Source organism: Jaculus jaculus, chromosome 14 (assembly GCF_020740685.1).
Source record: "Jaculus jaculus isolate mJacJac1 chromosome 14, mJacJac1.mat.Y.cur, whole genome shotgun sequence".
In the NCBI taxonomy this organism is placed as follows: Eukaryota; Metazoa; Chordata; class Mammalia; order Rodentia; family Dipodidae; genus Jaculus; species Jaculus jaculus.
The window spans coordinates 37,797,079-38,950,511 of record NC_059115.1 but is presented as its reverse complement, the minus strand read 5'-3'; the positions used below and the strand labels follow the sequence as shown (position 1 = coordinate 38,950,511).

At 42.1% G+C, this 1,153,433-nt stretch overlaps 7 protein-coding genes, 2 non-coding genes and 3 pseudogenes across 25 annotated transcripts; 8 read left to right on the top strand and 4 right to left on the bottom strand.

Moving 5' to 3' along the window:
- Positions 1 to 142,064: 142,064 nt before the first annotated feature.
- LOC123454656 lies at positions 142,065 to 142,715 on the top strand (annotated as a pseudogene).
- Positions 142,716 to 223,439: 80,724 nt separating this feature from the next.
- LOC101608070 (histone-lysine N-methyltransferase SETMAR) lies at positions 223,440 to 239,196 on the top strand. Its single transcript, XM_004651369.2, has 2 exons — positions 223,440 to 223,608; positions 237,947 to 239,196. The coding sequence occupies exons 1-2, from the start codon at positions 223,447 to 223,449 to the stop codon at positions 238,730 to 238,732; spliced, it is 948 nt and encodes a 315-aa protein (XP_004651426.2). The 5' UTR covers positions 223,440 to 223,446; the 3' UTR covers positions 238,733 to 239,196.
- Positions 239,197 to 282,884: 43,688 nt separating this feature from the next.
- Positions 282,885 to 386,881, bottom strand: Sumf1 (sulfatase modifying factor 1). Of its 2 annotated transcripts, XM_004651492.2 has the most exons (9): positions 386,600 to 386,881; positions 376,544 to 376,717; positions 371,311 to 371,385; positions 352,501 to 352,583; positions 350,146 to 350,268; positions 349,260 to 349,374; positions 339,885 to 339,998; positions 303,046 to 303,105; positions 282,885 to 283,947 (listed from the first exon to the last, which is right to left on the bottom strand). In XM_004651492.2, the coding sequence occupies exons 1-9, from the start codon at positions 386,864 to 386,866 to the stop codon at positions 283,837 to 283,839; spliced, it is 1,122 nt and encodes a 373-aa protein (XP_004651549.1). In that variant the 5' UTR covers positions 386,867 to 386,881; the 3' UTR covers positions 282,885 to 283,836. The 2 variants fall into 2 exon arrangements, with proteins under 2 accessions (XP_004651549.1, XP_004651550.1); XM_004651493.2 differs by lacking the exon at positions 303,046 to 303,105.
- Positions 358,910 to 359,016, top strand: LOC123454911. Its single transcript, XR_006633562.1, has one exon. It is a non-coding gene; the product is annotated as a U6 spliceosomal RNA (small nuclear RNA).
- Positions 386,882 to 412,647: 25,766 nt separating the features above from the next.
- Itpr1 (inositol 1,4,5-trisphosphate receptor type 1) lies at positions 412,648 to 793,167 on the top strand. 16 transcript variants are annotated; one of them, XM_045134265.1, is made up of 62 exons: positions 412,648 to 412,807; positions 413,571 to 413,645; positions 445,512 to 445,619; positions 450,800 to 450,870; positions 566,123 to 566,238; positions 578,708 to 578,794; positions 581,694 to 581,852; positions 583,617 to 583,715; positions 585,081 to 585,164; positions 585,912 to 586,058; positions 590,956 to 591,051; positions 592,493 to 592,537; positions 597,576 to 597,730; positions 602,730 to 602,829; positions 604,308 to 604,468; positions 604,796 to 604,937; positions 607,244 to 607,402; positions 610,608 to 610,780; positions 611,882 to 612,001; positions 613,762 to 613,956; positions 615,465 to 615,716; positions 616,425 to 616,566; positions 617,382 to 617,535; positions 619,061 to 619,248; positions 621,317 to 621,455; positions 622,023 to 622,077; positions 623,503 to 623,668; positions 623,767 to 623,937; positions 624,299 to 624,364; positions 624,843 to 624,980; positions 629,270 to 629,395; positions 631,392 to 631,592; positions 633,644 to 633,895; positions 637,465 to 637,590; positions 640,679 to 640,807; positions 647,579 to 647,699; positions 650,075 to 650,259; positions 653,920 to 654,068; positions 654,940 to 655,051; positions 660,274 to 660,306; positions 669,740 to 669,775; positions 670,913 to 670,960; positions 676,590 to 676,722; positions 679,522 to 679,712; positions 713,125 to 713,305; positions 715,045 to 715,298; positions 723,421 to 723,621; positions 725,511 to 725,621; positions 727,946 to 728,041; positions 731,232 to 731,354; positions 732,348 to 732,452; positions 736,012 to 736,204; positions 743,569 to 743,691; positions 750,649 to 750,824; positions 754,245 to 754,409; positions 760,029 to 760,224; positions 763,139 to 763,231; positions 765,000 to 765,139; positions 765,611 to 765,776; positions 769,102 to 769,262; positions 785,265 to 785,426; positions 791,846 to 793,167. In XM_045134265.1, exons 3-62 carry the CDS (start codon positions 445,528 to 445,530, stop codon positions 791,930 to 791,932), a joined length of 8,247 nt encoding a protein of 2,748 aa, XP_044990200.1. In that variant the 5' UTR covers positions 412,648 to 412,807; positions 413,571 to 413,645; positions 445,512 to 445,527; the 3' UTR covers positions 791,933 to 793,167. The 16 variants fall into 16 exon arrangements, with proteins under 16 accessions (XP_044990200.1, XP_044990199.1, XP_044990192.1 ...); XM_045134264.1 differs by having other exon boundaries at positions 670,910 to 670,960; XM_045134257.1 differs by having other exon boundaries at positions 670,910 to 670,960; positions 763,139 to 763,258.
- LOC105944966 (small ubiquitin-related modifier 1-like) lies at positions 471,642 to 474,432 on the top strand. The gene is made up of 2 exons (XM_045134160.1): positions 471,642 to 471,934; positions 474,336 to 474,432. Exons 1-2 carry the CDS (start codon positions 471,642 to 471,644, stop codon positions 474,430 to 474,432), a joined length of 390 nt encoding a protein of 129 aa, XP_044990095.1.
- Positions 793,168 to 801,186: 8,019 nt separating the features above from the next.
- On the bottom strand, positions 801,187 to 804,558 carry LOC101607779 (eukaryotic translation initiation factor 4E transporter). Its single transcript, XM_045134409.1, is given in 2 exon segments — positions 801,187 to 803,434; positions 803,436 to 804,558. Coding segments are annotated over 2 exon segments (2,973 nt in total). The 5' UTR covers positions 804,536 to 804,558; the 3' UTR covers positions 801,187 to 801,561.
- Positions 804,559 to 938,473: 133,915 nt separating this feature from the next.
- On the top strand, positions 938,474 to 944,924 carry Bhlhe40 (basic helix-loop-helix family member e40). Its single transcript, XM_004651488.2, has 5 exons — positions 938,474 to 938,861; positions 939,031 to 939,100; positions 939,363 to 939,470; positions 940,390 to 940,513; positions 942,700 to 944,924. Exons 1-5 carry the CDS (start codon positions 938,782 to 938,784, stop codon positions 943,548 to 943,550), a joined length of 1,233 nt encoding a protein of 410 aa, XP_004651545.1. The 5' UTR covers positions 938,474 to 938,781; the 3' UTR covers positions 943,551 to 944,924.
- A 90,992-nt stretch (positions 944,925 to 1,035,916) lies between these two features.
- On the top strand, positions 1,035,917 to 1,036,039 carry LOC123454968. Its single transcript, XR_006633607.1, has one exon. It is a non-coding gene; the product is annotated as a small nucleolar RNA SNORA40 (small nucleolar RNA).
- A 14,669-nt stretch (positions 1,036,040 to 1,050,708) lies between these two features.
- LOC123454827 lies at positions 1,050,709 to 1,051,102 on the bottom strand (annotated as a pseudogene).
- Positions 1,051,103 to 1,087,158: 36,056 nt separating this feature from the next.
- LOC123454753 lies at positions 1,087,159 to 1,088,951 on the bottom strand (annotated as a pseudogene).
- An 18,919-nt stretch (positions 1,088,952 to 1,107,870) lies between these two features.
- Arl8b (ADP ribosylation factor like GTPase 8B) lies at positions 1,107,871 to 1,151,681 on the top strand. The gene is made up of 7 exons (XM_045134369.1): positions 1,107,871 to 1,108,143; positions 1,136,643 to 1,136,723; positions 1,138,336 to 1,138,409; positions 1,138,788 to 1,138,881; positions 1,142,416 to 1,142,483; positions 1,143,024 to 1,143,094; positions 1,149,446 to 1,151,681. Exons 1-7 carry the CDS (start codon positions 1,108,021 to 1,108,023, stop codon positions 1,149,493 to 1,149,495), a joined length of 561 nt encoding a protein of 186 aa, XP_044990304.1. The 5' UTR covers positions 1,107,871 to 1,108,020; the 3' UTR covers positions 1,149,496 to 1,151,681.
- The last annotated feature ends 1,752 nt before the right edge of the window (positions 1,151,682 to 1,153,433 follow it).

The following is a 1,153,433-nucleotide window of genomic DNA, read 5'->3' as shown; positions in this document are numbered from 1 at the left end:
GGATACTATAAATGGTTTTAAAAGTAATTTAATGATCAGAAGATGTAACTAAAACTAGTGAAAGCCTCGTGCATATTCTCAGTGGTCCACTGACAAACTCAAGTGGAATCCATTTTAGGCAGCTAGACATAGATACATCAAAGTTCTTGGTTGTAAGCAAGACCACTGCTGTTCACTTAATCAAAAACAAAAGCATTAGAGGTAGAAAGTTACATGGGCCCAACAGTCACCTGGAAGAACAGGCTCTGCCTCATACAATAACAGCAAACCCAATAGATCAAGAAAAGAGGAACATGTCAAGAACATTGGTGCTAGGGCAGTCAGACCAAAATACCTCTGCAGCTTTTTCCTATGATAAAGAATAATCAATCAAATGTACACTGTGTTAAGTCACCACCTCAAGAGTCGAAGTCCTGAGCAAGAACGGACTGTCAGGATTGATCACATGTCAGCCTTCTGAGGCAGGAAAAATGTCTCCATGTTCTTCAAATTCCATGCAGGGAGACAGGAACCTGAAAACTTACACTTTACACAAAATAGTTGAGGGTGAGATCTCAGAGGAGGTCAGAGTCCTATTTACAAGGAAAACTGTACACTTGCTTGCAATCAAGAGGATTTTGTATGCATTTATTATTTAATAAGCCTGTGAAGGGCACATGATATCATAAAGAAGGCATCCCCAAGCCTGGACTTACAAGTCTCATCCTAAGGTCACTAGCACAAAGGGTGCTGGGCAGCAGCATAGCCTTTGTAGAAAAATGGGCAAAAACTACCCCTCCTAATGGAGCTTGATAGAATTTACCCTTAGCCCTGCAGATGGCATTGCGAAAGATGTCAGTAGGGCTCACCATATTGGCGTAAATTGATATGTATAAAAAACCATCTACTTCAAATGTTCCTATATCACTGAGCTGTAAGATGCAAGGTACAGTAATATAACTTCTTCTGGGCAATTTTACAATAGGCATTGTTCTTATTTTAATAAGCTACTTTCACTTCGAAAATAAAGTCCTCACAAATTCTTCTTTCATGAAAAAGAAACCAATCCAAATGTTGTCAGTGAACAATTGCTAAGCTATAAGAAAAACCACCAAGCTATTTTGGTATGTGTACATTGTTTAACATCAACTGAAATCTACCCTGCTCTACTGCCAAAAAGTACAACCAATTTGAAATGTTTAAAGTATTCAATTTAGCAAGACCTTAAAATACCACACAACAGTTTCAAAATGTTTGAGTCATGAACGATTGTTTAGACACAGAAGAGTAGGCATGAAATGCTGTTACAGAAGTTTCTCAGGGGAATCCCAGAACCTTGTGTGAGTTAAGTGAGGGCATGAATAAAATAAATACTAGACATGCCCCAGTGGTGGGGGGGGGGTGTATATAGTAAAAACAGGGTACAGCTCCCTTGCACAAAGTTAAAGCACCCATGTTTCCAAAAACAGCCATTAATGTTCAGTTCAGTGGGGCACCCACAAGTGCCTCAACTAATCTTAGAGTCTCCAAAGAGTAGGTCACTTCTGCCTAATCAGTAAAATTAACTCTTTGCTATGTGTTAGTGTCCCTTATGTACTAAAGTGATAATTTCTTGCCCTGAAAGAGCATGGCCATTTTTCTAATGGTTCCTAACTTGGATCTCTGGTGACCTTGCACATGAGCCACAATGCTAACCATTCTGTGGGTGTTTGATTCATACATAGTAACAGAGTCAAGAGAGCTGGGATCTGCTCCTGTTTTTAAAACAAACTGCTTGGACCTTATGTTCCTTTGTTCCTCCTTTTTAAAGTCAAAGTTTGAATTCATATATTATGTTTATCATAAATCTTTCCATTTTATAAGAGTGAATTAGCATTCAAGAAAAGGAACCTAGTTATCAGGGCAAAGAAGAGTAGAAATTATTACAAGTCTTTTCATATCTAAGTATAAGTAGCAACTGGAAACTTTATCTTCAAGTATTACACTTTCGTAATGCACCTACTTTTATTTTTCTTCCAGTGACAACACTTCCGGTAGTGAAGAAGGAAAGGAGAAAGCTAGCTTTTCTTAGGCAGTCTCGGTTAGGGACTGAGGCTCAAGGACAGCCAGGAAGTGCCATCTCAATCGCCCTGGTACAAGAAATTCTTGGCAAAAATATCTGATTGAGACTGATCCACAGAGGCCCCTGCTGCCCACAGTCTACTGCGCTACCAGGGTGGACTGATCCAACTGGGCTGATGTCAGTTCATTTACCAGCCAATCGGGTCTCCCCTTACATACCTGAACTTGAAGAAGGCTGTGGCTTTCCAGCCCCTCCCTCTCTTCCCTCTGGACAGACCTTCAGTGTGTATGTATGTGACTCACTTCCCTTCACTCTGGCCACAGGGACACACGTGAGTCTGGCTTCCCCCTCACCCAGGCTGGCTGGGGGCCTGGGGGAGAGCATAACACTTTCTTGGTTTGGATGGCTTTTCTGCTTGCCTCTGCTTTATAGTTTGGGATAACTTCTCACTTTAATTACATGCATGATTTTTCTCTGATCTCTGAATCTACCCTGGGGGCTCTCACAGGTTCTGGATTTGCTGCCTGTGTACGTGCTCTAAACTCGGGGTAACCATGAGTGTAACCCTCTTCTTCATTATTTCTCCTCTGAATTTCTCCTGTTTTGATATTTTCCCTCTTCAGGAAAGCATGGCAGATGCCATGTGTGATTTCTGACCCTTTCTACATATACATCTAAGTGCTGCTTTCCATGTTCTTATAACTGTGTTCCAGACCTTTTGTAAAGACCTCAATTTCTCTTTTTTGTTGTTGTTGTTGTTGTTCATTTTTTGTATTTATCTACTTGAGAGAGACAGACACAGAGAGAAAGGCAGAGAGAGAGAATGGGCGTGCCATGGCCTCCAGCCACTGCAAACGAACTCCAGATGTGTGTGCCCCTTGTGCATCTGGCTAACATGGGACCTGGGGAATCGAGCCTCGAACTGGGATCCTTAGGCTTCACAGGCAAGCACTTAACTGCTAAGCCATCTCCTCAGCCCCTCAATTTCTCTTAAATGAACTTTATAAACTATAGAGGTTTTCACATTAGAGCATATTTCCTAAACCCCAAAATTTGTGACTTCCCCCTAAATAAACTTACTAATTCATAATTTATCTTTCTTGGGTCCATCTTTATTAATTCTTTATGAAAATGTAAGATAGAACTCAAAACTTGACTTTCGTGAATTCTAGGGAACCCTCCTGAACCTCAAAATCTTGCATCAGTAGGTGATGGTTGGAGTCATAATATCTCAGGTGCATTCATGTATTCATCCAAGCAACATTCAAACATGCTTATGCATATTCACACACATATGATCCACAGCCTAGTGGGGTCAGGTGCAAAAACAAGGATTGCTATACAGAATGATATACTATTTAATGGAAGAAGTGAAAGGTTTCCTGGAAACATCTAGCAGTGCTACCTACAAAAACTATAGTAATCAAAGAAAACTAACTAATCCAAAGTGAGTTGCAAGAAATGAGACCAAATTATCTTTTTTTTTTTTTTTTTTTTTTTTTTTGGTTTTTTGAGGTAGAGTCTCACTCTAGCCCAGGCTGACCTGGAATTCACTATGGAGTCTCAGGGTGGCCTCGAACTCACGGCGATCCTCCTACCTCTGCCTCCCGAGTGCTGGGATTAAAGGCGTGCGCCACCATGCCCGGCTCAAATTATCGTTTAAGTAGGCACAAAGGGAATATTCTAGGCAAAAACACAATAGCCTATGTGACATTCCAGAAGCAAAAGACAGCATGGTGTAGTCAAGAACAAGAAATTCTTCCAACAAGAGGTAAGATAATGAAGCCAACAAACACAGCATCAAGGGTATTTGTATGTACCAATGTATATACCCATGTGTTTGTACTCACATATTCTTCTATAGATGAGATATAGTAGAGATTCAATCAATAGGGAGAATACCTCTAATAAGACTGGTACTTTATCTTAATTCAAAGATAAAAAATGAGATGTGAACCAGCCAGAAAGCAGCTGTAGGAATGCAGCTCAGAAATGACAAAGACCTCAGTAACGGTAACAGCACTAGAAACAGAGGAAAGTATATGGAACTGCTAAAACTGTATTGGGGACACTCAAATCCTGTCACAGTGCTGAGAATAAATGAATGATGAATGCTCAACCCTAAATGGGACATCTACCCCTCACACAAACAAGGCGAACATCATGAACAAAACCGTGGAAAGGAATATATGAGACAGGGGAAAGGGTCGAGTGTTCCAGTCATGACCTGGCCATTGCACTCAAGAACTCACAGCAACTCTGACTACCTGTATAAAATCTGCACCAGAAATTGGGCTTCTTAACATTTTATGAAGGCTGAAGGAGTGAGTCATAAGACTGTACCCCTCCCACAGGATCAATTGGCAATTAATTAGTGAAAGAGGGGAGACATCTCTTTCAGTAGTATAGCCAGTAACAAGTTGCCCCACCTCCTATAAATAATACCTCACCCATGATCCTGTAAGCAATCTGAATTGTTCTCATGACTGGCACTCTTAAAGAACCTCATATTCTCATGTTTCTCATGACAGTGGAAGGCTGGACAAGAATCCAGAAAGATTGTCTGCTGATGTCTTTTATGTCTATGCATCACAGTCCTTTTTGAATTGACATTATTTTCACATATGAGCCATCTACTCCCTTATTACTGCCTTGAATAACTGCAGTCCTCCCTGCCCATCATGTCCACCCTAAGGGGGTTTCTATGACAATGGTAAAGTGCTGAGGAGGAAGATAAACACAACACTATACAAAGGTATACAGTACACTTAAATTAAACTATAAAAAATAAACTTTAAAGCTATAAATGCAGCTAATAGAAAAAGTACGTATCTGGGGCAGGGGAGATGGTGCAGTGGTTAAAAGCATTTGCATGCAAAGCCTGGGTTCAATTCCCCAGCACTCACATAAAGTCACATAGAAAAAGTAATGCAAGTATCTAGCATTTGTTTATACTAGCAAGAAAGCCTGATGTGTGCACAGTTACATAAAAATTAAGAAGAAAAACCACATATCCTACAAAAAATGATGAGAAATAAAAATGAGCTAAATTCCTCAACTTTTTAGTCATGTATCAGTTTGTAGGAAATCAAGGAATAGATAAACACATTAAACTGGCAGAAGAGCTAAAAGAGAAATAAGAAATGGAAAATAGGTTTCTTTTTCTAGGAAGTAGTCCTGTGAGAAGGAGAAAAGGGCACATGGGGAGATGGCCCCAGCAGTTAAAGGTGCTTGCTCACAAACTCTGTCAGCCTGGATTCAACACCACAGCCACCCACATGAAAGCAGACAGGCCATGGATTGCAGCAGCAAAAGACCCTGGCACATGCATGTGTGCACACACACACAATTGCAAACAAATAAATAAAATGGATATTCTTTTAAAAGAAAGGGGAGAGAAGGCTCTTCTAGAGGAGTTTTCAGTTCACAGGAAGACAGAACTAAAGCAGAGCCACCAAATGCCCTCTTGTCCCCCTGCACACAAAGCCACCACCATCCACATCCTGCACCAAAGTGATACATCTGCAACAATGAACCAACATTGATGCATCATTGTCACCTAAAGTCCATCGTTCACATGAGGGCTCAACTCTTGGTTTTGACCGTTCCAGACTTCTGACATTTGAATAATGGCATGCATCTACCATTATGATAATATCATGCAGAATAGTTTGGCTGCTCTAAAAAAAATCCTCTGTGTTCTATTTAGTCCCATCACAACCCCTCCAACCCAGGGATGACAAATTATTTTCATTGTCTCCTATCCCCATAATAATGCCCTTGCCAAAAATGACATGCAGATGGAGTCAAACAGTATATAGCTTTTTCAGATTGGTGTCTTATGTCATCTTGGGCATTCAGAGATCATCCATGCATTTTCTCAGCATGGTAGCTCACTTCTTTACCTGGTAAAACAACACTTGATAATATGGACATATTACAGTTTATTCACTCACTAAAGAAAACTTGATTGCTTTCAAAAAATTAGTTTTTATTTATTTTTTTCCAATTTGACATTTTCAAACATGTAGTTTTTTTAAATTTAATTTTACTTATTTTTTCTCAATTTTTTAAACATTTTCCATGATTATAAAAAATATCCCATGGTAGTACCCTCCCTCCTCCCCCCCTTTTCCCCATTGAAATTCCATTCTCCATCACATCCCCTCCCCATCTCAATAAGTCTCTCCTCTATTCCGATGCCATGATCCTTCCCTCCTTATATGATGGTCTTGTGTAGGTAGTGTCAGGTACTGTGAGGTCATGGATATCGAGGCCATTTTGTGTCTGGAGGGAGCACATTGTAAGGAGTCCTACCCTTCCTTTGGCTCTTACATTCTTTCTGCCACCTCTTCTGCATTAGACCCTGAGCCTTGGAAGGTGTGATCGAGATGTTACTCGGTACTCTAGTCACTTCTTTCCAGCACCATGATACCTTCTGAGTCGTCCCAAGGTCACTGCCATCTGAATAGAGAAGATTCTCTACACAAAGTGAGCATAGCATTAATATAAGGGTATGAATATTGAGAGAAGTGCTTACTGGGCAGTTTGATAAGCATAGTATATACCCTTATCCAGACATCAGCCAATGTTACACCCCTAGGGCTCATGACAACCCATGTTTTAAGTTTTCAGTATCAGGGATGTATTCCCTCCTTTGGAGCGGGCATCCAGTCCAACTGGAGGGCAGTTGGTTCCACCATGACAGACGTGCCACTATTGCACCCGTTGGCTCATTTGGCCTAGCTGGCCAACTATAGGGCTTGCAGTGTCCACTGCTGACTATCTTCACTGGTGGTGTATCTTTCTCCCACTGAACTGTATGTAGAATGGCTTCTTCCAGCTTTCTGTCAGCTGGTCTACATGGAGGAGGTTATCAGCTCAGTTACATCAGGATTTCTCAGTGGCCTTGCAGCTCAAGTATGTGTAATCTTCAGCAATAGGGTCTTACCATTGATTCCTGGTGGGAAACCAAGGGCCTCTTCAATGGCAATGGGGGCATCAGGGCCCTACCGGGCAACAACTCACTGGAAAGTATTCCATCCCTGGTACTGAAAATTTTCTAGCAATGATCTGAAGCTCCTGAGTGTTCCATTGTCCAAAACTGAAGGATTACATTTGATTTATTTATATCCTCTCAGATTTTCATTAGCCCTCCCTCCACCTTTCCTTTACTCAATCTCCTCCCCTGACCTCACTTTGGGCCTTTTCACTCCTGTTAATCTATTCTTCTACTTACATATATATAATACCACCTATTAAGTACCCTACTCCCTTCCCTTCTCTTCCTTTTGTATCTCTTTTCTAGCTTACTGGCCTCTGCTACTGAGTTTTTTCCTTCTCACATAGAAGCCTAATAATCTGTAGCTAGGATCCACATATGAGAGAACATGCAGCGCTTGGCTTTCTGAGTCTGCGTTACTTCACTTAGTATAATCCTTTCCAGATGCATCCATTTTTCTGCAAATTTCATAACTTCATTTTTCTTTACTGCTGAGTAGAACTCCATTGTATAAATGTGCCACATCTTCATTATCCACTCATCAGTTGAGGGACATCTAGGCTGGTTCCATTTCCCAGCTATTATAAGTTGAGCACCAATAAACATGGTTGAGCACGTACTTCTAAGAAAATGAGATAAGTCCTTAGGATTTATGCCTAGGAGTGCTATAGCTGGGTCATATGGTAGATTGATCTTTAGCTGTTTTAGGAACCTCCACACTGATTTCCACATCACTGGACCAGATTGCATTCCCACCAACAGTGTAAAAGGGTTCCTCTTTTTCCATATCCCTGCCAACATTAATGATCATTTGTTTTCATGATGGTAGCCAATCTGACAGGAATGACATGTAGATATTTTGAGCTTATACCCTTCAATTATCTTCTCTTACCCCCTCCCTCTTCCCTTAGTGCCCTTTTTTCTCCCCATTAATCCTCATCGAACTTTTTTTTTTTTAATTTTTTTTAAATTTATTTATTTGAGAGCGACAGACACAGAGAGAAAGACAGATAGAGGGAGAGAGACAGAATGGGCGCGCCAGGGCTTCCAGCCTCTGCAAACGAACTCCAGACGCGTGCGCCCCCTTGTGCATCTGGCTAACGTGGGACCTGGGGAACCGAGCCTTGAACCGGGGTCCTTAGGCTTCACAGGCAAGCGCTCAACCGCTACGCCATCTCTCCAGCCCTCATCGTACTTTTATTATTATTATTAAGAACGTACTTTTGATAGTCAGTGTTGGTATGATCATTTCCCCCCTCCGTACCCCCACTCCACAGGGGGCCCTCCTCAGTGGGGTTTCTGGTATTCCCCACGGGGTTATAGATTATGCTTTGTAGTAGCAGCAGTCAGTTATTGGGGGAAGGCAATGCCTCTGGGCATGACATCCCCACCTGTGGCTTTTACAATCTTTCTGCCCTCCTCTTCAGCAAATTTCCCTGAGCCTTGGTGAGTGTGTTTTAAGTCTATTTTAGTGATGAGCTCTTGGGAGCCTGTGGATTTCTGCTTTGGTAGGTGTTGAGTATCCTCAGCATCTGTCTACTTTACTTGGGAACTGATTGTCAGGCTCACCATGGAAGCAGCACACTTGCTCATTGTCTCTTCATTTCTTCTGTGGCTTCACTTGGTCCTTGACTTAGATAGGAGGGGAAGTTTATCTCCTCAGGTCTTTCTACCTTCTGGAAAAAAAAAAAAAAAAAACAGATTCTCCACTGGAGAGTGAAGTCACCATAGGTTAAATTGGATAAGAATTATTCATTTAGGGAGAATTTGATGGATAGCCCCTCTTTTAGCCAAAGTCTAGTGGTAGCTTCACATCAGAGAGCTTAATCTTTGTCTCCATAGGATTCAGACCAGTTCCAGTTTCCAGTTCCAGATATGGGCTCCTTTCCACTGAGTGTATCTCTTAGCCAGTCAGAAAGCCATTGGTTACCACTGTACAGGTGTGTACTTCTTGTCAGGCTGGTTGTTTCTGAGTAGCTTAGACCCCTGCTTACTCACACCATTGTTGGCCACTTGCCCCAGTAGCTCATGCAGCCCTTTCCAGCACTAGATGGGCTAACTGTCTGAGGACTGGCTCTCTTCCAGATTCCAGCCAGATCTATCTGTATTCTGTGCCAGTAGCACCCCATCTTACTTTTATGCTTTTCTTTAAACTCATTAAGTTAAATTAGGGATGCTTGCATGATCATGGGTGGAAAGTTATTTACTGTATAATTGGCAACTTATCAGTAGCTACATTACAGATGAACCTGACACCCCTCTCCCAGTAACAATTACTTGCCATTAGTTACCCAGAAGTATGAAGTCTCCTGGACCCTTCCCCATCTATGGTGAAATATTGATAGGCTGAGCCTTGTGTAGGCCACCACAGATGCTGTGAATTCATGAGTGCAATAGCCATGCCATATTTAGAAGATAGCATTTCACAGCTTCCTCCCTGTCATCTTGCTCTTACATTCTTTCTGTCCCCACTTGCACAAGGTTTTCTGAACTTTGGATGGAATGGCTTAAGTGTCCTGTTTGAAGCTGAGCATCCAGTGGTAACTTATTCTCAGCAATTTTGCCAGCTATGCATCTCTGCATTAACCTGTGATTGAGGCTTCAAGCAGTACTAGTAGATGGGAACAAATGTAGATATTAAGGAGCCCATTTGACATGCTGTCTGTTTAGAATCACCACAGTAGTAGGTTCCTGAGCCCCTCCCTCATAGGGTTTTGGCCAGGTTTACAGAAACAGGTATGAATTCCCACCTGTGAAGCAGATTTCAAATCCATTCGGAAAGTGTTTGGTTTCTCCCATAACATTCATGCCACTACTACATATATATTGCCTGGTAAATCAGTTGTATAGCTGGCTAGGACACTGGATGGCTTTTCTGTCCCACCAGCTTGCATAGCAGCTTCTGTTACAGAATAAGCCAGATAATAAGGAGGAAGCTTCCAGCTCAGTTCCAGTTTAGTTTCTGTACATCCTGAAACCAAATCATAGTGTAGTCAACAATAAGGACTTCAGTTTTTAGTGGGCAACCAAGAGCAATGGCAATAGCTTATATTGTTTGAGGGGCCTCTGTAGAATCCCTAGCCAAAAATTCATTGAGAGGCATCTCATTCCTGACACTGGAATTGACAGTTAATAACCTATGGCTTATAGGAACTGCTTAACCACTCATGGAGAGGACTTTCTTTCACACACATTTTTAATTTCTATTTTAATTGCTTACCAAGTCATAGGTTTACATATGGCTTATTCTGTATCTTCAGTGGGGACTGAGTTTTCAACTTACCTGGGAAAATATCAAGGCGTAAAGTTATAGATTGTACAGTGAAAGTACACTTTATTTCATTTTAAAAAAAAACTGACAGTACCTCCACAAATTTTTTCCATCACTCTTTTGCATTTTCACTAACAAAAAAGAAAAATTCTCACTGCTCCATAGCTTCACTAGTATTTGATGTCACCAGCGTTTCAGACTTTTACCATCCCAACAGATGGGGTTTTAATTTGTAATTCCCTAACAATATGATGCTGAGAATCTTGCCATATTCTTGTTTGCCATCTGTAAATCTTCTTGAGCATTCTACTTAAAGCTTTCACCAAATTAAATTGGATTGTTTCTTTTCCTAAAGATTCCTTCTATATTCTAGGTAACAGTCCTTAAAATTGGATAGCTTTTGCAAATACTTCCAAAATACCATCATCTCATTTTCTTGACAGTGTGACTGGTAAAACTGAAGGTTAAGTTTTGAGGTACTATAAATTGTCAATTGCTTTCTTTCATAGACTATACCTTCTTGGATCTAGTAACTGTTCACTAAACTCAGGCAACCTAAACTTCTCTTGTCATTCTCTGGAACTTTCATAGCTTTACATTTTACACACAGTCTATGACCCATTTTAAATTAATTTCCTGAAAGTAAAAGCATATTTGTAATGCTTATTTTGAAAATTTGTTACTATGTTTGTCTTTAAGTCTGTTTTACATTTAGAAGTATGAAATTCTAAACATATACTTATGAGATTGATAATTCAACTTGTATGTAGTAATTATAGGAAAATAACCAGAGATTTGGACAAGCATGTGCATCCCACCCCATTTTGATATTAAGATTTTGCAAATAATCTAAATGTCAAAAATAGTTAAAATGGCTACAGTATATTATATCCCTATGGTAAAATGATATAAAACTAATTCAGGTAACATTTTAAATGACTTACTTTTCTTACTTTTACATTAATATCATAATTTGTATATGGAATAGAGGTTATTATAGTTTATCCCTTATACATTTCACATGATATGTGTGTTGTATCCAAAAAAGTATTTCAATATTTTTAAATTATTTATTTTATTTATTTGAGAGAAAGAAAGAATGAATGTACTAGGGCCTTTAGCCACTGCATATGAACTCCAGACACATGTGTAACCTGTGCATCTGGCTTATATGAGTCCTGGGGAATCTAACCTGGGTCCTTTGACTTTGCAGGCAAATGCCTTAACCACTAAGCCATCTCTCCAGCCCATATTTCAGTATTTTTTTCTGGGAATTGAATTGGCAGGTAATCCTTTATAAAGACCCGCAATTTAGAGCATTATTACATTTTTCAGGATCCTGGACCAAAACAATGATGTGCTGCCCTGACTGCTATCATAAAGCAGAGTCAAGCACCCACTGCACACATAGCAATCTACAGCTGAAATAAGTGGAAGGCAATTAGTTCATTAGAGGAAGAATTTATATAATAGCATAGAGATATAGGTCTGAGAAGTGTAATAGAGGATAAATGAGAGAATTATGCCCAGTAACCAGGAAAGGCTGTTCAATTAACTCTGCGTGATATAATCTCTCAACACAGAGCAAATAATCCTCAACGTCTGCAATTCCATGTTATAATCTATTATTGAATCCACTACATCCTGCTGTCTGTCATTTACTTCCATTGCACATACCTTGTTCCCAAATGGTATGTCCACATAGATAAGAAGCTTTGTAATGAGATGTTCTTGGATTAAAATTGGAGGGACCAAATTTAACTCCCAATTCAATTGCTTATTTAGGGTATGACTTAAGTCACATAGCCAATATGACAAAATTATCTCATTTGTTTATGGTACCAGCTATGACCACATCAGAATTAGCATGAGGACTTAACATGATCATATATATGGCAGCTCAATAGTGCTAAACAAAGTATATTTCATATATTTCATATTCATATATTCATTTCATAAAGTGATTATCATCCTATCAACAACTCATTGTTTGGCTTCTGATAATAACTGAAGAAGATCAAACCTTGAATCCTGGGTGATAGGGTCAACAATTGCTTCTTGAGTCTAGCAAAGTATTCCCTGACTACTTTGTGTGCGCTACTTCTGAATCTGGGTCCCAAAATGGCAGATGACTTTCCCAGGTAGATAAGGGTCATTCCTTTCTTTTTAAAAAAAAAAAAAAAAAAAGTCTTTTGTATTTATCTATGAGACAGAGAGAGAGAATATGGGTGCACCAGGGCCTCCTGGAACTACAAACAAACTCCATACTCATTCACCATTCTCTATGTGGGTCCTGGGGAATCAAACCCAGGCCATTATGCTTTGCAAGAAGGTACCTTTAATTGCTGAGCCATTTCTCCAGCCCAAAGGCAATTCTTTGCCTGAAGTTAATTAACATGTAGCTGTGCTTCTGATCTAAAACTACCCAACAAGTTCTCAGATGCACTTTCACCTATCACTTTTATGCTATTCACCAAGCACAGAAACAAACAATAGACAACAGAAATCAGACAAAGCCCTGCCCACGTAGACCCAACACAAAGAAGAGTGCTAATACATAAAATGAAAACTGTAGTGACAGTTAAGAGGTTTTGGGATGGTTATGATATTTAGTTGGAGGGGCTGATCTAGACTGAAGGATAGATGAAGCTATTTTAAAATTAGTTAATTACATGTTACCCATAGGTTTATATTTCTTCATTTCTCTTTTTGTGTGCAGACACACATATTTAGTAATAACAAAGAGTAAGCACAGATTAAGAAGTGTAAATGGTACACACACCTTCAGTCAGTACATAAGTGATGATGCTTAAAATATTTCTGCTAGTAACAGCATGAAAATGTTTTTTAAGATTTTTAATTTTTTTTGTTCATTTTTTATTTATTTATTTGAGAGCGACAGATACATAGAGAAAGACAGATAGAGGGAGAGAGAGAGAATAGCTGTGCCAGGGCTTCCAGCCTCTGCAAACGAACTCCAGACGCGTGCGCCCCCTTGTGCATCTGGCTAACGTGGGTCCTGGGAACCGAGCCTCGAACTGGGGTCCTTAGGCTTCACAGGCAAGCACTTAACCACTAAGCCATCTCTCCAGCCCAAGATTTTTAATTTTATTATATTTGTTTATATGAGAGACAGAGAGAATAGGATGAGCATATCAGGGCATCCAGCCACTACAAAGGGACTCCACATGCATGTGTTACCATGTGCATCTGGCTTATATCGGTACTGGGTCCTTAGACTTCTCAGCCAAGTGCCTTAACTACTAAAACATTTCTCAAGCCCTTATATTTTACTTTTAAAACATTTCAGGCCCAGGCATGGTGACACACGCCTTTAATCCCAGCACTTGGGAGGCAGAGGTAGAAGGACCACCGTAAGTTCAAGGCCACTCTGAGACTACATAGTGAATTCCAGGTCAGCCTGGGCTATATGAAATCCTATCTCAAAAAAAAAAAAAAAAGAAAAAAGATCCAAGCCAGGTGTGGTGGCACACGCCTTTAATCCCAGTACTCAGGAGGCAGTGGTAGGAGGATCTGTAAATTTGAAGGCACCCTGAGATTACATAGTGAATTCCAGGTCACCCTGGACTAGAGAAAGACCCCCCCAAAATTTCCAGGCCACACATGGTGGCCCATATCTTTAATTCCAGCACTACAGGTAGGAGGATCACAGTCAGTTCAAGGCCAGCCTAAGACTACATAGAAAATTCCAGGTCAGCCTCAGCTAGAGTGAGACCCTACCTCAAAAAAAAAAAAAAAATCAAAAAGTTAGGGGTGAGTTCTGGAGTTAAGGCACCTGCTGGCAAATCCAAAGGACCCAGGTTCAATTTCCCAGTATCCACATAAAGCCAGATGCACAAGATGACACATGCATCTGGAATTAGTTTGCAGTAGCTAGAGACCTGGTGTGACTATTCTCTCTCCCTCTCTCTCTCTCTCTCTCTCTCTCTCTCTCTCTCTCTTTCCCACCTCCTTTTTTCCTTTTTTTTTTTTAATTTATTTATTTGAGAGCGACAGACACAGAGAGAAAGACAGGTAGAGGGAGAGAGAGAGAATGGGCGCGCCAGGGCTTCCAGCCTCTGCAAACGAACTCCAGACGTGTGCGCCCCCTTGTGCATCTGGCTAACGTGGGACCTGGGGAACCGAGCCTCGAACCGGGGTCCTTAGGCTTCACAGGCAAGCGCTTAACCGCTAAGCCATCTCTCCAGCCCTCCTTTTTTCCTTTTTAAAGAATATTTTTATTATTTTTTATTGACAACTTCCATAATTGTAAACAATATCCCATGGTAATTCCCTCCCTCCACCCCACTTTCCCCTTTGAAACTCCACTCTCCATCATATCCCCTCCTCCTCTCAATCAGTCTGTCTCTTATTTTGATGTCATGATCTTTTCCTCCTATTATGATGGTCATGTGTAGGTAATGTCAGGCACTGTGAGCTCATGGATATTCAGGCCATTTTGTGTTTGGAGGAACATGTTGTAAAGAATCCTACCCTTCCTTTGGCTCTTACATTCTTTCTGCCACATCTTCTGCAATGGACACTGAGCCTTGGAAAGTGTAATAGAAATATTTTAGTGCTGAGCACTCCTCTGTTACTGCTTCTCAGCACCATGGTGCCTTTTGAGTCATCCCAAGGTCACTACCATCTGAAAAAAAGAAGCTTCTCTAATGAAAAGTGAGAGTATGAACATTAGGAGAAGTGCTTACTGGGCAGTTTGGTGAGCATAGTATATACATTTAGCCAGACACCAGCAGACATTAGACCCCTAGGACTCATGACTATTCCTGTTGTAGGTTTTCAGTATCAGGGATATATTCCCACTCATGGAGTGCATCTCCAGTCAAATTAGAGGGTGGTTGGTTTCCCCCATAACAGACATGCCACTATTGCACCAGTTGGCTCATTTGGCCTGGATGGCCAAATATAAGGCTTGCAGTATCCACTATGGAGTATCTTCACTGGTGACTTTTCTCTCTCTCCCATTGAATTGCATGCAGCATGGCTTTTTCTGGCTTTCTGTCAGCTGATATACATGGAGGAGGTTTTCAGCTCAGCTCCAGCAGGGTTTCTCAGTGACCTTACAGCCCAAGTACATGGAGTCTTCAGCAATAGGGTCTTACCACCTATTCCTAGTGGGAAACCAAGGGCCTCAGCAATGGTCTATAATGTTTTCAGGGCATGAGGGACCTCCCTGGCCAGCAATTCACTGGAAGGTATCCCATTCCTGGCACTGAAAATTTTCTAGTTACAATCTATGGCTCCTGAGTCTGAAAAAGTATGTTTCCATATGACTTATTTATATCCTCTTAGATTTCAACATGAAAATTTTAAGTGCTAGGTCAGAAACTATGTAATAGTAATGATACCATATTTAAAATAGTAGAACTGGAATTAGGGAGATGATACCCAGTGAGTAAAGTGCTGGCTCCGCAGGCATGTGAAGCTGATTTCAGATCCTAGTACCCACGTGAAATGTCAGGAATGAATGGTGGTGTTCACATATAATCTTGTGCTGGAGAGGTGGAGAGAATGAACCTGTGCTGCTCATGGTCTGGTAGAATTGGTGAGCTCTAGGTTCAATAAGAGACCCTTCCTCAAAGAATAAGGTAGAGAGCAATTAGGGAAATGTTGAAATCTGTATCAAATACATACATGTGAGTATATGCACTCTACACACATATACATAAGCAAAAACATCTCAGAATTTTAGTCATAGAAAAGCAATTTATGTTCATTCTTTGATGAAATGTACTGGCCTATTTCGTCATCTTGTAGAGAGCACAATTTTCCTGCAATAGAGAATCAGATAAGTCATGTAAATTGATTATAGTTTTGAGTTTACGAAACTGGCAAGCATATCACTGACATACCAACAAATTACCTGAATGGATTCCATGCCAAATGGAAAAAATGTGGTGGCACTACTTGCTTAATTATTTTGTATTTTATCTAAATCTGAATGCACTTGAGGAAGGGAATATACACAAGAGTAACATGTGTCAGAGCATCATGTCAGAAAGAGTCTGATGTTTCAGGACCTTGACTGGAAAAATGAAACAGGCAGCCCAAATTAGAACATGTGGAAGCTCAGCACAGGTAAGAAGGAATATGTGGGTAGCAAAAGTCAGGCAGGTCTGGAACTGAAGAAATGGCTCAGCAGTTAAGTTGCTTGCCTCCAAAGCCTAATGAACTGGGTTCAGTTCCCAGAACTCATGTAAGCCAGATGCACAAAGTGGCACATGCATCTAGAGTTCATTTGCAGTGGTGTGTGTGTGTGTGTGTGTGTGTGTGTGTGTGTGTGTGATAAATAAATAAATAAATATTTTTTTTTAAAAAAGGAGTTAGGCAGCTCTGGCTTTTAGCACAAATGTAGGGAGAATAACAAATAGTAAGAGGGTAAGGAATTAGGAGCAAGAATTTTACTTAAATCTAAGGACACACAGAAATAATGGTTCAGACAGTGAGAGTAACAAAAACAGCATCTGATCTCAAAGAAGTGCCAATAGATCCAGAGAACAAACCTTCAAATACAAAATAGAGAAAATGGGTGGCAATTAATCTGTCTAAGACCTCACTGTGGGCTCCTGGCTTAGCACAGGAGATAAAGATGTATTCTAATAGCCTCAAACATGCTTCACATAGCCATAAAGTTCAACCTCTGTGAACACAGACCCAGAGGTTTAGAAATGGCCAGAGGAACCTATAAGGAAGAGCACTGTAAGGTTCAGGAGTGACCAAGGACTATGGAGACCACTCTGAGGCAAAGATGGAAGTTTTTATTTGAGGAAAAACACAAGTTGTCAGAACTGACTCTCAAGAGCAGAGCAGTCAGCCTGGGGTTACAGATAGTGCACTCTATAGGCTTTTCAGTTGGGGGAAGGGGAGGAAGGAGAGGAATTTCTTTGTTGGGGCAGTAAATCTCTGTTCTTTACATTATCCATAGGGTGATACCAGAAGTGACCCAAAGGGGGCAGTAAATCTAGACCTGGAGCCTTGTTAGGCAGGGGAGGGATAATGGCTGGACAATTTCTTGAGGACTGTGGATGATTCACATCACCCACCTGCTGTCACTCCATTTTGTCCTAACCTAACTTTTGTTAATGATAAGAGATAAGGTTCATGCTGAGCATAAGGGTGATGAGTTGTTATGGGAGAAGCAGTTGATGGGTCTCTCTTCAGGGTAGATGATGAAGATGCCATAGCAGCTAGAGGTGGCAGAGTGGTGAGATCAACAGAGCCAGTGTATCATGTTGTTTATGACTTGGTCCTGAGTGAAGCAGAGACTTCTCTCATAATCAGGGCAGTCTCTGGCACATACCTGTTATAGAGAATGTGAGGGAGATGGGCTCTGAGCACTCCGTGAGAAGACAGAAGGGAAAATAAACTGCTCTGTAGGAGAGACTTTCAGGGACCTGTGAGGAGTTCTATGACTCTCAGCATTGTCATCTGCTAGGTTAAGTCACGGCTCTGCTGACCAAGTGGTCCTCCCTCTTTTGGGAAGCCTGTAGGACTGATTTTCCTCAAATGTGACTTCTTCTGTTGAAAATACAGTGACTTGGAACTCATTTCTTGGTCTCCACATCCCCTCCTATCAAGAAGATAGGTAACTTGCCAGAGGCTAGAAGTGCAGTGTCCCATCATCTGTGGCCTTTTGACCCAGGAACAGGAACCAAAATATTGGTTATCCATTTAACTCCAATGGTTCCAATTGATTTTGGCTTCTACATATGGTTATTACTCACTCAGAGAGACTATATGTATTTGATTAGCAAAACAGATTAGTTAAAAAGGGTGCAGAGCAGATCTGGTTAGAGAATGATGCAATAGTTTAAAATCATTCTGATTAATATTTAAGTCTAGTGTAACCTAAGTTACACTAAGTTAAGTCTAGTCTAGTCTAGGTGACAGTGTAACCTATATCTGGGACATAGAAAGCATAGACATTTTATCTTTTAGGTATCTGTCAGTTATAAGTATGGGCAGAACATTTATTAGTCCTGAAAACAATATTTTATCAATTATTTTATCAATAACTTTAAGGCAATTGATTTTATCTAGAAATTGTATGCCAGGAAGAAGACAAGACAGTATAAAAACTTAGCATCTGTGTTTGAAAACAACTTTGGTTAGTCTGTATACCAATGCAAGTACCAATTACCCTCCAAACTGGAAGTATAACAGCAATTTAAGATTATTTTTATAGAGCAGAAAACATGTATAAATATCTCTATAAGTAATGAACTTAAGATATCAGAAATGAGACAATTAAATGAAACTTTGGGACTGATTACATATAGCTCAAGAATAAAATAAAACTTGGTCATTTTTGAATTAAACAAGCCTGATTCCAACATGCATTAAAGACAATATGACAGACACAAAGCAATTTTTACCATCAAACAATTTTAAGGCTTAACTAAAGAAAGATTTATGACTGTTGCATGAAGCTTAGACAAACTATATTAACATTGTTTGTATACCATGGATTTTTATAAGACATGGGGAACTTTTTCAGTTTTTCTAAGAACAAAATCACAATAAGTTACTTTTTATAAGACTTAGATTATAACATCAGTGATAATCATCTAGCAAAATCAGCTTGAACCAGACAAGAACCATCTTAAAATTATAAAGATTTAGTGAGGCATGATGATGTATGCTTATTGATAGTTAAACACCATTCTGGACTTTGTATAAACCAAATTACAATATTCTGATATCTGGAAAAGTCTGATAGTAACAAAAAGTAGAGTTAACATATTTAAGGCACTCATAAACAAAAGATCTGCTGACAGAATTTAAAATAAACAAGAAATCTATATGATGTAACATTTGGGGCTTAAATATGAAGACATGAAAAATTAGATAATTTTTAAGCTTATCAGAATTGGGATATTTTTATATACATACATTTTCAAGAAGATTTAGCACTCTTAAAATCTTAGTTTTTTAAATTAATTTAGCTATATTTAATATACCCAAAGAGTAGAGGAAGTTGAGCCAGGCATGGTGGCGTACGCCTCTAATCCCAGCACTCAGGAGGCAGAGGTAGGAGGATCACCTGAGTTCGAGACCACCTGAGGCTACATAGTTAATTCCAGATCAGCCTGGGCCAGAGTGAGACCCTACCTCAAACAAAAAAAAAAAAAAAAACAGAGTAGAGGAACTGGACTAAACTGCCATGATCTAATAAAAAAAGGAGAAAGTCTCATGCAAAAGTGAAGGAATGGGCATGCCAGAGCCTCTTGCCACCACAAATGATTTTCAAAACAATTTTCAAATGTATATTCCACTATGTGTATCTGGCTTTGCAAATAAGCACTTTTAATTGTTGAGTAATCTCTTCAAAATCAATTTTATAGAACTGTATTAAATTCCAGACATACACAAAATTTTATGACACTTTCTATAGCTATTCAAACCTTAACCAACTTTATAATTCTTTCTGTGGTACTTTGGTAAACTTGTTCAGTAATGACATAAGTTACAGTTAAAGTATTAAGACTGTTGGAGAAATTGAGGAATTACATCTTAAATCACATGACTTTGCTTAGTTTTTTTGTTGTTGTTGTTTTCTTTACTATTCACCATGAGGTAAATAGTTTTCAAGTGTATGGCAGATAAATACTGTTTAATATTGTAAATGTGGTCTATTTACTGCAAAAAATAGGGAAAAAAAGAGTAAGTAGGTCCTCTGTGAGATTTTTTTGAATCAGAGTTTTAGATATAATAACTTTAGGAAAGAATTAGATATTAAGTCAATTTTAACCTTAAGATTTAGTTAAAAGGTTGACAAATAGAGGAACCTAGTTAACTTGGTTGGGTAGTCGAAATTCAATCTTTGATGACCATTATTATAACCAGATTAACATCAATGTGTTAAAGTTAACTTTACAACCTGAATACCATAGCATCCTACTACCAACCAGGGCCATACTTCGTTAGTCTGGTGTAAACCCTAGGCTATTATATCTCAAGAAGTCTGTAATCTGATTAAGTACTTTGTATTTAACCTGTTTAAGCTTACTCATATCTATGTATTTTACTCATACCTTCATCCACATACTTTTACCTTACAATCCATGTAACCACTCTGTGACAATCTTTTCACCAAACATTTAACATCCAACATATAAAGTTTTCTCTCCAGTTTATCTTTTTCAGTTATGTTCATCTCATAACTATACACAAAAATTTACTGTCCTTACCATAAGACTTTTTTTTTAATTCTTTTTTTTGTTGTTGTTATTTATTTGAGAGAGACAAAGAAGGACAGAAAGAGGGAGAGAGAATGGGCATGCCAGGGCCTCCAGCCACTGCAAACGAACTCCAGATGCATGTGCCCCCTTGTGCATCTGGCTAACGTGGGTCCTGGGGAGTCGAGCCTCGAACCGGGGCCTTAGACTTCACAGGCAAGCACTTAACCACTAAGCCATCTCTCCAGCCTCACCATAAGACTTTTAATATGACCATATTTTCCCTTTAAAGGGCCTTTTGAAATAACTTTTGTTAAAGAAAGATTTTTTCAAAGATCAGATTTGATTTATGTTATTTACCCAGAATAAACATAGATTTTGGAACTTTGTTTTTGATAACTGAAACACATTTTTTGACTATTCATATAAACAGATTTAATGTAACAAGGAATGCAAAAGATTAGAACCATTGATAAAGTATTAATTTTTCAACTTAAAAAAATCTTTAAAATAAATAAAATCAAAACAACAACAACCAGAATAATAGTACCATTACAATCCCATTAGATAGAAAAGTTTTTATCATCAGTTTAAGAATGTGACAAAGGCATTACTACACATTCTTAAGTTGTCCATTTAGTTCTGTATAGTTCACTCAGAAGAAAGGCTTTGAGTGCCCATAGTAAGAGCAAATGGGATGAAAGAACCTATGCTGAGAGCTGCTACGTCACTGTTTCAAAGTACCCCAGACTGCCCCACTCTATATGCTATTGGGTAATTTTAATAAATTCTTACATGTAACATGAGACAGGTGGTACATTGTCTACAGATAAATACCTTTTAGTAAAACATTTCAGTTGTGGACTTTGCACCCTTTCACACTTTATAAGTTGTTTCTTCTATTTAAAAAGCTACCCAGGTTGTTTGCAAGTAATAGGATCATCAGACATTAGATTCACAAATTCATAGACAATTTTTCCAATTTTGTGTAATACAGGAGAAATTACACTTAAATGTATGTAGATGTTAGAGAGAGTGTAAGGACCTGCCAGGGCCTCCAGCCACTGCAAATGAACTTCAGACACATGCACCACTATGTGCATCTGGCATACTTGGGTCCTGGGGAATTGAACCTGGGTCCTTGGGCTTTCAGGCAAGTGTCTTAACCACTAAGCTACCTCTCCAGCACTGAAACACATTTTTTTTAAAAAATATGAAAGCAGATTTAAATATTTTTAGAAATTTGCTTACAAATTTAGTATTGAGTACTTTTAAATTTAAACATAAATCTTGAGGCTATTGTCTGTTGGTAGTTCCATATAAGCATAGAAAGATAAAGTAAACAAAAACAGTTACAAATTTCTTATAAGTCCCCATAGCAACGTGGCATTCATTCATCATCATGCTGGGGCTAGGGTTCTGAGATTCCCTGTGCTTGCAGTTCCCTGGCTCTGCAAGGCAGGGAAGCTAAGAAAGAGCCATTTTTCTTAAATTCCAGGTAGAGTTTCCTCAGAGCTATAGGCTGCTTTTTGATCCTGCCATTTTACAACTCCTTAAGAGTAGGAAAATCTTGCATTTTTTTCTATGATCTTAATTATTTTTAGTGTTTCTTCTGGGGGACACTCAACAATAAAAATTGGCTATGCCATCTTGTACAGTGAGCTTGGTGGAAAACATCCCCACAGTGAAATAGCTCTGCTCAGAACAGAAATCATTCTGCTGCCTTAGGGCTGTGAGCCACATACACACACTCTCACATTCATTTCAAGTGTACTTTTCATATAGAATCTAGACAACACTTCATATATTCATTCACTCATTCATTTGTTCAGAAGTTATATATTCTGTTTTAAATTTCTATTCTATTTACAACTCTGGAGATTGAAATCAAACCTTGTTACCAGGCAGGGTGTCAGGAGAGGCTGAGGCAGCTGGAGAAGCCAGAGGAGGTGTTGGGGTGAGGTCCTTTATGGTGTCTGGGTCAAAAGCAGAGGGTGAAGATGGATATAGGGGAGGGGTTGAGTGAGAGCATATTCCTGAGACCTTGGCTAGAAGGGCCTCTTGAGAATGGCAGGTAGAGCAGGGAGAAGGCCTTGCATACAAAGTGCAAAATAGGGTATTTCAGACCATTTGCCTGTACATTGGCAGAACTTTTTAAATCAGTGAGATTTTGGAAATCAAAAGTGTCATTTTCAGGCCATTTGGACCCATTGTCCAGCTTATAGATGTAGCCAAGAAGAGTTGCAGAGAAAGATAAGATGTCATCCAAGAGTCATGGAGGCTTTAAGTTCTTAAGGATACAGGGAAACAGCAAAACAAGAGTGAGAGAAAAATAAATCAGAGCTTAAGCTGGGTTTACACAGAACACCAAAATTACCCCCTGGCCCATTAGGTTGAACAGAGCCTGCACGTCCCATGTGCACAGAGGCTGTACAGGTCACAACTGTCGGCTGTTAAGCCTGTTAGTGGGAAAGGAGGGTGATTGTGCTCCCAATGGCAAAAGCTACTGGCTATGGAAGACTAAAGCAGCTGGCAGTGAGAGATGAGAGCTCAGGAAGGAGAGGGAGAGGGAATGCCCCAAGATGGTGCAACCAAAAAAAAGGTGCCCTTAGAGTGCAGTAGACCAGAGAGAGAGAGACTCAAGGTGTCTAGAGTGCATCTTTCTGGAGACCTGGGGTTGGGGCCTAGTGACCAAGAGGTGCAGCCTGCTTCCATGAGGGGGGGTGAACCACGACAGCAGGCCAACCCGAGAGGGACACTTACCGAGAAGGGAGGAGACAAGGAAGGGAAGAACAGTGAGGCCGAATCGTAGTAGGTATGAGAGCCTGTATCAGACAGAGATGGTCCGAAGCCTTCAGAGGGTTGAAAGGCAGCTTGGTGGTCCAGTGAGAGAAAAAGGAGGTCTGGCCACCCAAGAGGGCAACTGGGAGCCTTATATGAGTTATGGCACCAGAAGTAAGGTTCAGGAGTGACCAAGGACCATGGGGACAACTCTGAGGCAAAGATGGAAGTTTTTATTTGGGGAGAACAACACAAGCTGCCAGGACTGACTCTCAAGAGCAGAGCAGTAATCTTGGGGTTACAGATAGTGGACTTTATAGGCTTTTCAGTTGGGGAAGGTGAGGAAGGGAAGGAATTTCTTTGTTGGGGCAGTAAATCTCTGTTCTTTATATTAGCTATAGGGTGAGACCAGAAGTGACCCAGTGAGAGATAGGGGGCAGTAAATCTAGACCCAGGGCCTTGTTAGGCAGGGGAGGGATAATGGCTGGACAATTTCTTAAGGAATGTTGATGATTCACTTCGCCCTCCTGCTATAACTCCATTTTGTCCTAAACTAACAAGCATTAAGCTGGAATACATCTGTTGTGTACACAGCATCAGACAGAAAAGTGAGAATCACTCCTGAGGATCAAATTCTGACTCTACTAACAATAGCTTGACTTTAGGTCAGTTTAACGCTGTGCACTTTTGTCTTCTTATAGATCCAAGATATAGAGACCACAAAATTCCCATTTCTCAAGGCCATTAAGGAGATTAAATAGGGGCTAGAGAGAGTGCTCAGTGGTTAGAGGTACTTGTTTGCAAAGCCTAACAGCCTGTGTTTGATTTCCCAATACTCACAAAAAGCCCCTTGGTACACCATTGTTCACAAAGTAGCATAAGCATCCAGAGTTTGTTTGCAGTGACAAGAGACCCAGGCATACCCATTCTCTCTATATATCTCTCTCTCTCTCACCTTACAAATAAATAAAATATTTTAAAAGAACAATTTGTGCTGGAGAGATGGTCCACTGGTTAAGGCACTTGCCTACAAAGCCTAAGGGCCCAGGAGCTATTCCTCAGTACCCATGTAAAGCCAGATGCACAAAGTGATGCATTCATCTGGAGTTCATTTGCAGTGGCTAAAGGCCCTGATAAATCCACATGCTCTCTGTATCTCTTCTCTCTGTCACTCTTTCTCTCCCCTAGGAAATAAATAAATAGAAATATATTTTTTAAAGATTAAGTATGAGACTATCTGTGAAAGAACATGGATCCTGACAAAATAAAGGTCCATTTCTGTACTTTTGCACCTCTAACCTTTCATCAGCAAGGTGACTCATCTGATTTCTCTTCCTCATACACAGTACAAAGCTATGGTGGCCTTTTCTTTTTTTCACTTAATTATTGAAAGTTTTCATACATGTATATAATGTACTTTTATCATATGCCTTCTATCACCTTCTTTTGTCCTCCATCTTCTTTTCACTGAACTCCTTATTTCCAACTAGTCCCTCTTCTATTTTGATGTCTGTTTTTATTGCCCTCCACCATCATCCATGATAAAATGCTGATGAGCTCAATACTGTGCAAGTCTTATGGTAACAACAGCCTCTGTGAGGTCATGAATGCAATGGCCACTTCATGTTTGGAAGACAGAATCCCAAGCACTTCTCCCCATCCTCTGGCTCTTAAATACCTTTTGCTTCCTCCCTCTCAGCATTCCCTATGCTTTGGAGGGTGTGCTAGAGATGTCTCATTTAGCATTGAGCACTCAACAGTCACTGATTTGCAGCACTAGTCTGGAGTCTTCACACTAGTTATCACTGTCTACAAAAGGAAGCTTCTCTGAACAAAGATGAGAGCAGCACTAATCTATGTGCATAACCATAAATATTTAGAGGACCATTAGATAGGCACAACATATCCCATTTAGCCAAACAACTGTAGTAACATCCCCACCCAGGACCTATGACCTTCCCAGCTACAGGCTTTTGATTAGGTTCTCTATAAAAGGCATGAGTTCCCTTCCATGGAGCAGGCCTCAAATCTAATCAAAGAGCAATTGGTTACCTCCATAATAGTAATGCTACTACTACACCACTGGGCATATCTTTCCTGGCTGCTCAGTTGTGTAGCTTGTAGGATTTGCTACTGGTTGAGCTTATAGATGACTTTTCTCCCCCATGGGCTACAGACCATTTTCCAGCGCTATGACAGCCAGCAAGGAAGAAACTTCCAGCTCAGTTTTAGCTTGATTTCTCACTGTCCAGCAATCAACGCATGTGGTACTTTCAGCAATAGGATCTTAATACATACGTCTGGTAAGCAACCAAAACATTGGCAATGGCCTGTATTATTTTGTGAACCTTACAGGCCTCCCTGACCAACAGCTCACTGAAAGTTATCACACACCAGGCACTGGGTATGGTGGCCTTAACTACATGCACCCATTAGTCTCTCCCTAGATTTTATGCAATGTGGCTTCCATTTCTACGTAGCTTTTACCCATGAATAATTTCTTAGTATTAAAAATTAGTGCCCATGATGGTTGGTCTTGGCTGTCAATGTGACTAGAAAGTGATCTAGTCTTGGTGAACACCTGTGTGTCTGTGGGGTCATTTCTAGGGAAGATTGACATGTGGGTAAGCGACTGAGAAACAAAGATCCACCCTCAATGTGTGCTGCCGGCTCCAGTGGGAGGCCAGGATAAGAAAAGAAGTCACAAGAAAAAGCAGCGAGTGGGCTGGAGAGATTGTTCAGTGGGTAAGGTATTTGTCTGCAAAGCCTAACAACTCATGATCAATTTCCCAGTACTTATGTAGCCAGATGTACAAAGTGGTACATGCATCTGGAATTCACTTGCAGTGGCTAGAGGCCCTGGCACACCTATTCTCTTTCTTCTCTCTCCCTCTCTTTCTCTCTCTCTCTCTCCTTACAAATAAATTAAATTTTTAATTTTTTAAAATAATACTCTTAAAGGAAAGCAGCTTATGCATTCCTTGCCTTCCTTTCTTTCTGAACACAAGGGAGTGCACCAACTACTGCTGCAGTAATCCTCCACTGACATCAAATTCCAGATTCTGTGACCTTCTGCTGTGAGCTCAATACTGATGACTCTCAAGGAAACTTTCAGATTTTCATCACCAGATTAGGACTACTGGGGCATTTACCTTCTTGGACTAGGCAGTTACCAGCTTCTCTGCCTCTCCATCATGAAGACAGCCCTTGTTGGACTACTCAGCCACTTTCATGTAAACTAATCTAATAAATTCCTTTTTATAATAGATATGTTACATATACATATATGTGTGTATTATATAATTTATTTGTACATTCCATCAATTGTGTTCCTCCAAAGAACCCTACATAATACATTACCTGTTGCCTAAAATAATCTGTTCACTATCACAATTGTGTGGTCATTTGAGAAATAACTGGAAGTATTAATTGACCCACAACTCTTCTCTTGGCCAAGGTAGTTTTAATGCTCAAGATAGCACTAGAAGCCTTATGTACCCAATGCATACTCCAACCAAATGACAGACAGAAGCAGCTGGATCACACCAACCCCCAATCTCTACCATTTCTTAAAAAGAAAAGAAAATTAAATTCTTCTCATTTTTGTATAAATGGCTTCAAATGTAGATAACCATAACTCCCTGAGAATACCAAGTGAATGGTGGCATTGGCTAAACTGGCCCACTTAGGACCAGCAGGTTTCAGAGACATTTGGGAAATGGAACATTAAAAGAAAAACAAAAAGGTTAATTGTAAAAGTGTTTAGGTGCGTACAACCTGTATTTTTAGTAGTAAACACATCCCTTTTCCACTCTGAAATCAATTTTGAAAGCTCCATCACCTCAATCAATTTTTGCCCCGAACCCGCCCATCAAGAAGCAATCAGCAAATGGAAAACTACAAGGCATTACAACACAATCCCTGTATTTTCACTGTAATTATCGAGAGATTCAGTCAGTCATTCAACTTTGCAAATAGTTATTGAATGTCTGCCACACATAGTATTATGGGATGTAATAAATAGTAATTTTGTCCCTCACATTAAAGATGAAACACAGGGCTGGGAAAATAGCTTGGTAGTTAAAGGCACTTACTTTCAAAGCCTGCCAGCCAGGGTTGAATTCATAAACCACCCACATAATCTGGATGAATAAGTGGCATGAGCATCTGGTGTTCATTTGCAGTGGTAAGAGGTCCTGGCATGCCCATACATAAACACACACAGATGCGCCAAGGAATATTTTTTTCTTCAAAAAGATTAAACATGGCAGCAAAGACCGATTAAGAGCCCCAGGGACAAAATGGAAAACACAGCATCCCAAAAGATCAAAATATTTTACATCATGTCAACTACCTCAAGTGGTAGTATGCATCTTTCTCATACGTAGTCTATTTCAAATCTGTCAACCATATAAGACTTAAATGATTATGCTAACTAAATTACTGAAATCTTGACCCTGTATTCTTTTGTATTTTGCTAAGGTCTACTTACATTTTGGGGTATAATCATCAGAGTCATATCTGTACCATTCTACTTAAATGGATGCCATTTCAATAATAAATGAATATGGCAACATCCGACAATGCAAGTCACATTTTACCCTGCTCCATTGTCCAGATGGTGAACCAGTCAGTGAGCACAAAAGTAGAACCAAGGCCAAATAATTACCATGCTATATAACTTCCAATGCATGAGACATAGTACTACCAAGTAGAACCTGAACCAAAGCAATTAATGCACTGTGTAACTACCAGTGCAGGAGGGATGATAGTACCAAGCCAAACCAGAACCAAGATCAAATAATTAATGAACAATATAACTTCCAATGCACGAGAGATGTTAGTACTTTGGCACATGTGGTATAATTTTCAAATCCATTCCCATCTACTCTGAGCTCTGTCTTTGATATTTATTTTTATTTAATTTATTTATTTAAGAAAGAGAAAGAGGCAGATAGAGAGAGAAACTGGGCACAGCAGGCCCTCCAGCCACTGCAAACAAACTCTAGGCACATGTGCCCCCTTGTGCATCTGGCTTACATGGGCATAAGGGAATCAAACCTGGGTCTTAAGGCTTTGCAAGCAAATACATTAACCCCTAAGCTATCTCTACAGCACTGTTCTTAATATTTGTAATAACAGCAAAATCTGTCCTTTGAAATCTTCAACTCCATGCTAAACTGAAATAAACAGGCCCCAAAATACAAATAATGGTTTCTATTATAAGGCTACTAAATTAAACATTAGGTTCTGAAGTCAGAATTAAGGATTTTGTATAGTGGCAATATTAACTGTCCATTAAATTAATCATTCAGTAACTTTGATTATTATGCACTAAAGAAGATTAGCACTACTCAGAAGGAGCAGAGGGTGTGAGAAGCCTGTCTGTAGATCTAGATTGCTCACTGGGGCAGGGAACTGGCTTAGATTTATTGGAGACTAAGAAAGGCATGAGTTGGCACAAGCAGTTAAAAGCCATGCTAAAATTAGAGAAGCAAACTTCAAGATAGCCAGAAAGAGACAAAAAAAAAAAAAAAAAAAAAGCAGTGGTCCAATGGCCATGAAGAGCATCAGCAGAAAATGTAATAACCCAGACATATGTGTGCAAGACCCTCAGCGCAGAAACTGAGCTTCTGAGGAAGTGTGGAGAATGTGAGTCACTCAGCTTGTGGTAGCCCTCCTGTCTAAGTCATAATCCTCTCATACAACATAAAAATTAACTTCCCTAAAGAGTTATGAGTTATTATTTCACCATAAAATGGATTGTGAAATGCAAATTGATACACAAATGTTACCCGTGATGTCATCCCAATGGCTTTTGATTGTGCTATTATGTTAACAGAACAAAATACCATTTTTAATGACTGATATTTTTCATCCTCAGTCAGACTTGTGTCCCTGAAATCTTTAGCCATTGAGGCCAAATCACTGGCTGCTAGACAGTGGACCTAACTTGCAAAGAAAGGAATGATGTTTCGACTCTGACAATATATTTTTGAGTAATAAAAAAGGGCTAGGAAAAGCTGGGCATGGTGGCACACACCTTTAATCCCAGCACTCGGTAGTCGGAGGTAGGAGGATTGCCATGAGTTTCAGGCCACCCTGAGACTCCATAGTGAATTCAAGATCAGCCTAGGCTAGAGTGAGACCGACCCTACCTCAAAAAAAACAAAAAAAGAGGGTGGCTAGGGAGATTGCTCAGTGGTTAAAGGCACTCGCTTGCAAAGCATATCAGCCCCAGTTCATTTCCCTAGGACCCACATAAAGCCAAATACACAAGGTGGCACAGACAGCATTGGTGTGGCAATATTCTCTCTGTCTCACTTCATAAATAAAAACATGTTAAATAATAAAAGGCATAAAAGTTATGAAGGTAGCATGTTTTAACTATTAGTATCATAAAAATTTAAAGGGGAGAGGGGAGTTTTCTGAATTCCAGAAGCTTCTACTTTATATTAAAAACCACAGACTAGTGTTGGAGAGATGGCTTAGTGGTCAAGGCACTTGCCTGTGAAGCCTAAGGACCCAAGTTTTATTCCCCAGTACCCATGTAAGCAAGATGCACTAGGTGGCACATGCATCTGGAGTTTGTTTGCAGTGACTAAAGGCCTTGGTATGCCCATTCTATCTGCCTCCTCCCCCAACTCCTCTTCTTTCAAATAAATAAAATACTTTTTGAAAACAGAGATTAATTCAAGACAGTGAATTTTCTTTTTTTTTTAAGCAGCAGAATAGGAAAGATGTAAGACAAAACCAATTTTCCACTAAAAATGAGGCCCTCAATGTATTCCTACAGTGAATTGAGGACCCACAAGGAAAGGAAGTGTTAGGTGTTAGGGCTGCTGCCACATCCTCACACATATCTTCACATACTGAGGTATCATTAACAGAATAGAAGAATGGGCACCAAAAATACTCCTCCCCTTTGCTCTGCTTTGAGGATCCAATAGGATGAATATTTTTTGTCATTTCTCTATAATACCAGGAGGATGCAGTCTTTCAGAGCACTCTCAACCAAACTGAGGTGGCTTAGGAAAGAGAAAAAGACATTTGGAGACCAAGGAAAGGAGATGTGGGCAGAGAAGGGAGCTAAGAGAGCAACAAAGTCCTAGAACCAACACATGGGTAAGAGGAAAAGCACACATCCTCAGCTCCACCCTAGAGCCTTCAGACTGGGTGGGAGCATCAGTGGATTCAAAGAGACCTGACGTAGAATCAAGAAGACACAGAAACCACAATGCATAAGCATAAGTTTTCATCTGTCTTTCTTTCCCTTCTCACTAAATGGTATTTGCTAATGTTCCTTGAGCCAATTAGCCAATGTGGCAGAGGCAGTATCCAGCCTCTGACTCAAACAATGTCATCCTTGTAGATTACTGTGGAGGAATAACAGGGAAAATAAATTCTGTGTTCTCCAACAGAGTAGTTGCTATTTTGTTTTTTTGGGGGGAAGGGTTGTCTTGTTTTTTGTTTGGGCATTTAGCAAACCCATTATCAAAGGAATCATGAACTATGCATTTTACTGAACTCCCAACCCAAACAGGATATGCATGTATGTATGTATGTATGTAGGTATACACAGTGGTAGTCTGTTTCTATTCCAGTGTCCCTTATTGTTGTCACCATAACCAAACTGCAATGGAGAAATTGGGGTTTTGGGGTGCCAGGCTCCCCCCGCAGGTAGTGCTGAGGAAGGGCCAGGCCCGCTGGTTCCGCCCAAGGGGTTGAGGAGGAGGAGGAGTTTCGACAGCCAGGAACACACCACAAAGCCGGGAGTCTTGTCGAAGCAGGAGCTCACTTTATTGTTACAGGCAGTTGCTATATAGTATTGAGAACAAGGGTGGGGATTCTAGGATGAGGGGAGAGGTAAGGGCCAATAGTATACTACGACTTTTGAAATGATTGGTTCTAAGCACGCGTGTGTGCGGGAATTCTAACTCCTAAGTGGAAGTAACAGTCCAGAGGCCATTAGGCATTTTGCTGAGTCATAGCTGGCCAGAGGCAGATCGCCAAACTTTAGCTAGGCTCAGGAACTTCCACTAGACCTCACATCTGGGACTTTCAAGGCCCAACATCTCCCCCTTTTGTTTTTGTAAGAGCATTAGTCACCATGGCCCCTGTTTTAGGTTGTCCCACTCTGGGGGTCTTACCTGTCACTAGGTACCAGGTGTTTAGCTCACTGAGAACCCACTCCATGGCCTGTCTTAGGTTGTCTCAGTCAGTCTGAGAGATCTTACCCATCATCAGTCACATAGAGGGCAGAGGAGGTGGCAGTGGGTCATCTGAGGAACTTAATTCCTGAGTTGCCAGCCTGTGATAATGTATCTCAACCTGATGGATTTTTATTGCCTCTAGCTGCTGGTGAATGAATTGTGTAATTTTCTTAATTACCCAAGGCCCGACAGTGAGGAGGAGAAGGAGAAGGAGAGGGAGAAGGAGGGGCCCAAGTAGAGGGAGGAGGTAAGAAGCCATGTAGGCCCATCCACAGTGGTAGTCTTGGAGGTCCTACCTTCTCTTTTCCAGGTTTTCTTGAAGTCTTTTGATTTTGTCTTGAATGATTCCTGATCTTTTGACAAATAAACAGCATCCGTTAAAAGGAAGTGTTTTATGTGTTCCTCCCCAACATTCACAAGGTTTTCCCATCTGTTTGACCAGGATAGCTCTGGCATCATGTGGGTTTCCAAACCCTTCATCACTGGGTGGAGTGAATGTTGCCAGCATCAGGAAGAGTGGTAGCATCCACATCTCCAGTCGTTTCTGGGGATAAAAAAGAAGAAAAGTCCTCAGGGGTGAAACACTCCCTGGAGGGGTGATTATCAGTGTCCCCTTGTTGGGGAAAATATTTTAGGTCCCTCCCTGGTATCCAAGTGGGTCTTTTTTCATTTTGAGGGAAGATGCATCCAAACCCTCTCCCTGCTGTGAGGAGTGGGTCTGGTCCTCTCCAGGCCCCAGTCAATGAGTCTCTCCATCTGACCTTAATCAAGCTGTATGTGACAGAGGATGACCAATGTTTTTGGAATGGAGACATTTTTTCATTTCTAGAAAAATTCAAAGTATTCAAGGTGAATAATGCTTTCTTTAGCTGATCATGGGAGGGTAGTGATTCCCCCTTTTGTTTTTGTAATTGTGATTTAAGTGTTTGGTTATATCTTTCCATGATGGCTTGGCCTCCAGGGTTATATGGTATGGCTGTGGCATGTGTAATTTGCCACATCTAGAAGAAACTTGTAAAGTTTTTACATACAAAGCAGGGGTAATTATCTGTATTTACTTGATCAGGTGGCCAAGATAGGCAAAACATTGAAGCATGTGACTAATGGCATGTTTAGATTTCTCCCAGCATGTGCATATGCCCAACAGGCACAGGAGAAAGTATCAACTGATAAGAAGATATATTTAAGTTTTCCAAAGGGGGAATAATGAGTAACATCTATTTGCCAAAGATGCTTGGGGCGAAGGCCCTGAGGGTTACTCCCAGAAGGTTGGAGAGGGGGAACCTGGAGGAAGGGTTGGCAAGACTTGCATGTTCTAATAATCATTTTAAGATTTTTATTTGGTATTTGGGGGAATCTTTGTTTAAGGCCTCTCCAGTTGCTGTGGGTGAGGGAATGAAATTGGATAGCCTCTGAGACAGTGTGACAGTGAGCTGCAGAGGCCAATTGATCAGGCAAGCTTTTTCCTTCAGAAAGGAAACCTGGTAAATTCTGATGGCCTCAAAGATCTTGTATGAAGATAGGGTGGACTCTTTGTTTGAGTAGGGTGTAAGCCTGGATCATTAAGGGGGATATAGGATTGGAATCAAGTCTAATGTGAGCTTCAATAAGATTGAGCAGTAGGTTTACCACATAGAGGTTGTCAGAAAATAAATCGAACAGCTCCTGAATAGTATGTAGAGCCAGAACAACTGCAAAAAGCTCTTTGTACTGTGCTGATCCCTCTATTTCCTGAGAGATAGACTTGATGGGTTCAGGTTTGACCCCCAATTTAAAAGGGGGATACACAACCAGGGAAGCCCCCAGGCATCCCCCATCTGTAAAGGCAATGAGGAAGTCAGGGTAGGGTTGAAGTAGGAAAAGCCTGGGGGGTCTCCACTCCAACCTGGAAAAAGAGGTCATCCACTTATGAGGGCCATAATGGCAGTGTATGGTACCCAGGAACCCTTCAAGTGCCATATCAACCCTTATATTATTTCCTTGGAGCTAAGTGAAACCAGTTATCTTATATGGAGTAATAATGGAGTGAGGCTCAATACCAAAGAGTCTAATGGCAGTTTCCCTTCCTTTAATGATGCAATCAGCTACTTGGTTACTTAAATAATAGACCCCAGGGGCCCCACCGATCGAGAGGTGAACCCACTGAATAGGCTTGCCCTTTTGAGACAACAGGGTGGTATTCAGGGTCTCTCCAGGGAAAAGGTAGAGGGAGATCAGGGTCAAATCATTTGAGATTAGAGTTATCTATGGCCTCCTGGACTCTATGGAGGACTTGTCTCTGCCCAGGTACTAGGATTTCTTGCTACGAAAGATCAGGCCCCTTAGTAGGTTGAACAAGGGGGATAATTCCTCAGTGGTTATAGGCATCCAAGGCCTCATCTTGGGATTTCTCCAAAGAGCTTCTGGAGTTATAGAATAAACTCTGGGGACCCCACCGATTGAGAGGTGGACCCATTGGATGGGCTCACCTTCCTGGGCCAACAGTGTGGTGCATAATGTTTCCCCAGAGAAAATGTAGAGGGATATGGGCAAATCAGGATTGAACCTCTTTAGGGTTGCAGCATTTGTAGTCTGCTGTACCTTATGAAAAATTTGATGATAACAAGGGAACAAAATTACCTGAGCGAAGAAGTTAAGATCCTTTAGGTGGTCAAACAAAGGGGACAGCTCTTCAGTAGTTATGGGTATCCAAGGCCTCATCCAATTAATTTCTCCCAAGAGCTTCTGAAATTGAGGCAAGGTGTAAAAATCCTGAATATAAAGTTGTGGTTTAATAGGTGAAACTGTATCTAGGGTAAGGATCAAGCCCAAGATCTTAAAGAGATGCACAGTTTGAACATTCTCAGGAGCTACTTTAAAGCTGTGAGTGTGAAGGATAGTGAGACATTGGTGGGTAAGGTCCTGGAGTGTGGTGGAATCTAGGCACCCAAGAATAATATGATCCATGTAAATCTAAAACAGGGTATTGGAGAGATTGATAAGAGAAGAGAAAATGGATGACATGTAATATTGACAAATCGGAGGGCTATTAGCCATGCCCTGAGGTAAGACAGTCCACTCAAATCTCCTATCTTGGCCACAAAACTTAACAGCGGATACAGAGAATGCAAATTTTTCCATGTCTCCTGGATGGAGAGGGTAGAGAAGAAGCAATCTTTAATGTCAATGATAGTAATATGGTATATATTGGGAATAGCTTGGATCCATGGGAGTCCCCTCTTGGGGGTTCTGAAGGGGATCATGTGTTCATTGATCTTCCTTAAATCATGTAAAATTATCCAGGACCCATTAGGCTTTTTTATGACAAAGACAGGAGAGTTCCAGGGACTAGTGGAGGGACGGATATGTCTGGCCTCCAACTGTTGGTAAATAAGTATGTGGATTTGGTGTAACTTAGAAGAAGGGACAGGCCACTGCTCAACCCATATAGAATCCCCCTGTCTCCACTGGATTTTAAACGGGGGTTGGGGGACTGGGCAGTGGCCCTTAGAATTGGGGGTGTTCATTAGAGTATTTTTGTCTGAGTTGCTCAAAGTAAGGGTCATCTCTATACTTGGGATAGAATTCCCTCCCTTCCTCAAACTGTTGTTGATATTCTTCTTCATCTAAAAAAATCATTAGAAAAGGCCTTAAGGTCAGTAGGGATGAAAGCCTCAACATTTCCAAGGATATCTTGCCCCAGTAAGTTAGCAGTGAATCCACTCACCACAAGACGGCAGGCTCCTCCCCTGCCCCCACCTGGGTCAGTCCAAGGGAGCCATGTGGCAGTCTCCCAGGAGGTGGACTGCCCACCAACTCCCAGTAGGAGAGGGCCAGGCACAAGCTGCCAGGAGGGGGGCACTTCCTCCTTTCTCAGGACCATTTGGTCCACTCCAGTGTCTATGAGAAGTTTGAATCTTTTATTGCCAATATTTAAAGTAATTTTGGGCCTAAGGCCAGGACCAGAGGGATGGTCCAATGGGGTTTGATGGTCTCTTTTCCTTATTTAACGGGGCTGGGGGGAGCCCTGGGAGGAGTTTAAAGGCTTTCCCTGTATGTCAAACTTGGACCAACACTCCCTAGCCCAATGAAACCCCTTCTTGCATTCAGGGCAGTGGGTGCGAGAGGCGTTGGTCATCCCCCCAGAGGGTGGGGGAGGCTTTATCTTGTTGGGACACTCCTTTTTAAAATGGCCCTCATCCCCGCACCCAAAACATGTTGATTTTTTTATAATTTAACTGTAATGTGCAGATCATAGTGGCCAAATCTCTGTTTATTTTCCTGAAGGGCAGCAGCCATGGCCCTAGCCTGATGGGAGATAGTGCAAACGTCCTTGGTGGCTACAACTTATCTACTCATGGAGTTGCCCCTGAGACCCACACAGGCAAGGCAGTGATTGGCCATCATCCCTTCCCAGACCAACATTTTAGTAAACTGATCCCGTAATGCCCCTGGGGGAAATTTTCTTTGGAGACTTTTTCCACATATTTATAAATGTAGCCAAGTCCTCAGATGGTTTTTGAGTAATACCCATAAGGGGAGGGGGATTCAGAGGTCCCTCATCAAGCTTTTTCCATGCCACCAAGCCCAGTGCCCTGACCTGGTCCCTATATGGGTCAGGTATAGCTGCCTGTTGAGTACCTGCAGCACATTGATCAGAGGTACCAGAGAGCACCCCAAAAGTTATCAGCACAGGGGGCTGTTGACTTTGGTTTTGCTCTGCCTGTGTATGGCACTCATCTTTTAAAAAGGCACACCACTTAATGTATATGGGACCCAACAAGACAGCCCTGACTAGATTTTTCCAATCTTGGGTTGTATAATGTTGATGGGCAAGTCCCTGTAACAGGGTCTCAGCCCAAGGAGAATTAGGTCAATTCTCCAAGACTGCTTTTTTAAGCTCCTTAAGGTGCTGAGCTTCCCATGGATACCAGGCAGCAGGGCAATTGCCCCCAGGATTTAGAATGATGGGAAATAAAAAAGTAGTTTTATTTTCTGGCAGCTTGGCAGCCAAATATGAAGGAGGATCTAAGGGGGTCCAGAAAGAATTAGTTGATGGAGGAGGTCCCCCAGAAGGCCAAGGAGCACTCCCAAAGGGCTCGAGTGAGGGGTATAAGGATCCACCCTGTTCTGGGGCTTTTAAAGCTGTATCTCCAGTAGGAGTAGCCAGATCAGGCTGTATTCTATTTTTTTTCTTTTCCTCTGTCTTTTGTTTTTGTTTGGTTGGCCTTGGAGGGAAGCAGCCCTTAAGGGCTGAGATCATAGGGAGGACCCCTAAGGGGGGTATCTGACCCTTCTCTACATGTTCCCAATGAACAGGGGCCTCTACCCTATCCCAAGTGTCCCAATCAAAGATATTTCCTTCCGGCAGCCATGGCACCAGCTTAAGAAGGCAATCCCAGGTCTGTCAACCCTGATTATCTGTCAAATCAAGCCCTCTACTCTTTAGGAGTGCCCTGAGAGATTCTAAGGCAGGATTGGATTTAGAGGTACACTGTACCATATTATAAAGTCGAGAGAGAAATGTCCATAAAATTAGGGCAACAGCAACCCACAGAAACATGAGTACAATACAAACACAAGGGCCCAAAAGATAGGTAAACATGCTTTAGAATTAAGTTCAGATTTAGATCCATGATGGCCAGATGAGTTTGTGTCCTTAGGGGATGGCTCGATAATACCAAACACAGTGCGGATGGGAGCAGTTCTCCCCAGCAGATTTGCTTCGTCTTCCGGGATGAAGCCCTCACTCAAATGAGGGGACAATATGCCTTGAGTCTTCTCCAGGTCTTCCCACATGGTGTGTCCACTAGGGACATATGACCCGTTCAAAAATATAAAAGCTGCAGATGCAGCTTGCCGGCGAACCAAAAGTGAAAGGAAAGAGAAAGGGAATGAAGAGATTTTGACGAGCAAGTACAGGTTATAGAAGCAAAGTTTAGCACATTAAATATGAAGACTGCCTTATAACTTATGAGGGTACATTCACCCACACATGTACACCGAATGACCTCCTCAACGAGAATGCCTCACATGGGGCACCAGTCTGCTGGGTTCCTGTAGCCCCATGTCGGGCACCAGACTATGCCCGGCAGGTAGTGCTGAGGAAGAACCAGGCCCTCTGGTTCCTCCCAAGGGGTTGAGAAGGAGGATGAGTATTGATGGCCAAGGACACACCACCAAGTGGGGAGTCTTGTCGAAGCAGGAACTCCCTTTATTATTACAGGGAGTTGCCTATATAGCATTGAGAATGAGGGTGGGGATTCTAGGATGGGGTGAAGAGGTAATGGCCAATACTATACCACAACTTTTGAAATGATTGGTTCTAAGCATGTGCAAAGGCAGGGATTCCAACTCCTATGCAGAAGTAACAGGCCAGAGGCAATTAGATGTCTTGCTGAGTCATAGCTGGCCAGAGGCAGATTGCCAAAATTTAGCTAGGCTCAGGAAGTTCCCCTAGGCCTCAAGTCTGGACCTTTCAAGGCCCAACACTGGGGTGCTTCCTGGAACCCTAAGCCCTGAGTTCATATCTTCAAACTAACCAAAGAATTGGAAATTCCAGACTCAAAAGGATGATTTTTAAAACATCACATTTTATTCAGATTTTACAAAGGAGTGGGGAAAAGGGAAGGCTGGGAGGTAAGGGCAGATAAAGTGGGAAGAAACGAAATACACCAGGTGGAACCCAAAAGCCCCTGTGGGTCACATGTAGCTCAGGAGTCCATGTGACCAGATACTGATCTGGGGAAGAAAGTGTGGAAAGAAAAGAGAAAAGAAAGTTCAAGGAGCTCCTGCCATGTGGGGAGCTGGAGGAGACAAAGAACCCATGTGGAGATTAAGGGCTAGGGGGCTCTCCCAGCTGGGCCTGGGCTAGGACCTAGGCAGAGCCCATCTGGGATGAGCCAAAACTGAGCCAACCCAGGCCCAGCCAAGGGGAAAACTCACTCACAGCTGGAAGTTCCCAAGTGATCAGAGAGTGAGTGAGCCTGCCCTCCCCTTGTAAAAATATTTATAACCTTAGGGTGCTGGGCTGTCTTTGGGTCCAGGTAAACAAGAGGGCCAGCAAGTTGGTTTGGACTAGAGGCTGTCTCAGTAAAAGATTGCTTAATTTGACCAACCACAATATTTAAATCCTATGAAAGACCCCTGCCCCCAGAAAAACTGGTCTCTAGGGAACTAGAGATAAGAAGTCAGATGATCTAGAATTTCTAGCAAGTGCAAACTTTCCTGCCCTTTTCACCTTCAGGGTCCAGTCACCTTAACTCTAACATCCCCACAAACTAATAAGGAAATACATAACACTGAGAAAAATATTAACAGCTTATGAGAATGATCTCAGTCCCCTACAAAATATATAGAATCTACAAAAGAATTAAATGTTTGACTTGTGTCCTTTTCAACTTTTTATGCTACACTGTGTTGGTTATGAAACAATCAAATCCTCTGGAAAAAAAATTAAGAAAGACATAAATAATAGTTCTGCATAAGGTTTTGGACTCCTCTTCAACTATACACACTCTCTCAGACACACATACACATAGCATACACAAACACACGTGCACACACGCATGCCTCAGAGTTTTAAAACATTTGTAACACCTGCCCACATTGTCTATTATCCCAAAATACAAAAATAAAATAATCTCTAAATAGACTAACCTTTTGAGACCTTTGAACTTTCAAATATTGAAAAATAAAACCCCAAGCAGCAGGAGTAGGAAATAAAGCAGCCAAGCTCATTGCCTGCCCTCCTTTCTGCCTTTTTTATAGGCACAATGAAACTTAAAGGTCTCAGGGATAGAATGAAAACTAGGAACATTGAAGGCTGCATCCTCAAGCAGTTTCCATCAAACCATTCTCTTCCCAATTTGCTATCTGCACTCAGCCAACCCCTCTAAAGAAGAAGGAAATTGATTCTTCACAAGGAACAGGGAAATGCTTATTTAACAAACAAATTTACCTCCAAAACTGGAAAAAGAAAGAAAGAAAACTGTCAAAACTGACTTGATGACCATGCAGGAGTAGTCAATAATCTAAAATTTCATCCACCCACCCCACCCCACACCCGTTTTTTAAAATTAGAATACCTTTTCTATTTTTTTTTTTCCTTTTATTTTTTTTTTTTTTCATGGTTTTTCCAAGGTAGGGTCTCACTGTAGCCCAGGCTGACCTGGAATTCACTATATAGTCTCAGAGTGGCCTGGAACTCACAGTGATCCTCCTACCTCTGCCTCCAGAGAGCTGGATTAAAGGCATGTGCCACCACACCTGGCTCCTTATGGCTTTTTTATTTTTTACTTTTATTGTTTGGTTTTTCAAGGTAGGGTCTCACTCTAGCTCAGGTTGACCTGGAATTCACTATGTAGTCTCAGGGTGGCCTTGAACTCATGGCAATCCTCCTACGTCTGCCTCCCAAGTGCTGGGATTAAAGGCATGCACCACCACGCCTGGCTTCCTTGTGGCATTTTTATACACACTTAATTTGGTTCTTCCCCTACCCCCATACTCACTCCTCTTCTCCATCTCCCTGTGTCCCTCCCTGCTGGTTCCCACACACTCCCAGTAGTGCCTTTTCCACTTTCAAATTACATATGCTCCATTACCTTTCTCACTCCCTTCCTTAAAGCCTTTATTCTCCCTCTCGTGTGCCCTTTCTCATTTCCTAAACTATATCCACACTTACTCTTACATATGATGCCCAGCTAGTGTAGTCAGTAAAGCATGAGATTCTTATTCTCACATAAATATCCATATGTGAAAATCAGAAGCTAGGATCTACATATGAGAGAGAACATTTGATATTTGTCTTTCTAAACCTAGTGGGAGCTCACACATATAATCCCAGAATTTGGGAAACTGAGATAGGAGGATTGTGGTGAGTTAAAAGTCAGCCTGAGCTATAGTAATCTCCAGGTCACCTGAAAAAAAAAAAAAAGTTGGTTTATGCTATTTAAGCTCTGAGTTTTAATGTATATCTTTGCCAATTTTTTTTTTTTTTTGGAAGACCTATGTAGATGTAAGATTAGGTACTGAAGTCTCTCACTATTATTGTGGCCTTTTATGCCTGCTGGCATTTAATTTTATGAAGTTGGGGGCCCCAAGATTTAGTGAATAGACATTTAAAATGATTATCACTTCTTGATAAATTTTTCTTTTCAACAGCATGTACTGGTTCTCTTTATCTCTCCTAACTAATTTTGGTTTGGAGTCTACTTTTGTCATATATAAGAATCACAGTGCTAGCGTGTTTATGGCTTTCATTTGTTTGGTAGGTTGATTTCAATCTTTGATTCTCCATTTTTAGATGTCTTGTCTAATTAATGTGAGTTTCTTGGAGACAACAGATAGTAGTAGCATCTTGCTTTATAATCCACTCGGTTCGTCTGAAATTTTTAAGTGGTGAGTCAAGGCTATTTGCATTTAAGATTGTTGGGAGGGAGACATTATTGCCATGATTGTGTTGCTTATTGCTCTGGGTGGTTGGTTGGTAGTCCCTTTCTTCTTCTCCAGCGGTATTGAATGTATGCTGGTTTGCTGCGTTGATATTATTGTTAACTTCTTGAATCTTTCCTGTTCATCTGTTCCTCTCATGAAATGTACTTTCCTATGTTTTCATAAATGAATAGCTTTAAAAATTTCTACAGTGTTGGCTTAGTTGTCATGAACTGCCTTAATGTGTGCTTGCCTGAAAATATCTTTCATTCACTTTGGCAACTTTCTTGTCTAGATCTTGAATTCATTTCAAAACTTTCTTGTCCTGAAATAAATTCTTTATTTTTTGAGCCCTCTATGTGGTCACTTATCCTCTTCAAAAATAGGACACTGAAATACTTCTCTAGCACTATAGATATCTCATTATCTTTGTCTTCTGGTACTGGGAAGCTATCACCTTGTAGAGTATCATAGTGGAATGCCAACTTCTAGTGGTGGCGTGTTTTGTACATTTGTTGAAGTGTGTGTCCTCAGGTTTATACTTCCTTTCCCCCCACTATGTTTATTTTATTTTATGTGAATCCTCCTGGTAGGTTGTTTTCACTTGGACTGAGCACCAGCATTCACCACTCTCTGCTTCTTCACTATGAACTGGATGTGACCAGCTCTGCTTCAGGCTCTGACCACCATGCTTTTCTGCCATGATAAACTATAACCTGAAACTGTAAGATGAAATAAATGCTTCCTCCCTTAAACTGATTTCTGTTGTGCATTTTCTCCCAGCAACGGTAACTAGTACAAAAGGCATTATGTTATCAGTCAATGCTTCTTCCTTGTTGGGAGAGGCAGGCTCCTTTTGTTTAGCTTAGCTCTGTCTGTCAGGATAGTGCACCAAGCTCTCTCCTGCAGAGCTCCTCTAGGTATGGCTAGGTTGTGGGTGTTGGGAATATCTCCACTTCAAAATCCCTTGCCACACACACTCCTGCTGTTATCTCCAGACTCCATGCTACTTGTTCCCATGCTACACTGCACTGCATATTCCGCTGTGATTTTCCCATCAATATCTTGCCCCTTGGGCCAGACAATAGCAGGATGTAGGGGGAATGGTGAGGGTTTCAGATTTCTCAGCTTTAGGGCCCCAAACATCTCCTCTTGCAGCCGTTTGCAGGTTTCCTGAATCTCTGTCCTCTGCCTCTGCCGAGTTCTTCTTAGGATTTGATTACTTTCTCCTCTGGGCCATGGCAGAGAAGAGAAATAGACATTGGAAATATCTTGATTCCAGAATCCCATGCCATTGTTTTCTAGGATATATCTGTGGTCAGCTGTGCTCCACTTTTCCCTCCTGTAGCTGAGTTCAGCCTCTGACATGAATTTTCAGTAGCATGCGCTGGGTCTCAACAAGGAGTCTCACTCAGTCCTTGAAGTCCTTTTCTTTTTGATATTTAGATACAAAAGCAAACTCTAAAACAAACATGCTCATGGTGTATGATCTAAAATGCAGTTATGTGCTGCTTTTTGGAAGCTAGCATTTGACTTGGATTATCTAATTTTGAAAGCGATTGTCACTAATTGGATCTTATTGTATGTTTCCATAAGGTTATTAGTTTTTTTTTAACTGAAGCTAAATTTTCTATACCAATAAGTTGTAATCTGTAAGTGTCAAGACATAAACTCAATTTGTATAACTAATTCTTGGTTCACTTTCCATTCCTTGTGTTCCCTTCAGAAAGGGATCATAATTTGAGAATGAGCCCTATTTACCTCTAGCAAAGTTCCTGTCTATAACTACTATAATTCTATGTGTGCTATGATTTTTATTTAAATTAATATCACTCTATTTTACCTGCATGTTATGTAAGGCAAAGTGATGGTTGAAGGAAATTTATAATTGTATAAGATGACACACCATGCACCACAGTATAGAATCTCAAATGTGAATTACATGTTTTGACCTTTTCAGTAAAGTAGTGTTTAAATTAGATACTGGCAATGTGGCTTTTTATTGCAGCTTAGTTTTTATTTTTATTTGTTTTTATTCTTGTCAATAAATTTTACACTTGTTCTTTATGAAACATGAACATGATAGACAAGGAACTGTGTGTATAGAAAACCTACATGATGCATAATTCTCTATTAACATTCTTTTTAGTAATCATAGCATAAAGCCTAATGGTAATTTTTTTGAAAATAAATAACTTCTATTAAATTTTCTCAAATCATAAAACCATTACTTGTATTTAATTTGAAATACATTTTTATATTATTTTTTTTGCAAGAGTAAGAGTATGGGCATGCTAGGGCCTCTTGCCACTATAAACCAAACTCCAGATTGCAACTTTGTAAATCCTTGTGCATTTGTACAGCTTCACATATTACTGGGGAACCAAACCCAGCAGGCTTTGTAAGTAAGTGCCTTTAACCACGGATCAATCAACCCAGAACCTGAAAATACATTTTTAAAAGGAAGGATATTATTCAGTACCTAGAAACCATTGCTACTCTTTGAATTTTTTTCATGATTATAGGCAATCCAATAATATTGAAATACTAAAATAACTGGAGTACTTGTGGGAAAAGATAAAACTGTGACTAGTGGGAAAGTTTTCTCAAATGTGTGTGCTGTTTTGAATTAAGAAAATAGACCAGAGAAGTCTATGTATCTAGAGAGCTCAGTGATTACTGAGTAAACCTAAATGATGAGTCAGAGACTTGGACTTATGCATCACCACAGTGAAAATCAATTTTACAGTTAGGATGAAATCAAAGAGAGCTAGAACAAGACTTGAGAATTCAATGTTTACACAGAGAACAAGCAGGTAATAGAAATAAATAAGACAAATATGCCAGTTACCACAGAGAGTTAATAGACAACACTAATTGCTGCTATGCAGAAACCAGCCCTGGTGTTCTCATATTCTTCTACTTTTTATATGTTTCTTTCAAGATAAACCAGAAATCTGTTTGTGAAGTATTTCAATTAAACAATGTTCAGTTATGGGTTGGGAAGATGGCTCACTGAATAGAATACTTGCCACTCAAACCAGAGTACCTGAGTTTGGTCCCAAAACTTCAAGTGCAAAGTTGGAAGCCTACGATAGGTGTTTATAATCCTGGTATTCTGACAGGAAGGTAGGAGTCAGGGGACAGGAGCATTTCCCAGAAGCTCATGGCAATCACAACAAAGAGAACAGCAGAGTGAGATTCCCGAGAGACAAACGCAACCTGAAATCAAGTGAACAGGACCCACATGAAAGTTGTCCTCTGACCGCCACACACGTGCCTGCCTTGCGAAGCACACTTGAAACCATGCACACAAACGAGCACACAAAATTTTTAAGTTAAATAAATTAAAATGTTCAATTGAACAGAAATGTTTAAGTTATTGAGCCAGTCTATATGATGTGTGAGCTTTATTTGGCCTATTGGTTACACATTTGCAATACTGATTATGACAGAATGTGATGAATCTGGGCTGGGTTTGCATCATGTTTTTGATTCATGAAACACTGCTAAAAGACAGAACGCTTCCACAAATGGAATTTAATATTGAAAGACACTTAGGAATTCGTTAATTCTTAGGCATATTAATGATACCCTGTACCTCCACAAAAATTTATGTGCCTAATTCTTGGAACTTATGTTACTATATTAGCATTCTAGTCATTGTAGCAGAATGCCTGACACAAACTACTTAAAAAGAAGAAAGATTTATTTTTCCAAAGATTTCAGAAGTTTCAGTACATCATGTGAGGGCCATGGGGGACGGGAGGGAACAAGGGGCACGGTGAAGCCGCCCACATCACGCAAGCTGGGATGGAGAGTACAGCACAGCCATTCTCTCTCTCTCTAGTTCTCACTCTCTCTCTCTCTCTCATTTTCAAATAAATACAAATAAAAAATATTTTTTTAAAAGCTGGAGAAAGCAAGGTAGATTCCTCTCTAGAGCTTCCAAAATAGAATACACCCTACTGATACCTTAATGCTAGTTCAAGGGGACTTATTAGACTTCTGCCTACAGAAATGTTACATAAAAACTCAATTTGCTTAAACTACTACATTAATGATCACTTACTATGGAATCAATAACAAAGTAATACACTGATGCCTGTTTAATGTTTTACAGATTGGGCAACTAAAGTCCACAGAGTTTGAAGACAAAATTCCCAGTCCTGTGACCCTCCCAGTGCACATCTTCCTTGACTGCTTTGGTTCTGGCATTTTTAAGTGAAAGGAAGGATATATATTCCACTTAAAAATGCAAAGCTTGGGGCCAGGCATGGCAGCTCATGCCTTTAATCCCAGCACTCAGGAGGCAGAGGTAGAGGATTGCTGTGAGTTCAAGGCCACCCTGAGAATACAGAGTGAATTCCAGGCCAGCCTGGGCTAGAGTGAGACCATACCTCGAAACAACAACAACAAAAAAGAAAACACATGCAGAGCTGGGGGCTGGAGGAATGGCTTAGCTGTGAAAGTGCTGCCTGCAAAGCCAAAGGACCCAGGTTCAATGTCCCAGGACCCATGTTAGACAGATGCAAAAGGGGGCACATGCATCTGGACTTCATTTGCAGTGGCTGGAGGCCCTGGCACACCCATTCTCTCACTCTCTCTCCCTCTTTCTCTGTCAAATATATAAGTAAATAAAAATAAAATATTTTTAAAATGCAAAGTTGGGCTGGAGAGATGGATTAGCAGTTAAGGCACTTGCCTACAAAGCCTAAGGACTGGGGTTTGATTTCCCAGGACCCATGTAAGCCAGATGCACAGGTTGGCACCTGAATCTGGAGTTTGTTTGCAGTGGCCAGAGGCCCTGGTGTACCTATTCTCTGTCTCGCCCTATTTGCATCTCTCTCGTGCGTGCTCTCAAATAAATGCATAAATAATTTTTTAAATGCAAAGCTGCCCCAATGTATAAAATCAGCTTCCTTTTTATTGTTACTTAAATGCTTATCTTTGATCCTTTACCATCTAACTAGTTTGGAATTTATAGAAATTAAGCTAGTTTAGGCATGCTGTCTCTGGAGCACTGGTAGGGACCTGCTATCCCGTGGATTATGTGCATTTTCTCTTGGCTTTGGTGTCAACCATCTGCAGAATAACTGCGGTCTGGGTATGCCTGCCGAGATCTCGGTTACAATCAGCTCCACAGCAACAGCAACACCAGAGTCAGCAGCATGAAGGACATCAGAGTTCAAGCTTGCCTGGAAAATCTGTCCACATCCACTTCTGCTCACCCTTCTGGTATATGGTAGAAGACCAGCACCGTGCCACACCACACTCCCAGAGTTCTCACACTAGTGCCTGTTCCTTGGCACCTGCGTGCTGACACAGAGACAGCTGGCAGGGATGGGAGATGGTCTGCTCTTCGGTCCTAAAAGTTCGTAAGTACCTTCACTCCAGCTGTTTTTTCCTTCCTTCCTCTGTGTGCCTCTCTCTCTCTCTTTGAGTGCACAAAATGACTGAGATATATATTCGAATTTATCACAAATTATGTATGAACAGACTGTATGGTTCCATTAGGCACTGTTAGTACCAACCTTGACAATGTAAATAATTAAATATTAATACAGTATATCATTATATCTTTCTGAGGTAGGAAGATTGCCAGTTAGAGGCATTTGGGCTAAAGAGTAAAACTGTCTCAAAAATCAAATAAATTCAGTCTTAGGGTGGAGAGATTGCTTAGCAGTTAAGGCACTTGCCTGAAAAGCCTAAGGTCCCAGGTTTAATTCCCCAGAACCCACACAAGCCAGATACACATGTTGGTGCATGCATCTGGAATTCATTTGCAGTGGCTGGGGGACCTGGCATGCCCATTCTCTGTGTTTGTGTGTTTCTCTCTCTCATAAATAAATAAATAAATAAATAGAAAATAGCTAAGTACCTTCTTTAAAAATAATGAACTCAGTCTTTGCTAACAAGGGTGAAACAAACATAAAACTTGATAACTATGTGTTACTTATCATGTTCCCTGTAAACATAAGTGAGGTTTCTCTGGCTCTTGGATGAAATATTTGGTACAGATTTATTAGATCTACTTGGTCCAAAATCTAGTTCAACTTCATTGTTTATAAACCACCTACAGGTTGTTCTTTCAGGCCAACCTTGATGTTCATGTTAGCTGGATTTCATTAAAAATATTCTAGGATGAGGAAAAAAAGGAGGAAAAGCAAACATTTAATGTGGCCTGCTCCTCCATTCTTCAAACTTTTCTGGGTACCAGAATTTCTATAAGAAAAAGCACTTCAGCATTCATGTCTCACACTGGTAAGACAGCTATAAGCTAGTATAGCCTCCCCTCAGTTCATGAAAGTGGACTTGGAGGATGCCTGGAAGTGCCCATTCCTTTGCCCATGTAAGGAAAAGTACATACATACCACATCCTTCAAGAAAGACAGAGAGATGAGCAAAACACATGAGAACTACTTCAGATGGAGCAGTCACTTTCTTGGCTGGGACAAAACACCCAGCCAGAAGCAGCTTATGGAAGGGAAGGGTGTGTTTAGGCTTGCAGGTTCAAGAGGAAGTTTCATTGTGGCAAGGAAAGCAGGGCACAAACAGACAGCTCAGTATCACACCTCCAGAGCAGCAGGAAGGAAGCAGTGACAGTACTCAGCTTGGACCTGGGCTCTATTACCCCAAAGCCTGCACCCAGAGACATGCCTTGCCTCCTGCAGCAAGGCTCCACCTCCCAAAGACTTCATAACTTTCCCAAATTACCATCATCAGGGAACCAAGTCTTCAAAATACACGAGTCTATCTTTTATATTCAAATCACCACAATAAACATTCTGCAAAGCTCATTATAAGTTCTGTCTCCAACATTTTGATTTACAGATCACTTTAGCAAATAGTGATTGTATCCTTACTCAGTCCAAGGCCTTAACACCTCAAGTTTTCTCCTGTGCATTTGTTAGTGCCAGGATCACAATGCAAAGTGTCCAATGTAAAACATATATAGATATATGGATCTGGATGGTAAAGACAGATATAGAGGGCTAGAGAGATGGCCTAGCAGTTAAGTGCTTGCCTGTGAAGCCTAAGGACCCCGATTCGAGGCTTGGTTCCCCAGGACCCATGTTAGCCAGATGCACAAGGGAGCACAAGCGTCTGAAGTTCATTTGCAATGGCTGGAAGCCCTGGCGCGCCCATTCTCTCTTTCTTCCTCTTTCTTTCTCTCTGTCATTCTCAAATAAATAAGAATGTACAAAAAAAATTTTAAAGGACAGATGTAGATATTAATATATTGACAGACAAAAGTAAAATATCATAACTAAGGCCAGCTTCAGGTATGGCTGGTGTATGAGCAAAAGCATCGCAAAGCTGTCTCTCTGGCCCCTGGTTCTGCTATCTCTCCAGATGCTCCATTCCTACCCAAGTGGGAGCATGCTGGCTACCAAAGCTTTAAGCTGCTGTTCAGTTTCCTCAGCAGCACCAGTACAAAACCATGACTTTTTTTCAAATGTTCCATTAAAAGTTACAGAATTGAGTCTTTGGCTCCAAAAGGCCTGGCTGAAACACACACAGATACACACACACACACACACACACACACCAACATCAATCACCACAGGCAGGGAAAATATCATTCATCAGGTCGTTTATCCAAGAAAACCAAAGAACTACTTAAAGGAAACATGACTGGGTACCAGCTAAAAGAAACAACTAAAGCTCAACTGTTCCCTAATTTAGAGTCATAATGATGGCAATAGCTCTATGAGAGGAGGGGGCACATGAATGTGTTTTCCTTTCTGTCTCCAAACTCTCTACAATGTTCTTATATTGTCCTATTTCTTTTCTTTTTTTTTTTTTTTGGCTTTTTATATTTTATTTATTTATTTATTTGAGACAGAGAAGGAAGCAGGAGCGCAAGAGAGAATTGGCACACCAGAGCCTTCAGCCACTGTAAATGAACTCCAGGTGCTTGTACCCCTTTATGCATCTGGCTTACATGGGTCCTAGAGAGTCGAACCAGGATCCTCTGGTTTTGTAGGCAAATACCTTATCCACAAAGCTATCTCTCCAACCTTAGTTTGAATTTTCTTGATGACTAAGAATGCTGAGCACTTTAAAAATATATTGCTTAAATATTTGGTTTTTTTCCTTTCAGAACTGTCAGTTATTAGCCAATCCATCCATTTATTTCTTTTTTTAAGCATTTTATTTTTATTTATTTGTTTATTTGACAGAGAAAGAGGGAGAGAGAGTGAGAGAGAGAATGAGCACACCAGGGCCTCCAGCCACTAAAAATGAACTCCAGAGGCATGTGCCCTCTAGTGCCTCTGGCTAACGTGGGTCCTGGGGAATCAAACCTGGGTCCTTTGGCTTTGCAGGCAAATGCCCTAACCACTAAGCAATCCCTCCAGCCCTGTTGTATTTATTTCTTAACTAGAGGTGAAGGGCAAGGAGTAAAGAAAAAAACAAAGTTAAGTTTGAAAGGAATGTAGATATGACTATGTAAAGGCCAAGAATTTCATTCTGATTATGATCAGCTCCCATTTGTAAAAGATTATATTATTTTTATTATCCCTACAGGTGTATAATTTCACTTGATCAGGTGTAAAGTTATCCTTCCAAAGATGACTAAGAATAAAAATGACATCATGAACCTCCTTTCCAAATGATTTCTGCTTTACTAAATGTACTTCTCTGAAACCAAGAACATAATTCCAAAATAAGTCAAGGTATAGCTGTGTAATGTTTTTTTTTTAATTTTCCTTTAAAAAATGCAAAGAAAATGTTGAAACTGGTTCTAAATGGTATGATAAGAGATCTAGCACTTTAAATTCCTTAGTGTACCAGATCAAGACCCTCCTTGATCTGGACCCATTCTTCTCTCTAACCTTTGCCCTAATAAACCCAGCCATGGATCCCCACTATTCAACACTAGCCCATTTCTATCAAGTAACCCCACTAGGCCTTTTAATGACTGCTGTCATCTTCTACCCTCTTCACTGACTGGGAAAGCACTCAGCTTTGCATGTAAAACCCTTGTCTTTAAAGGCTTAACTCTAATTTTACATTTTCTGGAAAGCATTCCCAGATCTCCTTATTAAATGCTTTGAGCACTCACAGCATATTATGAATACTCCTCTCTGTTCCTTATTTCATTCAGCCTTATATTATATTGAGTTATGTGCTCTAAGTGGACAAGGCTGTGTCATTTTCTACAAATTTATAAGCTCTTCAATAGCCTGCAGTTCACAATTGAATTGTTAATCTTTTTATCTCATTTTATTTATTGTTATCATCGAGTGAGAGAAGGTCCAAAAAAAAGATGAGTAAGTTATTTCTTTGAAAAGTATAAACAGGGATGGGGAGATGGCTCACTGGGTAACAGTGCTTGATATATAAACATGAGGGCCTGAGAAGGCCTGACACCCTGAATTGGATCCTCAGCACCCACAAAAACAGCTGGGCCTGTAACTCTAGTCCTGTGGAAGCAAAGAGCAGAGAATTGCTGGGGCTACTGGTCAACCAGTCTAATCTAAAAAGGCAGCTCTGAGTTCAGTGACAGACTTAGTCTCAAAGAAACACATGGATATGTGATAGAAGAAGACACCTAACATTCTTATCTGACCTCCATATGCATGTACTTTGGGCATGAGCATCTGCGCACACATACCAGACCACACATACACATGGCGTGTGCAATTATAGAGAACCAGGTGTGGTGGCACAAACCTCTTATCATAATCAGTTCAAGACCAGCCTGGGATACATAGCAAAACCATAGCAAAAAAAAAAAAGGGGGGGGGCTAATATTTGGTATTATGTATATAGCATTTTTCAGAATATCCTTATCATTTTATGTCCTTCCCCTACTGGCAAAAGACAGGAAGTAAATGGTTATGACCCATACTAAATAAAAAGGAAGGTCTAAGCATGAAACTGAGCTCTTCCCCCTATAATCTAACTTTGGCAATCATATGAAATAGGAAATTTAAAAATAAAGTTCTCACCCAAAGGCAGCCAAGATACCACCCAGTTGGGCTGAGCCAGCATCTTTCCAGAGACACTTCGTAGGCAGTTAAATACAGCTTGCAAGTCCTCAGGCCAAAGCCCGAAGCTAATTAGCTTGTCTGAATGAAGCTGGGAGCCTGAATAAAAGAGCTTCTTCAGAATGCCAGTTCCTTTCTCACCACCAAGCATCACCACCCTGACACAGAAAAGAGGTTTGGGGCAGTTGATTAAAATCCCATGATGCTCAGCACCAGAACATTTGGAGGAAAAAGAAAAAATAGCAAGTAAAGAAGGAAAGACTTATGGATTGGGGTGGGTTTATTCCCCATAGGTATGACATGGAAATGCCTGAACTTAGTTGCCTTTGCCTATTTTGAAAGTGCTTTTCTTCTGAGAGAAATGTCCTATTTTAGGCTTTCCAATGAGCTTGATTAATGGGATGTTCAAATGGATACTTTTACAGAGTACCTCATCGTAGAGCAGGCTCATTATAAATGGTGAGGCATGGCAAAGAGAGAGTTCAGACTCTGTCAGACTACAAAAGTAATGTTAAATTACTTAATATCACACATCATTGCAGCAACAATTTCTAGCAAGTTTGACCTCAACTCTCATTAGTTACTATATAGACATAAATGTGTTCTATGCATCTGTCAGTAGCAAGGAAAGCCATGGTTATGACAGTACTTTTTTCTACTGTGGAACTCCTGCTCCTGTTTTCACAGAATCTCAATGTTCTTAAAGATAATTTCACCAAATATTTTTTTATATCAGATATCATAACTTTGTGGGTACATAGTACTCTTCCTTTAAAATTCCTCTGGTTATTTACAAACAGTGACCTCAACTTTGGCTTGTCAACTTGTCTGGCACTCATAAACATTTGTATATACAAATAAAAATTTAGAGTTTAAAAGACACTTTCTCAAACATGATTTAAATTCTCACAGCATTTCTGTGTACAGTGCACTTTGTCCAAGCTTACCTAACTGCCCACCAAATTACAATATTTCACAAACACATTAAGTCTTTCAAAGTTATTATAATTAGTAAAATAAATATTTTTATGGGCTGGAAAGATGGCTTAGCAGTTAAGGGTCTTGCCTGTAAAGCCTAAGAACTCATGTTTGAATCTTCAGGTCCCATGTAAGCCAGAAACACAGTGACACAAGCATGTACATGCACACAAATTGGTGTATGCTTCCGGAGTTTGTTTGCAGCAACTAAAGACCCTGGCATGCCCATTCTCTCCCTCTCTCTCTCTCTCTCTCTCTCTCTCTCCCTCTTTCTCTGTTTCTCTCTCAAATAACTTTAATTTTTTTCTTTTGAAGAATAGAAGAATTATTGGCTCATATTTCAGAAATCTTAGTTCTTATTATTAGCCATGCATACTTAGAATGTATGTACACCTACAAAGTACTAAAACTATAGCACTACAAATTTCCCTGACTTAAATGAAGAAATATAATTAATCTAGATTTAGTCATGAATAATAATCAGTGTCTCATAGATGCATGTCTATCAAGAAATTTTAATGAAAGTGCCACATTTTGGTCACTTGGATATGCAGAAGTTGGAGCAACAATGCAACCATACAAAACAGGGCAGAAGAGATTCAGTGAAGGACAGAAGTAAAGAAAGAAAGATAGAAAAGGTCAAGTAGTTATTCTAATCATCAAGCATTCACATTTTCCTAAACCAAACTGTCACACCTGCAAACAAAACAGGCAAATTCCTTATGTTGAATCATCTTAAAAGCCATGAAGAGATTAACAAAGGTGCCCTATTGGATCTTGCCATTTAATTACCTATTACTTCAAATTCCACTGAAAATGCATCATCTCTGTTTAAGGATTGACTCAGTTGAATTCTTTTCCTTCTTGGGATGTACAGGGAAATTAGAATGTATATTCAGTTCCCAGCAGATCTTTGTTACCTATCTTCTGTGTAGCTAATCATCCAAGAGGAAAATTTTGAAGTGAGGAACTGATGTTGAAGCAAGGACTATATATCACGACTAGTCAGTGCTGAGCAGTTTGTACCTACCAACTCTTTAGGCACTCTCATCTTAGTTTGAGTATACTTAGCCACATGTAATACATAAGGAAGCCAACCCTCAAAAAAGTTAGATCGTTTACCTACCCATGGTTTAGAGGGAACAAATGAACAACCTGGGGTCAGAGCCAGACCTTCAGGAAGGATAAACTGATATCTCACTGATACTGAGGACAAGGCTTTGAGCTACTTACAAAGGCACCTTGTGGGGAAAGAATTAATTGCTGAAACATGACTGAGTGCTGACAAGTAAATGAACTCAGGTATGAATCAGAAAGAAAAAAAATAAAGTGAAACCAAGAAAAAATATTTCTCATTTCTGTTCTTCCCTCCTTACTTCCCTCCCTTCTTCTGTTCTCTCCCTGTCTCCACCTGTGTTTCTTTCTTATATACACATATCACTCAATTCACATAGAAGAACCAATAGAAAACTTAAAAACCACCAAATAAGTGAGGCATTTATAATGAATTATACCTTCTAATTCTATAGGATTCTGCCACAAAAGTCCTCACTTACAGAAACAAAAGAAATTTTAGTTATCAAGAGAAAGCAGTCAAACAAAAAATAAATGTACTGTTACTTTCTCTCAGTTTCAACAAAGAACATAAGGATGTGGGATGCTCTATAAAAATAACTGCTATCTAATGTTACTGAGGTTTAGAACTAGGATATTACCAGGTTTTGACAAGCAAAAATGTTTAGATGACTTAATATTGATATTCACAAATTTGAAAAGAGCAGATAATTGATTCTGACTTTGTTTAGAACTTCTCCACAGGATTTTATAACACTCAAGCAATAATGTTTTACCCAGGACAGTTTTAGAGACCACAAAGTGAATCCAAATCGCACAAAGTGAGCACTGGTTGGCTAGCTCTGGCCACACAATGCAAATTTTCATGGTGAAACTCTATTAACTCTGAATGCTTACATATATCAGAGACGTTGACAATGGTATCAGAGATAGCTTAAAATGCAGAGGAGTAACAAAGTCCTAGAGGCACCAAGCGCACACCCACTGGAAGCGCCATAGCCATCCTGGTTGGCAGTACTTAAGCCTGTCACGAGGCCCACACTATAAGGACATCAGCAGTGGTGTTTCTCTGCAGAGAAAAGTTTTTGTCTACCTGAAAAGCTAGGAATGGTTGGAGTCCTCAAATGGGAACAAAAAGAGCAGCATAAGTCAGAGGAAAAAAGAGTATAATTAAATTTTAGTCCTGGGACTGGGGAGATGACTCAACAGTTAAAGGTGCTTGCTTGAGAAACCTGCTGGCCCAGGTTCAATTCCCCAATGCCCCTTAAAGCCAGATGCACAATGTGGTGCATGAGTGGAGTTCAAGTACACTGGCAAGAAGTCCTGGTGTATCCATACTCTCTCTCTTTGTCTGCCTGTCTCTCTCTCCCCTTCCTCTTTATCTCCATTTATCTATCTATCTCTATCTCTCATAAATATATATTATATTTTTAAAAAATTTAGTCCTGGTTCAACTTGTTGCTCTTGGATCAACCACTACAAATTTAGGCATTATGTATTTCTGCACAAAAAATAAAGATGTTAAGCTTGATAAACTCACATTCTAACACTCTCTGCTTTGGGGTTTGTTTTATGTCTCACTCCGTAGCACTGCCCTTGAGGTCCCATTGATCCTCCTGCCTCAGCCTCCAAGTGCTGGGCATTTTTGAGGGCTTTTAAATTTTTATTTTATTTATATGAGAGAGAAAGGCAGAGAGAAAGGGGAGGGCATGCCAGGGCCTCTAGCCATTGCAAATGAACTCCAAACACATGTGCTACCATGTGCATCTTGATTACACGGGTTCTGGGGAATCAAAACTGGGTCCTTAGGTTTCACAGGCAAGTGTCTTAACTGCTAAGCCCCATTCTCCAGTTTCAAAAGACATATCTTGATGTTTTTTAATTCACTTGTGTTTAATTCCCAGCACAACAAACTTAAGAAAAAAAACTTAAAGCCGGGCGTGGTGGCGCATGCCTTTAATCCCAGCACTCGGGAGGTAGAGGTAGGAGGATCGCCATGAGTTCGAGGCCACCCTGAGACTACAGAGTTAATTCCAGGTCAGCCTGGACCAGAGTGAGACCCTACCTCACAAAACCAAAAAGAAAAAAGAAAAAAAACTTAAATTCACTTCATTAAAGTGTCTTCTTACATAAAATATCAAGTTAAACATTAATTAATTAGTAATTAATACTGAAGTTTGAAAGGTATGGAGATATCTCAGTGGTGGTATGCAAGCTGGAGACCTTAGTAAACCTAAGGTCCATCCAGCACCAGAAAAAAGAAAATGAAGCCTATTCAGAAGTGTACTTTTAAAATATTGTTTCAAAGTTCCATTTTTGACAGAATAGAATGACATTTATTACACAAATCCTACTCTGATTAATACAGGACAAGTCCACAAACAGCTACAGTAGCATTTCACTGCCCTCTCTTGGTAGATGCTGAGATAACAAAATCTACTTTCAGAGACTGGAACCTACCTTCAGATTTCAATAAAATACCGAGTCTTGCCAACAGGGGGTCTACATAACAAGGCAAGGGTAAGTGTAATCCTCAATTTAGGGGACAGCAGTCAATGGAGGTTAAGGTTAGCATCCTCAAACATAAAAAGAATACGCAAAAACCTTATTAGGAGAGACTCTGGAGATCAACTGTTCTTCAGGGAGAAGAGAGAAAAGAAGGCCACAACTGGGCTGCCATGCATGCAATCCTAGCAAAGGCCTCAGCCCATCCTCCCCCCTCCCCCGCCCGCCACACACACACACCCAGAGCTCTGAAGATGGCCTGTGTATAGGAAGGCTGTGTTTCAAAGAGTTCCTGTCAACCAGTCACTGGATATAGGATGCCTCAGGAGCAAGCCTGGGCCTTGAGCAAAGTGACTCTTCTTACAAGGGCAATAGAAAGTCCGCACAGGAACACTACAGTTTTCAGCACTCCCAGAGGTGGACCAATTGAGATATGGCATCATGGTGTGTGATACACAGTTACTCTAAATTACTAGTAACTGTCTCACTAAGCATCAGGCAAGCCACATGTAGCTGGTCTTATAATAAACAAGACTCACAGGTATTAAATACAGAAAATGGTGTCACCACTTTAGAAAGCTTTCAGCAGTTTCTTTAAAAATTAAAACTGGGACCAGGCATGGTGAAGCACACATTTAATCCCAGCACTCAGGGTGCAGAAGTTGGAGGATCACTGTGAATTTGAGGCTACCCTGAGAGTACACAGTGAATTCCGGGTCAGCCTGGGCTACAGCAAGACCCTATCTCAAAAAACCAAAAAGACAGCGGGCATGGTGGCATACGCCTTTAATCCCAGCACTCAGGAGGCGGAGGTAGGAGGATTACCATGAGTTCAAGGCCACTCTGAGACTACATAGTTAATTCCAGGTCAGCCTGGACCACAGTGAGAACCTACCTCAAAAATCCAAAACAAACAACAAAAACATTAAAACTGGTAGTGCTAGGGAAATAGCTCAGCAGTTAAAAGAAACTTGGTTACAAAACCTGCTGGCCTAGATTTGAAAATGACAAGAGGCTTTGGTAGCCCCCCACGCTTGCAAACAAATAAACTTTTTTTAACTTTTATTTATTTATCTGAGGGACAGAGAAAGAATCAGAGAGAAAGGCAGATAAAGAATGGGTGCACCAGGGCCTCCAGCCACTGCAAATGAACTCTTAGACACATGTGCTACCTTGTGCATCTGACTTACATGGATCCTGGGGAATCAAATGTAGGTCCTTTGGTTTTGCCATTAAGTGCCTTAACTGCTAAGCCATCTCTCCATCCCATTAAGAACATTTTTAAGAATGTTAAAACTTGGGCTGGAGAGATGGCTTAGCAGTTAAGGCACTTGCTTGCAAAGCCAAAGGACCCAGGTTCAATTCCCCAGGACCCACATAAGTCAGATGCACAAGGTAGTGCATGTGTGTGGAGTTTTGCAGCAGTTGGAGGCCCTAGCATGCTTGCTCGTGCTTGCTCTCTCTCTTTCTCTCTCTCTCTCCCTCCCTCTTTCAAATAAATAAATACAGTTTTGGAAAATAGAGAATGTTCAAACTTACTATATCATCCAGTAACACTCTTAGATGTAAGGACAAATGTATTCATAATTATACTGGAAGAAGGGGAAGGGAGGAAGGGACCTAAGAAAGGAAGGAGGAGAGAAATATTTTCATACTTCTGGGTTATTTGATCACTGGGATTTTTCCCATATCACAGACCATAGGGATAAGAGCCCAAATACGTCACACCAGCAGATACATGAATCTCAATATTAGCAACTATACTCATAATGTGACAGATACTACTCTGAATCATCTGGTTGAAGACTAATCTGTCAGACATACTAAAAACAAATAAGTAATCTACACTAAGGTGTGTGTATTAGAAGTGTCTCTAGAGGGCTGGAGAGATGGCTTAGTGGTTAAGCGCTTGCCTATGAAGCATAAGGACCCCGGTTCGAGGCTCGGTTCCCCAGGTCCCACGTTAGCCAGATGCACAAGGGGGCGCACGCGTCTGGAGTTCGTTTGCAGAGGCTGGAAGCCCTGGCGTTCCCATTCTCTCTCTCTCCCTCTATCTGTCTTTCTCTCTGTGTCTGTCGCTCTCAAATAAATAAATAAAAAAATGAACAAAAAAATATTTAAAAAAAAAAAAAGAAGTGTCTCTAGAAACTCTGACAAGCTGATAAATGGAACTACTCTTTTCACTTACACATATGTACACAGGTTTAATAATACTATGTCTGACTTACCTTTCATGGTTATCCCTGATGTTCCTTTCAAACTTATTTCACCAAGATACAAAACTTACAGGAAGCAATGGAAGAAGTAAAGATAAGGAGGGAGAATAAAGAGATAGCTAACTTTTCCTGAGAGTATACTCAGCACATCATTGTCCTAGGAATTCTTCATACATTACTATAAGGTTGAAGGGGATATCCTTAGTAAATGAGAACTTAGAGGATGAAGAAATTCCTCTTGCCAGGCGTGGTGGCGCATGCTTTTAATCCCAGCACTTGGGAGACAGAGGTAGGAGGATCGCCGAGAGTTCGAGGCCACCCTGAGACTACATAGTTAATTCCAGGTCAGCCTGGACCACAGTGAGACCCTACCTCAAAAAACAAAAAAAACAAAACAAAAAAAAATTTTAAAAAAGAAATTCATCTCAAATCATCCAACATGGTAATAAGGAGACCATGGATAAGACTATATAGGTCAGACAATACACAACTATTGGGCTTCCTCATGATTGTATTTATATAATTATACCAGACTCTACCCCTATGAATAAGTATGAGGTTTCCTCTTTAAAAAGTGAATCCCACTCTAAAATATCTTGCAACTGAAAATGAATCTCTGAAAATTAAAAACCTCTCAGGTTGCTTTGCCTAGGACATCAAAGTTCATCAAGGTCTAGAATCATGAAGAGACCAACCACCCCTAGCTACATAGAGGTAGGGCAAAAGGGGGAGAACAGGAGCTGGCCTGTAGTCACAGGATTCTCTAGAAGTGCATGCTGAGGTAGCATTTAGAATGTAAGGTGTTCATCAGGGAAAATACTAGTGGCAGAAAAGACAAGGAGACAGGATTAGTCAGAGAAAGAAGTGAAAAGGTAATGCAGGCCTCATAAAGTCCTGATCAAACTGGTGCAAATCTCTGTAGCAAATTCTACCCATCAAAGTGGTTCTATGCCACATCATTAGCTATCAAACCTAGGAAGAGACCCCAGGGCTGACCCAGGTTTATGGCTAGTTGAAAACTCTTTAGCAGTTTCTTTATAAATTAAAACTGCCATGGTGGCACATGCCTTTAATCCCAGCATTCTGGAGGCAGAGATAGGAGGATCACCATGAATTTGAGGCCACTTTGAGACTACATAGTGAATTCCAGGTTAGCCTGAGGTAGGGTGAGACCCTACCTTGAACCCCCCCCCAAAAAAAAAAAGAAAAAAGAAGGAAAGAAAGAAAAGTTGTTCTCCTTCCTGTATACAATTTGCAATAGTCTGGCCTCAGCTGTGTGTGAGAAATTAAGAATAAGAGGCTGTGGCCATGCTAGAGGAACAGACACAAATGCTGCAGCAGCCAGAAGACTCTAGGTGCAACTTGCTTCCATTTGCTGCAATAGCACATGTTGCCTCATGCACAGGCACATTCATAGGCAAAGCAAGTTCAGAGTTTGTGTGATCAGTGCTCCCCTTCCCTGTGAGGATTGGTGTTCTCTCCTAGAAGAAATATAGAAAACAGTTGCAGCTATATCATTCTAGTAAGACAATGTCAAGGGACAGAAGAGGAGATGGCTCTCCTTCTGTATCCATCTTAAAATACAAGAAAGCCTTTCCTGGAACACACAAATATACATACATTCACACACACAAATACATGCACCTACAAACATACAAACACACACTCACCTATACACACACACATATTCATACATGTACACATGCACACTTACATATCCAACATAACACACACACACACACACACACACACCAGCAGAATTTCCATTCTCCTTATTGGCCAAAATGAAGCAAAAGCAACTGGATAAATCAGTCACTGATATAACCACAACTGACTAGCTGTGTTACCCAATGTAACTGGGAGTGGGGCCAATTTTCCCTAAAGCTCTTTGAGGGAGAGGATTAGATATTTGGACAAAATCAGAATTCTTGCAGGAAAAAGAGAAGTACAAAAAGTTGGATGGGTGTTGTAACCAAAAGTGTTCCCGTATACAAGAGCTCAGTTGCTGGAATCAGCACATTTCATCTAAACAAGTGATTACGGCACGAGGGTTGAGGCTAGAAGGTGCAGCAACTTGGAGACAAAAATAGAAAAAGATCCTGTTGACTTGTTTCTGCTCATACCCTAGTGTCCTGAGAAAGCTATCTCCGAAACGTAGAAAAACCTTCCAGAAGGCTAGCTTCCCAAACAGCTTCACTTCACTACCACTCTCGTGTTCCTATACATGACAAATTAAATCTCTGCTCTGTCTGGCCCCCAAATTCATGGCTTTAAGTATGAGAAACTAATATTTCTCCAAGCTCTTAAATAACAGCATTTTAGAAACATATGGACCAAAAATCTACTCTCATAGCCCAGCTTCATTTTTCAACAAGCAATGTGGAAGGATAGTACACAGGAAACAAGGGACCTGGCTGCTAATAATAGGAAGACAACACTCCTCATGACATGTCCCCAGACTGAGGCAAAATGACAGCACATTATATGTCAGCCAGTGGGCTTCAATAAACAGCACGAAAAGAAATTATGATTCACCAAACATTTAAGTGATTCATGTAAATCAGATGAAAAATGCAACTGTCTTTTAAAATGACAAAAATGTCTTAATTTCATAATTAAAAATCAGTAAAATATCCATCAATACTTTGTTGTAAAAAGTGTTTTGTGCATCTGGCTTACATGAGACCTGGAGTCAAACATGGGTCCTTAGGCTTTGCAAAAAGGCCAGTCCACTGGGCTTTGGGCTTTCTTTAAAAAAAAAAAAAAAGTTTGTTTCCATTATAAGAAGTAAATAAAAGGAGAAACTCTATTTTGATGGAACCAGTAATTCCAGCTGGTGGTCATTATATAAAGTTCCTGAATGTCTTCATTTATAAAATCCAGATGATTTTTAGGTTCCTTCTGATCCTCATAATCTATGATCTCAAGATATAAATGATTCCAGATTCACTCAAATTATGTGATAACACAAGTGACATGTGGTTCTTGGAAGTGATAACCTTATTTCATTTTTTCCAAGTATTTTTATAAGCTTTATGTCTGCAATGTATGTCTTTTTGTTGACTTTACACTTTCTAGGCTAATTACAAAGCTGCATTTTATTAGTAGTCGTTGAGTTAAACTGAGTTGTTTTGTAAAACATCAGTGCATAGAAGCCATGACAAAGAAATTCTATGAATTTGGACACAACAATAATGCTCCACTTTCTTAAGTAAATTTACACCTCCAGTATTCAAGACCTTCTGATGGAAGGTAGAGATGGGAGAAGGTAAAGAAAGTTGAGGTAAATAGTGTGAATGAGCAGTGGATCCTGCAAGCTACAGAATCAACCAGTCAGACAAGATGTTCATACACACTGGTGCAATCGTGACACAGAAGTCATGAGGGCAATCAACTGCTCTCTGATTTGATATGAGGCTCGCTCAGTGGGAGGGAATCCAGGCCTGGTACTGACCAAGTCAGAAGCCTATGGCTTGGAAGGTCATAGACCCTGGAGGGAAGTTTCCATTGTTCTTTGGCTACATGGAGAGGTTATGCAGTAAAAGTTCTTCTAAATGTCTATGTTTATTCCCTTTGATATCATTCTTGGCTAGCGAATCTGCTTTTCACAGATGAAAGTGAATACCTGAGAGACCCATGACCTATCAGAATTAAGAGAAAAAAATTCACCTGATTAGCACCAGACAAGTCTTTATCAAACTAGCCAGGGCTCAGGGAGTACTACAGAGGAAGTAGCAGATTGCATATGAATGCTGTGCTCCAGCTAGCCTGAGAACTTCCTCCAGGGAGATGGTGGTAAATACTGGAGGAGATTAAAAACTCATCAAAGCAGAAAATTAGAGGTTGCTGAGAGCTCAACACTAAAGGACTTATGACATGCCCTCCAAAGTTCATTGAACATTGAGGAAGAGGGGGCAGAAAGAATGTACGAGCCAAAGGGCCAGAAGGTGTACTCTGATCTGTTGACCCTTCACAGGGACTGACTGGTATATTCATGACCCCACAGCAATTATGGAGAACCCCACTGAGGAGTTATTCCTTAGTGGAATGGAGGCAGAGGAGACCTTAAGGACATAAGAGTATAACAAAATGAGAATATGACCAATTTGCAATATGTTCATATATTAAAACTCTTAATTTAAAAAAAGTTGGATAGATGGCTTAGCAATTAAGGTAAAAATAAAGACATTAAGTATCAGACATTTGCCAGATGTGTTGGTACATGCCTATAATTCCAGCACTTGGGAAGGTGAGACACAAGGATCATAAGTTAAAAGTCAGCCAGAACCATACAACATGACCTGATCTAATGTGTGTGTGTGTGTGTGTGTGTGTCACCATGCACACACACATACAGATATGTATATAACAAGAACCTGTCTATATAAATCGCACATAATTTCAGAATTGAAGATATTTTGGAAGTAGCCAAATCATTACACATAATTATATATCATACATTATATACATGTAGAACTGACAAAATAAATCTTCTACCTCTCCTCACATCTATTCTTTTATAGCCAAAAGAAACTCTAATTTTAGAGTAGAGAGACAGCGACCATCAATATTTTGATCAAATTCCTTGGGTAATTCTGAAGCATAGGCAAGTTGAGGAATCACTGATGCATTCCAATTACATTATTTTATAAAATTCAAATAAAGAGGGCTGGAGAGATGGCTTAGCAGTTAAGGCACTTGCCAGGAAAACCAAAGTACACAAGTTTGATTCCCCAATACCCATGTAAAGCCAGATGCACAGGGAAGTACATGTATCTGGAGTTTGCTTGCAGTCGCTAGAGGCGCTGGCATGCCCATTCTTTCTCTCACTTTTTCTCTCACTATCTCTCTCTTTCTCACACACAAGTGACTTTCTTCATTTAAATTTTTTATTTATTTAATTTATTTAAATTTTTAAAAAATTCAAATAAAGAACAAAAGCAAAAGTACCCAAGCTCTGCCTTTATTGAAAGGCTCATGCTCTTTCCATTAGCTAAAGTGTCTGCATCACAGTCATATAAAAATATTATTAGACTGGAGGAATGGCTTAGCAGATATGGCACTCACCCCAAGTTTGATTCCCCAGGACCCACATAAACCAGATGCACAAGGTGGCACGTGCTTCTGGAGTTCATTTGCAGTGGCTGAATGTCCTGGCATGCCCTCTCTCTCTCCCTCTCTCTCTTCCTGCCTCTCTCTCTCTCTCTCTCTCTCTCTCTCTCTCTCTCTCTCTCTGTCTCTCTGTGTGTGTGTCTTTCTCTCCCTATCAAATAAATACAATAAAAATAAAATAAAATTTTTAAAAAGAGTAATTTAAAAAAATATGATGTTCGGACTTGAGAGATGGTTCAGCAGTTAAGGTACTTTCCTGCAAAGCCTAACAACCCAAGTTCAATTCTCCAGTAACCACATAAAGCCAGATACACAAAGTAGTACATGTATCTGGAGTTTGTTTGCAGTGGCTAGATGCACTGGTAAGCACATTTTCTCTGTGTGTCTGTCTTCTCTCTGTCTCTCTCTGATTGCAAAGAAATACATAAAATATTTTTTAAATATTATGTTTAACATTAAACTGAAATCCAATTATGGTTTTTTGATCGAAAAATAATGACCATCAAGAGACAGCAAGAATATGAAGGGGTATTGGAAGAAAACTGCATAGCATCTTAAGTACAAGCACTGACACTATGACCTAAGAAAGATAAGGGAAACCAGAGGGAAAGAAACAGAAATTAAAAAGGCAGGGACACTATCCAAGACAGTAGAGGATAGCAGACCCTTGAATTGAACTAGAAAATAAAATGAAAGGTTTAGACTCTTGTCATTCAACCCAACATGTCCCATTTAGCTATTGTCCTTTCTCAATTCAGCCTATTCTATGAGTATCAGATTGGAAGAACTGTAAGCATAATTAGAATTCCTCTAGCAAAATAAAAAGTAAGAACAAAAATAAAGTGGCAATCACCAGGTCACTGGGGCCTAGGATGAGCTCCTTCTGAAGATCTACCATTTTTGGTAAGTAACTTTAAGCAGGGCCTATCTGAAGTTTCAATGTCCTGATATGGCAATTAGATTATTACTATAACAGTATATTATCAATATCATCTTATGCAAGTCAAAGGTCAATAGTTATCAAAATGAAAGCTCTGGAAAGAATATGTGGGCTATAAAATTAATTTTGTCTTTTATTGTAATATAGTAAAGAAGTTTGCTCCCTGCTGTGGTTTGAATATAAAATGTCCTCCACAAAATCAAATGATTCAATACTTGGTCCTCAGCTAATGGTGCTGTTTGGAAAGGCTGTGGAACTGTTAGGAGGTAGACACTTGCAAGTAGCAGTGGTCACTGTAAGGAATGTTGCAGTTAGGTTTGCATTGCTGGCAGAAATCATCCAACCAAGAACAGCTTTTGGGAAAAGAGGTATATTTTGGCTGACAGACTTGAGGAGAAGCTCCATGATGGCAGGGAAAACTATGGCATGAGCAGAGGATGGACATCACCTCCTGGCTAACATCATGTGGACAACAGCAACTGGAGAGTGTGCCAAACACTGGCAAGGGGTAACTGGCTATAATACCCATAAGATCACCCCAAACAGTACACTGCCTCCAGGAGGCATTAATTCCCAAATCTCCATCAGCTGGGAACCTAGTATTCAGGACATCCAAGTTTATGGGGGACACTACTACTGCTTCTGCCTCTGGCCTCCATAAACTGATAACCATACATGATATAAAATATAGTGCATTCAGTCCAATGTTAAAAATCCCCATAGTTTTATCAATCCCAATGATATTCAAACATCCCCATAATCCAAGGTCTTTTAACTGAGCCATAACACCAAAAAAAAATCCATAATGGCACATAATTAGCATTCACACTGCAAAATATGGCACTGGGCATAGCAAAGAAATATTCAACCAAGGATAAACAAGATTGATAAACCCTTAGCAAATCTGACCAAAAGAAAGAGAGAAGAGACACAAATTAATAAAATCAGAGATGAACAAGGTAACATCACAACAGATTCCAGAGAAATTCAAAAAATTATAGGGACATACTATAAAAGCATATACTCCACAAAGTATGAAAATCTGAAAGAAATGGATGATTTCCTTGATCTATATGACCTACCTAAATTAAATCAAAATGAGATTAATCACTTAAATAGACCTATAACAAACATGGAGATCCGAGCAGTTATCAATAATCTCCCAACTAAAAAAAGCCCAGGCCCGGATGGATTCACTGCTGAATTTTACCAGACTTTTAAGGAAGAGCTAACACCATTGCTTCTTAAGCTTTTCCAGGAAATAGAAAAAGAAGGAATCCTACCAAACTCCTTCTATGAGGCCAGCATCACCCTGATACCAAAACCAGGCAAAGATAGAACAAAAAAAGAAAATTACAGACCAATCTCCCTCATGAACATAGATGCAAAAATTCTCAACAAAATATTGGCAAACAGAATACAAGAGTATATCAAAAAGATCATTCACCCTGACCAAGTAGGCTTTATCCCAGAGATGCAGGGATGGTTCAACATACGCAAATCTATAAATGTAATACATTACATAAATGGGTTGAAGGACAAAAATCACATGATCATCTCATTAGATGCAGAGAAAGCATTTGACAAAATCCAACATCCCTTCATGATAAAAGTCCTACAGAGACTGGGAATAGAAGGAACATATCTCAATATAATAAAGGCTATTTATGACAAGCCTACAGCCAACATATTACTAAATGGGGAAAAACTGGAAGCTTTTCCACTAAAATCAGGAACAAGACAAGGGTGTCCACTGTCTCCACTTCTATTTAATATAGTTTTGGAAGTCTTAGCCATAGCAATAAGGCAAGAGACACACATAAAAGGGATACAAATTGGAAAGGAAGAAATCAAGTTATCATTATTTGCAGATGACATGATTCTATACATAAAGGACCCTAAAGACTCTACTAGCAAGCTGTTAGAGCTGATCAAAACCTACAGCAATATAGCAGGATACAAAATAAATACACAGAAATCAGTAGCCTTCGTATATGCTAACAACAAACACACAGAGGATGAAATCAGAGAATCACTCCCATTCACAATTGCATCAAAAAAAATAAAATACCTTGGAATAAACCTAACTAAGGAAGTAAAGAATCTATACAATGAGAACTTTAAGACACTCAAGCGAGAAATTGCAGAAGACACTAGAAAGTGGAGAAACATCCCTTGTTCCTGGCTTGGAAGAATCAATATCGTGAAAATGGCAATCTTACCTAAAGCAATCTACACATTTAATGCAATCCCTATCAAAATTCCAAAGGCTTTCTTCATGGAAATAGAAAAAACAATCCAAAAATTCATTTGGAATCATAAAAAACCTCGAATATCTAAAATAATACTGAGCAACAAAAAAGAGGCTGGTGGTATCACCATACCTGATTTTAAACTATACTACAGAGCCATAGTAACAAAAACAGCATGGTACTGGCACAAAAACAGACATGTAGATCAGTGGAACAGAATAGAGGACCCAGATGTAAGCCCAAGTAGCTATAGCCACCTGATATTCGATAAAAATGCCAAAAATACTCATTGGAGAAGAGACAGCCTCTTCAGCAAATGGTGTTTTGAAAACTGGATAAATATCTGCAGAAGGATGAAAATAGATTCTTCTCTCTCGCCATGCACAAGAATTAAGTCCAAATGGATTAAAGACCTTAACATCAGACCGGAAACTTTGAAACTGCTAGAGGAAAATGTAGGGGAAACCCTTCAACATATTGGTCTTGGTAAAGACTTTCTGAATACAACACCAATTGCTCAGGCAATAAAACCACAGATTAACCACTGGGACCTAATGAAATTACAAAGATTTTGCACCGCAAAGGACACAGTGAATAAAGCAAAGAGGCAACCTACAGAATGGGAAAAAATCTTCGCCAGCTATATATCTGATAGAGGATTAATATCTAGGATATACAAAGAACTCAAAAAGTTAACTAATAAGGAATCAAACAGACCAATCAAAAAATGGGCTAAGGAGCTAAATAGAGAGTTCTCAAAGGAAGAAATACGAATGGCATATAAGCACCTAAAAAAATGTTCTACGTCACTAGTCATCAGGGAAATGCAGATTAAAACTACATTGAGATTCCATCTCACTCCTGTCAGATTGGCCACCATCATGAAAACAAATGATCATAAATGTTGGTGGGGATGTGGAAAAAAAGGAACCCTTCTGCACTGCTGGTGGGAATGCAATCTGGTCCAGCCATTGTGGAAAACAGTGTGGAGGTTCCTAAAGCAGCTAGAGATTGATCTACCATATGACCCAGCTATAGCACTCCTGGGCATATATCCTAAGGACTCATCTCATTTCCTTAGAAGTACATGCTCAACCATGTTTATTGCTGCTCAATTTATAATAGCTGGGAAATGGAACCAGCCTAGATGTCCCTCAACAGATGAGTGGATAATGAAGATGTGGTACATTTATACAATGGAGTTCTACTCAGCGGTAAAGAAAAATGAAGTTATGAAATTTGCAGAAAAATGGATGGACCTGGAAAGTATTATACTAAGTGAGGTAACCCAGGCCCAGAAAGCCAAGCGCCACATGTTCTCCCTCATATGGGGATCCTAGCTACAGATGACTGGGCTTCTGTGTGAGAATGAAAATACTTAGTAGCAGAGGCCAGTAAGTTGAAAAGGAGACATAAAGGGTAGAGAAAGGAAGGGAGGAAGATACTTAATAGGTTGATATTGTATATATGTAATTACAATGATTGTAATGGGGAGGTAATATGATTGAGAATGGAATTTCAAACGGGAAAGTGTGGGGGTGGGGAGGGAGGGAATTACCATGGGATATATTTTATAATCATGGAAAATGTTAATAAAAATTTAAAAAAAAAAATAAAAAAAAAAAAGAAATATTCAACCAATACAAAATTTAAACATGGCAAACATAAAACTCTGAAGGTTTAAGTACAATAACTCTAGCCAGTGACAAGTCTCCAAGTCCAATAATTCTACAATAATTCTAACCAGCAACAAGTCTCTAAAGTTCCAATTCTACCCCTCCAGCTAAGATACTCACAGTACTGGAAAACTTCATCCAGGTCGGCAGCTCTCCTTAGCAGCCACCTCATGGTCCCAGCACCTCCAATGGGTCTCCACTGCAATCCATGGTCCACCCTCATGGTTCCATTGGGTCTCCATTCAGGCATCCAGCAAACCTGTTTTACACTGCCCATGGTCATTCTAAAACACAAGAACAGGTTGTAAATTCAATGACCCCCCTCTTTTCTTGCTCCATAATGCCAGGTGGGGTGCAAATTTGTTAATCCAAAGGGGAAATAAAGCAGACTTGGAAGAACAGAACACTACTTCATTCAGGCCTCTTGAGAAGAGTCTACATTCTTCCTATTCCCCTAGTGCAGGTCAGCTGGCCCAATCTCAAAGGTTGTAACCTCTCAATTGCAGCTGAATGGGCAGAAGTTTCAAACCAAATATTTCATTTCTGTGCTATATCCCTGTGATTACACCAGTCCATTTCTACACAAAGCAACCCTGCACAGGTTCTCAGGACATAGGCATAACAGCAGGCCTCTCACACAATCGGCTTTTAGCCCAGTCCAGGCAAAACTTTTTCTCACCCTCATAAGCCAAACACATAGTCCTTAGTTCTTACTGTACTCAGGTCTTTCAACTCTATCTAAAATAGTCCATTAAGCTGTACTCAGATAACACTCCAAGGTGTCTCTTAGGCCAAGGTTTCAAATCCTTCCACATTCCTCTTGAAAATCAGCTCCAAAAGGCCAAAGCCATACAGTCATGAGTCTAGCAGTAATCCCACTCCTCCACTACCAATTGTACTGTTGTAGACAGGTTTGCACTGCTGGCAGAAATCACCCAACCAAGAGCAGCTTGTGGGGAAAAAGGGTTTTTTTGTTTTGTTTTGTTTTGTTTTGTTTTGTTTTGTTTTGTTTTGTTTTGTTTTGTTTTGGCCTACAGACTTGAGGGGAAGCTCCATGATGGCAGGGAAAAGAATGACATGAGCAGAGGGTAGGCATAACCTCCTGGCTATCATCAGATGGACAACAGCAATAGAAGACTGTATTAAACACTAGCATGGGGAAACTGGCTATAATATCCATAAGCCTGCCCTCAACAATACACTATCTCCAAGAGGCATTAATTCCCAAATCTCCATCAGCTGGGAACTTAGCATTCAGAACACCTAAGTTTATGGGTATACCTGAATCAAACCACCACAGGGAAAGTTAGAGGTTGAATAGCCTAGCCCCACTTCCTTTCCACTGTCTGCTTCCCAACTGCAATAGACACCGAGCCTGACATGCCTTCCACACCATGATGATATATCTCCTCATACTGAAAGCCAAAATACAGAAAAAAATTAAGAGCCAGGGGGTAGGGATAGATATGGAAAAAATATAGAGAGAGCTTGTAAAAAGCCTCTCTACAAACCCTAACAGAGTTAATCATGTTTAGGATAGAACCTCAGATCTGAAAGATAAGACAGAAGAAATGGTTCTGGAGTCCAAAAATATTGATAAGTACAAAATATCATGCAAACAGAACATGAAGGAATTGTGGGATACCCTAAAATGACCAAATATCAGATCATGGGTACACCAGAAAGGGAAACAATCCAGGACAATGGCATAGAGAATATATTCAACAGATTTATTGAAGAAAATTTTCCCATGCTCTCAAAAGACAGACCCATCCAGATACAAAAGGCTCACAGAACACCAAACAGACTGGACCAAAAAGGAAACTCTCCAAGGTACATCATAGGTAAAACTGAACAACAAAAACACAGAAAATTAAAGTAACATGACAGAAAGAGCTCATTACATAAAAAGGCAATCCCATTAGAATCACCTCAGAGATTTCAATGGAAACCATGAAAGCCAGATGGGCTTAGAATGAAGCACTTCAAAGAAAACAATGACTTCCAATCCAAACTTTGTACCTAGCAAAATTATACCTTATAATAGGTGATGAAAGAAAAACGTTGCAAGATAAAAGCCAGCTCTATGATTATATTAACACAAAGCCAAAACTACAGAGAATACTTCATGAAATACTCCACACAGAAAAGTCAAACAACCAACCTCAAGTGCCCACAAGAGAAAGAAGACAATCAACAAAACTAGAACATGCACAAAACCATACAAAGACCAAGAAAGCAGCAAGCCCCATAATGCCTCCAACATGGCAGAGATTAAATCAAACCTCACATTTATAACCCTAATATTAATGGTATTAACTCACCAATAAAAAACACACACATTAACAAGGTAGATCAGAAAATTGGATTCTTCTGTCTACTTCCTCCAAGAAACCCACCTCACCATTAAGGATAGATGCCTGCTCAGGGTGAAGGGATGAAAAACAACCTTCCAAGAAAATAGAAATAAGAAATAAGTGGGTGTTTTATGATAATATCTGAAAAAAATAGACTTAAAACCAAAAGTAATTAAAAAATGACAAAGAAGGCCACATTTTACTCATCAAGGGAATGATCCAATAAGAGGATATCATAATCATAAATCTATATGCACCAAACACAGGTGCACAATATTTTAAGAAACAAAACCTACTTAACAAACTCAAACCCCAATACCAATATAGTAGGTGTGGTAGTTTGATTCAGCTGTTTCCCATAAACTTGTGTGTTCTGAATGCTAGGTTCCCAGCTGATGGAGATTTGGGAATTAATGCCTCCTAGAGGCAGTGTATTGTTGGGGATGGGCTTATGTGTATTAGTGTCCCCTTGCCAGTGTTTGGCACACTCTCCTGTTCCTGTTGTCTACCTGATGTTGGCCAGAGGATGATGTCCACCCTCTGATCATGCCATCATTTTCCCCTGTCATCATGGAGCTTCCCCTCAAGTCTATAAGCCAAAATAAACCCTTTCTTTCCCAAAAGCTGACTTGGTCAGGTGATTTCTGCCAGCAATACAAACCTAACTGCAAGCAGGAACATTGTTGCCGAGGAGTGCTGTCATTTGCTGCTAGAAACCTGACTGTGTGGCTTTGGCCTTTTGGAGCTGATTTTCAAGAGGAACGTGGAAGGATTTGAAACCTCAGCCTAAGAGATACCTTGCAGTGCTTTCTAAGTACAGCTTGATGGACTATTCTGGTCAAAGCTGAAAAATCTGAATGCAGTAAGAACTGTTGACTGTAAGGTTTGGCTTATGAGAGTGAGAAAGAGCTTTGCCTGGACTGGGCTAGAAGCAGTTTGTGTGAGAGGCCAGCTGTTATGCCTGTGTCCTGAGAAGTTGTGCAGGGTTGCTTTGTGTAGAAATTGACTGGTGTGAGCAGGGCAATATGGCACATAAATGAAATCTTTGGGCTGAAACTTCTGCCTGCTCAGCTGCAATTTTATAAGAGATTACAACATTTGAGATTGGGCCAGCTGACCTGATTGGGACAACAGAAAAAATGCAGTCTTTTGAAGAAGCCTGAATGCTGAAGTAGTGTCCTGTTCTTCCAAGTCTGCTTTATTCCCCATGGAATAACAAATTGGCACCCTATCTGGTATTGTGGAGTATAAGAAATGCAGGAAAATAGAGGGTCATTGAGTTTGCAATGTGGTCTTGTGTTTTGGAAATGGCCATGGGCAGTGTGAAGCAGGTTTGCTGGGTGCCTGCATGGAGATCACATGGGGCTATGAGGAGGAACCATGGGTTGCAGTGAAGACCCAGTAGAGATGCTGGGACCATGAGAAGGCTGCTAAGGAGAACAGCCAGGCCTGATTAAGTTTTCCTGGACTGTGAGTAGCCTAGCTGTAGGGACTTGTCACTGACTAGAGTTGTTGGACTTATTGCTATGGAGTTTGATGTTTGCCCTGTTTAAATCTTGTATTGGTTGAATATTTCCTTGCTATGCCCAATGCCTTCTTTTAGAGTGTGAGTGTTTATTCTGTGCCATTATGGGTTTGTTGGGGAATTTTTTGGTCTGATGGCTCAGTTAACAGATCTCAGATTATGGGAATGTTTGAACATCATTAGGATTGATAAAAACTATTGGGACTTTTAAAGTTGGACTGAATGCATTGCATTTTACATCATGGATGGTTATCAGTTTAAGGGGGCCAGGGACAGAATGTGGTAGTTTGATTCAGATGCCTCTGCTGTGTTCCCAGCAGATGGAGATTTGGGAATTAATGCCTCCCAGAGGCAGTGTATTGTTGGGAGCAGGCTTATGAGTTTTATACTCATATGGAAGACCTGGAAAATAAGACAGAATAAACTGATCAGGATACCAAAAACTTTTCTAAGTTCAAAAAATCAAGTGAACAGAATACAAGGGAACTGTGGGACACCCTAAAATGACCAAACATCAGGATCATGGGTATACCAAAAGGAGAGGAAATCAAGTCCAGAGGCATAGAGAGCATACTCAACAAAATTATTGAAGAAAATTTTCTGAATCTTGCAAGAGAGGCCCATCCAGATAAAAGAAGCCCACAGAACACCAAACAGGCAGGCTCAAAGAAGAAACTCTCCAAGACACATCATAGGTAAAACTCTTAACAGTGAAAATAGTCAGTGTTAAAAGCAGCAAGAGAGAAACAATTCACAACATACAAAGGCAATTCCATTAGAATTACATCAAATTCCTCAATGGAAACCCTGAAAGGCAGAAGGGCCTGCAATGGAGCACTTCAAAGTCTGGAAAAATATGGCTTCCAACCCACGCTACTTTACCTAGCAAAAGTATCTCTCATAATAGATGGTGAAAGAAAAACTTTCCAGGAAAAAAGTCAAGTCTATGATTACATGAGCACAAAGCCAAACCCACAAAGAATACTTGAGGAGATACTCCACAATATAGGACTGGGAAAAGACTTCCTGAACAAAACCCCAGTAACCAAGGAAATTAAACAAGCACTCAGCCAATGGGATCTAATGAAGCTAAGAAGCTTTTGCTCAGACAAATATACCATAAGCAAGGCCAATAGATTACACACTGAATGGGAGGAAATCTTTGCCAACTATATCACTGACAGAAACCTAATAGCTAGAATCTACAAAGAACTTTAAAAAAAAAAACACTAAACAATTAAAAAAAAAAAACATTCCAAAAGTGGGGCAGAGAATTAAATAGGAAGCTCTTAGAGGTAAAATTCCAGATGGCTAACACACACTTAAGAAAATGTTCAATATCCCTAACTATTAGGGAAATGCAAATTAAAACAACTATGAGCTTCCACCTTACCCAAGTAAGGATAGCAAACATTAAAAAATCAAATGAATGCTAATATTGGCAAGGGTGGAGAAATAGGAACACTGATTCACTGTTAGTAGGAATGTAAACTAGTACAACACTGTGGATATCAATTTGGAGACTCCTGAAAAGGATGAATATAGAGTTACCAGCAGACACTGTTATTCTCTTACTGGGAATTTACCCTAAAAGCTCCACTTCTCAGTTCAGAGATATTTGCTCAACCATGTTTATAGCCGCTCAATTCATAATAGCTAAAACCTGGAATCAACCGAGGTCCCCATCATTGGATGAATGGATAAGCAAGATGTATATCTCCACAATGAAATTCTACTCAGCAATAAGAAAAAATGACACATTGAAATTGTAGAAACATTGTCAAAAATAGAACAGATCATTCTAAGTGAACTCACAAAACCAGGAAATCAACTATCACATGATCTCACTCATCTGACGTTCCTACATCTGAAGTTCCTAACCTGGATCAGCCCAAGTTGCTGATATAACAGAATAGTATATTGAGGCTTGGACAATAGGGAAGGTAGGGCTAGGGGGAAGGGAAATTTGGGTAGGTGTGGGGACACAAAACTAAATCCAAATTGAATTGGTACCATAGAATCCTATATCCTGGAAGTTGGACTAAAAGGTAGGATCCTCAAGAGAACCTTAAAGGGAGCACCTGAATCAAAGGACCCTAGAGAGAGACAAAAACCTAACCTCAAATTTTTCCTGTTTCTCTTTTTTCCCTGGCTTTTTCTTTTTTCTTCTCCCTTAGCACTGGCCTATAATTCCTTATACCAGAAGGTGGTCTACATCCACAATGAGCTATTGATCAGAAAGACCTACTAGATCCCCCAAAACAAACAAGACAGACTTCTGTCAGAGCACTTGATTACCCACCAGAGGTTAATAGTAAGACCCTACTGCTGAAGACACAAAACACTGTTGGCATGGACCATGGAGTGACCTGGTTGGAATCCGGAGGAGAGCCAGTCCCCAGACAATTAGCCCATCTAGTGCTGGAAGGTACTACATGAGCTACCAGGGGACAGTGGCAAATATCTGTCCAAGCAATTCAAAGTCTAAGTGACTCAGAAGCAAACAACCTGATAATATTCTCACACAAGTGCAATAGTGGCACAGAGCCATGGTGGGTAACCAACTGCCCTTGGATTGGCTAATAGATCCACACAGTGGAAACGAAACCATATCTGGAAGTGGGAAACAAGTCACAATCATATCTAGATAATTATTCTGCTTTCCATTTTCAAGCTCCCACTAACCTTAAACTATAAAAAGGTCTAAATCCTTTTAATTATCTCTAAATTAATAATGGCTATCCCATTTAACCAGAGCTGACTTCACTCTCTGTTGGAGAATCTACTTCTCTTTTTCAGATAGGAACTGGACCTGAGGAGATAAATGACCTAGTGCACTCCACCCTGGCCCCAGCTGTCACCACAGAGGAACTGGGGAAATGAGAAAGATGGCTGCTTTCTTAATTAGGCTGATATCAGCACAAGAGTGATGGAGAAAGACACTGAGGACACTCAACACCTACCAAACCAGAGATCCAGATGGGTTCCTAAGTGCCCATCACTGAAGTAGACTTAAAATTCTCCCAACATGGCTCAGGAAATTTTGCAGAAGAGTGGCCAGAAAGATTGTTCAAGCTACAAGTTGGGACATTTTGCACAGAGATATTGCCTCTCCCCCACAATAATGAATAATCCTCAATCCCCATGGGGTTGACCTGAATCCCCATTGAGGAAGGCCTCTTCAGAATAGGGGCAGAGATGAGGGAAAGGATAGGACCAACATATGATGTTTACATACAAAATATGCCCATATAGCAAAACAAGCAAGGGTACTGTTTTCTTGTTGAACCTGGAACCAGCACAAGGGTGAAGGAGATTGACACAGAGAACAATCAACTCCTACCAAATCAGATATCCAGAGATACAGAGGCTCCCAACACCTCATCACTGAAGCAGACCCAAAAAAAACCCAACATGGCTCAGGGAAATTTTGCAGAAAAGAGGGTGGAAAGAATGTCAGAGCCACACTTTGGGTCATGATATGCAAAATCATTTCCTCCTACCCATAACTGTGGGCTAACTCCACAATGCATGACCCATATACCTCAACAAGGAGGGGCCAGGGAGAGGGGGTAGGACATGGAGGAAGCTAACAATGGTACCAACTTGACTGTATTCACTGAGTAAAAAACTAATTAATTTTTTAAATGCCCATATCTAATAATAAATAAATAAACAAAAAACTCATAGGATACAATGAAGGCTGTCCTAAAGGGAAAATTTATATCACTAAATGCCTTCATAACAGACAGAGAGATCTCAAATTAATAACCTAACCATCTACCTAAAGGCATTGGAAAAACAAAAGCAATCCAACCTTAAGAGTTCCAGACAGAGAGAAATAATTAAGCTCAGAGCAGAAATTAATGAATTGGAAATGAAGAAAGCAATTAAGAAAATTGTCAAAATGAAGAGCTGGTTCTTGGAAAAAATAAACAAGTCTCAAGTTAACAAAATTAGAAATGAAAAGGGAGAGGTCATGACAGATATCAATAAAACTGGAAGAATCATCAGGACATATTTCCAAAACTCTACAAAATTTGATAAACTGGAAGAAATGGATGAATTTTTAGACACATACCACCAACCAAAACTAAATTCTGTGCAGGTAAGTCTCCAAATCAAACCTATTACATCCATAAAGATATAAAATGTAATCAAAAAGCTCCCCAAAAGAAAAAACCCAGGACCTGATGGATTCTCAACCTAATTCTACCTAAATCTGCATTGAAGAACTGAAACCACTTTTTCTCAAACTTTGCACATAATCAGGGAAGATGGACCTATCCCAAATTCCAACAACAAGAAAAACAAAAAATATATACCTATATCTCTGATGAACATAGATGCAAAATTCCTGAACAAAATCCTTGAAAACCAAATTCAACAAAATATTTAAAAAATTATCCAATTTGATCAAACATGCTACATCCCAGGGATGAAGGAAGGATTCAACATTGGTAGTTGATTCACATAATACACAGCATAAATAAAATTAAACATAAGAACCATAGGATCACTCCAATAGATGCAAATAAGGCCTTCAACAAAATACAACATCACTTCATGATCAAAATGCTGGAGAGAATAGGCATGGAGGGTTTATATTTCAACATAATAAAGGCTATATAAAAAGCACATAAAGCCCAAGTCACACTTAATGGGGAAAGAGTTGAGGAATTCCCATTAAGATTGGGAATAAGAGACGGGTGCCCACTCTTACCACTGCTCTTCAACATAGTACTAGAAGTCCTAGTCCAAGCAATAAGACAGGAGAAAAATATAAAAGGGATCCACGTTGGAAAAGAAATAGTCAAATTTGCCCTATTGCAAATGACATGATCCTGTACATAAGTGACCTCAAAGACTACCATAAAATTTCAAAGGTTATAAATTCCTTCAGCAAAGTGGCAGGATTCAAAATCAACACACAACAGCTCAGTAGCTTTCCTATATGCAAAGACAAATATACATGGAAAGAAATCAGCAAGGCTGTTCCATTTTCAATAGCCACAAAAAAAAAAAAATCAAATACCTTGGAATAATACTAACCATGGATGAGAAAGACCTATGTAATAAAAACATTAAAACACTCAAGAAAGAAACAGAGAAGGACATGAAAAGATGAAAAGGCATCCCATATTCCTGGAAAGGTAGAATTAACATTGTGAAAATAGCAGTTCTACAAAAAGCAATATACAGATTCAATGCAATACCAATAAAAATCTCAGCATCATTCTTCACAGAGATAGAAAATGAAATAATCTCAAAATTCATGTAGAATGGCTATCCAAAAATATCCTCAGCAAAAGAAACACTTCTGGAAATATCACCATACCTAATTTAAAGCTACAGTAACATAAACAGCATAGTAGTGGCATGAAAACAGACATACAGACCAATGGAACAGAACTGAAGACCTGGCCCTTCGTTCAAGGAACTACAGCTACTTGAGCTTTGACAAAGGAATGAACAATGTACACTGGAGAAAAGACAGCATCTTTAACAAATGGTGTGAACAATTTGGATAACCACATGTAGAATAATAAAACTAGACACACTCTTCTCACCATGTAGAAAAATCAACTCAAATGGATTAAAGTTCTCAATATAAGACCTGAAACTCATAAATGACTGAAAGAAAAATAGGGGGAATTCTCCACAATAGGGGAGTGAGGAAAGACTTCCTGAAGAATACCACAGGAGCCCAGAAAATTAAACAATCACTCAACCAGTAGGATCTCATGAAGCTAAAAAGCTTTTGTACAGACAAACATACCACAGCAGAGCCAACATGCTTTCTACAGAATGGGAGAAAATCTTTGCCAGCTACACCACTGACTGAGGCCTAATATCTAGACTCTTACAAGAAATCCAAAAAACTAGGGCTGGAGAGGTGGCTTAGTGGTTAAGCGCTTGCCTGTGAAGCCTAAGGACTCTGGCTCCAGACTCTATTCCCCAGGACCCACGTTATCCAGATGCACAAGGGGGTGCATGCATCTGGAGTTTGTTTGCAGTGGCTGATGGCCCTGGCATGCCCATTCTCTCTCTCTCTCTCTCTCTCTCTCTCTCTCTCTCTCTCTGCCTCTTTCTCTCTGTTGCTCTCAAAATAAATAAATAAAAATAAACAAAAACTATTTTTCAAAAGGAGGGGATACTTCCAGTTAAGATGGCGGCGTAGGTACCACGCCAAAGCAGCCTAGGGGGGAAAAAGACCAAAAAAACTCAGCAAAATACACGCTTTTACTAAAAAGTGAGGCGTATAGGAAATTGAGGCGGCAGCGGAGAAGTAGAAGAGTTGTAGAGCATCCAGAGCCCGCACAGGCGGGAAAGGCGGCTCCAGCAGCTCAGGCAGCTCGGCCAAACGCCGCAGCCGCAGCGCAGCAGAAAACCGCCAGACCAGCTTGAGCCGCAGGAAAAGCCAGGTGTGGGATTTTCCCCTCACACTGTGCTCTCCGCAACTCGGGAAACGTGAGGGGAGAGCGGCAGCGAGCAGCGGAGGAGAAGACCGCGAGGTAGAACACGTGGAGCAGCGAGACAACCAGAGCAGCCGGGGCTCCCTCCCCTCCCCCGCCCAGCTCCAGCGAACACAGCAGCGGCCCGGGACCGGGCCACGCCAACTTGGGCTGACAGCGGGACCCAAGCAGGAGCAGAGTTCGGCAGCAACTTCAGCGGCTCCAGCACCGGTACCAGCGGCCCCAGCAGCAGCGGACCCAGGAGCGGCAGCGGCGGCAGATCCCGCAGCAGCGGCTTCGGGGGAGCAGCAGCGGTGGTCACGGCAGCGGCAGCTTCAGCAGCGGTGGTGGCTCTGGTGGTGGCAGCTATGGGAGCAGCAGAGGCAGCAGCAGCGGCTCGGTTTGCCCCGTAGGAAAAGCAAGTGCCCAGCTCCAGAAATCAGAACAGCAGCCCTGACGACCCAGGCAGCAACTTGACTGAGACCAAAATCACCCAAGGTAACTGGGATTGCACCAAGGAAGAGTCTCACTTGGTCAAAAGCTGACTTGGATCCCTCAACAGACCAGAAATCTAAACCTCTTTGTTGATAGAGGATCTGGTCATTATAATAACTACTCTTGCATACATACTCGGGGCTGTTTTTGATTGAATGTGTACAGTGTTTAGTTAAATTTTAGAATCTACCTGTATTTTATTCCACTCAGCCTGCTTGAATACTCCTATAGCAGGGAATCCCAACCCCTAAGAACATCTTTGTAGATACTCTGAGAGTCTTAAGAGCCACACCTAATACCTGAAGGGTCCTACCCTGAAAATATATTACATCAAATCAATTGATACAGCTAAGAATACACAGCTAGCTAGAAAATCCAAGCATTAACTTAATCCAAGATGCAAAAATATATACATTATAACACAAGAAACACTAAAAAGCAAGATGATATAAATCCACCTAAAAGTATTAATGCATCAGAAATGTCCTCCACAGAGAAAGAGTTAGAGGAAATGCCTGAGAAAGAGTTCAAAAGAATAATTATAAATATGTTCAAAGAGGTCAAAGAACACATGAAAACAATCAAGGAAGAAATCAAAGAGGAAATCAAAGGAATCAAAGAAGAGGCAGGACACCAATTTAATGAAATAAAGAAGGCAATACAAGACATAAATAGGGAAATAGAAATAATAAAGAAAAACCAGTCAGAATTACTAGCAATGAAATACATATACAAATACAAATAATTACAGTTAATGAAATAAAAAACTCTGTAGAAAATCTCACCAGTAGGATGGATGAGGGAGAGGACAGAATATCTAAGCTAGAAGACCAGGTGGCAGACCTAATGCAGTCCAACAAAGAGAAAGACAAACTTATAGAAAAGTATGAGTGGGAATTTCAAAATATTCGGGACACTATGAAAAGATCCAATATAAGAATTCAGGGCATAGTAGAAGGAGAAGAACTCCACTCCAGAGGCATAGTAGGCATCTTCAACAAAATCATAGAGGAAAATTTCCCCCAAATTGGGAAAGAGGTGCCAATACAGATACAGGAAGCCTTTAGAACCCCAGCCAGACAAAACCCAGAAAGAACCTCCCCTCGCCATATTATAATCAAACTTCCAAACACACAAACCAAAGAAAAATTACTGAAAGCAGTTAGAGAGAAAAATCAAGTTACCAACAAAAGCAAGCCCATCAGGATTACAGCAGATTATTCAACACAAACTTTTAAAGCCAGAGGGGCTTGAAGTGATATATTCCAAGTTCTGAAAGATAACAACTGTCAACCAAGGTTACTTTATCCTGCAAAGTTATCCATTCAAATAGATGGAGAAATAAAGACATTCCATGACAAAAGCAGGTTAAAGGAGTATTTGAAGACAAAACCAGCTCTACAGAAAATACTTGATAGAATCCTCCATGATGAACAAAAGGAAAAGCACACATATAAGGAACCTAGAAAAAACAAGCTATACTCAAATACCAGTTAACAGAAGAGAGCACAGATAGAACCAGTAACACACACACACACACACACAAAAATGGCAAACATAAATACACACCTTTCAATAATATCTCTTAATATCAACGGTCTCAATGCCCCAACGAAAAGACATAGATTGGCAGACTGGGTTAAAAAGCAGGATCCTACAATTTGTTGTCTCCAAGAAACTCACCTTTCTACAAAGGATAGACATTCTCTTAGGGTGAAAGGTTGGAAGACGGTGTTTCAAGCAAATGGGCCTAGAAAACAAGCAGGGGTTGCTATCCTAATATCAGACAGGGTAGACTTTAGTCCGACATTAGTCAAGAAAGATAAGGAAGGTCACTTTATATTGATTAAGGGCACACTCCAACAGGAGGACATTACAATCCTAAACATATATGCACCTAACATGGGGGCTCCAAAATTCGTCAAACAAACACTATTAGAACTAAGGTCACAGATAACACCAAACACAGTGGTGGTGGGTGACTTTAACACCCCACTCTCATCAATTGACAGGGCATCCAGGGAAAGAATAAACAGAGAGGCATCTGGACTAAATGAGGTCATAGAAGGAATGGACCTAACAGATATATACCGGACATTTCATCCAAAGGCTGCAGAATATACATTCTTTTCAGCAGCACATGGAACATTCTCTAAAATAGACCATATATTAGGACATAAAGCAAATCTTAACAAATTCAGGAAAATTGAAATAATTCCTTGCATTCTATCTGACCACAATGGAATTAAACTACAAATCAGTAGCAAGAAAGGCTATATAGAGCATACACAAAATCATGGAAACTAAACAATACACTACTAAATGATGAGTGGGTCAATGAAGAAATCAAAAAGGAAATCAAAAAATTTATAGAGTCAAATGATAAAGAGAACACAACATACCAAAATCTCTGGGACACAATGAAGGCAGTTCTAAGAGGTAAATTTATAGCCTTAAGTGCCTATATTAAGAAATTAGAAAGGTCGCAAGTAAACGGCCTAATGCTTCGCCTTAAAGCCTTGGAAAAAGAAGAACAAGGCAAACCAAAAATTAGTAGACGGGAAGAAATAATAAAGATTAGGGCAGAAATTAATGAAATAGAAACAAAAAGAACAATCCAAAGAATTAATGAAACAAAGAGTTGGTTCTTTGAAAGATTGATAAACCCTTAGCAAATCTGACCAAAAGAAACAGAGAAGAGACACAAATTAATAAAATCAGAGATGAACAAGGCAACATCACAACAGATTCCAGAGAAATTCAAAAAATCATAGGGACATACTACAAAAGCATATACTCCACAAAGTATGAAAATCTGAAAGAAATGGATGATTTCCTTGATCTATATGACCTACCTAAATTAAATCAAAATGAGATTAATCACTTAAATAGACCTATAACAAACATGGAGATCCAAACAGTTATCAATAATCTCCCAACTAAAAAAAGCCCAGGCCCGGATGGATTCACTGCTGAATTTTGCCAGACTTTCAAGGAAGAGCTAACACCATTGCTTCTTAAGCTTTTCCAGGAAATAGAAAAAGAAGGAATTCTACCAAACTCCTTCTATGAGGCCAGCATCACCCTGATACCAAAACCAGGCAAAGATAGAACAAAAAAAGAAAATTACAGACCAATCTCCCTCATGAACATAGATGCAAAAATTCTCAACAAAAGATTGGCAAACAGAATACAAGAGTATATCAAAAAGATCATTCACCCTGACCAAGTAGGCTTTATCCCAGAGATGCAGGGATGGTTCAACATACGCAAATCTATAAATGTAATACATTACATAAACGGGTTGAAGGACAAAAATCACATGATCATCTCATTAGATGCAGAGAAAGCATTTGACAAAATCCAACATCCCTTCATGATAAAAGTCCTACAGAGACTGGGAATAGAAGGAACATATCTCAATATAATAAAGGCTATTTATGACAAGCCTACAGCCAACATATTACTAAATGGGGAAAAACTAGAAGCTTTTCCACTAAAATCAGGAACAAGACAAGGGTGTCCACTGTCTCCACTTTTATTTAATATAGTTTTGGAAGTCTTAGCTATAGCAATAAGGCAAGAGACACACATAAAAGGGATACAAATTGGAAAGGAAGAAATCAAGTTATCATTATTTGCAGATGACATGATTCTATACATAAAGGACCCTAGAGACTCTACTAGCAAGCTGTTAGAGCTGATCAAATCCTACAGCAATGTAGCAGGATACAAAATAAATACACAGAAATCAGTAGCCTTCATATATGCTAACAACAAACACACAGAGGATGAAATCAGAGAATCACTCCCATTCACAATTGCATCAAAAAAAAAAAATACCTTGGAATAAACCTAACCAAGGAAGTAAAGAATCTATACAATGAGAACTTTAAAACACTCAAGCGAGAAATTGCAGAAGGACACTAGAAAGTGGAGACACATCCCTTGTTCCAGGATTGGAAGAATCAATATCGTGAAAATGGCAATCTTACCTAAAGCAATCTACACATTTAATGCAATCCCTATCAAAATTCCAAAGGCTTTCTTCATAGAAATAGAAAAAACAATCCAAAAATTCATTTGGAATCACAAAAAACCTCGAATATCTAAAATAATACTGAGCAACAAAAAAGAGGCTGGTGGTATCACCATACCTGATTTTAACCTATACTACAGAGCCTTAGTAACAACAACAGCATGGTACTGGCACAAAAACAGACATGTAGATCAGTGGAACAGAATAGAGGACCCAGATGTAAGCCCAAGTAGCTATAGCCACCTGATATTCGATAAAAATGCCAAAAATACTCATTGGAGAAGAGACAGCCTCTTCAGCAAATGGTGTTGTGAAAACTGGATAAATATCTGCAGAAGGATGAAAATAGATTCTTCTCTCTCGCCATGCACAAGAATTAAGTCCAAATGGATTAAAGACCTTAACATCAGACCGGAAACTTTGAAACTGCTAGAGGAAAATGTAGGGGAAACCCTTCAACATATTGGTCTTGGCAAAGACTTTCTGAATACAACCCCAATTGCTCAGGCAATAAAACCACAGATTAACCACTGGGACCTAATGAAATTACAAAGATTTTGCACCGCAAAGGACACAGTGAAAAAAGCAAAGAGGCAATCTACAGAATGGGAAAAAATCTTCGCCAGCTATATATCTGATAGAGGATTAATATCTAGGATATACAAAGAACTCAAAAAGTTAAATAATAAGGAATCAAACAAGCCAATCAAAAAATGGGCTATGGAGCTAAATAGAGAGTTCTCAAAGGAAGAAATACGAATGGCATATAAGCATCTAAAAAAAATGTTCTACGTCACTAGTCATCAGGGAAATGCAGATTAAAACTACACTGAGATTCCATCTCACTCCTGTCAGATTGACCACCATCATGAAAACAAATGATCATAAATGTTGGCGGGGATGTGGAAAAAAAGGAACCCTTCTTCACTGCTGGTGGGAATGCAATCTGGTCCAGCCATTGTGGAAAACAGTGTGGAGCTTCCTAAAACAGCTAGAGATTGATTTACCATATGACCCAGCTATAGCGCTCCTAGGCATATATCCAAAGGACTCATCTCATTTCCTTAGAAGTACATGCTCAATCAAGTTTATTGCTGCTCAATTTATAATAGCTGGGAAATGGAACCAGCCTAGATGTCCCTCAACAGATGAGTGGATAATGAAGATGTGGTACATTTATACAATGGAGTTCTACTCAGCGGTAAAGAAAAATGAAGTTATGAAATTTGCAGAAAAATGGATGGACCTGGAAAGTATTATACTAAGTCAGGTAACCCAGGCCCAGAAAGCCAAGCGCCACATGTTCTCTCTCATATGTGGATCCTAGCTACAGATGACTGGGCTTCTGCGTGAGAATGAAAATACTTAGTAGCAGAGGCCAGTAAGTTGAAAAGGAGACATAAAGGGTGGAGAAAGGAAGGGAGGAGGATACTTAATAGGTTGATATTGTATATATGTAATTACAATGATTGTAATGGGGAGGTAATATGATGGAGAATGGAATTTCAAACGGGAAAGTGTGGGTGTGGGGAGGGAGGGAATTACCATGGGATATATTTTATAATCATGAAAAATGTTAATAAAAATTTAAAAAAAAAACTATTTTTCAAAAAACTAAGTCATAAAAAAAATCAAACAATCGCCTTAGAAATGGGGCAGAAAACTGAATAGGGAGTTCTCCAAGGAAGAAATACAAATGGCTAATACTCACTCAAGGAAACGTTCAACATCCTTAACCATCAAGGAAATGCAAATTAAAACAACTGTAAGATTCCACCTTATTCCAACCAGGATAACAATCATTTAAAAAAAAATGCAACAATAAGTTGGGCATGGTGGTTTATGCCTTTAATCCCAGCATTTGGGAAGCAGAGGTAGGAGGATCACTGAGAGTTCAAGTCCAGCCTGAGAAGACAGTAAATTCTAGGTCAGCCTGGGCTAAATTTAGACCCTATCTCAATATAAATAAATAGAATCATGCAACAATAAATGTTAGTGAGGATTTATTTATACAATGGAATTCAACTCAACAGTATGGAAAAATGATAGAATGAAATTTCTAGGAAATGGATAGACTTGAACCAGGTCATAGGAAGTGAACTCACAAAAGTCCAGAAAGACAATTGTCCCATGTTCTCTCCCTCATTTGGGGTTTCTAACCTGTAACAGCTTAAGTTGCAGGCATACCTGACAGTCAACTCAAGAGACAGATGACAGAGATGGAAGCATTTGGATTGAAGGGAAGAGGGGGATACACACAATACTAAATCCAATTAATTGATACCATAAAATCCTTCCTCCCAGATAGTAGACTAAAAGTTTTAACCCTCAGTAGCAGTACAGGGGGATTGTCTGGTATGAAGGTCCCTGGAGAGGGTGTGATGAAGCCTAACCCTAAAACATTTGACTCAAGCTAGTAACTCCCAGTAGCAGAAATCAGTTATAACCAACATTGAACTGTTGACCAAGAGACCTGCTAGGTCCCCAGAACATGACAGGGTTTTGTCAGCGCTGCTCTCAGTCAGCCCTGGTCAGAAAATCTTTTTTTTCTCTCACTTCCTTCCCTTCCTTCCTTCTTTCCTTCCTTCCTTCCTTCCTTCCTTCCTTCCTTCTTTTTTTTGACAGTAGGTGGCAGTGAATGAATCATAATTGGCCGAGTGCTGAAAAATAAGTGACTCATGAGTGCTTACCTCTAAACAAGGTCCATACATTACCTCCTCCAGGTCCTCAGGGAAGAAGGGACCGAAAGAGTAAAAGCCAGAGCACAAGGAGGAGTGCCGCAGAACATTGTTGCCCAGACAAGACAAGACTTGCCCATGACGCGGCCAGTCAACATTCTATTATAGACAGGGGAGGGGATTGAAAGGCTATTCCCTTTCCTGATGAAATAATGACAGTTAGTAGTAGCCAGGAGAGGGGAACTCATTGTCTTCCATGGCATAGCCTCTTATAAGAGATGAGACGACACAGTGGAAAAACAAAAAAGCTGGCCTAATGGTGCATGCCTTTAATCCTAGGACTCAGAAGGCAGGGGTAGGAAGAGTGCCATAAATTTATGACAACCCTGAGACTACATAGTAAATTCCAGGTCAGTCTGGGCTAGAGCAACACCCTACCTCAAAAAAAAAAAAAAAACAGAACACACAGTGGGACTGAGGGTGATATGGGAGGGTAATATGGGTTCCATATGATCAAAGCATAATATATATATAATCTAACATAATATATATGATATATATACTAAATTAATTTTTTATTTATTTTTATTTTTTATTTTTTTATATTTTATTTTTTTTAATTTTTTGTTTATTTTAATTTACTTATTTGGGAGTGACAGAGAGAGAGAGAAAGAGGCAGATAGAGAGTGAGAGAGAGAATGGGCGCGCCAAGGCCTCCAGCCACTGTGAACAAACTCCAGACATGTACGCCCTCTTGTGCATCTGGCTAACGTGGATCCTGGGGAATTGAGGCTCGAACCGGGGTCTTCAGGCTTCACAGGCAAGCGCTTAACCGCTAAGCCATCTCTCCAGCCCCTAAATTAATTTTTTTACGTTACAAACAAAAGTCTCTTTTTCAATTGCCATTAAATACTTTTATGATACTGGTTTGTCTGCTAGGACTCTTAATAGAACAGACTATCAAAAAAACAAAGGTTAGCTGTGCATTACATCCTAGTACTGCTAATGATCCAACTGAGATTACATACATTAACAAGCAAAAGGCCAATTGATTTGTTACACTGAAAATGTTAAAAATCTTAGCTCGATGTGATCTTGTATGTCTGTAGTCCCAGTGTATAAAAGCCTGAGGCAGGAGGATCCTCAAGATTTAGATTAGCCTAGAAAGAAAAGAAGAGGAGAGAGCCAGGAAGAAGAAAAGGAGGATGGAAGAATGATGGGAAGTAAGAAGAGAGAGGAAAGAAAGACAGAGGTGAAAGGAAGGGAAAAGAGGAGAGATGAAATGAAAAGAAGAAAAAAAAAAGACAAAGTTAATTGCTTGAGGATACCAAACCAAAGTTTAAGAATCTGCTCTATGCTAATCATCTTGGCTTTACATTTTATAAGCATCATTTTTGTTTGTCTGTCTGTTTTTTTGAGGTAAGATTTCACTCTAGCCCAGGCTGACCTGGAATTCACTATGTAGTCTCAGGGTGGCCTTGAACTCACAGCGATCCTCCTTCCTCTGCCTCCCAAATGCTAAGATTAAAGGTAAGCACCACCACACCGAGATTTATAAGCACTTTTTAAGTTAATTTTTGACCATTTGATTTTGATACATTTTACAAATGTATTGGTCTACAAAAGTATGGGAGAAATTTTTAAATAAAAGCCTAGCTCTTGCCACAGAGATGTTGAGAAAAATTACTCTAATTCAACTATGTATGACTAAGTTAGGGATTTCCATTTCAATACTGGTGAATCATCAGTCTTTCACTTGACAGATTAAGTTGATTAGCATTATACTGAAGTATTATGTGAAAGTCATGACCACCTAAAATAGCTCATTAAAAATCAGGTATGTGAAGAAAATTATCCAAATGCTCTTAACCTTTTAATTCTGTCAATTCAAAATTTCAATATGTAAAAAGAAAAAGGTCAAGGTACTTTAAGGTGTCAAATGTGATTTTTTTAAAGAAATCATTTTTTAAACTTTAAGCTTATATATTCTCAGTTATTTACTTAAAACAGAAGAGAAAGAAAGGGTATGGGTGTTCCCAGACCTCTTGCTGCCACAAAGGAAGTCCAGTCATGGCCCACTTTGTGCATCTGGCATTACATGAGTATTGGGAAATCAAACCAGGGCTAGAAGGCTTTACAAGCAACTACCTTTAACCACTGAGCCATCTCCTCTGCCTTAAATGTATTTATTTATTTATTTTAATTAATTTATTTATTTTTGGGTTTTTCGAGGTAGGGTCTCACTCTGATCCAGGCTGACCTGGAAGTAACTACGTAGTCTCAGGGTGGCCTCAAACTCTCAGCGACCATCCTACCTCTGCCTCCCAAGCGCTGGGATTAAAAGCATGCACCACCACACCTGGTTTATTGTATTTTATATAACAGGTTATACACTTTTATCCCCTTTCCCCTGCTCCTGTTCCCCTGGGGCCCTCCTCAGTGGAGTTATAATATTCACTGGGAGGTCATGAAGGCCTCAGTCAGTCCCTGTGGGTTAGCAGGGGGACCATGTCTCAGAGTATTCCTATCCACTATGCGGCTTTTATAATCCTTCCACCCTCCCTTCCACAATGTTCCTAAGTCACAGTAGGCCTGTTGGCAATCTGATTTAGCATTGAGTTCCCTATAACCTCTGGATTTCTGCTTTGATAGGTTTTGATTGAACACTGTGTCTGTCACCATCATCTTGGAACTGGCTTTCAGGGTAGCAGTAAGAACAATATTCATGTCATTGCTTCCTCTGAAATTTCTGCTGAGCCCCAGCAGATGTGGGATAGGTGGCACATCTCATGATGGGCAATCTGCTCTCTTCTTGTCTTATTGATGAACCTTGGTTCTCCTCAATTTTCTTTGTCATATGTAACATGAAACAGATTCTCCAACCAGGAGTGACACCAGGTTAGGTTAAAGGGAGTATGAAAAGTTATTTAAGAGATTTTTTTTAAATATGTTTTCCTTGACAATGAGTTGTCTTATTCATTTTTATTTATTTATTTGGGGGCAACAGAGAGAGAAAGTGGGCACACCAGGGCCTCCAGCCACTGAAAACAAACTCCAGACATGTACGCCCCCTTGTGCATCTGGCTAACGTGGGTCCTGGGGAACCAAGCCTGGAACCAGGGTACTTAGGCTTCACAGGCAAGCAGTTAACCACTAGGCCTCTCTCCAGCCATATTTGAGAGATTTTTTTGTTGTGCAAGCCTTGTCTCCTCCAGAGAGCAGTAGGGGCTTCTCTGTGAAGTCTGAATTTTCTGATTCTGGAATTCTGACTTTGTTTTCAGTACAATCTATGAGTTTTCTCCCACTGAGAGTGCCTCATGTTCAATCAGAGAACAGTTGGTTACCTGTGGAGGCTGTGCACCACTATTGCACAAGTGTATACTTTTTGTCCAGCTGGTTGATTTCATACACTGAAGGGTCCCTGCTTATTCAAGCAGCCAGTGACCATTATCCTCCAGCTCTAAGTGAGCTAGCCAGAAGGGAGCTAGTTTCCCTTTCAGTTCCAGAATAGTATTCCCATGTCCTGAATCCACAGCCTGTGGTGTCTTCAGCAATAGGGTCTTACCTTTTTGCTCTGGCAGCTAATCAAGTGTTTTGACAATGACCTACATATTTTTTTAAGATCGCATGGAACTCCCTGGCCAACAGCTCACTGGGACGGCGGGCGGGGGGGGGGGGGGGGGGGGGCTGGGACGCAGTTCTGGTCTTAGGAATTTACCTGCCAGAGTCCATGTTTTAAAGGTTAGGCCTTCTGTCTGCCTGCCTCCATACCTCCTTTCCTGGTGGTTATATTTTGCAGAATAGTAGCCAGAATGAGGGTTTGTATGATATTGATTCTTGTTGTCTTAACTTTTAACTTTTGTGTAATTACCTCTCCAGACTCCCTACCTCTTACCTCTTCAAGCCCCCACCAACATCCAATATTCTGTCCCTCCCCTAACCTTTCAAGTAGCTCCTCCTCTCCTCTATCCCTAGTTCTTCTCTCTCCTAGTTTCATTCTAGCATTTTGTTTGTTTGTTTTGTTTTGTTTTGTAGTTGTTGATTTTTTGAGCCAAGGCTCACCTGGAATTCACTATGTACTCTCAGACTTGTCTCAAACTGACAGCAGTCTGACAGCAGTCCTCCTACCTCGGCCTCCTGAGTGCTGGGATTAAAGGCATGCCACCAAGCCTGGTTCTCATTCTATTTTTTTTAATATATAATACTTTATTTTTATTTATTTGCAAGCAGAGAGAGAGAAATAGAGAGAAGTGAAACAGACAAAGTAGGCATTCCAGGACCTCGAGCCACTGCAAACAAACTCCAGATGCATGCGCTACCTTGTGCATCTGGTTTACATGGGTCTTGGGAAATCACACATTGGTCCTTTGGCTTTGCAGGCAAATCCCTTAACTGCTAAGCCATCCCTCCACCCCTCATTCTAGTTTTATGCACATATTTCTGGTGCTTACTATTGTTTTCACTCTTCTCCAGTTGATACTATTTAGGAACCACAGATGAGGTAGTACATTGCTATGCCTTCCTGGGTCTGTGTGACCTCAATTAGAATGATTTTTTCCAACTCCATCCATTTTCCTGCAAATTTAATTATTTCATTTTTCCTTACAACTGAGTAGAATTCCATTATGTATATGTACACATCTTCATTATCCTTTCATCAGTTGATAGGCATCTGGTCTGATTCCAGTTCCTAGCTATTGTGAAAGAGCAGCAACAAACAGTAAACAGTGGAGTGTTTAGGGTATATGCCCAGGAGTGATATGGCTGGACAAATGGTATATCTATTTTAATCTTCTTCAGGAGTCTCCATACAGATTTCCATAGTGGTTATGCAAGTTTTCACTCCCACCAGCAATGGATAAGGGTTCTCCTTTCCCCATAGCCATGACAGCATTTGTTATCATTCAACTTTTTGATGAATGTCACCTTGACTGGAGTGAGATGAAATCTCATAGTTGTTTTAATTTTCATTTCTCTTATGATGAAAGATGTTGAACATCTCTTTAAATGTGTATTGGACATTTGTATTTCTTCCTTTGAAAATTATCTGTTCAATTCCTTTGAGAATTCTGTGTTCAATTTTTTGATTGAGTTGTTTTATTGTTTAGTTTTTTGAATTTTTGGGAATTCTAGATATTAGACCTTTGTCAGAGTATAACTGGTGATTTTCTCCCATCCTGTGGGATGTCTATTGACTCTATTGATGGTTGGGTTGTCTGTACATTAGCTTTTTAGGTTCATGAAATTCCAGTGGCTGAGTGTTTCTCTAACTTCTTGTGCTACTGGGGTCTTATTCAGGAAGCCTTTCCTTATGTCTATATCATGGAGTGTTCTCCCTGCTGATATTCTATTCTATTCTATCCTATCCTATCCTATCCTATCCTATCCTATCCTATCCTATCCTATCCTATCCTATCCTATCCTACTCTACTCTACTCTATGCCATGCCATTCCATTCCATTCCATTGATCTATATGATAATTTTTGTGGAGTACCATGCTGTTTTAATTACTATGGTATTGTTGTTGTATATCTTGCTTTTTTTTTTTTTTTTTGGTTTTGGTTTTTGTTTTTCAAGGTAGGGTCTCACTCTAGCTCAAGCTGACCTGGAATTCACTATGTAGTCTCAGGTGGCCTCAAACCCATGGCAATCCTCCTACATCTGTCTCCCAAGTGCTGGGATTAAGGGCATGTGCCACCATGCCTGGCTTATATCTTGAAATCAGATATATCAGACATATTTCTTTTGTTTCCCATGTTGATGCTCATCAGAAGGTGACCTCATCAGATTATGATTTTAATAATCAAGTAGATAAGCTGATCCATTCTGTGGATAGTGGTCAACTTCTGTCCTTGGCCATCTCTATCATTGCCCAATGGGTCCATAAACAAAGTAGCCATAATGGCAGGGTTGCAGGTTATGCAGGGGTCCAACAACATGGACTTCCATTAACTATGGCTGAGCTGGCTATAGCTGCTGCTGAGTGCTGAATCTGCCAGCAGCAGAGGCCAACTCTGAACACCTAATATGGTAGCATTCCTCAGGGTGACCAGACAGAAACTTGGTGGCCAGTTGAGTACATTGGACCAGTTCCATCATGGAAAGGAAAGTGTTTTGTCCTTTCTGAAATAGACACTTTTTCTTGGTATGGATTTTGCTTTCCTACACACAGTGCTTCTGCCAAAACTACCATCCGTGAGCTTACAGAATGCCTTATACACCATCATGGTATTTCATACAGTATTGCTGCTGACCAAGGAGCTATCTTCATAGCCAACAAAGTGTAGCAGTGGGCTCATGATCATGGAATTCACTGATCTTACCATATGCCCCACCATGCTGAAGCAACTGCTTTGATATAACCATGGAAAAGCCTTATAAAGAAACATTTACAGTACCAGCTAGGGAGCAATAGCCTGGAAAGTTGGGGACATACCCTCCAGCAGGCAGTATATGCCCTGAATAAACATTCTATATATGATACTGTTTCTCCTAAAGCCTGGATTCATGGGTCCAGGAATCAAAGGGTGGAAATGGTACCACTTACCATCACCCCAAGTGACCCATTAGCCAAATATTTGCTTCCTGTTCCCCCAACCTTACATTCTGCTGGCCTACAGGTTTTGGTTCCAGAGGGATGAGTGCTTTTGCCAGGAGTCACAAAGAACATTCTATTGAACTGGAAGCTAAGACTTCCCCCTGGACACTTCACAATGGAGGTAAGGAAGGGTATGTCTGGAGTACACAAAGTCCTTTAGGGTGCCTCTTGGTGTTACCATGCCCTGTCAATGGACAACTGCAACAACCCAATCAAGGCAGTGTGATAAATGTCCCAGATCCTTCTGAAATGAAGGTATTGGTCACCCCTCCAGGTAAAGAATCAACACCTGCAGAGGTGCTTGCTGAAGGTGAGGAAATACAAATTGGGTAGTAGAAGAAGGTAGCTACAAATACCAGCTACGGCCATGTGACAAAAATGAGGACTGTAATTGCCATGTGTGTTTCTGTCCTACTTTGTTAAGAGTGTTTGTACATACATACACAACATTAAGATATCTTCGTTTTTTCTCTATCTATTATGTAATTAACATTGATAGAAATTATATCGAGTTAACTTGTTGAATTTCTAATTATTGTATTATAGTACAGACTAAGCAGTCCTCAAGGGACTTTGCTTTGTGTTGAGGGGAAGATTGTATATTTCCATTTATACATGGGATAGTTATATCATGTTAGGTGGCATTATGACCTTGTTACTATCTTCATTTTTAAATTAAGTATGATGTAAGGATATATGGCTTGGTGTCAAGTTGACAAGGGGCGGACTTGTGATAGTTAAGTTGTGTTGTCAACTTGATCTGTTTAGGTACCTAGACATTCCTCTTGGGTCGTTGTGGAGTCAGGTTTGCATTACTGGAAGAAAACACCTGACCAAGAGCAGCATTTGGGAGAAGTGTTCATTTTGGCTTACAGACTTGAGGGGAAGCTTCATGATGTCAGGGGAGAATGATGGCATGACCAGAGGGTGTACATCACCTCCTGGCCAACATCAGATGGAAAATAGTAACAGGAGAATGTGCCAAACACTGGCCAGAGAAAGTTATCTATACCACCCATAAGCCTGTCCCCCTAAAATACACTGCCTCCAGGAGGCTTTAATTCCCAAATTTCCATAAGCTGGGGACCTAACATTCAGAGAATCTAAGGTTATGGAGGACACCTGAATCAAACTACTGCAGGTGGGTCTTCTGAGGATTAACTGAAGGAGGAAGTCCTTCCCCCAGAGTGAGCCCTTCCCCCAGTATGAGCAGTCCCTTTATCAAGAAAAGCTCTGGGAGAGAAGAATCCCTTCCTCACACCTAGCTGCCAGTGCTATTTGCTGCCTTCCAGCATAGACTGAAGACTGGCATGGACTGAAGATCAACTGCTCTCCAGGAAGCCTTCAGTGCTAGATTAAAATGGCTGAGATATTCAGCCTCATGGAGCAGCCACCAGGTTCCTTGACTCTTGGGCCTGCAGACTGCTATTGTTGGACTGCCTTAAAATAATCCAATAAATCCCCCTTTTTAATACAAATCATTTTCTTAGTGCTGTTCCTCTAGAGAACCCTGACTAATACAGGCTCTGTCCTACCTTTAATAAAGAATAAATAGAGGGAGAAAGCCTACATGCTGAGAACAGGTAGCTTCCAGGGAAAGACTGCTTGCTAGGGGTAGGAAGACACAGGTGAACCCATTGCCTCAGCTGACTGGCATCAAGCCATGCCTTGGGCCACCTCCCCATTTCTATATTCCTGCCCTACTTACCTCTGCAGAACAACACCCCCATTCTAGCTACCATCAAAGACTTTCAGAAAGGCCTGATCTGTAGAGCCCAGCTCCATCATTCCCCTTCCCCCTGCTGTCCACATCCCCCAACAGGTGCCACCATGGCCTCCTTGGCATCTCACTCCTGCCCAGGATGGGTAGCACAGGAGTATCTGGCAAGCCCAGGGGGATATCAGTGCACCACCACAACCTGCTCAACTGGGGCACAATGGGAGAGTAGGAGCAAGTGCTACTCCCAGGCAAGGCACATCTGTCACTGTGGTTCGTAGAGATTATTGTCCTCCAAACCAGCTCTCATATCAGCAACCAGCCCAGAAATACTGGAGCATTTCCAATCTCCACAACTTGACCATCTGTGGTTATAACCTGATTCCACTTCAATCCAGTACAAGCCTTAAAAGGAACTCCCGGAAGACCCTACAAGGGCAAATACTTGCTTCTTCCTTAATAAAATAATACATTTACCCCAAGATGGGTAGACCCCAATACACACACACACACACACACTCACACTCACACTCACACCCATACACACACAAAAGACAAACTGAGAGTTCTTCACTAAGGATGCTTAGACCCACAATGGAAGCCTCTAATGAAAGCACAGAAGGGACAATAGAACTTGAATCCTAAAACAGAAGTACAATAAGTTTATTACATAAACTCAGTGAGACCCTGACCAAGAGAATGGCAAAACATGAAGCAAAAACCAACAATCAAATGCATATAGTATTCATCACTAGGCTTAACTTTATTGAGGAAGACCAGAGTGATCTCAAAAGAGACAACAATGAATTGAAGGTGAGTCAACAAATAAAGTACCTCAAAAACCAGCGAATTAAGCTTAAGAAAGACATGATCAAATGCAAGAGTAAATTTCAGTAAGCATCCAGAAAATAAATCCTTGACCTGAAATGGACCTCAAAGAGAGATAGACATGATATATAAAAATATATTGGAAAACAAAAACTCAAATAGAGCTTTTTAAAAGCCCCTCTAGAAGCCCTCACTAACACAGTTAATCAGGTGGAGGACAGAACCTCTGTTCTAAAAGACAAGACAGAAAGCAATTGATCAGGAATCCAAAAACATTGATAAATTCAAAAGATTATGTGAGGAGAATATGAGGAAATTGTGGGATACTCTAAAACAACCAAACATCCAGCTCATGGATATACCAGAGGGTGAAGATATACAGGCCAAAGTTATACAGAGCATAGTCAACAAAAATCATTAAAGAAAAATTTCCCAGTCTTGCAAAGCAGAGGCCTATCCAGAAAAAGACTCTCATAGAACACCAGACAGGACCAAAGAAGAAATTCACAAAGGCACATCATAGTTAAAACTCTAAACAATGCAAGCAAAGAGTGCTAAAAGCAGCAACAGAGAAACAACTCAATACATAAAAGGTAATCCCATCAGAGTTGCCTCGGACTATTCAATGGAAACGATGAAAGCCAGAAGGGCTTGCAATGGAGTACTTCAACGCCTAAAAAAACTATGGCTTCCAAACCAAACTACTGTGCCCAGTGAAAGTATCCATAATAATAGTGGAGGAAGAAAAGCTTTCCATGACCAAAGCCAGATCTATGATTATATGAACACAAAACTAAACCTACACAGAAAACTTCATGAAATATTCCACACAGAATAGTCAAACAACCAGTTGAACTCAAGAGCCTACAAGAGGATGAACACATTAAACAAACTAAAGCAAGCATAAAAACATATGAAGCACCAAACCCCATAAACCCTCCAGCATGGCACAGATTAAGTCAAACCTCACAGTTATAAAGTTAATATTAATGGACTTAATTCACTCATAAAAAGACAAAAGTGAACAGAGTAAATCAGAAAAAAAATGGACCCTTCTATCTTCTACCTTCAAGAAACCCACCTCACCACTAAGGATAGACAAGAATGGAAAATGATTTTCTAAGCAAATAGAAATGAGAAACAAGTGTGTGGCTATATTAATTAATATCTGACAAACAGACTTCAAACCAAAAGTAATGAAAAATGACAAAGAAGGCTACTTTTACTCAGCAAGGGAGTGATCCAACAAGACATCACACCATAAATCTACATGCACCAAACATACATGCACTACATTTTATGAAACAAAACCTATTTGACATCAAATTATATTAAAAAAAAAAACCCAATACCATCATTGTAGGGGACTTCAATACCCTGCTACCATCAAAATACTTATCATCCAAGCAGAAAATCAGCAGGTAAATAATAGAACTTAATAATACCATAGCTCAATTACACCTATCAGACATCTACAGAACATTCCACCCCAAATCTGCAGAATACACATTCTTCTCAGCAGCCCACAGAACCCTCTCCAAAGTAGATCCTATGTTAGGGCATAAAGTGTGCTTCCATAAATTCAGGATAATTGATATAACTTCCTACATGTTATCTGACCACAATGCATTAAAGATGGAAATTATCAACAAGACAAACAACAGAAATTATACCAGCTCCTAGAGACAGAACAACATGTTATTAAATATGAAAGGGTCATATAAGAAATCAAAAGGAATCTATAAAACTTCTAGAACTGTATAATAAAGAAAATACAACATATCAAAACTGATGGGACACAATGAAGGCAGTCCTAAGGGGAAAATTTATAGAACTAAATAACACACTAATAATACCACTAATGAAACAGACAAAGTGATCCCAAATTAATAACCTAACCAACCACCTGCAGGCATTGGAAAAACACAGACAATCCAACCCTGAGAGTTCAGAGAAAGAAATAATTAAGATCACAGCAGAAATTAATGAATCAGAAACTAAGAAAATTGGTGAAACAAAGAGCAGATTCTTTGCAAAAAAAATTTAAGAAGATTGATAAACCCCTGACCAATTTGAAACAATTTCAAACAAAAAGAAGTTAAGCCTCAATTTAACAAAATTAGAAATGAAAAAGGATGTCACAAAAGATATCAATAAAATTGGAAGAATCATAAGGACATATTTCCAAAACCTTGCCTCCTCAATACTGAATAACCTGGAGGAAATGAATGAACTCCTAGACACATACAACCTACAAAAACTAAGTCCAGAACAGATAAATCTTTAAAAAATTATTACATTCACTGAGATTGAAGATGTCACTAAAAACCTCCTCAAGCCAAGTGTGGTGGCATGACCCTTTAATCCCAACTCAGGAGGCAGAAGCAGGAAGAGCACCATGAGTTCAAGGCCACCCTAAGATTACATAGTGAATTCCAGGTCAACTTGAGCTAGAATGAGACCCTACCTCGGAAAAACAATAAGTAAATAAATAAAACTCCTCAAAAGAAAAAGTCTAGGACCTGATGGATTCTCAGCCAAATTCTACCAAACCCTCATTGAAAAACTGAAACCACCTTTTCTCAAGACTTTTCACAAAATTGGAGAATAGGGAAGGCTCCCCTACTCCTTCTATGAAGCTAGCATTATCACAATACCAAAACCACACAAAGAAACAAACAGTTTTAAAAAAAGGAAAGAAAACTATAGACCTATATTCCTGATGAACATAAATGCAAATATCCTGAACAAAATCCTTGCAAATTGAATTCAACAACACATCAAATGCATTATCCACTTCAATAAAGCAGGTTTCATCCCAAGGATGCAGGAATGGTTCAATGTCTGGAAATCAATTAATGTAATAAACCACAGAAATAAATTTAAAGACAAAAACCACATGATCATTTCAGTAAATGCAGAGAAGGCCTTCAACAAAATACATCACTTTATGATCAAAACACTAGAGATAATAGGCATGGAGAGATTAAATCTGAACACAATAAAGGCTAAAAGTAAAGCACCTAAGGCCCAAATCATACTTAATGAAGAATCAGTCAAGGAGGTCCCCTTAAGATTGGTAGTAAGGCAGTGGTGCCCACTCTTACCACTACTCTTCAACATTGTACTAAAAGTCTTAGCATAAGCAATAAGATAGAAGAAAGATATAAAATCCGTACAAATTAGAAAGGAAGAAGTCAAATTCACCCTATTTGCAGATGACATGATCCTACACATAAATGACCCAAAAGACTCTACCATAAAACTTCTAAGGGTTATAAATTTCTTCATAAAAGTGGCAGGATACAAAATCAACACTCAAAAATCAGTAGACATCCTACATGCAAATGATAAATATAAAAAGAAAGAAATAAGGAAGGTTTTCCCATTTTCAATACACACACACACACACACACACACACACACAAAATCAAATACCTTGGAATAACACTAACAAAAGATGACGTTAAAGGCTTATATATTAAAACATAAAAACACTCAAGAAAGAAAACAAGGAGGACATGAGAAGATGGAAACTCCCCCATGTTCCTGGATAGGTGGAATTAATATTGTAGAAATGGCAATCCTAGCAAAAGCAATATACTTTCAATGAAAGTATATTGAAAATGAAAACCCCAGTATTGTGTTTCTTAGAGATAGAAAAAGTAATCTCAAATTTTATATGGAATGGCAGCAGGCCTCAGACATCCCAAAATATCTTCAGCCAAAGAAACACCTCTGGAGGTATCACATACCTGATTTAAAATACTATGAAGCCATAATAACAAACACATCATGGCACTGGCATAAAAAAACAGACATATAGACCAGTGGAACAGAATTGAAGACCCAGCCCTTAGTTCAAATAATCACAGCTACTTGATCATTGACAACAAAACAATGCCCCCTGGAGGAAAGGCAGTATCTTCAACAAATGATGCTGGTTAAATTGGGTTACCCCAAGTAGAAAAAATGACACTAGACCCACTCCTCTCACCATGACCAAAAATCACTCCAAATGGATTAATGACTTCAACATGAGACCTGAAACTCTTAATTGCGTGAAAGAAAAAATAAGGGAAACTCTCCACAATAGAGGAGTGGGGAAAGATTTCCTGAAGAATACCCCAGTAGCCCATGAAATTAAACAATCACTCAACAAATGGGATATCATGAAGCTAAAAAGCTTTTGTACAGACAAACATACCATAAACACCACAGAATGGAAGAAAATCTTCACCAGGTATCTCCGTGACTGAGGCTAATGTTTAGAATCTACAAAAAACTCAAAACACTAAACAATAAAAAAATCAAGCAACTCACTCAAATAATGGGGCAGAGAACTGAATATGGAATTCTCAATGGAAGAAATATAAATGGCTTATACTCACTTAAGAAAATGTTCAACATAATTAACCATCAGGCAAATGCAAATTAAAACAATGAAGATGACAATCATTAAAAATAATCAGAGGACTTCCGGTTAAGATGGCGGCATAGGTACCACACCAAAGCAGCCTAGGGGGGAAAAAGACCAAAAAAACTCAGCAAAATACACACTTTTACTAAAAAGTGAGGTGTATAGGAAATTGAAGCGGCAGTGGAAAAGTAGAAGAGATCCACAGCATCCAGAGCCTGCACAGGCGGGAAAAGCGGCTCCGGCAGCTCGGCCAACCACCGCGGCCACGGCGCACCAGAAAGCCGCCAGACTCGGCTCGAGCCACAGGAAAAGCCAAGTGCAGGAGCTTTCCCTCACACCGGTGCTCTCTGCAACTCGGGAAACGTGAGGGGAGAGCGGCAGTGAGCAACGGAGGAGCAGACCACGAGGTAGAAGAACACTTGGAGCAGCGAGAGAACCAGAGCAGCTGCGGCTCCCTCCCCTCCCCCACCGCCTGAGCTCAGCTCCGGCGAACAGAGCAGCAGCCCAGAATCGGCCATGCCAACGTGGGCTGACAGCGGGACCCAAGCAGGAGCAGAGTTCGGCAGCAACATCAGCGGCTCCAGCACCGGTAACAGCGGCCCCAGCAGCAGCAGACCCAGGAGTGGCAGCAGAGGCAGACTCGGCAGCAGCAGCTTCAGGGGGAGCAGCGGCAGTGGACAGAGCAGCAGCAGCTTCAGCAGCAGTGGTGGCTCCAGCAGTGGCAGCTACAGCAGCAGCAGAGGCAGCAGCAGCAGCTGGGTTTGCCCCACAGGAAAAGCAAGTGCCCAGCTCCAGAAATCAGAACAGCAGCACGACAACCCAGGCAGCAACTTGACTGAGACCAAAATCATCCAAGGTAACTGATATTGCACCAGGGAAGAGTCTCACTTGGTCGCAAGCTGACTTGGATCCCTCAACAGACCAGAAATCTTAACCTCTTTGTTGATAGAGGATCTGGTCGTTATAATAACTACTCTTGCATACATACTCGGGGCTGTTTTTGATTGAATGTGTACAGTGTTTAGTTAAATTTTAGAATCTACCTGTATTTTATTCCACTCAGCCTGCTTGAATACTCCTATAGCAGAGAAACTCAACCCCTAAGAACATCTTTGTAGATACTCTGAGAGTCTTAAGGGCCACACCTACCACCTTAAGGTCCTACCCTGAAAATACATTACATCAAATCAATTGATACAGCTAAGAATACACAGCTAGCTAGAAAATCCAAGCATTAACTTAATCCAAGATGCAAAAATATATACATTATAACACAAGAAACAGTAAAAAGCAAGACGATATAAATCCACCTAAAAGTATTAATGCATCAGAAATGTCCTCCAGTGAGAAAGAGTTAGAGGAAATGCCTGAGAAAGAGTTCAAAAGAATGATTATAAATATGTTCAAAGAGGTCAAAAAACACATCAAAACAATCAAAGAAGAAATCAAAGAGGAAATCAAAGGAATCAAAGAAGATGCAGGACACCAATTTAATGAAATAAAGAAGGCAATACAAGACATAAACAAGGAAATAGAAATAATACAGAAAAACCAGTCAGAATTACAAGCAATGAAGAACACAGTTAATGAAATAAAAAACTCTGTAGAAAATCTCACCAGTAAGATGGATAAGGGAGAGAACAGAATATCTAAGCTAGAAGACCAGGTGGCAGACCTAATGCAGTCCAACAAAGAGAAAGACAGGGCTGGAGAGATGGCTTAGCAGTTAAGCGCTTGCTGTGAAGCCTAAGGACCCCGGTTCGAGGCTCGGTTCCCCAGGTCCCACGTTAGCCAGATGCACAAGGGGGAGCACGCGTCTGGAGTTCGTTTGCAGTGGCTGGAAGCCCTGGCGTGCCCATTCTCTCTCTCTCTCCCTCTCTCTGTCTTTCTCTCTGTGTCTGCCACTCTCAAATAAATAAAAAATGAACAAAAAATATTTAAAAAAAAAGAGAGAAAGACAAACTTATAGAAAAGCATGAGTGGGAATTTCAAGATATTCGGGACACTATGAAAAGATCCAATATAAGAATTAAGGGCATAGTAGAAGGAGAAGAACTCCACTCCAGAGGCATAGTAGGCATCTTCAACAAAATCATAGAAGAAAATTTCCCCCAAATTGGAAAAGAGGTGCCAATGCAGATACAGGGAGCCTTTAGAACCCCAGCCAGACAAAGCCCAGAAAGCACCTCTCCTCGCCATATTATAATCAAACTTCCAAACACACACACCAAAAAAAAAAATATTGAAAGCAGTTAGAGAGAAAAATCAAGTTACCTACAAATGCAAGCCCAACAGGATTACAGCAGATTATTCAACACAAACTTTTAAAGCCAGAAGGGCTTGGAGTGATATATTCCAAGTTCTGAAAGATAACAACTGTCAACCAAGGTTTCCTTATTCTGCAAAGTTATCCATTCAAATAGATGGAGAAATAAAGACATTCCATGACAAAAGCAGGTTAAAGGAGTATTTGAAGACAAAACCAGCTCTACAGAAAATACTTGATACAATCATCCATGCTGAAGAAAAGGAAAAGCACACATATAAGGCACCTAGAAAAAACAAGCAATACTCAAATACTAGTTAACATAAGAGAGCGCAGGTAGAACCAGAAACACACACACACACACACACACAAAAATGGCAAACACAAATACACACCTTTCAATAATATCTCTTAATATCAACGGCCTCAATGCCCCAACGAAAAGACATAGATTTGCAGACTGTATTAAAAAGCAGGATCCTACAATTTGTTGTCTACAAGAAACTCACCTTTCTACAAAGGATAGACATTATCTTAGGGTGAAAGGTTGGAAAAAGTTGTTTCAAGCAAATGGGCCTAGAAAACAAGCAGGGGTTGCTATCCTAATAGCTGACAAGGTAGACTTTAGTCTGACGTTAGTCGAGAAAGATAAGGAAGGTCACTTTATATTGATTAAGGGCACACTCCAACAGGAGGACATTACAAGCCTAAACATATATGCACCTAACATGGGGGCTCCCAAATTCGTCAAACAAACACTATTAGAACTAAGGTCACAGATAACACCAAACACAGTGGTGGTGGGTAACTTTAACACCCCACTCTCATCAATTGACAGGTCATCCCAGGAAAGAATAAACAGAGAGGCATCTGGACTAAATGAGGTCATAGAAGGAATGGACTTAACAGATATATACAGGACATTTAATCCAAAGGTTGCAGAATATACATTCTTTTCAGCAGCACATGGAACATTCTCTAAAATAGACCATATATTAGGACACAAAGCAAATCATAACAAATTCAGCAAAATTGAAATAATTCCTTACATTCTATCTGACCACAATGGAATTAAACTACAAATCAGTAGCAAGAAAGGCTATAGAGCATACACAAAATCATGGAAACTAAACAATACACTACTAAATGATGAATGGGTCAATGAAGAAATCAAAAAGGGAATCAAAAAATTTATGGAGTCAAATGATGAGAACACAACATACCAAAATCTCTGGGACACAATGAAGGCAGTTCTAACAGGTAAATTTATAGCCTTACGTGCCTATATTAAGAAATTGGAAAGGTCGCAAGTAAACGACCTAATGTTTCACCTTAAAGCCTTGGAAAAAGAAGAACAAGTAAAACCAAAAACCAGTAGACAGGAAGATATAATAAAGATTAGGGCAGAAATTAATGAAATAGAAACAAAAAGAACAATCCAAAGAATTAATGAAACAAAGAGTTGGTTCTTTGAAAGGATAACAAGATTGATAAACCCTTAGCAAATCTGACCAAAAGAAAGAGAGAAGAGATACAAATTAATAAAATCAGAGATGAACAAGGTAACATCACAACAGATTCCAGAGAAATTCAAAAAATCATAGGGACATACTATAAAACCATATACTCCACAAAGTATGAAAATCTGAAAGAAATGGATGATTTCCTTGATCTATATGACCTACCTAAATTAAATCAAAATGAGATTAATCACTTAAATAGACCTATAACACACATGGAGATCCGAACAGTTATCAATAATCTCCCAACTAAAAAAAGCCCAGGCCCGGATGGATTCACTGCTGAATTTTACCAGACTTTTAAGGAAGAGCTAACACCATTGCTTCTTAAGCTTTTCCAGGAAATAGAAAAAGAAGGAATTATACCAACCTCCTTCTATGATGCCAGCATCACCCTGATACCAAAACCAGGCAAAGATAGAACAAAAAAAGAAAATTACAGACCAATCTCCCTCATGAACATAGATGCAAAAATTCTCAACAAAATACTGGCAAACAGAATACAAGAGTATATCAAAAAGATCATTCACCCTGACCACGTAGGCTTTATTTCAGAGATGCAGGGATGGTTCAGCATACGCAAATCTATAAATGTAATACATTACATAAACGGGTTGAAGGACAAAAATCACATGATCATCTCATTAGACGCAGAGAAAGCATTTGACAAAATCCAACATCCCTTCATGATAAAAGTCCTACAGAGACTGGGAATAGAAGGAACATATCTCAATATAATAAAGGCTATTGATGACAAGCTTACAGCCAACATATTACTAAATGGGGAAAAAATGGAAGTTTTTCCACTAAAATCAGGAACAAGACAAGGTGTCCACTGTCCCCACTTTTTTTTTTTTTTTTTTTTTTTTTTTTGGTTTTTCGAGGTAGGGTCTCACTCTGGTCCAGGCTGACCTGGAATTAACTCTGTCATCTCAGGGTGGCCTTGAACTCATGGCAATCCTCCTACCTCTGCCTCCCGAGTGCTGGGATTAAAGGCGTGCGCCACCACGCCCGGCTTTGTCCCCACTTTTTTTTAATATAGTTTTGGAAGTCTTAGCCATAGCAATAAGGCAAGAGACACACATAAAAGGGATACAAATTGGAAAGGAAGAAATCAAGTTATCATTATTTGCAGATGACATGACTCTATACATAAAGGACCCTAAAGACTCTACCAGCAAACTGTTAGAGCAGATAAACACCTAGAGCCATGTAGCAGGATACAAAATAAACACACAGAAATCAGTAGCCTTCATATATACTAACAACAAACACACAGAGGATGAAATCAGAGAATCACTCCCGTTCACAATTGCATCAAAAAAAATAAAGTACCATGGAATAAACCTAACCAAGGAAGTAAAGAATCTATACAATGAGAACTTTAAAACGCTCAAGCAAGAAATTGCAGAAGACACTAGAAAGTGGAGAATCATCCCTTGTTCCTGGATTGGAAGAATCAATATTGTGAAAATGGCAATCTTACCTAAAGCAATATACACATTTAATACAATCCCTATCAAAATTCCAAAGGCTTTCTTCATGGAAATAGAAAAAATAATCCAAAAATTCATTTGTAATCACAAAAAACCTCAAATATCTAAAATAATACTGAGCAACAAAAAAGAGGCTGGTGGTATCACCATACCTGATTTTAACCTATACTACAGAGCCATAGTAACAAAAACAGCATGGTACTGGCACAAAAACAGACATGTAGATCAGTGGAACAGAATAGAGGACCCAGATGTAAGCCCAAGTAGCTATAGCCACCTGATATTCGATAAAATGCCAAAAATACTCATTGGAGAAGAGACAGCCTCTTCAGCAAATGGTGTTGTGAAAACCTGGATAAATATCTGCAGAAGGATGAAAATAGATTCTTCTCTCTCGCCATGCACAAGAATTAAGTCCAAATGGATTAAAGACCTTAACATCAGACCGGAAACTTTGAAACTGCTAGAGGAAAATGTAGGGGAAACCCTTCAACATATTGGTCTTGGCAAAGACTTTCTGAATACAACCCCAATTGCTCAGGCAATAAAACCACAGATTAACCACTGGGACCTAATGAAATTACAAAGATTTTGCACCGCAAAGGACACAGTGAAAAAAGCAAAGAGGCAATCTACAGAATGGGAAAAAATCTTCGCCAGCTATATATCTGATAGAGGATTAATATCTAGGATATACAAAGAACTCAAAAAGTTAAATAATAAGGAATCAAACAAGCCAATCAAAAAATGGGCTATGGAGCTAAATAGAGAGTTCTCAAAGGAAGAAATACGAATGGCATATAAGCATCTAAAAATATGTTCTACGTCACTAGTCATCAGGGAAATGCAGATTAAAACTACATTGAGATTCCATCTCACTCCTGTCAGATTGGCCACCATCATGAAAACAAATGATCATAAATGTTGGCGGGGATGTGGAAAAAAAGGAACCCTTCTTCACTGCTGGTGGGAATGCAATCTGGTCCAGCCATTGTGGAAAACAGTGTGGAGGTTCCTAAAACAGCTAAAGATTGATCTACCATATGACCCAGCTATAGCACTCCTAGGCATATATCCAAAGGACTCATCTCATTTCCTTAGAAGTACGTGCTCAACCATGTTTATTGCTGCTCAATTTATAATAGCTGGGAAATGTAACCAGCCTAGATGTCCCTCAACAGATGAGTGGATAATGAAGATGTGGCACATTTATACAATGGAGTTCTACTCAGCAGTAAAGAAAAATGAAGTTATGAAATTTGCAGAAAAATGGATGGACCTGGAAAGGATTATACTAAGTCAGGTAACCCAGGCCCAGAAAGCCAAGCGCCATATGTTCTCTTTCATATGTGGATCCTAGCTACAGATGACTGGGCTTCTGCGTGAGAATGAAAATACTTAGTAGCAGAGGCCAGTAAGTTAAAAAAGAGGCATAAAGGGTAGAGAAAGGAAGGGAGGAGGATACTTAATAGGTTGATCTTGTATATATGTAATTACAATGATTGTAATGGGGAGGTAATATGATGGAGAATGGAATTTCAAATGGGAAACTGTGGGGGTGGGGAGGGAGGGAATTACCATGGGATATATTTTATAATCATGGAAAATGTTAATAAAAATTAAAATAATAATAATAATAATCAGAGCCGGGCGTGGTGGCGCACGCCTTTAATCACAGCACTCAGGAGGCAGAGGTAGGAGGATTGCCATGAGTTCAAGGTCACCCTGAGATGACAGAGTTAATTCCAGGTCAGCCTGGACCAGAGTGAGACCCTACCTCGAAAAACCAAAAAAAAAAAATCAAACAATAATAAATGCTGACAAGGATGTTGGGAAAGAGGAACCTTCATTCACTGTAGGTAGGAGTGAAAACTTATACAACCACTATGAAAATCAATGTGGAGATGACTGTAAAAGATGAAAATAGAGCTACCACCTGACCCATTTATTCCTCTACTTGTCATTTACCCTAAAGGCTCCATGCTTCACTGCAGAGATATTTGTGCAACCATGTGTATAGCTACTCAATTAATAATAGCTAATAACTGGAATCAACCCAGATGCCCATTGTGTGATGATTGGATAATGAAGATGTGGTACATATACACAATGGAATTCTACTCAGCAGTAAGTAAAAATGATATAATGAGATTTGTAGAAAAATCACAGTAGCACAGAGAGACAATCACCACATGTTATTCCTTGTCTGTTGTTCCTATCCTGGAACAGGTTGAGTTGTAGGCATGCCTGATAGGCAACCCAGGTGACAGATAATAAGGATTGTAGTGTTTGGGGAGGGTGATGAGAGAGTGGGGGGAAAATAAACACAAAATTAAATCCGAAATGAATTGGTACCACAGAAAACTTACTCCTAGATAGCAGACCAGAGGATATAACCCTCAAAATTAGTATGCAGGGATTGTCTGGTAAGAAGAGCCCTGGATAGAGGGTGGGATGAAGCTTAACCCTAAAACATTTAGCTCTACCTGGTAGGTCTCAGTAATAGAAATTGGTAACAAACCAAACAGAGCTATTTGTCGGAGAGACCTATGAGATCCCCAAATCAAGACAGGCTTCTTTCAAAGTACTTGATTACCTGCCTGAAGTAAAAGGTAATATACTCTATTGCTAAAGACACCACATGCTGCCAACACAGATAACTAAGAGATCAGCTGGAATCTGAAAGGATGCCACTTCCCAGATGGTCTGCCCATATAGTGCTGGAAAGTGCTTCATACGCTATTGGGGGAAAATGGCCAATAACCTTGTGTGCTAGCAGGGGACACTATTACATGAAAGCACCCAGCCTGACAAGATGGACACACCTATGCAAAAGTACACCCAGCCTAGGTGGGTAACTAATAGCTTTCTGATTGGCTAAAAGATTTGCTCAGTGGAAAGGAACCCATCTCTAGAATTGGGAACTGAGTCAGAATCCTATGAAGACCAAGATCATGGACTCCAAATTGCAGCCCCCAATAGTTCTTTGGCCAAAAGAGAGGGTATACCCATTAAAATATTTGACCTATGCAGACTTCATTCTCCATTGGAGAATCTCTTTTTTCTTTTTCAGAGGGTAGCAAGAGCTGTGGTGATAAACTATCCCTCGCACATCAGCCAAGGCCTAGGTGAAAGCAAAGAGGAACTGGCTAGATGGGAAAGATTGCTGTTACAGTGGGGAACCTAACAACCAGCACCACAGAGATGGAGACAGATACTAGGAATATTCAAAACTAACAAAGCAGAAATCAAGAATCTGCTGAGAGGCATATGACACGAGGTCTTCCCATCAAGATGGCATTTGCCTAACTGCACCACACCTCCTGGGGAGAGTAAGGTAAGAAGTTAAGGGTTTATTGGATCTTCTAGGGGTGAGTAGATTCTAATAGACCTCCAGTGGGAGGACACAGAGGAGTTAAAAATGGAATCCACTGATCCCCACACTCTCAGGTAATCCACCATTCCCCAATCCCCTCAAGCAGCCACCCTAGCCTAGTCCCAGCAGCAGGTTCCTCCTGCACTAACTCAGGCAAGGGGACTCAGGGTAAGTGCCTCCACACTCACCAATGCCATCCCCCTCACCAATGCCCCCAACCCACATGCATGGACCCAGACCAGCAGGCTAGGATTTCCCCAGGCACCTCCAGGCGTGAACACTGTCCCACTCACTGCTGCCCACCACCCCTGTGGGTGGACCCATGCCAGCAGGCCAGCTTTCCCCCAGGGGACCTCCAGTGCAAATGTCTACCCACATGCTGCGGTCCTCCCCACCCCGCCCCATGTGCCTACCCAGGACAGCAGGCTAGCATTCCCCCAGGGGACCTCCAGGCATGAATACCATCCCACTGCCCCCACTCCCATGCGCAGACCCAAGCCTCCACACAGGAACACTGTCCCACTCACCACCACCACCCCCTACTCCAGTGTGCTGACCCAGGCCAGCAGGCTAGTGTTCCTCCAAGGGAATTCCATCCGTGAACACAGTCCCACTCACTGCCATCCCCCACCACCCTATGCAGACTCAGGTAGGCTGGCTAGCACTCCCCCAATCCTCCTGACAGGAGGGACCTCCTCATGCCACTGCCCCTCCATGAGCAGATCCAGGCCAGCAGGCTAGGGTTCCTCCCTCCTTAGGCACTCCCACCACAGGGGACCTCCATGCCCCCACCTTTGTGTCACCTGACCCTAGGGTAGATTACAGCTTCCTCCTAAATTAAATAAGACTCATAGACTGTGATGGGTAGACCAAAGTACAAAAGGAATAACATGAAAAATCAAATGCAAGTAAATCTAATAAAATCATCAAGTCCCATATTGGATGTCTCTAAAACATGGAAGAAATATTAGGGTCATAACCCCAACATAAAGATACAAACTATGCAATGCTGACCAAGCAAATAGCAGGACTTGCACAAAAACAACAAGGGGCTGATAATCATATGAATGCTGTACTTGCTAGATTAGACCTAATAGATAAGAATCAGGAAGGGACCCAAAGGCAGTTAAATGATCTGAAGGATAGGAAAAAGGAAAGGAGGACCTCAATAACCAGTTGGCTAAGCTCAATGAAGACAAAGAAATGCAAGAATGAAGTCCAAAAAGCATTTTAAAAAATCAGAAAATAACATGAAGATGGAACTCGACACAGGGATGGAAACTATACATCAAAAAGTAGTAGAAAATACAAACCAAACTGAACAAGCCCAAAACTCTATAGAAGCTCTCAAGAATAGAGTCAGCCATGTGGAGGATAGAAACTCAGAACTGGAAGAATAGAGTAGAAATAGTTCATGAGTCCAAAGGTTTCAATAAGTTCGAAAATTTCTGTGAGCTGGGCATGGTGGCGCACACCTTTAATCCCAGCACTTGAGAGGCACAGGTAGAAGGATTGCCATGAGTTCAAGGCCACCCTAAGACTACATAGTGAATGCTAGGTCAGCCTAGGCTAGAGTGAGTCACTTCCTTGAAAAAAAATTTTGTGAACAGAACATGAGGGAACTGTGGGATACTCCTAAATGATCCAACATTTGGATCATGGGAATAACAGAAGGGGAACCAATTCAGACCAAAAGCATAGAGAACTTATTTAACAAAATTATCAAAGAAAACTTTCCCACTTTCTCAAAAGAAAGTACCATCAAGATACAAGAAGCTAACAGAACTCTAAACAGACAAAGGAGAAATTCTCCAAGACATATTATTATTAAGAGTAACTATCAATACCAAAGAGAAAGTCCTAAAAGCAGGTAGGGAGAAACACCAAACCACATAAATGATCACGATATGGCAGGGATTAAATCAAACCTCTGTCTTTACCCTAAATACCAATGCCCTTAATTCACCCATCAAGAGACATAGGCTAACAGGGTGGGTCAGAAAATTAGACAGCTCAATCTGTTGTCCTTAAGAAACCCACATCACCATTAAATACAGACACCTCCTCAGAGTGAAAGGGTGAAAATGATATTCCAAGCAAATGGAAATAAGAGACAAGTAGGCGTAGCTATACTAACATCAGATACAATAAACTTCAAAGCAAAACTAATCAAAAAAGACAAAGAAGGCCACTTCCTACTTATCAAGGGAACAATCCAACAAAAGGATATCACAATCATCAATCTTTATGCACCAAACACAGGTACACCACAATTCATAAAACAAAGCTTCCTTGACAACAAAACAGAAATAACCACCAACACCATCATAGTTGGAGACTTCCATACTCCACTCTCAGCAATAATAGATCATCCAAACAGAAAATTAACAGGGAGGTGATAGGGCTAAACAAAACCATAGATCAATTAGATCTAACAGACATCTACAGAACTTCTACCCCAAATCCACAAACTACACATTCTTCTCAGCAGCCCATTGAACCTTCTCTAAAATAGATTGTATACTGAGTCATAAAGCCTACCTCCATATATTTAGGAAGATCAACATAATTTCCACGTGATATCAGATCACAAGGCTGTACTGTTAGAAATTAACAAAAGATGCACCAGGAACCCCATAAGCTCCTGGAAACTAAACACACTTCTAAGCAATAAATGGGTACTGGAGTAAAAATAAAATAAAATTGGGAAATTTCTATAAATGAATGACAATGAGAACGCATCATACCAAAACTTATGGGACACAATGAAGGCAGTCCTCAAAGGAAAAATTCATAGCACTAAATGCCTTCATAACAAGGTCAGAGAGATCCCAAATCAATAACTTAACCATCCACCTAAAAGCCCTGGAAATGCAAGAAGAATCCAACCCAAAAAAGCTCTAGATGGAAAAAAAATAATTAAGATCAGAACATAAAGTAATTAATTGGAAACTAAGAAAACAATTTTAAAAAATTGATGAAACAAAGACCCTGGTTCTTTGGAAAACTAAACAATATTGATAAACCCCTGGCTAATTTGATCAAGAAGAAAAAAGAGATGCTTCAAATTAATAAAATTTGAAATGAAAAAGGAGAGATCACAACAGCTTAAGTGAAATTGGGAAAATCATCAGGACTTATTTCAAAAACCTCTACTCCACAAAACTGGATAATATGGAGGAAGTGGATCAATTCTTGGACACATACCACCTACCAAAGCTAAACTCAGAGCAGATTAATCTACTAAATAATCCTTTCACACCCATCAAGATTGAAAAGGTTATCAAAAACCTCCCCAAAAATAAGAGTCCAGTACCAGCGGAATTCTATCAATCCTTCATGGAAGAACTGAAACCAATTTTTCTCAAACAGTACCACACAGTCAGGGAACAGGGAAAGATCTCCAACTCCTTCTATGAAACTACAAGTGCCCTAATAACAAAACCAGACAGAGATGCCACAAGAAAAGAAAATTAGAGGCCTACTTCCCTGATGAAGTTAGACGCAAAGATCCTAAACAAAATCTTCACAAACAGAATTCAAAATCACAACAAAAACATTATCCACCTTGATCAAGTAGGCTTCCTTCCAGGAATGCAAAGGTGGTTCAACATATAGGGATCTGTCAAAATAATGCACCACATAAAGAAGCTTAAACACAGAAACCACATGATCATTTCAATAGATGCAGAAAAGGCCTTTGACAAAATACACCACTTCCTGATCAAAACATTGGAGAGAATAGGTATGGGCAGTTTATATCTCAACATAATAAAGGCTATATATAAAGCTCCTAAAGCCCAGATAATACTTAATGTGGAGAGACTGAAAGAATTTCCATTAACATCAAGAACAACACACGGGTGTCCACTCTCATCTCTGCTCTTCAACATCATATTGGGAGCACTAGCTCAAGCAATAAGACAAGAGAAAGAAATAAAAGGGATACAAACTGGAAAGGAAGAGTTAAGTTATCCCTATTCACAAACAACATGACTCTATATAAAAGAGACCCAAGAACCTTCATCTCAAAATTCTTAAAGGTGATTAACTCCTTCAGTAAAGTACCAAGTTACAAAATCAATGCACAAAAATCAGTAGCCTTTCTGTATGCAAAATACTAAGATACAAAGAAAGAAATAAGTGACATTGTCCCATTTTAATAGCAAAAAGTAAATAAATAGATAAAATACATTGGAATAACACTAACCAAGGATTTAAAAGACCTATACAATGAAAACACAAGAATACTCAAGAAAGAAATTGAGGAAGACTTGAGAAAATGGAAAGACCTCCCATGCTACTGAATAGGCAGAATTAACCTTGTGAAAATGGAAATCTTACTGAAGGCATTATACAGATTTAATTCAATACCAATAAAAAATCCCAGTATTTTTCTTCACAGAAATAGAAAAAAATGTTCTCAAAATTCATATGGAATGGCAGAAGGCCTCAAATATCCAAGCAAATCCTCAGCAAAAGAAACACCTCTGGAGGCATCACTATACCTGATCTAAAGCTATATTACAAAGCCATAGTAATAAAAACAACATGGTATAGGCATAAAAACAGGATTATAGACCAATGGAACAGAATTGAGGACCTGGATTTTGGGTCAAATAACTACAGCTACTTGATATTTGACAAAGGCCCTAACAATGTAGGCTGGAAAAAAGACAGCATCTTCAAAAAATGGTACTAGACAAACTGGATAACCATATACAGGAAAATGAAACTCAATCCACACATTTTTCATGCACAAAAATGAAGTCCAAATGGATCAAAGACCTCAATATAAGAATGGAAACTCCGCTACCAATGGAAGAAAAAATAGGAGGAGCTTTCCATGATATAGGAATGGGGAAAGACTTCCAGAATAAAACCCTAGTATCTCAGGAATGTAAACAATCACTCAACCATTGAGCTCTCATGAAGCTGAAAAGTTATACAATAAGCAGAGCCAATAGATTACCCACAGAATGGAATAAAATTTTTGCTGGCTATACAACTGACAGAGGCCTAATTTCTAGAAATTACAAAGAACACAAAAACCTAAGCAATAAACCTCAAACAACTTACAAAATGGGACAAAGAACTAGACAGGGAATTCTCAGAGGAAAAACTAAAAATGACAAGCATACACCTAAGAAAATGTTCACATCCCTAATCATTAGGGAAATTCAAATTAAAAGAACTATAAGGTTCCACCTTACCCAGGAAAAGATAGCAAACATTAAAAGGTCAAATGAAAACAAATGCTGGAGAGGTTGTGAAGAAATAGGAATCCCCATTCACTGTTGGTAGGAATGTAAGATGGTTCAACTACTATGGAAAGCAATGTGGAGACTCCTACAAAGGTTTATTATAGAATTACCAACAGATACAGTTATTCCCTTACTGATATTTACCCTAAGAGCTCCATGCCTCACCTATTAAATTCTCTCTAAAATAATAATGGTTATCCCTTCTATCTGGTGCTGATTTCACTCCCTGTCAGAGAATTTGCTTCTCTTCTTCAGATGAACTCAGATCTTGATGAGAGAATCCACCCATTGCACCTCAACAGGGCCCCAGCTGAAACCAAGAGTAATTAGGGAAATGAGCAAGAGTGATGCTGTCCTGCTGAACCTGGTACCAATACAAGGGTGAAGGAAATTGACACAGAGAACACTCAACTTCTGCCAAACCAGATATCCAGAGACACAGAGGCTCCCAAGACCTCATCACTGAAGAAAACCTAAAATCAACACAACATGGCTCAGAGAAATTTACAGAAGAGGGGGACTGAAAGATTGTTAGAGCCACAAGTTGGGTCATTATGCACAGAGGCATTGCCTGTTACCCATAACTGATGGCTAACCCCACAATGTATGACCCATATTCACGTATGAGGAGTGTCCCTGGGCAGGGGGAGGACAGCAAGGAAGCTAGTGCTGGTACCAACATGACTGTATACACACTGTGTACATAACTAATAAAAAATTTAAAAAATCTACTGAGAGCACACTAAAGTAGACTTAAAACACATTCACCACAGCTCAGGGAATTTTGCAGATGAGGGGACAGAAAAATAGTAAGAGCCACAGACTGGAAGGGAATGACCAGACATATTGTCCAATCCCCTCCCCCCTCCAAACACATACACACAATGACTGACTTCTGCTGTCACATCTCATAACCCACAGCCCCTGGTGAACACAAGAAATCCCACTAAGTGGGGCCCTCAACAGAATGGGGGCATGGAGGAGTGAAATGATGGTGCTAGCATATGATGTGTTCATACAAAATTTCTGCTTAATAAAAAAAAATAAGACATGTGCATCAAAAGGTAAAGAAAAATTCCTAAAGAGATGAAGATGCTCATTACCCTTCTTCAATTTCTATGCCTCATTCTGGTTACTTATATACATGTGTGGGTTACATAATGCACTCCACGAAGATGTACTAATATCATTACTTTATAGCCAAAAGAATAAATAATTCTTACAACTCAAAAATAAAGAGAAAAGACAATCTTAAAAACAAGCCAAAAAAATAGATATAGGCGTTTCTTTAAAGAAATAAATGAAGATGGCTAGCATCATTAGTCACCATTAGAGAAATACAAGCCAAAGCCACAAGGAGGTACCAACTTACTCACTAGAACAGCTGTATTCAAAAAGACAAAAATAGCAAATGTTAACAAAGATATGGAAAAATAGAACACTTGTCTGTTGTTATCAGTAATGTAAAGTGGTGCCATAATTTTAGAAAACAGCTTGGCAGTTCCACAAAAAGTTAAATATAGTACTTCATATGACATAGCAATTCCTCTACTAAGTATATACCCAAAGAGAACTGAAGATATACAACTACATCACAAGTTAACACCGATGTCCACAGTCATGTAAACAAGACAATTGTTCAAAAGCTGATAAATAAATAAACAAAATATGGCATCCCCAGAACTGAGTTATTACTCCACTGGAAGTATGACATACTGACAACATACAACAGTTTGGATAAACCTTGAAAGTATTAAGCTAAGTGAAAGGAACTAGGCACAAAGCCCACAGAAGACTTCTATGAAATGTTCAGAATAGGAAAATCAGGGGTTCAGAAGATAAAGCCATGGAGATTGCCAGTAGATGATACAAGGTTTCTTTTGGGGGGAGTGATGAAAATTAAATACTAATAATATTTCTATAATCCAGAAAAGATACCAAAAGCCACTGGATTATACCCTTAAAGAAGATGAATATGGGATGTTGGGAAGATGGCTTAGCAGTTAAAGGCACTACCTTGCAAGCCTGCCAGCCCAAGTTCAATCTTTCCAGTCCTCATATAAAGCCAACACAAAGTGGTATGTGAGTCTGTGATCCCAATATGGCTATAGCCATGGAAGGTAGAGCCAGGATTATCAGGAAGCTCACAGGCCAGCTAGCCTGGAGTACACAGCTGCAAGACAACCAGCCACAAAATAAGAGATTCTGTCTCAAAAAAAAAATAAAAAGTTCAAACACCCTGTGATTGTTCTTTCACCTCCACATGCTTGCACACCCATACATACACAACATACACATTTATACATACACACACACAAATTTTAAAACAAAAGAAGATAAATTTTACACTGTGGTAAGTAAATGATTAACTAACTATAAGGTACAGGAGGAAGGCCATTGGCCAAGGCTAAAAAGAGAAACAATAAGAATTAATGGAAGTTAAACCCTTCTTACTCTTCAGTAAATATCAGACTAACAATGGATTTGCTGACTTACTACTATTGGTTTAGGATAAAAGAAAATTACACAGATATGATGTGACTATCAGTTGGAAAAGGGCCAATTATGCTTCCTAGCTAAAGTAACCACTTCCTAAAAAGCATGAAAAATGAATCCCATTCATGTCCAGAAGTCCAAGATGAAACAAAACTCTATTTTTTTTAAAGATTTTCACAGCATGGGGCAGAAAGAATGCGGTACAATGCAGCCAGAGAATGTGATCAGACCTAAAAGAGCCTTTCTTGTCTAGAGCTATCAGCTTTGAGAAATTTGTGAGTGAGTTACTTGTCAAAGCTACCATGCTTCCAATGGTGCTCAGTAATTAGACCTACTAAGGCCAAAACGCTGTAAATTAGAGATGGGATTAAAGCTTTTGAATAAAAAAGTCTAATCTAAAGAAATGAGTCTGAGGCCTGAGAAGTTATGCTATTGAGCTGTGACTGTGTTTTCTGTGAGAGGTGGAGGTTCATCCCAGCAGAGCTAGAAGCTATAAATGTGAAAAACAAAAAACCATTTTGTGTTCATACTCTTGAGAAGTGATGCATAATATGAGCCAAGTTACATATGCTACCTTCTCAAGCTGGAAAATAATTTTTAAAATGGAACCACCTTCTCTCAGCTCCTAGTTTTTTCTTGTTTTTTTAATATTTATTTATTTATTTATAAATAAATATATATATATATATATATATATTATTGACAACTTCTATACTTACAAACAAAAAACCATGGAAGTTTCCTCCCCTCCCCCACTTTCTCCTTCATAACTCCACTCTCTGTCATGTCCCCTCCCTCTCTCCATTAGTCTCTCTTTTAATTCGATGTCATCATCTTTTTCTCCTATTATGAGGGTCTTGTGTGGGTATTGCTAGGCACTGCAAGGTCTTGGATATCAAAGCCAAATTTTGTCCAGACAGTTGTATACAAGAGTGGTACCCTTCCTTTGGCTCTTCCACTCTTTCTTCCACCTCTTCCTCAATGGACCCTGAGCCTTGGTGGGTGTGAGATATTTCAGTGCTGGACACTCCTCTGTCCCTTCTTCTCAGCACTATGTTGCCTTTTGGGTCATCCCAATGGTCATTGCCATCTGGAAAGAGAAGCTTCTATAACCAGAAATGAGAGCAGCATTAATATGAGTATGAATATTAAGTGCACTGTTTTCAGGGCAATTTGGTGAGAGTAATATATGCATTTATCCAGACAAGAACAGGGTTTATTATCTTCCCTGCCATAGGCTTTTGATTAGGTTTTCAGTACCAGGCATGTATTCTCTCCCATAGAGTGGGCCTTCAGTCCAATTACAGAGCAGTTAGTTTCCCCCTGAGCAGACATGCCACTATTGGACTCATTCAGACATTTGGCCTGTCTGGCCAAACTTGAGGTTTCCAGTGTGCACTGTTTTCACCACTGATGACCTCTGTCTCCCATAAGACTGCATACAGCACAGCTTTTTACAGCATTCAGATGGCTGAGCTAGAGGGAGAAGATTTTCTGCTCAGCACCAATTTGATTTCTCAGTGACTTTGCCTCTCAGACATGTGAAATCTTCCGTAATAGGATCTTAACATCTCTTTCTTATTGGGAACCAAGGGCCTTGGCAACAGCCTGTAATGTTTTGGAGGAAACAGGAACCTCCTTGGCCAATGACTCACTGGAAGGTATCCCATCCCAGGCATGAAAATTTTCAAGTAATAATCTATGGCTTCTGGATGTGCCACTATTTAAGAAAGTAGATTTTCATATGTCTTATTCAGAATATCTTGAATTTTGATTGACCCTCCCCCACCCTTCCTTTATACAATCTCTTCCCCTGACTTCATCTAGGCCTTTCCCCTCCCTGTAATCTGTCCTTCTACTTACATATATACAATACCATTCTCTTAAGACCTTCCCTCTCTCCCAGCTTTATAGCCTTTCTCTAGCTTATGGGACTCTACTACTGATTTTTGGTTCCAGATCACACACAAGTCTATACATTTGTAGCTAGGATCCACATGTAACAGAGAACATGCAATGTTTGGCCCTGGGTTACCTCACTTATATGACCTACCTAAATTAAATCAAGATGAGCTTAACCACTTAAATAGACCTATAACAAGTATGGAGATTCAAGAAGCTATCAAAAATCTCTCAACTACAAAAAGCCCAGGCCCAGGTGGATTCACTGTCGAATTTTGCCAGAACTTCATGGAAGAACTAACACCAATGCTTCATAAACTTTACCATAAAGTAGAAAAAGAAGAAACCCTACCAAACACTTTCCATGAAGCCAGCATCACCCTGATACCAAAACCAGGCAAAGACAGAACAACAACAAAAAATTATGGACCAATCTCCCTCATGAACATAAGTGCAAAAATTGTCAACAAAATACTGGCAAACAGAATACAATAATATATCAGAAAGATCATTCACCCTGACCAAGTAGGTGCAGAGATGGTTCAACATATGCAAATCAATAAATGTAATACATTATATAAATGGACTGAAGGACAAAAATCATATGCTCATCTCACTATATGCAGAAAAAGCATTTGACAAAATCCAACATCCCTTCATGATAAAAGTCCTACAGAGACTGGGAATAGAAGGAACATATCTCAATATAATAAAAGCTATTTATGACAAGCCTACAGCCAAAATAATACTAAATGGAGAAAAACTTGAAGCTTTTCCACTAAAATCAGGAACAAGACAAGGGTGTCCACTGTCCCCACTTTTATTTACTATAATTTTGGAAGTCTTAGCCATAGCAATAAGGCAAGAGACACACATAAAGGGGATACAAATTGGAAAGGAAGAAATCAAGTTATCATTATTTGCAGAAGACATGATTCTATACATAAAGGACCCTAAAGATTCTACCAGCAAACTGTTAGAGCTGATAAACAACACTTATAGCTATGAGGCAGGGTACAAAATAAATACACAGAAATCTGTAGCCTTCCTATATGCTAACAACAAATACACAGAAGATGAAATCAGAGAATCACTACCATTCACAATTGCATTAAAAATAAACTACCTTGGAATAAACCTAACCAAAGAAGTGAAGGATATCTACAATGATAACTTTAAGAGTCAAGTGAGAAATTGCAGAAGACACTAGAAAATGAAAAAACATCTCTTGTTCTTGGATCAGAAGAAACAATATTGTGAAAATGGCAATCTTGCCAAAAACAATCTACACATTTAATGCAATCCCCACCAAAATTCCAAAGGCATTCTTCGTGGAAATAGAAAAACCAATCCAAAAATTCATTTGGAATCACCAAAAACCTCTAATATCTAAAATAATAATGAGCAACAAAAATAAGTCTGGTGGTATTACCATGCCTGATTTTAACCTATACTACAGAGCCATAGTTAAAAAAAAAAAAAAAAAAAAAAAAACCAGCGTGGTACTGGCACAAAAGCAGATATGTAGATCAATAGAACAGAACAGAGGACCCAGATGTAAGTCCAGGTAGCTATAGCCACCTGAGCTTTCAACAAAAATATTCATTAGAGAAAAGACAGCCTCTTCAGCACATGGTGCTGGGAAAACTGGATATGTATCTGCAGAAGGAAGAAAATAGATCCTTATCTCTCTCCATGCACAAGAATTAAGTCCAAATGGATCAAAGACCTTAATATCAGATCTGAAACTCTGAAACTGCTAGAGGAAAAAGTAGGAAAAACCCTTCAACATATTGGTCTTGGAAAGGATTTTCTGAATATAACCCCAATTGTTCAGGCAATAAAACCACAGATTAATTGCTAGAACCTCATGAAATTACAAGCATTTTGTAAGGCAAAGGACACTATGAATAGAACAAAGAGGCAACCTACATAATGGGAGAAAATCTTTGCCAGCTATATATCTGATAGAGGATTAATATCTAGGATATACAAAGAACTCAATAAATTAAATAATAAGAAATCAAATAAGGGCTGGAGAGATGGCTTAGCGGTTAAGCGCTTGCCTGTGAAGCCTAAGGACCCCAGTTCGAGGCTCGGTTCCCCAGGTCCCACGTTAGCCAGATGCACAAGGGGGCACACGTGTCTGGAGTTCGTTTGCAGAGGCTGGAAGCCCTGGCGCGCCCATTCTCTCTCTCCCTCTATCTGTCTTTCTCTCTGTGTCTGTCGCTCTCAATTAAATACATAAAAAATTAAAAAAAAAAAAGAAATCAAATAAGCCAATTAAAAATGGGCTATGGAACTAAATAGAGAGTTCTCAAAAGAAAAGAAAAAGATGGCTTATAAACATCTTTAAAAAAATGTTTGACATCCCTAGTCATCAAGTAAATGCAGATTAAAACTACATTGAGATTCCATCTCACTCCTGTCAGATTGGCCACCATCATGAAAACATATGAACATAACTGCTGGTAAAGATGCGGAAAAAGAGGAACCCTTGTACACTATTGATGGGAACACAACCTGGTCCAGCCATTAAGGAAATCACTGTGGAGGTTCCTGAAACATCTAAAAATAGATCTACCATATGACCCAGCTATACCACTCTTAGTCATACATCCTAATAACTCATCTCACTACGGAGATACTTGCTCAACCATCTTAATTTGCCACTCTATTCACAAAAGCTAGGAAATGGAACCAGTCTAGATGTCCCTCAACTGGTGAGCGGATAATGAAGATGTGGTACATTTATACAATGGAGTTCTACTCAGCAGTAAAGAAAAATGAAATTTGCAGGAAAATGGATGGATCTGCAAAGGATTATACTAAGTGAGGTAACCTAGGCCCAGAAAACCAAACATCGCATGTTCTCTCTCATATGTGGATCCTAGCTAACAGGACTTCTGTGTACGAAGGAAGAAAACTCAGTAGCATAAGCCAGTAAACTAGAAAGAAGATATAAAGAGAATAGAAAGGGAGGGAGTTGGGGACCTAATAGGATGATATTGCATATATGTAAATAGAAGAACAGATTAATGGGGCTGAAAAGGTCTAAGTGAGGTCAGGGGAAGAGATTAAGGAAAAGTAGAGGAAGGGCTAATCAAATCTAAGAAGATATAAATAAGTCATATGGAAACCTACCTTTTTTTAGACAATAGAACACACAGGAGCCATAAATTGTTACTAAAAAATTTTCAGTGCCAGGGATGGGATACTGTCCAGTGAGTTGTTGGCCAGGAAGGTCCCTGATGCCCCCCAAACATTACAGACCATAGCCAAGGCAGTTGGTTTCCCACCAGGAAGAGATGGTAAGACCCTGTTGCTGAAGACTTTGCATACTTGGGCTGCAAGGTCACTGAGAAACCCTGCTGGAGCTGAGCTGAAAACCTCTGTGTAGACCAGCTGACAAAAAGCTGGAAAAAGCCATGCTGTACACAGTTCAATGGGAGAGAGAGAAATCACCAGTGAAGATACCCAACAGTGGACACTGCAAGCCTTATATTTGGCCAGCCAGGCCAAATAAGCCAATGGATACAATAGTGGCACATCTGTTATGGGGGAAACCAACAGCCCTCTAATTTGACTGGAGGCCTGCTCCATGGGAGGGAATACATCCATGATACTGAAAACCTACCACAAGGGTAGTCATGAACCCTAAGTGTGTAATATCTGCTGCTGTCTGGCTAAAAGTATATACTATACTCACCATACTGCCCAGTAAGCACTTCTCTTAATATTCATACCCATATATTAATGCTACTCTCACTTTTGGCTAAAGAACTTCTCTTTTCAGATGGCAGTGACATTGGGATGACTCAGGAGGCACCATGGTACTGAGAAGAAGTGACAGAGGAGTGCTCAGCACATAACTATCTCAGTCACACCTTCCATGGTTCAGGGTCCATGGCGAAAGAGGTGGCGGAAAGACTGTAAGATCCAAAGGAAGGGTAGGACTTCTTACAACGTGCTCCTCCAGACATAAAATGGCCTAGATATCCATGACCTCACAGTGCCTGACACTACCTACACAAGGCCATCATAATAGGATGGAAAGATGAAGATGTCAAAATAAAAGAGAGACTGATTGAGAGGGCGAGGGGATATGATGGAGGGTAGAGTTTCAAAGGAGAAAGTGGGGGAGGGAGGGAATTACCATGGGATATTGTTTATAGTTATTGAAGTTGTCAATAAAAATTATTTTTAAAAGAATCATTAAAGCTACATTTCTTTAAAATTTTTGCTTTTTATTTATTTATTTGAGAGTGACAGAGAGAGAAAGAGGGAGAGTCAGAGAGAGAGAGAATGAGCATGCCAGGGCCTTCGGGCACTACAAATGAACTCCAGATGCCTGCGCCTCCTTGTTCATCTGGCTATGTGGGTCCTGGGGAATCAAGCCTTGAACTGGGGTCCTTAAGCTTCACAGGCAAGCACTTAACTACTAAGCCATCTCTCCAGCCCTAAAGCTGTATTTTTAACAGATGTGACTCAATTTTATAAAACAGATAATAGAGAACACAAGCCATCTGTGGAAAAGAACAACTTTGAAAATTACTGAGAGTAGTATTAAGTGATATCACTCCAAAAGATGAATATATGAGGTCACATGTCAATTTTCTTTATAGAAGCATCTCTGAATTCATGGTGTAAGGGTCAGCACTCTGGGTCCTTAGCTATCCTTCAGTGTGCACATATTTTTAAGATATTATTTATTTATTTATTTGACAGAGAATGAGGGAGAGTGAGAGAGAATGGGCATGCCAGGTCCTCCAGCTACTGCAAACAAACTCCAGATGCATGTTCTCCCTAGTGCATCTGGCTAACGTGGGTCCTGAGGAATTGAACCTGTGTCCTTTGGCTTTGCAGGCAAATACCTTAACCGCTTAGCCATCCCTCCAGCCCAGTGTGAACATATTTTAAAACATCTTATACATAATAAATACATGAAATGTTGACATATTTTTTCATCTTATTCTTTTAAAAAGGAACAATTCCAAGATTTATGTTTTAAATACACTGCTAAACCAGGCATGGTGGTGCATGCAATAATCCTAGCACTTTGGAAGTAAGAGAAAATAGGATCGGGAGTTCACAGTCATCATCTGCTATATAGCAAGTACAAGGCCAGTCTGGGATATATGAGACTCAGTCTAGATAATAAATGAGTGAATAAAGGTTCTGTTGATGAAATCAAGGCTCAAATCAAGGACAATTAGACCTAACTGAAGAATCCTTAAATTTGTCTTTTTTTATTTGATATTTTGCATGTGTATACATGCATGTATACATGTGTCTAAACTTCTTTTTGTATTTGTTCTTTATTTATTTATTTGAAAGAGAGGAAGTATGGGTGCTCCAGGGCCTTTGGTCACTGCAAAAGAGCTCCAGAGGCATGCACTACTTTGTGCATCTGGCTTTACGTGGATACTAGAGAATCAAAGCAGGCAGGTTAAGTGCCTTTAACCACTAAGCCGCTTCCCCAGCCCTAAATTTCCTTTTTTTGTTGTTTGTTTTTTTGTTTTTGTTTTTTTGAGGTAGGCTCGCACTCTAGCCCAGGCTGACCTGGAACTCACTATGTAGTCTCTGGGCAGCCTCGAACTCACAGTGATTCTCCTGCCTCTGCCTTCTGAGTGCTGGGATTAAAGGCGTGAGCCACCATACCCAGCTAAATTTCCTTTTTTATAAGGTCATAGCCATGATGGATTAAAGTGAATCCTAATAATTTCATCTTTATCACCTGAAAAGACTACATACAATCAAATCAGATTACATTCACAGGTATCAGGAGTGAGAACTTCAACACTTATAGGTAAGAGGATGAAGGATACAATTCAACCTGTAACAACAGCTCATCAAGTAGATAAGTAGAAAATAAGAACTGTGGGCTAGAAAAAATGTAGCAGGAAAGAGTTGCATAACATGATCCTGGGCAAATAGGAAGAACCTTAGTCATGAGTAATGCCACATGCCTTTAGTGTTATCTCCTCTATGTAGGTGACAAAGTCACAGAAAGACCACTATCCTTGCAGCATGAGGCATAGATGTGCAGGGGCACAACTATAGACAAGGAGACTGTGAGGTTACTTGGGTAAAAAGATGATGAAGGGCTGGAGAGATGGCTTAGAAGTTAAGGTGCTTGCCTGTAAAGCCTAAGGACCCAGGTTTGAATCCCCAGTAACTATGTAAGCCAGATGAATAAGGTAGCACATGCACCTAGAGTTCGTTTGCAGTGGCTGGAGGCCCTGGTACAACCATCTTCTCTCTCTCTCCTTCTCTCTCTCTCTCCCTCTCTCCAATAGAAAAAATGAATAATTTTTTTAAATTTTTTTAAAAAGATGATGAAAAGGGTTTAATTGACTTTACTATGGGAGAGAGAAAAGGCCAGAGGAATGGGCAATGAAATGACTCACTCTGGTTGCCTCTCATAGCCTCCCAGTTGTAAGTTACTCACTTAACCCTCATGGCACCCCATGCCATTGGCATTGATACTTCCACTTTTACAAGTAAAGTTAGCCAGATCTTTATATTTAACCGGTCACAACTCAAGAAGCATCTTGGACAAAACCACTGCCCTTAAAAAAATGCTTCTCAAACAGAAGAAAAAAGTCCTCAAAATGCTTACAGCTCAGGGTTATAGGACATAATTTTAAGAAATAAGAATGAGGAAGTGTATTAGTCAGGGTTGTCTAGAGGAACAAAACTCATAGAATAAATTGTATTATAAGGGGGATTTATTGGATTAGTTTATGGCAATCCACCAATAGCAGTCTGCAGGCCTGAGAGTTAAGGAACTTGATAGCTGTTCAGTCCATGTGGCTGGATGTCTCAGCAATCCCAATCCAGCACTGAAGGCCTGGAGACTTCCTGGAGAGCTGCTAGTCTTCAGTCCACACTGGAAGGCAGCAACCAGATGGGAGGAAGGGATTCTTTTCTCCCAGAGCTTCCTTATATAAAACCCCCATACAGAAAAACTGGAAGGATTTGCAAACAGCTAGTAAAAGCTATCACCTGAAAGCATAGGGAATAGAGAAGGAAAAACCAAAGAACAGGACCAGGAAACAAGATTCCCTCACACATGCTTCTTATGTTCTTTGGAAATTTTATGCATGTGAGCTTACCTCCTTTCCAAATAATAGCATGAAGCATTTTATTAAAAGAGAGAAAATTCAGTAAAATAGCAAAGACCAACCAGAATGCAAAAGATTATACTAAGTGCTTAGAAGCTGGCCACAATTTTTGGCAAAGAGCCATCATCTTAATTGTGTCTTCTTACCATGCCTGACTCATCATTATTATTACATGTTTTATATAACATCATTTAGAGCAAAGTGTAAACAATCTTTAGAGCCTCTGCATGTGTTAGAAAGGCAGCTAAGCTCAATAATAATGTATAAAAATTAGAATCAGTAATCCCTATTATCATTTTGTTAAACCACTTATCTCCATGAAACATAAAATCAATGTACTTATCCAGAGAGGGAATGCTTTATTGCAGTGTTACCAAAAAGACAGCCTGGCCACAAGATACGATGTCAAGAACTTAAAATTTTGTTGTTAAAATAAAGAGACTTTTGAAGGCATAGATGAACAGTTAGTACAAGGCCAAGGCTATACCTTTTTAATTTATATACTCATTAATTAGAACCAAAATAGATTCCCATAATTATTTTATACTTTTTCAACTCTCCAATTCCTGCTTTACCACAGCAAAGAAATAGAGCTACTTGGTACTGAGAGTCTCAGTAAAAATCCTTATGGCACTGTGAATAGCTCTTAGACCACAGTTATCACAATTTCAACTCTTTTATACTAAATGGTACTTTCAGTGAAAATAATGACACCCTTACAAGAATGGAAGGTGGGAGAACTGTCACTCAGTCAATTCTTATTTAGAAAAAAGATTTTAACAGAAAATCATATTTTGAAACCTAAAGGTCATAAAACACTTGTCTTAAAATAAGGTGTCTTCTGCTTGTCCTCAATCAGTCATATACTCCTTTCTTCCATGACTGCCTTTGGAGACTTAATATCCCCAAAAATACTTCCAGACAAGAACTCCTCATTGATTGGATGCTCTGCCCAGTGAAAACTTATTTCTTTATAGGAAATGGCTGTCAGAGCTATTTTTATTTCTCTCCTAAAGACTCAATCTGTAATCATGGACTACACTTCTTTGGTCTGGTCTGAGAACAAAATGGATTAGACGACTGCCTCTTTTTTCAGGTTGCATATTGAGCCATTTTAGGAGCACAGACTATGGGCCCAGAAAGGAATGAATGCTCTTCATTTGGTGCTATTCCTGGGATCTTTACAGAGAGAAATGCTATGGAGAGAAGGATTGCAACCCTGCCACAAGTTTGGCCTCTTAGTTTAAAGCTCTTCAGGAAAACTACCCTCACTCAACTTTAAAACACAACAACAAAGTGTATAAAACTACGGAAAAGAATTTTCCAGGTACCTAGATGCATATAAAGACACAAATAGGGGCTACAGAAATTGCTCAGTAGATAAGGTGCTTCCCTACAAAACCTAAAGATCCAGTTTTGATTCCCCAGCACCCACATAAAGCCAGATGCACAAAGTGGAGCATGCAACTGGAGTTCATTTGTAGCAGCTGGAAGCTCTGGAGAGCCCATTCTCTCTGTTTTTCTCTCTTCTCTTTCTCACTCTCTCTGTCTCTTTGCTTACAAATAAATAAATAAATAAAAATATTTTTTTAAAGACACAAATAGCCAGTCATGGTGATATACACTTATAAACCCAGAGTTTGGTAGTCTGAGGTAGGATGATTGCCACAAGTTTGAGGCCAACCTGAACTACATAGCTAGTTCAAGGCCAGTCTGGGCTACAGAAGGAGACACTGAGTCAAAAAAAAAAAAAAGAAAGAAAGAAAGAAAGGACATAAATATCATTTCCCTGCTTTTATTTTTGTGAGAAACAAAAGTATATGTTCAACAAACTGTTTGGCTACCTACAGGATATAAATGAAAAAAGCTTTCTTTAGTGTTGTTCCCATTTCCAACTCATCTGAAATTGTTTTCGTATGTATTTGTTCCTGCATTGTTAAATCTCTGCCTCAGTAGAAATCTACTGTTAAAATCTAAATAGGACTGAAATATTGACATAGGAAAATATCCTAAGTGATGTGTTTTTTTTTTATTCATTTATTTGAGAGCGACAGACACAGAGAGAAAGACAGATAGAGGGGGAGAGAGAGAATGGGCGCACCAGGGCTTCCAGCCTCTGCAAATGAACTCCAGACGCATGCGCCCCCTTGTGCATCTGGCTAACGTGGGACCAGGGGAACCGAGCCTTGAACCGGGATCCTTAGGCTTCACAGGCAAGCGCTTAACCGCTAAGCCATCTCTCCAGCCCCTAAGTGATGTTTTTATGGGATTCATTCATTGGTTTATTTGCCAATATGGCAGCAACAAAAATAGCCAATTATGTGCATGAAGTTTGATAAAAGGGTAAAATATTTTAGGTCCCATTTAAGAAGGTTATAGGTGGGTGAAATGTACTAAGCCAGAAGAGGACTGGCTTAGTACATTTAGGATACTACAACAGAACATCATAGACTGCATTCCTCATAAGTGACAAAGTCTTCCTTCTCACAACTGTGCAGGCTCAGCAGCCCAAGGTTGGGGTGCTGGCATATTCACTGTTTGAGGAGAGCCACATGCTGACCCACAGACTGCTGCTGCATGGTCACATGGGAGAAGGAGCAGGACCTCTCAAGAACGCTTTTATAAGGACACTGATTTTCTCAGGGTTCTGCCCTCATGATTTAATTGTCTTCCCAACAATGTATCACCTTGAGGATAAAACTTTCAACAGTAGTAGACTTCCGAATAAGATGGCGGCATAGGTACCATGCCAAAGCAGCCTAGGGGGGAAAAAGACCAAAAAAACTCAGCAAAATACACACTTTTACTAAAAAGTGAGGTGTATAGGAAATCGAAGCAGCAGCAGAGAAGCAGAAGAGATCCAGAGCACCCTGAGCCTGCACAGGCCAGCAAAAGTGGCCCCAGCAGCTCCACCAACCAAGGCAATTGTGGTACCACACCAGAAAGCTGCCAGGCTCAGCTTGAGCCACAAAAAACCAGGTGAGGGGAGCTTCCACTCACACCAAAGCTCTCCACAACTCAGGAAATGTGAAGGGAGAGTGGCAGTGAGCAATGGAGGACCAGACCATGAGGTAGAAGAACATGTGGAACAGCAAGAGAACTAGAGCAGCTGCGGCTCCCTCCCCTCCCTCACCACCTGCACCCAGTTCCAGCAAACAGAACAGCAGTCCCGGTACCCAGCCACGCCAACTTGAGCCAACAGCGGGACCCAAGCAGGAGTAGAGTACGGCAGCAACATCAGCGGCTCCAGCACCAGTAATAGAGGCCTGAGCAGCAGAACATCCAGTAGCGGCAGCAGCAGCAGACCAAGCAGCAGCAGCTTCAGAGGCAGCAGAGGTGGTGGCCCCAGCAGCAGCAGCTACAGCAGCAGCGGTGGCTCCAGCAGTGGCAGCTACAGCAGCAGCAGCAGAGGCAGCAGAGGTGGTGGACCCAGCAGCAGCAGCTACAGCAGCAGCAGCAGAGGCAGCAGCAGCAGTGGACCTAGCAGCAGCAGCTTCAGCAGCAGTGGCGAAAGACCCACCAGCGGCAGATTTAGCAGCAGCAGTTTGAGCAGTGGGGGAGCTGATCTGCTGGGCCACAGTTGACAGGCTTAGTTTCCCCCGCAGGAAAAGCCAGTGTCCAGCTCCAGAAATCAGAACAGCAGCCCAACAAACCAGGCAGCAACTTGACTGAGACCAAAATCATCCAAGGTAATTGGGATTGTACCAGGGAAGGGTCTCATTTGGTCACAATCTCACTTGGATCCCTCAACAGACCAGAAATCTTACCTCTTTGTTAATAGAGGATCTGTTTGTTATAAGTACTCTTGCATACATACTTGGAGCTGTTTTTGATTGAATATGAACAGTGTTTAGGTAAAATTTAGAATCTACCAGTATTTTATTCCACTCAGCCTACTTGAATACTCCCATAGCAGGGAAACTCAACCCCTAGGAGCACCTTTGTAGATACTGTGAGAGTCTTAAGAGCCACACCTAACACCTTAAGGTCCTACCCTGAAAATATATAACTTCAAATCAATTAATACAGCTAAGAATACCTAGCTAGCTAGAAAATCCAAGCATTAACTTAAGCCAAGATGCAAAAATATATACGTTATAAAACAAGAAACACTAAAAAGCAAGACGATATAAATCCACCTAAAAGTATTAATGCATCAGAAATGACCTCCAGTGAGAATGAGTTAGAGGAAATGCTTGAGAAAGATTTTAAAAGAATGATTGTAAATATGTTCAAAGACGTCAAAGAACAAATCAAAGGAATCAAAGAACAAATCAAAGAGGAAATCAAAGAAATCAAAGAGGAAATCAAAGAAGATGCAGGACACCAATTTAATGAAATAAAGAAGGCAATACAAGACATAAATAAGTAAATATAAATAATAAAGAAAAACCAGTCAGAATTGCTAGCAATGAAGAACACAGTTAATGAAATTAAAAAAAAAAAAAAAAACTGTAGAAAATCTCACCAGTAGAATGAATGGAGGACAGAATATCTAAGCTAGAAGACCAGGTGGCAGATCTAATACAGTCCAACAAAGAGAAAGACAAACTTATAGAAAAGTATGAGTGGGAATTTCAAGATATTCCGGACACTATGAAAAGATCAAATATAAGAATTTAGGGCATACTAGAAGGAGAAGAATTCCACTCCAAAGGCATAGTAGGCATCTTCAACAAAATCATACAAGAAAATTTTCCCCAAATGGGGAAAGAGGTGCCAATGCAGATACAGGAAGCCTTTAGAACACCAGCCAGACAAAATCTGGAAAGAATCAAACTCCCAAACACACAAACCAAAGAAAAAATATTGAAAGCAGTTAGAGAGAAAAATCAAGTTACCTACAAAGGCACGCCCATCAGGAGTACAATTGATTATTCAACACAAACTTTAAAAGCCGGAAGGGCTTGGAGTGCTATATTCCAAGTTCTGAAAGATAACAACTGTCAACCAAGGTTATTTTATCCTGCAAAGCTATCCATTCAAAAGGATGGAGAAATAAGGACATTCCATTACAAAAGCAGGTTAAAGGAGTATTTGAAGACAAAACCAGCTTTACAGAAAATATTTGATAGAATCCTCCATGCTGAAGAAAAGGAAAAGCACACATATAAGGAACCTGAAAAAAACAAGTAATACTCAACTACTAGTTAACACAAGAGAGCACAGGTAGAACTGGAACCACAAAAAAAAAAAATGGCAAACATAAATACACACCTTTCAATAATATCTCTTAATATCAATGGCCTCAATGCCCCAACCAAAGGACATAGGTTTGCAGACTGTATTAAAAAGCAGGATCCTACAATTTGTTGTCTACAAGAAACTCACCTTTCTACAAAGGATAGACATTATCTTAGGGTGAAAGGTTGAAAAATGGTGTTTCAAGCAAATGGGCCTAGAAAACAAGCAGGGGTTGCTATCCTAATAGCTGACAAGGTAGACTTTACTCCAACATTAGTCAAGAAAGATAAGGAAGGTCACTTTATATTGATTAAGGGCACACTCCAACAGGAGGACATTACAATCCTAAACATATATGCACCTAACATGGGGGCTCCCAAATTCATCAAACAAACACTATTAGAACTAAGGTCACAGATAACACCAAACACAGTGGTGGTGGGTAACTTTAACACCCCACTCTCATCAACTGACAGGTCATCCCAAGAAAAAATAAACAGAGAGGCATCTGGACTAAATGAGGTCATAGAAGGAATGGACCTAAAAGATATATATAGGACATTTCATCCAAAGGCTGCAGAATATATATTCTTTTCAGCAGCACATGGAACATTCTCTAAAATAAAACATATATTAGGACACAAAGAAAATCTTAACAAATTCAGTAAAATTGAAATAATTCCTTGCATTCTATCTGACCACAATGGAATTAAACTACAAATCAGTAGCAAGAAAGGCTATAGAGCATACACAAAACCATGGAAACTAAATACACTACTAAATGATGAATGGGTCAATGAAGAAATCAAGAAGGAAATCAAAAAATTTATAGAGACAAATGATAATGAGAACACAACATACCAAAATCTCTGGGACACAATGAAGGCAGTTCTAAAAGGTAAATTTATAGACTTAAGTGCCTATATTAAGAAATTAGAAAGGTCGCAAGTAAATGACCTAATGCTTCACCTTAAAGCCTTGGAAAAAGAAGAACAAGGCAAACCAAAAATCAGTAGACAGGAAGAAATAATAAAGATTAGGGCAGAAATTAATGAAATAGAAACAAAAAAAATCCAAAGAATTAATGAAACAAAGAGTTGGTTCTTTGAAAGGATAAACAAGATTGATAAACTCTTAGCAAATCTGACCAAAAGAAAGAGTGAAGAGACACAAATTAATAAAATCAGAGATGAACAAGGTAACATCACAACAGATTCCAGAGAAATTCAAAAGATCATAGGGACATACTATAAAAGCATATACTCCACAAAGTATGAAAATCTGAAAGAAATGGATGATTTCCTTGATTTATATAACTTACCTAAATTAAATCAAAACGAGATTAATCACTTAAATAGACCTCTAACAAACATGGAGATCCAAACAGTTATCAATAATCTCCCAACTAAAAAAGCCCAGGCCCAGATGGATTCACTGCGGAATATTATCAAACCTTCAAGGAAGAGCTAACACCATTGCTTCTTAAGTTTTTCCAGGAAATAGAAAAAGAAGGGATTCTACCAAACTCCTTCTATGAGGCCAGCATCACCCTGATACCAAAACCAGGCAAAGATAGAACAAAAAAAGAAAATTACAGACCAATCTCCCTCATGAACATAGATGCAAAAATTCTCAACAAAATATTGGCAAACAGAATACAAGAGTATATAAAAAAAATCATTCACCCTGACCAAGTAGGCTTTATCCCAGAGATGCAGGGATGGTTCAATATACACAAATCTATAAATGTAATACATTATATAAACGGGTTGAAGGACAAAAATCACATGATCATCTCATTGGATGCAGAGAAAGCATTTGACAAAATCCAAAATTCCTTCATGATAAAAGTCCTAAAGAGAATGGGAATAGAAGGAACATATCTCAATATAATAAAAGCTATTTATGACAAGCCTACAGCCAACATATTACTAAATGGGGAAAAACTAGAAGCTTTTCCACTAAAAGCAGGAACAAGACAAGGGTGTCCACTGTCCCCACTTTTATTTAATATAGTACTGGAAGTCTTAGCCATAGCAATAAAGCAAGAGACACACATAAAAGGGATACAAATTGTAAGGGAAGATATCAACTTATCGTTATTTGCAGATGACATGATTCTATACATAAAGGACCCTAAAGACTCTACTAGCAAACTGTTAGAGCTGATAAAAACCTACAGCTATGTAGCAGGATACAAAATAAATACTCAGAAATCAGTAGCCTTCATATATGCTAACAACAAACACACAGAGGATGAAATCAGAGAATCACTCCCATTCACGATTGCATCAAAAAAAAATAAATAAATAAAGTACCTTGGAATAAACCGAACCAAGGAAGTTAAGAATCTCTACAATGAGAACTTTAAAACACTCAAGCGAGAAATTGCAGAAGACACTAGAAAGTGGAGAAACATCCCTTGTTCCTGGATTGGAAGAATCAATATTGTGAAAATGGCAATATTACCAAAAGCAATCTACACGTTTAATGCAATCCCTATCAAAATTCCAAAAGCATTCTTCATGGAAATAGAAAAAACAATCCAAAAGTTCATTTGGAATCACAAAAAACCTAGAATATCTAAAATAATACTGAGCAACAAAAGAAAGGCTGGTGGTATCACCATACCTGATTTTAACCTGTACTACAGAGCCATAGTAACAAAAACAGCATGGAACTGGCACAAAAACAGACATGTAGATCAGTGGAACTGAATAGAGGACCCAGATGTAAGTCCAGGTAGCTATAGCCACCTGATATTCGATAAAAATGCCAAAAATACTCATTGGAGAAAAGACAGCCTCTTCAGCAAATGGTGTTGGGAAAACTGGATATGTTGCTGCAGAAGGATGAAAATAGATTCTTCTCTCTCGCCATGCACAAGAATTAAGTCCAAATGGATTAAAGACCTTAACATCAGACCTTAAACTCTGAAACTGCTAGAGGGAAAAGCAGGGGAAACCCTTCAACATATTGGTCTTGGCAAAGACTTTCTGAATACAAACCCAATTGCTCAGGAAATAAAACCACAGATTAATCACTGGGACCTCATGAAATTACAGAGATTTTGCACTGCAAAGGACACAGTGAAAAAAGCAAAGAGGCAACCTACAGAATGGGAAAAAAATCTTCGCCAGCTATATATCTGATAAAAGATTAATATATAGGATATACAAAGAACTCAAAAAGTTAAATAATAAGCATTCTCAAAGGAAGAAATACGAATGGCATATAAGCATCTAAAAAGATGTTCTATGTCACTAGTCATCAGGGAAATGCAGATTAAAACCACATTGAGATTCCATATCACTCCTCAGATTGGCAACCATCATGAAAACAAATAATCATAAATGCTGGTGGGGATGTGGAAAAAGAGGAACCCTTCTACACTGCTGGTGGGAATGCAATCTGGTCCATTGTGGAAATCAGTGTGGAGGTTCCTAAAACAGCTAAAGATTGATCTACCATATGACCCAGCTAGAGCACTCCTAGGCATATATCCTAAGGACTCATCTCATTTCCTTAGAAGTACATGCTCAACCATGTTTATTGATGCTCAATTTATAATAGCTGGGTAATGGAACCAGCCTAGATGTCCCTCAACTGATGAGTGGATAATGAAGATGTGGCACATTTATACAATGGAGTTCTACTCAGCGGTAAAGAAAAATGAAGTTATGAAATTTGCAGAAAAATGGATAGATCTGTAAAGGATTATACTAAGTGAGGTAACCCAGGCCCAGAAAGCCAAGTGCCACATGTTCTCTCTCATATGTGGATCCTAGCTACAGATGATTGGGCTTCTGCATGAGAAGGAAAATACTTAGTAGCAGAGGCTAGTAAGTTGAAAGGGACATATAAAGGGAAGCGAAAGGAAGGGAGGAGGGTACTTAATAGGTTGATATTGTATATATGTAAGTACAATGATTGAGATGGGGAGGTAATATAATGGAGAATGGAATTTCAAAGAGGAAAGTGTGGGGGGGGGGAATTACCATGGGATTTTTTTTATAATCAGGGAAAATGTTAACAAAAATTAAAAAGAAAAGATTTCAACAGTGAATATGGGGGTAAGAACATAAACATTCAGACATATTAGAGAACCTAAGAAAAATGCCAAAAGAAAGCTAAGACTTTGGGCTGCTGAACAGAAAATAGGAAAGAACAACAACAAAGAAAAGATGGGCTTGATCTGCTTTACTGTTTTCCATACAACTAGCCCTGCCAGCAACATCCATTCATACTTGTGAATGTTCCCCTCTGTGTACTGTCTCTGGTTATCTTTCACTACAGTATGAAATTCCTTGTCAGCAAAAATGTCTTTAAACCAGGCATCATGGCATGTATTTCTTTAATATCAACACTCATAAGGCTTAGGTAGGAGGATTGCCTATGAGTTCAAGGCCAGCCTGGGGCTACAGAGTGAATTCCAGATCAGCCTAGGCTAGAGTAAGACCCTACCTCAAAAAAAATTCTTTAAGCTAGCTCCTACAAGAAATTCACAGTACTATCAACAGTTATTTCACATGAAGATGAGTAAGGGCATACAAATCTACTGGGGGGTATAAAGGGTATCATCACGTTTTTATAAAAAACTAAAAATAGTCAGTCATGATGGCATACACCTTTAATCCCAGCACTCAAGAGGCAGAAGTAGGAGTATCTCTGTGAGTTTGAAGCCATTCTCTGATTACAGAGTGAGTTCAGGTCAGGCATAGTGGTGCACACCTTTAATCCCTGCACTCAAGAGGCAAAGGTAGGAGGATTGCTGTGAGTGAGGCCCTATCTTGAAAGCAACCCCCCAAAAAACTGAAAATAGTACTACCATATAGCACAAATATCGCACTCTGGGGAATACCCCAAAGTGTGTATACCACAAGAACACATGCACATACTGCTACAGTATTCTCAATACCTAGGGAGTGGAACCAGCCTAGATAATCAGCAACAGATGAATGGATTAAAAAAAAAAATGCTACATATACAGAATGGAATTTTAAAATATTTTTTAATATATTTTATTATTTTTATTTATTTATTTGAGAGCAACAGACAGAGAAAGAAAGAGGCAGATAGAGAAAGAGAATGGGTGTGCCAGGGCCTCCAGCCACTGCAAACAAACTCCAGACTCGTGCGCCTCCTTGTGCATCTGGCTAACGTGGGTCCTGGGGAATCAAGCCTCAAACTGGGGTCCTTAGGCTTCACAGGCAAGCACTTAACCGCTAAGCCATCTCTCCAGCCCCAGAATGGAATTTTATTCAGCCATAAAGAAGTATGAAATCATAACATTTGCAGGAACATAAATAGAATTAAAAATAATTAAGCGTAATATGCCAGACTCAGAAAGATATGCTCAGAAATGCAGACTGGGGAGATGGCTCAGTGGTTAAAAGTGCTTGCTTGAAAAACCTGAGCTCCAGGGTTCAATTCCCCAATACCCATGCAAAGACAGACACACAAAGTAGTGCATGCATCTGCAGTTCATTTGCAGTGGCAAGAGGGCTTGGCTCATTTTCTCTCTCTCTCTCTCTCTCTTCCCCTCCCCTTGCAAATATATTAACAAAAACAAAAAAATTTAAAGAAAGACAAATACTGCTTGTTCTCTCTCTCAGATGCAAACCCTAGATTTAAATCAATCTTTCTCTGCCTTTCCTCCATCCTTTTTTCTTTCCCTCTGTGTGTATAGGAAGTAGAAAGGAGTCCATGAGATGGGAGGAAGAGATGAAGAGATCTTAAAGAAGGGGGAATGGGAAAAATAAATGACAATGGGATATATGTTAAGGGGAGCAAGCAGACCAGCAAAAGGCTAAAGAAGCCAGTGGAGGAGTGAATTAAAATAAAATATAACAACATGTATTATGAAAATGTAATAAGAGAGCTTGCTGTGCTAGCATACCCATTTGGTTCTAGCACTAGGGAGGCTGAGGCAGGAAGATTGCCATGAGTTTGAGGCCAGTCTTGGATACAGAGTGAGTTCCAGGTCAGCCTGGCATAGAGTAAGATACTGTATCAAAAAACTGCTATAATGAAACCCTATTTTGAATACTACTTTCAAAAAATAAAAGTAAAAATCAAGCTGGAGAGATGGCTATGGGTAAAGTGTTTGTAACACAAGCATGGGGACCTAAGTTCAAATCCCCTACACCCATGTAAAAAAGCCAGACATGGTAGTGTGCACCTGTAATCACAACACTGCGGAGTCAGAGATAGAAGGATCCTCAGGCATTGCTGGCTACTTAGTCTAGCAAAACTAGTGGGCTCTGAGTTCAATTAGAGATCCTGTCTCAAAAAATAAAGTGAAGGCCAGGCATAGTGGTGCACACACCTTTAATCCCTGCACTCAGGAGGCAGAGGTAGGAGGATTGCTGTGAGTTCAAGGCCAGCCTGAGGCTACCTAGTGCATTCCAGGTCAGCCTGGGCTAGAGTGAGACCCTACCTCAAAAACTATAATAATACTCATAATAATAATAAGGTGGAGAGCTTGAGGCCAGCCTGAACTACAGAGTGAATTCCAGGTCAGCCAGGGCTACAGTGAGAGCCCACTTAAAGAAAAAAAAAAAAAACACATATGGACTTCTGATTAAGGTGACAGAAAAAGAGCCTCACCAAAGAAACCTGGGGACAGGGGAAGAGACAAGACAACAAAGAATACACTTCTCTACCAAAAAAGTGAAGGTGTGTAAGGAATTATTTCCCCAGGTACAACTCCTTCAGAGAATCAGCATGTAGCTAGGAGCTTACAGCAACCACACTATCAGCCAAGATTGGGCTGCAGCCAGTAGCCACTGGGAAGAGCTCTACTAGTCAAGCCCTATCTGAACCAACCAGAGCAAAACTATGTGGAAGAAGTTCTTCCATTCATATCAGCCTTGCAAAATAAAAATAAAAAAAAAACTGAAGAAGATAACAGGCCAGCTGGGAATACTCAGAACAACTTCAGAGAATTGTAAAAGCCAGAAGAGCTTAGAATGTTGTATTCCTAGTTCTGAAAGACAACAACTGACAAACAAAACTATATCTATCAACACTATCCATTACAATTTAAGGAGAAATAGAACTTTCAATGTTAAGAAAAGGCTAAGCTGGGCATGGTGGCACATGCCTTAATCCCAGCACTCGGGAGGTAGGAGGGTTGCCATGAGTTCAAGGCCATCCTGAGACTGTGGTCAGCCTGAGCTAGAGTGAGACCTTACCTCTAAAAAAAAAAAGAAAAGAAAAGAAAAAGAAAAAAAGGCTAAAGGAATACATGACCAAGAAACCAGGTCTACAGAAAGTGCTTGAAGGGATCCTTCAGACTGAGAAGAAGGAAAAGCAAATACATGAGAAAATAGTAAAGAATAAAATTTTCTCAAATAATAGTTACTGCAAGAGACTAACAAATCAAACAGCAAGCACTACAAAATCAAAAAGAATGGAAGGAACAAATATACATCTTTCAATTATAACTCTTAATACCAATGACCTCAGTGCCCCAACCATAACACGCAGACTTACAGACTGGTTCAAAAGGCAGGATCCATCTGTTTGTTGCCTCCAAAAAACTCATGTCTACATAAAAGACAGGCACTACCTTAGGGTAAACCAGTGGAAAATGGCATTTCAAGCTAACGGACCTAGGAAACAAGCAGGCGTTGCTGTTCTAATATCTGACAGAATAGACTTCAAGTCAACATTAGTTAGAGGAGTTAAAGCAGGTCACATTCTACTGATTAATGGAACTTATTAGTAAGATTACATTACAATTCTAAACATGTACCAAGCATAGGTACACCTAATTTCATCAAATATTACTGTGATGTAAAGATTCAGATAAACCCAAGTACAATTATAGTATAGTACAGACTGCAATAATTTGCTCTTATGAATTGACAGGTCATCCCAGCAAAAAACAGAGATTCATCTGAATTAAATAACATCATAGACCCAATGGACCTAACAGATATCTACAGAACATTCTATCCCAATGTTGCAGAATACACATTCTTTTCAGCAGCACATGGAACACTCTCTAATGTAGATCATTTATAATCAAATCTTAACAAATAGAGGAAAAGTGAAATAATCCCTTGCACTCTGTGTGACCACAATGGGATTAAGCTAAAAAAATAACAGGAAGAAAGATATAGAGACTGCTACCTAGGGCACTGAGTAGTGCTAGGTGTCCAGAACTCAGGTGAGCTTCCCCCCTCACCCATGCAAGTACCCAGCCCCCACTTTCCATGACTAAGATTCAGTGATAGTACATGCAATAACCCTTCCCCACAGCCTCCACCACCACCTATAGGGATTCTGGAGCTGATCTCACTTGGGCCTGGGACAGTGAATAACTAAGTGACCAGGGCCTTGGTGAGTTTCCCATCTCATGACACATGGGTACCTAAGCCCCACTGGCTAGGCCTAGGTATCAGCAAGACTATGTGTGATAGCATATAATGGATATGCTTCAAGCTTCCTCTGCTACCACCAGTAGGGACCCCAGAGTTGATCTCATTCCGAGAGCCCAGGAGAGATTTCCCCTACTACCCTGCATGTACAACCCCTCATTCCTTGGCCTGGGCTGTCTGCATCTCCCTGAGTAGAGTCATCCCAGCTGATCACACTATACAGCATGGACACTAAGTATACTGGCATCCCAGGATCTAGCCCAGAACAACTAGGAAGCTGTGCACAGAAGGAAGAGCCTATCCAGATTTAAGGGTACCTGGCCTAACCTTGTGGATAGTCTGACATTCCATATGTGGTGGTTTGATTCAGGTGTCCCCCATAAACTTAGGTGTTCTGAATGCTAGCTCCCAAGCTGATGGATATTTGGGAATTAATGCCTGCTGGAGGGAGTGTATTGTTGGGGGCAGGCTTATGGGCTTTATAGCCAGTTTCCCCATGCCAGTGTTTGGCACACCCTCCTGTTGCTGTAGTCCACCTTATGTTGGCCAGGGAGTGATGTCCACCCTCTGCTCATGCCATCGTTTTCCCCTGCCATCATGAAGCTTCCCCTCGAGCCTATAAGCCAAAATAAATCTCTTTTTCCCAGAAGCTGCTCTTGGTTGGGTGATTTCTAACAGCAATGCAAACCGGACTGCAACAGTAAAGTGGTACCGAGGAGTGGGATTGCTGCTAGACACCTGACTGTGTGGCTTCGGCCTTTTGGAGCTGATTTTCAAGAGGAAAGTGGAAGGAGTTGAAATTTTGGCCTAAGAGATGCCTTGCAGTGCTGTAACTACAGCTTGATGGACTGTTCTGGTCTGAGCTGCAAGACCCGAATGCAGTAAGAACTATGGACTGTGAGGTTTGGCTTATGATGGTGAGAAAGAGCTTTGCTTGGACTGGGCTAGCAGTTTGTGTGAGAAGCTTGCTCTTATGCCCATGTCTTGAGAAGTTGTGCAGGGTTGCTTTGCGTAGAAATGAACTGGTGTGTGCAGAGGGATATGGCACAGAAAGAAAAACCTTTGGGTGAACTGTTGCCTGTTCAGCTGCAACTGAGAGATTACAACCTTTGAGACTAGGCTAGCTGACCTGCACTGGGGCAACAAGAATGCAGACTCTTTTGAAAGGGCCTGAGTGCTCAAGGAGTGTCCTGTTCTTCAAAGTCTGCTTTATTCCCCCCTGGATGAACAAATTGGCACCCTAACTGGTATCGTGGAGTATAAGAAATGCTGGAAAGAGGGTCATTGAGTTTGCAACACGGTCTTGTGTTTTGGAAATGGCTATGGGCAGTGTGAAGCGGGCTTGCTGGTTGCCTGCATAGAGACCCCATGGGGCCATGTTGATGAACCGTGGCTTGCAGTGGAGACCCAGTGGAGATGCTGGGACCATGAGATGGCTGCCAAGGAGCTGCCGGCCCCGATGAAGTTTTCCAGGACTGTGAGTAGCCTAGCTGGAGGGGCGGAATTGGAATGCCAGAGACTTGTTGCTGGTTAGAATTATCGGACTTGAAGATTTGTCACTGGCTAGAGTTGCTGGACTTGAAGCTACAGAGTTTGATGTTTGCCCTGGTTGTTTTAAATCTTGTATTGGTTGAATGTTTGTTTGCTATGCCCAATGCCATCTTTTGCAGTGTGAATATTTATTCTGTGCCATTATGGCTTTTTTGAGGTTATATTTTGGTATTACAGCTCAGTTAAAAGATCTTGAACTATGGGGATGTATGAACATCATTGGGATTGGTAAAAAACTATGGAGACTTTTAAAGTTAGACTGAATGCATTGTATTTTACATCATGCACAGATATCAGTTTATGGGGGCCAGGGGCGGAATGTGGTGGTTTGATTCAGGTGTCCCCCATAAACTTAGGTGTTCTGAATGCTAGGTTCCCAGCTGATGGATATTTGGGAATTAATACCTCCTGGAGGGAGTGTATTGTTGGGGGCGGGCTTATGGGCTTTATAGCCAGTTTCCCCATGCCAGTGTTTGGCACACCCTTCTGTTGCTGTGGTCCATCTTATGTTTGCCAGGGGGTGATGTCCACCCTCTGCTCATGCCATCGTTTCCCCCTGCCATCATGGAGCTTCCCCTCGAGCCTGTGAGCCAAAATAAACCTCTTTTTCCCAGAAGCTACTCTTGGTTGGGTGATTTCTACCAGCAATGCGAACCAGACTGCAACACCATACCAACTTCAATCAAAAATTGACCATACCACTCAAACCAGGCTCCACAAGAACTGCTGTTGCTACATTCTTAGTAAGATAAGATGACTATCCTGAGATGGGCAAACCCAAATGCAGAATAACCCAAAATAGATCAAGAGACCACCACCAAGGATGTCCAATCTCATAGTGGAACCCTCCGATAAAAACTTAGAAAAAACTCCAGACTTAATTACAATTAAATTATGATAACCCTATTAAACAAATGTAAGGAGGCCATGAACAAACAACTAGACGAAATGGAAGAGAATAAATAAAAAGAAATCAAAAAATAACTCAGAGGATGGTTGACTGAAATGCAAGGAAATCAACAAAAAGAACTCAGTAGATGGCTGAATAAAATGGAAGATAATCAGAAGGAATCAAATAGATGGCTAAATGAAATGGATGAGAATCAACAGCTAAGATAATAATTCAATTGTCAGTGGAATAAACTCAATTAGGACATGATAAAATGCATGAAAGAATTCCAAGAGACAATAATAAAGTCAGACCAAGAAATGAAAATGGAATTCAATTAAGAGATGGAGATTCCAATGAAAATATAATTGAAAACAAAAAGTGAAATATCTCATTTAAATGACTCCCAGGAAAGCCTTACCAACAGAATAGATCATGTGGAGGACGTACAATCAAAACTCCAAGACAAGACAGAGGAAATAGACAGGGAGTCCAAAATCAATGACAAGGTCAAAGACAACATGCAAACATGAGGGAAATGTGGGACACCTTAAAAAGACCAGGCATACAGATAGTGGGCATATAATAAAGGTACAAAATGCAGGCCAAGAGCATAAAGAATATCTTCCCACCATACCTCAAAAGGGCCCCAGCTGAAACTAAGGAAAATTGGCAAAACAAGCAAGGGTGCTGTTTTCCTGATGAACCCAATACCAGCACAAGGGGGAAGGAGACCAACACAGAGAAAAATCAACTCCTACCAAATCAGAGAGCCAGAGCCCCAGAGGCCCTCAACACCTCATCACTGAAGCAGACCAAAAATGAGCCCAACATGGCTCAGGGAAATTTTGCGGAAGAGGGGGCAGAAAGAATGTCAGAGACACATGTTGGGTCATGACATACAGAGACATTTATCATACTAATAGCTGCGGGCTAACTCCACAATGCACAACCCATATACCCAACAAGGAGGAGCCAATGGGGAGGGGGTAGGTCACAGATGAGCCTAATAATGGTACCAAACTGCCTGCACTTGCAGAACAGAAAACTAATAAAAAAGAAGGAAAGAAAGAAAGACAGAAAGAAAGAAAGAAAGAAAGAAAGAAAGAAAGAAAGAAAGAAAGAAAGAAAGAAAGAAAGAGAGAGAGAAAGAAAGAAAGAAAGAAAGATAGATCGATCAACAAAATTAAAGAAGAAAAGTTTTCCTAATCTTACAAAACAGGAGGCACACAGAACACCAAATAGGACCAGAGAAGAAATTCCCCCATATCACATTATAGTCAATACACTAAACATACAAAACAAAATGAGGGTACTAAAAGCTGCAAGAGAAAGAGCTCATTACTTACATAGTCCTTCAAAATTACCTGATTTTTAAATGGAAACTCTAAAAGCCAGAGGGCTTGGAATGGAGTATTTCAAAATTTAAAAGACCATGGCTGCCAACCCAAACTACTATATCCAACAAAATTGACCGTCAAAATAAAAGATAAAAGAAAATTTTTCCATGATAAAACACAAATTTATAAATATACAAGCACAAAGCCAGCCCTACCAAGAATACAGTATTGAACATTCCACACTGAAGAGATAAACAAATATATGCAAGAGGCTACAGGACGGAAAAATAATAATCAAAACTAGGACAGACATGAAAGTATATGAAGATCAAAACAGCACCAAACTTCACAAAGTCTTCAATTTGACAGGGATTAACTCATACCACACCTCACAATTAAAACTCTGCACATCAATGGACTCAAATTCTCAATTAAAAAAAAAAAAGATTAGAATACTGAGGGGGGAAATGCTTTCACCCACACCATGGCTGATCTGATACAGAAGAAATTGTACAGAGAAGGGGAGAAATATCAACAGCTGCAGAAGGATCTGATTAAATCCATGTGAGGGAGGCAGAGACTTGAGGCACAACTGACAGAAAATAGTATCTACGGGCTGGAGAGATGGCTTAGCGATTAAGCACTTGCCTGTGAAGCCTAAGGACCCCGGTTCGAGGCTCGGTTCCCCAGGTCCCACGTTAGCCAGATGCACAAGGGGGCGCACGCGTCTGGAGTTCGTTTGCAGAGGCTGGAAGCCCTGGCGCGCCCATTCTCTCTCTCTCCCTCTATCTGTCTTTCTCTATGTGTCTGTCGCTCTCAAATAAATAAATAAAAATTTTTTAAAAAGAAAAGAAAAAGGAAACAGTATCGTCAAGGAGGAACCAGTCTTCCTGGATGGATCCAACCTAGTCTTTAAACTTTTCTGGGTCCCATGCTCATCAGACAGGAGCTGGGGAAACTTCAGGCCACAATGGGGAAAAGATGGGACTATATCACAGCTAAAATTAAGTGATATGAATCCCAGATTCAGGACTTTGAAAGGCAGTCAGAGCAACAGAGGGAGACACTTGCTCGACTGCAGAAGGAGTTCCAGCAGGCCCAAGTGGCAAAGGCAGGAGCTCCAGGAAAGGTCTGACCTCACTGTAGGGGGAGGAGAGGCAAGGCAAGGGATGAACTCTAGGTCCTATATATCAGTTAATAAAATGCAAATAAATAAATAAATAAAACCTGACTTCCAGTCAAGAGGGCATCTGCCTAACCAGGCAGCACCTCCATGGGAAGGAAAGGCAAGACATTTAGGATCCATTGGGTCTTCTAGGGGTGAGAAGACTCTAATAGATCTCCAGTGGGAGGGTACGGAGGAGCTAAGCAGGCAATCTGCTGATTCCCATGCTCTTGGGTAGTCCACTTATACCCCAACACCCTCAAGCAGTGCTCCTAGCCAGAGTCCCAGCTGCAGTTTCCTCCTACGCTAACCACAGGCAAGGGGACCCAGGCCAGCATAGCTCCATGGGCACCTCCACACTGGCCAATGCTGTCCGACTCACCGCTGCCCCACACCCCTGTGCCCTGACCCAGGCCAGCAGGCTAGCATTCTCCCAAAGGACCTCCACACAAGAATGCCTTCTCACTCACTACCACCCTATACCTCCTTACCCTGACTTAGGCCAGCAGGCAAGCATTCCCCCAGGGGACCTCCACAAAAGAATATCTTTGGCTTCCGGCCAAGATGGCAACTGCCTAGCTGCACTGCAAATACCAGGGAAAGAAAGGCAAGAAATTAAGGGTTACCAGGGTCTTCTTGCCAGTGGGAGGGTACAGAGTGGGGAAAAACAGGGAATTGCAGATCCCCTCTCGGGTGGGTAGTCTACCCCCCCCACACAGCCGCCGCTCCCCGGCCCCAAGTGGCTGTGCTCCAATCGCATGCCCACCAGCCTGCTGCACTGCACTCTGATCGCACACCCACAGGGACCACCGCCGCTATGCTCCAATCGGGCGGCCACCAGAACCACCATTGCTGTGCTTCAATTGCTTGCCCACCGGCCAGTCTCTGCTGTGCTCCGATCCCATGCCCACCGTAGCTGCCTCTGCACTACAATGGCATGTGCAGTGGGCCCAGTCCCAGAGCAAGGGGAACACAAGTACAGACTGAGTCACTAGCACCCTCTCAGGTGCCATCCCCTACCTGTGCATCGCCACACATACCCCACTCCCCTGTGGCAGGGGAGCGCAGACTGTTTGTAGGTCCCAGTGTTCCCAGCCAGAGTTTGGGCAGCTTCAGGGCTTGCTACCTCAGTCCCCCTCCAACCTAGAAGGCAAACAGCTTTGGTGCATTACTGGGTGAGGATTCAGGCAACTTTGGCGCCCCTATCAGGCAGTAGATAGGCGGCTTTGGCAAGAAAGAGCCAAAACCCAGGCTTCTTGGCAACTGTCCCAGGCTGCCTTGGATTCCCATTGAGCTAGAGCCCAAGCTGGTCCACCCACCTACCTGCCCATACACTGTCATGGGCAGACCACAGCACAAAAAAAGCAACATGAAAAATAAAATGCAAGAAAATCCAGATAGGTCACCCAGTCCAACAAGGATTACATACAACCAAAACATAGAAGAGTTTTTAGGGTCAGAACATCAAGTGGAAGCTATGAGCAATGCAACCCTGACCAACCTACTGCTAGAACTTGCAGGAAAGTAACAAAGCACTGATAATCGTGTGGATGCTGCCATCACTAAACTAGAACTAATAGATAAGAAATTGGAAGGAGTTCAAAGAGAGTTAAGAATTTGAGGGAGAGTGAAAAAAAAAAAGAGGACCTTAAAAATCAGCTGGCCACAATAAATGAAAACATAAAAAAATGCAAGGATGAATTCCAAGAATCATCAAGAAAATCAGAAAATGATGTGAAAAGGGAGCTTGACAGAGGGATGGAAATTATACATAGAAAAGTAGTAGAAAATGCAAACTTAATTGAACAAGTCCAAAACTCTCTAGAACCTCTCAAGAATAGTCAGCCAAGTGGGGGATAGAAACTCTGATCTGGAAGACAAGATGGAAGAAACAGTTCCAGAGTTCAAAATTTTCAGTAAGTTCAAAGGTTCTAGTGAAAAGAACATGAGTAAATTGTGGGATACACTTAAATGTCATAATATTGTGATCATTGGAATACCAGAAGAAGAAGAAATTCAGACCAAAGGCATGGAGAATTTATTTAACAAAATAATTGAAGAAAACTTCCCCAGTCTCTTAAAAGAAAGGTCTATCAAGATACAAGAATCTAACAGAACTCCAAACAGACTGGACCAAAGGAGAAACTCTCCAAGACATATTGTCATTAAGACTCTAAACATTGACAGCTAGGAAAAAACAGCACACCACTTTCAAAGGTAACCCCATCAGAATTACTTCAGACTTCTCAATGGAAACCCTGAAAGCTAGAAGGGCCTGGAATGAAACTCTCCAAACTCTAAGAAACTATGGCTTCCAACCCAAACTACTCTACCCAGCAAAAGTCTCCCTCATAATAGATGGTGAAAGAAAAACTTTCCATGACAAAACTCAGCTTTACAATTATATGAACACAAAACCAAACCTACAGAAAGTATTCCAGAAAATTCTCCACAGATAAGAAACAAATAACCAAACACAAATGCCTACAAGAAGCAGATCACAACAACCAAACCCAGAGTAAACACAAAGAATTTCAAATTCCATAAAAACACTAACACAACATGGCAGGGTACAAATCAAATCTCACAGTCATTACCCTAAATATTAATGGCCTTAATTCACCCATCAAGAGACACAAGCTAACAGGGTGGATCAAAAATTAGATCCCTCAATCTGCTGCCTTCCAGAAACCCACCTTACCACTAAAGACAGAAACCTCCTCAGGGTGAAAGGGTGGAAAACAATATTCCAAGCAAATGGGAATAAGAAACAAGCAGGTGTAGCTATATTAATATCAGATAAAATTGACTTCAAACCAAAAACAATCAAAAAAGACAAAGAAGGCTACTTCCTACATATCAAGGGAACAATCCATCAAGAGGATATTACAATAATAAATCTGTATGCACCAAACACAGGGGTACCACAGTTCATAAAACAAAACCTACTTGACAATAAAACAGAAATAACCACCAACACCATCATAGCTGGGGACTTCAACACACCATTATCAGTAATAGACAGATCATCCAAACAGAAACTCAACAGGGAAGTAAGAAAGCTCAACAAAACCAGAGAACACTTAGATCTAACGGACATCTACAGAACTTTCCATCCCAAATCCACAGACTACACATTCTTCTCAGCAGCCCATGGAACATTCTCTAAAATAGACCATATACTGGGTCACAAAGACTGCCTCCACATATTTAGGAAAATCTACATAATTCCCTGCATGATATGAGATCACAGTGCTATATTGCTAGAAATCAACAATGAAAGACCCACAAATAATCCCAACGGCACCTGGAAACTGAACAGCACACTCTTATACAATAAATGGATAGTGAATGAAATTACAAACTTCCTGGAATTGAATGACAATGAGAACACATCATACCAAAACTTATGGGACACAATGAAGGCAGTCCTCAGGGGAAAATTCATAGCCTTCAATGCCTTCATAAAAAAGACAGAGATACCAAATCAATAACCTAACCATCCACCTAAAGGCACTGGAAAAACAAGAAAAATCCAACCCAAAGAGCCCCAGAAGTTAAGAAATAATTAAAATCAGAGCAGAAATTAATGAATTGGAAACCAAGGAAACAATTAAGACAATTGACAAAACAAAGAGGTGGTTCTTTTAAAAAATAAACAAGATTGACAAATCTCTGGCCAATTTGATCAAACAAAAAAAGGAAAGGCTCCAAATTAACAAAATTCAAAATGAAAAAGGAGAGATCACAACAGACATAAGTGAAATTGGGAGAATCACCAGGGCTTATTTCAAGAACCTCTACTCCACAAAACTGGAAAATGTGGAGGAGATGGATAAATTCCTGGATTCATACCATCTACTAAAGCTAAACACAGAGCAGATTAATCACCTCAATGAACCCATCACACTCATGGAGATTGAAAAAGTAATAAAAAACCTCCCCAAAAGAAGCGTCCAGGACCAGATGGATTCTCAGCTGAATTTTATCACACCTTCATGGAAGAACTCAAACCAATCTTCCTAAAACTGTGCCACACAATTGAAGAACAGGGAAAACTACCTAACTCCTTCTATGAATCTAGTATCACCCTAATCCCAAAACCAGGCAGAGATGCCACAAGAAAAGAAAACTACCGGCCTATTTCCCTAATGAACATAGATGCAAAGATCCTGAACAAAATACTCGCAAGCCAAATACAACAACACATCAAAAGCATTATCCACCTTGAACAAGAGGGATTTATCCCAGGAACACAAGGGTGGTTCAACATACAAAAATCTGTCAATGTAATACACCACATAAACAAGCTTAAACATAAAAATCACATGATCATTTCGATAGATGCAGAAAAGGCCTTTGACAAGATACAACATCACTTCATGATCAAAACATTGGAGAGAATCGGCATGGCCGGTTCACATCTTAACATAATAAAGGCAATATACAAAGGTCCAAAGTCCCAGATAATACTTACTGGAGAGAGACTGGAGGAATTCCCATTGAAATCAGGAACAAGACAGGGATGTCCTCTCTCACCTCTGTTTTGTAATATAGTTCTGGAAGTCCTAGCTCAAGCAATAAGACAGGAGAAGGAAATAAATGGATACAATTTGGACAGGAAGAAGTTAGCTCTATTCACTGATGACATGATTGTATATATAAGAGACCTGAGAGACTCCATCCCAAAACTCCTGAAGGTAACTCCTATAGCAAAGTAGCTGGATACAAAATCGATGCACAAAAATAAGTAGCATTTCTGTATGCAAATGACAAAGATACAGAAAACGAAATTAGGGACACAGTCCCATTTTCAATAGCAAAAAAATAAAATAAAATACCTTGGAATAACGTTAACCAAGGAAGTAAAAGATCTATACAATGAAAATATAAAAACACTCAATAAAGAAATTGAGGAAGACTTGAGAAGATGGAAAGACCTCCCATGCTCCTGGATAGGCAGAATTAACATTGTGAAGATGACAATCCTACCAAAGGCAATATATAGATTTAACACAATTCCAATTAAAATCACTATAGTGTTATTCACAGAGATATATAAAATGATCTCAAATTTCATATGGAAAAACAGAAGGCCTTGCATATCCAAACATATCCTCAGCAAAAGAAATACCTCTGGTGGCATCACCATACCTGATGTAAAGCTATACTACAAAGCTGTAGTAATAAAAACAGCATGGTACTGGCATAAAATCAGGAGTATAGACCAATGGAATACACTTGAGGACCCAAATCTTGGATCAAACAACTATAGCTACTTGATATTGAACAAAGGCCTGAAAAATATAGGCTGGAAAAAAGACAGCATCTTCAACAAATGGTGCTGGACAAACTGGATAACCACATGCAGGAAACTGAAACTTGATCCACACATTTCACCATGCACTACACTCAAATCCAAATGGATCAAAGACCTCAACATAAGACCAGAAACTCGAGTACTACTGGAAGAAAATTTAGGAAGTACTTTTCATGATATAAGAATACAAAAAGACTTCCTGAACAAAACCCCGTGGCTCACAATCTTAAACATCATATGAAGCTGAAGAGTTTCTTTACAGACAAGCATATAATAAGCAAAGCCAATAGATTACCCACAGAATGGGAGAAAATATTTGTGGGTTATCCAACTGATAGAGGCCTAATCACTAGAATCTACAAAGAACTCAAAAATCTAAACAATAAGAAGACAAACACCCCACTCACAAAATGGGGCAAAGAGATGAACAGGCAGTTCACAGAGGAAGAAATACAAATGGCAAACACACACTTCAGAAAATGTTCATAATCCCTAATCATCAGAGAAATGCAAAGTAGAACAACTATGAGATTACACCTTACCCCAATAAGGATAGCAAACATCAAAATATCAAATGAAAATAAATGCTGGTGAGGATGTAGAGAAGCAGGAACACTCATTCACTGTTGGTGGGAATGTAGGATGGTACAACCACTTTGGAAAGCAATATGGAGACTCATGAAAAAGGTGACTATAGAGATACCAACAGACCCAGTTATACCCTTACTGGGCATCTACCCTAAAACCTTCAAACCACAGGCCAGAGAGATTTGCTCAACCATGGTTGTAGCTGCTCAATTCGTAATAGCTAAAAGCTGGAATCAACCCAGTTGTCCATCACTAGAGGAATGGATAACTAAGATGTGGTATATCTACACAATGGAATTCTATACAGCAGTAAGAAAAAATGACACAAAGAAATTTGTGGAAAAATGGTTGAACCTGGAACAGATCATTCACAGTGAACTTACCCAATCACAGAAAAAAAAATCAACACATAGTCTCACTCATCTACAACACCTAATCTGAATCTACCCAAGATACCTTACATACCCAGCAAGCATCTCATGGACTAGACACTATGATGGATGGGGAGGGAGGAGAGGGCATTGAAGGGGTGGGAAATGCTAATCTGGACCCAAACAGCAATGGTACCATAAAATTCTACTTCCTAAAAGGCAGACCAAATGGCTGAACCTTCACTAGACCCTTACAGGAAACACCTGAACCACAAGACACTGGAGAGGGTAGGATCAAGTCCAACCTAAATCTACTACATCTTCCCTCCCTCCCTCCTCCCCTCCCTCCTCTCTCTCTCCTCTCTAACTCTTGTATATTAGTTATTTTTTTCCTCATTTTCTTAGTGGACACTGACCTGTAACCCCCACTACCAGCCTGGGGCTATCATCCACAATGAGCTTTTCATCAGAAAAACCTACAAGGTTTCCTAAAAGAATGACGGACTTCTGTCAGAGTACTTGATGGCCCACCAAAGGTCAGTGGTAAGACCCTATTGCTGAAGACTCCATATGCAGATGACAGGTAAAATGGAACAGCATGGCTGGAAGCCAGGAAAGAGTCAGTCCCCAGACAGTCAGCATGTCTAGTGCCAGAAGGTGCTACATGGGCAACTGGCCATTACCAATATCTGACCAAGCAACTCATGGTCTAACCTACTTAGCAACAAATAACCTGGAGTGATGCCCACACAGGTGCAATAGTGGCACACAGCCATGGTGGGGAACTAACTGCTCTTGATTTGGCTAACTGATCCCCTCAATGGTACAGGACCCATAGCTGGAGCAGGGAAATAAGTCAGAACCATATCCAAACACAAGCCCACTCTACAATATCAAGCTACCATCAATCATGGGGTACAAGAGGGCCTACACCCATTAAACTCTCTATTAAAAAAGTAAGTGTTATCTCAATTTTCCGGGTGCTAACTTACTCTCCTTTGGAGAATCTGCTTCTCTTTTTCAGATAGATGCAGATCCTAAGGAGAGAGCTGCCCCATCATACCTCAAAAAGGGAAACTGAGGAAAATTGGCGAAACAAGCAAGGGTGCTGTTTTCCTGATGAACCCAATACCAGCACAAAGTTGAAGGAGAACAACACAGAGAAAAATCAACTCCTACCAAACCAGAGAGCCAGAGCCTCAGAGGCCCCCAACACCTCAGCACTGAAGCAGACCAAAAATGAACCCAACATGGCTCAGGGAAATTTTGCAGAAGAGTGGGCAGAAAGAATGTCAGAGTCACATGTTGTGTCATGATATGCAGAGACATTTATCATACCAATAACTGTGGGCTAACTCCACAATGCACAACCCAATTACATCAACAAGGAGAGGACATTGGAAGGGGGTAGGTCATGGATGAGCCTAAAGAATGGTACCAAACTGCCTGTATTTGCTGAAAAGAAAACTAATAAATTTAAAAAAAAAAAAAAAAAAGAATACCTTCTCACTTGCGACCACCACCCCACACCTCCCCAGATGGACCCATTTCAGCAGGCTAGTGCCTCCCTCACCCACTGCCACCAGGGACCTCCAATGTGACTGCCTCTTCATGTGTGGACCCAGGCCAGTAGGCTAGGTTTCCCCTCCCTAGGCACTCCCACCCTAGGGGACATCCACTCCCGCTGCTGCACATCACCTGACCTACAGCACTCCCATATCAACACCTTGCCCTGTCACAGGACCAGGCAGTCCCATCCACCCCCTGCAACAGGGTGCCAAGACAGGAGAAAGAAATAAAAGTTATATAAATTGGAAAGGAAGAAGTAAAGTTAGCCCTATTCACAGACAACATGATTCTATACATAAGAGACCCAAGAACCTCCATCTCAAAACTCTTAAAAGTGATAAACTCCTTCAACAAAGTAGCAGGATACAAAAATCAATGCACAAAAATCAGTAGCCTTTCTATATGGAAAAGGCAAAGACACAGAGAAAGAAATAAGAACATTGTCCTATTTTCAATAGCATCAAAAAATATATAAAATACGTTAGAATAAAATTAACCAAGGATGTGAAAAACCTATACAATGAAAACATAAAAACACTCAAGAAAAAAACTGAGTAGTACTCAAGAAAATGAAAAAAACCTCCCATGCTCCCAGATACGCAGAATTAACATTATGAAAATGAAATCTTACCAGAGGCAATATACAAATTTAATGCAATACCAATAAAAATCCCAACATAGTTCTTCACAGAGATAGAAAAAATGATTTCTAAATTCACATGGAATGTCAGAAAGCCTCAGATATCCACGAATATCCTCAGCAAAAGAAACACCTCTAGAGGCATCACCATATCTGATCTAAAGCTATACTACAAAGTCATAGTAATAAAAACAACATGGTACTGGCATTAAAACAAGAGTATAGACCAACGGAACAGAATTAAGGACCTGGACTTTGTGTCAAGTAACTACAGCTACTTGATATTTGACAAAGGCCCTAATAATATAGGCTGGAAAAAAGACAGCATCTTCAAAAAATGGTGCTGGAAAAACTGGACAACCATATGTAGGAAAATGAAACTTGATCCGCACACCTCACCATGCACAAAAATCAAATCCAAATGGATCAAAGACCTCAATATAAGACCAGAAACTCAGCCACTACTAGAAAAAAATAGGAGGAACTTTCCATGACATAGGAGTGGGAAAAGACTTCCTAATCAAAACCACAGTAGCTTAGGAAATTAAACAATCACTCAATCACTGGGATCTCAGGAAGCTGAAAAGCTTTTTCACAGACAAACATACAATAAGCAGAGCCAATAGATTACCCACAGAATGGGAGAAAATTTTTGCTAGATACACATTGGACAGAGGCCTAATTTCTAGAATCTACAAAGAACTCAAAAACCTAAACAATAAAAAGTCAAACAATGCTTCTGGTTAAGATGGCGGCATAGGAACCTGGCCAAAGCAGCCTAGGGGAGAAAAAGCCAAAAAAAAACCAGAAAAATACACACTTTTACTAAAAAGTGAGGTGTATAAGAAATTAAAATGGCAGCAGAGAAGTAGGAGAGACCCAGGGCATCCAAAGCCCACATACGCAGGCCAAAGCAGCTCTGGAAGCAGCAGCTCTGGCAGTGCCTGCTCCAACAGCAGCACCAGCGGCTCAGTTAGCAGCAGCAGGGGTTACAGCAGCAGCAGCTACAGCAGCAACAGATCCAGCAGCAACAGTTTCAGCAGTGGCGGTACCAGGTCTGTGGGGAAACAGCTGCCAGGCTTGGCTTGCCCCTCAGGAAAAGCCAGTGCCTAACTCCAGAAAACAAAACAGCGGTCCAGCAACCCAGCCAACCTACTTGAACCTACAGGGCACCAAAGAGGGAGGCAAGCAGAGTGCAGCATAACTGAGACAAAAATCATCCAAAAATGTACTGGGATTGTACCAAGAAAGGGTCTTACTTGGTCACAAGATGACTTGGAACCCTCACTTGACCAAAAATCTTAACCTCTTTGTTGATAGAAGATCTGGTTGTTATAATACCTACTCTTGCATAAACACTCAGTGCTGTTTTCATTGAATGTGTACAATGTTGTTAAATTTTAGAGTCTATCTATATTTTGTTCCACTCAGCCTACTTGAATACTCATAGCAGGCAAACCCAACCCCTAGGAACAGTATTATAGATACTCTGAGAGTCTTAAGACACTACTAAATGATGAATGGGTCAATGAAGAAATCAAGAAGGAAATCAAAAAACTCATGGAGGCACACAAAAATGAGAACACAGCACATCAAAATCTCTAGGACACAATGAAGGCAGTCCTAAGAGGTAAATTTATACCTTTAAGTGCCTATATTAAGAAATTAGAAAGGTCGCAAGTAAATGACCTAATGCTTCACCTTAAAGCCTTGGAAAAAGAAGAACAAGGCAAAAAAATCAGTAGACAGGAAGAAATAATAAAGATTAGGTCAGAAATTAATGAAACAGAATTTTTAAAAATCCAAAGAATCAATGAAACAAAGAGTTGGTTCTTTGAAAGGATAAACAAGATTGATAAACCATTAGCAAATCTGACCAAAAGAAAGAGAGAAGAGAAACAAATTAATAAAACTGGAGATGAAAAAGGCAACATCACAACAGATACCAGAGAAATTCAAAAAATCATAGGGATATACATATACTCCACTAAATATGAAAATCCAAAAGAAATGGATGATTTCCTTGATTTATTTGACCTACCTAAATTAAATCAAGTGAGATTAAACACTTAAATAGACCTATAACATATATGGAGATCCAAACAGTTATCAAAAATCTCCCAAATAAAAAAAGTACAGGCCCAAATGGATTCACTGCTGAATTTTAATGACCTTCAGGGAAGAACTAACGCCATTGTTTCTTAAACTTTTCCATAAAACAGAAAAAGAAGGAATCCTACCAAACTCCTTCTACTAAGCCAGCATCACCCTGATACAAAAACTGGGCAAAGACAGAACAAAAAAAGAAAATTACAGATCAATCTCCCTCATGAACATAGGTGCAAAAATTCTCAACAAAATATTGGCAAACAGAATACAATAATGTATCGGAAAGATCATTCACCCTGACCAAGTAGGCTTTATCCCAGAGATGCAGGGATGGTTCAACATACACAAATCAATAAATGTAATACATTAAATGAATGGGTTGATGGACAAAAATCATACAACCATCTCATTCAACACAGAAAAAGCATTTGGCAAAGTCCAACATCCCTTCATGATAAAAGTCCTACAGAGACTAGGAATAGAAGGAACATATCTCAATATAATAAAGCCTATTTATGACAAGCCTACGGCCAACATATTACTAAATGGGGAAAAACTGGAAGCTTTTCCACTAAAAGCAGGAACAAGACAAGGGTGTCCACTGTCCCCACTTTTATTTAATATAGTACTGGAAGTCTTAGCCATAGCAATAAAGCAAGAGACACACATAAAAGGGATACAAGTTGGAAAGGAAGAGATCAAGTTATCATTATTTGCAGATGACATGACTCTATACATAAAGGACCCTAAAGACTCTACCAGCAAACTGTTAGAGCAGATAAACACCTAGAGCCATGTAGCAGGATACAAAATAAATACACAGAAATCAGTAGCCTTCATATATACTAACAACAAACACACAGAGGATGAAATCAGAGAATCACTCCCATTCACAATTGCATCAAAGAAAATAAAGTATCTTGGATAAACCTAACCAAAGAAATAAAGGATCTCTACAATGAAAACTTTAAAATACTCAAGCAAGAAACTGCAGAAGACACTATGAAATGGAAAAACATCCCTTGTTCCTGGATTGGAAGAATCAAGAATCAATTGTGAAAATGGCAATCTTACCAAAAGCAATATACACCTTTAATGCAATCCCTATCAAAATTCCAAAGGCATTCTGCATGGAAATAGAAAAAACAATCCAAAAACTTATTTGGAATCACAAAAATACTTGATTATCTAAAATAATACTGAGTACCAAAAATAAGTCTGGTGGTATCACCATGCCTGATTCTAACCTATACTACAGAGCCATAGTAACAAAAACAGCATGGTACTGGCACAAAAGCAGACATGTAGATCAATGTAACAGAATAGAGCAACCAGATGCAAGTCCAAGTAGTTATAGCCACCTGATATCTGATAAAAATGCCAAAAATATTCACTGGAGAAAAGACAGCCTCTTCAGCAAATGGTGCTGGGAAAACTGCATATTCATCTGTAGAAAGATGAAAATAGATTCTTCTCTCTCTCCATACACAAGAAATAAGTCCAAATGGATTAAAGACCTTAACATCATATCTGAAACTCTTCAACTGATAGAGGAAAAAGCAGGGGAAACCCTTCAACACATTGGTCTTGGCAAAGACTTTCTGAATATAACCCCAATTGCTCAGGGAATAAAGCCAAAGATTAACTGCTGGGACCTCATGATATTACAAATATTTTGTACACAAAGGACACTGTGAATAAAGCAAAGAGGCAACCTACAGAATGGGGAAAAAATCTTTGCCAGCTACACATCTGATAGAGGATTAATGTCTAGGATATACAAAGAACTCAATAAATTAAATAATAAGAAATCAAACAAGCCAATTAAAAAATGGGCTATGGAGCTAAATCGAGAGTTCTCAAAGGAAGAAATATGAATGGCATATAAGCATCTAAAAAAATGTTCTACATCACTAGTCATCAGGGAAATGCAGATTAAAACAACATTGAGATTCCATCTCACTCCTGTCAGATTGGCCACCATCATGAAAACAAATGATCATAAATGTTGGCGGGGATGTGGAAAAAAAGGAACCCTTTTGCACTGCTGGTGGGAAAGCAATCTCGTCCAGCCATTGTGGGAAACAGTGTGGAGGTTCCTAAAACAGCTAAAGATTGATCTACCATATAACCAGCTAGAGCACTCCTAGGCATACATCCTAAGGATTCATCTCATTTCCTTAGAAGTACATGCTCTACCATGTTTATTGCTGCTCAATTTATAATAGCTGGGTAATGGAACCAGCCTAGATGTCCCTCAACTGATGAGTGGATAATGAAGATATGGCACATTTATACAATGGAGTTCTACTCAGTGGTAAAGAAAAATGAAGTTATGAAATTTGCAGGATGGATCTGGAAAGGATTATACTAAGTGAGGTAACCCAGGCCCAGAAAGCCAAGCATTGCATGTTCTCTCTCATATGTGGATCCTAGCTACAGATGACTGGGCTTTTGTGTGAGAAGGAAAAAACTCAGTGGCAGAGGCCAGTAAGCTAGAAAAGAGATATAAAGGGAAGAGAAAGGAAGGGAGGGGGTGCTTAATAGGATGGTATTATATATATGTAAGTAGAAGAATAGGTTAATGGGTGTGAAAAGGCCCAAAATGAGGTCTGGGGAAGAGATTGAGTAAAGCAAAGGTGGCGGGACAGCTAATCCAAATCTAAGAGGATATAAATAAATTATATGAAATGCTACTTTTTTGGACAATGGAACACTCAGGAGCCCTAGATTGTTGCTAGAAAATTTTCAGTACCAGGAATGGGATATCTTCCAGTGAGTTGTTGGCCAGGGAGGTCTCTGATGCCCTCAAAACATTATAGGCCATTGCTGAGGCTCTTGGTTTCCCAGCAGGAATAGATGGTAAGACTCTATTGCTGAAGATACCATATACTTGGGCTGCAAGGCCACTGAGAAATCCTGGTGGATATGAGCTGATAACCTCCATGTAGACCAGCTTTCAAAAAGCTGGAAAAAGCCATGCTGCACACAGTTCAATGGGAGAGAGAGAAATCACCAGTGAAGATACCCAACAGTGGACACTGCAGGCCTTATATTTTTCCAGCCAGGCCAAATAAGCCAATGGGTACAATAGTGGCACATCTGTTATGTGGGAAACCAACAGCCCTCTAATTTGACTGGAGGCCCACTCCATGGGAGGGAATACATCCCTGATATTGAAAACTTAAAACAGGGGTAGTCATGAACTCTATGGGTGTAACGTCTGCTGTTGTCTGGCTAAATGTATATACTATGCTTATCAAACTGCCCAGTAAGCACTTCTGTTAATGTTCACACGCTTATATTAATGCTACTCTCACTTTTGGTAGAGATTCTTCTCTTTTCAGATAGCAGTGACCTTGGGACGACTCAGAAGGTATCATGGTGATGGAAAGAAATGACCGCAGTGCTCAGTACTGAAATATCTCTATCACAACTTTCAAGGCTCAGGGTCTAATGAGGAAGAGGTGGCAGAAAGAATGTAAGAGCCAAAGGAAGGGCAGGACTCCATACAACATGCTCCCTCCAGACAGAAAATGGCCTGGATATCCATGGCCTCACCGTGCCTGACACTACCTGCATAAGACCATCATAAGAGGAGGGAAAGATCATGACATCAAAAGTAAAAGACAGGGCTGGAGAGATGGCTTAGCGGTTAAGCGCTTGCCTGTGAAGCCTAAGGACCCCGGTTCGAGGCTCGGTTCCCCAGGTCCCACGTTAGCCAGATGCACAAGGGGGCGCACGCGTCTGGAGTTCGTTTGCAGAGGCTGGAAGCCCTGGCGCGCCCATTCTCTCTCTCTCCCTCTATCTGTCTTTCTCCCTGTGTCTGTCGCTCTCAAATAAATAAATAAAAAATGAACAAAAAATATTTAAAAAAAAAAAAAAGTAAAAGACAGACTTATTGAGATGGGGAGGGGGTATGATGTAGAATGGAGTTTCAAAGGGGTAAGTGGGGGAAGGGAAGGGAAGGTATTACCATGGGCTATTTTTTATAATCATGGAAGTTTTTAATACAGGGGAAAAAAATGTTTAACAACCCACTCACAAAATGGTGCAAAGAACTGCACAGGGAGTTCTCAGAGGAAGAAATACAAATGTCAAATACACACTTAAGAAAATGTTCAACATTCCTCATTATCAGGGAAATGTAAATTAAAACAACCATGAGATTCCACCTTACCCCAGTAAGGATAGCAAACATTAAAAAAATCTAATGAAAACAAATGCTGGTGAGGTTGTGGAGAAACAGGAACCCTCATTCACTGTTGGTGAGAATGTAAGCTTGTACAACCACTATGGAAAGCAGTATGGAGACTCCTAAAAAGGATGAGTATAGAGGTACCAACAAACCCAGTTGCTCCCTTACTAGGCATTTACCCTAACAGCTCCAAACCTCAGCTCAGAGATATTTGCTCAAACCATGTTTATAGCTGCTCAATTCATAATAGCTAAGAACTGGAATTAACCCAGATGTCCATCACTAGACAAATGGATAACCAAGATGTGGTATATCTACACAATGGAATTCTACACAGTAGTAAGGAAAAACAACACCATTAAATTTGAAGAAAAATGGGCAAACTTGGAGCAGATCATTCTCAGCAAACTCACTCAATCACAGAAAGATAATTGTCACATGGTCTCATTCATCTGTGGCTCTTAACCTGAATCTGCCCAAGATGCTAACATACTTAATAAACATCTTGATGACTGGACAATGGGGATGGTGTGGTGGGAGGGGAAGGTAAGGGTGGAGGGGGGGACAAAAAAATGGGACCCAAATGGAAATTGTACCATAAAATCTTACATCCTGAAAGACATACTAAAAAGCCAAACCTTCATCAGGTGCTTGGAGATAACACCCAAATCACAGGGGCCTAGAGAGGGTATGATAAAGACTACCCTTGAGACTTCCAGTTAAGATGGCGGCGTAGGTACCATGTCAAAGCAGCCTGGGGTGGGGGGGGAAGACCAAAAAAACTCAGCTAAATACACACTTTCACTAAAAAGTGAGGTGTATAGGAAATTGAAGCAGCAGCAAAGAAGTAGGAGAGGTGCAGAGCATCCAGAGTCCGCACAGGCCAGTAAAAGTGGCTCCGGCAGCTCGGCCAACCGCGGAGGCGGCGCACTAGAAAGCCGCCAAGCTCAGCTCCAGCCACAAGAAAAGCCAGGTGCGGGAGCTTCCCCTCACACCGCGCTCTCCGCAACTCAGGAAACGTGAAGGGAGAGCGGCAGTGAGCATCGGAGGAGCAGACCGCGAGGTAGAAGAACACGTGGAGCAGCGAGAGAACCGGAGCAGCTGCGGCTCCCTCCCCTCCCTCACCACCTGAGCCCAGTTCCAGCGAACAAAGCAGCGGTCCCGGGACCCGGCCACGCCAACCTGAGCTGACAGCGGGACCCAAGCAGGAGCAGAGTTCGGCAGCAACATCAGTGGCTCTGGCACCGGTAACAGCTTCCCAAGCAGCAGCCCAGGAGCGGCAACAACAGCCGACCCAGCAGCAGAAGCGTCAGCTGCTGACAGACCCAGTGGGGGAGCTGATCTGCAGGGCCACAGTTGCCAGGCTTGGCTTGCCCCACAGGAAAAGCCAGTGCCCAGCTCCAGAAATCACAACAGCAGCCCGACGACCCAGGCAGCAACTTGACTGAGACCAAACTCATCCAAGGTAACTGGGTTTGCACCACGGAAGGATCTCACTTGGTCACAAGCTGACTTGGATCCCTCAACAGACCAGAAATTTTAACCTCTGTGTTGATAGAGGATCTGGTTGTTATAATAACTACTCTGGCATACATACTTGGGGCTGTTTTTGACTGAATGGGTACAGTATTTAGTTAACTTTTAGAATCTACCTGTACTTTATTCCACTCAGCCTACTTGAATACTCCCATATCAGGGAAACTCAACCCCTAGGAGCACCTTTGTAGATACTCTCAGAGTCTTAAGAGCCACATCTAACACCTCAAGCTCCTACCCTGAAAATATATAACATCAAACCAATTGATACAGCTAAGAATACCCAGCTAGCTAGAAAATCCAAGCATTAACTTAATCCAAGATGCAAAAATATATACATTATAACACAAGAAACACTAAAAAGCAAGACGATATAAATCCACCCAAAAGTATTAATGCATGAGAAATGACCTCCAGTGAGAACGAGTTAGAGGAAATGCCTGAGAAAGATTTTAAAAGAATGATTGTAAATATGTTCAAAGAAGTCAGAGAACAAATCAAAGGAGTCAAAGAGGAACTTAAAGAGGAAATCAAAGGAATAAAAGAAGATGTAGGACACCAATTTCATGAAATAAAGAAGGCAATACAATACATAAATAAGGAAATAGAAATAATAAGAAAAACCAGTCAGAATTACTAGCAATGAAGAAGGCAGTTAATGAAATAAAAAGGCTGTAGAAAATCTCACCAGTAGAATGGATGAAGGAGAGGACAGAATATCTAAGCTAGAAGACCAGGTGGCAGATCTAATACAGGCCAACAAAGAGAAAGACAAACTTATAGAAAAGTATGAGTGGGAATTTCAAGATATTCGGGACACTATGAAAAGATCAAATATTAGAATTCAGCGCATAGTAGAAGGAGAAGAATTCCACTCCAAAGGCATAGTAGGCATCTTCAACAAAATCATAGAAGAAAATTTCCCCCAAATTGGGAAAGAGGTGCCAATACAGATACAGGAAGCCTTTAGAACCCCAGCCAGACAAAACCCAGAAGAAACTCTCCTCGCCACATTATAATCAAACTTCCAAATACACACACCAAAGAAAAAATATTAAAAGCAGTTAGAGAGAAAAATCAAGTTACCTACAAAAGTAAGCCCATCAGGATTACAGCAGATTATTCAACACAAACTTTTAAAGCCAGAAGGGCTTGGAGTGATATATTCCAAGTTCTGAAAGATAACAACTGTCAACCAAGGTTACTTTATCCTGCAAAGTTATCCATTCAAATAGACGGAGAAATAAGGACATTCCATGACAAAAGCAGGTTAAAGGAGTATTTGAAGATAAAGACTACCCTCAATCTTCTCCTATTTCTCTCTCACACACAGCCCCTTCTTTCTCTTCTCTCTTGCTCTTTTATGTTACCTATATTTTTCTTCCTTCTTTTCCCTTGGCATTGACCTGTAACTCCCAGTACCAGCATGTGGGTAACATCCACAATGAACTGTTGATCAGAGAGATCTACAAGGTTTACCAAAAGAAGACAGAATTCTGTCAGAGTACTTGATGACCCACCAAAGGTTAATGGTAAGACTTACTGCCAAAGACACCATATGCTGTTGGGACAGAACATGGAGCAATCTGGCTGGAAACTGGAAGAGAGTCAATCCCCAGTTAGCTTGTCTAATGCCAGAAGGTGTTACATGAGCGACTGGGGAAAAATGACCAACATCTGTCTAAGCAAGCTGCAATCTAAGCTACTCAGCAGCAATCAACCTGACATGATGCTCATACAAGTGCAATAGTGGCACACAGTCATGGTGGGTTACCAACTGCTCTTGATTTGGCTAATGGATCCACTCAGTGGAACAAAACCCATAGCTAGGGCTGGGAAACAAATCAAAACGATATCCAAAAACATGAGTGCACTCTCCCTTATCAAGTTCCCACCCATTGTAGGCTACAAGAAGACCTATGCCTATTGAATTCTCTCTAAAATAATAATGGTTATTCCATTTATCTGGTACTGACATCACTCTCCATTGGATAATTTGCTTCCCTTTTTCAGATGGATGCAGATCCTGAGGAGAACATCATCCCAGAAGCACCCCAACAGGGCCCCAGCTGAAACCAAGAGTAATTGGGGAAATGAGAAAGAGTGCTGCTTTTTTAGTGAACCTGGTACCAGCACAAGGGTGAAGGCAATAGACACAGAGCACACTCAACTCCTACCAAACCAGATATCCAGAGACACAGAGGCTCCCAAGACCTCATCACTGAGGTAGATCTAAAACAAACCCAACCTGGCTCAGAGAAATTTGTGGAAGAGGGGGCAGAAAGATTGTTAGAGCCACATGTTGGGACATTATGCACAGGGACATTGCCTATTACCCATGACTGATGGCTAACCCCACAATGCACGACCCACATTCCACAATGAAGAGGATACCTGAAGACGGGGAAGGATAGGGAGGAGGCTAATAATGGTACCAAATGGTTGTGTACACAATATGTGCATAGCTAATAAAAAAAATAAATTTTAAAATAACTGAAGAAAAAGATTAACCAGTTGGATCAGAAAAAATAGACACATCCATTTTCTGTATGCAGAAAAACTCACCTTACCTTTAAAGATAGACACAACTTTAGGGTTAAATGATGGAAAAAGGTATTCAAGAAAATGGAAATAAGAAACAGCAGGTGTGACTATACTAATATCTGACAAAATATACTAAACCAAAAGTAATCAACAGAAATAAAGAAGGCCACTTTATACTCATTATGGGAACAGTTCAACAAGAGTATATTACAATCATGAATATATATGCACCAAACACAGGTGAACCAAATTTCATAAAGCAAACTCTACCAGGCATTAAATCAGAAATAAATCCCAATACAATAATAATAGGAGACATAAATATCTTACTATTATTAATAGGTCATATAAACAGAGAAATAATACAGCTAAACAAAACGATAAATCAAATGGACTTAACAAACATCTACAGAGTATTCCACCCTAACACTACATAATACACATTCTTCTCAGCAGCTCATGGAATCTTTTCTAAAAATAGATCCTATATTAGGACATAAGCCAGAATACTTATACCAAAAACAGACAACAATGCAAGAAGAAAAGAAAATTATTGACTAATGTCACTGAAAAACATAGACACAAAAATTCTTGATAAAATTCTTCCAAATCAAATCCAAGAACACATCAAAAGTATCATCCACCTTGATCAAGTAGGTTTCATCCCAGGGATACCAGAATGGTTTAACATATGGAAATCAATAAACATAATAGATCACATAACTAGAATTAAAGATATGATCATTTCAATAGTAGCAGAAAAACCCTTCAGCAAAATACAATATCCCTCATGCTTAAAATACTGGAGAGACAAGGGATGGGGGGATTATATCTCAATATAATAAGGGCTATATATAACAGGTCTAAGGCCCCCATATATAATGAATGGGGAAAACTTGAAGCATTCCCATTAATGTCTGGAACAAGATAGGGGTCCACAATCTCACCACTGCTTTTCACCATAGTACTTGAAGTCTTAGCTCAAGCAACAAAACAAGAGAGCAAAATAAAAGAGGTACAAATTGGAAAGGATGAAGTCAAATTAACCCTATTTGCAGATGATATGATTCTACACATAAGTGTTATGAAAGACTCCAACAACAACAACAACAACAAAAAACCTCCTAGAAATGATAAATTCTTTCAGCAAAGTGGCAGGATATGAAATCAATATACAAAAATCAGTAGCCTTCATATATACCAATGACAAATACATGCAGAAAGAAATCAAAGAGGAAGTCTCATTTACAATAGCCACCAAAAGTATAAACTTTGGAATATCCCTTAACTAAGAAAATGAAAGACCTATATACAATGAAAACATTAAAACACTGAAGGAAGAACTGGAGGAAGACAGGGGCATTTGGAAAGACCTCTCATGCTCATGGATCAAAACAATTAATATCATGAAAGTAGCCATCTTACCAAAAGCAGTATACAAATGCAATGAAATCCATTCAACCCTCCAGCAATATTCCTCATAGAATTAAATAATAATAATAATTTCAGCATTTGGATGGAGGACCAAAGGCCTCAGATAACCAAAAATATCCTCACCGAAAGGAACACTACTGGAGGATCATCATATCTGATTTGAAGGTATACTACAAAGGCACAGTAATAAAAACAGTATGTTACTGGCACAAAAACATACACATAGATCAATGGAATAGAATAGAAGATCGAGGTATAAGTTCTAGTAACTACAGCTGTCTGATCTTTGACAAAGAGACCAAGAAAAGATAGCATTTTAAACAAATGGTGTTAGAGAAATTACATAGCCAAATGTAAAATAATGAATTTAGACTTCTTTTTTAAAAATTTTTTGTTGTTTTATTTTTATGTATTTATTTGATAGCGACAGAGACAGAAAGAGGCAGATAGAGAGAGAGAGAGAATGGGCGCGCCAGGGCCTCCAGCCACTGGAAAACAACTCCAGACGCGTGCGCCCCATCTGGCTAATGGGGGTCCTGGGGAATCGAGCCTCAAACTGGGGTCCTTAGGCTTCACAGGCAAGTGCTTAACCGCTAAGCCATCTCTCCAGCCCAAGGTGTGTAATTCTTTTAGAGTTGATTTTTGTGCATTGTGAAAGAAGAAGTAAAGGGCCTCTTTCTCTCTCTGTCTGTTGCTATCAAATAAATAAATAAATAAATAATGAACAAAACAAAATTTAAATAAAAAAATTGCACACCTCAATATAACACGCATAACTAAAATAACTAGAAGAAAATGTTGGTAAAACATGCCAAGATATATGTGTAGTGGAAGACTTTCTGAATAAGACCACAATAGTCCAAGGAATTGGACACTCACACTTACCTATCTCTTGAAACTAAGAAGCTATTATACAGATAAGCAAACCATCAATAAAGTCAATATACAACCTACAAATGGGAGAAAATCTTTGCCAGCAAGGAACTCAAAAACCTAAGTAATAACAAAAATCCAACAACCCTCTCAAAAAATTGGTGCAATAGAAGTGAAGATCTCAAAGGAAGAAATACAAATGGCCAATAAACATCACTAAAAAGACATTCAACAGTTTTGGCCATTAGGGAAGTGCAAATTGAAATGACTAAGATTCCATTTCACTGTAGTCAGAATGGGTATCACCAAAACCTCAAATGATAGCAAATGCTGGCAAGAATGAGGGGAAAGACAAACCCTTGTCCACTATTGGTGGGAGTGCAAACTTGTACAGCCAGTCTGCATGAAGGCTCCTATGGTAGGGTTCTAGACTGAATAAAAAGGAGAGAGTGAGCTAAGCACCAGCATGCAACTCTCTCTGCTTGGTAACTTTGAGTTAAATGTGACCAGCTGCTTCATGGTCATGTCACTATGCTCTTACTCCCCCACCCAGTGATAGGTGATATTGCCTCAAACTGTAAGCTGAATAAAAACCTTTATTTTTTAAAATATATTTTATTTATTTATTTATTTGAGAGAGAATGGGCTGCCAAGGCCTTCAGCAACTGCAAACAAATTCCAGATGTATGTGCCCACTTGTGCATCTGGCTTATGTTGATACTGGGGAATAGAACCTGGGTCTTTAGGCTTCCCAGGCAAATACTTTAACTGCTAAGCCATCTCTACAGCCCCAAACCCTTCCTTTTTTTTTTTTTTTTTTTTTTTTTTTTGTAGTGTCTCACCCTAGCCCGGAGTCTCAGGGTGTCCTCAAACTCAACGGCGATCCTCCTATCTCTACCTCCTGAGTGCTAGGATTAAAGGTGTGCACCACCATGCCTGGCAAACCCTTCATTTTTTAAGTCACTTCTTAAAAGCATCTTTAAAAATATCTTTAAAAAATCTTTAAAAACATCTTTAAAATATCTCAACAGGCCTATGGCAATGAGAGACAGGAGAATCTGAGTGCTCACAAGCTGCAGCCTCAAAAGAATGTGTGTGTGAAAGGAGAGGAGAAACACCCCAAGGTAATTCTGTGAGCTCTACATGAACTCTGTGGCATGTGCGCACCCATAAACACTTGCATACATGCACACACAAATAATAGGAAAAAATAAAATATTACTAAATTTTTATAGATAGTATTATGCTAGGGAAAGTCTAGAACTCTAGAAAATTTTCAGGGAATGTCAAATTGATGCTATCAAATTATGCTCAATTATTTCTAGATGATTTAATGAAACCTACCTTAAAGTTCTCATTATAATTTATCTTATATATGTTATTTCCCTCTTATTTCCATATTTATTGCATATTATTGCCATATTGATGCATTCATCATATGTTAAACTGAATAATATAGTAGGTCAGAATTAAAGAATTATAAAAGAAAGAATATTGGTACTTTATAAACATGCAATAGGCCCAGAACTGGAAAAACAGCTTAAAATTTGCACCAAATTCTATATATTTACTTAATGGAAATTATGAAATGGGAAAAATTAAATAGGAAATAAGCCATACTTTGAAGACTTGGCTTCAAACAAATCACATTCTTACAGAACTCTGCTCCATTGAGCAATGTCTCCCATTACTATAATAAACATGTTGCTTTCATAACAATAAATAGCATTTATGGATTCAAAATGGGAAGCTACAAAGAAAATAAATACAGAATTTAAAATGTAACATTTCAAATAAGATATCGAGCTCAAGAGTAAAACCATTTGATGTTAAAATTATTTGTTCTGAACCACAAAAAGGCATAATGAACTTTTTAAAGCTTTCTCTAAATTTATTAAATCCTAAAACTTGGTCAAATGAAATTTGCAAAAATAAACATTACCACTAAATAAGATATTCTAACAAATGATTTTCATGATTTGAAATGAATATAAATGTTCCTAAACTTATGTTGAGGCTTTATAGAATAAAACCATGGAAGACTGAAAGTATCATATATAAGTTGAAAGATCACTTGACCTACCTAAGCCACTGAACAGCACAGCTTCCCAACACAGTGCACAGGACAATGTCTGTTGACCTTTGTGATCATGGGTTGCCTAAGAGCTGCACTGAGCTGCTGCTTGATGTCCTGAAAGAGGCCTGTACTGCATATGGCTAGATTAGGAAAAAGTCCAGATTCAAAATGTAATTGTTTCTACTGAATGTGTAGGCTTTTATGATAATGTTGCCTTCACAAATTGGGGGCCATTTATATAGAGAAATCTTAAATGATATCATAAGGGTCAGAAAAAATAAACGCAAACTTTTTTTAGCTTAGCCGAAGATGGTAAAAGAATTAGAAGCATGAACAAGAACATGAACACAAATTAGATTGCCAGCTTACAAGTGGCACAGCCCAACTACTCAGGATGCTGAGGCTGCAAGCTCAAGGACTGCCTGGACGACTATACATGGGTTAATGGTCAATCTAGACAATTTAGTGAGACCTTTCCCAAAACACAAAGGAAAAAGAGGGCTGGGAACCAGAGCGCAGGTGAAACCACAGAGGAACTGGTGATAGGAGCAAGATAAGAGCCTGATCACCTGGGCCAGGGTGATGCCAACAAACACTGAGGATGCCCAAAACGCTTCCAAGCAGAAACCCCAAACTCAAAAGTAAAGTATACTAAAAGCACACCCACCAAGGTGCAAGGAAGTTTGCAGAAGAAGGGGTAGAAAGAATGTAAGAGCCAATGGTCGGGAAGAAATATCCAGAAACAGAGCCCTCCCCACAATGACAGACTTCTTCTCTCACTACTAGTGCAGCAGGAAGGAGGGAAATGATGGCACCAACATATGATGTGTCCATACAAAGTTTCTACTTAACAAAAAAAAAAAAAAAAGAGGGCTGGGGATATAGTGTAGTAGAATTCTTGCCTAGCATGCACAAGGCCCTGTATTCCATACTCAATACTACAAAAAGAATAACTAAACAAATAACTTTTTTTAAATTATTTAGTAACTTAAATTCTATGATAGATCAACATTTTTGGAAAACAACCAAGCACAATCTACTAAAATGTTAACTATTTAATATCTTTTGGTCTAATACTATTGCCTCCAGGATTCTGACCAAATATCCTCATTTACACAGATAGTTCACAGTACATCATAAGGATATTCATTAAGACATTGTTTGTGCCAGACATAGTGGTTCATGTCTTTAATCCTAGCACTTGGGAGGATCAGGTAGGATTACTGTGAGTTCGAGGCCAGCCCGAGACTACATAGTTAATTCCAGGTCAGCCTGGGCTAGAGTTAGACCCTACCTCAAAAAGCCAAAAAACAAAAAGACATTACTTATAATCTGAAAAACTACAAACAGGGGTTGGAGAGATGGCTCAGGGGTTAAGGCGCTTGCCTACAACGCCTAAGGACCCGGGTTCAATTCCCCAATACCCATGTAAAGCCAGATGTACAAGGTAGGCATGCTACTGGACTCTGTTTGTACTGGCAAGAAGCCCTAGCATGCCAATTTTCTCTATATATCTGCCTCTCTATATATGTCTTCCTCTCTCTGAAATGACTAAAATACTTTTTAAAAGAAAAGCTATAAACAATCCAATTCTATCAACAGAGAAATAAGTGAATGCATTATAGTAACTGCTATTGCAATGGAATTCTATAAACCCATTAAAAAGAATGAGTTAGGAGCTGGAGAGATGGCTTAGTGGTTAAGTGCTTGCCTGTGAAGTCTACGGACCCCAGTTCAAGGCTCGGTTCCCCAGGTCCCACATTAGCCAGATGCACAAGGGGGCACACGCATCTGGAGTTTGTTTGCAGTAGCTGGAAGCCCTGGCATGTCCATTCTCTCTCTCTCTCTCTCTCTCTCTCTCTCTCCCACTATTTCTCTCTCTCTCCCCCTCTCTCTCTCTCTCTCTCTCTCTCTCTCCCCCCCCCCCGCCTCTTTCTCTCTCTGTCTGTTGCTCTCAAATAAATAAATAAAAATGAACAAAAAATATTTAAAAAAAAGAATGAGGTAGTTTATAGGTTGTATTGACATAAAATGATTCCATCTTGGAGGGAAAAATGTAAGGAGACAGATAAATATATGATAGATAGATTGATTGATAAGTAGGTAGATGACAGATAAATAGATAATGATGATGATGATAGATGATAGACAGATGATAGATAGATAGATAGATAGATAGATAGATAGATAGATAGATAGATAGATAGATAGATAATACATAGATGATAGATACATGATAGATAGATGATAGATAGATAGATAGATAGATAGATAGATAGATAGATAGATAGATAGATAGATAGATAGATAGATATAGATAGATAGATAGATGATAGATGTTAGATAGATAGGTAGGTAGGTAGATAGATAGATAGAAGATAGAAACAGGTAGATGATACACAAATAGATAGATGACAGAGGTGTAAAGAAAAGTCCTGGAAACTAACTTTGAGGCATTGGATGGAAGTGAAGGGAAGATTTTATATTCATCAAAATTTTAAGGTCTATATTAACTTCAGTTTCATTAAAAACACATGTATTAGTGTATTAGACACTAAGACATTTATATATGCTTAAAAAATAAATTTAGCAATTCTAATGGCACAACAGTAATAAGTAAGTTGGAGGAAGAAATAGAATTATGTGATTTTAACACTTTTTTCTTTACTAACCTTTCTTTCCACAATATGCAGAGTACATTTGTCAGAATTACTAAATAAAGTTTTCAAAGAAACAATTCAAGGTCTTCCACAAATGTAATCATATACTTTTTTTCTTTTCACTCTAGCTCAGGGTGTCCTTAAATTCACTATGTAGTCTCAGAGTGGCCTTGAACTCTTGGTGATCCTCCTACCTCTGCCTCCCAAGTGCTGGGATCAAAGGTGTGTGCCACCATGCCCAGCTTCATATACCTATTTTTAAGAGTCTCATGTTCTACTATCTGAGCTAGCTGGGTAGCTATATACCTATTTTTAAAAGTAACTTTTCAATTTTGTGTCACTCTCAGATACTTCCCACACTCCTGCCAGATGGTGTATTACCAACTAATATATATTCTTGTATATTTTTCAAGGATCTGCTTGTATAGAAACAAGCATATGTAGTAATATAGTCAATAACAACCTGAGAGTAGACACTGCTTTATGAAAATGAGATGCTATTGTTGCACTATAGTTTGCTCTTAAAAAGAAGATGGGCCAAGGAGATTGTTCAGTAGTTAAAGGTGCTTTGTTGTAAAGCCTACTAACCCAGGTTTGATTCCCCAATACCCACATAAAGCCAGATGTACAAAGTGGTACATGCATCTGGAGTTTGTTTACAGTGGCAAAAGGCCCTGGTACCTCCTTACTCTGTTTCTCTCTCCCTCCCCCCACCTCTCTCCCTCCCCGCTCTCTCTCTCCCTCCCTCCCTCCCTCCCTCCCTCCCTTTCTCCCTCCCTCTCCCTCTTCCTCTCCCTCTCCCTCTCCTTTTTTCTCTCTCTGTCTCTCCTTGAAAATACATATATGCATGCAGCATACAAACATACAGCAAAACCAATATTTTTAAATAATTTATACCATAGGTTGCCAAACTTTTTGGGTCTTCAGTGACCTTTAATTTCTGATAAATTTCCACATGAGGTCTCTAGGCCAAAAGAAATAACTAAAAGTGGTGTTAGGCACAAACAATTTAATAACCATCTATGTTGCAGCCAAAAATAACTATGGGGAAGGATAGTTCATATAAATCATTAAAATGTTACCTTATTGTAACTATGTTTACTCATTAGTGGTTGTGTGTGCTTATTGGCCAATGGTACAGTATCTCTTAACTTGGAATCAGACTGGATTTGGCCACACTCATTTCTGTGTCATGCTGACTTTTACTGGCACTTGGTTAATGTCACATCACTGAATCCCAGCTTCCCAAAGATGGAACTGCACTGAAAGAATCTTTGTTGAAACTGTGAACAACTTTCAGACATAATATGCACTGTTGAGTATCGTTGTGTTTCCCTTGAATATTTAAAACATCCCATAGGACCCTTCTGAGTTCCCTTCAGTGCCCAAAAGAGATGCAGTGCAATTTGGGAACAAGGCAGGGGAGGTCATGAGCCTCCTTTTGTCTAGCTAAATGCATATACTATGCTCACCAAACTGCCCTGTAAGCACCACACTTAATGTTAATATTCAGATATTAATGCTGCTCTCAGTTTGGGTTAGAGAAGCTTCTCTTTTCAGATGGCAGTGACCACTAGTATGATGCAAAAAGCAAGATAGATGTGACAGAAGAATGCTCAGCACTGAAACATCTCTATCACACCCTCTGTAGCAGACAGCTTCAGGTTCACTGAGATGAACTTTCAGACCAGGCATAGTTATGGAGGAAGGGATTTATTGAAGCTTACAGGGGTAGTTCCATAATGGCAGAAGAAGCTGGCCTGCCTTCACAGGCCCAAGCAGACAGAGAGAGAAGCACAAGCCTAAATGTCAAAGGCCACAGCACACTTCAGGAACTCCAGCTAGGCACACTTTGCTTATCTTTAGATTTCGGAAACCCACCACCACACCTTAAGATCACCCAGTGACATTGCCTCCAGCCAGGTAGCCAGTAGATGCAAACTACAATCAATAAAGAACTGAATATATTTGGGGCCATCTATTCTATTCAAACCACCATACCCTCCAAGGCTCAGGGTCCATTAGGGAAAAGTGGAGGAAAGAATGTAAGAGCCAAAGGAAGGGTATGACTCCTTACGATGCAACTGTCCAGACAAAAATTGGCCTTGATATCTATGAAATCACAGTGCCTAACAATACCTTCACAAGACCTTCATAATAGTGGAAAAGATGATGACATCAAAATAAAAGAGAGACTAGCAGAGTGAGGGAGGGGATATGATAGAGAGTGGAGTTGTGAAGGGGAAAGTGTGGGAGGGGAGGGAATTTCATGGTTTATTGTCTGTAAGTATAGAAGCTGTCAATAAAAAAATTATACACTAAAAAACATCAAAAAAAGACATTTCATTTTGTGCTTCTGCTAATCACCTTTCTAGTTCTTCATTGGCTGATGAACAGAGTAAATGGACAAATGTTCCAATATAGGGACATAGGATAGTTTCTTTAAGCCTCTCTGACAATTCATAGATTTAGATAATTCATGTTGCTCCTGGCATCCATATTTGTTTCCCCTCTGCTTCTTCAGCTACCATGTTCTAATTCTACAGTGACATGAGACATTTAAGACTGATTCCAAATAAAAAGAAAATAATGACCCCTGAGAGTTCAGACACCTGTTATCTTCAATTCTGATCTATGATCTAGATATGCTTCACATCTAGAACATTTCACTATCTAGAAATGTTTCACCAGAAAGCATCTAAGAAACAATAATATAAAAATGATAGTCAAAAATCTGAAGGAGAAACAGCAGGATCAGCTGAGCAGCTTGGGAACAACCCCAGGCACTCTCCACAGCCTCCTCTCCCCCAACCACCAGTACTGGGGAACAACTAGGGAACTCAATAATCCAAGGAATCCATCTCAGCCACCCCATAGTGACACAACATCCAGCACAGCCAATTAGAACAGCAGATCCACCATCCCACATCCCAACTAGCCTAGCCAAGCCCACAGTGCAACAGAGGGACCCAAGTGAGCACTCAGCATAGTGAGACTGGACACAATCCCCAAAAGTAACAGGGCCTACTTACATTGAGTCAATCAATATCTACGCCCAAATCCAGGTATATAAGCCTACACTGAAAGTGTAGTGTCAGGGCAGGGTACATGTTAGATTTAATTAATGTACTTATAGTCAGCTTTGCCATTTTTAAATAAGCTATACTGTGGGGTTGACTTTTGTTGCTTTTGGTGTTTCCTGATTTGTGCCTTTATCTTTTTCTTCTATCATTCTTAGTGTCAGGGTCTCACTCAACCCCATGCTGAACTGAGACCCATTTCAGACCAGAAATCTCAGCCTTCCAGGTGACAGGATTAAGGATGTGCTGCAACACACACCCTTAGAGCCTTGGACTTTGATAGATTATCTGTTTGTTTTAATCTCCACTCTTAAATAAATATGCTGTGCTGGTTTTGATTGAATGTGTATATTTCTCGGTTGAATTTTAGAATTTACCTGTATTTTATTCCACCCAACCTACTAGAAAACTTGCATAGCAGGAAAATTCAGGACCTAGGATCGCTTCTGCTGTTATTCTGGGAGTAATCTAAGAGATACCATAAGGCACATCTAAGAATACTTCAGATAATTAGAAAACCCAAACATCAAGTTAACTCAAGATGCAAAATCCCTATGTTATAATACAAGAAACGCAAAAAAACAAGACAATATAATTTCACCAAAAATTATAAATCCATCAGAAATGAGAACTGTCTGACAAAGCATTCAAAAAAGATCATATATTTGTTCAAAGAAATCAAACAAGAAAAACTCCTGAAGGAATCCCAAGAGAACATAGGAAACCAATTTAATGAAATAAAGAGGTCAATATAAGATATTGAGTAAGGAAACACAAATAATGAAAACATACCATTCAGAAATACTAGAAATGCAAAACACAACAAGTCAAATAGAAAACTCTGTAGAAAGCCTCAGCATAGAATGGATTAAGGAGAAGATAGTCTAAACTAGAAGACAAGGTGGCAGATCTAGTATAGTCCAACAAAGAGAAAGACAAATGAATAGGCATGATTGGGACTTTCAAGATATTCAAGACACTATGAAGTGAGCAAACACAGGAATTTAGAGTATATTAGAAGGGGAAGAATTCCACTCTAAAGATATAGTAGGTATTTTCAACAAAATCATACAAAAAATTTCATCCAAATATGGAAAGAGATGCCAGTACAAATATATGAAGCCTTTAGAACACCAAAGAGACAAAACAAGAAAAGAACCTCACCTTACCATATTATAATCAAACTACTAAAATTACAGACCAAAGAAAATATATTGAAAGCAGTTAGAGAAAAACAACAAGTCACAAATAGAGGCAAGCCCATCATGGTAATAGTAGATTACTCAACACAAATGCTAAAAACCAAAAGGACTTGGAATGATGCATTCCAATTTATGAAACATAGCAATTGTCAAGCAAGACTATTATACCCAACAAAACTATCCATAAAAATTGGTGGAGAAATAAGGATGTTCCACAACAAAAAGAGACTAACAAAATATAAACCAGCAATACAGAAAATACTAGATGGGATCCTTCATGCTAAAAGAAAAGCACACACATGGGGGAAATGGATAAAAATAAACCAAATTCAAATAATAGTTAATGTAAGAGAGTAAAGGAAAAACAAGAACTATAAAACAAAAAGAATGTCAATAATAAATGCATGCCTTTCAATAATAATTCTCTTTCTTTTTTTTTTTTTTTTGGTTTTTCGAGGTAGGGTCTCACTCTGGTCCAGGCTGACCTGGAATTAACTCTCATCTCAGGGTGACCTTGAACTCATGGCAATCCTCCTACCTCTGCCTCCCAAGTGCTGGGATTAAAGGCATGCGCCACCACGCCCGGCTCTCAATAATAATTCTCAATGGCCTCAATGCCACAACCAAAAGACATGGACTTGCAGACTGTGTTAAAAGAGAGGATCCTTCTGTTTGCTGCCTCCAAGAAACTAATTTTTCCCAAAAATGCAGACACTAATTTAGGGTGAAAGGATGGAAAAACAGTATTGTAAGCAAATAGACCTAGAGAACAATTAAGTGTTTTATTATAATATCTGACAGGATAGACTTCAAAACAATATTAGTTAGGAAAGATAAAAAAGGTCACTTTATATTGATTAAAGAAACAAGCAAACAGAAAGAAGTCACAATTCTAAACATATATGCACCTAACATTGAAGCTCCAAATTTCAAACACTATCACACTTAAATTCACAGATAACACAAAGCACAATTGTGGTGAATGACTTCAATATCTCACTCTCATCAATTGACAGGCCTTCCTGGCAATCAATCAATAAATAAATAAATAAAGAGAAGCATCTGGATTAAATGATGGGATAAAATAAATGTACCTAACAGACATCTATAGAACATTCTACAAAAACACTGCAGAATACACATTCTTGTCAGCAGCATATGGAACATTCTCTAAAATGAATGATGCATTAGGACACAAAGCAAAACTTAAGAAATATAGGAAAACTGAAATAATTCCTTGTACTCTATCTTATCACAATGGGAATAAATTACAAAATCAACAGCAAGAAAATCTATAAAGCATACACAAGATCATGTAAACTAAGCAGTACACTACTGAATGATGAATGGGTCATTTAAAAAATCAAGAATAATATAAAAATTCACAGAATCAAATGATAATGATAACACAACAAAACCTTGGGGACACAATGAAGGCAGTCCTAAGAGGAAAATTTATAGTTTTAAGTGCCTATATCAAGAAATTAGAAAGATTGCAAGTAAACAACTTCATACTTCACTTTAAGGTCTTGGAAAAAGGAAAACAAGGCAAAGTAAAAATCAGTAAGCAGGAATAAATAATAAATATTAAGGCAAAAATTAATGAAATTGAAATTTAAAAAAAAACAACACAAGGAAGAAATGAAACATAGAGGTGGTTCTACAGAAGGATAAACAAGATTGATATACCCTTAGTACATCTGACCAAAAGAAAGAGAAGAGACCAAATTACTGAAATTAGAGATGAAAAAGTAACCATTACAACAAATGCCAAAAAAATTCAGAAAATCACAAGGATATACTTTAAGAACATATATTCCACTAAGTTTGAAAATCTGAAAGAAGTGGATAATTTCCTTGATTTATATGATCTACCAAAATTAAATCAAGATGAGATACACCATTATAAACAGACCTATAACCAACACAAAAGATCAAAATAACTAAAAACAGTCCAGGTTCCAGATGGATTCACTCGTGAATTTTACTACACCTTCATAGAAGAACTAATACCAATGCTTCTCAAATTTTTCCATAAAATAGAAAAGTAAGGAATACTATCAAGCTCCTCTTAAAGCCAGCATTACCCTGATACAAAAACCAGACAAAGACAGAACCACAAAGAAAATTGCATGCCAATATCCCTCATGAACATAGATACAAAAATTCACAACAAAATACTACCAAACAGAATACAGTAAAATATCAAAAAGATTATTCACCATGGCCAAGTAGTCATCATCCCAGAGATGCAAGGATATTTGAACATATGCAAAACGATAAGTATAACATGCTATATAAATGGACTGAAGAACAAAAATCACATGATTGCCTCAATAGATGCAGAAAAGGTATTTGACAAAATCCAACATCACTTTATTTTAAAAGTTCTAAAGAAAGTGGGACTAGAAAGAACTTATCTCAACATAGTAAAGACTATTTAGCCAAAATACTAAATGAAGAAAAACTTGATACTTTTACACAAAAATCAGGTACAAGACAAGGGTGTCCACTGTCCCCACATTTATTAAATATAGTACTAGAAGTCTATAGAAATAAGGCAAGAGATACCATAAATGGGATACAATTAGAAAATAAGAGATCAAACAATCATTATTTGCAAATGATATCATTCTATACATAAAGGGCCCTAAAGACTCTGCCAGCAAACTGTTAGAGCTAATAAATACATTTAACAATGTAGCAGGATAAAAAATTAACACAGATATCAATAGCCTTCTTGTATAGTAACAACAAACATGCTGAAGATGAAACCAGGGAAACAGTTTGATTCAAATTTGCCTCAAAAACAATAAAGTACCATGGAATAAACATGACAAAGAAAGTTAAATATCTCTACAATGAAAACTTTAAAAACGCAATAGAAATTACTAAAGATACTAGGAAATGGAAACACATCCCAAGTTCTTGGATTGGGAGAATCAATATTGTGAAAATATCAATCTTCCCAAAAGCTATCTAAACATTTAATGCAATCCCCATAAAAATTCCCACAGCATTCTTCATGGAAATAGAAAAAAAAATAATCCTAAAATTTATCTGCAAGCACAAAAACATCTTGAATAGACAAAACAATTTTGAGCAACAAAAAAAAGTCTAGCGGTATCAACATACCTGATTTTAAGCAATATTACAGAAGCATAGAAACAAAAACAACATGGTACTAGCCCAAAAACAGACAGGTAGATCAACGGAACAGAATAGAGGACCCAGATATAAATCCAGGTAGCTACAGCCATCTGATTTTTGACCAAAAAAAAAGCCAAAAAATATTCATTGGAGAAAAGAAGCCTCTCTAACAAATGTTGCTGGGAAAGCTGAATACATGTATGTAGAAATATGAAAATAGATCCTTATCTCTCCCCTTGCACAAGGATCAAGGCGAAATGGATCAAAGACCTTAACATCAGACCTGAAAGTGTTAGAGGAAAAAGTGGGAGAAACACTTCAACATATTGGCATAGGCAATGGATATAACCCCAGTTGCTCAGGAAATAAAACTACTAATCAACCACTGGGACCTCATGAAATTTAAAAGCTTTTGTACAGCAAAGAACATTGTGAATAGAGCAGAGAGGCAACCTACAGAATGGGGGAAAACCTTTTTCAGCTATACATCTGACATAGGATTAATATCCAGGATATACAAAGAACTTTAAAAAATGAAATAAGAAATCACACAGCCCACTTAAAAATGGTCTATGGGGCTGTAGAAATGGCTTAGTGATTAAAGCACTTGACTGCAAAGCCAAAGGATCCAGGTTCAAGTCCCTAGTACCCACATAAGCCAGGTGCACAAGGTGGTGCATGCATCTAGAGTTCATTTGCAGTGCTTAGAGGCCCTGGTATGCCTATTTTCTTTCTTTATATCTTTCTTCCTTCCTTTCTTTATTTCTTTCTTCCTCTCTCTCTCACTCCCTCTCTCTCTCTCTCTCTATCTCTCTCTCTCTCTCTCTCTCTCTCTTCCTCTCAAATAAATAAATATTTTTTCAATGGTCTATGGAACTAGTGAGCTCTCTAAAGAGAAAACACAAATGGCCTATAAACATCTAAAAACATATTATACATCCTTAGCCATCATGAAAATACAAATTAAAACTACTTTGAGATTTCGAGATTCCATCTCACTCCTGTCAGAATGGCTATCATCAAGAAAACAAATAACAATAAATACTGGTGAAAAGAGGAATCCTTCTACTCTTTTGGTAGGAATGTAAACAGGTATAGCCATTATGGAAATCCATGTGGAGGTTTTTGAGACAGCTAAAAATAGATTTACCATATGACCCAGCCACACCACTCCTACGCATATATCCTAAGGTCTCTTCTCACTACCTTAGAGATACTTTTCATCCATGTTTATTGCCACACAATAAACATGGATTCACAATAGCTAGAAAATAGGACCAACCTAGATGTCCCTCAGTGGATCAATGGATAATGAAAATGTGGTACACTTATACAATGGAGTTCTATTCTGCAGTGAAGAAAAATAAAAATTACAGGGAAATGGATGGATCTGGAAAGTATTACACTAAGTGAACCAGTCCTTGGAATATGAACAACACATTCTCTCTCTCATATGTGGATCCTAGCTAAAAATGTTTACACTTGTATGTCAATTGGAGTAAAAAAAAATTTTTTAAAAAAGGTAGCTGAGGCCAGTGAGCTAGTAAGATGCTATAAAAGAGGGAGGAGAGGGAAGAACTTAAGGAGAGGGTATTGTAAATATGTAAGTAGATGAACAGATTACTGGGGGTGCAAAGGCCTAAGTGAGTTCAGGGAAGGGGATTGGGTAAAGGAATATTGAGAGGAGGATTAACCAAAATTTAAGATGTTATGAATAAGCCATATGGAAACCAGCTTTTTAAGATAATGGTGCACCCAGAAGCCATAGATTGTTACTAGAAAAATTTCACTACCAGGGATGGGATACCTTCTAGTGAGTTGCTGGACAAGGAAGTCTTTGATGCCCCAAAACATTACAGGCCATTGCCAAGGCTCTTGGTTTCCCACCAGAAATAGATGGTAAGACCTTACTGCTAAAGAATCCACATGCTTGTGTTGCAGGGTCACTCAGAAATCAAGCTGAAGCTGAGCTGAAAACCTCCCTGTGGACCATCTGACAGAGATCTGGGGAAAGCTATGCTGCATGCAGCCCTATGAAAGAGAGAAGTCATCAGTGGTAATAAGCAACAATGGACATTGCAAGCCTTAAGTTTGGTCAGCTAGGCGAAATGAACCAACAGGTGTAGTAGTGGAATGTCCGTTATGGGGAAAACCAACTACTCTCTAACTGAAGTGGAGGCCCAATCTACAGGAGGTAATATCCACCTGGGACTGAAAACCTACTCAAAATCATATGGCAGAGGAGGTCATGAGCCCAAGGAGAGTCTGGCTAAGTGTATATACTATGTTCACAAGCACCTTTTCTTTTCTTTTTTTTTTAATGTTTTATTTATTTATTTGAGAGTGACAGACACAGAGAGAAAGACAGAGGGAGAGAGAGAGAATGGGCGCACCAGGGCTTCCAGCCTCTGCAAACAAACTCCAGACGCATGCGCCCCCTTGTGCATCTGGCTAACGTGGGACCTGGGGAACCGAGCCTCAAACCGGGGTCCTTAGGCTTCACAGGCAAGCACTTAACAACTAAGCCATCTCTCCAGCCCCACAAGCACCTTTTCTAATGGTCATAGTCACATATTAATGCCACTCTCATTTTTTGGTTAGAGAAGCTTCTCTTTTCAGATGGCAGTTATCACTGAGATGACTCAAAAGTTACCATAGTGCTGAGAAGAAGTGACAGAGGAGTGTTCAGCACAGAGACATCTCTATCATACCTTCCAAGGCTCAGATTCCATTGTGGAAGAGGTGGCAGAAGAATGTAAGAGCCAAAGGAAAGGTAGGACTGTGTAAAATGTAATCTTCAAAATACAAAATGGTCTGTATATCTATGACCTCACAGTGCCTATGCAAATCCCCTTCATAATAGGATGAAAAGATGTTGACATCAAAATATGAAAGAGAGCTTCCAGTTCCTTCTCCATCTCCCAGTTTCCTGGCCCCAGTACTCCTGCAGCTGACTTTGAGATTCCTGGATTCTGCATGGGTGCTGCAGAAACAAACCCATTGCTCTGCCTTCCTGACTGAATGGCCCCTGGGTCCCCAACTCCTTCATACCCTTCTCTGGATGGCACACAAATATAATCACTAAAGATCTTCAAGGAAAAATATTTGCTTCCTTCTCAATAAAATAAGATTATACCTGAAATGGGTAGATCACAATGCAAAAAAAAAAAAAAAAAAAGGCAGGAAACAGTTCTCCACCAAGGATGCCTAGCCCCATAATGGAGACTCAAATGAAATCACAGACAAAACAACAGAAAATGAATCCCAAAAGGAAAACCTAACAAGCTATGTGACCCTGATCAAGAGAATTACTGAATTGGAAGCAAAGAATCAAAAAACCAGCAATCAGCCAGGCATGGTAGCACATGCCTTTAGTCCCAGAACTTGGGGGGCAGAGGTAGGTAGATCACTATGTTTGAGACCACCTGAGACTACATAGGGAATTCCAGGTCAGACAGTAGAGTGAGACTCTACCTTTAAAAAAAAATCTCATAAATGAGATCATAAATTAAACAACAGCATCTTGTAGAGTGCTCAGCTTTTGTCATTAGGCTTAACTTAATTGAAAAAACCCAGAGAATCTTTGAAAAATAGATGAATGTGAGACTTCCAGTTAAGATGGTGGCGTAGGTACAATGCCAAAGCAGCCTAGGGGGGGAAAAGACCAAAAAACCTCAGCAAAATACAAACTTTTACTAAAAAGTGAGGTGTACAGGAAATTGAAATGGCAGGGGAGAAGTAGAAGAGAACCAGAGCATCCAGAGCCCGCACAGGCCAGCAAAACCAGCCCCGGCAGGTCTGCCAACCACAGTGGTGCACCAGAAAGCCACCAGGCTCAGCTCAAGCCATAGGAAAAGCCAGGTAAGGGAAGCTTCCATTCACACCGGAGCTCTCTGCAACTCAAAAAACGTGAAGGGTGAATGGCAGTGAACAAAAGAGGAGCAGACCACGAGGTAGAAGAACACGTGGAACAGCAAGAGAACTAGAGCAGCAGCGGCTCCCTCCCCACTCCAACTGCCTGAGCACAGCTCCAGCGAACAGAGCAGCGGTCCAGGGAACCGGCCATGCCAACTTAAGCCGATAGCAGGACCCAAAGAGGAGCAGGGTCCAGCAACAACATCAGCAGCACTGGCACCAGCAATAGCGGCGCCAGCAGTGGCGGATCCTGTAGCAGCAGCTTCAGAGGTAGCAGCAGCAGATCCAGCAGCAGCAGCTTCAGCGGCAGCAGTGGCAGATCCAGCAGCAGCAACTTCAGAGGCAGCAGTGGCGGAACCAACAGTGGCAGTTACAGCAGCAGCAGCAGCTTCAGAAGCAGCAGTGACAGACCCAGCAGTGACAGCTTTAGAAGCAGCAGTGACAGATCCAGTAGGGGAAACTTCAGCAGCAGCAGTAGTAGTTCCGGCAGCAGCAGTGCCGATCTGCAGGGCCACAGTTGCCACCCTTGGTTTGCCCTGCAAGAAAAGCCAGTGCCCAGCTCCAGAAGTCAGGACAGCAGCCCAATGACCCAGCCAGCAACTTGACTGAGACCAAAATCATCCAAAAAGGTAACTGGGATTGATTGCACAAGGGAAGGGTCTCACTTGGTCACAAGCTGACTTAGAGACCTCAACAGGCCAGAAATCTAAACCTATTTATTGATAGAGGATCTGGTTGTTATAATAACTACTCTGGCATAAATATTCAGTGCTGATTTAGATTGAATGTGTACAATGTTTAGTTCAATTTTAGAATCTACCTGTATATTATTTCACTAAGCCTATTTAAATACTCCCATAGCAGGGAAACTCAACCCTTAGGAACACCTTTGTAGATACTCTGAGAGCCTTAACAGCCACACCTAACACCTTAACCTCCTATCCTGAAGATATATAACATTAAATCAATTCATACAGGTAAGAATACCTAGACAGCTAGAAAATCCAAGCATTAACTTAAGCCAAGATGCAAAAATATATACATTATAACACAAGAAACACTAAAAAGCAAGACGATATAAATCCACCTAACAGTGTTAATGCATCAGAAATGTCCTCCAGTGAGAAAGAGTTAGAGGAAATGCATGAGAAAGATTTCAAAAGAATGATTGTAAATATGTTCAAAGAAGTCAGAGAACAAATCAAAGGAGTCAAAGAAAAAATCAAAGGAATCAAAGAAGATGCAGGACACCAATTTCATGAAATAAAGAAGGCAATACAAGACATAAATAAGGAAATAGAAATAATAAAGAAAAACCAGTCAGAATTACTAGCAATGAATGAAGAAGGCAGTTAATGAAATAAAAAGGCTGTAGAAAATCTCACCAGTAGAATGGATGAAGGAGAGGACAGAATATCTAAGTTAGAAGACCAGGTGGCAGATCTAATACAGGCCAACAAAGAGAAAGACAAACTTATAGAAAAGTATGAGTGGGAATTTCAAGATATTCGGGAAACTATAAAAAGATCAAATATAAGAATTCAGGGCATAGTACAAGGAGAAGAATTCCACTACAAAGGCATAGTACGCATCTTCAACAAAATCATAGAAGAAAACTTCCCCCAAATTGGGAAAGAGGTGCCAATGCAGGTACAGGAAGCCTTTAGAACACCAGCCAGACAAAACCTAGAAAGAACCTCTCCTCACTATATTATAATCAAACTACCAACACACAAACCAAAGAAAAAATATTGAAAGCATTTAGAGAGAAAAATCAAGTTACCTACAAAGGCAAGCCCATCAGGAATGAAGCAGATTATTCAACACAAACTTTAAGAGCCAGAAGGGCTGGGAGAGCTATATTCCAAGTTCTGAAAGATAACAACTGTCAACCAAGGTTACTTTATACTGCAAAGCTATCCATTCAAAAAGACGGTGAAATAAGGACATTCCATGACAAAAGCAGATTAAAGGAGTATTTTAAATAAAACCAGATCTACAGAAAATACTTGAGAGAATCTTCCATGCTGAAGAAAAGGAAAAGCACACATATAAGGAACATGGAAAAAACAAGCAATACTCAAATACTAGTTAACACAAGAGAGCAAAGGTGGAACCAGAACCACCAAAAAAAAAAAAAAAAAAAGGCAAACATAAATACACACCTTTCAATAACATCTCTTAATATCAACGGTCTCATGCCCCAACCAAAAGAAATAGGTTTGCAGACTGGGTTAAAAACAGGATCCTACAATTTGTTGTCTCCAAGAAACTCACCTTTCTACAAAGGATAGACATTATCTTAGGGTGAAAGGTTGGGAAAAGGTGTTTCAAGCAAATGGGCCTAGAAAACAAGCAGGGGTTGCTATCCTAATATCTGACAAGGTAGACCTTACTCCAACATTAGTCAAAAAAGATAAGGAAGGTCACTTTATATTGATTAAGGGCACACTCCCACAGGAGGACATTACAATCCTAAACAAATATGCACCTAACATGGGGGCTCCCAAATTCATCAAACAAACACTTAGAACTAAGGTCACAGAAAACATCAAACACAGTGATAGTAGGTGACTTTAACACCCCACTCTCATCAATTGACAGGTCATCCCAAGAAAAAATAAACAGAGAAGCATCTGGACTAAATGAGGTCATAGAAGGAATGGACTTAACAGATATATACAGGACATTTCATCCAAAGGCTGCAGAATATACATTCTTTTCAGCAGCACATGGAACATTCTCTAAAATAGAACATATATTAGGACACAAAGCAAATCTTAACAAATTCAGGAAAATTGAAATAATTCCTTGCACTCTACCTGACCATAGTGGAATTAAACTACAAATCAGTAGCAAGAAAGGCTACAGAGCATACAAAAAATCATGAAAACTAGACAATATACTACTAAATGATGAATGGATCAATGAAGAAATCAAGAAGGAAATCAAAAAATTTATAGAGTCAAACGATAATGTGAACACAACATACCAAAATCTCTGGGACACAGTTCTAAGAGGTCAACTTATAGCCTTAAGGGCCTATATTAAGAAACTAGAAAGGTCACAAGTAAATGACCTAATGCTTCACCTTAAAGCCTTGGAAAAAGAAAAACAAGGCAAACCAAAAATCAGTAGACAGGAAGAAATAATAAAGATTAGGGCAGAAATTAATGAAATAGAAACAAAAAAAAAAAACAATACAAATAATTAATGAAACAAAGAGTTGGTTCTAAACAAGATTGATAAACCATTAGCAAATCTGACCAAAAGAAAGAGTGAAGAGACACAAATTAATAAAATCAGAGATGAACAAGGTAACATAACAACAGATTCTAGCGAAATTCAAAAAATCATAGGGACTTACTATAAAATTATATACTCTACAAAGTATGAAAATCTGAAAGAAATGGATGATTTCCTTGATTTATATGACCTACCTAAATTAAATCAAAATGAGATTAATCACTTAAATAGACCTATAACAAGCATGGAGATCCGAACAGTTATCAATGATCTCCCAACTAAAAAGAGCCCAGGCCCAGATGGATTCACTGCTGAATTTTACCAAACCTTCGAAGAAGAGCTAACACCATTGTTTCTTAAGCTTTTCCAGGAAACAGAAAAAGAATGAATTCTACCAAACTCCTTCTATGAAGCCAGCATCACCCTGATACCAAAACCAGACAAAGATAGGACAAAAAAGAAAATTACAGACCAATCTCCCTCATGAACATAGATGCAAAAATTCTCAACAAAATATTGGCAAACAGAATATAAGGAAGAGGGGCGGAAAGAATGTCAGAGTCACATGTTGGGTCATGATTTGCAGAGACATTTATCATACCAATAACTGGGGGCTAACTCCACAATGCACGACCCATTTTCATTAACAAGGAGGGTCTAATGGAAAGGGGTAGGTCACAGATGAGCCTAAGTAATGGTACCAAACTGCCTGTATTTACTGAAAAGAAAACTAATAAATTAAATTTAAAAAAAAAAGACAACAAAACAAAACTGTTCTAGTGACAACATGAATTACTTTTAAAGTTACAATTTAAAATCAAAATAATAATAAATGGAAATATAGCCACATTTTAAGTATCTGGTAGATCTGTTTATGAAGACCTGTAAAGTGATTTGTGATGTGCATTAAGTTTTGGTTTAATAAATGACTATGATTCACACCAAAAAAAAAAAAAGAATATATCAAAAAGATCATTCACCCTGACCAAGTAGGCTTTATCCCAGAGATGCAAGAATGGTTCAACATATGCAAATCAATAAATGTAATACATTATATAAATGGGTTGATGGACAAAAATCACATGATCATCTCATGAGACACAGAGAAAGAATTTGACAAAATCCAACATCCCTTTATGATAAAAGTCCAACAGAGACTTGGAATAGAAGGAACATATCTCAATATAATAAAAGCTACTTATGACAAGCCTACAGCCAACATATTACTAAATGGGGAAAAAATGGAAGCTTTTCCACTAAAATCAGGAACAAGATAAGGGTGTCCACTGTCCCCACTTTTATTTAATATAGTACTGGAAGTCTTAGCCATAGCAATAAGGCAAGAGAAGCACATAAAAGGGATACAAGTTGGAAAGGAAGAGATCAAGTTATCATTATTTGCAGATGACAAGATTCTATACATAAAGGACCCTAAAGACTCTACTAGCAAACTGTTAGAGCTGATAAAAACATACAGTCATGTATCAGGATACAAAATAAATACACAGAAATCAGTAGCCTTCATATATCCTAACAAAAAAACACACAGAGGATGAAGTCAGAGAATCACTCCCATTCACGATTGCATCAAAATAAATAAATAAATAAATAAAGTACTTTGGAATCAACCTAACCAAGGAAGTTAAGAATCTCTACAATGAGAACTTTAAAACACTCAAGTGAGAAATTGCAGAAGACACTAGAAAGTGGAGAAACATCCCTTGTTCCTGGATTGGAAGAATCAATATTGTGAAAATGGCAATATTACCAAAAGCAATCGACACATTTATTGCAATATCTATCAAAATTCCAAAGGCATTCTTCATGGAAATAGAAAAAACAATCCAAAAGTTCATTTGGAATCACAAAAAACCTAGAATATCTAAAATAATACTGAGCAACAAAAGAAAGGCTGTTGGTATCACCATACCTGATTTTAACCTGTACTACAGAGCCATAGTAACAAAAACAGCATGGTACTGGCACAAAACAGACATGTAGATCAGTGAAACAGAATAGAGGACCCAAATATAAGCCCAAGTAGCTATAGCCACCTGATATTCGATAAAAGTGCCAAAAATACTCATTGGAGAAAAGACAGCCTCTTCATCAAATGGTGTTGGGAAAACTGGTTATATATCTGTAGAAGGATGAAAATAGATTCTTCTGTCTCTCCCTGCAGAAGAATTAAATCCAAATGGATTAAAGACCTTAACATCAGACCGGAAACTCTGAAACTGCTAGAGGAAAAAGTAGGGGAAAACTCTTCAACATATTGGTCTTGGCAAAGACTTTCTGAATACAACCCTAATTGCTCAGGCAATAAAACCACAGATTAATCACTGGGACCTCATGAAATTACAAAGATCTTGCACTGCAAAGGACACAGTGAAAAAAGCAAAGAGGCAATCTACAGAATGGGAAAGAATCTTCGCCAGCTATATATCTGATAGAGGATTAATATATAGGATATACAAAGAACTCAAAAAGTTAAATAATAAGGAATCAAACAAGCCAATCAAAAAAATGGGCTATGGAGCTAAATAGAGCATTCTCAAAGGAAGAAATACAAGTGGCATATAAGCATCTAAAAAAATGTTCTACGTCACTAGTCATCAGGGAAATGCAGATTAAAACTACATTGAGATTCCATATCACTCCTCAGATTGGCAATCATGATGGAAACAAATGATCATAAATGTTGGCAGGGATGTGGAAAAAGAGGAACCCTTCTACACTGCTGGTGGGAATGCAATCTGGTCCAACTTATGGAAATCAATGTGGAGGTTCCTAAAACAGCTAAAGATTGATCTACCATATGACCCAGCTAGAGCACTCCTAGGCATATATCCAAAGGACTCATTTCATTTCCTTAGAAGTACATGCTCAACCATGTTTATTGCTGCTCAATTTATAATAGCTGGGTAATGGAACCAGCCTAGATGTCCCTCAACTGATGAGTGGATAATTAAGATGTGGCACATTTATACAATGGAGTTCTACTCACCGGTAAAGAAAAATGAAAGTTATGAAATTTTCAGAAAAATGGATGGATCTGTAAAGGATTATACTAACTGAGGTAACCCAGGCCCAGAAAGCCAAGCACCACATGTTCTGCTTCATATGTGGATCCTAGCTATAGATGATTGGGCTTCTGCGTGAGAAGGAAAATACTTAGTAGCAGAGTCCAGTAAGTTAAAAAGGAGATATAAGTGGAAGTTAAAGGAAGGGAGGAGGGTACTTAATAGGTTGGTATTGGTATTGTATATATGTAAGTAGAATGATTGAGATGGGGAGGTAAGATGATTAAGAATGGAATTTCAAAGGGTAAAGTGCTGCGGGAGGGGGGGATGGAGGTATTACCATGGGATATTTTTTATAATTATGGAAAATATTAATAAAAATTGTGAAAATAAAATATAAATAAATAAAGAAAAGAAAAATAGATAAATGTATTGAAAGTGAGGCAACAAGTTGAGTATCTCAATAACCAGCTAATTAAACTTAATGAAGACATGATCAAATGCAAGAGTGATTCCAGGAAGCAACAAGAAAATCAGACCTCAAACTGAAATTGTACCTCAAAAAGGAGATGGACATGATGTAAAAATTAAGAAAAAAAAAATGGAATCAAAAATCAAACTGAGATTCTAGAATCCTTCACTAAAAGAGTCACTCATGGACTTCCAGTCAAGATGGCGACCGCCTAGCTGCACTACAAACAACAAGGGGAAGAAAAGGTAAGTATTCAAGGGAAATTAGGAACTTTTTGAAGAGGGAGGGCCCAGATCGGGGTAAAAGAGGGAAGCACACACCCCCGCAACCCACGCCCCGCCACCCTGCCGGCCGCGAATCGCGGCATTGGGCGCGGCCCGGCGCCTCAGCCGCCTGGCGCCCCATGCGCACCAAGCCCCATGCGGCCCGGAGACCCGCGCGTGCCCCACAACCCCTGCGCCCCACACCCGCGCACACCCGCCACCCCCAAGCGCACCCCTCCCCCCAGCGCACCCCACGCTCCCTATCCACACGCAGAGGCGCAGCCGGAGTGAACCTAAGCTTCCTGCGCCCCGGGCGACCAGGCCTGCCCCGCGCCCCCATGCCCCCCCCACAAGCCCAAGACCCCCCGCGCCCCACCCCCGCGCGCCTCGAGACACCCCCCACCCCGCCACCCCAACCCCCGCGCACCCCACCCCCCGCGCGACCCACGCTCCCTATCCACTCAGCAGGCGCGCCCCAAGCGCCCCACGCCCTGGGCGCCCAGGTGTGCCCCGCACCCGTACGCCCCGAGACCCCCGCGCCCCACCCCCATGCGCCTCCAGCCCACCCCCCGCGCGCCCCGCCCCCGCCTCCCCCCACATGCCCAACGCTCCCTATCCACTCACGGCAGGCGCGCTCCAAGCGCCCCTGAGTGTCCCGTGCCCCGGGCGCCCAGGTGTGCCCCGCGTCCCCCACGTGCCCCGAGACCCCTGCGACCCACCCCTGCGCTCCTCGAGCCCCCTGCCCCCTGTGCGCCCCACCCCCGCCGCGCGTCCAGAGTGCCCCGCGGTGTCCTGCAGCGTCCCCCAGCGTCCCACGCTCCATCTTACCTCAGCATGCTCCACACCCCCTGCAAGACCCACGACCCCCTTGACCCCCTCCCACGCACGACCCGCCCCTCCCCCCCGAGTCCAGAGCACCCTGCGGCTCCACCCCCCCCCTGCTCCTAGCTGTCCACCCATCCCACGCGCTCTGTGCCCCCACCCCCACGTGCCCCGGAGCATCCGCGCCCTGAGCCCGGTGCGCCCTGAAGCGCTCCCTGCCCCCCCTGCGCCCCGCCCCAGGGCCTCACGCCCCCCACTCCACAGGCCCCTCGTCCCCCCGCAGCAGGCGGCCCGGTCGCCCCTGCATGCCCAGGCGTGCCCCGTGCCCCCTGTGCCCCACCCCCACGCGTCCTGTGCCCCAGAGTGCCTCTACCCCGCCCCCTCCACGTCCCGCGCCCCACGCACGACCCCCTCAACCCCCCCGCAAGCCCCGCCCCCCCTGCGCGTCCAGAGCACCCTGCGGTGTCCCTTGGCAACCCGCACCCCGGTGTGCCCCGCACCCCCTCCCCCCACGCGCACCCTGTGCACCCCCCACGTGCCCTGTGCCCCTAGCCCCCCGCACCTCCCGCAAGCTCCCCTGCGCCCCCCTGCGCACCCCATGACCCCCCGTGCACCCCGCGCTCCCCCTCGCGCCCCCCAGGTGCCCTGCACCCTGCCGCGCCCCGCACACCCCCCCTGCATGCACACCCCTCCCCGCACCAAACGCGCCTCTTGCCCCCTAACTGATCAGAGCGCCCCCCGCCCCCCGACCCTCCAGGGCACCCCACCCCACGCCCCCTGAGCCCTGCCACCTCCCGCACACCCCACCCTGATTGCCCGGTGCCCTGGCACACCCCGACCCCCTCCCCGCCGCATGCCCCACTCACTCCATACACACCATCGCACCCCGCGCCCCCTTCTGCCCACCCGCCCACACACCCTCTGCACATCCCGCGTGGCTGTGCTCTGATCAGACACCCACCAGTCACGCCTGCCACCCTGCTGCACTGAAGCTGAGACCTCCTACCTCGCCCTTGTTCTCTGATCCTGCGAGTAGACCAGCCACGTGGTGCTTGGTTCGCAGGCCTGTGGGGGCCACCCCTGCCGTGAATAGGTGGCTGCCAGATCCCCTGCTGTTGTGCTCACATCACTTGACGCCGATCAGCTTCTGCTGTGTCCTGATTACGTACCCACATCATCTGCCTCTGCACTACAATTGCACGTGCAGCAGGCCCACCCCACAGCAAGAGCCATATAAGTCCACATTGAGTCACTAGCGCCAGCGCAGCTGCCATCCCCTACCTGTACATCGTCACCCAGCCCCCACTCCCCTGAGGCGGAAGAGCACAGACTGTTTACAGACCCCAGTGTACCCAGCCAGAATCTAGGCACCTTCAGGCCTTGCTACCTCAGTCCCCTTTCAAGCTCAAAGGCAGGCAGCTTAGGTGCATTACTGGGTGAGAATTCAGGCAACTTTGGTGCCCCTGCCAGGCTATAGGTAGGCGGCTTTAGCAAGACTGAGCAAAAACCCAGGCTGCTTAAAACTGCCCCAGGCTGCCTTGGATTCGCATTAAGCTAGATCCCAGGCTGCTCCACCCACCTACCTGCCCATACACTGACATGGGTAGACCACAGCGCAAAAGAAATAACACAAAAATCAAAATGGAAGAAAATCCAGACAGATCACCCAGTCCAACAAGGATCACAACTAACCAAAACATAGAAGAGTGTTTAGGATCAGAACATCAAGTGGAAGCAATGAACAATGCAACCCTGACCAAACTACTGCTAGAACTGACAGGAAAGCTACAAAAGATAGATAATCGTATGGATGCTACCATCACTAAGCTAGAGCAATATGATAAGACACTGGAAGGAATTCAAAGAGAGCTAAGAGAGTTGAGGGAGAGAGAAAAAAAAGAGGACCTTAAAAATCAGCTGGCCACACTAAATGAAAACATAAAGAAATGCAAGGATGATTTCCAAGAATCAGCAAGAAAATCAGAAAATGAGACAAAAAGGGAGCTGGACAAAGCGATGGAAGTGATACATAGGAAAGTAGTAGAAAATGCAAACTTAATTGAACAAGTCCAAAACTCACTAGAGGCTCTCAAGAATAGAGTCAGCGAAGTGGAAGATAGAAATTCTGATCTGGAAGACAGGATGGAAGAAACAGTTCGAGAATCCAAAAATTTCAGTAAGTTCAAAAGTTCCTGTGAACAGAACATGAGAGAATTGTGGGATACACTTAAACGTCCTAATATCAGAATCATTGGAAAACCAGAAGGAGAAGAATTTCAGACCAAAGGCATGGAGAACTTATTTAACACAATAATTGAAGAAAACTTCCCCCGTCTCTTAAAAGAAAGGCCCATCAAGATTCAAGAAGCAAACAGAACTCCTAACCGACTAGACCAAAGGAGAAACTCCCCAAGGCATATTATCATTAAGACTCTAAACATTGACACCAAGGAAAAAGCAGCTAGGGAAAAACAGCACACCACTTTCAAAGGAAACCCCATCAGAATTACTTCAGACTTCTCAATGGAAACCCTGAAAGCTAGAAGGGCCTGGAATGAAACTCTCCAAACTCTAAGAAACTATGGCTTTCAACCCAAATTACTCTACCCGGCAAAAGTCTCCCTTATAATAGATGGTGAAAGGAAAACTTTCCATGACAAAACTCAGCTTTACAATTATATGAACACAAAACCAAACCTACAGAAAGTACTCCAGGAAATTCTCCACAGAGAAGAAACAAATAACCAAACACAAATGCCTACAAGAAGAAGATCACAGCAACCAAACCCAGAGTAGATAGAAAAAAAAAAAAAAATTAAATCCCATGAAAATGCCAACACACCTCTACCACCACAACATGACAGGGATCAAATTAAATCTCACAGTCATCACCCTAAACATTAATGGCCTTAATTCACCCATCAAGAGACACAGGCTAACAGGGTGGATCAAAAAATTAGACCCCTCAATCTGCTGCCTTCAAGAAACCCACCTTACCACTAAAGACAGAAACCTCCTCAGGGTGAAAGGGAAGAAAACAATATTCCAAGCCAATGGGAATAAGAAACAAGCAGGTGTAGCTATATTAATATCAGATAAAGTTGACTTCAAACCAAAAACAATCAAAAAAGACAAAGAAGGCTACTTCCTACTTGTAAAGGGAACAATCCATCAAGAGGATATTACAATCATAAATCTGTATGCACCAAACACAGGGGCACCGCAGTTCATAAAACAAAACCTACTTGACAATAAAACAGAAATAACCACCAACACCATCATAGCTGGGGACTTTAACACACCATTATCAGTAATAGACAGATCATCCAAACAGAAGCTCAACAGGGAAGTAAGAGAGCTCAACAAAACCATAGAGCACTTAGACCTAACAGACATCTACAGAACTTTCCATCCCAAATCTACAGACTACACATTCTTCTCAGCAGCCCATAGAACATTCTCTAAAATAGACCACATACTGAGTCACAAAGATAGCCTCCACATATTTAGGAAAATCGACATAATTCCCTGCATGATATCAGATCATAATGCTATAGTACTAGAAATCAACAACAAAAAAACCACAAGAGCCCCAACGGCAACTGGAAACTGAATAGCACACTCTTAAACAATAAATGGATAGTGGATGAAATAAAAAATGAAATTGCAAAATTCCTGGAATTGAATGACAATGAGAACACATCATACCAAAACTTGTGGGACACAATGAAGGCAGTCCTCAGGGGAAAATTCATAGCACTCAATACCTTCATTAAAAAGACAGAAAGATCCCAAATCAATAGCCTAACCATCCACCTAAAGGCATTGGAAAAACAAGAAAAATCCAACCTAAAGAGCTCCAGAAGGAAAGAAATAATTAAAATCAGAGCAGAAATTAATGAATTGGAAACCAAGGAAACAATTAAGGCAATTGACAAAACAAAGAGCTGGTTCTTTGAAAAAATAAACAAGATTGACAAACCTCTGGCCAATTTGATCAAGCAAAAAAAAGAAAGAATCCAAATTAACAAAATTCAAAATGAAAAAGGAGAGATCACAACAGACATCAGTGAAATCGGCAGAATCATCAGCACTTATTTCAAAAACCTCTACTCCACAAAACTGGAAAATGTGGAGGAGATGGATAAATTCCTGGATGCATATCATCTACCAAAGCTAAACTCAGAGCAGATCAATCACCTCAATGAACCATCACACTCATGGAGATTGAAAAAGTAATAAAAAACCTCCCAAAAAAGAAGAGTCCAGGACCAGATGGATTCCCAGCCGAATTTTATCAAACCTTCATGGAAGAATTCAAACCAATCTTCCTAAAACTGTGCCACACAATTGAAGAACAGGGAAAACTACCCAACTCTTTCTATGAAGCTAATATCACCCTAATACCAAAACCAGGCAGAGATGCCACAAGAAAAGAAAACTATCGGCCTATTTCCCTAATGAACATAGACGCAAAGATCCTCAACAAAATTCTCGCAAACCGAATCCAACAACACATCAAAAGCATTATCCACCTTGACCAAGTGGGATTTATCACAGGAACACAAGGGTGGTTCAACATACGAAAATCTGTCAATGTAATACACCACATAAACAAGCTTAAACATAAAAATCACATGATCATTTCGATAGATGCAGAAAAGGCCTTCGACAAGATACAACATCACTTCATGATCAAAACATGGGAGAGAATCGGCATGGCTGGTTCACATCTTAATATAATAAAGGCAATATACAAAGCTCCAAAGGCCCAAATAATACTTAATGGAGAGAGACTGGAGGAATTCCCATTGAGATCAGGAACAAGACAGGGATGTCCTCTCTCACCTCTGCTTTTCAATATAGTTCTGGAAGTCCTAGCCCAAGCAATAAGGCAGGAGAAGGAAATAAAAGGGATACAATTTGGAAAGGAAGAAGTTAAGTTAGCACTATTTGCCGATGACATGATTGTATATGTAAGAGACCCGAGAGACTCCATCCCAAAACTCCTGAAGGTGAGTAACTCCTTTAGCAAAGTAGCAGGATACAAAATCAATGCACAAAAATCGGAAGAATTTCTGTATGCAAATGACAAAGACACAGAAAAAGAAATAAAGGACATAGTCCCATTTTCAATAGCAACAAAAAAAATAAAATACCTTGGAATAACGTTAACCAAGGAAGTAAAAGATCTATACAACGAAAATATAAAAACTCTCAAAAAAGAAATTGAGGAGGACTTGAAACGATGGAAAGAGCTCCCATGCTCCTGGATAGGCAGAATTAACATTGTGAAGATGACAATCTTACCAAAGGCAATATATAGATTTAACGCAATTCCAATTAAAATCCCTACAGTGTTCTTCACAGACATAGAAAAAATGATCTCAAATTTCATATGGAAAGGCAGAAGGCCTCGCATATCCAAACATATCCTCAGCAAAAGAAATACCTCCGGTGGCAGCACCATACCCGATATAAAGTTATACTACAAAGCCATAGTAATAAAAACAGCATGGTACTGGCATAAAAACAGGAGTGTAGACCAATGGAATAGACTTGAGGACCCGGATTTTGGGCCAAGCAACTATAGCTACTTGATATTCGACAAAGGCCCAAACAATATAGACTGGAAAAAAGATAGCATCTTCAACAAATGGTGCTGGACAAACTGGATAACCACATGCAGGAAACTAAAACTTGATCCACACATTTCACCATGCACAACACTCAAATCCAAATGGATCAAAGACCTCAACATAAGGCCAGAAACTCGAAAACTACTGGAAGAAAATTTAGTAAGTACCTTCCATGATATAGGAATGGAAAAAGACTTCCTGAATAAAACCCCAGTGGCTCAAGTTCTTAAACAGTCACTCAATCATTGGGATCATATGAAGCTGAAGAGTTTCTTTACAGACAAGCATATAATAAGCAAAGCCAATAGAATACCCACAGAATGGGAGAAAATATTTGTAGGTTATCCAACTGATAGAGGCCTTATCTCTAGAATGTACAAAGAACTCAAAAGTCTAAACAATAAGAAGACAAATACCCCACTCACAAAATGGGGCACAGAGTTAAACAGGCAATTCACAGAGGAAGAAATACAAATGGCAAACACACACCTAGGAAATTTTCATCATCCCTAATCATCAGAGAAATGCAAATTAAAACAACGATGAGATTCTACCTTACCCCAATAAGGATGGCCAACATCAAAAGGTCAAATGAAAATAAATGCTGGCGAGGATGTGGAGAAGCAGGGACACTCATTCACTGTTGGTGGGAATGCAGGATGGTACAACCACTTTGGAAAGCAATATGGAGACTCCTGAAAAAGCTGACTATAGAAATACCAACAGACCCAGTTATACCATTACTGGGCATGTACCCTAAAACCTCAAACCAAAAGCCAGAGAGATTTGCTCAACCATGTTCGTAGCAGCTCAATTCGTAATAGCTAAAAGCTGGAATCAACCCAGATGTCCATCATTAGAAGAATGGATAACAAAGATGTGGTATATCTACACAATGGAATTCTATACAGCAGTAAGATAAAACAACATAAAGAAATTTGAGGAAAAATGGTTGAACCTGGAACAGATCATTCTCAGCGAACTTACCCAATCACAGAAAAAAAATCGACACATAGTCTCACTCATCTGCCACACCTAAACTGAATCTGCCCAAGATGCCTTACATACCCAGCAAGCACCTCATGGACTAGACAATAAGATGGATGGGAGGGCGGGGAGGGAATCAAAGAGTGGAAAACAGTAATCTGGACCCAAACGGCAATGGTACCATAAAATTCTACTTCCTAAAAGACAGACCAAATGGCTGAACCTTCACTAGACCCTTACAGGAAACACCTGAACCACAAGACACTGGAGAGGGTAGGATCAAGACTGACCTAAATCTCCTACATCTTCCCTCCCTCCCTCTCCCCCTCTCCCCTCTATCTCTCTCCTCTCTAACTCTTGTATATTAGTTATCTTTTTCCTCAATTTCTTAGTGGACACTGACCTGTAACCCCCACTTCCAGCTTGGGCCTACCATCCACAATGAGCTTTTGATCAGAGAAACCTACAAGGTTTCCCAAAACAATGACAGACTTCTGTCAGAGTACTTGATGACCCACCAAAGGCCAGTGATAAGACCCTATTGCTGAAGACTCCATACACAGCTGACACGTTAAATGGAATGACATGGCTGGAAGCCAGGAGAGAGTCAGTCCCCAGACAGTCAGCGTATCTAGTGCCAGAAGGCGCTACATAGGTGACTTGGGGAAATGACCAAGATCTGTCCAAGCAACACATTGTTTAACCTAATTAGCAACAGATAACCGGATGTGATGCCCACACAAGTGCAATAGTGGTACACAGCCATGGTGAGGAATCAATTGCTCTTGATTTGGCTAACTGATCCACTCAGTGGTACTAGACCCTTAGCTGGAGCTGGGAAACAAGTCAGAACCATACCCAAACACAAGCCCACTCTACAATATCAAGCTACCATCAATCACGGGGTATAAGAGGGCCTACACCTATCAAACTGTCTATCAAAAAAGTAAGTGTTATCTCAATTTTCCGGGTGCTAACTTACTCTCCGTTGGAGACTCTGCTTCTCTTTTCCAGATAGATGCAGATCCTAAGAAGAGAGCTGCCCCAACATACCTCAAAAGGGGCCCAACTGAAACTAAGGACAACTGGTGAAATAAGCAAGGGTGATGTTTTCCTGTGAACTGGATACCAGCACAAAGGGGAAGGAGATCAACGCAGAGAAAAATCAACTCTTACCAAATCAGAGAGCCAAAGCCTCAGAGGTCCCCAACACCTCAGCACTGAAGCAGACCAAAAATGAACCCAACATGGCTCAGGGAAATCTTGCGGAAGAGGGGGCGGAAAGAATGTCAGAGTTACATGTTGGGTCATGATTTGCAGAGACATTTATCATACTAATAACTGGGGGCTATCTCCACAATGCACGACCCATTTTCATTAACAAGGAGGGTCTAATGGGAGGGGGTAGATCACAGATGAGCCTCAATAATGGTACCAAACTGCCTGTATTCACTGAAATGAAAACTAATAAATTAAATTTAAAAAAAAAAAGAGTCACTCATGTGGAAGACAAGACAGGAGAAAGAGATCAGAAGTCTAAAAACCTTGCTAATTTCAAAGAATCATTTAAAAAAATATGAGAGAACTGTGGGATACTATGGGTCCCTGGATCTTCAGGGCCGTGGTTCCTGGAAGGCATCCAGGTAACCATGAAGAGCAGGTCTTGAGTGGATATATAGTTTTGACGTACCACATCCACGAGAGTTCAATTGTCTCTGGAGATATCCGAGACTGTTGGTCACTGGAGGCACCTAGAGATAGTGTCACACCAAGGCCCACCAACAGAGGGATGAAAATTTCTCTCAGTTGGTGCAGGTGGAGTTTGTAAGCCACTTCTTCTTTCTCATAGAGATACACCTGTGAAACAATCAAGACTGGGGAACAATAAATGGGGGAGGAAATATTTATGCATAAGGCGGTTACCCCTTTGCACCAAAGGACAGCAGGTGTCTTGACACAGAGGTCCTGGTTATGGAAATATTGAGCAAACATTCAGTTTTGGTCAGCTTGGAGCTGGACAGGCAGAGTCATATCTTTACAAGAATCAAAGAGGGTGAGGCCTGACCTTTGTAGAGCCAGGAACATGGCACACACATGGAAAAACAGTTCTTTGCAACTGAGCAAGAGATAAGAAAAACTTTCCTGCCCCTTTTACCTTCAGGGGTCCAGTCACCCTAACTCTACCCCCACCCATTTTTTTCTCCCTCTCATGAAAAGCCACTCTAACTGCTATTAGGTGACAAGGGAGGAAGATGTCACGTCTTTTACTACTTCCTGATGAATGGGGCACAAAGTTGTGGCAGTTAGAGAGTCTCTCCTAGAGAGGGGAACTATTCTAATGGAACCCAGAAGTGCAAAGTGCAGGAAGATAATCTTGGAAGAGAAGATTGGGGAGAAAGAATAAAAGTAAGGAGTTAATGAGAAGTGAGCACACAGCAAACTGGTCTTTCTTGTGGTCAAGGGAACCCAGGTAGACAGAGTTGGAGTGTCTCAGGACCATCTGAGAATGAGCTGGATAAGATTTTCTTTCAGAACTGTTCATCAAATGGCACAGTAGTGTTTGACATGGCCTGAATCTGTTTCCATATGGCTTATAAGACAGATGAGATATTAGTAGTTATCAGAAACATATACACAACATTTAACCTTGATAATAGAAAGCCATTGGGTGCCATTAAAGGCTGTACAAATATAGTTTTGGTCTCAGAACTTATATATTCTAGATTTGAAAATAACCCTTTGGACATCTACAGTTGCTCTTTATTATAGAATTAGAACTATTACAGATGGGGGAAAATGTCTTAAGGTCTTGTTTGTTTCCCCTCTTGGAAAGCTCTTGTATTACTTAATAGGCCATTCATACATTTAAGGTATTTTTTTTTAATCTTTGGTTACACATTTCTCTCTGAGTGTTTAAGACCAGGTAGATAGCCAAATTTTAATTAAGGATTGATTTTGGAGGTCACTAAATGGCTCTCCAAAGGAAACTGTAGGAGCCCAAGAGTAGCCCTATAGCTTACTGGTGTTTTCTCTGTTAGGATGAGTCAGAGTCATGCTGGCCAAGTAGTTTTCCCTTCTTTGGGAAGCCAGGAGGACTGATTGCTCCTCAATTGTGACTCCTGTTTCAGACTGTACACCAACTTTTGTTTGGGTCTCTATATCCTCACTGCTCAGGAAGACAGGGGACTTACCATTGGGCCAATGTAGAAGTGTCTCATCATCTCCAGTGGCCTCATGACCTAGGCACACAGGCCAAAATATTGATACTTTTTGCTCCAATGATTCCAACTGGCTTTGGCTTCTACATATGTGATTAACACACTTAGTAAGGAAGTTACACCAGCCTGGATGTATGTATATAGAGAGCACATTTGTTACTGAAATAGATTTAGTTAAAGAATGGCACAAGAGCTTCTTAAAATAATTTTGCCTAACCTTTAAAATTTTTGTTGTCCTGTGGCAATATAAGCCATATCTGAGGCGTAGCAAGTAGGCACATCTTATATTTTAAATATCTAACAGTTATAAATACAGGCAGAACCTATTATCAGTCTTGAAAACAATGCCAATTAATTTATAAACAAATAAACTAATCATTTTAACCTAGAAATTGTTATAAAAGGACAAGTAAGATAGTATAAAGTCTTATCATCTGTGTTTGAAAACATCTTTGATTGGTCCAGATGCATGTGTGGATACCAATTGCCAAGAGAGCACTGGAAACAGAACCATTGAGCTTTAAATTATTTTTCTCAGGTGAGGACCATTGTTTGAGCATAAGGCTGTACCCTAAAGTAGGGAATAGTTCTTAAGATTTAGTGTTGTCATAAGAACTGGACTTACTATTCCAGAAATGAGAAATGAGTTAACTTACATATAATAGAGCAACAATCTATTCTTAGTTGAGCCAAAAACAGCTAACTAAATTCTAAAACAAACTGTGAAAAATCTGTTTCAAAAGAACAAACACCACTTGGTAACCAATGATTTTAGTTTAATCTTGATAGCCATTGATTTTATGTACCATATAAATTTTTATTAACATAAAACAATTTTATGTTTTACCCATGACTTACATTTGGTAAAGCTTAAGCAAGTTATCCCAACATATTTAGCCTGAAAATTAGCTTTCTGTTTCTTAAAAGTTTGTAAACAGTTGAAAAATCTTTAACTTTAGGCATGGCGTTTAGGTTTAGCCTTAAAATTCTTTCCTACACATGCACATCTTTATCCACATACTTTAACATTCTGATCTAAGTACCACTCAAAAAGCATTTGTAATGAGAATTTTATGTCCAACATTGAAAAATCCCTTCCTAATTTCTCCAATCAACTTATCTCACCCCATAATTAACCATCTTTCTTATAAGACCATTAAGAGAAACTACACCAAATTGATTAATCCTATTACACACTGACAAGCAAGTAATTAATCTAGATTAAAGACAATTTTATGTCATTAATACCTCTAACACACTTGGAAATGATTTTATTATGAGTGACTAAGGCAAATTTTGTTTACATCTTGAGGCAGGCTGGCCTAAAATTCAGGACAGTTGCCACCTCCTTTTAAGTAACAGAACATTACAATCTTTGTAAAATACCTTGCAAATTATGAGTCACCACCTCAGAGAGAATTTTGTTGTTTTCAATAATCCTATATGTAAGCTGAAGTTGACCTAGAACATAAACTCAGTAATTATATTTATGATATCATGTAACAAAGTATGGCATTGTTTACATAAACCTTCAATTCACCATAGGCTTTAGCTAAACATAACCTTTTTTTGCCACTTCATGGTGCTGGAGCTGCAGGTGGCAGGTGAGTGGGGTAGGGCAGGGTGGGAGCTCACATGACTCACCCCCTTCAGATCAGCCCCACCCTAGCCAGTGTTGTGCTGGGTCTGCAAGACATGGAGGCAATGGCCGAGACACCTAGCTGCTTGCCAGCCCAGATGACACATGGTCTTCAGGAGTGGAAAGGGAGCCTCCTGAGTCCAGTTTCATGAAGGGGAAAGGAGGGAGGTGGGGTCCGCAGGACCACCAGGGGCTTCTGGGAAGGGAGGTGGAGTCATTGCACCTGCACAGGCTGAGGTGCCGTTGTCTGGGTGCACAAAATCTCACTGCTGGACCCAAGCCACTTTGGAGCGCTTGCACAGCCAGCTTGCAGTTTCGCTGCTGCCCTAGCACAGAAACGTGAAAGGAGATCATAGGCAGTGAGGGGAAATTTCCTTCCTGAACTCTTCATTTCCTAAACAGATAAGCTATGTAGGACTTCCTCCCAAAAGGAACTGGCCTCCCTCTGAGAGAGCTTAATTCCCCTAACTTTCAGGAGATCCCTTAAACTACAAATCTGTGATTCCTTTTGGTGGGAGACAATATTTCTCATGATAGAAAAAGAATGGAAATGCCAAGACCAGAGGGCAACATTCCCATGGGCTGAATACCACTGCGGGGGATTCCCCAATGGTCCAGACACAAGCCTGGCCACAAGTTTAAAAGGGCAGTAACCTGCCCTACAGGCCTTTAAGAGGTCAATGTGTTACCATCTCATTGTGTTGAAGAGGAATAGATAGAAATCTTTGCCAATGCCTGACAGGCTGTCAGGGTCCAGCAGAGGATGAGACTGGCTTTTAGTCAATGCCAATATGTAGCCTCAGCTAAGAGACATCAGTTGCCAGATTGTCATGTCCAGTCCCTCACAATGGTGCAAACTGAAAATAAAGGAGGAAAAAGAGAAACTCACAGCCCTCAAAAAAGCTAAAGGATCCCAGTTCAACTCTCCAGGACCTATGTGAGCCAGATGTACAAGGGAGCGCATGCATCTGGAGTTCATCTGCAGTGGCTGGAGGCCCTGGCATGCCCATTCTCTCCCTCTCTCTCTTTCTCTCTCTCTCTCAAATAAATAAATAAAATATATTTAAAAAAAAACAAACAGTCACTGAGGAGGACTTGAGCAGGTGGAAAGACCTCCCATGCTCCTGGATAGGGAGAATTAATATTGTAGAAACGACAATCCTACCAAAAGCAATACACAGATTTAATGCAATACTAATAGAAATTCCAGCATTATTCTTCACAGAGATAGAAAAAAATTATCTCAAAATCAGCCAGGCATGGTAGCACATGCCTTTAATCCCAGCACTCAGGACACAGAGGTTGGAGGATCGCTGAGAGTTCAAGGCCACCCTGAGACTACATAGTGAATTCCAGATCAACCTGGACCAGATTAAGACCCTACCTTAAAAAACCAAAACAAAAAAAAAATCATATAGAATGGCATTAGGCCTCAAATATCCAAATATATCCTCAGCAAAATAAATTCCCCTGGAGGTATCACCATACCTCAAAAAAAAAAAAAAAGTGGTGTATGCATCTGGATTTGTTTGCAGCAGCTAGAGGCCCATTCTCTCTGTCTCTTTCCTCCCTCTCTCTCTCTCTCTCTCCCTCTCTCCCTCTCTCCCTCTCTCTCTCTCTCTCTCTCTCTCTCTCTCTCTCTCTCTGCTTGCAAATAAAGAAATAATTTTTTAAGCTAAAAAGTATAAAACACCTCATTTTGAAATAAAATTTAATTGCCTCCCACCAAGGAAGGTGGTTTTGGAACTTTGCAAAGTTCCCTTGCTTTACTCTCTTATTTTCTATTCTCCAGTGGGAATCTAGGACCTGGGGCCCACTGACTACTATTGCTCTTTCTACCAACTGCATCTCATTATTCATTATTGTGCAGCTTCGTCTGCTCAGTACATAGCATAATATGATGCTGGGGGATGGGGAAAGTGGCACATTCACATTCCAAATGAAGCTATTTGGAACCATATCCTTGCCAAACAAAAACTGAGAACTAGATTAAAAACAACAACTTTGAGTTGGGGCTAGAGATGGAGAAGAATAGTTATAGAAACCAAGCTGTGAAGCCCAGCTGGGGTGAAAGGGCAGCTGAGAACAGGACAGCCTCACTTGGGGATGGGGCAGGAATCCAAATCTCCTCCTTTTCTTGGCTCTTTCACTGTGTGCAGTTTCCAAAACATACTATAGATTTTCTACCTAATGGAATCTTCAGGCCTATCCCATGCGGCTGTCATCATCTTATGGGTAAGGATGTGTAAGAGCAAGGACTACACTGTGCTGAAAAGTGGGCACCTGCAGTGTGCTGGGGTTGTTCTCATATCACTAGACCAACACTTAGTGACTTGAAATTAGACAGGAAGGCACAAGATCAGAGCTTTTTCTCTTGTCTTCAAGCAAGTATGTCTTTATTATTGTATCATATCTATTCTTGGTGATATACTGAGAACCACTCTTCCCACCATCCATTCCAGTCCTTCACCCATTATTCTTGACTGGACCTACTATCATTTTTAAAAATTTTATTTATTAGAGAGAGAGAGAGTCAGATAAAGACAGACAGAGAATGAACACACCAGAGCGTTTAGCAGCTGCAAACAAACTCCAGATGCATGCATCACCTTGTACATCCGGTTTATGTGGGTCCTAGGGAACTGAACCTGGGTCCTTTGGCTTTCCAAGAAAGTGCCCTAACCACTTAGCCATATCTCCAGCCCTGCTAGTTTTCTTATCTCAGGCCATTTTCTTGTTAGCAATACCAGAGAGAGTGAAGTGTATGAACCTAACTTTTGTAGAAGCACTTTTGGAACTAAATGGCCATTGAAAGTAGCACATAGCACAATGGTGAACACACAACAGATATTTAATGAAAATGTTTTAATAAAATGAACATGTGATTAAAAAGAAACCTTTCTGGGGCTGGAGGGATGGCTCAGTGTGTAAGACAGTACCCAATGTGCAAGCATAAGGACCTGAGTTCAACCCCCATCGCCCATATAAACCTCCAGGCATGGCCACACATGCCTGTAAGCCAGTCTTGTGAAAGGTAAAAATAGTAGAAGAATTTCTGGGGCCCACAATTAAGCCAATCTGACCATAAAACAGGAGGTCCGCGTTTAATTTGAGACTCCACTCAAGAACTAGACGGAAGAGTGGCATTGGAAGGCACCCAGTGTTCTTCTCTGGGCTGAGCACCTGTGTGCACAGGCCACATGCATCTACATACACACACATCAGAAACAAAAACCTTGAAAACTATGTGGCAAGCATCATATTAATTGTGTGATAAATAAAAATGAGCCATTGTATATCTTTTAACTGTTTAAACTTTATTTTTGTAACTATTGGCAGATCGAAATGTAACAACATCCACATAGAAGGCATACTCAGCAGATCACACAGGGCACAGGGCCAAGCACACTGTAGCCATTCAAATCTCAGGAATTAATTTAAATTATATCAGTTTGGGAGTTTATACCACAATTAAACTTAAAGATATACCTGACTCTTAGCTTTCATACAAATAAAACATTTTCCAAAGTTTAATATTTCTATCCAGATTTCCCAGTCATCTTAGACTTTTTTTTTTTTTTTTTTTGGATTTTTGCAGTAGGGTCTCACCCTAGCCCAAGCTGACCTCTAATTCACTATATAGTCTCAAGTTCACCTCAAAATGACAGTGATCCTCTTATCTCTGCCTCTCCAGTGCCGGGATTAAAGGTGAGCACCACCAACTTATGCTAAACGTCTAACTTAAATGTCTCAGATTCTGTAAATGTGGGTTGAAACATACAAAAGGGAATTATTTCTCTGACATTCATTATCACAATGCCTACACACATTTTTCTTTTATTATTATTATTAACAACATATTTTATATGGACACATCATGTGTTGATACCCTCTTTTCCCTCGTCCCTGTTCCCTTTCTGCTGAGCACCCTCCGCAGTGGGTTCCAGGTATTCCCTATGGGGTTTCTACAAACATTTCTTTATCTTCATTTTGAATAAGGAATAAAGCTCCTGTCCATTTCCCATAAAAATGGGTATCTTGTCATTTGTAGGAAAATAGAGAAAAGTATAGTTATTCCACCACCTTGTGGCCCACTAGAGTACTGCCACTTCAGAGCCAACAGAACACTTTAAAACTACGAGGATAAAAGCCCAGAAAGCCCTCGTTTTACTTGGTCCCTCCAGTCTGTCTGGCTATGATCCCATGTCTCCAAGTCTTACTACTCAAAGCACACTTTGAGTAGCCTGATAACACAATGTTCTCTAACTGCAAAACAAAATTGAAAACCCCAAAGTTAAATGAAACTGTTCTAAACATCCATGCCACCATGTTCAGTTCCTCTTATTTTCTACTTCGGATTATGAAGTTTTATCTTCTCCACTGTGCTAAAGACAACCCAGCAATATTTGCTATTACCAATAGTAAAATATTCAGAAAACTTGCGAGTCACTTATTATGCTGATAGTAACTTGAAATTACACATGGTTTACACAATGGAAATCAGAAAAGGTTGCAAAGAACCCTTGCAAATGTGTTTATCAACAGATCATGGTGGAACATGTCTGTAATCCCAGAATTTAGGAGGCTGAGGCAGGAGGATGGCAAGTTCCAGGCCAGCCTGGGCTACACAGCAAGACCCTGTCTCAAAAAAGCCGAAGCCGGGCATGGTGGTGCACGCCTTTAATCCCAGCACTCGGGAGGCAGAGGTAGGAGGATCGCCGTGAATTCAAGGCCACCCTGAGACTACAGAGTTAATTCCAGGTCAGCCTGGACCAGAGTGAGACCCTACCTCGAAAACCAAAAAAAAAAAAAAAAAAAAAAAAAAGCCGAAAACGTTTATCAATTTTAACTTTCCACATCTCATTTTCTTTAAAAGTAGCACATACTGGGGAGAAGAGGCAACAGCATGTACTCCACAGGACTGTCATCATGATTAAATAAAATAATCCAAATAAAGCTTTGTCTAGTGAGCTCAGTGAATGCTACAATATTATTCCCCATAATCCTATCATTGTGCCTTGCAAGCAGAACATAAATACTCATACTAAACTGTCAGATATAAATAAAATTAAAATTTCAATGGAAGATTTTAAGATATTCTAACAATGAGAGTAGTTACAATTACCAGTAGGCCAAACTAGAGAGGATGTACATGATCCAGAAATTCTCCTTCCATTTCCCTCCTCCTTATTCCTGCATGCTCCCTGATGCTCTCCCTCTCTCCTTCTCATCTCTTTCTCTAACTCCATCTTCCTTAATCTGTTTCCCAACATTTCCCACTTATTCTGATTCATCCTAAAATGTCTTCTTCCTTCCTTCTTTTTAAAAACGTTTTATGTATTTATTTATTCAAGAGAGAGGCAGATAGAGGAAAGAGAGAGAGAGATAGAATGGGTACACCAGGGTCTCCAGCCACTGCAAATAAGCTCCAGACGCATGCACCACCTTGTGTATTTGGCTTATGTGGGACATGGAGAATCGAACCTGGGTCCTTAGTCTTCATAGACAAGTGCCTTAATCTCTAAGCCATCTCTTCAGCTCATTTTTGTAATATCTTCCTTCTTTTTACCACTTTATTTCATGCAAAACAAATAATTTATGCCTCATTTTGTTCCATAGACGATTTGCAGTGAATAATAGATAAGATGGTTTCTTGCTTAGTGAATAAGCCTTTTATATTTCACTAAGAGAAGAAAATGAAGTAGCTCTTTACTACTGCTTTCATTGATCCCCTGCTCCTGAAGTAGCAGGCTCTTTATATTGACCTTTGGGAAAAGACAAAATTAAGTTTCCAAGCACAAAGTTGAAAACTAAATTGCCATGAATTCCACTTTTCAAAAGGGAAGGCAAGAAATGTTCTTGTTTTTAAAGGTTGTGGAGGCCACATGACCAGATGTGTGGTCCCCACATGCCTCTCTGACCTGCACAAGAATGATTTCTACCTTAGCCATCTACCAAAGGTTTGTGAACAGTCTCTCCTCCATGGGCTTCTCGCCCACTGTTGTTCTCACTTCCCTTTGCCCACGTGACCACAAAGTTCACATGGTGTTCCTGTAGATTCAAGGTCACATTCAACAGCCACTTGTATGCAAAGATGTCAGTAGCTTCCTGTATTAGCATAAAAACACAACTGAAAACTGAAACATCAGTTATAAAACATGCTTGGAACATGACTTATTCCAGATGGCTTAGAACAAAATTCCAATTGTTCATGTATGAACATATTCATCTAACATAAATTTTCCAGAGTCCTTTATTAAATAGCACAGTTGATTTAATACAGAAAAAATTATGCACTGGCTTTTCTCTAAGATGATCATTTGCTCCAGTATATACACATAATATCCACAATCATTTCGGGTTTCAAAATGTACAGATGGGTCTGGGGTTGTGGCTCAGTGGTAGAGCACTTGCATAACATGAACAAAGCTTTAGGTTCAATTTTCAGTGCTGCAAAAATAAGTATATATGAAATATACATACATTGAAACAAAAAGCCTGCCTTCAATACACAGGTCAAATGTGAGGCATTGTGTTTAATGGATACTACTTCAGTCTTGCCCAACAGAGTCCCATCAGGAGCCCATGAAAATGCAGTGCCTGACAGGAAAGGCCATCATCCAAGAAGTAGAAATAAAATGGGTGAGTCAGAAATTAAGATTTCAACAAACATATAGGCATCTATACTCTGTACAATGAAATACTATGTAGTCCTAGGCTATGCCAAAAAAACTGATGTCAAACATGATGAGTCTTTTCTCCACCAGCTGTCACCACCAACTTGGCTGTATGGTACACGTTCCTTTTTGGGCTTGAAAGCCAGAACAAGAGCAGATGGCAGGGCTAAATGCCAGAGCAATGGTAAAACTGGCTGTCTCACCTGAACAGGTACTGTCAGATTTCATGAAAACAAAAGGCAACAAGCACACACAGCAGCAGGGGGCTGGAAGCCACAGTATGAACATCTGTAATTTACTGACTGAAAACAAAAATCTTCTTTGGGGAAAAAAATTTCCCAAATTTTCTAAGAGGTAAAGTCTCACATATTTCAGTAAAGAGCTGTCTCCTGTGTGAACCCTGTAACTTTTAGATTGTTAAAAAAAAAAAAAAGGCAAATTATGGGGCTGGGATGTTTTATCAGTTATTAAAGGAGCTTACAAAGGCTGCCAACCTGGGGTTCAATTCCTCAGCCACCCACATAAAGCCAGATGGGCATTCATTCATTTGTAGGAGCAAGAAACTCTGACATACATACACACATAAACACAGACAGAGAGAGAGAGACAGAGAAAGAGAGAGAGAGAAGGAGGAGGAAGATACATACATACATATATATATATATATATATATATATATGTATGTATGTATGTATATATGTATTTATTTTTTTATTGGAGGCAGAGAGAGATAGCGAGTGTGAGAATGGCCACACCAGGGTCTCCAGCCACTGCAAGTGAACTCCAGACACATGCGCCACCATGTGCATCTGGCTTACATGGGACTGGGAGAATTGAACTGGGGTCCTTAGGCTTCACAGACATGCACTTATCCACTAAGCCATCTCTCCAGCCCAAATAATTTTTTTAAAAAGTAAATTTATAGTCAATGTTCTAAGCTGAGTTCATATACAAACTCCAGAACATGAAATGTAATCTTCCAGACCTGAAGCTTTACTAAAGAAAATATCCAACTAAAAATATACTGCAAGTTAAAATCTGCAGCTCAGTGAAATTTAAGACTTTCCAACTGAAGAAATTAAAGCTAGAATTAGAATTAGAGGAAGAAGGAATTCAGAACTACATGGTATGACCATCATTCATTGAACACAGGTGTAACTATAAAATACAGCTGAAAGTGGAAGTGTTAAGATTAGAATGACACTGAAAAACCTCTCCTACCATTGCAAAGAAAGTTCAGTTTTCCATAAGAATAACTTCCTCCCAGCCTTCTCTTCTGAAGCTGAAAGATTCTGGAGTTCAAAAGGCCACAACTTTTGGCTGAGTGACACCATCATAGAGAAGTGTGCTTCCTCCACTTACTTATTTTAAAAGGCAATGAACAGAGAGAACGAATAGAAGCACAAATCACTTCTATGGCCATTCATAAACTGGTGATTTCCTCGGCACTTTTAACACTACCAAGAGAGACATAATCATATATGCAAGACATCTATAATGTTCAGCAACCCCCCCCCTCAGGTAACTCACAATTAATTAAATTACAGTAATAACAGCTAAATGTCACAAGGCAAAAACCTTACTAGTTTAATGGACTATTCACTATAATCAGGCTCCAAGACCACAAGGTTGCCTTAGAAACAGACTAACCTGATTGTATTTTCAAAGCCCAAGGGCACAGCCCTTAGGAAAAATAGCTCTTTTTTTTTTTTTTTTTTATTTACTTATTTATTTCTTTGAGAGCGACAGACACAGAGAGAAAGACAGATAGAGGGAGAGAGAGAGAATGGGCGCGCCAGGGCTTCCAGCCTCTGCAAACGAACTCCAGACACGTGCACCCCCTTGTGCATCTGGCTAACGTGGGACCTGGGGAACCGAGCCTCGAACCGGGGTCCTTGGGCTTCACAGGCAAGCGCTTAACCGCTACGCCATCTCTCCAGCCCGGAAAAATAGCTCTTAAGCTACACAATACCCTTCATCATATAAATTACTATACTTTCAAAGGAGGTGAAAATTTGTGTATTTTTAAAATGTTTTGGTGTATGTGTGATGTGTGTGTATATATGTGCTTATTCATGTGTGTAGGCACATGCGTGCTACAGCACATGAGTGGAAGTCAAAGAATAACTTTGTAGATCCTTCCTTTCACCTTGTTTGAGGCAGGACCTCTTGTTACTCACCACTGTATTCACCAAGCTAGCTGGCCTGTAAACTTCTGAGTATTCTCCTGGCTTCACTTCCCATCCTGCCATAGACTTGCTGGGATCACAGGTGCTCAGGCTCTAGAATCCAGCTTTAAGTGGGTTCTGGGCATCCAAACTCAGGAAAGCACTTTATACATTGTGGTAGTTTCAATGTATGCCCCCCCACACACACAAGACTTGGTTGTTTTATTAAAGCTTATAATTTGAGTCTCTAGCCACCTGGCTAGAGGAAGTGTCACTGGGAAGAGATCCTAGAGTATAGGCCTAAGGTGTGATTGGGGCAGACCTGATTTTCTAGCCCAAAGATATATAGAGTAGTTGATCTCTGTGTTCCTGCAGGCTTTGTGCTTGTGGCTCTTGGAGTTTGCTGGCTTTTGATGGTTTCTCTCTGCATGGATGTGTGGAAGCAGTTTCTTCCACCACTGATGGAACTTCCCCCTGGATCTATAAGCTTGAAATAAACCTCTCCTCCTATAAACTGTCTGGTTTGGTTCATCTGAGCAACATGAAGCTAATTACAACATACACTGAATCTCATCTCCATATATTTTTCTTAATTTCATTTCATGATATCTATTCCATCCAGAAGAAAGACAATCTCAGAACATAGCTAAGGCTTAGTAACAGGAATAGTGAGCAACTTTACTGTTAGAAAAGTGGTCTCAGGGCTGGAGAGTTGACATAGCCACTAAGGCATTTGCCTGTAAAGCCAAAGGATCCCAGTTCAATTCTCCAGGACCCATGTGAGCCAGATGCACAAGGGGCACATGCATCTGGAATTCATTTGCAGTGGCTGGAGGCCCTGGCATGCTCTCTCTTTCTCTCTCAAATAAATAAATAAATAAAAAGAAAAGTGGTCCCAGATCTGGGCCCAAATGCCACCCTCCCTCTAAGACACATGCAAGATACATTTTTTAAATTATTTAATGTATGTGAATCTCAGTTGCCAGAATTTTGTCATGGGAAAACAAAATTGCCTAGTTCATGGAATTTTTGCAAAAGTGAAATCAAGAATATATGTAGTGGTGCATATCTAGGAGAGTGGAAAATGTGCAAAAAAAAAAAAAAAAGAATAGATGTAGTGGGGCTGAGGAGATGAGGACCTGAGTCATATCCTCAGCACCTACTTAAAAAAAAGTCAGGCAGGGTGGTACCCACCTGTAATCCCAGCAGAGAAGGCAGAGGCAGAAAGAGCCTTAGGCCTTATTGGCTAGCTAGTCTAGCAAAATCAATGAGTTCTAAGTTCCATACAAGACCCTGTCTCAATAAATACAGGGAAAAGAGACTCAAGAAGACACCCAAAATTAATCTCTGGACTACACATACACACACACACACACACACACACAAAACCACATACACATGAACACACACATATGACACACACACAAACACATGAACCCACACATATGACACACATACATGTGCAAAATGAATTTCTGTATTAATTTATATCATGCCCAGATATGAACCATCCAATATAGTAGACACTAGCTATATGTGAATATTTTAATCAAATTTAAATTAAATTTTTTTCTCAGTTATACTAGCCATATTTGAAAGACTCCATAGTCACATGTATCTGGTACCTGGGCACTCTATTAGACAGAGATATGAAGCAGTTCTATACTTAAGAGAAATTTCTGGATGGCACTAGAGAATGAAGTGCTTGATAAAAGTGAATGCAGTATGACGGGCATTCTTTTCTTCCTCCCCAACAATTACCCTAACCTCTTGGGTTGCCCAAGTTATCCCCTTGTCAGAAGTAAAGTAATATGGGCTGAAGAGATGGCTTATAGGTTAAGACACTTGTCTATGAAGCCTAAGGACCCAGGTTTTATTCTCCAGGTCCCACGTAAGCCAGACACACAAGGAGGTGCATGTGTCTGGAGTTTGTTTGCAGTGGCTGGAGGCCCTGGTGTGCCCATTCTCTCTCTCTCTCTCCCTCCCTCTCTCATAAATAAAAATAAATAAATAAAATCAGAAGTTAAGTGATATAATAAAATATAATTATGTTCATAATTATTTTTACTCCCCAGAATCTGGAATTCTAAAGGAATATGACAAACAACAATGATACAGAGGGCTGAGAATGTAGTTAACTTATGAGAGTGATTGTCTAGAATTCATGAAGCCCTGAGTTCAGACCCCAATACTGCATAAACCAGACATGGTGGGGAGTGGTCATAATCATAGCACTTGTGAGGTGGAGGCAGGAGGAGCAGAAGTTGAAGGTCATCCTTAGCTAGAGTGAATTTCAGACAAGCCTGAGATATGGGAGACTCTTCTACACATACACACACACACACACACACACACACACACACACACACACACACACTAAGCCAGGTTTTGTGGCACATACCTTAATCCAAACACTTGGGAGTAGGAAGATCACTAGAAGTATGGAGAATGAGGCCAGCCTGGGGCTACAAAGTGAGTTCCAGGTCAGCCTGTAAGAAGTAACAAGACCCTTCCTCAAAACAACAAAAAGTCCCCACCAAAGCAACATTCACTATGAATAGGAAAATTGTAAAGATGAAGTTTTTCAGGCACTAAAGGTCTTATGGGAATTGGGCGGGGAGGGGGGGCAGTCTACATAGTGCTCATCAGTTCATAACTAACGATCTACCTACTTAGAGAAGAGATTGAAGATGCCATTAAAATCAACAGATCTTTTTAGAAAAAAAAGTAAAGTTTTATTTATAAATTATAACTTTCAAGGTCATATGAAAAGTTTATTACCTAGAACATGATATGAAAAAGAAAGTAGATGAAGATAATACCAAGCAATGCTTTGCAAGGCCAAGCTGCACATTTGACAATATACTTGATTCCCAAGAGTAAAAGTAATACCTTGCTGATGACATTTAAGGCTAAATAAATACATAATTCCCTTCTTTCCCCTCTCTACCTGCTATCGAACAATATCTCTTTGATAGCATATCATTATGAGGTAGTCTACAACATTCCATCCTGTATATTATCACTACGATGCTTATACTAACTGTGATTTTTATCTTTTGATTGTCACATCAACAAGGGAAGTTAATGTATTTCATAAAACCATAATGCAATGATAAAAATGTAGGATAATATGTAAGAATGTTTTACTCTACTGAAAACTATTTATAGATTAACTATGGTATTTGAAAAGCATAAATAGTATCATAACTTCAATAGTTACAACTCTTGTTATTTTAATTCACGTGCTTTTTTTATTATAAAACAATTGACATGATGTACATATACTTCAACATAAAAGTTCAGCTGCTTGTTTATTTGTCTGATATCCTTCACTCTGCTATTTTTTATTTCCTTTTTTTGTTGGTGTTCTGAGATATTATAGTGTAGCCCAGGATGGCTTAAAATTATGGGACTCAAGCTAGCCTCAAACTCACTGTAATCCTGCCTCAGCCTCTCCCAAGTATAATCCACCATAACCAGCTTATTTTTCAACAATACCAGACAATTACATGTACCGTGATTATTAAATATTATTACTCATTTACATATTATTTGAGGGATACATTATTTAATGAAAACACACTAAGAAAGGCAAAAATGTTGCAAAAAACTCACAAATTATTATAATGAAAAATTCATAGACATCAACTAATTTCTTTTCAGAGCATAAAAGCTAATTATGCAGCTCATGGTCTATATTAAAAATGATAATGATGGGCTGGAGAGAGATGGCTTAGCGGTTAAGCGCTTGCCTGTGAAGCCTAAGGACACCTGTTCAAGGCTCGATTCCCCAGGACCCACATTAGCCAGATGCACAAGGGGGCGCATGCATCTGGAGTTCATTTGCAGTGGCTGGAAGCCCCGGTGCACCCATTCTCTCTCTTTCTCTCTCTGTCTGTTGCTCTCAAATAAATAAATAAAAATAAACAAAAAAAAATTTCTTGGAGTGGTGGCACATACTTTTAAAAAAATAAAATAAAATAAATAAATAAAAAATAAATAAAAATAAAAATGATAGTGGTAAAATGAAAGTAAATGGACACAACACCTTTAACTGGTCAAAATTCTTGGAGTAACCTAGCAGAAACTACTCTGGTTTAGGTTAAACCCAAAGAAAGAATTTGTTATGAGAATACAGGCATGTCATGTGAATCAATAAGAGGCTGGAACCAGAAATAGACAGCCATCGGGAACTTAAAAGTTCTCTCCTTCTTACTCATCTGCTTTATTTTTCTCCTGAAAAGGATTTTCTTCTACTTTTCCATCCATATATCAAATAAATAACATAGCTTGAAATTATGGTAAATATGCATCTTCCCTTGCCAATAAAAAAACAAAAGCATGAAGATAAAAATCACAGTTAGAATATCAATAGTCTAAGTATAGCAGCTGAATATACAGTATTGACAATTATGGAATAACTCATAATGGAAAATAGCTCCAAAATTACACTTTTGCCTATTATTTGGCCTTGTGCCCTTATCAAGAAAAATCCAGTTAGGGGTTGAGGAAGGCTCAGCAGTTAAAAGCACTTGCTTGAGCCGGGCGTGGTGGCGCATGCCTTTAATCCCAGCACTTGGGAGGCAGAGGTAGGAGGATCACCGTGAGTTCGAGGCCACCCTGAGACTACATAGTGAATTCCAGGTCAGCCTGGGCTAGAGTGAGACCCTACCTCAAAAAAACAAACCAAAAAAAAAAGCACTTGCTTGCAAAGCCTGATGGCCCCAGTTCCATTCCCCAGCACCCATGTAAAGTTGCATGCAAAGTGGCACATACATCTGTGATCCCAGTGTACCTAAGCCAATAGGAGGCAGAGCCAGGAAAAATCCAACATGGCCAGCTAGCCTGAAATGCATTTGCAGTCTGACAGTTTGTTCACAGCAGCAAAAGGCTGTGTCTCCAAGATGGAGCACAGACATCTCAGGGCTGTTCTCAGACCTCCACACTCACATCATGGCACATATACACATACAAAGAAACAAATAAATAAAATTGTATTTTTAAAAGAGAGAACCCAAAGCCAGGCGTGGTAGCACACACCTTTAATCCCAGCACTCAGGAGGCAGAGGAAGGAGGATTGCCATGAGTTCGAGGCCACCCTGAGACTCCATAGTGAACTTAGCCTGGGCTACAGTGAGACCCTACCTTGAAAAATAAAAGAGAGAGAGAGAGAGAAAGAGAGAATCCGGTTGGCCTATTTTAGATCAAGAATTCACCTAGAGGCTAAAAGCATATGCCAGGGCTTAGGAATTTACTGTGTATCATAAACATGACTGCCCATCCCCGTGAGTAGGTTTGGGTGAGGACTAGTAGGGTCTCACAGGAAAATGTTACCAAACTGGGCATGTTCCTTGAAGTATCAATTACTGGGCTTGTAAAATTTGTTACAAAAGAGAAAAAAGTGGGGTTCTGTGGAAGGGGGAAAAGGGAGTAGTAGGAGGGAATTGAGTGCATTTGTTAAATAAAGTTTTATTTTATAAAAAGACAGCCTGGCATGGTGGCACATGCCTTTAATGCCAGCCCTTGGAAAACTGAGGTAGGAAGAGCACTGTGAGTTCAAGGCCAGCCTGAGACTGACTAGTAAATTCCAGGTCACACTGGGCTAGAGCCAAACCCTACCTCAAAACATCAAAACAAACAACAAAAAAAAAAAAAAAAAAAAGCTTTTCTTTCTTGACTACTGTACTTTGTTTTCTAGAAAATACTTTTATCTACATAATCTTTATTTATCTGCAAGCAGAGAGAATGGGTATGCCAGGCTCTCTTAACACTGTAAACTAACTCTACATGCATGTATCATTTTGTGCATCTAGCTTTACATGAGTACTGGGGAATTGAACCTGGGCCATCAGGCTTTGTAAGCAATTTCCTTTAACCACTGAGCCATTTTTCTAGCCCTTATCTACCCAATCTTGTGTGTTAATAAGTTCTAGGTGCTAGGGTGATGGCTCAGTGATTAAATGTACATTCTTGCAAAGCCTGTTGGCCTGGGTTCAATTCCCAAACACCCACATAAAGCCAAATGCAAAAAGTGATGCAAGCAACTGGTATTCCTTTTTAGTGGCAAGAGACTATGGTGTGCCCATACACTCATGAAAATAAATAAAACTATTTTCATTAAAAAATAAAATAAATAATTTTTAGAGTTCTCTATGCTTATACTATCCCTTAGTATTTACTAGCAATATTTCCTATCAGGGTGACAAGCACTTTCAAATGGCACTACCCTTGCTGTCACTGACACTGACACATGTATAATTCAGCTGACTTTAGTCCCTTTATCTCTGGCTCTCAAGTAAATCCCAGAAGATTAAATTCAGATAATCTGGTGAAGCTATCATGAAAGGAATGGTTTTTGAATACAAAGCCATGTACTTTTTTTAAAAAGCTGGTCATGAAAAAAAGCCTGATTAAGACATCCCAATTAAAAACATTTGTTGACAGCTGGAGAGATGGCTTAGAGGTTAAGGCATTTTCCTGCTAAGCCTAAGGACCCAGGTTCAACTCCCTAGAACCCACATAAGCCAGATGCACAAGGTGGCACATGTGTCTGGGGTTCCTTTGCAGTGTTTGGAGGGAGTGCCCATTATCTCCCTCTCTCTCTCTCTCAAAAATAAATAAGCTAATTAATTAATAAAATTTTTTAAAATTGTTGAAAATAAAAGGACATTTAGTTATACCATGTAATTTGTTCAAAGATAATTGAACCTATAAAATGTTAGTTTGACTCTACTGTACTGTTTTTACTTAACTTTTTTTTATTGCTGACCGAATTGTTTCTCATCTATGAGAAAACAAAAGAAATGTGAATAATCAATGTAAAATTCAAGTCCAAGGCCTACCTTTAGCAGTCAGTTTGGGCAAATCATTAATGTGGAAAGATTCCTTCTGCCTAGCTATAATGGTTTTCACATAAATTCTAAAGATTAAGAATCCTGCTCAGTGAAGAACAAGTGTCGAGAGAAAATAACATAGGTTTATAGACCTAGAAAAGATGAAATACTGACTGCTTGCATTTTGAAGGTTGGTTATATCAGCCAGCAAACACCCTCTCATCATTTTAATCTCACCTGTGGTAAAATACTTTTGGACCCTTTGCTAGCAAGATGAAAGCAAATTAAACCAAAGGGCCAGCATGAATGAAATCTCTTGTTCTGAAAACACCAACAATGGCAGCTACAAATAAAAAAAAAAAATAAATCAGATCCCTCAAAACCTTGTTCCAAAGGGCAGAGTCAAAAATAAGAACAACACAACATTCTCCCAAGGCAGGAGTGTGGTCTTCCTATTACCTCCTGTAGTTCTGTCTTTATAACATTCTTGTAGTTCTTACTTTGTACATATATGTGGTAACAGCTGGCAATAATGCCAGCCCTCTTTGAGGCACCACAGCTTGGCATGTACATCCCCCAAACTGGCACATGAAGCTTGTACATACACTCCATACACACACATCTTTGAATAGCTGCAAATTCTCTTACTATTAATAATTCCTATGTTAACTGAGGCTTACCTTCCAGCCAGTGTGGATTATTCTCTCCTACATACTCTTTGCTCTTGCTTCTCTTTCTGCCTAGAATAGCCTTACCTAGCTGTTCCAAATCTATCAGTCATTCAAGATTCTACAGCAAATTGCATCTTTCATGTGACGTTTACCTGTATCTTCTCAGGTAGAAGACATCCTTCCTCCTTCTGAAGTTCCATAGCACTTTACCCAAACCTTTCTGCATCTGAATTGTACTGTAAGCAGGAAACCCGTTTATGTAAGTGACAATCGCCCTCAACTTATCTTTCTTTTTTTAATGTTTTTATTTTCTAGACAGGGTCTCATTAAATAGCTCAGTCTGGCCTTGAACTCATTATCTTCCTGCCATAGCATTCTCAGTGAGGTGCTTACAGACATGCATTACACATGACCACGTCCAGCTACTATCCCCCCTTTTTAAGGAAACGTAAGAATACAGAGACACTACATCTAGTAAACTATTTACTAGATTACCTTAAAACCTAAGCTCCTGTAGACTTCTAATTTAGCATGCTCTTACACTCAGATCCTTTTAGTAAACAAGGACTCACTCTGCATCTCAGCTAGCCTGGAACTCACGATGTAGTCCAGGCTAATGTCAAACTTAAAGCAATCCTGCTGCCTCAAAAGAAAGCCAGGTCCTACTAATGAAGATCTCTTTTCTTGTACTTGAGCTATCCTCTAAGAAGACAAAGCGAGAGCTGGACAGAGGGCTCAGCAGTTAAAGGTGCTTACTTACAAAGCCTGAAGGCCTGGGTTCAATTCCTCAAAACCTATGTAAAGCTAGATGCACAAAGTGCTGCATGCATCTAGAGTTCATTTTCAGTGGTAGAGCCCCTGACATAACCAACCCTCTCCTTCTCCCTCTCTGCTTGCAAATATATAAAACACACACACACACACACACACACACACGAGAAAAGAAGGCATCTCTGCTACCTTCTGAGTGGGTAGGTGCTCCCACATAAAAGGGACATCAGAGCCCTCTGCTGATAGGCTGTGGCTTCTAATCCATAACTTCTTAGTGAACCCAATGCCAAGTGTGGCCAGAGATGGTACTGTTGAGTCTAAACGCTTAGCTGACTTAAAAACAACCCCAGGACTGGTGTTCCAAGGATCTTATTATAACAATTAAATGTAAAAAAAAAAAAAAAATCTTTTGGGGAATTTTTTTTTAGTTTTTTGAGGCAGGGTCTCACCCTAGCTCAGGCAGATCTGGAACTCACTAGAGCCCAAGCTAGCCTCAAACTCATAGTGATACTCCTACCTCAGTTTCTGGAGTGCTGGGATTAAAAGTGTGAGCCACCACATCCAGCCAGAAAAATGCTTTACAATGTCTGTCACATAATAGCAATTTCATACATGTCAGCTATTTCTGCACATGGTCAGAAATTGACAAAGGAGAAATATGAAAGTAGGCATGTGCGAGTCTCGATCCTGTGACCCCCAAGCATTATATTCAGCTTCTTTTATATACAGAATCAATTTCCTATTTTCTCTTCCAAAGTTGCTCTCCAAAAAAGAGCTTTTATTCAGATATATATTTCAGTGCAAAACTTAAGAAAATATATTACCTCATCATGAATACCCACATTTATTTTTTCTGTAAATTTTACTTTTATCACTGAAGAAACAAAGCATAGCAGCAAGTCCTGTGTTGGCTTCAGTGAGACCAAAAGGCTCATCTTTATAGCCACTACACTCCACACTTGAAGGTAACACAGTCATTACCATTAGTTACTTGAAAGAATCTATCCTGAAGAGAAAGAAAATTACAAAACCACATGTTTATAAATATTGTCATTTAAAATTCTTGAAAAGTATGAATTCTCCATTAGTGGAAAAGCAGTTTGCTATTGGCAAAAGAAAAGAAAAGACAGGGCTGGAGAGATGGCTTAGTGGTTAAGCACTTGCCTGTGAAGCCTAAGGACCTTGGTTCAAGGCTCGATTCCCCAGGACCCATGTAAGCCAGATGCACAAGGTGGCACGTGCTTCTGGAGTTTGTTTGCACTAGCTGGAGGCCCTGGTATGCCCAATCTCTCTCTGTCTGCCTCTTTTTCTCTCTGACTGTTGCTCTCAAATAAATAATAAAATACAAAAACTCAGCTGTAGTTTAGCAAAGGCTTTATAATTTCAAAGTTGGACTCTTGGATCTATGCTCACACAGTCTTATAATGACTGCAAATTGCTTCATACCTTCTCTCAAGTAAAATCTACAGAAATCCTCACCGCATATCCATATTTGTAAGTCCATTAACAGCAAGCATAATTGTCATAATCATCTGAGAAAATGATGATGAACTAAGAGTTCAGAGTTGCTTTCTCTAGAGAAACTAATTGGAATATTCTGCAAAGACTTAAAAAAAATAAAAGAAAGTCACAAAAAAATGTTTTCCATTGACGTAGGTATGGCTCAGAAAAGAACAAAAGAGCGGGGCGTGGTGGCGCAAGCCTTTAATCACAGCACTTGGGAGGTAGAGGTATGAGGATTGCTGTGAGTTCGAGGCCACCCTGAGACTCCATAGTGAATTCCAGGTCAGCCTGGGCTAGAGTGAGACCCTACCTTGAAAAACCAAAAAAAAAAAAAAAGAAAGAAAGAAAGAAAGAAGAGGAGAGGAGAGGAGAGAGAGGAGAGGAGAGGAGAGGAGAGGAGAGGAGAGGAGAGGAGAGGAGAGGAGAGGAGAGGAGAGGAGAGGAGAGGAGAGGAGAGGAGAGGAGAGAAGAGAAAAGAAAAGAAAAGAAAAGAAAAGAAAAGAAAAGAAAAGAAAAGAAAAGAAAAGAAAAGAAAAGAAAAGAAGAGAAAAGAAGAGAAAAGAAAAGAAAAGACAAGACAAGACAAGACAAGACAAGACAAGAAAAGACAAGAAAAGACAAGAAAAGAAAAGAAAAGAAAAGAAAAGAAAAGAAAAGAAAAGAACAAAAGAATGGGGTGCCAATGGAATGGTAGGATATATACATTATGGTCTCAAATTGCTTCACTGTCATTTAGTCTTTGCCCCACTTTTTTTTTTCCCTTGACTCACTTTTAACCTTTTTTTTTCTTTTGTGCTACTGAAGATTAGACTTAGGGCCTCATACCTGATGGGCAAGTACTCTACCACTAGGTACATCCCTAATCCCTGTCCCATATAAATATATAAAAACTGGAACATTCAGTAAACATAACATGGTACTCCAATCAATCCACATATATACATACATATAGACAATTGACTCTACATCAAAAGACTAGTACAGGGCTGCAGAGATGGCTTAGCAGTTAAGTGCTTGCCTGTGAAGCCTGAGGACCCCAGTTCAAGGCTTGATTCTCCAGGACTCACATTAGCCAGATGCACAAGGGGGCGCACACATCTGGAGTTTGGTTTGCAGTGGCTGGAGGCCCTGGCGCGCCCATTCTCTCTTTATATCTGCCTCTTTCCCTCTCTCTCTCTCTCTCTCTCTCTCTCTCTCTCTCTCTGCCACTCTCAAATAAGTAAAAATAAACAAAAAAAAGTTTAAAAAAAAAGACTAGTACATATATGTACCAAAATCATTTAAATTTTTTAAAAAGCTTCTTTCTCCCTCTCCCACAAATACATTTATGTGTGTATTCAGTAAGATGGCTTTGCATTTGAGCATATTAAAAAATTTCAGGGACTTTTACATAAAGTGAAAGAATCAATTTAAAAAGATAACCAATGCTACAGGTAACAGGCTCAAAAAAAGATATAGGAGAGCTAGAGGGTTGGCTAACTGGTTAAGGAACTTGCCCAGAAAGCCTAACAACCTGAATTTACTTCCCCAGTACCCACATACAGCCAGATGCACAAACTGGCACATGCACCTGGAGTTCGTTTGCAGAAGCTGGGGTCCCCAGCATGCTCATTCTCTTCTATCTATCTGTGCCTACAAATAGAAAACAAAGTATTTTTTAAAGGTGAAGATAAATCACCAGGGACATGGTCCCTGCCATGCAGCAGTTGTTTAAAAAAAAGAGAGAGAGACAATAGCCAAGTGTGGTGGAACACACCTTTAATCCCAGCACTCAGGAGGCTGAGGTAGGAGGACTGCAGTGAGTTCGAGACCACCCTGAGAACTACATAGTGAATTCCAGGTCTGCCTGAGGTAGAGCAAGACACTACCTCAAAAAACATCAAAACAGCCAGGTGTGGTGGCGTATTATGGCACATAATTCAGGAGTTCATTTAATCCCAGCACTTGGGAGGCAGAGGTAGGAGGATCACCACGAGTTTGAGGCCACCTTGAGGCTACATAGTGAATTCCAGGTCAGCCTGAGCTAGAATGAGACCCTACCTCAAAAAAACAAACAAAAAAAAAAAATAATCAAACAAAAGATATTGAAGAGGAGACACTTATGCTGAGTAGAAAGTATGTAAGAAAATATGAGTAAGGGTACAAAGGCCCAAGTTGCATGGCTTGTGAAGAAAAAATGTCAGTAAATCTAGGGGCTTAGAATTGAGAACAGTAGCACCAGTGACTGACTGGGATGGTTGAAATTGATGGTCAACATGACTGGTTTTGGAATCACCTAGGAGACGTACCTGTCTATGTGGGTATTTCCACACTAGTTTATAGGAGGACAGAAGACTCATCCCAAATGTAGGTAGCATAATCTCATGGGCTACCATCTGGGAGTGAATGAAAAAGAGATAACATAAGCACATTTATATCCCTCTGCTTCCTACTGCAGATGCAATGTGGCCAGCCACCTCACACACCCACTGTCATGTTTTCCCTGTCATGAGATGGACTGTGTTCCCTCAAATTATAAGCTAAATATATGCTCTTTCTCCCTCATATTGCTTTTGTTAAGTATTGTTGTCACAACGATGACAAAAGAAATATAGCAACCAAAAAAATACATAGAAACTCAATCTTCAAGGGCCCTGGAAGCCAGAAAATATAAGGTATCTTCTGAAAGAAAAGATGGAGCAAACACAGAGTTTTAAGTGGCATAATAATATACATCTTTTAAATATCATTATAGCAGTAATGCTAAGGATCATTTGAGGTATCAACAGTGAGTGGTACAGTTGGGGGGAAAATGACTTCAAGGGGCCAAGCAAGAAATGAGAGCCTAGGACTACATAAGTGGGAATGCAACTAGAAAACAGGGCTGGAGAGATTGCTTAGTGGTCAAGGTACTTGCCTGCAAAGCCAAAGGACACACCTAAGCCAGATGCACAAGGTGGCACATAATTCTGGAGTTCATTTGCAGTCACTGGAAGCCCTGGCACATGCCCATTCTCCCCGCCCCCAGATAGATAGATAGATAGATAGATAGATAGATAGATATACATATAGATATAGATATAGATATAGATATAGATATAGGTATATCTATCTATCTTTCTCTCTATATATATGTATATTCTGCCTTTCTGTCATAAATAAAAAATATTTTTTTAAAAAGTGGAAAACATTGTGAAGGTAGAATAAACAAAATCTGGCCACTAAATCTTTAAGCTAAGCAGGTCTAAAAAGTGGAAGGAATGTAAGAAAATTCTTCAGTTTATTATTTGGTAACTCTATTTGACAACCAATAAACTATTCCTCCAGTTTATGTTAATGAAGGGAAAGCAAAGCTTACAGAAGAATAACTCTACAAAAGTATTTAGATTGAGGAGTCCATAGGACATAAAGCAGAAACATCTACTATGCATAAAAGGAGTTCAGCAGAAGTATCAAGCTGCAGACTCTTGCCTAAACTCCTTACATCTGAAACTACATGAATCAGGCTGATGGGCGGGGAGCATATGTCTGAGGTCCTAATTATTCTGAATGAGAAAGTAAAAGTATTATCAAGACCCTATCAAAAACAGAAAACTAGGGCTGGAGAGATAGCTTAACCATTAAGACACATGCCTGCAAAACCTAAGGACCCAAGTTTGATTCTCCAGGTCCCACATAAGCACATGGTGGCACATGCGTCTGGAGCTCATTTGCAGTAGCTAGAGGCCCTGGAGCACCCACTCTTTCTCCCTCTCTCTGTCTCTCTCTCCCCCTCTGTCTCAAATAAATAAATAAAAATAAATTATAAAAAACTAAAATCTCTGAAACTGTGTGAGTTATTACTGAGGAAGCCCAGGAAAAGTGAGAACAAAATGGCTAAACAATGAGTGACACCCAAATTTTTGAATATCTGGCAAGAGAATATCATCAACAAGAGTACACTGTTAAAAGTTTTTTTATTTTTATTTAATTTTTAGTACTTTAGAGTAAGCTTTTGCACTAGGAATACAAGAATCCAAACAAAAAAATATCAAGACAGAGTCACTAGTCACCAAGCTGAAACTAAGTTGTTGATCTGACCTTATGAAGAAATCATGAATCAGAAAGATAGCCAAATTTCCCATCATTATAATAAATTTCCTATGCCTATCACACAAGAACTACCCAGATACTAACTGATCAGTCGTTTTCCTATTGTTCTATAGTACTACTCCTGCATTACAAAGAGAGTGACTTTGAAATGACCAGTCTGCTTTTGTTAATTGTTTCTCTTTCCTTCTGTAAAACCAATTTTCTGGTCAGGCCATGAAATTGTTCATTCTACTTAATAGAATGAAGTAAGTCTGATTCTAGAATTGAAAATAAAACCAGTTAAGATCTTTAAACTTGTTGGCTCATGCCTGTACTTTGGCATTGGGGAGGATAAGGCAGAAGAATCCTAGCAAGTTCAATGCCACCCTGGGCTACATATTGAGACCCTATTACAAAAAGGAAACAAAGGAGAAAGAGGCAGGGAGAAAGTTTAGAAGGAAGTTAGGGAGGAAGAAGGAGAAAGGGGGGAAGGAAAGAAAAAGGAAAACATTTCTAAATATAAATCTTTTAAATATTTTTATTTATTTGTCTGAGAGAGAAAGAGGGGGAGAGAGAGAATGGGTGCGCCAGGGCCTCCAGTCGCTGCAAACGAACTCCAGATGCATGGGCCACCTTGTGCATCTGGCTTATGTGGATATGGGAGAATTCAGCCTCGAACCTGGGTCCTTAGGCTTCACAGGCAAGCGCCCAAGGGCCAAACCATCTCTCCAGCCCCTCTAAATATAAATCTTTAAACTAAAGTGTTCTAATTTTGTCAAGAATGAATCTCACTCGGGACAATGGTACCATCAAAAGATGGAAGGAAGTTTCAATAAGCAAAAGAAGAAAGCCAAGAGGGTTGGTCAGTTTGACATATTACATGGCAAACTTTCTAGAGCAGTGCGGAGAAAGGGAAGGCGAGCTTACAGGCAACACAAAGCTTCATCTAGGAGAGGTCTTACCCAAACGCAAACCCTCTGAGGTGTCTCAAAAGGCCTGCCACCTGCCACAGACCCAATCATGTGTCATCCAACTTGTCCACAAGTTCCAGATCTCTAGCAACTTTGGTGACAATTTTCCTCCTCAGTCTGAAAGGCTGTCCTCGCTCTACCCCAGCCAATGCCTGCTAAACTTACAACCTGCACAGAATGACCTCGCATCTGGAGCCCACCCGACACCAAGGCTTCCCGGGAAAAGTAAAACATCTCACGTCATGGTCCCAAAGTTTTGTTGTACCCTTCATGGTTTTGTAATTATCAGCTGCGCATCTGGCTCAAAACAGAACGAACCATACGTAAAATATTCCAAGAAACCTGTGGAGTCCCCTTCACCGGTCCTTTATGACCGAAAACTACAACTCCCATGAGGCGGTGGGGCCACAGGACTCGCAGAGACCAGCATCCTCCGCGAGGCCCCAGCACTACCAGGATAGGAGGAGGAGGGAGAACCGATGAAGTCCGCGGAAGCTGCGGAGGAGTCGCGGCCTTGGGGGATGGCAGAGTCTGGGAAGCGTGCAGACGCAGCAAAGCAGACGGACGTAGCACGCGGGATGGAGAACTTTCCTGTGAGCGTGTGGCTCCGGGAGGCGGGGCCCGGGCCGGCGCCCTTCCAGGTAGGGGCGGGTCTAAGACCACCGCGAGCCGGCCGAAGTCGAGGGGCGGGGCTACTCCTTCAGCGGGAGCAGGCCGCGGCCGGGGCGGAGTTAACGGCTGCGCCCCGCCCTCAGGCATGAAGGTTGAGAGGCAGCTCCCTCATGTGGTTGTGTGGGGTCTTTCTCTGTGAACTTGCAGTAAGACCTTATCAAGGATTTTACCCCACTGTATCCCTATAATGACAGCTCCTGTGAAAAACTGAAAAACAAGTCTTCATGATGACTCTTGGAAAGAACCCTGAGATCCTGGCTTTTTCTCCAGGTCTGCACTCAGGATCCTGTGCAAATCAGTTCCCTCTCTGGCTCAGGTGTCTCATATGAAAAATAAGGCCTGGCTAGGGGGTCTCAGCCTGGGGTAGTCAAAAACAGTCCCTAGAGGACCTCATGAGGCCCACCCCTCCCTGAGGAGCAACCGGGGGAAGGAGAGACATTTTCTTCAGTGAGTTGCCCATGCTTGTGGCTGCAACCATAAACTCATGGGTCACCAAAAGTAAAAGACATGAAAGTAGAAGAGGGTCTAGTTAGAAGAGGGTGGAGAACAAGGGAGGGTAATGGAGGGTGAATGTGATCAAAACACATTATATACATGTATGAAATTGTCAGGAAAAAGCCCCTATAGTCAGACTTTGCCAAAGTCTTCCTCAAGTAAGGTCTTAGGCAAATGTAACTTAGCTTCTGCAGTCTTAGAGCCCTCCAATATGCAGTGGAGATGATAGTACCACACTTCCCAACTGCTTTGAGAATTTCAAGTAAAATTCAACTCTGGTCTGTGTGAAAACTCAGTAAATGCTAACTGTTCTCACTATCTCAAAACACTTTGTCTTTTTTTTCCAGAAAACGTTTTTGTTTTTTTTTATTTGTTAATTTGCAAACAGAAAGAGAGAGGAGACAGAGAGAATGGGCACACCAAGGTCTCCAGCTCTTGCAAATAAGACTCCAGATGCATGTGCCACTTTGGGCATCTGGCTTTTTGTGGGTATTGGGGAATCAAACTCTGGTCATTAGGCTTTCCAGGCAAGCCCCTTAACTATTGAGCCATCTCTCCAGCCCCCATATTTTAAATTTTTAATCTTACATACAAACTTGAAGTGGAATCAGAATACCATACTACTTTTTTTAAAGACATGTGGGAATAAGATCAAATATTCCATTAGCCTGTAATTATTCGGAGACTTAGTTCCAGGGTACCCAAGCAATCTTCAGAATATATAATAATGCAGTGTGTGCTCCCAGACTCCTGGCATTAATTTTTCATTTTATTCCTTTCCTAGTCCTTCACCTACTGCCTTATAAGTAGAACTCATCTTTCAACAAAAGTACATGTTTGATTTTTTTAGTTTTAATTTTTATTAATTAGGAACTTTATTGTATGGACACATCATATGTTGTTCTCATTCTCCTCCTCCCTGTCCCCATTCCATTGAGTACCTCCTCAGTGGAGTCACTAGTATTCACCATGAGGTTATGGGTCATGAGTTATATAAGAGCAGTAGTCAGTCATTATAGGGTGGGCAATGCCTCTGAGTATTCCTTCCTGTGGCTCTTAGAATCTTTTCACTCTCCTTTTCTGCAGTGTTCCCTGAGCCTTGGCAGGTGTGTTACAAGTCTACTTTGTTATTAAGCTCTCAGCAAATTCTAGATTTGTGCTTTGATAGATTTTGAGTGTCCTCAGTGTCTATGGTACATGTTGTCAGGTCACTATAAGAGCAGCACTCATGCTTAACTCACCAGTTCCTCTGTGGTCTCACCTGGACTTGGGCTGATGTTCAAGAAGTGGCTCATCTCATGGTGGGAAGTCAGCTATCTTTTCTTGTCATGTTGATAGATTTTAATTCTCCATGGTTTTTGCTGCTGTCTGTAAAAGAAAAAATGTATTCTCCAGCGGAGAGTAAGATCAGCATGCGTTAAAGGGGATTAGTGTAATTAATTAATTAAGAGAGATTTTGATGGATGTGGCCACTCTTTTGCCAAATTCTACTGGGAGCTTCTCACTAGAGTCTATGACCTTCATCTCCATAGGACTCTGATTTGGTGCCCAGTACTACCTATGAGCCGGTCTCTTATCAAACCAGAGAGCCATTGATTACCCATACAGGCTGAGTGTCACTATTGCACAGGTGTGTAAATCTTGTCTGGCTGGTTGATTTCTTGCCTAGCAGGATCCCCTGCTGGTTCACAGTGTTGGTGGCCATTTTCCCCCAGCAGCTCATGTAGCACTTTCCAGCACTACTATGAGGGCTAGCCATTGGGGAGCTGGCTTCCTTCCAGATTCCAGAATGATCTTTCAATGTTCTGTGTTTACAGCTTGTGGTGTCTTCAGCAATAGTGTCTTACCTTTTAGCTCTAGCAAGTAATCAAGTGCTTTGACAAAAGCCTAAAAGTTTGGCTGGAGAGATGGCTTAACAGTTAAGGTGCTTGCATGCAAAGCCTAAGGACCCAAGTGGTACATGCGTCTAGAGTTCCTTTGCAGTGACTAGAGGCTCTGACATACCCAATTCCCCCTATCTCTCTCTCATTGATAAATAAAAACAAGGTATTTCTGAAAAAGCCTAAAGGTTATCCATGGAATTGGAATGACAAAACATATATAGCAAACCAAAGATGTTGAAGTGGAAAGAACATGGCAATTGAGGTGAGGAGAGCCAGGGCTTGAATATCATGCCTACTCTACAAAGCCTGGGTTTTGTTTTAAAAATGAAAAAATATTAAAATCTTATAACCTTTTCCCATCTGTAATCTATATTGTTGGTCTTGCCCTTTTTTCTTCATACTGTTTTTATGAGGATCAAATAAGCTAATGAATTCGCTAACAATTTGTGAAATGTAGAACAGGATTTTAATGTAAGAAATGGTTACTCTTTTCTCAAACTACAGCTTATGGCTAAGAATACAAGTTTGCATTTGTAATGGCAGCTTACTGGTAATAATACAAGTGATTAGCACTAGATTAAACACTGGTCCCTGAAGACTTATCAAGGATCAAACATTGCTGGTTATCTGCCCAAAAAGCATTTGTAAATGTCTCATTTAACAAATAGCTGAATAAATAGATTCACATACACACACACATGTAGAAAGAGAGAGAGCATTAAGGTAGTCCTAGAAGATAAAATGGTGAATCACACAGTTTCTGCCCTTACACTTATAAAAGAATACAGAAAGAAAGCACTTGGTTACTTTTTTTTCAACCTAGCATGTAGTATGACAACACATCACTATTCTAGTCCATTCTTTTATTTAAATTTTTTTATTTTTATTTATTTATTTATTTGAGAGAGAGGAAAAGAGACAGAGAAAGTATGGGCATGCCCAGGCCTGTCGTGGCAAAATAACTCCAGATGCATCTTTGTGCATCTGCTTTACATGGGTACTAGGAATTGAACCTGGACTGACAGGCTTTGTGAGCAAGGGCCTTTATCCACTGAGCTATCTCTCAAGCTTCCCCCCATCCTTAACTAAATTTGACCAACATTTATTAAGAACTAAATTTAAGCCAGGTGGTGAGTTGGGTTATGGGGATTGAATAAGCAGGAAACCATAGCCGTGCCCTCAAAACCTTAACAATAGACTGATCCTTATAAGCAGTTTGAACAAAATATCTGTAGTAGTGAGTGAAACTGTTATTTTGCGTGTGAATTCTGTAAATTTATTTCCATTCTTGAGTCATACTTTTCTTTTCCATCTCAAGAACTTATGCAAAATAACTGCACTGATGTGTTTCTTATATAACTTTACTTAAATTATGGAAATAAGTATAATTTATTAGTGTGATGATACTTCCCAATAATCTCAGAACTCTGGAAGTGGAGGCACAAGGATCATGAGTTTAAGGGCCAACCTGTGCTACATAGCAAGACTCTGTCTCCAAAAAGCAAGAGTGAGAGTATAGTTCAGTGGTGGGGTATTTTATGCTCAAGTCCTTTGGTTGAATCCTCAGCCTGCCAAACAATAAAAAGTTAATTTATATCAATATCTTTAGAATCATCACAGTCATTAATGTCGAGAAACCCAGGGGGCTTGATGTACTAAATATGGTTTTCAGATTAAAATTAGTTCTTGTCTATTTTAAAAAGAAGATAGAGCCTGATGTGATGGCACACGCCTTTAACCCCAGCACTCAGGAGTCAGAGGTAAGAGGATCGCCGAGAGTTCGAGGCCACTCTGAGACTACATAGTGAATTCCAGGTCAGCTTGAGCTAGAAGAGTGAGACCCTACCTCAAAAAACTAAACCAAAAAAACAAAAAAAACAGGTAGAGAAAAGAAAGCCTTGTGATTAGTCCTTAGAACTATAGTTGAGGACATAAATGAAAATCAAGAGAAGGAAATGCAGTCAGTCCCAAAGTATTTTAGTTACCTGTGTATCTGCTTAACTATGGATAGAGTTAGAATTGCAAAAGGATAGGATTACATATAAAATGGGGCTTTGGTGTTTAGGAAAAGCTTATGAACCCCACTTTTGGGCTCTTATCTACTTTTAGCAAAAAAAAAAAGTTGAAATAAACACTGAGAATGATGGGTTATAAATGTATAAATATAATATAAATATATTATAAATTTAGGGAGTTTGTGAATTAAGGGAGGGGATGGAACAGGGATATACACCCTCATGGAGATAGGACCTGAGAGCCCATGTGAGAAGCTAACCATGGGGATGGGGAGAAAATATGAAAGAGGGTTTCCAGAGAGATCAAAAGGGGCTAGGGCTTGAAAGGAAAGCTAAAAGATAATAAGAGAGTAACAAAATGAAAAATTAAAAAAAAAAAAACCTTCCCCTAAATGGCCCTTCTGATATCAGAAGATTCAGGTGAAGCAAAATAAATGCCAAGAAGAGGACCTTACCTACGTGGTAAGCCCCTGTTATAGCTTATTGGGGTACATCCTCAGGCTCAGGTGGGCCTGAGAGAGAACTGATTGGTTTGGACTTAGGGGTCTGGCCCCTAAAGAGGCCAGCATATTTGAGTAGAGGCTGTCACTGAGGGATGAAACTGGACTGGATCAGACATGGAATTTCTTTGGACCTTCCCGTACCTGGCTGGCTACCTAAGTATAAAACTACCTGGTTATTTTGCCTTCATTTTCTCAAGAGATAAAATATGCTTGATACATAAAAAGCATAAGATGCCTTCAGAGGGTGTGTGTGTGTGTGTGTGTGTGTGTGTGTGTGTGTATTGGATGCTAGTCTCCAATCCAAGACTTTACATCTGCTAGGCAAATGCTATATCATTGACTTCCCCCTACCATCACCTTCAATTAATTTTCCCCTACATATTCAAGAAGCACAAAGTCAGTCTTACCAAGAGTCAAAACAGCTTGTTTACTCCAAACCCTAGCTTCAAGGCATATGCCCACATGAAAATTAAGGCTTGACAAAGGACCCAGGTTCAATTCCCCAGATACACAAGGCAGCGCAAGCATCTGGAGTTCATTTGCAGAGGCTGAAGGCCCTGATGTGCCCATTCTCTCTCTCCCTCTGTTTCTTTCTGTCTCTCAAATAAATGAATAAAAATTTTAAAATATTTTTTTAAAAATAGGGCTGGAACCCTGAGACTCCATAGTGAATTCCAGGTCAGCCTGGGCTAGGGTGAGACCCTACCTTGAAAAAAAAATATATTACTAGCTAAGTGTTGTTGAATTTATATTAGACTTATTATATTAGAGACTAAGCTTTGTGTTGGGGGAAGATTTTGCAGTTCCGGTTGTATGTGGGATAGTTATACCATGTTAGATGGAATTATGAGCTTGTTACTGTTTTCATTTGGAAATTAAGTATGATGTAAGGAGATATGGTTTAGTGTAAGTTGACACGGGGTGGACTTGTGATGGTTAAGGTGATGTCAACTTGATCTGTTTAGTAATCCATAGGAATCCCTTTTGGGTGGGTCTCTGAGGTTGCTTCCAGGAAAGATTCACTGAAGGAGGAATCCTTCCCCCAGGGTGAGCCCTGCCCCAGAGCAGGTGGCCCTGCTCAGAGAGGACTTTATATAAGGAAGCTCTGGGTGAAAAGAGCCTTTCCTTCCTTCCTTCCTTCCTTCCTTCCTTCCTTCCTTCCTTCCTTCCTTCCTTCCTTCCTTCCTTCCTTCCTTCCTTCCTTCCTTCCTTCCACTTGGCTGCCAGAGCTGCTCGCTGCCTTCCAGCGTGGACTGAAGACCAATGCAACTGAAGACCCGCATGGACAGAAACCCAGCGGCTCCTCAGGAAGCCTCCAGGCCTTCATGCCAGATCGGGACTGCTGAGGCATCTGGCCATGGGACTGAGCAACTACTGGGTTCCTTGATTCTCAGGCCTGCAACTACTATTGGATTGCCTTAGGCTAACCCAATAAATTCCCTTTTTAATATAAAAAAAAATAGGGCTGGAGAGATGGCTTAGTGATTAAGGTGCCTACCTGTGAAGACTAAGAACTTATGTTTGAATCTCTAGGCCCCATGTAAGCCAGACACAAGCACGCAATGTCGCACATAAGCACAAGGGGACACATGCATCTGGAGTTCATTTGCAATGGCTGAAGGCCCTGGCACGCCCATTCTTTCCCACCCCCTTTCTCTCTTTCAAATAAAAAAAATTAAGGCTTGAAAAACTCAAGGTAAAAATAACTGTGTCTGATTTGCTTTTGGATACTGCATGAAAAAGCAAAGAGACTATGCAATGTTGAGACTGGAAACAATGATATAATGTCTTCAGGGTTAAGTGCCAACTGAAAATTAAGCTAAGTGATTTCCTTAAGCTAAGAATCAAGTCTAATCATCTGTCAGGTCTCTGAAACCAGCTTCAAACATATTTTTTAACATATTTCAATTGGGCCTTAACCAGAATTGTCTGGCCCACAGTCTTTTAATAACTGCTAGGAGAAAATACAAACTTGGGAGCCTAGAGGCCAAGTACACAGATTCTTGTAGCTGTGATTTCAACATAACCGAAAAAGGAAAGAAGATCTTCACAACACTTCACTAAGATTCTGATTTTCAGCCTCAAAGGCTACAGGCAGACTTCAGTTTCTAGGGCTTTTATGAAGAATGTTACTCAGAGGAGCCAAACTTTCTGTTAAAAGTTATCAAGAGCTGCAATCAAAAAATAAATAAATAAATAAAATTTGCTGTGTGGCTTGTAATGTAGATAAAGAACCACACTCCATGCCATATCCCAGCACTGGTGATCTTGCCTTTCCTTGAGACATACCAGTTTGAAAGGCAAGACCTACCCTACTGGTTGAAGACAATTTGAGAGCCCTGCGATATGTGACATTCAGTTCTCCAAGTTCTGCCGTTAACAATAAATGCTGGTCTAGTTCAGGGGAGGAGGAAATTGTTGTGAACAAGAGTATTTGCTCTGTAACATGCTTTCTCCTGCTCACATTTTGGCTTTTCAGTTTTACTTATCAACTTTTTTCTCTTCAGTTACATTTTTAAAAAAATGGTTTGAAGGTGTTTAATGCCAGGATATTTAACTACAGAACCTGTTTTCTTCCCTACGCACTCTACTGACTGCTTAGTTTTTGTTGAACACTTATGTGCCAACCATAAAAGTCAGCTTTTTATTTGGATTATCTCAATTTGTTCCTTTATAACAAGTAAAAAGATGATAGATAGATAGACAGATCATCAGCTATGGTGGATACATGGACAGATGAAAGAAATAATTAAAGGGAGTAATTTTCCAGAAATATAGAATGTTATATCTGAAAGTCTAGAAGACTTTAGATCTAGAAGAATGAAGGAAGGTAATTTTTTGAAAGTGTCAACCCTAGGTAGTATTACTTTACTTAAAGTTCATAATAATCACTATTAGTATGAGTATTATGCCTGTCTTGTAGTAGTTAACCCAAAGCTTAACAAGCCACATGCCATATCACAGCGCTAATGAGAGTTTGGTTCTAAGTGACCCCAGAACAATCCATGTCCTGTGCTAGGAAACCTCCATGGCTTGGTTAATGTTCCCAACCACAGTCAAGTCTTCTTTCTGGCCTCCTCATATAATACCAGTTTGAGTCCTCATTTCTCTTTGACCATTCATATATTTGCTAGCCATTTCCTATGTCATTCCTAGCTTTCACCCTCCTCTGCTAGTCAGGACTCATTTGTTTGCAAGGAGCATAAGCATAACACAAACTGGCTCATGCAAAGAGGAAAAGGATTATCTCACATAACACAAAGGTCCAAAAGTAGCTACTATAGGCATGTCTGGATCCAAGAACTCTATAGCATCAACAGATATTTCTTGCCACCACATTCTCTGCACATACCCCTACTTCCTTTACTGTGCTTGACTACTTGGAGGTCTTACCTGTGTGGTAAACTTGAGAATGAATTTCAAGTGAGTACTTTATGCCACCCATAAATCAAACTCTATTGAATACAGTGAGTGATGTTCTGTTGAACCAGGTCTACACTCTGCCTAACCAGAATTCTCATATACTCACTGGCACAGAAATGGATAGAGTTCTGTTGTAAAAGCCGAGGTACTGTTATCAAGGGAAATCAATGGATATTGGACACACAGGGGGAAAAAAAAACTGTCTGCTATGGACAAAGCTTTGATCAAAGCTTGGCTGACTAAAGCCAAGACAGCATTTGGGGTAACGTTTCTTGGATCTACTTGGTTCACATGTTTGTAGTAGAAAGCAGGGTGCAGACTATGAGGAGTATTACAGATTGGATGCATTTAGTTAAGATCAGATCAGCTGCTTCCCAACTTGTAATACACCTTCCATTGGCTTTCAAATACTCAAGATTTAACTGTTTGCTTTGCAGGGATATTTGAATAGAATGTCAGATCAGATTATTTCTGAAAAGAGTAAAAACTATTGATTTTCACTACATATTTAAATATCTGAAAAGATGGGCAATCACATCATCACAGATTAGACAAGCTTTTTAAAAGTTTTTTTAAAAAACTTTTTTTGGAGTGGGATATTTGGTGGTGGTACCAAGGATCCAACGTATGGTCTTGTAAATGTTAGGCAAAGCTCTCTACCATTTGTGCTATATTCCTAGCCCAAAAGATTGTTCTTGAGTGTGATCTTTTTTTGTTGTTTTGTTTTGTTTTTCAAGGTAGGGTCTCACTGTAGCCCAGGCTGACCTGGAATTCATTATATAGTCAGGGTGGCCTCGAACTCATAGTAATCTCTGCCTCTACCTCTGCCTCCTGAGAACTGGGACTAAAGGTATGCACCACCATGCCTGCCTACGTATGGTCATTTTAAAAATCAGATTAAATATTTTTTTCTTGCATAGTATTTTACTTAACTCTTAATGAAGAGATAAAAACATAATGTAATATAAATATATTTAAAATGATTTGTAATGATCACTGGTATCAGAATCAATGATTATATCCATAAATATTCATTCTTATTAAACTGGAAATGTAATGCCAGGCATGATGGCACATGCCTTTAATCACAGCACTTGGGAGGCAGAGGTAGGAGAATCGCCATAAATTCAAGGCTACCTTGAGACTACATAGTGAATTCCAGGTTAGCCTGAGCTAGAGTGAGACCCTACCTCCAAAAACCAAAACAATAAAAATAAACTGGAAATGTACCTAAAAGTCTATATTATTCTTTCAAATATATCTGAAATTCATTTGGAATTGCCTATTATTTAAAACCTAAGTATAGGGCTGGAGAGATGGCTTAGCGGTTAAGCGCTTGCCTGTGAAGCCTAAGGACCCCGGTTCGAGGCTCGGTTCCCCAGGTCCCACGTTAGCCAGATGCACAGGAGGCGCACACGTCTGGAGTTCGTTTGCAGTGGCTGGAGGCCCTGGCGCGCCCATTCTCTCTCTCTCCCTCTATCTGTCTTTCTCCCTGTGTCTGTCACTCTCAAATAAATAAATAAAAAATGAACAAAAAATATTAAAAAAAAAAAAAAACCTAAGTATAGAGCTGGAGAGATGGCTTAGCACTTAAGGTGCTGCACCTTCAAAGCCAAAGGGCCTGGGTTCAATTCCGCAAATAAGCCAGATGCACAGGGTCGCACATGCATGTGGAGTTCATTTGCAGCATCTGGAGGCCCTGGCATGCCCATTCTTTCTCTTTTATTTTAGAGAACATGAGAGAGAGACAGACAGACAGAGAAAGGGAGAGAATTGACATACCAGACCCTCAAGCCACTGCAATTGAACTCAAGATGCTTGTGCCACCTAGTAGGCATGGGCAACCTTGCACTTGCCTCACCTTTGCATCTGGCTTACATGGGATCCAGAGAGTTGAACATGGCTCCTTAGACTTTGCAGGCAAGTGCCTTAACTGCTAAGCCATCTCTCCAGCCTCCGTCCTCCCTCCCTCCCCCCCTTTACATACATACATATATATACACACATACATACATATATATTTATATGTGTGTGTGTTTGCCTTTCTCTCTCAAAAAACAAAAACTTCAGTATAAATGATCTCAGATTATGCCTCCATCTTAAACATAGAATATTTTAGAGGCTATCTTTTCATTATATTTTCTCCTTCCTTCCTTCATTTCTTTCTTTCTGTTTGTGTGATGGTAGGGATCAAACCCAGGGCCTTTCAAATGCTAGGAAAGTACCCTACAACTGAGCTGTAGCCCAGCCCTGAGAAAGATGTATGACTTTGGAATCTTTTAAAATAAGATAGGGCTGGGGCTATGGCTCAGTGGTAAAGTGCTTGCCTTGTATGAGACCATGATTTCAATACCTATTACAGCAAGTAAATAATAGACAAATAAATAAAATAAGATGGTCTTGAAAAATCATTTCAAAAATAATTGTAGATTTCCCCCAAATCTTTTTATTTTTCTTTTTGAGGCAAGCGCAACAGACTGGCCTGTATTTTTGTTTGTTTGTTTGTTTTTGGTTTGGGTGTTTTTTGTTTTTTTAATTCAAGAGAGCAAGATAGAGAGAGAGAATTGGCATGCTAGGGCCTCCAGCCACTGAAGTCGAACTCCAGACATGTGTGACACCTTGCATGCTTGCATCACCTTACACATCTGGCTTAAGTGAGACCTGGAGAGTCCAACATGGGTCCTTAGTATTCACAGACAAGCATCCTAACTGCTGAGCCATCTCCCCAGCCCTCCAAAATCTTTTTTGATTGATAAGTAAAGATAATCAAACAAAAGCATTTTTAGCAAGAATAATATGCTGCCTTAGAAAACTGCAGTAAGTCAGGCTTGATTTTAAAAGGTGTCATCTATGTTGAAAATCACTTTTAAGTTTAGTGATATATAGTGTAGATTTAAAATATGTATCCCTTGAAGAAAAAAATCAACTTAAACATACTCTTTATGAGAAGTTTCACAAGGTGGTAGTAAGATCTTTTACAAGTAGTAATTAAAATATCTGAGCTACCATTTATATTTCAGTGTTGAATCTTGAAAAAGCTGGCTATAGATTCTGTATAAAATGGCAGTCACTAAACTTGACAGAGGGTGTCTTTTACTGAACCTTCCTTTATCGCTGTAGGACATCCCTGCTAAGCTAAAGTGGTAAGGCACACACAAGCAGAAGCTCCTTAACTCTCCACCCCAAAATCACTTTCTGAGCAGAATGTCAGCCTGCCCCCCAGGTACTCCCACTCTTCACCCTCCTCATCTCTCAACAGAGATGCCAATCCTCCCCCAGCTCAGTGCTTTTTAAAGAACAGGATTCTGTACTTAATGGCACTGCTCCACCAAGGCTCCACAGGGAGTGTCATTCCATGCTGTTCAGTACCTGTCTAAAGCTGGGTCAGGAGGCACAGGATTAATGGAGGGTTGAAAGACATGCATTGGATCATCCCCCTAGATACTGTGAAATCTCTCCCTCAGTGAAAGGTCACACAGCTGATGCTGTCCCTTCAGAACTGCTTTACCTAGCTGTGCTGGGTGACTTACCAGGCATCTTTATTGAGGGTCAGAATAAGGAAGGTTCTGGAACTGCTTCCCGGTAAAGAATGGTTTAGAAGGACACTGGTGAAATTTCTTTCTCATCTCAGTACTAGAAAGTCAATGCTGCTTCTGGACAGATAGTATAAATTTTACCTATAATCTTGTACTCTTTCAAATGGCTCCTGCCAGATAGGGCTGAATGTCCACTCTATCTTGCATACTTTGTCTAAATTCAATAGACAATTTCCCTTATTTCCTCTTTCACCTTGGGTTACTCAGTTCTGTAACTGTAAAAAAAAAATCTGTGATAATCATAAAGAGAAAAGGAGCCAGGTATGGTAGCATGCACTGTTAAACCAGCACTCCAGAGGCAGAGATAGGAGGATCACTGTGAGTCCAAGGCCAGCCTGGATCTTCAGAGTAGACCCAGGTCAGTCTGGGCTAGCGTAAAACCCTGCCTCAAAAAGAAGCAGAGGGAGTGGGCTGAGAGGGTTGGCAGACTGGTGGCTACACTATAATCCTGCACTTGGAAGGCTGATGCAGAAGGATTACTGTGAGTTTTAGAGCAGCTTGGGCTACAGTATAAAACCCTGTTTCAGGAAAGAAAATAAAAGGGTTTATTTTTGCTCAGCATTTGCCAGCCCTCACTGCCTTGGTCCTGTGCTGAAGCAGAGCATGGTGGGGAGCATCTCTTCACCCCATGGCAACTAAAAGATTTGGGAAGGGCTGAGATCCCAGGATCCTCTTTGAGATCATGCCCCCAATAATCAAGTTCCCTCCCACCACGTAACCAGTCCATCATCTCACACAAGTACCATCCACTGGGAACAAGCCTTCAACACTTGGCTTTTGTAGGACATTCATCTGAACCACAGCATATCTCACCCTTACCTTTGCTTCATTTGCACCTCTTCCTTAATCTTATTGAGTTCTGTTTGTAAGAAAACAGGCATAAACAAATTAGGTTTCATGTTAGCAAGGATTATTCTGTATATAAATAAATGTGCTAGACTCCAAAGAGATATTTTTATCTTCAGGGTTTGAAGATATGCTTCATAATACCTATGAGGAAATAACCAGACATCAGATTGGTCAAAACTGGGGTTTCCTTCTTTTTCTATAATATTTTATAAATGAAATTTTGTGAAAATACAGATACATTCAAAAAAAGAAAACCAAGAGGGGCTGGAAAGATTGCTCAGTAGTTGAAGGCATTTACTTGTAAAGCCTGATGGGTTTGATTCCCCAGCGTATATAAAGTCATATGCTCAAAATGGAGTATGCATCTGAAGTTCATTGTATGATGTCCAGACGGCAGGAGGACCTGGTAGGCCATTCTCTCTTTCTCTCTTAAATAAATAAAAATATTTTTTAAAAATAAGAAATAATTTCAAATGATCCCTCTCTTATTTAATAGGAACAGTTTCTTTTTTTTATTTTGGTTTTTCAAGGTAGGATCTCGCTCTAGCCCAGGCTGACCTGGAAATTACTGTGTAGTTTCAGGGTGGCCTTGAACTCACGGCGATCCTCCTACCTCTGCCTCCCAAGTGCTGGGATTAAAGTTGTGTGCCGCCACGCCTGGCTATGGAACAGTTTCTTAATACATACATGATATACCTATAAGAAATTGTATTAACACCTATTTAATAAATGCCAGTTTGGGAATTATTTCTGCAGTTGACTTATTTATAATTATAGTTTTCTTATTCTCTGAAAAGACCTAAACAAACCTTTTTTTTTTTTCAGATGAAGGTGAAAGAAATTAAAAGATAAAGCTAAGACTAGAACATTGAACTGTGTGCAAAAAATTAACCTGGGCGTGGTGGCGCACGCCTTTAATCCCAGCACTCGGGAGGCAGAGGTAGGAGGATCACCGTGAGTTCAAGGCCACCCTGAGACTACAGAGTTAATTCCAGGTCAGCCTGGGCCAAAGTGAGACCCTACCTCGAAAAATCAAAATAAATAAATAAATAAATAAATAAATTCATCAATTCATCAGTTTTCCTTGACACTATGAAGGAAACAAAATAAGTTCAAATCTTTCAATTCCTGATAATGGGGAAAAAATACAATTTTTCTTTTGTTATCTTCCTATAGTAAAATAACAAAAATTTTAAATCTAAAAATTACTACCTTTGCTGGGCGTGGTGGCACATGCCTTTAATCCCAGCACTCGGGAGGCAGAAGTAGGAGAATCACCGTGAGTTCAGGGCCACCCTGAGACTACATAGTGAATTCCAAGTCAGCCTGGGCCAGAGTGAAAAAAAAATTACTACCTTTTTAAGTAATGAGAGCTCCTGTAGGTAATATTTTAGGGTATTGTGTTCTGACAATTCTTTTCCTGGCCTGTTTTTACATATGTTGAATAAGGAAATGTCCAAGCAAATATCTACATATATATTACATATCTGTATGTATGAAATACGTGACATGCTATACTAACAGTTACTTCTCATTTTTACAGTATACTCCTGAACATGTAGCTGGACCTGGAGCAGACATTGACCCCAGTCAGATAACTTTTCCTGGATGCATGTGTGTCAAAACTCCCTGTGTCTTGGGAACTTGCTCCTGCATCCACCACGAGGATAATTATGACAAGTTGTGTCTTAGAGACATAGGGCTGGAAACCAAGTACACTAGGCCTGTTTTTGAATGCAATGTCCTGTGTCAGTGCGGGGAGCACTGCACAAACAGGGTGGTCCAGAGAGGTCTGCAGTTCCACCTACAGGTGTTCCAGACAGATAAAAAAGGCTGGGGACTTCGGACTTTGCAACTTATACCCAAAGGAAGATTTGTCTGTGAATATGCTGGAGAGGTTTTAGGACTCTCTGAAGTACGGAGAAGAATTCACTTACAAACAGCATATGACTCAAATTACATTATAGCCATCAGGGAGCATGTTTACAATGGGCAAGTCATGGAAACATTTGTTGACCCTACCTATATAGGAAATATTGGAAGATTCCTCAATCATTCCTGTGAGCCAAATCTGTTGATGATTCCTGTCCGCATTGACTCAATGGTACCCAAGTTGGCACTTTTTGCAGCCAAAGACATTTTGCCAGGACAAGAGCTGTCTTATGACTACTCGGGAAGATTTCTCAATCACGTGGACAGTAAAGACAAAGAGAGGGTAGACCATAGGAAATTCAGAAAACCTTGTTACTGTGGTGCTAAATCATGTATGACTTTCCTGCCTTATGACAGCTCTCTGTACTGCTCCTTAGAAAAGCCAGACAGCAGTTAGGAAGGAAATTCCTACCCATTGGCCTCTCTGTGGAACAGAATCAGTGGGGTCCAAATATACACAGTTCATCTGCTTCCATGCTCCCCTCCTGAAAGCTGCTTTCCCTGGAGGTCAGTCTGCCTAGTTATCAACAGCTCACCCTGCCCTGCACAGGAGGCTGGTGGTTGTTCATCCTCTCCTCTGCCTAAAGTTGCCCAAATTCAACTCAGGAAGGTGGCACACACCCTAAGTGTCCACCAATATTCTTTCCCTTTCTTGTAGATAGAATTCTTTGCCTGGCTATCCGGAATACTCACTTTGCTAGTTAGAGAGGGGTATGTGACTATTCAAACTCACAGAATACAAGCAAAAAGGGTGTGCCCTCATCTGTCATGGTGGAAACCAACTGCCCTCCAATTGGACTGGAGGCCCGCTCCAAGGGAGGGAATACATCCTTGATACTGAAAACTTAAAACAGGGGTTGTCATGAGCCCTATGGGTGTAACATCTGCTGATGTCTAGATAAGTATATATACTATGCTTATCAAACTGCCCAGTAAGCATTTCTCTTAATATTCATACCCTTATATTAATGCTACGCTCACTTTGGGTGGAGAATCTTCTCTTTTCAGATGGCAGTGACCTTGTGAGGACTCAGAAGGTATCATGGTGCTGGAAAGAAGTGACTAGAGTACCGAGTAACATCTCTATCACACCTTCCAAGGTTCAGGGTCTAATGCAGAAGAGGTGGCAGAAAGAATGTAAGAGCCAAAGGAAGGGTAGGACTCCTTACAACGTGCTCCCTCCAGACACAAAATGGCCTCGATATCCATGACACTACCTACACAAGACCATCATAAGAGGAGGAAAAGCTCACAACATCAAAATAAAAGAGAGACTCATTGAGATGGGGAGAGGATATGATGGAGAATGGAATTTCAAAGGGGAAAAGGGGGGTGGGAGGGTATTACCATGAGATATTTTTTATAATCATGGAAAATGTTTTTAAAAAATTGAGAAAAATAAAATAAGATTAAAAAACAAAAGGTTGTGCCCTTAAGTAATACTCTTCTACCTGAAAACTGGAATGTGTATTGGGTGGCTGGACTTGGAGCAGCCTTCCTAAATGTTAAGATGACTCTGAGAAAGGGTCATGCATAGCAAACCAACAAGATGGGAGTATGGATGTCTAGAAAATGTGCTAGTCCTGACATGGAATTTTAGTAAGGCAGTCTCCCTTTGTTTGAGACACTTGCTTGTGTACTTGGCCAAACCTGTCTGTGATATAAGAAAATGCTCCAGCTGCACAGAGAAGCCTTGCTTTCTGACTAGTTCTGTGGATTCAAGACAGGCATGGTGGCTCATGCCTTTAATCCCAGCACTCAAGAGGCAAAGGATCACCATGATTTCAAGACCACTCAGACTACATAGTGATTACAAATTAATCTAGGCTAGAGTGAAGCCCTACCTTGAAAAACAAAAGGTATGGATTCATTTGTTGGTTTGCCTGACTCCTGCATTTTATTTCATGTTTGTTTCTAAACATGAATTAAGAGGAAAAAAATCACCACCTGCTAAAGCCCTAATAATCACTCCCAATAATGAAAAGTATAACCATGAGAAGGACTTTTATCTGTAACCAAAAGTCAGAGAAACAAACATATCAAATTTCACTACACACCTGACTGTACTCCACAGCTTATGCAGTTATACTTCAGAACTTCAAACGGCTTCACTTTTTCAGTTATTAATAACACAAAAATAAACCTGTCAAAACCACACAATATATGTTGATTTTATAATCACATTTAAACTGCTGGAGGAGCAAAGACCTCTGTCTTCCTTAAAGCAAGGCTGCTGTAAAAATATGGTTACTATGGCTTGGGGATGTAGCTCAATGGTAGAACACTCACCTGGCATGCATAGGCCCTGGGTCCCATCCTCAGCATCAAAAAAAAATTTTTGGCACATGTTTCTGTATAAGATGTGTGGTGTGTGTATTTATAATGTATGCATACATGTAAACAGACATACACACCTTGTTGTGCATGCATGTGGAGCCAGAGAAGAATGTTGAACATCCTCTAACATTCATCCATGTTGTTTCCTTGAAATGGAGCTCCTAAACTTGGAGCTGTCCTGTTTAATCATCTGACGAGTGAACCCTAGTGATTGTCTGGTTTCTGCTCCCCACAGGACCAAGGTTACAGCCATGTGTGGCCACATGCTGGGGAGTTAAACTTAGTGATCTTAAATGCTCAGACTTGAGCAGCAAGTACTCTTACCTCCTGAGCCATTTTCTTAGCGCAGAGGTTAGAGATTAAGTGAGAATTGTTTGATTCCCTATAGGACTACTTAATAGTTTCCTCTGAAGTCTATTTAAGCCCTAACTAAAAGGATTTGAATAGAAATGCACATTGTATATGGCTGGCACACATTAATGTATAATGTCATAAGTATGTTAGTTGCATACACATGTATATGAATTATATCTCAATAAAGATAAAAGTATGTTAAGGTTTCTATGCTCAAGAATGATTCCCTATGAACAAAAGATAGTTGATTATACCTAAAATGCCTCAATTTATAAGTATATAATATCAAGGTTTCCTCTAAATCATTTCTCACTGTCAACTTTTCTGTTCCTTTGTTTTCTCTGAAGCAGTTCTTTTTGTAAGTTGATTTGTACCCCTCACTCCAGAGTGGTCACAAATTCTATTAAGTAAAGTACATCAAAAGTAGTAAGGCAATGCTGAGAGTGAAAATGTTTGCTCACTCACACTCACTATTTGGTTCTGTAGATACTCTGCTTCCTTTCACTCTTTCTCTGACTAATGTCACTGTCTTGATTTAGAGACATTTACCTTCTTTATGGAGACAGAGACACAGCACCACTGACCTCTGCCTTGGCCAGAGAGAACTAAGCTGATACCTTTTGGATTTTCTGTCCTCCTTGTGTACTTATTTATTCTTCTTTTAAAATTTATTTGTTATTAAAAAAAATTTGTTATTCATTTGCAGCATGAGAGAGGAAAAGAGAATGGGTATACAGGGACCTCCTATAACCACAAATGAACTCCAGATGCATGCACCACTTTGTGTATCTGGCTTTACATGGGTATTTGGATTTGAATTTGGGCCATCAGGCTTTGCAAGCAAGTGCCTTAATCACTAAGCCATATCTCCAGCCCTTCTGTATTCTTAAATAGAATGAAGTCCTAGAAATCTGACTCTGAAGGTTAAAACTGGGAGGGTCTTTATTATTCAAGTCGTTGCTAAATACCAAGCTAATGGTATTTGTTTGACTGCCATAATCTTAGGAATGAATGCTGACACTTCCAACTCTCAGAGAAACCTTTAAAACTGTACTTGGGTTGACAATTATGTTTCTAATCTGTATGATATGATAAAGATGGCATCTTACTTCTGTGGCATTCCTCCCTAGTTCCCATAATGCCATTGTAACCTTCAGAAAAAATAAATTCAAGTAAACAGGCATCCTATAGACATTGTGACCAGCACTGCTCAAAATTGCCAATGTCATAACAAGGAATCTTCCAGAGAAAAAGGAGCCAAATAGGACTAACAACCAGGATGAACTTCCAAACCAGGTACAGTTTATAGGAGGAAGGGATTTATTGAAGCTTATAGATCTATGGGAAGTTCTAGAATGCTGGTACCTTTTCACAGATACATACAGAGAAATAACTACACCATCCCACCAAAAGTGGAAAATCCAGGCAGAGCTCAAATAATCTGCATACTTTAGGCTGAATTCCAGATCCCTCCCTAAACACACCTTAGGGCTGTACCATAGGATTTGCCCACAGTGACACCTCCCCCAGCCAAGTTACAAGCTTGAATAAAACTCCTGAATCTATTGGGGAACATCCATGCAAACTACCACAATTCACACTGGCCCCTCAATAGATTCATAACCATAACACATTGTTAAATTGTATTCAGTTCAACTTCAAAGGTCCCCATAGTCATTACCAACTTAATATAGTTCTAAAGCTTCAAGTCTCATCTGAGATTTATGATTGTCTCTTAGCTGTGAGTCCTATAAAATCAAAAAGTTATATACTTCCAACATATAATGGCACAGAGTAAACATTTCCATTGCTATAAGGCATAACAAGGAGAGACTAGATCAATGCAAAATTAATAACCATAAAGCAAGCATCAAACATCTATAGTTCAAGACTGATATAGCCAGTGACAAGTCTCTAGATTTTCCAATTCTGCCCCTCTATCTGGGTTGAGTATCCAGGGAAAACTTCCATTCTGAGCCAACAGCACTTCATTGTAGCCGATGTGTAGCACTGGTATATCCAAAACATCTTTGGATCTCCATACAAACCACAGTTCATCTGCCAGTGGCTTCACTGGCCTCTTTATAAGGGTCATCACACCCTGCCTCACTTCCTGCATCTCAGCAGTGGCTCTTAGAATCATGTGTACTTCATGACCCACTCCACACAATTTTCATTCTTCTGAAATCAATACCAGGTGTGCAGGACACAGCCATCCTGTTAATTCAAGGGTGAAATAAATCTTGACCTTGAAGAACAGGTTCCTTCCTTTCTAAAGAGTTTGTATTTCTACCATTCAGTGTTTCCTCAGGCATCCTTTCAATTGTTTCAGTGTAAAGTACTTAGGCCAAATGTTAGGTTATCCAAATGTTAATGGATTTGACAATAGCAGCTTCAGTAACCTAAAACTAGTCTTTTTACCTGTAAGTTTTAAACTTGTTTGAGTTTCTCCAATTTTAAATCTTATATCCCTCATTCTGTATCTTTTGTTTTATTTTGGTTTTGGTTTTGGTTATTCGAGATAGGGTCTCACCCTAGCTCAGGTTGACCTGGAATTTACTATGCAGTCTCAGGGTGGCCTTGAACTCAGGGCAATACTCCTACCTCTGCCTTCCCAATGCAGGGATTAAAGGCATGTGCCACCACACCCATCCCCTCAGTTCCATGCCTTTAACCAAGCACATCAGTCCATTACAAATTTAACCTTGATCAAACTCTCTGGGCATAGGCAGAAGAGTACAGCCAGTCCTTAGGCTAGTATCCCAGTTCCAACAAAGTTCTCTGTTGTCTTTCCTTCATCTTAGAAAATTAACAAGCAAAGCTTCCAAATACAATTCTCTCTGTGCTTAGCATTTTTAAATTCTCACCAGCATAGGCCATAAAACTTGGCTTACCACTCTGGAAGGCATCTTTAGTTGCAAAGACTAAATTCTATCCCATTCCCCAGAACAAAACTTCCAAAAGATCAAAATCCACATGGTCAGATTCATTGTGCAGCAACACCCCACTCCTGGTACCAATTCTGTTACAGTACGCTTCACGTTGCTGGGATAAACTTCCCAATGAGGCATAGATTATGGGAGGAAGGGATTTTTTTTTTTTTAATTACAGATCCAGGAGAATTTCCATAATTGTGGGAGAAGCTGGTCCCTTTCACAGTCCACAAAGAGAAATACCACCAGCAGCACCATAAGCAAGCACACCCCAGGAACATCAGGCAGAGCTTCAACTGCTCTGCATACTTTAGGCCAGACTTCAGATCCATCCCCAAACACACCTTAGGGCTCCCACAGTGACACCTCCTCCAGCCAAGTCACAAGTTTGAATGAAATACCTGAATCTACTAGAGGACATCCATTCAAACTCCCACAACTCAATGTAATATGGTGTCCTAGATGAGATTCAGGAGCAGAAAAAGAGAGGTAAAACTATGGACATTCCTTAATATGTGTCAGTATTAGTTTATTAGTTGTAACAAATGCACCATCCAGACATGAAATATAACATAAATGTGTCATGACTAATGATAATAGGAAAAATTGGGTCTGAGTATATGGGATTTCTATACTATTTTTTGTATCTATACTAAATTTATGTAAATCTAAAACTTCTTCATAAAAGTCTACTATAAAAATGCGTGAAAGATTTCAAGAACTACTTTTGCAGAGGTCTACAAAGAACCAGTAAGTCCATTAAAAAATACTTAATGTTATATTAGAGATAGATAGATGATAAATAGATAGATAGATAGATAATTGATAGATGATAGGTATATGTATATACAAATCCAAACCACTTCAGATACCACTTCACACTGTGATTGCTGTCATCAAGATTGCATTAGTTAGGTCCTGACAAGAATGCTGAGAAATTGGAACCATCAACTATCATTGATGGATAGCAAAATGTGTAACTAATTTGTAAAGCAGTTTAGTAATTTCTTAATGGCTAGTTACCACATGAAACTATGTGTAGACCCCCCCCAAAATTGAAACATGCACAAAAGAAATTTATATGTAATGCTCACAGAAGCATTTTCATAATAGCAAAAAAAGTGGACACATCCCAGATGACCAACAAAAGACAAATGAATGCACAAATGTAGTATCCATATAGGTGAATATTATTTGGCCACAAAATATGAAATATGTCATGGCATGAATGACCCTTGAAAACCAAGAGGTACCAAATAGAAGTAATCCATACAGCCTCACATGATGGCACACACCTTTAACCCCAGCACTCAGGATGCAGAGGTAGGAGGATCACTGTGAGTTGAAGGCCAGCCTGGAACTGTAGACTGTGTTCCACATCAGCCTGGATAGAGTGAGACTCTACCTAAAAAAAAAAAAAAAAAAGGAGGAGAAGAAGAAATGGGCCATACAGTGTGATTAAATGTATGTGAGCTACATAGAATAGGCAACTCCATCAAGCTATAATGTGGGTTAATGTGTGCTAAGGGCAGGGAATGGAAGTAATAGAGAAAATGACTGCTAGCTGCTAACAGGTTTGTGATGGTGTGGATGTAAAATATCCCCCCAAAGGATCAAGTTTTGAATACCAGGTCTCCAACAGATGGCAATTTGGGAAAGCTGTGGAACCTTTGGGAGGTGAACCCAGGCTGAAAGAGAGGTCTCTCTTGGGGGCAAGCTTTGGAGTAAGATAAACCAGCTCCAAGCCCAGTTAGACTACTTCCTTCCAATTGATGTGGAGATGGGACTCAGGCTTTCTGCTCAAGGCTGTTATGCTTCCCCCACCTTAAGAAACTTCCCCTTGAAACTAAGCTGAAATTAACCCTTTCCTCCATAAGCTGCTGCTTCTTAAGTATTGTTGGAATTACCATGTAGTTTCTGGGACAAACACCCAACCAGAAGCAGCTTATGGGAGGAAATGGTTTATTGTAGGCTTACACATTCCAGAGGAAGGTTCCTCGTGGCAGAAGTAGCTAGGTCACTTGATCTTAAATCCACAGAAGAGAGTGAAAAAGAATACAAAGTACCAGCAATCATGAGCTGATTCTGAACACACAAGCCTGAATTCTACCCCAAGTTTGACCCCTGGTGACACACTTCTTCCAGCAGAGCTCACCCATTAGATGGGGACTAAATAGGACACTTAATCACAATCACCTGAGTTTTTTTCTCCCAGCAATGAGAAGATAACTGCAACAAGGTCGATTGGCATCTAGAATTCTAGAATTAGTGCTCAGTTGCATAATTTTTGCTGTTATATAAAGTGATGAGTTTTATGTTATGTGAATTATGGTTCCAATAAGCTTCTGTAAGAGAGGAGGAAGAACAAGGAAGACACAATTTCCTTAGAAGCTGCTACCCTGTAACTCTGAACTTGCTTCAGAAATGCAGAACAATGCTTCTCTCTGTGCTAGTTGTCCACAAAACTCCACTGTGGCTAATGCTGTATGAGGTTTGTGCCTTGAGCCATTACCACCACCACAGATGGAAGCCTTTTTAGCACATGGGGGTGCTTTGACCAGCAGCAGTGCTGGTTTAATAAGAAAGACAAGTTTGTGGGGCTGGAGAGATTGCTTAGTGGTTACAGCACTTGCTTGTAAAGCCCCAGGTTTCATTCCTCAGAACCAACATAAACCAGATGCACGTGGTGATGCATGCATCTGGAGTTTGTTTGCAGTGGCTAGAGGCCCTGGCATGCCCATAATCTATCTATCTATCTATCTATCTATCTATCTATCTATCTATCTATCTATCTGATAAATGAATAAATATAAATATTTTTAAAAAGAAAGACAAGTTCATTAACTTGCCAGATCTATCCTGTCAGCATGAATGTAATCAATCTTTGCACAGTGTATTACTTTCTTATAGAGTATGGAGCCAATGTTCCTGTTTCTCTTATTGTCCTAGTTTATAGTTCCAGAGATATTCAAACTAGTACAGTACTCATAGAAATATTCCAGCAATATTATACAATTCATATTACTTTTACATTTGTCTATGCATTATACATGCATGTACTTCTTTATTGTGTAGATTTAAGAGATGGTGAAACTAACAAAGAGATAGTAGTTTGTGTGATTAAGATGTTTGTTTTTTGCAATGATGATAATTTCTCATATGTAATTCAATTACTGTTTGAGCATAATGTATAAATTTCCTGTTTTGTTTTCCACTCTGCCTCAGGAGAGGAAAGCTTTCACTTTAAAAGAAAAAAATCAGACTGGAGAGATGGCTTAGTAGTTAAAGTGCTTGCCTGTGAAGACTACAAACCCAGGTTCAACTCCCCAGTACCCACGTAAGGCAGATATATGAAGTGGTGCAGGCATCTGGAGTTCATTTACAGTGGCTGGAGGCCCTGGTGTACCAATTCTCTCTCTCTCCCTCCCTCTCTCAAATAAATACATTAAATATTTTTTTAAAGTCAAGGAGTTATAATAACTCAAAAAAGATTATCATTTGGAATCACTGTCAATGCAACAACTATGTGAAAATCTTATTTATAACAATACAATTTATTATTTTACTAAAAGATGAAAAAATTATGGAAACTACAGTATAATTTATGAATATAATAGGTCATTATTTATTACCCATCCAAATATCACCAGCTCAGTGAATGTCCAGGCATGATCAAGGATAGTTAAATTTAGACATAAGTTTTGCCAACTTTCAGTCACATAAAACCATGGTGTTTATGCTTATGGTTCAGAAGATGTTGTCACCAGAACAGGAGAATGAGCTGGTGTATAACTATTAAATGTTTCCATGTATTGCCTGTGGTTCTCCCACAGCTGTCCTTGCTCTGATGATTATAAAGGAGGGAAGGAATTCATGTTAGGGGACTCAAATAAAGTCATGGATAACAAATCGATTTCTAGAGGCAACTTTGCATTTTATTTACTGTGTTACTTCATGATTCCAACATTGGCTGCCTGTCTCAGCCTCTCATCTTTCAGCTTTGTCACCCTTCCACCCCTCCCCTGCAAGACTGTCTCTGCCCCATCACGCCTGTTTCTTGTTTTGGAGGTAGGGTCTCACTGTAGCCCAGGCTGACCTAGCACTCACTTTGTAATCCCAGGATGGCCTTGAACTCAGAGAGCCTCCTACCTCTGCCTCCTGAGTGCTGAGATTAAAGGTGTGTCCTGCTGTCTCCTTATCACTTTTGAAATGATGCCCAGACTTCTGAACTGACCAGAAGTTCCCTGCCTACCTCTGTAGTCATCTCCATGCTTCCTTTATTACTCTGAGAGCCACCTTCAACAGCTGACACACTTTCTCCACTGGCCTTCACAATAGTATTCTGCTTAAAGGAGCAGACTGCTTAACTTTGCCTTCAAAGGGTGTCACAGTGGGTGAGGATGTGTGCACATGTATATGTGGATTTTACTTTAAATTATACTTACACTTATCATTTTTGGCAGAATACTCAGCATTTTCTTCCTTTTATGGTTTTTTGGATATTGCTATAAGTTCTTATACTCTGTTTCTTGCACTTCTTTTTTATAGGCTAGTATGCAGCGAAAATATACTCTATTGTCCTATCTCCCTTCCTTTCCCCCTTCCCTTCTTCCCTCCACTTCCTTTACTATCCTCCCAGCCACACCACCATGGAAAATTCAAATCACCCAAGCTATCCTATTACCATTGTGGTAACATGATAGTCCTACAGTCCATGTATAATCAATATATACTAATTTACAAAATAAACAGTTATGAAGCATTGATATTACTCATTCTAACACCATGTCCCATGATTTCTGTGCACCTTGACATCTGTGGCACCCTACATCCAACCTCCCTCCATCATGTGACTGTTTTTACCCTCTTTGCCTAACCAGGCACTACCTCCAAGAATTTGTGCAGAGGATATGAACACAGAAAAGTGTCACATGATCCAAGCCTCTTTTTTTCTACATTTCAATGTGATTGAATCTCTTCAGTTTGGGTTTTTTGGGTTGTTTTAGAAGTGTTTCCCTTTCAATCTGTATCTCCTCTCCTCCCAACTCCTGCAAATAACCTAATATTCATTTCCTCTCTAGGTTGCCTCTCCATTCCCAATCACAGAGATCCTCAATTTTCTCAAGAGCAGAAAGCAAACACAGATTGTGAGGGCTGGAGGGATGGCTCAGCAGTTAAGGTGCCTGCCTGTAGAACCTAACGACCAGGATAAATTCTCAATACCCACATATAGCCAGATGCACACAGTGAAGTGTGCATCTGGAGTTCGTTGGCAGAGGCTAGAGGCTGTGGCATGCCCATTCTGTTTGTTTCCCTCTCTTCTGTCTCTGATTGCAAATAAAAAAATAATTGTTAATCTTCATCAGACACCAGACCTCTTTTCTATTCTAATTTGCTTTGCCAAAATTGTGCATAAAATTTCTGACTAGGGCTGAAGAGATGGCTTAGCCGTTAAAACCTAAGGACCCAGGTTCAATTCCCCAGTACCCATGTAAGCCACATGCACAAGATGACACATGTATCTGGAATTCATTTGCAGTAGCTAGAGGCCCTGGTGTGCATATTCTCTCTCTCTCTCTCTCTCTCTCTCTCTCTCTCTTTCTTTCTCTCTGTATCTTTCTTTCTCTTTATCAAATAAATATTTTTAAATAAAATAAAAAATTACTAGTTCAAAACAAATTAACATATTAGTGATTAGCAATTGCTAAATCATTAATAATTTATTGATCACTTGTATGATTTTTTGCTTAGTATGCATAATTTATTTTTATTTATTTTATTTTTTATTTAATTTAACTTATTTTTTATTGAATGTGTTAATGTTACAGAGTTTTTGCACACTAAACCATGCCTGAGAATCCACAGGAATAAGTAATACAATGGACAACCTCATCCACCCACTATACAGTATATAACACTTGGTTCATGTGCACTGATAATTTCATAGTCTTTTAATCAAAATTATAACAAGAGCTGGAACTCAAATCTGCTGCAGCCCTTCAGATTTCCAGTACAGTACTCCATTAAACAAACCTCATCACATTTGTCTCAGTTCAAATTTTGTGAGGGATGGGGGAATGCATACTTTTCAAGAGAATATGCATATTTTTAATGATATTTTTCTTTTAAAAATATTTTTATTGGGCTGGAGAGATGGCTTAGTGGTTAAACATTTGCCTGTGAAGCCTAAGGACTCTGGTTCGAGGCTTAATTCCCCAGGACCCACGTTAGCCAGATGCACAAGGGGGCACATGCATCTGGAGTTCGTTTGCAGTGGCTGGAGGCCCTGGTGTGCCCATTCACTCTCCCTCTCTCTCTCTCTCTCTCTTTCTCTCTCTCTCTCTCTCTCTTTCTCTCTGTCTGTCACTCTCAAATAAATAAGAATAAACAAAAAATTTTTAAATATTTTTCTTTCTTTATTTGCAAGCAAAGAGAGACAGAAGCAGTGGGGTGTGCCAGTGCCTCCTGCCACTGCAAATGAACTCCAGATACATGTGCCACACTATATCTTGTTTTACATGGGTACTGCGGAATCAAACCCCCAGCTGTCAGGTTTTGTAAGCATGCATCTAAACCACTGAACCTTGTTTCCAGCCCCTTGAATATGCATATTTTTGTGACTGAATTCAAATACAAATTTATTTACCAACCTCACAGGGTATATGCTGTTGAAAGGAAAACATGGATTGAAAGGAAATGGATTTTTGTACATAGTAAGTTCCAGGTCAGCCTGGGCTAGAGTGAGACCCTACCTCAAAAAGAAAAAAAAGAAAGAAAAGAAAAAGAAAGAAAGAAAAAAATGGATTTTGAACATGGAAAGCTGCTCATTTTGGAAGCTCCTGATAAGGATAAAGACATTATAATTCTCATCTTCTTTGGCAGAAAATATTTACTATTACAAAAGTGGGCCCATTCCAGATGGTATAGCTGTAAACTACTACTATCATCTTCCAAAAGAAAAGACATCTTGACACAGAGAAAGTAAACACACAATGTCATAAAATCTATAAGCAGTTGTTAGTCACTGTGGCTTCATGTCTTTATTTTCCTTTGCAAAATTTAGCACTTGGGAAGGCATTCTGGCTAAACTACCTTACCAACTAAAACCTTTATTATTCATTCGTTTTCTCGTGTTCACAAATCTTTATTAAGTATCTAGTGTGTGCAAGACAGTAAGAAGTTAAGCTCCTAAGCTCCTAAGTTATTCAGCAAATGTTCCTTTCTCTATTAGTCTTGCTCTGGAAAACCTACTTTGACACATTCTGGAAAAATCAAGACCAATAGAATTCTTTAGCCTTAAAGCACTTCATTTCTCATAAGAAGAAAACCGTACAAAATTTGAGTAGGGGGCTGGAGAGATGGCTTAGTGGTTAAGCGCTTGCCTGTGAAGCCTAAGGACCCCAGTTCGAAGCTCGATTCCCCAGGACCCATGTTAGCCAGATGCGCCAGGGGGCACATGCATCTGAAGTTTGTTTGCAGTAGCTGGAGGCCCTGGTGTGCTCTCTCTCTCTCTCTCTCTCTCTCTTTCTCTCTCTCTGTCGCTCTCAAATAAATAAATAAAAATAAAAAATTTTAATAAAAAAAATTTGAGTAGGAAAATTATATATGTATACTTCATCAAATCCTTGAACCCCTGATGCAGTGACTGCATGCAAATTTGGCATTTATATGAATGATTGTCATTTAGTTGCCCTATTAGACTGTAACCTCCTTGAGAATTGGGACCAGGTCTGATTTTTGTCAGGAGCGTCTCTTCAGCACTTACAGGATATTGTTGAATGAACAAAATATAAAGGTTAATGTGATAAGATTGTTATTATCTTTAGCATCAGGTTCAAGTTCTTTACCAAGACGGCTTAATGCCTTCCTCTGTCTATCAGTGCAACAACCCCTCTCTCCTCCCTATCATACTACACCCTAGCCCTCTGGGTAGTTCCCAGGTCCTAAATGGGCATCAAGGGAAGTTTTACACATGCTGCTTTCCTCCCTTGGGACATTCTGGCCCCAAATCTTTCCATATTTCACTTCACTGGTTATTGATTTCTTTTCCATCTCAACTCCAATCTCATTTCCACAGTGATAAGGTTTCCCAGGAATCAGACCGAAGACAAGACTGGAGTTCTAGAAAAAGATATGGAAGATGAGAACTGTAATTAGCACCTGTGGAATTAACAAAATGAAAATAATCAGCTAAGGTGAGGATGGGTTGCAATGATATCTGATCAAAGACCTTGACCGACCTTGACCAACTCATAAGGACCTCTGAAATCCAGGTGGCTCTTCAGGGTTGCTCCAAGTCGCATCCAGGTAGAGGCAAGGCCTTTGTAGTCCCACCTAAATGTTGGACAGGGCAGCACATGCCTGTAATCCCAGTGCTGGGGTGACAGAGACAGGAGAATCCTTGGGTCTTGCTGTCTATGTAGTCTAGCCAATTCAGTGAACTTTAGGTTCAGTGAGATACTCTGTCTCAATAATAATAATAATAATAATAATAATAATAATAGAGAGAATGAGGAAGACACACGACAAATGCAAACATATATGTATGCACATTACACACAAAAAAATCAATAATCATTTCATTTGTCTTCTTCCCACAAGCATTGACTTTCCACTACACAATATTCCTAGTATAAGATGTATGTAGCTTTCATCTGAGGGCAATGGCTTCTTTGAATATTTGACTGTCAAAAAGAGATTTAAAGTTTCATAAGAGAACATCTAGTTCTAAGCTGGCTGTACCCAAAAAAAGTGGCAAAGAACATCACACAGGCTGGCGTTGTTGCCAGAAAGTACATCTTGCCAAGTGTGTTCTCTCTCCCTCAGACACAAGCTCTGGCCATTATAACCACATAAAAAAAAAGAAGAAAATAGGAGGGTTGACATAAAGGACAGTGTGATCAAACTGGGATTTAATGCAAGCATCCATCCTAGTGGGAAATAGAGGTGTTTGGAATAATTCTACCCCAGGAGATAACAGAACTTCGATGTTTAAAAGGAAGTCAGAACCCAGAGCTTTATTTTATAAGGTTTAGGAGTCTTTCTCTAATTCTGCTATGAAAATAAGTACATATTGCTTTTATTTATTTTTTTAAATCAAATAGACAAGAAGTATTTTATTTTCACTGCAAAATATTACTATAGCAGATAAAAATAATGGCTCAGCAGTTAAGCCACTTGCCTGTAAAGCCTAAGGATAGGAATTCCATTCCCCAGTACTCACATAAAGCCTAATGCACAAAGTGGCACATGCAATTGGAATTGTTTGCAGTGGCTGGAGGCCCTGGCATGCCCATTCTCTGTGTATCTGACCCCCTCTCTCTAACAAATAAATAAATAAAAATATCCTCGAAAATCTTAGGAGATAAGCAAGGCAGATTTTTTGTCACCTGTCATTTGAAATTTCTTAAGATGAGCCAGGCATAGTAGTATATACCTGTAATCTCTTGTACTTGAGAAGCTGGGGTAAGATGTTCTAGAGTTCAAGGAATACTTGGGTTACACAACAAATTTGAGGCCAGCCTACACTATTTTGTGGACTCCTATAAAAACATTTTAAATGAGTGGGGTATGGTTCATACCTATAATCTCAGCACTAGAGAGTTTGAGGGAAGTGGAAGCAGGAGAACTAGGCCAGACTCAGCTACACAAGTTCATAACCAGCCTCAGCTACCTGAGACCCTATCTCAAAAATAAATAAGTAAATAGATAAGTAAATGGATTGTTATGATAAAAATATTCATTAGTTATTTGCTTATGGCCAAAGGTCAAATGAATTTGCTCCACATTTAATTTATTTTTACCCAGGCATGGAAGCACATACCTATAAAACCAGTATATATGATCTGAAGGCAGGAAATAATCATAAATTCAAGACTGGTTTGCCCTACATAGTGAGTACAATTTCAGCCTGGCTGACATAGCAAGACTGTCTCAAAAGAAAGTAAGAAAGAAAGAAAGAAAGAAAGAAAAAGAAAGAAAGTAAGAAAGAAAGAAAGAAAGAAAGAAAGAAAGAAAGAAAGAAAGAAAGAAAAGAAAGAAGGAAAGAAAGAACTCATTTGTCTCTTATCACAATGCCAACTTGATTAAGTCTTGCAAGATTTGTAATCCAAACAATCTACTTCATATTACAAAACCCACAATTTCCAACTAAAAAAGACAATGACAACAATAAAAACAACCACACATGGTAGCATATGCCTTTAATCCCAGCATTCAAGAGACTGAGATAGTATTGCCATGGGTTTGAGGCCAGACTGGGGCTACAGGGAGAGTTCCAAGTCTGCCTTATCTACAGTGAGACCAACCCTGCATCATAAAAATAAAATAACAATTAAAAATAAGTGCCAAGTATAACCTAGAAATCACATAGCATCTAGAAGTTGCTAGCAAGCCAGTTGTATGTCCTCAATCTCAACAGATTGTCAAAAGCTTGGGTCATTTAGCCAGCATTTATTAAATACCCACTAAATGCCAGACATGGGAGAGGTTGTTTAGTAAAGCTGAATGTGTTACTATGTAAAGGTACCATACACTTTAGTTTTGTATGGCTGGTTGCAACTTTGCATTTACTTCACCCTTGGACCCTATTCACAGAATTCTTTTAGAAATATGCCATGAAGTATTTGCAACAGTTCTATGCCAAGGGTGGTTGCCGGGCTCCTCCCCGGTGGGTAGGTAGTACTGAGGAGGGACCAAGCCTGCTGCTTCCTCCCAAGGGGTTGAGGAAGAAGGGATGAACATCAGACAACTCAGAACCTCTTCTAGTCACCAGAGAAAAACCACACTGAGTCAGGATTCTTGTCAAAGCAGGAACTTGCTTTATTGTTACAAGCAGTTGCCTATATAATGTTGAGAACAAAGGCAGGGATTTTAGGATTGGGGGTGGGGGAGAGGTAAGGGCCAATAGTAAACTGTGACCATTGAGATGATTGGTCCCAAGTGCGTGCAAGAATTCCAACTCCTACACAGAAGTAGCAGGCCAGAAGCCATTAGGCGTAGCTGGTGAGAGGCAGATCACCAAACTTTAGCTAGGCTCAGGAAGTTCCACTAGACCTCAGGCCTGGGCCTCTCAAGGCCCAACATCTCCCCCTTTTGTTTTTGTAAGAGCATTAGTCACCATGGCCCCTGTCTTACGTTGTCCCCCTCTGGGGATCTTACCCATCACTGGGTACCATGTGTTTAGCTCACTGAGAACCCACTCCATGGCCTGTCTTAGGTTATCTCAGTCAGTCTGAGATCTTACCTGTCATTGGTCACATGGAGGGGAGAGAAGGTGGCAGTGGGTCATCTGAGGAACTTAATTCCTGAGTTGCCAGCCTGTGGTAATGCATCTCAACCTGATGGAGTTTTATTGCCTCTAGCCATTGGTAAATGAATTGCATAATTTTGTTAATTACACAAGGCCCAACAGTAAAGATAAGGAGGAGGGGAGGGAGGGGCCTAAGTAGAGGGAGGAGGTAGGGTAAGAAGCCATGTAAGCCTGTCCACAGTGGGCTGTCCTGGAGGTCCCGCCACCTCTTCTCCAGGTCCTCCTGGAGCCTCTTAATCTTGTCCTGGATGATTCCCAATTTACTGGCATAAAAGCAGCATTTTTCCTGTAAAAACAAGCATATGCCTCCCTTTTCGGCCGTTAAGAGGTCTAGTCCCCTCCTGTTTTGTAGGACTACCTTAGCCAGGAAATCTAGCTGTTGTTGGAGATAGGTCTCCCTCTGATATAATCAAAAGAGGGCATAGGGAGGGCCTCATTTCCAGGAATGATATCTACATCTGGGATTAAGGTGGCTGGGGCAGAAAGGCCCATCCAATTGGTGGGCAGAAAGTCATAGGCCATCCCGCCTCTACAAACATAAACCATTCCAGAAGGTGGCAGCATTGAGCGCTGGGCTCAGTTGTGTTAAAAAAACATAAGGAAGGATGAATGTACCCCACATCTATACTGGAATTATTAGGGGAAGGTGGGGCAAGGTTGAGAACATTGGAAACATTGGGAAAAGCTGGACAGGGTTGGGGAAGGTGGCTGAGCAACTTTTTAAGGTCATATGGGCAACTGTACTGCAAGCAGCCAGAGAGGCCCAGATTGGAGGCCAAGCCAGCTCCAGGCCTCAGTCAATGGATCCCTCCATCTTACCCAGATAGAACTGTAGGTAATGGATGAGGACCAATGTTTTTGAAAAGGGGATAATTATTTATCTTCTCTAGAAAAATTTAAAATATTTAGGTTAAATAATGCCTTTTTTAGTTGGTTGTGTAGGGGTAAGGATTCCTTCCCCCTTTTGCTTTTGTAATTGAGACTTGAGAGTCTGATTATCCTATTTTTAAAATTTTAGTTGTACTATGGCAGTATAAGCCTTATATATGAGGTATAGAAAGTAGACATATCTCATATTTTAAATATCTAATATTTATAAATATCTCACATTTTAAATATTTAACATTTGTAAACACAGGCAGAAGGTGTCACCAGTCTTGAAAACAGTACCAACTGATTTATAGACTAACTCATTTAACCTAGAAATTTTTAGTACCTGTGTTTGAAAACATCTCTGATTAGTTTAGATATCTGTGTTGGTACAAATTACCCAGGGGACATTGGAAATAGAACCATAGAGTTTAATAACTTTTTTAATCAAAACAACTAGTTAAATTGTATTATAACCCTTGATAAATCTTTTTTGAAAAAAAACATTATTTGATAACCCATGATTTTGGCTTAAGCTTGATAGCTATTGATTTTATGTATCACAGAAACTTTTATTAACATAAAAAAATTTTATGTTTTACCCATGACTTAAATTTGATAAGCTGAAGCAAGCTATCCTAACACATCCCAGGAAGATGAAAGTTATCATTACTGAAATTAAATCACTTAAACCTAAGTGATTAAACCTAGTTATGACCATTCAATAGAATTAGCACAAATAAGACAGAAGCTATTTTTAAAGTTACAATGTCTTTAGGTATGAGTACTTCACCTTTGGAAAATAAACACTTCTATGTGAGCCTTTATCTAAGAATAGTTAAAACCTCGATGAAAAGAGAAACCTAATTTACTTTACTGAGAGAGTCTTAAAGCCAGTTTTATAACTCTTAAATCATAACAAATTAGCATCAGTGACCTGTTAATGAGAGAGGTCTTATCATAAGACTCAGTTTCTCCATTGAATTAAAACCTTGGCATCAGGTAAACATTAGATTTAATCCAATTCAATGTTTTAATGAAGGGGCCCTTCCCCTGATATACACATTAGGTAAGTCTGATGCTCATCTTATGTAAGGAGTTTGTAACCTGGTCAAATACCTTGACTCAGTTTACCTATTTAACATTTTGTCTAGTGAGAAACTTTATCTAACAGATGTGACTTTAGGTGTTCAAAAGAAGAACTAAAGAGAACCACAGTTATATGCCTTATTCCTTTTTTTTGTCAGAGACAATTGGCCATTTTGTCTCTAGTCAGAGTCTAGGGGACACGTGGCTTAAACTTGTATGGGGTCTGAGATAAAGGGGGTTTCATTTGGATTTTTTTTAGAGTCCAGCTTTCCATGAATTTAAGTAGCATATGTTGGAAATCAAGAGCAAAATGAAATTACAGAGCAGAGAGATAAGCATCTTGACATTTCTTATCCTATTCTGAAGTTGTTTGCTTTTACATAGCAAATTTATCCATTTGTAAAACACAAGGTGATAGACTCTTGTCTATGTTTAACTTGGTTAAACCTCCAATTACATCTGTACTTATGACTTTGTGACCCACCTAGCATAGGCATCACCTGTGTCTAATGTAAGATGAGTTTAGATTAAGACATTTCCCTATATAAAACTTCTAAAGCATCCTTAAGAGTCTGTAAACAGTTGAAAAATCTCTTAACTTTAGTCATGACGTTTAGGTTTAGCCTGAAAATTCTTTCCTACATACGCACATTAGTCCATTATAAATTTAACCTTGATTAAACTCTCTGGGCCTGGGCAGCAGGATGCAGCCAGCCCTTATGCCAGTAGCCCAGTTCCAACAAAGTCCTCTGCAGTCTTTCCTTTCCCTTAGAAAGCTCATAAGCCAAGCCTTGAAGTTCAATGCTGTCTGCACTTAGCATTCTCAGACTCTCATCAGAATAGTTCATAAAATTTGGCTTACCACTCCAGAAGACACCTTCATTTGTAAGCACCAAGTCCATGCCTATTCCTTTAAAACAAAGGTTCCAAAAGATCAACATCCACATGGTCAGGTTATCTCAGTCCACTTCTCAGTACCAAGTTCTGTATCAGACAGCTTCAGGTTTGCTGAAGTTCCAGACCAGGTACAGTTATGGAGGAAGCGATATTTATTGAAGCTTACAGGTCCAGGCGAAGTTCCATAATGGCAGAAAAAGCTGGCCTGCCTTCACAGGCCCAAGGAAAGAGAGAGAGAGAGAGAGAGAGAGAGAGAGAGAGAGAGAGAGAGAGAGAGATGCACAAACCTAAAGGTCAAAAGCCACACAATGTGTCCACTAGGGACATATGACCCATTCAGAAATACAAAAGCCACAGATGCAGCTTGCTGGAACCAAAAGTGAAAGGAAAGAGAAAGAGAATGAAGAGATGTTAACAAGCAAGTATAGGTTATAGAAGCAAAGTTTAGCACATTAAATATGAAGACTACCTCATAACTTATGAGGGTACACTCACCTGCACATGTACACCAGTTGACCTCCTCAACGAGAATGCCTCACATGGGGCACTAGTCTTCTGGATTCCCAGAGCCCCACATTAGGCACCAGATGCCAGGCTCCTCCCTGGTGGGTAGGTAGTGCTGAGGAGGGACCAAGCCTGCTGCTTCCTCCCAAGGGGTTGAGGAAGAAGGGGTGAATGTCGGACGACTCAGAACCTCTCCTAGTCACCGGAGAAAAGCCACACTGAGTCGGTAGTCTTGTTGAAGCAGGAACTTGCTTTATTGTTACAAGCAGTTGCCTATATAATGTTGAGAATGAAGGCGGGGATTTTAGGACAGGGGAGGAGGGGAGGTAAGGGTCAATAGTAAACCATGACCATTGAGATGATTGGTCCCAAGCACACGCAGGAATTCCAACTCCTACGCAGAAGTAGCAGGCCAGAAGCCATTAGGCGTAGCTGGCCAGAGGCAGATCACCAAACTTTAGCTAGGCTCAGGAAGTTCCACTAGACCTCAGGCCCAGGCCTCTCAAGGCCCAACAGGTGGTGATATGTCCTACATGTTTTTCTACTACTCAAAAGGGAGTCAAAAAAGAGATCCCAAGAAAGTACACAGTAAATTACACCAATATAGACACAACAGTGACTCCAGCATAGACTCACCTAATCTACCATTGCCAAGAACAACTTTCCTGATAGCATTCCTCTTATCCCCTACAGGAAAGCTTGCTATAATTCAAGTCACCTTATAGAAAATGCAACTAAAGGTCCTATGAGACAAGAGGCCCTGCAGCTCAGAAGGTAAGAATGAGAATGGGGACTTTAAAATTTATAATCCCAGACCTCAGTCTAGTCCAACAAAACTTGGTCTTCAACAGGAGGAGCTCAGGAAGATGCATTTTGAGCAGAATCCCTCCAACTACCTCTTGTGTGTGTGTGTACGTGTATTCAGGTGACATGGATGCCAGAGGTTGATGTCAATTGCCCCCCTCCCATGAATCTAGAGCTCACCTATTCAGCTAGACTAGCTAACTAGCAATTAAGTTCTAGGTATCTTCCTATCTCTACTTCCCCAGTGCCAGATTAGAGGCAGGCATCACCAGCCCCTGCTTTTACATGGGTGCTGGGACTCAAATCTAGGTTTTCCTGCTTGTCCAGAAAAGTACTTCTCCCCACTACCTGTCCAGGTACACAAGTTCTACAGTGCATGCGGGGATGTCAGAGGACAACTTCAGGTATTGGTCCTCACCTTCTACCTGGCTTAAGGCAGGATCTTTTTGGTTTTCCCCACTGCATTCACCAGGGTAGCTGGTCCCTAAGCTTTCTGGAAATTCTCCTGTCTCCACTTCCCATTTTGCTGAAAACACACTGAGATTACAGATGCTTGTACTACTGCATCAGGTTTTATGTGAGTTCTGGGGATCCAAAGTCAGGTACTCACATTTGCACAGCAAGCACTTTGTCCACTAGGCCATCTCCCCAGCCTCCTTTCCTAGCAATTTCTAACACAACAAGCCAGGCCTGGTCCACAGACCAGCTCTGAGGCCCATCAGATGGAGTTAGGAGATGAGGTAGGGGCATTATGAGACAAGATAACATGCCAACTCCCTGGCTTTCAAATTCCTTTTATTTCTCAGAGGTGTGTGAGGTGAGGGACATCCCCAGTAAGCTATATGTAGGAAAGGTCAGAATTATTAACTCAGCAAAGGGCTCCTGATCATCAAACTACAAGGAATGGAAAGGGCAGGCAGTTAGAAGATCTCTGCAGGTTGTGGGCAGAGGAGAGTGGAAATGGAAACAATTACTAACTTACTCCTGAAGACCGATTTGATTAACTGTGGACTTTTGCACAGTGGAGTAATTTAAAACCAAAAATTAGCAGAGTGCAAACTCTGGGGTTGTATTTAAGCCACAGACAGCACAGAATTTTGGGCCAGTTGAAGACCTTGGTTCAATTACATTCACCCTCATGACAACCACTCTTGAAGCTCATAGAACTTCCTCAATGCTGAACTCCTTCAGCTGTTCTCAGATTTGTAGGGTAAAGGAACTTTGAAATGCCACAGATTCCTGGTGTGGGGGTGTGTAAACTGGCACAGTTTTTAACTGTGGTATAAATTGCTTGCTGTAGAGGGCTCTCAATATCCATTACTATTTAAAATAACTTATTTTTAATACAGCATTTGGACTCCCAGGAATTTATCCTAAAGCAGTATGTTCAAAATTTTGAAAAGAAATAAGTGCAAATAGGCTTGCTAGAAACTGGAAATAACTCAAATACTCATCAGCAGGGGAATGCTTAATTGAACTCTTAAAATGAACTATACACATAGCAGCATATAGTACTTTCATGAGGTGTGCAAAAATACACTGTAGAATTATAGCATGCAAATGTGTATTTGCAAGTAGAGAGAGATACAGAGAAGCAGAAAGAATAAGTGTGCCAGGGCCTCCAGCAGCTGCAAATGAACTCCAGATGCAAGTGCCACCTTAAGCATCTGGCTCTATGTGGATACTGGGGAATCGAACCCAAGTCATTAGGCTTTGCCCCTTAACCACTGAGCCATCTCCCCAGACATGAATACCTTTTTTGTTGGTGATACTGGGGGTCAAACTTGGAGGGTGTTCTACTGAGCTACAACTCTCTACCTTGACTCAATCTTGTTTTAGAAAAAAATCACATATATGTTTTATATATTCTATAGGACTTCTATGTGTATAGCTATGTGTATGTTTGTAAACAAACTTTTACTATATATTAATACTCACATTAATGTTTATAAATGTATAGAAAAATTCTACATATTGATAGTTGTTACCAATATACTGACATGAGTTGGGGAGATCTTAACTCAAACAATGAGGACCTTCAAGTATATTTGTATTGAAACAGTCTTGCTATACAGCCCAGGCTATCCTTGAACCGCATCATGACAAGGCTGGCCTCCAACTTGCAATACTCTTATCTAGTACTTTACTTAGTTTCCTGAGTTTCTAGTTTTACACTTGATAACTAAAAAATAAAAAGGCAGATTTTTCTAAGGAAATTTGATGGACAGTTAGAAATAGGATAGTTATAATAAAAACAACAGAAGTACCCAAAACAGAGTGAAAAATGAAATAAAGAAATTTGATCGACAGTTATATATAGGATAATTACTAATAAAGGCAATAGAAATTCCCAAATCAGTCACAGTGAAAAAATGAGAAATCATTGCAAACCTCTCTTTCCCTCTGCCAGTCACATTCTTATTCTCATATTTATAAAAGTAGCATTTGGAACAAGGATGTTAGAACATTGTATGTCTGATAAATGGCAGAGACTTCCAGGTAAGATGGCAGCATAGGAGTCATGCCAAACCAGCCTAGGGAGGGATTTAAGCAAAACCACAGCAAAATACATTCTTCTTTTGAAAAGTAAAGGTGGATAGGTTATTGTCAATCACAGCCAAGAAGCAGGAGAGACCAAGATCTACCAGAAAGGGAAAAACTGGCCAGAATCCTGCTGAGACGCTTGTGGCCCCAATCCATGCTGATCTGTGCACACGCCCACCTGGCACTGAGCTGCTGGAGCAGAGACCAAACAAGGGGATTTTCCAACCATATCAGCATGCTTGCAAAGTCAAGAAACCTGAAGGGGAAACAGCAGAGACCACTTGAGGAGCTGCTAAAGGTGGGACCAGCTAAGCAGTTCCAGTACAACTCCAGGCTTCCTGCCCTCTCCCATCCCCCAACTGGCAGGACAGTGAACCTCCAGAGAACACATTCAGCCCCTGGCAGCAGGGTAAACAGCACAGCTGATCAGAACACCAGATCTACAGCACAACACGGAGGGATTGAGGTGGGCACTCAGCACTGGTGAGATTGGAAGCCACCCCAAAAGGTAATGAGTCTGACTGACAAAAAAAGGAGCTGCATAGGCCTGCACTGGAAGTGCTAATCTCTCTTTCCATGTCAGGGCAAGTCATGGGTTACATATTCTTGGTTGGCTTTACCATTCTCAATTAAGCTGTAATTAGAGGTTGATTATTCTTGCCTTTGCTGCTTTCAAATTTATAGGGCCTTTGTCTTTTTATTCTGTCATTATGGGGGGCAGGGTCTGATTCAGACCCAGGCTGACCTGGAACCCATTTCAGAGCAGAAATTTCAACTTCCCCCTGACAGGATAAAGGGTGTAGACCAACACAAACCCTTAGGGGTTTTGGCTTTATAAGGTTATCTCTTTATCTGATTTATTATTATTTTTTTGTTAGAGACAAAGAGAAAGTGAGTGAGAATGGTCACACCAGGGCCTCTAGCCATGGCACACAAACTCCAGATGCATGCACCACCATGTGCATCTGGCTTACATGGGACCTGGAGAATCAGGGTCTTTAGGCTTTGCAGTCAAACGCCTTAACTGCTAAGCCATCTCTCCAGTCCATTACCTGTTTGTTTTAATCCCCACACTTGCATACTCTGTATTGGTTTTTATTGAATATGTATATTTCTCTGTTAAAGTTTACAATGTGCCTGTAAATTGCTCCATCAGGCACACTAGAACACTTGAATACTGGGCAAACTCAACACCCAGCATTACTTCTGTGGTTGGATTGGAGTACAAGAGCTACACTTGGCACCTTAAATTCCTACCCTGGAAGTATGTAAACCTGGATTTCCATGTCTAAGAACACTGCAGATAATTAAAAAACCCAAGCATCAAATCAACTCAGGATGCAAAAATGCTATAGTATAAAACAAGAAACACAAACATTCAAGACAATATAATCCCACCAAAATTTATAAATCCATCAGAAATGACCCACACTGAAACTGTTTTAGATGAAAAGACTAATAAAGATTTCCAAAAAATTGGTTTTATCAATACTCAAATCAAAGAATAAATCAAAGGAATAAAATGAAAAACAAAAGAATTAAAGAAGAAAACAAACACCTGAAAAAGAACACAGGAAACCAGCTTAATGGAATAAGGAGGTCATTATAAGACATGAGTAAAGAAATAGAAATACTGAAGAAAAAATGGCATAAATACTATCACTGAAAAACATAGTAAGTCAAATAAAAAAAAAAAAAAAAACTCTGTGGAAAGTCTCACCAGTATAATGGATGAAGGAGAGAACAGAATATCTAAATTAGAAGACCAGGTGGTAGATCTAATACAGTCCAACAAAGAGAAAGACAAGCTAATAGGAAGGTGTGAATGGGAATTTCAAGATATTTGGGACACAGAAAAACATCAAACATTAAGAATTCAGGGTATAGTAGAAGAAGAATTTCACTACAAAAGCATAGTAGATGTTTTCAACAAAATCGTAGAAGAAAGTTATCCCCAAATTGGGAAAGCAATACCAATGCAGATACAGGAAGCTTTTAGAATACCAAACAGACAAAACCTTGAAAGAGCTACTCCTTGCCATGTTATAATTAAACTACTAAACATAAAAATCAAAGAAAAAGGGCTGGGGAGATGGCTTAGCAGTTAAGTGCTTGCCTGTGAAGCCTAAGGACCCCGGTTCAAGGCTCAATTCCCCAGGACCCACACAAGCCAGATGCACAAGGGGGCGCACACATCTGGAGTTTGTTTGCAGTGGCTGGAGGCCCTGGCATGCTCTCTCTCTCTCTCTCTCTCTCTCTCTCTCTCTCTCTCTCGCTCTCGCTCTCGCTCTCGCTCTCTCTCTCTGTGTTGCTCTCAAACAAACAAATAAAAAAATTAAAAAAAAAAATCAAAGAAAATATAATAAAAACAGAGAGAAAAGGCAAGTCACTTACAAAGGCAAGCCCATCAGGATAACAGAAACTTTAAAAACTTTAAAAGCCAGAAAGGCTTGGAATGATGTATTCCAAGTTCAGAAAGATAAAAACTATCAACCAAGATTACTTTATCTTGCAAAGCTATCTACCCAAACTGATGGAGAAATAAGGGCTTTTCACAACAAAAACAGGCTAAAGGAATTTATGACAACTAAACCAGCTATACAGAAAATACTTAAAGGAATCCTTCACTCTGAAGAGAAAGCAAAGCACACATGTGAGGAAACCATACCCAAATAACAGTTTAAAAAAATAAAGTAAAGGGAAAATAGGAATCACTACAAAACAAGAGTGGTGAGAATAAATATGTATCTGTTGCAGTCAGATTCACATTGCTGGTATAAATCACCCAACTAAGAGATGCTTGTGGGAAAAAGAGGTTTATTTTAGCTTAAAGGCTGGAGGGGAAGCTCCATGATGGCAGGAGAAAAAAATGGCATGAAGCAGAAGCTGGACATCACCCCTGACCCACATAAGGTGGACAAAAGGAACAGGAGAGTGTGCCAAACACTGGCATGGGGAAACTGGCTATAACACCTATAAGCCCGCCCCAACAATACACTGCCTCCAAGGGGCTTTAATTTCCAATGGCCATCAGCTAGGGAACCTAACATCCACAACATCGAAGTTTATGGGGGACACCTGAATCAAACCACCACAGTTCCTTTCAATAATAATTCTTAACATAAATGGCCTCAGTGCCCCAAACAAAATACACAAGTTTACAGACTAGATTGAAAGGTGAGATCCTGGAAACTCATCTCTCAATAAAAGATAGACACTGTCTTAGGGTGAAAGGATGGAAAACGATATTTCAAGCAAATGGGCCTAGAAAACAAGCAGGGGTCACTATCCTAATATCTGACAAGGTAGACTTCAGACCAACATTAATTAGGAAAGATAATGATGGTCACTTTATATTGATTAAAGGAGCACTCCAACAGGAGGACATTACAACCCTAAACATATATGCACCTAACATGGGGGCTCCCAACTTCATCAAACAAACACTATTAGAACTAAGATCACAGATAATACCAAACACAGTTATAGTGGGTGACTTCAACATCCCATTCTCATCAATTCACAGATCATCCCAGCACAAAATAAACAGAGATGCATATGGAGTAAATGAGGTCATAAAACACCAGCCTTATTTTATGTTTGTTGTTAGTATATAGAAAAGCTACTTATTTCTACATATTTGTTTTGTATTCTGCTACATTGCTAAAAGTGTTTATCAGCTCTAACATTTTGCTGGTAGAGTCTTTAGGGTTCTTTATGTATAGAATCATATCATCTGCAAATAATAATAATTTTGATCTCTTCCTTTCCAATTTGTATCACTTTTATAAGTGTCTCTTGTCTTATTGCTATAAGACAAGAGTTGCAGTACTATATTAGACTTGCAGTACTATATTAAATAAGAGTGGGGACAGTAGACACCTTGTCTTGTTCCTGATTTTCATGGAAAATGTTCAAGTTCTTCCCTATTTAGTATTATGCTGGTTGTAGGTTTGTCATGAGTATCCTTTATTATGTTGAGATATGTCCCTTCTATGTCCAGTTTTTGTAGGACTTTTACAATGAAGGGATGTTGGATTTTGTGAAATGAAATGCTTTTCCTGCACCCATTGAGATGATCATGTGATTTTTTTGTTCTTCAGCCGACTTATGTAGTGTATTACATTTATTGATTTGTATATGTTGAACCATCCCTGCATCTCTGGGATAAAGCCTATGTGGTCAGAGTGAATGATCTTTTTGATATATTCTTGTGTTCTGTTTGCCCATGTCTTGTTGAGAATTTTTGCATTTATATTGGTGGGAATGCAAACTGGTCCAGTCATTGGGGACATCAGTGTGGAGGTTCCTGAGACAGCTAAAAAATAGATCTACCATATGACCCACTTACAGTGCTCCTTGGCATATAGCCTAAGGACTTTTCTCACTACCTTAGAGATACTTGCTCAACTGTGTTTATTACCACTCTATTCACAAGAGCTAGGAAATAGGACCAGCCTAGCTGTCCCTCAACTGCTGAAAGTAGAATGAAGATGTGGCACATTTACACAATGAAGTTCTTCTCAGGGGTAAAGAAAAATGAAGTTGTGAAATTTGCAGGAAAATGGATGGATCTGGAAAGGATTATACTAAGTGAGGTAACCCAGGCCCAGAAAGCCAAATGTCACATATTCTCTCTCATATGTGGATCCTAGTTACAAATGATTAGACTTCTATGTGAGTAGGAATAAGTCTCAGTAGCAGAGGCCAGTAAGCTAGAAAGTAGATATAAAGGGAATAGAAAGGGGGAAAGGGGGAACTTAATAGGATTATATTGTATATGTGAAAGTAGAAGAACAGATTAATGGGGGTGAAAAGGCCTAAGTGAGGTCAGGGGAAGATATTGAGTAAAGGAAAGGTGGAGGGAAGGCTAATCAAAATCTAACAGGATATAAATAAGTCATATGGAAACCTTTTTTGGACAATGGGACGCTCAGAAGCTATAGATTGTTACTAGACAATTCTCAGTGCCAAGGATGGGATACCTTCCAGCGAGTTGTTGGCCAGGGAGGTCTCTGATACCCTCTATGGCAGTTTGATTCAGGCGTCCCCCAGAAATTTAGGTGTTTTGAAAATGCTAAGTTCCCAGCTGATGGAGATTTGGGAATTCACATCTGCAGGAGGTAGTTTATTGTTGGTGGTAGGCTTATGGGTGTTATACCCAGTTTTCCTATGTCAGTGTTTGACATACTCTCCTGTTCCTGTTGTTCACATTATGGGGCTCAGAAAGTGATGTCCACCCTCTATTCATGTCGACATTTCTTCCTGCCATCGTGGAGCTTCCCCTCAAGCCTGTGAGCGAAAATAAACCTCCTCTTCCCACAAGCTGCTCTTGGTTGAGTGATTTCTAACAGCAATGTGAACCTGACTGTAATAGTAAAGTGGTACCGAGGAGTGGGATTGCTGCTAGACACCTGACAGTGTGGCTTTGGACTTTTGGGGCTGGTTTTCAAAAGGAATGTGGAAGGATTTGAAATCTTGGCCTAAGAGATGCCTTGCAGTGCTTTAAGTACAGCTTGATGGACTATTCTGGTCATAGTTGAAAGACCTGAATGCAGTAAGAAATACGGATTGTGAGGTTTGGCTTATGAGGGTGAGAAAGAGCATTGCTTGGACTGGGCTACCAGTTTGTGTGAGAAGCTTGCTCTCATGCCTGTGTCCTGAGAAGTTGTACAGGGTTGCTTTGAATGGACATGAACTGGTATATGGCACAGAGAGAAAAATCTTTGGGTGAACTGCTGCCCATTCAGCTATAATTGAGAACAAACTTTGAGACTGGGCTAGCTCAAGGAGTGTCCTATTCTTTAAAGTCTGCTTTATCCCCTCTGGATTAACAAATTGGCACCCTACCTGGTATTGTGGAGTATAAGAAATGCAAGAAAGAGGGTCATTTAGTTTGCAACATGGTCTTGTGTTTTGGAAACGACCATGGGCAATGTGAAGCAGGTTTGCTAGTTGCCTGCATGGAGACCCCATGAAATTATGAGAATGAACTGTGGATTGCAGTGGAGATCCAGTTACGAGATAGCTGCTAAGGAAAGCTTCCAGACCTGATGAAGTTTTCCAGGACTGTGAGCAGCCTAGCTGGAGGGGTGGAATTGGAATGCCAGACACTTGTTGCTGGTTAGAATTATCAGACTTGGAGATTTGTCACAGGCTAGAGTTGTTGGACTTGAAGCTACAGAGTTTGATGTTTGCCCTGGTTGTTTTAAATCTTGTATTGGTTGAATATTTCTTTGCTATGCCCAATGGCATCTTTTGCAGTGTGAATGTTTATTCTGTGCCATTATGGGGTTTTTGAGGTTATTTTTTGGTATTATGATTCAGTTAAAAGACTTTGGATTATGGGGATGTATGAACATCATTGGAATTGGTAAAAACTATGAGGACTTTTAAAATTGGATGAATGCATTGCATTTTACATCATGTATGATTATCAGTTTATGGGGCCCAGGGGTGGAATGTAGTTGGTTCAGGTGTCCCTCATAAACGTAGTTGTTCTGAATGCTAGGTCCAGCTGATGGAGATTTGGGAATTAACAACTCCAGGAGGCATTGTGTTGTTGGGGGTGGGCTTATGGGTATTATAGCCAGTTTCCCCATGCCAGTGTTTAACATAGTCTCCCAAATAACTCTTAACTCTCTCTCCCTAGCCCTTCCAAATCCACAGTACCCCTAAATAAACCATTCTCAAGCTTTATAGCTCCCTTAAACAAACAAACAAACAAAAAAAAAACCTCAGTAACATAATAAATAACAACAAAGAAATCTGGCCACTAGAGGGGGAACATGATACATAAAACCCCTTTAAATTGCCAGTTTACTGAAAAACATTCTCACAGATGAAGGTACCAGTCAGTGTTGGCTCCCAAAGAAATTGTTCATGGCCCACAAGCAGTAATCACTATGATTCAGCCTTTTGCTGACCTAATATATTCTGGAGCAAAGGGTTTCACTTATTCATAAAATTACAAATGTGAGTGTGGTTGCTGTACTGGTGCAGTCTCTCCCACCCCCACCACACTGAGTGTTTATAAATGTTCCAGAGCAGAAACTGGAAGCTGCCACAAAACTGTCCTAAGAAACCATGGCCCATATTGAGGCCAGCAGCACAGTTAGGAGAAGAAATGTCAGCCTTGTTTTAAGAAGACCAGAAGTTTAATCTTATCAAGGATGTCCTCCTCCAGTATACTTTTTCAGACTATTGAATGAGCACAATTCAGCACTTCCTCTTTATTCTTCACACCCTGATCTCAGCCCCTTTATCAGCTGCTGTGTTTTTCTTTCTTTCTTTCATGGTTGCCAGCCTTGCACAAATGAGCCGATAATGCACCTTTTGATCTGCATTATTTCTGGCAGGGCGAATGTATCCCACGGATGCAGCCTTCTTCAACTCTACCCCTAAAACAAAGCTGAGTCTTCAGAGTTACCTATTCATTTTGTAAAAATAAGTGGTAAATTGAGGGGAGAGGGAGAAAGACGTGATGAAAATGTATCTTTTGAAAATGTCACAATCTTAACCTTGGATATCTCATTAACAGATTGAAAATACTTAGATGTGACTATGCATGGATAGTCTGCATTTAGAATAGATTTAGGGCAAGTCAAAGAAACCTAGATTGCCCATGCTATTTTTTTTTAATACTCCTGCCTTTATTCTGTTTTCTAGATGTTCTTCCAATTAATTTTCAAAATCTGAAGAACAAATAGGTTGAGTAACTTGCCCAAAGTCACAAGCCTTGTAAGTGGTAGGATCAGAATTTAAACCTAGACAGTCTGGCTCCAGAGCCTATGTTCTTAACCACTAATCCATTCCACCTCCTAATAATTTGCCTTTCTTTTCCTTGAGGCTACTGCATGCTCCAGAAATCTCCCCTATTTCTTCTGCCTTTCCTGACACCAAACTCACAATAAAACTACAGGTTCACTAATAGTCATAAAAATGGCGAAAAGGCTTAGAGGTTAAGGCATTTTCCTGCAAAGCCTAAGGACCCCATGACCCACGTAAGCCAGATGCACAAGGGGATGTATGCGTCTGGAGTTCATTTGCAGTGTCCAGAGACCCTGGCATGCCCATTCTCCCTGTCTCTCTATCTGTCTCTTTTTCTCTCTCCCTCTCTCTCAAATAAATAAATTAATTAAATATTTTTTTTTAATGGTGAGAGTCCTGGTTCTACTTCAGTTCAGCTGTGTTACCCAGGGTGCCTTGCAAGTACTCTGAGTCCTAGTTTCCTACATGCTCAGTGAGAACACTGACCCATACCATACTGCAGATTAAATTAGATCTTGGACATAAGGCATCTTGCACAGTGTGGGGCACCTAGGAAGTGCTGAACATTGTTGGCTGAAAAGCAAACAAGATGAGGGGAGCCATCACATTTCATAGAACACTGAAGTCCAAGTCCACCCGGGTGAGTGAGGTAGGTGCTTCAGGAAGCCATACTTTGAATATGAGGAGATAGCTCATTGGCTAAAGTACTTGCCTCACAAGCATGAGGATGTGAGTTTGAATCCCCTGTGACCACTAAAAAGTCCAGTGTGGCAGCCTGCACTTGTAATCCCAGGGCTGGGGATGCATAGACAGGAGGATCCCTGGGGCTTACTGGCCAGTCTGGCCTAATTGGTGAGCTCCAGGGCAATGGGAGATGCTGTCTCAAAAGAGGTTGATGGTGTTCTTCAGGATAATACCCGAGAGGTTGTCTGTAGCCTCCACACACATATGCGCACACATACATCCATATAGACACATATACAAACCACATACATAGTTTTAAGTACCATTTTGGCCCTTATTGGGTTAGAATGAGATACAATCTGAAGGGAAGACATTAATGACACATAGAGCCCTAGACCATGTTACCTTAAGGGGAGGCTGCTATACTGAGAAATCTTGCATTGCATATACCTAACACTTTTGAGGAGCTCCTTTTGGGAGTCCTTCTATACCAGAATGATTCCAACTACAGAGCCAATTAGCACAGACCACACACAGAATTGTTTCAGGGGACCTCGGTCCATTATCAGAACCTGTGCAGAAAATATGATAGCGCAAGGCAGCTTCTTGGTAGGTCATTCATGTTGCTCTTGTGGCAATGTCAGTCCAATTCTCCCTGGTTGTCCTCAGAAGTGCTGGAGAAAGACTTGTCTTGTTCTCCAGAGACACAGTTAGTTACTTCCACACCTTGGTTTTCTTAGATTAGCAGCTCTCAAAGTTTTACACTCCTATAATTCATGGAGGATCCCAAAGAGCTTTTGTGATGTAGGTAATATTTGGAAACATACAACATGTTAAGACTGAGAAGTTTCTAAAACAAAAAATACATGAGCTTATAATCCATGAAATTTCCAGAAAAATCTACAGTACATTCAGGAGACAATAGGATCAGAAAATAAAAAGTAATATTTTGACATTATTATAAAAATAATTTTTACTCATAGATGCCTTGATGGTGCTGGAGATCCCCAGAGCACCCAAATCCCACTGTGAAATCTGTTGATCTAAAAAACTATACCTACTAAACCAGTCCCTGTGAGTTCTTTCTGCCAAACCCTAGATGATTCCTCTGGACCTCATCTTAATTTTGAAATATGGTAATTTATGAAGTTAGAATCTAGTCCTGGACCAACAACCCACAGAGAGGAGGAAGAATTCACATGCAGAGCAGAATCCCTGAACAACTGTTCCCATAAACCAGAAATGCAATTCCGCTGTGAAAACACCAAGAGAACATTGCACAGGGAGATAATCCCCTCAGGAGCCAACAGACCACCCTTCCTTTTCTGTTTTCCCTCCTCTTTCATTATTATGTGCATGAAGGACTACATTTTTCACTGAGGTGCTGGGGCTCAAACCCAGAGCTTTGGACATGCCAGGAAAGCACTTTACCACTGAGCTAAAAAAATCCAGCCCCCACAGGTGATATTTTCACTGGTTGTGGAGTCAAGAAGACAAGCTTCAGAACTGCACCGAACAGCAGTGACCACATCCATTTTCCCCTCCTATATCAACTTGTGAGACAGATGGACTTGTAGTATACCAGTTTGCAAATTCAGAGGTCTGGAAGGCAAGCTTAGTTTACTCACATTTTCACATACAGTCTATGTTCTTTCTTAGTCTATTTTGCACTCTCTGTCCAGCTGTATCTGTAGCTGACCATCTCATCTGAAAAACCTTCCTCCTTCTCTGCTTTCATCAGCAGATTGATAATGGGAACAGGTTTGAAGGAAGCACTGATCCATGTATATTATGCTTAGTAAACATTCTCAAGTCTTTCCTTAGCCCCAAGCGGTAAGTATTATTACCAAATGTGTTTTATCATAGAAAAATTGGTATCCGCCCAAAGAAGGCCCAGGGAGGCAGGCAGTGGTAGGTAGTCCAGGGTCAAGGCCACAGCATTCCAAGGCTCTCTTCATTCACTTACTGCCAAACTGCCTGTACAGATAGTGACTGAAGAGATTGAAAGGACAATGAGTCATTTAAAGATAAATACAAAGGTATTCTTTGACAAGCATCTGAAGTAAAAACTGGATTTTGAAAACAACACAAGCAAAAAGAGCCCTTCCTTCACAGCATGAAGGAAATGCAGGTGAACCTTTTAACAGCACCCCTGACAAGGGAAGTCTTATCTGTCCCCTGAAGGCCTGGTTGCTGGTTTCACTCCCCTCCCCCACCCCCAGCCTTGCTTCAGAGCTTCTAATGTTTCCCTGCTGAGGTGCCAAACTGAGTAGCTCTGATAGTCTTCCATTTCTCTCAGCAGAGAAAACGAGTCCATGAAACATGGCTTATGTCCAGGGTTAGGAGAGCAATCCTATCTGACCTTCAGCAATTTTGAAATTGAATCACCTTCTTGCCTGACAACTGTGGCTAATTTCAAAGGCACCACCAATGACCCTTCTCACTGTGGTGACTTTGGAGGTCACTGACCATTTGGAGGCAGATTAGAATCTAAAGCTGAAAACTTCCACCCAGTGGTGCTAATCCCTTGAACTTTCCAGTCCTAAATAGGGCAACTTTCAAAAATCAGTGATTCTCATTTCATAGACTACTGAAATATCACTTACTGATTTCACATCATCAAAATATTAATTAAACTCCTACTCTAATGGTCTAAGCACAAATCAGAGGGAGGGATGAGTTCTGGCCACCTGCCAAGGTTTCATCTGAGGTTCTTAGAGTTAATTTCCATGGTGTTTTTGGCATCAGAAACAAGGGGCAGCTTTCACTAACAGCACAACTGATTCTAGAAAACCTGTGAAAATAAGGCCTGTTTTGTGGTACTCTGTATTGTGTTTTAATCTATAAAAATTTAACTCACAATCAAGAAACTGGCTTTTCTGCTGTTTCCTAATATTAGCCTGCAAACTCAGTGATTAAGGCTAAAATTAATGAAAATGAAAGTCAATGGCTCTGCTAATTAACTATGGCTGTTAAATGACTCTATGTGTTAAATTACTCTATGTGACATGGCAGGGATGAAGAAATAGAGCCTGATGAGGTCTTTCTGTATAAAATAAGATCTGTGGGCAAGCTATTGCCATTTTTCACACTTGCATATTTCTTGTATATTGCTTGTTTAATCAGCAGTTCTTCATATGTAAATACATTGTATTCCATGAAATGAGTCAACTCTTCATAATATAGGTTCCAAATCACCAAATATAGGTTCCAAATCCACCCAGATTGTATCTGGTTATAGAATTTATTCTTTTGTTGTTGTTGTTGTTGTTGTTCTGTGTGTGTGTGTGTGTGTGTGTGTGTGTGTGTGTGAATGTGAATGATTCCCACATTTAAAAGCTCAGAAAACTTTAAATAAAAATGCAAATGTGACTATTAGGCTGAGGAGATGACTAAGTGTTTAAAGGCACTGGCTTGCAAAGCCTCGTTGCCCAGGCTTGATTCCCTAGTACCCATGTAATGCCAGACACAAACTGGTGCATGCCAAGTTTGCTTGCAGGGTTAAGAGTCCTACTGCATCCATGTTCTCTCTCTCCCCATTTCTCTCTCTCTAATAAATAAATAAATATTTTTAAAACATTTTATTTATTTATTTGCTAGCAGAAAGATGCAGAGAGAAAGGGAATGGCACTCCAGGGCCTCTAGCCACTGCAGAGTAACTCCAGATGCATGCACCAGGCAGGAGGATCTGGAATTCTAGGCTAGGTTGAGAAACACGAGACCTTGCCTCAGAAACAAATAAAAGGAATAAGAACATGGGAAAGAAAATGATGGACAATTTATCAATTCCCAACTGACCTTTCTGCAGTGCAGCTGTGGATAAGGATGGAGCAGTGGCTGCCTCCTACAGTGTGCATACTCACACCCAGCATACTTGCTTTGTTCTTCCTGACAGCAGCTTAATTCTCTGATGAGAAATACTGCTGCTAATAGTAAGGTTAGAATTCATGGAGAAAATGATAAAACCTATGCATAATACCTTTTGAAAATGAAAATCTCACCTCACAATGGCTAAAGCGAACACAAAACCTACAGAATAGGAAGAGGGAAAATTATGACATCAAAACAGAAGAGAAGCTGGGCATGGTGCCCCACATCTTTAATCCCAGCACTCATAGGCAGAGGAAGGATTACTGGGAGTTCTAGGTCAGCCAGGGACTGCAAAGTGAGTTCCAGGTCTGTCTGGGCCAGAGTGAGACCCTACCTTGAAAAAAAAACCCTAACAACAACAATAAAAATAAACAGAAGAGATTAGTTGGAAAAAACAAACAAACAAGAGATTAAGGAGATAGAGGAGGGGGGAAAGGAAAGGTGGTGGCCCCTCCTAATCATATGTCATCATTTTTAACTACCCTCTGGCCACTGCTAAAATTTTTCTCCTTCCTATTATGTAGGTTTTGTGTAGGTAGCTTCAGCCACTGTGAAGTTTCTCATATTAAAAGGTATAGGTTTTGTCCTCCTTTCCTCCATGATCATGGTTTAGCACCTATATGTATGGAAGTTGTCAATAAAAAGTAGCAAATAGGGCTGGAGAGATGGCTTAGCAGTTAAGCGCTTGCCTGTGAAGCCTAAGGACCCTGGTTTGAGGCTGGATTCCCCAGGACCCACGTTAGCCAGATGCATAAGGGGGTGCATGCATCTGGAGTTCGTTTGCAGTGGCTGGAGGCCCTGGTGTGCCCATTATTTCTTTCTCTCTCTGCCTCTTTCTCTCTGTTGCTCTCAAATAAGTAAATAAAAATAAATGAAAAAAAAAAGTAACAAATATACAAAAATAAAAGGGAGTAAAAAAAATGAAAAACTAAAAATCCCATTCTATTCCCTTGCATAAAATTCCTGAGGGACTGGAGGTGTTGGGCTCTGAAAGGCCCAGGCGTGAGGCCTAGTGGAACTTCCTGAGCCTAGCTAAAGTTTGGCGACCTGTCTCTGGCCAGCTATGACTCAGCAAGATGCCTAATGGCTTCTGGCTTGTTACCTCCGCCTGGCAATTGTAATTACCATTTCAATAGTTAAAGTTTACTATTGGCCCTTACCTCTTCACCCATCCTAAAATCCCCACCTTCATCCCCAACATGATATAAGTAACTGCTCAGAGTAATAAAGCGAGTTGTTTCTGTGAGTTCCTGCATTGAAAAGACTCCCGACTCAGTGTGGTTTTTCTCCAGTGGCCAGGAGAGGTTTCTGAGTCGTCCGACTTTCATCATCCTTCTTAACCCCTAGGGAGCAACCAGCAGGCCTGGTCCTTCCCTCGGCACTACCTGACCAGGACAGAGCCCTGCATGGAGAGATGGCTTAGCAGTTAAGGTACTTGCCTGCCAAGCTCAAGGACCCATGTTCTACTCCCCAGTATCCATATAAGCCAGACTCACAAGGTTAACAAATGTGCAATGTCGCTGTAGCAGACAGCTTTAAGTTCACTGAGATGAACTTCCAGACCAGGCACAGTTACAGAGAAAGGGATATTCATTGAAACTTACAAATCCAGGGGAAGTTCCATAATGGCAGAAGCTGGCCTGCTTTCACAAGTCCAAGCAGAGAAAAAAAGAAAAAGCTAAAAGCAAAACCACACAGCATACTTCAGCAACTCCAAGTGGAACTGGGCATTTGCATATCTTTAGATTGGAATTTCAAGCCCAACGCCTTAAGATCTGCCCGGTGACACCTCTGCCAGCCAGGTAGTTGCAGATCCAAACTATAAACTAATAAAACACTGAATATATTGGGGGCCATATATTCAAACTACCACATTCCACCCCTGGTCCCCAATAGATTCACAACCATCACACATTGGAAATTGTATTCAGTCCAATCTTAAAGGTCCCATAGTCTTTACCAACTTAAGAGAGTTCCAAAGTCCCAAATCTCCTGAGATTTAAGATTGTCTCTTAGCTATGAGTCCTGTAAAATCAAACAAGTTATATACTTCCAACATAAAAAGACACAGACTAAACATTTTCAACTGTTATAAGGCATAGTAAGGAGAGACTTGAATCATATAAATTCAAAGATCACCAAGCAAACATCAAACTTCTACAGTTCAGGTCCAATATAACCAGAGACTGATAGTCTCCAGATTTTCTAATTCTGCCCCTCCACCTGGGCTGAGTAGCCAGGGAAATGTCCCATCCCTAGCCAACAGCCTCCATGGTAGCCCTTGCTCAGTCCTGATATACACAAAACATCTTCAGGTCTCCATGCAAACCATACTACATCTTCCAATGGCTTTGCCAGTCTATCAGGATCATCATGCTCTTCCTCAAGCCACATCTCAGCAGCATTTTCTGGAACCATGTGTGCACTTCTTGATCCACTCCATACATTTTATACCAGGTGTGCTGGACATAGCCACATTCTTAATTCAGGGACAAAATAACTCATGACCTTGAACAGTAGGTTTCTTCTTCAGGCAACTATTTCTAGGAGTTTGGATTTCTATCACTCTTTCCTCAGGCATCTTCCCCATTGTTTTAATGTAAAGCAGTTGGGCCATATTTATTTAAGCTTACAGATCCAGGGGAAGTTCCATAATGGCAGAAGAAGCTGATCTGCTTTCACAGGTCCAAGCAGAGAGAGAAAAACCCAAAAGCAAAACCATACATCACACTTCAGCAACTCCAGGTGGAATTAGGCACTTTGCATATCTTTAGATTGGAATTTCAAACCCTCCGCTACACCTTAATATCTGCCCAGTGACACCTCCTCCAGCCAGGTGGCTGCAGATCCAAACTACAAACTAAAAAACACTGAATATATCTGAATATATTGGAGGCCATCTATTCAAACTACCATAGTCACACACGTGCACAAAGTGGCACATGCGTGTGGAGTTCAATTACAGTGGCTAGAGGCCCTGGAGTGCCAATTCTCTCTCTTTCTCTTCTCTCTCTCTTTCTCTCCCATAAAAAGGGCCAGTCTGTTGAGATTGCCTCAAAAATAAATTCTTGAAGTTTTAGAACAGAAAGTACACAGTGTATTTTCAAAAAACACCTTCTCCTAAGTCACCTATGGATTTCACTACATGGAAGGAATCAATTTGCAACTTGAAAACTGATTTCTTAGCCAGGCATGGTGGCACATGCCTTTAATCTCAGCACTCAGGAGGCAGAGGTAGGAGGATCACCATGAGTTTGAGGCCACCGTGAGACTACATAATGAATTCCAGGTCAGCCTGGGCTAGAGTGAGACCCTACCTTGAAAAACAATATATACATATATATGATTTCTTTTTGGAAAGGTGAATAGCAAGGGAATGAAAATTTTATTGTATGTCAGCACCAGAGTTATCAAGAAGATATGACAATAGAAGTGAGTCACTATTGCCCTATTTGGGAACCATAATTCCACTATGCCTTTGTCCTAATTAACAGTGACTAAATCACATCACACACAATTGAAATGTCTTGTCCAAAATGGTTGAAGGAGCAGGCTGAGGAGGAAACAAACCTGTACTAATACAGATCTGGATGCCATCTTAAGCTCAGGCTGACTCATGCACAGTTTGAAACATCCATGCAACTTGATGTTTTCCAAGAAGGAAATGTCCATCTTTATTGCTACTACCATCACTAACTACCCTCTGGCATCTGCTAATCATATTTACATAGCTTTAGGGGAAAAAAAAGATGTGCCTGCTTCTCTGTCAACTAATACGTACATCCCTGAAAACAAAATGAGATTGTCCAGAATTCAAGATTGCAACAGATTGAAGAAGAAACCTCAAATTCCCTCTACCTATGCATGATAAGGGACAAAACAACAAAAGCCAGAGACCATCCCCATACAAGGGCAACTGAAGGAAGGAGTTTAACATGGGTACATTTATACTGGAACTGGCCCATCAACTAAATGATCTGTCTCCTACAGGTTTGTTCTTTTGTTTTGTTTTGTTTTTTTAATACCAAAATAAGTAATAAGTGATTAGTAAGCACAGAGGACAGGACAATAAAAGTTTTGCTTGGTCATAAGAGATTTACAGCACAGTTTGAAAATATAAAGCACAAACTTCATTTCAATGTAACAGAAAACCTTATCCATCAAAATAGAATACTGTCAGTGGAACAACAAAAAGCAACCTTGAAAATCCCTTGGAAGTGCCTCCCTTAAGGCAAGTAGTTTATCTACTAGCTTGAGAACTATTCCACTTTCTATAAGGTTAAGCACTCTGAGGAGCAGAAAGTGTAGATAAGATACTACAGACACTGTTCCTCATGAAAATCAAAGGGCAAGGAAGTCACTATGAGAGAGACTTTTTTTTTTTTTTTTTTACTTTGAGAGGGAAAGAGTCAGAGAGAGAGAGAGAGAGAGAGGGAGACAGCAAGCAAGGAAGGAAGAGAATGAGTGTGCCAGAGCCTTCAGCCACTGCAAACAAACTACAGTCGCATGTGTCCCTTTATGCACATGTGTGACATTGTATGCTTGCATCACTGTGCATCTGGCTCATGTGGGACCTGGAGATTCGAACATTAGTTCTCAGGCTTGACATGCTAGCACCTTAAGAGCTAAGCCATCTTTCCAGCCTTGGAGGTACATTTTTAACTGCTCACATCTTGGAGAATGAGGAGAGGTCTTTGTTTCAGAGATACAAAAGACTGACCAGATATAATGCTGGTTACAAATGGTAGACGAGATTTAATTAAGGTACTGGCTTATTAGGATAGCTATTTTACTAGTGAAATTGTACAAAGAACAGTTTGAGTTTTCAGTGATCTGCCTCTAGCTCTTTTTCTTTATGCCCTGTGCTTGGTGTAAAATTTTGCAGGAGATAATGTTCACTGTCACTGTTTGAATATAAATGTCTCCCAAAACTCAGGTATTGAACACTTAGTCCCCTGCTGGTGGCACTATTCTGTAAACTTGTAGAAACATTAGGAAATAGGGACATATCTTCATTGGTTATACCTGGCATCCTGGTCTCTGCATCCCTCTGTTTCCTGTCCTCAATGAAGCAAACAGCTTCTTCTTTCACATATTTCTGTCACCATGATTTGCCCCACCACAACCCAGTATCAGCAGCATCAAAAATAAGAAAATGCACACATTCAGAATTATATCTATGATCCTGAAATTAAAATTATCGCACTGTCATTTTGTTAGTTTGCCCCTATAAAAATAAGCAATGTTATAAAGTACCATAGTTGCACTGCATTCTTATATGCTCTTTAGTTGGATATGTGGTGTTTAAATGGGCAGCTTGTTAAGATTCTGTCTTAAATGTTCTCCAATATTATGCTGATGCTAGAAATGAAATCCTAAAGGCTGACCCCAAACACCTAAGAAAGTTTATGCTGTGTTAACATTAATTAACAGACGTCCAAATATAAACGTCATAATGATGTCAAGAATATATTCAGGTGGGAGATAACAAGCAAAATCAAAAACTTGTACTGTAGTATTGGTGAGTTTTAAAAACAAAATAACTTATTTCCTGCACTAGCTACTCCCTGCAAATGTCTCTTATTTCATCCTTTTGCCTGGGATTAGTCTTTAACTGGTAGAAATTTGTAGAGAGACATTTTATATCTACATAGCTGGCACAAATGTGTTGAGGATACCAGCAATGTGACTGTTCTTCACTCATTTGTTAAGAGATGTGCATAGGGTGGGGGATATGGCTCATTAGCTAAAGGTACCCTCTTTACCACTATGGAACTTCCCCTTGATCTGTAAGATGTAAATAAATCCCTTCCTCCCATAAACTGTGTCTGATTTAGAGGTTCACACAAGGTTTGTGAAGCTGACTACAACAGAAATTAGTACCACGAGTGAGGTCATGGCTGAGATGAATCTGACCATGTGGATCTTGATCTTTTGAACTTTTTAAAAAATACTTATTTATTTATTTGAGAGAGAGAGAGGAAGAGGTAGAGAGAGAGAATGGGCACACCAAGACTTTCAGCCACTGGAAACAAACTCCAGACACATGCAACCCCTTGTGTATCTGGCTTATGTGGGTCCTGGGGAGTCGAATCAGGGTCCTTAAGTTTTGCAGGCCAATGCCTTAACCACTAAGCCATTTCCCCAGCTCCAATCTTTTGGAACTTTTGTTCTGGAGGAATGGGACAGAACTTAGTACTTGCAATGACGATGCATTCTAAATTGGTAAGCCAAGTTTTCTGGTGAAAAATTTTAAAATGCTAAGTGTAAAGATTGTGTTGGCTTTGGAACTTTCAAAAGGGAAGGAGAGACAGCAGAGTACTTTGTTGGAACTGAGCTGCTGGCTTTAGGGCTGGCTACATTCTGCCATCCATGTCCAGAGAGTTTGATCAAGGTTAAATTTGTAATGGACTGGTGTGCTTGGCTAAAGATATGGAACTGAAAGATATGAGATTTGAAATTGAAGAAATTCAAACAAGTTTAAGACATAGAGAGTGGTTGTAGATTACTGAAGCTGCTATTGTCAAATTCATTAGCATCTGGAAGGAAGGTGGTACAAGTACTTTACATTGAAACAATGGAAAGGATGCCTCAGGAAACACTGAATGGTAGGAATGCAAACTCTTTAGGCAGGAAGGAACCTGCTCTTCAAGATCATGATTTATTTTTCTCCTGCATTAACAATATGGCTATGTCCTGCACACCTGGTATGGTTTTAGAAGCATGAAAAATGTGTGGAGTGGGTCATGAGGTACACATGGTTCCAGGAGCTGCTGCTGATATACAGCAAGTGAGGCAGGGCATGATGACCTGATGAAGAGACCAGTGAAACCACTGAAAGATGGACCATAGTTTGCATGGAGACTCAAAGATATTTTGGATATACCAAGACTGTGAAAGGGCTACCATAGGGCACTGTTGGCTTGAGATGGTAGTTCTTCCTAGCTACTAAGGGGTAGAATTAGAAAATCCCAAGACTGTCAGTCACTGGTTATGTATATGTTAGTACTGCAGGTTTTTGATATCTGCCTAATGGTTGTCAAGTTTGTATTGGTACAGCCTCTCCTTATTATGCCTTATAGCAATGGAAATGTTTACTTTGTGCCTTTATATGTTGAAAGTACATAACTTGCTTTGATTGTACTGGACTCACAGTTAAAAGGCAGTCTTAAATCTCAGAAAAGGGTTGGACAGATGGCTTAGCAGTTAAGGTGTTTGCCTGTAAAGCCTAAGCACCCATATCTGACTTTCCGGATCCCATATAAGCCAGATGCACAAGGTGATGGAAGTGCAAGGTCACACATATGTACTAGGTGGTGTATGTATCTGCAGTCTAATTGCAGTAGCTGGAGGCCCTGGCACACCAATTCTCTCTTTCTCATAAAAATAAACCTCAGATGTGACTTTGGAACTATCTTAAAGTTGGCAGACTATCGGAACCTTTATAGTTAAACTAAATACAATTTGCAATATGAGATGGTCATGAGTCTATTGGGAGCCTGAGGCAGAATGTTGTAGTTTGAATCTATGTCCCCCAATAGACTCAGGTATCACTAAAACTGAGTTTGCAGCTTCTTCCCCTAGCAGGCAGATTCCTGCTATGGTGGGGGTGGGGAATTGTCACTGGGGTTGGTATGCATAGTGAGCTCTGGGGGTCCTGCTGCTATAGAAATGTTTGCCATTAGTGGTGCTGGTGTTTTTTTGTTTTTTTTTTTCTCCCCCATTCTCTTTACTGGATCTGTGAAAGGGGGCCAACCTCTTTCACCATTATGGAACTTTCCCTGGATCTGCAAGCGTCAAATAAATCCATTCTTTCCATAAATGGTGTCTGGTTTGGAGGTTCATCCCAGCAGCATGGCACTGACTATGACACTTGTAAGGCCTGACATCCCACCTTTGATTCCCCAGAACTTACATAAAAAACCAAATGCACAAAGTGGTGTATGTATCTGGAGTTTATTTACAGTGATAGGAGACCCTGGTGTACCCATGCTTTCTATCTTTTCTTCAAATAAATAAATAAATAAGTAAATAAATATTTTTTTAAAAAGAGGTTGTGCAAAAAAAATGGAGCCACTACAAGGGATGGTGATGAATGCGTATAATGTCAGTATTCGGGATGATGAGCCAGGAGGATGGAGAGTTCAAGGTTATCTTGGGTTTCATAGTGAGTTCTGAACTAGACCCCTGTCAAAAAAAAAAAAAAAAAAAAAAAGTAACAATAGCAACCAAGTAAGTGTTGGTTCAACACTTCCTGATATAAACTACTTGATGTACATGGTAAAGAGCCAACATAAAGACAAGTCTTTCCTTCCACTGATATACTAGAAATGGCTCAATGATCCCTGAGGCTAGGGAACCTGGGTAGATCCTAACAAGTGGGACAGCATAATACAGTTCCTAGCAGAGTTTCCTTGCTTTTAAGAATTAAAAATTACCACACTGCCCATGTATTAAAGTTATCAAGTAGTTAATAGGCATGAGAGTTTCCTAGCAAACAAAACACATAGATACCACAAAGTTGTTTCTTTAATGGAAAATACAAAGAAATGTTTAAGAAAAGGAACCCATAGAAGTAAATCTTGGTTCAGCAGGTACCACTTTATTTGACATAGTGCATTATTGACAGCATCTGATATTTCATGGCCAACAAGATCTCCTATTTCTCTACTGCAAAATGCTGGACCCTGGTTCTTTTTCTCCTATACCTGAACAGTTCCCCTATTTAGCAGACATTTCACATTCTCTGTAGGTTTTAGTGAGAGGGGGAAACAGGGCTTAAAACTGCCCCTCTCAGCCAAAGGCACTTAATGATAAAAGATAAAGCACAGGAGAGTCACCCCACAGACATTCGAGTGTGTTCAGATTCTTGAACTTGAGCATCCATCACTGGTCCATGTGGGAGTGATCACAACAATGTAAAAGACACTGATTTCCTTTAAGAACAAAGTGCAGAATGGATATAAAAGACTCACATACCATCCTCTTCCAAAAATAATACACAAGAGAACTCTGACTTTATATGATTAGTATCACCCAAGATTCACACATAGCATAAAAATAGCTAAAAAATAATGTCATAGATTATCACTATGTAATCACAATAGACTCTACAATCACTCATAAAATCCAAGGTGCAAAAGACCTCAGAGATAATGGTGCCCATCCTCTCACTGAACAAATGAGATAGAGGCCCCAACAAATGAAGACATGGACTCCAGGATCTAGCCCTGTACCAGAGGCTGGGAAGGACATAGACTTCCTGAATTCCACTGCAAGGTCCTCTGCTCTCCCATTCTTCAAAAGGCTTTTGAAGTAAATATGGCAATGGTCTTCAAAAATGTACCCCAAAATCAAGCACATGCACTGACATAAGTCAGTGATTTGTCATGCAGATTGTTCTTTTGGTCACTGGGCAGAGGTGTACCACATGTCATGTGGGATTTCTTTGCACAAGATCATTTCAGAGTTTGGAGGAAAGCTAACCAGCAGTTAGAAATAACTTCTTGGATTGGGAAAGGTTCTTCTTAGCTGTCAGTCCATGGTTGGCAGGTGGTCAGCTGCACAGCGGAATCCCAGGTTTGATGCAGAGCTATCAGGTGTATTCTGGCTTCTCGCAGCACAGCGATACCTATAGCAGTAGGACTGAACAGAGAGACAAAGTGAGATATGTGCTCCTGGGACACTGAGCTTAGGGCTTAGGGCCAATGCACACTAAACAAAAGTGCCAGATATGGAGAAGTTACAGCCACTTGAAGAAGGAGCTTGTCTACAACTTCCCTCCTGGGAATTCAATGTGTATGCTTTGCACAAAGCAGTACATTTTAGAGTTAAATCACATACTATACAATGCTTTTACCTTATAAATATTACAGCCATACAGAACAGAGGTCACACTACTCATTACAGCAAAAAAGAAAACAGTTAACAACTCATGGTTACATACACTATGGCATATCCATGTTTCAGAAGAGTTGGCAGCCACTGAAAATCATGCATTTGGTAACACAGTACTTGAAAACACAGAACTCTGATAATAAAATGTGATATTAAAAGTCAGAATAGAGCTGGGCATGGTGATATATGCTTTTAATGCCAGCACTGGAGAGGCTATGGCATGAGGATCACCATGAGTTTGAGGCCAGTTTTGGCTACAGAGTGAGTTCCAGGTCAGCCTGGACTAGAATAAGACCTTGCTTCAGGAAAACAACCCAGGAGCTGAAGAGATGGCTTGGAGATTAAGGTGCTTGCCTGCAAAGCCAAAGAACCCAGGTTCAATTCCCCAGGACCTACATAAACCAGATACACAATGTGGCACATGCATCTGGAGTTTGTTTGCAGTGGCTGGAAGTCCTATCATGCCCATTCTCTCTCACTCTCTGCCTTTTTCTCTCTCAAATAAATTAACAAAAAAAAAAAAAAAAAAAAAAAAAAAAAAAAAAAAAACAGGGATGGAGGGATGGCTTAGCAATTGAAGCACCTGCCTACAAAGCCAAAGGACCACATTCGACTCCCAAGGACCCACATAAGCCAGACGCACAGGGTGACACATGCATCTGGCATTACTTTGCAGTGGCTAGAGACCCTGGCACAACCATTCTCTCTCTCTCTCTCTCTCTTCCCTCTCTCTCTGTCTGCCCCCCCTCAAATATATAATTTTTTTAAAAAAGAAAACAATCCAAAAAGTCAAAATATAGAACTGTAGGGTCTGGAAAGATGACTCAGTGAATAAACCTGAGGACTGGAGTGAGGACTCCCAGTAACCAAGTAAATGTTGGGTGGATGTGGCAGCCACCTGTAATCCCAGCATTCAGGAGGCAGACACCCTGGTTCCCTGGGGCAAGTGGCTGGCTAGACTAGCTGGATCAGTGAACAGTGAGAGGCCCTGTCTCAGTAAATACAAGAGTAGAGTGATCAACAAAGACACCAGGCACCAACCTCTAGCCTCCACATGTATGCACAAGTACACTCACACATATGTGCAAACACATGCATACAAACATGCGTACACATGTACATACATTATACAATACATATGCAAAATAAAAGAATACAGAACTATTTATATGATATATGCTAAGAAAAAAAGTTCAGAATATACTACATATGCATAGCAGTTATCATTGAGAATAATGTTTCAAAATTTTAACAATAGTTTCATATTAATTTTGACATTATAACAATAAAGATAAATGGCTATAGAGAATGACTACTGAGAACAACCAAAATATCATGTAATATTCAATAGACTGGCAAAAAAATAAACAGTAAGCCAAAGAACATCAAATGTACGATAGGCTAAGGGGAAACTGCTTTTTACCCCCAATACTTTCAGAGTTTAAGTTATAGTAGCTCACAGAGCTATACATTTGTGTGAGTTATTTGTTGCACTCTGCAGAATTCCATAAGAGCAGTGTACAAGTACACACACACACACACACACACACACACACACACACACACACACCACATACACACACCAGACCTGGAATATGCACATGCACAGACGACAGACATGGATCTCTAGGACATACCAGGTAAGGTGCTAGGCACTTTACCTGGTATTCACTGGGTCATGACAGCTTAGGATCAATAAACAAGTTACACAGGATAAGAAATTATTAAAAGAAGCAGTATTCCCACCAGGTCTAACTATGATGTGGCAAGTTCCTTGGAAGGAAACTACACTCCCAGAAGGAAGACTGCCAATATCTCCTGTCTCCCTTCCCACTACCAATACAGAAATCCTGCTTTTACACACACACACACACACACACACCAGCCTATCATGTACCTATGGCCACATAGCATGTATCAGTGGATAACTACTGATAACATGCTCAAAAGCTTCCAGGTTCTACAAATAACCATGCGTGGAATTCTTGCTAGGCTTCCTCCCTGATTCTAACAGACAATGTAGATAAGCTGGCCACCCTGAGTGACATGAGCATCCACTATGAGCTGGCTGAGTGAAGATCATGTCCCTGCCAGCTGGTTAATGCAAATGAGAAATAATTGTGTAGAAGAAACTTGGAATTCATGCAATAGAATGGAGGAAAAATAGGTCAGCCTCAAGATATTTTTTATTCCTATTATTTCTTTTCTCTCACAAAAAGTCAAATGCTTCTAATCTTCATAAAAATTATCTCTAAAGTTGACATGGAAATTCTTTGGTGCCAGAAAGGTATAATGCTTTGTCTTCTGTAGATAATAAAACAATAGCAACCATTTATCTCATTTTCTTGTAGCCAGTGAGGAATATAATGTATTATGTTGCAGATGGATAAAAAATGTGCTTGAAATAAGTTGATGGCATCTGCTCCTGCTCGTCATCCACAGGTCATGGAAACTCTTAAATGTCAGAGAATGACCATCAGGGTCTACCCATTGGGCGACACTGAAATCACAGGTTCTGGCACTACTGAAATCATAAGAACAATCCAGGGCTCAATGCCACCAAGCACGTGCAATGAATTGTACTGTAGCAGGGTCAAACTCAGAGGGAGGGAAACAGATAACTGTGATATTTTTTTCCCATGACCAGACCACATAAGGAAAAACAAACAAACAAACAAGTATTTCATTTCCTGATTACCTACTGTGTGCACTAGAGAGAGTATCAATGTCTACGTGTGGTTCTGTCTTGTCCACCTGGTCACCATAGACAAATCAAGAAAACAACTGACTACGCACCAAACAGCTACCAAATATGCTAGGGTTAAAGTAAATGTCTCTGAGGTTGGTAATTTGGGTAAAGGAATTGTCCCCTGCAGAATGTCAATGTCTTTAGAAAAGAGTACTTGACCAAAGTGGGACATCCAGGATCATGGCAGTGGTTCTCAGACTGGAGACAATGTTCAAATATACATTCCTAAGCTGCACACCAAAGATGCTGATTCTGAAAGGCTGGCAAGGTTCCCAAAGAATCTATGTTGCTAAGTAGTTTCTAGGTGATGTTACAGTCCATACAGTACAGAGTAGCAGTGGTTTGGAAAGGAAGAAAGAAGGCATTGGAAGGATGAAAACAGAAAAATGCTGGCAAATTGACAGCATGATGACGCCATGATCACATCACAGCATGGTTTATTTATTTGTTAAATATATGAGGCCTTAAAAATGCTATGTGCTATTTTAGGCAGAAAGGATATAATCAGAGCAAGGCAATGTACCTGGTATCAGGGAGCTAACATTCAACAGTGAGTGGTCAGACACAAAACAGACTGATGCACTGAAGATTGTTTCCAGCAGCAGTCATCTGTGGAGAAAGTGAAGATAAGGAGAGAGGACTAACTACTTTATATAGGGCAGTCTGGAAAGGCCTTAGAAAGTAGTGATGGGAGCTGAGATGCCCAAAGAAATGGAGAACTGGACTTTCAGGCAAAAGTTATGCCAGATCCAAAGATGGTTCATGTAAGAAGCAGGAAATGTGATATTGTGGTTTGAACAAAATATCCCCCCATAGCCTCATGTGTTCTGAATACTTGGTTCTCAGCTGGTAGCAGTTTGGGAGGTGGAGCCTTGCTGGAGGAGGTGTTTGTTAGCCAAACTCCAAGCCTGGTACTTAAGACTACTTCCACCCAGATATGTGACAGCTTCCTGTTTGTGCCATGCTTTCCCCACTATGATGAAACCTCCCTTTGAAACTGTAAACCTGAAATAAACCCTTTCCTCCCATGAGCTGCTTCTGCTTAGATGTTTTGTCTCAGCCACAAAATGGTAACTATAACATTTGGGCAAGTAAATAACTGGGATCACATGACTGTCTCCACAGTGAAGAGTCTGAACTTGATACCAGTGAAAACTGTGATAGATATTTTGCTAACTTATTCACAACCAAAGGGAAAATTCTAGATTTAATAACTATTTAACCTTATGCAAAGCCTTCCTGAATATATACCTACAGTGATAAAATTAAGCTAATCACAGAATTATAACTAGCTTCATGTTGGGGTTGGGAATCATGGCAGAGCTAAGTGGTAGAGCACTTGCATAGTATGTGCAAAGCCTGAATTCTCCTACCAGTACCACAGAATCATAAACAAACAGAAAAAGAAAAAGCAAAGCACTTCTTTCTGACCTCCAAATTAAGTACAGGAGTTATATGGAAGGCATTATATCTGTTACGTCAATGAACACTGCACACTCCATCAGTGAAATTCGCTTTGCCTATCTTAGCTGACTTCTATGGACTAAGCTTTCTCAGGAACACAAGAAAAGCACTGGCAGTTTTGAAGCAGGCCCTAGGCTATGGGAAGATAATGACATCCCTGCCAGCACCTGAATGTGGATATACATGTGCTACACGAATGGGAAAGTATCATTTGCTCTATAAGGGGAAAAGCTGAATGACAGCTCTGGAAATGTTGTACAAGAATATGGATTTCATTCAATGGCTTATTCTATATATACCAAAGCCCAGGATTAACAATTCTGAGGAATTTTTAGCACCTGCCCAGAACATTGTGTTGAGAAGGATTCAGCAGCTGTGATACAAGAGGATGTAAGAGACCTGTGATGTTAAAGATTTTTATCATGGGCAATTTTTGAAAACCCTTGGTATACACAAAATAATTCCATATTTGAATACACACACACACACACACACACACACACACACATATATATGTGTATATATAATTAGAAAGTCCGTATTATATGTATGTATAGAGAGAGAGGAGAAAGAGAGAGAGAAAGTCTGTTAGAATACTATCAATAGTTCTCTGTAGGAAACAAGATAAAACCATTTATGTTATTCTTATCTTTGTTTTCTGATTTTTCTGCAATAAAATATTGTATTTGTATAATAAATAAGACTTAAAATCAACAAAGGCTGGAGAGACGGCTTGGCAGTTAAGGCACTTGCCTATGAAGTCTAAGGAAACATGTTCTACTCTTCAGATCCTACATTAGTCAGATGCACAAAGGTAAGAAAAGCACAAGGTCACACATGCCCACTAGGTGGCACAAGTGTCTGGAGTTCAATTGCAGTGGCTGAGGCCCTGGTATACCAATTCTCCGTCTTACCTCTGTGTGTGTGTGTGTGTGTGTGTGTGTGTGTGTGTGTGTGTGTGTGTGTGTGTCTAAAACATAGAAATAAATCACAAAGTTAGTTCACCATTGGGTAACAACAATTCATGAGACCGTTCATTAACCATAATGAATATGAAGAACAAAACCCAAAAGAGCAAGTCTCAGAGGACAAGCTAGTGTTAAGGGCCTAAGTATGTCATTTAGAGGTACAGCACTTATCTAACATATGCAAGGCCCTGGGTTTAATCACCAGCACCATAAAAATAAACAATCAAATAAATAAAATTGTGAGCGTGAGAGGTCAGGCCCAACAGTTGGAAAGAGTCAATTCATATACACTCATCCATTCAGCAAGTACTTATTACTAAGTAGTTCACTTTACATTTCAATAATGGGCCACTAATGGAGACACAATTAAAGAGGTAAGTGCCCTAATTATGAATGTCCTGATTGCTCCTTATTATTTTTTTTTTTTCTAATTCTACTTTTAGCACCAAAAGTGGTTCTTAAAGGATATGAGATCTTTGGTGACTTAAAAAAAAAATGGGTCAGTCTATTAATTAAGAACAGGAGTAGTACAGAGGACCTGTTTTTGCCCTATTTCATCAAAATGGCTAATTACTGTGTGAAAATGATCTCTATACTTGTACTAAAAATGTAGTCCTGAACTAGGAACATGGGGCTCTTCTGAAGTCAAGTGGGATGGCTATTTGGTTTTTATGAGAGGAAGACACTCCTCAGATAAAGGGTATTTCTAAGGTAAATGTTGTTCCTACTGAATAAAAGCATTACAGGGAAACACACCAGAATCCAGGTGTCCACTGTTGTTTTAAGTAACACTAGACTAATTCTTCTGTCATCTTGAGGTATGTGAGAGGCTGAGCATCTCCATGATACTGTAGCCTGGGCTAAAGGTCAAATACACATTATTCTAACATCAGCAGCCATAATTAGTATCTGACTACTATGTAAATTGTTCTGTGAATTTCACATGTATTAATTCAATCAATTCTTCCAATAATCCTATGGGGAAGGTATACTTTCTACTCACATTATATACATGAGGAAAAATTGAGGCCCTGAAATATTAATAGTGTAGCCAGGCCACATTGCTTGCAAGCAGAAGATCCAGGATTCGAGTAGCTTTAATCTCATTGCCCAGCCTGTGCTCTTACTAGATGCTGTATAATCTCACAGCATCCATCTCTGTGCCATCATTTCCCTAGTGAAGCTGCACTTCAAACCAACATTTAAATTATGAATGGAGGCTGGAGAGATGACTCAGTGGCTAAAGGCACTTGCTTGCAAAACCTGATGGTCCAGGTTTGATTCAACAGTACTGACATAAAGTCAGATGCACTAAGTGGCACATGTATCTGAAGTTCGTTTGCAGTGGCAAGAGACCCTGGTGTGCCCATACTTGTTCTCTCTTTCTCCCCCACCCCCACATCTGCCTAAGTCTTTATCTCTCTCAAATCAATAAATTAGTTAAATTATATTAAGTAAAACAAAATAATGAGTGATTATAAGTTTACTTCAACCACATAGCCAGGCCTTAAACCATGATCAAAAATAAGGTACTGGGATGGAGAAATTGCTCACTGATTAAAGCTTACTTGAGGGCTGGAGAGATGGCTTAGTGGTTAAGGCATGCACCTGTGAAGCCAAAAGACCCAGTTTCAATTCCTCAGGACCCACATAAGCCATATGCACAAGGGGCACATGTGTCTGGAGTTTGTTTACAGTGGCTGCAGACCCTGATGTACTCCTTCTTTTTCTGTCTCTATATATCACTTTCTGCTAGTAAATAAATAAATAAAAATAACTAATTACTTTTTTTAAAAAGGTGATTGCTAGAAAGTCTGATGGCCTGGGTTTGATTCCCCAGGACCCGTGCATAACCAGATGTACAAAGTGATGCATGCATCTGGAGTTTGCTTGCAGGGGCTAGAGGAACTGATGCAACAATTCGTGTTTGCTTTCCCTCTCTCTCTCTGCTTGCAAGTTAATAAATAAAATATCTTTAATAAATAATTTTAAAAATGAAACAAATAAAAAATAAGGCATTTACAACTCAAGGCAATTTAAAAAAATAATTACAACAATGTGCTGGTTTATGTGAAGAACTTGCTAGATAGGACCTAGAATCATTGGCAAGAAGTTATTGCAGGGGCTGGAGAGATGGCTTAACGGTTAGGCGCTTGCCTGTGAAGCCTAAGGACCCCGGTTCGAGGCTCAATTCCCCAGGACCCACGTTAGCCAGATGTACAAGGGGGTGCATGCGTCTGGAGTTCATTTGCAGTGGCTGGAAGCCCTGGCATGCCCATTCTCTCTCTGTCTGCCTCTCTCTCTCTCTCTCTCTCTGTCACACTCAAATAAATAAATAAAAATGAACAAAAAATTATTAAAACAATAAATAAATAAATAAAGTTATTTCAGTTAGGCATGCCTGTGAGGGATTATCATGAGTAGATTAACGGAGGTGGGAAGAAGACCCACTTTGCCTGTGAGTAGCACTATTTTATATGCTGGGCTCCTGGACTGTATAAAGAGTAAAGAATCAGCAGGGCACCAGCATTAATCGCTTTCTGCTTCCTAACTGTGAACTGAATGTGATCAGTTCCCTCCAGCTCCTGCCACCATGCCTTCATGGATTGTAACCTGGAACTGTAAACTGAAATCCACCCTTTCTTCCTTACATGGATTAAAAAAAAACAAAACAAAAAACAATCTAGAATCCTTATTACTCTCTGAACAATTTCCAAGACTGCTCAAAGAGCTTACATGGATTTTTGCCAAGTATTTTGTCCAGCAATGAAAAGATATCTCATAAAAACATTTCTTACTTTTTATTTATTTCTGGAACTGCTATTTTTCTCTGGAAAAATCCTGTGGATTCCATCCAGTTTTGGCATTCTGTTATTAGCTTCTTTTGTAATATATTCCTCATCACTGAGTCTGACTAAATAAAATTGTATCCTTCAAGTTGACTAAGGAAGGTCAATTATTTATTCTAAATGAACCATTCACATTAACACAGTTGTAGCTAAAGAACCTAAGGAGAGAAAACATAGTCTAAAAAATAACTAAATCCAAACAGATTAAGATCAAAAAAGAACAAAGAGCAGATGAGGCAAAAATAAAAACAACTCTCAAAACATCATACTTAAACTCAACAATATCAATAATTGCATTAAATTTAACCTAAATACTCAATGAAAATAAAATTATATTTAATGCAATTTGCATCAATAAATGTAATAACTCAGATAAAATAAAGAGACTCTTTGAAAAATATAATATCAGAGATTATCCAACTCAAAACAAATAATCTATTCTGCCTTGCATCTACTGACTAAATTAAACTTACAGGTATAACTTGACAAGGGTGGGATACAGTTATGAATGCATATTCAAAGATTTTCCTGTTGATATTTAATGCCCATTTAGAATTATTAAGGGGTGGAAATTTAACCCCATGGCATAATCAGAGGGGTGGTCTTTGGGAGAATACAAGGATTAGATAAAGCTATTTCGATGGAACCACAATAATTGAATCTTGGTAGCTTTATAAGAAGAGGGAAGGACCAGAATGCATGCCATGTGCACAAAGACATCATCATGCACAAACACTCCCTGTCTCTATTTCTACATGGTGCCATGAATAACCTCTGGACTATAAGATAATCACCAGATGCAGGTCCTCAATATTGGACCTCTAAACACAAGGGCCAAATGAGTCTCTTCTCTCATAGGTTAATCTGCCTCAGACTTTTACTACAGTAAGTAATAAACTAACACAAATATGAAACTGTAGGTTCAAATACTTTAACTGAGGAATTCTTTCAAACATTTCAGAAAATAATTTTATCAAACATTTCAAAAAGTTACAGAGCTAATTTCAGGAAGTAATAATAATATTGACTCTCTTTAAAAATTGAAGGGAACATTTTCCCACACCATAATGCACCAAAATTACAAAAATTGTAAGAGCCGGGCTGGAGAGATGGCTTAGTGGTTAAGCACTTGCCTGTGATGCCTAAGGACCCCGGTTCGAGGCTCGGTTCCCCAGGTCCCATGTTAGCCAGATGCACAAGGGGGTGCATGCGTCTGGAGTTCGTTTGCAGAGGCTGGAAGCCCTGGCGCGCCCATTCTCTCCCTCTCCCTCTATCTGTCTTTCTCTCTGTGTCTGTTGCTCTCAAATAAATAAATAAATAATTAAAAAAAAAAAATTGTAAGAGCCACTTCCGGGTACGATGGCAGCAGAGAAGCCATACCAAACTAGTCTAGCGAGCGATTTTAAGCAGAACCACAGCAGAATATACTCTTATTCTGAAAAGTGAAAGTGTATGGGATTTTTGTTTTTATTTATTTATTTTCATGTGCATATTCTTTTTGTTTATTTTTATTTATTTATTTGAGTGTGACAGATAGAGAAAGAGGCAGAGAAAGAGAGAGAATGGGGTGCCAGGGCTTCCAGCCACTGCAAACGAACTCTAGATGCTTGCGGCCCCTTGTGCATTGGCTAACATGGGTCCTGGGGAATGGAGCCTCGAACCGGGGTCCTTAGGCTTCACAGGCAAGCACTTAACCACTAAGCCATCTCTCCAGCCCAGTGTATAGGATTTTATTATCCACATTGGAGAAGCAAGAGAGACCAAGATCCACCAAAAAGGAGGAAAAGGGCCAGAATCCCACTGAGGCACTTGCGGCCTCTATCCGCCCATATGATCTGCACCTGGTGCGGAGCTGCAAGTGCAGAGACCAAACAAGGAGATTTTTCGACCTCATCAGCCTCCTTGAAAAGTCAAGAAACTTGAAGGGGAGACAAGGAAGACCAACTAAGGAGCTGCTGATATGAATAAAGGTGGGAACAGCTGAGCAATTCCAGTACAACTCCAGGCTTCCCTTACTCTCCCATCCCCCAACCATCAGAACTGCAAAACTCCAGATAAGGCATTCAGCCCCCAATGGCAGGGCACCTAGAAAAGCTGATCAGAGTACCATGTCCACAGCACAATATGGAGAGATCAAGGTGCACACTCAGCATCGGTGAGATTAAAAGCCACCCCCAAACATAACAAGGCTGACTGGCAAAAAAGCAGGCGCACAGGCCTGCATTGGAAGTGCTAATCTCTCTTTCCAGGCTGTGGGTTACATATTCTTGGTTGGCTTTACCACTCTCAATTAAGCTGTATTTGGGGTTTTACTATTGTTGCCTTTGATGCTCAGAGATTTACGGGGCCTTTGTCTCTTGCTTCTGTCATTATTGGGGGCAGGGTCTGATTCAGATCCAGGTTGATGTGGAACCCAATTCAGAATATAATATCTACCTCCCAGCTGACAGGATTAAGGGTGTAGAGCAACACACATCCTTAGGGATTTTGGCTTTATAAGGCTGTTTGTTTTAATCTCCACACTTGCATTCTCTATGCTGGTGGGTTTTTTTTTTTTTTTTTTTTTAGGTAGGGTCTCACTCTGGTCCAGGCTAACCTGGAATTAACTATGTAGTCTCAGGTGGCCTCGAACTCTAGGCAATCCTCCTACCTCTGCCTCCCGAGTGCTGGGATTAAAGGCGTGTGCCACCACGCCCGGCTTCTGCTGGTTTTTAATGGATGTATATATTGCTCAGTTGAATTTTAGAATTTGCCAGTAAGTTGTTTCACCCATCTCACTACAGTACTTGAATAGCAGGCAAACTGAACACCTAGGACTACTTCTGCAGTTAGATTGGGGTACAAGAGATACACATGGCAACTTAAACTCATAGCCTGAAAGTATATGAAGCTGGATCTCCACATATAAGAATACTGCAGATAAGTAGAAAACCCAAGCAGCAAATCAAATCAAGATGCAAAATTCACTACATTATAATGCAAGAAAAACAAGGAATGAAAACAATACAATACCTCCAAAAATTATAAATCCATCAGAAATGACCCCAATGAGACTGCTTTAGATGAAATGCCTGAGAAAGATTAAAAAAAAAAAAAAGGTTTTATCTATACTCAAAAGAATCAAGGAAGAAAACAAACTCCTGAAAGAGAACACAGGAAATCAGCTTAATGAAATTAAGAGGTCATTATAAGACATGAATAAGGAAATAGAAATACTGAAAAAAAAAAAGCCAGGCAGAAATTCTAACACTGAAAAACATAGTCAAAAAAAAAACAAAAAACAAAAAAAAAAAAAAAACACCTCAGTGGAAAGTCTCACCAGTGGAATTGATGAAGGAGGGAACAGATACTAGAAGACCAGGTGGCAGACCTAATACAGTCCAACAAAGAGAAAGACAAGCTAATAGGAAGGTATGAATGGAAATTTCAAGACACTCAGAACACTATGAAAAGATCAAACACAATTCAAGGTATAGTAGGAGAAGAATTTCATTTCAAAGGCATAGTATGCATTTTCAACCAAATAATAGAAAAAAATTTTTCCCAAGTTGGGAAAGAAATGGCAGATAAAATGCAGATAAAAGAGGCTTTTAGAACACCAAACAGACAAAACTTGGAAAGAACCTCTCCTTGCCATGTTATAACTAAAATACTAAACATACAAACCAAAGAAAATATACTGAGAGAGAAAAAAGCAATTCACCTAGAAAGGCAAGCCAAACAGGATAAAAGCAGATTACTCAACACAAACTTTAAAAGCCAGAGGGGCCGGGTGTGGTGGCGCACGCCTTTAATCCCAGCACTTGGGAGGCAGAGGTAGGAGGATCGCCTTTAATCCCAGCACTTGGGAGGCAGAGGTAGGAGGATCGCCATGAGCTCAAGGCCACCCTGAGACAACATAGTGAATTCCAGTCAGCCTGAGCTACAGTGAGACCCTAACTCAAACAACCAAAAAAAAAAAAGCCAGAGGGACTGGAATGATGTATTCCATGTTCTGAAAGATAAAAAAAAAACTGTCAACCAAGATTAGTTTATCCAGTAAAGCTATCTATCCAAATTTAAGGAAAACTAAGGACATTCTATAACAAAAACAGGCTAAAGGAATATATGACAACTAAGCTAACTACACAAGAAATACTTGAAGGAGTCCTTCATTCCGAAGAGAAAGCAAAGTACACACAAGAGGAACCAGGAAAAAATAAACCATACTCAAATAACAGTTAAAACAGCAAGTAAAGGGAAAACAGGAAACACTATAAAATAAGAAGAATGGTGAGAATAAATGCATACCTTTCAATAATAACTCTTAATATCAATGGCCTCAATGCCCCAACCAAAAGACACAGGCTTGAAGATGGGATTAAAAGGTAGGATCCTGGAAGTTCATCTCTCAATAAAAGATGACACTGTCTTAGGCTGAAAGGATGGAAAACAAGTGGGCCTAGGAAACAAGCAGGTGTTGCTATCCTAAGATTTGACAGGACAGACTTCAAACAAATATTAGTAAGGAAAGATAAAGAAGGTCACTTCACACTGATTAAAGGAACACTCCAACAGGAGGATATTAAAATCCTAAATGTATATACAGTTAACCTGAGGGCTCACAATTTCATCTAACACTATTAAGGTCACAGACACCACCAAACATAATTGTAGTGGGTGACTTCAATACCCTTCTCTCATCAATTGACAGGTCATCCTGGCAAAAAATAAAGAGAGACACACCTGGATTAAATGATGTCATGGAACAAATGGACGTAACAGAACATTCCATCCAAATGCTGCAGAATATACATTTTTCTCAGCAGCACATGGAACATTCTCTAAAATAGACCACATATTACAACACAAAGCAAATCTTCACAAATACAGGAAAATTGAAATAATCCCTTGTACTCTATCTGACCAAAGTGGGATTAAACTACAAATCAGCAATAAGAAAAACTACAGAACATACAGAAATTCATGGAGACTAAACAGCACACTATTGAATGATCAATGGGTCATTGAAAAAATCAAAAAGGAAATCAATAAATTCATAGAATCAAATGATGATGAAAATACAATTTACCAAAACCTTTGGGACAAATGAAGGCAGTCCCAAGAGGGAAATGTATAGCTCTAAATGCTTATATTAAGAAATTAGAGAGTTCACAAGTAAACAATTTAATGCCTCACATTAATGCCTTTGCATAAGAAGAAAAAGGCAAACCAAAAATCAGTAGATGGGAAGAAATAATAAAAACTAGGGCAGAAATTAATAAAATAGAAACAAGAAAAAATTCAAAGAATCAATGAAACAAAGAGTTGATTCTTTGAAAGGATAATAAAGATTGATAAACTCTTAGCAAATCTGACCAGAAGAGAGAAGAGACAAAAATTAATAAAATTAGAGGTGAAAAAGACACCATTACAACAGATATCAAAGAAATTCAGAAAATCATAAGGATATACTTTAAGAACATATTTGTCTCTAAGTTTAAAAATCTGAAAGAAATGTATAATTTCCTTGATTCATATGACCTAAAAAGTTAAATCAGGATAAAATAAACCACTTAAAAAGACCTATAACAAGTACAGAGATGAAGCAGTTATAAAAAGTTTCCCATGCTGGGCGTGGTGGCGCACGCCTTTAATCCCAGCATTTGGGAGGCATGAGTTCAAGGCCATCCTGAGACTCCATAGTGAATCCCAAGTCAGCCTGGGCTAGAGTGAGACCCTACCTCGAAAAACCAAAAAAAAAAAAAAAAAGTTTCCCAAACAAAAAAATTCCAGACCCATATTGACTCATTGGTGAATTTTACCAGACCTTCATGGAAGAATTAACCCCATTTCTTCTCAAACATTTCCATAAAATAGAAAATGAAAGAGTTCTGCCGAACTTCGGCAAAGCCAGCATCACACTAATACCAAAACCAGGCAAAGACAGAACAAAAAAGAATATTATAGACCAATCTCCCTCATGAACATAGATGCAAAAATTCTCAACAAAATATTGGCAAACAGAATACAAGAACGTATCAGAAAGATCATTCACCCCAACCAAGTAGGCTTTATCCCAAAGATGCAGGGATGGGTCATATATACAATTTGATAAATGTAATAAACCATATAAATAGACTGAAGGAAAAAATCACATGATCATCTCAATAGATACAGAAAAGGTATTTGACAAAATCAAACATCCCTTCATGGTAAAAGTACTACAGAAACTGGACATAGAAGGAATATATCTCAACATAATAAAGGATACTGATGACAAACTACAGCCAGCATAATACTAAATGGGGAAAAACTTGAAGCCTTTCCACTAAATTCCACTGTCCCCACTTTTATTTAATAAAGTATTGGAAGTCTTAGCTATAGCAATAAGACAAGAGACACTCATAAAATTGGAAATTGGAAAGGGAAAGATCAAATTATTGCTATTTGCAGATGATACGATTCTTTACATAAAGGACACTATCAGCTGATAAACACTTTTAGCAATGTAGCAGGATACAAAAACACACAGAAACCAGTAGCTTTTTTATATAGTAACAATAAACATGTGGAAGATGAAATCAGGGAATCTCTCCCAAGATATTAAGTACCTTGGAATAAACTTAATCAAGGAAGTGAAGGTTCTCTACAATGAGAACTTTAAACTCAAGTGAGAAATTGCAGAAGACAATAGGAAATGGAAAGACAATCCAGGTTCTTGGATTGGAAGAATCAATATTGTGAAATGTCAATCTTACCAAAAGCAATCTATACATTTAATGCAATCCTCAGTAAAATTCCAATGGCATTCTTCACAGGAATAGAAAAAATAATCCTAAAATTCATTTGGAAGCACAAAAAACCTCAAATAGCCAAAATAATTTTGAGCAACAAAAATAAGGCTGGTGGCATTACCATACCTGATTTTAAGCTATATTACAAAGCCAAAGTAACAAAAACAGCATGTTATTGGCACAAAGACAGACACATAGATCAATGGAACAGAATAGAGGACCCAGATGTTAATCCAGGTAGCTACAGCCATCGGATTTTTTGTTTTGTTTTGTTTTTCGAGGTAGAGTCTCATTCTAGCCCAGGCTGACCTGGAATTCACTATGGAGTGTCAAGGTGGCCTTGAACTTACGGTGATCCTCCTACTTCTGCCTCCCGAGTGCTGGGATTAAAGGTGTGTTCCACCACACACAGCTTAGCCATCTGATTTTTGACAAAAATGCCAAAAATATTAACTGGAGAAAAGACAGCATCTTCAACAGGTGATGCTGGGAAAACTGGATATCTATATGTAGAAAGAGGAAAATAGATCCTTGTCTTTCTCCATGCACAAGAATCAAATCCAAGTGGATCAGGGACCTTAATATCAGACCTGAAACTGAAGTTGCTAGAGGAAAAGGTAGGGAAACCCTTCAACATATTGGCATAGGTAATGACTTTCTGAATATAACCCCAATTGCTCAGCAATTTATAAAACAAAACCTACTCGACAACAAAAAAGAAATAAACAACACCACCATCATAGTTGGGAGACTTTAATACTCCACTATCATCAATAGACAGATGATCCAAGCATTTACCTTAAAAGCTCCACATCTCAGTTCAGAAATATTTGCTCAACCATTTTTATACCTGCTCAATTCATAATAGCTAAAAACTGGAATCAAGCTAGGTGCCCATCATTGGATGAATGGCTAACCAAAATGTGGTATATCTACACAATGGAATTCTACTCAGCAGTAAGAAAAATGATACATTGAAATTTGTAGAAAAATGTTCAAATTTGGAACAGATCATTCTAAGTGAACTCACAATCACAGAAAGACAACCATCGCATGATCTTACTCATCTGCTGTTCCTAACCTAGATCAGCCCAAGTTGCTGACATAACTAAATAGCATTTTGAGACTTGGACAATAGACAGGGTAGGACTTGGGGTAAGGGAAAGGGTTGGGGGGGATATAAAACTGAACCCAAAATGGACTGATACTATAGAATCCTATATCCTGTAAGTTAGACTAAAATGTGGAACCTCCAGAGGACTTTAGGGGGAGCACCTGAATCGAAGGGCCCTGGAGGGAGTGAGATGAAACCTAACCTCAAATTTCTCCTGTTCCTCTTTTTCTCTGACTTTTTATTTTTTCTTTTCCCTTGGTGCTGGCCTGTAATTCACTGTAGCAGGATGTGATCTACATCCACAATGAGCTGTTGATCAGACAGACCTACTAGATCCCCCAAAACAAACAAGACAGATTTCTATCAGAGCACTTGATTACCCACCAGAGGCTAGTGGTAAGACCCTACTGCTGAAGACACCAAACACTGTTGGCATGGACCATGGAGAGACCTGGTTGGAATCTGGAGGAGAGCCAGTCCCCAGACAATTAGCCCATCTAGTGCTAGAAGGTGCTACATGAGCTACCGAGGGAAAGTGGCCAACATCTGTCCAAGCAACTCAAAGTCTAAGTGACTCAGAAGCAAACAACCTGACATGATGCTCACACAAGTGCAATAGTGGCACACAACCATGGTGGGTAACCACCTGCTCTTGGATTGGCTAACAGATACACTTAGTGGAAAGGAAACCATATTTGAAACTGGGAAACAAGTCAGAATCATATCCAGATAATGATTCAGCTTTCCATTGTCAAGCTCCCACTAAACTTAGACTATAAGAATATCTAAACATTTTCAATTCTCTCTAAATTAATAATGGTTATCCCATTTAACTGGCACTGACTTCACTCTCCATTGGAGAATCTGCTTCTCTTTTTCAGATGGGAACTGGACTTGAGGAGTTAAATGACCCAGCACACTCCACTCTGGCCCCAGCTGAAATCACAGAGGAACTGGGGAAAGGAGTAAGAGTGCTGCTTTCTGAGTGAATCTGGTATCAGCACAAGAGTGATGGGAAAAGATACTGAGGGCACTCAACACCTATTAAACCAGAGATCCAGATGCTCCTAAGTGCCCATCACTGAAGTCAACTTAAAATGCTCACAGCATGGCTCAGGAAATTTTGCAGAAAAGGGAGCAGAAAGATTCTTAGAGCCACAAGTTGGGACATTGTGCACAGAGACATTGCCTGTCCCCTGACCTCCAGGGCATGACCCACAATACACATGGGGTTGACCTGCATCCCCAATGTGGAAGGCCTATTCAGAAAACGGGAAGGGAGGAGGGAAAGGATGGTACCAACATGTGATGCTTGCATATAAAATATGTCTATGTCTATTAATAAAAAAAAAATAATAACTTAAAAATGAAAATAAGTGTGATTTTCCAACACATTGTCATCTCAGTAGATCCAAGAATACTATCTAGAAAATGCTACATGAACTGCTGATTTAATTTAAAAAAAAAAAAAAACAAAAAAAACTACAGTGAAGCAAACAACCTCAATCTGAAACAGGGGATTTATAAAAAAGAAGAAAATAAAACCTATGATTAGTACAACATTTAATTTTTAAAAAATGTTTATTCTCCATGATCAGGAATGAAATAATCAATCAGTTCTTCACCTGAAGCACCAAGTTGATTAGGCAAATGTGATAACAAGTTCCATTAAGTTCAGCTACTGGGATTAAATGGGAAAATAATGAAATATGACCCAAGCATGGGAGAAGGTAGAGACTAGCCTGGGCAGCACATCAAGATCCCTTTCATGAACAAATAAATAACATGCACATTTCATAAAGCTAAATCTATCCATATCTTTTTTAAGCATCAGTTTTATGTATACATTGAACTTAACTGGGTGAACATGCACATGAATCACACGATCAAAGATTCCCAGCTAAGAAGTGCAAGAAGCATTCAAACCTAGAAATTCACTCATGCACATCTAAAAAGAGTTAAGGAATTAGGACAGTGGTCCCCCAATTTGCTTATATTTCTAGTACCTGCAGAGCTTTAAACATCTTTATGCCAAGGTCATACTGCAGAGAAATCTAATGAGATGGGGCAAGTGGAGAGCCAAGCATCAGTAAATTTTTATAGGTTTCAGATCATTCTGAAGTAAAAATAAAGTAGAAAAGCTACTGTTTTAGGGTAAAGTTTGCTAATATCTCCATTATAAAATTAGTAACTTAATTTGGAATCATTCTAAGTGGTTTGAAGTCTCTAACTGCCTGGACTGAGTGAATTACCATGCAAAACTTCTACATAATAACTAACTACAAAATGCCATCTTTGTATAGAGCCAGAAAACAGAACCTGAAGTGCTGGATACTAAAAATACATGACTCAGAGAGAAAAAGAAGGGGAAAGTATCTATTTCTGAATTCCTTACAAAGGTCACTCATGAAGCACCCATTACTCACATTGACCAAGATTTGCTGTCTCGGACATGGAAACCCGAGCCCAAAGAGTATAAATGCCCACAGACACCCAGTATGCTGATTCTTCCATCCTGGTAGTGCAAAAACCACCCTCCACTTGCAGCTCTAACGTGAATCTCAATACAGAATTCACAAATTCATAGAAACTCAAATTAAGGGTATATTCCCAGACTTACGTACATGTGGGAAGAGATATATTGCCCACCCTGGTTCGTGGAACAATAGAGGCCTCTCAAAAAGGGCCAAGATTCAGTAGATGGGTTTTGGATAACCACATGTCATTCACAACCTCTGTTTTTCCTGTCCCCTTTCCCTGAAACAGACCTATTACTAAACTTAAGATGAGCATTATACATTTTGTTGTTGTTGTTTTGATGGCAGCACTGGTATTAGCAAAAGTGAATGGGACATCGGGAACAATGTTTTACAATGGATCCATATACAATTAGAACACCTAAAGAGAAGTTGGTGACAGGACTGACCTTATGGCACATGTAGGATCCACCTTTTTTCACACGGTCTTTCCCAGAAGGGGGGCCTTTCTATAGATGAAAACAAAAATAATTTGTTAGTTCAGACAATGCAAATCCCCCTCACAGAGTGGAAAAGCCCATTTTGGTAGAATCAGCCATCCTATTGCTTCCTGAATCCTATTTATGAATCTCAGCTCTGGACATTGCATCTGCACTCTTGTACCCTCCTGAATACCTATGTCCTAAACATCCTGCTGTAGTCAGTTTTCATTGCTGCCAGTAGACACCTGAGCAAGAGCAGCTTGTGGGAGGAAAGGGTTTATTAAAGACTTGAAGGAAAGCTCCGTGATGGCAGGGGAAAACGATGGCATGAGCAGAAGGTGGATATCACCTCCCGTCCAACATCAGATGGACAATAGCAACAGGAGAGTGTGCCAAACACTTGCAAGAGGAAGCTGGCTATAACACCCCCCTAAGCCCGTCCCCAGCAATATACTGACTCCAGGAGGCTTTCATTCCCAAATTGCCATCAGAAGGTGACCAATCATTCAGAGCACCTAAGTGTATAGGTGCCTAATAAACACTTGGCAACACATTCCCTGCCTTGACACCTTGACATGCACATTCATCCTGTTTGTTTAACCTGATAGCAAACTTCTTTGAATTATATGGGTTTTTAAAAATATAATTCTACAGGGGGACTTCCAGCCAAGATGGTGACCACCTAGCTGTGCTGCACATCCTGGGGAAAGAAAGGCAAGACATTAAGAGTTCACTGGGTCTTTTAGGGGAGAGCAATCTCCAATAGATTGTCAGTGGGAGGATGGGGGGGGAGGAACAGGGAATCGCTGGTCCCCTCGCAAGCGGGTAGCCCCCCTGCAAATAGCCGACATGTCTGCCTCCACGCGCCAATCGATCCCTGCGTGCGGAAGTTTACACTGCTCCGCACACTCGACAACTTGCTGCTCTAGCCACCGCGCATTCAGCAACTCCTGGCAGTAACAGGGAACCCTTGATTCCCTCAGGAGCAGGTAGCCCATCCCTCCCCATATCCACAGCACAGCTGCGCGCAGTTGGATCCCTGCATGTGGAAGTTTAGATTGCCCCGCCCATTGGCTCACTTACTGCCCCTACAGCTGCATGTTCAGCGAGCCCAGTCTCACAGCTATTGCCACACAAGATCAGACTGTGTCTCTCGCTTGCGCCAGCCAGCTCAGGTGCCAACCCCTACCTGTCTGCCACTCTGGCCATCCACCATTGTCCTGTGCTGGGGGAGCTCAGACTGCTCTGGGTCCCAGTGTTCCCAGCCAGAGTTTTGGGCTGCTTCAGTGCTTGGTACTTCAGTGTCCCTCCTAGCTCGAATGGAGGAAGCCTTGGAGCATTACCGCTTAAGAATTCAGGCAAGTGTGGCACCCCTGCCAGGCAGTAGATAGGCGGCTTTGGCAAGTGAGAGCCAAAGCTCAGGCTGCTTGGCAACTGCCCCACGCTGCCTCAGATTCCCATTGCGCTTGAGCCCAGGCTGATCCACCCACCTATGTGCCCATACACTGTCATGGGCAGACCACAGCACAAAAGAAATAACATGAAAAAAATCAAATGCAAGAAAATCCAGTTAGATCCCCCACTCCAACAATGAATACATCTAACGAAAACATAGAAGAGTCATTAGGATCAGAACATCAAATTGAAGCTATGAGCAATGCAACCCTGACCAACCTACTGCTAGAACTTGCAGGAAAGCAACAAAGCACTGATAATCGTGTGGATGCTGCCATCACTAAACTAGAACTAATAGATAAGAAATTGGAAGGAGTTCAAAGAGAGTTAAGAGTTTGAGGAAGAGTGAAAAAAAAGAAGACCTTAAAAATCAGCTGGCCATGCTAAATGAAGACATAAAGAAATGCAAGGATGAATTCCAAGAATCATCAAGAAAATCAGAAAATGATGTGAAAAAGGGAGCTTGACAGAGGGATGGAAATTATACATAGAAAAGTAGTAGAAAGTGCAAACTTAATTGAACAAGTCCAAAACTCTCTAGAAGCTCTCAAGAATAGTCAGCCAAGTGGGGGATAGAAACTCTGATCTGGAAGACAAGATGGAAGAAAGAGTTTGAGAGTTCAAAAAGTTCAGTAAGTTCAAAGGTTCCTGTGAACAGAACATGAGGAAATTGTGGGATACACTTAAATGTCCTAATATCAGGATCATTGGATTACCAGAAGAAGAAATGCAGACGAAAGGAATGGAGAATTATTTAACAAAATAATTGAAGAAAACTTCCTCAGTCTCTTAAAAGAAAGGTCTATCAAGATACAAGAATCTAACAGAACTCCAAACAGACTGGACCAAAGGAGAAACTCTCCAAGACATATTGTCATTAAGACTCTAAACATTGACATCAAAAAGAAAGTCCTAAAAGCAGCTAGGGAAAAACAGCACACCACTTTCAAAGGTAACCCCATCAGAATTACTTCAGACTTCTCAATGGAAACCCTGAAAGCTAGAAGGGCCTAGAAAGAAACACTACAAAGTCTAAGAACCTATGGCTTCCAACCCAAGCTACTCTACCCAGCAAAAGTATCCCTCATAATAGATGATGAAAGAAAAACTTTCTATGACAAAACTCAGCTTTACAATTATATGAACACAAAACCAAACCTACAGAGAGGATTTGCGGAAATTCTCCACAGAGAAGAAACAAATAATCAAACTCAAATGCCTACAAGAAGCAAATCACAATAACCAAACTCAGAGTAGGCACAAAAAACTTCAAAGTCCATGAAAACAAGAACACACATCTACCATCACAATATGGCAGGGATCAAATCAAATCTCACAGTCATTACCCTAAATATTAATGGCCTTAATTCACCCATCAAGAGACACAAGCTAACAGGATGGATCAAAAAATTAAGACGCTTCAATCTGTTGCCTTCAAGAAACCAACCTCAGCAATAAAGACAGACACCTCCTCAGGGTGAAAGGGTGGAAAACAATATTCCAAGCAAATGGGAATAAGAAACAAGCAGGCGTAGCTATATTAATATCAGATAAAATTGACTTCAAACCAAAAATAATCAAAAAGGACAAAGAAGGCCACTTCCTACTTACCAAGGGAACAATCCAAGAAGAGGATATTACAATCATAAATCTGAAAGCACCAAACACAGGGGCACCACAGTTTATAAAACAAAACCTACTTGACAATAAAACAGAAATAACCACCAACACCATGATAGTTGGGGACTTCAACACACCATTATCAGTAATAGACAGATCATCCAAACAGAAACTCAACAGGGAAGTAAGAGAGCTCAACAAAACCAGAGAACACTTAGACCTAATGGACATCTACAGAACTTTCCATCCCAAATCCACAGACTACACATTCTTCTCAGCAGCCCATGGAATATTCTCTAAAATAGACCATATACTGGGTCACAAAGACTGCCTCCACATATTTAGGAAGATTGACATAATTTCCTCCATGATATCAGATCAAAATGCTATATTGGTAGAAATCAACAACAAAAGACCCACTAAGAATCCCAATGGCACCTGGAAACTGAACAGCACACTTTTAAACAATAAATGGATAGTGGATGAAATAAAAAATGAAATTGCAAAATTTCTGGAATTGAATGACAATGTGAACACATTGTACCAAAACTTATGGGACACAATGAATGCGTTCCTCAGGGAAAATTCATAGCACTCATTGCCTTCATAAAAAGACAGAAAGGGGGCTGCAGAGATGGCTTAGCAGTTAAGTGCTTGCCTGTGAAGCCTAAGGACCCCGGTTAAAGGCTCGATTCCCCCGGACCCACATTAGCCAGATGCACAAGGGGGCGCATGCATCTGGAGTTCGTTTGCAGCAGCTGGAAGCCCTGGCATGCCCATTCTCTCTTGCTCTCTGCCTCTTTCTCTTTCTCTCTCTCTGTCACTCTCAAATAATAAAAATAAACAAACAAAAAAATTTTTTAAAGAAGACAGAAAGACCCCAAATCTAACCATCCACCTAAAGGCACTGGAAAAACAAGAAAAATTCAACCCAAAGAGCTCCAGAAGGAAAAAAAAATAATTAAAATCAGAGCAGAAATTAATGAATTGGAAGCCAAGGAAACAACTGACAAAACAAAGAGCTGGTTCTTTGAAAAAATAAACAAGGTTAACAAACCCCTGGCCAATTTGATCAAGCAAAAAAAGGAGAAGCTTCAAATTAACAAAATTCAAAATGAAAAGGAGAGATCACAACAGACGTAAGTGAAATTGGGAGAATCATCAAGACTTATTTCAAAAACCTCTACTCCACAAAACTGGAAAATGTGGAGGAGATGGATAAATTCCTGGACGTATATCATCTACCAAAGCTAAACTCAGAGAATATTAATCACCTCAATAAACGGATCACACTCATGGAGATTGAAAAAGTAATAAAAAACCTCCCCAAAAAGAAGCGTCCAGGACCAGATGGATTCTCAGCTGAATTTTATCAAACCTTCATGGAAGAACTCAAACCAATCTTCCTAAAACTGTGCCACACAATTGAAGAACAGGGAAAACTACCTAACTCCTTCTATGAAGCTAGTATCACCCTAATCCCAAAACCAGGCAGAGACGCCACAAGAAAACTACCAGCCTATTTCCCTGATGAACTTAGTTGCAAAGATCCTGAACAAAATCCTCGCAAACGGAATCCAACAACACATCAAAAGCATTATCCACCTTGACCAAGTGGGATTCATCCCAGGAACACAGGGGTGGTTCAACGTACGGAAATCTGTCAATGTAATACACCACATAAAAAAGGTAAAGTATAAAAACCACATGATCATTTTGATTGATGCAGAAACGGCCTTTGACAAGATACAACATCACTTCATGATCAAAACATTGGAGAGAATTGGCATGGTTGGTTCATATCTTAACATAACAAAGGCAATATACAAAGCTCCAAAGGCCCAAATAATACTTTATGGAGGGAGACTGGAGGAATTCCCATTAAGATCAGGAACAAGACAGGGTTGTCCTCTTTTACCTCTGCTTTTCAATATAGTACTGGAAGTCCTAGCTCAAGCAATAAGACAGGAGGAGGGCTGGAGAGATGGCTTAGCAGTTAAGTGCTTGCCTGTGAAGCCTAAGGTCCTCGGTTCAAGGCCTGATTCCCCAGGACCCACGTTAGCCAGATGCGCAAGGGGGCACATGCATCTGGAATTCGTTTGTAGTGGCTGGAGGCTTTGGAGTGCCCATTCTTTCTCCCTCTTCCTCTCTTTCTCTGTCTGTTGCTCCAAATAAATAAATAAAAATGAACAAATAAAAGACAGGAGAAGGAAATAAAAGGGATACAATTTGGAAAGGAAGAAGTTAAGTTAGCTCTATTCACTTGTATATTTAAGAGACTCCATCCCAAAACTCCTGAAGGTGATTAACTTCTATAGCAAAGTAGCAGGACACAAAATCAATGCACAAAAATCAGTAGCCTTTCTATATGCAAATGACAAAGATACAGAGAAAGAAATAAGGGACATAGTCCCATTTTCAATAGCAACAAAAATAATAATAAAATACCTTGGAATAATGTTAACCAAGGAACTGAAAGATCTATACAATGAAAACATAAAAACACTCAAAAAAGAAATTGAGGAGGACTTGAGAAAATGGAAAGACCTCCCGTGCTCCTGGATAGGCAGAATTAACATTGTGAAGATGACAATCCTACCAAAGGCAATATACAAATTTAATGCAATTCCAATTAAAATCCCTACAGTGTTCTTCACAGAGATAGAAAAAATGATCTCAAATTTCATATGGAAAGGCAGAAGGCCTCACATATCCAAACATATCCTCAGCAAAAGAAGTACCTCTGGTAGCATCACCATACCTCTTCTAAAGCTATATTACAAAGCCATAGTAATAAAAACAGCATGGTACAAGCATAAAAACAGGAGTATAGACCAATGGAATAGAGTTGAGCACCTAGACTTTGGGTCAAGCAACTACAGATACTTGATATTCAACAAAGACCCAAACAATATAGGCTGGAAAAAAGACAGCATCTTCAACAAATGGTGCTGGACAAACAGGATAACTATATGCAGAAAACTGAAACTTGATTCACACATTTCACCATGCACTACACTCAAATCCAAATGGATCAAAGACCTCAATATAAGACCAGAAACTCGAATACTACTAGAAGAAAATTTAGGAAGTACTTTCCATGATATAGGAATGGAAAAAGACTTCCTGAACAAAACCCCAGTAGCTCACGATCTTAAACAACCAATGGGATCACATGAAGCTGAAGAGTTTCTTTACAAACAAGCATATAGTAAGCAAAGCCAATAGATTACCCACAGAATGGGAGAAAATATTTGAGGTTATCCAACTGATAGAGGCCTAATCTCTAGAATCTACAAAGAACTCAAAAATCTAAACAATAAGAAGACAAACACCCCACTCACAAAATGGGGCAAAGAGCTGAACAGGCAGCTCACAGAGGAAGAAATACAAATGACAAACACACACTTAAAAAAAAAGTTCATCATCCCTCATCATCAGAGAAATGCAAATTAAAACAACTATGAGATCCCACCTTACCCCAATAAGGGTAGCAAACATCAAAAAATCAAATGAAAATAAATTCTGGCAAGGATGGGGAGAAGTAGGAATACTCATCCACTCTTGGTGGGAATGTAGGATGGTACAATCACTTTGGAAAGCAATATGGAGACCTCTGGAAAAGCTGACTATAGAGATACCAACAGACCCAGTTATTCCCCTACTGGGCATCTACCCTAAAACCTTTAAGCCACAGGCCAGAGAGATTTGCTCAACCATGTTTGTAGTGGCTCAATTCATAATAGCTAAGAGCTAGAATCAACCCAGATGTCCATCACTAGAAGAATGGATAACTAAAATATGGTATATCTACACAATGGAATTCTCCACAGCACTAAGACAAAAATAACACAATGAAATCTGAGGAAAAATTGTTGAACCGGGAACAGATCATTCTCAGTAAACTTACCCAATCACAGAAAAAAAATTGCCACATAGTCTCACTCATTTACAGCACCTAACCTGAATCTACCCAAGATACCTTACATACCCAGCAAGCATCTCATGACTAGACACTAGGATAGATGGGGAGTGGGGGGAGGGCATCGAAGGGGTGGGAAACACTAATCTAGACCCAAACAGCAATGGTACCATAAAATTCTACTTCCTAAAAGACAGACCAAATGGCTGAACCTTCACCAGGCCCCTACAGGGAACACCTGAACAACAAGACACTGGAGAGGGTAGGATCAAGGCTAACCTTAATCTTCTACATCTTCCCTCTCTCCCTCTCCCCCACCTTCTCTCTCTTCTAACTCTTATATATTAGTTATCTTTTTTTCTCATTTTCTTAGTGGGCACTGACCTGTAACTCCCAGTACCAGCAGGTAGCTATCATCCACAGTGAGCTTTTGATCAGAGTGACCTACAAGGTTTCCTAAAAGACAGACAGATTTCTGTCAGAGTACTTGATGACCCACCAAAGGTTAGTGGTAAGACCCCACTGCTGAAGACACCACATGCAGTTGACACATAACATGGAATGGCACAGCTGGAAGCTAGAGGAGAGTCAGTCCCCAAATAGCGCGTCTAGTGCCAGAAGGTGCTACATGGGCCAATATCTGTCCAAGCAACTCATGGTCTAACCTACTTAGCAGCAAATAACTGGTTGTGATGAACACACAAGTGCAATAGTGGCACACAGCCATGGTGGGGAACCAACTGCTCTTGATTTGGCTAACTGATCCCCTCAGTGGTACAGGACCCATAGCTGGAGCTGGGAAACAAGTCAGTACCATATCCAAACATAAGCCCACTCTCCAATATCAAGCTACCATCAATCATGGGCTATAAGAGGGCCTACACATATTAAACTTTCTATAAAAAAAAGTAAGGGTTATCTCATTTGTCCTGGTGCTAACTTACTCTCCATTGGAGAATCTGCTTCTCTTTTTCAGATAGATGTAGATCCTAAGGAGAGAGCCACCCCATCATACCTCAGAAGGGCCCTGGTGAAACTAAGAAAAATTGGTGAAACAAGCAAGGGTGCTGTTTTCCTGATGAACCGGATACCAGCACAAGGGGGAAGGAGATCAACACAGAGAAAAATCAACTCCTACAAAATCAGAGAGCCAGAGCCTCAGAGGCCCCCAACACCTCATCACTGAAGCAGACCAAAAATGAACCCAACATGGCTTAGGGAAATTTTGCTTAAGAGGGGGTGGAAAGAATGTCAGAGCCACAAGTTAAGTCATGATATGCAGAGACATTTATCTTACCCATAACTGTGGGCTAACTCCACAATGCACGACCCATATACCTCAACAAGGAGGGTCCAATGGGGAGGGGGTAGGTCACAGATGAGCCTAACTCACAGATGAGTACCAAACTGACTGTATTTGCTGAATATAAAACTAATTAATAAAAAAATATATAATTCTACAGTGCAAATTCCAATAAACCATTTGCTGACTAAATACATTTTCTTCACTTTGGTCAATAAACCTGACCAAAAGTTTTAAAGCTAGATCTGTTCTAAGGCACAGCCCCAATGAGTCTTGACAACTGCATATATAGTCACATAATTGCCAGCATCATTCATAAGCAGATTGTTTTCTTTAAAAAAAAAAAAAAAGATGTATTTATAGTGCATACTATGAACTAGGCATGGGTCTAAGTACTTGGCAAGTTTTAGTTCATGAGCTCTCTATAACACTTTTGGAGGGACATTAAGTGGCAGAATGGGAATTCATAGCCAGGCAGCCCCTACTCCAGGACCTGTGCTCTGAAGCACTCAACCTTGCTCCTAGTTAGAACAGGGAGTGGGGAGAGCCTAAAGGCAGGCAAGAACAGTGAAGACCACTGCAAAGGGAACAAAGATCCAGACAAAACAAAGACGTTTCTTCTAAAAAGGGCTTTAAATTAAAAAAAAAAAAAATGGAAATGGTGGTGGTGCATGCCTTTAATCCCAGCACTCGGGAGGCAGAGGTAGGAGGATCGCCTTGAGTTCAAGGCCACCCTGAGACTACATAGTGAATTCCTGGTCAGCCTGAGCTACAGTGAGACCTTGAAAAAGCAAAAACAAAAACAAACAAACAAACAAAAAACGGAAATGAAAATCTTCTAAAGCCTCAGGTGCCAGGAAGCACCTCAACATCAAGTAAGCTATGCAAAGAGCATGTGAGAAGTACCATCAGGCTCCTGTAAACTAGAACTGTGTCTGTGGGACCCAGGCTTGGATAAATTATGTTTTTCCTTGTTCAAAAGAAAAATGTAATCACATGGTCATCTGCTCTGTTTACTGACAACAAGAGAAGCCCAGATGACCCTCTATGCTCTTGGTTCTCTCTCTCTCTCTCTCTCTTTGCTAACCACCTAATTTGTCAAGGGCCATTACATAAGAAACAAAAGTTAAAAGAACTGTAGTTTCTGTGTCTTGCAATGCTAAGCAGGTAGGCAGAAGTGTATGAGTTCTTCCAAGTGTTTTCAGTGCTTAGAAACCATTACAAAGCCTCTCATTCTTTCCTCTGCAAGACCGGATGATTCCAAGGTTTTAAGCACATAGTACATCACAGACTAACTTTTATTGATGAAAATGCACATGCTGAAAGTAAGATACATGTGAAAATAAAGACTAATAGGAACATCTAGAATCTGAAAACATTGCATCTGAACCTTTTGCTCGTTAACTATGAAGGTAAGTCACTCACCAGGAAGTCACTGCAGCACAAAGACATTTATGATTGCGTATCTGTATATGTAACAGTCATATTTTCTTGTACTGTGTTTCACACATGGGAATTCCTGCACTTCATTGCTTTGGAAAGTTCCCTATATACTGTCATACTATGTGCTTATGATAGTGCTTGATTACAGTGTCACAGTATCTGCTAATATACAAGATTAACTCCTTTTGTCAAAATATACATAAGAACAAGCAGGAGCTGGTTTGCCAATAGGAAGGTATGAAAACAAAATAGTTCCCTTTCATCTTCATTCCAATGACCTAAGGTTGCAACTGATAAACACGGCTCTCACTGGGGTGACACAAACACTGAGAGTCACCCCATGCTAACAAAATAGCAGTTAATGTACTTGGAATCTAGGTTATTGCTCAGCTACGTGTTATTATAAACAAAATGATTTTTTTGCTGGCAAACAAAATGGCATAGTATTGTACTTTAAATGGAAAACGTCTCCCAAAGGTCCCTGTGTTTGAATACTTGGTCTCTAGCTGGTGGCACTGTTTGGGAAGGTTGTGGAAGCTTTAAGAGGTAGTGTCTCCTTGGGTCACTAGGGAAGGCCTCACTTCCAGTTTGTTATCTCTGCTTCCTGACCGTAAACAATGTACAACCAGCTGCCTCCAGCTCTTGCTACCATGCTTGCTCCACCATGACAGACTAACTCCAAGGTAAAGTAAACCCTTTCTTGCTTACACTGCCAGGTATCTGATAACAGCATAGTGAAAAGAAAATACTTAGAGGAATACAACTGTAAAAATTGCTTACAACTCTGAAAAAATGCAGAAAAACTACTACAGGGATTTAATGGATTAAATGGTGACTCCAAAATTCATATTCACTCAGAGCCTTAAAAAGGAACTAAATTTATTAGTATCTTTATTAGCAATGGTTTTATTAGCCCTACGTAGACTTTTCAAAGAACCAGATCTTTGTAACATCAAATCTTTCCTATTATTATTTTTTTCTGTTTCTTGGTACATGAAGTGAAAACAAACTGACAAGAATTTTCTGGAAGGGTATTGTTTTGTTTCTGTGCTATTTTTGACCTTGGACATGCTAGGCATACTCTAAAAGCAGTACTCCTTTCTAATGTATATATGAAAAGTTCCCCATTTAGCACTGCTTTCAGTGTGTCCTATAAAGTCTTACGTTTCATTTTCTTTCAGTTCAATATACATAGTTTGCTTTACATTATGGTTTTTCCTGTGATCCAAGGTTAGCTAGAAGTGTGCTGTTTGGTCTCCATGTATTTGGAGATTTTCCTAGTCTATTTATTTCTGTGAGTAACTTTAGCTTGATTTTAGGGTGAGAGCATATTTTGCAAGATTTCAAATAATTAAAAATTTGTTGAGCCAAGCTTGGTGGCTCACACCTTTAATCCCAGCACTTGGGAGGCACAGGTACGAAGGTCACTGTGAATTTGAGGCCAGACTGAGACTACACAGTGAATTCCAGGTCTGCCTGGGCTAAAGCAAGATCCTACCTTGATAAAACAAAACAAAACAAAAAAAATTTAAGATGCATCTGAGTATGTAGTACATCTTGGCATATGCTATTTAAGCACTTAAGATGAGCATTCTAATGTTAGTAGATAGAGTTTTATGGAAATGTCCATTAGATTCTCTGGGTTGATGGTATTATTGATTTCTTCTATATCTTTACTAATTTTTAAAACCATTTCTTCATCGATGATATCCTTCCCTGACTAGTAATTTCTTTGCTTTGAAGCCTGTCCTTAATATAGTGACCTCTACTTTCCTGTGATTTATACTTGCATAATATCAAATTCTATCACTTTTCCCTCAATCTTCTTATGTTACTATATGTGAAATGAGTTTCTTGTAGACAGCATATAGTTGTCAGCTTTTTAAATACACTGTGCCAATGTATCTTCTAATATATTTAGGGCACCAATTTTTAATATGACTATTGATAGGTTAGGACTTCCATGTAGATTTTATTTTCTTCTGTTTGTTTTTCTGTTTCCTATGTTTGTTTCTGTTTGTTCCTGCCTTTCTATAATTTATCAAAAATCATCTTTTAAAGAATTCTAGTATGTTTAGCATAGTGATTGGGAGTGTATGTGTTAATGCATGTATGTGATATGTTACATAAACATCATATACATTCAGTTATTACAGTGTCATTTTACCAGTTCCACTTGTTTAATTATTTCAGAACCAAAAATCAATGTCCTTCACTTTCAGTTTTAGATGATGGTTTTTTGGATACAGAATTCTTATTAAAAGTACTTTTTTTTCTTTCACTCCTTGGAGTTTATTTGAAAGAGAGACACATGTGCCACCTTGTACATCTATCTGGCTTTATGTGGGTACAGAGAAATCAAACCTGGGTCCTTTGGCTTTTGCCAGAAAGTATTTTAACCCCTAAGCCATCTCTCTAATCCCAAATTTCTTTTCCATTTATATGCTGTACCTTCTAGTTGTTGACTCACAGTATACTTTGTGCCAGTTCTTCAGATTCATTTTCTTTTAGCTCTTGAAGTACATGAGCTGCTCTTTTAGTTTACTGTTTTTGTTTTGTTTTGTTCTGTTTTGTTTTGTTTTTGAGATAATATCTCCCAATGTTACCTTGGCTGGCTAGCCTCAAATACCTGGTCTCTTAAAATCCTATTACCTTAGCCTCCCAAAAGCTAGCACTAAAGGAGCATATAAATTTGCCTGGTTTTGTGTTAGCTGCTTTTAAGTCTTATTAAATCAACTATCATGTTTTTTTTTTTCTCTCTCTCTCTCTTTCAAATAATTTTTTAAAAAAAATTATAAAAAGGGCTGGAGGGATGGCTTAGAGGTTAAGGCACTTGCCTGAAAAGCCAAAGGACCCAGGTTCAATTCCCCAGGACCATGTAAGCCAGATGCACAAAAGTGGTACATGCATCTGGAATTCGTTTGCAACAGCTGAAAGCCCTGGCATGCCTACTCTCTTCTCTCAAATAAAATAAATATATATATTTTTAAATCAAATATCATGGTCACCTCAGAGTTAGTTCCCATTTCAATAATTTTTTTCCTTACTATTGTTCATATTTAACTGGTTGTCTGTATGTCTGTTACATTTTAGCTAAAATGTGATTTTACACATATTATATATACACACAAATATATTATGCACAGTACCAACTCTGGATTATTGTGTTTTGCTGATGATCTTTATTCTAATGGCTTATCAGAAAATATACTGAAGAGTCTGTATGTTGCACTGATGTTAGTTAGCATTGTTCAGCCCAGCTCATTTGAGGTCATACGTATGTTGCACACTTTAGCTGTCAGCCAATTATTTAAGCAGAGATTCTTTTCAGATATCTTGAGCCCATAAGGCCCTCTGCCAGCAAAGATATGTGGCTTGAGGAATGCCATCCAAAGTGGCAGCTAATTTTTAGTCTCTCTAGCTTTCACTTTTTGCTAGCTCTCAAGTCTTCCCAACATATGTTCAGTTTATCAAATAACCTAGGAAAGCTCATTTCATCCCTTTAAAGTCTCTCACTTCCATCACCCTGTTAAATTCCTGACTGTCCACAATTCCACATAAGTGATGCTTCAGTAAGCAATGCTATAGAATTTCCCAAACATTGTTACCCAAGACTGCTCTCTTAGCTGGCAAACATACCATGAATCAAATCTATCACATGTAGCTTTAAAGCTGGTTTTCATTCTTAGCCCTGAATTGGCAAGGGTATATTTATTTTCACTGACAAAGCTGGATATTAGGAAGAAAGCATCGGATCCCTCTCTAAGTCTTACTTGATGCTATAGATGTTTCTTACCTTCTGTCTGCCTCTGGTGGATTTCCAGGGAAGCATTTGTTTTATAGATTAGGAAAGAACTTGACCTCTTTACACTGCAATTACTTAAATATGGCTTCAAATGGTAGAGGGAGTAGGAGATGGGGGAAAGGGAGGGAGAGGAAAAGAAAAAGACCAGGATCCCAACAAATACTGAATTTGTTGGAATCCTAATTCTCACCAAGCCAATTACAGAAAAACATTCATGAGATAATCAAGGAAATTTGAATGCTGGCTAGATATCTAATATTAGGGAATTACTATTATGAGATCTGATAATTCAATTACACTTATATATATTTTTTATTTATATATATATTTTTAAATTTTTTATTTATTTATTTGAGAGCGACAGACACAGAGAGAAAGACAGATAGAAGAGAGAGAGAGAATGGGCGTGCCAGGGCTTCCAGCCTCTGCAAATGAACTCCAGACGCGTGCGCCCCCTTGTGCATCTGGCTAACGTGGGACCTGGGGAACCGAGCCTCGAACCGGGGTCCTTAGGCTTCACAGGCAAGCGCTTAACCGCTAAGCCATCTCTCCAGCCCTACACTTATATTTTGCTTTTGCATGTCTTCATGGTTTATGGATACATAGTGAAGGTTTTGTTTTATCTTAGTAAAACCGGTAGAGGATTTGCTTTACAATAATCCAAAAGGATTAAACCTGATTGGACACCTATTCGTATGAAATCTTGGTAATATGCACCCTTGATGTCCCAAAATTCTTGCCTCTTTTGGTTTCTGGTTAGAATAAACTATAGGAGAGACTTACTAAGAGAGCTAGAAGACAAGGGATAAGCTGCAGCCATGGTGTTTCTATGCTCAGGAGATGGACATGAGGGAACAAAGAGGCTCTACAGCTACTGCTACTTGCCCTCAAGCCATCCTTCCACCTCGACCTCGGACAGGTGTGCACTAAGCTCTAGTATGAAGAACACTACAGTCTCTAAAATCCACACCATCAAATTGAAATGCAAAGAACTGACATAGTTCTAATTTGCCTGCATGCATTCAAAGGTCAGGCTCATGTATTCCAGATTACCCACCTTTCTTTTCTAACTGCTTTCCTTACACATCTCAAGTACCCACACTGACTTACACCAAATAGCTTTACAGTCACTCTGCAAGTTTAAAACTCAGAAATAAAATATTTTCATGCACATGGTATTCACACAGACACATTAGTAGTTCTGCCCCATATTGAACCATAACTGAGTTAATAGCTGTTGAGTTTGTGCTATGGATATATTCTCTTTATTATTTATATCCTATTATTTTAATAACCAAAGACTTAAAAAGTAACATATATCCAATATGCTATCAAATGGAGTCATGTTGCTTGAAGAGAAAAGGAAGAGGTTAGGAGATAAAGTGTGATATTTTAACCTTTGAAATTTATATTCATGGGTCACTTTTTAAATACTAATACAATAAAAACTAAAATATCAGGGCTGGAGAGATGGCTTAGTGGTTAAGGCATTTGCCTGGGATGCCAAAGGGCCCAGGTTCAATTCCCCAGGACCCACATAAGCCAGATGCACAAGTGTTTCATGCATCTAGAGCTCATTTACAATGGCTGGAGGCCCTGGCATGTCCTCTCTGTATCTCTCAAATAAAAAATTGAAAATAAAAATTAGTATTTTTTAAACAAACTAAAATCTCTAGCATGTATCAAGGTTCTCCTGCTGTACATTCAGAGACAGCATTTTATTAAAGCTCAACAGTATCTTTTGGGCAGTGAAGATGGTTCAGGGAGTAGTTAAGAGTGTTTGCACTTAAACATGAGGGCCTCTCAAGTAGAGACCACCAAGTTCAATTACCCAGAACACATATAAAATGCTGCCTCTAGCCATGCAAGCTTGTAACCCCAATCTCCAAAGGACTGGAGACCAAGGAATCACTGGGGCTCATTGATGAACAGCAGCTCCGGGTTGTAAGAGACCCTGTCTCAAGGAAAAATGCAGAAGAGAATTAAGAGGACACCCGGTCTTTCCTCTGTCTCCCATATACATACATGGGGAGCACACATCTACAAACGCATGCATACACATACATCACACATACCACATGCATGCAAAAATCAGATTCTTTCATTTTGTGTTTACTATCATATAACAACTGTGTTATATGGCATAGTTCATCTTCAATGCGGGAAGTAGGAGCAAGCCTCTGAAGAAGCATCGACAGCAACATGGCAGATGTTGCCTTCAAAAGTGGAGGAAGAGTGAGGCCACCCTCCAGTGGTATGCAGATGCTGGCCGGTAGCTTTCAGCTGCTGTCAGTGTGGGCAGTTTACAAGACTGTGCAGTTTCCAAGCATTAAAGACCCAACTGTAATGGGAATCAGGGCCTAACAGAAGACATGGAAGCCACGGTTTAAGCTCTGGAGGACAAGATTCAAGTTGCTTGAGATCAAAAACTGCCTTCGATATCAGATACTTTGAAAAGTATAGAAATCTTATTTGTCTTTCCCCTATTGCCTCTCCCACAACCCAGTTCAAGCCATATCCAAACACCCACAGGGAAAACTAAAGTCCACTATTTTCAATTGGACAATTGATACTATCCTTCAAATAAAGTATTTCTGAGAAAACACAGCAATTTGATGAGAATCTCAAAGTATTTGAATCATGAGAAGCATTTGGATTTCTTTCTCTTCCTCATCCCCACATTCACCTGATTCGATTATCTTCACCTCTAAAGCAGATCCCTCATTAAGAGCAGCTCATCGGCTCCACTGCAACCTTTGTGCTTCAAACCGCCAACCATCCTCACTTGCACCAACTAGAACAGTCCCTAAAAGACCTTGCAGCTTCCAAAATGGTACCCAGTAGGATATACTATGTGTATAGTAAACAAATAACTTGACTGTAGCATTGTGAAAGAGGCTATACCAAAAAAAATAATAATGTAAGACCCCAATTATCTAAAACTGTATAAAAAATACAAGCTAATACATGTGTATACACATAATTCTAGCTAAATTGCATGTGCTGGCACAACCCTTTAATCCCAGCACTCAGAAGACAGTGGAGGATCACTGTGAGTTCAAGGCCACGCTGAGACTACACAGTGAATTCTAGGTCAGCCTAGGCTAGAGTAAGACCCTACCTCACAAAACAAACCAAAAAAAAAAAAAAGTACAAGCTAATATGTAACAAAAAGCATGTAACAGATTGCTTGGGAATGAGAAGTAGAGGTTACAATGTGGTAAAAGGGTAGTCTGGGGTGCCTGGTATGATCACTGTGCTGATTGGGGTGATTCTGTGGGTGTTCATTAAATTTACTCAATTGTACACTTTAAAGACATGCCACTTATTGGATGTCCATTATACCATGACAATCTATGTTTGGAAATGAAAATGGAGAGATGGCTTAGCAGTTAAGGCACTAGCCTGTGAAGCCTAAGGACCCAGGTTCAATTCCCCAGTACCCATGTAATAAGCTAGATGCACAAGGTGGCACATGTGTCTGGAGTTTGTTTGCAGCGGCTAAAGGCTCTGGTACACCCACTTTCTCTCTTTCTCTCTGTTACTCTCCCTATTTCTCATTCTCTTAAATAAATAAAATATTTTTTAAAAAAATTAAAAATGTAAGCCGGGCATGATGGCGCATGCCTTTAATCCCAGCAATTGGGAGGCAGAGGTAGGAGGGTCACCATGAGTTCAAGGCCACCCAGAGACTACGTAGTGAATTCCAGGTCAGCCTGAGCTAGAGTGAGACCCTACCTTGAAAAACAAAACAAAACAAAAAAATTAAAAATGCAGATAGTAAGACATAATTCATAAGACTATGACAATTTTAATAAAAAGCAAACCCTAGCCTTTGCTCCTAGTAACCCACAAGAGGAGGTCACCAGAAACAAGGAGGCAGAAATACATAACCAAGGGGAGCAACTGTGAGTGGTAATTGTTAAAGCTGTGTATTAAAGACACAGGGTCTAATAGACTGTCTTCTCTACCTTTGCATGTTTGGTGTTTTCTTTAATAAAAACTCTTTTAAAGTGTAAGGACATCAAATTATAAAATAGAATGAATGAAAAGAAAGAAGGCTAGCAATTAAAGACTTGCATAGAAATTTAAGTACAGAAGAATTTTGAGTATAAAAGGACAGATTGGATTCTCTAGTGTATAACCTTGAGAAGTGTGTTTGTCCCTTTGAGACCTAAGGTGACGTTGCCCTGGTTGGCTAAAAACTGCATTCTCCGGTACACTTGACTTCTAGGTAAAACTTCCAATTGGCAGGTGACATGGGCTCCCACAGACTGGGTTACAGCAGCCCAGAGCTCATGGTAACTAAAACTCATCTGGCTGTCTATTTGAAGGACTTTTTGCATACTGAAATAGTAACACTCAGTAGGAGCAGGATTTGTATTATTGAAAGACATTCTCTACTCAAATGCTCCTAAAAGGAGTCTCTTCAATCACTCCTGCCATCTGTTATTTTTTTGTTTGTTTGTTTGTTTTTAAGAAAGGTTCTTACTATTCTAGGCCAAGACAGCCTCCAACTCACAATTCTCTTGTCTCAGCCCCACAGAGTGCTGGCATTGCAGGTGTGTACCACCACATCCAGTGTCCTTCTAAATGCTGGCGAGGATGAGGAAAAAGAGGAACCCTTCTACACTGTTGGTGGGAATGCAGTCTGGTCCAGCCATTGTGGAAATCAGTGTGGAGGTTCCTAAGACAGCTAAAAATAGATCTACCATATGACCCAGCTATAGCACTCCTAGGCATATATCCTAAAGACTCATCTCATTACCTTAGAGATTCTTGCTCAACCATGTTTATTGCCACTCAATTCACAAAAACTTGGAAATGGAACCAGCCTAGATGTCCCTCAACTGATGAGTGGATAATAAAGATATGGCACATTTATACAATAGAGTTCTACTCAGCAGTAAAGAAAAATGAAGTTATGAAATTTGCAGGAAAATGGATGAATCTGGAAAGGATTACACTAAGTGAGGTAACCCAGACCCAGAAAGCCAAACATCGCATGTTCTCTTTCATATATGGATCCTTGCTACACATGATTGGACTTCTGTGTGAGTAGGAAGAAAGCTTAGTAGCAAAGGCCAGTAAGCTAGAAAAGAGATATAAAGGGAACAAAAAGGAAGGGAAGGGCTACTTAATAGGATGGTATTGTATATATGTAAGTAGAATAGATTAATGGGTGTGAAAAGGCCTAAGTGAGGTCAGGGGAAGAGATTGAGTAAAGGAAAGGTGGAGGGTGGGCTAATCAAAATCTAAGAGTATATAAATAAATCATCTAGAAACCTGCTATTTTGGACAATGGAACACTCAAGAGCCATAAATTGTTACCAGAAAATTTTCAGTGCCAGGGATGGGACACCTTCCAGTGAGCTATTGGCCTGGGAGGTCCCTGATGCCTCCAAAACATTATAGGCCATTGCCGAGGCCCTTGGTTTCCCACCGGCAATAGATGATAAAACCCTATTGCTGAAGATGCCACACACTTGGGCTACAAGGCCACTGAGAAATCCTGCTGGAACTGAGCTGATAACCTCCTCCATGTAGACTAGTGACAGAAAGCTGGATAAAGCCATTCTGCATGCAGTTCAATGGGAGAAAGAGAAATCACCAGTGAAGATACTCAACAGTGGGCACTGCAAGCCTTGTATTTGGCCAGGCAGCCCAGATGAGCCAATGGGTGCAATAGTGGCATGTCTGTCATGTTGGAAACCAACTGCCTTCTAATTGGACTGGAGGCCCGTGCTATGGGAGGGAACACATCTCTGATACTAAAAACCTATTACAGGGGTAGTCATGAGCCCTAGGGGTGTAACATCTGTTGCTATCTGACTAAATGTATATACTATGCTTATCAAACTGCATTTCTTTTAATGTTCATACCCATATATTAATGCTACTCTCACTTTTGGTAGAGAACCTTCTCTTTTCACATGGCAGTGACCTTGGGATGACTCAGAAGGCATTATGGTGCTGGGAAGAAGTGACAGGAGTGCTCAGCATTGTAATATCTCCATCACACCTTCCAAGGCTCGGGGTCCATTGTGGAAAATATGGTGGAACGAATGTAAGAGCCAAAGGAAGGGTAGGACTCCTTACAACATGCTCCTCCAGACACAAAATGGCCTGAATATCCATGACCTCACAGACACTACCTACACAAGGTCATCATAATAGGAGGAAAAGATCATGACATCAAAATAAAAGAGAGACTGATTGAGAGTGGGAGAAGATATGGTAGAGAGTGGAGTTTCCAAGGGGAAAGTGAGGGGAGGGAAGGCATTACCATGGGATATTGTTTATAATCATGGAAGTTGATAATAAAAAAACACAAAATAAATAAATTTTAAAAATTGAAAAAAGGGGGCTCTGTATTCAAGATCCTAAGATTTTAAAGTGACAGATGACTGTAAATTGCCCTACCTGACATTTAATGAAAGCACTGTAATATTTTTCATTTCAGTTAAGCCTCACAATAAGCCAGGAAAGCAGGATTATTCTGCCCCTTAAGAGTGAGGACCAGGGCTGGAGAGATGGCTTAGTGGTTAAGTGCTTGCCTGTGAAGCCTAAGGACCCTGGTTCGAGGCTCGGTTCCCCAGGTCTCACGTTAGCCAGATGCACAAGGGGGCGCACGCGTCTGGAGTTCGTTTGCAGAGGCTGGAAGCCCTGGCGTGCCCATTCTCTCTCTCCCTCTATCTGTCTTTCTCTCTATGGCTGTCGCTCTGAAAGAAAGAAAGGAAGGAAGGAAGGAAGGAAGGAGGGAGGGAGGGAGGGAGGGAGGGAGGGAGGGAGGGAGGGAGGGAGGGAGGGAAGGAAGGAAGGAAGGAAGGAAGGAAGGAAGGAAGGAAGGAAGGAAGGAAGGAAGGAAGGAAGGAAGGAAGGAAGGGCACCACTAAAGTTCAGAGACTGAATAAAAGGTATATCACAGCTAGCAAGCAAACAGTTGAGAGTTGAGCTGGGAGTTAAACATGACCCCACTATGCCGCCTCAGATATATCACATCTCTCTGCCTGACTAGATCAAGTGTCTTCTAGGCTTCACAGAACCTCTCTCTGAGGCACATATGTGAAAAGCAAAGTAGAAGTTCCAATAACTCACTTTTGTACCCACTACCAAACATGTTAAAGATTTTAAGAGTAAACAAATAAAAGCATTATTTCAAATAAAGCATTTTCAGTGTTTATGCATGTTGGTATGTGTGAGAAGGAGTATGGGTGTGTCAAGACATGCCTGTGAGGTTACAGGACAGCCTTAGGGGACGGTCCTCACCTTCCACCTTCTTTGAAGCACGGTTTCTTATTCACGGCCATGTTCTCTAGATTTGCTAGCCTGCAAGCTTCTGGTGGTGCTCCTGTCATCACCTCCCATCTTGCTGTAGGAATGCAAGGATTATAGATGCTAACACTCCTATGTCTGCCTTTTTATGGGACTGGGAGATCTAAACTCAAGTACTCATGCTGGCTCAGCAAGCACCTTATCCACTGAGCTATCTTCCTGGCCCTAAATAATTTTTTTAAAAATTGTGTGGAATTTTATTTATTCCCTGTGGCAAAGATCAGTGAAAAAGCTTTAGTTATTTCATGAGAACAGGAAAGAGAAAAGTAAAACTGAAGAAAGGTCAAAGATAGACAAGCAAAGATCAAATTGAAAAGAATAACATGTCAGACATGCAAACCCCACAGTGTTTTCTCTGTAAAACCAGCAAACCCTGTGGTGGTGAATTATCTTGTTAGGGAAATGAACATAAACTGTCATATCCTACATGCTAGCTGTTCTACCCACGCTAGATTGAAAAGTGGAGAATTTTCAAAATTACATTCAATTTGTTCACACAATGATACTCCTCACTTCCCAATAAACTACATTCCTTTCATAGCCCAAGGTCCATGGTAACAATTCTTGTTTCTGGGATAATACATAAAACTTGGTACACCAATAAATAATTGGAGCTGATATTTATCAAGCACACTTTTTCTAGATATTGTTTTATATGTTTCAATCTGTAAAACGGTTATTCTCTTAGGACTACAAGGTAATCATATAATTTACTTTTCAAATATGGAAACTTTTAGGAGTGAAAGGGAGCTATTAACAACTATGCCCAGAACAGGCATGAATCCTAAATGTGTTGTTTGACCCATTTTGTACATGGAGAAGGAACAGAAAAAGCAAGAAGCCTGCCAAGTCATTGCTAATAAGCAGGGAAGCCACGGTTCAAGGCCAGGCTATCTGGCTCCAAACTTATATTCAGCCATCCAGCTATATTTACTGTCTATGATCCTGCATCTTATTATCTTAATATGCATTGTTCACTAGTAAACCTAAATACAAACACAGAAATTACCAAGAGAAAATATGTCACACACGTATTAAAATAACAAGGAAATCACTTTCTCATCATTTACTCAAAGCAGTACACAGCTGAGTGGAAACTATCTGCAAATAATACAAGTAGTCCTTTGACTTCAGCAAGCTCCGAATGCTATTATACAACACAAAAGAATATTCATGGCCAGTGAAATCCACTGGCTTTCTAAATCGTAATGAAATCACTGTGCTTCACTGTGAACAACACATGGATACAGCATCAGTGTGCTTCTCTGTGAACACTGCATGCATACGGCCTCAGTGTGCTTCTCTGTGAACACTGCATGCATACGGCCTCAGTGTGCTTCTCTGTGAACACTGCATGCATACGGCCTCAGTGTGCTTCTCTGTGAACACTGCATGCATATGGCCTCAGTGTGCTTCTCTGTGAACAATGCATGCATACGGCATCAGTGTGCTTCATCATGAATAATACATGGATACAGCATCAACATTCTAAACAAAGACAACTTACATGTAATCCAAATTCAAGCTTTCCACATTACACAGTACTGGTTACATTTGCTCAGATTCACTCCAAGCCCAATTACTTCTACTTCTTATTATAACATTGTAAAACTGTTCAGCCCTGAAAGCAAGGTCAGCTATGGTTTCAAGCATCACTTAAAGCAAGTAAAATATATAAGTCAGTCTTATTAAGGATTTATAACATTCTCATACTCACTACCTTCGTGTTCTCCATGACACTTCATTAACAGGTTATAAACGAGTAAGGCAATTATAATCTGCCAAATGGTATTTTTACTTAAACATTATTTTTCAAAAATGACTTAGAGAGGGATTGCCATGATTGTACTTGGACATTCTGAAAGTGGGTAAGTGCTGAGCACCCCATTCTGTTCATGCCGGCGCTTGATGAGATGCAGTGTTTACTTCCTTTACTGCATATGAAGTGGAAACTGTCCATGGCAAGAAGCGTTATTTATAGCTGCCTGTTACCAGATGGCACATCTCATTTCCTCATCCCTGAAGAGGTCCAGAATAAATCTCATCCAAGGATTAGATTTCAGAGTAAGGTGTGTATGTTCACAGCTTGTGAACTTATTTGATTTAAATTTTCATTACATTTAAAACAGTATCATAATTAGCATTTATCAAACACATGCCAGCCTCTACACTAAATATTCTCTTCACAGCACCTCACTGAAACCTCTTGAGAACCACATCAGGGGTACAACTATTTCCTCACTGATAGAGGAGGAATATAAATGAGTTATCAAAACAAAAAAGTCCCTCTGTTTATCTATCCAGGGGATGGCTGAACGAGGACTTAATACAAAATCCAACTCTAAAATGCATGTTTCCAACAATCACACTCCACCTCACCTCCTTTTTACTTGTGATTAAATATGCATACAGGGCTGGAGAGATGGCTTAGCGGTTAAGCGCTTGCCTGTGAAGCTTAAGGACCCCGGTTCGAGGCTCGGTTCCCCAGGTCCCACGTTAGCCAGATGCACAAGGGGGCGCACGCGTCTGGAGTTCGTTTGCAGAGGCTGGAAGCCCTGGCGCGCCCATTCTCTCTCTCTCCCTCTATCTGTCTTTCTCTCTGTGTCTGTCGCTCTCAAATAAATAAATAAAAAATTTATAAAAAAAAAAAGACTTTAAATATGCATACATTTACATGTGCTTAGGTGCACTGACTTGCTTTTTTGACATCTACAACCTCCATGAAGAAACAAATCACGTCTGTGGATTCTCAAAACACTGAATATAAATCTGGCATTTGATGGATCGATGATAATTTTGTTGTTGTTGTTGTGTTTTCTTTTTTGAGGTAGGGTCTCACGTTAGCTCAGGATGACCTGGAATTCACTATGTAGTTTCAGGGTGGCTTCAAACTCTCAGTGATCCTCCTACCTCTGCCTCCCAAGTGCTGGGATTAAAGGCATGTGCCACCATGCCCGGTGATGATAAATTTTTTGCTTACTTAATGGAAGTATCAATGGCCCTCAGTTCCTGTCAGGGGTTGGTTCTAGAACTGCCTATGGTCCCTCAACACCTCTCAGTCCCTGTAAAGGACCGTTTTAAGACCTCCTGAAGAAAGCATTCAAATATTCCTCAGTACTTGTCACGGGGTCAAGGACCAACTGTAGAACTCAAGTCCACATACACTCAAGACCCATATACAAAATAGAGCAGTGTTTGCACATAGCCTGCACATTTCCTCCTGTATATTTTAAATCATCTTGGGATTACTTATAATATCTAACCTAACATAAATGTTATATAAATAGTTATCACACTACACTACTTAAGGAATAATGACAGGGGGAAAGTCTGAACATTTTCAGTACAATTTCTGTGAAATATTTTCATTAGATAATTGACAGAATCCTCAGAAACAGACATTGTGGATACAAAGGGACAACTCTATATACTTGCACAAAAATGCTGTATGATATGCCACATCAAAAATAAAGCACAAATCCAGCCATTAGTGGGAAAGTAGTAAAAAGACACAGTAGAGGCAGTGTGACTCTGTTACCAAACTTTACTTATGGATAATAAAGTTCTTAATTTAAAAAAAAAAAAAAAAAAAAAAAATAAAGCACAACCTGATTAAGGAAAATAAAGTAATTTAACTGTTCTATTTTCTCTTTAGGTTTTATTTCCAGATCCTAGAGGAAAGAACAAATGAATCACACTGTGGCAAACAGAAGTCACTACAGGTAAGCTATAAGAATGGTAAATGGGACAATGCTATTTTCTAATTCATTAACAAAGGAGGTGCCAGATACAAATGATAGCTTTCCAAGTCAATAATGTCTAATAACAGTTTAAAGAAGAGATCAAAAAGGGAAAAAGGATAACACTGATTTCAAATTTTTTTATTTACTTTTATTTGAGAGCAACAGGTAGAGAGAAAGAGGGAGAGGGAGAGAGAGAATGGGTGTGCCAGGGCTTCCAGCCACTGCAAATGAACTCCAGATGCATGCGCCCCCTTGTGCATCTGGCTAACATGGGTCCTGGGGAATGGAGCCTCGAACCGGGGTCTTTAGCCTTCACAGGCAAGTGCTTAACTGCTAAGCCATCTCTCCAGCCCTGATTTCAAATTTTAAAAGACCTTAAAAGCGGTAGACATAATTTACCACCTCCCCCTTGCTTATGGAAGAAACCAATGCATGACACAACTATTCATGTCTCCTAGGTTATCTTTTATATTTATAATACTTCTTGAAGTCCCTGAATTAACATACATCGTATGTGATAAAATATTATAAGGAGGCCCTTCACATTTTTATTTAAAATAGCACCTAAGGCTAGAGAGGTTGCTTAGTGGTTAAGCACTTGCTTATGAAGCCTAAGGACCCCAGTTTGAGGCTCAATTCTCCAGGACCCATGTTAGCAAGATGCACAAAGGGGCACACACATCTGGAGCTCGTTTACAGTAGCTGGAGGCCCTGCCACACCCATTCTCTCTCTCACACGCGCACACTTTTTGTCATTCTCAAATAAATAAACAAAAATAATTTTTAAAAAAGCCTTAAAATATCATCTCGACTCCAGTAAACACTGGCAGTCTGATGATCAGAGAAGCTAGGATTAAATCCTGATAGCAAATGAAGCTCAGAACCAAATACAAAGCCAGAACTTCTCTCCTCCATGAATTATCAAGCTTCCTATCATATCATCAGGAACACTCTGAGAGAGAGAGAGCACACATGCAGAAGATAGCCTCTTGGACTTCATTCCTCATGAAAGCACTACACAAGGCTGCAGGGCCTGAAGCACACCTTTCATTTAACACAAAATACAGACTAGGGAGTTGGAAAGATGGCTTAGCAGTTAAGGCTCTTGCCTGCAAAGTCAAAAGATCCAAGTTCGATTCCCTAGTACCCACATAGGCCAAAGGCACAAAGTGGCGCATATGTATGGAGCTTGATGGCATCAGTAAGATGTGCCAGTGCATCCATTTTCTCTGTCTGTCTCCTATCTCTCTCTGCTTACAAATAATTAAATAAATAAAAAGGGAAAAAAAAATACAGGGCTAGGGGTATTCTATCGCCAATAACACACACATACACATACACCCTAACAGCAAGCCAAAATACATTTTACCATCCTCAGTTAAATACAGAGTTCAAGATCACACTGGATTACACGAGGTTCCATCTCAAAAATACATTTTACACTAATACTCTATAAAGCTCAAATACATAATTGTTTACAAACATTTTCAAGCTGAGAGAGAGTATTCTCCCTTCTCAAACAATCTATAATGATTCTACCCTTGTATAGAAATGTTCAAGGGGAAATGTCCAAGAGTATGGACTCAGATGTGAGAAACTATGAAAAAGAGAATTTATTCTGTTGGTCAAAATATATACATATATGGGTTGGAGGGGAGATGACTTGGTGGATAAAGTGCTTGCTATGCAAATGTGAATACCTGAGCTTAAATACCCATAGCCCAGGTAAAGCCAATGCTCTAGCACCAGCATCTGTAATCCTAGTGCTACTAGGGCAAGAAGGGAGGCAGGGAATACAAGAATCCCCAGAAAGCTTGTGGGCCAGTTAGCTTGGCAGATCCATCAGTGAACATCAAGAGATGTTGTCATAAGCAATGTAGAAGATGAAGACCAATACTTGAAGTTCTCTGACCCTTACATGCATACCATGGCATGCACATGTTCACACTCACACATATACACATCCACAAATCAATAAAATATGTACATACATACATACATGTTAACATGTTAATATCTATTGACCATCAAGAGTGAGGAGACAGTGCCTAGGCTGAAAATATGAACCAGATATTGGGGGCTGAGATACTATGAGTTTGGGGGGGTTCACTATAATACTAAGAACAAAAACAATCCATTGAGGGATGTCCAGATATAAAAAGATGAGAAGGAGGGTCATGGAGAGACAAGTTAAGATGCTGTCACAGTTGGACAAACATCCAGCCAAACACAGTCTTATGGGAGGAAGGGATTTATTTCAAGCTTATAAATCCAGGGCAAGTTCCATCAATAGCAGAAAAAGGTGGCTCCCATTCATAACACTAAACACATAGAGAAATACCACCAGAAGCCAGCAAATACCAAAAAACAGCAAGCACACACCTATCAGAGCTCACAATACACTCTATACTTTTGGATGAAATTCATAACACTAAACACATAGAGAAATACCACCAGAAGCCAGCAAATACCAAAAAACAGCAAGCACACACCTATCAGAGCTCACAATACACTCTATACTTTTGGATGAAATTCAGATCCATCCCCAGTGACACCTCAGTGCTGGACTCCAGAATCTACCCCTAGTGACACCTCCTCCATCCAAGCAGCTGGAGATCCAAGTTGCAAGTTTAATTTTAACACTTGAGTCAACGGGGGGGGGGGGTATACATTCAAACTATGACAGACGTCAAGACTGGTAGAGAGAGACTAGCCCTCAGTGCAGTGCTAAGCTGTCACCTCTTCCTCAAACCATACCAAAACAAGAGAAGACTAAAGCAACTGATCCAAGAAGAAAATCTAAATTCTACACAGAATTCAGATTCCTCTCTTCTGCCCAGAAACTATTTAGACCCAGTTGGCTATAATCAGCTAGGGACACCCAAAGTTAAGAGAGTCTGGAGGCCCCTGCCTCTTCTCAGTGGCCTTGTCCAGGCACATAAAAGGGGAGGGAAGGAGAGGCATAGTAGGCATCTTCAACAAAATCATAGAGGAAAATTTCCCCCAAATTGGGAAAGAGGTGCCAATACAGATACAGGAAGCCTTTAGAACCCCAGCCAGACAAAACCCAGAAAGAACCTCTCCTCGCCATATTATAATCAAACTTCCAAACACACACACCAAAGAAAAAATATTGAAAGCAGTTAGAGAGAAAAATCAAGTTACCTACAAAAGCAAGCCCATCAGGATTACAGCAGATTATTCAACACAAACTTTTAAAGCCAGAAGGGCTTGGAGTGATATATTCCAAGTTCTGAAAGATAACAACTGTCAACCAAGGTTACTTTATCCTGCAAAGTTATCCATTCAAATAGATGGAGAAATAAAGACATTCCATGACAAAAGCAGGTTAAAGGAGTATTTGAAGACAAAACCAGCTCTACAGAAAAGGGGAGGGAAGGCATAAATCACCTTCAGGTGGGCTTCAGTTCCAGCTTCCTAAGCAGCAGTGGGCCAAAACTGCCCATTACCATGGAAAATAAGGAACCGCAATCAAGGATTCTGAAATTCGCTTTCTGTACATTAAGGGCTGCAATGTTGATGTTTACCACGAACATAGAGCAAGTGCCCAACAAAGCTGTTAAAATAGTCATGAAGGAAAAGGAATATCATCTCGTCTATAAGCAAGAGGTGTTGCTAAAGGGGAAAGGACTCTCACGAAGGGAATGTTCTCACCAAGGTACCTGGAAATAACAATAAGTTCTTACTACATGTTGTCTGCACAGCAGGCATGGGACTCGGTGCTTTAATCTTTCTTTTAATACACAGAACAGCACAATGTTGAATTTTATTGTTTTTCCCAGTTTACAGATGAGAAAACAGAATCAAAGGATTTCACCTCCTTATCTCAAGGCTGCCACAAGACCCCATAACAGGCCTGGGACATAGCCTTCATTCTGAATCATTTTAAACCATCAGCTATAGCTTCCTCCAGTAGTGCCTACTTTCTGTACCCATAGTAGCAGTTACCAGGATGTCCTGCTCCCTGGGAATAGATCCCTACATCCTTATGGCAATTAACAGATAAAGGATGAAATCCATCAAAGATGAGATGACTCATGACCTTGTAGCATTTGAAAACTACATTGCAAATGGAAGCACAGGCTACTGACTTCTGTCCCTTCCTTCATAATGGTTCATATTATCCAAGGAAGTAGGGAGTACTTGACCGAGAACAACAAGCAACCATGTTGGTAAACTGTGCTCTTTTCATTCAACATTGTTGCTATGACCTCACTCTGTTGACCTCCTGCCTTCCTTCCTTAAATCACACAGTTCTCCCTAAAGAGTCTTTACTATTCCCACAGGCTGAAAATAAATGGTCCATCCAAGCTCTGCCTCACACTCACAATCAATCTTACCAAGATGGACCCTGATTCACATACTTAGTGTCCAGTGTCTCCCCTGGGGGAGCCTTCTTAACAGCCAGGCCTGTCTTCTGCATTCCTGTATCTCCTAGAGCAGGTACAGCCCTATCTCACAGCAAGTACTCGGGAAATGTGGGCTGACTATAGTACCCCAGAGCTCTATCTTGGACTCTGCCCCATTAGGAGTGTATCAGTCAGTGACAAACAGCGTGAAAATTACTACAGGTTGAGCATCTCTAACCTAAAAATTCAAAATGTTCTATAAGCTAAAAATTCTAAGCATAATTCTGAAATTCTAACTGTTCAATGCATATAAGCTATTCCACATATTATTAAAAATATTATATAGGGGCTAGAGAGATGGATTACTGACTAAGGCACTTACCTGCAAAGCCTAGGGATTCTGGGTCTATTCCCCAGTACCCACGTAAGTCAGATGTACAAGGTGGCACATGCATCTGGAATTTGTTTGCAGTGCCCATTCTTCCCCTCCCCTTCCTCCTTTCTCTCTCTCAAATAAATAAAACATGTAAAAAATTTTTGGCCTGGAGAGATGGCTTAGCAGTTAAGGTGCTTGCTTGTGCAGCCTAAGAACCCCAGGTTTGATTCCCCAATATACACGTAAGCCAGGTACATAAGTTGGGCACATGTGTCTGGAGCTTGTTTGCAGTGGCAGGAGGCCCTGGTGTGACCATTCTACATGTCTCTGTGTGTGTGCCTCTCTCTCCAGTAAATAAATAAGTATCTTTAATTTTTTTTAAATTATATAAAATCACCTTAAGGCTAGGGGGCAAAGTGTATATGAAGAAACAAATAAATGTCATATGTGGACTTGGATTTCATCCAGATACTTCACTATGTATATGAAAACATCTAAGATCCCAAAACATCCAAAATTTTAAGCACTTGTAATCCCAAGCAATTCTGTGTATTCTGAAACTTTTTTTTTTTTTCCAATTGATGTTGTTTAGAAGAATGTAACCACGCTGCCTTGAATTCTAAATTATCCCAGGTGCAACATGCCACTGAAGGAATGAGGACACTTACCTAGAAAAAGACTAGGGCAAATAACTTATGATTTCCTTAGGTGTCCAAAAGCTTCCATGTCAGGGCAGAGAGAAGACAAATTCTTATTCTCATCAAGGGCTAAAACGGACCAGCAAGTTGATCCCCCAGGGGGATACTATACTTGGACACATCACCTTCAAACAGAATATCCAATAATGCAATAACATGCTCCAGATGTTGGACAGTGTTTGCTCCCCAGGAGTTTCAGGCAGAAACTCCCACACTATAGCTGTCAGTGGCATCAAAGAAAGGATCCTGCATCCAGGAACCCTCCAGAGCAAAAGGACATGTGCACTTTTGTTCAGCATCCTACTCTCTCTGCTCATGAAAAATCTACGGTGGAAACATGGGCTTCTTAAGGTAATTGTACTGTGAAGTAGAAACAAATTCTTCTACCATCTCCCAAGTAATAGTAAGGATCATCACTCACCCTTTTCAAGTAAGAAGCATGGGCTTGGATAATGCAATTGGAAATGTATGTGCAGGGTCTAAATATAGGAGCTCTACATGCTCATGCTGTTCTCTATTCCTCAACAGTTCTTTCTTCTGGGTGAAAAGCTTTGCTTCAGAACCCCAGAGACAAAGGAGCACTTTTTATAAAAGATTTCCATCTTCCAGTAGGAAGCAGTTAAAATTATTCTGTGTAGCACAGATCTAAGAAGATGATGCTTGGTCATTTTGCTTGACACTAAGTGTCATTTGCTGCCACATTAGCTGTTTACCAAGTGAATTTCATTAAAACTTTCATGCTTGTTTTACTTTGAACACTAGGTCACTTTCCCCTCAAACTCATTTATTCATGCCCCATAAACATAAAATCATGTGGGTAAAAAGGGTCTTATGAAAGATTCAACTTGACAATCAACTTTCTTCAGAGTAGGTACTCAGCAGATGCTTGCTGAGCTGATGGGACTGTGGCTGTGCTGTCAATGGTACAGCAACCTCAAGACTTACCCTTTTTTCCAGGCTACACCAAGGGCAGCCTTTCTGACAGGCAGGGGAGAATGGGGAGACAGTACAACAGCACATTTCATTCCATAAGCACTGGCAGAAGGCACAGAAGGGGCTTATGGGAAAGAGGAGTCATCAAGCACAGAACTTAAGAGTCTGCAGAAGTCCAGCCAGCCCAAGCCCCGCCACCCACTCTAAGCAGGGAGAAAGCATCTGAGTAAGGGGAGCAGGTCTGGCGGCTGTCAGCACAGTGACACAGGCTCATCTCAGGCCAGAGGACTAGAATGTGCCCCAAGTCACTTATATGCAATGTACAGACTGGTAAAGATTCAGAGTGTGTCTTATAAACAAGCAGAGACCAAACATCATGCCACAGAGAGAGTAGGCTACAGGTTCCCCTGGACAATTCCATACACCACTGAAACATCCCTGAGAAAAGGCACCCATTCCCATAAAAAGTCCAGAGCCATATGATCAAACTCCATTCTGACAGACACAAAACATGATCCCTAGAACCCTTTGGCAAAAAGCAGAGGAACACATCTTGGAATTTCTTGTTTGCACTGGACTCTAAGCCTGGAAGCATGAGCAAGGCTTTCATTGTCAAGATGACTATGCAATATGCCAACAAAAGACAAGAGCATGGAGGATCACACAATTAGTATTTAAAAATATAATTTTCTTCCCTTTTGCTTCCACAGGACAATATACTTCACAGGAAAAAAAATGTATCATAAGCAAAATAACAAAACAGCACTTTTGAGATAAAGACACAAATATTTTTAGTACAGTAAATTTAACTGCACAAAAACAATCATCAGATAGATATAGTTATTCCAAATGTATAAGTAAGAAAGTTTAATATGTATTCTAAGTTCAGGAACAGTTCTTTACTATTAAGGGTTGAGATATAATCCAAGTTCCTTCAGCATATATATTCCAAGGCTAGAGGTCTTTCCCTGAGGAGGAAAAAAAAGATGCCTAAGCTGGGCATGGAGCACATGGCTATAATTAAAGCACTTGAGTGACAGACGCAGGACTGTGAATTTACTAGGCCTGTACACATGCACGTGCACACGCATGCGCACACACACACACACACACACACACACACACACACACACCCCTCCCTAAATGAAACTGTGTTCCTCTTACAGTGAGAAAAATATTGTATATCACTCTCTTGAGCAAGTCAGCATAGTACTTTGCTATTAATAGTGAATAAGCAGATATGGGAAATTAAAATGTTAAATAATGTCTACATATGAATTCGAACCACATTGCTAAAAACACACAAATATTATTCAGTTAAAATATGTCATAGGGCTGGAGAGATGGCTTAGCAGTTAAGGTACTTCCCTATGAAGCCTAATGACCCAGGTTCAATTCCCCAGTACCCACGTAAGCCGGATGCACAAGGCATGCATCTGGAGTTTGTTTGCAGTGGCTAGAGGCCCTTGTGTGACCATTCTCTCTATATCTCTGACCCTCTCTCTCAAATAAATAAAAAAAATGTCACAGCAATGACCACATTCTTGACTGTCTTTGTAGAAGAAGTTATGAAGATATTCTGCAAACACCTCCCAAGGATGGATGGATGGATGAATGACAAAGGGAAGGATGGACAAACAGGCTCACATACACAAGCAACACTAAATAGACTTTCTTCATGTGGCCAACCACATCTTCTCTTAGGCCTTTGTGTACAAAGCACAGAAAGTTGTTTCTACAGCTTGCTTTGCCATAAGTGACTACCCAATAAAATAAAAACTAATGATTAACTTTTGTACCCTGGAAGTTACTAATGACATGGTCTTTCCTGAATAGTCTCTGTATAGAGAGAACTGGCTTCTCCAAAATTCTCCAAAGCAGCTTTAAAATTATTTGCTATGAGTTAGTCTGGGAGCTGAGAGAATACAGATCATTAAAGAGGTCAGACCCTGGGTTTATGCTTACTAACTACATGTGTACTATGGATTAAAACCTTCTCTGAAAATATCTACTTCTAACCAACATTTGTTTTTGAAAATCCTAGAATTTGGACAAATGATTGAACATATGCATTTAAGTATCTAAAACTGGCATAATTACAGGATTAATGATTAAACATGAGGTTCTTTGCTAAGAACTAAAGATGTAAAAGCCATTAAAGAAGAAAGAAAAATAAATAATGGCATTAGAAAGAAACAGGACTTGAACAAAGCAAATAAGAACTACTATGTCTGTGAAGAACTATAGAGCTCAAATCTCAGAGACACAGGAAGCCTAGAAGACAAAGTTTTCCCTAGTGCTCAACTGATTTAGATGGCAACAGCTACTGAAAAGAAGTTCCAACAGACCCACAGCCTAAAAACATAAAAAATTGATGTTCACAGATCCCTAAGGATCAGCCACCATGATAAAACCCCTGATATTTTGGATGGAACCTTGAAGAACTATATATAGACCAGTCTTCACAGGGACTAAAGCTCTGCTTCTGGTCATTTTAATTCCTGATTGGATTAAATTACTATAACATGGAAGTTCCTACAAGCAAAGTACTCCCAAGAGAAAAATTACACAATGAATCTCAAAAGATCTCACAATTTCTTATGTACCATTCCACCAAAAATAACAATGTATGTGTGAAAACAAGATGTGATCGAAACAAGAATGATAATAAAAAAAAACCAAGGTGGCAGCCAGGGATTTGTTAAAGAGATTCCAACATTAAAAAAAATGAGACCTAGGGGCTGAGAAGATGGCTCAGTGGTTAAAGGTGCTTGCTTACAAACCCTACTGGCCCAAGTTCAATTCCCCAGTGCTTACTTAAAGCCAGATAAAAATAAGTGGCACATGCATCTAGAATTCCTTTGCAAAAATACAAGGCCCTGGTGCACCCATTCTCATTCAAATTCATCCTCCCTCTTCCAAATCAAATAATTAATTTTTTTTGAAAAGGTCTAAAAAAAAAAAAATCCACGGAAAATAGCACTAAACGCTAACCAGAGCAGCTTAAATTAAAAATATTGGCAATACCAAGTGCCTATAAGAACAAACATTCTTTTGCTCCTTTCATTTCTTTTCTTTCTTTCTTTTTGTGGTGTTTTTTTTGTTTTTTGTTTTTTGAGGCAGGGTTTCACTCTAGCCCAGGCTGACCTGGAATTTACTATGTAGTCAAAGGCTGTCCCCAAATTCATGGGGATACTCCTATCTCTGCCTCCCAAATCCTGGGATTAAAAGCATGTGCCACCATGCCCAGCTCATTTGTTCTTTTACTTTGGTTAAAAGAGAGATACCCAACTAGGTACTTATCATACAATTATTTGTCCTCTCCTGGATTAAAAGTTTAAAAAGGAACAGAAAGGTATTACTAAAGGTCAACAAGGGCTAGATGATTTTTAGCTTTCCGAAGTCATATTCAGGAATTTATACTTTATTCTGCAGACAATAAAAGGCCACTCAAAAGCTTGGTGTGGTGGCTCAAGCTGATAATTCCAGCACTCTGAAGGCAGAGGCAGGAGGATCTTGAGTCTGAGGCATTCTGGGCTATATACAAGGAGCCAATACCTCAGGGTGACAAAAAAGTGTTCAAGGCCTTTAAACACGGAAGTGTCAGTACTAGCTCTGCTCTGCACAGAGATCAATCTGTTGGGCCCTGAAAGGCCTAGGCGTGAGGCCTAGTGGAACTTCCTGAGCCTAGCTAAAGTTTGGCGACCTGTCTCTGGCCAGCTATGACTCAGCAGGATGCCTAAGGGCTTCTGGCCTGCTACTTCCTCGCGGTAATTGTAATTACCATTTCAATAGTTGAAGTTTACTATTGGCCCTTACCTCTTCTCCCACCCTAAAATCCCCGCCTTCGTCCCCAACATGATATAAGCAACTGCTCAGAGTAATAAAGCGAGTTGTTCCTGCATTGCAAAGACTCCCGACTCAGTGTGGTTTTTCTCCGGTGGCCAGGAGAGGTTTCTGAGTCGTCCGACGCTCATCATCCCCTCAACCCCTAGGGAGGAACCAGCAGGCCTGGTCCTTCCCTCGGCACTACCTGTGCGGGAAGGAGCCCCACATCAATCCAGCTGCAGGACAGCGGGGGAAGACTGGAGTGTGACTGGGAGGTTGAGGAAGTGACCCAGGAAGTCCCATTGGGAGGCCACAGCAATGACCCAAATGAAAGACCATAACTAGCCTGTCCACTGGAATGAAGAAAGCTGTACAGACCTGAATGATAGATTGAATATTCTATAGCTCTGGGGCTTAGTTCTCAAAGCTGTTGAATTGCAACCCCATCAAATCAGAAGGCAAATGAGGCCACGTGACAAAGATGGAGCTCATCAGCACAGGGCAACATCCAGGACCCAGCCTAAGGCTGGTGAAAAGAAAAAATTAATTTTTCTGCAAATCCTTAGAAGAGATTTAAGCAGTTATAAAACTGAAAGCAAACACACACTCAGCTCAGCACCAGATGGTCACAGAGATACATTCACAACTTGCCATAGTTCTAGAGCCTTGCACAGCCCCTTCCAAACATGCAGATGCTTTTATCTGACAGGGGGACAATTCTATTTCTGATTCTGACAGCAAATGCCAAGTAACATCTTGCCAGGATAAAATGGCATTTCCCAACCACAAATTCACCAACATTTCACAACCTTATTATCATTTTAGGGAGGCAGGTTTTCTTTGACCACTATTCCACCAGCCCTGGCAGGAAGTAAAGAAGAATGAGGGGAGATGGCAGTTCCTGAAGAACCCAGCCTTTCCACCTGAACCTAGAAAAAGAAGATCTGTGTCTCTTCATTGTTCATGAGCAGCCCACATATTCTGCTGGAAAGACAAATTAAGCATATCAAACAGAAACTAATCCACTCTTTATGAAAAATGGCCTGAGGCACAGAGTCTGACAGGTTCTTCACTTGGAGCTGTTTAGCTCTTCAATGAGAAGAGACTGAAGAATTAATTTTATCATTATCTTTCATGCCTTTGCAAAAGGTTAAACATACCAAATTTGCAGAGTAGTTGGTTTTAATATTGTCCTTTGGTCAGACTTATGAATATTTAGTTTGCTAGAGACAAGATTACCATATGATATATCTCCCCCTAAATTGTTCAAAGACAATAAAACATTCAGATATGTTCTTTTCAAGGGAGCACTTTCCAAACACATGCCCATTTAGTGCCTCAATTCTTTTTTTAATTAATTATTTTTTTCTTTCTTTTCAATTTTTTTTTTTATTAACAACTTCCATGATTATAAACAATATCCCATGGCAATGCCCTCCCTCCCCCCACTTTCCCCTTTGAAAGTCCATTCTCCATCATATCCCCTCTCCCTCTCAATCAGTCTCTCTTTTATTTTGATGTCATCATCTTTTCCTCCTATTATGATGATCTTATGTAGGTAGTGTCAGGCATTGTGAGGTCATAGATATCCAGGCCTAATTCTTATAGATTGTCCTGAAGAGTTGGTTTTAGAGAAAGGGTAATATACCAGCTGTATTTAATGTTCTTTGCATACCAAAGTAAGTAAAACTTAAGAGGAAAAGGCTGTCTTCTATTCCCAAGCTATATGATGTAGCTGTTTGTCATACAAACAGGTGCTGGAAATAACCACTAAATGACTCAAATTTCTAAACATTTACTGGAGAAAGCACCACTGCTTGTTTTCTCTGAATAATGCTACTGAATCAAAATTCCAACCATTCATGTGTTTGATATACCTTTAGGGAAATGTTAGGTTAATGTCAAGAGAAACACAAATTCCTTCCTGTATTCTGCTCAAGAACAGATATATACATGCTCTGAGAATGATACTCACTGGGTTGAATGTTTCTTCAACAGAATGGTGAATGGTCCACCAGTCTGAGGTCCATTCCCATGCATTCCCCACTATGTTGTATAAGCCATAACCATTGGGAGGAAAGGCATCAACCTAAGAATAAAGAAGAAGAAAATGCTGTCAAACTACTCCAATATCTAATGGCTTGGGATAGAGAGACGGCCCTGTGGTGAAGAGTACTTCCTATGCAAGCACAAGAGCCTGAGGACGCCTGAAAGACTGCTGAAGCTTGACCCACAGGGCCCTCACAAATATCTGGGTGTGCCACACAGGTCTCTAGTCCCTTAGGGGAACAGAGACCAGAGAGTCACCATGGCTCACGAAAAAAAATGGCAAGCTTCAGGGTAAGATACTCCAGCTCAACTGAAAACAGGCGAAAGAGCAAGGAGAGAGTAACCTGATGTTCACTTCGGCCACCACGGGGAAGCACACCCTACCACAGGAGAGTACATGGAGTACCACACGGGTACATGTATGTGCATACACTAAACACATACACACCAAAATAAATAAATACATAGATAAATCTGAAACCTTTAAAAATCTCTTTGGGGCAGAAATGCACAAAAAGCTGTAATTTCAGATAATATCAGACACATTCAGGGTAGTATAGACAAGAGCTCTAATTTCAAAGTATGAATATTTATTTTCATTCCCAACAGTCCAAATACAACATAAAAACAAAACCCAGTCCCCCTCATTTATTTTGGTTTTAAGCTCTCAAAGGGAGTTTAGAAAACTAAAAGATTTAGGCTGGGGAGATGGCTCAGTAATGCAATGTCTAACTACCCAGGTTTGATGACCTAGTACTCACATAAAGCCAGGTGCATAAAGTGGCACATGCATCTGGAGTTTGTCTGCAGTGGCTGGAGGCCCTGGGCTGCCCATCCTCTCTGTCTCTCTTCTCTCCCTCTCCCCCCCCTCTCTCTTTGCAAATAAAAAAAATACAGTATTTGAAAAAAAAAAAAAAACCCTAAAAGACTGTATTAAATGGCATGAAAGCCAATGACATTATTTCTAATGACTAATACCCTAAGTGTCAAATCTCTATACAAATGTATTTCAGATTGTGTGTGTGTATGTGTGTGTGTGTGTGTGTGTGTGTGATGACATTTAGACCTTCAAAGTCATTAACAGGAGTACCACACCAAACCCATCGTAAGACCTTTCATTGTCACTCAGCTTTGTTGGTCACACAATGTGTCCTTTCCTCCAGCTCCCTCCAAGTGGCCTATCTTTGAGCCTCCATCATTATCATTAAAATATAAGGAGGGCAGCTGGAGAAATGGCTCAGTAGTTAAAGGTGCTCACCAAGCCTGCTGGATTGGGTTTAGTCTATAGTACCCACAGAAAGTCAGACGCACAAAGTGGCACATGCATCTGGAATTTGTTTGCAGTGGCAAGAGTCCCTGGTGTGTGCATTCTGTCTCTGTCTCTCTCTTGTTCTCTCTCTCTCTCTCTCTCTCTGCTCACAAATAAAAGAAGAAATTTAAACCTAAGGAGACTTGCTTTTATAAGGAAAATGTGAATTTACTATTCTATGTATTGGTACTGGAAGGTTGACAGCCTTTGGAGTCTGGAGGTCTGAAGAAAGTTATGCATTAGGCAAAGAATTATGTCACAGTCAAAGGCAGACTGGACGAGCCACAGAACACCATCACCACTGACCCAGAACCAGCATGGCTTCTGCAAGAGGGAAAGCAAGAGAAAAAACGGACTAAACAATATTAACTGCAGATCATAAATGTAGCTAATTTCATGACTTAAAATTTCTCCCAACATTTTTTGTTTGTTCGTTTGTTTGTTTTGTTTTGTTTTTCGAGGTAGGGTCTCACTCTGGCTCAGGCTGACCTGGAAGTCACTATGTAGTGTCAGGGTGGCCTCGAACTCTTGGCGATCCTCCTACCTCTGCCTCCCGAGTGCTGGGATTAAAGGAGTGCACCACCACGCCTGACTCTCCCAACATTTTTAATGGGAATTTTCAAACATAAATAAAAATTTCATTTCTGAATGAGAAAGAAAAGTTATCCTTGGAAATTTGTCTTTTTGAAAATTCATGCTTTTTCCACACTTAACAAAGTAGAACAAGAATAAAAAACTAGCATTCATTTCTGTGTGGTTTCAGATGGTTTTACATGAATATGGAAGCATCTGCTGCTTGAGCAATTCAGAGCACTACCATCACAGCTAGGAAGCTGCACTGAAAAGAACTTAATGGCGATGAGCTAGAAGGCTGAAAGCTCCCTTCCTACTGCTCCCACAATCAGCATGTGTTATAGAAACAGCGCTGCCTATTCACCGGCTCGCTCGATGTTCAGTAATGTCTGAACAGCCTCTGAAGACGGGGAGGGTTCAGTAATGCCTGAACAGCCTCTCAAGACGGAGAGCAGCTTCAAGATAAATGAAATCCCAAAGACATTAATGAGGAAAGAAAGAATACCAAAACTAAAAACCCAGCTCTGCAGAGCTCTACAGAGCTAGATAGGGTGGTACATCCAGTAATCCCAGCACTTGGAAGGTAGATGCAGAAGGATCCAGTGTTCAAGTGTAGCCTCCACTATATAGTTTGAGGTTAGTATGGACTACATGAGATCCTGTCTCAAAAAATAAATTAACTAAAAAATATTTTTTTTCAGTTTCAAAAATATTTCAAAAACACATAAAACTTTTTTAAGGGGCTGGAGAGATGGCTTAGCAGTTAAGGCACTTACCTATGAAGCCAAAGGACCTCAGTTTGATTCCCCAGGACCCCTGTAAGCCAGATGCACATAAGGTGGCACAGGCATCTGGAGCTTGTTTGCAGTGGTTGGTGTCCATTCCTCCCCCCTTCTGCCCCTTTCCCTCTCTCAAATAAATAAATAAAAATAAAATACTAAAAAATAAAATAATAAAAATAAAATATTTTTTTAAAAGTGTTTAAAGGGCAGGAAAAATGGCTTAGCACTTGCCTGCAAAACCAAAGGACCCAGGTTCGATTCCCTAGGACCCACATAGGCCACAAGGTGGTGCATGTGCCTGGAGTTCATTTGTAGTGGAATGAAGGTCCTGGCATGCCCATTCTCTCTGCCTCTTTCTCTCTCTCAAATAAATAAAATATATAAAATTTTTTTAAAATTTGTATAGTCCAGCTCTATAAATAGAATGAACAGGAAAGAATGAAAAAAATGCCACAGAAATACCAAAAGGGAGAAATTTCTGGTGGAGGTACTTTCTATAAAAGTTAGACTAAGTAAACATTGGTATAGGATTCTGAATTCCAAATATCAGAGACAGAAAGGAGAAAAAGTTATGGCATATGCTTTTTTTCTCAAAAGTATGGTGATCAATGATCAGAAAGAGCTGGGTAGAGAAAGCTGGAAGGAGAGAAGAAAAGAAGGCCTGTAGCTTCTACAGAGAGAGAACAGGAGAAACAAGAGCAGACACAATCTGAGACCAACATTCTATGGGAAAGAGTATCTTCCAAGTTTCTAGAAATTACAGGCAGAAGTGATCTCAAGAGTGCCTTAGGGGGCTGGAGAGGTGGCTTAGCACTTAAGCACTTGCCTGTGAAGCCTAAGGACCCCAGTTCGAGGCTCGATTCCCCAGGACCCACATTACCCAGATGCACAAGGGGGCGCACGTGTCTAGAGTTCATTTGCAGTGGCTGGAGGCCCTGGCGTGCCCATTCTTCCTCTCTTTCTCTGGCTGTCACTCTCAGATAAATAAATAACTCCCCCCCCAATTTTTTTTTTTTTTTAAAAGAGTGCCTTAGGTCCTGTCTGTGCACCAACACTCAACAACTAATGTCAGGCAAACAATTCAACCTCTCTATAAACAGGCAAGTAACAGTATCAAACCAAATGTTTGGGGCTTTTTTCCTCTCTGAATAATATGATCTTTGAAGTAAGGTCTGAAGGTCACCACCCTCTAAATGCCTAAATTATTATATGCAAAATGAAACTTGAAATGCTCATTGTCATGTAAATCACACTAACCAAAACTACCTCCCAACAACCTCAAATGAAATATGTATGACAAATCCTTCAGAAATACTTATTTTCAGGTAGATGAGTTGATATGCATTAAAACCAGAATGAACTAAAAATGGCATGACAGTGGCATGACAAAATCAAAATCATTTATTTATCCTCACAGTGGTCAGCACTTAGGAGGCTGAGGTAGGAGGATGGTGGGTTGAGGCCAGCCTGACCCTGTTTAAAAATGAAAACAAAGTTAAACTCAATTGCCCAGATATGGACTGAACAAGGCAGTTTAGGTGGGCCCAAGATAATTTTTTTGTGGCGTGGTCTCAATTTAAAGATAGAAGTCTCATTCCAAATACCACAGACATCAATTTTCTGAAGCTTGCTTCCTGATCAGGTCTTATTTCTCTAACTTGTTCTCTTGGGGATCCTGGGAGCCATTCCAACTTATCTTAGTCACTTCTGTGGCAACATCTTCAGGTAAGTTTAGTAGACATGTGCAAAACTCCCTGTCAAATACTCCATCTTTCAACTTCTGGAGCGCTCTGGCGCCAGCTTTATGGTAGAATTCTTGCCTGGTTTATGGAGGACGCTACGCAGTATCCTAAACACACAAATAAATGAATATCTAAACAGCATCCTTATCTCACAGTAAAACTGTGTTTTCTACAAAGGTGCACATATATGGCTCTTTTTTTTCTTTTGGCAGCTCACCAAATTAAACAGACACAGAGTGCTTGCAGCAGTTAAATGCAGAAAATACACATAACTGTCCAAGACAGCATTTTCATGGATTTTTTTTAAAACTAACAGTGCTTATCATTGTTAGTCTGGTTTACCAGAAACACTTAACATGGGCTTATCCAAACAAGGGTGACAATGTGGCCATACCTGTGCCTTTAAAATATAGCTTGGCCATCTCTCAGGACCCAGTGATCCTACCCAATTGCTAAGCACATGGGCTCATTCTGCACATGGGCCTAGAAAGCTCCTATTCAAATAGTTGCTACGATGACAACTGAGGAATGAATCTACAGCTTTACCCAAACACATGCCCTTGGCTACAGGATGGACTGCCGATGCTATGGGTATTGCTGCATGCTATCACCCTAGGGAAAGCCCAGCTGTTGAGCCCATCTTCCTGTCAATCTCTTGTGTGTCCACCAGCCGGGAAGGTTGGATGTGGGCTTGATGGTCCAGTGCCATACATTTTCAGGGATACCTATTTCAGCAGATAAAGCCACACCCTGCTACAGGTAATAACCACTATCTCTCCTGGGGTCTGATGGGCACTCCCATGAGGCACTTCCACCAGCAATTCTGCTTGCCACAAGAGGCACCCTTTTTCATATCATTCTCCATTCCACTAAATTGGGCCTCTTAAAGTCTGAGAAAAGGTTGAAATCATGTCCTCTACAAGACCTCAAGTCATTTCTTTGACCTAATAAAGCTGTGTCCGGGAGAGGAGCAGGTAGCTACTCTGAAGGAAATTTGGGGAAGCCACTACCAGATAGTTTTATTAGCCTTTTTTTCCCCTATATTGAATAATATGACCATTTCCCAACAGTTTGTATTGATCTTTCATGTATACAGAACTCATATATATGGACTTGGATACATGTATATATGCATCTTACCCTGATAAAAGGGCTAAATATTCTTATAAAACTTTTTTTTTGTAGGGTATTTCTCTAGCCAGGGCTGACATGGCATTCACTATGTAATCTCAGGGTGGCCTCAAATTCATGGTAATCCTCCTACCTCTGCCTCCCAGGTACTGGAAAATTTATTTTTATATTAATTCTACTCCATAAACTACAATATTTTGCAATAGCACAAACTAATGTTCAGTTTCTCCTAGACCTGGAGTCTCACTCCTCCTCTTCCCTGGAACATCCCGAATCTTTTACTCTCATGTGTTTGGTTTTTCAATTGGAATTCTGCAAACACTTGGTCATAGTCCAGATGATGTATCTGCTCCATGCTTAGAACTGGATTTTGGAAGGAGATTTTCTATATGAACTGTAAATATAAAAAAGACAACTGGGCTGGAGAGATGGCTTAGCATTTAAGGTATTTGCCTACAAAGCCAAAGGATCCCAGTTCGATTCTCCAGGACCTATGTAAGCCAGATGCACAAGGGGGTACATGTATCTGGAGTTTGTTTGCAGTGGATAGAGGCCCTGGCACTCCCATCCTTCCCTTCTTCCCTCCTTCCCTCTCCTTCTCTCTCTCTCTCAGATAAATAAAATAAGTATACTAAAACAAAATGAAAACAGAGAAAACATGAATTAAAAAAAATAAGAAAGACAACTATGTAAAAGATGGTTCGAAGAAAATCACTCTTCATAATAAACCCAGTTTGAGGCTATTTTCCCACTGTGTTAAGAGAAAAGGGAAATGTTTTTGCACTAGGTTCAAGGCTGAAGGAACTGTTCCCTTGCCCTTCTGCCTCCAGCCACGTGAGGACAAGAATGTCACATTCATTTGTCCCCTGTGTGCCATCCGCATGTGCATGTACACGCAAGCACACACACACACACACACACACACACACACACACACACACACATGCCAATCCCACCAATGCTCTAAAGTTAGACTTCCCAGCCTCCAGAACTTTGGGAAATACATTTCTATGTATAAATTACCCAGAATAGCATATTAGCTTAGCAGTACAGATGAACTTAAGACAGTTTATCTGTATCAAACATGGCTTCTTTTTTTTTTTTTTTGTTTTTGTTTTTCGAGGTAGGGTCACACTCTAGCCCACGCTGACCTGGAATTCACTATGGAGTCTCAGGATGACCTCGAACTCATGGCAATCCTCCTACCTCTGCCTCCCGAGTGCTGGGATTAAAGGCGTGCACCACCACGCCTGGCTAAACATGGCTTCTTTTACTGTACTATTCTGCTAGCAAAAGAATAGTGAAAAGGGCACTCATATGCTGATAAAGAGAATCGTGGCACAGATGCTACAGAATACAACTTGCATATAAGTGAAACATTCACTGAGAAGCCTTTCTAAAGTTGAGACAGTTTAGCAGTATAGTACATGCTTAGCCATGTACAGGGTGCTAGGTTCAATTCATGATAGGGAAGAGAAGAGACAGGAGGGTAATTTTCTAACCTCTGACTCATTAATCACTTCTGGGAACCTATCTTTTTAAAAATTATATTTATGTCTTTTCAAGCACAGAGAAACAGACCAAAAGAGAGGACACAGAGAGAGAATGGGCACGCCAGGGCCTCTAGTTGCTACAAAAAATCTCCAGACGCATGAGCCACCTTGTGCATCTGGCTTTACCTGGGTACTGGGGAACTGAACCTGGGTCCTTAGGCTTTGCAGGAAAGTGCCTTCACCACTGAGCCATTTCTCTATCCCATTATTATTATATATATATATATATATTTTGGTTTTTTGAGGTTGGGTCTCACTCTAGCCCAGGCTGACCTGGAATTCACCATGGAGTCTCAGGGTGGCCTCAAATTCACGGCAATCCTCCTGTCTCTGCCTCCTGAGTGCTGGGATTAAAGGCGTGTGCTACCACACCCGGCTACTATCACATTATTTTTTTTTAAAGATAGGCTCCCGGAGCTGGAGAGATGGTTCAGTGGTGAAGACACTTGTCTATAAAGCCTAATGACCCAGGTTCAACTCCCTAATACTTACATAAAGCCAGAGGCACAAAGTGGTGCATGCATCTGGAGTTCATTTGCAGTGGGTAGAGGCCCTGGTGTGCCCTTTCTTTCTACATATATATCTGTCTCTTTCTTTCTCAAATAAATAAATAATTTTTGGATTTTTTTGTTTTGTTTGTTTGGGTTTTTGTTGTTGTTTTGTTTTGTTTTGTTTTTTGAGGTAGGGTGTCACTCTAGCCCAGGCTGACCTGGAATTCACTATGTAGTCTCAGGGTGGCCTCCAACTCATGGCAATCCTACTACCTCTGCCTTTCAATTGCTGGGATTAAAGGCATGCACCACCATGCCTAGCTAAATAAAATTAAAAAAAAAAAAAAAAAGCAGAGGCACAGCTCAGTATGAATAAACAAGAAGTTACTGTGGTACTGTCTAAGAAAACAAAGGATCTTAACCTACAATCTGAGGTAAATATTTAGCATTTATTCATTCAACAGATCATCCAATTGCTAAGACAATGTATTTATAATCTACTGTTCATGACAGATAAAATGTTCCTGATAATGGGCTAGAGAAATGGATTTAGGTGCTTGCCTGCAAAGCCAAAGAATCTCGGTTCAATTCCCCAGGACCCACGAAAGCCAGATGCACAAGGTGATGCATGCATCTGGAGCTCGTTTGCAGTGGCTGGAAGCCCTGGAGCACCCATTCTCTCCTCCTCTCCCTCATCCCTCTCTCAAATAAATAAAATTTTAATTTAATTTAATTTTAAAATTGTTCCTGATATTAAGGGAAAAAAAGAGTAAGATTTAAAATATTGTTTCCAGTGTGACTAAAATACAACATACAAAAAAATGTGACACATACATCAAAAACAAATATGCTGATAAACATGGTAGTTAGGAACATGGGCTTTGGAAGCAAACCAATCTGGTTCAACTTCCAGCTGTGCCACCTGTGCCACTGTGCAACCTTGGACAAGTAAGTTACTTTTCTTCTCTGTGCCTCAGAATGTTCACGGGGAAACTTGGGGCAAGAGCACCTAGCTTGGGGCAAATGAAAACTCTATACAATGCCCAGCACGCTGCAAGACCCTGATCATCAGAAACACTACCATCCTTAGCACAGAGGATGCGTGGAAGGAAATGCACCACAATGTTTACAGAGATTCTCTCTGGGTGGTCGGATTCTTAGTCAGCTTAACTTTCTTCTTTATCCTGGAATCTTTTTCTAAATGCCTTGCAGTATGTATCACAGAATCAGAAAGACAACATATAAAAGGGAACATCTACTTAACAGCATCTGGCCCTAGTGAGGATAGTGTCCAAAATAAGTAATGCCTTTCGCCCCTTTTCTGTTCTGTTCTTTTGATTTCTTTTCTTATTTTTTTCTTTTATGTTTGTTTACTTGTGTCTGTCTGTCTAGTTGAGGCAGGTCTCACTCTAGCTCAGGCTGGCCTCAAACTCACAGCAAGTGCTGGGATTATAGGTATGAGCCATGATGCCCAGCTCTTCCTTTTCTTTCCTTTCTTTATCTTCCTTCCTTCCTTCCTTTCTTTCCTTCCTTCCTTTTTTTATAAGACAGTTATATGTTGTGTAGTTCAGGCTAGCTTGGAACTCACTATATAGCCAAAGATAACCTTGAACTTCTGTTCCTCCCAAGTGCTGGGATTGCAAGCATAAGCCACCATGGCTGGTTCTTTCACCCCATTTCTATGCCACCTCAGTTCTCAGCAGTGCTCCTCACTACTCACAGGTGCAGTTCCTTGGAAGCCATCTTCCCCGGTGTTGGTCACAGGAAACTCGCCCTGCCAAATGTTGGCATAGTGCTGGCCTTTGGGCTGCAGCTTGTTGCCCCAGGGGAAAAGCCTGTCAGGAGGGACACAGGCGTCAGCCCAACAAACAGTCCCAGGCTTCTGGACTGCAGTCAAGAGAAGGATGCAACAAGAGAACAAACAACACACTTGTTCTGAGTAAGCCTGATCTTTAAAACATATTCATAAACAGCTTCTGATTGGGATTTTAGAATCTTCCTATGACAGATCATGTCAAGTTTACAACCTCAGTCTCTCCTGGATACTAAGAAGGGCTGAAATAAAACACAATTAAAAGAAGAGCTTATAGAAAGTCGGGAAACCAGACATTATTCTGGACTTATATGGTAGTACAATCAGACACCGTCACGCCACACAATTTTTTTTTATAAAGTCATGTCTATTTTAAGGAGCTTTTCCTAGAAGATGTGACCCAAACATGAGTTTTCTACCTCATAGATATAGAAGCAGAGAAATACCACTTTCAGAAGATGCCTAAAATAAGAAAATGCTAAAAGCAAGGCAGCCTGCCAAGTAGCTCTAAGGAGTCATATGTTACACTGGAGCTGAGCTGCTAGAACTCCATCCAGGACTGCAGACTTCATTTGGTCTGGCCTGGCCAGGCTTCCGGGTCTGTGAAGAACTGGTAGTGACTTGCTCTGCAATGTCAACAAAATACCTCACAAAAAAGAATAATACCCAGTAAGAACAAGATTGCTATTAATCAATATTCTAACCCCAGCAAGTTCCATGTACCTGGGGGAAAAAAAAAAACAAAACAGAGTGAACATACTGCAGGCAAGATGAGCCCTTCTGATTTGAGTACCTATTTTGCAGGCCTCCACGACAGCTGTACTCCCACTCGGCCTCCGTGGGCAACCGCTTCCCCGCCCACGCACAATAGGCAACCGCATCATTCCAGGAGACATGGAGAACAGGATGATCCTGCCTGAGGAGCAAGCGAAGTTCAGAGAGGAGCCACCCAGAACAGGAAACAGGAACTGGCTTTAACAACATGACTTCGGCCATCATCAGTCCAGTCAGTAACATCAAACAAGTCCTGAACCTAAATGGGAGCCTCATCATGTTACACCTACCCCTCCACTGAAGGTTTCTGAAGTTTTAGAGTCCCAAATGGGCAACAATTTCTCTTGTAACTACACTCAAGTATTTCCTCACTCTGTAAACTCAGATTTTATGGAGATGGTGGAGTCAGAGAAGCTCTGTAACACCTCCCCTGGAAGGAAGGAATGCTACTTCTGAGGCTGGGAGTCCATCAGAAGAAACTTTTAGCTCCCTCAGGGTTTTGCACAAACATGAGAGCCATCCCAGAGCCACCGGTGACTGACCACGGCAGGGGCCTAAGGCCCACAAGGGCTCAACTTTGCAGGCCACATAGACCTCAGACCTTCCTGTGCAGTTGGCTAGCACTTTGTTGAGCACACTGTAGTTTTGGATTCTGCTCAGTCCTGTTTCCACCACCTTCCTTCCACAGGAGAGCACCTCATAGGAACTCTACATGCAAACTCATTGCAGCCTGTTTCCAGGACCTGGCTTGAAACACTACATCTTTCTACTTTCTCACTAATGGTCAGCTAGCTGTACTTGCCTCACCCCAGTGGATCTTAAATCAGCTTTTCTTCTTCCTGAGAGAATGGTAGGTGTGGAAAGTGGCTTGAACTGAATTCCCTGTTCATTTTTTTAATGGGACTACAACACATTCCTACTTCATTCAACATCCATCTTTGAATTTCTACCAGGATGTTCATTTATTCTTTTTTTTTTTTTTTTGGTTTTCTAAGGTAGGGTCTCACTCTAGCTCAGGCTGACCTGGAATTCACTATGTATTCTCAGGGTGGCTTTGAACTCTCGGCGATCCTCCTACCTCTGCCTCCCGGATGCTGGGATTAAAGGCGTGCGCTACCACGTCTGGCTTCATTTATTCTTTCAATAAATGTTTCATGAGTACCTCAGTATCTACTGCACAAGTTTAAAATTATATCTAGGGGCTGGAGAGATGGCTTAGCGGTTAAGCGCTTGCCTGTGAAGCCTAAGGACCCCGGTTCCAGGCTCGGTTCCCCAGGTCCCACGTTAGCCAGATGCACAAGGGGGCGCACACGTCTGGAGTTTGTTTGCAGAGGCTGGAAGCCCTGGCGCGCCCATTCTCTTTCTCTCTCCCTCTATCTGTCTTTCTCTCTGTGTCTGTCACTCTCAAATAAATAAATAAATAAAAATTTAAAAAAATTATATCTAGGTTCTGGATTCAATTTTCAGCACCAAAAATGAAATTTAAAAAATAAGTAACAATACATTCCCCTTTGGGTTCTCCTCCTTCCATTAGTTTTCTGACCGACTCTTAAGCACAGGAAAGATGGTATGAATTAGAAGCTAAGAGGCCCATTTCTCCAAGGACCCTGAGACTTTCCACCTGGCATCTATTTCTAGCTCAGAGCCAGTACAGACCTTGAAAGGATCCTGACATTGTCAAGGGGCTATGTCCCCAAAGCTGAACTTCAGATGCCCCCAGATCCCAACAATAAGGACAATAACCTGGAACGTGGTTAAATATAGAGAATTAAAATGGCATCTAAAGAATGAGGTTAAGAGAGCAGGGTTCTTGGCCTATTGAGAGACTGAGTCATAATTCAACCCTTTCTTAACCTCCAGGGTTTACCGTGCTTCTCTATTTTTGCTTAAGATAATTACTTCCGTGCCACCCCAGAGACACTGCAACCAACTCGCCACTGGTTTTTAGTCAGCTGGTGGCTTCAAAGTATGTCAGTCCAGGACTAAAGACCACATGGCTCCTGTACATGGGCTGGCCTCTACCATGCAGGACACAACTAGTTACTGACAAGATAGTCTTCAGCAGAATTGCTCATTTATAGACCAAATGTAAGGAGTAGACATGTCATGAAATGTGTAATTGTCTGTCAAAAAGAGGGAAATCTATAAAAGGAAGCTGACAGGTGAAAAGAGAAAGGAAAAGGGACATTTATAAAAAGCCTTCTGTGTGCTAGGTATAATAGCTAGGCTTTTCCATACATTGACTTCCCACCACTCAACTTTCCTACTCACCACTCCATTTATTTTGGAGGCGCAAACAGCTACTGAGTTCTCTTCCAAAAGCACAGCAATCTATTGTGAAATGAAACACAGAAACTGGGCATGACCAACTCACCTGTGCAGAATAGTGGAGTCAGGCCCCTCTGGGTGTCTCCAGTTAGCACCTTTGACAGGTAACCACCATGGAGCAGCTGCAACCTCAAAGCAACCGAGAAAAGGCTCTTGTCAGCTACGGTGATTCCAGGAAAACACCAGCCTTAGTACACACAACCAAAATCAACTCTCTCTTAGGGTCTTCAGTTCTGTTTGGGTTACCAAACATGTACCTTTACAGAATAGCAGAACCAAAGACAATGTGTAAATACATATTTAACAAAACACTATATATCTACACCATAAAGCATAAGTGATCAAATATACATGTATGCAAGTATGTGGTACATATGTCCAAGAATTTTCTAAAGCCACACTGCTAGTTAATTTTCTAAAATTTGTAGAAAACAGGAAATATGTTTCCTATGTAAAAAATAAGTAAACAGTTAAGTTTATAATTAGCCATGGGGTTGAAGGTTACCCAAAGCAGTCAGAGATCAGGCTGACGCACAGAGAAAAAATGAGGGATGTTTTATAGACCCTGGGGTCAACCTCTAGCCCTGCATGAGCTGTGGGCCCTAGATAGGTCCACTCCTTTTCCTTCCCTGGCAGAGCACCCTCTTCTGAAAGAAAGATGGCCAGGCTCCCCAGTCCCACCTGATGCAGAAACCAGAGGAATTCAAATCAGACAAGACTGCAAAGTGCTCAGCAAACTGTTACTAGAGCCTTGACTCCTCCCATATGGTTCAATTAACAACAGTTACCACAATGATGACAGCAAAAGTTAGTGAGTGGTTAAGAACAGAGCTGTGGGGCCAGGCAAAGTGAACCTGACTCATGGCTGTGCTCTTCACACCATGACCCTTGGCTGTATTTAACCTCTCAAGTCTGTTTTCTAATCTGCAGACAAAGACAGCAACAGCTCCTACATCTTAGGCAAATACAGGCAGGAACCATAACATAAAGGGCACAAGGCTATATGCATTTCGCAGCTGAGAGTAGTGAGTGAGCAAGCAGTGACTAGAAGAAATGGTCTCACTATACATGGCCCTATGACAACCAGTCACAAGGAGAGGTACCAAAAATAACCACTACTGCTCACACTAAAGAACAGAAGTTTGCAAATGAGTCTTCAAACATAAGCCAGAGCAGACTCAAGATTAGCCCCATGCCAACCTCGCTCTCAGCAAGCTGCATGTAGTGAGCTTGGTTAGGTGGGAGTGACAGAGGCTATGTCCCTGCTACAGAGCATGGCACTCACTGGGAACATCATGCCCCACTCTCCTGCTTTCTTTTTGCACATCAACACCATCAAAACATTAATGGTATCTCCATCACAACACAATGGAAAAGCCAATTTTTAAAATTTCAACAGAACATGGCATTTTGTCCTTTGGTGACATGACTGCAATACATTTGGTTTTACAGAGAATATGACAGTTCAAAGTCCTGGCATCTCATTATTTGCATAACTGTAGGCAGTAACTAATCCATGATTTTCTCTCTGATGAGACTAGGCAGTGCTTAGGTGTCGGTAACAGGTAACACACTTGATGTCAAGGGAAGATGGGCACAGAAAGCTGAATACATTCCACTCCCAGATTTTAGGTAAATATTCACATCACTCACCAAACCCAACTTGATCCCTTGCTCTAAGCACCACCAGTGGAAGGTTCTAGCTCTCACATTAAAAACAAAATTAAAGCTAAAACAGACAAAAATTACAATAGGGACTGGGAACAAGGCTTCATGATTAAAGGTGCTTACTTGCAAATACCATGTAAAGCCAGATGCAAAGAGGAGCATGTATCTGTGATCCCAAGGGAGTCTGCAATAATGAGAAGTGAAGCCAGGAGAATCCAAAGCTAACAGGCCAGCTAGTCTGACAATCCTTGGCAATCTGATGGTTTGCAGCAGCAAGAGAGCCTGGCTCAACGAAGGTGAAGTGCAGACACCTCAAGGTTGATCTCTGACCTCCATGCACATGCATACACAAGTAAGTGACAACTAAATATTACAAAACATAGCAACATGTACATATAACCTTTTGTTAAACATGGGTAGTAGATACTAAGATGCTAGACTGCCTTTTTTTTCTCATACCCTTTTGTGGTTTGAACCATTTCACCATTAGCAATGAAAAAGAAGGCACAACTTGTTTATCCACTCTGGGCATTTGGGCATTTCCAGTTTGGAGCTGTCATGAGTAGTGTCACACCTATGAATAGTCATCAAAGAGCTTGGGACTTAGGGCAAGTAGGCATTTCTGTTCATTATACACCATGGAGAGGATGATAGAATATACATATACCAAGCTTTAGAAGAGAGAGCCAAACACAAGTCTAGAGGCAAAACTTGCCTTCTACTTTCTAACCCTCCTCCCAAGGAGCACTGAATGGCATAGGCTAATGTATAGAAGACTCAAGGGCAACTGCTCCAAGGGGCTGTTAGCCCATTCATTTTCCCTTAAGTTAACTGGCTACAGATACTTATGAAGTACCTACTACATGCTAGACACAGAAGTCTATGTCCCATCTACAAGCCCCAATAAGGCAGGACAAAAAAAACAGGAAAAATTAAGAGGACTCGAGAAGGTAAAAAAACCCTCTCCCTGGGATCTAGTTTGCCTTTCCTCTTGACTGAGAGTCAAGAAACTTTAACACAATTGATAAAGCTGAAACTGCCTGCAGAGATGTGTGGTTTTTTTTAAAAAAGATGTCTTTTTTTTTAAATATTTTTTATTTATTTATTTGAGAGCAACAGACACAGAGAGAAAGACAGATAGAGGGAGAGAGAGAATGGGCGCGCCAGGGCTTCCAGCCTCTGCAAACGAACTCCAGACGCGTGCGCCCCCTTGTGCATCTGGCTAACGTGGGACCTGGGGAACCAAGCCTGGAACCGGGGTCCTTAGGCTTCACAGGCAAGCGCTTAACCGCTAAGCCATCTCTCCAGCCCTAAAAAAGATGTCTTAATCCAGAATGTTAAAAACAAGCTGGGCATGGTGGCGCACACCTTTAATCCCAGCACTGAGGAGGCAGAGATAGGAGGATTGCCGTGAGTTCAAGACCACCCTGAGATTCCATAGTGAATTCCAGGTCAGCCTGGGCTAGATTGAGACCCTACCTCGAACCCCTCCCCCCCCAAAAAAAAGAATGTTAAAAATAAATGAACTGGCCAGGCGTGGTGGTGCATGTCTTTAATCTCAGCATTTGGGAGGCAGAAGTAGGAGGATTGCTGTGAATTCAAAGCCAGCCTGAGACTACATAGTGAATTCCAGGTCAACCTGGGCTAATAAACAAACAAGCAAATCCCCTGTGCTTATTTAGAGCCAGAATGCTTATAACCTTGAGTTTTACTATAGTAGCACTCTTCTCTCACCCCATAATATAAACAATAAAACCATTTAACAATGTCATTTACAAAAGAAAATTCTTTAAGAAAAATTAGTAAAGCAGCTACTATATTTTTACTTAACTTTTATACTTCACTTAAATTTTAAGTCTTACTTAATTACGTGTTTTTTGTTGTTGATTTTTTTTTTCCGAGAAAGTCACTCTGGCCCAGGCTGACCTGGAATTCACTATGTAGTCCCAGGTTAGACTCCAGCTCAATCCTACCTCTGCCTCCCAAGTGCAGAAATCAAAGAAAGGTGTGCACCACCACGCCTGGATAATATACTTAATCTTCAAACCTTGTTGTAAATCCTATTGTTAGAAGAATGAAGTTTAGAAAAAAACATTAAAAACTGAAAATCTATCCCCAGTAGTTCTTCAGCTTGAGCCCTGTCCACCTCCAGTTCTCCTGTTCATAGTACTGGTAAGCTACAGGAAAGTGTCTAAAGAGTAAGAGGCCAAGAGATAAGAGCAGATGTGGGCTGGAGAGATGGCTTAGTGGTTAAGGTGTTTGCCTGTAAAGCCAAAGGATCCCGGTTTGATTCTCCAGGACCCACATAAGGTAAAAGCACAGAGGGTGTATGCATCTGGAGTTCATTTATAGTGGCTGGAGGCTCTGATGCACCCATTCTCTCTCTCTCTCTCTCTCCCCCTCTTTCTCTCTTGCAAATAAATAAATAAATTTTATATATATATATATATGTGTGTGTGTGTGTGTGTGTGTGTGTATGTGTGTGTGTATGTATGTGTGTATGTGTGTATATATATATATATATATATATATATATATATATATATATATTTTTTTTTTTAGGAGTAGATATGACTTCTAAAAGTTCTCAAGAAGAGAAGAACATACAGTAACTGACTCTCATCGTCACCACATTGTACAGCCAATCTTCACACAAGCTAACCTATTCCTTGAAGAAAGATGCACCATGTGAGTGGACCGGAGGAAAGCGACTTCTAAGTAAACAAAGCCTGAGCACATTTAAGGGAAGGACTGACATGCCTGTCTGTTTCCCAGACTGTAAGTCACCACTGTTGTGGTCACATGCAGAGTCAGAGTCCCCAGATGACACAGAAGGAAAGTCAAGTATCAAAGTCACCCCACAATTAAGAGCTGATGCAATCAGACAGGACCTCATTCATCCTAGCCAAGTTTCTCCGGGAATGCCAGGATATTTTCTGACCAAATTTATGGCAATCTCCATCCAATGTCACTGGATACCTTCTTCTTCCAAATGTCATTCCAAATGTTAATTCAGTGTTTTTAGAAAACTGTTCTTAAAATTATAGCTTTGTCTTACAAAAAAAAATGTTATTCAACTGCAGTTAGGAACTTTCAAAAAATAAAGTTGTGCAAGTTACATGTCCAAGTTTAACTGCAAATGATATTTCTCATTCTTTTTCTTTAAGAAGACTAGTTTATGCTGTTTATAGTATAGAAGCAGTATGAGTAGATAAGCATATATGATTTCAGCCTCATCCTGAAAAGAAATAATCTTTTTGGGATATGGTTGTCCACCTACACATTTTCTGCTCAACTATGACAACTTCCAGAGTTACAGAACTCACTTATATTCAAGGGGAAAGGGCTTTAACATGACCTATTTCTAGTCAGCCATCTCCATAGCAACTGCCTTGGGTTAAGTTAAAACAGCTGTACCAGGCAGCCAGTGACCAATTATAATGTAAATAGAACCGTTGTGAGTACTGATTTCTCCTTGAGAAATGGATTTCAGAGAGCAAAGACATGGTTTCCCACTTTTCTCATGGGATACAACCAGACTTGTAGTAACAACTTGAAGAGAAAGAAAGAGGAACACAGCAAAGGTGCCTTTTTTCTTGCCAGAGATGGTAAATTAGGCTTCTTATACACACACAGCCGAGAATAAAAATCAGCACAGGAAAAAAGACAGTGTAATTATGCATATTCAGGTATAAAGATGTCAAGTTCACAACTTTACAACTGCTCTCTTAAAAATTAAACGCCTTTAGACAAGCAAATTAAAAAGATGGACGTTTCTTGAAATGTAGTATAAACATGACAGTTATCCCTATAAAAACAGCCTGAGAGAATTTTTCAACTGGCACCAGTGAACAATGAGAAATTGCAGATCTATCCAAATCCATGAAGTATAAATAAAACTTGAGAATCTAAAAACCAAAAGAATCAAAGGGAGTGGACAGCTTGGTACATAAAACTCTATCTTCAGCATCAAACACAAATGTGCAGTCACAGAATGTGGCTTGGAGAAAGGGGAAAAACAAACTTCATCACCAAAATAGGTAGTCAAGTCTGACAGCTTACTTCAAATTGAATCTTAGGTCAGGTACCTTGATTTAGTAGACCTCAGAGAAGGAAAAAAAAAAAAAAAAAGCTTGCTCATTCAAATAGGGTACACATATTTGTGAGATGTAAGGCAAAACTGAAAACTTTCAAGATGTTTTATTTCAGTTCTTAGTAAAATTCATGCCAAAATATATTTCCAAAGCACACAATTTAGGATCTTAGCATTTCATATTTTCATAGGTAAAGTAGAAACCCTATGTAGTTACCATTGTGGGCAATATGCAAAAAGGGTCTGAAGAATCTCTGGTTCCAAGGAAATCTTTTTATTTATGTATTCACTACACATTATTTATTTAGTGTGTGTGCGTGGTCACACATGTCATGACATGTGAGTGGAGATCAGGGGACAACTTTCAGGGTGGTCTTTGTCTCATTTTGAAGCAGTGTCTCACACTGTTCACTGCTTCATTCACAAGTGTCTGAGAAACTCCCTCTGGCTCTCTTCTAGCAACAGGTACACTGTGATTACAGAAGCATACAGTTTTGGCTTCTACCTGGGATCTAGGGATCAAACTCAGGTACTCACGGTTGCACACCAAGTGGTTTATCCACTAACCCATGTCCCCAGTCCTAAAGAACCTTAAAAGTGAACTATTTTAGTCATTTTTAGTGAGATGTGCATAAGCAGGGGAGAGGGTATTGATTATTTTTTCATCAACAAGAATAAGAAGAAAGCATATCTTGTGCTTGCTCCAGCAGCACATATACTAAAGTTGGAAAGATACAAAGACAATCAGCATGAACCCTATGCAAGGATGACAAACAAATTCATGATGCATTCCATACTCTGGAGGAGGGAGAATATGAAAGTATAACCCAATGGGAATATGACCAATATGCGCTATGTTCACACAATAAAGTTCTCAATTCAATAAAAATAAAGCTTATATTATTGTGTAAAGATAATGTTTGACTTTGGTGGACAAATAGGTAACAATATACCCTGTCTAGAAAGCGATTAACAGCAAGAGCCACATCACATGCACAACTGAGTGAGGAGACTGGTTTGTTATTATATGCAATGTGACAATACAGCAAGAAAGAGGTCACCTGTACACCTGAATGAGGAGACTATTTGACACTCATTATATGTTCATATGAATATAATGCAGTGTGGTGGTTTGATTCAGGTGTCCCCCCAAAACTTTGTTGCTCTGAATGCTATGTTCCCAGCTGATGGAGATTTGGGAATTAATGCCTCCTGGAGGCAGTGTATCATTGGGGGTGGGCTTATGGGTGTTATGGCCAGTGTCCCCTTGTCAGTGTTTGGCACAGTCTCCTGTTGGTACGGCCCACTTGATGTTGGCCAGGGGGTGATGTCCACCCTCTGCTCATGCCATCATTTTCCCTGCCATCATGGAGCTTCTCCCTCAAGCTCATTAGCCAAAATAAACCACTTTTTTCCCATAAGCTGTTCTTGGTTGAATGATTTCTACCAGCAATGCTAAACCTGACTGCAACACACAGCAATGAAAAATGGCGCACAGAGGGCCAGGGACCAGCTCTGTGGTACAGCACTTGTATGGCATTGTGAGACCTATTTAAGTATCAGCATTGTTTTGCACAAAAATACATAATTACTTATATAAATACTCATCATTAACTGAAAGTGAAGACGGAAAAAAAGAAACACCTCTTAGTTTTCCATAGGCACAGAAACTCACTCAACCTGCCCCCGATCTCCCGCCCTAAAGGTAAGAGCAACACTATATATCCCCAGGTGCTTGGGCCAAAATCCAGGAGCCATACCTGATTCCTCTTTCCTTTTCCCTCTGTACTCTCACATATTCTTCTCCACTCCTCTGTGTCATGCCATCACCTCTCACCTGGACTATCAAAACCTCACACAGAAACTAGAGGGGTCTCTCTAAACTATATAAAATCTAATGGTTCTATCTGAAGCTAAGATGAAACCCAAACACCTCTGAGACGGGCACGGGTCTGAAATCACGTCGAGCCTATAAGTCAACCTTTGGTGTGCACCCCAGCCCACCTGTTCAGCATCCCCTCTGTACTGTCGCACCTGCTGTGCTCATGGCGCAGGTTTAGCTCAGGTGTCTCTGAGAGACGCCATCACTGAGCCCACAAAGAAGAGACAACAGAGCCCAGCCACCTTCTATCTCAATCACTTTCTCTCCCATTACTGTTTTATTTAATTCCTGGCTGCCATTGTAGATAATATGCTGACTTGTTTGTGGTCTATTCCTTACTAGAATTATATAACTGTAACCTCCATGAAACCAGGTTCCTCATCACACTCACAGCACACAGAAGAGTGGCTGATCTACGGGACACATTGGACAAACATGTTCAATGAACAATTTTACCTACTCCCCAGGATTTTTTGATTTCCAAACCACTCTCAACTTTGGGCAACCCTCTTGTGGATAAGCACCAATTTAAAATATGGCCTTTCAGTGGAATGCCCTTTTGTAGAGAAAGACCAAAGTCCTAGCTTTGAAGGTAAAGCAGAAGAGGAAGGGTGGCAGGGTGGATCTTAGAAATAAACAGGTGCTGACCTCAGTTCTACCTAGAACTGAGGAAGGTCAATGCCACTCCTAGGCTCTGGATCACCTATAAAAGGAAAGCTTTATTGGCCAGGACATTTTCGACATTTAAATATTCATTCTTGCTCTTTTTCTCACTGTTGCTTGCTCCTGGTGCTAGGGACCAAGTCCAGATTATATGTGTGCCCAAACTGGGCTATATCATCAACTTTTGGCTTTTTGAGACAGGGTCTTTTTATAGTGGCATTTAAAACACCATCCTCCTCCATCTGCATCCTAAGTGCTGGGATTACAGATGTGCACCACCATGCTCAACCACTGCAAGTTCTTAACCCACCATCCTCCTGTGCCTGCATCCTCAGTATTGGGATTATACATCCAACCTACTGTAAACTGTTATTTGTATATAAGGTTCTCTTAAAGCTGGGCATCCCTGGACGTAAATTTCTACTCAATCATCTACTTTTGTTTTCACCATCATAACTGATTCAAACTTTAACAACTAATGAGGCGAGAGAGGAACTAATCATTGTTTTTCTTAATCCAAGTTAGGCCTCAAAAGACCTATGACTTGAAAAGAAATTTAAGTATTCTTCAAACATGCTTTTTAAGACCCTCACTTTGTATCAAACACCCTCAATCTCACCAGGTGCCGTGGAGTATGTCTAAGCAAAGCAAGTGTGCCCTGTTATCGTACGTTCTCTCCTTCCAGAGTTATCACAGTTTACTTTCTGAGTTTATGCCACACACTGACTTTTAAGTTAAGCACACAGCTATTCATTTCAAAACAGCACAAAAGACAGTGTCACCTGATCTTATCCAAACATCCAGCCCTGGACTGTGTTTTCCAAGTAACTCAGTTACTGTGAACCCACCTCAACCCTGACGACTAGGCTAATATCTCTCACCAAGGAAAAGCTGACTCTGCAACCTGAGATGGGTCGTACCAGGTTTAAACACTCCTGCTTTCGAAAACTAAGCACACCAACATGATACTCAAATGATAAGTTTTCATTTTGACAAATATGTATTAAGTATTTATTACGTGGCAGTTACTATGCTGGGGATACAGCAGTAAATAACACCCACCTTCACAGACTATAAGGTATAGTGGCGCACACCTTTAATGCTAGCACTTGGGAGGCAGAGGTAGGAGGATCGCTATGAGTTTGAGGCCACAAGGTGAATTTCAGGTCAGCCTGGGCTAGAGTGAGAGCCTACCTAGAAAAACAAAAAACAAAAAAAGAAGAAGAAGAAAAAGTAAAGTCTTCAGGAAATGCCTATACAAATAATTATAAGTGAGATGTACAGTATGAGAGAAAGGCCAAGACACAGTGAAAATACAAAACAGACAGAGAACATCTAAATCTGGAATATGGGAGGACAGGACGTTATTCTAAACAGACTTCCCAGAGTAACACAGCCAAGGCTTGACCACACAAGCTGAAGTCAGGTACTTACAGCAGATGTGTACAGAGGACCCTCTAACAAGTGTTCTGCCCATGTTGCTCCCAAAATGAGTTTCTCCTTCTCTGCAAAGTTCCCCTTAAACCAAAATTCCTCACCCAGACTTTCCAGATCAATAAATCTGGAAAATTTCAGGAGAAGCAACATGGAGCACTGCAAAGCACAGAAAAATCATCTGAAACCTATGGAGTTGCTTAGATGGTGAAGTGCTTCTGCACAAGATGAGGAGCCCACAATGAGAAAGTGCTGGAAATTTTGCTCCATGAACTCATGAAACTGACCTGCAAGGTTCCTTTCCAGAAGAAAACTAAGGAGACCCTTCAGGTATTAAGAACCACACTGTCAAAATAGAGGGGCAAGAGAAAAAGAGAGAACTCAGTGAAGTTATAAAGCTACTTTATATCATGCCGTCTTCTAAACATTCAGAAAAGGTTATACATGAAAATTAATAGCAGGGCTACAGAGATGGTTTAGCTGTTAAGTGCCTGCCTGTGAAGCCTAAAGACCCCAGCTCGAGGCTCGATTCCCCAGGACCCACGTTAGCCAGATGCACAAGGGGGCGCACACATCTGGAATTCGTCTGCAGTGGCTGGAAGCCCTGGCATGCCCATTCTCTTTCTCTCTCTCTGCCTCTTTCTCTGTCTGTCGCTCTCAAATAAATAAATAAAAATAAACCAAAAAAATTTAATAAAAAAGAAAATTAATAGCAAAGACTCAAGCTCAAACCCAATCCAAAGTAACTATGAGGCAAAAAGAAACGAGGAAGCAGATAATAAATATAGTCTGGAAGATATATTAATCTTTTATCTGTTGCCTGATACTGAGTACTGTTTAAAGAAAATAGGCATGGGACATAGCTCAGTTGGGAAAACTACTTACCTGGCATGCACAAAGCTCTGGGTTTTATACCCAGCACCTCACAAACTATGCACAGTGTCACATGCCTACAATTCTAGCACTTGGGAGGTAGAGGCAAGAACATCCAAAGCTCAAGGTCATCCTCAACAACACAGCAAGTTTAAGGCCAACCTGGGATACAGTTAGACTTTGTCTGTAAGAAAGACAAAGGGAAGAAGAGACTGAGGGAGGAAAGAAAAAAGAAAGAAAGGGAAGGAAGAAGGAAGGGAGGGAAGAAGGGAGGAAAGAAAGAATAGAAGGGGCTGGAGAAATGGTTTAGTGGTTAAATTGCTTGCCAGCAAAGCCAAAGGACCCAGGTTCAATTCCTCAGTACCCATGTAAAACCAGGTGCACAAGTTAGCGCTTCATTAGTTAATAATAATTAAATAAATAATTATTTTAATATGTTTTGAAAAGAAAGAGAAGAGAGGCTTGGGTTGGGGGGGGGGGGTGCAGCTCAATGTCTATTGTATTTATTATCTGAAAGGCCCTGGCTTCAATCTCCTGAATCACAAAAGAAAAAGGAGATGTTTATATACTTCCAAGTTTTACAGGCACAAAAGCAAGAAAGATGCTCTCAAGGTTCTGTGCCTATACGCTACCATAGTGGATGGGCTCAGAGTGGGAAGGGCTACATGACAAGGATGGAGTTTATTCTTCTATAACAACTCTTTCTTTAAAACCTCTCAGAAGGAGACAATAACGTGAAACATGCACATACAATCAGTTTTCTCTGATGGTCAGTGCCACCTGCATAGCATGGTGGAGCTTCCTTCTGATCTAGCCAGTACCATGCAGATGTCATGACTATGCCCTACGTTGGGGAAGAAAAAGTTTTATTTTTATAAATAAAATACTTTATTTAAAAAATTTACATAGGGCTGGAGAGATGGCTTAGCGGTTAAGCACTTGCCTATGAAGCCTAAGGACCCCGGTTCGAGGCTCGATTCCCCAGGACCCACGTTAGCCAGATGCACAAGGGGTCGCACGCGTCTGGAGTTCGTTTGCAGTGGCTGGAAGCCCTGGCGTGCCCATTCTCTCTCTCTCTCTCTGTCACTCTCAAATAAATAAATAAAATGAACAAAATGTTAAAAAAAAATTTACATAATCCCTTGCCACCACCTTGCTTTGCACCCCTCCACAGAACTCTACTTTTTTCTCACTCTTTTCTAACAACTCTTATAAAAGCAGCATCAATTTATTTGGTGAAACCAACCTCCATGTACAACCACATCAAAACACAGCAAACAAAAAACCAAAAGACAATCACCATATAAAGTAAGACAAATAACATTCACAAAATGATGCCAATAATCTATAACTTACATAAAAAACAGAAGTAAAGAAAGAAGTAGAAACAGTCATTTCAGAAATAATACTTAATAGTCTAAAATAGATAAAAGGAAGACAAATTTAATAAAAATTAAAGATACACATGATTCCAAAGAAAGTGATAAACACAGATTAGGGACATGGGTCAGTTGTACAGTACTTGCCAAGCATGCACAAGACTCTGGTATGGATCCCCAGTACCACATACACTATGTTAAAGAACCTTACAGTCTGATGTATTAAGAACTCTTAAAGGGGTAGAGGCACGGAAAAATACACTAAAAACTAGAGGAAAACTGTCTTGATGCTTAAAAATAACTGTGAACATGTAAGTTAAAAGAGTGAACCCCATACCTACAAATACTGACCCACAATGACCAATGCCAAGATATATGTTAGTGAAAACAGTAAACACTAAAAATAAAGGGGAGGGGAACTCCGAGTAGCCAGATAAAGTGATAAATAACCTCCAAGGAAAAGAAACTTTTTCAGACTTTTCAATAGCAAAGCTTTATTGCTAAAGAAAACAAAGTGTGTAAGAAACTCAAGAAATACCAATTTGAACCAAAGACTTCCTACTCAGCAAAAATAATTCCAATTATAAAGTGAAAAAACAAATGATTTCAACATGCAGAAATTCAGGGAATATGGTTCCCATGACCAGAAAGTGAGCTTCATGGGCTGGAGAGATGTCTTGGCAGCTATAGCACTTGCCTGCAAAGCCAAAGACCTAGAGTCGATTCCCCAGGACCCACGTAAGCTAGATGCACCAGGTGGCACGTACATTTGGAGTTCATCTGCAGCAGCTGGAGGCTCTGGTGCACCCATTCTCTATCTGCTCACTCGTGCATCGCACACACGCTCTCTCTCTCTCCTTTCTTTCTATCTCTCAAATAAATAAATAAAATAAAATATAGGTTTTTTTTTTTTTAAAGTAGCTTCATCAAGTCACAAGACCAGGGAGAGATAACACATGGAGCATTAAGCATGAAGTTACTTTTAGAACTCGGTGTAAACATGAGCTGAAAACAGAATTATAAACTTTATGCACCAGACATATGTTTCAATAATATACAGCAACTATTTTAAACCTGGAGAAACAGGGAAAGCATACATAAAAACCTGAGGTTGTTTTAAAATCTCTTCTTAGTAATTACAATGGTCATAGTAGTATTGATATTGTTATTCTGAGACCATTCTGTATGTAATCTAGGATGAAATAATTCTAATTCTATCCCTGTGTCCCTGAGAACCAGGAGTCCTGGTGTAGAAAAAAAATGAAAGATGTAATAGAAAACAGGATAAATTAAGCATCCTGAAGTGGAAGTGTCATTTAATTGTAGTTCTACCCATTGGCGAGGCCTCAGAACACCCACCAACACAGTGACAATGACATGGAGAGCCCAGAGGGGCTCCTGGAAAGACTCGGAAGCTTCTTAGGGAAAGGCTCATTCCAGGCTGGGGTGTGGGGATAGATCTTGTCATTTAAAAAAGCAAAGAAAGCCAGGAGCGGTGGTGCATGCCTTTAATACCAGCACTCAGGAGGCAGAGGTAGGAGGATTGCCATGAGTTCGAGGCCACCCTGAGACTCCACAGTGAATTCCAGGTCAGCCTGGGCTAGAGTGAGACCCTACCTCGAAAAAAAGAAAAGAAAAGCAAAGAAGACATGAAGGACTCCTATAGCCAGTTCAAAAGGACTCAGGCCAGTAGCCTACTGCTGGGCATGGGGATGGAGAATGACTGCAAATAGGCACAAATTTTCACTGTGAGATGATGAAAACAATTTAAAATTGGGCTTTAGCAATAATTATACAAGTCCATAAATATAACAAGAGTGAATTGGGTTAGAGAGATGTCTTAGTAGTTAAGGTGTTTGCCAGCAAAGAAAAAGGACCCAGGTTCAATTCCCCAGGACTCACATAAGCCAGAAGAACAACGTGGTGCATGCATATGGAGTTCTTTTACAGTGGCTGAAGGCCCTGAAATGCCTATATTCATTCATTCATATTTTCTGTCTCTCTCTCTCCCTCCCTCCCTCCCTCCCTCCCTCATTCTAGCTCTCTCACAAATAATAAAATAAAATAAAACAATGAACTGAACACTTAAAATGGCTAATTTTACAGCATACAAATTACAACTCAATAAATCCACTTGGGGGCAGAGGGGGTTGTGGAGAGTACAAGACTCACCTGAACTTGAAAAAGATAGCCAGTGCTCAAAAACTGAAAAATGTGGTCTTAACAAAAGGATCATGACACCAAATGAATGAAACCTGTAACATGTTTAAATCCATGAATTCTAAAGTTTTTTAATTTGGTAATTACACATATCTATAGTTACAAAATTGAATTAAATGCATATACACACATGAATACATATAAAACTAGTGCAATCAAAGATAAGAAGGTTGTGAGCTGGAGAGATGGCTTAGCAGTTAAGGCGCTTGCCTGCGATGCCTAAGGTCCCAGGTTTGATTCTCCAGGTCCCATGTAACATGCCAGAGCACAAAGTGGTGCATGCATCTGGAGTTCGTCTGCAGTGGCTAGAGACCCTGGTGTGCCCATTCTTACTCTCTCTATGTCCTTCTCTCAGTCTCTAATAAATAAATAAATAAATAATCTGAAAAAACAAAAACCATTTTAGAAAAAGATAAGTAGGTTGTGTTAACTGACAATTTCCTAGCTGAGGAACTACTACGCTTAACAAGAAGCTTTCACTGGAGGAAACAGTGAGTGAGCACAAGTAGTATCACTTCTTACAACTATATGTGCGTCTACTAGTATCTTCAAATGACTGTCTTGGTCTGTATTTTTTTTGGGGGGGGGGTTGTTTTGTGAGATAGCATATTAGGTATCTAAGGCTAGTTTTTAATTCATTCAATAGCTAAGCCTGGCTTTGAACTTCTAATCCTCCTGCCTCTACCCCCCAAGTGCTTGAGTGGCACCCAAGTGAGTGCCACCACACCTGACTTACAATGAAATGTTTACTTAAAGAAACCCAGGCTGGTATTATGAATCAGTGGGAGAGTGCTTACCTATCGTGCATGAGGCTCTGGGTCCTATACCCAGCACCATACCTACAGACAGAGAGAGAAGGAGACAGAGACAGGAGAGTCACAGGGAGATAGAGGGAGACAGAGAGATAAGACAGACAGACCAACAGACCTAGCTGATTACCTTTAAAGAGTAATAAGAAGCCAATTCATTATTTTAAAAGATAATACGGGCTGGAGAGATGACTTAGCAGTTAGGGCACTTGCCTGTGAAGCCCAAGGACCCATGTTCGACTCTCCAGATCCCATGTAAGCCAGACGCATAAAGTTGAGGTATGTGGGCATGTGTCTGGAGTTCAATTGCAGTGGCTGAGGCCCTGGCATACCAATTCTCTCTTTCTTTCTCTGTCTCTCTCTGTCTCTCTGTCTCTGTCTCTGTCTCTCTCTCTCTCTCTCTCTCTCTCTCTCTCTCTGTATCTGTCACTCTCTCCCAAGCTTTCTCTTTATAAAAAAAAGATAATAAAAAAATCAAGGATTTCCTAATATTCCTTTAAGAATTGTACCAGTGGTTAAGAAAACAGAGGGAACTCTTTATGAAAATATCTCCATTACTAAATGAAAACCATCCAGGTATGGTGGCACACACCTATAATCTCAGCACTTGGTAGGCAGAAGTAGGTGAACTGCCATGAGTTCAAGGCCATCTTGACACTACATAGTGAATTCCAGGTCAGCTTGGGTTACAGCAATACCCTACCTTCAAAAATCAATCAAGAAATAAATGCATAAATGAAAGAAAATTAGACTGCTATGATCTACAATCCTAATAAACACATGGATTCAGCTCTGGAGCATTAACAGCAGCTAGCATGACAGAAGAGGAAGAAGTAGAAATTGGCACCCTCCAGGTGGAGGACAACACCACTATAATGCTTTGCCCTGGGGTGCAAACATGATCTGCCACAGCTGAGGATACAGCCACCACTCTGCAGAAATATAAAGGTCAGAGGCAACCAGTGAACTATGTAATGGGAAGGCAACTGGCAAACTTAAGACTGTGGGAATATCTATAGGCTAAGTGCTCTGTATTCTTCAATGGGTAAGTGGAGCAGATGAGGAGGATGCTGGAAGGGGAAAGGAGACTAGTCAAGTCTTAGAGGATACAAATCCCTCTAAATGGGCAAGGCTGAATTTGGGGTTTGGGGCTGGAGTGATGGCTTAGTGGTTAAGGCACTTACCTGCAAAGCCAAAGGTCTCAGCTTCAATTCCCCAGGACCCACGTAAGCCAGATACACAAGGTGGCACATGAGTCTGGAGTTTGTCTGCAGCAGCTAGAGGCCCTGACACACCCATTCTCTCTCTCTCTCTCTCTCTCTCTCTCTCTTTCCCTCCCTCCCTCCCTCCCTCCCTCTCTCTCTCTCTCTCTCTAGCTCTATTTGCCTCTCTATCTCTCTCAAATAAATTTGGGGTATAAATGTATGGAAGTGCCTACTTTGGAAAGCAAAACAAAGGCTACTTTAGGGAGGGAGTGTGGTGGGAATTAAGATGGGGCACACACATGGGATTGCTAGGATGGGTAGCAAAACTCTAATTCATTATTGCCTAAGGGTAACTCAGTAAGCTACACAGTTGTATTCAGTTGTTTTTTTCTGTTTTCTATTTTACTTCACAATAAAAAAGGTGTTTTTAAATAAGAAAAGTTGTACACTAGTATAAATTGACATAAATACAGCTTAAATTGAAAACATTCATGTGAAAATAAACAATGCTTATTCATTTCCACCTACTATAGTTTAGGCATGGTTCCTACTTCCTATGTTACAAAGAAAACTACCTCATATTTGAAGCACAAAGTAAACACTAGAACTCAAAGAGATTTTCTTGTTGACTTCAAGCCTAAAGACCTCTGAAAGGGGCAATCTTTCTGCTCTTGTGATTCATGGTGACCAGACACTTGCTCACCTACCAGCTAGTCACCTTAATTCACCTCATATTGTACACTTCTAGGAACATGGAATTTTAAAAAAGGAAAGAGGGTTAGAGACATGGCTTAGCAATTAAGGCGCATGCTTATGAAGCCTAAGGTCCCAGAGTCAATTCTCCAGGTCCCACATAAGCCAGATGCACATGGTGGAGCATGCATCTAGAGTTTGTTTGCAGTGGCTAGAGGCCCTGGTGTGCCCATTCTCACTCTCTCTCCCTCTCTCTGTCTCTAATACATAAATAAATAAGTAAAAATAAAATGTTTTCAAAAAGGAAAAGAAAAGAAAAAGCTCTGGTATGTGAAGTATATCTACAAAAGGAAGGGGAAAAAAAATCATTCAGCTCTCCCAGACCATCAACAGATCTCTTCTATTCATTAAGCCCTTTTGAATCCAGCTTAAAAGGTTTGGCTTTCCATTATACATGTTTCCCAAGTGACTAGCGCTGTGGCTGGTGAGAGCTTCTTGTCCCATCCTAGCTGCGAGCACATACACTTCACTACATACTTAACAGGGTACTTTTGGAGCCTTGTAATATACCCCCTTGGCCTTCAAGTGTCTAGAGGTTCCCACGTGACATGATATAGGGCATCTCTTACATGACATGCCCTGTATCTGAAAGTGAAAATTACAGAAATAAGTACAAATGGCCTGCTTCATCTAGACTCTGTGTCATAAAACAAAGTGCCTAGTTCATCAACAGAAGCCTGAGCTGAAATCAAAGCCCTTGAAAAAGCAGCGGGGGGCTGGGGGGGGGAGGTAGACAGAGAAATGGATTATATAACAAACAATATAAACTGGAGATGAGTAAACTGAAATTCAAATGGAACTTAATCACATTGTTCAAACATTTATCTAAAACAAATATGAAAATGGCCTGATTCACTACAATATGATATGAAACCAAGTCTTATTTTACTTTTCTACTCCCTCCATCCCTTTAAGTTTTTCTATATGAATTACAAGAGAAGGAAACTGTGAGCCTGGATGGTGTGATTTTTCTGACACTGCTACCCCCAAGAAGGGGCACCAAGCCATGTACACTTTGAGATGAAGTTTGTGTAGGAATTATTGAAAGGGAACTTATATTAAAAAGGAAGATGAAGATTGGATTCCTTTATCTTCACTGACTTTCTCTTGGTCAGTCTCCCTTGAGTTGAAGGACTCCTGTGTCCTGCTCGTACTGCCCTGGATACTTCTGTCCTTTTGTACTGTGAACTCTCAACTTCGTAACTTATCCTCCATTTCCAGTGTTCTCACATGAGCTGTGTATACAAACAAATGGCTAGTACAGGACTCTCAAGTTCCATCCATCACACTGCTCATGGAAGCCTAGCCCACAACTTCTGTGATGTTTGAGACACACACATCTCCTTAACATTCCCTAGATTTTCTGTGAGAAGGCATACATTCACTCTGGTCAGGACAAGTTCCCAGCCTCCATTTCTTGGGAACATTCACAACAAAACTCCCCTTTCTTGGACACAACTTTGATAGTATGAATTCCTGTATATTTAAATATGAAGTTCTAGCTCCACATCAGCCCCTGCTAAGATCCAGATTCCAGAAACAGAGTTCTAAAACACTCACATTCACCCTCCATTGTAAGAGTGGCTACAAGTAAAGGAAATCCAGAAATACACCAAAGCCAGATGACCTCTACTTAGAAAAATGATGTAGTACTCCAATGCACAAGGCAGAATGCAGACTTCCTCCAATCTCATCCTAGTCTTGGGCACATTATCCAGATAAAGGGTCCTGGCCTGTGGGCCTGGGACTCTGGGCTACAGCAGGAGAATGGTTAGGTATCAGGAAGGAGAGGAAAGGGGCACTCAGCTTGACTTTTTCACCAAAACTCTTCCTAATGAGCCATAGAGAAATATGAGAGCCTATTCAAACATACTTACTGCCTGGTGGATATCAGTCTTCACTTGCTCACTCAATATGCCTTCAAAGACAAAGGAGTCGCCAAACTTCTCAGCCTATGCACAAGATGGAAAATGGAAATCCAGAAAAGGTTAGAGCAACACATTTCACATGTGGCATTTTCTTTGCATGCTACGATAGCAATTCTTCCTGTCCAAATGACCTTGGGTTGTTCCTATGACTTCCCGGAGGTCTCAGAAACAATGTTTTTGCATGTGGCTTCCTCCCGAAACAGGCTAATGTCACTTAGAAAGGCTACGTTTGTTTAAGACTTGCTTAGCTAACAAGACTGCAAGCTGGAAGCATTAGTTACTGAGACCATGACTACCCTGCTGATAGAAACATGTTTCCCTGGATGTCACAATACTTTAGGAAGTATTCCGTATGTGGGAGCTGACACATTCCAGCCTTGTTTCCCTCTGTCCTGATGCTACTATTTAGCTGAAAGACTTGAATGCCACTGTTTGCTGATCCTCTGACACATTCTAGCTGTACTAAGTTGTCAAACGTGTTTATAATTGTCAAATGGACAATTTAAGCACCAGATGAAAATGTATATATATATTTTTTAATTTATTTATTTGAGAGTGACAGACAGAGAGAGAAATAGGCAGAGAGAGAGAGAGAGAGAACGAGAGAGGGAGAGAATGGGCGCGCCAGGGCCTCCAGCCCCTGCAAACAAACTCCAGATGCATGTGCTCCCTTGTGCACCTGGCTTACGTGGGTCCTGGGGAATCAAGCCTCGAACCAAGGTCCTTAGACTTCACAGGCAAGCGCTTAACTGCTAATCCATCTCTCCAGCCCTGAAAATGTATATTTTAACCATTTCATTTAACATTAGTTTCTCAACTCTTCATAAAACTGTTGTGAAATGGGATCCTTTGTTCTTAGCATCTATAACTATATTGCTCTAATTTTCCTACTACATCTCTAACTATCCTGACTCTTCTCCTTAAGCATGGGGCTAGACTTACCGGCCCTGAACACCACTGCTGCTCCTTGAGCTCTGTGCCTGCCTTACCGCCTCTCTTACACTAGACCAGTGGAACTCTGGCTTGCACAGTGAAAATCTGCCCATCAACTATGGCGGTTGATTCCAAAACAGGGAGAAGAGAAATAATACTGGCAACCAGGAAACTTCTTCCAGGCTCATTACTTAACTACAACTAGTTCATGGAATGACTCAAATCTCTCCCTCCAGGCCTAACCTGTCCTTAACTACATGAAATTAACTGATACTAGGATCCCTGTATTTCAGACCTCACAGAGCCACAAGTTCCTTTTCCTGAGTGGAGATGAATCTTTTCCTCAACCTTGATATGCTTTCTATGTTCCCTGGTGACACCACCATGCCACTTACTCAACAAATACATATCAGCCACCTACCACATACCTGATTTGGGATTGTATAGGCTTGGCCTCTATTGTTTGTGGGCTTAAATATGCAGACACTAACAAAATTCAAGCCAAACAAAGGAAGGACAAAATAATTATAATTTCATTTTACTTTGTAAGGTAAAGGGCTTAAGAAAAGCCTCCTGGGGCTGGAGTGATGGCTTAGCAGTTAAGGTACTTGCTTGAAAAACAAAAGGACGTAGGTTCAATTCCCCAGGACCCAGGTAAGCCAGATGCACAAGGTGACGCATGCATCTGGAGTTTGTAGTGGCTAAATTCCCTGGCACTTCCATGTTCTTTCTCTCCCTCTCTCTGCCTCCTTCTCTCTTCCTCTCCCTCTCTTTCTCTCTCTAATAAATAAATAATAAATTTTTTAAAAAAAAGGAAACACCTCCTGGTAGAATTAGCAGAAGGCTTCCAAAGAAAGGATTATGTCAACTACAATGACTCAAGATGGAATATTCTTACAGAAAAAAAAAGGCGGGGGGAGGTGAGGAGTGTTTGGTGCATGCCTTTAATCCTAGCAGCAAAGGTAGGAGGATGACTGTGAGTTTGAGACCAACCTGAAACTACACAGTGAATTCCAGGTCAGTTTGGGCTAGTGTGAGATACCTACCTCAAAAAGGAAAAAAAAAAAAGAGAAGGTTGGGGGGACAGGCAAGGGAGCTGTGATGTACAAGCAACAGAAAACTGCAGGCAAAGCTTAGAAGAGCTTAGGAAAGAATATCTTGCCCTCATAAAATAGAAATAAGACAAAAAGGACCAGAACATGGTGAGAACTTGAAAAGAGAGATGAAAAAATATCTGTAAAGTGCCATAGAAATATAAAGCATTATGTCCAATGCAGAGATCTCAACTATTTTTTCTTATGCTCTCCACTCCTTTGATAACATGGCAAAGTTAAGACTATCTTATCAGAATCAAACATTCAAAAGCACACAATAAAATCAACAGGATTGGGCTGGAGAGATGGCTTAGTGGTTAAGGTGCTTGCTGTGAAGTCTAAGGATCCAGCTTCCATTCTCCAGTTCCCATGTAAGCAAGATGTACAAAGTGGCACATGCATCTGGAGTTCATCTGCAGTGGATAGAGGCCCTGGTGTGCCCATTCTCATTCTTTCTCTCTCTGTCTCTTTCTCACTGTCTCAAATAAATAAATAAAAATAAATCTTTAAAAAAGAATCAACAGTTTCAAAGTGATAGTATTAAAGGAGTGTGCCACAGCCAGGTTATATTTCATAATGTAATTTATCACGTATTGTTATGGATGATAATGAACTAGTATTTAGTTTAAAGCAGCATTTTGACTGCTGTGTTGAATCTTTGCGCTGTTTTCTTCATGATGGGATCCTCCTTGCCAAGGGGTTGTCACCTCCTCTTCATTGGATGACTGAGAGTGGGGGACTTCCACAACAATTGGGATTTTTTTTATTATTATTATTTTGTTTGTTTGTTTGTTTCAAGGTAGGGTCTTGCTGTAGCTCAGGCTGACCTGGAATTCATGTAGTCTCATGGTGGCCTTGAACTCACAGCGATCCTCCTACCTCTGCCTCCCGAGTGCTGGGATTTATTTTATTTCAGGCAAGTTCCATTCTAGCCCAGGCAGACCTTGGAACTTGGTTTTTAGTCCAGGCTAGTCTTGAACTCATGGAGGTTGACCTCGCTCTGTCTCTCAAGTGCTGAAATTAAAGGTTTATGCCATCGTGGAAAAAAAAAAAAAAAAAAGAATCAACAGGATTACTACAACCACTACTTAAATCAAAATAATAAATGCTGGGCACAGTGGTACATGCCTTGAATCCCAGCTCTCACAAGGAGGCTAAGGTAGGAGGACCACCATGAGTTCAAGGTCAGCCTGAGGCTACAGAGTTAACTCAAAGTCAGCCTGAGTTAGAGTAAGACTCTGCCTTGAAAAAAAAACAGAAAAAACACTAATAAAACACACCTGTGCTATTATAGTATGTACTTACTAATTATGCCTTACTAATAGGTCTCATAGTTACATTTCAAAGTGGGGGCTAGTGCAGATAAACACCAGACATTTTCAACAACAATAACATGATTTAAAAATGTATGTGACCAGGTGTGGTAGCGTACACCTTTAATCTTAGCATTTGGAAGGCAGAGGTAAGAGGATTATTGTGAGTTCGAGGCCATCCTGGGACTACAGAGTTTCAGGTCAGCCTGGGCTAGAGTGAGACCCTACACTAAGGAAAAAAAAAATGTCTGGGATGTCTACTAATGACAAAGTCATAGACATGCTACTTTCATAGCTTCTTATTTGTGTCTTAAGTGAAGGAAATGCTAAATCACAAATAAAGACCATTAAGTATCCAGATGCAATGCTTCCCATTCATGTTCTTGCCCTAAACTCTGCTTGTCCTAGACAATCTCCAAGAAGAACTTTGGTCTATGAAATCTTCCTTTAGGACTCTTCTAACTTAAATTACTGAGGAAATTCAACTGAAACAAAAAGAACAGAAATTTTTGCTTAGTACAAATCTCTACAAACAAGATTTACAACTACTTTGTACATTTTAGGAAATTCCAAGGAAATATGACAGTGCAAAACCAAATCTGAATGTTGTTTTGCTTTTGGCATTCACTTCCAAATGAGTTTTTAAAAATATTTTATTCATTTTTATTTATTTATTTGAGAGTGACAGAGAGAGAGAAAGAGGCAGATAGAGAAAGAGAGAATGGGTGCGCCAGGGCCTCCAGCCACTGAAAACTAACTCCAGATGCATGTGCCCCCTTGTGCATCTGGCTAACGTGGGTCCTGGGGAATCAAGTCTTGAACCGGGGTCCTTAGGCTTCACAAGCAAGCACTTAACTGCTAAGCCATTTATCTCTCCAGCCCCCAAATGAGTTTTTAAAATTTTTTAAAAAAAGAGAGATGTTTGGTTCCAAAAAAAAATAAAGACTTTACAAACTGAGAAAAGAAGGGTAGTTTTTTTGTGACGGGAAATAGGAATGGAACATGTTCTTAAAAAAAAAAAAAGTATTCCTCAGACACATTCAGAACCTACATAGGGGTTGCAGAGATGGCTTAGTGGTTAAGTGCTTGCCTGTGAAACCCAAGGACCCCGGTTCGAGGCTTTATTCCCCAGGATGCACAAGGGGGCACATGCGTCTGAAGTTTGTTTGCAGTGGCTGGAGGCCCTGGTGCGCCCATTCTCTCTCTCTCTATCTGCCTCTTTCTGTCTCTCAAATAAATAAATAGAAATAAACAAAAAAAATTTTTCTTTAAACCTAAACAGTTCCATGTCTTTCCTGTGTCCACTTGTAGACCTTTGCTTTGTAATCCAGGAACCAGAAAATAAAGCCTGAGACTACCACAATAGTTTGTGTCTCGTCAAGGCACTGGAATAAAATCACAAAAAATGAAAGGCCACCACACTTCTGCAGCCATCACTTAGGAAATATGTAATGCTTCTGGGACAATCAGACTGCAATTTATTGAGAAGAATGACCTTGCTTTATATGCCATCTGTTCTTTCAAGAAGCCTCATGGCCAGCAGCCCTCTCTAACATCTTAAATAACTACACATATTGCATAACGGGGTCACACTGTCCAGGCTTGAATCCCAGTTCCACCACAATCCAGACCAGCTGTACAATGAAGACAAATCACTTCTTAACCCTCAGTTTGCTCTTTCATGGGTCTACTGTGAGAAATTAGATGATATACATATAGTATCTAACATACTGGTGGGCACAGAGTAAAACTGGTCAATGTTTATGCTTATTAAAGCTTCTTGAATACTCTGGAGAAAAAAAAAACACACAAGTTCACCCTCCTTCCCCCAATCCCCATTACCTCTGTCACATAGCCAGTTGAGTTCACAAACTTCTCAAATGCGGCATTGCTGACTTCATAGGCATCCATGTAGAAGGCATCAACAGTGACTCTCCTCGCAGGTGCTTCCCCATCCTGCTTGATCTGGGGATCATCTGTGCCCATTGTGAACACGCCGGCAGGAATGGGGACCATCTGCAGTGAAACGACAAACACAGGAAGTCAGGCATCAAAACCAGCATGTGCTTGGGTGAGGAGTAAAGTTCCTACCACATAGCAAACATTCACTGCTGGATACCCCATCGTAGAAATCACTGCAAAAGTAGAAAAATCATTCCATACTTCAATAAAAGTAAGTCACAGAAAGAAGTGGAAATTCTTTAGGAAAGTAATCTCTCTAGCTGAAACTCAACATGTTACATATTGTGGAAACAAGTATGGAATAACTCATTATCCAAATGGCTGATAATGAACTACAGAGGCAAGGAAAATATTCCACTTTCTTCTTTTCTTTATACATTTGACATGCTCTCGTTTCTTCTGACTTTTTAAAAATTACATTTATTTTTATCCACACAGGAGTGAGAGGGGTTCCAGGGCCTCTTGCAGCTTCAAACATCAGATGTTTTTGCCACTTTTTGTATCCAGCTTACATGGGTGGTTTGGGAATTGAAACTGGGCTGAAAGGCTTCACAAGCTAGTGCCTTTAACTGCTGGTCCATCTTCCTAGCCCCCATTCCTTGACTTTAAAAAAAAAATGTATGTATTTGTGAGCAGAGACGGAGGGAGGGAGAGAGAATGGGTACAACAGGGTCTTGCACTGCAAATGAACTCCAGATGCATGGACTACTTTGTTCATTTGGCTTTATGTGTGTACTGGGGATCAAACCTGGGTCATTAAGCATTGCAGAAAAGCACCTTAAACTGCTGAGCCACCTCTCCAGTCCCATTCTTTGACTTTTAAAAGCAAATGTGACAATTTCATACATAGTATCTCTACATACCAATTGTATGAATTTTGGCCACAAAGATAATGAATGGGAAGACTTAAAAATCGCTGAAATAGAAAAATCTAAAAACTTTACTACAGCTCACATGGTGGCACATGCCTATAAGAGCAGCATCTGGGAGGCTGAGGCAGGAGGATCAAGCAGGAGGATCATGAGCTCAAGGCCAGCCTGGGCTACAACTGAGAGACTGTTTGAACAAAATAAACATTTACTCAAGGATAATGCTGTATATATTGCTTATGAAAACCCAAATTTCAATTACTTTGTTCCTATCTTCCTTCCCATACACACTCTGAACTCCAGGAGTGGAGAAACTGGAACTAACTTGTTCACCACTGTCCTCTCAGCACCAAACACAGGGTCTGAAGATGCACAGAAAATTTTTAGTTAAAAAGTACAGGTCCTTGGGCTAAGGAGATGGCTCAGGTAGCAAAACGTGTGCAAAAATCCCCAGATCCCCAGCACCCACATAAATGCCAGGTGTGTGATGCATGCCTGTAATTTCAGCGCTCTGGAGGTGGAGACAGCCGGATCCTCAGGACAAATGGACTAACTAAATGGCTCAATTGGTGAGCTCTGCTCAGTGAGACACTGTGTCTCAGTAAGTAAGAGGAAGAGGGATAAAGGGAGACACCAACATTGATCTATGATCTCTACATGCACATCCACTTACACACATATGCCCACATACATACAAGCACACAAACATACACATGTAAAACAAATAACTGCAAAAAATATGACTCACAACTGCGGTGAGATTGCATTTCATACCCACTGATGGCATGATGACAACAAAAGAAATGACAGCAAGTGCTAAGGAAGATTAACAGAAACTGGAACCCTCTGGCAGTGATGGTAGGAGTGGAACATGAAACAGCCACTTTGGAAACTACTCTAGTAATTCCTCAAAAATTATAACCTTACCATATTACCTTGTCTATACTAGGTATTTATATCCAAGAGAAATTAGAAGTGTGCCCACACAAAAATATGTCTGCAAACAAATATTCACAATAGCATGCTATATAACAGGCAAAAAGTAGAAACAACTCAAACAATCATCATCTGATGGTTATATAGCAAAATGTGGTATACCCATAAAATCGAATGCTGCCCAGACATTAAAAGAATGAAGTACTGATTCCTGCTGCAACACAAATGAACCTTAAAAACACTACTCAGGGGCTGGAGAGATGGCTTAGAAGTTAAGGTGCTTGCCTGCAAAGCCTAAAGATCCAGGTTCGATTCCTCAGCACCCATGTAAGCCAGATGCACAGGGTGGCTCATGCATCAGGAGTTTGTTTCCAGTGGCTGGAGGCCCTGTCCTGCCCATATTCATTCTCATTCTCTCTTTCTCCCTGTCTCTCCCTCCCTGCCTCCCTCTCTCTCTCTTTCTCATTTGCCTCTGGGTGAAAGAATCCATTCCCCTAAAGGCCACACATGAATCTACTCATAAAAAAAATATTCAAAATAGGGTAATCCAAAGAGAAAGAAAATAGATTTTTGTTAAACAGGAGCTTCAGGGAGGCAGAAATGGAGAATAAATGCCTAATGTTTGTGGGGTTGTTTTGGCAATGATGAAATGTTCTCAAATTAAGTAGTAATAATAGTTCTGGCTGAACTAAAACAAAATCACTAAATTATAAACATGAAGAGTGAATTACACAGTGTGTGACTCACATATCAATTTTAAAAACAGGCTCTCCATCATACCACCGGCCAGAGCACACTCGGTAAACACCATGTCTAACTTCAACCATGTAAATGAAAACAATTCCTAGACCTCTCAGCACCTGGGGAACTGCTGAGTCTGATCTTAAACAAGAGTTCAACTCAAAAAGGGAAAGTGACATCAAAGAGATAACTAGCTGGAATAAAAAGAAAATATGGTTTAGCAATAAGAACAAAAGAGTGAAAATAAACAGTAATAAAAATTTGAAAAAAATAATGATAAACAAATAAAAGTTAAAACTTTAAAAAAAGAAAAGGATTACTGATACATTTCCTACTGATTCGCATTGCTAGTACTTACTGCCATGTATTTCCCCATGACAAAAGTGTAGTCTTCATTTGATAGGTAACAAGTGCAATTTTGTCCAATGTATCACTATTCCAAGAAGTAATCCTTCACTACTTTTGTTTCCAAATCCCAATATTGATAGGTTACCTAGCCTTACCACTTCTCCTAAATTTTTCCTTCTACTCTCTTCTTCTCTAGCCCCCAATAACTGCAGGAGCCCCACAGATTGTGTCCCTCTTTCTGGTCTCATCCATTCACCTCTCTCGTTTCTACATTCCACCTTCCATCCTATCAGTCACGTCTCAAGTACCTAATTCCCTAGTGAGTTTGCTGAAGATGTCAGCATACATACAGCATAGTCCATCACAGCTGTATCATCAAGTGTGAAAACAATTTAAATATTCGTGAATAGTGTATTGCTTAAACAAACTGCAGACCATCCATAAAATGGAAAATTAAAACATACATTTTTTTAAAAGGAAACAAGAAGGTTTTGCTATATTGGTATGCAAAGATTTTACCTGGAGCTGTAGAAGCAAGCAAGGTGACAATAGCAAGTAAGATGTGCTATCACTGGTAGGAAAGAAGGTTAACAGTGTCACATATTTTTATATATGCTTATATTGGCATGCAGAATTGGTGAAGTAATATGTGGAACACATGCAGTGGTCATCTGATGGGAATATTATTAAATGAAAATTTTCTCATTCTACACCCATACATATTATCTTTTAAATTTGAAGACACTATTAAGCCAGGCGTGGTGGCGCACGCCTTTAATCCCAGCACTCAGGAGGCAGAGGTAGGAGAATCACTATGAGTTCAAGGCCACCCTGAGACTACAGAGTTAATTCCAGGTCAGCCTGGACCAGAGTGAGAACCTACCTTAAAAAACAAAACAAACAAACAACAAAAAAATGAATATTGAGCCGGGCGTGGTGGCGCATGCCTTTAATCCCAGCACTCGGGAGGCAGAGGTAGGAGGATCGCCGTGAGTTCAAGGCCACCCTGAGACTACAGAGTTAATTCCAGGTCAGCCTGGACCAGAGTGAGACCCTACCTCAAAAAAAAAACCAAAAAAAAACCAAAAAAAAACAAAAAAAAAAGAATATTAATGTAGCATTTATTTTTTAAAGGGTGTGGTGGCCCATATCTTTTATTTTTATTTATTTATTTGAGAGTGACAGACAAAAAGGAGGAGAGAGAGAGAGAGAGAGAAAATGGGTGCACCAGGGCTTCCAGGCACTGCAAACGAACTCCAGAAGTGTGCGCCCCCTTGTGCATCTGGCTAACGTGGGTCCTGGGGAATTGAGCCTCCAACCACAGTCCTTAGGCCTCACAGGCAAGCGCTTAACTGCTAAGCCATCTCTCCAGCCCTGTGGCATTTATTTTTTAAAAACTGAAGTATCAACCTGATGATACCTACTTTCCTACTTAAAATTAAGAGTTCCCATCATGTTACAGTGCAAAACACCTGAGTATTAGACCCTAGGTGCTCTCATTTTCTCTCTTCTTTTCTTGCACTTTCATAAGCCTCTTGCTCTGTGTAAATGTTGTCACTGTTAAAGATCACGTCCTTCTCAGGAGGCTCCTCCTGCCTGCATATCCCTCCCTTAGCTGGCTTGGGAACATCACATTTTGATTCCTCTGATGCAAACCTCTATCTATTGTAACCCCCCCCCCACACACACACAGACACAAACACATGTACACATATGTGAAGTATCTTAATTACATGTTTTCACCATATTAGATCTTGGGATCCATGTGGAAACTGAAGACTTCAGACAGAAGTTTCAAGGATAGTCTTAAAAATGGCATTAAAGGGCTGGAGAGATGGCTTAGTGGTTAAGGTGCTTGTCTGCCTGCAAAGCCTAAGGACTCAAGTTTGCTTCCCCAATACCCATGTAAACCAATTGCACAAGGTGGTGCATGTGTCTGCAGCTCATTTGCAGTGGCTGGAGGCCCTGGTCCACCCATTCTCTCTATCTCCTCTGTCTCTCAAACAATTAAATAAAATGTTTTAAAATATGTTTTAAATGATCTTACGTAAGATTTCATAAAGAGTGGGGTACATGCCTGTAACTTCAGACACAGGATAATTATGTGTACAAGGCCAGCCCAGGCTACATAGTGAGAGACTCTGTCTCCAAAACAAGGATTTCACAAAGCACTTAAAGAAAAACCAAAGCAAGTTGTTCCACTAACCAACAAGTGGGTCTTGCTATGAAAACAGCTATATACCCCTTGCCTCAAAAACATGATCCAAAGAAAGCTGTCCACACATTGTACCTCATACATTTCTTAGATCCCTAATGTTTTATCTTCTTTTCCCGCAAGGTGAATACCAACAATGTGGTATCATCGTAACTTGCACTGTGAGCTCTTTCTTTCATTATCCAACAAAGATAGAGCCCAGCATGAGCCAACTTTCCATTCTGGAGGCTTTAGATTAAAATAGCTACAGGGGATCATAATTTCTAATTTATACTAATGACATTTTCTGTCCTGCAAATGTAAAATGTCATTCTAGCAAAATCCTATACATTCAGGTGTTTCACTTGTCACAACCCCAAGTCAAATGTTTAACACCACATTAGGGCTAGAGAGATGGCTCAGAAGTTAAAGTTACCTGTTTGCAAAACCTAATGGCCCAGGTTTGATACCTCAGTACCCATGTAAAGCCAGATGCACAAAGTAACACATGCATCTGTAACTCATTTGCAATGACAAGAGCCCTTGGTACACTCTCTCTCTCTTTTTATCTCTGTCTTCTCCTCCTTCTCTCACTAAGTATTCAAAAATTGAAATACAAAAAACACTTTAATTCTGCTCACATGGAAGGTCCAGAGTCAAGCAATGCCCTGAACCTTGAGTTTAACAGTAAGATGAAGCTCTCCAGTACACCACAGCTGCAAACAGAAGCCTACATGAAGTTCAGAGTGACCCCATTACCACTACAACCATGGTTAGGCAGAGGGCATTGGGTACTTGTACCCACCTGGAACCTACTCCCCAAAAAAGCAACTTCATGGTCTCACTAAACACATGTGGCTCAATTGGAGTTGATGATTCAACTCCATCTCCTGTGAGCAGGCCTGGCCAATCACGGCATTCTTGTGACCACAAAGACTCAACAAGGAATAATAGCTTGTGAGCCAGAGTTCATCTTAGAACTTGTGCTAGAGAACTCTTTTTCTTATCATGTATCAGCTGGAAACAGAGGCAAAACTAAAGAAAGATGACTCAAGTAGGCAGTCAAGGACCTGATGCCCTGGATCCAGCTATGTGGAGGGCCATATATTTTCTTGAACTTCTCAAGCAGAGACCACAAACGTCCCACTCTTGTTTTGGTTATCCTTTTTTGCTTGCTACTGTAAGAATTCTGTCTTGTGCACAAAAATCAATAAACTCACATGCAACTCTTTATTGCTCTTCCTCCATTTCCTTTCCCCCACTTCTTTTGCATAACATAAAGATGTAGCCAATGTCAAGAGATTTCTTGCTCTGGAGATCTGCCTGTAAACTGCTGCACTAGCCATCCATCCATGGCTGATCTAGCCACACCACTCTCTTACTCCACAGACAGATGGTGGAATCACATTCAGTTCCCTCTGGCCCTGAGACTTGATTCCTATAAGCCTAAGGGCCTCATCTGCAAAGTGGAAAACAATGTGCTATACAGGATTCTCGGGAGGATGAAGACAAAAGGATATTTCACAAAAGTTTTTTCTCTTTTTTCTTCCCCTTGTGTGTGTGTGGTGTATATGCATGCATGTTCATGGGGGCACATGTGTATGTGTGGGTGTTTGTGCACATGGGTGCATGTGTGAGGGTCAATGCTCTTCTTCAGCTGCTCTTCACCTTACTTTTTCTTTTTTTTTTAATTTTTATTAGCATTTTCCATGATTATAAAAAAAATATCCCATGGTAATTCCCTCCCTCCCCCGCCCCACACACACTTTCCCCTTGGAAATTCCATTCTCCATCATATTACCTCCCCATTTCAATCATTGTATTTACATATATACAATATCAACCTATTAAGTACCCTCCTCCCTTCCTTTCTCTTCCCTTTATGTCACCTTTTTAACTTACTGGCCTCTGCTACTAAGTAATTTCATTCTCACCACCTTACTTTTTCTTAAGACAGGGCCTCTCACTGAACACAGAGATCACTGATTTAGCTAGACAAGCTAGCCAGAAGACCCTGGGGATCTTCCTGTCTCCACCTCCCCAGCTGCTGGGATTAAAGGAGTGGGCTATACCCAGCATTTCACATGAATCCTCGGGACATGAACTCGGGTCTTCATGCTCAGGTGGCAATAACTTTACCTAATCAGCCATGTCCCTAGCCATGGCTGAAGAAATAGTACAATGGCTAAGGCATTTGCATGCAAAACCTAATGGCCTGGGTTTGAGTCCCCAGTACCCACATAAAGCCAGATGAATCAAGTGACACATGCATGTGAAGTTTGCACCAGCTAGAGGCCCTGGTATGTCCATTCATTCATTCACTCATTATCTCTCCTTTCCTCCCTCTCTTTCTCTTTCCTCATTTCTCCCTCCCTCTCCCTCCCCCACCCCCGCTTATAAATATAAGTAAATAAAAAGATTTATTTTTAAATATCCTTTACTCTCTAGGTAGTTTTTAAATATTGTGGCCAAAAAAAGGCAAAAGACCATTCAAGGAATTATTACAGAATGCCTAAAATATGTAAGAGATCAAAATAGGTTGAAATAGATCTAAACTGCTTCCACTGCAGAACAAAATAACAGAGGGGTAACAAACACTAACATAAAGAAAACAACAACCAGGCTGGAGAGATAGCTTAGCAGTTAAGGTGCTTGCCTGCAAAGCCTAAGAACCCAGGTTTGACTCCCAAATACCCATGTAAGCCAGATGCACAGGGAGGCACATGTATCTGGAGTTTGTGTGCAATAGCTAGAGGCCCTGGCATGCCCATTCTCAATTTCTCTCTCTCTCTCTCTCACTCAAATAAATAAATAAATAAAAATATTTTAAAACTTGAAAAAAAGAAAGCAACAATAAAGAATGCTATGGAAATTTATAGGATCTAAAAGCTACTTCAAGGGAGAAAAGGTTTCATGGAAGAGATGCCAATCAAGTGTACCTTTATGCCCATGGAAACATTAACAAATCAAAAATATCCCAGACAGGTAATCAAGACTGACATTATCTATACATACAGGTATGCCATATATACAACATTTATCATTTCATGATTCTAAGGGGCTTTTCAACAACTCTTCTAAAAGATTCACTGAGACTACATCATTTTGCCATCTTGCCACAACTTAGTAAGAGAGAAGAGAAAAATACAGAGAACCTAACATAATATAAGTGGCATAGGTCTTTTTCTTTCCTGTATACTGAATACATAGTGCAGACTGCCAAATAAACACCTGTTGAAATAAACCAAATAAACAAAAACAAAGAGTTAAAACAAAAGCAGAACTAGCATTGTGTTATCTATCTCTCTAGCAATACTGCATTTCCCCAGGATTAGACTAAATGGATGTCAGTCAAATAAGAACAGTCATCTGGACAAGAACAAAAACATGTAAACCAAGTACAACAGAAAGATGAGCAAAGCCTCCTGTAAAGTCAGTGGCTTTGACACAAGGCTACTTTGTGTTGAATCACTCATTAGGCTAAGAGTGCTTGAAGGCTTCTGGGTTGTGTTCCTCATTAGCTTCTAATTTTTAATAGTTTGGGATGTCTCCAAACATTACAGAAAGGAATGCAAAACTGGCCAATTATGTTCCATACAGTATCCAGCTGTATGCACAAAACCACTCCACTGGGATGAAAAATGAAGAGCTTGTAAATGTAACTCAAAAAGGTTATGGAATTCACACCTCATTCTGGAACCTACTGGAAGATGGACCATTTATAAATGAGGAGAGGTAGTACTGGCCAGAAAGCACAGACAGAATTTTGAAATGGATCAATGTGCATATGAAACTAAGATACCTGCCCTATTAGTCACAAAACAGGTAACTAGGTAAGGGGTGGGTGGTCTTCTTCTCTAATTATCAGTTATCCAGACATTGGGGAATTGTGTGATGCATATAAACTGAAACAATACAATAATCACTTCTCATCATAAATCAGTAATGCAAGACATTTTGCTTAACTTAAATGACTAAAAACAGAGGATGGGAAGCCCAGCTACCAACCTCCTATACTCTACACCTGAGACATTAATCATGGTACTAACTTCTACCACCCAGAAAGCCTAGTTGAGAGAGAAATCTGCAGGCAAGCATCTTTATTAACTGCCATATGAAAGCAAGAAAAACTATCGTGGTGATATGAGGAAATGCTGAAGAAGGGAAGGTTAGGTAAGAGCTGTGGAGAATGCTACTCCTTACCAAGTCAACTTTGGTGAGAATTAACATACAAGGGGGAAATAGGATGGGAAAAGGAGGATGGGGGTGCTAGGAATATAAGAACTAGTGAGAATGCCTGGGTTGTATTTCCATAACTTGATTCTGCACCAATGTACAAAGTATCTGGCACGTAGAATGAAGGTACCATTTGTTAATACTCTTTCACTTATATAATTCAGGCACCATGCGAGGAAAGGGATCAATAAAAGTAACATAGCAACGACACTTTACTTAGTCCTTCCTTGTGCTCCAAGTGCTCTGCAAGGCCGGATGAAGTGTACAAGTCTTTGCCCTCGGGGCAGAGCTCTAATGAACATCTATCTACAGGTAACTGCACAACAGTGTCGAAAACACTGAAACCCAGCGTCTCCACAGTTACTAGGACAGGAACTGAACACTTCAACCCGAAGTTGACTTAAGACTGAGATCAGGATGAGCAAATTTCATCAGAATGACTCAACTCTCTAAGGCTCAAAGATAAAACTCAGCCCACCTTCCGGTGGGGGCGGATGGAGGAACTAACTCCCTGTCAAACGGGATCCGTAGTTGTGCGATGCGCGGGGTGGGCATAACCTCCGCTCGCTCCCCCGGCATTACCCATCCACCTCCGGCGGACCACAGCAGCACCTTGGCGAGCGCGAACGGTCGCGGTCCGGAGGCCGGGGCCAGGCCCGGGGCGTTCGCCTCCCTGGAGTACCGGTGCGCGGCCGCCGAGCCGCCGGGCCGCTGGGGCGAGCCGCAGCCGCACGAGCCCGCGCGGGGCCCTGCGTCTTCCCCGGACCCGGCCTCTTCGTCCCCCGCCGTCCCGCACCCCAGCGAGAGCAGCGACAGCAAGAAGACGCCGCCGAGACGGACACGGCGTCTGCGAGCAGGCCCTAGCGCGGGCGCAGCCATGTTGCTCCGCGAGTCATGTGACCCGGCGGGCCACGTGGTCACGCCTTCTTAAAGGGCCTGGGCCGGGGGAGCTTCTCCTTAGGTCGGCGTTCCCGCTGCTGTTAAAACTGCAATATTTAAGGCCTTCCACGGGCAAGGCACGCCTCTGGGATTTATTGATTTGAAAGTCACAATCATTTACTAGGAGTTTTCTAACTACCACTTTACATAAGCGCTTCGGTTTTTGTTTTTTTTTAAGTTTTAGTTAATCTTTACAATGATCCTATGATACTGGGTTGATGGACAAGTGACTTGCCCGAATCACGTGGCAAGTGTGAAAAGCAAGATTTTAAACCCAAGGAATCTAACTTGGAACCTGAAATTTTAGCCAATATGTTGAACTATAAGAAATTAAATATATGTCCCCAAACAGAAAGTAGTGAGGAAGACGCACTTGTGGAAGAATACTATACCAACGCCAGAGTTGGGGAACTGTAGAGTGGGACAGGCACAACAGCAGTTCTCAAAGTTTATCTCATACCAATAGGTCAGGTCATTTTGAAGATGTTTTGGGTTTTGTATTGGCAGGATCTCATTATGCAGTCCAGATTGGCCTCGAACTTCCTGTCTTCCTCTGTGTGTGTGTGTGTGTGTGTGTGTGTGTGTGTACACAAGTCTTTGCCCTCGGGCCACAGCTCAGTCTCCAGAGTGTTAGGATTGCATGCCTGGGTAACCACGCCTGTTAAAGGCACTTGCCTGTGAAGCCTGAGGACTCAGGCTCAATTCCCCAGGACTCATGTAAGCCAGATGCACAAGTGGTGCATGCATCTGGAGTTCGTTTGCAGTGGCTAGAGACCCTGCTGAGCCCATTCTCTCACTCTCTTTTCCTCTCTCTCTTTCTCTCTCTCTCGCTCGCTCGCTCGCTCCCTCCCTCCCTCCCTCCCTCTCTCTCCCTCTCTTTTTCTCTCCCTCTCTCTCCCTATCTCTCTCTCTAATAAATAAAATATTTTTAAAGTAAAGTAAAGGTTTCAGTACACTGCCAAAGAGGCAGCGAGCCTTGCAAGTAGAGAATTCTGAAGGGCCCTAGGAAGTGACCTGGGACAGTTCTCTTAATAGGACTTTGAGAGGAGGATGGATCAGGTGCTAGCAGTGTAGCTTGGGTAATGAGCTGGTTTGATTGGCAGATTGACATTTTTTCTACTGCACATGTTCCTTCCCCATGATGCATCTGATTTTAATCATATGTACACTCAGATATACATACGCATACGATGGTAAATAGGGGTTGCTTCCTAAAAGTTCACTTAGAGGACACAGTTTGCCTAACTATACATACACACCAAAGCACATATACCCAAAACTAGTTCGGGCTGGATGCCCCCAGATGTTCTGAACCCTGATCTAAGAATATATTTGAATGGGTACTGATCATGAAGAATGGTTGCTAAGGGAAGGAGAAAACTAGTTCATTGTGTAAAGTAGGGTGTTCATGCAGCTAGGTACAGATTGGGGTTCTATGTTTCCAGAAGATTACTAGGTACATTGTTTAAGAAAAGGGTGTGTTTACTGCTGCATATGAGCAGTGTCCAGGGTGGCTAAACTATTCCCTATGCTTGTCTATCTCCATGACAACATGAATCAGCAGGTTCAACAAGGTTCTTTCTGGGTCCCCAGATATAGAGAACCTTGTAAGGGACCTGGATCTCCAACTGTACAGAGCCCAGAGATGGTAAGAACAAAACAAAATCCCCAGTGGATCGATACAAGTAGCAATAACTGAGATTTCTATTGGGGAATAATGTTCCAGGTAGACTCCTCTGACTGAATGGCCCATCTTTGCAGAGGATTGCCTTCACCATGGTATGGTTTTCCCCAAAAGGCTCATGTGCTGGAAGCTTGGTTATCAGCATGGCAGGGCTGAAGCAGTGGAAGTTATAAGACATGGGGCTGGGGTTGGAGCTGGAGCTGGGTAAATAACTCCGCTGGTAAAGTGCTTGCTTCACAGACCCTGTGTAAAAATGCCTGGCATTGTGGTATGCTCTTGAAATCTCAGTAGCAGAGAGACAGAGATAAGATCATCTCTGGGGCATGCTGGTCATCTTGTCTAGCCTAATTGGATATCCTTAGGTCAGTGAAAGACCCTGTCTCAAAAAGAGGAAGCTGTATCTGGAGAGATGGCTCAGTGCTTAAAAGGCACTTGCTTCCAAAGCTTGACAGCCTAGGTTCAATTCCATTATCCATCTAAAGCCAGATGCATGCTTCTGGAATTTGTTTGTAGTCTCAGGAGGTCCTAGTGTATCCATTATCTCTTTATCTCCCCCCTTCTAAATAAATAACTATAACTAAATTGATAAATATATTCTTAAAAAGAGGTGGATAAAATACTCAAGGATAACACCTAAAGTTGTTCTCTGGTCTGTACACAGGCACACAGACACACAGACACACACACACACATACACACACACACACACACACACACACACACACACACACTACCCTTCATGTTCACTCATTGGCTAATACTACCCAGGAAGAGTACTGACTGATGGCATCTGTTTGAACACTGAAAATTGACTGCATACCTTGCTATTCAGGTCTCAGCACAAAGTTACCTTTTCAGAGAAGCTTGCTCCTACGTCTCCTCTACTGTATGCAGAGCACATGTCCTTACCTGAAATGCCTATGCTTGTTCTTCTCTCTTCCCATGGGGACAAACAGAAGCCTTTAGTAATCAATTCTGGGAATTCTTTGCATGCCTAAAACAACACTTGGTATATGTAAGTACTGAATAAGTACAGGTATCATCAATGAGATAATAACCTTCAGACTGTGAAAGGATTAAATATTGAACATTAACTTGTCCTAAATAACAGCACTGAGTGACACTGACAACTAACCTCAGATATCAGGGTAATCTGGCTGCAATATCTGTCATCCAATGGTAACCAGGGTTGATTCAGCTGATCTGACTCCACATGCAGCCCATCTGAAGCTGTGCACTCCGGTAAAGAGGAGGACCTCCCCAAATGGAAGAAGACCATTCTCTGTCAAGGGTATACAAGCATATGCCCTACCCTGCTAAAGTCTCCAGACAAGTTCTCAAGGTAAAACCAACCTTGGAGGTTATGGTCTTTGACTTGGCCAAAGTTCACAGAGTATGTTCTGATCACATAGGCAGTCCATATGTCACTTTCCATCTTTACAGCCAGAAAGGCATATTCACCCAGGAGTGCGTAAAGATTCTCTTGAATTCACCCAAGTATTTGTGGAGTATTGACTGGTCCTAAAGCACTGTCCCAGACAATGAGAACATACCAGTGAGAAAAACAGGTGGACATTCTTGCTCTTGTGAAGCTGATATTAAATTACTTGAAATCTGTGAAACACTTATATAACATTGCTTAGTATGAAAGAAAATCTCAAGAGTTGTTAGCTATGATTATTGCTATTATCAATTATCATGTGACTGTTCCTGGGGAGACATGGACAGACATTTATTCACTCAGATAGGGTATGACAATGGAGCAAATAAACAATCCCACCCAAGTGTAACTTAGTGAACCTGTGAGCACACTGAGGTTATTAAAAGGATTATGGGTGAGAGGTTACATACAAGAGAACAATTCAACAGCAGTTGCATCACAAAAAATTCCCATTCCCATGTGGGAAGCAGTTCTTAAGAGCTGTATCCTTGGAGCCCCCTGCAAGACTCACAAGTAGTTGGCTGCCCTGGTGGTGGGAAAATCTCCCCATCAAGAGTCTATTGCTTATGTATCCTTAATGATGGGCTTGTACATGTTAGGAGTTTCTTGAGACTTGTAAATTTTACTTACTTCCTGAGTCTTATGAGCCTCTCACTTCCCTCCAGGAGGGGACATTTCAATTCACACAAAATTGTTACACATCTATTTATGTTATATCCAAAGCATTCTAACATGCCTTAATAAAAACAGACAGGATGCTTTTCCCTATATTTAGAAAAATAAAGAGGAAATTTTTGCCAGGGCAGTCCTTTGTTTAGATTATCTTTAATTAGATTGTACCCTGTGGCAAGATCCCCTGGTTCAAAAGTCTACTTACTTAGGCTTTTTAGGTTTGGCTTTGCTTTGTTAGTTGATACAGGGTCTCACCATGTTGTCCGATCTAACCTTGAACTTATGGGCTTAAATGATCCTCCTGCCTCAGCATCCCAAAATCACTGGGACTATGGAAACACATCACCATGCTTGGTATTGAGCATTTTAGTTTTGTCAAGTAGTGCTGTCACCAATGTGAGAAAGTAATGTACAGAGAATGTTTCATTTGTGTTCATTTCCAATGCTATGTCTTCTTCCCTTCCTTGAAGGTGGACACCCACAGTACAAAGAAGACATACATTTCTCTCTCTCTCTCTCTCTCTCTCTGTATGTGTGTATGTTCATGTATGTACAGGTGCATGTGCCTGTGTGTGCATGTACATGGAACTGAAAGGGTAACCTCAGGCAGCCAACCACCATTTCTTTATCTTTTCTTTTCTTTTCTTTTTTTTTTTTTTTTTGTTTGTCTGTTTGTTTTTCGAGGTAGGGTCTTACTCCAGCCCAGGCTGGCCTGGAATTCACTATGGAGTCTCAGGGTGGCCTCGAACTCACGGCAATCCTCCTACCTCTGCCTCCCGAGTGCTGGGATAAAAGGCATGCGCCCACCACGCCCGGCCACCATTTCTTTCTTGAGACAGTGTCTCCCCAATTAGGTTAAACTAGTCAGCAAGCTCCAGAGATATGTCTTTGCCTCCCTAACACTGGAATTACTGGAGGGTACCACCACACCAAACTTTTTTACACAGGAACTGAGGATCAAACGTGGATCCTCATGCTTGCATGTCAAGCACTTTACTGATAGCTGCCTCCTTGCCCCCCCCCTTTTTTTTGTAATGGGGTTGTTGCAGTCAAGTTCAAATTGCTGGTAGAAATCACCCAACCAAGAGCAGCTGCTGGGAAAAAGAGACTTATTTTTGCTTACAGGCTTGAGGGGAAGTTCTACAATGGTAGGGGAAAACGATGGCATAAGCAGAGGGTGGACATCACCCCCTGGCTAACATAAGGTGGACCACAGCAACAGGAGGATGTGCCAAACACCAGCATGGGAAAACTGGCTATAACACCTATAGGCCTGCCCCCAACAATATGCTCCCTCCAGGAGGCATTAATTTCCAAATACCCATCAGAAGGGAACCTAGCATTTAGAACACCTAAGTTTATGGGGGACACCTGAATCAAACCACCACAGGGATCTTCTTGCAGGTTTTGAGAACAACAGATCTCTTCTCAGTGCTGCATGTCCTTAAATTAGAGCTTTGAGCATCAGACACCTAGAAGTCACTAAATCGGGTGTGGAGAGATGGCTTAGTGATTAAGGCACTTGCCTGCAAAGCCAAAGGACCCAGGTTTGATTCTCCAGGACCCATTTAAACCAGATGCACAAGGTGGTGCCTGCTTCTGGAGTTTATTTGCAGCAGCTGGAGACCCTGGATCTCTTTCTCTCTCTCTCTCTCTGGCTCATAAATAAATAAAAATTAAAAATATTTTTTAAAAGTCACTAAATCTCAACTAGCCAGTGGTTCTTGAGTTTGTTGTCTTGTAACCACCAAAGGATGACAAGTGCAGACATGGCATAAAGGTAGGTTAAAAAAGATTTATTAAAAAAGAAAGTAAAGTAAAGCAGAAAGTGAAAGGAAATCAAAAAAGCTCCTAAACTGGAAGGGGTTCCAAACTGGTAGATGGTAGCCATCTAGTGACTTGGACAGGACTTTTAAAGCTCTTATGGATGTATCAGGCTGGGTGGAGTAAAATGCTTACTTTGAATTTATGTGGGAGGCTCCTGATAGGATGACGTTAGATGAAGGATTGGTTACTACTTGTATGTAAAGCCCAGCTGACCTCTTGGAGAGTCAGCATAAGTCAAGGCTTTTTTTTTAAAACATTTTATTTATTTATTTATTTGAGAGCGACAGACACAGAGAGAAAGACAGAGGGAGAGAGAGAGAATGGGCGCGCCAGGGCTTCCAGCCTCTGCAAACGAACTCCAGACGCATGCGCCCCCTCGTGCATCTGGCTAACGTGGGACCTGGGGAACCGAGCCTTGAACTGGGGTCCTTAGGCTTCACAGGCAAGCGCTTAACCGCTAAGCCATCTCTCCAGCCCAAGTCAAGGCTTTTGACTACTCAGAAATCAGAGCTTTTTGGATTTTAGGTCCTGGACTCTGCTTTCTACACTTATAAAATCTCTCTGCTCATTGGCTCTGTCAAGGCATACAAATATCTATTTATTCTTTTAAGCCCCAAATCCTGACCTGCTACTTACAAAATGTGAAGGATACATCACTCCTAATTTCTATCATTGTTATATAGCCCAGGGAGGCCTTGAACTCCTAATCCTCCTCCTTTTTTAACCTACCAAATGCTTGGTACTGAGTGTGGTGCCATCCCCAGCCAAAGAGATACAAATTTTGATGTGTAGTATGATTAGATGTCAGGGCAGATGGTATGCTAAGCACAGATTCTACTAGGTTCAAGACCCTGCACTCAATCCTCAATACCTCATGAAAAAAAAAAGAGAAAGAGAGATTTCAGCAGTAACTAGCACACTGTAAAGAACAGGCTCAAAGCCAGGAGCTGGTTCATTTTGCAGGGGTCCAGTGCCCTCCACAGCAAATGCTCTTGAACTTCACTTACTTACTTTCCTGCTTCCCTCCGCACTTCTCCAAGCTCTGCTTCTCCCCAGTACACTTATATTTTCATTCCCATTAGCTTGCCATCCTCACCCTTTTCTTCTTTGCATGAAAAAAGTTAAAACTGGTGCATGTGGTAGCTCATGCCTGAAATCCCACCACTCAACAAGTAAAGATTGGCTGGGCATGGTGGCACACGCCTTTAATCCCAGCATTTGGGAGGCTGTAGAGGTAGGAGGATCACCATGAGTTCGAGGCCACCCTGAGACTGCATAGTGAATTCTAGGTCAGCATAGACTGAGCAAGACCCTACCTTGAAAAACCAAAAACAAAATAAAAGAAGGAGGAGGAAGAGGAAGAAGAAGAAGTAGTAGTAAAGACTGGAGGATCAGAAGTTCAAGGTCATCCTTAGCTGCATATCAAGTTTGAGGCTAGACTGAGAAATATGAAACCTTGTCTCAAAAGATAATAATCGTCATTTTGGTCTCACAACCTCTGCATAGTCACAATTCCTGGTTTGAGCGTGCTCGTGACCCTTTCTGATTTCTCTTAGCACTGACTTCTGCTGCTGGAATTCAGGGTATCAGTTTCCCCTTTCCACTGTCGCTCAGAGGTAGCCTGGTGTGCCCAGCTTCACTACCTCACCCACAACACATCATAGGCCTTTGGGAAGGCTGTGGTTTAACTGCACTTGAGCCAGGGAGCCATCTCTGGTCTAATCTGCTGCCAACAAAGTCAGGACAATCTTTAAGTCAAAATCATGTCAATTCCTAAAGCAATGATTGCTGGATTCAGCCCCAGGTTCTGTAAATCTGGGATGAAGCTCAAGAGCTCACATTTTTTACAAAGTTCCGGATGGTGCTGGTCAAGATATTTCATAAACTGCTTAAAAAAATCCTTAGTGCTATTCTTTAGCACTTGTGCTGGGTGAGTCATGTTTCTCTTTGTGATGCCAGAGGTGTGGCAGGCACTGTAACTGACAACTCCAGTATGAGCTATCATCATCTTCACCCAGACTGCCATCTGTTTATCTTCTGAACTGCAGTCCAAGTGCAATACGGGGTAATAATGCTTGAAGAGGAGGATGAGAACAGAACGAAATTTAGAACAAGTAAAAGATGTTTTGCGTGGTCTTGGAAAAAGAGAGAAAGGAATAACCTGAAAAATCGCTATCTGAAAGCAATTCTAGCCTTCATAATGTTTGAAGTCAAATTGCACAAGACAGAAGATGGCTACAGATTGTTCAAGAATGTGATCACAGTTGTAAAGGCCAGAGATGGCTATTCCAGATACTCCCACAACAGCAACTTTAACTTGTGAGACTCATTCATTTAAAAATGGAATGTCAGGATTCTGCCATGCATTAGCAAAGTAAACTGCTGTGTAAATCACATCCTGGACACCTTTCAAAATCTCTGTTCTACGTCACCTTTTCAGGCCAATGCCGAACTCATAAATGAACTCTCACTTCTTGCAGTTCTTCAGTTGCTACCCAGAGTCTATGACAGAAGACTGTAGGGTCACTGAGGAACTGGCTTCTTTCTAAAGAGACTAAAGCTATTTCCATTACTTAGAGTAGCCTTGCCTCACAGAATGGAAAGGGTCTGGGGACGAGAGGCCAAAAAAAAAAAAAAAAAAAAACAAGTTCCATTTAGGTTTGTTCATTAAGCTCCTGTGAGCACAAGTTTCCGGTCTTTGTCTGCTTCCTAGTACTGCTTTATTGAGGCCAAATACGCAAGTACAAGGAAGAGAAAAACAAAACACTAGATGATGGTATGGTGACACATGTCTGTAATCCTAGCACTTTGAAGGTAGAAGCAGGAGGATCAGGTGTTCAAGGTTAGTTTGAGCTATATAGCAAGTTTGAGGCAAGCCTGGGCTACATGACACCCTGTTCCAAAAATTAGAAAGAAAAGAAAAAGAAATAAACAAATAAAGAAAAGAAAAACTGAGCCGGGTGTGGTGGCGCACGCCTTTAATCCCAGCACTTGGGAGGCAGAGGTAAGAGGATCACCGTGAGTTCGAGGCCACCCTGAGACTACATAGTGAATTCCAGGTGAGCCTGGGCTAGAGTGAGACCCTACCTTGAAAAACCAAAAAAAAAAAAAAAAAGAAAAGAAAAGAAAAAAAGAAAAACTAAATCCTATTTGGTATTACTTTGTTTCGAAGATATTTTATGATTTCTACAATCTGGTTCATTTTACAAGCTACATATGATTTGGTAACACTCCCTTTCTCCTCACAAAATTATTATGGATACCTATATATATATATATATACATATATACATATATACATATATATACATATATATATATATACATACATACATATTTCAGTGAGTGGTCTTATAGTAAAGGGAAAATGGTATTCTGTATTTCTCCTATTAAAAAGGGTATATGACTTCATTTTCTTTTTTAAAATTTATTTATTTTTTTATTTTCACAATTTTTATTAAAATTTTCCATAATTATAAAAAATATCCCATGGTAATACCTCCCCCCCCGCACTTTCCCCTTTGAAATTCCATTCTTCATCATATTACCTCCCCATCTCAATCATTGTACTTACATATATACAATACCAACCTATTAAGTACCCTTCTCCCTTACTTTCTCTTAGACTTCATTTTCTTTTCTTGCTCATATGTCTTATAATTTGCAAATGTCCCCAATAGGATGTCCCACACTAGGAGAGAAGCCTCTAGTAATTCTTCCCCTCCCCCACGATGCCCACATTTGAATTTCTAGAGCCTGCGTGTTAGGCTCTCTGAGACAAAGAGGTTCATTTGGAGTCTCCAATGTCATAACAAGGGTCCTGGCTGTGGTCCGAGAAATAAATGGCTGTGGAAGAATGGTCAGAGACAGATAACGTTGTTGATTTTCAAGGGAGCCAAGAGCCAAAGAATGTGTAGCCCCCAGAAGTGGGAAGCAGCAAGAAAACAGATTCTCCTTGAGAGCCCCCAGGAAGGAACACATCCTTACTTACACTTTGACTTTAACCCAAACCTGACTTTGACTTTTGACCTATGGATAGGCAAGATTATAACAATTTGTATTGTATTGTTAAACTTTCTAGGTGATTCTTTGTATGCCATCAAGAGAAAATTTAGTTGGATGCAGGCTGGAACTCACAGGCAAAAGGGCCAGCAGAGACACAAGCCTCCATTTTCATGGCCTCTTCTGAAGAGTGAGAAAATGTGCTTTTGGATGGACCACAGTGGAGTTGTATACCACAGGAGGGACTCTGACCCACACCATCTCCACCCAGTTTTACTTTCTTTTTCTTTTCTTTTCTTTTTTTCTCTTCACTTCTCTTCTCCGTCCTTCCTTCTTTCCTTTATTTTCTTTCCTTTTTTTTTTGCAAAGGAAGTAGGAAAGTGATCTTGCATGGATAGCGGTAGTGAGAAACAATTTTGGGTATGGATAGAATGAGCTCTGATGCCAACTATTTAAGGGAATTCCAATGTCTCTCTTCTTAGAGGCTTCTGGGGTTTCTGAAACCATGAAACCATTCAGGCCTTCTTCTGAGGGATAGGAATCCATAGGTCTCAGTCAGCATCTTGCCAGACAATCCAAAATTCTGTAGTCATTTCCCAGATTGCCTCATAGTTTTCCAATTACAAATATGATGGTTTTGTGTGCAGATAGCATAATTAGGTACGGGGGATTCTGTAACTTCAGCACCCATCGGAATCACCCCAAGGGCTGGTCTAAACCCCAACCTCCACTCTGGAGCCTAGAATGTAAGATCCAGTAGAGTTGAGGTACAGCTTGAGAACTGGCATTGCTAACAATTTCATCAGTGTTGCTGATGCCACTGATCTGAGAGCATAGTCAGAAAACTATGGACATAGCTTAGGTGTCAACTAGGTATGATCTTTGCTACTTGTAATTGAACAATCTTGGGCAACTTTCTTTAATTTTGAAATTTAAATTCTACATTGATCAACTAGAGCAAATAAAACCCATCTCTTAAGATCATGATGGGGATTAAGTAGGATGGTCTATGTAAACCACTGAACATAAAGTGACAAATAAGTGGTTTCTATTATAATGTGTTTACTATTGTTATGATGAATGGAAAGCTACTGGGTATAAGAAACCTTGGGACTGGGGAGCTGGCTCCGTAGTTTAGAGCACTTGCTGCACAAGTATGAGTGCCTGAGACATGCAGAGTTTGATTCCCTGGCATTCATTTATGCATCTGAGAATAGCCATGCACATCTGTTACTGTAGTCCTGTGGAGGAGAAGGGCTGAGGGGGGAAAGAATCTGGGGCTTGCTGATGTAGAAAATGACAGAAAGAAAAGGCAGCTTTGGGTTCAGTGAAAGACTCTATGTTAGGAAACAGGTGATAAGTGAAAAGAGGACACCCAAAGTTCTCCTCTGGCCTCTGCATGCATACGCATAGGGCATACACATCTGTACATGCACATGCATCCACAACAAACAAACATCACATTGCAAGCCACCTCACCCCACACACACAACAAAAAATAAAGAAACTTAAAAAGTTTCAGGGATCAACCATTAAACAAGCCAGTGACAGACAATTGATGTGCCCTCACCAACTGCCCCTGAACCCAGAAGTCAGAACTTTCCCCAAATTTCCCATCCGTAGATCATCATTAAGCTACTAGAGAGGACCCCCAGAGGAAAGCATATGAATAAAATGCTACAGACAGAACAGAATGAAGAGGAAGCAGAAAGTTGTCAAATATTTTGTGAAAATTTATCTAACAATAAAAAGAGGAAACTCCTTTGGGTGTGATGCAATGGCTATAGAAATGAATAGAAGTAAACTGGGCCAGGAGCAAATTAATTTGAACATAATTGCAGAGAAGAAAAGGGAACAGTGCCACACTCTCTCCTCTGGGAAATCTAACAAGAAAGTCAGGGCTTGGATTCTTTTTTTCCCTCCTATTCTAGAATAATTGATATTACCATCATATGAACAAAAAAGTCACCTCTGGAAAGACTCCATTTTCTTTCCACTGTGAGGAATTCTTTGTCTGGGTCACAGCAACAGAGCAGGTTAGTTCATTGGAAAAAGTGGGTTGTTCCTGTGATTTCTCCATGGAAATTTTCCTGGAGAAAAATTGGTCACATTTCTGGACAAGCCAATAACTCAATGGAATAAAATTCTACTATAATTAATAGTAGATTTATTATAATGTAATAAAAATTATGTAACAAAACAAGTAACATTAGAATTTTAATCATTGTCATCTGTTTCAGAAAAAAATATAATAAAGAGCCAATTAACAGGGTAGTTTGGGAAGTTTGCTAAATTAACTTAGTTTAAATTGCCATTGATATGAGAGTTAAAGAACTGAACTCATGTATGGCTTCCATTCCGTGTTACCTCTAGTTCTCTGTGTGATGTGGAAGGATCATTGAATCTTTTTTTTATTATTTTTTGAAGTGTATGTGTGTATGGTATATGCAAATGTGTATGCAGATGCATGTGCCCCAAGCACACACATGCAGAGGCCAAAGGAGAATCAGGTGTCCTCCTTCATTACTCTTTAGAAATGTGTCCCTGAGATGAGCCTCTCATTGCCATTTTTAGTCAGATTGGCTGACCAGCAAGCCCCAGTGATTCTTCCCACTGAACCTGGACCTTCCATTTTTGGTTAGGTTGGCTGACAAGTAAGCCCCAGTGATTCTCCTACCATTGCTCCTGATAGAACAAGGGATAAGGCATGTGTGGCTATGCCCAGCATTTTATTTGGTGCTATGGGTTGAACTCAGGCCCTCTTATGCTTGTGTGGCAAGTGCTGTTATGCACTGAGCCATCTCCCAAATTCCCTTGAGTCTTTAGATGTTATTGTTGTTTACATTTCATTAGCAAAACAAATATAGTAAGATTACCAAAATTTCTAATATTTTTATGATTGAGGGTTTTGTTTTGCTTTTGTGAAACAGAGTCCCACTGTGTATTCCAGACTAGCCTTAAACTCAGGATCATCCTGCCTTGGGTTCAAGTGCTGGAATTAAGGATATGATCCATCATCTGTGGCCTGAATAACGTTTTATTAAAGTTACTTTTCTGGCCAGGTGTGGTGGCTCACACCTTTAATCCCAGCACTCAGGAGGCAGAGGTAGGAGGATTGCTGTGAGTTCAAGGCCAGCCTGAGACTACATAGTGAATTCCAGGTCAGCCTGGGCTACAGTGAGACCCTATCTCAAAAAAAAAAAAAAAAAAAAAGGGCTGGACACATGACTTAGCAGTTAAGGTGTATGTCTGCGAAGCCTAAGGACACAAGTTCGATTCTCCAGGTTCCACATAAGCCAGATGCACATGTGGCACATGCATGTGGAGTTCATTTGCAGTGGCTAGAGGCCCTGGTTATGTTCATATGTCCATTCTCTCTCTCTCTCTCTCTCTCTCTCTCTCCATATATATATATATCCCTTTGTCTGTCTCTAATATATAAATAGAATAAAATCTTAAAAAATTACTTTTCTAGCAGGTGGGGTGATGACTCAGTTGGAAAAGTGTTCAACTGATAAACACGAGGGTCTGAATTCAGATGTCCAGCACACATGTGAAAGCCTGGCAGGGAAGTCTGTGCCTGTAATCCTAGTGTTGTGGAGGTAGAAACAGAAAGATTCCTGAGGCTTGCTGGCTACCTAATCTAGCCTAGTTGGTGAGCTCTGTAAGTTCAGTTTTAAATCCTGCCTCAAAACATGAGGTGGGGGGCTGGATAGATGGCCTGTAAAGTCAAAGCATCCAGGTTTGATTCCCCAGGACCCACATAAACCAGAGGTACAAGGTGGTGCATGCATCTGGAGTTCATTTGCAGGGCTAGAGGCTCTGGCATGCCCATTCTCTCTGTCTTTCTCTGCTTCATTCTATCTCTTTGAAATAAATAAATAAAATGTTGAGGTGGAGACTGATTGAGGAAGACACCTGACATTGACCTCTGGCCTCCCTGCATGTGCATACAAGTGCACATGTGCTCACACACTCATAAGCACACATGCATCCCACACATATGTATCCACAAACATTGAACCTATATATGTACATACACAAACCAAATACACATGCAAAACAAAGTACTTTTCCATCTGGAGAGATAACTTAGTTGGCGAAGTACTTGCCTTGAAAGTATGAGTTTGATCCTAAAGCTCACATTAAGATGCCGGGCATGGTGACATGTTTATAAGTCCAGTGCTGGGCAAACAGAGGTCAGCAGACTCCTGAGGCTCAATGGCCTGTTACTCTAGCCCAATTTGTGACTTCCAGACCAATGAGAGATCCTATCTGGAAAAGGTGGACAATGGATCTAGGGAAATGGCTCAATGGAATAATTGCTTGCTACTCAATCCTGAGTACCTAAGTTGGATCCCCAGACCCCATGTAGAAGCTGAAAACCATGGCAGTGTCTGTAATCCCAGTGTGTCTATAGCCAGGATGAAGGTAGAGCTAGGCAAATTTCCTAGAAATTCCATGAATGGAACAGTGAACAATCGTACTCAAGCAAGGTGGAAGGCCTGGACCAATCAGCAAGCTCTCTTCTGGCCTCTGTATGCATGCTATGGTGTGTATCTGCACACCCACGTGCATGGGGACACGCATATACACCAAATGAAAGTTTTGAAAATGTGGATAACATTCCTGAGGATGACAGTCAAGGTTGTCCTCTAGCCTCTGCATACATGTGCACTCACACCCATGCAAACATGCATATTCATGTGTGCACACATGTGCACACACATGCACACAAAAAAGGTTGCAAATTTTAAAATGTCAGTGAGATATCAGCTCACCTCAGCATGACCGTGACATAAAAGACAAGAAATTTCAAGTGCTGGCAAGGCTGTGAAAAAAGAAACTTACATTTTTGGTAAGAATGGAGATTGGTACACTATAAAGGATCCTAAGTAGCTTAGACATGATTAAGCAATCCCAGTGCCAGCCAAATATCTGATGGAAATGAACCCAATTATCATAAAGAGGCCCATACTTTTATGTTTACTGAAGCACTAATCACACTAGCCAGGATTTGGAATCAACCTAAATGTCCAACAATGGTTGAATGGGTAAAGAAAATGGGACATTCCTTTAGAATACATAAGTTGCTTTTTAAAATACCATTTATTTATTTACTTAAGAGAGAGAGAAAGAGAGAATAGGCATGCCAGGGCCTCCAGCAGCTGCAAATGAACTCCAGATGCATGTGCCACCCTGTGAATCTGGCTTATATGGGTCCTGGGGAATCAACCCGTGGTCCTTTGGCTTTGCAGCAAAGTGCCTTAATTGCTAAGCCATTTCTCCAGCCCCATAAGTTGTTTTTTGTTTTTCCTTTAAAGGCTCTGAGAAGTCCTATGGTAAATTGGCTTGAATTTTTTATTTTTTAGGCAAGCCCAACAGACTGGTCTTGTGTGTGTGTGTGTGTGTGTGTGTGTGTGTGTGTGTGTGTGAGAGAGAGAGAGAGAGAGAGAGAGAGAGAGAGAGAGAGAGAGAGAGAGAGAATTGGCACATTAGAGCCTCAGTCACTGTAATCAAACTCCAGATGTGTGTGTCACCTTGTGTGCATGTCACCTTGCACTTGCAACACCTCGTGTGTCTGGCTTATGTGGGATCTGAGAGTCAAACATGAGTCCTTAGCCCTTGTAGACAAGTACCTTAACTGCTAAACCATTTCTCCATTCCTAAAAAAATAATTTTAAAGTATGCATTTAAAATATGAAATTCATCACACAATTATCATCATAATAATTGTGAAACAACCTCACCATCTAAGCTAGAAATCCTATACCTCATTTTCCCATGAACCCTCCCCTCACACCAATGCCTAGACTACCACTAATTTGCTTTCAACTCTATAGCTCTGTTTATTCTGGACAGTCCATATAATAGACTCAAGTAATATATATATATGGTCTTTTGTGACTGCCTTTTTCACTTAACACAATATTTTCAAGGTTCATCCATATTGCAGAACATATCAATAGTACAGGCCTAATTAAGGTTAACTGGTATTCCATTGTATCTCACACTTTGTCAGTGGACATTGGGGTTGTTTCCACTTTTCCTCCTATGACTAATGCTGCCCTGAACATTCACACCCATGCTTTTTATGGATGTTATGTTTTCATTCCTCTCAGATGGGCAGATATGTAGGAATGGAAAAAAACAGACATTTTATTCCTCTCTTCTCTCTCTCACCCCTGTCTCTCTCTCTCTCTTTCTCTCATGTGTATTTGGATTTAGCCCATTTAGGATATAAAAATAACTTACTAGCTAGGCATGGTGGTGCACACCTTTAATCCCAGAACTCAGGAGGCAGAGGTAGGAAGATCATCATGAGTTTGAGGTCACCCTGAGAATACATAGTTAATTCCAGGTAACCCTGTGCTAGAGTAAGACCCTACCTCAAAAACAAAACAATACAAACAGACAAACAAAAAACCTTACTAGTTAGTACTTGTTGTAAGATTTTGAAATAAATGAAGTTTTATCAACATATGTAGTTGAATATTAAGGAACCAGTATTATCTAGGATGTTTAAAATATACTGGAGATCTGTATCATTACTTTATCTGACCCTTAGAAACACAGATATCCTAAGCAGGTAAATGAATCTAAGAAATATTCATTTCTTAGTAATCCATTTTCATGTGTTTATGTATGTTCATATACATGTGGGCCCATGTATGTGGAGGCCAGATTCTGATGGCAGGTGCCTTCTTGGGTCACTTCCCACTATATTTACTGAGGCTGTGTCACACTTGAATGCAGAACTTGCCAATTCAGCTTTCAGGCTCCCCTTGGTCTTTACCTCTCCAGTTCTGAGATTACAAGCATTACTATACAAGATTACTATGCCCACCCAGCATTTACATGAGTGCTGGAGGTTCAAACTCCAGGCCTTGTATTTATGTGGCAAATGTCACTGAGCCAACTCCTCACTCCCCAATTCCACATATTTATACAATAAATATGTGCCAAGTATTCACTGTGTGCCAAGAATAGTGACAGGAACCGATGGGTCTATGGAATCCTAGGATCAGAAATTCTAAAATCCACTGTGTATTCTAAGTTCTACCAAAATCTCTTTTATTGTATGGTTTAAAGATGTTAGTAATTAGCAAATACACACTTCTGAAGGGATGTTTCCTTCTATGAGCAAAGTTTTCTGTGCTACAGAATTCCATGACTGACCTCCCCTTCACACAAAATAATAAAAGTCCATGATTCCTCAACCCCCCAAACACACAAAATAAACCTCTAATGCAAATGCTATCTATCCCTCCTTTCTTCAAGACTTTTCTGCTTCCACTGCATTTTTTATTTATTTGTTTATTTATTTTTTGAGGTAGGGTCTCTCACTCTAGCCCACACTGACCTGGAACTCATTCTCCATTTCCAGGCTGGTCTTGAATTCACAGCTATCCTCCTATCTCTGCCTCCCAAGCGCTGGGGCTAAAGGTGTGAGCCACTATGCTTGGCTCTACTGCATTAAAAATGGAATAAATACAGAGAATAAGAATCATAGCTTAATGACCATAATTAATAAAATTATGTGGTGATTGAGAATTATTCTATAAACCACATGAGAAGTGTTTTCTTTTTTCCCAGTGGCATGAGATAACATGTTAGCAGGGATAGTATTGCTTCAAAACAGAGTTCCAAAAGAAGTTAGCATCATAGGAAGTCTTTTTCCCCTATTGTCTTTTTTAACATTGGTGCCTCTTCCCTTGTGATATGTTCTGAAAATAAATAGAGGAGAAATAAAGGTTAATTTCATCTGAAAACCTATTTTCTAATACTGATTTGGGGTCAGAATGTGCACATTCTTTTTTCCTTTCTTTCTATTTTTTCCCTTTGGCTCTTTTTTAAAAGCAAGGGCAAAAACCAATATAACACAAAGATTTTCTAATAGTAACTTCTCGCTCTGCTTCTCTAACCAAAACCAGTTGAACTTAAACATTTTGATTTTACTGAAAGCTTAGTAATAGACAAGTTAAAATTAATTAAGACACAAAGTCTTACCAGAATCTTTTTCTTTTTTAAGAAAGGCCAAATGTATTGTCTTGCTACTAGGTGGAAAACTTTTCATCCCACCTAGTTCTTATTTGTTCTCCCTCACATGTAAAACTAAATACTGTAACCTTGGGGAAAAGGGCCTTGCTTTTCTTATGAGTGGGATTCTTTGGGAAACAATCATTGTTTTCTTTTAGACATTTTTATTTATTTTCAGTAATAAAAGCACCAGACACTTGTAATTTTTTTTTCTCTTAAAGCTTCCTTGAAACTCATTTGCTTCATACATAGCCAATTTCTTTGTTTCTTAAGATATTTCAGATGACATGTAAGGCCTAAGACTGCCTTTAAAATAGATTAAGCTCTCCTCCTCCTGAAAGGCAGTACAGTCACACAGGTACACACACAGACACACACACACACAGACACACACACACACACACACACACATACACACACACTGCTTTTCTGGGAAGGTAGAATTCAGTACAGAAACTATTCAGAATCTACTTCCTTCTCTTGTGTTTAATGTAAATGTTTCAGTGACAAGGACCATGTTGGCACAGTGAACCTTCAATGGAGAAACATAGTGAACATAGTGTGGTGAACCAGTAAGTACCAATGAAGGTGAAATAACTCAAGAAGCCATCTCAGTTGTTTCCTGGGCCACAGCTATGAGATCTGCAGACTAGTCCTCAAAGAAGAAACAAGGCTTTGGCATGGAAGTCAAGCTACTGACTACATCCTGTAATTTAAAAGCAGCCACCTTGGGGCTGGGGACATGGTTCAGTAGTTCAAGGCACTTGCTTGCAAACCTACTGGCCTGGGTTCAATTCCCCAGTACACATGTAAAGCCAGGCACAAGGTGGTACATGTGTCTGGAGTTAATTTGCAATAGCAAGAGGTCCCTGAGTGCCCTTTCTCATTCTCTCTTACTCTCTCTCTCTCTCTCTCTGTCTCACTTTTTTTTTTTTCTTTTGGTTTTGGTTTTGGTTTTTGAGGTAGGGTCTCACTCTAGTCCAGGCTGACCTGGGATTCACTATGTAGTCTCAGGGTGGCCTCAAACTCACAGCGATCCTCCTACATCTGCCTCCCGAGTACTGGGATTAAAGTCATGCGCCACCATGCCCGGCCCTTATTCTCTGTCTTGCCTACTGACTCACTCACTCATAAATAAATAAGATAAATACAAGCAGCCAACTTTCCTATTTGTTTTCTTCTAAGCTTCATGATTCCTGTGGGGAAAAAAGGCAGTGATGCCGGAAAAAGGTGGAGGAGGGCACGTGTTCTTTGTATTCTATTGTCTGCCCATCACCCCACGCCTACAGACAGCAGGTAACTAAGCATTCAACATCAGTTGAATACTGACCGCTCAGTATTAACCAGTACAATGTCCCTGCATAGTTCCCACTATAATCTGCAGTCCCTTCCCCCAGGCCTCCTCTGTGTTGATCTTGCCAAAATGTTCCACTTCCTGAATTATGGGTCTTGTGCTTCATCTGGGTTGAGCTCAGAATTCAGATTACCTGCATCCTAAAACTACTATCAGAGTCCACACAACTTAAAATCTGGGAACAAAGTAAATTGGGAATAAAAGAAAGCAGTTAATTTGTGTCCACTGATAGGATAGGTCATGAAAAAAAAAGTTCCAAGTTCTACTTGATTGGTGACTAACTTAAGTAGAATTTAATGCCTGGATTAGTGACTAAGTATACTGACCCCGAAGAAGCCTACAAAAATTCTCAATTTCTCCACTTCCCTTTTCTCACACATAAATCTTTTGCTCTTCTGGTTGATTTGAAAAGACTTTAACAAAGTTATATTACAATAAATAGGATTACTCATAAACTGAAGAATATTTATCCAAATGTTGCTAGGTTGTAACTAGCTGATTGTAGAATTTTATCCAGTAAGTTCAATGTAGATTCATTTTTTTCAATAATTCATTGAAATTTTAGAAAAGATTAGAAAATAATTATTGTAAAGCTATCACAAAAAGAAAATAGCTATAAATATTTATACAGTTTTGAATAAGATAGGCAAGTATGAATAAATAAATTAGTAAAATAAATGTTACATAGTTGTACATTTTTTAGAATAAATTTCTAAATGATGAATGTCAGAATCCATGACAAAACAACGTGTGAGGAATTAATAGTTCTCATTATTTGCTTATGTGATTCAAGAAAATATTGATAATATTACCATCAGCTATGGTGTAGCTGCCATTTCCTTGTGGTTTAAACAGGCAGTAAATTGTTGACTTTTTGCATTCTTTTCTGTCAGTGCTGAGGATTGAACTCACAGTATTGCATACAATGGACAAGTCTTCATCCTCTGAACTACAACCCTAGCTTAGTTCTGAATCTTTTGTAGCCGTTAAACTGCCTGTCACTGATGTCCAAGTTCCCTGTTCTCATACAGTGACTGACCATCAGCCTCTTTTGCACCCCCAAAATTAGACAAGAGTAGGGCCTCTTACTACTGGTGTCTTCTCTTAGGTGTACAGGGTGCCCAGAGTCTGGACTCAGGAAAACCCTTATTTTTACAAGCTGTATACCAATTTACTCTCCTTTCCTTGTCTGAATATCAACTCTACTTTCCCCATTTCAAGTAAGGCTGCTAAGCGACTACAGGTCATTTCTTCTTGGAATTCCAATTGTCAAAGTAAGTGCTCAGTGCTTACTCTACCCAGCTCCAAGTGAGATACAATGGAAGATACTCAGATACAGGACCTAGTTCCTACTCTCAAAGAGTTTATTGGGTTAGTAAGGCAGAAATCACAGAACAACACAGCTACAATATACATTAATCTTGTGAAAGTGTCTGTGAATGAGTGGTTTTTGTTTTTTTTTTTTTTTTTTTTTTGTAGGGGGTACAAGAGACTCCATGGACTGGTGCTACCATTTTGAATGTCTATGTTGTTCAGGAACAGGGATCCATTGGTTTTATAAACTTTCCAAAAGGTCTGTGGCTCCATTCTTCCATCACAGAAGGTTAGCAATGACCAGACCAGGCTAGATGGAAGATTACATAGACTATGGCTATTTCCTTTTACTTCTTTTTTCAAGGTCAACAATAGGCCATTATACCAGGTTAAAAGAAGTCAGTACTCCGGGTGTGGTGGCGCAAGCCTTTAAATCCCAGCACTTGGGAGGCAGAGGTAGGAGGATTGCCATGAGTTCGAGGCTACCCTGAGAATACATAGTGAATTCCAGGTCAGCCTGGGCTAGAGTAGATGCTACCGAAAGAAAGAAAGAAAGAAAGAAAGAAAGAAAGAAAGAAAGAAAGAAAGAAAGAGAGAAAGAAGTCAGTACCAAAAGCCATAAAAGACCCCCTCCCCCCAAAAAACCCCAAGAAACAAACAAAAAAAAAAACCTACATGAAATTCTATGGCGTCAACATTGGACCTTCTGTCTTGCCAATTAAGAGCAATTTGTAGATGCTATTAGTTAAGCACTCAAGGATTATTATGATAATCATTGGTAGTTGGTGTTTATTCCTTGGAGAAGAATGGGAATCACTCTGTACCAATAAGTTGATATTTGGTTTGGAGCTGAGGACTTTACTGGGATGTATTAGTTTTTCTACCATTGTTGATATTGTTATTTTATTTTGGAATACCTCAGCTGAGCTTTGAAAATACTTTCATATGGTATGACTCACTGATCAGTAGGTTAGTAAGGCAAGTGCTAGCTGCATCACTCTATCAACCAGCAAATACCTGAGATACTAAGGGTGCAGCTGATGTCAATTTCACTTTTACTGACCCCTACTTTCCTTTGCATATCTTGCTTTCTTTATTAGGACAGCACTGGAGGAGGGTCTTCTGAGCAGATGAATTTAGTTGTGGTTTTCAGCTGTGTACTGCTGAGGAAAACTGTTTTTTTAATTTTAAAATGTTTATTATTGTTATTAACAAGATGTTTCATATGGATACATCATGTGTTGGTACCTTCTTTTGCCTCATCCCTGCCCCCATTCCACTGGGGACACTCCTCAGTAGGGTATACCCCATGAGGTTGTGATTTATGCATTGTGGGAGCAGTAGTCAGTTATTTCAGGGGGAGAGAGAATGCCTCTGGGCATGATGTCTCAACCTGTGGCTCTTATAATCTTTCTGCCCTCTTGAAGAAAACTGTTTCTATCTGTGGTGATCCCTGAAGGTAGGCTGGTGTGCTAGTCTGCTCAGCTAGTCTGCTCAGCTAGTCTGCTCAGTCTAAAATACTGTCCTGACACTGCAAAACCCTCCCATTTGCTTGCATTTTGTGGGCAAAGTCATGAATGGTTATTTCCATAGCTGGCTATGATCATGAGTTACAATATTAGGATCCAGATTCTAGGATTCCTAGATTAGTGTGTCCAATAAATGAGTTGCAGATTTAATCTTTCATTTCTTAGTATGAACATTTAAAGTGAAAAAAGAAACTTGGCATGGTGGCGTACACCTTTAGTCCCAGCACTTGGGAGGCAGAGGTAGGAGGATTGCTGTGAGTTCAAGGTCATCTGGAGACTACATAGTGATTTCCAGGTCAGTCTGGGCCAGAGTGAGACCCTACCTTGAAAAACAAAACAAAGATAGAGAGAGAGAGAGAGAGAGAGAGAGAGAGAGAGAGAGAGAGGGAGAGGAGGGAGGGAGGAGGGAGGGAGGGAGGAGGCAGAGAGAGAGAGAGAGAGAGAGAGGGAGGGGGAGAGAGAAAGGAAAGAGAAGCAGACAAAAATTAATTTTAGTAATCTATTTAAATATTAGATAGCCAAGTTGTTGAAATTTCAATGTGCAATCATTGCTGGAAATAATACCAAACCCCAGAAACAGCTAATGAAAGGAGAAGGGTTTAATTTGTCCTACAGTAGAAGTCCAAAGTCTACAAAGAGAGGTCCATCATGATAGGAAAGCATGGTAAGAATTGGAAACTGGTGTCACATTGTCAGCAGAGAGAATGTAGGGAGAGATGAAGGTTGATGCTCATCTAGAGCTCTCCTTTTTACTTAGTTCAGGATCCCAGCCCATGGAATGGTATCATCCACAGAAATGCCAAGATATTTATTTTCATGGTGATTCTAAATTCTGTCAAAACGACAACCAGAGATTAATCATTACAACAGATTATTAAGATTACTTTGATTTTTATTACTCTTTTATTCTCACACAGAATTCATCAATTGTGCATCACCCAGTACTTCTCTGCATTCTAGTAAAATGAGAAAAGTTAGTTTTCAGTGATTGTTAATTCTCTGGCACTTTCCAAGCACTGACTAGTACTATGTACATACCCTAGCAAAGAAAACATGCTGCAATGAGCGTGCTCAAAGGCTTTCATGCTCAAAAATATGGCTATGTTGCCTGCCTTATGCTTAACATACCTTCCATTAAAAACATTTTGGAAGACATTTTTTGTACATGTACTATAATGAGCAGTCAAAAGACTTGTCCTTTGGAGTCAAGAGAAACAGGGGGAAAGGGCACAGTCCCTTCATTCAATGAAATTTGTGATCTGGGAAGGAAGACAGGATGAATCAGGTAGGGAACATATGTCTGCTGTATAGAGGGGATGAAAATCACCCATCTGCAGCTCTTACATGTGACCAAGTATTTCTTTTGGAAACCCACATTAAAATTCTACTGTGTTCCTGAGTTGGAAGCATGTAAAATACTCTTCGCTTTTCCATATATTATCATATACTGCTAATTTGTTGAATTTGCTTGAAAAGTCAAAGAGCAAAATTCCTTTGAAAATGGAACAAGGTGTTTTGATTGTGGGGAAAGATGGCAAATATGAAATGTATGGGCTCTTTTATTATAGCAAAAAAGGGGCGTTTTCTTGAAAAGGAGGAAGCAGAACTTGAGTCCTTAGACGCTAACAGGGTTCAGGCCTCAGGCAGCCCAGGCCTCTGTGTGCCTTTTGGGAAGTAACTTCTCTTTGTTTCCTCATAGGTTAAAGAAGAAAACAGAGAGAGAGAGAGAGAGAGAGAGAGAGAGAGAGAGAGAGAGAGAGAGAGAGGGAGACAGAGAGAGACAGAGAGAGAGGGAGAGAGAGAGAGAGGGGGGTTCACTTGTAGGATTTCATGAGATGATGACAAGTCTAATGAGCTTAAAACAATATTTGGCACATGATACCCACCCAACAAATGTCAGTAACTGTCATTAGCTTGGTCGCTAATTATGTCGATAATTGTCAGCTATTTCACGACTGTTCTGTCAAGAGCTCCAGATAGAAAGTAGGCAAATTCTAATGAGTGTCTCCCTCTCCAAGATGGCAAAATTAGGGCAAAGATGAAAATGATTGGCCCAAGGGCTCAGAGGCTGCTGGGAAGGGAGGTCCTTTAAGGAGTGGTGGTAGATGTCCCCAAACGCAAGGGTTTCAGACTGGCACAGGTTGGAATTGGAATGGAGGCTGCAACCACTTAACTCTTGGCGTCATGTTGGGACGCTAACCTAATTCTCTGAGCCCTCAGTTGCACACCTGCCACACAAAGGTATACCTAGGGTTGGTAAACTTCAATAGAAGGATGCAGAAAAGTGTGATAGTCCGGGCGCAGTAAAAGCACCACTTGTTTATAATCATTAGTCTTAAAATTTTATTTATTTATTTATTTGAGAGCGACAGACACAGAGAGAAAGACAGATAGAGGGAGAGAGAGAGAGAATGGGCGCGCCAGGGCTTCCAGCCTCTGCAAATGAACTCTAGATGCGTGCGCCCCCTCATGCATCTGGCTAACGTGGGACCTGGGGAACCGAGCCTCGAACCGGGGTCCTTAGGCTTCACAGGCAAGCGCTTAACCGCTAAGCCATCTCTCCAGCCCTCATTAGTCTTATTAGCAGGTCATATGCAGCACTTGGCAGAGCCTGCCGAGAAGGCGAAGATGCGTTTTGGTTGAGCATCATACCCAGAGCCTGGCACCCAGTTGACACTCAGGAAACAATCGAAGAATGAATACAGGTCACCTGAGTGCGGGGGACGCCAGGCTGACTGCATTAGATCTAAATTCTTCCCTTCCTTTCAAAAGCCACCACTTAAAGCATGTTGCAGCCTGGGAGCCCAAACTTTTCTTGATGTGTTGAAACCCACTTGGTCCAAGATACCCCGGGGAAGATGCTGGGGCGCGCCTCCCTAGGACGCATCTCTGCGAGCCTCTCTTCCAAGCCCTTATTTTTGTGGCTCGCGGCTTATTTATTTAAGTACGCTCCAGCTTCCAGGACCAGGGGAGCCGGCTAGCGGCTGGGGTCAGGACTCAGGCCGCAGTTTCTGTTTCTTTTCTGCCTCAGATCGCAGTCAGCACTGGCAAGTTACAACACGGTTCCTTTATTTGCACGTCGGAGAGGGTGGCATTTCTTTTAATACCTTCCGCAGGGCGACAAAAGACACACACCGCTCGGATTCAGAAAGGTGCTGTCAGCGACTCGCCCGAGTGCCCTCTGGCTAGGACTGTCCCTCTCAGATTCAGCGTTTCTGCAAACACGAGCAGGCGGTGCAGATTAAATTAAGACAACCTTGCTCCTTTAATCCTTGACCGCAAACACTGGAGTTTTTGTGCCCCGGATTTCTGAAATTCTTGGCTCGGGGACCCAGAGCGGGGTGGGGAAGCGGCGGGGGGTGGAGAGTGGGTAACAGTTTATAAAAACTTCCCAAAGCAGTAATCCGAACTCCTCCTTCCTTCCCGGCCCCTAGTGACACCTGGCTTCCAGGAAGTGAGCGCAGCCAATGGGGAAGCATGCCCAGGGGTGGGGGACTCCCCGGAGGGGTGGCTTTGCGTCGCGAGCATCTAGCCCCGCGAAGCGCACCAGCAGCGGACACAGGTTCGCAGCCCCGCCGCTAGCCGAAAGAAAGCCCCTCCTGCGTGCGTCTGGAGTCAAGCCCGAGAGCCCAGGGGATTCTGGGACTTGTAGTCCTGCCCCGCTGCCCCAGGCGCCGGCATGACCTAGGACTTGGACTACATTGCCCAGGGAGCTTCCTGGCCTATAAAAGGCGCCGAGAACCGCTTCAAAGTGCAGTAACCATGTGGATGTTCTGCTGAGGCGTTTCCTCAAGCCTGCTGGGGTGGGAGGAGAGGTGGAGGAGGAGGTGGTGGAGGTGGTGGTGGTAGTGGAGAAGGAGGTAGGGGTGGAGAGAGAGAAAGCACACGCCGTGAGGAGGTGTGGGTGTTCCGCTTCCATCCTAACGGAACCAGCTCCTTCTTCGCAGATATGGGATTGCCCAGCGGCCGCTAAACCCGCTCCTCGTCCCTCAAACCGGCGCGGCTCCCCGGCACCAAGGTAGCGGCTGGGGCCGGGCAGAGGGCGCGGGGAGTTGGCACTGGCCCCGGGGCGCACAAGTTTTTGCCCTGCTTTCTGAGAGTTTGGTGGTGGGTTTGCAAGCACTGGAGTATATTGGGGCTTAAATTTTTTTTTTAATTATTTTTGTTTTGCTGGCCAGTTCTGGGGAAAAGTCTCATTTTATGCTTAAACAATCCCAAATGTCCTCGACTCCAGTGGCCGGCTTTGAGGATCTTCTGTGCCCTGGAATGGCATTCCCCTAAGTTGGAAACTGTTGAAGCAGCTGCAGGAAATAGTTTTGTTTTGTGTTTTTTTTCCCCCTTGGAGGTGGACATGAGGGGGTGTCACTTACAAGTCTGCCTAAGGAAACCGTCTTTCTAAAAATGTAGCCCTCCCTCTCGCGCTGCATGGTTGGGAGAATAATGCATGAGTGGGGGCCCCGTGGGGAGGGTTAAAAAAAAAACGGGAGAAAACCAGAAGATAGTGTTCCCAGTGAGGATGCAGGTTTCGGATACTCGCCTCCACGCGGGGAAACAAGTGCTTTGGGATCTGCCAAACACTTCCTTTAGTTTCAAGCCTCTGGCACGTTCGAAGTTTGTCTGTGCGGGATTCTACTTGTCAGTTACGCACTGGAAATAAGCAAGTGTAGTTAGTTGTAATCGACCCCCTGCCCACTACAACAGGGGAAAGGGAGGCTAACGTAGGTAGAAATCCGGAATACATGGTCTCTCCTACTCAGTCATCTTTCTTTGTAAATATTTAGGAGCTGAGTAGAGAGGAGCAGGATTCGCATCCCTTACTGGACGAGCCTTGGACACAGAGTGCCTGACCTGGTCAGGTGAGTGTGAAAGCTGAGTGTTGTGGTCAGTAATGAATTCTTATCCTAACCCTGTCTTAAGACCTCTCAAAGTAGACACGAAGGTTTGCCTGGCTCAGTGTTCAACATTGGACACTGCTGTCTGTAAGGGCTTTGGGGACAGCCACTTTTGATGGTGGCTCAAAATCGAAGCAGCCTGAATGTTTATGTGAGGGAGGGGACCAAAAAAAAAAAAAAAAACACATAAAATGGAGCTGTAAAAGGGCAGACCATTGTGGGCCTGAGAAGCACGTTAATAATTTAAATTCTGAAGGATGCAGGACATCTTATGTACCAAGATGCGTAAGCAAAAACGAAATTCTCCCCATTTTTCAAAGAGTCACTTTGTTTTTTCTTACTGTGGATATGTGCTTAATCAGAGTAGGATATAGTGAAAGAAATGAAAGTATTTGGCAAATTGAAAGAATGAGAACTTCAGAAGGGGAAGTTAGTGCTCAAAGCACAACATAGTAGCATCCAGGTCTTGAGTGAGGGAAGCCACCTGCATGTCAGGGAATACGGTGTGCTAATATTGTTTTGGTGCCTGTCCTCACATATAAGCTGAGGGCAGAGTTTATCTATCTGTAAACCCAACAACTCCTCTCCCCCTCACCCATGGGCACACTGCAAGTCTAGAAAGTGAGGTCTCCACAGGTGCGTAGGCATCTCCTCTTACAGCAGGTTCAGCTGTACAAAGTTTTTTTTTTCTTTTTTTTTCCTCCCAATCTGGTCAGGAGCAGGGTAAACAACAAGTTAATAGGGGTGAGCAGCAGTGGGCAGCTGGTTCTTAGTAACTTCTTTAACGTCCCAAATATTTAGCTGTTCCCTGGGCTACAATCGTTGGGCTTTTCTAATTAGGGAATAAAAGCCAGATACTTCATTATGGTAGTATAGAGCTTTTGTTTCCTGTTGATAAGATCCTCAGGAGTGCTGGTGGAGGGGGAAGCATTGAGATGTATAAGGTTAGTTCTTTCTTGGATTTCTTCTAATGGCTGTGTTGACCTGACAGAGTCAAAATTGGGGGTCAGTCAGTCCTTCCTTTGAAGTAAGAAACAGACAAGACAAAGCTGGTCCACAGACTTCCCTATCTGGTTTTCTAAAAGTACTAAGACACATTAGGTCCCTGTAAGCCAGGTGTAGAGTCATAGATCACAGAAACTCTCAGGTATAGGTACAGACTGAGATACAGGCTGAACTCACTTGGCAGCAAGGTGTGACCCATAGGCACTGATGCATACTGAATTCCACAGATGTGCTTCAGTAGGATGGCAGAGAGAGGGAGAGAGAGGGAGAGGGAGGGGGGGAGGGAGGGAGACAAGTTAGGAAATGGTAAATGTACTTTTAAAATGGATATTTTTATTTTCTTTAGAGAGAAAGAGGCAGATAGAAAGAGAAAGAATATAGGTACTTAGGTCTTCCAGCACTGCAGATGAGCTCTAGACACATGTGACACCTTAGGCATCTGGCTTTCTGTGGGTCCTATGGAATGGAATCTGGGTCCTTTGGCTTTGCAGGTAAGTGCCTTAACTGCTAAGCCATCTCTCCAGCCCTAAATATACTTTTGGTGGTGGTGTTTTTCAAGGTAAGGTCTTACTGTAGCCCAGGCTGACCTGGAACTCACTCTGTAGTCCCAGTCTGGTTTTGAACTCACTGCGGTTCTCCTACCTCTATCTTCCTAGTGCTGGAATTAAAGGCATAAACCACTACACCCAACTAATATACTTAAAATTTTTTTGTTTATTTTTATTTGAGAACAACAGACACAGAGAAAAGCAGATAGAGAATGGGCGCGCCAGGGCCTCCAGCCACCGCAAATGACCTTCAGACATGTGCACCCCCCTTGTGCATCTGGCTAACGTGGGTCCTGGGAATTGAGCCTGAACTGGGGTCCTTAGGCTTCACAGGCAAGCGCTTAACCGCTAAGCCATCTCTCCAGCCCTAACATACTTTTTTAATGAAATGACTCTTACTTATGTTCAACCAATGCTGAACTGACTATGCTTGCCTTGGTGTAAGAAGGAAACCCTGTAGTCATTGACAGGGATCCAAGAAAGTGGAGATGTGAGGCAATGTTAAATGTTAGGCTGAATTCATTTTAGAAAAGTATATGTTGTAAATCTGAATGAAAACAATGAAAAGCAAACAGCCCCAGGGCATGTTGTGTACATAGAGCATTGAGTGCGTTTAGGACCTGAGGTACTTCTCCTTCATTTACTTCAAGGCATCTTTAGCAGGTTAACAGGGTAAGGTGTTTTTGCACCTGCAGAATGTTGGGAGCTTTTTAGAGATCCTCCAGCTTACCTGGTGGTCAATTGGGCAGATGGTTTTTCTTCGTCGTTTCTTCCAGTTATGTTGATTGAAAGTACAATTTCCCCTCTGACTAATTAAAATCAGAATAGAAAATCCTATCAAGATTTTCTTCTTCCCAGTCAGAGAAAGCTCTTCATGTTCCTAATGAATCATTCTAGCTTCCACATGGAGACCTGAGAATGTCATTTGGGAATGACAGTGGTATTATCCATTCAAACAAGGTAGCTTCCTTGTGGAGGAGATTGTCATTTTTTCTTAAAAAAAGGCATGGGGGTGGGGTGGGGAGTACAGTGGTTGCTTGGAAGAGATGTAGTTGATTAACTCCACGAAAAAGATCTGTTAAACTTGCCTTCAAAGTATTTTCAGCTGCACACCACCATTATATGGAGGAGAGGGAGGGAGAAGAGTGAGAGAGCCTGATTGGCTCTAATCTAGTAGTATACAAAATTGCTTTCTTGAGAAAAAAAAAAAAAAAACTCAAATGGCTTTATAGCTAGTAATATTCTTATGGAATTTCTGTTTGACTTTTTTCATAAGCAACTCTTAAAACACAAGCCATATAAAATAACATATCAAATATGAGCAACAGAAAAAAAAACAATCAAAATAAAAGTAGGCCTGGACTTAGGTTTCTAGGTCAAGCTGTCCTTGGATACTTCTAATTAAGGAGTCTACTGAAGGCCAATGTCCCATCTTGTTTGCTATTGGTTTATCTATTAAAATAAAACACATTGCATTTGCAGACTTCTGTTCACTAGAAATCATGGTGATCTTAGTTCATTTTTGCTGCTCAAGTTTTTCCATGGTTCTTTTTTTTTTTTTTTTAGATTTTTATTTATTTATTTGAGAGCGACAGACACAGAGAGAAAGACAGATAGAGGGAGAGAGAGAGAATGGGCGCGCCAGGGCTTCCAGCCTCTGCAAACGAACTCCAGACGCGTGCGCCCCCTTGTGCATCTGGCTAACGTGGGACCTGGGGAACCGAGCCTCGAACTGGGGTCCTTAGGCTTCACAAGCAAGCGCTTAACCGCTAAGCCATCTCTCCAGCCCTTCCATGGTTCTTTTTTTTTTTTTTTTTAATTTTTTTTTTAATTTATTTATTTGAGAGTGACAGACATAGAGAGAAAGACAGATAGAGGGAGAGAGAGAGAATGGGCACGCCAGGGCTTCCAGCCTCTGCAAACGAACTCCAGACGCGTGCGCCCCCTCGTGCATCTGGCTAACGTGGGACCTGGGGATCCGAGCCTTGAACCGGGGTCCTTAGGCTTCACAGGCAAGCGCTTAACCGCTAAGCCATCTCTCCAGCCCCCATGGTTCTTTTGATGAGTGTGATTAGATTGAGGTCAGTTCAGTGGCAGGAATGTCATAACTTTTATGATCCCTCCTAGTTGTCACAGTGTCTGTGGTTCTGAGATGATTGCTAATGAGGTATAGCTTGAGCTGAATAAACAACTGAAACCATCACCTGTTAAATTGAGAGTCCCTGAGTTGGACATCTTGAAGGCACTTGGTATGCTAAATGTATTGGATATATCTATGCCTTTTAAAGTTGCTGTCATTCAAATGTCTTATATTGCTTATTCTGAAAATTTCTTGAGCACCTGTTATGTACCAAGTGTGTAGTGGGTGCTTGGGATATAGCTATGAGCAAATAATCCTGTGGCTAAAAGGCTTAGATCCTAGTTGAGGAGAGACAGCCAAATTAAATAAATTAAGTATTAAGGTATGAGAAGTAGTAAGTACTGTGGAGAAAAACCAAGCCCTGTAAGGATAAACAGACAATGACAAATGTGGACAAGGAGAAATTGAAAGCCTGTGCATTGCTGGTGGAATGCAGGGTGTACTGAAATGTATGTTGGTGATGCAAAAGGTTAAGCATGTAATGACTACAGGATTGGGCATTTCCATTTGTAGGTATATTATCTAAAAGAATTGAAAACAAGTACTTGAGCAGTTGTTGGCATATCCATGTTGCAAGCAGCTTTAACTGAAGTAGCCAAAGGTGAAAAAAATCTCAAGTGTCTGTTGGAAGATGAACGAATAAACAAAGTATGGTGTTATATGCAGCGAAATATTATTTAGCCTTTAAAGGAAGGGAATTCTCACATGCTACTATGTGGACAAACCTTGAGAATGTGCTAAGTGAAATAAGCCAGACAAAAGGATGCATGTTGCATGATTCTGCTTTTATGAGGTACCTACGGTAGTCTGAGTCATAGGCCCAGAATGTAGAGTTGCTTTTAGTGGTAAGGAAAGTAGGGGAGTATGTTAAAGGGGTACAAAGTTTTCCTGGGAATAATATAGTTCTGGAAATGGATGCTGGTGGTAAACGTTCATGTTTCTATTACCAAAACAAAAGCAAAACAGGAACAACAAAACACAGTGAGGGGTTATAAGACAACACTTAGGGCTTAGGAGTCAAAGCAGGACTCTACTGAGGTGACATTTGAGCAGAGTACTAAAGGAAATGAGCCAAGGAAGCCATGTCAATATCTAAGGGAAGGGACTTTCCAGAAGTCCAGAGTAAAAGTGCAAAGGCCCTGAGGTGGGAGGATAGGGGACATGTGGGAGGCAGGGCAAGGACTCTGGGCTGGCTCCAGCTGGGGAGGAGTGCCAGGGGTTGAGGTGGGAGGGAAGACAAGGTCCAGCAGTGAAAGTGACAGACAATACAGGATCCCTAAGCCCTATCAGAGTCCCCAGTGTGGTTTTCAGCATCAGTGAACTCTACTGCCCCTTCCGAAGAGACTGGCGAAGCTGGCAAACTCACATTCCAGATGGGAACTTGTTATAGGACAAAGGTCAGATTTCTACATATCACATGGCTTTGCCTGAGATTGAGATTCACTTCACTTGGAAAGCAATCCTCTCTGATGAAAAGAAGGTCCTACATTTGGCTTGTACAGCAGACTCTAAGAACCTCATGGTGATCGTGGGGTGCAGCATAAGCCTTCTGCCCTGTCACCACTCTGGTAGCCATTAAGTCTTATTTGGGGGAATGGGCGTCCCAGGAAACCTGCACCGTGTTCTTCCTCATTTAGAGAGTAAGAAGCCACACATCAGCAATTGTTCTGATAGCTCATGTGGACCCTTCCCACATGCAAACGTAACAGCCTGAGATTGTGTTACCACGATGGACACATAGGTTCATTGTTAAAAGCTTAGGACCAGCAATACAGCAAGACAACAGCTGCATACCATCCAAGGCTTGGGTTCCAGGTTTCCCCCCATTATGTAAGCATTATGTGTATATTTAAAATTCATTGTCCTACAGCCCCTCCCTTTTGCACTTAGAATACTTTTTTTGTTGTTGTTTGTTTTTTTGAGGTAGGGTCTCACTCTAGCTCAGGCTGACCTGGAATTCACTATGTAGTCTCAGGTTGGCTCAAACTCATGGAAATCCTCCTACCTCTGCCTCCTGAGTGCTGGGATTAAAGGCTTGCGCCACCACGCCTTTTTTTTTTTTTTTTAAAGTACTATATCATCCTATATTATGTCTTTGGAGGTGTGTGTGTGTATGTACACACACCAGGGTCTCTTGCACAGACACACCATTTTTTATGTTCAGCTTTGTGTGGGTGGCTGGCAGGTTTTGCAACTAAGTGCCTTTAACTCTTGAGCCATTTCCCCAGGCTTCCCTCCCCCACGTAGAGCATCTCGAATATATATACATATACATACACATATGTGCATATATGTATGTATATTTGGTTTTTCGAGGAAGGGGCCTGATTCTAGCCCAGACTGACCTGGTACGTTGTAGTCAGTCCCAGGCTGGCTTTGAGCTCACAGTGATCCTGTTACCTCTGCCTCCCCAGTGCTAGGATTAAAGGGGTGTGCCAGTATGCCTGGCTTTGTTGCTGTTGTTAGTAAGTAGACATCTGTATTTTTATTTCTCTAAAGTTCTGTCCCTTTGATGGGATTCCATATGAACAGTGACATGTATGGAACGAGTAGAGTAAAAAACATATCAGAGAATCAAAGAGAATTGGTGTGCCAGGGCTTCTGGCCACTGCAAACAAACTCCATTATGCATGTGCCATCTTGTGCATCTAGCTTAGATGGGTCCTGGGGAATCAAACCTAGGTTCTTTGGCTTTGCAGGCAAGTGCCTTAACTGCTCAGCCACCTCTCCAGCCCCAAGGTACTTTTTTCTGTTGGTGTGTACTGAAAACTTTTATCATAGAAAATTTTAAACATGGGGATGGGGATATGGTTCAGTGGTTAAAGGTACTTTCTTGCAAATCTTGCTGGCCTGCGTTCAATTCCTTAGTATCTATGTAAAGTCAGATGCACAAAGTGTTGCATGTGTCTGGAATTTGTTTGCAATGGCAAGAGGCCCTGGCCTGCCCATTCTCTCTCTTTCAAATAAAAAAATACATAAAAGCTTTTAAACATATGCCAATAATAGCTTCTTTTTAAAATTTATTTGCTGGGGGGGGGGAGAGAGAGAAAGATAGAGTGAGAGAAAATGGGTATGCCAGGACCTCTTGCTGCTTAAATATTTATTTATTTTAGAGACAGAGAATGAGGAAGAGGCAGATATATAGAGAGAATGTTCTTTTTATTTTATTTTTATTTTTATTTTTTGGTTTTTTGAGGTAGGGTCTCCAGCCCAGGCTGACCTGGAATTCACTATGTAGTCTCAGGGTGGCCTCGAACTCATGGTGATCCTCCTATTTCTGCCTCCCAAGTGCTGGGATTAAAGGTGTGTGCCACCACGCACACCTTTATTTTTGTTTATTATTTATTTATTTGAGAGTGACAGAGAGGGAGAGGGAGAGGGAATGAATGGGTGCGCCAGGGCCTCCAGCCACTGCAAATGAATTTAGACACGTGTGCCCCCTTGTTCATCTAGCTAACCTGGCTCCTGGGGAATTGAGCCTCGAACTGGGGTCCTTAGGCTTTACAGGCAAGTACTTAACCACTAAGCCATCTCTCCAGCCCATGTTCTTTTTATTTTTGAGGTAGGGTCTCATTCTAGTGCAGGCTGACATGGAACTTTCTCTGTAGCCTGTCCTTGAACTCAAAATGATTCTCTTATCTCTGCCTTCCAAGTGCTGGGATTAATACACCACTACACTTGGCTCTTACTTTAATTAATTATCATTTTTTTTTTTTTTGTCAAGTTAGTTCCTAAAGTATACTTACAAGAGAGTATTAGATATGAGAAGTCTGGATTCTCTTGTGATACTAGTGACCCCTGATGCTTAATGATTCAGTATGCTGGTTCTGTTTTTCTGTCTGCTTTTATCAGCTGGGGTTCTTTTATGAAAGAAGCCTTCTCCACTTAGCTCATGTGAGAAAGATAAGATCAGCACTTTAGGCTTTAAGTTGAAGTTTAGGTATTTATCCATCTATCCATCCATCTAGTGAAGCTGGGACCTGTTGTCCAGGTTTACCACCAACTCCTGGGTCCCGGTGAACCTTCTGCCTCAGCCTCCTGACTAGTTTGTAGACTAATGAACTGGTATTCTAGCATGCTTCACAACTGTGGTTGCCAACTGGGTGACATTTGGAAACATCTGGGGACATTATTGGCCATCATGAAAGTCTGGGGCAGGGAGTGCCACTGACAGTGATGGGTTAGAAATCAGGAGTACTGCTAAACAGCTTACAATGTGTCATACCTTTGTAGTTACATAGAGGCTTGACCTGAGTCACATCTTTTTTTTATTTTTGCTTTTGCCAAGTCTACCTTGTACCCTTCACAGCACAGTACTGTATTCCAAAATACCAGGAATGCTACTAATGAGAAAGGCTGCACCTTACAATGGGTATGCCTTTGGAAGCTAGTGAACTCATGGACTTAAACTTTAGGTAATTCATGTTTATATTACTGCTAATTCTTCTTCCTCTTCCTTCTCCTATTCTTCCTCACTTTATAGCCCAGGCTGGCCTTGAACCGTTGGTGTTCTAAAGAGCTGGAATTGCAGGCATGCACACCTTGCAATTATTTTTTTAATCGTTATTTATGAGAAAGAGAGAGAGACAGAGAATGAAAATGGGTGTGCCAGGGCCTCTTGCTGTTGTAAATAAATTTCAGACACATGTGCCACTTTGTGCATCTGGCTTTGTGTGCTTACTGGGGAGTTGAATCTGGGCCAGCAGACATTACAAGCATCTCCCTTAGTTATTTTTATTGATGTCAATGAGGGAGTGGTTATTTAGGTTAGTTCCTGAGACTTTTGACAGTCTTAGAAGTCTTTGGTAGCTTACTCTGTGTGTGGCAAGATATTCCAGGCTTATCCTCTGTATTTCTTGTCCCTGCCTATGAATTACCCTGTTCATCAAGCAGCCCTAGTTCACATTATTCTTTCAAGAGGAAAATGGCATTTAGATGCCTCTTTTCAAGGCCATATAAGTATTCTTGTTTTCATCCTGTGGGTGACAAAAACATAAATTAAAATGAAGAAAACTTAACACCTGAATATTCCTAGTGATATTTTCACAATGCATTTGACATGTTTTACCTGTTTCCAAGAATTCTGAATATAGTCTGAACTTGAAAAAAAAAATCACTGGGCTGTTTTGGCCTTAATATAATGGGTCCAATACAGTTATACTTTCAGATAAATAAGAACGTTACTTGTTTTCCATCTATGTTTGTCAACCCATGTGTACCCCACTAAGAGGTGTAGAAGACAATTTTGTGGGTCTTGACCAGCTTATGACGAAGTAGGCAGGATAGAAAACATCAAAGCAGGACTGGAGAGATGGCTTAGCAGTTAAGGCAGATGCCTATGAAGCCTAAGGACCCAGGTTCGATTCTCCAGGTTCCACATAAGCCAGATGCACATGGTGGCATATGCATCTGGAGTTTGTTTGCAGTGGCTAGAGGCTCTGGCATGCCCATTCCAATCTCTATTTCTCTCTCTCTCCCTCTTTCTCTTTATCTAATAAATAAATAAAAATAAATCTTAAAAAAAAACATCAAAGCATATTTCACTTACACAGATTGCGTGTTCTTTACCCAGAATGCTTAGAACCAGAAGTGTTTTGGGTTTTAGACTATCATCATAGTTCATTTCTTTTTTTATTTAAAGAAAGATTTTTGTTTGTTTTTTAAGGTAGGGTCTCTCTCTAGCCCAGGCTGACCTGGAATTCACTATGTGATCTCAGGGTGGTCTCAAACTCACAGCTGTTCTCCTACCTTTGCCTCCTGAGTGGTGGTATTAAAAGCATGCGCCACTACGCCCAGCTTAGATTTATTTGTTTATTTACTTTCAAGGAGAGAGAGAGAATATGAATGGCCGTGTCAGGGCCTCTAGCTATTGCAAACGAACTTTAGACACATGTACCACTTTGTGCAGTTGGCTTTCCATGGGAAGTAGGAAATTGAACATGGGTTGTTAGGCTTTGCAGGCAAGTACGTTAACTGCTAAACTCTCTCTCCAACCCCGAAGTTCATTTCTTTTACTCTGGCTCAAAACAAGACCAGGTGGAAGAGTCCTGGAACAGAGCCCTAATGTTCCATTCCAGCTACTGCACGTAAGGGACCCCCACTGCAGGGGAGCATATGAGGCTCTTCTGGGGCATACACACATGCAAACACCACACAAACACACCACACACACAAGCAAAAATCAAAAATAAAAAAGTTTATTTCTTTTAGTACACATGTTATGCACACATTGCCTGAAGATAATTTTATGTAGTCGTATTAGTGATTTTTTTTTTCTCTTTGCATGCAGGTAGCTTCATGGTGTGGAAATATCCTTGTGTTATCTGTGTCAGCACTCACCATTGTGCATTTTGAAGAATTTGGATTTTGTATTAGAATGCTCCAGCTTTACTTAAAGTAGGCTGTGGGTATAGCTCAGTAGTAGAGCAAGTGTGACACAATTAGTTCAAATCCTACCACAGAAAAAGAACAGTCCCCCCCACCAAATAACTGCTGCTTCCACAATGAGTAACTCACAACCCCATGGGGAATATCTGCAACCCCACTGAGCGGGGCCCCCAGCAGAATGGGGCAAGAGAAGAGAGGGTACCAACACATGACATATCCATACAAAATATGTTGTTGTTAATAATAAAGTATTCACAGAGGAAAAAAAAGAAAAAGGAAAACAACTGGTGTACCTTATAGAAATCCTACTCCTCCTCCTTTTTATCAGAACATTGGATTTTTAGCTCAGTGTTTCTCCTGCTGTAGGCTGCAGTCAGAACTATGAGAAGGGTGTTTTACATCTGTATTACCCCAGGGGTGGTCCCTAGAGCAGCAGTATTGGCTTCAGCTGAGAGCTGGTTAGTAATTTCTCATCCCAGACCCACTCAGTCAGAACTTAATATTGTAGTGGGCGATGTGTCCTCATTGATGTATGAAGAGCTGTCCTGGATGTTTGCCTTGGGATGTCGCCGCACAGGTTCTTTTATAGTTCCTGTGTTTCTTCATGGCTGGTTCTCACCTGTTGAAGCTGACCTTTGTACTTGCCCCTAGCAACCTTCTCATTTTCAGTGAAGTGGAAAGGTAGGCTGACCCACCAAGCTGAGATGAGTAAGCAGTTTGGGCAGAATTCTCTCTGGCAAAAATGTAAACTTCATGTGTTTACACTTGCTGATGCTGCTATTTGCTGTTGACCTACAGGTACAAAGAGACTGAAAACTACCAGTGCAGTGAACATAAACAAAAATTGCAGCTGTATTTTTTACCTGGTATATTCAGGAGCTTGGAGGAGTTGATGTTTTAGAATGCTTTAGGACTTCTGTCATTGGCAGAACTTCTGCAATGCTTGATACAATGTTATCCAACAGAAAACTCTTGAAGAAAGGAAAATACCACTAGTCTCCAAATTTCTTGGTATTCATTTGCATTTGGGGAGGAGCTTTATTAGGGAAATGATTTTGTTCTGCAAAGACAGCTTAAAAGCATCCCAGGCACATATTTCTGAGCATCAAAAGCTGATACAACACCAAGAACATTCATTTATTTGCCTTGTTGATGATGGTGGTGGTATGTGTGATGTGTGTGTGTATATGTACTGCTGTATTTCACCACCGTCTCCATTCCCAGCCCCCCAGCCAATTTCTTCTATTTCCTAGGTTCCTGCCCAAATGCTTCCTGATACTTGAAATTTTTTCCTGTTATTTGAAACTCCATGACACATGATCTTTATTTTTCCTCATGGACCTTTTTGGTATTTTAACCCACAAGAGTACCTAGCATGTAGGGCACCCTCACAAAATATTTGTTAAGGTGATTCTTACACATTTTTTTTTCTTCAAAGATTTCAGGTTGCTTCTCAGAAAAATCTAATGTTTTGTGTGTCTCTGCTGTTTAAAGCTTTCTGAGCTGGCATATTGTTTTGAAATGCCTTTTTGGTGTGCAAAGGGAAATGAGGGCCACGTAGAAAAGCATTAAGTTCTTTTGGATGGCTTTTGTGCTCTTGCTGAGTCCAGCTCTCTAGAGGACATGTTACGACAGTAAGCGGGAGTGGAAGTGCGAATCAGGTAGTGAAACAAATGTGGGATTGGTATTACCACAAGACAGGGCTCCTGAGCACCCCACCATTTACTGCTTCTTGGGTATGAGCAAAACATAGAACATCTGTGCGTCTGTTTCCTCTTCTGTAGAATAGGTATAAAAGTACCTGCTTCTGAGCCTGGTGGTGTACTCCTTTAATCCCAGGCTGAGGCAGGAGGCTCTCTGTGAGTTTAAGGCCAGCCTGAGACTATATAGTAAATTCCAGGTCAGCCTGGGCTACCTCATAAACAAAACAAAAAAACCAAGACACATTTCTAGGACAGTGATTCTCAACCAGCAGGGTGTTTTGGCCCTCCAGGGCACAATGGGCATTGTCAGGAGACATTTTTGATTGTCACATGTGTGGTTCTTGTGGTAAAGTGCTGCTGGTATTCAGTGGGCAAGAGGCCAGGGTTGTAGCTCAGCCTGCTCCAGTTCCCAGCACACAGGCTCCCACCACGAAGAGCTGTTTGCTCCAAATGTCAGTCATGACAAGGCTGGGAAAGTCTGCCCTAGAGTCAATTTCCAAGACTCCCTGAGACTTACCTCTCTAGGTTATTGACCTAACTTGCTTTGCTGATTCTTTGTGATTCAGGCTGTATAGGCAAAGGGTGTCTGTAGGTTGGGGCAGACTTTAATTTTTTAAACAAAATAAACACCCTCTCCCTACTTCCCACAAGTGTTGGCCTTGGTGTTTGCAGCGCTATGGTCTGGAATTGCCAACTCACTGGCTGTGTAACCTCCAAGAAATTACTGTACCACAGTTGGGTGGGTTGGTTGGTTTTGCCACATATGAAATGAGGAATTTTGGCTCAATGCTTTTTAACTACCATTTCACCAGTGTTCTCACTGACCAAATTTGATCCATTGGTTTTTCTTACTGTGGTCATAAGGAGACTTAAGAGCAGATACTTGGGTCTAGAGAGGTGGCTCAGTGGCTAAAGGCACTTGCTTGAAAAGCCTGGGTTCAGTTTCCGAGTACCCACATAAAGCAGATGAACAAAGCGGTGCATGCATCTGGAATTCATTTGGAGTGGCAGGAGGCCCTGGAGTACCTATTCCCCCTCTCTCATTCTATCTCTGCATGCAAATAAATAACAATATTTTTTAAAAAGCAGATACTATCATTGGTATCTTTCTTGAGAAATACCTTTTTGTAACAGTGTACCTGTTTTGAGGACAGACAGTTTACTAGACATATGTGAACAGTTCAATAGATTTGTGTGTGAGAGAAACATATGTGGGAAAATATTTTCTTCCAGTGCTGGAGATCAAATCCAGGGCTTTGTGTGTCCTAGCAAGTGCTCCACCATTAAGCTATATCTCCATCCTGAAGGCCAACATTTAAACTAGCTAGCTGTTCTGAAATACAGATTTACAATACCTGTTTATAAGGTTGTCATAAAGGACCCTGCTTAATGGACCTTGAAATTTCCAAGTTGGTGACTTCCTTTGGGACAGGATGAAAATGAAAGCAGAGTATTATTTTCTGTGCTATTTGCAATAGGATAATGACATGGTGATGGGGACATGCTGTGTTTATGAGGACACTTTCTGATGGAATGAGACAGCAAGAAAGCGCCCATGTGAATGTGTATGAGGGAGAAAGGTTAGGCATTGTGTCCAGCTCAAAAAGAATTCTGCACTCATCTCCCTTCACAATGCAGATGATAACGTGCAGCATCTTTGCTCAAAGGAAGTTCTGAAATTAACCCCAAGAGTGCCCAGGAACAGAAGGAGGCTGTCATGGAGAAAACCTTCTCCCTCTTGGGAGAGTCAACTATAAATGTGTTGGTTTTCTGCAGTCCGTGTTTACAGCTGTATTACCATATATGTACCTGGGTGAGGGCATGGCAGAGAAACTTGTGCTCCTCTGGACAGTTTCCTCGGCCTCTGGCCAGGAGACTGATCAGATGCCAGCAACACTTCCTTCTTCAGCACATACTTTTGTTTTCTCTCTGAAAAACCTCATGGCTTCCATGTCTCAGCCCATTGTTAACCCCTCCCCAACTGGAGGCTGCTTGACCTAAAAGTGACGTGGGACTTTTTGTACTGGTCCTTGACCTCAGTTCTGAGGGGCTGGCGTGGATCCCGGATGCTTTTTAGCCCCTCTTTGCTATTTGACTTTAGAGGAACCTTTTTGGTTTCATTACTTTTAAAGCTAGTAGCCATGAAACCAACACTAGAAGGCCCCTTTTTTTTGGAGGATGGAAGGAATAAAGCTATGCAAAACAAAACAAAACCAAGCATAAATCCAGAGAGCACTGATGAATTTTCACTGGCTGTTTTTCACCAGCCAAATGGATTGTCCAATTGCATTGTGCTTGTAGACCAAGTGGCAAAGGTTAGTGACTGCAGAGTAGACATAGGGATTGCAGCAGCAGCTGGGTAGGCATCCCGTCCTCTTCTGTCTGTGTGGTGGCTCTGGCTTATGTTAGGAACAGTGTGGAGAACATTTTGCTAGACTTGGCACTAATATGTTCATGTGGGTATGTCTCATAATTTGTTCCTTTTTTTCTACACGCATTCATCATTTGAAGTCACTGATCCTTAACTGATTCTAAAGAGATTGTAAGCTGTGGGAGGTTTGAAAAGAGTAGCCAGCATAAGGGGATATAAAGTGGAATAACAGGAGTGGGGAGGTGGCTCAGTTGGTACAGATTGTCATGTAAGAATGAAACCTGAGTTTGGACTGATATGAGGTGTCAGGAGTAGAGTCCTCGAACCCCAAAACCTTAGTTCATGTCTTTATTTGACAGAAGGTAAGAGAGAAAGAGGCAGATAGAGGGAGGGAGAGAATGGGCATGCCAGGGCCTCTAGCCACTGCAAACGAACTCCATATGCATGTACCACCTTGTGCACCTGGCTGACATGGGTACTGGGGAATGGAACTTGGGCCCTTGGGCTTCGCAGGCAAGTGCCTTAAGTGTTAATCCATCACTCCAGCCCTCATGTATACTTTTAACCAAAGAACTAGATAAGACTGAGAAGGATAATTACTATTTTTTTCTTTCTTCTTACTGTTTTCTTTGAGGTAGGGTCTCACTCTAGCTTAGGCCAACCTGGAATTCACTATGTAGTCTCAGGGTGGCTTTGAACTCATGACAATCCTCCTACCTCTGCCTCCCAAGTGCTGGGATTAAAGGTGTGTCCCACCATGCCAGGCTGAGAAAGGGTAATGTTTAAATTATATTTCTTTAGGATAGTACAAAACCAAGGGAAGGAAAATGAATAAACCCATGTGGGCCTAAAAGAAATGTGAAAAGAGATTTAAAGAGAAAAGAAGAGAAAGTAGAGGGTGCTCCTGCCATGTGGAGTGCAGGAGGGTGTCGAGTGTCCATGGGGAGAAAGGGGTGTCTCTCCTACTCTCAGCTCAGCTCCGCAGCCTGGCCAGCCTGGGCTGAGGTGAGGAAAGTTTACAAGGGCCTCAGAGTTCAGGAGCTTGCCCAGACAGGCCTGCTCTGCCCTGGTATTGACAACTTTATGGTGGTAGACCTTACCTTCCTGCTCAAGTGAGCCAGAGTGAGAGTTGATTGATCTGGGCTAGGGATTGGCTCAGGAACAGGCCAGCCAAGATGCTGAACTGGGGGCTGAACTTGACCAACTACAATGTCAGGATTAGATTTAAATTCTAGGCAAGGGGACCTTCCTCATAGGAGGAGCTCAGATTCTTTGTGGAAAACAAATCTAGGGAATAGATAAGAAGACTACAAGGATAGGCCCAGAGAAATTCCTGCTTTTTACTTTTAGAGGCCCAGTCACCCTAAAGTTCCTCACAAAGCTTCCTTCCTCCCTCTCAGGATTTCCGGCACCTACATGAAAATTGAGCATGCTGGGGTCCTATAATCCCAGCACTGAGGAGCCAGAGATAAGAGGACCACTAGGCCTTGTTGGGCAGGTAGTCTAGCTCAATCAGAAAGCTCCAGATTCATGAGAGACCTTGTCTCAGAAAGTGAAGCGGAGGGCTGGTGGAGGTCAGGTTTGCATTGCTGGTAGAAATCACCCAGAGCAAAAGCAGCTTGTGGGGAAAAAGAGGTTTATTTTGGTTTACAGGCTCGAGGGGAAGCTCCAAGATGGCAGGGAAAATGATGACATGAGCAGGGAGGACATCACCCCCTGGCACACATCAGGTGGACAATAGCAACAGGAGAGTGTGCCAAACACTGGCATGGGGAAACTGGCCATAACACCAATAAGCCTGCCCCCAACAATACACTGCCTCCTGGAGGCAATAATTCCCAAATCTCCATCAGCTGGGAACCTAGCATTTAGGGGTCACCTGCATCAAACTATCACATTTTGCCCCTGGCATCCATAAACTGTTAACCATCCATGATGTAAAATGTACTGCATTCAGTCCATCTTTAAAAGTCCCCATAGTTTTTATCAACCCTAATGATGTTCAAACATCCCCATAATCCAAGATCTTTTAACTGAGCCATAATACCAAAAAATAACCTCAAAAAACCCATAATGGCACAGAATAAACATTCACACAGCAAAAGATTACAGTGAGCATAGCAAAGAAATATTTAACCAATATAAGGTTTAAAACAACCAGGGCAAACATCAAACTCTGTAGCTTCAAGTCCAACAACTCTAGCCAGTGACAAACCTCCAAGTTTGATAATTCTAACCAGCAATAAGGCTCTGGCATTCCAATTCCACCCCTCCAGCTAGGCTACTCACAGTCCTGGAAACTTAATTATGGCCGGCAGCTTTCCTTAGCAGCCATCTTGTGGTCCTGGCATCTCCACTGGGTCTCCACTGCAACCACTGTTCGTTCTCATGGCTCCATGGAGTCTCCATGTAGGTATCCAGAAAACCTGCTTCACACTGCCCATGGCCATTTCCAAAACACAAGACCAAGCCGGGCGTGGTGGCGCATGCCTTTAATCCCAGCACTCGGGAGGCAGAAGTAGGAGGATCGCCATGAGTTTGAGGCCATCCTGAGACTCCATTGTGAATTCCAGGTCAGCCTGAGCTAGAGTGAGACCCTACCTTGAAAAACCAAACCAAAACAAAAGAAACAAACAAACAAAAAAAACCACAAGACCGCATTGCAAACTCAATGACCTTCTCTTTCCTGCATTTCTTATACTCTACAATACAAGGTAGGGTGCCAATTTGTTAATCCAGGGGGAATAAAGTAGACTTTGAAGAACAGGACACTCCTTGAGCACTCAGACTCCTTAAAAAGTCTACATTATTCCTGTTGCCCCAGTGCAGGTCAGCTGGCCCAATCTCAAAGGTTGTCATCTCTCAATTGCAGCTGAACGGGCAGCAGTTCACCCAAAGATTTTTCTTTCTGTGCCATATCCCTCTACTCACATCAGTTCATTTCTGTCACACTGCGCAACTTTTTTTTTTTTTTTAAATTTTTTTGGTTCATTTTTTATTTATTTATTTGAGAGCGACAGACACAGAGAGAAAGACACATAGCGTGGGACCTGGGGAACCGAGCCTCGAACCGGGGTCCTTAGGCTTCACAGGCAAGCACTTAATCACTAAGCCATCTCTCCAGCCCACTGCACAACTTTTTAAGACACAAACATAACAGCACGCTTCCCACACAAACTGCTAGCCCAGTGCAGGCAAAGCTCTTTCTCACCCTCATAAGCCAAACCTTAAAGTCCATAGTTCTTCCTGCATTCAGGTCTTTCAATTATGACCAGAATAGTCCATGAAGCTGTACTTATAGAACTGCAAGGCATCTCTTAGGCCAAGGTTTCTAATCCTTCCACATTCCTCTTGAAAATCAGCTCCAAAAGGGCAAAGCCACAGTCAGGTGTCTAGCAGCAACCCTACTCCTCGGTACCACTGCACTGTTGCAGTCAGGTTCGCATTGCAGGTAGAAATCACCAAATCAAGAGCAGCTTGTGAGAAAAAGAGGTTTATTTTGGCTTACAGCCTCAAGGGGAAGCTCCATGATGGCAGGGGAAAACGATGGCATGAACAGAGAGTGGACATCACCCCCTGGCCCACATAAGGTAGACAATAGCAACAGGAGAGGGTGCTAAACACTGGCAAGGGGAAACTGGCCATAACACCCATAAGCCCGCCCCCAACAATACACTGCCTCCTGGAGGCGTTAATTCCCAAATCTCTATCAGCTGGGAACCTAGCATTCAGAACACCTAAGTTTATGGGGTACATCTGAATCAAACTACCACAGCTGGGGAGTTGGCTCAGCAGTTAAAGGCACTTGCTTGCAAAGCCTGCCACTGGGATTCAGTTCCCCATTATTCACATAAAGCTAAATGCACAAAGTGGCATGTGTCTAGAATTCATATGTAGCAACAGGAGGCCCTTACCCACACCCACACTCACTCTCATAAATTACAGTTTTCTTAAAACATGTGAGGAAGACACCCAGCGTCAACCTCTGACATCCACAAGTGTACATGTGTGCAAAAACACACAACACATGCATGCATAAGGAAAGTAGAATAACAGTGACCAGGAATGTTCCTCTGTTCTAATAACTGTGTTAAGCATGTTACTTTCTTTCATTTAATCCTCAACAGAGCTTTAGAAGTTAAACTCTTCATTGTTCATACTTTACAAAGGAGGAGTTTGTGGGCCAGGAAAATAAGTCACTTGGCCAAAGTTACTGCCTTCTCATTATATTCAGAATAAGAGGCAAAAATGAGGCGCTGGGGAATATGGCCCAGTGGTAGAGCACTGGCTTAGTATGCATGGCCCTGCATTCTATGCCCATCTCTCTCTCTCTCATGCGCGCGCGCGCGCGCGACACACACACACACACACACACGACTCAGGGTCTTCGGACTGGCTGCTTGCTCTACCTAAAATGCTCTCACATGATTGCCTCTGACTTGATTTCCAGGTCTTAGCCTGAATATCTCATCTTTTTTTTTTTCTTTTTTTGAGGTAAGGTCTCACTCTAGCCCAGGCTGACCTGGAAGTCACTATGCTGTTTCAGGGTGGCCTTGAACTCACAGCGATCCTCTTACCTCTGCCTCCTGAGTGCTGGGATTGATTAAAGGCATGCGCCACCACGCCTGCTTCTTATCTTTTTGTTGTCCAGTCAAAATTGTTTCCCAGTCCTACCACCAGTAGGATAATCTGTATTAGGGGTTGGGGAGGTAGAACTCAGGGTCTTGTGTATATTAGGCAGGGGCTTTCCCAATGACCTGCACCCCCAGGGTGGTTGTAAAATCTTTGCATTGACTTAATTGCTGTCTGACTTTTCCTGTTTCATCTTGCTTGTTTGCTGTCTGTCTTTTCTATATTTGGGTTATTAGAACAGGGACCATGTCGTGTTGTGTTCAGTATCACCAGCAAGTAGAGTGGAGGTGGCCCATAGAAAGGCTCATTATGCGTTCAATAAGAAGCAAGATTTGGGGTGGAGAGATGACTCAGTGGTTATAGGCACTTCTCTTCAGCTTGACTGCCTGGGTTCGAGTCCTCAGTACCCATGTAAAGCCAGATATACCAAGAGGCACATACAACTGGGGTTTCTTTGCAATGGCTGGACGCCTTGGTGTGCCCATTTTCTCTCTCTCTCATTTTCTCTCTGCTTGCACATAAATCAATGTGTTTTTCAAAAGTAGGCTTATTTTCCTTTCATTTGGATGTTTTGCATGTTTTAAATTCAAACACAACCAATGTTTCAGTGTGTTTGTGCAAGAGTCCTGAGCACACAGCCAGTGCCAAGTCAAATCTCAAAGAAAAGTTCCTCACAGCATTTTTCTTTCAAAGTTGGGTCTTAGCAGGTCTTGACATGCTTAAAAAGTATTGAAGAAATCCAAAGACATCTACTAATATAACTTATATCTGCTTATATTTCTTATATTAGAAATTTGCACAGTTGATTCAGCTGAGAAAACATTTTTCAAATTATACATGAACATAGTAATGTTTTTTATTTTTTGTAACAAGGTCTCACTTTAGCCCAGGCTGACCTGGAACTTACTCTGTATGTCAGGATAGCCTTGAACTCACAATGACCCTCCTACTTCAGTCTCCCCCAGTGCTGGGATAATAGACTTGAGCCAACAATGCCTGGTGTAACATTTCAAATGAAAAATAACTGTTTTTCACAAAGAAAAAAAAATTAGTGACATGTGGCACTGTTTTATAGTCGTGCACATGACTTTAAGACCTGGCTGAAGGGAAGACTGACAAAACACATCTGTGTGTTTGCCTTTGTCTGCCATGACTTGCTTTACAGCTTTTGGAAACTCCAATATACACATGTGGCAGACCAAGCAAAGAGGAAAATAGTGCCTTGATTGTATTATGAAAGTACACTGGCTGGAGAGATGGCTTAGCGATTAAGCACTTGCCTGCAAAGCCAAAGGACAGAGGTTCAATTCCCCAGGATCCATGTAAGCCAGATATACAGGGTGGTGCATGTGTCTGGAGTTTGTTTGCAGGGCTGAAGGCCCTGGTGCCCCCATTCTGTCTGTCTATTTCTTTCTCTCTCTCTCAAATAAATAAAATTAAATTAAAAATTAAAAAATACATATTTTAAAAAGAAAATACACAGTGGTGTTACAAAGTTTGGCTGAAAGAGTCTTGGGAACCCCACAGAGCCACCATGAGCTAGATGGTAATTTGAAATGCTGGGTGTGGCTTGGAAGGCTTGAGAAAGGGAGAAGCTGAGAGCTTCGTGGCAGGGAGCAAGGGAATGTCCTTATGTTTGGATCTTCTTTCCTGTCTTCTGTGGACCATAAATGCTTTTGAGCTGTTATGATAAAACAAAATTGCTTGCCAGCTAAGACTCCCCATAAGAGCTTGGAAGCCAGTGGTACCCGTCTTGGTTCATCTTTTTCTGCTAACATTATACCACCAGCACAGTTCTGCTGTGGGGGTCAGTCCAGCTCTGAGAACAGCAGCTTCCAGTGCAACTCTGTTGGCTGCTGTGACTCTACCATCTTTCCTCTGTTCTTCTTGGAGCTTTTGGCCTCAGATGAAGTCACATCCTACCATCCAAATTAGATGGCCTTGGCTGGAGGTGGGGTTGAGCAGTAGCATGGTTGTCTAGTATGCATGAGGTGCTGGCTTTCATCCCAGCACTGGGGAAGGGGAAAAAAAATCCAGTCAACCTCAACTTGACGCTTTATTGCTGTTGGGTTCTGTCACAGTTGATGTTACAGGAACCAAGGTGGAAACTGTTAATAATATACACTGGCCTGCTTAAATGTTCGAGGGTGAATGATTACAGTGCAGGCCTCTAGGCAGTATTTTGTGTGTGCTAGGGTTGATTTTTCACTGTGAAGGTAAATGGGCCTTAAAATACCCATGAAGGGCTTGGTCACCAGGAAATGAATGGTGCTCTGGTCTACAGAGAGGGAAGGAGCTCTTGAAAAAGAAAATCTCATTTAAGGTTCAGTCGTAGGTGGACCCTATCCTCCCACACCCTGACCCATTACTGAAAGTCAGATTGTTAAGCTCCAGTGGCCAGATGCTTTCATCTTCATTAACTTTAAACAAAGTCTCATTCTGTAACTTAGGCTAACCTGTTACTCATTATGTAGTCCAGGCTAGCCTTGAATTCACAGCAACCCTCCTTTCTTAGTTGCCCGAGTACTGATATGACAATTATGCCTAGTTTAAGTGATCACATGTTCCATATGGGCAAAAGTGAATGAAACTTTCAAGATCCAAAAGTGAATGTTCTTGTTTCATCTTGTTCAGAGACATGAAATAGAGCCCTTACTAAGCGCCAGGTTTTTATTAAGCTTACATCTGTGGTTTTGAGGTCCGTTAGCTAGTAGAGTTAGCCTCCTTCCTCTTGCATCATATCTGTCCATTCTTAAGAATTTGGTGACAAGTGACACCTGTGAGACTTCAGTTAATTTCTTGGTTAACAGAAGTGTTCTAATTTAGTCCCAGTTTCAGGAGTTCCTAACTTTTAAATTCTGATTTGTGTGTGTAGGCGAAAGTTAATGTTTTTTAATGGAAAAGGAATAAGATGCCATCTTTTAAGTGTGTGCAGGAGAAATAATAGATGAGGAAAATTACAATAAATGAGTTTTTTTGACACAATCAAAGTTTTCAGAAAAAGAAATATAAAACCTATTTTGAACTGTTTAAAATTAAAAGAACATTTTTTTTTTTTTTCAGAGAGACTGTGCTTCAGAAGAGGTTGGCTCTAAATAATTGAATTACCATTTCTTTGAAGAGTTCTCACCACCCCTCCTGGCAGGAGAGCTGGTTTGATGTGGGAAGAAGAGGCAGTGGAGTTTTGGGTTGGCTCTCTAGGGTGTGGTGAATTTGGGAACCACAAAGCAACAGTACCTAGGACGGGCTGTTCTCGTATTAGATCCCCCCAGGAGTCAGAGGATTTAAATGTTTCTGTGGCTATATTTCTTCCAGTGATTTCATAGCAGAAATGCATTTCAAGTAAAGGAATCAAATGTGAAGGTCAGAGTTGGAATTTTTTTTTTGAGGTATCAAGAGGAGCTTTTGGGGAGATGGTCCAGTTGTTAAAGGCATTTGCTTGCAAAGCTTGCCATCCTAGGTTCAATTCCCCAGCTGTCCCTGTAAAGCTGGACAGGAAGAGATCTTGGTGCGTTCCTATCATGTGAAAATGAATAAATGCAAATTTCTTATAAAAGACCTGTTCAGAAACACAAATGCAGATGGCTGGGGATTTTGCTAAGTGGTAGAACACTTGGCTAGCATACTCAACATCCTGGGGTTAGCTCCCCAGCACTACAAAAAAATTAAAGCAAAAATAAACCCACAAAACCGAGCACTTAATCTAGCCAGGTATGATGCTTGAGTCATTTATATGGATTATTTTGCTTATGTCTCAAAGTAACCCTCACACACATCCTTCTTTACATATAAGGGAGCTGAGATTCAGAGCTGTGCCTTGTTGCCTAAGTACACACAACTGTAAGTCTCAGCAGTTGATCTGAGTCTGCATTTCCAAGTATACACATTGGACATATGGAGGGGATGGTCAGGGAGTCGGAACGTTAGGGTATTAGTTACTTTCTTGTTGGCTGTCAACAGATACCTGACCAGAAGCAATTTATGGAAGAAGTGTTTAATTTGACTTATAATTTTGAGGGAAGTTTCATGGTGGGGTTGGCTTGGAGGCAGGAGCATGAAGCAGGAAGGGAACATTGTACATTTGAACTATAAGCAGCTTTCTAGGAATAAAAGTGACTTTGTTCCTTGTTCCTGTGTTTTTCATAGAAATTAAAAAAGGCCAGGAGGCCTGTGTTCTGTATCTTCATCCATCACTGTAAACTTGGCTTTGTTATAGAAAACAGTTACCTAGAAACCTGTATCTGTTCATTTGGGCCACTGGTAACACCACAGTGCCATTGACCTCGAACAGGACTGCTTGCTGTGTTCCAGGCACTGGGGGTTCCGTAGCCATAAAGGTGATGGTGGTCCTTGGTCTCATGGCTATGTGGTGAGGCAGGTCATTAAGCCAGTGAGTAGGTGATGGGAGACCAGAGCAGTGGGTCTTAGGAAGGTGATGGGATCTGTATGCAGATGTATGTGAGGGATGTATAAGCCAGGTTTGGAAAGCAGAGAGGGCTTCCTGAGGTGATAACATTACCAGACTAGGGCTCCAGAGGTGTACAGTTAACTACATAAGTGGTGTGGGGAAAGGAGTCAGGGGAGCAGGGACAGCATGTTGGCCTGGGAAATGTTTACTAGAGCTCAGAATTGAGGAGGGAGAGCAGATAGGGTTTGGAATAGGGTTTTAGTATGGGTACATTTTGATTCTTCTTTGAGACAGGGTCTCTTTGTAACCCAGGCTATCCTCAAACCTCCTGAGTAGCTGGGACTACAGGTATGGGCTTTGCACATGGAATTTAGAAGGTTGTAAGCTGGGGAAGACATAGTCTGATAAATGTTTTTAAAAGACCTCACTGACTGTAGGAATAGATGCAAGGGGAAACTGACTGCTTCTGAAAAGTGCGTAGAAAGGTTTGCAGAAGTGCCCAAATCACAGCCCAGGAAAGCTATGAATAAGGCCACACACAAAATCATAAAATAACTTAAAACATCGTGTTTTTTTGTGAGTGGGATTTTGTTTTGTAACTTGGCTGCATAGTTTTTGAGCATGAGCTTTGTAGATGACAGCATTGTTTCACAATGTCAGCAGGTTGGACACCCCTGCAGGAGTCTAGTTATGACATGACACTGGCTAGTGGAAGCGAGGTAGACTTGAAATGAATTGAAGGGCTCAGTATCATTAAAGTTTAAAATCAGTGACACTTGATGTCTACTTCCAGCTCTTATTTGACAGATATTTTCTGAGAAACAACTATATTCTAGGCATTGGTGTCGGGAATTCAGTTGTGTACAAAGTAGAGCTGTAGAATGTGGTGTCAGACATCTCAAAAAGAATGTGAACTTGTACCTGAGATGTGAGCTGGGAAGGAGAGATCTCTGGGGGCCGAGCTTGCTCCAGTTACACAAGTGGGGTTTGTCCTCATTCAGAAGGTGGAGTTTGGATTTCCTGGTGGAAATAATCATTGAACTGAAATCTGAAGGTCTTGCTTTCACTAAGGGGCATCCTGGGGAGAGCAGGAAGTGGTGACTCTGACCTGTGGGTGGGGAGTGAGGGCTGTAGACTGGGCAGCAAGGACCTGAACCCCTAGAAGCCATTGGCCATGGCAATATCCATTGTGGCACGAGTGGTGGTGCCTGGAGACCCAGGGAGGTGTTGGGGAGGTGGAGAGCAGCACATGTCTTACACGCCTGGCCTCTGGCTTCTGTCCGAGACCTTTGCATCTGTGCATTTGTACTTTCTTCTTAGGAGTGGAATCAAAAGTCTTTTTTTCTTAACCCATTCCCTGGGAAAGGGTTGCCCAGGCAGTGGGTGGTGATCACCTGTAGCCAGCTGCTGTGTAAGTGTTCAGGAGCCCCTCCCTGGGCAGCCCTCGGGCCCCCTCCTCTCGTCTGCCCCGGGCCAGCCGCTCTGGAAGAATCCTGCTCTAGCAGGTGTTTGCCACCAGAGTGGCAGTGGCTGGCAGCTGCTGTGCTTCAGCCATGGCCCTTGCGCAGTGGTGGCACTGCTCATGTGGGGCGCTTTCTAGTGCTCAGGGCGTCCTGTGGTGGCCTCTTGCAATGGCCTGCTCCTGTGGTGGGGGTGCACATTTTTGTCCCCAGTGTACAGCAGGGACAGCGAGGCTTAGGGAAGTTCTGACACTTGTTTGAGTGAAATGGGGTGTTATGGGTTTAGGAAAGTCCTTGACCCCCAAGGCCTGGGTTTGCATTTGCATTTAGCCAAAGCACTGGGCAAGCCACACTGAGAAGGATAACTATTAAATTATAGTATGTACTCAGGGAAGTATACAGAACGGAGGGAAGGAAATTGAATACACTCATGTGGCCTGAGAGCCCACATGGTATGCCTGAAAAAACCCTGGAGAGGAGAGAAAAGAAAGTACAGAGAGCTCCTGTCATGGGGAGAGGGAGGGGTAAAGAGCCTATGTGAGAAGTAGGGGTTAGGGGGTCCTCCCCTCATCTTAAAGTCAGGATGAGATGAGGAGAAACTCGCCAGAAGCTGGAGGTTCATGCGTGGTCAGGCAGCCCAGAATGCTTGCCCTTTGCGCATAAATGTATCCATAACCTTATCGTGGTGGGCCCTATCTTGTGGCTCAGTGAGCCAGAGTGAGGGCTGACTGGGCCAGGCTGGGGGCTGTCTCAGGAAGAGGCTGTCCATGATGCCAAGTTCTGGGAGCTGAACTTGGCCAACCATGATGTTAGGACTAAATCCTAGGAAAGAAGAGATCCCTTCCAGGAGGTGCCCAGGTTGTTGTAGAAAACAGATCTAAGGAAGAGATAGGTCAGATCATACTGCGAGCTCTAGCAAAGTGGAGACTTCCAGGATACTTTCCGGGGCCCAGTCACCCTAACTGCCTAACAAAGCTACCTGACTCCCTCTCATGCATACACGGGGTTAGTGGCAGGGCTGGGATAAGGGTTGCTCTTTATGCCACTCTGTGTCAGGAGGGGAGGAGGGTGCTAGAGCTTTGTGAAGTAGGAGCAGCTAGTGTTTTGAAGGACAAAGACAGCTGAGTAGTGTTAGAATTTGTACTTGGGTTAGAGTTACTGAGGCAAATGGTTTCTGGTAGCAGGTAAATGAGAGACAAGAGGGAAAGATAGAGAGCAAGGAAAAAAGGGGAGAGAGGAGTACCCACACGAGGGAGAGAGCAAGAAGGAGAGAAAGAACGGGCCGGAGGAAAGGTTTTATGGGAAGAGGAGGGACATTGCTCTGAGAGAGAGGGACTTTGGGTGATGGAGGTAAGGCAAGGGGCTGGGGAAGTGGCATCCTCCTTCTCAGCCCAGAGGCGTCCTCACTTACCGTACCAGGAGGTGGTTTCAGAATCTCTGACCTGGCCTCAGCTTGTTCATGTGGGAGTGGGGAGAGAGCTGTGGAACTCTCACAAGTAGTGAAATTTCTCAGAAGCAGCTCTTGTTCTGGGTCAACAGTAAGCACATAGGAAAGAAGTAATTTTTCTAGCTCCCTTCTTTTTTTTTCTTAATTTTTATTTATTTATTTATTTGAGAGTGACAGACATAGAGAGAAAGACAGATAGAGGGAGAGAGAGCGAATGGGTGCGCCAGGGCTTCCAGCCTCTGCAAACGAACTCCAGATGTGTGCGCCCCCTTGTGCATCTGGCTAACGTGGGACCTGGGGAACTGAGCCTCGAGCTGGGGTCCTTAGGCTTCACAGGCAAGCACTTAACCGCTAAGCCATCTCTCCAGCCCTCCAGCTCCCTTTTTAAGCAGGAGTTAAGACCCTCCAGAGAGGACTATGGTGGGATTCCAGCACAGGGCAAGACATGGTATTACACGGTTCCTGCCAACACATATCTTGTGATTGTCCTACGAATCTGTGGTTGGAAACTGAGAGTAATTCTGTGTGTTTCATCTTTTCCTGATGGGGATTAGGGAAGATTTTCTTCCCCTAAACTAAAATATACCATCACAGGTCATATAGGAGGTCATTTATTATATAACACCCAGCTAACTTTAAAAAATGTATTTATTTTTATTAGATATGGACATATTGGTATATAAACAACACATGTTAGTACCATACTTTCCCTCCTCCCTGCCCCTTTTCTGAATAGGCCCTCCTCACTGGGGATGCAGGTCAACCTCAGGGGATTGTGGGTTATGCATTGTGAGGGCAACAGTCAGTTATGGGGGAGAGGCACTGTCTCTGTGCAAAATGTCCCAACATGTGGCTCTAACAATCTTTCTGCCCCATCTTCCACAAGATTTCCTGAGCCATGCTGGGAACATTTTAAGTCTGCTTCAGTGATGGTCACTCAGGAGCCTCTGGATCTCTGGTTTGGTAGGTGTTGAGTGTTCACAGTGTCTATCTTCATCATCCTTGTGCTGATATCAGATTCACTAAGAAAGCAGCACTCTTGCTCATTTCCCCAATTCCTCTGTGGTTTCAGCTGGGGCCGGAGTGAAGTGGGCTAGGTCATTTATCTCCTCAGATCCCATTTCCATCTGAAAAAGAGAAGCAGATTCTCCAGAAAGTGAAATCAGCACCGGTTAAATGGGATAGCCATTATTAATTTAGAGAGAATTTCAAGGGCATAGACCCTCTTATAGGCCAAGGTTATTGGGAGCTTGACAATGGAAAGCAAAATCATTATCTGGATATGGTTCTGACTTGTTTTCCAGTTCCAGATATGGTTTCCTTTCCAATGAACGTGTCCAATGATTGTTGGCCAATCCAAGAGCAGTTGGTTACCCACCATGGCTGTGTGCCACTGCTGCACTTGTGTGACCATCACATCAGGTTGTTTGCTTCTGAGTCGCTTAGACTTTGAGTTGCTTGGACAAATGTTGGCCACTTTCCCCCAGTAGCTCATGTAACGCCTTCCAGCACTAGATGGGCTAGTTGTCTGGAGACTGGCTCTCCTCTGGATTCCAACCAGGTCTCTCCATGGTCTGTGCAGATACCAGCTGACTTTTTATATAGAAGATCATTTCCTTTATGGAGTGTAAAAACTCTAGAACCTTCCAGAATTATTCTTTTACTGAAGAATATTACAAATAGTCAACAGGGAACAATGCAAGCATGTCACCTGCTCTACTAAGCACTTTCCAGCCATGAACTCATCTCTTCCTGATGTCTCCATTGTGCAGATGGGGAAATGAAGGTTTATATGGGCTAACTGAAAGAGCTTGGGACAGAGCTTAGCCAGGGTGGAACTGTGAGGCTAACCACTAAGCTTGCTGGCCTATATGTCAGATGGAGTTGGTTGGTATACCGCCCTGAGTGTCCCTATGGTGCTGAAGTTGCACAGTTATGTAGCTTTGAAGCAGGTTAGTGCCCATTTCTCTTGGTAGTGATCCCTGGCCATTGTGTGAGGGGCACTAGGAGCCCTGAGTGCAGCTCTTAGGAGCCTGCAGAAACAAGTGATCAGATAAAGAGGCCTGCCGCTCTCCCACCCTGCTCTGAACAATAGGAATTCCTCCTGAAGATTGTTCCCAGGCCCACTTCCCTGTTCCAGCCCTAGAGGCCAGGTCTCTAAACTTTTCTTCAGGCCTCTGGTTTTCCTTTCAAAACATCACTGATAATTGCTCTAGGCCTCTCCTTCTAGCCCTCTCCTTCCTCTAGTTCATTAAAGGTAGGCTAGGAGAGACCTCTAGAGGCTTCCAGCCAGGACTGGATCCCTTGTGCCTGTGATGAGGGGATCACTATCCCATGTGCTCTGCTTTCTTTCCATTGGGACCCCTGGCAGAGTGCCCAGTTGAGGATTACTTATTTGTGGTGAGTAACTTGGCTTTTGTTTTCAGGGGCGATTTAAAATGTGGCAAAAGGTTATTTGCTCAGTTATCTTGTCTACTTAATAAGCATTTGGTGAGAAAGAAGGTGCTTTTCTTTGTGACTTATAAAAAGTGGCATGGCTAAGGTTGAACTATGAAGAAACAGAGTTGCACATAAAGAAGCAAACAGCTCTTTCCACCTTTCTAACTAGACAGTAGAAACAGTTAACATTAATGGTCCACTTAAGAGTTCTATAGATCTGAGTTATAACTGCCCCAGCCTCTGCTTAGCTAATTATCTATTACTTGAACATGTTAACAAACTCACTGTACCTTAGTTTACCCTACAACAGAATGGGGGTGTTACCTGTCTCATGATGTGCCTCATGTCATATGGATTCCAAAGAAGAATATTTGTTAAGTCCTTAGCATAGCGGTGAGCATGATGGTTCTTGACAAGGATTAGCTGTTAAGAGTAGTAACAGAACTGATGTTGTCTACAGTCTTACCACCTGCATGCACCTGATCTCATCTGAACTCAGCTCAGCAGGGTTGGGCTTGGTACGTAAGTACCTGGATGGGAGAAATGAGATTAAGGCAGAATCTAGCTTTAGAAATGTAGTGCTCAAGCATCCATTGAGATTATTAGCTACAGTCATGTTGGTGACAACATGGTTTGCCATCCTAGAACATTGGGCTGTATCTGCTGCTTTGCAGGGAAAGGAACCTTTTGATTCTATACTCAGAAGGGTGCACAAATTCACGTTGCTGTTTTCTGGTCAGGTCTCTACTAGAGATAAGTGCCCTTTGGAAGGACGAGCCTGAGAGTGTTAGTAACCCTGACAAGGGCCTAGTTGTCTTCCCTAAGCACCTGCTCTACTTTCAGAGACTCCTGTTGTCCCACTGGGAGACCAGTGTGTACAGACACAGGTTTGTTTTTGACTTAGAATTTAAACAAATTGTTTTCCAGTAATTAGTCCTCGGGCTGGGGGTATAGCTCAGTGATAGAGCACTGGCCTCACATGTGCAGGGGCTTAGGTTGTGTTTGTGTGCTAATAACAAAAAAAAAAAAATCATTTGTGTTTTTATTATACATAATAGCCTGTCCTAACTTGGGTTGGGGAACTAGCTCAGGGGTAGAGTACTGGGCCTGCATGCACCAGGCTCTGGCTGTGATCCCTAGCAATAAACAAAGGACCAGATGTGGTAATTCATACTTTAGTCTTAATGCTGAGGAAGGAGGAGCTGGAGTTCAAGGCCATCCCAGGCTACATGAGATGCTGTCCCAAAATAAGAGAGAGGGCTGAGGCTTAGTGGTTAAGGTGCTTGCCTGCAAGGACCCAGGTTTGATTCCCCAGGACCCACATAAGCCAGATGCACAAGGTGGCATATGTGTCTGGAGTGGGTTTGCTGTTGCTTGAGGCCCTGGTGCACCCATTCTTTATCTGCTTCCCTCTCTCTCTCAAATACATAACTAAAAAGTATTTTAGAAACCAAGAGAGGTAATAGCATTCTAGAAGGATACTCCTTTTTGACAAAGCTTTTAAATATAAGCTCAAGAGGAAAATACTCATTCTCCTTGGTTTCACTTTGTGGATGTTGTTTAGAACATTGGTTCACCTCTACGTAGAACACAGGAAGAAATGACATAGTGACTGACAAGATTCCAGAGCAGTGCTTGGCAAACTGTCTGTCTGCACACTGTTTGTGTCTTTCCTTAGCCCTAGAGATGTAGGCTCCTTGTTGGAGAATTGGTTGTGTGTTCTCGGTTGCTGTTTCCTCTATAGTATAAAGTTTGTGTTCACATGAAACTCTCTTCTCTTGCAATGTTTGGCGTATGGCGGCTGGGTTGGTCCCTGCAGCTGCTCACCAGCAGGGAAGGGAGCTTCTTTAATGGTTTACTCTCTGCAACGGTGTGAAGGGGCTTCCTGGGTTTTCCTGCTAGCAGTTCATTGCTGCCTGTTTCTTCCTAAAATGAAACTTGATACTGGGGGGCCTTTTAAAGGGGGAAAGGATAGTTTATCATGCTATTGTAACTCTTTGTTGTTTTTTGTTTTTTTGAGGTAGGGCTGACCTGCGATTCATTATGTAGTCTCGGTGGCCTTGAACCCACGGTGATCCACCTACCTCTGCCTCCTGTGTGCTGGGATTAAAGGCGTGCACCCCCACGCCCGGCACACTATTATAGTGCACTAAATGATTTTTGGGAGTTCCTTCCCAGACCAAATAGGTGGGAAAAGGTGTTTAGAAGGGTCTGGGTTTTGGGGAAACTTCCCTTTTGCTCTATCCATCTACACACCAGGTGCTGAGGATGTACTGGGAAACTCCTTGTAGCCCACACCAGAGCTCGGGCTTCTCACACAGCTGAGCCTGTTAAATACCAGTTAACGTCTTGTAGTTAGCTCCCAGTCCTCAGCATTTCTGGTCCTGATAAAAGATCTTTTACAAATCATGTCACTATTTTTTGTTGGGGTGTGTATGTGTGTGTGTTTAATGATTTCTGGGCTGTGCAGAGATTTTCTGGATTTTTGGGGAACCTTATTATTGGGGCCTGAATCACAGAGGCCTTTCTCCATTGGAAGTGCTTCTTGGTGAAGGAGGAGAAGGAAAGACATTTAAGCAGCATTTGGGTGAAGGGTCTTAAGAGGCTCTTGGTGCTTTCTGATATTTGTAAGCAGGTTCCTTTGATAAATGCATTTTGTTACTTTGATTCCTTGACCCAGGCTTCATGGCTTTACCAGACCCACGTTTTATACCAGGTGTTTCCTTCTGACTTAATGTTCCCTGAGGCAACTTGAATATGTTAATGTTTCTTAAGTCAGACTTTCCATCTCCTTGATCACCAGAGTGCTTGGCTAAGTTCCCTCTAGTTTGTGTAGTCCCAGTTTGTTATCCAGGGGTCCTCCACTTGGGTGTGGTTTTGTTGGAAACAAATGTTATTGTGGTTGGAATATCCTGGAATTAAATAATAAACGGGACCAAATATTGATGCATAGGTCTTCATTTGGCTCATGGAATTGTCTGCCTGTTGAATGCCTACTTAAACTTGACTTTTTTTTTTTTTTTTGGTTTTTCGAGTTAGGGTCTCCCTCTAGCCCAGGCTGACCTGGAATTCACTATGGAGTCTCAGAGTAGCCTCGAACTCATGGCAGTCCTTCTACTTCTGCCTCCTGAGTGCTGGTATTAAAGGCATGCGCCACCACGCCCAGCGCTAAACTTGACTTTTAAGAAAGGCACTTGGGAAAACTGAGCCGAGCAGGCCCTTAGTGACAGTATATCTTCCTCCACGCATTTCTTTTCTGTTAACAATGTTGCATATTTCACTTTGTCTAGGGTTTTCAAGAAAGACATGTCTGACAAAATGTCTAGTTTCCTACATACCGGAGACATTTGTTCTCTGTATGCGGAAGGATCGACAAACGGATTCATCAGCACATTGGGGTAAGAACATGCAACTTCTTATGTGACAAGATTTGTTTAAGACAGCATAACATGTGCTTAAAAATGTTTTTTGCAAGATAAGAATGTCACAATTTGACTGGGCTTTTCCAAGGAGAGTTGAAATCACAAGTAGCAAATCTCCTCTTCCCTCTTACGTAAGAACACTATTTGCTTTCAGTTTTAGAAGAACAAAGCTTCTGTAGGCTGGACGTGGTAGTGCACAACTTTAGTCCCACCACTTGGGAGGCAGAGGTAGGAGGATCACAGTGAGTTCGAGGCCAGTCTGAGACTTTCAGGTCAGCCTGTGGTAGAGAGAGATCCTACCTTGGAAAACCAAATAAACAAAAAAATCTCTTTGGCTAAGATTTTATTAATTTAGAATTTGTTATCATTCACTTTTCCTTCATATATAAGGGAGAGTGCTAAGAATATAATAGGGTATAAATTTAAAGATTAATACACATAAACCTAAAGAAGCACTTTTTAGCTTTGTAGTGGCCCCTCTTTTCAAGTAGACTTGTGCATAGACAAGCAAAGCCCAGAATGTCTGCATGCTTATCTCCCATGAAGCGGAACCTTTCCCACTTTAAATTGCCAAATATATTTGAAAGTTCCAAATTGCACAGGGTTCTGTAAATCAGAATTTTGTTCATTTGTGCTCTCTTTAGTCTTTACTCACCTTTAAGGGATATAAGCATGTTCCATCCTATGCTGTTTTAGTTGTTGTTTTCTCCCCTTCCCTCCTACTTCCATTGCCTAGGGGAGGAAGTGGAAAGTGAAATAGTCCCAGAAACTGAAAAGCAGAATGGAGAGCCAAGGATCATTCCAAAATATTCAGGAATGGTCTAGATTGCCTTTGAGTAGGAAGGAGTAGATAGACCCCGATGGCACTGTTGTGTTTAGCACAACCTGTTCTCAAATAAATGGAGGAGAGGTAGAGAGGGAGGCAGGCCAATAGCTTCTCCAGAAACCTTGTTCTTATAGCAGCCAGTGTGTTCCCTGTACTTATAGCTAGTATTGAAAGTGTGCTTAAAAGCATCTCCTTCAGGTTGTTTCACCTTCAAGGAGAACATTATTTCAGATCCAGGAATGTATAGTTTTGTGTTCTCACTGTATGAAGTTTTGCTTTTTAAAAGTCATTTATGACTTCTTTCTTCATGGGGCTTCTTTGTTATAGACCACCCCTAAACTATTTTATCTTCTGTGGCTCTAGGCAAACAGGCTTCCTGCTGCTTAGACTTCTCTGATGGCCCTTCTTGGTTGGAGCCTTCCTCTTTCTAACCCCCTATAGTTGAATGTGTCATCATCTTTATTTTTCAGCAATGACTACAGTAATATACAGCAGCGGTAAGCACTCTCCGAGCCCTGTGGGTGTTCACTGTATGCCAGGTGCTGTACTAAATCCTGTGCCCCCATCACCCCCTTAACCTCCACACATCCCTCCATGGTGAGCACTGCCATCGTCACTGGTGTGTCTCAGAGAGGTTCAATCACCTGCCCAAGTTTCATACCTCAAAAGACTTGGATCTCCAAGGCCAAAGGTCCGAACTCTTACCTGCTGCAGGGCAGCCTCTCTGTTCCGTCTTCCCTGTCTTCCCACAGCCCCGGTCTGGATGCCTCTCACACCCCAACCGCAACATTTGCCAATTTTTATTTTGGAGCACCTGACCCCACAGTCACCCTGGCTCACCTACAGTCAGATGCTGAGGCCCACTGAGCCCTGAAACCTTACTGCCTCCTTTCATGTCTTCCCTTTCTTCTAGAGCATCCACTTTTAGTACTATTTTATTAATAGTTTTTCTATATGTATATATTATATGTTGATCATAATCTCGTCCTGTTACTTTCTTTTGTGCCTCTCCCAACTCCTTAGATCATCTATTCTCATTATTACTATTGCTGTTGTTATTTGGAGGCAGTGTCTTGCTATATAGCCAGGTTGGCCTTGAACTCACAACCTTCCTGTCTCAGCTTCCCTAGCACAGAGATTGTAACTGTGCTCTACCCTGCCTAGAACCACTCTGAAAATTCTTAGAGGTACAAACTCTCTGCTCTGTTTTTATCAAGCATTATAAACAAGTGAATGACTATCCCCTACATAAAGTGAGGATGGCTGCTTTTTTAACTTTGGGTTTTAGTACTCATATAGATGGCTCCTTTATTCCCCCTTTTTTTTTAACCTGCACATGTTTGAGAATGGCTTATATAAAAATTGATTTTGAAAATTAAATTTGATTTTCCTTTTCTTATAATATGCTTAATTTATGAAACACCAATTGTGGATCCAGTGAGTAGAAGTCACTCTTCATGGGACTTGGTGTCTAGCCCCATCCTGTTTATGTACATGGGTGGTGGTCACTTCCAGTGGCTTTATGAATTCAAAAGGACCTTGGAGAGCCAGTGTGTATGTGTACACTGATCTGTGATATGCTTCTAATCACCTTTGGAGCTTGTTAAGAACAAAGGTTCTTGAATCTCCTTTGTACATACACATGGCAGAGGGGAGGGGTGACAGTATCCTGGAATATTTAAAAATAGAAAGTATCTATACATACCCTTTAGTTGAGAATCCTTGAAACTAACACTCTGGCTCTATAGATGAAGAAACTGAGACTAAAAGGAGTAAAATGGCCAACTCATATGCTGTTTGTAGGCGATATAGTGCTGTCTGCAATCTAGACTTGGGGTAGCCCTTCCTCCTCTCACTTTCTCTTTGCTAGAACTTGGTTAACTCAGCTCTAAGTTGCATTCTCGAGTGTGTGTATGTAGAGATCGAACCCAGGACCCTGTGTGTACTAGGCAAGTGCACTACAGTTGAGCTGTGTTCCCAGCTCTTGTATTAGATTCTGAACCCACTGTTGCAAATAGTAGGCTGGCTTTGGTTGCCTTGCTGTACATGTATGTACAGGGGCCCAGTGTACATGTGCACATTGTACTTCTGATTTTGGTAGCAAACCCTCCGATCATGACCACATGGGCCTTGAGATGCACAGTGAAGGCTGATGCTCTGAAATTAAAGGAGACAAACTGCTGTGGAGCTGCTCTGAACACTTTAATTCACTTGCCAGGTAGATGCGGAGCTGTGGTCTTGGATGTGGTCTGAGCTATAGGGCAGGGAGTGCGCCACTGCCTCATGGAGCGTGGCACCTCGCCTACCTGTAGGATAACCGGGGAGGCAAGGCAGGAAGTTCCTGGCAGGAAAGGCTTTGTGGGATACTGCTTGGTAAAGAAAAAATCAGGGCCTTAAAAGGCAGGCAGGCTTTAGGAGGCAAAGGAAAAGTTGGCAGGAGAGAGCAGTAATGCTCACCCCGGAGCATTAATGGTGCTCTGCATTTGGAATGAGAAGCAGCGTAGGCTAACGGAAGAAATTCCCAAATGTCATAGCATTGAGGCTGGGGCGATGCTCAGCAGGTAAGAACACTTGCTGCTGCACAGCATCAACACGTGAGTTCAACCCCCCCCCCCCGCATCCATGTGAAACAGCTGTGCATACTTGTAACCCCAGTGCTGGGAGGTGTGGAGACAGGAGGCTTGCTGTCTCTCCCTTGTCAGCCAGTCTAATGAAAAACAGGCAGCTCCAGGTTCCATGGGATACTCTGTCTCAGGGAAATAGGGTGGAGGAACATTAGAGGAGGACACCCAGTGTCTTTCTGTGGCCTCTGAATGCACCTGCACACACATGTGCATACACCACACATGCTACACACATCAAAAGGCTTTATTATACGTTAGCTGGGAGCAAGTTCCATGGTCACTTAGAAAATGAGCCAGCTCTACCCGTTTTAGGAACTTGGATAAGTCATGTAACTACACAGTGTCTCATGTTCCTCATCTGTTCAAAAGTATGGATATTTTTAGTGACTCTTCTAAAAGGAATTGTACAAGTTAGATTTGCTTTTAACAAAGTCAGAACTTAAATATGAGTCTTTGTGTAACTTGGGACTGATTATTGTAAATTTCTTTCTTTCTTTTTTTTTTTACTTTCTCCACTAATTGCTTTTGAAGCTCTAAATTCTTTCCTATTTAGTGCATTTGCATTGGGTCCCTGCCACCTGAAAACTCTCCCCTCTTCATCCTCCCACCTCTATTTCAGCTTTTCCAATAATTCCAACACAGCTTCCTCAGATAGCCTCAGGAACTGATGACTTCAGCTGTTTTGTCTCCCTTTCCTCTCAGGCTCCGTTTTCCTTATCAGCTGCTCTCAGGGCTTCTGCACTGCAGCCTGGAACACCCTAAGGGTTAGGGCTCACATTCACCTGCACATGCCAGGACTTAACACAGTGCCTAGTGCAAAGGTAGCACCTCTCTTACTGTGTTCGTCATGGTTCTCTAGAGCAATAGAACCAATGCAATGAATTGGTATTAAAAAGAGAATTTTTTGGATTCATTTATGGTGGTCCAATAATAGCTGTCTATAGGCTTGAGAGTCAAGGAACCCTGTAGCTGCTCAGTCCATGTGGCTGGATGACTCAGCTGTCCAAATCTAGCACTGCAGGCCTGGAAGATCCCAGGAGAGCCACTGGTTTACAATCCACATTGGAAGGCTGAGGAAACTTGGTTCCAGTGCCAACAACAGATAGCTGAACAGGAGAGATACACATACGAAAGAATGGGGGACAGGGGAGGCAGCCAGGTAAAAGGCACTCATCAGCAAGTAGCACAGGCAGACAGGTAGAAAAAGGGACTGTGTCCTCTCAGAGTTTCCTTATATATAACTCATCTCTGGGAGGGCTGCCCACTTTCCAGGAAGGACTTCCTACTTCAGGTTAATCCTTCTTGGAAGCAACCTCAGAGACCCACGAAGAGGAATGTCTCTAGATTCCTAATCTACTCAAGTTGACACCAGAATTCACCCTCACTCCTAGGTTTAGTGAAAATCATTGAGCCTTTGCTTTTCTTCCTGTGCCAGCAGTATTGCATGTTATAGGCAAATCTGTCATGAATGTGACTCAAGGAAAAGAACCCACAGGGAACAGTAGCTTAATGTATCCACTACAAACCTTGGGGTTTGGATTAGGTTTGACTCATCATAGAGATAACCTCTCTTGCAAACAGCTCATGGGCAGGAGAACATGGCAATTTTAGTTTTGCACTACAAAAGCCTGGCACAGTCAATTTTTGCTTAGATAAGCAAAAGGGTTTTATTTTCCTTGACTTGTTTGTATCTATCTTTTTTGCAGCCTGGTTGATGATCGATGTGTTGTGCAGCCAGAAGCTGGGGACCTTAACAATCCACCTAAGAAATTCAGAGGTAACGTGGTGGCCCTACTGGGGTGGCCACATTGACTTACTTGATAATTCATGAAGTGTATTGCTCTTTGTATGCGACCTTTCTTTTTCTTTTTTCATTTGTCAGCAATGTTAGGTCTATTTACCTAAGAACTTTTTAGAAAGTGTAATTTTAAGTCTAGGCTTTATAGCTTCCTGGAAAATGTGTAAGTAAATTCACTGTCAAGATTGGCCTAGTTGTTATTAGGGCCTCAGTTGTCCAATCAACTACTCATTGCCACTTGCTAATTCAGTTGAAAGCATGTCATTTGTGCAGGCTTATCTCCAAACTAATGGGATTCATGGAATCCATCATGAGGAACATTTGTTAATTCAGAAGATCTCAGGGTCCCTCTGGGAGCCATGATAATTCTTGAACACCTCAACTGGACAGAGGCATTCTTGGTTATTATTCTTGTGTTAGAGATAAAAGATACAGGCAGGGCAACCTTGCCAGCTTTGATGGGCCTCCTGTTCTTAGTGTTCTCTTCAAAAGGTAGCTTGGTTTATTGTGGAAGATGCTTGACATGGAGTTGGTGTCTTAAACATCAACATTTAGTTTTCTGTTTTGGTGGAGTTAGTGGATTTCAGCTATAGTGACCTTTTAGAATCATCTATGAAAGCTTTTAAATTAAATAGATGCTCAGGGCCAAAGAACAATTTGGAGGTTAGGCCTATTTTTTTTTTTTTTTTTTGAGGTAGGGTCTCACTCTAGCTCAGCCTGACCTGGAATTCACATTTACTCTGTAGTCTCAGGGTGGCCTTAAACTCATGGTGATCCTCTTACCTCTGCCTCCTAAGAGTGGAATTAAAGGCGTGTGCCACCATGCCTGGCTAGGCCTGGCTTTTTTATAAGGCTTCCCAAATAGATCCTGCATATAATGGGGTTGAAAACACATTGGGTTAGGATCAAAATCATGGGTTGAGACACAAAGGCTTAAATCTCATCATGAGATTATATCACAGAGTTATAAGTTCTTATTGCTGAGTGATTTGGAAACTTCTTGAGTTTTTTGGATGAAAGCTAAAGAAATTAGAATGAAGTAGAAGGCAGACATTCAGATGGAAAGGAGCCATTTGGAAGCAGTTTGGTGTTGAGCTGCATCTAGTTGGCGCAAGGGTATCAAGAGAATGTTTTCACCTAAGGGTGGGGGAGGGGGGAAGTGCTATTAAAAAATAAAACACCAAGGATTGTTGACATAGCTCTGACTCACAGAAACCTGAGGCAACAATCACTTTGCTGCATTTTTCTTCTTAATCCCTCCTCCATTCTTCTAAAACAGTTTCTGAACACAGATAATCATATTGTAGTCATTGAAAGACTTAATCTGCTCCACCACTGATTGATGGTGTCATTTACTGTACTGAAGGTTCTGCCAATGTTAGGGGGTAGGAGAGGTCATATCTCTACCCCAGGAAGGGGTTGATACATTCAGAGGTCAGCATTGGATTGGACTGTAGTGTCACAGCTGGAGAGAGATGTGAATAGGAACATGGTTCTCCAGTTTGGCCACGTAAGAAAATCACCTGGAGAATCTTCACCAATACCAATATCTGAGCTCTGCCCCAAACTCTTCTTATTTAGCTGGACATTGGGACTTTTTAGAGCTCCCTGCATGATTCTCTTGTGCAACTGTGGTTAAAAAATCACTGCTAATAATGCCTGAATTGTAAACTAACATCTTTATTGCCTAGGGAAGGGCTAATCTAAGCTTGGCTTTTGAACCTGGGGCTGAGTGGAGGGATGTGTGTTAAGAGCATGCTGATGGAAGCAGAATCTTCCATCCCAGCCTTGGGGTGTGGGAACTGAACCTGGAAGATAGTTTATTGTAATCCGATTGTACATAGTTAACCAATGGCTGTCAATTTCTGTTTAAAAAACTAAATTTCAACTGGGGATGGTAGAGCACACTTTTAATCCCAGCACTTAAGAGCCTGAGGTAAGAGGAATGGTATGAGTTTGAGGTCAGCCTGGAGCTACAGAGTAAGTTCCAGGTCAGCCTGGGCAAGAGTGAAACCCTACCTGGAGACCCCCCCCCCAAAAAAAAGACACCTTATTTTCATTTAAAAAAATATTTTTTTTTTTCTTATTTGAGAGAGGGCTAGGGAGAGAATGGGTGCACTGGGCCTCCAGCCATTGCAAATGAATCCCACATACATGTGCTATCTTGTGTATCTGGCTTATGTGAGTCCTAGGGAGTCGAACCTGGGTCCTTTGGCTTTGCTGGCAAGTGTCTTAACCACTAAGCCATCTCTCCAGCCCCCTTATTTTCATTTTTAATTCACAAAAATTATACATATTTATGATTTGAAATAGGTAGACATTCTGGAATGCTTGAATTGAGCTAATTAACCTATATGTTTCTTTGTTTTTTTTTTCTGTTATGAAAGCTCTTATCATTTATTCTGAAATTTTCAAGTGTATATTATATTTTTGTTAAATAGTATCACCTTGTTATACAGTGAAAAAGTTGAGTCTATTTCTCCCATCTAAGTGAGATTTGGTAGCCTTTGGCCAGCATCATCTCCAACTACCCATTTCTATTCCAGTGCCTGGTAACCCCTATTCTACTCTCTGCCTCTATGGGTTCAACTCCTCAAACTTCCACATATAGTGAAATCATGTAGTGTTTGTTTTTCTGTGCCAAGCTTGTTTGACTTTACATAATGTCTCCCAGGCTGTTATCACAAATGAGCCAGTGGGTGTTGAAATACAGGGTTAGGACATATTTAAATATGTTAAAGTAAATAAGATCACAGCAGAAGAAGTCAGAGGTATTTTTCTGACACAATGCTGAAAGCACCTCTTACTCAGATGGGTAGCTGGTGGATGCTGTGAGAAATCTGTTTTGAGATTAAAACAACAGTATAGGGGCTGGAGAGGTGGCTTAGTGGTTAAGCGCTTGCCTATGAAGCCTACGGTCCCTAGTGCAAGGCTCGATTCCCCAGGACCCACGTTAGCCAGATGTACAAGGGGGCCACTTGCATCTGGAGTTTGTTTGCAGTGGCTGGAGGCCCTGGCATGCCCGTTCTCTCTCTTCCTCTGTCTGCCTTTCTCTGTCTGTCTCTCTCAAATAAATAAATAAAAATTAAAAAACCAACAGTATAGTGGGAGGCCATTTGGAAAGAACCCACTCCTCTTATGGCCTAACACAGTTCTACAGGTGGTCACAGAACTATGACATGATTCTAGGCACTTCTAGGTTGTTAGCTGCCTTGTGTTTGTGGGAAAAATCTGGTTTGAAACAAAGTGCTTCAGGCTTTGTGGATGTAGGTCAGAACTTCCTAATCTCCAGGTGCTGAGCTACAGCCCCTGCACATAGATGAATAGCCTGGCAGATGGATCTGTTTGCAGGATGCTGCAGAGCAGGAGAACTCTCCACCATGGGATGTGGGCACCAAGTATTTGAAATTTTTTCAAAGCATCACTTCAGCTATGGTGCAGCCTACTTTAAGGAAAAAACAACAACTTATTTTTCTTTTTCTAAAATAAAAAAAAAAAAAAAGATCTCTCTTTTGGGAAGAAATTAATGCCTTTCCAAATATAAGTACATTTTGAAGTTAAAGTTGTTTTGATGTTTAGAAATTGTGTACAGGGCAGTTGGACCATTTTGAGGCATTTCTGGGTCCAGTTCTTTGCAGTGCCACTGCATTCTGCAGTTTAGCAAACATGGAAAAAGATACTGGCAGGTTGCCCAGTGGGATGATGGACCCTTTATGTGAGCAATCAGCAGGTTGCTTTGAGTCATTTGGGTTTGCTGTGCTTCCATTGTTTCCTTGCCAAGTGATTTCCCATATTGACAACCATCATTACCTGTTCTTCAGTAAATGGGAATTAGAAGTCTGGTTATGTGATGCTCCTCATGTCTTCTGACTTTGGGATTCTAAGTTTTGGAGTTTTTCCTGAAATTTGCAACTGTCTGGGTAATAACATGGGCCTTAGACCAACCTTCCTGGATTCAAATCTAAGTCCTGCAGATTCTTAACCTGTATGGCCCTAGCCAAATTATTTTACCTCCGAACTTTGGCATTCTTAACTATAATAATGTGTATTGAGAATTTAATTCCTGATGAGATTCTATCTGATGTGACAACATGGATGGATTTGGAAGATGTTATGGCAAGGGAAATAGCACAGTAACTGAAACAAGAACACTGCATGTCCTCACTCATGGGGAATCCTAAAAAGTTGATCCTGTACAAGTTGAGAGAGAATAGTAGTTACGTGGCACCAGAGAGAGGAGGAGAGGATATAGACATTGATAAAAGGGTACAAAGTTTGGAGAAATAAGTTCTGATGTGTTCTAGTGCACAGTAGATTAATGTTTTGTATGTTTCAAAATAACCAGAAGAGAGAATTTTGAACACTGTAGCTTGAAAAATGATAGAGGACTGAGAATATTGCCCAGTGGTAGAATGCTTCATTGCATACATGAGGAAACAACAAATAATCAATGTTTAAGGTAATAGATATGCTAATATAGATGTATGAATTTAAACATCAATAGTACCCCAGAATATGTACAAATATATGTATGGTTCAAAAATTAAAAATAAAGTGGCTCATGTTCAGGGAACCTGCCCCTTAGTTAAGTGCTCAGTGTGCCTTAGTCATTCTTGTCTTTTCATTCCCAGTACTTACCATAGAACCCAGTACTCATAAGTGGTAGTAGATGACCAGGAACTGTGTGTGAATCCTTTAAATACATGAGAATGATAAGTTGTTGCCTTTTTGTTTCTCAGTGTTTTGTGGGTAAGGTGTGCACATGGGTCCAAGGCCTAGATTTGAGGTCTTAAGTGACTTTAAGAGATTATGCAATTTTTCTGTGCTTGTTTCCCCACTTGTAGAACATGGGAGAAAGAATCCTTCCTTACAAAAATAATAGAATTGAAGCTAATGTAGGTAACAAGTCTAATAGAGTATCTAGGTCATGACAGATACTCAGTGACTAGTAGTTATTATCTTGTACAATAAATGTAAATGAGTTAAGCATCAAGCACACTTGATTTCCTCTGTTACCAGAAGCACATTTCCAAAATGGGTTGCTCTTTTTTTTGTGATTTTCTTGATTATATGTCCTGCTCCCAACTGTTTTTGGAAGAAAAGATTGGGTTGTACATCTGTTTTTTTTTTTTTTTTTTTTGTTGTTGTTGTTTTCTTCCTTCCGCTCCACCCCCACTGAGATAGGGTCTCATATTAGCCCAGGCTGACCTACCATTCACTATGTCGTTTGTCCCAGGCTGGCCTCAAACTTACAGTGAGCCCCCTGTAGCAGACAGCTTCAGATTCACTGAGATAAACTTCTAGACCAGGCAGTTATGGAGGAAGGGATTTATTGAAGCTTACAGATCCAGGGGAAGTTCCATAATGGCAGAAGAAGCTAGCCTGCCTTCACAGGACCAAGTGGAGAGAGAGAAGTACAAGGCAAAAAGCCACACAGCACAGCACAGCACAGCACACTTCAGAAACTCCAGCTAGGCACAATTTGCATATCTTTAGATTGAAACCTGAAACCCACCACCGTACCTTAAGGTCCACCCAGTAATATTGCCTCCAGCCAGGTGGCTACAGATGTATACTACAAACTAACAGCTGAATATATTGGGGGCCATCTATTCTATTCAAACCACCACACCCCCTACCTCTGCCTCCTGAGTGCTGAGATCAAAGGTGTACATCAACAAGCCTGGCTTGTTGGTTGCACACCTGTTTTACATAAGTCAAATGTTTTTCATCATTTGAATGAGTTTTGGGCTGTGTTGCTGTCCTCGTAGTAATGAAGAGAAGTAGCTGAGATCTAGAATAATTCTGGTACCTTGGTTCTTTTGAATGTGGTACTACTTGAAAGTGCCACTGTCCATAGAAGGGAAAGCAAACTCACCATGTTCTCTGACTTGTGTTGACTTTATCCATAATCTAGAAAGAACAAGGAAAGCAACATCAGATTAGAACCAGGATTAGAAACTTTGTGGTGAGTGAATTCCTTTCTCTGTATTATCTTTTGCTCATCCCCACCCCCAACAAGATGCTAAGTATAAAAGGCATCTTCTACAAAGAAAGGATGAAAACTGACAGTTAGTATCCATTTTGATTTCAGAGTCTCTGCTGTTTTCAGCATTAACAAGTTCTGGGGTTTTTGGAGTAGAAATAGGGGAATTAGGGTTTTGGGGAAATAACATAGGCTTTAGAGTCGACCATAGCACTAATTGCGTAATCTTTTTGTCTTTTTCTCCCCCCCCCCCTTTCCTCACACTGGGACAACAGTCAAGGTTTTGCCCTCTGTCTTGACCTTGGACAGACATTACCATCTCAGTGTTGCTAAGCTGCCCCCCCCACCCCTCCCAGTAGGGTCTTGCTCTCTAGCTCAAGCTGATCTGGAATTCACTATGTAGTCTTAGGGTGGCCTTGAATTTACAGGTATCCTCCTACCTCTGCCTTCCAAGTGCTGAGATTAAAGGTGTGCACCACCACTCCTGGCTCTAAACTGCACTTTTAAAATTTGTAGGAACCCCATAGCTTTTGAGAAATAGCTATTTGAAGAGAAATTTGCATTTAAGATGGGGATGCAGCTATGGTGGTCCATGCCTGTAATCCGAGCACCTTGGGTGGGGCCTAAGGAGGAATATTGCAAATTGAGGCCAGATGGGGCTACAGAATGAGACCTTATTCAGAGACAGAGAGGGAGAGTAACAGGAGGAAAGAAGGGATGGAGTTATGCAAGAGGTAGTGAAAGAAATTAGGAAAAATTGAAGTGAAAGGAAACATTATTATATCATTAAGTGTTTACATACATTGGGGTGGTCCCACATTAGGCTGAAGGTATGTATTCATATTATAAATATCCCATCCCCCTCCACTGCCACCACCACCGCCGCCATCGCCATGTTAACTTTAAGCACAATTATTTCACTTGAGTGAATGAATTCTTGAGACACTGCTGTGAACTAGTTGCTGGCCTTGCTATAGGCAGCAAGTTGAGTTATATATAGTCTATTCTTTCAAAAATCTTAGTGTTTCAGGCTGGGAAAATAGCCAGTAAAGTGCATGTATTGCAAATAATAGGACCTGAGTTTGAGTCTCAGAACACAGATAAAAATAGTGTGTGTTTGTAGTCCCAGTGCTGTGGAGGTAGTCAGGTAGATCTGTGGAGCTCATTGAACAGATAGTTTTTCCTAATTGGTGGGTTCTGGGCCAGTAAGACCATGTGTCTCAAAAACATGTTAGCCTGAGGAATGCCACTTGAGGTCTCTACACACATGTACACACCCATACACAAAAGCATCTGAGGGTTTCATGGAATTCACTATGTAGTCTCAGGGTGGCCTTGAACTCACGGTGATCCTTCTACCTCTGCCTTCCGAGTGCTGGGATCAAAGGCACCACCACACCTTTACTGTCCAGTTTTTAATCTGTGTAACCTACTTCTGTAGGGTAGGCAGTGGTGTTCCTATGATGCAGATGAAGAAATGGAGGATCTCAGAAGCTGAGTAATGTGACTTTGTAGGCTAGATACCACTTATCCCATGAACATTTACCAGCCACCTCCCAGGGTGTATATTGGTTGTGCTGACATTCTCTGGAATGTCACTTGTTGTCACACAGCAGCAGTTATATATACAAGTAGATGTGTAGCAAGTGGAATACTTTCCTGCCTCCTATTGGGTCTGAGTAGAAAATGACATTCTTTGAAAGCATCTTCTCCTTTTGAGTATTAGAGCTCAAGCACATCCTCCTCAGGCAGGATCCAGTGCCTTTCTACTCTTTGCCCTAAGCGTTCTCCATTCTGGGTATAGTGGTTCCCTAAATCTATAGTCCACCTCACATCCAGTCTCTAAGTGAGAATTAGCAAGATGTTACTTGTCTATTCTCTGTTAAATTTCTTTCTTTTTAGTTTTTTTTTTGTTTTAATTTAATTAATTTATTTATTTGAGAGTGACAGAGAAAGAGGCAGATAGAGTGAGAGTGGGCGCTCCAAGGTCTCCAGCCACTGCAAACAAACTCCAGATGCATGCGCCACCTATGCATCTGGTTTACATGGGTTCTGGGGAATTGATCCTCGAACTGGGGTCCTGAGGCTTCACAGGCAAGCACTTAACCACTAAGCCATGTTTCTAGCGCTGTTAAAGTTCTCTCTAGCTTTTATTTAGGATCATTTAAATGAGGAAGAATGCCAAGTAGAAAGATAGATATCTTGAACCCTTTAACTTAATGCATCGTTAGCATGTGCATGATCTGTGACATGATTTGTAATGCCTGTAAGGGTCCAGCCTTGGGGCAATGTCTGGGCATTTTCATTTTTGGCCTTTCTGTTGGCTGAAGGCTTCGGGCTCCTCAGCCTGTGCTCTGTGTGAGATAGTGACAGCCTGAGAGTTTAGCTCTTGGGATGATCTGGGAGAAGAGTATGTTTCTTGGCAATAGTGAGCCAAGTAAGAGACCTAAAGCATAGCCATGAATTTGAGGATTATGCATCTGACCTTTTAATTTTTAAAAATATTTTTATTTTGTTTATTTATTTGAGAGATGAAGAGAGGAGGACAGAGTGAGGGAGGGAGAGAATGGGTATGCCAGGGCCTTCAGCTACTGTAAACAAACTCCAGAGGCATGTCTACCTGTGCATCTCGCTTATGTGGGTTCTGGGGAGTCGAACCTGGGTGTCCTTGGACTTCACAGGCAAGTGCCTTAACTGCTAAGTCATCTCTCCAGCCCTGACCTTTTTATTTTTACTGGACCCTTCTTTGTCTCGTCCCAGAGTACCTGCTCCTCTATGAAGGAGCTTGGGGTATAATAGCATGGCTTCAAGGAGAAAGATAAAGGTCTCACATTTAATTGGTCTTAAACTTGATTGCAAATTTGATAGAAGTCTGCACTAAGTAGTATTTTCAGAATCAGTGATAGGAATTGAGTGTTGGTTACCTGCTAATCAGGTCCTCATGTTGCCTGTAATTTAGGTTTAGGTAAGGAACTGAGGAATGAATGCTCTCTGAGCTCTGCTAGAGTCTGGACGGGTCTGCCATCAGCTGCTCCATTATCTTGGGAGAATCATTTTTGCCTCTCTGGGCTTCAGTTTCCCCACCTTTTAGATGAAGTTTAAATGAAATGACTTCCAAGGTCTCTTCAGCTTGCAACTTTATAGTTAGTGGCACAAACAGGCAATTCAGTATTTCATCAGGAAGCGCTGGAACCCTGGAGCCCTTGTGCTGCCCAGGAGGAGATTGTTGTTTCCCTGGGATTACAGGTTGTCTCTGTCAAGATAAGGGAAAGGAAACAGCCAGGCCTTGCCTTAGGCCTAACAGAGGCGCAGCCAGGATCTTGGGTCACAAAGGTCTTCCAGAGTGGCCATAACAAACTTGCTGGTTTTACTTTCCTTCAAATCATGCTCCTTTGCTGCGTATTGTTTTAATTGTTGCTAAGCAACACTTTTTTTTCCTTTTGGCAAGGCATGGAAGGAACGAACTCCTATCTTATTTAGTTTTAAATACCCACATGCAAAGAGGAGGGCCTTGCTTAAATTTTGTTGTTCTTTGATTCTAATCCATGACCTGGCCTTTTTCTAATGAGAATGCAGAAATTTTTTTCTGCCTGTCTTGTTAAATAAGGCAGAAAAATCAGTCTATTTAAGGTGCTTGTGAAGCATATGCCTTGAGGCATATGGAAGGTTTATGCATACTCAAAGCTGCCTGGTAGGAGAGGCTCTTGTTACTTGTTTTGTGTTCACAAAATCAATTCAAATTTAATAAAAAGATTAGTAGGTTTTTAAAGAAAAAATCTTCATTTCAGATTTACTAGTTTATCTCAATCTTGCACCAACAGGCTCATTTAAAGGGAACAAAACTGTAATTTAAATCAATTCCCTGGGCAACATTAAATGCTCCCAGGGTGTTACACAATCACTGGGGTGGTGCTTGCTGCTTGATTGTAACTGGAGTCCCACACACCGCCTCCAGTTACTTCCCTTTGGTTCTGCCCTCTTGCTCAAAGCTATGAGATATTTGTCCAAGGTCTCTGGCATTTTGAGCACAGACACTCTGATGCCCTGGGTCTTTCTTGACTATCTGAGTCACCCTTGGAAAAACAGACCTTACCCGTTTGGTATTACTTATCTTTATAGGTAATTTGGTTGCTAATAGAAAACAATTTTCAACCCTGTATACACAAGATGCTTCCAGTAAAATAAATAGTATTACTTTGTCATCTAATTCAATTCCACTGTTGCAATGTGACTTCCTTGATTCAAGGCAAAAGAGGTTTTAAATCACAGCAATGTAATTGGGTCATTTTGTCATATTGTTATGTGTTCTCCTGACAGCAGTATGAAGTGGTTGATTAAGGACTTCTCTTTTGGCAGAGGATTGTTATGATCCTATCTTGATCGCACTGATGAAGATGTGTGGCAAAGTGCTTGAGCTTATACCTCTGTCCCTTTATGATTTGATAAATGAGGAATGGGAGCAAGCTAGCAAGTCTGCTAAGGTCCAAAAACAATGTTGGATCAAAGTTTAGTTTGGGATGAACCTTGAGTTTCCAGTCATTCTTCAAGTCATGGATTGAAACAAACAATAACACAAGACTTTTGTCCCAGCTCCTTTGTTCTGGTGTTAGTAACCTGCTTTTTAGAAGTGTGCGCACGCAAAAAAAAAACAAAAAAAAAACAAAAAAAAAACAAAACTGAGTACCTTGTATCATCTTTATAGCCAGTGATCATCTTATTCAATTTGTGTGGTTTCCTTTACATACATTGGTTTGCTCAATCCTAGAATTCAGAAAGGAAAGTATTGTTTTAGAAATGAGGGACTGACATGTGAGATGTGGAAAGCTTGGTCCATGGTCACATAGCTGTAGGCGGCAGAGCCAGGATGTGAACCCAGATGGTCTGACCCCAGAAGTCATCTTCATACCTACTCTGTCTTTACGAGGGGTGCCGGCTTCTAAATAATCCTAGACACAATTACTGACTTTCTCATCAGCTTCCTTCTCTGTGACCCCCAAATATGTTATTCTGGGCTATGGAGGACAAAGGTCAGTACTAGATGTCCTTAACCCCCGGTGTAATGCTGACCATAGCTGTTTTCTACTGCCTTCCTATGTAGACTTTGGTGCATGTGAGTGTGCCACATTTTGCCTTGCACTTCTGGCCTAATGCCTGCCATAATGTTGGTACTTAGATGTAAGTCGAGTAGAGAGGGGATTCTAAACAAAATCCATTATATACATGTATGAAAATTGTCAACAAAAACTTTAAAAAGCTTGTTAAAACCAATGTGGTTCAAATAAAAAAAAAAAAAAAGCCAGTTGGAGAGAAATTTGTGTTTCTCCCGTATGATTTTCACTCCTCCCAGTCCTGGCTGTGTTTTCATGATGATATTTTAAGCCTGCTGGCCACTGATCTTTTTATTCTGCTGGCTTTCACTGTCTTGTAATCTCTCCCAACATACCCAAGCTTGGCAGTTCTAAAAAGGTTTCTCTTCTCTCTGAAAGTGGGTCCTGACTGACCTTGTTCTTTGTTATACTTTGGCTATTGATTGGCACCCAAAGACCCATATGCTAAAGGGTAGTAGAGTGCTGCTAGGATATTGTTGTAATTACCTTCCCGTTGCTAGCAGAGGGTACCCCCCAAAGTAGCCGGTGGGAGGAAAGTTTTTATTTTGGCTTACAGTCTTGTGGGAAAGCTTCATGGTGCTGGGGGAATGTATGGCATGAGCAGAGACTAGACTTCATTCCTCTACAGCAGGTGGGAAACAGCAGGAGGAGAGTAAGCAAACTAACACTGGCAAGCCAGGGGTAATAAATCTCCAGGTTCACCCCCCAGTAACACACCTCCTTTAGCAAGCCTTCATCTCCCAAATTGTCACCATTTGGGGACCATGCATTCAGAACACAGAAGTTTATGGGGCACAACTGCTTCAAACCATCACAGAGATGGTGATAACTTTTCAGAGGTATGGCCTAGTGGAAGGTCTTGAAGGCATATTCTTATTCCCTTACATGAGTGGGGCATTGTTTTCTATTTTTATTTTTGCCTGGGTCTTGTGTGTGGTGTACACATGTGTGTCCACGTGCTAGCATTTTTGTGCATGTGTGTGGAGGTTTGACACTGGGTATCTTCCTCAGTCATGCTCCATTTTGCTTACTGAGGGAAGGTCTTCAACTTGAGCCCAGAGGTCCCTGGTACAGCAGGGGGAGCCAGCCAGCTTGCCCTCAGCACCCCTGATTTCCACCACCTGAATGCTGGGATCATAGGCTGGCTGCCTCGCCTGCCTGACATTCATGCCGTTAGGAGAATCTGAACTCCTGTCCCCACACGTATGTGGCAAGTCCCTAGTCCTGAGTGGAGTGTTTTCTTGTAGCACGTGCTCCTACCATAAGGTACCGTTTTGCTACAGACTTGAGCAATAGGGATAACTAGTTATGAGACTGGAACTTCTAAAACTGTGAGCCCAAATGAACCTTTTCTCTTTAGAAATTGATTATCCTTGTGCATTTGTTACAGTGACAGAAAAGCTGACTAACCAATCCTCTAGGGGAATTTTCTCCTTGATGCCCAATGCTTACTCTCTGTTCCCTTTCTGATGGCTATAGTTTTAAGATCTCTCGGTTGTTGTTTATAAGTGATTGTGCAAACCAAGTACTTGTAAGTCTCTTTCTCCCTTGTCCCTGACGTTGGGTAGGGCTGTGCAGCTCCAGCTCTTAATGGTTGAAGCACCTCTGTGATGTGGGTGGTGGTGGTGTCCCTGCTTTACAGTTGGCCATTCTCACTCCAGAGAGGATCAGGAACCAGTTTGAACTTGGGATTTGAACCACATCTGGAGGATTGTAGAATTCATAGTGTTGTGCTGCTCAGAGGGCATCTGGAGCCCCTCACCACATCCTGGATTTCACATTTAATAAGCATGTTGTTCAGTGTGAACAAAGCTAAAAGACAGGTCAGTAGGAGTCTAGGTCTCCAGTTGACAGTGCAGACTAGCTCCAGTGCAGCTTCTTACCTAACTTGACATAAGACTTCTCTCCTGAATGCACACTTCCATGCTTGCCTCCTTTGTACTTGAGTGTGGATGCCCCTATAGCCCACTTTGCTGTAGCCAGAAGAATCAAGGAAAGCCTGAGAGTACCACTTGGTTACATGGAACTGCATGGTGACTTATACCCCAGAAGTCACAGAACTCTGTGGATGAGGCACCCCACTTACTCTTGCTGCATTGTAGTCCATACTGCACCCTTGCTCCAACCCAGTTGATGCATCTTCTCCTGGAAGTCAGCATCCTTGGGTCTTTGCATATACTTTTGCTCTCTCTCAGATTATCTTCACAGCTCCGTTGATACTCTTGGACCTCCAGTCTTCCTAATACCCTCTTGCCATGCACATGCACATGTCAGATGTGTCCTTTGGAGTGTCTGCTGAGCCTTTGTGTGTAGGTCCACTGCCCTGCTTTGAACAGTTCCTGAAGCCATACTGTGGGGGGGGGGGTCACTCTCACTTATCTTTATACTGGTTGCATCACCCTGCACATGTTTAACAACACAAATCTTCCATTTTCTTGTCTCAAATAGGGAATTTTTAAACTTTTTTTAATTGACTGCTTCCATACTTACAGATAATAAACCATCGTAGCCCCCCCCCCCCACTTTCCACTTTACAAATCCACACTCCATCATACCCCTTCCCTCTCTACATTAGTCTCTCTTTTATTTTGATGTCATCATCTTTTCCTCCTATAATGAGGGTCTTGTGAAGGCAGTGCTGGGTACTGTGCAGTCATGGATATTGAGGTCCATTTCTGTGTGGATGATTGCATTGTGAGCAGTCTTACCCTTCCTTTGGCTACTCACCTCTTCCACAATGGACCCTGAGCCTTGGGAGGTGTGATACAGATGTTTCAGTGCTGAACACTCCTCTGTCACTTCTTCTCAGCACTATGGTGCCTTCTGAGTCGTCCCAGTCAAATAGGGAATTTTTTATATGCTTCTCACAGGGTTTGTGCAAGGTTTAAGTGAGTTATTTGATATACAACATTGAGTGAAGTACCTGGCCCACATTACAAGCTATAACACTGGTGCATTTTTGAGGTTTACCTTTTAACTATTGCTGCTTTTGTCTTAGTACTTACCCACTGTGTCAACTATGTATTGACCAGCTGTGTCTAGCCTAAGGCTGTTCATAGGCCCTGCTCAATAGTTGGCCTTTGGTCATTTTTGGATGGATGCTGAGAACTCTTGGGCATTGCTTCTAAAACAAATATGTACAGGAACTTCCTAGGCTCCTATGAAAATGCAGATTCTATCTCAGTAGGGGTGAGGTGAGCCTCCCACTTCCACATTTCTAACAAGCCCTTTAGTTCCTATAGTACAGGCTTGCCATGATTTTTCTAAATCTAGAAGCATGGAGATGAAGGCCAGAGGCTAAGAATGACCAGAAGTAGGACTGTAGGTGTAAAGAGCTTGGCTCTGATATGAGCACTGATTGGTTACTCTGGGAGAAGTCCTGCATCCACTTAGGAGTTTCCCCTGATTCAAACAGGACCCAGCATCTGTTGGGGATTTTGGACAGAGAACTTTTGTTCTGGGACAGAGGTTAGGTACATGATCCCCTTTGACAGTAAGTGCCTGTTTTCCCACCAAAGGACCCAGCTGTTCTCTTTGGCTTCCGGTGGAAGCTCTATGGTTGGGACATGGGTCAAAAAACAGCTGGGGAGAATGTAGATACAACACTCAGGATGAGAAGCTCTTGGGAAACCAAATGGGTTCAGTCTAGTTGTGCGGGTGGGAGGGATTGCAAAGCAGTGGGAAGATGGAATTCTTGACTACATGAACAATGTACAAAAGCCTTTCCCAGTCATGGTCCTGGTGAAGAGGGTCTCTTCCTTTTTAGAGGCAGGATCCCACTGTAGCTAGGCTGACCTGGAACTCATTCTGTAGCTTCAGGCTGGCCTGGCATTCATAGCAGTCCTCTTTCCTTAGCCTCCCTAGTTCTAGGATTGTAGATATGAACACCACACACACATCTCTTCTTACATTATACATATGAGATATCTATATGTGTGTGTATGTGTATATCTGTGTATGTATGTATGTGTGTATGTGTGTGTGTGTGTGTGCATGTTTTTAGTGAGCTGGTAGCTGCCGTGGGGAGTAAGAAGGACATACTGGCTAGAAGCCCTGGTTGTGTTGTCAGATATGTACTCCAGTTTCTGTCCTGTCTCTGTCTAGTTAGGTGGCCATGGAGCAATCATTCTGTCTAAGCCGTAGTTTGCCCACATGGACGTGTGTGTGTGCGCCACATGCACAAAGGTATGGTTTCAGGATGCATTGGTGTGAGCGTGCAGTCATCATGTGTGGCGCAGCCTGAGCACTCAGTTAGTTGTAACTGGATGACTGGATTTTCACTTAGCAGCTTTTCAGTCATCTCAGGACTACCATGACTCTTGCTATCTTGTAAAACATTGGTATGTCTGTTTAAAAAATTCAGTTCACAGAGTATACGGTATCTGTAGGCAGGCCAACTTTAACCCTCTGGAGGACATTCTAGGGCCTGTGGCCTGTGGAAGGGAAGCCAGTAGGTCCTTTATCTTCTCACACAAGCATTGATCAACCTCAGTAACTGATGGTGATTTGCTGGAGTTGGTAATTCTGTTCTCTGTATAGAGTTACAGGCTTAGCAGAGAGAGGAAGTTGTCTGTCTTATCTGAGCAGCAGGTCTTCAGAGACTCTTGACACTTAGAAGGAAGATACTGCTTCTGCCCTTTCCCCGAAGCAACCCTTCCTCTTCTCACCCTCCAGTGTTTGGGTTTTTATTTGTTTGTTTTGGAAGTTTGGGGAGGTTTTTGCCTTTTGGCTTGCAGACTGATACAATCCGTCTGGCTCCCAGGGTAATCACATTTCCGGAATGGGTGTCCAATGGTTATTTATTTATTTATTTTGTAGCATTGGCCAGGTTTGGAGGCATCTGTTTCCAAGGTGAGCATGGTTCATATGAGGCAAAAACCATATTCCTATTCATGACACTGTTCGGGGGGTGATAAGTGGAGAGCATCTTCAGGTGTGGAGGAAAAAAAATTACATCTCTTCAAAGAGTCATTCTCTTATCCTTTTCAAAACAATAGTTGGAGGTCAGTGGGGGAAAGCTCCAGTCTTAGTAGTTACAAATACCTGAGAAAATAAGTTGGACAGTTATTCATTTTGCTGAGATTTAAAGCCTCCTGGTTTTTGGTTTTTTTCTTTTTGGGTCTGGTATTTTTCCGGGTACATTTGAGTTCCAATTTGGGTGCCTCTGAAATGCCTGGATGTTTTGTGCTGCTAAAATTATATGTGTCTAAAAATGTTACCAGTGCTGACACTTACATATAAGCTCTCCTGGACTTACGCTAGCCGGTTTCTGTGATGGAGGCTTCTCCTCCCCATAACCATTCCCACAAATATGAGGTAAAACAGAGGTAAGAAATAGAACAACCCAGTACAGGTTCAGCCATCAAATGAGGTAGCAGCTCTTGGGAACTTTGCTTCCGCCTTGTTAGCAAAATATACTGGGGTTTTGTTGCCATAGTTTCAGTGAAAAATTTGACCTTAGCTATAATAACACAGAGTTAGAACGAGCTAATCGGTTTTCTAAAATTAGTATTTTCTAGTACATAAACCAGTAGGAGCACAGTATTTAATTAAATATTATTCAAGGGTACAAAAGCCCAAGGGAATGTAGTCCCCTGACCTGGGCAGAGGAGGAAGGAAACCCATAATCTTTCTTGATTGGTCTTTTGCAAGTTAGGAGAACTTGCCTTTTTTTTTTTTTTTTAATAGTAGCATTACTTTTATTTTCAGACCTGTCAGGAATGAATTTCTACAGCTTGCTGAGAGAGCAAAGCAGACCATGGAACATTACTTCCATGTTTGGTAGTTTTCCCCTATAGGTTGAAACCAGGCTGAACTGAGGTTCTAACAATGACATATGTTGGTGATCTGATACTGAGCTTGGGGTAAAGGGAAGTTATTTTCTATCTGAAATCTAGGTGTTTTGAGAGGTTCCACCTCATTTCTAGACTCTTACTTCTTTGAATGTATAATGTATCATTAAATGGAGCCAACATCTCCCTGTTCTAACTATAGCTATGTTCTGTGTCCCCCAGCTCCACAGACCATTAGTCACTTAGTAATGATTTAGACTCAAACAAGGATCTGTAGGTAGGTTATGTCAAATTTGGTATCTCTCGGTAACTACTCAGTAACTGCCACAGCTTATCTTTCTGATCATAACTGAAAATGTTGTCAGTATTGTGTCAACTTAGAAACCATGGCTCAAATGGTATAGTTTTAGAATAATGAGGTTTCTAGTGTGTTGACATTCTTGTCTTTTAGTGACTTTGCTGTGAAGTGTGATTTTTTGCAGAGGTGTAATTGAGTCCCAAGTTTGTCACTGATTGGAAACATTGCCTAGGTTTCTTGAATTTCCATTGTTCAAGCTCCATGGCAATTACATGTTGATGACTTGTCTCTCCAATTTCATTTTTATGAGTTAACTTTGTCATCTTACTTTATTTAATGGAATTTGAAAAGTGAGGTATGTATAAAGGAAATGATCTTTTGTTAGATTTTTTTTTTCTTTTGCCATTTTGCATGTTTCTGGAGTAGCATTTAACTATTGCAATGGAAAATGAGTCCTTGATAAGACTATCAGAAATGCAGCCCCAAAGTTTAGTGGATTATGTAAGCTCCTTGACACTTCATGTGATCACCTACCTGTATGGATGGAAATGGTCTCTGATCTTGGGAAAGATGAGTGAGAATGACTTGTGTATTCTTCTTGGAGAATGTAGAATCTCAGGCATACTTTTACTCCCCTAATATTCATTGTTTCTATCTATTCTACTAGGTCATGGCACCTAAATAATTTGATTTCATCTTAATAACAGCTTAAGGAAAAATGCAGTCAGAGGGTTCATAGGAAAAGTGACAACATGCATCTTAAAGTACTTCTTGGTGTTTGGTACCAAAACTTGCTTAGGCTCTTCCATTAATTATGGATAATGAAGTTGATATTTATCAACTGTCACTGAAGAGTTTATGAAAGACAGGCTGGGTGGTGGAGTGGTAAACTAGTCAGGACTCTTGATGTGAGTGATAACCTGCTTCTGATCCAAACAGAAAGGGAATTTTATTGACTCAGACAATCCCAACTGAATTGCATGAAGGACAGGAAAGTTGTAGAAAAGGTTCTTGGTTTATTTTCAGTGGGACATCTTGTCTTCTCCTCTCTGCACATCTTCTGTTTGGTTTTCTTGTCTTGTCCTCTTCTGCTTTTGGTGAATGGGACTTGAGTGAAATCCCAAAGATTGTCAGCTATTTATTTTTCCTTCATATCAGGATTTACTATGGGTTGAGATTCTTTATATCTTTAAAGAGCTATTTCTTTTTGAGTTAATGCTGAAAATTTATTTCCAAAACTATATTCTCTACTTAATTGTTCTTACTGTGTTAATTCCTGAAGCAACTAATTTTCTAGTCCTGACAGTGATGTCCCTCTTCTGGCCCCCCAGAACTTATACCTTACCTGATAAAAGGAGACTTGGTGGATGGGATAAGATTTTTAAAATTTTATTAGAGAGAGAGAGAATATATATATGAATGGGCACACCAGGGCCTTTAACCACTGCACATAAACTCCAGATGCATGTGTCACATTGTACAACCAGCTTTATGTGGGTACTAGGGAATCAAATTTGGGCCCTTTGGCTTTGCTGGCAAGCACTTTAACTGCTAAGCTATCTCTCCAGCCTATGATAAGGATTTTGAGATGAGAAATTATTCATTTCCAGTTGTTACTGCTGTTGTAAGGGTTTTTGTAAGAGGGAAGGGTTAGGGCTCGAATTGGTAAGAGATGTAAAGATAAACACAGAGGTTGGACTATTGTGGCCATAAACCATGGAATGTAGGTACATGGAAGGAACAAGGAAATGGACTCTCTCCTAAAGACTTCATGAGGACCATCCCTGACACCTCTTAAATTTTAGACTTCTTACCTCTGTGATGATGAGATAATAGAGTTGGCAGTACAGAATCAGCTAGCCGATATCAGGATAATAATAATATCAGGAATATTATTAACTAGTACTCTGAGGCCTAGGTTAAAGTTAGGCTCCTTCAAACCAAATTGTTTTCTTTGTTCCTGAAGTGACTAACAACTTAAGGTGTGTGTGTGTGTGTGTGTGTGTGTGTGTGTGTGTTGTATGTGCATATCAAAGCCTGAGGAAAGCCTCAGGTATCCTTCCTCAGGTGATGTTCAACATTGTTGAGACAGGTCCTGTCATTGGCCTGGAGCTCCCCCAGTAGATTAGATTGGCTGCTCAGTGAGCCCTGGGGCTCTGCCAGCTTGCCTCCTTAGCCTGGCTTTTTTTTTTTTTTTCTTTGAGGCAAAGTCTCACTCTAGCCCAGGCTAACTAACTTGGAATTCACTCTGTAGTTCCTAGCTGCCCTCAAACTCACAGTGATCCTTTTACTTCTGCCTTCCAGGCTCAGCCTGGCACTTTTATGTGGGTTCTGGGGATTGAACTCAGGTCCTCATGCTTATGATATAAGCACTTTACCAACTGAGCCATCTTCCCAGTTCCCTCGCCTCTACCAAACTCAAGATTTTCTAATCTTCAACCCTAGTTTCTATGTTTTATTTTCTACTTAAATTTTCGGGATTTTCCACATAGCATAAATTATGATAACAAGCCCATGTGAAGGCTCTCTCTAGTTACAAATTATTAGAAAACTTCTGTCCCACACACAATACTAAATTACAGGGAAGAAAAAGGTTCCTTACCCTCTCATCATGTAGGGTGAGTTTGTTATTTTCTACTATGGTGGTGTCGCTGATAGTGGTCTAATAAGAACACTTGAGATGAGATGAAAGGTTCTCTCAGAAAACTTTGATTTTTATTGGGCTTTATCTGGTTTACTCAGCTCATGTATAGTTCTCAACATGCCCTCAGGAGATACAGTATTGATTGCTGCCCAGGGATCTTGTTTCCATTCCAGTATTAGTCTCCCAGATTGCTCTACTCTCTATTTCACTTGATAGCTAAAAGGCATTTAAGATTTTCTCAAGCTTTTTATATATGTGTACCATATGTGACATAGTGTGTGGTTTATGCATGTATGTGCAGCTGCAATGCCCTGTGCACACATGTACAGAAAGTGTTGGGGGGGGTCATCCTTTATTGCATTGCCACTTGTTTCCTTGAAGCTGAGTCTCACTGAACCAGTCATACTAGCTCACTAGTGAGCCCTGCTTCCTGAAGGACTGGGGTTACAGGCATGCTTGGCCACACTCAGTTTATGTGGGTGTTGGGGATGGAACTCATAGTGAGTCAAGCACTCTCAGACCTTCGTGCTTGTGTGGCAAGTACACCACCGCCCCGCACCCAGCCATCTCCCCAGCCTGCTTTCTGTATTTTAATTGGGAGGGTCATTCATGGTAAGAAATTTAAGTATATACTTTCCCACTATAGACTCATGTTCTCTGTGATGGGAAACATGGCTACCAGTAACTCCTTATTTATTATTTTATGGACAGGATCATTAGAAAAAGACTGAACTCTGTTTTTGAGTATTCAAATTGTAGGAAAGGGACTCAGGTTGAACTTGGATCAGATTTCCTCTTCTGAATCATCTACATTGGGCTTGGGAATTGTGTTAATATGAAAGCTCTTGAGAAATCCTAGAATGAGGATCTACCTACCCAAGGCTGCTGCTAGACTGAGACACCAAGTGAAGCCACTGTTACCATGTCTGATCAGGAGGCAAAACCTTCAACTAAGGACTTGGGGGACAAGAAGGAAGGAGAATATACTGAACTCATTGGACAGGATAGCAGTGAGATTCATTTCACAGTAAAAATGACCTCACATCTCAAGAAACTCAAAGAATCCCACTATCAAAGGCAAGGAGTTACAGTGAATTCACTCAAGTGTCTCTTTGAAGGTCAGAGAATTGCTGATAATCCTATTCCAAAAGAACTGAGAATAGAGGGAGAAGATGTGATTGAAGTCTATCAGCAACAAATGGGGGTCATTCAAAGGTTTAGATATTCTTTTTATTTTTTTGTGTGTGTCTTTTACCTCAATCCTATTTTTTAATTAAAAATTTTTTGTTCATTATTTATTTGAGAGCAACAGATGGGGGAGGGAGAGAGAGAATGGCCGTTCCAGGGCCTCCAGCTGTTGCAGACGAACTCCAGACATGTGCACCCCCTTGTGCATCTGGCTAACGTGGTTCCTGGGGAATCGAGCCTCACACTGGGGTCCTTAGGCTTCACAGGCAAGTGCTTAACTGCTAAGCCATCTCTCCAACCCTCAATCCTTTATTTTTAAAAGTAGTTCTTTTGTAATGTGGTGTTCAAAATAAAACTGAATACTAGCATCCCATATCTTTAAACATCTGGTAATTTGAATTCTAGTGTTGAATATTCATTATTGGTTGTTTTCATTAGGCTAAATTTTAGCGATCAGACCTCAGCCCCTTTTATATTCCCCTTTCCTTCAAAAATTTCATGTGTGCACAAGGACGCCACCTTTTTCAGAGCAGTGCTGTAGTGGTAAATAAGATCTGCCAATGTGAGTGCTCACAATGACCTTTCAGTTGGCCCTGAAGCATAATGTGTGACTGGGACTGTGATTTTTCAGTGGGAGATGGAAGGTTTTCAGAGAACTGACCTATGGAAAAATGACCTTTCAACATGAAGCTACTTTTAAAATCTGTGGGTGTGGACCAAAAGAGTATCAGGTTTGGAGTCTAGGTGACTAATTCTAAAGATGGCATCAATGAAAAGAAAGCATTTTAAGATGAAAAAAATCTTGTCAGAAGATCCCAGGAAAAATTCTAATTTTCATTAGAGTTAATATAGTTATTCATGCAGAAGACATACAGTGTAACACTGCTCTTGATTTTATATTTTTTGATGTGGGATATATTGGCATTGTCTCTATTAGCTTTATTAAAATAAACATTTATAAAAACTGTAAAAAGTATGAAAGCTCTTGTGAAAGCAATTGGGATAATATCAAGTTTTAAAAATCTATTTTTATTTATTTGAGAGAGAGAAAGAGGAAAGAGAGAGAAAATGGGCATATCAGGGCCTCCTGCTGCTGCAGAAGAACTTTAAACACATGCACTACCTTGTGCATCTGGCTTACATAGGTCCTGGGGAATAAAACCTAGGTCTTTTGGCTTTGTAAGCAAGTACCTTAACTGCTAAGCCATCTCTGTAGCCTAGTTTTTTTTTTTTTTTTAAGAAAGATATGCAAAGTAGATATCCTCTGGGAAGACTTGAAGATGAATGATATTTTTAACAGATGGAATTTTTTGTTTATTTTTATTTGAGAGCGACAGAGAGAGAAAGAGGCAGAGAGAGAGAGAGAGAGAGAGAGGAGGGAGGGAGGGAGGGAGGGAGGGAGGGAGGGAGGGGGAGGGAGAGAGAATATGAATATGGGTGCGTCAGGGCTTCCAGCCACTGCAAACGAACTCCAAACGCATGCACCCCCTTGTGCATCTGGCTAATGTGGGTCCTGGGGAATCGAGCCTTGAACTGGGTCCTTAGGCTTCACAGGCAAGCGCTTAACCGCTAAGCCATCTCTCTAGCCCAAGATGAATGATTCTTGTGGGTGCTTTTGAGTATAAGCAAGAGGTAAATCCACCTAAAAGTGATTGAAAAAGCAAAGACTTTTGTTGTTAATTAAAATTTCCTTGGCAGGGAGTATCAGCTACAGTGAGAGGTTCAAAGCTCTGTCCTTTTGCTTCTCCTCTTCCAGGTATAAGTTTTTCTTTTTATGTTCTTGTCACCTAATGGCTAACAAAAATACTAGTGTCTCTAAACATTCTGTTTGCTTTCATACCAATAAATTAGGAGTGAGGTTAACACAAGTGAGCTCGCCTCTCATTCCTACCTGTATTACTAGGTAATGAGAATTATCTTACTGCTCTCAGAACTCTACTTTTATTTCATTATTAAAATTGTGTTTCTGGGGCTGGGGAGATGGCTTAGCGGTTAAGCGCTTGCCTGTGAAGCCTAAGGACCACGGTTCGAGGCTCAATTCCCCAGGACCCACATTAGCCAGATGCACAAGGGGGCGCACACATCTGGAGTTCATTTGCAGTGGCTGGAGGCCCTGACACACCCATTCTCCCTCTCTATATCTGCCTCTTTATCTCTCTCTCTCTGTTGCTCTCAAATAAATAAATAAAAATAAAAGCAAAACAAAAAAATGTGTTTCTGGGGCTAGAAAGATGATTTAGTGGTTTTAGCACTTGCCTGTGAAGCCTAAGGACCCAGGTTCAACTCTCTAAAACCCACATAAGCCAGATGCACAAGGTGACACATGCACACAAGGTGGCACAGGTGTCTGCAGTTTGTTTGCAGTGGTTAAGGCCCTGGTGTGCCAGTTTTCTCTCTCATAAAAAATGTGTTTCTGGATTATTCTAAGGTTCAAGAAATTTTTAGAAGTGACAGCCTCTCTCATCTTCCAAGGAGCAGTCAGTGAGGAAGGTTTTGGGGTAGACAAAAGCATATCCATATTGTGATTAATTGATTACACATTGAGGGTTCCTTATGAGTTTCTGTCCTTTTAATTTTTGTTCTCAATCTTTATTAACATTTTCCATGATTATAAAAAATATCCCATGGTAATACTCTCCCTCCCCCCACTTTCCCCTTGAAATTTCATTCTCCATCCTATCCCTTCCCCATCTCAATCAGTCTCTCTTTTATTTTGATGCCATGATCTTTTAGGTAGTGCCAGGCACTGTGAGATCATGGATATCCAGGCCATTTTATGTCTGGAGGGAGCACGTTGCAAGGAGTCCTACCCTTCCTTTGGCTCTTACATTCTTTCTGCCACCTCTTCCGCATTAGACCCTGAGCCCTGGAAGGAGTGATCGAGATGTTACTTGGTACTCCTGTCACTTCTTTCCAGCACTATGATACCTTCTGAGTTGTCCCAATGTCACTGCCATCTGAAAAGAGAAGATTCTCTACCCAAAGTGAGCATAGCATTAATATAAGGGTATGAATATTAAGAGAAGTGCTTACTGGGCAGTTTGATAAGCATAGTATATACATTTATCCAGACATCAGGAGATGTTACACCCCTAGGGCTCATGACTACCCCTGTTATAAGTTTTCAGTATCAGGGATGTATTCCCTCCCATGGAGCGGGCTGCCAGTCCAATTGGAGGGAAGTTTGTTTCCACCATGACAGATGTGCCACTATTGCACCTGTTGGCTCATTTGGCCTGGCTGGCCAATTATAAGGCTTGCAGTGTCCACTGTTGAGTATCTTCACTGGTGGTATCTTTCTCCCATTGAACTACATGTAGAATGGCTTCTTCCAGCTTTGTGTCAGCTGTCCTTTTAATTTTTAATATTTTGTTAATTGAAGAGCACCAGCATCTGTGTGAATGAATAGTTCATTTTCTGGTTGGAGTTGCCCATGAAAAGACTTGTTAAATAGATACAGTCAACTATTGTTCTCCAGTGTTTAGCAGCCAGCATTTGGTACAACACTTCACAAAAATGCATTTAATGAGTAATAGCCATTTCATTTGCTTTATTGACATCTGAGAAGTATACCCTAAGTGAATACTTTCTGCTTGTGATTCTTTTTTTTTTTTCGAGTTAGGGTGTCACTCTAGCCCAGGCTGACCTGGAATTCACTATGGAGTCTCAGGGTGGCCTCAAACTCACAGTGATCCTCCTACCTCTGCCTCCCAAGTGCTGGGATTAAAGGTGTGCACCACCATGCCAGGCTGCTTGTGATTCTTTACTCTCATTAGATAAGTGGGGCTGAGCGAAGAAAACACTTTTGTCCATGTGACTAGGTTTCAATTGTCCAGGTCTAGGAGACATCCATCTTAATTGTTTTGGAATGATATGGCCAGTTTGCCGAGGGAAATGGGTAGTCATAGATTTTGTCTTTATCTGTCATCCCTTTCATGGGATGGTGCTGTCAGAAGGTCAATCTATTAATTTGCTTGTTTTCTTTCAAACAGCTTTTTAAGAAATAAATGCTTGGTAGATACATCTAAAGCAGTTCAGTTAATGATTTTCATCTTCAAAAGATGGTAGAAATACTCAAAATAAACTAGATACTGACTTCTAAATCAGTATCTCTTCCCCTCTCTTCTTAAGGAGAAAGTAGTTTTTCCTGGAATTTGGTGGAAAACCCTTTCTTTTCTTTTTTCTATACTTGTGCTTGGAGGCTGCATCTGCTATATTAACAAATTTGGCTAATGTACTTCTTTTCTGGGTCTTGATTTGCAAATGAGCAAAATGGTAACAACCACACAACCACTTCAGGGGGTCTAGGGAGAAAGTATATGGACTGCTCTTAGGATAATGCTAAGCACATTGTGAATGTGTATTTCTTGCTCAATAAATTGCAACAGTGGTGGTCACATGTGGTGGTTTGATTCATGGTCCCCCATAAATCTAGATGTTCTGAATGCTAAGTGCCCAGCTGATGGCAGTTTGGGAATTAAGGCCTTCTGGAGGTGGTGTATTGTTGGGGGCGGGCTTTGGGTGTTCCAGCTTTCTCTCCACAGTGCTTGGCACACTCTCCTGTTGCTGTTGCCCAGGGAGTGAAGTCCACTCTCTGCCCATGCCATCATTTTCCCTGTCATCATGGAGCTTCCCCTCAAGTCTGTAATCCAAAATAAATCTCTTTTCCCATAAGCTGCCCTTGGTTGGGTGTTTGCTGCCAGCAATGCAAAGCTGACCGCAACATCATGTTTTTTTTTTTTTCTTCCTTTCTCTTTAGTCCGTCCTTTGGGTTGACAGAGGAATTCTGCCTTGAAAGATGCAGGTAGAAAGCAGCCGTCGTCTTCTGCGTGCATTAGGGTTGCCAGTGCACTAGAGTGTTTATGGAGTTGCACAGTCCATTGACCTGTCACTTTTCTGTCATCTTGACTTGATGAAGAGGGTGGATTTTACCATTTTTCTATAATGACCAAGTATTATGAAACTTGTTCTAGCTAAAAAATGTAGAAAAATGTATCATTGATGCTTGAATCCAAGTGGTCATCTTTCCTTTTCTCAAATTTCTTGCCTCAGAGCTTATCTGACTTGATTGTCTAGCCTGCCACTCAGTATCAGATGGATGCTCTCCTCCAGCCCCAGTAAACTGCAAGTAATATTGTGCCTATTTCTGTTGCATTTTAGACATCTATTATAAGGGTCATGAGTTTTTCTAAGGAATGGGTAAATAATAGAATTTATGGAGTTATAAACTTGAGCTTATAATTAACTCTATGAAGCAAACTGAGCATGGTGAGAACTGTGGCTTTTTCTCTCCTTGGAACTGCTGTGTACTGCTTTCTGATGCAAAACTTGCCAGACCAGCCTGGAGGAAGTGTGGGCATGTAAGATAGGACAAGGAAACCAGAGGGCTGACTTCCAAAGTTCTGAAAACAGCCTGGTTTTAGGAGCCAGAGGAGTCCAGCCTTTGCTTTGCCCCTGACTACCAACTTGACCTCTAGCGATGTCCTTGACCTGTCTGGGCCTTTGCTTCTTCATCTGTGCTGTGAATCTGTCCACTTAGATAGTGGAGCACAACAAAATTCACTATGAGGCTGTCTCATGATAAGCCTGGGTTCAATTAATATAATAGCTGTGTTTGCAGTCTTTCAGCCATTCATATCTCTGATCAATATTAACCTCTATTTTATGGAAGTTAGCTGTAGCAATTTGTTCTTGCATTTTTTTTAAGATAGTGATTTCTTAAACTTTTTTTTGTTTTTAATTTGTTTATTTATTTGAGAGTGACAGAGAGAGAGAGAGAGAGAGAGAGAGAGAGAGAGAGAGAGAGAGAGAGAGAGAGAGAAAGAAAGAAATGGGCACACCAGGGCTTCCAGCCACTGCAAACGAACTCCAGACGTGTGTGACCCCTTGTGCATCCGGCTAATGTGGGTTCTGGGGAATCGAGCCTTGAACTGGGGTCCTTAGGCTTCACAGGCAAGTGCTTAACTGCTAAGACCTCTCTCCAGCCCGCTTTTTTTTTTTTTTTTTTTTTTTGAGGTAGAGTCTCACTCTAGCCCAGGCTGACCTGAAATTTACTGTGTAGTCTCAGGCTAGCCTGGAACTCACAGCAGTCCTCTTACCTCTGTTTCCCTAGTGCTGGGATTAAAGGTGTTTGCCACCATATTTGACATGTTTTTGAAAAATATATATATATATACATATATATATATTTATTTATTTTATTTTTTATTTTTTGAGAGAGACAGGATGAGAAAGAGTGTGTGTTGTGTTGTGTGGGTTGTCTGGCTTTGTGTAGGTACTGAAGACTTGAACTTAGCCAGCAGGCTTTGTGAGCAAGTATCTTCATCCACTGGGCCATCTCTCCAGCCCTGCATTGCAGTTTTAAAGAGCAGATAATAGTCCCTCAGATGACTACTCATGTTTACTTATATAAATCAACATATGTATGCATTTATTAAAACCATTTACTTACCCAAGAAGTAAAAACATTTTTTAAATCCATAATGAAGTTGTAGCATAAGCAGTGAAAAGATGGAGTCCCTTGAGTTAATGCACCCAGAATTCCTTTTTAAGTGATAAGAACTTCCATTTCCTTAGTGTCTCCTACAAAATATAGCTTCAAGGGATTGTGACATGGAGGGAGGTGAAATGGCATGGTGGTGATACCAAAGATTTTGTGATCTGACTTGGGATCAAACACTAGCTTTTACTGTAGATTGTGAGTAGAATGTTCTGTAGATGTCCAGTAGGTCTAGTTGATCTATGGTGTTGTCTTAATTCCCTGCTGATTTTCCATTTGGATGATCTGTTGATGATAGTGGAGTATTGAGGTCCCAACTGTGATGACGTTGGTGTTTATTTCTGTTTTGTAGTCAAGTAGGTTTTGCTTTATGAATCATGTGCCGTGTTTGGTGCATAAAGATGATGATTGCTGTATCATTCCCTTGATGAGTAAGAAGCGGCTGTTGTAGTCAGGTTTGCTTTGCTAACAGAAATCATCCAAACAAGAGCAGCTTGTGGGAAAAAAGGGTTTATTTTGGCTTACAGAGTCCAGGGGAAGCTTTATCACAGCAGGGGAAAATGATGGCATGAGCAGAGGGTGGACATCACCTCCTGGTTAACATTAGATGGACAATAGCAACAGGAGAATGTGTCAAACACTGACAAGGGGAAACTGGCTATAACACTCATAAGCCTACCCCCAACAATATACTCCTTCCAGGAGACCTTAATTCCCAAATCTCCATCAGTTGGGAACGTAGCATTCAGAACACCTAAGTTTTTATGGGGGACACCTGAATCAAACCACCACAAATGGCCTTCTTTGTCATTTTGATTATTTTAGTTTGAAGTTAATTTTATCCAATATTAGTATAGCAACACCTGCTTTTTCCGTATTTCTGTGCACTTGGAATATCATTTTCCACCCTTTCACCCTGAGGAGGTGTCTATCTTTAGTGGTGAGGTGGGTTTCTTGAAGACAGCAGATTGAGGGATTCATTAACTTGTGTCCTTGATGGTTGAATTAAGACCATTAATATTTAGGGTAGTAACTTTGAGGTTTGATTTAATCCCCGACATATTGTGGTGGTTCATAGGGCTTGGTGTTTTCTTGGACTTGTAGTGTTTTGAGCCTTCTCTAGATTTGGTTATTATGGTCTGCTTCTTGTAGGCTTTGAGATTGGTTGTTTCCCTCTTTTGTGTGGAGAATTCCCTGAAGTACTCTCTGCAGATTTGGCTTTGTATTCATAGTTGCACAGCTGACTTTTATCATGCAAAGTTTTTCTTTTGCCATCTATTATGAGGGATACTTTTGCTGGGTAGAGTAGTTTGGGTTGGAAGCCATAGGTTCTTAGACTTTGTAGTGTTCCATTCCAGGCCCTTCTGGCTTTCAGGGTCTCTATTGAGAAGTCTGAGGTAATTCTGATGAGGTTACCTTTATATGTCATGTGTTGTTTCGGTCCTGCTGCTTTTAGGACTTTCTCTTTGTTTTTATTGTTTAGAATCTTAATGGTAATATGTCTTGGAGAGTTTCTCCTTTGGTCCAGTCTGTGTGGAGTTCTCTGTTAGCTTCTTATATCTTGATGAGACTGTCTCTTTTGAGAGGGTGGGAAAGTTTTCTTTGATAATTTTGTTGAATAAGTTCTCCATGCCTTTGGTCTGAATTTCTTCCCCTCTGGTATACTCATGATCTAAATGTTGTGACATTTAAGGGTTTCCCACAGTTCTCTCAATTTTTTTTCACAAAAAGTCTTGAATTTGTTCAAAGTTTTGGACTTGTGAACTTTGAGGGCTTCTAGAGAGGTTTGGACTTGTTCAATTTGGTTTGTATTTTCTATTGCTTTTGTCTGTATAGTATGTATCCCTCTGTTGAGTTCCCTTTTCACGTCATTTTCTGATTTTCTTAATGCTTTTTGCAATTCATCCTTGCATTTATTTATGTCTTCATTGAGCTTCGCCAGCTTATTAATGAGGTCCTCTGGTTTTTTTTTGGCTCTCCTTCAGATCACTTAACTCTTTTGAGGTCTCTGTTTTTTTTTTTTTTTTTTTTGGTTGTTGTTTGTTTGTCCAACCTAGCAAGGATAGCATTTACACAGTTGTTGGTCTTTTTTTTTTTTTTTTTTTTTTTTAATTTTCTTCAGGTACTGCTAATTGCTTGGCCAAGGTCACATACCTTGTATCTTCATTTTGGGGTTCTGATCTTATTGTCTCTTCTATGTTCTGATTAGAGACTTCCATTGAGGGACTAGGCAACCTTATTGGGGTTCTTTCCATTTGATGTTTCCTGTTGTTCCTTTTGTGCTGTGGACTGCCCATCACAGTGTGGGAATCTTATTTAATTCAGGAAGAAGCTGTATTTTACCCTTGAAGTGCCTTCAGTGATTGTCCCCTTTTATGTGTGACTAGATTAGGCTTTTTATGACACGGGGGCCTGTTTGCTGGGGAGAGGAGTCCTTGGTCCCAGTGGAGACCTGGAGACCTGGTGGCGGAGCATGGAGAGGAGTCTGAAGACTGCGCTTTCTTGGAGGCAGGTCCACGTAGCATTTTAAGACTATCATTTTGATTATTGCATTTTACTCTGCTACTTCAGATTATTTCTTTATTCATCTGTGTGACATAACTATAAGATTGTTTCCATCTGAGTCTTTTACCTGCAACTGAACAATCCACTCGGTCGTTTCTTAAGTTTGAACATAAAAATCAGATCTTCTTTTAACCTCAGACACATGTCAGGACTATGTAGGGCCATTGTGTAAGCATTGGCCTAGATTATTAGAAAATGTCATTATTTTATTTTTCATTTCTCTGAATGGAGTCTTCCCACAGCGCTCAGCTCAGGTTTGTTTTTAGTAGTGGATAAAATTAATAAGACACTAATCTGACTGTAAGTGGAAAGGCACTGCCAAGATTAAATTACACTTGAATTAAAACCAGTGGAATTGAGTTTGATTAATTAATTGAGAATTACGCCTCAGTCAGTGTTCATCTTCAGCTTTTCACCTTCTTGCTGCAGGCTGACACCAAGTTTGGGTTAGTCACATATTTGGATTAACTTTTCCAGAAATTATTTTAGCAACTTCACTCAAGAATTTATAATATAAAAAAATTAAGCATGTGTGTGAAAGTAGGATATTCTTGTCTTTCTAGTAAATAATCCTGTATTTCTCATTTCTCTGATGGTATTTAACTTAGTACCTCAAATTTAGCAGACGTTTAATTTCCCTTATGCAGAAAGTAATTTTCAGCAACTTTTCCTGAAGCCCGTATGTTTCTTTCTGAAATGTACAGGTAGCAGTGAATGAACTCTTTGTCCTGTTACTGGAGCTGTGCCAATGGCCATGTTCCATCTTCTTTCAAGGTGACAGGAAAAGGCACTTTCTTGATTTTCTTTTTTTTTTGGGGGGGACTTCATTTTGGGGCTTAGTGCTAAGTGACCTTTTATAATCTGAAAGGCTTAGAACCTTACATTGTCCCAGTAAATCATAAAAGCAGTTTCCAAGTAAAGTGTGTGCATTTGACACTTGGAGCATAAGTGTTCCACTTCTCACCTCACCTATAAGCCCTCTTCAGAAAACCTGGGTTCTTTCTTTACCTTCTCAGCAGGAACTGACTCTAGGGAGCAGAAGCTGAAGTGTGCCCCATGTTGCTAAGGGATCACTTTTCAAGAGCAGGAGTTTTGCTTCTCAGTCACACAGATCAAATGGCACGCAGCAGGGTGCACTGAGAATCGTAGCCTTCTGAATTCTACCGTAATTTTTAGAACTTGTTGGTTCCTGTAGGAGTCACAGTATACAAATATTTTATAAAAACCTTCCAAATACTGATTTCCAACAAGTACTTTAATAAATACTGTGCTTTCCTTGTTCATAATAGACATTTACTGACAGGAGCATTTTAGTAATAATTCTTTCCTTTTTGCCATAAGAGTATTGAAAATGAAGTTCCAGGTTACTTAACAAATCACTAGGGCAATTTAAACAGAGGGGCTTGACATTTTGCTCTGGCCAAAATAAAATGAAATTATTTGTCTCTAGCATAACATATGTAAATAAAAAAGTAAAATAATTACATGACCCATGATGTTTCTGCAGTCCTGACAGCCCCATTGTGGAGGAAGCATTGAAGTCCCTCCTTTCACGACCTTCTTCTCTCTCTCCCCTTCTTCCCTCTGGGTTGTGTGTGTGTATGGTTGGTTGTTGTATGCATATGTGTGTATATATGCATGTGCTCCAAACATATACTTGCAGAGGCCAGGGAAGAGCTTAGGTGTCCTCCCTCTCCATCACCCTTTATTCTCTTTTGAATCTCCCACTCCATCTGAAGCTGCTGGTGTTTTGGATTAAGTAGTTGGCCAGTGAGTACTATTGGTTCTTCTTTCCCCACTCCCTTCAGGATTGTGTGACCACACTGGCTTCTGACATAGGTTCTGAGGATTGAACGTGGGTCATTATGCTTGCACAGCAAGTGCTGTTACCTTCTGAGCATCTCTCTAGTCCTTTGTTCATGTCTTATCAACATCAGTCTGAAGTGTGAGAGTCTTCTCCCCCTCCCCTTCCCCCTCCTTGTGTTTTAAAACCTTGGAAGATCTTGGTGTCTTAACAAATGATTTTTTAAGTATTTTAGATGATGTCTTCCATCTAGTTCACAAAGTGCATTCCTGCACTCTCCAGAGTTTGGGGTGGAAAACCTTTCTGGGAAGCAATTGAATTCTGGTGTAATCAAACCTTCATTTTGGATTTTCCCCAGTAGCTTCTGACCCTTTCTTCTCTCAATTATAACTTGGGTTGCTGAGAAGCAACAAATTGTCTGTTAACTATTGCTTTCTTTCTCTTGGCAGTTTGTCTGTCTTGCCTCCTGAGGATTAGGGGAGGGGTGTTTTTCATTTAGAAAGGTCCCACACCAAGCAGCCCTTTGATAGAAGGAAGCTCAGAAAAGGAAAGAAACATGGATCTTTCTATTAATGGAAAAGCTCAGGCTGGTTGTTTTTTCCCTTGCTTTAAGAAAACAAAAATTTTCTTCTTGAACAACCCTTCGATGTCCCTGTTTTCTTTGGAGGACTACTGCTGATGAAATGTGTCTGCAGTACTTCCTGTGCTCTCAATCTCTGTATGGTTGCATCGTTCACCTGTCACTGCATCTGCTAACAGCTTGGCTTATGCCAGAAAGAATCAGGTTTTGGTGGGGTAGATTGCTTGCTAGAAGGAGTTATCAGGCAACACAGATTTGAAGACAATTATAGTGACTCCACTAGGACCCAGAGTGGCTGAAAAAGAGAACAGATCCTAGAGAGCAGGGCCTGGCTTTGTGTTCATGTGGTCTGTGGAGCATCTTCCTCTCTGCACACAGTGGAAGTGTTGGTGCATGCTCATGGACGGATGGCAACGTGGAGGAGATTCCAGCTGGGGCTTCTCACACTGGACATCTGAGGCCAAGGACAGGACTACAGGGAAGTTCCTTCCCTGCAGCATGTGTTTTGCTGGTCTCATTCTGCTCTTGTTAAGCATGTAACAACAAGAAAGACCATCTGGTGTCTAGAAGGGAAAAATAATGGGAACTGAGAGCCTGTGTTAGGATTGCGCCAGTGTTGCTGCATTTAAGGGATGGACTCTAACTCTTGGGTCTTGGACCTCCGCTTTTGGGTCTAAGATGGAGAGTTGAGTAGTGATGATCTCAGAAATGTTTCCCTATGTGCAGTCTTCTGATAGCTTCTGTGAACAGGTCTTTTTGTGAGAACACGTCTTTACTGTTCAGCCTTGCCAAGAAATACCTACGCTACTTATCTAGAAGGGCTAGTCCAAGTTTTAATTATAAAGGGTTTAGTAGATATTTCAGGATTGATTGAAGTTCATGCTCATAAATAAGGTTGTAACGGAGCTTGCTCTGGCTTTGTGGTCCATGACTTAACATTCCTTTAGTGAACATAACCAAGTATTTGCCTTATGTATAGCATATACTATTTGTAATTGGTAAACACAGAAATTATACCTCACCTGTGGTGCTTTTAATAGTTTCCAAGTTTATCAGAGAGGTCAGATCAAGGTTGTATATTTGGTAGGTCAAAGAGCTGTAGCAGCAATTAACCTACTTTTTTTTTTTTTTATTTTGCTTTCTGAGGCATGATATCTACTCTTAAACAACTAATTTGATTGGCTTCACTGAATTCTGGAGGTATTGTGTTGAATCAGAATTGACTTTGAATTTCAGAATAGCAGATATTATCCTATATATCTCTATCTATATTTAAAGGTTTTATTTATTTATTGCACACACAGAGAGAGAGAGAGAGAGAGACAGAGAGGGAGAGGGAGAGGGGGAGGGAGGGAGAGGAGAGAGAGAGAGAGAGAGAGAAGAAGGATATGGACGTGTCAGGGCCTCTAGCCACTGCAAATGAACTCCAGACACATGTGCCACCATATGCATCTGGTTTATGTGGGACCTGGAGAATTGAATCTGGGTTCTTTGGCTTTGCAGGGTAGCATCTTAACTGGTAAGCCATCTCTCCACCCCTCTTTTTGTTTGTTTGTTTGTTTATTTATTTGAAAGTGACAGAGAAAGAGGCAGAGAGAGAGAGAATATGAGCATGCCAAGGCCTTCGGTCACTGCAAACGAACTCCAGACACATGTGCCCCCTTGTACATCTGGCTAATGTGGGTCCTGGGGAATCAAGCATTGAACTGGGGTCCTTAGGCTTCACAGGCAAGTGCTTAACTGCTAAGCCATCTCTCCAGCCCCAGCCCTCTTTTTGTATATTTTGTTCAAACTGCTTATCATTATTTTAAGGAAGAAATTATTTTAGCAATAGTTTATTTTTTGCCACCGCCTCTGTGGACTGTGCATGAAGACTCTATCTTTCCTGTTGACTCCATAATCCCCAATGCAGAATTGGACACCTATCATAAAATTTGATCTCAGTAAAAGCTTGTTGAATGAGTGCACCATGAAAGTAAAGGTTAAATACTGTTTTACTGAGTATGAGGTGCTATGGAACATATATGAAGTCTGCTGGGGATATGGGTGCTGTCTTTAGTAGGGGTCTTATTAGAGAAAGTGGGTTAAGTTGGGCCTTGAATGTTGGGTGAGAGTTAAAAATGTATGGGATCAAAGCAGTTGGGATAGAGAGAAGAACCATTCTAAAGGAGAGAATCCCCCACTTTTTCCATCCTTTTTTTCTTCCCTTCCTCCCTTTTCTTTTATGCAGTACTGGGGATTGAACTTGTTTGTCAAGCACTCTACCATTAAACTTTAACCTCAGCCCATTTGTGTAATGAATTCCAAGATGGTCAGAGTCCATAGGTATGATTTTTGACAGTGCTTGGGTGACAGCATTGACACAGCTGTTGAGTATTGTATTTTGAAGCCCTTGAGTAATGAAGACATTTGGATTTTTTTTTCTTAGTTCTGAATCAATTTTAAAGCAAACATTTCATGAGATGTTGCTATGCTGAATGAATTATAAACATTACTTCATTTAGCAGATAGGGTATTTTCTTAATATACAATGGTAATATCCTATCTTACAGTCTCAGTAAGTTTAAGTAACTTGCCTACCATTATACTCAGTAATGAATCCTATTCTGTTTTCCTTGGTAAGAACAGAGACCCATCTCTCAGATGGCGTGGGATATGTCATTCTTGTTATATATGTATGTATGTTTGTGTATATATGTGTGTGTATATATACATATATTATTATTTTATTTATTAGTTTTACTCACTCTAGCCCAGGCTGACCTGGAACTCACTCTGTAGTCTCAGGGTGGCCTTGAACTCATGGAAATCCTCCTACCTCTGCCTCCTGAGTGCTGGGATTAAAGACATAGCCACCCTACCTGGTTTATATTTTATTTATTTATTTGAGATAGAGTGAGAGAGAGAGAGAGAGAGAGAACACGCACATGCACACGAGAGAGATCGAGCGAGAGCATGATGGTTGTGCTGGGGCCTCCAGCTGCTGAAAAGCCCAGACACCTGTGCCATCCTGTGTATCTGCCTTATGTGGGATCCGGAGAATTGAACCTGGATCCTTAGGCTTCACAGGCAAATGCCTTAACTGCTAAGCCATCTCTACAGCCCCTTATGATTATTATTTTTTTTGAGGTAGAATCTCAGTATAGCTGAGGGTAATCTGGAATTCACTATATGGTCTCATGTTGGCCTGGAACTCAATGGTGATCCTCCTTCCTCTGCCTCCTGAGTGCTGGGATTAAAGGCATACACCACCATACTGGCTCAGTTAATACTTTTTGGTGTCAGCTGAGTGTCATGTCTGTTGTAGGTGCTGAAGAATCATAGTGGTGGGCTCAGTGATGGACTGGGTGGGAGAGAGAGAAGTTATATCAGATCAGGAAAGGGAGAGAGGATGTTGAGATTTCACATGACAGGGAGAAGGAAGGGATGGAGGAAATTGAAGTCTGAGTTTTGGTTCACCCTTGAGTGGCCTAGAATCATAATGGGTGCCAGTGACAGAAATGGTTCCTCTATGGCCACTGGATAGATGAAAACAACATGCTCCTGGTTTTAAGACAGTAGCTTCTTGTCTTCTGCTCGTGGGTAGATGGATTGGGTTACATATGTTTATGAATGACAGTATAAACATGTTTCTGATGACAATCCAGAGAAGGAGCAAAAATGACAAGAAAACAAGAAACTGTTGCTCACATGTCAACTGATAAGCAATTCTTTTCTATAAGAGCACATGGCACCAATGTGGGTGCTGGGAGTGAAGGAAGGTTGAGTTACCAAGAGCTTGATCTGGGGTGGAATTGTACCCACGCGGAGAGAATTTCCATCTGGCTTGGGCTGTGCTTTTGAAACAATGCTCCATGTTTTATGGAGTTTATGATAAATTCTTAGCAAGAAGTTTTGAGGGAGTCAGTGTTTTTATTTATAGTAAGCACCAATCCTTGTAATCAAAGTTGGGATTTGGAGAATGACTGTGGGGCTTGCTGAATCCCCAAGATGCAGCTGCCTGAAGTGGGTCCCAGGTTAGGTGAATGAGCCATGGAGCCTGGCTCAGTACCACAGAGACAGAACTATAGCCTGGAAGAGGCATCCAAGCATGTTCAGCAGTTTGGTGTATATCTTTGTTAAACATTGCCTTAATTACTTGAAGGCAGGTAGGAATATGTAAGAACACACAATTTTGAGTAAACTTGTAACTGCTGTCTTCAGTTTCTTTGTGCATTTGATAGTGCTTCTTTGACCTTTTTCTCTTTTTGGAGTTGATGACAGTGTCCACACATTTACTCCATGGTTCTTTTCAGGGTTCCAGTTCATACCATAGTATAGGCATGTCAGAGCATAATTGTCTGTGCTTTAGGGATATCCAAATAAGTCCTATATTTACTAGCATGATGAGCACCTCTGAGTTTTTTTTTTTAATATTTGTTTTGTTCATTTTATTTATTTATTTATTTGAGAGCGACAGATAGAGGGGGAGAGACAATGGGCGCGCCAGGTCCTCCAGCCACTGCAAACGAACTCCAGATGCGTGCGCCCCCTTGTGCATCTGGCTAATGTGGGACCTGGGGAACTGAGCCTCGAACTGGGGTCCTTAGGCTTCACAGGCAAGTGCTTAACCGCTAAGCCATCTCTCCAGCCCTCCTCTGAGTTTTTTAAATTCATTTTTTGTGTACATATGTACAGTAGCAGCAGTAGGGTGTGTGGTATTACAGTATTTGTGTGCATATTGTATGTGTGTGTGCAGGTAGGTGTGTGTGCTTTGTATGAAGACCAGAGGAGAACTTTGCTTACCCTCTTCTATTTACTCTTCCCTGTTGTTTCCTTGGGATAAAGTTCCTCACTGAACCTGGAGCTGCAATTTTTGGTCAAACTGGCTGGCCAGCAAGCTCTAGTGATTGTCCTATCACTTACCTGCTGAGGCCTGGAGTTACAGGTATATGTGGTCCTGACTGGCTTTTTTTTTTTTTTTTTTTTTAATGTGAGGGGTTCTAAACTCAGGTCCTCTTGGGCTTTCTCAAAACCTCAAGCATTTATTCTTACCTACTGAACCCTTTCCCAATCCCATCCCAGGCCTGTGTTATTTAGCAAAAATGTGGAGCTGGAGAGATGGTTTAGCAGTTAAAGTGCTTGCCTATGAAGCCTAAGAACTCATGTTTGAATCTTCAGGTACCATGTAAGCCAGACGCAGTGACACAAGCATGCAATGTCACGCATACACACAAGAGGGAAATGTGTCTGGAGTTTGTTTGCAGCAGCTGAAGGCCCTAGAGCACACATTCTCTCTCCCTGTCTGCCTCTTTCTCTCTCTCTCAAATTTAAAAAATGTAGACAGTTCTAACTTTGTGCACTGTACACACACACAAACACATTGTGTATGTGTGTATTAGTTTAGTTTTGTAATTGAATGATGAGGCATGTAAAGGAATTGAGGCTGGGAAGAAGTAACTAATGTCTTAAAGAATGTAGTCAGGATCTGAACCCAGGCAGTTCACCTCCTGCATTATGTTCTCAGCATTATGTTCACTTACAGCCATAAGAATCTGTCCACAGCTTTTTCTTCTCATATGGGTAGCATTTTTTCCTAATTCACATTTAAAACTAAACTTTATTTCTTAGAGCAATTTTAGGTTTCCAGCAAAATTGAAAGAGACTTTCTATCACTGCCCTCCCCGCCCCCATGCACAGCCTCTGGGATGGCTAGCATCCCACAACAGAGTGGCACATTTGATAGTGAGGAACCCACATTGACATGTCATTGTCACACAAAGTCCATAGTATTATGGCTTCACTCTGGGCATGACGTATGTTCATTAAATTGAGATACATTTATGATGGCATGTGTTCAATATTGAACACCTCACAACAGAGTGTTTCACTGCCCAATCATTCTGTGTCCTACCTGATCAGTACTCCACCTTCCTAACTCCTGATGATCATTGTTGGTCTTTTTTTTTTTTTTTTTAAATACTTTATGAGAGAGAGAAATGGGGGAGATTGGGGAATGGCACACTAGGGCCTCAAGCCACTGCAAAGGAACTCCTGACATATGCGTCACCTTGTGTATCTGGCTTTACATGGTTACTGGGATATCAAACCCAGGACCTTAGGCTTTGTAGGCAAGTGCCTTAAGTACCGAGCAATTCCTCCAGTCTGGCCATTGGTGTTTTAATTGGTCCTTAGTTTTGCCTGCTTTAGAAAGTCATATAGTTTGAATCAAACACTATGTAGTTTTTTTAAAATTTACTAATGAAGATTATAAATTTCCTCCTTGTCTTTTCATAGTTGAATAGCTCATTTCCTGTTAGCACTGAGCAATATTTACTTGCGTGGATGGACCCTGATCTGTTTATCCATTCATTTACTGAAAGGCATATTGGCTGCTTCCAGATTTTGGCAAGTATGAATAAAACTGTTATAAACACTGATGTGAAGGTTTTTGTATGGATACATTTTCAGCCCCCTTGAGTAAATACTAAGCATTGTCAAATAAACTTGTCTTTTAGTAGAAAGATGGCCAGGCATTCAACATAGCGTGGCTTTTATATGTTGTGAAGAACATTAGTGAGTACTTTGACACTGCTCAATGCTCTGCAAGCATTAGCTTACCTTTCCTCACAGCACCGGGTTAGATAAACTCTTGAGCAACAAAGTAGAAATAATGTCTTTAGAGCCAGGCGTGGTGGCGCACACCTTTAATCCCAGCACTTGGGAGGCAGAAGTAGGAGGATTGCCTTGCGTTTGAGGCTACCCTGAGTCTACATAATGAATTCCAAGTCATCCTGGGCTAGAGTGAGACCCTACCTAGAAAAACAAACAAACAAAAACAGAAAGAAATAATGTCTTTATGGTTCCAGTTCACTTGTTCAGTGAATGGTTGATGGTGACTTGAACCCAGAGCCTCAACTCTTAATAATGTTTATTTTCTTTTTGACTGTGTTCATTTCCATATTATTTTGATAAAATACATTGGCTAATGCTTTGTCTGGACTTCTAAGTAGCAGTCTGTTTCTTTTCAGCTTAAGGAATCTTGTATTTCTTAAGTGTTTGGGAGTTGCAAGCTAAAGTTCTCATTTGAGCTTTCTTTGTCCTTCAGTTTATTTTTAAAAATGTACTTTCTGGGCTGGAGAGATGGCTTAGCGGTTAAGCGCTTGCCTGTGAAGCCTAAGGATCCTGGTTCGAGGCTCAGTTCCCCAGGTCCCACGTTAGCCAGATGCACAAGGGGGCACACGCGTCTGGAGTTCGTTTGCAGAGGCTAGAAGCCCTGGTGCGCCCATTCTCTCTCTCTCCCTCTATCTGTCTTTCTTTCTGTGTCTGTCGCTCTCAAATAAATAAATAAATAATTTTAAAAAAATGTATTTTCTTGGTCTCCACCAAAGTTACAGTGTAGCATTATGACTCAAAGCCCAGGTGGAGTTGAGGTCTTGCCAATAATACAATTACATGTGAATTGTGGGATGCATGTGGTTATTTCAGCCTCACTGTAAATTCACTAATAGTCATCAACTCCATCCAGATTTTCAGTGTGTTTATTATAACCATATAAACTCCTTCCTTTTTTTTTTTTGGTTTGCTACAAGGTCCTCTAATAAGTTCATAATCGTATTAGACCATCCTCAAACTGGTCAGTTTCTGAATTCTCTTTGAAAACCGGGAAAACATGCTTTGGAATAGATGTTTTAAGTGAGAATTTTTCTGTTGTTTAGTTAGCTTAGTCTGTGTAAAGTGTAAGAGTATTTAGTTGGAAGTATTCCAAAGTACCTGATATGATGAAAAGTTTGAAGAAAGTTGAAGACGAGCAATTGGAAACTCCAGGGAAAATAAAACTGAGCTAAAAGGGAAATAACTTGCTGAATGCTATTTCATATTTACAATGTGCACACATTAATTTGATTAAAAATTTGTGTGATGGCTGTTGTCTACTTGACAGAATTGACCTGTGAAGGATTATCTTAATTGGGTTAACTGAGGTGGGAAGACCCACCTTTACTGTGGGTAGGGTCCCAGACTATATAAAATGGAGAGAGCTGGCTGGGCGCCAGCATTCATTGCTCTCTGAATGTGACCAGCTGCCTCAAGTCATGCCACCATCAATTTCTCACCATGATGGACTGTAATCTAGAACTGAAAGCTGACATGAAACCTCATTCTGGACTTGAGAGATGGATCAGCACTTAAGGTGCTTATCTGCAAAGCCTAATGACATGTGTCAGTTCCCTGGCACCCATTTAAAGCCAGATGCACTAAATGGCATATGTATCTGGAATTCATTTGCAGCAACTGAAGGCCCTGGCATGCCCCATTCTCTCGCTCGCTCTCTCTCTCTCTCTCTCTCTCTCTCTCTCTCTCTCTCTCTCTGCTTGCAAATAAATAAAAACAGCCTTGGGCTGGAGAGATGGCTCAGCTGTTAAGGCGCTTGCCTGCAATGCCTAATGACCTGAGCTTGATTCCCCAGTAGTCGTGTAAAGCCAAATGGGCAAAGTGGCACATTCATCTGGAGTTCATTTGCAGTGGCTAGAGGCCCTGGGGAGGCGTTCTTTCCCTTCCCCCCTTTCCTCCCCCCCTTGCTTGTAAATAAACTAAAAAACAAAACAAAAAGTTGTTCATTTAAACTGTTTTTTTTTTTTTTTGCTAGCTATTTTCTCCTAGCATCAAGGAGGCAACTAGTACAACTTGTGATTCAAAAAAGGAAATGTCTTCATATCACATTACTTGATAGATGTTAAAGAAAATATGCCATATTCAGAAAGACAACTATTACAACTTTTACCTCATATATAGAACATAGACTTAGTAAAATTATGACAAAAATGTAAAGGGAGAGCTATATGAGAAATTGGAAGGGGTCAGTGGGGTGGAGGCGAGAAGAGGGTGGGTAAGTGATGGTAATGGGAGTAATATGAAAATGTACATGACAAATGTATGGAACTGTCATAAGGAAATCTATAATTTTGTATAATGAGTCTACACAATTGTAATTAGTCAATAAAGAAAAAGATTGCTATAAAAGGAAATGCATTCTTGTTACATTATTATGTATTGAATAATATATATGGTTATAATTATTTAAACAACTTATGGACAACTCATGGTAGAAAATACTACTACTAAACTTGATGATATAAAAGAAAGACATGGGGCTGAAGAGATGGCTCAGAGGTTAAGGCACTTGCCTATAACACTTAAAGATCAGGATTCAATTCCCCAGTATCCATGTAAGGCCAGGTGCACAAAGTGGTGCATGCATCTGGACTTCACAGTGGCTGGAGGCCCTGACGTACCCATTCTTGCTGTCTGTCTTTCCTCTCTATTCCTGTCCACTTGCAAATAAATATGTAAAAGATACTATTTTTTTAAACTACCTTTTGAAAAACAACAAAAAAGGAAAACATGCAAGACAAATGATAAGAGATGGAAGGATATGGAGAGGTAAAGGGGCCATTAACAATTTGAGCAGTTATTTAACTTTAAATTATGCACTAGGGGGAAGGATTATACTGAAAAAATAAAAAGTAAAAAATGCATATGCAAGGAAATAGCAGTAATCCTTTTATGTATGTATGGGTGTGCATGCCTTGGCACACATGTGAAGGTTAGGCAACCTCAGAGCATCTGTGCTTCATCTTCTTTGAGACAGGCCAAAATTGACAGACTGAATACAAAAGTCTGACTAGCTAGCCCATTAGAACCTAGGCTGGCAGACTTTGCAAATATGTGTTTTTAACTGCTGAGCTATCTCCCAAGCTCTAATAAATTAATAATTTGTTAATAAATAATAAAACAATCCTTTATGGAAAAGAGTGTCCTGGTATAGATTTAAGGGACTTTTGTGTGTGTGTGTGTATAGTGTTTTGACACCCCCTATATTCACCTGTAGTGTGGGGGGGCTCACTTACAGAGACCTGAGTGGAATGTCAGGTGCCGCACTCCATTGCTGTCCCACCTGGTCTTGTTTTGAGCCAGTGTTTTTACTAATCCTGGAGCTTGCAGTGCTCCAAGTATTTTCAGATTTCTGCTCCCCTGCTGGACTGGGGTTACAGGCACATGTGTCCATGCCCAACTAGTTATATGGGAACTGGAGGTTCAAACTCTGGTGGTCTCACACCCTTATCCTTGCACAGGGAGTGTACTTAATCCTTGAGTCTTCTCTTGAGCCCTCAGTGGTTTATTGAGGAGCTTGTAGTGCCTGAAGGCCTGGGTTCAGTTTCCCAGCACTCATATCAAGCTGAATTCAAAGTGTCATATGCACTTGGAGTTGCCTTGCAGTGGCAGTAGACTCTGGTGAGCTCATGCATATCCACGCAAACACATAGGCTCACTGCAGTCCAGGAACACTGCCTGCATATGTTGAGTAGGGGGATGGGCAGATTGATGGACAGACCAATAGAAAAAGTGAAAAGCAAGTTGTGTGTAACTGTTCCTTGTATTGTTTTTCAGTGAAGGGAACTCCTTTTGATAAGATTTTTCACCAGATCACATATTATTTTATAGATTTCTTTAGGAAAAAAAATACAGGCAGTCTTGGTGGCACACAGATATGGTCCCATTACTTGGGATGTAGAACTGGGAGAATTGAATGCTAGGCCAGTTGGAGCTACTTAAGTAGTTTAAAAAAAAGCTGGGGAGACAGCTCAGGCATTAGGTGCTTGCTTAAAAAGAGAAAAGTAATAAAATACACGTGTGTTATTTATGAATTACTTTATGTATTTTGCAGGTGTATTGTGGCCATAGTATGTGTCATGTGGAGAGAGTGTGTGTGTGTGCATGTGTATATATATAGATGCATGTATGTACCTTGTGCTTATGTGGAGGCAGAGGAGGGCTTCAGGTATCTTTATTGCTTATCTACTTTTTTTTTCTTCTTGAGATAGTTTCTTGCTAAACCTGAAGCTACTGTTTTTGGTCAGATTGGCTGAACAGGGAAGTCTAGTGAATCTCAGATCTCCACTTCCCACAGAACTGGGGTTATAGAAGTATATGGGCATGCCCAGCTGCTTACATGGGTGCTTTTAGGAGTCAAACTCAGGCCCTGATGCTTGCATGACAAGAGCTGTTGCCTGCTGAGCTGTCTCCCCAGTCCCTTATTTTTTAGATTTTTTTTTTGTTTTAAATTTTACAGAGACAGATAGTGAGTGAGAATAGGCACTCCAGGGCCTCTATCTACTACAAACTAACTCCAGATGCATGCACCCCCTTGTGCATCTGGCTAACGTGGGGCCTGGAGAATCAAACCGGGATCCTTAGGCTTCGCAGGCATGTGACTTAACTGCTAAGCCATCTCTCCAGCCCTAGATAGATTTATTTTTTTAAATGTATCTATTTGCTTGCAATGACAAAAAGAGAGAGAGAGAGAGAGCGAGAGAGAGAGAGAGAGCGCGAGCGAGCATATATGAATGAATCAATATGGGTGCATCATAGCTTCTTGTGACTGCAAATGAACTCCAGATGCATTTACCACTTTGTGTATCTGGTTTTATATGGGTACTGGGGAAGTGGATCTGGGTCATCGGCTTTGTAAGCAAGCACCTTAAACTGTGGAACCATTTCTCCAGCCCTTTAAAAAAATACATTTTCTTTAAAAAATATTTTATTACTTGAGACAGAAGAGAGAGGGAGAGAGAGGCAGATAGAGAATAAGCACACCAGAACGTCTTGCCACTGAAAACAAACTCCAGACACATGCCCCACTTTATGCATATGACTTTAAGTGGGGGAATGCAACCCAGGCCCTCAGGATTTGCAAACATGCCCCTTTAGACCTTGAGCCATCTCTCCAGCTAGATTTCTTAAAAACTTTGACTACTCCTTTTCAATGTTTTATTTCTGCATTTTTTAATAGTGAATAATGAGGAATCATAAAAGGCTACTGTCGTGTTGAGCTTTCTGTGGAATGACAGAGAGCTGGCTTTGTGCTTTTCTTTAAAAGAGAAAGAAAAAAAGTTAATCATATCTCATCTTCAAAAATCTCAGAATGGGGGCTGGAGAGATGGCTTAGCGGTTAAGCGCTTGCCTGTGAAGCCTAAGGACCGCGGTTCGAGGCTTGATTCCCTACAGAACCCACGTTAGCCAGATGCACAAGGGGACGCACGTGTCTGGAGTTCGTTTGCAGTGGCTGGAGGCCCTGGCCTCTATCTGCCTCTTTCTCTCTATGCCTGTTGCTCTCAAATAAATAAATAAAAATAAACAAAAAAATTAAAAGAAAATCTCAGAATGGTCATTTAGTGCATAGGGTGGAGATGTGGTAATTTAGCCTTTCCCCACAGAATCTATTTCCAAGGTTTCATTAAAGGAGATGTTACAGTGGATGCTGATGGCTTCGGGGTTTCAATCTTGGTTTCACTGTTTTTACTTTTTTAAAAAAATCTTTTGAACTTTAGTGCAGCCCAGTTGCCAAGTCCTGGAGACTAGACAGCTTGAAGCCTTGTGAATTGCTTCCAAGTCGGCCCTTGGCTGCTTTGAAGATTCAGGCTGTTATCTTTGCTCTGGTGTTCATTGATTCTTCTGGAGGTGTACATGTGACAAATCTTGCACTAAATGTCTCCTCATGCATGTTTGGCAGAATATTGTGTGGTGTGGTATGTGTGTGCGTGCACAGAGGCCACAGAACTTGGGGTGCTCATCTCTGTTGACCAGCTGTGTGTATTTCCTTGAGATGGGGGCTCGAGTCTATTCATCAACCCAGAACTGGCATTGGCCAGCAAAGCACAGTGATTCTCCGGTATCTGCCCCTTTGTCTTGGGGTTACAGGTGTGCATGGCCGTCCCAGCTTTTTACATGGGTTCTGGGAAGTTGAACTCGGTGGTCTGTGGGAGGAGAGGAGGCCCTATGCTTAAGCAGCAAGTGCTTGCTCTTGATGAACCGTCTCCCAGGCTCTCGTCACTCTTGGGGTGAGGGGTGTTTCCGAGGAAGAGAGATGATGATGGCTTGGCAGTTGGTTTGTCCTGTAAGGTAATAAATGATATCACTTGAAATTCTGTCTTAGGAATCAGTTACTTTAAGAGGGAACATATGGAATTTCCCCTAAGCTCCTCTGACTCTTAAAAAAATCATAACCAGTTCTAGAGATTGATACTGATATGATAGCCCAAGAAACCTGATCTGATTCTATTTTGGTAAAATTTTGGAATTTTCTAATAAATGTTAGAATTTGTATACTTTTGTGAACAAAAAAATCATTATAGTATATTTCTGGGTTCAAGCATTAGTTTCAGGGGACTCTGTGTGATACAGTGACCAAAAAGGAGTGGGAGAAAAGAAGAATGTCCCCAGGCATGGTGGTACATGTCTTTAATCCCCACATTCTGGAGGCAGAGGTAGGAGGATCACTGTGAGTTCAAGGCCAATCTGGGACTACTGAGTCCCAGGTCAGCTTGGGCTAGAGTGAGACACTGTTTCAAAAAAACCAAGGGGAGGGGAGGGGAGAATGTATATTACCCAATTTTATTACGGATTTTTGAATCTGAAAAGGATTTTGGATAATACTCAATTTACCTCTTCCCGCTCCCCCTTTCTCTTGTCAAATTGTTAGCATGTCATATTTGAGATCTATTCTGAATAACCTAAAGCATTTAAAACATTGAATAGAGATTAAAAAAAAAAACATGAGCAACAGACCTGCCAGAAACTACTTTAAAATATAAGCAGAGGCTGTTTTGCTCGAAAGGTCATGCTCAACATCCAGAGCTCACAATGGTTTTCTCTTAGATGAATTTAGACAAAAGTAAATTAAATAGCTCCTAGGTCACTGGCATTTTTTCTAACTTTGCCATTGACCCTTGTTTTCTGAACCATGCAAAAGATTGAAATTTAAATACATATCACAGTATCTTGACATCCTAAAAAATTCTTAAGTCCTATCATTTGTAGGAAACATTATTAGGCTGAAATGTTATCTTGGCAATAGGTTTGCATTTTGAATTGTAATAATCCCCAGTTATCTTAAAATCTTGGCTGTGAATACCATAGATGTTTTTAATTTTAATTTTTACTGATAGTGTGTGGGAACACAGTGAGTGGGTGAAACCGTTGGCCTAATTGTTTAGACTGAGATTACTCAGGAAAGGATATCTGGCATGTTTATATCATATCAAGCAAATTGTTTATAGTAGAAATCATTTAAATGTGCATTACCAATATTGTATACTTGCCAGTCTTGTATGATGAGATTTTCCAGAGTCTCAGAATGACAGCAGCAACTAGTACCTCCTTGAATCTGTTGTAGGACTTTGCACTTAGCTGAAAATAGTTCACCTTTGAATATGGTACTCATTTATTCATTCAAGAAGTATTAAGTATATGCAATGCAATATCTTGAGCCCTAGAACTACGGTGTTCAGTGGACAAAATAGTCTTTGTCCTCAGAGACTTTGCATTCCAGTGGGGCGCGGCAGCCACAAAGCAAGTGAAAAGTAGATAGTATGGTCACACCAGAGAATGATGAATGTCATGAGTGCGGACCTCAGATGATAGAATGCAGTGGGGCTGCAGGGAACAGGCTGGGTCAGCACTAACTTGCTTAGTAAGGGAAGTCTACTAGAGAAGGTAACATGAAGATTGGTGCTTAAATGTCTCTATGGAACCAGCGTGTGAACATGTGAGGAAATGGTGTGTGAGGCCCCAGGGACTCCAAAGGTAAAATCATGATGTGGGTAGCGAGAGTACTGGAGAATCAGAAGGAAAGCTGGAGGGCTGGGACCCAATGAAGAGGTCCTAATGCAGTTACACCATGTGGAGAAGTGAAGACTATGTGCATAGTAGTTTGTCCTTTCTATATAGCTGCTGATGGTTATTATGTCCATTGGATTTTTAAAAGCCATCTGAAGTTGAGGTGATGAAAATATAATTTCCAGCTGGGCATGGTGGCGCACACCTTTAATCCCAGCACTTGGGAGGCAGAGGTAGGAGGATCACCATGAGTTCGAGGGCACCCTGAGACTACATTATGAATTCCATGTCAGCCTGGGCTAGAGTGAGACCCTACCTCAAAAAACCACAAAAATAAAAATTAAAAAATTCCTACCAAACTGTGAAGTACTTATCCTCAGTTCCTAGAGTTGTGTCAACCTTTTTTTTTTTTTTTTTTTTAAGTATCCTGGGAAGGCTGTCCTAGGTTTTATTTGTTTAGGTATCTGTGAGTCAACAAACCATTATACCTGTTGTATTAGTTACCTGTTTTAATTACACTGTTTGTACTGGGACAAAGTACCTGACAAAAGTCAGTTTGAGGAAGGGTTTATTTCAGCTTGCAATTCCGTGTTGCAGTCCATCTTGGAGGGGAGGAAACATGGCAGCAGGAGCTTGAGGCAAAGTTGGTTATGTAAGTTCAGCCCACAGTGAGGAAGGAGGGAGGGCGGGATGAATGCTGGTACCCAGCCAGCTGTCTTCTTTTTAGGCAGTCCAGGACCCTGGCCCATGGAATGGTACCACCCACAGTTAAGGTGGTTCTTCCTCCATCAAATACCCTAATCAAGATGATGCCTCATAAGGTGCCTAGAGGCTGACCTAACATAGCTAATGTCCTGTCAAGTTGGCAATATAAACCATCTGTATAACTTGGTGGGCTTATGATGGTTTATTAAACAAAAATAATATCATGTGGAAGTTGTATTCAGGATTTACTCAGACTGCTGTGGGTGGCTTAACAACATAAAGATATTGTCTCACCTCAAGTTGTGTCACAGAGTTGGTTCCTCTCTAGGGTAATGAGGAAGAAACATGGTCAGGTCTTTTCCTAGGTTGCAGTTTACTATTTTGTTGTTTATTTGCTTTGGCTACTTTGTGACATTTTCTTAGGATGCCCTTTTATTAAAAAAAAAAAAAACAACTTTTTTCTTAACAACTTCCATAATTAGAGACAATAAACTATGATAATTCCCTCCCCTTATGTACCTTCCCCTTTACAAATCTACTCTCCATCATATGCCTTCCCTCTCTCAATTAGTCTTTCTTTTATTTTGATGTCATCATCCTTTCCCCTTATTATGTAGTTCTTGTGAAGGTAGTACTAGGCACTGCCAGATCATGGGTATCAAGGCCAATTTCTGTCTGAATGATTGCATTGTACCCTTCCTTTGGGTCTTACATTCTTTCCGCCACCTCTTCCGCAATGGACCCTGAGCCTTGGAAGGTGTGATAGAGATATTTCAGAGCTGAATACTCCCCTGTCACATTTCAGCACTATGGTGCTTTTGGGGTCATCCTGGTGGTCAGTGCCATCTGAAAAGAGAAGCTTCTCTAACCAAAAATGAGAGTAGCATTAATACATGGGCTTGAACGTTCAGACAAGTGCTTACAGGGCAGTTTTGTGAGGATAATATATGCATTTAGTCAGGTACAATACTCCTAGGGCTCACAACCTCCCCAACCATAGGCTTTTGATTAGATTTTCAGTACCAGGCATGTATTCCCTCCCATGGATGGGGCCTCCAGTCTAATTAGAGAGCGGTTGTTTTCCCCCATAACATATATGTCACTATTACACCAATTTGGTCATTTGGCCAGGCTGGCCAAACTTGAGGCTTGCAGTGTCCACTGTTTTCACCACTGATGACTTCTGTTTCCCATACGGTTGCATGCAGTTCAGCTTTTCTCAGCTTTCTCTCAGTTCTATAGGGAGGAGGTTTTCAGCTTAGTTCCAGCTTGATTTCTCAATGACCTTGTAGCCCAGGTCCATGTGGAGTCTTCAGCAATAGAGTCTTACCATCTATTTCAGATGAGCAACTAAGAGCCTTGGCAATGGCCTATAATGTTTTGAGGGCATCAGGGACTTCCTTGGCCAACAACTCACTGGAGGTATAAGGCTACGCTTTTGCAATATGGCATTATAATTATTATTTTTTTTAATTTATTTTTTTTTTTGAGAGCGACAGACACAGAGAGAAAGACACATAGAGGGAGAGAGAGAGAATGGGCGCGCCAGGGCTTCCAGCCTCTGCAAACAAACTCCAGACGCGTGCGCCCCCTTGTGCATCTGGCTAACGTGGGACCTGGGGAACCGAGCCTCGAACCGGGGTCCTTAGGCTTCATAGGCAAGCGCTTAACCGCTAAGCCATCTCTCCAGCCCTATAATTATTTTTAAACAACCATATCTGAATAGTCTACCAGGCTCCAGTGTGACCTCCCTTGACTAGCTACATCTGCATGAGCCAGCAATACTATATGTTAATATTGTCTTGAATATTTTTGTCTGAAAAAAATTCTGGGCTAAAACCTGACAGAAATGATATCTGGAGGTAGGGACTTTTGGAAGTGATTGAGGTCACAAGTGCTCTTCTGTGTCACAACTGGTACTAATACCTGTGTCTTACTCTTTCTTGTTGCTGTGACATAATTCCTGCATTGATTTTGGGCAGAGGCTTCAGGAAAAACAATGTCCTGGTGGAATAGCACTGCGGAGTGGCTTGTTCCATCGTGGCTGGAGCTAGCTACTGTAGCTCCTCACATCTTGGCCACTGAGGACCCAAGAGAGTTTGGGCCAGAACTGGAAGTGAATGTCATCAAGGTCATCTCCAGTGACCCACTTCTGCTAGCACAGTATTTATTAAAGTATCCCAACCTCCCAAAACAATGCCAGAAGCTGAGGGTCACATGTTCAAACACATGAGCCTATGGGGCAAAGTTTTACATTTAAACCCTAGCAGTGCCTTACAAAAGAGGCTCAAAAGAGAGATCCGTCATCTGCATCTGAGTGCCTAGCAAGGAGGTGTTCACTGTAAGCCAGGAATCTGGTCTCTGGTGTAATGAATTTGTTCGCAGTTTAGCTGTGGACTTCCTGGTCTCCAGATCTATGAGAAGTGCATGCTGGGCTTTTAGCCACTATTCTGCCTCTTGCTGTGCAGGAGGAGGGGTCTGCACTGCTGGCGCCAGAACTCCAGCAGTGCAGCTCTGGAGCAGCGTGATTTAAGCAGCAGCAGAAGTAGTTTGTAGAATTCATTGTCTCTTACAAACAGAAGGGATAACGCTGCTAATTTCCTGAAGCTGTTGAACTCAGTTTTCAGTTCAGTTATCTGGAAGCCATGGCTGTCCCCTTTCTAATGAATTGCAGCTGGTGATTATTGAGTTAGTCTTAATGCTCCTTGGGTATTTGTAACCTCCTCCGAAGCACTTTCTGGAGGTGGCTGTATCTCCTCCCCTTACACATGAGGGAACCCGGGCTTATTTCTGTGAGGAAACTTTGGCTTCATCACTATATTATAGGTCTGGTTTCAACACTGATTTCTAGTGCTAGATGGTGGAGATTAGGTCACCACAGTCACTAACATAGCAGTGTGCTAAAACCACTGGTGCTCCACTAAAAGGCTCTTCCTGGTTCTACCTCATGGCTTGTTTAGTACCTCACTTTGTCTTTGTCCCTGAAAGATACTACATAATATATAACAGGACTTTGCAGATCTGTTAGTTAATATTTGTGAAGTACTTTGAAGATGAAAATCTCATGATAACTTGAAATTTGTGTCCTGGTGCCAAAAAAATAAATAGGCTTGTTCTTTCCTGCATGGGCAGGAAGCTTCCCTTAGCATGCAAGAGAACTTGCTCCCAAGGTGAGAGGGCTATAAGGTGGATCTTGCAGGAGGGACACCTGCATGGTCCTTGATTTAGTGGTAGGACCCTGAAGAAAGTTGAACAGTGGCTACTGTGAAATAGAAATATGAGTGATATGGAAACAGGTTTTAAATTTGAACTTCTAGAAAACTGAGTTGAAGATGATTCAGAGTAGTTGAAAAATGATTCTTGAACGTTCAGAAATTGGTATTGCTATTCCAGAACAGTAGGTTGAGATAATTTCCTCATCCTTCTCATGTCTTACCATGTTGGTTTAAGGTTTAGGCCAGGGAGTCCAGATTTGTTCATCATGAATCTGAATGATGTAACATTGATTGTGCCTTGCTTACTGCTCTTCCCCGTAGCCCAATTCCTATATTATGAGCTGTAATGTATCCTCAAGTGAACTTTAGGAAAGTATGTTGGAGATGGTAGAGGAAATCCATAAAATAAAAAAGGAAAAATAAAACATCAATGAGTGGTAAGAATTTGTAAGCCAAACTAAGCCAAATTGGAGACTGAATCTTAGAAGTTTTTCAGTGGTGGTGTTTCCTTCTCCTGATGAACAGATCTTGTAAAAAATTTTTTTATTAGATATGGACATATTGAGCATGTAAACAACACATGTTGGTGCCATCTTTTCCCTCCCTGCCCCTTTTCTGAAGAGTCCTTCCTTGTTGGGGATGCAGGTCATGCCCATGGGGATTGTGGGGGCAGCAGTCAGTTATGGGGGAGAGGCAATGTCTGTGTGCAAAATGTCTCAACTTGTGGGTTTTACAATCTTTGTGCCTCCCTCTTCCACAAAATTCCCTGAGCCATATTGGGTGCATTTTAAGTCTACTTCAGTGGTGAGCACTTAGGAGCCTCTACTTTGGTAGGTGTTGAGTGTCCTCAGTGTCTATTTCCTTCACCCTTGTGCTGATATCAAACTCACTAAGAAAGCAGCACTCTTGCTCATTTCCCCAATTCCTCTGTGGTTTCAGCTGGGTCGTTTATCTTCTCAGGACCAGCTCCCATCTGAAAAAGAGAAGCAGATTGTTCAATGGAGAGTGAAGTCAGCACTGATTAAATGGGACAACCATTATTAATTTAGAGGAAATTTAAAGGGTGTAGACCCTCTTACAGCCCAAGACAGTGGAAAGCACTAGTGTTATCTGGATATGATTCTGACTTGTTTCCCAGTTCCAGATAGGGTTTCCTTTCCACCGGGCAGATCTGTTAGCCAATCCAAGAGCATCCTCATGGTTGTGTGCCACTGTTGTACTTGTGTGAGCATCACATCAGATTTGAACTGATCTTTTAAATGGTGTCTTCAGCTGTAGACTGTAACAATTCTTTTCAAGTGGACAGTTGGTGAACCTGACTGTGTGTGTGAACAGTATATTATTGCACTAGAGTTTCTTCCCAGAATGTCATAACCTTTATTCCAGTTTCGCTCATGAGTCAGTCTGTCTGTTCACTCATGTCCTAGAGCCTAAGTTCTGAAGAAATAGACCTTAAGAGGAGGGAATAGGAAGGCCAGTTGAGGAGAGAGGCCAGGTAAAAGAGAGTTCAAGTTAGGTCAGAGTGGGGAAGAGAGAAATAGCCAGCTGTGAGTAGCCCAGTACATATCCATACGCAGGCATGAGTGCGCATGCACGTGCACGCACGCACACTGCAAAACAGATGTGTTTCCTAAGTTCTTTACCTTCAGCCTGTAGCACAGACACCTTCCTTCACCCTCCCCTTCCCTGTGCTGTTTTAGCTGTCTAACCCCCATGACTGGCTTTGATAATGACTAATCTATAACCTTCACCCACTGGGAGCCAGAGAGATGTTTTCCTTCTCTCCTTTCCTCAGTCGGGAGAGCTGAGTGTATGCTATGCATTTTCCCTCCTCTCTGACTTCCTCTGCACTCTGCTCTGGGGAACTTCCCTTCATTCACTGGGATGTGTTCAGTTGAGTGGCGGTGGGGGAGTAAGAAGGCCGCACTTGAATCTGCATCTGACACTCAGGACCTGTGTGTCACCAGTAAGTCATTCAGTCTTTCTTTGCCTCAGTTTCCTCATATGTAAAGTGGGGGCTCTTAATAATACCTATTGCATTACCCTGCTGAATTGAATGGGTGAGGATGTGATGAGTTCTTCAGCATGCATGGCAGTGTGCTCATTTAGAATAACAAAAGAAGGACATTTCCCAGTAAGTTCTTATCCATGTAACTGGGCAAAGCTTACTTATGTTTTTTTTTTTTTTTTAATTTTCACAATTTTTATTAACATTTTTCATAATTATAAAAAAAATCCCATGGTAATACCTACCCCCCCCCCACACTTTCCCCTTTGAAATTCCATTCTTCATCATATTACCTCCCCATCTCAATCATTGTACTTACTTACTTTTTTTTTTTTTTGCTCAACCTTTGTTAAAAATCTCTTTTGCAATGGAAGTGATAAAAACAACAACAACAACAAAAAAAAACAACAAAAAGACCTTCCAGGAATGGTGGTGCACACTTAATCCTAGCACTTAGAAGGCAAAGGTAGGAGGATCACTCTAAGTTCCAGGCCAGCCTGGAGCAAGGCCTTACCTTGAAAAACAACAACAACAATAACAACAGACAAAGGACTTGAATGCTAATAGATGAATTCCTGATTAAATTTCCTGAGATGCTGCTGGGTGGAGGTAATAAAGCACAAGGAGATAAGTTCTTTTCTCTTTACATTGTTGTAGGAAAGGGGTTGCAGGAGAGTGCAGAAGGTGTGACACACCACCTGTAAACCAAGATTAGAGAGTAAAGGAAAACCTTACGGGCCATATGGAATGGGCTGCTGGGCAAGGGTTGATACAGGGGGTCCATAAGGAAGGGGCACTTGAGCTAGAACTCAAAAGGTGTATTTAAGGACCAAATTTGAACATATTTAGTTGTGGATCAAATTAGCATTTAACTCTGATTTATGAGTAAAGGCAGTTCATAAGATTTATCTTGTATTTTGTGGTATTAGAGATCTAACAGAAGGCCTCACACATGGTAGGAAATTCTGTATCACTGAGTTGCACCTCCAGCCTATCTTATAAGATTGGGAAGTGTATGTGGGGGTGCACATCTGGAGGCCAGAGGACAACGTGAAGTGTGGTTCTTTAGGAATTCTATCAACCTTAAAAAAAAAAAAAACCCTTTTATTAGTAATTTTCTCAGCCGGGCATGGTGGCTCATGCCTTTAATCCCAGCACTCGGGAGGCAGAGGTAGGAGGATTGCTATGTGTTCGAGGCCACCCTAAGACTACATAGTTAATTCCAAGTCAGTGTGGATCAGAGTAAGACCCTACCTTGAAAAGCCAAAAAAGAAAATAATAATTTTCTCTATGTATATATGCATACATATATTTAAACACACACACACACACACACACTCTGATCATAATCCTTTTCTACCACCCTCCTTTGTATCTCCTCTCCTGTCTCCCCTCCACTGAACTCTTCCAACCAGTCACTCTTCTATTTTGATGTCATCATCCCCCCCTTTATTTTGCAGGTTTTGTGTAGGTAGTTATAGCCACTGTGAGGTCATGACTGCAATGGCCACTTATATCTGGAAGACAGCATTGCAGAGTGCTTCTCCCCATCCTGTGGCTCTTATATTCTTTCAGCCAATCTTTTGCAATGGTCCTTGAGCCTTGGAGCATACATCTTTTTTGAGAGTCTCTCACTGGCCTGAAACTTGCCAATTAGTCTTGATTGGCTGACTAGCAATCCCTAGGGTCCACCTACTTCCTACCTTCCCAGCACTGGGAGTGTAAGCACGTGCTGCCATGCCCAGCTTTTTTTTTTATGTAATGAATTCTCAATAGGAGTCATCAAAACTGGAATGGGCTTGTTAAACTTGGTCTTATTGTCTTATGTCTAGTAGAGTTTACAAACCTTCTTTCATTTCTGTTTCTTTGTCATTTACTTAGGACTCATTGTGGCCACCCTGGTATCAATTCTTTACAGACTTTTAGCTCAAACCACACATCTTACTATCTGGGTGCAATTTCATATCCTCAAACTCTAGCTTATGAGCTTTTTATTTTTGAGTCTCCTATTGAGTAACATTGAGCTCTGTCTTCATTTCTTTCTTCAGTTACTCACCTGGTCCAGACCCCATGATTTTCAATACTATCTTGATGCTGAAGAGTCATGAGTTTCTGTCTTCAGCTTAGAAGTCTTCCTTGAACCACATACTCTGAACACAAGCCAAACACATTTCATCCCATTTTACATCTCCACGTGGATATGTCTTGTAGGCATCTGTTTCAGTCAGGTTCACACTGCTGGCAGAAAACACCTGACCCAAAGCAGCTTGTGGGATAAAGGGTTTATTGTGGCTTACAGACTTGAGGGGAGGCTCCATGATGACAGGGAAAAACAATGGCATGAGCAGAGGGTGGACATCACCTCCTGGCTAACACCAGATGGATAACAGCAACAGGAGAGTGTGCCAAACACTGGCAAGAGGACATTGGCTATAATACCCATAAGCCAACCCCAACAATGCACTGCTATCAGCTGGGAACCTAGCATTCAGGACACCTAAGTTTATGGGGGACACCTGAATCAAACCACCACAACATTTCAAACTTAAATCTCAGCTGGACCACTTGAATGCCTCCTCATCTCAATCTATATTTCTTAGTCTTTGAAAGTAACAATTTCAGTCTTTTACTTACTTAATCTTGGAAGCTAGATATTTTAAAGTTATAGGTACCTACTATATGCATATTACAACAGAAAACAAATTGTGACAAAAAAAGCATGGCATCAATTTACCAACTTAAACATTTTAATTCTACAATCTGGTGCTATTGGGTATAACCACATTGTTATCAATTCAATCTCCAGAATTTTGTTAAGTTTGCAAACCTGAAACTAAATAATAAAAAAAAACCCCAAATTATCCTTTTATTCTTCTTCCTAGCCTCTGGTAGTAATTCTGTTTTCTTTTTCTATAAATTTGTCTTTTTTTCTTTTTTTAGAGACTAGATCTTTTAACATAGCCAAAGATGTCCTCAAATTCATGGTGATCCTCCTGCCTCATGTGCAGGGATGACAGTTGTGTACGACCACCTAAGCTTGAATTTGTCCATTTCAGATACCTCATGTAAATGGACTCATAGGTTATTTGTGTTTTCAGGACTGGATATTTCATACTGTAACTTCACAAAGTCTATCCATGTTGAAACATGTGATAGGTTGTCTTTCCTTTATATGGTCAAATAGACCTCACTGTATGTACCTGCCACATTGCAGCTATTCATCTGTCTGTGACATTTGGATCGCTTCCACCATTTGACTAGCATAAATAGTACTGCTGTGACCTTGGTGTTGAGATACTGCTTTCAATGTTTTTTTCTTTTCTTTTTTTCTTTTTTTGCAGCTTGTGGGGGAAAAGGTTTATTTTGGCTTACAGACTCAAGGGGAAGCTCCATGATGGCAGGGGAAAATGATGGTGAAAATGATGGCATGGGAAAATGATAGCATGAGCAGAAGGTATATATTACCTCCTTTCTAATATCAGGTGGACAATAGCAACAGGAGAGTGTGCCAAACACTGGCAAGGGGAGACTGGCTGTAATACCCATAAGCCCGTCCCCAACAATACACTGCCTCTAGGAGATGTTAATTCCCAAATCTCCATCAGCTAGGAACCCAGAATTCAGAACACCTGAATCAAATCACCACATGTATCAGCACACCACATTATACACCTTAAACATTTGCATCTTAAGAAATTGAAAATAATGGGCTGGAGAGATGGCTTAGTGGTTAAGTGCTTGCCTGTGAAGCCTAAGGACCCTGGTTCGAGGCTTGATTCTCCAGGATCCACGTTAGCCAGATGCACAAGGGGGTGCACGTGTCTGGAGTTCGTTTGCAGTGGCTGGAAGCCCTGGCGCGCCCATTCTCTCTCTCTCTTTCTATCTACCTCTTTCTCTGCTACTCTCAAATAAATAAATAAAAATGAACAAAAGTATTTTAAAAAGTTGAAAATAATATCAATTTATTTTTATTAATTTATGAGAGAGAGAGAGAGAGAATGAATGTACCAGGGCTTTCAGTCACTGCAAATGAACTCCAGAAACATGTGCCACCTTGTGCATCTGACTCACATAGGTCTTGGGGAATTGAACCTGGGTCCTTCGGCTTTGTAGGCAAGCACCTTAACCACTAAACCATCTCTCCAGTCCCCAATTCATATTTTAAGCCCTAACTACCTATTCTTTTTTTTTAATTTTTATTAACATTTTCCATGCTTATAAAAAATATCCCATGGTAATTCCCTCCCTCCCCACCCCCACACTTTCCCCTTTGAAATTCCATTCTCCATCATATTACCTCCCTCAATGTTTTTTTTTTTTTTTTTTTTTTAAAGATATTTATCCAGAAGTGGACTTGCTTGGCTCATATGTAGCTCTATTTTTACGTTTTTGAACCACTATCATACTTTTTCCATAGTAGGTAGGTTGTTATAATCCCAACCAAAGTAATCAAGGATTTAATTCCCTACATCCAACCAAACGAGGGGTCTCTTCTTTTCTTTTTCTTTTCTGAGACGGAATCTCCCATAGAAAACTAATTCTTTTCCGTCCTCTTTCAGTGCCAAAGATCAAACCTAAGGCTGGATAAGGGCTCTGCCCTGAGCTATATCCTCAACTCCATTTCTGACTTCTCTCTCTCATCCTCTGATCTAACTCATGAGGAAATTTTTGATTTTTGACTTAATCACATTCCACATGTAGCTGTTTTCATCTTGTCTATTGCTTTTACCCTTTCTCTAATCATGGTTGGTTCTGACCAGTGTGCTGGTTTTCTAATGAATCTACCAGTACCTTTTCAGAGTGACAATTTAATAATGAAGATTATCTTGCCCCTCCTCTGCTTAAAACCCAGCAACTCTCATCACACATAAGAGAAGATATGAAGTCCTTCCTTGTTTATTTATTTATTTATTTATTTATTTATTTTTATATACCTAGAATATTCTTACTCACTTCTGATGGGACTTCACATGCCCTGGCTTCCCTCTTGCCATAAAAACATCCAGGGTTTTCCTGCCTTAGTGCCTTGCACCCTCAGCCCCAGTGGCTTTCTCCAAGATATTGCTTGATTCACACTTTCCCTTAATTTCCATGCTGCTCAACAACAACCCTTTCAGAGAGGATTTCCCATACTGTTTTGTGAAAAGACATTCCTTATGAACTTCCCCTGTTGCTCTGATTTTTCTCTGAGCATTTGTTCCTTTCTGATATCAGACTGTATTTATTTGTGACTTTGTTACTGGTTGTGTCCCCCAAGCAAGTGAAATCCCCATGAATGCAGAGATTCTGTCTCAACACTTGAAAAGAAAATTGGCATTTACAAGATGCACAATAAGTAATTGTAAGATGGGCAAATAAAAGAATACTTTGTGCCCTTGCATCTAACCAACTTTGGGCTCAGTAACAGATACCTTGTGTATACAAGGGGATCTAAGAGGGAACAATTTCCAAGGAAAGCATTCCTAATTAGTCTCCTGTTTCTAGCTGACTTCCACAGCTGTTACTGAATTGTAGGCTTTTGCTCATGAGCTCTGACCTGGGAGGCAGAGATGTCTTATCTAACCTCTTACTGAAAACAATTCAGGGATGAATGGGAATTGTCTGCTCTCTTTTCTTGGCCCTGATCACCCTTCCTAACTGAATCTTGGCATCTGTTTATTACCTGCAGCCCCATTTCCTGTTGTAATGTGAGGGCAATGTCTCATTTGTGCAAAGACTGCTGGAAATAGGCATCATAGCACAAAGCCTTAAGTTCCTCCTGCAGGGGAGATGGTCCATTGACAAGTCTGTGAGTTATATAACGGAACTGCTTTTTACCATTCTTGTAAACGACACAATAATAAATTTTTTAAAAAAGCACACACAAAGAAAACAATGGGCTTTTCTTTCTAGTTCATTTGTGATGTTTCTGGCTCCATTCTACCTGCTTGTCCTAAACTTTGGAGGCTGTGGAATTAGAATCATGTATAATAGCTTTGTTTTCTTTTGGTGAGGTTGACAATGAACTTATGCTAATGGACATCTCCAGTTAATTCTAAAGGATCTGCACATGCCTGTGAGCTTAGCACTTCTGCCTTAAATGGCCTTCTATACTGGGGATAAGTGCTTCTGATGTGTCAGTCACAGTGAGACTGTCCTAGGATTGGAACATCATATTTGCCTGCTCATGGCTCTTACTAATCTATTAGTTGTTTAAAACAGAACTACAAACTCCAGGGAGGTTTTAAATAGGTAACCAGGTGTGGTGGGTTGATTCAGGTGTTCTCTACAAACTTATATGATGGCAATTTGAGAATTGGAACCTTGTTGGAGGTGTGTTGTTGGGGGCAGGCATACGGGTGTTATAGCCAGCTCCCCTTTGCCAGTGTTTGGCACACTCTCCTGCTGCTATTGTCTACCTGATAATAGCCAGGAGGTGATGTCTGCCTTCTGCTCATGCCATTTTTTTCCCCTGCCATCATGAAGCTTCCACTTGAGTCTGTAAGCCAGAATAAACTTTTTTCTCCCCAAAGCTGCTCCTGTTTTCTGCCAGCAACAAAAAGTTGACTGCAACAGTAAAATTGGTACCAAGAAGTGTGTGTGTGTGTGTGTGTGTCATTACTTCTAGAAACTTGACTCTGTGGCTTTTGGCCTTTGGGGACTGATTTGAGGGAGGGATGTTGAAGGAATAGAAACCTTGGCCTAAGAGACACCTTGCAGTGCTGTAGGTACTGCTTGATGTAGCATTCTGGTCAGAATTGAAAGACCTGAATGCATTAAGAACTGTGGACTGTGAGGCGTGGCTTATGAGGGTGAGAAAAAAAATTGTTGAGATTGGTCTAGAAGCAGTTTGTGTGAGAGGCTTGCTGCATTTTGCCTACCTGTGTTTTGAAAACTTGTACTGGGTTGCATTGTGTAGAAATCAGAAAGAAATGATATCTTTGGGCTGAAACCACTACACACTCAGCTGCAATTGTTTGAGAGATTACAACCATTGAGATTGGGCCAGTTGATCTACATTGGGACAACAGGAAGAATGCAGACTCTTTTGGAGGTACCTGAACGCTGAAGGACCATTTGCTATTCTTCAAAGTCTGCTTTATTTTCCTGGATTAACAAGTTGGTAGCCCACTTGGTACTATGGAATATAACAAATGCAGGAAAGAGAGGGTCATTGAATTTGCAACAGTTTTTTTTTTTTTTTTTTTTTTTTGGTAAGTGGTTACAGGCACTGTGAAGCAGACTTGTTGGATTACCTGCATGTAGGCTTGATGGAACCATGTGGATGGACCGTAGGTTGCTGTGGAGACACAGCAGAGATGCCAGGACTATGAGACGACTGCCAAGGAGAGCTTCCAGCACTGGATCAAGTTTTCTAGGATTGAGTTACCTAGCTAGAGGGGTGTAATTGGAACTACAGAGACATGCCACTGGTTAGAATTGTTGGATTTGGAGACTTGTAACTGCTTAGAGTTGTCAGACTTGGAGCTATAGGGCTTGTTGTTTTTCCATTTGGTTCTTTTAAAGTAATTCTTTTTTTGTTTGAGGCAAGCCCAATGGACTGACCTTTTTTTCCTTTTTTTTTTTTTTTTCATGTGAGAGAGTGAGTGAGTGAGAGAGAATTGGTGCACCAGGGCCTCCAGCCACTGTAATTGAACTCCATACCTGTGTACTACCTTGTGCACATGTGCGACCTTGCACACTGTGTCACTTTGTGCATCTGGCTTACATAGGACCTGGAGAGTCGAATATAGGTTCTTAGGCTTCACAGGCAAGCACTTAACCGCTAAGCCATCTCTCTAGCCCTAAAATACTTTTTTTTTTTTTTTTTTTTGGAGGTAGGGTCTCACTCTAGTTCAGGCTGACCTGGAATTTGCTATGTAGTCTCAGGGTGGCCTTGAACTCTCTGCAATCCTCCTATCTAAGTGCTGAGATTAAAGACATGTGCCACCATGCCTGGTGTCTAAAATACTTTTAAAATAATTATTTGAGAGAGAGAGAATATGAATATGGGCACGACAGGACCTCCACCTACTGCAAATGAACTCCTGACACATGTGCCAACATGTGCATCTGGCTTGCTTGGGTTCTGGGGAATCAAACGAGGGTCTTTGGCTTTGCAGACCAGTGCCTCAACCCCTAAGCCATCTTTCTAGCCCCTCCCCCATTTAAAAAATATATTTTTTATTAATTAGAGAAATGGAGGAGGGGAATGAATGAGTGTGCCAGGGCCTTTAGCCACTGGAAACAAATTCCACATGCATATACCACCTTGTGCATCTGGCTTATGTGGGTCCTGGGCAATCAAACCTGGGTCCTTAGGCTTTGCAGGAAAGCACCTTAACTGCTAAGCCATCTCTCCAGCCACACCCTGTTTGTTTTAAATCTTGTATCACTTTAACCTTTCTTTTTCGTGTGCCCAATGCCATCCATCTTTGCCAATATGATTTTTTGGGCGGGGGGAGTTACTAGGGCCCAGTTAAAAGACAGGACTATGGGGATGCTTGAACATCATTAGGATTGATTAAAAAAAACACTATAGGGGCTTTTAAAGTTGTGCTGAATGATTGCATTTTACATCATAGATGGATATCAGTTTATGGGTGCCAGGGGAGGGAAGTGATGGCTTGAGTTAGGTGTCCTCCGTAAAACTTACGTGTTCTGGATGCTAGGTCCTCACCTGGTGGCAGTTTGAGAATTGGAACCTTGTTAGAGCTGTGTTGTTGGGGCCAGACTTATGGGTGTTATGGCCAGCTTCCCCTTGTCAGTGTTTGGCACACTTTCCTGCTGCTTTTGTTCATCCAGTATTGGCCAGGAGGTGATGTCCACCCTCTGCTCATGTCATTGTTTCCCCTGCCGTCATGAAGCTTCCCCTTAAGTTTGTAAGCCAAAATAAACCCTTTCCTCTCAAAGCTGCTCATGGTTGGATGTTTTCTGCCAGCAGCATGAAGCTGACTGCAACACTAGGGGTCCATCAGTTGCAACAAATGATTGCTGATGTGGTCTGAGTGACACTCCCAGGGTACCAGCATCATTTAATTCTTTTGTTTGTGTGAAACTTAAACAAATGTTCACTTTGAAAACTCATGTTCTCTACTTATGACTTGTGTGATTCCTTCAATGACAAGTCCTTCTTTTACATCCCTGACTCCTCCATATTTTTTGTTTGTTTACCACTTAGGGTCTTGCTATGGATCCCAGGCTGGCCTTGAACTTGGAATTCTCCTATCTCAACCTCTCCAATGTTGGAATTCCTGGTGTGTACCACCATACCCAATTGAAAAGGCTTTCTTACGAAACAAACCAGGCATGTACCTATCTGCAAGATCTCTTCTTGAAATAGAAAATTATATGCTCAGATTATCATTATGATTAATTATTATAGGAGGACAGATTAGTAGGCTCAAAGTTACCTGTTAGGAGAAAATGGAGAAAAGTCAGAAAGAAGTTTTGAATAGGATTTATCCATTATCCTTTCATGCTTCTTCCATACACAATAAGGTTTTAGATAAGGGAACCAAAATAAGCAGGTTATATTATGGATCTGTAATAGTATGTTTAGAAGTTAAAGAATGCTTAGAAGATAAAATGTTACTGCCTAAAATACATCAAAATGCACTGCCTTCAGGACTGACTGGCATTCATATCCCCAGACTTGCTTCAATGTTAGTATGGCTAAACGCAGTGAACACATGAAAAATAATTGAAACCCAAGGGTGGGTTTTACCCCCTGCTGCATTTTGTCATTGTGACATGTGTAATATTAAAAACTGAAAGTGATATTTATTGAAGGAGGCGGCTCCTGTTTGGGCATGTTTGTGTTAAGAATTGGTGGGTTGTAATGGCTAAAAAGCCTACATCTCTTTTTTAAAAAAATAATGGTGGTTATAGAAGATGTTTGTAATCTAATGTGATGTGCAATAGTTTGATTGCTTCTTTTCATCTTGATGTATGAATAAACATAATTATGCTAGATAGTATTTAGCAAGCATTGCACAGTGGCATAAAATGAAACTCTTTTATTTTATTTATTTATTTTTTTGGTTTTTCGAGGTAGGTTCTTACTCTAGCCCAGCCTGACCTGGCATTCACTATGTAGTCTCAGGGTGGCCTCAAACTTATAGTGATCCTCCTACCTCCGCATCCCAAATGCTGGGATTAAAGACGTGTGCCACCATGCCCAGCTTGAAATTCTTTATTGTAAATACAGTGAACCTGTGGAAGGAATTGATGGGTAGAGAATGGAGCACTTGACCATTGGAGTCACTGGACACAGTATCTTGACCCTTCAATACATAAGAGATATCTTAGTAATGTAGGTTCCTATGTTCTGCCCCCAGATTTTGCGAATGTGGCGTAAGGCTATCTAGCACTCTCAAGGAATTTTCATGTTAATTTATAAAAGCTGGAACAAACCTTACAGGTAATCTTTTTTTCACATATCATTTAGGAGAGAATACTGTGAAACCTAGTGCCAAAGAACTAACTAGCTGAGAGGTCAGCAGAGATGTGGTTAAAATTCAGAGATTTCTTTCATTGCTAGTTTTGTTTTTGAAGCAGTCTTACTGTATATCCCAGGCTGGCCTTTAACTCTTGGTCTTCCTGCCTCAGTTTCACAAGTTCTGGGATTATAGTCATGTACTATCACACTTGTTTTCAGAAGCTTTATGAGGAATAATCACTTAATTTATTTATTATTCAGCTATTTTTAAGTCAGGGACTATAAGCTTAGTCCTGGGCTAGGCCCTGGAATATTGCTACAACAAATAAATAAAACCCCTGCCTCCTCCCAAATTAGTTCAGGCCTTAGCTGCCCTCTCATGAAGGTGGCAGTAATAGAACAAATACAGTTGTTCCTCCTGTTGCTAAATGTCTTCCTTAATATGCTGGTTAACTGTTACAGCAGCTTGACTGCTAGGAGACTAGGTTTGTGGCCCACAGTTCCCCCTTGCATTTCTAATATTATTGGAATGAGGACCTGGGTGCACAATGACTGAGTTGTGTAGCTCTTTACACAGCTGGGCTGTTTACTCAAACTCCTAGCAGGTTGCTAGGTGGCCCTCAGTTTTTTCCACTTAATGAAGCCTGCTTTATTTGAAAGATATGTTTTAAAATTAAAAAAAAAAATTATTTGGGAGAGAGAAAGAGGCAGAGTGGGGAGGGAGAACACATGCATGCCAGGGCCTCCAGTCATTGCAAATGAACTCCAGATGCATACTCCACCTTGTGCATGTGGCTTATGTGGGTCCTGGGGAGTTGAACCTGGGTCCTTTGGCTTTATAGGCAAGTGCCTTAACCGCTAAGCCATCTCTCCAGCCCTGATTTATTTGGATGATATATAGCCATGTGTTTCTTGATCTTGAATATATAAGGCTGTGCCCACACCCAGGAATCTTGTTCATAATGTAGATGCTGTATATTTGTAGTGAGAGCTGAGGTCCCACATCTCTAGCAAACTCCCAGGATTGCTGATACTGCTAGTAGGTGAGCCACACTGCCTAGCAACAGTGTGTATAGTACCAGGAGATGAGAGATGCCACCTGGGTCACTGATGGTCTCCTCACTGATAGTGTAGTTTTCATTAGTTTTTAAAATTTTTGTTTATTTTTATTTATTTGAGAGCAACAGAGAGAGAGAGAGAAAGAGGCAGAGAGAGAGAGAGAGAGAGAGAGAGAGAGAGAAAGAGGCAGATAGAAAGAGAGAGAATGGGCGCACCAAGGCCTCTAGCCTCTGCAAACAAACTCCAGACGTGTGCACCCCCTTTGTATCTGGCTAACATGGGTCCTAGGGAAACGAGCCTCAAACCAGGGTCCTTAGGCTTCACAGGCAAGCGCTTAGTTGCTAAGCCATCTCTCTAGCCCTTTCATTAGTTTCAATTGTGTGATTTGTCCTTTTTCAGCTTATAATAACAAAGATAAACTATGACTACACAAATCTCTTTCCTATTGATCTTTTTCTAGAAAAATGACTTCACGATTGAAAGTCTCTACATTCTAACCTCCAACCCTCTTGCACCTCATGGAGAAATCATAACATCATTTTGGATATGCTAAGACTTCTTAATTTTACCAACTGTCGCATTATAGCAGAACAGACTGTGATTAAAGTATGACAAATGTTGTAAAGGAAATGAGAGGAGTGCTGGGAGTGTCCGTGTTGGGGATCTTTAACTGCAGTGCATTTAGATGAATACCATCTTGGTCTCTCATTCCCTACCATTGATCATGCATTTTTATTAGTACATTACATATACTACATGCTGCCTCAGAAAATCTTGCATGATGTTGTAGTCAGCTTCATGCTGCTGGCAGAAACACCCGACCAAGAGCAGCTTGTGGGCGGAAAGGGTTTATTGTGGCTTACAGACTCCATGATGACATGAGCAGAGGGTAGACATCACCTCCTGGACAACATCAAGTGGACAACAGGAACAAGACAGTGTGGCAAACACTGGAAGCTGGCTATAACACTCATAAGTTTGCCCCCAGTGATACACCCCTCCAGCGAGGCTCCAGATACCAGGTTGCCACCAGTTGAGGACCCAGTACTCAGAATACATGAGGTTATGGGGGACGCTTGACTCAAACCACCACACGTGTTAATATAACTTTTTATTTAACTTCATTTTGTGTGTGTGTGTGTGTGTGTGGCATATGCATGTGTGTAGAGATGTGTGTGCTCTGTGTTCCCATAAACAGAGGCCAAAGGAGGAGACTATTGGGTGTCCTCTATTCCTCATGTTTGGTTCCTTTCTTGATATAGTCTCTCATTGAACTGGAGATGCAGTTCCAGTCCCCCTCCCCCCCGCCACCTTCCGTCAGACTGGCTGACCAGTGAACCCCAGAACTGGATTTATAGGTCATGTCCAGCTGTTTATATGTGTGCTGGGGGTGGAACTCAGGGTCAGCCAGGTCTCATACTTTAGGAGCAGGTGTTTTTACTGAGCCCTCTCCAGATAGTTTTTATATGATGCTCATACAACAACCCATGACAGTAAAACTGCACATTTCACACACATCTCTGAATATTGGCCCTTCTGGCTCATAATTTGTTTATGGCATGTAGAATGAGAAAAATTATTACTTTCAGATTGCTCTAATACTTGATGCCATTTAGTTTTTAAAGGGCTGTAAGTGAATACACTGAGAGTTTGTGTAGGCGTGTTTCTTTTTTTAAATTGTTTTATATGAGGCTAAAATTTCACTTACATAAGATTCTATGGAAAACAGATTTTCCTTTTAACTTTAAGAGTGATTTTTGTTGCTTTCTTTTGAGTGACAGTGTCAGTGAAGAAATATAGAAGAGAATAGTTCAGTTCAGCCCTTTACAGTAATTTCCTTCCCTTTTGGAATGGATCTGTGTTCAAATGAGAAGTACCATATCAAATAACATGGCCATTAATCTGCCTGTTATTCTAGATTGCTTTGCCAGTAAGAATTATGGAATTCTGTGTGTGTGTGTGTGTGTGTGTGTGTGTGTGTGTGTTTACACACATGTGAATGTGTGTGGAAGTCTGAGGATAAGCTCGTGCGTTATCGTCAGGAATACTATCTTGTTGGTTTGGAGCTCCTCTGTTAGGTTAGACTTCTTAGCCAGTGAAGTCTAGTGATGGACCTGTTTCTGCCTCCTCATTGCTAGGATTACAGGTGGTATGCGCCACCATTTACACGGGTTTTAGGAACTGAATTCAAGTCTTTATACTTACTTTTGCAAGGCAAGCCCTTCACTGACTGATCTATCTTCCCAGCCCCACATCCTGGATCTGGTTTATGTGAGTACTGGGGAATCAAACCTGGTTTTCCAGGCTTTGCAGACGAACCTTTAACTGCTAAGCCATTTGTCCAGCCCTAAGTATAAATTTTTTAACTATATTCATACCTCAATAGCTATAGGGGATTGGTTTCAAGATCTCCTGAGGAGCCAAAATCAGTATGTTCAAGTCCATTATATAACAAGGCGTAATATTTGCAGATTCCCTAGGCATATGCACATTAAATGATCTCTAGGTTATTTATGATATATAATAAAATGTCAGTGCCATGCAGATAGTTGTTACATTATTTATGAAGCAATGACAAGAGAATAGCTATAGACTGGGCATGGTGGCAGATGCCTTTAATCCCAGCACTCAGGAGGCAGAGGTAGGAGGATTGATGTGAGTTCAAGGCCACCCTGAGACTACATGGTGAATTCCAGGTCAGCCTCCTGGGCTAGAGCAAGACCCTACCTCAAAAAAAAAAGAAAAAAAAAAAAAAAAAAAAAAAAAAAAAGCTGTGTATGTTCATCATAACCACGGTGTTCTCTTGTGAAATATTTTCATGCACTGAACGTTGAGTCTGTGGATGTGGAATCCATGGGTATAAGAGAGCTGAATATACTTGTTTTGCATAATAAGCAGCTTAGTGTGTGTAATATACACACACACATAATATGTTGTATAGAATAAAAGTTAAGCCTAATAGATTAGAAGAAGCATTCATAGGTGTCCAACATTTTGGCATCATGGCATAAGATCATCAACTATTCATGAATTAACTCATATTCATAGCAATTTTGGGATACAGTAGGCCGTGGACTACTGATTGGACATGTTTGTAAAATTATATACTCTGACCCAAAGCTGTCTTCATGGAAATTTTTTTTCTCTTTTCAGGATAACTAGCTTTGAATTTTCTGGTCGCTGGCTTTGGATATACTTATAGAAGGATTGGACCAGTCACTAATTGAATGTATCCATCTTTAATAGTTTCCCTTTACATAGAAAGCCTGTTACTGGGCTGGAGGGATGGCTTAGCGATTAAGGCACTCTCCTGCAAAACCAAAGGACCCAGTATCCACATAAGCCAGATGCACAAGGTAGCATCTGGAATTTGTTTGTAGTGGCTGAAGGCCCTGGCACGCCCATTTTCTTTCTCTCTCTCTGATTCTTTCTCTCTCTAATAAATAATATAAAATTTAAAAAATATTTAAAAGCTTGTTACTGATCTTGATACCTTGCTGTGGGAAAGTTCACATTAAACAATGTATTAGCTTCTAAGAGAGGGAATTGAAAATTTGCATCCTCAGAGGGTACATTGGTGCCCAGGTCTTTTTGAAGCTACATGAAGTAAGGTTGGACTTTAAGGGGTGTTGTCATTGTCATCTATCATTGCTAAAGCACATCTCTACTCCCTACAGATTACAGGCATGTTTTATCTGGGTTAAATAATAACCTATAATTGTCCTTTTAATATTAAATTAAGACTTAATTTATTTTAACAATGCAGTTTTATAGTGATGGTGACAGAGAATATTAGCATTATTAGATATCCAAAGATAGAAGAGAAAGGTTAAATCCAGGTCACATAAGAAACTGGTCAGTAGTTCAGACAATTTTTTTTTAAACTTTACACATTTCCTTATTTCCTTTCACAGAAGAGACAGGAGAGCCCCACAACCTCTGCCTTTTGTTCTATAAGAACTACTGAACCAACTGTTCATATTAGCATAGTTATCTAATCTCCTTCTATCACTGGCAGGGAGAACAAATGTTACAGGAAGGTTATAAAGAGGTTATAGACACCAGTAGGGAAGAGGGGGGTGTTTGCAATACCTGTGTTCTGCAGCACTTGGTTACATCTTGTGAGTAGCATGACTTTCAACTTACTGCCCCACAGACTTGTTATCACCCTCTGCCCCCCACCACGAGAAATCTTGTCCTCCTCCCCCTTCCAGGGAGATAGTTCTAATTTCTAGGTCTGTAGTCAGCTTCAGTTTTCTGGGATGAACCTCCAGACCAGACATGTTCATGGGAGGGGCTTTATTGAAGGTTACAGATGGTGGGGAAGTTCCATAATGGCAGAAGCAGCCGGCCCTCTTTCACAGGTCCAGGCAGAGAGAAAAGCAACCTCCACCAGCACAAGTAAGCATGCTCCAGGAACCCAGGCAGAGCTCAAGCACTCTGCATATCTTTAGCTGGAATTTCCAGATTCTTCCCCAAACACCTTAGGGCTGGACCTAGGATTCACCCACAGTAACACCAAGTTACAAGCTTGAATGAAACACTTGAATCAATTGGGGGGCATCCATTCAAACTACCACACTAGTCTAATCAGAAGAGACCCTCTCTGTGGGTAAGCTGCAGGGACTAAGCTGAGCATGCCCAGACCGGCCCATCATTGAGTGGGATGAGGGAGAGATCAGGAATGGTGCCTTTGAAAGTACATTCCCCACTATGGGAAACATCAGACAAGAGGAATGAAGGTTCCTACTACCAACTAGCAAACAGTATTTTCTACAATAAACATTCTGTTAGGTGCCAGAACAGTTTCAAATTAAACACATTCTCTTTGGACTCCATAAGCCATATGACTTAATGGCTCTGACTCTAATGTAAACCAGCCTCCATTACTTCATGTATTCACTCAGCATTTCAGAAAGGGAAAATACCACCTTTTTCCCAGTAATTCTTTTGAGAATCTTTTGGAAGGGACCCAAATCAATCCTGACAACTCAGCAACATTGGGGAGTGCATTTGAGGAGGCAGACAGAACGGGAGAGAGGCCAGTGTCAAAGGCAGCAACCTGTGAACTACTGGAGGCAAGGGCAGCATGTGTGGACGCAGTCCTTCTGCCCTGGCTACCATGCTTGTTTGTTTTGAGCTGCAAGTTCAAAGTTCCTGGCAGAGCTGAGTTTGCATTTTCTGCTCCCAGACCAGTATGATTTATGTCGGTTCCTTGTACATTATTTTAGATTGCTTGCAATGTTCTAGATAAGCCCTGTAAAGGGAAATTTGGGATGATAGTGGTGATCTGTATTGGGACCATCTCAATTCAGTACTCAATAAGTGTGGGGCAACAAGCAACGCCCACCCTATTACAAGTTATCTGGAGCAAACGTCTATTTTTGTGTTGTGCAGACTCCACTGTATGAAGTGCTAAAAATAACCAGATGCTCAGAAATTATTTGCGATGCAAAAATGACTGTAGGGGGGAACTGTGTTGTTTTTTGCCCTGGTTATCACTAAATCATTCCGACCAGAGACTTTGCCGAGAACTACTTCTGCTAGGTCATTGCCAGGCTTTTCTAGTGCTGGGGACCTCCACTTCTCCCTGCGGACTTCAACTGTCATCTTGTCCGCACAAACTGTTAAAATAACTGTGACAGTTGTTTTTTTTTTTTTTTTCCTGATTGCTTAAAAGAAGAGATCTTTGTAGATTTAGACTAAAAAAAATCACTTTAGGATTAAACAAATGGGATGGCGGTGAGTGAGAATGAACAAGCCACAGGTGAGACTCTCCCAGAGACAGCATTACTGTGCCTTTTCAAATGCTCAGCACGCTTCTTGATGCTGATGTTGCTCTTCATCTGTGTTGTGCATGAGGCCTGATCGCAGCGCGCCACAGTCCTGGTCTTAGAGCACTACCGAGAATGGACCATCAAGTCAGCCGTGCCGGCATACTCAGGCATCTAACTCTGCAGTTAGAGGCTTGATTTGATGCCTCTTGCCATCTATCAAGTAAGCAGTTCCCTCCACTCCTGCTCCCAGCAGATGAACAGGCTTTCAGAGGCATAAGAGCTGGGTCATGCCAACCGAGCAGCTGGTTAGTTTAATGGCTCATGGCTCTTTCCAGTCTGAGTATGTCCACAATCGGCCAGTTGACCCAGTTATCAGGGTGCTGTGGAGGATGGATAGCCCACTCCCCTCCCCAGCCCGGCCTGTGTGCTTCAGCTTGAAGAGGGACTTAGTATGGGGCATCTCTATGCGCTGCTGAGATTTGCAGGACTATCTCCAAACTTCAAAAAACAAAAGATCCGCAAGAGACCATATTGCACAAACTGGAAGAGGAGAGAGGATTCTACACCCTGGAAGGCAGAAGCAGCAGTCTTGCTTGCTTTGTTTTGTTTTTGGAGCCACTTAACCCTTTGCAGCCCTTTATGGCTATGACAATTTCCTATCCTGTTAGAGTTTTCTGTGAGACGACTCACTTTCAGAAACAGACATGGCTGAAGGGAAGTGAGAGCAGTATTAGTCTTTTCTGGAAAAATCTGTGGAATGTGTCCTCCTTCTCCCAGCTCAGCTATGCCTTTCCTGCTGTAATAAGGCCTTTCTCTCTGGGCTGATTATGTTTCTGAAAACCTGCAGGAGACAGTGGCAAAATCTAAGTCAGAGTTTTATGGAGATATATATTTTTTTTTACACCCAACATTTATTTTAGCAATCTTTTTCTCTGGTGTTTATTTAAAATTTTCTTAGCATAGAAAGGAAACAACATATGGGAGGAGGAAAGCATTTTTTTAAATAATCAAGCCATTTCTCTTATAAGGTTTGCTGAAACAGGAAACTTGGACTTAATTTGGAAGCAAAAAAATACAGTAAAATAAATATTGAAGTGGAAGCAGTCATGTAAATATTTTCAGTTTGAAAACTGGAAATTAACTGTGTAACTTGATGTATTAGAACATCTATGCTCTATCTAAGCTTTATGGTTTGAATCTATACAAATGAAGGCTTGAAGAAAAGGCTGGTGTTTGAATCACAGCCCCAGACAGTCCCAGCTTGCATTCTGTGTTTCCAAAAGAGGGCTCAGCAGCTTTGTGGGCTAGAAACGTCTAGAAGGTTGTTGCAGGAGCTGGGATTAGTGCATCCCAGGCTTTTCCTTGACACAGCATTTTTCAGTTTATAGTTTGGTAAGGTTTTCTCTTCCCATGTGCAGTGCAGACCAGTGGAGCTGAGATGCACGGTCTTCTCATCCAGCTGGCTGGGTTTCCGAAGGCTACAGCTTGAGCTTCTTGGTCCTCCTTGGCTTTTAACTTTAACTTGCCTTATTTGGTAAAGCTGTGGGGTTCGTTATTCCTGGAAAGGCCTGTTTCACCAGTTTTAGGGACTATTCTCTACCTCAATCTCCTTCTGAGCTGGGAACTAGAGTTTGCTTGTAGCTCTAGGGTATCTGTTTCCAACTGGGGTATCCTTCAGAATTCTCACTGATCCAGGCCTGGTGATGATGGGCCCTTCAATGGTGAGCTATTTACTCATAATCCGCATAGTAGAGTGTACACTTCCTTTTGAAAGGAGGACTAGTGGAATGGGCATGTCCTTCTTGCTTTCCCCAGGAACTTTCTGCCTAAATTGTCTTTTCCCCAATTACTCTTCTGGTTTTGCATTCTTTCTGCCTCTTTGGGGGCTTTTTCTCATCCCTTATAAGGACTAGATGGTGCTGTTCACATAAAGAGAATCCACACTCAAGTTTTACCTAAGCTCATGGGTTATTACTTTCTAAGGAAATGTATTGTTACTGTGTTCATTATGAAATCTATCTTGCTACCACCCCCCCCCCCCACACACACCAGGTACAAGCTCCTAATAACACAGCCTTCTTGGGAGCTCAGTAGCATCTCTTTTAAAAACAATTAGCTGAAGTTTTAGAGAGATGACAAGGCATGGTTTACTTGTAGCCTATATATGTTTTGTTTTGTGTTTTCACCTAAAAAGGAAGTTTGTGGACACTTAGATTGGTAGGTACATTTTTTTTTTTCTGATGAAAGGTGGAAATGGAGAAGGGGGCGAAGAGGGAGTAAGACTGATTCGAGTTAATCCTTGTTCTTGGCCCAGAGAGTGGTCCTCGGGATCTTGCACCCCCCCCCCGCCCCATTGAATATGCTTAGATGTAAGAGTTGGAGGGAGGGGTCTACCAAGCGACTGTTTTTCTGCTCTGCTCGGAGGAGGCCCCTCCCAGGGAGCATTAATGAGGTGCTGAACTCAGTTTCGCTTTCAAGAGCCAGTTTAGAGCCTCTTTAAAACTTGGCTGGCAGCATTTCTCTGTCCCAGCCCTGCCGTTTGCAGCAGCAGGACTCCCTCCCTTTTTGTTTCTTCTCCCACAGTTCACTTTTGGACCACGTCAGGTTAAGGGATGTTAACAAGCGTCCTAGTAGACACCCCAGCAAGTTCAGAATGAGGCAGATGGGTGACATCTGGCAGCTGGCTGGGGTGGAGAGAGATGGAGCTAGAAAGCAGCCTCTGAGCATTCCCCACCACAGTTGGGCTGACCTTCACACTGTCAGAATTCATTCCTGTCCTACCCAAGCCAGGTAATGGTACACTAGGGTGAGCCGCCCAGGGGACTTTCTGTGTGCTGTCCCTGTTTCCCTGCCCAGACAATCGTTTGGCAGCTGGAGACTCCATTCAGCCTTATATGGTCTGTGTGTTTCTGTTTTGTGTTTAGAAAATAACAAGCAAACTTGAGGTGACTCAAAGCAATAATATACCAGATGTGTCATGAACGTGTTTTGCCTGATGCTGGGAGAAGCATCAGGCAAACCAGCTAGTGACCTACCTCGACTGGGTATTTGGAATGTTGAGATTGAACTGCCCGAAGTCCATCTGGTGTAGAGATAAAGGTCACTTGGCTGGAGTTAGTTACTTCCTCCTCTTATTTTTACCTACCAGAGTGTGTGTAGTTATATTTATAATTACTACTGCTACATCGGTAGGTATTGTACACGCATATGGTACTGCCCTGTACTGAAAGTGTACCCACATGTAAACATGTTCTCCCATGAAGCTAGTCCTGGTCATATCCTTTCATTACTCTTTGGGAAATATAGGCTGTGTAACAATATGACCTTGATATCTGGGCTCTGGAAATAGTGTGCCCATGGCATTGCCGTACCTCACACTGATTCACTATTTGCAGGTAGCTTTGGGTACTCTGTTTTGCTTAACTAATCTTGAGCATGTTGGGGGGGGGCAAGGACCTCTAGATTAAATGCATGTAAGTTATTTTTGTGAATGATTGTTTCTTCCATAAAATTACTGTTTGCCCACTTTTGTCACAACATCCTTATCAATGACCGTTCCCTTATTACCTTACTATGTTTTTTTCCTGATACTTGTTAAACTACCACTTAGGTCTGACTGAGACCTGCGGGTCTCTAAGACATTGATTCCTAGAAATTACTTAGGAGATTAAAACATTGTATTCTTATATCTTGTGTCTGTAGGTGGGATAGGGCTTTGAAAGTTTTTTTTTTTTTCCTTTGGTTTTTCAGGGTAGGGTCTCACTCTAGTCCAGGCTGACTTGGAATTCACTGTGTAGTCTCAGGGTGGCCTTGAACTCACAGCGATCCTCCTACCTCTGCCTCTTGAGTGCTGGGATTAAAGGCGTGCACCACCACACTGGCTATTTTTTAATTTATTTTAATTTATTTATTTTTATTTGAGAGCAACAGAAAGAGAGAGAGAGAATGGGTATGCCAGGGCCTCCAACCACTGCAAACGAACTCCAGATGCGTGCGCCCTCTTGTGCATTTGGCTAACGTGGGTCCTGGGGAGTTGAGCCTCAAACCAGGGTCCTTAGGCTTCACAGGCAAGTGCTTAACTGCTAAGCCATCTCTTCAGCCATATATACATATATATATATTTAACATTTCTCTGGAGACTATGTTGAACAACTGACTTTAAGTCAGTGTCTTTCAAACAGTGAACAAACTAGGCAGTGACATTGTTAAGATCAGTCTGGAATCATCTCTTTGTCTGCATGTTTAACCAGTCACCAAGGATGTGTGTGCTGGAGTTCTCATTTCTCATCTGAGTAGAGATGTCTGGACCCACTGGCCCTGCATCCCAACTGCCCTTTTTGCCTTTTCAACCCTGTTAGTGAGCTCTCTGTCATAGTGGCTGGAATTTGTGGCTTCCAACAAAACCTGGAGTTTTGACCTCTAGGATGTACGGGGAAAGGGAGAAAAATGGCTTGGGTGTTGAAGGCAAAGCTGTTATACTTGGGAAGGACTTGTTAAAAGGCAGACATGGTTAATTGTAGCTTAGCAGATGATCTTTGTCACTGAAGGCTGCAGATCATGCTGCTTGGAGGCTTCTTGAAGACAGCTTCTAGCTGCAGAGGTTTTTAACACCTCTCATCTGACTTTTGTTAAATAGCCTGCTGGAATCCAAAATAGAAGCTGTGTAGGGAGATTTTTTCCCTTAGCAGCCTTCAGCTGCCAAGCCTGAGCTGTTAAGGATGGATTGTCCCCACCTCCCTTGGTATGGAATAAGCCTATAAACTCATAGAACCCTTAGAAACACTTTGTTCAATCAGACTCTTGATGCTTAACTCTCCCTTTGAGCATCTTTACCCCAAGAACACCTGAGAGTTGAGAAAATGCCCTTTGTCATTGAACAAGAAGGAGCCACACACTCATGAAACATTAAGGTGTTTCCTCAAAGGCTTACTTTTCCTTCTGCACCACTGACGAGAATACCTGGCAGAAACAACCAAAGGCAAGGAAGATTTATTTTGGCTCGTGGTTTCCAAAGGCTCCAGTGTGTCAAGGAAGCATGGCATTACAGCTCATGTCATGGCTGTGGGAGCATGTGTTGTAGGCTGTTCACTTCAGAGTGGACCAGGAAGCTGAGAGTGCCGTAGAAGCCAGGGACCATGTATGACCTTTAGAGGGATACCCTCGGTGACCTACTTCTGCCAGATCGCGCCGATCATAGTGGCTACATTTCTATTCCTTACATACCCCAGAGCCTTTGAATTTGCCATTCCTTCAGCCTAGAATTCTCTCCCTCACAGCAAACATTGTGTCACATGTCAGCAGATGGCCTTACCTTTGAGCGATGAGGATGTCAGTGGGGAGTATAGCTCACTGGAAGAGCATTTGCCCAGCACATATCATGCAGAATCAGTGACCGAGAGGAGTGGCCGGGACTGACAGTGTCTCCCTGGTTCACTGCTGCTGAGCTTCTCTAGCTGGACAGAGAGAAGCACTTTGTGCAGTTAACTGTCAGACTGGGCCTGTCCATGACACAAGACAGTGTTCTTCTGTTGCCTCCTGGGGAGAAAGAAAGTGATATGATGTCGTTATTTTCCTAAAGCAGTTTGACTGCTTTTAGATTATTAGATCTTGTCTTGATTTTTTTTGATAAGACTTTTTTTTTCTTAATAAGAAAGACTTTTTCACTTAGCCTGACCATTTTTTCCTTCTTCTCCTCCTCTTCCCCTCTTCCCATATGTGTGTGTGTGTGTGTGTGTGTGTGTATGTATGTATGTGTGTGTGTATGTGTGTGTGTGTATATATACACACACACACGTATATATATATATGTATGTATATAGAGAGAGAGAGGGAGGGAGGGAGGGGGGAGGGGGAGGGAGTCTTATGATTCCCTACAGCAGGGAAGGTTGCTATCAGTGTTAAATGAGGGTCTGGCCTAGGGTTGGAGATGTATTTCTTTGTGGCTCACTGCAGTTTGGGTGAATTCTTTGCAAGCCTTCATCTAGAGCAATGTCAGTTTAACAGTCAGATATGACACAACTATCTTACATAATCAAATATTTTAAGGATGCAAATTGGCAAGCTTTTGCAGTTAGTTTTAGAACGTCTTTGAGTGTGCTTTGAAGCTTCATTTTCCTGCTGCTTTTTCTTTTCCCTTGATGCCTCCTTTTTCAGAGGTTAATTCTGAGCTGGCTTCTCAGGGGATTCGTGAGCACTATGGAAGAGTACACAGAAAGAATAATGACTGTATGTCCGAACAAAGTTTGGGAGACGAAGAGGATCATACCAATCTTGTTTTTAAAAAGTATCACTACTGGGGGCTGGCAGTGCTTGTGGCACAAACATGAGGACCTGAGTTCAGATCCCTAGTACCCATGTTACAATGCCAGGCATGGTGGCATGTGTCTGGAATTCCTGCAATGGGGAGGTGGAGACAGGAACATACTTGGGGCTTGCTGGCTATCTAGACTAGCTGAGTCATGGAGCTCTAGGTTCATTGTGAGTCCTTGTCTCAAAAAATAAGGTGGAGTCTGAATAGAGAAGCTACTTGATGTCAGCCTCTGGTGAGCACACAAACATACTTGTACACAGGCATGCATACCACACAGATACAAAAACAAAATAATAAAGAATCCCTACCACCCGCCGGACATACCTGAGTAGGCCAGGAGATTGTCTGAGTAGCCACATGCTGGTTGGGTACAAGATTATGTCCTAATCTCATCACAACTCTCCTGGATATGTATGGCTGTGTTAACAATACTGTTTCTGTTTCACAGCTTTAAAAAAAATTCTATTTTATTATTAGAGCAGGAGAATGGGCGCACATTCTCCAGCCATTGCAAACCAACTCCAGATGCATGTGCCACCTTGTGCATCTGGCTTACATGGATACTGGGGAATTGAACCTGTGTCCTTAGGCTTCGTAGGCAAACACCTTAAACCACTAAACCATCTCTCCACCCCTTACACCTTTTTTTTTTTTTTTTAAAGATCTAACACGTTACTAGTATTGTTCAATCTGAATCATACATTTGAGCCAACTTTTGCTCATTACATGTAATATGAAAGATCATTGGTTACTATGAGTCCAATTCTTCTGTTTATGCGAAGTGGCTCTTGTTGTTCCCTGGCCCCGCCCCTGTGGCCTTTGTACTAATTGTGATCTTTGAAGGTACAGATAAGCAAAGCCCAGCTTCTTCAGGAATTAAAAAAAGACACCTTTTTAATTGATTGTTTCATACATAAATATAATTATAAATATAATTTAACCATAATCCTCTCTCAATGTAGCATTTTTTTTTTTCTTACAAAACTGGCTAAAGTTGAGGGGCTGAAGTGATGATGTTGTATCCTTAAAGAATTTGGCTGCTTTTTTTTCCACATTTCCTCTGCTCTCTGTGGGAGCCCAGTTCCCCCTGTTTGGAATCCAAACCCTTGCAGTTAGCTCTGGATGGCCCACTCTTCTCAGCTGGACTGGGGGAGGAGTAGGACTCTGTCCAGCTTCTCCACTGGCTCAGTCCTCTGCCTCTGGGACCTCGGGCTTTCAACACCAACATTGGGGGTGGGGATGCAACCCTCCTTTGTGTTGTGCTTGCCCACGGGCCACCTTTGCAGCAGGGAGGTACAGGACACTGTATAGATATGTGGACTCTGAGTGGCGGAGGCTGACTTTTCCAGAAATGGGAGTGGTGATCCTGGAAGAGTAGAATACTGGTCTTTGCTTGGTTTGGTAAGAGTGGTTAGCCTGGCTTCTCTGGTGAATCATTGGAAAAGGATCTGTGGTCTGATAACTGGGAGCATGCTGTGTGCTAGAAGTGAATTTGTTAGGAGATTTCAGTTCATTTTTCTGCTTTCTGTTCTTCCTTCTACCCTCCCCGCTCTCTCCTCCCCCCATCCCTCTCTCTCTCCTCCCCCCATCCCTCTCTCTCTCCTCCCCCCATCCCTCTCTCTCTCCTCCCCCCATCCCTCTCTCTCTCCTCCCCCCATCCCTCTCTCTCTCCTCCCCCCATCCCTCTCTCTCTCCTCCCCCCATCCCTCTCTCTCTCCTCCCCCCATCCCTCTCCCTCTACCTCTTCCTTTCCCTCCCTCCCCCTACTTTTCCTATGTGCCACAGAAATGTAGAACCCTCTTTATTAACAGACAGGTGTTGGGTTGGTTTCAGCTCTCCCGGCAGTTGCTTTGACCCTGGTGGTTCTTCAGCAGTACCGTGGTTGGTACATTCTCTGTTGGAGCCATGTGTGGTGTTCACGTTGTTAGTGCACTGAGACATGCCTTTCCTTCCTCTGTGCAGCTGTTAAATTTGTAAACGTGAAGCTTGGACACAGTTACGTTGGCTCTAAAACTTGACATTGTCACTAATTTAGGTAGGTCACCCTTGCCATGTGAGACCTAAGTGACTAGATCAAGTTTGCTTTTATCACATCTAAAAGCAGAGTCTGGGCTATGGTCATATTGTGTTGGGGTGCTGAGGTAAGGAAGCAGTGAATGCAGGGTATGCGGAGCTCACGAGTGACTATGCGTCTATCCCAGCCCTAGAAAACAAAATCAAACAAAAAAAGAAAGGAACAAACACAACAACAAGGGGACTGGTGATAGTTATTTTTTCTTAAAATCTTGAATTTGATTAGGACTAACTATCCCATAGGTGTTTCTTAAAGTTCAGATACTACTTGGGAAAACAGAGCAATGAGCCCAGTTGGGGCTTTATTTCCCTTTAGGTATATAGAATACTGAAAAACACAGAGGTGACTATGTAAAATTCTATTATCCATTTAGTAGAATTGCTTAATAAACTTGTATAACATAACAGGAGAACCCAGTATAAAAAAAGCATAAAGCATATTGTGAAGATGTGTGGAATGAGGTGGGAGGTGACACTGGGAATGTGGGTTGCTGCCTGTCACTTTGACTAAAGGTTTTGTGGGGGACTCAGGGCTGCCTTCTTGGCAGAGAGAACCTCTGATGATTTCTGGGTAGGGATGGATATGGTCATCAGGTGCTTAGAAAGCTAATTCTGGCAGTCAGCTGAGAGATTGGAACCAGGAAGCTGCTGGGAGAGTCCCTGTGGGAGATAGGGGTAGGAAAGTGGGAAGCTGGAAGTCCCTGGCAGAAGCAGCAGGAAAGATGGGGGTGGTTTTAAGCAGAAAACACACTCTGGGGCTTGTTGAATGGTTTGGAAGATGTGGGGGAGAGAAATTGAAGATGACTTGAACAGTCTTTCCCGACTCTCAGAATGGTAGTGCCCCAAGTTAAGTCAGGTGGTTTGGAGTATGGCAAGTAGAGGGAATAGTGTGGCACCAGTTCGTGTTACCAAGGCCTTCAGACACATGTGCTTGATCCTGGAAGAAGCCGGCAGAGGTCAGAATAGGTGTGGAGTTAAACACCAAGGACAGAGCCCTGGCCTGGGGAGTTCAAGATGGAGTTTAGAGCGCAGAGCCAGTGTGTCCGGCTAAAAAGTGGCAGCTCTGTGGTTAAGTCAGAAACAACATAGGCTGTACCTCAGAAGAAGAAGAAATGGTGTAGGGATGTCACAGCAGATATTGCTGATGCTTGGCTTGCCATCGACACATCTCGCTGGTTCTGTGGTCCTCCTGTGTCTGAGCCCTGGCTCATTACAGGATGCTATTGGCGCTCAGCTCGGGACCCATACATCTCTTCCTGGCTCTGGGGTCTTTTCTCTCCTGTGGCCGAGCCCTGGTGCATCATCATAGGACTGTGTTTGGGTTGGGGAGACTCTAGAGTCCATAGTGTTGAGGTGTTTTGGCCTTTTCCACCCTCAGTGGAGCCTGTTTGATGCAGAAGAATGAGTGCTGGTGACCTAGCCTGAGCTTAAGACACCAGGAGGCCCAACTGACACTCTGGAGATCATTATCTCTGTGGGCTGAATGCAATTCTTGGTAGAAGTCTGCAGAAAATTCCTGACTGATGGCTTTAACTCAGCCTTCAATTGCTGCCTCTACCTCCATGGACATTTATCCTGGGAGCATTTACTTAATAAGTCACTTACATGTGAGTCTTTGTCCCAGGAACCCCTTCTGGGGCACACAACCCAAGATACAGTTTGATTTAAAAAAAATAGGGCTGGAGAGATGGCTTAGCAGTTAAGGTGCTTGTCTGTGAAGCATAATGACTCAGGTTCAATTCCCTAAGTCCCATGTAGGCCAAATGCACAAGGTAGCATAGGCATCTGCTTTGTTTGCAGTGGCTAGAGGCCCCGGCACACCCGTTCTCTCTCTCCCTCTCTTTCTCCCTCTCTGTTTTTCTCTCTCTCCTTCTGTTTCTATCCTCTTTCTTCCTCTCCCTCTGTTTCAAATAAAACAAAAATTTAAAATTTATATATTTATTTATTTGAGAGAGGAGAGAGAAAGAGAATGGGTGCACCAGGATCTCCAGCCTCTGCAAATGAACTACAGATGCATGTGCCAGCTTGTGCATCTGGCTTACATGGGTCCTGAGGATTCAAACCTGGGTCCTTTGGCTTTTCAGGCAAGTGCCTTAACTGCTTAGACATCTTTCCAGCCCACAATTTTATTCTTTTCAAGGTCACTGGAGTCCAGGTCTCGTGTGGCAGCTGCATGTTAAGAAGAACTGAACCCCTTGTCTCTCTCTACTCTTCCATCCTTACTGTGTGTCTGTCTTCTAGTTACCCCTACTATAAGATGGCTAACCTGGCTTCAGTTCACAACATGTTCATATCCTAGGAAGCAGGAATGAAGAAAGAGCAAAACTGTACACCTGTCTTCTCACAAGGCCTTCTTTACAGTCTTTGGCCTGAAGTCACTCCCCTTGACCATCTTGCTGCTGATACCTGTATGGGGTCCTGGGAACTCTGCAGTATCTTGATTTGCTTTGCTTTTTTTTTTTTTTTTGTAATGTGATTCAGTGCCATCCCTGTGATAAAGTAGTCTAGTAGAAAGGAAGAGAAGCAAAATGAACACTAAGTAAGCAGGCTCTCTCTGTACTAAGGGAGCAGAGAGTGTAGATGGTATCACACTGGGAAGTGGGAGGGAGTAAGGTGTGCAAAGGGGTTGGATATAAATATTCTGCATTGAGACGGGTAAAAACTCTTCCTCTGCTCTTATAATTCCCTGATGTATGTCCTGGGCCAACTGCTCACCCTCATTTTACATATCTGAAAAATGAGGTTGATGATAATCAGAGCATCTGACTTAACAGATAGATAGATGTAAGGACATCATAATGAAACTCTCACCATAGTACCAAATTTGACCAGTTTGTCCAGCATGCAGGGAGCAGAGGTATCTGCTAAGGGCAGTTTTTAAAAAGAGAAGGTAGGGAACCAGACTGGAAAGTGACAGTGAGATCGAAGGTGGGAAGGTAGACATTGCTGGTGAAGTGGATGCTTCCCAGGGAGGTGATGAGAGTGTGTTGGATGGAGCCAGGATTGGGAAAAGGGAGGTCCCTGGTGGTTTTTGAGAATGTTGGTGGCATGGCTGGGCCCAGATAATCTTATGAGACTAGAAAGGCCAAGTATGAAAGCAGAAATCAAACTCAGACTTGCTGACTCTTGAAAAGTTTACCACCAACACAGCAGCACTTTCAAAATTACAACATGCCAAATTACATGTAACTACTACTCAGAAATCTTACCAAGCTGAAGTTGGTCTCTATATTAGTTAGGCAAGTGCCTTCAGTAAAAGTTGTATGAGCCAAGAACTAAAACAAAGTCCTGGGAGGCTTACTGTAGAGGGTCTGCCTCTATAGTTGAAAGCCAAGACCATACACAAAAACATACCCTTTTGCCATGAGGTTTTCTTTGCTGCTTTCAAAGTTTTAGTTTCTAGTAATGTCTGTCTTTGATTCCAAAGCCCAAACTTATTAGCAGAGGAATTAATAGTGTGGTATCTCTGTGAAGGGCCATTTATTCTTTGCTGATCCCTTGTTTGTTGGGCTGGGTTTGGAACACGAGGCTTATTATGTTCTAAAGGGCTTAGCAACTGGTCACAGATGGGCTCTCAGTTCTCACAACCAGGTTGTTATGGCAATCAAGGTATAAAGTGCCATGTTTCTAGTTAGCTGCCTCCTGGCTAATCCTGATACAGTCCAATATAAAATCTTGGGCAGTCTGGGGGAGACTCCATAAGCATGAGGACCTGAGTTCAGTCCCTAGTTCCCATGCAGAGTGTTGGGTGTGGTGGTGTGCATGTGCAATTCCCCCGCTGGGGGTGTGGAGACAGGAGGATCCCGGGAGCTCACTGGCCAGTTGGCTTAACCTACTAGGAGAGCTCTAGACTCAGTAAGAGACCCTGTCTTCAGAGTTTCTGAGGATGATATCCAAGATTGTCCTCTGGCCTCCTTCCACATGTATGTATACATGTACCACCCTCACGGACATGCATAGACGCATGCGCACACATGTATGCATAAAAATTCTCAGGCAGCTTCTTATCTGAAATACTCATTAGCTGCTAGTCTTCTCATAGTTCTGTTCATTTGTATATGCACATTAGTGTTAGACCCGGCAACTCCTCCATGCTGGGCAAGGCTCAAATAAGTTATTACATGGGGCAACAGCAATGTGGTTGTAATTCTCATTAAAACACACTGACTGCTCTGGGGCTCAGTGGTTCAGGGGGGCACTTGCCCTATAAGCCCTTTGACCCAGGCTTGGTCCTCAGCACCCACACAAAGCCACTTAAGTGTGCTTCCTGCACAAGCGTGAGAGCCTGAGGGGGTCTAAGACTGCCTGAGTTCAAATCTTCAGATCCCATGTAAAGCATTTGAGCATAGCTATGTGTACTTGTAACACCAGTCCCACAGGGGAGCAGAGACCTGGGGATCTCCATTGTTTGAAAGTTCTAGAATCAGTAAAAGGAGACTCCCGCTCCAAAACAAGACCAAGCGAAAAACACTCCAGCATATGGCGCATTACCCTCTTTCTCTCCCCCACTCCTTCTCTCCCACTCTCTCACACACACCACCACCACCACCCATCACATTACACATGCCCACACAAACAAAAAATAAAGCAATGTGCAGCTTTTTAGAGGTCGATTATCTTGGTGTGCTGATGTGTTGCCAGGGCTCTGTGGCTATCTCGTATTCGGCACTCATTCACTAGGACTATAGAGCAGTAAGTGAAGTGAGGGGCAGAGCAAATGCAGAAGTAAGGACATGGCCAGTCTGAAAGGGTTTCCTTCTCCTCGCTGCTTCTGCCATATACTGCTGGCAAACACTGGGTTGTTTTCTTCATTTGCTTTTTAATAAAGGGTTGGGTTTTAATGTGAAATTGCCCAATTTCTGAATAGTGGTAATTAATACCAGTCTGTCTGAAACATCTAGGAGGCCAGAAAAAAAAGTCTTATTAGCTGGATTTGGACTGAAGTCCACCAGCTGGCAAAATTTGCTTAAGATGTTTGTTTAAGTGAAAAGACTGTTAGTTCAATGTCCCCATGTGTCCAGAGCAGTGAGAAAGTCTTTGTTGCACTCACAGTGTAGGTCATGAAGACATCACTTGACCCGTAATGGAGTTCCTAATGTAGTAGAGGAATTGGACAGGAATCTGGGGCCATTTATAAGTGTGGAGAGACAAGACAAATGTGGAAGTTCCCAAACGATAGTGGTGACTTCTGGCTGAATCACCAAAAAAAGGTGCCATTTGGGTTATTGGGATGGGGGCAGGGCAAAGAGGTTCTGTTGGATACCTTTCTATTGCTATAACAAAGTACCTAAGATAACCAACTTATAAAGAGAAAAAGTTTAGATTGGCTCATAGTTTTAGAGGTTGTAGCCCATGGTTTTTGGGTCTGTGGCAAAGCAGTATGTCATGGTGGGGGCTGGTGGGTGAGCCACTGGCTTACATCATGAGCTAGGGAGCAAAGAGAAAGGGAAAGGAGAAGTCTCTTCTGGAATCTGCCCCCCAGTAATGTAAAGACCTCCATGAAGGTTCTGCTGCCTTCTAGCAGCACCATGCTGCAGACAAATCTTTTGAAACTTTTTTGGCTTTTGGGAAATACTACAAATTAAAAGGTAGTGGGACTGTTTCAAGCCTCAAGGAGATGAGTGATGTGTTCTGCAAATAGTAAATGACCAGGTTTGGCTAGATATGAGGGAGCTAATTTTTATCTGGAGACTTCGGGTGTGATGTGTTCAGTTGTTTTCCATTGCAAGCCACTTCCTAGCTGAGCAGACTGTTACTGGCTGTCTGGAGTCGAAAGTGTACAGTGACTCTGTGCACTTCTGCCTGTGTTAATCCGAGCACCACATTGTGCAAATACCTAGAGACCAGTTGTCATGGGAAACTTTTCCCTGAGGAGATGCAGACACATGTCTTCACCCAAATAGGGCTCAGATTGCAGACCCAAGTATGTTCACCAATACCAGTTTGGTGAACCAATGAGTTTATTGGGGGGGGGGGGTCACTTACAGAGCTTATAGGAATGTGGGGCTCCCAGAGCAGCCACTTGGTGGAGATTCCTGTGTCAAAATCACTGCTCGGCTGCTCCTCCCCCAGCCTCATGATGAGGGCGGCTTACTTCCAGATCATTGGGACCCCAGAGCAACCTCATCATGAAATCTCATTCCACCCTGAATGACAACTTCCCTGTGGCCACTGCTAGAAGCTGCTTGTCCTTGACCACAGCAGCCCTCAGTGGGGCTTGCTGTACCAGGAATTCCTCTGAGGATGCTCCTTCCTTAGCCTTGGGGCAAGGGTGTACTAATGGAGCATGGTGACTCCAAAGAAACTGCCACGTGGAGCTCAGTGTATTGTGTCTTGGGGTGAGGGCTTACTAATGGAGCAAGGGTCCTCCAGAGACAACAGCTCAGTGGAGCTTATTGTCCCTAGATCTTTTTACTCTGTAGATAGTCTCTCTATCTCCATTGATGTCTCGAGATCTTGTGCGTTGTTGTAGACAGCTGGCACAGGGGACATCTAAATCTTGGGGTGGGGGGTCCGATGATCCTTCCCACAGTCTCTTTTGAGTTGCTGACCCAGCTGCTTTTGATAGAGTTGGCAATAGTAGTTTATGCCTTCCAATGTGAGGGAAATTGCTATACAACACCAATGCATTGGGAGGCTGGTATTTAGAAGACCCAGACTGAGAGCTGGGTTGACAGGCCAGCCCCAAGCCCACCTGCCGTGTGAGCTGAGTGATTCCCCACTGAGTCTTTTTCTCCTCGGTGCCTTGTGGATAGCACAGGCTTCAGACAGAGGCTGAGCAGCATGGCTCTGTCTGACCTGTCAAGCTTCGGTGCCTCCTTCTGTGCATCATGCTTCCACCTCCACTGGGTGCCGGGAAGCAAGACTTTCACCTAGTACCTGACATTGTGCTGCTTCTGCATTTGTCACCTGGCAGGCAGAGTTCTTTCACCAGGATGTGTGCTTCTTGAGTGTAGCAAGGAAGGAAGTCATCTCTCCACTTGGTCTACTGAGTGCCTTTTAGGAATTCTTGCTTTGATTAGAGAAGTACTCACATAAAGCCAGATGCACAAAGTGGTGCATGTGTCTGGATTTTGTTTGCAGTGGCAAGAGGTCCTGACATGCCTATTTTTTTCTCTCTCTTAAATACATAAATAAAAATATTAAAAAATCAGAGTGGAGGGATTGAAGCAATAGCTTAGAAGTGGATCACTTGCCTAGCATGCATAGGACCCTAAATTCTGTCCCCAGCACCTGAGTATCATATGGAAAGGTTTGAGGAAAATTAGGTAATACTTTTCCATTTAAGATGCTAATGAAACAACTGAATTATATTAAAGGTTCTGTGAAGTACTGCAATAGATAAATTGTCTCAACTTTGTCCAGAAGAATGTTTGTTTTTTCTTTGAAGTACTGTCTCACACAACCTCATGCAAGCTGTTCCTGGGCTTTGTGCTATGTCTCCAGGCATACCTACTTTCTTTCTCCCAGTGTGGCTTCCAAAGTTAAAGGTCAGTTTTGTGTGTTAATCAATCATTACTAATCAGGTTTTGTGCTTCTCTTCCTCCTGCCCCTTACCTCAAATTACCTATTGGAAGAATATGTTGAATGCCTTCATTGGAAAATAGCATTCATCATAGTTACCCAGGGCTTCCTTTGTATGAAGCATTTCCTCTTTCTTCCATCTTCAGCTGTGGAACCCTTGCTGCTGGTCCTCTGCTGCTGCTAAGGGAAAGGGACCTCAGAGAGACTGGTACATGCCTCAGACCGCAGAGCTGCTCTTGAGCCCAGAGCCTGTGTTCATAGTCTTATATGTCCAGATCAGCAACCCATACCCGAAACTTCCTCACACTTAAAAAAAAAATCTGCTCACATGTTTTAAAAGTTGAGTTAGTTGGTTTACTCTTAAACTTTGGGAGATTTTCCAAAATAACAATTTTCTGGCATGGGGGGACAAATTCCTATGTAGACAGATTGGGTTAACATTCTCACATGGCACATTGTCGGAAACTGAGTGACATCTGTCCCCTGATGAGAGAGCAAGGAGTCTGCAGGTTTCCAACATGAAACATTCTTCTTCTACTAATGCCCTACAATTCTTGAATGGCTGCTGTGTGCATCTAGGGCTGAGAGGAGGTACTGGGTTGGTGAAAACTGGGCTCATGAGAAGCTGTACACGAGAACTGAAGCCCTCACAGCTTGGTGCTAAGTGAGGTTCTAGAGATCTTGGCCCTGACTTTGCTGGTACTGGCTGGAGACAAGTCTACCCTGTACTGAATTAGTTTTGGAGTGGACAGTGTGAAGTTGACATGTCAGTACTCTTGTAGGACAGTGGATTTGGTGGTTTTGTGTTGTAATAGCTTTCTTGAGGTATAGTTGGTATATAATAAGCTCCACATTTAAAAAATAATTTGGAAATTTTTGATGTAAGTATCCATGTATGAAATAATCTCTACACCCAAGGTCATGAAACTTTTATCACCTTCCAGTCTCCTCCTTGTCCCTCTGTAGCCCTGACCTGCTTCCTCTGTAAATTAGTTTGTATTTCTTGGAATTTACATATAAAAGGAATCACATAGCATGCAGTCTCTTTAGTCTGAACACTCTTAAACAAGAGATAGTAATATTCATTCAGGTTGTCAGGTTGTCGTATCAGTAATACTGTATCTTTCTCTACCCTTTAGTCTTTCTGCATATCCCACTTTACCCTCATGATCCCAGGTTTCTGATCTACACAGCCATTCATTGTACACATCTATTCCCTGGTGGGTTAGAACTGGTGTTAAGGAATTCTAAGGTCTTATGCGATTTCTGTGGCTCTAAGGAAATAGCAAGCACTCTAGGTTTTGCTTGGAGTGGCTGTCTGATTTGGTTGGAACTATAATGTTCCTAGATACTTACCTAATAAAAGCTAGTCCTCAGCTTGGTAGTACTTGAAGGTAATGGAAACTTTTGAGTATGGAGGAGGGGCTTAGTGGGAGGCCTTCCAGTTACTGGAAACATATCCTCCAAGGGAATTCTGGGACCTTGGTGTATGTGTGTTTGTATGCATGTCTCCCTCCATCCTTCCTTCCCTTTTCTCCCTCTATCCTGCCCTGGGTTCCAAGTCCTGAGGTGAAGAGGTTTTCTCTGCCATTCATTGTCACTGTGATGTACCACCTCATCACAAACTGTAAGGAAACAGACTCAACCAATCAAAGGCTAGAATCTCCAAACCTGAGTAAAATCAACCTTTATTCTTTGTAAGTTGATTTTTTTTCCCAGGTATTACAGTGAAGGAAAATGGACTAGCACACCATCTTAGTCTGTTTTCTGCTGATAAAATGGCTTACCACTGATTAATTTATAAAGGAATTTCTTTCCCATATGTGTGGAGGCCCAAGAGCTTGGCATCAGTATTTGGCAAGAGCACATGTGCTGTCATAACATTGCAGAAGTCAAACAAGTATTCATGTGGCCAAAAGTCAGGAGCCTTGAGGTGAATGAGAAGTGTCCCTACTATAGGCTCCTTCATTTGAATACTTGATCTTCTGCTGTAGAACCTTAATGAGGTGGTCCTTTGTTAGATAAGTGATGCACTGTGGGTGGGCTTTGAGATTTTACAACGTGGCCCCACTTCCTGTTCTCTCTTTGCTTCCTGATTGTGGGTACAATGTGACCAGCCAGCTTTCAGCTCCTGTTACCATGACTTCTCTGCTGTCAGGGAAACTATTCCCTTCAATTGTAAGCTGCTCCTTTTTTAAGCTGTTTCTTGTCAGGTATCTGGTCATAGCAATGAATAAGTAAGTAACAACTGCAGATCTCAATCATCCTATATAAAACTCCTCCTAATGCCAGCTGTGGTGGCACATGCCTTTTATCCCAGCACTTGAGAGGCAGAGGTAGGTGTATCGCTGTGAGTTCAAGGCCACCCTGAGACTACATAGTGACTTCCAGGTCAGCCTACCTCACCCCCACCCCTCCCAAGAAAGTACTCTTAATAGAATGGCATAAATCCATTCGTGAAGGTGAAGCCCTCATGACCTAGAAACCTCTTAGTGTCACCATGGGAATAACATTTCCATATGAGTTTTGGAAGGGACATTGACAACATCATGGTGGCCTACTATGAACATGTGGATTGGGCTATCTGAAGGTCCCCAGCTAAAGCTCAGAAAGAACACCATCTCTTTGGACCTTCCTGTTCTGTGATTTCAAAAGAACAATTTAAATAGTTTCGATTTTCAGCTTCTAATTTGAGAACACCTTCTTGGCATTTAGTAAATATATGTGAATGCTTGAGCCTGCTATGTAAAATGATAGTCTGTGGGCTGGTGAAGAATTGCAGTGTGGAGCCAATGATAAGAAATATGGTATCCTAAGAATGTCAAGTTAATGGTGGTAGACACAGTCCCTGGAGGACATCAACATTGTGCTATAGGAGCTCATTTCTATGGCTGTTCCTCTAAGGTAGATTTGCTTCCCAAAGCTAGCCTTCATAATTTAGGAAGGGGAAAATAAGAATGTGATCATTATTTAATATCTTGGTGTGTGGTATATCCTTTGAAACCACATCATGATTTTATGGTCCTCAGCAAAATTAATTCAGTGTTACAATTTGTATTTACTTCTAGCAGAGAACTCATTCAGAGGTAACTTCACCAAATATGGTATTATGTTCACTGGCTGAAAAGTTATTGACAGTAAAGAATGCCCTAGAAATGTTCCATGTCTCTGTCTCTCACATATCACCGTTTCTACCTCTTATCTCTGAAAAGCTGGATTTTCATGTTCTGCCTCATACTCTTACATATCAATGCATTGTGGCATTTTTGTTACGTTTTTTTGTTATGGTTTTGTATTTTGGAAATGTCCATGAGCAATGTGAAGCAGACTTGTTGGTTTACTTGCATGGAGGCACAGTAGAGTCATGAGGATGAACTGCAGGTTTCAGTAGAGACCCAATGGAGATGCCAGGACTATGGGATGGCTGCCAGGGAGAGCTGCTTGGACCAGATGAGGTTTCCTGGGATTGTGAATAGCCTAGCTGGAGGGGCGGAATTGGAACTTGAGACTCCTCACTGGTTAGAACTCTGGACTTGGAGACTTGGCAGTGGTTAGCGTGAATGGACTTGGAGCTACAAAGTTTGATGTTTGCCCTGTTTGTTTTAAATCTTTGGTTGACTATTTCTTTGCTATGCCAAATGACATGTCTTACAGTGTGGATGTTTAATCTGTGCCGTTATAGTTTTTTTTTGTTGTTGTTGTTGTTTGTTTTTTGTATTAAGGCTCAGTTAAAAGAGCTTGGATTGAAGCTGGGCATGGTGGCACACGCCTTCAATCTCAGCACTCAGGAGGCAGATGTAGGAGGATTGCCATGAGTTTGAGGCCATCCTGAGACTGCATAGTGAATTCCAGATCAGTCTGGACTAGGGTGAAACCCTACCTTGGAAAAAAAAAAAAAAAAAAAAAGAGCTTGCATTATGGGAATGCTTGACTGTCATTGGGATTTATAAAAACTATGGGAACTTACAAAGTTGAACTGGATGCATTGCATTTCATACATCATGTATGGCTATCAGTGCATGGGGATCAGGGGAGGGATGTAGGGGTTTGATTCACATGTTCCCGTGTACTTATGTGCTCTGAATGTTAGGTTCCCACCTGGTGGCAATTTGGGAATTGGATCCTCCTGGTGGTGGTGTATTCTTGGGGGGCATACTTATGGGTGTTGTAGCCAGCTTCTCCTTGCCAGTGTTTGGCACACTCTGCTGCTGCCTTGTCTACGTGAGCTGGCCAGGAAGTGATACCCACCCTCTGCTTATGCCATCATTTCCCCCAACTATCATGGAGCTTCCCCTCAAGTCTTTAAGCCAAAATAAACTCTTTCCTCCTACAGGCTGCTCTTGGCTGGGTGATTTCTGACAGCAATGTGAAGTTGACTGCAACAAGGAATAATAACATAATAAAATAATGACCCAAGGAGAAATAACCTAATTTAAAAATAAGGAAAGGATTTGGAGAGGAGAATTGTCTAAAAAAAATTATTCATATGGTCAACAGACACTTTGAAAATGCTGAATATCATTAGTCATTAATGAAATTCAAATCCAGACCATAATGAAAAGCAGCAGGGTTACTGTTATAAAAAAGAGATGCACAATAAAAAATGTTGGTGATATAGTTCAGTGACAGTATGCCCAAGGCCTTGGGTCAGTCCCCAGAACAGAGCTGGGTGTGGTGGCACATGCCTGTAATCCTAGCACTGGGGAGGTAGAGGTAGGAAAACCGGGAGTTCAAGTCCATACTTGAACCTTAAAAACATGCCAAGTGAAAGAAGTCTACTACAAAAGGCTGTGTATTTTATGACTCCATACATGGCAATATAGTGAGTTCAAGGCCACCTTGGGCTACATGAGACCCCATTTATATAAAAAGAGAACAGTGATACAGAAAAAAATGAATGAATGAATAAATGAGCAAATAAAATAAAAGTTGATGAGAATATGGAGATATTCTAATGCTCATACATAACTGATAGAATTTTAAAATTATGCAGTGGCTTTGTAAAACAGACTGGCAGTTCCTCACAAAGTCAAAAACAAAATGAAATCTCAGCTTAGTCATAGGCCCAGCAATGCCCTCCCGGGTGAATGAGTGTAGCATGTTTCTGAATTGTAACTGATAAGTGAACAAGCACTATGTGGTCCAGCTCTACAGAGGAAGTTTCATCGGTAAAAAGGGGTGAGGTACGGATGCACGCTATATCACAGTGAACCTTACAAACATGCCAAGTGAATTGTCTGCTACAAAAGGCTGTGTATTTTATGACTCCATCCATGTGAAACATGCAGAATGCACAGACAGAAGTAGGCAGCTAATTGCTAGGTTCTGTAGGGAGAGTGGGGAGTGACTATTAATGGACGTAGGATTTTGTGGAGGTATGTATTAATTACTTGTTATTGTAACCAGACACCTGACCAGAAGCACTGTATGGAAGAAAGGATTTATTTCAGCTTACAGTGTGAAAGGACTGTACATCGCGATGGGGAGGCAGGGTGGCAGGAGCATGACGTGGCTGGTCATACTGCAGCTACGGGAAGCAGAGGGTGGACAGGAAATGGTGCTGAGCTGTAACACTTAAAGGACCACTCTGAGCAACCCACTTCTAGTGAGACTCCACCTCCTCAAAGTTCTACACCCTTTCAGAACAGCACCACCAGGTGGTATACAAGCATTCAAATACCAGAGCCTTTGAGTCCCACTTCACTTTCAAACTACAACAGAGTAATAAGAATATTCTGAAGTTGGATAGTAGTCATAAGAATATTCTGAAGTTGGATAGTAGTCATGGTGATACCAAATCTGAAAAAAACTTTTAAATTATATCATCAATTTTATTGGGTATGAATGAAATCTCAGTAAAAGTGGCTACATGGTAAGATGTTTATATTAATTACTTTCCTCAGTACTGTGACCAAATACCTGATAAGAAGCAAGTTAAGGGAGGAAGGGGGTTATTATGGCTCGTGGTTTAAGCGGGGCTGTAGTCCATCATGCAGGGAACACACGGTGAGAAGAGCATAAAGTCACCTTGAGTCTATGGTTGCAGTTGGAAAGCTACAAAAGCTGCCCTTGTGACATGCTTCCTGTTAGAGTCTACCTTCGAAAGGTTCCACAAACTTCCCAAACAGCACCATCAGCCAGGGACCACATGTTCGAACATATGAGGCTGTGGGGAACCTTTCACATTTAAGCCATGACAATGTTTGTGAAGCTTACTCATCAGGAAATACACATATAAAACAATAGAGGCTCTTAAATACTAACTGACTAAAAGAGAAATAAATAAAAAGAGGCAAGGCTTACTGTGGGATAAGTGTTTGAAAGTGACAGAAGATGCTTTATGTGGGTGATACCGCCATCTAATAAAGCCATTGCAGGTTTATGCATTGCCTAGGCTCATTGGAATTTAGGGATAAATAGGACCCAGCAATGTCAGAGTTGTGGAGGAAAGAGGGAAGTCAGGTAGACAGGATGGATGTGCAGAGTCTTTTTTTGAATCTCCAGGACACAAAAGGTGATGTATCCTTGAGGGTAGACCAAAGTATTTACAAAGGCATTGGCAGTGAAAAAGCTTGCAGGTGGGTTGCTTGGAGAGCTGCTTGTGTGTCTTTTCTACTTGGGAAGGGATTAGATTGGGTACCTGATGCTTTAGTTTTATTTTATGACTGTCGCATGTAGCCTAGGCTGGTCTTCAAGTTGCTATGTCGCTAGTCTGTTGTGGTAGTTTGATTCAGGTGTTCTCCCATAAACTTAGATGTTCTGAATGCTAGGTCCCCAGCTGATGGCAATCTGGGAATTGAATCCTCCTAGAGGTAGTGTATGACTAGGGGTGGGCTTATGGCTATTACAACTAGCTTCCTCTTGCCAGTGTTTGGGCATTACACTACTGTTGCTGTTGTCCATCTGATGTTGCCCAGGAGGTGATGTCCACCCTCTGCTCAAGCCATCATTTCCCCCTGCCATCGTGGAGCTTCCCCTCGAGTCTATAAGCCAAAATAATTCTTTTTTTTTTTTTCCTCCCCCTACAAGCTTCTCATGGTCGGGTATTTTCTGCCAGCAATGTGAACCTGATTGCAACAGTGTCTCATGTAGCCTAGGCTGGCCTTAAAGTCCTTATCTTCTTGCCATCACCTTCTGAATGCTGATATTATAGGCCTGTGCCACCATTCCTCGTTGGGGTGTCTGAGTCTAATAAGGAAATGTTTGTAGTTTGAGAGGGACTGACTGACTGTTTGGGCAAATGGAATAATAAAGTATTCTGTGTTAACATCAGTTTGAGCAAGGAACTCAAATTTTCTCTGTTGATCAGATCAAGTTATGTGAAGGAGCTGTTAAGGGAGTCACCTTAGCTGAAAAGGAACCACCACAGAGGAGAGCCCCTGAGTGGAATGTTGCATCTGCAGGTGATGAGGAGAGAGGGACTCAATGCCACTGCAAGAGCTGGAATGAGAATGCAGAGAAGAAACCTCTAGCAATAGCAATGCCAGTCTAATCTCCAAGATGCTTGTGCAGGTGCCAGCTAGAACACATGGGCTGTCTGAGTCTTCAGATGGGATACCCTGCAAAGGACACAACATCCTTCATGGAGTTACCCAGTGGAATCTCACCACAAGGAAACATTAGAGAAACCTATATGAGAGCATTCTATTTTTTTTTAATGTGAGAGAGGGAATATCTTGACCATAAACGACAAACAGTAGTCATAGAAAGATTATATCTAAGGGGATAGATAGTTAGCTCAGTAGACAAAGTGCTTGCTTTGCAAGCTTGAGGGACTGATTTTGATCTCTAGCACCCTGAAAAACTGGCAGGTGTGAGATCACATGCATGGGAGAGGCACAGATAGGAGGATCCTTGAGGTGTGCTGGCCAGCCAGTCCAGCATATGTGGCAGTGGCAGGGCCTGTCTCAAGAAAGGTGTGCAGTGTTCCTGATAAAGACCCTCAAGGTTGTCTTCTGGACTTCACATGCACCTGTATGATGGGAACACACATGCGTGAGACAAACGGGAGACCTGGGAAGGACCGTTCTCATGTTCTGTAAGAACCTTCTCTGTGGGAGCTGACTGACTCCTGTCAAATCTGATCCACTCCCAGGAGACAGTGCTAATCCACGCATGAAGATGGAGCCCTAGATTACTTTCCTCATTGCTGAGACAAAGGAGCTGACAAAAGCAATTTAAGGAAGGGTTTATTTTGGTTCATGACTTAAGAAGGGCTACGGTCCATCATAATAAGGAAGGTGTGGTAGCAAGAAAGTGAGATAACTTACATTGCTTCTATGTCAGGAACCAGAGATAGATGAAGGCTGGTGCTCAGTGTGCTTTCTGCCTTTTATCCAGCCTGTGGGATGGTGCAACCCACATTCATGGTAGTTCTTCCCTCCTTAGTTAAATCTTTCTGGAAACCCCTTCATAAACACATGCATAGGAGTGTGCTATGGTGATTCTAAATCTAGTTAACAGTGAAGATTTGCCATCACAAGCCCCATGGCCTCATCATAACCTAAGCACCTCTCCCCAGGAAAGCAAGCTTCTAGCACATGATTTATTGCATTACACAGCACATCATTATCTTGTAAGGTACAGGACAGTCTTTCCAACAAAGCATGTCTTTAACTCCAGCACTTGGGAGGCAGAGGTATGAGGATTTCTGTGAGTTCAAAGCAAGCCTGGGGCCACAGAGTGTCGGGTCAGCCTGGGCTGACCCTGCCTGGGAAAAAAGAAATTACTGATGAACCAAAATGAAAATGATGTTGAGAAACCTTGTTTCTTATTCCAACGTAATCACCTTTTTTTTTGAGAGTTTTATCTGAATTTGGTACTTTCTCATTGCTGTGACAAAATTCCTCACAACAAACAACATAAGGAAGGACTTTGATTTTCAGTTTACGGTTTGAGTTTATAGTCCATTGTGGAAGGGAAGGGATGGTGGCAGGAGCATGAGACAGTAAGTCACATTCAGTCCACAGGAAGGAAGCAGAGTGATGAATGCTTGTACTCTAGCAGCTCTCTTCTCAGCCCATCGCTAAGGTAGGATTTCTTACCTTATCCTAAGTAAGATAATGACCAGAGCTAACTTAATCAAGAAAATTTCTCACAGGCATGCCCAGAGGATAGTTTTCTAGGCGATTCTAGGTCCTGCAAAATTGACAATAATACTAACCTTCACAGCATCAGTCTTGAAGTGCCTTCCTTGCAAATCTTTGTGATCATAAGCTATTATTTTAGATAGGAATGTGCTATGTCTTTCAGGTAGGAGTTCAGAGGAAGAGAAGAACTCTGACAGTCATTCTTTTTGACAGGCATTTGGACCAAAAAAGCAGTTTGGTGATAGGCTGTGTTTGCTAGGATAAAAATAAAATTAAGCAAATGAAGCATGGGTCATGGAATAATTTTAAAAGCAAATTTTCTCTTTGGAGAGAATGCATGATGTCTTTAAAGTGAGTCTTGACTTACTAGTTATTTCATTGGGCATAGGGTCAGTGTTAGGATGTCTGGATAAAGAATCTGTTGAGAGTTGCCGGGTGTGGTGGCACCCTCCTTTAATCCCAGCACTCGGGAGGCAGAGGTAGGAGGATTGCCATGAGTTCAAGGCTACCCTGAGATGACAGAGTTAATTCCAGGTCAGCCTGGACCAGAGTGAGACTCTACCTTGAAAAACCAAAAAAAAAAAAAAAAAAAAAAAACCCAACCCCCCCCAAAAAAAAAAGAATCTGTTGAGGATAGGTTTAATATGTAGAAATATTAAAACATGTGAGGGGAGAAAAGGGCAGCAGATGCTGGGAAAACAAAACCTACATGTAGAAGAATGAAACTAGATTGCTGTCTCTCACCCTGAGCAAAAATCAATTCAAAATAGATCAAAGACCTAGAATGTAAAATCTGAAACTATAAAAGTATTAAGAGGAAAATATTGGGAAAAAATATAGACGGAGGCAAGGATTTTTTGAAAAGTATTCCAGAGGCTCAGGAAATAATTATAAGAATTGACATAGCATTGCATGAAATTAAAAGGAAAAGTTAGCGGAGTAAAATAAACTCTTAATAGAGTTAGAAGTCAGTCTGTAGAGTGGAAGAAAATCATTGCCAGCTCTACAATTGATAGGGGATTAACACCATAATATATATATATATTAAATATATATTATATATATATATATTTATATATTTATTTATTTATTTATTTATTTATTTATTTATTTATTTGAGAGCGACAGACACAGAGAGAAAGACAGATAGAGGGAGAGAGAGAGAGAATGGGCGCGCCAGGGCTTCCAGCCTCTGCAAACGAACTCCAGATGCGTGTGCCCCCTTGTGCATCTGGCTAACGTGGGACCTGGGGAACCGAGCCTCGAGCTGGGGTCCTTAGGCTTCACAGGCAAGCACTTAACCGCTAGGCCATCTCTCCAGCCCAACACCATAATATATAAAGAACAAAAAATTAGCATCTGGTAAATGAAATAACCCTGTCAATAAATGGGCATGTAAGTTGGACAATTTTCAAATGGCCAATAAATACATGAAAAAAATCTACAACATTCATAGCCATAAGGAAAATGCAAATTAAGAGTACGGTGAGGTAGTATCTCACCTAATCACAATGGCTGTTATTAAGAAGACAAATGATAAATGCTAACCTACATGTGGGGAATGAAAAACCCTTACACAGTGCTGATGGGACTGTAGTCTGGTGCAGCCACCGTGGAAATCACTGTGGCAGTTAAACACCTGAAATTAGAGTTCCATTCTTGGATCTGTACTGCAGGAATCTAAGTCAGCATACCACAGAGGAACTTGCACACACGTCATTGTGGTACTAGTCAGAGTAGCTGAGAATGGAATGGGTGGATAAAAATGTGGTACACACACATGATTGAATTTTATTCAGTGATAAAGATAAATGAAATTATGACATTTATAGGAAAACATACGGAACTGGAGATGGTTGTGTTAAAATAAGGCAGATACTGACATGTATGTTTTGACTATTTAGGGGAAAGCCAGTGAGGGGAGGTAAATGTAAACAAAGCCCAGTGACACATATGCCTGAAAATGTCATCATGAAACCCATTGTTTTGTATGCCAACCAAAAATAATAATGAGCAAAAGGTGATGGGGTGGGCTCAAGTACACATGGTAGGGGCCAGTTGGGAAGTGCTGGGTAGAGTGGAATACTGAAGTGAGTTGCCAGGGATCCAGCCGAGAGCAGGAAAGAAAGGCCTGTATCAAGACACAGCAGCATCGTCTTTCTGTGGACCTTCTTTCTATGTGGAGAAATGGGTCTAGACCAAGCAGTAAGAGCTCTGCTAGGTGGCTATGTGGCCATGTGCTCCATATGTCAAAGCCAACAAGGAAAAAGCAATGCTGTGGTCTAACAGGATGCAGGAAAGTGGCCCCACTTCTGGACCATGGACCAGATCAAGAGGCCTGACCTGTCTCACAGAAGAGTAACTTAATTCTAGTGGGCATGGCTGGCTTTCCCATTTCTTGATGTTTTTATTCTTTGGATATTCAACATGACTATTCTTGCCCACTGGCTTGTCCCTTAGAGGCTGCAAAGCTCTAGTCAGGGGCCTCCACCCACTGCCTCTCACATCCTGGCCGTGCTTCACCGCTGTGCTCCAACCCCTCTTTGGTTGACTCCTATGCAGTTAGCACCTCTGGCTCCCTGTGTCATTTGGGACCAGATTTTACTGATTCTGTTTGCAGCACACAGGCCCTTAGTATGGGTTTGTAGAGTGAAGGGCAAATCATTCCTGCAAAAACAGCCTATTTTTCCTTTGTGTAGTGGAACTTTCTGTTGAAAAAACGTACTTTTCCAGGAGGCTCGTGGGATGACCAGCCCAGGAGCTTATATAACTCCTTTCTTGCCAGCTGCCCCGAGCCTACTGAATGCCCTTTTGTGGATATAACCTGCCCCCAAAGGTTCTCTGGGGCTTAGTTTTTGAAATGCTGCAGTTCTGGACTGAGGTTTATTTGCCTTTGATTCTGAGAAGTGCATGGGATGTGGAATTCTGCACAGCAAGTCTTCAACACCAAGTCCACGGGTGTTTCCACAGACCTCACTTCCTTCTCCACCTCCCTCACCCCCATTTCGGTATGTTGGATTCCTTATTGGACAGATCATCTAGTGTTATATTGGTGATCAAGTGGAAGGCATGTCTCCTCTTGCTTTGTGTTGAATTAGGACTTCATGGATAGAAAGAGCCCTTTTTTAAAGAAAAAATTATTTATTTGGGAGCGACAGAGAAAGGTAGAGAGGCGGGGGGCGGTGGTGGTGGAGAGAATGAATGAATTAATGAATATGAATGGGCACGCCAAGGCCTCCAGCCACTGCAAATGAACTCCAGATGTGTGCATCTGGCTTACATGGGTCCTGGGGAATCAAGCCTCAAACCGGTCCTTAGGCTTCACAAGCAAGCACTTAACTGCTAAGCCATCTCTCCAGTCCGAAAGAGCCCTTTTCTTTGAGTTCAGTGAATACTTGGGGTTGGGCAAAAAGTTTAAACTTGAAGATAAATTTCAAAAGTGATTTCTGAAGCTTTATTTTTGGTTTTCAAGGTAGGGTCTCACTCTAGCCCAGCCTGACCTGGAATTCACTTGATAGTCTCAGGATGGCCTTGAACTCATGGTGTTCCTCCTACCTCTGCCTCCCATGTGCTGGGATTAAAGGTGTTCACCACCAAACCCAGCTTGAAAATTTCTGTTTTACAAAAATTTAAGCTTATACTTAGATTGCCTTTAACAATGACCAACACGTGGCCAGTGTTGCTCGGTTACTGGCCCTGATTATTTTGAAGCAAATACCAGACATCATATCATTTCATTAGAAATGACTTTAAGCTGATGTTTTTTTAAGCTGTTCAGATAATCTAGGGTAATGAGGAAACTACCTCTGTTCTGTTTCAGTCCCTCTAGGTCACTAAAGATTGTGCCAGGAAAACTGCACTACCTGAATATGCTGTGTGTGGCACAGTTGACTGGGGCCATAGGGCAAGTTGGTGACGTCACTCTCTCCCTTCTTTCCTCCTCCCATCATAAACCAGTCACCCCTACCCCAAGCCCTGACTAAACAAACCATGTTTTTTCAGTGATGGAAATCAGACACTCTTGACCTTTTCCATGAGGGGATTTTTTTTTTTTTAATCAGCAAATTTTTCCTTTTTTTATGAAAACATGAAAATTCAGTCTTTGAAGTTTCAGTGCAGATGGGCTTACATGTTTGTATGCATAAACTTTAAACATATTGCTGATGATAGGTATGTGCATATTTCAATCCCGTGCTTGAATATAGAGAAAGATGTTAGTTCCCCAGAGAGTGTTTCTTTCCCCCAATACCATCCTGCTCCCTAACAAAAATGGCTGGCTGGCACTGTAATTTATGCCTTTCTTGAACTTGCCGTAAATGAATCCATTCAGTATAAAAATTGACTCCTTTTTATTGTTGCTATGCCTCTGTTTGCTCAAAATTTTTTTTTTATAAAAGTCATTCATGTAGTTTTTGTGACACTGATCTGTTTTCCAGGGCAATGTGACCTCCTAGCCCGGCATGACAGTATCATTTGCATTTATGCTTTTTTTTTTTTTAAAGGCTTTAAGCATAGTAGTTGATTTAATCTTTTAAGTTGACTTATACACTAGAGAGTTGATTCAGTGGTTAAAGCGCTTGCCTGCAAAGAAAGCCTAATGACCCAGGTTTGATTCCCCAGTACCCACATAAAACCAGATACACATATATCTGGAGTTCACCCATAGCACTGGAGGCCTGGGGACACTCATTCTCTCTGTCTCTCTCCTGTCTTTCAGAGTCTTTCTCTCTCTCTCTCTTTTAACAAAGAAATAAAAGAAATATTTTTTAAAACAGCTTTTAAATTGACTTATGATTTAGCCATTAAAATCAAAATGTGTAGAGTTTAGCTAATGAAAATTAAAAGCACATAACTAACATGTGGTGGAGCTGATTTCAGATCTGTATACACTTGAGCCCCCATAGATCTAGATACTTCCACATGCTTTGCTGGATTTAGGGTTGTGGGTGATCTGTCCAACAAAGGAAGACACCCAGGCTTGGAAGTGATTAGTAACCTGGGTGATACTGCTGTGTATTCCTTATATTTTACCTTTTCTGGCATTCTCTTTGATGATAAAGCCAGGCAGAGTGTGGTGGTGCACACCTTTAATCCCTGCACTTGGGAGGCAGAGGTAGGAGGATCTCTGTGAGTTCCAAGCCAGCCTAGGCTTACAGAGTGAGTTCCAGGTCAGCCTGGCAGGAGTGAGACCCTACCTGAAAAGAAAACCTTTGCTTATTCGTACTGCTAGCTGAGTGAAATATGTTTCTTCATCAATCTACAGACCATTTAGAACTCTTGGTAGCAAACAATAGAAAATGATTAATGTAACCCCAAAAGTAAGAATATTGGGTAGCTTGTGGAATCAATAGGGAGTGTGGAGAGCCAGGTTAGAAGCTAAGAAAGAAATGGAGGTGTAGACAGGTTCATGCTTAGGAACTCTTTGAATGGGGCTGCCTTGGGTCCTGTTGTAGTTAACTTCTTGTTTTTGGCACAAATGATCTGACAAGAAGTAGTTTATGAGAGAAAAGGATTTATTTCAGCCTTAAAAAGAAGGCCCTACCTGTATTTCCACTCTGTAAACAGGAGAGCTAAAAAGGGCTCAGAGCAGCAGCCCTGCTAGAGTTTTCTGTTGGGAGAAAGTATCAGGTTGCCGGAAGTGGAAAACAGTATCTTGCTGTCCTTCAGCTCTTAATGATAATGCTTTTTGCAGAGAGATGATAGAGATTTATTTGGCACTTCCAATTGGAAAATGTCACTTAACTTCAAAAAGCTGATGGCTTGGGAAGTGTGATTAGTGTGCAGTGGACAAAACAGCGTGTAACTGGTTTCTGCTTCCAGTGACCTGGAGTTGGGCTTGCTCTTAGAAGGCACTTGGTGGAAATGTGAGTAGGTTTTCCTTCTGCTTAACTGCCACTGTAGGTTCTTTCTTTCCTTGAGTGTCTTTGGTACGCTGGGTTCACTAGCTCAGTGTCACTAACAAGTCAGATCAACCCTCTGCTCCTTAGGCCAACCTAGTAAGTTTGAGTTGGGATAATTCTTACATATGAACTATTTAATATTTCTCTTACATTGATACTTTGGTGGTAATAAATTATCTTGATGTGGAACTGATAGTCCCTCTTCCCTATTGTTAGTCATGTCTTTTCTTTCTGAAAATTTTATTCTATTGCTTCTTTATTAAAAAATGAAGCTATGGTGCCAGGCGTGGTGGCACACGCCTTTAATCCCAGCACTCGGGAGGCAGAGGTAGGAGGATCGCCGTGAGTTCGAGGCCACCCTGAGACTACATAGTGAATTCCAGGTCAGCCAGAGCCAGAGTGAGACCCTACCTTGAAAATCAAAACAAAACAAAACAAAACAAAAAAGCAAATAAAAAAAAAAAAAAAAAGAAGCTATGAATGATCAGAACATATATTTTTCATATTTATAGCACATACACACACATACATTTATGCACACCCTTGATCTCTTACTATATAAAGTTGCATTTATATATGCTGGCTGAATGAAGAGTTTTTAAACAATAGTAACTTGTCTTTTTGGACATGTGAGATGGTTTTCAAGAAATTCTCTGAGAAGAGAATGTGTTTAATGATTTAGCTCCATCTAGTGGATGGGGCAAGGGTAGGGTGGTGAGAGAAGACAAAATGGGTCAAAGGCACTATAGCTGAAACTCCTACCCACACAGGAGAGAAACTTCATTTCTCCTTCCTGAGCAGGAACCTCATGGCTTCGATCTGCTGCCTCCATGTCACTGGTTCTCACTGTAGCCATGGATGAGGCCTGTGCTGCTTCCCAGCCTGTGCAGCTGGGAGTCAGTGGACCTTCTCACTCTCTTCCTAGAACTGCATGTGGAGTTATAAAATGAACAGTTGAGGCCCGGGGAAGTGGTTCAGTGGTTAAAGGCTCTTACTTGCAAAGCTTACTAGGGTTGAATTCCCCAGTACCTACGTAGGGCCAAATGCACAAAGTGCTGCATACATTTGGAGTATGTTTGCAATGGCAAGAGGTCCTGATGTGCCCATACTCTGTCTCTGCCGCAAGTAAACAAACATATATTTTTTAAAATGAATAGCTGAGTACAAAAGGTAGTTTGAAAATGTAGGGTTTCAAAGCCGGGCGTGGTAGTGCACGCCTTTAATCCCAGCATTTAGGAGGCAGAGGTAGGAGGATCACCATGAGTTCGAGGCCACCCTGAGACTACATAGTAAATTCCAGGTGAGCCTGGGCTAGAGTGAGACCCTACCTCGGAAAAAAAAAAAAAAAAAAAAAGGAGAGTTTCATTAATATAAAACTTTTTAAAGTCAAATATGGAAGATGGGAGGAGTGACTACATGATAGGTATAGGATTTTCTTTGAATGAGGAAAATGTTTTAGAAATGGATGGATATTGTAAATAAACCAAATACCACTGATTTACTTGCTTATGGTTACTTATATGTTATATGAATGGACTTCAGATTATATTTATCAAATACTGATAAAAATACAAATAAAAGTAATGTTTCTTTTTTTCAATTCAGTTTGGTATTACATATAACCAAAGTATTTGGAACTTTGTTAGAAGCAGAGGGTGGGGGGAGTGGGAGGGAGGAAAGGAGGAAACGTTAGTTTCTGCTTCTAGGCATTTGCTACTGTATGGACACAAACCAGGCAAATAACCAGGAATAAAAATTTGTGTTTAACACTATAATCATGCTGAGATTAAATGGTGCTCATCTTGTGGTGAACCCAGCAGAGAACAGATTCAGCTGGACTGGCAGATGATATCAAATACACACAGATACCCTGTATCTGCTGGTTCTATATTTATAATCAACCAACCATAGATTGAAAATACTAGAAAAAAAATGTAGCTGTACCAAACATTCATTTTGTAATTATTTTCCCAAGTAATATAGCAACTATTTACATAGCATTTCCATTTATTAGATATGCTAAGTAATCTAGAAATGATTAAATGTCTACAGGAGGATGTGTGTAGGCTAAACAAATAAGGAGCACACTTCATACATGAGATCCAGCATCTCCAGCACCTAGAGCACTCTCATGGATACTGAGGATCCCTGCATAAAGCAGCAGAGAGTGTAATGCAACCATGACTGATGAGAGCTGTGACAAACCAGAGCCAGAATTACATCCCTAAAAGTAGATACAATTAAAGAGTGCTCTGTCAGGTAAACAAAAACCAACCGGTTTGCAGCATAGAAACAGAGCAGGTGAGCACATTTCTCTATGATACTCATTTTCATTGTTTGATAATGGATAGACACAGGTGTATTTGTAGTTCCTTACAGCTGTATAGTGAGCAGTAATATACCCTTGATAAAATAATTAAGGGAATAACGTAGCAATTTATCCAAGGACAACCCTTACCCTTTTTCTGCAGAGCACACAAAAACTCTGCTTTCCTGTCAATGTGGGGCTACTTGCTAAGATTTCTAAAGGTTTTACTTCCAGTAGTTTGGGATAGTAAATCATCCCCAAAGCAGTAGTTTTTTAAAAAATACTTTTACTTATTTTTGAGCGAAAATGATAAAGGATGAGAATGAGCACACCAAGACCTTCAGCTGTTGCACATGACTCCACATGCATGTGCCACCCTATGCATCTGGCTTCACATGGGTACTGGGGAATTGAACCTGGGATCACCCAGGTCATTAGGCTTTGCAGGCAAGTGCCTCAACCACTAAGCCATCTCTGCAGCTCCAAAAGTAGTATTTCTTATCTAACATCTTCCTACTTCCCAGGGGTAAGTTTGAAATATTTTAGCATTTTCTCCTGGTGCTTACCATTGCATTTCTAGATGTCTGTAGACTAATGTTTCCAATGTCCGTTGTCTATGACTGTTACTGTAGCAAGCTTGGCCTTATGACACTCCTGTTCCTTCTCCACCCTCCCATCAGAGCTGTTTCACATTTTCAAGCTAAACTAATTCTGTCTTTGTATTTTTTATGACTGTAAACATTGTTCACTGCTGAGCACCAGATTTTACCATTTAAAAATTTACCATGTAAAAATCCCTGGAGTAACAGCCATGCCTTGCTTTCTTTGCATGTCTCTTGAGTTGCATTTACCGAGTCTTCTCTCCTTAAACCCCATGGAAAGTGTTCTTTCCATATGGCAGGGAGTCAGAGGACCTGTCCTTACTGTCCTCACCACCATCTTCTCTTCCTGCAGCCTTTGGTCTCCCTGCTCAAGGTTGTAACAGCAAGAAGGCCTTCACAGTGACATCATAGGACTTCATTTACCACAACTGTGTGTGATGTTGATGGCCACTGTTAATCATAGTGTTTCTGCAGCAGAACAAGAACTGGTCAGGGCATCCTCTTCAAGGACCAAATAACTGTTTTAAGAAATGTCCTCTCCATGTTTGGTGGTGTGCACCCTCCAACATCTTCCCCATTGGAGATTTGAATTTTAAGCCTTGTTGGTAGTTTAATACAGTTAGAATTCTAGGTTGAGAATCATTTTGGGTTAGTATTTTGAAGATACTCTTGCATTGTATCTGGGCTTCTTATGAGATGTCTGATGCTACATGTAGTCCTTGTGCATTGTTCAGGGTTTTGTTTCCTTATTAGAAGCCATTAGTTTGGAACTTTAAAATCATGTATGGACCCCTTTTTCTTACCTTATGCTGAGGAGTTGTTGAGTTCTTTCTTAAACCTGGAGTCATCTCCAGTTCCAGGATATTTTCTTAATTTCCTCACTTTCAGTGTCTGTTTTAGGATTTTTTTGTAGGTGTTGGAGCTGTGGATTGATCTACCAATCCTGTTTATACAGTCTAGGAAGGTTTTGAAACTTTGTTTCTAGCACTTACTGCATTTGAAAAATAATCTTAGCCGGGCGTGGTGGCGCACGCCTTTAATCCCAGCACTTGGGAGGCAGAGGTAGGAGGATTGCCGTGAGTTCGAGGCCACCCTGAGACTCCATAGTGAATTCCAGGTCAGCCTGGGCTAGAGTGAGACCCTACCTCAAAAAACCAAAAAGAAAAAAAAAAAGAAAAATAATTTTGCATTTTAAGTCCTTTTTCTTTAAAGTGCCATGCATGTTGTTTGTGGTCATAGTTTTCCGTCTCACCTGTGGTGACGTGAACTGTTGTAAGTTCTTTGTTGCTTTCTCTCTTGACCACTGAGTTTGTCCCATCACCTGTGTCCTTAGGTGCTTTTCTCAGTCATCTAGTAACTCTGTGCAGCATTAGGAGATTCTTCGTGTATATACTGGTCTTGGTTGCCTCTGTAGATTGGGTAAGAAAAAGGAAGCCCTAAGGAGCCAACTGATTGCTTTGTGGGCATGAGATGACAGGACTTGTGGAGTAATGAGTTAGATTTACATGTGATCAGATAGCAGGACACCTTCCTCAAGTGCCCTGTTACCTCTCTCAGGGGCCTATGCAGGTCTCCTCTGAAGGAACCTCTAGATCTAAGGTCAGCATACAGTTCCCATCCAGGACCAGTAGTCCAGGAGGCAAAAACTGAAAATATTATATAACAAGAGGCAAAATGTTTTTATTGGTGGAAGTAATTTTCTTTATGGACACTGTAATTATAAACAGATTACTCTCATTTTGATTTTTTTCCCCCAAGTATGTGACAAATTGGAACCCATTCATTGTTAGGAGCTATATACAAGTAAGATGCAGTGGACCAGAGCTGGCCCAGGGGACCATGGTTGGAAGATCCTGTTCTCAGTTCCCATGTATGGGAACTGCTCCTGGCTCAGGGGCAGCCTGTGCACCTCACCACCCTATGCGTACATGTGTCCTTGATCCGTTATATACATTTCTATTCCTGTCTCTCAGCCCTACATTGTACTTAGAGACCTCACTCCAACCTCAAGATCCAGTCTCTCAGCCCTTCATTATACTTACAGACCTCACTCCACTCCCAGGATCCAGTCTCTCAGCCCTTCATTTACTTACAGACCCCACTCCACCCCCAGGATCCAATCTCTCAGCCCTTCATTGTACTTACAGACCTCACTCCACCCCCAGGATCCAGTCTCTCAGCCCTTCATTTATTTACTTTCAGACCTCACTCCACCCCCAGGATCCAGTCTCTCAGCCCTTCATTATACTTACAGACCTCACTCCACCCCCAGGATCCAGTCTCTCAGCCCTTCATTTACTTACAGACCTCACTCCACCCCCAGGATCCAGTCTCTCAGCCCTTCATTTACTTTCAGACCTCACTCCACCCCCAGGATCCAGTCTCTCAGCCCTTCATTGTACTTACAGACCTCACTCCACCCCCAGGATCCAGTCTCTCAGCCCTTCATTATACTTACAGACCTCACTCCACCCCCAGGATCCAGTCTCTCAGCCCTTCATTATACTTACAGACCTCACTCCACCCCCAGGATCCAGTCTCTCAGCCCTTCATTTACTTACAGACCTCACTCCACCCCCAGGATCCAGTCTCTCAGCCCTTCATTGTACTTACAGACCTCACTCCACCCCCAAGATCCAGTCTCTCAGCCCTTCATTGTACTTACAGACCTCACTCCACCCCCAGGATCCAGTCTCTCAGCCCTTCATTATACTTACAGACCTCACTCCACCCCCAGGATCCAGTCTCTCAGCCCTTCATTATACTTACAGACCTCACTCCACCCCCAGGATCCAGTCTCTCAGCCCTTCATTTACTTACAGACCTCACTCCACCCCCAGGATCCAGTCTCTCAGCCCTTCATTTACTTACAGACCTCACTCCACCCCCAGGATCCAGTCTCTCAGCCCTTCATTGTACTTACAGACCTCACTCCACCCCCAGGATCCAGTCTCTCAGCCCTTCATTTACTTACAGACCTCACTCCACCCCCAGGATCCAGTCTCTCAGCCCTTCATTGTACTTACAGACCTCACTCCACCCCCAGGATCCAGTCTCTCAGCCCTTCATTATACTTACAGACCTCACTCCACCCCCAGGATCCAGTCTCTCAGCCCTTCATTATACTTACAGACCTCACTCCACCCCCAGGATCCAGTCTCTCAGCCCTTCATTGTACTTACAGACCTCACTCCACCCCCAAGATCCAGGCTCTCAGCCCTTCATTGTACTTAGAGACCTCACTCCACCCCCAGGATCCAGTCTCTCAGCCCTTCATTGTATTTACAGACCTCACTCCACCCCCAGGATCCAGGCTCTCAGCCCTTCATTGTACTTAGAGACCTCACTCCACCCCCAAGATCCAGGCTCTCAGCCCTTCATTGTACTTAGAGACCTCACTCCACCCCCAGGATCCAGTCTCTCAGCCCTTCATTGTACTTAGAGACCTCACTCCACCCCCAAGATCCAGTCTCTCAGCCCTTCATTGTACTTACAGACCTCACTCCACCCCCAGGATCCAGTCTCTCAGCCCTTCATTGTACTTACAGACCTCACTCCACCCCCAGGATCCAGTCTCTCAGCCCTTCATTGTACTTACAGACCTCACTCCACCCCCAGGATCCAGTCTCTCAGCCCTTCATTGTACTTACAGACCTCACTCCACCCCCAGGATCCAGTCTCTCAGCCCTTCATTGTACTTACAGAACTCACTCCACCCCCAGGATCCAGTCTCTCAGCCCTTCATTGTACTTACAGACCTCACTCCACCCCCAGGATCCAGTCTCTCAGCCCTTCATTTACTTACAGACCTCACTCCACCCCCAGGATCCAGTCTCTCAGCCCTTCATTGTACTTACAGAACTCACTCCACCCCCAGGATCCAGTCTCTCAGCCCTTCATTGTACTTAGAGACCTCACTCCACCCCCAGGATCCAGTCTCTCAGCCCTTCATTGTACTTACAGAACTCACTCCACCCCCAGGATCCAGTCTCTCAGCCCTTCATTTACTTACAGACCTCACTCCACCCCCAGGATCCAGTCTCTCAGCCCTTCATTGTACTTACAGACCTCACTCCACAGGATCCAGTCTTCCACACATGGTGTTTAATGTGAAGGGTGGGTTGACGTGAGGGTCTCTCTGCTTTCTAGGTGTGGTTGCAGTCCATCCCCTAAGATAGGCTCCTCAGCCACCACTCCTTCGTGTGGTGCTTGTAGCCCCTGGCTCCTAAGTCTTTTTGGGATTCTGCAATTAAAATCAGTTTGCTACTTGTTTCCTTTCTGCAGAAACACACAGCTTCATTTCATCACCCTCTTCCCATCTTCTTTTATTGCATCTTGGGAAAGACGAGTTTGAGTTTTATAGATCTTAAAAAATTTTAATTTTCCTGGATTTGGGAAATAAAAGGAGTAGGAAAAGCCGTATTGTGTCCTGTGTAAAAATCTTTAATCAAGCTAATTTTTTTTTTTTTTTTTTTTTCCAAGGTAGGGTTTCACTCTAGCCCAGGCCAACCTAGAATTCACTATGTAGTCTCAGGGTGGCCTGGGACTCACAGCGATCCTCTACCTCGGCCTAGTGCTGGGATTAAAGGCATGCACCACCATGCCTGCTCAAGCTCGTTTTCATACATAAACATATTTTGTAGGTTTGAGTAAGGAGGCTGTGATATCCCCTTCTCCTAGGTGGGAGACACAGTGTCAGTGTAATTCTGACTTTTTCAGTTTTCCTTTTCTGTCCAATTCTCCATCCTTCCTTTTTGCCTTCTGTCTCCCACCCTCTGGCATCCTCAGATAGTTCGTTGTTAATGGCTGTCCTGCTCATTTCTCCATCTCAGCTGGGTTGTTTCACTGGCATCTCTAACTCAGTGTAGCCAAAATATAACCTTTAATTTCTACTTCTTTCCCCAATGTGCTCCTCCCTAGCTTTCTCATTTGAACTAGGATCTGTGATCAACAAGAAAGCTCCCTTATAAACAAAAGCCACGCCAACTTCTTCCCTTGCTTAAGGCTCTTATGTGGCTTCTCTCCTGTCTTACCAGGCCTGTGTCTACCTTGTGTGGCTCAGCATGCCTGCTTCTCCTGTAACTCTTGCTTTTGCCCCTCCACTTTAGCCCTTCTTTTCTGTTCTTGTGAATTATAAACACCCTCCCACCCCAGGGCCTTTGCACTTGTTATTCTCTCTTTTTGGAAGGCTTTGTCCCCAGAGTTTTAAGAAATTTAATTCAAAGCTAGTGCCTTCTATATTTTTCTCACTGCTATGACAAGAACAGATTTTTTTTTTAATTTTTATTTTTTTATTGACAACTTCTATACTTACAGACAAGAAACCATGGTATTTTCCTCCCCTCTCCCACTTTCCCCTTCACAACTCTGCTTTCCATCATAACCCCTCCCTCTCTCCATTAGTGTCTCTTTTATTTATTTTTATTTTATTTTATTTTATTTATTTTTTTAAATATTTTTATTTTTGTTTATTTTTATTTATTTGAGTGTGACAAAGAAAGAGACAGATAGAGAGAGAGAGAGAGAATGGACGCGCCAGTGCCTCCAGCCACAGCAGACAGACTGAGATGCATGCACCCCCTTGTGCATCTGAGTTACGTGGGTCCTGGGGAATCGAGCCTTGAACTGAGGTCCTTAGGCTTCACAGGCAAGCGCTTAACCGCTAAGCCATCTCTCCAGCCCCATTTTTATTTTTTTTTAATTTTTTTTTTGAGGTAGGGTCTCACTCTGGCCCAGGCTGACTTGGAATTAGCTATGTAGTCTCAGGGTTTCCTCAAATTTGCATGGTCTTCCTACCTCTGCCTCCTGAGTGCTGGGATTAAAGGAGTGTGCCACCACACCTGGCTAGTCTCTCTTTTAATTTGGTGTCATCATCTTTTTCTCCTATTATGAGGGTCTTGAGTAGTTATTTTTGGGGGGGTTGATTTTGGTTCACGGTTTACGGTACTGTCCATGATGGTGGGGAAGGCCTGGTGGCAGGAGTGAGAAAACTGGTCACAGACATGAATGCTGGTGCTCTATACGCTTTCTCTTTACCCCCTTTTTATTTAGTTCCTTACCCCAGCCCATGGTGCCATGCCTCACATTCAGGAAAGGTCTTCCCTCCTCAGCTAAATGCCCTCATAGGAACAAGAGGTGTGTCCCCTGAGTGATTCTGAATATGACTAGGTGGCTCTTCAGCACTTTCTTCAGATGTCCTTGTCCTGGAGATGCTTTCTTGACCACCTTCAGGCAGTGCTGATTCTCCAGTCTTACTGTGTCCACAGACAGTCCTTGCCTCTACTTCTTGCTGTATTGTGCTATTCTGGTAGGAGAGGGCAGTAGGGAGCTTTTGAATTGCAGAATGTTACATCTGAATTGCTTCACTTAATCTTCAGGTACTTTGAACTTGCTGTGATTTGACTTGTCTGTTAGACTAATTTACCTGGGTCACTAGGAGTGTATGAGAAACTTCTAAGTCTAGTTCATAGTTACATATTCAATACCCAATATGTCATGCCCATAGTAGGTACTTACGGAAATAGTAACTGAATCTCTGAATAGACTTCTGGCAGCTAGAGCTGGCCTATTGGCTATTGTTTTTGGAATTCTGCAAATAATGGCACATTTGGTTCATCAATTGAATAACTTTGCTGGATATCCAATGTCTATAGGTCCTGAGTCCCCTGCCCTCAGGGACCTTAGAGGTCAAAATTCTAGAGATGGAGAGGAGGATGGTATGGCGATCAGGGGTTTTGCCTTAGGCAGCCTTCTTTCTCTGATTGCAGCAGACAGCTTCAGGTTCACTGAGCTGAACTTTCAGGCCAGGCACAGATACAGAGGAGGAAGGGATTTATTGAAGCAGAAGAAGCTGGCCTGCTCACAGGCTAGGGTCTGGTGTACCCAGCGCCACACTGCAAAGAAACCCTGCCACAAATGAAGTATAAGGGGAAGGTCAACACCTGTGGCTGTCCTCGGACTTCCATGTTGCACACTGTGGCACACATGCACCGTATCCACACACAAAAATTTGAAGAAAACTGCAAATTACTTTAAGATATCGTTGTGAAGTTTATATTCCTTATCAACTTGACTGGACTGAGAATTTCTCTTGTCTCTGTCTCCTGGCTTACCAAAGGCACACTGGAGTTACTGACTCTTGCAGTATTGTATAAAAAGTATAGATTTGGGCTGGAGAGATGGCTTAGCGGTTAAGCGCTTGCCTGTGAAGCCTAAGGACCCCGGTTCGAGGCTTAGTTCCCCAGGTCCCACGTTAGCCAGATGCACAAGGGGGCGCATGTGTCTGGAGTTCGTTTGCAGAGGCTGGAAGCCCTGGCGCGCCCATTCTCTCTCTCTCTCTCTATCTGCCTCTTTCTCTCTATGCCTGTCACTCTCAAATAAACAAATAAAAATTAAAAAAGAAAAAAAGTATAGATTTGTGTTGGGTCTGGGAATTTGAACTCAGGTTGTCAGACTTTGGCCACAATTACTTTATGCCATTTCCCCAGCCCTCCAAATTCATTTTTTACAAGCTTAATTTAGTTTTTGCCTGAAAAGCCTGAAGTAATACCTGTCACATCAGATTTCCTGTGTGGCATTTCTTTGAGGTGACACCACAATGCAGTGTATATATGTACATGCCTGTGCATGCATGCATGTATATGTACATACACACATAGGTACTCACTTCCCTCCTTGTGGTTATCATATGTGTGTGTGTGTGTGTGTGTGTGTGTGTGTGTATGTATGTATGTACACACACACACACACATATATACATACATATATATATACATATACATACATACATATATATACACACACACACACATACATACATACATACATACATACATACACACACACACACACACACACCGCTACTGGATTTCCTGTATTTGTGTGTTTCTGTCCTTAGCACAGTATTGGGACCCAGCAGAACTTTTAATTTCCTGGGCTGTGTCATCCAAATAGCAAAGGGCACTATGAAGGCATGGGATTGCAAAATTCCGGAAGGTTACTTTAACATTATATTTGAATGCTTCATTTAATTTTCACTTTGGATTCGTTGCTAAGCAACCAGGAAGACAGGGCAAAATCAGCAAGGCTAATTTTGTTCTGTTACTAGTATGTTAGCATCTATTATATTTACATAGACAGTTGGTTGTAAATATACTTCATCCAATGCAGTGCTGTGTTTTCCAAGGAATTTGTCAAGTTGGTATGGAAGTTGTGGCAAGGCTTTGGTTGGATTGACAGTTCATCAGCTCATGCTCTCACCTTACATCAAGTGTCCTGAGGCTTTTGAGCCCATGTTTGTTTGCTCAGTGACTTGGTAGTAATAAGCACAGACATAATATGGTACTGGCCATTGCATGTTGGCCTTGGCATCATAGACTCAGCTTGATTTCTGTGCATATCAACTTAGATTTAGTTTTCTGGAATGTAGGTAATGTAGATGTTGCTATATGTAATACTTTAGAGGCACCCCTCCCCCCCACATTCTCCGTATCTTACCTAACAATTGGAATTGTTAACCTTATTAATCTAATATATTACATGATGGAAGTCATACATCAGAAGTTAGTGCTGGCGATGGTTAGTTTTGAATGCTTTTTAAAAAGTAAAGGCTTGGCTGGACTTGGTGGCAAAGAGTTCTAATCCTAGCTACTCAGGAGGCTGAGGCAGGAGAATTACAAATGCATAGGTCTGCCTGGACAATTTAGGGAGATCCTGTTTTAAAATAAAACAGTGAAAACAGGAGCTGGGGATGTAGCTCACTGGTAGAGTGCTTGTGTAGCATGTGAGATTGCCATGGTTTAATTCCCAGTGTAAAGGTGGGGGATAGGTTTACTTAATCAAGTCATCATGGCTCATTTTAGATACCACCTGGTGCAAAGATAGGACATGTGGTTTTGGCCGTTAGTTTGATGTTGGGTGTGATTGTGTAGGAGGTTCATGGGAGTTCACATGCATCAGGCTGGTAGAGAAAGTATCTCTTGCAGTGATGTCATTACTTTGCTTCTGATACTGAGAATGACCATGACCTGTGCCTTTCACAAGAGGCAAGGAAGGAGAGCAGCTTGTCTTTTAAACTGGTTTCCTGCTGTATCCTTTGTTCTCTGAAGACCCAGACAGCACCTTCATACGTAATTAAAATCACTTTCAGTAGATGAATTGGATTCTTCATAAAGATGAATATCAGTGCATCTATATTTACCTTATAATAAGGAGGTAGAAATGCTGAGTTGTTGAGTCTATAAAATGAAGAAAGTTCTTTAGACTTCTACAACTAAATGATCTTTTGGATTTTTTTTTTTTTAACAATGTGGAATATTTGAGAGTAGAGCATGTTGAAACAATCTAGTGGTCATATGATTTTTTTCTTACTTTGAGATACTTATTTGGCTAGGATAGTATCTAGGTATTTACTTAGAGGAGGGCCTTTAAAGGACTCTGCCTTAAGGAGCAGGCAAGAATAAGTGAATATATAGTTCTCACCTACTTTCAGGGTATAGTTTTTCCAAATCTGAGTATTTTTTCTGTGATATCTATCTATCTATCAATCAATCAATCAATCATCTATCTATCTACCTATCTATCTATCTGGCTCCTATTTGAAAACCTAGTATGTCAAAATATAAATGTTTCAGGGGTATTAATTAAAAAAACACTTTCCTCCATTTCTGACTGTGATTATTGTTCTGGAGATAGAACCTATAACCTTGGGCATACTAAGCAATGAACCCTCTGAACATTTTTTTGCATACTCCTCTTAAAAATTTGGAATATTTTACTAAACTCTGTATATTTAAAAAATAGAGATACATGTGGTAGCTAGTATATTGTGTACATTATGAAAGAAACAGGACAACAGGTGTTATTAGAAAATGAAACAGTGTAGTTTCTATTTAAACATGGTGGCCTCACAGTAGAATGCACACTTCCGTGGACATAGTTACATTACTTTCCTACTTGCTGTGACAGGCTACCTGACAGGAGGAAGGATTACTTTGGCTCAGGGAGCACTAATCCATCAGCCTGGCAAGGCATGGTGGCTAGAGCCCCTCAGTCTATGGTGACGAATTTGCAGCACTTGTCTATTCGCATCTTGGAAGATCAGGAAGCAGAGCGTGGTCCACAGGGGCCAGACCAGAACCTTTTAAAAGGTCTGCCCCTAGTGGCCTGTGTCTACCAGTTTGGCCTCATGTCCAAAGATTCTACAACCTCCCAAAGCTGAGGCCCCAACTGGGGACCAAATGTTCAAACACAGGAACCTATGAGGGACATTTCACATTCAAACCATAGCAGCTGCTTTAAAGAAAAGACAGTATTCTAAATGATTTTCCTTACGATTGTTAACTTTGGAGTGGCATATATTCAGATGTGATTAGATTGTCATTATTTTTATCCCTAAGTGGCTGACAGTGGGAATAGGGAAGGGTCAATGTCTCCTTTCCCTTGTTTGCTGTGATCAACTCCACTCCTACCGTCAGTTCAGCAATGTTTTGAAGCCACTTATCCACATTACAAGGGGTGGTTATGGCCTCTAATAAAGTATGCAAAGTCACATAAACCCAAGCTCACTAAACAGAAGTACAGTAGGATATACTAATGGTAGCGTGACAAGGGCACATTTATCTCAATATTAATTCAGATATTTTAGAAATTCTGAATCCTGTAGGTCATCTTACAGTGGTTCTTGAGGGACCACTGCTCGAGAAAGTACTTCCAAATAAGCTACATTTAAGTTTTGATTGTTGAATTAGAAGGACAAAAGTTGAGTGAGACTACAGGTTTTGTGTGCAGGGTCTGTGCATGCATCACCAGGGCAGTGAGGACCTCTTGTTCTGCTTATCCATGGACCAAAGGCTGTAGTTGTGGGGGAGTGCTAAGCACTGGCTTTGGATGCTGAGTTCTGGCTTGCTATTCACTGCCTCTGTGAAGATGGGCAGTTGACTATTAGAAGCCTCAGTTTCCACATCTATAGGCTCATACAATGGTGTTGCATTTTTATAAGTTTTAAAGTATTTTTAACCATTATTTAAACATAGCATAACTTTGAAAACCTAACACTAGTAAAATCGGGAAGCCTTTTTTCATAGGTTGAATGTGTAACAGTTCTTGTCTGCTTCCCTCCTAGACTGCCTCTTTAAGCTATGTCCTATGAATCGCTACTCTGCCCAGAAGCAGTTCTGGAAGGCTGCTAAGCCTGGGGCCAACAGCACAACGGACGCCGTGCTGCTCAACAAGCTGCATGTATGTATGGAGACAGGGCAGCCGTGATGGGGGTTGGGAGTGCTCACCTGCTGGTGGCTGATTGTTGCTTGAAGGGATTGGTTGTGTCACTGTCCCCAGCTGCTGGCTTGCTTCTGTTCTTTCACAAAGACCCTAAGAGAGGTGAAGCATCACCTTCTTGAGATGCCTGGGGAACCACTTACCTTCACTATCCCTTCTGGGGATGTTTGGTGCAGAGGGGAGGTTCCTGAACACAAGCTTCGAGGCAGGCTGCCTACAACTGAATCCTCACCCCATCACTCATTTATTGTGATCTTAAGTCATGACAGTTTTTTCTGATTCTGCTACTTATCTGTAAAACGTGCACCGTGGTAATGTCTCCCTTAGATAGAGATTGTGCAGATCATATGAAATGAGACAAAAATGGCATATGAACTCTCCCTTGCACTACTTCATTCTTAGTAACTTCTGCCCATTCTTTAATGAATTTTGGCCATTATTATTGCATTCTATTACTGGGCATTGGAGAGAGATGCTTATTCTCTCTCTTTATTTTTCTTGACTTTTTTTTTTTTGTTTTTCGAGGTAGGGTCTCACTCTGGTCCAGGCTGACCTGGAATTAACTCTGTCATCTCAGGGTGGCCTTGAACTCATGGTGATCCTCCTACCTCTGCCTCCCGAGTGCTGGGATTAAAGGCGTGCGCCACCACGCCCGGCTCAACTTTTCACGGTGGGATCTCACTCTAGCTCAGGCTGATCTGGAACTCACTCCATAGCTCCAGGCCGGTCCTGAACTCATGGCATTCCTCCTACCTCAGCCTCCCCAGTGGAGTTAAAGGTATACACCACCACACCCAGCTTGCTTATTGTACTTCTGAGGTATTGTGTGATTAAGCCTATTCTTCTCTAAAGTGACTGCATGATTCTTCTAGTGCCTTGCACTTGGAGACTCAACTGTGTGGAGGGTCTTTCACAAGTTTAGGAGGAGGACCTGACATGAATGTTCCTGCCCCTCACTCTGCTTTATTTTTTTCAATGTCACCTATCATCTTTCTGGTGCTTTGTGTCCATGCTCCTGTAGAATGTAAGTTATGTGGGGACAGAGGGTGGTGGTTTTGCTTGGTGCTGTGTCCGGGTTCAGCAGGGTTCTGCATGTGCTGAGAACCCACACAGATGACTGAAGAACACGTAAGCACGGCATCTTGGTGCTCACTTGTGATAATTGAAGACCCCGATTTTGCCTGGACATGGAAGAGCTCACAAGCTCCCCAAATCTCAGTGTGCTCTGTTGTGACTTAGATATGCCAGTATTGCAACCAGCCGCGATGATGAGGCTGAGGTCGTCTGCAGGGCCTTCGTCTGGCACGTGCTGTTCAGACTAGGCTCCAGTCAGAGTGCACAGACCAGTTTCTAATTTCAGTGAGTTTGTATTTACTTCACATTAGTCCTCTTGTGCCTAAAATAAAATCCAGACCTTCTCTTGTTACCTGTGTGATTGAGCATACCTGGACCTACATTTTTCTCTGAAGCTTCTGAATATGCCAGCATAGTAGCCTTCATTCACTTTATTTTGTTGAGCTCCCCAGGCTCATACCAATCCTACAGCCGTTGACCCTCATGCTTACAGCTTGTCCTGTGTAGAACATCCTCTAGGATCTGCTCAAGCAAAGGCCTTTGCATCCTTCCTATCTTAGCCTCCAAGTCATCTCAGCAGTCTTCCCTGCCCACACCCCTGAGCTTGTTTTGTTCCATCTCAGCTCCCTGTGTCTGTTTGTCAGCACTGATTACACTCCGCACGTACGCTGCGTTCCTTAATTATCTGTTCCTCATTAGAATGGTAGCTCTACAAGGTCAGGGCCATCACCTCTTTTGTCCCCTCCTGTGTCCGTAGATTCACTAATGGTTTCTGACACACAGTATGTTCTTGAGAAATGTTTGTTGAATAAGAACTGAGCACTGTGCTAGGTGCTTCCAGTGGAACTGTTGACACTCTGACAGCCTTAACAGCTGATAGCTTCAGCGTACACAGAAAGTAATGAGAAAACTGAAGTTTTGTATAAGAGTAAACTACTCTTGGTGGGGAGCCACACAGAAAGGGGACCAAAGTCTGTTTGTATTAGGAAAGGGTGTATGACATGGTGCTCGCTGGAGGAAGTGGGAGGTGACATGTAAGCCTCAGTTTGGGGCATCTCTAGGAGTTAGAGATTAGAAGAAGAAACAACAGAAGCAAAGCCTTCAAGATCTGTATCATCTTCATCATAAGTCTCCACAGACCTAGTGCTACCTCTGCATAGAAAATATTACACGATTTTACAACTGTGCAGTAAAATTCCTAGCTAAAAAGTTTTAGAAATTAACTGTAAAGGGGAAGAAATAAATGGACAGCAACAAATTACATACTTGCTGCATAAAGACAGCTTTTTTAGGAGACATAGGGAATCATTGCTCACATTTGTGCAAACCTGTGAGCGAGACAGCTGTGGGCTGGGACTGATGCACATACGTAGTGCTGGGTATGCAACGAGCATGTTACCTATGATGGGATTTTGCACCGGGACCAGCAGCTCAGAATGCACTGTGTGCTTTTTCCTTCATTTAGCAGTGCCTGTACTCTTGGAACATGTATTGGTAATAGTATTGACAAAACCATACACAGTTATGCTTTTTTATTAATATGTAATACGAAGTAAGGTCCTAGGTTCAGGTAATTGCAGGAACCCTTCAGTCCAAGTGAACGTCCAACCAACTCAAAAATTGTGTGGGATGAATGACAGCTCCTTGGACAGGATCTGGCATTTCATGGGAACCAACCTGCCTGACCTCAGTCCACTGAATGTTACCAGCTCCTTCCTCCTCTCCTAGTCATCTCCCAGTTACTGTGCCAATAAGAGCCCTCTTAAAGCCTATGCCAGGAATGTGGGCTTCTCATTGGATGAGCAGGGAATGAGGGTGCTATGGAGTGTGGATGCCTAAGAGTTACCTTTGTGCAAGCCCTGCGGGGCTGTAGTTGTCCTGCTTTTGCTTCTGTGGCAGAAGCTTGGTCTGTTCAGTGAGATCTTATCAGTACATCTCGAATCCTTTCTTCTCCTGTGCTGTTTACTGCGTGGGGCTTGCAGATTCTGGTTCCTGTGGCCAAGCAGGAAGTCAGCAGGAATGAAGAGGCTGGTAATGTTGCCGTGTGGGTGGGAGGTGTGCTTGTGCAGGTCAGGAGGTTCCACCCCACCCCCTGCAGTTACTGCGTGGGAATGTAGGCTGAGGGCTGCCCCCATCTGCAGCTTTGCTGTGACAAGTGAAGGTAAAAGTCCATGCTTTTGGGGCTGGAGAGATGGCTTAGTGGTTGAGCGCTTGCCTGTGAAGCCTAAGGATCCCCGTTCAAGGCTCAATTCCCCAAGATCCACGTTAGCCAGATGCACAAGGGGGCGCACGAGTCTGGAATTCGTTTGCAGTGGCTGGAAGCCCTGGCGCGCCAATTCTCATTCTCTCTCTCCTTCCCTCCCTCCCTCCCTCCCTCCCTCCCTCTCTTTCTCTTTCTCTCTGTGTAATTCAGTTAAGGCTTAAAGTGTGCTCCACAGCAACCCAGAGGGGCCTGGCCTGTGGCTGGACATGAATCTTTAGTGCTATTCACAGCCTGGGATCTGAACGCTAGGTTTCATTAGCCATTCCTTTTGGTGTCTCTTCCTGAAATGAACTGTGGAAAGTAGAACAGTTGAAAAAAAATCTAATTCTAAAGTGATCAAGAACTTTCAAGTGTGTGTGAGAGAGAAAGGGAGGGAAAGAAGGTGAACGAATGAGTCTTTTGTACTGTTCATACAATTAAAGAAACGTGAAAGGAAGCCACTTCTTTGTCCTGATGTAAGATGACTTTGGCGACTTTGAGGTCATGCATGCTGGTCTGGACTTGAGTTTGCATGGTTTCTACTTAGTTGGAATTCCTCCTCCTCCCCCTGCCCTCCCCCACCCCCCGAAAGTCATCTGCACTTTTCAGTGCAGTCATTGAAATGTATTTTGGACAGCTACTTGCCTTTGAGGGCTCTGGCCAGTCTCTAGTGGGCTTTCATTTTTATTTTTGCCAGCTACTGTGCAGTGCCCAGAGGCCAGATTATTTTAAATTAATGCCATTTAAGGAATTTGTTGTCTAGACCACTCGACATCCTTTTGACTGGGATAAGCAATGCCCAGCATTTTGAAGGAGAATGACATCTAGTGGCTGGTTACTCTGTGCTTGCTCTTCCCGCAGGAAAAGCTGGATTTTGTCTCTTCAAGTCATAATTTTCCAAAAGTCTCTTAGCCAGAGAAGCTTCAACTGCCCTCAGGTCACACCACTGATTCTGAAGGCTCTGGCTACTGTTCTGCTAAGGGAGGGGGGGTTCCTATTACTTTGAAAGGGGCGCTGCCATTGTTTGCATTCTGAGAAGTGTGCCCTTTTGTTGGCTGAAGCCTTGACAGCTAGTAACCAGCCAGGGGTGACAGGCTTTATTGTCATTTAAAGCCTGGGTTGTGCCCTGCTTATCTTCTGAAGCCTTAGTTTAGTTTCCCATTATGTAATTCAGTCCTGTTTGACCTTGCAGTGTTTGACCTTTTCCCAGTGTTCCCCTTCTGGTGTAATTTTGATAATGCTTTCTCATTTCTGAAATGGTCTAACAGGTGACTATAACAGAGTTGACCTTGATCCTGTTTAGGAAACATGGTAATGTCAGTGGTGAATAATAATAATGGCAGAAATTGATGATTTTCTTCCTTATATATTGTAAACAGTCCTCAATCCATTCTGCAAGGGAAAAGGAAAATAGATATTTCATTCATAAGGATTGCTAAAGAATGGAAATGCAACAGATTTAAGGTTTTTGAAAACATCTAGTCTATTTGCCACAGAGACACAGTAGAGATGTAGCAGAAATTACATACATGAGTACTGTGGGAAAAGAATTCCAAAATGTGCATGAATAGGAAAAAGGAAGACAAACAGATATCTAAATCCTACTCCTCAAAGATTAACATTGTTTTTTTTACTTTTCACTGTGGAGATTTTAAACCATCAATGGGGGCATGCTATTTTCCCCTTCAATGTGTTATCTGTTTATATTTTACTATGTTGTAAATTAATCAGAAACTCTAATTTTTATTTCATATATATTATTTATTTAATATTATTAGACATGGACATATTTTGCATGTAAACATCACATGTTGGTACCATCTTTTCCTGCCACCCTACCCCTTTTCTCAAGAGGCCTTCCTCGTTGGGGAGGCAGGTCATCCCTATGGTGATTGTGGGTCATGAACTATGGGGGCAGGAGTCAGTACTGGGGGAGAGGCAATGTCTCTGTGCAAAATGTCCCCACTTGTGGCTCTAACAGTCTTTCCGCCCCCTCTTCCGCAAAATTCCCTGAGCCATGCTCAGAGCATTTTAAGCCTCCTTCAGTGATGGGCACTTAGGAACCTCTGGATCTCTGGTTTGGTAGGTCTTGAGTGTCCTCAGTATCTTTCTCCATTGCCCCTGTGCGGATATCAGCTTATCTAAGAAAGCAAAAGAAAAGTCCAGTATTGGATGGCTTCTCCGCTGAATTCTATCAAACCTTAATAGAAAGAACTGAAGCCAATTTTTTTTCAAATTATTCCGATAATCAGAGACCAGGGAATCCTCCCCAACTCCTTTTATGAAGGTAGCATCACCCTAATACCAAAACCAGACAGAGATGCAACAAGAAAATCATAAGCCTATATCCCTAATGAACTTAGATGCAAAGATCCTGAACAAAATCCTTGCAAACCAAATTAACAACACATCAAAAACACTATCCACCTTGATCAAGTAGGCTTCATCCTAGGGATGCAGGGATGGTTTACCATAGAGAAATTGGTCAACGTAATACACCACATAAATAAACTGAATCATAAGAACCACATGATCATCTCAATTGATACAGAGAAGACCTTGGACAAAATACAATACCAAGCCGGGCGTGGTGGTGCACGCCTTTAATCCCAGCACTTGGGAGGCAGAGGTAGAAGGATTGCCATGAGTTCGAGGCCACCCTGAGACTCCATAGTGAATTCCAGGTCAGCCTGGGCTACAGTGAGACCCTACCTCAAAAAAACAAAAAAAAAACAAAAACAAAAAAAACAATACCACTTCATGTTCAAGTCACTGGAAAGAATAGGCATGAAAGGCTTATATCTCAACACAATTTAAAGGCTATATGTAAAGCTCCTAAAGCCACAATAATACTTAATGGGGAAAAACTCAAGGAGTTCCCACTGAGATTGGGAACAAGACAGGGGTGCCCAGTCTCACCACTGCTCTTCAACATAGTACTAGAAGTCTCAGCCCAAGCAATAAGACAGGAGAAATAAAAGGGACTCAAATTGGAAAGGAAGAAGTCAAGTTAGCTCTATTTGTAGATGACATGATCCTATACATAAGTTACCCAAAAGTCTCCATCCCAAAACTTCTAAAGGTGATAAATTCCTTCAGTAAAGTGATACTATACAAAATCAATGCACGAAAGTCAGTAGCTTTTCTATATGCAAAGAACAAATATACAGAGAAAGAAATCAGTAAGGCTATCCCATTTTCAATAGCAACAAAAAATTAAATATTTTTAAAATTTTTTTGTTCATTTTTATTTACTTGAGAGTGACAGAGAGAGAGAGAGAGAATGAGCACTCCAGGGCTTCCAGCCACTACAAATGGACTCTAGATGTGTGGTGCGCCCCCTTGTGCATCTGGCTAACGTGGGTCCTGGGGAATCGAGCCTTGAACCATGATCCTTAGGCTTCACAGGCAACTGCTTAATGACTAAGTCATCTCTCCAGCCCCAGTAAATATTTTTAAACATCACTTTATCTATCTATCTATCTATCTATCTATCTATCTATCTATCTATCTATCTATCTATCTATCTGAGAGAGACAGAGACAGAGGAGGAGGAGGCAGATAGAGAGAATGGGTACACCAGGGCCTCGAGCCACTGCAAATGAACTCCAGACGCACCCACCACCTTGTGTATATGACTTACATAGGTCCTGGGGAATCAAACATGGGTCATTAGGCTTTGTGGGCAAGCACCTTAACCACTAAGCTATTTTTCCAGTCCCCCCTTTTTTTTGTTTTTGTTTTTGAAGGTAGGGTCTTTCTCTAGACCAGGCTGACCTGGAATTCATTATGTAACCTCATGCTGGCCTCGAACTCACAGCAATTCTCCTACCTTAGCCTCCCAAGTGCTAGGATTAAAGGCATACACCACTGTGCCCAGCTTTTTTTTTTAATGTGTGGTGTGTATGGGTACATGTGTGTGGAGGCATGTATGTGCATGTGAATGTAGAGCCCATAGGTAGATGTTGGCTATCTTTCTCCGTCACTCTTGCACCTTATTAGTTTTTTCTTTTTTTGAAATAGGTTTTTTTTTTTTTTTTTTAAATGAACCCAAGACTCACTAAGCTAGCTAGCCAGCAAGTCCTAAACTCCTTTGTCTTTGTTCCCCAGTGCTGGGATTACAAGTGAATACTACCATAAATGGAATTTTAACTAGATGCTGGGGATCTGAATTCAAATTCTCATGCTTACGTGGCAGACATTTCTCCAGCCCACTGTCATCAGTTATAGTGGCTACATTGTTGTTTTATTGTATAGTAATCCAATAATTTTGAGAATTTGCTGTGGGGAAGGCAGGTAAGGAGCTTTGTTCAAGATCCTGACAATTTTGAAATAAAAGAACTTTGTGCCTGTGCTAGGGGTTATATAATAAAGACCAGAAAGATTAGAAATAGAATTACTAGGTCAAATTTATCTCCATTGACAAGCTTTCTGGCCTCTGTTACCAGATTACCTTTGAAAAAATTATACCACTTTATTGTGTTACAGCATATTCACAGAATATTTTTGTAGATTTAACAAACCCTGACCACGTTATTTGCAAGGACCAGACAACATTGGTCTGTGGGCCCAGCTGCAATCTGGTCCTTGCCACCTTTTTATCTACCCATTATGTTACCCATTGAACCTAGAAATTATGATGGATGTTTTTGTCTAAAAACCAAGCTTGGTTTTGTAAGGAGGATTCGACTAAGAACTGATATGTGAACTCAAATGAATGCAGAGTTATCTAAACAGGGAAATTAGAGACTTTTCTCTTTAAATAATGAATGAGAACTCACATCGTCCATAAGCTTAATGCTTGTCCCTGCTTATTTAGTATTGATATGTTAGCTCAGTTGCTGTTGAATTTGTTAAGGACATGAAAGAGTAGTACCACTTAGTCTTTCAGAGAGTTTTAACTGATGGTCTAGAGTGTGTGTGTGTGTGTGTGTGTGTGTGTGTGTGTGTGTGCACGCGCATGTGTATAACACAGACATTTGTTAATTTATTTAGATGGGGAAAGTGGGGGGAGGAGGAAGGGAGGGAATGGGCACACCGTGCCTCTAGTCACTGCAAACTAAGTTCAGGCACATGTGCTACTTTGTACATCTGGCTTTACTTGGGTCCTGGGAAATTGAAACTGTTTCCTTAGGCTTTGCAGGCAAGAGCTTTAACCACTGAGCAATCTCTCCAGCCCTCCAGACTTAAAAAAAATATTTTATTGTTTATTTTATTTAAGTGACACACACAGAAAGAGGCAGATAGCTGTGTGCGTTTGTGAGAGTGAGAGAGGGAGACTATGGGCACACCAGGTCCTCCAGCCACTGCAAACAAACTCCAGACACATGCGCCAGTTTGTGCATCTGGCTTATGTGGGTACTGGGGAATCAAACCTGGGTCCTTTGGCTTTGTTGGCAAGTGCCTTAGCCATTTCTCTGGCCCCTCCCCCACCAAATGCTTTTAAGAGAAGTCCTTAGGGTGTAGTGTACAATTTCCTTTTATTGTCTGTTTATTTTACCTTTTAATGTATTTCCAGACAAATGTCCTTGATCTTCAGAGCTGCTAGCATTTAATTAGTCTTTATAATGTAACCAACACCATTTCATGACCAATTTGACATTTCCTTTTAGATATGCTGGTTGCTTTGTTTGTACCCAGTCTTAGCATAGGTGAAACAATTTTAGGCAGCTATGTCTTCAGCTGAGGCCATTGGAAATCCTTGAGGGTAAGGGAAATGTCCATAGGAATTTTCAGTCTTGAAGAGGGGCCTTAAAATCATTTGAGTCCAAGAAGCTACATTAAAATTCTCTATATTACCTGTCTAATGTTTTGAGAAGATAAAAACCATGCTTGGTTTTTGGAAAATAGTAGGTTTTATTTTTCTGAATCCATTGATTATTCTTCCTTTGACGTATTTTTCCCCTCTTGAGTTGCCACATAGTATTAGCTGAGAGCAGCTTAGCAGAAAGAATACATTGAAATTGCTCTGACCAAGTATAAAGTCTCATTCCAAATGAGTCAACTTCAGTGTTTAGCTTGGAAACTATCTGCAGACACTCCAGGTACTGTAGAGAACGCTGGATGAAATACCGGCATGGAAACGGGAATGAGATGGAGCAGGGAGAGTGAAGAACCATGTGGATGGCAGCGAGGATGCAACTGCTGCCATAGTGTCTGCATTAGTATTGTTTCTGAATGTATCTAGAACCCAGTGGCTTTATCCTGTCCAGAAAACTGAGAGTCAATTTAAGAGGAGGGAGACCTGTGAATAGATATTTTTTTTTTCTCCAAGAGCTGATGGGTACATGGTCACCTTGCAGGCATCCACAGACATTACTGTCTTGGTTTTGTTTGGGAATTGGGATCACTCCCTGAAATTTTCTCAAAAGATGTACCTTTTTAAATCATCTATATAAGTATAGGGGGATCTGGGGCAGACTGCATTTGAAGGAAACTAGATTTGTGACTTAGCTGACTTAAATCAACTTTTGAAGTTATCATCAGAATGTTTCTTTTAGGATCTTGTCTGTAACAATAATGCTTAAATCATCTTTTCCTGCATGTATGTCATGTGCTTATCTCATGGTTGCTTGTCCATATATGCACGCATGCATATGGAGATCACATGGTCTTCCCCAACCTCTTACTACCCTAGTTTTTGAGATAGGGTCTCACATTGAATCTAGAGCTCACAGATTGGCTAGCCTAGCTAGCCAACAAGTCCTTGGGATTCTCTGGTTTCCTCCTTCCCAACATTTGGATTCTAGGCATGCACCAACATGTCCAGATTTTACACAAGTGCTGGGCTCTGAACTTAGATCCTCATGTTGGTGAGGCAGACACATCAGTAACTGAACTGTTTCGCCAGCCCTAATTTTATTTATTTATTTATTTCATTTTTTGGCTTTTTGAGGTAGGATTTCACTCTAGCCCAGGCTGACCTGGAATTCTCTATGTAGTCTCAGGGTGGCCACAAACTCATGACAATCCTTCTACTTCTGTCTCCCAAGTGCTTGGATCAGAAACATGCACTACCTTGACTAGCTTCTAAAATATCTTTTGTTTATTGATATGCAAACAGAGATAGAAGAGAAACAGACAGACATAATGGGTGTACCAGGGTCTCTAGCTACTGCAAACTAACTCCAGATGCATGTGCCCTTTTGTGCATCTTGCTTTTATGTGGGTAGTAGGAAATTGAACCCAGGTTATTAGACTTTTCAGGCAAATGCCTTAACCTCTGAGCCATCTCTCTGGCCCCTTAATTGTTTTTTTTAATTGAAGGAATTGGAATGTAGCTCCAAGATAGATAAAGCATTGTCCTAACATGTGAAGTGCCCTAATTTTGATCCACCAAACCATAAAATAACTAGCTAAATAAAAAGGTAAATTAATTAAAATTATTGGATGCCATTGATATATTTTAGCAATCTTATCAGTACTCTTAAAAAACTTGTCTTGTTCCCATTTTTTTAAATTAATTTATTGTAAGCAGAGATAGAAGAGAGACAGAATAGGTTCCCCAGGGCTTCCAACCACTGCAAATCAACTCCAGACCCATGCACCACCTTGTACCTCTGGCTTTACTTGGGTACTGGGAAATGAATCTAGGTGATTATGCTTTGCAAGCAAGCACCTTAACCACTGAGTCATATTTCTAGCCCTTGTTCCCATTTTTTGATGAGAACACTGAGACTTGATGAGATTAGGTGACTGAGGTAAGATAACAGTTTCTGTTGGGAGAGGGGGAACCTCCAAGACTAAATCAGAAGGGAACCCATTGGAGAACTGGTAGTATTTTGCCTCATGGGAAGAGAAACTCTAGGGAAAGAACATTGGTCATCTGGCCTTCACCTTCCATCAGATTCTGTCCAGAATTCCTTTCCTGTCATGTCAGTTATTTTATACATTTATCCATTGTAGGTCTGGGTGATGGGTTGATGGTATAGGATGTAAGTAGGCCCCTGTAGCATTATGATAGCAATATATTCCGAGTGGCACAGGTAAGCCATTGCAAGATAGGTATTGAGGACATTGGCCCTGGTGGTCTCTTTCAGCACTCTCTGTTTAACTTTATCCTCTTTCCTAACATGCCAAATTCAGACTGGGAATGTCTCCCAACCTTACTTGTATCTGCATATTTGGAATTAACCCAAATGTGGATTTGATTATCTTTGTCATTAAATAAATGCGTGATTAAGAAAAAATAAAACTAGAGCTGGAGAGATTTCTCAGTGGTTAAAGTACTTGACTACAAAGCCTAATGACCCAGGTTCACCTCCTCACTACCTATGTAAAGCCAAGGTGCACTAAGGGCACATTTGTCGGAAGCTCATTTGCCCCTCGAGGCCCTGGCTTACCCATTTCTCCCTTTCCTCCCTCCCTCCACTCTGTGTATCTCTATGTTTGCAAATAAAGATATTTAAAAGAAAAATAAAATAAAATTAGTAAGCACAATTTCGAATATACATAATAGAGAAAACAGTTGAACAGAGCCCTTTGTACTCATCTTTCAATTACATTTGTAGTATTAGCCAAAATTTTTAATCTTTCTCTTTCTTCTTAACAACTGGGTAATTTCTTCTTTTCAAGGAGCTATTATGGAAATTAAGTAAATCATAATAAATGTTTGCTGATGATCATTAACAGCCCACATGTGCTACAGTGGCCAGGCAACTGTGCTAGGTGATTTATGTGAGGTGTGGATGTCATTATCAGCATTTTATAAATAAGGAAATAAGATGTAGAGATGTTCCATAACAAATTCAAGGTAAAAAAAAAAATACTCCACCCAAAACCAGCCTTTAAACCTAGGGTTATTTTGCAACCGATCCTTAAGGAAGACATTTACATATCATAAAGGAAATGCTTTATTCCATTTTATTTACAACTATATAAGCTCTGGAACAGTTTCACATAAGCAAATGCTCATAAACACTCTAAAGAAAGAAAAAAAAAATCGCTTCTAGGAAGCCCAAAAGGCCCTGAAAGCCCTGGGCTTATTTCACATAGCCTCATGGTGTGCTTGGGATTTGCTTTATGCCTGTGACCCCCACATTGGCTTTGTGTTGCTGCAGAGGTCTAGAGCCCATTGTTCCCACATTATAACCAGTTTTCCTTCTCCATGGATAGCATGCTGCAGACCTGGAAAAGAAGCAGAACGAGACAGAAAATAGGAAATTGCTGGGGACTGTGATCCAGTATGGCAACGTGATCCAGGTAGGTGAGGGAGGGCTGTGTTCTTCCGGAGCTAAAGAATGACCAAGGAACCCAGGGAGCAAATACCTGACACAGCTTGAACACCCTTTGCTGCAGGACTCCGCGGAGGCAACCTCTGCATTGAAAACAACCCCCAACACCAAGACCTATGCTTCTTGGGTCACGCAGGCATTTTACTGGGCTTCCTGTGGTGCGAGCACCAGCTTTCCCTGCCGCTGACGGCTTGTGGCTCATGTGCGGGTGTTTCAGATGGGAATATTTCAGCCTGGCAAGCTGGTGTGCTTTACTTGTGTCGCTTGTTGATTCTTCCTGCTTAGTAAAAATTAGTTTTCCTGGAACTTTTATTTTTGTTCAAGATCTGTTTGCCAGAGATAATTAAAACATCTCTTCTTTTGGGGCAAGTTCCTAGGCTGTCCTCCAAGTCAATATATAAGCCAGAGATGACCTTGAATTCCTGAACCTTCTGCCTACATCTCTAAAGTGTTAGGATTATAGGCATGCACCACCACACCTGGATACCATCACATTAAAATATATATATGTATGCACACAAACACATACATACACACACATATATATATATATGACATAGGTTATAGTCTTGCTATCACAATTTTTAAAATCAGAAATATTTACCGTTTTGATAAAAGTATTTGCTTATTTTGCCATACTTGATGGATTGTTATTTATTTTGTGTACCTTTAAATTTGTCTTGAGGATACGACACAGTCCAAGTAGTGTTTTCATAGGTCTTGCTCAGAAAGTCCATATGGATCCATACCAGTTTTGTAGAAGATATCCCAGGAATCTTCTGAATTCTGTAGCTTTCATTGCTTTTGACAGGCACAGAGGATAATGATAAAACTTTTGAACACCTGGACCCTTAGGTTATCTGCTTTAGTTTTTTTTTTTGAGGTAGGTTTCACTCTACTCCTGGCTGACCTGGAATTCACTCTATAGCTCAGTCTGGCCTTGAGCTTGTACAATTCTGTACTCCTGGATTATAATTTACTTTTGACTTACCCCATAAACTTTGTTCATTACAAAGGAATTCTTTACTTTTATTGCTATTAGGCATAGAGCAGTGCTAATTAGGAAGATGGCAAAAGCTATTAAAACAAAATTGATGAAAGCAATGCAATGTTTTTTTTTAAACACTTAGTCTTGCCACCTTACCTGGGCTTACCTTGAACTTGCTGGCCTGGAACACTTGGTGATCCTTCTGCCCCAGCCTCCTGAGTTCTGTGCCACCATGGCAAGCTAGTATTTTCTGATTAATTGGGTTACTTGTGTTAGGTCTTTTGTGCTAGTAAAAGTAGCTCCCAAAAGCTGTTGTAAGATTAGGATATCAGTTCCTCTTGTAGTTCCATCCTATTAATCATGGATATAAGGGACCAGCTAGGCTGAGAGATTAATATCAGCTGTATTACTGAGAACAATGCTCTGAGGCTCAAGAGTGCAAGATGCATGTGCTAGTTATCATGGCGAATATGGCTGGAGCTGAGTCTGCAAGAAGTACACTAGGATGGGAACTCGGAATACATTCCAAGCTAAGTGGTATGGCTTACTGTGAGATTTTAGGCTAAACATACATGGTATCTCCTTCCTGGGACATCCCAAGCTTGGATTTTGGACTCAACTCTAGTAGGTGCTGATTTATAAACCCACAGAGTACAGAACTTGCACAGGTACATGAAGGATCGGAGGCCACCTACCAAGGGAAGACATTGTTGTCCCCTCGTTTATTTTGGCTGTAGGTCATCCAGAGCTTGCAAATTTATCAACCCTGGTGAACATGTGGACCTTTCAAGGGTGCTTTCTCAACTCTGGTACCCTGTGAACAGGATATTGGCAGATATCAAAAGAGAAACAGCTGGGTCTTCTCCTTTGCCCAGGACTGTGAAGTTGTTTACTTTCCTTCCTGTTTTCTCATACAGCCTGTTGACCTAGGAAGCCTTGCTTATGTCTTATTGATTAACTCTCAAATTGTTTCCACATCTAGATCATTTGCCTGTTCCTCCCTTCATCTAAATGCCATTTAAGAGAGCCAGGCATGGTGGTGCATACCTTTGATCACAGCACTTGGGAGGCAGAGGTAGGAGGATCACTGTGCTTTCAAGGACAGCCTGAGAGTACATAGTGAATTCCAGGTCAACCTAGACTAGAGTGAGACCCTACCTCGAAAAACCAAACCAAAACAAAAAAAAAATCTAAGAACCAAGAGTAAAGTGCTTGGAAATTGAAGATGGAAGCCTGTGGTCATTATTTAAAGGAGAGTGTTCCTTTTTTTAAAAATTATTTACTTATTTGAGAGTGACAGATACAGAGAGAAAGACAGATAGAGGGAGAGAGAGAACGGGCACGCCAGGGCTTCCAGCCTCTGCAAACGAACTCCAGACACGTGCGCCCCCTTGTGCATCTGGCTAACGTGGGACCTGGGGAACTGAGCCTCAAACCGGGGTCCTTAGGCTTCACAGGCAAGTGCTTAACCGCTAAGCCATCTCTCCAGCCCTGTTATTCCCTTTTTAAATCAAGCTATTTCTTGTACTTAAAACTGCCTTTATCCATTCCCCATTGGTGCCAGGGCACAACCAGACTACAGTTCCTGAGCCTCATGTCAGAGGGTTAGTCAGCTTCTCTCTAATAGCCTCCACATGGTGGTACAATTGGCTTGGACATTTGTCTTATTCAAGGTTGAAGGGGAACAAAATTAACTTGTTTTCTTCTCTTCTGACCCCTACTTCTGCTCCCTTTACCATTCTTCCTTTCCTTGTTTTTCCATGCCTTGGACACCTTGTTTCTCTTACTTCATAAGCAACTTTAGTGGTAGAAAGAACACTTGTGACTGAGAGAAAGGTAGATGATTCACTGGCCCCTTATTCTCTTGGTGGGTTTTTAGCTCCTGCATTTGAAGAGCAATAAATACCTGACTGTGAATAAGAGGCTCCCTGCTCTACTAGAGAAGAATGCCATGAGAGTGACTTTGGATGAGGCTGGAAACGAAGGGTCCTGGTTTTACATTCAGCCATTCTACAAGCTACGGTCCATCGGAGACAGTGTAAGTGCCAACTCTCTGCCTGTAAGTTCTCTGTACCATGCCTCCAGCCGTCACTGTGTGTTGGGCTCAATTAGGAAACATTTAGAATCAGAGCCACAGGCATATCCTCTATGAAGAGAAGGGAATCACTATGGAAACTAGTGTTTGGGAAACAAGGAAATGAAGAGAGAAGTGTGACCTAAATCCAGTCACTATGTTTTTCCTGCTGGACCTCTGAAAAAATCCTATTACCTCAGTAATTTTACCAGGAAAAGAACCATTCCCACATTCATGTCCTAGAGGACGGTCCTTATCCTCCCTGTTAGATTAGTGCAGCAGAAATGTCTGACTGCTTTGGAAATAAAGTCAGCAAGGGATGGAAGATGGAAAAGGAGAGCCACAGCAGGGGAGGGGAGTGGATTTTAGGATTAGCCTCACTTGTTCCTGTGTCAATAAGCAGGCAGCTCCTCTCGTTAGGGCGACTGCAGTTGGTCCCTGTCCCAGGGGTCTGTAGAATGCAAAACCACAGGAATCCTTTTCAAGGCCACTTACCACAGTTCTCATATTTGTTAGCTAAATTAGTCAGCCATTACGTGGGCACCTACTTAACAATGAATATGTTTAAATGCTATTAGCTATGTTTTCAACCTTGTCAGGGTTCTAAAATAGCTTTTTTTTTTTGTTTTTGCTTTTTACTAAAAAGAAATTGATGCATTAAACTACATGAATGTTCCGAAAATAGTCAACTAGCCTTAACTCTAAAAGCAGGTTTGACAGTTTTTAATAATGCCATTTAATTTCTAAGCTTTAGGCAGTTTAGATATTTTTTGTGTATCTGTGTGCACATTGTGGAATATATAGTAAGTCATTCTGTCATCGCTGGGCATATGGTGAATATCCATCCATCCACATGTGATAGATTTGTTGAATGCACTTAGGTTCATTTAAAGTTAGAGAAGATTAAGTTGTATGTGCTCTCCAAATGTACCATGCTGAAAATAGGTGGGGTTTGCATGCTAGGAAGCCATCTCCTGTGTTTCCTTTTCTCCCACCTCTGTAATAAGAAGCAAATATTACTTATTCTGAATTTTATTTTCCGCAAACCTTTATATTTATATCCCTTTTGTATCAGTTTAGCTGTGACTTAGTTGAAATATTTCAATAGTTATCTTTTTCGAATAGTGTTTTTCGTGCTATAAGGACTGACCTATTCATACAAAGACCATGGAATCAATTTAGTGATCATGACTGCCCCTTTAGAAAGGTTATAACAGAAAGTTATAAAGCTGTGTTACACATATTGGTTTTTATGAGGGGGTGGGTACCATTTGCTTAAGATACAGAACATTACATTGAAGTGCTGATTGCTGAGTATATAAATGAGTCATAGTAGAAAATGTATTTCTTTTGCTATAATCACAAAAGTATCATTGTTATAGACACATAAAACTATGGGCTTTGTTCTTTGAACCATAAAGATAGCTCAGGTAACGTACTACTTTTTCTAAATCCAAATTGAGCATGTTTACATAAGCATCTCAAATAAATGTAACAAAAACATTTTTTTTCTTACTGTTTTGGACTGACCTGGGAAGTATCTTTGCATAATCAGTGACAAGTGCACACCAAAATTCAGTCACAACTTTGTAAACACAAACCCGGCTTGTACAGATCAGTCTATTGTTGGCCTTTTACTGCTGGGAATAAATAACTACTGAAGTACATAGCAGTTCATGTCCATCCTCACGTATTCCTAAAGGGCTCTGTTACTTCTTCCCTTTCCAGGTGGTCATAGGTGATAAAGTGGTTCTGAACCCTGTCAATGCTGGCCAGCCCCTACATGCCAGCAGCCATCAGCTGGTGGATAATCCAGGCTGCAACGAGGTAAGAACAATAAAGAAAGTTCCAGCTTTGGCATGTGAGTAGGCTTGTAACACCGGAGCAGGTCCTTGGGGCCTTGAGCCTGAATGCATGACAAGTGACCTCGGTAGTGATTTAGGTAACGTGCCTGCTCTGTAGAGAACCTGGGACACTGAGCTGAGCTGCCACAAGAGGCTATGCAAGTCTTTGCATGAACATTGCTGGGGATTATAGTCATTAGTTGCAGTGCTGAGTTTACCAAGATTTTTGTCACCTGGGACCATTTTCTAATTAATTAAGCCTAAAAACGCCTCTTTTACTATTTTTTTTTAATATGGGGCACCCTTTTCTCATTTGTATTCCTAAATAGGGTGCCCTTTTTTCATTTCTAAAAAGGGAATATGAGCATCCTGAAGAGGGTCTCTTGCTTTTAACAATGCATCTGAATGCTTGGCTTCTACCTAGGCAGTTACAGAATTTAGACAGCCATATGCTCAGGATAGAATTTGTCACATGACTAAGGATTTAACTCTCACTGTGTCATTTCCTAGCTGTGGGACTGTATATGCATTTCCTGTTCTTTCTTAGCATCACTTTCAGTCTGAAATGGGATGGGCCATAGTTGTACATGTTTCTTATTGTGCTACTGAGGATTATATGCGATTGTGTTAATGTGTACAGTGACCCGTAATGGTTTCTGCTGTTAGTGGTGACCATTAACGTTTTCAAATGAGTACACTAGACTACTTACTTTTGTAGCCCATGCTATTTTATAAGTACTTGTTTTCATTTGTCCTTTATAATTTGGCTACACAAAAAGAAACTTGGAGGGAACGTGAGATAACATTCCAAAAGGGTGGGAAGCATTGGGTTGAACTGCCAGGTCGTATTTGGAGCATGCACGGTGATGGCTGCAATGAAACTTTTGAGAACCCCAACACTTGTAACTGGCCATTTGGCTTTGCAGGTGTGCGTTATCAGTGGTGATATTAGTTACTCTCCTCATTGCTGTGACAAAACACCTGACAGAAACAACTTAAAGGAGGAAAGATGCACTGTGGCTCACTGAGGATACAATCCATCCCAGTAGGGTGGACATGGCAGTGGGGAATGAGCATTGGGTGGCTCACATCCCCAAAGAACAGGAAGCAGAAACTTCCTCCCAGCAACTTCCTTCCTCCAGCTAGGTTCCACCTTTTAAAGGGTCCCCACCGTCCCAATACACCACCAACAACTGGAAATGAAGCATTCAAACACATGAGCCCACAGGAAGCATTTCACATTTTAGGCTGAACCACCCTTGGTTCTTGGGCTACAGTTAGGAATTTGGGGACAGGATGACTTGGTTGTTGCAAGAGGGTTGTGAAGAAGTAATGCCTTGTTTTCTAGGTCAACTCTGTCAATTGCAACACAAGCTGGAAAATTGTCCTTTTCATGAAATGGAGTGACAACAAAGATGACATTTTAAAGGGGGTAAGTTTGATGTTTTTCAGTGCTTGTGGCATAGCAGTTTAGTTTTCTTTTTATCATATTTTTATTATTTATTTGAGAGGGAGAAAGAAAGAGGAAGATGGAGAATGGGTGTATCAGGGCCTCTAACTGCTGCACAAAAACTTCAGATGTATACACCACCTTATGTATCTGGCTTATGTGGGTTTTGGGGAATCTGACCTGGGTCCTTAGGCTTTGTAGGCAAATGCCTTACCCACGAACCAATCTCGACAGCTCTAGTTTTCTTTCCTTTCTTCTTTCTTCCTTCCTTTCTTTTTTTCCTTTCTTTCTTTTTAGGGAAATAATGGATAAAAGTTTAATTATGGCATTAATTAATCAGTTAGAGGCCAGGCATTGGCATGCTGGTCTCAAACTACTACATTCAAGTAATCCTCCTGCCTCAGCCTCCCAACAGCCAGAATTACAGGCATGGACTACTGTGCTGGACTACATTATTTTAAATAGAGAAAAATAATATATCAATAGAAAAGGGTTAAATATTTTAAGTCCATGTTGAGAATTATATGACGCTAATATTTTACAAAGGTTAATGCTATGGGAAATGCTAATGACATACAGATATGTTTGATGCAAAATGAAAACAAAGTTCATGCATTTGGTCTTAGGTAAAAGAAGTACATGTATTTGATAGAAATAAAACCAGACGAAAATATAACACAGAAATAAACACCTAGTTTTCTTTTTAAACACATTTTCCTTTGGAATTAGGGTGACGTGGTGAGGCTGTTTCATGCTGAGCAGGAGAAGTTTCTCACGTGTGATGAGCACAGGAAGAAGCAGCACGTCTTTCTGAGGACGACTGGCCGACAGTCAGCCACATCTGCCACTAGCTCCAAAGCCCTTTGGGAGGTGGAGGTAAGGGGTGGGCATGGAGAAGGGACTGTGTGTGTGTGTGTGTGTGTGAGGGGGGTGGTCATAGGACTTAAACCTCTCGGTCAATGTGTAATCGTGTGTGTGTGTGTGTGTGTGTGAGAGGGGGGTGGTCATAGGACTTAAACCTCTCTGTCAATGTGTAATCATACCCAGGTGCCTACACACCTTGCTTCAACCTCCAGAAACAAGGTGGGATGACTTATGGAAATATGTGCAGCATAACAGAAAGATGTTATTCATTCTTTTTAAAAATATTTGTATTACTTGGTTTTGTACTCAGTGAAAACAGTCAAGTTGGTACCCTTGTTAGGCTCTTCCATGTCCTACCCCCTCCCCCTGGCCCCTCCTTGTTGAGTATATGGGTCATGCATTGTGGAGTTAGCCTGCAGTTATGGTCGTAGAAGAAATGTCTCTACGTATCATATGGAGAGTTATTTTAAGTATGAACATACTGTAATTAGCATGCCACTTACAAAAAATAGATGGTTCTGTCCCTATGTGTAGTTCATTGAGCAGAGGGACTAGCCTTGCAGGACCAAGAAAAAATTATTTGAGTGCTTGAGGGTACAGGTAATAAGACCATGATGTGAGGGGCTGTCTTCATGCAACCTCCCTCTCTGAATAGGAATATTGTAGCAGTGTGTTTCTCTGCTTCTCCCCCCCCACCCTCAATTATGTCATATTTTTATTGAACTCCAACCTGTATACAGAATGTACTGCCCAATTCACAAATATGCAATTCTGTGTACTTTTATACATACATTAGGCCAAGTACCCAGCCCCCAGATCAAGAAATAGAAAAACAGTAGCACTCAAAATGTCCATCCCCCAGACTGGTTTCTGGGCACTTTGCTCCTTTCCTGCTGGAGAGGTAACTATTGATTTATTTGCCCCTTTTCTCTATAGATTAGTATTGCTTTTTCTTAAAGTCCATGTGAGAAAAATTAGACTAAGTCATCTTCATATAGCCTAGTTTCCTCACTTAGCATAATTACTTAGAAAAAAAATCTTGGTTTTGAAGTTTGTCATTAATCACTGATGTCCTTTTTTGTTCCCACCTCAGAGGCCTATTTGCATACTAAACCGTCCCAGAGTAGGAGAGGGGGCCAGAGAGGCTGGGTCTTATCTTCCCCTGATAACTTAAAGTAAAAGCAAACTTAAAAAACAGCAACAAAACAAAACTGAAAAATCAAGAAAATAGGAAAAAACAAGCTGTTATTTCTCTAACTTAATATGTCACTTCTATTTCACCATCTTTCAATGGGCCAGGATATTTTTGCATGGCTTACATTGTTTTATAAACAAATTTTTACTTTGCTTTAACATGCTATCATAAACGGAAGCAAATGTGTAGCTGTGAGAACCTACAGAAGTCAGTGTGGCTGACTTCAGAGCCTTAAAAGCCAGCACAATGTCTTGTTCATTCAAAATTGATTGAAATGAATAAAAGATGATGACTTTCTGTGGAATTTTAACTTGAAAGTCCACTTCAGAGCATTTTTTTCCCTCTAAAAAGAAACAGCTGTCTATTTCTTATTACATTAACAGTTGTTTCCTGCCAGTTTTTCCTGTGAATGTCTTAGGAAAACATTTAAAGTCTTTAAAAAATTATTTTTCTGAGTTGATGAGATGGCTTAGTGCTGAAGGTGCTTGCTTGTCAATCTAAGACTCTCCATGACTCATGGAAGCCAGATGCATAGGTGTTGCATACCTCTGGAGTTCGTTTGCAATGGCTAGAGGTCCTGGCTTGCCCATTTTCGTTCCCTCTCTCTGCCTCTCCCTCTCATACAAATAAATAAATAAAAATAATTTTTTTTTAAGAACAAAAAAAAATTATACCTGCCTTACTGGAAACCTAAGTGTCCCTTCAAAACACACACACAAAAGAGTAACACCATGTATTTTATGTTTTGTGTGTGTGTGTGTGTGTGTGTGTGTGTGTGAGATATAGGATTTTCATTATATGCCATGAACCTATTACCAACAGAGACTATATGTAACACTATATTGTTAACTTCTTTTGTGATTTCTTTTTTCTTGGTGCTGAGGGCTGAACCCAAGGCCTTGTGCTTGATAGGCAAATACTCATCCACTGAGCTAAGTCCCCAACCCCGGCATTCAAGCTATAACAGATCATGTTGTTGTGCTTCATCCATATTCCACCTGATCAGTACTCCTTTGTCTTTAGTGGCCAAGTAAAACTCCACTATATGGGTCCACCATTTTCTCTTTTATCAATTAACATCCCATTATCATTTGATGGTATTTGTGTAATTTTCACTTTTTGGCTCCTAGGAAGAAGCCTGCTATAAACATTTGTGTACATATTTTTGTATGCAATTATTTCCAGGCTTTTTGGCAATTACAGGCAATATGTTTATGTGGAGCCTCGTGTGGAGTGGACAGGTTACCTCCTGGAGGGCCTGCACTCTGTTAAATTGCCACCAGCAGTATGCTGCTGTTCTGATTTCTCAGAGTAGCTTTCACTTCTTGAAGTTATTTTTTGTTGGGTATAGAATTCTAGATAGGTGGTATTGCTTTCCGAGTTTTGTATAGTGTCCATGAATCTGTGCATGTGTGTGTATCTTGATGGAGTTTTGCAAATTTCTTGAATCTGTGGGCATATATCGACAATGACTTGGGGTCATATTTCCTCACATACTTTTTCTACTTCCTCCATCCCATACAGACATAAGCTTATAGCTGATGTTATCTGACTGAGTTAGTGAGTTGCCTTCTCCTGATTGCTGGCCAGCCCAGTACTTCATCAATCTCTGCTGAGCACTGTAATACTACTTTATTGGGTGCTTCGGATTCTGATGTTTTAAGAAGTAACAAGAGTTATGTTTTGTCAGATGCTCAAATGACTGTTAATCTGTTTGGTCCTTCAGAGGTCCATTTTCATGTCTTACTAGGAGCCTCTGTTGTGAGGCTGGATTTGTCTAAAGCCCAGCTTGGGCCACAGGAACTCTCTGCTTTACCTCGTCAGATGCAGAGCCTCTCCCCAGCCCCCAGACTCCAGGCGTGCTAAGCTTTTAGGAGCATATGCCATTCATCTGCACATATGTGTGCTAAGGAACTTGCTGGAGAGGGGAGCACAGGATTTTATGTATATGTTAGGCAAGTGCTTTCTCACTAAGCTGTATCCCCAAGCCCCACTTGTTCTTTGATGGGCCAGATGGGGGTCCTGCTGCTTGTATACACAATTTGATATTCAGGAGCTCACAGGAGGCTCTTGTGCAGTTTCTCACTGGACTCACTCTTGCAAAACTGCTATCATGAGAATATCCAGATAGAAAACAAGAGAAACCCTGATCTTTTACTTTTATATTCTTTTTTTTTTTTTTCTTTTATGAGGGAGGGTTTCACTCTAGCCCAGGCTGACCTGGAACTTACTATGTAGTCTGAGGCTGGCCTTGAACTCACAGCATTCCTCATACCTCTACCTCTGCCTCCCAAGTGCTGGGATTAAAGGCATGTGCCACCATGCCTGATTTAAAGGGGGAAAAAAAAAGTTTGTTTTTTTGTTTTTTTGTTTTTTTGGTTTTTTTTTCCAGGCAGAGAGAATGGGCCCTCCAGGACCTCCTGCTGCTGGAAATGAACTCCAGATGCCTGTACCACTTTGTGCACCTAGCTTTATGTGTGTGCTGGAGAATCGAACCCTAGTTGTTAGTTAGGCTTTGCAAGAAAGGGCCTTAACTGCTGAGTCATCCTTTGAGCCCCCAAAGAGATTGTTTTTTTGTTTCTTTTTGAGTTAAGGTCTCCCTCTAACCTGGGCTGACCTGGCACTCTGTGTTCCAAGGCTGGCCTCGAACTCAGTGATCCTCCTATCTCTGCCTCCAAAGTGCTGGGATTAAAGGCATGCTCTATCACATCTGGCTGAAACCTGAAATAAGCCTTGCTCTTATTCTGAGAGGCCACACAGAGGTGCACTCCCTGTTAACCACCAAACACACTTGTTTCATACACTTTAGCCCCTTTTCTGTGGCAATTCATTTATTTGGTGTAGCTACTTTTTCCCAGTACCAATGCTGTATCATAGCTAGCAGGTAAAATTTCATGATAAATTGACCTAGATTTTCCAAGTTTTATGTTTCATAGTCAGGCCTGCCTGTGTGTTCTAACACACAAGTAAATGTGTACATTGCTTTAAAATATCTCCATGAAGTTCCTTTTTTTCAGTCTGGCATTCTACAGGTGAATTTCAGAATTTCCTTTAGCATTAAGGTAGATTTTAAATATCATTGAAGTTCTGTCTCATAATTGTTAACTAGGAGGCTGTTCCTTCTATGTATAAATTTAATTTAATTTATTTGAGACAGCAGACGGGGCGGGGGTTGAGAGGGAAAGAGAGAGAATGGGGGAACCAGGGCCTTTAGCCACTGCAAACGATCTCCAGATGTGTGTGCCACCTTGTGCATCTGGTTTATGTGGGTCCTGGGAAATCGAACCTTGAACCAGGGTACTTAGACCTCATAAGCAAGCGCTTAACCACTAAGCCATCTCTCCAGCCCGAGAAATAGTTTTTGTTTTTGTTTTTCAAGATAGGGTCTCACTCTAGTCCAGGCTGACCTGGAATTCACTATGTAGTCTCAGGTAGCCTTGAATTTACAGTGATCCTCCTACCTCTGCCTCCCGAGTACTGGGATTAAAGGTGTATACCACCACGCCCAGCCTGAGAAACAGTTTTAGTACTAACATTTCTCTAAGTTGGGGTGTTACATGTGATGCTTAGCAGGGTTTATTGAATGGTACTGATTTTTCCCCACTCTGGGTTGAAAATGTCCCTTGTGAGCTATGACTGGTGATGACCCAGGCCCAGTGTTGTCCTGGTATGTGCTGACAGCTCTGCTCCTGTTCACCATCCTTCCTCTTGCAGGTAGTCCAGCATGACCCATGTCGGGGTGGAGCCGGCTACTGGAACAGCCTCTTCCGGTTCAAGCACCTGGCTACTGGGCATTACTTGGCAGCAGAGGTAAGAGCCAGCACATGGCTGCTCTTTGAAGGTGGCACGCCCGGTGGTCTTTTCTTGCTCACCTGCAGCTGTGCAGCACCTGGAAGCTTAGGCATGTCCGTCACCATGTTTCCTTCTGCCCTTCTGTGCTGTTTGGCTCATTTCTTTAGAAAAGAAGACACAAAAATGATTAACACATTATAAGAATGGCAGGGGTCTGATTAGGATATGGGAAGAAAGGAAGTTAGAAATCATGTTAATGCAGGTTTTGTGATGATCTCTCTGGCTTCATCTTGCATACAGCCCTTCTCTTGTCTTACCTCCCAACCTCACTCCTCACATGAGTGCCTGACACTTGGCTGTGGTGAGGCATGGTGTGTAAAGTCAGAAGCATTGAAGTTCACCGGGAACTAGTTAATGTTATGGAAGAACCTAATTGCTCAGGGCCTTACTGGAAGAGATAGTTTTTTATTTAGTAGAATATCAAGAATCTAATTAATATTTTGAGCCAGCATCTCATTATGTAGCCAAGGCTTGCCTTGAATTCTCTGTCCTCCTGCCTCAGCCTCCCACAGCCATCCCATAGGGATCATAGGCACAAGCCATTATGTTTGACTTATGAAAGGCTTCTGAGGAAAGAGAAGACTCAGTGGGAAAGGACAGGAGGATTTACCTTTGTGTTTTGTATTAAGTTTATGGAGCCATACTACTCCGTGATGGATGTTGAGTTTTCTCTGATCTACTGGAAGATGTACAACGTGTATTTATATCATACCCTAGCCATACATCAAAATTCTCCACCTGTTGTCTGGTGCCACTGGTAAGACTGCTCAGCGATTTCCAAGGGAATATGTGGATGTCAGTCCTGCTCCTGCAACTGACTCTAGGATGTGGAATCTAAATGTATAACCTGCCTGAGATGTCTGACGCTTATAATAATTGATGATTTTTGAAATATTTTAAGAACTGAACATGAGGAAGTTGAAGTTGACATTTAAAATGGAGCCTTTGGGACTAATGGACCAAACTAATCAGGTGTGAGAAACACCAATTTGTGTGGTTTGCTAAAGATTAAGGGCAGTCGTCTCATCTGTTCAGGCAAATGCAGTTCTGGCCAGAGGCCTGCTGTTTCCTTCTTAAAAAGTGAGCAGGATTATCAGTGACTGTGTATTGACATCTTTTATTTGTCTCAGGCCTTCTACTGTTACTTTGCTAGTGAATTCATTGTGTTTCCCTGTCTACCCTTGAGAGCCGTCTGTTGGTAACTGGTGGGTTGTTCTCTGTGTGGTGTACCTGTGTGACTTGTGTTATTTTTGTGGCATGCTAGTTCTGTGAATAGAGGGAAGGGTCAAGTTCTGAGCTGTTCCAGGATGGCTGCAGGTGTTGAAGTCTCCTGCAGGTGGGTCCCAGTCCTTGAGAAAGCAATGGATGTTTTAATTTCCTAATGATTCTTTTTCATCAGGTAGACCCTGACTTTGAGGAAGAGTGCCTGGAGTTTCAGCCCTCAGTAAGTATGGGCAAGAGCCTTCCTGTCTTTGTCTGGTTAGGGTGAGGCCGAGTGATCTGAGGTCTCATTTAAGAAACTGTCACCATGGTCTTTGAGTGCTGGGGAAGGGGAAATCTTAGGCTGCCTTCAACAAGGTCTTATTCTATGTCTATCTTTAAGGAAGTCATATCCTTCTGTGGCCAGGCTGGCCCAGTGTCTTGATATTCTTCCTGTGTGCTTAGTCTCCACCTCTGAGCTGTAGAAGTCTACCTCTAGGAATACTTTTGGGTTGGAGAATGTGGTGACCCCTGTGGAAGTTGGCCTCATACAAACAACTGTCTTATTGCTGCTGACCTTGACCTGTGAGTCATTCAGTTTTTCAAGGAATAGTGGGTAGTGACCTTCACACTGCGGAGGTAACATATGAGTCGTGATAACATCTGGCCTCGGAGGTAACATATGAGTCGTGATAACATCTGGCCTCGGAAGGGACAATCTGGCCTTGCTTTCTACAGAGTTCGGAACAGGCTCTAGGGTCTTATATGATTTATAATGTGATTTGGGATTTTAATGCAAAATTGATTTTTCTATAGATACAACATTACCAGCTCTTGGTGATATATAGGTGTTTGGGGTACAAGCATTCCCAGTTACGGATTGGAGAAGGCAGTGGTTGTATTTTGTGGACATGGGGGCATCTGTCAAATGGTTCTCTTATGGAGTGCTAGATTCTGATACAGCTTCCCCCCCCCCCCCAGGATGTATTTTATTTTATTTTTAATTTAATTTATTAGTTTTCTTTTCAGCAAATACAGGCAGTTTGGTACCATTGTTTAGGCTCATCCATGATCTACCCCCTCCCATTGGACCCTCCTTGTTGATGTAAATGGGTCATGCATTGTGGAGTTAGCCCACAGTTATTGGTACGATAAATGTGTCTGCATATCATGACCCAACATGTGGCTCTGACATTCTTTCCGCCCCCTCTTAAGCAAAATTTCCCTGAGCCATGTTGGGTTCATTTTTGGTCTGCTTCAGTGCTGAGGTGTTGGGGTCCTCTGAGGCTCTGGCTCTCTGATTTGGTAGGAGTTGATTTTTCTCTGTGTTGGTCTCCTTCCCCTTTGTGCTGGTATCCGGTTCATCAGGAAAACATCACCCTTGCTTGTTTCGCTAATTGTTCTTAGTTTCAGTCGGGCCCCTTTTGAGGTATGTTGGGGCAGCTCTCTCCTTAGGATCTGCATCTATCTGAAAAAGAGAAGCAGATTCTCCAACGGAGAGTAAGTTAACACCCAGAAAATTGAGATAACACTTACTCTTTTGATAGAGAGTTTGATAGGTGTAGGCCCTCTTATAGTCCATAATTGATGGTAGCTTGATATTGGAGAGTGGGCTTATGTTTGGGTATGGTTCTGACTTGTTTCCCAGTTTCAGCTATGGGTCTCATACCACTGAGGGGATCAGTTAGCCAAATCAAGAGTTGGTTTCCCACCATGGCTGTGTGCCACTATTGCACTTGTGTGGGCATCACATCAGGTTATTTGTTGCTAATTAGATTAGACCATGAGTTGCTTGGACAGATAGTAGTCATTTTCCCCAGTCTCCCATGTAGCACCTTCTGGCACTAGACACGCTGACTGTCTGGGGACTGACTCTCTCCTGGCTTCCAGTCATGCCATTCCATTTTACGTGTCAGCTGCATATGGAGACTTCAGCAATAGGGTCTTACCACTGGCCTTTGGTGGGTCATCAAGTACTCTGACAGAAGTCTGTCAAGCGCAACAAAACTCCAGACAGTTGTGACATATGTGTCCATGTGCTGTGATAGGTGATCTTGACATGTGTGTCCACATGCTATGGTAGATGGTCTTGAGGGTGACTGTTTTATAGAAAACATTAGAGAGACTTTAAAATAGCACATCAATGAAGGGAGCTGGTTGGAAATAATTCAAAATAAAATTGTCTTTGGGAAGTGCTGTGAATGACTCCTGCTCTGGCAGGTGACTTTCTTGTTGGCTTTGGAATATAATGTGGGTCCTGCATTGACAGGTGACTTAGTAGCTGAATTTGAGTGGGATGCTGCCTTTGAAAGACACTCAGAGGCATAATAGCTGAGGACTTCCATCTGTGGCCTCGCTGAGATTGTCCACGCTCCTCAAAGTTCCTTGTGGAGCCCCTGAAACTCCCCTTCCACGTCTCCATCTGTGGACACCTATACTTCCATGGGTCATTTGGAAAGCTCATCTTCCACAGTGAATCTGATTTGGAACATGTAGACCTATCTAGCTTTCTGATAGTGCCCGTGGGTTGTTGTTGGAACCTGTGGTTCGGCTTTATCTTTCAACTAGGATTTCCGGTCGCTTTCAGGCCACCATGTGAGATTTCAGAAGGAGTCTGATCTCTGGTAGTAGATAGGCCATGGCTCCTTTCAGGGGGAGCTGATGTGCAAGTGAACCTTGTGTGTTGTGAGGGATGGAGCTGCTCCTCTGGGTTCTTCGAAGAACTGGCATCTATAGTGCAGGATGAAATACTGTGATCAAAGTCAGGAAGGAGGGGAGAGAGAAAGACCTGGGTTTAAATGCCACTAAGAAGTGATGTAACATTGAGCAAGTGACTTTCCCGCCCTGAGCCTCATGCCCCTTCTCTGTACAGGCGGCATTTTTATGTTGCACAGTCTGGTTAGGGGTTTGTAGTGCCTTAGCATTCAGCAGGTCATCTGGACTTCCTAGAAGTAAGAATGTTTGTGATTTTGTCTGCTAGAGGAGAGTGGTCCTGACTTATGTAAGATGCATCTCAGACTCTCTGGGTTTGGCTGGTCTTTCTGAATGTCAAGTTTCTCCATGCCAGAGAGGTAAGATGTGCCATCAGGCTGTGGTACAGACCGAGACTGTGCTAATCTGCCTGTCCCCAGGATGCTGAGGCTGCGGACCACTTTCAGAGGAGGAGTGTGAAGAGGGATTTCACCCACACCCACAAAGCCAGCAGCCTAGCACTGGGCTAACATTCAGCTTGGATGTATGCCTGGAAAATCTCAAGTTGTAGAAGCCCAGGCAAGGAAGTATCCGTTCTGCCCTACTCTCTGGTTTTCTGGGTACTGGCATCCAGCACTGTCGTTGCCTCACACCTCACTCACCTTTGCTGTGTTTACCCTGAGTTCTGTGACACTCCCAGGTCACTTGCCTGGTCCCAGAGAAGGGAGTAAAAGGCCAACTTGAGGCATGCCCTCCTCTGCTGGTCTTTTGCACATGCGTCTTTCTTCCCACTAGATGGCAGATGTTGAGTGCACACTGACACTGTGAGGACAAGGCTTCTCAATCTGCCAGGGCAGTTTTTCTGGGGAACTACTGAAGGTCTCTGAACTGTCACTGCCAGCCTGGAGCCTAAACCCTATGTCACAACTGGGTTTGACTTTATGTTGAGATGGTGTGTGGATCTCTTCGCATGTTCCAGGAGCTAGGAGAGAATGGATGCTCCAACCGGAAGTCTGTGATTTGTCTCTCCACTGCTACTTTAGCATAGAGAGACGGGAGGGGCTCTCGTTTGTTAGGTAGATGCAGTTTACTAGAGGAGAAATTATAAGGGAGGGGAGATATGGTTTGGAATCCTAAAAGAACTTTAAATTTTATTCTTTCTTTCTTTTTTTCTTTTTCTTTTTTTTTTTTTAAATTCAAGGTAGGGTCTCACTCTAGCCCAGGCTGACCTGGAATTCACTATGGAGTCTCTCAGGGAGGCCTTGAACTCACGGTAATCCTCCTACCTCTGCCTCCCGAGTTCTGGGATTAAAGGCGTGAGCCACCACGCCCGTCTAAGTTTTTATTCTTTCTTGTGTACTTTTTTTTTTCTTTTTTTAAGATAAGGTCTTGCTATGTTATAACTGGACTCAGGCACTCCTTTCTCCCTCCCCCAGCCTGTCTAGTAATGCAGTAGCTAGGACTACATATATCTACTACTGAGCAGAGATAAAACGAATTTTTTTTTTTGCAACATAAGTTGGATTTTTCTAATGAACTGATAATGAAGTCTGTAGACTGTTGTAGATCTCGGCCTGTGGGGTTCTTTTCTCATGCTTACTCCTTTGCCTTTGACCTGATTTCCTGCTCTTGATTCTAGTGTCTTCCTGGTTTCATCTGCTTCCTCACCACCAGGGTAGAAGGTGGCGCTTCAGCCAGAGGGAAGCAAGCTAGGGATGAGGAGATTGTTTTTCTTAGCAGGTGCACGAGAGGATATGGTCGTCTTGCAGGAATGTTAGAACTTAGAAAGTGTCATATGTATGGTCCCCTTGCTGAGAGGGCATTAGAGACTATCAGAACAGGTGCCCAGGCAAGCTCACTTGTTAAAATCTTAGGCACCTGAACTTTCAAACTGGAATGTATCCTTATAGTTTCTTTGAAATTCGCTCGTCATTGTTTATTAGCCTTCACGCTGAGAGATTTTCTTCTGTCACAACCAAATCTCAGTGTAGCAAGAGTGGCCCTTTTTCTCTGCATGGTCATCAGTAACCTTTCTAATTAGTGGCAGACATGTTTTTCAGGGCTAAACTGACCTGTCAAAAAAATGTATGTATGTATGTATGTATGTATGTATGTATGTATGTATGTATGTATATCTCAACTACACTGGAATTGCTATGAATGCATGTATGCTGGTTTATTTTCTTCTCTTGGGAAGTAACTGTGGCATTCTTTTGGCAGATAACTCTTGCTGTAGAAGAACACCTGTGTATGAATAGGCTCACAGGACATGTTTCCTCAAGTGTAAACCGCTTTACCCAAGTGCTATGCGTGGATGGAGCTGTATGAAGTGAAGTCTCACCACCTATAGCTCCCATTCCATGATTGTCTGGTTGTCTCTTGACTAAACAAAAAGAATTTAACATGTTGTGCTAACATAATGAGGTGGAAAGTAGACGTCTCCTGTTAGGGCTGCTCTGAAACTGTGGTCCTTCTCTTGCCAGCTGCTGACACTCCCTGTGATTCTCCTCGGTCTCTGTGGGTAGTGGAGTGACTGTGGTGAGCCGAGGCTTTTCCTATGCCATTCCTCACTTGTTAACTTTCACCCTCAGGTGGACCCCGATCAAGACGCATCTCGGAGTAGATTAAGAAATCCTCAAGAAAAGATGGTGTACTCTCTCGTCTCTGTGCCTGAAGGCAATGACATCTCCTCCATTTTTGAGCTGGACCCCACCACTCTCCGTGGAGGTGACAGCCTTGTCCCAAGGTATAATTTTAAGATTGCTTATCCCAAGAACATCAGAGCTGGTCTGAGTGGCCTTGGCTGTGTTTTTTAGAATGAAGAGCTTTACTTCCTTTTCAATACTTATAAGGGAAATGGTGAGGCATTTTTTTTAAAATATTTTTTAATTAATTATTTATTTATTTGAGAGTGACAGACACAGAGAGAAAGACAGATAGAGGAAGAGAGAGAGAATGGGCGCGCCAGGGCTTCCAGCCTCTGCAAACGAACTCCAGACACGTGCGCCTCCTTGTGCATCTGGCTAACGTGGGACCTGGGGAACCAAGCCTCGAACCGGGGTCCTTAGGCTTCACAGGCAAGCACTTAACCGCTAAGCCCTCTCTCCAGCCCTGGTGAGGCATTTATAAGGGATAGCATTGAGTTTTGTATGGCTCAAAAGAGTAACTTCTTGATAGCTGTGGAAAACATGCTGTATTCCAGTAAACAGCCAAACTTTAACGCTTCAGTATTTGTGCATATTATTTTCCTCTTTCCTAACACCTAGGTGATCTCTTCATTTAATAAAAGCTGCACATAGGAAATTTATTTAAAGCCTTGAAAAATTATACCTGTATTTTTTCCAATTTTATTAATTTAACTATTAGTTTTGTTTGCTAAGGACTTTTTAAAACTTTTTTTTGCAAAAGGAACATACTTCTTACGCATGTATGTTGTTCCGAGTCAAGAGTCCAACCAGGCCTCTTTGGAAAGGCACGTAGAGCATATCATAAGATCAGTCAGAATCTGTAAACATTACTTGTTAATGTTGAGATATGCTGCTCAGGCAAAATGTACACCAAGGCTGAGGAAACCTAGTCACATTGCTTTGAACAAATGGATTGCATAGTTGTAAGATTAACTTTAGGGCAATATACAAGAAGGAATTTAGCATCTTAAAGCAATAATACCACAAAAGCTATTTATAAGGGCCATAAGAAATATTCCCTGTTCTTTCCCATAGTCCATTCCCACAGTTTGTTCCCACAGTTCACTACACAGAATGAAGAAAAATTGAAAAATGCAAATGCGATGCATATTCATTGTAGGAAAAACAACATTAAAAGAAAAATCTTTTAAAAACCCATGAGAAAGAATCAAGGAAAAACGAAGTATAATTCAGTGATTCAGAATTAACTACTTTTAAGGTTGTGCCTTCTGTAGCTTGTGACAGGCCTCTGGGCACACAGTGATAACATATAATTTGTCATAAATGAAACTGTAAGCCATTTTTAACAATTTGAATGAAGTTATACATTCTATGTGTGCAAATAAATTATTACCAGTTTTCATCACTTTAAGTAACTTTGTAGGATAATTTTGTGTGAACTGACACAAATGTGTCTTTATTGAGATGTTTGATCATACATTTTTACTGCTGTTAAGTAATGCTTTTATGAACATGTTTGTTTCGCATTTTGCATCTATTCTCTTTGTGGAACAATGAAAAAATGGGATCAATGCATAAAAGGAAAAGTATGTATGTATGTATGTATGTATGTATGTATGTATGTATGTATTAGTTATCCTTCTTGTTGCTATGACCAACATCTGGCCAGAAGCTTAAGGAAGGAAAGAAATTATTCTGGATACAGTTTCCAGGAGGCACATTCTGTCATAGCAGGGAAGGCATGGTGGCAGAAGCAGAAGGCTGGCTTGTCACAGTGCATCCATAGTTAGGAAGAAGCAGAGAGAGAGAACTGGAAGTAGAGAAGTCAGGAAGACTGCAGGGCCTGCTCACAGTGACCCTCCCTTTCAGCAAGGCTCTACCTCTTAAAGGTTCCAATCTCTTCCCAAACAGTGCCACCCTGCTGATGACATTTGACACTCAAACCGTGTGTGTGTGTGTGTGTGTGTGTGTGTGTGTGTGTGTGAGAGAGAGAGAGAGAGAGAGAGAGAGAGAGAGAGGGAGAGAGATCTGTCATGTCATCTAAAGTGTCAGGCTGCTTTATAGACTGTGGCTGGTGGTATTCTTAACCCATAATGGACAGGGACTGGGAGTGTGGTTCAGTAGCCAAGTTCTTAGCATGTGTGGGGCCCTGGATTTAATCCCCAGCAACAAAACAAAAAGCATAACTCTGCCTAAGGCTCAGAAGCATTCCCTAAGCTTTTGTTAACAGTGGTTTATCAGTTTTGGTGACCTTGAGATATGACAGAATAAAATGATTGTTTTTATTTATGTGAATTACATAATAAGAAGATTGAATATCAGCCACTTATTTAATTATTAAATACAATTTAATATGTATAATTTTAATAATTATATTTATGTCATGGCATTGTTTCCATGTCCCATTTTCATTATACACATTTTTCTTATTCATTCATTAGCCATTCATTGTATGTGAGGAATAATAACTTTTAATTATGAAAGATCTATTTAAGAGAGAGTAGAGGCCTGGAGAGATGGCTACACTTGCCTACAAAGCTTGATGACCCGGGTTCGATTCCCCAGTACCCACATAAAGCCATATGCACAAAGTAGCACATGCATCTAGAGTTTGTTCTCGGTGGCTAGAGGTCCTGGCACGTCCATTCTTTCTCTCTGCCTCATTTCTCTCTGTCTCACTCTGCATGTAAATAAATAAATATTGAACAAAAGAGCAAGCATAGAAATAAGAGAGAAGAAAATTAGGAAAGTTTCAAAGCTGAGAGGTGTTTCACCCTTCTAGCTGGGAGGGATCTCAAGAGGGAAAAATCCAGGGAAATCAGGATTAATAACTGTTGTTTTAAGTTAAAAATTAACTTTATTTATTAGAGAGAGAAAAAGAGAGAATGGGTGCATCAGGGCCTCCAACCACAGTAAACAAACTCCAGACACATGTGCCACTTTGTACATCTAGCTTACATGGGACCAGGAGAATTTTACCTAGGTCCTTAGGCTTCGTGGGCAAATGCATTAGCCGCTAAGCCATCTCTCCAACCCAGGATTAGTAACTTTTTAATGTTACATTGTACTCTTTTGTTTTCCCAACCTGCTGCTGTTTTTCAGCTTGGTTCATGATGAGCATGTGTGAACTCCTGCTCACGCTCTCCCTCTCTCCACAGAAGATAAAAAATTAGACTACCTGATAAAATGTATCTTTCTTTTCCTTTTAAAATTTAGAGATAATAAACTTTGTTACATACTTCCAGAAATTTTATGGTTTCATCTTTTGCTTTATTGAGCTTGTGGAAATTTCAACCACTGTTTGACTATCTCTTGTGTCAAGCATGAATACATAGTAATATATAACCAGTTCCTGTTGCTCCATCTCATGGTGTTTATACTGTTTATCCACAAGGTAAAGCTTACCTATTAGAAATACAGCAAATCCCAGTCACCTTAGAATCACAAGGAATCATTTTCTACTGTGCGTATATCCGAATGTGACTTAACCCGGAACTACTTGCTCCTAAGCATTATGTTCTGAATATGTATTGGAAGAATAAATGAGGGGGGTCAGGTAGCTTTGTTAGGCAGTTAGGGTGACTGGGCCCCAGAAAGTAAGAAGCAGGAATGTCTTTGGGCCTCTCCTGGAAATCTCCACTTGGCTAGATCAAAACATCATCTGACTTCTTATCTCTTCCCTAGATCTGTTTTCCCACAAACAACCTGGGCCCCTGCTGGGAGCGTGGTCTTTCCTAGGATTTAAATCTAATCCTATCATTGTGGTTGATGAAGTTCAGCCCCTGGAACTTGGCATCATGGCTAGCCTGTTCCTGAGACAACCCCTAACCCAGACCAATCCCTGTCTCTCTGGCCCAGCTGAGCTGGAAGGTAGGGCCTACCACCATAAGATTGTAAATAGATGCATGCGAGAGGACGAGCCTCCTTCTTGGTGGTCCATCATTTCAGGTGAATTTCCCCTCATCTTGGCTCAGCCAGTTTTGGTGCTCTTAAGATACGATAGAATAAAATCATGGGGTCTTTACCTCCTCCTGCCCTCCACATGGCAGGACCTCTTTATACTTTCTTTTCTGTCCTCTGTACGGTTTTCCCAGGCCCAACGTGTGTGCTCTCAGGCCAAGTGGGTATATCCATCTTCCTTCCTTTGGTTCTGTAGTTCCCTCAATAAATATAATAACTTCATAATTGTCCTTCTTAGTCTGATCGTATTCAATTCTTTGGTTAAAAGTAGACATGAGGGCACTTGCCTACAAAGCCAAAGGATCCATGTTTGGTTCCCTGGGACCCACATAAGCCAGATGTACAAGGTGGCACATGCATCTGGAGTTCATTTGCAACAGCTAGAGGCCCTGGCATACCCATTTTCTTTCTCTTTCTCTCTCTCTCTCTCAAATAACTTTTTAAAAGAAATATTTATTTGAGAGAGAGAGAGAGAGAGAGAGAGAGAGAGGCGCAGATATAAAGAAAGAATGGGTGCACTAGGACCTCTAGCCACTATAAACAAACTCTAGGTACATGCACCATCTTGTGACTCTGGCTTATGTAGGTCCTGGGGAATCTAACCTGGTTCCTTTGGCTTTGCAGGCAAGAACCTTGACTGCTAAGCCATCTCTCCAGCCCCTCAAATAAATTAAACTTTTTTTTTTTTTTTTGTAAATAGACATGAACTTAGGGTTTGGGGTCTAAGAACTTTCCTATACTCCTAACACCCCATATATGTTCAGTGTGTGTATTGGAAGTATATATATGTTCAGCGTATGCATTAGAGACCATTTGTATTCATCCTGTTTTGATAAAATACATTTTTTTTTCATTTTTATTTATTTAGAGCAACAGAGAGGGAAGGGGGGGGGGTGAGAGAGAACAGGCACACCAGGGCTTCCAGCCTCTGTAAACAAACTCCAGACGCGTGTGACCCCTGTGCATCTGGCTAACGTGGGTCCTGGGGAATTGAGCCTTGAACCGGGGTCCTTAGGCTTCACAGGCAAGCGCTTAACCGCTAAGCCATCTCTCCAGCCCAGAATACATTTTAGACCAGTGGCTCTAGAGTAACCTTAATTGTTTCTGTTTGAAAAACTCTCCTTTCCTTTCTTGTAGGAACTCCTATGTCCGGCTTAGGCACCTGTGCACGAACACCTGGGTCCACAGCACCAACATTCCCATTGACAAGGAGGAAGAGAAGCCCGTGATGCTCAAAGTAAGTCCCGGAACATGGCTTGTGGTCTCACGAAAGGCACCCTTTTACAGCAGAATGTGGAGTGGTTACGTGGTTTTCTGTTGTGTTTCTTTTAGTTTGGTAAGAGTGTCGTAGAAACTTGAATATAACTTAAAAAAAATTTTTTTTTTTTAAATTGCTCAGAGGAACCTGGATGGAACAAGCTCAGGGATTTTGCTTCTGCCCTAGTTGCTAAGCACTTGTTTGTGTTTATGCCACTGTGACAGATTTTTTGTTTGTGTGTTTGTTTCCTTTTTTTGCCAAGGGAATGTTTACTTGTGCCTTGAGGTACCTCAAATAGCTAGTTGATTTTCATAATCTTTATTATTTATTCTTTGTGTATATAATTATACATTTTTATTTGTGAAACTTTTCTCTGTCCTTTTTAACCCCCTCTCTCCTCTCCACTTTTATAACATAGTCTTCAGGCTCTTAGAACATAAATGCATGCATGAGGTTTTTCTTTGAAAATTGTAAGGAAACTATCACTTGTTGGCTTTTTTTTTTTTTTTTTTTTCAGGGGGCGGGTTGTAGTAGTGGGAAAGGTTATTGGATTTTTTTCCCTTCTACTTTTATGGATGTTTTAAAGTTTGCAGCAAAATTGAAAGAATGGTCCATTTTGGGGCTGGGGAAGTGACTCAGTTGATGAAGTACTTGTTCTGCAAGTGTGAAGACCTGAGTTCAGATCCCAGCACCCATGAAAATGCTGGACAGGTGTGACAGCCTGCCTGCAATCCAAGCACCCAGGAGGCAGAGAAGCTCTGGAGCAAGCTGAGCTAAATCAACTAGCTACAGGTTCCAGTGAAGGGCCCCGTCTCAGTAAATAATGTGGAAGCAATCAAGGAAGACCCTTGATATCAACCTCTGGCCTCCATGTGCATGCACATGTATACACACTCATATGCCCACACATATGTGATAACACGTCCCATTCACATGAACAACAAAGAATGATATAGTTTCCATCAGTACTCTGTAGATCAGTAATTACCATTTTCCATATTTGGTTTTGCTTTATTAATGAACTGTTCTTTAATAGCAAAATCTAACATGTTCCCTGTGACAGATGAAGCTATATGGTCATAGTAGTGTCACTGAAAACATCTGCCCTCAGCCTCTTTCTTGTTGTACAACATGTGCTTCTATGAAAGTGAGCATAAGTAACAAAGTGCCATGTGCAATGAATGTATACAATGAAAATTTATAAAGTAACAAGTTTAAAATTTTTTCAAACTATACTAGTGTCCACTTTCCTATTACACTGGTCCTAACAGAATTTATTTCCATGGATCACAACTTCAATTGCACACATTTGGAGGGCATCCTTCAAATTTTCCTGACAATTGATTTTAGCTCCATGTGTTTTTCTGGATTCCTCAATTACCTATAAACAGAGTGTGTCACTAGTGTTTTACTCTCCCAATCCAAGATTTTTCTTCAAAGACAGCCTTGAATTTCAGATTGGCACCTCTCCTGTGAAGGAGGATAAGGAAGCATTTGCCATAGTTCCTGTTTCACCTGCTGAAGTTCGGGACCTGGACTTTGCCAATGATGCCAGCAAGGTCCTGGGCTCCATCGCTGGGAAGCTGGAAAAGGGCACCATCACTCAGAATGAAAGAAGGTGAGGCCATCCCACGCCTGTCAGCCATCCTCATCTGCTGTGGAGTTTAGACTCTTGGCAGAGTGAGAGAATGGGGCCTCCAAACAGTATGTGAGGATAACAGAGCTTTCATGAATGTTTTCCCAAAACCAGTACTTTCATGTTCACCTTCTCTCTTTTGAAAGGGCTTACTGTTTATCCCACTGGGCCTCAGCTGTGGATTTCAAGGACTGGGGAAGCGTGGGTCCTCTTCTAGTTACCTGGTTTATGAGGTTTGAAGGTGCCTAGAAGAAACTGCCCGCCTGTTGAATACTGAAGGCTGTCTCTAATAGCTTCTTTCCTCCTAAGGTCTGTCACTAAACTGCTAGAAGACTTAGTTTACTTTGTCACTGGTGGAACTAACTCTGGCCAAGATGTGCTTGAAGTAGTCTTCTCCAAGCCCAACAGAGAGCGGCAGAAACTGATGAGGGAACAGAATATTCTCAAGCAGGTTGGTGAAGGTGATGTACTGGGGCAGAGGTGGCTTCATAAGAAATCTGGGTTCTCTGTTCATGGAAGATAATGGAGCATTCTCATCTAGAAGACTTGATAGTGTGGATCTCTTTTTTTTTTTTTTTTTGCATGTGTGAGTGTAATATGTGTGGTGTGTATATGTGTGTGGCATGTGCAGTTGTATAAAATATGCACATGTGTGCACAGATGTGGGCACCCCGTGCACACATATGTGGGAGCCAGAGTAGAAGTCAGGTGTCCTTCACTTTCACTTCTGCCTTTTTTCTTGAGATGATGTCTCTTACTGAACCTGGAGCTGCTGGTTTTTAGTCATACTGGCTGACCCAGCAAGTCTCCTGATCCCCACCCCACAGGATTAGGGTTATAGGCATATGTGCTGTGGTAGTTTGAATTGATGACCCCCAATATATTCAGGATTTTATTAAAGTTCATAATTTAGATCTGCAGCCACCTGGCTGGAGGAGGTGTCACCCGGCAGATCCTAGGTTCCAGCCCTCAGGAGTGGAGGTAGATTTAGAATTCCAATCTAAAGCAAAAGCTGAGCTTTGCTTGGAATTCCTAAATGTGCTTTGTGGAATGGCTTTTGGTTTGGGGTCTTTCTCTCTTGGCATGGACCTGTGAAAGCAAGTCAACTTCTGCCATTATGGAACTTCCCTGCTTCAAATAAATCACTTCCTCCATAACTGTGCCTGATGTTGAAGTTCATCCCAGCCACCTGAAGCTGACTGCTACATGTGCCCATACCCATAGTTTTACATGGGTGCTAGGGATGAAATTCAGGCCCTCTCTGGTCCTCGTGCTTATAGGGCAAGCTCTTATGTACTAAGCCATTTTCCTAGTCCTGCACCCTTTTAAAGAAATTTGATAGAGCAGTTTTAAGTTCAGAGCAAAGTTAAATGGCAAGCACAGTGTGTTCCCCTGTGTCCCTGTCCCCTAGCTAGCATCCTGCACTGGATTGGAACATTTGTTATGGTCAGTGAACTTAGATCAAGCCATCACTATTACCTAAAACCCACTGTTTAGAATCCACTCTCAGTGCTGTACATTATATAGACTTTGGCAGATATATAATACCATTATAGTATCAGACAGAGGGAGGAACATGACAAATCCAGGGTAGAGGAATACACAAAATGTCCACCATGTAATTCTCTAAAGCTGTGGAATATCCATCTACAGTCTTTCCTTGGAAATTGCTAGCCCCCAAAGCTAAAAGGGAAACATATTAGTTCTCTGTGGGAATTTGGCACTTGGGAATTCTTATTCCTGTTGGTCTGTGATAGACAAAATTCATGTTCCAGTAGGAATTCAAAGCTCAAGAATAAATTATATCCAGCTATTTGATGTGGTGATTCCCAAATTAGAATTCTGGCTTAGTGTTCAGTCCCACAAATAGTGATCCTTTAAGAGCAAAACTGGGTGATTCAGTGGTAGAGGCATTCACTGGTCGCTCATGTAAGGCACTGTATTTCGGCAACTTACACTTGTTACCTGTTTTCACCCTTACAATATCTTTGTATATTTTGACTATGATCTGTACTGTTAGGAAGTATTCCCCAAGATCAAATCAGCCTAGTTGGTAGCAAAGAATTACATTTATTTTGGTCTTAAGAGAGTCTAATCTAGAAGACACCCAAACCTAGCAGTTTCAAAAAAGTACCCTGGGTTTTACAAGATGATAATGCTTCTGTAGCTTAACCTGCAAGCAAGTTTGGTAATTACATCTTATTTGGTGAGAACTGTGATTGGTGTGGCTAAAGTTACACTGTCTTAGAAAATGGCTGGGCATGGTCTCATGAAGCAAAGGGAATCTTTTCCAAACTGTTCCTCAAACTAATTAACTTCCTTCCAGAAGTTTCAGGCCAGCTAAGTTTTTGAGGTCAGCATGTATTTGGGTGGGCATGTGTGGGCATCTCAGGTCAGAAGCTCCTCTGTGGATGTGTTTTGAAGCCTGGCTTAACAAGGGTCCCCAAATCAGTACCTGTCTACTTTAGTTTTCTTCCCTAGATGAAGGAATAATGTGTGTGATTCTAACCTAGAATCTTCTCATTCTACTATGTGCTCAATCCTGTAGTGAGGACCAGTTAGGTCTACATGGACTGAGTGAGTGATGGGTGCCCAATTCAGCTGATTGACTGGGTGGTGTAAGACTATTGTTGGGTATGGATAGAAAAATCTTCCCATGTAATATCGCCACCCCTGCAATTGCCTTCCTTCCAGACAGAGGGCTAACCTCTAAAATGTTCAGTGATAACCGTGTCTGCTCTTCACTTCCACCAACAGATCTTCAAGTTGTTGCAGGCCCCCTTCACAGACTGTGGGGATGGCCCAATGCTTCGGCTGGAGGAGCTGGGGGACCAGCGACATGCTCCTTTCAGACACATCTGCAGACTGTGCTACCGGGTCCTAAGACATTCACAGCAAGACTACAGGAAGAACCAGGTGGGGATTAAGCTGAATAGAAAGTGGGGGTCAGGTTTCTCTCTGAAGTTGATGTGTTTTACTCATGCGCTTATATCCTTTATGGGTAGAGAATGTTCAGTTTGCTCGTGAAAAGGAAACAGATTGTAAGCCTGGGAGAAAATGCATTAATTGTAGAATTTTTAAGAAAAATACTGAAGACACATGACACAAAATGCTGTAGATACGTACAATTTTTAAGTGCCAATTTAATAAACAGGCAAGATAAAAAGATAGAATTTCTCTTCTGCTGCCACATTTCAGTGAAATTTCTCCTTTTGAGATTGATGCTACATTTATAGTACTTTGTATGATATGTTCCTTTAAGGCTTAGGAATGAAGTGATTCTGTGTGTATATGTTAAACATACAGTAGTTGCTGGGGAGATGACTCAGTGGGTAAGAGTTCTTGTTGTGCAAGCATGAGAACTTGAATTTGATCCCTAGCGCTCACATTAAAAAAAAAAAAATGAGGCTGGAGAGATGGCTTAGTTAAGGTGCTTACCTATGAAGCCTAAGGACCCAAGTTCGATTCCCCAGTACCCACATAAAACCAGATGCCTAAGGTTGGCACACATGTCTGGAATTTGTTTGCAGTGGCTAGAGGCCCTGACATGCCTGTTCTTTCTTTCTCTCTCTCTCTGTCTCTCTTTCTACCTGCCCCCTTAAATAAATAATTTTTTTAATGAGCATAGCTATACCTGCCTGTAACCCAGTTCTAAGGGAAGCAAAAGCAGCAAGTCTAAATGGAAGATGGGGAGCTCTGGATTCAGTGAGAGTCTCTGTCTCAGGGGAATAAGGCAGAAAATTAATACAGGAGGACACCTGATTCCTCCTCTTCTCCACATGCATGTGCATCAGCATGCATATGTACACACACCATGCACACACCACACAGACATACTGCAAACACACACCAAGCAAGAGGCAGAGAGAGTTGGACTGTTCTTCCTGTCCTCTACCTGCTGCTAACTTTTTTCTTCTTCTCTTGGTTCTGGCTCTTGTTTGCTGGTGTTTTAAATCAAGGTCTGTAAATGTATGTGTTATGGATTGGTTTACATATCCATAGATGTAGGTGTAAGTATGCACACAGTACCATATTTATTTTCCCCTCAAAGTAAAAGGGGTAACAAACCATCTTGAGATTCTCAAGTAATTATGACCTGTTTTGGTGTACTATTGGTTCTCAACCACAAACGGTTTTGTCTCATGATTGACAACTGACCGTGTCTGGAGCCCCATTTGCATGTTACAGCTTGGGAGCTATGGTGGTTTGATTCACATGTCCCCCACAAACTTTTATGTTCTGGATGTTTGATCCTTGGCTGAATGGCAATTTATGAATTGGAACCTTGTTGGAAGTGGATTGTTGGTGGCAGGATTATGGGTGTTATAGCCAGTGATTGGCACACTCTCCACCTAATGTTGTCACCTGATGTTGATCAGGAGGTGATGTCCAGCCTCTGCTCAAACCATGGCTTGCCCTGCCATCATGGAGTTTCCTCTCTAGTCTGTAAGCCAAAAAACCCTTTCCTCCCACAAGCTGCTTTTGGTCAGATGCTTTGTGCCAGCAACAAGAAGCTGACTGCAACAGGAGTCTTAATGAGAGCAAGTGGGTGGAGGTAGAGATACTCAAAAATATCTGATGATGCTCAGAACAACTCCATTCCTCCACAAGAGTTCCCAGGCCTCAGGTGTTAGTGCACTAGATTAAGAGCTTCACAACATTTAGCACCATAACTGTGTGAAATGATGCTATCCTTGACTCCCATCAGGTTGTGCTAACTTGGCCCAGAAGATTTCTTCTTCTTTTTTTTCTTCTTCAAGATTTTCCACTATAACATATCTTGTCTTTAAGTTTAAACTTGTGTTTGTGGGTACAGGAACATGTACATGCACACATGTGCCCAGGCATGTGAAAGCCAAAGACAGCCTTGTATCATTCCTTTGCAGCTTTCGTGAGATGGTATCTCTCATTGGTTGGAGCACACTGACGAGCTAGACTAGCACCGTCTGGTCAGCAACCCCCAGGGTCCGCCCGTGTGCACACCTCCAGCACTGGGATTACAAGTGCACGCCACATGCCTGGTCCAAGCTGCGGTTTCTATTCTATCTCCAGTGCATTCACACCATGCTCAGATAGGTCCAAAGATCTTATCCTACTCCTCTCCTCATCCAAAGAATGAGGAGACATCAGGGCTGAGGGGTGTGCCAGGACACACTTGTACATAAACAAAGTAAACGGTCCCTCTTGATACTGATGGATCCAGTAGCTTTACTTAGCTAATTATAGGAGCTGTGCCAGGTGGCAGAGTACCTGAGGCTGGTAAATTCTCAGCATGCATCCTTACTGAGTATAGACCAAAAGAGTCCCTGCCTGCTTTCTAATCTAGAGTATTTCCAAGGATTTAGAAATTAATAGAAAAAATTACAGCCAATTTCAGGGGCCACTTGAACTTTAAGCAAGTTGACAGCTTTCTTGAGCCGGGAAGCATCTTTAGGCTGTTTTTCTATTGTTACTTGTTTTTTGTGATGTCAGAGTTCAAACCCAGGATCTTGCACATGCTAGGCAAGCATTCTACCCCTGGCCATACTTGCAAACCAGGGAAATGCCTTTGAGCTGACACAAACACCCATTTAGAAGAAGCCTCCTTTAGTTCACAAATATGTCCAAAGGATGTGATATGTATCTTACAGAAAGGAAGCCGAAGATTTTATGCCTCACTGAATGGCTTTGATATTCCTGATGTTCTTCTATCTAGTGCCCTGAAAATGAATCTTTATCCCAGGAATAGAAGACAAAATGGATTGACATTTTTCCAGATGTTCAGATAAGCATAATCCACAGCACAGGGAAATGGGGCACAGTTATTTCCTCCTGAATTGGTAATGAGTTCAGAGCTGCATAACACTTTTGGACCCTCTTTAGTAGAATAAGTTATTAAAGTTGATAGTGTGCACTGAAAATAATCTGTTAAAGGATTTTTGCTTATTGACAGTGTGTGGCAGGTTTATTAAAATAAAGTGCATGTGGGATTGTACCACCTGTGCCCCGAGGCAGGAAGCTCAGGAAAGATGTTTCCTTGCCTGTGTGCGATGGCTCTCAGCAGATGCTGCTCTCCTTGTTTGTCACATAGTCTTGCTGCCTTTTATGTTTGTGGCTGACTTGTTTCTGCTCTCCCTAAAAGGAATACATAGCCAAGCAGTTTGGCTTCATGCAGAAGCAGATTGGCTATGACGTGCTGGCTGAAGACACTATCACGGCACTGCTGCACAACAACCGAAAACTCCTGGAAAAGCACATCACTGCGGCAGAGATTGACACGTTCGTCAGCCTGGTGCGAAAGAACAGGGAGCCCAGGTGAGGTGCCAGAGGGGACAGCAGGAAGATGCACCTGTCCATGCATTCAAGATGCAGAAACTTAGCTGGACATAGTGCTATTTTTTAAAACTAGGCTTGCTGCCCTACAGGCTGCCAGTGGCAGGTTTTGATTAGGTAGGTTTTCCACTGGTTCTTTGATGAGTTGTGACAAGAACATGGTATTGGACCAAGACCAACTGGTGCAATGCTCACTGCAGCGTTTCCCAGCTGGCCATCTTGGCTTTTCCCAGAATCTTAACTCCTTCACTGGCTAAATAGGAAGTTATATTTAGACCAGAGAAATACCCATGAGATGCTAGTCTCATAGTAGATGCACTTTGTATCACCCCTGAAGATCAGCTAGCACTCCCTCTGCCTCAGATGTCATCGGCGAGAGTATTGCTTGAGTGCTTTTTTATACAGCAGCAAATCAATCCCACTTGATCACATTCCCACAGAGCTGCCCCTCTTCCTTTGCACTCCTTTCCATGTCTTCATCTTCCCTCACAGCATTTCAGGTAAAGCAGGAAGCTGCTCACAGCACAGTGTTGTGCTGCTTCCAAATGACTACTACCGCCCATGAAAATAGCCAGCGGCTCCTGGAATGCACTCTTTGCCTGAGTTATTCCCTTAGTCTTCAGAAACACCCTTAAAGAGTACACTGTGCTTTGTCCTGTAGGTGAGGAGCACACTGAGGTCTCCAAGTAACAGTCAGTAGCCAAACACAGCCAGCGAGCATCACAGCCAGGTGGCCACAATGCCCAAGGTGGCCGGGCCTCACAGTCTGGCCTGTCCTCTCTGTATATGCCACCATCGCTTCCTGGTGGGGACTTCTTGCTCTTCTCTTCCCCTGTATTTGGCCTTTATCACCTTTTGCTGGTCTCAACCACTGCCAACTTTCCTCCTCTGTAGCTTTGTTTTCCTCCCTGCTACTGTGATCTTTGTGGTACACTCGTCCCTAGCATCAGTACCTAAGGAGTCCTTGGCTTGTTTTGTGACTGGAATGGGAAGACTGTCTTTGTGAGCATGAGTGTGGCTCCAAGATCTAGTCAGGCCTCTGCTTGCTGTACAATGTCTGTCTTTGTTTCCATTTCTGCCTAGGTTCTTAGATTACCTCTCTGACCTCTGTGTGTCTATGAACAAATCGATTCCTGTGACCCAGGAGCTCATCTGTAAAGCTGTGCTGAATCCCACCAATGCTGACATCCTGATTGAGACCAAGTGAGTGCATCTGTGGACACAGGCTAAAGAGGAAGGTGGGAAGAGATGTGTGTGCTCATGGGTAATAAAACTTAACCCCATTGTTTCTTCAGAGTTGTCATAAGTTCAGGGCTGGTGTTTCATCTTTAAATTTGCGAGTCTTGCCAAAGGGAATGATTAAACTTGTTTGTGCCATAGGTCTCTGTGTAGAGTGGTGCCACTTAGTCAGCATACTGGCTTAAAAATAATGTAATCTGGGCTGGGCATGGTGGCGTATGCCTTTAATCCCAGCACTCAGGAGGCTGATGTAGGAGGATGACCATGAGCTCAAGTCCACTCTGAGACTACATAGTGAATTCCAGGTCAGCCTGAGCCAGCCAGAGAGAGACCCTACTTTGAAAAACCAAAAAAAAAAAAAAAAAAAAAAAAAAAAGAAGAAGAAGTAGTAGTAGTGTGGGCTGGAGAGCTGGCTCAGCAGTTAAAGGCATTTGCTTAGATCCCCAGAACCCATGTAAAGCCAGACCCACAAGGTGATTAATGAATCTGTAGTTCATGTCCTGTGGCAAGAGGCCCTGGCACACCCAGTCTTTCCCTCTCTCTTATTCTCTCTCCATGTCTCAAATAATTGAATAAAACTATATTTAAAAAGATTGTGTATTCTTGCCAGAGAACATTTGAAAATATTTTAAAAGTATTATTTATTTAAAATTTTCTTTAAATCTTTATTTATTTGAGAGCTACAGACACAGAGAGAGAGAGAGAGAGAGAGAGAGAGAGAGAGAGGGAGGGAGGGAGGGAGGGAGGGAGAGAGAGAATGGGCGCATTTAGGGCTTCCAGCTACTGCAAACGAATTCCAGACAACTGCGCCCCCTTGTGCATCTAGCTAACGTGGGTCCTGGGGAATTGAACCTTGAACCGGGGGCCTTAGGCTTCACAGGCAAGCACTTAACTGCTAAGTCATCTATCCAGCCCCAGTATTATTTATTTATTTATTGAGGGGGAAAGAAAGATAGAGGGAGAGATTGGGCCTATCAGGGCCACTAGCCACTGCAAGTGAGCTCCAGACACAGGTGCCAACATGTGCATCTGGCTTTTGTGGGTTCTGGGGAGTTGAACCTAGGTCCCTAGGCTTCACAGGCAAGTGCCTTAACTATTAAGCCATTTCTCTAGCCCCAAGAATTGAAGATTGTTAGAGTGTCATCATCAATTAAAAGTTTTAAAGGACATAAATATTCAGTACTAATATTGTTACTTTAGAGGAGTTGAAAATATCACTGTTCAAGTGTTTACTGGCCTACAATAAAGTGGTGAAAACGATTACTATTAATAATCATTACTATTACTATTTTCTGGTAAATATGCTGCAGCTATATAAGCAGTGTTTAAAAAAAAAAATATGCCCTAAGCTACTGATGTGGTATGTTTTTGCTTTTTAGGTATAACTTAATTTAGGACTTCAATGAATGCAAGGTGTCTCAACCTTGGCATCATGACATTTGGGTTTGGGTCATTCTTTGTGGTGAAAAATGTCCTGTCATTGTAGGAGGTTCAGCAGCATAGCTGGCTCTTGGTATAACCAAAAATGTCTTCAGACACTGCCAAATTCTGCTGGGTAGCAAAGCCATCCTTGTTGAGAAGCTAAAGTCCACGAAGAAGTTCATCTGACTCCTGGCGACTCTCCAGTGGAGATGCAAAGAGGCTTTCTGTGTGACTTGAGTCTGAAAGAGAAGCAAGGTTTCAAAAGTAGGATTTTCAGAAGTAGTTTTGCCTCTTCTTTCCAGGTTGGTTCTTTCTCGTTTTGAGTTTGAAGGCGTGTCCACTGGAGAGAATGCTCTCGAAGCTGGGGAGGATGAGGAAGAGGTGTGGCTGTTCTGGAGGGACAGCAACAAAGAGATCCGTAGTAAGAGTGTCAGGGAACTGGCACAAGATGCCAAAGAAGGACAGAAGGAAGACCGAGATGTTCTCAGCTACTACAGGTGAGCAGGAGAGGGGCTGGGCTGGGGGTGAGGTGTTCTCAGCTACTGCAGGTGAGCAGGAGAGGGGCTGGGCTGGGGGTGAGGTGTTCTCAGCTACTGCAGGTGAGCAGGAGAGGGGCTGGGCTGGGGGTGAGGTGTTCTCAGCTACTGCAGGTGAGCAGGAGAGGGGCTGGGCTGGGGGTGAGGTGTTCTCAGCTACTGCAGGTGAGCAGGAGAGGGGCTGGGCTGGGGGTGAGGTGTTCTCAGCTACTGCAGGTGAGCAGGAGAGGGGCTGGGTCAGGCTATAGTGCCCCACAATGGTGGCACTGGGGAATGTATGGCTTTCTTGTTGATTCCTCAGAGGAATCATATGGTATAATGTGATAAAATTGTCTAGCATAAAGACAGATAAGTGTTTCATGAGCTTAGTGATGGTTTCATGGGATCTTGGTCCATTGATAGCTGTTTGTATCTAGACCACAAGAAGGAAGAGAGCTTGCAAGTGTCAATCCTGCACGTAGGTGGTAGTCATTAAGAGACAAGCTATGGGGTCAGACTGTCTAAGTTTAAATCCTGACCTAACTGGCTTTTTTTTACTTTGGTCATTTGATTTTATGTTGCAGTTTCTTTATCTGAAAAACAAGGGTGATGGTGCCAGTCTTCTAGAACATTTACAGGGATAAAAAGTTGTATGTGCATGTATGCATCTGCATTGTTATCTATTTGTGTGCGTCAATACAAATGTAGAATAAAACTGGGCATACATACAGATCAAACAGCTCTAACAATCTAAAGTTCCAGAATCTGAAACTTTGGTTTTAAGAATTGGGAAATTCAACCTCTGCTCCTAATTTTGTTTCAGTATTCCAGGGTTTATTATCATCTCCACCTTCCAGTTGTTAGAGCTCCCTCTTATTGCCATTATTCCCATGATGGTTACCTGTTTGTGCACTTGTGTATTTCCCCTGGTCACCGCTGAAGTCCTTAGTGCCTTCCTGGTGTGGGCTCCAGGACCTAGTAGCCCTGCCGCCTGAAGGAAGGGGAAAGTTAGTAAATGGAGGGAAGTGAACCAACAGATACTTTAAAAAGAAAAGTGGAAGAAAAAGCAATGTTTCCAGTATGTCTTGATAAACTTCACAGTTAAAATGCTTTGTCTTCCCTCCGTGGTTTTTGATTTACTGTATAAACATTCACCTGCAAAGAGAAATAGACTATCATCTGACACCTAGCCATTTCAGCTAGTTTATGTGATGGACAAGAGTAGGGTGGTAGAGTCAGCGCAGCTGGTCAGATAGGCATGACTGTCGGATGTGGGCTACACTATGTAGAAGCATAGATTAATGTTTCCTCTGTCTGCTTAGTACAGAAGCCAAAATTGGGTGTGCAACAGTCATTTAGGAGAGTTGGTATATAAGTTCAGATGGCCAAGTGTCACTCCTTTGAAAGTTAGGGCTTCCTGGACTGCCCTGCTGTGTGTGTCTCCATCCTGCAGGATTTCTGAAGTGTGAGCTTTCTGTTGAATCTCTTAGGTACCAGCTGAACCTCTTTGCAAGAATGTGTCTGGACCGCCAGTACCTGGCCATCAATGAAATCTCAGGCCAGCTGGATGTCGACCTCATTCTCCGCTGCATGTCTGACGAGAACCTGCCCTACGACCTGCGGGCATCCTTCTGCCGTCTCATGCTCCACATGCATGTGGACCGAGACCCCCAGGAGCAAGTCACCCCTGTGAAATACGCCCGCCTCTGGTCAGAGATCCCCTCGGAGATTGCCATTGACGAGTAAGCCTGGGTCCTTCTCTTTGTCCAGACCTCAAGTTACTTAAAATGCTTGAGTTTCTAATACTCAGTGCAGTAACAGTTAAACTACACATTCTCTAGTGAAATCATAGTAGAAATGTGATCTCATTTTTGTTGTTAAGCCATAAGTAAAATTCGATGGTTGGCAAATATTAATTTCATTCTTCAAGAAAGTAAAGGTGAAGCCAGGTATGGTGGCACATGCATTTAATCCCAATACTGGGGAGGCAGAGGTAGGAAGATCACCATGAGTTCAAGGCCACCCTGAGAATACATAGTGAATTCCAGGTCAGCCTGGGCTAGAGTGAGACCCTACCTTAAAAATAAAATAAAACAAACAACAACAACAACAACAACAACAACAACAAAACAGAAAAGGCAAGCAAAGGTGATGGGATGAGTTTTATAAATCTTATTTTTTTCATCCTACGCATATTTGAGTGTGCACTGTGTGCTACAGTTAAAGAAGGTTAGTGAAGAGCTAGACAAAGGCTTCTATGCTTGCAAAGACAGGCAGTAAACATGATACATGTCTGAAATGGCATATGATGACACATGCTAAGATGGAAAAAATAAAGCTGGTGCTAAGGATGGGAAGTGTTGGAGGATGCTGACTTTGGAGGCTGGATGACCTAGAAAGACCTCACAAAGACTTGAAACTCTATTTTTGTCTTTCCCCTTTCCTTTCAGCTACGACAGTAGTGGAACATCCAAAGATGAGATCAAGGAGAGGTTTGCACAGACGATGGAGTTTGTGGAAGAGTATTTAAGAGATGTGGTTTGTCAGAGGTTTCCCTTTTCTGATAAGGAGAAAAATAAGCTTACATTTGAGGTAATGCATGACAAAATGATTTGTGTATTTTATGTGCTTTTCAGTGATCATTTTTCTACAGGGTAAATTGAAAATATTATAGTTGGTGGTGATTATCACCATGGTGCTCTAGTGGTTTTGTGATGGAAAAGAAATCCAGTTCAGTTTTGTTCTATCCACATGGCCTTGCAGAAATATATCCAAGGTGACCTGGCTCATGTGAAATGATGATATGCTCTGCCTTGTGCATAGATGACAGGAGAGAAAGAGTCTGCTTGGGATCCTCATAGACTGGTCATCTGAGGATCACAAGCCCTTTTTGCCGCTGGGTTAGACTGCTTCTGAGAGCACGTGTGCCGCTTAGGACTGCGGCACTGTCAGGTTTTCTTGCTGCTCATGGCCGAGTTTCCCAGAATTACCCTTGGGAAGCTAGCATACCAAGTGATTTGGTTCATTTTTTATTAACTGATTGTCAAAGCACATGAGTATCTTTGCAAGATTTTATTATTTTCTTTCTTATAAAACAAAATGAAATTTTAAGCTGGCCGCGTTGGCGCATGCCTTTAATCCCAGCACTCTGGTGGAAGAGGTAGGTGGATTGCCGAGAGTTTGAGGCCACCCTGAGACTACGTAGTGAATTTCAGGTCAGCCTGGGCCAGACTGAGACCCTACCTCAACGCCCCCCCACAAAAAAGAAAGAAATTTTATCGGAACCTAAAGCCAAATGTATACCCTCTCTTGACAATAAAGTCCATCTATGAACTAGGCAGCACAAAGTGTAACTGAAGGACTCAGATTATTGAATACTGCCTTCTTCTTTTTTTAAAATACAATAGGTTGTAAACTTAGCTAGGAACCTCATATACTTTGGTTTCTACAACTTCTCTGACCTTCTACGATTAACCAAGATCCTCCTGGCCATATTAGACTGTGTGCATGTGACAACAATCTTCCCCATTAGCAAGATGGCGAAAGGAGAAGAGAATAAAGGTAACAATGATGAGGAGAAGCTGAAGAGTGAGTATCTGAAGTGCCCATACTGAGAGATGCCCTCCCAGCCTTTCCTGTTACATCCTGTCATCCCTCACCACGTGCTGTCCTGTGCTGTCCTGTCCTGCCCTGCCCTGCCGTGTCCTTGTCTATTCTCATCATCAATACATTAACCCAAAGAAAAGTTGAAAGAGCAGTTCTGGAGCCAGGCGTGGTGGCACACGCCTTTAATCACAGCACTCGGGAGGCAGAGGTAGGAGGATCACTGTGAGTTTCAAGGCCACCCTGAGACTACATAGTGAATTCCAAGTCAGCCTGAGCTAGAGTGAGACCCTAACTCGAAAAAGAAAAAAAAAAAAGAGCACTTCTGTTGGCTTCTAGTACCCCTGACTTAGCATCAGCAATCTGAGCATTTTTGCTATTTATTTTGCATCTGCCTATGAGAGTCTCTGTGTAGATTTCATTGAACAATTTCAAAGTGACCTTGTACTTGGAACATATCATTCTATCATTGGTATTGATATTTATGAGGCTTTTCAGGAAAATGTTCCCATGTGATGAAATAAAATCCAGGCCTCTTTTTTCCTTCTGGGTGTGTGCATGTGAATGTATGCAGTGCATGTAGTACATTGTCGTGTGTGTATGTATGCATGGAGGTGCACATGCCTGGAGTGCACACTGTGGAGGTCAGAGGAAGATATCAAGGTTCTCCTCTGTTATTATTCCACCTTAATTTCTCTGAGACAGTGTCTCTCGCTGAACAGAGCTCACCATTTTTCAGTTAGACTGGCTGACTAGGGAACCTCCTGTCTCTTTACCCTTCAGAGCTGGGGTTACATACATGCACGGCCATACTTGGCTTTTTACATGGGTGCTAGGGATTGAACTCAGGTCATTATGCTTTTACAGAAAGCTCCCTTACTCTCTAAGCCACCCCCAGCTTCCAGGCTTGTATCTTGGGGTTTTTGCATATTGTAAGTAGGAAAATCTACTGTTATATGTTCCTTTAAGGGTCAGAGTAGGTATGTAATGCCTATCAGATATCACTTGCTTACTGACTTTTTGTCAACTGCTGAGTCCTGTATTGTGTCATTTTGCATACATTTTGCATTATACCTTTTAATCATGCATGAATCTCATTTTTATTTGTAAAATACTAACCCTCAGATGTGATAAAATATACCCAAGATCAAGCAGATTTTGTTAGCAGCAGATTTATACCCTGTTGACACTTATATCCTGAGTTTTGTGCACTGTAACAGAAAAATTTTGTGATCAGTAACTTTTGGCAGAGGAATTAATACATAAAAATATTCTTTTGGAGATGCCAAAACCCCCATTCTTTTCATTACAGAAATGTTCTATTTTTAATGAGCATTAACCCTTTTGGTCCCTTGGGTCCTGAGAGTATTATCAGAACAGGGTTGTGTTAAATAATTTGCCAAAGAAAGCCCCTGCCCCTTGTCATATGTGTCATGCTTGCTCTGAAGGTGTCACAACCGAGGACTCTCCTCACCCTTTCTAGGCAGTAATGTGATGCGGTCCATCCATGGAGTGGGGGAGCTCATGACCCAGGTGGTGCTCCGAGGAGGAGGCTTTTTGCCCATGACTCCCATGGCTGCTGCCCCTGAAGGCAATGTGAAGCAGGCAGAGCCAGAGAAGGAAGACATCATGGTCATGGACACCAAGCTGAAGATCATTGAAATTCTCCAGGTACAAATGGAGAGGCAGGGTGTGCACTGGGCCTTTGTTCAGGCACCCTCCCTCTGCTCTGATGGCTTTGTGGGGTTAAAAACATCAAAAACACTTAGCTCATCCCTCCATGTAATTTATGAATTGACCCCTTTAGCTTTTTATTGCCATACTTCCCAGTTCAGCCAGGTGATTAGAGAGTCCCCTAAGTACCTTCGTTTTCCATAACGATTGGCCTTCCTAGCTCTGCCTAAGTCATCTGCTTTGCTGAGGGATCACTGTACTTCTCCAGGTTACCGAATCCTTTTTTTTGGCGATAATTGTCTTCAGAGTTTCATTAGCGTTGCAAGGCCAGCTCCCACTCCTACTTCCTTTCCTCTTTCACTCTCCATCCACCTACAGATACATTCATTGAGACTTGTTTTATTCCAAGTCTCTGTAAGTTCTAGAAAGCCAACAATGAAGAGAAACAATTGAAGTACTACTTTTGAAGAGCTTAAATTGTGGCAGAGAGCATAGACATATATTTTTAAAAATCAGTGCTAAGTTGTTAGAATATAAAGGTCAGGATAGTTTGAAGGGCATCCAGGGTGGGGGCAAGGATGATGCTTTTTGATATAATTGTCAGAGAAAGCCTCTCTAGTGAGGTGGTGTGATCAGAGCCAAGTGAGGATTTGGCCTTGTAGACATCTAGGAAGAGTCTTAGGACTAGGGAATGCAACAAATGTGAGGTAGGGACAAGAAAGCAGGTTGGGTTTGAGATAGAAAGCTGATGGATTTGGTAGAATCAGTGCATAAAGCTCTTTGTGCAGTGACCTGATTTAGCAAAGATTGGTCTGCCACACCTGCCATGTATGTGCCTGTTCTTCCTTAGCATGGCTGATACGAGTCTTTTCACAAAGGAGCACACGACCTCACTGAGAAATGGAAAATTACCTACATGGAGGAGAAAAGGAGGACAGCCAGGGTATTGAGTGAGTTCAGACCTGTTTTGTAGCCAATAGTCTGAAACCTTGGGTAAGCTCTATACTGCTTGCCCTCCACACAGGGTCTTAGCTTAGTATTACAGTAATTCTGTCTCCTACATCAGAAGTTCTTCCCCTTACATGACTGTTTCCATTTGCCATTGCCAATTGGCTCTAATCTCATAGCTGAAAAACAAAAGTATTAAAGCAAAAAAAGGAACCCTTCCTCACTGACAGTTGTTCTCTGCCCATCTCCCCATTTTTGTGTTCATCTTCACAGTCTCCTGTCAGCTTTCTGGGTGCTCTTTATCCCAAGTTGACACCTAGATATAACCATCATAGCTGGTTTTGCCTAATACTGAATTTGAGCTTCTAAGAAGGTAGCAAACAGGATATACAACAGTCATTTGGGAACACAAACTAAGAGCTTGGAAGCAGGCCAAGTGTCTGACCCCATCTGAGAGAGGCGGCAGCCTGTGATGGGGTAGGTCACCAAGAGGCCTAGGCAGAGGCAGGGAGAGAAGGAAGGAGGGACGTCACTACGTTCCTAAATGATGCAACTGGTTGACCTTTCTTTTGGGTTCTGGCAGTCATCATGGGAAAAGTGACTATTGGAGTAGAGGAGTAGTAATATAGGATGCCAAAAAGTGAGAGCCCAGGGGCTGTCCCTAAGTCAGGACAATCAGAATTACATTAGAAATGTAATGAAGCTAATTCTCAGGAATATAAACCACATTTCTATTCAGCTCACTTTTAACTCTAAGCAGCCAACCTCACTTTCATGTTAGGCCCAGAATTGGCTTTCACAGTTGGCTAAGATAAAATCATGCTTCCTAGAGGATGGAGCAGAAAGTGAGTATGTGGTATTCCAGGTGTTTAATCCATCTCCAGGATGCTTAAGTTTTCACTAGAAGCTAAGGTGTCATGGGCAGACTTAATGTGCCCCGTGGAAGTCTGCTGTTGTTGAAAATGCTGATGAAATCTAAGCTATGTTGGCTCACTTAGTGCTTAAGGTAATTGACTCAGCTGATACCAGGCCCTGCCAGGGTGTTATGTCTTGGCACAATGTTAAAGGAGGTATGTTAATGTAACCAATCTGTTTCCCTTTCCACTTGAATCTTTAGTTTATTTTGAATGTGAGGTTGGATTATAGGATCTCCTGCCTGCTGTGTATATTTAAACGGGAGTTTGATGAAAGCAATTCCCAGACTTCAGAAACGTCTTCTGGAAACAGCAGCCAAGAAGGGCCAAGTAATGTACCAGGTTAGTGACTCCACAGTTGAATTTCAGCTGCAGAATAGGAACTGGGTGTATTTTGCTTTGGTGATCCAAACAGTATCTCCTAGAAAAATGGTCAGATGTCAGATGTGAATGTTTTTGGAGATTACTGCTTCTGGGATAGATCTTACTTTCTCCTTTGTAAGATTTAGGACAACTGGGATCTGCAGTGTTAGTTATCTATGAGGTATCAAAAATCCAAACAGTGATGACACTTCTCCAAGAAACTTTTCCATCTACTAGCAATTTCTACTTGTATTGAAAGTTTTATTCACCAAGAAAATAATGAAGAAAGATAAGCAAAAGAGTACTGGTAGAAGTAATTGCCTGTCACAGATCTACACTTCCTTGGAATGAGGCCATCACTCTCCATAGCAAGTTAAAAAAAAAAAAAAAAGGCAGGCATGTGTGCATTGCTTGGGCTGTGCTGGCTGCATAGTTTTGCAGTGGATGACTCCAGGAGACGATTGTCCCAGCAGGTTTGTCACGCAACACTGTTGGGAAGTTCTCCTAGCATGTTCATACCTAAAGCTCTGTGCTCTTACTTCTCAGGTGCTCTGGACTTTGAACACATTGAAGAGCAGGCAGAGGGCATCTTCGGAGGAAGGAAAGTAAACTTCTACTCGCTTTCTGGCAGATAGTCTCTAATGTGGAAGACCGCACTTCAGTGCTCAAAGGCTTTTCTTGACCATATTAGTGACTATCTTTAGGTTCTGGTTGTTTTACTGCTGTGTTTAGAGCTCTTAAATTTAAGTCATGGTTTCCTTGGGTGCTGTGTGTGTATGCATGAGTGTGTGCTTGCATGCATGTGTGTCTTTGCTGCCTAAGACAGAAGGCATTTAAGTTGTGCTAAAATGCATTCTTTTATAAGACCTATTTTTTAAAAAATATTTTTTAAAATTTTATTTATTTATTTGAGAGGCAGACAGAGTGAATGGTTATGCCAGGGCCTCTAGCCACTGGAAATGAACTAATGAACTCCAGACTCTTATGCCACTTGTGCATCTGGCTTACGTGTGTATTAGGGAGTCAAACTTGGGTCCTTAGGTTTTGCAAGGAAGCACTCCAACCAATAAGCTGTCTCTCCAGCCCTATATGACTTATTTTTAAGTGGTGTGGAATAGAGTTGAAAGAGTAAGTATAGGAAGGTCTAAACAGAGAAGTCCCTAGCATCATATACTTGCATTGATTGGTGTGTTATAGTTATGTCCCTGAGCTCTTGAGTTTTTGAAACAAAGAAAACACATTTGTACTGTAGGTGTTCCTAATGTGAACCCCTCTTAAAAATTCCACATTGATCAGGACTGGGGGATGGCTCAGTGGATAAAGTGCTGGCTGTGCAAGCAAGAGGACCAGAGTTCAGATCCCCAGCACCCATGTAAATGCCACACAGGCCACCTTCCCACTACTTGGGAAGTGGAGACTAGGGATTCCGAGAACAAGCTGGCTTGCTAGACTAGCTGAGTAGGCAAACTCTGAATCCAAGTGAGAGACCCTGCCTTAGTGAATACAGTGGAGAGCTGTCAAGGAAGTCACTAAGATGCACACTTATATGGCCATTCGACCCTGGCTCACGTCCAAGTGCTTGATGACTACACTTGGTATAGAACAAGCTGCCTAATGCTCAAGGCTGGAAACTCATAAAGCTGCTCCTTCACCACAAAGGATTTGGCCAGTGCTGAATCACAGAATCCTAAAGAACTTGGGAGAAGCCCACCCATTTGCAGTTACTCCTGATGAACCCAGTGAAGAGTGCTATAGCCTACCTGTATGTCAGGAGTCATGTTGTGATGCCTGCCTGTTTAGCTTAGGACAGTAAGAACTTAGGTTTGAAAGTGTACAATTGTAACATCTGAACTGCTGCTTCCTCCCATCAGATAGTTAAAGCAAAATTCCTTGTGAAAGGAGCTCATAGGAAGGGAAGTCACGTGAGACAGGCCAGTGTTTGAGACATAGCTCAGGTGGGTCGGGGTCTGTACCTGAGGAGGGTCTGTGATTTACCTGTCCTCTTCCGCTCCCTGTGTTCCTATAGTGAGGAGAACACACCACTGGACTTGGACGATCATGGTGGCAGGACCTTCCTCAGGGTCCTGCTCCACCTGACGATGCACGACTATCCACCTCTGGTGTCAGGGGCCCTCCAGCTACTATTTCGGCACTTCAGCCAGCGGCAGGAGGTCCTACAGGCTTTCAAACAGGTAGCTCCCATGGCTGACACGGGTAACATCTAGCCAAGAAGCCATTGTGTGCAGTGTATTTTTAAGGTTTGTGCAACTAATGGAACATGTTCCTTCAGGTCCAACTGCTGGTTACCAGCCAAGATGTGGACAACTACAAACAGATCAAACAAGACCTGGACCAGCTGCGATCCATCGTGGAGAAATCAGAGCTCTGGGTGTACAAAGGCCAGGGCCCTGATGAGACCATGGACAGTGCCTCTGGTGAAAATGAGCACAAGAAAACCGAGGTGAGTGAAGACTCCATCAGACTGCCCAAGTAGATGACTAGCATCTAGAATCAAGAAGCCATCCTCCCGGGGTTTTTCTATATCAACACAGATGATAGGATGGACTTGATTCCCAAGGGAGGCTTGCTGGTTAGCCAGGGCAGTAGCTATTCTTCCAGAAAGGAAGCTGCAAAGGTAGTGTTGAGCTTCATTTCTAGGATACCCTGGAACATGTGAAGACACTTGGTGGTTGAGAGAATTCCCATCAGGTTTCCCTTGCAGGCCCACTAGGTCTGCTATTTTGAAAGATGGGTGCTCACGTTAGCAACCAAACAGCAGACCAAGAATTGTACAAACCACATTGCTCCTTTTGATTCCTTAGGAGGGGAATAACAAGTCTCAAAAGCATGAAAGCACCAGCAGCTACAACTACAGAGTAGTAAAGGAGGTAAGTCTCCCCATGTTACCCCTGCCTCCTTTACCTTCTCTTAGTCTTAGAGAGCTTTTATAAGTGGTAGGCCAGCTGAAGGCACAAACACTTCTGCTTTTTCTTCATGTCAAGTTCCATGGGGAGAAAATAGAACTCTTAGGTTGAGTACATGGGTTTAGCTTCCGGTCTGAGTTGGAAGCCTAGCCATGCTACCTAACAGAACATCTGAGTGTTCTCAGTTCTCCTTCTGTAGGGGCAGCCTTTATTCAAGTACCATATATTTCTGAAGCTTCCACTGGATAAAGCCTGTCCCACTGACTACTGAAGCAGTGATGTATTGCTTATCTTACAAGAAATGCTGTTAGTCTCATGTGGATTTTGTTTAATGCAACCACCAGGGACACCACGTAGAGGAATGCCCCTAGTGTAGCTTTTGTAATGAATTATGATCCCTACCTGATGGTTTCTAGTATTCTGATGCTCATTTCTGTCTCAGATTTTGATTCGACTTAGCAAACTCTGTGTGCAAGAGAGTGCCTCTGTGAGAAAAAGCCGCAAACAGCAGCAGCGGCTCCTGCGGAACATGGGTGCACATGCAGTGGTGCTGGAACTGCTGCAGATCCCCTACGAGAAGGTGAGTGGGGCTCTCTCCTGGGCTGCTGCTCCTCAAGGTAGGTCGCCCCCTGGGTTTCCCCAAACCCTTCATGTTTGGATGTTGTGGGTGAAAGTATGCACCTGATGTGCTTGTTGAGACCCTTAAGCCACTTCATGTAATTTATTTGAAAAAGACTCCCCAGTTTTAGGATTCTATTAAGAAAGTAAAACCTATCCACTCTCTGTAACTCCCTAGCCATGCTAGGTTAGAGCCATTAGCTACACATCTGAGGTTTGAGCTGCAAACATATATTGACGGGTACTGTATAAGTCATTTGTAACTTGACTAGAACAAATTAACAACTGTAAATTATAAAGACATAGGGGAACATGGGGCTTCTCCCTTCTAATGGTGCTGATGCATGGGCATGTGTTTGGACCATGTTTTCCATTTTGGTTGCTAGGAGTGACAGTTCATCTGCTGTGTTGAGCAGTGGTGTATATAGTCAATGGAGAGTGGATTTAGCGGGCAGGAGCATCGCTACTTAGCTTCTATATGGGCAGGCAAGGCCCTTGGGAAGACATCCATCACCCAGGAGGCTTTGTGGTGTGCCTGTTCAACAGATGGAGAGACTGAGGCCTGGGCGAGGGTTAGAGTCCTGAGCGCTGAGGCTCACGAGGGCCTAGCTCACTGTTGACAGCCAGAGAGGTTGCCCTACTGGAAAAGTACCTCTGAAGGAGTGTTGCCAAGGGCTTGTAGTCTGCCTGGCATGGTGCTGAGCCCCTCCTGCTCCTTAGCTCCTGTCCTGTGGGTACACAGGTAAGGCTGTGATGCCAGCAGTGTTACGGAGATGAAGACACTGGTCAGGGAGATTCAGGAGTGTCATCTATGGAGCCAGCTCTGCCCAAAGAAGCCACCTTAGGGGAAGTGTATGAATTGTGCCTGTCAATAGTCAAGAGAAATACAAGCTTATTCCCTGTAATAGGTTAGACTTACACACAACTTGCCTGTCATAGCCCTATGCCTAGCATGAGGAGATAATTTCTTGACCCTAGCTTGGCCTTTTACTATTGTGTTTCCTGTATGAGTGAAAGACATCCATAGAGTAATGATAATGTGTACACAGAAAGACTGGGTTGGAACTAGTGCCTCTAAGGCAGAAGAATGTGAAAGAGTGTGCGTGTTGCCTCATGAGAGTCCACTTCAAACCTTAAAGCCAGTTTTGTAGCCTGAGCAAAGTAGATTCCTTTTTTAGTAGAAGAAATGAAGGCATCCAGGACGATTTGATGCCACTGCTGTCATCTGACAGTGTCTGTCGTCTGTCTCAGCCCTCTGATTTCTTTTTTTAAAATTAATTTATTTTTTATTAGTTTTCTATTCAGCAAATACAGGCAGTTTGGTACCATTATTAGGCTCATCCATGACCTATCCCCTCCCCATTGGCCCTTCCTTGTTAAGGTATATGGGTCATGCCTTGTGGAGTTAGCCCACAGTTATTGGTACGATAAATGTCTCTGCATATCCTAACCCATCATGTGGCTCTGACATTCTTTCCACCCCCTCTTCCGCAAAATTTCCCTGAGCCATGTTGGGTTCATTTTTGGTCTGCTTCAGTGCTGAGGTATTGGGGTCCTCTGAGGCGCTGACTCTCTGTTTGGTAGGAGTTGATTTTTCTCTGTGTTGGTCTCCTTCCCCCTTGTGCTGGTATGTGGTTCATCAGGAAAAGAGCACCGTTGCTTGTTTTGCTAATTTTCCTTAGTTTCAGCCGGAGCTCTTTTGAGGTATGATGGGATGGCTCTCTCTTTAGGATCTGCATCTATCTGAAAAATAAAAGCAGATTCTCCACCAGAGAGTAAGTTTATTCCATGACAAATGAAATAACCCTTGCTTTTTTTTTTTATAGAGAGTTTAATACGTGTAGGCCCTCTTGTAGGCCATGATTGATGGTAGCTTGATATTGGAGAGAGGGTTTATGTTTGGATATGATTCTGACTTGTTTCCCAGCTCCAGCTATGGGTCCTGTACCACTGAGGGGATCAGTTAGCCAAACCAAGAGCAGTTGGTTCCCCATCATGGCTGTGTGCCACTATTGCACTTGTGTGGGCATCACAACTGGTTATTTGTTGCTAAGTAGGTTAGACCATGAGTTGCTTGGAGAGATATTGGTTATTTCCCCCAGTAGCCCATGTAGCACCTTCTGGCACTAGACACGCTGACTGTCTGGGGACTGACTGTCTCCTGGCTTCCAGCCATGCTGTTCCATTTGATGTGTCAGCTGCATATGGTGTCTTCAGCAATAGGGTCTTACCACTAACCTTTGGTGGGTCATCAAGTACTCTGACAGAAATCTGTCATTCTTTTAGGAAACCTTGTAGGTTTCTCTGATCAAAAGCTCATTGTGGATGATAGCCACATGCTGGTATTGGGAGTCACAGGTCAGTGCCCACTAAGAAAATGAGGAAGAATATAACAAATATACAAGAGTTAGGGAGGAGAGAGAGAGAGGGAGAGGGAGGGAGGGAAGATGTAGAAGGTTTAGGTTAGATCAATCCTACCCTCTGCAGTGTCTTGTGGTTCAGGTGTTTCTGATATCTTATGGCTAGAACTTTAGCCACACTCCCTCCATTAATGAGGTAGATGTAACACCCACTCTGTCATACAAGGACTTGCTAGGAAAGTCCCATCACCTGTTTGATTACTGATGCTTTTTGTTCTGATTCCTTCTGTCACATGTTCCTGACAAGTATTCCTATCTTCTCTTCTCCCGCAGTTGTTCTTTCATTGATATTTTTATTTAAGAGAGAAAATAGAGGTGCACCAGGGGCTACCACCACTGCAAGCAAACTGCATTGCCTGGATTTCCATGGCTACTGGGGCGTTGAAACTGGACCATCAGGCTTTACAAGAAGCACTTTCAACTACTAAGCCATCTTTCCAGCCCCACAGTTATTTTTTTAGACTAGAGATGGCAAGCTATAAATAGGGGCTCATTCCAACCCACTGCCTATTTTTGCTCAGTGTATCAGCTCAGAATGACTATTGCATTTTGAACTAGTTACATGAATACCTGCGGAATGCTTCTTGTTTTACTCCTGACCCACTCAGCCTACTTTTTTTTCCCCCCTGAGCAGCTTATTGCCTCCGTGGAAACTGGAACTCATAGCTGACATGTGCTGAGTAGTCAGTGCCTGAGCCCCACATAGGTTTTCTCACTGCGTCTTTGTAGCAGCCACCGAGGTGCATATTATTACTATCCCCACTGGGCACATGAGGAAGTGGAGGCACTGAGTAGTTAAGTAACTCATTCCAGGTCACATAGCCATGTGGGATCAGAGCAAGGTGGATAGGATAAAGCCTGGATTCTCTTGCTTCTGGGATGAGATGATGGGTGAGGGATGTTGTAGGAGGTGTGTGCTGTAGGAACATGAATGAGGACTTCCAACATGAAGATTTTTATTCTGCTTTTACTCTCTTAAATGTTTAATTACTGAGAATTGGACAAAATGGTAATAAGTTCTATATAGTTATCTTTCATATGAAGTTGTAAGTTTTAAATATTTTTATTTATTTGAGAGAGAGAGAGAGAGTGAGTGTGTGTATATGTGTGTGTGGGAGAGGGAGAGAGAGTGTGTGAGTGTGTATGGGTGCTCCAGGGCCTCTTGCCACTGCAAACAGATTCCAGACACATGTGCTACTTTGTGCTTTGTGCTACTAGGCAATTGGATCTGAGCCATTAGGCTTTTCAAGCAAGCTCCTTTAACCATCAATCCATCTTTCAAGCTCTGAAGTCACACTTTAATGTGTGGGTGATCATATAACCAGTCTTTTGGAACATCAAGCATAGACATTACCCTGTTTTGCCATTAGGAAAGTGGAATCAGGATTATAAAGGGGGCAGAGGTGATAAGAAAATGGGTGACAGGTACTTTTCCTTTAATTTATAATCTGAGGATAGTTCCACTCTGCTCTGTTACCTGCTGCTAGAAATTAACCTGTCTGCAATAAGTGGGGGCTCTTCTGCTCTTTCAGCTCCCAGTTTGGGATTCAGAAGTTTTAGTCAATGTAACACAGTAGAATTCCAGATGCTTTCAATTTTTTTCCCAAGTAACTCTGTTCGTGTTCAAGGCTGGTGGGAGATGATTCCTTGTTATCTATGTGGTATATATAGATAATATCATCTTCTCAAGGTGGGTCGTGCAGCACCCCATCTACACACAGCATCCTGGGCACACACCACTGGGATCCTACCTTGATAGAAGGTGTTTGCATGGAGTAGATGCTGTTGTCTTGGGCCAATCAATACTTTTTCCCTCTCTCCTCCCACACAGGCTGAAGATACCAAGATGCAAGAGATAATGAGGCTGGCTCATGAATTTTTGCAGAATTTCTGTGCAGGCAACCAGCAGAATCAAGCCCTGCTACATAAGCACATAAACCTGTTTCTCAACCCAGGGGTAAGACGAGAGGCCAGCCTGCAAATCTGGGGGACAGGCGGGGACAGCTTGTTCCTTGCTTGTTGTGAATTCTGGGATTTGTTACTGTGTAGAATTCATTCCAAAGAAGAACGTTTTGACCACCTGTGAGGATGACATAAATACTCCCCATATTTTGAGGAGAGGAGAGGAGAGGAGAGGAGAGGAGAGGATGAGGTTGGAGAAGGAGGGAGGAAAATGGTCAAGGCAGTGTAAGATAGATTTGTCTGTTTTCCTAATAATATCCATTATTGTGTAGCAGAGTTATATAGCTGCTTAGGCAGACATATCCCAACATTCCCACATAAAATACCTCTATTTACATTTACTTTATAAAATTTAGTTTGTTAAATGAACACTCTTTTTTGAGGTAGGGTCTCACTGTAGCCCAAGCTGACCTGTAATTCACTATGTAGTCTCGGGGTGGCCTGGAACTCATGGCAATACCCTTACCTCTGTCCCCCAATTGTGGGATTAAAGTCATGTGCCACCATGGCTGGCAAATAAATACATTTTTAAGGATGGTGTTACACTTTGTATAACAATTACTTACCTAACATTTTACTTTTTTTGTTAGCAGTGTTGTAGCTGCATTTGCAAATCAAATATATAAGTTTCTTTTTCTCTTTTTGATGGCTGACTAGCAGTCCATAAAACGGCTGTAACTTAAAAATGCCCATTCCTTCATTAGTGGATATTTATGCTATGTCTTTTTTGTTTGCTTGTTTTCATTTTTCAAGTAGGGTCTTACTATAGCCCAGGGTGACCTGGAATTCACTACACAGCCTCATGCTGGGCTCAAACTCAGAACAAACCTCTACCTCAGCCTCCCAAGTGCTGGGATTAAAGGTGTGCAACACCACGCCAGGCCAGCATCTCATGTTTGGCTTTGTAAATGATACTGCAGAGGACATCCTTGTCCATGCTGTAGTGTTTGAGTCTGATGTTCACATGTTCTGAATTCTTGGTTCCCAGCTGATGGCAGTTTGGGGGGTGTGCTGGATGAAGTGTGTTGTTGGAGCAGGTCTTTGAATGTTATATCAAGCTCCCCTTTGGTAGGGTTTGGCTCACTCCCCTCTTGCTTTTTTCCACCTGCTGTGGCAGAGGTGATGTCTAGCCTCTGCTCATGCTATCCTTTCCCCTGTCATCCTGGAGCTTCCTCTCAAATCTGCAAGTCAAAATAAGTGCTTTCCTCACCTCAGCTGCTTTTGGTCAGGTGCTTTGTTCCAGCAGTGAGAAGGTGGCTACAACACATGCATATACACGTACTCGGTAGTAGTGCTAGAGCTTTCGAGAAAAAGGATTGCTGGGTTATAGGATCCTATAACCTCTCCTTTATGTTAAAAAGAGAAAGAATATAAAGACTGGAGTTCGTTAGCAGTGGCTAGAGGCCCTGGCATGCCTATCTCTTCCAGGCGTGGTGGCACATGCTTTTAATCCCAGCACTTGGATGGACCAGATAGGATGATTGCTGTGAGTTCAAAGCCAGGTTGAGACTACCTAGTGAGTTCCAGGTCAACCAGGGCTAGAGCAAGACCCTACCTCAAAGCCCCTACCCCAAAAAAGTATAATGTGAATGTCATTGTCTCATCAGCAGTATAACAGATCAATATGTCATTAATACTCATGCTGTGGAACATTGGTAAAGACAGGGTGTGAGGTTCAAGGATGTGCAAAACGGACCTTGGATATAGTAGTCAAAAGAGTAGTGAAATCGTGGAGAGGGATGTGAGGGAAGTCTGTTTTGTTTTAGAGGTGGATGCCTTGTGCTTGTATAACCCACTGGTCTGAGTACTGTTGATTTACTTAGTTTTCCATGTGTTTACAACATTGAAACAGTTTCCTAAAAAAGAAGGCAGTGTGAATACGAGGGTGGTTTGGGTCTTCTGTTTTCAGCAGATTGGTTTTTCTCACATGGAAACCTGTTCTCGCCGCATTGTGACCCGTCCCCTTCGCTCCCACCCTTGTCTCATGGCAGATCCTGGAAGCTGTGACCATGCAGCATATCTTCATGAACAACTTTCAGCTCTGCAGTGAGATCAACGAGAGAGTGGTCCAGCACTTCGTTCACTGCATAGAGACCCACGGCCGAAACGTCCAGTACATAAAGTTTCTGCAGACCATTGTCAAGGCAGAAGGGAAATTTATTAAAAAGTGCCAAGACATGGTCATGGCTGAGGTGACAATTATGCATTTCAGTATTCCTCCCTCTGGGGTTCAGTAGAAACTTAATCTTAACTGTGTGATCTGGTGCCCTCTTCTGGAGCCACATGGAAGGACAGAATGTGTGTGTAATCTGGTTTAGCCTAGAGATTGATTTTTTTTTTTAATAGTAATACATCTATTACATAAGGAAGTTTGACTTGAATTTTTCCAAGAGCTAAAAGGAAGATGAATAGTAGGCCAAACTCCACTAAATGGAGATTTAGGGTCCCTTCTTAGGGAATCTTTTTTCTTTAATTACTCATCTAATTAATTAGCTTTGACTTGATTCACAAGGAGAAGCTGCTCTGTAGAATTGAGGCAAGACTTAAGTTCTTTATGGGAGTCATCAATGGATGCATGTTGTCTCTGAGCAAAAAGGCCCATCCGCAAACACATGGTGATGGCATCCACATGCTTAGAACTGTCGGTAGGATAGAAATGTGAGTGTGCTGCTCTGCTGGCTTGTGTCACGTAATGTGATGTCTCAATCCCTCTGTTTTTCTGTAAAATGAATGTGCAGCAGTCTTCAATTGAGAGTTGGTATGTGGATTAAATGACACAAAGATGACAATAATAGCTAACATTTGCTGGAAGCCCACCACACTCTGGACACTGCTCTAAGCAGTGTGTATGTAATGATCTTGTATTCTACATGACAGAACTCTGAGTCACAGGTTGCATTTGTTCGCCTTTTTGCATACAAAGAAAGCAAGGCACAATGAGGTTACATAGCTTGTCAGAGTTGTTTATTTTGGTATCGGACACATAATTAGAACCCATGAAAGTTAGCTGTTAATAACAGGATTGACCATATTCATTTTGAACTTCTGTGCCAAACTTTTCAGACTTTTTTGTATTTCATACAGTTTTAAAATTGCTGTATTCCTTTACTTTTTAAAAATATTTTTATTTATTTATTTATTTGAGAGAGAAAATGGGTACAATAGAACTCCAGATGTGCGTGCTCACTTGTACGTCTGGTTTATGTGGATCCTGTGGAGTCAAACCTGGGCTCTTTGGCTTTGCAGGCAAGCACCTTAACTGCTAAGCCACCTCTCCAGTCCCTGTATTCCTTCTTTTAAAACTTTTTTTTTTCCCCCAATGTAGGGTCTTACTGTGGCTCAGGTTGACCTGGAACTTACTCTGTAGCTCAAGGCTAACCTCAAACTCACAGTGATTCTCCTACCTCTGCCTTCTGAGTGCTGGGATTAAAGGCATTCACCACTATGCTTGGCTTTTGTTAACAATTTTCATTCATGTACATGGTACACTGTGATCATAATACTGCAAGTTACTATCTCTTGACCCTATCTCAGTTCTCCTTCCACTGACTCTTCTTTCCGATCACTTTGATGTCTCTTTTTGACCTTCCTCCACTATCTATGATGAAATCTTGATGAACCTATGAATTGATGTATTCTTAAGTGGATTTATTAGAAGCCACATCCTAGTGCAAAAACTATGATAGAAATAACATTTTGTTTTCATCTGGTATATTTTCTTATGTCTGGTGACAGTTTCTCATAGCGTAGGCTGCTTAAAAGTCACTATCCAGTCCAGGCTAGCCTTGAACTCACAGTCTTCCTACTCCAGTTCCCTAAGTACTATGATTAAAGGAAAATACCACCCCACTTAGTTGAAGATGACTTTCTGAGGAGTGTTGGAAGGAAAGTAATAAGTAGCTAAGAACATTGAAACTGGGAAAATGACAGCCTGGTTATCAGGTCTGGAAATATAAATGCAAGGTTGCATCTGGTTTTCCATGTAGTGCCTAAATGTTGGAATGCAGATGGTCCCTTCCCTAGTGCATTTTAGTGTCCTTATGGCTATTTCTGTGTCCTTGGTTTCAAATGATGCTATGAAAGATGTTTAGTTAATCAAAGACATGGATAAAATTTAAATTATTTTAGTAATGTAGATTAGAATGATTTTGGAAGGTAAATTTCTTACTTTGCAAATAGAATTTTATAAGGCCGTCCAATTCCTACGAGCTAGCCATGAAAACAAGCCCTGTTCTTTGTGTAGCTGGTCAATTCTGGTGAGGACGTCCTCGTGTTCTACAACGACAGAGCCTCTTTCCAGACCCTCATCCAGATGATGCGGTCAGAGCGGGACCGGATGGATGAGAACAGCCCTCTCATGTACCACATCCACCTGGTGGAGCTCTTGGCCGTGTGCACCGAGGGCAAGAACGTCTACACGGAAATCAAGTGTAACTCCCTGCTCCCGCTTGATGACATCGTCCGTGTGGTCACCCATGAAGATTGCATCCCTGAGGTGAGCTGGCACTAAGGGTGCCTTCTCTGTAGTCACTGTGTGGCACATTGGGCTGCATCTTGGTGCAAGGTGGCTGGCCTGGGGGAGGCCTCAAGGATTTGAGACTTGCAGCTCCTATTGCAGAGGGATTTCATCTTATTGGAACACTCTCCTGGGCATTGGTTTTGTATAAACAAACATGAGGCAAGTTAGTTTTTGTCTCTGCCCCTTATAAAAGGTGTGTTAGAATCCACAGGGCTAGAGAACTTGGTGTGTTGATCAAAAGGATGTACCTTCAATGAACTTTCTAATTTATTTATTTGCAAGACATAAGAGAGAGAAGGAAAGAGGCAGAGAGAGAGAGAGAGAGAGAGAGAGAGAGAGAGAATGGAGAGAATGGGTGCGCCAGGGCCTCCATCCATTGCAAACGATCTCCGGATTCATACACCACCTTGTGTGTCTGGCTTATGTAGGTCCTGAGGTATCAAACCTGGGTTCTTTAGCTTTGCAGTCAAGAAATTTAACCACAATCTCTCCAGACACTGAACTTTATATAAATAAGGTAGCAATAGGTTGTAATGTACTGGATTTGAATATAATACTTCATCTGTAAGTTAATTCTTTAAAACAGAAACTTAATTCAGAATCAATAAGTAACAATTATGCAGAATTCAGGGATTATAGATAACTGCAAGAAAATAAAAATAGTCTATTATTTCATCACCCTTGAAGAGTACCTTCTAAAGATGGGTGTGATGGCATCGTATTCTGATGATCCCAGCCATCAGGAGCTTAGGGCAGGAAGATTGCTACAAATTTCAAGATAGCCTGAGCTACATAGCAAGTACCAGGCCAGACAGGGCTGCATAGGAAGATCCTTAAACTAACAAATGTACCTATTAAACAGTAAAGTCAGTCCTTCTGGACTTCCTTTTTACCGTTAACATATGTTAACAAAATAAATGACACCTATAGTATGTATTTTCTCTCTGGGTATTTAAAAATGTGTACTGTTGTTTATATTCTAAGCTAACACCATATTGTAGTGGTTTGAATTAGGTGTCACCATAAGCTTATGTGTTCTGAATGTTAGGTCCCCCACTGAAGGCAGTATAATTTGGGGGCGGGCTTCATGGGTGTTATAGTCAGCGTCCCCTTGCCGGTGGTTGGCACACACACTCTTGCTATTGTTTTCCATCTGATGTTGGCCTGGAGGTGATGTCCAACTTCTGCTCAAACTATGGTTACCCTGCCATCATGGAGTTTCCCCTGAGTCTGTAAGCCACAATAAACCCTTTTCTCCCACAAGCTGCTTTGGTTGGGTGCTTTGCGTTGGCAACACATGTTTATAACTTTGTACTGAATAGAAAATACATATACTGTTAATGTTTTTAGATTTCTTTGCAAAGTTCATAAATTTTCAAGTTCAAACATCAAAGATTATAAAGGAGCAAAGCATGAAAAGTCCTCTACATACTTCTCAAAAATTTATTTCTCATGTTCTCATGTATACTTCTAGTGTTAGATACATGTTAGAAACATATTACATAGACCTTAGTTCCCCATCCCATCTTTTTAAAAATACCCTCTCCTGTACCCTGGGACTTTATGATTTCTTTACAAATCAGTGTATAAGAAAATTCTAGATCACTTTTTAATAATTGTGTGCAATTATGTCATATAGGTAAACCATAATTTCCTTCTGTGAATATTGCACTAATTTATAACATAAATAACAAGAATAATGAAATGAAAGTAGACTGCATTTTTTTCTTACAGTCTTGTGCCAATACTATTTGTTATCAGAGTTGCAGATTCTTAGGTGCTGATACATGAAGACTACATTTCAACAGTTTTCATTGAAATGTAGGGAGTTCTCTTAGGAAGAAGGGAGTGTAGAGCATCAGGAATGAGGGGCATAAACAGCCCTTCCCTCAGCATTATGAGGGACTCATTGAGTTTTTACCCTTTTTATTTGAAAAACAACAGGACAATGTTCACCTTCCTCCAGAGGGCCCCCCCTGAGGGTAACATGAGCTGACTTTGTGAAACTGCACCAATGCTTTCTCCCGTTAGGCGTCATTTTATTCTTAGAGCTCAGCTTTGTGTTGTCAAGATGCTCCATCCTCATGTCTCTAGATGTGCTCATCCTTTTTACATGTGTACCCCCCCTTCCCAACCTGTTCTGAGATAGGATCTCACTGCATAGCCTCAAACTCATGATGCTCCTGCCTTAGTCTGCCAGATGCTAGGATCATAGGTCTTTAACACCATGCCAGCTAGAGCATTCCTTCCTTTAGTTCAACTGTAATGGAATTTGTCACTCAGTTGAAGCCCACTGTTGGTTCTGGAGCAACTGCATGTGTCCTGGCCCCATGTGCACTTCCTTCTAGGCCTCACTCAGAAACACCAGTGATGGGCCATGGGGGTTCATATCTTCATCTTGGTAATACCCAATTTTTTTTTCTAGAAGATTTGGACTACTCACCAGCCCTCTTTCCCCATGGCTCTCATTGTCTACAGCTCTGCCAACACTTGGTATTTTCAGACTCTTGTTATTTTGCAGTTTTCTCATTTGTGTAGTGATATTTCAGTATGCTCCATTTTAATTTTTAAATTTTTTTTACATTTGAGAGAGAGAGGGAGAGAAAGAAAGGGGGCACCAGGGCCTCCAGCCACTGCAAACACACTGCAGATGCATGTACCACCTTGTGCATCTGGCTTATGTGGGCCCTGGGGAATCAAACCCAGGTTCTTTGGCTTTGCAGGCAAGTGCCTTAACTTCGAAGCCATTCCTCCAGCCCCATTTTAATTTTTGAAATAGCTGTATGTTATATAATTCACTCAGTGTTTTTAAATATAGTAACCTAATTGTATAACATCTACATTACCCCCCAAAGAAGCCCCATACTAGTTGGCATTCACTCCCTATTCTCTTCCAGTTCTCCTGGGCGTAGGTAATCACTACTCTTTCCAAGTCTCTTCTGTACGTTCAGTATAAACAGAATCATATATATGTATCTCTTTCTGGCTAGATTCGTTCATGTAGCATATTTTTTGACTAATGATACAAGTTACAGTCTGTAGGGGTACTTTGTTTCTACAACAATCCCTTATGTAACACTTCCTGTGTGCAAACATCACATTTTGTTCATTCATTAGCCGATGGACTTAGGGTTGTTTCCACCTGTTAACTATTGGTTATGTGCAAATTTTATGTAGGAATATGCTGTCTCTTACCTGGTTCCCACATTTCAAGCATCTCTTAGCAATGTACCTCTTTTACTGACACCTTTTCATGGACAGAAATTCTCTAGCTTGATGTAGTCAAACTTGATTCTCTTGTGTTCAAAATATTTTTCCTATCATTTTTACCTTGAGGTCATAAAATAACTCTTCCTCAGGATTTATTATCTTTTTGAATTTTATCATTGTAAATTCAGAATATCAAAAGATCACAGAGAAGAAAGCTGGCAGGGAAACGGAATGGTCATCTTTACTGATATGTGCTATCACATTGAGGAGGGTGTTGCCGGTCCGCTCCTTGGGTAACATGTGGGGTTTTACAAAATCTCGTTTCTGTCTTCCAGGTTAAAATTGCTTACATCAACTTCCTGAATCACTGCTATGTGGATACTGAGGTGGAGATGAAGGAGATCTACACCAGCAACCACATGTGGAAGTTGTTTGAAAATTTCCTCGTGGACATCTGCAGGGTGAGGCTTTCTGGAGTGTTGTGTCCGTCTGTCATTCCTGTGCAGAAATAAGGAAAGTAGTCACATCATTTATACTCATGTTCATGGCTAAACAGGTATTTGTGGCTCTCATTGTTTCTCGTGTTTTCCTGCCTTTTTCTTTTAATTGAAAAGGGATTTTATTTATTGAATTTCTGAAGAGATGGGTTGTTTCGGTTATCATTTGGCTATGATTGACTCTGTGTAGTAATAATGACCATGCATATTGAAATGCAGGATGGATAAGTGTCTCTCGTCCTTGGTGGTATGCCTGTGCTCTCAGGACCCCCTGCTCGAGCGTTTGTCTCCCACCAAGCCCGTCACCACATTGGTTGCTTTCCTGACCCAGCTGGGCTAAAGCTCGAGGTGCCTCCTTGGTTTCGCCTGAGTTTAATGCTCTTGGTAAAGCCAGTATCCTTGATAGGAAAAGCACTCCGTGATTTCATAGAGCCATCTTTGGTGACGTTATAGAGTCAGGAAGTGGTGTGTATGACAGGATCTTTAGAGGATAATTGTGCGGTACATCCCAGTTTCTGAAATGTTGTGATGTGAAAGAGACAAAAAAGAACATACATTGTAGAATTCTAATATATGGTATTTTAAGCCTGACTATACAGTTATTATGAGGCTAGAAACCTTTATGAATGCTCTTTCTAAATGACAATCCTATTTAATAGTAGGTACTGGTATCATAGACATATACGTTTTCTTTAAATCTCAAATATCTGCTAATCCCATTAGTCTGAGGTTTGAGGCTTGGAATTATTTCTTCTTTTTCTCCTCCTCCTTTTCCTTTTTTCTCTTCTGTTTCTCTCTGCACAGAGAGAGTACGCGAGCAAGCACATGTGCACACACACACTCCCTGTAGGCACGCATGTAGAAACCACATGAAGATGGCTATCTTCATCTATCACTCTTCTGCCTTAATTCCCTGAGACCGTCTTTCTTGGTACCAGGAGCTCCCTGGTTTTTAGCTATGTTGATTGACCAGGGAACCCTAATAATCCTCTTGTCTCCATTCTCTTCAGTACTGGGAGTATAGGCATGCACCCAGTGCCCAACTTTATATGTGGATGCTAGATACCAAATTCAAGTCCTCATGCTTACAGAGCAGGTACTTTTTGGCTTTTCAAGGTAGGTCTCACTCTGGCGGCTGACTTGGAATTCACTATGTAGTCTCAGGGTGGCCTTGAACTCACAGTGATCCCTCCTACCTCTACTGCCCGGGTGCTGGAATTAAAGGAGTATGCCGCCACGCCTGGCTCATAATAAGTACTCTTAACCACCGAGACATATTCCAGCCCCAGAATTGTTTCTTAAATTAGTGTTCTGTGAAGTTTTCTGAAAAGGACAAGGTAATGAGTATGTTCTGTTTGTGGACTATCCATCTCTGTAACTACTCACTTTGGCTCTCATAACCTTCTGCAACAGGGTACAAACAATAGGTTATACTCCAGTAAAACTTAATTGATAAAGATAGTTGCCTTTTTTTTTTTTTGCTGACCCCTCCTGTATTGTTCAGAAATGCTATATAGTCAGTTGTAAATTTTCTGTGATTGTGTTCTGAAATAGTCCACTACTGAGGTTAGAATTTGATAGTCAATAAAAATTAAGTTTTTGATTTTCCATGTGTATGTGTAGTGTGCACAGATGTGTATATGCATGTTCATATTTGTATAAGCATGTTTGTACATGTGTAGTGCATGTGGAAGGCAGAGTTGGACATTGAGTATCTTACTCCATCACTTCAATTCTTTGGGACAGGGTCTCTTGCTGAGTTCAGCCTCTGCTAGACTAGGTGGCCTTGGAGCCCCGGTGATTGCCTGTCACCACCTTCCCGGACACATCACTATGCCTGGCATTTTACATGGGTGCCATGGTTCCTGTGCATTTGCTACAAGTACCCTGTCCACTGAACCACCTCCTCAGCCCCTGAAACATGATTTTTTAATCCTTTTTTATTTTTCTTAACTCATTAGTTTTTCTTTCATTTTATTTATTTATTTGAGACAGAAAGAGGCAGATAGAAAGAATGGGCACACTAGGGTCTCTAGCAACTGCAGACAAACTCCAGACACATGTATCACCTTGTGCATCTGGCTTATGTGTGTCCTGGGTAATTGAACCAGAGTTCTTAAGCGTCACAGGCAAATACCTTAACTGCTAAGCCATCTCTCCAGTCCATAGTTCATTTTTTTAATGTAAGCAATTTTATATCTCAAAGTATAGAACTAATACATTCGTTAGTGAAACATACTATTTAACCATCTAAAGGGCTAATCTTGTTTGTTTTTATTTATTTATTGGAATGCAACAGACAGAGAGAGACAGAAAGAGAATGGGCACACCAGGGCCTCCAGCCACTGTAAATGAACTCCAGACGTGTGCACCCCCTTGTGTATCTGGCTTACATGGGTCCTGGGAAACCGAGCCTTGAACTGGGGTCCTTAGGCTTCACAGGCAAGCGCTTAACCGCTAAGCCATCTTTTCAGCCCTGAAGGGTTAATCTTATTGTAAACAGCCCCCAAATCTGTATAGTCAGTTACTAGAAGTTATAGCCTGCTGATTTGAAATGTTTTAGTAAAACTTTTATTGAATGGAAGAACATTACCAGAGAGGATAGTCTCAGAACCAACAGGTTTCATGATGCATTTGACTCTCCTGACTATAGGCACTAGGACCCATGACCAACTGTTAAACAGACACATTCTCAGGAGGGCAGGTTACTCTTAGGGGAAATTGGCACATATTTGATTACAGAGCCTTTCACTGCTCCTTATGGTTTTAGACAGGCGAGGTACATATGGAAGTTGGATCAGTGGCCATGCCAGCCTTTTATCAGTTTTAATCTTATGTGATTCAACACCGTGCTACCCAAGCTGACCTTCCCTTTGTTTTCTCCTTAATACAAAAGTTATTCTTTTGGTATAGATACTTCTTTGGAGGATAACTATTGGCCTTTGGATCTTTATCTTTTGTTTGTGATGGGGAATCAGAGGGAAAGACAATGGCTTGTTAGCTTTGTGGAGGAGGCTTGGGTATTAGAGGTAAAGACCCAATTGTCTTCTAGGCATGTAACAACACGAGTGACAGGAAACACGCAGACTCTATTTTGGAGAAGTATGTCACTGAGATTGTGATGAGCATCGTGACCACCTTCTTCAGCTCTCCCTTCTCTGACCAGAGTACCACTCTGCAGGTAAGAGACACAGTGGGGTGGAGCTACAGGGTGGCTCCTGTCACCTGTGCACGTCGGCAGTTGTGGGCTGTGCAGATTGGATTGAGCCCCTCTGCAAAGTCCAGCATTGTCTTGGTAACAGGTAATTTTAACAGCATCCCCTGGGCACATAAGTGCAGTTGATCTTTGGTATCTGTGTGTGTGTGTGTGTGTGTGTGTGCATGTGTGCGTGTGTGCGTGTGTGTTCACATACAGAGTGGCATGGCACTGACAAAAGCCTGCACATGTCCTCCTGTGGACTTTGTCATCTCTGGATACCCACAGTGTCTGGCACGTTGCAAATACAATGTTACGCTTTATTTTTTAGGGACAATGACAAGAAAGGTATATATACATACTATACGCATACAGTCTAGTTCACAGATTCTTAACCTTTGGTTGTGTCTGCAGAGAGAGAACCTCTAGACACCCAAGACCAACTATACATGATAGTGTTGGTTTTCTTTAAAATGCTCCCCTCCATCTTTAATATTATCCAACTACCTGGAAATCTTTCAACTGGAACTGTGTACCTCAAGTCCTCAGAAGCACCGTGTGGCTGATGGGAGGGTGTTTAACCTTTCAGAAAACCTGTTGCCACACAGGCTTCATGGGCACATACACATGGAAATCCTGGTGCGCTTGTGCAGTACATAACCCCGCAGTTTGCACGGAAATTCTCAGTGTGTTTAACATATCAACACCTGGGGGTTATGGCTGCAGGGGACATTTTCATTACTTTTTACTTGGAAGTAACACTTTTCTTTTGATAATTTGTGTGTGAGTTGGTTGGTGTGGGTGTTTTACGATAAGCCCATTTATGCAAACCGCAGAATGAAAGTAGGGCATGATTTTAATAGCCAGAAAGATAATTGGCCTTGTGGAATGAGGTAGTGGTTTTCAACTGATGAGTGACCCAGGTTGGCTGAATTACCAATAGATAATAAAGTTAATGTAAATTCTCCACTGGAATAACAGTTCTTCCTCAATATAGTACTCATGTATATAGTAGTGCTATATTCCAGTAAATGTGTAAACAAAAATCATACAGCTTAGCATAGGCTGTGAAGTCGATGGAAATTTGCAACTGAGTGAACTTGGCTTAGAATATTGGCCCCCATCTCTAGCTCTGCCCTCTGATGGTAAGGGTATAAATCATGATTTTAGCTTTGTATTGTCTAACTCTAAAGCTTAAGGATGAAAATTTTAGTAAAGATAATTTTTTTAAGGACTAATGACAAACTTCTGTTTAGTTCAGAAATGACTAAAAGCCAGCTGTTAAGCCATAGTATAATATAGTTCCCATGCTGTCTTTTGAATGTCTGCATGTACTTGTGGAATAATAGAACAGGAATGTGTTAAATGCCAGGCACATGCATTTGTGCTCTTATTCTGGGAGCCAGCCAGGAAACTGCTTGGTTGGATGTGGTTTTCTTACAGTATAAGGAGATAACTGTCATGCCAGTGTCCCTGCTTCTGTCAATCGTGACACAGTGTGACAGAACACAAATGCCAAATACACCGGTCAGGGGAATTGGAAAGCTCTTAAACGTGTTCTTGTGCTCTGGTTTTCCATCTGGGCATCTGCTCTGTACTTATCCTGCTTTAAATGGACCACATTTTGCTATAACTCATAATCAAAAATGGTCAGATAAGGAAATCTTAACATTCATAAATGTTTTGGGTCCCAGACAAGCCACATATATTTAGCATACAAAGTCTACTTTAAAAAAAGTAGTTTATAGGTTTCTGAGCCATTGATTGCCAATGAATACTATTTTCAATGGCTTCATACTTATTTTTTTCTGTTGAAAGGTATGTCTTTTCTCCCTACCTGGCTCTTTCCTTTCTCCTTCTCTCCATGTACATGAGAATGGAAATGATGAGCTTAATTTTGGATGTTGTGTGTTTAGGTTGTGTGTTAGTCAGTGTTCCCTAGAGGAACAGAACTGATAGACTAAATTGTATTAAAAGGCAATTTTTTGGATTAGCTTACAGCAGTCCAATAGCAGGTTGCAGGCCTGAGAGTCAAGGACCCCCGTAGCTGCCCAGTCCATGAGGCTGGATGCCAATCCGGCACTGAAGGCCTGGAGAAGTCCGGGAGAGCTGTTGCTCTTCAGTCCACGCTGGTCTTCAGTCCACACTGGAAAGCAGCAGAGAGCAGTACTGGCAGCCAGGTGGGGGGGGGGGGATATTTTCTTTCCCAAAGCTTCTGTTAAGCCCCCCCTCCTCTGAGAAGGGCCTCCCACTCTGGGGGAAGGGCTCACCGTGGGGGAAGGATTCTTCCTTTAGTTAATCCTTCCTGGAATCAACCTCAGAGACTCACTCATGAGGGATGACTGGGGATTCCTAGACAGACCAAGTTGACATAAATGTAACCATCACAAGTTGCTGGTGGAATGTTCAAGAATCCTCTGGAAATGTGGAATCCAGGAATGGGATGGAAGCTTGGAGGCTTTACAGCAGGACAGAGTTTGGTTTGGATGCCCATTCTGCCACATACCAAATCTGTTAACTTGGATAGGTCATTGGACTTCAAAGTTCTTTTCTTCTCCTTTTCTCTTTTTTATCTTTCTCTCCCTTCCTTTCCATTCCCTTCTTTTCCCTTATCTTTCTCTTTTTTTCTTCTTTCCTTCTTTTCCTGTCTTTCCTCCTCTATCTTTCTCTTCTTTCCATCATTTTCTTTCCTCTTTTCCTTTATTCCCTCTGTCCATTGCTTCTTCACTTCTTCCTTTTCTTCTGCCAGGGTTTTATATAGCACAGACTGGCCACAAATTTGCTATATAGCCAAGGGTGGCCTTGAGCTATGCGTCCTCCTGCCTCCACATTCCAAGTGCTGGGATTTCAGGTCCCATACCTGGCTCAGACCTTTTTCTATATGTCCAAACAGGATATAGTATGAGCCATAAATGCTTTGTGAGTATGAGAGATGCTGTGTATTTAAAGCATCCAGCCCAGCATAGTGCACAGCACAGAGGGAGCCTGTACTATGACTCTGCTGTTCCTGTATCCTGTTAGCATCAGCAGGCAGCACTATGCCTTATACATGATGGCCTCAGACACTGCTCCAATCCTTGTACTTGGTATTTTGACTGGTGCCTTGGTGCCAATTATATGGGTGAGCATTTAAATTCCTGATACTAAGCAGAGGGTAGTTATGAAAGATAGTTGAAGTCTTAACAACAACAACAACAATAAATACCTGTGTGGATTAGTAGAGAGTGAATAGAGCACAAATGATTAAAGACAGTATGTCAGAGAAGCTGGATCATGCACACAAGACAGGATTCAGAACCTACTTGGACCTTGGAATCTAAGAAAGGGAGACAGTAAAAGGTGATGGGCAATGGTATTAGTCCGTGTCATGTTATTACAGTGAAATATCCACAGCAACTAACTTGTAAAGAAAAAGGCATGAAGCCCACAGCTTTGGAGGCTCAGAACATCTGCTGTATTCTGGTGAGGGCAGCAAGTAGGAGAGCTTCAAGACAAACTGAGTGGGAGGGGAAGAAGAGGAGGGTGATGTGACTAAAGGGGGTGAGTGACCACCAAAGCCCTACCTTCTTCTCCACAAGTTCTGGCCTAGCATAGATTCTGCCACCTTCCAATAGCACCCCTTCGTGGGCTAAGCTTGCAGTTGCAGCAGTCCTTTGAGGAATATAAGATTAATTAAAGTACCAACCACAGCAGTAACCAAGTCCTTTTGGCCAACAGATGGAGTGATCTGGTGCCGCCAGATTGCCTGTTGCATCTGGGCATGCAGAATCAGCTACTCTGACCTAGTCAGTCACATTTTGCATTTCCAGGTGACAGATAGGAGCAAAGTAGATGGTCCATAAATGTTAGTTGGATTAACTTTAACAGTCAAGGGTGCTTCTCCATGAGCTAGGCTGTTGGACTCTCCTATCCAGAACTTATAACTATCCCACTTCCTGCTTCACAGGGTCATGGCAAGGACAAATGAGACATACACGGAGCACTTAGCATAGAGCCTGGCTATTGTAAAATACTGGTGGCAAATGGCTGTCTTCACTGGGCTCTTTGAGTAAGCCCAGAAACTAAGAAATGGTCTCCAAACTCAGGAGCTGACACGACCCTTCCTGGCTTATGCCTATGTCTCCTGCGTTCCTGACATCCGGTAGTAACAGTTCTGCTTGGGTGGCTGAGCAGCACGGGAATGAGCGTCCTTGGGAAGGAGGTGCTGGAAGTGTGGCTCTGGGTGAACTGTGTAGAGAGAATGGACTCGGAGTTGATTGAATGCCCTGCTACCACCTCTTAGTTCTGTTGGATAATTTTATCCTTCCTGGGCTTTTGTTTTCCACTTATGACATGAAGGTAACTGTTGTGTCACAGACTTATCGTCAAGGTGCAAATGAGATTATGCATGACAGGTCTGCCCCATAGTAGGGACTTAATATGGAGTAGATGTATGAATATTTACAGAGGAAAATGGAAATTTTTTCATTGAGGTACTTCATTTTGTATAATGGACTAGCACTTTCATGTTAAAAGTATTTTATTTCCTCTATCTGTCTTTCTCTCTATGTCTGTTGCTCTCAAATAAATAAATAAAAATTTTTTTTAAAAAGTATTTTATTATATTTGAGACAGAGGCAGACAGAGGGAGGGAGAGAATGGGTGCACCAAGGCCTGTAGCCACTGCAAAGGAACTCCAGACACATGTACCACCTTGTGCATCTGGCTTACATGGGTATTGGGAATCAAACCTAGGTCCTTAGGCTTCTAAGGCAAGCACCTTAACTGCTTAGCCATCTCTCCAGCCCCTCATTTTTTTTTCTTTGTTCGATTACAGTACATTTTGGTGAAGCTGTGTGAATCATTTGCCACAACCAGTGACCAGTAGAGAGGCTCACCATCACAGTTATTACTGCCATGCATGTTCAAAGCTATTCTTTGGATGGAGATGGAAATTATAATTTTATAAAGTCAGTGTCAAACTGATTAAGTAGGTATATGAGTTTTCTTTAAAATGAGTACAAATTTATACTTTCGTCCTAGAGGGATGGCTTAGCACTTGAAGTGTTTGCCTGCAAAGCCAAAGGACCCAAGCTCTATTCCCCACAACCCACATTAGCCAGATGCACAAGGTGGTACATATGTCTGGAGTTCATTTGCAGTGGCTTGAGGCCCTGGCCCACCCATTCTCTCTCTCTCTCTCTCCTTCCCTCCATCTCTCTTTCTCCCTCTCCTCCTTTCTCTCTGTCAAATAAATAAATAATATTTAAAATAAATTATAGTTTCATAGAGAGGAATGAATCCTGTAACCTGTAAGCACTGCTCTATGGTAAATGAATATTTACTTAAGTAACTACTCAGAGGTTAGAGAGAAGGCTCAGTGGATTAAAAAAAAATGGGCTGAACAGTCATGACTACCACAGTTTACATCCCCATCTTCCACAGGAATGCTGGGAGGCGTGGTGCTTACCAGAGTGCACCAAATGGAGACAGAAATCCCTGGGGCAAGCTGGCCAGCTAAACGAGTGGGAATCCATGAGTTCTGTGCTCAAACAAGAGACCTTGTCTCAATAAAACAAGAGAGAATGCAAGGAAAAGCCCAAAGTCAACCTCTGGCCTCCACATGTATATATCTGCATGCATACCCACCCCACACCCTACCCATCAGAACTATTTTGTCTTTATATTAATGAAGACACTGACAAAAGTAAAAAGCTGCATACCATTCTGGTTGAGACTCATGTCTAGCTGAGGTTACTTGGCAATTTGTTTTCCTTACTTAGAAATGTGGGTCTTGGTTGAGCATGTTTGCACATACATCCAGCAGCCTAAGGCTGAGGCAGGCCCATCACCAGCCCATGGCCAGCCTGGATTCCTATCACAGGAGGAGTCTGGTTCATCTGCCAGTCTCCTTTATATTCTGGATACGGTTAAAGCCTTGAGTAATTTAGCCCATGACTGGATGAGACCAGTTTAGGGACTTTGATTCTACTTCTAATTCTTCTGATCACACTGACTTAGGTAGCATCAAATGTGTGATAATAAGTTAAGTGGCATTCTTTATTGCTTTAGATTGCCTCTGCATTTTTCTCTTCAGCTAGATACAGTATTAGTCAGCTTCTGTTACTATAATTAAAAACCTGAGATAGTTAACTTACAAAGAGAAAATTTGTATAATTTGAATTAAAGCATTTGGGATGGGGACTTCAGTGCATGGTCAGCTGGGCCTGTAGCGAGGCAGCCCATCACGGTGGCAGGTGGCATTTACATGGGAGATGGGGATCTGAACTGTGGTCTTCATTCTTGTGCAGCCAGTGTGTTCTTACTCCCACTGAGCCAACTCTTCAGCCCCTGAGTAGGTTTTTAAAGTACATGTTCATTTACTATAGAGTAGTGCTTACAAGTTAGAGGATTCATTCCTCTCTGTGGACCAGGGAGAAAGAGAGCAGGAAAGAGACCAGTCTCACCATCTTTTTAAAGGTATTCTCCCAGGGATCAAAGGATCTCCTGCCTCCCTCAAAGGCCCTGCCTTTTAAAGGTTCCTCACTTCCCAGTGGCACCACCCTGGAGAGCAAACCATTAATGGTTGGGCCTTCAGGGAATACTCAATATCCAAAGTGCAGAAGATATCCTGATTCAGTGGTTACTGGATCACCCACTCTGCCTTCAGGGTCCATTAACCTTTGATATAAGGAAATGCCTGTTTGTGATAAGATCACAAGTAATATGCAGTTTTCTTTTCCCCCTCATTTCTCTCTTGGCCTCTGTTTCTTGCAGACTCGCCAGCCTGTCTTTGTGCAACTCCTACAAGGTGTGTTCCGGGTTTACCACTGCAACTGGCTAATGCCGAGCCAAAAAGCCTCTGTGGAGAGCTGTATCCGGGTGCTGTCTGATGTAGGTAAGATACTGTGTCATTTTGGATGTAGTGGGATGCAAATGACTTGCCTCCTATTAACTGAGCACTTGCTCAGTTCCTCTAAGGTTATTCAGCCTGGAAATTGCAGAACCAGACCCAGAACCAAGTTCTTCTTGTTTCTTCAGCCTCCCACAGTGCAGCTCCACCATGAGAACCTGTGAGGCCCCACTGTAAGTCCTTGGAAACTAAGATCCTGTGGTTCATGGCAAGTCACAGTCCATACAAGTTATTCAAGGCCCTGTAAAGCCCTTCATTCAAGACATACACATCTACATTACTCCTGTAGATATGATTGGCCAATGGAAACTGTCCTTTCATTGGGCTGTCAGGTTCCAGGGAATGCCCTCTCTGAGAAGTGGCTCACTGCTTACCTCTCCCTCTGCAAAGGGTGGTTCTCCCTTCCCTCCTTGCTGCTCCCCAGGCCACACATCTCACAGGCTGCTTGGAAAGGAAAATGGGAAAATTACTTCTTCCTTCACCCTGGCTTACACATTTTTTTTGGTATGTGTGTGTATGTGTGTTGGTATATGTGTATATGTAGAGGTAGATGTAAGGTGTCTTCCTCAATTGCTCTTTATTTTCATTCTTTGAGATAGGGTCTCTCAGTGAAACTAGAACTCACTAATTGGGTCAGACCAGCCAGCCAGTGACCTCCAGGGATTCCCTGGCCCTGCCTCTGTGTTCTGGAAACCCGAACTCAGGTTCTTGTCCTCATACTTGCACAGCGAGAGAACACAAGAGAGAGCAAGCGTGAGAGAGAATTGGCATGCCAGGGCCTCCAACCACTGCAGTTAACTCCAGACTCATGTGCCACTTGCATCACCTTGTGCCTCTGGCTTACATCGGACCTGGGAAGTCATCCATGGATCCTTAGGGCTTCATAGGCAAGTGCCTTAACCTCTAAGCCATCCATCCAGCCCTTAGCTTCCTTTTCTAAATAAACTTTCTTGTTTTGAGTTACTTCTACATTTATAATAAAGTTGTAAAGATGACACATGAAGATCCTGTTATACCCCTTACCTGGAGTCCCGATGGTCAACATCTGACATTACTGGGGAGTATTTATCAAGATTAATAACCTGACATTGGCATAGTTCTACCAACTAAACTCCAGGCATGATCCAGAACTCTCCACTGTTTACATAAATGTTCTTCTGAACCAGGATAAACCCTTACTGTTGCGCTACACTCAGTTATTTCCAGAGTCTTTTCCATTCTGTGATTGTTTCTCAGTCTTTCTTGGTTTCTCATGGCTTTGGCAGGCTTGACAAGTACTGAACTTTTAGAATATTCCATGGTGGAACTCACTGATGTTTTTCTTGTGGCTACAGTTAGTTATCCTTCTTTAAAAAATACTTTATTCATTTATTTGACAGAAGGAGAGAGATAGAATGGGCACGCCAGGGCCTCTAGCCACTGAAAACGAACTTCAGACACATGCGCCCCCTTGTGCATCTGGCTATCGTAGGTACTGTGGACTTGAACCTTGGTCCTTTGGCTTTGCAGGCAAATGCTTTTCCTGCTAAGCCATCCCTTCAGCCCTATTTATCATTTTTTAAAAAGTGAGGGCAGAAGAGCTTTACGTCACTGTGAATACTTTCTTGTGTTCCATTCAGCTTAAGCATTTAGCATTTTATAGATTATTACATAAAGCAACAAAGCCCACTGTGTACATGTGTGTATGCAGAGCCCAGTGTGTACATCTGTGTTTGCAGGTACACACAAGTGTGCATGTGAGTATGGAGGCTGGAGGAGGCCATCAGAAGAACTCCTCTATTGTGCATCCACCTAATTTCCTAGATACAGGATTTTTTGCTGAACCTAGAGCTCACTTTTTCAGCTAAGCTGGCTGACCATCAAGTCTCAGCAGGCTTCCTGTCTCTGCCCCTCAGTGTTGGGGTTATAGGCATATATAACCATGCTTGGCTTTCTCCATGCTGGCGGTCAAACTCAGGACCTCATATTGCACATAAACATTCTTACCCCATGAGCCATCACCTCAGCTTCCCAAAGTTGGTTTTTAAAAAACAATTCAGACTCAGTAGTTTCTTTGTCTTGACAATTCTTAGAAATATGTGAGCACAATGACATCCCTAAGAAGCCATTCATTAAGAAAACCCATTGAATTATCACTCTGTCTTGCCCAAGTTTGATCACCTGAGACCATTTTGTAATGTTCTATGGAGCTCCTATCCCAGAAGTCACTCTGGGAAATCCTAACCTGGAAGATGGATAAAAGTTGAGTTGTTCCACCATCGTCACACTCTGTCTGCCCAGTGGGTGATCAAGAGGAGAGCCCTTGCCTAAGGCATCTCTTCCAAAAGTTACAGGCTCATGAGTCATCTATCTCTTCACAGCCAAGAGCCGGGCCATAGCCATCCCTGTCGACCTGGACAGCCAAGTGAACAACCTCTTCCTAAAGTCCCACAACATCGTGCAGAAAACAGCTATGAACTGGCGGTTGTCAGCCCGCAATGCTGCTCGTAGAGACTCTGTTCTAGCAGCTTCCAGAGACTACCGGAATATCATTGAGAGACTTCAGGTGATGCTTCATGCCAAAGGAAGTGGGGTTTAACATACCACAGTTATACGTTCTTAGGCCATGGAAGATGTCAGCATGCTTGGTGAATAGACACCTGATGGAATGAATGTGAGAGCAGCAGAAAAGGAGTTCCTTAAATGTTCCCATTTTCTGTGTAGAGAATGGGAGCTCTGGTCTTTATTGGAAGGGATATTTAGAATTTGAGCCAAAAGGTCCATTTCTTTTCCTTACATCACTTAGAGATATGTATCTTCTTGAGACAACAGGTAGATGATGAGCATAGTGATCCCTGAGGGAAGTTTTACGTGAAACAAGGCTGGCTGTTCCTCTGTCTTCTTACTATCAGTGGGATATTTACTCTAACATGTTTTCTAAAGCCAGGGCCTGTGTTCTACCTAGGCAGGCTCTGCAGCGGAGAAATGATATAACCTCAGAGAAGGCTTGTTCATTTCTCCATTCTTCAGTCCAACTGGAAGAGTAGGGTGAATGTCAGTGTACCTCCTCCATGAGTTGAGATAAACATTAAGAGAGTTGATAAGGTATTCCAGTGTCTGTGTCTTAGGAAACAAATTCCATCACAATTTATTTGTTCTCTTCTACTGTTCAGAAGACTGTCTGGGTTCAACAAAGGGCTTCTTACCTGGGGTCTTTCATGAAGTTGCCATCATGATTCTGAAAGGGCTTCTTGCCTGGGGTCTTTCATGAGGTTGTGGTCATGATTCTGCGGGCACTCACTGTTTGGCAGTTGATGCAAACTGTCAGCTGCGTCCTCAGCCATTGTGCTTGACAGAAATACCTGCATGGAGCCTCTCTGTATGGCCTGGGCTTCCTGACACCATGATGGCTAGGTCCCAAGATGAACGTTTCTAGAGATAGGCGCAAAGTGGTTTTGTTTTTATCACCTAGCTTTTTGATGTCACATGGTGTTAGTTCTGCTGTATTCACTTGGCCACGGCAGCCTTGGGGGCCCACTCAACCTCACCATTCAATGTAAGAAGAGTGTGTCAGCTAGGGTATATTGTGGCCACCATTGCAAAATGCATATACCTTTAAAGCCCATGGAATAGTGCTGGGTATATATAATATAGTGAACAGTAAAGGATTCTATTGTAATTATTATTATTATGCCTGTTGTTCCTGCAGTGACTATAGTTACAATTACTGTTCTTAGGTAAAGTAATTGGGTCACTGTGAGGCTCCATAACTTGCCTAAAGACAATGGAATTCATTGATTCACTTCTCAGTATGCACTGGGCACTGGTGATGTGCAATGTTGATAAATAATAAGAAATAATCTCCCCTTCTTCATAGAATCTCAAGCATTGGAGGCAAAACCCAACATTAATTAGCTAATTATTAACACAATTAAAACTAAAATGGCAACAGGGACAAATGCTGCGGAGAAATGAGTAATGTTGGGAAGATTCTGAGGAGCTAGTTTTGCCTGGGCTGAGGGATGGAGGTCTACCATGGGAGCTTGGCTGAGGAAGTAACATATGAATTAATGTCAGATTTAAAGACCCAAAACATAAGAAAGAAACTCTGTAAAGACCACTGTGTAAAAATAAAGGCTGTCGGTGGCAAAGGAGGTAGGTGTGGCTGCAGCACTTGGGGCTGTGAGGTTTCAGGTTCAAGTTGGGTTACTTTTTAAATCTGAGACAACGAAAGGGAGAGAGTGAGTGTGCCAGGGTCCTCTTGCCCCTACAAATGAATTCCAAATGCATGTACCACTTTGTGCATCTGGCTTTACCTGGGTTCTGAGGAATCCAACCAGGGCCTTGTAAGCCAGCTCCTTTAACTCTCATGCCATCTCCACAGCCTTCAGGGTTGAGTTAAAGATTGCATCCTTTACCAAACATGTGATTCTTCAAAGTGCTTCTTGACCTCTTGTGCTTCTGGAAAGGGAGGAATAACAGACTCATAATTCTGTGAAAACAGTGTTTTCTTGCCTGCCCAATCTTAGATCTGCAAGATACCAATTTCTTGTATTTCTCTTAGATTTATTATGCATATAATGAAATGAAGTAAGTAGGAAATACTTGTTATAAAGGCTTGGTCTGTGATTTCAAGGATACTCATTCTATAATTATGTATTTTTGAGTCCCTGTCATTATTAGATTGCTTTGCATAGCAGAAGTTGTCATAGAAACCTTCACTTGCAAAGTGACCACTTCTATAATTAATCCCCAGATAGACACCTGCTCACTTAACATAAGCATCTTCCCTGACACATTGCTTCTCATTTTTGTTGGTCTCTCTTCAATTGTTAAATGTCATACATTTGACAACACAGTGCAATGTGACATTATGACTTTGCAAAAGATGTGTGATTTCATGGAATATATGGACTACTTCCACTCCACATAAATGCATAAACAAACAAGATATGCCAGAGTTGGCATCAGTCAATAGTAAAGGGAAGTGAGGGATAGAAAAGACAATTTTCCCAGAGGAGTGACTGTGAGGGAAGCTGATAAGATTCTCAGAGTATCTTATGAAAATGACCCTCTTTTTTGACTCTCATGAGAGTCATATAAATTGAGCAATGTTGCAATCTAATTTTTTTTATGGGATCTTGTTGGGAACCCTGCCTCCCCCAGCAATTGTGGAGGCAGAGGTAGGAGGATCACCATGAATTCAAGGCCACTCTGAGACTACATAGTGAATTCCAGGTCGCCTGTGCTAGAGTGAGACCCTACCTCAAAAAAAAAAAAAAATTATATATATATGATTCATGAATCCATTCTTTAAGTATCTTGAATATTATCAAGCTTTTACTTTTTTACAGGTCAGCAAATGAAGTAAGTACAGTGTAGGTGGCCCTTCCCGTATGAATCTTCTTGGCTAAAGCAGGACCTCCTTGATTGTCCAACATAATGTGTTCTTCCCCACCTCAGCATGCTGCTAGCTAAAGATCCTAGCCAGCCACCACAGGACAGGCCTTAGCATCTTTTGAAGATGACTCCTCATCTGTTTTCTATCATTTGCTTTTAAATGGTGTTTGTTGTGTTGGTTTTGCTGCTCTTTCAACTTCTCTCTGTTTTCCTTTCCTACAGCTATGTGTTTTGCATTTGAAGACCATCATGCTATCAGGGTACATGTATTTAGCATGTTGATACAGCATGTTCATTCATTTGTGTTCTTATGTTGCTATGACTTTTTATGTAAATCATTCTCATTGAAAAGAATCAGACAACACTGGCAGGTACCACTATATAGAAGACTGTTAGAGCCCCTGTCATTCTAACACCCAGAGAATACCAGTAGTGATATTTTACTATATCTGTCTTTTAAATATAAATATTGCTCATGAAAACAGTGTCGTAGACTCCAGACTGTTGTTTGATCATTTTAAAACTCATAGCATAGGCATCTTTCCATGTTGTTAAAGATATTTTTTGTATTGTAGCTAAAAATATGTGACAGAGTTCCCTTGTGTCTCAGAAGTTGGGTTGGAGAGGGTTTTGATCGGTCTGTACTTTCTTTTTTAGATTAGGAGGCATTACTCTGGGTAACCCTTGAACCACATCTAATAATGGGGAATAATGTGGAAGTACTACAGCTCCTCAAACACAGCTTAGCCCATACACCATGCTTTAGGGCAGAAGTCAGTGCCACAGCTTCTGCCTGCCCTGCTGACCAAGCGTGCTTTGGTTCCAGGACATCGTGTCCGCACTAGAGGACCGGCTCAGGCCCCTGGTGCAGGCCGAGTTATCTGTGCTTGTGGACGTCCTGCACAGGCCCGAGCTGCTTTTCCCGGAGAACACCGATGCCAGGCGGAAATGTGAGAGTGGCGGTTTTATTTGCAAGTAAGTGGCCTCTGTCTCTCTCTCTCTGGGGTGGTCAGTGGCCAAAAGCCCCATGACCAGACAAAGCTTTTGTCCCTGGACAAGGAGCTGTTGGCTTGGTTTTTAGCTCTAATGAATGAATGCAAGGTCATGTGCTAGAATCCTATTCTGACTGTCGCAGAGCAAGTCTGTCTATTAAATCCTACTTACACTGTTTTGTGATAGTTTTCCATCTGACAAGTCTTAACAGAGCAAGCACCCATCATGTGCTTGGTATAGACATAAAAATGTCACAACCCTGCAATCCTCAAAATTCTCACCTACTGTTTCTCCATAACCTTTTCCTACATGTTTTTAGTTTTTAGTTTCTGCATGGGCATAAAAGAGACCATTAGCTCTGTGCAAAGAAATGTCCACTTGATTTCCTGCTAAGGTTTTTTGTATAGTTTGGGGCTAGGATCTGCCTAAGTTTCTAATTTTTCTAGGCCCCTCAAAAGACAAAATGTGGATAAGAAAACTAAGTGCTTGTTTAACCATAATCCTAATAAGGTTATTTTTTAAATTCACTTGTGGCACATTTTAGCAGCAATTCTCATTGGATGACTAGCCACAGTGTCTCAGTGGGCCTCTGTCTATTTTCCCACCCTGTGTATAAATCTCTCCATTGTGTGTGACCACCTCCTGCCATTTGAGCTGCTGCCTCTCTGCAACCACCAGGTGTCACAATTGAGACGTAGTCACTAACTGGCCTTCAGTGAGTTCCCTGAAGTGTTTAGCCTGGGAGCCTTGATAAATATTTGTTCTTTAACTGACTTGTTACTGGTTGCTTATGAAGTATCTTTAATTGAAAAAGAACTTCAGGGATTTCACCTGTGTTTTTTCTCTTCTTCAGGTTAATAAAGCATACTAAACAGCTGCTAGAGGAGAATGAAGAGAAACTATGCATTAAAGTATTACAGACCCTCAGGGAAATGATGACCAAAGATAGAGGTTATGGAGAAAAGGTATTGGATTTTGTTTTCATGTTGAAACTATGTTTGAGTATTACACGGAAGGGGTAAGAGTGTTTAGAAATCCACCTTAATTCAAGCATTACTGGCTGTTGCTATTTCTCCTATCTCTGAAGGTAGCTAGGTCATGTGACTGTCTCCTTGAAAGTCAAATACAGTTAGTTGTCCCTTCCAAACATGTAATCTAATGTCAAGGAAAGAGTAATTTGAGTTTGCCTCTGTGAGATATACATGCCTCTTGTGTATTGAAGTCTGGATTCCTAAATTCTGGGCTCCAGCTAAGCATACCTGTGGGTGTACTTGCTTCTTCCTGTGAGGTGTTACTCAACCCTTCTAGCACCTGAAGAAGCTCTTTCCCATGTTAACTGGAAATAAGGCAGGCAAACACGTCACGACTGACTGAAATGGTGAAATGAACATTCCCCATAACCTGACACTTCTTGGCCCATGCAGTGATCAGGCATATGCCAAGACCATTCCTCAAGCCTCTCATGGGGCAAGAACAATCATTGTAGCCTCTTGTTAGCCCTCCCATGGGTTTCACTGTCATCAGTTTTCATTTGAAAGTACTAACATGCACCGATTATCTCTTAGCTGCTTTCAGAAACAGTTTCCTTTCCCACTGACCTATCCAAATACCCAGAAAGCCTTGATAATTAATTAACTCATGGCTTTCCTTGTCAGATTGAATCCTAATACCACATCATCGGTGATATAAAATAATGAAGCAGTCTTGTTTTCCAGCCTTTACAAGACACCCCCACCCCATTTGTTGTTTGTTTTGGTTATGGTTTCCAAGGTAGGGTCTTGTCGTAGTTCAGGCTGACCACCTGGAATCCACTATGTACTCTGAGGCTGACCTCAAACTCATAGCAATCCTCCTACCTCTGCCTCCTGAATGCTGGGGTTAAAGACGTGCACCACCATGCGTGGCAAGACCTCTCTTTAATGTTAGATCACTGAAGATGTGAGAGCTCCTGGGTAATAAAAAAGAAACAGAACAATGCAGTCCTCATTGCACTGTATGTTCCTCAGTTGTCCCTAAGTCACCAGACTCTTACATATCCCTCTACATGTTTATACTTTATAATTTAAAAGTGAATAAATGTTGACTTACTCAGCAGTGGTGTTGTGGAGAAAATCTGATAGCCAACACACTGTAAGTATAAATAATAAAATAGTAAAATGATTATAATAATACAAAATAAATGTAAATAAAGAGCCCTAGTCCAGGTGAGAAATGGTGAGAGGGCCTGATCATACACACATGTTCCTAGATCTCTAGGTAGGTTTTGATCTTTAGATCAAAGGGGAAAGGATAAGAGAGAAGTGGAGTGCAGCCCAGGGTGGGAGGTGTGGAGTGCTCGAGGATGCAGGAAGACTGATCAAGTTCAGATATATGGCAATCCCATGAAAGTAAATGATGACCAAGGTTTAGAATTGCTTCTTGGACATTGGTTCAAATCCCTTTGCAGCTGGTGAAGAAATTAGTCACACCTAAGCATAGAGGCTATAGGGAAAGATGACATTTCATTCCAGACTGCTTGGCACTGTCGTACCCCTTCCTGAAAATGAAAAAAACCTTCCTTAGTTTCATGGCACTTCCTATAAGGATGGGAAGTGCCATGAAACTAAGGAAGGCACTGCAGAAACCTGTGTTAAGTCAGCAACGCCTCAAACCTGCAGCACAAACTTGGAACTTCTGGCCTCATGTTCTCTTTGAAATGCTGCTTAATTTTATTAATGAAGCTTCAGAATAGAGGTGGAGGGCAGAAAATTTTGTTGTTTCCCCTGTCTGGCATTTGGTATGAACTTTGTTTTGCCAAGGCTTTTTGGTGGCATATTTCATGGTTACTGCATGTTACTGTTTCACTAAAGAAAGTTGGCACATCAGGCAGGCCACGTTTTTCAAAGGTGGAGGAAACTCAGAGCCAAAGAACTAACCTTTCTCAAGGAAGCCAGTTGGCTTGCATTGATAAAATCAATGAAGTATCCCTTGGCCTGGAGCTGAGGTCATTTCCCTCCTCCCATCTCAGCTTTCCCATTAGTCACCTCTTGCATGGAACTTGTCTCATGACTGTCACCTTCCTGGGGGTGTGCAGGGCTGTCCTTCGCTGCCCCATCACGAGCCTCCACGGCCATGGAATTAGAGCTGGAAGGGGCCTCTGGCTTCCCCTCATCAGCCCTCCCCTGAGCATGAGACACTGGGCTGGGGTGAAATAACTGCCTGAGGTCACATGGAGAGTCTATAATGGGGTCAAGATTAGAACTCCAGTCTCCTGACCTCAGTAGAAGACTCTTTACAGCCTCCCTTGAATGGCATGTCCTCTGGTGCAGGCCGTTTTCCTGTCTAAGCTGCCTTTCTCAGGGGTATTGAGGCTTTGGCTGCCTTTGCTCATTTCTTTGATTCAGCCTCAAAACCTTTTCACTGACAAGGTTGAAACTGTTGTTTATTCTGCTGAAAATCACTGGCATGCTTATGTAGAGCTACTTTCATAAAGAAAAACATGCTACTAACAACTTCCACTCATATTTCAAACAGACTAAAACATACCCGAATCTTGCTAAAGCTGGCATACGTTTTTATGGCCCAACATACCTGCCATGTCCTAGGGTGTGTTGTAGGCGACAGTAACATTTACTGATCTCTTGTTATGTGTAGCCTCTGCTCTTAGCCCATCTCCTGCATCTCAGACAAGCCTCAGAGATAGAGATTACCGATGTTGCTATCCATTTTTATACTCACAGGAGAAGGCATAGATTCACAGAGGTTCAGAAAGTTGCCTAAAATCAACAGCTACTAATACAAACTTAAACCCTGAACCCAAACTCCAGGTACTGGATTTTTACCACTTCATCATAAGTGAACAGATGGACCACTTGTGAGTGTTTTGAAATCCACGCTCAGTCTTAAGTTTTCATTATGTTACATGATTACTACATAAGTGACAAGAGCAGTGGCCCAAAGATTTCTCATTCAATTAAAATGAGTCTCCAATTGATGGCAAATAACTTTATAAATTATAGTTATGTCAGAACTATGAAAACCTATGGGTTTGATCATCTCACATACAAGGAGTCTTATTAGTGAGTAATAAGTGGTTGGTCTACTGCCCCCAAGAAAGGACAGTCCAAGAAATGCTAAAGATGATGAAGGTCAGGATTGGTTGAAGATTGTCATAAGATTTGGGTCATAATTGTTGTTAAAATAATAAAATACCAGAAGGAGGCTATATTATAAAGAAGAATGGTTGGGCTTCATAGGCAGCTTAGTGGTTGAGTGCTTCTCTAGCATGCAGAAGGTCCTAGGTTCACCCCCAGTACAGGGAGATAAAGAGGGAGAGGAAGGAAAGGAAAGGGAAAAGGAAAAGGAAGAAAGATGAGCCCGAGTAGCAGTGAGAAATCACAGTCTGAAACAGGAAGCCCAAGGGAGAGTCAAGGGTCTGGCTTGCCTTTACAACAACTCAGCTCTCAAAAGAGCTAACCCCAACCTGGGCATGGTGCCTCATGCCTGCAGTCCCAGCATTGTGGAAAGGCTAGGAAAGGCGGATTGCTAAGAGTTTGAGTCTACCATAGGCTATACAGTGAGTTCTGGACCCACCCTGGGATACAGTGTCAGACAGACAAAGTGAGTTCCAACTCCCAACAGAAACTATTCTAGCTTCTTCCAAGGCAGCACTTGTACTCTCACGAGGGCTCTACCTCCCAGCATGTCAACACTGAGGTCCAGCCTCCCCACATACTCGAATCCTGTATAAACTGTTGCAGTCACTTAAGAACTAAACAGGCATCCTCATCTTTTGTGACTCTCAGGTGCACAGAACTGGCAGTGCATATTCTTCTAAGTGTCACATACCAATAAAGAAATGTTAACTGTAATACCATGAAAATGGTGTCGGAAATCATCTTGGCATGGTGCTTCTAGTCTCTTTCTTTCCTCTGGATTCAGATGGGTCAAGTCCTAGAGAATCTCAGTGCCTCACAAATACTCTGTACATGAAATGCCCCCAAAGTCTGCTTTTAACCTGAAGTAAAGTTTGTCCATGTGTAAAGGGGAAAAAAGCTCCCATAGCTAAACATACTAAAAATTGCTGTGAATCTCTCTATAAATCATAGTTAACTGTTAAGCTCTCTGGCCCTGTTTGAAAAAGTTCATATTCACCCTGCATATTGACTACTCTAATGTACTGTTGGTTCATTATTATTGTTGTTGTTGTTGTTTATTATTACTACCACTACTGTTATTAATAGCTGTTCTTGGTTTAAGTTACTAGTAAAAGAACTTTGGAAAGAAATTCAGAGGCCAAAAATTAATATGAAAGGATATCTCAAAACTTACTTGGAATTGTATTTTCTCTTCCAAACAGTAATCAATCACTGTTTCAGTGCTGGAGGGTGTGGGGCCTCAGATGATGCTGGGGTTTGCAGTTGCATACAAATTATGAGTCCTCTATTAACTACCAAAGTTTCTTGGTTCTAGGTGCATAAAGCATTAGCATTTCTATCCAGCAGTGTTTCTGAGCTAAATGTGGGGATCACCCACCGCTCCTTAAGTGACAGGAATTGGGAGAGTTCTCTTAGGATTTGTAATTCCCTTGGAGTGGATGCTAATAAAACCCATGTCACTAATGGCACTTGAGTGGCACTGATGATCCTGGGGCAAATAGGCTCTCGCAGAGGTTGGTGCTCTCTGGCTTGGGGCGTGTTGTTCTCATTACCACCTGACCTGATCTGATGGAGTCCAACCATGTGTGGGGCTCCTGATCCCCAGTGAATTTGTTCATTGAGTCTTGAGAAAGAACTTTCTTGTTGAATGAGGTAATCCTACTCTAATACTTTACCCTATTCTTTTCTACTTGCCTTTGAAAAACATAGCTTGGGTAATTGGCCTTTGACTCGACTCAATTCAAGTTCTCATGTGTGTAAGACAATACAAGGCTGTCTGCATACCTGGCTAATGGACATGTGAGGTTTGATGCCTGGCATGCACATAAAACATGACACATGCTGCCTGTTTTGTTCCAGAGCAGATGTAATTCCATGCTGTGGCAGTGTCCATAATGCCCACACCTCTTAAGTTGGTCACCATCTAACAATACCTTATGACATATTGAGCCCTAAGAATTTCTGGCAAATTTCTAATGCTTACTCTGCTTGCATTTCCTTTCCTAACATATCTTTCTTTTTCTCCCCCCTCCCCTTTTTTTCTTTTCCAGCAAATTTCCATTGATGAATTGGATAATGCAGAGGTTCTAATTTTGTTGGGTTTTTTGTTTGTTTTTAATGTCCTGTGGTGGCATTTTCATGGCAGTCTTCAGTTAGCCCAGTGCTTTGTGCTCTGGTCTCCGGAGGAGCATGTCACTGTTGTAGTGTGCTTTCTGGGAGTGAGTGAAACCTGTGTCTTGTCTCTATTGGCATTTCCCATGAGGATCTTGACCATTTGTCCTTGGAGATCCCACCTGAGTCCAGATGAAGACTTTCTAAGCTGCAATAAGATTTCAGTCATTCCCTATCTAGAATCTTAACTTAATTTGTGGTTGACCCTGGCCATTAACTTGATTTAGAAACTTAGTGTTGGTGTTTACACAAACCTTTGTTGTGTAAAACATATGACCCAAAGAGAGAATCACACTGGTTTAGTTGGAAAATTGCTAAAAAAAAAAAAAAAAAAATTCAAAACCTACATCGTTCCCTCGGTCTGTGTGGTGAAAAGTATTGCCTGTGAGGGTGTCGCATAAACATTTTCTTTTTTTTTTTTTTAATTTATTTACTTGAGAGCGACAGACACAGAGAAAGACAGATAGAGGGAGAGGGAGAGAATGGGTGCGCCAGGGCTTCCAGCCTCTGCAAACGAACTCCAGACGCGTGCGCCCCCTTGTGCATCTGGCTAACGTGGGACCTGGGGAACCGAGCCTCGAACCGGGGTCCTTAGGCTTCACAGGCAAGCGCTTAACTGCTAAGCCATCTCTCCAGCCCGTCGCATAAACATTTTCAAAAGGCAGTGTGAATCTCGAGTTTCTAGTTCTTTTCTCTCCTAAGATTAAGAATACAGTATATCCATGACTTACCCAAGAACTACCTGTAGATCCAGAAATTAAGATGGGAACCAGTGACTTCTGTTGTGATACATCAAGTAAGTCGTACCTAACCAAAGCTGCTCTGGATTCATGTGTAAATAGCTGTTTTGTTCAGAATTTGGAGTCTTCTTACCTACTTTTTGTTCTGAGCACTTTCTCAACACCCTTCTATCTTGCTTTTGGGTTTATTTATGTGACTGGTAAATGGTACTAGAAAAAAAGTAATCTGGGAAGTTACTGTGTATAGTTAGGAAGGTTTCATTGATGAAAAAATTGAGTACTCTAGGATAGAATTTTATTTGACTTTTTAAATCATTTATTTCCTGGTCTGCATTAGAAGCCTGTGCCTTCTTTTGGCAGGCCTGTTAATACTTTTTCTCTGGATGCAACAGCACTACCAGATTTGAACTTGTTATCTACTGTCAAGTCGGTTAATATACCGTGGTTGAGACCTGCAATAGATGGTTCAAGTTGGAACCACAAACTTAAAGCTGAAAGCAACACAAGTGGTTATGAATTTTGTCTAGCTGCTTCATGTATGGCTCTCAGAGGGGTAGATGGCTAGTCTTATCTAGATAGCTAGAGCATGGTTAAAGTGGGTATTAGTCACAGGTGGCTTGGTGTACATCGTGAATTCCATTAGCACAGTTGTCCTTATTTTAATCAGACATGAACAAGTTCATATTTCATTCAGACCTGTCTTCTGGGATGAATAGAAAGGGGGAACATGGAGTACAGCAGCTTAATTAATTGCCTTTATTATAGTGATTTTCCTCCTTGTATCCTGCTTAGCTTTCCTACTTCTGAGTTATTTGTATACCAGAAAAAAAAAATCCTGGGATGCATTTGTATGTTGACATCTTCAATATTCCTTTTCAACCTAGAGATATAAATGCCTCACTGATGTACATTTCTCCCCCTGAACTATTGAGGTTGAGTTTCTGTTTGCTTAGGTACAAATTAAGTCAGGGAAGGAAATCCCTCCCTCATCAGTATCTGGAGTGTTATTAATATGCTGTTTTGCACCATAGTAATCAGTTGATGTGTTTGCTTGCTCAAGATACAACTTGGTTCTCCTGGCTGGGAGTTTATTGCTTGCTTATGGAAAGATTCCACAGTTGGAGCAGGTGTGTTTATAATTATACTCTAGGAAATAGAATACTGTCTGTTTATAAAAGAAGAATGTTCTGGCAGGCACTTGGATTCTTTGAAAATTCCCTGAGGAAGCAACTGTGGATCCCCTTCTGCATTGTTACCCATGGCAACCACCAGAACCCTGGGACACCAACACCCTGTCACTGGTCCCTTGGCTATTGGTTCTGGCTCTCTGTGCCTAGATGACTGATTGGCCTTCATCTTTAATGCTAATTCTGGAAAATACCATGGTTCCTCCACCACCAGAAAGCATTCAGTCATGTGTGCTGGTAGACGCTGCAGCTCACAGCTGCATTTCTGCCCAAGTTTAATGAGGGTTCCTGCTGGCCAAGGACCAGGGCAAGGCTTCACACATGCACTGCAGGCCTCAGTTTCAAAACCTGAAACAGAGTAAGGCAAGTCTGGTGGATGTCCCATAATCTCCTTACTGAAGAAAGGCTGCTGCCATTTGATCATAGAGGCCAGGTTAGCGTGTTAGGAGACATGTGCAGTGAACCACTTAGAAAATGGTTCCCCCACAGAGCCATGAACCAGGGTGAAATGGGGTCAGTAGCATTAGACTCCCTACAAGAAATGTGCATGCTATGGCCTGTCCCAGCTGTCTTCTAGAATAAAATTTCACTTGACACCAAGAAAAGGAGGGCATTTGTGTTTGTGATTTTATTTCTTGGCAAGTAAAGAGGCAATCTCAGCCTTGTCCCCTGATTTGATTTTTTCCACTGAAGATGTGAGGAACAGATGGGGTGGGGTGTCAGGAAAAGGAGACTGCGTACACTGCTGTCTTGCTCCTCCTGTGTAAAGGTTGATGGATGGTTACATGTGCACACTGGGATTGGCATCTCCCAAATCAAGATATAGAATGTTTCCATCACCCCAGAAAGCTCTCTCACTGACCTGTGTTTTGCTTTAAACAGACGCCAGCTGATGCTAAAGTCTTTCACTTTTGTGACTAACTTTTGAGCACCTGTTAGGTTCACGGCATGGTGCTAAAGGCTGGAAACAACGATGCTCCAAATAGACATGGTGTCTGCCGTGCTGGAGCTTACAGTTTTGCTGGAGAGACAGCCAGTAATACAAATTAATATAACATAGCAGTTGCCCATTAAGAGGAGTGTCCGAATTCCATGGAATCATGAGAGTATGGCATATGGGGACTCCTAACTCAGACAGGTCAGGTAGCAGCTTTGGAGATCAGACACAAGTGAGAGGCTTCAAGACATGGTGGCACGAATCACTTTTTTCAACTATGAAGTGATGTGCTGTTGTGTGGAGGTGCTTGGACCTACTGCAAAAGGGGTACACTAAAGAGTGGGCCACCTAGATTTTATTTCTGTGTCCACGGCAAGGAACAGTGTGTTTAGAAGGTATGTCCTGTAATTCCATATTTACGCATTTGAGATATGGTTGTTATTACTGTCACTTGGAGCCTCTGGTGACAGCAACTTTGCTTTCCTGTACTGCACCATAAAAAAATAAAGAAAAAGAAAGACATTCCTAGTTCCACAGGATGGCTGCAGCCTGCTTTTATTGTGTCCTTAACTTCTCTCACCTTCCAGCTCCTTCTGTAATCAGAAGATGCCACATAAAAGGAACTCTGTAGAATTCAGTGTATTGAGGGGAGGGTGAGAAAATCACGAGAATTGTTAAATTTCACCTTCAGGGGGCGTTCTCATGACGTCCAACCCCAGATGGAGGTGTCCTACTTTCTCACATCGCTGTGAACTGCTGAGTTGGGTACCTGCCAACCTTCAGGCAGCAGTTACATAAGAGCTGCTTTTTTTCCTGGAATCTAGGCTCACTGCTGATGTGTGACCTTCAGCAGTAATTGCCAATAAGTGTAGCCAGGCTGTTTACTGTTGGACACTGACAACCACAGAGCGAGCACGGCTCTGAGCAGCAAGCACACAGAAGCTATTGCAGTCTGTGGAGGATTTTTTTTTTTTTCTAATGCTGACATCATTCCAGAATGTCTGAAGTTGTATAATTTACTCTTTGTATTACATTTTTAAATAGTGATCCATATTGTAGAGTTTTGATCAACTCCATCTGTAAAATATAGTAGATAAAACTATATTGTTGAAACCAAATAATTTTTAATTTCTAAAGATAAATTCAGTTAAAGGAGAATTGTATAAGTTGATGTGAAGATTCAAATAGAATTTGTAAATGATAGATAACTTTTATTTTGGTTCAGTTATCTTCAAAGCCTTCTGGCCTCTTGAAGGTTTTCAAAGGTTGGTAAAAGATGGGCCCTATCCCTTGTTTTTGCTTCCTTCCTCTAAGGTTATCAGTGGGTAACAACAACCGAGGGCTGATTTAGGAGGCCGGAAATCAATTCCTTTTGCTATACTGATATCTCCATCTGTCATATTTTTAGATATCTTGACTTGTGTTCAGCTTCTGCCAGGATGATGAATAGGGAGACTTTTTGCTTAATGAAGGAAAATTGTCCAAGCCTAGGGGACACAGAGGGCAGTGGAAAACCAAGGATGTTTGTAGGCTGTGCTGTGCGCCGGCCTGTAAAGACCACACATGAGAAAGAATAGATGGAAAGATGGACAAGTGTGGAGGAGGTTGGGTTGCAAACAACAGAAATAGATAGCAGCCCTCGAAAGTCAAAGAGTGTTTTTTTTTTTTTTTTCCAAATTAAGAATTACAAGATATCAGCCAGGCATAGTAGCACATACCTATAACCCCAGCACTTGGCATGCTGAAGTATGAGCATCACCACAAGTTCAAGGCTAGCCTAGGCTACTGAATGAGTTCCAGGATAGAGTGAGAACGTGCCTCAAATTTTTTCTAAGCATTACAAGATATTATTTCATTCATGGATATATGAAGTTTATGCTTGAGATGTTTGATACACTGTGTACTGCGAGCAAGCCCATGAGAGATGTCTTCTCTATACAAATCCCATTACTTGCTCATGTACTGCAGTTAAATTTGCTGATCACTGGCCTCATCCAGTTAGGACATTAAGGACTCAGGGACTTGTGGGGTTTTTGTTTGTTTGGTTGGTTTTGTTTTGTTTTTTTTGTTGTTGTTGTTTTTTTTTTTTTTTTTTTTTTTTTTGAGAGAGAGACAGACAGAGAATGGGCACACCAGGGCCTTTCAGCCACTATGAATGAACTCCAGATGTGTTCGTTCCATTATGGCCATGCGTGACATTGCATGCTTGTGTCACTTGTACCTGGCTATATGTGGGACCTGGAGGATTTGAACAGGAGTGCTAAGGCTTCTCAGGAAAGCACCTTAACCTCTAAGACATCTATCTCTCTAGCTCCTGTTTGAGTTTTATTGAAATGTTTACTAGCCACTTATCTCTCTCTTTTTTTTTTCCTATCAGATTAGATTTTGCTAAACTCTGAAAATACTGGGGAAGACTTCAGATCAAAGAGTTAATATAAAGAGGTAGCTTGGGACAATACCTGGTTTTCAAGTTCAAAATGGGCAACATGAAATTATTACTGATTTGGGAGACTCTACCTTGATTAAAGGTGTCAGCAGAATAGCGGCTGATGCTGGCATTAGGAAGGAGATACAAAATTGGTTACACTCAGTATTCTTCCTTCAGGTTAACAGGGAATACTCATCTTTATGGAAGATAATAATAATAACTGCCAAGAAACTCAATTCATTTGTCAAGTATTACTCTTACTTTGCTTATTATATATTTCTCTAGCTAGTCTTTGAACCTGTCTACCTTATTGATATATTTATCAAAATTGGAGCTCACTGCCATATAATCATCTTTTCCTCAAAGAGCTGTTATCACACTCCTCAGAGAAAAAGATGGTGGTATGGGCTATTGCTGATTTACCCAATTATGTTCTGGGTCTGGTCTGTTCTGTTCTTTGCCATACCTGAATCATTTTATGTCCTAGCAGGTATATTATTTAGAGAACTTGCCTTTTAGACTTCATGAAATGAAGTTTAGTAAAAATGTCCAACCATCACTTGGCACATGAACTGGAAGAATCTCAGTGAGTACTGACTCCACAAAGAGGTAAGGAAGTAGAAGCCCAGAGACAGTCATTGGTGGCCATGATGGTTTCACAGAGAATAATCACATGATACCAGTCAGTACTCTGGAATTTTTCAGTGTGGCACACAGATAGAAAGCATTAAAAATTGCCCTTCCTGGGGTAAATGGGCTTAGTGGTTAAGGCACTTGCCTGCAAAGCCGAAGGCCCCAGGTTCAATTCCCCAGGACCTATCTATGTTAGCCAGATGCACAAGGTGTCGCATGCATCTGGAGTTCATTTGCAGTAGCTGGAGGCCCTAGTATACCTATTCTCTCTCTCCCAAATAAATTTTTAAAAAATTTAAGTATTTTTAAAAACTTGCCCTTCTTGGGCTAGAGAGATGGCTTGGTGGTTAAAGGTGCTTGCTCAAAGCCTAACAGCCCAGTTTCAGTTCTCCAGTATCCACATAAAGGCAGATGCACAAAGTGGCACATGCAACTAGAGTTACTTTGCAGAGGCAAGAGTTGCTAGAGTGCCCATTATCTCTCTCTTCCCTCCCTCGGTTCCTTTTAAATATTTTTTTAAATGCCCTTCTTGGACATGAAAGTAGGAAAAGGATTAGTTGGGGAAAAGAGTTTTAATGGAGAGGGATAAGCGAGGGTATTGGGAGTGAATATGATCAAATATTTTACATACATGTATGAAATAGAAATAAATTTTTTTTAATTTTTATTAACATTTTTCATGATTATAAAATATATCCCATGGTAATTCCCTCCCTCCCCACCCCCACACTTTCCTGTTTGAAATTCCATTCTCCATCATATTACCTCCCCATTACAATCATTGTAATTACATATATACAATATCAACCTATTAAGTATCCTCCTCCCTTCCTTTCTCCACCCTTTATGTCTCCTTTTCAACTTACTGGCCTCTGCTACTAAGTATTTTCATTCTCACACAGAAGCCCAGTCATCTGTAGCTAGGATCCACATATGAGAGGGAACATGTGGCGCTTGGCTTTCTGGGCCTGGGTTACCTGACTTAGTATAATACTTTCCAGGTCCATCCATTTTTCTGCAAATTTCATAACTTCAAGAAATAAAATTTTTAAGCCAGGTGTGGTGACGCACACTTTTAATCTCAGCATTCAGGAGGCAGAGGTAGGAGGATTGGTGCAAGTTTGAGGCCACTCTGAGACTACATAGGTCAGCCTGGGCTAGATGGAGACACAACCTTGAAAATTTTTTTTAACTATTTTTCCTGGTTAGACAGTTATTTTAAAGCTTCAAACCATCCTCTGCTATCTCAGCTTTACAAGATATTTTTTCAGGGAAAAACAAGACAACTAGTTTAAACTTAATTTTTTAAACTTAATTTTTATTTTAAAAACAAGCATAGTGCTGGTGAGATGGCTTAGTGATTAAGGCACTTTCCTCTGCAGTCTAAGGACTCAAATTTGATTCCCCAGTACTCACATAAGCCAGATGCAGATGCACAAGATGGCGTTTGAAACTGGAGTTCGTTTACACTGGTTGGAGACCCTGGTTTGTCCATTCATTCTCTCTTTGCCTCTCCCTCTCCTCTCTCGAAATAATTTTTTTTTAAGAAAAAGTCAGAGAGGAGATGAAGTGTTACTGGCATCTTAAAATGTATCAGAAATTTCTGGACAGGGAGAACTGAGGCAAGTAGAGAATTCAAGCAAAAGCTTATACCAGTTCCAGGTTCACCTTTCTTATTTCTGTTAGTTTTGATTGAGATTAGCAAGGGAATAAGAGGGTAGCTGTTGGAATTCCTGGAGGAAATCCTTCCCTGTAATCCTGTTGTTCTAATCATATAGGATGAACATAGGACTATGCTGCGGGATTGCAGCCAACACACATGGGAGAAGATAATACTTTTTCCATGTCTTTCTGCTACTCTAACATTTATTTATGGGCAATGCCTTTTGTTCTGCTTTTCTTATATGTTCTTTTTTGCATTGAGGGCAAAAGAAATGTTTATACAATTTCAATGTTTTGTCTAAACTATACAGACTGAAAAAGTAGAACTAAATGCTTATTCTTGGATCCTGCTATTATTTTCATCATTTTGAAAATACATACTCCTTAGCTCTGCTGTTACTTTCCCTAACATGTCCAAGGCCTTTCTCATGTCCCTCTACACTCCTGGCAGGAGACTGTGATTCGTAGGAATTTTCTGTCCCTGGGAATAGTGCATGGGGTTCCTGTATGAAAGGTCTTCTGTCTGGAATGAGTGAGCACCCCTCACATGTCCTTCATTGTCTTTGGTGAAATAGTTTAATCCCATCTGTTTCCTTTTACCTGTTAGGAAGTGGAAGAAAGGTAAACTTTTAGGTTACATGATAACAGCATAACAACGTTCTATTAAGAGAACTTTTTCCCATCACAGGGATCAAACTTTTAGCTGAATTGATTACCCACCCCCACCCCAGCCCACCCTTGGCTCACAGCTTCAGTCTTCACAGGCTTTCAAAACTGTTCTGGCTTCATAGCCACCTTCTGGCCTGAGGAGAGGTGTGTGGCTTTGCTAGGCCCAGATCAGAGGCCAACGTCACATGGTTACACCATAAACCGTGGCTTCATTCCATGGCCCCAGACTGCACCTTGCACCATTCAGCCATGTCACGGGTGCATGACTTGGGCTAAGGGCAGCTGGAGTAGGATCTGACAATTACATCTGACATTAGTTCTGTGCTCTAAGCACGTGTCCTTCGGACAGATTCATTGCACTGTCTTCACATGGAGCTGTGTACTTTATTCTAGTCTCACCTTCTCTAAGACGCCCCCACTCCTAGTACACTTGCATGCACTCTAACCACATCTTCTTGTTTCTCCTCTGTGGGGTAGGAATTTTCAAGGTGGGGGATCTACGTGGTGTAATAGGAGGAAGTCCAAGAGACTAGTCTGTGAAGCCACCTAGGAAAATGTGAGGGTGGAACACTCCTCTACAGTGTGTCCTGAATACAGGAGCCCTACTTCCGTGCTTCAGACAAAGGGCACTGTCTTTTTAGCCTGAGCCATAACCATCCACTGCAGGGCAGTGTGAGAAGGCATAAACCTACAGGAGACTTCTCATTCCTCCCAGTGAGGAGCCTGCCCAGAATTACACCCTACTACCATCTGCCGCCTAGTCAGTTCTAGGAGTTTCCCTGAGCTTCCAACGGCACTGCTTCTAGCAAAACACTCCTGTGGAGTGGCCCTTTCTTCTTGATTAGGTATAGAGGGTTTTTTGTTTGTTTATTTTATGTCAGGCACAGGCTAGTCATCTCTTCCAGCACAACCATAGTCAGTTTAATTTAAAAGAGCAAGTGGCTGGTCACCTCAATGCCCAGAGCCCGTGTAGCAGGTGTCTTGGATTTTTGCCTCCACGTTTTGTCATTGAGTGTTGGTCCCTGAATGTCTCTGTGGCCCGTGAAATGCAGTGCTATAACTAACATACTTCATTTTACTTCCAACTAGCTGCCCCAGGCACCGGAAGCTGAGAACTCCACAGAGGTGTGTCACTCACCTATATCTGCAGTGCCAGCAAATATGGGTGCTTCTAAATTGTCATGGTTGAGTGTCTGAATTGTCGTGACAAAATGTTTGTCCTGGTAGTGGGCTTGGGAAGGAGGACTGTGTCTGACTGGGACTGATCATTACTGTTCTGGATGGGGCTTTGGTGTGGAAGGAAAGTCCCCAGAGGTGGAGCTAGGTGAAGCATCTGATCAGGTTAGAGGATGTACCTCTTGGAAACACTTCACACACCATTGTCTGTCTGGACATGTTTCATTGAAAAATTCTGGAATTGCTCAGACCTTTGTTGCACAGAATTGACTTTGGATTCTATGCAATAGTGATGTATTTTTGAAAATCTGGATATTACAGTTTTCAAAGAATCTGTTAAGGAAATGGTGGTTTCACAGTCATTCTGTTGTATCCTTTCTGGCCACCAGCCACACTTGTTAAGTGAGGGGCTAGAATTTCAGGTGCTTAAGATGAAAGAGATGCTTTGAGGGAAGTTATATTTCTAGGTGTTAACATTTCTTTCAGAAACTGTTACTAAATCATAGACATTCAAGCTAGTATGAAATTTACTTATTTGAAAGATGTCTATGTGAAATGTTAAAATGAAACACAAATGACAAAATACACAAGATGTAGTGGGGATGTTTTCTAATGATCAGTGTGTTGTGTTCTAATCAGAGCTCCTCACTGGTACTTTGATTAGAATCCTTGTCTGCTGGTGGGTTGGGGAAAGCTGTGGTCCCATGTATGTGTCTGCCTCACCGTGATGTCCTTACGCATGCACTGTTGTGTACTGCATGTATGAATCATAAGGATCTGCACAGTTAAGTCTTGCTTCACAGCCTCTTTTGGGTTAATATAACAGCACATTATATAGAACTTCCATTCATAATCTTTTCAGAAAAAAACAATAATGTTGACCAAAAAGTTATATATCTGCTCATTTGAAACAGCATAATGGGGTGGAAGTGTTAGGACAATTGTTAAGTACAACCCAAAGTAAACAAGCCCACCCTTTTGTGGAACCTTGGCTGCACATGAGCTCAAGATGTATTTGTGACTGATGCTGAAGATGGTAGTGTCCGTAGTGTTGAACTTAAAATGGAATTTCTGCATGCTTAGCAGGAGCTTGAATCAAGTCCACCCCTGAGGCAACTGGAAGACCATAAAAGGGTATGTAGTCTTGAGTCTTGCATGTTGCAAGCTAATGACTGTAACTCTTTCCTTAGCCATATACTATGTTAAAGACAGCTTTTGTTGGTATTGATGTTGTTCAAACACTGGCTCAGGACCAATCACAACCTTTTATAGACGGGAAACTGTCATTTCTACTTGTTCAGAGCTCTGTACCCAGTCCAACTCCAAGTAGGTAAGCATAGGTTCATAGCCCCTCTTTCCTGTGATGGTGTCCTCATTAGGTAGATGCTGATTTTTTTTCTTCTGTAAAAACTGATGATCTTTACAGATAAGTTAAGACAAATACAAAACTATTATGAAAGCAGAGCTGCAAAAACAGCTATTTTTTATATTTCCTTCATCCACTGCTTTATACACAAGTGCATGTGTCCTAGCAAACACGTGCACATTCTCATTTTGTGTTGATTATTCCAAGTGAACAACTTAGGTACCCTATTTGCGCTGTTTAATATGATATCTGAGCTTTTTTATGACAAGTCTTTGAACGTTACAGGCTGCTTTAAGTTCCCCACATTAGCAAGAGGTTTGTAATTTTTTCCTTTGACAAGGAAATGAACAAACACGTACATCTTTGGGTAGACTCTTAGAAGGGGAATTCCTAGATCAAAGGGTACATACTTTCCTACGGTGCTGGTTATGCGTTACCTAGTCATTTTCTAGAAGGCCATATATATGCTTGGGCATGCTGACCAGCACTGGTTTTCATGTTCCCATTTCCTGGAAAATAACCAAGGGTCTTGTACAGTTCTCTAAGCACTTAATTCATTACTATGCAAAGACTTACAATGTCCATGCATCAATTTCTGCTAATATGTACACAGAACTACTAATATTCCCTTCATCCTCATTTCATGAATTAGGAAATTGAAACTCAGAGAAACTTAACGTGTTGTCCAAGGTCACAAGATTAGGAAATGAACAGTCATTGTGAAGATTTCCATGGATTTGTGGTCATCTGTGTCCTAGTGAACATATGCCTGTGTTAAATGGGTAGCCAGGAGAACCTGGTTCTGCTCATACACCCTAGCCTCTGTCCAGTCCCACATTTCAGACATTATTTTTTCCTGTTGTCTTGATCTCATGGAGAAACCAACTTTATGATGGCCCCAGGAAGTTTGCGTTCGGCAGAATTCAGATATGTGCAGTTTTAGCCCTCACCCTCTAGTGCTCTGTGTCTCCAGCTTCACAGCTCATTGACAGGGCACCTTTGTTCAGTGTTTCCATCCTAGCCAGCCCGTAAGAATTACCCTCAGTCTACCTGGTAAAGGTGCCCAGCCATCCCTCATGCCCTAATAAGCTTCTAGCATTCAGACAACCAAAGTTCCTGTGGTGTTAGAAATAGGTACAAATATTTTGCCATGTACTTCTCTGTGCCTCAGTTTCTTCTAATAGGTCATGGCTGTGGTATCAGTCTTCATCCTTTAGGACAATTATTCTGAGCAACTAAACCACAGAACACAGTGGCTGTACTATGATTAAAGGTACTTGAATGTTGTAGTCACTTTGCTATTTGAAATGTTTAGGTGACTTTTTAGATGACACGGGTAGGAAATAAAGTATTTTAAAATTCAGGTGCTACTTTAAGTTCCGACTGAGGTGTAAGACACTCAGGCTTGCGAGAGAGATCTGGTCTGAAGTAGATGAGTTTTAAGTGGCTGGAGCTTGGGAACCCAAAAGGTTGCTTCCCTCTCCTTTGTGTGACAGTATTAACTCTTGGATGACTTGATTAACACGCAGCTGTATTCCTACATGGCCCATCAGCCACTTGACTAATTGGTAAAAGTGAAAGTGAGCAGAGTACAAGGTAGGAGCTTGTGCCCTAGGCTCCATGCCACTGATCTACCAGTTGTCATTGTTTTAACATGATACTACAAATGAAACTTTCTTTGACTTTTCCTTTTCATAGTCTTAGGTGATCATATATGTATAGAATTTCTTACCTGGTGACAAACATCTGATTTTTGTTTGCATATTCTAGGTGCAAACTAATTGGGTAGGATAAAAGGTTTTTTTTTTTTTTATAAAAAAAACCTGGTATTATTTAAAACTAAAACAGAACCAGTTGCACCAAATGTTAAGGCTGAAGCGGTGAGGTTATTAGGAAGTTACTCTTCTCCTCTCTGTAATCATGTATCTTAGCCTAGTACATGGTAAACAGCTCAACACTTTTATCAAAATGATTAAAAAGGCCTTTCTCTGCACGGTTTTTTAAAACTACACGAATGGCTCAAGGAAACAGTATTCCTTGAACCCAAGTCTTCACATCAGGGATCATATGACTTCTGTTCTCTTCCTGTCCTTTTCTGCCTGAAATCCTCAATCTTTATTCTCTGAAGAAAATTTTAGAAAGTCATTTACTATTAGGGGAAAAAATAAAAAAATCACACTTGCTGTTTTCTGTTTTTTGTTTTTTTTTTAATACACTTAAATTTGAGGGAAGGTTACAGAGGTAAGATATGCCAAAAAGCCTATAATAAGAGGGAAAAGGTTTGTGGGCTGGAATGTGACCTCTCTCCAAATAATGAGCACATTTCATGGTATTCTCTTATGAAGGAAAATGTGCCATTTGATGCATCTGTTGCTATAGTAACTCTGAGGGGTTTTCTATTGAAGAAGCAGCAGAATGGGAATGTGTGATCCCTCTGATCTTCAGTCAGGCACCCAGGCTGCTTAGACATGGACTTCCTGTTGGACCCCGTGCTCCTTTGCCTCCTGCTAGATTGATACAAGCTGACCAGAGTCTTGCTGTTTCCCTCAAAGCCATGAGGAAGAAGAAGAAAAGCAACATCCTAGAGGAGAAAACCAGACTCCTCCTGGTCCTGAGTGGCATGCATGCATGCATTTTGACTGAGTGGCTTCCATCACACTTGCTTTAACTTGACCACTCAGCCCTCTGGCCTTTCAGACTTGGTACCTCCACTAATATTTAACTTGGTGGCTACAGATCCCAAGTCTCCTCACAGCCACCTGCCTGTCAGACAACTTGCTCATGTTGCCAGAGAGAATCCAGTCAGAAGTTTCTGGACCTTTGCTAAAGGTCAGCCTTCCCTTAAACTCTATTCTTACTCACTCTAAATCTAAAACATGCTTTAAGCTGTTTTAAAAGGGAGATCAGAACTGGGGAGGTGGTTTTACTTGCAAAGCTGTGCCTAGGTTTGATTCTTGAGTACCCCCATAAAGCTGATACACAGAGAGGTGTCGCTCGTTCCCTTCCTCTTTCTTCTTTCCAAGTAAATAAATTAAAAAAGGGAGGGGGGTAGGTCCTATTTCTCATATTCAACAGAGAGCTAACCTACTCTTTCCCCATTTCTTTCTGGTAATCAATCCTTATTGAATCTCCCTTTCAAAATTACGTTCCTCCGAGGAAGTCAGCTTTTTAAAACCCCAATTTCTGGGCTGGAGAGATGGCTTAGTGGTTAGGCGCTTGCCTGTGAAGCCTAAGGACCCCGGTTCGAGGCTCGGTTCCCCAGGTCCCACGTTAGCCAGATGCACGAGGGGGCGCACGCGTCTGGAGTTCGTTTGCAGAGGCTGGAAGCCCTGGCGAGCCCATTCTCTCTCTCCCCCTCTGTCTTTCTCTCTGTGTCTGTCGCTCTTAAATAAATAAATAAAAAAATTTTTAAAAAATCTTTAAACAAATAAAACCCCAATTTCCCAGGGACTTATTTGGGGAATACATTGTGCCTGTCCTGGTGCCCAAGATGGGACATCATTCAAGATGTATCTTTCTGTTAAAATAGTTATTTTCTGAGTATGAACAAATCTTGTACTGAAATATTTTTCTCACTGGCAAGCAGTTTATTTTAAAAAACTGCTCAAAACTTTAGAAATAGCTTCTTCATTGGAAATACAGTTTAGGTGGGAAATGCATTTAATGAGCTGATAGAAAAGTGTGCAACTTCATTGAACTACGTACAGTCAGAAACATTTGTGGGTGGAATTTCTCCCATTTCCTGATCATTCATTTAAATATTAGTTTCTAGCTTCTACCACCTTCCATTCTCACCTTTACCTTATCCATCTTGTTCCTACAGACTCTGGGTAGTAGCATGAGCCTAACAGAACAGTCTAAAAACTGGTACTTGATCTGATTCTTGACAGCTGAAAGGATGCTAGGGTTTTGTGCATTTTGCCTGCCTTCCCTGGTTTCCTGCCTCACTCAGGATCACTCATCCCCTTGATCTACTCCCTCCCAAGCTGTTTTGCAAACACCCACACCCTTGAGGTCTCCAGACCTGTTCTCAGAGCTGATTAACAAACCACTTTGAATTCTACCAACTCATGTTTCAGTTCTAGGTCTCATCAAAAGAACTCTGGAGTGTGTATTTTAGAGACCTGCTAGATGACAACACCTCTGTCTGCTAGACTTTTTACTTCCCTCTCTTGATGATGTACCAGAGGAACTCCAGGCCTTACTACTTTGGCCCTGGGAAATAGTCCCAAGGAAATGCATAAAGCCTTTGACTTGCAGAAACCTACCTATTAAGGTGGTCCAGGAGTCCTTTAGTAGCATAATGGAGAGGGCGTTGGGCATCAGAACACATCCCACTAAGGTCAGCTGGCTTACTGGTGCACCCTAGCATTAAGGAACAGATGAAATTGTTTTTTTGTTTTTCTTTGAGTTAGAATAAAAAGATAATATATCGCCTGTATAGTATTCCTTTTATATTTATCTTTTTATGGAAAAGTTTAAGTATATACCAAAGGAGTTAGAAGAGTTGACAAGCTTTGTTTATCTCTGTTTCAATTAGCACCGTTCATGACTGTTCTTACCTCATTCAAACCTTTCCCTATCAACTTCACCCATATTATTTTTAAGTGAATTTTAGATATGGTGCCATTTTATCCGTGATGCTTATTTTTGATTGATAACTCCTACTAGTATATTTCCTGTAACATTACTTTGTCTTCCCCATTTAGCCCATTGATCACCTTTGTAAGAAAGGCTTGCTTTTGACTTGTTTTATTACCTTATGCTCCATTACTCTACTATCATAATATTTGCTTGGACAAGGTGTGGTGGCACATGTCTTTAATCTCAGCCCTTGGGAGGCAGAGACAGGAGAATAAAAAGTTCCTGGTCATCCTTGGCTACATAGTGAGTTCAAGGTCAGCCTGAGCTACATGAGACCCTATGTTTAAAAGAAACACCCCTAATTTATTTTTTTGTCCTTGGGAAGAAACTTTGTACTTAAATTAACATTTGTACACTGCTATGTGGAAGCTGACATGTAAAATTTGCAGTTTGTCCAAATTTTATCAGCTTAACCCAAAGGGCTTTTTGTTTGTTTTGTTATTGTTAGTTTCCCTTTTGAATTACTGTTCTGTCTTTATCACTGTGGGAGAGGGTACTTTGGATATTTAATATTCTCAATTGCCACCATATTTTTCAAGATATAAAACATGAGCTGGACCTGAGGAAATATTAAAGTTGACTTCAAAGTGTTTAAAATGCTTTCATTAGTCATTTACTTTTTCCACTGAGTGGATCTGGGCCAATTATACCTGAGTACCCCTGTAGTCTTGTAGGTTTTTTAAAATTTAAATATTAGTTACTCAATTATTCTTTAAATTTGGAATCTGATTTCATTATCCTATTTGAATTAAGGGTGAGGCACTCAGACAAATTTTGGTCAACCGTTACTATGGAAACATCAGACCCTCAGGAAGAAGAGAGAGCCTTACCAGCTTTGGCAATGGCCCACTGTCACCAGGAGGACCCAGCAAACCTGGAGGAGGAGGTAGGTTGCATGCTGTGCCAATACTAAGTGTCTTATGTGAATGAAACCTATCAACTGATAGCTGTATGCTTAACAATTTGAACCATAAATGAACTTGTGTTGTAATTTGTATTTTCTAGCAACATGCTTTGCCTTTGACCATCCATCAGTTTGATGTGTGAACATATTCCCTAAACAATAACATTTGCTTATGATTATATGTTGGGTTAGCCTTTTGCCTATCTTTCCCAAATAGTGACCCCCTCAATAGTATCTGAATGGCTTAAAGAACTAGATTTTGTTGTAAATTTTCCTGTGCTCATTAGGACTTGTGGTTTCCCATAAAATGATGTGGATAGAGGCAACCAGTTGCTGGAAGCTGTCATTTTGTACCTTTCCCAAACAGCCTCAGTTCTTCATTTCGTTGTCCACATTACCATTACGTGGCAGACATAGTCCTTATCTCTGTGTGAGGGACCGAAACTGATTGGTGGTTGATTTTTAACTTGAACTAGGCATATCTGATTTTAATGCCTGTGCTGTGTGCATCAATACCTCATGGAGTAGACTGAAAAAAGGTGCTTCAAAAGAAGTTGATCCAAATTATTTTATACACAGTAACACATACATGTTGTAAAAATTATTGAAGTTTGTGTAAGACCTTACTGAGTTTGGGTTTGGGAACTGATAGCTCAGTGATCAAAGTACAAATGTGAGTAGTCTGATGCTTTGTCTGGTTCTGGGGATGGTAGGGGAGTGTCAGGTCCTGAGTGGGTGCCTGGTCTTGTTCGGGTGGTGGTAGGGGAGTTTTAGATCCTGGGTGGGTGCCTGGTCTTGTTCTGGTGAAGGTAGGGGAGTTTCATGTCCTGGGTTCAGCCTTGTCTTGTACTAGTGATGGAAAGGGAGTGTTAGGTCATTGGCAGATATAATAGGGTAGGTTTCTTCAGATCTTTGGAGGTTTCCATTCATAGCATAAAAATCCTAGTGTTTAGGAAAAGTATCCCAGCTGTTTCTAGGGAGGGTATTTGCTTTTAAAACCAGATGAAAATCTAAGGTGGATTTGTGCAGTTTCTAGAGCTGTGCAGACATCAGTGACTATGCAGTTCATAGATGTCTCAGAGAGCAAGGAATTCAGCTTTTCAGACTCCAGCATTCTATTTTTTGGAGGCAAGCCCAACATACTGGCCTTTTTTTATGAGAGAGAGAGAGATAGAAAGAAATGGTGCGGCAGGGCCTCCAGCCACTGCAGTAGAACTCCAGATGTGTGCACCACCTTGTGCGTAGGTGTGACCTTGCATGCTTGTGTGACAATGTGTGTCTCACTTATGTGGGATCTGAAGAGTTGAACATGGGTCCTTAGGCTTTGCAGGCAAGTGCCTTAACCACTAAGCCCAAATCCAACATTCTTATGTAGACACTACTCATGCAATGACTCATAGGTATTTCTCTATACTTTTCAAAGGTGGGTTGTTAATAGATATGTAAGATCATTGGGAGACATCATGAGAGGGAAATACTTCAAGACAGAGTGTCTTTAAGAAGCTTTAACAGACACATGCAGCTCAGTTGATGTGATGCACATATAAGGTTCCACAGTCAAGGCCATGCAGCAGAAAGGAGGTGGCATTTGATGTAAGCTCTTCAGGGAAGGACTGATAGATTTTTTTTTGCCTTCTGAAATTGATCAGCCCATTTCTCTGTCTCTAATGTTTCCATTATTGCCAATGATAATACAAGGCATATTCTTGAAAATGTACTTTTCTAAAAGTCCATCCTACTTAAAGCACTCTTCTTAAGTATATATATCTTGTCTGAATCACTATAGAGATGGAGATTCAGTTTCTTTTGTTCACTCCCCTATGCCCAGCACTTTGAGTAAGTATTTGTTGGATGAATGAATGAGTTAAATTCTGGGAAAGGGTAAGTTTGTTAGAAAGAGGGCTAATTGTGATTGTTTTAGATAATGCTTTCTTAGGAGTAGTCTAGCTGTTTTGGTTTGGTTTGTCTCTTTTTTAACTTTGCTTTATTGACAAGTTCCATAATTATAGGCAATAAACCATAATTCCCTTCCTCCCCCCCACTTTCCCCTTCACAAATCAGCTCTCCATTATATTCCCCTCCCCATCTCAATCAGTCTCTTTTATTTTGATATCATATTCTTTTCCTATTATGAGGATCCTATATAGGTAGTACTAGATATTGTGAGGTCATGGATATCCAGGCCATTTTGTCTCTGGAAGACTGTATTGTCAGCATTTCTATCCTTTGTTTGCCTCTTGCGTTCTTTACACCACCTCTTCCACAATGGACCCTGAGCCTTGGAGGGTGTGATAGAGATGTTTCAGTGCTGAATATTCCCCTGTCCCTTCTCAGCACTGTGGTGCCTTTGAGTAATCCCAGAGGTCACCACCATCTGGAAAGAGAAGCTTCTCTAACCTATAGTGAGAGTAGCATTAATATGTGGGTATGAACATTAAGAAAAGTGCTTACTGGGCACTTTGCGTGAGCATAGTCTATGTGGTTCTCTCTTAAACCATGTCCTGATAATTCTGCTTCAAGTCACTATATTTTAATTTAAGAGAGTCTTCACTAGGTGGTTTTGGGTCACTTGATGAAGATTTATTAGTTTTCCCTTCATCTTGTATGCCTGAGTTCAGCACCACCTCTGCAACATACACACCTTCATCTCCCCATGTTCATAATCAGCACTCTGCAGATGGGGTTCTTGAGAGGGTTAAGAGAGAGAATGCAGGCAAAGCTTTAAGTGCTAATTGCTCTGTCCTCCCTGTGCTTAATAAGTGCAATGGTCTGTCTTCCTAGGGGGAGGCTCGGGATCCAGCTCCATGAGCAGGGGTGAGATGAGCCTCGCCGAGGTTCAGTGTCACCTGGACAAGGAGGGGGCCTCCAATCTGGTCATCGACCTCATAATGAACGCGTCCAGTGACCGAGTATTCCACGAAAGCATTCTCCTGGCCATTGCTCTTCTGGAAGGAGGGAACACCACCATCCAGGTAGGAAGACAACTCGGCAGCTGCTATGACATCTTTGTTCTTGGAGCCAAGTCCCCGTAGGTGCTAAGGCTTCATATGAGGGCCTCATACAGTGACCACTCAGTCACTTCTGGCATGGTTCCAAAATACAAGTTGCACTTGAAAACCGAGACTAGATAAGGCTACTGGCCCAGGGTCCATAATGTGTTTCATGTGAGTGGCTAAAAAGGAAGTCTTACAGCTTCTATCCCATAACCTAGAGGAACTCATCTTCAGATGATCAGAAGGTTTTGGGCTGTGTGTGCTCATTGAAGAGTTAAATGTTTTTCTGCGTATTCTCCAGCTATTATTGTTTACTATACTTTCTCTGCCTTTTAGCTGAATATTTTATAAGCACAAGGCATTTTGAATTCATATGAACTAATAATGAAAACCCAGAGTAGGTTAGTCAGAGTTGAACAAATAATATGTTTGTTAGATGTGGTATTTATTTTAAAGTAATATCAAAAACTAGAATATTGGTAGATGTCCTTGAAGAGACCATTTCAAAGAATTTGAATAAAAGCTGGGTTTGATGGTGCACACCTTTAATCCCACCCCTTGGGAGGCCGAGGTAGAAGGATTTCTGTGAGTTCAAGGCCAGCCTGAGAGTACATATGAATTCCAGGTCAGCCTGGGCTAGAGTGAGACCCTACCTTGAGAAACAAAACAAATAAACAAACAAAAAAAAGATTTTGAACAATACATGGACAGTACAACTTTTTTTCTTTCTGAGATGGGATCTTGGTTTTGCTATTTCATACATTCTCCTTGCCTTAGCTTCCCACTGAGATGGATTATATTTGTTCATCAGTTGATTGGTTGCAAAAGAGAGAGTGAGTCTCAGTATGAAGCTGGCACTGACCTGGAATTTACTAGACTGGCCTCAAACCTGTAGCGATCCTCCTGCCTCTGCCTCCTATAATTATGTGTAATTATACACATATGTATATTCATGCTTTTCTCTCTGTGAGCTTACTGAATAAAGATTTCCTTGGATACGTATGTGTGTGTGTGTGTGTGTGTGTGTGTGTGTGTGTGTGTGTGTGTACATGAGCACATATGCATTTTGATCAAGGCTTTGTTAAGATACAACTCACCTAATGTAAGGTTTGTCTTTATTCATGTATTGGGTCTGACATACACTTGGCCTTAAACGTATATTCAGAATCTGGATTATTAAAGCTTTGGCTCTTTGTGAAATGAGAAAAGGGTGTTTCTTCCTAAAGGTAGATGTGGCTCTGGCCAGGACACCTGGCTTAATAAGTGTAGCGCAGGTCAGGTTTCAGCCTCTGCTGCCTCTTCCAGCCTGGATCTCTGTGCCTGCACAACTGACTGTGGTGGTCTTTCTTTTTTGCTGTCCAACCCCCACTTGCCATCCCCACACTTTTGAAGTTTCTTATTTTGCATTGAGATTTGTGGCAATGAGTTAGTCACCCATGCCAACAGCAAAGTCTACTGCTTGTCTAAACTGTCACATGGGCATATGAGTCATGACATGTTGAGACTGTTTTCTGATTTTTGTATAACTGCGAGAATTGCTGGATCCTGGGTCCTTTTCCTTGTTGGGATGCCCCCTCCCCAACTTTTGTTCTCATGGTTTGTGGGTCCATGCATTGAGATGTAAACAGTGTCAAAATGCTGTTTGCCTTTGAACCACATGGTTTCCTGCTTTGGGTTAGTTGAACTAAATACGCACTGAGCACTTTTTGTTAAACTAAAATGTTGAGCACTTTCTCTATACGTGTTAGTCTATAGGGGCTATAAACAAAAGGAGCTTCTAAACGTCAAGTCAGTTCATAGAATTTTCTCCAGACATAGCAGGTGTTTGAAATGAAGTTAGTGTCATGAGTTTCCCATAAACCAATCTATTCTTTGAATAGCTGAGATTATACCTTTCCAATTTTTATATCTGGCTCCAATGTCTTTATGATAATGAAATGCTATTGATAGCAGATGATAGGTTCCTCCCCCTTTCCTTATTGGCCAAATAAGAAACCTTAAATCATTCTGTCCCTTCCCATGTGTTTAAAATAGCTTTACTAAATTGAGAAATCTCAGAATTCCAAAAGATCAGTCTCAAGAAATTGGTTATTCTAGCAAAGATACAGGGTATGTGGACATGTACACAGACAGCTGTGTGCCAAGAGTGTTGAGGGTCAGTCAGCAGGCAGGGGTGGTTCTGTGAAACTACATGAGAAGGAGCAATGTCTGTTTGAGAAGATTGGGAATGGTTTTCTTATGACCGGGCTTTGCAGGGTGAGCACACATCTGCAAGGTGGAGACTGGGTTTGAAGCCTGCATGTTAGGGAGACCTGTTCACATTCTATGAAATAAAGCCCAGAGGGGAAGAACAGGTATTAGGTCTTTGAGACTGGGGAAACACTGTGCTGCAGAGGGGAGAAGGCCTGAGGTAAGAGTTGAGATTTGTGCTCAGTAGCAGTGCAGCCCTCCAAGGTACCTGAAAGCTGTAATTGGGACTATAAGTCTCTCAGCTGAAGGCACATAAACTGGAAAAAAAAAAGCAGGGTCAGAAGAAAGTTGTCAGTAATTAAAAATTAATTTGTTGGTAATCTTAGCACTTGGCATATAGAAGCAGGGGGATCATGAATTCAAGACCAGTCTCTGTTACATAGTAAATTCAAGGCCATCATGAGACCTTGTTTCAAGAAACCAGGAACTAAGATGTAACTCAGTGGTGGAACTCTTGCCTAGCATTCACATGTTCTGGATTCAGTCCTCATCATTGAAAAAAATAAATTTTTAGAGTAGCAGATCTGTAAGATAACCCAGTCTACTGGTCTCATGCATAACATGAGGACTGTAGGCAATAAAGCTGTACTGTGCATAAGGGCCATGCTAGAAGAGATTTTATTTCATTCATTCATTCGTTCATTCATTCATTTATTTTTGGTTTTTCAGGGTAGGGTCTCATTCTAGTCCAGGCTGACCTAGAATCCACTTTGTAGTCTCAGCGTGGCCTCGAACTCACAGCGGTCCTCCTACCTCTGCCTCCCGAGTGCTGGGATTAAAGCTGTGTGCCACCATGCCCAGCTAGAAGAGATTTTTATCTGCTCTTGCCATACAAGGAAAAGAAATAGTTAAGTGTGCAACATGATGGATGGATTTACTTCACTCTGGTAATAATCAGTTAGCTGCCTGTATATATCTTACAGTATCATGCTGCATCCTTTAAGTACACATGACAAAATTTATTAATTAAATGAGTTAGCAGTGATTTAGGGCAAAGTTAGAGCTTGAACTGATGAATCTTGGATAGCAAAGGTCATAGCTTGGGGAAGATACTTCTAAGGAGAGCACAAGGGTGCTGGGACTACCCTCAACATCTATTTCTGGGTGGCACTTATGTGAACTTATATATGGTTCCTGTGATGGTTAATCTTGTCAGTTTGAGTAGATTTATTGTCACTATGGAAACATACCTCTGGGTATGTCTATGAGGGCTTTTCTATAAAGGTTAAACTAAAGAGGGAAGACCTACCCTGAATGTGGGTGACATCATCCCATGGGCTAGGCTTCCAGACTAAATAAAGGGAGAAAGCTGAGCCACCAACATTCATACATCTCTGCTTTCTGACTGGGTGCAATGTGATCGGCTGCCTTGTACTTCCTGCCACCATGCCTTCTCCACTAGGAAAGACTGACCGTGTCCCTTGGAACTATAAACCAAAACAAGCCCTTCCTCCACGAAGTTGTTTCTTGCTAGAGCAATGAAAAGAGTAACTAATACCATCACAGTAACTAATACAGTTACACATGGAGCCATACACTTAAAATTGGTTTGTGTTACTGCTCCTAAGTAATACATTAAAATAGGGGAAGAGGAGAGAGTCTGTACCTTCTTAGGACTGAGAAGGAGGGATAGAATACCAGGAACAGAAACTGATGTCCCAGTTGAGGCCATCCCTGGACCCACTGACACTTTAGTACATGCTGCTAAAATGGAATCTGATTGGATGAAGGAGATGGGAAGTCAGAGGTCCCCATTGTCTGGAGAGGCTGCCTGTCCTGAGGAAGAGTATATGTCTAAAGCCACCACTGATGAGGGAATACCCAAGCATGTTCACAAGACTGAGACTGCCAGCTCCAAAGCTTACAGCTGAGATGGAGTCTGGGGCTCTGGCAAGATGCCCTGGTTTTCAATGTACCCCTGATGGTGATGGCAAGGCACACAGAAGTGTTTTTCCTTCAAGTTCTTTATCTTGTAAAGTAATTATGAATATTAGCTCCATGTTTTCATATATTTATATGACTCATGTTTGGGCCTCAGATGAAATGCCACAGTGGAGCTATAATTCAGCCAGTCATAGAGGGGAGCCACTTTCTCTCCAGGTAGCCAGGATGTTGACAAGAGTAGGGCTTGGATGTGGTGGCCTAGAAGGTTATTGGCAGTTTGGGAGGGCATGGCTTTAGGTCTGAGACTTTGGTTCTCCAACCTCAGCCCTTCAGGGATGTTTAGGGCACACTCTGATCTTCTGTATCATAGGAGGCCTATGGTTCCAGAAACATTCTTACAGCTTAGAGTTAACTTAGGTTATCTCCCTTGTCTCTGAGCTTTCCTTTCTTTGAAGAAAATGATATGCAACACAGATTGTGTCTGGGGCCACTTGAGGACAGAAACCCTGAAGCCCCAGGGAGAGGGATTTGGAGTTTTGCATTGCTATAGAGAAGCTGGTTCAAAGTAGTAAGTGACTAGCTGGGAGGCAAGTCTGGCTTTGGTTAAGACTGTAGTGGTTACTATTAATGATTGCTAAAATGCTGTCATCCATGAAAGGCTAGGTCACCCCAGCTCACTCTGTGCCCATTACCACTTCCTGTGCAGCATGACATGGATGGTCTTGGGAAGGAACCAGTGCCCTGTGGTCAGGTGGGCATCCTGAGGTTTGTTTTAGGCAGTGATAGGTGGTAAAAAAAAAAAAAAAAAAAGTGATTGCAGGCAGGGCAATGGGCTCTGGAATTATATATTGCCTGCCTGAATATAGGACTATAAAGCAGCTCTTAGGGTTAATATTCAGTAGCATATCCTCTTAGGATTCAGTACATGTTTCCCATGGAGAAGAGAAATGAGAGCAGCTTTCAAGTCTGATTCTGTGTGAGGTTCAGGAATCTATCCATGGGTTTCTCTTTTCCTGTCTATCAGGTGGGAGGCAATAATGGACTTCAGAGTCTCCTGAAGCTTTAATCTAGGCATTTTCAGCAATCATTAGTTACTTCTCCCAGGGAGGTAATTTTCCTGAAGTCTTTTTCTCCTGGTGGTAAATTTTTTTAAAATAATGGTTATTGGACAACAAACTGTAGTACATCTGTGCAGGGGAATATCACTCAGCAATAAAAAATGCATGAAATGCTGCTGAGTGTGGTAGCATGGTTACATCTCAAAAGCATAAGCTGAGTAAAGAAGCCAGTCACAAAGCATGACCAATTACATGATTCAATTCTTGTGCTATTCTGAAAGAAAACACTGATAAGAGAGAAAAGATCATCCCTCACCAAGGTTAGCAGGGGGGGAAACTTGGTTATAATGGTATAGCTCAGGGGGACCTTTGACTGATGGAACCATTGTGTGCCCTGCTTTTGCTCTCTGCATAAATCCACAGATCTCTGAAAATGCATCTAATTGAATGCTAAAAAGCAAATTTTACTACTAAATAATTTTAGAATTTAAAAAGAAACAGCAGCCTAGGGATATCACTCAATGTTTTTGCCTAGCATACACGAAACACTGGGTTTGGTCTCCAGAAGTGCATAAACTAGGTGTAGTGGCACACACCTGAAGCCCCAACACTTGAGAGATGGATGCAGGAAGACCAGGAGTTCAAAGGCATTCTTAGCTACATAGTAAGTTCAAGGCCAACCTGGGCTACATTAAACCTTGTATATCTAAAAGAGAAAAGGAGGGAGGAAGGAAGGGAAGGAGGAAAGAAAAAGAAAGAGAAAAATGTGTGAGCTCAGTAAAGCAGGTGAGTTTAGTACCCAGTCTGATTTTGCTTGGTGGCTTACTGTGGAGGAAGACTCTTCATTCAAGATATCCACTCAGACTCCTGGTGGGCCTGAGGCTATGTGCACACATCATATCTTGACTAGAGAGATGAAAAAACTTACGAAGGCTAAATCAGAGGTACATAGCTATATAAATACAGATGAATTATCCTGAGAATTGCCCTACCACTGCCCGCCCATCTTAATCTATCATTGTGTGACCCCTTCAAAATCTCAATGGTCCCTTTGATACCTGTCATTTCTATGGCTAGGGTTCACTGGGTGGTTCTCTTATTCCTGTGGTCTCGTCTGGGCCTACAGTCATCAGGAGCATGGTGGAACTAGATGGAGTGAGATGGCCATCTGCTAGGCTGTAGCAGCCCATGATGGCTGTCCTCTGGTAACTCATCTGCAGTTACTTACTGCCTGAAGAGCATTGATTTTCCGTGTTGTTGGGATTTCCTAGAGGTGGCTAGGAAATGGTGGCTAGGTTCTGAGGGCAGTGCTCTAAGAAACAAAGGGAAAGCCGTTTTTAAAGCCTGGGTCAAGAATTTTGAGACTGGCATTCCTGTCATGTCCTACTGGTTAAAGTTAGTCATGAAGCCAGCACAGTTTCACAGGTAGGGGAGGGAAGTTCTGCCTGTTGTAGACAGGAGGGCATGCAGATAAAGGCAGAGGGGAAGCTGTGAAGCCATCCTTGGGAACTGGCTCACTCTTCTCCCATTATAATGGATTAAGCACCCAGTTAAGCATATGACTGGACCTACAGCTGCAATAAAGAAAGGCACTGTTGTGTCAGAAACTGAATTTGGTTTTTCTCTGGATGCACAAGCCCTTCTTTACAGAAGTGTTGACACTTGTCCACCCCCTTTTGGATGGTGTGTGAAAATTCAATCCTGTCTAGAAAATCAGGTCACTGGGGGTCGTAGCTTTCCAGAAATGCTGAATTTCATTGCCCAAACCCTGCAAGATTCAGTTAATGACTGAGCAGGGTTTGCTGGGGACCTTTCTTCTGAAACCCAGTCATCGTACTGTCATCACCTAAATGAAATCTTGACTTGCCTGGAAGCCAAATTCAGTTCATTTCCCAGTGTAGCATAATGGGCTCCTTGGAACTGTTTCCCCAAGGCTTCCAGAATTTTCTGCCCCTCCTGGGTTTCTATGACCATGGTAACATTCAAGGATGCATCTCACCTCCATACATCTTTCCTGCCCAGGCCCATCAAGACATCTCAGGTTTCATGTGGAATCCTCTGTGAGAGGAGTGTAGAAATGATGCCACGGCCCTTGGACTCTCTGGAAATGGGTGACACGTTGTCGGGCAGTGGGATCAAGCTTGTCATGAAGAGTGCTTCCTGCTACTTTGTCCTCACTCTGGTGCCAGCCCCCAGAAGAAATATTTCCTTTCTGGTTGATGTTTTGTGACAAGTAGAAACTATAAAATAAGCATTTGCTTATGAATTAATTTTTGGCACATACAGGGCTCAGTAAGCCTCACAGCCTTTTATATCCGTCCTTCAAGTCCTTGCCAATTTCTGTGTTCCTTCCTCCTAAGATGTTCCCATGGGCACCTGGGGGACGTGCCTTTCACTTCCTCTTCCCTGCAGTGGGATAGGGACTGACCTTACCTGGAATGTGGAGGAGGAAAGCCTATTTTTGAACACATGTAGCTTTTTTAAAGAAGCAAATACAGATATTTGGAGATTGATGTGCTAATGTGGTTATAGGGAACTTTATAGCAAACTAAGAGGAGAAATATGTTTTTGGAGTATGCAGTGTATGCATGTGTATGTGTGCATGTATGTTTGCACAGATAAGCACACATGCAGCTGCCACAGTCAGATGCTGGTATCACTCTTAGTCAAAATCTCTCACTGAACCTGCAGCTTGTACTGTTTTTCCATGAGACTGGCCAACTAGGGAGCCCCAAGGATTCCCCTGTTTCGACCTCCCTCAATACTGGGGTTACATGCCAACCTTTTTACATGGGTTCTAGGGATTGAACTCAGGTCTTCGTGCTTATGCAACAAGTGCTTTTACCCCACTGACTCACCTCCCCGGTCTGTAAATCTTGTTTTGAGGTAGGGTCTCACTTGAACCTGGGATGATCTAAAACTCACTCTGCTGTGCAGGCACGCCTCGAGCCTCTGATGATCCTCCTATCTCAGCTGAGATTATAGATGTGAGTCCCTGTGCCCAGGTCCATAATTTTTTTTTTTTTTTTCTGGGGCAGAAGAGCTGGCTCATTGGTAAAATGCTGTCCACACAAGAATGAGGACTTCTTAAGGTCGGGTCCCCCACACCTACGCACAGTGCTGAGTGTGGCTGTGCACTCGTGTAATCCCAGCACGGCGGAAGTAGAGGCAGGCAGATCCTCAGGCTTGCTGGCTAGCATGTGCAGCCCAAGCTCTGGGTTTAGTGAAAGACATCTCAAGAAAGTGTCATGGAGAGTGATTAAGACACTGACCTCTGGCCTTCATGCACATGGACCCACACTGGCATATGTATCCACGTCCATATATGCCCACATGCTCATACAGACTGCACACCCACAGACATTTTCCCCCTTGGGATACTTGCAATGACAGAAGCACAGTGAATTTTCTGCATCAAGTAGCAGCACACAGTTATTGCTCTGCCAACGTCTAGGTTACAGACACACCCAAAAGTTTTCCCTTCTGCACGTACACAGCTGGAGATGGAAAATGTGAGAAGCACTTCTTTTAGAAACTGGCCTGCAAGTTCACCTGAGAGGGGGATCCTTAGTTCATGGGGCCTTGTCTCCACCACTTTTTGCTTTTTGAGTTTGACATAAGAGATGAACCCAAAAGCCTAGTTTTGGATGTGACATCTCACACTCCCGGAAAACTCACCGTAGAGCACAGTGTGGAAGGAACATATTGCTACAGCTGCCCGTGACCCCAGATAGCAGAGAGATGAGGGTGGAAAGGATGGTTTGACTTTTCTGGCAATGGAAGGCCAGCTTATGAGGAGATCAGCCCCTGTTTGACAGGGCAGTCACCCTGAGGAGGAGGAAAAGATTGGTGTGAGAGTGAGTTACGTAAATGGGTGTTGTTTTTGGCAGGCAAGTTAGAAATGAGTCACTTGTGAGCGGTGTTTTCTAACCTCAGGTTTTATCGATGTGGGAAAGAAGAGAGCTAGCCATGGAGTCAGGGACAGCTTTCTCCACAGCATGAAGGGACTTGGAACTGTTGGGATTAAAGAAGTTGGGGGCATCTGGCTGTCTCCAGCAGACTTCTGAGGGACTGTGCCTGCCAAGTGAACAGTGAGTCTGAACAATGAAGCTGCCCCAGATTGGCCAGAAAACTTGGATACAGATGCCAACTCCCTGAGTGCCAGTGTTCCTTTGAGAAGCTATGGCATCCTTGGGAGACTTGAGGAGAGACCTTAGAAAGAGGAACCTGTCGTGTGAAGGATCTTAGCCTCCAGGGTAGAACACTTGTGTTAGAATCCAGGCTCTGCCACTGCTAGCCTTGAGTGACCTTGGCTTTGAAACTTAGTTTTTCATCTATAAAATTAGTTAGAAGGTACAGTCCCTTCCATCCAGACTTGTCAAGAGGATTAATCAGAGAACAAGGGGATGAAGTGTCCAGAAGACCTGTACAGAGCTGCTGGTGGACCGTCTCCCTGCCTCTGCCCTGAGCTAGCTCAGGCTTCTAGGCAAGTCCTTAATCTCTCTGCTGCCTCATCTGGAGAGCAGGCTAATGACAGTTCTGCTGCCAACCCTGGTGCTCTGGCAATTCTCAGAAAGTACTTTCCACAGTAGCCAACTGACTACAGAGCTCCTGAGATACATGAGTGCTTATCTTTATTAATTCGTTTGTCATTTAAACACTGGCTTCACTTATTAACACAGATTTCTGTCAAAAATTCTTCTGAGCCAGGCGCAGTGGCACATGCCTTTAATCCCAGCTCGGGAGGCAGAGGTAGGAGGATCACCATGAGTTTGAGGCCACCCTGAGACTCCATAGTGAATTCCAGGTCAGCCAGAGCTAGAGTGAGACCCTACCTCAAAAAAAACAAAACAAAAAATACCTTCTGATTTGTTTGTGTGTTTATTTGTTTGTTTTTGGTGAAGTGGTTAGACCTAGAAGTGTCTAGAATGCTCCTTTTTCTCTTATACCCACATTCAGTCTATTTAAACCTCTCTGGTTGCCTGTATTAGAGATGATTTGAGAGAACAAGAAGGTGAGGAACTTTGACTGGCTTTGCTGTGAGTTACTAACATGGGCAGCTATTTTGGATGAAGTGGCAAGCACACAGCAATGCAGTCACTTCTCTAAGGTCTACTGTTCTCCCTGACCCAGCCTTCTCTCCTCCCTTCTTCTCTCCAATTCCATTGACATAATCATATTACTCTTCCCTCCATTCCCAGGAAATCAGTGTGGCATTGAGAAAAGGTCACTTAAGATTACTGATATAAATCCTGATCTTGAGATAGAATCTCAGAATTACCTTGCTGGGTTATATGAAACTTGAGCTAACTTCTTCTTCAAAGGAAAAATGACAACTCCCAGACCTCTGTCCTGACTGTCCCTAATGAAGCTGCCCAAATAACAATATTCAGCAAGTCATTGACCTAAGAGCATTCAGCTTTGAAGATCATGGGGGAGATAGCGCTATAAAAATTATCAGCTTCATTCATCTGTGATTGCTTTCCAGTTGAGTTATCAAAAACCCAGTCACTAAGTAGCCCCAGGGGATAATTTCTAGGGAAATTGAGGGCCCAATATTATTCTTTCCTAAATGGTAAAGTCAATAATAGGAACAGAAGTGGAGATATATATATCTTCTGGCCATTCAACAAAGAAGAATGAACTTGGTAGGAGGAAAAGACAAAGGGACAATTTTTGGGAGGTAGAATTTTCATCTTCTTTCTTCCAATAGGAAGTAAACCTGTAGGCAGGAGTTGGTTTAAAGAGATGACTTTAAAGGAGTCCTCAAATTTTGCATAACCTCTAAATAAATAAAGAGCAGCACAGAAAAAAGAAATGTCAGAAGATTTGAAAGCAGCTGCAAACTGATCCATCATTTCATGTCACCCTACTGAACTATAACAAGTGTAGGTTTTCCTTCTTGCTCTCTCTTCATTCAAGCCTAGCAAGAGGTCTGCACCTTTCTGAACTTTTGCCCGTGACTCCTGAGTAGGGAATGCCAAGCTGACACCAGATTCCCCTATGTTGTTTTGAGGTAGGGTCTCGCCTCAAATTCACTATTGTAGTCTCAGGCTGGTTTCAAGCTCACAGAGGTCCTCCCACCTCTGCATTCCAAGTGCTGAGTTTAAAGATAAGAGACACCACACCCAGCTTTCTCTCTTGATTTAGCATATAGCTCAGGGATTGACAAACAAAAGTTTTCTTGAAGCACAGCCATGTGCCATCCTTTCCTGGGATCCATGACAGAATTCATGCACACACGCAGAAGTGAGCAGTTGGAATAAATGCTACGGTCCTCAACATCTAAAATGTTTACCTTTTTGGTTTTTCAGAAAATTGTTTTCCAGTGCCGGAGTTTGCTTAGTATGTATTGCTAGATAATAAACTCCTTAAGGGAAAGAGCCATGACCTTGACTTTCACCCCCTTTGTTGTAAGCTCTTCTCCACTCCAGGATAACAATTGTAGGTTTTAGGTAGTATTTATCAGATAAGCAGAATCTTGAGTGCCAAGTGATTGTGGCTACTTATTCAGCTAATAATTAGGAATTCTGGGAAACAAGGGTATTTTCTCTCTCCTTCTGCCTTTCTCGCTCTTTTCTTTTAAGTGGGGCCAGGTGTGTTTTATTTGTGGCAGACCATTTCCTTCCTACAAGCAACATTGCCTTCCCCTTGAACATTCCTCACCCCTGCTTACTACCTTTCAACCCACATCCAGAAGGCAAGGTAAGGCAATCATCCTTAGGGAATTGTACTAGTGACTGAGAGTCCACAAACCTGAGATTCCAAACTTGTGATCTATATAGTCCTTTCTGTCCATCCTACCAAGGGCATCCATTTTAAGGTTAGTCTCTTCCTTATATCCTCATGCTCTGTTTCTGCATCTCCCACAAAGTGGAGAATAGAGAGACCCCTTGAGACATGCATAGTTACCTTGAAATATTTAATGTATTGGGACCTTATCTCAGCCTGTTTGTCTCCTTTTCCTATATACCTCTTGCCCAGTCTCATTTGTTCACAAGACTTCCAGTCAGCATATGTGCCAACTCCTGAAGGTATTGCTTCTGGTCCCACCTGCCTGCTGGTTTCTAGATCTCTGTTCAGGTCCCTTTCATTCATTTCCACCTGTGTTTGCTCTAAGTTAATGTGACCCCATCTTCAGAGCTCCCCAATAGAGGGCAGAATCTGTTACCATACTGATGAAGTCTGTGAGTGTCCTGTAAGATGAGGTTTCTAGATTTGCTCCCACATTCACTGTCCTGCCATGAGCCTGTTCACCAGTCCTGGGTTGGGCCCTGCTCTGTGTGGCATGTGCCCAGTTACCCTTCGCCTAGCAGGCTCTTCAAACCCTGAATGAAAGGTCTCCTGTTCTGGAAACTTCCTCAGTTCCCACCTCTGGTCAGTGCTTTATTTAGCATAGCAGTGCCCACACCTCAATTAGGACTGGGTTATCAAGACGGAGGCTGGATCTTGTTGCATCCAGTGCCCTAGAGAAGTTTGCTCATGTGCTGGATGGAGCAGGTTGAGCCTATGTGGAGAATCAGCTCATGTGGCTGTGCTGCACTGGGCAGTGTTGGAACTCATTGAGATCTGGAGCACACTCAGCTTAGCATGGTGCCTGACACGTAGCATCACTGGTGAGCAGCTTGCTCCACTGCTGAATTGTATGTGTTCCCTCTCCCACTGACCAAGAGTAACTCCCTGTCTGACCAGGGAGACAGAGCTCTGTCTAACTCTAGTGTATGCACTGTGGCAGATGCTCAGTGTTCTCTGAAGAAATACACATTCTGGCCCTGTGTGCCCCTGTTTCTTTAGCCCATCTTACCATTCCTGACTGTGAACAGTGCCATGGCTTGTTAATGGTTATCATTTAATGAAGTGTGAAAGAATTAAGTTTATCTGAACCCAAGGGAAATAAGTATATAATGTCAATTTGGAGAAATACCTTTGTGGTGCCAGAACTATCTCATGGGCTAATTTCCTTTTTTCTTCTTAATAATAACTCTGGGCTGTAATGTGCCGAGAGTTTGGCTAAGTGCTCTTTCTGTGTGAGCATACCTCCTTTTTCTTCTTGGCAGTCCTTTGGGGTAGGTGATGCTGTGGCCCTTTTTCACTGATGAGGACTTACTCAGAATCACAGAGCTAGCTATTGGATGCATTGGGGTTATTTCCTGGTAGATCCTTAGTTTTGGCCTCTCTACAATGCTGCTCAGCTCTCTAGCTCAGAATCCTCCACTGATTTCCCTGGCACTGATGTGGTCCCACTCCCTTCCAGGACCTTGCTGTCTCTTGCCAGGCAAAGTGACATCTACGGTTGCACTTTGGTGATGGGCTGTCTTTGAAGGATGCTCTGCTGTCCTTATGCCTCAGAAATGGCTTGAGTCTCTGATATTTTGTACTTTGTTTATAAACCAGGTCGTGAATAGAAGTGAAGAGAAGCTATAAAAGACTTTTCCTTTCAGCCTGAACACCTCTCGGTTGCCAAAATGAAGATCGTGTGTGCCACCTGTGCATCAAGTGCCAGGTTCCCAGGTCCATGACGGTGAATGCTCTCTTGGGCAGCTCCCCTCCATGGAGGTGGAAAGTCACTCGTTTAATTAGAGCTCTTGTCAAAAGTTAGATTATCAGCAACTTTTGTTGTCTACTTGCATCTAAAGAAGCATATGTTCACTGGCATAATTTAAGGCTTATTAGATCTCAGCTTTTGCCCGTGTTGCAAAGAAGCTAAATGTACTTTACTAGATATCCCTTCCCCAGCCCCCGCCACTGCTTTGCTGTGTCTTTGCTGGTTTGCATGTTTGCAGAAAGGAAAAGGAAGGAGGAACTTCTTACCCCTGTCACATGCCCACAACTATGCCTGGTGCTGTCACGTATTTTAGCTGGGCTACAAGGGTGGCCCCTGATACACATTAAGAAACTGAGTCCCAGTACAGCTGTGCATCTTGCCCACAGCCACCTAGTGGGCAGACCTGAGATTTGAACACAGGTCTTTCCTCTTCTAAAGTCTCTCAGATATCTACCATGCTACTCAATCTTGCAGTGATATGGGGTTGGGCAGCAAGAAGCCAGTTAGGAAACTATTCACAGTGATGCTGTGTGAGATAGCAGTAGTGTCTGTCTTATCATTGGGGGTGAGAAAAGGCTGTGCTGCTTATGTGATCTGGGCAATAATGCACAGCTTTTCTTTAGTTTCTGCTGGTACCCTTCTTTACAGGAGCTTTATCTGGTCAGAGGCAAACTTGCCTCAGTGCTTGTACAAAAAAAGGCACCCTTGTTTATTTATAACATTTCTTGGGGTTTCTTGAATTCACCTTGGGGCAGAGGATTGTTGGCAACCCTGTCTACCATTCCCAGCTTCACATGTATGTGTGAGGTGTATGGCTGTCTTATGTTTACAAGAGGAAGTATCCCATTTAGTTTTATTTTCACACTAAAAACCCAAGTGTTAAGAGAACATGGTGTTTTAACACTCCCTCGGTTATCAGCTGCAGAGCGGAGGTTGCATATTGTCACATACAGTTTTCGGAGTACATTTCTACTTTTGTTACCTGGCAACATTGCTGCATCAGCACATGAAGATGTATTGGCTCCTGCCAGATCCTCTCTCTCCGTACTGTACAGGGAGAATACCTGTTCCTTTGTAGGAATGGAGAACAGGAGACAGCACAGGGTTGATGGGCTCAGTGAAAAATGAGCTCATTGTGCTTTAGTGACATGACCAGACCACAGGTTGTTTGGGCTCAGCAACAGCCAGTTGCCCTAAATACTGTATCTGGTTTCTCACATGTCTGACAAAGGGCTTGTATAAGGTAACAATGAATAATTACTACTAATTTTTTTATCTTCTAAAACTTAAGAACAAAATGCCCAAGTCTTGTTACGATCATTACACAAATCACGTAAACTGGTAATGCTGGAATGGAAATGTCCTGAGTTGCTTACATTTGATCTACAGTCCCTTGCTTGATGTAGACATTGTGTTTTTTGGCCACCTGTGACTTCTGATGAAAAAATGAAATCCCATAGTAGTAATGATAGACACAGCATCTCTTGCTAAGGTCACTCTGAGCTGATCATAGCCCTGCAGAGTGTATTGCGTAGCAGCAACATACATTGAGACGCTGCACGTGGAATTTGAATGCTTAAGTGGGCCTTACGTGTAACTCTGGGATCTCCACAGCTTGTCCCTCATCTGTCTAATGTCTTACTGCCTGACCTTTGAAAACACTGGCATTTGAAGCCCTCATATTATAGGTTTGAAGGTTCTCCCAGTTCATGCTACAGGTTCTAAGACACACAAAAAGCTTTCTAAGACCAAGGGCATTAAATCCTCCAGCACCTATAATGTTGTCTTGAAGAATTCTTGCTAGAAAAAAAGTTTCCATGATAATGGATTTGGAAACAGTTTGGTGGGATCAACAGGTTAGACAAGAAGTCAGTCATGGGCCAGCAGCCTAGCCAGTAAGCACTTCCTTAGAAGGAACACCGATAGCCTGCACCTGAGCCAAGGAGGCGTTGGGCCCGGGGTGGATTTTGCTGTGTTGGCCCTTGATTTGTGTTTTCCAGTACATGGTTCATTTCTCTTTTAAAAAATATTTTTTATTTGCAAGAAGAGAGAATACAAGAGTGGGAGCACCAGGGCCTCGGGTGCAAACAAACTCTAGGTACATGCACCACTCTGTGCCCCTGCCTTTACATGGGTACTGGGGAACTGAACCCAGGCTTCCAGGCTTTGCAAGCAAGTGCCTTTAACCGCTGAGCCATCTCTTCTGCCCGTGAGGTTCATTTCTATCTGTTGATGGAGGAAGAAGCCTTCTCAGTCGGCTAGACTCACTGTTGGCTAACTGTAAAGGAAAAAGAAAACTAATGATGAATTGTACTCAGAGGGTTTCAGAACCCTCAGCTGTGACACTTCACCTATTAGAGCCAGTGCTTAAGTCTCCTCCAGAAAACCCAAGATCTTATTTACACTGCACTTGGCTCTGGGTGTTAAGTTTAATTCTCAAATTTTGGCTTTCATCAGGAAATATTCTAAGAGGAAGTCCCAAGATACTTTACCTTTTGAACCCCTTGAGAGTCCATAACTTGGACCTGAGTTCCCTTAACTTGGAAATCTGTGTCTTGCTGTTTAAATTTTATGATAATTCTGAACTGGATTAGTGTCCTCAACCAACAGGCTGAGACGAACTCTAAAGAAAAACCAGGTCATACTGCATGTTTTTGGTGAGTGCAGGAATCAACAAAGAAGTGTTATGTAACGTCTATTTATATCCTCCTTGCTCACTATCTGCAGGCAGACAAGAGTCGCTGAGCAGGGATTTAATGAGCTCTCTGGGTTTGCTCACCTTCCTGAGCTGGTAGGAGCCAGCTTGTTCTCAAATGCGTCAGTAAGGAATCTGGCTGTGGGTGGGCGGCCTGGGGTAGGTGGACTGCATTGTTGCCATGGTAATTTTTAATTCCCCTGCTTCTCATAGATCTCGCTCCCCCTTTCTCTAACTCCTCCCCCTTCTTTTTTTTTCTTTTCAATCCATAAGCTTCCGTGTTTCTCACACCCACTCGTGATTTCTTGGAGCTGCCACCGGAAACAGACTATTTTCCCTCCTCCTCCCTAAGAACTCCCCCATTGTGTAGCTCCAGGGCCTCACCTCATTTGAGGTTTTTCCTCAGGTGCATTTTCCCACCCTTGCGTTTTCCCACCCTTGCTTGTCTCTCTCCCTGAATTTTCATAAGCACTCTCTCCACTGGAGGGGGTCTCTCCTCTCCTGCGGCCTGATAGAGGTCTTCTTGCTGGACTGCTCCAGAACCAGGCAGATGGCCTGTGGGAGAGAGGCTGTTTGTGTTTCCCTGCACTTGGGTCTGCGCTCTGGCCCTGGGCTGAGTGATCTGTCTCCTGTATTGCATTATGAAATAGAACTACCCACGTTATAAAATGGACTCACAAGAGAATGCCCCCGTCCAGTACTCCTGCATAATTTGGGCAATTCCTTTTAGATGAAGAATGAAGATTACAGATGAAAGTTCTTCAACCCAAATTTTAAAAAGGGTCCTTTGAGGTGGGTAGTTCAGCAGATAACGCTCTTACCCTGCAAGTCAGTTAAGACCCCTTCTGTAGTCACTGTACTCGGGGCTAGACAGAAGGCAGATAGGAGAATTTCCCAGAAGCTCAGACACCAGCTGACCCGAGAAACACAGGAGTGAACTACAATGAGGACGAGAGACCCTGCCTCAAATGAGGAAGAAGGCTAGGACTGACCTGAAAGTTGTCCTCTGCCATTGTACAAATGTACCTGCATGCACATACATGAACACACACACTGAAAACTAAAAGAAAGAAAGGAAAGTAGTGAGCTAGGAATATAGCTCAGTGGGACATTGTGTGCGTGGCATGTATGAGACCCTGGGTTCCATGAATTGATCCCAGCACCATGCTCAGCAGAGAGCCACACTTGCTGCCTGAGAACTCTGGCTGCTGGGAGGGAGGCAGGTTATCAACGCTTCTGAGATGGCCTTGTGTTGACCCTCACCCTCTCACAAGAACATAGGCTTACAAGTTTTGAAGGGAAGTTGGAATGAGACATTCATAGGAAATAAAAACTACTTCCATGAGAATCAGCTTAAGAAATAAATACAAATAAATAAAAATTTAAAGTTAAATCCACCCCTGCCTTGCTTAAGAGTTGAGCAATCCTTTGTAGCAGTAGCTTGTGTGAATAATCAAAGGCAACTGACTTCCCTTTAGTAACTTGGGCTACAGACATCTGCATAAAATAGCCCCGGATTCCAGACCATGTAGGTAATTTTTTTCCCCTCTGAGTAACTGGAGGGACTTTCCCTTTGGAAATCTTCCAGCAGCACTGACTTTATGGTTGAGACTATTATTTCTTTTGCCTTTCCAGTGCTAGGGATGGCACCCAGGGGCTTGAATATGCCAGGCAGGAGCTCTACCACAGAGCTGTCCTTAGCCTCAGTACTATTTTCCATTAGAGCAGGCCAGCAGCTTGATTCCTCATGTGGGGGACATTCAGAGCCACCTGGCATACAGATCTGGAGCCCCCACTTCTGAGAATCTCATTGCTATTCACAGCTGGCTGGCTCTTGTGCCTAGACTCTTCTGTCCTCAGAGAAATCTATACATCCATTTCCTAAGGTCAGGGGCTCTCTGTGTTTTACCAGTTTCCGATCCCTGGGCTTTAAACTTGATTTATCAGTGTGGCTCACACACTGAAGGCTGTGGTCTCATGACCCATATGAAGTCTCATGCCACCAACACTTAAAAAATATATGATACTACAGTTTAGGAAGGATGTGTTTCAGTTACTCTCAACAGATGGTGTTTGAGAAATGTATTTTTATTAATGTTCTTGCAACACAAGCCCACAAACTGCTCAGCCCAGAGCTTGTAGCTGTTGATCCTGGGGAGGGAGCCAAGGTTTGAGGCAGAAGGCCTCACAAAGAATTGTCCTTCCTGCTCCCAAGTTAATAATGAAGACAGCTGTGGCAGTGGGGCCCAGAGTAGTTAACAGTTAACTGGGTGGATTAAGGAACCTCAGCCCAGCTGAGCCCAACACAGAGTTACGAGCAAAATCCTGATAAGCCTATGGGAGCGGTGGGGGGGGGGGGGGACGGGACAGTACCACACCAGCCGCCTTCAGCTGGCCCCTGCCTTGTGGCATTTACCCATTGAGCAGGAGTTTGAATATTTACTAAATATCATACAGAGTGTCTTGTGAAAAGTTGGGGACAGAATCTGTGTGGGTCCTGGCCTCTAGGAGCTTGTCATACAGTGGGTAAGTTGGCTACGAAAGCAACATAGAGAAAAATTGAGTAGATGAAGAAGTAAGCAAGGTCCTCTTAATGTGGTCAGGGCAGGTTTCTCTAAGGCGGAAACCTTACAGATGGGAAGAGGAGAGAGCAGGAGTATTCTCGACAGATGGGCTGCCCTGGCTGTGTGCTGGGGTTGGTGGAGGAGGCCAAAGTGGCAGGAGCACCATGCAGGGTGGGGAGCAGCATGAGGTGACCTCTTAGCCATGGTAATATGCCTGTCATCAATTGGAAGATTGGATTAGGTGATCTCCCAGTTCCCTGCCAGCCCCTAGTCAGTGCTTCTAAAGGGCACCAAGTTGGCTCTGGCCTGTGACCTGCTTGGATACGCAGTGCTCTTTGCCAGGGCTATAATATACTGAGCAGCACTTGACCAGATGAACATCGTGTAATTTCAGCCTGCTCACTTCCATCCATTTGGCCATCTGCACATTTCACTGTTGGATACTTCTGAGGCCATAGGGACATTCCCAGAAGGGCCAGCACACAGTGGAATGGGCCTGCTGGGCTGGAAGATGCGAAAGTTCTAGTGTGTGTCTTGGGGGCCAGCTTCTGGCTGTGCTGAAATTAAGTTGAGCACAAGGCCCGGAGATGGCTACAAGTGGCTGCAGGTTCTCCACAGACAAGGCACGCACTTTGTCGATGTTTTCTTTTCTGCTCATGGCATGGCATAGGGTATTTATATTCTTTGGATTTTATGGTTGAGTGGACTTGTCACAGTTAGGTGTGTTGAGAGCAGGGAAGGGCAGGGGCTAGTTACTGAATCCTGCCAGGTATCAGGTACCATAGGGGCTGTCACATGCTTCTTCCAACAGACCTCTCAGGCAGCTCTTATCCTCCCTCTTCAAGCTGGAGTTTAATAAATGGCCTATCTAACCCACCTACTTCCCAGTTAATTCATCCCCATTCACACATATCTGCCTTGCTAAGGATACAGGATATAGTCATCCCCATGACTCCTGACTAGACAAACACAGAAAATGGATGAGCCAAGGATGATTATTTTTTGTGGTTGTTGTTTGATTGAGGTAGAGTCACACTCTAGCCTAGGCTGACCTGGAACTCACTCTGTAGTCCAAGGTATCTACCACCATGCCAAGCTCCCAAGGATTATTCATGACCTTGGTATAAACTTCAGGTCAAATCTATTGTAGCACCAGAGCGTGATGACACAAGCTTTTAATTCCAGCACTTGGGAAGCTGAGGTAGGAGGATCACAGAGTTCGAGGCCACACTGAGAGTAAATAGTAAATTCCAGGTTAACCTGAGCTAGGGTGAGACCCTACCTTGAAAACCAAAAAAATAAATAAATAAATAAAATAAAATAAAAATTCCGCTGGCACTCTGAGTCAGGAAAGCTTGGCCCCTGACAATGAATTGCCCTTCAAGAAACAGGATAGACATATGGCCTTAGAGTTTGTCCCACAGTTCATCTTCTCAGACCTTCCAATTCCTATTTCAGGCCTCATTCTTGATACTTCAGATTGCCCTCCATGGGTATGAGGAGAAATAACCAGCAAGGCCACATCCTCAGCAGGTCCTCTCCTCCATTCAAGATGAGGACTTCACTCCCTCATCCGCCTCCCAGTCTGATACACAGAGTGCATTTCTTATATTGAGCAGCACTTGCACAAATGGGAGCCCCATAGCTTCACCCTGCCCACCTCCATCCATTTGGAAATCTGTGCGTTTCTCCATCAGATGCCCTGGTGCCTCTAGGGACTGCACCTGATGGATATGTTCATGATGGAATGGGATCCTGGAGTGTATCTGCTCTGATGAAACTTTCATGTCCCAGCATGTGTCTTAGCTTTCCTTTGCCCTTTTATTCTTTATTCTTTTTTTTTTTTTTTTTTTTTTTAGTATTTTTAAAATTTATTTTCAAGCAGAAAGAAAGAGAGAATGTGAGAGAGGGGGGATGAGTGTGCCAGGGCCTCTTGACGCTACAAGCAAACTCCAGGTGCATACATCACTTTGTGCATATGACTTCAGGTGGATGCTGGGGAATTGAACCCAGGCTGGCAGACTTTGCAAGCACCTTTAACTGAAAAGCCATCTCCCCAGCCCTCTTTTCCCTTTTCTTTGACAGGTCTCCCTATCTAGCCCAGGTCTCAGTCTCCCATGTGTGGGTTTTATAGGCTTGTGCCTTCACACTTAGCTTAGTATGCATTTCTTGGTGGTGGAGGCTTTCCAAGCACCTCTTACATCCTTCTTTTGGGGTTTTATGATGCATATTGGAGACTTAATGAGAAGGCTTATGTGTGCTCCCTGTCACAGATTCCCACAGCAACACTGTGGGCAAGCCCAAACAGGACTAAAGGGTTCCACCCAGATCTCCCAAAGGGACTTGTTGTATTATAGCCCCAGAGGGCACCCCCTAAGGCTGGTCTATAGCTCTGCATCCCTAGATCCATATCTCATATGGCTTGCTGTTCACTTTCTGCTTCTGTGTTTGATAGTACATATATGGATTGAGATGCTGAGGTCTTGAATTCTCTGAACAGAAATCTTTGAGATCAAATCTGGATGTATAAATACTTACTATTTTTAAATAAGCCTCATATTCACTCAAAAACCCACCAAAACACTTTCTTACATATATGGAAGTTTACTAAGAAGGTCCTTATTATAGATCACTGTCACTTCCTCATGTAATTTTTTTGTGAAGTGATTTTTCTTAATTGCATCAATTTTACTCTCTCTATTAATTACTTCTGTTTTCCATTCCATGGGTCACATTTTTTTCCTAGAGACTGGTTTTTCGCTTCATATCTTTTTATTTAATCTTTTTCTGATTTATTTTATTTGCTAGACAGAGAAAGAGAGAAGGGTCATGCCAGGGTCTCTAGCCACTGCAAAAGACTTCAGATCCATGTGCCACCATGTGCATCTGGCTTATGTGGGACCTGAAGAATCGAACCTGGGTCCTTGGGCTTTGCAGGCAAGCACCTTAACCACTAAGCCATCTCTTTAACCCTCTCTTTTTTAAAATTTTGTTTTGTGTTTCAAGGTACAGTTTCTCTCTAGTCCAGGCTGACCTTGAATTCACTATGGAATCTCAGGCTGTCCTCAAACTCACCATGCTCCTCTTACCTCTGCATCCTGAGTGCTGGGATTAAAGGTGTGTGCCACCACGCCAGCTCTCTTCATGTCTTTGATTATAAAGTACACAGGTGCTAAGGAGATGGCTCATCAGTTACATGCATTGCTTGAAAATCTTGCTGGCCTGGTTCAATTCCTCAGTACTCAGGTAAAGCCAGATGCAAGGTAGAGCATGCATCTGTGATCCCAAGAAGCCTGTGACAATGTCAGGCAGAACCAAGAGAAACCAGAAGCTCACAGGCCAGCTATTCTGACATCCGTTGATAATGTGGAGGTTCCTTTGCAGTGGCAAGAGACCCTGTCTCAAAGAAGGTAGAGCACATAGTTATCCTCTGACCTTTATGCACCCACCATAGCATGTGTACCCACACCAATATGTCCCTACAAAAGACATTAATCTTTGGCACCATAAGAAGTTTTGTTAGTTGAGCCTGGAAAAAAACTTGGAGTTTCTTCAACTTCTTGTCAGAGGCATGGGGTTCACCAGAGCAATGGCTGAGCATCCTCTATGGTTATCTGATTATACTGTTAAACATTTCTAGAGATAGTGATTGCTGATGGTGTACTTGTTCAGTCAGATAGATTGTAAGACACCACCTTTATTGTTGTGTTTCTTTGAGACAGGGTCTCATTTTGTAGCCCAAGCTGGCCTCAAACTTGTGGTTCTCCTGTCTCAGCCTCCTATGTCCTGGGATCACAGGAGCATACCACACCACCAGAACTAGAACTTGCTTTTAGGAAGTAAATGTTGTTGGCTGGGCTGTGTTTGGTGAAAATGTGTAGAACAATTTGTGTTGTGATCCACCCTGGAGGGAATTTCCCAATAGTGCTAGAATCCACAGGTGCTAGGAGACTGATGAAAGACAGCAGCTCAGCCTCCTGTCTCAGGAGAAATGTGCTTCTTAGAGAACAGGCTGGACTTGGCTACTTGTAGAGAGGAATTACTGTGTCTTCAAAAAGATCATGAAGGTCCACTGCTTAGACCTTAGCCATGAAGCTTGGTGTCCTAATGATTCCAAATGAGGATATCTTTGTCCTCTTGTCTCAGGCAACAGGAGTTCAGGATATACCAGACCATACCCTCTGTCCACTCATTAAAAGTGGGCTGTTTGTCTTTAAGTGGTTCCACAGTTTAGATGAAAATTTCTGAAAAAAAGACATTGAAGGGCTGGGGAGATGGCTTAGAGGTTTGCCTGCAAAGCCAAAGAACTGGGTTCAATTCCCCAGGTCCCATGTAAGCCAGGTGCACAGGGGGCACATGCATCTGGAGTTCGTTTGCAGTGGCTGGAGGCCCTGGCATGCCCATTCTATCTCTCCCTGCCTATTTCTCTCCCTCTCTCTCTCCCTCAAATAAATAAAAATAAAAATTTTAAAACTGGCATTGAAATGCTGATGCTTTTCTAATGCATACTTAGTTCACCTTGCTGGTTTCTACCTTTCCATGTGAAAATTTTTTCTTAACACATGACAACTAGAAACATCCTCACAGAGGTCGGTGAAGTGAGAACTACAGAGATATGTTTGAAAGTTTGTAGACATTTATTTTGCAAACTAATAACTATTGCAAAGGGAACATTCAACTTTCTGAATAAAGAATGGTCTGAATGAGACCATTCTCATATGTTCATCTTCTCCTCAAGTCATGAGTTGAAAATACTAGAAAAAAGTTCATTTTCAGAGACTTGGAACTGTCTGTGGAAGAAGACCACTAGGCTTATATACTGGCTTTGGGAATATGCCTCTTTGAAAAGTGGAAGCAAAATGGTAGCTCTATGTCTGTAGACATCTGAATGGTTCTATAGCTAGTGAAATTCTAGACCCATTTTATCTATATTTTCTCTATTGTGACAGCTACTGAGAAGTGTTATTAACTACATGAAAGCTTGTATGTCCCACCAAGATCAGCTGGAATTACCCCAGGATATTGCTTGGTTAGCAGACTTTGGTCATCACATAACACCCAGTTCATTCACGGTCCACCTATCTTCTATTCAAGGGCTGCCCCTTTGAAAGGCATATTATTGTTGGATAATAATACCACCTTGTATTTATATCAGGCTCAGTAGGAATTGATGTTTTCCATTGCTATTTATAACTTCAATCCTGATGGAGCCGCCAGCTTCCATGTGATGCACACCAAGCTGGTAGCACAACCTTGTTTGTTCAGGTAATGAGCTCCTAGGGCACAAACAAGGCTTAAGAGCATAGGACTGGCTAATGTGTAGGCTTCCTGACCTCCAGTGTCCCAAGGAGCTCATTGCTCCCCAAGAGTGTTTCACTGCGTTGTGATTTTTGACATTTGAGTTATGTTCATTAGCCTTGGCTTATAAGAAAAAGACTCAGCCTACAGCAGACATTATGTGAGAATGGGTTTGATGACAATTTATAACCTGCATCCATGGAAACCCCTCAAATGCCAGGATGGGATTATTGGGGAGCCCCCTATAGAAAAATACATTAAATGTTATAGGGATGTGGAGGCATCTCGTGGGTTCCTCTGGCTTACAGCAGTTCATCCCTATGAGTATAGTCTGTTTATTCCTCAGGGAGATGTGGAGGGTAGGTCTGGGGTGGGCTATAAAAGGCTAAAAGATATCTATACTGTGATGGGCTCATTCTGAACACGAGAAAGCAAGTGGCTCAGGGTTGGGGTGTCAGAGCATGAGGCTGAGTGTGGAGACACCAGCATGACTTACTAGCTACCTGACTGGGCAAGTAACTGAATGTCTTTGCCGAAGCTTAGTTTCTTTATATGTAGAGGTAGCCATGGTTCCTACATTATGGGCTAGTTCTGAGGATCAATGAGGAGTATGTGTAAAGTGTGGAGACAATCAGTGCTTAGCAACCTGAATGTTGATTTGCTATTCATGGTCATTACATCTACAGAAAGGGTTTCCCAGAAGTGGTAAATCCTCACTAACAGGCAGAGGCAGAAAGCCAATGGGTGTCCTACATCTTGGTAGCCATTGACATCACTTTGTTCTACCCAGAAGTGCAGGAACAGGTCAGTCCTGTTGAAATATCCCTTCAAGTCCCAGAGGTAGGGTGCAAAGAACAATGACTCTAAGAAAGAATTTCCAACAGCTCTTGGAAACTCCATCATTGGCTTTCTGTTCAGCCACATTTTTCAAATTCTTGGACTTAGCCTAAGGACTTAATTCATTTTGCAGCAGATAAGTGAGCATGGCAAGTGAACATCAAGGGCTGTGTCAGCCAGGGTCATGTCTTGTGAGGCAGTCATATGGAAAATCTCATTCTCCCAATTCTCTTAAGACTCAGAGAAGTGCTTCTAGAAGGTGGCCCAGCTGCAGGGTGAACATGCTTTTCTCTCGGGAAGGATGAAAGTTCCTTAGCCAGCCATCCTAGTCCTGGGCTGCTCACTCAGGAGATATTCTGGATCACACTCTGCTTCCTCCCACGGCCCTGTCCTACGGTTGACATGCCCTCAGAGGGGCTCCTCACATCAGAATGCCCTAGTGCCCTAGGCAGGTACAGGCAGGTGGCTCACATTCCAGGGAGCACCGTGATCTGGGGTACAATATTTGTCTTTCTCCTGATATTCCTGAACCCTAGGGCAAATCCTTCTTCCTGATGAGGAAGGTCTCTGCCTCTCATTCATCCTCCATGGATGTATGGCCCACACACCCACAGTTTAATTAGGGTTGTGACCTCTTATATTTAAAGGAAGGAATGTCCCACCCACCCCATGTGTCTTCCTGCTGTCTCCTGGTTACTCTTGGTCTCTGCTAGGTCCTAACTTCTCATAAATTAAACCAGCCTCTCTTTCTTTGCAAGGAATTGACCAGAGATAGTTGCTGCTGGGCTGTATAAACCATCTCTTTCAAGAATGACCAGGAAAGGTGGTTATGCTGTTCTTTTACTCTGAAACCCTCAGTTTGTTAGACCCTAGCAGCTAATGAGCCCAAGATGAGAAAACTATCTATGCTGACATTGTGAGCTCAGGCTCTGCTTTTAACTAACCATAAGCTAATGTCACAAAGAGCTGCCTTCTGTAGTAAATAAAGGGAGTCTCCTTATGGTCTTGGCAGGTCTCTTTTCCTGTGTGGGCCCCAGCTTCCCCATTTAAGTGGGTACTTTGCAAATGCTATGAGCCCTGGAATTAGTTCCAAGGAGAGTTAGGGTGGGGAAAGGGAGGTCTTGTCACTGTTTTGAAGGTAACCCTTTTCCTGGCTCTGTGTTACATAAAGGATAGTTTTTGAGGTAATACTGAGGAAGAGAGAGCAGAGTTATCCTGCTGGGAACCGCTGGGCACTGGTGAGCTTAAGCATCGCCAGCTTCCACGTTCTGTGATCTGTATACCCTTTGCTTGTTTTGAAACTTGACTCACAGTAGCCAGTCCTGCTTTCACGCCTGCTGCTGCCTGGACGGAGCCAGGGTCGGCAGCCGCTTCCTCACCCTGCCCCTGACCCCACTTCCTTCCCTCAAGCATGTCATGTGCAGACCTGCTGTCTCCAGTGTCTCTACTTTCCACCAAGCATTTGCCGCTAACCAAGCCTTATATATCCTTTGCTATTCCAGCCTCTGCTCCTGTCTGCCCACCCAGGCAGGTTGTCTTCCTGTTGGTTAAAATACAGGCAGAGTTTCCTGGGGCCCTGCCACAAGCCACTGACCTCTCCTGACCCCAGCACACGTGTGTAGTGTGCTGAGTTTTGAACGATGCTATCTATCTTGGCAATCTTCAGATGCTGATGAGACAGCATCTGTGAAAAGGGTTTTGGCATTGGGTGTGATTTGGAGATAGCAAGAGGGCAAGGACAGGTCAGCAAGGGACAGGCAGAGACTGTTCCCTTGGGTGACTAGAAGATCTCATCTCCATAGCTTTCTAAAGTTCCTCAGCTTTCTAGAACCTTAAGAGGCTTTCTTTTTTAATATTTAATTTAATTAGTTTATTTATGTGACAGAGAAAAAGGGGGAGAGAGAGAATGGGTACACCAGGGCCTCCAGCCACTGAAAACGAACTCCAGACATGTGTGCCCCCTTGTGCATCTGGCTAACGTGGGTCCTGGGGAATCGAACCTGGATCCTTTGGCTTTATAGGCAAACACCTTAACCAGTAAGCCATCCCTCCGGCCCATAAGAGGCTTTCTTTAATTTTTTTTAACTTATGTGAGCACATGTGTGTGTACATGTAGACATGTAAGGATATCTTGCCACTGCAAATGAATTCAAGTGGCATGTGCCACTTTTTTCAATATTTTATTTATTTACATATATTTTTTGAGACAAGCCCAACGGAGGGATACACAGAGAGAAATGGCACACCAGGGCCTCCAGCCTCTACAAATGAACTCCAGATATGTGTGCCACCTTGGGCACATGGGCGGCCTTGTGCACTTGCATCACCTTGTGCATCTGATTTACTTGGTACCTGGAGAGTTGAACATGGATCCTTGGGCTTTGCAGGCAAGCACCTTAACTGCTAAGCCATCTCTCCAACCCTTATTTATTTGAGGGAGAGGAACAGATAGAAAGAATGGGTACATCAGGGCCTCCAGCCATTGCAAATAAACCTGAAATGCATGCACCACCTTGAGCTTCTGGCTTACATGGGTACTGGGGAATCAAACCTGGGTCTTTAGGCTTCAAGCATCTTAGCCACTGAGCCATCTCTACAGCCCCATTCCACATTTTGCTTTTGTATCTGGCTCTATATGGATGTTGGGGAGTCACAGCCAGGCCAACAGGCTTTACAAACAAGCACCTGTTTATGTGATGTTGGGAATCGAAGCAGGGACTTCATGCATGCTACATTCCCAGCCCTAGGTTTTCCACATTTGCATACAGTAATACGCACAGATTTTAAGTCAAACATGCTTACACTGTTGTTGGTGTGACTGCTGACAGATTACCACATTTAGTGGATTCAAGTTACCAAGTTTATTAACTTGCTAGTTTGATGTTTATTAGACAAAAATCAAGGTGCCTGCAGGGCTGCGTTCCCAGCTGGAGGCTCTAGAAGATTCCCTTTCCTGGCCATTTCCAGTTTCTATAAGACACTTGTATTCCTTGGCTGATAGCCCATTTCTTCCCTTCAAATTTGGCAGAAGAGAGTTGATTTGATTCTTCCTCACCCTGCTGTTGCCCTCTCCTCCCTACCTTCTTACCTCCCTACCTTCCTACCTTTCTCTGGCACTTGTTTTTGTAAGTATGTGTGTGTGTGTGTGTGGGTGGGCTGGGTATGCATGCAGGTGCAGGCCAGTAGTTGATTCTGGGTGTCTTCTTCAGTTGTTCTCCATTTCATTTACTGAGGCAGAATAACCCAGAGCCTGTCCATTCTTCTAGGCTACCTAGCCACCTTGGCCACTGTGTTCACTCAACATTTACATGGGTGCTGGGGTCTGAAGTCTTGTCCTGACACTTTTTCAGCAAGGCCCTTATCCATTATATCATCTCCTCAGTCATTTTTAAGGACCTTATAATCACATCGGAACCCTTCCATTCTGGAAGCCCAGAATGGTCTCATTAAAATCTGTGGATTAGCAATCCCTATGCATAGGCTGTATTAATTCCACTGTCTTGTGTAAAGTACGCACTGACAGAGCCCAGAGATGAGCATGTGATGTCTTAGAATAGCCAGTGTTCTGCCTACTGCACATGTGTAACTGCAGCTCTCATTGAGATGGTGCCTTCACTCCAGAACATTCTCTGGTTCTCCTCTGTAGTACCTTTCCATCAGTCCTGCCCAGAAACAGCTGTCAGGTAATGTTGCCTAGCCTGGACTAGTTGAACATTCCCACATACCTGCCAGATGGGGTGGAAGAAAAGATTTGGGAAAGTAAAATCTCTGTGACCACTGGCTCTTGGCTGTGGGGAGGAGCAATAAATTGAAATAGATTCAGGGAGGAAAATAAGCATGTGGCCAGGTACAGCTAAAGCCTTGGAGACCATGTACCTGCCTATTCTAGTCTTAGGTTTCACCTGCATAACTGTCCTAAGGAGGCACTCCCTCACTTCCTTCCAACCCTGAGTACAGGACATCTCAAAAAGAGGCTTGGCGAACACGAACAAGCCTGTGACTTGTGAGGACTCATAAGATCTCTCAGATCTAGGCACCAGAGAGGGGCAGATGATCACCCCATCAGCCTTGGCCAGGCCTTTCCAGAGACCTGTGGGGCTCTCCTGCTCTTCATGTGGGTGCCTCATCCTGTGGAAGGTTTTTCACCCTCACTACCACTGTTGCTCACTTCTCTTCTTACAGAAGGTGCCTTCTAGAGATGAGATAGCTTCTGTATGACTGTCTGTGCTCAGCTGTTTTTACTTGAGCCCCAGCCTGTCTCCCTGTTGTACTACAAAGCTACTCTTCACCTGGGAATCCTGGTGAAGGTAGTTGAGATGTCTGAGGCCTGCTAAAATGTTTGACATATACTGTCTTATAGGATCTTCTGGTGTCTCAAAACAGTACAATAGTCATAAGTACTTCACTGATCTTTGGGTAAGATTCTGAGCATGAAAGTTCCCATCACCTGGTGAACTAGTCAGTGGCCATGAGCATAATGGTTACTCATTACCACCCTGGTTCTCATGATCACCCAGGAAGTATTACTGTGCCCATTTTTCAGGTGAAGAGAGTGGCAGTTCAGAAACTGTCACTTTTGGGCCTGGATAAAGCCACTGAGGCCATTGGATAAAACACTTGCCACACAAACCTGAGGACCTGAGTTTGGTTCGCACAACTCACATAAAATTGGAAACTGGCAGGTGTCTGTAATGCCTGTGTGCCTATAGTGAGAAGGGAGGCAGAGACAGAATAACCTTCTAAAAGCTCATGGGCAACTAGCCTGGTGAGCATAGTACTGAACAGTGAGAGATCTTGCCTCAAACAAGGTGCAAGCTGAGACACCCAAAGTCGTCCTCCACCAATGCATGTGCATGGCATACACCTACCCACTCGAACACATGAACACATGCATAAATCACATAAATATACACACACATATACACCTCCCCATACACACATGCACACATGCGTGCGAAACAAAACAAATCAACCAGAAACTATCATTCTGTTTTGTTTTGTTTGGTTTTGGTTTTGGTTTTGCAAGGTAGAAGATAGGGTCTTACCTTAGCTCAGGCTGACCTGGAATTCACTATATAGTCTCAGGGTGGCCTTGAACTTTCCTCTTACCAAGTGCTGGGATTAAAGGCATGCATCACCATGCCCGGCTTGAAGCTATCATTTCTAAGGTGACCCTTGGCAGTGCATGGCAGTGCTGAAACCCTCGTCTCTCATGGGAACAGTTCTCAGCACTGTGCCTTCCACTTTGCTGCTCACTGTGCCATTTCTACATTCTACTGAAGACACACTGGTAGCCCCCCCCCCCAAAAAAAAACCTCTAGTCCAGGCAGTAGACACGTATGTTGTGCCCACCAGCACCACAACTGCCCTTGCACGTGGCTGCAGAGAGGCTGGGCAACTTTCTTACAATCTCAGAGCCAGTGGATAGGGGGACCACAGTTCAAACTGAGGCTTTGCGTACTCCAAGAGCTGTTTCTTTCCCTGGAGAAGCACTTCTCTTTCTGATACAAAGATGCATAGCTGGAGCCCCAATTTCAGCTGACCACACATAGGCAGGGACCTCAGAGCTAACCTGCGACTCACCTGAAGCCTCTCTCCCCACCCTCCTGATCACCACCCTTTCTCATTGTGGACTTCTGATCTTGCTCTTGTCTCCTGGGCCCTCTTGTGAATTTTATTACTTTACTGAGCTCATTCTGTGGATAAAGCTCCTTCAAGTCCTTGAGGGACTGACTGAGGACAAGTGTAAATAATGCAAAATAAACCAACTGGCTCCTACAGAAACAGAAGCACAGATCCTCTGCCCCTTGCCCTTCTCTTCTTTCAGAAGAGCGTCCCTTACTCTGAAGGTATCCGGTGCCATCCCCTGGGTCACCTGGCCAGATGCTAAGCCCTGTAGTTTGCAGTAGGCTTACTATGTGCCATGTTGCGCTATTTGAGAGGACAGATGGCAGGCTTCACTTACTTATTTTCTTACTTAAAGTGCTGTGTTGTCTTGAATGACCAGATTGTCCCTAAATACTTTTAAAACTGCCCCATGCTTGGGTGGCAGCTGCGGTGGATTGTTGTGAGGGCCCTTCTTTAGGTGAGCCCCAACAGTCCCATGAGCAGTCGCTCGCCCATGGCCCTGGGTGTGGGAAGGTGCCATGTGGCTTGTGTTGGTACAAAGGCCAGTCCCTGTCATTAAAGGGCTATCGTTTGGGTTCTTCTGCCTCATGAAGCTCATGTTGTTGGTCTGTAGATATGTTGACTCAAAGAGAGGTGAACAGTTTTCCAGATTTAGTTTATTGGGCAGTGTTTGTGATGTCTGCTGAATACATGAAGGGTTTGAAGGGATCCAGTGAGGAAGAGCCATAAAGTGTCAATCCCAAGGTTAATACACTTGCCCTCATAGAACTTAAACTTTTGTGTGAGACCAGGAGTAGGTGAATGGTAGATACGACAGTGAGATTTCAGGGTGAGGTAAACAGAACTGGACATTTGAGAAGCAGCAGTTCATCTGGGCTTTGTTTAGGTATAGTGTTGTTAAGCAGGTGACCTTAGTGATGAGACCAAAAGATAAGGAGATTCTAGCTATAGAAAGAGCCAGGGACATCAAGAGAAGATGGCGGTGGGATTGAGTGTCTGCCCTAGGACTGCTTGCCAGAAGATTCCTTTCCTAGGGAAGAAAGGCTATTTTATTTAGTAAACGATCATTAGGGTGATTGGTGAATTCCTGGGTCTTTTCCTCACCGAGCTGCTAGTTTCAGGTGGCGGAGGAGAGGGCCAGGCCCCTGTTTGCTCACCATTGTTTCACGTGTACTTGACACAGTGCCCAGCTTGTGACAAGTGTGCAATAGCAGGTGGATGGTTGGATAAAATGGCAGCAAACTGGAAAGAAAATAAAAAAGCAACAGAGGACAATGGCAGGCACTCAAGACTTGAGTGGTTCAAGTGGGTGTTTTGGAGGACTGTGTGACACGCAGAATGAGAGCTAAGCAATCGGGGCAGTTCGGGACTTGGGTACAAACATTTGGGAGTGGTTTTAGGAGAATCCGATAGAACCAAAACGTGTATGTAACAGGGACCTGACATTGTATCTAAGAAAGAATCAGAAATTAAGAACTGTGGTCAGAAGAAAGGACACAATCAACAAGTGTGTCATGGGTAAGTGGGCAGATGTTATCAATATGACTTGCTGGTCAGAAGCCAGAAGGGCCAAGGTAGCTGCAGGTGTGTGCTGGCAGAAAGAATGCAGGTGGCTGTCTAAAGGGCTGCTGAGTTGGGCAAGGGGGTGGGAGGTCCACTTGGGCAAGAGTCGGAGGAAGTTATATGTGTGTGTGTGTGTGTGTGTGTATGTATGTGTGTGTGTATATATATATATATATATATATATTTTCTCTGGCATTGATCACCTAGAGCTTCCCTGTGTAGGGATTGTCCATCTTGCCAAATGGGAATGCATGAAGCTAGCAGATAGCTATACTGGGAGAAGCAAATACATTGTTTGAAACTTTGTTTCATTCTTCTGGAAATTCTGGAAGTTACTGTATTGTATTTTTATGTAAATAACTCACAACAGCATGATTCTTGCAAGGGGGTGAGGAACGAACACCCATAAATGGAGACACCATACTGTGTTTTCACATAAACAATACACACTATTGCTTGCAGTAGGTCCAAAAACAAATGTGTATTCAAGAGGCAAGCTACCTGTTAATTCTGAGCTGCTTCCTGTAACCATTGTCACCTGCTCTTTGAGGCCTGATTTGAAAATCACCTTCTAAATGAAGAATCTGAGGTCACTCCCGCCTATTGCCTCTTCCTCTGAGCTCCTATCATGTAGTTGGTACATCTGTGAGCCCTGAGAAGCTCTGGTATGTCTCCTAGTCCTTTCATCATTCATATAGCTCTGCACAGGAGAGGAATGCAGAGAAGACCTTGAACATGTACACCCTACAGTAATCACCAAAACCATGTTCAGTTTACACTGTTCATGGGTTGTGTTACATGTGTGGAGTGGTGCTTCTTGTGTGGCTGAACCACAGCCTGGGTGGCTACTATAAGCACTGCCTTTAGTTTTGAAGGCACTATACTAAAAAGGTCATATCTTGAAGCCCAGCAAATGACAATGTGTGGAGAGATATCTAGCCTTGGTCTAGTCCTGTTTCACTCATGAGGCTTGGGACTGTCTCTCATCTCCATAAGCTTCGGGGGTCTTGAATGATGCTCTGTCACTGGTCTGTCACGGTGTTGACACTCTGTGGGTTTTCTTTGACAGCACTCCTTTTTCTGCCGGTTGACAGAAGATAAGAAGTCAGAGAAATTCTTTAAGGTCTTTTATGACCGGATGAAGGTGGCCCAGCAGGAAATCAAGGCCACTGTGACAGTGAACACTAGTGACTTGGGAAACAAAAAGAAAGATGATGAGACCGACAGGGATGCCCCATCCCGGAAAAAAGGTATGCTGTCTGGTCTCCTGTCACTATAGTGGGAATCCCAGAGGAACCCCATCTTTTGCTTGATGTTTGTCATGACTTCTAGATTCTACGCTATATTCTAGCCAGGGCTCAAGTCTGGTTATAATGTAATTCTCCCAGGAGGCCTGAGCCACAGTTCTGCCACTTGAGAGGTCTTCATGCTTCACACTCAGTGAATGTTCCTGGCTAAGCACAGTATCGGATTGGTAGGGATCCATGAGTATTCTTGGGATTTCTTGGGTTTTCTACTTACTGTTAGTAAAAGTTGAAGAAAATGTAAACTTTAAAGGTGTGTCTGTCCTGTGTCATGTAATTTCTTCTGATTTTCTAAACTGTAAACTTTTCTGTCCATGGGCTTCTGCAGTAGAGGTAGTACTAGGGAGTGAGTTGACCCATAGGTTTAGGAGTCAGACAGCCTTGAGCAAGCCTGAGCCTCACTTTTCAAGCTGAGTGCTTGATTTCTCAGCTGCAGCATGACTGACGTCTGGTGGATGCTCTGTTTCAAGACCTGTCCTATGCGGCTGGGGGGCAGGGGTCGTTGTTTAGCAACACATACCCTCCCCTGACCGCCCAACCAATCATGTCTTCAGACATTTTCAGCTGGCCTCTTGATGGGTATAGGAGCAAAATTAGCCCTGTTTGAGAATCACTACTCTAAATGTAGGATAAAAAGAAGAAAAAGGATGCCATTTCCATGTGTTAGTCAGCTTTCTGACAGTGAAACAAAAACCTGAGGCAAATCAGCATCTAACAAGAGAAGGTTTGACTTCAGAGTAATAGATATTTCAGTCCAAAATGAGTTGGCCCTGGTGCTTTGGGGCTTGTCTTGAGGCAGCACAAACATGTGTCAGAGCAGAACTACTGGGAAGCAGAAGAGAAGAGAAGAGACCAGGGTCCCCTATTCACTTTGAGGGTGCACTCCCTAGTGAACAAAGGCCTTCACAAAGCCCTGCCTCTTATGGACTCCTGCGCTTCCCATTACTTCCTATGTTGTGACCAGAACATCAGCACGTGGGCTCTGGGGCACATTCAGGTCCAAACCACAGCAACACCTTGTTCAAAGCTATTTACACATCTGTCTTAATTCACATGAAGCTTGCTCAGGCTAACCCTGTAAAACAGACTAATGGTGTCGTATCTGCATTCTACAGGTAAAGAAACTGAGGTGCAGATACAGTAACAAGGCAACAGAGCCAGATTTGAATCCATTCACTGTGGCTGCAATCTATGTTTTTACTTGTGATGCCACAGTTATCTCACTGTCTTACTCTGAGACCTAGAGAATGCATACAAGATGCTTTTTCATGGTATCTTGGCATTTGATGAAGGGTCAACCCATTGCCCTTAACACAACAGTAGTTCCTATCTTAGGAACCTTTTCAAGATGGAAGTGACTGTGTACTTCCATTTTATGGAGGAGGAAGCTGATGCCCAGAGCCTTAGGGTTTGTGAGATCAACAGAGCTGTATGAAGGCTTTGCTCTGTATCATAGCACAAGCCTCCAAGACATGTGGGACGCAGGGAATCATAAGCTGACAGGGTTTGGCTTCACTTTCGTTATGTCTGTTGACCAGGGGGAGATAGGTACTTGCTGGAACATACTCGAACCTTGGAGATCCCTAGCAAATGTGAGAAATGGTGTTTCTAACTGTTGCCTTGGGTGTAGAAAATTGCTCTCATGAGAATGAAGTGACCTTTACTGTCACACTCTTGCCTCCTAGCCAAAGAGTCCACGACACAGATAACAGAAGAGGTTCGGGATCAGCTCCTGGAGGCATCTGCTGCCACCAGGAAAGCCTTCACCACGTTCAGGAGGGAGGCTGACCCTGATGATCATTACCAGTCTGGGGAGGGCACCCAGACCACAGCTGACAAGACCAAGGATGACCTGGAGATGAGCGCACTCATCACCATCATGCAGCCCATCTTGCGTTTTCTGCAGCTCCTCTGTGAAAACCACAACCGAGACCTGCAGGTGAGACTCCAGGGTGTGAGGACACTGACCTGCAGAAGAGGCCCCCAAGTGGGTAGGCCCAGACACCTGTAAGTAAGGGCGCAGGGGTAGGGAGAATCTGAGACTTGCAGGTGAAAGCCCAGGGTGGAGGGACCCCAAGACTTGAAGATGATGGCCGGAGGCCTGTGGAGACCCCAACACCTACAGGTAAGGCCATGGGAATAGGCGGGACCATGGCAACATGCTTCCTCTTATGGTTTGGCTCCTCTTACTTTGGCTACTTGCCTCAGTTGAGGATCTGGTGTTACTGACTGTGTTTAACTGATATGGAAGTCTGGGCATCTGGGAAAACTTTCCTATTTGTCTTCCCCAGTATTTCTACAAGGTCAGATAGACCATCTCCCTCAGTGGTCAAAATGGCTGCCCTGTACATATTTATGTGTTCAGGTGCTTGGGTGTCCTACAGCCTGCCACAGTTTGCCCCTGTGCCACTAGGTACTCACATGATAATTAGATGGATAGGTAACTAGATTATTTGATATTAATTACATCATATTTATAAAATCAGGTACATGGAAAGGTCTCATTTAAATGCAGTTGTGTTGCATTCAGCTAATGACAGACCACCTCAAAAGAAAAAGCATCTGAGAACAGAAGTCATATCAGATCCATATGTGAAGATGAAGGGATTGCCCACAAACCCTGCCATTGACCACACTGAACCGGAGTGTGTGACAGTGGCTCACTTCAGCCTCTTACGTGCCCTGCCTGACCCTGTGCTCCCATCTCTTAGTGAGATCTCAGCTGTCTCCTCGCTTGTCAGTTGTTAAGCTTTCCTGTTTAGAAACCTTAGGCTCATATTTACTGCCTGGAAGTGCCTGGCTCAGGTAAAGCAAAGCACTTGTGCCCCAAAGCTACAATGTCTGGTTATTGTCCCACTGGCTGAGATCCACATGTGTCTCATGGTAGCTGTCCTTGATGCCATCCGCCCTTTCATCTTATAAGCTACAATATTGGTCATGAGGAAGATTAGCTAAGGGCTCAGAAGCTAAGGCCAAGTAGCTTAGTTGTAGCATCACTCTGGTGAGGGTCTCATCCTATTGCTGGGGTTGTCTTTAGGCTGAGCATGGGCACCCATGTTCTGTATTGTTTGCCTGCATGGGGACACTGGTCTCTATCACTGTGGGCTCCACTAGGCAGGGGGATAGGACAACACCTGTACAGTGAATGGTTGCTCAGTCCCTGGAACTAGTGGAAACATGTCCTTTTTCATGCCTCACTGCTAAGTGTCTAGGGCAGGAGTCAAAGGAGCTAGCTAGAGATGGCAGTGTGGTTTACTGAGTGCTATTATGGTGTTATTAGGGGCTATTTGTCAGAGGAAGGGAAAAATCTAGTGATAAAGGGCCAAGGAGGCTTCTAAGTAGAACTATTGTCTGCTGAGCCCCCCAAACCTACCTGAAGTTGAGCCCTCCCTGCTTGTCAGAGGGGCCTGCTGATGTGTTGGTACTGAAGTAGTCTCTGGTTTCATGGATCGGCCCTGCCTTCCTTCCCCCTCTCGCCTTTTTTCTCTCTCATACTCACATGCCTACTGGGATAATAGGCCAGACTTTAATTCTACAAGTTCATTATTAATTGAAGTCTTTAGAATTATAGCTTTATACCTTATTATTTTCATAGAACTCTTCTTGAATTTTTGACCTAGGGAGCCCATAGGCAGATGCACCTTAAAAAAAAACCAAAACTTTTATTTATTTATTTGTGAGCAGAGAGAGACAGGAGAGAGAGCATGAGAATGGGTGCACAATGGTCTCTAGCCACTGAAAATGTACTCCAGGTATATGTGCCACCTTTGCATCTGGCTTTCCATGGGCATTGGAGAATTGAACCTGCATCGGTAGGCTATGCAGGCAAGTACCTTAAGTGCTGAGCCATCTCTCCAGACCCAGAAGCACCTTTTAATGAAGTTGTTCTGAACTTTTTCTCAGTGAACTGCTCTCTGGGAATCAATATGGGGCAGGAGTTATTACAGGATATTTTTCATATTAAAAAAAAAAACCTAGGGGCTGGGGAGTTGGCTCCATCAGTAAAATGTTTGCCACACAAGTGTGGCCTGAGTTCAGATACAGGTGTGGCTGTGTAGACCAGGAATCCCAGTGGCAGGCCGGAGAATCTCTGGACTCACTGGCATTGGTGAGCTCCAGTCATTGAAAGAGCAATGGAGGAAAACACCTGCTGACAAACTGTGGTCTCCAAACACATGCACCCCACACGTGAGCATGCACACACACGCACATACCTGCAAGCATGCAAAGAAAAAAAAGACCCAGTGGCTTAGAATTTGAAGGTTCATGAAGATTTTCCAGTTGGGTGGTTTCAAACTCCTTTTTATGACCACAGAATCCCTTTTTTGAAGAATAACTTATACAGAAATGTTCTAAGTTGAGCAGATGAGGGCAAAACTGCTCTGTTCAGAATGGAAACTAGTGTGTGGTAGAGACTTCCTCCTTCCACACCCATCTGTGGGAGCCCTGGGAGGAGGAAGGGGAGGCATTCTAGGGAACCACTGGTTTCTGCAGGGTCCACTAGGGTTCCTGGACCAGTGCTTCACTGGAGTGGGGTTTATTATCTATAAAAACGCCCACAGAGCCTGTGGAAGATGGGGCAGAAAGAATGTAAGAGGGCTGGAGAGATAGCTTAGTGGTTAAGGTTCTTGCCTGTGAAGCCTAAGGACCCATGTTCGACTCCCCAGAAGCCACGTAAGCCAAATGCACAAGGTAGCACATACATCTGGAGATCATTTGCAGTGGCTAGAGGCCTGAGCACAATCATATCCCCCCGCCCCTCTCTCTCATAAATAAATTAAATTTTTTTCAAAAAAAAAAATGAGAGAAAGAATGTTTGAGGCACATGCTGGGAAGATGTATGCTGAGGCTTTGTTCCTACCACAGAGACTGGTGGATTCATGACTCCGCAGTGATTACTGATAACCCCTCTGAGGAGAGCCCTCAGTGGAATAGAGGCAGAAGAGAAAGGACTTAAGAGTATAACACAGTGGAAATATGATCAATTTGTAATATGTTCATATGTTAAAGTTCTCAATTGAAAAAAAAAAAAAAGCTGGAAATGTAGCTCAGAGGTAGAACACTTGCCTAGTAGGGTTAAGATCTTGATTTCCATTCCCAGCCCTACAAAAAGCCAAACGAACCATATAGCAAAGGATAACTTTAAAAGCAAAAACTCCTGCCATGGTGGTGCATGCCTTTAATCCCAGCACTTGGGAGGATCGCCATGAGTTTGAGGTCACCCTGAGAATACAGAGTGAGTTCCAGGTCAGCCTGGACTAGAATGAAACCCTATCTTGAACCCCCCCAAAAAAAACTCCTATAGTATATATGAAAATACATAATAAAACCCATTACTTTGGGTGCTAATTTTTAAAAATCAATAAGAGGAAAAGGAGGAGAGTAGAGAGAATCCTCCCATAAAGTCAGGTGGATGATGTCTTGCTCCATGGAAATTGTTTGTAGGAATCCAGTTCTCAAAATGACTGTGCTAAGTGAGGTTCATTGGATCTGAATGCCACCCTATTGGCAGAGTTCCAGGACAGATGGTAAAGTATGGGCAGGGTTTCCTCGGGGCTGCCAGGAAGGAGTTGTCGGCTAGCTCGGAGAGAGAAGGCCCAGTCCTTCTGAGGCAATGGTTTCTGGGCTTGTGCCAGTTTCTTGTCATATTTATAACCTTGATTTTCCTGTTGGTAGATGTTCAGTGGAGAGAGCACCACTGAATTTGATTTTACCAAGTGGGCCATTGCTGCCTCAAGCAAGCCCTGCTTAGTCAGAAGCCTGATGGGAAGGCCTATCCTTCAGCCAGTATGCCTGTGGTTTTGAGCCCTCCCTGTGATACTGACTGTGCCTTTCCCCTGGCTTAATAAATGCAAAGTTAGTCAGGTATGGTGGCGCATGCCCTTAATCCCAGCACTAGGGGGGCAGAGGTAGGAGGATCGCTGTGAGTTTGAGGTTACCCTGAGAGTAGTGAATTTCATGTCTGCCTGGACTAACATGAGCCCCTACCTCAAAAAACCAAATAAATAAATAAATATAAAGTCCACATATCTTCAACCACCCTGGGCCTTCCTGGGAAGAGCAGGGATTCTCCAGGCTGGGCAAGGCAGGGGGATGTGTGCTGATGATGAATTAAGAGTGCCCGTGGCCTCTGAGTGAGGAGCTTGTGTCTGCTGTCATAGAAGTTAGGAAATGTATCTGACTTAGGGGAGGGTAGACTGGGGCTAGACACTGTAGAAACCATGCAAGGGACTGGCTTTTGTGGAGAGTTTGAACCTGTACTTCAGTAATCTTATAACTTCCTGGGTTCTCTTTTCTCCATCCATTCAGTTTAATTTAGTTTGATTCGACGAATTCTGATAAAGCAGTTGATAAGCATCTGTCACAGAGCCAGCTGCCCAGTACTAGACTGTCAACATGGTCCTCTGTGCTGAGGGACATCTGCAGTGTGGAGTCCACACATCCCACCCAGGATGTACACAGCAGAGAGACAGCTTGCAGGACCCCATCTGCGGAGAGGGGCCGCTGTAGAGGCAGGGAGACCTTACTGGACAAAGTGTCTTTAGACCACAGCCCAAGGAAGAAAGTCAGAGTAGAGGCTGATTCTGTGTCAGGAAGGAAAAACACTGAGAGTCATAGGAGCATGGAGAGTGCTTGAAGAGCCGGAAGAAGCTCATGGCTGCTGCCACAGAGGGACAAGGTAGGAGCAGTGACGTCACAAGTGGAACACATTGCAGCAACAGTGACTTCACTGAGAGAGAAGGGCATAGAAGGAGCAGAGACGGGAATTTGAAAGAAGATAGAGATGATTCTTAAAAGTGATGCTGTGAAGTTGTGTCTTGGGCAGCCACACCCTCTTCATACCTGACTTGAGCACCCCTACTCCAGCATGCTGCAGCCTCAGCTTTGTCACCAAAGAGTGAATACTGCCTCTGGCTTCCTGTAGCTCTAAGAAAAGCACTCACTCACCTTAGGAAAGCCTACACAGTCCCAAGTCCTCTGTCCATTCTCCACTTCCCACTAGGGCCTGAACGTTGGCCATTGAATAAAACAGACTGGTTAAATTGAGCAGATGGCTCACTCTGATGATGAGGCAACATTAAGCCTGGTTACAAGCTTGTCATCTGTCTTTCATAAGTGCTTTCTTTTTTTTTTAAAGAATTTTTTAAATTTATTTATTTATTTGAGAGCGACAGACAGAGAGAGAAAGACAGATAGAGGGAGAGAGAGAGAATGGGCGCACCAGGGCTTCCAGCCTCTGCAAACGAACTCCAGACGCGTGCGCCCCCTTGTGCATCTGGCTAACGTGGGACCTGGGGAACCGAGCCTCGAACCAGGGTCCTTAGGCTTCACAGGCAAGCGCTTAACCGCTAAGCCATCTCTCCAGCCCATAAGTGCTTTCTTTATATAAGATTTCTCATATGGTTTCAAATGAAAAGAAGGGGCTGAAGAGATGGCTTAGCAGTTAAGGTACTTGCCTGCTAAGTCTAAGGACCCAGGTTCAGTTCCCCAGTACCCATGTAAGCCAGATGCATAAGGGGGCACTTGTGTTTGGAGTTTGTTTGCAGTGGCTAGAGGCCCTGGCGTGCTCATTCTCTCCCTCCCTCCCTCCCTCCCTCCCTCCCTCCCTCCCTCTGCCTCTCCGCCTCTCCTCCCCTCTCTCAAATAAATAAAATAAGATGAAGAGAAATGTTAAATTAAAACAGTTGCATCTCAGGCTAGGGAGATGGCTCAGCAGTTAAGAGCACTTTGCCACTTAAGTGTGAGGGTCTCTTGGTCCAAAGATTACCACATTTGACTCCCCAGAATCCACATAAAAAAAACTGGGTGTGGCCATACACTTCTGCATCCCCAGTCTAAAGGTTGGAGAGGACAGAGTCTAATCACTGTGGCTCACTGACTGATAGCAGCTCCAAATTGAGAGACCCTGTCTCATAGAAAGCAATGAGGGATAGGTAAGGACACCTGATGTTTGGCTCTAGCCTCTGAACTATATATACACGTGCATACACCACACATACGTACACTAAAAATACAAAAAATAAAATAGAGTTGCATCTTTTCTACCAGTAGAGAGCTAGTCTGCTCCTTTTTCTATGATTGGGAACAATTGATACAAATATAAATTTATATAACATGTTAATCTGGTTGCCTGTTTGTAACTAAACCGGATACCCTATAATGGCACATAAGGACCACTGTGGGCATAGTACAGTTTTTTGACTGTTCCTCATTTGATGGGCATTTAGGTTGTCTTCATTTCTTCACTGTCACCAACAGTGCTGTTATGAACACCCAGTACATACTTTGAATAGAAATGAGTATTCATAGAAGTAGAATTCTCACATCAAAGATTATATTTACTTGATCTTTTGGTTTTATCTTTTTCCATCTCCCCTTTTTATAGTACACATGGACAGCTTTTATAACTGAGATAAAGAATATTGTAGTTGGGGCTGAGGAGTGGCTCAGCCATTAAAGTCACTTATTTGCAACATCTGCTGACCTAGGGTTTAATTTCCCAGTACTCATGTAAAGCCAGATACACAAATTGGAATGCACCTGGAGTTTGAAGTGGCCCTAGCGTGCCCATACCATACTCTAACTAACTAACACACACACACACACACACACACACACACACACACACACACACACACACACCCTCTCTCTCTCTGATTGCAAATAAATAAAAAAAAATATATACAATATTGTAATTAATTTGTCCTTCATTTTGAGAATCTAACAAGCTCCTGTTCATCCAGTGCTCTGCTTCATGAAGCGGTTGGTGTTACTTTCCTTTTCTTGTTAGGGTAGCATCTTGCTGTAGTCTCTTGTTAACCTGGAGAATACATAGGCAGGCTCATATGCACTCACAGACACGAATTTATTCGTCCTCACACCCCTTCCTTTAGTACCTGAGATAGCCAAGCAAGACAATCCAGGTTCCCTCCATGGTACTGAGCTTATTTTTTAAAAAAAAAAAAAAAAAAGCCTCTTTTTGTGTTTGCTTTATTCAATACTAAAGATGAACCCAGGGCCTTATACATGCTATACAAGATTTCTACAGCTGAGTTAAGTTCCCAACCTTTAAGCTAGTCTTTTACATCTCATTTTGTGATAAACTGTCTCTAGCACTAGTCTTGAGTATCCATCACCCAAACCACACCATTGTCTTTTAAACTTAACCACAACTCTTTAAAACATAACATGGGCTGGGGAGATGGCTCAGCGATTAAAGATGGTTGCTGCCAAAGCCTGTTGGCCCAGGTTTGATTCCCCAGTACCCACATATAAAGTGGTACATTCATCTAAAGTGGAATTTCAATGGCAAGAGGCCCTAGCACACCCATATTCACTCTTTCTCTCCCACTTTCCCTCCCTCCCCATGTCTTCCTCTCTCCCTCTTCCTATCCCTGTCCTTCTCTCTCCCTTTCCCTTTCCCCACAAACAAAATTATCTTATTTAAAAAAAATAGGGCTGGAGAGATGGCCCAACCATTAACACACTTGCCTGCAACCATTAACACACTTGCCTGCAAAACCTAAGAACCCAAGTTTGATTCCCCAGAACCCATGTAAAGCCAGATGCACAAGGTGGCACTCCCATCTAGAATTAATTTGCTGTGACTAAAGACTCTGGTGTGCCCATTCATTCTCCCTTTACCACTTTTTCTCTCTCTCATTTTCACTCAAATAAATATATAAATTTTTAATTTAGACACCTGTAACCACATGATGAGTTATTAGACAAGGATGAGGAAGGGGTAAGAAGTAAATGGAAAAAAATGAGAACTCAGACCAGAACAACCTGGAGTAGGTTTCAAAGAGGAGTACTTCTTCCTTCCCTGCGTCCCATGTGGACAGTTTGCAGAATAAGCCACTCTGTTGCTGGCTATGGCCATAGGCCAGGAATTGACCATCCTGAGGCCATGCAGTCTCTTCTGTCCTGTGCTGTATCTGTCTGCATCATGACTTGTTAGCCCAGGACACAAGATTGTAAAGAGTCATAGACTGAGAATGAATGACCTTTCCTTCTTCTCTTCTCTTTGTTCCCACCAAACCAAAACTGCTCAACTGCAGAATTTCCTTCGTTGCCAAAATAATAAGACCAACTACAACCTGGTGTGTGAAACCCTGCAGTTCTTGGACTGTATCTGTGGAAGTACAACAGGAGGCCTAGGTCTTCTTGGACTGTATATAAATGAAAAGAACGTCGCGCTCATCAACCAAACCCTGGAGAGTCTCACTGAATATTGTCAAGGACCTTGCCATGAGAACCAGGTAATTCTGTATGTCTTTTAGTATGGATGCAGGAAGTGATTAACATTTGGAAATGTCAGCGGAGACTCCTAAGTTCTGTTGCGCCTGCTTGTCGTCCTAGGGAGGTCATGGGTGGGAGGCTTTCCTTCAGCACTGGAGATGTTTCCATGGTGCTTAGCACCCTTCCAAGCTTTATGTGATAGTGGGTGTTGGTGGAATTGGCCTGGCCCTCTTGGTTTGGTTTAATTTGACTTGAATAAACAGCTATGACTTGACTTTGGGGCAGGTAATAAGTGGAAATTAAATTAGTACCTGGAAAAGGTGACCTATTTTTAAATGCTAGGAAATATCAAAAAGTGAATACTTGAAGGATGTTTAAACCTAGTAAGAGACAAAAAAAATTGGGGTCCTGTGGAAGAGCTGTGGACGTATGAGGATGAGGACAGTTGTAGTTGAGATTTTAATACTGTGGACTTTAGGGAAAGGCATGACTAGTTAGTCTTGATTCTGACCTCTCAAGAAGTGTATTTTTGAGCCAGGCATGGTAGTGCATGGCTTTAGTCTCAGCACCTGAGTGAATTCAGGGCCAGCCTAGGCTAGAGCAAGTTCCAGGTCAGCCTGAGCTGGACTGAAACCCTGCCTCAAAAGAGCAAACAAAAGAAATGTCTTTTTAGAGTGAAACCTAATGCTTTTTTTCTTAATCATTGCTCATACATGGCATCTTGAAGATTTTGTGAGGTTTGGTTCTCAGTGCCAGGATACCTACAATTCTTTTTAATGCACATGTGCAGGTGTACAAGTGCGTGGTAAAGGCTGGAGGACAACCTTGGTTGTCAGCCCTCAGGAACACTGTCCACCTTTATGAGACAGGTTCTTTCATTGCCCTGGAGCTCACCAATTAAGCTGGACTGGCTGACCAATAAGCCCCAAGGATCTTGGCTCTGTCTTCTTCCAGTGCTGGGATCAAAAATGCACACCACCATGCCTGGCATTTTCACATGTGTCCTGGGGATTGAACTCAGGTGCCTATGCTTGGGCAGCAGGCACTGTACCAGCTGAGTTATACTCCAATCCCCTGATTTTTGCATCGGGCTTAGGTGGGTACTGGGAAATTGAACCTGGGTCCCTAAGGCTACACAGGCAATCATCTTAAGCACTCAGCCATCTCTCCAGCCACATCCCTTGATTTTTAACTACTTCCTGGCTTGAAGTGGCCAGACAGGAGACTTATGAAAAGCCTGGTTCCAGTCATCTTTAGTGCAAAGCTGACATTTTGGTAGATGAACTTACTTCTGGGTTTTGGATGGAGGAGGAGCAGTCTTAGCTATGGGAAGCAACAAGAAAGGCAGTGGGCCAGAGAAAGGTATTTTTGATATGTGAGTGAATTTTCTTAAAACCCCAGGTTTGCTTTTCTGCCAAACAAAATGCTATTGAAAGGAATAGAGTGGAGTGGATTGTAATAAAATTGGAGAGCTTACCTAGGGAGAGATGATTAATTTTCATATTGGCTGTATTAAGCCAGAAAGTTGCTTTCCAAGTGTAAGTCTTGAGTCAAAGAGTGAAATTTACAAAGCAAGTGATGTAAAGAGAGGGGAACACACTTTTAAAGGGAAAAGGGCTCAGATCCTGCTATCAGTCATGCACCATATTTTCCTTTGCGAACAAAGCCGATTACACGACACTATTTGGATTTAGATGCAACCAATTTACAAGTGCGTGTGTATGGGGACTTTCCTACTGTTTACTGTTAATTCTGAAACTAGAGATTTTCATCTGTCTTTTATTCTTACCACTTTCTCACGGAAAATTGCTGTTCCCCAGTGACAGTACTGGGCGTGGTGAGCACTGTGTTGAAATAGCAGGTCATCCTGCTGGCCTTTGACGTCTGATGTGTGTGTCTGTCTGTCTAGAACTGCATTGCCACCCATGAGTCCAATGGCATCGACATCATTACAGCCCTCATCCTCAATGACATCAACCCTCTGGGGAAGAAGCGCATGGACCTCGTGTTAGAACTGAAGGCAAGTAGGCATGGAAAGCAAGAGGAGGCAGCCTCTGGAGGCAGTCATAGTTACAGTCTGCCTGACATATGACACAGTCAGGGTTGTGAAACTAACCCTAAACATGATTCTGTTTAACTGAGCGAATGATCCAAGTTACACATTCTGACTGAAATGCAGAACTTTACTCCTTCCAGTGACAGTCTTGGGATGGGATACCAGCTTTCTAACTGTTAGTTCAATCTCAGTGAGGTCAAGCAGCATCCAAGTGTGTAATTCAGAAAGACACACACACACACACACACACACACACACACACGGGGTGGACGGACACATTCTGTGCTTTCTGAAGTGACCCCTTTTGGAGGACAAAGACCAGCTAAAGAAAGTACAACTCAGCCTATCTAGTGCCTCAAGAAATCTGTTTTGACTCAGGGCATCTTTGTCCATTCTGTCATTGGCTTATCAGTAGATGATAATGCTTACATCACCTGCTGAGTTTCTTTCAGTGGTTGCAAGTGAGAGTCTTACATGACTGATACCCAAGCGTCCTGGGAATAGTAAAACAGTTTTATGGAGTCAAAGTGATAATCTGAGAAGCCAGTGGACCAGTCCCGCTGGCGATGTTTTAACTGTGTCTTCCTAAATCTCCCCTGTGTAGGGGCTCCAGAGACTTTCAAAAATCTAAAGCCTCAGTTCTAAGAATCAAACTTACAGCCCAGCATTGTATCTAAGGCTATTTGTAAATCATTAATTATTAACATTTATGTGCACAGTTACTTTGTAGCTCTTCCCATCTTGGAGAAAAATCTATGTGCTCTCTCACTCTCATAGACTGCAGTAAGAACTTTCTTATGACTATTAAAGAGCCTGAAACGAGAAGAGTCAGCTGAAAAGCTCATGTGCATTTATTATATGAAAGGCAACATGAGAAACCAAACCTTAGGAAGGTGTTGACAGACATCCAGAGGAATGACACATTTATTTGTATTTTTCTTTTAGTATTTAGAACTGAGAGTCTAAAGTAATAGTTGATCTTAGCATATGGTTTAAATGAAATTTTTTGTTGCTGCTTTTAGTCCATTCTGATAAATAGGTCCACTCAAGCTCATGTACCTGGCTGCCATTTATCAGAAAGTGCACGATGAGCATCTGAATAGAATGAGACATCCACGTGTTTTTGCTGGCATTTCAGTGACTTTTTCAGTGAATCCAGCAGTCTGGGCATTATGATGGAAACATCTGTCCTTAGATAACATGGAAAGCAGCCTGAACTTCTGTGACCTAACCTAGGGAATTTAAAACCTATCATGCCCACCCATCCAAAAGGAAAAAACAAGGACCTTCTAGTCCTAAATACAAAAATGCAAGTTATAGGCCAAGGACCTCAAATGAAGTCCAGCCAAGACTACCAGATGTGGACACATGAACGTTCTTAATGTGATGGGAACGTATGCCTTGGCAGGCATAAAATGTTCCTTTGGGTCACTTTTGTTAACTGGAATCAGCTCTACTCATTATATGAAGAGTTATGAGGACTGGTAGAAAGATTTTGAGACAGAAAGGAATTAGATTTACTGCCTGTCATCTCTGGCCCACAGGATCCAATAACTGTCTGTAAGCATACCACCCAGGCAGGGGAGGTGCCACATAAGCCCCAGAATCATGAGGTGGCATGGGTCTGTGGATGGCAGGTTTTTCCTGACAGCTGTCATCACAAGGGTGACAACACACTGTCAGTCTCTGTATGTTTGGGTTTGACATCCCCAGATTCAGCCAACCTCCAGATCAAACGTATTCAGAAAACAGTGGTTCTGTCTGTGCTGAACATGTTTAGCCTTTTTACCTTATCATTATTCCCTAAACAATGCAGTGCAATGACCATTGCCATTGTACTTAACCATACTAGATCCTGTGAATAATGTAGGGATAAAATAGGCAAAGAGAGTGCATAGGTTATATGCAAATGCCAGGGCACTTTATATAAACAGCTAGAGCATCTAAGGATGGTGGTTCCAAGGGGTTTGTGGGAACAGTTCTCCCATGCATACTGAGAGAGGACCACATCTGTAAGCACCCATTTAAAATGTGTTTTGCTAGGACTTGCACCAGCTAACATGAAGGCATAACACATGTCCTAACATATATGTACCTCTTTGACTGGAGTCAGATTCTGTACGTATGTTTTCAGGGTCAGAAGTGGCTCATCCCATTCCTCAGCAGGTGCTTTGGGCTGCATTTTGCTATAGGATGGAGACCTCTCTGTCTAGCCCCAAGCTGTGGCAGCTGGGCAAATGTATCCCAAGCAGAACCTCCATGTCTCTTCCCTTGGTCTCTCCAACTAGAATAATGCTTCCAAGCTGCTCCTGGCCATCATGGAAAGCAGGCATGACAGTGAAAACGCAGAGAGGATTCTGTACAACATGAGGCCCAAGGAACTGGTGAGTTGGGGACTGGTCTCCTGCCAGTGGCGCCATGCAGCATCAGAGCAATGTTTTGAGACAGACTAGAGGGCCTGCTTTTCAAGCATCCCCAAACAGAAAGATGGAGAGTGCATTTAATGTAATGGTTAGAGACTTGTGGCATTAGGCATGCGTTTCTCCTTGTCCTGTCAGCACAGATAGTGTATGGAAACCTCCCTCTGCTTTTCTCTCTCACAAGAAAACTGGTACAAAGTGGAGTCAAGAACACCAACAGGCCTGAGTTCAGGTCCTACTTCTGCCCTTCCGCTATCACCTCAGGCAGCCCCGTGAGCACTCTGAGCTGTTACTTTGCTGATCTATAGAAAGAAAGATAATATCACTTACATTAAAGAAAGGGTTGTTCCAAAGACTACAAGAGCCAGGCGTGGTGGTGCATGCCTTTAATCCCAGCACTTGGGAGGCACAAATAGGTGGATCGCCATGAGTTTAAGGCCAGCCTGAGACTACACAGTGAATTCCAAGTCAGCCTGGGCTAGAACGAGACCCTACCTTGAACAACCAAACAAAAAGAAAAAAAAAATCAAAGACTAGATGACAAGATTTACATCAAACCCTTAGCACACTTCCCAGCATATGGGAAGTCCTTTCTGAATTGATCTTCCATTTCTTATTTTCTTCCTTCATATCTAGGCCAGTGCTCAACCACTAAGCTATATACCCTGATCATGTTGTTGTGTGTGTGTGTGTGGTTTTTTTTGGGGGGGAGGGGCAACTTTCAGACAGGGTCTCATGTAGCCTAGGCTAGATTTAAACTTACTATGTGGCTGAGGCTTAACCTCCTGATCTTCCTGCCTCTTCCTAACAAGTGCTGGGATTATGGATACGCATCACCATATCTAGCCAGCTGTTGATTTTTTTTTAATTTTTATTTATTTATTTATTTATTTGAGAGCAACAAGAGAGAAAGACAGATAGAGGGAGAGAGAGAGAATGGGCGCGCCAGGGCTTCCAGCCTCTGCAAACGAACTCCAGACGCGTGCGCCCCCTTGTGCATCTGGCTAACGTGGGACCTGGGGAACCGAGCCTCGAACCGGGGTCCTTAGGCTTCACAGGCAAGTGCTTAACCGCTAAGCCATCTCTCCAGCCCTGATTTTTTTTTAAGTGAGGATCTGTGTAGCTTAGGCTGGCTTTGACTCATAATCTTCCTGCCTCTGCATCCTGCCTGGGATTACAGGCATGCACCACCACATGCAGCCCTTTACCACATCTTAGCATGGCTAGAGGTCACATCCATTCTTGGAGTCAGTAGTCTGAACAATAGCCAAGTGTATTTTGCATAATGGTGTTTGGTCTTTTCTTTTTCTTTAAAGAAAACATTACTGGTTTATTTTTGAGGGGGACATTTATAAGGGGCTGTGATTCCAGGTTTGGGAGTTAGTAGTGTGACCTATAAGATAAACAGTGTTCAGAGACAGTGACATGCACTGAGGGTGTACCTCTCTATTTGGACTTTCCCTCATGCAAATAAACTTGTAACTGATAGACTTGAATGAGGGCATTAAAAGATTTCTGCCTTCTGGTGACCTGAATGTGCACTGGAGACCAGACCAAAGTCCCTTCATGTCTTCCTTTAAATAAAGTTCACAGCAGCCCAGTTCTTTGATCTCTGAGGTCAGAGAGTGAGTTCTGGGCCCAGACAGGAGTCCTCTGCCAGTTTACATAACAGTTACATAACTGGAAGGGTAACTGCACGTCTAAGGGGTCATCATTCTTTAGAAGGTTCAGATTGGCCTTGAAGAGACCCCCAATCCAGTTCCCAGTCAGGAACTTATCCTGGCTCTTCTAGTCTGTGGTGCGTGGAGGAAATGCCGTGGCTGCCACTGGCTCCTTGCTTGCCCCCTTGTGGTTGGAGAACAAAATACTGGATTAGAGTGTCAGACGCTTCCTGGAGCAAACCTGATTCTAAGAATCCAAATAGCAGGAAAGCTCAAACATCCAGAATACATGCATACATATATGTGTATGTTCTGGCCCGTGCACCTGATGTGACATGTCATCTGATGGATTTGATGTTTCAATGAACTAGCAGGAAACTATGCTCAGAGAGTGACACGCTTGTCTCCAAAGTTACCTCCAGCAGCTGACCTGGTGTTGGTACCAAAGTGCATGGCTCTCTGTGTGCTTGGTCTTGGATAAGTGAGAAACAGTTCCCAATAATGTTCTGGTGGCAGTGCAGGAAGTGTCCTCACACTAAAATGACTTCTGAATCATCAAGGGAAATGATTAATTTTTAGTACAACTCTGGGAGGATGAATGTACTTATTATTGTTAGCATGATTAAATGTTGACTGATATGTTTATTTAGTAAAGACTGGTAGGCCCTCCTGTGTGTAGGGCATTGTACTGGGCACCAGGAGGCATTTGGCTATGAGCAGCCCCAGTTCCTGCTCCCTGGGAGCCAGTGAGTGAGAACAGTCTTTGTAAATAGTCAACAGGTAGCAAAATGCTCTACATGTGCATGGAGCATGAGATGAGCCCTGGGGATAAGTCAGGCAGCTGCAACGCGTAGTGACTGTGTTTCAAACCCCAGCTTATTAGCAATGACCTCGGCACTGTTGTTTTCTCTATTTCCTCATCCATAAAGAAGTGGTAATTTCTGATACCTCATAAAATGTGTACATTGCATTTTTAATACAATGGTACAGAGCATGTGTCCAGTAAATGGTACTGGTTTATATAGTTATTTTCACATGCAGAAGGCTTTGGGAGACGGGAAATTTTGAACTAGAAAATAATTTCGCCAGATATTCCTAAAAGCTAGTGGATTTCTTGCTAGTTTTTCCTAAAAGGACAAGATTTAGAATTTGGAATGAGGGAAAGCTGATGGGAAGAAATGTAGAGAGAGGAAGTCTGACTTGCAGCCTATGTTGGTATTGCACTGATCATTCTGAGGTGCTTTTGTAAATGCTGTCCACTTCTAAAGTAGGAAAGCATGTCTCTTGCTCTCGAGTGAGTGAGTTTCCTTCCTTGTGTCAATGGAGGTTGACTGCTCGAATTGTGTTAGGACAGAATCTGGGGCTATGTCCAAGCTTGATAGCATGGGATATGGGACTTGATGAGCAGCGACTGCCCCAGAAGCGGGGACTGCCACCTGGCGCCGCTGGGTTGCCTCTGACCCGTAGCTGTGCACTGTTGGTCCTGCTTGCAGGTGGAGGTGATCAAGAAAGCATACATGCAAGGCGAAGTGGAATTCGAGGACGGGGAAAACGGCGAGGATGGAGCTGCCTCCCCCAGGAACGTGGGCCACAACATCTACATACTGGCTCACCAGGTATGGGCTGCCCTCAGAGGCCACCAGCCTTCCTGGCTAGAAGGGCCCTCAGACTGGCTTTTCCTGGCAGGCTTTCACCTATGGCTGTTTGTACCCATGAGAACATAGCTCACGAGGTCCAGGACTTTGCCATTTCCCAGTGTGGTGGGGTCAAGTGCTTAGAAATCCCTATGCTTCTCACGTGTGTCCACCGCTGAGAAATGACTCCAAGATGCCTTATGACTTTGTCTGGAGCCATTGGAAAGGACTCTTAGATGTTTTATAAATACTGAGTCTCTCTTAACCAAAGAAGCCTCAGCTTCTTTGCTGATTGCATTTGAAAATCTGTGGGAAATGTTGTTATTTCCTTTTGTTTGCCCTTCTGGGGTGTGATGTTACTTTCTGCCCTGACACCAAAATGCCACATTTCATAATCCCTTCCCAAGTGGCCGGGCTTTTGAAGTTGCTTCCTCTTTTGGGATATTGGTATGCCTTGAGCTGATGGGTAGGAATGGGAAGGCTGTAGCTTAGCTGGTGGCTCATGTTTTCTGTCCCTTTAGTCCCTTTGAAACTCGAGGAGAGGACCTGGGTATGACACAGTGATGGTACAGAGCCCAAGGTTTCTAGCATCCTGCCCCCGCATACCTGCTGAAAGATTTCAAACACTCTCCTGCCCCTCTTGACCCCCATGTCCAGCATCTAACCTGCAAGAGGGCTTCTAAACAACCAGAATGGAGGTTCCATGGGGCTGCACAGAAAACCCCATCTCCCTCCTGCCTGGCTAAAGAAATCAGAGAAAAGGGAGACCCTGTATGGGCATGAGCTGTCCGTGCTTTTATACCAAACTCCCAAAATAGCCACTGTGCAAAGCAGAGCCGGACAGAAGGGAGCAAGCCTGGCACCTTCGCCCTTCTGCTTGATGCTGGCCACTTTGTATTTTTAACTCAGAAAAGAGCTTACATTTCCTGTTCTAAAGGGACCTTGACCCCCCATCTTTCTGCACTTGTGTTCTAGTTGGCTCGGCATAACAAAGAACTTCAGACCATGCTGAAACCTGGGGGCCAGGTGGATGGAGATGAAGCTCTGGAGTTCTATGCCAAGCACACGGCACAGATTGAGGTAAAAACAGTCAACCCAGGGCATAGGAGCGCCAAGGCTTCAGGGCTTGGACCCTTGATGTTGAGCATTCAGTGGGCAATGCCCTGTGCCAGGTCTGGCGTGCAGTCATTGCTCTGAGCAGTGTACATGTGAGCACCTCCTGTGTGCCACGTCCTGCTTTAGGTGTTGGATGGCTGGAACTGTCACCATTGCTGCTTGAGGTCTAGAGAGGGGACACACACTGAGCGAACCACACAAAGAAATCTCATTACAAATGCTGGCTGGCCCACAGAACAGATGGATGGCATTATAAGAAAATCCAGCAGAGGGACTTGGTATAGATTGTAGAGGCTCAGGGGGTCTGCTCTAAAGAAATGACAGCTCAGTACAAACTGAAAGAACACAGGAATTAAAAAGCAGTGTGCATAGGGAGGAGTTTTTCATACCTGGGGAAGGAAGATTCTAGGTAGGGGGCAGACCTAGAGAAGATTTACATGGCTGGAGTTAAGCCAGAGGGGAACAAGATAAGAACAGGCTGCCTGGAGCACTAACACATATAGTTAGTGGAAATGAGAATAGTTACTTTGTTAAGTTAAAATTAAATAAAAGTCATACATGTCTATCATACTAGACAGGGCAGTGGCTGGGACCTGGTATAAACCAAGATCCTTTCCTCTTTGGAAGCAGTCTGCTCTCTGCCCTCCGAGCTGTGGGAACTGCTGGAGAGTTCTACCCAGGGGCTTTTGTGGTCAGATCTCCATGTTAAACAGAACCAATCCTTCCGGAAAAGCATCATATCTTCTCTATTTTGCAAGCAAAGGAGCTTCATTATAAGGCTCACAGAGAGTGTGTCACTTATACTGTTCTCAGTGTCACTGCTGAGATTTCAGTCGTAGGCTGACTGACCCCTGAGTCGAGTACATTTCAGGTGCACCTAACATTCTCTTAGCATCGAAAGAATACACACATCTCCCTGTAGGCTTTACACAGTAAGGGATGCTATATCATGTTTTACTAATGAATTTAATATCAGTATTGGAACAAACATTTGGAAAAATGAGAGACTTTGGGGGCAATGTAACATGTTCAGCATGGAGACTTTTCAGCAGTCTGTTCTTAACTACTGTCTCGGCTCTCCAGCGACCCTGATGAAATGCATCACTTAGCTGACTCATCCTCGCCAGTGTATGTGAGCACTTTTGGTCAGAACTTTGGCCAGAGGGCCAACTCTGTCTATGGACCCTTTAGGAAACACAGCATGGAATGTTGGTGAAGAGTGAAATCTAGAAGATGATCTGGCTGAGCTCTTGGGCTGACTGAGGACAAGACTGAAGCTTGGTCAGGTTAAAAGGTGTGAACAGGGTTATCCAGAGGTAGAGAAAGGCTAGTGTTGTATTCTCCCGAATCCTACTATTTTTTTTTTAAAGAGCTGTCTCTAGACCCCAAATCCTACCCTTATTCAGCACCTGCCCCTCTTTCAATTCCCCTGTGGGGTTATGTATGCTATGACAGCCAGAAAAACATGTTGTCACTCCCCGGGGCTTTGCTAGCCCTCTCTGCCTGGAGCCAGGCTGGGAAGCCCTGTATTCAGGAACTGAGTTTGGGCCTAAAAGCCTTGTTCTCTTCTCCCTTTCTTCCAGAAGCCAGCTACATACCTCCGTTGTGTTCCTTCAGGGGAAGGAAGGGCCTATGCAGGATGCTTGGACAGTGAGGAGCAGGCAGGCCCTTGATAGCAGGAAATGCAGAAGGTGGTCTGCGGGCATCAAGTTCACCCAGGGAGCTGGGTTGTGGGCGGGGTTCTAGGTGCTGAGTAACCTCCATACCATGAGTTAAACAAGGCTGGCTGTGAACCAGAGTCACTATGACAGTGAAGCCATCCCCACCAACATCCGAGCTCTGGCCAGTTTCAGAAACCATTGGTCTATAGACCACATCCCTTGGGAGCCAGGGATGTGGGATTCTGTCTCACCATTGAAAGAGTTTCCCCCCACATCCTGACCTGATTCACCTCTCTTGCCTCATTGGGTGAATAAGCTTTTCCTGTCCTGGGCTCTTGTCCTGGGCCTCACCTGACCTCCCCAGCCTCTGGGGAGGAAGAATAAAGAGCAGCTGAGAAGCTAAGTCTCTGTCATACTGCAGCCCATGGCCCTTTAGCCCATAGTCCTTAACTCCAGGACTCGGTACAGTGTCCTAGGATTGAAACCAGACTATCTTCCCTCTGTAGGTAGAGCCCGTCTAGGAAGGGCGTGGAGGAAACCTTCAATGTGTCCACCCTTGGAGCCTCACAAAGCCAATGTAGAAAACAGGCCATCCCAAAGTTACTCTTTTTTTTTTTTTTTTTTTACTTTGTCACTATGACAAGAGGTAGATCATTACAACTGAATGTAACAACCCAACTTTGCTTTCCAAGAAAGGATCTTGGTTTATACCAGGTCCCAGCCACTGCCCTGTCTAGTATGATAGACATGGATGACTTTTATTTAATTTTAACTTAACAAAATAACTATTCTCATTTCCACTAACTATATGTGTTAGTGCTGAATGGCTAGAGTGGGTAGTGGCTGTCCTCTTGTACAGCACAGAGGCAGACCTGTTCCATCACGTAGAAAATTCCACTGAACACTACCAGTCTCAGTTGATGTATTTGCAAAATACAGTATAAATTATTCCAGAAAAATGTTGGCCACACTGAAGCTGAGCAAGATGTGCCCACTAATGCAGTAGTGACATGACTATTATGAGAGTTACCAATCACTCTCATTGGATTTAGGGCCCTCTCCCACAAGGCAATTTATGCCTGGTACTGCAAACTTCCTCAAAAGACTATGCCTGGGGAGGTCATAAGCCCTAGGAAGGAAGCTACTGCCGTCATTTGGCTAAATGGATGTTATGCCCATCAAATTACCTTCTAAATGTTTATGTCCATAGATACGTGCTGCTTTCTCCTCTGGTTAGAGAAGCTGCTTCTTTGCAGATGATGGTAAATACTGGGGAGAGTCAAATCTCACCGAAGGGCTAAGAATTAGTGACTGTGTATTGCTCAGAGCTAAATTAGATACCCCCTCCAATGCTCAGGAAACATTGAGGAAGAAAAGGTGGAAAAATTGCTAGGACCAGAGGATAAGAAGGAGCCTGTAGAATGCTGTCTTCCAGAAATTACATGGTCTTTGCACTCATGACCTCATAGTAACTGTCTGAGTACACCTGCATAATACTGGGCCCATCAACATTCCATCACAGATGATGGAGGAGGGCAAAAAAAAAAAAATCAAAATAGAAGAGGGAATAGTTAGAAAAAGGGCTCAATGTAAGACAAAATAATGAGAAGGGATAATGATCAAGATATAGACATAAAAGTTGTCAAAAGTCACATTGAAACGAGTGGGATGTAAGGTTAGAAAATTTCGTTACAGACTCACCCCAACTATTTTATATATGTGTGATATGCAGCCCAGTTGGGGTTATAAAATCAGATACATTTATGTTCTGGGTCTTGAACCCCAAGTTCACTGCCAGTAACAAAGACCTTCATGAAAGGTTTTGAAAGCACCTGTTTAATCTCCTCTTCCTTTCACCCTAGATTGTTAGATTAGACCGAACCATGGAACAGATCGTCTTCCCAGTGCCGAGCATATGTGAATTCCTAACTAAGGAGTCAAAACTACGAATATACTATACAACGGAGAGGGACGAGCAGGGCAGCAAAATCAATGACTTTTTCCTCCGCTCTGAGGACCTCTTCAATGAAATGAACTGGCAGAAGAAATTGCGAGGTGGGTTATAGCACTTCAACGATGCTCCAGAGAGGTGCAGTCCTGGGGTCTCCCACACTTGGCCTTGGTGGTGTGTTTACCTTTGGGTGTAATTAATGAACATTTTTACTTTTGACTATCAGGATGTGAGAAGAACTTTGACAGCTGGTAAATGGGTCCCAGTCTAAGGGTGTCAACACCTCTGAAAAGGTTACTCTTTTGTCGCATTTGACTTGATTGGACTGGGGAGCTTCATGGATGGCTTAGAATGCCAGTTTTGGTATCTCACTGTGGAATCTAACAAGAGAGGGAAAGGGCCAGGCCTTGGAGTTCACAGGATGGGTCACTTGGGCTGGAGATGCAGACAGCGTGATTGCTCATTTGCTAGCACACCTGCTCGGGAGACTATTGTATTTTCCCTCTGACAGCATAGCTCAGAAGCGAGACTCTAAATCATTTTATAGGCAGTGGAGTGATTGGCTGTATATGTGCACTCACCAGGCAGGCCCGTGGAGAAGCCCAGCCAAGTCAGGCTGAAATGACTCGTTGAAGGCATGTTTATAGGGCTTCCCCGAGGGGTTTCGGCTCCTGGTTTTCATCGGGTTTTAATGTGGTCCTTCAGCACCAACATAATGCTTGGCACCAGCTTTTGTGACCAACTTAAAAAGAATCATGCTTCTCTATGTGTTATCCAGGGACCGTTTTATTAGAAACCCTAGAATCCAGCTGCAATTATAATCTTTTGGGATCTTTCTGTGGCATACAACAGTGCTCGGGGCAAGCTATGGCAAAGATCAGCTTCTAGGATCTTTTTTTAACTTTAAAAAAAATGTAACAACTTTTTACTTTATTTGTTTGAGAGAGAGAGAGAGAGAATGGGCACGCTAGGGGTGTCTGCCACTGCAAACAAACTCAGAGGAATCAAACCTGGGTCCTTTGGCTTTGCAGGGAATCACCTTAACCACTAAGCCATCTCTCTAGCCTCCCCCACAATTAAAAAAAAAAAACAAAAACAAAAACTTTTTATTGGCCACTTCCATAAAATATATCATCATTGTCCCCTCCAACCACCCTCCCTCTTCCCCTTCCCAAATTCCCCCTCCATTGAATCCTTTCTACTTTGCAACAAGTCTGTCTTGTATTTTTGTCATCATCATTTTTCCCGTCTATTATACAGGCTTGTGTAGGTAGCATCAGCCACTATGAGGCCATGAATATCATGGCCCCTTTGTGTCTGGAAAACCATATTATAAGTACTCCCCTTCCTTTGGCTCTTACATTCTTTCAGCCACATCTTCCAAAATGGACCCTGAGCCTTGGAGGGTGTGATAATCTCACTGTTGAACACTTCATTGTCACTTCTCAGCACTTTGGTGAATTTAGAGTCACCCCAGTGGTCACCACCATCTGAAAAGAGAAGCTTCTGTAACCAAAAGCAAGAGTAACATCAATATATGGGCACAAGTAAAGGATTTACAGGGCAGTTTAGTGGGCACACTAAATCCACTTAGCCAGACAGTAGTAGTAGCTTCACCTAGAGCTTCAGACCTCCCAGCTATGGGCTTTAGATTAGGTTTTCAGTTCCAGGCAGGAATTCCCTCAAGTGGAGTAGCCAATCAGAGAGCAACTGATTGGTTTCCCCTAACAAATAGGTCACCATTGCACTAGGTGGTACATTTGGCCTGGCTGGCCAGCTGTAAAGCTTGCAGAGTCCTCTGCTGGTTAAGACTATATATCACTTTTCTCCATTAACAGGCAGCATAGGTCTTCCCAGCCTCCTGATACCTAGTCAACAGAGAAGAGGCTTCCAGCCAAACTCCAGCTTGATTTCTCAATGACTTACAGCTGGAGCCTCTTGTATTGTCTCTGATCCCTGCCAGTCTAAGTGGGGCCAGACTTGTCTTTCTTACCTGGCTTTCTTTTGCCTGCTTTTCTCCTCATCAGCTATGCAAACAGATTGTCCAAAAGACAATGTTCTCGCCTCTCCTCACCCCAGCTCTATCCTGCTCTGTGTCTAAGGGACATCACTAAAGCATTGCAAAATGTCTTTGCCAGGTAAACATGTCCTTGACCCAAAACCATATCTTAAGTCTATACAAAGGGTCAGGGGACATTCTGCAAGCCAGTACACATGTACTTTTGGGTGTGTGTATCTTAGAAGATGTTGGATGTGATTATGCCCATAATCACTGTATCTTAACAGTCAATTGTATATACACATCTGAAACTCTCCCAGCTCTGGATTCACCATGAACATGAAACTTATACATAGCAGCTTCATGCTTGGGCAATAAGAGGAAAAAAAACACCACCTCCACCCCCACCCCCTCCCTCACAAAAGATATCACTCATTCATACCCTCCTATTTCCAGCTCTTATAGTACAGAGAGGGGAGAACTGTTTGTTGCTTTTGTCTCCCAGTGGAATATTATAATTTCTGATTTCATGGATAGCCCTGAATACATGCCCAAACCTTACTAATACTTATAATTGTTCCCTTATTAATGGTGTATATCTCCTATGACAAATCAAATATATTCCTTCTCTGAGAACTGTGTCAATAATATCTATATAATGTAAGTATTTTCTAGATTCTCCTAAAGAAAAATGAGCCCACAGAAAGGTTTTTACCTTTGCTGGTGAGGGAGCTCTCCCACTGAAGTAGTATCAAGGAGTAAGGAAGCTTTGGCTTCTATCCACTGGCTCTCTGAACACAGGCGGTGGCTTACCTGCTCCAAGATTCTCTCCTGTAATGTGAGGAAAACAGATCCATTTATTCCAGAAAGGTCATCTCCTTGTTCATGATTCATGTTGGGGGCTGGAGAGGTGACTCAGCCATTAAGGCACTTGTCCTCAAGGCCTAACAACCCAGGTTTGATTCCTCAGTACCCAAGGAAAGCCAGATACACAAAATGGTGCATGCTTCTAGAGTTTGTTTGTAGTGGCTAAAGGTCCTGACATGCCTGTTCTCATTCATTCTCTCTCTCTCTGCTTTCCAAAAACTAAATGAACAATAATAAAAAAAAAGATTTTATCTTGGACTATAGCTAATGTCTTCTCCCTCATCTCAGTCTTTCTAATTTTGAAAAAGGGAGATTTAAACAGCTGTAGTTGTCAACCCCCCCAAAAAAAAAATTAATTGGTTTCAAATCTGAAATCTTTGCTATGGAACTGAAAGAAATTGAATAATAATAAATGAATTAAACATTAAGTATATTTAGGAAGGGGAGAAATGTACTCATTAGAAGCACAGTTAAGATAGAACATATGGGCTGGAGTGATGGCTTAGTGGTTAAGGCACTTGCCTGCAAAACCAAAGGACCTCCTTTTGATTCCACAGGACCCATGAAAGCTAGATATACAAGGTGGCACATGCATCTGGAGTTTGTTTGCAGTGGCCAGAGGCACTGACACACCCATTCTCTCTCTCAAATAAATAAATAAATAAATATATTTTTTTTAAAGATAGAACATGTTTCTCCTCCTAAGGAATGTAATTTTCTTCTACTAAGTGTTCAGGAAAAAAGAATTCTGGCTTATTCATGTAAGCCACTTTACCCTTTCCTAAATATCACTAAGAAATCACTGGTGTTTTAGTAAGTGTAGCCAGTACCCACTGAGGATGTCTATTGACTATTGGTGGTATTATTTTCTGGTATTAAGAAATTAGTGTTGCTGGGCGTGGTGGCGCACACCTTTAATCCCAGCATTCGGGAGGCAGAGGTAGGAGGATCGCTGTGAGTTCAAGACCACCTTGAGATTACATAGTGAATTCCAGGTCAGCCTGAGCTGGTGAGACCCTACCTGGAAAAAAAAAAAAAAATGTTTTAAAGAAAAGGAAATTAGTTTTATCTTTTGCAAGTATTTTCTTTGACAAGAATTAAATTACCACTTGTCTTACTCTCCAGAAACTCCTTTTTCTGTTTTTTACACGACATTCACTCATATAGACTAACACATGCCTCACACCCCCTTCTGTGTGTGCACATCCTCCTTCCTCTGACTGCCTCGCCATCTCCTAAAGACCATAGCCCAGTGAACACTCTGAGCTGTGAAAACTAGTAGACACTGGACACTGCAAGGGGAAACCAAAACAGAGTTGCTTATGCTCCCACAAATTTTGGGACTTACAACAACATAAGTTATTTATCTTACCATTCAGGAGGTGAGAAGTCGGACAAGATCCTCACTGGGTTAAAATCAAGGTGTGGGCAGTGTTCCTGCTGCTGGTTCCGGCCTTTTGGGGCTTCTAAAGGTTGCCTGTATTTCTGGGCCCCTTCATCTTCAAAGGGGAGCAACATTCAGTAGAGCTTTTTCCATGCCACTAAACCTCCTCCTCTTTCTCATAAAAGACTTTTGTCATTTAAAGTTTACAGACTAAGGATTTAGGGAGGGGATACTTACAAGACATTTTGCCTGCCACAGAAGGTGTATTAGTTGTTTTCTATCACTTCCAAAATTTAGGGTCTCAAAACAAGAAATACACATTTTCTTACAGGTTCTCACGGTTAGGAATCTGAGTAGGTTAGGTGGATATTATTGACTCAGGGACATTCAAGAAGCACCACTGAGATGCATCCATCACCCGAGCACTTGCTTGACCCTGAAGGATCCATGGCTTCAACTTCTCACATGACTTTGGGCAGGTTTTTCTCCACACGGACCTTGCCCTGGGTCTCCTAAAGTGTGACACTGTGAGTCTCTAAGCATCTTCCTGAACCTGGATAAATAACTTCTCGGTGTAGTGGACTGATTGTTCAGATTAAAAATGGCAATATAAAGAATGTTAGGTTTTTTTGTTTTTGTTTTTCCCCTGAGGTAGGGTCTCACTCTGGCCCAGGCTGCCCTGGAATTCACTATTTAGTCCCAGAGTGGCTTCAAACTCATGGAGATCCTCCTACCTCTGCCTCCCAAGTGCTGGGATTAAAGGCATCTGCCACCATGTCCAGCTGGAGAATGTTAGTTTTATTAAAATAAGATTTATTTGTGAGCTATGTGCCCTAGTTAAAGGCTACTTATTATTGAAGGGGACATGCTCCCATTTGATACCAAGTGTCCCCTGTGCAAGGAATTCTGGTGTGCATAGACCAGCACTGAGCTTTATGAGGTTCTCTTACTTTTTCTTAGGAGCTTTTGATACATGTGAATGTGGAGAAGATACTAACAGTTCCCTTGTATTCATCACTTAGCTCACTTAGCTCCAGCAATTACCAACTTTCTGCTATTCATCTTTCCTGTCTTCTTCCAGAGTTTTCATATGTGTGTCAGAAATGGGCTTCAGTCCCAGAAGAAACACCAATACTGTGATAGCCAGAGGAGAAGAATTCTCATCTTAAATTTGCCTTAGCAGGTTCAGGATATAACTCACTTGGCAGAGTGTTTGTGTGGCATCCTGGAATCTCTGACTTTGGTCACCAGTACCTCATAAAACCCAGGGTAGTGGTACATACCTGTAATTCCTACCCTCAGGAGGTAGAGGCAGGAAGATGAGAAGTTCAAGGTCATCCTCAGTTCCTTAGCAAGTTTGAGACTAGCCTGGGCTACATGACAGCCTATCTGTAAAAAAAAAAAAAAAAAAAAAAAGCTTCATCAGTGAACTTATAAAAAAGAAAATTGTTAACCTGGAAATTGATTGGCTTCTGTCAGCTCCTCTATTAAACTGTGACATGAGCCATTTATCTTCATTTCTGTCACCAGCCCCAGTGGATCACTTATTTGGGATGAGACCTGCCATTGCTGGATCTCCATTTCCTTCATTTAGGAAATGAAAGATTTTAAACTAGGTAATCGTACTCTACAACTCTACAGTTTGGAAACACTGCCTGTGACCAAGAACAAACATGATATGGACAACTACTAAATGACCCAGAGATCTACTTAATTGTACCATAACTTTTTTTGGAAGGAAGCTTCCAACAGCTTGGCTGCTGTTACAGGCATCATTACAGGGCCATTGGATTTATCATTGGCTACTTTCCTGCAGTTGAATGATGACTTCTCTGGGAAAAATAAATCCATGATAAGAGAGCGCCTTTCTCACAAAACCCCATGCTTCTCTCTAGAGGGAGTGCTGTTGATGAGATTATCCTTTTTAAATTTAATTTATTTTTTGTTGACAATTTCCATAATTTTAGATAATAACCCATGGTAATTCCCTCCCTCCACTTACCCCTTTGAAATTCCACTCTCCATCATATCCCCTCTCCCTCTCAAACCGTCTTTTATTTTGATGTCATGATCTTTTCCTCCTATTATGATGGTCTTGTGTAGGTAGTGTCAGGCACTGTGAGGTCATGGATATGCAGGCCACTTTGTGTCTGGAGGAGCACATTGTAAGGAGTCCTACCCTTCCTTTGGCTCTTACATTCTTTCTGCCACCTCTTCTGCAATGGACCCTGAGCCTTGGAAGGTGTGATAGAGATGTTTCAGTACTGAGCACCCCTCTGTCACTTCTCAGCACCATGGTGCCTTCTGAGTCATCCCAAGGTCACTGCCATCTGAAAAGAGGGGCTTCTGATGAGATTATCTTTTCAAAGCTGCCCCTGGCATGGCCCTGCAATTGCTCCTACTACTTCTCCTTTTGAGTGACACAAATGCAGGACAGGTTTATTGTTCCAGGAGTGACAGTGTTCAGCCAACATGATGTCATGTGTCAGTAGCAGTGAGTTAAGAAGAAAGTGTTGTGGAGAGCATCCCTTGCCCCTTTGTGATGACTTTGTGTTACATTCTTTCTCTCCTGGAGCCTATGGAAATGTCAGCTTCACTGTTGACCACTGTCCTCCTCCTCTATTCCCTAGCCGCCGCCCCCCCCCCCCCCCCGACACACAGAGATTGACCAGCAGACTAGAGGGAAGTGGCAAGCAGCTCAACACTATGCGGTCATTGTCCTGCTTATGGACACCAGGGAATGAGTAGAGGCAGGAAGAAATATGGAATCAGTCCCAGTAGGAGGCCCTACCGGGCCAACTCTGAATTGTCTGTCTTCCTAACATTTCTAAAAGGCTATTTTTTGGGTCTCTCTGGTCATCTCATCTTGTACTAAAGGCCTGTGTGCGGTGGGGGAGACCAGAAGCTCAGTGCTTGAACTCTGGATAACCTTCAGTCTTTCACAGATGGTGCTGACTAGGGTATGCAAAGCTGGTAGATGGTCCCGCCTTTTCCCTGTGCATTTCTTCTTGTCCCCCAATGCATCTTCTGTTCAGTGAGTTCGCCAAACAGAAATGATCTAATGACATGCTACTGTGTGCCAACTTCTAAACAAATGGTCATTTTTACTGTCATGATGCAGACTGGGAACAGAAGTGGACTTGTAGGGGTGCATGGGTAGAAGGCCCATGCTGAGCTCCAGTGCTCCAGCCTCACATGGCTTATCTCTGTTTCCACAGCCCAGCCTGTCTTGTACTGGTGTGCCCGCAACATGTCTTTCTGGAGCAGCATTTCATTTAACCTGGCTGTCCTGATGAATCTGCTTGTGGCGTTTTTCTACCCATTTAAAGGAGTTCGAGGAGGTATCCATGTCTTTGTCTATTTACTCAGTGTTGTCTTTGTGGGTGTGGGGGGTAATCAAGCATGTGTGCAGCATGTTTGGATGTGTGGGGGCCCATGTGTATTAATAGGTGCTTGTGCACATGTATATGTGGAGACCAGAGACTGAGGTTGGGGCCCTTTCCTTAGTCACCCTCAACCTTTTTTTTTTTTTTTTTGGAGAGAGCAAGAGAGAGGAGAGGTAGAGAATAGGTTTGCCAGGGCCTCAACCACTGCAACCGAACTCCAGACACTTGCGCCACCTAGTGGGCATGTGCGAGCTTGCACTTGCCTCACTCACCTTTGTGCATCTGGCTAACATGGGATGTGGAGAGTAGAACATGGGCCCCTATGCTTTGCAGGCAAGTACCTTAACTGCTAATCCATCTCTCCAGCCCCTCCACCTTATTTTTGAGATAGGGCCTCTCAATGATTTGGCTAGACTTACTCACCAGTGAGCCCCAGGGATTCACTGCCTGCCTCCACAAGGCAGACATTACAAGCATCCACCACTATGCCCAGCTTTTGTGGCGGGGGATTCACATTCAAGCTCTTGATCTTGTGTGGCAAGCACTTTACCCACGGAGAGATCTGCCCAGCCCTATTTTGTCCTTTTGAGACAGTTTTACTATGTAGTTCATTCTGTCCTAGAACTCGTGATCCTCCTGCCTCAGCCTCTTAAGTACTAAGACTACAGGAATGCCTCACCATACCCAGTTCCATATCTTTAGTTTCCAGGAAATGTCTAGTCACCACAGGAATGTTTGGATCTTGTCCCTAAAATTGTTGGTTCCATATTTAGGATCTCAATAACCCATGTTCAGAAAAGATTAGATTTAGTTTTAAGTCTGAATTAAAATAATTGAAATTTTGTACTAGTATGTGTTTTTAAACAGGGAGGAATAAGAAGAAGCTATTAAGCATGTGAGAAGTCATCTTAATCCCTCTTGTTTTACATATGTGTCAGAGAAGTTGAGAGACTTAGCCAAGCTAGTTGTAGAGGTGGGGCTGACCCTATAACATAGACATTTTTTGGCATAGGTGTCTGCATGCAATGTGTGCACAGGACAGAGAAGGACATCAGGTGTCCTTTACTGGCACTCTTCCATCTTCTTTCTTGAGACCAAATCTTTCACTATTCAGTTAGACTAGCTGACCAGCAAGTTCCAGAGATCCTCCTGTTCTGCCTCTACCTACTCAGCTCTGAGGTTATAAGTGTGCACAGCCATGCCTAGTCTTTTACATGGATGCTGAGGGCAGAACTCAGGTTCTCTTGTTTATGCAGCAAGCAGTCTTACCCACGAGCCATCTCCCCAGCTCACAGCATAAACATTTGGGTGATCAATCCCCTGTTTTCCCATACCATCTTTCTGGAATAGATTTCAGACTAAAGACTTTATAAGAAATGTCTGGAATTTTTTTGTTTGTTTGTTTGTTCTTTCAGGAGGTTGGAGAGGAGAGGAAGGCAGGTGGTGAATAACTGCAGCCTATTGTCCTTGAATGCTTAGTCTGTGGAAAGCTGTCTGCCGTCATTCATAGATTTTTCCCCACCCACCTTCTCCTCCTAGCTATCCACGAGAACATTCTAAATTATTTTCTGGGCAAAGGCAAACAACTTAAGAGGGACATTTTTTATCTTGGGGACCCCTCCACTTGCTACTGACACTCTAGTGGCAAGCATGAGAGCCTCATGTTCTGCTAGATATTGATAGCCCTTTTCTATTTCTCACAATGTCGGGGCTGGAATCTAAGACCTCACACATGGCAAGCACTGATCCACATTCCCAGCCCCACCTACTCCAGGCTCCAGGGAGGTCTAGTTTTTAACTAAATTTGTCATCAGAACTTGATGACAGATCACTTTACTGAATAATGTAGTCATAGATTGGAAATCATGTCTGTGTGTAATAAATACATATTTAAGAAACAATTGCAAAGTAATAACATGCTATAAAATGCCAATATGTATAACATACTCATTCAAAGACTTCACTTTTCTGTTTGGATTTAAGTTATGTTTTGAAGGCACCATTTGACCAGTTTCCCTTCCCCCAAACATGACCTAAACACAAGTATGGGGATGGGATGATGTTTCTTTTAAATGCCAACTGAGGAAACATGAATGCTCGTGTTGGAAAAGATTCACTAGGAACACAGGGATGCAGGTTTTCCTCAGAGGGGACATCTGTCTTAACCAAGTAGTTAGTAGAGGTATGAATAGGAAGAGTCAGTGACTGCCAAGGGTGGTGACATAGCTCTCCTGCCACTTCAGGGAAGTTGAAATGTTCATGACAGCAGATTACTCAGCCATCACCTTGACTGTGTTTTAATTTACATTTCAAGAATATTTTAGAAATTTTAAAAAATAATTTATTTAACAGAGAGAATGTGTGTGAGAGAGAAAGAGAATGGGTGCACCAGGGCCTCCAGCAGCTGCAAAAAATCTCTAGATGCATGCTCCACCTTATGCATCTGACTTATGTGGGTCCTGAGGAATCGAACCTGGGTCTTTGGCTTTCCAGGCAAGCGCCTTAACCACTAAGCCATCCCTCCAGCCCTAGTTTAGAAATTTTTATGAGTCACTTTAACCATTCTCTCCACTGGTCATTTGTGGCAGGATCAGGGGCAGTGAGTTAACAGCCCCTTGCCCTTCAGTGTTAAGTCTCATACAGTAGAATTCCTAGATGTGATAAGTCTGAAGTCTTAGTATCCAGACCTGTCTCTTGGCCACTAGTCATGTGACTATTGCCAGATCTCTTTCTTTGCTCCTTAAGACTCTGTATTATCGGATAGTGACATTGAGCCAGTGACTGTGAGACCTTGGTATGGCATCAGAACCTCCTGGTGAGTTTAGGCAGAATGCTTGCAGCAACCTATTATTTGCCCATCAAAGTCTGCGACCCCCTGGGTGAGTTGATCGTTAAGAGTCTTTCCAGCTCTACAATAGTGTGCTCTGGGTGTGGCACTGGCTCTCAGTGGACTGTGGGATTCAAGCTTCCTTCCTGGCTGCATGGGCTTTAGAGCACCATGCTGATAGACTACAGAGCGATCTCCTGGGAGGGAAAGGAGGCTAATTGGACCCAAGAAAGCTTTTTGCATTCCATGGAGACTGAAGTTACTCAAATGCATCAGTTTACTCTCTGGGAGTGACCTGTGCTGTCTTCAGAAAGATGGTTGTGGTAACACTGCCTTCAAATAAGATCTGGTTCATTGACCTGAGTATAGGGTTTTTCATCAGGGACTACAGGTGGAGCTTAGTTGTATATAATGCTTGACAACCCTGACTGAGGGCCTAGATTTGATCTATAGGAGTGCCAGTTATAATTTCTTTCATCCTAAAAGGAGGATTTCTAGAATGTACCACTTAGAAGTGTATTGTGCCCTTATTTTCTGTGCTTACGTTATTCTGTTGCTGTTGAGACCTGTGGCCACTAAGAACAGCGGTGGCCTTAAAAGCTCCTTTCCAAAGCATCTTCCACAATGGATGAGTCACAGTCTGTTGACATGGGCAAGTTCAGATGCTTACATAACCATGCCATGATGCTTCAGCAAATGCATGTATGGCTCTTAAACTTTGTTACTGAGAATTAGAAATACCCTTGTAAGTAGGAAGAGCAATGTAATGCACTGCTATGTTCCTTTCAGGCCAACTTTAACAGCATTTATGAAACGTGTTTCATCTATCCCTCTACTGTATTTTTGAAACATTTTAAAGAAGTTTAGAGATCATATTGTTATAGCCATAAATATTTCAGTGTGCCTTTAACTTATAAGCATATTTTTAAAATATGTATAATCACCATACCATTATCATATATAACCAAACTAACAGTAAATCCTGCAAGTCTCTCCAAATTCAGATTTATCCAGCTATCTCAAAGATAAATTTCTAGAGTTAGTTTTTTGAAATCTAGCACTACATCTTGGGTGGGAATCAGCAGGTTTTTACATTGGCCTCTTCAGGACTTTGGTTGCATGCATTGTACTGGCCGTGTTTCTTAGGCTAAGATATAAGATGGAGTTTAATACAGTGATTAAGCACTTTAATACAATGAAAGGAAAGTCAGAAAATAGCTTATGTGCAGAATATAAAAATAACGCATCAAATTCCATAACAAGAAGAATCCACTTGAGAAGGGACAGAATACTTGCTCTGATATTTCACAAAAGAAGATATAAGTGGCCAATAAGCACATGAAAAGATGTTCAACATCATGAGATTGTCATGGAAGTGTACATTAACATGCCAGTACAAACCTATGAGAACAGATGAAGTAAATATTGAGCATCCCAGGCATGGGTAAGAAGCAGAATGGTACAGTCTCTTGGAAGCAGTATGGCACTGTCTTATGAAGTTACACTTACGTATAAAACACAACATTGCAATGCATTTTGTTTGTCCAAGAAAAAAGAAAGCAAATTCATTCTGAGATTTATGTTCCTAGTCACATTATTTATATCTCCAAACTGGAAGGAACTCAAGTTTCTATTTGCTACTGAATGGATGAAGAGTGGTGTGTCTATAGTATGGAATGTTACTCCGCAATAAAAAGAATGAAATATCAATAACCATGATGACTCTTAAATACTTGTTAGGTGAAAACAGTCAACACAGAAAGACTCCCTGGTAATATGATTGTTTTTCTATTTCTATGAGGTTCATAAAATGTAGGGTTATAGTGACAGAAAGCTTAGTCATGGTAGCTTGGAGAAAGGGATGGGACAAGGCAATAATCACAAAGATAACTCAGGAAACTTGTCAGGATGACCATGTTCTAGGTCTTGATTGTGCTGACGTCATGTGATGGTCATGTGGCTATAAAATGTCACAATTCACAAAATCTGCACTTATCTCTCTTAACTGAAGGCCACCCCCATAATGCAATACCCACAGTCTGCGGGGAAGGGGGGGCATCGACAGAGAAAGGGACAATGATACCATCATGGCTGTATACACACTATATGTATATAACTAATTTTTTAAAATCTACACTTTTTTTTTTTATTGGGTTGATTTTTTTAATAGAGGCTAAATGTCTTTACCTTGGGCAAAATAGGTAAAAAACAGATTTCCTTTAGAAAAAAGTGGACGTACTGAACCCACTTCAGGGATTGTCACAAAGACTGAATATATGATAATTAATGTGCAAAGGCTAACCTGATGTCTGGCCATTGTTAAATGTGTACAGAAAGGCACCCATGCTTCTGAACCCACTTCTTCAGTTCTGAAACGTTCACATACTTTTGTACTCATTTCTAGCCAGCTTCTCCTTTTCAAGGACACTGAGTGAAAGTGACCAGGTCCCAGGAGACAGTTGGGGAGAAAAGGCCTCTCAGAAAACATGGTTTAGCTCAGGAGACCTGTGACCTGTATGCTTGCCTCTTCCTGGACTGTGCTATTGTCCCCACAGTTCTGAAAAAACTCCTTTATATAAGTGTCCTTAATCATGTAGTACTTGTTTACATCCAAGGGAGACTTGAAATGTAACAGCATTTGCAATAGGGGTGTTTTATTTTTTTTTAATGAGTGTTTTACAGAACTGTATTTTTAGCCATGTTGGCTCATGTTATGCAACCAGGGCATCTCGTGGGACACTCTAAATAGAACTTGCAATAGCAAAGCTGACAAAAACTGGTAGAAGCTCTTTGACTACTGGAATCTAACTGTAGATGATGCTCATGAGATGGGAGCTGCCGTCGTCCTTCCCCTGAGGAAATGTGGTGTAGACAGGGAGCCGGCAGTTTTCCTTTGCAAATGTATTTAATAGACAGCAAGTCCACCTTCCCCAAGAGTGAATTGTGACACAGGCATGGATTTTATAAGTATCAGGTAAATGTCTTCCTGGTGACAGGTCCTTTACTCAAGAAATTTGACAGACTGACAAGTAAACTAACCACTAGGAAATAGCACTATAGGCTGAGGAGATGACATTGTGGGTAAGAACACTTGCTATGCAAGCATGGGGACCTGATCCAACCCCCAGCACTCCTGTTACAAAAAAAAAAAAAAAAATCCAAAAAGGAAAAAGGGACTGGAGAGATGGCTTGGTGGTTAAGGTGCTTGCCTACAAAGCCAAATGACCCACATTTGATTCCCCAGGACCCATGTAAGCCAGGTGCACAAGGTGGCACATGCATCTGGCGTTTGCTTGCAGTGGATGGAGACCCTTGTGTGTCCATTCTCTCTGTATATATCTGCCTCCCTCGCCTCTCTCTTCCTCTCTCTCTCTGTCTCTCAAATAAGCAAATAAAATGTTTTAGAAAGGAGAAAAAAAAACAACCACACATGCCTATAACGCCAGCACTGAATGGGGTGGAGTCAAGGAATGTTGGGGCTCATGGTCAACCGGTCAAACCAATCAATCTCCAAGTTCAGTAAGAGAACCTGGCTCAGGGAAATAAGGCAGAATAGTGATAGAGGGGGACACCCGACGTCCTCCTGTAACCTCTGAGTGTTCATCTGCACTCACATGTATGGACACTATATATGTGCATACAGCACAATAAAATACTACACATGCCAAAAAAAGTCAAAATTTTTAAGAAAGGAAATAGCATCACAGGCTATAGATGTAGCTTATTAGTAGAGTGCCTGCGTCACATACAAAGTCCTGTGTTGTATCCTCATCACCATTCAAAAAAAAAAAAAAAGGAAAGGATATTGCACAGGAATTACCAGAAAGTGTGGGAAAGAGGGCGGGAGAAATATCCCAGATAAGGTAATTCTTAGTTAAACTTAAGATACAAGGAAAAAAGAATTTCATGGGGGGTGGGGAGGGAGCATGTATGGCTTGAAAGTCCAAGACAGTGATTATATCTGGGGCAGAGAATTTGAGAATTTGGAGTAGGCCAGAGATAGAATTGAAGAAAATGACATTAGACCTGCCTTGACCTGTCACCTAGGCTCCATGAAAACCCTGAGTTTTGCTTTGTCCTTCCAGGAACACTGGAGCCCCACTGGTCAGGCCTCTTGTGGACAGCCATGCTCATCTCTCTGGCCATCGTCATTGCTCTGCCCAAGCCTCATGGCATTCGGGCCCTTATTGCTTCCACAATTCTACGACTGATATTTTCAGTTGGGCTACAGCCCACGCTGTTTCTTCTGGGAGCTTTCAATGTGAGTATGAACATCTTCCCAGCCACTGCTCTTGTTTGGGGGCAGATGGAAATGCTCTCCCTTCTGCTCTGTGCTTCCAATCCATAAAAATGCTTAGACCAGCTGTTAGCAAAGCAAAAGCAAGTGGCTGCTGCAGATGGGCCTCTCCCAAAGTTTGAACATCATTTGGGCCTCAGCAGTCTCAGTTTTAGGGAATATCCCTCTTGGGACAAAAGCAGGAATAATGAAGGGAGTAGAGATTTAAGTTAGTTTGGCCAATCTGACCAAAGGTTTATTTGGACTGTAGATGTTTAGCCAGTAATTCAAGTACTCAAATATTAACACAGTGTTCACTCTGGCAAGAAAAGAGGGGAGAGATAAGAGGGACCGTTCAAATGAAGAGGTGGAGCAGGTGGAGACATAAAAAGAGAACCAGGGACAGTTATTTAGATGTAAGAGGCAACACATGGCAATGCTGTTGCACTGCAGCTGAAGGATGGACACCAACTACATCCATATGAGAAATAACCCTTGGGAGACAGAGACAGCTATTAGAAGACTGTAGATTGCACATGGTTCCTGGTGGAGGAAAACAGAAAATTTGGACATGAAAGGCACCATAGCAGTCAAAAATGTAACTCCCTTTAAAGAAGGCTTTTGCTGTGAGCATGCACGAAGGTTGAGGTTCCTCTGGAAAAATTGAAGCAAGTTTTAGGAGAAAGCAATTGAAACACATCTTCTAGTTCATGCTTCTTTTCAAAGTATTGTCCCATGTTAGATAAAGGTCAGGTCAAAATTGGCTCTGTGGCAAAATCACTGTGGGAATTACTGGGTTAAACAAAGTTAAAGGTGTTTTTAACTGAAGGACTTGTCAGAGGCTTTATGAATTATGAATTATGGGTCTCTGAGAAGGGGAACCTACATACTGTGTTTCCCAAACTTTGTGCCTCTGGTTTTATAAATGTGTCACCTAGGAATCATTTATGTTGAGCAGATGTTGGGAAATTCTGTTCCCAGTAGTAGGGTGCACTTACAGTGTTTTTGAGCCAAGGAATGGTATATACAAAGGCATTCCAGAAAATTCATTCCTCCATGTTATACAGGCTCAGGTGGGAGAGACAGGAAGCAAGGAGGCCTTTGGGATTCTGGTGGTACGTTTGATCAGGTGTAGCAAGCTTGAGTCATAGTGTAGAAGTCCCCAGCAAGGCATGGATGTCATAAACACAGAGGAAGGAAGACCATGTGCAGGCACAGAACCTTTTCCTTGACAGAAGTATGGCCAGGTCCTTTTCCTCATTCAAGGAAACATTCCTGTTTTGATGAGTGATGAAGGAAACAAGGGTGACAACTAAATTTCACTTGTACAAGACTGGGGGAGGAATGCTGCTACTAACTAGAATGAGGCCACGTAACAATCAAGATTATAGAGTGAGAATGCATTTACACTGCTGCCTGTCAGTATTTGAGGTAACAAGGCATGCACTGACATTAGCTCTGCCCCCCTCTCATAAATAAATGAATAAAAATTAAAAGAATCGAAGATGGGCAAGGGAAAGGATGAAAGGAAAGACTCTTAGTACCTCAGAGATAACCTTCTTCATTCCTGTGGACTGATATCATTCCACATTTAACATTTCTTTAACACAAACCACTTATAAGAAAGACTCAAATTAGACAGCTCATTACCATTTATAATAACACATTAGTTGAGGAGGCCAGAACCGCTAAAATAAATCACCATTTAGAGGAGATAGGAAGACAGAGAGAGATACCACCTGGAACATAAGGGGGAAAGAAGTGTAGCTGTGAACAAAAGAGCAATGTCGGAGTCTGGGACTGGAGGAAGAAGCCAGGGTGGTATCATGAAGGCCAGACACCAGGGTCCTGGATCAAGATGAGGAAGTGAGTTTTGTTCTGTTGGGAGTTGGAATGAATGCTCAGAGCAGATGGGAGAAAATGTGGGTATGCCCTAGCTTACAGTTAGATCAAAGCCTGACCAAGCAAAGTCAGTAGGGCGCAGGCTGAGCCCATAACTAGTAACAATTTGCTGGACAAACAATGAAAGTTGGAGAAGAGCAAGGTTGTTTAAGATGGTAGGGCATGGGTATATTTAAGGTTGTGAGATGTCAACCTGATTATCACTGCCCCTCCCTCCAGACCCCTCACATTCTCTCTGAAACTTAATCAGCATGGATATTCAGAGTCAGCTATACATTCCCACCCTGTGAAAGACCTTCACCTGCAAGGGTTCAAACACTGGGAAAAGCGAGAGGCTCCATTGGTGCTTGCTGCCTTGCTTATCTGATTGTCAAGATGCTCACTTACACTGAACTACCAGATTAACTGGCACAGTTCCCCTGGCACCTGGGGCCAAGAGAGCTAAAACAGCAGGTGGTTTTGCCAAGCACACTCAGAAAGCTTTCTCTCCAGCCTTCTGAGTCGTTTTTCTAATAACATGTCAGACTGTATAACATGTGGGACTGTGTTATCCTGGCCTTCCATTGGAGATATCAATAAGCCTAACCCATGTTAGCCTAAGTAGAGGAGAAAATGCATTCATCTGTTTTGACTGAGAAGTCCAAAGCCTAGCTTCAGGTGTAGATGAACACAGGAGCCCAGACAATAGCATCAGGACCCAGTTCCCATGTCCCATCACTGGGCATTGTGTCTTCTTTACTGGAGGCAGTCTGACCATCTGTGGTATGGCTAAATGATGCCAGCAGCTTAGAGCTTCCATCCTCTCAAGGACAACAAAATCGTTTTATGCATTACTCACAGGGAGGAGCTCCATAGACCTCACTGACTTCAGCTGCATTTGGTCCTGTGTCCCTGACCAATCATTATGCCTAGCAGAATACAAGATTGTAATTGGCTGGGTGGAACCCCACCCAGATCTCAAGAACTGATTCGTAAACAGGGATAAACACCCAAAGAAAAATCAGAAATTCTTCCCAAAAGAAAGGGCAGGGGAATAGAAGTCATCTTCACATACCTTAGTTTTTATTTCTCAAGAAAATTCTTAGTTTCCTTGTGAACTTAGGAATGAAGAAAGATTAAGAATTTCTGCTTATCATTAAGCTGCAACCCTATAATGCCTAGAACATAGCAAATTTAGAGAATACTTTTAATCATGCCTGTCATAGTTCAAGGATAGAGGTGACTTCTGTGTTTGACTAACCCATTGAAGAATGTTAGAAATGATTAATTTCTCTTTTTGAAGATCATAATTTCAGAACATATTAATTTTGTTTTGTCACACACAAGTGATTCTTGACTACCAGTGCAAATTACCATATGCCTGAAAAGCAAACAGTAATGAAATGACGTAGAGCTACAGAATGGCTCTGGGTGGGTCTGTCAGGCACTGGGCACTGAAAATCTTCCCCCAAGTTCTCATGCACAGTTTGGCATGGTTCGTTCATGCCATCTGTTTGTTCTCAGGTCTGCAATAAAATCATCTTTCTGATGAGTTTTGTGGGCAACTGTGGGACCTTCACTAGAGGCTACCGAGCCATGGTTCTGGACGTGGAGTTCCTCTATCATCTGCTGTACCTTCTGATCTGTGCCATGGGCCTTTTCGTCCATGAATTCTTTTACAGTCTGCTGGTAAGTGTCATGGTTCACATACTGTTGTGGGGAGAACTGTGTTGTCTTACCCCAGACCCTGCATTCTAATGGCAGTTTTTATATTTGTGACTGGTCCTGCACATTTGAGCCCCACCACATCCAGATTTTGGGGTTGGGGGATTCGGAGAGGGAAATGACATAGGGAACAGAGCAGTTCTCAGGAATCCTGAGGTACACAATCCCACTGTGTCCTGTCCACAGCACATCTGCTAGTTTCCAGTTAGTGAGGAGGCTTCTGTCTGGTTCAGATATTTCCTCCTTGTAAGTCTTTGTTTCTCAAACTCAAGCAACACTTACCAAAGGGACTGTGTTGGACAACATCTTCTGCAGTCCCCATGGGATCCATTTCTCAATGAAAACACCTAGCGACAAGGTAGGATCCAGGACTCGTGGGAATGGGCTCAGGGAACAGGCTGGTCCTGGCATCCTTCTCAGTGGAAGTTACTTTGTTCCCATGGAGCCAGGTGATTATGGATCTGACAGTCTTTGAGTTTAATCTGTCCCATTTTCTTCCAAACAGGCCAAGTTATAGATTATAGCAGGTTAAGCTATTCTCTAGGTAAAGGAGTGTAGAATTACAGAGTTGGAGATAAGGACTCTTCTTATACCTATATAACATGATAGGAAGCACAAACATGGCCTATCATGACAAGGCTAGAAATCAAAAATATCAAAATTAACCAAGGGGCTGGGGAGATAGCTCAGTCAGTAAGGTGTTTATCTTGCAAGCATGAGAACCGAAGTTTGATCCCCGGCATCCACATAAAATGCCAGGTAGGGTGGCAAGTGCCAGTAATCACAGGGCTGGAAAGTTGGGGACAGAAGAATCTCTGGGGTCTGCTGGCAAGACAGTCAAGCCTAACTGGTAAGTTCTAAACAGTGAGAGAGACTATATCAAAGAAGGTGGATGGTGTGCTGGAGAAAAACACCTGAAGTTGTCCTTTGCTTCCACACACGTGACCTCACATGCATACATGCATGTACACAAAATGCCCAAGGCTTTGGTGCTGAATTTAAGAGTCATAGACTTTCAAAAGGCAGAGCAAGGAAAGATCTTTAAGGAGGACTATCTGAGTGGTTTCTGAAATGCTTGCTTCAGTCTGTGCTTCGGTTTTTCTCATCTACAATTAGAAGACGACTGTCTCTCTCAGGGCCGTGTCAAGGTTATGCAGCTACTCATGGCAGAGTATTAGGAAAGTGCAGCCATGCACCTGGCACATAGCATTGCCTCTGTCACCCTCCACTCCTTCTCCCATCTGGTACACCATAGAGAATCCGCCAGGATTAGCTCATGCCATTAGCAGTGGACATTGGCAGGCTAAACAGGTGGGTTATTTTCTCTAATTTAAAAACAGGTCTGGCTACACTTTGAGGTTTAGGCAGAAAGGTCTCCAGATGTACTCATGATTGCCATTATGTGACCAATTTTGGTCATTCCATATCAGAAATCTTTGGAGCCCTCTGACTATCCCAGAACGTTTCTGTGACATGCAAAAATGTCCCTGGATGGGGTTTAACTTGTGCATCAGGGAGACCTATATCTGCCAATCCAGCAAACTTCTGGCCCCCTGAGATCACAGGTGGTCTCACCACTGCTAGTGTCTTTCCCAAGAGACAGGAGATACCCCTTCAGACAGCACTATCTCTCCCTAGTGGCATGTGGCTCTTCCTATTATCTCCCTCCAATTGATTTCATGTCCTTTTTTCTTCATTTATACTCTTTACATTCTTTTGAGTCATTTGCCAGCCAGTACCCTTGCTGCATGCAAGGGATAGAGTGGTGAAACATAGTCCCTCCCTCACAGTCCATAAAAACAGTAGCTGTTATCATTTAACAAGTGTGCACTGTGTCCTCTTCCCTGTCTACACGTACATCTCCTGCAGAGAGGTAGGTGATGTCTTCAAACATCAGCTGGGGATACTGAGGCTTGGCAAGGTTAAAAAGTCCAAACCTCACTATTCATCTGGCCACATGAAAAGTACGTGCCTCCACTGGTGTTTTCTTTTTCTCAGGTAGGGTCTCACTCTAGCCCAGGCTGACCTTGAATTCACTGTGTAGTTGCAGCCTGGCCTCAAACTCACAGCAATCCTCCTACCTCTGCCTTCCGAGTGCTGGGATTAAAGGTATGCACCACCATGCCTGGCGAAACTGGTATTTTCATTGCAGTTTGCATTTGTGCTTTCAAATCTTTTATCTACCACAGAAAGATAAAGTGGAACTCCAAGCTCCAGTGATAATCCCTGAGCTCAGTTCCCTTGTAGAAAAGCATAGTAGGGTCTGTCTAGATCATGGTAAATGCTTATGCTATGTGATTCTGGGGGTTTGTTGAGCCCTCTGGACCTTGGCCTGTCTGTGGTCTCAATGATATGCTCCTTGTGGACTGCAGATCAGTGCTGGATATGCCTAGTTAACCCCCCAGACACAGTACTAAAACTGTTCACATTATTCCACAAAGGGCTTGGGAGGTGGCTTAGTAGATCAAATACTTGCCATGCAAACTTGAACTGAATTCAGACTCCCAGCACCCACATAAATGCTATGCAGGCATAGTGGTCATCTGCAATCCCCGTGCTCTGGGAATCCCCACAGCAAACTGATTAGCCAAATTGGTGAGCTCTGGGTTCAAGTGAGAGATACTACCTTAGTAAACAATGTAGAGAGCAAACAAGTGAGACACCAACATCAATTTCTGGTCTCTGCCTACACGCATGTACACACACATACTTCCATGAAGAATAGATTATAACCAGAAGAAACTGGATTTTCTGTAAAAGGGAAGAGAACTCCAGCAGAGAGGCTACTAGGCAGTAAGTACTCCCTCTGTGGCAGTGGGCCAGGAAGGAAGGAGGAGGAAACAGTGATCCCATGACCTAATTAAAGTGCTGTGGCCCTCAAGAGACCAGCTAAACCCGATCTCAAGCCTTCATTCAAGCTGTATCCTTAGAAACATACTAACACTGGAGATGAGAATGTACAAAGTTCACAGGAAAGCAGGTAACTAAATGAGAAATCCAGATGGCCAATAAACATAGACACATTCATCTTTACTGCCAAACAAAGACAAACTAATTTAAAAGACACAAAGAGAGGGAGGGAGGCAGGCTGTGGAGATGGCTCAGTCAGTAAAGTGCTTGCCACACAAGCATGAAGACCTGAATTTGAATCCCCAGCACCCAGATGAAAGCCAAGCATGGTGGCCTGTACAGATAAACCCAGTGACAAGAAGGCAGAGACAGAAGACTCTCTGGGGCTTACTGTCTGGCTAGTGTAGCCAAATGGGGGAGCTCCAGGTTAGTGAGAAAGCCTGCCTCAAAAAAATGTGACAGGAGATTGAGGAAGACACCCACCCTTGACCTCTAGACTCAATATACATGTACACACAAGTGCACACACACTTATACATCCCCTATGAATATGCATAAACACATATATACACACACACAAAAGTATCCTATATGGTTGTAGGTTTGACCTGTGATATTAAGAAAAGTTAAAAATCAATTGTCCCCAGCACTGGTTTTTCCCCACAGAATGGATATAAATTTTTACTAGTGGTAAGTATAAGCTTATGACATGGTATACTTGAATTCAGCTAAGATAATATTTCTCTTATAACATATTTCTATTTCTGGAAGTTGATCAAAAAGCTTTATGTAGACAAATATGTTTATAGACACATTCAGGAAGTATTTGTCACGTGGTTATTTATGATATGCAACTGAAAATATCTTGACTATGCAAGAAATATTGGTTATGTAACTGGTGTTTCTTCATGTAATCTGATACAAAGGAATTATTTTCACATGAAAATGTTCATGAATGCTGGGTGCAAGAGTAGCATATATCAGTATATAACTTTATCTGTAAAAGCATACATCTTTTTAAAAGTCAGAAGTCATATGTTGAGTAGATATCTACAAGTGATTATTAGAATTTTTTCTTTGTTTTGTGTTTTTCAAGTTTTCTCCATTAAACATGAGTTTGTTTTTTCTTAATTAGAAGGTTTCCTTTTTATAAATAACATGTTTGTTGCTTCAACCTCATAAATAACTGATAGAACAGTTTTCTATGACTTGAGCTGGGGTTCTTCCTCACAGAAAACAAATACTACTTGTTCATTGCTGGGCAGTGTTCAACCAATGTTAACAATACTTAGTCTTTTACACTCTTACATGGACTAAATGCCTCTTGCTTGCTTCCTTTTAAGATGCCACTTAATCCAGTTCCTTACAGAACTGTTATGACACAGATTTGGGTAAGGCAGGTTAAAAAATGCTAATTGACTAGGAAACAACCTCAAATATAAACTTCTAATGTGGGGATTCAGAGATAGCTACTCCCATCCATTTATTTTACAGATGAGGAAACTGAGGTTCAGAGAGGTAGATGGCTTGGTCAGCATCTTGCCACAAATTAAAAAGCACTGTCAGAATCCAGCACTCCCCTCACTGACTTCTCTGAGCACAGCCATGCCCCACAGCCACAATCGAGACACAGTCTGCATGAGGCGTCTGTATATTAGCGTAAGGTCTCATTAATATAAGCTAGAGTGCAACCAGGCCTGGTGATGTGCCTGCAGTCCCAGGAACCCAGAAACCTAAGACAATAAGATCTAGAATTTGCTGCCAGCCTGGGTAACATAGGGAAACTCCACCTAAAACAAACAAATAAACAAAAAAAAAAAAAAAAAAACTAGATTCCAAGTCCAAGAGTGATCCTAGAGAATTATCTTCCTGTTGTTCTGTGGCCAAATAACTATGACTGTAGTTCCTGGAAATCTAGCCATCAGCCTATATATACCTCCAGGGATCCTGCAGTTCTTGTAAGGCCAGCTTCTTGCAGAATGCTTGTCCCTTGGCAGAGACCAGGCCTAATCTGTGAACTCAATGTGACCTACACAGGTCTTCCCACACTAGGGGGATGAGGGTAGAGTAGGGAATTGGACTTCCTGGTGTGTCTCCACCATGAATTTCTCTGCCATGTGCTATATAACCTTGGCCTGGTCTTTTCATCAGGATGTTGGTAATTACCATTTCTTGTACTTGCACAGTGTGTAAATGTATGCTAAGCACTGTATAGACACAGCTTATTTATTCTTCATAATAAGTCTACGTCCTCCAATATGAAAATTAGGAACAGGCTCAGGGAGGCTGAGCACACAACCTAGCCCAAAATCACAACCACAGAAGCTCAGAGCCCTGGCATCTTACCCTAGCACATGGTGTGCCTGCCATGGGGCACCGCCATACTCTGAGCTCTGGGAGCAAGGACTAAGGTGCTGTCATTCACAGAATCTTAGTCATTAGTTCTAAAAGTGGATGCATGCTAAGACCTTCATCATTGTTCTCTCCCTTGCTCCCCGAAACTCACATTCTGTCTCTAGGACCTCTAACCTGCTGCATGCTACTTGAAGCTGTTACTGTTTCCCACCCCTTCATTTATGTTTATGTTTATGTTCTCTCTCAAGACAGGAAATAGGTTAAGTGTTAAAGTCATAGAAAAATGCTCCTGAGGGTAGCTGATCTTATGGGCTATGCTTGTACCGTATTATTACGTATAGGCTTCTTAAAAAATGTTCTATTACTTTTTTTTTTAAGCTTTTTGATTTAGTGTACAGAGAAGAGACTTTGCTTAATGTCATTAAAAGTGTCACCCGCAATGGACGGTCCATCATCTTAACAGCGGTTCTGGCTCTGATCCTGGTTTACCTGTTCTCAATAGTGGGCTACCTTTTCTTCAAGGATGATTTCATCTTGGAAGTAGATAGATTGCCCAACGAAACAGCATTTCCAGGTGCGTTTGGGATCTTCATCCGTTTTGCTTTGTTTTGTTTTGTTTTGTTTTTCAATGTAGGGTCTCACTTTAGCTCAAGCTGACCTGGAATTCTCTATGTAGTCTCAGGGTGGCCTCGAACTTACGGTGATCCTCCTACCTCTGCCTCCCGAGTACTGGGATTAAAGGCGTGCGCCCCCACACCTGGCTGGTGTTTGGTTTTTTTTTTATGCATGCACTTGTGTGTATCTGTTCAGATGTGTGTGGGCATACATGTATGTGCTTTTGGAGGCCAGAAGTTGACACTGAGTTTAGTCCTCAGTTGCTCCCCACCTTATAATAACAATAACAAATGGGCTGGAGGGATAGCTTAGTGGTTAAGATGTTTGTCTGCAAAACCAAACGACCCAGGTTCAATTCTCCAAGACCCACATTAGCCAGATGCACAATGGGTGCACGCGTCTGGAGTTCATTTGCAGGGGTGGAGGCCTTGGTGCGCCCATGCTGTCTCTCTTTCTCTCTCTTATTCTCTGTCAAATAAATAAATAAAAACAAATTATAAAAAAGTAATAAATAATTATTATTATTTTGGAGACAAAGTCTCTCTGAACTTGACTTACCAATTTGGCTACACTAGCTAACAAGAAAACGCCAGGATTTGTCTATCTCACCTCCCCGGTGCTGGGATTATAGGGCACACCATTGTGCCTGGCATTTTACATGGGCTATGGGGATCTGAACTTGGATTTTCATGCTTGTGCTTCAAGCACTGCACCCACTGAGAAATCTTCCCAGCCCTGATTTTTTTTGATGTTGAAATCATTACAACTTAACTAAAACAAATGGTAACTTGAGCAATACAGGGATCTCCCTACACTAGAGGACCGAGAGTGACTGCAAGTGGTTCTCACTGTGTTCAAAGGGCAGTGTTGGATATGATGTTGTAAGGGTGAATGACTACATCTTAAATTTAATCTGTTTTTTAAGATTTTTGTCTTTATTTGTAAGCAAAGAAAGGTAGTGAGGGAGAGAGAGAGAAGGGGCACTCCAGATGAATGTGCCATTTTATGCATCTGGTTTCACATGGGAATCGAACTCAGGCTGGCAGGCTTTGCAAGCTAGCACCTTTAACCCTTGAGCCATCTGCCCAGCTCTACATTTAATCTGTTCTTTAAAGCTATACATGGGGGCTCACGTCTGTGATCCAACACTCATTTGGCTGTGGCCAGAGGATTGATGCAAGTGTGAGACCAGACTAGTATATTCCATGCAGCCTGGGTTATAGAGCAAAACCCTATCTCAAAAAAAAAAAAAAAAAAAAAAAAAAAAAAGTAAAATAGCTGGGTGTGGTAGCACACACCTTTAATCCCAGGACTTGGGAGGCAAGGTAAGAGGATCACCATGAGTTCAAGGCCACCCTGAGACTACATAGTAAATTTCAGGTCAGCCTGGGTTAGAACAAGACCCTACCTCAAAAAAAAAAAAAAAAAAAAAAAGTAAAAGTAAAGGAATGTGATAAATAGTAATAGTAAGAATGTATTCACTAATGTCATATTTTCGGCTGATTCTAAATATTGAAAGCATGGGAGTACACAGCCCCTTGACTTAGTCAATCTGCTTCTAGTAATTTCTACTTAAGGGAAAAATGATGTAAGAGAATTTCACTGTGGTGTGATGTAGAAACAGTCTGAATGTGAGGGGGCATTTCATGAGGCTGTGGTCCATCTGTGGTTGGAGCACTCTGCACATCTTTATGAACCTCCATGGAAAAATACTCAGATGATATCATGGGAAGTTACAGAAGAATAACAATAGCAAGGTCATTTCTGTTTTTTAATTAAAAGGTACATGAATTTTGTTTGTTTTTTGAGACAGGGCTTCTATTAGCTCAAACTGGCCTCTGTCTCTGTGTAGCTAAGGATGGATAACCTTAAACTCAGATCCTCCTGTGTCTCTCTCCCAAGTGCTGGGATTATAGGTGTGTGCCACCATGCCTAGTTACCTGCATCTTCCATATGGACATTTTATAGTGTGGACTTTTATAAAAATATATATGCAGGGGGCTGGAGAGATGGCTCAGCAGTTAAAGGTCCTTGCTTGCAAAGCCCACTGGCCCAGGTTTGATTCCCTAGCTTCTCACATAAAGCGAGACACAAGTGCAACATAAATATCACATTCATTTGCAGCAGCTACAGACTCTGGCATGTGTGCATACACACACATACATACATATACACACATACAATTATACATATGTTATGTAGATTTACAGTGAGCACCTGTTATTTGTATATAAAATAAAAACAGAAGAGAGTTCTAATTGTGAATGAGAAACAGTGAACACATACTTGAGTGACACCTCATATTCTTCCCTGAGTAGCTGCCCTTACTTAGAAAGATGTGCCCAGTTATAGAGAAGATGGCCAGGCTCCCTGAGTTCCAGAAACAAACTAGAGTGACTATGGCCCACCAAGCCAGGCAGCCTTGATTGCCACCTCCAAGATTGTCCATCCTGGCGGGGACTTTTAGCCTTCAGTTGACACTGTGGCACTCCCTGTCACATAGCTTCTGATCTGGACCTTGGATTTCCATTCACAGCCACCGTTGCTTATGCAGACTTGGTCCAAATCCTGTTGGAGTCTGTATATTCAGTAGTATTTGTCTGAGAGTTTTAGCTGTTTGTCTTTAAAATCAGAGAGGTGCTATTTAAGTGTGATATTTCTAGTAAGCCTACAAGAATTGACGTTTTTGGCTTTTTTCCCATCCAGATCACCAAATGAAAGTGTAAATCACATCTCTTCTTTAAATTTATATTCAGGATTAGAGGGTGTTATTTATGTAAAGAATTGTTTAATCAGCCGTGAACCGAGGGCTTCAAACATTTTAACCATATGCTGCCAAATGGTTTGTCACAGAATTTCCTTCTCTTTCCCAGAAACCGGAGAGAGTTTGGCAAAAGATTTTGTGTACCCTGATGTGTGTAGGGTGGAGATGGGAGAGAACTGTTCTGCTCATGCACCCCAAGAAGGTAGGACCTCGTGGCCACCAGCCCCAGGTGAATATGAGACTCCTTCTGTGACTTGGGTGGTGGCGGGTGTTGGCAGCAGATTAGAGCAGATGTGCCTCTCAGAGTCAGGCAAGCGAGCAGAGGCTTGGAAAGGCTGGAAGAGAGGAATGAGATGAAGAGGAAAAGAGGCAATATGTGAATAAAGTCTCTGCTTTTCTGTGCATGTATGTGGTATGTGCATGCATGTGTGTCTGTATCCATGTATGTGCTTGTGTGCATGTGAAGAAAGTATTGCTGTTGGGTGTCTTCTCGATCACTTTCCATCTCACTCACTGAGGCGGGCTCTCTCCCTTGAGCCCCAGCTTGTCGATTCAGCTAGTCTCGCTAGCCAGGTGACCCTGAGGACCTTCTGTGTCCACTTCCTGAGTGTCGGGCTTCCAGACAGGCCGCCAGGGTCTCCATCATTTTCACGGGTGCTGGGGATCTGAACTCCAGTCCTCATACTTGTACACCAAGCACTGTATCTGCTGGGCCGTCTTCCCAGCCCCAGGCTCTCCTCTTTGACCCAACCAATATTTGCTGAGTGTTCAGTGTTGATTAGGGTCTGCATTGTTCTCTAGGAGATAGTAATAGAGCCAGGAAGGCAAGCAGGTGAATGAGTGACCTCTAGAGAGTGTGACAATCCTATTTAAGTAAGGAAGTACTACCAGAGATAGGCACCCAGCTAATAGTGAGACAAGGGTGCCATCAGTTAAAACAGAACAATCTTGGGGCAAAGTAAGGAAAGTAGGGTTTTAAAGGCTTAATGATAAAATTACTCTAGGAAAATAATAATTATGGGGGGGGAGCAGCAAGTATCGACTCAAGCTAAGAGCACAACATGAAGTGTCAGGTCAGGATAAACAGCTCAAATGTCAAAGAGGGCTGGAGTTAAGGTGCTTGTCTACAAAGCCTAAGGACCCCTTTCCCAATACCCATGTAAGCCAGATGCGCAAGGTGTTGCATGTGTCTGGAGTTCATTCACAGTGGCTGGAGGCCCTGGTATGTCTATTCTGTCTCTTGATCATCTCTCTCTCAAATAAGTAAGTAAATAAAATATTTTACAAAATAAAATAAAATAAAATGCCCAAGAATCACTGGAAGTTGTAGAAAGAGGAGTAATGCTCTGGATATAGCTCAGTGGTAGAAAGCTTGCCTAGCATGTGTAAGGCCTAGGGTTATGACACCGCCCCCCCCCCCCCACCCAGTAATGTAAAAATAAAACTGTATTATAGCAAGAACATTCTCACTACAGCTGCAGAAGGGTCCTAGGCAGGCAGCAAGGCATGGTTCTGCCTCCATTAGCCAGTGGGATAAATAGCTTGCAATGTAAAACTGCTGATCCTGTGCCTTGCTGTTAAATCCAGGGATGTGTTTAGTTCTCCCAGCATCCTCAGTGCGTCCCATGGAAAGTTTCTTGTCTGAGAAGCAAGAAACCTCTTAACTCTATGGGTAGGCAACTTAACTGAAACTAAGACTGTCCTGTGTGCAGATGGGCTAGCGTTGAATGTTGGCAAAGGCCTGGTAGAGAAAAGGCAATGCTGACATGACCTGAGAAGTATCAAGGGTTAAAAGTAGGAACAGCTTTGCTCCAAGCAATATTCAATTCTGCAAGCATTTAACTATGGGTTTTTTAGATTTATTTATTGTGCCTGCCAGCTGGAGGGAGGGATGGCATTTGGGAAACATCGCAGAATCACAGTCTCTCTTCCCCTCATGTCTTAACTATGCTGACGCTCCCCCCTCTCAGAGCTGCTCCCAGCAGAAGAAATAGAGCAGGATAAGGAGCACACGTGTGAGACGCTGCTCATGTGCATCGTCACTGTGCTGAGTCATGGCCTGCGGAGTGGGGGCGGAGTGGGAGATGTACTCAGGAAGCCATCGAAAGAGGTAAGTGGATTCCAAGGAGAGGTAAATGGGGGCCAGTGGGAGGCATATGCGGTGGCAGGGTGGGGGGGCAGTGCAGCAGTGCCGAGTGTAGATTCTGGGCTCAGAAAAAGCGCTGGCAGTGGGCAGTGTGGTGATCCAAAGGGGAGAAGTAATCAATGCTTCCCTCTCCCTCCTTCATGTTGAGGCCAGAAAACATGGTTACCCATGTGGGAAGGGACAGCAGTGTTTCCCTTCTCCATAAACATATGTCTCCTTTAGTGTTGGGCCTGGCCACCCCCCATATTTCCTAATTGTGTACCACAACACTTGAACTGACAGTGCAGACCCAAGGAATGAAAAGAGATACACATGTGGGTTTTAAAGTTCGATATCCTGCCCAGGTGGACATCATTCAAGTTGGACATGAGGTCTTGGGCTCTGCAAAGCAAGAGTGGTGAGTAGACCCTTCATCCTGATACCTCTTTTCTTCAGGAGCCCCTGTTTGCTGCAAGAGTCATCTATGACCTCCTGTTCTTCTTCATGGTCATCATCATCGTCCTGAACCTGATTTTTGGCGTCATCATCGACACCTTTGCCGACCTGAGGAGTGAGAAGCAGAAGAAGGAGGAGATCTTAAAAACCACGTGCTTCATCTGTGGTCAGTGGCCGAGCACATGAGCGTGTGGAGCGGGCATCTGTGGGCTCGGTGACTGCAGTTGGCTGTGCTCTATTCCATCTCTGTCCTCCCTCAGCAAGGAGTGAAGCTCTGTTAGGCCTCTTCTGCTAGGAAGTATTTGGAAGCCAATGAATTCTGTGGGAAGTAGAAAAGTACAGAGGTGTCTCGGGGTCTTTGTGAGGATGTGGCACCAGGCCTTCCCTTGGTCTCATCCTAAGTCAGCCATACTGAGTTCAAAACCAGCCTGCTTATATAACATGTTCCAAGACAAGCTGGGCTACCAAATTAGACCCTCTATCTAAGTGGATGAGTGAGTGCATAAATGAAATCTCTTACCATAAGGTGAAGGTCAAGGTTTGGGCTCGTTTACATCAGGCTGAGGTCTGATCCAGCGTCTGCTGTTCATGAGCCCTGTGACCGTGGCCCAGGCACTTAACGTCTGAGCTACTTTCCTCTGATCTGTGAAGTGGTACGTTTCTGTGTGCTTCCCCTCATTTTCATTGTTATGACCCTCCCTGCTCAGTGATTATTTGGAGAGAGATCATGGAGCTCCTGGCACAGACCCTGTCACACCACAGGCGACTAGGACTAAGTAGGGAACTGCTGTGTAGAACAGGCACTTGAAGCTGGTGTGGTAGCTCCTGCCTGTAATCCCAGCACTGGGGTAGGAAGAGGCTAAAGCACAGGCCTGTCTCCGCAAGGGCAGAGCTCTCTGGCCCACCCCACCATAGCAGCACCGCTGTTAGTTCCCTCCCATCCCTCACCCTGAGCCATGAAGTTCAAGGCCAGCCTGGGCTCCAAAATGAATTTGATGCCAGCCTGGACTACATGAGATCCTATCAAAAACTCCAAAAATAAGTCTGGGTGGGGGATTCCAAAAAAGTCACTTTTAGTATAACTACAGAGAAAAATCTATGTAAATGCAAACTAAACATGTGGCACTCTGGAAGCTGAGTAATCATTTCAAGATTATTCATTATACAGTTACTAAACTTGACTATCTTCCTGATACACACACACATATCAAAAATAATGAACATTTTGCTTTTGAACATTTAAGAATCTTTGCTTTTTAGCCTCCTTAGGACCTATTTTTTTAAGCTTTTCACTTTAGTATAATTTTAGAGTTACAGAACAGTCATGAGACTAGTACAGAGAATTTCTCCGTAATCTGTATCAAGATTCCACAAATGCCTATAGACAGGACTAGTGTGCTGTCTCTCATTTGCTTTATTCACACACATGCTATTTCCTGAACCATTTCAGTGTGAGTGGTTGACACAAAGCTCTTTTGTTCCTAAATACCTCACTGTGTATTTCCTACAAGCATTCTCACATGCCAACAATATAATTACCAAAATTGGGAAATTAAAAACAATTTAAAGCTATAATCAGAATACTTTATTTAAATGTCACCCTTCATTCCAGTATGTCCTCTGTAAGTGACATTCTGTTTTTATGTCTCACTCATCTCCCTTGACATTTTTGAAGAATTTAAGTCCATTATTTTGTAGGCTGTCCTTCAATTTGGGTTTTTCTGAAGTAAGATTTCTTGTGGTAAGACTGAGACTATACGACTTCTTAAGAATATCAGAGACGCGCTTTATATCCTCAGTGCATTGTGTCGGGAGGCACATGTTGACAGGTCTTCTAACAACTAGTGATGTTGACCTTGAGCATTTTTGGTTGATGATATAATTTCCGGTGTTTCTCCGCCATGAAACTACTCTACTGTAAGAGACACAGACACTTTGTAAGTAATCCTATTATTCCTCGCAATATAATTTCAGCCCCTACCTTTAGTATCCATTGATGATTCTTGCTTGAATCTGTTATTATAATTCTTACCTTTTTGTTTTCTTTATTGGTTAATTGGCTTTTTAAGAATGAACTTTTTCTTTTACCCATGTATACATACTTGTAAAACATGGATGCATAATTTTTATTTAGTGGATTATAATCCTTCACTGTTAGTATTTTTTATTTTTTCCTGTTATGGTCTCACTCTAGCCCAAGCAGACTCTCTAGCTCCACACTGGCCTCAAACTCACCATTATCTTCCTATATCAGTCTCTCGGATATTGGAATTAAAGGCATGCACTGCCATGCCTGACTGGATTTATTTTAGTTTTTGAGATAGAATCTAGTGTGTTATGTGGCCCAGACTAGCTTTGAGTTCATGGTCGCCCTGCCTCAGCCTCCTGAGTGTTACGATTATAGGCATGTGCCACTATGTTTCACTCTCATCCTCTGTTTTGATGTTTAACTTGCCCTGGATTTGGCCAATGAGAGGCTCCTCAGTGTTCTTTCACGCTGTTGTTTTCTGTGTACTTTCTGTTATTGATGCTGGAAGAGTTTTGGCTTAGACCTACTCTGACTTTCTCTGTCCCAGCCCTAAGCAGCTGTTTCTTCATAATGTCCTGCTTCTTTCCAGCATCAAAGGGCATTTAGAAGCCAATATCTAAGACTAAGTATGTTCATTTCTGTTGGTGACCATTGTTGCTCTTAGGCCTACAGGCATAGGTGGCTGGTATGTGGACAAAGACCCCTGGATCTACACACTTACATCTGTTTCTGTGTCTTGCTTCATATGATGAAAAAAGAGATAACACCTCTCAGTTCAACATTACAGTTTATTCTGTCTTCCTCTATATTTATGTTCCCTTCTTTAACAAGAGGAATCTGACTCCCATTAATGACCAAAAAGCTATTTATTTATATATGTATTTATTTACTCAGTTCTAGAATACATACCAACTTACCAACCAGAGTCTCAAAGTTGTTTAAAGTTCTTTTGTCCATATTAGGTCTCTGCTAAAACATGACTATATCTGCATTTTGCCTTTTACCTGGACATATGTGACCTTACATTCACTGATTACCTACTGTGTGTGAGCCCATCACTCATATTCTCATGTAACCCCTGAACATCCTAGAACCTGGATAATAACCGGGAGACAGCCAGGCCAAATGGCCGTTGTGTAGAAAGAGGCAAGTAGCAGAGGTGGGACTCAAACCCAAGTGGGAGCCGGGCATGGTAATGCCCACCAACAACCTCAGCACTTGGGAGGTGAGCATGATCATCCTCAACATCATAGCAAGTTTGAGGCTGATCTGGGCTATATGAAACCCTGTCTCAAAAAAAAAAAAAAAATCAAGCTCACAGTCTGGGTTCTCCCATCATAATTGAAATTACATTTATATAAGACCAGCAAACACTAAGTCCTTATGTAGACAGACCTCATCAATATAGACTCTTCTGTTTAATGACTGCTCAGTGTGGATCTGGCATTGTGTCTTTACTTAGGCTTGGAAAGAGACAAGTTTGACAACAAGACTGTCACCTTTGAAGAACACATCAAGGAGGAACACAACATGTGGCACTATCTGTGTTTCATTGTGCTGGTGAAAGTGAAGGACTCCACAGAGTACACGGGACCCGAGAGCTATGTGGCGGAAATGATCAGGGTAAGTAGGATGGTGCCCTGCACGGGCAGGGCAGCCTTGGGGAGCTCTGGGCTGGCTTCTCAGCTCAGAGTATAGTCCTGGCATCCAGGATGGAACTGCATACCAAACACATAGCATCTGATGTTGACTGGGCCCTTCTCCTGATTGAAATGTCATGGTCTATGCTTCTTGTGTGCTCTTTTGTGATCCTTTGGCCACCAGCCACCCTGTGTACAAGCAGGGAGCACTGAGCTATTCAGCTAGGGCTGGGGTCTCAACCTAGACCCCTTTCCAGTATCTGGCTTCGTATCTGCATTAATCTGCCTCTCATTTTATGCTGCCTTCTTTAGTTTTTCAAGCCATCTGCTTCAGTAAGGTCTGCTTTCTCTAAGAGATATTTTATTTTATTTATTTGAGAGAGAGATGGAGGGGAAGAGATATAGAATGGGTGTGCCAGAGCCTTCAGCCACTGTAAACAAATTCCAGACACCTGCACCACCTTGTGCATCTGGCTTACATGAGTTCTAGGGAATTGAACCTGGGCCCTTTGGCGCCACAGGAAAAAGCCCAAACTGCTAAGCCATCTCGCCAACCCTCTAAGAGATGTCTTAAGCATAATGATCACTAGGTGGGACTCAGCATGACCTGTTTGTTTGGGCTCAGCCTAGCCTTCTGGGAGGTGCTTTGCTAATCAGCTGGATGCGATCATATGAGCATAGGCATGTGAGTCCCAGATTAATCTTCCTACTGATGGGAAGTGTGGGTTGTCATATCCCAGCAAGGGGGTGGGGCGGAGTGGCTGCTGTAGGGATTTGGAGCACTCTGCTTCAGCAGGGCGCTGAGGAGGCACCGGACATGTGCTGCAGGGATCCCCAGCCAGCCGTCCTTGCCAACCTATGCTTTCCGAATTCATTAAAATGTTCAGGGGTGTGTGGCAAAGCAAGGAGGCATAAACTATGAGAACAAAAGAGCTTTTGTGATATGTAGCGGTCACTCATGAGAGAGTCACTGGATGCTGAGAAAGGCTCTGCAATTCACGGCCCTCCGTTCAGTTGCCAAGGGCTTCAGTGCTCCTCCCGACAGTGAAATATCCTGACTGAGCACTACTGTGTTTCTTCTGTACACGGTGTTTCCACTTACTCGGGTTAAGATTCAAGTAGGGTCTGTTTGTGTAAGCAGCAAGGTCCACATGCAGCCACAGGTAGTGCTGGGTCCACTCCTGACAAGGTCATAGTCACATGGCAATCCTTCCTATGCCCCACAAGCTCAGAGGCTGCTCCCAGGTACTGAAGGGCTTCCTGTAGAGGTTGCTGTGTCATTCTTGGAGTCTAATCCATGCTTCTAAGATGTTAATGCACATAGAAATCTGGAGATAAGCCAGGCATGGTGGCACATGCCTTTAATCCCACCACTCGGGAGGCAGAGGTAGGAGGATCACCGTGAGTTCAGGGCCACCCTGGGACTACATAGTGAATTCCAAGTCAGCCTGGGCTACAGAGTGAGACCCTACCTCAAAAACCAGACAGAAAAAGAAATCTGGAGATATAATTAAAATTCCAATTCTGACTCAGCCGCCACTGCCAGACTCAATCATTGCTACCAGCCCTCCGAGGGTGCCAGCACTGCAGCTCTGTGCAGCGCTCACCATGTAGCCACAAGCCACTGATGATAAGAGACGATCACCAAGACTGGCTACCTGACTGCTGAGGGGATACACTTGACCACGTCTGTATGTAACACTCTCCATGTGTGCAGTTCTTTCATGTCCAGCATTATACTGGGTCACTACAATGACCCTACATGGGGCCCCAGGAGGGAATAGGCTGAAGTGAGGAGAAATCGATGAGGCATCACAATAGAAACAGCTTCCGAAAGGGGGCTGGGTAGAGAGAGAGGAGATAAGGAGAGAGTGGTCAGAAGTGAGCAGTATGAAAAGGAAAATGAGCACAGAAGAGGAAGCAAGAAGAAAAGACCCAAGTTCAAGAAAGAAGATTGAGATAGTAAACTTTCTTATCACCGTGACAACAGCCTGGTCTAAACAACCTAAGGAATGATTTATTTTGGCCCATATTTTCAGTGCTTTTGGTTCATAGTTGGCCGGCTCTCTTTTCTGTGTTTAGTCAAGCAGGACATCATGGTGGAAGGGTGTGTCAGGGCAAAGTTGCTCTCCCCATGGAGGCCAGAGAGCATAAAGATAGAAAGGGGCAGTGTACAGCATAGTGTCCTCTAAGAGTACTCCTCCAGTCACTGACAAGAAGCCCCTCTTATCAGCATGTACACTGACACCAAACTGTCCCTGTGATCCTCACTTGTCTCTGTCTTTGTGTCTATGTGCTATCTTTAAATCTTTCCCAGGCTGCTTCTGATGGCTGCTGTTAATTACCTTACTTCATGGACACAGAAAAGTCTGGTGCCCTTTTGGGCTTCTGACTCAACCGTGAAGACTTATTTCAGTCTTGTGAGCAGTCACTTGACAGGGATTAAGAGCCAGAGTGACCCTTCGCCTGACACGCAGCTAGCCAGAGCCCTGTGTGTGTGATGTTCATAGGACCTGCGTATTCAGTATACTTCCTGACCACGCTATGCTTTGATTGTCTGAGACATCGTGTCAGGAAACCTGAAAGTCTGGGCCATCAAAGGTTCTTAACTCTGAATGTCAGCATCTGAGGAGCCACTAGGTGATAGTCAGAGGTATGTTAGAGCCATTAGCTGAAAGGCAGAGCCTTTTCCTAGTGCCATTGCAGTGGTGACTCAAGCTGATAGCATATGAATCCCTGCTGGGGACTCCAAAAGCGAGTTAGCCATAGCATGACAGATGCTCAGCTGCATTGTTCAAAGGAGCCATCCGAGCCAGCAATGGAGCAGGTCACATGCCTGTGTCGTGACCCCATGCAGTCCGTGCCCTGTGAAGGCAGATACAGCCAGGAGGAGAGGACTCCCTCTCCAATCTCTCCTTGAGAATACCGACCTCCTGCCCACTGCTTCTGGCAAAAATAGTCAGGCCATCTGTATGACTGGCCTGTCTCTGAAGCTTGTCATTCCTGCAGGGTAGAGAGAGTTCACAAATGCTGTCAGAGTTCAGAGTGCCAGAGCTCACCACCCCTCTGCCTGCCTTGTCTCAAAAGGAGTCTTTAGACAGGCTCTTTCATGGTTTGTGGTTCTCAGGAATGCTACCTCTTGCCTAATAGTGGAAGAAGAGGGATGGTTGATTTTTTTTCCACAGTTCTCCCATTGGTAAAAATTCCTGAAGGCCTGTGAAGTGACAGCCACCAAAGGCCACCCAGTAAGCTAGGGGGAAAGTGTCAGTGGGAAGGTAATGGAGCTCCCAGTCTTCCGTTCATAAGGGCAGAAATCTGGTGCATGGAATTTGCTTGGGCTCCATGTTGAGAGTGTCTTGGAATGCCCAAGTTGACGGTGGCCCACCCTGCCTGGATCCATGTCCCCAAAGCTGCTTCCTTTGGTGGCTTGTCTGTGTAAAATCACAAGACGGCTGTGATCCAAGAAGCTCTTGGGAGGTAGAGGCAGGAGGATTAGGAGACTGAGGCCAACCTGGGCTGCATGAGACCCTATGTCCAAACAAACAAAACCCCAGAAGATGAGCTTGCTATATCAGGTCAGCTATATCACCTCTCCTAATTCCTTCTAGACACTGCCTACCATCAAGGTGACATGAACCTTTCCTCTCCATAAAGGGAAACTGCATTACTTGCTATCTCTGAGGGGAAGGAAAGAAGAAACATTTTAGAAAGCTGTGTTTTACAGTTGAGAAGTTCATGAGAGTCATTGACTCACAAGTCAGTTTTCACTCAAATGTAATGAAAAACCGTAATTCCTTTTCTCTCCTTTTGGGCATCTCTGTTCTTACTCCATTCATGACAGGAATAGCACTGACTAAACCAGAGCCCAGCTTATGTCCCCCATGAGTCCAGCCCCACCCAGGGATCGGATCTGGGGGCAAAAGATGCTGGTTTGAGTCTCAGCTCTGCTTCTCTATAGCTATGTAACCCTCAGCAAGTCACTGGACTTCACTCATCTGTAAGGTGATGTCAACTCACACATCCATGTAGCAATAAACAGATAAGACAGGGTGGTGGACAGGCTTGTAGCACACCAGCCAAGCAGCAGAGGGCCACACAATGACAAAAAAAGCTACCAGCTTCCTTTCTTCTAGTTTCCAGACTGCATGAGGCTGCTGGACCATTGTCACAAAGAGAACTCAGAGTGGGCATCTTGTCTTTAAGAATGCTCTGCTATGGAAAATCCCTGTGTCTTCTTTCCAGTGTTAAGTCATTTAGGTGCCCTTGAATTTTGTGGTGAGGCATGGTTGACCTTAACATCTCTCGGCATTGCATAGACCAGGGTACTTTTGGGATCTTTCCCACTGTTGGGTTGAATCTATGTGCTCTTGCTTATACTGAGCTGGGGAGTGGTCTCGGATTTCTCAGCTCATGCCTGGGCTGACACTTGGTTCACTGGCAGACCTGTCCCTGCTGTGATTTGAAGGCCTGGGGAAGCTTCCCTCCTGTGCCACCTCTCCCAGCGCTGCAGTGTTCCATCCGTTGCCTCCGTCCCCAGGCAGGCTGATTGCACGTGACCTCACACAGTCCCTGGCAGCTCAGGGCAAGAAGAAACTCCCCAAGGTGTCTTCTCAGATAGGAAACCTTGTTACCCTTGATCTTACATTTGCATTTTTGCAATCATAAATGGGCTGCACACCCTTTTTGTGTGATTTTCACATCTGGTTTTGCATTTATACCCACTGAACTGAGAATTTGTGTTAGTCTATAGATAATAGTTCTGTTGGATAAGAAATTAACTATGAATCAGAGAAATTTAAATACCACACAAATGGGTGCATTACAGGAAGAGGGTCAAGTATATGATTCCCAGGAAAGACACCACAGCCTCTTTTTCTACTTTAGTCAAGGACAGGGAACTGAATTCTGCTTGAATGTTAGAAGCTTAAGGAACACTAGGAACGTTGGCTTAAAAGCAAAAAGGGTGTGAGGAGATTGTTCAGTGGTTAAAGGCACTTGCATGCAAAATATGAAAGCCTGGGTTCAATTCCTAGTACCCACATAAAGCCAGATGCAAAAGGTGGCCCACGCTTCTAGAGTTTGAAGGCAGTTGCAAGAGGCCCTGGTGCACCCATTCTCTTTCCTTCTGTCCTTGTAAATAAATTATAAAAGAAAAAAGTGGCTGGGCTTGGCAACACCTGCTTTTAATCTCAGTGCTGGGGACGCAGAGACAGATGTATTCCTGAGGCTAGTTAGGAGGTCTCCAGGCCAGCCAGTACCTGCCTCAGAAAACAGTGGGTGGAACCTGAGGAATAACATGGGGCCTCTTCTGGACTCCACATGCACGTGTGAGGAGATAGGTAGATGATTGATCGATGAGACAGACAGATAGCATTTCTTTGCTAAATATAGATTTCACTTATGAATCTTGGAAACTCTGCCTTCACAGAAGTCTTACATTTTTCAGAAGTTTGCTTTACAGTGAATTATATATGAAGATGGAATGATCAGATAGAGTATTGTTCATCCTGGTATTCTGGACTGCTCTGGGTGCTTCTCTCCTCAGAATAGCATGGTCATTAAGGACTACTGGGGACCAGGAAGCAGCTGGGAAAAATCTGCCTCTCCGCGGTAGCCTGCGTAGCCAGACTGCACTGAGGCTACTAGAAGGATGGGCTGTGTTGTCAGCCATGACAAAATCAGAGCTGATTGGACAATCACCATCATAGCTTATCTCATCAGCATGTGTGAGCAGCACAGTCCCATTTCATGCTATGCCCAGCACAGTGGGCCTACTGCTACCATTTAAACTGGCCCCTAAAGCTCAGAGAGCCGAAAGGCCTCTCCACATTCACACAGCTAGACCAGAGCTGCTGAGCCAGAACTCAAGTTGTTCTGACCTGCACATGGCCCTGTGGGTCAGGAGCCTGCAGCCTTCATGGCATGGCCACCTTATCTGTCTAGAGCATGGACTTAGCCACCTGTAAAAGAGGCAGGAAAGAAGGGCATGCAAGAGGATCTCTGGTAATGCTGACTGGCCGATGCATGCAGCAGCAAGCCTGCAGCTTTGAGTTAAATGGAGTGAATTCTCAGTGCTTAGGCTGCCACCTGGACCCCCCAGATACCACCTCCCCTGCTACATGACATGTGGAACGACTGCAGGTGAGGAAGGATAGAGTACAGCTTTTTTAAAAGGTAGCTCTGGAGTATGTTAATTTTTTACTTTATCCTATTTTATCAAGTATGATACTCTCACTTAAACTAGAGATAGAAAAGATATGTCTCCTGGTGACCAGTTCGGGGAGGAGGACATCATGTCTAGGGACCAGAGGGAAGATGAGGTTTCAGAACCAGCGCATGAGCAGCTTTCACACCCATGAGTGTAACTCCTTGACAGTTAATCATGGGAACCTCTGACCCATCATGCTTTAAGCCCAATGTTTAGTCTTTCTCACAACTGTGGCAGATGCCCCTCTACTTATCCCCTCTCAGGAGTGGAATTCTTCTGCCTAGGAAGGAGGGGCCCAGTAGATGGCATTCTTAGAAAATGCTTTCCTAAAAGCTTAGTGCAGTTTGTGTTTAAAAAAAAAAAGGCAAGCCTTTTTGCCTGAAAAAGTCTGTTGGGTACATCTTCCAGGTAAATAAGTTGTATTAGCAAATTATGTAGCATTAAACATCTCTAAGGAAGCACTGAGAGAAGAGATTGGAGAACAATGAGAGCCCCAACACTTGTTTATCTGTGGTTGATAAGAAGACATAGGAAGCAAATCATCAGAAAGTAACCTGTGTCAACAGGTCAAAAGATCAGAATGGGAAGTGATGGTGAGGGACCTCTGTCACTCCCTTCTGCTGTAAAGCAGAACTGAAGTCTTGCACTTTGCATGACCCAAGAGAGTGTAGTGCGCTCTCATCTGCATTCAGGCCCCAAGTGGTGGCTTCTGCCAAGGGCAGTCCAAGCAGTCACATGGGAAGTAACTGAGGGGTGGGATAGAGACCTAAGTTCCTGATGGGTCATAATTAGATAAGACTGAGTCCCTGGACAGCTGAAAGGGACGGCTGACCAGTGCTAGGAAGGGAATGTGTCACAAAGCCACCCTGAGGAGTCTGGTTAAGGAAATTAGAACATGGAGCTTTTGCTAGGCACAGAGTATATGATTGATGGGGGAAGAAAGCCCAGTAGCTCAGACTTGACCTTTTTTTGTTTGGTTTTTCAAAGTAGGATCTTATTCTAGCCCAAGCTGACCTAGAGTTCACTAAGTAGTCTCAGACTGACCTCGAACTCAAAGAAATCTTCCTACCTTTGCCTCCTGAGTGCTGGGATTAAAGGCATGCATCCATGCCCAGCTGCTCTGACCTTTCTTTCCTGAGTTTTCACCAACTCTGTGCTTTGTTAAGCATCAGGCAAGGTAGGTCCTGACAGTTGGTAATTAACATTGACACCCTTTGCCTCGTGCAGACTCACAGTAACGTGTTTGGACTTTGATTCTGGAAATCAAGGGAGGGTGCTAGAGGGAGTGCCTTGATAAGTTCCTGGGACATTGGTACAGATATTTCAGTGTCTGTACCACATGTCAGTAGCTCTGTGCTTAACCTGAGAGACTACTAGCACTGGCTGGCATGGCACCTGCTCCTGAAAGCTCTTAACCATGAGGAAGGTGATAGCCTGTGTTGCCCTTTAAGTACAATTCCCAGAATGCCTCCTGTAGCTAGCTTGGTACCACGTCCAGATTCAAGAATGTCAGGGTGAGAGAGAAGTGGACAGGGACTTGGCACTGGCTTCATGGTGGCTGGAAATTATGTGTCAGCACCATTGGCCGTGTCACGCTTGCCAGCCAGGCTCTCACCCCACCCTCTGCACTTGAGCTTGGGTTCGCGTCAGTGGCAGCTGCACAAAGCAGTTGCTGAGCTTAAGTTTCCCCACCTAGCCTCGTAATATGTTCAGCTCTCCAGTCTAAGGGGATGAAGTCACTGCACATGCCCTAAGGACTTCATGGACATCTGTATGTTAGGAAACACTAGGCATCTGGCCCCCAGTTCTGCACCGAGCTTCCAGCATCAGCATGCTCTTAATTTTCCACACCTGACATGCTTGGAGGCTGTTCTCAGTGGTTTCTAGCAGGGAGCAGAGCAGAGAAGCATCTGTCCTAAAGGGTCTGAACGCTAAAGAAAGCACAAGGGTGGGGTACACGTGGACTGGGCTGGGGGCCCCTCAGGGTTAGACCACTTCACAAAGGAAAGTCCTTTTCTCTCTCAGTTAATTCATTCAAGTATACACTTACATGTTTGTATTTTGTACTTATATACACATTTCCTCTAACACTACAGGTGTAGTAAACTCCAAAATGCTTTTTTTTCCTCATCCATATCTTGAGCCACCTTCCTATTTCTCCTGCTACTGCAGACTTCACTGAGGTGCCCCACTAGACCCTACAATGCCTCAAAACTAGCTACATCTGTAATTCTTCATGCCTTAACTCCTGCATTTCCTGCTGGTTCTAAATATTGACTTTGTCTGATAGAACTAGACAGTGGCGTCATGTTGCTACCAAGGTGAGCCATCGTTAAAAAAAAAAAAAAAACCTTTGTACTTCAACCTGGGAAATGCTCTGAATTAAACGACTGTCTGCCAAGTACTTTAACTCAGAACTCTTTACAACTTGTCTCTCAATGAAGCCTCGTAGCATGGCTGTAGGGAATCTAGGGATAGGCATAGGACTTAGTTCTGCCCTTTGTAATTAGAGGTCATCCTACAGATGGGCTGGACTCACAGAGCCTCGCTTTGGCACTATAAGGAAGTGGAGCCAATGGGTCTTTGGCATTATTGTTAGCCATGAAATTTCATGACACATCTTTCAAAGCAGTGTTAGGAGAGAGAAGGGGAGACCTATTTGATAAAGCTAGGGCGTATGTGGGCTCAAAGTACAAGGGGAAGGTCAGGAATGAGAATTTAGAAATGTGGAGACCCTCTGCCTTGTCCAGGCATCCTCTAGAGGTGATGCCATGATGCGCATATCATCCCTGCTCATGACAACTCCTTGTGAAGTCTATGGGCAGTGGTGATGATAGCAAGTTCTTCCTGCCTTTCTCTGTGTCTAGGCAAGTTTAACCTTGAGTCAAACTCTCAGTCTGGAGTTTTCCACTCTCTAAGCCTAGCAGATGAAAGAACTTAGAACAGTGTGGTGCATGAAGTAGCTTCTTAGTCAGCTCCCGGGTATATGTGTCTGTGTGTTCAAAGGTAAACATAAGTACTTTCCCAGACACAGAGCAAAGGCCCTTGGGAAGCTTTTTAAGTAGGTAGAAAATAGTGTATTCAATTAGTAACAAGTCAAAGCAAAAATATCAGAATCCAGAATGAATCAGACAACCAGTGAAAGTTGGTAAAAATCTTAATTCACAACAGTGGGAATGTTTTGTAAATTTCTCCGCTAGTTGAAAATGCAAGGAAAGTTGCTTAAGATGTCAGAAGCCAGCCTGGACGCCGGTTTCAGGAGTAGGGCAAGTTGCCTGATGGTGTTGTTTGCCTAGGTGGTTGGTTCAGAGGTAGAATTCCCGCCTGCCAGTTGTTTTCTGTCAGCAGTCTCCAGTGGGCCACACTGGCCCACCTTCTTTCCGCTGTGACCTCTGGTTCCCTCAACGTGGCAGCTCCAGGTGCCAGGGACCCAGGTGTGCCACTCCCAGTGTTGAACTCTGCCTTCTCACAGTCCTCCTGGGTGCCCAGGGAGCACTTAACTGTGGCCCCAGAGTGACTTGAAAGAAAGATTGTGCAGCTGGTTCCTGCTAGGGATTTCATCAGAAATGGGTGCGGTTCTCTCTCTGCTGGCACGAGCCAGTCTTTGTTATGCGGTGTCATCCAAGAACAACTAATAACTGAGCCTGGGAAGAGTAAGTTGGTCACTACAGCCCAGCTGAAGATTATATAATATGGCCTATTTGGGTATGTGATTCCATGCTTAAAAACAGAACCAAACTAAGACCTTAACTAGTGAGCAGCTTAGATAGACAACCTTCCCATAGTCAGGTTTGGTAAGAGAAGTCAGGGTTTCTGAAATATTATCCTAAAAAAAAATGAGTCTAACTTGACAAAAGAGGGGTCCAGTTCATAGCTGAATTGCAGTGCTGCCTCTATGTGAGCTTGACATTATTTCTAACACTTTAGCACAGTGATTTCCCATGTATGGGACACGTTCACAGCTGCTTGATGCATATGATAATGAGTGCAATAGCTGGTGATTTCATTCAAAAACAATGTCCTAAATGACCTGAGTCGGGTGTACATGCCCGGGAGACCAACTTCCAACCCCAGGCCCACAGGGGAAGATAGCATTGTGGATGTGTTTGGAGTTGATTGACCTTTTATAGGTGCCTGATTTGGGATAGCAAACAAATTTGAAGGTTGAATTAATAGTTTATTTTTCAACAGTTTAAGGTTTGCAGGGGGAAAAAATGGAGCAAAAGGTACAGTCTTCCCACACTTTTGACTTCATTTCTCCCTGGTATTCTTGATTAGTATTCTGTGTTATCACTGGGGTTTTTGTTACAATTGATATACAAATACGAAACTGCTACTTTAAAGCCCACTCTTCAAATTAGGGCTCACTTGGTCTTGCACATTCTGTGCATTGTATTACAGAATCACAGAGACTATTTCCACTGCACTAGAAAGCCTGCTGCCTCATCCGACCATCCTTCCCTCCCTCCCGAGTCTCTGGCATCCATGGTCTTACTAGGTCCATAGTTGGAATGTATTTTTTATAGTTTGAAAGTCACTGAGCATGGTTAAACATCACCATTATAGTTTTAGATCCAAAGTAATAGGTTCCATCTCCAGTGAGCTTCCTTTTCACTGTAAATGATCAGGCTAACTCAACAAATGGACAAAGGACGTGAAGTTAGCTTTACAAAAGCAGGAGCGTAGGATGCTTGGTGAAAGATTACCTTCAATCTCCTCCAAGGGTTGAATGCATGGGAGACCGACCAAGCATAGCTAGGCTTCCTCCTTACCCTCTTCTACTCAGTCCTGTCACTCTTCCTGTGTGGTCAGATGTATAGACATACAGCTATCATTTGAGTTGAAGAGATGTGCATCTTTGCATCTAGAATCTTCCCAGAGAAGCTTCTTATGAGTAAAGAAACAGCAGCTTTATTTCTCTAGAACATCTATTCTCTCCCATCATCCCTTCTTTTTTGCTCCAACTTCCTTCCCCCACCTAAAAACTTCATTTACTAATCTGGCAACTACTGTTCCCTGTTAATGTTAATGGGATTTCTCTGAGGTGGGGACAGACCCTCTGGAGTCTTTCTCAGAACAGCCTCTTCAGCTGAACCTAGAAGGAAACACCTGCTTCTCAGAATGATTAGATTTGCATCATGCAGTCTAACCTCCTCCCTCTCCCTCTCCCTCTCCCTCCCCACACACCCTCCCTCCTGCCAGTCAAGGACACTTTGAAGTGGTTGGTCAGTGCCACCCCCATGTCTAAAACTTCACTGCATCTCTGCAGGGGCTTTTCCAACTTTACCTAGAAAAGAACTAAACAGAACTTTAGCACTTGTGGTCAGCCTACTTCCGGCTGTGGCTTCAGTTTCTCTGTCTGCTGTGACAGATGAAGCCCTTGCAGTGATGGGAACTGCCTGGCCTATCGTAGGAGGACCAGGACAGACAATGCCTCATGGCTTTGGCATGCAAGATGCCAGCAAAAAGAAGAGTAAGGGAAGAAAAGAGGAAAGCACAGACACTCTGGGATCCCCAACCACACACACTCATCCCAAGCTGGATGAATAAAGTATCTTAGTTGAAAATGACTCCCCCCCACACACACACCCCCCCCAAAAAAAAAGTGAGAAACCAAGATAGGGTAGTATGGTTTTGACCTTGAATAAACTTCAGGGGAAGGTTTCCACACTGGAGCTTGTGGAGAGCCATCGGAGGACAGGCTCAGCACTTCACAGGAGAATGTTAGTGGAATACAAAGTCACAGGGTTAGGTGTTCTGTCAGTGCATCTACGCTAGTCATTAGAATAGTCCAGACATTTTCATGTGATGTTGAGAATATGCAGATGGGGAATCCTGTTGGTGAGGAACCTTACACCACTCTGGAGCGTCTCCTGCTAAGTAGGGTGCAAAACCAACTGGAAATCGAGAGAACAGTTTGGCTAGAATTGCTAATTAACTTTACTGCGCAATTTGAGATTTGACCTAACAGCCCAGATGATTATTTAATTAAAATACTGGCAACATCAAGGATCTCACATTTAGGGACCCACCATTTCGGCACATCACAGAACAGGGTATGCCAACAAGAATACCTGAATCCTAGGCCACTGAGTTTGTTTTGTGTGTGCTAGGATTTTAGTGGAGTGCTTTGTACCCAAGTTTCTGCATTCAGAATTGAAGAGGACAGTGATGGGGAATCCACAGTGTAGTGGCTGGTAAAGCTCTATCCCAGGAAATGCCTTTCCACCGAAGGCATCCAGGACCGTGAAGACTAAAGGTTTGTCTCGGGGTTGAGGCACATGACCCTAAGTGGCCTACAACAAAAAACCACTGATGTAGCCCTGGATTTTATCTAACTACACACTGTGCTCCATAGTTGAATATGAAGTTATTTTCAGTTACTTGTCATTTAAAATGAGCAGTTTTTTGTTGTTTTTGGTTTTTGGTTTTTCAAGGTGTAAGGTCTCACTCTAGCTCAGGCTGACCTGGAATTCACTATGTAGCCTCAGGGTGGCCTTGAACTCTCTGCAATCATCCTACCTCTGCCTCCTGAGTGCTGGGATAAAACACGTGCGCCACCCCGCCTGGCTCTAAAGTGAGCAGTTTAAAAAGGTGCTTTATCCATATTGATGGCTTCATGAATTCCTCAGGCAGGACCTAAAGATCTCATGGCAGGTACCTGAGCCATCTCCCCAGCTCAAACTTGTTACATAATTTTTAAAATATTTTCTGCTCCTATTTGAATTCAAATAGCTATAAAATATCTCCTACCCTAGATACTCAGTTGTAGTACATAGTTAGTAAGACCAATATAATTCTCAGCATCTCCTTTGAAAAAAAACGGGTCCTGCCTCCTACCCCCAAGTCACTTTCCCTTCCAGAGCCTCCCTTGTATGCTATGATCTCTGGTGGTGCATCTTCAGAGAGTGATAGCATTAGAAGGGTTTTGGACTCTGCTTTTTCATTGGTTCTCCTCTGGAATCAGTCTGCAAAAATCCTTATCAATCATGGGGATATCTCAGGCCTGTAATGGCAGAGTTGGTCTTCTGGTGACCTCTGTGTAGTTTGAGGTTCATGGATTTTCCAGTCCTAGCCTCACCTTCTATCTACCTCTTCACAGGGGCTAGTTCGCCCTGATTCACCAGCCACCTGTCCCACAAGCTGCTTTCATCTGAAGAAAAAGAGGTTCATTCCTTTCTCAGTATTGTACAGACCTGGAATGTGGGATGTTTCCTTGGCATGAAGATGGGCACAGGAGCATGGAATCTGATCAGTGATAAGTCACTAACATTATTACATATGAAACTGATCACAGGCAGAAAAACACTTGAAAGTTTTAAGCTAGTATCTTTGAATGGGGTATGATATGTAAAGCTCTGTCGCCTGTTACTCTGGTAGGAAATTAGTTAACATGAATGTATCATGATGCTGCATGTACATGAAGTATTTATTTCAGATATAGGAATGTGGAGACTGACATTTTTTTCCTACAGCAGTTCACTATAACCACAGGTGGCTGGGGTCCATGTTGTATCACTCTGTCCTCCCACAAATATTGACTGGGTGCTTTGTTCTAATCACTCCACAAAAGTCCCACCTCCCTGGGGTGTTGAGATGCCACCCTGCCAACGTGGTCTTTCTTTGAAATATTTTGCAGCAGGTTCTGATGTGGCTGCTACCCTGCAAGATCACCTGAGGTCTTGGTGCATAATATGTAGACATGTCTCATAGAATGCTGTTTGTATTTAACTATGTTGATGCTCTGTATTATATTCAACAGAATTTGCTAACTCTGGTCTTTAGGCCAAACCTAGCCTTCCACCAGCACTGGGAAATGATGTTTAGTGGAGAACAGCCACATCTACTCCTTTACATATTGCCTAAGGCTGTTAAGAGGAAGGTGGTAGAGTGGTTATAACAGAGACCATATGTTCTACAAAGCCACACAAAATTACCATCAGAAAATGTTGACTCCCTAGAAATATGCTGTGGACTATGGTATACACACAGCAACAATAGTATATTCTTTGTAGTTGCAGGGATGAAGGGTAAATTACTTACTTGTTGCTATTCAAAGTACCTGGCAAGCAGTTTAAGAGAAGAATAGTTATATCGACATTGCAGCAGGTGATGAGTGCTGATGCTCAGCTTCCTTTCTCCTTTTATACATCCAGGTCCCCAGCCCCTGAGATTGTGCTACCTACAGTTAGGGATGGGTCTTCCCCCCTCAACTAACCTAATCTTGAAACTTCCTCATAGTTGGGCCCAGAAATTGACAATAGCAATTACCCATCACAGAGGAGTTGTTTTGGAAAGTTGATGTAAGTTTTCCTTATATAAGATCAAAATGGTCCAAGTGAGAATGGCAGTAGCTAGATCTGCAATGAGTCAGTTCTTGTCCCCTGGCTCACATTCACTGAGCTTTCCCCACTGCTCATTCCTCTCTATCTCTCAATGGAACATAGGTGTGAGGCATGCTCTTCATAAGAAAGACATCTGTGGGCAGAAGAAAGTGAGGTGAGAGGAGGACAAGTCCCATTTTGCTAACCAGAAGTGGAAATACCATTCACCCATACAAGCTATGGCACCAGAAGGATGGGGATGGATAAGGCAGGTGGCTGAAGGGCCTCCATCCATCACCCACTTCATGCTGGAAGGATCACAAGAGTGGCTTCCATAATCCCTCAACTTGGGAAATCAGTTAAGAAGCCCATTCCCCATTTTCAGTCCTTAAAAAGCAAATCCCCTTATCCAAGAAAACACATACACTTCATTAAAATGCCAAAACACTTGGGAACTTGGCATTCATTTTACTTCCAGGATGATTGCAGATAGTTTTTCCAGTAAAACACTTCAAAAATCTCTCACACAACGTGGAGCAGTCAAAACCACTGAGTCGATAATAGGAGGATGGTTGCCAGGGGCGGTTCCTGGGGATGGGAATAACATCCTGGGGTGGTGATGCAGACGCACTTAATGCACATTTGACTCAGTTAAAAGTGAGTCGCATCAGGCCTGTCATTTCAGATATCAGGGCCATGGTGCAGTATTCAATAGTGTAGCTGGGCATGTGGCACACATCTGTAGTCACAGCCACTTGGAGGCTGAGGCAGGAGGATTGCTTTGAGTCCAGTCAGTTATCAATGTGGTGTCCCAGGAGCAGGGAACCCCTAGGTTGTTTAAGGAAGAGTGAACCCGCCCTGGTCAGAAACAGAGCAACTCAAAGCACGCTAATCAATGCTGCAGTAAAGACTCTAACTTTGAAATCTACTTTACCCTCAATTTTTCTAATATTTTTTAAAATTTATTTGAGAGAGACAGACAGAATTGGTATACCAGGGCTTCTAGCCACTGCAAATGAACTCCAGAGGCATGTGACACCTTGCACATCATAATTTATATGGGTCCTTTGGCTTTGCACGCAAGTACCTTAACTGCTAAGCTCTCTCTCCAGTCCCCCTTAAATTTTATAGCAATTTCCTATTCTAAAAATTAAGCTTTCTGTTATGTTAGTTTAAAAGATCATTACAGATCTGGAGATGTTCTGCCGTTGGTTCAATCCCTAGGACCAAGTAAATAGGCATGGTGGCACATATTTATAATCCCAGAACTAAGGAGGTACAGGCAAGAGGATCAGGTGTTCAAGGTCATCCTTAGCTACATAAAGACCCTGTCTCAAAAAAAAAAAAATCTAACAAAATCGTTACTAGTTCCTTATAGAGATAGCAGAGAGGGCTTTTCTTATTTATCCCCTTAGAAGTAACTCACTCCTACTTTTTTTAATGTGGATTCTAGGAAAGAAATCTTGATTGGTTCCCTCGGATGCGAGCCATGTCCCTGGTCAGCAGCGACTCAGAAGGCGAACAAAATGAGCTGAGAAACCTGCAGGAGAAGCTGGAGTCCACAATGAAGCTTGTCACCAATCTTTCTGGCCAACTGTCAGAATTAAAGGACCAGGTACGGAAGGGAAATTATACACACCACCCCTCACCGAAATCACTGCCATCTACCTCAAACCTGATAAGGAAAAAAATCCATTTGTGCTCTTGCTGCAGTATCTCACTTGTATCACCTCCTCAGGCTCCCTGCCTTCATGACATTTCTCCAGTGTTAGGCTATGGTGCTATATAATGACTTGATTCACTGAGGAGAGATTAAAAGCTTACTTTTTTTTTTTCTTCCTAGCCCTGAGCTTTGTCAAAATTTCACCCAGGATTTTTAAATTCAGCATGCTAGGATAAACTGTACTCTTAGGAAAGCTCTTTTTGTTCATTCGTTTGCCAGAACTTATTGACTGGCTGCCAAAATAGATGGATTTTGGTAAGCACTGGCCATAAAGCTGTGAGCAGAAGACAATATACTCCTGGCCTCAGAGATAGAGGGTGGTCTATGAAATACTGCCCCCTTGGTAGTAAGATAAGGAAGGGTGGATGAATTTACACAAAGCCCTATATATTCTCTCCCACCCCTTTGATGCCAGGGCTGTCAACATCACTACTGATGGGATGTTAACTCTGTGTCAAGGACTTGAGCCAGGGCTGGTAAGCAGCCTGGGACCTTGCATTTTTGAGGCTGACTGTGGGGGAGAGAACCATGTATCAACAGGTACTACTAAGCATTGTAACTGAGTTTCTAAAAGCTTTTTAATCAACTCCATAGACAAGATGATAAATTTTTCATAGCAGTAGGCAAGCCTGCCCTGGAGGTAAGTTGCAAGGTGTACACACAGGTGGTTTACTGCTCATATGGGCTTCATAACTAGCAAAGACCTCAGCTGCAAGAAACTTTTTGGAGATGGTTTACAGAACATTTCTATAATCCTGCTTTCAACTACATTTCTTTTTCAACTAAATTATTCCAAACTCTGCCCTCAGATGCCATTTGGCCTAAGTTCTTTTCATTTGCATGTACTGAGAGATATAAACAAAGGCTAATGAGAAAGGAAGGCCACATTCATGAGGGCTGTTTACATTCCAAAGCTTGGTAGCCACCTCAAATAACTAAGTCAGCAGTGAAGCTCTAAGTGCATTATTTTGCTTATTAGCTTTGTACCCTGCTGTGGAACATCTGACAGGAGTTCCACACTCACTGACTCATGAGCGCATCGTCTGCTGTGGCTGCCTTTGTGCCGCCAAGAGCCAGGTGAACTCCAGACCCGTGGCATTCATTATGGTCTCCCGTTTGAGAGAGCTACGGCATCAAGAAGTTTGACACTGTTAGTTGTTTTAAATTAGATACAAAACAAAGTCATCTATGCATCGTGCCTGTGGTGCCAGAAGTGCAGCAGTTGAGTCCTCCTGGCTCTGCAGCACGCTCACCTGACACTCATTCTGGCTCTCTCACGACTATTCCTCATTATCACTTGGGCACATGTCTCTACTATTAAGAGCAACTGAGCGTTGCCAATTTGCTAGAGAGTATCTTATAGTGGTTTCATTTTAGACATACTAGTTTTTTAATATATGTGATGGTAAAACTAAGTCAGCCCTTCCCTTTGAGCTCTATGGAAAACCCCTATCCTTAAGTGAGGAATCTGTCATTTTTCAGTTGCTCACTGGGGTGACTCAGAAGCTGCTGCTATGAGCCTTACTCCACAAGCCAGTGACCCTTATCCAAGGTGTGAGTTGAGGAAATGCAGGGATTATCTCACTTGACTTCCTTTGAGGAGCTCAAGAAACACAAAGTCTCTTGGGAAACATCCCATTGTTCATGACAGCATGGGTAGAGTTCCTCAGTCCCCGAGTTGTCTACTTTGCTGTGGTATGTCCTGTGGTTCTGATTTGTTCTGCTGCCCAACTCAGTTTGCCTTTTGTGGTTGACTATTATAATATCTTTCTTTAAAAAAAAAAAAAAAAAAAAAGAGCCTTAACCTCTCAGAAGTCTCTGTCAATGGTGCGGAGGATGCATGTTCATTTTTATTTTATATAATTAGGCATAGTACAGACTTGACATTTGTAAATTTAAGGTAGAAATGTTCCTTTTAGACAATATTTTGGTTTAAAATTTTATTAAATACAAAGGTTTATTAAGTGCCCTTGGAACTGAGTAGTTTAAACGACTCAAGTCCTAACTCTTTTACTATTTTTGGTTTTAAATTTGGCAGTTGGAACCTTGCTTCAGAAAGCCCTTTCCCTGTAAATGATTTGAAATTAAACCTTTTTCTTGGAACGTATTATAGGCTACAAAGCAGCATGAGAAACCAGTAGTCCATTCTCAATTGCTTTTACCAGGATTGATCCTGCCTAAGTTTTAAGATGCCCAGAATTACAGAAAGAAAAAATAAAGTGTCATAGCTGCTATGGGGGAAGGAAGGGGATGTTTTCTTCAAAAAGAATGAGGCATTGTTTTTGTAGATTACATAACTTCTAGAATGTATTTGTAACATATTTGAAGTTTGGTGGTGTCATGAGGACATCGTACACTAAGAAGTTACAGAAAGACTGGTTCTAAAATGCTAATTACAGGAAAAACTGGATTAAAACACAAATGCCCCACAAGTGATTAATGAACAAGAAACTGTCACAGATGTTTTTTAATAGTTATCAAAGAATGCCATTCACTGGTGAAAAAAATATCTGGAAAACACAAAACTTGCTTCATTACTTAGATATTTTGTATATTTTCTGATCCAAAAACCAGTAGCAGAACAATAGTTAGCTATAGAGGGCTTTGAATTTAAACTGCAACTGGGGGAGAAGTTCTTGTGAGGATAGAAGTAAAAACATGGTGAGTGGGGTCACCTTGTCTGCTATTGCCGAGGATGGTCGGCTAGGGTTGCTATTCTACTAATGCTGCATCTCATCTTCAAGCTTCCCTCCCAAGAGATTCTGAATACTAAATGTGATTCTCTTACATCCTTATTCCAAGGAGGAGAACTAATGTAAGAACTTAATATTTTTTTGCATGTTTTCTTCATAATGCAAAAGAGCAATACTGAGCAAAGGGTTAATTTTCTTGAAAATGTGACTGGCTTTCAATAGAACAGCGACTCTTATCTGTCATTGCTAGGAATGTAAGAAGTGCTTGGAAACCGAGATCATATTAGCATGTTGCCTTTTCCATGCAAGAGGATTACTTTATTAACATGAAATGCTTAAGGAAGGAAAGAATAACAATTGATTAGCGTATTGAACAGACTTTACTGAATGTGCTTGTACCACAACAGAAAACAAAGACCACATTGGACCTCTAGGACCCCATAATTAGCAAGAAACACCAGGGAGTAGTAACTAAAGTTCTATGGAGCAGAGGCGAAGGTAGCTGTCTCCACAGCCTGACATGAGGAAGGAACAGAGCTTCTATAGTCTTACATTCAGATGGCTTCCCAGGAAAGGAAGTGGCATGCGCGAAGGCATGACAATGCATGGCATGGCCAAGGAATGGCAGTATGTTTTGGTGATCCTATTCCTTCTGTGAAGCAATGAAGGAGCCACATCTTTGCCAGGTGCAGCAGTAGGTATTAGGGAAAAGATGAAGAGCTAGTCTTGCAGAACTGGCAGTGTGGAAGAGAGACTTTTACAGTGAGTTGAGGGAAAGGATTGGGTCATTGCCCCATAACCTTCCCACAGTGCTCATCCTGGAGCGTGGTTTGTGGTGCACCATTAGGGAACACCTCTAAGAATCAGAGCATTATCTCTGCACTTATATTACAATATACCCATATTAATAGATGCTTTGTTTTTACCTCTCAGCTCCTCCTTTGAGCAAGACTGACTGTAAGGTGTGCTGGCTGTCTAGACTCTGACTAGCCAGGGTCTTACTGTGAACACGTCACTTAAAAGCAGCTTTCCAAGACTACTGAAATCCAGAGCCCAGTGTTTGTGTGCTGTGCATGGGCCTCCTTCCTGTGCCAGCCTTTAATCACACACACTACTGTTTCATCAAGACCTCTCAGATGGTGGCTGCATCTGATCTGTAAAGCTATGGTATTCTGGGCTTCTTGTTTAGACTAGAGTCAAAGGAAACATGGAAACAGTCAAGCTCCTTTCTGTAATTGTATAGCTAGGAGCTCAGCATTACTTCAACTGCCCACCCTCACTGAAATGAGAATGGTAATGATTTCCCCTGTACTAAATACAACTGGAACATCTCACAGTTCTCAAAATATACATCAGATTTGCACCAAAACTTCTATCAGGAGTCCATTCTGTATGCGAGGTCCACTAGCACTATATTGTGTAATACCAGTAATGATGGCTTAGTGCGTGGCACATAAGGCTCATGTGTGCCTGAATAGCCAGAAGCTCCAGAGGAACAGGCTTAGGAGACTGAAGCAGCTGGCACTGCTGGGCTTGATTATAAATCAGATTTAGTCGTTTTGTTATTGTTTTGCTTTAATGCCATTATAATTTTTACTTGATAGTAACTGCAAAAAGGAAGGGACCATCATGTCTAAAAGGCCAAGGCTAATAATGTGCAATCACATGATTGTGCATAGTATATAATCAGGGATGCAGAGAATCTCCTCCAAGACCTGCTTTCAAGTGGGAAGAGCGATATGTGAACCCACAATGAGCATGGCCAATTTTGGAAATTACTAGTGAAGAGGTATTCTAGAACAGTGGTTCTAAATGCCCAGCAATGTCTTTACCACCTGGAAACTTGTTAGAAATGCAAACGATCTGATATTTCAAACAACTGTAGGCCCCTTGACAAATATGTTAGCAAACCTTCTGGAGGAACAAAACAATCAGATAGATATGTACCAGGAACCAAAGAAACTCCGCTGACCTGCACCACTGGGCAATGTTAGGCTTACAGGAGAGGGTAAAAGAGAAGTTAATAGTTGCAGAGGTGAAAACAAAGATACTCCATCAATTCAGACATGGAAAGTTTAAGAATGACTGACTAGCCAAGGAGAGGTCATGTATCAATCAAGGCTGAAGCTAGTATATAGTAAAGATTATTGAACATAGGAGGAGTTATTGGCCAGCTTTGAACTAAAAGATCTCAGCAGGAGATCTTTGGAAATGGAAAATAGGATGAATGCCCTAAAATTTCTAGATCCATTGAAATATTTGAGATTACCAAAATTCATGAATTTCCTGCCTAGGGAATAGTTTGGGAGAAAATATCTGAACCATTAGCCAGTTTTATGTAGGAGCAGTTTATTTTCTGTACCACGTGAACTGGTCCTTCCTCAGCTCAACTTACCAGTTGTGTGGCACTTCCTTTGTAGATCTCACTCACCCTGTCTACAGTATCTTCATCTGATTCCTTGACCCCCTCAAAAAATGTTTAAAAACAACCTTTAGTAAACATCTTTTCATCTAAATTAGAGAAAGCATTTCTACCACTGAAACCTCAAAATAGTACTGTTTTCTGCAATGCAAAAGATATAACCACTTTAAAACTGAACCTAGGTAAGTTACTCCTGTTTTATAGTTTCTCTTGTTATTTTTGTACCAAAAATTAGTTCAAATGGAAACTGAGATGGAAGCCGCCTCGATGTCGCAGACACTGTACTAGGATATTTATGTACATTGCCTAAATTTTCTAACTGTGAGACAAGAATGACCCTCATTGTAAACAGACTGGCAGGAGTCAAACGACAGAAGGAAAGGCCTGTGTTCTTCTTTACTCTAATTTCCGGAAAACAGCAGTCTAGGAGTAGAACCTTAGTCCACTTGATACACCAATTTCATTTTCTATATACTTTATACAGCTTAACTCTAGTGCTACCCTGAAATCCCAAAATCATACTAACAGTGGGAAGAAAAATCTGATTCCAGATAATTATGTTCTAAAATATCCAAAACAGATACCTAGAGACCCAATATGAGAAATATTTAGTCCAGTGAAAAATGCTTTAAGAAACAGTCTCTATTGCTGTAACCCAGATTTCAGTGTCTGTTCGTGGCAAGGAATACCACCACTGGATTGCAGGGAGGCATGAAGACCTTTCCCATCTTCCTAGACGGACTAGATAACTCTCTTGTAGCCCTCAAGATGCCCCAGAAGTGTGTGAATACAACGTGTCAGATCTAGGATTCTGAAAACACTGCTTTTATGGATAGTGTGGCGCATTGTTACTGTTATACCCACCTACCATTTTCCAATGAGTCTGTAAATCACTTGGAAATGGTTTTTGGAAATAGTCAAAAACCTTGTGCTTCTTCTGTTTTTTTGTTTCTCTGTGAAACAAGTAGCAAGCAGTACTCCTGAATGCTACGTTGCATGACGAGGTCACAGAATTCCCCACTCTGCCAAGGAAGATTCCCTTTTTGAAGCTGTTGTGTGTTTGAAATGGTGACAGTACACCGTAGAAAGTGGGTTTCAGCATAAACCATAACCACAGAGGTAAATCTACGGTTCAGAATACGGTCTGACGTACAGGAAGTGCCTGTGTCTAATGATGAAACTTTTTAACTTTCCAGATGACAGAACAAAGGAAGCAGAAACAGAGAATTGGTCTTCTAGGACATCCTCCGCACATGAATGTCAACCCACAGCAGCCAGCATAAGTGGATGAAGCACAGGACAATGCTCGCCTTCCTGTCATTGGTGTGGGGATGGCTCACTGGGTCGAGTTCACCACGGAGGTGACTCCCATGCTTAGTACCTTTGTAAATACTAGTTTTACATTGTATGTATATGGTGGCTACTCTCAAGGGTTGGGTACATGTATTGTAATTAGACTTGTTGGCAGAATGGCTTGTCATTTGTGCCAAAAAATGCCTTTTTTGGAAGGACTAAAGAAAGCACCTGATTTGCACTTGAACCAGATTATAGATTTAAAAAAGCATATGACATGTATTTTGTATTTAAAACTAGAATAGCCAGTATTTATGTTTTTTTTTTTTTTACAAAACTGTGCAATACGAATTATGCAGTCACAAGAAATTTGCAACTCTCAAGTGTCTTCAAGGGAGTGCATATGTTTAAAGCTGATGTGTTAATACTATGTAATAAATGGTTAAATATCAAATGATGCTGCTGCCAAAATTATATTAATAGTGAGTTTCAGGCCCCTGGGCATTTTGAACCTTGTAATTATCCTACGGTGATGTTATTTCTCGTTGCATTAGCGCCTCTGCCTCCCAGTGACACCGTGCCAAGTCTGCGGACTATTCAATCAGCACTCACTTTAAGAAAGCAGAATCCTTTTACGCTTCAAAACTGATCATTTAAACTATTTAAGTGAGAGCCATGTTAAAGGCTCACATTGTAGCTTGTGAAGACATTAATGAAGTTTTTTAAAGGGAACTTTTTACACGATGTTTGGCATAATTGCATATTGGCTGGCCAATCAATATCATCTCCTGGGTGAATTTGATGTCACATTATAACGAAATGAATAACTGATGGTTTCTAGGTTATCTAGTCCAAATGGTAGAGTTCTTTTCTTTATCTGAACCAATGTGATACAGTAGGTAGGAAGTACTAAGACTATATTCATTCATATAAAGACAAATAGGAATGTCCCCTTAGAAGTCATAGTGGAACACTGGCCTGTTATTCTTCTGAAAGTGCCACATTTTGGTTTTATTTGTCACATGATTTCTTTTCTGGATGGATGCAAAGTATGAAAGGAAACTTTTATACCTGTTGCCTAGTTTTGTACATGGGTCTCATTTTACTAGAGAATCTCTGCCCAAAAAAAGTTTAAAAAAAATGTATATCAAAGGCAGAGTTCTGAAATGAGTCAAGTTTGTAAATGCATATATAAAATATTTAATAAACAATGCAGAATAACCGATGTGACTGGCTGGTGGCCTTTGTTTAGTATTTCTTTGTGACTTCAGAACTGTTCCGATGACAGATTTTCATGAGGACCAATGTAAACTACATCTGGTTCCTTTAACCAGATGAATTCAGAAAATGCAGACTTGGTGTTACAACACATACTATTGTTAAGGGAACTCTGAGGAGAGCCAGCAGAACGAATGCTGGAGGGACTGCCTTGCTGTCAGTTTGGTATCTACCAGGAAAAAGTATCACTACAGCTGAAGTTTGTTCACACCCTATAGCAGATTGTTTTATTTTTTACTTATTTATTTTTGCAAAGCTCACTCTTCTATCCCAATGCAGAAAATCTTGTTTCCCTCTTCAAGCAATGCTGGCATTTGGCTACTTTCATAAATAGGAATAATTCCCATCCAGCATTGAGAACTGAGTCAGGATTAAATTCCACTTTGATAAGAGCGTCATAACCAATGTTTCTACTTTGTAAATTTGATAACTTAAAGGCACTTGTTCCACAAGCCACCTGAACCAAGTTTGATCCTTAGCACCTCTGCAAAGCCTGACACAAAGTGGTGCACACATCTGTAGTCTAAATGCAGCTATGGCAATGGAAGGCGGAGGCAGAACCAAGAGAATCCAGCTACCCTGGCCTTCCCAGGGCAAAATAACAGGAAAGTCCTAGTCCCAAAGAAAATGAGAGACAATAGATACCCTGAAGCTGTCCTGACCTCCCTGTATGGACCTTGGCATAGAGTCACACACAAGTTTTTTTTTTTTTAATGTTAATCAATTTTCCAGTCAGTGTAGCATATCTCCACAAAATTTTTCCACCATAAGGTAAGCCCAAGACAGACACATGGTTTTATCTAAAACCAAAGGGCAACCACACTCAGCCCACCAGGCACCTTCAGCCAGCAAGAACTTGCTCTTCCTGAGTTTTCCCTTTGATTTCTCAAGCTGCCCAATGTGACGTGCCTGGTGGTGTGTGTGGTTGTCTCCCAGGTCCTCTCCAGTTCACTGGAAAGTTCTGCATTGACATGTTTAGGTGGCAGCTTTTACAGGTTTGTCATGTTTCATCTGAATCCTGTCACTGAAGATATAAATCTTCATTCAATTTGCCAGCTTCAGCAGAAAATAATTGAAATTGGAGTGTCACTCCCTGGGAGTTTGGGTGTCAACACGAAAAGCTACTGTAGCTGAAACCACAGAATCTGAAAGCAAAGGTTACCGCGATTCTCCCTGCCTTCTCCATACACTACCTTTTCCACACCTCTATTTCAGGGATCAGGATCCTGGTCACCCTCAAAGTTACCACCCCAGATGAAGAGTGTCAGCTGATTGAGGACCTACTATGGCAGTCCAGTGATCATGTACAGGACAGTCACTTCTCGCTATCTTTTTTCAAAGTAGGGTCTCACTCTAAGCCCAGGCTGACTGGATTCACTAAGTAGTCTCAGGCTGGCCTTGAACTCATTACAGTCCTACCTTTGCCTCCTGAGTGCTGGGATTAAAGGTGTGTGCCACCACTCCTGGCTTGTTTCCTTTTGTTAAAAGTTTGTCATAACACCAATTCCATTATTTAGCCTTGGCAAATTTTCTTAAGTAAACCATATGTTAAGTGAGAGTTGTCTAGGAAGTTCCACCTCACTTCTGTAACATGAATGGTATCTTATCTGTCTCTGAAGTTGGGAGTCACAAACCTCTGTGTACCCCTATTCTTGCTCTGCTACTCCTACAACACTTAAAGATACTCCAACTTATATAAATGTTCTTAGCTTTTGAGCTGTCTCTGCTCCCCAACATACTTGTACAAAACAGAGCTCATTTCATTCTTCAAATTTTCAATTTCACTTATTTGGTTTGCTTCCAAGCTCACATTCCATACTCTTCCTCCTTTGGCCATAAATATTTATAAGTATATATGTTTACATGATACATATAATTATATAATATACCCATGTATGTATGTATATATATAAAATCCGAGACAGAGAAAGAAAGAAACCGTGAGTATGGGCAAGCCAGGGCCTCCTGCCACTGAAAATAAACTCCCAATACATGTGCCACTTTGTGCCTCTGGCTTTCAGTGGGTTTCAGCAAGTGTTGTAAACACGTGCCTTTAGCCACTGTGCCATCTCCTAGCCAATCTTTGGCCATTTTTAAAATATAGATGTACTCTCTAAAATCACTTAACTCCAGCTCTGTAAAACCTACTCTATCCTGCTCCAGTGAGTGGGTCCTGACATAAATGAAGCAAGCTTACTTTCTTTATAAAAGCTAGTCAGGCCAGGTGTGGTGGTGCACGCCTTTTATCACAGCACTCGGGAGGCAGAGGTAGGAGGATCACCGTCAGTTTGAGGCCACCCTGAGACTCCATAGTGAATTTCAGGTCAGCCTGGGCTAGAGTGAGACACTACCTCAAAAAAAAAAAAAAAAAGCTACTCAGCAATTCAGTCTTGGCAATAGCAAACCAAACAAAACTAAGCTTGTGTAGTGGAGGTGGGGCAGTTTACAGTGAGCTAAGGAGTTAAAAGTTCCCATCTTAATTTCTAAATCCTGCTGTCAGTGCTTTAGGCAAAGCACTAATGGGAAACGGTTTCTGGTAGTTATTTCAAAGCCACTTTTTTTCCTTTTTTTTTTTTTTCCTTTTCTTTTCTTTTTTTGAGTTAGGGTCTCACTGTAGTAGTTCAGACTGACCTGGAATTCACTATGCAGTCTCAGGGAAGCCTTGAACTCTCAGTGATCCTCCTACCTCTGCCTCCCAAGTGCTGGGATTAAAGGTGTGCGCCACCATGCCCGGCCTTCAAAGCCACTTAGGAGACCCTACACCAACTTCAGAGCCTCATCAAGAGAATTTGCTCCTTAAAAATTAGGAGCATTAACTACAGAAGCAATGTTAGTTTTTGGCTAAAACAAGTGTTTTTACAATTTTTTTAAATTAAGACTTCAATTATGTAACAAAAAAGTCACCTGGGGCTGAGAGATGGTGCAGTGATTAAAAGCAGTTGCTTGAAAAGCCTATCAGCCCGGGCTTGAATACCCAGCACCCACATCAAGCCAGACATGCACATAAGCATACTCACATACAAACAATAAGTCACCTGGATATCAGAAAGTATGTAATATCAATATGGTCTTCTGCCAAACCATATAACAGGAGTAAAACTTAGAGAAATGGAACCCTAAACAGGGAGAGTAACATGCCCAAGGACTCAGCTCCAGCATCAACAAGTATCTCCTGAGTTAGCCACAGACCAAGCGGGCTCTTCCTAGGGCAGGTCTGTCACCTCCTGCATGGGGTACACAAGCTGACCGGCATTTCTTTTCAACTCTTCTTCTAGGAGGGTCTTCTAGCTAGGAAGTGTTGAATGTGAAAACTGTCGAGACCAAAAGCTAAGCAGCAAGTAGACACCTCAGTTCTCTTTCACAACTTTAAATTGGATACAAACACCTTTTCTGTCAGTAGGAGAACCTCAATCCAGTCAAGGTGGCTCCCTCCAGCCGACAACACCCACTCACCACACTCACCACAGGAGTCATGTCCTATTAGCTGCCTTCACTTGGCTCCTGTTCACTACGCTGATAATTTGTTAACAATCAATTAGGATGTCGGAAAACCCCCATAAAGATCTCCATTTTACAGAAAGTACCCAAAATTCCACTGATTTTGCATCACAAAGTAGTGGTTAAAGTAAAGTTTTGAGTAAAATGCCATGTGTGTGGTTTTTGTGGGTGGCTGCAGCTAAAATGACTATTAGACCTCAGTTACCTGAGGGGAGAGAGCTCTGACGGCAATGCTAGTTAACACAGTTATGATCATAACAGACGTTTCCACCTTTACCACTCTAAACCACACTTCGCAACTCTAGCATCCAAAAGGCCAATTCAGAAACGTAACTAGCCCTCAACTCAGCATCAAAAACCCTATCTACATAAAGAAAACAAAAGCTAGACCACTGACAGCGTTTTACAGCAACAACACAGACCTTGACCATGGACTTTTGTGTTGCTAGTGTTTGAAACTGCTTTGGTAAGAACAAATCTGTAGCTTACTGGAGTATGATCTGAACAAAAATAAGAAGAAAAGAGCAAAGGAGAAACTAAAATACTTTAAGGTCGTGCAAGCCAATGTGAAAGAGAAGCCTAACAGCTAGAAGTGAAACTGCATCATCTACCCAGCCTGGAAAGAAAAAAGAAAGCTCAAAACCACCACAGAGTAAGAATGCAGAGTTTGAGGAAACCCCTAAGGTGAATTTTGAACAACAAAGGCCCTTTCAACATGAGAAATGCATACAGTATGCAAGAACCACTGATGGAAAGAATTCGCCAGCATTTTTGAAATTACCTCACACATGCGCGCGCGCGCACACACACACACAGGCTGGACAGAATGTTCAGTGGTTAAAGTTGCTTGCTTACAAAGCCTGACAACCCAGGTTCAATTCCCCAGTACCCACATAAAGCCAAATACACAAAGTTGCACATGTGTCTAGAGTTCATGTGTAAGAGGACCTGACATACTCATTAGCATTCTCGTTCATTCATTCTCTCTCTCTCTCTCTCTCTCTCTCTCTCTCGCTCTCGCTCTCGCTCTCGCTCTCTCTCGCTCTCTTGATCTCTCTGCTTGCAAATAGATTAAAATATTTTTTTAAATATATGGTTGGGCCTATGTTAATGAAACTTTAGACAAGCCAGGAATTTAACCTTATGGCTACTGCTGTTAGGCAGGTCCTCATCCCCTGTATTCACAGGCAACACTTAACAGCATCTCACAGTCTCATCAGGAGGTTACTGAGAAAGCTTTCTGGAAGGCAACCAAGATTTGGTATGAAATGGAAGCAAGTTGCTGAACACACAGGTTCAGTAGGTAAGGATATCTAAATTCACATGGACACGCTGTGGAATGGCAAGAGCAGGCACCTTGACGTGGAGAAGAACCTTCATGCTAGCTGATCCACCTACATGTTTTGACTCTGAACAAGTTATTTAATCATTTAAATTTTCAGTTCCCCCTTTTCAAAGAGTAGAGATACCTCCATGTACTTCTGTAGGTGGTAATGAGCCTAAAGGAAAATGGTAGATGTCAAGAGTCTACTATATATACTCCATTCATGCTATTTCCCATTCCTTGCAACATTACCATTTCCTTTTTCTCACACCTGTCCACAATCTTGGCTAACTGTTGCATAAGCAAGCTGCTTTCTGTCCCTACTAAATTGGTCTAATGTTACTGTGGTACCCTAAATGTGCATGCCTTAACATGACATGTTTGGGTCACAGCCAATCATTTAAAAAATTTTTTTCTCAACTAAATTCTGTTATAACTATCAGTTTGAACTGAATAATTCATGTAAGAAAAAACTTTGTCATACAGCTTATGATTTCCAGATAGTTATTCCCATATCTGTGATCACTGTGGAATTAAAATCTGACTTTAAAAATCTGAAGATATTTCATCTCAGAGATAATACATGTTTTTAGTTTATAGTGTTCTTTTATTTATAGTCCCATTTGGACCTCCCAACCTTGTTACAGATATCGTATGTCTACCTGCTAGATGGCCCTAAATTTCACTATGTTTTCAGCATTCAAATATAAATTCCATACCTTAGTGCACGTAAATCTAGTGGACCAGAGCACTCCTTAATAATTTCAAGGACCTTAAGGAAGCCACTTATCGCTTCTGGGTGGTTTCTTACCCCTTTTAATTCTAAATCTTGATTTCAACTCAATTTTCTGTTCCTGTCACCATCTCCTTTCTGCTTCATCCCTAATGTGGACCAGCCCTCTCTCTTTCAGCTTCACTAGCATCGGGGTATGTGAGAAACATCTTCATTGGGGGAAGAGGACCACAAGCAACAGGAAACCGATGAATACAAAATGAGCCATCCAAACTCACTTCCCCTTCCTACCTGTCAACTGGAAAAGCAACTTATCAGCCTGTAAAGGGGGCATTTTTCTTCCCCCACCACCTTGCCCAAATTAAAACAACAGGGAAAAAAAACTTTACTTTTAGATAAAAGCAAAAAATATTGTTTCTTTACTCTGTAGATCTATTCTATCTGGATTAGCCCTTTACCCTGGCCTAATAAAAATACATGTTCTGCCACTCTTAGTCTCAAACTGACAAAGTAGCCCTTTTATTCCTTCCTGAAATATTTCTATCTCAAAGAAGGCATCACTTTGGAAGGGTGAAGTGCCTTTGCTGAACTGAAACATTTGACCTGGGATTCCAAAGCAGACCCCTGGGTTCCCTATGCCTCAGCTGAGGGCTTTGCTGTACTGGACACAGCCCAAGGCCCAACGGAGGCTCTGGCTCTCCACACCTCTCCCACCCACCACAGGAGTCCTAAGAGAAGCAAATTAAAGAATCCTTAAGGATAAGACTGGCAACTAGCTCATTTCTGTACCATCAGGATGAAGTCCATGTCCTCATGGACTTACATGGAGGCTCAGTACATCTCAGGTGATCTTTCACATGAGGGTTTTGGAGCCAAAGCCAAGGAGAAGTGTTTCACTGAGGCAAGAATGTCATCCATCTATTCATCACTCAGAAGATTCATACAGAACAAAGGACCTAGTGACCATTCAGATCAATAGCCAACATTACACATCATGTTTCTCACTCCATAACCCCAAACCATATAGGCCTGGGGAGACAATGCAGTGGTTAAAGCCACTTGCTTGCACTGCTGGCCTGGGTTTAATTCCCCAGTACCCAAGTAAAACTAGATGCATACAGTGGTTCGTATATTTAGACTGTTTGTAGGAGTTAAGAGGTCCTGATGCATCCAAACTCTATTTCCCTCTCTTTACTCACAAATAAAAATATTTGAAAAGGAAATACAAATAATTCAATTCCCACTCCTTTCAAGGTACAATGGACAAGACTATGATTTAGTGTTGCCTCATCATTGTGTAAATTCAACCCACCTTTGCCTCCGTGTTCCTCTCGCTACCCTACCCTCCCCCTTGTCCAGTATCCCTGAGACAATCCCTCAAAAATCCAGATAGGAATACAGCCATTGGAAAAGACAGAGACAATCTTTGGTTACCTAAGAAAATTATGGCCATATGAGAGAACAAAGAATTATGCCTCATGTAGATGAACCATATGTAAATTGCATATTGTCACATTCTCCCAAACATAAAAATGTTTTAGAATTTCTGCTAATCCTACAAATTAAGTACTGGAGAAGACCTGGAGGCAGAAGTGTCATTTTTCATTCTATATTATTTCATAATGTTTAGGCTGGGATTCTAATGATTTCTGGTAGGCAAAATTTAACCACCACTTTGGAAAAAGAGTTTAGCAGATTAAAAAATAAATAAATACATTGTTGATCTAGAAATCCCACTTGGAAGTATGTAACCAAGAGAAATTAATACATATGTTTACATGAAAACCTGTATGCAAGACTGGAGATATAGTTCAGCTGATAGAGTGCTTGCCTAGTATGCACGATGCCTTCAGGTGAACCCCTACCACCACATAAAACCCTACGTAGTGGCTCATGTCTATAATCCCAACACGGAGGAGGTTGAGGCAGAAGGATCAGAAGTTCAAGGTTATCTTTGGCAATATATTGGATTTGAAGCCAGCCTGGGTTATATTTCAAAAAAAAAATAACCTCCCTATATGCAAATTATAAAAATCACCCCAAAGTGAAAAACACCCAAATATCTATATCCAACAGCCAATCAATAAATGGGCAAATGAAACAGTGCAAGCAAGCAAAAGATGATGGTGATGCTGGAAGTTCACGTTCGGAGAAGCACCACAAATATTTGGTTGACTCACAATTTCTTCTTGTTTTTGGAACAGGGTCTTAACTAAATAGCCGGGCTGACCCAACACTTGGAATCTTCCCACCTCCACCTCCCTCCACGCTATAATTCCTGGCTGGCTTTTACCATTTTTAGCAGCATTCAAATACTTTTTTTTTTTTTCAGCATATGCAATTTTAATAAACCAAAAGAGAAGAAATCCCAAATGTACACGTGAAAAAAAATCGAAACAATTGACACAGGCTTAACTAATAGCTATTTTATGTACAGCTGTATTAAGTTCAAAAAAGCTATCCTCTATGTATGTACAAAAGTTTATACACAGGTCTGTACATAAGGGTCTGTACATTGTATTTTCTCAGAACCCTTAGGTGCCACCTCTTGGTGAAGACACCAACACTTCATTCACATATCTTACAAAAGAAAGACTGTTTGCCGGATTGACAGCACTGTATCCATATTCAGATCATGTAGGCTTCACTCAACTGGCTTACGTCCTTCGGTCATAATGCATATTTCGCTAGGTATGCGAGTCCTCTAAACGGCTCCATGTAAAAGCCCACAAACAGATGAGAAGCAGAGTCCTGAGTCCCACCCTCATGGGTCCTGCCTGCCCTGTTCATTGTCGATACTCCAGTTCATCGACGCTGATGACTTTGGTAGGCATGGAGGGCAGGGGCTGCTGGAGTACATCTGAGCCAAACCATTTGGCAAGACCCACGGGGGAGCTGCTCCTCTGGCTGGGACGATGCTCCATCTGGGAGTGCACGTGGGGCAGGCCTGCCCGGCTGGGCATGTGCTGAGGGGTCTGCGGGCTGATTGCCGCAGCCTGGGAACCAGAACCAGGAGGATGCAAAACTGAGCGCTGCAGTTGCTGCTGCATCATTGCCAGATGCAGAGGTGTCCCAGGACGCGGGCTGAGGAGGGGATGGTTAGCAGCAGGTAAAGGGAAAAAGGGCTGACCTAGGATTGGCCCAGGTACGCCCTGTAAGTGAGTCAAGTCCATCCCTGGAGGAAGCACACCAGCTTGGAGCAGACTTGGAAGATGCTGTGGATGTACTCCCTGGGCTAGCATCCTCTGGACCAACCCTGGGTGAAGCTGGTGAGTGGGCCTGACAATAGGAACATGGGGAACGATGGGAACTTGATGAGCAGGGCGCAGAAAAGGTGTCCCTGGCACTGGAGATGCCAAGGTGGGTGTTTTCCTCCCAGCTGTTTTCGGTCGATAGTCTTGTTCTTTGGTGTAGCGGCTGGTCTGTGACAGGGGTGTGGCGCATGAAGACCGCTGTGATGCTGAAACTTTGGGATTCGTTGTAGGTGAAGAGTCTCGATCAGTATTGGATATGCAGTTAGAGGACAGCAGGTTCTCGGGCTGAGTGAGCGTGTCGCCGGCCTTCCGAGCGTCGTCCTTACTGTCACTGGGAACCATCTTCCCCAGCGCGGGCTCCTCCTTGCTTCTCTCCCTGCTCTCGTACATCTTCCGGATCACTGAGGTAGGGGTGAAGGAGGGAGAGAGCATGCTTGTGATGGAAGCAGCAGGAGCAGGGGACGAGGAACTTCCCCGGTGCACCGGCACTGGTGATTTCGACACTCTCTGCTGCCTGTTTCTGAATCCATCTCTGGTTCTGTCGATTTGTGGTTTGGCAAAACCAGGCTGGTAGAAGTTTGTTGCCGGTCCTGCTAGGTCATGTGGCAGGGCCAGGCCCTCCAAAGCTGCCTGCTGCAACTCTAGCTGGCTCATCTGGGCTGTGATGGGGCTCATGGGCTTGCGCGTGCCTTGGAATGGATCTCCAAGCAGCTGCGGGGGTCCTGGTGCGAAACCGAGGGGTGACGGTATCCTTGGACGAAGGTAGTCTGCGGAGGACGCTCGAGTTTGAAACACCTGTGACATGGGAGGAGAGGGTGCTCTCTGGCCCAGTAAGGATGCAGTAGGCTCCAAGCTCCCCATGAGGCCACTCAGAAGACTGGAAGAAGCAGGTCTCTGAACTGGTTGACCCAAAAGTTCCTGCAGGATGTTCTTAGGGACAGGCTGGCTTGGAATCTCAGTTGGTGTCAACAAATGACTTTCAAGGTTTCGGCCGACTTCGGGCTGAGAAGGCAACGTCCCGCTGGCCTTCATGGTGCTCACGAGCTTGTTGAAGGCAGTCATGTCTCCATCTTTCTTGACGTGTCGACTGCTGGCGACGGCGTTCAGCGTCTCCTCTAGGTGCTCTGCCATGAAGGGAGCCGCATGCTTCACTCGCTGGTCCACTCTCAAGCCCTTGAGCCCTGCTTCTACCTCTTCCACTGACAGTACAACCCCCGAGTGGGAACTCTCTTTAAGTTTTTCCTTATTTGCAGAAAGGCTGGAAAGAAGAGGCTTTAAATCCACTTTGGCTTTTTGTAGCATTTCTAAAATGTCCACTTTATTTTCAGCATGATCTTCCAATGGTATAGGAGCAAAATAATTCCCCGAGTTTTGTCCAGGAGAGAGGATGGCTTGTTCCAGACCTGAGTCTCTTCAGCTCTTCGTGTGGTGTAGACCCAAGGCTGCTGGACCTGCTTCCTGACTGGCTTGGGTTAGAGAACCACCTGCTGAACCGACTGGCGGACACGGACCCTTCTCCCAAAACATCTTCAATCATCGAAGCCAAGCATGGCACCTTGTCAAGATTAAAGAACTCATTAAAGTCAAATTCTCCTGGGGACTGCTCAGGCAGGACAGCGTCCCTCGGTACTTCCTGGTCAGTAGTGGGCTCCTGGGCCAGGATGACTTCCACCTCGTCCTCTTCAGCTACTCCTCCATTGCATTCCACTATGCCTTCCTTTACAGAGGCCGTCCGTCTCCGCGTTCTTTTTCTGCCTTTGTGATCCTCTTCTAGTATCTTGTCATCAAAGCCAGTCAGCTCAATGGTTTCAGACTGACTCGTGGGTCCTGCTGAGAACCATTCTGGTTCTTCCTCAGTGTATGAGTCATTTCTTCTGCGCTCACCAAACACACGTTTACTGTCCCCAAACTCCCTCCTGAAACGCTTGTCTTTGTAGTCCCGCTCCCGCTCCCGGTCTCGGTCTCTCAGGTCCCGAAGGTCCTTGTCGCTGAGGCGGTGATCCTTTTCAAATGTTCGGGCGGAGATTATCCTCCCACTGCCGATCCTCCGTCCACCAAGCAGGCGAAGCCCATCGCCATCTTTCTCCAGCGGGCTTCCGGAGCGGCGGGAGCTCATGGCCGCTGTCACGTGGCAGCCGCCACCAAAGCTCCGTCTCTGCGGGCTGAGAACCACATCCAGGTCATCTTCCTTCACGCGCTCCCGGGGATCTACTATCCTGCGTACCAGGGAAGGCCAGTCAGTATCTGACTCTTTTTTCAGACTTTCTACTGGTGAACTCCGTCCTGAGGCTGGGTAGAGAGAGGCATGCCACTTCTCAGGGTCCCAGACACCATCACTGTCGTATTTTTCAGAAAGACATGAAGGCCTCTGTCTGGAATGGGGGTGTTCTTTTATATCCAAAAGCTCCTCTTTTGTATAACGATGGGGGGATTTGGAGGTGGGTGGCTTCTTCTGGTCAAGGAAAGCATCCCCATTTTCTGTTTCTCCTACACTTCTCTTATCCATGGCTTCTTGGTCTACAATGTTTTGCACCCCCTAGCTCCCAAAATTCTGGTATGAACCAGACCAAACTGAAAGCACAACCAAGCGTCCTGAGCATCCACGGGGCAAGGAAAGCAGAAGTGGAAGGGGCCTAACTCAGGGTACCATTAAGCATCTTTAATACAAAGAAAAACCAAAACAGTGGCTGGCACCCGTCGGAACCGGGCGGACAGACAGTGGGGAGGAAGTTTCCCAGAGTCGAGGCGGGGGAGGAGACTGGGAAAGTCGGGGCTTCAAATACTTTTTGAATGAACTTTTTCAAGAACTACTGGACCTGGAGATAAGAATAAGGACTAAAAATCTGCTCACTAAAGAGCCTAGGAGAGCCAGCAATGATATTTAAAAAAAAGGAACATAAAAGAGGAATATAGATGTTCCTGCTCTAAAAGTTTTTCTTAACTGCTTATTTTTTAAAACTTACAAATGTATCTTTCATTAATTTCCTATTGGCACTGTAACAAATTATTAGAAGTTTAGTGGCTTAAAACAACATCATCATCTCACAGTTCACAGCAGAGGCCTGAGGGAAAATCCATTTCCCTGCCTTTTACAAAGCTTCTAGAAGATCCCTAGGCTTGGGGCCTGCATCCATTTTTCAAAGCCAGTTGGGTCTTTTGTACACTACATCTCTTCTTCCCACCTCTTTTCCTTATTCATACTCTTATGAATACATTGCTCCCCCCTGGATAATCCAGGAAATCCCCACATCCTAAGACTCTTAATTTTAAGGATACCAACAAATCCCTTTCTGCCATATATGGTAACCAGTCACAAGGCTGGGAGATTAGGCCACAGACATTCTGATTGGGCACTATCCTGCCTACCACATTTGGCTAAGGCAAGTCTAGGCAAGTTACCTTTAAGACCAAAATCCCATCTGTTCTCAAGTCCTGAGAGATCTGAAAACAGGTAGGATGGTGGCATTTCCTCAGGGTCCAAACAGGCGGGGCAAGTCTTTTCACGAAAGACAAGTCTGTTCACAGATGAGGCTGGCCTCGGAGTCTGTTGCTTCCTTTTACATTTACTACCCATACTCTCGGACAACCAGAGCCAGCTATAAAAAGATATTTATTTATTTTTAGATACATACACGTGTCTCATTACAATTTTTCCCCTTGGATTTATTCATGAGGATGACAACTTTAACTAAAGAAACTGTATTACCAGAACGATGAAGCAAGCAGGATTGGACACATGCAGGAAATTCATGATGTGTTTCAGAAACTCTGATGAACAAAACAGCCCTAGAGAACCCTGAGCTTTTATCATCATGAATAACTAACTCCACATGAACTTGAGACCAGAGGACTAGCTGGCCTTGTATACCAATGAGCACAGCAGCCCTGTGACTCCCCAGACACACTCCTCCTCTCAAGCAACCTAGGACCAAGGCAAGTCCCAAAGTCAAAGAAGCATCAGGAACATACTTTACCCACAAACAGCATGAAGAGTTGGAGGCTGTGTTCCTGGACCCAGATTTAAAAAAAAAAAAAAAAAAAAAGTTAGCTTTGAAACACAAGGGAGGTAAGAAGCAAAGTTTGGTTTCTGAACAGTTGGGGCAAAGCAAGCCGCAGGACAACCAGTGGTCCCTGAAGTGATAAAACTGACCTTCCAGAAGCTTATGGCCCCCTCATTTACAATGCCCACAAATTCTTTTTCTCCTGGGACTCAGGCTTTCTATACTCTCTCTGCTCCAGGCTGCAAACTGTCCATGCAATTCACAGAGTCCCTCATGTGATTCCCAAACACAAACCTCCAGCCACAGGTGGCCATAGTTTTCCTAGAGGGAGGGAGTTGTCTCACTCCTCCTCTCACTATCTGTGGATTAGCTGCTGTCACCCACGAGGTCTCAGTTGGACAGGGTTCCTCTCTCAACCCTGGCCTGATTCAGCATATAAACCAAATCTTTACAACCTGAGCATAAGAGACAGAAAGGATTCAAGTACATAGCTTTTGCATTGTCAAAACACTAAGGAGGTGGGAGGGGCACGACTCAACAACATCCAGGATTGGGAAGTAGCTGAGCAGTAAAGCACTGGCTGCCCAAGCATGATGGTGCACACCTTTCATCCCAGCACTAAAATTTATCATATAACCTTTACCGACATATATATGTGTAAATAAACAATACCTGTATGAGGTTAGATAACTTAGGGGCTGGAGAAGTGGCTCAGTGGTTAAAAGTGCTACTTTCAAAGACTGGGTACAATTTCCCAGCACCCACATAAAGCCAGAGGCAAAGTAGTGTGCGCATCCGTGATCCCCAAGAGTAAGAATTGGAACCAGGAGAGTCCAAAGCTTGCAGTGAGCTAGGCTGATGTCGGTTTGCTACCTGGCAGCTCATTGGTAACAGCAAGAGAGGCTGGTGCAGAGAGGGGAATACAGACATCCTGACGTTGTCCTCTGACCTCCACACATGTTCTGTGGTCTTGGGGTCCAAACACACATGTACATACACAATAAATACTAAATAAATCAATAATTAAAAGCAAGCAAACAAAAAAGAGTAGACAATTCAGCTGGGAGTGATGGCCCACACTTGTAATCACAGCACTGGGGGGGCTGAGATAGGGGGATCTCCATGAGTTGGAGGCCAGTATGGGCTATAGAGTGAGTTTTAGGTCAGCCTGGGCTAGAATGAGACTCTGCTTTAAGTAATTTTTTTAAAAGAAAGAAAATTTGGGCTGGAGAGATAGCTTAGCTGTTAAGGCACTTGCCTACAAAGCCAAAGGACTTCAGTTCAATTCCCCAGTACCCACATAAGCCAGATACACAAGGTGGCACATGTGTCTGGTTGTTTGCTTGCAGTGGCTGGCACACCCATTCGCGCTGTCTCCCTCTCTCTCTCTCTCAAAAATAAAAGTATTTTTAAAAAGAAAGAAAGAAAAGGAAGGAAGGAAGGAAATTTTGGGTCTGGAGAGATGGCTTAGTGGTTAAGGTGTTTGCCGGCAAAGCCAGAGGACCTACGTTCGATTCCCCAGGACCTACGTAAGCCAGATGCACAAGGTAGCACATGTGTCTGGAGTTTGTTTGCAGTGGCTGGAGGCTCTGGCATGCCCATTCTCTCTCTATATGCCTCCCCCCCGCCCATCTCTACTTCTTTCACTCTCTCTCAAATAAATAAAATAAAATAAAAAAGAAAATCTCAATAATCTGTCCTCCATCTCTTCCTTGGCAAAGTGTCTGTTCTGTTCAATTTTTCTGCTCAGGGTTATTCATTATTAATTTTTAAACTTTTGAAAAGTATGTTCTCATTACTAGCATTCTGTAAGTTATATTTTCCAGCTTTCCCCTGATCTTTGGCATGTATGGTCATTTTCATGGCAGAGTTTTTTGAAGTTCAGAATGTCTTATATTTCAATTATATTCAATTTTCATTACCCTTTTATTCTCATGTTTTTTAATTCAAAGAAATCTTTGCTTAATTAAAAACCTAAATTTTTTTCAAAGAATTTTATTTTTCTTAAATTCTGTGTATGCATGTGTACACACATGCTTGTGTTTAAGCTTGTTGCCTCTGTATGCATGTGGAGACCAGAGACCAACATCTATAACTCCCTACCATGGTTTTTGAGACATGATCTCTCATGAGAGTGGGAGCTCAGCAATTGGCTCGATAGAGAGCTCGGGAGACCCTCCTCTTTCCCTCCCCCCGCCCCCACACTAGCACTAGTGTTACAAGTACACAGTTCCACTCCTAGCTTTTACACGGCTGCTGGGTGCCTAAATGCATGTCTTCAGACTTACACTGTAGACACTTTACCAACTGACCATTCCCCCAATTCCTCTGCATTTTCTTTTTAAAAATTTTTTTTATTAGTTTTGTACTGAGAGAATACAGTCAATTTGGTACCATTATTAGACTCATCTATGACCTACCCCTCCCCTTGGTCCCTCCTTGTTGAGGTATATGGGTGATCCATTCTGGAGTTAGCCCACAGTTATAGGTAGGATAAATGTCTCTGTCCTCTGCATTTTCTTAAAGAACAGACTGTACAATAAAGCATTTATACTGATGAAAATGCTCTGTAATCAGTGCCAATACATTAGCCAGCCAGATGTGGCTACTGACACATGGCTAGAAAAATAGAGAAACTGAATTATAAATTCTACTTAGTTTTAGGTTACTTAAATAGCCATGCCTGGCCACTTACCATATGGAACAGGAAGTTCTAGAAATGATATAGTTCTACACTTTGGTACACTTGACACTATGATTCTAGCTAATCTTTATATACACAAGAAGTATGGCTGAAGACCCTTTATTGAAAATATAATGCCCACTTGGACCAGCATCCTTTTATAGAAAGGTTACCTTTTGAGTCATTTTGGCACTTTCGTCAAAAGATGCTTGGGTTGGGCTGGAGAGATGGCTTAGCGGTTAAGCGCTTGCCTGTGAAGCTTAAGGACCCCGGTTCGAGGCTCAGTTCCCCAGGTCCCACGTTAGCCAGATGCACAAGGGGGCGCACACGTCTGGAGTTCGTTTGCAGAGGCTGGAAGCCCTGGCGCGCCCATTCTCTCTCTCTCCCTCTATCTGTCTTTCTCTCTGTGTCTGTCACTCTCAAAATAAATAAATAAATAAATTAAAAAAAAAAAAAAAAGATGCTTGGGTTATAGTAGTTCACACTTATAAGCCCAGCACTCAGGAGGCTGAGGTGGAAGAATCACTGTGAGGTCAAAGCCAGTCTGGGCTACAGAAAGAGTCTCAAGTCAACCTAGGTAAACAAGTAAAGAGTTAAGTGAGAGCTGGGGGAGAGCCCAGTGGATAAAGCGCTTGCCATGCAAACTGAGTACCTAAGTTCGGATTCCACATAAAAGCTGGAAGCTTCTGTAATCCCAGCATGCCTCTGGCGAGATGGGAGGCAGACACAGTACAAGTTCCAAGAAGTTTGTGGACCAGCTAGCCTGACAAACAAAGCAGTAACAACCAGACACACAGCAAACACCACAGTGAAAGGCAAATTGCCAAATGGGAAAAAGATTTGCACACTGAAAATCTGACAAGGGTTAATACCTAAACATAAAAGAACTCCAAAAATTTAATTAGAAAAAAAAAACAAATAAAAAACCCAACATTTTAGAATGGCCAAAAACCTCAATAGACATTTTTCCATTAAAGATATACAAATGGCCAACAAGTTTATGTGAAGATACACAATCTCACCAATCACGGTGAAAACGCAAGTCAAAACCACAATGAGATACCACTCCACACCTACTAGGGTGAGTGTTATTAAAGCAGCAGCAACAACAAAAGCATACAGAAAGTAACAACTATTGGTAAGTTGTTGAGAAACTGGAAAACCCTTGAAGATTCTGGTAATAATGTAAAATAAAGCAGGGCCAAAAAGATATTAAGGCACTGGAGTGATGGCTTAGCAGTTAAAGGCACTTGCTTGCACAGCCTGACAGCCTGGGTTTGACTCCCCAATACCCATGTAAAGCCAGATACACTAAGTGGCACATGATCTGGAGTTCATTTGCAATGGCTAGAGCCACTGGTATGACCATTTTCTCTTTACTTGCAAAGAAATAAAATATGCTTTTTAAAAGATATTGAGGTTCTGCATTAACTTTAAAAAAGTAACAAATGATCTAAAACTTAGGCTTTTCATTTATTTCTCCAAAAATAGTAAAGTCAGAATTTCCAAAAGGTATCTGTTCTCCCACACTAATTGCAGCATTACTCCCAAAGACAAGAGGTAGAAAAAAAATCTGGATGTTCATTGAATAAATACGTAAATGATTACATGTGGATATTATTTAACCATGAAAAGGAAGGAACTCCTGTCAATGTGTTACAGTATGGATGAACTGTGAGAACATGATGTTACATAAAATAACCCGTTCACACGATGACAAGTGCTGTGTGATCTTCCTTACATGAACTGTCTAAAGTACTCAAACTTACAAAAGCAGAAAGTATAGTAGTGATTGCCAGGGCTGGAGGCAGAGGGAAAGGGCAGTTCCTGTTTAATGCATAAAGTTTCAGTTGTGGGCTGGGGTGTTAGATCAGTAACTAAAGGTGCCGGCTGACCCACGCTCCATCCCACACACCACCCACGTAAAGCCGGACACAAAGTGCTGCACGGCGCACCTATGGCAGTGGGAGGAAGAGCCAGGAAAACCAGAAGCTCATAGGGAGCAGCAACAGAGACCATGTCTCAAAGGAGTAGAAGAGAACCAGGGCTGTCCTCTGACCTCCACACGCTGTGTGGCAAAGCCTGTGTCCATACATGCACAAAGAAAACACATACATACATGCACACACACACAAATACATGAAAACGTTTCACTGCATAATACAAAAAAGTTCTAGGGCTGGAAAGATGACGTACCAGTTAAAGTGCTTGCCTACAAAGCCAAAGGACCCAGATCCGATTCCCCCAGGACCCTGTAAGCCAGATGCGTAAAGTGGTGCATGCATCTGGAGTTTGTTTGCAGTGGCTGGAGGCCCTGGTGCACACATTCTCTCTCTCTTTTCCCTTCTCTCCCTCCTTCTCAAGTAAGTAAAAGTATTTCTTTTTTAAATTCTAAGCATCTGCTGTATAGCTTGTGCTTGTAGTTAACAATCTCACATTTAAATTTTTGTTAAAAGGGTTATCATACTGTGTTTCTAAATGCAATATCTGAAGTTTTCATTTTTCTTGATTATGGTATCTTGGTAGCAATCTAGAAATCAGCTAGTGTAGGTCCTCCATCCTTTCAAATTTCCAAAATTCTTTTGTCTCAGTTCTTTACTTACCTGTGCAAATTTTAGAAACAATACATCTATTTCATAGGAAACTGCTGAGACTGTATTTCATTGAAATTTCACAGACTCCACACACTACTTTGGCAATAAGTGGCATTTTGATGACATGGGAGTCTTCCAATCCATGAATAAGCTATACCCAATCACTAGTTTAGGTCTTTGATTTCTCCCATCCACATTTTATAGTTTTTATTCTTCAGGTCGCAAATCTTGAACATATTGTTAAATTTATTCAGAAGCATTTAAATTGGATGGATGCTATTATAGTATTGCTTTTATATATATATTAATTTGCAAAATGTTTGCTATCAGTATAGAAAAGATTCATTCTAATATATTGACTCTATTTCCCATGACCTTCTTAACTTTATATATTAAATCCAATAGTAATATTCTCCAGCTAGCTTTTTGCTGATTCTTTGAATTTTCTACATAGGCAGTCATATTATGTAAAATCAAAGGCATTTTTATTTCCTTTTCAATCAGCATTCCATTTTTCTTTTTCTTTCCCAATACACTAGGTAGGACCTCCTAAAACATGCTGACTACTAATGGTGAAAGCCAACATCCTTTCTTTGTTAGACCTCAGTGAAAAAATATTCAGTATTTCATTTTTACTTATGTTAGAGATAGTTTCAAGTATTAATTTTGTTTATTTGCACACATGTGTGTGCATGCCAGAGTCTCTTGCCACTACAAGCATCAGATGCTTATGCCACTTTTTACATCTGTCTTTACATGGGTGCTAAAGAATCAAGCCTGGGCTGGCAGGCAAGGGCCATTAATCACCCCATTTTCACAGGCCCCAGAAGTAATTGGTTGGTTTGTTTTATTGGTGTTTTGTTTTGTTCCAAGGCAGTGTCTCACTCTAGCCCAGGCTGACCTGGAGTTAACTATGTAGTCTCAGGATGGCCTCGAACTCACAGCAGTCCTCCCTCCACCTGGGATCAAAGGCATGCGCCACCACGCCCAACTTGTTTTTGTATTTAATATCTACCCTTTATCAGGTGGATGATGTTTTCTTTAGTTGTTTCCTAAAACTTTTATTAGGAATTAGTAGAATTTTGTAAAATGATTTTTCCTTATCTGTGGCAATGATCATAGTGTTTTCTTTAGTCTGTTGAAATGGTACACTGCTTTGCCTTGTTGTTTGTTTATTTTTTCTGGGGTTGGATCTCACTCTGGCCCAGGCTGACCTGGAATTCACTACATAGTCTCAGGGTGGCCTTGAACTCACGGCGATCCTCCTACCTCTGCCTCCCGAGCGCTGGATTAAAGGTGTGCGCCACCACACGCAGCTCTGCTTTGGCTTGTTTTATGACTATTGAACCAATGTTGCATTTCTAGCCATAAACCCCACATGATCATGAGGTAGTTTTTAAATTCTTTACATAAACTAGATTTTATTTATTAATACAGTTGTCTCCTGGGAACCGAGTATCATAGGGAACATGGACCCTCTATGCCCTGCAGGCACCACAATCTGCATATTCTTAAATCCCTTTACATAAAAATCACAAAGTATTTGCATTTAAGCTAAACACATGCTCCTATATACATTAAACCATTTCTAGATTACTCAAATACCTAACAAAATATAGATGCCATATGTGGTAGTTTGAATGGATGGCCCCCAATATATTCAGGATTTTATTAAAGTTTGTAATTTAGATCTGCAGTCACCTGGCTGGAAGAGGTGTCACTGGGCAGATCTTAGAGCCTAGCCCTAAGATGTGGTGGTGGATTTGGAATTTCAGTCTAATGATGTGCAAAGTGCCTTAGTTCTGCCTGGAGTACCTTTTTGGTGGTGGCTTGTGGCTTTTTGTTTATCTGTTTGGACCTATGAAAGTGGCCCAGCTTCTTCTGCCATTATGGAACTTCCCCTGAATCTGTAAGCTTCAAGAAATATCCCTTCCTCCATAACTGTGCCTGGTCTGAAAGTTCACCTCAGCCACCTGAAGCTCATTATTACAACATGTACATAATTGTTATACTTGACTGTATTACTTCAAGTATTTTTAAAAATATATTTTATTTATCTATTAGAGAGAGAGAGAGAGAGGCAGAGAGAATGGGCATGCCAGGGCCTCCAGCCACTGCAAATGAACTCCAGATGCATGTGCCCCCTTGTGCAACTGGCTTATGTGGGTCATGGAGAATCGAACCAGGATCCTTTGGCTTTGCCGGCAAATGCTTTAACTGCTAAGCTATCCCTCCAGTCCACTTCAAGTATTTTGGACCCACATTAGTTGAATACATGGATGTGGAATACATTGATATTGAAGGCTGATCATATTTTGTCTAAAATTTTTGGGTCTATATTCATGAAAATTATTGACATGCAATTTTCTTTCAAAATCTTTGGATTGGGGTATGGCTCAGTTGGTAGAACGCCTGCCTGGCATGCCCCAAAGGCCTGGGTTTGATACTCGGTATCATATAAGCAAGGTATAATGGTCTATGCTCTTGCATGGCAGGAGGATCAGAAGTTCAAGGTCATCCTTGAATACATAAGAAGTTTGAGGTCAGCCTAGGCTACATGAGACTCTGCTTCAAAAACAAAAACAAACAAAAAGAAAACATAATCTGCCTGGTTTTGGTATTAAGGCAATACTGGCCTTAAAATTATTAATTGGTAAATGTTTTCTCATTTTTTACCTCTAGAAAAATTTGTGGATAGTTTATATGATTTCTTGTTTAATTGCTCATAGAGTTGACCAATAAAGTCACCATACTTTTCCTGAAGAAAAGGTTTCAGATTATCAGATCTTTCTTAAATTATCTCAAGAAATTTGTCTTTTTAGTCTAAGTTATCAGATCTACTGACATAAAAACTGTTCATGCATGAGCTGGAGAGATGGCTTTGCAGTTAAGTGCTTGCCTGTGAAGGCTAACGACCCCGGTTTGAGGCTCGACTCCCCAGGACCCATGTTAGCCAGATGCACAAGGGGGTGCACGCATTTGGAGTTTGTTTGTAGTGGATGGCGGCCCTGGCGCACCCATTCTCTCTCCATCTGCCTCTTTCTCTCTGTGTCTGATGCTCTCAAATAAAAATTTAAATTGTTTTTTAAAAAACCTTATGTTTAAATCTCCAGGTCCCACATAAGCCAGATGCAGTGACACAAGTGTGCCATGTCACACATGTGCACAAGGGGGTGCATGCATCTGGAGTTCGTTTGCAACAGCTGAAGGTCCTGATGTATCATTCTGTTTCTCTCTCTCAATTAATAATAATAAAAAAGCTGTTCATAACATTCCCTCATTATTTGAATAGCCATAGGATTTATATTAATGCTCTCATTTAATTTTGTTTTGCATAATAAAATTATTTAAGACATTCAGACTTTAATAAACAAAGTTAACTTTTTTATAACTTAACTTCTGTACTTGAATTGTTCCATTAAGTTACAGACTCCAAACATTTTTAATTTTTTGTTGTTTCCAATTTGTTTGGTCTTCCTATGTAGTCAGGATTGGCACCAAAGTTGCAATTCTACTGCGCAGCCTCCTGAGTGCTGAAATTACATGTGCATACTGCCACAGCAGGCTCCACCAGCACCTTCACAAAGGCCATGGTGTTTCCTTTGTTGAATTTAACTACTGTTTTCTGTTGCTTAAAAGATTTCTACTAAACCTTCCTCTGGTACTTTTCTATTGGTTGGTTGTAACTTACCATCTGTATGAGGGAATTCTCTGCTTTCCTTTTCCAATTTCTACAAGCGCTAGTTCTTTTCTTAGACGGGACTGGTTGATCAGGAACTTGGGCTCAGGTACTGTTTCTCATCTTGGCTACTTGCTAGCTGTTATGCCATGTTGCCAGGATCCCAGGGCCTCACCTGCAACCCAGCAGCCTTTGCTTCCTCAAAAGCCCCAGCTCCCTGTCTAGTAGGACAACTGTTAGGGTTCCAGCAGCTGCAGCCACTTAAGGCCCACTCCAAAGTAGCTCCCTTATATATATATTTTTAACTACATCATGTTTCTTGAACAAGAAATTACACAATTTTAAATTAAACATACATTCTGATAAAATATAAAGTTATATATTTAGTAAATAAACTAATCACTATCAATTACACATACATGTATCTCTGTATAATAGTGAATTTGTTAATATCTAAAACTGTAAGAACATACAGAAAATAAAGATACTTAATTTTTATTTAATGATATTTTTAATAAAAAGTTTATACTCTCAGACCCCTAATTTATTCCATTCCCTCTTTTCTCTGATGGCTCTGCCTTGCAGGGGTGTCCATCCTTTTCATACTGTGACATGTCATTGACACATACAATGTGTTGAGCCACATTCATAGCTATTCTTGGATGCATATGGCTCATAGGCTACAGGTTGGACATGCATGGTTCCACTCAAATGCCAGCTTTTGATTTTATTTGTTTTCAGTTTTACTTCAGCTCTTATTTTCCAATTTTTGCTAGTTTGTGACTTTTAATCTGGTATTTTATATTTCTCAAGGTAAAGGCTTCAAGCATTGATTCACAACCTTTTTCTTTTGGACACAAGCATTTAGAGCTATACCTCACCCTCTAAGTGACACTTTGGCTGACTCAGATTTTATTCTGCTGAATTTTCAGTACCATTACAACTCAAAATAGTTGACAATATTTCATGTATTCATTTTCAAGCAGGGAGGGGAAAGAGAGAATGAGAATGGGCACACCAGGGCCTCCAGCCACTGCAAATGAGCTCCAGGTGCATGTGTCATTTTGTGCATCTGGCTTTATGTCAGTACTGGGGAATTGAACCCAGGCCACACCAGGCTTTCAAGAAAGCACCTTTAACTGCTGAGCCATCTCTCCAGCCCTCAAAAGTTTTTGTAATCATTTCTTTCTTTCTGATTCATGATTTATTCAGAGATATATGGCTTCATTTCCAAATATTTGAAAGTTACCTGTTTCTACTTTAATTCTACTGTGATCAGAGAATGACTTTTATATTTCAATTCTTTAGGTTCTAATAGGATCTAACACTTAATTTCCTATATACACTAGAAAAGAGTACATATTCTCTCATTTTTGTATACTACTTTCAAAATTAGATCAAGTTGGCTGATAAGACTTTGGAGATTTTCTATAGCCCTGCTGATTTTCTGACTACTAGCTCTATGAATTATTTGCTGAAGACATGAGGACATTTATCTAGTTCACCTATGAGTGAGTCTGTCTTTGAGTTAGGTGCATTCTTGATTAACTGGTGCTTATTTGTTATGTTCTTTTTCTGGTAATAATTTTCCTTGTTTTGTTATTAATAGAGCACTTCATTTTCTCTTTGTTAGTGTTTGTCATGGCATGGCTTTTTCCATTCTTTCACTTTTAACATATCTATGGTTTTTGTATTTGAGGTGGCTTTCTTATAGATAACAGAGTTCCACAAGTGACTCTGACAACTCACCAGCTTTCTTCTCACCTCCTTCCATCCCAATGTACCCTAGTTTTATGTCTCTCAATGAGTAGTCACACTAGTCTCCCAATTTCCAACTCCGAAGCCCAGCCCTCCAATCTACCACCAAACCCCACAAACTATATTCCCTTATCTTGTTTCAAATACCTTCCCTTTTCCTTCTTAATTTTATCTTCTGCATAACTGTCACCTTTTCCAGGCGACTCTCACTTCTTTCTTGGACTCCTGCAAAAGTGTCTGCTTGGCTGACTCTTCAACTTTCAGTCTCAAAGCTCCCACTCCCCAAAAGCTTTGCTCACTCACTAAAAACCCTATGATTCCATCTTGCTTATCCTCATTTCTCAATGTGCCCATCACACTCATCATTCTGCCAAAGGCACATCACTGTACTCCCCAGGTCCCAGGACAACAGCTGCTCTTTTGCAGCTTCTCTTGGCACTTGCCGCTCCTTTACTTAGAGCATCCATCTCTTCCTGTCTTCATTTACGCAACTCTGACTTCTCAAGGTCTAGCTTGTCTCCTGGGAAGCCTCAGCTACATCTCCAGCCTGCATTGTGTGCTCTTTCTCCCTTTCAGCACTCAGCACACCGACATGATTTTGCCCCCCAGATCTCCTGCAGGACTGAACTTCCCGAGAGGCTGGGGCTGCTCTGCTCCTTCCACGTCACTGTTATGTTCAGGCATCACTAGAGCTTTGCCATAGGAACAATTGTAAAGCAGAGCAAAGAGGTCAGAGGCAGAATCGTGATCGTCATTTCAGCATTGACCATGACTCAATCAAAATGGACTCATGGGAGGGGGTCCAGTGGACAAAGTGCTTGCTGTACTGGTGTGAGGACCAGAGTTTGGGTCCTTAACACCTTCACAAATGCTGGTGGACATGTGGCTCACCTGAGAGGCAGAGAGAGGATCCTTGGAGCAAGATGGCTAGCCAGACTAGCCAAACTGTCAAGCTGAGAGTTCAAGGGAGCTACCTGGCCCCAGTAAATAAGCAATCATGGAAGACTTACCTAACTTCAACCTCTAGCCCACACATGCACGTGCACACATGTACATGAACACCAGCATATACACCACACACCTGCACTCACATAGGAAAAAATGGTTCAGCAATGTCTATATGTAAGTGATACAAGAGAAATACTTGAGGGGAGAAAGAGTAAATTTTGTAAATTGAACAACAGTATTGCATATAAATATATATGTAACATTAATCCTTGTTACCCATCGCGTTCATCACCTGAATTTCTTATGCTTTCAGGGCTGAGGAAATGACTCAGCCACTAAAGGTGCTTGCTTGCAAAGCCTGCTAGGTGGGGTTCAATTCCTCAGCAATCATGCAAAGGAAGATGCACACAATAGTGCATGCATCTGAAGTCTGAAGTAACAGAGGCCAATTCATGCATTCATTCATTCTCTCTCTCTCAAATTAATTAATTAAAAACAAACAACCAGAGGTCAGGGGTATGGCTCAGTGGTAGAATACTAGCCTACCATGCACCAAGGCTCTGGGTTCAAGCCCCAGCACTACAAAGAGCAAACAATGCCATAAATGCTGAGGTAATTAGCATTGTTCTGCTCCCCCATGTCTAATAAAGTGGTTTATGTAGATACCAAATATACATTGTACATTCCCAGTGAATGCTTATAATTGTGTTTATTTAGTATACTATGCTCTTTGTTAATGTATGTTGAATTGAAATGAGACTACAGACCAACAACCATCTGTGACAGACAACTGGCTCTTTTATATCAAGTTTAAGAATCCAAAACATTCACAACTCCACCCAGTAACTATTTAGAAAACTGAAATGAAAAATAGCTTAAATGAAAAAGTTGAGTCCTGGATTCCTTCGTATGCTTTCAATATTTTAAAGTTCTTCTTCATAGGTAACATCAATCAAATGCTAACAGACTACTGACTTCAGCAAACATCAGACAGTTACTCAAAGGGTCATGATCAATTGGTTATCTGTATATGTTCCAGATTAGGGGAATCGCCGAGCATATTTAGTCAATGTAGGCTTAGAACAAAGCTAGTCACATCCTGGCAAAGCATGTTGTGTGATAAACAGACCTTAAACAGAAACCACCAGTGGTACTCAGAAACAAAATCCAGCTGGGTTTCTTCAACCCTAATCCCAGTTTCAGCTGCAGGTTTTTTCCAGAAAGAACAGTAGTCTGATTTACTCAACATTCTGTAGAAGTCGGGTGTGGTTATCCTCTAAATAATATTGCTAATGGTTTTTCCCTTAATTCTTGTAGCAACAGGATCTTAAAGTGGCTACTGACAGAAAGGTGAAATGAAGGTCAAAACGCATGACTACAGAACTAAACAACAGGTTTTCAGACCACCTTGGACAACAGAGGCAGAAATATTTGCCACGGTAAACGAGTGATATGGCACACAACAAGCATATTTTTTAAGCTTTGAGCATGGAGTCACAACTGAAAAATAAATCGTTGTGCTAATTCTATTAAATATTGCTAAGTTTATCCCAATGCGCTAAGTGCCATAAATGTAGACAAATCAAATTTCCTTCTGAACTCGTGAAAAGTGTGAGTTTAGAAAAAAGATCACGGAAACGTTTTCTTTGGCGTTTCCAAAGCAGCACTTGGATTAGAGACTTGGAAGGCCCGGCTGAGAAGCCCTTTCTGTGGCAAGGACGGGCGAGTAAGTGCATTCCTGCTCCTTGGCTAGCCAGCAGAGTGGAAACCAAGCCCTTCTCTGTGGCTCGCGTGGCCCGTTCCCACTTCTCCAGAGAAGGCTGGCTCAGACCGACAAGCCCAAAAAATACCATGCCTGTGGCTTGGGTTTAGGAGCCCACTTTTTGCCAAGGACTACAGGAAGTACGTCACAGACCTCGCCTCTACTCATGACCCTTGAAGCCGGTTTTGGATCCTGATGCCAAGCTCTCACAGGCAGGGAGCCCAAAGCTCTGGCTGACTGGGCACCCTAAATACCCACTAGACAGGCATTGATCCAGATGCGACAGATGTCTCTTTTCTTCTTGGCCACTCTTAAGAGGAAAACTGGGGAAACTGAGGCCCAGACCAAATGACTTGGCCAAGGTCACAGAACAGTCAGCAGGTAAAGAAGGATCTGGAAACCTGATGGTAATGACTCAATTAATACTAATACTTCTCAAAGCCTCTGCCTCCTTGATAGTCCCCATGCTCTGGCAGTCTTGGAGTGAAAAAGGCCTACGGGCTCCCCTCCCCAATTACTTTCCGGTCAGCAGCCGTGGCAGGACGAACCCCACCCTCCGCCAGCTGCAAGGCACCTTGCCAGGGTTATCCTGCCTGTTCTCAGGCACTCCCTGGCCGCTTCACCCTCAGCCACCTCCGCCCTCACCCGCCCCAGCCCCGCGGGCCCGCACGCATGTGCCATGGGCTCCCCGCGGGCTGCCGGCCGTGGGGCGGGGCTTCGTGGTCGCCACGCCCCCTGCTCCCCCTGCCCCCCCCCCCCCAGCTGGAGCCTGCTGGAGCCCTGGTCCTGCGCCTGTGCCCGCCACGGCTAGCTCAGGGTGCTCCTTGCCTTTGAGCTTGGCATGGTGAGGGAAGTCGCTGAGCGGCACAGGCCACAAGCTCTGGGCGGGAAAGGAGGTGTCTAGGGCCTGCAGCGTTGGTGGAAGAGGCACTTCTGTGAAAAAGGAAGGAAGTGCGCGCCAAAAGCCACCTACAAAAGGCCTGCTGAAAGTCTGAGAGGGAAGTCGGAGGAGAGAGCCTATCCAAGGTCTCCGAATTTATGGCTAAATGCAAATCTCACATCAGGGACATCAGCCTTTCCTTGGACTCCTGCTCTCATGATATTAGTGGCACTGTGAGCCCCCCCCCCCCCGCCCCGTCTCCCCGTGGACCAAGAACCAGCCTCAAAGCACGATGATCAGGCTTCTTCCTTTAATTTAACCTAATTGGAGGCGGTCTCAGGCAGCAATCTGACACATCCACAATGCATTTGTAATAGGCAGCTTCGGGTCGCTAGGAAGACCTTCCAAACAGCTACGAAGGAAGGGATTTATTGGCGCTTACAGCTAGAAGGGAAATTAGGTAGTGGCAGAGAAGACGGCTCACTTTCCCAGGTCCACGCAGAGAGAAAAGCCACCAACGCTCCATGGGCAAGCACACTTCAGGAACTCCAGAAAAAGCTCCAGCACTTTGCCAATCTGTGGCTAGAAATTACAGATCCGCCCCACACCATGGAGCTGGACCCTAGTGTCTGCGACAGTGACACCTCTTCCAGGTGTCTGGAGATCTGAAGCTTTACTAAAACTGAATGTGTCAGGGACCATCCACTCAAACCAGCAAGGCATTGTATGTCCAAAACTCTAACCAGGTTGAAGACGGTTTACACAAGAGGTCTGCAATGGAGAGAGTTTTATGATTTTTTTTGTTTCATTCTTTTTGAGACTGTCTCATATAGTCTTGGCTGTCCTCAAACTGGCTGAGACTGGCCTTGAACTCCACCGCCTGAGTCAGGATTATAGACATGAGCCACCACACCCTGTGTTTTGTTGTTGTTGTTAACATTATTTTAAAACTGGCCACAGCATCTGGTAAAGTAGGGTGTTCCTAGGAAAGGATTTGTGGGGTGTCCTACATTTATTACATTTGGGAGTGTTAAATATTGCTTGATTGTCAACTTCTGAACATAATTTTTTTAATTGATATGTGCCTGTAGATATTGTGAGGTAGTAGTTACAGATTGTCATGCTACCCTAATTTTAACTTTTTGTGTGAGCATGTGGTAGAGGGGACTGAACCCAGGACCTTGCACATGCTGGAGAAGTAGTCTGCCACTGAGCTATATCCCAAGCCCTCATCCTGCGGACCCCCGCAATACTATAAAAGTTCTGCTATTCCTGTTCCTTCTCCATCCTCTATTGTGGTGACTAGTTATACTGAATAGTGTTCTCAGGAGCTGGAGGGAGGGCTGCAGAGCAAACTGCACATAGCACAGAGCCTTCCTCAGGTGGTCCTTCTCCCCTCGGGGTTTCTGGCCTCATTGATTGCTCAGAGATCATTTTCAAGCACTTCTTTGTACCCCATGCTTGCAACAAAAGCACTCAACTGTGGAGCCATCTCTCCAGGCTGAACTCAATGCTTTCTTTTTTTGTGGTACTGGGGATTGAACCCAAGCCTTTGTGCATGCTAGTCAAGTGCCCTACCACTAAGCCACACTTTGACACAATACCTTTGTTCTCAATATGTTAAATGGTTGAGCAAACCTGTGATCCTAACACTTAGGAAGAAAGGCAAGAAAACTGCCAGGAGTCCAAGGTCGGCCTGGGCTACATTGTGAGTTGAGTTACAGGCTAACCAAGGCCTAGATAGCCAAATATTATCTGAAAAACAAGATCAAATAACAACAAAACTGAAAGAATGCTATTGATTTTTTGTTGTTGTTGTTGCTGTTGTTTGTATATTTATGAGACAGGAGCTCACTATGTAGCCAAGGCTGGTGTTGTACTTGCTGAGTAGCTGAGGCTACCCTCAAACTCATGAGTGCCCTGATTACAGGAATGTGCAGCCACGCCCAGCTACACTGACACGTTGACAGAGTAGATGCTTCAGAGGTGGGGTTAGAAGGCAGTGTCAGGATGAATGGAGCTGGGAAGATGGCTCAGTGGGTAAGGTGCTTGCCACACAAGCTTGAGGACCTGAGTTTGGTTCCCCAGTGCCCACATAAAAGCTGGGGACCTATAATCCTATAACCTATAATCCCAGTCCTAGTGAGGCAGAAACAAGAGGATCCCTGGGGCTCGCTTACTACCTTGTCTAACCCAGTGAGTGAGTTCCAAGTTCAGTGAGAGACCCTGACTCAAAAAAACTATGGTGGACAGCTATTGAGAAGAAATCAACTCTGGCCTCCACACCACACACATACACAACAAAAAGGATAAAAGGAGGATGGTTGTGGTTTGGGGAAGTGTGAAGTAACTACACTGAGAACCCACAGAAAGAATGAGGACAAAGAAAAGTGCAGAATGGTGGCTGCTGTACCCAATAATCTCCTTTAATAATTTCACTAAATTATGTTCCTGAGCACCGAGGATTTGTATATTCTTATGGTGACAAGAAGAACATTTCCATGTTCTCATTTGGGGAGTCATTTTAGTTACACAGGGTCTGAGAGTTCCTGGCAGTAGAATAGGAAAGGCCTAAGGAGGGGTTGGTAGTTTAGTGCCAGAAAAAATAATCTAGGATCAAGCGGATCTCAACTCATATTGTTTCTATGTCTCCTCTATGCAGGAGAAACTGGATAGAGCCAGGGACACGGGACTCTGTCAGAAACTGAAGGTTGTTGCAGAAATGCCTGGAGTGGGTACAACCAGTACAGCCTCAATTGCTACTCCAACCTGAGACCCACAGATTTGAAAGCTCCAGGTCACTTACTGAGTCATGAGCCCTTGAGAAAGACACAATGTGTGCCCTGCAGAGACATTGCATGAACCTCTACTACCAGTAATCAAAGATGGAACTCAGGTGGTCCTTAAGGCAAATTATAGTTTCTCTAAAAATGAACTTTTTGGGCTGGAGAGATGGCTTAGCAGTTAAGGCGTTTGAATTCAAAGCCAAAGGACCCTAGTTCGATTCTCCAGTACCCACGTAAGCCAGATGTACAAGGGGCGCATGTATCTGGAGTTTGTTTGTAGTGGTCAGAGGCCCTGACGTGCCCATTCTCTCTTCTCTCTGCTTCTTTCTTTCTTTTCTCTCTCTCTCAAATAAATAAATAAAAATAAAGTTAAAAACGAACTTTTTTAGAACACCTAAAAGAATTGTGTATTTCACATTTATAAATTACTTAATTGAGATCATTGCAGACAAAATGGATCTGTTTCAATTCACTTTAGGGTTACTGTCTTGCAAGGAGCTCATATTATTTGACACAGAAATTTGACACAGAAATGACCAGCGGACTATTTTGTCCAGGATCCTTGCAGAACCCTAAAGCTCTCCCCTCCCTGTTGAAGACAATAGCAGGCGAAAACCCCAACACTGACACTATCTTGATTTCTCTTTCTTGTCCTGTGAAGCCAAAGAAGTATAATGAGTTCAAAGTCCTAAAGAATGGGCCTCAGAAGCTGAAGTCATGTGATAACTGATATGGGAGATGTCACACCTGTACGCAGCTAGAAGTTAAACAACAGCCTTGGCTAACAACCACCCAAAAGAATATGAATGGACCATTCATTCACTCCCTTCCTCCTCTGCTTTTCTATGCTAATGCATCTCAGATTGGCATGAGTTTGGGGCCAGCATGGGCTACAATGCATGACCCTGTCTCAAAAAGCCAAATAAAGAAAAATTATCCTTTCCCTCTTCAGGGACAATTGGTCTCCCTGTCTGTCTCCACATGGCCACCATATGGCCATCGTCAGTTTCGGGCCATGCTGTGTATGTATGCTACACCACTCATCAAGAGCTGGAGTTTCTTTCCCCATCCTTGACTTCAACAGACTGCAATGAACATGGCATCCTGAGACTCTCCTGCATAGGCTGTCGTGCGTCTGGCAGCATCCACTTCCTGCCTTTGGGAAGACTGCCTGAATGCTCACAGGAGCCTGAGCTGCACTTTGGACTGATGAGACTCAGTGTTTGGACAGGGAGAGAGGCCATGAAGAGGAGACAGGAGAGAGAAGGAAGCCTTCTGAAACCTCCCAGCCACCCTCTGCCCTAGTTCCCAACCCAGAGGATCACGAGAACACCCGGCTGAAGAACTATTACACCCTCTGCCTTACTTTATTAGCCCAAAGAAGCAATGAAGATAGGAGACTGGTTAGGTTTGAAAAGTCTTACTGAGTGTGCCAAGCAACACGTCCATGTATGCCTTTTGGTCTTGTCAGGACAAGATGCCTTCCTGCTTTCACTCAGACAATAAAACTGTCATTGAACTTGTACTTCTTCATTTGCTAATCAGCCAATTCTGCTGTAGGTATATTAACATTCTGCTGTAGGTATGTTAATGGTCTTAACATTTCACTGTAATGAGATTTTCTTAAATCCTAACATAGTGGTCATCTAATGCTCCACAGCTCATCCCTAGTAGATCTGGGAGCTAAAGACAGCATGGCAGTTAGTTATTCCAGTAGCCAGGGGTGGATTGCAGAACCAGACCCAACTCAAGTGCCTTACATAAGGGAACACAGCATTTGAATGTAATTCAGCCATACCCTCAGAAATCTTCTCACCGCTAGATGACTTAGAAAAACTAGTACAGTGGAAATGCTATGTATATAATTACACTGTACTGTTTGGGGAACAGTAATAAGAAAAAAGTTTGTACATGTTTGGTACAGATGCAATTTTCTCCTAAAAACTTTTTATGAGGCACGCCTGGCCTTTTTTTAATATGAAAGAAAGCAAGAGAGAATGAATGAGAATGAGAATGAATTAGCATGTCAGGGTCTCCACCCACTGCAATTCAACTCCAGACACCTGTTCTACCTTGTGCTCATGTGCAATCATTTGTGCTTGAGTCACCTTGTGTGTCTGGCTTAAGTGGGACCTGGAGAGTTGAACGTGGGTCCTTCGGCTTTGCCGGCAAGTGCCTTAGTCACTAAGCCATCTCTTCAGCCCATCCTCCTAAATACTTCGGATGGATTCAGAACCTATGGCTCTAGAGACCTACTCACTGAGATTCAGCTGGTTGCTCTGTCATTTGAGCAGGGTTTCATTGAAACCACTGGTCTCCATTCCACTTAGCCTCATCTGGGCCTGACTTGAAGGCTGGGTGGAATAACTTGAAGGCTGGCTTTTCATGTCTGGAGGTGGATAATGGTAGAAGGCTGGAAGCACTAGGGTTAAATGGCTGGATTCCTGGGGCATCTCCACGGAGCTTTCCACTCTGGTCTCTCCAGTGTGGTGGCTTCAAACTGGCTGACCCTTTTCACTTGGCTCCAGGAGACGCTATATAAACTTAGTATGACTTAACTTTGAAAGTCATACAGCCTTCCTACTGCCCTGTTACTGGTTCACTGATATCCAAACAAATATTGCTTGATAAAGGAGGGACTAGGTTGGGACTGCCATATTTTGAAAGCAAAATCTGCCTTACCCAAATCTTAAATTCTATGTATGAACTTCATGTTAGAAATAAAATCTTGACAGAAAAAATAATTCCAGAAGTACTGTGTGTGTGTGTGTATTAACTACTATTGCTAGCTGCAATTCCTGTGACTGTTAATTCACTTTCCTACAGATGACTTGTTTGTGACCCATTTAATCCAACTTTCCCACACTGACCTGTATTAGGATTACAGAGAGGAAAATATGAATAATCTACCATTATTACCATTTTGTAAATCTATTTTCAAAAATAGTTCAAGGGGCTAGTGACATGGCTCAGCCGTTAAAGCTACTTGCTTGCAAAGCCTGCTAGCCTGGGTTTGAGTCCCCAGTACCGATGTTAAAAGCCAGATGCACAAAGTGGCACATGTGTCTGGAGGTTGTAACAGCAAGTAACCCTGACATATCCATTCACTCATTCATGTTCTCGTATTTTCTCACTCTCTTTCCCTCCCTCTCTCATAAATATTTTTAAAATGTGTTCAAAGTTACTGCTTATGATTGACACAAGTAGAATACTCATACCAAAGTAAAGGCATTAAATTTAACCTAGTTCTTTGAATGACACTTTTAAAAGAAACTTTGTTATGTAACAAGGCTTGGATAAATACCAACAGCTCACAATTCAAGATATTTGTGCATGCAACACACATACATACTCACATATTCATGTAGTGTCTTTTTCAAAATATTTTATTTATTTATGAGGAAGACACAGAGAGAAAGAGAGAATGGGCATGCAGGGCCTCTAGCCCCTCCATATGAACTCCAGACACATGTACTCCCTTGTGCATCTGGCTTATGTGGGTCCTGGGGAATTGAACCCAGGTCCTTAGGCTTCACAGGCAAATGCCATAACCACTAAGCAATTTCCCCAGTCCCATGGAGTGTCTTTTATTCCTAAGGAATTCCCAGCCTGTCAACCCAATATCAACCCAATGGCATCATACTACTAAAAACTGGTCATGCCATAGCCAAGGGATGTGATAATTTTCCTATCACCCAGCAACATTCAAATGGTCAGGACAGGAAGTAGACAGCATCTTATGTTAACTCTGGCTGGAACCATATAATGGATAATATTAAATTAGTCAAAGTGAATATTTTGTATAGCAACAAAACAAACATTTCTATTATTGCAAAAATAAATAAATAAACAAACCATGGCCCAAGACATGTTCTAACTGGAAAAAAGCAGTTACATCTCTGTTGCACTGTTGAGAAACAAGTTTTTATATGTATTCAAATAAATAGCTAGTCAGAACTATCCATGGTGGGCGGGAGGGGGGGCGTGCTGGAGCAATGGTTTAGTCATTAAGGCACTTGCTGGGCAAAGCCAAAGGACCCAGGTTTGATTCCCCAGTACCCACGTAAAGCCAGATGCACAAAGGGGTACATGTGTCTGGGATTTGTTTGCAGTGGCTAGAGGCCCTGGAACTCCATATTCTCTCAATCTGCTTCTTTTTTGCTCCTCTCTCTCAAATAACTAAATACAGAAAAAGAAATATATTTTTCCTTTGATGCATATAATACCTGTTAAGTACTTCTCTATCTGCTGTCTGTCCTCTAACTGCTGGTGTGCTTATTTTCTGGCTTATTTTTCTTTAGAATTAAGCTATGTTTTCATCACAACCTATAGACATCTATTTATTTATTTATTTAATTGACAGGGAAAGACAGAGAATGGGCACACCATTCCAGCCATGGCAAATGAACTCCAGACACCTGTACCCCCTTGTGCATCTGGCTAGTGTGGGTCCTTGGGAATTGAACCTGGGTCCTTTGGCTTTGCAGGCAAACACCTTAACCACTAAGCCATCCCTTCAACCCATGATTTTTTTTTAAAAAATTTATTTATTTATTTATTTGACAGAGAAAGAGAGAGAATGAGTGCACCAGGGCCTCCAGCCAGTGCAAATGTGTCCCCTTGTGCATCTGGCTAATGTGGGTACTGGGGAATTGAACCTGGGTCTTTTGGATTTGCAAGCAAATGACTTAACTGCTAAGCAATTCCTCCAGCCCTATAGACATGATTTTATAAATCATTTCCTGTTGATTTTGCAAACTATCTTTGTCAATAAACATTGAAGTTTTCCCATTATAGAAAACTTGGGGACATATGAAATGCTAGCATTTTAAGCTGCCTTCTCAACAAGGTGATTACAGAGCCTTTGTTAGCAAGACTCCTAACACAGCAGCATGGCTGTAAATTATACTTGCCACTAACAAGACCCATCTATGACTAAAGGGTTCTTTTATAATGTGAGTCGTGCCTTTTAATTATTTACTAAGACATTTTCATTTTCAGGATTTACCTTTCTTAAAGCTAAACAATCCCAGAACCATTTTGCAAGAAGCACAATAGAATGAGGACTGACTCTGTTCCAAGTTGCAACAGTTTAACATTTCAGTTCATTTTTAAAATGGATGAATTCTTTTTAAAATAGTTTGTCATGAAAAATGAAAGTTAGAGAGCAAGAAGTGGTAAAAGGGTGCTATGAAGAGGTAATTTTAATCCAGAAGAAGACATGTCATTGCCAAGAAGAAATCATTGAGCATAACTTTGTCACAAACTGATGACATGAGTCAACACATCTGACCAAATAAGGACAGGGCCAGCTAGCACATTAGGGCTGGAAGCTTCTGTGTGTCCTTTTTTAAAGCCACATTAACCGAAGAAGCTGGGCTTTCAGAATAGCTTTTACAGACTCACAGAAATGCTCAACTAATTTTCATTTTGAAATGAGAAAGTTATTGGAATGATTACAGTATCTTTTCATCACATCTTCCTCTAACCTAGCATTAAAAAAGTAAAGAATGATTAGAAGAAATGAATCATGAAATTGTAGGAAAAATTAATGGATCTGGAAAATACTATACTAAGCAGAGTTATACAAACATAGAAGACAAAACTTGCATGTTCTCTCTGATATGTGGATCCCAGTTTACAACAATTATATGTATGTGTAAAAGTAGAGGTGAGTGTGGGTACCAGGCTATGAAACTAGAAAGGAGTCCACATGTGGGGAAACAGGGGTGTTGAAGTAGGGGGACAGGGTAATAAGACACATGTGACACAAGGCAGAAAAAATGCTATTGGGGATGGAAGATTTCAAAGAAGGGGCAGGGGCAGGGGAGAACGAAGAGAACAAAAACTCTGCTTAAAATGCCACAATAAGGGCTGGAAGATGGCTCAGCAATTAAGGCGCTTATCTGCCAAGCCCAAGGACCTAGCTTGATTTCCCAAAATCCATGTAACCTAGATGGTGCATGCATGTCGAGTTTGTTTGCAGCACCTGGATGCCTTGCCCTCCCTCCCTCTCTCTCTCTCTCTCACACACACAAATAAAATATTTTAATGTCAAAATGAGACTGAATACTATGTATGCTAATTAAAGAAAATTTAAATACAAAAAGTCTAGTTCTGACAATATGAGAGCTTATAAAATTAATAGTTTGGATTATACAAATATTCATTTATAAATGTTTATGTAGGTGTTGGAGACATGACTCAGCAGTTAAAGGCACATGCTTGCAAAGCCTAAGGTCCAGGTTTGATTCTCCAGTACTTGTACCCAAGTAAAGCTAGATGTACAAGTTGGCACATAGGTCTGGAGTTCATTTTCAGTGGCAAGAGGCCCAGAGTGACACCAACCCTCTCTCTCTCTCTCTCTCTCTCTCCCTCCCTCAAATAAATAAAAATATTTTTTTGAAAAGAAATGCTTATGTGTTGCTGGGCATGATGGCACACTCCTTTAATCCCAGCACTTGGGAGGAGGGTCTCTGTGAATTCAAAGCCTGCCTGAGACTAAATAGTGAATTCCAATTCATTTTTAGCTAGAGCAAGACCCTGCCCTCAACAAACAAAAAACAAACACCAAAAAAAAAAGAGCTTATGTATTATGCTCTTAGTTTAGTAGATTAGTATGTATTATGCTCCTAGTTTAGTAGTTCCTTCTGTAGCAAGAATAAACATACAACATCTAATTTGAATTAGTGAAACATGCACAAACAAAAACAAAACAATGGTTTGAGCCTGGCCTGTTAATATCCAGCTCACACTGAACTTTATGCCATTAGCTGCGTATGTTACCACACAGAAGAGCTGACGTACCATTTCTCAGGGGTTCTGCTAACCCCAAGGAGTAGTTCAACGGGTGTTTCAGGTTCTGTTTGTTCCACCCTAAAGAAAGATCCCAGGAGCTCACCTGATTGCCATTTCCAGTCCTGGCAGTAAGACTGCAATTGAAACTCCACTTAAAAGCTACAGAGTCACTTGTCATTTCACTTAATCTCTCTGAGCATGATTTTCCCCTTTGGTGACATGACGATAATCCCATATGCCCTACTTCTTAAAAGAAAAAAAAATTCAAACAATAAATAATGTGAAGAGAACATTTCCCATAATCAAACCCCTGAGAACATACTACATGGATTGTTCAGCAAATCCTCATGATCACTGTTGAGATCAGGACAGAGATTAAACTGAAGCTAAGACAGAGTCAACACCTCACCCCAGCTGTATCTGGTGGGAGGCAGGGACATGATTTGAACTGCACTCTAACCACTCCACCTCCATTATTGATGTATAAAACAATTATCAGGACTGGGGAGATAGCTCAGAGGTAAAGTGCTGGCTGCACAAACATGAGGACCTGAGTTCAGGTACTACTGTAAAGGTTGGCTCATGTGGCCTGGCTGGCCAAATTTATGGTTTGCAGTGTCCACTGTTGAGTATCTCCACAGGTGATTTTTCTCTCTCCCCCATTGAACTGCATGCAGCATAGTTTTTTCCAGCTTTCTGTCAGCTGGTCTACATAGAGGAGGTTTTCAGCTCAGCTCCAGCAGGATTTCTCAGTGATATTGCAGCCCAAGTATATGGTGTCTTCAGCAATAGGGTCTTACCATCTATTCCTGGTGGGAATCCAAGAGCCTTAGCAATGTCCTATAACGTTTTGGAGGTATCAGTGACCTCCCTGGCCAACAACTCACTGGAAGGTATCCCATCACTAGCACTGAATAGTTTCTAGTAACAATCTATGGCTCCTGAGTACTCCATTGCCCAAAACAGTAGGTTTCCATATAACTTATTTATGTCCTCTTAGATTTGATTAGCCCTCCCCCACCTTTCCTTCACTCAATCCTTCCCCTGGCTTCACTTAGGCCTTTCCACCCCCATTAATCTGTTCTTCTACTTACACATATACAATACCATCCTATTAAGTACCCCCTCTCCCTCCCTTTCTCTTCCTTTTTATCTCCTTCTAGCTTACTGGCCTCTGCTACTGAGTTTTATTACTATTCACATAGAAAGATACCTAGTTTTGTTCAGAAGATTTGTTGTAGTGACAAATTGTGATTCGTGGGGAAAATGCAGCAAAGTGAATTTAAAGAAGAAAATGTCTAATCCACTCAGACAGAAGCAAGTTCACTAAGCAGCAATGCTTTTCCTGGGGTAATAAAGCATTTCAGCACCACATACACCATTAGAACTACTGTTTGTAAGTGAGGGTCAGGATGACATGCTGACTGTACCAAGCTGGCATAGTATTTTGGCTATAATTGGATTAAAAGAAGACTTAAAAGAACAGATCACTTAGCCTCAAAATGTTAGGCAGAGGTAGGAGACCACAGACACTTTGAGACTCTCAGTTTGCTAATGTCCTTGAGGAAATGTTCATTGATAGAAAAATCCAGACCCCAAAGAACAGAGTCCAGGATTTAATCCTTACCAAGGAGGACTTAGAATATATTTGCAAAGACCAACCTGAATATTGACTGGGGCAAATGTTCACTATGGAAACAACACAAAGGGTCAGAAAATTCCTAGAATTCAGAGTCATAGCATGGACTTTGGAGGGTCACTGCAGACTAATAGAAGAATAGAAAGCAGGAGGGAAGACTCTGACCACGAGGAAGTCTCTTGCAAAATAGAAAATTACTAGAAATGAGTGGTGAAGAGCATGTTCTGCCATGTTCTTATTTTCTCTCTGGAGGGATGAGAGCTAAACTCAGATTCTGAGGCCATGGTGATGATGCATCAGTCAGGGACCATCGTCAGAGACCAAGGAACGTCAAGACAACTTCAAATGACCTCCCCCCTACAAACAGGCACTTTGCCTTTTCCTGTGCTATAATGGCTTCTCATTTCAACTTCCTACCTGAGAGGGTGGCATTGTCGTATGATTTCTCTACATAAGCGGTCACCTGTAAGGCCCGTCCACAGATTGGTGGGGAGCAGTGATGGAATCCCCCCCCCCCCCCCGTGGCCACTCCTTTGTCATTCAGACCCAAATCCTAGACTTTTTCTTTATCCCGGACTCCCTTGTGCTATCTCTGCCACTAATTCAGGAAACAGAAACCTTATAGGGAAAAAGAAACAATTGGACCTAGAAACATATGCAAGAACCCCCCAATGACAATTTAAAGCATTTCTCCAAGGTTATGCACAAAGATCTTCAATCCCCTGATTCCTGCTCCTTACATTTTCCTAATCACAAACAATCCAGGCCAATTACATATGGCGACATACAGAAGGAATGAAGAGAGAGCTAATTTTAATCTCTTTCAAGAAAACTTGCCTACATTGACAGCTCACACAGCCTTTCTCTTTGCGAAATTCTGTGAAGTGAATCATCTTCACCAGTTACAATTCAGCTTAAATATTGCATATAAGGGAACACAAGTTTTGTTATCCAGACAAAATACCCTGAAGAAATAGACACCAAGTCTTAATCCCTTAAGCATAAAAGACACTTAATAAATCTATTAAAAAATAACACAAACCCTAGGTTGTCTGCAGTAATTTAGGAGAGGTAGTTTAAATTAAAATAATTGTATTCTATTACTCACTAGTCAAAGAGTAATTTCATCTCATGCCAATTTTATTTTCTTAAAAATCCTTTTCAATTTCTATTTCTCACATGCAGTTTTATGAAGAACCACTAAAAAGGAATCAAACAGGTAGAGGCATGCTGCTCAGGCAATAAAATTAGCAAACAGTAAAAGCCGTTGACACTTATTAAAAAATTAGTTGTAATTCCTGCCTTTGTGACTTTACCACAAGATAATCACCCATGATCTATTCCATTCATTCACAGTCAAGCTGCCCTCCCCTGCTTCCACTTTACTGAAAAACTTTCATTCATCAGTAGCGCCATGGGTGTTTTCCTTTACTGAACAGTGACTGCAGTCACAAGCTCGCCTATAGGTCGTTTCACTGCTGTGGAGGCGAGCCCAGCCATTTGCTATTTTTAGGGGACAGCAGGACATTTCAAAGGACATTGCCTTTGAAACCATCCAACCTCCTTGTCCCACTTTGGATTTGCCTACTTCCTTATTCTTGGGATGGGGAGGGAATTCTCACAGTGAGCAACATTCACACAAGTATCCTCATATTCAATAAACTGTCTTAAAATGAAGTTTGGATATTTTTTCAGAAATGATTAGTTTTCTCCTTTTAGATTACAAAAATAAAGACCTATACAACTGAAATTTGTCTTTCAAGCTAGCATACAAAGTAATGGGTTTCATTAGAGCTATGTATTTACTAAGTGTTGACACTTAAATTTGGCTTCATTTAGTTGTGTTTGTATATGTTTGTACTCTTGAGCAATAACTATTCAGTGCACAATTCATGAGGTGCCCACTCCCCACCCAAGTGTTCATATGGGACGTTGGACTTGCAACCTTGGGTTTGCTTTAGTTTCAGGATTAATACTTTAAAGAAAGCTATTTGGAGCATCACTTAGTATTTTCAGTCTATTTCACTTTCATATATATGTGCCAACGAAGTTCTACTCCAGGTTCCAAGGGAAACGAAATCATTCCCTCTGTTTTCTAGCATCGTGATCCTTCCCTTAGTATTCTATTCTTTTCAATGCCCACATTTAGCCAGGCACGGCGGCACACACACGCAGTGCTAGCACTTGGGAGGCTGGGGCAGGAGGATCGCAAGACTCCCCCTGCCCCAGTAATCCCACTTATATTAAATTTAATACATGTTGGGGAAATCTTACATTAAGCCTGGTAAAATCAAGTGCTTATATTTTCACCAGGAAGAGTGATAGAACTGACAAACTGTTAATGAACAAACAAACAAACAAACAACCCAGGGGGAAACTATTCCAAGCTCCTGCTACAGTGACTTCATGTAGAAGAAGAAGGCTGGGTATTGTTAGAATTTCTCTGCTTACAGGAGTTCCAAGTTCAAGCTCTTCCAGTTGACTTACTTGATTACGGAAAGTCAAGCAGAGCATGAACAAAGGGTCCAGTATCAAAGGTCCCTGAGCCCAAGGCCTACAACTGACCTGTGAGATTCTACTGTCTCCGGGATATCTAATTGACCTCTTAGTCTCAGCTACATAATCTTCCAGGTTAAGCTGTACCAGAAATAATGTATGTATACCCAACAAAGAGTTGATAATGGAATAAATGAACAGACATCTCTCTGCCACACTTACACAACTTTGCATGTGATCACGTAAAACCTTCAGTCTATTTCCACTATGATCTCACACATATTATATAACCAAGTGCTGTTTTGTTCCTAATCATAAAAAGCATTTAAGAATTAAAAAGCACTTTACAATAAACGTGGTATTTTTTGGCTTCTCTTGTTTTTGAGACAGGGTCTGGCTATGTAGTCCCAGTTTAACTTGAATTCACTGTATAACCCAGGCTGCCTCTTGCCTGAGCCTCTCAAAAGCTGAGATTATAGGTATGCTGCCCCAAATCCAGTCCAGAAATGTGATTTAAAATTAATTAAATATTGGGCTAGGGAGATGGCTTAGAGGTTAAGTGCTTGCCTGTGATGCCTAAGGACCCTGGCTCGATTCCCCAGGACCCACATTAGCCAGATGCACAAGGGAGCACACACATCTGGAGTTCGTTTGTAGTGGCTGGAGGCCCTGGCATGCCCATTCTCTCTCTCCCTCTCTCTGCCTCTTTCCCTCTCTCTCTCTCTTTCTGTCACTCTCAAATAAATAAATGAAAATGAACAAAAATTAAAAAAAAATTTAATTAAATCTTTAGCAGATCCCACTGGCGATTCTGAGGTAGCTTTCAGACATCTGCTTTTAATCTTCTGCCTAGCTGATCCATTTTTTGTTTTAAAATACATGATGCATCTCTCAAAATATATCTGGTCTTAATGTATGTACTCTTACCTTGGATAAAGATCAGGAAGGAATTCAAGGTTATCCTTGGCTATCCAGTGAGTTTAAGGCTAGCCTGGGCTATATGAGTCCTTCCCTCAAAACAATGACACAACAAAAATGTCAACTAGAGAACAATGCGTGCTACCTACCTCCGAGGTGGGTTCCATAGGAAACACAATACTTTCAGAAAGACCAGCAGAACTATGTGAAGTTGGATACCAGAATCATTTACAAAATGTGCCAACAGAAAGCATGTCTTCTATTCAAAGCCACTTAATTTTCCTTGTTTTTTTTTTTTTTTATAATGACTACATTCTTAACCTGATCAGATAACAGATTTTTCAAATGTAATCATTTGTTTTATGGCTGGCACAAAGTGCACCTTTAGTACTTCCAGATTCTCATAACCCATCAAACAGTTCTTCAGCGTGTGTCATGGCAGGATATTCTAGAACTGCCAAGAAAAGTAAATTCACAGAGCCGCCTGCAATTCACTAACTATGACAAATTAGCATAAATAGCCCCATTTTAGAAGGAATGGCTTTTGCAAGTCACACAGGAAAAATAATGTGGCTTTGCACTTATATAATTAAAAACTCTCCCTGTAGTGTATAGATTCATCAAGAATATTAAATACAGGCCAGCTCATTCAGCATATCTAGTCCACTTGAGATAAACCTCCTTAATGAAACATTTGGTTATGATTGCAAGACAAACTAAAAAAAACTAGCTAACAAGTACCTATTTTTATGGATTTTTTCCCCCTATTTTAAAAAAGTGCATATCAAGTAAAACCTCTCAACACTTGTCAGCTCTCCTGTGAACATACCATATAAATGGACGGGCACCGGCTGCCAGGAAAAACGAAAGGCCAAATTACACTCTTGTACCCATGCTGTCAAGTTCAGAAAGAAATCTGTCCTAGACCCAAGCCATCCACAGAGCACACAACGAGCCTGTTAGCAAGAACTAAGAATGGATAGGATTTCTTGGATTTCTCCAAAGCAAGTACCTGCCTTTGTTAGTTGCCATCACAAGTGAAAATGCCTCTGGCACAAGACAAAGGTGTTTTCAAACAGCAAGCTTAAGTTCTACTCCTTCCAGCCAAGCTCCAAAACCACAGACAACATTCATTGGCTGTGGTCTTACGTGCGTGCAGATATATTCATGGTCGTGGGTTGCCAATGTGATGTTAGAGATGTATCATCAGGAACTGAAATTAATTAACTTAAAAGTTACAAAATAGAGACAGTTCTATACACTATTCTGGTGAGCATGAGACTTTATGATCATTTGAGGGTTATTCTGTGTACTAGATAGTCTTGTAGCTCAGAATGCAGGTTCCTCTATCTCCCTGTCTTGACACTCCAACAGGTTGGAGGAAGGTTGAAAGAGTGGTGGGGTGGTTATCAGCCTACCTAATGAGGGGAGAGAGTCTGGCAGGGAGTATGGGAGAGCAGGACAAAAAGCACAAAGCAGGGCTAGGGAAATGGCTGAGTGGTTAAGGCATTTGCCTGCAAAGCCTAGGGACCCCAGTTCAATTCCCCAGGACCCAGGTAAGCCAGATGCACAAGGGGGCACGTGCATCTGGAGTTTGTTTGCAGTGGCTAGAGACCCTGGCATGCCCATTCTCGCTCTCTCTCTCAAATAAATAAAGAAAGAACAGTGTAGGTAAGAGTGCAAATGCAGAAAGACTGAAAGAGCATGCCTGCAATCCCAGCACTCAGGGCGCAGAGGTAGGCGGATGGCTGTGAGTTCAAGGCCAGCCTGAGAATACAGAGTAAATTCCAGGTCAGCCTGGACTCCAGAGAGAACCTACCTAAAAAATAAAAACAAAGAGAGAGAGAACAAGACATACCTGTCTTGCCATTACCTGGTGCCACCTGGCTCCTGTTTTTAGGTGGAGCAAATCAGAGTCAATATGTGACGCCCCTCTTCCCCTCTTCCCCTCTACCCAGCACGATTGCATTTTTCCCACTGGTGTTCCATGCTGTAGTTAAACACAGATGATCATCCATGCTATAAATCTGCAAGGGTTCCAAGAGGTTCCCTTTTAATCACCAAGTCCTATAAAATCGAGTTTTTAAACAACTTCAAAGTGTTTCCAATTTTAGGGGAAGGGGCAGGGACAGACGCAAGGCACATGCTTGGCAAGTGTTTCACTTCTCAGCTACATCCATAGCTCACGTGTCGAGTTTTCTTTACCCATACAATAGCCACTTAAATCAAGCTATTCCTGTCTTTTCCCCAGATTTTGGTAACTTCCTAGAATTATCTCCCTATTTCGTCCTCATTTTTATACCGACATCCATTTCCCAAGATTAATACCATACTTTCAGACTTAACAGAGCTTCCTTGTCTGTTTTGTTCTCTAAGTCTGGGGGTGAGCTGGACGAGGGCAGTGCTGGGGTTAGAGGCCAGGCCTCGGGACGCCACCCAGAATCCCATCTTATCCTGTGGCTATTTGCCTCCTGTGTTTCTCCTCAAGGCTCTTCTGGGCTCAAATATCCAAATGTTCCCCTTTCTGCTGCTTGGGAGCAGCATGCTGGATCCAAACTTGGGAATGTCATATTTGTCTTTTCTTCCCTGCCAGCAACAACTTCCTCTCCATTTACCCACCTCCATTTAGCCCAACCTCCTCATCCTTTTTACCTCAGTGTGCAAATCTCTTCCTTCCTGATACCTCCCAAGCCTCCAGTAATAAAGGGTGCCCCTGAAACTGAACTTGTCTGCTGCTTCTTGCTGACTGCAAGCTCTGAGGGAGGAGGGCCTGTCACTCACCAGTGACTGGGACTGGCCCAGTATAGATAATGGTAAAATATCAAGGGTTTTGAATCTGATACATTTTGTACAACCCATGTATAACAAAGTGAGGGTTTCTAGTCGATTCATTATAGATCATAAGACTCATCTGGGGACTGGCGCTGTGGTTCGCTTGACAGAATGCTTACGAAGCATGCATAATGCCCTGGGCTCAGCCCCTAGGACAGCATAAAGGCAGACGGGATGGCACATACCTGTATGCCAGCACTCAGGAGGATCAAAAGTTCAAGGCTGGGGCTGGAGAAATGGCTCAGTGGTTAAGGCACTTCCCTGCAAAGCCTAATGACCAGGTTTGATTACCCAGTACTCACATAAAGCCAGAAGCACATGGTGGCGCATACCTCTGGAGTTCTTTCCCTGGAGTGACTAGAGGCCCTTGTGTGCCCATTCTCTATCTGCCCCCCCTCAAATAAATAAAACATTTTATTTAAAAAAAAAGTTCAGGGTCATCCTCAGATACAAAATGAATTTAAGACCAGCCTAGGCTACATGAGACTGTCACAAAAAAAGAGAGGACTGAAGAAGAAAGGAAGTGGGAACGCAGAAGGAAAGAATTGTCTGAATTGCTCGTCAAAGCAACAGATTCCGATGTCCCTGAGAGATGTGCAAGAAACTGAAAAAGATACTGGATATGAAGATGAGGACTGACAACCAGACCAAGTATTAATTTGCTTTTATCACAGTTCCCTGACTTTCCCCCCAGGATTAAGGATTAAGCCTATGTTGTCAATAGTAGACAAGTGCTTTGCCACTAGACCACATCCCAGTCCCTGCACATTCTTTTGAGTTGTTTTTTTTTTAATACTATATTTGCCTTCCATATTTCACATGTTATTGGAAGAATGTATGGAAAACATTGATTGCCTCTAGGATGGTAGATTTGGGTGTTCGAAGGACAAACTTGGAAAAAGAGATTTTTTTAATGACATTATTTTAGACAGTGTATAATTTCCAATTATGTTGACTGTATATGGTAAAAAAAAAAAATAGGCTGGAGAGATGTGTTAATGATTAAGGTCCTTACCTGTGAAGTCTAAGGACTCAGGTTTGATTCCTCACTACCCACACAAGTCGGATGCACAGGTGATGCATGTGTCCGGGCTTTGTTTACAGTGGCTGGAGACCCTGGTGCCCTATTCTCTCTCTCTCCCTCTCTCTCTCTCTCTCTCTCTCTTTCTCTCTCATCTGTCTCTTTCTTTCATACGTAAATAAATAAAATACTTAAAAGTAAAAGACCTTAGAAATTAAGTAAAAATGTATATAGGTCTCTCCCTAGAGGTTCAGATTGATAAAGCTAGAGGTGGTGTCTAGAAAATTTGCATTTTCAGCAGACCCTCCCTCATAATATCTATAACGAGGTTATGTTATATTAAGGTGGGCTTGACCATATCGATATCTAATCTACCAATCTCCAAACCAGAGCACCATGCGTGATTTAAGCAGAATATTGAGGAAGTGGGACTGGGGAGATGAAATCAGTGAATAAAGTGCTTTCCTTTCAATCCTGAGTACCTGACTTTGGATAGCAGACCCGTGTAAACTCTAGAAGTTGTGGTGAGCCTCTGATGGGGAGATGGGAGGCAGAGGCAGAATGTCTTGGAATCCCACAGAGCAGTAAGTCTGGTGAGCATAGCGGTGAACAACATTGGGAATGAAGGACCCTGACTCAAGGTGGAAGGCAAGGACCAACACCCAGAAGCTGTCCTTTGGCCTCAGTATGTGTGCACTGTGGTATGCATGTGTCCTCACTCACACACAAGAAGCTCAGGGAAGGGCCAGGAAACCAGCATGTAACATACTACCTCAGGTGCTTCTGATGCATACAGCTTGCATCGAGCCCACTGACCGGGTGCACCCACCCACCCAGCTAACACACAAGTCATATTTTCACAGAAATGTCTGTACCCTGGAGACAGGGAGCCTCCAATGATTCCCACCTGCTGGCACCCACATTCTCTACAGCCCCCTCTCACATTGTTCTATGTAACCAACAGGCTGTAGTAGAAATGATGTCATCTGGTCTAAGATGTTCTCTGGCGAAGTCAGCCACCATGCTGTGAAGACACTGGAAATACTGAATGTGCATAAACCACCTTGAAAAGGAATCCTCAGCCCCAGTCAAGTCTCTGGATGACAGCAGCCCTGACTGGAGAGACTAAGGCAGAACCATCCACTAAGCCACTCCTTCATTCCTGACCACGGAGACTGTGAAATAATGTATTTTTCCAGTTTTTTCTTTTAAGCCACCTGTATTTTGGGGGAGGAGAAAGGGCACAACATTTTTACATAGCCATAAATAATAAATATAGTCTCATTTTCCTATAACTATACTCCTTACCAGGGGCCCCACTACCATTGCTTTGAGCCTACAAAAAAGGACTTATACTACATTGGTTTTCATAAGTTTAGTTCTGGAAACCAGCATGAGACTTTCCAACTTGGGCAACACTACTTCTCAAACATGGTCACTCAGCAGCAGAAAATCTTCTTAGTCTTGATTCCTCGGTTCTTTGAGGCTTGAATAGAGAGGATGGAGAAACCCCAAATGATCATTTTTTTGTGTGGTGATGTGGGATCAAATCTAGCATCACCCATGATCCTCAGAGCCACTTTCCAACACTTCCCTAGACACAGAAGGAGAGTAGAATAGAAGTACACTAGCCAGAGGCATAGGAACTCTTCCTCAGCCTCTATTAAATGTGAGATCCTGACCTGAAAATGTTTTACTGTCTTGACAGACAGGCATCCAATTTTCATCTGCCAAATTACATATGTGTAACATCACCAGCATCAGAAAGAGCACTCCCCTTAGATGAATATCCTCCAAATCCTTGGAAAGGTGTCAGCCCACCCTCTGCCCTTGGTGCCCTCCTCAGTGTCAGGATGGCAGGATTCACATTAGATGTCTAGAGACCAGTCAGTGTCTAAAGGCAAATATGTGATTTGCCTCACATCACTCCTTCCCCTCTTCTAAGAGTGGATGATGGTTCTAGTTGTTTAGTTTTTATGTGAGTAGACACCTGACTATTTAAAAAGCCCAAATCTTCAACCCACTGGTATCATTCTGCTTGCAGAGAAAAGCAAATGTCCAATTGTGAAACATCAAACAGAATTAGGAAAATGTGGGATGTGTGTTGCTTAGCAATCAGTTAGGGCACAGGAATCAGAGAGGATGAAATTCACACCCACGAGGAAATCATATTATTCATAAACACATGCACACACACACATCTCTGGAAGAATGTTCTAAACTCTGAGCACAGAATTACTGTCACAAGTAGAATGGCTTTCAAAACACTGCAGAGTAAACATGTTAGATGGCTGGATTTCAAGGTCGATGTGCATCTGTCACTTAAGGGAAAGGGCCTATATCCCCATGAATTTACAAAAGCTGCATCACAGATACAAATCTCATTAACATAAGTAAAACCTACATTTTATTTTATTTTTGGTTTTTCAAGGTAGGGTCTCACTTTAGCCCAGGCTGACCTGAAATTCACTATGTAGTCTCAGGGTGGACTTGAACTCATGGTGATCCTCCTACCTCTGCCTCCCAAGTGCTGGGATTAAAGGCGTGCACCACTACGCCCAGCAAAACCTACGTTTTAGAATCAAAATCATATTTAAAATTAGAGAAAGATGTGTTTAACACATAAAGCAACTTTAAACTCTTAACCCTGTTTCAAAATATTTTCCATTTATCTTTATTTATTTTTGCATGTATATGTGGTATGCATGCATTCACACAGGTACACATGTGTGTGTAGGTGTGCATGGTCAGAGGACAAACTTGGGTGTTAGCCTCAGGTACCCCATCTGTCATGGGAAACTTTTTCCCTGGGGAGATGCAAACACACTCCTTCACTCCAGATAGGGCACAGACAACAGGCCAAAGCATGATTATACCAAAACCAGTTTTGGTGAGACAATGAGCTTACTGGAATAACTTAGAGGTTGCTTAAGGAGCAATGGAGACCCCAAAGCAGCCATACTGAAAAGCCTCGGCCTGTCCTGGTTTGCACACCCTGGAGACAGCTCAGCAAGTCTGGAGCACACTGCGCCACTAGAAGGCAGTTCAGTCAGAGCTTCTCAGCCCCTAACAGTGGTTTTCCCTTTGTGTAGCCTTAGGAAGAGGTCTCACAACCTTTTTTCCCCAGGCTCCTTTTATCCTTGACTTGTTCACATTTGTGAAAGTCTGTTCTTTTTAAATATTTTTATGTATTTGAGACCGGGGAGCAGATAGAATGGATGTTCCAGGGGTGAACTCCAGGCTCATGTACCACTTCATGCAACTGGCTTCACATGGGTACTGGGGAACGAAACCTGAGTCCTTTGGCTTTGCACGCAAGCATCTTAACCACTGAGTCATCTCTCCAGTCCCAAAAGTCTGCTCTCAATTATTCCTATAACCTCGAGGAATGGTAGATTATATGACCTTTTGAAGTTTCTGGTCTTTCACAGTTCATTTCCTGAATCCCCAGCAATATACCATTTGGAGGAGTCTGCTACACACCATCACCTCTCTTTTAGACAGTGTCTCTTATTGGCCTGAAGTTTGCTGATTAGGCTGGGTTGGCTGGTCTGCAAGTTCCAGGGATCCTCCTGTCTTTGCCTCACTAGTGCTGGGATTACAGGCACATGCTACTATGCCTGGAATGTATGTGGGTCGTGAGGATCAAACTCAGGCCTTTAAGCTTATGAGGCAAGCACTTCATTGGTTGAGCTTTCTTCAGCTCTCTTTTTGTTTCTTCTCCTCCTTCTCCTTCTTTCTCTCCGTCTTGCTGGAGACTGAACTCAGGGCCTCATATACTAAGTACATGCCCCATCACTGAGCTGTCCTCCAGGTATCCATTAATTTTTGTAAGACTTCAATGTAACAATAGAAATCATGACTGGGGCTTGAGAGATGGATTAGGGGTTAAGGGGCTTGCCTGCGAAGCCTATCAACCTAGGTTTGATTCCCCAGTGCCCACGTCAAACCAGATACACAAAGTGCACATGCATCTGGAGTTTGTTTGTAGTGGCTGGAGGCCTTGGCATAACCATCCTCTCTTTTTCTCCTTGCAAATAAATAAAATGTCAAAAAAGTATGTTTTTTAAAAAGCATGATTATCAAGGGGACAAGGAGTTGTTAGAAAGAGGACTTATGGCTTCTAGTCTTTTCTCTGAGTAATGAGTGACAACTCACCCCATCCCTTCCTCTCCCAGCTTCGGGTTCCTCCGGAGTCACAGACAAGCAGCAGGTCTGACAGTGAGATGTGAGGGCCTGATGCAGCCACTCTGTGGGGGAAACCGCTTCCACCTAAGATGAATATCCAGCCAAAGGCTGCACAGTACTGTCACCGATGCAGGCGCCCTGCCCACACACCTCACCCTACATCTTGTACACTCCCAGATTTATTAATCTGGGACTCTTCCTTAAAGGGCTCCACCCTTCTACCTTCCAGCAGATCCTGGAAATGTCCCAGGTTCAGTTCCCCAGCCACCCGTATAAGGCTGGTCAGGCATTCATTTGAAGCGGCAAGAGACCCTGGACATGTGTACACACACACACACACACACATACACACACACACACACATATACACACACACCTGTGAGCATGCTAAGAAATAAACATTTTTTAAAAGAACAGAATGAGTTTTAAAAAAATAATTGAACAGATGGCTTAGTGGTTAAGGCATTTGCCTGTGAAGCCTAAGAAGCCTTGTTCCATTCCCTAGAACCCACATAAGCCAGATGCACAAGGTGGCACAAACATCTGAAGTTTGTTTGCAGTGGCTACAGGTCCTGGCATGCCCATTCTCTATCTGCCTCACTCTCTTTCTTAAATAAATAACTAAATAAAAATTTAAAAGAATCAACTATAAAAGAGGCTATTTTCCCTAAATTAATCAATAAACACAAAGAAAACTCAACTTAATAAAGGAGTCTTAAAAACTATCAAATTGAGCTGAGGGAGGTAGCACATGCCTGTAGCTTCAGCATCCAAGATGTAGAGACAGGAGTTCGAGCTCATTGCTATATAACAAATTGGAAGCCAGCCAGGGCTACATAAGACCCTGTCACAAAGCAAGTTATATAAGTTCACTATAACATTAATGTGGGGAAAAATAAGCAAGACAATCAAAGAAATCCTAAAAAAGAAAAGCAAAAAGCCAAGTATGGTGATTCATGCCTGTAATCCCAGCAGTCAGGAGACTAAGGTAGGAGAATTGTTCTGAGTTAGAAATCAACCCAGTACTACAGAGTGAGTTCCAGGTTAGCCTGGGTTCTACCTCAAAACATAAAAAAAAAAAAATTAAAAACTAAAACATTAAAATAGAAATGCAAATGTTTCTTAGTTAGATCATAAAATATATTATAAAGTGACACCAATTAAAAGGGCATAATATATGACTAAAGAGGCAGCTTGTGGATCAGAAATGCAAAGTTCAGGAATAGAGTCATGTATAAAAAGAAATTTAGCATATGACACTATCCTGTCTCTCATCCATGGAAAGACATGGACTGTTCAGGCAGGGGCATTGGAGCAACTGGGCAGCCTTTGGGGAGGAGGGCGGAATTAAAGTTGTATCCAAACTTTTCATGTCTCACTGAAATAAATTCTAAATGAATTGATATTTTCAAAAAGAAAGTTGTGAGAGTATCAGAATAAACTATTATCTGGCTTAAAGTATAATTTTATAGTATAGTAGTAGGACTTTTGAAAGAATAAAAGATTGATCTATAGGCCAAGAATGGAGGCACACAGTGTAACCCCAGCACTTAGGAGGTGGTAGCAGAAAGATTAGGAGTTCAAGGTCATCCTCCACTACCTTAGTCATTTTGAAACCAGCTTGTGCTCCATGAGACCCTGTCTCAAGAAAACATATATACATATTTGAAAGCCAGGCGTGGTGGTGCACACCTTTCATCCCAGCATTTGAGAGGCAGAGGGAGGAGGTTCACTGTGAGTTTGAGGCCACCCTGAGACCAGAGAGTGAACTCCAGGCCAGCCTGGGCTGGAGTGAGTAGAATGAGTTTACCAAAAAAAAAAAAAAAAAAAAAAAAAAAGAATTACTTGAGGTCTATTCCATGAGAGAAAATTCATTCCTGGTACTGAAAACCTAGTCAAAAGCCTATGTGTGGTAAGGTCATAAGCTCTACAACTGTTGTTTGGCTAAACGGATATAGTAAGTCCACCAAATTACACTCTAAATATTTATGCTTATGCCTATTTATTAATGTTATTCTCACTTTTGGCTGATGCTACCTACACAAGTCCTGAATAATATGAGGGGGGGGAACCTGACATCAAAAGAGAAGAGAGAATAAAGAAGAAAGGGTTCAGTGGAGGGGGACTGGCGGGGGACCAAGGAGGGCAGAGGGAGGAGATGAGGATATGGTACACTGTATATATGAATGGAGGTTGTCAATAACATATTTAAAAATGTAAAAATATTGATTTCTACATAAATCAAACATTTCTAAACTAGACAAACAGTTCTTCAAACTTTACCACGGGGAAAGCTACAAGACAATAAGCTGAGGGGAACAAGTTGTAACACATATAGCAGAAAATATTCCTACAGACTAATTAGAAAAATATCAAGGCTACAGAGATGGCGTAGCAGTTAAGGCACTTGCCAGTGAAGCCTAAGGACCCAGGTTCGATTCCCCAGTACCCACATAAGCCAGATGCACACTGTGGCACATGTATCTAGAGTTTATTTGCAGTCGCTGGAGACCCCGGCATGCCCATTCTCTCACTCTATCAGCCTCTCTCTCTCTAATAAAAAAATATTTTAAAAAGAAAAAATATCAATATTTTCATCTTTAGAAAGCTTACAGTGGATCCTGGGAAGATGGTTCAGTGGTTAAAAGTACTTGCTCAGTAACCCTAATGACCGGAACACACATAAACCTGGACTCATAGTGCACATGTCTGTAATCCAACACCCATAGCAACGGGAAATGGAATCAGGAGACTATGAAGCCTGTGAAGCAGCTAGGTGGGGAGAGGACTGACAGACACCCTGAGGTTGCCTCTGATGTCCACAGGTATGCCATAGCATGTGCACAGCCACACGTGCACGTGCCACACACACATACACACACACACGATTTTATAAGAGAAACAAATATAAATGCAGATACAATTCTCACCTCACCTAACTGGGAAAACTTAAGTAACATTCATTATTGTAGATAGCATGGCCAAATAGACACTATTGCAAAGATACAAATTGGGACAACTCCACCACGGGCAATATACACCAAAATTACAAATGAAAACCTAAGTTAATGCAGCCACTCCACTTGTGAGGAGCTTAATTGGCATATGGACCTGATTATGTTTGGAATAATGAATATATAAAGTTATTAGTACATAAGTTTCCAAAATACCTACAGAATAGAAACAATCTATATCTGTTACATAAATTCTTACCACTATATCTGTTACATAAATGTGCGGCAGGTATGTAAGGTATCTGTTAAAAGGTGGGGAAGCTCTGTTGCAAAATGATTCTCATGATCTCTTACTAAGTGAAAGTTAAACAAAACATTAAAGCCACTAGTCATCCCCAGAGACAACCAATGAGAGATATGCTGCATTCCCATTCAACTTTGAAAACTGGAATCCTCTAAGTGTATTATTAATTCCGAAAATGAATACAGATTTAAAATAACTAAAAGTCTTTGCCACTTTGAGCATGACTATAAAAGCAGGTTGGAATTTCATTTGGTATTTTGACAATCCTGTTAAAGTAAACAGCTAAAGATCTTTTGGGACTTTCATGTTAAATCTGTGTTTGTGTGCTATATTTAAATGAACAACCTCCCAGTAAAAAAAAAGTGGGGGGGGGGGGCTGGAGACATTTGGTAAGGGATTTGCCTGCAAAGCCAAAGGACCCAGGTTCAATTCCCCAGTACCCATGTAAGCCAGCTGCTCAAGGGGCACAGGCATAGTTGTGGCTACAGGCCCTGGCATGCCCATTCTCTCTCTATCTTCTATCTCTCTCACTCTCTGCTTGCAAATGAATAAAAAAAATTTTTTTAAAGAGGGAGGAGGAGGAACAGGAGGAGAAGAACCAAATAGAGTATATATTTTTCTGGATGTATAATTCTGTGTTTTTTTTTTTTTTCAAAGTAGGATCTCCCTCCAGTCCAGGCTGACTTGGAATTCACCATGTAGTCTCAGGGTGGCCTCAAATTCATGTCAATCCATCTACCTCTGCCTCTACCAAATGCTGGCATTAAAGGTGTGCACCACCACTCCTGGACTGAATGTATAAATCTACTGTGATACTACCTGGTTCACTTGCCCAGGTGAAAACTGGGATCGGGTAGACAGGATTCCAAAATGACCTCCAACTTCACTGAAGTTTTATTAGAACAGACGTGTTCATTTGCTTGTGTGTTATCTCTGGCTGCTTTACGCTTTACGGTGGTACACAGAGGAGATAAGAAGCTGGAAGATCCCCAGAGAATCTATAAAGTGTCCTTTATGTTCCTTCTTAGCAAGTTTGCCAACCTCTGCCTTAAGCCATTTTGAGCTGGGTCTCCTGAGGTATAGACATACTCTTCTCCCAAGTATGAATAGGACTTCTGAATATAATGAGATTATTATTCCAAATGATGATTCCCTTATGAGGTTCTATCACAGGAGACCTTCTCTGTAGCTTGGAGAAAGTCCTTTTCTTGCTGGCCTTCGGGAAGTGGGGTGTCACATTGTAAGAAGCCTGCGGAAGACACAGAACTGAGTAGCTTCCAGAAGTGCAAGCTGTCTCCAGCGGACGGTCACCAGGCAAACATGGCCTGGGCCCAGATCTCTAAAGACCTGGATTCTGACAATAATCAGAGGCCTGGAGGAGGACCTGAAGCCTTGAGAGGAAATAAGGGCTGTGACACCTCAACTTTAGCCTTGCAAGGTCCTGTTTTAGGGACCTTGCCTTGCCTAGATGCCCAACACTGAGGTCATTTATGTGTTTTGTTAAGCTGAAAAAGGAGTGATGTGTTGCACAGCAACAGGAAACTAATAGATATATCCAGTTGTGAGAGGCCACTTTAAAGACACCCACCCTCACACAGCTCAACTTTCCTAGTTTAAGCAATCAGCTAAGTCTCCTACGGAGGCACTTAACCAAGTTTGCCTTACCCCTAAAAAGGAGGCACAAGAGACATTCATGGCCTTGGACCTCTCATGCGAAAGGAAGATGCACGGAGGGCTGTGAACATCCCATCCTAGGAGGGCTCAAGACCGGGACCATCTTGTCCAAAGCAGAGCGCATGGAAAGAGGATCTGAGCCGGATTATGTGTGGTGCCATTCAACTAGCCAAGGCCTAGAACTTTCCATTCCTTATAGGTTAACTTACAGTTTAAGCTAAAGCTCAGGAAACTACAAATCTAGCTCGCTACTTGTTTGGGGACCAAAGTTTTATTGCAATACTTTATTAGAGCATGTTTAATTGTTTGTGTATTGTTTCTGGCCACTTTTGTGCTATAGCATACACTGAATAGCTGATAAGATGCCACATGGCCTCCAGACCTATAATCAGTGCTATTTCTCTCTTCATAAGATATGGATGAAACCCTGAATTCAGGCATATTGAATGATGAACTTGCAAAATCCACACATGTACCCTTTTGTGTCATTCAAGGTATACTTTCTGTCAGCTTTACAAACATTCTTCTGTGGCTAATGAGGTGTCATGGTTTCTTTACAATAATGTTGTCCATAGACATAACTCCAAATCCTAGTTTAAAGCCATTTTGAGTTGACTCGCCCCTTATTAGCAGCTTAAAAACATTCATAGGATTTTGACCTCTCATTCTGATGAAAAGTGAAGTAGCACTAAATTATACCTGGTAGCAATGACGATCTCTTTCCCTTTAGGCTGTCCTAGCAAAGTACCATAAACCAGGAGGCTTAGGAGCAGACACTTATTTTCTCACAGTGCTAGAGACTAGGAAGCCCGAGCTCAGTGTGCCCGCACATTCAGAGTCTGAGACAGTAATCTCTGCCCTATGCCCTCGCACAGCAGAAGTGGGGGGCTTGCTCTGACAGTGTCTGGTCTCATTCACGAGCCTCTACCCTTCCTGACCTAGTGAAATTTCCAAGAACCCAACTCCTAATCCCATCATCACTTTGAAGGTTAGCATTTCGACATATGAATTGCAGGGTGGGGACATAAACAGCAGACTACAGGAATGACAATGCATATTTTCAAGTCAAACTTTATTAAGGTATGTTATATACAGACCCAAATTTAAAGACCATTATTGTATAGCTTGGTGACTTTTCACTATTTGTGTGTGTGTGTAGGTCAGAGGATGACCTTGAGTGTCGGTCCTTGCCTCCTACCTTGTCGACAACAGGGCCTCTGGCTCACTGCTGCATACGCAAGGCCAGGTGGATGGTGAGCTTCCAGAGCTTCTCCTGTCTCCGCCTCCCACCTTGCCATAAAATTGCTGGGATTACAGATGTGTGTTAACATGCCTGACTTTGTGTGGGTTCTGGGGGTGCAAACTCAGGTCCTTGTACCTGTTTGGTGAACAGTTTACCTACTGAGCCATCTCCTCAATGCCACACACTGATTTTGTCTGTCCTTGCAGTCATCCTCACGTTGTTGGCACAAAGCACCTGACCAAGGGCAGCTTGCGGGAGGAAAGGGTTTACTTTGTCTTACAGACTCAAGGGGAAGCTCCATGATGGCCGGGGGAAGGATGGCATGAGAAGAAGGCTGAACATCACCTTCTGGCCAACCTCAGGTGGACAAGAGGAGAGTGTGCCAAATACTGACAAGAGGAAACTGGCTACAGAACCTTACTGTTACTGTCACATTGAGATTTAATTCAGCTGAGTAGGGGATCAAAAAAAATCATATGACAAGATGAAGAACTAATTGATTGAAAAAATTAAAAACATTTAAAAATATTTATTTATTTATTTGAAAGACAGAGGCAGATACAGAGAATGGGCTCAGAAGGCCCTTCCACCACTGCAAAAGAACTGCAGACGTAAGTGCCACCTTGTCCATTTGGCTTACGTGGATCCCAGGGAGTTGAACCTGGGCTCTTTGGCTTTGCAGGCAAGTGCCTCAACCACTAAGCTATCTCTCCAGCCCTAAAATAATTTTTAAAAAGAAAACTTTCTCTCTTAAGGGCTGAGGAACCACTAGCTTTGGACCACTGACCTCAATGGACTATAAAACTTCCCAGGACCATAGCATGATAAAAGACTTCTGAGGAAAAAAAGAAAGCTCATGGGCTGGAGACATGGCTTGGCGGTTACAGTACTTGCCTGCAACGTCAAAGGACCCAGGTTGGATTCCCCAAGACCCATGTAGGCCAGATGCACAAGGTGGCCCATGTATCTGGAGTTCATTTGCAGTGGCCGGAGGCCCTGGCATGCCCATTCTCTCCACCCCCCCTTTTTTCTCTAATAAATTTTTTTAATTAAAAAAAAAGCAAGATCATAACTCAAAGATCCTGCCTCAGAGCTATCAGGCCACCAGGGCAGGTGATTAGTAAACAAAAGAAAAGGCCTTCCCCCCTCTATTCTCCCGCAAAGATCTCCCCAGTCCCTCACCCTACATGTCTCTACTCTCCCCCACATTCAAATGCAGCAGCAACGGCAACTTCGGCAACTTCGCCTGGGAAAGCTGCTGTTCCTCCGTTTAAAATGGTCTCTGCTGGCTTTCTTTCTCCTTTGTGTATCTCACATGCTGTAGTCACTCCCAAGTTCTAACACCCTCCAAAACCTAAGCCATCACCTCAAGGCCACTGCAGGCTGCTGCTTACAGACTGGTCTTCTAACAGCTGAATCCACACGTTTCTTTGGAGCTTGGTAGTGGTTGGAAAGGCTCCCATAGATCTACTGAGTCACAGAGGCACCTACCCTCTCTGGGAGGCACTTCATACTTTCAGGGAGAAGGTGATAAAGTGGTCTGTGGATGGGGTAGGAGTCTCCCTGACTTAACAGCTTCCAAAACTAAGAGGCAAAATTGCTGCAGCTGAGTTCCAGTAAGCTTTCTACTACAAAGAAAAGCACAGACACTCAACATGTGTGAACAGGCGTTTCCCTGTGCCAGTCACCTCCGTCTGTCCCTTCCTCATGAAGGCAGCATGCTACAAAGGTCGGGAAAGGCTTTATTTTATATTTATTTTACAAGCAAGATTACATACTGCATGGGTTTCCTATCTTCTTATACATACAGGGACATTTAGGTGTGCCCAGACAGACCATGCAAAGGGCTCGCACACGGCCAACAGTTACCATGGGCATTCTTTTCCAGTATCAGGTGTCATCACCCCCACAGAGAAGATTCAACCTGATGAGTTGTCACTGACCACACAGTCCAAGGCATGGACTCAGCTCTGTGGTTTTGAGCTGCGGCTCACGAGCAAGAGGGCAAATGGATCTTTTGCAGCCTGCCTCTTCTTTAACCTCTGTAACGCAAAGAATTCCTTAAGGAAGAAAGAGAAGAGAAATGGGGTCTCACCAGGAAATAATTTTACCTAAGAAATATTTCACCACCCTAGGAATTCTGGGGTCTGCTCCAGGTACAGTGTGTCAAGATCAAGATATTCTTCAACTTTTGGGGGGAATGGGAGGGACAGTGTAGTGTCTCATGTATCCCAAGGTAGGCTTAAACCCAAGGATGATCTTGACCATCTGATCTCCCTCCAATGCTTGGAATTGTAGCCATGTGGCATCATGTCCAGTTCATGCAGTACTGGGGGCTGAACCCAGAGATTCACGAATACTAGGCAAGCACACTATCAGCTGAGTGACAGCCCCAGCCCTTTTGAGACTTTAGTGTCTCCTTCAGCCTAGGAAAGCAATGGCAGATGCCATATGAAAACTTTTGGCCACAAGACAGGCCTGCAGTCCCTCCCAAGAGCAGATTATGAGTGCCTAAGAGAAAGTGCAGGAAGAGTCTTCCCTCTGAACCTTTAAAACTTAGAAGTATTCAAAACTGGGAAGAATACGCCAAGCTTTGGAAGAACAGACATGACTACATTGCCCAGGATGGCACTGTCTGGTTGTTAACATTCTCTTCCATCAGTAATAATAATAAATAAATAAAAATAAACGTATCTTGATTTGCATTTAGAAAATACAGTGAAAGTAAGTGTGGCAGTAGGCATCTATGATCCGAGCACTCAGGAGTCAGAAGGCTGAGGCAGAAGAATAAGGAGTTCAAGGAAAGCCAGAAAGAGAGAGAGAGAGAGAATCTAACTGGTAAATGAGTAATTTTCAGCAATAGGCAGACTTTGCATAAATAATTATTTGATTTGTAAAGTTCTTGCTGAAGCGATGTCCCAGTGGTTAAAGGTGCTTGATTGCAAAGCCTGCTGGTTGAATGTTTGATTGCCTAATGCCATGTAAAGCCAGATGCACAAACTGCCTCATGCATCTGTAGTATGTTTGTAGTGGCAATAAGCCCTAATATGCCCACACTCATTCACTCTCTCATTCTCTTTTTCTCCCTCAGACAAATAAAAGAAGTAATAACTAGGTTCCCATTTTAATTCTGAAACTCTTACCCTTTCCCCCTGTTGCAGTCAGGTTTCCATTCCTGGCAGAAATCACCCGACCAAGAGCAGCTTGTAGTAAAAAAAAAAAGTTTATTTTGGAGCCGGGTGTGATGGCGCACGCCTTTAATCCCAACACTCAGGAGGCAGAGGTAGGAGGATCGCCGAGAGTTTGAGGCCACCCTGAGACTACATAGTGAATTCCAGGTCTGCCTGAGCCAGAGTGAGACCCTACCTCGGAAAAAAAAAAAAAAAAAAAAAAGTTTATTTTGGCTTACATACTGGAAGGGAAGCTCCAAACAGCAGGGAAAACAACAACATGAGCAGTGGGTGGACATCAACCCCTTGCCATCATCAGGTGGACAGCAGCAAAGGAGAGTATGCCAAACACTGTCATGGGGACACTGTCTATAACACCCATAAGTCTGTCCTCAACAATACATTGCCTCTAAGAGACATTACTTCCCAAATCTCCATCAGCTGGGACCCTAGCATTCAGAACACCCAAATTTGTGGGGGACACCTGAATCATACTACCACATTACACCTCTGGCCCCCATAAACTGATAGCCATCCATGATGTAAAGTGCAATGCATTCAGTCCAACTTTAAATGTCCCCATAGTTTTTATCAATCCCAATGATGTTCAAATATCCCATAGTGCAAGATCTTTTAACTGAGCCATAATACCAATCCCCCACCACTAAAAAAAAGCCCATAGTGGCACAGAATAGATATTCACACTGAAAAAGATGATATGGGCATACCAAAGAAATATTCAACCAACACAAAATTTAAAACAACCAGGGCAAACATCAAACTCTGTAGGTCCAAGTCCAACAATTCTACTCAGTGACAAGTCTCCAAGTCCAATAATTCTAACCAGTAAGACTCTGGAATTCCAATTCCACCCCTCTAGCTAGGCTACTCACAGTCCTGAAAAACTACATCCAGGGCCAGCAGCTTTCCTTAGCAGCCATCTCGTAGTCCCGACATCCCACTTGGTCTTCCCTGCAACCCATGGTTCGCTCTAACAGCTCCATGGGGTCTCCATGCAAGCATCCAGTGAACCTGCTTCATACTGCCACTGCCCATGGCCATTTCCAAAACACAAGACTGTGTTGTAAACTCAATGACCCTCTCTTTCCTGCATTTCTCATACTCCACAATACCAGGTAGGGTGCCAATTTGTTAATGCAGGGGGGGGGGATGGGGGGAATAAAGCAGACTTTGAAGAACAGGACACTCCTTGAGTATTCAGGCCCCTTCAAAAGAGTCTACATTCTTTCTGCTGTCCCAATGCAGGTCAGCTGGCCCAATCTCAAAGGTTGTAATCTCCCAATTGCAGTTGAATGGGCAGCAGTTCACCCAAAGATGATTCTTTTGGTGCCATATCTCTCTGCTCACACCAGTCCATTTCTACACAGTGCAACCCTGTACAAATTCTCAGGACATGGACATAACAGCAAGCCTCTCACACAAACTGCTTCTAGCCCAGTCCAAGCAAAGCTCTTTCTCACCCTCATAAGCCAAACCTTACAATCCATAGTTCTTATTGCATTCAGGTCTTTCAACTCTGACCAGAATAGTCCATCAAGCTGTACTTAGAGCACTGCAAGGCATCTCTTAGGACAAGGTTTAAAATCCTTCCACATTACTTTTGAAAATCAGCTCCAAAAGGCCAAAGCCACGTAGTCAGGTGTCCAGCAGCAACCTTACTCCTGGTACCAAAATCTGTTGTAGTTAGGTTTGCATTGTTGGCATAAATCACCTGATGAAGAGCAAAGGTTTACTTTGGCTTTCAGACTCAAGGAGAAGCTCCATGATGGCAGGGGAAATGACAAGATGAGCAGAAGGTGGACATCACGCCCTGGCCAACATAAGGTGGACAATAGCAATAGGAGACTGTGCCAAAAACTGGCAAGGGAACAGTGGCTATAATACCCACAAGCCTACCCCCAACAATACACTGTCTCAAAGAGGCATTAGTTCCTAAATCTCCATCAGCTGGGAACCTAGCACTCAGAACTCCTAAGTTTATGGGGGACACCTGAATCAAACTACCATAACCCCATTCTCAAAAGAAAAAAAAATAAAATTGCTAAGGGGAATGGGAAATATCTTCCCTCAGTTTCCAGGAACATTTATCTAGAGAGGTCTCTGCAGGCACACATTGCCCCTTGGCACAGATGCTGTTGTGCTACAGCAAGTCTATTGCCCATTTTAGGGCAGAGGAAACTGAGATAGCCATCACTGGAGCTTTCAGGTCAGCCACGGAGTCAGGGGTAAATTCAGAGGCAGGGCACGGCCTTCCTGTCAGGCATGATGGGCTCACCTCAGTGTGCACTGTTTGCACTGCTTTAAAAAGGGCTTTGAAGAATTCTGATGAATAGATTGAAAAGACTGAGGGCTTTATCTGTTAACAGTGACTTGGTTAAGCACATAGATTGGTGCTGTTCATGGACGCATAATCCAAGAGGAGTTTATTTACTAGAACTTCAGCCTACCAGGACTCAGTGTTCAGTGCTGATAATAAAATGCTTCCACATAACCACATGAAACTTTGGCTACACCAAACCCACCCTCTTGGCCCCTTAGAGGTGAAAACTGCCTAGCAGTGCTCATCCTAGGACCCTGATCCCCCCTCCAGACTCTAAAAGAGACCCTCACATGTTCCAGATCAGATTCCAAATGCAGTGTCTCACCCCTCTCCACCCTACCCGCCTCTATCCTTCAAAATCTTTTCTTATCATCAAGGTTCATCTTACAAACACTTCCTAGAAAGCCACTCCCAATGTCACCATCAGCCCTGGGGGCTCTTCCTTTGAAGGCTTATCACACAACACTTTTGGAGGACTTAATCACACACCATCTTCCTCTACCTCTGGCCCTTTAAGATATGCATTCCCTTGGGGTGGGGACAGTTTTATTTACCTTTGCATAATCTGAGGTGGCTAACATTAGTTTCCCTCACATAGTAAGGAAACCTTCACACAGAAGGGAAACTATTTAACACTGATTTGGAAAAACTTCTTGTGCAAAGAACTAGTTTATAATCTCAGTGGATTCTTCTTTTTATTCTTTTTATGAACCTTTAGAAATATAAAGGTTCTTAGCTCGCAGGTACCATGGCTGAATAGATTTTTTTGTTTTTATTTTTAAACAGCTTTTTAAAAATATATTTTACTATTTGATAGAAAGAGGCAGAGAGAAAGGGAAAGAGAAAGAGAGAAAGAGGAGAGAGAATGGGCACGCCAGAGCCTCCAGCCACTGCAAGAGAACTGCAGACGCATGCACCCCCTTGTGCATCTGGCTTATGTGGGTGCTGGAGAATTGAACAGGGATCTTTTGGCTTTACAGGCAAACATCTTAACCACTAAACCATCTCTCCAGCCCTTATTTTTATTTTTTATTATAGACATACTTAGTATGGATACATCATGTGCTGGAATCATCCTTTCCCTCATCCCTGTTCCCATTCTGCTGGGGGCCCTCCTCAGTGGGGTTGCTGGTATTCCCCATGGGGTTGTGGGTTATGTAGAGTATCAGATATTGGGTGGGGAGAAGGGCAGGCAATGCCTATGGGTATGATGCCCCAACCTGTGGCTCTTACAATCTTAACACACCTCCCCTCTTTCTGCAAAATTCCCTGAGCCTTGGTGGGTGTGTTTTAAGTCTATGTAGGAACCTCTGGATTTTTGCTTTGGTTAAATGTTGAGTATCTTCAGAGTCTGTCTCCTTCACCCTGGAGCTGACTGACAGGCTCACCATGGAAGCAGGACTCTTGCTCATCTCCCCACTTCCTCTGTGGTTTCTCCTGGGCCTTGGCTGAGATGCAAGGGGTGGTTTATTTCCTTCTGGCAAAGAAAAAACAGAATCTCCAATGGAGAGTGAAGTCAGCATAGGTTAAACTGGATAAGTGTTATTAATTTAGGGAGAATTTGATGGAGGTAGCCTCTCTTTTAGCCAAAGACTAGTGGGTGCTTATCACTAGAGAGCATAATCTCTGTCTCCATAGGGTTCTGATCTGGTTACTAGTTCCAGATATAGGTTCCTTTCCACTGAGCAGATCTCTTAGCCAATTAGAAAGCTATTGGTTATCCACCAAGGCTGGGTGCCCCCATTGCACAGGTATGTACATCTTGTCAGGGTGGTTGCTTTTGAGTTAGCTTAGACCCCTGGTTGCTCATGCCCCTGTTCATGTAGTGCTTTCCAGGGCTACATGGGTTAACTGTCTGGGGACTGGATATCTTCCTGATTCCAGCCTAGTCTCTCTGTGCTCTGTGTCAGTAGCATATGGTGGCTTCAGCAATAGGATCTTACCTTTTACCTCAGGTGGTAAGCAAGTTCTTTGACAGAAGCCTGTCTTGCTTTGGGGATCCTGCAGCTTTCTCTGATCAACAGCTCAATGTACTGTGAGTTACACGCCAGAGCCAACAAATTTTTAAGGTTAGGCTTAATCCCACCCTTTCCAGGGCCCTTCATTTCAGCCTCCCCCCATACTCCTACAGGAACATAGATTATAATCTATTTTGTTTGTTTTTGTTTTTCAAGGTAGGGTCTCTAGCCCAGGCTGACCTGGAATTCACTATGTAGTCTCAGAGTGGTCTCAAACTCATCTGATCCTCCTACCTCTGCCTCCCAAGTGCTGGGATTAAAGGCACCTGCCACCATGCCCGGCTTCTGTAATCTTTTAGTCTACCTTCAAGAATAAAGGTTTCTATGGTACCAGTTTATTGTGGTTTAGTTTTGTGTTTGTTTCCCCCCCTCCCCCGGATTCCCCTTTCCCTCCCTAGTATTATGAAAATTGAGAGCCTGATGTGGTGGCACCATCCTTTAATCCCAGCACTCAGGAGGCAGAGGTGGGAGGATCACTGTGAGTTCAAAGCCAGCCTAGGGCTACAAGAGTGAGTTCCAGGTCAGCTTGGGCTAGAGTAAGACCCTACTTCAAAAAAAACTAAGAAAAAAAAAGAGGGTGTTGAGGAAGGGGTGGGGTGGGTAGTAGGACACAGGAAAATAAGGGAGATGAGGAAGCAGCAGCAGGAAGGAAAATCACCAAACGTAATTTTTGTTTGAAAATACTAGAATGAACCCCAATATTGTGTTTGCTAATTAAAAATTAAAAGCCAAGCCAGCACTTAGGGAAGCTGAAGTAGGAGGATCACAATGAGTTGAGGCTACAGAGTAAATTCCAGGTCAGACTGAGCTAGAGTGAGACCCTGCTTTAATCACCCCCCACAAAAAAATATTAAAATCAATTTTTTTAATGAGTTACTGCACAAAGCCCAGATATATTTTTAACTCCTCTTTACTCTCTCTGGTTGGAAGAGAATTTTCTCTATAATTACATATAATGGCATCTGGACATCAATGTTGAAAAGGGACGAGTTGGAAAGAAGAAAGGGCTCAGTGGTAGGGTGACAGGAGAGGAAGAACAAAAGAAGGGAAGGGAGGTGACTGTGATTAAAATACGTACATGTCTGAAAATTTTCAATTTTTTAAAAGTAGAAACGAAATGCTGGGTAGAGTACTTATCTATTATGCACAAATGCTTGGGACTAATCCCTAACACTGCAGAAACATAAAAATGAATCTGAACAGTGAAAGCATGAGGAAATCCATCATTTACACATCTGGACCTATGAACTGGTAAAACCCACACATGCATCCTTTTGCGTCACTGAAAGTCCAAATTCCATCAGCTCTACAGATTCTTTCATGGCTAATGAGATCTCATGGCTTTTTTAGGAAGTGGGATAATAAAACCAACTCTGAGACATTGATAGGATTGTTTTTTCAAGGTATTGCAAAATGTTTCATGTGTCCCGTCAATGATTGCTACAAAGGGGGTTCTTAGACATGTTAAAATTTATAATGCCCCAAACTCAAGAAAGAAGGATAAAGAAACAGTCTGTTCAAAGTCTCTGGTTTGAAAACTGACCTGGTTTACCATTAGTGCCCACACAATGCCACCGGCACCACCTTCCTGAGTCCAGGAATATTACAAAGTAATAAGCATTAAATGTTTAGTCATTTCCTGCATCACGGTATCATAACTGTCTCTTATTAACATATCTAACTGAGTTATAGTTCAAACAGCTGGTTTCCATACCAGCAGTTGTTTGGCTTAGCGTCTTTTCTGCAGAGGGACCATGGGGAGCCTGTCAGAAAACCTCATGTTAATATACCAGCCTGCTTTCTGGGGAGATCCAGCTGAGAGCAGTGTTAACTCGGTATTGCTGATAATTTACCTGAATGTATGATCTGTAAAATTTGTGCAGATAAAATTGTCTGAAAGATGTCACATCTCCAGAACTTCAGTAAAACGTGCTTCTATGTTGGAGGGCATGTCACGATCTTATGAGCATGCTGAGGACTACTCTGTCTTGGTGCACAGTCTTATACACCATAGTGGGCTTTTGCCCTGTGCATATGGAAGTCATATGGACAGGAATATAATAACCTAAGCCTCAAAGACAACAATAATTATAACAGAATTTTTTCCTCTTAACAGAGAAGCCACCGAGTTTCAAATAGAAAGTTTCAGTAGCTAGGTGACCAGCAAAGAAGCAGATACAGAGAAAAGGCAGGTATAAAATTATCTTATTAAAATAGTCTTCAAAATTAGAGGCATTTCTTAACACATAACAAGAGTATATATGGTCAAAGGCCATAGAATTTTATTTAAAATAACTTGGTTCTATAAAAGTAAGCGAAGTATATGGTTAACTTTTAGTAGGTTTGTCTCACTAAAAGATAGTACGGCCAAGCGGGGTATGGTGGCACAGGCTTTTAATCCCAGACTCTGGAGGCTGAGGTAGGAGGATCAGAGTGAGTTCTAGGTCAGCGTGGGCAAGAGTGAGGCCCTGACTCAAAATAAAACAAACAAACAAAAAACACAGTAGGACTGAAGATGTGGCTCCAGGAGTAGAGCGCCTGCTCAGCACACACAAAGCCCTGGGTTCAGCCCCAGCACCCCATAAACTAGGAATAGCATGCGTACCTATAATTCCACCATTTAGTAGGTGTAGGCAGGAGGATCAGAAGTCCATTGAGGCCCAAACCACAAAAAGTCTAAAGGCTTTCACACTAAGAATAGCTATAATTTTTAAAATATGCATTTATTTTTATATATATCTAGAAAATGCCATAGCTAAAATAGCTTTTGAAGTAGAAAGACCATACGTTTATGTTGTTTCAAACCACACTTGTAAGCTTTATTTCCTATTGCATTGCTTAGCTGGGTTTCTTCCCCATTTTTATTTATTTGCACGTGTGTATGTGCACACATGTTTGTGCACCCAGATATGTGTGTGTGTGCCAGGGTCTCTTACTGCTGCAAATGAACACCAGACACTTGTGCCACGTTTTGCTTTTGCCGTTATGTTGGTAGGTGCTGTGAAATCGAACCTGTGTCAGCAGGCTTTGCAAGCAAGTGCCTTTAACCACTGAACCATCTCCCCAGTCCCTACTTTAGCTCTTGCTACATGTTTATTTCATACTTCAGAAATCGCAAAAAGAAACCATACACAATTTGCTGTCTGCTTCAGCTTTGAATGCTTAGCCTGTGTCTGGATTTGGAGTCTATTACATTGTATCTTATAAATTGCTACTTAAAAAAAAAAATCAAATTTTGTCAATTGTGAAATGGCTAGTGGCCACCACATTAATATTTCTTTTTTGACATCCCTTCTCAACTGGCCATGGGGCAGTTTCAGAATAAAAATTTTATTCTCAGGTGGGAAGATTGCTCAATGGATAAGGTGCTTCCTTGAAAAGACTGGTCCAGGTTCAATTCCACAGTATCCATGCAAAGCCAGATGAAAAAAGTGGTGCACACATCTGGAGTTCATTTGCAGTGGAAAGGCCCTGTGTGCATGTGCTCACGTTCTCCCTCCCTCCTCTTTACTCACTCTCAAATAAAAATAAAGTTTAAAACTTTTCAAGAAGTTATTCTCAGGTAATAAGGTAATAGACAATGATAGAAAACAGTTAATAGATTGAAATAGATGATGGCAGATAATATATCTGTTTGTTTTGTTTGTGAGGCAGGGTCTCACTCTAGCCTAGGTTGACCTGGAACTCTTATATTCCAGGCTGGTCTCAAACTTACACCAATCCTCCAACTTCTGCCTTTTGAGTGCTAGGATTAAAGGTGTATGTCACCATGCCTGGCTAGATCTGTGGATGTTTTGTAGGGAGTAGGAAGCTTAGGCAATGACAAATAATAGATAATAAAGAATAAATAGAATTTCTGCTCTAAGCACTGCACATCTATAGAAGAACCTTTTATTCTGTCTAATCTTTTGGAAACAACAATAAACGTTCTCACCTTTTCAAAATAAATACTATGACATTCTTTTTAGCTGGTCCAAATTAGGAGTTTTGAAGGCCTACACTTCTTTCTGTTAAGGACTGATCATGAAAACAATACATGAACAATACTGAACATTTAACAACCACCTGTCACAAATTTTCACATTTTCTTTTTTCTTCAAAACTAGCATTACAGAACTGGGGAGATGGCACACAGTAGCTAAAAGTGCTTGTTCTGCAAGCCTGCCAAATGGAGCCAGGGCCCTAGCATCCATGTAAAGCCAGACATAAGGACTGGAGAGAAGGCTCAGTGATTAAAGGTGTGTGTCTGAAAAGTTTGATGGCCTAGTTTCTATTCCCCAATACCCACATAAAGCCGGATGCACCAAGTGGTGCATACATCTGGAGATCCTTTGCAGTAGCAGGAGGCTCTGGTGCACCCATACTCTCTCTGTTTCTATCTCAAATAAATAAATGAAAATATCTTTATTTCTCTCTCAAATAAATAAATAAATATATCTTTTTTAAAAAGACACCCCCCCACACACACACATGAACACATGCACAGTCAGGCACAAAGTAGTGTACACGTCTGTAATCCTGATGTTTGTTCGTCAACAGGACATGGAGTCAGTACAATGCCAAAGCTCATAGGCCAACTAGCCTGGCTTTCTCAGTGGGAAACAACAGGAGAGACTTTCTCGCAAGCAAAGTGGAAGGAGAGATCCAATACCTCCAAGTTGTCCTCTGACTACCACATGCACACCATGACACATGTACATCCACACACACATATGCACATAATACATACAAGTATACAAAACTAGTACTATAATCTGTTTTACAGACAAAATTTTTAGCAAAGCAAGACAGTTAAAAATCTGTCAATCTACACGATATTTGTACTTATATGGTATTTGGTTAAATGGAAAAAAAAAAAAAACGCTAACAAGACAACTTGAATCCTTACTTCAAATAAACATAGCTTTCCATAGAAATCCTAGAAATTTCTGTTGATGTGGATTGGTGGCAAGTTGTACTTCTTTAAACCTCAATTTTGGAATCTGATTTTAGGGCTGGAGAGCTGGCTTAGCAGTTAAGGTACTTGTGTGCTAAGCCTAAGGACCCAATTCAATTCCTTAGAACCTATGTAACCAGATGTATATGTGGCGCATGCATCTGGCTAGAGGTCCGGAGAAGGGGCATTCTCTTCATCTGCCCTCCTCTCTCTCTCTCATAAATAAAGTTTTTTTGTTTATTTATTTATTTGAGAGCGACAGAGAGAAGGAGGGAGGGAGGGAGGGAGGGGGGAGGGAGAGAGAGAGAGAGGGAGAGAGAGAGAGAGAGAGAGAGAGAGAGAGAGAGAGAGAGAGAGAATGGGCATGCCAGAGCTTCCAGCCTCTGCAAACAAACTCCAGATGAGTGTGCCCCCTTGTGCATCTGGCTAACGTGGGTCCTGGGGAATTGAGCCTCGAACTGGGGTCCTTAGGCTTCACAGGCCAGCACTTAACCGCTAAGCCATCTCTCCAGCCCTAAAAAGTTTTTTTAATGTTTAAAATCTAATTTTAGGGCACAGTGATATGACTTCAGGACTCAATGCACTACTTTTTTAAAATTTAATTTAATTTTATTTTTTTCTCAATTTTTTTAAAACATTTCCCATGATTATGAAAAATATCCCATGGTAATGCCCTCCCCCCCTCTTCCCCTTTGAAATTCCATTCTCCATCATATCTCCTCTCCATCTCAATAAGTCTCTTATATATATATATTTTTTTTTAAATTTTATTTATTTATTTGAGAGTGACAGACACAGAGAGAAAGACAGATAGAGGGAGAGAGAAAGAATGGGCGCGCCAGGGCTTCCAGCCTCTGCAAACGAACTCCAGATGCATGCGCCCCCTTGTGCATCTGGCTAACGTGGGACCTGGGGAACCGAGCCTCGAACTGGGGTCCTTAGGCTTCACAGGCAAGCGCTTAACTGCTAAGCCATCTCTCCAGCCCAAGTCTCTTATATTTTGATGTCATGATCTTTCCCTCCTCTTACAATGGTCTTAGGTAGTGCCAGGCACTATGAGGTAATGGATACCGAAGCCATTTTATGTCTGGAGGGAGCATGCTGTAAGGAGTCCTACCCTTCCTTCCATGAACTTCTTATATCTCCTTATGTTTTAAAATTGTTACTTATAAAATTTTTATTTGTAAGGAGAGTGAATATGAATATGGGCATGTCAGGGCCTCTTGCCACTGCAAACAACCTCCCAGACACATGTGTTCCTTCATGCATCTGGCTTTGTGTGGGTTTTGGGGAATTGAAGCCAGGCTGGCAGGCTTTGCAAACAAGGACCTTTAGCCACTGAGCCATTTCCCCAGCCTGTATCTCCTCATCTTCACCTATAAAACAATACAAAATCATCCAATTCCTAAAAGACTGGAGATTTCCACCAAAGTGTGACCTGAAGATAGAACCATATAAAGTACTAAAATCTATTTTAGAACTAGGAAGAGCCAGTCTTTGGTTGTTCTGCTTTTATAACAGTTGCTATATCTCATATGTAAGTTTGTGGTACCAGATGGGCAGGAAAAAACTCCACAGAAAACATTTTGATAGTGCTATAGTTTACCCCTGACAAAACTCATGTTAAGGCTTGATTTTTTTTTTTTTTTTCCCCGAGGTAAGGTCTCACTCTGGCCCAGACTGACCTGGAATTCAGTATGGAGTGTCAGGGTGGCCTCGAACTCACGGTGATCCTCCTACCTCTGTCTCCCAAGTGCTGGGATTAAAGGCGTGCGCCACCACGCCCAGCAAGGCTTGATTCTTAACAGAATGGTGTTGAGAAGTGGTGGAACCTTAGAGAGGCTGTTATACCGTGGCAGGCTCCACACTCAGGAAGGAATGGATGTAGTTTTCATGAGAGCAAGTTGTTATAGAGCAAGGCTGGTACCTCCCAGACCACCTGCTTGAGCATTTGCTCCTTCGCCACACACCTGTTTCCTCCTTGGATTTTCTGCCGTGGCTGGAGCAGCGCAGGATCCTCCCCGAAGTCAAGCACATGCTGGTGCCAAGCTCATAGACTTCTGCTACCATGAGACAACATAAACCTCTTTCTCTTTCCTTCTTTCTTTCTGCCAAAGTGAGAACAAAAATCTCTTTTCTTTAAATGTTACCTAGCCTCCAGGATCTTGTTATAGTCATAACAAAAGGATTGGGCTGGAGAGATGGTTTAGTGGTTAAAGGTGCTTGCTTACAAAGCCAGCCTGGGTTCAATTCCCCAGTATTCACATAAAGCCAAATGCACAAAGTGGCATATGCATCTGGAGATTGTTTGCAGAGGCAGGGGCCACTGACATGTCTATTCTTTGTCTCTCTCTCTCTTTCTCTCACTGTGTATCAAATAACTATTTCTTTTTAACAAAAACAAAACAACAACAACAAAAAAAAAGGCATGTGGGCTGGAAAGATGGTGCAGGAGTTAAGGCACTTGCTTGCAAAGCCAGATGGCCAGGGTTTAATTCCCCAGTACTCATGTAAAGCCAGATGCATAAAGTGACACATGCATCTGGAGTTGGTTTGCAGTGTGGCAAGTGGCCCTGATGTACCCATTCCCTCTTCCTCTCTCCCTTTCTCTTCTTGCAAATTAATAAATGAAATTATTTTTAAAAGAGGGCTCTAGGAAGCTGGGCATGGTGGCATATGCCTTTAGTCCCAGGCAGAGGTAGGAAGATTGCAGGAGGAGGCCACCCTGAGTCTATATAGTGAATTCCAGGTCAACGTGGGACAGAGCAAGACCCTACCTCATAAACCCAAAAAATAAAAACAAGAAGAGGACTACGGGGCACTGGAGAGATTGCTCAGTGGCTAAGTGGACTGCGAAGCCCAACAGCCTGAGTGCGATTTCCCAGTTCCCACAAAAAGACAGATACACACAGTGACACATGTATCTGGAGTTCATTTGTATTCTCTTTCATTTGCCTTGCAAATAAATAAAATAAAAATATTTTAATAAAGGACTATGGCAGGTAGATATCAGCTTTATAGATTTATAGATTCTTTTCCTAACCTGTGCTCTTCAACAAAAACAATAAAAAAATCTTTTGACTAGAAGATGCATTTGAAAGGCATAGCAGCACTTTGTAATATATGTCCCATCCTCTTAAACATTCTGTATGACAGAGACGAGGAAAGGAAACCAGATGGGATTGTGGCCGCTCTCTGAAGAACATACATTCACGGTGCTCCTGGCTACAAAACCTAACCAGCCACATTGAAAGGATGGAGCTTTCTGAGGACACATGTCGGTAGTATCACAAGACAGTGTTGTCTTCATTGCTCACGACACAGAACGATCCGAAGAAAAGAGCTGATTTTTTAAGTGATAGCAGAAGACGACTCTGAAGACAGTTGAATCTGGGTTGGCAAGGCAAAAAGTCAAACAGCAGAGCAAAACAAGAGAAGAAAACTGTGACGGAAATAAAAGTGGTGATATGTTTGTCTAATTTAAACAGCTAAGTCTGTGTGAATGAATTAAAGAATTTTCTGTGAAAGCTTCTGGTAATTTCTCACCAGTGTTAGATAGACTAAATAATTTTAAACAAACAATCTGGAGGGGTTGGATTAAGGTCCTAATTGTTAAGATTCTATTAGTAAGCAGATGGTGACTAAAACTAAAACCACCCAACAATCATAGATACTGCGGAGCCCTCGGATCCAGCTAGGATGGGCCTGTTCTTCCTGTACCGCCATCGCATAGCTCGGCCCACCGATTGTCCTGCTATGTCAGAGCGTCCGCTTTCAACAAGGACCATGGCACTCTGGCCAAACAAGAGAGAAGAGTCAAGGATAAAAACCCATTGCTGGGATGCTAGGGTCATAAGCATCATTTACATACATGACTACACTGTCTACCAAGGCGCTTTACATGCAAACATTCTATGAACACAATTTAAACATTTTCCTCCCAACTTGAGAACTCACTTTTCTTCAGATTAGGTAGTTCAAGACAGAACGTGATTGATTTGGGGGCAGGGGGAGCTTACCAATGAGGAAACAGGCTTCTGGGGACCCAAGAAACAATTTATCATACAAATAAGTTAGAACAGGGCTGGAGAGATGGCTTAGTGGTTAAGCACTTGCCTGTGAAGCCTAAGGACCCGGATGCACAAGGTGGCCCATGCATCTATAGTTTGTTTGCAGTGGCTGGAAGCCCTGGTGCCCCCATTCTCTCTTTGCCTCTTTCTGTCTCTGCCGCTCTCAAATAAATTAAAAAAAAAAAAAAAGTTGGAACAATGGTTCCAGCTGGGAAAGAACAGAATGGAGACAGCAGTTGCCTAGGGCAGTAAATTACTGAAGGCAGCAGACTTTCCCAGTGGCTTCTGCGGGAGCAAAACCCAACCCTGGAATTTAGATAATGCCCACTTTGTCCAGGCTGTCAAATGCTTAAGGCAGCTGGTGTACTCATTGGAGAAGCAGCCAGCCAGCCACTCCGCTAGACTTAAGAGGGTGAGGACTGGCGTTTAAAATGTGAACAAAGATGGTTATGGTGGCTCTTGCCTATAATTCTAGTATTTAGAAGGCTGAAACAGGAAGATTGCTCTGAGTTTGAGGCCGGCCTGGGCTACATAGCATAGTGAGTTCCAGGGTATCCTGAGCTACACTATGAGAGCTGGTTTCAAAAACAAACAGCAAAAAAAGGTGAGTTCAGGGTGCAGCTTAATGCCTTCATATGCAGGCCCACTGGTGTCCACAGTGGTTATGAGCAGGACTGATAAGTCAATGATGATCACCAAGTAGCAATAACTCCTCCCAACACCCAGCTGCCGGCAGGTTTCCAGTCCCCATTCACCTACAACCCATGTTGGGCTATTAGATGGATCTATGTGAAAGATCATGTTTCCTTCCATATTTTTTTCTTTCCTCAATCTCACTCAACCATATTTTACTCTTTAACAGAGTATATATTTGTATAAATTGCTTCAAATTCCTGGATTGGAGATTAACATAAAACTACACAAAATCAACTATAAGAAGGTTACCATTCAGATGGTGAGAGCTCAGAGGCCTCTTGGCTAAGTAGAGATGTTCTGCACGTGAGTGGCTGATCCTGAACACAGTTTGGATAGCCCTTTGGGCTGCAAGGCTCTCCAACTACCAACAAAGGTGGTCTGAAGAAGAGGGATTGTGGGCCAGCTGTAATGTTCACACACACCCACAAGGAGCAGCCCCATTTCCTTTGTTAACCACCCTTCTTCTGGATTTTTGTTCTTTCCTTAGCTTAAAGCCCAGCAGGGCTGGAAACTTCCTGATATGGGCTTCACCAAGCTCCACTTCACACTGATCTTGCTTGGCCTTTTTTATGTTTTATTACACTTGGGACATCATTATAAAAGAGACAGTCAATTCCAGGATTGACGTGGTCCTGGATAAATCCAGCACACATTGTGGCTGTCCTGAATGCCACTCAGAATTGATGGTAAGACACTATTGCTGAAGACTCTACATACTTGGGTTGCAAGGCCACTGAAAAATCCTGCTGGAACTGACCTGATAACCTCCTCCATGTAGACCAGCTGACAGAAAGCTGGAAGAAGCCATTCTACATGTACTTCTCTTAATATTTATACCCTTATATTAATGCTACTCTCACTTTGGGTAGAGAATCTTCTCTTTTCAGATGGCAGTGACCTTTGGATGACTCAGAAGGTATCATAGTGCTGGAAAGAAGTGACTGGAGTACTCAATCACACCTTCCAAGGCTCAGGGTCTAATGAGGAAGAGGTGGTGGAAAGAATTTAAGAGCCAAAGGAAGGGTACGACTCCTTACAACGTGCTCCTCCAGATACAAAATGGCCTGGATATCCATGACCTCACTGTGCCTGACACTACCTACACAAGACCATCATAAGAGGAGGAAAAGATCATGACATCAAAATAAAAGAGAGACTGAATGCCCCCCAGAATCCCTGGGCTGCAGGTTTTTTCTCTTCCTTCTTCCAAAAAGATAGATCCACATGTTACCAGAAGACTGGAGATCTAAGGAGGTTGCTTAAGGGGCAGGGTGTGTGTATGTGAGGCAGAGGTTGCTCAGTGGCTCCCTGATCCTCAAACTGAGAAGCCTAAGTTATATGTTGAGAACAGGGCCATATAATTCACCAGCTGCATCTCCATTGCTCTTTCTATCCTCAGAGCAACCCCAAAGATAGGCAGGGCAGTTGTTATTCAACAGTCAGGAACTGGAAGCTCAGAGATTCAACAATGGGTTTAAGATCTCAGCAATTAAAGCAGAGCACCTCAGACAGAGCCCACATCAATGGATTCTGGAGATTTTTTTTTTTTTTTTGCATGCGTATATGTTAGTAGTATGTATGTGTGTTTGGATGAATGTGGATATATGTGTTTGCACAGGTGTGCATCAGCCAGAGAGTGATGTTTGGTGTCCTCAATTACTCTCTACCTTATACTTTTTAAAAATATATATATTTTTTATTCACTTATTTGCAAGCACAGGGATAGGCAGAGGGAAGGAGGGAAGGATGGAAAGTGGGAGAGAGAGAACAAATGAGAAAGACAAAGACCAGGACCTCTTGCTACTGCAAATGAATTCCAGATGCAAGCGCCACTCTGGCTTTACATGGGTCCTGGGGAATTGAACCTGGGTCATCAGGTTTTGCAAACAAATGCCTTTAACTGCTAAGCCATCTCTCCAGCCCTCTGCTTTGTAAGTTTGGACAGGGTCGCTCACTGAACTTGTAGCTTATCGATTCAGCATGACTAGCCAGCCCATCAGCAATCTCCAGGGATCCTCTTGTCTTCGTCTCCCCAGCTCTGAGATGACAGGTATGTGTCACCATCTCTGGCTTTTTGCTAGGTATCCTAACCCAGGTCTTCATGTTTGCATTGAAAGTGTTTTACCCACTAATCTGTCTCCACTGCCCCTGGAGATCTGTTTTAGGTGCAGCTTTAGCATCACATTGTTCTTTGGGATTCTCCTACCTCCCTCCCAACCATGTGCTTACGTGAATATCTGGGAGGACACAAGGATGAATCCATTCGGACTCCCCATACATTCACATTTGACCTTATCAAATTCCATGTGGTCTCCCTTGAGAGACCCAGGTGACTAACAGCTGAGAGAGAGGTCACGGTTAGGGGCTAGGAAGGTTGAGCCAGCACTCCCTTCCTCTGAGCGGGGCGCTTAGCAATGCTGCTACCCAGGTGGTGCTACACCGAAGCATATGCTGAACCTTTTATAAAGGCCATGGTCTTATTTAAAAACAAAACAGCCAAATTTTCTATTATGAGTTTCCCAAGTCCCAGTTAAATAAAAATGCAGTATTTTCCTCACTTTTCTTCCTAGGCTGACATTTTAAAATACCAATTGCCTATTTCACTTCATACCTTTAGAAAAAAAAAATTAATGTAACAGAAAGAACATTTGGAATTCCAGAAAAATCAGGTCCTTGAACCTGCTCAGTTGAACTGTGTGACTTTGGGCAAGTTACTTAACCTCTCAAGACCTACTTCTGCACAAGAAGTCTAGGGGTTCTCCTAAGATCTAAGATCTCTTTTAACGCTCAAATTATGTGATTCATTTCTAAGTCCGTATTTGTTTAATGCTTATGATTTATCTTCTTGGATTTTAATTCATTCTGGTAAGCCTCATTTAATAACTAGCTGACAGCATTCATATTATGTGTTCTATGACTATTAGTGACAGGATCCCATCTCTGCTGATCTGCTCTCCTCTCTGATGCAATCTTGATTTCATCATACTCTGATGGCCTGCAGATATCAGCACAAGTACTTATCACTGGCATCAAGTTAGGATGACAAAAGCTAACTGCCTTAAATAATGGAAAAGCCTGACTGACTCATATCTAAAAGTGAGCAGTCATGCCCACTTGGGAGAGGTACTAGGGCTTCTTTATCGGTTTCTCTATGATTTTGTTGACACTACCAATTTGTGTTTAAACTTTTGTACTGAAACAAAAAGCAGAAGGTTTTGCCGGGCGTGGTGGCGCACTCCTTTAATCCCAGCCCTCGAGAGGCAGAGGTAGGAGAATTGCTATGAGTTCAAGGCCACCCTGAGACTACATAGTTAATTCCAGGTCAGCCTGGCCCAGAGTGAGACCCTACCTCAAAAAAACAAAAACAAAAAAACAAACAAACAAACAAAAAGCAAAAGCAAAAGGTTTTAGTTCCTCCTACCCATGCTCGATAGGAGGTATGGCAAGAATACTAATTTCTTGGTTTAGGGGCCAGGAAATTTTTCTCAGAACCCTCAATAAACTCCTTTTTATCTCATTGGCCTTAGCCAATGAGGTGGACCCATGCCATTCCTACATCATTTACTGCATTGGAAAGAATTCTACACCTCAAAAGCCCATGGCTGGGAGGTCATAAGCCACAGTAGGGAAACTACTACTGTTGTCTGGCTAAATACATATATTATGCCTACCAAAATGCCCTCTAAATACTTATGTTTATGCCCATATATTAATGCTACTCTCATTTTAAGTTAAAGAAGAAACTTTTTTCCTTTTCAAAAATGAAAGAAAGAAAACAAAACAACAACAAAAAAGAAGGGCTTGGCTAGAGGGATGGTTTAGCAGTTAAGGCGTTTGCCTGCAAAGGTAAAGGACCCAGGTTTGGTTCCCTAGGACCCATGTTAACCAGATGCACAAGGGGATGCATGTGTCTGGACTTTGTTCATTTGCAGTGTGGCTGGAGGCCCTGGTGTGTCCGTTCATTCTCTCCCTCTCCCTCTCCCTCCTCTCTTTCTCTGTCAAGTAAGTAAATAAACATTAAAAAAGAAGTATCTTTAATTTTCAGATGGCAGTGACCAGAGATGATTAAAAAGACCACCACAGAGCTGAGAAGTGTCAGTGGAGTATTCAGCACTAAGTGAGGCATCTGTTCACACCCTCCAAGGCTGAGGGACTATTGCAGAAGAGGTGGCAGAAATAATGTAAGAGCCAAAGGAAGGGGAAGAGTGCTTACAATGTTGTCTTCAAGACACAAAGTTGACTTGATATTCATGACCTTACAGTGGCTGGTGCTACTTACAAAAAACCTGAATAATAGGAGGAGAAAATAAAATGACAACATCAAAATAGAAAAGACTATTTGGAAAGAAGAAGGGATTCAGTGGAGGGGAAATTTGGAATAAGAAAAATGGATGGTGGTGGGAGGGGATTATGATCATGTTACATTGTCTTTATTTATGGAAGTTGTTAATAAAAAGCTAGAAGAATGACCCAATGAGTTTCTGAACCATCACTAGGAAGGAATAGGTCTATGGGACAAGCTTAATCAATCGTACTCTACCCTTGGGCTGGAGAGATGGCTTAGTGGTTAAGGCACTTGCCTGTGAAGCCTAAGGACCCATGTTCTACTCTCCTGATCCCACTTTAGCCATTCGTACAAAGGTGAGGCAAGTGCAAGGTCACACTAGGTGGCCCAAGTGTCGGAAGCTCAATTCCAATGGCTGAGGCCCTGGAACACCAATTTGCTCTTTCTCTCCCTGTCTCTGTCTTCTCTAAATAAAAATAAAAACAAAAATAAAATCCACCCTTGAAGGAGATAGACACAGAGGACACTCAACTCCTTCCAAATCGGAGATCCAGAGACACAGAGGCTCCCAAGAGCCCATCACTGAAATAGACCTAAAACGAACCCAACATGGCTCAGGGAAATTCATGGAAGAACGGGTGGAAAGATTTTTACAGCCACAAGTTGGAACATTGCACACAGAGACATTGCCTCTTCCTCATAACAGATGGCTTCTCCCACAATGCATGACCCACAATCCACATAGGGTAACTGGCATTGCCATCGAGGAGGGTCCCTTTGGAGGGGTGGGGGGACAGAGATAAGGGTAAAGATGGTACCAACATGTACTCTTCACACACTGAGCATGGACATAATAAAAAAATCCACCCTTCATACAGATGGTACAGATGTCCAAACTGTCAGCTACATAGCTATTTCAAAATGGTGGAGGAGAAAATGTTGGGGAGGTCACCTGGTTGGTCGACTGTATCTTATTCTAAGAAAATGGGGTTAGAAATTGTCTTTTGCAGTCCTGTGCATGCCAGGTATGTAGTCAATGTTAAGGTTAATGGAATGAAATAGAATTTTAGGTAGTCGTAAAGACAGAAAACCCAAACAAAAATGAAAGTTCTCTTTTCATCTTCCTCTCGATCCTATTCTTGTCATGGGTGCTGTGCCTGCTCCCTAACTTTCCCCCACTATTTATATTTTACCCCTCTTATTTTTAGCCTTAAGTTTTACTTAGTCTGTAGATAACCAAATATTTCTTGAATAATAAGTCTCTGAATATGCATATTCTCTAAATATGAATATAAGCCTACTTGCAAATCTAGCACTTACATTTAGAGTGTTGTTGGCAGGACTCTGAAAATCAATTTTTTTAATGGAAAAAATGTACTACAGCAGAAGGCTTTGTTTTCCATAAAGCAGAACCAATTCTTTGGATGTCAGTGATTTTTATATTTCCACAAGTACTTACATGCTTATAAAATAAAAAAAGTCAAATCAAACTTTACTGATGATATAGTGCCCTACCACTAAAAATTAAACTCAGAACTGAAGAGTTCACCTCCAAAAAGAGAAGGGTGTGAAGAATGGGACATACTGTTCTAAAATTTTGATATCATTGACAACCAAAGCGAGGCTCCTGGGTCCATCAGCCCCTCGTGTCCACCCCAGTCCCTAATTCTTACACAAGCTACTAGAGCACTGGTGACATTTATAAGCAACAAGAAATAGGAAAGTTCTTATGTGGTTTGGTAGCAGCCTGTGGATATCAAGCCAAATCAGGGAGATGTGGACACCAAGCCAATTCACAACAGGGTAATCTTTGCACAAGCTGAGCCTGAGGGCATGGAAGGCTGTGCACCTTGGGTGGAGTATCTTGCAGGCAGGAGCTCACAGCTTCTCCAAAGATTTCCTGATGAAATGATCGTGAACCAAACTACTCGTAAATGTGATCTGAACTGATAAGCACGAGGCAAGCAACTCGTGGTCTATGAGGACATACACGAGTCACTCAACTCGTGATTATCATATGTTGGTAATTACAAACATTCTTTCAATTCAGCTCTAGATCCCCATAGTTTTCTATTAATGAATCTTAATAAAAGCTGCGAGCAGAGTCAGTACAGGGTTCTCTCCAGGGAACCCCCTGACCCTCCTTTAAATCATATTTTGTGTGTTGCATGTTCATTTCACATTTGTCCAAACACCACTGAATGGTGTAAACAAAGTGGGGTCTAGAACAGGGACATCATAACTGCAGGAGGTACAACAAGCCATGGAAACTGAGACTTAAGAAAATAAAGAAAAGGGGAGCTCTGCAACAGAACCATAAGCAACAGGGTATTCTGCCTGTCCTCAGGAAGTGATTCAGTCAGGGTAACAGGGAGCAGCTGCTATTCACAGGTCAGAAAGGACATATTAAGGTGCTCCTGAACTTGTTGAAATCCTGGGGTGCTCAAATCTCAGAGGAACAGCTCCTGAAGCTATTGCAGAGAGTAGTTGAGATTAATCTTTGGCTTGGTAGCAACCCTCTTCCAAAACATGAAGCTTCTCTAACCAAAAGTGAGAGTAGCTTTAATATATGGGTATGAACATTAGAAGTGCTTACTGGGCAGTTTGGTGATCATAGTACATATGTATGTAAAAGCATGTTGAAAAGATTAAAAAGGATTCATTTTTTTCTTTCTTGCATTAATTATGTGGGTTTGAACATTGAAAGAAATGCTTACTGGGCAGTTTGGTGAGCACAGTATATACATTTAGCCAGACACCAGGAGGCATTACAACCCTGGGGCCCAAGAATACCCCTGTTGTAGGTCTTCAGTTTCAGGCACGTATTCCCTCCCATGGAGCAGGCCTCCAGTCCAATTAGAGAACGGTTGGTTCCCCCATAACAGACATGCTACAATTGCACTAATTGGCTCATTTGGCTTCCCATTACCATTTTTTGCAGTGCTAGGAATTGGACCAAGATTCATGCATATGCAGGGCAAGTGCTCTACCATTGAAGCATAACCCAGCCCACTGTCCTTTTAATTGTGATCTATTACTCCTCTCCTAAGTGTGCTCTTCCCAGCACATAACCAGAGACATGGACAGTTACATCTTTTTTAAATTTTTTGTTTTTGTTTTTCGAGGTAGGGTCTCATTCTGGTCCAGGCTGACCTGGAATTAACTATGTAGTCTCAGGGTGGCCTTGAACTCACAGCAATTCTCTTACCTCTGCCTCCTGAGTGCTGGGATTAAAGGCATGTGCCACCACACCCAGCCTGTTATATTTTTGATAACAAATGCCAACTTCTTTCATAGGTTTGCAAGATGATTTTATTGTTTTAAATTCATGCATGAAATTGTCACCCTTGAAAGGGGTCACATTTGGAAATTTTGTGCTATTTAGTTAGTTACATTATGATTTAGGTGACAGCATTTTATAAACAGAAAAGCTCCTTGTGAGCACTGGGGCACAGGTGAGGAAAACCTCTCAGAGCGGAGCAAACAAGCTGGGCTGTTAGAAGAGACACAGCTGCTCCTGACATCCTGATGGTCTTCTGAGGACATGCAACGAAGCCAACCAAAAGCGATTTTGCAAATGTGGATTTTGAAACTATTTATTGAAGATTAACATTTGTTGATTGTTTCACATTCTAAGATATAGAAAAACCTAGAAATGAGTGGACATTTTTAGCATATTCATCTTACATCTTTTCTATGCAAATAAGCCCCTTTACAGCTTCCTACAACTGCTATTTTTCTGATACTCAATTAGGAAGTATGACTAGTTATTGAGATTTTATTTAAAATTCTGATTATAATTTTTGTATATCATAAATGCAACCATATGTATGCTAAAACAACTAAGATATTCAAATTCAGCTAGAGAATAGTGCAGTCGCATCTGTCTCTTTGGTAGCAGGAGCAAAAGTCTATTCAGAGGACAGGTCAGAGCATATCCTGAAAGTGCACACATATGCGCCATACATGCCCACATATATGCACACACTGCACAGTCCCCTACCCAAGATACAACAAAGTGTCCCATGAACATTCAAGAAAATTTTCAAGAAATAAGATAATGAATCTATTTTATCTTTTCAACTTGGTAAGGGATATGGTCCTAATAAAGTTTAGAATGACCCCCCCCCCCCCCCCAGAGTCTTGTAGTTACCTTCTGATTGCTTGGATAAGCACCTGACCAAAAGCAGCTGATGGGATGAAAGCTTTTATTTTGGTTTACAGTCTGAGGGAAAAGTTCCATGATGGCAGGGGAAAGTATGACATGAGCAAAGGCTGGCATCACCTCCTTGCCAACAGAATGTGAAAAACAGCAGCAGAACAAGCTGAACTCTGGCAAGGGGTAGTTGTCTATAACCACCCCTAAGCCCACCCCCAGCAAGACAACTTCTCCAGCAAGGCTCCACCTCCCAAATTACCATCAGCTGAGGACCAAGCATTCAGAACACATGAGTCTATGGGGACAGCTAATTCAAACTACCACAGGTCTATATGTTAAAAGCTAGGTCCCCAACCTTTGTTACTATGCTATATGAAGGCAGAGGAGCCTTTAACAGGTGACTGTGGGTATGCCACTAAAGAGAATTATGAGGCTCTTGTCTCTTCCTCTTTCTTCCTGGAAATGTATTTAAATTTAGCTGTAGAATAATGAATAATGAGGTAAATGGACTTCCTATGCTGTGCACTCCTACCTATGACATACTGCCTTACCACAGAACATAAAGCAACAGGGTCAAGTAACCATGGACTAAAACCTGCAAAATGGGAAGCCAAAAATCAACCTTCCTTCTTCTGAAAGTGGTTACCTTAAGAATTTTATCATAGAAACAGAAAGCAGACTAACATAGTCATTATCTTTGTTCCTAGGATTATAACAGAATGCCTTAGACTGGGAAACTTACAAAAGCACACAAATTTATTTCTTGAAGTTCTAGAGGCTAGGGAGTGCACAACTAAGACACTGGAAGATTTAATATGTAGTGAGGACTTTCTCTGCGCTTCATAGATGGTAGTTAACTGCTGTATCCCTACATACAGAAGGGCAAAAAGGATTAAAGATGTTCTTCAACTCCTTTTAAAAATCTTTATTAACAATTTTAATTCATGGACATAGTATATAATGTCTTTTACTTGAGCTGGTGAGATGGCTCAGCAGTTAGTTGTTTGCTTGCAAAGCCTGCTAGCCTGGGTTCAATTCCCCAGTACTCAAATAAAGCAAGATACACAAAGTAGTGCATAACTTTGGAGTTAATCTGCAGTGGTAAGAGGCCCTAGTGTGCCCATTCTTTCTCAGCTCACGAATAAATTAACAATATTTATTATGTTATTTGTCCTTATCCAACAAACATGATAGATTTTTTTTAAGAAATACCTTTTTTTTTTTTTGGTTTTTCCAGGTAGGGTTTCACGCTAGTCTAGGGTGGCCTCAAACTCATGGTGATCCTCCTACCTCTGCCTCCTGAGTGCTAGGATTAAAGGTGTACACCACCACACCAGGCAGAAATACATTATTTTAAAAATATTTCTTTATTCACTTGAACACATGTGTGGGGGAGTATGTATGGAGACAGGCATACCAGGGTCTCTTGCCACTGCAAGAGATGCCAGATGCTCACACTGCTTTTGTGTGGGGCCTTATGGGGATGGCTGGGAAATTGAACCTGGGCGTCAGACTTTGCAAGCAAGTGCCTTTAACCACTAAGCCATCTCCCCAGACCCATGATGGGAGTTGATGGGCCCAATATTGTACAGGTCTGTGTAGATAACAGCAGATGCTGTGGGGCCATGAATACAAAAACAGTTATGAAGTCAGTGGTCTAAAGCACTCCTCCTCATTCCCATGTTCTTACATCCTTCCCCTGTTCTTTCACAACATCCCATATGCCTTGGTGGGTGTGATAAAGATGTTTCATTTAGTGCTGAGCTTTCAATAATCATTTATTTTCAGCACTTTGAGTTTTGAATCTCCCCAGTATTCACATTTGCAAAATGCAGCTTTTGGGGGGGCTAGAGAGATGGCTTAGTGGGAAAAGTGCTTGCCTGCAAAGCTTAAGGACCCAGGTTTGATTCCCCAAAACCCATGTAAGCTAGATGCACATGGTAGCACATGCATCTGGAGTTTGTTTGCAGGAGCTACAGGCCCTGGCACACACATCCTGTCTCTCTCTCCCCTGTCCCTCTCTCTGTCTCAAATACAAATAAATAAAAAACAAGTAGGTTTTCTGCCCAAAGGTGAGAACAGCACTGATTTATTGGAATAAACAAATATTTAGAGGGCAACTTGATAGGCATGACATATTTATTTAGTCAAACAACCATAGTAACTTCCCCTTGAGGGCCTATGACCCTGCCAACCATAGACTTTTCACTAGTTTTTCAGTATCTGCCATGAATTCCCTCCTGTGGAGCAAGCCTTAAATCAAATCACAGACCAATTGGTCAGTCCCATAGAAGGTATGCCACTGCTGCATGGGCATATCTTGCCTGGCTGGCCAGTTGTGTAGCTTCCAGGGTCCACCACTAATTAAGATTGGTGATGACTTTCCTGCACCCCCGCCCACCGTTTACATAGCACTTCTAAGCAGTATGGCAAGGAGGCTTCCAGATCAGCTCCAGCTTGATTGCTCAGTGTCCTGCAACCAAAGCATGTGGTGTCTTCAGCAACAGGATCTTACCATCTAGTTCTGGTGGGCAGCCAAGAGCCTTGGCAATAGACTCAAGCCCTTTAAAAGGACCTGTATCTCATTCATAAGAGTGAAGACTGCACGGATGATCTGACATCACGATACTACTCCATCATGGATTAAGCTTTGGCATAAATGGTGCGGCGGTGGGGAGACACAGACATTCAGACCATAGCAGTCATGGTTCTGACTCCTTCACAAGAGTAAAATTGTGATTTTTTTTTTTTTTTTTTTACCTTCCATGCAGGATACTATCACTGCTCAAGCATTTTTTACTGAATCAGGGATTCTACGTATATTAGTGTCCTAAAGCTACTATAATAAAGTACTGAAAACGGTGCGGCTTAAATAACAGAAATTTATTGCCTCACATTTTTTGGAGGCTAGAAGTATTACTGTGGTTGGATCCTTCTGAAAACTGGGACTGAATATGTCCTCAGCCTTCTGGAAGCTTATGGCCCTTGCTGGCAATCTTTGGTATTCCTTGGCATGAGGACAATGTGTCGTACTGATTGCTCTTCATCTCCACGAGGCACTCCTGTGTACACATCTCCTCTTTATAACGACACCATTCATGATGGTTTGGGCATAACAATCATCTCACCTTAACTTAATTACATCTGCAATGACCCTACTTCCTAATGACTTCATTTTCCAAGGTATTAGGGGCTATGCCTTGAACATGTGAATTTAGGGGAGACACAATTCAAACTATACTAGTGAGAAAAAGTAGACTTAGCTACCAGTTTTCCTGGAGAATGAAATAAAACTATGTAGTAAAAGTCCAATCATCAAAACTCAGATCTTGCAGGACATGGTGGTGCATGCCTTTAATCCCAGTACTTGCGAAGCAGAGATAGGAGGATTGCTGTGAGTTTCAGGCCACCTTGAGACTACATAGTGAATTCTAGGCTAGCCTTGGCTAGAAGGAAAGTCTACCTTGAAAAAATAAAAATAAAAAAATCCTCAGGTATTGGTTCAAACACCAACCAAGCACCTGCATGGAGTAGGCATTCACTAGTCACAGGATTCATTAGAATTCCCAAGGGTTATGACTTTTTTTGGGGGGGGGGGTTGAAGGTAGGATCTTCCTCTACCCCAGGCTGACCTGAGGCTGGCCTCAAACACACAGCAATCCTCCTACCTCTGCCTCCCAAGTGCTGGGATTAAAGGCATGTGCCCCAACACCTGGCTCCAAGTGCTATGGCTTTTGCATCATTCTAAAGAAGTAAAAGTACCTGCTTTATGCATCTGATTAGTATGATCTGCTATCACTCACTAAATGAAATAGAATTATTAATGGCTGAGGATGCAAAAACTATAAGGTCCATCTTATGTGCCCAGGCTGACGGCTCAACTACTGTGCAAGTGTGAGGACCAGAACTGGCATCTCTAGCACCTATGAGGCAGGCCAGCAAGCATACTTGGGCTTAGTAATCTGCCTGTGACCCCCCAGTGCTCATGATGCCCCATCAGGAAGTCACTGGGGGAAGCTAGCAAGCTAGTCTAGCTGAACTGGTAAGCTACAGGCTCAGTGAGAAACCCTTTCTCAAAAAAAAAATTATATATATATATATATATACACACACACACACACACACACACACACACACACACACACACATATCTATATCTATCTCTCTATCTCTCTATCTCTATCTATCTATATCTATCTATCTATCTATCTATATATATATATATGGTGGATGGGCTGGAGAGATGGCTTAGTGGTTAAGGTGCTTGCTGCAAAGCCAAAGGATCCAGGGTTGATTCCCCAAGACTCACGTAAGCCAGGTGCACAACAGGGCGCATGCTTCAGGAGTTTGTTTGCAGTGGCTAGAGGCCCTGGTGCACCCATTCTCTGTCCTCCCCCCTTTCTCTCTCTCTTTGCAAATAAATGAATAAACAAAAATATGGTGGAGAGTGATGACTGAAGGAACCCAATACCAACCTCTTTAACATGGTATAAATGGTGGGTTTTATGTCATGTGAATTGTACCTTAATTAAACAATTTTTTAAAAATATTGGATCCTGAAGAAGGGAAAAAAATAACTAGGGTAAGCAAAAAAGAAAGTATTTCACTTCACCCCACTCTCATCTATTTTGTACCAAATGAATTTGTAAAAGAACAAATTAAGAACATTTTATGATTAAAAAATGTATTTTGTGGCTTTGATTTTTGCTGACAGAGGGTGATAAATTTCAAGTTTGAGAATAACTGGATTTTAAAACTGCCTACTTGGAACAAAGTACAATAACACATGCATATGAAATACCAAGGTGAACCCCATAACTTTAAAAATATTTTATTTATTTATCTGAGAGAGATATAGACAGAGAGAGGCGAATACGACTACTCGAGGGGCCACAGCAGAGGAACTCCAGATGTGCCCCACATTGCGCATCTGGCTTCATGAGGGTACAGAGAAAAGGAACCCAGGCTGGAAGTCTTTGTAAGCAAGACCTTTAATCACTGAGTCATCTCCCCATTCGGAAATCGACTTTGTTTGCTAAACTGGGCATGGCAGCAAACACCTATAATCCTAGCACCTGGGAGATGGAGGCCACAGGATTGATTCCAGTGTTATCCTCAGATACAGAACAAGTTCAAGGCTAGCCCGTGCAACATGAGACCCTACCCCAAAAAAAAAAAAAATCCAAACAATAAAACTTCATTTAAAAATTACTGGGGACTGGGGAGATGGCTCAGTGATTAAAGGCACTTACTTATGAAGCCTGCTGACTTGGGCTTAATTCTCCATCCCCATACATAAAGCCAAGTGGGTGTTTGTTTGCAGTGGCAAGAGACCCTGGCATCCCCCCATACATACATTTGCAAATAAACAGTTTTCAAGCAAGTGCCTTTGACTGCTGAGCTATCTCTTAAGCCCCAACTTTTTTTAATCTTAAAGCAAAAAACAAGTCTACTTGGAGGACCGTGATAGAACAATTTTTCTTGTATCTTCACAGACAAGGATATCCCTACCTATGGAATGGATCATCTCTGAAATCTCCATTGCCATCCTAGAGTTGTAGGATCTAGGACTTCAAGATGATAGGTAAGTCTATTAGTACTGAGCTACGTACACCGCAGCCCTGCATCATAGGTCCTACATGCCCAATACTACCAGAAGACAAGCTAGATAAAAGCCACATCCTGTCTCTAGTGGGCAGGTACAATTCCCTTCCTCCATTCTATGACAAACAGTAAAGGGAGGGGTAAGAAAGAGGGGAGTAGTACCGTATGAGTGGGGGATGCTCAATGTACAATATATGCGTGGATGAAACTTTCCTTCACAACAGTCATGCCATGTGCAATATACACAATGAGAAAGAATGGTTTTGATGAATCAAAAATGAAAAAGAAAGATGTGTTGCATAAACAAAGTCAATGGCTCAAGCCAGAAAAATACAGATAGTCAGATATTCCTAATTACATTCACTCCTTTTCCCGTGTTATTATGTAATGTGGATACAGCCTGCTTCCCCTAGCATTGGGCTTCCCACAGATGAGCTAGACTGTGTGTGCATGTGTGTGTATTCACATATGATCTTCAGAATCACTAAGCTGTACAAAATAGGTCCCCAAGTCACATTCAGACCCATGGAATCAAGATCTCAGTCTCCTTTTGGACAGAATTAAGATTTCTTTTTGTTGTTGTTTTATTTTTTCAAGTAGGTTCTGAAAACCCTATAAAAACCATCACTGGAAACAGCTGTTCCAGGAAAAGAAAGTGGGGTATTGGAAGCAGGTGAAAGGTGTGACAACAGAGGGTCCCCAGTCCTTTGTCTTCCTAGACCTACCTCTAGGTCAAGGAGTCCCGCTTACAACCAAAATCCTGCCCAAAACATTGTTGCTGGAATTTTTGCATCTCAGGGAGCATTTCTTCAAAGTCAAGGGCTGGAGAGATTGCTTAGTGATTAAGGTGCTTGCCTGCAAAGCCAAAGGACCCAAGTTCGATTCTCACATAAACCAAATGCACAAGGTGGCACATGTGTCTGGAGTTCATTTGCAGTGGCTGGCAGCCCTGGTGCACCCATTCTCTTTCTCTCTCAAATGAATAAGTAAAAACAAAAATAAAGCCAATCGGGGCAGGCTCAGAAGGTGGCTTGCTTAGCCATTGAAAGCACTTGCTCAAAAAGCCTGCCAACCAGAGCTCAATTCCCATGCCACCATGTAAGCCTCATGCAAAAAGTGGCACAAGTATCGGGCATTTGCAGAAACAAGAAGGCCTAGTGTGTGCATGTGCACATACACGCACACACACATGTGTGCTCTCTCTCTTTCAGACAAATAAAAATTTTAAGAAACAACAAAGTGAAACATTAAGCCACTATCAGTTGTTATCATGGCAGTAAGAACTAAACCATGAGTCTACTTTCAAAACCGCTAATGGTATTGGCAAGGCTCTTAAAGGCCAGGTGACAGCAAATTTGAGTTTGAATAAGGGATAAGATGGCCAGAGCAGCAGAGAAGACATCATTGACTTGGATTGGTCAGACAGATGCTTGGGTGTCCGCGTGTGTTGTGTGTGCATGGGGGTGTCATGGGGGGATAGTGGTGAGGTCTCAGGAAGTTGGGAGCAGCATCACTTATGATTCTCTCAAGAAACACAGCACCCTCAAACTTGGTGGCTTCCAAGAATGGTTTCTTTCTTTTTTTAAATTATTTATTTATTTATTTGAGAGCGACAGACACAGAGAGAAAGACAGATAGAGGGAGAGAGAGAATGGGCGCGCCAGGGCTTCCAGCCTCTGCAAACGAACTCCAGACGTGCGCCCCCTTGTGCATCTGGCTAACGTGGGACCTGGGGAACCGAGCCTTGAACCGGGGTCCTTAGGCTTCACAGGCAAGTGCTTAACCGCTAAGCCATCTCTCCAGCCCAAGAATGGTTTCTTGTTTCTTCCAACTCCTGAACACACTCAGGCTACTGCAGTGCACTCCCCGCACAAGACCCCATGGGATTCTGAGGGACGGCTGCATGGTCGGAACCTCATTCGTCTCACGAGGCTTCTTGAGGCTCCCAAACTCACATCTTATCCTATCACTTACACAGCATTCTCTCAAGCAACCTTCCTCTCTCCCTCCTTTCCTCCCTCCCTTCCATGCTGAGGATTGAACCCAAAGCCTTGCACAAGCTAAGCACATGTTCTACTACTGAGCCAAGGCACCCCAAGGCACATTCTTTTGGCCAATGAAAGCCACAAGACCATTCCAAATCCAAGGTGTGGACCAAGACTCTGCCTCCTACCAGAAGATACCTCAAATGCTTTTGCCAAATTTCTAAGTCTCCAACAGAAAGTAATGTGAAGCCTCAGACAAAGGGGTGCCTTTGAAAGTTGTGGAGGAAAGGTGACTGCAAAGAGAAGCTTTGAATGCAGGCCCTGAATATGGCCAGGCTTTAATCTCCATATGAACACCAATATATACAGCCCCTTAAGTCCAGAAAAAAGAGCCAACCCACACACATCCCTGCCTTTTGTCAAAGCTACAGTAGTAACTTTCTTCCACTTACCAGTAAGGCAACTTGGGCTTTCATCAACACCAAGCTGATTAAAGTCACAAAAAATTCAGAACCAAAGCACAAACAGAGATTGTTAGCTTGCCACAAGTGGGGATGGTTTCTGACATACATTTTAAAGCTCTGCACTTAAAATAGTCACTATTCTGGCATATTTATGCACTGTGTGATTCCAGACATTTCATTTTCCTCTTATGACAGGGTACCATGATGCTTCCCAATTTACTTATTTATTTTTGTAGTGCTAGGTGTCAAACCCAGGGCCTAATAAATAGGAAGCAAACACTTTACCCATGACCCATAGTCCCAGCCCCACAAGGCCCAATTTATTAATGAAAACAAGATAAAAGAAGGCCGAGTATGTTGCTCAAGGTCACCTGAGCTAGAAAATAGCAGAGATGACATTGACACCCAAGTGGACAGAACAAGCACCCTCTCTTACAGATGACAGCGTCCCCCAGACAGAGAGGGCCAGTGCCCACTCTTCACAGATGACAGTGCCCCCCAGGCAGAGAGGGTCGGCGCCCAACCTTCACAGATGACAGCGACACCCAAGTGAATAGAGTCAGTGCCCACTCTTCACCCATGTGCCATCCTGCTTTGGTAAGCGTTTCTTGCTGATGATGGTATAGATGACATTCATGACTTTGTTCTTTCTTTCTTTTTTTTTTTTTTTTTGAGGTAGGGTCTCACTCTGGCTCAGGCTGACCTGGAATTCACTATGTAGTCTCAGGGTGGCCTTGAACTCTTGGCGATCCTTCTACCTCTGCCTCCCGAGTGCTGGGATTAAAGGCGTGCACCACCACACCCGGCTGACTTTGTTCTTTCAAAACCAAGACAGGGCGGGGAGATGGCACAGTGAATAAAGCACTTGCCATGGAGGTGTGAGGGCCTGAGTTCACATCCCCTGACACCGTGGCGACATCTGTAAGACCAGCACACGTGTGGCAAGAAAGGAGATGGAGATGGGAAGAGTCGCTAGCCGTTCTCAGCTGGCCAGTCTGCTGAGTAGAGTGGAGAACAATAAGAATCGGCCTCAAGGGAGGTGGATCAGAGCCCTATCCAAAAGATGTCCTGTGATCTGCACACTCAGCTTGTGTGGCACACGTGTCTGCACTCTCACATAAACCCTCACACACAAATATACAAACATCGTACGTGTACATACAAAGACACAAGAGGACTGGGTGTGCATCAGTGGTAAAATGTTTGTCCAGCATACCCAAGTCCATGCATTTGATCCCTAGAGCTGAAAAACAATAGACCAAAAATGTATACAATAGTTTTCAACACTTTATTTGAAATGAACTGCGTAGAGAGGGAATTACTCAGTTCTGTTACAGCTGTTGTCCGCTGCACATACTCCACGGGACTAAAGAAAGTGCCATGGGGCACCTCTCACTTGGCAGTCGCTGTTCCAGGCGTCTAGACATTGCCCTCTTTAGTTCTCATTAGACTCAGCAGGGAATACAAAGTCAAGTGGCATCACAAAATCCAGATACCGGGTCTTTGTTCTTATGTCTTCATTTCTAAGTGATATGTGACAATGAACATACTTATGGAATATGTTGTATTATATAAATACATGTATACCATATCCAATGATCAGATCAGGGTAATTTGCATATCTGTCATCTATGATGTTTATCATTTCATTGTGTTAGGAATATTCCAAATCATCTCTAATCTATAATTGTTTATAAAACCTACATCTTTCTAACTATCATTCTTAGTGGGTTTTTTTGGGGGGCAGAGGGTTATTTGTTTGGTTTTTCAATGTAGGGTCTTGCTCTAACACAGGCTAATCTGGAATTCACTATGTAGTCAAGGGTGGCCTTGAACTCATAGTGATCCTCCTACCTCTGCCTCCTCAGTGCTTGGATTAAAGGTGTGCACCATTACACCCAACTCCATTCTTAGTTTTTTTCTAAAGCACCACTTTGCTAAAGGACTTTTATAAAATAGCTATTCTTAAACTGGGTATGGTGACTCATGTCTATAATCCCAGGACTCAGGAAGACTAAGGTAGGAGGATCACTATGAGTTCAAAGCCACCCTGGGCTAGAATAACAATACTTCCAAAACAAAATTTTTTTTGAGGTAGGGTCTTACTCCAGGCCAGGCTGACCTGGAACTCACTCTGAAGCACCAGGCTGGTCTCAGACTCACAGAGCTCCTTCTCCCTCAACCTTCCGAGGTCTGGGATTAAAGATAGGTAGCATCACATCCAGATGCTAGCTCCAAAAAATAGATATTCTTTCACTGACTATGCCATAAACTGCAATGAACTTGAGATTTTTGGGAGTGTGTGTGTAGCACACAGCATGTGCATGTGTGTGTACAGATATACGTACTTATGGACATGCGTGTGGAGTCCAGAGGAAGATGTGAGATGTCCTTGCCACTCTTCTGTTTTACTTCACTGACTCAGAGCTTCTCATTGAACTTGTAGCGCCCCATTTTTCAATTAGATTGGCTGGTCAGGGAGCACAGAAAGCACTCTGACTCACTAAAGCATCTCCCCAGCCCTGGAGATAAATTAAAAGTGAATCACAAGAACTGGGAGATGGTTTCGTGGGGACAGTGCTTGCTGCATAAAAATGAGGACCTGAATTCAACCCCCAGCACTCACATAAAATACCAGGCATATGGGCTGGAGAAAGGGCTCAGTGATTAAGGGGCTTGCCTCCAAACCCTAAGGACCTGGGTTTGATTCCCCAGTACCTATGAAAAGCCAGATGCACAAGGTGGTGCATGTGTATGTGTGTCTGGAGTTTGTTTGCAGTGGCTAGAGGATCTGGCATGCTCATTCATTCATTCTTTCTCTCTCTCTTCCTTTTTCTTTCTCTGTCACTTTCTCTTTCAAATAAATTGTTTTTAATTGCAGACATAGTGGTGCATGTCTGTAGTCCTATGGCTGAAGACGAGGAGACAGGGAATCCCTAAAACTCATTGATTAGCTAATCTAACCTACTCAGTGAGCTCTAAATTCAGCGAGAGATTCTGTCTCAAAGAATAAGGGGGGGAGGGGCTTGAAAGATGGCTCAGCAGTTAAGGTACTTGCCCACAAGGGCTAAGGACCCAGGTTCAACCCCCCAGTACCCACATAAAACTGGATATACAAGGTGGCACATGTGTCTGGAGTTTATTAGCAGTGGCTAAAGGCCCTGGCATGCCCATTCTCTCCCTCCCTCCCTCTTTCCCTCTAGCTGCCTCTCTTTCTCTTAAATTAATAATAAAAAACCCAAAATTTCTAAAAAAAATTAATAATAAAAAGGTAAGGTGGGGAGTGACTGAAGAAAATCCCCAACATTGACCTCTGGCCTCCACACACACACACACACACACACACACACACACCTATAAGTACTCTTTTACACCTACTTGTGCCTATGCACATATGGACATGATCATACACACAACATATACTCATACACATGGAAAAACAAAGTGAAATTCTGCTGCGTGGCTCTGCCACATTGTGCATTCATCAAAGTTTCTGTAAACATTCACATGCAAGTCTTTGTAAGAACACATTCTCAGTCGTCCCGGGTAAATCTCTGGGAAAATTGCTGGTCATTTGGCAGTTTTAGGTATTAACTTTTGGGAACATTGTCCAACTGTCTACCAAAGTGGTATAACTGATCATGGAGATGAGAAAGGTCATTTCTATAGCACTGGCTCAAATTCCAGCCAGTGGTCCCACAGGCCCCACCCTTCAGCAGAATGAATTGCAGGTGTGAGGGTCAGTGTTGAAGGCAGGACTCTAGAGAGCTTGCTTCTGCTTCCTGAGGAGAAAGGATGCCTGTCTAGACAGACTAGGACAGGTCCCCAATGGGCATACAAAATCTTACTAAACAGAAAATTACTCCCAAATAAAGTAACCTGTAGGTAGAGGCAAGAGGATCTTGAGCTCAAAGCCAGCCTTGGCTACATAGTGAGTTCAAGACCAACCTGGAAATGATGAGGACCTGTCACATATACCATGGAATTTGTTCAAACCACAAAAAATGAAATTAGGAAAATGGATGGAACTGTAAAACATTGAGGTAATCCACAGACAAATACCGATTGTTCTCTCGTACAAATCCCAGTTTGTTTCCTAAGTATGTGTATGCATCCAGGTGAGGTAAAGGTGGGTAAAAGCCAGGACACTGAAAAGACTGGAAAAAGGGGCCTTAAAGGGAGGAGTCTGGGGAAGACAACAGAATCAAGTACAAGAGAGAATGCTGGAAGCAAAAAAAAAAAAAAAAAAAAAGAAGAAGAAGAAGAATGCTGAGAAAAGAGCCCAGAAAGACGAGAGAATAGTAGGGTGGGGAGAATCAACCAAAATGAACATGTGTGAAAAACCCATATGGAAAGCTGTGACTTTAAAACTTATTGAAAAAAAAAAATACAAACAAAATCTAGAGAAAGGCAGCATCGGGCCGCAATGCTCCCTTGCATAAACGCTCACTGGTCTCCTGTTGTATTTGGACCCTACATTCCCTAATAAGCAAGGCCTGCAACAGCCAGCGTGGTCTCTCCAGCCTTGGGTGCCTCACTTTTTGTTACTTCTCTGCAGCCACCTCTGCCTCCTTTCTGTTCCTTTAACATCAAGCCTTTCAGGACCACGGGCCTTTGCTCTGGCTGGTCCCTCTACTGGGAAGCACCTCCTGGTTCTAGGATCTGATGTTTCTCATCCTTCAGGTCTTGGATCCCAATCACAGTCATCTCAGAGGGACTCTCCTGTAAGTAGCCTTCCCAAGTCTGTCTCTGGCTCTCCCCGCTCTGCTTATGTCCTTGTACTTATTAAAGGCGGTAATTATTTTTCACTTGTCTGCCTTCCCACAGGTAGGAAGCTCCAGGGTGGAAGCTTCCCTTTTCTGTTGATACTCCATCCCCAGCACCAGATACGGCCTGGAACAGAGGCAGCTTATGCTAACTACTTGTTGAATAAGTGATAAATATATATGAAGAGCTTTCAAGTGTCAAGGAATCAGACTTAATTGCATTTTTAACTATGTTAAGCTTGCATCTAAACATTCATTTTGAAGTTAATTTTCTAATAAAAAAATAATAGCTCTCATTGGCCTAGTTAGTTTCACATTAATGATTTTTACAAGACTTTCCCACAAGCGAGAATGATGTGGTGGGTTGGGGAGATGGCTCAGGTGGTTGAAAGACATTTGCATACAAAGCTTGCTGGCTTGGGTTCGATTCCTCAGAACTCATGTAAAGCCATATGCCCAATGTAGCACATGTGTTTGGAGTTCATTTGCAGTGGCAAGAGGCTCTGGCACACCTATTCTCTTTCTCTCACTCAGATTATATATATATATATATTTTTTTTTTAATTGGATTTTTTTTGATGTTTTTTTGAAATAGGGTCTCACTCTAGCCCAGACTGACCTAGAATTCACTATCTAGTCTCAGGCTGACCTTGAATTTACAATCATCCTCCTACTTCTGTCTCCCAAGTTCTGGGATTAAAGGTGTGCACTACCACACTCAGCAAAAATACTTTTTTTTAAAAATTGTTTTGTTTTTCAAGGTAGGGTTTCACTTTAGTCCAGGCTGATCTGGAATTCACTATGTAGTCTCATGATGGCCTCAAACTCATGGTGATTCTAATACCTCTGCCTCCTGAGTGCTGGGATTAAAGGCATGTGCCACCATGCCTGGCTCAAAAATATTTTTTTCTTAATAAAAGAATGATGTGGTAAAAATATAATCTAGGAAGATGCATTTCCCCTGTATCTATCAGTTTTTAATTTATGAGTTAGATATAAAAGATTAAGATAGTTGTTATACTCTGTTACTTACACATTATAAAAAACAAGATAAGAATCATGAGAAAAGGATTAAAGCACTGTTTTGACTGAAGATTTTCTAGAGCAAAAAGTAGCTCCTTTGCTGCAAGTTAAAAAGTGATAAATTCTAAAATTATAATCTGTAGTGAACAACAACAAAAAAAGAAGTCCCCTGAAGTCAGATGTGATGGTTCACACCTGCAATCTCAATACTTGGGAAGCTAAAGAGGGTCGGGCAAGTCTGAGGCCAGCCTGGTTCCAGGCCAAGCAGAACTACATCGAAAGACCCGGTGTCAAAAAATACTCAAAGCAGGCTAGGGAAATAGCTCAATGATTATAAGCACTTGCTTGAGAAACCTTCTGGCCCAGGTTTGAGTCCCCAACACTCATGTAAAGCCAGGTGTAAAAAGTGGCACATGTATGTGGAGTTTGCTTGCAATGGCAAGAGGACCTGGCTCGCTCATATGCACACAAGTGCAAATAAAAATATTTACTAAAAAAAACAGAAAAAAAACAAAATTCCTGACATAGAAAAATTAAATTCACATACAAAAATATAGAATAAATACGGAACCTAATTTTGTGCATACTGGGTACATGATAAATTTAATACTTGTAATAGAAGTGGCCATTTCAAAATCATATGGCTCAGTGGCAGTGCTCTATTGACCAGAACTGAGAAATGAACTCCCTCAAGTTTTGCTCCTCTGTCCTCAGGGATTTTCATGCCCCACCAATATGACTCCATGCCTCTGGACTATGTTCTAAAGCACCCTTTCACAATCCTATCCCAATTAAAACCCATCTAATCTATGCCTAACCATCCAAGCCACCATTATAGGCAGAAAAACTAATAAACTTTGTCATAATGATGTGTAATGCCTTAGTGTTTATGGGACAGCACAGATTACCCATCAACACATGTGTTGAAAGGGTCCTCTGAAAAGCTCCTTAATGACCTTCCCTCACCCCATCCCACCAAGAGGAGACCAAATCCTGATAGTGACTTGTAAGGCCCTACAGCACCCCAAGTCTAATTTTTCTGACTTCAGTCCTGTATCCAAAGCCTCTTTCTTACTTTAAATCCTTCTAGACTTGCCCTGGCCTTTGGGTCTTGAAGTGTTGTTCTCTCTGCCTGCACTCTCTTCCTCTAGACACCCATGTGTCCTTATTTTCTCCTTTTAAAAACCATCTTTACAAAGCCCATTGTGAGCTTTCTTTAAATTGTCCTCTCCCCTCACTCTAATCTGTCCCTGATCCTTATTCTGTTCATTCTCTTTTCGAAAGCACTTGCCAACTGCCAGCTTTTATATGTGTGTGTACAGGTTCATGGATGGAAAGGCCAGAGGACAACCTTGGGTGTTGTTCCTCAGGGACCGTCCACCTTCTCTTCGAGACAGGGTCTCTCATTGGCCTGGGACTTGCCAGAAAGCTAGACTGACCCGAGTCCGCTTTCCCAGTGCTGGGGTTATACACACTCATCACCACACCTGCCTTTGTTCTATGGCTCTGGGGAGTGACTCTGGTCCTCATGTTCGTGAGGCAAAGCAACTACTCCCCCAGCCCCTACCTTCTCACTTGATAGTTTACACTATTTATCCAAGGGCAGCCATGACTTTCTTCATATTTTTGGAGGGCAGGTTAAGCAAGGATTTATAAGAAAAGAAAGCAGACAAGCCCCATTATCGGGAGGGGGTCTCTCTTCAAATGCTATACAAATTGGGCAGAACTACAAGCATTAGGCAGACTTTCGAAATGGAAATTGATAGCTTCCTATAAGGCAAAAGGAACAAGATCATGATTTAGATGCAAAGAGAGAAGAAAATGTTTCCAGAAGCAGCCAACAGCGTCCAGCGCTGGCCAGAAGTGGAGTGGATCAGACGGTGCCTGAGAAACCTTAGCTGGGGTTAGTAACTAACAGGGACTTGACATGGTGAGAATTTGTGACCCACGCAGGACTAAAAAGTTAGAAATTTTGACAGTTTACAACGTAAGAGGAAGAAAAGAAGGTAAGAATTTTAAGTGATGATCATGAAACCTATGAAACACAGATCTGGGATTTTATCATGTTTCAGTTTTTGCTGTTGAACAAATCATCCCAAAACTGAACGGCTTAAGACAGGACCCTTTCACTTTGGCTCGCAATCCTGTGGTTGCTGGAATTCAGGTGAGCCATTCATCTGCTTCACACGATGGCAGCTGCAGCTGCGCCCATCCAGGACACAGGTCAGCATACTTTCCCGGAAGGGCCAAGCAGAACGTATTTCAGGCTCTACTGGCTACAAGGTCTTTTTCATGGCCATATGACTTTAACATTGCTCTGAGAAATCAGCCACAGATAACATACAAATAAGTGGGCATAATGAAGTTTTAATAAGAATTTATTGGCAAAAGGCACATGTGTGCCACAATGACATGTGTAGGCCAGAAGATAACTTTCAAGTGTCAGTCCTTGCCTTCTACAACAGTTTGTTCTATTTGCCATACTAGCTGGTCTGTGAGCTTTCAGTGCAGTAACCTTCTCTTGCCTCCCTTCTCACGCAGGCACCTGTAATTTCAGATGCCTGCTACAGCATGGGCTTCTCAATGGGATCCGAATGTAGATACTCACACTTTGTGGTACAAAAGGTGCTATAACCACTGATCCATCTTCAGTCCCAAATTTGAGTTTTGCTTATTCAAATGGTGTTTCTGGGATGGAGGGATTGCTTAGTGGTTAAAGGTGATTGCTTACAAAGCCTAATGACTTGGGTTTGATTCCCCAATACCCAAGTAAAGCCAAATGCATGAGTGGTGCATGAGGCTGGAGTGAGTTTGTAAGAGGTTCTGGAGTGCCCGTTCTCTCTTTATCTCCCCCCAGTAAATACATAAATAGTTTTTTTTAAATAAATTGTGATTCTATGCATTTATAACCCCAGTTTTGCAGTCCTGTGTGGAGTGGAGAAGGATGGAGACTGGAAAAAAAAATATCACTGGGACTTACTGGTCATCCTGTCTGTTAAAAAAAAAAAAAAATCAGCTCCAGGTTCAGTGAGAAAATGTCTCAAGGAAAGAAATGGAAGAATGACAGAGGACACCTGATGTCCCCTCTAGTCTCTTTGCGCATGTGTGCACACAGGGTGTGTATGCCTGCAAATACACATGTGTATGCTACACATACACACAACCCACCACACATACAACACCACACGTATGCCAAAAGTAAAATTAAGTACTTAAAGTAAAATTGTGCTTAATTCTGTCTAGAGACACTCACCTAAGGAAAAGGTTAAGTGAGTTGTGAAGCCATACTTTGATTGTTTTAAGAGCTCTTTATTAGCCAGGTGTGGTGGCACCTGCCTTTAATCACAGCACTGAGGAGGCAGAGATAGGAGGTTCACTGTGAGTTTGAGGCCAGCCTAGGACTACAAAATGAGTTCCAGGTTAGCCTGGGCTAGAGTGAGACCCTACCTCACAAAAACAAACAAACAAAATAGAGACAGAAAGAGAGCTCTTTCCTTAATATCCCTTTAGAATTTGTTGCTGAGACAACAACCCCTTCCCATTAGCATGAGACACTTTAGATCTTCTGACACCTACCCTTGTAAGTGCTGTTTCGAATGCACCATACTTCAGCATAAAGACAACAATGCCATATTCTTACATTATGCATATTGCTAAAGGGGGCTCACCAGCAGTGGACCCTGCATGCTTTACAGCTAAATAGCCAGGACAAAGAAACCAACTGGTGCATTGGTGGCATGTTTATGAAGGGAGAAAGCAATGGCTCTCTGACTGAACTTGAGACATGCTCTAGGGGAGGGAATTTCTGCCTGGTACTGAAAACCTAATCAAAATCCTATGGCTGGAGAGGTCATAAGCCCTGGGGGCAGGGCGGGGGTAGACATGACTACTGTTGTCTGGCTAAATGGATATATTATGGTCACCAAACTGCCCTCTAAATACTAATGTCTATGTCAAAATATTAATGCTATACTCACTTTGGGTTAGCAAAGCTCATCTTCACAGATGACAGAGGCCACTGGGAAGACTCAAAACTCCAAGAGCTGAGCAGTGACAGTGAAGTGCTTGGCACTCAGACATCTCAATCACATCCTCCAAGGTCCAGGGACCATTGTGGGAGAGGTGGCAGAAAGAATGCGAGAGTCAAAAACAAGGGAGGAGTGCTTTTTTTTAAAAGTTTAACAACCTCCCACATACAGAGAATATGGCATGATCATAATCCCCTCACATAATCCTACCTTTCTCCCTCCCAAAACCCCTTCCATGAATCCCTTCTTTCCAACTAGTCTCTTTTCTGCTTTGATGTCACCATTTTTTCTCCTCCTATTGTGCAGGTTTTGTATAGGTAGCTTCAGCCACTGTGAGGTCATATTTCAGCCACTTTGTGACCGGAAGGTTAAACTTTAAAAATGGTATTTTTAAAACTTTTAAGAAAGGGTTGGAGAGATGGCTTAGTGGTTAAGCACTTGCCTGTGAAGCCTAAGGATCCCAGTTCGAGGCTCAATTCCCCAGGACCCATGTTAGCCAGATGCACAAGGGGGTGCAGGCATCTGGAGTTCGTCTGCAGTGGATGGAGGCCCTGGCGTGCCCATTCTCTCTCTGTCTTTCTCTCTCTCTCTCCCTGTCGCTCTCAAATAAATAAAAATAAACAAAAATAAAATTATACAAAAAGGTTTACTAGTAAGATTAAAGTTATCATACTTCACTATTCAAAGCCTACCAAAATGTTGATATTTTGCAAAAGTACCCTGTACTCTAGATGATGGAAGTTCATTGATTCCTTCATTACTTTATTTATTTGCAAGACAGAGATAAAGAGAGTTGGGGGAGAGTAACAGTGAGTGTGGGCACACTAAGGCCTCTTGTCAGTGTAGACATACTCCAGACGCTGGCCACTTTGAACATCGGCCTTTATGTGGATCCTGGGGATTTGAACCCAGGCCACCAGGCTTTGCAAAGAAGTGCCTTTAACCACTGAGCCACTCCCCAGCCTCGTTTACATATTTTCAAAGTACTGGGGAGATGGCTCAGTGGTTAAAGGCACTTGCTTGCAAAGCCTGACAGCTTGGGTTCAATTCCCCAGCCTCTCATGTATAGCTGGTCCCTCTGATAGCTGAGTTGGCTACTCAATGACAAACGGGCAGGTAGGATATGCAGCGCAAACACACCTGACAAGAAGACGCCTCAGCAGCGTAGAAGGAAACAATTTGAAATTACATTACACTTTTCAAAAAAGAATGTTATTTAAAACATAAATTGCTTGTTTCTGGAATTTTCCATTTCCTCATTTTGGATCAAGACTGAGCATAACTGGAACTATAGAAAGCAAAAACATGGCTATGGGGGAGGGCAGAGAACTTCTGTGCACTAAAACTACAAAATATTTTAAAAGCATTTATAGGCAAAAATGAAAATGTATTAATTCATAGCCTAAAACACTAATCTAAACAATGCTTAAGTCAAAGTGAAAGGCTAGAGAGATAGCTCAGTGGTTAAAGGCACTCTGACAGCCAGGGTTCAATTCCCCAGTACTCATGTACAGCCAGATACACAAAGGGGCACATATGTCTGGAGTTTGCAGCAACATGAGGCTCTGGCACACTCATTCTTTTTCCCCATCTCACTCTCTCAAATAAATAAATGTTAAAACCTTTCACAGCAGTATTTCTTTTACTTAAAAAAAAATTTTTTTTTTTTTTGAGGTAGAGTCTCACTCTAGCCCAGGCTGACCTGGAATTCACTATGTAGGCTCAAGGTGGCCTCAAACTCACAGCAATCCTCCTACCTCTGCCTCTCAAGTGCTGGAATTAAAGGCATGCACCACCCCACTAGGCTTTCTTTTTAAAACTTAAAAAAAAATGCTTATTTGTGTGTGTGTATACAATATTCATGTCTCTACTCCCCATCTCACCATCAACATCTGCATGTGGGATCACAGAGGCCCTCCACACTTTCTGGCTGTTACTTGGGATATGGAGATCAAACTGGGGTTATTAGGGGCTGGAGAGATGGCTTAGTGGTTATGTGCTTGCCTGTGAAGCCTAAGGACCCTGGTTTGTGGCTTGATTACCCAGGACCCACATAAGCCAGATGCACAAAGTGGCACATGCACCTGGAGTTCATCTGCAGTGGCTGCAGGCCCTGGTATACCCATTCTCTCTTTTTCTCTCTCTCTCTCCCCCTCTCTCTCCCTCTGTCACTCTCAAATAAATAAAAATAAAAAAATTAAAACTAGGGTTATTGTTACTGTAGCTTGAGTAGCTACCACTTTATCCACTGAGCCATCTTACTAGTCTTCTTTTAAGTAATAAAAATACTACATATGAGAATGTATGGATTATGTTACAGCAGTGATCAGAGGGAAATTCATAGCCTAAAACACTAATCTAAATAAATTTTTTTAAAAAGGAAATAAGTGAATTAAGACCCTTCTCAAGAAAAAGAGAGAGAGAGAGAGAGAGAGAGAGAGAGAGAGAGCAAGCTAGGAAAGCCCACTAAGTCGACTGGAAGCAGAAATGAGTGGGGTTAAAGAAAAAAACAAAACAGGAAACTAACTCCTTAGTTCTGCATTCTTAAGCAGAAGAAACTATAAGCATAGTAAACCAAGAAGACAAAAAACCGTGTGTTAAACTGTAGGTTGTTATTTTATTGAGGTAGGGTCTTCCTCTAGCCCCCACTGGCCTTGAACTCACTATGCAGGCCAGGCTGGCTTCACATGCCCCACCAGCCTCCGCGTGCTGGGAGTGTAGTATGGCTTAGAAACTTTTTTTTTGTTTTTTTTTTTGAGGTAGTGTCTCACTCTAGCCCAATCTGACCTGGACTTCACTATTGTAGTCTCAGGGTGGCCTCGAACTTATGGTAACCTTCCTACCTCTGCCTCCCAAGTGCTGGGATTTAAGTTATGTGCCGCCATGCCCAGGTTAGAAATGACTTTTAACATGGAGGAAGTTTTTTTTTTTTTAATTTATTTTTTAAAATTATTTATTTATTTATTTGAGAGTGACAGACACAGAGAGAAAGACAGATAGAGGGAGAGAGACAGAATGGGCGCGCCAGGGCTTCCAGCCTCTGCAAATGAACTCCAGACGCGTGCGCCCCCTTGTGCATCTGGCTAACGTGGGACCTGGGGAACCGAGCCTCAAACCCGGGTCCTTAGGCTTCACAGGCAAGCGCTTAACCGCTAAGCCATCTCTCCAGCCCTGGAGGAAGTTTTGAAAAGTCTAAGCACTTTGCATAATAGCACATAAATAACTCTGTAAACTCTGGTGGAATGGATAACTCCCTCAGAGTACAACTTTATAAAACTGACTCCAGAACAGAGAAAACATGTCAGCCAGCAGCAAATTCCCCTAGAAGGGAGGCAGGCAAGCCAGGAAGAGTTCAGCCCCTGGGACACTGCTCAGCTTGGGCAGTGAACACACCTCTTTCCTCAGGGCACACTTAGCATCCTATTGGAACCTGGGACACCCATCCACACTGAGCGTACAGCTACTCCAAACAATGAAATAAGTCTCTCCTCCCCTAGCAACCTCCAGGAACACCCCTGTTGTGGATAGTTTCTACCTAAATACATTCCAAGCTATATCTGAGGTTGGGTGGCAGGAGACCATCCAACCTGGACTGATTTTACTTACATGCATAGTAAGGCAAACTCTGTCCTCTAAATGAACTTGTAGAGAGAATCTCCTAGATCCCACCATATACCTATACATAAGTGGACATACAGATGATTAAATCAGATGCATCATGGGAAGGGACAAGTGCAGTGCAGCAAAGGTTATGCGACCTAAAACAGTGAAACCAGAGAACCACTCTAACTATGCCCCTTAGCAACTGGCCAGTTCTTGGGGACTCTGAAAGTCCTGGGCATAACCAGTGAATACTTCCCCACTCAGGTGGCCACTGCCCCTTTTTGGCAGTAGACTATCGCTATGCTGCTAATAAACTTTCTTGATGCTTTCCTATCTATGTTCATCTTTTCCAATTCTTTGATTAAGACGTCAAGAACTGGGGGAACACTCAGCAAGAGACCTTTGGAGCTGGAGAGGTGACTAAGCAGTTAGAGGATCTTGTTTGCAAAACTAGGTTCAATTCTCCATCACCCACATAAAGCTGGATGAACATTCACTTGAAGTAGCAAGAGACCTTGGCATGTCCATAAACATACATTCAAATAAACAAACAAATAAATAAATATTTTAAAGAAGAAATATTAAAGAAGCATCGTATGAGAAATAAAACATTCTGGCAGTTTCCTAAGAGAATTCTCCAAAACTTTCAAAATTCAAATAAGACAGTGCTACATGAATTATTCCAGAGCAAAGAAAATGAGAGAAACTTTTAAATCTTTATAAAGCAAGATTAAGATCTATACTTAAACCTAATAAATATAGCACATACCAAAAAAAATAAAATAAAATAAAAACTGTAAGGATCAGTCTCACTTATGAATACTGAAAACCTAAATCAGACATTAGCAATCGGGTTGAATACCCAGTTTCAAGATACATCATTACCAGATAGAATGAATGATAGGAATTTTAAGAATGACTCAACTCTAGGAAATTCATCAGTATAATTGACCATATTAATGAAAGACAATCAGTATTATGGTGTGGACATAGTTTGAGTGTGTTCATTCCTCAGAAGCCTGGTTCTCAATGTGACTAAGGAGTAGGGTCTTTAAGAGGTGGGGCTTGGCACTGGGGATGTAGCTCAGATGGTGTTTACCCAGCATGTGTGAGGCTTGGGTTTGACCTACAGCACCGCATAATCTTGGTAGAGCGGCATCTGCCTGTAATTCCAGCGTTCATCAGGAGGCTGAGAAGTTCAAGGCAGCTAGTGAGTTTAAGGCCAACCTGAGCTACGTGAGACCCTGCCTCAAAACAAAAATATCAGTAAAGCTACTTATATTTGCAGTTGATATGATAATATGCTTGAAAACCTAAGGGGCTCAATTATAAAGCTGAAATAATAAAATAGTTAAATAATATAACAGGTTATACAATTAACCCATAAAATTCAATAGCTTTGTGTCCCAATGACCAGTTCAGAGAAATAAAAGCAAAAACTACATTTACAGTACTAACAATAAAGAATACTTAGATACTAGCAGAAATGTTCAAAGGTTGCGAGAGAACTTTAAAGACAGCACTAAAAGATGGAAAGTTCCACTTCGTGCGACAACAACCTTTGCTGCCGGAAAGTGTGTCACCAAGAAGACAGCACTTCTCTCGAACTTGTAAGTGTAATGTGGGTCCAGTAAAAATATTGGCAACTTTTTTTTTTTCAATTTCTGGAGGTAGTAGTTGTTTCCAAACTTCACATATATTTAGTTTTATTCTAAAAACTCACAACTGGGGCTGAGGTGATGGCTGTGCACGCCTGGGAACTGCAGTTTAGGTCCCTAGAATCCATGCAAATGCCAAGAGGGCATGGCAGCCTGACTACAATCCTCGTGCTCAGGAGACAGAGGATCCCCACAGCAAGCCAAAATGGTGAGCTCTGGAGTCAGGCAAAACACGCCTCAGGAAATAAAGTGTAGAGCAACTAGAAAAGGCATCCAATGTCAAACTCTGGCCACCACACACATGCACGTGTGTCTGTGCACACACATATCAGCACACACACGTACCCACATACATACAAACAAGCATGCACACTGCATTGCTGATGGAGATTTTGGAATTAACACCTCCTGTAGGCAGTGTATCGTTGGGGGTGGGCTTTTGGGTGTTATAGCCAGTTTGCCTTTGCCAGTGTTTGGCACACTTTCCTGTTGCTATGGTCCACCTGATGTTGGCCAAGGGGGTGATGTCCACCTCTGCTCATGCCATCATTTTCCTTGCCATCGTGGAGCTTCCCCTCGAGCCTATAACCAAAATAAACCCCTTTTTCCCACAAGCTGCTCTTGGTTGGGTGATTTCTACCAGCAGTGCGGACCTGACTACAACATACACCAGATATCCAAACACACATACATGTTAAAAGAAACAAAAATGGGGCTGGAGAAATGGCTTTGCGGTTAAGGCACTTGCCTGCAAAACCAAATGACTGAGCTTCAATTCCCCAAGACCCACGTAAGCCAGATACACAGGTGGCATGTGCACCTGGAGTTCATTTGCAGTGGCTGATTTCCCTAGGGCATCCATTCTCTCTCTTCCTCCCTCTCTCTGCCTCTTTCTCTTTCTCTCGCATATAAATACAAATAAAATAAAAAATAAAAATAGAGCTATATTCTTCAGCTATACCACTCCTGGGTACATAGCAGAAGGAATCTAATTTACCTTGATACCTGCACAACCATGTTTATCTTGGCATGCCTCCCAATAGCCAACTTATGAAATCAGCCTCAGTATCCATCCACAGATGAAGGCATAAAAAATGTGGAATATGCACAATGGAATATTTACTTAGCCATAAAGAATGAAATCACTGTCTGCAAGAAATAGATGCAATGAAAGAAAGATCAATGTTATGATGAACAAGCCAGACTCAAAAAGATAAATATTGCATATTTTCCTGCATATGTAGAGTCTAGATTAAAAACAAAAAAAAGACCATTTTGGAAGAATGGGCCCCAGGGAAAGGAGAACAAGACAGTGTAATGCAGGGAGTAACTAGAACAAAATATATGATATTCATGTATGAAAATGTTATAATAAATCATGTTATTTTGGAAAATGATATATGCTAATATAATTATGCTAAACATAATACTACACACAAGAATAGGTATGAAAACTTTTTTTAAGGTCAGGAAGAAAAATTAGCCTTAACAGATTTAAAGAATACTATATACATCTCTGTACAGATACTGTCCAACACTTATGTGTGTCCTTAGCAGGACAGGAATACCAGTCTGAAGGGACTTGGGCCCCATTTTGGTCAGCATGAGCAACAATATGATTGCACTGCATTGAGTTATTGCTAATTATCATTGAAACCAAAAACATGGGGAGAGGGAGAGTTTTGTATAGAATACCAACTAATTAATGTGGAAGAAATAATAGAAAATCATTTCAAAATCATCACAGTAGTAATTTTTTTTAAAGCTTATCATTGGGGGACCAGGAGATGGCTCAAAGGATAAATGTTTGCCTCCAAAGTGTGACTTCTGAGTTTGGACTCCCAGAACTCACATAGAGTCAGATACTGTGGCAGGCACGTCTAATCCCAGTGTGCCTAGAAAGAAAGGAGGCAAAGACAGGAGAATCCTCTGGAAGGTAGCCTGACAAGTGTAGTGGTAAAAAAGGTAGAAGTGCCTCAAACAAGGTGGAAGGCAGGACCGCCATCTCAGCTGCCCTCTGACCTCCACGTGAGCGCTGTGGCACAAGCAGGCCCATTCTCACGCTCACTCACATACACTCGTGTACGAATCCTCACTGGGAGCTGCAGAGACGGCTTAGTGGGTTAGATGCATGCTGTTCAAGCACGAGCCCTCGAGTTCAGACGCCTCGCATCCACATGAAACCCAGATGCAGTGAGGTAACTGTAACCCAGCCCGGGGAGGCAAAGAGAAGAGGATCCCTGGGGCTTACTGGCTAGCTAGTCTACCTGTGTCAGTGAGCTCCAGGTGCCATCTCCAAAAACAAGGTGGAGAGTAAGTGAGGAAGACACTAGGCATCAGCCTATGGCCTCCACAAATACCCGCACACACATGTGCACACATATATGAGCACTCATACATCCTTGCACACATACCACCACATGTAAGAAAAGCAAAACAAAAAAGCCACCGTGGTAAAGTCTTGCAAAGCAGGATTTCCACTTGATTTCATGTGAACTACTTATTAAGTATAAAGGACGGTGTGATTGTAAATGGTGGACTTGGCAGAAAAGCACGGTTCCCCAAGTGATCCAAGTCAACTTCACCAGTGATAATTGCACATACCTATGCCCGTGAGAGATGCACTCAGTATCGCAGCCAAAAATGTCCATTCAAATCATAAGAATCATTGAATTCCCGATAAATGCACATTTGGCAAAGCAACTGGAACTACGGCTCCAAAAATATCAATGGCATGAAAGATAAGCAAGAGACTAAAGGAAGAAGACAACCAGACCCAGCGTGCCATCCTTGATTGGATACTAGAGGAGGACAAAGAAATCACCCTGAAGGTCATTTTTGAGACACATGGGAAAATCTGAGTAGGAACTCAGTGTTGGATAAAAATACTGCATTGCTTGTGAAACATACTGAGCTCAAGAATGATGTTCTGGAGATGCAGGGGAATGCTGTTCTCAGAAAATATGTGCTGGAGTGTTCAAGGGCAAGGGGTCACATACCTGCAATTAACCTTTGTGCTTTGAGAGACAGAAGAGAAAGAGAAAAAGAAACAAATCAAGCCAATGTGGGAAAATGTTAATGATTCAATCTGAAGGGCAATGCCATTTTTATGTCTGCTTTTGAAACAAGGTCTCATTATATGACTAAGGCTGGCCTGGAATTCTCTACATAGCCCAAACCCTCCTCAAAGTCATGATCCTCCTGTTTCATACTCTTGAGTGTTACAATTACAGGCTTGTACCACCATACCTGGTAGACAGTGAATTCTCTTGACATTAATTATTTTTTGCAATTTTTTTGTAGGCTTAAAATTTTTCAAAATAAAAATTGAGACAAAAGTATTACTTTAACATTAAATGGATACTATAAAATTCACCCAACATTTTACTTGGGAAACAAACTTCCAAAAGAAGTTTAGAGTAACTATGCCTACTTTGAGCTCTGGTCCTAGACTTTCAGGAAATACCACACTATCTTCAAAGTTATTTCAAGAGGAAAGCTTATAATTTGACCTTCTCCAGAGGCTGAGGCAGGCAATCACAAGTTCAAAGCCAGCCTGGGCAATTTAGCAAGACACTGTCTCAAAATAAATGTCAAGAGCTAGGGCTATCACTCAGGGAGAAAGCAACATGCCCAAAGCCCTAGGTTCAGTCTGGGGTGCATGAGGGGCTTCAATGGGGAAGCAGAAGAATCTTTATTCTAAAACACAGGCTGGCTGTTGGTTAGAGTAGTCAAGGTCATAGCTTAGAGTAGATCCATTTTCCTTGGCAGTAACAACCTTTCCTTCATTGAAGTACTTCTCACCCTGGAAGCATTGTCTCAGCCAGGCGTGGTGGTGCACGCCTTTAGTTCCAGGACTTGGGAGGCAGGAGGAGGAGGACCCTTATGAATTCGAAGCCAGTCTGGGACTACAGAGTGAGTTCCAGGTCAGCTTGGGCTAAAGTTAGATCTTACTTTGGAAAAGAGAGAGGAGGGAGGGAGTATGTGAGAGTCTGTCTCCTGGCCAAAAGATGGGCTAGGAATTTGAAATGGGCCACCAATGTACCTCTAGCTCCCTCATCACAGAGCTCATCCACAGGCAGATCTATGAGCTCTGGGGAAAGAGAGACATTCAGATTCCTTCCTGGAAATGTTCTTTCTGGTGCAGGAAATTTCTTTCTAGGGGTCCTACTTTCCCTTGAGAACCTCTGGTCAGAATGAGGGGGACCTACCTGGCTGAAACTACTCTGGACACTGTCCAGATTGCTGCCAGGGCAGCTGCTCTGTTCCACAGACAGAACAAGAGGCCTGTGCACAGGGTCCCTCAAGTTGCTACAGACCTTTGGTATGCATTCCTTCAGGCGACCTTCTGACTGCTGGGTCCTGTGGTTCTAAGTTACTGGAACCACCTTACGTCACAGACTGAGCCCTACCTAGCAGAGCCCAGGGCATAAAGGCATGTGTGAACGTGCCCCTGCACCAAATGTCTTATTTGCTCAAGGCCCTGACTTCTCATAGATCATTAATTCTTTCCATAAACGTGGAAGGTTGTATGCAAGATTTTGAACCAAGTGACACAACACAGTCCCACCTATGCATCCACCAAAAATCTTTAAAACAGCTCTCTGGGGACCATTATCAGAGACTTCTTTCAAAAAGAAAGACTATGCTTAACAAGGAAATTTGCATGCCTGTACTTCTAGTTTAAAGAACATGGCAGGAGCAGGTCAGGATGTCAAGATGAATGTGGCTCAAAGCTCTCACAGGGTACAAGGGTGCTTTGAGATTAACAAGGAGACCAAGACAGTCCAACTAAGAGTGCGATGCAGCAGAGGTCAGGGCAGGGCACAAGACAGTCTGTTGAGGCATTAGAGGCTGGCTGGTCTTGATGGGATGAGATAGGGAGCCTTGCTGATGATGGAGACCCCAGGCCTGCTGGATGAAGCCTGCTCTCCCAAGACAGACCTCAACTGACAACTGTATCACAAGTTCACACTGGAAACTGGGCTCAATCAGAACTTAGAGAGCTGGTACTGGTATATTCTACGGGGGATAGAGGAGGTGGCTGTGTTATGACTTTGAACGTGTTGTGGGTACGGTTTGGAGTACAGTTGTGTACATACTGTGTTCTATGTGTGTCTGTGTGCAATGCTGTTGGGGGGGGGTGTCTAATCTCCACCAAGACTCTTATAAAAACCCATGTATCTACCTAGTCTTCTAAACTACACCTTTAAAAAATTAAAATGTTTTATTTCTTAGATACCATTTGACAAATGTTTGTCCAGCATATAGTATATGCACAGTCTTTACCAGATGTTACAGGAAAGATTCAAACACACCATAAACCACTCTCCTAACAAGCAGCTCTTTGGGTCTGGAAGCCTGCTAATCACAGCAGGCTTCTGTGAGCCGTTTCCCTTGAACATGATCTTTTATAGCAGCCATTAAACTGCTCTGGAGTTGGTTACAAGTCTCAGCTTCTCCTTAGGAGTAAGAGACTCCATTTCACTTGCCATTGTACTTGTAGCAGATAGAAAGTGCTTAGGTCAGCGGCAGGTGAATTAAGGAGCTGAAAAGCTAAAAGCCAAAGGGTGCGCACAGCACTCAAACCCAGGCCTGCTTACAAGCTCAAGGCCTTAGTGCAACTTGCAAGTGTATCTAGCCCTAGAAGAGAATGTAACTATTAGATACAGTTTTTTAGCATTTTTGGTTTGTTTGAGGTAGGGTCTCTCTCAAGCCCCAGTTGACCTGGAATTTACTATGTAGTCTCAGGCTGGTCTTGAACTCACAGCAATCCTTCTTTGGGCTCCTGAGTGCTGGGATTAAAGATGTGTGCCACCACACCCGGCAATTTACCTCTTCACTGACAACTCCATACATATTGACAAAATACCATGATCACAATCCCCTCGTACCATCCTCCTTCTCCCCCCCATCCTCCCCTCCACTGAATCCTTTCTTCTTCCCAACTACTTTTTATTCCTTTTTTTTTTTCCTTTATTTTTGGTTTTTTGAAGTAGAGTTGTTCCCATAGCCCAGGCTGACCTGGAATTCACTATGTAGTATCAGGGTGGCCTCAAACTCACAGCGATCCTCCTACCTCTGCCTCCCTAGTGCTGGAATTAAAGGTGTGCACCACCACGCCAGGCTTCTATTCCATTTTTAAAAAATATATTTTAAATTATTTGTTGGAGAGAGAAATAAAGGACACACCAGAACCTCTAGCCCCTGCAAAGGAACTCCACACACATGTGCCACCCTGTGCATTTGGCTTAATGTGGGTACCAGGAAGCAGAACCTGGGTCCTTAGGCTTTACAAGCAAGTGCCTTAACCACTAAGGCACCTTTCCTGCCCTCTTATTTAAAAAAAAATTTTTTTGGCCAGGTATGGTGGCTCACACCTTTAACCCCAACACTCAGGAGGTATAGGTAGGAGGATCACTGTAAATTCGAAGCCTCCGTGAGACTACATAGTGAATTCCAGGTCAGCCTGAGCTAGACTGAGACCCTACCTACAAAAACAAACAAAAAATATTTTTATATACTTACTAGAGAAAAACAGAGAGGGGGGGACTAGGTTATGCCAGGCTCTCTAGCCACTGCAAAGGAACTCCAGATGCATGTGTCACCATTTACATCTTGTTTACATAGTGTTGCAGTCAAGTTTGCATTGCTGGTAGAAATCACCCAACCAATAGCAGCTTGTGGGAAAAAAAGACAATTATTTTGGCTTATAGGCTCAAGGGGAAGCTCATGATGGCAGGAGAAATGATGGCATAAGCAGAGGATGGACATCACCCCCTGGCCAACATAAGGTGGACAATAGCAACAGGAGAGTGTGCCAAACACTGACAAGAGGAAACTGGTTATAACACCCATAAGCCCACCCCAAACAATACACTGCCTCCAGGAGGCTTTAATTTCCAATTGTCATCAGCTAGGGAACCTAGCATCCAGAACACCTAAGTTTATGGAGGACATCTGAGTCAAACCACCACATTCTGCCTCTGGCCCCCAAAAACTGTTATCTGTACATGATATAAAATACAATGAATTCAGTCCAACTTTAAAAGTCCCCGTAGTTTTTAATCAATTACAATGATGTTTATACATCCCCATGATCCAAGATCTTTTAACTGAGCCATCAAACCCCCCAAAAAAATATAACCTCAAAAAACCCATAATGGCACAGAATAAACATTCACACTGCAAAAGATGATATGGGCATAGCAAAGAAATATTCAACCAATAAAAGATTTAAAATCAGGGCAAACATCAAACTCTGTAGCTCCAAGTCCAACAACTCTAGCCAGTGACAAATCTCCAAGTCCAATAATTCTAACCAGCAACAAGTCTCTGGAGTTCCAATTCTGCCCCTCCAGCTAAGCTACTCACAGTCGTGGAAAACTTTATCGGAGTGGCAGCTCTCCTCGGCAGCCATCTCATGGTCCTGGCATCTCCACTGGGTCTCCACTACAATACATGGTTCATCCTCACGGCTCCATTGGGTCTCCATGCAGGCAACCAGCAAACCTGCTTCACACTACCCATGGCCATTTCTAAAACACAAGATCATGTTCCACACTCAATGACCAGATTCTCTTTCCTACATTTCTTATACTCCACAATACCAGGCAAGGAACCAATTTGTTAATGGAGAGGGGGAAATGAAACAGACTTTGAAGAACAGGACACTCTTTGAGTACCCAGGCCCCTTTAAAAGAGTCTATATTCTTCCTGTTGCCCTAGCGCAGGTCAGCTGGCCCAATCTCCATAGGTTGTAATCTCTCAAGTGCAGCTGAAAGGGCAGCAGTTCATCCAATGATTTTTCTTTTTGTGCCATATCCCTCTGCTCACACCAGTCCATTTCTATGCAGTGCAACCCTGCACAACTTCCCAGGACATGGGTATAACTGCAAGCTTCTCAAACAAGCTGCTAGCCCAGTCCAAGTAAAGCTCTTTCTCACCCTCATAAGACAAACTTCATAGTCCATAGTTCTTACTGCATTCAGGTCTTTCAACTCTGACCAGAATAGTCCATCAAGCTGTACTTACAGCACTACAAGATGCCTCTTAGGCCAAGGTTTCAAGTCCTTCCATATTCCTCTTGAAAAGCAGCTCCAAAAGGTCAAAGCCACAGTCAGGTGTCTAGCAGCAAGCCCACTCCTCGGTATTGCTTTACTGTTGCAGTCAGGTTCACATTGCTGGTAGAAATCACCCAACAAAGCTTGTGGGAAAAAGATGATTATTTTGGCTTATAGGTTCGAGGAGAAGATCCACGATGGCATAAGCAGAGGATGGACATCACCCTCTGGCCAACATAAGGTGGACAATAGTGTGCCAAACACTGGCAAGGGGAAACTGGTTATAATACCCATAAGCCCGCCCCCAACAATACACTGCCTCCACGAGGCTTTAATTGACAATTGCCATCAGCTGAGGAACTTAGCATCCACAACACCTAAATTTATGGGGGACACCTGACTCAAAATGCCACACCTGGGTGATCAAACCTGGGTCTTCAGCCTTTGCAGGCAAGTGCCTTAATGGCTAAGCCATCTCTCCAGCCCTCTCTCTTATTTTTTAAAAGAAAATTTATTTACTTTTTTGAGAGGTAGAGAGAGAGACAGAAAGAGTGTGCATATGTGTTGATAGATGCATTACAGCATCTTGCCAATTCAAATGAACTCCAGACACATAGTACTTTGTGCATCTGGCTTTATATGGGTACTAGGGAATTGAACCAGGGCCACATGAATTGCAAGCAAGCACCTTTAACCACACCCTTTCTCTTCTATTTTGAGGTCATCATTTTTTCCTTCCTATTATTCAGGTCTTATGTATGTAGTATCAGCCACAGTGAGGTCATAAATATCAGTCATGGCCACTTTGTGTCTAGAAGACAGTAACTGTGAAGCACTCCTCCCCTGCTTTTCACTGTTACATTCTTCCTGCCCCTTCCTCTGCAATGGTCCCTGAACCTTGGAGGGTGTGAGAGTGATGTCTCACTAAGCACTGAACACTCCGCTGTCACTTCTTGGACATAGTTTTTTTATTTGATATGCTCCCCAATGGGAAGTGATGGAACCTTCAGAAAATTGGGCCAAGTAAAAGGAAGTTAGGTCATTTTGAGATACATCCTTGAAAAAAGTAATGGGACCTTCCTTTCTTTTCTGACTCTTTTTGCTTCTTGGCCATGAGGAAAACAGCTTCCTTTCCCATAATATTCTGCCTCTCCACACAGCCAAAAGTAACAGGGCCAAGAGACTATTGGCTATAACCTCTAAAGCCATAAATTAAAAGAGAGAGAGAGAAGAAAATATTCCTCCTTGGCAGCTGATTTTCTCAGGTATTTTTTTTTTTCTCCCAGGTATTTTTGACTGACACTGTTATTCAGCAGAAAAAAAAATGTTCTAACTAATGAACATATTTCATTATATAAACATTGTGGGTTATTTCCTAATCAGTGTTTGTGAGACACAGTCTTACTATGCAGCTGTGGCCAGCTTGGTATTCACTATGTCATTTAGACTGGCATTGAACTCATAGCAATCCTTGTGCCTCAGCCTTTTGAGTGCTGGGATTATAGGTATGTGCCACTGGTTCTAGCTTATCTTATCTTATCTTCTTTAAAAAGAAGAGGAGGAGCCAGCCATGGTAGCACAAGCTTTTATTTCCAGCACTCGGGAGACAGAGATAGGTATATTACTGTGAATTTGAGGCCACCCTGAAACTATATATTGAACTCCAGGTCAGCCTGGGCTAGAGTGAGACCCTACCTTTAAAAAATGGGAAAAAAAAAAGAAAGAAGAGGAATGAGGAGATGGCTCAGCAGTTAAAGACACTTGCTTGCAAAGCCTATTAACTCAAGTTCAATTCCCCAGTACCCATGTAAAGCTAGATGTACAAAGAGGCACATATGTCTGGAGTTTGTCTGCAGTGGCAAGAGACCATGATGTGCCTATATGTTTCTGTCTCTTTCAAATAAATAAATAGCCAAATAAATAAAAACATATTTAAACCTATAACAAAAGAAAAAAGAACCAGGTGTAGTAGCTCATGTCTGTAATCCTAGCACTTAGGAGGCCAAAGCGGGAGGATCACTCCTGGTTCAAGGCCAGCCTGGGCTACAGAGAAAGATCTGTCTCAAAAAACCAAGTAACAGCACTTGGGAGGCAGAGACAGAAGGATTGCCATGAGTTTGAGGCCACTCTGAGACTACACAGTGAAATCCAGGTCAGTCTGGGCTAGAGCAAGACCCTACCTCTAAAAATCAAAAATTAAAAACAAAAAAAAAGGTAACAAAAAAGGTACAAAGAGTCAAAAAAAATGGGCTGGAGAGATGGCTTAGCGGTTAAGCACTTGCCTGTGAAGCCTAAGGACCAGGGTTCGAGGCTTGATTCCCCAGGACTCATGTTAGCCAGATGCACAAGGGGGCGCATGTGTCCGGAGTTCATTTGCAATGGCTGAAGGCTTGGCCCGCCCATTCTCTCTCTCTCACTATCTGCCTCTTCCTCTCTCTGTCTGTCGCTCTCAAAATAAATTTTAAAAATGCCAGGCACAGTGATGCATGCCTTTAATCTCAGAATTTGGGCAGCAGAGGTAGGAGGATCACCATGAGTTCGAGGCCACCCTGAGACTACATAGTGAATTCCAGGTCAGCCTGAGCTAGAGTGAGACCCTACCTTGAAAAAACAAAAAGTACAAAGAGGGGACAGTGTGATGGCTTAGTAGGTAAAGTACCATGCAAGCATGAAAACCTGTGTTCAAATTCTCAGCACCCACATAAAATTCGGAGCACAGAGTACGTCCTGTAATCTCAGCACTGTGGAAGAGGAGACAGGAAGATCCACAGGGCTGGCTAGTCAATGCACTCATGGTTCTGCTCATAGTAGACCATGTCTCAGGCTGGAGATACAGCTCAGTGGTACAGCATTTGCCTAGCATGTGCAAGGGTCTGGGTTCAATCCTTAGCATCACTTGGGAGAGACCATGTCTCAAGATAAGGTGGAGAGTTATTGTTTCACACATGGAAACAAGAATTCAACAATCCACTATTTGTGACACACGTAGAGTGAAGTGGGATCACAGGACCTCTTCGCTACAGGACTCCTCAGAGCTTGAACAGATTTGTACGCACAATGCATAAACCAGAAGATACAAGAAGGATGTTCATAAGCATACAGTAAATGGTAAACAGTAGGGCTGGAGAAAAGGCTCAACACTTAAAAGTGCTTGCTTGCAAAGCCTGATTGCCCAGAACCCACATAAAGCCAGATGCACAAAATGGTGCAGGCATCTAGAGTTCACTGCTATGGCAAAAGGCCCTGATGTGCCTATTCTCTCTCCTTTCAATCTCTCTCTGTGTCTCTGTCTTTCTCTGCTTGCAAATAAAAAATATTTTTTAAAAAGTTGACATTAAAGACTTTAGAGTATAGTTAGGGGGAATACAGAAAAAACTCAGGTAACCAGAAGTAGAATAAGATAAATAAGGAATATAGGGCCCCAATTCAAGAAAACACCTGCTTTTCCTTAAAATTTGCACCCCAAGTATGTCACTTTCCTGCCCAAAAAGAAGAGCCAATGCCACCCTGAAACTCACATCCTATAGCAGACAGACCTTGGCAAGTGTTCCGTGGCCACCCGTCTTGCAATGGTCACTGAAAAGCTGCCATTATGAGGACATCCACAGGCATTTTTCGAATCTTCTTTTTCTCATTTTACAATGGTTCTGGGTCAAGGTTAGAGTCACAGGGTCCCTTCCTGTCCCTGCCTCTAGGGAAGAACCTTTTAGAAAATATAGCCAAGGACAAGGGAACCCAACTGGGGGCTCAGCAAGCCAGCCTGCTCCTTAAACAGGTGCAAGGAAAGGAAATCCAAATGGAATGTATCAGAAATTGCTAGTTGCTAACTTTCCTTTATTACTGAAAACCACAGACACTATGAGAACATCCACAGAGGTTCACTAATGACTAAGGCAATGTCTGACATGCAATAAAGTTGAAGAAAAAAGAATGAGTTAATGAGCTAATGAATGGATGAACAGAAGAGGGTCCAGGAGAAGCATGGCAGAATCAACAGACAAGAGCTGGAGAGGCCCTGCCCTGGTTAGAATCCATCTCCCCAGCCGGATGTGCACTTAGTGTTATATCCCTTTGCACAGTCTCCTCATTAACGTCCCTCCCAATGTAAAGTCCTGTTTGAACTTAGGCTAATGACTAAAGCAGGGTGGGGCAAAAAAAAAAACAAAAAACTAAGAACAAGCTGTTCAAAAACCGTGTACACTCTGCAAACTCACTCTCTTTCCTTCACCCATTTTCCTTCTTCCTGGTTCTTTACATTCACATCAAGAATCATTTTGGCAGTCTGGAGATGGCTCAGCACCTAAGGCAAATTTGATTCCCCAGGACCCATATAAAGCCACATGCACAAAGTGGCGCATGCATCTGGAGTCTGTTTGCAGTGGCTGGAGGACCTGGCACACCCACTCTCTCTGTCTGTCTCTCTTCTATCTCTCTCTGCTTGCAAATAAATAAGTAAATACATAAATAAATAAAAAATCTTTTTTAAAAAGAATCATTTTGGAAGGCTTACAGAGATATATACTCAGAGGTCTGCATATGCCATGGGGTTTGGTGTCTCCTCAATGTTTATCACACTCCCTCATTTTTTTTTCATTAAGAGAAAATACTGGGCTGGAGAGCTGGCTTAACAGTTAAGGCACTTGCTGGCCAAACCAAAAGGCCTAGGCTCGATTCCTCAGTATCCATGTACAACTGGATACACAGGGCGGAATATGTGTCTGGAGTTTGCAGTAGCTCGAGGGCCTGTTGTATCCATTCTCTTTCTTTCCCAGTCAGATAAAAAGAAAATATCTCAGGGTAAACAGTCAAAATAACTACTGTAAAATATATGGCTTTTAAATTTTATCTATTTACTTGAGAGCGAGAGGGAAGGAGAGAGAGGGAGAGAGCCAGAGAGAATGGGACACCAGGGCCTCCAGCCGCTGCAAATGAACTCCCAATGCATGCGCCACCTTGTGCTTCTGACTAACATGGGTCCTGGGGAATCAAACCGAGGTCCTTTAGCTTTGCAGGTAAGTGCCTTAGCCACTAAGCTATCTCTCCATCCCATATATCACTTTTAGATACCACTTCATCATGATAAACAGCCCATTCAGATGGCATGCTGAAATATTACACAATAAACAAAAGCCTCATTTGTTTGGTCATTAAAGTAATTAGATTCTATTACAAGCAACTGGTATGGAAATAATTCTACTTCATGGTCCAGTTGATGAAAGAATTAAAAAGCCAAGGAGTCATGTCTCCAGAATTAAAAAGGCCATAATATTCACTAAAAATCTGTCCTCTCTGAGTTCTCACTGAGTTTCCTGAGAATTGGTAGCAAGAATTTAACATTGCAGGTCTAAAAACTGAAGGAGAGGCTGGGTAAATGTCTTAGCCGTTAAGACATTTGCTTGTGAAGCCAAAGAACCCTGGTATGATTCCCCAGGACCCACATAAGCCAGTTGCACAAGGGGACACATGCATCTGGAGTTTGTTTGCAGTGGCTAGAGGCCCTAGTGCACCCATTCTCTTTCTCTCTATCTGCCTCTTCCCCATCAAATAAATAAATAAATAAAATATTTAAAAAATAAAAACTGAAAGAATCTTTGTGTTTCCTTGGGACTTCTGACTTGGGGAGAGCTTGTGCCTGCACTATCCCATGAAATAATTGTCAATTATCAATTTGTTCTGCTCCTTGTCAATATTCAAGTATCCCCTCTTTGGTTGTTGCACTTCATTAGATAAGACCCTTGTAAGAATTATACATCTTGGGCTGAAGTGATGGCTTAGTGGTTAAGGCACTTGCCTGAGAAGCCTAAGGACCCACGTAAGGCAGATGTATAAGGTGGCACATGCCTCTGAAATTTGTTTGCAGTGGCTGGAGGCCCTGGAATGCCCATTCTTTCTCTCTCAAATAAATAAAATAAATATTTTTAGAAAGTATAATACATCTTTTCCTGTGATAATTAAACATTTCATCTAGTATGCAAAGTATTGATAAACACTTAATAATAAGCACCATGCAATGCAGCAAGTCCGTAAGAGTCAGTAAACCACACCTGCAATGTATTTCTTTCATATATACTTTCTAGGAATCCTTTGTCGGCAGCACACAGGAGTGGAGGGGAGGACCTTAGGTCCAACTCCCAAATCCTAGGGGGCACAGAGGAAGCACGGAACTCCCCAAACACTCCATGAAGCAAGTGGGGTTTTTTTTTGTCTTTTTAAAATTTTATTTATCTATTTTGAGAGAGAAAGTGAGATAGACAAATCAGGGCATCCAGCCACTGCAAAGAAACTCCGGACACATGCACCCCCTTCCGCATCTGGCTTATATGGGATCTGGGGAGTCAAACATGAGTCCTTAGGCTTTGTAGGCAAACACCTTAACTGCTAAGTCATCTCTCCAGCCCTTCTTTTTATTTTTATTCTATTTATTCAGAAGCAAGTATTTCTTTTACCCTGTTGAACATTGTTGGCATAACATGAGGGGTGCACATAAAGGCATCCTTGGGCTGCCATGCCAGGGCAAGAGCTCTTCTGTATTGGATGAGGAGGGAACATGCCTGCTGGGGTCAGAGGAGACAGGCAGTGTGGTTCGGCGTCTGTGTTCTCGGGAGTAACACTGTTGTCTGACCCTCAAGGGTCAGGTCTCCAGGCCTAGAGCGGCAGTTTTTAAATGAATACTGGTGGCAATCCCCAGCTGATTTCAATGTATTCAGCTGGTCTAAGAATTGACCATTAATCCAATAAGGCAAACCTGCCTCAGGAAGTGTGTGGACTTTGCTTCACTGTCCCTTAGCAGGTGGTAGCATTTGAGTCTGAGTCTTCCTAAATGACCACAGGAGGTTAGGTGGTCTTGGTATCAAAGGGCATTCTTATAGGTGAAGTGGATGGAGGACAGTTAATTATCAACAGACATTCTGCAGTACACGAAGTTTTACTCATAATGAGTGCTAAGACGGAAAGGAAAGGAGAGGAAAGGAAAGAGGAGAGGAAAGAGGAGAGAGGAGAGAGGGGAAAGAGAGGAAAGGAAAAGGAAAGGAAAAGGAAAGGAAAAGGAAAGGAAAGGAAAGGAAAGGAAAGGAAAGGAAAGGAAAGGAAAGGAAAGGAAAGGAAAGGAAAGGAAAGGAAAGGAAAGGAAAGGAAAGGAAAGGAAAGGAAAGGAAAGGAAAGGAAAGGAAAGGAAAGGAAAGGAAAGGAAAGACCCAGGCATTATTGACGGCAAAGACAATTGCCGACATTGCAACCCTTGGCTACCACAGTCTCCTCTTGCATCTCTCATCCTATAATCATGCTCCAAATCATACTGGCTGTGTGCGTCTGGTCCCTCCCAACCCAGCTTTGCCCTTGCTGTCACGTCTGCCTCGAGTGCCCTTCTCCTGGTAGCTCTTTCATGGCTGGCTCCTTCCCATTCCCCAGGCCACAGCCTCGATGTTCTGTTAAAAGGGCCTTGTGTCTCCTCACCTCTTACCCCTATGTCTTATCTCAGCACCTTGCTCATTCCCCTCACCACAGCCATTCTGTTCAGGAATGGATTAATTTTGTTTGCTTCCTGTGTCATCCCCCCACCCAGGAGGATAGAGAGCATGTCTATAGTTCCAGCGCTGGGAACAAAAAGGCCCTTGTGCTGAACTGTGCTCTCCCTAACCCCAGGTCTATGCTGAAGCCTTGACTCACAATGTAGCATTCGAAAATGAGAGTCTAGAGAGGTGATTCAGTAGAAATGGGGTCCTGAGATAGGGTCCCATGAGAATATTGGTGTCTTTTGGAGAAGAGATGCCAGAGGTCTTCTCTACAGGGAAGAGGCCTGTATGGAACCAAAAGTTCGCTGGTCAAGGCTGGAGATGCAGGGTGTGGTTCAGTGGTAGAGTGCCTGTCTAGCGCGGACGAGAGCCTGGATTCAATCTCCAGCACAAGGAAATAATTTTAAGACAAAAATTAACTGCATTTTCTGAGAATAAATGGTCCTGGATGATTTTTAAACTGTTCATCAGCCAGGGTTTTACAGTTTGTTAGGATTTTGTGATATAGAGCTTAAACATAACTTGTCTATTTTTCTTTGCTAGTGTAATCACAAATTCTATTACTGCCAAACCATTGAAAGACACATCCAGGCAAAGTCCACATGTCCAGCTGGCTGCCAGATCAGACGTCTTCATTAACTGAGCTAACCTGTCAAATGGCTCTTTATCAGGGCTATGTTTCTAAGTACTAGCCAAGGTTTCTTGTTTGTTTGTTTCTTGTGCTTGTTTTGCTTTTGCTCTCTGGGCTGATGCAGTGGAGCACCTCTGCGACCCTGCACCCCCACAGTGAGATGGGAGAGGTGGGGGAATCCCCGGAGCTCGTGGCAAAGCTAGCCTGGCACACGCAGCAGTGAATAGAAGACTGCCTAAACAAGGAGAAAGGCAAGGACTGACGCCTGAGGATGTCCCCTGACCTCTGCTTGTGTTGGGGCACACCTGTGCCCACACACACATATACTCACACACTTTGTTTTAAAAAAAAAAAAATCTGATTGTTTTAATAAAGGCAATACCTTAAATGCTCTCTAGTTCCATGTTGCCAAAACTTTAGACTAAAGTTGCCTACCCTCCCAGCACTGAGGAAGGAGTGTCCAAAGCCCAAGGCCTCCCTGGACTACATAGTGAGTTCAAGACCAGCTCCGGTTACATAGTGACCCTATCTCAGAAAAAAAGCAAAACAAAAACCTTTGTCTTTATTTATGTACTTATTACGTTTTGGGTTTTGGAGGTATGGTCTCACTCTAGTCCAGACTGACCTGGAATTCACTAGGGAGTCTCAGGGAGGCCTCCAACTCACAGTAATTCTCCTATTGCTACATCCCAAGTGCTGAGCATAAAGGCATGCCCACCACAAAAATTTCTCTGCATTTCTTTGAGTGGTAAAATTCTATTTAACTGAATCTTTATTATAAAGAAAAACAAGTGAACCTTTATGTTTATCTGGCTTATAATGATGTCCAGACTGCTTCCTAACAAAGCAATGTCCCTAATCTTCTCGGAGATTGCTATATACTGCCAAGCATAGAAGATAAACTAAACTTTCTTCTCTTCTATGGATGCACTAATTAGTCTGTAAATAATATGGAACCGTTAATATCAGAGGCATACCGTGTCCATTGCCAAGTCTCTTGTGGTGAAAAAAAAAAAAAGTATCTATTGAGAGAAAGGGGCATGGTTAGGCTTAAATGTAAAATTTATAACCAGTAAGCAAGTCTTTCCTGCTGGGTGTGGTGGTGCACGCCTTTAATCCCAGCACATGGGAGGCAGAGGTAGTAGGACTGCCATGAGTTCGAGGCCAATTTACAGAGTGAATTCCAGGCTAGCATGGGCTAGACTGAGACCTTACCTTGAAAAAAAAAAAAATGAATCTTTCCTGTTATCATCAACACTGCCAGCAGTCTGCTTAGATTGGCAGACTCCTAGCCACTCCCTAAGGGTACCCGACCTCTCTGATATCCTCTCCTCATCCTCCCCTCTCTATGGAAGTAGGAGCAATGTGGCCATGAGCAACTGGTGCCCACTTCACAACAGACTCAAAGCATTACGTGGCCAGGAAACCAGCTCAATCATTCTACCTCAAACTAGATTTCCCTGACACCAAAATGTCACTTTTTTCTGCACCTCATGGTACTCTAAGCCACATTCTAGCTCATTTTGGTTCTGGAGTGTTGGTTTTGTTAATTTCATTAAAATCTTTACTTTCTTTATACTTACCTTAGCACAAATGATTGGATTTCACCCCAAAATGAAGGTGTGCCGGCTTAAGGACTCTCTCAATGTTATCTAAAAGTTCATAGGGGTTTGGAGTATAGAGTGCTGGTATAGGGTCTTCGTGGCCTGTACAAGTCACCAGGTCAATTGAAAGAAGGAAAGAAGAGAGGAAGGGAGGGAAGAGAATCTTAAGCCTAATCCCCAAGAAAGCCTCTGAATTTTAATAAGGTGCCCAGGTGTGCATAGAGTAAAATGTGATATTTGCTGTCCTAAGAGGTATGTTGTAATTACCTTCTCATTGCTGGGATAAAGCACCAGGCCAAAGGCAGCCAATGGGAGGGAAGTTTTTATTTTGTCTTACAGTCTCCAGGGGAAGCTTCATGACAGCAAGGGAAAGCATGACAAGAGCAGAGAAGAGATGTCACCTCTGCCACAACAGGTGGAAACCGCAGCAGGAGAGGAGCTAACTCTGGCAAGGGAGAGCTGACCATACACCCCTAAGCCCTGCCCCCAACACCACCCCTCCCCCAGCAAGGCTCCACCACCCACCTAAATTGTCATCAGCTGGGGACCAAGCATTCAGAACACATGAAGTTTATGGGAGATGCCTGATTCAAACCACCAGACACTGTCCAAAGGAAAAGGAGAAACTACCACATACTGTACTATCCATTCTATGAAAATAAATATTGCTTGCCAGATACACAGAACCTCTCCTCTTTATCTCAGTTTGCATGCATGTGCATGTTTGTGTGTGTACATACGCATGTGCATAGTTAGAACCTCAGTACCTGTTGAACTAACTATAATGCAAAGTCCTCTACTTTTTTTTTTTTATTGGTTGTATATTGGCTTTAGCTTTTAAAATCTAAATTCCCAAGCCAGGTATGTCAGCAAATGTGATGGTTAAATTCTGTTCACAACTAGAGCAGGTTAGGAATAAAGTAACAGACATGCCTCTTGGGCAGGTCTATAAGGGTGTTTCTAGAAGGCCTGATGGAGTTCGAATGACCTTGCAGCGCAGGCAGCCCTTCAGCGGGTGCACTGTAATGCAGCAGCTCCGGAGCAACACCAGACCTCTCACCTGCCTGCCCACGTTCCGGGCTGGTGTGGGCATCTGCCCTGCTGCTGCTTTTCTTTAAGGACATTAGAACCCAGCTTCCTCACACTTCCTATGTGAACTGAAGATCAGCTGTTCTCCAAGAGTCCCCCAGCCCTTCCGTGCCAGATGGGGGCCACTGAGGCATCCAGCCCCAGCACTGAGTAGCTGCCAGGTTCTCAGTCTTCACAGACAGCGAGTGCTAGACTGTCCAGCCTGCATCCGGTAACTTACTCCAATAAAGCCCCTTTGTAACACATGCTCATTCTCTTTGGTTCTTTTCCTCAGAGAGCCCTAACTAATGTAGTAAAGGATTCTAATTAGATCATTCAGGAGGCTGAGGCAGGAAGATGTTCAAGGGCAGTCTAGGCTAACCATTACGAACTTGTCTCATAAATAAATAGTGAAAATTAGAAGTTTCAACTTCAATGCAAATGGTTGCTTCTTTCTTCTTCCTAATCATCAGCATATGTGCACACATACACTCATGCACACACAGACAAGCATGCACACATACACTCATGCACACACAGACAAGCATGCACATGCACCTTTTCACCCTTGTGAAAAGGAAGTTGTTTGGAAGATTTCTACTTATGGAGCAGTTGTGTAGGGTTACAGGAGGTTGCTGTTTTCATTCTAGTAATAAAACAAGACATATAAGCTCAAAACAATGGCCTTTTAAAGGTTTTCAGGGGCACAGGGGTATCAAAATGAACTGAACTCCGGACAGTGGCAAGCTCTAACAGTACAGGACACTCGGTGACTGACTGGAGGAAGACTTCATAACTGTCAAGGCTGAGGCCGAGGATGAGAAGCAGCAAACTCATACCAGCTGCTTGAGGACTGAAGATTCCTGCCACAGTGGCTCTTCCCCTCCCTGCCTGCTCATGGAACCCTCACCCAGAGCTGGAAATAGTTCACCATGGGTAGAGGCAGGAAAGGACTCAAGAAACCACCATGAGGCATTTCAGTCCTTCACAGAACCAAGAGAGCTGCTGAGGCAGAGCAGAGGAAGTGCCCAGACAATCCTGAGGATGTACAGAAAGCAGGGAGCAAAGCACAGAGAGGGCAATAATAATAATTTAAAAGGCATCTGTGAGGCTATAAAGCAGGGAGAGGGTGAGTCTCCCACTGCTGTGAAGCTCAGCACATCTCCGCCACTGCTCCAGTGTTCAGACCGCAGAGCTGGCTATCCCACCCTCCAATCAGTTAAAACCAAATGCTAAGGTTTTTATTCTTTTTCAGAGATGAGGAGTACACCATTGTGTATATATCCATTCATTTGTTCATGGACACCTGGGTTGATTTCCTAACTCAGCCACTGTAAATAGCGCTGTAATCCTGTCACTTACAGCATGTTGTGCTAAATGAAATAAACTAGGCACAGAAGGGTAAACATGGCATAGTCTCACTTAGAGGCTAGGAATGGTAAGAACCTGGGGTGAGGAATAAGAAAGGTTGGATAATGGGTGCAAAAATGTTGTTAGAGAACAAGAGACAGTACAGGATCTATAAACCACTAAGGGAAAAAGTATCAAATTTAAATTCTATATCCAGCAAAAATATCATACATAAATAAAGGTGAAATGAAGTCACTTTCAGTCAAACACAAGTTGGGAAGATCTTCACTTTTAAATAAAAGAAAAGCTAACATAAGTTTTTTCATGCTGGATAGAAAAGAAAGCATGCCAGAGGCAACCCCAGATCTTTAAAATATCTTGTTTATATTTATTTACTTGAGAGAGAGAAATAGGCAGGAAGAGAGAGAGAGAGAGAGAGAGAGAGAATGGGCAATGCCAGCTGCTATGAACGAGAACTCCAGATGTGTGTGCCCCTTGTGCATCTGGCTTACATGGGTCTTGGGAATCAAACCTAGGTCCTTTGGTTTTACAGGTAAACACCCTAACTGCTAAGCAATCTCTCTAACCCAACCCAGATCTTTAAGAAGTTGAGAGTCTCAAAGGGTCAACAGGGCTAGTTCATATATATACCAAATATATATGAGAGAGAGAAAGTATGGGCATGTTAGGGCCTCTTGCCACTGCAAATGAACACCAGACACATGTTTCACATGTGCATCTGGCTTTCCATGGGTACTTAGGAATCAAAACCCAAGTAGGCAGGCTTTGCAAGCAAGTGCCTTTAACCACTGAGCAATCGGCCCAGTCCCACTTTTAAATACTTTTTAATGTGTGTATATGTGTATGTGTGTGTATATGGGCACTCATGTGTCATGACACATGTGGAGGTTGGAGGACAACCTTGGGGTATCTTTCCACCATCTTTTTGTGAAAAAGGATTTCTATTGTGCCCTTGGCATGCAAGTGTGCCAGTGCGGCCAGCCTGCAAGCTTCCGGATTCTCCTGGTTCCACCTCCCATTGATGTGGACACATTCAGATCACAGGCCCAGGGGCCACTTTGCACCTAGCTTCAAGTGTTGGAGAATTGAAGTTGGGCTGAAGGGCTTGAAAACAAGCACCTTTAACTGGTGAGTCAGATCCTCAACCCCTAGACACCTTTCATAATATATCTATAGCTATCTGGGTTTGTATTTATGTATATTTTTTAAATTGTATTGGCTATTTAAGTCAGAAAGCTCAATACATCCTAACATTCTTAGAAGTAAAGTGTTAGATATAAGAGCCCAGAAGGTAGAAGGGACAAAATGAAATTACACTGTTATGATTCTCACATCACCTGTATAATAGTATTTGAAGACACTGTTTGAAGAGGGATTGTGACTACTTACTGATGCAGGGCCTTGGGCTGGGCTGTTGCTCAGTGAGAGCAATTTCCTAGTGTGTGCAAGATCCTGAATTCAATCTTAGCGGCATTTTAAAATACATAACATTAAGCACAGGAAGATGGCTCAGCAATTAAAGGTGTTTGCTTGCAAAGTCTGCCAGCCCAGTTTCAATTCCCCATCTACCCACACGAAGCTATATGACATCTGATTGCAGTAGCAAGAGATGCTGACATGTGTGAATGCACACACACACATACACACACACACATAAATAAAATACAGAACATCATTTACACAGCAGTGCTTCCCAAAGGAAGGTTCCCAAACTTATGTCACCAGCATCAACTGAGAACTTACTAGAAGCATACATTTTGAGTTCTATCACAGTCCTCCAGAGTAGGAGGCTCTGAGGGTATGCCAGAAATCTGTGTTTTAATAAGACTAGCAAGTGTTTCTAATGTTAAGTTCACTGAACAGTCACTAAAAACATACCACAAATATATACATTTTAAAACAGGAGGTAAATGGAATGATTTTTTTTTTAATTTTTATTAACATTTTCCATGATTATAAAATATATCCCATGGTAATTCCCTCCCTCCCCACCCCCACACTTTCCCATTTGAAATTCCATTCTCCATCATATTACCTCCCCATTACAATCATTGTAATTACATATATACAATATCAACCTATTAAGTATCCTCCTCCCTTCCTTTCTCCACCCTTTATGTCTCCTTTTCAACTTACTGGCCTCTGCTACTAAGTATTTTCATGGAATGATTTTTTAAAGTGCAATAATCCCACAATGTTGCAGAAAAGAAGGGACACAGACACAGTAAATGGACATAAGTAAAAATAAATACCAATGGTGAGATTACACCCAGATTTAAACTCATATTAATAGCTGTTACATCGTAGTAAATGCTTGTATTCCCAACACTCAGGAGGCTGAGACAGGAGGATTGTGAATTTGAGGGAAAGCTGGATGACAGAGTGGCTTGAAAGGACTAGACTTGGGGCTCCATAGTGAGACCCTTTCTCAAAACAAACCATCAAACAAGCCAGGCCTGATGGTACTGACCTATAAGCCCAACCACTTGGAAGGCTGAGACAGGAGAATCACAAGTTCAAGGCCTGCCTGAACAACAGAAGACCTTGTCTCAAAATAAAGGGTTACAGGTGTAACTCAGTGGTTGAGTGCTCCTTTACCCTGTGCAAGGCCCTGGGCTCAATTCCCAGTGCTGCAAAATAATAACCAAAGTAATTGCCAGAGATAATTATATAAACTTTCAAAATAAAAGGCATAATCAAATCAATATAAAAATAGAATCCGGGCTGGAGAGATGGCTTAGCGGTTAAGTGCTCGCCTGTGAAGCCTAAGGACCCCGGTTCGAGGCTCGGTTCCCCAGGTCCCACGTTAGCCAGATGCACAAGGGGGCGCACACGTCTGGAGTTCGTTTGCAGAGGCTGGAAGCCCTGGCGCGCCCATTCTCTCTCTCTCCCTCTATCTGTCTTTCTCTCTGTGTCTGTCGCTCTCAAATAAATAAATAAAAATTAAAAAAATATATTAAAAAAAAAAGTTTGAAGGGAGAAAAAAAAAATAGAATCCAACAATGTGTTTTTACAAACACAAAATTCATTTATAAAGATAATGTTTACACACGTAAGAGTAGGGTGCTCAGGAGGCAGCTCAGCCACTGAAGGCATTTGCTTGCAAAGCCTGCTGGCTTGGATGCAGTTCCCAAGCCACCAACACAAACCAGGTCTGAAAAGTTGTGTAAGTTTGCAGTGGCAACAGGCCTTGGCACATCTACACACAAACTCTCTCTCTCTCTCTCTCTTACACACACATGCACACACACATACCTTCAAATAAGTAAATATTTTTTAAAGTGAAAGAGTTGGAAAAACTGTATGTTGCAAACACCAAGTACAAAACAGCCTGCGTAGTTAGATTAATAATGGGCAGACTCAGAGTAATATAACTGGACATAAAAATGGAAACAATTAATGATAAAAGAAAAGTATCACCAAGAAGTGATTGATAACAGTGACCTTGGGATGACTCAAAAGGCACCACAGTGCTGAGAAGTGACAGAGGAGTGTTCAGCACTGAAACATCTCCATCACACCTTCCAAGGCTCAAGAGTCCGTTGTGGAAGAGGTGGCAGAAAGAATCTAAGAGCCAAAGGAAGGGTGGGACTCCTTATAATATGCTCTTACATTCAGACACAAAATGGCCTAGATATCCATGACCTCACAATGTCTGACACTACCTACACAAGACTATCAAAATAGGAGGAAAAGATGATGACATGAAAATAAAAGAGAGACTGATTGAGACAGGGAGTGGGATATGATGGAGAGTGGAGTTGTGAAAGGGAAAGTGGGGGAGGAGGGAATTACCATGATTTATTGTCTATAATTATGGAAGTTGTCAATAAAAATAAAATGAAATGAAAAAGCCTATAAATCCTAAATGTAAGTTCCAAAACACTGAAAAATTTTTGAAAAAGTGGATAAATTTGCAATAAGCCTCCTGCCCCAGTCACTGATAAGACAAATAGATGACAAACTCATGGGCTAGAGAGATGGCTCCATGGATATGGGTGCTTGCTTGTAAGCTCTGCTAACCTAGGCCCAGCTCCCCAGTACCCACTTAAAGCCGGAGGCACAAGGTACCACCTGCATCTATAGTTTGTCCTGGCAGCATGCAAGGCACATCCATTCTCTCTCCTTCCTTTCTCTCTCTCAAATTAATTAATTAATTTAAAAAAGAGCAAAATGTCAAGTTTCAGGATACAAGGTCAATGTACAAAATTAATTTGGATTTCTACATATAATATTTTAAAAGATAACTAATCCAATTTTAAAATCTGGACAACAGATTCAGATAATATTTCACCAATGAAGATACATACATGGCCAAAAAGCACTTGAGAAGGTATTCCACTTTTTGACTTTCCAAGGAAATTAAAGTTAAAACCAAAATGCAACATTATCTCACACCCATTCAAATGACTAAAATAAAATGAAATATCTGGGTTGACTGCGTGTTGGTGAGGCTTTGGAGCAATTGGTAATTTATATTTCTGGTGGTATTTAAAATGCTGACACTTGGGCCTGCAAAACCAAAGGACCCAGGTTTGATTCCCCAGGACCCACATAAGCCAGATGCACAAGGGGTGCAAGCATCTGGGGTTCATTTTTAGTGGCTGGAGGCCCTGGCGTGCCCATTTTCTCTTTTCCCTCTCTCTCTCTCCCTCCCTCCCTCCCTCTTTTTCTCTCTCATGTGTGAATATGCACACACCACACACACACACAAACACAAATTGGGGGGGGGGAACATTAAGAGGATGAAAGATTTGTTTTGGTACATAGTTTCAGAAATGTTGCTTTTGGGCCTGTGCCAAGGCAGAAGACCATGGTGGGGAGCCCATGTGGGCCGAGAAGGAAAGACAGAACCAGAAAGGGGCAGGGACTCGGTATGTATTTCAAGGCATGCCCCCAGTGACCCTCTTCAAGGTTCCACTATCTACCTTTCAGTAGCACGCCAGCAGCAAAGCCTTTAGCAATGCATTTGGGGGACAATTAAGATCTTTAGCAGCACATATCTACAATCCCAGCACTTGGGAAGTCTTTAAGGCAGGAGAATTGTCCTGAGGTTGGAGACCTCCAGGCTACATTGTGAGTTCCGGTGTGGCATAAGAGACACTGACTCAAAACAAAGCAAAGCCAAACCATAACAGGCAAATGTACCCAAGTTCATGAGCCAAACTTTGAACGTTTTAAAAATGTATGTATGTGTTTGCCAGTCTCTTGCCCCTGCAAATGAATGGTGATCTGGCTAGGGAAGTAAACCTGGACCCATAGGTTTTAAAAGTGCCTTTAAATGCTAAGCTATTTCCCTGGCCCCATACTTAACTATAAAAAAAAATTAATTAATTAATTAAAAAAATATACACACACACACACATATATCTCAATAAAACAATTAAACATAGTCATTTTTTTAAAGAGCAGAGAATAAGAAGATGAGTATATATAGGGAAAAAGTAAAAATAAACAGAATTAATAGATGTTTTCCTGCATAGAGACATCTCTACCATTGACTCAAACCAGGACTAGCAGTCCTTGTTTGTTTGTTTGTTTGTTTGTTTGTTTGTTTGTTTGTTTGTGACAGGGTATCATATAACTCAGACTGGAGCTGAACTTCTTATGTGACCAAAGATAATCTTGAATTTCAGATCTTCCTGCCTCTGTCTCCTGAATGCTGGGATTACAGGCAAGCTCTATTATATCTGGCTTTATGTGGTGCTGGGGCTTCGTGTATGCTAGCTAAGCATTCTGCCTACTGAACTGTGTGGTCTGGAAGATCAACTGTGTAGACAGTGCTCACCTCTTTCTGTCTGAGACAAGTCACCCTAATTATCTTTAGGACAGAGCCAGTTTTCAAATTAGAAATCAACATTTATTGGTAGACTATAAAAGACTGACTATCTTCATTTTAATAAAATCAACTAGGCTAGACTATATTAGGAAATGCTGGCTATATCAAGGGGAAATTTTTTAGTGACATTTTTGTCTATAATACATTGGATGGGCTTCTTCCTATGAGGTTTTTTTGTTTGTTTGTTAGAGGTAGGGTCTTGCTCTAGCCCAGACTGACATGGAATTCAGTATGTAGTCTTAGGGTAGCCTCAAACTCACAGCAGTTCTCCTACTTCTGCCTCCCAAGAGTTGGGATTAAAGGTGTGTGCCACTACACCTGGCAAGGTTTGTTTTAAAGTGCAATGAGCTGAGTGTAGTGGTAATGCATATAATCTTAGCACTGTGGAAACATGAAAATGGTCAAGGAGGTCAGCCTGAATTACACAGTGAGATCTTGTCTCAAGAAAAAAAAACAAAAACAAAAACAAAAAACACGGGGCTTGGGAAATGGCTTAGCGGTTAAGGTGTTTGCCTGCAAAGCCTAAGGACCCTGGTTTGATTCCCCAGGACCCACATAAGCCAGATGCACAAGAGGGCTCATACATCTGCTGTTCATTTGCAGTTTCTGGAGGCCCTGGTGTGCCCATTCTCTCTCTCTCCCTCTCTCTCTCTCAAATAAATAAATAAATAAAATAAAAATATTTTTAAGAAATAATAAGCCAGCCCCCAACCGTCAGAACCATGAACCTCCAGAGAAGGCATTCAGCCCCTGGTGGCAAGGCATCTAGCACAGCTGATCAGAACACCAGATCCACAGCACAGCATGGAGGGTCAAGGTGGGCACTCAGCATCGGTGAGATTGGAAGCCACCCCAAAAGGTAACAAGGCCAACTAACAAAAAAGCAGGTACCTGGGCCTGCACTGGAAATGCTAATCTCCCTTTCCATGTCAGGGCAGGTTAAAGTTTACATACTCCTGGTTGGCATTACCATTTTCAGTTGTTGCCTTTGATACTTTCAGATTCATAGGGCCTTTGTCTTTTTCTTCTGTCATTATTGGGGACAGAGTCTGATTCAGACCCAGGCTGACCTGGAACACATTTCAGAACAGAAATCTCAACCTCTCAGCAGACAGGATTAAGGGTGTAGAGTAATACCCACCCTTAGGGAGTTTGGCTTTATAAGATTATCTGTTTGTTTCAATCCTCACACTTGCATACTCTGTGCTAGTATTTATTGAATGTGTATATTGCTCAGTTGAGTTTTAGAATTTTGCCAGTGAATTGTTCCACCCAACCCAGTAGAATACACTGAAAAAATACTTGAATAGCAGGCAAACCTAACACCTAGGAATAGTTCTATGGTTGGATTACAGTACAAGAGCTACACTTGGCACCTTAAACTCCTACTCTGAAGGTACATCAAGTTGGATTTCCAAGTCTAAGAGCACCGCCGATAATTAGAAAATCCTAGCATCAAATCAACTCAGGATGCAAAAGTTGCTACATTATAATACAAGAAACATAAAGAATCAAGACAATACAATATCACCAAAAATTATAAATCCATCAGAAATGGTCCCCAGTGAGATTGTTGTAGATGAAATGTTTGACAATGATTTCAAAAAAAATGATTTTATCTATTATCAAAGAAGAAAACAAAGGAATTAAAGAAGAAAACAAACTCTTAAAGGAATTCCAAGAGAACACAGGAAACCAGCTTAATGAAATCAGGTCATTACAAGACATGAGTAAGGAAACAGAAATACTGAAGAAAAACCAGGCAGACATACTAGCACTGAAAAACACAGTCAAATAAACAATAAATAAATAAGTAAAACACTGTGGAAAGTCTCACCAGTAGAATGGATGAAAGAGAGAACAAAATATCTAAACTAGAAGACCAGGTGGCAGATCTAATACAGTCCAACAAAGAGAAAGACAGGCTAATAAGAAGGCATGAATTGGAATTTCTAAATATTTGGGAAACTATGAAAGATCAAACATAGATTTCAGTGTATAGCAGAAGGAGAAGAATTTCAATCCAGAGGCTTAGTTGGCATTTTCAACAAAACTGTACAAGAAAAATTTCCCCAAATTGGGAAAGAAATGCCAGTGCAGATACATGAAGATTTTAGAACACCAAGCAGACAAAACCTGTAAAGAACCTCTCCTCACCATGTTATAGTTAAACTACTAAACACACAAAGCAAAGAAAATATGTTGAAAGCAGTTAGAGAGAAAAAGCTAGTCACCTATAAAGGCAAGCCCATCAGGATCACAGCAGATTACTCAATACAAACTTAAAAGCCAGAAGGCCTTGGAGTGATTATTCCAAATTCTGAAAGACAGCAATTGTCAACCAAGATTACTTTATCCCACAAGCTATCTATCCAAATTAAAGGAGATATAGGATATTCCAGAACAAAAACAGGCTAAATGACAACTAAACCAGCTCTACAGAAGATACTTGAAAGAATCCTTCATGCTGAGGAGAAAGCAAAGCACACACATGAGGAAATAGAAAAAAAAAAAAACAACTCTCAAATAACAGTTAAAACAAGTGAGTAAAGGGAAAACAGGAAACACTACAAAACAAGAAGAATGGTGAGAATAAATGCATATCTTTCAATAATAACTCTTAATATCAGTGGCTTCAATGCACCAGCCAAAAGACACAGGCTTGCAGACTGGATTAAATGGCAGGATTCTGCTGTTTGTTGCCTCCAGGAAACTCATCTCTCAATACAAGATAGACACTGTCTTAAGGTGAAAGGATGGAAAACAGTATTTCAAGCAAATGGGCCTAGGATATAAGTAGGGGTTGCTATCCTAATATATGACAGGATAGACTTCAAACCAATATTAGTGAGGAAGGATAAAGAAGGACTCTTTATACTGACTAAAGAAACATTCCAACATCAAACACAATTAGAATTAAGGGGACAGATAACACCAAATGTAATTGTAGTGGGTGACTTCAATACCCCACTCATCAATTGAAAGGTCATCCCATCAAAAAATACAGAGAGAGACATCTGGATTAAATGATGTCACAGAAAAAAATGGACCTAACAGATATCTATAGAACATTCCATCCAAACATTGCAAAATGTACATTTTTCTCAGCAGCATATGGAACATCTTCCAAAATAGACCATATATTAGGACACAAAGCAAATCTTAACAAATACAGGAAAAGTGAAATAATCCCTTGTACTTTATTTTACAACAATGGGATTAAACTACAAATCAGCAACAAGAAAAACTACAGAGCATACAGAAATTCATGGAGACTAAACAGTACACTATTGAATGATGAGTGGGTCATTGAAGAAATCAAAAAAGAAACCAATAAATTCATAGAATAAAATGATGATGCAAATATAACATACCAAAACCTTTGGGACACAATGAAGGCAGTCCTAAGAGGGAGATTTATAGCTCTAAGTGCCTATATTAAGAAATTACAGTTCACAAGTAAACAATTTAATGCTTCACCTTAAGGCTCTGGAAAAATAAGAACAAGGCAAGCCAAAAATCAGTAAATGGGAAGAAATAATACAGATTAGGGCTGAAATGAATGACATAGAAACCCCCCCAAAAAAAAAAATCCAAAGATTCAATGAAACAAAGAGCTGGTTCTTTGAAAGAATAAACAAGAATGGTAAACACTTAGCAAATCTGACCATAAGAAAGAAGAGACAAAAATTAATAAAATTAGAGATGAAAAAGGCATCATTACAACAGATACAAAGAAATTCAGAAAATCATAAAGACATACTTTAAGAATATATATGTCTCTAAGTTTAAAAATCTGAAAGAAATAGATGATCTCCTTGATTCATATGACCTAAAAAAAAATTAAATCACTATGAGATAAGGCATTTAAATAGACCTATAACAAGTACAGAGATCCAAGCAGTTATAAAGTCTCCCAACTAAAAAAAGTTCAGGTGCTGGGCGTGGTGGCGCACACCTTTAATCCCAGCACTCAGGAGGCAGAGGTAGGAGGACCACCATGAGTTCGAGGCAACCCTGAGACTCCATAGTGAATTCCAGGTCAGCCTGGGCTAGAGTGAGACCCTACCTCGAAAAACAAAAAAAAAACAAACAAAAAAAAAAAAGTTCAGGCCCAGATGGATTCACTGGTGAATTTTACCAGATCTTCATGGAAGAACTAACACCAATGCTTCTCAAACTTTTCCATAAAATAGAAAAGGAAGGGATTCTACCAAACTCCTTTTATGTAGCCAGCATCACCCTGATACCAAAACCAGACAAAGATAGAACAAGATAAGGGTGTCCACTATCCCCACTTTTATTTAATATAGTACTAGAAAGTCTTAGCTAGAGCAATAAGGCAAGAGGCACTCATAAAATGTATATAAATCAGAAAGGAAGAAAACAAATTATCATTTTTTGCAGATATGATTCTATACATAAAAGACCCTAAAGACTCTACCAACAAACTGTTAAAGCTGATAAAGACTTTTAATATATGGCACATAAACATCTAAAAAAAAATGTTCTATATGCCTAGCCATCAGGGAAATGCAGATAAAAACTATATTGAGATTCCATCTCACTCCTGTCAGAATGGCTACCATCATGAAAACAAATGACCATAAATTCTGGTAGGATGTGGAGAAAGAGGGCCCCTTCTACACTGTTAATGGGAATGAAATCTGGTACAGCCATTGTGGAAATTAGTGTGGAGTTCCCTCAGACAGCTAACAGATTTACCATATGACCCAGCTATACAACCCCTAGACATATATCCTAAGGACTCGTCTCACTACCTTAGAAATACTTGCTCAACCATGTTTATTGCCACTCTATTCACAAATTATGAAATTTGAAGGAAAATGGATGGATGTGGAAAGGATTATACTTAGTGAGGTAACCCAGGAGCAAAAGGCCAAATATCACATGTTCTCTCTCATATGTGGATCCTCACTACAAATTATTGGACTTTTATGTGAGTAGGAATAAAACTCAGTAGCAGAGGCTGGTAAGCTAAAAGAGGGATATAAAGGGAATAGAAAGGGAGGGAGGAGGGGACATAATAGGATGGTATTGTATATATGTAAGTAAAAGAACAGATTAATGGGGCTGAAAAGGCCTAAGTGAGGTCAGGGGAACAAATTTTGTAAAGGAAAGGTGGAGGGAGGGCTAATCAAAATCTAAGAGGATATAAATAAGTCATATGGGAAACCAATGTTTTTGGACAATGAAACACTCAGAAACCATAGATTGTTACTAGAAAATTTTCAGTGCCAGGGATGGGATACCTTCTGAGGAGTTGTTGGCCAGGGAGGTCCCTGATACCCCCAAAACATTACAGGCCATTGCCAAGACCCTTGGTTTCTCACCAGAAATATATGGTAAGACCCTATTGCTGAAGACTCCACATACTTGGGCTGCAAGGTCCCTGAGAAACCCTGCTGGAGCTGAGCTGATAACCACCTCCATGTAGACCAGTAGACAGAAAGCTGGAAAAAGCTATGCTGCATGCATTTCATGGGGAGAGAGAGAAATCACCAGTGAAGATACTCAACAGTGGACACTGAAAGCCTTAAATTTGGCCAGCCAGGCCCAATGAGCCAATAGGTGCTATAGTGGTATGTCTGTTATGGGGAAAAACAACTGCCCTCTAATTGGACTGGAGGCCCACTCCATGGGAGTGAACACATCCCTGATACTGAAAATCTACAACAAGGGTAGTCATGAGCCCTATGGGTGTAATGTCTGCTGGTGTCTGGCTAAATGTATATACTATGCTCAACAAACTTCCCCATAACCACTTCTCTTAATGTTCATACCAATATATTGATGCTAGTCAAAATAGCTAGGAAATGGAACCAGCCTAGATGTCCCTCAACAGATGAATGGATAATAAAGATGTGGTACATTTACACAATGGAGTTCTATTCAGTGATAAAGAAAAATGAAATTTCCAGGGAAATGGATGGATCTGGAAAGGATTATACTAAGTGAGGTAACCCAGGCCCAGAAAGCCAAATGTCACATGTTCTCTCTCATATGTGGATCCTAGCTACAAATGTGTAGACTTGTGTATGAGCTGGAACCAAAAATCAGCAGCAGAGGACAGTAAGATAGAAAAAGGGTATAAGGGAGGGAGGAGGAAGGACTTGTATATAAGTAAGTAGAAGAATAGATTACAGGAAGTGGAAAGCCCTAAGTGAGGGCAGGAGAAGAAACTGAGTAAAAGAAGGGTGGAGGAGGGTCAATCAAAATTCAAGATATTCTGAATAAGACATATGAAAATGCACTTTTTTGGATAATGGCACATCTGGAAGCTATAGACTGTTTCTAGAAAATTTTCAGTGCCAGGGAAGAGATACTTTCCAGTGAGTTGTTGGCCAGAGAGGTCCCTGTTGCCTCCAAAACATTACATGCTATTGCCAAGGCCCTTGGTTTCCCATGAGAAACAGATGGTAAGACATTATTGTTAAAGACTTTACATGCCTGGGTGGCAAGGTCACTGAGAAATCAAGTCGAGGCTGAGCTGAAAACCTTCTACCTGTCGACCAGCCAACTGAAACCTGGAAAAAGTTGCACTGCATGCAGCCCTATGGAAGACAGAAGTCATCAGCAGTGAAAACTGGACACTGGAAGCCTCAAATTTGGCCAAACAGGCCAAATGACCAAACGAGTACAATAGTGGCATATCTACTCTGGGGGAAACCAACTATTCTCTAATTGTACTGAAGGCCAGCTCTATAGGGAATACATGCCTGGTACTGAAAACCTAATCAAAAGCCTATGGCAGGAGAGGTCATGAGCCTTAGGGGTATAAAGCCTGCTCTTGGCTAAATGCATATATTTTTTCTCACCAAACTGCCCTGAAAGCACTACACTTAATGTTCATATTCATATATTAAAGCTATTCTCACTTGTGGTTAGAGAAGCTTCTCTTTTCAGATGGCAATGATCACTGGGATGACCCAAAAGGCAACATAGTGCTGAGAAGAAGTGACAGAGCATTGTCCAGCACTGAAACATCTCACACCCTCCAAGACTTAGGGTCCATTGCTGAAGAGGTGGCAGAAAGAACATAAGAGGCAAAGGAAATGTAGGACTCCTTACAATGCCACTGTCCAAACAGAAATTGGCTTTGATATGCTTTTGATATGACCTTGCAGTGCCTAGCAGTACCTTCACAAGACCCTCATAATAGGAAAAAAAGATGATGACATCAAAATAAAAGAGAGACTAATGGAGAGAGGAAAGGGATATGATGGAGAGTGGAGTTGTAAAGGGAAAAGTAGGGGAAGGGAAGGAATTATGGTTTATTTCTGTAAGTATAGAAGTTGTCAATAATAAAATTATACATTAAAAAAATAAGCCATGCCGGGTGTGGTGGCGCACGCCTTTAATCCCAGCACTGGGAGGCAGAGGTAGGAGGATCTCTTTGAGTTCGAGGCCACCTTGAGACTCCATAGTGAATTCCAGGTCAGCCTGGGCTAGAGGGGGGTCCTACCTTGAAAAAAAAAAAGCTAGGCATAGTGGCACAAGCCTTTAATCCCAGCACTCAGGAGGCAGAGTTAAGAGGATTGCTGTGAGTTCGAGACCAGCCTGGGACTACTAGGTTAGACTAAGATAAAGTGAGACCTTGACTAGAAACACTTTTTTAAAAATTACTAGGGAGAGAAATGGCACAGTGATTAAAGATTCAAGCTGGCAAAGCCTGACGACCTGGGTTTGATTTTCCTGTGTCCATGTAAAGCCAGATGGACATGGTGGTACAAGCATCTGGAGTTCATTTATAGTGGCAGGAGGCCCTGGTGTGCCCATTTTCCCTAGGGAGAATGGAAGAGAGGGAGGGAAGTAAGGAGGGAGAGAAAGAAAAAGAGAAAGAAAGGGAGGAAGTGAGGAAGGAAGAAAGAGAAAAGGAAAGAAAAAAGCCAGGCCTTGTGGCTCATGCCTTTAATCACAGGACTCAGGAGGCAGAGGTAGAAAGATTGCTGTGAGTTCAAGGCCACCCTGAGACTACACAGTGAGTTCCAGGTCCACCTCAGTGAGAGCAAAACCCACCTCAAGAAAGAAAAGAGGCAGAGAGGAAGGGAGGGAGGGAAGGAGGGAAGGAAGGAGCGAGAGAGCTATGCTTAACCAAAAATACAAAAGTAGCAATGGGTAATCAGGTCTACAGGTGAGTTACAGGTGAGAGGTGTAGCCTATTGCTATAGACCAACTAAACTTTCACTACTTTATGCTTAACTGTACTTAAGACATGTGTGGGCACACAAGCCATGACCATGATAAAATGTATTTCTTACTGTGAAGACTCCATAACTAGGCAAAAGCGATGTCTGAGTAAGCAAGGTACAGAGAATATAAGGAAGCTGTGGATTTTACTTTTCTGCACAGGAAGGGTCACACAATCATTGCTGCTAGTAATGGCACAGACTCTTGCCAACACACCAGCACAGGTCACAAAGAGAACGAGTCCCACTGGGAAAGAAAAGAAATAACCCTCTTCCCCTGCACAAAATTATCTTCTTCCCTCATTTACAGGAAACAAGACAGAGAAGGGACACAAAAAAAAAACAAACGATAAGACTGAGCCAGAAATGGTGGTATATGCCTTTAATCCCAACACTTAAAGAGGCTGAGGCAAGAGGACAGCTGTGAGTTCGAGGCCAGATGAGTCTGGAGTAACATGCTGCCTCAAAAAAGTAAAATAAGGCCACACTAGCTAGTGCAGCTGCTTGGGGATGTACTGAGCAATTGCACAGAGTCTCTCACACAACTGCAATGTGGATGGCTACCTCTGGAGTTATATTAGTCAGGGCTCTCTAGAAGGACAGAACCCATAGAATGAATTGGATGAAAAGGGAATTTATTGGATTAGTTTCCGACAGTCCAACAACAGCAGATTACAGGCCTGAGAGTCAAGGAACCTAGTACTGCTCAAAGAGGCTGGATGACTCAGCAGTTCCAATCTGGCACTGAAGGCCTGGAGGTGTCCTGGAGAGAGGCTGCCCTTCAGTCCATGCTGGTCTTTGATCCACACTGGAAAGCAACAAATAGCAAGTAACAAGCAGCACTGGCAGCCAGGTGGAAAGGGAGGAGAGTACCTTTCTTCCCAGAGTTTCTTTTGATAAAGCCTCCCTATGGAAAGGGGTCACCCACTCTGAGGGAAGGGCTCACCCTGGGGGAAGGATTCCTCCTTTAGTTAATCCTTCCTGGAAGCAACCTCAGAGACCCACTTATGAGGATGTCTGTGGATTCCTAAACAGTCAAGTTAACACAAACTTAACCATCACAGGAGTTGAGCAGTACACATCCCATTCAGCACTCCTAGACAGCTGTAAATACAATGCATGAAGGATATGAGCTAGGCTTAACCATGAAAGGTACTTGCTTGCAAAGTCTGACAGCCTGGTTTTAACTCCCCAGTACTCACATAATACTAGATGCCCAAAGTGGTGCATGCATCTGGAGATCACCTGCAGTGACAGGAGGCCCTGCTACGCCCATTCTTTCTCTGTATCTCTCCACTTGTAAACAAATAAATAAATAAATAAATAATAAATTTTTAAAAAGAGTACGAGCTTTGAAGTTTAACAAATCTTTGTATCCCAGATTTATTCCAGACTACACAAACTATAACCTATATGACCCTGAGTGTCAGTTTCTCAGAAGGGCACTTAATATATTCCTAGGAGTTGGTTTAGTGTCTGGCACGTAGCAGTTCCCAATAAATATAATGTTAAGTGAATTGAGCTCATACTCAGCCTTCTAAGTAGATACTGAGATACATTTTGGCACATGACTGAATACTAGAACACAGTAAACAATCAACAAGCATGTTTAAAAGATGACGCCCTGAAATATCAGTGAGAAGTTTAAGGATGGAAAGAATAACACATGCTGGAAAGGAATAATTTGGTTTAAATTAATTTAATCCTATGAATGTAGATAATGCTATGTCCAGAAGCCAGAGATTGTTACTAGAAAATTTCAGTGTCAGGGGTGAGATGCTTTGCAGTGAGTTGGTGTTCAGAGAGGGGCTGCAGAACACTGACAAATCAAGCTGGAGTTGCGCTGAAAGCCTCTTCCCTGTTGATTAACTGCCATAAGCTGGAAAGAGCTATGTAGCCTGTTAAGGGAGGAAAGTCATCAATGGTCTTAACTAGCAGTTGACCCTGTAAGCTTTCAGCCGGCCAGCCATGCCAAATTGCCAACTGGTGGCATGTCTGTTGTGGGGAAACCAAATGCTCTGTGATTGGATTTGAGGCCTACCCCACAGGAGGGAATTCATGCCTAGTACTGAAAATCTAATCAGAGGCCTATGGCTGGAGAGGTCATAAGCCCTAGTGGGAAAACTACAAGTGTTGTCTGGCTAAATACATATATTATGCCCACCAAACTGTCCTCTAAACACTTATGTTTATGCCCACATATTAATGCTACTCTCACTTTTTGTTAGAAGGGTTTCTTTTTTCAGATGACTGGGGTAACTCAAAACTCAATCAAAGTACCAAGAAGAAGCAATAATGGGGTGTTCAGCACTGACAGCCATCTCTATTGTACTCTCCAAGGCTCAAGAACCATTGTGGAAGAGATGGCAGAAAGAATGTATGAGTACAGGGTGGCACATGCATCTGGAGTTTGTTTGCAATGGCTGAAGGCTCTGGCACACCTGTTCTCTTTATCTGTCTCTCTCCTCTCTCTCTTTCAACTAAATAAATAATAAATAAATAAATAAAAATAAAATGTACTTAAAATAAAATAAACTAAGTAAATAAATAAATATTTTTTAAAAATTTCAAATAGCAGTAAGCTATAAAGAGAATAACATATTTTACAAAGAAGAAATCCAGACACAGTAGGATGGGAGAGAGTTGTAAAACCTGACAGTATATTTGGGACAAATAAAAGGTTTGCACCCAGGAGGCAAACATAGGAAGAGTGCTGTCAGTTTGAGGCTAGCCTGGAACTACAGAGTGAGTTCCAGGTCAGTCTGGACTAGAGTGAGACCCACAAAACAAAAGGATAGGAAATCGGGGTGCTGGGAATGGACCTCAGTTGGCAGTGTGCTTGTCTAGTAGGTTCAATGCTCTGGGTTCCATTCCTAGCACTTTATAAAATTGGGTGTGGCTGGTACATGCCTATAATTCTAGAGGTAGGTAGGTAAAAGCAAGAAAAACAGAAGTTTAAGGTTTTCCTGGGCTACAAAACAAGTTTGAAGTTGGGCTGAACTGTGAGAGATCCCTAACTGTCTAAAAAAAGCCGGAAATAGGTGGGTCTCTAATCCCTGCATTCAAGAAGCTGATCCAGGAGGATTTCAAGTTCAAGGGCTGCCTTGAACTACATAGGAAACCATATATCCAAAAGAAAAGGAAAAGAAAAAACAAAACAACCCGGGGGCTGGAGAGATGGCTCAGTGGTAAAGACATTTGCCTGCAAAGCATAAGGACCCAGGTTTAATTTCCTAGTACCCACGTAAAGCCAGATATGCTGGGTGGCACATCATCTGGAGTTCGTTTGCAGTAGGCAGAGGCCCTGGTGCACCCATTCATTCTCTCTCACTCTCTCTCTCTCAAATAAATGAACAAATAAAATATTTTTAAAAACCTTTCCTTTAAAAAATACCTTCTTGCTATTTACAACTGCAGGGAAGGTAAGGGCCAAATGTATTGATAAAATTAATAATGTGGGAGGCTGGGAGATGGTTCAGTGGTCAAAGTGCTTGCTTGTAAAGCCTAATGGACTGGGTTTGATTCCCCAGCACACACGTAAAGCTAGATGTAGAAGGAGGTGGTCACAAGAGGCCCTAGTCCACCCATCGTCTTCCTCTGTCTCTCTCTCCCTCTTTTTCTCCTCTCAAATAAATAATAAAAATATTTTTTCAAAGAAAATTAAGAATGTAGCTGGGTTGTATATTTCAGTTGGTAAAGTGCCTGGCCTAGCAAGCTTAAAGTCCTGGGTTCTATCCCTAGCACCATATAAACTGAATCTTATGGCACACACCTGTCATGCCAGCAGTCTGGAGATGGTAGCAGGGAGATCAGAAGTTCGAGGTCATCCTGCTTGGGCTATGTGAAACCCTGTCTCAAAAAAAAAAAAAAAAAAGGATGGTGATATGATTTTCCTGGTGGATGTGGCTTTGGACAACGTTATGCCCTTATTAGAGCAGCACAATGCAGCAGGTCACCCTAGACAGCAAGCGCATATCCAGGGCAGACTCTAGTGCCCGCCTTGCCTCCAGTCCGGCCTCACCATCGGCCTCTGCCAGGAAGCAGCGGGGTACTCATTCCCTCCAGACAGCCTGCAGATAACCGCCAGGCAAAGTACATCCCCAAGTGAGGTCACCAGTGAGCAGTTAGAAGCAGCAAGCATTTCTCACACTTGCTAATGGGTTTGACGCTCATGAAACATAAACAGGAAATGGGAGCTCTCCAGAGCAATCCAAAGGAAATACACTCCCAGTTTGGTCGACGTGTGAATCCCAGTTCTGCTGGTTGTCAAGGACACTGCCAATGAAAACTGACCCCCAAACGGCACCGGATGCGAATCCTCCCCAACGCCAGCAGCGACCCCATTCCTCGCCCCCCGCAAAGCCGCGGGCGCTCCGCAGCGGAGCGGCTGACCCGGCGAGCTGGGGAAGGCTCACAGTCATCCCTCAAACTTCCCCAACTCGCAGGGCAGGAAAGCGCAGAGGTCAGTGAAATCCCCAAGCCAGGCTTTATTTTAGTCATGAATTTCCACTGGCTCCTCGAGTCAGCGCGGCGGGATTGGCGTTTCGCTTGCTTTCCTCGCTCGCCACGCAGAAGGTCACCGAGCTCGGACGTCTGCAGGAGAGGGCGGCTGGGGGCCCGCGGCGGCCTCGGGGAGATTGCAACGCCCCGTGGGTCTCCGCGTCGCTCTCTGTGCCCCCACGCTCGGGCCGTCAGCTAATTTCTCCATCTACCTAAGCTCTTGGTTACTATTAAATTAAAAACAAAACAACAAAAACCACTGTCTCACATACTCCTCCCCCGCCCAGGCCAGTCTTTCTTTCCCAGGTCCTGCATGTTCAATGGGCCGACCTTCGCGTGATTCCCAGTCTCCCTATCCAGGCGCACTGTGTCTAAAACAGGGCAAGGGGCTCGACGAAATAAGTCGAGGGGATTGCGTGGTCGTTAATTTCACAGTTTTGGGGTCCCCCCCTTTATTTTTGTCTTTCTCTCCGTCCTGCCCTGGGAAGACTGCAGACTGCACCGCCCGGCCGCAGGGAGAAACGACCCTGGCTGGGAGACCCCTGCCGCGGGTGTCCGCCCCCAAGCCGGCGCCCAGGGGCTCGCAGTGCACCCCGCTGCACCCCAGCCAGGGCCACGTGAAGCGTCACGCCCCGCGCTGCTGCAGGGCAGGCGCCGCCGCCACCGCCACCGCCGCGGTTGTGTAACGCTGCAGCCGGAGGGGAGGCGACCCGGACGCCTCTGCTCCGGAGGGGGCAGGAGGGAGGGAACACCGGGCACCGAGCCCGGTATCTTTCTGTGCTTGACTAGCCAGGGTGGGTGGGGGCAGTGGGGCACTGAGTGTGTGGGGGATGGGTGGTGCCCGCCCGCAGGCTGCAGCCCCGAGCCCGGGCTCCGGGGGAGCGAGGGGCCCACGAGGCTCACGCTCTCCACGGTCAGGTGCGCGCAGCGTGCTCCGCGGCGGCCTCGGCTGCCCCAGCGCTTGGCAAGCTGCCCGCTTCCCATGGGGTGACATCCGCTCCGCCCCTCGGTCCCTCCCCCAAGGCGGGCAATTCCTGGACGCGGGGCCGAGAGCGGTGGGGGCAGGGAAGCCGGGACGGAAAGAAACCCCATCCTCTGGGGAAGGCCGGGGGGCCGGCGACTCCCTCCGTTGCGCGCCGGTTCCTCGGAGCGGGCCAGGCGGGGGAGGAGGAAGAGGGTTGGGCTGGAACGATCGAAGGGATATTCCTCTCCTGGCTTGAGTCAGACGCGGGCGGATCCGTCCTCCCCCGTTCCCTCCCAGGAGACGGGAACTTACTTCATTTCCCTGGGGCAGGTTCGCCCACGTTACCAACTTATCCCCCGCCCCCCCCCCCAGCCGGTGCTCCCCGTTCCTTCCAGCTTCCGCGCCCCCCACCCTGCTGGGCAGGACCCGGGCTGAGTTGCCACCCCCTCTTTCGGGGAAAGGAGGCCGCAGACACCTGGGGCCCGGGGTGGGGGATGGAGGCACCCTTGCAGCCGCCAGAGCGTTGTCCAACACGTGAGGCTCATGTGATGAAGCCGGGGGAGGGCGGGCAGGTCGCTCCTTCCCTCCCCGGCAGCGGCTAGACGTGCCTGGAGTCACAGGGTAGAGCACGTAGCTCCAACCCACCCACTCGCTCCCATTTAACCCAGCCCGCAGCCTCTCTATTACTCCTCGCCACCCCCCCCCCCCGCGTTCCCTCCCGCCTCCCCGCCCGCCCCACTTCTCATTCACTTGGCTCGCTCGGCGCAGACAGCGCAAGTAGCACACACCGCCAGCCTGTGCGCAGAGAGGGAGCCAGCCGCCGCGGGGACACCGGGCCATGCACGTTCCCAACTAAAGCAACACCTCCAAGCCGCAGCTCCTAGTAGCCTGGCACAGTTGAAGGCGCTCAGGCTCACAGGAACCTTCCACGTAGAGACCCTGGAAGCCGCCCTCCAGGACAGTCCTCTCGCCCCGACGCTGCGCTAAGTGCAGACAGCAGCGCGCAGTGGCCCCGGCTCTCCGCGCAATGGAGAGGATCCCCAGTGCGCAGCCACCTCCTGCCTGTCTGCCCAAAGCGCCAGGGCTGGAGCACGGAGACCTGTCAGGGTAAGTTGGCACTGTGGTCCCTTCCAGCCGCCACCCCTATTCCTGTGTTCTGCGCCGCTCTCAACTCGGAGCAGTTCCGGGCGCGTCGGTGGGTTCTTGCCCACTAGGGTACCTACCTGCAGCCCGTCGGCACCCAATCAACAGCTCTTTCTGGGCTCTTTCCCTACAGGATGGATTTTGCCCACATGTACCAAGTGTATAAGTCCAGGCGGGGAATAAAGCGGAGTGAGGACAGTAAGGTAAGTGCACCCTTGGAGAGAGACCCCGCGCCCTTGGCTCTCTCGTGCGCGCCCAGTTTCCAAGAAAAGTTTGCACGCTTTGGGGTTGGCCGGGGGATGCTAGATGCGAGCTCTAAGTGACTGCAAAAGAAGGGGCAGAAGGTAGTTCTGGATGGTATTTTCTGCTTCATTGCTCGACTTTCCTCCTGCGGCGGAGCTGGGAGGAAGGGAGGCTTCCCTTTCCCTTCCCCGGGCACCCATCGCCTCCCTGTGCGCCTTGCAGGAGACCTACAAATTGCCGCACCGGCTCATCGAGAAAAAGAGACGTGACCGGATTAACGAGTGCATCGCCCAGCTGAAGGATCTCCTACCCGAACATCTCAAACTTACTGTAAGTGAGAAGCTGGCCCCGCTCCAACCCAGCGCCTCTGCCCAGAGGGCGTGCGAGGGTCACGCGCCGCCTGCAGGCGCCGGGGGGAACTGCGGACTAGGGTGGATTAGAGCGGGTGGCTGTGGGTTGGGGGGAACCCTTTCTCAGTCCTGGGATTTTCTCGCAGCTCTAGGCAAATGAGTTGAGATCTTGGGTCCCCCCACATTGGCTCCAGCACCAGCTAGGCTTCCTTTTTCAGAAGTTTTAAGATTTTTCCATTTTGGTGATTTTCAGCGTTCTGTAGTTTTCCTGATTAAAGGTGCAAACCATGCAATGCAATGCAATGATTTTGTTTACTCCCTTGCCCAACTTCTTCCTCTCCCTTTTACCATCCATCCCTAAAAGGACCTACTTCTGTGTGTGATTTTTTTTCTTCTTTTCATCACGTCTTTTCATGACAGTAGCCAAAAAGCTTCCTAGTGTGGCATCCTTTGGTTGGGGAAAGGAAAAAATAGTATTTGGGGACGAAGGCAAAAGTCTACAGGAACTGGAAGTTCTGAAAGGGTGTGAGGAGAAAAGCTTTGGAAAGCCTCTTAGTTGCCAGACACAGTAGACTTCTCTCCCTTGCTGAAACCACAGCAGAGAAATGTTGTCTCCTGTAAGGTCAGCAGCGACTGTGGAGAAATATGTGTCAGGGCTCTCAACCTGGGCTTTTGCAGCTTCCAGAGTGCCTGCAAAGATAGAGGGCGTATGTTTTATATCCTTTGGTTATATATGTGTATGTATGCTAAAACATCTGCTGACTTTACATTGGGTCAACTGGGAAAGGTTATTCTTTTTTTTAAAAGAGTTTTTAGAAGTAATTTCTTATTACTTAATAAGTAGTCCCAGAGGTGGGGCTTCTGTGATTCACTGCTGACTAGAGCTCTTTCTGTTCCAGACTTTGGGCCACTTGGAAAAAGCAGTGGTTCTTGAACTTACCTTGAAGCATGTGAAAGCACTAACGAACCTAATTGATCAGCAACAGCAGAAAATCATTGCCCTGCAGAGCGGCTTACAAGCTGGTGAGTGCCTGGGTCCCATTAGCATCTCATAAGAGCCCGGTGTAAATGCAGCCCCTGGGCTCATCCTAGCTTGAAGCATTCCTGCCACCATTTGCCTGTGCACGTTCAGTTCACTGGGGGAGATGCGTTTTGGTTTCTTTTTTTTTTTTTTTTAATCTTTCTTAAAAGGTCACACTTTCCATTCGGAACGCTGCTGTGTGCCACCTGGCATGAATGCATATTAGCCAAGTGATAAAATGTTTCTGTGGCATTTTCACTTAAAAGTGGGTTCTGGGAGATTTTTCCACTCCCTTTTAAAATACCAAGGCAGGGCTGGTGATGTGACTTAGTGGGTAGAGTGCCTGCCTAGCATGCATGAGACCCTGGTTCCATCCCTGGCACTACATCAAATTTGGGTGTGGCAGTGCACACCTATCATCCTAGCACTCGGGAAGTCAAGAGAATCAGAAGATTGAGATCAAGGCCATCCTCAGATACATAATGAATTTGAGGCCATCCTAAGATATGCAAAACCCTGCCTCAAAAACAAACCAAAAAAATAAAAAGGCCAGCCAGGCATAGTGGTGCAGGCTATTAATCCCAACACTGGGCTGGAGAAACTGAGGTAGAAGGATTACCATGAATTCGAGACCAGCCTGGGACATCAATGTGAGAATGTGAGCTCCAGGTCAGTTGGGACTAGAGTAAGACCCTGCCTTTAAAAAACAAACAAACAAACAAACAAAAAAAACTAGACACCTATAATTTGCATTGCGAGTGTTTTACATTGCTCTTGTTTTCCTTGGAAAACAGGTCAGAGGTATGCCCCTGTGTTTTCCTCTTTCTTGCTTCCTTCTTGTTCAGTACGGGGTGCAATCCTGGCAGGATGTCAGCAGGAGATTTTTTCCTGCATTTCATTGTAGCTTTCTGAATAGCTACTAGGTATCTTTGGTGAGTTGCACAATCTAACGAAACCACTGAAGTTTCATCATTCTTTTCTACTGACTTCCCGAGAACCCAGAGTCACCTCCTAACCTTCCAGTCTCACTCCTTCAGGTCACACAGCACAGCCCAGGGGGATTTCTGTGCAGGGCCTCATCCACTCTTCTCTGTGGTCATTTCCAAGGCCACTATGATGAGAATCTCACAGACCCAACCAGTGTACCTGCCACCTTCCTCTCTAAAAATAGGAAGGTGATCCAAACTAATTTCTAGGGGAGCCGTGGATACAATAAATGGGAAAGACTTAGAAACAGAGCCTATGAACATTTATAGTGAGACTGAAACTGTTTTGTTTATTTTTGTAATTTGTTTCTAGATAAATTTTTGTTGTTTGTTGTTGTTGAGACAAGGTCTCAGCCTGTACCTCTGGTTTGCCTGAAACAGTAATCCTTCAGCATATATGTGAGCTGGTAACTGCAGTTCTTATATCATTGGAAATGTAGCCAGGAGAGAGAAAAAAATATATATGTATATGTATATACACACACACACATACATAGTGGTATATAATACCACTACTTGGGAGTCAGAGGCAGGAGGATCACCATAAATTCAAGGCCAGCCTGATCTACATAGCAAGTTTCAGGCCTGGATATACAGTGAGACCTTGTTTGGGAGGAAAGAGAAAGAGAAATTGCTTTAGGTGATTTTTCTTTATTTCGTTTTATGATTGGCATTGTGTATCTTGCTAGGGTGAGGCTAATGTTGGGCTTATGACCCCACTGAGTGTTAATTACTGCATCACAACTGCAAACTCAACAATAGGCGCAGTGCATCTCTCACAACTAATGAGGGCCCATTTCTATTATGGAATATTCTGTGCTCATTTAAAGTCCTATGTGGGGATAGGGGGTAAAGCTCAGTTGTAGGTCATGTGCTTGGCACGAGAGCCTCTGTCTTTAAGCCTTGGCATCCAAAACAGATTATTGATTATAGATTTACTTATTTTATTATTTTTACTTTTCAGTGTAATTCTCCCAGCCTGTTACTTTTAGAGTTAAACATACAAATTGATCATGGAGGGTCGGTGAGGGTTGAGGCAGTGTTTCACGGTAACTCAGACTGACCTGGAACTTACTCTGTAGCCCAGGCTGGCCTCTAGAACTCATGACGATCCTCCTGCCTCCACTGGGAATAAGCAAAAAAGTAAACCCAGGTGTGCCACCAGACTTCTGAGACCTCTTTCTCTGGGTATCTTTCTTCAGGTGAGTTGTCAGGGAGAAACATGGAAGCAGGTCAAGAGATGTTCTGCTCGGGCTTCCAGACATGTGCCCGGGAGGTACTTCAGTACCTGGCCAAGCACGAGAACGCTCGGGACCTGAAGTCCTCACAGCTTGTCGCACATCTCCACCGCGTGGTCTCTGAGCTCCTGCATGGTGGGACTTCCAGGAAGCTGTCAGACACGGCTTCCGAAGCAATGGACTTCAAGGAGAAACCCAGCTCCCTAGCCAAAGGCTCAGAAGGGCCTGGGAAAAACTGTGTGCCCGTCATCCAGCGGACTTTCGCCCCCTCGAGTGGGGAGCAGAGCGGCAGTGACACGGACACGGACAGTGGCTACGGAGGGGAATCGGAGAAAGGCGACTTGCGCAGCGAGCAGTACTTCAAAAGCGATCCAGGACGCAGGTTCACCATGGGAGACCGGGTCAGCACAATTAAGCAAGAATCCGAAGAGCCCCCCACCAAAAAGAGCCGAATGCAGCTCTCAGATGAGGAGGCCCATCTCACTGGCAGTGACCTGCTTGGTTCCCCGTTCCTGGGCCCACACCCACACCAGCCTCCCTTTTGCCTGCCCTTCTATTTGATCCCACCTTCAGCGACTGCCTACCTGCCCATGCTGGAGAAATGCTGGTACCCCACCTCCGTGCCAGTGCTATACCCGGGCCTCAATGCCTCGGCCGCAGCCCTCTCCAGCTTCATGAACCCAGACAAGATCCCGACTCCCTTGCTCCTGCCCCAGAGACTCCCTTCTCCCTTGGCACATGCATCCCTCGACTCTTCTGCTTTACTGCAGGCTCTGAAGCAGATCCCTCCTTTAAACTTAGAAACCAAAGACTAAACTCTAGGGGATACTGCTGCTTCGCTTCCCTTCCTCCCTACTTCCAAAAACACACACAGCCAGTGATTCTGTGAGCGCAGCGAGACTGGTCCACTGTGCGCACCGAACTAACCTGAGGCGCGGAGAGAAGACTCAGGGTGCGTGTGTGAGAGTGTGTGTGTGTGTGTGTGTTGGTACAAAGACAAAGCGCCTGTTGGCACAGGTAAGGCACAGAGGACGACCTGACATCAGAAGATGTAGGGGGGATTGTAGCAGAATCCTGGGCTTTTCCCTACCTGAGGAGAGCCCCCTTTGATACAAATCAGCTGGATTTTCACAAGCTGCTGTGAGTCACTCTTCAGTTTTGGGAGCCAGGTCTGTGGCATTGAGAAAAAGGTACTTTCAAAAGATGGTTTTCCAGAGCACAGCTCCCAGCCAGCTCTTAGGACCCCACCCGTCTCCCTTTATTGTGGAAGTGACTCACAGCAGACCAGGAGGACAGAGCGGTCAGACTGAGCTTTCTGCAAACGTGGTGAGGTAGCAGACACTGGCATGTCACGGCAGTGGTTTGGGGACTCCGCTCCCCTCCCCTGCCTTGGATAAGATGATGTAGTTCCCTACTCATGAACTGAAAATGGCCCTGTGTACTAGCTGAACTGCCAGCGAACAGGACATGGAAGTCCCCAGGCTTCTCGCACCTGTTTTGAGGTCCAACTGTTAGGACATGCTGTCCAGGGAACCAACGGAGGGTCTCCGAGATGCAGATGCCCCAAGCGCCCCAAAGTGCACACAGCTGAATAACCAATCACTACCTTTATCGCGTAGCTAGACGCAGTTTTAATTCCATCCTGGAGTTCTCAACCAAGCTCAAGCTTCTCAGAGGCCTAGCCAAGCCTTGGCGTCTAAGATCCTTCCCGTAGGCTAATTGCTCTTGCCTGACAGCATATGGAGTGTCCTTACTGCTAAAAAGGATTCTGTCTCCTTCAAGGAAGTTTTATTTTTTGATTCAGAGTCCTTGTTCTGACTTGCCCAGCCAGCCCCGCACCAGCTTTTCGAAATGCACTATGCTTGATCGTGTTTTAACCATTTTGTTTTTATTTTGGTATAAAGTCATTGCCTTTATTTGTAAAGCTGTTATATATTATATAAATATATTAAGGAAAATGTTTCAGATGTTTATTTGTATAATTACTTGATCTACAAAGAGAGAAAAATGAATGTATTTCTGTTTTTGAAGAGAATAGTAGTTCTTTTTCTCTAGGGAGAGGAGAGGTACAGTGTCTATATTTTGGAGCCTTCCTGAAGGTGTGAAATTGTAAATATTTTTATCGAAGTAAATGTTAAGTAGTTGTTTTAAAATACTTAATAAAATAATCCTTTTCCTGTGGAAGAGAATGATGATCTCCAGAGTTTTTTTTTTTTTTAAATAATGTGGTTGTGCAGTGTGGCTCTCTTACATCCTCTTGGAGGAAGGCAACGACTAGTTAATTTTGGTATAATGTCATTCAGCTTCCCAAGTATCTGGTATTCAGTCAGCATCAGATGAGTCAGTGTATTCAGTATTACATTTCTTTGTGCTGATACCTGTGCCCTATGCACAGATGTGTTGAGGCCAGAGGAAAATGTCAGGTATCTTCTCTTCATGCAGTCTCCCACTAAATCCAGAGCTGGTATTTTTGTCTTAAAAAAATTATTAGAGAAAGAGGCAGATAGAGAATGGGTGTGCCAGGATCTTCAGCCCTTGCAAATGAACTCCAGACACACGTGCCACCTTGTGCATCTGGCTTACATGGGTCCTAGGGAATCAAACCTGGGCCCTGTGGCTTTGCAGGCAAGCACCTTAACCGGTAAGCCATCTCTCCAGACAACCCCCACCTTCTTTAAAATCAGACTGGCTGATCAAGGAGCCCCAATTATTCTCCTGTCTCTGCCCACTGTAGGGCCAGGATTACTGGGTGTACATGGCCATCCCTAGTATCTTAGGTGGTGGGTGGTAGGGATCAGATTCAAGCTGTTTCAGACCCTCATGCTTGTGCCATAAGTGAGTGCTCTCTCCTGCTGAGCCATCACCCCAGCCCTATTTTATTATTTTTTAATAACTTATTTGCACACATGGAATGAGAGAGAATGGGCTTGCCTTGGCCTTCTGCCACTATAAACAAACTTCAGACATATGTGCCACCTGGTGCATTGGTCGTTATGTAGGTACTGAGGAAGCAAACCCAGGCTGATAGTCTTTGCAAGGAACTACTTTTAACCACCGAGCCATTTATCCAGGCCCCTATTTTTTAAAAGTATTTTTATTTGCAAGCAAAGAAAGGGAATTGGGAGTGCCAAGGTATCAGCCACTGAAATGCACTCCAGAGGCATGCTGCTTTGTGCATTTAGCTTTGCATTGGTACTGGGGAATTGAACCTGGATCATTAGGCTTTGCAGGCAAGTCGCTTAACTGCTGAGTCACTTCTCCAGCCTCCCCCCACCCCACCTCCGCCCCACATAAACCCTCAGCAGGGATTTACACTCATGCTATGCTTAAGCAAAATGCATCCCCCCTCACCCACCCCACCACGCACACACACCAGTCTGCTTTAAGAATTTGACAGAAAAACCCAAGGTATGAGCTCATGAACCATAGTGTCTGGGGAATCTTACTGCAGGGCTGGGCACATTGAGAGAAGATTTAATGGATTATTAGGCAATAATAATTGAGGCTGGAGATAGCACCTCTTTGCCAGGGCAGGCTAACTCTTTCACATCTAGCAAGTCCTAATGGGTTTGCCATATCCTGTCTTAGTGTTGCTGAAGGCAACATTCCATAATTATTTTTCTACATCCTTCCTGGACTTCCTCTCCTTGGGTGTGTGTGTGCGTGAATGAATATTAGTGCTCTTAAAAAAAATTCCATGGGAAAAGAAGTGAGAAATTTTTTGCTTCTCCCCTTCATCCTGATTTATAGCATTCCTATGACATAGTCTTCCTCAGAGGTGTCCAGAGGTTTCCTGGCCCGGACATACTCCAGCCCCCAAAGTATCTGAACTTTCCAGAACCTTCAAATGTCTAGAGGACAGGGCAAGGAGGAGCACCCCAGGGAATTCTTAGCCAGGCAGTTGCCAAGACTGCTTGATTGAAACCTACTTTGTCTCTTGTGGGCCTCTGGACAAAAGTGAGCTCCCTGTACCCTGCGCTGGATGAAAAGGCACAATTGTCCCGAGCCACACGGTGCTGTGGAAGGATCTGGACCGGCAGGCAAGGAGCCTGAGGGAGTCTATCTCCCATGGCTGCTCTTAAGTGTTCAAGATTTGGAGCTGCCTTCACATGTCCTGCAATGCAGATAGCCCGTTCTGCAAGACCTGCTGCATCCTTCAAGTTATCAGATCTGTCTAGATAGGCTTTTTGGTAAAAGCCCAAGCAAGCCAGGTTGATCCTGGTGGTGGGACCTGGAGAATTTGAAATCAACCCCCCAACCCCGCAGCCTGTTTTCTTTGTTTTTTTATTTTTACTTTTACTTATTTATTTATTTTTTGCTTGTCCCTCTGTCCCAGGGAGTGAGTGACTCAAGGAGTAGCTGAGGGGACAGCAGGAAGTCGTTGGAGCAACCTGAACTAAGAATAGATTTGAAGGTTCCACATCAGTCAACCCAGAATGTCACTGCTGGAGTCTACCCCTTGAGCCCCCTGAAGTCACAGCTGTCTCCTTGTTTGCTTCCAAAGTGCCCTTGACTTTGCTAAGTCCAGCTTCATCAGGATCCAAGGATGGTTGGGGAGGGCTAGCATGCCAGCCTTCAGCGTAGTGGGCGACAAAGAGGACCTCTGTGAGCTGAGGGGGCGAAGCTCGGACGCTGAGTCCGAGGAGAGGGCCGGGAAGCAGGCAGTGGAGGCCCGGACCTGGCGCGTTCAGACAGGGCGTGCTCGGCGGGCCCGCCGGGATGGTCTCACCCAGCGCTGACCCGCCGCGCCTGTTGATACAACGTCACGTTTCCGACTGCAGCCTTTCATGTGCGGCCCGCGGCTAAATGCGGCTGCCGGTTCCTGGAAGCAGACGTGCCTGGCACCGCGTCAGCAGAAACCCGATCCCCGGGGAAGCTTGGCAAAGCCTGGGGATCGCTGGGTCCCCAGAAATAGGGCCTGGCAGCGGGGCGCGGCCGGGCCCTGTGGCGCGCAGCAGGCGGGACGGGCAGCGCGGCGGGAGGGAGCGCTGGCTGGCTGGGAGCTGGTTTGCCCGCAGTAACCGGGGCTACGAGCTCCCCAGCGCTCATCCCTCAACAACGCAGCCTGTCCACCTGGAGGTATGAGTACAGGCGCCATAATCATTCACATTTTGAATATAAATAAATATAAATATAAGCAGGCTCGCAGGGGCTGGTGGCTCACTCCTGTAATTCCTGCATTCTAGGGGCTGGGGCAGCCAGAGCGCCCTGAGTTCAAGGCCAGCCTGCACTATGCAGGCTGCACAGGGAGACCCTGTCTGAAAACGACAGAAAGCAGGCTCCAAGAAGGGAGGTAACTAACTCCAGGTTTCCCAGTTTTAGAATAAGTTGGGGTGATGGTTCTTTTCGGTTGTGGGTCGCTTAAGTAAACCCAAGTTGAAGGCGTTCACTGTTAATAACTGCAGCACTTAACTATTCACCTGTCACCGTGCAAACCGCTCCCCATACAATAACATAGTTACTACACGGCTGCATGAGGCAGGCATAATTAATATTCCCAGTGAATGAAGTGTAGACAAAGAGGTTGAGAGTGTGCTCAATATCACAAAGCTCCAGCAGTGAATGGGGAAATAAAACCTAAGCAGTAGACTGTGGAGTCTGTGCTCGACTATAAAACCACATTACCCTTCTTGCAAAAATAATAATGAAAATAGTATTAGCTTATTTTGCATATTTTCCTTATGCCCTTTGTTCGACAGTTTATGAGTTCTTGTCATCATTCCATACACACCCCATTTCTCTGTCGTGTGTGTGTGTGTGTGTGTGTGTGTGTGTGTGTGTGTGTGTGTGGCTTTTTGAGGTAAGGTTTCCCTCTAGCCCAGGCTGACCTGGAATTCACTGTGTAGTCTCAGCCTGGCCTCAGACTCACAGTGCTCCTCCTACTTCTGCCTCCCGAGTGCTGGGATTAAAGGCGTGGGCCACCACACCTGGTTCCTCTCTTTCTTTTTATAAGCAAGTTCACTATGTACCCCTGTTACAGCATCCTGGGCACAGGGATTGCAACCATGTCCTGGACAAATTCTCTCCATTTCTTATAGCAAGAGCAAAGAATACATACTAATGTACCATTACCCCCCCCCCCATTTTCAATTTAAAACAATTTTTCTTAAGACAAGATCTTTCTAGGTAGACCAGGCTACCCTCAAACTTGCTAAATTGTGAGAGAATAACCTTAAACTTCTGATCTTCCTGCCTCCACCTTCCAAGTGCTGGGATTACAGGCATGCCCCACTATGATTGTTTTATTCAGTGGTGGTGATGGACTCCAGAGCACCCTACCAACTGAGCAAAATCCTCAGCCCAACATTTTTTTAAAAATATTTTTATGAGGCTGGAGAGATGGCCTAGTGGTTAAGGTGTTTGTCTGCAAAGCCTAATGACTTTCCAGGACCCACATAAGCCAGATGCACAAAGGAGCGCATACATCTGGAGTTCATTTGCAGTGGTTGGAGGCCCTGGCACACCCATTCTCTCTCCCTCCCTCCCTCCCTCTCTCTCTCTCTCTCTCCCTCTTTCTCTCTCTCAAATAAATAAATAAAATTTATTCTTTTAAAAAAATTTGGGGCTGGAGAGATGGCTTAGCAGTTAAGCGCTTGCCTGTGAAGCCTAAGGACCCCGGTTCGAGGCTCGGTTCCCCAGGTCCCACGTTAGCCAGATGCACGAGGGGACGCACGCGTCTGGAGTTCGTTTGCAGAGGCTGGAAGCCCTGGCGCGCCCATTCTCTCTCTCTCCCTCTATCTGTCTTTCTCTCTGTGTCTGTCGCTCTCAAATAAATAAATAAAAAATAGACAAAAAAAATTTAAGAATTTAAGAAAAAAATTTTATGGCTAGGTGTGGGGGCCCATGCCTTTAATCCCAGCACTCAGGAGGTAGAGGTAGGAGATTTGCTGGGAATTCAAGACCACCCTGAGACTACATAGTGAATTCTAGGTCAGACTGAGCTACAGTGAGACCCTAGCTTTAAAAAAAGGTGGGGGACAGGGCTGGAGAGATGGCTTAGCAGTTAAGCACTAGCCTGTGAAGCCAATTCCCCAGTACCCATGTAAGCCAGATGCACAAGTTGGGGTATGTCTCTGAAGTTCCGTTTGCAGTGGCTGGAGGCACAGATGTGCCCATTCTCTCTCTCAGCCTCTTTTTCCTCTCTGTGTGTCACTCTCAAATGAATAAATAATTTTAAAAAGTTTTTGTTCGTTTTTATTTATTTATTTGAGAGTGACAGAGAGAAAGAGAATGGATGCGCCAGGACCTCCAGCCACTGCAAATGAACTGCAGATGTGTGTGCCCCTTGTGCATCTGGCTAACATGGGTCCTGGGGAATCAAGCCTTGAACTGGGGCCCTTAGACTTCACAGGCAAGTGGTTAACCACTAAGCCATGTCTCCAGACCTAAATAAGACATTTAAGAAAATTTAAAAATTATTTGCAAGGAGAGGAGGAAGAGGGAGAGAATGGGTGCACCAGAACCTCTAGCCACGGCAAAGTACAGATGCACGCACCACTTTGTGCGTATCTCACTTTATTTGAGTACTAGAGAATCAAACCCAAGCCATCCGGCTTTGTAGAAGAGCACCTTAACCACTGAGTCATCTCTCCAACACCCCAACTTTTTTTAACATGCCCCTTTTGTAGATGAGAAGATTGGAGCTCAGAAATGGAAAATAGGTCACTGCATCAGAGGCACACACTGGTACCTAGTGGGAAGATCAGACAACCAAACTCAGAGCAAAGTTATTTGCCCAACTCTTCATCTGCTTCCTTGCAAATGCCCATCTATTCAACACATCAGCCCATGCCCAAGAAGGGACCCATGGTCTAAAGAAACTAAAGCAAAGCCAGAAGTAGTGACACATGCCTGTATCCCAGCACTTGGGAAATAGAGACAGGAGGATCAGAAGTTTAAGGCTAGCCTCAGAGACATGAGATATTCTGCTAGGAAAAAAAGGGGAGGGGGGAGAAGAGGAAGAAAGAATAGGGGAAAAAGGAAAGGAAAGGAATGGGAAAACCAAACAAACAAAATGAGTCAAGGAGGACCCCTGCAATTGACTGCACTGAAAATAGGAATCTGGGCTCTGGGTTGGGAGTGGGAGACAGTCCCTCTGCTCAAATCTCCCCTGAGCTACTACAGCCCACATATGGAGCTGCCACAGCACGGTGACTCTGCTGGAGGGAAAGATGGACTTCCAAGTTCTCTCGCTTCAAGGAAGACTCAGACATTCCCTGGAAGCTCCTGTTCCCATCCTGGCCCTGGCCCACCCCTTGCCCTTGGCAGTCGGTGGCCCTGGGCCTTACTAGTGATGGCCTCTGGACCGGGGCCACAGTGTCAGGTTTGAGTCTGGCAGGCACCAGGTGTCTCCCTGGCTCCTGAAGCCTTCACAGGGTTCAAAGAGGAGACAGAATGTATTGCATTCCCACCGGGTTTTATATAAAACTATGTGTTCTCCAGTTCTTCTGGGACCCAGAGTTCACCTGACTAGGCAGACTCTGGGAGAAGGCTCTAGGCTTCTCGCTCCTTGTTCAGGGGAGGGAATAGCCTCATCTCCCTTCTCTGCCTTGTACATGGTAATGGTTTTTTGAATAGTTCTATTGGTTAAAAAGAAAGAAATAAAGAAAGAAAAATCCAGCACCAAGGAGCTTGGAAGGCTCCTCTCCCTCTCCTCCTCCTAAGGATCCAGAGGGAGCTCAGGCTACCCCCACATTCCACCCGGCCCCACCCTTGCTCATCCCCACCCATCTGCTTGGCTGCCTACCACAGCTGAACATGAGCCGGCAGAGCCTCTCCCCTTGGCCACAGAAGCCACTGACATGCTAGTCTCCCAGCTAGGCCATCCTATCTTGTGATATGACTGGATTTGGGCCCAGATGGTGTCTGCTGCTATGCGCAGGCCACTCCCTCCCTGGGAGAACCTTAGCAAAGTCATGGAGGTGGGACACAAGTGAATCACGAGGGTGCTGGGTACAGGGTCAGCCTCAGGCCAGGACCCAGGGCACAGAGCATCCAGCCTCTGTTAACTGCAGTTCTGGCCCTGCCTGGCTCATACTCAACACCCTTTGCAGGGGTTTCACAACAAAAGAAACATGTGCTTATTGATTTCTTTAAATAGAAAGAAATCAGGCTGGAGATATGGCTGAATGGTTAAGGCACTTGCCTGCAAAGCCAAAGGACCCAGGTTGGATTCCCCAGGACCCACATAAGCCAGATGCACAAGGCGGCGCACACATCTGTAGTTCATTTGCAGCAGTTGTAGGCCCTGGTGCACCCATTCTCTCTGCCTCTATCTGCCTCTTTCTCTCTCTCAAAGAAACAAAAATAAACAAATGGCAGGGGTAGTGAGTAAAATGTTTGCCTGGCAAGCATGAGGACCTGAGTTCAGAACCCATGGAAAGTGCCAGAAGTGACTGAGACCTGTAATCCCCACACTGGGGAGGTGGAGACAGGAGGGTCCCTGAGGCTCACTGGCAAGCTGGCTGATTTTAATTGGTGTACCACAGGCCAATGAGAGAACCTGTCTCGAAGCAGGTGGATGGCATTCCTGAGGATGACTTCTGAGTGGTCCTCTACCCTCCACATGCGTGCACACGCATGCACGCGCACACACACACACCCCTGTGTACACGTGCACATGTACATAAAAAATAAAGAACAAAAATAAAAAATAAAACGCCCTGGCTACAGAATGAGTTAAAAGCTAGCATGGGATATAGAACAAGATCTTCCCTCAAAAAGCTGAGGGAGGGAGGGAAGGAGGAAGGGATGAATGGAGGGAAGGAGGGAAGAAGGGAAGGGAGGGGAGGGAGCGGTGAAAGGAAATAAAGGGAAGGTTGAAAGTGAGGAAGGAAGGAGGAAAAGAGCCAAAAATAACTGAAACCAAATGATAGATGGGGTTTGAGGATGACAATGATGCAAGGGTCTCAAGAAAATTCAAGCTGGCCAAAGGAGGGAGCAAACTTTATCTGCAGAGAAAGAAGAAAGAGACCCCTGGGATCCATCTCCCAGTACCACATATACTAGGCATGGTGGTAAACACCTGTAATCCCAGCATTTGGGAGGTGGAGGCAGAAGAGTAAAGAACTGAAGGTCATCCTTAACTAGTGAGTTAGAGGCCAATCTGGGCTACATGAGACCCTGTCAGAGACAGAGCTAGACACACAGAGAGATTTCTAAAAGCTTTAAATAGAAAGTCTTATATTTTGTATCTTCTCTATCATGGAGAATTTCAAACATATACAAAACTTGGCAGGACAAAACAAAATAGGAACCACTCCATTTGAATCTGGGCAAAGAGCAAGAACAGACGCTTCTTTAAACAAGACACACAAACAGCCACCAAGCACAAGGGGAGCTGCTCAGCCTCCTTAGTCACCAGGGAACTGCAGACGAAAACCACAGTGAGGTATCACTTCACACCCACTACGATGGCTTTGACAATAATAATAACTTTTATAAAAATCAGAAAATAACAAGTGTTGTCACGGATGTAGAGACACTGGAGGTTGCTACTGAGCATGTAAAATGGTGCAGCTGGGCTGGAGAGATGACATAGTGATTAAAGTGCTTATCTCTGAAGCCTGACGACCCAGGTTCAATTCTCCAGGACCCATGTAAGCCAGATAGATGTACAAGGTGGCACATGTGTCTGGAGTTCATTTGTAATGGCTAGAGGTCCTGGCCCACCCATTTTCTCCTTCTCTCTGTCTTATAAAGGAAAGAAAGAGAGAAGGAAGAAAAGAAGGAAGGAAGGAAGGAAAGAAGGAAGGAAGGAAAGAAGGAAGGAAGGGGGGAGGAAAGGAAGGAAACAAAAAAATAAAAATAAAATAACATGGTGCAACTGATGTAGGAGGCACTTTGGCTGTTCCTCAAAAAGTTAAATATAGAGAGCCAGGAGTGGTGGCGCACGCCTTTAATCCCAGCACTCAGGAGACAGAGGTAGGTGGATTGCTGTGAGTTCTAGGCCACCCTGAGACTACACAGTGAATTCCAGGTCAGCCTCAGCTAGAGTGAGACCCTACCTCAAAAAACCAAAAAAAAAAAAAAAAAAGTTAAATATAGAACTATTATATTACACCACTATTCCACTCCTAGGTATACACCCCAAAGAAATGAAAACAAACACTCATATAAATATATGGTCACATATGTTCATAGTAGCATTTCACAAAGTCAATCCAAGCACTCATAAACACATGAATGCATATGGAAGACCTATATGTGGTAGAATATTATTCAGTCATAAAAAGTGAACTGGGTGTGGTGACTTGCCTATAACCCCAGCACTTGGGAGGCTGAGGTAGGAGGATTGCCATGAGCTCAAGGCCAGGCTATACTACAGAATGAGTTCTTGATCAGTCTGGGGTAGACTAAGACCCTGCCTCAAAAAATAATACAGGAGGCTGGAGAGATGGCTTAGTGATCAAGGTGCTTGCCTGCAAAGCTACAGGACCTAGGTTTGATTTTCCAGCACCCATGTAAGCCAGATGCACACGATGAACAATAGAGTTCATTGTAGGGGCTGGAGGCCCCAGCGCACCCAATCTCTCTCTCTCTCTCTCAGATAAATTAATAAAAATAAAATAGTTTTAAAAAAAACAATATAGGGCTGGAGAGATGGCTTAGTGGTTAAAAGTGATGCTTGCGAAGTCTGCTAGCTCAGGTTCAATTCCCCAGGACCCACCTAAAGCCAGATCCAAAAGAACAAGAGAAAAAAGTGAAGTTGTATAAGCTACAAGGGAACCAACCTCTGTCAGCACTATGCTGAGTGAAACAAGCTAGACAAAAAGACCACATGCATGTGACATGTACAGATTATATAAATCCATACAGACAGGATGCAGATTAGCAGTTGCCATGAGCTGGAGGAGACAAAAAATGGGGAGAAACTTTTGGTTTCTTTCTTGAGACAAGATCTCAATATGTAGCCTAGGCTGGACTTGAACCTGCCATCCTCCTTCCTCAGCCTCCTGAGTGCTGGGGTTACAGGCATGACTCACCATGTTGTTAGGCTTCTATCCCATTTAAGTAAATGCTCTGTGCCCATCAAGAAGTTTCTCCTAACCAGGCATGGTGGCATATGCCTTTGATCCCAGGTCAGTTTGGGCTATAGTGACACTCTACCTCAAAAACACTAAAAAAAGAAAAAGAAGAAGAGGAGGAGGAGGAGGAAGAAGAAAAAGAAGGAGGAAGAGGAGGAGGAGGAGGAGGAGGAGGAGAAGTAGTAGTAGTAGTAGTAGAAGAGGAGGAAGAAGAAGAAGGAGAAACAGAAGAACAAAAGTTTCTCCTAGCTGAGTATGGTGGCTCACACCTGTAAACCCAGCACTTGGGAAGCTGAGGCAGGAGGTTCTCAGTGAGTTTGAGATCAGTCATCATAGGAAACACAGAGAGTTTAAGACTACATAGCAAGACCCTGTGGGGGAAAAATAAAACTATTAAGTAATTTTTAATCCCAGCACTCTGGAGGTAAGGCAGGAGGATTTCAAGTTTGAGGCCAACCTGGGCTACATAGTGAGTTCAAGATCAGCCATATCTACCAAGACTCTGTTACAAAAAAAAAAAAAAAATTAAGAGAGCCAGGCATAGTGGTGCAAGTCTTTAATCTCAGCCCTTGGGAGGCTAAAGGAGGAGGCTCACTGTGAATTCAAGGCCAGCCTGGGCTACAAAATTAGTTCAGGTTATCCTGGGCTAGAGTGAAACATTGCCAAAATAAATCTATATGCATAGTAGTAGAGATGTTGTGGAAGTACCCATTGGTGGTAATTTAACAACAATGACAATGTAATAAATTACACTGAATTTTCCACTTTAAAGTGGGTACTTGTGGGACTAGGGAGTTGGCTCAGGGGATAAAGTACTTGCCACACAAGCATGAGTACCTGAGTTCAAATCCCCAGGCCCCATATAAAGACACTGTAGCAGGGACGCCAGCTAGTTTGGCAAATTGAGAGGTGAACAATGGGAGTCCCTGCTTCAAATGAGACCCAGCACCCAAAAGTTGTCCTCTGACCTCCATATGCACACTGAGCCACTCAGGCGCACACGCACGCGTGCACACAAACACCTCAAAATGTTAATTGTACGTGAATTTTACTCAGTAAATTATTTTTGAAAAGCAGATAGCAGAGGTATAATTCGGTGTTGGAATAGTTATCTAGCATGTGCAAGGTCCTGAGTTCAATCCTCAGCACTAAAGGAATAGCATAATGAACCCTCTATTTATTGACCTTGCAGCTTCAAAGTGATCAATTCATATCCAATTTAGTTTCATATGTAACATATACATATCTATCTGCTTATTCTTCTATATTGCCTTGAAGCAAATCTGTAATTATATAGTTTCATTTGTAAATATTTCAACATATACTTATTTTGTGTGTGTGTGTGTGTGTGTGTGTGTGTGTGTGTGTGTTTCTCGGGATCCAACCCAGTGCCTTACCTTGCTAACCTAGCTTTGTACCACTAACATAGACCTCTTAAAAGATAAGCATTATGGGAGGGAGGGAATTACCATGGGATATATTTTATAATCATGGAAAATGTTAATAAAAATTTAAAAAAAAAGAATTTAAACACCAAAAAAAAAAAAAAATAAGCATTCTAAAAGTATTACAATACCATTGTCATACATTTAAAAAATTGACAGTACTGGAAGGCAATATTTTTTTATGAATTTGCTAGATAAAGTATGGAATGGTTTTAAATTTTAAAATCATAAAAAAATTAAAGAAAAAAGTTTCTCTGTTTCTATCATCCTGGTCTTCTACCTCCACCAAACTCACCCACTATTAGGCAGGTAGGAACTGTTTTGAGTTTAAAGTTTAATTATGCAAATACATACAAATATAAATGTAGACAGTCACGCATCTCTTTTTAACACAAAGACTGCATGTTAGTCATACTGTTTTGCACTTATTATTTAACTTAATACCAATGAAGGAACCTGTCCATACAAATACATGGAAAGATACTCAATTCATTTTTACAACTGCACAATAATTCTTTGAACATACAGGCTGTCATTAATTTGACCAGTTCCTTCTTAGACATTTGGGTTTGTTTGGTTGATTGGTTGGGTATTTTTTCTTTTCTTTTTTTGTTTGTTTTTGTTTTTTCAAGGTAGGGTCTTGTTCTAGCCCAGGCTGATTTGGAATTCACTTGGTAGTCTCAGAACTCACAGTGATCCTCCTACTTCTGCCTCCTAAATTCTGGGATTAAGCCTGGCCTTTTTTTTTTTTGAGGGGGGAGTAGGGTTTCAAAGTAGCCTGGGCTAGCTTCAGACTGTTGTTGCAGCTTAGGATGCCCTTAAATTCCAGGTCCTCCTGCCTCTACTTCCTGAGTGCTGGGATCACACAGGTGCACTACCATACCTTTTTGTTGTTTTGTGTTTTGGCTTTTTGAGATAGAGACTTAGTATGTGACCAAGGACAGCCTCAAACTAAACTTTTGATCCTCCTGCCCCTGCCCCCTCCTGCCCCCATCCTGAGTGCTACAATTGGGGGTGTGTACCACCACACCTGGCTAAGGTTTACTTCTGATCTCTTGCTATTACCAGCAGAGATGCAGTGAGTAATTTTATATAAATGTCATTTTGAGGTTTGTAACATATTTATGAGGTAAACTCCCAGAGGATGACTGGGCACAAGGTACAAGTGTCTGGTCTGACACACCATCGTCCCTGCACTGAGTAAGCTGAGTCAGGAGGACACTGAGTTTGAGGCCAGCCTGGGGTCACAGTCAGACCCTATCTCTAAATGGATTTTTTGTTTGGTTGTCTCTGTATGTTTTCTTTTTCTTTCTTCCTTCCTTTCTACCTGTCTTTCTTCCTTCCTAAATTTTATCCATACAATCACTTTCACTGGGAAAGAGCATGCAGATTTTTTTTTTTAATGTGTGCTCATGCATTTTATGTGGGTACTGGGGGTTGAACTCAGATTTCATGCTTTCAAGGCAAGTGCTCCACTGACCAAGATAATGTTCCAGCACCCTTTCCTTCTTTCCTAGAATAAACATGTTATTTCTGCAATATATATTGTGGTGGTTTGATTCAGGTGTCCCCCATAAACTTAGGTGTCCTGAATGTTCGTTTCCCAGCTGATAGAGATTTGAGAATTAACTTTCTGGAGGCAGTGTATTGTTGGGGGCAGGCTTATGGGTGTTATATCCACTGTCCTTTTGCCAGTGTTTGGTACACTGTCCTGTTGCTGTTGTCCACCTGATGTTGGCCAAGAAGTGATGCCCACCCTCTATTCATGCCATCATTTTCCCCTGCCATTGTGGAGCATCCCCTCGAGCCTGTAAACCAAAATAAACCTTTTTGTCCCCCTACAAGCTGCCCTTGGCTGGGTGATTTCTACCAGCAATGCAAACCTGACTGCAACATATGTGAAGAATAATTAAAAAAAAAAAAGAGAGAAGAATGGAGTTCCCAGTTATCTGCAAATTGTGCATTTAGTATGGCTCCAGTAGGTTCTTGGAGCAAAAAGGCAGAAGGCATGCTTGTTTCTGCAAGCTTAGCTATCGCAGGGCCAGCCCACTACATTGGGTAAAGGCAACGGCACCCAAAGAAGACTAGAAGGTTGAGGAAGTCCCTCCCTTTTACATACATGCAGAAGCTGTTAACAGCGACTTTGCAATCAGGAGGACTAGTGATAGAAGGCACCAGTCCATGAGTGTCTCCTGTGGCTATGCCTCCAGCAGCCACATTGAAACAGTGCTGAGACTTAGTGGCTGATTCCTCAAAGTGCAAGTGAATTTCTGCTCTACTGAGAAACTTTGGGAACGTTTTGTCATCACCCTGAGTCTTTGTTTCAATTACTAATGTGGGTATCAGTGATCTTGTAGAGATTACTATTACTGTGGAGAATGTGTCATGTAGCTCAAACCAGGCATATAGTAGGTGCTCAAACATCTGTTGACTCACTGAATTCACAGGGACTTATTCTAAGTTGTAACTGATGGGTATAGTATTGTGACTGTTACTACTGGTTACTATTAAGTTTCAACTTGAAAGGCTCTAGAATCACCTAGAATCACCTGTTGAGCATGTCAACAACTTTTTAAACTGGGCTAATGGAGATAGAAAAACACACCATAAATATGCATGGCACCGTTCTACAGACTGAATACAAAAGAAAGGGCTGGGAAGATACCTCAGCAGCTAAAGGCACTGGCGAGCAAAGCCTGCTGGCACTGGATGGTCCAGTTCCCCACTACCCATGCAAAACCAGATGCACAAAGTGGCACATTTGTCTGAAGTTCATTTGTAGTAGCAAGAGGCTCTTGAGTGCCCATGTTCTTTCTCTTTAAAAAAAAAATTATTCATTTACTTGAGAGAGAGAGAGAGGCAGATAGAGGGAGGGAGAGAGAATGTGCGCCCCAGGGCCTCCAGCCACTGCAAATGAATTCCAGATGCATGTGCCCCTGTGCATCTGGCTTACATGGGTCCTAGGGAATCAAACCAGAGTCCTTTGGCTTTGCAGGCAAACACCTTAACTGCTAAGCCATCTCTCCAGCCCCTTTCTTTCTCTTTCTGTCTCTCCCAAATAAATAAATAGAAGTATATTTTTAAATAAAAAAATAGGGCTGGAGAGATGGCTTAGAAGTTAAGGTACCAGCCTGAGAATCCTAAGGACCCAGGTTTGATTCCCCAGAATCCACATAAGCCAGACACACAAGGTCACACATGTGCACAAGGTCATGCATGGGCACAAGATCACACATGCACATCAGGTTGTGCAGCACATCATTGGACTGCAGTGGCCAGAGGCCGTGGCCTGCCAGTTCTCTCTCTGTCTCTTTCATTAAAAAATAAAAAGTAAGCTGGGCGTGGTGGCGCACGCCTTTAATCCCAGCACTCAAGATGCAGAGGTAGGAGGATTGCTGTGAGATCGAGGCCACCCTGAGACTCCATAGTAACTTCCAGGTTAGCCTGGGCTAGAGTGAGACCCTACCTCGAAAAACAAAAAAAAAAAAACAAAAAAAAAAAAAAAGGAAAAAGGTGAAAGGCCAGAGAAGTAGCTCCCACGTAAAGGGCCTTGTAAGCATGAGGACCTGCATGCAATCCTCCCCAGCACCCATAAAATACTGAGCATGCTGGACTGCACCTATCACCCAGTGCAAGGAAAACTGAGATAGGAGGATTCTTGGAGCTTGCTGGCCAGCTAGCCTAGTGGAACTGGAGATCTCCAAGCCAATGACCTATCCTGTCTCAAAGGAAATGGGCAATGTTTCTAAGGATAACATCTGAGATTGTCCTCTAGTCTATACCCCCCAATCTCCCACAGACATACACACATGCACAAAATAAAATCAAAAATATTTAAAGGGCCAGAGAGATGGCTTAGCGCTTAAGGTGCTCACCTGTGAAGCTAAGGACCCACATTCAAGTCTCCTGGTCCCACATTAGCTAGATGCACATTGTGGTGCATGCATTTGAAGTTTGTTTGCTGTGGCTAGAGGCCCTGGTGTCCCATATTCTCTCTCTCTCTCTCTGCTTCTGTCTCCAATAAAAAAATTAAAAAATGTACATTTAAAGGAGCAAGAAGAGCTGAGTATATAGCTCAGTTGGTACATTGCTTGTCTAATATACCCAAGGCCCTGGGTTCAATCCCCAATACCATATAAACCAGATATAGTGCACATGCCTGTACTGCCAACATTTTAGAGGTTAGAGGCAGGAGAACCATAAATGCAAGGTCACCCTCAGCTACATAAAGTCCAAAGCAAAACCTGCACTCACATGAGACCTTGTCTCGGGGAAAAAGTGAAAGACCACGCTGAGTGCCAGCACTCTGTTCCTGACTGGACGCAACACGGCTGCTCACGGTCCTGCTCCCATGCCCCCCTCCAGAATGGATGCGAGCCAGAATAAGCCCTTCCTTCCTTAAACTGTAATAAACAGGTATTTTGTTGCAAGAATGAGAAAAGTAACACATGCAGTAATACAGTTCTCTTTGTGGGGCGACACAGAGTTGTTGTGGAGGGGAGAAGCCTACCAGAGGTCTGTTTTAGATCCAACAGCCTCAGCCATGTATTCAACAAAGGCACTGCGCATCCTGGGGAAGCTCCATTTTGACACTTGGAGAAGTAGAGACTGTGAGATTGAGTGACTCAGCCAAGGTCACACAGCAAGCAGATGGCACCAGCTGGATTGAAATCAATATGTGACTCAAAAGCCCTGGCCAAAGGAATAATCCTGGATATCAAAAGGAACAAGGGCATGGGGAGGGAAGCAAGGCAGAAAAGTCCTCATGCCATGCTTGGGCCTGAATGACTTTTCGGGCACTAGGCAAGAAGCCCCATAATCCTCCTGTCCCCTGAAACTGGAACTCAGCTGCTTTCTGACATCTCAAGGAAAAGCATTGAGATCATCTTAGGGTCGACAGCCATACCACCTGAACATGCCTGATCTCAGAAGCTAAGCAGGATCAGGCATGGTTAGTACTTGGATGGGAGATCATCTTAAGAAGAAAATCAGGCCTTCTCCAAGTTCTGCTCCTCAGGACACTAGGACTTCCTCAGAAGGCCCAGGGCTTCTCCAGACCTTACCCAGCCAGGGTTATAGTAGGCTTCCAAGATTGGAAAGGGGAAGGAGAGTGGGAAAGAGGGCGGATACCTGCTGACCCACCCAGTATTGACTACAAGGCTGGTTGCCTGCATGCGGGGTGTTTCCCAAGGTGGTGGCCTCGGTTCTCCTGACCCTTCTCATGAACCAGCCTTGCAGACAAGGCACTCACTGTCCAAGCATGTCCCAAGCCACCAGCCAGAGTCCCAGCCAGCTGGGGCCTGTTACAGTGAGTCAGCTTTCACCAGGGGAAAACGTGGTGATTGGCTTCCAAGTCACTTTTTCCAGGCTGTCCCTTGTGCTGGGCTGGGCTCTGGAAGACCTTCATTCTTCCCTTTGAGATTCTGCTTATGAAGGGTTCCCAAGGTTCCCTGGCAAGCATAGGACCAGAATCCATTGGGGGACATATCTAACTGCTCTATTTCAGCCACACGAAGGTTCTTCTAAGAGTCCACCTGTTGTTTCAGCTCTCTCTGACCATAGAAGGGAAAAGTCCCAAGGACTAAGTCTTTATGGCATTACAACTGTGGCCATATGGTCACATGGTGGGGGCAGGTGAGTGACCCAATAAAGTCCACCCTTATCGCCTGTCACAGGCTATAGTGGCACTGTAAGCCAGGTACCTGGAGCTCAGGCACAGGTGGCATTTGACCAGTTATCATGCCTTCCTGAAAGATGATGCTTCCTCGGGCCCCTTGAATTTTAATGCTGGCACTGTTACCTTTCATGAACCCTCTGCCCCCAGCTCTACCCTAGGGTCAGGTTTCTGTCTGTTCACTTTAACCTTCCTTCTGACTCTCCATTAGCCTTCCTGGGCTCCTGAAGTCCATTAAGTCTAGCCAGGGTGACAGGCTTCTGTGAGGGTGGCAATTTGCCCTGGGTAGACTGGGGGGCAAATTCCTTCCCGCTGGAGGAAAGAGGCACCGGCCTGCCTTGGATGCACTCCATCTTTGTGACTAGTGAAGCTAAGTTTCATTGGCCAGGTGTGAGCTTTGGGTAACAGGCATGTCCAGAGGAGACATGTTCCCATCCTTGTGAAGCTGACAGCCTGAAGACACATACTAAGTTGACAACTGTAGCAACAGAAGCCAGCAGTGTCAGGAAGGTGACAGCGGCACATACAAGAGCAAGCTGTGGGGTTGGGCATGAGCTGCGGTGTTCAGCAAAGCTTGCCTCAGTTAGGACGGGTTAGCCACGGATGGAACCTAAGACCCTGCACGTGCTAGGCAAGCGCTCCAGCTTTCTTAACGCTTAGTTTTCTGAAACAAGGTGGTTTTTTTTAAAATATATTTTTATTTTATTTATTTATTTGAGAGAGAGAATGAGCATGCCAGGGCCTCCAGCCACTGCAAACGAACTCCAGACGCATGCGCCACCTTTGTGCTCCTGGCTTACGTGGGTCCTGGGGAATTGAACCAAGGTCCTTTGGCTTTGCAGACAAGTGCCTTAACCATTAGGCCATCTCTCCAGCCCTTTTTTATTTAAAATAAAAATGAACTACTGGGTTTATCATTATTATTAATATTTTGAGTGTGTGTGTGTGGTGCACATGTGTATATTTGTGTAGGGGCACATGAGCCTGAAACAGGGTCTTGAAATCTAGCCTTAGCTGACCTTAAACTTGTGATCCTCCTGCCTCAGCTTCTTGAGTGCTGGGATTGCAGATGTGAATCGCCTTACCATATATTTCTGACTGGTGATTTTACAAAAAGAGGAGATTTGAAGAGGAAGGCAGAGATGAAGTGATGCTTCTGTCAGCCAATGAGAGCCACACACTGCCATTACTCCCTAGAAGCCAGAGGTGACATGTACAATACATACATGGTCACGGCCTTAGGAGGAATCAACCTGCCTGCACCTCGATCTTGGACTCTGAACCCCAAAACTTGAACCCAGACATCCTTGCTATTCAAGGAACCCTGACTGTGGTCCCTGGCAGAGAAACCCAGTGTGACAGACAGAGGCAACAGTAGCTGAGGGGAGGGGAGACATGAAGGTGAGGTGGGCTGGGACAGGTTTGAGAACAAGACCACCCTGGCTGGAACGCAGTCCCAAATCCCATTATCTGGCCTGAGGGAGAAGTGAATCACTGTGGAAGTCTCTGGCAGCTACAGAAACAACAGTAAAAATAACGCCCTTGAAGGTGTGTAGAAAGCCCAAGATAAGTGGAGAGAGGTAGGAAGGGACAGAGCCCTCAGGGGCTTCCCTGTGAGGGTGGGGATCGGAGTCTTCTGTCGGGAGATGTGTGACCTCAGGTAGCTCATCTTCTGTCTCTCAGCCTGGGTGCTCCCACCTCTCCCCTTATCCGGGACTAGCAGGGGTGGAAGAGAAGAATGAGAATGGTACTGGACACAGCTTTGTTTTTGTAGCGCCTACAGCCTATTTGGGAAACGTATGACATTCCAGCAGTGTGCAATGCAAGTGGCGAGAAGGCCGGGGCAGGTACCCCAGAGGCTAAAGTAGCAGCTTCCCTCACAGAGGTCCTGACACTTGGGCTGAGCCCCTGGATGGCTAGGTCTGTACCTCCAAACCCTTTCCAGCTTGGATGAGGGAGTCAATACGTGACCCAGCTGGGCCAATCAGATTCTTTCCCTGGGATTTTTGGGCCTGCTTCTATGGCGGAAAAAATGGTCTCTGCTTTCCTGTGCATGTACGAACCACTCCACCGTCTTCATCACAAGTTTCTCTACATTGCTAGGTGCAGAGAAGTTTTCTGTTCAAGAGTTTTGAGTCATCAGCCTCAGGCATGATTTATTTACCCTCTGAGACAGCATCTCATGTATCCCAGGTTGGCCTCAAATATGTATCTGAGTATGACCTAGAACTTTTAATCCTCCTGTCCCTACCTCCCAGGTGTTGGGATACAGGCATGCACCATCACTCCCAGTTTTTAGTTACTGTTTACTAATGAAGTGACAGACTCTACACTCGGCTTTGATGAATATGTAAGAGAGCCGGAGAAGGCTGACTGTGTCCTCTTGGGAAACCCCCCGTGGAGGTGAGGGACTCGCTCTTCATGGTTCACAAGGCACCGAAGGGCTTCACTTTTAACTCTGGAGATTCTTGCTCCAGGCAGGAATCAACACTGCCCTTGCTCATCTTACAGCTGAGGAAAGTGGAGCTGAGAAGGAAAGATAGGACACAATAGAAGGAATCCTGGGCAGTTCAAATCCTGATCCAGGAAGGAATAATTGCCCTTCTTTCAAGAGTTTATCAGCAAACATTTCCTTTCAGATAAAGAAGAGAAATTACCAAAGCTTGGTGTGGGGCCAAAAGCATGGAGGCAGTCACCATCTTTGATCTCTAGAAGCCCAATAATCCTTAGATTCCCAGCATTAGGCACGAATTAGGTGCTCAAGAGATGAGTGTTGGAACAATTAAGACCTCCATCTTACTTGCTGGGTTCCTACTATGCCAGGCATTGTTCTGCGTGTTTCATAGGCACTCCACTGGCCCTCTCAGCAGACCTGTGAAGCTGGCATCATATGCTCATTGGGAGAACCTAGGGGTTGAATCCCAGGCATGGAAGTAACTTCCAGTGAAGGTCACAGTGACCTTCAGCTCTTTGGCTCTTGTGTGCACTCCAAACCATTGAACTACACGGCCTATGGGCAAGAGCTCAAGTACATGGACAGTCTACTGGAGCACATGTAGTCATGTATTGTAGGACAGCCACATGAGAGAGGTTTGAGAAACCTAAGAGCTGGACATTTCTCCAAGGAAGTAAACCATAATAAGTTCTACATCCCGGTATGATGTCTGGATGTAAACAGAAAGGGGGCAAGGAGAATCAAAGAGGAAAAACACCAATTAACCAATCAAAAAAGAGAAAAAATTAAAATAAATTAATAGTTTTATTAATTATTACTTATGGGCTAGGAATGTAGCTCAGTTGGTAGAATGCTTGTCTACATGCAGGAAGCCCTGGGTTTGATCCTTAGACCTACATTGTTGCAGTCAGGTTTGCATTGCTGGTAGAAATCACCCAACCAAGAGCAGCTTGTGGGAAAAAAAAGAGATTTATTTTGGCTTAGAGGCTTGAGGGTGAAGCTCCACAATGGCAGGGAAAACAACGACATGAGCAGAGGGTGGACATCACCCCCTGGCCAACATAAGGTGGACAATAGCAACAGGAGAGTGTGCCAAACACTGGCTTGGGGAAACTGTCTATAACACCCATAAGCCCACCCCCAACAATACACTCCCTCCAGGAGGTGTTAATTCCCAAATCTCCATCAGCTGGGAACCTAGCACTCAGAACACCTAAGTTTATGGGGGACACCTGAATCAAACCACCGCATGCATAAATATTTTAATAATCCCAGCACTGATTCACATAGCAAGTTTGAGGCCAGCCTGGAATACATGAAACCCTGTCTCCAATAAAATAAAATACGAAACAAAAAGAAGAAGAAAAGGGGACTGGAGAGACGGCTCAGCAGTGAAAGGTGCTTACTTGCAAAGACTGGTGCCTGGGGTTCAATTTCCCAGATGCACAACGTGGTCCATGCATCTGGACTTGGTTTGCAATAGCAAGATGCCCTGGTGCACCCATTCTCTCTTTCCTTCTTCCTACCCCTACCTCTCTCTCCTTGCAAATAAATCAAAATATTTTTTTAAAGCGCCAGGCACAAAAGTCCAGGCGTGGTGGCACATGCCTTTAATCTCAGCATTCAAAAGGCAGAGATAGGAGGATCACTGTGAGTTCAAGGGTAGTCTGGTACTACAGAGTGAGTTCTAGGTCAGTCTGAGCTAGAGTGAGACTCTACCTTGGAACAAATAGAACAAAACCAAAAAAGAGCAGAGCATGGTAGTGCAGGATTTTAATCCCAGCACTAATGGGGAGTGGGGCAGAGGTAGGAAGATCACTTTGAGTGAGCTTGAGGTCAACCTGGGCTAGAGTGAGATGCTACCTCAAAAAATAAATGAATAAAAATAAGAAATAAAGAAAAGAAAAATCACAAATATGGATACCTTTATCTTTATTCTCAAATAAAGACAGTGATTCTTTGGGGGATTGATAGCTTTCTCTGTGTTGTGCCATTCCCCTCCTTTTCCACCTTTGGACTCTCAGGGCCTATCTCATCTTGCTTTATACTTGGTCTTAACCAAAAGGCCAAGAAGCGATCATGGTCCGAATTGCTTTCTTGTTGGGTATGGTGGCTCATGTCTGTAATGTCAGCACTCAGGAGGCACAGGCAAGAGGGTTGCTGCAAGTTTGGGACCAGCATGGTCTACACAGCAAGTTTTAAGCCCGCTAGACATTGTAACACAGTGAGATACTGCCTCTCTCTCTCTCTCTCTCTCTCTCTCTCTCTCCCTCCCTCCCTCCCTCCCTCCCTCCCTCCCTCCCTCCCTCCCTCCCTCCCTCCCTCTCTCTCTCTCTCTCTCTCTCTCTCTCTCTCTCTCTCTCTCTCACACACACACACACACACACACACAAAATAGATAAAGCAAAAGTAAAGTAAAATACTCTCTTCTAGTCAGGAGTGGTGGTTCATGCCTGTACTCATCACAACTGGGGAGACTGAGGCAAGAGGGCTGAAAATTCAAGTCCAACCTGGATGATTTTGTGAGAGTCTCTAAATGAGAAGTAAAAATGGGCAGGGAAGATGGCTAAGCAGATAAAAGTGCCTTCTTGCAAAGCCTGCTGGCCTGGGCTCAGTTTTCTCAAGTCACCCATGTATAAAAGTGGCACAAACATCTGGCATTCATTTTCAGAGACAAGAGGTCCTGGTCACACATACAAATAAATATTTGTTTAAGTAAAAAGACCTCCCAACATAAACCCAGTGGTACATTCATGATCCCCCAGTGGTGTTACTGCCAGGAGACCTCGGGCACTAAATAATCAACATTTTGACATGGAGGAGCGAGGAGAACAAAAGGAAACAGACACCAGAACCGAGGCAGGACTTCCCTTGAAGGTGAAAGTCTTCAAGGATGGGGTGTGAGTGGAGTGAGCAGCATGACAGATAGGAACAGGATCAAATTACAGGGCATTCATATATTAAAGTGCTCAATAAAAACAGACTAAAAGAGGGCTGCGATAGCTGGGTGTAGTGGCGCATGCCTTTAATCCCTGTACTCTGGAGGCAGAGGTAGGAGGATCACTGTGAGTTCAAGGCCAGCCCGGGGCTACAGAATGAGCTCCAGGCCAGCCTGGGATAAATCAGACTCTACCTTAAAAAGAGGAGGGCTGGAGTTGGGGATATAGCTCCATGGTTAGTTAAGTGCTTGCCTAGTATGTATAAGACTTTAGGTTCAATCCCTAGTACTAATAAAACAGTAATAATAATAAGGTAATAATAATAGGGCTATTGAGCATGTTAGCTCTCACAGGCAGCTGCTCCTTTGCAGTATACCCATCCTGTACTATCACTTTAAATAAAACACTTGCTGCTTTTCAAAACATTTTAAAAAGTATTTTTGAATTTCCTCTGCCCTCACCCCTATGCCACCAAAAGTTCAGCCTTGTGTATGTGAGCCTTCTTAAGGATTCTTCCTCCTCTCCCCTTGATGGCAACCAAAATTCTTTCTCTTCCCCTCTCCTCCCCTCCTGTTTCCTTTCTTTTTTGTTTTGTTTATTAAAAAAGGGGGGGGGGGGTTAGCCCAGGTTAACCTTTATCTTGAGATATTCTATAGCCTAGGCTGACCTCTAACTCATTACAATCCTACTACTGCCTCAACTTCCCAAGTGTACCCAGGTGCCTGGCTACAATAATGAAGTTTCTAAGGCAAAAGCAGACATATTCCTATGGTCTCCATGAGGCACAATGAGAAAGAGCAGCCCTGTGGTGCACGTGGACTGGAGCCAGTGATGAGGGCCTTGGTGGCAATGGTGGAGCAGGAGGGGCAGGTCACCAGTCACTCTTGCTGCCTTTGCCAGAGGACTGGCTGCCACCCACTTTTGGCATAAAGATCTTTTTTTTTTAAATTATTTATTTATTTATTTGAGAGCGACAGACACAGAGAGAAAGACAGATAGAGGGAGAGAGAGAGAATGGGCGCGCCAGGGCTTCCAGCCTCTGCAAACGAACTCCAGACGCGTGCGCCCCCTTGTGCATCTGGCTAACGTGGGACCTAGGGAACCGAGCCTCGAACTGGGGTCCTTAGGCTTCACAGGCGAGCACTTAACCGCTAAGCCATCTCTCCAGCCCTGGCATAAAGATCTTGAAAGCGCCCACTTCACTGTGGTGCAGTGATAGGTTTCCTGTTCACTTTGAGAGCAGGCCAACTGCAGGACAAGGCAAAGCACATTCCAACTTCAAAGGGGTTCCGAGACCTAGTGCCTGGCAGTGCCTCTTGCCCCACAGTGGCATCAGGACCAAGCAGGTGCAGGCCAGGATGGAGTGCTGCCTGCGGGCTCACAGGGTTTCTATGTTGCCAAAGGGAGATTGAATAAAAATTTGTTTTCCACACAGCCTTATCTTTTGGGGAAATGACCCTCAGTGGTCTTTTGGGCATAAAAGTCCTCTGGCCCTGGGCTGGAGAGATGGCTTAGCAGTTAAGCGCTTGCCTGTGAAGCCTAAGGATCCAGGTTCGAGGCTTGATTCCCCAGGACCCACGTTAGCCAGATGCACAGAGGGCACATGCATCTGGAGTTCGTTTGCAGTGGCTGGAAGCCCTGGCACACCCATTCTCTCTCTCTCTCCGTTACTCTCAAATAAATAAAATGAACAACAACAAAAAAAAAACTTTAAGTCCTCTGGCCCTTATTAAACAATATTTTTAGTTATTTATTTGGGGGAGAGAATGAGACAATGGGCATGTCAGTGTCTCTTCCTGCTGCAAATGAATTCCAGACCCATTTATCATTTTGTGCTTCTGGATTTACATGGGTACTGGGGAATCAAACTTGAGCTAGAGAGCCAGTTAAAGATGTAAGCAAGAGTCTTTAACCACTGAACCATCTCCTCAGACCCTTCAGCCCTTGAGTGCATGCATCCTGGAACTTTGAAGATAACTCAAGTATGGGGACCAGAGCTTGACTCCCAATTATCCCCATAAATGCTAGCTGGTTTTAGAGGGGTGCCTGTAAACCCAGTGTTTGGGAAGAAGAGACAGGGGATGTCTGGGTCAAGCAGCCAAATTGGCAAGCCCTGGCTTCAAGTGAAAGACCCTGCCTTAGCAAATACTAGTGGAAAGCAATAGAGGAAGATCCATGACGTCAAACGCTGGCTTGTGCGCGCACGCGCGCGCGCGCACACACACACACACACACACACACACACACAAAACACGCACACATCTTGCCTGGTAGATATGCTTTGAGCATTTTCCTAGTCCTTGGAGCTAGCCCTCCATTCAATGTAAGAACACTTTGAGGAAGAGAAGATGACTGTCGTTGTAGGCTCTGGGCACACAGTCTTAGAGATGTTCAAGGTCACATAGCTCATAGGCAGGGTCAGGAGATTTGTGAGACGAGGTCATGTGGACCCATGCTGGCTTCAAACTCACCTTGAACTCCTGCTCTCCCTGCCTCTACTCCTGACAGATGGGATTGCAGGCATTTTCCATCGCACCTGGCTTGACTTCAAGTCTTGCATTAACCACAGAACCACAGTTCTGTATTGGGTCCTACATAGCCACTGAAATCTAGATATTTTACCATTCAGCAAGGCATTATTTTGGATGCTGGGGTTACAACAGAAATCATACAGAAAGCTCTGCCCTCACGGAACTTCCACAACAGCAGTAAGCTCAAAGTAGCATTAGAGAGCAGTATTATGTGTGCTGTTTATAGATGAAGCACTGGGGCAGGTGATGCTTAAAGCCCCCTGACCCCCACATCCATTCTTTCATCTGCGAGCTGCTGTTGTTGAGCAAATAATCCTTAAAACCTTAGTAGAGGTCAGGTGGAGGCCCAAACGCACAGCTCTTGCCCTTGTGAAATTGACATTCTCTGTAGATCATTCCCACGTCTTAACCTGAGGCTGCCGCTGAGGGAACAGGACAGCTGTACTGACTCACTCCCTAGGAGGCTGACAATGTCCGAGATGAGCCCCATGCCCAAGGGACAAGGCCAAGGGTGTGAGGAACAACAAAGTCAGCACAAGTGTCAGGGAGCATAGATGCTCTTTGCTTTCCCCAGATAGCTGATGGTGATCCCTGATTCTAGGTGTGTTAGAAGGAACTACAGGTGAGAGGTCAGGACTCTGAGCCTTAACAAGCCCTGTGCTCTTGAACCAGCTGTGGGTATCCTTCAGGCTTTGCCTTCTTCATCTGCCAAGTGGGAACAGAAGCATTTACCTTGCTGGAGATCTTCTGAAAATTTGATGAATTCAGATGAAATAACAGCTGTATGAACATGTTAGGTCCTAGGTCCTGTATTCTATATTAGTATCTTATGGGTCCTCATTTCCGGTGATCATAGTGTCTCTTATAAAGCTATTCACATAAAGGCATAAAAATAGACAAATGTTTCACATATAAAAATAAATATGTCAAATCCTCTCAGAAAAATAAAAATCAAAAGGAAAATATTTTCTTGACCTAAAAATAAAAAACAAGTGACCACAGTGAGCTGTTGTCCAGAAAGACACATGAGGTCCTCAAAACAATGCAGGCCATTGCCAAAACACTTGATTGCTTGTCAGAGCTAAAAAATAAGACCTTATTGCTGAAGACATCACAGGCTGTGGGCATAGGACACCAGAATACCATGTTGGAACCTCATAGGGAAACTAGCTCCCTCCCAGCTAGCCTTCATAGTGCTAAAGAGACCTATGGGAACTGCCAGAGGACATGGTCACCAACAGCATGAATAAGCAGGGAACCCTGCAGATTATGAAATCAACCAGCTGGACAAGAGTACACACTTGTGCAACAGTGGCACATAGCCTCCACAGGTAACCGACTGTTCTCTGATTGGACATGAAGCCCATTCATACCTGGTACTGAAAACCAAGTCAGAATCCCATGGTCAGGAAATCCAGACTTCAGAGAAAATTCCTACTGCTCTCTGTAGAAGAGTGGCCTTGCACACCAAAAATCTCTCAGACATCTTTGCCTATCCCCTTTAACCCAAGTGACTCTCATGCTTAGTGGAGAATCTGTCTTATTTTACAGATGGCACAGAAAATGGAGGAGAGGTTAGATCCACTAATAAGACAAGAAGACAGATGACTACCTACCATGAGACATGCTACCTCTACCATATTGGCCAGCACCCAGGAGAAAGTGCAAGGGCAGTGATGTCATGAATCCTGCTCTTACTGCTAGCCTGACAACTAGCTCCAGGGTGATGGTGACAGACACAATGATTAATCAAAACTTAGCAAAGCAAAAATCCAAATGTTACAAAGAACTCAACTAAATCAGACTGCCAAAGGCCTGCCATGGCTCAGGGAACATTTTGGAAGAGGGGGTAAAAAGATTGTAAGAGCCACAGACTGACTAGAAATAGGTCCCTTTGCTACCTCATAGAGACTGACTGAGGCCTTCATGACCCCACAGTGCATATCATAATCCCACTGAGCAGGATCCCTTGGATAAAGGGAGCAGGGGCAAGGGGATAAAAGGATATAATCTATCATATATATATATATATATATATATATATATATATATATATATATATTTTTTTTTTAATAGGGGGCTGAGGAGATGGCTCAGTGAGTAAGCAAGAGGTTCCCCAGCACCCATATAAAAATCTGGGTGCATGCCCGTAACCCCAGACTTGTGGGGAGTGGGAAGCTTACCCAGTCTGATCAAAAACTTACAGTTCTGGGTTCGGTGAGAGACTCCATCTCAAGGAAACATGCAGATAAGTGATAGAGAATATCTGACGTTCTCTATTCTCCATATGAATGCATACACCACACACACCACACCACACATACTACACACATACAAAAAAATAGGCAATGTGGTTCATCAGAAGAGTTCTTGCTGCGTGCTCAAGGCCTTGGGTTCCATTTGAAGAGAGGGAAGAGGGAAGGAAGGAAGGGAGGGAGAAAGGAAAGACAAGGGAAGGAAGGAAAAAGAAAGTTCCTTGGAGGAATCAATATGTCCTGGCTAATAATCTTTTTTTTCTAATGTAGTAGACATTAATAATGTTCTTTGTTTTCTTTTGCTTTTTAAAAATTTATTTATTTTTTATTAATTAGCTTTGTACTCAGTGAATACAGTCAAGTTGGTACCATTGGTAGGCTCATCCATGTCCTGACCCCTCCTTCTGGCCCCTCCTTGTTGAGGTATATGGGTCATGCATTGTGGAGTTAGCCTGCAGTTATGGGTAGGAGAAATGTCTCTCCATATCATGACCCAACATGTGGCTCTGACATTCTTTCTGCCCCCTCTTCAGCAAAATTTCCCTGAGCCACTAATAATCTTTCTGATGTAGCTGAAGGTGAAGCTTTTCTTTTGCTCCCTAGCACAGCAAATAAAGTAATAGTAGTATTATTTCTCTGTGGACGTATGTCAGACTACACTACAAGTTCTCTCTAAGGCAAGGCATTTTTAAAACATTTCTATTGAGACCTTTAATACATGAACACATTGCAAATGGGTCATATTTCCATTAGATTATTCTCCTATACCACTCTCCCCACCCCCATTCCACTGAAGCACTCCTGGGGGGTTATGGGCAGTCACTGTGGGGTCATGAATGCACTGGTTGGTCCCTGTTAGGGGACAATGTTGAGGAAAAGTTTTTGCCCATGTTATTCTCTGCTGTATTTCAGGTCTAACACATGGTAAGCAATGGGATACTATTTGTTAAATCACGAATGACAGTGCATGTGGGACTCGGAGGTTACTGGGAAGGGCTTGTCTGAGCAGAAGTCTTTTCTGGATCCCCAGAAGCCACACATTGCAGAATGCCTACCTGGCTGGTGAAGCCAGGGTCAGCCTGAGCTGGGCGATGACCCTCTGCAGGGACAGCCTTTGAAGGAGGTAGAGCTCTGTGAGCCCCACATCACAGCGCGCAGGGAGGAAGAGGAAAGCTTTTACTCATTGATAACCATCACTGTGAACTCTTCCTCCCCCTCCCTCCTTCAAGCCCTGGCCTGCTTACTGGAAGATGCGACCGACTCTGTTTTCTACATCCTGAATGCTGAGAGATTTCATCACAGTCTCAAGGTGACACAGACAAGGGTGGTGCCCCAGGGAGAAGTCCTAGCAGATTCAGGGTGCTTGTTGTGTGCTGTGGGGGGGGGGGCAGCTAATGTTGCTATACAGGTTCAATGCACTAATTCTGGGTCATTCATTTCATACTCTCTTGATTGTACCCATAGTAACCTAGAGCATACCTCAAGAGCATGGGAGCTCAGGACACAGGGTATGGTGGTGTATGCCCACATCTGTAGTGTTGGGGAAGTGGAGGCAGGAGTGAGTTTGGGACTGCCTAGAACAGGCTGTTGTAAGCAAATGAGTTAGTGTGTTTACAGCCCTTAAAAGGCTGTTTGCATGGGATATGGTGGCCTACCTCTGTAATCCCAGTACTGAGGAGGCTGAAGCAGGATTATTGCAAATTAGAGGCCAACAGAACCTTCATGAGTTTCAGGATAGCCTGGGCTACAGAATGAAACCTAACAAGATTAAAAACAAACAAAAAACAAGTGTGAGTGAGTGCACTGGCCATGTGCCCTTGAACTTCTAAGGACACTTAACCTGTATTTTGGTGAGAAGAATGTGAGTTTTAATGTGTAAAGCAATGAACATGTGCTTGGCTCAGTTAGCTTCTAACTCTTATATTCAATGCTCAGTCATGGCCTTAGGAGAACAGATCTACTTTACCCCAGCTCTCAGTTGAAGGAAGTGGAAGGAGGCCAAGAAAGGTGATTCAACCAACAACCTCACTGACTCACTGTTTAGGAGAGGTAACGGCAGAATTTGAACCTAGGTCAGGCTGACCTTGCTGCTAAGGCAAGAGAGTACTGGGTGGAGGGAGGAAGAGAAGGAACAGCTCCAGAGGCCTCTGGGGTGGCTGGCAGGGAAGAGCCCTAGGCGACACGTTGCTGTTTCTGGAGGGCTGATGGTCATATGACCCGGGGCTTGTAATGTTGCTCTGTGGTGCGGATGGGCCCAGACAGGCTCCTAATAAGCTAGGAAGCAGTCTGTCAACAAGGATACAAGGAGTCAGTCACAGTCTCAAGCCTAGCGCAGGAAGACAAAGGCCTGGGAATAGAGCAGAAACCCCTGATGCCCAAGGAGGCCAGGATGGGCAGAATACAACATGGCTCCTGTCCCAGCAATGTGTCATTCCCGTTCCAACCGTTGCTCTCCTCCCTGCCTCCCAGGTGTCTCCTTACTTGCTTCATTCCCAGTCACCCCCTTGGACCTCCTGTAAACCTCTGAAATCTTTCCCAACCCAAGGCTTTTGCCCACACTCTCTTTTCTGCTAGAACCCAGCTCCTTTGTACTCGCAACTGCTAGCTCCCATGTCACCTCCTACAAATGTCTTCCCACTCATTCTTTTCACACTTCCTCTGCTTGCAGTGCCATGCCCAGCGTTACGTGGCGCCGGGCATCAGAGCCAGGGCTTAGTGCATGCTGGACATGTGCTGTACCAACTGAGCTACACTTCCAGCCCCCTGCTTGCCATTCCTTTAAAAAATATATCTATTTATTTATTTGTGAAGAAAGAAAATTTCAGTGTATAGGTGTGTGAGGGCCTCTTGCCATTGCAAATGAACTCTAGATGCATGCCCCACTTTATGCATCTGGCTCTATGTGGTTACTGGGGAATCGAACTCAAGCTATCAGACTTTGCAAACAAGCACCTTAACTACTGACTCATCTCTCTAGCCCCCAAATAACTTTTGTTTTCTTTTGTTTTGGTTTGGGGGTTTTCTGAAGTAGGGTCTCATTCTAGCCCAGGCTGAGTGACCTGGGACTCACTCTAGTTCTTGACTAGCCTCAAACTCACATCGATCCTTCTGAGTCTACCAAATGCTAAGATTAAAGGCATGTGCCACCATGCCCTGCTTCCCTCAAATAAAATTTAATAAATAAAAAGTTACTTTTTAAAAAAAATCCCCAAACCTAGCATGGTGGTGCATGTCTTTAATCCCAACTCTCAGGAGACAGAAGTAGGAGAATCATTGTGAGTTCAAGGCCAGCCTGGAACTACAGAGTGAATTCCAGGTCAGCCTGGGCTAGAGTGAGTTCCTACCTTGAAAACAAACAAACAAAGAAACAAGCAAAGAAACATCCCTCGGGCTAGAGAACTGGCTTAGCAGTTAAGGTGCTTGTTGGCAAAGCCGAATGACCCAGGTTCAATTGCCCAGCACTCTCCTAAAGCCAAATGCACAAGGTGGCACATGCATCTGGAGTTTATTTGCAATGGTTAGTGGCTCTGATGCGCCCATTCTCTCTCTATACCTGCATCCATCTATCTATCTATCTATCTATCTATCTATCTATCTATCTATCTATCTATCTATCTTTCCTCCTGTCTGTCTGTCTCATAAATAAATAAATCACCCCAAACAAACCAGCCATGGTTGATTGATGACCACTAATCCCCAGATTTCTACTACTCCTAAACCCCATAGGCTGGGGTCCCTGACTGAGTGGGGCTGTACCCTGGATCCTGAAGTATAACCCAATCCCTAGATTCCCTCGAGGAAGGAAACTGCCCTGCTGCTGCGAAGCAAGGGGAACATGAAGTTTCTTAGCAAGGTTCCTCCTTTGTGGACTTCTATCCTCCCATCCCGCCCCTCCCCCACCAGCTCCGCCCTTCCCAACCACATACCAAGAATAAACCCCACACCCTGCGTGCCTCAGTGTCACAGTTTCCTGCCTCTATGGTCACAGGCTGCTCGGGTTCAGAGGGATTTTCCAAACCAGGGCAGTGCTGCTGGGACTCAGGGCAATGTCTCACCCGGGCCGCGTCTCACATGAGGCACTGTGATGCAGAGTTAAGTCAGGAAACCCCCATCAGCCACTGACTGAGAAGTGGATGGGGCCCTGGGGGCTACCGGGCTGAGGCTCGGGAAAGCCAGTCAGGTCTCCCACTTCCCCACGGGCCTTAGGGCTGACAGGTGGAGGCTGGCTGGCTGGCAGCCGAGGTGAAGCTAGGTGTGATGACAAAACACACCCTTAATCCCAGCGCTCCAGGCTGGAGCAGGAATGAGTAGAGTTAGAGATCAGCCGGGGCTTCATAGCATGACAGTGTCAAAAACTCCATAGGAAACATTGATGCAAAGAGATTCCACTTTAGAGACGCACCCACGCCTGGGGGAAGTCCTGTTTCTGCTGCCTTCTCTTCCCCTTAGAAGGAGCCCAAGGACTCCCATGTCCTAATCTAACCCTCTTGGTGCCAAGCCACTGATAAACATCACAGTCAGATACCAACCCTGGAGAGCCATTTCCCTGCTCGGCCCTTTGTCTTCTAATTTTCACTCTCTGATATCCATCAAGTTCTCCCAAACATGCCCCAGGACCTGGTTTCTGCTCTTGCTCCAGCTCAGCAGTGCTCAGTGACTTGGAGCAATTTCTAGCTCCTCTCAGGGCCTTGGCTTTGTAAACTAAGGCCCTAGATGTCCTTTTTCAGCTCTGACATTCTCAATGCAGAGTGTAAGATTGGGCGAGTCCCTACTAGGTGTGTAAGCTGGCCTGGGCTACCCCACTCCAGGCCTGACAGTTGCATATACAGCACTGCCTACCTGCCCAGGATTTAGAAAATAATAATCGACGTTCTAACTGTAAGACCACAGCAGGCTTCATTAATGGACAAAGGGTAAGAACTTACTGAGGGCTGGGGCTGTAGCACAGTTGGCAGAGGGCTTGTCTAGCATGCAGAAAACCCTGGCATCGAACCCCAACACTGCAGAACTGTAATATAATCCCAGGACTCAGGGGGTGAAGGCAGGAAATTCAAGGTTATTCTCAGCGACATGTCAAGTCTGGGATACATATTCCCCCCCCCTCCGCCCCCGTCTCAAACCAAACCAATGAAAGTGCCGAGCCAGGCATGGTAGCACACGCCCATAATTCCAGCACTCAGGATGCTGAAACAGGAGGAGGATCTGGAATTGGGGGTCAGCCTCGGCCATACAGTCTCAACAACAAGCAGAACAAGTCAAAGTTCCTGAGATGTGCACCCTAAAACCCAGCAGTAGTGACTTAAGAGAATACCACCGTGAGCTGTGGAGGAACAAGACAGAAAAGCAAAGCAAAGAGAATGAGGCAGTGAATCCAGGAGTGTGGTGGTGCATGCCCTTAGTGCCAGCACTTGGGAGGTTGAGGTTGGAGGATCACTGTGTGTTCAAGGCCAGCCTGGGACTACAGAGTGAATTCCAGGTCAGCCTGGGCTATAGTGAGACCCTGCCTGGAAAAAAAAAAAAAGTCAGTGAAAGAACCAGCCATGTCACACATATCAGGAGAGAGTGTGAACATGGAACTTAAAAAAGCTCAGGGGCTTGAAGACACAGTGTGGCTGCAGCCTTTGGAGTATTCCTGGCATTCAAGGTTGATGAGTATTGTTGTACAGACCTGTTCAGAGTTGTAAAAGGTTAACACCAAACCCACAGGGCTGCATTTTCCCAAAGGGATACTCCTAATTCTCAGACCCAACAGCATCCACATGGCCTGTTCCGATCTCCTCAGCCACGCCCCCCCCCCCACACTTTCACAGAGAGTGAAGGTTGACATCACCACACACACACACACACACACACACACACACACACACACATTCTCGGGAGCACTCTACCTTCAAGCACCTTCCTTGTGTTGTCCCTGCTCCTTCTCTCCCCTCTCCACCATCTCCTTCCCCTCCATCCTCCTCAAACTACACAGTCCACCAGTCCACCCAACAGGGCTCCCCTTCCTTCACTGAGCTGGGCACACGTGGGCTTTCTGCATGCTGTGTGGGTAGCCCCTTTGCCCTGTCCGCCAATTCTAGATCCCCTTCACACGTTTCTTCCAAAGAAGCCTTTGAATTCTCCCCCACATGCCTTGACCAAATCAGAACACACTCATTCTTATCCCCTCATAATGGCTACACTTCTCTAAAGCATTGCTAAAATTATAATTAGATGGCTAACAGCAATACTAGTTCATTATGGGGCTGGGCAGCTCAGTTGGTAGAGTGCTTGTCTAGCAAGCATGAAGTCCTGAGTTTGATCCCTCACATGACAGAAGCAGAATGTGGTTTTTTATTCAGAAGGCGAAGGAGATGGTGGAGAAGGGCCTATAATTCCAGGGCTAAGGAGGTGGTGGTAGAAGGATTAGAGGTTGGTTCAAGGTCATCCTCAGCCATATAGTGAATTTAAAGTCAACCTGGGGTGCATGAGACCCTTTCTTTCTCTCTCTCTCTCTCTCTCTCTCTCTCTTTTTTTTTTTTTTTTTTTTTTTTGGTGAGGCAAAGTTTTATTGGGAAAAAGAAAGCTGGTGCATCAGATCTGCATACCAGAGCTCGAGATCTCAAGATGCAGCTCTTTTTTTTTTTTTTTAGGTAGGGTCTCACTCTAGCTCAGGCTGACCTGGATGGAATTCATTATGTAGTCTCAGGGTGGCCTTGAACTCTTGGTGATCCTTCTTCCTCTGCCTCCCAAGTACTGGAATTAAAGGTGTGCACTACCACTCCTGGCTGGCCTTGAACTTCTGATCCTCCTACTTCCACTTCAGAAGTTCTAAGACTATATTTGTGTGCTATCATACCTGGCTTTGTTCATCTAATATATATATATATATATATATATATATATATATATATATATACACACATATATATACATATATATAATAATACATATTATATATACATATATATGATATATGTATATATTCATATATATAGTATATAACATATGTATGATGTTCATCTATCATATATGTGATATGTATATATGCTATAGTCCCAGAGTATATAGCTGGTATTCAATCCATAATTATTTTTTAATATTTTATTTATTTAATTGCAAGAGAGAAAGAGGCAGATGGAAAGAGTGAATGGGTGCACCAGGGTCTTTAGCCACTGCAAACGAACTCCAGACGCATGCACCTCTTTGTGCATCTGGCTTACGTGGGTCCTGGGGAATCAAACCAGGATCCTTAGGCTTTGCAGGCAAATGCTTTAGCTGTTAAACCATTTCACCAGCCCTCAATACATAATTATTAAATAAACAAAATAACTGTATCAGTACTAAAGGATTATGGAGACTGCTTCCAAACATGACGGGAGGAGCAGGTGCAGACAGGGAAGGCTGTGCACATGGAGATTTCCTATCTCAGAGGCATCTGGAAAACCAAGCTCAACTCCTTGTGGCACTGGGCCAGGGTAACAGCAGTGTGTGCTGGGCCCCAGAGGCCGGCACAGAGGGCCCCTCCTGGGCGCTAGGTCATGCATGGAAGTCAGAGATCTTAGCTTCCTCAATTTCTGGGGTATCCTAGGGTGTGGGCAGCCACTGTGTTTCCACTAAGAACATTTGTGCCAGGCATGGTGGCTCACACCTTTAATTCCAGAATTTAGGAGACTGAAGTAGGAAGATAACCATGAGCTCAAGGCCAGCCTAGACTACAGAGTGAGGTGCAGTTCAGCTAGAGCTAGAGGAAGACCCTGCTAAAAACAGATAAACAAACAAAAAATAACACATGCATCTGTAAGAATTCTCCAAGTCTCCTGACTGGGTTATCATGGACCACAGAAGGTTCCAGATTCCAGGAACCCTATCATATTAGCACCAACAATTTGGCGACAGATCTGTTCTCAAGGTTGTAAATCTGTCATCGTCTCCATTATTTTGGGGGAGGGAGAAGGCAGACACAGGCCATAAATCAAACTTTCTCAAAACAGCCCTCAAGTGCTTTCAGCTGCTGGGTGGGGAGGGACACTGCCATGCCCATGACTAGGCCTTCTTTATCCATCAGTTACACATATGCGAATCTGACTAACTGTGGAACATAAAGAATTGTTTTCGGGTTGGGGTGTGGCTAGCTGGTAAGTACTTGCCTAGCACTCACAAATGTCTGGGTTCAGTCCTTACCCACGTAAAACTGGTAAAACTGAGGGATTATGCCTGTAATCCCAGCACTCGCAATGTGGAGGTAGGAAGATCAGGAATTCAAGGTTAATCTTGGTATGAAGCAAATTTGAGGCTAGTCTGGGCTACCAGACCCTACCTCTCAAAACTAAACCAGAACAAACAACAACAAAAAATTGTGTCACTCAGTCAATAGAACACTTACCTGTCACTCAAGAAGCCTTAGGCTCCATCCCCAGCTCCACAAAAATAACAAAACAAAAACATTCCTGCAGTGAACAAGCACAGTTTTGTTTTCTTTGTCATCAGTCCCTAAACGACAGAGGAAGACAAGTGTACAACTATTTACATAGGACTGACATTGAACTGGATATTCTAAGTCATCTAGAAACCATGTAAAGCATACAAGGCTGAGTAAGGTCTATGCAAATACTATTATTATCAAGGACTTGAACATCCTTGGACTTTGGTATCTGTTAGGGTTCTGGAACCAATTTCTCTTGTATTCTGAGAGCTGGTGATAATTGCTTATCAAATTTAAATGTCAAATTATTATTTTCTAATTATCATAGTCATTTTCAAACATGTTCACAGTAAGAAAGCACTTTATGAGGCTCACATCCAAATCCTAGCTTCCAAGGTTACGAAACCCATAGACAGTCTTTCTGGGTTTTTTTGGTAAAACTATTTATTTAAGAAAGAGAGATTGAGGGAAACAGGTGTCCCAAGGCCTCTCTCAGCTGTAAATGAATTCTAGACACCACCGTGTGTCTGTCTGGCTTTAGATGGGTACTGGGGAATTGAACCCATGCCAGAAGGCTTTGCAAGCAATCAGCTTTAACCACTGAGCCACGTCTGCAGCTCCATTGGTTTCTTTTTATCCTCCATTCTTTCAAGAAAAAAAAAAAAACCAAAAGACTGAATTTATTTACATCAAATTCTAGGCAACACACCATGTTATCTATAAACATTTTGCCTGGAAAACACCCTTTTAAAACACAAGCAATTCAGATTTACTACTGGGAAGAAAATGCTCTTAACTGAAAATGAAAACTACATAGAATGAATGCATTCACCTAGCATGCCTTGAATGGAATGGCTCAGGCTGGGTATGAATCTTTTTGCCACCCTACCCTAGGCAAGGTGTCTCTCCAAGCCTCAGCTGCTAGACTGTGAAATGGGTGCAAGAAGTATGCCTGCCTTTTATACAACTATTGCTAGTATGGAATGAGATGGTTCCTGTTGGCAAATGCCAGCCAAGGTGGGAACATTCATCTTACTTGGCCTGAGACATCTGAGCTGGGTGTTGGTGCCATGCAGAAAGCCCAGTGGCTTCCTCATTCCACCAGAGCAGCCGTGCTCAGATAGGGAGGCAGCCCTATGTTTCAGGGAACACTTCTGCTTGCCTGGGGCCTGGGGGTGTTAGAATGCCAGGGTTATTGCCAACTGCTTCCAAAGGCTGATTTGTTGTTGTTGTTGTTGCTTTGCTTTGCTTTTCTGGTGGGAAGGATGGAACCCAGAACCATGCACGTGCTAAGCATATGCTCTACCATCAAGCTACCCATGTGACTCCAGGGCTGGGCTACTGACTAATGTGTTCCATCTGATCCGGCCGACTTTTGCTTTGGAGTACCACTCCCTCCACTCTGGAAGGAAAAGGATTGATGCTATGGTCTCATCCTGACTACTTCACAGACAAGGAAGTGAGGCCTGACTTTTGAAGCCACTTGGATCTCACAGCTGCTAATGGCAGAACTAGGAGCAGACACCACCACCGAGCCTCGGTTTCCACATCCATGAGACAAGTGGGCTGAACACATGGGCAGTATTCCTTAGGGCCTTGCAGACAGGCTGGGTGAAAGGTCGACTCCACCTTGCTGGGTCCAACAGTTGCTGAGAGATTTAGGCAGCTTCTAAGAATCAGACGCATATGTTTTTTCCCTCCCAAGAGACTTTTGAAAGTAAAATTTGCTGGGACCCCCTCCTTACAGACAGGAGGTCACAGCTAAGGTATTTAGCCAGATGCAAACAACTTCCCTTTCTGTTCTTGTTAATGCTGATAAAAGTACTTCCTTCCGCATTCTCAGGATCAGCTTGGCACCCCTTGCCCTCTGGCTGCCTCAGCCTCCAAAGGGACTCTAGTCACACCATCCTCCACCCTCACACTGCCCTGGACTTGACCTTGCCCCTGAGGGATGGTCTATTGGACAGGGTCAGTGGCCACCAGCCTCTCCTTTCTGCAGCCTGCTCCCTCTCTTCTTTCTTACCCTGGTGGGTCTGGGTCGTGCTTCACTTCTCCTCTTACCAGGAATGGAGGCGGTGATGGAGAAGTGATGCCCCACCTCATTCCTGCAGCTAAGTTGGGTCTGGAGGAGAGAGGGTGTGAGATCTGGTTCCACTGTTGGGCAGACATATCCACCTGCCTAGCCTTGGTATCTTCTTCATGCTAGAGCCTCCATGACCTCCCAAAGTTGGGGAATCCTGGCGAGCCCCATTGCATGCCTATGTGCCAGGGATGACACGGGACTTATCTCATTTAACCCTCATGGCAATTATACTTTCCACACAACCCAGAAAGTTCAGAGAAGTGGCTTGCCTAAGATTCCCCAGGGGGTCCAATAGCCCCAGAATTTGAACTCAGGCATGCCATGTTCAGAATATCAGCTCTTCACCATAGTACTACATCTTCTTCCTAAAAAATAAAACAGGAACATTTGTGCTCTGCAAATGATCAGTAACAGAAGCTGCTGGCCTTTGGAAGGGAAAGTGCACCCTACATCCCCACCTTCCATCTTTGGAACAACAGGAGACTGACAGCCCCTGCTATCTCGCCTCATGAAAGAGGGTGAGGCACACAGTCTAGACTTTTAATGGCACCACCCCATTTGTTCTGATGAGGGACATGGCAGGGAGACGGGAGTACGTGCCAATCCCTGTATAAGTCACAAATGCCTACTCTACAGCAGCCTGCATATCAGAGCTGAGTGCGCAACAGGGTTCATGAATGGTGACAGACATTGGCGGTCTTAGACATGGAGACAGAATTTTACAAATAAGCTGAACCACTCCACATGACTGTCTTCCTTGGGCTGTTGACATCAGGATACCCATGACACTGCCCAACTCATCAGGTGTTAATGGGATGGATAAAGCCACCCAATCAGGGCTATGGGAACTGTACCTTATGGTCTCACGATCTTAAGTGCCTTTGAGTGTCCTTCCATCCTCAATTGTCCCCTTTGCACTTGAAAACACTCTGCAGCTGCCAGGCCAGTGGGCAAGGAGCATCCTGAAATCCCCTCTTGCCACAAGGCTGGCAGGGGGTTGGGTGGGGCCCTGAGTCACCTCTACCAGCCAAAAGCCTTTGTCTGAACACTTCCCCTCCAGGGCCAACTGCACCCATTTGAAAACTAAGGTGAAAAGGAGGGTGGGGCCCAGCCTGGGATTAGAGACTGGGCACCTACTACCGAGGTTCTCCTTCAAGTATCAGTACACTCACGGGCATGGCCACGCAGAGGCTGCCTCCAGCTACAGTACCTCAGTCATGTTCTCACACACTGCTTCCAACTCCCCTCTCCTCATCCTCGGGCTCCCTTCCCCTTCTCCCCCTACCTCACTCTCGCTTCCCCTTTCTTCACTCATTTTGCCTATTTGGAGGACCACTTTCTTCCACTGTATTACTTTCCTTTCTAATTCCAGGTTTCCAAGAAAGTTACCTTTTTTCCTTGGCTTCAAAACGATATCCCAAGACCATTTTCTTCTTCCAAAGACATTCATTTCAAGCACTTTGAACATATGCATCACAGGGATTACCTTGGTGAAAATAAACCCTTGTCATCCTTCACTTGCAAAAAAAAAAAAAAAGAAAGAAAAAAAAACCCTCACCATTAAGACTGCTGACCTGCCAGTCCGCAGTGCAGGAAAGCTTATGTGCAGACCTGTTTCTTTTGTGGCAGGCCTGCCTGCTGAAAACCAGCAGGACTCTGTCCAGCTAATTGTTCCCAGTGACCACAGAAGCACAGGCAGGGGGAGTCGAGGGGAGGGGTGCTCACCATAGGAGTCAGAATCTCACAGTTGGAGGCCTTTGTGCCTCTGTCTGCACAGAAGTTCTCAGCAAAAGGGCAGAGACGATGCAGGGCCCGGCTTGTCAGGATTTCTGCAAGCCAAGCCCGGCAGGGAGCTCCTGAGAACATACCCTGCTCCCACAGAAGCGTTGAGACTTGGTAAGAATGCACAATAGGGTGGTGGGCAGGGAAAGAGAGATGGAGAGAAGGATGAAGAGTTGGTAAGAATGCATGATTGGGTGGTGGGATGGCAAAGAGAGTAGGAGAAGAAAAGAACAAAGGGCAGGGAAAGCCGAGAGAAGGCAAATCAGTGAGAGGTAGTGAGAGTTTTGCAAGAAAGAGTCAGGGATCCAGGAGCATCAGGGGTTCAAAGCTATCCTCAGCTGCATAGGGAGTTCAAGGCCACCCTGAGCTACATGAGATTATCTCAAGAGAGAAAAAAAGGAAAAGAAAGGGGGGAGGGGACAAGAACTACGACTTGTGCCAGGGTGGTGGCACATGGTTGTAATCCCAATATTCAGAAGGGGAGGCCAGCCTGGGCTGCATAATGACACCATATCTGAAAAAAAAAAAAAAAAAAAAAAACCACCAAGGGCTGGGGATGCAGCTCCCAGATAAATAATTTCTCTGGTCTTGGATTGGCTATCCAACACTAGGGAAAAGGAAAAAAAAAAAACTACTTGAGATGACTAAGACTCCTACTATGTGGCTGCAGATTTCCCAGGGCTTTCTGGCTACTGATAGCACACCCTTTTGCTCTCAAAGGTGCTCTGACTCACATGTTAGGTGTCTGCTGTCACCTGCTTTTGAGGCTGACTGAGTAACGGGGCTGGGTGAGGCATGCAGAATCCTGACCTCCAGGTGCAGGGGAGGACAGGGCTTTGTGTTAGCAATTTCTGGTTTTCCAACAAAAGCCAGAAATCCAGACTTTTGTGTGAAACCAATCCCTTTTTAAATTTATTATTATTATTTTTTATTTTGGGGGTTTGGAAGGGTCTTGACTCCAGCCCAGGTGGATCTGAACTGTACTATATTTTACAATTTAGTTGACAAAAAACAGGCAGTGACTAGGTCATAAGGATGGTCACTGAAGGGAGCCCAATGCGAGGAGGAGCAGCTGCCTGAGCCACTGCAGGAGGGAATCTGGGAAGGCTTCCTGGAAGAGGGTAACCACTGAGTTCATGAACCCTCTGATACAGGTGAGAACAGTTTCCAAAAAGGCTAATAATGCAGAGAACTTTCCTCCTTGGTGCTTTTCTGGGTTGACTATGTCAGCATCAATTTCGTTTACTCACAACAATCCTGTAAGTCAGGACTTAATGCTATTCTGTTCTTTTCAATACATCAGAAGGGTAAGTGATTTCCTGAAGGACAGACGGGAAAGAACCTCACACGTGACCTACCCATGCTTGTCAGGAGCGCTCTAGAAAACTCTGAAGTACAGACTAGTGGATTCAAGGAGTAGGCAAGAGAGCAAAGCGCATTAACAAGGTTAAAGGTGGGTCATCTCAGCTGAAGCAGAGGATGTATTTGCCCAATGGGGAAAGGGGATGTCAGCAGTGCCTGGCGTGATAGTCTCTGCCTATATTCCTAGCATTTGGCATGGCTGAGGCAGGAGGATTGCAACTTGAAGGCCAGCTGGACGACATAGTGTGACTCTGACTTAAAAAGAGAGAGAGAGAGAGAGAGAGAGAGAGAGAGGTGTGGCACCACTGAGCCACTTTTAGGTGCTCGGGCTTTATCTTGAAGCCCAGAGGAAAGATTTATTTTCCAAAGATTTAAAAATCCTTCGATTTCTATTTTTCTCTCCATATGCATAGAGGAGAAAACTAAAGCTCAGAAGGGCTGTCGCCCCTACCTCTGCTCACACGGCCCGCTCTAGGGTCAAACCCAGGTCTCCCCACTTCCACCAGGACAGGGCCCCACCCTGGGAGGGACGAGAGGAAAGGGAGAAGGCGCAGCACAGCGGCTTCCAAGACCGAAGGCTGCAGAGCCGCGACGCTGGAGAAACTAATCTGCTCCGGTTCCGGTCCTTTGCACGCCCTGGGCGGACCCGCGTTGTTCTTTTGCCTCGCCCGCCGCACCCACGGGCCTCTTGCGAGGGAGAGGCTGGGAGGTGACGCTCTGGAGTCCCAGGCTGGGCTCTGCGCCGGGCAACGCCGCGGCAGGGCGGCGGATCAAACGGGCCGCGGTCCCCCGCTGCAACCCCTCCCGGGAGCGGCCTGGAGTCGCCGCAAGCCCGGCAGCCCGCACTGGAGGCCCGGGGGGGGGGGGTGGAGGCGGCCCCCGCCCGGTGAAAGCGCGGCGGGCGCGCAGAGCCCCGCAGCCCAGCTGCGCTCGGGACGCCGCCCGCGGCGGATGGGCGGCGGGGTGCAGCGCCGGGCGTCCCTCCGCCGCGATCGCGGGCCTCGTCCCCGCGTGGTTGCGGGCGCGGCGGCCCCGCGGCTTCTGAGGACCTTGGCTGATGGGCCTGAGCTCATTTGCATGCATGAATTCAAAGCACTTGGCTGGCTCAGGGGACCGCAAAGAAGGGCACTCTCACAGCCCCGTTGCCAGGGCAGGCAAGGCCTCGGATCTCACGGAGTTTACGGTGGGTGGGCGGCAGACAAAATAATAAAACAATTTCAGAGGCAGTAGGGCTGGTTCTAGGTCAGACCTCCTCAATTTGGCATCGTTGCCATGTAGGAGAGGATAAATCTTGGTCGTAAAGGGTTGTTGTGTGCATGATTGGAAGCTTAACGAGATCCCATCCCAGCAGATGTCAGTAGCAACCTCACTAGTTATGACAACCAAACTAAAAATGTCTCCAAACATTGCCAAATAGCCCCTGGGGGCCCCAAGTCACCCCAGCCTGGTTGCTCTAGACCACAAGTGGTTCACTAAAATACAATGCGAGCCACGTGAATAATATTCAATTTTCTAAATTACAAAAGTATTAAAAGACACAGCTGAAGGCTGAGAATGTAGCCTCTAAATTCTGACCCCCCCCCCCACACACAAAGGAACATGTGATTTATTTATTTTACTTTATATTTTCTGTGCAGGGGAAAAACCCAGGCGCTCTCACATTGTAGACAAGCACTTTATCACTAAGCTACATTCCTAGCTCAGGTGACATCAGAATTTAAAATATATTCTCTTTGAATCAGGTGTGGTGGGGCAGCTTTAGCCTTGGGGTGGGAGGAGGAGGATCATATGTTTAGGGCTAGCCTGGGGTATTAAGAGCCTGTTTCATACTTCCACCCCATACCTCAAAATACCTGTAAATACCTGTGTTTGTGTGTGTGTGTGGGGGGGGTATTTGACAGGTTGGTGAATACTTGTAAGCTTCCACTTGGGAGGCTAAGGCAGAAGGATCAAAAGTTTAGGGCCAGCTTGGGCAACTTAGACATTTTCTCAAACCAAAAAGTACAAAGACGGCTGAGTGTTTGGCCCATTGGTTGGCTAGCATGTGGAGACCCTGGGGTTCAATCCCCAGAACCTCCTAAAGTGCGTTATTTGGCTCCAAAATAGTCTTTCAATAGAAAAAATGATTTAAAGATTTAAGAAATGTATTTTTAAAGTATTTATTTACAGATACAGAGAATGGGCATGTCAGGACCTCCAACCACTGCAAAGGAACTCCAGATGCATGTGCCACCTTGTGCATCTGGCTCACATAGGTACTGAGGAATCAAACATGGGTCCTTAGGCTTCCCAGACAAGTGCTTTAGCTGCTAAGCCATCTCTTCATACCAGTTTATGAGATTTTTTAAAATTTTGTTTTTATTTTTATTTATTTGTTTGAGAGCAACACACAGAGAGAGAAAGAGGCAGAGAGAGAGAGGGAGAATGGGCACGCCAGGGCCTCCAGCCACTGCAAATGAACTCCAGATGCATGCGCCCCCTTGTGCATCTGGCTAATGTGAGTCCTGGGGAATCGAGCCTGAACCGGGTCCCTAGGCTTCACAGGCAAGCGCTTAACCGCTAATCCATCTCTCCAGCCCAAATTTATGAGATTTTTAAAAATACTTTTATTTATTTAAGAGAGACAAAGAGAAAGATGCAGACAGAAAGAGAGAGAGCAAGTATGGGTATACCAGGGTCTGTAGCTACTGCAAATGAATTCCAGACACATGTGCCACTTTGTGCATCTGGCTTTAAATGGACACTGGGCATTTGATCCAAGGCCAGGAGGCTTTGCAAGCAAGTGCCTTTAATGGCTGAGCCATCTCCCAGCCCAGTTTATGAGATTTTACGCAATGCTGCTTGCATGGAGAATTCAGCTGTCTGCCCTTGGGAGTTCCTGAGGAAGGGAGGCTGCAAGCGTTATCCCCTGGGAACAAGCAGAGCTGACAGCGGAATCTGAGGCTGGGGAGAGCTCAGGGGTACAGCCTGTGCTAGCATGTTCAAGGAGGAAAGTAAATTCTGTTCCCTGGCGCCTCCTCCCCCCTCCAGACGTGCAGAATCAACCGCATTCCCAGAGTTCCCAGGTACTTTGTGTGCACGCTCAAGTTCTAAGAAGCTGGCAGAGAGGAAATCAGTGTGCCTCTGGCTGCCAAGCTTCTTGGGGTGATTCAAATCGTTCTAACAACATACTTCAGGGAGTAGCCATTGTATCTTCCTGTGAAGCAACCTTCCGGGGCCTCAGTTTCCCCATCTATAAAATGGATATTATTCATAGTCTTTCTCAGTGTTGGTATAGTATGTAGTAAGTGTGAGCTTGTCAATGTGCCCTCTTCCCTCTCTGGCTTCCATTCTCTCTTTAATTCACAAGAGCCTTCTCAGAACTGACTTCCTCAATATTTGTGCCCTGGGTTGGGGAGGGGAGAATGAGAGAGTCAGGGACACTGACCCAAAGGCGCTCCCACACCAAACAGGGAACATGGTGTGTGTAGAGCACTTTATACATGCTCCCATGCCATCAGTGAGCACCCAGGGAACAGTGCGCATTTAGAGGTGGCTCTGTTCCCTAGATGGACTTCCTGTTCCCAAGGCCAGAACACTCCAGAAAACTGGTTATTAATTGTGCTAAGGGTTACTGCTTTCCAAAATTCTCCACTTTCATTAAGCATAATTCTAGGTCTTATCCCACATCTGCCCAGAAGGATCTGTGCATGGCCTCAGCTTACCTCTGAAGTCATCGTTTCTAGTTACATGGAGGGTACTCATCCCTGAACCCCACAGCATAGCCTACTCACCGCACCTGCTTTTCTACAGGTCACTGAGCAGGCTCCCCAGGCGGGCGGGAGGTGGAGAAGTGAAGTGGGAGTTTGGGAAGGCTGAAGCTGAACTGGCCTGTGAGTGTCCTGTAGACCCAGCAGACCTCCCTGGAGCAGGGATGCAGGATACATAGATTGGTAAAACCTGTGAACAGAGATTACAGAGCGCATGAGTAGGAGTCTGGGGGAGAAAGAGGCCTACCTGCCTTGGTTTCCTCTTCTCAGTGGTGCCAGTCATAATTATGAGAATGAGGCTTTAAAACAATGAGCAAAAATGCTGGTGGGGGTTTGTTGCTCGGTGATAGGACAGACACTTGACTTGCATGTAGGAGGCCATGAGTGTGAACTCCAAAACTGGAAACAAAGAAAGGAACCAGGCATGGTGGCATATGCCTTTAATGCCAGCAGAGGTAGGAGGGTCACTGTGAGTTCAAGGCCAGCCTGGGACTACAGAGTGAGTTCCAGGTAAGCCTGGAATAGAGTGAGACCTCACCTAAAAAAAAAAAAAAAAGCAGAAAGAGAGTGAGAGAGGAAAAGAGGGAAAGAGGAAGGAAGGAAGGAAGGAAGGAAGGAAGGAAGGAAGGAAGGAAGGAAGGAAGGAAGGGAAGGAAAAAAAAAAGGAAAAGGAAGAAAGGCAGGGAAGTCTTAATACTTACAACTGGACATGATGGAACACATCCGTGATTCCAGTAAATGTAAGGTAAGGGCAAGAGTTCACTGCTAGCTGTAGCTACCATATGGAGTTTGAGGCCATCCTGGATTGCATCAGACACTGTCTCACAAACAAAAAACAACAAACACAATTTTTTTTTTTTTAATTTCCAAAAGGAGAAACACATGCAAAGGGGGAGAGAAGAAGACCAGCATGGGCTGGCAGGGTGGCGCACGCCTTTGTTCCCGGCACTCGGGAGGCAGAGGTGGGAGGATCGCTGTGAGTTCGAGGCCACCCTGAGACCACAGAGTGAATTCTAGGTCAGCCTGGGCTGGAGTGAGACCCTACCTTAAAATAAATAAATGAATAAATAAACAAAAGAGTACAATAAAAGGGAATTGAAGTCACTGCATTATAAATATTTTGTTGTGTTTTTGTTGTGTTCAGTGCTGGGCATTGGACATGAGCCTCTTGAATGCTAGGCAGACCCGAACACTGAGCTATCCTCCCTTCAAGCATTTACCGTTTCCTTTTCTCTTCCACAGTTTCTTTCACCTCATCCTAGTGAGAAGAGTAAGGTCCAGAGAGGCCAGTTTGAATCACAGTACCCTAGATTGGAGTGGCTCTTACTAGTTTTGTGACCTTGGATAGGACATTCATTCTGTCTGGTCTTCAGTTTCTCATGTGTTGGATGGAGTCAATAATGACTACTCTGCAGGGCCAAGCCTGTGCCTCCGTGGTAGAGTACCTGCCTAGCATGCCCCGTGACCCCCAACACCAGAACTGTGTACAGACAGGGGAGCATATACTATACCTTGGACATGCCTAACGTTCAAAGCAGCTCAGCTCTCTTACAAACACAACAGCGAGCTGCCTGAGGCCACACAGCTAGCCAAGAGCCGGTTCAGCTCAGAAGTCCAGAGTGCACACATTCCACCACACCAGCATGACTCACCAGATTGTGAGAACGTAGGAACGTGGCACATGTGCTACCAACTGTCTCTCCCACAGGCATGCAGGGAGGGTCACCTATTGTTTTCGTCTGCCTAGCAACCATTCCCTTTTATTTTGGGAACAGCACCTATCTTGTTTTCAGTCTGTAAGGCTCAGGTAGATTTCACACCATCCCCAGGCCTAGGGGTGAATATGTGACTCACAACCAGGCCAGAGTTAAATACTGACATTTTTATAGAGAGGAAAGATTTCTTTCTAATGAGGTTATTAAGCTGGTAGCATGAAAGCCTAAAAGTACTGCCATTTTGGGGGATCTAAGAAGACAGAGCTGAGTGATAAAGACCGACAGATCCCAACACTATCATCGAACTACCGGGATACCGCTCTTCCCCAGTCCATCTGCGGGATTTTCTTCCTTCTAGATGATGTCGATGCTGTCATCCAACCGGAAGTCCTCACTGGCTGACCCAAGGCTGGGCCAAACTTAAGGCTCATGTACCTCAAGCCGTACCCGGTTGACTTATATAAAATATAAAGACTAAAGAAGTAAAGAGAAAAGCAAAACAAATACTTTCATTTTCTCCCTTTTTTGTTTTGAATAATGAAAGAATATAAGGTTACTAACAACTGCTGAATAAGTGTATGATTATATCCAGAACATTCCCTTCTCCACATTATGCCTTTATTGTTGTTGTTGTTGTTGTTGAGACAGGGTCTCATGTAGTCCAGGCTGGCCTCCAACTCACTCTGTGGCCCAGGATAACCTCGAACTTTTATACTTCCCTAAATGCTGGGATTACCTTTACTCACCTCCACGCGGTTTTATGAGGTGCTGGTGTCAAACCGAGGGCCTTGTGCATGCTAGGCAAGCGCTCGAACAACTGACCTACATCTACACTTCTCATCTTATTTTTGAAACATTTTATTAATTTATTTGAGAGAGGCAGAAAGAGGGAGAGAGAGAGTGAGTACAGGCACACTCGGGCCTCTTGCCACTGCAAACAAATTCCAGATGCATGTGCCACTTTGTGTGCCTGGCTTTATTTACATGAGGACTGGGAACTTAAACTTGTGCGAAGAATAGACCCCAATTTAGGTGAGGCTGTGAGACAGAAATAGATAAAGAACAAGGGAGGAAGGGAGTGGAGTCAAGGAACTGGGAAGGAGACTCGGGCTGGGGTACTGGGGAGTTGAACCCAGGCCAACAGCCTTTGCAAGCACCTTTAACTGATGAGCCCCCTCTCCAGTCTAACTTCTCTCTTTCTGAGAGAGGATATTGGTATGTGGCACAGGCTGGCTGAAAACTTGAAATCCCTTACCACAGTCTTCCAAGAGCTTCGATTACAGGTATATATCACTATGCCAAACAATATTAATCATGTAGGAACAACCTATTCATCTATGTAAACATAAAGATTCTTTTTTAAACTAGGTTTTTGTTTGTTTGTTTGTTTTGTTTCATTTTGTTTTTCAAGGTAGGGTCTCTCTCTGGTCCAGGCTGACCTAGAATTCACTATGTTTTATCAGGATGGCCTCAAATTCACAGCGATCCTCTTACCTCTGCCTCCCAAGTGCTGAGATTAAAGATGTGCACCACCATGCCTGGCTTAGTTTTTTTGTTTGGTTGGGTTTTTTTTTTTTGTTTTTTGAGATGGGATCTCATGTAACCTAGACTGACTGGCTACTTACTAAGGGGCTATGTATCTAAGACTGGTCTTGAACTGTAGATCCTCTTACCTCCCAAATGCTAAGATTCCAGATGGGCATATCTATGCCCAGCAACATTGTGTGTGTGTGTGTGTGTGTGTGTGTGTGTGTGTGTGTGTGTGTGTATGTATGCCATGGTTGTTCCCATAAAAATCTCTGCCAATTCTATGAAAATACAGGAAGCTCTAGTTGTGATGTCCCTCAGAGAACACAAAACGGTGAAATGTAAGAATATATACATTTTTACACATACTTTAGGATTATTCTTGAAGTTGAACTCCTCCAAAGTAGTAATCATTCAATAAATATTTGTTCTCCCTTCCACAGGCTAGTCTCCTGAGTTGTCTTAGGATCATCAAGATAAGAAGATCGTTCCTTCATGTCTCAGATATTTAGCATTCCAACAAGAGAAAACAAGTCCTCTCCCTTTTTCCAAGGATATGTGTCTTCATGCTCTTCCTCAAGGACCATGACTTGGTAGCTCAGGTCTTGACCTTGGAGTTGGCTTCAGTTACTGGAGAACCCATCTGCTGGGGGGAGACAAGCCACTGAGTCATCAAGAGGAATGTCTCCCACTACTGCTCACAACAGAGAAGCCAGACTTCCAGCTCAGCCGGCTGGTGACCCAGCCACCGCTGAGCCAAGAGGCTGGGAGGGCTGCTCCATGCAGCCGGTCACCCAATAATGACCTCACCTGCCCAACCAGTGACTCACAGCCAGATTCTCTCCCCTACCAGCCAAATCTTGCTCATTTGGAATACCTGAGGGGAATGCCAGCCACCTATGTTTGATGAAAACACACAATTGTGCTATTTTTAAAGGCATGACGTTTTCTTTCAAGTGGAGTCAGCTGCTCAGGCAATTGAGAAATGGGTCTTGAATTAGGGTGCAGGGAATTTTCTTTGACAAGCAAGAGTTGAATAAGAGCAGTGACTGCTGGATGCTCTTGGTTGCCCCTCAGAAGTGGATGGTAAGAGCCTATTACTGAATACACCGCAGGCTTTGGCTACAGGACACTGAGAAATCAAACTGGACGTGACCTGGAAGCCTCTTTGCTGCTGGCTAACTGTCATATTGCTGGAAGGTGTTATGCAAGCTGCTGGGGTAGAAAAGTCACCCACAGCCTGACACAGCAGTGGACCTTGTGAATTACACAACCAATTAGCCAGGCAGGAGGTGCCCCCTGTGGTAATAGTGGCATGACTCTTCCAGGGGTAACCAACTGCTCCCTCATTGGATTTTAGGCCTTTTCCATATACAGAATGCATACCTGGTACTGAAAACCTAGTCAAAAGCCTATGTCTGGTAAGGTCATGGGCCCTAGTGGGGAAGCTGCTGCTGCTGTTTGACTAAGAGGATATGTTGTGCATATTCTCTTGCCATCTAAATAGTTAGACTTATGCCCATAGATTAGTGCTGCTGTCACCTTTGGTCAAAGAAGCTTCTTTTTGCAGAGGGTGGCAATATTAGGGAGACTCAAAACTCATCCAAGTGTTGAGAATAAGTGACTATTTAGCATTCAGTACTAAGTGGGACTAAGTGGGACATCTACATCACACCCTCCAGGGCTCAAGGGAACAGTGTGGAAGAGGGTGGGGCTGAGGGAATGAAACAGCCAGAGGATGGGAGGAATGCTTTGGAAAAACTGTCTTTTGAACGTGAAGTAGTCACTGCATTCATGACCTCATAGTGGCTGTGGTGACCTGCACAAAACCAGCACAGGTTTGGGCCCATCAACATTCCATCAAGGATGATGGAGGAGGGGGGAAAAAGACATCAACTAAGGGGCTGGAGAGATAGCTCAGCGGTTAAGGCACCTGCCTGCAAAGTCTAAGAACCCTGGTTCAATTCCCCAGTATCCACAAAAAGCCGTATATACAAGGTGGCACATGCATATGGAGTTTGTTTGTTGAAGTGGCTAGAGACCCTGGCATGCCTATTGTGGTCTCTCTCTTAAATAAATAAATAAAATATTTTTTTAAAAGCATCAAAGAAAGGAGGGATTAGTTGGTTAGGAGTTCAGAAGAAGGGGTTCAAAGACAGGAAAGACAATAAAAGGTACTGAGAGGGAATTGTGATCAAAATACATTATGCACATGTATTTAGGTTATAGACATAGAAGTGTAGAACAAAGCAGAGTGGAGCTGGGCTAAGGCTACAGCTCAGTGGTAGATGTGCAGCAAGTGCAGGGTCTTGGGCGAGATTTGCAGTGGAGGGAAAAATGATTGCTAATGTGGTTTACTTTCTTTTAATTTTTTTCACTGTGGCAAAATATATGCAACACAAAATTTACCATTTTAAGGATTTTTAAGTTTGTGTTAGTAGCATTAGTTACCTTCACAGAGCTGTCAGCCAGCACTGTTTCTAGAGCTTTCATCATCACAAACTGAACGACCAATATCCCCAGAACCCACGTAAGGCAGACACACAATGCGACACATGTGCACAAGGTCACACAGGCATGCAAGGTGGCACACACATCTGGAGTTCGACTGCAGTGGTTGGAGGCTCTGATGTGCCAATTCTGTCTCTCTCATAAAAATATATACCATCCCCTCTCCCCTGGGAACCTCCACTCTTCTCTGTGTAACATTTGTCTATTTCAGGTATTTCAGGTCGATGGGATCATACACTAGGATTCTTTCTGGTGGAGCCTGACAGCATCCTGTCTTCAAGGTTCGTCTGTGTAGGAGCATGTCTCTGCATGTCATCCCTTTCCAAGGCAAATGTTCTACTATATGTTCCATTTTATTTATCCATTCATCTTCCAGTGGTCATTTGGGGTTATTTACATTGGTTGGTTATTGTGGGTTGTTTAGTCTTGAGGTTTTTTTTTTTTTTCTTGTTTGTTTTTGAGATAAACTTTCACTTTGTAACTTGAGCTAGCTTTGAAGTCATGATTCCCCTGCCCTCCATCCCCACAGTACTGAGCATCATACCCAGCTTTGAGTACTTTTTATTTATTTATTATTTATACAGGAGACCTAGGCTGGCTTCAAATCTACACTGAGGATGACTTTGAACTCCCCTAATTCTCCTGCTTCCACCTTCCAAGTGCTGGGATTATAGGTGTGTGTGTTACCACACCCTTTTTGTTTGTTTGTTTGTTTGGTTGGTTTTTTTGAGGCAGGGTCTCACTCTAGCCCAGGCTGACCTGGTATTCACTATGTAGTCTCAGGGCGGCCTCAAATTTATGGCAATCCTCCTACCTCTGCCTCCCAAGTGCTGGGATTAAAGGCGTGCGCCACCATGCCGGGCACCACACCCACTTTTATGCATTGCTGAGAATCAAACCCAAGGCTTTTGTGCATGTCAGACAAGCACTATACCCACTGAGCTAAATGCGCAGGGCTCTGAGTCTGTTATTAAAAGTGCTCATGTAGAAATTGGGACTGAGATAACCTATTCTGAATACTCCTCAGAGGTGTTGTGAAGAAGTTAAATCCTGGGTAGGAAAGTGCTTTCTATATTCTAAAATGCCCCACATGTATGTTTTTAACACTGTCTGTGCTTTGTCCCTACAGAGAAAAAAAAATGAATACAATCCCCCAACCTCCTTTTTAAAATTTATTTTAAAAAATATTTTTATTTCTTTACTTTCAAGGACAAAGAGAGAGACAGACAGACAGAGACAATGGGCATGCCAGGGCCTCAAACCACTGCAAATGAACTCCAGATACATGCATCATTTAGTGCATCTGGCTTTATATGGGTACTGGGGAATTAAACCCAGGTCATTAGGCTTTGTGGGCAAGTGCCTTAATCACTAAACCACCTCCCCAGGTCCCCCCCCCTTTTTTGAGGTAGGGTCTCCACTGTAGCAGACAAGTTGACCTACTATGTAGTCTCAGAGTGGCCTCAAACTCACAATGATCCTACCTCTGCCTCCCGAGTGCTGGTATTAAAGGTGTATGCCACCACACCATCTTAAGTAGAAATATCTCAAATGAAACGGAGTTTTCCTGGGGTGTTTGCAAATACTGTATGCTCTCTGTCCCTCCAAAGAACAGGACAAGTGTATTATGTGCCTGCTATGGATTAACATATTGTATTATTAATTATTAAGCATTATTAGCTGCAAGGCATGAGCAAATTATTTCATCTCTTTGTGCCTCAATTTCCTTATCTGCAATGTGAGGATCAAAAGTGAGAGAGAGAGAATAGGTGCACCAGGGCCTCTTGCCATGACGTGCACCACTTTGTGCATGTGGTTTTGCATGGGTACTAGAGAACTGAACCCAGGCTGCCAGGCTTTGCAAGCAAGCATCTTTAACCTCTGAGCCATCTCTCCAGCCCATAACATATGTTCTTTGTTAAGGGTTATTTTTGTTCTAATCTTCTCAATTATTAACCCATAATTAAGCAACAAGAGCATGGTGCAGTCAAAATGCATCCCAGAAGAGAAAGCCCCCTTACCATGTAACTGATGTTTTGCTGGTTCCTAGCAAGGGTTAAAGAGCACTAGCTCAGGGCTCTGATTGGATCTAGCAGGTCTCACGTGAGCCTGGAAGAGCTCTGTAAATCCACTTTGGAAGGTCACGATGAAGCCTGAGAATCTCTCTGTGCTCCCTCCCTCTCTGCCTGGCACATTCTGAGTTCTCAAAACAACTGTTTACCCAAGTGAATTAAAACACACTGCTTCACTGAGAGTCGATGAGGCCAGAGACTAAAGATTCCTAACAAACAGCTCCGCAGGCGCGGGGGGCGAGGCGGGGGGGGGCTAAGAAGAGGGAGGGGAGGAAGAGGAGGACCAGGGAATGAGGCGGAATAAAGTCACTTTTGCCAGCTGTGATGTTCAGGGATGTTTCGGAGACCCTCCCCCTTCCGGGAAGAGTGCTTTGAAAGCGCGCTCATATGGCACAGTATAGTCATTGATCCAGCTGCCCCTACCCCCATCGCCCGGGCAGACCCCAGAACCCGTGGCCTCTGTTTCCTTGGCCCAGCACCTTAGGTGGCTTCCTGAGTGGACTGTGGCCGGGTCACTTCCTGGGGGTGGATTAACATTTCCAAGGCGGCTAGGATGCTGTTCGTCTCCATGACAACAGTGTGCGAATGAGGAGATGCAGCAGACGAGCTGTGTGGTGTCATCCTAAGAAATCAACCCCCCCCGCCCCCACGCTGCGGGGCCCTGGCCGCAGGAAGTGGAATTCTTCTGGGAAAGAGGCTGACGTCGCCGGTGGCCAGGACTCTGCCCCAACCCCGGCCGGCGCTGATGCAAGCGCAGCTCTGCGCCAGCCAGCAGCAGTCCTCGGGGACCTGGCGCAGCCCTCCGTCTTGTCCCCTTCCGGCCACCCCTCCCGGTTTTCCCTTTGGAGTCAACAGCTTCTAGGTGGTTCCTCACCCGAAGGAACAGTAGGGAGGTGGGATGGGTAGGGTCTTTGCCACCCCCACAACCACCCCTCCCCCCGCGCGCCTCTAATTTTGTGACTCTTCCCAGGCTAAGATGGGGAGAATCTGAGCATCAAAACCTAGCCATGAATGGGTCAATGTGGAAGGTTCCTGGGGCTCCCTGCTGCTCTCTGGGCATGGTCCAGGTGGCCTGGGCTACCTAGTGCCAGCTGGTGCCAAAGAAACCGCCCGGATCACGAGGGAACCACTTTCAGGGGCAGAAGTGGTCCAGCCAGGGCTGGTCTCCATCGCCCTCTGCTGGCAAGAAAGAGAATCTCTCTAAAATTCTCAGAAGGCTGGAAGAGGGGCTGAGGCAGGGGCCAGAATGCTAAAGATAACCTTCCTAACAGAACAGATATGGAAACTGAGGCTCACAGAGCCTCAAGGACCAACTCATGATTAGAATCTGCTTTAATGCGTTCATTGCACAACCTCGACGGGTGTTTTTTGTTTGTTTTTGTTTTGGGAAACAGGATTTGTAACCCAGATTGGCCTCCAACTCAAGTTCCTTCTTTATCAGCTCCTGGAATTACAGCCATGTATGCCACTAACAGGTGTGAAGATATTCTAAAGAGACACTGCCTTTCATTATCAAATCATTGAAATAAGCCCCACAAAGACTTGACATTTCTACTAGGAACTTCATGCTGGGAAAAGAAATGGCTGAAATCTGATGGCAGCTGGAGGGGAAACTTGTCTCCTGGAAAGAGATTTCATACTGTGCTTATAACTTGTTAGACCACCTCTCAGGACAGACTTCTCATTGCTGGGACAAAACACTTGACCAGAAGCAGCTTATGAGAGGAAAGGCTTACAGTTTTGAGAGGAAACTTCATTATGGTAAAGAAAGCCTGGCAGAGCAGGCAGCTGTGGCTCATCTTCCTACATCAGCAGCAGGGTGGGAGCAGCTAGAGTGAGCTAGCTCCGAACATTCAGTGGGCAGGACCTCAAGGTTGAGCCGGGTATGGTGGCACACACCTTTAATCCTAGCACTTTGGGCGGCTGAGGTTGGAGGATTGCATTGAGTTCAAGGCCAGCCTGGCCTACAGAGTGAGTTCTAGATCAGCCTGAACTAGTGTGAGACTGTGCCTCAAAAAAAAAAAAATTATAAATCACCTCAGGGTCCTCCCCCAGTGACGCAACTCCTCCAGCAAGACTCCACCTCCAACAGGCTCCACAACGTCCCCAGATTTCCACCAGCTAGGGACCAAGGGTTCAGAACACATGAACCTATGGGGGACACTTTAAAACCACAGAGCCAGGCCACACCTTGACCAGGACTGCTTAGCTCTGCACATACATACTCTTGGCTCTCTGTTTAAACTTATAACTTGTACCTGGACGTCAAAGATGGACTGGGTGGGGCGTTCACTGGATCTCCTTGTCCCTTTTCCCAGTGTGACCACATTGAATATTGCTTTACACTATTAATTTGGCTCCTAATTTTTTTATTTGCACATGTGGGTATATTTGTACGTGTGTCTATGGGCACACATGTGCCATGGCACACATGTGGAGGTTAGAGGACAAGCTCAAGTAGTATTTTTTGGGGTGGGGTCTCTTGTTGAAAACAAATGTGAGTCTAGCCGACCCTCCAGCTTGGGCTTCTCCTGGCTCTGCTTCCCATCGCTGCAGGCACATTGGGATCACAGATGCGTGTACCGCTCTGTGTCCAGCTTTACATGGGTATGAGGGACTCAAACTCTTGTCACCAGGCTTTGCAAGCAAGTGCCTTCAACCACTGAGTCATCTCTTCAGCCCTAGTTTTGCTCTGTTAATTTGCTTATTTAGGACATGTGGCTGAGCCTGACACATTAGGGTTACCAGGGCACAGGCTCTGTAACTCTGGCAACACCACTACCCACAGTTTATTATTTTTAAATGAATCAAATATATTATTATTCATTTTTTAATTAGGGTCTCACTTTAGCCCAGGCTAACCTGGATCTTACCCTGTAGCCCAGGCTGACCCTGAGTTCACAATGATCCTCTTACCTCAGCTTCCTGAGCACTGGAATTAAAGGCATATGTCACCATATCTGGCTACATATATTTCTGAACTACTAGTTTTAATTTCTTTCTTTTTTTTTTTTTTTAGTTTTTGCAAGCAAGTGCCTTTAATAACTGAACCATCTTTTTTCACTTTTGAGTTGGAGTCTCACTGTGGCCCAGCCTGACCTGAACTTACTCTGTGGCCCAGGCCACACTTGAACTTATAGCTGTCCTCCTTTCTCAGTCTCTCAAGTGCTAGAATTATAGGTATGAGCCACCTATGCCCAGATAATAGTGTTAATTTCCAATATTGTGAAAACTGATAGTACATCCAACAATCTTCACTGGGCACTCAAGTTTTTTTTTTTTTTATTTTTTTTAATTGTTTATTTATTTATTTGAGAGCAACAGACAGAGAGAGAAAGAGGCAAACAGACAGAGAGAGAGGATGGGCGCGCCAGGGCCTCCAACCACTGCAAACGAACTCCAGATGCGTTGCGCCCCCTTGTGCATCTGGCTAACGTGGGTCCTGGGTAGTTGAGCCTCGAACCGGGGTCCTTAGGCTTCACAGGCAAGCGCTTAACCGCTAAGCCATCTCTCCAGCCCCGGCACTCAAGTTTTAAGAGTGGAAACAGATCTTGAAATCAGAACATTCTAGAATAGCTATTCTGTCAAGCCTCTCAGTCACTGTCATAGCACCCTCTTTGACGAACTTCATAGTTCTTTTTACTAAAGAAATTGCTTTGTTTTATTTTGAACGCGCTTGTTGTTAAAGGGCTGGTTTGACTCGGCAGGCCTGAGGTGGGGCCGGCGCTTAGCGTTTCTCCGGTGAACCTGCAGCTCTGGAACTGGCAGTTTGAGAGCTGCAGCTCTGGACTCAGCTCTGCCTGTGGAGATGGTGAAAGCAATGGTACAGACGGTCCCACACCACCAATGGGGAGAACGGCACGATTAGGCTGGGATGCAGCTCAGCAGAGGAATGCTTGCCTAACATGCAGGAAGTCCTGGGATCCTAAACTCAGGGGTAAGGAACACTGGGGGAAATTGAAGGTCAACCTATTTGCATATTGGAATAGGCAGGAAGAATGATGTCAGGGCTTAAGAGGAAGTGGGGACTACATCGCTGAAAGCTATGTATTTATTTATAAAAGATATGAAACTTAGCCAGGCATGGTGGTGCATGCCTTTAATCCCAGCACTCGGGAGGCAGACATAGAAGGATTGCCATGAGTTCGAGGCCACCCTGAGAATGCAGAGTGAATTCCATGTCAGTCTGAGCTAGAGTGAGACCCTACCTTGGGAAAAAAAAAAAAAAAGGATATGAAACCTACTCAGCTACAATTTTTCAATCAGCTAGCATTATCCACCAAAGTATAGGCTAGATAGTTAGTTGTATGGTTGGTATTTCAGATGTTGAATATAAAAATGTCAGCAACAACAAAAACAAAACTTTGTAAAGGTTAGGGGGTGTGGCTCAGTGGCTGTGTGCTGGCCTAGTGCAGATAATCGTCCTGGTTTTAATCACCAGAACCTCAATAAAGAAAGACGAGCTGGGCGTGTGGTGTCACACACCTTTAATCCCAGCATTTGGGAGGCAGAGATAGGAGGATCACTGTGAATTCAAGGCCATCCTGAGACTATTCCAGGCCAGTCTAGGCTAGAGCAAAAGTATATATCTAAAACCCAAACGAAAAGAAAAGAAGAAAAAAAAACCTTTATAGGGGGGTGGTGGTAGGGAAAATTTCAATATACCATATAACATTTTTGCAACAAGGTGGAAAAAATCTTTAACACCAAAGTACTATCTAAATTGGGGTGTTAGTATATTTTACATCAGTGGAAAAAATAATCTGAACACTAGATCTTTCCACTTACAGATGGGAAGAAGATTGAGGTACTGGGCTCAGAAACCCAGATACCTCTGTGGTCAGACAGGCCACACAAACCACAGCGCTTGGAGGGCTCTGCTGGTGAGGAGCAGTCTTCTTGCCCCACTGCCGGAGCCAGACGTCACTCAACTTTAATATGTTATTGCCATGCTGTTGTCCAATCTTCCTGATTTTTTTTTGGGGGGGGGGTAGTTTTTGGTTTTTTATTTTTATTTTTTGGTTTTTCAAGATAGGGTCTCACTCTAGCTCTGGCTGACCTGGAATTAACTTTGTATTCTTAGGGTGGCCTCGAACTCATAGCAGTCCTCCTACCTCTGCCTCCTGAGTGCTGCAATTAAAGGTGTGCACCACCACCACGCCCAGCTCTTTATTTGTTTTTTTTTTTTTTTTTTTTGAGAGATGAACTGTATTAAATTTGTTTGTTTCTTGAGAGAGGGTCTTGCCTTGTAATACCAACAGTTGGACTTTAACTCAGGATTCTCCTGCATCAACTTCCAGTATGTTGGGATTACAGGCTTGTGCCACATGCATGACTTGCAGCTTTTTAAAATGTCAGAATCAGGTGCTGAGCTGAAAACTTTCTCCCTGTAGACTTGAAAGCTGGAAAAAGCTGCACTGCATGCAGCCCTATAGGAGACAAAGGTCATCATCAATGAAAATAGTGGACACTGGTAGCCTCAAGTTTGGCCAGTCAGGCCAAATGACCAAACAGGTGCAATAGTGGCATGTCTGCTCTGGGGGAAAACAACTGCTCTCTAATTGGACTAAGGGCCCACTCTATGGGAGGGAATACATGCCTGGTACTGAAAACCTAATCAGAAGCCTATGGCAGGGGGGGTCATGTGCCTTAGGAGTATAAAGCCTGCTCTTGTCTGGCTAAATGCATATGTTATGCTCACCAAACTGCCATGAAAGCACTACACTTAATGTTCATATTCATATATTAATGCTACTCTCACTTTTGGTTAGAGAAGCTTCTCTTTTCAGATGGTGGTGACTACTGGGATGACCCAGACAGCAACATCGTGCTGAGAAGAAGGGATGGAGGAGTGTCCAGCACTGAAACATCTCTATCACACCTTCCAAAGCTCAGGGTCCATTGCAGAAGAGGTGGTGGAAAGAATGTAAGAGCCAAAGAAGGGTACCACTCCCTACAATGCAACTGACCAGACAGAAATTGGCCTTGATATCCATGACCTCACAGTGTCCAGCAATACCTTCACAAGACCCTCATAATAGGAGAAAAAGATGTTGTCATCAAAATAACAGACAGACTAATGGAGAGAGGGAGGGGGTATGATGGAGAGCGGAGTTGTGAAGGGGAAAGTGCAGAAGGGGAGGGAAATATCATGGTTTACTGTCTGTAAGTATAGAAGTTGTCAATAATTGTTTTTAAATGTCAGAATCAAACCAAATTAAATTTGTGTGTACACATTTGCATATATGGGTGCCCACTTTGTGCTAGGCTAACAGAACAAACCTTCCTGCTCTGAAGTGAAAGGTAAGGGAAGGAAGTAATGTGAGCATTCCTCAGCCAGACACTAGGTACTCTCCAAGGCAGCCCATCCATGAAGAGGGGTAGGGTAGGAAAGAACCTTGAGATGGAGTCTCAGGGATTTTGGACCCTGCCATGTTTTGAGAGCCCCAGTGATTCTCCAGTCTCTGCTCCCACAGCACTGGGGCTATAGACATGCATTGCTTTGGCCTAGCTGTTCACGTGAAAGGTCCTCAGGCTTGCAACAAATGCTATTAGCCACTAAACCATCTCCCCAGGTAGCAGATTTTATTTTAAAACATAATGTCTTACGTAGCCCAGGCTGTCCTCAAACACACTGTGTAGCCAAAGATGACCTAAATTCTCAAATCTCCTTCTTCTACCTCCCGAGTGCTAGGAATGTAGTCATGTAACACTAAGCTCAATATATGAAGAGCTTAGGATCAAATCCAGGGCTTTGAGCATGTTAGGCAAGGTCTCTGCCAAATGAGCTATATTGCCAGTGCTATTTGAGTATTTAAAAAATATTTTTTATCTATTTATTAGAGAGCACACCAAAAAATGAGAATGAATGAGCACGGGTGCACCAGGGCCACTAGCTATTGCACACGAACTCCACAGGCATGGACTGCTTTGGAGGTATAGCTTTACATGGGTACTGGGTAATCGACCCTGTGAGAAAAAATCCATCCCAAACTAGAGGAGGCTTTTGAAACAGAAATAGAAAAAAAATGCAGGACAGGGAGAGAGTGTGTGCGAGAATGATCAAGTAACTGGTAAGGAAGCCAGGACCTGAAGAGGGGACAAGAGGGAATACCTGTTTAAGACCTGCATGTGTGTGCAGAGATGGGGTGGGGACAGGAGACTATTCCTGTTTAAGAGCTGCATGTGTGTGCAGAGATGGGGTGGGGACAGGGACAATTCCTGTTTAAGAGCTGCATGTGTGTGCAGAGATGGGGTGGGGACAGGAGACAATTCCTGTTTAAGAGCTGCATGTGTGTGCAGAGATGGGGTGGGGACAGGGACAATTCCTGTTTAAGAGCTGCATGTGTGTGCAGAGATGGGGTGGGGACAGGGACAATTCCTGTTTAAGAGCTGCATGTGTGTGCAGAGATGGGGTGGGGACAGGGACAATTCCTGTTTAAGAGCTGCATGTGTGTGCAGAGATGGGGTGGGGACAGGAGACAATTCCTGTTTAAGAGCTGCATGTGTGTGCAGAGATGGGGTGGGACAGGAGACAATTCCTGTTTAAGAGCTGCATGTGTGTGCAGAGATGGGGTGGGACAGGGACAATTCCTGTTTAAGACCTGCATGTGTGTGCAGAGATGGGGTGGGGACAGGGACAATTCCTGTTTAAGAGCTGCATGTGTGTGCAGAGATGGGGTGGGGACAGGGACAATTCCTGTTTAAGAGCTGCATGTGTGTGCAGAGATGGGGTGGGGACAGGGACAATTCCTGTTTAAGACCTGCATGTGTGTGCAGAGATGGGGTGGGGACAGGAGACAATTCCTGTTTAAGAGCTGCATGTGTGTGCAGAGATGGGGTGGGGACAGGGACAATTCCTGTTTAAGAGCTGCATGTGTGTGCAGAGATGGGGTGGGGACAGGGACAATTCCTGTTTAAGAGCTGCATGTGTGTGCAGAGATGGGGTGGGACAGGGACAATTCCTGTTTAAGAGCTGCATGTGTGTGCAGAGATGGGGTGGGGACAGGGACAATTCCTGTTTAAGAGCTGCACGTGTGTGCAGAGATGGGGTGGGGACAGGGACAATTCCTGTTTAAGAGCTGCATGCGTGTGCAGAGATGGGGTGGGGACAGGGACAATTCCTGTTTAAGACCTGCATGTGTGTGCAGAGATGGGGTGGGGACAGGGACTATTCCTGTTTAAGAGCTGCATGTGTGTGCAGAGATGGGGTGGGGACAGGGACAATTCCTGTTTAAGAGCTGCATGTGTGTGCAGAGATGGGGTGGGAGAGGGACAATTCCTGTTTAAGAGCTGCATGTGTGTGCAGAGATGGGGTGGGGACAGGGACAATTCCTGTTTAAGACCTGCATGTGTGTGCAGAGATGGGGTGGGGACAGGGACTATTCCTGTTTAAGAGCTGCATGTGTGTGCAGAGATGGGGTGGGGACAGGAGACAATTCCTGTTTAAGAGCTGCATGTGTGTGCAGAGATGGGGTGGGGACAGGGACAATTCCTGTTTAAGAGCTGCATGTGTGTGCAGAGATGGGGTGGGGACAGGGACAATTCCTGTTTAAGAGCTGCATGTGTGTGCAGAGATGGGGTGGGACAGGGACAATTCCTGTTTAAGAGCTGCATGTGTGTGCAGAGATGGGGTGGGGACAGGGACAATTCCTGTTTAAGAGCTGCATGTGTGTGCAGAGATGGGGTGGGGACAGGGACAATTCCTGTTTAAGACCTGCATGTGTGTGCAGAGATGGGGTGGGACAGGGACAATTCCTGTTTAAGAGCTGCATGTGTGTGCAGAGATGGGGTGGGACAGGGACAATTCCTGTTTAAGAGCTGCATGTGTGTGCAGAGATGGGGTGGGGACAGGGACAATTCCTGTTTAAGAGCTGCATGTGTGTGCAGAGATGGGGTGGGGACAGGGACAATTCCTGTTTAAGAGCTGCATGTGTGTGCAGAGATGGGGTGGGGACAGGGACAATTCCTGTTTAAGAGCTGCATGTATGTGCAGAGATGGGGTGGGGACAGGAGACAATTCCTGTTTAAGACCTGCATGTGTGTGCAGAGATGGGGTGGGACAGGAGACAATTCCTGTTTACGACCTGCATGTGTGTGCAGAGATGGGGTGGGACAGGAGACAATTCCTGTTTAAGAGCTGCATGTGTGTGCAGAGATGGGGTGGGGACAGGGACAATTCCTGTTTAAGAGCTGCATGTGTGTGCAGAGATGGGGTGGGACAGGAGACAATTCCTGTTTAAGAGCTGCATGTGTGTGCAGAGATGGGGTGGGGACAGGAGACAATTCCTGTTTAAGAGCTGCATGTGTGTGCAGAGATGGGGTGGGGACAGGAGACAATTCCTGTTTAAGAGCTGCATGTGTGTGCAGAGATGGGGTGGGGACAGGGACAATTCCTGTTTAAGAGCTGCATGTGTGTGCAGAGATGGGGTGGGGACAGGGACAATTCCTGTTTAAGAGCTGCATGTGTGTGCAGAGATGGGGTGGGGACAGGGACAATTCCTGTTTAAGACCTGCATGTGTGTGCATAGATGGGGTGGGACAGGGACAATTCCTGTTTACGACCTGCATGTGTGCAGAGTTGGGGTGAGGGTCAGGGGGAATGTCCACTGCATAGGTGAGGGAGTGTTTGTGAGGGTGGCTGAGGATGGATGGAAAGGAGGTATATTCTTTTGTTGGTGTGTGGTTGCTGAGCAGCAAGAGGCCAATAGCTGCAGGACATGAGATGCAGGAGATGAAGTGATGAGAACATTCCCTGTTGAGTGTATGGAAAGAACTCAGGTCCCAGGAACTACCAGAAAACAAAAACAAAGAAAGTGTATTTGCCTGAGGCTGTGTTCAAGTCTTCAGTCCTATTTTATGTTCCAAAAGGCTGATGGTTCCACAGGGTAGGGCCTAGCACCGTTACTCACTTTACTTCCGTGTGCGTGAAGTCATTCCACCTCCCTGAACCCCAGCTTCCTTTAAAATAGGCAATAATAGTGTAACATTCTGGTTTCACTTCAAATTCTATACATTGTTCACCTTTCATTAAAACAGCTAATAGTAACAATGACATTGTCTCTGTCCAGGTGTTCTTGCAGGTTTATTTGAGGCATTATTTCTAAAGTGCTTTGTGGACGGGCTGGAGAGATGGCTTAGCGGTTAAGTGCTTGCCTGTGAAGCCTAAGGACCCCGGTTCAAGGCTTGGTTCCCCAGATCCCACGTTTAGCCAGATGCACAAGGGGGCGCACGCGTCTGGAGTTCGTTTGCAGGGGCTGGAAGCCCTGGCGCGCCCATTCTCTCCCTCTCCCTCTGTCTTTCTCTCTGTGTCTGTCCCTCTCAAATAAATAAATAAAAAATGAACAAAAAAAATATTAAAGTGCTTTGTGGAGAGGAGACTTCGAGATTAGTCTGGCCAGCATAGTAATGCAGGGTTGGAGTAGTGGAAGGGATTAGATCTTCATATAGGTGTAGGAGACCCCAATGATTATGAATCCCAACTCCAGGTCCTTGGCCAAGTTACCAAAGAATTGAAATATGTGGTCACAGAGGAGGGTCATTTAGGAGCATTTATTCAGGATAGTGTGGAAACTGGAGGGCAGAGAAAAGCAGGAAATAGAAATTTCCCTCCTGTGGAGATAGAAACCTCAGAAGGGTCATGAAGAGGGGAAGAAAAAGAGAAGGAGCTTATATAGATTTCAGGCCTGTTTCTATGAATCTGACATCTCATCAGAATGAACCTCATCCCTGGGCTAAGATGTGTTGGGAGGAACATGATTGGCTGGTGGGCCCAGGAGGGACATTGACTTAGAAATGGGCCACCCATAGGTGTTAAGCACATGAATCTGGAGAAGAATCAGGAAGCTGTTGTTGTTGAGGATGGATTAGAAAGTTGTTGTTTGCTGCTATCTCAGATGAGACTGAATTAGACTCGAGTTCTAGTCCTGTGTCATAGACAGATGTACATTGCTGAGGTGAACCTCCAGACCAGACACAGTTATGGAGGCAGGGAATCTATTTGAAGTTTACAGATCCAGGGGAAGTTCCATAATGGTGGATGAAGCTGGCCTCTTTCACAGGTCCACCCAGAGAGAAAGTCAACCAGCACCAAGTCCAATATCATAACTAGTGATCGACAGTCTCTGGGTTTCCTGATTCCACCCCTCCAGCTGGCTGAGTAGGCAGGGAAAATTTCCATCCTGAGCCATCAGTGCTCCCTGGTAACCCTTTTGCACCCCAGGAACTCAGGCAGAGCTCTGCAAATCTTAGGCTGGAATTCACATCTTTCCCTAGACACACCTTAGAGCTGGACCCTAGGATCTACCCACAGTGGCACCTCCTCCAGCCATGCAGCTAGAAGTCCAAGAAACTTTGATAAAACTGAATTTATTGGGGGACATCCATTCAAAGTATCATATTCCATCCCTGGTCCCCAATAGATTCACATCCCTCCCACTTTGTAAACTGTATTCAGACCAACTTCAAAGGTCCCTGATAGTCTTTACCAGCTTAATATATTTCCAAAGTCCCAAGTCTCATCTGAGACTTAAAGTTGTCTGTTAGCTGTGAGTCCTGTGAAACCCAAACAAGTTATGTACTTTCAACAGATAAAGGCACAGAGTAAACATTTCCAACTCCTATAAGGCATAACAAGGAGAGACTGGACCAATGCTAACTCAATACCTGTCAAGCAAATATCCAACATCATCAGTTCAGGTCCTACCATCCAGTATTTCCTCAGGCACCCTTTCCATTATTTCAAAGTAATTGGACCATCTTCCTTCCAACTGCTAATGAATTTGACAATAGCAGCTTCAGTAACCTACAACTAGTCTCTGTGTCAGTAAACTTTAAACTTTTGGATTTCTTCAATTTCAAATCTTATATTTCTCAGTTTCATATCTTTAGCCAAGCACATTAGTCTATTACAAATTTAATGCTGATCAAACTTTCTGCACATGGGCATCAGAACACAGCTACAGTCTTTCCTTCCTGTCAGAAGGCTCATAAGCAAAACCCCCAAATACAATTCTCTCTGCATTTAATATTTTCAATTTTTCACTAGAATATCCCATAAAACTTGGCTTACTACTCTGAAAAGTGTCTTCAGTTTCAAGTACCAAATCCAAGCCCAATCCTCCAAAACAAAAGTTCCAAAGGACCAAATTCCACCTGGTCAGATGCATTTCAGCAACTGTTCCCCACTCTTAGTACCAACTTGGTTGTGGACAGCTTCATGTTGCTGAGACAAACCCTCCAGACTAGATAGTTATGTGAGGAAGTGAGTTTATTTGAAGCTTACACATCCAGGGAAAGTTCCACAATGTTGGAAAAAGCTGGTTCCCCTTCACAGGTACACACAGAGAGAAAAGCAACCACCACCACCATAAACAAACACACTCCAGGAACCCAGGCAGGGCTCAAGCACGGTGCATATTTTAGGCTAGAATTCAGATGTTCCCCTCTACACACCTTAGGGCTGGACCCTAAGATCTGCTCCCAGTGACACCTCCTACAGCCAAGCATCTAGAAATCCAAGAAGCTTTAACAAAACTATTGGGGGACATCCATTCAGAGTACTGCATTGATCAGAAGGTTGCTGCTTACAGCCATCTTGGATGAGACTGAATTAGATTGGAGTGCTAGTCCTGCCAGGGCAGGCAAGGTAGCATCCATGTTTCTGAGGGCCAGTCCCTAGTTGACTACCTATGAGGAAAAAGCTACCTGGCTCCTAACCTGTATCAGTGAGGCCTTGTCTATAAAAAGCTAAAGACATCCAGGCATGGTGGTGCATGCCTTTAATCCCAGCACTTGGGAAGCAGAGGTAGGAGGATCACTGTGAGTTCAGTGAGAGCTTGAGACTAACTAGTGAGTTCCAGGTCAGCTTGGACTAGAGTGAAATCTTACCTTAGGGGAAAAAGAAAAAGCTAAAGAAGTCCCAATGGTTGGAATCTGAGAAAGCAGGTCCTCTCCAGTATGAGGACCTGATTTCTCAGACCCTTAGCACCCATGTAAAAGCCAGGTGTGGTGGTGGGTGCCTATAATCCCAGCAAAGGCAAGGCAGAGACAAGAGGATCCCTGGGGCTTACTGGCTGGCTAATCTATCTGAATCAGGGAGCTCCAGATACAGTGAAAGGCCCTGACTCCAAAATTAAAGGTGCAATGATTGAGGGAGATATCCAATGTCAACCTCTGGCCTAAACAGCACACACATACACACACACATGAGAAAGAAGAAGAGAAAAAGAATTTCAAAAAGATAATTCAAGCTGAACAAGTAAAAAAAGGAGTATGTAATCATAACTGGATATGTGTAGTGTGTTAACTGCACCCTGAACACTTCCCATGGATTTGATGTCTGGAATTTCCTAACAGTGGAAGGAATGGAACACTGCCATCCACATGGTACAGATGGAAGACAGGATTCAGAGATAAGGTAGCGTAACTGCAGTTACTACAGGCTAACAACTTGTAGAACCTGCTGTGAATGACCCCAAATGTTATATTATTCACCATTTTGTGTCTGCCATTTTGTGTCATGATATTTTAATCAATCGTAACATTATGATGGCCTGCATATTGGAATTTCTTTAATTTGTTGGTGGAGGGAGGGTGAGTGGTTGAGACAGGATGTCCCAGGCTGCCCTCAAAATTCACTATAGAGCCAAGGATAGCCTTCAACCCCTCATACTCCTTCTCTTCCATCACATCCCAAGTACTGGAATTCTAGGTGTGTCTGTCAGCATGCCTGGCCCTGTATTGATGAGCCTATCTCAAAACAGAAAGTAAAAAGAAGGCTGGGATGTAATTCCATAGTATGGTGCTTGCCTACCACATGCTCAAAGGCACTCAGTAGACTTCCGGCCAAGATGGAGACCACCTAGCTGTGCTGCAAATCCTGGGGAAAGAAAGGCAAGACATTAAGGGTTCACTGGGTCTTTTAGGGGAGAGCAATCTCTAATAGATTGCCAGTGGGAGGGCACAGAGGGGGGAAAAACAGCAAATAGCTGATCCTCTCGCAGGCAGGTAGCCCACCCCTCCCCCCAAGTAGCGCCTTATCCACAGCACTGCCCAACGCCAATTGATCCCTGCGTGTGGGAGCTTAGACTGCTCCGCCCACTGGCCCACTTACTGCTCCTGCCGCCACATGTTCAGCAAGCCCAGGCCCACAGCAACTGCCACACAAGCTCAGACTGTGTCTGTCGCTTGCGCCAGCTCAGGTGCCATCCCCTAACTGTCTGCTGCGCTGGCCATCTGCCATTGTCCTGTGGCAGGGGAGCGTAGACTGCTTCCGGGTCCCAGTGTTCCCATGCTAGAGTTTGTGCTGCTTCCATGCTTGGGGCCTCAGTGTCCCTCCTAGCATGAGCGCAGGCAGCTTTGGTGCATTACTGCTTGAGAGATCAGGCAACTTTGGTGCCCTGGCCAGGCAGTAGATCAGGCAGCTTTGACAAGTGAGAGCCAAAGCCCAGGCTGCTTGGCAGCTGCCCCAGGCTGCCTCAGATTCCCATTGTGCTTGAGCCCAGGCTGATCCACAAACCTACGTGCCCATACACTGTCATGGGCAGACCACAGGCAAAAGAAATAACATGAAAAATCAAATGCAAGAAAATCCAGTTAGATCACCCAGTCCTACAATGATCATATCTAATCAAAACATAGAAGAGTCATTAGGATCAGAACATCAAAATGAAGCTATGAGCAATGCAACCCTGACCAAGCTACTAGTAGAACTTGCAGAAAAACAACAAAGGACCAATAATTGTGTGGATGCTACATCACTAAATTAGACCTAATAGATAAGAAAATGGAAGGAGTTAAAAGACAGTTAAGAGATTTTGAGGGAGAGTGAAAAAAAAAAGAAGACCTTAAAAATCAGCTGGCCATGCTAAATGAAGACATAAAGAAATGCAAGGATGAATTCCAAGAATCATCAAGAAAATCAGAAAATGATGTGAAAAGGGAGCTTGACAGAGGGATGGAAATTATACATAGAAAAGTAGTAGAAAATGCAAACTTAATTGAACAAGTCCAAAACTCTCTAGAAGCTCTCAAGAATAGAGTCAGCCATGTGGAAGATAGAAACTGTCATCTGGAAGACAGTTCGAGAGTTCAAAAATTTCCGTAAGTTCAAAAGTTCCTGCGAACAGAACATAACAGAATTGTGGGATACACTTAAACATCCTAATATCAGGATCATTGGAATACCAGAAGGAGAAGAAATTCAGACCAAAGGCATGGTGAACTTATTTAACAAAATAATTGAGGAAAACTTCCCCAGTCTCTTAAAAGAAAGGCCCATCAAGATACAAGAAGCCAACCAAACTCCAAACAGACTGGACCAAAGGAGAAACTCTCCAAGACATACTGTCATTGAGACTCTAAACATTGACACCAAAGACAAAATCCTAAAAGCAGCAAGGGAAAAACAGCACACCACTTTCAAAGGTAACCCCATCAGAATTACTTCAGGCTTCTCAATGGAAACCCTGAAAGCTAGAAGGGCCTGGAAAGAAACACTGCAAAGTCTAAGAACCTATGGCTTCTAACCCAAACTACTCTACCCAGCAAAAGTTTCCCTCATAATAAATGGTGAAAGAAAAACCTTCCATGACAAAACTCAGCTTTACAATTATATGAACACAAAATCAAACCCACAGAGAGTATTTCAGGAAATTCTCCACAGAGAAGAAACAAATAACCAAACTCAAATGCCTACAAGAAGCAGATCACAATAACCAAACTCAGAGTAGGCCCAAGTCTTCAAAGTCCATGAAAACACCAACCCATATATACCATCACAATATGGCAGGGATCAAATCAAATCTCACAGTCATTACCCTAAATATTAATGGCCTTAATTCACCCATCAAGATACACAAGCTAACAGGATGGATCAAAAAATTAGACCCCTCAATCTGTTGCCTTCAAGAAACCCACCTCACCACTAAAGACAGACACCTCCTCAGGGTGAAAGGGTGGAACACAATATTCCAAGCAAATGGGAATAAGAAACAAGTAGGTGTAACTATATTATTATTGGATAAATAGACTTCAAACCAAAAATAATCCAAAAAGACAAAGAAGGCCACTACCTACTTATTCAGGGAACAATCCACCAAGAGGATATTACAATCATAAATCTGTATGCACCAAACACAGGGGCACCACAGTTCATAAAACAAAACCTACTTGACAAATAAAACAGAAATAACAACCAACACCATCATAGCTGGGGACTTCAATACACCATTATGAGTAATAGGCAGATCATCCAAACAGAAACTCAATAGGGAAGCAAGAGAGCTCAACAAAACCATAGATCATTTAGACCTAATGGACATCTACAGAACTTTCCATCCCAAATCCACAGACTACACATTCTTCTCAGCAGCCCATGGAACATTCTCTAAAATAGACCATATATTGGGTCACAAAGAATGCCTCCACATATTTAGGAAGATTGACATAATTCCCTGAATGATATCAGATCACAATGCTATGATGGCTTCTCAGCTGAATTCTATCAAACCTTCATGGAAGAACTCAAACCAATCTTCCTCAAACTGTGCCACACAATTGAAGAACAGGGAAAGCTACTATTGCAAGCACTCTCAAAGATGATTGGTTGAGAGGATTCCGCCCACGAAGGTCAATGATACGGAGACACTGGTGTACTTGCAAAGGAGTTTACTGGGATGAAAGTCACACACAAGCAAGTCCAAACTGTCACAACTAATATTATAGCTAATATAATATATAACCAAATCATATTCATCACTACTAACACAAGAATATTTCTAATGAGTCTAACATGTATACAACCTGATAACGCGAGACTTGGGCTGCAGTAATGCGAGACTTGGGCTGCGACGTCTCGGATGCTTTACGACCCGGCAACGCGGAGTCCGTGCTGCGACTTTTTTCTCTCGGTTCACGGTGTTTTCTCGGTTCGCGGTATTTCAAGCCTGAGTCTTGATCGTTCGGACAGCGTGTCGGGCAGATGAATTCGGATCGGTGATGCGTCTCGCGGAGGTCTCGGTCCGGACTGCTGAGCAAGCTTTCAGTCAGTCATAGTGTCGGGAAGACTGAGACAACAGTTGCTGAGCAGCTGGGGTTTTTATACTTTCCACTACTTATCTAGAGTTCCACACACACACCTGCTAATCTCCACTATGTCACCGCATACAGCTTAGTCTTAGTTTTGTTTTTTACAAGCTTTGACTTTGCACTTTTTACTCTCACAACAAACTTGTTTATCCTAAACTGGCCCTGGACCATATGCTGGTCCTTACATGCTCATAACAGCTATCCAACTTCTTTTATGAAGCTAGTATCACCCTAATTCCAAAACCAGGCAGAGATTCCACAAGAAAAGAAAACTACCAGTCTATTTCCCTGATAAATTTAGATGCAAAGATCCTGAACAAAAACTTCTCAAACTGAATCCAACAACACATCAAAAGCATTATCCACCTTGACCAAGTGGGATTCATCCCAGGAACACAGGGGTGGTTCAACATACGGAAATCTGTCAATGTAATACACCACATAAACAAGGTTAAAAATACAAAACACATGATCATTTCGATGCAGAAAAGGCCTTTGACAAGATACAACATCACTTCATGATCAAAACATTGGAGAGAATTGGAATGGTCGGTTAATATCTTAACATAATAAAGGCAATATACAAAAGCTCCTAAGGCCCAAATAATACTTAATGGAGAGAGACTGGAGGAATTCCCATTAAGATCAGGAACAAGACAGGGTTGTCCACTCTCACCTCTGCTTTTCAATATAGTACTGGAAGTCTTGCTGAGTCATAGCTGGCCAGAGGCAGATCGCCAAACTTTAGCTAGGCTCAGGAAGTTCCCCTAGGCCTCGCGTTCAGGCCTTTCAAGGCCCAACACTACCAAATCCGAGAGCCAGAGCCCCAGAGGCCCCCAACACTTCATCACTGAAGCAGACCAAAAATGAACCCAACATGGCTCAGGAAAATTTTGCGGAAGAGGGGGCGGAAAGAATGTCAGAGCCACATGTTGGGTCATGATATGCAGAGACATTTCTCCTACCCATAACTGTGGGCTAACTCCACAATGCATGACCCATATAATCAACAAGGAGGGGCCAAGGGGAGGGGGTAAGTCATGGATGAGCCTAATAATGGTACCAAACTGACTGCATTTGCTGAATACAAAACTAATTAATAAAAAATAATTTTTGAAAACCACTCAGTAGCTCTTTGTATTCAGTCTAGGTGTACATCCTCTGCTGCTGTTGCGCTTGTGGTCTTCCTCAGGCTGATCGCAAACAAGCATTTGCTGGGCATTGCCTATGTGCCGGTTCTGAAAACAGGTTCCTGACCTAGAAGCATACACAGGCCCTACCTTCCTAATGCTGTCAGTCATTATAATACACATTTCTGAACTTTGTGCATTTGCATTTGATCTGTCTACAGTAGAGCCTAGAGGTCTGTATTTTCAGAAGGCCCCAAGCAGGCTTGACATTCAACCAGAAGATACAAGTTGCTAAATAAATTATCAGATCTCCAATCCAGCTGCTTAACATAGTCCTCAGGACCCTGAGTGTGAGGAATTAGGTTTGCTTGACCTTTTCATTTGTCCATATTTAAGCAACAAAAGTCCTAAATTCTAAGCAAAGAACAATGGTTAGTTATAGTCACCACACCTGTCACCCCAGCTACCCCAAATCATTCCCTAATACCACAGGGTTAATGAGTAACATGATACAGTGTTCTTAATAAATAAATAAATACCTATTTATTAGAGAGAGAGAAAAAAACAGATAGAGAGAGAGAATAGGCATGTCATGGCCTCTTTCCACTGCTAACAAACTTCAAACACATGCACCACTTTGTGGGTGTGGCCTTAGTAGAAAATTTAAACTGGGCCTTCAGGCTTTGCAAGCAAGTGCCTTAACCATGGATTCATCTCCCCAGCCCTTGATGTGGTGATTTGAATGTAAAATGTCCCCCATAGCTTCAAGTGTTTGTACTTAAGCTTCCTACTTAATGCCCAGATCGTGTAGCCTTTGGGAGGTAGAGCCTTGCTGGAGGATATCTGTCACTGGGGGTGGACCTTGAGGTTGATCAATCCATCCCATTGGATGTTTAGAGCTAGTTAACTCTTGTTGTTTTCTCTGCAGCTAGGATATGAAGATATGAGCTGGTTACCATGCTTTCTCCACTCTGATGAAACTTCTTGGCTGTATAAGCCTGAAATAACCCCTTTTCTCTCATTAGCCGCTTCTGGTCATGTGTTTTTTTCTAGCAACAGTAAGGTAACTACTAAAGAAAAATTGGTGCCAGAAGTGGGATTAGTTGATGAGGTGAATATTATCATATAGTCTTTGGTATTTAAAACTACTTTGTGGGGGGAATATGAAAGAATTGAGTACTTTGGACATGAGATGCCTTGTAATGCTGTAAGCAGAGCTTGATGGGCCATTCTTGTGAGAGTTTGAAAGTCCTAAATGCAAAGAGAAATGTGGACTATGAAGGCTTGATTATAAAGTTTTAGAGGGCAAAGAAAGAACTTTGTCAGAAAGGGGCTATTGGTAGAAAGGCTGGCTGTGTTTTGCCCATTTCCTGAGAATTTGGGCAAGGTTGAATTTAGAAGTAATGGACTAATGTATTTGACAGAAGAAAGCATAGAGCAAAATTATATGAAAGATGTAAGGTTTGACACAGAAAAAAATTGAGCAAATTTGAAGTCATAAGCAGAGCCTGGTTTTTGGCTACTTTAGCTCCAACTGTTAAAGAGATCAATACCACTAAAGATGGACAAGCTGTCTGCATTGCGACAATGGGAGACATGCCTTGAGGGTGAACCTTAACTTACTAAAGGCTAAAGCTATTAAGAATGCAAATTCTGGGCTAGAGAAATGGCTTAGCAATTAAGGTGCTTGCCTGTGAAACCTAAGGACCCAGGTTTGATTCCCCAGTACCCACATAAACCAGATGCACAAGGTGGTACATGTGTCTGGAGTTTGTCTAGAGGCCCTGGCATGATCATTCTCTCTATATATCTTCATCTTTCTTTGTCTGTCTCTCTCTAAAATCAAATAAAATGTATTTATAAAATAAAACGGTATGCAAATTCTTTTGAAAGGAAGGAATCTGAAGGAAGAATGATGAGGGAGTCCCTGTTCCTCAAGATCAAACTGCTCACCTCCAGATTTAAAATTTTGATGGTGCAGTCCCCTGTTACTGGTTTTAGAAACATGAGAAATGCAGAAAATAAGATCATGAAGCACACATAGTTCTGAAGATGGTGCTGTGAGGCAGGGTTGAAATCCCTGCCTTGGAGACCCTGTGAGGCCATTATAAAAGCTGTGAAGATGAGCCATCAGTTGCAGTGGAGAACCCAGGATTTTGGAGATGCCAGGACTGTAGGACAGCCACCAAGGAAAGCTGCTTCTTCTGGCTCCAGTGGCTCTGCCCAGAAAGCAAGCAGCACAGAGGAGGGGGCCAAATTGGGTCTTTTGGAGCCGGAGGATTTCATCATGGGTCCCCGTGCAGGACCCTCAGGATCTGATGTTTGCCCTGCTGCTTTTCTGTCTTGCATTGGTCCTGTCTTTCCATAGTATGCCTTCCTCTTGGAATAGAAATGTTTACTCTACCATTATGTGTTGGAACTATGTAACTTTGTTTTGACTCTACAGGCATCACAGTTAACACTGCCTTGAGCTTCATAAGAGACTTTGGGCTTTCTAATAGTATTAGGATTGGTAAAGACCAGGGGGACTTTTTTTTTAATTTTAATTTTTTATGTGGCAATTTTTTTTTATTAATTAGTTTTGTACTCGGTAAATACTAGGGGGACTTTTAAAGTGAGACTGAGTACATTTTGCATCATGAGATGGTCATGAGTCTATGGGATCAAGGGTGGAATGTGGTGGTTTGAATGTAAAGTGCTCCTTGTTGCCTCAAGTGTTTGTGACTATGCTCCGTTGTAGATGGTTCCACATTGCTAGAATGAACATCCAAACCAGAAACCATTTATGGGGGGAAGGGATTTATTTGAAACTTGTGGTATCCAGGGGGAAATTCCACTGATGATGAAAGAAGCTGGTTCCCGTTCATAAACTGAAGCAAAGATAGAAACTGCCACCAGCCAGCAACACCGAAAAGCAACCGGCATAAAACCAACCGGCAGCAAGCAGGACGGAGCTCAAACCTCTCCGCACACCTTTGAGCAGCATTCAGATCCACCCCCAGATGCACCTTTGACCTGGGCTCCAGGACCCACCCCCAGTGTTACCTCTTCCAGCCAGGAGGCTGGAGACCCAGGTTACCAGTTCTAATAACACCCCTGAGTCTGTGGGATCCCTACTCAGCTGGCAGAACTTTTGGGAAGTGAAGCCTGTCTGTAGAAGGTGTGGCACTGGGGTGGAGCTGGAGGTTAATTAGTGCAGTCCACCGGATATTCAGATCTAGTTCATGCTTGCTGTTCTGTCTGCATGGATGATACATGAAGATGTGAGTCAGTTGCCAGGCTTTCTCCCCTCTGATGAACCATCTCCATGAAACTGTAAACATGAAATAAACCTTTTCCTTCCACAAGTTGCTTCTGATTGGGTGTTTTTTTTTTTTTTAATTTTTATTTATTTATTTGAGAGCAACAGACACAGAGAGAAAGACAGATAGAGGGAGAGAGAGAGAATTGGCGCGCCAGGGCTTCCAGCCGCTGCTAACGAACTCCAGATGCGTGCGCCCCCTTGTGCATCTGGCTAACGTGGGACCTGGGGAACCGAGCCTCGAACTGGGGTCCTTAGGCTTCACAGGCAAGTGCTTAACCACTAAGCCATCTCTCCAGCCCTGATTGGGTGTTTTATCCCAGAAACAACAAGGTAACTGCTACACATGATATGGACCTTTGAGACCATACCTGCTGTCGGCTCTGACCAATGGTGGTCCTTCTTTAGTATTTTCACTATCACCTTTGGCTCAAGTGATTCTGATCTAGGTAGTCACAGACAACTCAGAAATACTAGTCTACTTTCCTAATCCCCCAGTTACCTAATCCCAGAATAAGAATGGAGAAGACTTTTTATCACACATTACTAGAAACAGTGATAACCAGAAACTTTGTGAAGAACTTTACACAAATTAATTCATTTAATTTTCATTATAATACTAAAAATTATCTCGATTTTACAGATGAAGAAACCAAAACCCACAGAGATTTGGTAATTTTCCCAGGATTGCATAGCAGAGGCAGGTTTTGAATTCAGTACAGCTCCAGAGTCTGCCAGGCAGACAAGCCAGGAGAAATCTGAACACATAGCAGACCTAGCAGGTTCTAGCATATGTGTGTGCACATTCACCTGTTCATGTGTGTATATGTGCACATGTGTGCAGATACATGGGGGGGCAGAGGTGCAATTCGCCAGGTACTATTCATTTTTTCTTTGGAGACCACTTTCCCACCAGAGGAGCTTAGCAAGTAGGCTGGCCAGCAAGCTCCAAGGATCTGTCCCCATCTTACCTGTGCTGGGATTTCAAGCATACACTACCATGCCTGATATTTTTATGTGGGTTCTGGGGATCAATTTCAGGTCCTCATGCTTGAAAGGCAAGCACTTCACCAACTGAGCTACTCCCCAGTCGCTACGAAGGTAATTTTTCCAACCAAAGACTCAGAATACTATATTCCCCAGCAACACGATTGAGGCCCCTGTCTTGCTCTGAGCTTCTACTGTTGAGATTTGAGCCACTGGTGCTCTGTGCAAAGGCTCCTGGCCTGAGGTCAACACTGCCTTTTTTTTCTCCCGCTAATTGCTGTTAGAGAGCTGTCTTCCTTTCTCACGGCAGCAAGCTCTGAGTACCAGCCACGCTTAGAAGCCAGGGACGGAAGCATATGTCAGAGCCAGAGTGAGGAACCAAGTGACAGCCTTCTTTGGGGGAGAGTGTGAGGTTTTTTTTGCAGGCTGGGCTGCTTTTGAAACGAACTTCTCCTCTTCATGCTTGAGTCCACCTGTTAGCAGACCAGATGGACCCAGCTAGCCTTTTCTTTTGCAAGCCTCAAATAAAATGCAAGACTCTGTGAAACTTAATCAAATTCCACCCACTAACACCAGTTCTCTTCTTTGCCCAGGTACTCATGTCAAAGGCTCTTACAGCCATCAAATTTGACACCTACACAGTTGGGCATGGACTGAAAAACTGGCCCAGAGGGAGCCTTTCAATACTTGCCGGAATCGCACTATGCACTGAGCCTTCTGCTAAGTTTGTTCAAAGACATGAATGAAGCAGACACATTCTGTGATCAGCTAAAATACAACCATTCATTTCATCCGGAGAAGTCCACTGGGGGAGTTGGCAACTTTGTGGGTGTTTACCAAAAGCAGTTAGGGCAAGCTTCATGAAAGAGGTAGAATTTCGGCAACTGACAGGACAATGCAAGTACTGACAGGCCAGTGAGGAAGGGAATAGTCATGCCCCAGGGGACCGTGTCTGCAAAGAAGCCCCAGACCTGTCAGGAGCTGGCAGAAGTGTGAGGAAAACAGATGTGCTATTATTCTTAGCTGTAGCAAAATATCGAAGAAAATATCTTAAGGGAGGAAGGAGAAATGCTGGCTCGTGGTTTCAGAGGGTTCAGTCAAGGTTTCTGGGGTCCAGACTTTGGGCCTGAGGTGAAGCTCATGAGGGTGCAGAGAGCGTCCTGTAGCAGAGCGGCTCACCTCATGGCAGCCTGGAAGCTAAGAGACAGGAAGTGGCCCAAAGACAACATGTCCCCCTAAAGGCATGCTGCACAGGTGGTCCAACCCCTATGACAGCTTTATCTCCTACTGGGTTAACCCACTGCTGAAGTTGGCACCCTTGTGATCAAATGTCTCTCAATAGCACCACCTACTGAGATCCACGCCTTCAACACAGGAACCTTTGGGGCCATTTCATATCCAAAGCCCCAACAGGAGCTCCGCTAACAGAGGGAGGAAGAGCTGAGGGAGGCTGGTGGGTCTGGTCAGAACTGGGCATCTTCTGAGGATCCAGAACTGACCCAAGTAGAGGAAGAATGCAGCTGGGTCTGCATTTTTAATGCTCCTCTGGCTTGGCTCAATGGCAGGGGCCGCAGGGAGGGTCTACTGGAGGTCGCTGGCTTTTCCTTAGCAGTGTGCTTGGTCCGCAGCGCTGGAACTCAGGCCCTGGTTTTGCTCTTGGGGGGTGAGGCGCCCGGCTCCATTCCGCGTCTGAGGTCTCCACCCACCTCCCCTCTTCCATGCTGCCCGAAATAAGAAGCGCTCAATAGCCCGTCCAAGCACACAGTTGACCCTGAATCTGTGTTGTTTTTGTTTTGTTTTGTTTTGTCTTAGCATGCGATCTGAGGAGTTATTTAACATCTCTTATTTAACATTTATTTAACATTTCTTATCTGTTCAGTGATAATAAAAACCCACCTCCCATTGTTAGCACAACTTGTAAAGATGATGCAGGTAAAGTGATTGACTTGAAACCAATATTCAAAAACTAGGGACTCTTTTCTCATTGAAACCACTGTCTGTGGAGGAGGCAGGAGTTTCTGAGGAAGCTCTCCTGTGCTCATTTTATTTCTTTTCTAGGAGTAAAGTAGCCATTGTATTTTGTTTTCCCAGAAAGATGTGTTATCTTCTGTAGTCAAGGAAACTTGTCTCTTCCCTGGGTACCAGGAGAAGAGTCTAGCCCAGACCTGACCAATCACAGTTCTCTATCCCTCATCCAAGGATGAGCCAGTTATCAACCTTGCCTGGAAATGTCCTTAAAAGAGAACTGTGGGACCCTGGTCTTTTGCTTCCGGGTCATGAGGTGACTGGATTTGCTTTGCCACCAATTACTCCATAAGTTACAACCTCACCACAGACCCAAAAGCAATGGGCCAATTGATATTAGACCACAGTATCCCAGACTATGAGCCAAACAAACCTTTTCTCTTTTTAAGCTGATTATCTGAGGTATTTGTTAGGGAGGTTCCAGCTTTCCAGGCACTTCAGCTGCAGACTGCCACCTACCAGACGGTGCTGTGCAAGGAGCCGTGACAGTACCCAAGCTGAGAACCAGAGAACACAGAGCTTGGGCAGCAAGGAGTTGTAGGGTCACGTATGAGGACTCTCTGCTTGCAATTCTATGAACTCCCCCAACATCCCCGCCATAGCCACAGTCACTCTTGCCTTAGCCAAGTTCAGAGGTGTTTTGACACTTGTAACCAAAAAGAGTATTCAAGATCATGGGTAATTCTGAGTCATCCACTTAGAGCCCCAAGGTCGCAAAAGATCTTAAAGGTGATCTGGGACTGAGAATGTAGCTCGAAGGTAGAGTGCTTACCTAGCATACATTAAAGCTCCTGGCTGGGTTCCTTCTCCAGCACCACACTGTTGCACCTATAGGCAGATCCTCAGTCCTGCCTATTAGTACCCCTGCCGTCCATCTGAAACAGAAACCTACTTCCTCCACCAGGAGTCGCCTTGACTACCCCAGGAACACCTGGTCACTTAGCCTCAGTCTGAACAAGTCCAGAGCAGCCAGCTGACAGCCTCAAGCAGTGCCCTTTCGTTTTCAGACTTCTGTGATGATAAAACAGTTCCTCATCTGTGTCCTGGTAACCTCTCCCAGGAGCCTCAGTCTCTGGGGGACCTGTCTTCTCTCAGCCCTGCTGCAAACAGTTTTCATGTGCCACCATCTCCAGCTCTGGCCTGCTCAGTTCCTTCTGACTGTTCCTCATGGGACCTCATGTCCAGCTGGTGCGATGCTGAAAATAGGCAGCCTGCTGTTCAAGGTGCAGATTAAGCAGGGACATAAAGACAGAAGGCTTACAGTTAGAGCAAGTACTTCTTAAAGCACACAGCAAAGGCTGTGGCATCCTCATCATATCCCACGTGCAGCATTTCCTCTGTGCTAGGCCCTGAGCTTGAGGCTACCCACTTGGACTTCCCTGCAGCCTTCACAACACATCCATGATGTCTGGAGCCAAGTTTATACCCTGCTAAAAAGTAACAAGGAAGTAGGTATTGTGCCTCATGCCTGTAATGCCAGCACCTGGGAGGATGGGGAAGGAAGACTGCCACAAGTTCAAAGCCAGCCTATGCTACAGAGTGATGTCCTGTCTCAAAAAACAAAATGAAACGAAAGACCCCCATTGTAATGATCCCTAGATGTCCCTATACTTATTTCCATGGCTTTCCTTGAATAAAGTCTGTCTTAATAAACAGCTCACTTATATAATCCTAGCACTGGAGGCTAAGGCAGAAGGATTGATAGGAATTTGTAGCCTGGGAGGCAGAGTGAAACCATGTCTCATAAAAACGTGTGTGTGTGTGTGTGTGTGTGTGTGTGTGTGTGTGTAAATCTTTTATCTGAGTGTGATGATACATGTCTATAATCCTATCAGCAGGGTAAGGGTCTGGTCTGTACCCAGGTCTCACCTGATTCATAAGCTGGGCAAACTTTAAGTATGTTTCTATGAGAATACACACCTGTCTTTACTGACTTTCTAGCTCAGGAAAGGGATAAAAATGGAACTGGGAGAGACAATGTGAATGCAGATAATCCTTGCAGAGCCTTGTTACTGTCACCAAGACAAGGCTGTCTCCTCTGTTCTCTCCCTCCCTCTCTCTTTCTCTCTCTCTCTCGTGTGTGTGTGGGGGGTGGTATATGGATGCATCTGTAGATATGCACACACCAGTGAGAGAAGAGAATGTCAGCAGCCATTTCAGTTGACTGGCTGACCAGCAGTTCTCAGAGATTCTCCAGTCTCCACACCTCACAGGCCTGTGGTTACAGGTAAGCATGACCTCACCCAGCTGTTTATGTAGGTGTCAGGACTTGAACTCAGGAGGAATCAGCCCCTCTCAGGCTCTCATGTTTGCATGGCAAGAACTCAGCCTGAAGAATCATCTTCCCAGCCCAGAGCTCTGAGGTCAGAGCACAGCACAGCAGCTGGGCACTGGAGATGACTGATTTAATCCAGTATTTGAGTGAGTGGTTAAGGCAGACATGGCTCTCAATGGTTGGAATGATGAAGCATGACTGATGGCAGTTATCTGCTCCTATTTCTATTGCTTGAAAGACTCTTAGTTATTTCTCAGTGCAAACACCACTTCTGGGTGCCATTGTGCCCAAAGAGGACATGTAGCTTGTGATATCACTAGAAAGACACTTGGTCTCCGGTCTCTGTTTCCCAGTCTCTGGGCACCTAGGTCTACATATATGTGTGCTGTTTTTGTAAAATGCCCCAGGTGTGAATAGCAATAAAATTATTTTCTTTTCCGTTAGTGCTAGAGATTTATGGCTCCAAATATGCCAGGCAAGTGCTCTGCCACTGAGTTATACCCTAGACCCAGGAATAATTTCCTTCCTTCCTTCCCCTTCCCTCCCTCCTTCCCTCCTTCCTTCCTTCCTTCCTTCCTTCCTTCCTTCCTTCCTTCCTTCCTTCCTTCCTTCCTTCCTTCCTTCTTTCCTTCCTCCCTCCCTCCCTCCCTCCCTCCCTCCCTCCCTCCCTCCCTCCTTCCTTCCTTCCTTCCTTCCTTCCTTCCTTCCTTCCTTCCTTCCTTCTTTCCTCCCCTCCCTCCCTCCCTCCCTCCCTCCCTCCCTCCCTCCCTCCCTCCCTCCCTCCCTCCCTTCCTTCCTTCCTTCCTTCCTTCCTTCCTTCTGTTTTGTTTTGTGTTTTTTTGTTTTTTTTTTTAATTTGGTTTTTCAAGGTAGGGTCTCAATCTAGCCCAGCCTGACCTGGAATTCATTATGTAGTCTCAAGGTGGCATTGAACTCATGGTGTTCCTCTTACCTCTGCCTCCCAAATGCTGGAATTAAAGGTGTCCAACACCACATCTGGCTCTTTTTATTTTATTTTTATTTATTTTCTTGAAAGAGGGAAAGAGGCTAAGAGAGAGAGAGAATGGGTGCTCCAGGGCTTTCAGCCACTGCAAATAAACTCCAGATGCATGTGCCCCCTTGTGCATCTGGTTTACATGGGTCCTAGAGAATCAAACCAGGATCCTTTGGCTTTGCAGGCAAAAGCCTTAACTGCTAAAACATCTCTCCAGCCTCTCTTTATTTTTTTAAGACAAGGTCTCATGTAGTCTAGATTGGCCTCAAACTCCATATGTAACTTAGGATGACCTTGAACTTCTGGGATTAAACACAAGGTTTCATGCATACTAAGAAAGCACTCTACCAGCTGAACTACATTCCCAGGCCCACAGTAATATTTATTTTATTATTATTATTTCATTCATTTATTTTATTTTGGGGGTACTATATATATATATATATGTATGTATGTATGTATATTCAAAAGATGTAGCCATGTGAAAGTCATGCCTTAGGGAGTAGGACCCAACAGTTCAAGGTGGCTAGAAGGTAGAACTCCTAGTATAGGGACAGATGAGTGGCAGACCCTGAAAGGCTGTGCATTTCTTCTTGGTAAAAAATGCTTTAGGAATCCCACTTGTCTATCCTAACCTATGGGCATCACAGTCACGGAAAACTCAGAACCAGCCTGAATGTCCAATGTGAGCATTTGGTGGAGTGATTTGGTGTTTAGCCATATCATGTGTGGTGGGTTGATTCAGGTGTCCCCTATAAACTTAGGTGTTCTGAATAGGTTCCTGGATTCTTGCTCCAGGGACTGGCAATGGTTCCCCCGAAGGCATCCAGGCAACCAGGGGTGGGTTAGCATGTGACCAGAGAAAAACATTCCTGGAAGAAAGTTGAACAGCTCTCTCAGTTTATTGTCAGTGAAATAGGTTTATAAGCATTTAAGAGTGAGGGTCCTCAGGGGATTGGATGTACTAAGTTCATTTCTGATGCCTAATTAGCATACAGGGACATTCATTCTAGCATGTAGGTAATAGCGGGGGAGGGGGAGGAGTCAGGTGATCTAGGGTCTTAGGAGGATGGGCTGTGTGAGGGTTGATAAGGAGTTTCCTAGGCAACTTGCCAAAGGTCACAGGGCTATGGGCAGAGCCTAAATTCAGGTATGCTGGGGTTGGACAGGCAGTGGCCTCCTGTAGCCTGGGGGTCCATAGCCATTCCTGGAAGCTCAGGCCTCTCTCCTGAAGGCTCCAGCCTGTGCCTGGCAGTGCCCGACAACTCCCCTTTATTTTTATAATGGGGCAGTGTCATCACAAATGAGTTCATTATAATTTACCATAGGTCCAGATAAAGTTAGGTGGTGTACAAGAACCTGATTAATAGCAACCTTAGAAATATTGGTTATTTGTTATCTGAGAAATTTGATAAGACAAGGGGCTGTAAGCAATAGGGTTACTCTAGTAAGGAAAGGGCTAAGAAGAAGCCAAGTAACTAAAGGGTTAGAGAACCAGATAGTGGGGTCCTCAGGCTTGTAGCAGTCAAGCAGTTTAATAACATTTGATTCATTAACAAAGAAAACAATATTATTGTCCCAACACCATACGTCCCCCCCAAGTTCAGCAGTAATGAAGTCTAAGGTTTTGAAATATCACAGCCATGAGGAAGTTCAATTGTCTCTGGAGAGATTCAAGGCTGTTGGCCACCAAAGGCACCCAGAGATACTGGAGACAGGTCACACTGAGGCCCACCAGCAGAGGAATGAAGATATTTTTCAGTTGACGCTGGCAGTTGGCACAGGTGGAGTTTTTAGATTTTTTTTGTAGAGATACACCTGTGAAGCAATCAAGGCTGGGGAACAATAAGTGGGAGAGGAAATATTTATGTATGAGGTGGTTACTCCCTTTGCACCAAAGGAGAGCTGGTGTCTTGACACAACTGGTCCCGATTATGGAAATATTGAGCAGGCATTCAGCTCTGGTCAGCTTAGACCTGAACAGTCAGAGAAACGTAACTTGACCTGCATCAAAGAGGGCGAGGCCTGTTCTTTGCAGAGCCAGGGACTCAGAGCACACACGGAGAAACAGTTCTTTGGAACTGGGCAAGAGATAAGAAAATTTTTCTTGTCCTTTTTACCTTCAGGGGTCCAGTCACCCTAATTCTATCCCCCTTTATTTCTCCCTCTCATGAGAAGACACTCTAACTGCTATTAGGGGACTGGATGAAGACATCAGATCACTTACTATTTCCTGCTGAGTGAAGTAGGGACTTGTTGCAGTTAGAGAATCTCTCCCAGAGAGGGGAACTATCCTAATGGACCCCAGAGTATAGGAAAATAGTCTTGAAGGGAACATTGGGGAGAAAGAATAAAAGTAGGGAGTTAATGAGAAGTCATCACAGAGCAAACTGGTTCTTTTTGAGGTTGAGGGAATCTAGGTAGACAGACTTGTATTGTCTCAGGACCATCTGAGGATGAACTGGCTGAAATTTTCTTCCAGAACTGTTCATTAAATGGCACAGTAGTATTCAACATGGCAGGGGCCCAGTGTAGAAATGTCCCATCATCTCCAGTGGCTTCATGACCTGGGAGCACAGGCCAAAATATTGATGCCTCTTGCTCCGATGATTCCAATTGGCTTTGACTTCTACATAGGTAATTAACACACTTAGAAAGGAAGTTACACCAACCCTGTCCATCTCATAACGGCCCTGTTCAGGTGCCAGCTGTGAGTTCCTGGATTCTTGCTCCAGGGGCCAGCTGTGGTTCCCCCCCACCACAAGGCATCCAGGCTACCAGGGGTGAGTGAGCATGTGTCAAGAGAAACACTTCTGGGAGAAAGTTGAACAGCTCTCTCAGTTTATTGCCAGTGAAATGAGTTTATAAGCATCTGAGGGTTTGAGGAATGGTCCTAAGGTGATTGTATGTGCCAAGTTCATTTCTGATGCCTAATTAGTATACAGGGACATTCATTCTAGCATGTACACAATGGTGGGGGTGGGGGCTAGGGGTCAGGTGATCTAGGGTCCCAGGAGGATGGGCTGTGTGAAGGCTGATAAAGAGTTTCCTAGGCAACTGGCCAAAGGTCACACAGGGCTATGGGCAGAGCCTAAGTCTTATCTGAAAGTCCAGGTATCTCTGCTTGGAGAGTGAGTGGCCTTACTTCCTGCGGATCTCAGAGTCCATTCTTTTGTCCAGGGGTCCAGGATCACTGCTACCCCCAAGAATGGGGGAAGGATCCTGGCTAACTGCAGCCCCCAAGGATGGGGGGAGGAGCTACCTTGCCATCCCCAAGGTATGACCGAGGTTCAGGCTGCTGCTACCCCTCCATAGCCTGGGGCCTTTGTGTCAGACAGTTTAGGTTTGCTTTAACCCAGGGCCCTGCCAATGTCCAATGCTAGGTTCCCAGCTGATGGAGACTTGGGAATTAATACCTCTTGGAAGCAGTGTATTGTTGAGGGCAGGCTTATGGGTATTATAGACAGTTTCCCCCTGCCTGTATCTGGAAGACAGTATTCCAAAGCACTCCTCCCTTGACTTTGGCTCTTACCTTCTTTCTGCCACCTTTTCAGTAATGGTCTCTGGCCTTGGAGGGCATCACAGAGATGTCTCACTTAGTGCTGAACCCTCCACTGTCATTTCTTCTCAACCCTGATGACTAGCTGTCATGGTACTGGAAAGTTCTACGCAGTCTATTAGGGAAGAAAAGGTTTCTGGACCCTGTAAGATTTATGGCTGGCCAGCCTGGCAAAATGTGCCAACTGGTGCAAGTTGTGTGCCAGTTATGTGGGAAACCAATGCTGTCTTTGATGGATTTGAAGGATTTGATGCCTGCTCACTGGGAAGGAATATCTGATTGAAAACCTAGTCAAAAGCCTATGGCTGGGAGGACATCACCCTGCAGATGAACTACTACTGTTGTCTGACTAAATGGATATATTATGCCCACCAAACTACCCTCTAAACACTTATGTTTATATCCATATACAATGTTATTCTCACTTTTGGTTAAAGAAGCTTCTTTTTTCAGATGGTGGTAACTATTAAGGAGACTCAAAACTTATCAAACACATGTAGTTTTTAAAACATTAAAATTTTATTTATTTATTTATTTATTTATTTATTTGACAGTGATACAGAGAGAATGGGTGTGCTAGGATGGGTGCACCAGGGCCTCAAGCCACTGCAAACAAACACTTGACATATGCACCACCATTTGGCTTACATGGGTATTGGGGAATCGAACCTAGGTCCTCAGGCTATGCAGGCAAGTGCTATAACCACTAAGCCATCTCTTCAGCCTAAACACTTTTTAAATAAATATTTTATTCATTTATTTTCAAGGAGAGAGAGAGAGAAAGATAGAAAATGGGTGCACACTAGCCACTGCAAATGAACCCCAGAACACCATCTTGTACATGTGGTTTTCTGTGGGTACTGGGAAATCCAACTTGGGTCGTTAGGCTGTGTAGGCAAGCACCTTAACCTCTAAGCCTTCTCTCCAGCCCTGGTATTGGGCTGGGTCACATGATCACCCTTGGGTGGAGGTCGGACCCTGTGGAACAAGCATGTTACTGTGGAATGGAATGCAGCATGGAGCCCCAGGAAAAGAGTACTGATCAAACCTCAAACCAACTGATATCCCAAACTACTAGGTCCCTTGTTTGCCATGGTGGGGACATGGGGGAGGGTAAGATTCATTGACTTCACTGGGAAGACGATGCTACAAAAAACAAGAAATTACAATGTCACCAACAGATTTGGACTGTCATACAATTTCTAGTTTTTCTGGATCATGAGAAGTAAATTAGAAGCGTTGAAGTCATGCCTTATGATTATAGCTTTGGGTTATCCGGAAATGCAGCTTTTAGTTCTTGTTGAGCCCGTGCCTGAAGGTGTCTGCTGCTGCAGTTCACTGATAAATCAGGTGGTGATGCAGAGCAATTCTGTCTGCTGGAAGATGTGATCGTGCTGGGTTTGACTACACAAAAGCAAAGAATATCTGCATAGCAAAGCAACTCTGATTTGCACAGACTTGCAATTTCCTTTACTTTTTTTTTTTTTTTTTTTTTTTTTTTGTGGTAGGGTCTCACTCTAGCCCAGGCTGACCTGAAATTCACTATGTAGTCTCAGGGTGCCCTCGAACTCATGGCGATCCTCCTACCTCTGCCTCCCGAGTGCTGGGATTAAAGGCGTGCGCCACCATGCCCGGCTGTCCTTTACTTTTTAAAAATATTTATTTGAGAAAGAGGGGTAGGGTTGAGAATGAGTGTTCTAAAGCCTCCTGGCACTACAGATGAAGAAAGATTAATTTGTGCTCCTGGCTTCGTAGGTTTCAGTCTCTGGTCGCTCAGCCTGTCACTGTGGCCTGTGACAGCACAGCACACCACCTGGGTGGGGAAGCATGTGGCAGAGAGCTCCTGTTTCCGCGAGGCGGTCAGAGGATGAAGAGAATGCGCTAGAGCCACATGAGCCCTTTCAAGGACGCACTCCACTAATGTAACTTCCTTGCACTAGACTAGGCTCCACATCTTAATGGTGCCACCACCATACTGTTGTGCTATAGGCTGGTGACCAAGCCTTGAACACACAGGGTTTGGGGGACACTCCAGATTCAAACTATTGTGTTCCTCTACAGTGTCCAAAGGGAACAACATCCTGACATTTTGAGGACCTCATTTTTCCTAATGAGACTGATTTGGCATTCAGACTTCCAGAATTACTGTATTACTGTAACAAATTCCTTTCTCTCTCTCTCTCTCTCTCTCTCTCTCTCTCTCTCTCTCTTTCTTTATTTCTCTCCCTCCCTCCCTCATTTTCTTCCTTCCTTCCCCCTCCCCTCCCTTTCCTTTCTCCTTTTGTTTTCAAGATATGTTTTCCCTGTAGCTCAGGCTGGCTCCAGTGTCCCCAGTATTGGGATGACATCCATGAACTACCGCATCAGCTCCATGCATGGCTCTAAAGCTCACACTCCTGGTGCCTGCACTGTACATTTACATTTTGTACTGTGTATTTGAAACAATGCCGGGTTATTTAGGGCACAAGAACATAGTCCCTAGCTTTGGGAAAACTGAACCTGGAGTGGGTTAACTGAATAGCATCAGTTGCTCTCTATTGGAACTACTAAGTGTCAAGCACTTACATAAGCAAACACGGCGCTGCACTTGTGAAGGGGAAAGATGTTGCCATCTGTTACAGGCTACATTGTGTTCCCCACCAAAACTCCTATGTTGAAGTCTTAACTCCCAACACCTCAGAATGTGGCTATATTTAGAGACAGCCTTTAAAAGAGATGATGAGGGTAAAATGAATTTTTTTTTTTGATGAGAGGATTAGTTTAGTATTCAGCAAATATAGTCAGTTTGTTACCATTATTAAGCTCATCCGTGACTTACCCCCTCCCCTTGGCCCCACCTTGTTGAGGTATGTGGGTCATGTATTGTGGAGTTAGCCCTCAGTTATGGGTAGGATAAGTGTCTCTGCATATCATGACTCAATATGTGGCTCTGACATAATTTCTGCCCCCTCTTCCGCAAAATTTCCCTGAGCCATGTTGGGTTCATAAAATGAATGTTTTAATATTTTATTTTTCTTTATTTATTTGGGAGAGAGAGAGAAAGAAAGAAAGAATGGGCATTCCAGGGTCTCTAGCCACTGCAAACAAACTCCAGATGCATGAGCCCCCCTGTGCATCTGGCTTACGTGGGTCCTGAGGAATCGAACCTGGGTCCTTAACCACTAAGCAATCTCTCCATCCTGGTAAAATGAATTTTATGAATGGATCTATTTGATATGGCTGATGTCCTTATGAGAAGAGATTAGAGACTAAGGAGATGGCTCAATGGTTAAAGATGCTTGTTTGCAAAGCCTGCAAGGCCTAGGTTTGATTCCTTAGTACCCAAGTTCAGCCAGATGCACAAAATGGCATAGACATATGGAGTTCGTTTGCAGCAGCAACTAAAAGCCCCAGCACACCCATCCATCCTCTCCTCATGAGTAAATAAATAAACAAACCATCTAGAAAGGAGATTTAGGCACAGACACACAGAAGACAGACAGAGCCAAGGAGAGAAGCCCCAGGAGAAAACAACCTGGTCACCCTGACATAGTAGTGCATACCACTAGTCCCAGCACTTGGGAATCTGAGACAGGAGAATTGCTGTAAATTGGGGGCCAATTTGAGCCATGAAGTAAGTTCCAAGCCAGCCAGGGCTAAAGAATGAGACCCTGTATCAAACAAAACAACATATGCAAAAATAAAGAAAAAAGAGAAAGAGGGGGCTGGAGAGATATCTTAGTGGTTAAGGTGCTTGCCTTCAAACCCAAAGGACCTGTGTTCAATTCCCCAGGACCCATGTAAGCCAGATGCACAAGATGGCACATGTATCTGGAGTTCATTTGCAATGGCTGGAAGCCCTGGCATGCCCATTCTCTCTCTCTATTGCTCAGCCTCTTTCCCTCTCTTAAATAAATGAATAAAAAGTAATTTAAAAAAAGAGAAAGAAATCAACTCTACTAATACCTGGTATCAGAATTCTAGGGATAGGACTGCATGCAAAACATCTTTTGTTGCTAAGGCCATGGTATTTTGTCCTAGCAGCCTCAGCAAACTAATACCTACTCCATAGTTCACTGTTAGCCAAACTACACACATCCTGACTTGAATAGGTGGTTGATTGGCTGATTCTAAACAACAGCAGAGGAATTCAGGATAATTTGTCTATAGTCTGTTTCCCACTAATTCAGTGGATGCAAAGCCTTGTGTCTCAGTATCACAGGATCCCAGTATGACTGACTTCCCTCTGTCACTTGAATGTTTTCTTTTCTCATAGGATTCTCCACCTACCTTTTGCTAGGAATTGAACCCTGGGCCACTCAAATGCTAGTCAAGACTCTACTACTGAACAATTCCTCTAATAACCACCAGGTTTATTTTATTTCATGTATGTTATAACAGGTTATACTCTTGTATCCCCTCACCCCCACTTCTGTTTCCCTGGGGCCCTCTTCAGTGGGGTTGTGGTATTCACTGGAAGGCATGAAGGTCCTAGTCCCTATGTGGTAGTAGGGGAATGTATTTCAGAGTATACCTACCCACTCCATGGCTTTTACAATCTTTCTCCCTCCTCTTCCTGCAATGTTCCCTGGGCCTTGGCATGCCTGTTGGCAGTCTGATTTAGTGTTGAGTTTTTGTAGCCTCTGGATTTCTGCTTTGAAGAGTTTTGATTGACCACCATGTCTATTAACATTATCCTGGAGCTGGTTGTCAGGCTAGCAGTAAGAGCAGTGTTCATGTCACAGCTTCCTCTGCAATTCCTCCTGGGCCTCAGCAGATGTGGTAGAGGTGGCATGTCTCATGGTGGGTAGTCAGCTCTCTTTTGTCTTATCAATGGATCTTGGTTCTCCTCAGTTTTCTTTGCTGTCTGTAAAATAGATTTTCCAACCAAGAGTGAGAGCAGCTTGGATTAAACAGGCTATGCTAAATTATTTAAGAGACTTTGCAAGGCCACTCTTGTTCTCTAGAAAGAGATGAGTGCTTTTCTCTGAAGTCTGAGTTTTCTGATCATGGGATTCTGGATTGGTTTCCAGCACCAGATATGAGTTCTCTCTCATATCTGTTCCCTTACTGAGAGAGCCTCATGTTCAGAGAATAGGTGGTTACCTCAGAGGCTGAGTGCCACCATTGCTCAAGTCTCACCAACTTTGTTTGTTTGTTTTTTGGAGGTAGGGTCTCACTCTAGCTCAGCCTGACTGGAATTCACTGTGTAGTCTCAGGGTGGCCTTGGACTCATGGTGATCCTCCTACCCCTGCCTCCTGAGTGCTGGGATTAAAGGTGTGTGCCACCACACCTAGCGCTCCACCAACTTTTTTATTACCTTTGTTTCCATGAGAAAAATTTTCATCAATTTTAAGTTCAGGGCCAAGTATAATGGCACTCACCTGTAATTCTAACCCTTGGTAGGTGGAAGTAGGAGAATATAAAGTTCAAAATCGAGTCTGGAGAGATGGCTTAGCAGTTATGGCTCTTGCCTGCAAAGCCTAACAACCCGGGTTCAATTCCCTGGTACCCACATAAAGTCAGATGCACAAAGTAGTGCATACAACTGAAGGTCAATTGTAGTGACTAGAGGCCCTGGAGATCTTGCTATATATATCTTTCTACCTCCATTAACTTATAAATAAATATTTATAAAAGTTCAAAATTACCCTTTGCTACATGGGGAGTTCAAGGCTAGCCTGGGTTAGAAAAATAACCAAGTCATACATTCATATCATCTTTGAAACTTTGCTGATTAGCATACTGATGATTAGCACTGAACACTGGCAGCCTCCACAAGAGGGAATTCTTAAACACAATAGCCAACGTTGTCCTTTGGCCTCTACACACATGCACATGCACACACACACACTCATGAATGCACATCTACACACACGTGTACTTGCACCCTCCACATAGGCACTAAAAAAGAAAGATGAATGGATAAATAAAATGTGGTAGATATAAACAATGGGGTTTCATTCATAAAGAAGAATGAAATTACATCAGTTGCAGGAAATGAATGGAACTGAAGATCACCATATTGGGCAAAGCCAGGCCTACTCAGAAATACAAATATTGCTTATTTTCTTTCACTTGAAGAAATTAGATGAAAAATAGACATGAAAGTAGAAGAGAGACTATTTGGGAAGAAAGGTTAGCAGCAGAGGAGGGCAGGGCAAGAAAGTAATGATAAAACAACATTAAAAATAACATAAATACTAAGCCAGGTATGGTGGCACATGCCTTTAATCCCAGCCCTTGGGAGGCAGAGGTAGGAAGATTGCTGTGAGTTTGAGGCCACCCTAAGACTACATAGTAAATTCCAGGTCAGCCTGGGCTAGAGTGACACCCTACCTCAAAAACAAACAAACAAAAAAATTATAGAAATACTGACTAAAAGTTAACATACTAGAGCTATGGAGATGATTCAGTGGGTAAGAGTGCTGGTCTCACAAACAAGAGGACCTGAGTTTAATTCCAGCACCCATGTAGACATCTGGGAATGGCTACCATGCCTTTAACCCCAGTGCTGAGACAAGAGAATCAGTGGAGCTGGCTGATCAGCCAATCAGACCCTGGAAATGGCAGCTCCAGGTTCAACGAGAGATTCTGTCTGAAGGAAACAAAGAAGAAGAAGAATAGAGAAGGACACCCAGTGTTCTCTGACCTCTGCACATGTGCACATGGCACATGCACATCTGCACACACATGTGCGTACACCCTCAGATAGATAGATAGATAGATAGATAGATAGATAGATAGATAGATAGATAAAGTTAATATACTAAACAGAAGGCAGTTTGATAGTACATGTGACTTTATAAGCTAGTTTTTTTGGGGGGGTTGTTTTTTGAAGTAGGGTCTTGCTCTAGCCCAGGCTGACCTGGAACTCACTATGTGGTCTCAGGGTGGCCTTAAACTCATGGCAATCCTCCTACCTCTGCCTCCTGAGAGCTGAGATTAAAGGCTTGTGCCACCACACCTGGCATAAAGTAGTTTCAAGATATGCATGTGTATAAATTCTTTCCTCACTTTCAAATAGTTCTAGGTTTTCATTTTTAAAATGTTAATTTATTTGAGAGAAAGAGGCAGCAAGAGAGAGAGAGAGAGAGAGACAGAGAAAAAGGGTGTATGGGTACTTCAGGGCCTCCTGCCACTACAAATGAACTCCAGACACATGCCCCACTTTGTACATCTGGCTTTACGTAGGTACTGGAGAATCCATCCTGGGCTGTCAAACTTTTCAAGCAAGTGCCTTTAACCACTCCAGCCCAGCTTTAGGTATTCTAAAGGCATTATTTGCTGTATAAAAAAAAAGTTCCATCTTAGCACATGTGGTTTGTTTTCACTTACCTATGGAGAAAGCTATCCAGACAAGTGCAGAAGGTAAATTGTCTTTTGCAACCTGGAACTCCTTGTGCATAATGAGTTTTATATAAGATGGAATATTATGAAAGAGAAAAAAGAAAGCCCTCCATTTTCCAAAGTTCTCTTTGGGCTGGCAGACTCTAAAAAAGAAAGGCTTAACTTGTCATTCACCTCTCACTTCATATGAATCATGACAGACATTATGTGGGGAAACAACCTCGTTCTAGGAACTGGTAATAGAAACTGAGGTTTGTCACTCTCCTCGCTGTGTTTCAAATCCCACGTCAGTGTTTGTTTGGGGCCCAAGTGATGGTGCATCCTGGACCCAGGGAGAACTGAGCTACTGGGCTGTGGCCAAGTGAGTGGACAGATGCCCACATCACAAAGGTCCTGGCTTCTGGGAGCAGCCCCCAGGCCAAGGCCAGACTGGAGGGGAATCTTCAACCTGATAGTTCTACATCAGGAATCACAATATGACTGGACTTTACTCTTTTTTTTTTTAATTGCCATGATAAAATAACAAGAGAGAAAGGATTTATTTTGGTTCATGGTTTAAGGGAATACAACCCAGGCCTGGGATATAGCTCAGTGCTATAGTGCTTGCCTAGCATGGGTGAAGCCCTAGGTTTGATTCTCAGCACCACAGCAAGGCGGGCCTGAGGGGACATGTCCACTACGGGGGAGTAGGCATGGTAGCAGGAGCAGCGTGTGACTGTGGTAGAAGGCTACAGAGGAAGCAGAGAGAACCTCAGTGGAAACAGCCCGGCCCTGAAGTCCTAACCCTAATGACCACTTCCTTCATGGAGGCCCCAGCTCCTAAAAGTCCCACAACCTCCCCAAACAGCACCACCAGCTGGGAACTAAGTGTTCACACAAATATGTGGTAGTTTGAATAGATTCCCCCCAATATATTCAGTGTTTTTTAGTTTGTAGTTAGGATCTACAGCCACCTGGCTGGAGACAGTTTAGGGTCCAGCCCTAAGACGGGGTGGTGGGTTTGAAATTTCAATCTAAAGATATGCAAAGTGGGCCTAGCTGGAGTTCCTGAAGTGCGCTGTGCTGTGTGACTTTTGGCTTGTGCTTCTCTCTCTCTGCTTGGACCTGTGAAGTCAGGCCAGGTTCTTCTGCCATTGTGGAACTTCCCCTGGATCTGTAAGCTTCTATAAATATCCCTTCCTCCATAACTGTGCCTGGTCTGGAAGTCATCTCAGCAAACCTAAGTCCCACAGCCTCCCAAAACAGCACCACCAGCTGGGAACTAAACTTTCAAACATGTGCGCCTATGGAGGACATTTCAAATCCAAACCATTACACTGGCAATAATAATAGCACTGAACATCGACTGAACACTTAACCATCAATATTCTTACTGGTGGTGTTATTGTTATTATACCAATCCATTTAGCCATCAGAATCATCAGAAGATAGTCTCTCTTCTTGTTGGCTTTTTTTTTTTTTTTTTTTTTTCAGTGCTGGGAATTGAACCTAGGGTCTCACACACGTTAGGACATTAGGCAAGTAATCAACTACTGATCTACATCCCCAGCCTTAAGTATCTGTAGCAGCTACATTTCTTGTTGCTGTGACAAAATATGTTATGAAAGCAACAAAAGAGTAAGGGTTTATTTAAGCTTAAAGTTCAAGGTTACAGTCCATCATGACCATGAAGGCATGGCAAGCAGGATTTATGGTAAGGAAACAGACGGGAGGGGGGGGGGGGAGGGAGGGAGAGGGGGTGGGGAGAAAGAGAGAGAGAGAGAGTGCGTGAGTTAGTTGCTGGTGCCCAACTCACTTTTTCCTAAATTTTTGCACAGTCTAGGAATCCCACATTTAGTGTGGTCTGTCAACCTCAGATAATCTAGAAAATCCCTCACAGATATACTCAGAGATTTGTTCTCATGGTGATTGTAAATCCTGTCAAGTTGACAACTGAGATTAACCATCACAAAAGTCAGCCATTATTCTCACAATAATGATGTTGAGACCAAGGAGACCTGGGTGAGACTCCTATAGTCACTTCTTGCCAGTCATGCGAGTCTGAGAAATGATTTAAGTTTGTTAAGCATCAGTTTTCCTCATCTGTAAAATGGAAACCATTGCACAGAATTGTTGGGAGGATTAAATAGTGTTGTGCCTGTAAAGAAGTTCACAGCATCACCCCTGGAGTAGTGTGAGGGCCCGATCCCTTGCAATCATTAGCTTCTGGAGGTAAAGCCTTGGAAAGTGTGTCTTGACTCAACTGCTATGTCCAAGCCTGAAAAACAGTTGGCTTTCTAGCCCTTCTCAACCTGTACTGTGTAAGAATCTAAATGGTGGGACCTGGGAGATTGCTCACTGGGTAGAGGGCTTACCTCACAAGGATAAGGACCTGAGTTCAGGTCCCCAGCACTCACAAAAAATTCTGAAAAAATAATTCTGGGTGTGGCAGCATATTCACTCCCAGAGCTGAGGAAGTAGAGATAAGGGGTTCCCTGGAATTGATGGCTACCTTGTTTAGCCAAATCAATGAGTTAAGAGTTTAGTGAGAGACTCAGCCTAGTAAAAAAATGGCAATGTGATAAAGGAAGACATTCAGTGTTGGCCTCTGACCTCCACATGCATATGAACACAGACACACCTGCTATACTGGGATTCTGGGGTTTAAACCTAGGGACCTATTCAGATGCTCTGCTACTGAGCCACATCCCAGCCCTAGAGTATGGAAGAATCAAACTATCATCCAAGGTGATATAAAAGGAAAAGGAAAGAAAATAATATCTACAAACAAACTATGATTTCTTGACCATGAATCACACAATGATCCCCAAGTATGACAGAAATTTTCATGTGGTAAGGGGGACACAAAGTTGTGGTGCTTGTGTATGGAGAATTCCTGTTTCAATTTGCATTTATGCCATGGACTTAGTTAGTAGCTAGGTAGTTTTCTCACTAGGATGATACAACAGATGGAAAAAACCCTCAAACTCGTGATTGATCTGTTTCATGACATCCTACAAAGTGCAAGTGGGGAGGGGGAAATAAATCAGAGTACCTGGATCTGATTTCTTCTTTCTTTCTTGTTCATCTCTTCTCCTTTCTCTCTTTCTCTTTCTTTCTTTCTTTCTCTCTCTCTCTCTCTCTCATTCTTCTTTTTTTTTTCCAAGGTAGGGTCTCACTCTGGCCCAGGTTGACCTGGAATTCACTATGTAGTCTTAGGATGGCCTTGAATTCATGGTGATCCTCTTACCTCTGCCTCCCAAGTGTTGGGATTAAAGGCATTTATGCCACCACGACTGGTTCCTTTCTCTCTAATTCCTTCTCTATCCTTTCTTTTCTTTCTCCTGTATCTCTCTCTCTTTTTCTCTCTCAGTTTTGAATGAAACCTAGTATCTTATGCATGCTAGGCAATCACTTTACCAATGAACTATACCTCTAGCCCTTGATCTGCTAATCTTCTAGAACAAACTTATTCCCAGATCTGAGATTTAGGTCTCCCTTCCTCTCCCCCAATCCATTTTTGTCTCCACTAACATATCCTGAGGTTACCTGTGCAGCTAGACCTGGCAGACATGCCACACATGGGGGTCACAGATTTGACTTAATACCTGTCCTTAACACAGGCACTGAAGAAATGATTGCACCAACAATCACAATGCCAGGTGCCAAGCAGGAAAAGGTTTAGGGACAACCTCTCTGAGAAACTGGTATTTGAACCAAGACTTGGAGGGTAGCATTGGAACAGTGGGTGGTGGGGAAATTCAGCGTTTTTGAGAAACAAGGAAACAGCCAGGGCCAAGGGAGGGAGATGTGGTATGGAGGGAGCTGGGGAGGTGGGAAGGAGCCCAGCTGGCCCTGTCCTGTTTCATTCCTGCATGTCCACTTCATGGAGAGGAGAAGCAGTCCTCCCTGATTGGTACAGGGCCATGGGCTCTCATGGCAGTGGAGTTCTCCTTTGGGTCCAGCTAAGGCCTCCGCTGGAGCCACACAGTGGCCAGTGACATGCTAGTTCTTTGAGTTCCTTCTCAGCCCATTGCTGGGGCTGAACAGGTTTCTCCAGGAGCTCAGCTGCCTCCAATCACTGAGACTAGCACTGCCCTGTCTTAGAGATTCGGGGAACTTGCTTTAGTTACCCAGTTGATCTGATCTCCATTTAAAAAATATTTTGTTATATATAATATAAAATATACTCTTCTGTCCCTTTGCCTCAGCCCCTGCCACCCTTGGAGCCCTTCCCCATGGTATCCACTGTGGCCCATTAAGGCTTTGGTCAGACCCTGTGGAGTAGTGGAGGAGGGACACCATGTCTTCGGGTATTCCTCCTCATTCTGTGGCTCTTAAAATCTTTCCATCCCTCTCTTCTGCAATGTTCCCTGAGCCAGGGCAGGTCTGTTGGCAGTCAGATTGAGATTTGAGTTCTTTGTAGCCTCTGGATTTTTGTTTGGATTGATCATCATGTTTGTAACCATCACCCTAGAGCTGCTTGTCAGGCTAGCAGGAAGAGCAGCCACTGCTTCCTCTGCAATTCCTCCTAGGTCCAGGCAGATGTGGGAGAGGTAGAACATCTCCTCATGTGCAGTCAGCTGTCTTTTTGTCTTGGCTCTCCTGTTTTCTCTGCCATCTGCCCTTAGAGATCATGCTTTCCAGGTCTTCATTTTTATTTTTACATATTTTTAAATTTTAATTTCTTTCTGTTGCTGTTTTTTTTTTTTTTTTTGAAAGAGGGTCTCACATAGCCCAGACTACATGGACTCCCTATGATGTAGCTGAGGCTAGCTTTGAATCCTGATCTTCCTGCTTCCACCCTCCAAGCACTGGGATCCCATACATGCATGACCATTCAGTGTCCCAGATTTGGTTTCTTCTTCTTTTACCCAATACCACCCCTCCTCTTGTGTCCCAGTAGAGACCAAGGCCCTACTTCCATCCCACCTGACTCCCCGCTTTCACTTTCACCCATCACAGGCCTTTAACTAGCTCCTTCAGCTGGAGGTGAGCCGGTACCTGATCAGTGTTGGGGAAACAAGTGAGCCAAATTCCCAGGATCCTGTTCTTCCTCAGCTTACAAGTCACCCTTGCTAAGCATCTTCTCTCTGGTCTCACTAGATCATCACATGTGCCTATTTTGTAGACAAAGAAACTGAGTCAAAGAGTATTTAAACAATGGGTCCAATGTCCTATTTCTGATAGGTGACAGAGCTGATATTTGAACCTCTCTGATGCCTAGGTAGGTCAGAGCTCAAAGTTGGGTACCTTATTTGATTTCTCTTTGTCTTATTATGTTGAGACAGGATCTCTTGTTGAATCTAGAGCTCACTGATTTTATTAAACTGTCTGACTATCACTGTATCCCCAAAACTGAGATTACATCACCATGCCCAGCATTTTTATGTGTGTTAGAGCTCCAAACATGGGTCCTCATGCTGTTGTGTAGTAAGCATTTTGCTCACTGAGTCATATTCCCAGTCCACAGCCAAAGCTCTTACCAGTCCTCTCAGTTCCCTCCACCCATCTTTTCTATAAATTTCTAGAAGGGTCTAAAGACTCATTCCTCTTCAACTAAAGCCTTGACTTATGGGCGGAGTCCTGGCCTAGGCTCCCAGCTTCCCTGTGGCTGTGGCTCGCCTTTCTGGGCTCACAGGCCCTCTCCTGCCCCAGAGCTTCTCTGTCCCAGGCATTGTTTGGCCTGGTTTCTTCCTGTGACGTCTACTTCCTCAGTTCTGTGTGCTCTTTGGAGTGACAGCTTTCTCTACTGTTCAAAGCTCAGCCCATTGCTCAGAGGGGAGGTTTGTTTCTTTTCTCTATCTATGAGCCTTTCTTAGCCCAGGGTAGTTACCTGAACTGTTTGATTTTAAGCCAGAGGATTGTATTGTGGTCACTCAGGAAGCTACTATTTAAAGACCCAAAGTCCCCCAGAGGCTTGTGACTCCAAGAAGCATTACTCAAACAGGATGACATGATGTTTGCTTGTGAGGGTGCTTTTGGATGTCACAAGGATTGCAGGCATGTGGGGTGGATATGGGGAAGTATCTGATATACTACTGGTGTTGAGGGTCAGTATGGGACAGGCTTGTGGGGCAAAGAACTGTACTATGTCCTCTGAGATTTGAAATGTTCTACTGGACATCTGTATAGGTGAAAAATTCACTTTTTAAAATTTTCTTAACCCTTTTAGTTTATTTGTTTTCCAGGTATGATCACATAGTGATCTGGAACTCACTCTGTAGCCTCAGGCTGGCCTCAAATTCTTGATTCTCCTACCTTAGTCTCTAGACTTCTTGGTTAAAAGGCATGCCTTTTCTTTTCTTTTTCCTTCCTTCCTTCCTTCCTTCCTTCCCTCCCTCCCTCCTTTCTTTCTTTTCTTTCTTCCTTCCTTTCTTTTCTGAAGTGATGGTTTGAGGTAGACTCTCACTCCTCTAGCCCAGACTGACCTGGAATTCACTATGTAGTCTCAGGCTGGCCTTGAATTCACAGTGATTCTACTCCCTCAGCTTCTCTAGTGCTGGGATTAAAGGCATGAACCACCTGGCTTGTTTTTTCATATAAATACAAACATCAAGTTTCTCAAGAATGCTACTATTATGCTACAGAGGGACATCTCCAGGACTTTACCATGGCTTAGCTGACATTTTGCAATTGACGTCATTGGGAATACCACACTTGGAATCTGTGTTTCTAGTGCTTCACTTGGAGCTGCCTCATACATAGAGATCTTATAATGCTTATTTTGAGATAATAAATTTAAAACAAAATATTCAGCTCAATGCAGTCTACCTCCTTGGAAGTGCTGCAGTACCTATGAGTACACAAGCCAGGCATGGTAGCACTCGGGAGGTACTTAGCTGTCACTTATTCTCAGTACTTTCAAGACCTCTGATTCTCCCCAGTAGTGACAGGCAACTGAAAAGAAGAAGGAGCAGCAGCAGCTCCTCTGACCAAAAGTGAGAGCAGCAGTAATCTATGGACATAAACATAAATATTTAGAGGACAATTTGATGGGCACCCTATATCCCTTCAGTGAAACAACAGCAGTAAGTCTCCCCTGTATGGGCCTACTGAAGGAGAAACAGGAGTCAGATAGCTTTTAAAGTAGTTAATCAAGGACAGAAGGACAAAGATGGGACAAAGAGATGCGATGCTGGCAATCCTGGCAAAACTATGTTTGATCCTGTCTCATTCAAGATGGCTGCCAGCAACTCTCAAACTTCCTGCTGCTTCCTCAGTTAAGATTCTCTGGAGAAGGCCCTTGAGTCCACCAAACCAATCAGATCTTGGCCCCTCCTTTAGGCTGGCTGTGAACCAATCAAGACTCTCCTGATACACCTGAGTCTGATAACAAGACTCAACCTAACTGGATGTCTGATTCTTATAACGAAAGTTACCCGTGGGCCAGCTCTATCTTTTCCCTGTGACCTGGCCTGAAAATGCCTGTAAGTCAAACTGCCTCTCCCCCTGGAAGGGGAGAGAGCACTTCTGTAGGCCTGGATATTTTTCTGTTTGCCTTCTATCTGTGTCATGATTTGGGGTGCCTTCTCACTTTAGTACATGTATGATTTTTCTTTGATCTCTGAGTCCTTCACTGTTTCTTAATCCTTCCTGGTCTTTTATAGGAATGGGATCTTTTGATTTGCTTTCCACATGTGGATATGTGTGTGGCCTCCCGCAGAATCCTTTTATCCCCAGAGATTCCTCTGTGATGGAGATTCTGTCCTCTCCCTTCTCCCTATCCATCCAGGTGAGGAGAATAATTCTTTTCTGGCTTGAATACTTCAGCTAGCCTTCTCCCTGGATCTTAATTTCCCCAACAGTAGGTCTCATAATGATTTCTCCTTAAATAAACTTAATAATTCATAATTTACCCTTCTTGGAGTCTGTTTTATTAAATCTTTGCTGAAATAGGATAAGGACCCAAAAGTTGGGGTTCATCTTGCATCACTATGGCTTTCTTAGCCATAGGCTTTCAACTAGGTTAACAGTACCAGGCTTACAGATATCACCAGTGCACCAGTGGGAACATCTTGCCAGGTTTGCTGGTTGTGTAACTAGCAGGGTCCCCTGCTAGGAAGAATGCTGATTACTTTTCTCCCCTAGCAACCTGCCTAGCACTTCCAGCACTATGACAACTGGCACACTGGAACCGAATTTGGATTCAAATTCCAGTGTATGTCATGCTTAAGAGACCAACTCTAAGCAAGTAAGTAAATACAACAATGTCAATATTACTTACGACTGTGGTCCACGCTCTGAAAGAGTGACTTTTTCTGATTTGATTTTAAAGGATCTCCCAAGTTGCTGTGTGGAAAATGAATGAGAGAAGAACAAAAGTTGAACATGGAGGCCAGCCAGGAGCTATTGTGCATGCATGTAACAACTCCAGGCCAAAAACAAAACAAAAATAATCACTAAATCACAATGCCTATAATTTGGGCTTCCTCTTGATGGTCTGTTTACAGAAATAGAGAAGGTAGGCAAGGAGTAAGTTTGATAAGCAGAGAGGTCAAGGAAGTGAGAGTTCCTTTTCAGTTGAATTACCTTTGAAATGTCTATGTGACACTCCAGTAGCATATTAAGTAAGGCAATTTTGGGGGTAGGGTTAATTTGGATGTGAATTTCAGAGTAATGCATAGACATATAGATCTGTTTATACCCATAGAATCTTGATGTGTAGCTAAGTGGTAGTGCAGTTGCCTAGCATACCTGAAACCTGGAGTTTAACTGCCAGTACTGAAAAAAAAAAAAAAAATCAAACAAGTATATATCTATCCTACAGGTATGTATATATATTTAAAGCTACAGGAGCTAACATCATGTGGTAGCTATATTTTCCAGGTTCTATTTTTCTTTCTTTTGGTGGTAGGATCTTAGTCCAGATCAAGCTGACCTTGAACTAACAGTGTAGACCCAGGCTGGCCTCAAGAGTCACAGTGATCCTCATACCTCAATCTATCAAATGCTGGGATTAAAAGCATGAGTCTCCATGCCTGGCTATTTTCCACCTTTTAAACATCTGTTTTGCAAAGTTTCTGAGTGTTAAGGAAAAAAGGATTTAAAACAAATGGGGGAAGGGAAAGAAAGAGAGATCAAATTGTATCCATAAGCCATGTCTTGCAACAAAACAGTTTTGGTTTTGGTGATTAGTTCTTAACAGGTACATGTTCATGAGATGTGCACACCACCTGCTGGTCACTTTTAGCACTGTCCAATATACCCTGCAAGCTATAAAGAAAGTTCTAGTTCAGAGAGCACAGATGGTCCCAAGTTTACAATGGTTCAATTTAGGATTTTATGACAATGTGGAAATTGTACTTTTAATTTTTTTTTTCCAAGGTAGGGTCTCACTCTAGCTCAGGCTGACCTGGAATTCACTTTGTAGTCTCAGGGTGGCCTCAAACTCAGGGCAATCCTCCTACCTCTGCTTCCCAAGTGCTGGGATTACAGGCGTGCACCACACACCTGGCTGAACTTTGACCTTTACAAAATTCCACATGCTGTAAGATGTTCACTTGTGAGGCCCAGCAGCTACAAGAGCCACAGCTTCTGTGATCCTGAGAGGAAACAAAAGTTTGCTGTGCACCACTATGCTAAGCTGGGATGTTCATGTTGTAAGGTGTCATCAATGCATTTTCTGTTAAAAAAAAAAACAAAAACTTATATAGTACACACCTTTAATCCCAACACTCCAGAGGCAGAGGTGGAAGGATCACTGTGAGTTCAAGGTCAGCCTGAGATTACATAGTGAATTTCAGGTCAGCCTGGGCTGCAGTAAGACTCAACATTGAATCCCCCCAAAAAAACCTTTTCTTGACAATTTTTATACATCTACATAGTATATTTTGATCACAAATCCCTTATTACCTTCTCTTTTTCCCCTTCCATTGAACCCCTTCTTTCCAACTAGTCCTTCTGCTTTGATGTCTTTTTCTCGCTCCTCAATCGTCCATGACAGAATGTTCATGGGCACAATATTGTGCATGTAATGACAGATTCTCTGAGGCCATGAATACAGCAGCCACTTCATGTCTATCTGGCTCCCACATTCCTTCCATGCTGTCTTCTGCAGTGTTCCCTGGGCCTTGAAAGATAAGATAGAAATGTTCATTTCATGCTGTGCATTCAATAGTTACTTATATTCAGTACTTTGACAAGTTTTGAGTATTCCAAAAGTGACCACCAACTGTAAAGTAAATAAAAGCTCCCCTGACCATGGGTCAGGGTACTCATCTGTGGATAGAAACATAAATATTTAGTGGATATATAGATTTATTTCCTTTTCTTAAACTTTTTTTTATATTGACAACTTCCATAATTATAGACAATAAGTCATGGTAATTCCTTCCCCCCCCCCACTTCCTTCTTCACAAATCCACTCTCCATTATATCCCCTCCCTCTCTCAATTAGTCTCTCTTTTATTTTGATGTCATCATCTGTTCCTTCTGTTATGAGGGTCTTAGGTAGGTAGTACCAGGCGCTGCAAGATCATGGATATCCAGGCCATTTTGTGTCTGGACAACTGCATTGTAAGCTGTTCCAACCTTCCTTTGGTTCTTACATTCTTTCTGCCACCTGTTCTGCAATGGACCCTGAACCTTGGAGGGTGTGATAGAGATGTTTCAGTGCTAAACACTCCTCTGTCACTTCTCAGCTCTATGGTGCCTTTTGAATCATTCCAGAGGTCATCACTATTTGAAAAAGAGAAGCTTCTCTAACCCAAAATGAGAGTAGCATTAATATTATAGTATCAACGTTAAGAGAAGCATTTACTGGGCAGTTTAGTGAGCATAACATGTGCATTTAGCCAGGCACCAGCAGGTGTTACACACCTAGGGCGCATGACCTCCCCTGACATACATTTTGAGTACCAGGCATGTATTCCCTCCTGTGGAGCAGGGTTTCCAGTCCAATTAATGAGTGGTAGGTTTCCCCCATAACAGACATGCCACTATTGCACCCACTGGCTCATTTGGCCTGGCTGGCCAAAACTAATGCTGGCAATGTCCACTGTTGTTGATCTCCACTGATAACTTCTCTGTCCCATAGGGCTGCATGCAGCATAGATTTTTCCAGCTTTCTGTCAGTTGGTCTACAGGAAAGAGGTTTTCAGCTCAGCTCCAGCAAGATTTCTCAATGACATTGAAGCCCAAGCATGTGGAGTCTTCAGCAATAGGGTCTTACCATCTATTCCTGGTGGGAAACATGAGCTTCAGCAATAGCCTGTAATGTTTTGGGGGCATCAGGGACATCGGTGGCCAACAACTCATGGCAAGGCTTCCCATCCCTGGCACTGAAATTTTCTAGTATGGCTTCCGGGTGCACCATTGTTTAAAAAACTAGGTTTCCATATGGCTTATTCATATAACCCTCCTCCAGTCCTTCCTTTACTCAATCTCTTACCCTGACCTCACTTAAGGCATTCCACCCCCAGTAATCTGTTCATCTATTTACATATACACAATACCATCCACTTAAGTCCTCCCTCACTTATAGCTCCTTTCTAGCTTACTGGACTCTGACACTGATTTTTACCCAAACTCAAAATATAAGTCTAAACATTTGTAGCTAGGATCCACATATGAGAGACAACATGTGGTGGTTGGCTTTCTGGGCCTAGGTTACCTCACTTATTATAATCATTTCCAGATCCATTCATTTCCCTGCAAATTTCAGTTTTCTTCAGTGTTGAATAGAACTCCATTGTATAAATGTACCACATCTTCATTATCAATTCGTTAATTGAGGGACACTTAGACTGGCTCTACTTCTTAGCTATTTTGAATAGAGTGACAATACATATGGATGTGCAAGTATCTCTAAGATACTGAGACGAGTCCTTAGGATATATGCCTAGGAGTGGTAAAGTTGGGTCATATGGTAAATCTATTTTTAGCTGTCTCAGGAACCTCCACACTAATTTCCACAATGGCTGTGCCAGTTTACATTCCCACCAACAGTGTAGAAGGGTTCCTCTTTTTCCATATCATCGTCAGCATTTATTGTCATTTATTTTCTTGATGATAGCCATTCTCACAGGAGAGAGGTGGAATCTCAAAGTAGCCTCAGTTTTCATTTCCTTGATAGCCAAGGATATAGAACATTTGTTTAGATGTTTATAGGTCATTTGTACATTTCTTCATTTGAGAACTCTCTATTTAGTTCCATAGTCCATTTTTTAATTGAGTTGTTTGATTTCTTTTAATTTAATTTTTTGAGTTCTTTGTATATCCTGGATATTAACCCTCTGTCAGATATATAGCTAGCAAAGATTTTCTCCCATTCTGTAAGTTGCCTCTTTGCTCTATTCACAGTGTCCTTTGCTGTACAAAAGCTTTGTAATTTCATGAGATCCCAGTGGTTGATTAGTAGTTTTATTTTCTGAGTAATTTGGGTTATATTCAGAAGTTCATTGCCTATGCCAATATATTGAAGGGCTTACCCTACTTTTTCTTCTAGCACTTTCAGAGTTTCAGGTCTGATATTAAGGTCTTTGACCTATTTGGACTTGATTCTTATGCATGGAGAGAGATAAGGTTCTATTTTTATCCTTCTACATATAGAGATCCATTTTTCTCAGAACTATTTGTTAAAGAGGCTGTCTTTTCTCCAATGACTATTGTTGCCATTTTTGTGGAAAATCAGATTGCTTTAGGTTCCTGGACTTACATCTGGATCCTGCATTCTGTTCCATTGATCTATGTGTCTGTTTCTTTGCCAGTACCATGCTGTTTTTGTTACTGTGGCTCTGTAATATAGCTTCAAATTAGGTATGACAATACCACCAGCCTTATTTTTGTTGCTCAAAATTGTTTGGCTATTTGAGAGTTTTTGTGTGTGTGTGTGCTTCTAAATGAATTTTAGGATTTTTTTTCAACTTCTGTGAAGAATGCCATTGGAATTTTGATGGGGATTGTATTAAATGTATCGATTGTGTTTGGTAAGATTGAAATTTTTATAATATTGATTCTTCAAATCCAAGAACGTGGGATGTCTTTCCATTTATAAGTGTCTTCTACAATTTCTGTCCTGAGTATTTTAAAGTTTGCATTGCTGGGGATGGAAAGATGGACTAGTGGTTAAGGCACTTGCCTTTGAAATCTAAGGACCTAGGTTCAATTCCCCAGAACCCACATAAGCTAGATGTACAAGGTCACACATGTGCACAAGGTGGAACACACATAATTTGCAGTGGTTTTCTCTCTCTCACACACACATATAAATTTTTTTTTCTTTTTTTATTGTTATTTTTATTTTTTTAAATTTTTATTAGTATTTTCCATGATTATAAAAAAAAAAAATCCCATGGTAATTCCCTCCCCCCCCATGTTACCCTTTGAAATTCCACTCTCCATCATATTACCTCCCCATCACAATCATTGTACTTACATATATACAATATCAACCTATTAAGTACCCTCCTCCCTTCCTTTCTCTTCCCTTTATGTCTCCTTTTTAACTTATTGGCCTCTGCTACTAAATATTGTCATTTTCACTCAGAAGCCCAAGCATTTGTAGCTAGTATCCACATATGAGAGAGAACATGTGGCGCTTGGCTTTCTGGGCCTGGGTTACCTCACTTAGTATAATCCTTTCCAGGTCCATCCATTTTTCTGCAAATTTCATAACTTCATTTTTCTTTACTGCTGAGTAGAACTCCATTGTATAAATGTGCCACATCTTCATTATCCACTCATCAGTTGAGGAACATTTAGGCTGGTTCCATTTCCAAGCTATTATAAATTGAGCAGCAATAAACATGGTTGAGCATGTACTTCTAAGGAAATGAGATGAGTCCTTAGGATATATGCCTAGGAGTGCTATAGCTGGGTTATTTGGTAGATCAATCTTTAGCTGTTTTAGGAACCTCCACACTGATTTCCACAATGGCTGGACTGGATTGCATTCCCACCAGCAGTGTAGAAGGGTTCCTCTTTGTCCACATCCCCACCAACATTTATGGTCATTTGTTTTCATGATGGTGGCCAATCTGACAGGAGTGAGATGGTATCTCAATGTAGTTTTTTGTTGTTGTTGTTGTTGTTGTTGTTGTTTTGTTTTGTTTTGTTTTTCGAGGTAGGGTCTCACTCTGGTCCGGAATTAGCTCTGTCATCTCAGGGTGGCCTTGAACTCATGGCAGTCCTCCTACTTCTGCCTCCCAAGTGCTGGGATTAAAGGCATGCGCCACCACGCCTGGCTTCAATGTAGTTTTAATCTGCATTTCCCTGATGGCTAGTGACATAGAACATTTTTTTAGATGCTTATATGCCATTTGTATTTCTTCCTTTGAGAATGCTCTATTTAGCTCCATAGCCCATTTTTTGATTGGCTTGTTTGATTACTTATTATTTAACTTTTTGAGTTCTTTGTATATCCTAGATATTAATCCTCTATCAGATATATAGCTGGCAAAGATTTTTTCCCATTCTGTAGGTTGCCTCTTTGCTTTTTTCACTGTGTCCTTTGCAGAGCAAAATCTTTGTAATTTCATGAGGTCCCAGTGATTTATCTGTAGTTTTTTTGCCTGAGCAATTGGGGTTTTATTCAGAAGGTCTTTGCCAAGACCAACATGTTGAAGGGTTTCCCCTACTTTTTCCTCTAGCAGTTTCAGAGTTTCAGGTCTGATGTTAAGGTCTTTAACCCATTTGGACTTAATTCTTGTGCATGGCGAGAGAGAAGAATCTATTTTCATCCTTCTACAGATATATATCCAGTTTTCCCAACACCATTTGCTGAAGAGGCTGTCTTTTCTCCAATGAGTATTTTGGGCATTTTTTTTTTTTTACTGAAGTAAGTCAGTTTATTAAAATAATTGACTTAGGCATCTGCAATGGTGACTTCAACCTCCACTCCTGGCTCAATGCTGATGGAAGTAATCTGCTTTAACAATCTCAGAGGGACTGTGTAAATCAATGAGTCGCTTGTGGATTCTCATCTGGAAGCGATCCCATGTCTTGATACCTTTACCACAAGGTGTTTTCCTTGTAGTTATTCTCAGTGTCTTGGTGGGCATGCAAACTGGTCCTTTCACTTTGAGGTTCTTGTCCTTGGCTCCTCTGATCAAGTCAGCACACACCTTCTCCAGGGACTTCACGTTGCGACTGGTGAGAGTGATCCGATTCTGTGGATGGCCACCTCCGGTTCCACGGGAGTCTTTCCGGTATCCTTAAAGGCCATGGCTGCGGCTTCCTGACCAACTTGTCCCACGGCTAGAGCGAACAGCGGTGAGTCAGGAGTGGGAGCGGACAAAAGTTCCGCTGCACCCCCAGCCGCGTCTCCGAAAGCTATTTTGGGCATTTTTATCAAATATCAGGTGGCTATAGCTACTTGGGCTTACATCTGGGTCCTCTATTCTGTTCCACTGATCTACATATCTATTTTTGTGCCAGTACCATGCTGTTTTTGTTACTATGGCTCTGTAGTATAGGTTAAAATCAGGGATGGTGATACCACCAGCCTTATTTTTGTTGCTCAGTATTATTTTAGATATTCGAGGTTTTTTGTGATTCCAAATGAATTTTTGGATTGTTTTTTCTATTTCCACGAAGAATGCTTTTGGAATTTTGATAGGGATTGCATTAAATGTGTAGATTGTTTTTGGTAAGATTGCCATTTTCACAATATTGATTCTTCCAATCCAGGAACAGGGGATGTTTCTCCACTTTCTAGTGTCTTCTGCAATTTCTCGCTTGAGTGTTTTAAAGTTCTCATTGTAGAGATTCTTTACTTCCTTGGTTAGGTTTATTCCAGGGTACTTTATTTTTTTTGATGCAATTGTGAATGGGAGTGATTCTCTGATTTCATCCTCTGTGTGTTTGTTGTTAGCATATATGAAGGCTACTGATTTCTGTGTATTTATTTTGTATCCTGCTACATTGCTGTAGGTTTTGATCAGCTCTAACAGCTTGCTAGTAGAGTCTTTAGGGTCCTTTATGTATAGAATCATGACATCTGCAAATAATGATAACTTGATTTCTTCCTTTCCAATTTGTATCCCTTTTATATGTGTCTCTTGCCTTATTGCTATGGCTAAGACTTCCAGAACTATATTAAATAAAAGTGGGGACAGTGGACACCCTTAACTTGTTCCTGATTTTAGTGGAAAAGCTTCCAGTTTTTCCCCACTTAGTAATATGTTGGCTGTAGGCTTGTCATAAATAGCTTTTATTATATTGAGATATGTTCCTTCTATTCCCAGTCTCTGTAGGACTTTTATCATGAAGGGATGTTGGATTTTGTCAAATGCTTTCTCTGCATCCAATGAGATGATCATGTGATTTTTGTCCTTCAACCCATTTATATAATGTATTAATTACATTTATAGATTTGCATATATTAAACCATCCCTGCATCTCTGGGATAAAGCCTACTTGGTCAGGGTGAATGATCTTTTTGATATACTCTTGTATTCTGTTTGCCAATATTTTGTTGAGAATTTTTGCATCTATGTTCATGAGGGAGATTGGTCTGTAATTTTCTTTTTTTTGTTCTATCTTTTCCTGGTTTTGGTATCAGGGTGATGCTGGCCTCATAGAAGGAGTTTGGTAGAATTCCTTCTTTTTCTATTTCCTGGAAAAGCTTAAGAAGCAATGGTGTTAGCTCTTCCTTAAAGGTCTGGTAAAATTCAGCGGTGAATTCATCTGGGACTGGTCTTTTTTTAGTTGGGAGATTATTGATAACTGTTCGGATCTCCATGTTTGTTATAGGCCTATTTAAGTGATTAAACTCATTTTGATTTAATTTAGGTAGGTCATATAAATCAAGGAAATCATCTGTTTCTTTCAGATTTTCATACTTTGTGGAGTATATGCTTTTATAGTATGTCCCTATGATTTTTTGAATTTCTCTGGAATCTGTTGTGATGTTACCTTGTTCATCTCTGATTTTATTAATTTGTGTCTCTTCTCTCTTTCTTTTGGTCAGATTTGCTAAGGGTTTATCAATCTTGATCATCCTTTCAAAGAACCAACTCTTTGTTTCATTAATTCTTTGGATTGTTCTTTTTGTTTCTATTTCATTAATTTCTGCCCTAATCTTTATTATTTCTTCCTGTCTACTGATTTTTGGTTTGCCTTGTTCTTCTTTTTCCAAGGCTTTAAGGCGTAGCATTATGTCGTTTACTTGCGACCTTTCTAATTTCTTAATATAGGCACTTAAGGCTATAAATTTACCTCTTAGAACTGCCTTCATTGTGTCCCAGAGATTTGGTATGTTGTGTTCTCATTATCAATTGACTCTATAAATTTTTTGATTTCCTTCTTGACTTCTTCATTGACCCATTCATCATTTAGTAGTGTATTGTTTAGTTTCCATGATTTTGTGTATGCTGTATAGCCTTTCTTGCTACTGATTTGTAGTTTAATTCCATTGTGGTCAGATAGAATGCAAGGAATTATTTCAGTTTTCCTGAATTTGTTAAGATTTGCTTTGTGTCCTAATATATGGTCTATTTTAGAGAATGTTCCATGTGCTTCTGAAAAGAATGTATATTCTGCAGCCTTTGGATGAAATGTCCTGTATATATCTGTTAGGTCCATTCCTTCTATGACCTCATTTAGTCCAGATGCCTCTCTGTTTATTTTTTCCTGGGATGCCCTTTCAACTGACAAGAGTGGGGTGTTAAAGTCACCCACCACCACTGTGTTTGGTGTTATCTGTGACCTTAGTTCTAATAGTGTTTGTTTGATGAATTTGGAAGCCCCATGTTAGGTGCACATATGTTTAGGATTGTAATGTCCTCCTGTTGGAGTGTGCCCTTAATCAATGTAAAGTGACCTTCCTTGTCTTTCGTGACTAACGATGGACTAAAGTCTACCTTGTCAGATATCAGGATAGCAACCCCTGCTTGTTTTCTAGGCCCATTTGCTTGAAACACCATCTTCCAACCTTTCACCCTAAGATAATATCTATCCTTTGTAGAAAGATGAGTTTCTTGGAGATAACAAATTGTAGGATCCTGCTTTTTAACCCAGTCTGCAAACCTATGTCTTTTCGTTGGGGCATTGAGGCCATTGAGATTAAGAGATATTATTGAAAGGTGTATATTTATGTTTGCCATTTTGTGTGTGTGTGTGTGGTTCCGATTCTACCTGTGCTCTCTTGTGTTAACTAGTATTTGAGTATTGCTTGGTTTTTCTAGGTTCCTTATATGTGTGCTTTTCCTTTTCTTCAGCATGGAGGATTCTATCAAGTATTTTCTGTAGAGCTGGTTTTGTTTTCAAATACTCCTTTAACCTGCTTTTGTCATGGAATGTCCTTATTTCTCCATCTATTTGAATGGATAACATTGCAGGATAAAGTAACCTTGGTTGACAGTTGTTATCTTTCAGAGCTTGGAATATGTCACTCCAAGCTTTCTGGCTTTAAAAGTTTTTAAATTTTTAAAAAATATATTAAAAATATATTTTATTGTAGACATCCTACAGTGAAAATTTGATAGATCCTTCACTTTCTTGGTTAGGTTTATTCTAAGATTCTTTACTTTACTTTACTTACTTTACAGGCAATTGTGAATGAGAGTGACTGCCTGATTTCATACTCAACATGTTTGTTGTTAGTATATAGGAAGGCTGCTGATTTCTGTTTGCTTATTTTGTATCTTGTTATGCTTCTAAAAGTGTTTCTCAGCTCTAACAGTTTGCTGGTAAAGTCTTTAGGGTGTTTTATGTATAGAATCATATCATCTTTAAATAATGATAATTTGATACCTCTCTCCCAAATTTTTGTACCTTTTATGAGTGTCTCTTGCCTTATTGTATGGCTAAGACTACCAGTACTATATTAAATAAAAGTGGGAATAGTGGACACCCTTGTCTTGGTCCTGATTTCAGTGGAAAAGCTTCAAGTTTTTCCCCATTTAGTACTATGTTGGCTGTAGCTTTGTCATAAATAGCCTTCATTATGTTGAGATATGTTCCTTCTGTTCCCAGTTTCAGTAGGACTTTTACCATGAAGGGATGTTGGATTTTGTCAAATGCTTTTTCTGCATCTATTGAGATGATCGTGTGATTTTTGTCTTTCAGTCCATTTATATAGTGTATTACATTTATCACTTTGCATATCTTGAACAATCCTTGCATCCTTGGGATAAAATCTACTTGGTTGAGTTTTATATTTTTGATATATCCTTGTATTGTGTTTGCCAGTATTTTGTTGAGAACTTTTGCATCTATGTTCATGAGGGATATTGGTCTGTAATTTTCTTTCTTTGTTTTGTCTTTATCTGGATTTTGTATCAGGATAATGCTGTCTTTGTAGAAAGATTTTGGTAGAATTTCTTCCTATTTTATTTTATGGAAAAGTTTGAAAAGCACTGGTATTAGTTCTCCTGTGAAGGTCTAGTAAAGTTGACCTGTGAATCCATCTGGGCCTGGACATTTTTAGTTGGGAGATCTTTTTGCAAATGTTTTTAAACATTATTTTCTTTATTATTGACAACTTCCATAATTATAGACAATAAACCATGATATTCCTTCCCCTCCCCCACTTTCCCCTTCACAACTCCACTCTCTTATCATATCCTTTCCCCCTCTCAATCAGTCTCCCTTTTATTTTGATGTCATCATCTTTTCCTTCTATAATGATAGTCTGTGTAGACAGTGTCAGGCACTGTGAGGTCATGGATATCCAGGCCATATCATGTCTGGAAGAGTGCATTGTAAGAAGTCCTATCCTTTCTTTGGCTCTTATATTCTTTCTGCCACCTCTTCTGCAGTGGATCCTGAGCCCTGGAAGGTGGTATAGAGATGTTTCAGTGCTGAGCACTCCTCTATCACTTCTCAGCATTATGCTGCCTTCAGAATCATCCCAAGGTCACTGCCATCTTAAAAAAGAAGGTTCTCTAACCAAAAGTGAGAGTAGCATTAATATATGGATATGAACATTAAGAGAAGTGCCTACTGGGTAGTTTGGTGAGCATAGTGTATACATTTAGTTAGACACCAGCAGACATTGTACCCCTAGGGCTCATGACTACTCCTGTCATAGGTTTTCAGTATCAGGCATATATTCCATCCTGTGGAGTGGGCCACCAGTCCAATTAGAGAGTGGTTGATTTCCCCCATAACAGACTTGCCACCATTGCATCCATTGGCTCAGTCACTCTGGCTGGCCAAATGTAAGGCTTTTGGTGTCTACTGTTGTTTATCTACACTGATGACTTCCCTCTCTCCCATGTAGTTGCATGCAACATAGCTTTTTCCAGCTTTCTGTCAGCTGTCCAGCAGGGAGGAGGTTTTATAACTGTTTTAATCTCTGTGCTTTTTATAGGTCCGTTTAAATGGTTTATCTCATCTTGGTTTAATTTTGGGAGGTTGCCCCGGCCAGTGGGGAATTAAATAAGGACCTGAGGGGAAATTAACCTGGATGGGAGACAAGAGATACAAAGAAGGAGACCAAGTCTATATTCTGATCAAGGTCTCAGATTTATTCAGGCAAGCACAAGCTTATATGCAGAAAATAAAACTTTTTAGACAGTGCTTATATGCCTAAAGTCTGCTCCACAGATGCCTCTGTGTCTGAAGACTGTTTGCCAAGGCCATTTGATAAGGCCTCTGTGCCCAGAGATCCAAAAACAGCTTCAGTTCTCATGGTCAAAGAGCAGCTACAGCTCCCAACATCTCCTCCTACAAAAGATGGGGAGACCCACTATTCAGCGGTGGGCTTTAACCAACTGGGGGAGTATTGACCTGACACCTCCCATGGGCTGTCATTTTTTCATTCCACAGTCTTGGCCCTTGGTACCTTTTGGGGAGGGGAGGCAGGGCCTATATGATCATAAGTGTGGTACCAACCTCCATGCAAGTCAGGTTTTTCCCTCAGGGAATTCAGAAGCAGTCAGAAAGGGACCTTCCCTTGTGGTGCTTTGCCCTCACCCATGTTGGTTCCCATATCATACTCACTTTATTGTGAGCCAATATGCATAGGTCTGAATCCTATGCAGCTCCTAAAGGAGGGGAGTCAAGGACGTATTCTATAGTGCATAGCTTGGACCTCTGCGTGAACATTCACAATAGACTTCATTAGACACTTGAAGAAAATAGGCAATAGGCATGATAGAAGCAGAAGGCAAACTCCCACAGCTGCAAAGCTGCCTATACAGGAACTTAGAGAATTCCAACCAGGCAACACAGACTTAATTTGCAGCAAGTAAATCATTAGCAGCCTTAGTGGCATCAAAATCAAGATGACTGTTTTGTATAGCTAGAATTTCTGAATGTAAATTAACCAAATCTAACAAAATGTTATCTTGGTGCCAAATTCCTTCCAAGTGCATTTTGACCTTTACCCAATCTTTATAACTAGCATTGTAAGTTTTAGAGGTGATGCAGATCCATTGATAATCTGCATGGCATTCAAATCAAGCTCTAATCTTCATTCCTTGAATTTGCTTTCCTAAATAGGTCACTACATCAAATAAAGCATCTACTTTTTCTTCTAACTTCTTGTCTATGGTAACTTGAGTTCCCAAAGCAACAGAAACGTTTTTAACTAGATTATTTACAAAGTTTGCAGTATGAACTTCTTGTGTAAGAGCAACAGCAGCAGTAGTAATTGAAGCTAATAATGTAATAAATGCAACAATCCCAGCAATAACTAAACCTACAACTCTCTTTTGTCTACTTAAACTATTTTTAACCTCCTCTAGAATTTGAATACCCTTGTCACAATGCCAAGGCTTTGAAAGATTAACAGTAATCATAACAAATGCCGGTTGTTTGACAATCATTACAGTTCCAGAATCATGAGAAATACAATTGGACATACTATAATTATCACAGGTAACATTAAACATTTCCTCAGACCCGTGATACCAAGTAATATTTATATTCCCTAGCATCAGGGCATAAGGTGGTATAACACAGGCCATAATAGTTCCCTTTGGAAGGCTATTTGAATCATTTCTGTCAGATGTAACCTTGATACCTCCCATAGCAGCAGCAATTTTCCACACATAAGTTTGCTGATGTCCATTGTCTGACCACCACAATCCTGAGGACAGTCCAGTAGCCCAATCATTAACCCATTCAGTTTTACTCTCTATAGAGCCTGCTGATCCTGACCAGTCCTTAACATATCTACTAGATCCAGAAACATTATACCTGATAAATTTTTCCCCTACACATTTGCTCCAATATATAGATTTATTGAACCAAGGTGTATATCCTTCATAGGGAATAAAGTCCTCTGGTGGACTATCCCCTGTAACTTGATTTCCATAGGGAAGCCAAATAGAAGTTCTGCTTGTTTGAACCTGCTTTATCTTCTTCATACCTTGTACATGCTTTACAGTAATTTTTCTTTCCTTTGTTTCAAAACATCCCACTATGCTAGTCTTTGAAAAGCATAGTGGAATACCTAGACCACGCCCTGAATATGAACTCATAATTATTTGATGTGATTCTATATTTTTACTAGATGGCGTACTTAGCAACTGAGTGTTATTGACTAGCACTATGATTTCTTTTTTCTCCCAAGTCACTGGATGTAATATAGGAGGATCAGGAACATAGGTCCAATCAAGTTCACTGTAAGCAAGATGTAGATGACTCCATATTATCAGGATCAGCAGTGTCTTCTTGTTTGATCTTGTGGCCTGAATGCCACACCAAATGTTCTGGCAACCATCTGGCTCCATTTTCTTTCTGTGAAAAAATACTAACAGATCCTCATCCCCATATTAATACAGGGTCGGGTCCACTTCATTTGTTGGTCATTGGATCTTTTCATATTACTTTAGCATAATTAGTCTTGGTTTGTGCATGCCAAAAACGGTCAGCAGCAGAAGACCCTTTCGCATCCAAAAGTAAAAAATTTAAAATAAACAAAGTATGACTTAACCATCTTGTTACTGATCCCTGTATCATTTTCCCCTTTTTTGTTTTTTGTAACCAGATTTCTGTCTTTTTCTTTCCAGCTAATAAAATATCATCCATATAATGAATAATATGTAGTTGAGGAAATTTGCTTCTTGTAGAAGCTAAAGCTTTAGCCACAAATTTCTGACATAAAGTTGGACTATTAGCCATACCTTGAGGGAGAACTTTCCAGGCCCACAGAGAATGGGAGCAGCCACTCAGCCGTAAGGGCTGTGCATTCTCTGGAAAAATGACCTAGTTGTTTGCAATTAAAACAAGTTTTGAGCTTGTCCCCCTGGGTAAAATCTTTAAGGGCTGCTCCTATGGCTAATCAAATTCTGCGGGATGTAGGGTCCAAATCAGCAGAGTTTGATAAAGTCAAAAATATTTTTGCCATGGCAATGGCGGTGTATAGCCGCTTGGCAGGCTGAGTTAGCATTCTCAAAGGCAAGATGTCTAACAAATTCATTGTTTCCTCCTTTCCCATGAGGCGTTCAGTGGCCTCTGTAAGGTGGCTGATAAAGTCACTATAAGGCTCTTGTGGACCCTGTCTGAATTTAGCAAGAGAGGTGGCAGCTGACCCTTGAGAGGGAAGGCTCTTCCAGGCTTGGAGAGCTGCATGTTGAATTTGTGTAAGTAATTCTGGAGGAAATTTGGTTTGTTTTTCATTTTTATATTGTAGGGGCAGTTGCCCAGAAGTTTATCTAGTGTCCAGGATTTGGAGGAACCACCAGCAGCCAAATTACGGCAGGCAGCATCCTGGCACCTGTCAGTGTAATCAGCTTTCCACAGAAGAAAGTCACCCATAGTTAAAGTAGCTTTAGTTAACATAACCCAATCATTACAGTAAGTAAGTCTTCACTTAGAGATTCTAACAGCGAGAGAGTGAAAGGAGCAATAGGACCATACAAAGTAACTGCATTTTTTAACTCTTTTATATGTTTAAACTTAAGACGGCGATATCTCTGGGCTTTAATGAGTAGAGTTTCATCCCCTTACTTATTCTCAGTGCTTTCTGACCCAGCAGGTTCCTTTGTTTCAGATTCTCCCTCTCCCTCTTCTGGGCTATCTGGATCCTGCGTCTCAGCCTCATTAGTTTTTCCTTCAATAGGTTTAACTTGGGAGCGAGTTACAGGAAAGGCGTGGAGAGTTTTACTTTTGGTTTTAGTTTTCTGAACAGGGCGAGTGGAGGGGGAGCATATTTCTAAATCAAGGTCATGTAATTGCTTGAGCAGGTGTGACTTTTCCTTTTTGGCTTGGAGGAGCATCTTAAGAGATTGTGCCTCCCGGGAAAGTTTAGTAATGGCTTGTCTAGTTATTTCTTCTAGATCAGAGGGAGTGTCAAGCACCGGGGCAGAAGAAGGGGGTGATATGTTATAGGGTGGTGACCGTGTACCCAAAAGTGCCTGGGGGTGCCAATCAGGGTTATGATATTTAGTAGCTTCATCCTGCAATTTAGCCTCTTCCTCAGGGGAAAAAGAGTCATCATCAGGATTGGTGGTTTTTAAGTCAGACAGAACTGGATAGGTAGATTGCGGGAGAGGGTTACTAGGTGGGGGTGGGTTATTAGGTGGCAGATCATCAGCATTTTCTGGCATAGGAATGATAATAGATGGACAATTAGAGCCTGGGGAAAAGGGGCAGGTTGTTTGCTCACAGCACAGTGCAGAGCGCAGAGCGAGAGCTGACATAGGCGGGGTAGGGATTCTCTGGGACTTCATTCTTAGGGAGGGAGGTCTGACTGCCAGTGAATTTATTTTTAAGGAAATTCTCACTATCTGTAACTACTTTTGAAACATCAGGGTGATAGTGGCAGACCTGTAATACACCATTTATGAGATTCCAATAAGAAAATGCCTGCACTGGAACCTTTTCAGGACCATAAGAGCAATAGTAGTCATTTAGACAGTCACCAACACGGCGCCACCACTTCTCATCTATAGTTCCTTCCTGGGGGAACCAAGGACAGACATCTTCTAAAAAGACAAAGAATTTCACTAAATATTTTTTCTTAACCCATGTTCCTCGTGTCTTGAGAGAAGTTTTAAGCCCTTCAACAAACAATTTGTGCTTACTTAATGCTTGTCCCATAATTGTGTGGCTTTTCTTACCTCTCCAGATCTGTATCACAGGTGGGCATTCCTGTGGTGATCTGCATGCGGATCTTCACTCACCGATGAGGTGGCAATCCAATGGGGGTGACAGCTGTCCACTTGAGTGACGTCCAGGTCACACTTCATACGTTGAGCCCTACGTTCGGGCGCCATTTGCCCCGGCCAGTGGGGAGTTAAACAAGGACCTGAGGGGAAATTAACCTGGATGGGAGACAAGAGAAACAAAGAAGGAGACCAAGTCTATATTCTGATCAAGGTCTCAGATTTACTCAGGCAAGCACAAGCGGATATACAGAAAATAAAACTTTCTAGACAGTGCTTACATGCCTAAAGTCTGCTCCACAGATGCCTCTGTGTCTGAAGACTGTTTGCCAAGGCCATTTGATAAGGCCTCTGTGCCCAGAGATCCAAAAACAGCTTCAGTTCTCATGGTCAAAGAGCAGCTACAGCTCCCAATAGGAGGTCATGTAAATCAAAGAAATTATCCATTTCTTTCAGATTTTCAAACTTAGTATAGTGTATGTTCTTAAAGTATGTCCTCATGATTTTTTGAATATGTGTGTCTGATATAATGGTGACTTTTTTATCTCTACATTTATTGATTTGTATCTCTTCTCTCTTTTGGTCAGTTTTGCTAAGGGTTTATCAATCTTGTTTATCCTTTCAAAGAACCAACTCATTGTTTCATTGATTATGTGGATTTTTCTTTGTTTCTATTTCACTAATTTATACCCTAATTTTTATTATTTCTTCCCATCTACTGAATTTTGGTTTGGCTTATTCTTCTTTTTCCAAGACCTTAAGGAGACGCACTAAGTTGTTTACTTGTGACCTTTCTAATCTCTCTTTTTAAGTTTTTAAAAATATTTTATTTTTATTTATTTATTTGAGAGAAAGAAGCAGATGGAGAGAGTGAGTGAGTGGTAGAGAGGGAGAGAGTGGGTTTGCTGGGACCTCTAGCCCTGCAATCAGGCGTATGCACCACCTTGTACATCTGGCATATGTGGATCCTGGGGAATCACCTTGAGTCCTTTGGCTTTGCAGGCAAGTCCCTTAACCACTAAACCATCTCTCTATCCCTCTAATTTCCTACTATAGTCACTTAAAGCTATAATTTTTCCTCTTAGGACTGCTTGCATTGTGTCCCAAAGGTTTTGGTAGGTTGTATTACCATTATCATTTTATTGTGTAAATTTTTTATGTCCTTCTTGATTTCTTCATTGACCCATTCATCATTTAGTAGTGTACTGTTTAGTTTCTATGATTTTGTGTATGCTCTGTAGCTTTTCTTGCAGTTGATGTGTAGTTTAATCCCTTTGTGATCAGATAAAGTGCAAGGAATTATTTCAATTTTCCTACATTTGTTAAGATTTGCTTTGTGTTCTGAAATATGGTCTATTTCAGAGAGGGTTCCATGTGCTGCTGAAAAGAATGTGTATTCTGCAGCATTCAGATGGAATGTTCTGTAGATACCTGTTAGTCCATTTGTTATTTAATCCAGATGCTTCTCTGTTTATTTTTTGCTGGGATGACCTGTCAACTGATGAGAGTAGGTATTGACGTCATCCACTACAATTGTGTTTGGTGTTGTCTGTGACCGTAAGTCTAATAGTGTTTGATGAGATTAGGAGCCCCCATGTTAGGTGCATATATGTTTAGAATTGCAATGTTGGAGTGTTCCTTTAATCAATATAAAGTGACCTTCTTTATCTTTCCTAACTAATGTTGGTTTGAAGTCTATCCTGTTAGATGTTAGGGTAGCAATACCTGCTTGTTTGCTAGGCCCATTTGCTTGAAACACCATTTTTCACCCTTTTACACTAAGATTGTTTCTTCTTCTTTTTCTTATGGAAAAGTAAGTTTCTTGGAGGCTTTTTAACCCAGTCTACAAGCCTGTGTCTTTTGGTTAGGGGACTGAGGTTGTTGATATTAGGAGTTTTGAAAAAGCATGCAGTTATTCTTGCCATTCTTTTCGTTTTGTAGTGTTTCCTGTTTTCCCTTTACTCACTTGTTTTAACTGTTATTGGAGTATGGTTTATTTTTTCCTGTTTCTTTATATGTGTGCTTTTCTTTCCCTTCAGCATGAAGAATCCTTACAAGTATTTTCTGTAGAGCTGGTTTAGTAGTCATAGATTCCATTAGCCTTTTCTTCTTGTTGTTGTGGAATATCCTTATTTCTCCATCAATTTGGATGGATAGCTTTGTTGGATAAAGTAATCTTGGTTGATAGTTGTTATCTTTCAGAACCTGGAATACGTCACTCCAAGCTCTTGTGACCTTTAAAGTTTGTGTTGTGTAATCTGTTGTTATCCTGATGGGTTTGTATTTGTACAGGATTTGGGTTTTCTATCTAACTGCTTTCAATATATTTTCTTTTGTGTGTGTGTATTTTGAATTTTAATTATAATATGGCAGTGAGAGGTTCTTTCCTGATTTTGTCTGGTGTCCTAAAGGCCTCCTGTATCTTATTGGCATCACTTTCCCTATTTGGGGGAAATTTTCTTCTATAATTTTATTGAAAATTTCTACTATGCCTGTGGAGTGAAATTCTTCTACTATACCCTGAATTATTTTTTTAATTATATTTTTCTTTTTAAATTTAATTTTATTTATTTGACAGAGAGAAACAGGAATAGAGAGAGAGAAAAAGAATGGGTGCACCAGGGCCTTCGGCCACTGTAAATGAACTTCAGATGCATGTGCCACCTTATGCATCTGGTTTATATACTGGGGAATTGAACCTGGATCCTTTGCTGTTGTAGGGAAGTGCCTTAACCACTAAGCCATCTCTCCAGCCCTATGCCCTGAATTTTTATGTTTGATCCTTTATAGTGTCCCAAATGTCTTGAAATTCCCATTCATACCTTCTTATTAGAACTGCCACCTGGTCTTCTAGTTTAGATATTCTGTCCTTTCCTTGATCCATCCTACTGGTGAGACTTTCTACAGAGTTTTCTATTTGACTTACTCTGTTTTGCATTTCTTGCATTTCTGAATAGTATGTTTTTCATTATTTCTATATCCTTACTCATGTGTTGTATTGATCTCCTTATTTCATTAAGTTAGTTTCATATGTTCTCTTGGGATTCCTTCAGGAGTTTCTTTTCTTCTTTAACTTCTTGAGCACAGATGTAATCATTTTTTTTTTTTGAAATCTTTGTCAGGCATTTCATCTAAATCAGTCTCCCTAGAGGTCATTTCTGATGGATTTATAATTTTTGGTGGAATTGTATTGTCTTGACTTTTTTATGTTTCTTGTGTTATAATGAAGAGATTTTTGCATCTCAAATTAATTTTGATGCTTGGGTTTTATGATTATCTGCAGTATTCTTAGATGTATAATTTCAACTTTATATATCTTCAGGGTAGGTGTTTAAGGTGCCAGGTGTGACTCTTATATTACTTCCAGAGTAACAGTAGACATGACCTTAGGTTTTGGTTGCCTGCTATACAAGTGTCCTAGTAAGCTGCATGGAGCAGATTACTGGTAAATTCTAAAATTCAACTGAGCAATATACATATTAAATCAAAACCAGCACAGTGTTTGTATAAGAGTGGGGATTACAAGAAAGAGATAATCTAACAAAGACAAAGTCCCTAAGGGTGTGTGCTGCCCCACACCCTTAATCCTGTCAACTGGGAGGCTGAGATTTCTCATCTGAAATGGGTTCCAGGTCAGCCTGGGGACAAGTGAGACTCTGCCAGTAATGATAGAAGGAAAAGAAAAAGGCCTATAAATCAGGAAATGTCAGAGGCAACAATAGTCAACATGAAAATACAGCTTATTTGAGAATGGTAAAGCTGGCCAAGAATATATCAAGTCAAATCTAAAACACAACCTGCCCTGACATAGGTCTATGTACCTGGCTTTGTGTAAATAGGTCCTGTGACCTTTTGGGATGACTTCCAATCTCATCTATGCTTAGTGCCCACCTTGATCCCTCTCTAGTGTGTGTGGACTCCATTAGGCTGCTGGGGTCTCTGGATCTGGTCTTGTGCTCAGCTGTGCTGGAAGTTGTGTGGCTAGGGGTGGTTCTCCAGTGGTTTGCAGCACTGGCGGTTGGGGGAAGGGAGGCTGTGCAGGATGCCTGGAGTTGTACTGGAGCTGCTCAGCTAGTCCTGGTTTTGTTCTCCCTCAGCAGCTGCTCAGCTGGGCCCTGCTGTCTTCCCCTTCAGGTTTCTTGACTTTGTGAGGAGACTGATGTGAGTGGAAAATTCCTTCACTTGGCTTGTGCTCCTGCAGCTCTGTGCCTGGCCCACAGGGTGGGCAGCTAGGCAGGCATGCAGACTGGGGATGCCAGTGCTTCAGTGGGATTCTGGCTGCTTTCCTGCTTGCTAGAAGCTTTGTGTCTCTCCTGCTTCTCTACTGTGGTTGATAGTTTTTTTTTATATACACCTTCACTTTTTGGTAGAAGAGTTCATTTGGTGTTTTTCTGCTTATTTCCCTCTTAGGCTGCTTTGATGTGACTACATCACCACCATCTTACACAGAAGTCTCCAAATAAATGTATTTTCAACTTTATATTTTATATTATTATTATTTGGGTTTTCAGGGTATGGCCTCACTCTGGCCCAGGCTGATCTGGAATTAACTATGTAGTCTCAGGGTGGCCTCAAACTCATAGTGATCCTCCTACCTCTGCCTCCTGAGTGCTGGGATTAAAGGCATGCACCACCATGCCCAGTTCAACCTTATATTTTAAACAAAGGAGTGGTTCATAATCCCAAATCTCAAATTCAAGGATGTTTGCATAAGCTTTCATGGGAACATCATAGAAATGAAAATCACAGTGACATCTCCAAGTAGCTTAGTCTCTCACTGGGCAGATCAGAGGTGCTATGGGTGTGGCGAGAGAGCAGGAAGAACCAGGATTTGGAACACACACACACACACACACACACACACACACATACACAGAGAGGGGGGGGGAGAGAGAGAGAGAGAGAGAGAGAGAGAGAGAGAGAGAGAGTTGAATTTAATCCCATCTTCAATTCAGCAAATGGCAATGGCTTCTTGACTGTAGACCAGTACAGCCAAGGTTTCTAGATGATGGAAATATCTGCAGTTTCCACTATGCTACCCACTAATTACATGTGGCTGGTAAACAATTGAAATGTGGCTCAGAACCTTACTTTTCATTTTAATTACTTTAAATCTTTAAATTTAAGTTGTTACCTAGAACTAATGGCTTTTATATCAGATAACATGAATGTAATCAATATCAACTTCCTACAAGGTTTTATGCCAGCTGCTCAGGACAATGTTGAAATCTCTAGCACCATGCATAACTTACAGCAAGTTGCTGAGAAATCTGCATTTGGATTTACACCCAATGGAGTCAGTAGAATATTCCACCCACACCCCTCCATCTATCACTAAAATTTTCATTAATCTCCTGCTGTGAATTCAAAAAGAAAAACAGGGACTATGCATTTGTACCACAAGTCTAGCTCTCTTAAAAAAAAAAGTTCTGTTTGGAATGAATCAGTCAATGTGGTGTTTGATATTTTTCCCCCTTTTTCTGAGACAGGAGGCTATATCAGCTTATGGTGAGAAATTCATCCCAGTCAATGAATAATCGAAGGCAAAGCCAAGCAGATGATAAGTCTTGGCCTCTCTCCTGTAAAGCCACCCACTAAGCAGAATTGAATAAATCTGTTCAGACTGAGCATGCTTTTCAGAGTAATTGGTTGCAGTTTTCTCATGTTTCGTTGATTGGTTAACTTTATCCTGGACATAGTCCAGGATAATAAAACAGACTGAAGTAAGTTTCTGGATTCGGTTTTAAGTTTCAGGGAGGGACCATAGATTAGCTCTAACAATGCTGAGAGGGAAAAAAAAAAAATTGTTCATACTTCTCCATCCTGACTGCTGGCAACATATGGGTCTCTAATTTCCCCAGATGGCTTCCTTCTCCCTTAAGAGGGCTGCAGGTGACCTGGGGAGAACATCACAAAATGCCAGGTAATTAACCTAATTGTGGCTCTGTCAATGCAGGTTGTCAGATTTCAGATCATGGGGCTCAGACACTGTGGCGATAAACAGGAACACTTGGGAGATGGCCTACAGTGTGGACTTGGAGTCAGAAGATTTGGATTCCAGTTCTAGCTTCACTAACTATCCAGAGTGACCTTGACCTCTCTGACACTGTCTCTTGGTCAGTAAAATGGACGTACTGCTGCCCACTGCAACAGATGCTTATAGAAAGAAAATAAAGCACCAAGAGCATGAGGCACAGTGCCTGGAATGTCCTAGGAACCCACAAATAGGGTGTCATGTCACCCTTCCTTTCATGTGATATGTTTTGCTACTGAAGGAGGCAACAACTCGTGACCTAGCATTTTTGTGTTCACCACTGTTATGGATTACACTGTGCTGGGGTTTGTGCCTCCCAAATTCATGTTCAAGTTCTCACTGCTGGTATCTCAGAATATGATTATACTTCGAAATGGAATATTCAAGGAGGTAACTAAGTTTAAGTGAGGCCATTAGGGATGGGCAGATGGCTTGTGTTCAGGTCCCCTGAACCCACGTAAAGATGAACACTGTCTCAGGCATCTTTAGTTGTTGTGTGCTAATGGTGAGATGGGAGGTGGTGAAAGGAGAATCTCCCAGGAGCTCAAGGGCTAGCTAGCCTAGTGAATACAGTAGTGAACAACGAGAGACCCTCCTGCAGCCAGGGTGGAAAATGAAGGCCGGCATCTACAGTTGTCATATAACCTCCTCAGATACACCATGGCACACCTGCTACTATCTGCACACACACCCACACACAAACAATAAATAAAATGTGTAAAAATAAAAAATAAATGAGGTCATTCTATTGGACCACTTCTTTTATCCTCTTTCATTGTTTTAAATTTATTTTATTTATTTATTAGAATCATAGAAAGGGAGAGAGAGAGAATGAGAATAGGTGCTCCAGGCCTCTAGCCATTGCAAATGAACTCCAGATGCATGCACCATGTGCATCTGGCTTACGTGGGACCTGGAGAATCAAACCTGGGTCCTTAGGCTTTGCAAATATGTGCCTTAACTGCTAAGCCATCTCTCTAGCCCTCCTCTTTCATTTTTATCTCCTTTGGAAACCGGTCATTAAAGATTAGAATATTCAAAGCTGGGTATGATGGTGCACAGCATGTATAATCTCAGCACACAGAAAACAGAGTAGGAGGATTGTGAGTTCTAGGCTACTCTGGACTACCCCAAAAGACTGTCTCAGAAAAGGGAAAAAATAAATAAAGGCAGAAGAGGAGGGGAGTAGGGGGAAGTGGGAAGGAGGAGGAGGAAGGAGAAGAGGACCCATACGCAAGAGGAGGAGGTAATGCTGAAAAATAGTGGTCACCTGCTGCCAATCCACTTGGGGAACTGCATTGCTGAAGAGAAACTGCCTGGCCATGGGCTGTGCTTTCTTCCTGCAGCCCACCTCCAACAGCTGTAAGTAAGACTACTTAAAGACTAATACCCTCCCCTCCAGACTGGACCACACTGGAATAGCCAGCACAGCTTCAGAGTTGTCCACTGGCTTTGATTGGAGCTTTGTATGGCTACTCTGCAAGTAGCTGTTTTTGCTCAGTCCTGCTCGGTCCCTTCTCTGTCACCAGTGTGGCCCTCCAAAAGCATTACTTCATAAACATCCTACTGCTAACTTCCTGTGCAGACCCAGTCTCAAGAACCCCATGACCACAATGTCCCCTGTGAAAAAAAAGTGTGGATGAACAGCCAAGCATGGTGGTGCATACCTTTAATCCCAGCACTCCAGAGGCAGAGGAGGTACGAGGAGCACCATGAGTTCGAGGCCACCCTGAGACTGCATAGCGAATTCCAGGTCAGCCTGAGCTAATGTGAGACCCTACCTCAAAAAAAAAAAAAAAGAAAAAAATGTGGATGAACAAACTAAAGTTAATGATCATCAGGTCTTCCTGATAGAAGGATTGCTGTAGCCTGGGAAACTGTCCAGAAATAGAAGATGACTATGGCCAGGGCAACTGTGTGGCAATGACAGACAACCTACGATTTTCAGAGTAGTTTATGACTCCACTAGCAGTGCCTGCCACACCAACTGTACCTTTGGAACAGTCCCCTAGTCTTACAGCACCCACATGATCCTACAGCCATGGCTTCAGGGATTGAACTAAGATTGGAATTCATCCCCAGGACAACTGGCAGCCTAGGAGTATGCAGTGACTTTTCTCCTTTTCCTTTTCTTATTTTTCTGTGTTCTCTCTCTCTCTCTGTTTCTTTCTTATTAATTTTCTTTCCTACTGTAGTCAGGGAGGACCTTGGTTTCTTTTTGCAAACTAAATTGAACTTTCTTGACTTTGAATTTCTGATCCTTGTGCCTCTACCTCCTGAGGGCTGGAATTAGAGGCATACACTACCATGCTATGTTTCATGTAAGGCTAGTGACCCAACCCAGTGCTTCATGAATGCCTGGCAAGCACCCTGCCAACTGAGAGACATCCCAAGCCCTGAGGTGACATGTTCTGCCAGAGCTCTCAGATGGCTCTAGTCACAAGACCCTTTTGGATTGTATTTTTACCACCTTTGCTTTCTAGCTGTTAGGTGGAAGATAGACATGAGAGACAGTCATAAGATCCACCACAAGACATGGAGAGTTTTTTGGGGGTGGGGGCAGCATGTTGGTTATGTAGTCCAGGCTGACCTGGACCTCAAACTCCCAAATATCTTGCCTTAGCTACCTGATTACTGGGGTTATATATCTGCACCATCATGCCTGGCAATAGAAATAAAGTAATATAAGAACACTTTTTTAAAAAAAAGAAAAATTCTTTTGAGATAGGGTCTCACTCTAGCCCACAGTCAGGCCAATCTGGAATTTGCTCTGTAGCCCAAGCTAGCTTCAAACTCACAGTGGTCCTCCTAAAAAAAAAAATTCACCAACAGTCTTAACCAGCAGTGGACCCTGTAAGCTACACAACTGGCCAGCCAGGCAAGATGTGCCCACTGATGCAACAGTGATATGTCTGTTATAGAGGCAACCAACTGCTCTCTGATTGAATTTGAGGTCCACTTTATTGGAGGGAATTCTTATCTGGTACTGAAAACCCAGTGAAAATTCAATGGCCGCAAAGGTCATAACCCCTAGGGGGGAAACTATTACTGTTTTCTGGCTAAATGGATATTATGCCAGCTAAACTGCCCTCTAAATATCTATGTTTATGCCCATCTATTAGTGTTGTTCTCATTTTTGGTTAGAGAAACTTCTCTTTGCACATGGCAGTGACGACTGGGATGACTCAAATCTCACACGGCCACTCCCTGTTGCTGAAGACATCAAATGCTGCAGTCACAGGACGGAGAAGTCAAGATCGTACTGAACTAGAAGCCATATACCTGCTGGCGAGCTACCATGCACTGGAAAGTAGTATATAAGCTGCTGATTAATAGTTTTGATAAGCAGTGTGTTTTGCAAACTACACAACTGACCAGCCGGGCAAGGAGCTGCCAGAGGTGCAGTGCTGGCACCTAAGTTCTGGGCCTGCTCAGTGCAGGGACAACCAGAGCTCGTGCTGAAAACCAAATAAAAAGCTCAGAGCTTAGAAGGATATAGTCCCTAGGAGGAAGCTACCACTGTTTTTTGACTAAATACATTGAGCACACCAAGTTGCCTTCTAAATATGTATATTTATGCTCATGGATTAATGCAGTTCTCACTTTCTGTTTCAAGTTTCACAGATGAGAGTGAATACTGGGGAGGCCCAAGACTCATGAAGTTTACAAAAAGAGAAAGCCCACTACGTAGACATGGATGAGTCATCTCGACCACAGGCACCAGGGCTCAAGGAACACTGTAGAGGAGGTGGCACAAAAAGCACCCAGGCTGCTCTCACTGCTAGCCAGAGAAGCTTTTCTGTGGAGGTGGCAATAGACAGTGAGGAGACTCAAACACTCAACAAAGCTGGAAATAAGAGGGTGTTGGGAGCCCAACAATAGAAGTGAAATATTTGTCATGCCCTCAAAGACTGAGGAAATACTAGGGAAGAGGGTTCAGAAAGAATGTAAGAGCCAGGTGTGGGGGCGCACACCTTTAATCCCAGCACTCAGGAGGCAGAGGTAGGAGGATCACCGTGAGTTTGAGGCCACTCTGAGACTACATAGTGACTTCCAGGTCAGCCTGGGCTAGACTGAAACCATACCACACACACAAAAAAAAGAATGTAAGAGCCACAAGATGGAAGGAATATTTGGGGGCACTGTTCTCTGGATACGAACTGAGTGGTACATTAATGACCTCATGATGGCTGAAATTACCCTGAGAAGACTTGCACAATTCTGAGCCCATCAATATTTTGACATAGAAAACAGAGGACAGAACGAATGAGACATCAAACCAGAAGAAGGACTACTTAGAAAAAGGAGGGTGCTCAAGGGACAGTATTACAGTATGTAATTCTCAGAAAAAGCACCAAACCAGGAGTGGTGGCACATGCCATTAATCCCAGCACTCAGGAGGCAGAGGTAGGAGGATAACTGTGAATTTGAGGCCACCCTGAGACTACATAGTGACTTCCAGGTCAGCCTGGGCCAGAGTGAGACCCTACCTCAAAAAACAAACAAACAAACAAACAAAAAAAAAAAAACTGCCAAAATAGAAGATGGAATCATTACAAAGAAAAGAGGGGTCAGTGGAGGGAGATGAAGAGGGAGCGTGAAGGAGAAGGGTGGAAGGGGATTATAAAAATTTTAATATGGTCTTTTATTAATAAACAATTAAAAATAAGATAAAGAAAAAGAAAAGAAACTAAGGGGCTGAGTGTGGTGGCACATATCTGCGCCCCCAGCACTCAAGAGGCTGAAGCAGGAGGATCATGAGTTGAAGGGCAACCTGGCGTACCTAGCAAGACCCTGTGTCACAAAACATAAACATGAAAAGAAAGAGAATTCAAGTGGCACAGAAAGGCTAAGTAGTGCTCCCAATTTCGCACAGCTGCTGGTCATATGGGCTCCAGCAACCATACTTTTAGCCAGTATACAACACTGCTGTTTTCTTCACTTGCGATTGAAATTCCTATTTGATGTCCTATGAAAAGGTTTTACTACTGTTGTCTAGATAAATGGGTGTATTATGCCCACCTAACTGCCCTCTAAATACTTATGTTTAAGCCCATATATTAATGCTATTCCTACTTTTGGGTAGAGAAGCTTCTCTTTTCAGATGGCAGAACCACTGAGGTGACTCAAAACTCACCAAATTGCTGAGAAGTGACAGTACAGCACTGAGCCATCTTTATTACACCCTCTATGGCTCAGGGACCATTGTCAAAGAGGTGGCAAAAAGAATGTGAGAGTCAAAGTAAAGGAAAGAGTGCTGTGAAACACTGTATTCCAGATACAAAGGGGTCATGGTATTCATGAATTCACAATGGCTGATGCTACCTACACACAAATCTTGCCTAATAGGAGGGAGAAAATGATGACAGTAAAATAAGTAAATCAGTGGAGGGGCATTCAGAAAGGGGAAGGGCATGGTGGTAGGAGGGGATTATGATCATGATGTATTATGTATATGTATGGAGGTTGTCAATAAAATAGTAAAAGAAATAACACAAAAACTTAGGGATAAAATGTTGGGCCCTGAAAGGCCCAGGCATGAGGCCTAGTGGAACTTCCTGAGCCTAGCTAAAGTTTGGCGACCTGTCTCTGGCCAGCTGGGACTCAGCAGGATGCCTAATGGCTTCTGGCCTGCTACCTCCGCGTGGCAACTGTAATTACCATTTCAATAGTTACAGTTTACTATTGGCCCTTACCTCTTCCCCCATCCTAAAATCCCCTCTTTCGTCCCCAACATGATATAGGCAACTGCTCAGAGTAATAAAGCGAGTTGTTTCTGCGTGGAACAGACTCCCGACTCAGTGTGGTTTTTCTCCGGTGGCCAGGAGAGGTTTCTGAGTCGTCCGACGCTCATCATCCCCTCAACCCCTAGGGAGGAACCAGCAGGCCTGGTCCTTCCCTCGGCACTACCTGACCGGGAAGGAGCCCCGCAATAAAAAAGTTTTTCAAAAATATTATTTATTTATTTATTTGAAAGAGACAGAGAGAAAGACAAAGAGAAAATGGACACACTAGGTCCTTCTGACACTGCAAACGAATTCTAGACACATGCACCACTTTGCACATCTGGTTTTATATGGGTACTGGGGAGTTGTACCCAGGCTGTCAGCCTTTGAAAGTAAGTGCTTTTGACCAGAAAATCATCTCTCCAGTCCTGGTAAAAAAGTTTTAAGCCAAGTATGGTGACACATGTCTTTAATCCCAGCACATGGGAAACAGGGGTAGGAGGATCACCATGAGTTCGAGAACACCCTGAGGCTACCTAGTAAATTCTAGGTCAGCCTGGGCTAGAGTGAGACCCTACCTCAAAAAACTAAAAAAAATTTTTTAAAGCTTTAAAATATTTTTTGATTTTTGTTTATTTATTTATTTTGGTATTTTGAGGTAGGGTCTCACTCTAGCCCAGGCTGACCTGGAATTCACTCTGTATTCTCAGGGTGGCCTCTAACTCACAGTGATCCTGTGATCGCTGCCTCCTGAGTGCTGGGATTAAAGGCGTGCGCCACCACACCCGGCTTAAAATAAAATTTTTTAAAGTTGTAACTACTCCTATTTATCCATATGAGATTGATACAGCCCTCCTCTCAGGGAACCATAATCTGAGGTTGCTCCAGTCTTAGGTGAAATGATGTAGTATTTCATTATAACCCCCATACAATCCTTCTGGAAGTCTTAGATTGTCTCAAGACCACATCTCATATGATGTTACCATATGTAAACAGTTGTTTTACTGCATCATGTGTGAAATACTGATAAGAAAAATATGTACGTGTTCAGGACTATGTGCTGTGTTTCAAATATTTTCAGTCCATACATGGTTTAATCTGCAGATGTGGAAATTATGAATACCTATGGCTGACTGTATTTCTTACTCATATGGTATTCTTACGTAGCTATTCCTTTTGGTTTTCCTCCACCTAGTAATTCGGGACCTGGGTTTGCCTCATCTCATTGCTTTGCCATGCCTTAGGGCCTTGGTGTTACCAGCATCTGAGGGAAGGGGAGAGAAGAAATGGTCTACCTTTTTCTTAACTGCCTTGGTCCAGAAGTAATTCAGGTTTCTCATCTGCCATTGGCTAACCCTGGTCACGTGGTCTTGCATAGATGTGCAGATGTCATGAATGTGTTCCCTCTCAGCATCAACTTTGTACCACAGGGTGTAAGATGTTTTCTGATGGGGAACCAAGGGTGAATAAGAGCAAAATATAATACAGCAACATGAAAATGTCATCAAGAAACCCATTATTTGAAAAGATAACAAGGGTCTGGAGAGTTGGCTTAGTGGCTAAGGGGCTTGCCTGCAAAGCCTAAGTACCCAGGTTTGATTCCCCAGAACCCACATAAGACTGATGCATATGGTGGCATAAATGCCTGGAGTTCGTTTGCAGTGGCTAGAGGCCCTGCTGTGTCTATTCTCTCTCTCCATCTCTCTCTCTCTCTCTCTCTCTAATAAATAAATAAATAAAAGGCAACCAAATAAGAAGTTTATTGTTTTATACAAATACTAAAAAAAAGTTTGGGGTTGGAGAAATGGCTTAGGGGTTAAGGCACTTGCCTGTGAAGCCTAAGAACTCATGTTTGAATCTCCAGGTCCCACATAAGCCAGATGCACAGTGACACAGCACACAATGTCGCACATGCACACAAGGAGACACACTCATCTGGAGTTCGTTTGCAGTGGCTGAAGGCCCTGGCACGCCCATTCTTTCTGTAAAAATAAAGTTTGGAGGGCTGGAGAGATGGCTTAGCAGTTAAGCGCTTGCCTGTGAAGCCTAAGGACCCCGGTTCGAGGCTTGGTTCCTCAGGTCCCACGTTAGCCAGATGCACAAGGGGGCACACGCGTCTGGAGTTCGTTTGCAGAGGCTGGAAGCCCTGGCGCGCCCATTCTCTCTCTCTCCCTCTATCTGTCTTTCTCTCTGTGTCTGTTGCTCTCAAAAAAAAAAAAAAAAAAAAAGTTTGGAGATAGATGGGTTATCTTGGTTTTAGCCTCTGTGACTTGAAGTTTTTTCTATTCCATAAGTTCATAAATTATAAGTTTTTTTTTTTAATTTAATGTGTCTGGAATACATGAAAACCTGATGAAGGCTTAAAAATTCTTTCAGGGCTGGAGAGATGGATTAGCAGTTAAGGTGCTTGCCTGCAAAGCCTAAGGACCCAGGTTTGATTCCCCAGAACCCACATAAAGCCAGATGCACATAGTGGTGCATGCATCTGGAGTTCATTGGCAATGGCTGGAGGCCCTGGTGTGCCCATTCTCTCTCTTTCATAAAAAAATTAAAAGTTTAAAAGATCATTTCAATATCACATTTTTGCAAAAAGTGCTGAAGACAGAAACAATGTGTCATAGGAATATATGGCTTGATGAAAAATGAGCGTGTCTAAGTCTTCTGTTCTAGTGTGTGTGGCCCTCTACAACACTCCAGTGGGAGGGCAGGATGTATGCCAGAGGCAGGAATCTACTCCAGCTCCGTCTCTCAGAACAGAGAGGAAGTCGAAGAGGAGTTTTACATAATGTTTAGTAATAATCATCCGAGCAGTGTGGAAACATGCTGTCCTGGTTTACTCAGCCCATGGCTACGTGCTGGCTTTATCACCATCTGCTGAGCAGGAAAGTTGTTTAAAAATGAGTCACCTGGCACCAAACACCATTTCTGCACAGGCTCCCCTGACTGCCGCCCATGTCTTAGTACCAACAAATGGCTCTGCTGCTTGTAAATTCTGAGAAGTCCGAGAGAACACGAGTTCCCCCAAGTGGTACATGGTTATTCATCCTCTAGCACAAAGTCACCAGTTTCCTTGTTGGTACACTTGCTTTTCAAGGATGCTGGATTATGTTGCCTGGTCAAGTATGATATTTCTGACTTCATATGGGTAAGAGCTGGATCAGACTCCTGAAAGTGTCTTTCCATTCTCATGCTCAGTAGCTCTGTGACATCTGGGGACTAAACCAATGAGAAATGCTCTCCTTTATATATATATATATATATCTGTGATTCAGCTGGTCATGGTGGTACACGTCTTTAATCTCAACACTAGGGAGACTGATGTAGGAAGATTGCTGTGACTTCAAGGCCAGTCTGGACTACAGAGTGTGTTCCAGGTCAGCCTGGACTAAATCAAGACCCTGGTTCAAAACAAAGCAAACAACAACAGCAAAAGTTTATAATTCACCAGCCATATATGTCCTGTGACAGAAAACTGGCCAGTCCTCATATTGGAGGTGTCACTTCTGGTCTGTACAGAAAAACAAAACAAGGCAAAGAAAAACAAAGAGTGGAGAAGAACTGCCTTGCGGTACAGCTAGCTTCTTGTTGCTTGCGTTTGGACTAATTTCTCCAGGCTTTTCTTCAGGACGTGTGAGCCAGCAGGAGTTTCAAGAGTGGTGGTAGCGCTGGGGCTCAGTGGATAGAGTGCTTATCTAGCATGTAAGTGCCCGGCGTCAGATCCCAGCACTGAATAAACCAGCTGCAGTGATGCACACTGCTAATCTCTTCACTCCGAAGGTAGAGGTAAGAGGATCCGAAGTTCAAAGTCATTCTTGGCTACATAGTAAATTTGAGGTCAGCCTGGGGTACATGAGATCCTATCTCAAAAAACAAATAAACCAAAATCCCAAATCAAGAATTATGGTAAAAAAATAAATAAAAATTGTGGCAGAGCTAGAGAGATGGCTCAGCAGTTAAGGTGTTTGCCTGCAAAGATTAAGGACCCAGGTTCAATTCCCCAGTACCCACATAAACCAGATGTCCAAGGTGGTGCATGTATCTGGAGTTAATTTGCAGTGGCTGGAGGACTTGGCATGCCTACTTTCTCTCTCTTTTTCTCTTTCTGCCTCTCTTTCTTTTCTTTTCTTTCTTTCTTTCCTTTTTTTTTTTTTTGGTTTTTTGAGGTAGGGTTTCACTCTAGTCTAGGCTGACCTGGAATTTACTCTGTATTATCAGGGTGGCCTTGAACTCATGGCGATCCTCCCACCTCTGCCTCCCGAGTGCTGGGATTAAAGGCGCGTGCCACCACACCCTGCTTTCTCTCTCTTAAATAAATAAATAGAAAGAAATGTAAAAGAAGGGAATTCTTAGCTGGTTGTGGTGGCACACACCTTTAATCCCAGCATGGAGGCAGAGGTAGGAGGATCGCCATGAGTTCGAGGCCACCCTGAGACTACATAGTGAATTCCAGGTCAGTCTTGGTAGTGTGAGACCCTACCTCAAAAAAAAAAAAAAATGGGGTTGGGGATTCTTAAGCCAGGTGTGGTGACACACTTCTTTAATCCTAGTGCTTGGGAGACAGAAGTAGGAGGATCACTGTGAGTTCAAGGCCACCCTGGGACTACAGATGGAGTTTCAGGTCATCCTGGTCTAGAGTGAGACCCTACATTGGAAAAAAAAAAAAAAAAGAATTGTGGCAATGGTAACACATACTTGACATTTAGCACGTGGGAATCTGACGCTAGCCTAAGCTGTGCAATGAGTTCAATAATAATGTGAACTAAACAGTAAGACCTGGTATGTATATGTGTGTATGTGTGTGTGTGAGAGAGAGAGACAGAAAGAAAGAGAGAGGGAGAGAATATAATATATGACGGTTTTGAAGAATGTGATCAAAACCAAAAACAAGAGCGCCAATTACTGTATCCGATAGTTTGAGACTTGGCCGAAAGCTACAGACTCCAAGCCATGGCATCTTAAACGGGAACAGGAGTTATTTCACTCTCATGTAAAATTGTGCTCTCCTGTATAAAATGTTTTTCTGTTTGTTTATGTTTTTATATGAGTATTAGGGATACTCATGCTTGCAAGGCAAGCACTTTACCGGCTGAGCTATCGCAATGCTTTGAGGGCTTGGGAGATGCTCAGCTAATGAAGTGCTTGCTGTGCAATGTGCAGACTTGAGCTCTGATCCTAGCACCCCTGTCAAAGACTGCGCATGGTGATACGTGCCCGCTCTGAGGAGACAGACGGTACACTCCCTCAGGCTTGCTAGCTAGCTAGTTTAACCGAGTCAGTGAATTCTGGGTTCAGTGAGAGACCCTGTCTCAAAAAATAACGTGGGAAGTAATTAAGGATGGCACCCCATGTTGACTTCTGCTCTCCCCACCCCCTCCACACACAACATGTGCACCTGCCCCCACAGACACACATGCTCAGACCACTGCCTGTCTTGGTTGATGATGGAGAATATTAACTAAGGTAACACTCAAAACCTTGACTTTTAAGACAGTCTCTTATGTAGCTCAGGCTAGTCTCAACCTTAATTTGTAGCTAGGACTGGCCTTGAGCTTCTGGTCTTCCTACCTACATCTACAGAATCCTGGTATTACAGGCATGCATGTCTATGCCTCTATGCTGGCATGGAAAGTTCTTAGTACAATGCTTAAACATAATTGATATGTCACTGTTATGATCTTTATCATTTTCTCTCTTCTCCTCACCCACTGCCTTGCCTCATTCATTCTTTTGAGTTCTCCTCCTCCTCTTTTGGTGCATGTGCGTGGTATGTACGTATAGTGTATGCACGTGTGCACATCCTGTGTAGGCACTGCAGAGACCAGAGGAGAATGGCAGGTGCCTTCTTCTATTGTTCTTCCCCATTGTTTCCTTGAGACTGAGTTTCTCACTGAAGCTTGCGCTGCCATTTTTCAGTTAGACTGGCTGACTAGAGAACCCAGTGATTTTCCTGTCACTGCTCTCTAAAGAACTGGAGCTACCGGTATGTATGGCCACATTGTTTTTTCTTTTTGAGGCAAGCCCAATGGACTACCATGTCTGTGTGTGTGTGTGTGTGTGTGTGTGAGAGAGAGAGAGAGAGAGAGAGAGAGAGAGGGAGGGAGGGAGGGAGAGAATTGAGAGAATTGGTACACAAGGGCCTCAAGCCACTGGAGTCAAACTCCAGACGTGTGCTGTCTTGTGTACATGTGTCCCTGTGGGTCTGGCTTATGTGGGACTTGGAGTGTCAAGCATGAGTTCTTAGGCTTCTAAGGCAAGCACCTTAACCACTAAGCAATCTCTCCAGTCCCACATTGTCTTCTTTTTTTTTTTTTTTTTTTGGTTTTTCGAGGTAGGGTCTCACTCTGGTCCAGGCTGACCTGGAATTAACTCTGTCATCTCAGGGTGGCCTTGAACTCATGGCGATCCTCCTACCTCTGCCTCCCGAGTGCTGGGATTAAAGGCCCACATTGTCTTCTTTTATGTAGGTGCTGGGGGTCAAACTCAGGTCCTCTAAGGTCATCATGCTTGTGCAACAAGTGCTCTTACCTGCCTACCATCTCCCCATCCCTGATTTTCTTTTTATGTGGAAAACTATGTCTTTAGCTGACAGGCTAGTCTAGCCTTTAAAAAATATTTATTTATGAGAGAGGGGAAGGAAGAGAGAGAGAGCAAGAGAGTATGAGTATGCCAGGACCTCTTGCCACTGCAAGCAAGCTCCAAACACATGTGCCGCTTTGCAAGTCTGGCTTTATTGGGTACTGGGGAATCAAACCCAAGTCATCAGGCTTTGAACAAGTGCCTTTAACCAGTGGGCCATCTTCCCAGCCACAGACTTTCTGATTAGAGACAATGTATATATAACTCAATTGATAGCCAGTGTGGGAGGACGAAATCCACAGCAACCATTGACAGAGGATTGGAAAAAGGGCAGGGAGCAATTCAGAGGGAAGTGTTTTGAACAAGTGAGCACTTGGACAGAAAGGGGCTCTGCTTTTCTCTAAGGTTATTTTATAATGATGTCTGTTGTCTGTTTCAAATGGTGAGAGCATTTATCAGGCTGAATGCTAAAACAGGCCTCGGTCTTTCCATGAATCAGTCATGTTTCCAGTAGGTAGCAGGAGCCTGCGGGGATGACCCGACACTCTTGGCGGTGCCGGCGTGGAAGCAGCACATTGCAGAGACCCTGCCGGGACAGACTGCATGGAAGGCGTTAGGTCATGCTGGACGCTAGCATGGACCTGCCACTTTGTCTTAACACTTCCTGGTACCACGAAGCAACCTACCCCACTTCAGAATCTGGAGAGCAACACTACATAATGGGGCTTAAACAGGAAGTGAGGAAACACAAACTAAGACTTCACTTCCTGCTAACCAGTGGGGAAAGATAAAGCTCCACTTGAGGATGGTGGGTTATTGTGACCGGGAGAAAGTTTTGAGGAATAATTGTAAGTTTCTACAAGCTGAAACTTACTCAAGTCTTCTGGTGCCAGCACTGTGCTGAGAGTTTTACATAAGCGATTTTATCTAATCCTCACAACTCTGCTGGTAGGCAAGCGCCATGACTCACATTTTACAGAGCATCAAAATGAGAAGAAGTGACTGCCCAAGTCCACCCCGTTGGTGGAAAGTGACAGACTGGTGTGTGTATGTGCGTGCATGTGAGCGTTTGCTACCTGATCTTCCAAATGCCGAGGATAAACCTGGTATGTACAATACAAGTTCAACCAGTGTTTGTTAAATGAAATGACAATCTCAAAGGATCCTAAGTTTGTTGTTGAGTTTTAGCAGAGGCAAGAAAATTTTTCTACATGGAATTATTCAGAATTATTGTCTCTTGTGATGCTGGAAGCCTTAGTTAGAACTTAAAAACTACTCTTTTTTGCCAGGCCTAAGAGTATGGACCTCTAATCCAAGCTACTCAGCAGGCTGAGACAAGAAGATTGAAGGTTCAAGGCTACAATGGGCAATTTAGTGAGACACTATTTCAAAATAAAAACTAAAAAGAGGTCTGGGGGTGTTGTAGCTTAGTAGCAGGGCATTTGCCTAGGGTGTGTTTGGTTGTAGTCTGACTTCATGTGTACCCAGGGAATGATCATAATGGATTTGTGGATGAGACAAAGGCATTCAGGCTAGATTGCCTGTGGTCAGAGTTATTCCTGGGATTTTGTTCATTTTGCATTTTTCTGTTTGCTTCTCTGAACCTCATTAGACAGCTCCTTAAACATTCATTCCCAGCTGCCTGTTTTAAGCTTTTCTCTTCGAGCCGACAACAACCTTAAAGCACAACCTTCAGAGACCTGGCAGGAGGTTTCAATACCACAGGCTTTATTTGCATTAGACAATCACTTAAGCTAAAACAGATTGGGCAGGAGAGGTGGTTTAGGGGTTAAGCCCTTGGCCCACAAAGCCAAAGGATCCCAGTTCAATTCTGTAAGACCCACGTAGGCCAGATGCACAAGGGGGCGCATGAGTCTGGGATTTGTTTGCAGTGGCTGGAGGCCCTGGTGCACCCTCTCTCTCTCTCTCTCTCTCTCTCTCTCTCTCTCCTCTTTCTCTCTCTCAAATAAATAAAAAATTAAATTAGACAGATGGATACCCCTCAGCTCCCCCCCCCACCACCACCAGAAGTTTTCTACTACTGAGCTACACTCCCACTCCTTTTAGCATTTTTATTTTAAATTTTGAGGCAGGGTCTCCATGAAGTTTTTCTTTAAGCCAGGCAGGTCTTGAACATGTGATCTTCCTGCTCCAGGCTCCTGTATAGTTGGCATTAAAGTTAAAAAAGACGTTTGGACCAACACAGCGTTGAACTTTACTTGGCAATGGAATGAAAGCCCCCGCCACCCCCAGCCAGCATCCTAACACTAGGTGGCATGAGAAAGCTGGTCCTGCCTTTTTGCCCGTAGTGGAAGGTCATGCAGTGCATCATTTGGCCACCAGTGGGTGCTAAATGCTGAGCGCCGATGGCAAGAAGGCAGAACTGGGCAGAGAACATTTCTTTTGTACCACTGGCTGACTTCACTAGACGGCTTGAGACCTATTGGAGATAGCTCTTCAAAAGCTGGACAGAAGTGCACTTTTATCTCGTATTTCTAGGCTTGACGCTTCATTATCAAAGGTTGTTTTAGGGCTTAATAAAATTAAGCTGATCCAGTCCTGGTGGTATATACCTGGCACACCTGTCATTTCAGTCCTCTGGAGGTGGAAGAACGAGGATCAAAAGTTAAGACTAGCCTCCGTCATATGGCAAGTTTGAAGCTAGCCTAAAGTATATGAGACTCTGTTTCAACTAAAGAAGATGAATGTAGTGGCTCATGCCTATAATCCCAGCATTTGAAATAGGAGGATCACAATAAATTCAAGGCCAGCCTAGCTCTAGGTCAACCTTGACTAGAGTGAGACCTTGCCTCAAAAAACAAAATTCAGGGGCTGGGGGGATGGCTTAGTGGTTAAGGCATTTGCCTGCTAAGCCAAAGAACCAGGGTTCAATTTCCCAGGACCCACATTAGCCAGATGCACAAGGGGGCACATGCGTCTGAAGTTTGTTTGCAGTGGCTGGAGGCCCTGGCACACCATTCTCTCTCTCTCTCACTCTCTCTCTCCCCCTTTTTCTCTGTCAAATAAATAAATAAAAATAAAAAATATTTAAGAATCAGGGCTGGAGAGATTGTTCAGGGGTTAAAAACTCTAACTTGCAAAGCCTAATAGCCTGGTGTTGATTCCCCAGTATCAACCTAAAGTCAGATGCAAAAAGTGGCACATGCATCTGTAGCCATTTGCAGTGGCAGGAGGCTCAGGTGTCCTATCCTCTTTCTTTCACATAAACAAACAAAGAAACAAACATGTAAAAATCAAAACCGAATTCAAAGCATAGAGCCTGATGTGGTGGCACACAGCTGCAATTTCAAGTTACTAAGCAGGAGGGGATTGAGTTGCAGCCAGCCTCAAGTACACATGGAATTTGAGGCCAATTTGAGCTATATGAAATCCTGCCTTAAATCTGAAGCAAACCCAACCAAAAGGAAAAACAAACAAAAACCATCAAATCAAACTGAATCCAGTCCAGAGAAATTGATTTACACTGCAATCCTAGTACCGGAGATACCGGGGTAGGAGATCAGTCTGGTCTACATACCAAGTTCCCAGTTAGCAAGACCTAGTCTTAAAATATAAAAAATCAAACAAACCCAGTAAGGCAATCAGATGCTCTGATTGTACATTGCATGAGGCAGCTCTCCATAACACAGGATTATAGAATTCTTGGGCCCCAAATACCCACAGTTCCAATGACAGCACCTGATCTTGACATTTCAGCCACAAGGTACACACAGATTCTCCCTAAACTGCCTGTGAGAATGGCCCTATGTGACTTCTCTGGGACTGGGGATGTGGGCTTTTTCTTAGAAGGGAAAGGGTTATGTAGATCACTTTCTGGGTAACAGGCTTGTTGTGGGCCTCATCAGGCGGCAGTGGAATATCAGTTCTGAGAACAACCATCTAGTGAGCGCTTAAAAATTTTTTATCATTTCTGAGAGAAAGTGAGCAAGAGAGAGAGAATAGGCACACCAGGGCCTGAACTCCAGATGCATGCACCACCTTGCGCACATGCGTCACTAGTGTGCATGCATCTTTGTGCATCTGGTTTATGTGGGTTCTGGGGAGTCAAACCTGGGTCCTTAAGCTTTGCAGGCAAGCACCTTAATGGATAAGCCATCTCTCCAGCTCATGAGCACTTTTTTTTTGTTTTAGTTTTTCAAGGTAGGGTCTCACTCTGGCCCAGGCTGACCTGGCATTCATTATGTAGTCTCAGAGTGGCCTTGAACTCACAGTGATCCTCCTGCCTCTGCCTCCCGAGTGCTGGGATTAAAGGTGTGCACCACCACGCCTGGCCACTTTTTAGTTTATTATTATTACTATGTATTTGAGAGAGGGGCCCAGATAAAGAAAGACAATGGGTGTGCCAGGGCCTCCAACAGCTGCAAACAAACTCCAAATATATGCACCACCTGGTTTACATGCATCTGGGTTATGTGGGCCCTGGGGAATCAAACCTGGGTCCTCTGGTTTTGCAGGCAAGTGTCTTAACCACTAAGCCATTTCTCTAGCCCCCCTCCCACACATGTGCATGTGTGTGGTGGTGGTCATGCTTGTGCATAGGCATGTGCTCTTATGTGTGTGTGCACATGTGTTTGCGGGTCAGAGATTGATCCTTGGTGCCTTTCTCAATTGTTCTGTGCCTTAGTTTCTGGGGCTGGCTCTCTCACCGAGCCTGGGCTCACAAACTCCGCTAGACCAGCTAGCTTGCACTCCGCAGGGATGCTCCCGCCTCTGCCTCCCCGGGGCTGGGATTGACCGAGTCCTCACAGTTGTGCCACAAGCACCTCACTGACTGAACCACCTCCTCAGCCCTGGTGAGAGCTTTTTTTTTTTTTTAAAGAGCTAGTTCTTTTATTTATTTATTTATTTGAGAGTGACAGGCAGAGAGAAAGAAGCAGATAGAGAGAGAATGGGCACGCCAGGGCGTCCAGCCACTGCAAACGAACTCCAGACCAGACGCGTGCGCCCCCTTGTGCATCTGGCTAACGTGGGTCCTGGGGAATCGAGCCTCGAACCAGGGTCCTTAGGCTTCACAGGCAAACGCTTAACCACTAAGCCATCTTTCCAGCCCCTGCTGAGAGCTTTTTATGAGCAGAGTACTGTGCAGAGTTTGCAGTGACCGGGTGGTACAGCACAGGTGGAAGGGGCTAGAGGCTCTAGGTTCGATCATCAACACCTCAGTCAAACGAAAAAGAAGCAATCTACCCTCTGGTCAGCTCTGAGAGGTGAGTGTTGTAATTGTCTTTACACTTGGGAGGCAAAGCAACTTGATGAACATCAGAAAGAGAGATATCAGCTGCAAACAAACTTGTGTGACTTTGGAAAGCATATGTTTATCCCAAATCACACTGTGGACAGCATTCAGACCCTGTGTAAGGCAGTGGTGACAAGAATAAGGAAGAGGGTCTTTTGAAATAAAAAAATATTTTCTTAGATACTGTAGTTTTGTGAATTTTTTTTGTAGTCATGGCGGTTGAACCCAGGGCCTCATGTAGGCTAGGCAAGTGCTCTACCACAGAGCTTGCTTCTCAGCCCTATTTTTTTTTTAAATTATTTATTTACAAGAACAGAGACATAGAGAGAAGACAGAGAGAATGGGTATGCCAGGGCCTCCAGCCACTGCAAACAAACCCCAGATGAATGTGCCACTTTGTGCATCTACCTTTACATGGGTACTTGGGAATTGAACCCAAGTTGCTAGGCTTTACAGGCAAGCATCCTAGCTGCTGGTACATCTCTCTAGTTCCCCTTTAGCCCTAGTTTGATTTGAAGGGTAGGGTCTCATGTATCCCAGACTGTCCTTGAGCTCACTAAGTACCTAGGGTGACCTTGAACTTCAGATCCTCCTGTTTCTGTCTCCCAGGATCTGTGATTACAGGTATGTGCCACCATGTCTGGTTTATTTTTTAAAATATTTTAATTTATTTGCAAGATATAAGAGAAAGAGTGAGAGTGAGCAAGTGAGAGAAAGAATAAGAATGGGTGTGCCAGGGCTCTTGCCTCTGCAAATGGATTTCGGACACATGGACCACTTTGTACATCTGGCTTTATGTGGGTACAGGGGGATTGGACCCCTGGTGGCAGGCTTTGCAACCAAGTACCTTTAACTGCTGAACTTTGACTCCAGCCCTTGTTGAGATTTTCTTAAATCTATTTTATTGAGCCTCAGCATTTTTCTTAGTAAAATTTATTTTATATAGAATCTTTATCAGAGCACTTTTTATATATCCAGATGAGAAAGAGAAAGAGAGAGAGGAGAAAATGAGACAGAATGAGAGAGTACTAAAAATTCAGAAGAACCTCAGTCTTCCTCAAGGTGCTGTAGCAAAAGCAACAAGAACCACGAAACTCTATCCCCTCTTGTCTGCATGATAAGAGTCACTACATGATGCCTCCATTAAGATGGACATCATCTTAGTGTTCTATGCTATTTGATGCCTTTTTGCTTCTTAAAAATATTGAAGAGATTTCTCAGTGGTTAAAGGTTCCAGTTCTTCCAGCCTGCCCACAGAAGTTCAGATCCCCAGCACCTACCTAAAGCATACAAATCTATAATCCCAAGGTGCCCATGGCAATGGAGGCTATCAGGAGAATCTGCAAGCTCCTCACGATCCAGTCAGTCTGACCTTCCCAGTGGCAAACAAGACAGACCTTGTCTGAATTGAGGAAGGAAAGGAGCAGTACTCTGAAATTGTCCTCTGACCCCCACACATGTGGTGGCAAGTGCATACACAGATGGGGGGGGGGAGAATAGTCAATATCATAGATTATCAGTGTCTAAAGAGAGTTATCTCAGGGGTGAGTACTTGGAGCTTTGGACATTCTGTGCCTGTCCCAAACCATAGACTCATACAACACCAAGAGCAAGTCCTGATGTCAAGTATGGATTTAATAACATATGATGCTGGCTGTGGTGATTTGAATAGATGGCCCCCAATACATTCAGTTCTTTATTGTTTGTAGTTTGCATCTGCAGCCACCTGGCTGGAGGCAGTGTCACTGGGTGGATCTTAAGGTGTGGTGGTGGGTTTCAGATTTCAATCTAAAGATATGCAAAGTGTGCCTAGCTGGAGTTCCTGAAGTATGCTGTGCTATGTGGCTTTAGGCTTGTGCTTCTCTTTCTCCACTTGGTCCTGTGAAGGCAGGCCAGCTTCTTCTGCCATTTATGGAACTTCCCCTGGATCTGTAGACTTCAATAAATTTCCCTTCCTGCATAACCGTGCCTGGTCTGGAAGTTCATCTCAGCAAACCTGAAGCTGTCGGCTACACTGGCTCACCAGACACAGCGAAGGCAATGTGGAAGCTGTGCAGGGACGTGAGTACCCGACAACTGTTCTGCCTGCTCAGTTACCTGCAAATTTAATCATCCTCTGAAAAATTCAATTTGCCAGTACCTGGTGCTCCCAGTTTTTTTTTTTTCTCTCTCTCTCTCTTTCTCTCCTTTTCTCTCAAATAAATAAATATTAAAAAAAAATAAGAATGCATTCCTTTACCATGTGGGCAGGATACTATCATGTAAGATTTGGAAGCAGGAGGTTCTTATCTAACCCTTTACTTTTGCAGAGAAATGAGTGAAGCCTGGATGAGGAAAATGTTTTCCCAGGTCTATAGCCACTTAGCCCTCCAAAAAGTCAAGAGAAGAAACTTTATTATTTTTTTGTTGTTTTTTTTTTCAGGAATGTACAAATGTCTTTTTTATTAAAAATACAAAATAAATTATCTGTAGGCATGGACAAATGACAGCAGTAAACCAGTATATATTGTCAACTAAAACCAGTAACTGATGGTTATAGTGATTTGCTTAAACATCAGCCAGCCTTTTCTTCAGTCATTTTCTTCAACTGACTTCTCTGAAGTTATTGACGAGGAATCCTGCCTTGAGCTTCCTGTCACAGTTCATTACGAATGGCAAGCACTATTCTAGGACTTAGAACATGCCCCCTCCCATACCACCACCCATTCCTCCCATTGCGCCCATTCCAGGTTCCTTCTCTTCCTTGGGAATTTCTGTGATTACAACTTCTGCTGTAGTTAGCAGGGAGGCCACCCCAGCAGCATCCATTAAAGCAGTTCTTACAACTTTTGTTGGATCGATGATTCCCTTCTCCACCATATTCACAAATTCTCCAAGCATAGCATCATAACCAACTGCTGAGGAACTTTGCAGGATTTTCTCAACTATCAAAGATCCTTCAACACCTGCATTCTTAGCAATTGTCATTGCAGGGATTTTGAGTGATTTTCTAATAACGTCTATACCAATTTTTTGATCTTCAGTAACAGGCTTTAAAGAGTCCAAGGCTGGAGTGCAGCGGAGGAGAGCGCAGCCGCCCACTAGAACAATGCCTTCTTCTACAACTGCTCTCGTAGCATTGAGGGCATCTGTAACTGTCTTTCTTCTCATTTACCTCCACATCGCTTGTTCCACCAACCTTCAGCACAGCTACTCCATCTGAAAGTTTTGCCAGTCGCTCATTCAGTTTTTCCTTTTCATATTCACTAGTTGTGGTGTCTAACTGCTCTGTTATTTCTTGAATACGTTTTTCAATTTGAGTTTTGTCACCTTTTCCTTTCATAAGCATGGCATCATCCTTGGTGACAATGACCTCTCTGACTTTCCCTAAGTCATGAGGCTGAACATCTTCAAGATTTAGGGTCAGTCCCTCTTCTCCAAACACTGCACCACCAGTAGCAATAGCCATATCCTTAAGCTGGTTCTTTCTATTGTCACCAAAACCCGGAGCTTTGACTGCTACAACCTGAAGACCAACTTTTAACCTATTTAAGACCAGTGTACTTAGAGCTTCACCATCGACATCTTCAGCAATTATGACTAAGGGTTTACGGTGATCATTTGCAATTTCAAGAGCAGGTACAATGGACTGGACACTAGAAATTTTCTTTTCACTCAACAGAACATAGGCATCCTGGAATTCACATTTTTGACCTTTTGATGTGTTAATAAAGTATGGTGAAATATAGCCTCTATCAAACTTCATGCCTTCAATAATTTCTAATTCATCATTCAGTGTTTTCCCATCCTTCACTGTGATGACACCCTTTCTTCCAACCTTTTTCATTGCATCAGAAATGATGGTCCCAATTTCTTTGTCTCCATTAGCAGAAACTGTAGCAACCTTAAGCAATTTCCTCAGGTGTTGTCACAGGTTTAGACTGCTTCTTAAGTTCAGCAATTACAGCATCAACAGCCAACATTACACCTCTCCTGATTTCCACTGGATTAGCGCCTTTGCTGATCTTCTCACAACCTTCCTTGGCAATTGAGCGTGCCAGTACTGTAGCAGCGGTGGTCCATCCCCAGCCTCTTCATCCGTGTTATTGGCAACATCCTGAACCAGTTTAGCTCCAATATTTTTATACTTATCCTTTAAGTCAACTGCCTTTGCAACAGTCACACCATCTTTTGTTACTTTAGGACTTCCCCAACTCTGTTCAATAATTACTGTTCTTCCCTTTGGCCCCATCATAACGGCTACAGCATCGGCTAAAAGGTCTACACCTTGAAGCATTAAGGCTCGGGCTTCCGCACCAAATTTTACATCTTTGGCATAAGCCCAAGTGAGATGAGGAGCCAGTGCCCGGGACACTGGTCTCATTTGTTGTAGGACTGTAGGCAGTCGAAGCATTTCTGCGGGGCGTCGGCAAAGGGGCACGCGGCGAGATGGGCCGGCGGCGGCGAGTGAGACTATTTTTGTTTTGTTTTTGAGATTTAGAGAGTGATCCTCTTGCCTCCTCCTGCCTCTCCTCCTGCCTCTCCTCCCTGATGCTGGGATTACGGGAGAGTGCCACTGACCTTGCCAGGCCCAAGATAAGAACTTTTTTTGTTGTTTTGTTTTTCGAGGTAGGGTCTCACTCTGGTCCAGGCTGACCTGGAATTAACTCTGTAGTCTCAGGGTGGCCTTGAACTCATGGCGATCCACCTACCTCTGCCTCCCGAGTGCTGGGATTAAAGGCGTGCGCCACCACGCCCAGCAAGAGCTTTTTTTTTTTTTAAAGAAAATGTGTATATGTGTGTTGCAGTCAGCTTTGTATTGCTGACAGAAAACGCACAACCAAGAGCATCTTGAGGGAGGAAATGTTTATTTTGGCTTACACACTTAAGGGGAAGCTCCATGACGGCAGGAAAAATGATGGCATGAGCAGAGGGCAGACATCACTTCCTGGCCAACATCAGGTGGATAACAGCAGCGGGAGAGTATGCCAAACACTGGCAAGGGGAAGCTGGCTCCAATACCCATAGTCCCCCAACAATACACGACCTCCAGGAGGATCCAGTTCCCAAATTACCACCATCTGGGAACCTCACATTCCGAACACATTAGCTTGTGGGGGAGATCTGAATCAAGCCACCAGAATGTGTGTGTGTGCGCATATGTCGAGGCCAGAGGTGGACATTGGGTTCCCTCTTCAATTACTGTCTATTTACTGAGGCAGGGTCTCTCCCTTGAACTTAGAGCTCACCCATTCAGCTAGTTTAGCTAGCCAGCTTGCTCTGGGTCTCCTGTGTCCATCTCCAGACACTGGTATTATAGGCAGGGTGCCATGTCTGACTGGTACTTACATGGGTGTTGAGGATCCAAATTCTGGTCTTTATATTTGAGCAATAAGCACTTTATCCACAGAGGAAGCTCCCAAGACAAGAACTTTGTCATTCAAGGTCAAGCTTTTACTCCTAGCAACAAGCTCTTTTGATTTCTAGCAGAGTGATCTATACAAACCACATCCCACATGTGCTGTTTTCTACCTTTGTGATTCTCATCTGATTGCCTTTTTCCTTTCCTTCCCTTCCCATTTTTTTCCATCCTCTTCCTTTTCCATTTTCCTCCCTTTCTTCTTTTTCCTTTCCTTCTATTTCTCTCCTTCCTTCATTCCCTCTCTCCCTCTCTTTCCTTTCTCCCTTCTTTCATTCTTTATATGTATTTTCTCTCTTCTCTCCCTCCCTCCCTCCTTCCTTCCTGCCTTCTTCCCTTTCTCCCTCTGTCCTTCCCTTCCTTCCTTCTTTTCTTTCTTTCTTTCCAGGGTATCATTCTATATAGCTCAAGTTATCCTTGAACTTGCCATGTAACCCAGGCTGGCCTTAGACATTTGCTCCAGCCTCACACTATCCAGTATTGGAGTGACTGCTTTTACTTACAGTAGGAATGGCTAGCTCAGCTTTTAGAATGGGGAAAAAAATGTTTCCTGAAAAGGGAAAAACTGTGTGGGTCTTGCTTTTCTCCCACACTCCTTCTTTCTGAGCTGGAGATGATGATCTGCCCTTGCAGACTATAGGTCTTCAGTGAAGTCTATGGTTGATGAACTGACTTAACAAAATGCAGAAGTGTCCTGTGGCTGCGGCTTGGATGATGATCTGGCCAGTGGGAACCTTTGTAATGAGTCACACCCATTTTATGTTGGCCCCAGGCTATAATTCCCTCAGAGAAATGGAAAACTTAAAAAAAAAAAAAAAACCATTCATGTCTGAGAGATTTCAAGATCCCCACTTGACCAGCTCCTTTACTCAAAAAGGCTTTATTGGTTTAACTTGAAATGGTCCCTGTCCTTAAGGAGATTATAATAATGTTCTTAACTGTGATAGATTCTTTCTGTGTTCCTGATTTTTGAACAAGGCATCATCAGTGGCCCTGAGTTGTTAAGCAGATGCCCTGAGTCATTATGTCCCAGAAACCATAAGTAGATATTTGAAAATATCTTTTTGCAAAAGTAATGTTGTCTCTATGTCAGCAACCTTCACAGCAAATGTTAATTGTACTGGAATTCTTGGTTCTCAGCCAGTGAGAGACTTCGTTCCCTTCTCAGGCCCCCTTAGTTTTCTCTATCTTTCTTTCCTGCCTCTATTCTTTGAACCTAAGTCTCTCCAGCAGTCAAAGAAAAGAGTATGTCCACAGGGCTTTGTACAAGCCTGACGGGACGGCAATGGAAAAATGCTTCCTGAGTGAACATTTCACGAAAGGTGACAGTCTATTCTACTTCACTGATGAAAAACTGAGCCCCTGAGTTGTTAAGTTGATGTCCTGGGTCACTCTGTCCCAGAAACAATAACTAGGATGAAGTGCATGTTGATGACACGTCAGGCCCTGGTACAAGGGCTCCATGTGCCTCACAATGACCTGTGAGGGAGATAACAGAGTTATCAAACAAGCACCTGGTGTGGTTTGCACAGCTGCAGGCCGAGCAGCTGGCATCAGTCAGTCATTCAGACTCCAAGATGTCAGTGAGCAATGGTGTCATCCTCCCTTGTACTCTGCTACAGAATGTAATGTGCTCCTCCTCCAGCACTGGGAGTGAGGTACTACTAGTGTCCCAAAAACCATCTCTCGAGCGCTCTGTCTCTCTCTCTCTTTCACTGCCCCTCTCTCTTTCATTGCTGACTGAGACAGAATTTCATGTGCTAGACTTTCAACCTGTTATATAGCCGAGGATGGCTTTGAACTCCTTGTCCTCCTGCTTCTGCCTCTCAGGTACTGAGATTATAGTCATGGACTACTACACACCACATGGTGGCCATTTTCAAGGTGCAATGTAGCACCACTAACCACAGGGAGCTGGGAATAGATATTCAATAGCTTCCTATTATATGGTATTTCCTTTCCTTTTTTTTTTTTTGTTTGTTTTTTTAGACAGGCTCTTACTTTTAATGTAGTTTGGCCTTGAACTCTTTTTATTTTTATTTATTTATTTATTTATTTATTATTTGGTTTTTCGAGGTAGGGTCTTATTCTAGCTCAGGCTGACCTGGAATTCCTTATTTCATCTCAGGGTGGCCTTGAACTCATGACGATCCTCCTACCTCTGCCTCCCAAGTGCTGGGATTAAAGGCGTGCGCCACCACGCCTGGCACCTTGAACTCTTTTAAAAAATATTTTAGGGCTGGAGACATGGCTTAGTGATTAAGACAATTGTCTGCAAAGCCAAAGGATCCAGGTTTGATTCTCCAGGACCCACATAAGCCAGATCCACTAGGTGGTGCATGCATCTGGAGTTTGTCTGCAGTGGCTGGAGACCCTGGTGTGTCCTTTCTTTTTCTCTCTTTCTACCTGCCTCTTTCTCTCTCTGTCTCACTCTCTCTCTCACACACACAAATAAATAAATAATTTTTTTTGTTGTTGTTGTTTTGAGGTAGACTTTCGCTCTAGTTCAGGCTGACCTGAAATTCACTATGTAGTCTCAAGGAGGCCTCGAACTCACAGTGATCCTTCTACCTCTGACCCCCAAGTGCCGGAATTAAAGGCGTGCGCCATCACACCTGACAAAAATATTTTTCTTTTTGGTTTTTTTGAGGGAGGGTCTAACTCTAGCCCAGGCTGACCTGGAATTCACTATGTAGTCTCAGGGTGGTTTCGAACTCATGGCGATCCCCCTACCTTTGCCTCCTGAATGCTGGGATTAAAGGCATGTGCCACCATGCCTGGCTCAAAAATACATATTTTTTAAAAGAGGGTTTTTTTGTTTTGATTTTTTCAAGGTAAGGTCTCATTCTAGCCCAGGCTGACCTGGAATTCACTATGTAGTCTTAGGGTGGCCTCAAACTCATGGCGATCCTCCTACCTCTGCCTCCCAAGTGCTGGGATTAAAGGCATGTGCCACTATGCCTGGCTTGAAAAAAGATTCTAAAAATATTTTATGTATTTATTTGAGAGAGAAAGAGAAAGAAAGAGAGACAGATAGTGAGTAACGGCATGCCATGGCTTCTTACCACTGCAAATTAACTCCAATGTATTTATCTCTTTGTGCATCTGGCTTTATGTGGGTAGTGGGGCATTGAACCCTGGTTAGCATACACTTTAACCACTGAGCTATTTCCCTAGCCCCAGCCTTGAACTCTTGATCCTCTTGCTTCAGTCACTCCAGTACTGGGACCACTGCAATACCCAGCTTCATTATATGGTATTTCTATCACATAAGAAAAATGTATATAGCTTTAAGAACACAGATAATAGTAAACTGTTGCAAAATAATTAGGAAATGGTGAGCTTTGAATATTTATTTGTATTTTATTATTTGTTTGTTTCACTGAGGATCTCTGTAAACCAGGCTGGCTTAGAACTCACTATGTAGCCAAAGTTGGTCTTGAACTCAATGCAATTTCCCCACTTCAGCCTTGGAAACATGCTGCCAAACATACTTGTTTTTGTTTTAAGGTAGGGTCTCATTCTAGCCCAGGCTGACCTGGAGCTCACATTGTATCCCCAGGCTGACCTCAAACTCACAGCAATTCTCCCACTCCAGTGTCCCTAGTGCTGGGATTAAAAGTATGTGCCACCATACCAGGCAGTTTTTGGTTTCTCCCCCTGTGATGCCACAGGCTCCTGGGAACTTACCTGTCTCTGCCTTCCGTCTCACCGTCAGAGTCAATGAGCTGGAGTTACAGACGCCCGCCATGGCTTCCAGCTTTTTTATGATGTGTCTGAAGATTGAACTCAGCTACCACAGTTTGAGCGGTGAGTACTTAATCCATCGAGCCATCTCCCCAGTCATTGCCTTTATTTTTTAATAAAATGCATTTAGCTGTGCACGGAGTACAAATCTAGACTACTACTTGCAAAATTGTTCTTATTTTTGTTCATAAGAGAAAAACGTTGGGTTTTGTATATATATGTACATGTGTGTGTTTGGCAAATGAGTAATACTTGTTTGGGGTGAGTATTACTGGTGAACAAACCTAGCTTTGACAAAAAGAATAAACTGTTAAAATTGATAACTTGAAGGCTGGCATGGTGACACTTACTTTTTCTCTCAGCACTTGGGAGGTAGACAGGAAGATCAAATGTTCAAGGTCACCCTCAGTTACATAAGGAGTTCAAGGCTAACCTGGATTACATGAGACAATGTCTCAAAAGACCAAAACTAAGAAATCAACCACTTCAGAGTCACAGGATGATAGGTGTCATTATTCCTTTATCACGTGACTTTTGCATTTGAGACAGTTTCAGTATGTAATCCTGTCTAACCTTGAACTCACTGTGTAGATCAGGATGTACTTGAATTTGTCTCTCTCTTCCTGCCTCTGCCTACAGGGTGGTGGGATTGTAAATGTATGCCAGCCTGTCTGGCTCATTTGATTTTTGGTAGTAATCATATTTAGCACAAAGACAAAAAAAACAGGAGCTAGGGAGATTTATTAGCTGTTAAGGCACTTACTTGAAAACCTGCCAGCCTGGTTTCAACTTCCCAGAAACAAATCACATAAAGTCAGATACAAAGTGAGTGGCCCATATGATGGAGTCCATTTGCAATGGCAAGAGGCCTAAATGTGTCCATACACTGTGTTTCCCTCTCTTTCTTATAGATAAAAAGTATTTTTAAAAGACAAAAATAATTTTTTTTTTTTTCATGGAAAGCTATCATCACCAGCCAAGGACTTTTTTTTTTTTTTAAGTTGACTAACAGTTATAGAAGTGGAAAGAACTGCAGTAACTGTATATTGGAGAATGTTCAATTCCTCATTTTAAAATTAGCTTGGAGCCTAGTGTGGTGTAACTTGCCTGTCATCAAGCTCTGGGGAAGTGGAAGCAATGGAAGTTCGGGCTACACAGACCAACCTAGGATACATGACACTCTGTTTCAGAAATCAGTAACAACAGTTTAGGTTTAACATGAACCAGTGATGTACCTCAGACGTAGAATGCTTATACACAAGCATGAGGCCTTGGGTTTGATCCCCAGCATCTTCATATAAACAAATAAAAATAAGGTTAGCTTAATTTCTTACTGGTTGGTTGTCTGTCTTGCTAAAACAAAAGCTATTGCAATGGCTAATGCCTAATTTACTTACAATGTCATTGTCAAGGCCAACATTAGCACACCTCACCTAATGCACATAGTGTCCTAAGCCTGTTTCCAATTTTGCCCGAGCATTGGCCCTCAGTATTAGTTTTCTAAGCTGATGTTTCACAAACTGGGTGACTTATAGTCACAGAAAGGTCTTTCTTTCTTTCTTTCTTTCTCTTTCTTTCTTCTCTCTCTCTCTCTCTCTCTCTCCTTCCTTCCTTCCTTCCTTCCTTCCTTTCCTTTCCTTTCCTTTCCTTTCCTTTCCTTTCCTTTCCTTTCCTTTCCTTTCCTTTCCTTTCCTTTCCTTTCCTTTCCTTTCCTTTCCTTTCCTTTCCTTTCCTTTCTCTTTCTTTCTTTCTTTCTTTCTTTCTTTCTTTCTTTCTTTCTTTCTTTCTTTCCTTTTTTTTTTTTTTTTTGGTTTTTGTTTTGGTTTTTTGAGGTAGGGTTTCACTCCAGCTCAGGCTGACCTGGAACGCATTATGTTGTCTCAGGGTGGCCTTGAACTCATGGCAGTCCTACCTCTGCCTCCCAAGTGCTGGGATTAAAGGCATGCACCACCACCACACCCAGCTCCAGAACGATTTATCTAACAGTTCTGGGGGAATGTTCTCTCTCAGGCTGTAAGGAAGAATCTTCCCTTTTGGCTTCTGGTGCTGTCTGGCAGCCTGGTGTTCCCTGATTTATGGCTGTACAATTTCCGTCTCCACCTTGCTTGTCACGTGGCATTCTCCACTGGGTGCCTGTGTCTCTTGTATTACAGTTATTAGATTGCACCAAGAGTGCTTCAAGTGCTTCCATTTAATCTCAACTAATTACATCCTTAATGACCTTATTTCCAAACAAGCTCGCATTCTGAAGTAGAGATAGGACTCAATAAATCTTTTGCGGAGATCAGAGGAGGCATACGATTCAATGCATAACACTGTTCTACAGGCAGTTTCCCATGCACCCGCTCCAGTGAACCTTTTTTCATATATACATACAATTTATGAGAGAGAGGAGACAGAAGGAGTGGGAGGAAGAGGGAAAGAGACAGAGAGGGTGAGAGAGAGAAAGTGAGTATGGGTGTGTCAGAGCCTCTTGCTGCTGGAAATGAACTCCGGATACATGCACCTTTAACCACTGAACCCTCTCCATCTCCTCTTTTATTGAGACAGGGCTTCATGTAGTCTAGGCTGGCCTCAAACAAATTCACTAAGCAGCCAAGGATGGCCTTGAACTTCTGATCTTCCTGCCTTTACTTTCCAAGTTCCAAGATTCCACTAGTGCACCACCATGTCCCAGTTTTTATGTGGTGATGGGGCTTAGGCTCCAGGGCTCTGTTCATGCTAGGCAGGCACTCTACTAACAGAGCTACATCCCTGGGCCATCCTTTGAAAACACAAATGGACTCACTCTCTGGACTTCCCATCCCACAGAATGAAATCTGAGTGATGCATACCATGCATCTTTCATCTGGTCCCTGAGTCTCCAGCCATGGCTCTGCCATCCCCAACTTACTGGTCTGGGCCAGCCATACACTTCCAATGCCCAGCTCATTCTGTGGCTCTTCCCCTTCAGGGTTTTTGCTCTTTGCTTTTCCTGGAATGGGCTCCCATAAAGGTCAGCTTGGTTCTCTTTCTTACTTCTTTCAAGCCATTCTTCCTAGGACCACCTTACCCTAAATAAAATAGTCTGCTCTTGTTTCTTCTCAGTTCCTGTTCAGTTCTCGTTACAATGTTCAGGACTATATGACATTTTATCTTAAAAAAATTGTGTGTGTGTTTGTGTGTGTGTGTGTGTGTGTGTGTGTGTGTGTGTGTGTGTACATAGAGCACACATGCCGGTCAGAGGGCAACCTCTCCCATCTCACTGTAGGTGTCCTGGGATTACAGCGGTGCACAGCCACATTGTGCTTTAGTTGGGCTCTGGGGATGGAAATTCGGGTTATCACCCTGCTCATCATGCCCTTTTACCCACCAAGCTATTACCCCAGTCCCATTATATATTTTATTTATTTGTTTATTATACTTTATTTCTCCCTACAGGAATGTGCAGGAATTTTGTTGTTTTGCCTTGCTTGGATAAACCCTTTGCCTCCAATGTTCATGGAAAGTGCTCTATTCCTAATCCAGACTTTAAAAACATTATTTATTTACTTATTTGAGAGAGAGAGAGAGAGAGAGAGAGAGAGAGAGAGAGAGAGAGAGAATGTGCATGCCAGGACATCCAGCCACTGTAAATTCCAGATGCATGTGCCACTTTGTGCATCTGGCTTACGGTGGGTACTGCAGAATCAAACCTGGGTACTTAGGCTTTAATAGCCAAGCCATTTCTCCAGCCCTAGACTTCAGTATCAAAATTCAGTACTGTGTGTGTGTGTGTGTGTGTGTGTGTGTGTGTGTTGGGACAGGGTTTCATCTATTCTGTCTGGCCTCCAACTCACTAGCTGAGGATTACCTTAATCGTCTTTCTATTCCTTTCTTCTCTTCTTTCTTTATTTCTATTTGTTTTTTGGGAAAGGGTCATACATTATAGATCATGCTGACCTGCAACTCACTCTTTAGCTCAAGCTGGACTCAAACTCACAGTGATCCTCCTATGTAAATGTCCCCAGTGCTTGGATTGGAGGTGTGAGCCACCATGCCCAACCTACTTAATTCTTTCCACGGGTTATTAATTTCCATTATTGAGCCAAACTGAAAACACTTTCATGTTTCTAATTTTTATTGGAAACTTTAATATATGAACATATTACAAATTGGCCACATTCCTATAGAGTTATACATTTATGTTCTCTTTTCCCCAACCCCATTTCTCCTCAGTGGGGTTCTGGATAATCAATCAGTGCAGGGTTGTGAATGAACCAGTCAGTCAGTTCCTTGGTGGGGTGTATGGGGGAGGAAAAACAACTCACCCTGTGATTCTTACATTCTCTCCACTCCCTCTTCCATAAAGCTCCCTGAGCCTTAGAGGACATGTTATAACTCTCCTTTAGTGTTAAGCTCTCTGCAGCCTCTAATTTTCTGCTTTGATGACCTTTGAGTCTCAGTGGCCACTTCCACTTCCCTGGAGAAGGTTCTCAGGCTGGCTGTGAGAGCAGCACTCATATTTAACTTTCCACTTCCTCTATTATATTTCCTGAACCCTAATGGGTGTGATAGGTTACTCAATTTGTGCTAGGCACTGAACTTTCTTTTCTTTTTATTCTGATGGATAAAGACATTTTTGTTGTTGTCATATGCTTTTCAAACTTAAAAAAAATATTTACTTATTTGAGAAGAAGAAAATGAGGGAGAAAGGGAAGGAGGAAGAGAGAGAGAGAGAGAGAGAGAGAGAGAGAGAGAGACAGAGACAGAGAGAGAGGAATGAATGGGCATGCCAGGGCTTTTAGCTACTGCAAATGAGCTCCAAATGAGTGTGCCTACCATTTTGTGCATCTGGCTTTATGTGGGTAGTGGGGAATTGAACCCAGGCCATCAGGCTTTGCAGGTAAAAGTGCCTTTAATAGCTAAGTTACCTCTACAGGCCCTTCCAGATTTCTTTCTTTCTTTCTTAATATTTTATTTTTGTTTATTTATTTGACACAGAGAAAGCGGGGAGAGAGAATAGGTGCACCAGGGCCTCCAGACAGTGCAAACGAACTCCAGGTGCATGTGCATCTGGCTTATGTGGATCCTGGGGAATTGAATTTGGGTACTTGGACTTTGCAGGCAATTGCCTTAACTGCTAAGCCATCCCTCCTGTCCCCTTCCAGATTTCTTAATGCAAATACTATAATTCTTTTACTTTCTTGATTTTCTTTCATTTTTAATTTTTAATTTTTATTAACATTTTCCATGATTATAAAAAAATCCCATAGTAATATCCTCCCTCCCCCCCCCCACTTTTTCCCTTTGAAATTCCATTCTCCATCATATCCCCTTCCCATCTCAATCATTCTACTTACATATATACAATACCAACCTATTAAGTACCCTCCCCCCTTCCTTTCTCTTCCCTTTATATCTCCTTTTTAACTTACTGGCCTCTGCTACTGAGGTTTTTCCTTCTCACACAGAAGCCCAAGCATCTGTAGCTAGGATCCACATATGAGGGAGAACATGTGGTGCTTAGCTTTCTAGGCTTGGGTTACCTCATTTAGTATAGTCCTTTCCAGATCCATCCATTTTCCTGCAAATTTCATAGCTTCATTTTTCTTTACCGCTGAGTAGAACTCCATTGTATAAATGTGCCATATCTTCATTATCCATTCATCAGTTGAGGGACATCTAGGCTGGTTCCATTTCCCAGCTATTGTGAATTGAGCAGCAGTAAACATGGTAGAGCACGTACTTCTAAGGAAATGAGATGAGTCTTTAGGATATATGCCTAGGAGTGCTATAGCGGTGTCCCATGGTAGGTCGCTTTTTAGCTGTCTTAGGAACCTCCACACTGATTTCCACAATGGCTGGACCAGATTGCATTACCACCAACAGTGTAGAAGGGTTCCTCTTTTTCCACTTCCTCACCAGCATTTATGGTCATTTGTTTTCATGATGGTAGCCAATCGGGCAGGAGTAAGATAGAATCTAAATGTAATTTTTTTTTTAAATTATTTATTTATTTATTTGAGAGCGACAGACACAGAGAGAAAGACAGATAGAGGGAGAGAGAGAGAATGGGCGCACCAGGGCCTCCAGCCTCTGCAAACGAACTCCAGACCCGTGCGCCCCCTTGTGCATCTGGCTAACGTGGGACCTGGGGAACCGAACCTCGAACCGGGATCCTTAGGCTTCACAGGCAAGCGCTTAACTGCTAAGCCATCTCTCCAGCCCTAAATGTAGTTTTAATCTGCATTTCCCTAATGACTAGGGGTGTAGAACACGTTTTAGATGCTTATACACCATTCGTATTTCTTCTTTTGAGAACTCTCTATTTAGTTCCATAGCCCATTTTTAAATTGGCTTGTTTTATTTCGTCTTATTTACTTTTTGAGTTCTCTGTATATCCTAGATATTAATCCTCTATCAGATGTATAGCTGGCGAAGATTTTTTCCCATTCTGTAGGTTGCCTCTTTGCTTTATTCACCGTGTCCTTTGCAGTACAAAATCTTTGTATTTTCATGAGGTTCCAGCAGTCAATCTGTGGCCTTATTGCCTGAGCAATTGGGTTTATATTCAGAAAGTCTTTGCCAAGACCAATATGTTGAAGGGTTTCCCCTATTTTTTTCTCTATCAGTTTCAGACTTTCTGGTCTGATGTTGAGGTTTTTCATCTATTTGGACTTAATTCTTGTGCATGGAGAGAGAGAAGATTCTATTTTTATCTTTCTACAGATACATATCCAATTTTCCCAGCACCATTTGCTGAAGTGGCTGTCTTTTCTCCAATGAGTATTTTTGGCATTTTTATCAATTATCAGGTGGCTATAGCTACCTGGACTTTCATCTGGGTCCTCTATTCTGTTCCATTGATCTACATGTCTGCTTTTGTGCCAGTACCATGCTGTTTTTGTTACTATGGCTCTGTAGTATAGGTTAAAATCCAGTATACTGATACCACCAGCCTCGTTTTTTTTTTTTTCTCAATTTTTATTAACATTTTTCCATGATTATAAAATATATCCCATGGTAATACCCTCCCTTGCTCCACACTTTTCCCCTTTGAAATTCCGTTCCCCATCATATCCCCTCCCCATCTCAATCATTCTACTTACATATATACAATACCAACCTATTAAGTAACCTCTGCCCTTCCTTTCTCTTCCCTTTATATCTCCTTTTTAACTTACTGGCCTCTGCTACTGAGGTTTTTCCTTCTCACACAGAAGCCCAATCATCTGTAGCTAGGATCCACATATGAGGGAGAACATGTGGTGCTTGGCTTTCTGGGACTGGGTTACCTCACTTAGTATAGTCCTTTCCAGATCCATCCATTTTCCTGCAAATTTCATAGCTTCATTTTTCTTTACCGCTGAGTAGAACTCCATTGTATAAATGTGCCATATCTTCATTATCCATTCATCAGTTGAGGGACATCTAGGCTGGTTCCATTTCCCAGCTATTGTGAATTGAGCAGCAATAAACATGGTAGAGCACATACTTCTAAGGAAATGAGATGAGTCCTTAGGATATATGCCTAGGAGTGCTATAGCTGGGTCACATGGTAGATCAATCTTTAGCTGTCTGAGGAACCTCCACGCTGATTTCCACAATGGCTGGACCAGATTGCATTCCCACCAGCAGTGTAGAAGGGTTCCTCTTTTTCCACTTCCTCACCAGCATTTATGGTCATTTGTTTTCATGATGGTAGCCAATCGGACAGGAGTAAGATGGAATCTAAATGTAGTTTTAATCTGCATTTCCCTTATGACTAGTGACGTAGAACATTTTCTTAGATGCTTATATGCCATTCATATTTCTTCCTTTGAGAACTCTCTAATTAGCTCCATAGCCCATTTTTGATTGACTTCTTTGATTACTTATTATTTAATTTTTTTGAGTTCTTTGTATATCCTAGATATTAATCCTCTATCACATATATAACTGGCAAAGATTTTTTCCCATTCTGTAGGTTGCCTCTTTGCTTTATTCACAGTGTCCTTTGCAGTGAAAAATCTTTGTAATTTCATGAGGTCCCAGTGATTAATCTGTGGTTTTATTGCCTGAGCAATTGGGGTTGTATTCAGAAAGTCTTTGCCAAGACCAATATGTTGAAGGATTTCCCCTACTTTTTCCTCTAGCAGTTTTAGAGTTTCCGGTCTGATGGTAAGGTCTTTAATCCATTTGGACTTAATTCTTGTGCATGGAGAGAGAGAAGGATCTACTTTCATCCTTCTACAGATGCATATCCAATTTTCCCAGCACCATTTGCTGAAGAGTCTGTCTTTTCTCCAGTGAGTTGTTTTTTGGCATTTTTATCGAATATCAGGTGTCTGTAGCTACCTGGACTTACATCTGGGTCCTCTATTCTGTTCCATTGATCTACATGTCTGCTTTTGTACCAGTACCACACTGTTTTTGTTATTATGGCTCTGTAGTATAGGTTAAAGTTGGGTATGGTGATACTGCCAGCCTTATTTTTGTTGCTTAGTATTATTTTAGATATTCAAGTTTTTTGTGATTCCAAATGAATTTTTGGATTGTTTTTTCTATTTCCATGAAGAATGCCTTTGGAATTTTGATGGGGATTGCTTTAAATGTGTAGATTGCTTTTTTTTTTTTTTTTTTTTTTTTGGTTTTTCAAGGTAGGGTCTCATTGTAGCTCAGGCTGACCTGGAATTCACTCTGCATTCTCAGGGTGACCTTGAACTCATGGTGATCCTCCTACCTCTGCCTCCCAAGTGCTGGGATTAAAGGCGTGCTCCACCATGCATGGTTTTGTAGACTGCTTTTGCTAAGATTGCCATTTTCAAAATATTGATTCTTCCATTCAGGAACAAGGGATGTTTTTCTACTTCCTAGTGTCTCCTGCAACTTCTTGCTTGAGTGTTTTAAAGTTCTCATTGTAGAGATTCTTTACTTCCTTGGTTAGGTTTATTCCAAGGTACTTTATTTATTTATTTATTTTTGATGCAATATTGAATGGGAGTGATTCTCTGATTTCATCCTCTGTGTGTTTGTTGTTAGCATATATGAAGGCTACTGATTTCTGTGTATTTATTTTGTGTCCTGCTACCTGGCTGTAGATTTTTATCAGCTCTAACAGTTTGCTTGTACAGTCTTTAGGGTCCTTTATATATAGAATCATGTCATCTGCAAATAATGATAACTTGATCTCTTCTTTGCCAATCTGTATCCCTTTTATGTGTGTCTCTTGCCTTATTGCTATGGCTAAGCCTTCCAGAACTTCATTGTGTCCCAGAGATTTTGGTATGCTGTGTTCTCATTATCGTTTGACTGTATGAATTTTTTGATTTCCTTCTTGATTTCTTCATTGACCCATTCATCATTTAGTAGTGTATTGTTTAGTTTCCATGATTTTGTGTATGATCTATAGCTTTTCTTTTTTTTCTCAATTTTATGACATTTTCCATGATTATAATAAATATCCCATGGTAATGCCTCCCTGCCCCTCCCCACGGTCCCCTTTGAAATTCCATTCTCCATCATATCCTCTCCCCATCTCAACCAGTCTCTCTTTTATTTATATGCCATGATCTTTTCCTCCTCTTATGATGGTCTTGTGTAGGTAGTGTCAGGCACGGTGAGGTCATGGATATGCAAGCCATTTTGTGTCTGGAAGAGCATGTTGTAAGGAGTCCTACCCTTCCTTTGGTTCTTACATTCTTTCTGCCACCTCTTTCACTCTTTAGCTTTTCTTGCTATTGATTTATAGTTTGATTCCATTGTGGTCAGATAGAATGCAAAGAATTCTTTCAATATTCCTGTATGTGTTAAGATTTGCTTTGCGTCCTAATATATGGTCTATTTTAGAGAATGTTCCATGTGCTGCTGAAAAGAATGTATATTCTGCAGCATTTGGATGAAATGTTCTGTATATATCTGTTAGGTCCATTCCTTCTATGATCTCATTTAGTCCAGATGCCTCTCTGTTTATTTTTTCCCAGGAATACCTGTCAATTGATGATAGTGGGGGATTGAAATCCCCCACTACCACTGTGTTTGGTGTTATCAGACCTTAGTTCTAATAGCATTTGTTTGATGAATTTGGGAGGCCCCATGTTAGGTGCATATATGTTTAGGATTGTAATGTCCTCCTGTTGGAGTGTGCCCTTAATCAATATAAAGTGACTTTCCTTATCTTTCTTGACTAACGTTGGACTGAAGTCTACCCTGTCCAATATTAGGATAGCAACCCCTGCTTGTTTTCTAGGCCCATTTGTTTGAAACACCTTTTTCCAACCTTTCACCCTAAGATAATGCCCATCCTTTGTAGAAAGGTGAGTTTCTTGGGGACAACAAATTGTAGGATCCTGCTTTTTAACCCAATCTGCAAACCTGTGTCTTTTGGTTGGGGCATTGAGACCGTTGATATTAAGAGATATTATTGAAAGGTATGTATTTATGTTTGTCATTTTTTTTTGTAGTTCAGTTCTCTCTTTGCTCTCTTGTGTTAACTAGTGTTTGAGTATTGTTTTTTTCCAGGTTCCTTATATGTGTCCTTTTCCTTCTCTTCGTCATGGAGGATTCTTTCAAGGATTTTCTGTAGAACTGGTTTTGTCTTCAAATACTCCTTTAACCTGCTTTTGTCATGGAATGTCCTTATTTCTCTGTCTATTTGAATGGACAGCTTTGCAGGATAAAGTAACCTTGGTTGACAGTTGTTATCTTTCAGAACTTGGAATACATCACTCCAAGCCCTTCTGGCTTTTAAAGTTTGTGTTGAATAATTTGCTTAATCCTGATGAGCTTGCCTTTGTAGGTAACTTGATTTTTTTTTTTAATTTTTATTTTTTATTTATTTGAGAGCGACAGACACAGAGAGAAAGACAGATAGAGGGATAGAGAGAGAATGGGCGCGCCAGGGCTTCCAGCCTCTGCAAACGAACTCCAGACACGTACGCCCCCTTGTGCATCTGGCTAACATGGGACCTGGGGAACCGAGCCTTGAACCGGGGTCCTTAGGCTTCACAGGCGAGCGTTTAACCGCTAAGCCATCTCTCCAGCCCGGTAACTTGATTTTTCTCTCTAACTGCTTTCAATATTTTTTCTTTGGATTGTGTTTTTGATAGTTTGATTATAATATGGCGAGGAGAGGTTCTTTCCAGGTTTTGTCTGGCTGGTGTTCTAAAGGCTTCCTATATCTGCTTGGGACCTCTTTACCAATTTGGGGGAAGTTTTCTTCTATGATTTTGTTGAGGATGCCTACTATGCCTTTGGAGTGAAATTCTTCTCCTTCTACTATGCCCTGAATTCTTATGTTTGATCTTTTCATAGTGTCCCAACTATCTTGAAATTCCCATTCATACTTTTCTGTTAGTTTGTGTTTCTCTTTGTTGGACTGTATTAGATCTGCCACCTGGTCTTCTAGTTTAGATATTCTGTCCTCTCCTTCATCCATTCTACTGGTGAGATTTTCTAGAGTTGTTTATTTCATTAACTGTGTTCTTCATTGCTAGTAATTCTTACTGGCTTTTCTTTATTATTTCTATTTCCTTATTTATGTCTTATATTGACTTCTTTATTTCATTAAGTTGGTATCCTGTGTCTTCTTTGATTCCTTTGATTTCCTCTTTGATTCCTTTGATTTGGTCTTTGACTTCTTTGAACATATTTACAATCATTCTTTCTTAATGCAAATACTATAATTCTTTTTCTTTCTTGAATTTTAAAAAATATTTTATTTATTTGACAGAGAAAGGAGGGGAGGGGAAAAGAGAGAGAGGGTGAGGGAGAGAGAATGGGCGTGCCAGGACCTCCAGCCACTGCAAACAAACTCCAGATGCGTGTGCCCCTTTGAGCATCTGGCTAACATGGGTCCTGGAGAATCGAATCTGGGTCTTTTGGCTTTGCAGGCAAATGCCTGAACCACTAAGCCATCCCTCCAGCCCCCACTTTTTATTGTTGAGGTAGGGTCTTACTCTAGCCTAGACTAACCTGGAAGTTACTATGTAGTCTCAGGTGACTTTGAACTCACAATGATCCTCCTACCTCTGCCTCCTGGGTGCTGATATTAAAGGCATATGCTACCATGTTTGTTATTATATAATTCTCATTTTTCCATCTTTCATCAAAATATTATCATATCTAGTCAGAATCTTTTGTTTTTATTTCTTTTTTAAAAATTTATTTATTTATTAGATACAGAAGAGGGAAGGAGGAAAGGGGGGGAGGGAGGGAGAATAGGTGCACCAGGGTCTCTAGGCACTGCTAATGAACTCCAGATGCATGCACCACCTTGTGTATCTGGCTTAAGTGGGACCTGAAGAATTGATCCTGGGTTCTTAGGCTTTGCAGGAATGTTCCTTAACCTCTAAGCCATCTCTCCAGCCCTGTTTTTATTTCTTGAAAGTATTACATTTCATTCTCTATCACTTTAGAGAGAGCTTCCTTTTTTGTTTAGGCACTTTATTTATTATCTTCTTAAAGAGATGTCTATTTTTAAATTTATTTGAGAGAGAGGGAGAAAGAGAGACACAGAGAGAGTGAGTAGGGGTGCATCGGCGTTGCCACCGCAAACAAATTCGGGATGCATGCTCCCACCACTTTTTGTATCAGGCATTGTGTGGTTACTGGGGAAATCAAACCGGAGCCCTCAGGCTTTGCAAGCAAGCTCTTTTAATGGCGGAGTCATCTCTCTAGCTCCTTTTTATATTTTTATGAGGTTGACTTGCTGCCTACTCCATTAAGGAGGCACGTTATGTATTTAAATTAGAATACAAAGTAATAGGCATTCTTATGACATTTTCATACATACTTAATTTTGGTTGAAAGCTGTTATTTTTAAAGTTACGTAGTATTCCCTCTCAACGGCACATCATAGTTTATTTAATCGGTTCTCTATTGATAAACACTTGGTGCTATTTATTGCCGCTACCAACCAAACAGGTAGAACAGAATATTTTGTTATTTTAGCTTAGTAGGGTATCAAACCCAGGGTGCTTGGGTAGGCTTGACAAATACTCTAGCACCTTCCTATCACTTGTTTTTCCAGAGTGTTTCACTATGCAGCTCAGTGAAGCCTTGAACTCATTTTGTTTTTTTCTTTTCCTTTAAAAAATTTTTTTTGTTTATCTCTATTTGAGAACGACAGAGAGAATGGGGGGAGAGGGAGGGAGGGGGGGAGGGGGAGGAGGGGAGGAGGGGGAGGGGGAGGGAGGGAGGGGGAGGGGGAGGGGGAAAAGGAGGGGGAGGGGGAGGGGAGAAGGAGGAGGGGAAAGGAGGGGGATTGGGAGGAGGAGGGGGGAGGAGGGGAAAGGAGGGGGAGGAGGAGGAGGAGGAGGAGCAGCGTGCCAGGGCCTCCAGCCACTGCAAAGGAACTCCAGGCGCGTGCGCCCCACCTCCCGTGTGAATCTAGCTAACGTGGGTCCTGGAGAATAGAACCGAGTTCTTAGGCTTCACAGGCAAGTGCTTAACCGCTAAGCCATCTCTCCAGCCCTCTTTTCTTTTCTTTCTTTTCTTTTCTTTTCTTTTCTTTTCTTTTCTTTTCTTTTCTTTTCTTTTCTTTTCTTTTCTTTTCTTTTCTTTTCTTTCTCTCTTTCTTTTTTTGAAGCCAGGTCTCACAGTAGCCTAGACTGACTTGGAGCTCACTCTGTAGCCCAGGCTTGCCTTGAACAAGTGCTGTGATTAAAGGCATGAGACATCACACCATGCCACCACACCTACTTCAGACTTCTATTCTTTGTTGAATCCCCTAGAAGTCTTGACGTTTTCCTGCAAAGTACATTGTCAGTGATCAGCTTTACAAAAACTGATTTTTTGTTTGTTTGTTTTTTCAAGGTAGGGTTTCACTGTAGTTCAGGCTGACCTGGAATCCACTATGTAGTCTACCCACTATGTAGGGTGGCCTCGAACTCACAGTGATCCTCCTACCTCTGCCTCCCAAGTGCTGGGATTAAAGGCATGCGCCACCACGCCCGGCTTCTGATTTTTTTTTTTTAACCCCCAAACACGTGAATGAATGAATGAATGAACGAGTGGTGAGCGAATGAAATGAGTGGAGAATGATACAAGGAAGGAAGAAGGGAGGATGCCCGCAAAGGCGGCTGGACGCTGCGCCGCGAGGAGGCGCCAGCAGGTGGCGCTGCGGGCGGCGGGCGCTGCGGGCGGCGCGCGCGTCGCCGCTCTTGCCGCGCTCTCGGCGCCTGCGCGGGGACAGGCGTGGTGGTGGGGGGAGGCGGCAGGACGAGTCATATGACCCGCTCGGCTTCCTGGCTCCGGCCATCGCCGCCTGCCCGTGTCCGCCCGTGTCGCGCCGGGGCCCCGAGCAGCCGTTGGAGGAGGAGGGGGTCGGACTCGGCGTTCCTCGGGCGTCGGTGCTCGCCGCCGCCGCCGTTTGTCCGCGCGTCCGCCGTCGCTCGCTCGAGGCCGTCGCCATGCTGGCGCTCATCTCCCGCCTGCTGGACTGGTTCCGCTCGCTCTTCTGGAAGGAGGAGATGGAGCTGACGCTCGTGGGGCTGCAGTACTCCGGCAAGACCACCTTCGTCAACGTCATCGCGGTGAGCACCGCCGGCTTCCGCCGTCCTTCCCGCCGGCCGCGGCCTGTCGCCTCCCCGCGGCTGCGGACGCGGCGCCTGGCCGGCGCGGGGGCGGCGGGCGCGGGCCGCGGCGGGGCTGGCTGCGCGCTCGGCGGCCCGAGCGAGCTCCAGGGCGTCCGTCCTCCCGGGCGGCGTCGCCGCTGTGCCTTTGCCCACGTAGTAGCGGCGGCGGCGGCGGCAGCGTTGCCCCGAGCTCGGCCAGACAGGTGGACTTGGCCGGTGGGCACGGGCAGCTCGAGGGTCAGTGCTGCCCGTCCCTGCCCCGTGGCCAGGCGGTCACTCTGGAGGACGCGGGCGAGGGGAGCGTCTGAAGTTGCTTCTCGGGACGCAGAGTCCCGTGGTGAGCAGAGCAGAGTGGGCGTCTCTGAGTGCTGGGGGCGGCTGCACTCCTCCTCGCGGCGAGCCTACTCCGGATCCTGGGTAGCCTGGCCCCCTTGGAGCAGCGGCGGCGGGGGTGGGGGGTCTGCTTTTCCAAAGCTGACGATGCAGAGTGAGTAGATAAGATGGATCTGCGGTCAGCATAAAGTTAACTGTCGTGCAAGGTTTGCTCTTCTGCGAGTTTCTTTTTCCTGCAGGAGCGTAACTTAGCTGGGCTCAGGGAGTTCACAAACCATGTGGTGTTCCTTCACCGGGGTCTGACTTGGAGCGTGGCCGTTGATTTTTGCTGCTTTGATTGGTTGGGAGAGGATTACGAGTGAAAGATTTGTCAAGTTTTATTTACAGCCCAACTCTTGCTGTAACTCAGTGTTAGGGCTTGTGCAGGCCAGAGCTGAGCTTCATAAGTGCTGTGAAGAGGCGGCAGCAGTCTCTCCACCTTTAGATGATTGTTGAAATGCTTCCTCTGGACGCTAGCTGTCCAACTGGTTTGGTAACAGGCTGACCTGTTGGACAAATGAGGTAGTTTATGACTCAGTGACCCAGCAGCAGAGGTAAGCAAGACTTGGAGGGATGAGCCAAATATTCTAACTTATTTTGAAAAATGTTGCATGTAAGTATAAAGAAACATTTTTCTATTTGTTGTTTGGGTTCTTTGCTCCCAGAATTTTTTTTTTTCCTTTAGAAAACAGCAGTGTAAATTGTATCCAATGCCACTGAATTGAATAAGGAAAAATAAACTTTAGGCTGTGAATTCATATTAGAATTTTCCTATGGTATGGAAAACCTCATGAATTTACCCTGAGTGGGGGAAATCTTCACTGAGTGGAACCAGTGAAGAAAATATCTAACCTATAATTGGTAGTGACCTTTAAAATACCGAAAAAGGTTAACTCAGTAACTTTCATAACTTCTTACATTTAGTCAGTGATTATTTTTCTTTCACCCTGTAGTCCAGGCTGGCCTGGAACTTGCTCTGAAGCTCAGGCTGGCCTGAAGGCAGTGCTCCTCCTGCCTTAGTCTCCCAAGTGCTAGGATTACAGGCATGAGCTGTCATGCTCTGCTCTCAATCATTTTTTTTTCTAAACATTAAATTTAAATGTTGCTACATCTACCTAAAACTTTAAGGATGACTTAATAGATGTCATTTCACTTAACAGAGTTTGTGAAGCGGGGTTGGACTAATTCTGAAAAATTAAACTGGTCAGGCCTAAAGACGTGCAGCTTAACATTCACATCATTTGCGTTTACATCATTTTCTGTTTAGAATATTTGATCTATTTAATGCTTTATTAAGAGACACTTAATGAACAAAATATTATCATTCGATTCGGATAGTATATTAAACAGCCCTAGACTTTGATTTTTCTAATCAGTTAGGGAATGAAATAATGCCCATTGCTAAGCATTAGGGCAATTATTGCACAATAAGTCATGTGTTCTATATGTGATGTATGTTGAGTCATCTTTTACTAAGACACTTAGATGGGTTATAGCTTTTTTGGGGGGGGGGGGCGGACAGAATCTCATGTATCACAGGCTGGCTTCAAGCTTAGTGTGTATTTGAGAATGACCCTGAACTTCTGATCCTCCTGGGAAGCTCCGTCTTCTGAGATCATAGGCATGCACCACCGTGACTGGTTTATGAAGTTTTGTGTATGTATAAATGTTAAATGCACATTATTAAATGTGTACATGGATTAGGAGAAAGTAATAATCTGAAAATAGGCACTAAGCACATTGGAAAATCATAGTTAGACATTTAAGCAATTGGCTAATAGGTACTACTGAGTTTTTTGAACTACCTTTCATGTATAAAGAGAAATAATTTTGAGTTTTAGTGTTTATGTATGTATGATGTAGGCACAGGATCTTACTGTGTATCCCAGGCTTACCTTCAATTCACTATGTAGCTCAGGCACTTGTAGCAATTCTGCCTCAGCTTTCTGGGTTCTGGGATTATAGGCATGTGCCACCACTTTTGGCTTAAATTTTGAGTTTTATAACATAACTTATTTAGTTGCTTTGGGTTAAGAATGGAAAAGCGGTTTTTTTAAGGAAAATATACTGTCACTCAAGCTTAAAGTTTTAATAAATGTAAAACCTCAGTGTGGTGGCCTCCCGTGAGTGGGCTTAGACTTAGAGTTGAGAATCATGAGTTAGCCAGCCAGGTTCATAACCTCCATCAATTCTCGTTATTCCAAGTTTCTAACCTCTATCCATTCTCCCATTATTTTTTCCATGTAGATCAAGAATCTCAAAAAGCCAGTGTACTCATTGAAAACTTGTTAGTGTACCACAGTCTGCTTAAAGTGGCTATTTTAGAGGCTGTTTTACAGTTTAATGAACTTCCTAAGTTTCTTTGAAGATATACTAGGTATATGGTCACTGAACATGTATGCAGAATGGACTGCGCCTATATAAAAGTTATGTTAATGCTCTTCAAGTCTTAGCTGTTATCCTGGTTGTAAATTGAAATTTGAAGAGTAGGGTAGCTGCAGTGTAGAAGGGGCACTTCCCGGGTTAGGGAGATGGCTTAGTGGGCAAAGTGTTTGTTGTGCAAGCATGGAAGAGTTTGCCTCTCCAGAACACCATGTAACATACTGGGCATGGTGGTGCATGCTTATAACCTCAGCACTGGAGAAGCTGCTACAGGTGGATTCTAGGGGCTTTCTGGCCAGCTAGTTTAGTTGAATCTGTGAGCTCTTGCTTCAGGAAGAGACCCTGTTTCAATAAGTAAGGTAGAGAGTGGCTGAGGAAGACAGCCAACACGGATCTCTGGCCTGTCCATGCACATGTGCACACATGTACAGTGCCCACTTGTACATGTCTGCCCACACACAAAGAATATGCACTCACACCTACCACATACACACTGGAGAAAAATTAATTCCTGTTAACATGTCGGAGTATTTCCATTTTGTCTTTAAAAAAATGTCTTTCTTTATTTCAAGCTGGGGTCTTGTAGCCCAGGCTGACCTGGAATTCACTATGCAGTCCCACCCAGGCTGGCCTAGAACTCACGACATTCCTACCTCTGCCTCCCGAGTGCTGGGATTAATGGTGTATGCCACCTTGCCCAGCTGATTTTTATCTGTATTCAAGAGCCTTTTAAGAAGTTTTGATGTGATCCTCTTTAAAATGCATTGCCTACTGGTCTGTTTTGTTTTCTTTTTTTTAAAAATTTTATTTTTATTTATTTATTTGACAGAGGGGAGGGGGAGAGGGACAGAATGGGTGTGCCAGGGCCTCCAGCCACTGCAAATGAACTCCAGATGTGTGCACCCTCTTGTACATCTGGCTAACATGGGTCCTGGGGAATTGAACTTGAGTCCTTTGGCTTTGCAGGCAAACGCCTTATCTGCTAAGCCAGACCTGGTCTGTTTTCTTTTAATTACAGTGTAAGCATTTTCTACATCTAGACTGTTTGAGTCCTTTATGTATTTGGTCATTTTCTCCTTGTTGGACATTGGAGTGGTTTCCAGGGTTTTGCTGTTGAACTTTAATTGATCTGTACTTCCTGAGAATGAATTCCAGAGCTGACATTATTAGATCAAAAGATTTGGACCTCTTTCTCAGATGGCCAAATTGCTTTCCAGAAATGTGTTCCACCGAGATCTGGGCAGATACCACATGTAAAATGGGACATCAGCTAAGCACTGTATCCTTTGATATTTGCAGGGCATGCAGGCTTAGAGGTTTGTTGAGGAGGTGAGCTAGCAGTGGTTTTTTTTTTTTGTTGTTGTTGTTGTTGTTATGTTACCAGATGTTACTCTGTTGCCATGTTGTATACAGTTTAAATTTTAATTCCTTGTCTTCATTCTTTATTGAACTTTCCAGAAAACCATATAAATACAACTCCTCTGCTATAGCTCTCATGGTAGTAATTTGTTGTCAATTTACCAGTGGATTACATATTCTAGAATTGTGTCATCATAGTGGTGGGAGGCTGCTTCCTTCTCTGTTTTTTTTTTCTTCCTCTTAATCATTTCTGAACTAGAGTTCAAGGACATTTGCTATATAGACCCCCCTTTAAGTTGCAGCCTATGAATTTTTTTTAAAAAAACTTGTATCATTTATAATTATGAGTTGATTTTCTTTAAACTCATATTGAGAAAAAAACTAGAGGAAAAAAGTATTAACCTATTTGCTTATTAAATTACTCCAAATTAGGGCTGGAGAGATGGCTTAGCAGTTAAGGCATTTGCCTGCAAAGCCAAAGGACCCTGCTTCGATTCCCCAGGACCCAATATTAGCCAGATGCACAAGGGGGTGCACACATCTGGAGTTTGTTTGCAGTGGATAGAGGCCCTGGTGCACCCATTCTCTGTCAAATAAATAAATAAAAATAAAATATTAACAAAAATTATTCCAAATTAAAATATTTAAGGTTGTTTCCCCGATTCCCAGTTGCCTTGGTGGGTGAGCCCTTGTGTGAGTAGAACAGGGCTACTAGTTTCCTTTCTCCTGGTTCCCTGGCTCCCAGTACCCCTGCTGCTGCTGTGGGGCTTCCTGGAGCCTGCGCATGCCGCAAGTCAGCTAGAACTGAGGAGATAAACCACGCCTTCACAGCAGCCATGATCCAGGTGAAACTACAGGGGAATTGGCAAGAAAGACTGTTGTTTCAGTGGTGAGCCTGACAACCAGTGCCAGGGTCATTGAGACAGACACTGAGGATATTCAAAACTTACCAAAGCAGACAACCAGAAGCTGCTGGGAGCACATTAAAGTAGACTTAAAACATACCTACCTCAGCTCAGGGAATGTTGCGGAAGTGGGGGTGGGAAGGTTGTTTAAGTGGAAGGGACATCCACTGACAGTGCTCCCACCTTACAGTGACTGACTGCTGCTCTCACATCTATAACCCACAACCCCAGGAGGAATGCCAGCAATCCATTGAGGAGTCCCCTCAGTGGAATGGGGCCAGGGAGGAGGGAAAGGATGGTGTCAACACATGATGTGATCATACAAACTTCCTACTTAGTAAAAATTAAAAACAATGGGCTGGAGAGATGGCTTAGCGGTTAAGCGCTTGCCTGTGAAGCCTAAGGACCCCGGTTCGAGGCTCCAGGACCCACGTTAGCCAGATGCACAAGGGGGCGTACGCGTCTGGAGTTCATTTGCAGTGGCTGGAAGCCCTGGTGCGCCCATTCTCTCTCTCTCCCTCTCTCTGCCTCTTTCTCTCTCTGTCTCTCTCAAATAAATAAATTAAAAAAAAAATTAAGGCCTTTAGTTTTTCTAAGTTGTTAACAAACCGATTTTTTTAAACTTTTTATTGACAAGTTTGAGACATTATTTTTTCGTCCCCCCTTCCCAACCACTTCCACAGAACTACTTTCTAGTCAGACTCACTTTTGTTTTACTGTCTTACCCTCCACCCCCTTGTCCATCTTCCTTGACAACATGTTGATGGAACCAATATTGTATGCAGGTAACATCAACTAACTGTGAGGTCATAAATGCAACTTCCACTTTGTGTGGAAGACAGCGGTTCTGGTCCTTTCCACAGCACTTCTCCCCTGTGTGTTGGCTCTTGGCTTTTCCATTTCTGCCGCCTTGGAGAGCATGATAAAGATGTGTCAGTGCTGAGTGCTCAGTTGTTACTCCTCAGCACATTGATGAGGTTTGAGTGTTCCTACATGTTACCTCCATATGCAAAGAGAACCCAGAGTGAGAGCAGTGCTAGTAACTATATGGGCAAAACCAAAAACATTTAGAGGGCAATTTGATGGGCACTATATACCCATTTAGCCAAACAGTAGGATCTCCCCCTTCTCCCTCCACCAGGGCTTAGGATTTTCCTTTTAAGTGGATTTGGCTTCAAATCAAAGAACAGTTGGTTACCCCATAATGGGCATATACCACTGTTGCACCAGTGGTCCCATCTGTGACGCTGGCCATCAAACCAAACTTTTTTTAAATTTAATTTATTTGCAAGTGGGAGGGGGTGGAGGAAGGGAGAGGAAAGGGAGGGCAGAAGAAAGATTGAGAATGGGTGTGCAAGGGCCTCTTGCCACTGCAAAGGAACTCCAGATGCTCATGCTTCTTTATGCTTGTGCTTATGTGGGTACTGGTGAATCAAACCCGGATTGTCAGGCTTTGCAAGCAAGCGCCTAAAATCCTGAGCAATCTCTCCAGTGCCCAATCCAAAATTTCTAATGGAGTCAGTGCTTTCTTCAAAGTCAAAAACCACAAGCCTTACATTCTGTTGTGCTTCTTTTTTAAAAAATATATTTTATTTTTATTTACTTATTTGACACAGAGAAAGAGCAGGGGGAGAGACAGAGAGAATAGGTGCACCAGGGCCTCCACTGCTGCAAATGAACTCTAGACACATGCGCCACCTTGTGCATCTGGCTTACATGGGTCCTGGGGAATCGGACCTGGGTCCTTGACTTTGTAGGCAGGTGCCTTAACTGCTAAGCCATCCCTCCAACCCATGCTTCTTTTTTTAAGGTTACACTGCTGCTTAAATTAAATGTTGAACCTCATATTTAGATCCAGTTTCATAGTTTTCCCAGTTTTATACACCAGAATGATATTCTTTTTTTTTTGATTTTTCAAGGTAGGGTCTCACTGTAGCCCAGGCTGACCTGGAATTCACTATGTAGTCTTCAGCTGGCCTGGAACTTACAGCAATCCACCTACCTCTGCCTCCAAAGTGCTTGGGTTAAAGGTATGCATCACCATGCATGGCTCATACTCTTATTTTATATCCTGAAATTATTTTGTTTGTTTTTGAAGCAGGGTCTTACTAACTCAGGTTGACCAAGAAGTCACTCTGTATGTAACCCTATCTGTCCTCGAATCTCAGCAATCCTCCTACCTCAGTCTCTTTGAATGCTGGGACTAAAAATGTACTGCCAACCCTGGCTTGAAAGTAACTTTTTATTTTAAGTTTAAAAAATCAATAGGAGCTGGAGAAATGGCCCAGAAGTTAAAGGTGCTTGCTTGCAAAGCCTGCTGGTTCAGGTCTTAGTCCCTAGTATCCACAGAAAGCCGTATGTACAAAGTGATCTGTGTCTGGAGTTTGTTTGGCAAGGGGCCCTGGCATGCTCATACACATTCTTTCAAATAAAAAGTATTTTAAAAATCAATAAAGCTTTAGAGTTTACTTAAAAATAACCTTTATGGCACGTAGAGTTCATTGATATTGTGCTTGGAATACTAGCTATACAGACCCTGGTTTACCCCTGGCACTGTAAAAACAAATCAACCAATAAATCATCTCAAAATACATTATAAAAATTATACCAACAAAATAATTGTAGACTTTAGGTATCTAGTGACATTTTTGTTCAGACTTTTCCTAAGATGGATTAGAAAGGAAATCATTTTGTGAAAAACTTGGGTAATTATGTGCAAAATGTTACTAATTTTTTTTAATTTATTTGACAGAATGTGTGTGTGTGTGTGTGTGTGTGTGTGTGTGTGTCTGAGAGAGAGAGAGAGGGGGAGGGAGAGAAAATGAATGAATGAATGAGAATGAGTGTGCCAGGGCCTTCTGACTCTGCAAATGAACTCCAGATGCATATGCCATTTTGTGCATCTGGCTTAACATGGGTACTGGGGAATTTAATTGGGGCCTTCAGGCTTTGTAAGCAAGCACCTCTAACCACTGAGCTATCTCTAAAGGTTTTTTTTTTAATACCAATTTAGTTGGTAAGAATTTAGCATCTAGCAAAAATGAGAAAAGAAATCAAGCCTAAATATAATGTAGTTTATTTTATTTAAAATTACATTAAATACATAAGTTAGAATGACATAGAGGTTAAAAACTGAGCTGACCTACTCAAATTTAAACTCAGACTTCCTTCTACTTGTATTACTGTTTGCAAGCCACCCTCAATGTCTGTTTCCTTAGGTGCAAAATGGGAATAAATCAGCATGCATTTTACAGAGTTATTATGAATCCATATATACTAAGCACTTGGACAGTATTCAGGCAAAGCATATAGAAGTGTCTGTAGTAGTTCCTTTTGTGCTGCTGTGATTGGAATACCTTAAGAAACACCTCAGCAGGGAGGAATTACTTTGGTGCATGGTTTCAGAGGGTTCACTGATACCTCGTCCCATGCACTTAGGCAGAACATCATGGCAGCAGGAGTGTGTGGCTGAATCCTTTACTTCAAGGCAATAGGAAGCAGAGGGAAGGACACTTGAAAGGGGCTGGGGATAATATACACTCCCAAGGACATGCCCCAGGAATCTTCTAAGAACTCAACTGGTCCCCACCTCCCATCAACTCTCAACAGTACTGTAACATTGTGAATTTATCAAGGGATTATTCCATTCGTTAGGTCAGATGTCTACTCTCCTAAGAAATGCCATTATAAGCCAGGCGTGATGGCATACCATTAAACCCAGCACTCGGGAGACAGAGGTAGGAGGATAGCTGGGAGTTTGAGGCCAGCCTAGAACTACAGAGTGAGTTGTTTCAGGTCAGCCTGGACTGGAGTGAGACCCTACCTTGAAAAAGTCATTATAAATAAGGTGTGGTGGTTCATGACAATAATTTTAGCACTTGGGAAGCTGAGGAAGGAATTCTAAGCAAGTCTGGACTACAGAGTAGAAAAGCAAATAAAACAAAATGCCGTCATAGTTATGCTAAGAGGTGTGCTGCTTTTTGCTGCTTCTCCACCCATCCAGGGACAGTCAGGATTAACCATTTGCAGTGTTCATAAATATTAGCTGCCACACTACTACAGTGGGGTCTCCCGGAGGGGATTCTTTTGTTCACTGGTGCACTCCAAATACCGGGAGCAGGGCTTGGCAAATACTAAGTGCTTAGGTATATTTTAAATATATAAATGTATTCACAATATAAATGTAAAATGAAGCAAAAACCTATCTCAGTGTTCAAAATATGACAATGTTAAGAGGTTCTGGGAAGTTAGGAGTTCTGGAGCAGCAGGTTTGATTTGAATATTAACTTGGAAATATGTCATTTATGTATCTCTGTGTTTCATTTTTCTCCTGTAAAATGGGATGACCATTAAACTATAGAGTATTGAGAATGAAATAAATAAATGAATGAATTCAGAGCGGTTGGCACCATGCTGGGCACATAAAAGGCATTCAATACATGGTGACTTTTTTTAGTTTTTGGAGACAGCTTAGTCTTTTCTGAAAATCCTCATTTAGCTTGACTTTCTGATGCTTCTGCTTCCACCTCCCAAGTGCTGGCCTCGCTGGTATCCACCTCCACACCTCCTTTCTGCGGTGCTGGAAATTGAGCCGGGGCTTCCTGCTTGTTAGACAAGCACTTTCCCAGTGGAGCTCATTCCTGGTTCTAAGTGGTGACTTACTAGGAGCAGTATTAGATGTAGTTATTGGCTTTATGTTAGGTTCCTGTTTAGATTTCACTATATCCTACTTTAAGCATTAGTAGCTTTGTTTAGGAAGTAAGCCTTTTATTTGTTTATGTTGTTTAGTTCTTGGAAAAATTATGAATGTTAGTATTTAATGACAGCAGAGGTGGACTGGTGGAAAAAATCTCGTTTTGACTTCTGGTTACTGAGAATTATTTTCTTTTTCCTCTTGGTGATAGTGATTAAACTTAACCTTGCATGTGTTAGTTTAATAGCTACCACTGAGTTATATCCTCAGCTATATTTTCTTTATTGACTAAACTGTGACATCAGTAAAATAATAAACTCAAGCCAGGTCTGGTGGTACATGCCTACCATACTAGCTACTCAGGAAGCTAAGGAAGAGGATTGCGAGTTCAAGGTGTTTATGTAGTACAGAGGGAGTTCAAGGCCTAGGCAACTATAGAAGACAGCGTCATGATGCTGGGATAAACTTCCAAACCAGGCACAGTTATAGAGGAAGGGATTTATCAAAACTTACAGATAGAGGGGAAGTTTCATAATGGCAGAAGAAGCTGGCTGGCTTTCACAGGTCCAGTAAGAGAGAGAAAAGAGAAAAACCACCAGCTGTGCAGTCAGCTTCAGGACCTCCTGGCAGAGCCCCAGCACTTTGTATATCATTAGACTGGAATTGCAAATGCTCCTCCACACCTCAGGGCTGGACTCTAGGGCCCGCCCACAGTGACACCTCCTCCAGCCAGGCAGCTGGAGATCTAAAACTTTACTAAAACTGAATCTATTGGGGGACATCCTTTCAAACTACCACAGCAACCCAGTCAGATGCTGTCTCAGGAAGTGGAGGTATCTGGGGATTTAGCTCAGTGGTAGAGTACTTGTCCAGCATGCAGGATGCCCTGGATTCACATGTGTATGGTGTTCCTTCTTCACAGGAAAGATGATGTGGTTGTCAGCCAGCTGTCATATATCTTGCGAGACCCAGCCACACATGCCACAGTTGTGGGCTTTCTGTGAGGAGGAATCTTCTTCCTTAGGCAATCCTTTGACAGATGGTCCTATGGAGTGTCTTGCTCAGGAGCAGTTTCTTTACGTGTTCCACGCCTACAACCTTCACCATGTTCATTAGTGCTGTCAGCGGCATGAGGCACGTAGGTTCTGGGGATTGAACCCAGGGCCTTCTTAAGCAAGGATTCCTACCAATGAGCTGTATCCCTAGCCCTATGCTAGTCCTCTCTTCACTTCTGTTTCCTTTCTTTTCCTCCTTTAACTCCCTGTCTCCTTCCCCTCCCTACTTCCTCTCTCTTTTCCTCTCTCCTTTCCTGTCCTGTCCCTCTCTTGAACTGGTCTGGAACTTGCTATTAGCCCAGGCCTCCCGAGTAGTTGGGATAGGTGTACCACTATGCTAGCTTTGCTGTTAATTCTCAGGGTAGTTAACACGAAGATCTTACTGGACATCCTTCTGTTGCTTAATTATACGTTTTCCTATTTCTAACACACAGGGGCATTCAATAAAAGTCTTGTCATTAATTTAATGAAACATTTGTTTTCTTTATAAACTATCTTTATATAATTCTTTGAGCCCCGTGTTAAGTATTCATTGGCTCATGTAAGGTTTTGAATGGTCAAGTGACATAGTTGTCAGATGGGTCAGGAATTCCAACTCTTAGAGGGCCTGAAGTTCTGTTTTGTTTTTTTTTTTTTTGAGACAGTGTCTTACTGTGTAGCTGGTGCTAGTCTCTCACTATGTAGTTGAAGCTGGCTTTGAACTCCCGTTTTTTTTTCCCTCTGCTTGTAGAGTTCTGGGATTATAGGCTTACACCACCATGCCTAAAGCTTTGTTGTATAAAATAGGTGACATATGATGCAATACTGACTGTGTACTTCTGTACAAATAACGACTCTGGCATGTTTGTTAACAAACCACCCTCAAGTGTTCAGTATTGTGCTCAAGTGTAGAAAGTAGCTTCAGGGTTTTAAAATTTAGACTTAGGTTCACATCTCAGTGTTGCCATCATTTAGTTCTACTTGTGACCTTAACCTCAAATTTCATTTTCTGTAAAATAAGGTCAGTGAATTGAATAATGAATGTTGTGGCTGCTATCCTCCTTATTTTTATTAATAATAGAAGGCAGTGATAGCTATCCTCCATCTCTTCCTTCCATACTTTTCTCTATTTATTTTTGTGGAGATAGGGTCTTCTTGTGCAGCCCAGACAGGCCTTTGAGCTGGTGATGCTCCTGCCGCTGATACTCAGCAGTGGGACTACAGGTGTACATGACCATGCCTGGCTCAAACAGTGGCATACTCTTGATACAGAAATCATTTGTAACTAGAAAACAATTTTGTCACTCCATATTTATACTGAATTTTTTGTTTCCTGCCAAACTGTCCACTCTGATGGTAGGAAGTGGGATTATAGGCAGCTACTGAATAAATTATGATGCTTGCATCTAGCAAGCACTCCAGCTTGGAACCTGAGCAGCATACAGTGACTCGATATTTCAGTTGGGAGTGGAGTTGTCCTGTGAAGCAATGATGACAATGCTGACCATGCTAATGGAAGAGTGGCTTTGCAGAGGTGAGTGTTTCCTTAGGGATGCCCAGAGAGATGGTAAGAAGGAGCCAGTGAAGGAGATGAATTCCCTCCCTGGCATTTTCTGTAGCCACACCTGACCTGTTGGCGTGAGTGGGCACAGGGATGTCTCACTGATATATTAAACAAACATATAGCTGAAAGTGATGCACTTACAGTTTAAAGTATATTTTTTAGGGAATCTGAGAATGTTCTGTATTTTAAAATAATGTTACTGAACTGGGCACAGTAACACATATATAATCTCATCACTCTGGAGGTGAAAGCAGGATGGTCAGAAAGTCAAGGTCATCCTTGACTCCATATTATGTTTAAGGCCAGCCTGGGCTACATGAGATCTTGTCTCATTCCCCTCCCCATAAAAATGAATAAGGTTACTGAGTATCTTCCAGTGAATGGATACCCATAGCACTAATTATATGTGATACTGCTAGGCAGGGAGGAACAGTTGCAAATAAGTGCCATGGCTTGCTGCTTCTAGTCTTCCAGAGAAAATAGTGCTTATAAATACCTCTTTTGTGTGTTGATGGAGCTTTACTCAGGGCCTTTCTTGTACATGCTAGGCAGGCACTCTGTCATCGAGCTGCATGCCTAGCCTTTCTTATTCTTTCTTTCTTTCTTTCTTTCTTTCTTTCTTTCTTTCTTTCTTTCTTTCTTTCTTTCTCTTTCCCTTCTCTTCCCCCTTCCCTTCTCCCCTTCTCTTCCCCCTTCCCTTCTCCCCTTCTCCCCCTCTCTCCCCTCCCCCTCTCCCCTTCCCCTCTCCCCTCCCGCTCCACTGTGCTCATCTGATACCTAAAGTTTTCATTAATTAATTAACTTTTTTGTTGTTTTTTGAGGAAGGGTCTCACTCTAGCCCAGGCTGACTTGGAATTCACTGTCATCTCAGGGTGGCCTGGAATTCACGGTGATCCTTCTACCTCTGCCTCCCAAGTGTTGGGATTAAAGGCATGAACCACCATGCCCGGCTAAAGTTTTAAATTTTTTAAAAAATATTTTCTTTCTCATTTTTCCTTTTTCCCTTCCTTCCTTCTTCCCTCCCTCTCTCCTTTTTTTCTTCCTTCTCTGCTTCCTTCCTTTCCTTCTTTCCCTCCCTTTCTTCCCCTTCCTTCCTTCCTTCCTTCCTTCCTTCCTTCCTTCCTCTTCCTTCCCTCTTCTCCCCTCCCCTCTCTTCCTTTCCTTTTCCTCCCTTCCCTCTCCTTCCTTCCTTCTCTCTCCTTTCCTTCCCTCCCTCATGCTGTCATGTTGAAAGCACTACATGCTTTATAAGATTCCTTTTAAGAAAATTTGAGGTTTTTAGACAAAGATATCTAGAGCCACAAGCACATGGAGGGAAGTTCATAAAGCTTACTTAAGAGAAACAGGCTTTTAAAGAGAGATTAAAGCTGAAAATGTATGGAAGGTAGTTAAAGAGGAATTAGAATAGAACAAACATGTGGAAAGTAGAATCTAGAAGTTTCTGTAGGGAGACTTAGGAGGAACCAGTATGGCATCTGCCATGTGATTTCCTCTGCAGGGAAGTTAAGAGGGCAAATGGAGAGGCTCAAAGAAAAATGAGAGGACAGATATCAAAGCAGAGACCAAGAAATTCAGAGGAGAAATGAGTAATGAAGAGAGTTTGTTCATGGTTACCCTGAGTTTAAAGAGATTACTTAGGTAGCAAGCCTGGATTTGGTGAGACCACCCACATGGTAGATCTGGAGTGTAAGAGAAGTACACACATGGTAGATTCAGAGACCAGAGGAAATTCATACAACTAATCAAGGTGAGAAGAATTCAGATCAGGAAACAGTGCTGTGCCTGGCTGGATGTGTGCCCATGTATCCAAGCAGCACAGGGTAAAAGCTGGGGAGACACTACACGTACACACTGAGGATTGTGCCAAGGGACAGGAAGGTTGCAACCTTTATAGCATCAGATTCTGGTATGTAAGGGGAAGACCCAGGGCCAGCCCATCTGGGCCATTTATTTGGGTAGTGTGCTAGGCTGTGGGCAGCAGGGGGTGCTGTAGATCAGTCTCGATCAGACACTAGTTTCATTTCCACCCTTCTTCCAGGGGGAGGTGGCATCTTTGGTTCTGTTTGGGCCTCAATCTCTAACTGAAACTGCCTAAAAGAGTGAGCTTTCTCCTATCCTCCTTCACTAAATAATATCTAGAAGTTCCATAATGTATGTGTGGGTCAGGCTGGTGGTGGTCCATAGTTCCCTTGAGCTTTCTCCACTTTCCAGTTTGTTTCTTTATCTTTTCAGACTTGATAGTGTCCATTGGCCTGCCTTCACGTTTGTTGATTGTTTCTGTCTCATCAAACTGCTTTTCAGTCCCTTTGGTAAAGTTTTCATTTCAGTTAATTGCACTTTAAGTTCTAGAACTTTTTGGCTTATTTTTTACTTTTCTATTTTGCTCATACCTATGTGCTTGATTCCACATTCCCCGTCATCCTTCGTCTTTTGAACATCGTTAAATCAGTTGGTTACTGTTTTTTGTCAGTTTCATAGGCTTTTTATTTTTTTAATATATTTTTGTTTATTTTTTTATTTATTTGAGAGTGACAGATAGGCAGAGAAAGAAGTAGAGAGAGACAAGAGAGAATGAATGGACGCGCCACGGCCTCCAGCCACTGAAAATGAACTCCAGACACGTGTGCCCCTTGTGTATCTGGCTAACGTGGGTCCTGGGGAATCGAACCTCAAACGGGGGTCCTTAGGCTTCATAGGCAAGCGCTTAACTGCTGAGCCATCTCTCCAGCCCTCTATAGACTTTTTTTGTTAGGCCTTAGTCCCTATTTATTTAAGCTTTTTGATTTCTTTTTTGTTGGAAACTAGAAATTTGAATCATAATGTAGTAGTATGTGAACAAATCAAATTTTCCTGCTTTTCCACAGTTTACTCTTTTTTTTTTTGCATTTATTTTTTATTTATTATTTGTTTTTTCAAGGTAGGGTCTTGCTCTAGCCCAGGCTATGTAGTCTCAGAGTGGCCTCAAACTCAAAGTGATCTTCCTACCTCTGCCTCCCAAGTGTTGAGATTTAATGCATGCCCCACCATGCCCAGCTTCAGAGAGAATGGGTGCACCAGGTCCTCTAGCCTCTGCACACAGATTCCAGATACATGTGCCACTTTGTGCATTGGGCTTTATGTGGGTACTAGGGAATCAATTCCTGGTCATCAGGCTTTGCAGGCAAGCGCCTTAACTGCTGAGCTGTCTGTATAGCCCTGTTTATTTATTTTAAAGCAGCAGGAAGGCTTATTTAAAGGTAAAGTGAAAGTACAGAAAAGATTAGCTCCTGGGAAAGGGAGCAGCAAGCTCCTTGAATTCAAGTTACCCAAGCCTCATTCTTGTCTTTAATTGGTGTAAGCGATCGCTGGTGAGAATTTGCCTCAATACTTAGGTCTAAGACCTCTTCAGGTCTTCATGGGCCTCTGCTTTTCTGTGGGTATGTTCAGTGGTCTGTTTCTCCCTGCTGTAACCTTGTGTTCCTCTTTGCCTCTCTCTGCTCACAAGTCCCATGATTACTGGCATGCACCTCCTTAGCTGGCTCCCATTCTTTTCACGTAAGTTTACCCTTATTTCTGAAACATGGTTATTATAATAGACAGTCTTTGTGATAATTCCAACATCTAGGTAGGTCATTTTGATGTTAATAGTTGTTGCCTGTCTTTTTCTCATACTAATTTTTGGGGAATTTCTTGATTCTTCATCTGTTCAATTACCTTCAACATTTTTACAGTCTTGTTTCATTCTTATTCATTCATTAATTTTGGACACTTTGTTTTTGTTTTTGTTTTTGTTTTTTTTTTTCGTTTTTTGAGGTAGGGTCTCACTCTAGTTCAGGCTGGCCTGGAATTCACTATGTAGTCTAGGGGTGGCCTCAAACTCACAGCGATCCTCCTACCTCTGCCTCCTGAGTGCTGGGATTAAAGGCGTGCGCCACCATGCCGGGAGGACACTTTGGTTATTAATTACTGTTTGCATTGCTGGCAGAAAACACCCAACCAAGAGCAGCTTGTGGGGATAAAAAGATTTATATTGGCTTACAGACTAAAGTGGAAGTTCCACGATGGCAAGGAAAAACAATGGCCGTGAACAAAGGGTAGAAATCACCTCCTGGCCATCATCAACAGGATAACATCTGGCAAGAGGAAGCTGGTAATAATGCCCTTAAGTCTGTTCCCAACAATATACTGCCTCCAGTTAATTCTCAAAGCTCCATCAGTTGGGAACCTCACATTCAGAACATCTAAATTTATGGGAGACACCCGAATCAAACCACCACAAGACTCCAAGTTTTGTTTAAACCCGTGGAACAAGTCAGCTATTGTGGTACACACCTATAATCCATATATTTGAGAAGCTGAGGCAGGAGGATCCCCACAAATTCAAAGACAGCCTCAGCTATGTAGCAAGGGCCTGACCAACTAGAGCTATATAATAGCAAGACTGTCTCAAAAAAAAAAAAAATGGAGAATATTGATTTACTATGCTTTAACAGGAAATTGACTCAGAATTCAGGCTAACAAGATCCAGCACTCTGCTATGCTAATGTCACTCTTGTTTTCAAAGACTTGATAGTTGGGGTTCAGGAAATGGCTTAAAGGTACTTCCTTGCAAAAGCCTGGCTGCCTGGGTGATTCTCCAGCATCCATGTACCAAATGCATCTGGTGTTACTTTGCAATGGCAAGAGACTATGGGGTGTGTGTGTGTGTGTATGTATGTGTGTGTGTTTTGCTCATAGTTTCTGGCCTGTTTCCCCACCTCAACTTATGTCTTCATGGACGAGTGATAGGAGAGAGAATAGAGGAAAATTGTCAACACAGATTCCTCGTCCTCCTCCATATGCTGTAAGCACTTTTTGGACTGTGGCTCTCTAGTTAAGATTTGTATCATTCTAGCTATTAAGGCTGCTCTAAGTACCTATAGCTTTCAGGCTTGGTTTTGTCTGGGCATTGGCAGAAGAGAGAGGGGAGACCTTCTGGGGAATTTCTCTCTGGGTGCCCTATACTCTTTGTCCTATGTACCCTCCTCACATCAAAAAGAGAAGGCTTTTCTTAGAGCTTTTGCTACCTATACCTGGTATCCATTTCTGTCATCTGAGCTGCTCTGGAATTCAGCTTGGGCGATTGGAAGGAAATAAACAACAAAACTAATAAACGGTGTTTTGAGCTGTTTTCTTTTTCTGGGTTGCTGCTGGGGCTCACTTGAGAGTCGTCAGCTGCTCTTGCATGCATTCCATCTATGGTTGTGGTTACATTAAGTGGAAGGAGCAGGTAGCGTGGTATCTCATAGGCCCTGCCTGGTGTTGGTGGTAGGGGATATCGAAAGCTTTCTGTGTACTCAAGGCTTTATTCAAAATATTGTATGCATTTTATAAGCAAGTGCCTTTAACTGCTGATCTTTCTCCCCAGCCCCAACTGTATATATTTTAATCCATTTTTTTGGCCTTTTTTTATGTGAGAGAGCAAGAGCAAGAGATAGTGAGAAAGAATTGGAGTGCCAGGGTCTCCAGCCACTGTAATTGAACTCCAGATGTGTACACCACCTTGTGTGTATGTGCGTACGTGCATCACCTTGTGTGTCTGACTTATGTGGGACCTGGGGAGTCAAACATAAGTCCTTAGGCTTTGCAGGCAAATGTCTTAGCCACTGAACCATCTCTCCAGCCCCCATTAAAAAAAAATATTGTACTTATTTATTTGAGAGATAGAAAGAGAGAATGGGCATTCCAGGGCCTCTAGTCACTGCAAATGAACTCTAGATGCATGCACCCCCCTTGCACATCTGGCTTATGTGGGCCCTGGAGAGTCGAACTGGGATCCTTTGGCTTTGCAGGCAAATGACGTAACTACTGAGCCATTTCTCCAGCACCCTCACCCCTCATTTTGTTTTTTAACAACTTTGTGAGATAGGGATGGTTTTCATTTGAGTAAAATAAGGCCTTAAAACATTATGGAATGTACAAGAAGAACATATGGTAAGGCTAGTGTGAGGTCAGTGTTGAAAGTTTTACAGAGTTCCAGTAACAACCACCAGATTAGCACTGTCTCTTAACAGCTGAGAGTGAGGAGGGCTTTCTGGAGTATTTACAGTCACTGGTGTTCTTACCGCTAAATTGTTAGTACTAGCTGCTCATTTCACATCTTTTTTTTGGATGGGCCTTAAAATGACATTACTATTTTTCTGACTCCTGCTAACTTTAGTAGGTCTTATCTCTGGATCTCTGACTTTTCTTCCTCTCATCCCTTTTCCTCCCTGCCTCCCTTCTTCTCTTCCTCCCTTTCTTTATTTCGTGGTGCTAGGAGTGGAACTTGGGACTTTGTAAGTGCTGTGCAAGTGCTGTTCCCCTGAGTTATACCTGCCTTCCAGCCATTTGGTAGGTCTTCATAAGGATTAGGCTTTATTTATTTGAGGCTGTATCTGGTTGTATTACCCAGACTGGCTTCAAACTCATGTTCTGAGTAATGTTTTGGATGTGGATTTAGTAAAACTTAATTGCAGTGCGGTTAATGAAAGGTGTGGTGAACAGAGGAAATGCTCATCAGAGACCTTTTGAAAGAATGTTCTTCAGGAGTAGAAGTTAGCAGCAGTGAGAGTTCTTACTCTCCTAATTGAAATTGTAGTCTGGAGGACACATCAGTTCTCAAGAGTTGTTTTTGTGAAGGAGTTGCTACAAAGCCCTCCATTGGTGTTAGCAGCAGTAAGAATCGGTTGTTTCAGATGAGTTAGACTGGGATGACCATCAGGCATTCCATTAGTACTTGGAGAGTTCTTATGGTCCATTATGCTTTATAAAAAGTTGTTACAGGGCTGGAGAGATGGCTTAGCAGTTAAGGCAAGCTTAAGGACCCAGGTTTGATTACCCAGGACTCACGTAAGCCAGGTGCACAAGGTGGCACATGCATCTGAAGTTTGTTTGCAGTGGCCAGATACCCTGGTGTGCCCCTTTTATTTCTGTCTGCCTCCCCCCTCAAATAAATAAATAAATAAAAGTTGCTATATAGGACTGGAGAGATGGCTGAGCAGTGGTGCTTGCCTGCAAAGCCAGGACCCATGTAAGCCAGATGCACAAAGTATCACCTGTGTCTGGAATTCGTTTGCAGTGGCTGGAGGCCCTGGAACGCCCATTTCTCTTTCTATGTGTGCCTCTCCCCCCCTCTGTCTCTCAAATAAATAGATAAAATATTTTTTTAAAGTTGTTATACAGAGAGAATTTTAGTCTCATATATTCACTTTTCATAGCCCAATGCCAAAGAAAATGTAATGAGCTTTAACTTGGTTTTAGTTTTTATCCAGTAGGAACCATCTTAGCATCCTGTTGCAGCTACTGTGTGTTATAGCTGTATATGTAAAACCTACCTGTAGTTAACTGCAAAAATCAGGAACCTTCCAGCCCCTTTCCATCAAGGCCAGTGTGATGTCATGCTTATCTGGAACAGTAGGGAGACATTGTTTGCTGTGACTTGTGAGAACAGTCACCTGGGTGTGGATAGAGACCATATCTTGCCAGTTTGAGTGAGTTGCTTTGCCTAAAGGCCAGTCGTTTTATCTGTGGTGGCTTGTGAGACTCAGGAAAGAAGAAAAACCAGATGGAAAGGAGCAGTAAGCATTTGAGGTGATGAGGCAGTGAGCTGGTGTGGGCACTTGGGAGAAGCAGCTGTAAGCTGTAAGGGGAGATACCATGTTTGCATTTTGTGAGAAGGTTTGTTTAGAGATCTGTGAATGATCAAAAATGACACAGCTGGGACAGAAATGTAGATATCTTGATTCATTTTCAAGTAGTATGTTGGGTAGACTGCAGAAATGGTTCTATTTTGAGTTTCAGTTATCCTTTTAAAATTATTTTAACCGATACATAAAAATGTAAAAATTTGCATATTTGTAGGCTACCCTGTGTTGTTTTGATACATCGATGCATTATATAATGACTAAATCAAAGTAAACACACCTTACTCCTTAAACATGTAATATTTTTTTTGCAGTGTAGGTGTTGGGACCCATGGCTTTATGCGTGCTAGGGATGTACCTCTACTAAGTGATATCCAAGGCCCTGTCATTTATGGTGGAACATAAAACTTCTTCTAGCCCTTTGAAATATGCAGTACATTGTTGTTATTATCTATTGTTACCTTATAGATTATAAATTTTCTTAAAAATGGTATCACCTCAGAGAGGCTTTCTTGGAGACCCATTCAACCCATATTGCCTCCTCTCACATAGCAAATAGTTCTTGAGTAATATGTTTACGTTTCTTAGTTCCTCTTCTTTTTTATTTCATTAATAGGAGGAATGATTAAGTGAATGAATGCATGAAGGGATAGGCACAGTAGCTTTATGGGTTTATCAGACCACAGGGGAAAGAGAAGAGCAGTAATGGATTTTTATAGTCAACCTGGCACAGGTTCATTATCTGGGTATGCTGTCACAGGTATGCAAAAGGCCAGGGCATGAAGTAGCTGATGAGCATTGGATCATCTGCAGTCAAGTGTTACATTGACCTCTGATCTCAGAATACCTAGTTGGTATCTCTTACTTTTTTTTTTGAGGTTTTTTTCAAGGTAGGGCCTCACTCTAGCCTAGGTTGACCTGGAATTCACTATGGAGTCTCAGGGTGGCCTGGAACTCACAGCAATCCTCCAATCTCTGCCTCCTGAGTGCTGGGATTAAAGGCGTGTGCCACCATGCCCTGCTGGTTTCTCTTTTCATCTATGCACAACCCCACATCACTCAGTCAGGCCCACATGTAACCACTGCAGTTGACTTGAGTTAGTAGAGGGATGTGTGTCTGTGTGAGTAGCCTGTTTATGCAGACAGAGCCTGTCTATGGCAAGAACATAACACTCTTTCTGCCTCTCTGCTAGGTTCTTCCTGAGGAGTTGAAGATTCTTTATGAGTCTGTATTACTGCAAATTATGCCTGTTTTGAAAGAATAGTCTTGGATGGTTTAGGAGTTTTCTTTGATTTGGTTCAGAGAAATTTCTGAATTTGATTTATTTGGGGGGATGGTCCATGTGGGGAATTTCAGCTATTAGAGAAGGGATGCCTGACCTGATTATATCTGCAAGGAAATTTGAAGCCCATTTTATGATTTTTGAATGCTACTTAATTCACTATGCTAATTACTGAAGAGAACTCTCACTCAAAAAACACAACAACAACAACAACAACAAAAACAAAAGCCATGAGAGTTTTAAGGGACTTAATTTTTTGCCAATAAAAATCCAAGTGACAAGATGCTTCTAAAACCAGTGCCCCATAGGAAGAAAGTATGCCTGCATTTGGAAGTCAGTCCAAACTGGTGCATAAAAGTGAGGATAACTTCTTGTTTGGGGGGAAATTATTTAAGGAATAATTGTCCAAAATGTTTTGAGACTAGGAGAAATTGAGTATTAGATGATGTTACTGTTGTGAGCAATTATGGAATGTTTTCTAGCCCCTTAAAAATAATGCCATAAAAAAAATAATGCCATAAAGAGTATATATGTAGGGCTGGAGAGATGGCTTAGCGGTTAAGCGCTTGCCTGTGAAGCCTAAGGACCCCGGTTCGAGGCTCGGTTCCCCAGGTCCCACGTTAGCCAGATGCACAAGGGGGCGCACGCGTCTGGAATTCGTTTGCAGAGGCTGGAAGCCCTGGTGCGCCCATTCTCTCTCTCTCCCTCTATCTGTCTTTCTCTGTGTGTCTGTCGCTCTCAAATAAATAAATTAATTAATTAAAAAATATATTTTAAAAAAAGAGTATATATGTAAATGTGATGTATGCGTTTGCAGTGGCTGCTATTATGAAGAGAAAACAGTATGTTGAAGTGGTGTGTAGATTTTGCAAACACTGAGATACTAGACTTGAAAGCAAGCAGTAAAATTCATTTTGCAGCATGTAAATAACAACTAAAGCATTGAAGTAAACTGTAACTTTAAAACAATCCTGGATTCATTCCCTACATCATGAATAGTAAAACAATAGCAACAACAACAAAAGGGCAATTTTGAACTGAAGAAAGCTTTTTCCTTATATCAAAACTTTCTTTTCTGTTAAAAAACAAATATGAGTTAGTGTCCTGTGGAATATTAAAGGATAGAATATGACTAGTAGTCATGTCTCATATACCTACTCATGAATTAGTTGTCAGGCTATATCCTTCAAAAGTATTTTTTAAAAATATTTTTATTTATTTATTTGTGAGGGGAGAGAAAAGAGAAGAGTTGAGAAAGAGGTATATGGGCATGCTAGTGTCCCTTCCACCAACAAATTATCTTCAGATGCATATGCTTTATGTGAGTACTGGGGAATCGAACCCAGGCTGGCAAGCTTTGCAAGTGAACACATTTAATTACTAAGTGATCTTCCCAGCCCCTAATTTTTAAAAAATTTATTAGAGAAAGAGAAATACTATGAGTGTGCTAACGCCTCTTGATGCTGCAAACAAACTCCAGATGTATGAACTGCTTTGGCATCTGGCTTTACATAGGTACTAGGGGATTGAACCCTGGCTGGCAGCTTTTGCAAGCAAGTGCCTTTGACTGCTGAGCCATCTTCCCAAACCAGTTGTCAGAATTTCCTATGACTGACTGTAATCATGACATTTTCTGTGGCTGTTATAGGTAACAGGTGTTGTAGCGTGGCTAATTTTCTAAGTTCCAAATGCAGTTAATAAAGTTTAGAGTAGGTTATTTGTACCTTAATAATTTTTACTTTTTTCAACTGCTATTTGTAGATCATGGTGCTGAACTCAGGATATTTCAGAATAAGAATTCAAGTACTTTGTTACCTAAAATTTTTAGTGCTAGTAGATTATCAGTAGTGACTGAGAGTTGTCATTGTCAGCCCATAATTTGTCTGTGAAATACTGGTGAAGAAAGATGAGTGAATTTCCAAGCATATTTGTGGTAATGATAATTGTTTCTTCCTGTGTCATGAGTACGTTTTTAAGTTTTACTGGGCTAGCTGGGCAACATGGCTAAATTTTTTTTAGAAACTGTTCCCCCCCCCCCCTTAAGACAAAGTCACCCTCAGGGTGGCCTTGAGCTTACAGTCTTGCAGTGATTTTGCTTCTGTTATCTAAATGCTGAGATTACAGGGTGTGTCAGCATACTCTGCCCAAACATAACTTATTAACCTTCCCCCCTTGTGTTTTGTGTTCTGGGGCTAGAACTCAGCTTCATACATGCTAGGCACGTGCTGGAGTGCTGGGCTACATTTCTAGTGTTTTTATCATTTTTAATTGTGCAGCTCTATAGTATTAAGTACGTACATGCACATTATGTGACCTTCACCATCTATTTCCTTAATTCCAAACTGAGGTTGTACTTGATTAACATTAGCTCTTCAATTTCCTTTCCTCTCAAGCTTTTGGCAACCATCCCCTTTTTCTCTTTTTGTTTTATTTTATTTATTTTATTTTAAAAGCCAGCCTCAAACTCCAGTGAGTCACCCACTCTTTTGTTTGTTTTGTTTTGTTTACAATAAGAATCAAACCCTGTTTTCATGCATGCTAACCATGTCTCTAACACTGAGCTACATCCTTATCCCCAATATTTTAGACTTGGCCATTTTTGGGTATCTCATATAAGTGAAGTGATATGGTATTGTCCTTTTCATGACTGACATGCCTAACCTTTGTCTTCAGGATTTTGTCCATGTTCCTTAGCAGTGTCAGAATTTCTTCTCTTTCAAGTAAGGCTGGATGCTATTCTATTGTATGTGTATATCATCTGTTTTTTTTTTTTTTTTTTTTTTTTTTGGTTTTTCAAGGTAGGGTCTCACTGTAGTACAGGCTGACCTGGAATTCACTGTGTAGTCTCAGGGTGGTCTTGAACTCAAAACGATCCTCCTACCTCTGCCTCCCAAGTGCTGGGACTGAAGGTGTGCGTCCCCACGCCCAGCTTGTGTAAATCATCTTATTTGTTCCTCCTCATGAACATTTGAGTTGCTTCTACCTTTTGGCTATGGTGAATAATGCTGCTACTCACTCACGTGGACAGAGGTCCCTGAATCCTTCTTTTGGTTCTTTTGGATTTGTTTCCAGAAGCATAATGGCTGGAACATAATGGTCTGTCAGTCCTCTTTTGGTGACAGTATTAAAGGCCAGAGGCTTTAGTAACTTTGTAATGAGTATGGATTGAGTGTGCTGCTGCTGAAGGCAGCAAGAAGGTGTGACAGTGACAGAAGAAAGTGCCAGCATAATGTAAGATGGGATGCTAATGCCTGTTGGCATCTGGACTTGATGTTGCCAAGCAGTGAAATTAATGAGAAAGGAATGGAATGGGGGGATAGGAAAGTTAAGCTTTTTGTGTTAGAATTTAGAACCGGAGCCTCCATGAGGATCTGTGAGCTACTGTATTGAAGGAGGGGTTTAGTATATTGTCTTTATATTTAGGTTTTTTAGTTGTTGTTTAATTCTTAAATATTTATTTGAGAGAAAGAAGGGAAGAGTGAGAGGGAGGGAGGAAGGGAGAGAATGAACGAGTGTGAGCATGTTGGAGCCTCCTGCTGCCACACACTCCAGATGCATGTGCCACTTTGTGCTTCTGGCTTTATGTGGCTACTAGGCAATCTGAGACTGTTAGGCTTTGCAAGCTGTCACCTTTAACTGCTGAGCCATTTCTCCACAGCCCCTATTTTAGTTCCTTTTTTAGTAGCCATCATAATGTATGTGAGATTATATCTGTGTGGTTATTAAATGTGCTTTCTTTTTATTTTATTTTTATTTATTTATGGGGGGGGAGGGAGATAGATGCACCAGGGCCTGTAGCCACTGCAGATGAACTCCAGATTGCATTCGGCTTATGTGGGTTCTAGGGAATTGCACGTAGGTCCTTAAACTTCTCACCTTAACTGCTAAGCCATTTCTTTCTTTTTTTTTTTTTTTTTTCCTTGGCCACACCTAGCTGTTTAATGTGGGTTATGGCAATTCGAATTCAGGTGGTTTCAGACTACCTCATGTCCTCATGCTGGTGCAGGAGGCAAACTTAACCACTGAGCAATCTGCAGCCCTGCTGGGAGCCTTTAAATACAACCTTGTCACTAAAGAATTTGTTTCAAATAAGTGTATTACCAGTTTGTATAAGACCGTTTTTGGAAATTTTTTTTTTGTTTTTGTTTTGTTTTGAAGTAGAGTTTCACTCTCGCCCATGCTGACCTGCAATTCACTCTGTATTCTCAGGGTGCCATGAACTCATGGTAATCCTCCTACCTCTGCCTCCCGAGTGCTGGGATTAAAGGTGTGCACCACCATGCCCGGCTAAAAGCTAGAGTATTTTTAAGTTTAATAGCTGAAATTCAATCCATTCAACAGAAATACCTAAGCAGGGATGTCCAACCTTTTGACACTAAGACATCATCTTGCCATTTGCACATATATAGGATACATTTATAACCACCTTGGGATGCATGAAGCCTACAGGCCACAGGTAAGATATTCCTGAATTTAAAGCATCTTCAAATTCCTTTCCCAGGTGGTACTTTCATTTCATTTATTTATTTATTTTTGAGGTAGGGTCTTGCTCCAGCCCAGGCTGACCTGTCATTCACTACGTAGTCTCAGGGTGGTCTCAAACAGCGATCCTCCTACCTCTACCTCCCAAGTGCTGGGATTAAAGGCGTAAGCCACCACATCTGACTTCCAAGATAGTACTTTCAGATTACATGCAAGTAAATAATTAGCAAGTTTTCTGAAATGTATACCTCATTGTCAAGTGTCACAAGTCCCTAGAGACCTACATTTATGATTTATCTCATCAAACAGGCAGGGAACAGATTTACTTACTTTTTTCTCTATCCAATAACTAGATTAAAAAAAAAAAAAGCTAAACTCTCTCAAAAGGAAACATAAATGACATGATAAACATGGGCCTTTCCTGTTAGGCCTTTATGCCTGAGGAGCATCAAGTTCATTCTTCTTGTTGTTAGCACTGCTGGTTCTGCCCACCGTATAGAATTCTCTGTTGGGAACGATACTGATAAAATGTGCAAGGCGATTGGCCATGGCATAAAAAGCTGCAATGGTGGCTATGTCCCAGGCATCTTCTCGACTGAAACCATGTACTTGAAGCTTTGTGAAATGGTCATCTGTTATCTCTTCAACTTGGGTAACAGCAAGTGCAAATTCCAGCATTGCTTTTTCTCGAGCAGGGAGATCAGACTTTCTCCAATTTATACAGACCTGGTCAGAGAGCACTGGATCTTTAGAGTAGACCCTATACAGGGCACTATGGACAACCACATTATACAGGCACTTTCCAGCCAGGCTGGTCACCACAATGATGAGTTCCTTGTCAGCTTTGCTGAGCTGGCCTGTTTCTTTGTTGTAGATGGCATTGTAATAAGCAAAGAAGGCTCTGAATTCTCATGGCCGGTGAGACAACACTTTAAATATATTTGGTAAAAATCCTACATTCTTTCTGCCACCTCTTCTGCAATGGACTCTTAGCCTTGGAAGGTGTGATAGAGATATTACAGTGCTGAGCACTCCTCTGTCACGTCTTCTCAGCACTGTGATGCCTCCTGAGTCATCCTAAGGTCACTGCCATCTGAAAAGAGAAAGTTCTCCGCGTCCGCAGTGCCCCCAGGCGCCCGAGCACGGACATGTCCATGGCTCCCCACGCAGCTCCCCACGCGGAGGCCCTCGGGCACATCCGGTGGGCGGTGCCTGACTGCCTAAGCCATTTCTTTAGTCCCCAATTTGTGCTTTCTTAATGATGTTAAACAACTTTTCATTTGATTATTGGTGTACGTGTGTGTGTGTGTGTGTGTGTGTGTGTGTGTGTGTGTGTGTAATGAGTAGTTTTGGTATATTTTGATCTCACTAGATTTGTTTTTTGAGAATCTCATCCATGTTTACTACTAGAAGCAACGAAAATGTTACATTGTAGAGGCAAACCATGTAAAGTGAGAAAAGACCAAAAATCATTGCAAAACCATAGTATGTACATGTGACAGAATTAAAATTTCATATATAAAATATTTTCCTTTTAAGGAAATCTATACAAAATGACATTTCTAAAATTCCCTTTAAAAATATTTCTATCTGCCAACAGAGATGGGGAAAGACAATGGGTGCACCAGGACCTCTTGTAGCTAGCTGCAAATGAACTTCAGATGCATGCACCACTGTGTGTATCTGGCTTTCTGTGGATACTGGGGAATCAAACACGGGCCAGTAGGCTTTGCAAGCAAGTGCCTTTGACTGTTGAGCCATCTTCCCAGCACCCTCCTTTTTTCCGAGACAAGGGTCTTGCTACAAACATCTGCCTCATCTGGCACTTTCTAGGCAGGCCTCACTTATGGCAGTCTACTTGCCTCAGCCTCCCAAATGCTATGATTAACAGGTGTGATGTCACCCACTATGTCTGGCTCAAAGTATCCTTTTTTAAATGAGAGATTTTCTTTTCTTTCTTTTAATGTGTGTTTGCATGTATGCATGCATATTCATGTATGTATGTACATATGAAAGCCAGAGAACAGCTTTTTGGGGGGGGTGGTTTTGAGGTAGGGTTTCACTCTAGCCCAGGCTGAACTGGAAGTCATTGTGTAGTCTCAGGGTGGCCTCAAATTCATGGTGGTCCTCCTGTCTCTGCCTGCTGAGTGCTGGAATTAAAGGCATGTGCCACCATGCCTGGCTCAAGGACAGCTTTTGAGTGTCATCCTCAAGAATGTTGTTTAATGCCTTTGAGACAGTGACTCTTTTGGTATGGAGCTCACCAGTTGTGCTAGACTAGCTGGCCAGTTAACCTTAGGCTTCCAATCTCTGCCTTCCCCTTTCCCCACCCCGTGCACTGGGATCACAGGTGCTCACTACTGCCACTGCCCATTTTATGTGGGTTCTGGGGCTAACACTCAACTTCTCATGTTTTCAAGGCAAGCACTTTACCTACTGATCTATTTCCCCAGCCCTTAAATGAGAATTTTTGTAAGGGCAAATCATGCTTACACATAGTTCTTCAAGAACCATGAGCCACGTGTATTGGCACACAGATTTAGTCCTAGTACTTGAGATGCTGGTGTAGGAGGACTGACATGAGTTTGAGGCCATTCCTCAAACATGGATAATGTTATCACCACTAAAAATTACTGTTAAAGTGTGTTCAAATGCATTAATGATGCTAGAAGTTTTTATAGTGTTGTGCCTTTTTATAAATATTGACTGACCTAACTTCTTATTGTTTTGTTTTGTTTAGTCAGGTCAATTCAGTGAAGACATGATTCCCACAGTGGGCTTCAACATGAGGAAAGTAACTAAAGGTAACGTCACAATAAAGGTATGTCAGCTTTTTGCCATACTCCATTTAAATTGTTAGTATATGCATTCAGAAAAGGTTTTGTTAGTTTCTCCAGTTTTCCTAAGTATTTGTACTTCTTAAGGAATAAATGAGCATATGTAGCAAAACTGTAAATTGGTTGTTTCTATTTGTGTAATAGGTCAGAGTTGAAATGTAGTAAATGTAGTAAGTGACTATCAGTGAAAACTTTAGCATAAGGGTTAGCAGAAGTAAAATTTGGGAACTAGATCACCCCAAGAAATAATGATTTCATTGTCTTCAAGGAGTACAAATTTTGCTGTCATATTACTTCATCAATAGTATTTTCTATTGAAAAGTAATGATTCATAATATTGGCAGTTTATTATATTTGTGGTAGCAAACACTGTAACTTTCCTTTACTATTTAAAATGTAAACTATAAAATAGGAAAAATTTAGCTAGCTTTTTTATGTATTTTTTTTTTTAGACAAAGTCTCATGTACCCTGCTCTGGCCTTTTGTTTCACTTTATAGCTAAGCATGATTTTGATCCTACTGCCTCCACCTTCCATGTGGTACTGTGGCCAGTTTATTGGTTGTTAAGGAATCCATCAGGGCTTTCTGCATGCTAGGCAGATGCTCTACCCACTGTACCCACTGAACCACGTCCCAGCCCTAATTCTAGTTCTACTTAATTTTAGTTTTAGAATGAGTTTGGCAGGTTTCAATTCTGAACTGTTTACTAGGGATGATAGTTTAGCTTTTTCTTGTGGTTATTGTTGATTTGTCTCTGTAATTCATGGACACTTACTTCTGTGGCCTGAACCATGTGACATTATTCAACTCATGTAGTTGCAGAATCTATTTGACAAACTCTCACTGAGGTTCCTCTGATGAAGAGCTGCTTGTAGTTGTGTATGTGTCTCCTTTTGCATTTTACCAGTGTCTCTGCTGAAGTTGGAAACCTCTTAAGAAGAGGGCCTGGGGAGGTAGAGGAAGGGGGCTTGGAATTTCAGGGTCATAGCCACATGGTAAGTTTAAGGTCAGCCTTGGCTAGATGAGACCCTGTCTCAAAATTAAAAATAAAAAAAATGCCATTACTTAAAAGAATTTTATGTAGTCTAGTTTCTGGCATATTATCCATTGGGGTAAGCATAACAATGAAATTATGGAAAACACCTAGTAGCTAGGAATGCTGGCTATGTTTATAGGAAAAATTTAAAGGACTGGTATTAATGTATACCAAGTGAGAAGCTTAAACTTTAGTAGATTCTGAGCTACTGGTTTCTTTCTTGGTATTCAAATTTGAATGGCGCATGGTTTTATATTGCTATCTTAAAGTATACATTCAGCATTCGAAGTGTATTGGTTAACAGGCATTTAGTATTGCAGTCAACCATGTCATTGCTCAAGTAGAAAGAACTTCAGGTATGTTGTAAGCATATTTAATATATACTTCAAGTTCAAAAGTGGTCCCAAGAATTCATGAGAGTAAGACTTTGAGTTTTTAGGAGTGCCTGAGTTTTGTGAAGTTGGATATACCTTTGCAATTGTTGTCTACTTCTGATATTCCCTCATTCATTGAATTATGCAAAATATCTTTATTAAAACCTTCCTTGTTTTGGTTTCAAGATATGGGATATAGGAGGACAACCCCGATTCCGAAGCATGTGGGAACGGTATTGCAGAGGAGTCAATGCTATTGTGTAAGTTATTTTTTTTTAAATAAGTCAATTTAGGCTTCAAAGAAAAAAGTTGTTTCTAATACTTCCAAATGCTCAATCTTTATTTCAGAAAACAAAAGTCTTCCTTATCTAATATCTTAGTGTAATTCAGTTAACATGAGATTAAAAAGATTAATTATGGAATATGAGCATTATGTGTTTTGTTTATTTATCTAAGAGCTGTGGGATGTTTTTATAAATCTTTATTTAAAATCTTGTTGAAGGTATTTCTACATAAGTAACTTTTTTATCTTGGACATAATTTCTTTTAACTAACAATTTTTAATAATATAAATAATAATATAAATAATAATATAAATTTTGAGAAATTTAGCATATTGAAATCACTTTTCTTTTAAGTTACATGATAGATGCTGCAGATCGTGACAAGATTGAAGCCTCTCGAAATGAACTACACAATCTTCTAGATAAACCACAGCTACAAGGGATTCCAGTGAGTTTAGAGTATTGTTAGCTTATGTTTGACTCATATGAGCACAGAATATTTATATTGGTATGTTTAACAGTAAACCAATCTTGATATCCGTAGATTTGTGGTCTAACGATTTCTCGTCATGTTTTTCGGGTTTTACACTAGGTATACCCTGGCTGGCCCAGAATTTACAGTCCTGCTGCCTTAGCCTCTCAAGGGCTAGGATTAAGGGCATGTGCCACCACATCTGGCACTCTCTGCTTGCTTTATTTAGTTATTCATTCATTCAAGGTAGGGTCTTGCTCTAGCCCAGGTTGAGCTGGAATTAGTCTCAAATTGGCCTTGAACTCATGTGATCCTCCTACCTAAGCCTCCCAGTTGCTGGGATTAAAGGCATGAGCCACCACACTCTCTCTGCTCTGCTCTTTTTTAAGGCTTGTCTGTCAGCTGATAACATATGACTAGTACCATATTCATTTTGATGTACACATTTACCCATTTTCTTAAAAGTATTTATAATGATACTGTAAAACCAATTGTGGTGGTGTTGGTCTATAACTCCAGCACTTAGGAGGATAAAACAGGAGAATTGCAAGTTCAAAACCAGTCTGGGCTATACAGTGACCAAACAAAAACAAAGGAAAACAAGCAAAATGACTGTATGGATTCTATATTTTATATCTTTATAATGTATTGAGACACAGACTCACTATGTATCCCTTCCTGGGCTGAAGAGATGACTTTAGCGGGTAAGCGCTTGCCTGTCCTAAGGACCCCGGTTCGAGGCTCATTTCCCCAGGACCCACATTAGCCAGATGCACAAGGGGGCGCACGCATCTGGAGTTCATTTGCAGTGGCTGGAAGCCCTGGCGTGCCCATTCTCTCTCTATCTGTCTCTTTCTCTCCCTCTCTCTCTGTTGTTGAAAGTATTATTACAATATTACAGTATTCTGATATCTGGAAATGTCTGATATTCACAAAAAGTAGAGTTTACATACTTTATGCACATGAGGTTACAAGAGACTAAACTATGAACAAAAAGATTTGCTGACAGAATTTAAAATAAATAAGAAATCTGTATTACATAGTAACATTTTTGGCTTAAATATGAAGGCATAGAAAATTTCATAATTTTTAAAGTTCATCACAGGTGGGATACCTTTATATAATATGTGTGTGTGTGTGTGTGTGTGTGTGTATTTTAAATGAGATTTATCACTTTTAAAAGCTAAATATCCAATCTGTAAGTCAGTTTCTGAAATTAATTTAGCTATATTTAACATACCCAAAAAATAGAGGAACTGGATTAAACTGCCATGATCTAATGAAAAAAAGGAGACAAGTCTCGTGGAAAAGAGAGGGAATGGGCATGTCAGGGTCACTTGTCACTGCAAATAATTTTTAAATATATGTTGTTCCACTATGTGTATCTGGCTTTGTAAATAAGCATCTTTCACTGCTGACCCCCCAAAAATATTTTTAATCTCTTCCAAATCAGTTTTCTAGAACTATATTGAATTGCAAACATACATAAAATTTCATGACACAATCTGTAACTGTTTGAACCTTAACCAGCCTTATAATACTGCTTGTGATAGTTGGGTAAACTTGTTCAGGAATGATGTAGGTTAAAATTAAAGTATTAAGACTGATAATGTGTCAATTTTAACCTTAAGATTTAGTTATAAGGTTGACAAATAGATTAACTTGTTAACTAGTTGGGTACTTGGTTGGGCACTCTAAATTTAGTCCTTCAGGACCATTATTATGACCAGATTAACATCAATGAGTTAAAATTAAGTTTATAACATGAATACCATAGCAACCTGCTACCAGCCAGAGCCATGCTTTGTTAATCTGATGTTAGCCCTAGGCTAATAGTCATTTTATATTTCAGGAAGTCTGTAATCTGGTTAAGTACTTTTTCTTTAACCTCTGTTACTCATACCTTCATTTACTCATACCTTCATCTACATACTTTTAATTTACAATCTACGTAACCACTATGTAACAATCTTTTCCATCAAACATTTAGCATCCAACATTTAAAGTTTTCTCTCCACTTTATGTCCATTAGTCAGTCATCTCATAATTACCAACAGCCTACATCTAGCTTTTTTTTTTTTTTTTTAAACATTCATTACCTACTCACTTTGGTACTGGTGATTGAGCCCAAGTGACTTTTGCATGTCAAGCACATGATCTGCCTGCCACTGAGCTGTATTCCAGGTATTAGACATTGAATTTAACTATTTTATTTATTTATTTGAGAGAGACACACAAAGAGGGGGAGAGAGAATGTATGGGTGCACCAGGTACTCTTGCAACTGCACATGAATTCCATACGCATATGCCTCGTTGTTCATTGTGCTTTATATGGGTGCTTGGGAATTGATCCCTGGGTTGGCAGACATTGCAAACAGGCACCTTTCGCCTCTGAGTCATTGTCCTAGTTTTTGATCTTGAATTTAAAAAATTTTCTTTTATGCTTGCCTGATGATTGATGGATAAAACGTGGTTTATCCAACGTTGTCTCAATTTTGAAGATTATATTCATGTTTTGGTTATGATTTATTAAGAAGTAGCAGAATATTCACCATTCTTTAGCTTAGTGCTTTGTATTTTAGTGCTGGGCACTGGGCCAAGTGCATTGTACATATATACATTCTATACTACTGAGCTGTAGCTTATAGCAAGACATAGGTATTTAAATTTTTTATTGTAATTTGATTATTATTGTCATGTTAATACTATTTTTTTGAGGGAGAGTTTCACTCTAGCCCATGCTGACTTCACTCTGTAGTTCCAGACTGGGCTCAAACTCACTGATCCTCCTACCACTGCCTCCTGAGCACTGGAATTAAAGATATGCACCACCATACTTGGCTTAATTTTATTATTATTATTTTTTAATGAAAAACAGTCTCCAGCACTCGGGAGGCAGAGGTAGGAGGATCGTTGAGAGTTCAAGGCCACCCTGAGACTCCATAGTGAATTCTAGGTCTGCTTGGGCTAGCATGAGACCCTAACTTGCCAAAACAAAAACAAAAACAGGGTCTCCTTGTAGCCTAGGCTGGCCTCAAACTCATTGTGAGTATGAGTATGACCCTGAACTTCTGATGATCCTCCTGCTCTCACCACCACAGGTGCTGGGGTCACAGGCATGCATCTCTACCGTGCCTGGTTTATATGTTGCTGGGGATCCAACCTAGGGCGTTGTGCATACTAGGAGGGTACTCTACCAACTGAGATATATCCCCATCTCCTTAGGCTATTTTTTGTGTTTTTCATTTTGTTTTGTTTTCAGTAGAATATTTTAAATACAAGTTGGTCATAGAGTGGAGTAAGAGTGCCATGCCTTCATGAGAGGTAGGGGTCAAGTAATGTCAGTGTGAATAAATGAATGAGCTGTTATTAGTACTCTCAGTGTGCCTTAACATTAAGGCATGTGTTTATATGAAATCAGTTTTGAAATCTTCTGATGCCACAAGGATATACTTCTGTAACATTTTTGTATATAAGCTTTACCATTAATATCTTTTTTTTTTTTTAAAGGTACTAGTTCTTGGAAACAAAAGAGACCTTCCAAATGCCTTGGATGAGAAACAGCTAATTGAAAAAATGTAGGTGCTAAGAATGAGTTATGTTGTTATAAAAATTTGGCCCATCTGACCTGGAATTCACTATGTATTCTCAGGCTAGCTCTGAACTCACAGTAATCCTTGTACCTCTGCCTCCAGAGTACTGGGATTAAAGGTGTGTGCCACTACACCCAGCTGAAAAAGTGGTGCTAAATTATACTGTCATCATTACCATTCAGTTATGATTATAATCATGTTCTTATGTTGGATTAACTTGTTCTACCTGAGAAATAAATCCCTAAAGCCTTAGTAGTAGCAAAATATTATTTAGCATAGTACTGAAAATAATAAGTGAACTGAAGCTGGTCGTGGTGGCGCATGCCTTTAATCCCAGCACTTGGGAGGCAGAGGTAGGAGGATCGCGGTGAAGTTAAGGCCACTTGGAGAATACAGAGTGAATTCCAGGTCAGCCTGGGCTAGAGTGAGACCCTACCTTGAAAAAAAAAAAAAAAGTAAACTGAACAAAGAGTGATAAGCATGACAACCATCATTCCTTATTTTGTTTTATTCTGGGTCTTACAGGAATCTGTCTGCTATTCAGGATAGAGAAATTTGCTGCTATTCAATTTCTTGCAAAGAAAAGGATAATATAGGTAAGAAATGACTTTTTTTTTTCTTAAGAAATGAGTATCATGGAGAGGATGAGGTAATGCTTCTTACTATATTTATCCACCTTTCTGTTTAAATGATTATTCTAAGAATACTGTTGCTTTTGCCTGAGAGAGAAAAAAAGCATAAACATTTTATCATTAGACAACAACTGTAGCATCTTAGATCTTGTCTGTATTGTTTAGAAAAGTGATTGTAGTAAAGCCATAAGGTTAAGCATCAAGTGCTGTAATTTTGTTGTATTTATTATTATCATTGGCTTTTTTCCTGCAGTGATGCGGATTGAATTCATGCTCCTATGCTTGCTAGGCAAGTGTTCTTTAATATAGCCAAATCCCCAACTCGATGGTTTTCATTTTTTGAGAGTTGTACTCTGTAGCTCAGGCTGGCCTAAAACTTACAATGTTCATCTTGCCCCTTGAGTTCTGTGATTACAGTGATAAGTCCTTGTGCTGGGCAATTGTATTAATTTTTGTAGAGCTAGTATCTAGCTGTGCATTATAAGAAAATGATAGTTTTGAAATAAGACTACAAATATTGCTCTACAGGCAGTATAGCAGTTTTTCATTAATTGAGCTGGTATATTGCTACAGTGTTTTTATACTGTATTAGAAATGTAAGCCAAAAGCACCCTTTACCTGGCTAATCCTTTTATTTATTTCTTAGAACTGCCACAACAAAATAATACAAAGTAGGTGTTTTTAAACAGCAGAAACTTTATTTCTCATGTTCAGAAAACTAGAAAATCACAGTCAAGGTGTCATACTCTACTCAAGGCTGTAGGGACCCTTCCCTGTCTCTTTCTGGCTTGGTGGCATGGCATCCATGCTTGTCATTGCTTTGGTTTCTAGTTGCATTACTCCAGTCTCCTCCTCAGTGTGAGTGAGTCATTGTCTTAAAAGGACAGATTGCTGATTAGGGCATACCTACATTCATTGTGATCTCATCTTAACTAATTATTGCTGTAGACCCTCTTCCTAAATAAAGACATATTCCGAGGGAGATTCTGGGTGGAATACATCGTTTTTAAATTTGTATGTGTCTCTCTAATGCTCAGTTTTAGTTTGTATCCTGATTTTCTTTAGCTTTCATTTAGTATGTCTCATGATATCACATACTTTTCAAGTTATTTCCAATCCTCTTCTCCAATGTTAAGTGTTAAAACTTTTCTGTCTGATTCTTGAGTCCTTTAAAACCATCTAAGTAAGGTGTGGTGGCATATGCCCATAATCCCAGTAGTTGGTAGTTTTAAGCAGAACAATTGCTGTGAGTTTGAGGCCATACTGGGTTGCATAATAAAACCCTGTCTTAAGCAAACAAACACACACCATTTATAAATTTATAAGCAGTGTAATCCTGGTAATTCCATGGTTAAACTTTCCTGTTTGATGGAGAAAATAAGTGAGTTCTTCAATTGTGAGCATTTATTTATGGCAGATTTGCTTTTTTTTTTATGTATAGGGGAAAAACTTAAAATTTTTTGACATAATCCCTTAAGAGCATTTAGCTCATGTTTTTCAGTGGAGAATTCCTCTACCTTCTCATAAGGCATGTGACAATGTCTGTTTCTGGTTGTCATAACTAGAAGGGTAATGCTGACATCTACTGAGTAGAGACCACAGATGTTCCTGAGCATCCTTCATCCCCCCCCCCCCAAATAAAAGCACCAAGTGTCAGTAAGGCAAAGTCAAAGAACCTTGTTTTATACTAGTGTACTTTAGTACCTTGTACCATTCCCCTAAGCCCCATGACTCAGACATTCTCTAGTAAACAGCAATGTTGTTGAAGAGAGGAAAGATCTTTTCTCATTGTCACAGGCTAGCCAGATACCTTTTTGAAGGAAAAAGAGGTAACTGCATAGTAGTGAGTGCATCCTTGTATCTCAGCTCTGGGAAGCTGAGGTAGGAGGGTTGCTATGAGCTTGGGGCCAGGCAGGTCCACATACCAAGACCTTGCCTTAAAACCAAAATCAGAACAAGTAAGAGTCTCTCCAACTTATTTATGCAGGGAGTGCAGCTCAGGTGGTGAGAACCGATTTGACATTTGAGGCTCACCTTTATGGTAGCTGTGGCTCTGTAGTCAATTGGTTTGTAATTATAGACCTTGTGCTTACTTAACTGTTACCCAGCCTAAGAAAACTGATCCTCTTATCTGGACTCAGATTTAGTGATTTGTAAACAGAATGCCTGTTTACATGGAACACCAAATAAAACTAGTGGATTCAACTTTTAGTGTTGTCAAGACAGGCACCCTGTTTCATCATTTTACCTTCCACTATATGTTTTGCTTCCAACAATTGAAATATCCTGAATTGCTCACAAAAGTATTTTTAGTGCACATGTTTTTTATGTTCTTTCTTTGAGCTTCCTTATGTAGTGTTTCACTAGGTGGGTGTCCTTAGATCACATGGAGAATGATTGGATAATGATCTTTGTAAAGATTGTTTAAGCGTGTGCCCCACTTTTCAAGGAATATGACCTCTACATCTGAGAATTTTACTTCTCTTCTGCCTTTTTATCTCTTCATCTGTCTTTGGGATCTTATGTCCACAGAGGATAGAAGGGTTTTGTTTTGTTTTTCCAAAGCAGAGTTTCACTGTAGCACAGGCTGACAGGGAACTCTGTAGTTCCAGGCTGGACTTGAATTCATGGCAATCCTTCTACCTCACCCTCCTGAATGCTGGAACTAAAGTTGTGCACTACCATGTCCACTTCTTTTGTTTTTAAAAATATGTTTATTTATTTGAGAGAAACAGGAAGAGAAAGGAGAGGGAGAGGGGGAGAGACAGAGAGAAAGAATGGGAATGAAAATGAAAATGAATGAGAATGGGCATGCCAGGGTCTCCAGCCACTGCACACGAACTTCATACACATGCTCCACCTTGTGCATCTGGCTTTACATGGGTACTAGAGAATTCAATCCAGGTCATTAGGCTTTGCAGGCAAGTGTGTTAACTACTGAACCATCTTTCTAGTCTTTTTAAAAAATTTTATTTATTTATTTGAGAGCGACAGAGAGAAAGAGGCAGAGAAAGACATAATGGGTGCGCCAGGGCCTCCAGCCACTGCAAATGAACTCCAGACATACGCTCCCTTGTGCACCTGGCTAACTTGGGTCCTAGGGAATCGAGCCTTGAACCGGGTTTGTTAGGTTTTACAGGCAAGCGTAAGCCATCTCTCCACCCCTTTATTTTTTGTTAATAAACTTTTATAATTATTCAAATTGGGTCATTTCATTTTGGCTTTACCCCCCCCCCCACATTAGTATAAGAGCTGTAAAAGACTTGTTTCAATGATTGTTATATCAGTGTTTTTACATCTGTGAATGACAGTTTGTTCATCTTGCCACATGGCTGCCCTTGATGCATGTGGGGCTTACAGCTTCTCTAATACCTGTTAGCCGGGAATGTAGAAGGTAAAATTTACACCTAGCTTTCAGGCTTGGAAGGTAGAGTGCACTTTCCAATAAATGCTCACATACCTTTGATGTGGTTAGTATATTGTGAAGAACTCAGGTTAGCCACTAAATGTTCTGACTTAGCTGCTTCTCTTCTCAGTCTGTGTGCTTTTCTTGGCTAGCTTCAGCTGTTATAGCTTTAACTGTCTGCTGATTCCTTGCTAGTTGCATCTCTTTCTCAGATCTGGAAAAAATGCCTCTTACACATCTCTGTGTCACCCACTGTCCTTCAGACTTGATGTGCCTGCATCTAAATAGTTAATCTTTTCCTCATAGCTGTTCATTAACCACCTTAGCTTTATGAATCACACCCTCATTTAGGCCAGAAGATTCTTTTTCACATATTACTGAAGTCAATCCTGAAGTCCTCTGGGCTCTATGTCTTCCTCAGTTACTCTATTTTATCTACTTGTTTGGCTTTTTTTCAGCCTTTGTTCCTTTTGTATTTGCTTGTGACAGTCGGTCTGCATACTGGTATTCTTTCAAGTTGTTCTCTTGTTGCCCTTGCTAGCTTGTTAAAATCAAATAATATGACTTTCCTTCTTAAATTCTCCAGTAACTTCCTGTTGATTTAAGAATCAAGTTGTAGGGCTGGAGAGATGGCTTAGCAGTTAAGCGCTTGCCTGTGAAGCCTAAGGACCCTGGTTTGAGGCTCCATTCCCCAGGACCCACGTTAGCCAGAGGCACAAGGGGGCGCAACACGTCTGGAGTTCGTTTGCAGTGGCTGGAGGCCCTGGCGCGCCCATTCTTCCTCCTTCTCTATCTGCCTCTTTCTCTCTCTCTCTCTCTCTGTTACTCTCAAATAAATAAATTTTTTTTTTTTTAAAAGAATCAAGTTCTATGCTGGAGAGGTCACTTAGTGGTTAAGGTGTGCTTGCCTGCAAAGCCTAAGGACTCAGGTTTGAAAAGCCAGGTGCACAAGGTGGTGCATGCGTCTAGAGTTCATTTGCAGTTACTAGAGGCCCTGGGACACTCATTTATTCTCTCTCTCTCTCTTTCTTCCTCTTTCTATCCCTCTCTCAAATAAAAATTAAATAAAAGAATCAAGTTCTACCTTGTTAACTTGCATGTAATATGGCATATAGAGTTACTTGGCTCACCCTAGACTACTGGTTTTCAACTCGGGAGACATTGCTTTTTTTGTTCAAATACTTTTTAGCTAGCATACAAAATAACCTTTTTATGGTGACATTTGCATATGTGTACATTGTTGTTTGTTCATATTCATGTCCCTATTACTCTCTTCTTCCCCTCCCTCGTATTGCTGGACTCCTCCCTTCTCCCCAAATAGTCTTCTCTGTCTCCATCATACACATACACACATACATATGTATGCATGTAAATATATATAATTTCTAGTCTAGTCTCTGCATATGAGAACAAAACATGTGAAACACATCTTTGTTCCCATAATTCTTTCTCATTCTCCCCTTATTTACTTCCCTTCATCCTCCAGATAATTCCCACTCTACTTTTCATATATCTAGATTGCATATATGAGTGAAAACATGCACTGTTTTTCTGAGTCTTATTTTGCTTAACAAGGTGATCTTCAGATACATCCATTTCCCTGAAGATGACATCTTGTTTATTATGGCTGAATCATATTTCCAAAAGACATTTGGCAATGCCTAGAGACAGTTTTATTGTCAAAGTAGGTGTGGGGTTGACAGTGGCATTTGTGGCTATGATTTCATTCCATGAAATGAATTATCAAGCCCAAAGTGTCAAGAAGGGAAGTTTGTGAAACCTTGTTCCATCCTTCACAGTGACAACCCTTTCTTCCAGTGTTTCAGCCATCCTGTCATAGAGTTCTAGAGTGAATAATGCTCTGCTGGGTTCTGTTGTCAGCTCCACATTGCTGGGACAAACATCCAACCAGACACAGTTTATGGAAGTAAGGTATTAATTTCAGGCTTACAGAATCCAAGAGAACACCGTCAATGGTGGAAGAACCTGGCTCCCTTAGAGAGACACCACCAACAGCCACCACCGCAAGCACACATGAACTTCCAGAACACTGCTCCCTCCACACCTTTGGGCTGGAATCAGATCTGCCTTTAAGCATACCTTAGGGTTGGGCCCCAGGATCTGCCGCCAGTGACATCTTCTCCAGCCAGATGGCTGGGGACCCAAGTTGCAAATTTAATTTTAATAAAACACCCAAGAAGTCTATGGAGCCACTCATTTACACTATCCCATTTAAAGTAGTAGAGGTTCATTTCTCCTCTTACAGTTTGTTTTGCCTGCCATTTTCTGGCGTGGTTCTCAAGCCCTAATGATTACTTGTGTGTGTTTGCATGTGTGTGTATATACAGATATGTGTGCCCCATGCATGCATGTGTGGCAGAGGAAAACATTAGGTGTCCTCCTCTATCACTCTGCATGTTTCCTTAAGACATTCGCTTAAACTCGGCTGCTAATACTAGTGAACTTCAGTGATTCTCTGGTCTCTGCCTCCTACTAGCTTGTGGTTGTATACAGGTGTTGAGTGTTCATACCCTGCTATTTAGTGGATGCTGGGGAATCAAACTCAGTTTGAATCAGCTCCTCAGGCTTGCATGGCAAATGCTTTTACCTATTGAGCCATCTCCCAAATTGATTTGATGGCAATTTGTCTGTGACATGTGATCTCACAGGCAGTTAATAAAAGATGGTACCAATGTTCTGTACTCAACTTAATTCTAAGTCTGAAGACTCTTCAGTTTCTGAAGAATTCTGAATTTTTTATATTATCCTCTTGAAACTCAGATAATGGAATCTAGCTGCAGAAAAGCAGACCTAACATGTACCTTGAATCAGCTGCATTTTAAGTATTGCTTTGTGTTTGATGTTTAGTTTCTTTATTGATAATTAACTTTCACTTTCCCCATCTTTAGATATCACACTTCAGTGGCTTATTCAACACTCAAAATCTAGAAGAAGCTGAAACATCTCCTGAAGTCTTCCAGTTCTTCTTGGCTATAATCCTAGAATTATTGTCCGTTGCTCTGAAGTCCTTCCCAGAATATGGTCCTTCCTAAACCCAAGAAATTGCCTTTTTCGGAGTTTATTTCTCATGTGCACTGCTGAAGATGTGTATCCCTAACCCTCCCTCATACCGATCAGCTAGAGTTGTCATGATAAAGTCAGCACACATCAAAAGACTTCACACACATACTTGTCTGAGTGTGTAGAGCTTTATTTTATTTTATTTTATTTTTTTAAAATAAAAGTAAAAAACACACTTTTGACCATCTTAAATCAAGAAAATTCTATATTTCCATCTGGTCTTTCTGGGCCAGATTTTTATATTGGCTCTCAGTAAATGTTTACTTACGATATTTCATTATAGAGTCCAGTAGCTTAATACTGATACTGACTTGACAGCATGAAATTTCTAGTGCCACACCCAGTACTTAGAAAACCGTTAAGCCAACACGTGGGATATAAACTTAATGTTTATCTTATCTCACAAATGCATGTGAAATGTATCATTACAACATAGGATTAAAGGATGGTCTGTCACAAGTGAGTAAAGGCACCAGATCGATGTTCTTTGTTCTTTACACTGGAGAGTTCCTACCTGGTGAATTTTAGAGACATTCTGCTCTCTGAGAATCCTCACTGTCAGGTAGCATTTGGGGAAGCGAGAGGAGTTAGAGCATGCTGTTTTGTGTCTGTCCAGATCATTACATTTTTTTCTTTCCCTTTCTACATACTTTTTTTAAGGGGTTGGGAATTGAAGATTTTCTCAAAAGCTTTCATGAATTTAGAGCACTCTGGCCAATGTAATAAAACCTGTTAGTCTGACTTTGTTCAAAATCCATGTCGGTTCTTTGTATCTCCAGTCACTGAATTGTGCTGCTCCATGACCCTCCAACTCCTGACTTTTATATCCAGTCATAAAAGTTGACTTTCAGCACAAGAGACACTTATAAACAAATAAAAATTCTTATTTTTTTTTCCTGTTATAAGGATTGACACTCTTTTGTCTGGTGCCTTTAGACATCTTGATTATTGTGACAACTCTAGACCTGCCGGCTTTATCTAGTGTAATCATGTGCAATGTCTACAGGTTGCTTAATAATCCATCACACAGAGAACTGAGGAACTGATGCTGTTTTTTGCTTGCTTCTATGGTACAGAATTGTATAAAAACTTAAAGCAAACATATTTGATAGTCTGTGATCTTCATATACATAAAGGGACATATTAATGCTGGTTCACTTATAAGCTGTTATTCATACAGAAGCTGTAGTGGATAAACCTCTGTGGTGACACCTCTTACATGTGCCTCACACTGTGTGTGACTTTGTTTCTTTTAAGCAGCACTTATGTAGATGATGCATTTCTAGATGTATTGAGCACTCAGAGTACAGTCAACAGCAAGTTCTTTTAATGAATACCCGTTTTAATTTATAGAATGCCATGGCCTTAAAAAGATTCTGTACAAATACTGCACTGTGTTGCACAGACACTACTTGCTTTTCTCCATTCACATTTTTAAAGAGTCGGATCTGGGCTTTTAAAGTTCTCTTCTTATTCTTTGGGCATGTTGTGTACTTCCCAGATGGGTTGGATGGTTTTGTGAATAATGAAGGGATATTTAAAATGGCTACTGTAGCTTGACCTCATTAATGGTCACTGTGAACTGTTACAAAGAATGTGGCAACTTGCTTGTGCCTAAAAGGAGGGATTGGAACTAGATTGTGTGACTAAGTGGGGACTGCATAGGTTTGTTAATTGACCTGTAGCTTCAAGTGTTTGTGTGTCTTTTTATTGCTCTTAGCATTTTAAGACAACTAAAAGCTACTACCAACATTTTACTGTGCATAACCTCTGCATGTGAAAATTTAACAGCTACCAAACTTTGTAAATACGTACATTTTTTTATTTAGGTGGATGCATTTTTGTCTGTTTATTGCTTTTCTCAGCTTTATTCAATAAACTTGCATTTTGAGGGTTGTATTGGCAATTTCAGCTTATGTGCATCCTGATGAAAGGAGCAGACTTCTTTGGAATGGAGTGGTAAAATTCCCCTGAGGGGACCCCATAGACCATGTGCTAAAAGGAAGTCAACTCTGATCACAGTTGGGTCTGTGGGCTGAACTAGAAATAAACTTTTAAAATATCCACAGAATTGATATTATGGTTCTTTATATAGTGTGTGTGTATATATGTATGTATGCATATATGTGTGTGTGTGTATGTATATGTGTGTGTGTGTATTTATGGCTGGGAAGAAGATGTTTCTCCAAATTTAGGCTAACATTCTTTTTGGTGGTGGGGGGTGTATGTTGAGGATTTAACTCAGGTCCTTACCAATGCTAGGCCATACCACAGGCCCAAATTTAGGACTTTCGTTGTTGTTTTGTTTTTGGAGGTAGGGTCTTGCTGTAGCCCAGGCTATGTAGCCTCAGGGTGGACTTAAACTCATGGCAGTCTTCCTACCTCTGCCTCCAAAGTGCTGGGATTAAAGGCATGCACCACCACATCTGGCTTGAATTTAGGACTTTTAAGTGGTAGGAACTAGTAAAGCATTTAAAAAATATACTTTCACATATTCGTAAGAGAGTGTGTGTGCATGCACACATATGAATGGACACACTAGAGTTGCTGCTGCAAATGAACACTGGACTCATATTACTTTTTGCATCTACCTTTACATGATTGCTGGGCAATTGAAACTGAGCCATCGGGATTTGCAAACAAGCATCTTAACTATTGAGCTATCTCTCCAACCCCTAGTAAAGCATTTTATTATCTTTTTTCATTGACAGTTTTTGTACATTTATTTAATGTACTTTGATTATATTCACCTCCCGTTACCTTCTGTTACCCAGTTTTGTTTTTACAGTGCTGGTATTAAACACATGCTAGGCTGGCCCTCAACCATTGCATCACTACACCATAGCTTTAAAAAAAAAGCAGATGGGTGTGGTAGCTCCCAGCACTGGGGGACTACTATGGAATTAATTTTGAATTGAAGACCAACCTGAGTTACAGAGTGAGTTCTAGGTCAGCCTGAGCTAGAGTAAGACCCTGCTTCAAACAAACAAACAAAAAACCTTTCTATGAAACTGAATTTGCGAGACATGTCTTACCAACTTCAGTTCAGAATGCACATCTTTTCTATACCAGACATGCTGGTTTTTCCTCACAGGTAAAGGAAGCATTTTACTTATTTTGTGAGTATCCTATCACCTATACTATGTAAGACAAAGATATTTATCTCCTTATAATTACTGGAAAAAATGGTTTTAATGCTTAGTAAAGTTCAGTGGTTTTCTCTGTACATATGGTCATTCTGTATACCTCACCTCTGTTGCCTAATTGGATGTGTGACTTAACGTTTTTATCCCTAGGAATTTATTGTGTGAGGTTGGAGTTATTTAGCTAATACCTCCATTAGAAGGAGTGTGGTTGTGGCTGAGGCTGCGAGGGGTTATTGATGATACACATTTAGCTTAATTCTAAGTTTGTATCTGTTTTCAAAGACAGAAACTTACTTAGAAGACTTTTTGTGTATTTTATTTACTGTGAGAGAGAATGGGTATCCAGGGTCTGTTGCCACTGCAGATGAATTCCAGACACGTGCCACTTTGTGCATTTGGCTGTATGTGGGTACTGGATTATCAAACTTGGGCCATCAGGCTTTGTAAGGCTTTTAACTGCTAAGCCATTTCTCCAGCCCCTATTATGTGAGGCAGGGCTGCTATGTAAGTCCAGGTTGGTCTTAAACTTGTGATCAACTACTATGTCTTGAGCCTTGGGATTATAGGCATGTGTATAAAAACCCCTAAGATTTCTCAAGTTAATCCCTTTGACTATGCCATATGTATTGGGTGTTTTGGATCATGTCTGCTTTATTGGATTTTTTTTATG

Bases quoted from the DNA above. Each gene is read 5' to 3' on its own strand.
- LOC101608070 (XM_004651369.2), top strand. From the start codon at position 223,447: ATGAAGTCCGCGGAAGCTGCGGAGGAGTCGCGGCCTTGGGGGATGGCA. The intron at 223,609-237,946 runs GTAGGGGCGGGT...TCATTTTTACAG, and splicing joins CCGGGCCGGCGCCCTTCCAG to TATACTCCTGAACATGTAGC.
- Sumf1 (XM_004651492.2), bottom strand. From the start codon at position 386,866: ATGGCTGCGCCCGCGCTAGGGCCTGCTCGCAGACGCCGTGTCCGTCTC. The intron at 350,269-352,500 runs GTGAGTTGGTCA...CTTGCTCCTCAG, and splicing joins GACTCCACTATTCTGCACAG to GCAGGATCATCCTGTTCTCC. The intron at 283,948-303,045 runs GTCAGTCCTGTC...CTCTCTGTTCAG, and splicing joins GATCCTACATGTGCCATAAG to TCCTACTGCTATAGGTATCG.
- Itpr1 (XM_045134254.1), top strand. From the start codon at position 445,528: ATGTCTGACAAAATGTCTAGTTTCCTACATACCGGAGACATTTGTTCT. The intron at 655,052-660,273 runs GTATTGGATTTT...TTTCTTTTCCAG, and splicing joins ATAGAGGTTATGGAGAAAAG to CAAATTTCCATTGATGAATT. The intron at 660,307-669,739 runs GTTCTAATTTTG...ACTTCCAACTAG, and splicing joins ATGAATTGGATAATGCAGAG to CTGCCCCAGGCACCGGAAGC.
- LOC105944966 (XM_045134160.1), top strand. From the start codon at position 471,642: ATGTCTGATCAGGAGGCAAAACCTTCAACTAAGGACTTGGGGGACAAG. The intron at 471,935-474,335 runs GTTTAGATATTC...GATTATTCTAAG, and splicing joins CAAATGGGGGTCATTCAAAG to GTTCAAGAAATTTTTAGAAG.
- Bhlhe40 (XM_004651488.2), top strand. From the start codon at position 938,782: ATGGAGAGGATCCCCAGTGCGCAGCCACCTCCTGCCTGTCTGCCCAAA. The intron at 939,101-939,362 runs GTAAGTGCACCC...TGCGCCTTGCAG, and splicing joins AGCGGAGTGAGGACAGTAAG to GAGACCTACAAATTGCCGCA. The intron at 939,471-940,389 runs GTAAGTGAGAAG...TTTCTGTTCCAG, and splicing joins CCGAACATCTCAAACTTACT to ACTTTGGGCCACTTGGAAAA.
- Arl8b (XM_045134369.1), top strand. From the start codon at position 1,108,021: ATGCTGGCGCTCATCTCCCGCCTGCTGGACTGGTTCCGCTCGCTCTTC. The intron at 1,136,724-1,138,335 runs GTATGTCAGCTT...TTTGGTTTCAAG, and splicing joins AAGGTAACGTCACAATAAAG to ATATGGGATATAGGAGGACA. The intron at 1,143,095-1,149,445 runs GTAAGAAATGAC...CCCCATCTTTAG, and splicing joins CAAAGAAAAGGATAATATAG to ATATCACACTTCAGTGGCTT.